We start from the raw sequence: 1,153,433 nt of genomic DNA, 5'->3' as shown, positions 1-1,153,433 counted from the left end.
GTCTGGGGGATGCCATGAGGAATCAGTACTGAACTTTGACCCTATGCAAGAGAGCGGGTACCCTGGGAGAGATGTGATGGCTCCAGAGAGGCTGTGGTTACGCCCAGCTGGGCAACCAGGGAGGACTGCCTGGATAGGAGGCATCTGAGCTGGGCGCTGAATAATGGTCAGGGGTTTGAAAGTCGGCTGATCCGTAAGAGAGGCCATTTGACTCAGGCACTCCAAAGCCGGGGATTTTGATGTGCGGTATTTCATGTGATTCACCTAGCAACTCTCAGAAGAGGTTGATCTTGGGACCAAATCCAGAGAGGGTAAGTGCCCGGCCCTAGGTCACCAGCCTGAAAATAGCAGTTGATTGGAACCCAGGGCTGTTGGACTCCCGGCCAAGTGCTCACCCTGCGAGTCCACAGCCGCCCCTGGTTATTTGGAGTTCTTTTCACTGCTGCTTTCCAAGCTGCTACGGAGGAGTTGCTGGCTAATCTCCAACCCCCAGGATCTTGATCTGCCTCTGCCTGACCCCGGAGAGGATCCAGGACACAGGCCGATGACCCGATCTCGGCTCCTCAGTGGTTGGCCAAGGGCAGGTAGTGGCCAGGACGGAAAAAGTTTGTCAGACTTTGAGTCCGAGGGCTTGTGGCCGGTTCCGGCTGTGCCATTAATGTCCTGGCTGTACAGCCTTCAAAGCACTTGACCTATCTGGGCCCTTCAAGTCTCCTTCACTGTCAAATGGGGGCGCGGTTCACCCCAGTATCCCCCGCCTTCTGGGAGTCAAGAAACTGAGGACAGAGGGGGCACGACCGTCCCAGAGAAGAGTTCACTGTTATTATTTGGAGGGACTGGGGGTTGCCTGCACCGCTAGAGTGATTAAGGGAATGTTACCAGACTGCCTCCTGCAAAGCCGACCTTCTGGGAGCCCTTACCAGGCTCGGAGCTAAGTGCTTTCCGCACCGTAATTCATTGAGTGGCGCATGGATTGGAAAACACTGGAAGGAGCGCTATCATCAATATGTATGGTCTGTGAAGATGATGATGATAAAGCCGTCTCGCAAAGCATTGTAATTAATGGACTCAGAAGTCTTTGAGAGCAACTGAGAGCTTTGCAGACTGTGTGTCCTAGCCCGTTGGCACAGCCCTGGTCCTTCCCTTCCTTCATCTGAGCGACCGACGTTCTCAGTGTAAAGGCAGCCAGCTCCCCACCCTCGGCCCCCCACCCCTGGATGAGGTATTTCGGCCCCAAGCCAGGCCAGCTCTGAGATTCCTATTCCCGGGCAGTGCGGCTACGGCCCCAGGAGGACAGCCAACAAGGGGCCCAGCAGCTTATCGCTCTGCGGAGACTCTCCAGCGGGCAGACTGTCTCCACTGCTGCTGAGCCAAGCTGATAATGAGGACAGACCCTTGTGTTTACTGTGGCTGGGAGAGTGGGGCCTCCTGGGGGCGGTCCCGGCTCCTCTGGGAACAGACTGTCTGTTTGCTGAGATACCATCGCATTCCTGCAGCCTTGGCCACCCCAGGATGGATGGGGCGGGGGTGGAGGGTGGGGGGGGGGGGTTGGGGTGGGGTGTGGAGATGGGAGAGGAGGAGGAAATATGACAGCTGCCGGCCCTCTGTCCCCCTGGGGCCCATGCTGGGGAGGCTGCCTTTGCACTGGATCCTCCGGGGGTCTATGGTTTTCTGGCCTGATAGTTAAGCCCTTCATACAGGTCATTAATAGCCAACACAGGCCCACTTCACTCTATAGTTTACAAAGTATTTTCTCAACAATGATCTATTTTGTTCTTCCAGGGAAACTTCCATGCAGGTAGTCTGGGGTGATGAAATGTCACGGAAGAGAGATGCCCAGCAAGGCCGGAGCAGAGGCCCACGGCACGGCCAGACACCGGGGTAGGCATTGAATGAGCCCCAGCTGACCAGGCAAACCCACGAAAACACTAACACGGAGAGTGCTTTCTGTAGTAGTGACTGTCAAGAGATTTTAGTCCACTTAATCCTCATGACAGATCGTATGAGGTCGGTGCTGTCACTGTATCCGTCTTACAGCTCAGGAAACTGAGGCAGACGCAGGCAGAAACCAGGAGGGCTGAGACTGGAACCCTGGCAGTATTTCTCCAGAATCTCCCATTTACCCACTGAGCTACCCACCCAGCCAGCGTAAAGCCAGCTAATGATAGACAGGGTCCTACCTGGCTTACGAAGGCAGTTGGCATTTACAAGTGCACGGGTGGCCTAGCGGAGGCAAGAACGGGCTTTGGAATTAGGCCTGGATTCCACTCCCCGCACTGACACCAATGAACCCTGAGGCTGACCCTCCCCGGAGTCTGCATTTCCTTCACTGGGAAGTGGAAGGAACACCTGCCTTAGCAGTGGGTGTGAGAAATGTTGGGTGAGAAGGTTCTGGCATATGGCAGATTTTCATTAAACGATTACTTTTATTACTTTGACAGATGAGCTGGGGAGGTGGCCTGCTCCAAACTGAGACTTGAGAAGGATCTCTCTTAAAAGAGAGGCCCAATCTTCCTTGGCTATGGGGGCGCAGAGGAGGGGTGACAGCTAGCTGAGGGGATCTGGTGGCTTCAGAGGACACAGCACGAGCAAGGGGTTGGGACTCTGGCTTCAGAGCTCAGCAGACTCGAGTTCAAGTTCCGGTATCCAGCACGTGCTCACTGGGTCTCCTTGGGGAGTCGCTTAACTTCTTGGAGTCTGTGAAATGAGGACGCTGAGAGTACCTTCCTCGTAGGGGTGAGAAGAATGGGTGGAATCATTCAGGGAAAGGAGTGCTGGGCACACTGGCTGGCACATAGTAAGTACTCAACAAAATGCTGCCATCAGTGGGAGTGGGGGTGGGGGTGGGGTGGTAGACAGAGGAATGGCCCCAGCAAAGGGGTCCATGTGCTCGAACCTGGAACCTGAGAATATGTTACATTACATGGAAAGGGGGATTGTGGATGCTGGTAGACTGGAGGTAGACCGCTGACCTTGAGCTGGGGAGATTATCCTGGCTTGTCAATGTGGACCCACTATAATCACCAGGGTCCTTACGAGTGGAAGCAGGAGGGAGAGAGAGAATTAGTGTCAGAGTGATATGAGGAGAAAGACTTCCCCGGCCATTCTTGGCTCTGAAGATGGGTGAAGGGGACGTGAGCCAAGGAACACAGGCTGCCTCTAGAAGCTGGAAAAGTTCCCTCCAGCCCCTGGAAAGGTGTGTGGCCCTTCCAACGCTCTGATTTTAGCCCAGTGACACCCGTTTTGGACTTCAGACTTCCCAAACCATAAGGCAATAAAATTTGAGTTGTCCTAAGCCACTAAGTTTGCAATCATTTGTTATAGCAGCAAAAGGAAACTAATACAGGCTGTGAGTTGGTCCTTGGAGACTGGCTGGATGGTAACAGGCAGAGGTGGGCCTCAGACACACAAGAAGAAGAAAGTGTGCCCTACGGCCGTTAGGCTAGAAAGCACAAAGCATTTTTGAGGCCCGGTGGGAAAAGTCTGTTGGCCTCCCTCTTTGCAAAAATGGACACAGTTCTCCATCCTTGCCCATATCCTCTTTGCAGTGTGACTAGGCAGCTCTCCTCATCAAGAGATGGGAGAATCTGCACTTGGATCTATGGCTCGCATAGACAAGTTCTGAGCCTGGGCTTCAAGAGGTTTTATGCGCTTCTGCACGCCCTCTTCCGGTTTTTGAAACCCTGCCTCCAGTCTATGACCGAGGTCACGTGTGCCAGGCAGCTCTAAAATGACTCCCAATGGGGCGCCTGGGTCGCTTGGTCGGTTAAGCGTCTGACTTCGGCTCAGGTCATGATCTCACGCTCCGTGAGTTCGAGCCCCGCGTCGGGCTCTGTGCTGACAGCTCGGAGCCTGGAGCCTGTTTCAGATTCTGTGTCTCCCTCTCTCTCTGCCCCTACCCTGTTCATGCTCTGTCTCTCTCGCTCTCAAAAATAAATAAACATTAAAAAAAATTTAAAAAAAATAAAATAAAATGGCTCCCAATAATCCCCACCTCCTGAGATTAATGCTCTGTGTCACCTGCTCCCATTGAGTGTTGGCTGGGCCTGGTGCCTCGCTTCTCACAAATAGAACGCCGCAAAAGACGTGAGTCGGCCCTTCTGAGATCAGCTTACACAAAGAAAGACTGGGTCGGTTCCATCTTGCTTTCCCTTTCTTGTTCTCTTGCTGGCTTGCTTTGAGGGAATCCGGCTTCTGTGCTGCAGGTGTCTATGGAGGACTCCACGTGGCAAGGAAATGATGCCTCTGGCCGAGGGCTAGCAAGGACCCGAGACCTGCCAAAATCCACGTGAGTACGTTTAAAAGCAGATCCGCCACTGGAGCCTCGAGGTGACCAAAGCCCTAGTCGATGCCTTGACTCTAGCCCTGTGAGAGTCTTCGAGCCGAAGACACCCCCGAGGGGCATTAGGCTTCCTGATCCCCAGAGACCGTGTTTGTGGTTTTTAGCTGTGTAACTTGTTACACAGCTATGGATAACTAATACACCATCAGATGAGTCTGCTGGATGATGAGTGACACGTGGCCCGGTCACTTCCTTTCACCCAGCCAGACAACCGCTGGATGTGAGAGTGAGGCCATCCCAGACCAACTAGCCCTTAGTCAACCTGTCAGCTGCTTGCAGACGTGGGGTTGGGCCAAGCCAGGATCAGCTGTGCCTGGCCCAGAGCAGCAGAAGTCCTGCCTGAACTTGGACCCGGCCGCAATGATATACATTGTTGTCTTAAGCTACTAAGCCTTGGGATGATTTTGTACCCAGCAGTAGCTGACTGATACAGCCTGTGTAGCCGGGGCTGTGTGCACACAGTAGGAAATGGGGCTGGGAAGCTGTGCAGGGGCCTAATGTGGAGGCCTTTGCTGCCAGGTTAAGGCATCTGGAGTCTAATTTGCGGGCAGTCGGGGCAGGTTTTGTGCAGGAGAAGGTCATGATCAGAGCTGTGGTTGAAGACATTTCTTGTGGCAGTGGCATGAATTGGAGGCAGCGGGATCATTTAGGGGGCTGCTGTGTCATGAGGCCGATGGGCAGTGACGGAGGCTTGAAATTAGGAAACGGTGAGGAATGGGAGAGAACAGTGGTGGTGGAATCAGTGAAAACCGTTCTGGACTGGGTTGGGGGCCTGGCATTGGGAGAGTGGAAGTCGACACCCAGGTTTTGTTCCTCGGAGCCTGAATGGTCGGTGGTGCTGTTGACAAAGACGGGGAGATCAGCACGGCGGATAGGGAGATGGGAGGGGCGATTTGGGGTGGACTGAGTGTTCAGTGCTAAAGAGGCCTGGGAAGAGGCTTAGGAGACAATGACTCAAGACTGCAAAGGGAGCTTTATCCCGTCTAGCGTACTGTCAGGTCTCAGATTGGGCAACTGAGAGAGCGTGAGCAAAGACCTATTTACAAGGGTGTGCGAAGAGTTTGCGCATTGCACAGGGGCGGTGAATTAGCCTGGGCTACCAATGGTGAATTAGCCTGGGGCTACCCACGGGCTACGAACAGCAGCTGTTATCACCCCCTAGGACTGAGAAGTCCCTAAGGACAGGAGCAGGAGCCAGAACCAGGAGGGGATGTGATATGGAGAGGGCTGCCTTCCAGGGGCTGTGGCCTTTGGTAGAAGATGCAGATGACCCATGGCAGCCCAGCAAGGAGAACACAGGGGAGTAAGTAGCCTGACCACTCCTTATTCCTGCCTGGGAGCACTTGGTGTCCCTCGTTGGCTGAGTCCACCCTGAAGGCAAGGGCAAGGTGGCCCATTGATGGAGTCCCTGCACAGCAGCCTCAAAGGATGCAGAGGGGCCAGAGTAGAGGAGAGTGAGTAGAAGGTACCTGGCCAGATGAAATTTCTGTAGCTTAAGTCAATCGGTGACCCCGGTTCTGGCAAAGGAGATTTGAGGGGATCTCTGCTAGAGAGGGTCTGGGAAAAGGTTCTCGACTGTTAGGAAGGAGACGGCAGAGGAGCTGTTCTTTGTTGTGTCTGATGTGATGGCTGGAACTGCGACAGCCCTCTTGCCACCGTGGGGGAAGCCAGCCGAAGTCAGAACCAACCCACTGAGGACAGAGAAGCAAAGAGATGGAAAGATGGGTCTTTGAGGAACTGCTCTGAGACCGTGTTCTGCCTCTGAGGTTCCTTTTTTTTTTTTTCCCCCATGAGATAATAAAGGTTCTTATTGTTAGAACCATTTTGAGCTGGGTTTCCCATTACGTGCAGCTCTAAGTTTCCTAATGGCCAGAGTTGCCATCCACCATCTCCAGGCCCATGGGCGAGCCCTCATGCCTCCCACAGCCTGCAGGCCAAGCTGCCCGCGGGGTTGCACTACAGGCTGTAGGAGATTCAGTGCAGAATCGCAAATGCTTTTTCGGTCTGTGACAAAAGAAAGAGTCAGAAGTGGGAGATAGGCTCTTATCTGCAAATACTACCCTGTAGCTACAGATGACTTCTGACCACGGAAGACAGATGTCCACAGAGGCCGGTGATACAGGGTGGTTGGGGGGCACAGGCCTTGCAGGCTGTCATGACCCTGCTGCCAGTCTACGTCTGCTGCCTTCCAACTCTGTGACTTTGGGGAAGTTAGTGAACCTCCCGGAGCCTTGGTTTTCTCCCTGGAGGTGGTGAGGGTTGCATCAGATAGAAGAAGGAAAAAACCAAGAGCTCTCACAGGAATCCCAGACCTGAGAGGCTGCCTTCAAAAGACTTCCTCCCCGCTCTCTCCCTCTTTCTTTCCATTGCTGGGTCGGATGTGAGGGAGGTTGGGAAGGGTCCAAAGGGATATGGGCAAGACAAACCACCCAGACAAAGGGAGGATGTGGGCTCCCAGATAACAGTGACTTGACTTACCGCCCACAAGGGCCCCCACGTGTCTGATGTACGAATGTACGAACGAGTGGAAGAATAAATGGGAAACAAAGAATAAGAAGGTTAGAAAGATGGGGAATTTCACCCACAGAAAGAAAGGCGGATGGAGGGTTTTGTAAAATTCTAACGACCAATACCCAGGACGCAGGTGGCGGATCAGTCAGGAGAGGCTGGGTAACGCGGTGGTAACAAACATTCCCGAATCCCAGTGGCTTTGTAACAACTATGTTTGTTTCCTGTTGAGGCACTGCATGGTGGGTTATTCGAAGTCACTCAGAGATTTAGCTGAGGGAACCTCCATGTTGACATGCTTCTATAATGACAGCAGCAGGGTACAAAGAATGAGGCAAAATCTCCACGCTGGAGCTGAGATCACCTGCCCGGCAGTGTTTCACATCACACGTGCTCATACTTCATTGGCCAAAGCCAATCACATGGCCATACTTGAGTCAAGTTGGTGGAGAAGCTTGATCCTATGTTCCAGAAAAGAGAACTGGCAGTTTGTCAGCATTCCTAACCCCCACCATCCGTGGTACCGGTCAGAGGGGTGCTTGGGCTGAATGCAGCTCAGACCTGGCTGGTTTGGCCTGTTTGGTACTTTAATTTTTTTTTATAATACTTTTTTTTTTTTTAATAATTTAATGAAAAAAAATGTTTTCATGTTTACTTTTATTTTTGAGAGAGAGACAGAGTGCGAGCAGGGGAGGGGGAAAAGACAGAGGGAGACACAGAATCCGAAGCAGGCTCCAGGCTCTGAGCTGTCGGCACAGAGCCCGACGTGGGGCTCGAACCCACGAACCGTGAGATCATGACCTGAGCCGAAGTCGGACGTTTAACTGACTGAGCCACCCAGGTGCCCTTATACTTTAATATTTTTTATGGGGTTTCCAATATGTATGACATCAAGATATGTCATATACAAATCTGTATAAGCCTGGCTAAATTTGAAAAATTGGACTCTGTGGTAATAGTCCAGCTGTATAAATTAGGATTAAGTTGGATAGATTATAACAGAAAAACTCAAAATAACAGAAGCTTAAGTAGGATAGCTGTCTCTTATACGAAAGAAGACTGGAGATAAATAGGCAGCCCAGACTGCCTGGATTCAAGAATCATTAGGGTCTTAGGCTCCTTTTTAAGGGGCTCTATTACCTGCTCTGTTATCCTCAGTGTATAGCTCCCATTTGCAAAGATTGCTTCATGGTCCATGATGGCATGTAGGGCTCCAGCCAGCCCATTCATACTCTGGGCCAGAGAAGGAAAGGTTGAAGGCAAAAAAAGGGTGCCTCCCAGTTGAGTTGGCTCTCTTCCTACTGCCTTCCCAGAATTCCTGCACAAAGCTTCCACTCACATCTTATTGGCCAGAAATAGTCATTTGACTATACCCAGTGCAAGGGAGGCTAGAGATAGTCATGGGACTATGCTCGGGCAGAGGTAGTTTCTTTCTCCAGGATACAATTTGCCCAGCTGAAACTAAATCCTTATTCTGCTATTCAAGAGGAAGAGGGAGAACTGAGGTTGCCGTAGGTACCTGAGTCTTGCCAGGGGGTTGCAGTCCTGATTGTCTGGAGCGGAATAACAGATGCTTCACTTGAACTGGGTCTGAGCTCACCAATTTGCCACAGACTCCACCACTCCCTACTGTCTCCCGACCACTCAATGTCAGTTACGATTTATCGTCGGGCTTGTGCTGGCTTTGGCTTTCTTTGTGGAATTAATAGGAAAAAGAAATATTTCCCATGTCTCTGTTAAAAATCAGAAGAGTAAAAGACATACCAACAGAGACATGTGTTTCCAGAAAGACAAGCATGGAAGCATATTTCTTTGGGGAAGAGAAAAATATTCCTAGCCGTGTATCATGCAAACAAGGTGTATTGAAAAAAAAAATGCAATTGAACACACTATTATGAAACAGCCGAGTTGCTTTTACTCACCGCTCTGGCCTGGCAGGCATTTTACTGGTTGCACAGCTCCCTGGGAAGACAGTGGGCCTCAGATCTTCCTGGTTCTACACGGCTCACCCCTCTCCCGGGAGGAGAACAGCCCCATTTTGTCCAACCCCTCTCGCCCCTCATTTGGAATGATGTCGCCCTTCTTTGTATTCAGGGCTTATTTTGAGCAAGTTCAAAACCGTCTTGCAAAGTTCAAGATCATTATGGCAGGCAAAAATGCAGTGAAATAGCACACCACTGTCAGTTAATTACTAAAAATCCTTTAATAGCTGACATTATTATAAATTATATACCCATTATGACAGGGACAATTGGGCTCTCTGTTTTTCTTGCCCTGCATTGGAACCCCAAACAATGCCGTCTTGTTGGGGAGAATGACCTGGGTGCACTTGGAGGCAAGTTGGGAGTTTACACGGGCTACCTATGCTGACCACAGCAGCCTGTGGGCCTCTGAGGACACCCTGTCCCCGGGTAGGGGTGAGGCAGCTGCCTGACAAGACCTCAGAACCAACCCCGTCTCCATTCCTACCTGTCTCCCCCACTGCTGTGGTTACAAGAGTCTCTTCCCATGGCCTTCCCAACTCCCTCTGCCCTGTTCCCTGCTCCTCTCCACATGTAGGCCTAGCTCAAAGAACCCCTCCTCCAGGCAGCTTCCCCTGATTCCCCTTCCAAAGCTCAAGACATGTGGTTGGGTCTCTTTTGTTTTTGTTTTGAGTCAGGTGCACCTTAAGAGTCAACCTCAATGATTTTTCACAAATGTGTACGCTCTGTGGCCCCCTCCTGAATCAAGATGTAGAACTAACTCAAAAATGTTCATGTGCATGGATATCCCCTCGGAAGCATGTAAAAAATGCAGCTTCTGACCTAGACCCAAGATGCTGATTCGGTGGCCTGGAAGGGCTGGTTAATTGCACCAGATCTTCAGGTGGAAGGGGACCCACAGCCGACCCTTGGAGAAACCCACTCAGTGCTTGCTGGTGAAGTCCCTATTTCTTAGTTACTTTGCTGTTAGGCGGGAGGTATGCTCTGGGCCCTTCATGTCTGTGTGTCTGCCCAGCAAGGTTCTGGGCCAGGAGTGGCACCCACGGGGTGAATCCAGGCTGGGTGCAGTCTGAAGCTACATGATTTGGGGAGGCTATCCTTTTACTTTGAAGTGTTTATTATTTTTGTGAGAGAGAGAGAGGGAGCATGTGTGCACATGCTTGCAAGTAAGGGAGGGGCAGAGAGAGGGGGAGACAGATCTGCAATGACAGCAGGGAGCCCAACACGGGGCTTGAACTCATGAACTGTGAAATCATGACCTGAGTCGAAGTCGCATGCTTAGCCAACTGAGTCACTCAGGCGCCCCCGGGAGGCTATCTTTAGGATAAGCGCAGGGCCTTGGAAGGGCCCTCTACAAGGGACGTGTGCCCTACTTTGAATCTGCCTCTGGCAGCCACTAAGGGTTCATGGTCTTAGATGTCAGGGTGAGATGTCATCCACTGGGCAAATCAGAGCATCTCCCCTCACCCCGCTCACTCCTTCCATCTGCAGGAATATCTGTGCGATGCTCAGCCCTGACCCCTGTTAGAATCACCTAGGGGAGCTTGAAACAAAACCCAAGCCCTGACCTCACATCAGATATTTTGATTTAATTGCCCTGGGGTGGAAACCAGGTTCTAGTAGTTTTTTAAGCTCTCAGGTGATTCTAATGCGTCGTCAATGCTGAGAACCCCTGAGCAGGAGGCCTGACTTGGAATTTTAAGCTGTTTTTATCTGCTCCAGACTCATACAAAGAGAAGGTCCCCTGCCACCCTCTTCCTTTTGCCTCTCCCTCTGAAGGGGCCAGCCCCCCGGCTGTGGTCAGTGTCCTCGACGCCCACCTCCAGAGGTCTCCCTCTACTGGGGACAATCCACCGGTAATACTGGGCGATTATCCAGGGCCAACGTTATCCTTTGGGCTCAGCAGACGCACTGCCCAGGGCCCAAAATAATTTTAGGGAACCTATGAAATTTTTTTAAATTAATTAATTTATTTTGAGAGAGAGAGAGAGAGAGCACAAGCAGGGGAGAGACCAGGAGAGAGAAAGAGAGAGAGAGAGAGAATCCCAAAGCAGCCTGACTTGGGGCTTGATCTCATAAACCGTAAGATCATGACCCAAAAGAAAAAAATGACTGACAATAAATAGATAACAACGAATCTAGCCCACAGAGCATGGCTAGTGCCAGCGGGACTGAGGCCAGAAATGCTTACCACACACAGCCTGCGTAGCCCTGGGGAGGAAACGAGAGCATAAAGGGTGTCCTGGTCGGGGTAGGAAGAGAAGATACACACACAGGAAACCAAGGGCGAGACGAGACGGGATGCTCTCTCTGACGGTAGTCAGGTCTTACTTGTATCTCTTCTTATTTTTGTCACTTCCTTCGTCACTGGGTCACGTCCTCTTTGCTTTGGTTATTGAATTGTTTCATGTATCAATTCTTCAACCAACTATTCTTTTGTTGATTTATTCCTTTCTTCAGCCAGGGGTTGCTATTTTAATAATTCAGCTGTTTTTCTAAAAAAAAAGAATATTCGTTGGATTTAATTATTTTTGAGTGGTAATTCTGCCCATGCTGCAAAGATTCAGAAGGTACCAAAGAGGGCAAGCCAAGAGGGCTGGAGGCAGGAGAAAGGGAGGCTTCTTTTGGGCTGAACCTTTGGCCTTGTTTAGATTTTGTACTGTGTGTGAGCATTACCTATTTAATAGAATGACATAATAGAATTTAATAAAATAACATAAGCAAGCCAGCACACAAAATAACCAGTTATTGGTTGAAAAATAATCTCCCTCTCAGCTGGCTTCCACCCCCAGACAACCTCTTGATCAGCTTACCCTGTGTCTTTCGAAAGACGTTTTATGAATATGCGAACATGATAGTTAAAAAAAAAAATTGTGCACATTGTAGCGTACTGCCGACATTGTTGTTAGTCATTTAATATCTTTTTTCATTAAAATTTATTTATTTATTTTGAGAGAGAGAGAGAGTATGTGTGTGTGTGAGCAGGGGAGAGGCAGAGAGAAAGGAGAGGGAGAAAATCCCAAGCAGGCTCTGCACTGTCAGCACAGAGCCCCATGTGGGGCTTGATCTCATGAACCGTGAGATCACGACCTGAGCCGAAATCAAGACTTGGACACTGGGGTGCCTGGGTGGCTCAGTTGGTGAAGCGTCTGACTCTTGGTTTCAGCTCAGGTCATGATCTCATGGTTTCATGAGCTCCAGCCCTGCATCAGACTCTCGCTGGCACCACGGAGCTTCCTTGGGATTCTCTCTCTCTCTCTCTATCCCTCCCCTACTTGTGCTGTCTCTGTCTCTCTCAAAATATATACATAAACTTAAAAAAAAGAAAAAAAGAGTTGGGCACTTAACTGACGGAGTTCCCAGGTGCCCCAGTCATTTAACATCTTGATCTTTTCATACTGAAAGTTGCCTTGCTCTTTTTCTTAAAAAAAATTTTTTTTAAGTTTATTTAATATTTTTCAGAGAGAGAGACAGAGTGTGAGCAGGGGAGGAGCAGAGAGAGAGGGAGACACAGCATCTGAAGCAGGCTCCAGGCTCTGAGATGTCAGCACAGAGCCTGACATGGGGCTCGAACTCTGGAACTGTGAGATCATGACCTGAGCCGAAGTCGGACGCTTAACCGACTGAGCCATGCAGGTGTCCCAAGCCTCTCTCGTTTTCAACCGCTGGATGATATGCCATCATTTATTTCATGAGACCCTCTGTTGACAAAGTTAAGATTGTTTACAATCTCTTTATAATAAAGTGACCTCATAGAGCATAACCCCCCACTCTTTATGCATTATGTAACTACATGTGTACATCCTTTCACTCGTGTGCAAGCACATCTGAATGATGTTTGTATAAAGTGGAATCACTTTAGTCAACAGGCGCGGGCACTGCTACAGGGAGGGGAAGAGGGACAGCTTCTATGAGAGAGGCCAATTTGGCTGTATCTATCAAAAATGAAATCTCTAGGGGCGCCTGGGTGGCTCAGTCGGTTGAGCATTCGACTTCGGTTCAGGTCATGATCTCACGGTTCGTGAGTTTGAGCCCTGTGTCGGGCTCTGTGCTGACAGCTGGGAGCCTGGAGCCTGCTTTGGGTTCTGTGTCTCCTTCTCTTTCTGCCCCTCCCCTGCTCACGCTCTGTCTCTCTCTCTCTCTGTCAAAAATAAAATAAATATTAAAAAAAAATGAAATCCCTACTCTCTAATTTCTAGCACCTCCTGGTTCTAGGCTAAGGGTAGGGAGATGAACTCAGGCTGAGCTCTTGAGGGGCTCTCAGATGTGGACAAATTATTTCCAGCCCCGGGAAAGGAGGCACATAAGAATGCCAGGACAATGCAAGGAAAATAGCCTTGGGCCTGTCACTGGGGCGAGAGAGAAAATGTTTGTTCAGAGGAAGAGAAGGAAGGGCATTGCAGGCAGAAAGGTCAGCATGTGTGAAGACTGGATGTCAGAGAGTGGGACACAGGGGAGCTTTGGGGCATCCTGAGGAGCAGGCCTTCTCCTGTTCAGGGTCCACGTGGCGGGAGGGGACAGGAGGTAAGACCTGCCCCTGGTGGGGTTGGGAAGCTACTTTTGAATGCATGGGCCATGGGGACCCATTGAAGGTTCTCATTGTGGGAACCTCAGGGTCAGAGAGAAATGCTAGAAGGTTCTTTCTGGCCACGGTGGTATAGAGGAATGATTGAATACAGACATTTCTTCGGATAAACTCCCAGTCCCCGAGGGAGGGTTCCTTGCCCGAGTGCCTTTGGCCTCTAGCAAGTGTCCAGCAGAAACCTGTTGTTGAGACATAAAGGGGCCACATCCCTGGGCATTGTGTCTTCACTCGGGGTCCCTGTGAGGGCTGAAGGAGTGAACCTCCTCCAGGAGGCCCCCCGGGGTCAGCCTAGGGCGGGGTTCTCATGCTGTTCAAGCTGCCATTGTTTGCCAGTCTCCCTTCTCTGCCAGAAGCTCACAGGAACCTTGCACACTATTTCTTGATACATCTGGGTCAGCTTTATTTACTTATTGTTTAAGTTGATTTATTTTAAGAGAGAGAAGGTGCAAATAGGGGAGGAGCAAAGAGAGAGAGAGAGAGAGAGAGAGAAAGAATCCCAAGCAGGCTCTGCATGCTCAGTGCAGAGCCCGGCGTGGGGCTCAAACCCATGAACCATGAGATCATGACCTGAGCCAAAGTCAGACACTTAACCGACTGAGCCACCCAGGTGCCCCTGGGTTAGCTTTAATATTAAACATGGACTGTATTACGATATATAAAAATAAATTTCTCCACCATCCTCGAGTCAAGTGAAGTCTCCGGAAAAATTCTTTGAGCCCTCCCCGCCCTACCGCCCCTGCCCAGCCTGAGAAGGACGTGAGTTACGTAGGGGGTACAGGTAACCCAGCCGCACTGCGGCAAATCCACAGCCCTGACCTCTGTGCAACTGCTTCCAGCCCTCTTAACAATCATAAGATTCATTCATTCAATCATTCATTCACTCATTCCGTATTTCTGAAAGCTGGTAACGTGCAGGGCGCTGCCCTCTCCTGGGGCATCCACACAGAGCAGAATAAGAATAACAGCTCTAAATGCTTTGCATAATAATCCCAGTCAATAATCACAGTGACCCCAGGGAGGTAGGTACTATTACTACTAAGCCCATTTTCGGGAGGGGGAGCTGACCTTTAGCGAGGATAGGTGAAGTGACCAAGGCGACTCTGTTAGGGGTGGAACCAGAATGAGAACCCAAGCAGTGACCCCAGGGCCTGCCCTCCTACTTCCTGCACTGCATCCTCAGCGCACTTGGGGTGAGACGACCGAAGCACTGGGAAAAGGGGCAAGGAGCCCTGCGTGTCAGAAAAATGTCCACTTGATTCCTGGCTTCCTGCAATCAGGGTTGGCCCTGTGATCTTGGGCAAGTAACCCTCCTTACCTGGTACTACGTAATCTCCCCAGGCACCCCCACCCTGCCCCCTTCGGCTCTGCACTTGTGAAAGACTGTTGAGAGAGTGGAAAAACAGGTGCAGCCCAAGGGATGTGATCGGTAGCGCTGGAAAGGGAAGTTTCTTTTGGTCCTTTCCACAGCCAAACTTGCTTCTCCAGGCCACTTCTCACGGTGAGCTGCTGAGTCCTTCCGTGTGGTGGAACCTAACTCATCCCACTCCCACCTTGGGCAAGGAGGTCCAAGATGAGGAAACTGATGTCAGTTTTGACAACCCTGTTTACCCAGGCTGAACCTGGTAAAGACTGACTCCACGCTCATTTCACTAATAATAGCCACTATTTACTGAGCACTTACTAGGTGCCAGACACGGTGCTAAGCATTTTATTTTTATTTTTTATTTATTTAAAAAATTATTTTTAATGTTTATTTTTGCGAGAGGGAGAGACAACGCGAGCAGGGGAGGGGCAGAGAGAGAGGCAGAATCCGAAGCAGGCTCCAGGCTCCAAGCTGTCAGCACAGAGCCTGATGCGGGGCTCAAACTCACCAACTGCGAGATCCATGACCTGGGCTGAAGTCAGACGCTTGACTGACTGAGCCACCCAGGCGCCCATGTGCTAAGCATTTTAATCTTCAAACGATCTCCCAATATTATTATTAGCAGTTAAGTCTCAGGCTCCCCATCTGGAATCTATAACCTACAAGTAAGCTAGCACCTGGGGGGCACCTGGGGTGCTCAGTCGGTTAAGCGTCCGACTTTGGCTCAGGTCATGATTTCACGGTTTGTGAGTTCGAGCCCCACATCGGGTTCTGTGCTGACAGCTCGGAGCCTGGAGGCCACTTTGGATTCTGTGTCTCCCTCTCTCTGCCCCTTCCCCGCTCACACTCTCTCTCTCAAAAATAAATAAACGTTAAAAAAAAAAAAAAAAAGATAGCACCTGGTTGTAGGAGTTATCATAGGAGGTAAAGGAAGTTGCCCAAGGCCACATAGCTAAGAGGTGGCTGAACAGCATTTGAACCCAGGTCTGCTGGATTTAACAAAGTAATGGTTAAGAACCACTCTCTGTACTGCCCAAGCAGAGGTTGCCTGGAGGGCCAAGAATAAAACCAGCATTCACTTCATAGGGGCTGTGGTAATGGGTCCCATAATTATAGACAGGACCAGGAAAAAAAAAAAATCATTCTTTCTGGGAGAAAGTAGTAAGAAAACAATCAAATAAACAAACCAAAAAGCCTGAAAGTAAGTGAGATTAGCAACTGGTTAAATTAGTGTTCTCAGCACTGCATGTATCCAGGTGGTCCCGGGGCTAATTTTATTTGGTGATGTGCAAAACTATTTTATGTATTTGCTCTAAACTGATAAATATAACTAGCACATTTGTGACTCTGTGGATATTGTTGCTTATGACAAGGCTAAATAAGAGTGAACAGATTTTTTTGTTTTAAGTCCCAGTGTGGGGCTTGAATTCACAACCTCGAGCTCAAGAGTTACATGCTCCACTGACTGAGCCAGCCCGGTGCCCTAAGTGAATTGATGTTAAAAGTCAAATAAATAACTGTTAATAACATGTGTACACTGTTCAGATGTTCTCTCACACTCCCAGATATGTGACAGCAAATCATGCTGTTTCTGTCTTCAAATGTGTCCAGGATCCAACCTCCTGTCCCCAAGCTAGGCATGGCCTTGCCTGGGCCTCTGCAACCATCCCCCACCAGGCCTCCGCTTCCAGCTCTGTCCCCTGGAGTCTATTCTCCACATGGCCGCTAGAGGGAGCCAGTTAAAACAAGGCAGAACTTAATCCCTCCTCTTCTAGAACCTCCAGGGGTGCTCAGCTCACCCAGAGGACAAGCCAAAGACCCCACAACAGCCTGTGTGACCCTTCAATCTGTCCCCCAGCGTTTCTCACATAGCATCAACTCTTTGATGGTCCCGAAACGTGCCAGGCACGTTCCCACCTCTGGAACCTTGTACCTGCTCTTCTCAGTGCCTGGAACATTCTTTCGCCACTATCAGTGGTTCCCCCACCATCAAGACTTTGTTCCAGGTGGCTGGGTGGCTCAGTCTGTTAAGGGTCTGATTTCTGCTCAGGTCATGATCTCGCGGCTCGGCTCGTGAGTTAGAGCCCCGCATTGGGCTCTGTGCTGTCAGTGCAGAGCCTGCTTTGGTTCTTCTGTCTCCTCTCTCTGCCCCTCCCCAGCTCATTCTCTCACTCTCTTTGTCAAAATTGAAATAATATATATATATTTTTAAAAAGAACATTTTTTTTTTTAAGACTTTATTCAAATGACACCTTCCCAGGGAAGCGTTTCCTGCCACTTTCTCCGAACCATACCTACCCTCTCCTGGCATTCCTCTCTCCTCTTCGTTGCTCTATTTTTGACCTTGGCACCTTTACCTTCCAATATGCTATATACCTGATTATTTTGTTTCTGGTCTGTCCTCCCACTAGACTCCTTGAACTTAGGAATTTTTGTGTTTTGTTTACTGCAGGATCCCTAGCATTTATAACATGGCTCAGCACCCCATGGGAACTCAGTAGGTATGTGTTGAATGAATGAACACAAGGTCCCATTGATGCACGTGTGCATGTTTTCAAGAGACAGGGGGTACAAAGCATTCACCAAAACCTCAGAAGTGTTGTCTGCCACCTCTGGGGGCCCTGACTCCCCTATTTAGGGCCAACTAGATTTACCTTCCAAAAGGCCAGATGATACTACTTAGCCAGTTAGGCCTATAGTTGTGCTCTATGAGAGTTAATATGCGTGGCCTTGGTTTATCCATCAGGCTCCTGTGAACTGGGTTAGGATGAATCATTCACCTTGCCAATCCATCTGACGACAGCAAGGTGTTGCCCAGACTTCTGTGGCACTTCTGTTTATAAGCAGGGGTCCCTAGAGATTGCCCGTTCCCACCACCAAGAAGGAAGTGCTCCCTTGTATGATTTCTGTTGTTTCATGCCCGTGTCTTCCCAGCTAATATGGAAACTCCCAAGGGCAAAGGACCATGTTTTCTTATCCAGGACCAGGTGTTGAGAAGTTAAGCCTCAGGGCAAGCAGCCCTGGGTTCAAGTCCCAACTCTGCCATCTGTTGGCAATGTGACCAGAGACAAATTACTTATGCTCTCTGTTTCCTTCTCTAGAAAACAGGTCTAGTAAGAATGTTAAATTCTTCATTGTGCTGATTTGGTGGGGGGGGGGGGGGTGGATTTGATTAGGTAGTGCGTATAAATGTTTGATACAGGATGATGATGAGCACGAAGCTTGGTGAAGTGAGACATTTGAATTCAACCACCTCGAAGATACTGGGTGCCCATGACATGACAGGCGTTGTGCTAGGGACTGCAGAGAGGAATGGGCAACGTGGTCTCGTGTGATGGCACAGGGTGGTCTCCAATGGCCTGTTTCTGACTCTACTCCCTCAGCACTGCTGTGGGTGGCGGCGGGGGGGGGGGGGGGGTGGCTGATAGCTCACCATTTCTCCCCGTGTGGGGCTTACGTTCCAGAGGCAGAGGAGAATAGACATGGAATCGTACGGTTATGTATTGGGAGAAGCAGTGCAAAGAGAAAGCACCAGGTGCTTTGGGAAAATACTGGAATAATGGGGAGGGAGCAGTTTTGAATCTGAGGGGTTAGGATCACTTCTTTGTGAGTTACTTTGTGAGTAATGTGGCTGCGGGGGTCTGCGGAACATCAGCTGGCATAGCACTTTCCTCTTCTTCTATACCCCCAGGGAACTGGAGCTTGTTTTCTGGAGGGCAGTCCAGGAGGGTACCCTTAGGCTGTGGCTCCTAGGCCCTGCCCTGCTGGGCTCTCACACACCCTCTAGTGGTCGAAGTGCGGGCCAGTGCTGGGCTGGATGGGCCCTGAGAATCCAAGGACAGTGGACCGAACTATCAGTGCCCTTCCCTTCCTGATGCTATCTCCACTCAGAGGCATCTTCCTGTAATGAGGGATGACTTGGGTCCTCGTGTCATTTAATTTTGGTAACCGCCTGGAGCATGACCCCGATTCCCATTTTACAGATGAGAACCCAAAGGCTTTATAAAGCTGAGGGAAGTTTAGGAAGGTCACTACTGAACTTAGGCCTACCAGACTCTGGCTTCAGTGCTCCTCAGATGGCATCCAGCAGGCACCTAATGGCACCTCGCCCCTAATGTTGCATCTCTGCATGAATGAGAACAGAAGCCAAACTATGAGTTACTGCCCAGGGAAGAAGGTAACCCATCTCCAGCCTGCTGCCCCATGACATACCTTCATCCCTGCACCTACCCCGCTCAGCTGGCTGGGTTCAAATCCCACCTCTGCAACTAACTGAAAGCTAATGCAGGTTAAAGCCTCTGTGCCTCAGTGTCCTTATCTGTAAAATAGTGGTAACAACCATACCTACCCCCAAGTGTTTGGGGCCTCATTCCATAATACTTTGATTCAGCAGGTCCAATGGACCACATTTTGAAAATCACTGCCCTGGAAGGTATGCTCTGGAAACACAGACCCACACACCGTTAGCTTGTGGGGTGAGCATACATACTGGTTTATGCCTATCTGGTTTTAGCATTTTAGCACTCTCAACAGTATCTGGTCAGTGGCGAATTAAATGGCAAGTTCCTGTGCCTCAGTTTCCTCATCTGTAAAGGGGAAATAATACTACCTATGAGGGTTGTTGGGAGAATTCAGTGCCTGAATCCTTATGATGCCTGGAACGTGGCCTTGCCCGCAGTAAGGAGTCAATAAGCTCCGACTTATTTATTATTATTGCAATCCACAGCCAAAGCAGCGAATACCCCGATAAAAGAAAACACTTGACACTGAGTTATTCTTCGTATTCTTCCCCCAGGGGCGAGAAATGACCGAAAGGACCACGAGATGGGCTTCTGGGTGCTGGTTAGTTACATAAGTGTTGTATTCACTTGCGAAAATTCATCTCGCTGTTCACTTGCGATCTGTGCGCTTGAAATGCACCCTCTCCAAAGGATCCTCACGGTCCCGTGAGGAGCGCAGGGTAGGCACCGTCACCCTCGTTTTTCAAACAGGACACTGACAGCTATTTTGATTTGGCCAAAGCAGTAGTGGATGGGGGTGAGGAAGCTTCTCGGCCCGGTCTTCCTTCCGAAAGAAAAACCACGTCTCCCGGAGAGCGCGGCGCGAACAGTACCTGGCTCCAGGTACAGCTCAGCAAATGGCTCGGAGTCCTTCCTGAATACACCGCCCTTCCCCCAGCGCTCACAGAGACTCCGAGCCCCGCGGGGTACTCGCCCCGTCGCACACTCAAAGGGCCAGCCCCACACGTGGGCACCCCCGGGGGAGACCCGCGCGCCGGCGCCCCCGCGGCCCCCGCGGGGGAATGGCGCCCAGCCCCGGGCCAATGAGAGTAGCGGAATTTCTTTCATTCAGTGCGGGGCCAGGCTCCTGCCCGGAAAGGGGCGGGGTGCCGCGCCGGGGGCGGGGCCGCCGCGCGCCGCGGAGAGGGCGGTGCCCGCCCCGCGGCCCGGCCAATCGGCGCCGCGCCCGGGGGGGGAGGGGGGAACCAGGCCTTTTTTCCCTCCGCGCGGGACCAATCCCGACTTTACAAGCTTGAACTTTTGCCACCCTCGGACGAGCGAGCGCGCCCGAGGAGGTACCCCGCCGCGCCGGCTCCAGGGGCAGGAGCGGCCTTAACCCTTCCCGCGCCGGGCGGCCCGCTGCTGCCGCCGCGCCCCCTAGCCGGTCCCGGACCCAGTGGGCCGGGACCCTGCCCCCAACCCATCCCCATTTCCTTGGTGAAACGTCGCAGGGGAGAGCAAGACCCCTACCCACATCCCTCTCGGTGGTGCAGAGAATCACTTGGGGAAAGGGGAGGAGGAAGCACCCGGCCCCGAGGGGGCCCGGGACTGCTGGCTTCCCGCCTAGCTCCGAGGGAGAGCCGTGGCGACCGTGAGGAGCCGGAGAGGAGACACTCCCCGCCCCTACCCCACCCTCTGCAACTCGCTACCTCGGGCAAGCCTGGAGCCCCCTTGCGCCAAGCGTCCCAGGTCCCTCATTTGGCCCAGCAGAGAGACCCCTGACTGCGGCCGGGGGTGTGGAGACCTTGTGCCATCAAGATCCCGCTACCGTAACAAATCGGCCGCCCCCTGCTCCCAAGAGACTCAGGCCAGGAAGGCACACACGCACACCCATTTTTATTAGCCTTCCCTGGGATGGGGGTTTGGCCCAACTCTAAAGTGCAATGTGTGTTTGTAAGTTTGTGCACAAGCCAGGGAGAGGCAAAGCGCCCCGTTTGCATCCAAGTCTCAGTGTGTCCACCGCGCCTTCGCGCCGCTCGCCCGTGGTTTGTGTAACTCGCGTGTGTGTGCGCGCGCGCGCGAGGGGGTGTGCTCGCTCGCATCCGTGCCCGCGGCGCAACGCGGGCTTGAAAGCGGGCCGTGGGCGCTGTCAGGCTCGGGGCGGGGGTGCCGGGGCGAGCGTGGGGCGGGAGCCCGAGCTCGGCCCGCCCCGGGAGCCGGCCCTTCGGAGCCTCGGGCCCTGCAATGGGACGTGTTCTCCTTTAAGAGTTAAGAAACTTGAAACCTTGTTTGCGCAACAATCAGCGCCGCGGAGCCGCCAAAGTGTCTAGACTGGCATATGATGGGAGGCAGCCAATGACTCCGCGGCGCTCCTCCGGGGGCCCTCAGTGTGCGTTTGAGGAGAACAAAAAAGAGAGAGAGCCGAGCGGGGGAGCGAGCGAGGGAGCCGAGCCGAGAGAAAGAGCCGCCGGGCGCTGCCTCGCCAGACCTCGCAGGGACCGCGGGGCCACCGGGAGGCACTTTTTGGGGAGGGGGGAGGGGGACGACCTCTGCAGCCGCGGCGCCCCGGGCGTCCGAGCGCAGCGTGGGGCGGGCTGCGACCTCTGCCTCGGTGGATTGCATTTTTAATTAAGGATTCCCAACAGCTCTTTGGGAGTTTTACAGTTTCCACTCATGTGTTGACACCCGCGTTCAGGAGAAACTCGCTCCAAGTGCATCTAGCGCCTGGGACCTGAGACGGAGTTGGCTTTCCGTGCATGCAATTCCAGGATTTTGGTTTTGTTTGGGCTTTCTTTTTTTTTCTTTCCTCCCCCCCCCCCCTTCTTTTGCAGGGAGTAAGAAGGAAGCTGAAGGTATCAACAAGCCGGCCTTTCGGATCCTGCAGGAAAAGCCCATGTAGTTAAGCGTTTGGGTTTTAAAGGCAGGGCTGCCCGGACACATCTGGGGGGTTCGGCGGGAGCGCTTTGTGCTCATGGACCAGTCGCGCAACTTTTGAAGGCTCGCCGGCCCATGCGGGGTCTTTCTGGCGGAGGGCAGCCTGCAGTCCCCCTCCAGCGCCGGGGCTGGAGTTGCTGAGTAGCCCGGCCGCCGGGGTCCATGTAGCCGCTGGCCCGGCGCGGACTGCGGCTCGGCGCGCGCGTGTTCCCCGCCGTCCCGGCCCGGCGAGCTCCCTCATGTTGCAGCCCTGCGGCGCCCCTTCGACGACAGGCTGTGCGCGACCTGCACGGCGCCCGGCGGCGGAGCTTCATGTGGGGCTGCGGCCCGCGCAGCCGGCGCCTCGCTGACGGAACGGACCCCCGGTAACCGGAGACTGCCTCCCCCCCACCCCCGGCGCCAAAGGATATCGTATGTTCAGGTCCAAACGCTCGGGGCTGGTGCGGCGACTTTGGCGAAGTCGTGTGGTCCCCGACCGGGAGGAAGGAGGCGGCGGCGGCGGCGGCGGCGGCGACGAGGATGGGAGCTTGGGCAGCCGAGCTGAGCCGGCCCCGCGGGCACGAGAAGGCGGAGGCTGCGGCCGCTCCGAAGTCCGCCCGGTAGCCCCGCGGCGGCCCCGGGACGCGGTGGGACAGCGAGGCGCCCAGGGCGCGGGGAGGCGCCGGCGCGCAGGGGGCCCCCCGAGGCCCATGTCGGAGCTGGGGGCCGGCGCTGGGGGCTCCCCGCTGGACGTGGCGGAGCCGGGAGGTCCGGGCTGGCTGCCCGAAAGTGACTGCGAGACTGTGACTTGCTGTCTCTTCTCGGAGCGGGACGCCGCGGGCGCGCCGCGGGACGCCGGCGACCCCCTGGCCGGGGCGGCCCTGGAGGCGGCGGGCGGCGGGCGGAGTCGCGAAGCCCGCTCGCGGCTGCTGCTGCTCGAGCAGGAACTCAAGACGGTCACGTACTCGCTGCTGAAGCGGCTCAAGGAGCGTTCGCTGGACACGCTGCTGGAGGCGGTGGAGTCCCGCGGCGGCGTGCCGGGCGGCTGCGTGCTGGTGCCGCGCGCCGACCTCCGCCTGGGCGGCCAGCCTGCGCCGCCGCAGCTGCTGCTCGGCCGCCTCTTCCGCTGGCCCGACCTGCAGCACGCCGTGGAGCTGAAGCCCCTGTGCGGCTGCCACAGCTTCGCCGCCGCCGCCGACGGCCCCACCGTGTGCTGCAACCCCTACCACTTCAGCCGGCTCTGCGGGCCAGGTGAGCGCGCGCGCCGGCCGGGAGCGTTGGGGGGGGGGGGGTTCCCCTCCCCGCCCCCTTCCGCGGCCCTTCGGTCCGCGACGCCGCGGGCTGGGGGAGCTGGGGCTGCAACCCCGGGTGCCCCTGGTGCGTGGGAGCCCGCGGTGGAAGCGCCTCACCCTGGCGGGACGGCCGGGAAGTGGGTATCGGGGCACACGTGTCAAATGGCACCTTCTTCTTACGGCTCCGGCAGACTTAAAAGGCTGTGCATTGGAGTTTTCTCAGTGCAGCCTCAGGGACCTAACTTAACGCTGTAGCTTCATAGACAGTGAAAGAGAAGGGCAGGCCTGACGGAAGCCCAACACAGAGTCGTTCGCCCCCCTCCCGGTTTATCCCAGTCTATTTATACCTAACGTGATACTTTCCTATATCCAGGTGGATACAAGTTGTGAAATGGGGTGTAGAGATCATTCACGGCCAGAGTCACCGGTGTTCATAGATTGTCACACTTGTTCCTTTGTATACGCTGGAGCAAAGCTCCTCTCTCAAAGTGGAGACCACCTTCTTGCCTGACTGTTCCCAGCATCCCTTGGGTGTCAAATATCAGGGCCCGCCATGGTCATCATTGTCAATTCTATGTCCAGTTTTTCTAGAGGGTCCTGGAGGTGTCTGGAGGAGGAGGCGAGAAGGCCAGATATTTTATTTACCTCTGAGAACTGCCTCCCTTCTTTGTTCTCTCCCTGGGATTTCCCACACACACCCACCCCCAGCACTGCTTACCTGAGCAGGCTCTGGGTTCTGGAACAGAGGTGAGGACAGGTGGAGGCTTCTGGCAGGCCAGAAGCTTGCAGTTCCCCTGTTCTGACCTCTGCTCTGCAGGGCTTGCACATTTCGGCCTATAGCATCTTAGGGGTGTATGCATCTTAGGTGGCTTTGGGGGGCCTGTGGGGGTGAGACCTGCTGGAAGAATAAAGGCTCTTGGGCCTGGAAGGGCTCTGAGCTCCTCCAGTCTGTCCCCTCTGGAGAGTCTGCACCCAGCCTGGGGGCACATAGAGGGTCAGATCACAGATCTTCGGATACCTAGTGTGGAAGGGGAGGGTGGGCCCAGGATTTGTCCCAGATGTCTTGTTCGGTGCAGTGTAGTGCCTGGAGGGGAAAGGAATGTGCTTCAGTGGTGGTTCCTGAAGACAGCACTGATGGGGGGTAGGTGGGGAGAGGCAGTATTCATCTGGTTGCCCTGGTCCCCACACGGTCACTCCAGGCCTGATTCAAGGGCTTTGGGCAGTCCCTGACCTGTGACCTGTGGTAGGCTTTCTGTGTCCCTTGTTCCTCTTCCAGACAGCTTCTCCTGGAAGTGGCTTCCTCCCCTCTGCCACCCTGTCTCCTCCCTAACTCTGGGGCCCAGGTCCCCGTTTGTGGTTACCCTGTCCCTCATCATTTTTATTTAGTGGGAGATAATTGGTGGGGCTCACTGTGTGCTTTTTAGCAGGCTCTGGCAGGTATTTTCTCTCTTACCAGGTCAGTTTGCCAGTGACTATTTGTTGAGCACTTGCTCTGTGCCAGGCACCGTACTGGGTGCTAGAGTGGGGAAAGCGGAAATAGGAGTACGACCCATGCCCTTAAGAAACATAATCTGGGCAGGGAGATGGGGCAGAGATGGGGGAAGAAGGGCCAGGTCAGTGGGTCTGAACTATCAGAGCGCTGTGGGGTGTGCAGGTAACAGGATCCCCTCCAGGAGCTCCATAGCTCTGTTCAGAGACTACTTTGGAGGATGGGTTGGGGAGGTGGGCATGGAGGAGGAGGGGAGGGCCAGCCGAGAGTCAAGGTGCCAGGCAAGCTCAGGTGTGTGAGCCGGAAGGGATGGCATGGAAATGTTGGAGCAACAGACAGGCCTCCTCCCCCCACCGTTTCTACACCTTGGATTAGAAGTCACCTTAGGGGGTGGTTTGAGCCCCACAGACTGCCAGGTACAGGTTGGGGGGCAGTTTTTCCCCTGCAGTGGAAGTTCTTCACCACAGACCTGGTCCTAGGCTCTCTAGTAAGGATAGTTTGACCTTGGGTGAATAACCTCTCCTCACAGTCTCCTTGTGAGTGGAATGGGGGTGGCTCTAGAACACTCTCCACATCTCATTCTAGACTGAGCATTGTTGGCACTTGACTCCCTTTCTCCCTTTCTCCTCCCAAAAGGAGGCACTGGTGCAGGGGCTGTGTCTCCTGCCTGTTTGCCAGCCCTCCCCCTCCTTCCCCCATTCAAGCCACCCTGGGGGCAGTTGGGGGGACCCATGGTCTGGGAAGAGTGTTCAGTAGGCGCCAGGTTGGCCCTGTTGCCTCATCCCCTGCCTGGTGGCTTGGGCCGCTGGGACCGAGAACTGGGGAGCCCTTTGCTGCCCACCCCACCCCTGCTGCCTGGCCGCCAGCCTGGCTCCTGAAGCTGGGCGGGTGCATAGCTGGAGCTCAGCCGTGCGCATCCTGATAAGGAGACTGCTCCTTCCAGGGCTCTGGGGGAAGAGGGCTGGGGCACTGGGGCAGACAAGACAGACACACTCATGGATAGCAGGCACATAGCTGGAGAGTATACCGGAATACCCAGCAGGCCAACTGAGGGCACCAGTGCCCACCGGATCCCCACAGGGAGCCCAAGTGACAGGAGGCCCCTTTCTGGGCAGTGCTGACCCCTGCTGCTCAGGGCAAACCCTGCTCCCATCCATCAACTTGTTTGGGACATTGGGGCCAGTTCCCCTTCCCATGGGTAAAGTGAGGAGGTGGACAGAATCCCTAGGGTCTGATATGGGCGGATTCCAGGTGACACAAGCCTGCCTCCCCTGCCCTGCCTTCTCCCCCATGCTTGTCTCAGAAAGTGGGGGTCTTTCCTCTGTGCCCGGCCCTACCCTGCACCTTCGACCCCTTGGGAGTCAGACCCCAGCTCTCCTTCCCTCTTGTGTGTCTTTCTGTCCCGGGAAAAGCCAGTTCGCTGAGCTCGGTGCCTATGTGGACGGAAATGTGGAGAAATACTTTAATCACAGTTTAACCTGTGTTTATACAGCTCCTTTCTCCTGAAAGTATCCATTAACTTTGGAATAAATCTCCTGCTCTTTGCTTCACTACTTTTTTTTTTTTTTTCTGTAATTATATTCAGTAAATTACTATTATCCAAATTGCGCCAGGGAAAGAGACAGAGCTAGAGAGAACTTCTAAACGACTGGAGGAGGCCGCCTAGGAAAACACAGGGTTCCCAGGCCAGGACTATAGGAATTAGAATGGGCTAAAAAGTTTTCCTTTTATTTGGCCTGGCATTATCCCTTTGAAATGAGATCAATTTCAAGTTGGGCTTCCAAGCCCCTGCCCCGCCCCTCTGGCGGCCCCTCGGCCCGCCCGCCCTGCTCCTCGGAGCTCCTCCTTGGAGGTGAGGAAGGGGTGATAATGTGCAGTTTGCCTCTTGCTGGCGCCAGCCGGCCGCGCTGTTTATCTGGCTGCCGGGGGAATCTGGGCAATTAGGCTCAGCCGGCCTTAAAGCGCCAGGAGCTCCTTTTCTGAGGCTCCCGTCCCGGGCTTGAGGTTGAGCCTTCAGGTTCTGGGGGTGGAGGGGAGGGCACTCGGGAGGCCTCCTCCCCACCCACAGCCACCCCCTGCGGAAGGTGGCAACGGGGAGGCCCAGGGAGGCAAGTGGATCCTTTCCTAAGGGAGATGATGGGCTCAAAGGGGGGGTGGGGGTGGAAGGCATTATCCCAAACTGAAACCTTACCAGGCACTGGGAGAGGCTGGGAGCTCTTCTGGCTTTAGAATTAGGGTCCAGATCCCGAAAGGCTAAGTATCACCCCCCTCCACCCACTAGGGGGCTAACCAGAGGCACGTTTGGGCCGAGCTGAGCTGAGCACTAACCTTCTGGTACACTTGGCCCCTGGCTGACTGCTCTTACTTCTGAAGGAAGTTGGAGGAGATTCCTGAAGTTGATGCCTGAGGCTGGATGTCTGAGGGGGCTGGAGTGTCTGATGTCTGTCTGTCTGTCTCTCTCATGTCCATTGCTTTCAGAGGAGCCTGCAGGGCTCTGGGGGAGGCTCTCCCCTTCAAGTTTAAAGCATCTAAGTTTATTACCGAAAAATCAACACAACTTTGGCACTCACTCATCAGGTAGCTTCTCGGAGGGGAGCGGAGAGAGGGCCTGGAGGCAGCCCACACTTACTCTTCTGTCCTTTTGTCTCGCATACTGAGTAGGCCACCTGAGTTAATGACCTAGGGCTCCACTCTCCCAGATCCGTGGGGCCTGGAAGTGTGGGAGTGAAGCAGAGGGGCCGGTTAAAAGTTACCCAGTACTGTTCATAGCAGCATTATTCCTAAAAGTCAGAAAACAGAAAGAGCCCTAATGTCTATTAGCTGATGAATGGGTAACCAAATGTGGTATATCCATCCAACGGAGTATCATTCGGCCATAAAGAAGAATGCAGCTATTGAACGGATGAGCCTTAAAAGCATTATGCTGGGTGAAAGAAGCCCCCCACAAAGAGCCTCCTACTATGTGAGTCTGTGTGAAATGTCCAGAATAGGCAAACCCACGGGGACTGAGAGTAGATTTGTGGTTGCCCACGGGTTGAGGGCATAGGGACCGACAGCCAACGGGACAGGGCTTCTTTGGGGTGATGAAAATGTCCAGTAATTGTATTGTGGTGGTGGTCTCACAACTCTGAATATACTAAAAAGCACTGAATTCAACACTTTCAAAGAGTGAATCTTAGGGTAGGTGAGCAGAAGAACTCAGGTGTTCAAAAAAGGTAACCGGGTGTTGGTTCCCGCCTGGCCTGGCCCTTTGTTGAGCTGAAGTAAAATAACATCTTGTGCCTTCCTCTGTGGCCTACCTGGCCGGACCTCGGGTGCCCCATCCGTTGAAAGCAGCAGTTGACCTGGGTGACCGCCTGACATTATAAATCCCCGTGTCTCGTGGCGGAGTCTGTGGGCCTTCATACTTTTGAACTTGCCCAGGATGGAATGTAGCGTTCAGCTTCCAGCCTCTAAAGTTGTTAAACAGTTCTGTGCGAACTGTTCTGCTGGAGCACGTGGGGGCCTGGTCAGGTCCCTCCCCAAAGCTTTGCAGTGCTTCCCTCGCTGGTGAGATGGACTTTCCAAGTTTGTAGATGCGCTTTGTGCCTCATTCACATCAGGACACACCCAGCCTGCGTGTGGCCATGGGTGGCGGCTGTCTCAGGCAGCTCCTTCAAGAGGGGACTTCAGTAGCCCTTCTCCCCTGTATTTTCAGCTTTGGGCTCCAGGTAAGCAGCCCCTGGGTGAAATCCTGGGGTCGATTACAGTGGCTTGACTCCAGCCTCCACAGCCCATTGCTGACAGGTTTCACTTTCGGGGGACAGATCTGGGAGGGCAGCTGTCCGGAGCACCCCCCCCCACCTCCCCACCATGTGTGGCCTGAGCCTTAGCAGATCAGATTTTTGCAAAAGGAGCCCTGACCCAGGAATTGCAGGTCTTCTGCTAAGTGAGTGGGGTGGTGGGAAGGGCATGAGGCTGGGGATCAGGAGACCTGGCTTCTGGTCCTGACTTTGGCTCTACGACCATTTCAGCGTGTGGCACTGAGGGAGCTGCTCCCACTGTCCAGACCTCAGTGGTCACTGTACAGTGGGAGCGCCAGCCTCAACTGTCTTTCTTGGTTAAGCTCTAGCCCCGCTTGCGTACTGCTTCGTGTCCTGAAGCAAGGCTGGTCCTCGCTGAGTCTGGTCTCCAGCTCCTCCAAGGCCTGCGCCAGTGGGTGTGACGTGGGTCCTACTGAAGGCAGATAGTTCCCTTCCTCGAGTCTGGCTTGGCATCTCCTTGGGATCACCCCTTTGGCCTTCTAGGTCCTCTTTCTCCACACCTTTGTCTACACGGCCCGAACTTTGCCATTATCCTCGTCACCGTCATGAGGATAATGACTTTAGATGTTTACTGAGCTCTTTCTGTGCCCGTGACGCGCTGGACCTCGCTGGGGTGAGGCGGTGTGATACAGGGTGCCTCTTGTTGCTGCCTGTGTCATTGGGATATAGAGCCAAGTCGGGCCCGGGCCCAAATTCCAGTTCCATCATGATTGGCTGGGAGACACTGGGCAAGTCAGTCTTCACATCTGTAAAATGGGAATAATAATGGCCATTGTATTTACTTTGGAGAAAGGACAAAATAAGAATAGGTACCCATGAGCATGATTAACCACTCTGTACCTAAGACCCAGAAGAATGAAAGACAATAAACGAAATAGAAAATGCCCTGCATGGAGGAAGAAACAGGGTAGGCATTCAGCGCATGTTTGCTTCTGTCCCCAGTGGCTATTCTGTGATTCATTTTTCCTTCTCTCAAACTCCTGTCCACAAAAGATTCCCTGTTTCTAGACCTCAGAGCCCTCACTTTGTTGAAGTAATTTCAGGCTGGAAATGCTGGGGTGGGGAAGAAGTCAAGCTGCATCGGGTGTACAGAGCAAAAAACAAATGCTCCTACAGCTAATTGTGCCTTATTATCATTGCGAAAAACACTTATTACCCCTTGTGTCATTACTGATACCTGCCTAATAATAGTTATTACCACTTTACTACCACCGAGAGTTTGTTTTAGTTTGCGATTTGATGGTGTTTAGTTTCATTTAGGGAAAATGAAGGGTCATTTCATTCATGCAAATTGTTACTTAGTTTAGCAAATTGTTACTTCCCCTAAAGCAAGAGGCTAAGGAATTCTTCTGAAGACAAAATATATGTTTTCAAGGAGGAGTATTTTGGGCAAATGAAAGGAAACCCAAAGAAAAATACCATAGACGATAAGGAATCACAGAGGGTCTGAGATGGGAGGCCACAGAGAACTTGTGGGCCACCCCTTCTCTTTACAAAGGGGGAGACTGAGGCTGAGAGCTAGCTGGAAGTGACTGGCTTAAGGTCTCTCATCTAGGTAGCTGGGTTGACTTCCTGGGATCTAGCCAATCTTACCTTCCACCCTGCCCCCAAGAATGTCAGTTGTAATGCAGCTGATCTGGAAGGAGCTTCTGTGTCTCTCATGCTCGGTGCTGATTAGAGTTGCCAAATTTAGCAAATAAAACTAAAGAATGCCTAGTTGAATTTGAGTTTCTGACAGACAGCACGTAATTTTTTAGTGTAAGTATGTCCCAAATCTTGCAAGGGATATACTTATGCTAAAAATTACACCACGTATGTCCAAACTTCAAATTTAACAGAGCTTCCTGTGTTTTATCAGGGAACCGTAGCTCTGACTTGTTACAGTAACAGTTACTGTTTGTGCATGTATTTTTCCAGAATACCAAGAACTGTTTGACATAGTCTTCTTTTGCCCTCCTGGCACACCTGGAAGGTCTTTGTGATTATTGTCCCTGTTTTAGAGCTGAGGAAACAAGTTCAGAGAGGTGAAGCAACTTGCCTGAGGTCACACGGCCAAAGGTGGCAGAGGAGGGATTGAGTCCGGGTCTGTATGCCAAGCCTGTGGCCTCACCTGTTGGGCAGCAGAGGTGGTGGGAAAAGAGGAGAGTTTCCTGGGGGCTGGATTTATTATTTGAGGAAACCGATGATCAAAAGCAGGTCCACCCCCCCAGGTGTGAACTCCCCCCCCCCACCCCAGCAGTGACATGTTGTCTCCTGTCTTTCAGAATCACCACCGCCCCCCTATTCTCGGCTGTCTCCTCACGACGAGTACAAGCCACTGGGTAAGTGTGTCCTCCTTCCCACCGGCTCCCTTTCAGTCCAGGGCCCAGCCTCAGTGCTCAGGGGTGTGGAGGGGAGGGGGGAAAGCAGGCCTGGTTGCCTTTGAGATGGGGCGAAGTTTTACAAACACACCTCCAGTCGGGCCAAAGCAGACCCAGGCTCTGCAGCCGGCTATTTACATCTTGAAATTCCTCGGCTCATCATTAACCTCTCTGTGACCTTTAAACATGGGCCTGTGGGAGATGAATGGGTTTTGACTTAAGCACCTCATTGGAGATGGGTTTGGTATTTCCCTCTTTTCCTCTCTCCCTCCCCCAGCCCTTGGTTGTTCTCCTTTGACTTGTGTTAATTAGCACTATGACAGATAGGTAGAGCATATGAAGTCCCCTTTGAGAGGGGTGGTGTTTTTCCCCCCATTTTAAGCCAGGAAGTTCACCTGGGCAGAAACAACCGTCGGACTGTGCAGAAAATCCGTGTATTGGTGCAGAAAGCCCCTGGCGTGGTCCGACCCCGGGGTGTGCTCCGTGGAGGTGGCAATGTCATTGTAGGCAGGTCCCACTCAGAGTCAGAAGTGTTCTCTGGAAACCCTTGGGGCTAGATGAGCAGCTCGTATTCTGGAGTAGCTGCATGTGGTTTTACAAGTAGCGGTGGCTTGTTTTCTGGCCCTGCTGGGTCCCCCAGAGGAGGATACCAGGGATGGGGTGAGTTCGTTTGGCTTTACTAAGTACCAAGAGAGAAACTTTGCGACCCAGGCAGTTCCCGTGGGAGTCAAGCTTCCAAAGTCCGATAGCACAGCAGTGATGCTCACACATTCCACCAAGTGACCACAAGAAGTGGGTTTTGTTTTGTTTTTGGTAAAGGCCTCTTCCCAGTAGCCTGTGTCAGCATCATCTGGGAGGTCACTTCTAAGTGTCACAGACTCTCAGGCATCCAGGCCAGTTTTCTTTCCAGGCCGCCCCCCACCCCCACCCCGCCTGGTGCAGTCAGAAATGCCCACCGGGTCCCTTCAGGAGTTTGACCTCTTCAGCCTAGGAGGACAGAGCCTGTCCCGTGACGGTGTGTGAGTCAGTGGTTTAATGATGGCAACTTCCTCATTGTTTTTCCCCACGGATGGTCATCCCGTGCATGGAGGAGCTTTATTTAGTTTTCTGGGGGAACTGAAGAGGTCATCTGGTGGGACCCTGTCACTTCATAGATGAGGAATCTGGCTGAGGGCTGGAGCAGGCCCTGTAGCTAATGAGCAGCAGGGCTGAGGCAGAAACCCCATTCAGCTCGGCGGTTCCCCATCCCTCCCTCACAGGCCTGTCTCAGCATTTCCCAAGTCAACATAATTGCACTGGTCGCTTAGAAGATCTGTAGATCCATTAGAGGGGGGGAAAACCCTCAAAGGTTCTTAGTAAATGTAGCCCCTCAGTTCGAATGTCGAGGATCATTGCCCCGAGGAATTGCAGGTCAGCCTGTGATAAAGCAGCAAAAATCAGGACACCGCCTGGCCCTGCAGAATGACCATTTGGAAATCAACAGGTGTCCCGGTTATTTTACAAATGGGACAACTGAGGCCCGGAAAAGAGGAAATGACATTTGCTGGTGGTCACATAGCTCAGGAATCTGTAGACTATGGCCTGCCATCTGTTTTTTGTATGTTTCGTGAGCTAAGGATGTTTTGTACTTTTCTTGATGGTTAAAAAAAAAAAAAAACATCGAAAGAGTAATATTTCCCGACATGTGAAAATTACATGAAATTCAAAGTTTAGCATCCGTGAAAAAAAATCCCGCTGGAGTATCACCGTGTTTGCCTGTTTCCATGTTGTCTGTAGCTGCTTCTATGCTATAGTGACACAGTTGAGTAGCTGTAACAGAGATCGTGTGGCTCATAAGGCTTGAAAATGCTATTCGCTCTGGGGCCTTTTGCAGAAGAAGTTGGTGAGCCCTGACTTTTATGACTGATGGTGGAGGTTGGACTCAAACCTGGGGCTCCAGCTTCAAAGCAGGGTCCCTCTCTGGGGCTCGAGCAGTGATCAAGGTTGGGAGTGTTCTTTTTCTCCATCAGCCACTGCAGGGTATCAGATGTCAGGGCCTCTCTAGAAGCAATAAATGGGAGGGTTTGGAAGGATGCAGGATAGGGACTTACTAGCTGTGAAAGGTGGGAACCGTTCCCATGCCTGGGACCCTCACAGAGCTGCCCACGTTGGCTCTACAGCGGCTCCCGCAAGGAATAGGGTCCAGCCTGCGATGTTGCACTTTGGGAACATTAGATCCGAAAAGCAAAACGCTTTTAAGAAGTTCCCACTTGGGCATTGGGGTTATTATTTTTGTTTCCAAGAGATTTTCCATGTGTCCGTAGTTTCCTCCTAACACATTTTAGCAGCAGATAACTTTTTCGTGTCCTGATAAATAGTCCGGGCTATTTTTTGTATTATTTTCTTTTCCTTGCATTGTTGCTTTTTCATAAACAAAAAGTCAGTTCACTTCTAAGCCTCTGTGATCACATGAGACCAAAAAGCAAAATAAAACCCAGAACACCCAGTCAGCATCTGGCAATTGGGAAACAACAACAAAAAAACCCCAAACCACCCCCCCTCCCTAGAATTGGTTAATGTTTCATCTTCCCGTTCCCCAAACCATGTGGTAAAAGGGAAAAAAAAATCCTACAGGATCGAATGGAATTCTAGCTAGCCAGGGCCTTGGCTAACGGTTTTGGTCCCAGGAATCCCCAGGTTGGTCAGGTGGGACCCACTGAGCCAGACCTGGGTTGAGCTGGGTAAGAAGGTGATGAGCTGTCAACCTCACAGAACGTACCTTTTGACGCCTTCACATGGACAACGCCCCATAGCTGGTCGCAGAGGAAAAAATTTGCCAGTCTGCCTGCCCCCAAAAGGCATCGGCTTGTCAAGGTGGTAGCTTAGTGTCCAAGAGAAAACGTGCCAAAGATTTTCCTTTCCTCGTCTCACCGCACTGCAGACAGGGAAAAACAAATAATGCATGCCATACGAAGTACTTAAAACTACTTAAAAAAAAAAAAAAAAAAAAGAATGCCTTAAAAAAACCAGTCCAGGCATTGAAAGTTGCTCCGTGAGCAGGTTTGGATGTTAAAGAGTGGAGGAGGGAAGAGCGAGAAAAAAAGTTAATCTGGGAGCAAATGCTTGAGCCCTTAATTAGAGGGGTGTAAGCGGGACAGAGTGAGGATGGCTGGTAACTTGTTAAAACAGAGCTTCCCGAGCTCCAGCGGGAGGAAGGAAGGAAGCAAGGAAGGAAGGAAGCAAGAAGGAACAACTTTAAGAATTTTAATGGTTGTAATTAAGCACAGCAACTATGAATTGTTTAGGGGCTTAATTTAACCTTACCCACAGAGGCTCCAAGTTGCTACTTGCTCAGTCCCCTGAACTTGGGTTATTTCTGTGGTCAGGGCAGTTGAAACTTTTTCAGGTGTGAGGGCTGCAGCAGTCAGCATTTTCCAGGGAAGTTCCAGGGCCGGCTGGCCTGGTCTCGCGTGATCGCGGGACGAAGTTACAGAGTGGCATCAGGAAGCTGAGAGGGACACGTCGCCCTTTGCAAGCACTTGCGTGTGCACATGCACACGTACACACACAGATGCGTGAGAAGAAAAGAGAGGAGCGCCCCGCAGCCAACTAAGTTGTCTTTTTGTTTCTTCCGTAGATCTATCTGATTCCACATTGTCTTACACTGAAACGGAGGCCACCAACTCCCTCATCACCGCCCCGGGTGAATTCTCAGGTTGGCATTTCTGTCCTTGCACGTTGCTGTTGTGTTGAACTTCACAGAAAGGGGACAGGTTGGGGGCGGGGCTTGATGGAGGCCTTTTTGATTTCCTTCCTCCTTTTCTTTTCCCCTTTCCTCCCACCTCTTGGATAGGAAGACTGTCCCTGTCTTTATCCTTGGTGTCCTTGGGGTTAACGACAATCTGTACGAATGAGCTCTAAAGACGGTCACTTTGAAAGTGCCTGTTGGTCCACATGTTCATCAGTGGACTCCACCTTGTCTCATGGAAACAGGGAAAGCCTAGCACAACCCTCTATCCCTCATTTTAGCAGGGGAACCTCTTTTCTCAGCTGCCAAGAGGCCCCAGAGTGGATGTGTTTGTATATATTTATCTTTGTGGGTTTCTCCTCCTGTCCACACCTCTGGGGAAGGACAGACGTGGAGGGTCAGAAGAGTGGAGGTCGTGTGGGTAGAACAAGCTTGGACAGAGGGTCTGGCAAATGAGGAGTTTGCCAAAGGTTGGTAGCTTCCATGTCTCTCCCTGAGCAGTGGATGCTGGGCTAGGAAGCAGAGAGAACCCCAGTTTGGAGTCTCCCAATCCCCTGCAATTAAGAGTTGGCCACAGGGAGCCTCACATTCCTGGGCCTACCTAAACCAACCCTTCCTTAGGAGATCAGAGGTTGGTGGTGCACCGGGGGCATCGAGGGCCAGGAGGGACTCTGGTCCTGAGGTCTGTGGGACCCTTTGAGAACATGATGGATGGGTGTGCCGTGAAGACAGCTGGGGCTTGTGGCCTGGATCTGTGCTGTGTGGTGTGACAGCCACTCAGGCTGGAGCTGCCTCCTGAGTGGGCATGGCTGGGTCTCCACATGAAGGCCTCTGTCTGTCTGCATCTTCCCTTCCCCTGCCCCACGCCCATGTCATGATAGCAATAGCCGCGACCATAGCTGTTTAGTGTTTCCTCTGCACGGGCCCCTTTTTCATGCATCAGCTCAGAACAGCAGTAAAGGACTCGCTCAGGGTCACATAGTAGCAGAACCACTCGCCACTGTGCTTATAACCACTGCTCTGTCCCCCCTTTCCTGCAAGGGCTGACTGTATCCCCAATGCCTCCATTCCTTCACGTGAAGATCTGTCTTTCTTGCCACCCCCTCCCCATGACTCTAAGGGTGACACGATGCTGGCTGTGCATGGCTGCCTGGCCTTTTCCCGTGTCTGAGCCCCTCTTCATTCATTCCGTATTCCATCACAACCATGGAGGTTGCAAGAGTATGTCTGTTTCAAAGATAGGAAAACTAGAAGCTGAAGCAAGAAGTGACTTGCCCCGGGGTCACATAGTGGGGCTTAGCTGGTACTGAGGTCCAGGGCTTCGGGGTCCTCCCTGCCTTCTGGTCTCTGGTGGCCCCCTCTAATCGGAGGTTTCCTCTGTGCCTTTTGGCCCCTCCTTGGTTGCAGTGTTTTTCCCTGAAAGACCTTACCGGACGAATGTAAGAAGTTAATATTTCACTCCATTCTTTTTTCTCCTTTGCCTATGTAGAAGGAAGCCACATATAATTTTGAAGCAAGAGGCTTAACGGTATTTCTGAATGCATGATTCTGTGCCTTTGCCAGCCCTCAGGATGTGTTTAATTTAGGTGATTGCATTGGGGTAGGTTGGATGGATGGGTAATTTTTCGACATCCCCCCCAACCCCCATCCCCCCAGTTAATGGTGGAAATTCTCATTTGCGGGGGTGCTGCAGAGTTCTGCAGTACGTTTGCAGATATAGTCTCTCTTTTTAAAAAAAAAAATTTAATGTTTATTTAGTTTTGAGAGAGAGAGAGAGAGAGAGAAAATGAATGAGTGGGGGAGGGGCAGAGAGCGAGGGAGACATAGAATCCGAAGCAGGCTCCAGGCTCTGAGCTGTCAGCACAGAGCCCGATGCGGGACTTAAGCCCATGAGCCGTGAGGTCATGACCTGAGCTGAAGTCGGAAGCTCAACCTACTGAGCCACCCAGGTGCCCCAGTCTCTTTTGATCTCTATCATCCCGGTGCTGATCTGGTGTGTGGCTCAGGCAGGAGGGAGCAGACCCCAGAGCACTTAGGGAAACCAGGAGAGAGCGCCCTCTAGAGGGACGTCTCTGGGAACCCTGGGGTCGATAGGTTTGGCTGCCTCTAGGGCCCAGGGGCCCTGTGTTTGGGATTACTGCCCAGTCATCCCAGAGCGGTGTGTGGTAATGGCCAGTGAGGAGGCCCCTGCTGTTCTTAACTGTGGACGAGGACTACTTGGTTCTCATGAGAAAATCGGGGGGGAGGGGCATCCAGTGACTTGGAATTCTGAAGGGCTAGGGGAGCTGGGGAGGAAGTTTGGGATTGGCACTGAGGGGATCAAATGGGATCTGGCGGGCTTTGGTCTGAGATCTGGGTTGTCTCAGTAGGCAAGTGGAACCTTCCCCACGTGGTCACCCAGGCCCCTTCCAGGGACTTAATGCATCTCCTCCCACACCGGGGGCTCCCTGTTCAGCTTTTCCAGCTTACTCGTGCTCTGGGAATCTGAGGACCAACGGGCAGTACGTTGGCACTGCCCCTGCCTCCTGGGAGCTCATAGGCTTGGGGCTGGAGTAGCTGTCACACTGGAGGACAGGCTCCGGGAGGGAGGCCCCGCAGGGTGAGGAGAAGGCCCAGAGGGGTGACAGGTCTCAGTGGATGAAGGTAGGAGTCGTCCATCTGGCTAGGATGTAATGCAGGGTTGTGCCTGGCAGGGTGGGAAGTGAGGTCAGAAAGATGATGGGCAGAATGTGTTGGGCCAGGCCAGGGTGTTTGATGGTCAAGGACAGATAATCATGCTGCCGCTGTTGTTGTCAACAGTTGACAGTTCTTGGCACTCACTACTGAGCACTTTGCGAAGAGCTGGTCATTCTCCATCTCGTTGACTCCTTACCACGAGCCAGTGAGACAGATGTGATTCCCCCTGTTTTATGGGTGAGGAAACTGAGGCTCATTGCTTGGGCAGGCTGCCCAAATTCCTGAATTGTGAGTGGCAGGCTTGGACTGGGACTGCCCAGCCCTCCAGCCCCGAGGGTCCTGCCTGGCATTCCGCAGCTATCGTTCCCATCCCCTTCCCTGAGGCACACCCTGGTGGGGCCTGGGGACAGGGTAGAGCCTTGGGACAGTCCATCCCTGTTTAAGAACTGAGGATGGGGGTGCGGGGCTGGCGAGAGGTGTAGGGCTTTGTGCTTATCCTTGTCATCACTGGGCAAACCCTGCAGACCACCCAGAGGCCACACCGGCCAGCCGCCTCAGCCCCCTCTGCCTCCCGGAGTCCTGAGGGGCAGCTGTTCCTGAGAGCCTGGCCCCTTTCTCGAGCAGGGTCTGCAGCCCTGCTTGTCGGCCTTGTTCAGTGTCAATCCCAGCGCCTGGCTTGGAGCGTTCTATTTTGATCCAGCTCCAAGGTCTCGGCTTCACTTTCCTGTTCTGTGGTTGAGGCCACTTTAGGGGGATGGTGGGCATTTTGAGGCGCAGTCATAGCCGGGGAAGGCGAGGGCATGTGGGTGGCCGGGCGGGGGCGCGGGCAGCAGGACAGGAGGCTGTCTTGTGTCAGCTCTCTGCTGAGTGGTTGACAGGACACCCTCATCTGATCTGTTTATCAGCTCCACATTTAGATGCATGATCCCTGCTACACAGATGAGAACCCTGAAGCTCAGGAGGGACAGTGACTCCACCAAGATTACTCAGTGAGGGGCAGAATGCACAGCTTCCACTAGATCTAAAGACCCTGACACCCAGAGTCTTGACAACCTAGGAGTTCCTTTTGGGGTGCCTTCAAAAGCTTGATGCTCTGGATTCCTTCCCTAACTCAGGGCCTGGGACGCTGTCCCCTGACTATCTAAAGCCCCCTCAGGCCATCCTTTTCCCCTCCATGACACCTCTACCTTTCTCCCATTCCCTTGATTTCAGTTTAGTTTAGGGAGCAAAACAAGATTAGCTAGTTAAATTCACACTAAAGTGTGAGTGGCTGGTAGGCAACCCTTCTTGGCAACTTGAAAGTAGAATATGCTATAATTCAAAGAATTGTAGGATGAAGGGCCACATAGGCATGGTCATTCTGAGGAGGGATGAGTGAGGAGGGCAGGATTCTCTTAGCTCTTGGCTGCCCTAGGCTAGAAGAACAGAAAGAGCATACATAACACAAGGAGCATTATGCCCTGGGTGGGAAAGAGCAGCCAGACCAGGCTCCGTGCTGGGTGCGGAGTGAGCTTTGGGCCAAACGTTTAATGAGGGCCTGAAGTGCTGTGTTGCTTTAGAAGCCAGGCCTGCCCCATTCCAATGCTGTGGTGCTGGGGGGTGCAGCCCTGGGCCAGCTTCAGGAACCAGTGACTCCCCTCTGGTAGCCTATTCTAGTGCCTATCAGATAGCTATTCAAGTGCCTTTAGTAAGTACCTATGGTATACAAGGTGTGGTATAAGCTGCCAGTCACAGGGCTGTCCCATTTCCCGACTTTGGATGTGTGTACGGTCAGTCCTCAGAGCATGCTGTTTCTTTAGAGCTGTGCCGGTGAGGGCGAGCCCCTCACTTTAAAGAGGGAAAAGCCCAGGGAAGGAAGGGAGCTACACAGGACCACGTGGTGGGGGTGGGGGGGGGGGCGGGATGGGAGCTCAGCTGCATGTATCTTTCCTCCATCAACCAGACTGTAAGCTTCTCGAGGGCACAATTCATTCTCTAGGATTCTTGCATTCTGTAGATTGACAGAGTTTGGGAACAGAGGCTCAGAGAGGTTAGGAGAGTGGCTGAGGGCCACACAGCGAGCATAAGCAAGTAGAGCCAGGTTACAACCTAGGGGGGTCCATGCTGCCCAAACACCTGCCTCCTTTCCTCTCAGTGGTCTCTGAAGAGGTACCCTCTGGGGTTGGCGCTGTCTGATGTTCATCATCAGTGGCTCCGGAAGCTGGGAGAGGAGCATGTTGGTGCGGTATTGTTTCCTGCTGCTTTCTGATTCTAGGTTCCAAGATGCTGTCCTCAGACACCCCCATCCACCACAGACCCTAGAGCCCCTTGTTCTCCAGGGTGCTCAGTTCAGTTCACTCCATGTGTGCTGAGCTTCTCTAGCAAAGTGGCTGAAGAGCACGGGCTGTGCACCGTTGGACCCTGGGTTCCAGTCCCAGCTGTGCCCTTTCCTAGTTGTGGGGCTTTGGGACAGCCACTTAGCCACTATGAGATGATGCCCGTGAATCAGCCAAGGCTTGGCACACGGCATATGGTAGGTGTGGCCATTACAGCGTGGCAGGCACTGTGATTAAGGCTGGGAGCTCAGAAGATAAAAATTACATTATCTCTATCCTCATGGTACTCACAGTCAGGGGAAGACGCAGTAATAATGAGGAGGGGTGTAACAGGCCGTCCAGAGGAAGAAGAGATTAGGGATGGACGCTTGGTGTGGTGAGAAGGCAGCCCAGGAAGACTTCCTGGAAGAGGTGATGTCCAAGTTGGGTTTTATGGGATGAATAGGAGCCTACAAAAGAGACAAGTTTCGGGGGGTGGGTAGATGCGTTCCAGGTAGAAGACATAGCAGGTGCCAAGGTCTGGAGGTGAGAAAACAGCCTGATGCTGAAAAAGCATAGGGATTTAGAGGGGCTAGCAAGCAAAGCACCTGGTGTTGGCAGGAGATGAGGCAGGGGGAAGCCAAGTCCTGTTAAAAACTTTTTACTATAATACACAGAGTGCACAGGTAAGTGTCCGGCCCAGCCAGTTTTTATAAACCGATCGCACCCGGGTGACAGGCAGAGCCCGGAAAACATTGCAGGCACATGACAGTGTTCGTTGCCTGTAGGTCTAGGTGCTGTGTGCCGAGTGGTTTAGGAGGAAGCACTGGAGGGCAGAGGGGTAAAGTTTTAGCTGCAAGAGGGCTTTCGCTTGGCTTTGGAGAGCAGGAAGGAAGTCTTACCTGGAGTTCAAGGCAGACGGTGCCGTGACACATTTAGACTTGAACCCAGATTGGTGCCCACAAGTTAAGAGCTGGCTTTTGGGGGTGGTCCACCCTTGCTCTGTCCATCCCCCTGGGTCAGGCTCTGGCCTGGTGGTGGTGGACCTGGATGGATGCTGGGTTCCTGGGCCAGGACCAGCTTGTCATCTCCAATTCAAGACAGCCCCAGACTCCTTGACTTCTCTCAGGGCAGCAGTTGAGGAGAAGGACCAGTTGCCTCTGGTTCCAACATTGGCAGCATTTGGAACTTGCATCAAGCATGTTTGACTGTTTTTTTCAGTTTTGACCAACCAGAGCGGGGGAAAAGCCTTTTTCTCTCCTTAAAAACTCCTGGGATGTCACAAAAGGACCCATTCTTCCTAGGCTGGTTGTCTGAGGCTGGAATGGAGATAGTGAGGGGTGAAAGGCAGCAGTGACAGAGGTGTCTGTTCACCAAGAAGACAACAGGGTATAGACAGCATCCTGGGAGGACCAGGTGTTTGTGGAGGGGTCTGGTCATCCTGGCTTGGCAGGAAGCACTGTAGGATGGAGGGCAGCACACTGGAGTGGCTTCCGGGCTTGGTTTTGGCCTTTACCCTGTGGCATGACTTCAGGCAAGCACTTTACCTCTCCAGTCTCAGTTTGTTCAGCTGTATATTGGGCCATTAGGCCACTGATCTCAGGGCCTCCTCAGTAATGGTGTGTTCCAGGCAGAGGGTACCAGATCCTGGGCCTCGAGGGGTTGTGCAGGGAGCTGGGGCTTCTGGCCTGGTAGGATCTTAGCTCTCATCATTGTCCCAAAGCAAAACTATGCCTGGGACAAAGCCATGCAGAGGGAGGGGATCAGTGTCCTGTATCCCTCACCCCCTGGAGCACTAAAGCTTGGAGTGGGGGTACACTTGACTGATGAAGATTCCAAGGCCCAGAGAGGGCAACTGAGTCACTGGAAATCACACAGCTTTTATACTCATTGGGGTCCCTGACAAAGGACCCCAGGGCCGGTGTGTTTCCTGATGGTAGGCTTTGGGATGACGTCAATGTTTTGAACATTTATTAGGAACCTACTGCATGCCAGTGGCAGGTGATATAAAGTGAAGAAAGCCTGGCCCTTCCCCTTTAGGAGCAATTGGTCTAGAAGGAGAGATGGACCGCAAGCAAAGAATGGTGAATGATTGCTGGTGCTCAGTGCTGGGGAAATATGGGCAAGGCTTAGCACCAGCACAGAGACAAGAGCTGGGGACTCTGTTGGGGTGGGAATGGGGTATGCAGGGAAAGCTTCAAGGAGAGAGTGATTCTGGGTTGGGTTTTGTAGGATGACTAGGAGTTCACCAAGAAGACAACAGGGTATAGACAGAATGTTGGAAACGAGGGACGGCTTGTGCAGGAGCAGGGAGGTATATAATAGCACCATGTGTTCTGAATTTGTTTGTGGCCAGAAGGTTAATATGTGTGAGATGGGGGAATAGGGAAAGATGAATCCATCGAGATTGTCCTGAATCTGGAGGAACGGATTAGAGCAGAAGGCTTGTGGTCACTGGGGCCAGAGGACTCTGGAATATACTTGGTCCCAAAGGGGCTCTGGACCTTGTCTGGCATCCAGCACAGGGACTAGCCCATAGCTGGAGGTCGCTGTGGGATGGATGAAGGGATGAATGAATGATTTTTTCTTGCCCAGGACCAAGAGACCCAGAGTGAGAGAGAACACATAAGATCGTAGCACATATTCAAGAATCACGGGTAATCCCGAGGTCTGTGCCAGGCACCTTGTAAGTGCCATGCATGTATTCACTCATGGAATCCTCCCGACAGCTCTGTGAGGTAGTTACTTTTATTAGCCAGAAATAACTGAGGCTCAGAGAGGTTAAGAAACCTACCCAAGGTCACCCAGCTAGAAAACTAGAACTGGGATTAGAACCCAGGCAGTCTGGCCCCTGTCGGGTTCCCCAGTCTCTGGCACAGGGCCCTTCCTGCCCCCTGAAAGATACAGGACTGACATGGTTGTTCCTCTGGCGCTTCTGTGGCCCTGGGTACCCCCCAGATTTGACAGGAACAACTGTCACCAGGCCCCAGAGAGGAGCTCTGCTCATCAGATGGTTGCTGGATGAGTAAATGAACGACCACTGGGATGGCAGGTGGGCAGGTTTCCGAGGGGAGGTTGCTGGGCCCAGGGGGCGTCCTGTTCCTGCCCAGGGTGCTTTGGCTCGAGACGGAGGCAGCTACTGCCTACCCTTCACTACACCTCAGGCAGCCCACATCTCCGGGAGAACCAGCAGGTTTTCCGAGGAGACCTGAAATTCCAGAAAATGCAGTTGGTTGCTTCCAGCCTAATCACAACCATCTGTCTGCCGGGCTTGGTGGCTCGCCCTCCTCCTGTCCTCGCTGGCACGCTTTCCCTGGGCGTCTGTAACAATCGGGAGCCGCACTCGAAAGTTTCCTTGTCAGGGTAGAGCGGCTGTTGCCAAGAGCTCCTTCTTTGATGCAGAAAATATATCCTGAAGGTACTTTGTCAGATGTTTTTATATTAAACATTCTCCCTCCGTGCCCCTTGGCCGCCAAGGGAAGCAGAGATACATCACTTTTCCAGTTGCCCTTTGTGGAAAGAATTCCTGGTGTTTATGGGCCCTTTCCCCTCGCCACCCCTGGCAGGGCCGGGCACCCCTCGGCCAGAGAGGGGAAGGCCTTGGGGGGTGGCACCCCTGCAAAGCAGGGGTGCCCTGGCCTGAGGGAGGGACACTACCCTTACCCTGTGGTAGAAGCTTCTGGGTTGGGAAAAACAGAGGTCTCATGTCTGGAGCAGACATCAAAGCCACTGCCCCAGACTGCAAGGTGAATCATTGCCAGGACTTCAATTGATCTTTAAAAAGAGAGGTAGGAGCTCAGAGATAGGAGCCTGAAAACCATTTTAATCACTCCGAGTTGTCCAGGGTTGTGCCAGCACGGGACAGAGCTGGGAGAAACTGGGCTGTTAGGCCTTCTGTGCCAGGTGGGGGAGAAGGTGGGGAGGCGGGCTCCGGCACCCAGCCTAGAATGGGGGGTGTGGGCAGCGAGGGGCAGAGTGCACCTTCTGGCTCTGGCCCCCTCCTCTCGGGCTGAATGGGCTGAAATATGGCACCAGAGGCACCTCTGGAGACAGGCTGGCTGCATCTGCCCATCAGGATGTGTGTGCCCCGGGAAGTCCCAGGCTATGTCTCTCCCCACCCCTCTGCCTGTCTCTGCTCCCCTCCCTGGGTCCTCTCATCCTCTGCCTTATATCCGACACTGAGGGGATATGCTCCCCAGGTGACCTGTGGGCTCCCAGCCTTGCACTTGGCAGCTGTGTGGTCTTCTGCAAACCACACATTCTCTCTGGGCCTCGGGTCCTGGCCTGCTGGGCTGAGGGATGGGGGGAACGGGTCATGGGTCACTCCCACCTGCCGCCACAGCTGCAGGAGAAGAGAGGACACTTTACAAAACAAGGACTCCAGGCTGCTCTCAGGGGGCATATGCTGGGAATGGGGTTTGTGGGGCAGGGCCTGGGTCTTCCCCACCTAGTGCCCAGCTCAGGGCCCAGAGTGCAGTAGATACTGGCATGGTGTCTGTGATTCACAGAAGGCCCCCCTGCCCCCCCTCCAGAGGGCTTAAAACAGAGCAGCTTTCACAGGGATGCCATGCCCTCTCCACACCCCTGGACTCTCTCAGCTCGTGTGGTCTGTCTCAGGCTCAAGGAAACCCTGGTATGGACTGGGGGAGCCCTGCCTCTGGAGCCTCCATTGCTGTTTGACCAGAGAGAGGAACCAAGAATGGCAGAGAGGGCCCATCTCCTCCTACCTGGCTGCCCAGCTGTGTCTTAGCTGCCTGCCCTCTTCCTCACAGGACAAAGGCCAGAGAGAGCCCCAAGGGCTTCCTTGGAGTCTAACAGTAGTGCTGAACCTGGCCTGGGGGCCAGGAGACCCGGGTCCCGGTTCTGGCTTTGTCCCACCTGTCTTGGTCTCAAACTGCTTCCATTCAGCCTCTCCCTCTGTAAAATGGGCCAGTAGGTCTAACCCATTGGTTCTCAGTTCTCTTTGCACATTAGACTTCCCTCTTCCCTGAAGAGTTTTTAAAAAGCTCAGACCCCATTCCAGAAATGGTTGGGGAGGGACTGGGCATCAGGATTTTTTAAAATTCCCCAGGCGATTCTAATATGCAGCCAGGGCTAAGAACCCAGATCTGGCCATCTCCTCCTCAAGGCGGAGCGTTTTCTATAGTGGGGCCCCCAGCCTGTGCTTGATCACTTCTGGGGATTGAGTGCACATGGCATCTCAAAACTGCCTTAAAACAGGTGTCATAACTTCCAGTGTTCAAGGGAGAAAACTGAGTGTGGGAGGTGGTTAAACTTGACTTGCTCAAAGCCACTCAGCTAAAGGTGAGCGTCTGATCAGCAATTCCGTGAGGCTGGTGTAGTTTTCATCTTCTGCAGCGAGGTGGGTTCTCTGATGGCTCAAGAAAGTCGCTGCCCTCCTTGTTGCCCAGACGCCTCCCTTGATCTAAATAGCCTTACCAAAAAGTGAAATGAGCCGGTCACCTCTGCCCAGGCCTGCTTCTGGACCTTGAGGTATGGTGTGGAGTGAGGCGTATAGATGACCGGATGCTCAGGGACCCAGCAGGGCAGGGGTGGAAAGCCCAGGCTTGGGGGCCAGACAGACCTCCCTCTTGCAGCCTTACTTCACTTCTGACAAGTGGGTTTGGCAACATCTCATGGATGCCCTGGAGATGCCATACGTATGGTGCCTGGTGTGCATTTGATTTTCTGTGAATGTGAGGAAGTGAATTGGTGACCAAGTATTAGCATGCTGGGTGGGATTGCATGAAGGAGAAGGTACCCAAGGCAGGGCCTTCTCAGGAAACTTAGAATCTAATTAGAAAGATTGGGGGGAAAAATCACTTCCTAGAGAAGCAGGGTAAATGCTGTTTCCCAAGGAAAGAGTGTGGGCTGGGAGACAGCAGCTACCCATGGAGGCTGCAGGGGATGCGGGGAGCAGAGCTGGGGCCAAGGTCAGATGGAGGGTTTCACCAGGCCACAGGGGAAAGGGCACCCCAGGCCCTGGTTGCTGCTGGGCAAAGGCAAGGCGATGTGAAGATGCTTCTCTGAGAATGGGCATATAATCCTGGCAGGGCAGAAGGAAGTGAGGTCCATGGGAAGGCCTTGAATGCCACTTCAGGGACGGCCGGACTTTGCTCTGTGGCGGGCCATCGTTGGGTGCCCCAGAAATACTTTTGACTGATGGACGGATCAACCGTATCCTTAGAGGATGGGTTTGTATGGCTCAAGAGAGTAGGGTTTTGTTTGTTTAATGTAATCTTTTTATTGCTGTGTACTATGTGTGTAGAAAAAGCACACATATCCCAAGTGAACGGTTTTTCCAAACTGAGCGTATTTGTTATTTGTGTTACTGTTGCCCCGATCAAGAAACATAATGTGACCTCAAAAGCTCTCTCTCGTGTGCGTTTCCCACCGCCTCCCGCCCCCCTCTCTGCATGGGTAGCTGAGCTCTGTTCTGACTTGGGATACCGGAGGCTAGTTTTCCTGTTTCTGAAGCTGGCACAAATGGAAAACCTATACCGTGGGCTCTTCTCTTTTTCTTTTCTTTTCTTTTTTTTTTTTTTTAAATGGAGATACAGTTGACATGCAATCTTGTATTCGTTTTAGGTGTACAGCATAATGATTTGACGTATGTATAGATTACAAAACTAGTGCCGCCTAAGTTCAGTAAATGTTCGTAACCACATAGTGACATTTTGTTTTTTCTCGTGATGGTTACTTTTAAGGTCTATTCCCTTAGCAACTCTCAAATGTGCAAGATAGCCCTGTTAACAGTAGTCACCCCGTTACACATTACACCCCCAGGAATGTTTATCTCATGACTGGAATTTTGTTCTTTTTGACCACCAGTCACCCATTTCCTCCACCAGTCCTGTGGGCTCTCTAATGCCGCAGAATGTTCAGGAGGCTCACCTGTCCTGTTGTGAACACCTGTGATGGCTCACTCACTGCTGGAGAGGATTCCATGGGTACACACCATGGTTCCCCTAGGCTAACGTACCCATCTGACTACTGATGGCCACTTGGGCACAGCTCCCAGTTGGGGGCTCCTACCTGTGAGGTGACAGTAAGTATTCTTGGATAGGCCTTTCTGTGGACGTAAGGACATCTAGCCGGGAGTTGAGTCACTGGGCCGCGCATTAAATGTGTGGTCAGCTTTATTCCAGGCCCTGCCAGGCTCTTGTCCTGAGACCACGGTGTTCAGTCAGAAATGCTTCTGGGATGAACTCTTGGTTCATCCCACCCATTTTACAGATGAGACCGGAGGAGGGCAGTGCCCGTCCTTGGCCCCACGGCTCCCCAGTGGTCACCCAGCCCGCCTCCCCGCTTCACCCCCGAGGTAGGATTTTAGCCCCATGTCCTTTCCGAAGGCCCTGGGCAGTGCACGCTGGGAAAAACAAAAAGGAGAAAAGAGCGAAAGGAAACCAAACATTGGAAAAGAAGTGTGTTTCCAATAAACTGGGCCTTTCACCGGTAGCCAAACTATTACATTCCTGTACCCTGGGAGCAGCCGACCGGGTTTGCCGCTTTGGGCTGTAAATCTTGCCGGGCGTTGCGTTGGGACTCTCGAGTCGCTCCCGGGGACACACAGACAGGCAGTGTCCTTCGGGGCCTTGTATCCGAGGACGCCGGGGTGACATGTGGTTGTTTGGGCGGGCTGGCTCTGCCCCAGTGGGGCCCCTGACAACAGGGCAGCCTGGCCCTTCTGAGGGAGCAGTGTGTGAGTTACCGTAAGAGATTTTCTCTGCCCGCCCGCCCCCTCCCTTTCTTGGGTGCTTTGATGGGTTTGAGGTGTTTATAGGCTTGATTCATGACCGAGTTACCAGGGTTTTCCACGGAAATAACTTATTAAAGGGGCCGTGCACACAGCGACATTGAAGTCTGGAGAGGGGCGCGCATCAAAGGCGGCCCTGGAGAGCCAGGCAGTTTCACTGGCCGCTGCTCAGACGCGGCCCAGGAGGGGCGGGAGGGGGCGGGCCTGGGCTGCAGGAAAAACACTTGGGCTTAAGAAAACACTCCCCAGACAAACCCAAATTCAGGTCCACGGAAAAAAAAAAAAAAAAAAAGAGGAGAAAGTGAAAGCCTAGCATTCGGGGCCAGCCCTCCGCCGGACCCTCCTGCCCAGATGCGGGGACACATGTGGGTACCCGGCTGACGCATGGTGCCCGGACATTCTGCTGTCATGCCTGCACCTCCCCTTGGCCCAAAGCTGTTGCTTAGAAGGCAGTGCCTAGGCTGCGGGCTGCCTGCTGCTTTTTGCCAGGGATGGGTGGGGGAGACGTTAGGGGTGGAGGGATTTTTTGGTTCGCCCCTTCCTGAGAGCTCCTTTCCTTTGATTGAATTACATCTGGTTTGTCTTTTGAGGCCTTCCTTTTCCAGGAAGCCTTCAGGGATTGGGCAGCCCATAGCGGCTTCTCTTCTCTCCCCCAACTTTCAGTGGTTTTCACCTCCACGCTGTTCCCTTGCAGTGAGTTGACTTTGCTTTGAGTTTAACCCCTGTCCCCAACCAGACTATGAATGCCTTCTGGGCAGGACCTGGGTCTGCCTCTGTCCCTCAGGGATGTAACCGGGAAACTGGGGGTGCTGCTGCCTGGCATAGCCCACCTCGTGCAGGAAGACATGGTTTGGAGTCATTCCCTGACACTCAGTCCTGGCTCTTGCACAAAAATAACAATTGCAGTAGAAGTAGTACTAATAATGGCCAAAATTTGAGGACAAAACATGTGGCAGACACTGCACATGTTTCTTGCTCCTTAACCCCTTTCAGGTAAGGTGGGTTCTATTACTACGTATCCCAGTTTATTTTACTTCACTGGGGAGAAGTAATTTGCCCAGAGGCAACACGCGGATTAGTGGCAGAGGTGGGGTTTGAACCCAGAGCTGCCTGACTCCAGAGCTTGTGTCCTTGGACAAGGCACTACACCCCTCTGGGCTGCAACCTCGTTCTGTCGGTGAGTTCACAGACTGGTCGGAGAAGCAAGACAGGCCCTCATGAGGCTGCACAGGATTTGTTGTTGGCTTTGGTTTATTAAGGTACGCTCTGTATACGGTAAAACTTCATGGAAGTGTACTGTGAATTTTGACAGTTATGTAACTACTGTCACACGGTTAAGATAGAACATTTCCATCACTCCAAAAAGTTCCTTGGTGTCCCCTTGTGGCCAGCCCTTACCCCACCCCCAGCTGCTGGAAACCCCTGATCTGATTTCTCTCTCTGTAGTTTTGCCTTTTCCAGAATATTCTACAAGTTTAATAATACGGCGAGTAGCCTTTTGTACCTTTTCCTTTAACCCAGAAAAATGCTCTGAGATTCATCCATGTTGCCTCATGGATGGATGGACATTTGGGTTATTTCCAGTGTTTTTGTCTATAAACATGTGTGTTCAGGGTTTTGTGTGAACATAAGCTTTCAGTTAACGTGGGTAAATACCCAGGAGTAGGATTACTGGGTGTATATTTAAAGGAGTATTTGCTACACTGTTTTCCTAAGTGGTTGTACCTTTTTGCCATTTCACTAGCAGGGTATGAATGTTTCAGTTCCTCTGTGTCCTCACCGGTGCTTTGTATGCTCAGTTGATTTTTGTGTGAGTTATTCTGATAGAAGTGTAAGTGATATCCCGCTGCCGTATTAATTCACATTTTTCTAATGACTAAATGATGTTGAACATCTTTCCATGTACTTTATTTAAAAAGTTTTTTTTTTAATGTGTGTTTGTTTTTGAGAGAGAGAGGGAGACAGAGCATGAGTGGGGGAGAGGCAGAGAGAGAGGGAGACACAGAATCTGAAGCAGGCTCCAGGCTCTGGACTGTCAGCATAGAGCCTGATGCAGGGCTCGAACTCACGGGCTGTGAGATCATGACCTGAGCCGAAGTTGGACGCCCAACCGACTGAGCCACCCAGGCGCCCCTCATGTATTCATTTTCAATCTTTGTATCTTTGGTGCCGTGTCTGTTCAGACGTTTGAACATTTTTTTCTATCGGCTTGATTGCTTTCTTATTGAGTTTTCAGAGTTCTTTATATATTCTGCTATCAGAATATATAAGATAGGTGTTTTGTAAGTATTTTCTCCTAGTCTGTGGCTTGTCTTTCATTTCATAATGGTGGCTTTTGAAGAACAGAAGTTTTTCATTGTTCTGAAGTCCAATTTATTAATCGTTTCTTTTCATGCTTTTTGTGTTGTATAAAGAACTCTGCCAAACCTGAGGTCACAAAGATTTTCTCCTCTGTTTTCTTCTAGAAGCTTTATGGTTTTAAGTTTTATATTTACGTTTATAATCTATGTCAAGTTAATTTTTATATAAGGTGTGAGATAAGAATCTGTGTTCTTTTGAGGTGTGAGATAAGAATCTGTGTGTGTGTGTGTGTAAATCCGTTTGTTCTCTTTGTATTTGTTGAAAAGACTACACTTTCTCTTTTGAGTTATGTTGGCCCCTTTGTCAAAAATCAGTTGATCTTATGTGTGTTCCCTTTCTGGACCCTGTTGTGTTTCATTGTCTACGTGTCTTTCACCAAAATCACACTGTCTTGATTACTGTGGCTTCATAGTAAGTTTTGAAATCGGGTAGCGTGAGTCCTCTTGACTTCATTCTTTTTCCGGGTTGTTTTGTCTAGTCTAAGCATTCGCATTTTTATATTAATTGTACAATCAGCTGTTGATTTCTACAAAAAGGCCTGCTGGGATTTTGATTGGGATTGCACTGAATCTGTAAATCAGTTTGGGCAGAATCGATATCTTGACAATGTTGAGCCTTCCTATCAATGTATATGGTATACTTCTCCATATATTTAGGTCTTTGATTTCTCTCATCAGAGAATAGAGATCTTGGACGTTACTGTTAAATTTTTACCAATGTAGTTCACGTTTCTTGGTACTATTGTAAATTGTAAAACATTTTCCAGTTACTACTAATACATAGAAAGACAGTTATTTTTTTATTTTTTATCTTAATGCTTGTTTGTTTCTGAGAGGGAGCGAGAGTGAGCACACGAAGGAAGGGCAGAGAGAGAGGGAGACAGACGATCTGAGGCAGGCTTCGTGCCGACAACAGAGCGTCCGATATGGGGCTCGAACTCACGAACAAACAAGATCAAGACATGAGCCGAAGTCAGGTGCTTAACCGACTGCGCCACCCAGGCACCCTGACAATTAGTTTTTAAATAGTGATTACGTAAGCATAGGATTTTAATGGCTTGGGTGCTTGGTATTGGGTGTTATGTTTCAGAGGAAGAGTTGCAGAATGGAGATTTTTTTCTTGTTGGACTCTCAAGAATATCACCTCTGCCCCATGACATTCCCTAAGGTGGTCAAGTGTGAATGTCTTCTACTGAGACAGATGTGGCATCTTGGGTGAGTTGCCTCAGCCTTTGGGTGTCAGTTTCCTGCCTGAAGCGGAAAGCAGTGGACAGAACTGGATCAGATGAACCCGGTGAGGGCTCTTCTAGCCCGGAGTTTGATGTTCACACAGGCCGCAGGGTGGGAGCTTCGGAAGGGCCCTGCGTCCTGGTCTTAAGGAACCCTCTCCTTATTTCACAGAATAGAGAGGGGAGGGCATTTGCCCCGGGTCGCACAGTGGCTGACAGTGAAGAGAAGACAGGTCTCTTGTTCCCCAATCCAGCCCCTCACCCCTGATTCGATGGGGAAAGACAGCCCAGCGGGAGGTGACTCCACAGCTGGGAGGGAGAGACTGGGGAGGCGGCCATCGGTGCTGGCAGCCACGAGGCTGGCTGCCGGGAGCTGTGACCCTCAGAAGTGGCCAGTTCACGTTTGGGCTGTTTTCAAAGTATAAAAGCACCGTGCTTGGAAATGCGGGTTTTGGCTGACCTCACCCCGAGTGTGGAGTTTAAAGGCCTTTGTAACTCTTTGGTTTGGAACTGGGTCTGGGCATGGCTGGGGAAAACACTGGAACCCATTAGTGCGCGTTCCAATTGCTCTGCCTCTGGGAGAGGGAAGCAGCCTCCTCTCCCCTTAGTCACCGCAGACAGCCCAGGAACCTGAAGGGTACGAGCAGGGAGGAGAGGGCAGGGGAGAGGAGGTGAGTCCTTGGCCACAGAGGCCCCAGCCTGGCCTTTGGTTGATGGTGCCAGGAGCACCCCAGCATTTCATGCCTATTTGCTTTGATTTTCATGGCACCTCTCTGAGTTACCCCATTTCACAGATAAGAAACTGAGGCTCAGAGAGGTTTCACTTCCTTGCCAGAGCCACACAGGGAGCAAGTGAAGGAGATTTGACTGGGACCCACGTTTTCTCTGAAGTCAGAAGCTGTTGGGATGGGGACAAGCTGCCGATGGGCACAGGGTTTCCGTTGGGGTGAGAAAAATGTCCTGGAATTAGATAGTGATGGTGGCCGCACATCGTTGTGTACGTACTCAGTGTCACTGAACTGTATGTTTAAAAATGGCTAAATGGTTAATGTCATATCACGTGTGTTTTACCACAATTAAAAAAAAAAAAAGCTGGTGTGCCCTTTTGCCCGTCAGTGCTGCCTCCCTCCACAGCAGGCTCCTTGGCATGGGGGAGTATGGGCCGTGGCACCTGGCCCTCCTGGTCGGTGGAGCTGCCCAGGGTCCAGGCAGAAGGGCGGGCAGGGGCTTTGGCCAACGGATAGCCACAGCCAGGTTGGCTTTTGCACGCCATTCCCCTCTTTAAGGATAGAGAGAAACTTAGACCCTGGCAGCATCCCCAAGAGGATGCTGGGACACTGTCCCAGAGCTCTTGATCCACACAAAAGAGGTGGGACCTCGGGTGACCATGGCCTGCTGGCCACCAAAGCCATGCCATAGTCCAGGGCTGGGCTGGAGCCAGAGTGGCTGCCCTGGTGCCCGCCCGGTTGGCCTCTGGTCTCTGTCCCTTGGTACTGCTGGACGTGAAGACTCTTCCCCCACCAGAGCCTTCCCCTTTGGGAGGGAAATCAGGGAAGGAAGTCAAAACCTAATTGCCCGTATTTTTTAGAGATGCATAATGAAGGATGCGGGGGAAATGAAATGAGGGACTTGAGCCAAAACAAACAAGCAAATAACTAAATAAAAGGGACGTAAATGAAGCAATCTTGATAACTGTTGAATCTGAGTGAGCGTTAGCTCAGGTTGGGTTCTTAGAAGCAGAACCCAAGGTGGGGATGTGGACAGACGCGGCTTACCCGGGGGCACATTCTCAGGAGAAGGGGTTGAGGGAGGCGGGATGGGGCAGGGAGGATGTGGTCTCAGCTGGAGTTCAGCCTCAGCCTGACCCTTCGGGGAGCTCTCCCCGGAGCAGGAATTGCAACTCAGAGCTGGTTACACCTCACACCGGGAGGCAAGGGATTAGCCTTTGTTCCCTGTCAGTTAGTCACTGGCTGTCAGCGTATGCGTGTGTGTAAACACACACACACACACACACACACACACACACACACACACACACACACACACACACGTTGGGGGGGGGGCTATAAACACCTGACCAGGACGATTCTCCCAATAAGGGGCATCTGTGAGCCATTAGCAGCCCCGACGTCCCAGTAGCCGGGCATACAGGGGACTTGGGTGGGGTATGTAACAGCACCCACTACATGGATATATGGGAGTCTCTTGTTACTATTCTTTCTACTTTTGGTGTCTGGTTGAACACTTCCTTAATGAGAAACAAGACATCTCTGCTGAAACAGGGTTCTGAGAAGGAAGGAAGAAAAAGGGAACTCCCGCCCCTTGAGTGCTGGCTTTGTGCCAAAGCACCTCACCGTCCTCTTTCACCTGGGTTCTTTCCCTGACACGAATGGGGTATTTGAGACTCAGAGAAGTTAAGAAATCAGTCCTACGTCTACAGTTGCCAGATTCAGCCAATACAGGATATCCAGTTATATTTGAATTTCAGATGAACGGCAGCACCGGATTTTATTTTTATTATTTTTTTAATGTTTATTATTTTTGAGAGAGAGAGACAGAGACAGAGACAGAGGCAGAGACCAAGCAGGGAAGGGGCAGAGAGAGAGAGAGGGAGGCACAGAATCTGCAGTAGGCTCCAGGCTCTGAGCCGTCAGCACAGAACCCAGTGTGGGGCTCGAACTCACAGACTGTGAGATCATGACCTGAGCCGCAGTCGGCCGCCCAACCAACTGAGCCACCCAGGTGCCCCAGCAACAACAGATCTTAGTATAAGTATGTCCCCCATAGTTTTTGCGGCAAACGTATACTGAAAAGTTATTTGGTGTGTACTTGAAATTCACATTCTCACTGGGCATCTTGCCTTTGACCTGAGAGCCCTGTCTAGGCCACGTATCTTATAAGGGGTGGAGCTAAGAGTTACACTCCAGTGGGCTGATGCTAAAGCTTATGTTTTTCAACCCTGTCGGGTTTAGCACTAACAAAAGGCTTTTGGAGGCAGTATCTTGCCAGGGCCTCATAAGGCCTGAAAGCAGAGCCCATTGGAATCACGTGGTCAGCTTTGAAAAATTCTGATGCCTGGGCCCCACTCCAGACCAACACAGTTAGTCTCTTTTGGACACCTCCACCTCCAGTACTTTTTTAAAGCACCACTGGTGAATGAATCTAGCATGCAGTCAGGGCCAAGAATCACTGGCCAGGGCCCCCAGCTCTCCATGTTCATGAACGTGGAAAGGAATATACCAGAGACCAAGAGGGGGCCCTCTGGTGCCCGGAAAATACCCCAGAGTCCCTGCGCCGTTTCATGGGCCCAGGAATGTGTTTGGGAGAGGCAGGGAGCCCGGCCCTGTTTGTTCGTCATCTTCCCTAATTCAGCATCCTCCCACGGCCCGCTGCCACCAGCAGGCGGAAGTGCAGCCTGGCACACAGGCCCTGCCCCAAACTGCCGGCACGCTGGGCTCTCTCATGGCCCCCTAGCTTTGCTGTTCCCTCTACTTGGAATGCCCTGCCGGTCTGCTTTTGTCCACCTGGCCCGCTCCTCCTGTTCCTTCCAAAGGGCCAGCTCACAGGTCACCTCCTCTCTGGAGCCTGCCCCGGTCCCCACAGCAGAGCCGGTCACCCCCATCCTCTCTTCCAGCAACTCATGGCAAAGACTCCGCGATGGCAGTTCGCTCCTTTGTGGGGATGAGCAAGGCGTCTGCTTGCTCCTCTCACTGCCGGCTTGGTATCGGTCCGTGTCTGATGGTGGCACTTGCTACCGCAAGGCCTTTGGTAAATGGGTATGGAATTAGAGGGAGAAGGAAGGATTTGGTTGAGGGAGTGGGGTCCCGTCTTCCCACGCCATCGTCGCCAGAAAGGTCCCCTCTTTCCTGCTGCTCCTCTTTTTGGCTAACACTTAAGATCATTTGCCTGGAGTCTAGGCCCCGTGCAGCCCAAAGGTAAATAGGTTTATAATGACTTGAGGGAAAAAAAGAAGCAAGTGAGCCAGGAAGTCGGGCATTGCCAGCTGTGGGCCTGGGGAGGTGGAAAAAGGCCCCTGTGGCAAGCCCTGAGCCTTGGAGCTGGGCCTCAGTGGCCTGGGCTGAGCCTCTGCTTCCCAGAAATCCTCTGGATAAACACGGAAGGAAGTGAGGGGTGCAGTCTCCCCCCCACCTTTGAAACGGGCCGTGGCCCAGAAGGAGGCTGAGTGGCTGGGGAAGGGGGGGCGGCCAGGACCCCACTTCGGAGAGGCCTAGGACGCCTGCTCTTCTGGTGTTAAAAGAATGACTTAAAAAAAACTGTGGTAAAATACACATAACACAAAACTTACCGTTTTAACCATTTTTAGGTAAATAGTTCAGCGCCATCAAGTGCATTCACATTGTTGTGCAACCATCACCACCTTCCCTCCACAGAACTCTCTTCTTCTTGCAAAGGGAGGATGGATGCCTTTTTCAAGCCTCGTATTAGATTCTGTTGAAAATACAACTGAGGGGCTATTTGTACATCACTGGCTGGGGGCATGGATAAATAAAGCAGCTCCCTGCCCTTAGGGAGTTCTCATTTTTGTCCATCAGGTAGGCCCAAGGAGCCGGGGGGAGTTAGATAAGAGAGACTGGCAAAGACACAGCTGAACTTGGGCAGCAGGGGGACCTGGCCGGTCTCAGGCTCCAAGCAGGGCACCGGGTGATGGGACACAGGCCACTCATATAAATATATCTGTTTGTGTAATCCCCATGAAAATTGGCGGGTGGTGGTGCACGGAACGAGTATCACAATAAGCCAGGCAGTTCAGAAATAGAAACACACCTGCCCATTACACAGCCACCTTGCTCAGCTTCCTCTCTGGCCTTGAGTGTCTTGTCTTGTATGGGTGTTTTCACACCATTGTGATGCGGTGGCAGAGAAGGTAACATTTTCTTTGCTGTCTTCCTCAAGTAACGTCATATTAGAATCGCTTTTTCATGTTGCACCCCCACGCTTCCAGATGTTTCCCAACAGCCCTGCCTTGCCCAGGGAGAGGTTCTGCCATTAACCCTGCTAGGGGGTGAGGTGGGTGTGGGGCTTTGGCTGCATGTGGGGCCGGAGGACAGGTAATGTCCCCTGATAAGGGGCTGAAATGTGGAAGGAGCAGGCCCTTCCTTTTGAGCAGGGTCATGGATGGTGGCTGCCGGGCACGTTTATGTGGCATCTTTGAGGCCATGCAGGTGCGTCCCCGGGCACGCCTCTTGTGGTCCTGTGTCACCTGTGGGGAGCTAAGACTCTCACTTGGCTACAGATGGAACCCAAGTGTGGGTCACTCAACCTGGCGGCCTTGAGGACCCTAGAGGTGGCTCGTGAACGTCTGGCATTGGGTGTCCATCTTTCTAGGGCCTCAGATTGCCCCTTGCAGGGCCTCCTGCAGAGCGAGCCTCACCCAGACTATCTGGTGGACCTCACGGAGGCAGGTGGGGCTGTGCAGGGACGCCAGTGTGCGGGGCCTCGAGGGCCCTTGGTGAGGGAGGGGGCCGGGGAAGGCTGCCAGCGGCGGCATTTTGGTTAGCTTAAAACACACCTCGTGGCTTTTGTTTTCCAGAGAAACATATGGCCCATTATGGAAAATTTGGAAAGTGTAGAAAAGTGCAAAGAGATGCAGGGAAGGGACCACAGTCCTACCCTCCAGAGATAACCACTGTTAACATTTGGCTTGTTCTGTTTAAATTGTTTTTTTCTGTTAGAAAATACAATTTTGTATCCTGCCTTTCCCCCTTAGCATTATATAAATATTTTCCCGTGTCATTAACTCTTCGTAAACATTGTTTTTCACGGCTGCGTTTTATTCCAGCCTAGGGATCCACTAGCGCTGACTTAGCAGCTGGTAAGTCGGACACCTGGCCCCCCCAGGTGGGAAGATGAGCCCCAGCTGTGAGGAGGGCCCTGCCGTGGGGGTGGGTGCTGTGGCTCTTGTTCCTTGCGTTCTCTCTGGCCACTCCTCCGGGCTGCGTTGCTCCCTGCCCGGGCCTGGCCCCAGGGAGGTGGACGTCCTGCGTGGGTGGCATTAATCACCGTCTCCTTTGAGTTCCAGAAGCCCTGGGCAGGGATGGTGTGGCTCTTCCAGGAAGGCTTCTCTGGTCTCCCCAGCCTGGGGTGGCAAGTTTGCGCTTCTCCCTGAACTCCCAGTAAGCAGGAGCCTTTGCACACACTGCCCCCATTGTGTGGGTTTACAGGGTGAGCGTCGCCCCTGCCATACTCGGCCTCTTCTTGCCTCACAGAGCACTGGCTTTAGAGCAGGCCTTGCCATTCCCTGACTGTGTGACTTTGGGCCAGTTCCATAACCTCTCTGAGTTCTTGCTTGGATTCTTTGTCTGCAAAGCGGGCGTGATATTGCCCTGTTTGCTTGGTTGTTGTATAAATGAAAAGAGATCATGTATCCCAGGTGCCTGGCACTGTCTGAGGGAACACGGCGGGTGCCTGGTAAGGGGTGAGGGTTATTCTGTGTGTGAACGGCAAGATTGTACTGTCTTGTCGTCTCCCCTATTCACCCGCAGGAATGAGCGGCCCTGTGGGGAATGGCTGACCTGAACTGCATTTGACTTAGCTAGAGTTGAATGAACTATCTTTGCTCCCTTTTCTTCTGCCCACACTTTGGTTGGGGAAACTGAGGCCACCCTGAAGTTCCGCCTACACTCCGTGACTCTTGGCAGATCCCTTGAGGGTGGCTTAGGAAAGGTCTGTGGGGATTCAGGAACACACTGGATACATCAGTTGGTGAGCCAGGGAAATTAGCAGTAACGAGCTCATTTCGATAGCAATGAGCTGAGTCTCCCTCCAGCTGCCAGACATTTATGAGGCTGGCTGGGTGCCGGCGGCCGGAGGCCTCCAGTGGCCCTCATCCCTCTGCCTTCCGGCTGGAAATAATTCGTATTTAAAAAATAACAATAATAAAAAAAAATCTCCATCTCCTCTGGCTTTCTGAGTCCTTCAGGCCCAGGTGGGGAGGTGGTGGATGTCTTTGCTCTGTGAACTCTGTGTGGAGCAGTCGGACAGGAAAGGTCCCCCAGCTTCCCCTCCCTCATCTGCCAAAAGGTCCGGCCGCTGCACCCTTTTGAGCAGACTTGCCAGGGGACTTTGCCTCGCAGGGCCCCTCTGCAGCAGACCCCGCTCTTGGCGAGGGGAGGGTGGTTAGGATTTCAGTAGGATCCTGCAAGAGCTTTGGGTCTTTTTTCCTGCTCAGGGCCTCAGTTTCCCCATTTGTAAAGTAAAGGAAGAGATAGGAAGCACGCTGTTTAAGTTTCAGACCCAGAATTCTATGGAAAATGGGGGTCCTGGGGTTGAGAGTTTCCAGTCCTGTCCGGGAACCAGAATTACCTGCGGCATGTGTTAGATGCAGCTTCCCAGGCCTGCTGAGTCAGAATCTCCAGGGTAGGGCCCAGCAGTGTACATTTCTGGGGCAATTTTTAAAATTGATACTAAATTCAATTAACCTAACGCACAATTCACCATGTTCAAGCGTGCCATTCATTGGTTCTTGGTATATTTTCAGTGTTAGGCATCATTGCCACTGTGGAAGGGAATGTACATTTTGCATAAGTGCCCCAAGAGATGCTGATGCCACCCATCCCTCTGGGGACCTCTGCCAGCGAGTGTCCCTGAGGTGTTGATTTGGACCCTTCGGTACCAGGCAGTGAGGCCGCTCCTTGCTCTAGTTCCCTGCGGAAGGAATCCGGTGTCCGGGATCTCTGTGAAGTGAGATGAGGGGTATCCTGGAAGAGAAGGCCAGGTTGCGGGAGAGGGAGTCCTGTTTCCTCACAACTTTTGAGGGGAGCAGAGGCTCCTCCCCCATCACTGTCCAGGGCACCCCATACCTTACAAGCCAGTGAACACTCACTCACTCGGATCTGATGACCCTTTAAACTCCCAGCTTGGGATTCTGAGGGTGGCCTGGGCTGCTTTGGGCTCACCGCCAGGATGTTTGCACAGTGGTGGCCCACGAGGCTCCTTCCACCCCCAGGGACACCCTTCTCCTCTTTCTCAGCCCACCTCTGCGGGTGTCGGCATCCCTTTACTGCCCTGACCACGCACCCCAGCTCCAGGCACTAGGGGCTGAGGCATTGGTCCTTGTGAACCACGCATGCCACATCCTCTGTGAATTCTCCTCCAAGCAGTTTGGGGCATTTGGGAACTTCGCCCCCCAGCAGACAGGCCTTTGAGAGGGTCCCAGAGTCTGGGGCGGGGGTGGGGCGGGTGGGGAGGGGCAAGTGACCGTAATACCCACCTTGTCAGTGAAGGGGACAAGTTCTCTCCCTGTGTGCCCTTGGCTTCCTGTCCATAGCCGGAAGCATCTGCCCTGAGGGTGTGTCTGGCGGACTTGGGCAGGCCACGCCCCCTCAGGCAGTGAGACCCTGCACAAGGTCCTCTGCGGCCCTGTTATTTGTGGCCTTGAGGCTCCATGGGGTGTCCAGCTGAGACAGCAATTGGTATTCCCAAGAATGGGACTCAGCCCATAGCACTCTTGCTCGTTGACCCTTCCTCTGGGAAAGGGGTGGCTGGACGGCTCTGTGTCCCCTGCCTGATGCAGCTCCTGGCTCTCAGGGTCACCATTGGTATTTCTGACCCTGTCCACAGTCAGCACCTCCTCCTGAGCCCCCAGCCTTACTTAAGGAAGCCCCGTGGATCAGTAGACACGGCTTTTGCCTCTGACTGACCGCTGGGCTCTTTGGCCTGAGACCTGGCTTTGCTTCTGGGCTTGAGTGCTTTTACTGAGTTCTTGCCTAAATCGTCTGTTCTGAAATTCTTTTCTTTGGAGCTCTGGCGGGTCTGGCAGTCCCGAGTGGCTGCCCCTCCATGGTTAGCATGTGGTGGGCCACCCTCCTGTGTGACCTTTCCCTCAGTGCGCCTCAGTTTCTACATAGGACATAACTGTTCCTTTCTAGCCCTGCCCTGCCATGAGTCACCCCTGCCCTGGATGTGGCAGCTACCCAGGGAAGGCTGAGTGAATGGATGGATGCACTCGCCAGCCAGAGACCCTGCCGTGCCTTATTCCTGTGGGATTCTGAGAGTCCCCTGCAGTTTGCAGTGAGAACGTAGCAGCTGAGAGTTCACTTTCTTAGAAGGGTTGGTGGCTCTGTAGTGGGGCAGTTTTTTCCAAGGTCCCACCCAACGCCCCACTCCCATCCAAGCCCACAAGGTTGACTTGGGTGGCATTCTCTTGGGGTGGCTGATGGCAGGGCTTGGATGGTGAGCAGAGGCTTCTGGGCTGGCACGGAGTCAGTTTCTGCATCTGACAGTGGGTATCTACCTGCAAGGGCTTTTGTGAGTGTGAAACGAGATGATGTTGCTACCACCTGGGCAGATATTATCTTCCTAGCCATCCATGTCACCGGTGTCCTTGTTAAGCAGATGAGCGAAGAGGAGGCTCCCAAAGATGTCCAGTGGCTTGGTCATACAGCTGGTTAGTGAAGGGACCAGGCACAAGTTCTGCCCGATGCAAAGCACATCCTCTTTCTTGCCTTTTTTTTTTTTTTTAAAGTAACACATAATTAACGCAGAACGTTTAGAAAACAAGAAAAGCACAAAGGAAAAACAAATTACCCTTAACTCTACCACCCTGAAAGGAAATTATTACTATTTTTTAATTAGCTTGGAATATTATTTTTCTTGTGGTTCTCTTTCTTAACAAAAATAAGGGGCAGCGGAAATCTGCCATGTACGTATTTACTGCCAAATGAGAGGAAGATAGCTACACAGACTATATCTAGTAACATTGAGAACATTTCCTTAGTTCAGCAAATATTCTGTGTGATTAAAAAACATTTTTTTAAATGTTTATTTGTTTTTGAGAGACAGGGAGCTAGCAAGCATAAGCCAGGGAAGGGCAGAGAGAGAGGGGGAGACACAATCCGAAGCAGGCTGCAGGCTCTCAGCTGTCAGCACAGAGCCCGATGCGGGGCTTGAACTCATGAACCGTGAGATCATGACCTGAGCCGAAGTTGGATGCTTAACTAATTAAGCCACCCAGATGCCCCTCCTCCTTAAATAATTTTTTTTAATGTTTATTTACTTATTCTGTGTGATTTTTAATGGGTGCTTAATATTCCAGCTCATGGATGTGCTGTATTTTCTCACCAATACCCCGGGCCTAGACATGTAGGTTGTTGCTGCATTGTTTCTTTTTTTTTTTTCTTCTAACTATCATAAATACTGCAGCTTGATGAGCATCCTTTTGCATATATCTTTATGTGCATCGCTGGTTACTTCCTTAGGATAATTCCTAGAAGTGGGACTGCTAGGTCAAAGGCCACGCACATTTAAGGTCAGAGTGCCCTCCGGAAAGGCCGTATCCGTTTTCTCCCCCAGCAGCCGTGGAAGAGAGGGCCCGGATCTTGTAACTCACAACCTTTTGCTATTTCCAAACTGTGAGCCCAGAAAGAGTTGGAAAAAAAAAAAAAAAAAAAAAAAAAAAACCCACTGCGCTGGGAGCGACTTCCTGCCAGAGGAAGGGAGGCATTTGGTAAATAGTCCACTCCCAGTTTTTGAGTGGATGCTCTGCGGCCTGCCTTCAGGCCAGGCCACTTGGGAACATACAGAAAAGCAGAGACCTGGTCCGGGTCCCATCCACCGGGATGGGAAAGATGATGACCACCTGAAAGGCCACAGGAGTGAACCCCAGGACGGAGGACAAGTTCCTGCTAAGGGCAGGGCCATGGTCGCCTGGGCCACCTCCATCCCTAGCATCTGGTTCAGTGCTCGGAAGGACTAGGCGTGTGGTGAATATTTGTCAAATAACAAAAAGCAGCTTGTTACCAACAGAAGCTGCTGTGAGCTCTTTGAAGTAGCATTTGAGTCTTGTTCACAGCTGGCTGCACCCCGAGCCTAGAACAGTGTCCGTTCTCCATAAATACTGTCTGGGGGAACGAAGGCTTCATGGGACAAACAACTGCAAGAAAAGGATGAAGGGGCGGTCCACATTCCGGAAGAAAATGGAATGAGCCGCTCACACCCCCCCTGCCTCCCTTTGTCGGTGCTGGAGAGCACTGGCTGGGAGTCTGGGTGCTGATTTTGTGCCCCTGCTCCTGTGTGACTAGGGGAGTTGCCCCACTGTCTGAGACTTAGTTTTCTTAAGGGATTGGACTTTGTTCTCAGGGCCCCCTCTGGCTCTCAGGCCAAGAATCTGACAGGATGGAAGGGAAGGGTGTTAGTTGGCCAGACTTTAGCCCCATACATTCAGTAAGATGGGGGCCCCACAGGTGACCCCTGGCCCACGAGCAGCTGCTGCCCAAGCCTGGTCCTTGCCACTGTCCCCCATCGCCAGCCCTCAGCAGGGCTCTCTCAGGTGGCTGGTGGCTGTCCCCGAAGGCGGGGATATGGAAATGAGGTGATCCAGCCGTTCCCCAGCCTCGTCCTTCTGTTTTGAATAAGGTTGTAGATTGTTTGTTTGAGAGAGGAGAGGCCCCAGCTAAACATCCTGCTTTTAAAGTCCTGAGCGCCAGCCGCTCCACCCCCCACCCAGGAGGCTCCTCTGGCAGCCCCAGGGCTGGCATCCCTCTGCCTCTCAGCTTGACTCCCCCACTGCTACCCTACCCAACTCCCATCCTGGACCCCACGATAAAACTGCTCTTGGTGGCCCCTTCTGCCTTCTGTTCCCCTCCACTTCATTCCCTACACTTCCCCTCTGCTTAGGCTAAGAGAAGCTCTTCCTACTGGAGGAAGGCTCTTTTACTTGGGCAAAGTGCTTTGCCATCTTGGACTTGTAGCCTCAAGATCTGAGTGCTGAGTCCATTTCGTTGGTGAGGACACTAAGTGCCAGAAAAGCGAAATTTCTTGCTCAGAGTCCATGGTGCAGCAGTGGCCAAGCACAGGACAGAGAATCAGCCTGGGGAAAGCTGGGGCTCCAGCTCAGCCTCTGCCTCCAGCTGGCTGGGTGACCTTGGACAAGTCCCATTCCCTCTCTGGGCCTCAGCTTGCTCATCCACAGAGTGAGCGGGTGCGTGGTGCATGATCTCTTGAGCTCCTTTCCACCTCTGCTGCTCTGTCTCGAGGTGAGGATCATGCGGCATCAGGTGGGAGGCCCCTTGCAGTGTCCCTGGGCCCGGTGGCACCCCACCCCTCCCTTGCGCCCCACTTCCTGCAGCCAGTTTGGAGCCAGAGACAAAGGCCTGCCCTGGGTGGAAGGTGCGGCCGGTGGGGATGTGTGCTGGTGCCTGGCTGGCGGGTCCTGATAAGAGGCTGGGGCTCCCCGTGAATCAGCGGGAGGTGCTGCGAGCGAGCGAGGGGAAGATGGGGTGCCCTGGCGCCTGTCTCACCAGCCTCTGCCCACCTGCTCAGGGACCTCCCCCAGCCCCCTCGCCCAGTGAGAGGTTTCATGGCAAATGCTGGACCCGCAGAGAGAAAGGGACACGGCAGCTGTGCAGCTTTGGTGACGTCTGTGCTATTACGTGTTGGCAAGGCCGGGGGCCTTCTGGCCCCAGCAAACCTGACATTCAAAAGGCCACGTGATCCTGGGGTTCTCTCCTGGCTCGTGGGACAATGTGTAGGATGGGACGTGTGTGCTTTCTGGAAGTTAAAGTTCACCCTTCCCGGCGACCTGTTTGTTCCACATCCTCAAGGACCCTGACTTCACCCTATTGTTCGTGCTGCTGACACAGAGGTTCCGAGCTCCTCTCTGAGTTTGCGCTGGGATGGGGGGTTCCCGCTGGTGGCAGTGGGGGGCTGGGGGTTGGGATCTGCGCGTGCCTGCTTGTGAAAAGGGATCCGCTCATTCAGGGAAGATGTCGTGTCGGGACACCCACGGGCTGCCCAGGGAGGCTGAGATAGCTACCGCCCGGGCTTTTGTATCTTGAGTTTTGTCAAACTGAGGCCCAGCCATTTCTGGCTGTGGCTGACTTCCTGCCCTTGGTGGTTATGGTGATGAAACTGCTCAGGTGGCCCGTCAAGGATGGGCTTCATTCTCACAGTAGCCGATGGAGGACGTGCCGAGGGGCCTTGCCTCCGGACGTGAACCATTATGATGACCCCACTGGTGAATCCAGTGTCTCCTCACTGAGGATTCATGAGACAGTTGAGTCAGAGTTAAGTGTAAAGAATTGGATTCCTTGGAGTCGGCGGGGCGATCCCAGAATTTGAAGGCCCTGGCTCTGAAGGGGTTAATCTGGTTTCCTAAATAAGGGAAGAGTATAGTCAAGCTACTTTCTGGGAGATGCAAATGCATTTGGACGTTTGGTACGTCAGTTACTGTTTTGACAGTAATAATACGCAAAATTCCTCTGGCCTGATTTTCAGTTTACAGAGAACAATTCAATGACCCAGTTGATCTTCTACAAGAGGATCCGGCCAGGAAGACAAAATTCTTAGCTCCACTCAGTAAGTGGGGCGACTGAGGCTTGGCAGAGGGTACATGGTTTGCTGAGGTCGTACAGCCAGCCAGTGGGGTGTGGGTGGGCCTTGGGCCTCTGGTTTCCAAGGCCTGGCCCCTTGCTGCCACACCTGTCCTTACCAGAGAGCCTCATCAGCCCCCTTGGTCAGCAGGAAGCTCTGACCAGACTCCTTAGCAACCCCGTGGAGAGCCCAGCCTGCCCATCCCAGCTGGTCTTTGAGGGTCCCTGGGGTATTGCCCAGCGGGTGGAGGGACTTCAGGGCCAGGGGGCTGGAGATGCGGTTTACAGAGCCCACTGGGCCACTGGCAACCTACCCATCTGTCTACTAGCATTGCTTTTTCACCTGAAGATTATTCACAGAAGGTTCTTAATTCCACGTGCCCCTGGTTTCCCCCTTAGTCATATATACTTGTTAAAAAGTTGAAAAGTGAGTGGCGTAAATGTGATAGAGGCTGAACAAAACACCCCACCTTGCAATGGCAGGGCAAGTGCAGGTGACCTGAGGATCATTAGGCGGGGGTGGGGTGGGGGTGGTTATCCCTGGTGGTCACTTCTGCTCCAGCCACCATTTCCTCAGAGGGTTGACTGCAGCCATCTGTCACCATTTTCACCCCAGCAGACACGGCCTGAAGTTTTCCCCAAGAGCCTTTTGGATTCCCCCCTCACATTTGTCCCAGCATTAGGCTGCGTTTGGAGGGCACACACAGCCACCCCCATATCCTAACTTGCTCCACTGCATCCAGACCCCTCTCCAAATCATGAATCCTGCCTGGGCTCCATAAATCACCCTAAGAGCACATTCCTTGGGGGATTTGTAAAATAATCAAAATATTTGGGGAAAAGACCTTAAGATTACTTATGGCTATTAGTGGGATCCATATATGTTGGCACCAAGCATAGCTTAATTGAAAAAATATGTGTGCTCGGTGATTTCTTTCTTTCCTTTGTTTTTTTATTTTTTTATTTTTTTATAAGGAGTAAGCCCAGAGAGAAGGGTGGTTAGGAAAAAAAAACGAGGGAGGAATTGAATATCAAAAGGGTTTGTGTCGAGGAGCTGTTTACAGAATTGTGGAAAATATAATGCTAAATGGAAAGTAAGCCCTGCCTATATAGTCCGGGATTATTAATAGAACTGAATTACCACGCACATAATGAACCTTTTAAGAGACCTGGGACAGCTTTCCCCGTTGCAAAACTAGTTTCCTTCGAATAGCACCATTCACGCCGCTAAGGGCATTGGGTTACAACAATAAATAAAAATGAACAGTGCCCTGAGAAATTGAAGGAATGCACAAACGCTTCAGTGATTTAGGATGAGAAAACACTACTTAAAACATTTAATTGAAACGCGTACTTTCATCTTTAAAACATGAGCGTTTGAACTGCCACCTGAATCTTTCTCTTCGCTTCATTAGATTGCCAGGCTCCTGGGGGGGGGGGGGGGCGGGGGAGGGGTCGAGCTCCTGTCCCTCCCCAGGTTTTTCCCCTTCTGCTCTGCGTCCAAACTCATTTTTTTTGCCCGAGATCATCAGGAAAAGGAGGCTGGACAGGGAGTTTCCTTGCAAAGCTGTAGAGAGAGGCCTGTTAGGAGACAGGCTTTTCCAAATGCCATGACTCGGTGTTAGCTTTGGAAGCCTGGGTCAGTCACCGCCCCTCCCTGAGACTCAGTTTCTCCTCTATTAAAGGAGGGGCTTGGATTGGAGCCTCTGGATCTCTGTCACAGGACACAAGCCTGGTGCCAAGGTTCCCCATGTGCCAGTGTACCTTCCTGGTTAAAAATGATTGGAGTAGGAGGACCTGGAGGCCTTCCTGGGTCTAGGTAACTGGAGGGCAGGGACACAGCGACCACCGGGCGTCTCCTGTGGCTGGGCCGTGTGCTTAGTGCTTGCTACAAGTTGCCTCCTTGAATCCCCTTGGGTCTAGGGACTTCATGATTCTAATCCCAGGAGGTGCCCTGGGCTGATACCTGCCGAAGGAGGTATGCCATGACCCCGGGTCGAGTCTGTGCGTATACACAGTGGTTCCAAGTTGCCTGGACAGTGGAGCGGGCAAGCTCCACTGAGGTTGGGCTCAGCATCTAAGAGAGAAAGCGAAGATCATGAGTCTGCAGCACATGTTTCAAACTTGGCTAGGTGCTGTCCTTTGAGGTTAATGTGTACAAATGAGAAGCATGCATAAGCTCTCCCTTGAATGCTCACTGCACCCGGGGCTGCGGGTATTTCCTCAAAGATTAACCAGAGGCCCTTACTGAGTGCCTGCCACATCTGGGGCACGCTATGAGCTGCGGTGGGGGACACAGAGAGGCTCTGCTCAACCCTGTCCCTGAGAAGCTTCTTGTACACAATAAGACAGGAGAGCTGTGTGACCTTGGGCAAATCATCTCCCAGTAAGACTCCTAACATTTATCTAGACACCTGGGAAACCACTTGGTATGAAATACCTATTTTATTGTGAGTATCTTCATGAACTGTCTATGTCTTATCTCCCAGCTAGAGTGGGGGTTCCTCAGGACAAGGATGAATGTTCCATGTGGCCATTGACTGGTCAGTTGAATGAGCCATTTCGCGTTCATTTCGTTCTATTTATGGGCACCACTCAGGAGCCCGGCCTGTGCCTGGTCCAGGGGTGCAGAGCAGAGAAGACACGGCCCCTGTTCTCGTGGTCCTTTCTGTCTGTGTAGGAGCTTCGGCTTGGAAACGGCTAGTGCAAGCTACGATTTGGTGCCGAGGCAAGGTCTTCTTAACTTGGCTCTTCCCAGAAGCAGACCCTGAGACAAAAATTCGATTGCACAGTTCATTGGAGTAAGGGGTTGACCCAGGAAACAGCAGTGGGAGAATGGGGAGGGGCAGGGGAGAAGGCCAGTGCATGGAGCATTAGGAAGCCGGGTATGTCTGTGGGCACTCAGAGCTGAATCCCGTTGGGAACTCGGCAGACAGTATCCAGCTCACCTCAGCGTGTGATCCCCGCCCCCCCCCCCCCCCCCCCCCCCCCCCGCCAGGGGCGAGAGAGCTGGGGCATGAATCCTCCAGTCCCGAGGCAGTCATTTCTAGCACTTCCCAGCGGTCAGGCAGAGCAGGCCCCCAGGGTCTAGGGAGTGTCTTTGGACAGAAGCAAAGCCATGCACTGACTCGGTGAGGGCTGAGGGGATATGGGCCGAGCCCCAACAGAAGCTCAGCTCATTCAACCAGTGTTTATTGAGCACAGGCTATGTGGTGGCATATGAGATGGGGTCTGTCACTGCCTTTCACAAGAGGACACTGAAGTTCTTAGAAACTAAGGTTGAAACCAGGTCTCCCAAGGCCCTGGGCCACACTGCCTTCCTGACATGACAGCTGTGTGTCAAGGTCAAAGCAGATTGCAAAGCCAGCCTGGGGGCGGGGGAGAAGGGGAAGGTCTACCAGGTGGAGATGGGCCGGCCATATTCTCTGGCTGTGACATTCACCTGTCTAGGCAGGTGGCCGCACCAAGATACTTAGCATGCTCAGGGTCTCCTGCACTAAACTCGAGCTCCTGATTTGTGCACTCTGTATCTTCAGTGCCTAGTCCACGCTGGTCATGGAGCGGGAGAGCAGTGCTGGAGGGGCTTTGGCCGCCAGCCAGCCCAAACCTTTGTTTTGGTGAGAAGAGGAAACGGTCCCAGAGACACCAGTGACTTCCCCCAAGTCACACAGTGACTTATTGACAACAAGAAGTGCAGCCAGGCCCTGGATGGCCAGCTTGCTTTTCTTCCTACTCCTTCCGTAGGAAGCTGCTATGTAAAGTATGTTTTATTATAGTTGATCATAAACAATAAAAATTTCTTACATTTAATGGTGCCTTTTTTTTTTTTTTTTTTTTTTTGGTGCCTTTTTTAAAAAGCAGTTTATAACCCAGCTTTTCACTTGCTCCTTAGGAAAACTTGAGGGGCAAACCAGCTGTGCCCATTTTCAAGCTGGAGTCATTGAGGCCCAGGAAGCTTGCCTGGGTCTTGGGACCTCCAGGGCAGTGATCTGTCTGCCATACACGGGACTGGAGTGGGTTAGGTTGGCCAGGGTCGTTGCCAGAAGCCTTTTCCAGGAGGTGCCCTCCCTGCTTTGGGACAGACCACAGACATTGTTACACAGAGGGTTCTGGGGGAAAGCCCTGGGCCGGTGGTCAGAACACGGGGGATCAAGGCTGCTGCTGGCCCCGGCTTGTGGTGTCACTATCGGGAGTCACATCACCTCTGTGCCTTGAGTTCTTTCCCTAGGATAGATGGCCTCCGACCACTCCCTTTTCCCTGCCGTGGTTCTAGCTTCTTCTCACAAAATGCTCACAGTTAACGGAAACAGATACCTAGTTAAAAATTGCGTACAGAAATCTGTAATAAAGACCTGAACAGATTGCTGTGGGATCCCAGCCGGGATTGCCTAGGCGAGGGTGGGAGGGCTTCATGGAAGAGGTGACGTTTAGCCCTGGGCAGGGGGCAAGTGAGGAGCAGTCCAGGGAAAAGGTACAGGGAGAGGACAGTCGCATTTGCCAAACATGTAGCACATGTGCTGTGCATGACGTATGTTGTCTTACAGAATTCCCTACAACAGAAAACCCTGGGAAGTGTGTTCAATTATTCCCGTCTTGCAGATGAGGTCAGTGGGCCCCAGAGAGGGGAGATAGCTGGTGTCCACAGTCTCACGGACCAGGTTCTAAAGCCCCCTTGTCTCCTTCGTACCTCTCCTCAGCCTACCAGGCCACTGCCACGAAGGCCCCGGGGCCTGATCAGACTTCCTGGCACTTTTAGGATCTGAGATCTACAAGAGGTGCTGGGGCTGCTTGAGGTCCTCCAAGAGGGCATGCCCACGGTGGGAAGGGATGGTCACAGTGCCCACCTCGGTACCAGCCACCTCGTCCCCCAGCCTGACCTGTGTCATCCCAGCCGTGGGATCTGGACAGAGTTGGGCCTTCTGTGAGTCGGGCGTCTCCAAGGAGCCCCAGGGGCTCCTTCTCGCTCCCGGAACCCTCAGCACCGCCACTCGGGTACCATCCTTCTGCCTTCCCTACTCCTCCTTCCTTGGCTCCCTTGGGAACCGCTGACGTAAGCCAGGGGCAAGCAGGTGTGGCCAGGGTGGCCTGGGCATGCCCATTCCTCTCCCAAATCCCTGGGCAGCCTTTTCTAAGGGTCTTGCTTCATGGGTCTGTTAGCTCAGACATCACTCCACTCAAGATTTCATTCCACAGATGGGGTACCTGAGGCCCAAAAGGGGACGTGACTTGTCCAGAGTCCCACTGTATTAGGGACTGGGCTGGAACTCCCGGTGCTCCCTGGCCTGGAGCGACCATGGTGGACCTCCAGCTCCCCGCCGTGGTAGGATGGTTAGTGGGATTCGGTACTTGCCCCCCGCTTTGCACAGCTCAGACACCCCCACCCCAGAGGTCCTCACAGACTCGGGGAGGAAACTTTCAAAAATGCTTTTCTCCTCTTCCTGCAAGGGCTTCATCACTCTTTTGGAGATCTATGGGGAAGGGGTTTTGCTGAGGGAAAGAGCCCCCGCTGGGTGATGCAAGGCTTCATCTCCTTGCCCAGCTTCCTAGCACTGCCTGCCTTCATCAACAGGGGTCCCAAAAGGCAGCATGTGGGGTTCCTGGGAGCTCATGCTCTGGGGTCAGATGTCAGCCTCGCCACTCCCCATGGTGGAGGGGGGAGTCACAGGCTCATTTGTTCTCCTATAAAGTAGGGATAATGGTAGTCTGACCTCAGGGGAACGAGTTAATACACACATGTACAGTAAATGCTCCATAAAATGGGTGGTATTGTTGTCTGGTCCCCGGAGACACCCTCGTCTCTCTCCATCTGTCTCTGTTGTGTCCTCCGGACTCCCTCAGCCACTGCCACTCTTACTGAGGGGGCTGGTCTCTTGCTTGTGCAATCCTAAAATGAAAGGCAGGGGTGGAGCTTAAACTCATACTTGCAAGAAGGTCAGAGTTTGCTAGGCTCCCGGTGACACTACCTGGGGAATGGCAGGCGCTCGCTGCTCTGCACAAAGACTTAGCTGCAGCTTGCAATAGATGGGGGTTCACGCTTACTTCTTCCCTGACCACCTTGCGCGCGCGCACACACACACACACACACACACACACACACACGGACACACACATACAGTGCACCCGGATTCCTCATGTGAAGTATATCCAGTGGAACTTGGTAGGAGCTCAGCAAATGCATGTGCCCACTTTATTTTCTGTCCCTCAGCCATGATGTTACCAGGTGGGTGCCTTCTGTGCCAGGCATTGTAGGGTTATGCAGAGTAAGGGTCTACTAGCTATTTAGCACAGAGTTGGACATTTTATGTAGGGTGTCTCCCTTAATCCTTACAACCATGGGTTGGGGGGAAGGAGTGGAGTTTATTATAATCCCCATTTTATAGGTGAGTTCACTGAGGTTCAGAGAAAAGGCACACGTCCACTTGAGGTAACAGTGCAAGGGTTAAATAAAGGTCTGTATAAGACAACAGTGCAGAGGACAGGATGGGGCCCTGAAGAGGCAGCAGTGAAGAGCTGGGGTGGTTTGGGGGTACAGAGGTAAGACTTGGGGCTAGGGATGGGCTGCTTTGTTCTTATCCCTAATCCCCCCTCCCCTTTACCACTCAACATGCTGTGTGACCTCAGGCAAGCCCCTTTCCCTTTCTGGGCCTACAAGGATTACATACTCATTAAGTCCATCTTTGGATTTTCTGAAAATTCCAGCAGCTGATGGATTGTGCACAGGAAAGAACTCTTTATTGGCTCCAGGGCTGTCCTTACTCTTCAAAAGCTCCTTAGGGGTGTGGGGGTCATGGCCCAGCTCTGAGGGTCACTTTCATGTTGAGCAGTCACCACCATCAGGCTGGGAATCCGGCAGAAATTCCTGTTTGCTCACAGGGAGGGGCCAGGCAGGCCCTCATGGATTCCCAGGCTCTGTCAGCATGAGTGCAGGGCCACGCCTGCCCTGAAACCAACAAACCACGGTCATTCTCCATTGCTAGGCCTCGGTTTCCCCTTTCACACCAGGAGAGGAGAGGTGACAACCTGGATCTGTGGTTTTCAAGCGTGTGAGTGCTGCTACAAAGTGTGAGGGGTGGGGTAGCTGTACTTTTTTTTTTTTTTTTTTTTTTTTACCTACCTTAGTTCCTGGGCTTAGCAGGGAGGTTCTGTACGGGGGAGAAGGGGTGGGCAGTATTCTGCTGCTAAGTAAGAAAACACATTTGAAGAACTGAGTAGATCATCCATCCCTTCCCGATCCAGCCTCTTTCATGATAAGGATAGTATTTTGCTAAGGTCATCCTTGGATGACGCCCCGGGAAACCCTAGAGCAGGAAGATGGGGTGCTGGGTGGAGGACGTAGGGCAGGAGTCCGAGTGTCACAGGCTGTATCCCCGATTGCGTGCCAGTCTGTGAGATGGCCACGGCAGCCATCTGCCAACCTGCAGAAGTGGCCCTCGGGGCTCCAGGTGGGGGAGCCCATGGCTCATCCCTGGGCTTTACGGCTGCTCCGCGTTTCATCAGCTGCTCACCACTGACCTTCCAGCACCGGCCTGGGCCAGGAGCCACTGTTCCCCCCACCCGCCCTTTTAGGGATGAGGAACTGAGGCCCAGGGGCAGGAGGAGCCCTGCCCCAGGTGAGGGGCTGGGTGGGTGGCAGGGCAATGGCAGCGCAGGAGGGGAAACCCCTCCTCCCTGGGTACGCTGGGCTCGGCCCCCACCTCCGTATGGGGCTTCAAGCCAAGGGAACCCACAGTGGGGTTAAACAGAAAGGCCTCCTGGAGGAAGGAAAAGATTCCCAGAGTTCTGTGCTTCAAGCCATTTTGGTAAAAAAAAAACCTAATTAGAGGTGACAATGGTGACTTTGTCTGTGTGCTCACTTTTTCCTCCCTCTTCCCTACACCTCCCCCTCCTCTCTGTCCCTCATTTGTTACATCCATGGGAAAACTAGGTAACGTTATAATTACTGAAAATATTGTGGGTCCGTGGAAGCTAGGGGGAGGGGTGTGCCTGGGAGTGCAGGAGGCCCTTTTTTTAAAAAAAAAAAAAATTTTTTTTTTAGGTTTTATTTTATTTTTTTCCTTTTGTTTGGAAACGGAGCCCTTTGCAGTCATGCTGTCACAGTTAAAATAAGGTTTAAATTACAGGCCAGCCCGTGGCTTTTCCCCTTTCTTTCAGAATTTTTGCCAACTTGCAATTTACTTAATGAAATCCTGCTATTCCGTTTAACGGGGATATTTTTTGCAGATGTTGATTTAACTTAGCTTTGCAAAATATGTGAACTGTACCGTTTCTTTTCCTATTTTTAACGGTTTCAGGATTCTAGTTCAGCAACTCCATGGGCCCTGCCATGCCAACAGCGGTGTTTACTCCCATCCCTTGAAAATATTTGTTTTCCATTGCTCTGTCTGCCCTCCCCTCCGGCCCACATATCCACAAAGGGGAGGGGTCCCATACCATGGCAGAATCTTCCAGTGGAGATTCAATCACGTTTAGGAATGGGTGGAATTGGAGTGATGGAGCTGGAATGAACATCAGAGTATCTCATAGTCCAAACCTCTTGTTGTGAGGAAATGGACACTCAGAGTGGGGAAGTGACTTGCCTAAAGTCACACAGCAAATTAGGAGCAGAGCGGCTTGAGGCATAAACCGGCTCCTCTGGACAGAGGTGAGAGTGGGGGGCTGGGAGTTCTTGCCTTGTGGTTATTTTGGCTGTTTCTTCTCCCTGGGGAGTGACTTTTCTCCTTCTCCAGGGGGGCGCTTTGAGCCTGACCCTCTTGTGTTGGGAGGGAAGTTCTACTTCATGTCTATCGAGGCAGCTATGTGTAGTGGAAAAATCCCCCACCAAGAGTCCTGAGACTCTTGGGGTTTGGGGCAGGGCTTCTGCTGTCAACTAGCTTCTGTGACCTGGAAAAATTGTTTAATCTCTCCGAGCTTCGTTTTCCCCATCTGTACAGTGTGGGTGATGTAGTCCTTGTCTCCCAGACTGTTGAGATAATCTAATGGAGGAGGAGCCTGTGAGAAGTTCCCCCATAAAGCACAGCAGGTGTCTAGGGAATGCTTCTAAAAAATCCTCACCAACTGCCAACTTCGATGCTCAGAGAAGGACACGGGAGGAGAGGTGTCTTTGGGTGCCCAGCATCTAGCATCTGTGTCAGACATGGCAGGAAACGCCCCTTCCCCTTCCATTGGGGACCTCCTCCAGCCACCCTTTCCTTAATGAGGAGGCCCCAGAGGGACAGGGGCCCACGTGGAGTCAGGAGAGACTGGACACATTGTTTCGCATCATGGGGCAGAGGTCCAGAGAAGGCCCAGTGTGAACCCAGGGCATCCCTCCTGATGGCTCCTTACGGTGGGTCTTAGGAGGGGGCTGCCCCTGACGCCGGGCTGGGGGCCGGTCCATCTTGAGTCTGACCCCTCTCGGGGCCTCGCCCACAGTCTCCTGGAGGCCTTGCGTGGCCCCTGCTTCTGGAGGTGGGGCTGGCAGGAGAGCAGGGGCCGCAGTTCAGAGCTGGGGGCGCCGGGCTGGGCCTGCCCTGAGCACGCATTCCGCACACACGCCCTGGATGCCGGAATGTCCGCTGAGCTGAAGGAAGTGCTGGCAAGACAACAGAGCCGCAGGGAGCGCAGTGGGCCGGGCACCGGGGACCGGGCCCTCTGGAAACGTGGAGATGGCCTGGCCGGGGCCAGCGGGGGAGGGAGGGACGGCCGCCTCGGCCGCGTGTGACCTCAGGGAGCAGTTTCCCAGTTTCTGGTCAGTCTGACGGAGAGGGCCGGGACCCTCCCTGAAGCAAACTGCGCATTATATAAACTCCATTTATATAAAGTTGTTGTTGTCTTTGTGTCTGCGGGTGGAGGCGGTGGGAAGGAAAGTGTGACTGGAACTCTTGTTGACTGAAGAATTCATCATCCGGATCCTTGTGTGTTCATGACTCTTGGTTCCCTCAAACCCCTTTTTGTTATTAAATATAATGGGGGCGCCCGGGTGGCTCAGTCGGGCGAGCGTCCGACTCTTGCTTTCGGCTCAGGTCGCGACCCCAGAGTCGTAGGATCGAGCCCTGCATTGGGCTCCATGCTGAGCATGGAGCCTGCTTGAGGTTCTCTCTCTCTCCCTCTCTGCCCCTCTCCCTGCTCATGTACTCTCTCTCCTCTCTCTCTCTCTCAAATAAAATAAGATAAAAAATAAAATGATGTGTTACTGCACAAGTAATAAAGTTATATTCTCTTTCTATAAAATTCAAAATACACTGATAGCAGAAGTCTTCCTTTCTTCCCTGCGCCCCCCCCCCGCCCCAACTTTCCTCCTGGGAGTTAACTACTCTAAGCAACAAAATATGATAGATTTAAAAAGAACAAAAACAAAAAAAACCCCAATCACTCCAGATAATAATATGGCAAGTCCAAACACTAGTGACAACAAATGTGACAAAAGCTCCCAGCTATATGCTGGGTTTCCAGAAGGGACACACCTCAACAAAACTATAGGGGAAGGTTGCAACTACCAGAATGGAAAAGAAAAGGTACACACAAAGAAACACGAAGAAAGCAAGTGTAACAATATTAGTATGAGATGATAGGATTCTAGGTAAGGAGCATTAAAAGGAACAAAAGGCAACATTTTGTAAGGATCCAGGGTTGGCAGACTTTTCTGTAAAGGACCAGATCATAAACATTTTCAGCTTTGCAGGCTACGCAGTGCCCCGCTGCTCCACTCTGCCATCGTGACTTCCACAGACAGCACACAAAGCAACGAGCGTGGCTGTGTTCCAGTAGAACTTTTTTTTAATCAGGACGAGTGGTAGGCCAAATTTAGTTTTTTGCTGGTCCCTGACTTAGATCAAAGCTAAAATGGTCAGTACCCTATATAATAATCAAGAACCTTTATACACCTAACAGCATAGTTTTGAAATATCTAAATCGAAGATAGAAATTAAAAGAGAATATGACAAAACCCTCAGAAGAAGAGGACTTTATGAAACAAGTGCTTTCGGAAGTTGACAGATCCAGTGGATAGAGACCCAGAGAATTATGAACAACACTGTACACTTGTTGATATGTACACACACACACACACACACACACACACACACACACATACACACACGTGTATAGACATACATACATATACATACATACACACATGTGTATATATACACATATACAGACATGCATACATACGTGTAAGTAAACATATATACAGACACACACATATACACACACATATATACATAGATACATATATACACACATGTACACATATATACACACATACGCATGCATACATATGTACGTGCATAAATATATATACAAACACACATATATACATACATACGTATATATATATACACATGTACGTACATATATACACACATATATATGCATACATAAATGTATATAGACACACACACACAACAGATGCTTGTCCCATTGTGCTATATTAGGTCTTCACTCACCCCTTAGATTTTTAAAACCAGAGTAGTCTCTAAACAGGCTTGACAAAGACCAGGGAAAAAAGCTCTATATTTTCAGCGCTGGGGGCTTTGTACAGTCCTAGAATTCCCACTTATGAAGTCTACCTGTCTCCTCTTATTAATTGCACCCAGTTGTAGCCAAGGTTCCTGCTCTTGATGAGCTAGTGGTCTTTTGAGGTGCGGGGTGTGCACCCATGAAACAGCGCGGAACCGTCAGGGCCCTGACCCTCCTTGCCCACCACCTTTCCGTGGCTCCCTCTGTCCACACCACAAGTGCTCAGTTGGATTTTCAAGGTCTTGTGTGGTCTGGCCCTAGCCAACCTCTGTATGCTGGGGTGTTTTTGTTTGTGTGTTTTGTTTTTTCCTCCACACGCCCTTCCGTGTTGTGTGATCTGGCCGCAGGAGACGTGGGTCTCGTGGGTTTGTGGCCTTGTCTTCTTCTGCCTGAGTGCCGTGGCCCCAGCTATACCTCGCCCCTGGAGCAGCGCTTTCTTTCCCCATCCCTGACACCCCCTCCCACTCGGCCGTCATTCTCCCCTAGATGGATTTCGGAGTCCGCCCTTCTTTGCCTCATGCCCCTCATTTATGAATGAGCATTACAGTGCCCTTTTGTAGCCGTGTTCTCTCTTCCCTGGACGCGGAGCTCTGAGGGCAGAGGTGCGTCTGGTCTCCTGACACCCCAGGAGTCAGCGTAGGTTCCAGGCAGTGCCTGTGGGAGGTGTCTGTGGAGAGCTTCTCCGCCTGCCGCACACCCACTGGGAGCAGAGCGGTGGGAATGAATATTTATGAATCCCGGCATCCCCTTGGATTGGCTAGGAGGCCTCAGTTTCTTCCTTGTCTGTAAAATGGGGCACTTCCTCACATCACCTCCTAGGGTTGTTACGGGAACTGGGTGTGCCTGGTACATGGTGAGCTTGCAGGACATGTCAGCTATTAGTGCGGAAGTCTCCATCCAACGACTGTCTGTTGTGGGTGCTCTTGATCCCATTTCACAGATGGGGAACCCGAGGCCTAGAGAGGCTAAGGCCATTCGTTGCACACAGCTAGGTAGTGACAGAGCTGGGATTTTGAACCGATGTCCTTGATTCCAAGTCTCACGTGGAGGTGCACACTGACCCGAGGCTATGTCCTCAAACACACCCAGACGCACTGAGTCAGGGCCATCCGCGGTGGCTCCAGAGTGTCGCCTTCCCTGCCGGTCCCCCGGCCTGGCGCTGGGACTGCCACGTCCGTCTAATGCTAGGAAGTCCATTCGGTTTGGTCTCCTTCCTGTCCCTGTCATTCCTCCCTCAGAGAAGCCAGCTCTCTCCCTACCATGCCAGGCTGTTGAGCCCTCCACTCGTGGGATCATAACCTATCAGCCAGAAAGGGGGCCTCTTAAATCTTGTTAAAAACATAGATTCCCTGGGGCTCCACCCAGGACCCATGAATCAGAATCTCCAGGGGCGGGGCCTGGGAATCTGGACACAAGGGCCCAAAGTAGGAGAAACGCTTTTAACCCTTTTAGTTTTCAGGTTAGGAAGCTGGGCCTCAGAGTGGGGTCTGCGCTGCAGGGAGGTCCAGGGAGCCTGGGCGACTGGGAAGCCGCTTCTCTCTGGACCCTTACCTGGCAGTGACTCCTACCCCTTCCCAGCCCTGTCCCCACGCCTCCTCCCCCATCTCCCAGACTCGAATCTCTAGAAACCGTGTACAATGGAAGTGGTTGCGAATGGGTGTGCAGAGACCTTTCTGGAAACGCAGGCTCTGCTCACAGACTTCCTGTGTCTTACAATGTTATCTTCAGAATAGGAAACTTTGCCCCATTTTTGCAACGCACATCCTTTGCCTGAGAGTCTGTGGTGGTGCCGGCCAGCCGGGGCGGGTCGCTTTTCAGGCAGAGGCGGGGGTTGCTCTGACAGCAGAGCGAGGAAGGACTCTCTCCCCGTTACCCACAAGAACAAACAAACAGACCCCTTTGCAAAAATAATTCGTGTTGGCCAGACGCGTCAGGATTATTTGTTCCTTGATCCCTGGTCGTATTGAGGACCAAGTCTTTCCTCAGAGACAGGGAGCCCTCACTGTGAGGCCTGACCCTGCTGCCTCACTTCTGGCAAGTGATTTCTGTTCTCTGAGCCCCAGTTTCCCCTTCTGTAGAGGGAAGGTGTTGGGCTGAATGGGCTGTAGCAGTGACATTTAGCAGTTCCCCCAGAAGTCTTTGATTTCCCCTAACTTCCTCCAAGTTGCTCTTTGAAATAGCATGATGTTGCTGTTAGCATGTTCCATGGCACTCTAATTTTCAGAGTTTCTACCGATCCAAGAGTGGCATACCCCCCTCCCCCCCATCAACTTCCAGACCCGTTCACAGGACCCGTTCGTTCGGGTGGTGGGTGGCTTCCCCAGGTGAGAGGATCCATTTGAATGGGGGAGCAGGGACTCGACCCTCAGAACTCACAGTGGGTGGGGCTTTGCACAGGCTTGCAGTTAGTTACAGGCCCAGGCTGGTGCTCTCCTCCTATAGGCCAGCTGCAAAGAATGTTTGTGCTGTTTCTTTTACTCCCCTCAGACTGGAAGTCTTAGGGAGGGCTATTTTGGTTTGAGGGAAAAAAATATGTGTGTAGAGCCCACTAAATAACTTGGAACTGACCAGAAGGAATGATGTTTACAAAAACAAGAGTCTCTCTGATTTCCTTTGACATCTCCGTCATTTGCTCCCCACTTGGACCTCCAGCACTTGCCTCGCCCCAGAAGGACCGGTTCCTCCAGGGAGCCCGTGTTGTTGCGCCCTCGCACACAGTAGGCGTTCAGTGAGCGCCAGGGAGAAACCCAGCCTCCTCAGCAAGGGCGCTTCTCGCATCTCCGTGGTACTTCTGTTGGCTGGACCCCAAAGCCACAATGAGTGGTTCCTGAAAACATCCGACCCACTCTTTCCCCTCAGGGAATTTGCTTTCAGGGTTGCAGGGTGGAGCTCCACATGTTGGGGGGGGGCCTGGGCAGGGCAGCTCTGGTGGCTGGGTGGGAGCAGTCCGGAGGGGGGGGCGCGTTGGGAAGGTAAGAGATGCTCAGGCTGGCAGGAATGACCTGCTGGGATGTGGTTCTTGGTGAGTCTTTGGAAGTAAGTGGGTCCACCTGCTGGTTTGACGGTAAAAGGCCAAGAGGAAGGCAAGGGTTGAACCAAGTCATGCTGAGATTCCAAATGTATGCATGGAGATCCTTCTGAACAAACTGTGGGTCAGTTACAGAGCCCATGGCGTCCGTGGCAGAATGTCCTTCTGGTGGCAGGATGCATGCATGTGTAAGCCTCTTGCCTCAGTGTTTTCGTTGGTCTTAACTGGTAGCAACTGCTGAAGCCCAGGAGGGAGGTGTGGAGGAGTTGGAACATCAGAGAAAAAGCATCCACCAGTATGCCTGGCTTCCCTGCCCCACGGGACACAGCAGAGAGGCCCCCGCTAGCCTCGGGAGCCCCTCCGAGGCTGGTTCCATCACCCGGTGGATGCTGTCAGGGTCTTGGTGATCCAGGAGGTGTCTGAAATGCTTATAAGGCCAGTAGCAGCAGGCCCCACATGGGCAGTGGTCTCAGGGGCTCGGCTGGGCCCCCCCTCCAGAGCTAGGAGACAGAAGGTGGGGAGAGAAGAAAAATCTTCTGGCCTGGAGGCTGGTTCTGGCCTGGAGGCTGGGCCTGACTCCCTGCCCAAGGTCAGTGCCACTCGGAGGGGCTCCACATTCCTCAGGGGTCCTTAGGCTGGCGGGCCGCAGGGTAGCGTCAGGACAGAGGCACCCCAGGGAGACTGGCGGCTCTGGGTCTCCCTGGCACGGCTCTAGCCCCCACGTGCCCGGAGACACAGGCGGTTGCTCCTGACTCGGTGGCCTTGGGGACCCGCCCGGCCGGAACCTGCCATTCCCCCGTCAGTGCCGCCTCCCCGACTTGGCAGGGCCGTCTGCTTGAGCTGGAGCAGCCCTCGGTATTTCCAGCTTGGCCCACTGCCCGCCTCTCTGGGGCCTTGCAGTCTGGCCCTCGCGGGCCAGGACCAACACACCCTCTCAGCTTGATGGCTCCCCAACCTCGCCCGGGGCCTCTTCCTGCCACCCCATGCTCCTTGTGCTTATCTGCGGGCCCCTCACCTTGCCTGCTCCCCAGAAAACAGTATTGATGCCCTGGAGTTGAGAATGCAGCTGCCTCCCAGGGAGAGAAAACATGGAGCTTGGCTTATTCGTAAATCACCCAGGAAGCCGTGACCGGCCTCGGTTCACCTACTGTAGTTGACGCCTGAGGGGTTTCTACATGGGGCGGGGCCCCTCCTCACCTGCTCTCACGTGCAAATGCCCCAGTTGGCTGGGTCCCCTGGCCCAACGCCCTAGGAAGCGCTGCTGCTTTAAGATGGGTATGGAGATAACTGGGTGGCAAGTTGGCGTGCCAGAGCCGAGGACTACATTGCCTCCTGGGTGGCTGCTGGAGGACCCTGGGGTCCTGTGGGGGTTCAGCCGTCCAAGTGGCTTCTTTCCAGATACACAGAAAGGGAACAGTGACAACTCAGGGACTCCTCACCAATGCAGGCAGATTGGGTGGTGGGTGATTGGAAAGGCTCCTGTCTAAGAAACCGAGTTTTGTGATTTTCAAATACCACGGACTGTGATGCTAACCGGGTAATGTTTCCTATTGGAGGTCATTTGGAGATGTGCTTGAGTGAACAGATAAGAGCGATTTGTAATTGGTATGCTAGTTGTTTATATAGTCCTAGTAGGATAAACAGTTCTCCTGAACCTTATTTATATTTTGCATTTGTTTATCAAAACTCTTTTTTTTTTTTTTTTTTTTAACTTCAACCCAGCTGCTTTCGGAATTATTACAAACTCTGGATTTATGAGTCCTAATTAATGGTACTTTATTGTATGTGCACAATAATTTATCTTGGCAGCATGCATGCTTTATCCAAAAGCCTCAGTGCTTAGGGTAAAGGAAGCCAAAAGTGTCCCTTCCTCCCCAGAGTGTCAACGCTATGTGAAGACTCCGGGGGAAAAAAATCATTTGTCTTATCAGATCAAAAGCAGACAAGTTATGGAGTAGATAAAGCATGAGATTCCAGAGGTCTTTCCTAGGCTGTACCCGCTGGTGTTGTCCCCAGAGCTTGACTGGCCTGTGGACACTCTGGGTAAAGTTGACAGATTGTGGGGTGTGGATGGGGCCAGTGGAGGAAGGAGAAGAGGAGGAAAATGACCAAGGGATGCTTGATGACAGTTTCCGGCAACAACAAATATGTGTTTATCCTTTTTTATCATCTGAAGTGTGTTCCCTCTACCATTTTTGTCCTTCACTGGTCTCACCGCCAGCCAGCACTGGCATGAGTCTTTCAGCATTACTTCTAATTAGGAATTAAAGATCCTACTTGGGGGTGCCTGGGTGGCTCAGCCGGTTAAGCGTCTGACTCTTGATTTTGGCTCAGGTCATGATCTCACAGTTCGTGAGTTTGAGCCCTGCATCGGGCTCTGCGCTATCCGTTAAGCAAGGAGCCTGCTTGGGATTCTCTCTCTCCTTTTCTCTCTCTCTCTCTCTTCTCTCAAAAACAAATAAATAAACATTAAAAAAAAAAAAAAAAAAAAAAGATCCTACTTGGTCCAAGGATGCAGCATTGATCTTAGGAGACCTGTACTCTGATTTCCCGGCTGGATCCCACTATCACAGGGGGCTATACCTTCACACCAAGGGTGGTCACCTTGTTCTGCTGACCCTCAGATTTCTGGGGGTGTTTGCTCATGCAAAGACCTCCCAAAGACTTGACCCAAAGAGGGGCCCACCCTCTTCGTCCCCATCTCTGCAGGCGCCTGAATGACTAATAAACCTGAGCTCTATGTCTCCTGCCTGTCACTTGCCTTAATCCAGTCAGGATAAAGCAAGATGGAATTAGAGGCAGCACCCTGCCCAGCCCAGCCTCAGATGGCCTCTCAGCTCTAAGTCTTGGTGTCTCCCTTTCTGGCTCGTGAGAATTTTCAGGGGAGGGCTCACCAGTTACCCCTTTCTGCACATGCGCACACAGACAGTAAGTAGCCTTGTGTGTCGGGGGAACGTCTCCCCATTGCACAGACGAGAAACCGAGGGATGGCATGGTATTATGGTGATGGTGGCACCCAGCTGGGGATGGAGCTGGAAAAGGAGACTTCTGTGTGTTTGGGTTTTCTGCTGTTATTTTTAACTCTGGTTTTAAGCGTCTGTTCTTGCAGCTACGGCCACAAGATAGGGCTGGGATGTTGTGCGACGCGTGATACAACTAAAGGGGCCTGGCCTGCGAGCTCCCCTACCGACGGAGGAGGAAGTGGTTAGGTGGCCAGGAATGCAACCTGCGCCTCCCAGATTAATTAATAATTGAGGGCTGGCCCCCAGCCAGGCGGAGGCCCCCAGCCACTGCAGAGATACAGTGAACAAAGAGTGGTTAACTGCAGTGGGGGAAGGAAAAGTTTGACTTTGCCTGTGGCTAAAAGGGAAATTCACAATGGCCATGATTTATGGGCCGAATTACTTGGGATCCTCCTTAGTGGGCCCAACTTGGGCATGTGCTCCAGGAATGCAGACGCTGGCGGCCTGCAGGGCCATTTGTGCCCCCTGGAAGGGGGGAGGTTGGGGGGGGGGGTGCAGCGTGGCCGGCGCCAGCCCCGGTGGAGGAGGTACGAGTCACAACCCGTGGGAGATGGCAGGGAGGGGGACCGCCCCGACCGCCCGGTGGAGCTGGGTCTAGGCTAGAAGCCGAGTGCCCACTGGGACACACTCTTTGAGGAGGAATGGAAGGAACAGTGGGTGTGGAGTCTGGCTGCCCTGGGTTCAGATTCACACCAATTGGCTGTGTGACTCCGGGCAGGGGGCTTAAACTTCCCTGAGCCTCCATTTGCTCCTCTGTAAGACTACACCTGGGATTGTTCTCGGGGTTAAATGAGATGCTGCATGTTAGACAGTAGGTGCTTAGTAGCGGCTGGACCCCCCCTGGGGTGACTGGAGACGAGGCCTCAGGAACAACCCAGCGATGGCAAAGGGTGCAGGCAGCAACTGTAAGCAGGGTCGTTGCTTAGCAAAGCTCTGCCGGTGTGTGCTAGGCCCACACGTGCCAGGCGTGAGTAGACTGCTGCTAGAGTAGACACAGTTATTCAGGCTCCTTCCCCAAGAGCCCCCTTCGTGCCTGCCCATGATTCAGGAAAGGCACTCCTTTCTCCCACTATCACTCAGGTCCCTATGGCTGCAAACAGCCCTCCGTAGGGGGAGGCAGTTCTAGAAGGCACTTGGGCACCGCCATCAGTGGGGTCCAGCCCAGATGTCTCCCTGGGCTTCTCGTCTTTTCTAGAAGAAATCAAGGGTTATGCACTGGATCCTGGAAAACAAGCCATGTGCCCCTCTCTTAGCTAAAAAGTTGGCCATGGGAGACCAGGTGGAATCACAGCTGACCATTGTGACCATCACTCTCATGTTATTGATGCATTACCGACTGGAGTCCTGCGGCATGTGCCCGTGTGTATTCAGACACAGGCTGAGGAATTATGTTAAGAAATACAAAACTGTTACTGAGGTGATGTCTCACCTTCCCAAGGTGCCTGGTGGGAGGCAGTGACAGAAGACAGGGACAAGCCCTGATCCTGCGTCCTTGTTAACCCTTGAGGACCACAGGACAGTCACCCCACCTCTCTGAGCTTCAGAATCCGTAACCTAAAACGGGGTCACTTACGAATGAATGGGCTTGGAGAATTGGAAAACCCTCCATGGTTAAAAACAGCATCCCACCATCACCACTGATGGGGGGACAGAGCCACCTTCTTGGCTTGGGCTGTAGGGGCCGCGGGAACCAAGCCTGGCCTCCTGCTGCTGCGGGAACCACTGTTGGACTTAGGGTTGAAGCATGGGGCCAGGTCTTGTGGGACTGTGTCCACCTGCTAGCCTGGCGGGATGCACAGACTGACTGGCTCCCTCCCCTGCACCTCCTGCCCCAGATCAAACAAGCCAGCCCTTTACAGGCAGCTTGGAGTTTGGGCAGGGACACACCGAGAAGCTTCAACTGCTTTAAGCTGCACAGTAGCCCAGCCACAAACAGGAGACCTGGTCGCAAGGGTGAGCTTTTGCCAAGCCGGTGGGTCATTTTGCAACGTTTTTGCAGGGAACATTTAAATCTCATGTTACTGCATTCTTTACAGCAAATATTAGTATTTAATTGTGGCTTAATGATCTCTCCAGTCAATATTAGTCTTTTGCCTATTACAAAGCACTCCTGTTTGTTCTAGAAATATACAAGAATGATTCAGGCAACCCTCACTTTAAGAAAACCCAGTAGTTGGATTCTGCATTCACTCAAGAGGCATGGATTATGCACTTTGTGTTACAAAAAGATATTTTAAAGAAAAGGATTTAATGGGAGGATTATTTCTGAGCCGAATGCCCCTGCCCCTGGTGCTTTAATTTTGGGGTGTTTATCCTAAACAAATGAGGCAGGTGTGTTTGACCTGCAAAGGTCAAACTGTCTTGTTGGTAAACATTAACAGGCTGGTGTTAGACGAGGCTTATTTTTGAGAGCTCTGCAAATAAGAAAACCAGCCTCCCACCCTGTTCTTTGGCTCTTCCGTACAGAGCCATGCCCTCTGCTCCCTTCACCCTGGTAGACTCAGCAAGCCAGAGAAGCTAAATCCACCCCCGCTGCCAGACAGATGACTGTAGGCTGTAGGCGATTTTTTTTTTTTTTTAGCCGCTGAAACAGCTTGCACCTAGTGAGCTCATCTGGGATTCCATTGGCCAGGCTGCATCATGAGGATCAGCAGGTGGGAGCGACGCCCCTTCCTCCCTGCCTGGGGTCCTGGCTTCCGAGCATGGAGCATCGGTGTTATCACCTGTTAGATGGGAAGGATTCTGCTGCTCACCTTTTTCAAACCCAGGGAGAACCCATAGATTTCCCAACTGCCCTCTCAGCTCTAGGATGTTAAATCCATTAGGCACCCCATTGTTGAGAGCACCCCGTCAGGTTCACAGTGCCAAGTCCCAGGGGAGGAGGGGTCTCAGGGAAGCCTGCACGCAGGTGCGCAGGGCGGAGACACATGCCCCCTTGACAGCATCAGATAGAATGTGGTCACACCCCGGGACTGAGGAAGGCTTTCCATAGGAGGTGACATCGGGGTCTTGACGGTTGAGCAGGAGGCTGACCAGCGGCGGGGATGGGGGGAGGACACTGTTGTTAGGCCCTTCACTAACTCCCTTGGAGCGAGGTACTCTGCAAGGAGAAACCAGCACTCCAGCAGGGCCACCTTGTTGGTGTGTGACTTGTGCCTCACTCAGGACCCGCGCTCAGAAGGGGCCTCTGCTCGCTTTAATGCTCTACCTTCACCACTGAAACTCTGAATACTTTTTGAACAAGGAATCCTGCATTTTCATTTGGTATTGAGTTCCCAAATCGTGTAGCTCTCAGGTCCTGGCACTGAGAGATGGAGACACCCGGATGGAGCTGCCTGGATTTGCAATAGTTCACCTTGCCACGGCCTGTGGTGTCGGGAGCCTGCCAGATCAGGCGAGAGTAGGGTGCACAAAGTACACATGGAGTGGGGTGTTCGAGGGACAGGGAGCTAAGAGACCTCCATGGCAGGAGATGGTGAGTCCAGGGATTCAAGGGGGTGAGGCTGTGGGGGCCTCTCCTGATGATCCCTTGGGATGTTTCTGTACCAGGATGGGTTCCTGCCCCTGAGAGCGGAGACAGGCTGATTGAGGGCAGTTTTGAGGTACTTTGCTTTCATGGCTTTACACTGGGTCCAAGTAGAAGTCTGGGGCAGGAGGCTTGCCAGCAAAACTCCAGTTGTATTTGGGAAATAAAAGAAAAGTAGAGGTGCCCCCAGTTGTCCCAGCTCTGGAGGCTGCAGGGCAGGAATGTGCCTAGAGATGGGCTTCCCCAAAGCACACCGCCATCCGCCACGAGCCAGCATCCCTGCCCCTCTGCCGCATGCCCAGGCTGTCCCCATCCGCACCTCCAACTGGCCGATTTTGTTCTCTGTCAAGGGAAGTCAAGGTTGGAGTGAGTCAGTGAATGTTGGCACCTTAAGATGAAAACCCAGGCTCAGCCGACCAAGAACCCTGAAGGCCAGTGAGGGGCCTGGTTTGGGTGTGAATTTGGGGATTTGGCCATCAGCAGTGGCTACCTGCAGGCAGGGAGGATTTGGGGGCTCCTTCCCTTCTCAAAACTGCCACCTCTTTCCTGGGGACCGAGGTACCCAGCTTTATTATCTTGCATAAATAGTGTTCTTTTAGAATCTTTCCAGGGGCAACATGAAAAGCAAGGCTTTCCCACCCTGGCAGGTCTCTGGGTAAGAAAACAAACAAACGTATTCCGAGTCTGACTTTGTGATAAGACAAAAGGGGACTTGGAATGGGAGCAAAGTTCAGAGGCTTTTGTTGCAGAAACTGGTTCCCTCTCGAAAATGTGGGCTGGTTTTATAAGCCGCTTATCGCTCTCTCTGCCCCGGTGCGGGACACTTGTCCACAGAACTCTCCCACCCGGACTCGGGCCCCCCCCTGCTCCCTTGGGGTCTTCATCTCTGGTTTAAGCGGTCGGGTTTCCTGTAGGAGGGCCAGGCTGGTCCAGGCGGGTACACCAGTGTTACTGGTGCAGAGCCTGGTCCCCCAGTCTGATGGCAGCCTTGGGGTGCCTCTCAGAGCCTAGAGCTGCCCGCAGAGTGTTTGTAAGAAGAGCACTGAGGCCCAGGGAGAAAAGCCACTGTTCCCTGAGTGCAGGGAGCCCGGAACAGTCTTGTTGGGGCGGCAGGGCCAGATGGATCTGCTGGCAGTGGGGCCCCGGGTGTCCTCCTCTGTCTCCCCTGAGGCCATAGGTCCTGGGGAGACCGGAGGGGACGCCGAGCAGGCGTGGGTATCAGGGCCCGGGTGGGAGCTTGCTTTCTGTCGGGGGGGGGAGGGGGCACTCGGAGTTCGCTTTGCAGGACTTGTTTGGAAACCGCACAAGATGAAAAGAGTGGAAACCTTACCCACCTCAACCCAGGCCGCCACTTTGTTCCACTGGAGATGTGGGGCCGAGCAGACCAGGGTCAGGGCGCCTTCTGCAGGACCCTGCAGGCCTCTCCCTAGAGAAGGCCGGTTACGGCCCATGGCCGCTGACTGTCCTTACACCCCCCATCCCTCCTCAACCCATCCAGGGGGGGCGCTCCGAGAACCACCCCAAAGAGCAGAGGGAGCAGACGAGGCAGCATGAAGGGCCAGCAGAGAGTGTTGTCAGGCCAGCCAGACAGGATTCCCACGCTGCAGTGCTGTGTGGCTCCTCCACCTTGGGGTCTGTTCACCCCCAGGAGGGGATGATTCTACCTCCTGGACTCAGGGGTTTCTAAAGACAGAATGGATGCAGGGCCCAGAGTGCCCGGCTCCTCCCCACACCTCCAGGGTCCCAGCCAGGGTTAGCAGCCCTTTCCCAAGATCACCCACCATTTCTTACTGCAGCATGTAAAAAATGCTCACAGAGGGGTGGGGGCACGCCTGGGTGGCTCAGTAGGTTAGGTGTCCGACTTCAGCCTAGGTCATGATCTCATCGTTCTGGAGTTCGAGCCCCGCGTCGGGCTCTGTGCTGACAGCTCAGAGCCTGGAGCCTGCTTCAGATTTTGTGTCTCCCTCTCTCTCTGTCCCTCCTCCACTCACACTCTGTCTTTCTCTCTCAAAAATAAATAAACATTAAAAAGAGTTAAAAAAAAAAAAAAGAAAGAAGAAATGCTCACCGGCTTTTGGAGGGGTGGTATGGGAGAAACTATCCTTGGAAACCAAGCAAGTGTATGAGTTTGCGGGACTTCGTGGGGGGCCATCAGTAGCTGTGATAAGGCGCGCTCTCTGAAAACGCCACTGCCCTCCTGGTAATGGTAAGGTGGGCAGCAGGTGGTGGGGAGGTGGCCCCCACATTGCCACATCCAAGGACCCCTTTTACCGTCCAGTCTTTATAAAGCCTTCTTGCGCCAGCTTGGAGTGGACCTGGCTGGGCTGTTGTAGCACAGGGCCTGTGCCATCACCCTGCAGACCTCCTCCCCGTCTCTAAGCCTAGATAGTCGTGAAGCTCAAGTCCCAGCTTTGTCACTTCCTAGCTCAGGGTGGTGGACACGTTAACCTGACCTTTGGACCTCGGTTCCTTCATCTTAAAATGGGAATGACTGAGGATCGACAGTATGTGGAAATAGTGCATTTAAAGTGCTTCATATTCTGCCTGACTCTTGGTCATTAAATGTTGGCTGGTATATTATTAATTATTACTATTATTGGCTGGCTTATTTTATTACTGCTATTACTACTACAACTACCGCTGTTTCCCCTTGATTCTTAACTCCCTTGGCATATCTTATCTTTGTAGATATTATTACCTAATGTGAACACCTTTATGAATTATATAGCCGACTCAATCCATTACACAATTTCTATAAATGATATAGAGGGGATAAGACTGTACGGTGGTAATATTAGTAGAAATAATAATAGCTATTATTTATGGACTATTTTGATTTTCTTTTTTTTATTTTATTTTTTTAATGTTTATTTTGAGAGAGAGAGAAACAGAGGGGCGAGTAGGGGAGGGGCAGAGAGCGAGGGAGACACAGAATCTGAAGCAGGCTCCAGGCTCCCAGCTGACAGCACAGGGCCCGATGTGGGGTTGGAACTCACGGACCGTGAGATCGTGACCTGAGCTGCAGTCAGACACTTAACCGACTGAGCCACCCAGGCGCCCCTGGAGTGCTTATTTTGAACCAGGCATTATTTGATGCTCTTGAAACGAATCCCAACAGCCTGATGAAGTAAGCAATGATTGCATCCCCATTTTACAGCTTAGGAAGCTGAGGTCCAGGGAGGTAAAGTCACTTGCCCAGGATTTCACAGCTGATGAGTGGCAAAAGCTGATAGTCACATGCAGGAAGCTGTGCTCCTGAGCCTGTATTCTTAACGCAACCCCTTGCAGGAGACCTGATGGGACCTTGCTGTATGGCTGATTTCCACTGTGACCTTGGGCAGTCACTTTACTTGTTTGGGACTCAGTTTTTCCACCTGCAAAATCATGAATTTTGGACTGTGTGTTTCGTTGCCTCCCTCTCTCCCTGCTGTCATTCCCCCCTGGCTCTCCCATCTCATCCCTGTCTTGGGGGTAAAAATCCGCAACCCAGCAGAGCAGCTGGCTGGCCTGCTGTCTGAAGGTGGCGGTAAGCGCGGTCCTCAGCCCCAGAGACCAGCAGCTGAAAGGCCCCTGAGGTGGACCCTGTGCAGGCGGCAGTGGTGGCCAGACCGCCCGTGATGTAATGACCGATTAGGAACTTCCTCTTGGAAGCCTGGCTTCCTCTAGGAGCCAAAGGTGCTGGAGCTGAGGTGGGGGGTGGGGAGGGGCGAGTGGGAGCGAATAAGAGGAAACTCCTGTCAGCTGGGCCCTGCTTTTGGAAAGAGTTCAGCAGAGAGGCTCGTTCTAAGCTGTTGACCATTAACATGGCCCCGTGCACATTCCTTCTCTGCTTTTACTGCCAGAGCCCAGTGGATAAAGGACGGGTCTCCCCCCTCCCTTAACAAAGGAAAAAAAAAAAAAAAAGAGCCTCTAATTAATGCCGCATCTCTGGATTCGCTGCAAAACCTGAAGCCATTTCTGCAGCTTAAAATGACAAAGGAAGGTTAAGTGGAAACTCCTTTTCCCCCCTTAAGTTTGATAACAAAAACTACTTATCTAATGGGCAAACAAGGCTTTTAAAGGGGTGTTAGGTTAACCAGATGCAGGGCCACGTAATTACTCCCAGGCCTGGGAGCCGTGGATGAAAAAGCTGCCGGTTGGATGGGAACTTGAAGCCACAGGCATGACATGGGACAGAAGAAAGGAGCTTTCCAGGAGGGCAGGAGGCCCCAGAGTGGCCCGTGACAAGGGGATTGGAAAAACCAGCCTCTGGGCTCTTCTCCGGCTCTGCCACCAACTTACTGGGTGACCCTGGGCGAGTCACTTCACCTCTCTGGGACTCTAAGTCTCCCTTCCCGGCTCTCAGTGGGGTCTGGGTCTGTCTGCCCTTGCTTTGCGCTCGTTTGAGGTGTGGCTGCGTCTGTCCTTTCTGTCCAGCCCCGGGAGAGGCAGCGAGGCTGCTGTGGCCCCACGCGGGTGTGAAGCAGTAGCAGTGGCTTTGAACATGGAGGAGAATGGGCGGCCCAGCCAGGCCTCTGGAGACCACGAGGGACTCGGGGCCCAGCCTGCACATGCTCTGAGCCTTCCCCGTCTAGCTCTCTTCGAGTCTAAGGGACCAGAGACTTGAATCTGGGCACATCTCTGGTTCCCTTCACAGGATGGCTAGGTCCAAGGCAGTTTGGCCAAAGGGAAGGGGGGGATCACGAGGAAAACAAGCTGCACTGCGTGTGCTCAGGCTCTTGGACCGCGCAGCCCACGGGGGAGCACACAGGAACGCTCCTGCCCTGTGTTTTGACAGAATACTGCTGATTCGAAGAAGCTAAAGGCTTTTCTTGGGATTGCAGCTCTCCCTGCCTCCCCCAGGCTGCAGTCGGCGCTCCTGGTGCCCCAGCACCCCCACAAAATTACACGTTGGGCTCGCAGCACACTCACGGGGCAGAGAGGCCAAGGAGAAGGAATGCCAACCATTGGAGGGACTGGCTCCTGCGCAGGGGAGAGGGCCTGTGGCTGGCCGGCTCCTCCTGCCCACCACAGGCGGCCACCACCCTCTGGTGGCAGGAATGTAGGCACCGCTGAGGCCGGGCCGCCCCTGCCCGGTCTGGAAACACAGGGGCTGTCCCCTGGGCCACCACAGAGCCCTGCTGAGGCCGCTCCAGGACAGCCACAGAGAGCTGGCTGAGCAGCGCGTTGCCACTCCCTGCCTTTTCTTTCAAGGCGTCATACCTACCACGAAATGCACAACTCTTCAGTGTACAGGCGATGACTTTTGACAGTGAGTACAGCCGAGTTCCCGTTGGACCGATCGAGATATGAAACATTTCCGTCATCCCAGAATGTTCCCCCGTGCCCCTTCCCTGTCCTGGAGGTAAATCCCTGTTCTGATTTCTATCACCGGAGGTTAGTTGTCTACTCGAGAATGTTATATAAATAGAAACAAACAGCAGATCTTCTGTGTCTGGCTTCTCTCACTTAGCACAATACACTTGAGATCCATCCACGGTGTTGTATGTTTCAGTAGTTGGTTCCTTTTGATTGGTGAGTCGTGTTCCATTGTATGGGTGTACCTTACTTTTGTGTATCCCTTATCCTAGCCTGTTTGGGCTGCTGTAACAAATCCCACAGCCTGAGTGGCTTGAACCACACACGTGTATTTTTTACGGGTCCTGAGGCCGGGGGTCCAAGGTCAAGGCACTGGTAGTTTTGGAGTCTACTGAGGGCCCAAGTCCTGGTTCACAGATGGACGTGTTCTCGCTGTGTCCTCAGAAGGGCAAAAGGGGTGAGGGAGCTCTCCTGGGTCTCTCTTGTAAGGGCACTAATCCCATTTATTCATGAGGGCTCTACCCTCATGACCTAATCGCCCCCCAAAGGCCCCGCCTTCAAACACCATCACACCGGGGGTTAGGATTTCAATACATGAATTTGGGGGTTCACAAATACTCAGTCCATGACATCCATTCCCCTGTTGATGGACAACTGAGCTATTTGCCAAGTTTGGATGACTGCAAGTGGAATTGCTGTGAACATTCACTAAATTGCAGCCATTTTCGTCGAGCTCATCGTTCAGATGGGAGGCCTGAGGCCAGGAGAAGGAAGATGAGCTGCCTGATACAGGCCTGAAGCCTGGACCCTGACACGCTCCCCCCACAGCCTGGGGCCACTCTGCCAGGTCTGCCCCAGACATAGCGCCAGACCCAGACCGCGTCCCTCCTCTCCTCCTCCCCTGAGAGCCCTCCCAGCCGGGACCCAGAGTCTGGCTGGGAACTAGGCCAGGCCCCGAGCAGGGGGTAGCGAGCAGGAGTTTCGGTCAGAGCGCGGTCATCTTTGATGTTGTTCACTCGGGTCTGACTCCCTGGTATTTATTTGCAATTAAGGAGCTGGTTCCTAATTAGGTTGATGGCGGGACCACAGCCTTGGAGCCACGAGAAGAAAAAGATCTTCTGCAAAAGACTGTCCCCTTGCGCCCTGAGTGGCAGCCCTACGGAGGATGAGAAGCGTGGCGGTGGGGTGGGGCCCCATCACTGTGGGAAGGGCAGAGGTTTGGGGGGCCTGGCGTCTTGCTGGCAGAGATCACGTCAGCTCGTGTCGGTCCCGCTGCATTAGACCCGAATCCGTGTGTGTGTGTGTGTGTGTGTGTGTGTGTGTGTGTGTGTGTGTACACAGAGCCATAGCGGCACTCGCCTTTGTTCTAGACATTTAGTCATTCCTTGCTCCATTTGTCATTCCTCTGCATATGAGGCACCTCTCTTTACCCTTGGGTTCTAGGCTGGGAGCTAAACCTTCGCACCAGTACAGTGCTCTACACTCTGTGAGGGGCATTGCCATCTGCTCTCCTATCGTAACCTCCCGTGGTGGTGACCCGGGGTCATGACCCCTGGCACCCCTAAGGAGCCCTGGCCTTTGAAGGGTTAGCACCAGTGCTGGGGCCAATAAACAGACAGCTACTTCTTTCTGCACCCAATTGATCTGCTGCTGGAGTTTCCAGAAAAGTCCAAAGATGGACTTATGGGTTATGAAGAAGCCCATTTTACAAGTGGGGAGACTGAGGCTTGGACACAGCAGCTTGTCCATGGCCACAGTCAGTGGTAAGAGCCTTAGGTCTGTCTCACTTTGAAACCCTTTGGCTCATGGGACAAGCATTAGATTAGAATTCTGGAGTCTCAGATTTGGGTCCCAGTTCTGCTACCTGCTGCTGTATGTGTGTGTGGGGGTGAGTCACCCTGTACCCCCCGGGGTGCCATCTTTGGGGCACAAGGACATTCAGTTCAATTAGTGGCTCCCAGAAGCCAGTCTTAGGACTACATTTTCATTGGTCCATGATGAAAGAAATAAGAAAATTTCTTATACTCTAATCATATTAACTTTTACATTTCTGATTTAGGTCCTATCTATTTTATCAGTATCAAATTATACTTTTTTTTGTGCTAGTGATAGTAGATGGTCTTGGGGTAAGTTTATTTATTTATTTTGAGAGAGACATAGACAGCACGAGTAGGGGAGGGGCAAAAAAGAGAGGGAGAGAGAGAATCCCAAGTGGACACCGCAGTGTCAGCACAGAGCCTGATGTGGGGCTCGAACTCACAAAATCGTGAGGTCATGACCTGAGCCGAAACCAAGAGTCGGACACTTAGCTGACTGAGCCACCCAGCTACCCTAGTCTTGGGGTTTTTAATAAGTCTGCACATGACAAAATAAAACCGTAGGAACCCCGTACATTCACAATCCCTCTGTTAAGCAATGTATCGACTCGTGAAAGTCTAGACCAGCCAGGGGCCCTGACCAACAGCACAGACACCTGCTCAGGCATAGGGAGTGGCTGCATTGAAGACTGTAGGTACATGGGAGGGAGAGATCAGAGAGGGCTTCTTGGAGGCAGCAGTCCATCTCCTGGAACTTGGAAAACTTGGCCAGGAGGCCAGGTGTGATAAGTGTTACCCAGCCTGCACAACAAGAGAGACTGCCGGAGGTGAGGCCTGACTCAGGCACTGTCCCTGAGCCAGACGGTTGGGGCAGGCCAGGGCCTAGGGCAGCTCTGTGGGGTTCACCCCCCAAGCACAGGATCCTATCCCCCTGAGGAGTGCTGGAGCAAGGCTGGGTATTAATGAGGTGGGGGTAAATGATGAGGGGCGTTTGGCTTAGCTGGGGTGGGAGGAGCTGAGAAAGGGGGCAGGAAATGCTCCCCCCACCCAGTTCCATTACTCTCAATCTCCCCCCCTCAACATACACACACACACACACACACACACACACACACACACACACGTACACACACGTACACACACACACATTCTGACTGCTCCCTTGCCTTTTACAATGGAGTGGCTACACCCTGGGGCAGAGCCGCCACTTTATGACTGGGTGGCCTCTGAGTCTTATCTGTAAAGGTGGGGGGGAAAGCAGTAACCCTCACTCAGTGAGGTGTTTCATTTGTGGGCCGGGGAGTGACTCACCAGCTAAACACCTCCAAGACTCAGACCATGAGAGCAGCCTGGTTACAAACAGGGAAACTAAGGCTTAGAAAAGGGAAGGGACTTGTTTAGTGCATGGGTTTCAGTGGGGAGTCTGCCCGGAGCGTGGCCTGGCACGGATGCTGGCTCTGGCACTCACTTGTGTGTATCCTTGACCAGTTAACGGCACCTCTCTGGGCCTCAGTTTCCTCACCTGTGAAATGGGGTGGGACCAGGAGTGAACCGAGGCTGTTGTGAAGAGGGCGCCTAGCTCATGAAAGGCCTTTGGTGATGTGTGTTGCTCGTCCTGTCACCCAACACTCCCCAGGCACAGAGCCTTTGCTCCCCCACCTCTGTGTCCAGTGCTCCCCAGGCGCTGTCGTTGGTCGTGAGAAGCCCGGTGCTGGGGTTTCGTGGCCAGGCTGGGACAGCACTGCTTTCCTGGCTCTTGGGAACTCCCCAGACCTGTGCCAGATGGATGGGCAGAGAGATGGTCCGTGGCTTGGAGTGTTCCTGACTGTCCACCTGCTGGGACTGACCTAGTGCCTGCCCTGTGGCACCACAGGCTAGAGCTGTTTTTCTACCTGCTGGCCAAGGGGTAAGTCACTTGAGGGCAAGGATCAGGGTCTCTTCTCCCCCCACCCCACCTCCCATCAGCCTGCAAAAACCAAGAAGGGCCTGGATGGAGACTATGAGGCAAATCAATACATTCTCAGGGAGTGGCCTGGGGACCCATGTCTGGGACCTTAACACCAGGCAGAGGGTGAGGGGCACGCCCTTTGGGGCTCTGCCCAGCTCACGGCCTCAGCAGAGTTGGCAGCCTGCAGGAGGCCTCTCGGGTAGACAGCTTCCTGCTAGGTGGCTAGGCGGGCCTCCCAGCGCATAAGAGGTTGTGAGGGGCCCTGTCACTCTGCTGCTCTGGGGCTTCTAGGCAGGGCTGAGCTGAAGGCAGACAGAGCTGACCTCACCCCGGCTCCTGAATGAAGTTGTTAGCAGTGTTTTCTTCCTCGGCTTTGGTTGGACTTTGATCAGTTTCTCGTGGAGGAGCCATGCCATAAAGCACCTTGCTGCGTTCCCGTCACATTCTCAGGAGAACTTTCTCCCCTCTGTGCATAAGCCCCATCCAAGGGGTATGTGGGAACATGTCACATCACGGGGCAGTCATGGATGCCCACCTGCTACTCAGAGCTCTGAGCTCAAAGGAAAGACCAGATGTCAAAAGACTTCGGAATCTGAGAAGCTGGCCACACACAGCAGCAAAGACGGGGCTGCCCTTCAAGACGGGCCCTGGCCTCTGGGTGGTCTTAGGTGTGGTATCAGGAAATTGCTCATCCAGACATGCAGAAATGCTTCAAGCTGCAGGGGAAAGGGATCCCAGTCATCCAGGCCACCCCTTTGCTGTCCATGGGGAAACTGAGGCCCAGAGAGGAGCAGCACACACCTTCAAGAGCTGGCGAACTCTGGAGCCCTTGTGGGGCAATTTTCTTTAATACTTAGAGACCTCAGCTTCTCTTTCTCACAGAAGGGGCTGCAGTTCTGGTGAAAATCTGCACTTCCTGCCAAGAGAGCCACCTCGAGGGGTGGGGGATAGGAGTGACTGGGAGACTAGGCATCATGCTCCAGACCAAGGCTGGGAACATTCTGGGGGTTGGAAGGATTCTGGGGGCCCACTCCCCTACCCCATCGTGCCTTGCTATGCCTGAGTCCCCTTCAAATGGGGAAATGTCCCCTGACGACTTAACCCCACTCTTTTCAGGTTGAGGCTTACACTGGCCGGGTTCAGATCCTGGCTGGGCCACTCACTAGCTCTGTGGCCTTTGGGCAGACAGCTGGTGTCTTGGATCCTCATCCGTAAAATGAGGAGAAGGTGGTCTCGTCACAGAGTGATTAGGACCCAGTGGGGTCAGACAGGGTCAGAAATGCAGCACCTGGAACATTGTAGGTGCTCCGTGTTCAGCCCTTCCTTTGGGTGTGGGAGGACTGTCCGGTCTCCTGCCAGCTGGAGCTTGGAAAAGTCTACAGGGCAGGGGCCGAGTGTGGTTCATGTTTGTGTAGCCTTAGCACCGAGCACACAGTAGGCGCCTTGCCTTCTGCGTAGGCTCGTAACCTTTGTTTTCCCCCTTTGCGCCTGTAGGGGGCCGTTCTGCTGTGAGTTACGTTTCTTGAGGACAAGCTGGCAGGCGGTCGGTGCCCGCATGTCTGTTGAATGCTCTAAACCTCCCCTCCCCCCCCCCCCCACTCCGGACCCCCACGGTCCAGGCAGCAGTGCTGCGTCCCCCTCCCCCCTCCTTAACGCTCCCCCTGCCCTGTGCTTGCCCCGCAGACGCCAGCATGTCTCCGGATGCCACCAAGCCCAGCCACTGGTGTAGCGTGGCCTACTGGGAGCACCGGACGCGTGTGGGCCGCCTCTACGCGGTGTACGACCAGGCCGTGAGCATCTTCTACGACCTACCTCAGGGCAGCGGCTTCTGCCTGGGCCAGCTCAACCTGGAGCAGCGCAGCGAGTCGGTGCGGCGCACGCGCAGCAAGATCGGCTTCGGCATCCTGCTCAGCAAGGAGCCCGACGGCGTGTGGGCCTACAACCGCGGCGAGCACCCCATCTTCGTCAACTCCCCCACGCTCGACGCGCCGGGCGGCCGCGCCCTCGTGGTGCGCAAGGTGCCGCCCGGCTACTCCATCAAGGTGTTCGACTTCGAGCGCTCGGGCCTGCTCCAGCAGGGGCCCGAGCCCGACGCCGCCGACGGCCCCTACGACCCCAACAGCGTCCGCATCAGCTTCGCCAAGGGCTGGGGGCCCTGCTACTCGCGGCAGTTCATCACCTCCTGCCCCTGCTGGCTGGAGGTCCTCCTCAACAACCACAGATAGCGGCGGCCGCCTGCCCCGCCGCCCAGAGACACGACCCGCCCCCCCTACAGCCGACCACGGACGAGATCCCCCCCCCCCAATATCATCTACCTAGATTTAATATAAAGTTTTATATATTATATGGAAATATATATTATACTTGTAATTATGGAGTCATTTTTACAATGTAATTATTTATGTATGGTGCAATGTGTGTATATGGACAAAACAAGAAAGACGCACTTTGGCTTATAATTCTTTCAATACAAATATATTTTCTTTCTTTCCTCCTTCCTCCTCTTCTTTATTATTTTATTTTATTTTATTTTTTAAGAAAATGATACAGCAGAGCTAGGTGGAGAAGCCTGGGTTTGGCGTATGGTTTTTGAAATATTAATGCCCAGACAAAAAGCTAATACCAGTCACTCGTTGATAATAAAGTATTCACATTATAGTTTTTTTTTTTTTTTTTTTTTTAATGTTTTCTTTCTAACAGCGAGGGACATGCAGGGCTTCGGTGGGTTTCTGGCCCATCAAGCGCACTGAAACTTGATTTCAGTCTTTTACCAGATAAAGAGTAGAGGGGCTAAATTGACAAGGGAGGAGGGGCATATGTTTACTGTTAAGGCCAGAGAAGGTTCTGGTGTTCCCTCCTGCCCGTGGCTTCGGTGTGTCCACAGGATGGGGGGAAGGGAGGGTACATGGCCGTCCATCCTGGATAAACTCTCCCAGTCTGATGGAGGAGGCTCAGGTCCATGCCTCCCATCTCTGAACTGTGCACAAGCCAGAAGACACTGATTCTCAGCACTGTGGGGAAGTGGCCTGAGGAAGAAAGACAGACAGTGGGCCTCAGGCCCACCTACCACCTTGGGAAACCCACCTGAGCCCCAGGGTGAAGCTCCTTTTAGGACCTCCCACCCCTCACCAAAGAGCTCAGAGCTAGGTCATCTGGGGTTGTATTTATGATTTATGCAAAGGCAGGTTGTTTCTCTCTGCTCTATAAAAGGGAAAAGTTGAGGTTCGGGAAGGGCAAATGACTAGCTCATGACAGATCAGGGTTAAAAGTCACATTTAATTGTAGGACCAGAGCCATATTAAATCCGTTTTCTCTCTTGAGAAAACTCAAGGAAAGAAGGCTTCCTTGGCCAGATAACTAAGGGGAATGTTACATTGTATATCTTCTTTCTTGGAGATTTACATTAGCATATTAAATGCTCTGAGAAGTCGTGTGTATTATCCATTGCTGCGTAATAAATTATCCTAAAACGTAGCAGCTTGAAACTAACGTTTCTTATCTCTCGCAGTTTCTGTGTTTCAGGAATGCAGGAGCGACTCAGCTGGGTGGTTCTGGTTCAGGGTCCCGTGAGGTTGTAGTCCAGCTGTCGGCCAGGGCTGCAGTCATCTGAGGCTTGTCTGGAGCGGGCCGACCCACTTCCAAGCTCACTCACGTGGCTGTTGGCTGCAGGCCTCTGTTCCTCACCACACAGGCCTCTCCACCGGGCTACTCGTGACGTGGCTTCCCCCATAGCGAAGGATCCAGATGAGGGAGAGAACATGCGCGAAGCTCTCACCCTTGCTCACCTTATCTCGGAAGTGATCTGCAGTCACTTCGCCACGTTCTACGGATCACACGGACCGTTCTTGCTACCGACGTGGGAGGGAAGGCATGAGAATCTAGATGTCAGGAGGTGGGGATCATGGCCACCATATCCTCTAAGAAATAGACCATTCATTGTGCTTTGTTTCCCAAAGTTATTTACCAATGGACTCTCCCCACCCCTGCTAATCCTGTCCCTGTAGCAGGGCATACTGGCACCATTGTCAGGTGCTGGACACACCAGGGCACCCCACCCTGAAGATGCCCATCGGGATGCTGGTCTTACTGGGTATTGGTGTGGGGTCAGTGTGGGGGTCACTTTGGGCTCAGGCAGTTAGCAGAGTGCCAGATGGAATAAGGAGCCACTTTTGTGGGCATGTTATGGCTCTGGTCCTCACAGGCAAGCCACAGGCTAGGGGTGGCGGAGGGGACAGGAGCAAAGGGGAGACACCATGGGAGTGGCAGAAACCAAGAGGCATCCGTCGGATGGAACCCCTAGAAGTCAGCAGAAGGGTAATCTTCAGACCCTCGTGCTCTGCAGCCAGGGTGCCTGAGTTCAAATTCTGTGTCTGCCATTACAGGATACACCAGAGACTTCTCAATGTGCCCTGGTATTATTACCATAAGGTGGTATGAGATGGGGATAAAAATTGTTCCTACCTGAGAAGTAGGTTTGGGAGAAATCAGGACATCACACAGTTCCTGGTCCATCATCAGTGCGTATCAGCTATTGGTAACACAGGGCCGGGACTGGAAAGGGAGGCTGGGGCCCTCAGATGTCAGGACGAGGAGCTGGGGTGACTTTTGGGGGGCGGGGGAAGGAGCTGGTTTCTGAGTGGGCCGGGGAGGTGATCAGTGCAGACCTTCAGGAAGCTCTTTGTAGGGACTTCCCAGCGGGAGGAATGCGCAGGCTGCAGGCAGGAACGAGTGGGCCGAGCCCTGGCTCCCCAGCTCCTCATGTTCACCAAAGCCAGTCTCTCAAGAGGGGCTCTTTACTCTCAGAGGAAGCAGCCAGTCACCCCGCAGTGCCTGGGGGTGGAAGTTGTGATCACAGTCCCCCTTCATCAGGGAGCAGGAGGCACAGGCCCAGAGCAGGGAAGTGTTTACCTCAATCCTATATAACCTATATAACCATAGATGTTTGGATATGACCTGGGTCACCTCCATCCCTCCACAGGGTGTATTCTGTGCGGACCGGCAAGGGACATCCTTTTGCCATCTTTCAGATTCTCGGGGTCCCCGCGGAGGCAGATGGCATCAATTCTGGAGTTAAGCCTCATAGGCTGTGCTTTCTCCTGGTCCCCCTCCAGCCCAGGTCCTTTCATTCCCTGTTGCCACTCTCGGGCCTGCGCCCACGTCCCCCTGCCGCCCTGTACCGTCCAGGCGTTGGTCCTCCTCTCGAGCATTTTCAAGCCAGTAACTGGTAGCAGTCACTGTTTGCCAGCCCTTGCTACACGCAAAGAATTGTTTACACACCTCGAGTCCAGGAGAACCCCTGCAGCGATGGTCTCAATTGTTGCCCCTTTTCAGATGGAGAAACCAGGTTTATACCCGTGTGCCCCTTTGTCCGAGGTCCCTGGGGGAAGCAACAAGCCCTCTGTGTTGGATGCCAGCTGGGGGCTCCCCCTGGGTGCGGGTTGTGATTGGCTTTGTGAAGGTGGGCCTGTCCCTCGGGGATAGTCTGCCAGCATGAGGGGCTGAGTCCTGGGGCCCCAGGGCGTCAACCCTACAGCCGTCTTGCTCCCAGGCCTGCCCCCCTCCTGAGGTCCTTGGGTGGCTTCGAGTGTCAGGGAGAGGCCCTGTAGCGGCCGTTCTTCATGGGGGTCTGAGACTCCCGTGCCAGCCCCTCGGTTCACAGGTGGGGAAACCGAGTCCCAGACAGAAGAGACTGAGTGGCCGAGGTCACGAAGTGGCAGCAGGACCTGCCACCCTCCCCCCTCTCCCAGTCACGGTACTCGGGACTCGCAATAACTCTGCGGTTTCCCCCAGACCACCCAGGGATCCAGTGACTCAGGCTCCAAAGGAGACACTTTCTAAACAAGGCCGGGTCTCTGGAGAGTGTGGTGGGAGCCTGGTCCCTGCAGGCCCTGGGAAACGAGGTGGGTGGGGCTCACTGCCTCCCAAACCAAGCTCAGGCCTGGAAGGGGGTGGGGGGGGGTGGATTTCCAGCAATGACTAGGCTTTTGGAGGAGGGTGGGTCCCTCCACTGCCCCCTCCCCCCATCTCCAGTCCCACCCCTGCCTTAGCCTCTAGGAGTGTCTGGGGATGTGAGAGAAGCAGGACTGGGAGAGCTGGGAGAGCTGGGAGAGAGCCGGTTTGGGGGGGGGGGGGGGGGCGGGCCTGGAGATCTTGTTTCACGCTTCAGGTGACAAAACCCAAGGCCCAGAGAAGGGTGTGAATAGTCTGAGGTCACACAGCAAATTCAGGGCAGAGCTGACCCTACACCTCCAGTTTCAGGACTCCTGGTCTAACTGCTCCCTCTGAGTTCAGGCAGATTCCATCAACGCTCTGGAGAGCATTGAGACACCTCTGCTCCCCTCCGAGAACTCGTGCCCTCTTACCCCTGTCCCGGGAGCTCCCGTTCCCTGCCCCCCACCCGCATAGTTCAGGAGGCTTAGTGGCTGTAGCTGTCTTGCTATAATCCTGACTCTGCCGCTTACCAGTTATGTGCGTTGAGGCAAGTTACTTAACCTCTCAGTGCCTCAGTTTCCCCATCTGAATACTAATGAGTATTGACCTCCTAGAGTCATTGGGAGGATATAGGAATGAGTGCATGTTGGGCACTCAGAACTGACGGGTATTAAGCTCTTGGCAGGTGTACTCACAAACTATACTCACTAGTATAATTTGCGGGCTGGAAGGTAGCTCAGGTTGGTAAGAAAAGCTTTGGTTGGGGACTGAGCAAGTGTTAAGAACTCAAATCCAGAGTCCTTAACTTGCTGTTGGCGTTGAGCAATCAGTCACCTGACCTGTGCGAACCTCTGTTTCTTCAGTGAGAAAGGAAATCCATGACCCGCTGGGACATTTGTAGTCGGGGCCACCAGGGTGTCCCCTGGCCAGCTGCTGTGGCCTCTTAACTGGGCCTCCAACCTACTCTCTACCCAGAGTGATGCTGTGCACCCGCATCTGTCAGTGCCCCCCCTCCGCAGGACGGTGACCCCTCTGATGACTCCCTGTACCCTCAGGACAGAGAATTCCCTCTTCGAGTGGCCTGGGAGGCCTTGAGGGAACCTGCCCTCCCCCCATCTCTACCTGGCCAGCCCCTTCAAACAGCACACTCCAGACCTCTCTCTTTCTCCTGGGCCTTCGCCCAAGCTGTCTCCTCCTCCTGACCATGACCCAGTCTGCCCAGTCCAAGCTCTGGCCACACGGCTGCCCCTTTTCTCTTTCCCGGAGTCTCCTGGAAGCCAGAGATGTCTCATTTCCCATTTGCCCCCATGGCCCTGAGTCAGCCCAATGCCGGGCACAGAGGACAGATGGACTCCCCGGGTGTTTGTGGAATAAAAGGGTCACAGAGGTAATGGATGTGGGCGTGTTTTATAAACTCCAAAGGACCAAGTGGGCATCCAGAGGGGTGTGTGTTTATTATTATCACGTGTCTCCATGACAACTCCAGCTGGCTTCTCCTTACAGGCCCCTGAGAACCCTCACTCCCTCCCTTATCCTGAGGCCCCAGGTTCTGGGGGCTAATGTCCTGCAGCCTTATTCTACCCTCTCAAGGGTGTGGTATAAAATTCCTGGTTTGGGGGCAACCCTTTGATGGCTTAGAATGTAGACTCAAGGAACATCTAAGCTGGAAAGGCCCTTCGAGTGCATCTAGTTCCATCACTATTACAGAATTGAGACCCAGAGAGGGGCAGGGCACTAACCAGGGTCACACCGCAAGACCGTGGCCGATGGGGGCCAAAACCCCTGACTTGGAGCTCCTTCCAGAGCTGGCCCCTCTGCGATGCTGCAGTTGAGAGGCAAGAACGGTAGAGGTACAGATCGGGGGTTTTGTTGTTGTTGTTGTTTTAAATTTTTTTTAATGTTTATTTATTTTTGAGAGACAGACAGACAGAGTGCAAGCAGGGGAAGGGCAGAGAGAGAAGGAGACACAGAATCCGAAGCAGGCTCCAGGCTCCGAGCTGTCAGCCCAGAGCCCGACGCGGGGCTCGAAACCATGAACCATGAGATCATGACCTGAGCCGAAGTCAGACGCTTAACAGACCGAGCCACCCAGGCGCCCCGGGGTTTTATTTGTTTTTGATTGTGGAAAAATATAGATAGCATAAAACTGACTAGTTTAACCGTTTTTAAGTATACGGTTCAGTGGCATTAAGTACATTTGCATTATTGTACACTATCCCCACCATCCATTTCTAAAATGTTTTCATCTTCTCCATGCTCTTTTTTTAAGTTATTGTAGTAAAGTAAGCATAACATAAAATTTGCCATCTTAATCATTTTTAAGCGTTCAGCGCTGCGGCATTGAGTGTATTCTCATTGAGGTGTTCCCTATGCTTTTTAATAAAAGGCAAATGAAGACTAAGATTTAAAATTCTCCACCCTGGGATTTTGAGGCCTTTGCTGACTTCTGGCAGACAGATTACCCAGAGGAAGCTGTGTATCACCTTGGCCCAGTCCGGGGAGTCTGCCGAAGGAAAGTGCTGGGGAAGGAGCTGTGCAGTCTAGGCTGACCGTCACCAGGGATATTGACTAGAATTGCCTCGCCAGCCTTGCTGTTTCCAGAGCAGCTCATGGTGAAGTTAGCGGAGTGTAGATAAAAGGCTTAGAATTTCTGAATGTGAGACCAGGAGCCCACGGGCTAAGCGGAGGAGATAGATTTCTTTTTTAATTCTTTTTAATGTTTACTTATTTTTGAGAGAGACAGAGCGTGAGCAGAGGAGGGGCATAGAGAGAGGGAGACACAGAATCCGAAGCAGGCTCCAGTCTCTGAGCTGTCCGCACAGAGCCCGATGAGGGCTCGAACTCTCGAACCTGAGCCGAAGTCAGTCGCTTAACGGACTAAGCTACCCAGGTGTCCCAATAGATGTTTGTTTTTTTTTTAATTTTTATTTTTTTAACGTTTATTTATTTTTGAGACAGAGAGAGACAGAGCATGAATGGGGGAGGGTCAGAGAGAGAGGGAAACACAGAATCTGAAACAGGCTCCGGGCTCTGAGCGGTCAGCACAGAGCCCGATGCGGGGCTCGAACTCACGGACCGCGAGATCATGACCTGAGCTGAAGTTGGACACTTAACCGACTGAGCCACCCAGGCGCCCCCCAACAGATGGTTTTTAATGTGACCTCCCTGGACTGGAGGAGACCTGGCTGAGTGATACTGTGAGGGGGCCCCCTCTCTCTTTGGGCCTCAATTTCCCTTCGAAAAGCAAAGGTCTAAACTAGATGGCTTGATGGTGCTTCCAGAGAGCTCCTTCTGCTCACCCCCCAAAATCTTATGTCCCAAGAGAGGCAGTTGGGGCGGACTTTCAGACTGGACCCGCTAAAAGGAGCGAGGACAGTCGCTAGTAACAGAACACTTATTTTGTTTGGTAACAGTGACAATAATTTTATTATTTACCGAGGGATGTGCTGTGTACTATGCACTTTGTATCATCTCATCCAGTCCTTATCCTTATTTTATAGATGAGGCTCAGAGAAGTTGAGTAAGTTGCCCAAGGTCACACAGCTAGTAAGAATCAGAGCTAGGATTCCCACCTTGATCTCTCTGGTTCCGGAGCTGGTGTTCCTACCCCTGGCCCTGCTGGTGGCACAACTTCTGAACTTGACTTCCCACAGATGCAGGCTTTCAAGGCAACTGCTGGGGCTCCAGGCCGAGCTCTGCCTCCAGCTGAGTGACCTCGGGCAAGGCACTCAAAGTCTCTGAGCCTGTTTCTTCATTTCTTAGAATGGACCTAAGAATAGTACCCACCTTACAGGTTAGGGAGATTGAAAAATAAGTTTATATTTGTGAAGCAGTTAGAACAGGGCCTGCTTGTCGTGGCATTTAGCATTTGTTGGATGTTTAAAACGTTACGTTTGTCGCCAGCTTTTTTTGTGTGTGTGTGTGTCAGTTTTGTCTGAACCAGCAAATTGGAAATGTTTATTTTTCAGGGTTTCGCTGTTTCTCATCATCAAGCAAGGAACAAGACGTAGCTTTAGGATTGCCTAGAAAACACACGTGTGAGCTCAACACTGCGTGTGTGCCCACAGCCCGATATGCACTTTCCTTATTGTTTTAGCAAAAACACGTCTATGCATGATCTTCTGTAGAGGAAAGAAAAAAAGGCTCTTCCATGGGTCGTTCAGTGTTGGCCAAGTTCCTTACATTGTCTCGAACGGGCAGGATTTGGGTGTTTTCTGAGTACGTGTATAGGACGTGGACCCTTTGGAAATGGTGACCCCACCTCACTCCTTGTTTCCTTTCCTTCTCTACCCATGGAGCTGGGACCGTTCCATTCCCGGCCCTAACAGCAGCTGTTTTGACTCGTTAAGAATCGTCTGCTTTGTGCTGCCCCAAACATAATGTCAGCTTACATCAAAAACCACATCAGATCCCCAGAAAGCCAAGCGACTCCGGGTCTGCCTTGGTGACAGGCCTTGGCTGGCTCCTAGGCTCTCCTCACTCTGGGGCTCTAGGGGGCTGAGGTCTGACCCCTGGGGCCACTTGGCCTCATCTGGGCCCAGAGTCCAGGATCTCTGCCATGTCCCAGCCATGCTAAAAAGTGTCCCTGCCATGGCTTGCAGGGAAGAAGAACCAGCTTGAGCCACACAGGGTTTTAAGTTGAGGACTTGTCAGCTCGCATATTTGGAATCCCATTCTGTCTGAGTCCGGGCCTGGAGAGTCCCAGGGGTGCTCCGCTAGGGGAGGGCTGTGGCTGGCCTGGCTCCAGTCCGAGCAGGCAGTGTCAGTAGACATCTTCTGACAGTTTCTAGGCCTTGGGGGTGGGCTCCCAAGTGAGCAGAAGAAGCCACAGGCCTTTGAAGTAAGGCTGCTCTTGAATTTGCCAAGTTGGGGAAGGAGGAGAGGCTTGGGATCCGAGGCCCACAGAGCCACCGAAGACCGTCTTTAAACATAGACATTTCGCCACCTTCTCCATCAAGCCTTACGCCAGAGGTGCTGCTGTTGAGGATGGAGGGCCAGCTTTGGAGAGATGTGAAAGCCTCTTGGCAGAAGTTTGAATACGCTTCCACCATCCTCCAAGCTCTGTGAACTTGGGCGTTTCGCGTGTTTCCTCTGGGCTTTGGTTTTCTTATACGTGAAATGCAGACGGCATCCTCTACCACGTGGGGACCCAAACAGGAAGCGCGTAGTGTTGCGAGACAGTTCTCCGTGGGACTCTCCGGGAATCGTGCGCGCAAAGGCACCGGCGGCCTTTGTTCTAGATTATCTCCTCAAGGACGTACGTTAGGCAACAGCCTTACAAGATGCCCCTTTGTGCAAAGGGCAGGTATGTTGACTGCCCACTGTAATACAAGTTCGGGGTTCCCGCAGCTCAGGGTTCCTCCCCATAAAGCACCCCACTGAGCTTGCGGGCGTCACCTTCTCTCTTTGCACAAGGAAACCAAGGCACGATGTGCCATGAGTAATAGCAGCCCGTAGTCTCTGACTCCGGAATCTTGGGTCCTCTGCCGGCATCCAGGAAATGGGGCAAGCCAACACGTTAGGTGGCGAAGAGGGTAAAATCTTAGATCCTCACGGTTCTTGACAGTGATGATGGGGTTGGGGGGTGCTGGAAGAGGAAAGATGGGGACTTCGCAAGACACTTCATGGGATTCTGAGACAAGTCCGTGAAAATCGCGAGCTAATACGTTGACCAGATTGCATGGCCAAGTGGGCAATAAATGACCCTCTATTTTACTGCCTTTTGATGAGGAGGAATTGGGGGCGTTTGCAGGCTGAGCACTGGGAAGAGGTGCAGAGAGTGGCCCAAACCGTGCCCTGGTTGCGGCCGACTCTTCTCCGGCTGGTGGGACCTCCTCACGAGTCACTGGCCAGTCTCACTTCCCCCCGTGGGAACAGCCAGGGTGGTGGGGGGTGGGGGGTGGAGAGGAGCTGCTGTCTTTCAGATGGTGGTTACGGATGGGCACTCACACCGGGCGCAGGTGGGGGGACGTCCACGACGCCTGTGAGCAGAAACCACAGGGATTCTTAGAACTTTGGTTGGCTCACTTGGAGACAAGAGGGTGGGCACGTCACGCTGGCTAAGGGAACATGAGATTCGGCCCCTCCCGCGGTCCGTCGTGCCCACTGCAGATCCATTCAGACAACAACAAAAGGTCGTCCTGCTGCCGTAATGGGATTTTGACCTTGGGGAAATGGCCCCAAGACAAACGCCCAGAGGAAACCAAAGGTGAAGAATGGACTTGTATTAGGGCTCCGAGGCTGGGTTTGTCCAGGTGGGGTCCACTGTAGAACCTTGGTGCCAGCTCTGCAGAACGCAAAATGGGCACCGTCCCCCTGCCCAGTGGGCGGAAGTCAAGACGGTTCTCACAGCTCCAGCCCTGACAGGCTGGTAGATTGAAGACACCCTCCGTGGGGTCACAAACCGTGGGAACAAGTTGAAGCTACTGATGGAGCCCTGTGGGTCACTCCCGTAGATGCCCACGGTGAGGGTGTGTTCTCTGCTGACACTGACCGCGTGCCTGCCCTGTCCAGACTGCCCCCCACTGCTGCCTGGACCGATCATCCTACAACGTGTGGCTAGACTCCTACCACCCGAGACCTGTACAAGTAAGGGACTCTTTTTCCCTTTCTTTTTTAACTTTTGACTGTTCTATTATTTATTTTCGAGAGAGACAGAGTGCAAGCCGGGGAGGGTCAGAGAAAGAGGGAGACACAGAATCCGAAGCAGGCTCCAGGCTCCGAGCTGTCAGCACAGAGCCTGATGTGGGGCTCGAACTCACGAACCGTGAGATCACGATCTGAGCCGAAGTCAGACACTGAGCCACCCAGGCGCCCCACTCTGTGTTTCTGTGCTGCACACCAAGCCTGGAACGCTCGCCAAAAGCTGACCAGACTGTCTCAGGATGGGCACGGCTGCTGCCTGCTCGAGGCAGATTCCCCACCTTGAACCTTTGACCCCGTCTTAGGGCTGTGGGTGGGTGTCTCCTTGCTGTTGACACTTGTCCAGGTTACAGTGGTGGTGTTTCAGTCTGATTGGTCAGCCAGTTCCAGCCACAACATTGTGGCCCTTGAAACCAATCGTGTCACATTTTCAGCTTTCTGGGCCCTTTACGGGGTGACAACAGTGTGCCTTCTACCCCAGCAGGCACGCCACAGAGTGCTGACAGACACCGTGCTCGATGACCTTTCCTGCTCCCTGCCATTCACAGGGACGGTCTTGGCGAGTCAAAGTTCCTAAGTCAATTTCCCTCACCTTCTCTTGGTCCAAACTCCTGACTCAAGCGGTTTGGTCATTGATGGTGGCCGTCCCCAGAAGGGGACCATCTACTCAGCCGCCTCCTGGGGAATGAGAAGGGTAGGGAGTTACAGAGAGACCTTTTCTGAGAATTTGCCATTCGGCCCAAGCCATTCTCGGGCATGCTACTTCTTACGCTCCCCGAGTGGCCACCTTAGTTAACGCAGCCCGTGTTTGGTCGTCTGGCCAAAAGGGGATCTAAACTGAATTCTGGCTCAATTTTATAAAAATGCCCTGTCACTGTTGCACCGGGTCCTTCTGGGACAAAGTTCTGGGCACAAACAGGGATGACTGGGAACAGGTGGAGTGAAAACACTGGAGTAGAGCTCACTGGCCGTGGAGGAAGACCAACAAGCCAGCACCTGGGAAGGGAGCACCTTAGACGTCAGCCCTGAGCAGGCCCTTAGGCCCTGAGCAGGCCTCCCGCCCCCACCCCGGTGCCAGTGCATTCGGTTCACTGACTGCTGTGTTAGCCACACCCGGCCAGGCAGCTCTGACCGTGATCTGATAGACGTTTTTCTTAACCTTCCTCCCAAACCGAGAAGTTATGAGAAAACAGCGTAAGATGGTCCCAACTCCAGCTCCTCCAGGAGTCTGCCCCAGCCCACCCCTGTCACTCCGACATCCCATGGGGCTGATGAGTGCCACCTGGCACCCGGTGTTGACGGACAGGACACATCACGCTGACTAGCCTTGGGAGGTCGTCTCTCTAAAAGCAAGGTAATTAGTTACGCAGCAGTAAGTAACGAAGGCACCATCGCTTCTCTTGTTTCACGCTCACAGACATGGCTCGGCATCTGCGGGATGCTGCCTGCCTTGCGGATGAGAAGCAGAAATGCAGAGAAGTCAAGCCATTGCCTAAGGTCACACAGCCAAGTGGTGGTTGTGACCAGGTCTGCGTGACCCTTATTCCCGTGCTTTCCAAGTTCCACCTTACTAGCTTTCCCTCATCTGAGGTGCCGGGATTTTTTCCCCGTGCCTCACAGACCCCGGTCTGTAGAATTTCCTGCCCCTCGGCTTGTGTCCACGGACACCGTGGTCGGGAGGTTTAGCAAGCTGGGGGAGTGGGCTCCCTACTACCGCCTCCCCATATGGGGGGGGGCGGTCTCAGTTTCTTCATCTGTGAAACGGGTCTAAGATCTGCTTCAGCAGACTGGTTGCAAAGGAACAAATGAACTCAGGAGCAGGGCTCTGGGAAGTACTGATGTGAATATTGATGTGGTCTGAGACATGGCCCAGGAGGAGGGAATGAAGGGCTTGGTAGAAGGCCTGGGATGGAAAGAAAGCAGAAAGGGCCACTCAGACACAGGGCCTGGGCGAGGGTTCCCTTATGAGCTGTTGTTTGTCATCTCTGATGCTACCTACCTTCCTGTGCCTGAAATCCTGGGCATTCCTCCTCTGGGGTAAGCGGTGCCTTTTCTAAACTCTCCCTTTAACACACTCATTCCCTTTACAGCAGTGGTACGGTGCTTACATAGCCCGAGCCCCTCCCACGTGTGGGCAACTTGCATACATTATCTAAGGGAATACTCCCACTGCACGCTCGCTAACCCTCTTTACAGGTCTATCTGCCCCATTGTACAGATCCGGGAAAAATGGGACTCAGAGAAGCTCAGTAATTTGTCTAAGGTCTCACGGAGACTGAGCCAGGGTTTGGACTGAGATCGCTCTTGATTCAGAGTCTGGTTGCCTTTGGGCTCCTTGGTTTTTTTTATACTCTTGGCTTTCACCCCCAGAGAAGCCAAGCACTCTGAGACTGGGGCCTAGACGGAGGGGGATCCAGAATCCTCCCCTGTGGGTGGGATCCCAAAGTGACTCGTGGCCAGGTGCCCGCGGGCTGAATTTATCTTAAAGGAGAGGCTGGACGGGGCAGTCCCAGACCACAACGGCCCTGGGCACATCATAATCTTTCATCACCACAGCTGTCTCATGATGGGTCCCTCCACAGGTCTCCAGAAGCTCCTTCTGTTCCCCTCTAGACCGCAGCCAGACCGATCTTCTTAGCATACAGCCCCGGCCAAGTCATTCCCCTACGTAAAGCTGTCTGTTGACTATCCACAAAAGTCCAGCTCCTTATGGGACATATAAGGCCCTCCTTGGTCTGCAGCCCCCCATTCCCTCTAGCCTGAACCTGTTCCCTAAATCAGAATGTTCCCTAAACAAGTTGGACTGATTTGTGACTCCAAGCCTTTGCTTATGCTGTTCCCTCTTCCTGGATGCCCTTCACCCACGCCAGTACTTTAATTGTCAAACTCCTTTCTATTCATTTTAAGTAGTAACCCTTAGGAATTTTTCATGTTTTTATAGGAGTTACATGTCCGTGGTACAAAATGGCATAGAGTGAGAATTGTCTCCTCCCACCCAGGCCCCACCCGCCCGGAGCCCTTTGGGTTACCTGTCTGTTGGGTGCCTTCGTACCCTTTAATATCTTCACCCCTTCCATGCTTCAGCTCACCTGTCCTTTCCTCTGGGACCCATCTCCTACCAGCTGTCCTCTCACCCAGCCCAGGTAAACCGTGACAGCTGAGTCTCACACAGCACCCAGACTTCCCTCCCATTCAAGCCTTTCGCACATTTTATGGCGCTTGTCTATTGACTGGCTGTCTTGGGAGCTGCTTGAGGGTGGCAACTGTGTTGTGTCAGTTTCTGTGTCCCCAGTGGGAGGCAGAGGGCCCTGGTGCATGGGGAGTATAAGCCGAAGAAGGTATTGCACAAGCGTGTGTCTTCAGGGGGTGATGGTAGAATGCCTGAGGCTGCTGCCCTTCACAGGGTCCCCCAGAAAGGAAGGTTTGCTCAAATAAATGGTGCTGGGGAAACAGGAAATGGTGGGGGGTGGGGGCAGACTTCTTCACCTTGCACTATGGAGCAGAACAAATTCCAGACGGATGAGACCATAAAATGTGAAAACAATGAAACCATGAAACGACTAGAATAAAATGTTCATGATTTTGATCTCTGGACGGGATGGGCCTCTCTAAGCACAGCAGTAAAGAAGAAATTATCATGGAAAAGATGTATATATCCGCCTAACTTGAACTGGGAACTTCTGTACATCCAAACATATCATAAATAGAATGAAAATAAAAATGCATATGTAAAGAGCACTTGCAAATCAAAAAGAAAAAAACTTAAAAACCTCAATAGAAAAAACAATTAGGGAGTGGACCTGAAAAGAAAACTAACAAGAGGGAAAGTGTAAGTGACTAAGTTTATGTTTGTTTAAAAGTAAGTTACTAAGGGGGCGCCTGGCTGGCTCATTTGGTAGAGCATCTGACTTTTGATCTCAGGGTTGTGAGTTCAAGCCCCACACTGGGGGGTGGAACCTACTTAAAAAAATATTTAAAAGTAGGTAACTAAGGGGGCACCTGGGTGGCTCAGTCGGTTAAGCGTCCAACTCTTGATTTCAGCTCAGGTCATGACCTTGGGGTTCATGAGTTTGAGCCCCGCACAGGATTCTCTCTCTCCCTCTCTCTCTGCCCCTCCCCCTCCCTCAAAATAAATAAACTTCTTTTTTTTTTTTAAGTACGAATATGTGTGACCTCATTAGGAAACAAAAGATTCAGTTGAAATAGGGAGATGGTGTTTTTTACTTACCACTTTACCCCAACTATTTATATATAATACATAACGCTCGGTGGGACTGAGATAACGTGAGATGGGCAAGACCACTGTTCTTCTGTGCAGATGACACTCTAAACAGGGCGGCTTTCAGGAAATCAGTTTCTCAATATGGATCAAAAGCCTTAAAAATGTTTATGCCCTTTGTTCCAGCAATTCTGCCTCTGGGGATCTTTCCTGAGAAATATTCTTTTTTTTTATGTAACAGCAAGAACTCTAAAACAGTCTAAATATCCAATAACATGGAATTACAGAAATGATGGCACATCTATGTGACAAAATATTATGGAGCCTTTAAAATCCATGCTTAACGGGGCGCCTGGGTGACTCGGTCAGTTAAGCGTCCGACTTTGGCTCTGTCATGATCTCACGGTTCATGGGTTCGAACCCCACGTCGGGCTCTATGCTGACAGCTCAGAGCCTGGAACCTGCTTTGGGTTCTGTGTCTCCTTCTCTCTCTGCCCCTCCCCCGCTTGCAGTCTCTCTCTCTCTCTCTCTCTCTCAAAAAAAAAAAAAAACATTAAAAATAAATAAATAAATAATAAAATCCATGCTTAACTGCTAATGGCAATTGCACCCGGGAGGATGGGAGGGGAGGTCAAGGTACAACTGAAGTTTGTTTTCCTTCCACTTTCTATTTTTCTGGACTGTTTACCTTACCATAAGTGTGCATTATTTTTATAAAGGAAAAGATCATGTTTGAGAATATTAATTTTTTTTTAAAGTTTATTTGTTTTTGAGAGAGAGAGTGCTTGAGTGTGGAGAAGGGGCAGAGAGAGAAGGAGAGAGAGAATCCCAAGCAGGCTCCGTGCATACGGGGCTCGAACTCACAAACTGTGAGATCATGACCTGAGCTGAAACCGAGAGTCGGACGCTTCACTGACTGAGCCTCCCAGGCGGCCCTAGAATATTTTTGGTTATTTGGGAAAGTTTTCATGTGATAAGGCCAAATGGCAAAAAAAGCAGGTGCTAACCCTACATATAGCTACAAAGATTCTTCATTTACTTATATACATGGATAGAGCAGAAAGCACTGAATTAAGTCCCTGGCACGTACAAAGCACTGAATGTCTGCACACATATTGTTCTTATGATATTGATGCAGAGATAGATAAGCTATAACTCTGACCACTTCCGGGTTGTGTCGTTAGGGGTGATTTTCACATCCTGTTTTATACTTGCCCGTATTTTTCAAATTTTCTACAATGAGTGTGTGTTAGCTTTATTATGTCATGTTCAACTTTGTTATAAATCATACAATCACACAAACATGTTCTCCACAGTAAATGTTGAACCAAAAGGGATTCGGGACCGAGTCTAAAACATTTCTAGCTGCCAGTGTTCGGCTTAATTGAAATTGGACGGTGTGAAACGACGGTAAGTGGTCCCTCCCATGTGCGTCGTCTAACGGCGTGCTTCCACACATGACTGCCTCCCTTGGCCCTTGTGGCACCCTGCAAGGCACTGAGATTAAGGGAACTCAACAAAATACAATGGGAAAAAAACGTACACACACACACACACACACACACACACACACACACACTGGCTGGACCTTGAGCAAAGTCACGGTCCTGCAGCATTCCAATCCTTTCTACGCCCCACGTTGTGGCTTTAGATGACCAGGACACAGCGTGGCTCCCTAACTGGGCTTCCTGGCCTCCCCGTGGCCCAGGAGGCAGCAGTGGGAGTTGGCAAGGCAGGAGGGGAGGAGAGGAGAATGGCCACTGTGCACAGGAAGTGATGGGGTGCCTCTCCCCCTCGTTTGGCTCTCAGAGAAGACCCCGCCCTGCCTGATGAGGCCCCTGCCCTTCCAGGTGCCCCACAGACCCACCTGTGTCCAGCCCAGTAATGGGTTTGGCAGACAGGTGACATTTTCTGGAAAGAACAGAAGATCATGCCCTGCGGATGCTTCTAGGGTAACTGCTTTCCATTCTTTCCATCTTTGGATTCATATGTGATTTGTTTTGGGGTTCTTGGGATACAGAGAATTCTCTGAGCCTCAGCACAGAAACTCCAGTTCACAGATAGACTAAGAAATCCTTGGAGGCCAGAGGAGAATAGCACTACGCTAGACAGGTTGGTCATATCCGCTGGCGGTCAGGCCATGGAATAGAGTTTAGAAAGAGAATAATAATGATGATAATAAATAATAAAGCAACTATCATTTATTGAGCACTTATTATACATGCCATCTATTATCTCATTACATTATCCCATCATCCTTGTGGAGTAGGTAGTGTTCTGCCCATTTTTTAGGTGGTGAGACTAAGGCTCAGGTGAAATAACCTGTCCAGATTCCCGCAAAGCAACTGGCAGAGCTGGGATTCAAATCCAGATGGTTCTCTCTCCCAAACTGATGTCCAGAACGTACCTGGCATATGGCATTCTCAGTGTGAGTTGTTCGAAACAGATGGATTTAATGAGCATCTACTGAGTGCCAAGCCCTGGCTTAAATGCTCTTGTATGGTATCTCACTTCCTCTCCAGAACAGCCTCTGCGGGGTATGTGTACTTATTGTCATTTTACAAATGGGAAAACTGGGACTCAGAGGTTTGCCCAACATTACTCTGAGCCAAATAAAGGCCTTTTAATGGCAGCTTCGTGGGGAGAATGAGTCAGGAGCAACCTGGTCCCAGGATCGGAGCCACCAGAGCAGGGCAAGATTGGGGGATGGGCGGGGCTGCTGGTGGGGCACCGTCTCCACCTACAGGAGGCAGCAGAAGGTCCAGGGGCAACTATGGCTTTGAACGAGCCACCACCCCCGGTCACGACTGCCTACCATATAGTGTTGTCGTGAGGGTTAAATGAGGTAATGCACAGGACATGCTTAGGGCGATGACCAGCCTCACAGGAGTCACCTGACAAATGTGAGGTCCCGCTACTCCCACCCACCTCTCTCCCCTACTGGTCTCTGTCAGTTGGTCAACGCTCCTGACGGGCTGTAAGACAGCCAGTCAAGCCGCTCCCTGGCTATTTGACCTTGTGCAGCTCACGGGCCCTCTCTGGGCCCGGGCTGGGGTCAGGGGGCGCTGGCTGGACTCTCTCTGGGAGCCTCACCATATCTGAGTGAGCCCCCCCCCCACACCCGGCTCTCTCCCCCAGCCTGTACTTGCCTTCATGCTGAGCCTGGCGACAGCCAGCCTTCACACAGAGGCTCTGGGGGCGAAGGCAGCCGCCCACTATCCCAGGGACTGCCCCTGAAGGCTTTTCCAGAGGGACACCCCCCAAACACATTCCAGGTGACATACCATTTTGCTTTCTCCCACAGCCCCTGGCAGGGGCCCGCCCACTCCAGCAGGGGACAGGAAAGTGACTCAGCTCCCCAGCCCCCTCCTCAGACTCACACACTCACAGCCTTGCTTTGGAAAAAGAGTGGTTTTCATTTCTTTCCTTTTTTTTTTTTTTTTTTTCCCTTCAAGCACTCTTACTTGTCTCTTTCTCCCACGGGCCTCCCCGGTCTGGGCCAGGAGCCTGTGGCCAACCCTTCTCCATCCTCTCCTGGTGGAGGGTCCCGCCATCAGGGAGGGCGGTGTGGCCCTACTGTGCGTGGTGGGAAAGAGGGGGACTCTGGAGGCCCCAGCTGGCCCCCTATTATATTGGCTTCTATTAAATTGAAACACATAGCACATCTATTACACAATAAACCACAGCTATTTCATGGATCAAATTAAGTTTTATTTGGGCAAATTACAACCTTTCCTACAGTCGTGCCTTTGTGAGGCCATTCCTTTTTAATAAAAGCAAGCATTTCTGGGGCTGGCCCTGCTGGACCAAAGCTCCGTGGTGGGTTGGGGGCTCAGGCCAGGGCTGGCAAGAGGGTGGGAGTGTGCGTGTGTGTGTGTGTGTGTGTGTGCGTGTGAGACTCTGTGTGTGTGTGTGTGTGTGTGTGTGTGTGTGTGTAGGAGAGAAAGAGAGGGAGTGAGAGAGAGAGAGATAGGAATTCTTGGGTCCCCTCTGGGGAATGGATTTGTCCATCTTTTCCCCTGCCTCCCCATCCTGAAGTTTCCATGGAAGTCTGCAGTGAAGTTCTCATTTAACAAGAAAAAGGCGGCAGCAGCAGGGAAGCATTTCCCGGAATCCAGGAGGAAGCATGAGTCACTGGCCTGCTAAGTGAGCCCTGCGTGGCCACTACGGCACCAGCCCAGGAGGCCTGGAGCACAGGGCCAGCCTCCAGGACCGCGCCAGGCTGCCCGCATAGACATGCCCACTGCCCGGGCTGACGCAGGCTCCGGGAATGCAAACAAAGGTGGGTGAAGGGGCCTTCTGAGGGCTGTGGCGCTGGGCCAGACGAGAGGGGGCAGGCTTGGAGGAGAGGCCTGCGGAGGGGCCTCCGGTCTCAGAAGAGCCCCTCTCTGGTGTCCCTGGAGCTCCTACCTCCTGGTGTGACCTGGCCTAGCCCTGCCAGCTCTGGCTTCCAGGCTCCTCCTCATCGGGCAGGGGCAGGCGTTCCCCAGAGCAGTTCCCCCCAGTTCTCGACATCGGCCCCTGGAGCGACAGCATCAGCATCACCTGGGAACCGGTCATAAATGCAGGTTCTCAGGTCCCCCCTGAGACCTACTAAATCAGAAGTTCCGGGGGTAGGGTCCAGAGACCCGTGTTTTAACAAACCCCACGGGCGATTCTGACGCACAGTCAAGTTTGTGGGCTACTGTGCTTAATGATCTGTAAGTGACCTTCAGACCCACCTCTGCTGGTTATTCGTTCGAAAAAATTAGAGGCTGCTCAAGTGGTGCTTACTGGGTGCCAGTTACCCGGCTGCCTTCTTTACACTGCCAACACATTCGATTCCCCCCGCCAGCTCCGTGAGGGCAGGTTCTGTGATCATGTCTCCATTCTACAGGTGACATAAGTGCTGCTTTGGAGCCAGAAGCCAGCGTTCTGGGATCTAGAGGTGATGGAAGGTGCTGGGCCCAACGTGCACGCTTGGCCCGTGCTGGGTAACTGGTTTATGTGGCTGACCCTTCCCCGGGTAGCTGGGTAGCTTTTCTGGAGTGCGCTTCAGAGGCTGCCCTGCCACCTAGGAAGTGGCATGGCGAGAACTCTCATTCCAGAGCCAGCGATACAGAAGGAACCAGGCAGGTGGAGTGAGAGAAGCAAGAAGCGACAGAAGGAAGCTGGGCTGGAGACATGTGGGGCTTCCAGAATCTTGTTTGTCCAAGGGTGGTCCTTAGACCAGCAGCGGCAACATCCCCCAGGAGGCTGTTAGGCATTCGGAATCTTGAGCCCCACCCCGAACCTACTAAATCCGAAGCTACATTTTAACAAGATCCTTGAGGGGGTTCCTGTGCTTATTCAAGCTTGAGAAGCAGCAGAAGCACAAGGAAAGCCCTGGGTGGGGCACAGGGGCACATCCCCAAGCCCCTTCCTGTCTCACAGGGTTGGCCCAGCTCCCTCGGGGCTCCCAATCCCCCATTAGCACTAACATCCCCTCAGTGAACCCTGGAGCCCGAAGGCCCTGGAGGAAGACTCGAGTCCTTAAACTACACAGCTAAACCCAGTATAGTGCGAGGGACTCGACCTCTGCCTAGCATCCTCCTCCCAAGGTCAGGGATCTTTACTTCCTCTACCCTCTCTTCCCGGGTTCAAGCCCAGGCTCTGCCATTTACTGGCTATGATTCTTGCTGTGATTCTCGGTACTTCTACCGGTACCGGTAAAATAAGAATGCCGGTATTTCCTAGATCATACATTTTGCGTGTGTGTAGATCAAATCAGCGGATACACATCAAGTACTTAGAGCAGTACTTGGCATGTAACTCTGTGAACACTGTTACTTGCTTTCAGACTTCCTTCGTTCCATCCTCTGGGTAGCCCTTGGGCTGGGCGGGGGATGGCGGAAAGGCGGTGCCGACCGGGGAACACTCAGCGCCAAGGCAGGGCTACCGGACTGGCTTCCGGAGGTGACAGGGGCTCCTGGGGGGAAAGAAGGAAATGTGTTTGTGGGATACCTGTGATATGCCAGGCTCAGCGCCAAGCACTTCCGTCCTCTCCGCAGTTGGAAAGTACTGTTCCTTTCGAAGCGTACAAGGGATGGAAGCCGTAGAAGGTCAGTCGGTGAAAGGCGGAGCTTGTGCTTGGTGGGCCTGCCAGCCTGACCTCAGTCTCACACCCATTTCACATGACCCCTTGCTTCTACCTCTAGTATAGCCTGGTCTGGTCCCTGGAGGAGATAGAGGGATTCAGAAGGCTAGAGCCGGCAGAGGAATGGGGAGGCTGATGGGCCCTTGGGACATGGTTCATGGCTCTTTCCCTAGGGCCTCCGTTTCCCCAGGGTGGTGCCTCCTCCTTGCAGGGAGCAGGGCAGGTTTGCTGAGTGGACCGGTAGTGGGTTGAGCTGCTCCTGGATTTACTCTGCCAACATAGCCTGTCCCCCTGTCCCATGATGGGAGGGCAGGCCTTTGGCAGATGTGTTAAAATGCCAGCAAAGGGGGGTACTTGTGGTTTCAGCTCGGATGCGTGAAGAGCTGGGAACCTGCCACTCCCATCCTCACCACAAGAGAAAGCTGAACAAGCTAAAAGTCAACACCTTTTATTTATTTATTTTTTAAAGTTTATTTTTAAGAGAGAGAGGAAGCATGAGGGGGGGAGGGCAGAGAGAGAGGGAAAGAGAGAGAACCCCAAGCGGGGAGCCCGACGCGGGGCTCAAACTCATGGACTGTGAGGTCATGACCTGGGCCGAAGTCGGACGTTTGACGCCACCCAGGTGCCCCAAAGTCCACAACTTTTAGGTCCAGCAGAGAAGGAGGGCCAATGGGCAAACTGCCAACCTGAAACCTGGAGAGAAGGGGGAATATGCAGAAGCACAACCAGGATCAGCTCATCGGGGGCAGAAGCCACCAGAACCAGTAACTCTTAGGATTACTTAAATGGTAATTTCTATACCCTCCCACCGCCCCCCGCCACCCCGCGCCTGGTAGTCCTAAAAACACATTTTTAAGGTGTGATTGACATACAGTAAGCTGTAGATATTTAGCGTATACGACTTGACGAGCGTGTACCTAAGCGTGCATCTGTGAAACCATCAGCATCGACTACGCCATGAACATCCCCGTTATCTCCAAAGGCTTTCTCCCGTTCTCTTTATTAATGAATTATTATTATTGTGTTGTTGCTATGAGATGGTGATTGTGAGGACCTGATGGAAGCTGGGTGTGGACTGGATTGCAAGTTACAAACGTGGTCCCCTCCTAGGGACGCCCGTACTTTTATGGGCTTCACCCCCAGGAGCCCTACTCAGTTCATATGATGAAGATCAGAGAAAAACCCCTTCTGTTTGGAGCAAAAAAAATAAACACTTTGCAATATGCCCAGAGCTTTTTCTGTAACAAAGACCTACCCTTCAGAAGAAACTGTTTTCCCAGAGCCTTGCCTGGCTGGGGGAAGGACAGTTAGACACTTCTGACCCTTTCTAGCCTTCCCATCTCATGTAAGGGGAGCAAAAGAGGGCCGAGATGTGCTTCTGAAGGTCACAGCCCAGGGGGTCAGGCCAATGAAAAAATCGGAGATTTAATGATAAAAGAGTACAGGATGCTTTCCCTCCCCAACATCTTACCACCAGTGCAGCCGGTCTCCCGTATACTAAGGGTGGTTTACAACCCAAAGAGCTACAAGACTCAGACTCTCTTTCAGAAGGAGTTCTTAGGGAAACCCAAAGACAACAGGGCAGGAAGCAAACAAACAAGGAAATTCTAAAAATGAAACATAAGGAGATAAAGGAATGGGGGGAGAAAAGAAAAGAAACAGAATATCCAAGAACCGTGGGACAATCGCAACAGGTGTAACCTGTGTGTGTTGGGAACACCCCCATCACCAAAATCAATGACATCTGCCACTGGTAGGCCCGCCTTCCAAGCAATGTTAAAAGAAGTTGTTTGGAGAGAAGGAAAATATGTGGGTCAGAAACTCAGATCTACATAAAGAAAGGAAGAGTATCAGAGAAGAGATAATGAAGATCAAATAAAATATTTTATTTTTCTTATTCTTAATCTAATGGATAACTGCTAGAAGCAAAAATAATAGCAAAAAAAAAAGTATTGGGTGATTATAGCCTTTGAATTAGTGAAATGAATGCTGGCAATGTCACGAGGGGTGGGAGGGAGGGACTGGGGGCACGCTGGTATTGGGTGCCATGAAGCGGTATCGTGCTGTTGAAGGTGAACCTTGATTCATTGTAAAGATATATTGCGAACACTAGGGCAACAACTAAAAAAAAGAAAAAAAAATTTAAGAGAGACAGAGCATGAGTGGGGGAGGGGCAGAGAGAGAGAAAATCCCAAGCAGACTCTACACAGTCAGTACAAGGGCCCAACACAGGGCTCGAACCCACGAAACTGTGAAATCATGACCTGAGCTGAACTCAAGAGTCAGACGCTTAACCGACTGAGCCATCCCGGTGCCCCTAAATTTTTTTTAAAGAAATTTAACTGATATATTAAGAGGGGGGAGAAAATGGAAGCACATAAGACCAGGTAAGGCAGAAATAGATGGGAAGATTAAGAAAAGAAACACGTGCAATAGGCAGAAAACAGTTATGAGCATGGTCAATATTAATCCCACTTTGTTAGTATCAGCCGAAATATGAATGGTGTAAATACACCAGTTAAAAAACAGAGACTATCAGAGGGATAAAAAAAAAAACAAACAAAACAAGACTCAACTATCTGTTGTCTACAAGAAGCCTGCTCTAAAAATAAAGACACAGATAAGTGAAAAGGAAGGGAATGGAAAAAGATATACCGTGCTAACACTGATCAGAGAGAGCTGGAACAGCTACAGTAATTCACACAAAGCAGGCTTCAAAACAAGAAAAACAATCAGGGATAAAATGGGCCTCGCATAATGATAAAGAGACGAATTCTTCAAGGAGATATAATAATCCTTAACGTGTACGCACCTAGGAAGGGAACATCACGAGGACAAACACTGAAAGAGCCGCGAGGAGAAATAGACAAACCACTGTTGTCGTTGGGGACTTCACACCCCTCCATCAGCAATGGGCAGATCCAGCGGGAAGGACATCAGTAAGGACACAGTTGGACTAAACAGCACCATCAATCAACTGGATTTCATGTGTAGAATATGTCATCCAACAACGGCAGGATACACATTCTTCTCAAGTTCGCACGGAACGTTCACCAAGATAGATCACGTACTGGGCCACATAACCCACCTTAAACGGAAAAGGACAACATCTGGGTAACGTCTAGGGGGTGGGCATTTGGTTCTCTTTCCTAAGACACCAAGTTATTGTTTAGGGAACAAGGCCTCTGGAGTCCGACAGGCATGGGGTGTGTTTCTGGCTCCATCATTCACCTTCCTTGTGACCTTGGGCCAGTCACTTCACCTCTCTGAGCCCCAGGTCCTTCATCTGTAGGGTGGGGATGATAACAATAACTACCTCATGGGTAGGACGTTACAAGGATGAAAGAAGACATTCCATGGAAGGTGATTTAAGCCTTCTTCAGCTCAAGGTAAGGCCTCAATAAATATTCCCTGATCCCTCATGGTGTTAGTAAGAAGGAACATGGTACCAGAGCCCTTGCTGTGCACTGCCCCCTGCTGGTCACCGGGGGACTCAGCCCTCAAACACGGGCTCCCCTCCAGGGCTCACACCTGCTCCCAGGACTTGAGTGTGAGGCAGGTGTAGCTCAGCTGAATTCGAGAGCAGAATGGGAAGGGTTTCCGACATGGAGCCTTTGAGGTAGCCTCCAAAACACGGGTGTCCGTTCCAAACTGAGAACACGGCCAGAGCAAGCGGAAGCAGGGTGTGTTCCAGAACAGGTGAGCAATCTGGTATGGATCGTGGACCCCAGAAAGGCTCGTGGCTGAAAAGTTCAGGGTACAGAGGTTACTTGGCCCAAATTTCTCATTTTGGAGATGAGGAAGCTGAGGCCCAGGGAGGGATGAAGAGACCCTCCAGTTGTTATGCTGCTAGATGTGTTTTCACCTGGGACCTTAGAGAATGAGAGTTTTGATTAGGGAGAAGGATAGTTTAGTGCTGACTGATATTTATGACAGATTAATATGTGTCGGGCACTATAGGAGGTATGGGATTTTACCCTCAAAAGTAACCCTGTAAGGCAGAAACTATTATTCCCATTTTATAGTTGAGGAAACCGAGGCACAGAGAGGGTAAGTAATGACTCCCCAGTGCGTTCGGGATTTTACCAGACAGTGCTGGATGCCTCTTCCACATCCACTCTTGAACTTGTCCCTTGCTGGCACAGCAGCAACGCTGTTCTCTGTCTCCTTTTTCCCCACAACTTGGAGCTCCCCAGGGGAGGCTCTTCATGGGTCTCAGCCAAGCATGGCGGTCCTCGCCTCTTTCGAGAAATGGGTGCAAGGGCAGGTGTGGGATGCCTGCTGGCCTGTCATAGGTGGAGGGAAGCTAGGGGAATTCTGGAAGGAATGTGATGGGTTGAGAGAGGGAAGGGGGGTGAGTGGGAGCGGCGTGGAGCCCCTCTGGACACTGTGGCGTCTGCGTGTGATGTTGGAACGAAGGCAGCCACCTTAGTGCGTGAGGGGACAAGTCTCAGGATAGTCTGACACACTGAAGGTGGCAGAGCGGAGGCAGGAATTGATGGGGTCCTTGAAGATGCGGTTGAGCTGCTTGGATGATCTAAACCCAGATGCCATTCCTCTCATCTCCTTGACACATGAGCTCTTATATCGCTTTTTTGCTAAGCCGGTTGCATCAGAGTGTTCTGCTCTTTGCCACTGAAAGCCTTCTTGTTGGTGTAAGGATGGGCCCCAGATCTTTCCCATGTCATGCCAGGCTCAGACCCCCGCAGCCGTGTTCCTTGTTAATATCCACTGTCCTAGTCAGAGTTGGAAACTTGCTAATCCCAGGACGGCCCATGTTCTCTGGGGCCTCCGGGCCTTTGCACGTGCTTTGTCCTCCGCCTGAAATGCCCTCCCAGGTGTCAGTTTTACACACACACCCTCTTCTTTTGTGAGCTGGCTGCTCCATCAACTTCTGTGCAGAGCCTCACAGCATCCATCTGTATGGCCGCCATCGCTGTCGTCACCCGGGTTCTCACTTGCCGGTGTATTTATCTGCCCCCTTTCCCGGACTGAGCTCTGGACTGAGGACAAGACCTAGTCACGTTCATTTCTGTGCCCTTGTCACCCAGCATAGGGCCTGGCCTACAGCACACACTGTCTAAGTGGCTATGGAATGAATAAATGCGTGGGGGCCCTCTGGGTCCCCTGGCACTCAGGCGGCCTGGGGAGGCAGCCCCTAGCTCATCGGCAGTAGTAAGAGCAACCATCACAGAGCCACGCACTTACGGCCAGACGCTCCCCACACATTATCTCCTGTGCTCTGCACGGTAGCACTGATTGCCTCATTTTATAGATGAAGAAACCTGGGTGCAGGGGTCTGAAGTGGCTTGGCCAGAGCTGGGATTTAAATGCAGGTCTAGGGGCGCCTGGGTGGCGCAGTCGGTTAAGCGTCCGACTTCAGCTCAGGTCACGATCTCGTGGTCCGCGAGTTCGAGCCCCGAGTCCGGCTCTGGGCTGACGGCTCAGAGCCAGGAGCCTGCTTCCGGTTCTGTGTCTCCCTCTCTCTCGCCCCTCCCCCGTTCATGCTCTGTCTCTCTCTGTCTCAAAAATAAGTAAATGTTTAAAAAAAAATTGAAAAAAGAAAAAAGAAATGCAGGTCTATTGGGACACCTGGGTGGCTCAGTCAGTTAAGCATCTGACTTCGGCTCAGGCCGTGAGCTCACGGTTCGTGAGTTCGAGCCCCCCATTGGGCTTTCCACTGTCGGCACGGAGCCCTCTTCGGACCCTCTATCCCTCTCTGTCTCCCTGCCCTCTGCATGCTCTCTCTCAAATTAAACAAGCATTAAAAGAACAAATAACAAATGCAGGCCTGTTGGTCTTTTATAAAGTGAAAAAAGGAATGTACTGAATTGTGTATATGCGTATGTATATGCTGGGGCGCACATGTGTGTATATTTGCACTATGATGGCAGGAATATTGGCACTTTGCTAATTTTCTCGATATTTCTAGTTTCGTTTCAGAAATGTAATGGGGAAAAATTAAAAACTACGTAGCCAATGGTTTAGAGAATTAATGTTGGACCGGGCTCTGTGCCCTGAATCTTCACTTAAAGATTCTTTGGTGCAGCAGGGAGGCCACATGATTCTGTACTCCCAGGATGGAATCTGAAGGGCGCAATGTCGACATTTCCTGATGCCCTTGTTTTCTAATCTGTGCTTTCCTGAGTTTGGAGACGTTTTCATTTTTATTCTCCTCCCTCCCTCCCCTCCCTTCCTCCTTTTTTCTTCCTTCCCTCTTTTCTTCCTCTCTCTCTCTCACTTTCTTTCTTCTCGCCAGACAGGATAAAGAGCGAGCATTGTTTACATTTTTCCAGCACTATTTAAACTTATTGTACTTAAAAAAAAGATTAAATCATTAGGCTGTTGGGGTGTGGATGGGGAGGTGTGAGAAAACTCAGCTCCAAAAACACCCGCCCCCCACCCCCCGTCTTTCTTACTTATATAAAACTTTGTTCTCAAGGCTTCTTCGGGGCCAAAGAACAAGCACACAAACAAAATCAGGTCGTAACCATCCTGCTCTCTGCCCCTTGCTCAGCTGGACCCTGGGTGGAGCCCCAGGACAAAGGTCTGGGGAGCACCCAGAACCAGAGCCAGCACACCCAGGAGGGGGGCCCACGTGCCCCAGCTCAGGCTCCCAAGTGGAGACAAGCAATTGGAGGGAGTGGCCAGACTCCTCCCACCCCAACATAGTGTCCGTGCTCAGAGAGGGGAGCCCCCAGTTCCCTCCTCTTTGAAATGGGGGCCGCTGGGAGAACCCGCCGGGACACCCGTGGGCCCGGTGGGAGGGAGGACCGGGTTGGGCCAGGCGCTCCGGCAGTGCGGGCTGAACCCGGTCTGTGAAGATGGGCCTGGGGTGTGGGGAAGCTTTTGCAGGTCAAAAAGCATGTGTTTGGAGAAACCCTTGCTCTGTTCTTGGCTTGGGAGCCTCATGCCTTCTGCCTTCTGTGAATCACTTCTTCTTACAGCATTGCTGTTTTCCCCACCTCGTGTTGCAGTCATGTGAACCCCCCGTGCCAGTTTCTGCCTCCTCTTGGGCTGGCCGCCAACAGCCGCCTGCCCGTCCGTGCTGTTTTGAGGCAGTGTAAGGGACAGACACAGAGGCCGAGGGTCCCCCTCCGGGGACAAGGCCCTGCCCTGGACTTGCCAGGTTTCAGGCATCTGGCGTGAGGCGGTGGAAAGAGCTCTTGACTGGTGTCGGGAGCCCCGGATGCTTCACGGACCTGCCGCGAAACTGCCTGTGCCAACCCCGGATTCAGCTACCGCCCTGAGAAATGGGACATCTGGCCTGAATGTCACAAAGGGCCTTCTCGGCTTCGGGGTCCTAAGGGAAGGGCTGGAGCTGAGCTCTCTCCTGCCAGGCCCTCCCTCGTGGGCTCCCCCACATCCGGCCCTGCTCCCCGACAGGGTTCGAGGCACCGGCAGCTACTGGTTAACGCAGACCAGATGCAACCCTTTCCCGGGACATGCTCGGCGGCCTTCCTCCGCGGAGGCCTTGGGGATATTTGAAACGCCATGGAGTTTGGCTTTGGAGCCCAGAGTGGAAACCACAGCTCCATTACGCGAGCACATCTGATCTCCCTGGGAGGAGAGAGGCGACTGGCCTCAGAGAAAGAGAGACAAGTTGGAGGCCGCTGGCTCTCTGGGGAACGGTTTTGCTTCCCTGCTTATAGGATGGGGTCTGGGAGCCCCAGGGAGGGCAAGTCCGCCATGCTGATCTTGGAGATGCTGGGTTCCCTAATCCCCGAGGATGGCGGCAAAGGCCAGGGGCCTCTACAGAGGAACTTGAGTCCCCTATGAGGACTGGACATCCACCCAGGAACCATTCTGCCTCGTGCCACCCCCGCCGTGAGAGCGCATATATTGAAAGCTTTCATGTTTGCCAGACCCCTCGTCAAAGAAGAAAAATTCCATGGAGAGGGAATGGCCGCCTCTCCCTCCTCCTCCCTGGGACGGACCAAGCAACTGGATTTGCACAAACGAGTGGGAAATGATTCCAAAGTCACTGCCTGTTAAGACACCCCAGCTTCGATCACTGCCTAGTTGGGTCGCTTTGGGCCAATATCCTACTATCTCCAGCCCCAGATTCCCATTTGCCCTGTGGAAATAATAAGCCTCACCTTGGAGATGGGGGCTATAGGATGTGCATAAAGGAGCCTCACAGAGGCTCAGTGGAGGTGAGTCACTGTTACTCCCAAATGACCTGGATTAATCCTCCTCTCCTGTTTCTAAATATTCCAAGACCATCGTCACTGCCCATCAGCACTGTGGTTGGCAGAAGTAACAGAGACACCCCCAGGGGTGGCTGCGGTCGGAGCCGAGGTGGCCAGTCAGCTGGGCTTCATGAGGGTAGCATCTCCGGGCTGGAGTGCTGGGGCAGGCACTTTGAAACTGCCCACACGCGGCCCCATCGTGACTCTTAAGGGCAGGACCCGGGGCTGAGACCATCTCTGTCAGCCCTTCCAGCCTGAGGCTCTTTCTCCCCAGGAGTGAAGGTTCAGGCAGGGCAGTGGATCCTCGAGCTTCTGCTCAGTGCCCACTCACCTGGGTGCTCTGGGCTGCTTCCTTGGCCATTTCTGCGGGGCGCGGGACTGAATTGCTTGGTCACTCAGCAAGTGAAACGGGGACAGCAGCCAGCCATGTTAGCTCCCTGGTGTGTGTGTGGGGGGGACGATGTTATGAGGGTAGGGAGAGTGGTCAGTGGTTTAGTCATATGATCCTTCCTACTGTCGTGGGGAGAGACCTCAGGCTCAGGGCATCAACCAGGGGTGGGGTCTAAGAGTGTGGGTGCAGCAGTTTCCCTGTAAACTTAAGATTTGTGGAAGGAAAGAGATTGCGCTTGGTAACAGACCTTGAAATCGGCATCACGAAGCCTTTTCTAGTCTTGCCAAACCCTCCAATGTGTCTGCATCCATGCCCCCCACCCTCCCTCTCATTCATTCACGCATTCGTGCAGCCACTCACTCCATGAATACTCCACGAGCACCCTCTTTGTTTCTGGCGCTGGGGATACCACTCTGAGTATAATGCCTGCCCTCATGGAGCTTTTGGTGTAGGTGGGGAGAAAGACCTTAAACAATGAGTCGTACACATCGGTACAAAATTCACACTTAACAGGTGCCGGGAAGGAAAAGAACGGGGTGTCGGGAGAGCACCTAACAAGGGCCCCCTCCTCCCAAAGGTCAGTCCTTGCTGTGTGTCTGGCAGTGACCTAAGTCCTTGATGTGGACTCGCTAGATCCTTGCCACGTCCCCGTGTGCCACTGTCATCACCATCCTACGGGTGAGGAAACCGGGCGGACCCGAGATCTCAGTCGTTTATCCTAATTCCGTGCCGTGGGAGGGCAGCCCTCCCTCTTCCCTTTTTCACAACTGAAGAAACCAAGACTTTAGCTGAAGTCAAATGTTTTTCTCAAGGTCACAGAGCTGGAATGGCTGAGTTCCCTGGCTCATCTCCTCCAACCAACTTGGGACAGAATTTTTCCCCCAGTGGAGATAAATCAGCCACTTACAACTGGAAGCTCAATTGTATTTATGGCCTCACAATTTTTCACCCCTCCCTGTATTCACATGCTTTGCTCAGTAAATCTGCAGTGCTCTCTTACCCAGGGTAGAATGTTCTGCAGGCCCTGGCTCTGGGCTCAGTCCTGTGATTTGCTGTGGCTGATGGGATATTAGCAGACTTGTTGCAAGCCGAGGCTCCACAAAGCACTTGCGCATTTCCCCTCTTGCGTTTCTTCTCTGCCACTGTCGCGAGAACGTGCCGACTGGCTTGCCGAATGAGTAGGCCTGTGGCCCTGAACCAAGGTACCCCTGGCATCCCAGCCCAGGCCATTGTAGGTCAGACCTCCACGTGAGAGGCCCCAGCCAAGATCGGCTGGACCCCACACACTCGGGAGCTAAACGAATGTTTGCCCCTGGGGTCTGGCTCGTTTGTTACGCAGCATGATGGCAATTGTTGACGGATACTGATCTGTATGAAGCCAAAGTGACTGTAGATTGCAGATGATGAGCAAAGCTGGAGGTCGCTACACAGCAGGGGAGGAAGGAAGAATTCTGAGCTGAGAGGTCAGGGAACGAGCCATCGAACAGTGACACGGAGCTGAATCTTGAAGGAGGAAAACACAGGTGTCCCAGCAGATGACACAGACACAGGCATGGAGGCGTGCACTTGCACTTGTCCAAGGAACGGCAGGTCACCCAGTAGGGCTGCTACATGGAGGCAATGTGGGAGTGAGACTGGACTACCTGAAAGGCAGCTGCCACCGATTTCTCCTTGCCTGAGCGTCTATGGTGCTCCTCCCAGAAAGAGGAGGGCCTGTGTCCCCTCCCCTTGAATCTCGACTGGCCTTGTGACTTTCTTTGATGAACAGAAAGGGCAGAAGTGACTCTGTGCCCGTTCCAGGCCTAGCCTTAAATGGCCCGGGGCCCTCTGTGTTCCCTCTCTCTGTTGGAAGTCGGCCGCCGTGGAAAGAAACTCGGGCCGACAAGACAGGGATGTGGAACCATGCATGCGGAAGGCAAGGTCACATGGAGGAGAGCTGAGAAACCCCAGCACAGGTGTGTGGAGGAGGCTTCTTGGACATTCTGGGCCAGCTGAGCCCCTGGCTGGACACAGCCGCGCCGATCCCACGTGGAGCCCGGGATCTGCCCAGCTGAGCTGCAGAGCTCTGAGCGGGGAGTAACCCAGTGTGATTTCAAGCACTGAGTGTGGGGTGTTTTGTTACCCAGCAGAGATCACTGACACAGGTGGCCTGGCAGATGCTAGTCTCTGGGAGTCTCTGGGACGCCTAACCTCCGCGAGAGCCCTGAGCTCTGTTCGCAGACAACCGGAGCGGGCTTTTCTCCTGTTTCCTTCCTGCTAGGGAGGGTGAGGGGAGTTGTGCGGTTTCCCCACGTCCCATTTTGAAGGCGCTCCTATGACAAGCTAATGGAACTCCTAGATAAGAATGACAAGCTATGAGCTTGGACTCCGGGGTCAGACTCCCGGGATTTAAGTCCCAGCTCTGCCAATTTCTAGCTGTGCGACTGACCTTGGGCAATCTACATAACCGCTCTGTGCCTCAGTTTCTTTATCTGTAAAATGAGGTATTAGATTCCTATGTGGATTAAATAAGGTAATATATCCAAGCTCTTAAAATAGTGCCTGACTCATCATAAGCCCTCGATAAATATCATCTACTGTTTTATTGCTACTATTGAGGCCGCTGCTACTAGTAATAGGAGGGGGAGGTTCCAGGGCTTCTGAGCTGGATATTTCAGTGTTCTTGACCTGAAGGAGCCCACAGTCTCACCGACTCCAAGTAGAGCTGACGCCTGAACAGGTAAGTTACAATACAAAGGGGTGGAAATAAAAACAAGAGAATGATCGAGTCTGGGAGTGGTTTATTGTACCTGGGAATTAAGAAGACTTCCTAAGGGAGGTAACCATCGAGCTGGGTTTTGACGACCGAACCCAGTTTGCTGGCTTTATCAGTTCAGTTCACGCTTGGCTCTGAGTCAAAGCGACCACCACTGCCAAACAAAAACGGAAACACAAAAATAACAGTAGCTTCAACAAGACAGAAGTTTCTGTCTGACTCCAGTAGAAATCTGGTGGCGGAAGGCCCAGGGCCCCTAGGGTGTCCATTGCTCTCCTCCTGGTGCAAGGTGGCTGCAAGAGCTCCGGCAGTCGGGCTCTTTAAGAACATTCCTGGATTTTGTACACCGCATTTACAAGCTGTTGGCAAGGCTTCATCCCACTGCCAACCTAATTGCGAGGGAGACTGAGAACATATTCTTTATTCTGGGTGGCCTGTGGCCAGCTGGCTAAGAACTGGGTACCCCGTTACTGAGGAGGACTTGGGGAGCAGACACTGGAGGTCTAGGTTCCCACTAGAAAGAATGGCACATGCAAAGGCCTGTGTACTTGGAGCACACGGCCGGTTCTGCCTTCACAGGGCCTTCAAGGATCCTCACTCCTTCTCTGCTGAGACTCTCACTGGTTCATCACAGGCCGGCCTGTGGACTTGCACTTAGATCAGCGTCCTGCCAGCCAGGCACACCCACTCCCCCCTCTCCTGTTGCTCTGGAAGCTCCCTCCCACCCAGTGCATCATGGGAGACACGGAGATGCCCTTAAGGAGCTTGCGTTCACTGAGGAGACAGAGCTGCTGAGTGGAGGGGCCGCAGAGAGAAGGGCCAGAGCCCCCATCAGACCTCTGACCTAGGCCTGGACAGCCAGACTAAGTGGCTGAGAGGGCCCCCTGGGCCAGGGGAATGCTGAAAAGAAAGGCCAGGAGGCAGCTCTTAGGGCTCCTAGGTGACCCTTGAGGAGAGCTGTCCTGCTAGTTCTGGAGGTCTGAGGCCTCAAAGGCCACCTGCTTGAGGGATGAGAGTCCTTGTCCCTACAGATGACATCACATGTATGCTGGTCGTGGCAGGTTGGGACCAGGGAGCCAGTGCTGTTGGAGAAGAAAGGGAGCCACAGAAGACGGCGTCTTGGAGCAAGCCCTAGGAAGCACAGTCCCCACTCGGGGCCAGGAGGCAGGAGAGCGGGAGATTCACGCGGCCAAGGTGTCGGCATGGAACTCCAGTTCTGCCTCGGACACGCTGGGTGACGTGAAGCCTCAATTTTCCCATCTGTAAAGTGGGGGCCCACTTAAGGGCATAATGAGGGCTCCAGATGATGGGTGGAAAAGGCCTTGGCAAGAGCTCACGTGCCCTGCAGACACACGTGTTAGTGCAGAGACCTCTGAAGGAAGGCCTCCCCCAGGGCAGGCTCTCTTCCACACCGTCACAGGCGCGGGGCTTTCAACAGACAGTACTGCCCGCCTACTGCCTACGAGGCCTGAGCTTCTCGGGGATCCACCCGCCCCACCCCGCACTTGCGCACCCCTTCCTCACCTCCCAGCCTCTCACATCCCCTCGGTCAGCACTCTGGGTGCAGCCAGCAGCCAGCAGCCCGGCCCCGGGGCGGCAGACCGGGATGCCATGCACCTGGGACAAAAGCAGAGGTGCCCTGGAGAGCCTGCGAGCCCAAGTGCCAGTCCTACTCAGGTAGGACTCCTGGCTCGCACGCCCACAGGGACCAGGCAGGCAGCCAGTGTGGAGAGCAGGTCAGAGGGTGGCGGCCTCCGGGCGCGCGGCCTGTGCCAAGCCGGGAAGCATGTGCCCACCCGGTTCAAACGCAGGGTCTTTACACACGGTCCTCAACGCACCGCACTGGAAAGCAGAACCGCAAATCGGAGGCTTCCTGATGGGCTCTCCGAAGCACAGTGTCTGCTGTGTACGCGTTCGCGGGGAGGGAGGGTCTGTTTTTCCCCCGAACCGGCGACATCAGTCGGTCTGGGAGAAGTGGCCGCCTGCTTTGCTTCTGGGGGTGGAAGGCGGGTGGGGGCCCAGGGTCTGATTGGGTGGATAGAATGTGGAGCCTACAAGACTTTCTTTCTTTCTTGTTTTCTTTTTCTTTGCCTGGTGTTGCCCCTTTGCTGGCACTGCTCCGCGTCATCATCAGCCACACGTCTCCAGCGGGATTTGCCACGTTTCTTCGCCCCAGGTGGCTCGCACGTGACCCGCGCCGAGCCAATCGGCGTCTTCTGCAGGGGATTTGCAATCAGGACCCAAAGACTTCAGCTGAGGCCACCTGGCTTCACATCTCGAGGCCACGTCGAGCCGGGAGCTGTTGACAGCTATGTTTTCCACTACCGACCGGAGGCGTGAGCAGAGCCAGGGGACAGCGGCAAGGTAAGAGAGGGAGGGGGCACTGCTGGGCACCCACGGGGCTCTCAGCCCCGACGGCACCCTTTCCCGACCCCGACTGGGTCTTGCTCCGGGATTCCAGGAGACACCCCCGGGGCTCCTTTCGGGAACTTCCCTGCCCCCCGCCCCGCCCCGTTTTCTTTTTCTTGCCATAGCTAGCTTAGGTGAGTTTCTGTTGCAATCAAAATAATCCTACCCGATATAAAGAAAAGCACAGTGCGATCTCCTTGCGTGTGACTCACTGAGCCCGCAGCTTCACTTGCATTATCTCGTTAATTCCTTATGATGACTGGGAGGCAGGTGTTGTTCTTTCCATTTGACAGATGAGAACACTGAGGCTCAGAGAGACTAGGTGACGTGCCTAGAGTCACGCAGCTGACAGGCACTTGAGTCTGGGCTGGCTGATTCTAGGGGCCAAGTGGAACTCCTCCTGGGCACTTACGACCCACCCTGCTGTTAGGGGTTGTGTTTGAAAGTCACTGGCCTGGGAGTTGTGCTGGACCTCACACACACAGTCCATGATTCTCGGGGCTTATTTGACTCTGTTCTGGTAACTATATTTGTGCATCTCGAGAAAGAGCCATGCTGGTTAGGCTTTACGTTTTCAGTACTGGGCTGGGGGCCGCCTCCTTGGGGAGTCCGGGTAGAGCCTGGCCCAGCCCTAGACCAGGCTGGCTACTAGAGAAGGCTGATATCACATCCTGCCACAGCTCTGAGGCCTGCCTGTGAGTCATGGGCCTGGGCCGCCTGGGGCAGAAATGGTCCTCCCCCAGACCCCAAACCTAAGCCAGCCCCTCTGGGAAACCTTTCAGGGCCCAGGTGGTGTGACATTTTCTCCGTTCCCCCTCACACTCTGTTTGCCATGGTCCCACCTCAGGACTCAGGAGCCCTTGTTTGGGCTTTCCTGCTGAACCACCATGTAGGATAAAGCCGGCCTCTGTAATAGGCTTGGCTCCCCTCCTCCCCAGGGGTGAGTGGTTGCCCTTAGAGGGTCAGATAGAGAAGACCTAACATTGGCTGGGTCCTAGGAAGCGAGGGGTTCCTAGGAGAGGTAGCGGGAGACCTGGCTGCTCGGGAGGCTCTAGGTATAGGCCTAGCCGTGTGCAGACAGGTAGGCTCTCCAGAGACGGGACCAGCCATCCCTGCTCTTTGAAAATCTTTTAGAAGTTCACTTATTTGAATTCTATGAAAGTACAGTTTTCGAAAGAAGTGGAATCATGCTCTATGACATAAATAATTTTTTACCCCACTGAATAGATTACGCACATTCTTCCAAATGAACAGAGGCCTGAGTTATTCTTGTTAGTAGTTGCCTGACAGTCTATAGACTGAACAGCTCAGGGAAAACTCAGGACTGGTTTCGTTGTGAATGTAGATCTAAGAATTCTAAGTAAAATATTAGCAAAAGGGGGGGGGGGGTGCCTGGGTGGCTCAGTTGGTTAAGTGTCCAACTTCTGCTCAGGTCATGATCTCACGGTTTTGAGTTCGAGCCCCATGTCAGGCTCTGTGCTGACGGCTCAGAGCCTGGAGCCCGCTTCAGGTTGCGCATCTCCTTCTCTCTCTGCCCCTCCTCCGCTTATACCCTGTCCCTCTCTGTCTCTCAAAAATAAGTAAAAATGTTAAAAAAAAATTAAAAAGTCCAGAGCAGACAAGGCTCCAGGGTCCACCACAAGTGTTAGACCATGTTGTCCCAGGTAGAGACCCAGGGGCCCAAGGGCAGTGTTGGGGAGAAGCTGGTTCCCAGAGGCCTCCGGGGCAAGTCCACTCCCTGGAGGCCTCCTGCAAGTCTCTGTGCCCAGTTCTATATTAATAAGTTGGTGTTCTTTTTCTTACAAACAGTCCTTGAGTTGTACCAGCCTCAGGCCCCACACCTGGACCCTCCCCTGACTCTACTTCAGCATGTCCCCCCTGGATTGTAATCCTTGCGCCACCTTGACTCCCCAGCAGCCCGCCTGGCTGGGCATGCAGAACGGACCGTGAAGTGAAGGAATGAGGAAAGCAGAGGGACGTGACTTGTCCAAGGTTACTCTGCGATCATTGGCAGAGTCCAGACCAGAGCCCGCGTCTCTACCCACATCGTGTGGGGCCCCGCCCACTTCTCCAGGCAACCGCTTGGCCTGGTTTTTGCCCCCATGACATCCAGGAGGTGCTGAGAGCATAGAGGATTGAGTTGCAACCTTGGGTAACTGGAGGGAGACCCAAATGGGGGAACATGTCCAGGCTGCCCGGTGTGTGGACCTGCCGGCTGTGGAGACGTAGAGAGGGCAGGCTTGGCACATGTGCCCCTGCCCCTCCATCTGCAGCCTCTTAGGGTCCCTGTCGCTAAGGGGTCTGGGAGCCACATCGGGGCAAGCCCACTGGCTCCAGCCCTCTCCTTGGCTCCTTCAAGAGCATGTTGAGTTTCTGGCACCTCTGGGGCAAGCTTGAACAGGCGGTGACAGGGAGAACAGGTGACAAACACGGCCCCGTGCCTCCCTCTCTTGGGCTGTATCGTATTAAATGAAAACAGCAGCTTGGACAACAAGATGGCCCCATTTTTATAAAAATAAACATGTACTCATATGTGTGTATTCTAATTTTCCCATAATGATTATGTATTACCTGTGGAAGGGCAGCACAGAGCAGTGTTTAAGAGCCAGAATGGGTTGGGGGGAGCGCCTGAGTGGCTCAGTCGGTTAAGCATGTGACTTCGGCTCAGGTCACGATCGCATTAGGTTAGTGGGTTCGAGCCTCACGTCAGGCTCTGTGCTGACAACTTGGAGGCTGAAGCCTGCTTCCAATTCTGTGTCTCCCTCTCTCTCTGCCCCTCTCCCCCCTCTCTCTCAAAAATAAACATTAAAAAAAAAATAAAAAGGGTCAGAAGGGGGCTGGTCTTCCTTCATTCTAGCTGTGTGTGTGTGTGTGTGTGTGTGTGTGTGTGTGTGTGTGCGCGCCGCGCGCGGCGCGCGCAGGGGGGCAAGTCACGTGACCTCTCTGAGCTTCAGGTTATTCATCTGCAAAATAAAGTGCAGGCTCCTTGTCGGACCCCACCCAGGGATCACATTTAATACCACTAGTTATGGGGCCAATTCACCTGAGAAGCATACAGCACCAGGGTTCCTGCTGAAAATATTGAGCCTGGATCTAGTCATGAGGAAACATCAGACAAATCAAATTGAGAGACACTCTGCAAAGCATCTGGCCTGGACTTTTCCAAAAGGCCAATGGCATGAAAAGACAAAACAAAGTGAATAAAGGTCTGGAGAATGATTCCGGATTAAAGGAGATGCCAAGGGTGGTCCTTGATCAGATCCTGGGTAGGACAGGGAAGCTATAAAGGACATTATTGAGACAACTGCATATTTGCATGCAGACAGGACATTAGATAAGAGTATGAGGATGTTAAGTTTCCTGAGTGCCATCACTATATAGGGATTATGGGAAAATGTCCTCATTCTTAAGAAATAGTTGCTGAAATACTTAGGGGAAAATACCATGATGTCTGCAACTACTTCTCCTAAATTAAAGAAATATAAATAAAATATGTAAAATATAGATAAAGTAAATGCAGCAAAAATTAAGTTCAGTTAAATTAATTATTTTTTTTAAATCTGAATACAAGCTTCCTTTGAATTCTTTTTTTTTTTAATTTTTTTTAACGTGTATTTATTTGTGAGACAGAGAGAGACAGAGCATGAACGGGGGAGGGGCAGAGAGAGAGGGAGACACAGAATTGGAAGCAGGCTCCAGGTTCTGAGCCTTCAGCCCAGAGCCCGACATGGGGCTCGAACTCATGGACCACGAGATCCTGATCTGAGCCAAAGTCGGACGCTCAACCGACTGAGCCACCCAGGTGCCCCTCAGTTAAATTAATTAAATGCCCAGCACAGGGCAGATCTTGATAATCTATAATCGATAATCGAAAGCCACTGCTTCATCCAGCCTAGAGCGGCCTCTGCCCTGCCTCCTCCCTAAAAGGCCCCTTTTCTTTCCAATCCCCCCCCCCCCACCACCAGAGGCCCCTTTTCCAGAAGAGGTGACCACCATGGAGACTCTGGGAGAATAGCAGGAATCAGCCCGTGGCCTTCCCCTGAAAGTCAAGTCTTCCCCAGACTCAGGCTCCAAATAGCCTCATTCCACCTCCATCCACAGGTCCTGGGTCCTCATTCATATGCCATGGGCTGTCCTCTCTCTTCTAATTTGCTCACACAGTCCTCTTGGCCTAGAATGCCATCCTTCCTTTTCCTAGCACCTACATCCAAATTACCCTTCAAAGAAAGCCTTCTGAAGTGTTCAGAGACCCACCCCTCTCCCAGCCCAACGAAGAAGCATCCTTTCCTGGAGTGACTCTTTTCCTGTTATTCCGCTCTGCAATGCCCTCATCACTCTGTTGCCTTCATGAGCCTTGGAGGCTCCAATTTGCACAGCCTGGACTGCAGTCCCCATTATCTCTAGGACACACTCAATGCCTGAGCCCTGGCAGACGCTTTACGTATGTTTGTTGACCAAAGTTTGGGTTGCCAGTACGAATCTGCTGCCGTTTTGGAGACTAAATACGTGCTGGTGTATTCATATAATAGAATACAATGCAGGCGTCAAAAGAATGACGTAGATTGGTCTGGAGCAATCTGAGATATAATAATAAGTGAAAGCAAGGTGCACGGCCGTGAATGTAGTAAGCTACTATTTGCGTAAGAAGAAAAGTATATATGTGGTACTCGCGAAGGCTGTCCCAGGAAGGAGAAGGGGAGCTGGGGAGACAGAGAGGGAGTATGAAGTTTTACACCTGTGCCATGTGTATGTGAACGTTTGAGCATATTTTATGCTTTATTTTTTACAATTTATTCTTAGAGAGGGAGAGAATGAGGCGGCGAGGGGGAGAGAAAGGTGGGGGGAGAGAGAGAACCCCAAGCAGCCTCCACGCTGTCAGCGCAGAGCCTGAAGCCGGGCTCGAACCCGCAAACTGTGAGATCACGACCTGAGCGAAAACCAAGAGTCAGACGCTCTACCGACTGAGCCGCCCAGGTGCCCCTAAAGAAAAGTTATTTTTGCCCCTAACTAAAATGGTTAAAAGGGTAGGTAAGGAAGACTTTATTCAGGAACATTGGGAGAGGTAGGAAGACTACCACAGTAGGGGAGAGAGGTCGGGCTCCACCCTGAATACAGCGAAGACAGCTGGGGCTTTATAGACAAGGAGCAGGATGAGGGGGGCAATGGATGGAAAATCACGAAGAGTTGCCATCAAGGGTAGGGGCTTCTTACTAAACCGACTTAACAGGATTCTTGTTGAAGGCAGGAAAGGGGGATCGGATGTCAAGGGTGGGGCATCTTGCTAAACTGATTTAGCAGGATTCTTGCTAAAACTGGGCTGGGCAGGCCAAAGACAAGGCCCAAGGATGAGGCCTGGTCAAAAAGAGGCCTCCAAGGAGCCTGTCTGAAATTTGGTCAAGGAAAGAGTCTTTGTCACGTGTTAGAGGATTTTGAGAAAATTCCCCTTTTTACAGGTAAGGAAATGGAAGCTCGGAGAAGTAGCTATTTGTCCGAGGCCTGCTTTCGTCCACCTCTTCCGAAGGCTCAGCGCCACGGCTCCTGCTGCGTTTCATTGGCCCCCTTGTCCACAAGTCACGGGTAAAAGGCCCCAGGCCCCAGCCCTGACACTGTCACTGACTCACTGCCATGTGACCCCGTTTAAGTCCGGCCCACCTCTGGGCCTCTCAATATGACCCAAGAACTAAGCTACTAGAGTCTTCTGGCTGAGCCATGGAAGCTTTGGGGGGGCCGGGGTGGTCCAGGCCTAGGCCGGGCAAGGCAATAATTAGCTGAGCGCTCTTCTGGAATGTTAAGTACCCGGTCCTGGAATGCAGCTCCCGCTGGCTACAAATATCAACCCCTCCCCATGGGACAGGCCCTGCAGGGAAGATAAAAATCAGGGTGTGCAGACACTGGGGACCCTGTCCTAGGAGTCCCTCTGCCGGGAAGCGCAGTCCTCTGACCTCTCCCAGGATCTTCCTCCGTCCACAGCTCCCTCCCACTTAGGGCTTTGCCCGGAGTGCTGGGGAGCCCAGTGGTCCTGCCTCCTGGATTTAATGCCCTTGTGTAATCCCCTGGTCGGTGTGGGCTAGACTTAGTGACTGCCTCTCGCAACAGAGTACAGCAGAAGTGATGGGTCGTCACTTCTGATATCAGGTTACCAGAAGACCGTGGCTTTCATTCTGGGCACCCTTCTGCTCTCTCTGAATGAAGCCAGCTGCCATGTTGTAAGCTGCCCAGGAGAGAGGCCCAAACGGCAAGGACCTGAGTGGGGCCTCTGGCCAGCCGCCAGAGAGGCCAGTGAGGTTAGTGAGGAACCCAGGTCTGCAGTCCAGCGACCCACGAGGCCCCAAATCCTGCCAACAAGCATGTGAGTGAGCTTGGCCACAGATCCATCCCTGGTCGGGCCCAGATGACTGCGGTGCTGGCCGCCAGCTTGATTGTGGCCTATGAGAGACCGTGTGGCAAAGGGCCAGCTGGGCCATGCCGACTCCTGCCCCATGGACACTGTTAAGACAATAAATGTGTGTGGTTTTAAGTGGCTGACTTTTGGGGCAATTTGTTATGCAGCATTGGATAACTAATACAGCACACATCAATCAAGTGCTTGCAGTGTGCCTGGCCCCTTTCCCATCATTCTTTCCCCTGCCACCCCTGGGAGGCCAGCCCACTTCATAGACAGGAGGTTCTGTGACTTGCCCAAGGTCTTATGGCTGGAGAGCTATGAAGCCAGAATACAGTCCAAATCCAACTTCTCCAGCCATAACCCCCTTGGAAAATAGGGGCATCCTACCTTCAACTTGACAAGGGGTTTCACCTGTCTCGTTCTCCTTGAGTTTCATACTCAGGTAGGCATTATGACTCTATTTGCCGGGTGAGGAAACTGAGGCCCAGAGAGGAGACTGACTTGTTTCAAGTTATATGGAATATTAGTTGCAAAGCCACAGTTAGAACCCAGGGTCTTGAGTTAGGGTTCAGGATTTTTATATATCACACGCCAGGCTGCCTTCCTCCCCGCCTCCCCAGCAAGTCCTGCTCAGACAGAATCCTATGGAATGGGAATCGCAAGACAGACTTCAGTGATTCTCAGCCTGGTTTCCTCAGGGCTTGAGGTTAAGTACCCTTTGGGAGAGCAGCTTTGCCATCTAAGTTTGGGGCCTCTGGCCTTGAACCCGGGCCCAGACCCTACAGAAGCCTGAATAGTCTTGGGCTCAAGAGAGAGAGTTCATCCTCAGATCCTAGGGGGACACGGTCTGACTGTTCTCAGACATCCTACCTGGAGAAGCCAGGACAAGACTAGCAAAGGCTCTGCCCCATGTGGTGGGCCAGGACAAATTTGGTGCCCGGCTGTCTCCACCTCTAGGCGGGATCTGGGATGCCAGATTTGGGGGACTTGGGCCCAGGCAGAAAGATGGGCAACATGAACAACATACTAGAGCGCTCATCAGATCCAGATCCACGCTGAGATCCACTGGGAACCTGTGTCCCGCTTCTCGCCTACAGAGAGCCGTGGTTGGGCAGGACAGCACGGTGTCCATTAGGGTGTCACCGCACGCCAGGACCCTCAAGGGAGACTGCCATGACTCTACTTCCTGTTACTAGAATGCTTTGGTCCGAGACAATCTCCCTACAAAGGAAGCTTCCCTCCCTGCTTCAAGGCCCAGGCCCCACTCCCAGCAGTCGGGCTGGGACATCATGAACTGTCCGAGCCGGGAAGCACTTAAGAGCCATCTGGCTCGCCTCCAGCTCCCAGGACCAAGCTCACCAATAACACCTAAAGACTCAGAGGCCCGGGAAGGGAACTCCGTTTGCCTAAAGTCACAGAGCCTAGTCTTCCAGGGCCAGGATTAGGACCAAGGTTTTCTGACTCTCAGTGCAGTACACAGGGCCCTAGGCTAGTACCTCTCAAATGTATGCTTGTATCAGAATCTTCTGGAGGGCTTATGTAAACACAGATACGTGGGCCCCACCCTCAGAGTTTCTCATTCTGCGGGCCTGGGTGGGGACTGAGATTCTGCACGGCTGACAAGTTCCAAGTGGTGCCGATGGTGCCGGGGGAGGATCACACTTTGAGACCCAGTGCTCTAGACCATCTGTCTCCCGAATGGCTCTCCTGATGGGGCCCCAAAGCTTGGACCAAGGGCAATTTGCAGAGTCCCCAAGTGCCTGTCCAGGCACCCTCTCCTTTGAGGGAGTGGGGTGTGGCTGAAAGAACCACAAAGGGCAGGGTCGTGTCTCGTTCATCTTTGCAACAATTTGCCAAGCAGCTTCCATATTTGCTGACCCATGAAACCCACAGATATAAATGACACACCCCAATTTATAAGGAACCATTTTTGAAAAAAAAAAAAGGAACTTCCTTTTGTGATAACCATACTTAAAGTATTTTACTTTGTTCAGGTCATCGGGTGTTATGTGCAAGAATATTTTAAAGAAAACTACCACCAGGACGTGAATAGGAGGTGAAACGATGGTCTTCATCGCCATGTTTTCTGTTTCTATGCTTCACCGGTAGAGGCGGTTCCACCCGTCACTGGTGGATCTATCCACACAGACACAGATTTATATGTAGGTACAGATTTGGATACAGACGCAGGTGCAGGTTTAGATGAAGATGCAGAGGTGAGGCCCCTAAGGAGAAAGGACATGCTCCCTCCTGCTCCTCCCCAAAACGTGGGTGTGGTGAGGGGGCCAATTTGGACACACGATGGCAGACAACAAGGTAGAAGGGGCCTGGGTGCCTGGACAACCTCCTAGAGTAGGACCACTGCTCCAGTCCCGGACAGTCTACTCCTGGGTCATCACAGGAGAGAGAAGTAACCTCCACTCTGACATGGTTCGAGTAGATCACGCACACATGCCCCCCAGCAGGTGACAAGCTCCTTGAGGATAGGGACAAAGCCTCCGCCTTTCGTACCAGAGCTCCCAGAACGTAGCCTAGCAAGGTTCAGTGTTGGTTCTGCCCTTCACTGGCAGGTGTCCTGGGGCAAATGACCTTCCTGGCTGTTTCCTCTTCTATAAAACGGGACTGAGAAACGTTCTCACAAGATTGTCGTCAAGCTTAGTGAGATGCTATGTGTGACGCACTTAGCCCTGTGCTGGCACATAATGGGAGCTAAATCGCTGGTGGTTATTATCAGCTATTAGTTTTCAGAAATCTGATCCTGTCCCCTCCCACACTGTTTTATACCATTGTTCCCCATTTCCCGTGAGATAACGTCTAAATTTGCTACCATGACTCATAAGACCCTCTATGCACCAATTCTGCCCACCTCCCTGGTCTCATCACTTATACTTGGGACAATGCAGCCGGACAGAGCTGCTCTGGCCTCCCCTGGTCCTACTCTGGTCCAGGGAGCTGTCCTAAGGTCAGAGTGAAAGGCAAGCAATGTGCTAAGTCCAAATGACACTTGAAAATCTTTTAACCTGCCCAAAGGTACAGAGCCCAGTGCCTACCACCTCTCAGTAAATGCAGAACGGTTTCCCTCCAGTGCAGAAACAAGTGGCTGTATCTTCAGCTCAGCATCAGAGTAGCTGCCTCGTGTCTAGGGGCCTCACTGGACCAAAAATACGTGTCTGTAATCACTGAAGTCACATTCAGAACGAAACGTTCATGTGATGCTTCTTTACTGTACAGGCAGTCCTGTGATGTGCACTGTTCTACCTCTGAGCCTTTGCACATGCTGTTCCTTCCACTCCCAAATTCCTTTCCTGCTTCCTCCTCCACTTGGCCTGGCCAATCCTTATTCCTCTATGAGGTCTCCGTGCAGGTGCCACTTCCCGGAAGAAATATCCCTAACTACCTGCAGCCCCATGCCCCCCCCCCCAAACTTAGTCCCCTAAGACTCCCCTGCCCTGTGCAGCAGGCCTCCCACTGTATATCAGTGCAGGCCGCCCATTGGATTTTACTACCAGTCCTTCCTTCTTTCTTATTCATAATGCTCAGTGGCCAGCGCCTACCACACACAGAACTAGGTGCACAGAAGTGCCCAGTCAATGCCTACGATGAATGGGCCCGCGAGTGAATGCTGGAAAAGGTCAGGAATGCCTCTGCTTCCATCATCTGGCATCCTGGGGAGGGCAGGAAGGGGACAGGGGCCACTGTGGGGGCCTCTCCTTCCCCATCGTCCTTCCAGACCCTTTCCCTGCCCAACAGGGCGCCACTGGCCTGTCCCACACCCTCTCTGCCGCCTGCCCAGTGACCTAATTATTGTTTTTTCTTCCAGCCCCGCGGAGGGGAAAACAGAAATTCCTGGTGGATGACACAGGCCCGGCGGCCGCCTGAGAGCCGAGCACGGGACCGGCTGGGCCGGCTTCGCCCGCCCTGAACCCGCCGCCCGCCCCGCCATTAGGGCCGCGGGAACCCGTCATCAGGCTAAGTACAGAGCGGGCGGCGGGGCGGGCGGCCGGGAAATTGCCGGTTCCCGCTGACCCGCGGGGCCTGCGGGCGCCCCGAGTCTGGGGGCTCCGGGCGGGCGGGCCGGGGGCTAGGGGAACCTGGGGGGTCACGAGCGGCCCGCGGCCCGTTCTCCTGTCATTACTCCGGGGCAGCCTTGCTGGGCAGGGGGCGGGGGGCGGGGGGCGGGGGGAAGGGTGGGGGGCGGTGCCAGGCGGGGGCGGGGGTGGGGCTGGAGGAATTCGGAGCGGCTCGGGCCCGGGGTGTGGCTTGTGAGGCTCCGGGCCAGAGCCTGGTGGCCACACCTCGGGACAACCCCCTGCGAAGGCTCTGGGGGCCGCAGGCATCCCTCCCCTTTTCTGGGCCCTGCCCCAACTCTTAGAAGGAGCACTGGGCTTGGAGACAAACCGCCAAGGGGTCAAAGGCCCCAGTCCTGATGGACTGCTTATTCTGCCACTCCCCCTTCCGGGGGGGGGGGGGGTCTTTGATGCTGGAGGGAGCCCCAGTTCCCCCATCCATGAAATGGGTTAACAACAGCTATGGAAGAAATGAGATGTGGGCGGGTCAGTCCTCTCCCCCACGCCTTGCAGATAATAGATGCTCCATTTTCTTTCACTTATTAGGGGAAAAGGCACCCAATCACGCATGCCTTCCACGAGCGAATATTGATGGCACAGCTACTACGTGCCCTGCCCCGTGTTAGGCCTTCGGGTTATAGTGATAAGTAAGACAGATAAAATCTCACATTCTTAGGGGAGATAAGCAATAAAGAAATAAATAGACACAGCAGACAAGATAGTGCTTCAGAGGGTGATAGGTGTCATGGTGTAAAGGGAAGAGGCACGATGGGAGTTGGAGGGGTTGTTCTATTTTAGGCTCAGTGGTCCTAGAAAGAAAGTCTTCATGGTCAAATGCCCTTTGACCTGAGACCTGAGTGAAGTGTGGCAGTGAGCAAGGCAATTAATTATCTAGGGGAAGCCTCTTTGGATAAAGCACACAGCAGGTGCAAAGGCCCTGGCTCCTCGCCCCCACCCCTTGCCAGCAGAAGGTAGTGTCTCAGGCATCTGGGCTCCTGAAGGACAAGACTGCTCCTTTCCTGCACCAGTCGGCAGCTCTGGAGTCAGACAGACCTGAGTTTAAATTCTGGCCCTGTTACTCACTGGCTGTGTGAGCAACAGTCACCTTGCACGAGTCACTCGATCTTTCCGAGGGCTACATGTCATAAACCCAGAAGGCGTGGCCAAAAGAATGGTCTGTGGGATCCCTGAGAAGACCCCAGGGATGGGTGGATGGGTCTCCTTCTGAATTGGTGTGAAAAGCGGACTTACCCTTGCCCCGTCTTGGTGTCACGGGCAGACAAGTAGTAAGACAGTGAGCAGCTTGGACAGACTCTGGGCGATGGTTCCCAGCTAGCAGTCTGGTGTTGGTAACCTGCATCTCAGAGCCCCGCGTATAGAAAGAGAAGCAGTGGAACACAGCTCCCCATCCACCTGCCTGGACGGCCCAAGCCTCAGCCCAGGCAATCAGTGAGGCTCAGAGAGGAAACGTCCAGCAAGCCCCAGTCAGGGCAAAGCTGTAACATTGGCAAATTTCCTATTTCATGTTCTCTTATCTCTTCTCTCGGTTCTGTCTCCTTGCCTTCCTGGATAAATTTTCTCCTCCTTGGGAAAGGACAGGGGTCAGCCACTTTACTCACACCTGAGGGAGGATTTCAGTCCTCAGAGATACTTCTGACACGCTACCTCATTTGACACATGGGGAATCTGAAGCCCAGAGAGGGCAGAACTTGGCCAGAAACACACAGCAGTCCTGGGATATGAGAATTCATGGCAGCGACCTCTGATCGAGGGCTGTTTCTTCACTGTACTTCGTGGCCAACTTCCGCCCATCTTATAGAAGGAAGAAACTGAGGCCCAGAGCCATAACGTGAATCAGCAAAGGCTTTCCAGGCCAGCAGGTAGCAGTGGGGAATGAAGAATGTCTTCTAGACAAGGGTTGTGGGGGAGATAGGGACCTTTCTGGATCCTTCGTATCATTCCCATCCCCACCTGTTTTAAAGATGATCCCTGTGGGGCGCCTGGGTGGCTCAGTAGGTTAAGCGGCCAACTTCAGCTCAGGTCACGATCTCGCGGTCCGTGAGTTCGAGCCCCGCGTCGGGCTCTGGGCTGATGGCTCAGAGCCTGGAGCCTGCTTCCGATTCTGTGTCTCCCTCTCTCTCTGCCCCTCCCCCGTTCATGCTCTGTCTCTCTCTCTCTCAAAAATAAAAAATAAAACGTTAAAAAAAAAAAAGAATACACACTGTTGTTGCCCTTGTCCGTCTGGCTCGTGTGAGTACTTGCTTTGACGGTTGGGCCATGGCAGTGTCTGGAGGTCACCATGATCGGACTGGGTTCTGCCTCACCCTGCTCAGGGGTTCTTGACCAATGCCCCGTTGGGAGCCTTATCTCAGAACTCGCACATCAGCCTCTGCGTCTGCACCCACAATACCCTCTCGGCCTGCGATTTTTGCCACTAGCTGCTTCACTAGTGGCTTCTCATTCATTCATTCATTAATTCACTAAGTATTTCCAGAGAGCCTTTTGGGTGCCGGGACTGCTCAGCACATTGAAGGTAGAGCAGAAAACAAGGTGGTGAGGCCTGGCTCTCTCATAGAGCTCACATTCTACGATGTAAGGCAGGCCCAAAAAAGCAAATATACACAAGCTGTTAGGTCAGATGGGAGTTAAGGTAGAGTTTAAAAAAGGGGACAGCCTGCGATGGGGGCGCTCTCTTAGGTTGGGTGACTGAGCAGAGACCACAACCAAGGGGGGGATGTGCCATGTGGTCGTCCGAAAGAGGGAGCTGAGGTGGAAAGGCCGCGAAGCAGGGTATGCTTGGCATTTTCAGTAAAGAGCAAGGAATACCATGCGGCTGAGCGACGGGGAGGGAGAGGGAGGCAATGAGACTGGGGAGCAGAGGGGGTGGGCTGTGGCCGCCTTTGTGTCTCCACAGTCACCCCACTTATCCTGTGTCTGCCTCGGGGTGGAGCTGTGCCCTCCCACGGCAGCCTGGACATCCCCAGCAGCCATTTACAAAGTAGCCCATCAGAGTCACCCTTTTCTCTCCCCTTCTATTTGGTTCCCTCCACCCTGGCACCTCCTTTACCTGTTCTAGAAAGTAGAACTGGAAAGATTGGCAGGAACGGTGACCTCTCCTGAAAAAGAATTTGGAGTCAGGACAACCTCCGGATTCCAGACCAGTCCTCACTACTTGGTAATTGCACGAGCTTGGATCAGCTGCTTAAATTCTCTGAACCTCCGTCTCCCCATCTGTAAAATGGGACTCCATGTACCTACCGTCTAAATAGCTGTGACAGCAAGTGTATGCCCACCCTCTGTGCCTAGCAGGCACACTCCTAGGTACATAGCCAAGGGAAATAAACGCGCGTGTCCTAAAGGCACTAGGAGTTCCTAGGGGTTGGTCACAATAGCCCCAAATGGAATCAGCCCCAAGGTCCCTCCGTAGAAGAGTGGCTGGAAAAGGTATGGTATCATTGTGCCCTGGCACATCCCACAACAACAATGTAAACCATCGATAGATGCCACAACGTGGACGAATCTGGCATTTCGTTGAGTGAAAGAAGCCAGGCGCAAAGAACGAGTACATGTTATTCCGTTAGTAAGTTCAGGAACAGGCGGAGCCAATCTTCAGTGAGAGAGGCTGGGATGGCAGTTACCCGTGCGGGACGCTGACTGCAAGGGAGCTTCAGGGAAACTTCTAGCATGGTGGAGGTGTTTTGCATCATGATCTGGTTGGTGTCACACAGGTTTATGCGTATGTAAAAGTTCATTGAACTCGGGTTCCATGAAGAATTTGAGGTCGATGTGCATGGTGCTATATGTATATTCTATTTCAATAAAAAGGTAAAAAGAAAAAAAGTCCTATACCGCCTGGAGAGCTGGTGAAGAGCAAGAGAGCGAGAATGTAGTCATGCCTATCTCAGGATAGGCGCCGGGGAACATTCCCTATTTCCCCAGTGCTTTCTGCAGGACAAGGAATGCCCTCTGGTGCCCAGCTCCCTGCCTCGTCTGTCCTACCAGGGACCAAACGTCCCTTAGGGCCGGATGATGCTGTGGGGGACAGCTGAGAAACAGAATGGGATTGCAATTCTTTTTGCTTTTTGCCTTTTCGTTTGTTTTTTTCTGTTGCTTTGCTTCACGACGAGAAAACGAATAGTCTTTATCATTATGGAATGTGGCAACTAGCTGCAGGCCAGGTCCCCAGGTTTAGTGTGTGGTAGAGACTCGGAGTGAGAAATGCTCAGCTTTCCAGGCCCGGAGCCTGTGACACAGCATTGAGAGCTACCCCCTCCCTTTGACATGAGCAAGAGTCCCCAGAGCAGGGCATGAGGACCCCAGGGCCACCCTGCAAGGTAGCGGCAGGGCCCCAGCCCCCTATATCCCATTCGCCCACGTCCAAGTGCCCCCAGGATCAACTGGCTGGGGACGGCTACCCCACTTCCACCCTTCCACCCTGCGCCAAGCCCAGAGAGGGCGGTCGACTTCCCCAAAGCCACACAGGAAGTCTGCAGCCGAGCCAGGCAAGCAGAGACAAGGACGGGAGGCTGAACGCCTGGGCCACCTGCACCACCAGGCAAGCTTCCCTCTCATGCTCATGGGGACCGGGCTCCTCCTGAGCAAAAGCTAAGAGTGGCCTCCTGTGTGGCCTCCTGCTCTGAAGAGGCAGGACTCTGTATTATTAATGGGGAAGTACTTTTGTTATCAGCTTGGCACGGAGTGGGTACTGTGAACCCCATCTGCCGGGTACTGTGCCGGGTACTGTGAACCCCATCACCTGATCCTCCCCAGGGCAGGGCCTCCATAGGACTGGAGACTCCTTGCTCATGGGCGCCTCGGGTCTCCACTCTCCTGCCCTTCAACATCGAGTCTCGCCTCAGGACCCCAATACCCCCAAGGCTGCCTAGGTGCCCCCTTTTACACCTCCTACTCCAGGCCAGGCTCCTTTGTAGGCCTGGGGTGCAGGCCCACGTCAGGACAGCGTGGGGTGGATCTTCCTGTACCCTCTTTCTGGAAGCTCCTATGGTCACGAGCCATGTCTTTGCTCCTGTGCCCCCTACACCCATCATACAGCGTGTCATAGAGTGGACTTTTGTGACATGAAAGAGATGACCCAGGATGTCATTTGAAGGGCTCTAGGAAGAGATTCCAGTGCTCCCCCCCCCCCCCAACCCCATCCCCTCTATATCCCCAGGAGCCACAGTCTGGAATTCCATTGAGAGAGTCACATTCCTTGACATTCTCTTCATGGGAATAAATCAGAGGATTAATTTATTCTGTTCTTGGGCCCAGAGGCCGTAGGAACTTTCGAGAGTCAGACTGAAGATATGAGTGGGGAGGGGTCTGCCAGCCTGTTCCTCAGCCTCTGGCAGGAAGGCTGAGACCCCAGAGAGGGGCTGACCTCTGGAGACAGGCTTGGGCTACAGGGGCCCTTGGGGCCGGCGGGAACAGCGGGGCCTGTCTGGGAGGAAGCCTCTGACAGACGCTTTATCAGGCCCTGTCGCCTGCGTTATCTGCGGCTTCTCAGCAAAGAAGGAGCCACAGTCCTCAGCTGTGCTCAGACCACTCCAGGCCTGGAACAAAGCAGCCGAGTCAGCTGGCGGCCCCATGGCTCCACAGGCCTGGCGGCCCCATGGGCTCCACAGGCCTGCGGCCCACGTGGGGGGTTCAAGGGGGTGGCTGGCCCAGCCTGGCGACGGCTCGTCTGCTGGGACTCCCCCGCCGAGTGCCTGCCTCACAGGGACCACCTCCCTAGGGCCTTTCTGCAGAATGCGGATGGGGCACGGGGTCACCCCAGCCCCTCCAGGGCCCAGCTGAAATGTCAGCCACAAAGGACGGGACACAGAGGGGCCTGTCTGGGAACAAGGGCCAAGTGTTGGCGTGGGATGATGGCCGGGGCCGGGCTGGTCAAATGTTTACTTGGAATGGTTCAAGTGGGCACCCTCAGGCCACGGGGGCAGCTGGCGCCTGGCATGGGCCCCCTTTACCCACCCGCACGGGGTGCTGTGAGGATTCAGACCATCCCAGATGGGCCCAAATCCAAAAACACCCAGAGGGGCTGCCAGTCTAGACCTTGGCATGGTCACTCCCTCCCAGTCCCTGCCCACTGCTGGGGAGAGGAGAAGCTGGGAGGGCGGGTTCAGCCTCTGTCGTTCCAGAAGCACCTGCCTCTCTGGCCTCTGGTGAGACTGCCATGAACGGTTGGGCAGGTTGTGCACTACAAAAGGACACTTTGCCACTGAAGAAAGCAGACCTGAAATCCTCACAACTGGCCAAGGGGCTGCATCAGCCCAGAGGGCGCTTTTTTAGTGACTGCTAGGAGGGTCACCTCCTTTTGTGTGCTGGGCATTGGGGATGTTAAGATGATGATATAGTTCTTTTGTAGGAGCTCATTGTTAAGGATGGGTTGCCTGATCTAAAACAGGATGTCAAGTTAAGCTTCAGTTTCAGATAAACAACAAATAAATTGTTTTAAGTACAATTATGTGCCATGCAATATTATAAAGTTTCAGTATGGCGAGGGGTGGGTGAGGTCTGGTCAAGTCAGACCTCCCCCCCGACACTCCCAGCACATAGGGCCCTAAGGGTCATGGAGAAGACTGTGGGAGACTTGAAGACAGTCCACCACGGCTGGAGAAGAGCCTGAGAAGTAACACGGGGCAGATGGAGTGCCCAGTTGGGGGCTGGTACTTTGAGTGAGATGGGGCCACACTGGAGGGTTTGAGCTGGGGACTCTCACGGTGTGGCAGGCTCCCTCTGGTGGCCGTGTTGAGAATAGGCTGGAGGGGCACCGCGAAAAAGCGGGCTGACCTGTGAGGTTATCACAGCCCTCCAGGCCAGGGTACCAGGGCAGTGAGCGTCAAGTTGGAGAGAAATGGCTGATTCTGGACATCTGAACTTTTTGTTATGCAAAACGTCAAAAGTGTACAAAAGTAAAGAGAGTAGTACAAGGAACTCCCATGTCCCCATCACCCTCTTCAAGCATCATTAGCTCATGGCCCATTTTGTTTCATGAAAAACCTTTCAGCCCTCCTGGCAAATGGATTATTTCCAACCAAATTCCAGATATCATATTATCTCACCCATAAATATGTCAGTGTCACTGAAAGGTATTTTGAAGCTGCAGCCACCAGGAATTTACCCAAAGACTTCAAGCAGCTCTTTTTTTGTTTGTTTTAATGTTTATTTTAGAGAGAGAGAGAGACAGAGCGCAAGTGGGGGAGGGCCAGAGAGAGAGAGAGACACAGAATCTGAAGCAGGCTCCAGGCTCTGAGCTGTCAGCACAGAGCCCAACGCGGGGCTCGAAATCACCAACTGTGAGATCATGACCTGAGCCGAAGTTGGACGCTTAATTCGACTGAACCACCCAGGCGCCCCAAGCAGCTCTTTTAAGAGAGGAGGGCCCCTGACCCTATTGGACCCATTGTTATGCAGTCGGTTCCCTGATCTTAGGATGATTTCTCCTAAAGCTTTCTAGCTTTTCCTCCCCTGGGATGAGTCTTCTGAGGGTCTGTGCACTCTCCTAGCAGGATGCTCCTCAGGTTGGGGTCTTGGGACACTGGCCTTGACTTTCCATTAGAAGCTCCTGCTTTCTCCCAGACCTTGCCACAGCCTGAAGCTTCCCCTTTTTTTGTTCCCTTGATGACAGGACTGTCCGGTGTCTGGCATAAAGGCTCCCCAGGTCCTCAAAGACACTACTCCCTGGGAACTCAGGAAATGCAGGCGCTGTAGGTGAAGGTAAGGGAACCATACTGGAAGTCCTAGAATGAGGTTCAAGGACACGATGCAGACACCAAATCCCTAATAAGTGCAAGGATGCTCTTTGCTTTCCAGAATGCCACCCCCTCCAGGAAGCAGCCTGGCTCTGCCTCCAGTTTCCTGGGATACTTTGGTTAGGTCCCTTCCCCTCCCTGGCCTGGAGAAAGGAACTAATTCATTATGTAGGGCTTCCACCTTCTCCCCACTCTCAGATTCTGTACCCCCAAAGTCTCCCTGCGGTGGGAGGTACTGGGGGGGGGGGCAAAGCTGGACTTGGGGAGAGGCTGCTGGGGACATGCTAACTACTGACCCAGCTGCAGACACACATTGAACCCTGTGAGACAGGCATAGTATCCCCCACTTTATGGAAGAGGAAAGCGAGGTATAGAGAAGTAAAACCACTTGACTAGGGTCCCCTAGTTTGTAGGAAGCATAACCAGGCCAATGCCAAGCACTGGTTCCCATGGTTTTTGAGCACTGCCCCAACCCGGGGTTGAGGCCCAACTCTGCCAACATAATCCAGACTGTAGTCAGTCTGCTCTCTCAGAGTCCCCCCAAAGCCTGGAGCTCCTGGCAGCTTCCCCACCATGGGACCCAGAGGCCAGCTCACCTTCCTGTCCAGTTCTCTTTCTCTCACCGAGCCCTCCCAAGGCCTGTGCTTAGGGGGTATCAGACACATCAACAAATTTCTCTCCTTGAATCCTCAGCAACAGCGTGAGGTGCTGTGCCCATTTTGCAGATGTGGAAACTGATACTCGTGACCTACCCAAGGCCACACAGCCCTGCGGTAGTGCAGACAGAATTGAAATGAGAGTTCTCTGAACCCGAGTGCCCTTTCTTCTACATTGCAAGAGCGGGCTTAGCACAGAGACACGTCTAACGACCCACTGATATTTGGTTGTCCTGGCTTCTTTTTGGCACGTAACTCCTTTGTATTGCTTCATCTATGTGATCACGCTTTCTAATAACCACGGGAGGCAGGTATGGCCACCGTTTGGCTTTTACAGATGAAGTGCCATATATGTCTTTGGGAGACTTTCAGAACTTCCAAAATCTTCCCCGAGGCTTGAGTTGCTCTGTTGCTGCCACCCAGGGATGCTTATGTTCTTCTAGCGCCCCCTACAGTCTGTCAATGCCATTGAATCGCCCTGCTGGGTCATTCAGAAAGTTTTTCTTGAAAATGTTTTCCCCCTTTGTAACCCCAAACCTCCGTCCATTTCCCCATCTGGGCCTTCCCCTCACAAGTTTGGACCCACCTTGTCTCTCCTTCCTCCACATAGTTAGCCATAGTTTAAGCACATTTGCTTTTTGTGACTTTACCTTCAAGAAACGAGGACTTTAGAGAGGCTCAACCAGAACATTACAGAGGTGGTCAAGCTTAAGACCCACAAGAATGAGTCTGGGTTTCCACCACCAGGGAACTCTTTGGAGTGCGATTAGGTTAAAGGTTCTCCAGGGAAGGTTCTATGTCCCCCCCCCCCCCCCAGCCATGTCCCCCCACACGCTGGAATCAGGACCCTCAGAGCAGCGCCTCAGGCAATGGGGAGGGGGAGGCGGCTCTCGGCTCTGCCCAACACTGACCAAATGATATCTGAAGCAAATTCCAGATGTCTTACTGTTTTATTCACAATGTTCAACATTGTCTCTAAAAGATAAGGATTCTTTTTCTTTAAAGCCGAGATACCCTATCACACCTAACATCATCATACTTAATATCATCAAATATCTAGCCAGCGCACACGTTGCCCCGATTTTGCCTTAAGAATGTCATAATTTTTAGGGGCGCCTGGGTGGCTCAGTCAGTTGAGCGTCCGACCTCGGCTCAGGTCATGATCTCACGGTTTGTGAGTTCGAGCCCCGCGTCGGGCTCTGTGCTGACCGCTCGGAGCCTGGAGCCTGTTTCGGATTCTGTGTCTCCCTCTCTCTCTGCCCCTCCCCTGCTCATGCTCTGTCTCTCTCTCTCTCTCAAAAATAAATAAACATCAAAAAAAAATTTTTTTTAAAGAATGTCATATATATATATGTTTTAATTGTTTTTTTTCCTTACATTGATGTCTACATGCGTATATCATACGTGTGTCTATACATATATATTCACATCCCTCCCTCCTTTTCTCAGATGAATGTTAACACATTAACACACAGTCACACTTTCATCCACCTTGCTTCGTTCACGGTGCATCTCGCCCGCGATCTCGCCCGCGGGTGTCCGTCTGCATCGCCCTTGTGCTTCTTCACAGCCAGACTCCTCCACTGGGCTGATGACCACAGTCCTCCGCCGACGGACATCTTCCTCGCTTCCTGTCTTCTGCCGTTAGGAATAGAATCGCGGTAAACAGCCTTCTGCTTGCGTCTTTCAGGACACCTGCCAGAGTTGATTTACAGCCTTGGGATTCCTGAGTCACAGGCTCAATGCACGCAGTGTCGCTCGCTTTTGCCAAATGCCCCTGCAGAGGGATTACCCCCCACGGCAGGCTCCCACCAGCTGCGTGGGAGAGGAGTGGTTTCCCCGCAGCCTCCCCTGCAGAACGCGCTGCCAAACTTCTGGATTTTTGCCAATCTGATAGGTGGGACGTGGTATCTCGGAGTAGTTTCAATTTGCATTTCTTTTATGTGAGCATGTTAATCATCCTTCATGCGGTTCAGGGCCATTTGCGCTTTCTGTTCCCGTGAATTGTTGGGTAGTATTTTTAGCCCGTTTTTCTAAGAGGTCGTCGGCTCTCTCCTTTCCGCTTTCAGAAGTTCTTTATAAATTGGAGACATTAATCCCTTGTCTGTGATAAAGGCTCAGGTATTTCCTCAGTTGGTCATTCGTCTTTTTTGTTCATTCATTCATTCATTCATTCATTTATTCATCTCAGGCCCAGTGGCTCATTCATCTGAATGAGATCCAGCTGGAGATCCAGCTGTGACTAGAGTGTCCCTGACGGGGGCCCCACCATCCCGTGCTGCCCAAGCTAGAACCTGGTTCCGATCTTGGACGCTCCCTACCCCGACCCCTCCCTGTGCGGTCTTTCCTGCCCCCCCTGCCCCCTGTTCTGCTGCCCAGTGACCACCCTTCCCCTGTCTTGCCCCTCTCAGGCCATTCACATCTCCCAGTCTGAGCTCAGCGAGGCCCAGAAATGAGCCCGATTATCTTTGTATCTCTCCCCACGTGCCGAGCCCCAGATGGATGAGGAAGTGAAGAGTGAGGGAATGAATGAATCAATGAATCAATGAATGAATGAATCTTGTGAGGATAACCAAGTCAGAGAGGGGCTTGGAAAAGCACCTCCAGGATCAAAGTTTCTTTGTCCTTTGCCTTCTCTTCAGATCCAATTCAGGTCAGAAGTGCTAGTCTTTAAAGTGCTCTCAGGGGCGCCTGGGTGGCTCAGTCGGTGAAGCGGCCGACTTCGGCTCAGGTCACGATCTCGCGGTCCGTGAGTTCGAGCCCCGCGTCAGGCTCTGTGCTGACAGCTCAGAGCCCCGAGCCTGTTTCAGATTCTGTGTCTCCCTCTCTCTCTCTGCCCCTCCCCTGTTCATGCTCTGTCTCTCTCTGTCTCAAAAATAAATAAACGTTTAAAAAAAAAATGTAAAGTGCTCTCAGACAATATATGATGCCTGTTTCATTTCATGATTTATTTTATTTTACTTTTTAAATGTTTATTTATTTACTTAGAGAGGAAGAGAGAATGCACACGTGTGAGTGGGGGAGGGGCAGAGAGCGAGGAAGGGAGAGAGAGAACCCCACGTAGGCTCCTCACGCTGTTAGCACAGAGCCCCATGCGGGGCTCGATCTCACCAACCAGGAGACCATGACCTGAGCTGAAATCAACAGTCGGACGCTCACCGTTGAGCCACCCGGGCGCCCCTCGTTTCACGATTTAAAAGAACGTCTGCTTATCGTAGAAAATGTGGAAATTGCAGGGAGATACGAAGAAGAAAACAGAAATAACCTGTGACCCAGAGGAAACCACTGTGAATGCTTTGGTGTCTTTCCATTCCCCTTTCTTCTTTAATTTACATTTTATTTTTATATATCTATTGTCTACATATCTATATGTGTATTTTTACATACATATACATGTACCCCCCCCCCCTTAACATTATAGCATACATATTTCCTCATGGCATTAAACCAACACATCGTCGTAATTTTAAATGATCACACAATATGCCGTGAAATGAATGTATCATGTCCTAGCTTCACTAAGCCTCTTCCTTTGTGTCCTCATCCGTAAAGCGGAGGAGTGGTGAAGTGCCCCCTGCCTACTTCGTAAGTTCCCTGTGAGGGTTCATTGTTGTTCTATGCGTGGCAAGCACTCAGTGAGTGTTAGACATTGTCATTATTGTTATTACCATTTCCTAGTTGTGGACATTTAAAACCTAATCTTATTCTATTGCAAATAACTCTACAGTAAACCTCTCCGCCCAGGGCAGTTTTGGGGGGGGGGGGGGGCTCCGAGAGGTTGCTGCACCCCCGCGCTCAAACTGAGCACAAGGGTGACAGAGTGAGCAAGGTGAACTGAGGACCCAAAAGTTAGTACAGCAGGTGTTGGCCACCGGAAGCCTGGGGAAAGGGGAGTCCACGCAGGGGGAACAGCACCTGCAAAGGCTCAGGGGCCTGAAAGAGCGTGGGAGTTCCTAATGTGCTGGGTGGGGCAGCAATCCTTGTCTCAATTTTACCAACGGGGTAATCGTGGCCCAGGAGAGGAAAGCGACTGGTCTGATGACAGGGGTGGGAACCAGCTTTGTACCTCCTGACTCCCAGGCCGGCACTCCATGCATGCCCTGGACCGACCTGCCCTACCTAAGAACATCTGTTGCTTAAAGGGAGGGGAGGTGAAGACGAGCAGGAGGAGGAAGAATTTGGGGTTTGGGCAGCCAGCACGCCTGGGCATTCCCACCTAGCTGTCCTGCAAGGCAGCCTAAAGAAGCCCCAGGAAGTTGAGACCAGACCCACCTCTGTTTGCCTCCAAATCTTCTCCTCGAGGCCTCCCAGATGCTGACCCTCAGGCTGGTGACAGGCAGGTCTCCTGAGCACCATCCCCCCCCCCCCCCGCCACACACACACACACACACACACACACACACACACACTCCTTAACCCGGCCCCTTGCAGTCACAGACTGGAAAGTTCCAGGCCCATTCAAGTTTCCAGCCAGAGCACAGAATTCAGCAGCAGCCTGCCCTGTGTTTATTTATTAAAAGACGGTGACCACGACACTCAGTGCTTCTGCCAAGAGGGAGGAGCCCAGGAAGGTCCAGAAAGAGTTGGGGGCTTGGGTAACATGAATGTTCGGGGCTTTAAAGGCCAAGCCAGTCTGAGGCACAGATGCTGACAAGTGAAATTTGAGGACTCTTGCCTGTTACCGTTCAAGGTCCACCATTAAAGCAGATTCTATAGCATCCCAAAGGCTTTCCAAGCATAGAAAAATTAGGAATCCTTGGAAAGGAACACCTCTACCCTTTGTGGTCTGAATTTGAGAGCATTGTCTGCACCAGCAGCCTCATTGCTGCACTAGTCCAAACACATGTGTGTAATTCTCTCTCCCACATACTGAGGAGCTCCTGTCCCCTGCTGTTTATAGAAGATAGTCCAAGGAATGGGAGTTGGCAGTCCCACAATGGTGGGAGGTCCACACTCTAGGCCTTGGAAATTTTCTGCCAGGAGGACCTGAAATTTCTCCAAAGGGCCACTGTAAGTTAAACCTTAGATTCACTCAGATCATATGAGTGTGAAGGGATCCCAGACGTGTCTAGGCCAATTCCTCTCGTGGGCAGAATGAGTGTAGGAGGACCTCAGAGATGGGGGTGGGGGTGGGATTTAACCATACCAGCTGGTGGCAGAGCAGCGACTAAAACAGGTCTCCTGATTTCAGGGGGACCATGCTGTCCCCCTCCATCAAAGAGCCGTGGGGAGAAGCAGCTGGCGGTGGGGGATCCGGGGAGGATCTGAGCGGGCACCGGGTGTGCCGATGAGGGACTCACAGTCCCGGCCCTTGAGGGGCTGCTAGAGGCTGAAACACGAGAACAGGGACACATCTGAATCGGGGTGGGTAGAGGCCTGGCAGAGGTGGGTCCCGAGAGCAATGGAGAAGAGGGTGGAGAGACATATGCAGGTTTCCAGCGGGAGCTACAGAAAAAGTTGAAGGGTGAATGGGATCTCATTACCAGGAGAGGTAGAGACGGGGTGGTCCAGAAATGGGGAGAAGCAAGGCAACATCCTGAGAGGGGGAGGTGGACCTTCCCACTCCTAGGTTGCAGTGGGTCCCCGGGGCTGCAGCCAGGACCCCAGGATCCAGTGCAGACCTCCCACTTCAGGGCCCAAGGATGCCATCTGTCACCCTTAGAGGGGCGTATACATTTATACAGAGATTGGCAGGACATGGGTATTTTAATCTAAAAGAGGGACCATCTAACGGTGGCCAGGCAGGCGTTGAGACAGGTGCTGAGGGAAACCCTTTCCGGATTAGTGGCGGTGAGAATCTGTGTGCGCTGGTGGGGGCAGGGGGTGCTTCTCTCTGTCTTAATTCTGTCGGCTTGCAAATTGCAGTTTAAGGGCCATCTGTTCACATCTAATTGTTGAGGTGGCTACTCTCTCCTCCTTTCACCTTGACTATGTCCCCGCCGCGCTGTCTGAGCCTCGGTTTTCCCACATGTAAAATGAGACAGGAGGACTTGTTGGTCTATAAGGCCCCTTCAGCCTGGGGCTGGTGAAGCCCAGTCTCAGGCTCTTTGCTGGGATGCCAGAGGCGCCCTCTGGTGGCCATCGTTGTCCATGCACTCGGGGAACAGGCTTGGCTCCCTGCCTGGCTCTCTGAAGAGTGCGTTTGTGTGGATGTCTGTGTGAGTGTGCCTGTGTGTTGGGAGTGGATCACAGAGCATGTGTGACAGGCTTGTGATACAGAGAATGCAGATCTTCCCTGACTCTCAGCCCCTGATAAAATCGCAGACAGGGAGGTGGGGCCATTTAAAACAAAGGTAAAGTTGGCCCAAACCTTCCTGGGCCTGCCTGGGACACCTGGGCCTGCAGAATTTCCTGGGCCACCCTTCTTGCTAATACATGTGGAGAGCACTACTCCTCTGCTCAAAATCTCATCCTGTGGCCCCTCTGTTAAACAGAGTAAATATCAAACTCCTGGCCAGGGCAGGGCATAAGGTCCCTGCTTGGTTGCTCATATGGCCTCAGTTTTTACTCTTTTCTTTCTTTCCTGTCCCACTCCAGGTGAACTATGTCATCCTTTCCCACGTCCTATCCTCTCCTTATGTCGGTTCTTTTCCCCAGAGTGTCCTACCCTCTCCTTTAGTCCCCAGTGCATCTTTCCAAAGTTGCCACATGCTACCTCCTCCAGGAAGAATTCCTGGATTTTTCCACTTGGGTCTGAGCTCTCCTTCCTCTGAACATCCTGGTAGCTTTGTCTACACCTGTGTCCTGGGATGTAGAGAGTTTACCCAGGTAACTCAGGTCAAAGATGTCCAGCTCTCTAGCCCTTCCCTGAGGACTGGCTCCATGTCTGCTTCCAACACTGAGCCCTCCCCGCTGGCAGCCAGGCTGTCCTCTGCAGTGCCCCGACTCCCACGAGGAGTCCACCTCCCTTGTGCCCTCGGCCTTAGCCAATGGGTCTGCTCTTGTGGAAGGAGGTCTGGTGGTAGGAGAGAAAGACGTGAGCCTTAAGTCAGACTCTTGTTGGGTCCTGACCTTCAGAAGGCACATGTCTACCCAGCACACAGGCTCCAGCTGCTGAGCTGTGTATGGGAGGCAGGTTTCTGCATGCCCCATATTGAGGGTTAGACCCCACTGGCCTGGCTCTTTCCTTCAAAGACAGAAGTAATAGGCTATGTGTAGAAGTCTGCTATTGTCAGTTTTTTGTGCTCTGTAACACGAAACTCTCGCACAACCCACTTATAGATGTAGAAACAAGGAACCAGAGATGCTAAGTAACTCATTCAAGGTCACACAGCTTTGAGTGGGAATGCTCAAATTCAGACCCTGCTTTCCAAGTGTCTCCAAATCCTGTGCAGTTTCTGGACCATTCTGTTGTCACTGTGCCTTGCACACAGTAGGTACTTGATAAACTTCTGGATAATAAAACATAGCCATAAACTAATACATAACTATCTCTTTCTGCTAGCCTTCCAGTCTGCCTCAGGCTTACACATTCACCTCTGCGTGAGGGAAGAGTCTCAGAACTGGGATTATCTGAGAGAGGACAGGCTTCAGGCACTGAAGGGGGGAGGTGATGCCTGCATCCCAGGAGGGGTGAATGCTCCGAGTCTGGGTGTTAGGGGGTAATGGGTCCCGGGCATGGTGAGGACGGGCAGGCACCTGCTGGGCCACGGTCTCAGTCGGTGTGTGGCTCATGAATGTCTCATAACTTCAGGAGCCACAGCGTGACTGCAGGGTAAAGGACCTGGAATTAATCCAAATTCTCTGAGAAGTGGATGCCAAGGCAGGATTAGATGTGCAAGAGGTTTATTAGAGGACATATCAGTGAGGGGAAGGGCAGGGTGCTGGGGAGGCTGAGAGAGAGAGCTCAATGCTGATCATCCAGGGTGGGGGGATGGGGGGAGGAGGTAGGGAAGGAGCGAGGCAGGCTGAAAGGAAGTGTTTTTGACTGTAGGGCACTTGTAAGAAAGTTGGCAAGGCCAACGGGGAATCCTCCAGCCAGCGTGCCTGGCAGCGGGGCTCTGTCCCTCCCAGGACAGGGTCTCCTTTGTGGCCCTGCCTGCTCAGTCACCGCCTTGTGGGGAGCGCCGCCTCCGCAGACGCACGACTGGGCTGCGAGCCTGCAGTGGAGAGGCGGGCATCGCGGGCGAGGGTGACGGGAACCTTCTCTAGTGTTGGTGTGCATGCCGTGTGTGCGGAGGAAGGTTTGTGTGTGTGCGCGCGCACGTGTGCGCGCACGCCTCTTTCCTAGTCGTAATTCTGTTGGCTTCCCGGTTCACATCCAACTGTGGAGGTGGCCACTTCCCCCTCCTCCTTCACCTTGACCGTGTCACCCACTCTGAGCCTCGGTTTCCCCACGTGTAACGTGAGGCAGGGGGACTTGCTGGTCTTTAAGGCCTAGAGCGCAGCTGCTGAAGCCGTTGGTTAGCTCTGTTCCCCAGAGAGCTGAGAGGTGTGTCCTCACGGTCCCCACAGGCCAGCCAGCCCCCTTTCACCAGCCTGGCCTGGGCGACCGCCACCAGCGCCTACCGCTCCTGGGAACTAGACTTTGTGCCTCTGGAAACTCAGGAGAAAGGCTGATTGGCCCGGCGTGTGTCACGTGCCCAGCTCTGGTCCAATCAACGAAGACCAGAGGGTGGAGCCACTTGCGGCTGTTCCCTGAGCAGGGCTTTGCGCATGCTCTCTGAAGTAAAGGTGCTGACCTTTGGGCAGCGTTACTCCCGGGTCGAGTGAGGAAGTGCAAGGTGTAGGTGGCACTCTGGCTGGCCGTGTCCTCTCAGCGTGGCACACCCGGTAGCTCCACAACGTCAGGAGCTGGACTATGGTTTTACCCCAGTGCTGGAGCGTGCACACTGCCTGCACCCAAGGAGTGTCTTGGCGGGCGTGCCCTGCTGTTGCCGACCCTGAAAGGCTGACCTCTGCTGGCCAGGACAGGCACTACGCCTACCCGGTGGCCACCACCCCAGGACAGCAACGGAGGGATGTCTTTCCATTAGCCTAGAAGCCTCTGGTAAGTGGCGGTGTTGCAGTTACACAGCCCAGGCTCTAGTGCTGGGTTTGGGTGTGGCTCTTACACTAACTCGAGCCAGTTCCTTTCCTCCTTGGGGCTTTTCCCGTATCTGCCAACTGGGTCTCATCACCACGAACAGGTGCGGAAGGGGCCGTATGTTGTGCAGGTTTGGGGCTCAGCTTTTGAGCTGATTTTGAATCCAGCTTTTCGTTCCTTGCTGTATGACCTTGGGCAAGTTACTCAATCTCTTGAAGCCCCAATCTCCCCATCTATAAAATGGGAAGGAAGAAGAATTTCTCTTCTGTTCTCTAAAAGGTGATGCGAGGATTCAATAAGAGAATGCATGGAAAAAAGCACTGAGCGTGACGTCTGACATCACATCATTGTGAGGTGGCCTTGCTATGTGGTATGCTGGGGGCACACTCATTCATCTCCTGTCCTTCACCTCTTCCCCAGCCCCATCTCTCAGAGCACCCTGGCTAGTGGGCCAAGGAGTGATCAGTATCTGGAGCACAGCGGGGACTCAACCGTGTACAAAGAGTGGGAATGCGCTGCAGACCTCCTGCCTGGGTGGTCTCAACCTCATCCAGCTTTTATCGAGTATTCCCCACCTAGCAGGTAAGTCTCTGCTCTGAGGGGCTCCCAGGGCATTTCTGTACAGGGCAGGATGCATTCTACTGTGTGAACACTCACTGCAGGCTTGGGAGGAGCCTGTCTTAGATGTCTGGACACCTGGATTTCAATTCATTTCATTTCAATTCATTCATTTCAATTCATTTCAAAGAGTGAGTCTTTGCTACTCACTCCCTATGTGCCTCTACCCCCAGCCCCTCCAAACTAAAGAAAGATTCCATGAGCTGGGGAGGGAGAAGACTCATAGGGGAGGTGAGAGAAGAGGATGGACCCCCTAGTTGGGTATGAGGATCTAAGTATGGCGAGGCCTTGGGCCCCTGGTGCAGCTAAGGAGGTGGGAGGAGCCTGGACTTCCTTGCACCACAACATTGGAGTGGAAATGGAAGTCGCCCTGTGGGCACATCCAGGCAGAGGGGCCTGATGTGGCCTCTCAGAAGTGCCAGGAGCAGCAGAAGGCTCCTGGGTGCCCAAGAGGGATTCCCATAGCCTGCAGCGGGGTGGACTCAGGAGTGTGTTTCTAATGTGCCCAAGAGTGTGGCACAGACAAGGCACAGAGGACAGGAGGACCTAGAGAGGCTGCAAGGGAGCCCAGAAGAAGGCCGTGCATAGTCAGTGGGCACCAGTGTCTGATGTTTAGACATCCTGGGGGAGAAGAGCAAGGCGGATGACCAAGAGCTGGGGCCTCCTGGTGTTCTTCCTCCCCCACCTCAATACTACATAATTCCCATCCCTACCCAAGAACTGAGATGGAGCCTTCACTAAGATTAGGTGTCCTCCATCCAAGTGAAATGATGGCTCAAAATATAAATGCAATTCAGTTAGATAAGGAAAGTTCTATTTCTCGTATGCTTCAGCTCCGAGATTACTACCTGCCACTGAAAGAGAAAGGGGACATTGTACAGGTTCATAGAGGTGAGATGAGGTGGCTTTCAAAGAGAATTAAGCTAACGTTAATCTTTAGATCTGCAATACTGGACAACAAAATATCCACACTCTGTTAGGGAAAAAGGTTTATGACCCAAGAGTCTTCATTCTAGTTAAGATACCATTAATTCTGTCAGGGCATTTTAGGGGCACATAAGGACTGAACAAAATACTCAAGGAGATACTCAAACCGATGGAATGTGGGTTAAAAGAGAGATCTTAAAATAGGGGATGAAAAAGAAAAAAGATAGGGGATGAAAGAGTGTATAGGAAACAGTAGGAAGGAATGGGTATGTTAGTTAAATCAGAATGAATAATGACGTTTTAAGTAGGGATTCTCGAAACAAAGGCCATGTGGTAAAGGAAAACCTGTTAAGAGTCAAAAATGAAGTATTGAAGTTTGCACTATCCAGTATGGTAGTCATGAGTTACATGTGGCTCCTTACATTTAAATTAATTAAAATTATATAAAACCAAATAATCAGTTCCTCAGTTGCGCTTGCCATTTTTCAAGCACTCAATGGCCACACATGTCTAGTGGCTACTGAATCAGACAGGGCAGATATAGAACATTTCCACCACTGCAGAAAGTTCTTTGGGATAGTGGTGATCTAAATTATCAGAAAATCCATGGAGGGGAAAGGATATTTTGGAGCACAGAGAAGAAAGGTAGTCTAAAAATCTTCTAAAAGGATACGAGAAGTGAACAGGCAAAACCAACAGCAAACTTGAAAAGCAGGGTGGAATTTCCAAACAGGCATGTGACTTAGTGGTGGTGGTGAAATAAGGAATAAAGAGAAATTTGGCCAATCCAGAAAAGGGGAAGAAGAAAGAGGGAGGAAAATATAATCAGTAATAAATGTGAAATTAGGTGGAAGAAATAAAACTAAGTTCATTAGCTATCAGAATAACTATGATCTGGACTTCTATCAGAAACCAAAGTTGCCATTTCCAGTATATATGTAGAGAAATATCCCCTGGGACAAATTTTATGCTGGATACATTTTTAATTTGTATTTATTTTTATTTTTTAAAGTTTTTTTTTTTTTTTTTTTTTTTTAGAGAGAGAGCGAGAGAGTACGGGGCAGGGACAGAAAGAGAGGGAGAGAGAGAATCCCAAGCAGGCACCTGTTGTCAGCATAGAGCCTGACACAGGGCTCAACCCCGTGAACCATGAGATCATAACCTGAGCTTCAATCAAGAGTTGGACGCTTAACTGACTGAGCTGCCCAGGTGCCCCTGGATACATTTTTTAAAATATAGTTTTAAAAACATAGCTTAGATAACATAAAATAAGGGAAATGTCAGTGTTTAGGAGCATTAAGAAATCTTGATTCTGATGGGGTAAGTGCATTTTGGAGCTAGTGTTTGCCTACAGGATATCTGCCTATCCCTGGTGACCCAGAGTCTGAGTTTAATAGCTCATGGCACAGAGGATAATTCCCGGGAATTAGATGAGAATAGGTCAGAAGTCCTCTACATAAAGCTAGGATCCCAGAGGGCTATTAAACTAGGGGGGAAGAGTGTCCACAGAGACTTGTCTGCCTCTGTCCTCACTGGAGTTGGAGTGGAAGAAAGAAGGTTCTTTCCTGAGAATCTCTAGGATAAGCCCAGTTTCGAATGGGTGTGGCACCAGAATTTATACTGCCTAGTGCTCCCTGCACTCCCCTTCTCCAAACAAAACAAAACAAAACAAAACAAAACACACACAAAACAAAAACAAAAACAAAACCCCCCAAAACAAAAAAAGCAAATAACAAAACTAAGTAAATATGCAATTTGAAGTATTCTCCAGATGCCTGATGAAGCAATTGCAAATACTCCCTGGAGAAACACAGTTTAAATCTAGGCTTCAAGGACTTCTCACAGATAAACTTCCAAGGAACAGGAGGTCATACTGGAAAAAAAAAATCATTAAACAGAAGAGGAAATAAGCTACATGAAATGAGAGTCAGCAGAAAACAACATTGCTGAATCAGACTGACGGCAACGCTGACTGAAGATATTGAAATTATCTGTTATAGAATATAAAATAATTATGTGTGGCTTGCCTAAAATAAAGAAGTGATTGCATGTATGACAAAAGAATTAGAGAGAGAGAGAATCAAAACTGACTAGATGAATCTGAAGAAGAACCACAGAGAATTTCTAGAAGTGACAAATATAATTGAAATTGAAGCCGAGTGGATGAAAGATTCGTTCCAGGAAAGATGGAGTGAACACCATCTACTTTGTCTCCTACTGAATGCAGTTATTCTCCCTGGACAGAGTGTGTGGACCATTGGAAAGTAAATTGTAGCCAATAGATTAGAGAGGGAAACAAGAATTTGAAGTACAACCGAATTGGGTTGAGTTTCTCATTTTTTCCCTCCAGTATTGGCTGACCTGGACTCAAAGGCAGCCTGAAATCTGGAAGGGTGCACCACGTACAGGCAGAAGGAGCTTCAAGAGAGCAAATAGAGTTTTCTTTCTGGCCTGAAGAGTAGAAAAAGGCCTCCTAAGGATCAGGGAGAAGGAAGCTTTTCTGTTTATTTTTTCTTTTTTCCATCCTCACTCATGCCAGCTCCCGGGCAGTCTTGCAGTGGTGGCAGTGGCAGTGGTGAGGACAGCATCTGTATGTAGGAACCTAAAATCCCAAGGGAAAGACAACCTTCTCTCTGTTAGAAGACCTGTGAACAGAAGAGCTTGAGCAAATTCTTGCTGTTTTTCTCTTTGTGTCCTTCCCCTGCATAGTGTCAGACACAGATGCAGTCATAAGAAGGGCATAGCAGAGCCACGAAATGGCAGATATCTGGCCGGGGGACGGGCTAGGGAGGCCGCAGACAGCCAAAAAGTGTTGGGGTGCGTGTGGAGAGGAGAGAGCACCAGAGAGTGATTGTATAACTTCGTATGTAAACTTCTGGGATCACTCCCAAACTGTGCATGCATCAATCTCATCCTAAAGAGAATCTGAGAGGTTTTGAGAACTGAACTAGGGGGCAGACCACCACCCAGTTCTCAGACTGGTGTTGCATATGTAGGACACATTTGAACAGAACTACAAAAGGCTTTGAAAATTGAACTGATCTTAGAACCAGAGCCTATAAATAGTGGGTTGAAGCTTGTGGTTGAACCTCGCCTCAGTCAACTGTCTAATTTGTTTTTAAAATCAACATTCTTCTTAATATTTAAACAAGACCAAGAGTCGCATAACATGATGTTCAAAATGTCCAGGATACAATCAAAAATGCCTTGGGATATGAAGAATTGGAAAAATCTCAGCTTACAGCAAAAAGACGATCAGTAGTTGTCAACCCCTGAGAAAACATAAAAATTGAAATTATCAGAACAAGACTTTAAAGCTACTACTGTAACTATAAGAAGTGAGTGTGAACACTTTTGAAATGAATGAAAAAATAGGACGTTTCAACAACAAAAAAAGAAGATATGAAGAAGAACTGAATGGAAAATATAGAACTGGAAAATATAATAACCAACGTTTAACAATAACTGGATGGACTCAGTAGCAGAATGGAGATGACAGAGGAAAGAGTCCATGAACCTGAAGATAGATCAATAGAAATTGTTCAGACTTAACAATGGAGAGAAAAAATTGAAAGAAATCGAACAGAATATCAGGAACCTGTGGAACAATACTGAAATGTCAAACATTCATGTCATCAGAGTCCTTGAAGGAGTGGAGAAAGAGTGCAGTTCAGGAAATAATAATACAAAAATAATGGTTGCAAACTTCCCACATTTGTAAATTCAAGAAACTCAGCAAACCTCACACAGGATCAACTCAAAAACATCACCTCCCAGGTATGTGATAATCAAATGGTTTTTAAATTAAAAATAAAGAAGAAAATCTGGAAAGTATTCGGAGAAAAAAGTGCATCATCTATAGGAGAATATATATTTGAATGGCTGTTGATATCTCACCAGAAACCATAGAGGCTAAAAGGAAATGAAACATTTTGGAAGTGCTGAAAGAAAAGAACCACCAATGCAGAGTTCTGTATCCAGTGAAATTATCCTTAGGAATAAAGGTGAAATAAAAATATCCTCAGATGAAAAAAACCTAAGAGACTTTGTTGTCAGCACACCCGTTGTAAAATAAATACTAAAAGAAATTCTTCAGATGAAAGAAAGATGATACCACAGGGAAACTTAGGACATCAGGAATGAGGGACAAACAACAGAAATGGTAACTATCTGGGTAAATGACTGTTAACCTTCTCTTGAGTTCTCTAAAATATGATTGACAGTTGAAAGCAAGAATTAGGACTCTTCTAGGATGACATTTTCAATGTAGGTCTAATATATAGGACAGCTATCGTATAAAGAAAGGAGGCTAAGGTGACTTATGGTAAAATTTCTACATTCTATTTAGGATAGTAAAGTATCTGTTCACAGTAGACAAATTAAGAGAAAAATTAAGTATGTAAGTTGCAATCACAAGAAAATTACCAAGGAGATATAGTAAAACATACAATATGATAAATTAAAATGGAATATTAAAAAATGTTCAGGGGCACCTTGGTCGCTCAGTCAGTTAAGTGTCCGAATTCAGCTCAGGTCACGATCTAGCGGTTTGTGAGTTCAAGCTCCATATCAGGTTCTGTGTTGATAGCTCAGAGCCTGGAGCCTTCTTCAGATTCTGCGTCTCCCTCTCTCTCTGCCCCTCCCCCTCTCACACTCTGTCTCTCTCTTGTTCTCAAAAATAAACATTAAAAAATTGAAAATGTTTAAATGATGCAAAGAAAGAAGAAAAGGGGAAACAGAGGAACAAAAAAGAGAGCAAACAGGAAATAAATAATAAAATGACAGCCCTAAATTCAAACATATCAATAATCACATTAAATCTAAATGGACTAAACATACCAATTAAAAGACAGAAATGGCCAAAATGGATTAATAAAAACAAGGTACAACCATATGCTTCCTATAATTATGTTGATAAAATGATATAGATAGGTTAAAAGACTAAGACATATATCCAAAAAACCATTGAACAGTACTCTTCAAATAGGTGAATTTATGACATATGAATTATATCTCAGTAAGGCAATTCAAAGAAGATTAAGATACATCTTGCAAACACCAATCAAAAGAAAGCTGGAGTAGCTATATTAATATCAGACAAAGTAGACTTCAGAGCAAAGAAAATTACTAGGGATAAAGGGATACATTACCTAACAGTAAAAGGGTCAGTTCACCAAGAAGACATAATAATCCTAAGTGTGTATGCATCTAATAACAGGACTTCAAAATGCATGAAGCAAAATCTGATTAAACTCAAAGAAATGGAAAACTCCACAGTTATAGTTGAGGAGTTCACTATTCTTTGCTCAGTAATTAATAGAACAGGTAAATAGCACATACGAGAGCCGAGCCATAAGTCAACTGGAACTAACTGATGGTTATAGAACATTCAATCAAAAACCGGTAGAAAATAAATTCTTTCCAAGTGCACAAAGAACCTACATTGAACCTACAATGAAGACCTCATTTTGAGTCATAAAAAAAGTCTTAACAATTTAAAAATAATTGAAATCATACAAAGTGTGTTATTTGATCACAATGAGATCAAACTAGAAATTTATAGCAGAGCAAAAACTGGAAAATCTCTAAACACTTTAAATTTTAAAAAAATACACTTTTAAGTAATTCATGGGTCAAAAAGAAAGTGTTATGGAAATTAGAAAATATTCTGAACTGAATAAAAAAAAATAACCAAAATTGTGAGATGCAGCTTCAACAATGCTTACAAGGAAATTGATAGTGTTAAATGGTTATATTAGAAAAGAGGAAAGATCTCAAATCAACAATCTAAGCTTTCACCTTAAGAAACTAGAAAAAGAAGAGAAATATAAGCCAAAAGCAAGCAGAAGGATGGAAATAATAAAGACAAAAGCAAAATTCAATGAAATTAAAATAAGAAAACAATAGAGAAAAATCAGTGAAACAAAAAGCTGTTTCCTTGAAAAAATGAATTGGTAAATTTCTAGGTTGACTAAGAAAAAAAGAAGATACATATTACCAATAACAGGAATGAGAACGGAATTATCGCAACAGACTTCATACACATTACAAGACTAATAAGGGAATAATAATATAAACAACTTTACAAAATAAATGGACAATTTAGATAAAATGAACTACATCCTTGAAGGCCACAAACCACTAAACACTCATCCAAGAAGAAATAAATAACTCAAACAGTCATATATTTATTAAATAAATTGAATTTATAGTTAAAAGCCATTTGAAAAATAAAATGAAAAATAAAAATCAAAAGATTTCAATGGCAAATTCTACCAAATGTCTAAAGAAGAAATGAAACCAATCTTTTGACACATAAATCTCTTCCAGGAAATAGAAGGGAATACTTCCTAATTCATTGTAATGAGTCTAATTTTATCCTGATGCCCAAACCAGACAGATTTAGGAAAAGATCAGTATCTCTCATGAACATAAATACAAAAGTGCATGACAAATATTAATAAATTGAATCCAGCAATATATAAAAAGTAACTGGGTCTTAGGAATGCAAGATATTGAAGATAAGTCAATGTCATCCACTCTATTAATAGTCCAAAAAGAAAGACATATTATATCGATCAGTGCAGAAGAAACATTTGAAACCAACAGAGCCAGCTCCAGAGGCTTTGCTAGGGCAGAGTTGAGTGGAGACCCCCAAGAAAAAGAGGAGATTGCATCAAGTTCTGATGGTGGTAGAGCTTAGATAAAACCACCCCCCAAAAGTAAGAGTCTCACCCTGAGTGGGGAAGTACTGAAGAATCAGAGTGCTGTTTACTGAGGAATTGAATAAAGGGGCTTCAGAGTATGAGACCAAAGGTGGAAGTCTTATGAAGAGTCATTTTTGTGGGAAAGAGATGGCTTGAAGGGAGAGGAATCTTCCAAATGGTTGATGGTGAAGTAAAATAAGGAGCGAGTGGTAGAAATTAGGGTCCAAGAAAAAAAGGAAACCTACCAAAACCACTTCACTTTAATGTACTAACATAAGGCAACACTCTGGAACTAAGAAACTTAGAGAGCCTCTCAAGTGTTTACCCTTGTCTACATAGGACCACCTGTAAGTCCTGGTGGAGAAAAACATCATATTAAAAATAGACAGAAAATAGGGGTTCCTGGATGGCTCGGTTGGTTGAGCATCAGGCTTCAGCTCAGGTCATGATCTCATGGCTCATGAGTTCAGGCCCTGTGTCAGGCTCTCTGCTGACAGCTCAGAGCCTGGAGCCTGCTTTGGATTCTATGTCTCTGCCTCTCTCTCCTTCTCTCTCTCAAAAGTAAATAAACATTTTAAAAATTTTAAAAAAATAGAAAGTAGAAGCCAACATCTACACAAACCTACTACAGAACAAAAAAAATGAGAATCAAAATATTTTCAGCTGATAAAATTCTCTTTCCAAAACCAATGATGGAGAGCAAAACTGTTACAGAACACCCTGACTTGAATTAAATATCCTTAAACAAATATTTGCAGATATGAGGGAAAAACCCACCTCACATCACAAATTTGAAAGCTCAGAAAGGAAATGGACAAAGCAGAAATGATAGATGCAACATGAGTGTTTACTAAATTCAGGAAAGAAATAGAAAGGAAAATAATCTCAGAACTGACAAAAAATTACAAGGTGCCCAAGGGAGAATAGATTTGATTGAATATATAATAGGAGAGGAATGAAAATAGCTAAGAATGCCAACATGAAATAATGAGATTTAATAATACCAAAGAAAAACTGTTGGCTAGAGAAGGCAGGCAGAGAAGTGTCAACATTTATATAATTAGAGTCCCTGAAGAAAGAAAGAAAGAAAAAAAGACAAACAGAACAAAAATTTAAAACTATAATACAATAACACTTTCTTTTTTTATTTTAATATATTAAAAATTTTTTTTTAATGTTTATTTATTTTTGAGAAAGACAGAGACACAGAGAGCAAGTAGGGGAGGGGCAGAGAGAGACACAGACACAGAATCTGAAACAGACTCCAGGCTCCGAGCTGTCAGCAAAGAGCCCAACGCAGGGCTCAAACCCACTGTGGGGCTCGAACCCACGAACTGTGAGATCGTTACCTGAGCTGAAGTCAGACGCTTAATTGACTGAGCCACCCAGGTGCTCCTAACAATAACATTTTCTGGAAATGAAATAAGATCTGAGTTCGTGTGTTCAAAGAGCTTACTCTGTACATGGGGAAATAGACCTGAAACAGTCTGCTCCAAGATATTAGACTTAGGGGTAAAGAAACAAATCCTCTGGGCCTTAAATTTACAAAGACCAATTCCTTACAGCGGAAAGGAAATCAGTTTGGCATCAGACTTCTTAATAGGAATACATGAAGAAGGACGACAATGGGACGTTTTCAAGAAACCCCAGGAGAAAAAGTATGAACCAAGGATTTTTAGATCCAGACAAACATGAAGACCATAGAATAGTTTTAAACATGCAGACTCAAAATACCACATTCACAAATCATTCCTGAGAAATCGGAACACCACTTTTATTCTTTTTAATAATGAGGAGGCCGGGGTTCCTGGGCCACTCTGTTGCAAGACGTTGAAACGTTATTTCCTTTCTCTGGACTGGTGATCAGAGGTTTTTGAGATGTGCTGTAGCTTTAGCCATGTTGATTTTACTTGGTGTTCATAGAGGTCCTAGGACCACAGACTTGGTGAAACGGAGTAGAAAGAGCAGGGTCCTGTGGTCAGATGGACTTGGGCTGGAACACTTTCTCTGCCCCATCCATCACCCATCCATCAGCCAGCCAGCCACTCACCAAATTTTGGAGAACCCTCAAGGTGCTAGGCACCCCGGTAGGCTCTGTGGATACAGGTGAGCCAAGCAGATCCAGGCAGCTTACATTCTAGTGGGGGGAGGTAGACATTTAACTGATAGCCACACAAACGTATACTCAAAGATTGTGGTAAGCGATGTTGAAAGTAGGCAGCATTCTCTGAGCGTGGATAGAGGATGGTAATGTAAGAGTCCAGGAAGGCTTCACTGAGAAGATGACGCTTGGACTGAGCCTGGAATGATGGAGGGAGTCCTCCCAGGGGAAGGGGGTCGGGTAGGACATTCTGGGCAGAGGGGGCAGCACCGGTCGAGAGTACTGTGGTAAGAGGAAGCTCAAACCTTTGGGGATCAGGTGGCAGAAGCAAGTGGCCAAGTGATGGGAGCTAGCTAGGGGCCAGGTCCCAGCATGAGGATGAGGTCTGTCTGTGATAGCTTGGGGAACACAGTGAAACATTTGAAATGGGGAGGCAGGATTGGAATCATGTATTTAAAAGATCGTTCTGACTGCACTGGGGAGAATGACTCTGTGGTGGGAGGAGCAGGGAAGGAGGGATGTGGGCAAGTCACGTCTTCGCTGTGTGGCTCTGGGCACATCACTGAACTTCTCTGAGCCTTAATCTGCTCGCTTGTAAAAGTGGAATAATAATGGTAACCTACAGGACTGCTATGAGAATAAGATGAAATCGAGGGCGCTGAATGTCTGACACAGAAGAAAGAGAAAGTTCAACAACTCTGGCTCCGTGTTACTGTTTAATTAACCTTAGACAAAGGTGCAATCTCTAAAAACATTTTATGGTGTCCTCCTTTCCTGTCCTCTCCATCCCTGTCTGGGCCTTCTGTTCCCCCTGCTACTTTAGGAATGTCTAGGACAAGAATTGAATGTAACTTCAGTTTTAGTGGGCAAATCGCGCCCTGGATCAGAAATACATATGGGGAGTATGAGGACCCTTGAACCAGATAGGAGCAGGGTCCTCGGGATCTGTTTTCCCCCTCTCACCCCCTGCCAATGTTCTTGAAGCTCAGCACTGTCCAGATCTGTTAGAACAAGAATACAATCCTTCCTTGGAGGACGGTCATTTCCAAAGGAAGCACCAAAACTGAGAGGGATCTTCTTTCTCTTGCTGCTTTATCTCTCTGTCTCTGCCTCTGTCTCTCTCTCTACTACTACTTTCTATTTGCTTTATTTATTTTTATTTTTTTTATTAAAAATTTTTTTAACATTTATTCATTTTTGAGAGACAGAGAGACAGAGTGTGAGTGGGGAGGGGCAGCAAGAGAGGGAGACACAGAATCTGAAGCAGACTCCGGGCTCTGAGCTGTCAGCACAGAGCCCGATGCGGGGCCTGAACTCACGGACCGTGAGATCATGACCTCGAACTTATGGACTGTGAGATGATGACCTGAGCTGAAGTCCGGGTGCTTAAATGACTGAGCCACCCAGGTGCCCCTCTCTTTGCTTTAGAAATGTAAACTAGTTTGCATCTCCAACTCATTGAGCCCTGAGACACTTAGCATCCAGCTTTGCAAAAGCTTTACAAAAGCTCCCCCATCTGCTCACACTGTGGAGAATGGCATTGGAGCAACCATTCATTGCATACATGTGGCCCTGTGAAGGCTGGCCTCAGAAGTTAACACGCTGACCTCTTTTTCTTTTCTTTTCTTTCTTTTTTTTTTTTTTTTAGTGAGGGTTAATATACATATGAAGAAGTGTGCCATGCGTTCCAATCTTACATGTACAGCTCAGTCACATTTTTACAAATTTAACTACTACCCTATCCAATACCTAGAACATTTCCAGCACCCTGGGAAGTCTCCTGTGTCCTCTTCCCAGATAGTACCACCCCTGCCCCCAGAGGTCACGATTCTTTTGACTTCTATCACCATTGGTTAGTTTTGCCTGTTCTTAAATATCACAGAAAGGGGATCTAGTCTTTCACTCAGTCTAGTGTCTACAATATTGAATCATACTGTTGTATGCATCTGTATAGACTGTGTATTCTCATTGCTGTATAGCATCCATAATATGGATATACTACAATTTGTCTAACATCCTGTTGATATTTGGGTTGTTTCCAGTTTGGGGCTGTTGCGAATAGTCCTGCTATGAACACTCCCTAGCACAAGTGTTTAATTTTTTTTTTTTGACGTTTATTTATTTTTGAGAGACAGAGAGAGGCAGAGTATGAGCCGGGGAGGGGCAGAGAGAGAGGGAGACACAGAATCCAAAGCAGGCTCCAGGCTCTGAGCTGTCAACACAGAGCCCGACGTGGGGCCCGAACTCACAAACTGTGAGATCATGACCTGAGCTGAAGTCGGATGCTTAATCGACTGAGCCACCCAGACACCCCCCTAGCACAAGTGTTTAGGTGTCGACGGGCACTCATTTCTGTTGGGCATATGCCCAGGAGTAGAATTCCTGGGTCACAGAGTACGCATGTATTCAGCTTTCGTGGACACGACTGAACAGTTTTCCTAAGTGATTGAACCATACTGCATTCCCACCGGGAGCCAAGTGGTAGAAATCCACCTCAAGCTAGCTCAGTCAAAAAGCGTACCGGTTCCCACAACCAAACCATGGGTCGAGGGAGGGTGCCACTACTTCAGGGTAGAGGAGACCCTGCCAGGCTCTCTCTCTGTCTCTGGGCCTGTCAACACCTTTCTCTCTGACTCAAGACTGACTTCCTCCATGTGTCGACCTGGCCTTACACTTCACAGCCGCGCTGATTGGCCCGAGTTGGATTCTGTATCAACCCCTGGGGGCCTGTATTGGCAGCCCCCGTTGGATCCACAGGGGTGGAGGAGGGGAAGAGCAGTTCTCCCTAAAGATAGGCACGGTGTCCCCAGACTGCAAGGGAGCCATGTGCTGCAGGGACAGCGGGTCAGGTGCTGGATTCCATTCCCAGCTCTGCAGCATCTCCTCCTAGCCATATGACCCTGGGCAATTGCTGCAGACTGAATGTTAACGTCCCCCCAGGTATGCTGAAGCCTAATCCCCAATGTGATCGTATTTGGAGGTGGGGCTTTGGAGAGGTGATGATGCCATAAGGGCAGAATCTTCATGAATGGGGATAGTGCCTTATAAAAGAGACCCAGAGAACTTCCTCACCCCTTCCACCGTGGGAGGACACGGCGAGAAGGCCATCTGAACCAGGAAGCAGGCTCTCCCCAGAACCCAAATCAGCCGGTTCTTTGATCTGGGACTTTCCAGCCTCCAGAACTGTGAGAAATAAATTTCTGTTGTTTATAAGCCACTTAGTCTGTGATATTTTGTTGTAGTTGCCCAAATGCCCAAGGCAGCAATTCATTTAGTTTCTAAATGGATTAGGAAACCTGTTTCCTAATGGATAAAAAGGAACAAACACGTTCTTTACACGGTATTAAATAAGGCATCACAGCTGATGCCTCTTACCCATGATAGATGCTTAATAATGTCCCTTCCCTCCCTGTCCTCTCAGAGCAGGGTTGGGATGTGAATCCTCCTATCTTGTAATTCCTAGAACTGTGTCCTGTATCTAAGGGCTGTTTCTTCTTGCTATTGGCTGAGAGAACACATGTCTGGGGGCAGGAGAGGGGTCATCACTCTGAGCTGTATATGTGCTTCCTGGTGGCTCCGTCAAATCAGCCTGCACTGGATTCAGTGGGAAAGGAGAGATTTGGATGCTGGCTCAGTGAGAGTGATGTTCTGGCAGATTCCCCAAACAGCAACTTAAACAAATTAGTTTCATTTCCTTCCTTTAAATCAAAGAAACATGGAGGCAGGCAACCCAGTGCTGGTACAGCCACTCCTTGATGCCGTCAGGGGCCCAGAATCTTTCCCGGTGGGACCATCCCCATCGCAGCGTCCCCAAGTTGAGCTAGTTTGAGAGGGTCTCTCCTCCTTGCAACCGAACATACTCCTTCAGCGGTTTTAAATCAGGGTCACCAAGTGCTTCATATAGAAATTCAGTTTATTTCAATAATGCAATCAAAGCAAGTTTTGGTAAGTTCATTCTGGCGAGGGTGAAGCATCTGACGTTGTAAATATTCTCGCACATTTGTTTACAGAGTTCAGCACTGAAGATAGAGTTACTTGTGCTTGCAAATGTGAGCGTATATTTCAGCAGAACACAGCAGCATGGCAAAAACAATATTCATATCCAATTAGGAAATTCATGGAGCAGAAATGAACTTGGAATCCGTGGTGGTGCACATATTTGAAAATAGGGATAGAATAGGCTGCCATGGTATATCAATTGAAATAGAAATTTCACTTATTTGTATGAACATGCACACATGAAGGGTAATTACACTACAATATTTTTGTGGCAAAGATGATATTTAATTTAAAACACAGTTCAATATGGCAGCAGGGCCAGGAGTAGGGGTGGAGAGAAGGCATCCACCTCTCATGAAAAATTCAAGGACCAAAAAATATAGTAGTCAAGATAAATAGTATTTTAATATAATATTTTATTTTATTTATTTTTATTCTTTAAAAAAAATTTTTTTAGTGTTCTTATTATTTATTTTTGAGACAGAGAGAGACAGAGCATGAGCAGGGAAGTGGCAGAGAGAAAGGGAGACACAGAATCGCAAGCAGGCTCCAGGCTCTAAGCTGTCCTCACAGACCCCGATGTGGGGCTTGAACTCACGGAGTGTGAGATCATGACCTGAGCTGAAGTTGGACGCTCAACCAACTGAGCCACCCAGGTGCCCCTATAATATTTTAAAAATACAAATTAATTCGAAAATCCTCATGGACAAAATATCAAAATTTTGAATAGACAGGATCAGTATTATTGATTTTTCCTTTTGCCTCCGTCTTCCAATATGATTTGGGCACAGCACTGCATAGCAAGATGTATTTTGTTTTTGCTTTTGTTTTTATTTTTGCTGTCTGCCATCAGTCGAATTTTTTAAATGTTTGAGCCTTTGGAGAAATACTTTATAAATCACTTTAAGTGTTTATAATGGAATTGAACATTTTGTAAATGAGTCCTCTCAATTTTGTTCAAAAGAAACTGAAAATCTTTAATCACAGTGTTCCACGAGTGTGCCAAGATAAACTAACTTCTAAAACCTGTATCAGGGCGCCTGGGTGGCTCGGTTGGGTGTCCAACTTCGGCTCGGGTCATGGTCTTTCAGTTCGTGAGTTGGAGCCCTGCGCTGGGCTCTGTGCTAACAAACAGCTCAGAGCCTGGAGGCTGCTTCAGATTCTGTATCTCCCTCTCTCTCTCTCCCCCTCCCCTGCTCATGCTCTGTCTCTCTCTGTCTCTCAAAAATAAATAAATGTTAAACAAAAATTAAAAAATAAAACCCTATATCAAATTTTAGGTATTATAGACAAGGCAGTAAGCAAATTTCAGTGATTTTACACTGGAAAACATTTACATGATCCCTCAAAAGCAAAGAAGTCGCTGAATAAATTAGCTTAGGGGAGGTCAAATGGTGGTCAAGATGTAATGTAGAAATTCTATAGTTTTTTTTTTTTTTGACTTGTGGGAAGAATGTTTTGATGGAGTTCCTATGTTTAATTGGGCAGATTTATATTTTAAATTGGATTGAAGAGACAGAAGGCTGATGGTTTACAGCATCTACAATTGGCAAAATATTGAAAAGAATTACAAAGCCAAGTTATGTGGTGAGTTTTATCTTCTCATAATGGCTTGTTAAAGAAAGATATTCTAAATGGAATTTAAAAAGACACTACCCATGAAAATAGTTGGGCTGAAATAGTTAACCATTCCTATCTAAAGAAATTAGAACTGAGAATATCTTCCATCTGTTAGGATTTGCTCAGAGCTTCCCAGGTATCTGCAGAGAAATGATACTCATGTTAAAAGTATTGTGCTCTGGGGCGCCTGGGTGGCTTGGTCGGTTGAGTGTCGGACTTCGGCTCAGGTCATGATCTCACGGTCCGTGAGTTCGAGCCCCGCGTCGGGCTCTGTACTGACAGCTCAGAGCCTGTAGCCTGCTTCCGATTCTGTGTCTCCCTCTCTCTCTGACCCTCCCTTGCTCATGCTCTGTCTCTCTCTGTCTCAAAAATAAATAAACGTTAAAAAAAAAAATTAAAAGTATTGTGCTCTACAGAGGAGAGTCAACAAAGGGTATCAACAATTTCCATTTTATTAATAATAACATATAACTTTGAAGATGATTATAGGCAGTTTTTTGAGGGGGGGGAAGAGACCACATTTTTAAAAAAAAACACACATTCTTTAGAAAAGGACCAGTGACATGATATTAGAAACAGATATGGCTAAGAAATTGATTAAAGTACATGAATGTATACCAAAATTATTATTATTTTTATGTTACTTTTAAAGCTCAAATAATAAATACTATGTTGTAAAAATTTTAATGTATATATTAAAATTTTTAATATGCTATTTTATTTTTTATTTTTTTAGTGTTTATTGATTTATTTTGAGAGCGAGCAAGAGTATGAGCAGGGGAGGGGCAGAGGGAGAGAGAGCGGGAAAGAGAGAATCCCAAGCAGGCTCCACACTGCCAGCACAGAGCCCATGCAGGGCTTGATCTCAAGAACTGCGAGATCATGATCTGAGCCAAAACCGAGATTTGGCCACTTAACTGACTGAGCCACCCAGGCGCCCCTTAATGTGTTATTTTCAAATAAACTGTTAATTTTAGAATAGCTTTTTATTTACAGAAAAATTGCAAAGATAGTACAGGGAACTTCCATGTACTTCCCCACCCAGCTTCCCCTCTTACTGACATCTTACCTTAGTATGGTACATTTGTTATTATTAATGAACCAATGCTGGTGCCTCTTATTAACTGAAGTCCCTACTTGATTCAGTTTTCCTTTGTTTTTACCTACCACCTTTTTTCTTGTCCAGGATCTCATCCAGGATGTCGCACTGCGTTTGGTTGTCAAGTCTCCTTAGGCTCCTCTTGGGGGTGACCATCTTCAGACTCTTCTTGTTTTGGATGACCTTGATGGTTTTGAGTAGCACTGGTCAGGTACGCCGCTCTCCTGGACTTTGTCTGCTGTTTTCCTCATGCCTAGAGCAGGGGTATGAGTTTTGGGGAGGAAGAACACAGAGATAAAGTGCCCTTCTCCTCATATTTACCAACATAACTTACACTCTTGAGGTTGGCCTTGATCGCATAGCGGAGGTAGTGTCTGTCTCCATAATAAGCTATTCTCTCCACTTCCCATACTGTGCTCTTTGGAAGGAAGTCACTGTGCACAACCCACACTTAAGGCTTGGGGTCTTATGTTCTTGTTCCTTGAGTGGTGAGCATGTGTGTGTGTGTGTGTGTGTGTGTGTGTGTGTGTGTATAAAATATTATTTGGGATTGTTTTGCACCAGGGTTTTGTCTTGTCTCTCTTATTTATTTATTCGATCATAAATTTATAGCACTATGGACTCATGGATATGTATTTTATACTTTGGGTTATAATCCGATAACTTTTAATTTTGTTGCTTAAATTGTCCTAGCTCCGCCTATTTGGAGCTCTTGCGGTTGGCTCCTGTGTCTTTTTGACATAACCCTCACTGTGAGGTTTTTGTGGGAGTATTTTTGTGGGAGTATTTGGACTGTGCATTTTAGGCAATTTGGCAATTATATTTTATATATTGATTTTTTTTTAAGTTTTATTTATTTTTGAGAGAGAGAGAGACAGGACGTAAGTGGGGGAGGGACAGAGAGAAAGGGAGACACGAATCTGAAGCAGCAGGCTCCAGGCTCGGAGCTGTCAGCACAGAGCCCGATGCGGGGCTCGAACCCATGAGCTGTGAGATCATGACCTGAGCCGAAGTTGGACACTTAACTGACTGAGCCACCCAGGCACCCCATTTCTTTGTGTTTAAGGAAGGGAAAGTAGGTATAAAAATCTCTAGCCTGAGATTTAGTCCATATCCTTGAAAGATGGCTGGAGACCACTCCCTCAGGCTAGTTCCCTCTCCAAGGCTTTGGGCCCATGGCCTGAAGGGGATGAAGCCTGTCAGCAAGAGATCTGGGGCTAACCTGACAAGAGGCACAGCCCCAGACCTGGGCCACTTTCCTGCCCCCGTCCCCAGGACATGGGGACATTTGGAGGAGAATTTCCAGGAGAGGCAGGCCTAAGCGAAGGAATGGGGCCCCAGGCATGCTCTTCCCAGAGACAAGGCAATGTGGATTACCTTTAGGGCTGCACTCAGACCCTAGCTCCCATGGTCACTTGCTTCAGGACCTTGGGCAAGTCACTTAACCTTTCTGAGCTTTGGATTCCTTCGCTCAGAAAAGCCTCCCTTGTGGGTTCGGCACAGGATTGAGGGGTATAATGTGTGTGAAGGGTTTAGCATGCTGACATGGAAGGTAGGCAGCACATAAATGAGAGCTTGTTGCTACTGTGTTTTGTAATCACTAATAAGGTGCCAAGGGGCACCTCAGTTTTGAAAATAAACGGCGCAGTTATGAAGGCAGATGCATTTGCAGTTTGTAAAACCCCCAAGCCCAGCCAAACCAGGATGGGGTCAGGGTGGTGCCCAGAAATGTGATCAAATGGCTCTGTCTGAATACAGATGATGAACCTGCCCTACATTTGCTGGGGGAGCTCATCAAAGAGCAGTTGAACAGAGTGATTGCTGAGAGTGGACCAGGGCCGTCTTCCCCACCCAGGCCTCCGTGTCTTCAGCAGGGGCCCTAGGCATGCCAGCACCACCCACCCCATCATGGGATCCCCAGCCCTCCCCTCTACCCTGGTCCCAGATGGGAGGGAAGAGGTGACCTCACTGCAAAGAGAGGCTTTGAGGGGACAGTGGCAGATTTCAGCTGCACGCTTGGCTGTGCTGGAAGGCTGTGAGCCAGGAGGAGCCTTAGTTCCCAAGTGCCCAGCCCTGCAGGTTCTGTACACCCTCCCCCCGCCACCCATACACATGTGCTTCTGGGCACGTGCATTCACACACCCTTATTCTCCCTGTATATGCTTCCACACCCTCACACTCACACATGTGGTGGGCAAAATAAAGGCCCAAACAGATACCCACATCCTAATTGCAGAATCTGTGAATATGTTACCTTACGTGGCAAAAGGGACTTTGCAGATGTGATTAAGGATTCTGACATAGGGAGAGTAGCCTGCCTTATCCACGTGGGCCAGTGTAACCATAAGCGTCCTTATAAAGGAAAGAGGGAGGCAGGAGAGAGAGATTCAATGTTGGCTTCGGAGATAGGAGATGAGGCCACAAGCTAAGGAGTGCAGGCAGCCTGCGGGAGCTGGAAAAGACAGGGAATCCTCTTTCCTTCTGACGTCCAGAAGGACACAGTCCTACGGACCTGTTTTGGACTTCTGACCTCCAGAATGATGAAATAATAAACTTGTTGTTGGTTTAAGCCATAGTGGCTTAAACTATTAACAGGTTTTTTTTTAATGTTTCTTTATTTATTTTGAGGGATGGGAGGGGCAGAGAGAGAAGGAGAGAGAGAATCCCAAGCAGGCTCCACACTGCACAGAGCCCAACATGGGACTCGATCTCAGAAAACTGTGAGATCATGACCTGAGCCAAAATCAAGAGTCAGATACTTAACCGACTCAGCCACCCAGGAGCCCCAAACCATTAAAAGTTTTAATATACCTTTGTGTTTTCGGCATCGAGATCAAGAGACAGAATGTTGCCAGCCAGCACCCCTAAAACATCAGTCGTTCACATATTACTTTCTTGGTTTTTGCTTCCTTCAGAAACCAGTAGAGGCCACCTTGGATTTTCCTTACACTTATTTATTTAACATTTTTCTTTAAATATTTATACCTGTACTTAATTGTATCTATTTGGAAAGAAAGTTTCTGTCCCTTTGTTGAAAGTTAAAAACTATTATCATGAGCCATTATTTATGGCCAGTATTCTGTTTGAAGGCAAGTATAAAGATAAGTGTTCTAAATTCCAGCTAGACCCTCCTACCTCCTAGAGCCTGCACACCTGAGGGTTTTTCTTTATTAAAAAGGGGGATTAGCAGGAGGATTTGGGACTCATTAAGGACTGACTTGCACCAGACCCAGGCTTTCACTTGTATCCAATCGTAAGGATTGAAAGGTAAATGAAAAAGAACTTTAGATAATGCTATTTAATAGCAAGTTGGCCTCACTTTGCCCCCCACTGACACCCCACTGATGTCCCAGGCCACCAGCATGTACCCCACACCTCGTGAAAGAACCAGGTGGGGAGGTCACTTGTTTCTGCCTCCTCCCGGAATGGCCTGCAACTCGCTAGCTGTGGAAGCCCAGGTGGGTGACAACTTCTTCACCAGCAAAGGGCAAAAATACTTGTTATTTGCCGTAGCCACGTTCTATAAAGCACGTGGGAGCACGGAATTAACAAATACTGAGCCATTCTCCTAGGGAAAATACAGGGTTTCCTGCCACCCGGTCAGTTTTCAGGTTGCATTTTCGTCAAGCGATCAATACATAACCTTGTTTTATGTTTCTGTGTAAACACCTTATTTAATAGAAATTATCGATTCACTGACAAAAGGAAGCTTAGCTAACACACCAGTTTTCTCTGTGAGGACACCACGGCCTTTTTGCACGTAGGACCACTAGACAGAACCTTAGCATTGCCTGTGGGGCCACCTGAAACAGTGAAATCACCAAAGAATAAAAGCACAAAAATGTGAAGAGCAGGGCACTAAGTAGACCACAGGCCAGTTGTTTGCAGCTCGAGCTGAGACAAGAAAGGCAGAGCGTCACTTTGTGGGACGTCGTCTGGGAACGTGTGAATAGGGCCACTCGAGTGTTTTGCCACTCTGCACATGTTTGCAAACGACCCTGGAAGCAGAAGAAGTATTGAATGGGAGTTAAATACATTTTATTGAGTCGGCAAATTCATAAATGTGGCGTCAGTGAACAATTGGGACCGACCTCCTGAAGGGGGGACCGACGCTCTGGGTTGTCGCAGGGGTTCACAAAGTAAGGGAGGGAAGCCCCACTATGAGGCTTGCCCCATAGTAGGTCCTCAGTCCGCGGTGGTCATCATTGCTGCCGTTCGGCTACTTGCTGGCTCTGTGACAGACTCGGGGGCAGTGAGGTGCTTTCAAAATGGGGTGCTGTGAGGCTGAGTGACAGGGTATATGCGGAGGGGCACAGCACCAAGCTGGCGCTCAGAGCCTTTGTTGAATCTCAGTTGAATTTCCTGTAGCACCTTTAGTTCAGTTCTGAGGAGCCCGCAGATATCCCCGCTCCTGTGCCAAGGGTGGTGGAGTATATGCGGGGAAAGTGGGGCAGGCTGGACCCTGAGAGTGAGAACATCTCTCCCCTCACCCTGTGCCAGCCTTGGCACCTACCTCAGAGGATTCTCTGGAGAGGCCGTTTGGGCCCTGGTGCTGGAGGAAAGCTGGGCACAAGCATGGGATTTCATGTTTAGGGTAGGAGGGAGCACTAGAGGTTTGTGGAGCAGGGCCATGTTCAGGATGGAGTGGGCGTTCAGAAGGCAGCTCTGGCGTTGGGGCGTCTAGCAACAAGGCTGAGGGGAGCCTGCCGGCTGGGTGGCAAAGGCCAAGGGGAGGTAGCTGCCGCCATGTCCCGGGTCTTTTGGAGGCCCCTCCTCCTTCCCGTGCGGTGGCTTCGGTTTACCCCAAGATCCCTGACACGGGAGCAGTGAGCGCTATGAGCGCTGCTCCTCCCTCTGGGCCTTCATCTGCCAAAGCTGTCAAGCATGCAGGGCTCCCCAGTGCCCAACAACCATTCCTCCACTAACGAAATTTTTCATCAAGAAAAATGGTCACTTGGGGAGCCTGGGTGGTGCAGTCAGTTAAGCATCTGACTCTAGATTTCAGCTCAGGTCACGAGCTCACAGTTTGTGAGTTCGAACATCCACAGTCAGTGTAGAGCCTGCTTGGGATTCTCTCTCTCCGCTCCTCCCCCACTCTCACACTCTCTCTCTCAAAGTAAATAAATAAACTTAAAAAGAAGAAAGTAAGATGGCCACCAAAGAGCGGAAGCTGGGTAAAGTTTCACCAGCACTGCATGGGAGATGAAGCGTGAGGAAGTGTGACATTGCCTCCCTCTCCGTGCTCCCACGGGGGCAGTGCGCTGACCCACACACGTGCACGTGTGTGTAACACCCCTGGGGACACACACAGGCGCATGTGCACACCTATATCAACACTGTCACCGTAGTGTGTAACACACACAAGAATGCCATGTGCCACGGCCACAGGCTGACACATGACACAGTATAACCCAGGGATTGGGAGGCAGGGGCCACTTGAATCCAAACTGAAACTTACTAGGCAAGTTACTTCACCTTCCCATGCCTCAGTTTTCTCATCTGTAAAATGGGGGATACTAATAGAACCTCCCTCAGCTGTCTGTTTTGAAGGCTTAATGAGATGACCCATGTATAGTGCTCGGCGTGGGGCCTGGCACACGATAAACGCTCCATCGGTGTTAGCTACGTGAAAACTAATAAAGGAAAACTCACTAAAATGAAGTTCGGGGGTTGGGCACAGGGAGCTCTTAAGTCCTACCACACATTGCCAATTGAAAATCCTACAGGAAGACAGGGACCATGCAGGTGGATACTACCTTACTGCCCCAGCAGGACGGAGAAAGACTTTCCTGGGGCACCTGGGTGGCTCAGTCAGTTAAGCTTCTGACTTCAGCTCTCAGGTCATGATCTCACGATTTGTGAGTTCGAGCCCCACGCTGGGCTCTGTGCTGACAGCTCAGAGCCTGGAGCCTGTTTCTGTGTCTCTCCTCTCTTTCTGCCTCTCCCCTGCTCATGCTCTGTCTCTCTCTATCTCTCAAAAATAAATAAACATTAAAAAAAAAAAAAAGGCTTTCCTCCCACCCCATAGCCCAGCCAGTGAGAGACAGTGACAACTCAGCCAATGAAAAGCCACAATACTTCCAACTCCCAGTTTACTCCAAGGGACATTTTGTTTATAACAGCATTTCCAGTGTCCCCCCTTTCCTCTATAAGAGCACTCCTTCTCTTTGTTCTGTGGACTGGCCTATGATTTTGCTGCAGCCAGCCTGTCCAGATTGCAGTTCTCTGCTGTTCCCAAACAAACCCATCTTTTTCTGGTAAAATAACCGGCAGTTTGATTTTTTAAGGCTAAAGGCCATTATCATGTCTTGTTAGTGGTGGAAAGGACACACACCATATAGACCAGCTCCAAAGGCATCCTCCTTCTCAAAGTCCTTAACTTCTGACTCCTCCCCTTTCATAACCTCTGTGTGGGGAAGGGCTTAAGGTGAGAGCCTCAAGCTTATCCAAGCAGCTTTTGATCACTTTATTTTTTAAAGTTTATTTATTTATTTTGAGAGAGACAAAGACAGCATGAGTAGGGGAGGGGCAGAGACGGAAGAGAGAGAATCCCAAGCGGGTTCCATGCTGCCAGCGCAGAGCCTGGCACGGGGCTCGATCCCATGAACTGCGAGAGCATGACCTGAGCCTAAACCAAGAGTCAGACACTGAACGGGCTGAGCCACTCAGGCGCCCTGACCACTTACTTTAAAATCGCGCACAGCGGACCGTTTGTTTCTCACACTCGGTAATGTTATAGTTAACATTTTAGGGGCTAAGCAGAAACTTTCATGAGACAATTCTAATGGAGAGGAGAAAGAAGCAGGGATGAGAGAGGAAGGGGAAGTGTGGAGGGTGACCTGTTTCTGGTTTCAGCCCTTCCTGAGGCCAGCTGTATCTCCTTGGGCCCCTCCTAAAGCACATTCATGGCCTTCCAGAAGTTTCCCCTTTTTGATTAAATAAATTTGGCTGGACTCTGTTACTTGCAGTCAAAACTAGTCCAGAGCCAGGTGAATGAGCTGCGGCCCCTCCCTTCCTAGAGCTCAGCCCAGTGCAGGGACAGGCAGGCAAACAGGCCACGATGGTCCCCTCTGGGAAGTGCCCAGGTGGGAGAGGGACACAGAGCCAAGCTCGGGTGGAGGGAAAGGTGTTTCTCCAAGGAAATAACCTCCGAGGTGAGGCGTGGAGGAGAAGCTGACAGCCCCAGCGGGGGATCATCAGACACCTCAAAGAGAGCCTGGCGTATTTGATCTGTCGGCATCTGTGTTTGTACCTTTATACCTATCACAAACGTTAGCAATCCCTGCTGCTGGCAGAGCTTCACAGCATTTCCCCTCTCGTGGTTGTGGTGGGGACTACTGTATTGCTTCCCCGTTCCCAAGGACAGAGACCAAGTCTCAGATGGCCCTACCTTTTCTGGCCAGCAGACCCAGGAAATAATCAGAACCTAGAGCCCAGGATGAGGTGGTGGTAGAATAGCCCTCGAGGGAAGAGAAGGAGGAAGCCCCTGTGTGCGGCATTGAGGACCAAGGAAACCAGGTTCTGGAGGCAGTGGGAAGGCTTCTTGAGTTGGGGGTGCTGACAGGAGGGTTGGGGGTTGGCAGAAGGGAACCGCCAGCCAGTGCCGGGCATAGGGCAGAGCTGGGACTGCAGGGCACGTGAGGGAGAGGCTTGGGCAGAGCCTCATGGGGCGCTGAGAGCCTCTGATCCACTACACTCCCTGGAGGTGCAAGGAAGGCACTGGGTACCCAGGGAGGGGGGCGGGGGGGTGGGGGCTTTGATAGCCCACTGCATTTACCTAGTGACACACTCCAGGTCCCTGCACCTGACCTGAATTTAAAAATATTTACATCTTGGGGTGCCTGGGTGAGCGTCTGATTCCAGCTCAGGTCACAATCTCATGGTTTGTGGGTTCAGGCCCCGTGTCAAGGCTCTGTACTGACAGCTCAGAGCCTGGAGCCTGCTTCAGATTCTGTCTCTCTCTCTCTCTCTCTCTCTCTCTCTCTAAAAAAATTAAGTAAACATGAAAAAACATATTCACATCTACATCTTAGAGAGGGGAGACCAGGAGGGAGAAAGTGAGTGCCAGGCACCGTACCAGGTGCACAGGCCCATCTCATTTCATTCTTTCAACCATCCTGTGAGGCAAGTGTTCTTATTCTCATTTCTCAGATGGAGTCAAAACTCAGATAGACGACGCCACATGCCCAAGGTCACACAGGTAGCAAGTGGCCACAGAGCCACCATGTTATGATAGAACCACTCCAGCCCAGCCTTCGTCTTGCCAGCAGACCTACTGTCTGAAACTTGGCCTGTGCTGCAGCAGGGAGCCGTGTGCCTGCAGGCAGCCCGCGGAGAGGTCGGGGAGCCTGTCAAATACAGCTCAACGTCCTGGCAGCAGCCCCATAGTAGGGGTGTCCTCGCTCTCGCCCGCCTTCCTTCCTAGCCCTCTCAGCACTTAGTCACTCTTGGTTTACACATACTTCTGACAAATGGCAGGGAGGGAAGAGCACTGGTCCTTCAGAAGTCATTAGCATCTCTGTGTCTCTTCCCTTATCTGGAAAACTGAGATGAAAAGAAGTGCTTCAGGACTGAGGGTTCCCTTCAGGTCAGAGAATCTTAAAGTCACGGCCTCCTTATAGAATGCTATGACATTCTGGCATGCTTAATTCCACGGTACAAGAGCATGTTTCTGGAAGAAAATATAGCTACGGATCGTGCCTGTAGGGTAGTGTATCTTTTTATAAAAACTGTAGGTAGACCTTAAAATCAAGAAAATGCCTCTGGTTGCATTTCTTTTTTCCTCTGAAAGTTGGGAAAGTCTTACTATTGGATGTTTCAGGCAGGGCGCCCGGGTCTAGCGCATCCCCAGGAGCCAGTTTGAGAAGCCCTGGGCCGGAGATGGGAGACCGGCCCCTGCCTGGCCATCATCTTGCCGTGTGACTTCGGACAGGTCACTCACCTGCTCTGGGCTTCTGTTCTCCCTGGACGCAGAGAAGGCGTGAGGACCAGAGATCATCTGAGGTGCTTTTTAGTGCCAGTCTTCAAGATGGACTTGATTCCTACATGTCAGTGTCATTTTCAGGATCCTCATGGGCCATGCTCAGATGCAAGGTCATCCTCCCCTCTGGTTACCAATCTGTGCCTCTCCTCCCACCCCATGGGAAACCATACATGGGAGCTCTTTGGGCCAAGGAAAGGCTGCTCCTTCCCCTCACCTGAGATCCCATCTCCCCAGCCTAGAGTCTTAAGCCCCTGAACAACTGTCTGGCGGGGATCAGGCTATTAAAGTAATTTACATAGTAATTAACAAGGTTCCATTAGCTGATTCCTGGGGCCAGAACACTCTGCCTCCATTTCCCTTTAGGGGTCCGCATCCCGGGCTGGGACTGGGGTTTGGCTGGTGGAGCAGCGAGGGGAGGAATTTTCCGTGCCCACGTGTTCCAGCTCCACACCCAGGGACGAGAAACAATGCCTGCGTGAGGGCCCCAGCTGGCTGGGTAATGAGGTCTGGGGCAAAGAGGCGCCTGGCGAGCATGCAGGGGCCTGAAGCCCCAAGAAAAAAAGGCAACCATGAGTCTTGCAGCCATGTGTCTGTTCTGTAGCCCAGGGCCTAGTGCCTCCAAGAGTGCCTGTTTCAAAATGACACAAGATTTCTCATGTCCTTCTGGGCCCCCTGACAACAAATTTTATGCTGACCGTAAGGTACAGAGCTACCCTGGTTATCAGCGTTGAGCCTCTCAGCATCCCTGTGAGGGAGACATTAACTTCTCCATCATGGGGGTGAGGAAATTGAGGCCTAGAGAGGTGAAGTGACTGGCCCAGGGTCACACAGCCTGCAAGTTGCAGAGTGGGACTAGAACCTAGGTCCTTGGACACAACCCAGCTCTTCTTACTTGGCAGTGGCTTTGAAACAGCTCTATGGAGTCCCAGGGGATTCTCGAGTGGTTTGTCTCCAGGATAAGGGGTTGTCAAGAGGACTCTACCCCCACCTCCCCTTCCCTTTTAACCAGAGCAGTTATTGGACTTCTGGGGAGGATTTTGTTTGAACTCCATAGCTAGAAAAGCTTTTAAAACCACTGCACTTCTACAAAACTGTCCCTAGAAGGGACCTGTCACAGGGCCACCTCTTTGCTGGTCTCTAGCTATGAAGGGAAGCCTCTGGATCTATGCAGTGGTGGCAGAATTGATCCTCTGAGGCTCCAGTCTGCGGTGCCAAATCCCTGGCCTTTGGTCTCCCCATCGGGCTCCCTGTAGTGAGGAAATGGGGTCTCAACAAGCTTTGAGTAATTTTCCTACTCTTATTCACTCAGGTAACATTTATAGAGCTGTAAGAGCCAGCACCTGAGGATAAAAAGAAAACGAGCATGAGTCCTGCCCTCAGAGACCTTTGGGAAGACATAACACAGACTCACCAACAGTGGTTCCCCAGGGAGGACACTGGGTACAGTGCTGGAGGGTGTCCCAGACCCCATGGAAGGGCAGGAGGAGCAGGGGACGCCTGATGACCAGAACAGGGCAGATGCTGGAGAAGGCTGCATAGACTTGGAGATGTCTGAACTGCTTTGAAGGAGGGGTTGGCTGGTGCAGAGGGAGGGAAGCGCGTTCTGGCTGAAGGGAATGGCAGGTGTGAGGGCTGAAGGCAGGAGGGCAGAGGGCATTGTGTGTGATTTCATCTAGGTGCGGGGTATAAAGTGGAGGCAGGGGGAGGCGGGGCTGGGGAGGCGGGCGCAGCTTAGATGAGGAGCCCAGAGAGGGGGCCGTGGCCCTCAGGCCCTGCTGCTGCCCCCTCCTCTGCAGTTCTCTCCACAGGACCCCTCCCCTCAGGGCACCCTGAGGGGCTGCTTAGGCTGTGGGTAGGGGGTCAACAGGGGATTTATGGCCTGGGAGAAGCCCTGCATTGGTGCCCTCACCCCTGTGCTCTCCCCGACCCTGGGCCTTACCTTTCAGGCCTTGCTCCTGGCTGGAGGCTGCTTGCTTCTTTTTTTTTTTTTTTTTTTTTAACATTTATTTATTTTTGGGAGACAGAGAGAGAGAGAGAGAGAGCGCAAGCAGGGGAGGAGCAGAGAGAGAAATGGAGACCTAGAATTCACAGCAGGCTCCAGGCTCCAAGGTGGGGGCTCAGCACAGAGCCTGATGCAGGGCTGGAACCCACAAACGGTGAGATCATGACCCGAGCCGAAACCAAGAGTCGGACACTTAACCGACAGAGCCAGAAGGGATGTGGGAGGTGGAAGGACAGGAGAGAACACAGGGTGCTTGATGGGCGGAGTACCCCTGTGGGCAGCTGGGGCCCCTGCCGCTAGGAAGCCCCGGGAGAGAGGCTGCTGTGAACATGCCCTTCAGAGTTGTCTTGTTCAAGGAGACAGGAAGGCCTGTCTTCATCCCCCAACTCCCATCAGTCTTTTGTTGACGGCTGCTCCTGGGGACATGAACCCCCCCATTTTTATCCTGCCCCACCTTGGACGCAGCATCGTCCTGCAGCCAGAGAAGGTCTTCAGGCAGAGGATGGCGGCTTGCAGTAAGAAGCCACTGGCATGAGGGCAACGGTGTGTCGCGAACAGTACCTCCAAAGGGAGGCTGGACACGCACGGGTGGTGTCCTCTTCAGAAATCAAGAGCCAAAGGGACTGAAGCGGCTCCCTGCGTCACACAGCACGTTAGCAACACCCTGAACTGTGAGGCCGGGCCTCACAGCTCGTCACCCAGCACTCCGCCATCACATCCCTCCTGTCCCTCACCTCCATGTTGTCACATCTCCGAAGCATCCTCACCCCTCCTCCCACACATGGTGTAATAAGAAAACTTGGGTAGCAGATATAAATGTATCTTGAAAACACACACACACACACACACACACACACACACACACTGGTCCTAATCTATAAGATTTTGAGCCCTTCACTGAAAAGGCCTTGTCATCTCCATCTTTGCAGCCCAGTCCTTGACCCAGTGCCCGGCACTTAGTAGGCCCTCAATACACAAAGGACGAACTGACGTTTTGGCCATCTGCTGTGTGGCGTGGGGCAATTCCAGTGCCTCTTTGGCTCTCGGTTTCCTTGTTTGAGAAGCGGGCATACGGTGCCCGCTCTGCTTCCTCGGGTCGTTGTGTTGGATGTTCAGCAGGATTCCTGGCACCTAGTAGGTCCTCCACAAATGTTTACACTGATGAAGAACGTTTGGGAAACTGCACGAGTCTCTACCCCACAGGGCAGGGACAGTCACGGTGGTGAGCCGGCAAGAATGCGTTGGGAGTCAAAGGATCCGCGCAGACCCTTTGGTCTGTGGTCGGTTGCCTCTCACCTCCTCCCTCCTGCACATTCCCCCGTCCCCTGAAGCTCATGACTCAGGTTTTCCGCTTCCTGCCTCCTGCGAGTTCACTGCTCCCTGCCAGCCAAGCTGTTTTGCAGACCCAAGTTGGTAATGACAGATTCCTCTCTCCTGGCCCTCCACTGGCGAAACCGCGGAAAGTATTTGAAACACGCAGCCCGGGAATGTGCAAGCTTCCCTTCCCTGGGCTTGGCAGGGGCCAGCGATTTCTCAGCCAGCACTTTTGACTAAGACTTCTGTGGCTCGGGTTTCCCCTGAGCTTGTCGGCTCAGTTTTTCAGCAGTGTTTATACCTTTCTTTTTTCCTTCAAAAAATTAACCCCTCAAGTCGGTTCTGAATCCTACAATCCCTGGAAGCATGGCTTTCTGTCTGTTATAGGTGTTTGGATGCACCTGAGGAGAGCTGGCCTGGGTCTGGGAGGTGGAGGGAGGGGATCTGCCCATCAGAGCTCCTTGGGCCCGGGTGGCCTAAATCAGAGGATTCTCTGCTGAGAGAGAGACTCAGAGGTCTTCCTGATCTTCTGCCTCCAGAAAGATCTGGTTAACTGATTCCAGACCTTGACAACTTTGATTTTACAACATCCTCCCGTGGAGAGGAAGGGAGGGAGAGAGGATGGAAAGACCCTGGACTCTGGACCTAGGTACACGTAGATGTCAGTTGCACATCTGCTCCTGGCAGTAACAATGCCCCCTTCCAGGTTATCATGAAGTTTAAGTGCAGCACGTGAAAGCACCTAGGACAATTTCTGTGCACTGTTAGCACATAATAATTTCCTCTCTTCCCTATTTCTTCTTCTTTTTTTAAATTTTTTAATGTTTATTTTTGAGAGAGAGAGAGAGAGAAAGAGCAGAGGAGGGGCAGAGAGAGAGAGACAGAGGATCCAAAGCAGGCTCTGTGCTGACAGAAGAGAGCTGGATGCGGGGCTGGAATTCGCAAACCGTGAGATCCTGAGCCAAAGTCGGACGCTTAACCCACTGAGCCACCCAGGCACCCTCGTCTCTATTTCTGATTCACCGATTTTCTATCACATCACAAAGCTGTTTGGTGAATGAATGAATGAAGGCCTTGATACATCTAAACATTTGGTCTTGGTGATCCCTTCTCCTCCCGGGTCAGCGGTTCAAAGCCATGGGATAAGTTATTTCCTGAGCATCCACTGCAAAAAGCAGAGCTAGGCCTCAGGGAGACACTCTTGATGCCCGGCCCCAGCCCCTACTGGAAAGGATTTTCTGGTCTAGTGGGGGAGCAGGTGGCACAGGGTAAGTGACGGGACGGATGAAATACTGTCCGCTGGGGGAATGTTCAGAATGATTTTACTTGCTTGCTTGTATGCATTCCCTCATTCCCATAATAAGCATTTACGGGCTGGCCACCCCTCAGCCCTGGTGGTTCTGGAGGCTTCTAGAGCAAGCCCTTTCCATGTCACATGGATGCTGCTATTTGCCATGAAGTGATGCTGGAAAGTGCCTGGGAAATGGAAGGACATGCTGTTCCTTCTGCCTGGAACCCCCTTCCCACCTCACCCACCTGGAGAATGCAGGACCCAGCCCAGGGAAGGTGGGCACCCCTTCTCCAAGGTGCCCTCCCTGACCCCCTGAGGCATAGCTAGATTCTCCTTCTCTGAGCCCCCCAGCACGTTCGTCATTACCCGGTACTGCCCCTGCTGTGCTGCCTTGTGGTGGGTTGTTTCCAAGTCTGTCTTTGAGGAAAATGGAGAGCCTGGGTCAGGCTACCTAAAAGCAGAGCCTGAGATGGAGATTTTGATGCATGTAGTTTATCAGGGGCAAGGGGCATGTTCTTGGGAGAAGTGGGTAAGGGAAGCAGGATGGGGCAGCAAGGATGTGGTCTTGGCCGGAGTCTGGCCTCAGCCTGACCCGTCCTGGTGGGAGCCGCACCTCAGAGCATGACCCCTGACAAAGGGGTCAGTCAAGGGGGCCAGCCTCTGTACCCCCAGAGTCACCTAGTCTGACATCAGAGGAGCAGGGAGGGATAACCCCCCAGGTGAGGTGGCTCCTCTTTGGCCAAAGACAGTTCTCTGAGGAAGAGGGTGGCTGTGAGCGGTGGCTGTCAACACTGCCAGGACGGGTGCCTCAGCCGTGTGAATAAGGGAGCTGGGTAGGGCACCCACAACATCACGGGGGGGGGGGGAGGGGCAAGGGAGAATCAGGAAAGAGCGTCAAGATCTCCGCCAGATCTTTTCCGAGACAGCTTACAGGTTCTGTGTATTTGTCCCTCCTCTTTTTTTTCTTTAAAAAAAATTTTTTTTTAATGTTTATTCATTTTCGAAAGGCAGAGACAAAGCACAAGCAGGGGTGGGGCAGAGACAGTGGAGGACACAGAATGTGAAGCAGGCCCAAGGCTCTGAGCTGTCAGGACAGAGCCCCATGCAGGGCTTGAACCCACGAACTGTAAGATCATGACCTGATCCCAAGTCGGATGCTCAATCAAGTGAGCCATCCAGGTGCCCCTCATCTCTCTTTCTTTTGCTAAAAGTCCTCACAGGCCGAACAGAGGAGTTCAGCAGAAGCTGCACGCGGGGCAGTGTCCTTGAGGGCCTTGGGGAGGGGCAGCAAGGAGAGGGAGACCCAGCTCTTCACCACTCACTGAGTAGTAGCCTGTCTTCCTTTATGCCCCGAAGGCCTGACCTTCTCTGCCTTAGCCAGGCCGGGGAGCCCTTCTGTCCTCTGAGCACCCTCCACACTTGACCACAGACCAAGCGGGCTGGGACGACTTGTTTTGCCTCGCTGAGCCCACGGTGAATTCTTATAAACAAGGGCTTCATCTTATTTTGATTTTCCAAGTGCCTCTCAGTGCCTTGCCCTTTAATAGGTGTCCACTAAATTGAGCACATCAAATAATGGATTCCTTAATTTTTTCTGAGAGGTGGGAGGAAGGACCAATACCCGCTCTGATGTCACCAATTGCCAAGGGTGTACTCATGTTCAGGTTGGGCCTGGGCAGTCTTCCCATCCCGGTGCCCCAGCCCCAGCCAGCCCTGAACCTCCTGCTCGGCCCTCCGCGCATCCTGTGTGGCAGCCTCGGGCGAGGGTGGGCAGCGGGACACAGCAAGGACAGAGAGCCCCCGCTGGCCTGGTGCACTAGCTCCTCGGCCTTAATTTATATGAAATGTGACTCCATCACTCAAAGCCTGTGCCTGGCCTTGGTCGGTGCAGGTAATGATGATATAGGCTCATTTATGCAAGATTATCCTTTTATCACATTTCCAGACTCATTTATGAGGCTCATGTTTCCCCCCGAGGGCGTCATCAAGCAAGTTAAGTTGTACTATTTCCCTCCCGCGGAGAACTGGCGGGAGCCTCCCCCGTTGACGGATGAGGCCCGCTGCCTTTGCCAAATAGGGTCGGCGTGATGGATCTTTTACTTGTGAATATTATAGCTGGAAATTAGCATGTTTATTGAGGTAGAATGTGTTTGTTTACATTCCACTACCCATGGCATTACCTCTTATGACCTGACTTATTTAGTTGAGGATAAGCACAAATGATCCGCGTTTTGGCACCCACGAAAAATTAATGAACTTCCAGATATAGAATCCAGCCTTAAGTAAACACACCAGTGAGGTGGGTGGGGGCAGAGGGGCCGGGAAGGGCTCTGGGGGGTTGCGTGGTAGGCGAGGTGGACGCCCTGGTACTCTGAGCCCGTCTGGAAGGGGCAGCAGGTTGGGAGGCAGAGGAAGGGCAGAGGGCGGTGGATGAGGTGTCCGTGCAGAGCATGCGGCCAGCACCCAGCCTATCAACTTTCCCTGACTTTCTGACAAGTGGGAGTCGGTAGAGGGGATGGAGAGAGACACGAGGAGAGCCCACGGCTCTCCTCCACATTCTCCTTCCATTCCTCCTCGCCATGTCCTGGTGTGGATCTCCAGGCTCCTCTCATGGAGGAAATCTCATCTGTGAAATGGGGCCAGCCTCACTCGTAACCTGAGAAATAAGCAGACTCACGTCGGACGTGTCTCTGCATCACCGGTGGCCGCAGTGTCAGGCGTGGAAAAGGGTGTTCACTGGGGGCCAGACGGTGGACAAATAGGACGCTAGAGATTAGCGTTCGGAGAACTTTGAAAAGGCCCAGGTGGAAAATATTTTGAGTTTTGTGAGCCACACAACCTCTATGCAACTACTCAACTCTGCCACCGTAGTGCAAAAGCAGCTAGAGACAAGATGTAAACATATGAGTGTGTCTGTGGTCCAAGAAGACTTTATTTTTAAAATCAGGTGTGGCTGGATTTGGCCATAGCCTTTCACCTCTATGTGGCGAGGCTGTGGAATGTTTTAGACTCAGACAGCTGGGCTTAAATCCCAGCACGTCCACTCTTTAGCTGTGTGGCCTTAGACAAGTTACTTAACCTCTCTGAACTCCCCTTTTCTCTCTGCAAAATGGAGGATAGTGGCTTGTACTTTTTTGGTATTCCTCTCACCATGCCTACAGGGTTGGGCTCAGAGAAGGAGCTCAGGAAATCTTGTGGATTGGCTTAAAAAATGTCTCTGATGATAATGACAGGTTCTGATGAGTACTACACTTTTTGATTTACAGTGCATCTCTCCCACATTTCGTTTCTACATCCTGTCCCCTACAGAATGATATGGTATTATTCTGCCCACTTTATTTGGTGTTTTTTTTTTTTTAAACGTTTATGTATTTGTTTTTGAGAGACAGAGCATGAGCAGGGGGAGGGTCACAGAGAAGGAGAGAGAATCCCAAACAGGTTCTGCTCTGTCAGCACAGAGCCCAGTGTGGGCTTGATCCCGTGAACCATGAGATCATGACCTGAGCCAAAATCAAGAGTTGGACACTTAACTGACTGAGCTGCCCAGACGGCCCTATTCTGCTCACTTTATAAATGAGAAAACCAAGGTCCAGAAAGACTTAAGAGACTTTCCACAGGTCACTATCTTAGTGCATTTGGGCTGCTATAGCAAAATAGCCCAGGCTGTGTAGCTTAGAAACAACAGAAATTCATTTCTTACAGTGTTAGAGGCTGGGAAGTTCAAGCTCAAGGCACTGGTAGATTCGGTGTCTAGTGAGACCTGCTTCTCTGTACACGGCCGTCCTTTCACCGTAACCTCATGGGGCAGAGGCTGCAGGGAGCTCCCTTGGGCCTCTTTGATGAGGGCACTAATCCCATTCATGAGGGCCCCACCCTCATGACCTCTCATCTCCTAAAGTCTCCACCTCCTAATCCCAACAGACTGGGCATTAGGTTTCAACATATGAATTTTGGGGGGCACATTCAGTCTCTAGAGGTCACACAACCAGTAAGGGACAGAACAGGGATGAAAATCAGTTATTTCAGCAGTGAATCCTTGCATTTTCCAGTACACCAGAGCTGCAAGGTGTCCCAAGCTGTCTTACCCCTGCCATGGCAGTGAGCAAATGGGCTGGCCGTATAGGTGCTTGGAAAATAGGTAGATTGGGTACATGATCTCTCTGTGGGAAGAGGTTGCTTCTTACCTCCTCAAGTTTTGAGACTTATAGCCTAGGAATATGGGGATCTCGGCTGTGTAGTGAAGATCCTAAAGTGGGTGAGCAGATTGGGGCTGGAGCCGGGGTGGGGGTGCGGTAACATTGCTGCAGGCTGAGGGATCCCCCTGGTGCAGAAAGAGGACAGAAAGTTGTGACCAGCTCAGAGATCAAGCTTTACTCTTCTGATAGAGCAGGACACCCTGTATCCGTAAGGGATAGCATTCAGCAGCAAGTAATCGAGACCCAAAAAGGCTCAGGCTTAACAGAAACAAAAACAAAACACAAAAGGGCAGGTCAATTTTTCTCTCTCAGGTGCTGTGAAATCCAGGGTGGTCATGGCTGGGGCAACAACTCCAAGATGTCATCAGAGTCTCTGGCATCTTCTATCTCTCTGCTTGGCCAAGTGGCTCTGCAAGTAGCTTCCACCCTCAAGGTTACCTCTTGGTCATAAGATAGCTACTGGAGCTCCAACCATCAGGATCACATTCCAGGTGGGAGAAAGAAGGAAGGAGGGGAGGGTGGGAGGGGTGCTTGCCAGCTGAGTCAGCCCCTTTTAAAGGAGACTTCTTGGGAACCCCACCCTAGAAGGGAACAGCTTTGACTTTCACTTCGTTGACCAGAATTCATGGGGCCGGCCCTATCTATAAGGGAGGTTGGGAACTATGGATGTTGTAGCTGGGCATTGCTGCCCCAGTCAGGGCTTTGCTAGTAAGGAAGAAGGGGAGAATGGATATAGCGTGGGCAAACCTCAGCCTCTGCCTCCTTCCCTTAATTGGCCAGAAAAGTAAACTGAGGCCCTGGAAAGGAAGCAACTTGCCCAATACTGCACAGTTAGGGGCGTACCTGAGACCAGACCGCAAGGTTTCTGACTCCAAGGCAGATGCTTCTTCTCCTGTCCATACTGCTTCACTCCGTAACCACACTCCCGGCCCCAAATAACAGTATTATTATTTATTAAGCATTAACCATGTGCCAGGTAGTATGCTAAAATAAAGGCTTTCCAAGCTTGTTCCCCTGAACCTGGTACCAACCGTCTGAGGCAGGCAGGACTATTATTCTCATTTTATAGGGGAAGGAGCCAAGAGTCAAGTGAGTGAGGTGACTGCTCCAGGTCACAGAACCCCTAAGTACGGAATGGGCTTGAAACCCAGGCTCCTGACCCAGGCTGTGCGCAATCTAGTGCCTGGGGTTAAAATGACCCAGGGACGTCCCCGGTGGGCTTCTGAGCGGAGGCGCGTCTCTCAGTGAACTTGTACCCTCGGGAACGCCTTCAGACCGCCCCCACAGTCAGGCAGCACACGTTCCACAGACCAAGGGGGCTCCCTGCTCCCCACCTACCTGGCCAGCCTCCCTTTCTGCTGCTTCTCATTCCAGCCAATTACTCCTAATGGAGTGATATGAAATGTAACTAACTTGGGGAAATATCTGTATACTTTAATTAAATCAGTTCGCAATTAGCCATCTGAGTAATGAGGCTAAGGTGTTTTATCTCCCTGTGAGCCAGCGGGCCAGGGGAGCCAAAGGCAGAGGGATTTTGTGCGAATGGCATGGTCCTAGTGACAGACTCCTCAGGGGTATAGAGGCAGGTGCTGGAAACCCCAGGAGAGGATTTGGCCCAAATTTACTATGATTAAATAAATACAGCACCTCAGAGAGGAGCTACTAGGAGCTATTTGTAGGACTAAATTTTTAATGGCTGCAGCCTGTTTTTCTTATTAAAGAAATACCAGGGCCTTTAATCCAAACACCTCGTGGCAAAGTGCTAAAAATTGCCCATGTCCACTGTGTGACCCTGAAGTCCCCAGACAGGGCAAATGCCTGACTGCACAGATTGGCCACTGTCCAGCAACAGGCTCTCAAAGGCTCCTTAAAGCTGGCAGGGCAGGGTGAGGCCGGTCAGGGATTTGCACTGGGCGCAAAATAAAGGCCCCAAATACTCAGCGGTCAAATAGTAGTATTTTAACAGAATATATTTTGAAAACCAAACTTAATGCAAAATGTTGATGATAAGCAAAATTTCACAATTTTAAATTAAAGAGGGTCAGTAACGATGTCATGCCATTGCTGAACCATCTGGGAGTTGGAAGTAAAAGGAAAAATCAGTAATATTGATTTTCTTTATTAAAAATTTTAATATTTTGTTCAACATGGATTTTTTTTATATTAGCTTTGATTTAAAAAATATTGCATTACAGGGGCGCCTGGGTGGCTGTCGGTTGAGCGTCCGACTTCGGCTCAGGTCACGATCTCACAGTTTGTGAGTTCGAGCCTCGCGTCGGGTTCTGTGCTGACAGCTCAGAGCCTGAGCCAGCTTCGGATTCTGCGTCTCCCTCTCTCTCTACCCCTCCCCTGCTCATGTTCTGTCTCTCTCTCTCAAAAATTAATAAGCATTAAAATTTTTTTAAAATATTGCATTACAATATTATGTATCTTAATTACTACCTTTTTGGCACCCACTTGTATTCCTATGGGCAAGTGCCTCACTTACCTAATCCTTGTCCTGGCCCTGCCAGCTGGGTTGCCTCTAAGAGCTGGTGTCTCTTTTGGTCAAATGGCCATTCTGTGGGCCCCTCTAGGACCCAGCTGAGTTCTCAGGGGCTCTGTGTGGTAGAATTTATGGTGGCAGAGACAAGGGCGGCTCTTGGAACCTTAGACCGTTAATGCAGAGAGCAGTCTCGTGATTGCTCCAGCAAGGCCCAGAGACTAGAAGCAGCTGGCCCAAGGTCACACAGCAAGTTTGTGGCAGAGCTTGAACTGGAGCTGGGTTTTCCTGATTCCCTACAGGGCTGTTACTCATCAGAGGAGAGCTGGGATTTTCAGATGACTCAGGGCGAAAGCCGTCAGAGAGTTGCCCTCCATGAAGGGAGGCCCTGAGAGAATGGCCCAGGGTCGATGGTGCTGATGGGTGGGCCTGGCTCCCACACACAGCCCCTCTCTCCCTTCCAGTGACTGGTGCAGAGGTGGCCATGTGACCCAGTCCTGGCCACGAGGACACAGCAGAAGTCATTGGCTGGAGCTAATGGGGACAGAATCAGCTGATATCCTTTTAGATCTTTTTGCCCATTCTCTTCCCCCTTCACATCTTGACTTATACTCTGTGCCTGGGAGTGAGCAGCTGCTTCATGGCCTTGAGGACAAAAGCCACAGGCTAAAAAGAAGAGAGGAACCTGGGTCGCAAGGCCCCTTGAACCCTCTGTCCCAGCCCTGGGCTGCCTACTGCATCTCTTATTCAGTGAGTTAAATTAATGTTCTCTGCTCAAGCCATGATTAGCTGCATTTTCTACAGCACTCACAGCTTGAATGCTATAGCAGCTCCGTCACCCATGGTACAAAGAGCAGCTTTTGGTGAAATGTATTTGGTATTCACATGGCTCACTCCCTGCTTCATTCAGGTCTTTGCTCCCTGTCACCTCCTCCGGGAAGCCTTCCCTGACCACCCTATCTAAATAGCAGCTCCCATCACTCTCCGTGCCTTTTCTCTGTGTTACTTTGTAACGGTTCTTGTCCATCTCTACCTGACAATGTGTGATGTGATTATTTGTTACTTGCCTCCTCCACGGGAGTTAGTTCCACAGGGGCAAGGCTCTTCTGTTGGCCTTTTATGACTGTATCCACAGTGCCTAGAACAGCAGTTAGCACATAGTAGGTCCTCAATAAATATTGTTGAATGAATGGACATACTCTGGGCCAACTGGGTCCTGAGCCTTTGCTCCTGCCTCGGGCATCTGCCAGCTCTCCAAGACAGCAAGTTAACATGGTCCTTGAAATTAGAATTTCCACTTCCTCTCTGGTTTGAGCCCTCAGTACCCAATTGTGAATTCTTATTATTGACCCCTCTGCTCTCCTCTGATGGATACCACTGGACACCCCAGATCTTAACCAACTTGCCTATGGGCTCTGCCTCTTCCAGCCTTGTCTCACCAGACGTCTACCCTGCCCATGCCCCATGATGCCCAGTGGCACCCTCTGCCTGCGACATCTTCCCCATCTTTCTTCATCCCCAGCCTCAATGTCATTGTTCTTGTGGGATCCCAGGCGGTGACGACGCTGTGCGAGAACTCCCGACTCTCCTGTTGACAATACATCAAAAGCCATTACCTCCTGGTTCTGATTTCCAAGATGGGAGCCTGCCTCTAAGAAAACAAAACGAATGGGTTTGGTGTGCCAGAATCCATTAACTGGCTACCCGAACTAATCAACAGCAGGAATTCAAGGAAATTGCAAATTGAGAAGCCAGATTATTTGGGTCTCTTGATTGAGATCAGAAGAATAATTGTTTGAGGGTTCCATTTAATAAGCTTTGTTTACTAACCCCAGATCTTGTTTTGATATTTCAGCCTCAGTTATTGGGGGTATGCCCACACTATATAATTGTGCCATTGTTGCTGGTAGGGACCTCAGAGCTTCTCTACCCACATCCTTTCATTTTATAGTTAGAGAAAATGAGGCACAGAGAGGGAAAGCAACTTCCCCCAAGGTCTCCCAGGGATTGGAGACTCCCAGCTAAGGGACTTCTACTTCTGAGAAAACCAGCAAGAGGTTCCAGTGGCCTCAAAAGGAATCTTTCTCACATGGCCATTAATGCATCCTGAAAGAGTTAAAGAACCAAATCCCCTCACCATTTAAGGAAATACTTGGACAAATGTGATGGGAAGGGGCAGCGTGTCATTGTCTCCTGAATCTTCTTTGGAAGGTAAACATGGCTGCCCCCATAAATACCCGCTTCTGCCAAGGAGCTGTCTTTATCTGGTAGTTACTGAGAATGCCACGGAGCCAAAATATTACAGAGAATCGCCACACGTGAGGGATAGTCTGGAGAACCTTCCTTGAGGCCTGGAATTGCCCAGTTCTGTAACAGCCAGGGCTGGAAGCAGAAGAGACAAGGAAAATCATGGTTGGGGGATGTCAGGGAGGTTTCCCCTAGGAGAGACTCTGCACCTGAAGAGCAGGGTTTAGGGGACAGACGGGTGTCTATTATCAGTGGGAAACCAGTGGGTGATGAGATGTGTTCAGGGAAAATCCATCCATTCTACACGGTTTGTTGGAGCATCCTCCCCCCACCCCTTTTTAAAGTAGGTTCCACACCCCGTGTGGAGCCCAATGCGAATTTGAACCCAGCAGTGGATGTCTCCTTCCACTACAGGATATGCAAATCACTTATAATTGGAATCCCAGGAGTGGGGCTGCCACACGTAGGGTGTGGGTAGGCTCAGAGTACTGCAGACATCACAGTTGGGCCCTGGTTCCCTCTACTGGGAAAACCTTTCCAGTCTTTCAAGAAAGCCTCCCATCCCCTCCAGTCATTCATGTATCCATTCTTTTGACCAACAGGACCATCACCTTCTCTTCTTCCATAAGAGATACTGGGAATGTACACAACGGGATGTGGTCCCTCCCCTCCAAGAGTCGTTGAGCAGAGACCAGATCTGTCCCTGTTTCTGCGGCTCAAGCACCATCAAATGACTACGTTATCCTGACCAACTCGGTCACTCAGCCCGGCGTGCTTAGCGGCTCGGGCACCACGACCCCCTTTTGCCACACGCTTGTGTTCATACCATCGCAGCTGGCACTAGTTCCTTTGAGCAGCTGGGCCCCATCTTTAGTTAGGAATCCGTTTTTGGATTGCTGAAACTCCAGGGATTTTAAACAAGAACGTGCTGTTAAGTGTCCCCCATCCTATGCTCAGCCAATTGATTGTTTGAACTTAAATGGGAAACCACGTTTTTCTTTGTCTGTTGAACTTCACCTGCTTGCATCCAGCCTATTGTATATTTTTTTCTTTTGTAGCCCATTAAGGACTTTTCCAGCCCCAATTTTGCCACGCAACGGTTTCTGCAATGCCTGGAAACAGGGAACGTGTGCTTTGAGAGTCTCCCTTTAAGGCAGTAACAGGTAGAAATGAACAGAGATAAGGGTAGGCCTTACAACACTTCACCAGTGACTGCCTTCCAATCAGTTTCCCCTACTGTTTGTGTGGGGTTGACTAACCAGCCGTGAATCTGCATCTCTAAACTCTCATCTTGTCCCCTCCCTCCATTTTGTCTACAAGGCTAACAACAGAGACTTAAGAAATGCTTCCTAGCAATCAAAATGCATTATGTCTAAAAGCGTCCCGTCAGAGGGAAACCAGGTGAGTTGAGCATATGCCTTTTCTTGCTGAATTCCCACTAATTCTTAATAGTCATCATTTCTTTGTTCCCTGACTGCTTATAAACCAGGAGAATACGATTAGTCACAAAAGAAAGTTCTAGGAAGGGAGACAACAGGTTTACACAGGTCAGGGATGGCAGGATTCCACTGTAGCAGGAGCCCCAGCTTCCCCCACAGGCAGCAGGAGGAGGTGCAGGAAGGAACTAGCACAGGAAGCTGCATTTGGGAAGGTGGTTCCTTCTCGAGCAATCGGAAGGAGCTGTTCTCACCACAGGACGTTTTCCAGGAGAAAACTCTTTAAAAGCTGAAACTGGAAAACATAGCCAAAACAGAATGACATGGGACATATCATCTGACCTTAGGAGCTAGGCCCTGGGAGAGAGTGGTCCATCCAGTACTACAAGGGCTGAAGCATGCAGTCCTGTCCTAGAGGCAGGTTATACCCAAGACATAACCCAATAATGGTTCTTCTGGGAGCTAAGATATGAGAGGGAACATGAAAAGCAGCTGGAACTATGGGGCATCATCAGAGCCCTTATACTTGCAGTCATTGAAAGGTCTGTCTTTTTAATACAGATGTGCCCTCCTTCAAGTCCTGGTTAATCGCCACCTAGACACCATGCCTCCAGATCTCACAGGAGGACAGCCACCTGAGGTGGTATTTGCCATTAGTGATATAGGTTGGGTTTTCCAAATCATGCCACCTGGTGGTCATTAGGAGAATCACAGGACCGGTGTTCAGCATATGCATTGGTAAGGGGGTGCATCACATAAATCACTCAATTTGCAAGAAAGCACGCCAATTTGACTTAGTGTTTGTAAAGCCACAGTAGCTATTAACAATTCCAGGTGGTGAGAAAAACACTTTGGGGGGGGGGCACAACAACAAAATAGGCCAGTGGACAGAAATGTAAGAGGAGTATTTTGTATGCTGGGGATGGGTGGAGGGGGTTGTCCATACAAGATAGAAGACAAAAGGGAGAAGGACAAGAAGGAAATGAAAATGGACCAACTCAATGAGATTGGAGGGATTCCTGATCTGTGGCTTAGACCCTGGCTAATTGTATCACTCATAGGTGTCTCCCTCACTTTACCCCTTAGTTTAACTCAACAGGCTCGTATTGAACGCAGAAGTAAGTGCTTCGCTAGAGGTGAGCAGTCCCGAGCAGTCGGGAGGAACTGTTCTCACCTCTTCATGAAGCTGCCCGGACGGTTTGGCTCCTGAATTCGGTGGCCTGCATGGGGTCTTGAAGAGATGTTTTCCTACCTCATGCATTTTTTTTTTTAATTATTAGTTGTGGTAAAATACACATAAGTTTACTACCTTCACCATTTTTACGTGTACAGCTCAGTAGCATGAAGTGCATTCACATTGTGGTGCAAATATACCACCATCCATCCCCAAAACTCTCCTCATCGTCCCAAACTCAAACTCAGTGGCTGTTAAATACCAACACCCCTGTCCTCCCTTCTTCCATCCCCTGGAAACTACCAGTGTGATTCCCCTATGAATGTGGCTGTGTCAGGGACCTCACATAAGTGGAGTCATGCAGGGTTTGCCTTTTTGTGACCGATTGACTTCACGTAGCATAATGTCTTCAAGGTTCATCCTTATTGTCGCCTGTGTCCTCCCTTTGTAAGACTGAATAATATTCCCTCGTATGTATATATGCCGTTTTGCTTACCCCTTCATCCCCTCGTGGGCCTTTGGGTTGTTTCCACACTGCGTCTGTTGTGAGTGATGCTGCCGTGAACACGGCTGAGCAAACATCTGAGTCCCCGCTTTCGCTTCTTTTAGGGAGGCGCCCGGAAGTGAGAGTGCTGGATCATATGGTAATTCTATCTTTAATTTTGGGGGGAAACCACCATACTGTTTCCATAGCAACCTCACGCATTCTTGTGAGGAAATGCCACCCCTACTTAAGCCAGACACAAAGTACCCCAGGGAATGAGAACTGGAGCCTTCTGGAGATGGAACACCATCTCCGGGTGGAAAAGAAGGGCTTGTGTTTTTCGAGTTTCACCTCTTGCTTCTCTGTCTCCTAACTCCCACCCTGAACATGAATAGCATCCGTATATTTAAGCCAAATTTCAAACCCACCAAGGCTGGGGCAGAGAAGAGCCCGGACTCCCTTGGTGGGATTGGAGGAGGGTAGAGGCCCAGATAGTAAGTTGGGGTGCACAGCCCTCTGTCCACGTAATAAACACATCGTGTGACCCTGGGGGGATTTGGCATCTGTACTGAGGACTCATCAGATACCCAAGGAGAATCAGGTTTACACATTGAAGAAAAGTCCCCTTCAACCACTATCTCCTTCCACCCTTGCAGCCCCTACTTCGCTTGGAGAGAGGACAGCTCCTCTTGGAGCAAAGAGTAATTTAACCGATTCCTGCCATTACTTGATGCCATCTGCAGGGGGCAGCCTGGCACAGAGGAAAGTGAGGCTTTGGACTCCCAGAGACCTGGGTTTAAATCCTTCCTCCACTGCCTACTGTTCACGTGACTTTGGACATGTTCCTCAATTTCTTTGAGACTCATCTCAGAGTCCTTAAGACCAACGATGATCATGTTGACCTTTTCCCTGCTGTAAAGATGACATGCCATGGAGGACGTACAGTTCCAAGCCCAGCACCCAGAACCTAGGGATTCCATGGATATCCCTGCCTTCCTTCCTCTCCTGTCCTTCCTCAGTTGTTGACTTTGATCATGTTCTGCCAGAGTCCTCCTCTCTCCAGGCTTCCGTGGCCAGTCTTCAGAGGCTGTTTCTCACCAACAGTGGCTCCATTTTTTATTATTCCCGGATGGCCTCTTGGTCCCGGATTAGCTCAGACACGTTTCTCTGGGGCCTCCCCATCCACCGGGTGACAGGGGCAGGGCGTGAAACCACCCCCACTGGAGCTAACCCCAAAGCCAGGCGGTGCTCTCTGCTCTGCCATCTCCTGCGGCTGCAGATTGTGCGAGGAGAGGGCGGCCGGCCCAGGTGAACACAGCCTGCCCAGGCCCAGTTTCATTTGGCTTTTGTTAGATTGGGTTACAAGCTTAACGAACGTTACTTAACTGAAGAGGACTTTGGGGTGTGTGTGCGTGTGTGTGTGTGCGTGTTTGCATGTGTGTGTGTGTGTGTGTGTGTTAATAGCAATTTGTGATAGATGCCTTTGGCGCCCACACATTCAATAACACCCACACTCACAAAAAAGAAGGGGGGAGGGGAGCCGTTTTATGGGAGATAACATAACTGCTTGCAATTTGGCTATTCATTGTATCTTTGGCATTTTATGTACTGCATTAGCGGAGGCAATTTCATGCATATGGATATAATGCATTAAGTGGAGGCATTTAAATATAGTGAAACTAATTTTATGATGATTAGTTGAAGGAAAACATTGCATTCGTATCATCTATATAGAAGCCAATTTGCATGAAAATGCCCAAAGTTGCTATGCCAACATTTTCTGTGCTGCTGGTCGGGGTCGTCTCCGAGTCAAGACTTTGTATTAAAAATCGGTCTCCAGTGCCCGTGTCTTTTAATTCATTGCAAGCTGTAGGCCATTTGCTCACAAAGCGCTCGCAGTAAAACAAATGAATAGCTAAAATACTCATTTGCATGATTCCCATTTGAAAACGATTCCCCTGAAATTAAAAAAGCGTGTTACTCGGTTGTGAAGATGGATGGGCCAGTGAGGCGGGCAATTAATATTTTCGGCGTTCTCTTTAAAGCCCTCCCAAGACTGAGAACAGCACATGCCAGACAAATTGGGCCCCACAACAGTTTCAGGGCCTCGGCGGCAGCAGCTTGCTTCCACTGTCTCCCCTTTATTGTCTCACTTACATTATGCAGTAATTAAAACTATTTACCATTCCTACTTATCCGCCATCTGCTACCACGGAAGGTTCCTCTTCTTTAGAAAGCCTTCTTAAAGAACCGCAGAGAGAGGGGAAGGCTTGGCACTGGCTGTGGAAAGTGGTTCCAGTGGTCTTCCCCCCTCCCCCTGCCACGTCCACCTGTCCCTCCGTGAAAGGAAAGACGCAGTGATGGAGGAGGTCGTGGGTGTGATACCGGTGCCTGAGCGAGCGGGTTGTGTCAGAAGGGGAGGAGGTGTTAGGGTACAGCTTCCTTCATCTTTGGGGGGAGAGTCTTGGTTTAGATCTGGGGTGATCCATAGGTGTAGGGGAAGCCTTGGCCTGCATCGTCAGGGCCTGGAGGCTTTGACCATGCAGTTGGGCTCTGGGGCAAAGCCACCAACTACAGTTGTCCAGGTTGTTCACTGCACAAGTATGCCCAGCCCAGGGCGCTATAAAAGCTGAGGTCCATCCTGGGATCCCTGCGCCAGTCTGAGGTCCTGTGGGGCTGTGTCTGCCCTAAGACGGCTCCTTCTTCAAGTTCACACAAAGGCGCTCTGTGACCTAGCTGTGGCCTTGTCTGAGAGAAGCCATTTTGAAAGCAACCAAGTCGCTGCCTCTTTTCTGTGGCAACTGCCACCCTCAGATTGGTTCAACCATGGGGCCTGGCCTTGCACAGGCTTGACATTTGTTTGCAGAGGTGGAGCTGGGATGTCCAAAGAGCAGCCTCCTCCACAAGCATTTTCATTTCCTCCTGGGCCCAGCTCCCTAAGCAGGGAGAAAGCAAATGCCTCAGGATATGAAGACGGATTCTCACCAGGACAGCAGACGGCCCAGAGCCTGCTCCAGGAGGACAAGGACTGCGTGGGGAGTGCTTTCCTCTCCTTTCCCGAGCGTGCCCCAGTGCTGGGCACACAGCACGTTTTCCAGAGAACTTGTTGAATGAAGTCCAGGGTGAAGCTTTTGGTTCTGACGTCACTACCCTGGGGTGAAGCCTCTTCTGGACTTCACCCAGCAGACTTAAGACTCACACCTCACCTTCCCATCTCAGTGGTCCTTTTCTGGAACTTAGCCAAAGGGTTCGCATTTGCCTAGAACTGAGCTTCCTGGCTGTGACTCTTCCGGCCCCCTTCCTCACTAGAGGCCTCGAGGCCATGAACTCCACATCTGACCTAGGCCTGAACACCCCTTCCATCTCATCTCCGGGAACCTCACCTCTGCCTCTCTACACTCCCAGCCCCAGAGACCGCTGTCTCCGCCTCCGCTAACTTATGTGGCTGAGACACCTCCATCTCCAGGTGGCTCTGGAGCCTCCTGGCACTGGTAGGTCAGAGAGGATGCCTGAACACTCAAAATGAAGTCATAATGCTTTCCTGAAGACGTTGCTTGCAGGTGCACCCAGGAAGGGTGAATTTCAAACGAGGGCTTTGTCCAACAATGGTGTGGATGTTAATGGCCTTGGAGGTGGTGAGTCCCACATCATTGTCCCTAAAGGTGTGATGGCATCTGGGAGTCACACATCAGAATCTCCACCCCCAACCCAGAGGCCCCTCCCAGGCACTGGGAGCTCTCCTGTTTCTAGGCTAACTAGAAACTCATTCTCGCTAATAGGACACAGAAGGAATGGGACTGGATGGTGCAGGTTATATAATTAAAGCAAATACACACATGTGTGGGGGAAAAGGCAAGATTTAACCCAGGGACAATTCTTTCTAAGGCTCGGCCGCAGCCAGGAAGGGAGCAAGGAGTGCCTTCTGGGGCCTCTCAAATGCTGTCACATCAGCGGATGCTTATACCACCAGCAGGAACTGCCTGCCCAAACCTTAGCCCCCATCTCCCTGGGCCCCTGCAGACTGGCCAGCATGCCAGACACAACCAGTGTGCTGGAAAGGGCCCTGACCTTGGCCATAGCCGTGGGTTGGAATCTCCCTCTGCCACTGATTGTCTGACCCCAGGGCAGCCCTCAAAAGTCTCTGCTAGTCTCAGTTTTCTCATCCCCTGAATGGGGTTTCGTGCATGCCTGTCTTGAGACACTAGTTAATGCTTGCATCATATTTCAGTGCCCGGTCCGCGTCCCCAGAGCAAGACTGTGCTGTCCTGGAGTAGACGCAAGAAGGAAGCATCTCGTACACCAAGTGCGGCAGGTGCAAGTGTTGGAGGCTGTCGGTTGCTCTTCCTGACACCTGCAGAGTCCATCGCTGCAATTCAGACCCAGGTGCTTGAAAAACCGGGCCGGGCCTTGCTGAGGACAGGCCGCGTGTTTACGCCCAGAGCACCCACTCTGCGCCAAGCCCTGTGTCACGTGAGTGACCTCCCTCCGATTCTTTTTTTTTTTTTTTCCCTAGTTTATTTTTGAGAGAGAGAGAATGAGTCGGGGAGGGGCAGAGAGGGAGGGAGACGCAGATCTGAGGCAGGCTCCAGACTCCGAGCTGTCAGCACACAGCCTGACTCAGAGCTCGAACCCATGAACCGTGAGATCATGACCTGAGCCCAGGTCGGACCTAAGCGGCTGAGCCACCCAGGCGCCTCCCTTCCTCCAATTCTGTGGTCCTCATTCAACTGATGGAAAAATTAGGTTGAGTCCCAGAGCCCAGTGCACTTCCTAACTTGCTGTGTAACATCAGGAAAGTCACTTGCTCTCTCTGAACCTCCATCTCCTGATTTCCACCTCACATCTGCTGCAGTCCCCCTCCCCACCATGCCTGTCAAATTCTCTGCTGGCTGCTAAGCTGCATCTCCCGGTAAATCATTGTAATTATTATTGTGAAGCTTTGTTGTTAAGACATGAGTGAGAGAGAGAAGCATTCCTAGTCACCAAAGAAGACATTAGTAAAAGTAACCCCCAAAGCGGGAATATGGAAGGGAGGGGGGAGAAAAGGGCAGAAAATGCAAAGTTAACCCCTCTGAAACCACCTTGGAGGGATTGGCTGGAGGAAAAGAAGGGGGGAAAGCCTAATACCCACTTAGTAACCACCACTAAAGATCAATACTGGACCAAAATAGAATCCTACGTAGGAAATGATCTTGCTTCACAGCCCTGGGAAAAAAAAAAATTTAACATAGAGAAGCCATTTAAAGCAGAAAAAATATTTGTATGTAAAAGGAAATATTTTAGGTAGGAGTTGAATACCAAATGATTTTGGGTCTCTGTGGGGAGTAATGAGGCATAGCAAACACACAATTCTATATGCATGTAATATTATCATCGCACGCCTCGGAAAGCTTTTAAATCACAGAAATGCAGTTAGGGACCATTGTACAAAATAAACATCCCACTTGGTGTCTTGCCTGCCCTAAGTTCCTTGATCTAGAGCAGCACTGCCAGATTTTTACAGCCCCATAAATTAACGTGGTGCTGATTTGATTGAGCTAAATTAATAAGACTTGTGCTTTGTTGCAAAATAACTATTACAGTATGTTGTGGGGACGCACTGCCGATAAGGAAATTGCCGCCTTTAACAATCCCACTGAAGTTTCATGGAGGATTTCAAAACCGATTTTAATTAAAACAAAAGCCGATGTGTGGCAATAATGTGGGTGTTAAGGAGAGAAAATGCAAAATGTCTTTTTAAATCCATTTTAATATGTCTTAAGGACTGGATGATCGATGTGGTGAGAGCCAGCGGCTGACATCATGCTGGGATGCTGCCTGTGTTCTCTGCTTCGGCGACACTGGCACTTTGGGCCCGCCCTCGGGCCTCTGCGCTGGCTCATGACTTCCGGGGGAGGGGTCATCTCCTGAGTTGGGGCTCCAGCAGACAAGGAGCCTCAAAACTGGAGCCACTAGGGGCCTCGGGGTTGGAGGAGGCAGGAATCAGGGCCCACAGTGCCTCTGGTGCTGGGCAGGAGTGTGCGTTTGGTTGGTCCGCCGGCCAGAGCCACATTCAGTCTGAACTTCTACTCCTCCGTTCCGTTAGCTGTGAAATGGGAATAATGCTAGAATTCACCTCACAGAGCTGCTGTGAGGCTGGTGCCTGGTGCACCGATGCCTGAAAAGGTAACTTGTTGACCGAGGAAACCCCAGCAACACAAATGCTAGTTTCCTTTTTACTTGATTTAAATCCGAGATGGTTAGCCCTTACCCGAGGTCCGGCTGTACACAAACGATACACAAAGACCAGGTAGTGATGTTTGGAGGCCCTGTGATGTCCTGGGTGCTGTTCTGAGCAACTCGTTCGCATGTGCTGTCCCCCGTGAGGCTCAGAGGTGAAGGGAGGTGTCTGTATCACGCAGTGTAATAAGTGGTGAAGCTGGGATTTGAACTAGGCCCGAGTCACCCCAGCACCCTGCTCTGAACCACCAGTGGCCTTCAAACTTCTTTGAAAAATAATGCATTTTCCCATATGACCCAGTGTATACAGACACACACCCTTATAACTAAAGTAGAAGTTTCACAAACGTAATGTTTTTACATTACGTATGATGCATATAATGTTTTTATTATTCCATTTCTTTCGTAAAAGAAACTGTTCATGACTCACTTAATGCTTTTGCAACCTGTACTTGAGACGCAACCTTTGGTTTGGAAAATGCCACACGCACTTGTCACTATGTGGGAGGCTTTCTGTGTGTACTCATTTGACCAGACCACCTGCCCAGGAGGTGGGTAGTGGTGTGTCCATTCTAGAAACGAGAAGCTGAGGCTCAGGAGGGAGGAGTGGCTTGGCCGCAGCTCTGACCTTGCACCTTGTGATGGTTGTGTCTCGACCATTGCTACACTGTATGCTCCTTTGGGGAATTACCACATCTGCCTGGTTCTTTCCCAGTGTCTGTCCAGTGCCTGGCATGGAGCAGCCCCCCACCCCGGGCACTGTTGAGTGAATGAAGGAGTGGTGCAGCCAAGCACCAGTTCCCATGCTGGGCTTCCATAGTCCACCAGGCTTCATGCCAGAATTCTCTCTGGCTTCTCTCTGTACCCATCCTCCCTCCTTGGGGACAGGCCCTCCTTGTGTCTCCCAAAGGCAGGGCCACCTTGGTCTGGCAGGCCTCTACCAGGTCACAGGTTATAGCTGACAGGACTAGAAAGACTTTCAGTGGGAGGGGAAGGGCTCTCTCGGGGACTCCAATAGGGACACCCTGCAGGTGACCGCCAGGGGAGCCCAGAAGGAGGAAGTTGGTACCATTCAGAGGAGGCAGAGGGGAGAGTTCACGGGAGCCGTGGAACTGAACTGATTCTCATCAGTAGGAGTCTGTGTGGAGGTGGAATCAGGTCCACATCCTGGTAGGGAGGCCGAAGTGTCCTCATTGGTTAATGAGGAGACATTTACAAGGCAGAACCAGCAGCCTTCTCCGGAAGTTTGCCTTAAACACAGACAGAACTTGGTTTGCCTGTCAACTCTGCTGGCCCAGGACTTGAGACCGAGCTGTGGGATCTTAACCATCCCAATGAGGGGGTCCTAAGGATCCTGACAGCGCTTGGGTCTGGTGGGAGGCCCAGCAAGAGGCTGGAGTGGGAGAGGGGCGTGGACGCAAGCTCCTAGGCATCCTGAGTACCTAGTGAAGGGCTAGGAGCTGTGGGGAGACCCTGGGAAGGAAGAAGTTGAGAAGAATGGACTGGAAGGGGGCAAGGCCCCTTAGGAGGCTCTCCAGTTTCCAGGCCCAAAGCTCCTTCCCCATAGGGAAATGTCCATCTCCCCTTGCCAGGGACACCAGTCCCTTGGCTATTTCTTCCTTGGGTTTTATACTGAAGTGGCTGCTCTGTTCTGTTCTAGAAGATTCCATGTGCTCCAGCAGCAACAAAGAGGAGACCCTAGCGGATGGATGAGCCAGCACTTTGAAGAGCTGGGTCCCGATGCCAACAATAAGGTAAGGTCACCTCATCCATGCCCTGGCCAAACTATGGCTGCCTCCTTCTGCAGGACACAAGAAAACCTCCTCTCTAAATCATACCTGTACCATTTGGACTGTGGGGCCCACAGTTGCTCCCTCCCACTCACCACATAGCAGAACGATGAATCTCACCACTTTGGAGCCACCATCCCTGCATCTAAACCCCAGGTTGGCTTCTTCCTAGCTGGGTGATCTTGGGCAAGTTATTTCAGTGCTCTCAGCCTTAGTCTACCCATCTGTAAAATGGGGTACGAATTCTACTTATCTTATAGGGCTGTTATGAAGACTAAATGAACCCATTCAGATGAAGTGAGGGCATCTAGTAAGCACCGGCAGGAGGTAGAATTATCATTTTTATTATCTTCTTCCTCGTACATGCACTGAGCAGGGTCTTAGCAAGGTCTGTACAGGGGGCGGGGGTGGGAGCCTGGGATAAAGAGCTGCATAAGACAAGGGCCTGCGTTTAAGGAGCTGAGTGCCCAGGGAGACAGATGGGGAAAAGCTGAAGAAATGCTGCTCTGGGACCACGACTTCAGACTCCAAATTTAGTGCTTCCCCTAAGAAGCCACAAAACAAAGATCCTGTCTCCTGCTTGCTGCTGGCACCCATTCCCCTCCCAGAACTACCGGAACAGAAGGAACCCCACACATGTCAACTGGATTTTCTCTCTTTATAGCTGGGGAAACTGAGGTCTGGCCGGGAAGGGGCTGGCTCAAGCCTTTCAGGGATGAAGTCAGACCCCACTGGGACCCAGCTCTCTCTGCTCTCAGACTGGGGCTCCCCCCACTTCTCATAGGAACCCCCCAACTACATGCCCCCTCTTTTTGTTGCAGGAAGGGTTGAGAGGCAGAGAGAATAGAAGCCTTCTGGACGAGGCCCACTCATTCTCCCCAGGAGCTCTTAGACCTGACATTCACTGGATTTTTCCTTTTTGTTCCCTCATTTCATCTTTTTTTAAAAACAAAGTGTAATTAACATACAGTGTTAATGTTCGTTTCAGGTGTACAATATAGTGACTTAACACTTCCATACATCACCCAGGGCTCATCCTGATAAGTGTCCTCTTAATCCCCTTCACCTACTTCACCCATCGCCCCCTCCTCCCCTCTGGTAGCCTTCTGTCTGTTCTCCGTATTTGGGTCTGTTGTAGTTTTGGTCTCTTGTTTTGTTTGTTTTGTTTCTTAAGGTCTACATTTGACTGAGATCATCTGCTGTTCATCTTCGTCTGGCTTATTTCACTTAGCATAATACACCCTAGCTCCATCCGTGTCGTGGCAAATGGCAACATTTCATTCTTTTTTGATGGCTGAGTAGTATTCCGGTGTGTATATTCACCACATCTTCTTTATCCATTCATCAGTCAGTGGACACTTGGGTTGCTTCCATATCCTGGCTGCTGTGGATAATGCTGCTTCAAAGACGGCGTGCATGTGCCTTTTGAACTTCATTTTACCTTTAAATCATCTTTTCTCTTCCTCTCATTTTAGGGTCTTACCATCTACCTCATTTTTTCTAATCCCGCATTACTATTTGGACTCCCTTTACCAATTCTCCCATTTTTTTGCACTTAAATAATTAATTTACTGTCACTTTGACTTTTAGAACTGGAGCCACTCTGCCGGTTGCTCCAAGCGAGTCCCTCTCACTTATACAGCTTTGTATCTCCCAGATTCTAATATCTTATTTTTTAAATCCCATTGAAACTCCCTATTTTCAACTCTTGAGTTCCTTTTTTTTTTTAAAGTTTTTTTTTTAATGTTTATTTATTTTTGAGACAGAGAGAGACAGAGCATGAACGGGGGAGGGGCAGAGAGAGAGGGAGACACAGAATCGGAAGCAGGCTCCAGGCTCTGAGCCATCAGCCCAGAGCCCGACGCGGGGCTCGAACTCACGGACCGTGAGATCGTGACCCGGGCTGAAGTCGGACGCTTAACCGACTGAGCCACCCAGGCGCCCCTTGAGTTCCTTTTAATATTTGTTTTTAAAAATTTCTATCATCTTATTCTCATTTTAATTTTGACCTTTTATAATTCTCTTATCCTACCTTTATTTTTAAAAAAACATTTATTCATTTTTGAGAGAGAGAGAGAGAATGGGGGAGGGGCAGAGAGAGAGGGGAACAGAGGATCTGAACAGGGGAACAGAGCCATCTGTGCTGATAGTGCAGAGCCCATTGCGGGGCTCGAACTCATGAACTGTGAGATCATGACCCGAGCTGAAGTCAGATGCACAATTGACTGAGCCACCCAGGTGCCCCTCTTATCCTACTTTTTATTATTTCTCCATTCTTTATTTTCTCGTCCTCTTTGTAACCCTTTTTACCTGGGAGTGGCCATTTATGACAGACAGCAAGATGAATGGGTGCAAGGGAATCATAATGAAGAAGGGCCCTGTGCATACCTGGAGATGGGTGGATGCGTCAGCTTCCCACTGTTTTTGTGGTTGGCAATCTGACGTGTCCATTTAAGGAAGGGGCATTGTATCCCTCAGTTAACTCAGTGTGGTCACAGGACCGGTTCTTTGGAATCAAGTTGCCTTCTGGCCATTCGTGTCAATTGAGACTTATGAAGAACCACAGGTCTTAAAACCCATAATCTTCACGGTGTCAAGGCCATGGATTTGGAACAACCGTGCCAACAGCATGTTTCTTGTTGATGGCACCTCCTGATATCAATCAATTTTCCACTCCTTTCCCCCTCCCTGACCCCAGTCCCAGCTGCCATCATCTCTCACCCTGTCCACTTCAACAGCCTTTGGACTGTCCATCTAAATTTGCACTGTCTCCAACTCCACACAGCAGCCACGACCTTTATCCTGGTGTGACATCTGACTGTGTCATCCTCCTGCTTAAAAGCCTCCAAGGACTGACAAAACAGTGGGAGGTTAGGAGAATCAGGACCATCCTTCCTGGAGAACACATACCAATTACTCAGGCGCATGAGCAGGGCTCACAGTTAGTGGGCTAGGAACCCCCACCGTCCTCAGCAGGACTTTTTGCCCAACAGCCACCGTCCATCACTGCCACTACCCACTGGATTGGGCCATCCTGCTTCCTGCTTTCGTTTCTCAAATTGAGAAAACATGCTAATCTAGTGTTGTGAAGAAAGCATAGAACACCCTCTGTTTCTAGCAATATGACAGTTCGGGTCATTTAGACTAACCCTCAGGGTAGAAACAACTATAAATGCTGAATACAATGAAAGATATCTTCTTACAAGCATTAAAGAGCTGACAAGAGAGTAAAAAGCTACATGGCCAAAACCTCATTGACAGCAGGGGCTCTGAGAATGCTGCAGCTACTTGTGCCTTAGGGCATTTGCCCAACCAGCAAACTTGAGCTTCAGTTTTGACATTGCCAAGGGTTCAGGGGAGAGAATATAAAACCCATCAGCAAAGATGGGGAGTCTAATAGGATGTTCTCCCTCATAAAGGTGGAACTCCAAAGGGAAACCCTCAGTGCATGTGTGAACCAAAAGAAAAATTGCCCAATCTCTCCCACACCCAGGGACTGTGAGAAAAATTGCCTTGGTTCTGAGCAGAATAGAGAGTAAAAAGTCACCCATGAAAAATGGATTTGTAGCCCAAATCTATATCACCTGAATAGTCAAAATAACTGTAGCCATGAACCTATGTAGTCTTGGACTGGCAAGACTTTAAGGTACCTGGAAAAAGTAAACACAGATCTTTTCATCCCAGTTTCCAAAGAATTACCAAAAACAATTTCCCAAGGAAAATGAACAACTCAGACAAAAAATAACCAAGTACTGAAGGAAGCAAGGCACCGGGAATGAGAACCCGAAGAAACAGCAGAAGCAGATCTGCAAGATTTCAGATATTGGACTTATCAGATACAAAATATAAAACAACTATTTAGAAGGAGTAAAAAGATAAGGATGATAATATCTGCAGGGAACAGGAAAATGTTAAAACAAACAAACAAAAAAAAAAACAGATATAGAGACTTAACAGATTGTAAAAAGAAGGAAATATCACATTTAGAAATGAAAAACATAATAATTGAACACTCTATGAATCTGTATAATAGTAGATTAGACATAGTTGAAGAGAGAATCCATGAACTGGATGAATGCAGCAAAGAGAAAAAGGAGATGGAGACTATCAAAGAGAAGTTAAGAAATATGGGAGATAAAATGATAAGATCTAATATACGTCAAATCAGAGTTCCAGAAGGAGAAGCTTAAGAGAATGAGATGGAGGCAATCATTTAGGAAATAATGGCTAAGAATTTCCAGACCTGAAAAAAGATTTTAATCCATCATTTTGAGACACTTAATGAAACCCATAAAGTTTAAATAAATAAAATTCACACGTAGATTCCTCAGAGTGGAGCTTGGGAACACCAAGAACAAAGGAAAGATTTTTAAAGCTTCTGGAGAAGGAGGAAAACAGGTTACAATCTACTCAAAAGAAAAATGTAGATTAGCAGCTGACCTTCAGCAGCAGCTGTGGGAGCCAGAAGATAGTAGAATATTTTAGCATATTGTCGATTAAAAATAACCACCAACTTAGAATTCTGTAGTGAGTAAAAATGTCTTTCACGAATAAAATAAAATTAAGGCTATTCATATAAAAAGTAAGAAGAAAAAAATTTGCCATTCGCAGAGCCTTCACCAAAGGCAATGCCAAAGGTTGTACGAAAGGGAGAAGGAAAGTTATTCCAGAATGAGGAACAAAGTGTATAGACAGATGAAGAGCATAGAAGCTGGGAAGTATATAGGTAGACAAAATAAATACTAACTGCTTTAAGCTGTAACAATAGTGTTATTTGAGATTTTAAAAAAGAGAACATTTAAAAAATGAAAACACCAACATCTAGGTCAGGGATTGAATGGATTTTAAAGTATTTTAACATCCTTGTACAGTCCTGGAGGATGCACTGGTTAATGTAGTGCACTGGTAATGTAATGCACTGGTAAATGATAGTTTTTGAGTACAGGTTGTTGTAATTTCCGGGTGAACTTTTAAAAGAATAAAAACAGAGAACACACCCGTTGAACTAATTGGAGGGGCAATTCTGAATGGTCCAAAAATATTCCATCAATACAAAAATACAAGAAAGGAGAGTACAAGGAACACAGTAAGGTGGGGCAAATAGAAAGCACAAAATAATGTAGGAAAACATCTAAAGTACAAAGATCCATCCAAATGGATGGAAGAAAACCTCTCATGCAAGTATTGAAAAAAAGCTGATAGAGCTGTATCCATATCAAACAGCATAGTGTCTAAGGCAAAAAGAATCATTAAAGATAAGAAGGCTTTTGTACAACAAAAAGGATAAAATGCAGTTACATGCAAAAACATGGGTGAAACTCACACGTAGTGATGAGTGAAAGAAGCGAGACACCAAAGCATCATTACAGTACGATTCCATTGACATTAAGTTCAAAAAAACAAAAGCAGGAGAAACAACTAAACTGCATTGTTTAGTGACCCCACAATTGGTAGTAAAATTATAAAGAAAGGCAAGAAAATAAAAATCACCAAAGTCAGAATAGTGATTACATCTTGGGAGAAAGCAGCTGTGATCCCAAGGGGGGCCACACAGGAGTTCTGGGGTGCCAGTGAAGTTCTAAGTCTAGTGGTCAGGGCTCATTTCATAATTATGCTTTACACTATATATATATAAAGTTAATGTATTTTTGCACAATTTATTTAACAACTGGAAAAAAATTGGACACTCTTGAGTTCTAGATCCTTTTCCAACATGTGGTGTCCATAAATTCTTTGATATTCCTCCTTTCAAGAGATGGAACCTAATTCTCCTCCCCTTGAATGTGGACTGGACTTAGTAGCTTGTTTCCTACAAATAGAATAATGTGGAAGTGATGATGGGTGATTTCAGAGACCAGGCCATAAAAGGTGCTGTAAATTCTTCATTGTTTTCTCTTCCATTGCTTGCTCTGGGGGAAGCCATGTTGTGAGAGCATCACGTGATGAGGAACTTGGACTGTTAGCCAACAGCTCAGTGAAAGAGCTTCCTGGGCAGCAGATCCTCCCGCCCTAGTCAATGCTTGGATGACAAGCTGCTGTCACCAACATCCTGACTGTGACCTCACAAGAGACCCTGGGCCACAACCACCCAGATAGGCTGCGCCCAAACTTGTGTCACACAGAGACTATGAGTCAATAAATGTTTGTTTTTTTTTAAGTTGCTGAGTTTGGGGATGATTTGTTACACACAAGAGATACGGAATTACACATCACTAATTTGTTGTTGACCATGGCTGCATTTCCTCTCTGGAAACGTCTTCCTCTGTTTTCTCGACTGTGCAGCAGAGAAGCTGGGCTGCGTTGTGAATGGCAAATACGTATCGCCTAGCCAAAGAAATGCCAATCAGTTAAGGATTCTGAGACTGCCCCTAACATCAGGGTGACAGTGCAGCAAGTGACTGGAGGGCAGCTTATTTACCATGCATACCTTCCCCAGACTAAAGGATCACTAAATCCACGGAGGGGGTGGTTATCTCAATTCCACACCCACCCACTCCCCCCTTACCAGGTATAGTTGTTTTGGAAGCCCAAGCTCCTTACCACAGCAGTGACAAAAGCATCTGGTCTCCTTGTCCTCCAAGACCGCGTGTCGGAAATCGTTCAACCAAGACGTATTGGCCAGAGCTCTGGCGCGGAACACGGGTTCAAATTCGTCACTTAATATCTGTGTGACCTTCATCCACTTCATTTCTCAAAGCCTCAGCTTCCTCACCTGTAAGATGGAGATTTCTCTAAGGATGGAATGAAAGTCCGTGGCAACTGGTCGGTCGGTTCATCAGGAGTCCTTGTCTCCATCCACCATGAACCCATCCTTGAGCTCGGGGCGTTTCGGGGGATATAGTGAAATATGCCGGTGTCTCTTCCCTCCGGGAACTTGCTGCCTAGACAGTGGCCATGCGCCGCTATCAGAGAACCTTTCAAGCTAGTACAAGTACAGTGCCTCATGGACTGGATGGACAGTATATGCTCTAGTACTTTTCCGAGTGTGGTCCCCGGACCAGCAGCATCCGTCAGCATCACCTGGGAACTCATTAGACACTGAGACCTAGGGGACCACCGAGGAAACCCAGCACGCTAAGGGTGGCGCCCAGTGATCTGTGCTGTAACAAGCCCTCTCCACGATTCTGAGCGCACTCAAGTCTGAAGACCATTGCTCTATGGGAATTCGGGAGCCAGGGGGACCCGGAGAGGCCTGATGGAGGATCTGGAATTGGAACTATAAAGAAGGACTAGAATATGAATAGGCAAAAGAAAGGGTGAATGTGGTTTCGGGTAAGGGCAACAGCATGAGCAGGGGCAAGGAGACAGGACAGCTTGGCGTGTACTGGGTCCGATGAGGGAACCAGCTGACGGAACAGGATGCAAACGCTGAGAACAGTGGGAGCTAGGGTCAGAGAGGTAAGGGCCTCAAGTGCCAAGAAGGAGGTTGGCCTTGACAGAGCAGGCCAAGGGAGCCATTGCAGGTTTTTGAGCAGGAGAGTGGTGACAGCCTGGTACCTCTTCCAGACCCACAGGCTAGAGCCCCTCCCTAGGTCTCACTAGGCTCAGAAGGCAGATGAATACCTACCTGCACCAGCATCCCCTGAAGCCAGGGATATCCTGCTATGAGGCGAGGAAACTGTAAGGGAGAAGGCAGGCCAGCAGCAGCCCCGCGGCCTCCCTCCCACAGAGGACCTCTGAGCCCCAGCCTCACATGGGCCTTGTGCAGGTATTGAATTATGAATGGAGATTGTCCAGAAATAATTGCAAACATTATTGCCCCCCCCCCCCCACATGTGTGTCCTCTGCAGGGCTGCGGCAATAGATTTTGTTGCTTTAACTCTCCAGGGTAGTTGTAAATTAGAGCTCTCCCTTAACAGTGGGGCAGGGATCCTGAGGAGAGGGAATCCCTTTTGAAAGCCCTAAAAGGGACAGACCCCTCAACCATGTGCATTGGTTACCCTCAACTTTTCCTTTTGTTTGATCTATTCCACCCATCCCTATTAAATAACTAATTATTTAACATCTTTTAAAGCTTTGTTATATATTAGAACAGGCAGGACACAAATGAGTGCTTTTAATAATATAAAAGCCCATTAGCTTCATTTACTGTTAATGTTAAAATAAACATGAGGCAATTTAGATCTACTATTCCAATTTCACGGAAACTTTGATGTTTTTCTTCTCTAGTCACATAATTAAGGGAAAAACTACTAATGATATTAAGTTTGTACAGTGTTAATGACAGAAACAGGCACAAGCTGAAATTGCAGCCATTAATATGAAAAAATAAAATATTTAACAGGGGAGATAGATGAGTGCAATTTTAATAAACCAAAATGAAGAAAATTAATTTTAGAAAGTTCCACAGTCTTTCACATGCTACCATTACACAAGCTGTCTAATCTATTATTTTTGTGGTCTGGATTATTTATCGACGGTCCGGAGGAATGCCCTGGTTTTTGCGTATTGTTTTGTGGATGATGAAGATTTTGCCTTTCTTTGTTTAATTCTTTCCCTTTGCTGTACCGCCAGTCCCCAAACGGAAATGGCTTTATTTACAGTGTGTGCTTGGACAGAAGGACTTTACCAACAGCCTGTAGGTGAGACGGAAGGGGTGGTGTAATGTAACCTATGGAGAGATTCTAGTGTGACCACTGACTGCCAAAGCCTGAGTGGTTACAGTGGCTGAGGTTTGACTCACGCGTGACAGCTGGCTCCCGAAGAAGAACCCCCTGTGTCCAGTGGGTTCAGCCATTGCTCTAGCTTTAGCTTTCCTCTCTGGGTCTGGGCCTTGCCACTTATAGTGGGTTGAATAGCATGTCCCCCAAACTCACTGGAAATAGAGTCTTGCTTGGTAGATGTAATTAAGGTAAGGATTGAGATGAGATTGTACTGGATCAGGGTGGGCTCTAAATCGAATGAAGTGTCCTTATAGAGACAGAAAAGACAGAGACACAGAGAGAAGGCCGGGACGAGTCAGAGGTAGAGGCTGGAATGATGTCGCCGTAAACCAACAAATGACTGGAGTGAGCAGAGCTGGAAGAGATAAGGAAGGACTCTTTCCTATAGCCTTCAGAGGGAGTGTGGCCATGCTGACACCTGGATTTCAGACCTCTGGCCTCTAGAATACATTTCTGTTGTTTTAAGCCACCAAGCGTGTGGTTATTGGTTACAACAGCCCTAGGATACCAGTGCTGTGCTGGAGAATGACAGCATGGAAATGAGCATCCCTGACCTGTCTCATGAAGGCCACGGAAGGTTTGGGAATGGGGGGAATGGCACAAGCTGCCCAGAAGGGAGTGGAATGTGGAAGCAGGAGCAGAAGGAAGGGAAGTCCAGGCTGCTAGGACACAGCCCCTATAGCCAACGTAGCATATGTGACAGAGCAGCGGCAACAGGAAAGCAGCAGGATGGACTGGCCCAGAGACACAGGGAGGAGTCCTGGGCCTTGGTGGTGGCTACTAGGCAGGTCATTGAGCCTGTGACCTGAGTCCAGGGAGGTAAGGCATGGAGCCTGGCACTCTACCTATGAGGTGCTGGGTGCTGGGGGAGCCAGTCCAAAGCCCGTTTGTCAGAACAGCAGCCTAAGAGCTGATGACCAGCAAGGACAGGTAATGGCATTTATGGTGTGTAAGGCGGGTAGACATCAGCCTCTCACCTTGCCTTCAGCGGGATCCAATGAGATAACTGTTCTTAACACCCCATTTCATAGATGAGAAAATGGAGGCCGGGAGAGCTGAAAACTGGCCTGAAATGGCATAATGAGTGAGGAACAGGGCTTCACCCCAGGAGTCCCTCCCCCCCCCCAACTAGCTGCAAGAGAGGCTTCCATTTGACTTCATTTATGTTTCCAGACGCGCAGCCCTGCACGAGACCTGTGGGGGACAGAGCTGAATATGACCAGGCGTGGCAGTACCAACGCTGGGTCAGTGACAGGAAAGCCCACAGGAACGGGTTATGGGTGGGGACATTTACTTCCTCTGATTCCAGGAGAGCTGAAGTGGGGGCAGCTTCATGTTTTTTTACTTCAGTGGCTTAGCATGTCTTCCAGGATTTAGGCGCCCTCCATCTGTACCAGGGATCAGGGGCAAAGCCCCTCTCCTGCACTGGGCCTTGGGCCTGGGTCGCTGCAACCAGACCTTTCTGCGTGGCCCGCCGCTCCGTCAAAGTCGGCCAAGAGGGGGCGCTGGAGGGCAACCGCGCGGCGGAGCAGGGGCTTCCCACTTCCTCCCGGAGGCTTCCAGCTCCTGCCTCGGGCCTTTCCTCCCGGCAGAGGCCAAGCCTCCAGCAGCCAGGCCCAGTGAGCTTGCTGTTTCTCCAACACGCGCAGATACAGCCTCACCGCACACCCCCTCAGAACCTGGACCAGGCCCCCAGCGCGCGTCCTCCGAGCTCGAGCTCGGATACGTCAGCACCAGCCAGCAGCTTCCGCATCTTTCGGCCCCCATGTCAGCTCCGCGGCCCTCTCCTCTAGATCAGCGCGAATGATTCTGCTTCCTGCAGTTGCTACCTCCCTTTTTACCTTTCAAGTGACCTAGTTAACTTTCTTTAAAAAAAAAAAATCTTTAATGTTTTATTTATTTTTAAGACAGAGACAGAGCATGAGTGGGGATGGGGCAGAGAGAGAGGGAGACACAGAACCCAAAGCAGGCTCCAGGCTCTGAGCGGCAGCACAGAGCCCAACGCGGGGCTCCAACTCAAACTGTGAGATCATGACCTGAGCTGAAGTCAGACGCTCAGCCAACTGAGCCCCAGGCGCCCCAAGTTAATATTCTTTATACCTAGTTAACAATTAGTAATGTCTGCTGTTAACATAGCCTGTATGGTGTCCGACTCCTGCCTGGACCCTGCCTGATACCACTTCTTTCTGCCCTGATATGCCCAGTGTGTTGGTGATGTCGCTCCTCTAGTCACAGGGTGGCTGCAGCGATGCCAGTTGACAAATGTCAATGAGCAGGCCCAGAGGTGGAGAAGTACTTCTCTCTTCTTGTTCCCAACCGGAGCCGTTTTAGGAAAAGAAACATTCCTGCAGCCCCGCCCTCAATTTTCCTTCACATTCCTTTGGCCAGAATTAGGTCACAGGATCCCTTCCCAGAAGCAACACCTGGCAAGGGGAATGCGATGTAGTGATTAGTGTAGACTGAACAGGCCCCATCTCTCTGGGGCTGAGGCTGCCCTCACTCCCAGGGCCAGGCAGAAGTGGACCAGCTGAACAAAAGCCGGGCTCTGCAAGCAAGGTGGGAAGAAGGGGAAAGGTCCTGAACTGAGGTGAGTGCCCCATCATCCCTCCGGCCCTCCAGCTGGAGATGCCCGGGTTTACAGATCCCCGTGTTAGGTGCTGACTCTGGAAAGGCACAGCAGGGCACTGTGGGGCCCCGAGGGGCAAGCAGGAGCTCTGGAGAAGATCAGGGGAGGCCGTTGGGTGTGAACTGAGTGTGAAGGATGAGGTGACTTTACCAGGTAGCAGGTAAGGCTGGACTTCCCAGACAAAAGATGGCCTGAGCAAAGGTGCAGAGAGGTAGGGAGAATATGGCTCAACTAGAGACAAGGTGGCTGAGTGTTATTTGAGCACAGGAGGCACGGGGGAGTGGCAAGTGACATGGCCTTCCAGGCCTGCAGGGATCGAGCAGGGAAGGCCTGGTAGGGTATATGGTAGCCTGGGGTTTGCGCCTACAGTGCCTGCTTCTGGAAGATCGGCCTGCAGGAGATGTCTGCCATGGGGGCAGAGAGCTGCAGCGCCCTTCTCTGGTCCTAATGGGCCGCTGATCCTGAGACGCCCTCCCTTCCTCCTTCCCCGCCTCTCACCACACAGCCATTGCTTTTGTTAATATCACTGACCAGAAACCAAAGAAGTAAAAATTACAGGCCCAGCCCCAAGGAGCTCACAGCTTAGATTTAGTTTTCTCTTTTGGAAATTGAAATATAGTTGATATTTTTATCAACTCACATAAAATGTATCCTTGTAACCACTTTCAAGTGTACGGATCAATGGCATGGTCACATTGTGCAACCATTACCTTCATTTGTCTTCAGAAGTTTTTCATCTTCCCCATTACCACCATCTATTTTCAGAACTTTCGATCTTCCCAAACTGGACCTCTGTCCTCATTAAACACTAGGCCTCCATTCCCCCCTCTCCCAGCCCCTGATAACCAACATTATACCTTCTGTGTCTATGTATTTGATTATTCTAGGTACTTGATAGAAGTGGAATCTTAGAATATTTGTCCTTTTGTGTCTGGCTTATTCTGCTTAGCATAAATCTTCAGGGTCTATCCATGTTTAGCATGTGTCAGAATGCCATTCCTTTTTAAGGCTGAACAATATTCCATTGTATGGATATACCATATTTCGTTTATCCATCACCCAATGAGGGATATTCGGGTTGTTTCCACCTTATGGCTATTGTGAATGCTGCTACGAACATGGTGTTCTCAAATATCCATTTGAGACCCAGCTTTCACTTCTTTTGTGTATATACCAGAGGGGAAATTGTTGGATCAAATGGCAATTCTATGTGTAATTTGTTGGAAGGACTGCCTTACTGTTTTCTACAGTGTCTTCACCATTTTATAGCCCCACCAGCTGTGCGCCAGGGTTCCCTGTCTCTCCACCTCCTCATTTGTTTTCTGGGTTTTTGATAATAGCCATCCTGATGGGGTGAGGTGGTACAGTTTAGCTTTTGAGCCAAGGCAAACGCATGTGAAAAGTAATCAGTAGAATAATAACACAGTAGAAACATCAACAACCATGAGGAAGTGGGGAGGGGGGACCATGCAGATAGTGGATAAGAGGATTGTGTGAGGTGTGAAGGATGCCTCAGACCCAGGAGGATGTGACATTCCGGGAGAAGGTGACATCTCGAGGCAGGGACCTTGGGGGTGGGGGAGTTGGCTTTGGTTACTGCCTGGGGGGAGGGAGGCTGGGGGCTGGGCGAGCAGGGGCAGGTCTTGGGGGTCGTGGGCCAGTGGGGAAGGCCATGAATTCATGGGTGGGGCCTGTCCCAGCTGGATAATATTCCCCCAACTGTACCCTCTCCACATGTCTTGCCATCCTTGGCCCCTCCCCACCCCACCTCTTTCTCCCTCTCTTGCAGTTGTATTTCCAGTGCCTGGTCCAGAGTCTGCACAGACCAGAACCTTAATGAGTGTTTGTCAAAGGAAGGAAGAGGGGGGTGAATGGAAGGATGGTTGTTAGCCCACAGATAAGGAAAACTGAAAGACAGGCTAGACCTCGACCCATAGAATTGCAGCCGTGGCTGAGTTTTCACGATGCTCACTGCCCCAAACCACCCCACTGCCCCCCTTTGCCACTCCATCCATGGGCCATGCCAGCTCCTCAAAAGAAACTCCCCATGCAGAGACGAAGGACATCATGATTTTCCCCATGCCCAAGCCTTACAGGAAATAATTACAGGAATTAATTAATTAACAGCAGGAAATAATTGAGTAAATTACTTTCGCTTGCATGTATGAAACTGCTTGTTTGGGGGGGGGGGACTGCTTGTATATGAGGGTGTGGGAGAGCTAGAGTGAGGCCCCCAGCAGCCCGTATGGTGGGCACAGAGTCATCTGTCTCCTCCTCTCTGCTGTTCATGAATCAAGTTCTTATCTGGAGAGAAGAACTTGACTGGTGTCACCAAGGCGTTTAAGCTGTAATGTATAACAAGGTGGCCACTGCATTGCTGACAGTCACTGATCCAGAAGCCAAAGGGAAATGCATTAACCAATTTAACTGTCTGGAAATCTAGCATAATGAACATCCCAAGGTGTCTTATTACTAGCTCACTGTTGCCTGCCTTGTTACCATTTAAATTTTTCTTAAATTTCTTGGGCGGGAAATGTTTCCATAAATGCAGGTCTGGGGAAAAGGACTCAGAGTCTTTCTGGCAGTGGAGGGCTCAAAGCCTCATAGATTTAAGCCATCTGGTGTTTTCCAAGACACCTTCACCTCTGCTACTGAAGTGTTCTTAGTAAACTGTGTCAGGGAGGCAGGGCTAGGATGATTCCAAGATGTGGCAACATGGGTGAAGAAAGAGGCCATGAGGGGTATGGGGGCAGAGTTGATGAGTCCAAAGACTGGCCTCTCTTTTCAGGCTGTTGCTGCCTTGCAATGTGACCCAGAGTGAGTCCCTTTACCTCCTTTGGGTCTCGGTTTCTATAGAGGACTCTCTCAGTGCCCCCAAGAGCATCCCCCAAAAGTACCGTGTCCCTGCGTGTCACTGTTCCCCCCACACCAAAAGTTCTCTACCTTGACACTATTGGTATTTGGGGCTAGAAAATCCTTTGTGTGGACGCTGTCCTTGGCCTCCAGATGCCAGCAGCCCTCTCTTACCCCATCCCCCCCAACACCACAGACGTGACAACCAAAAATGTCTCCAGACATGGTCCAATGTTCCTGGGGGCAAAGTCACCACCTAGAGAACATCTGATCTGTGCATAGCTGTGGGCTCTGGGTAGAGCCACTCATTCATTTCTCAGACATTGTGAAGCCCCTCTCTTATGCCAGGTCTTCGGGATACGATGCTACCTCTCTTTGTGGAGTTCACGGAGTCTCAGGGGAGGCAGGCCATCGGAGCATTGATAGTGGGAGAGCATGGGGTGCTCCAGGAGCTGAGGACAGTGGCCTGGAGGAAGATGATCCGAGCTGAGCCCTGGAGAGAGATACCTGCATGATGGGCTCCCATGCTAAAGCCTACCATGATGCCCAGCATGAGATCAGCTCCTTTGGTTTGAGGCACTCGAAGCCCCACTTAGAAGACAAGAGTGTGTTCTGGGAGGTATGGGCAATAGGTGTTTGTCAGCCATTAACATCTTGGCCTGGGTGGAATGACCCCTGTGCCACTTGCTGGCATCCTTCCAGGCCTAGCTGAATGGCTGCCTGATCCATGAATTTCCCTGGAGGGCTTAGCTAAAAGCAGTCCTTTCCTTCTCACCTCCTAGAGCCCAGAGGGAATGTGACTTGTAAGTTAGAAATAGAGAGTGGGAAGTGAGACCTTCAGCATCCCTAGTGCTTGGAAGGGGCAGGGCAGGTAGGGCAGTGTGTTGGGGGCTGAGTTCGAGGCAGCCGGGCAATGGAAGTCTGGCTGTGGGGATCCGGAGCCTGGAGTCTGATGAAGAGGAAAGAGGAGAGAAAGGTATCTAGCCTGAGCCCCATCTTCACGACAGTGTTGTCTTTTGCTGATCCTGAGGGTACTCACAGACTTTGAGGGCACACTTGATGCAATTGTCATTCAAAGTGTGGCCTGTGGACCGGAGGCATCAGTGTCATCTGAGAACTGGTTAGAAATGCAGAGTTGGGGCCCCAATGCTGGACCTTTTTAACCAGAATCTGCATGTTAATAAGATCCTAGAGGACTCATGTGTGCCATTTATGCGTCCCTCCCTGTGCTAGACGTTGGAGAGGAAACAGAGTGGGCAGGCGCCTCTCCTCATGGTATTTCCTGCTGGCCAGGAGACAAGAGCCCCACAGCCTCCTCCCCTCGTACCCCATTATCTGAAGGGTGAAGTCTAATCTCCTTTGCCTATCGCCGAAAGCTCTTGGCAATCAAAACCACACATCCCTTTCCAGACCCGTCCTCCAGAATTCCCCTCCAGGTACCCTGGGCCCTTGCCAAGCTAAACAACTAGCAGTTTCTTAGCACACGCCCTGCCTTCCAGACTCCACAGCATTGTCCAAGTGGCCCCATGGCTGTAAAGCACTCTCCTGAGTGTAAATCTTGCAGTGCTCATGCAAGGGTCACCTCCTCCTAGAAGTCCATCTTGTACTGCCAAAGTGAGCTCTATCTCCTGTGACCCCTCCCCACCCACTGCTGGCCCTTCTCTCTCCCCTGCCCTTACCCGCATCTTCAGCCTAGATCCATGACTAGACTGAATCTGCCTGAGGGCAGGAGCCAAGTGCAATCATGCGCTCAACGCAGTGCCAGAGGAGAGCTCTGTGAGGGTCTCTTCACTGACTGACTGACTGGCTGACCGTGGACAGAGGCAGGGGGTATCAGACCCAAAGGGAGGCATAGGAAAGCGGAGAATGGAAACAGACACTTGCAGAGCGTTAACTGTGTGATAGACAGCTCCATCCTCGGAGTAACCTTTCGGGCCTCTGTTGGAGCCTTGTCTGCAGATAAGCGATGTAGGTTCAGAGATGTTAAGTCACTTATTCAACAGCGCAGAGACAGTGAGTTGCTAAGCTGGGATTCAGGTATCTGTCCGCTGGCTCCGAAGTCCATGTTTGTTCACGACGCCATGAATCGGTCTCAGAAGACCCACAGTTCTGGTTGTGCTGTAGCAACCAATGGGAAGGCAAGATTTAGAGAGCTGAAGATCAGTTTGAGGTCACTTGGTCTAGCTACTCATTTTTACTGGCGGTAAATTGAGGCCGAAGGAGCAATGACTTGCTCAAGGGTGTGGCAGAGCCGGGAACATACCATGGGTGACATCAAGGCCGTGTCCCTTTCCTCTGTGCCAGACTCAGGAGGAGTGAGTGGTCAGGGCTGGGGTGGTCAGGAAGCCATTCTAGAAGGGCAGAGCCATATCTGGGTAGGGAGAGGAAGGAAGTTTCACTGGCCATCCACTGCACATTAGACAGTAAACTTTTGCCATCTCATTTAATGCTTGCGACAGCCCTTTGGTCATCCCATTTTCCAAAGTAGAAAGAACTGTGCAAGTCTTTGGAATAAGCAAAAAGAGATTAGTGGTAGGCTCGAATAGTATGCCTTTTTGGGCAATCTGTTCGTTTTATATTGTCTGAGCGATTTTACAGCTAAGTTCCAGAGAACTGATAATAATGCAAATGATCTTGTCCATAGAAATGCAAATAAATTTTGTCTGTTGGGATGCAAATGACTATGACCCTGAGGATATTGACCATCTTTGCAACTATTTGTAAATCCATTTCAGATTGTCTAATATGTGTGCTCTCTAGATTCTCCTTTGAGCCAGTTTTTAATACCTTACTGGTCCCCTCATTAATTAGTGAGTTAAATAAAATCTTTGTTCATCTTTATATTTGTAATAAAGTACTTCTTTTACATTTTAAAAAGTGTCCTTGGGGCGCCTGGGTGGCTCAGTCAGGCGACCGACTTTGGCTCAGGTCATGATCTTGCGGTTAGTGAGTTCGAGCCCTTGTGTTGGGCTCTGTGCTGACAGCTCAGAGCCTGGAGCCTGCTTTGGATTCTCTGTCTCCCTCTCTCTCTGCCCCTCCCCTGCTTGCACTCTGTTTCAAAAATGAATAAACGTTAAAAAAAATTTTAAACAAGTGTCCTTTAACATAGAATTGCTAAAAACAAGACAACAGGCCCAATATGGAGTCACTTATGCTAAGCCCCTCATCACCAAACTGAGATTTACTTTAAAGTTTCAGCTCTCCCAGAAATGGAATCTTAAACCAATCAGGAATTAGCTGATGGGCACTAGTGAGGTCATCTGCCTGATAGATAGACCCCTGCCATTTCCTAAAGGAAAGTGACCTTGCCACAACCAATCCATTTTTTGCTAGTATAACTTCCTTGTTCCTACCCCCTTCTGCCTGTAAAAGTCCTTTGTTCTGCCTGGCTCCCCAGAGCTCCTCTCTATCTGCTAGATTGGATGCTGCGTGATTCATGAATCTTTTCATAAAGACCATAAGATCTTCAAAATTTACTCAGTTGAATTTTGTTTTTTGTTTTTTGTTTTTAAAAAAAATTTTTTTAACATTTATTTATTTTTGAGACAGAGAGAGACAGAGGATGAGCAGGGGAGGGTCAGAGAGAGAGGGAGACACAGAATCCGAAACAGGCTCCAGGCTCTGAGCTGTCAGCCCAGAGCCCGACGCGGGGCTCGAACTCCCGGACCGTGAGATCGTGACCTGAGCCGAAGTCGGACGCCCAACCGACTGAGCCACCCAGGTGCCCCGAATTTTGTTTTTTAATATGACAGAACTTAGCACTTAAATACCTTGCCCAGGGTCACAGCGTGTAAGAGCTACCGAACATTATATTCCAAACATCGTGTTCTTTCTGGAACACACCCCCTGCCCAACTTGACACTCCTTCTTCTAGCTCCTGGTTTGTGAGGGGTATAGCCTTGTGGCCACTTTCGCTTCTGGGAGCTTCAGTGTCCTCAGTTATGGGTTGAGGATCTCAAACCTTCCCTGCTTACATCAGTTAGTCAAATCGAGTCACTTATATGGAAGCCCTTTGGAAAAGACGAAAGCCCAGCTATAAGTAAGTGGATTATGATGAAGGTGGTCCGTGGGGCTGTGGACTTGGACTTGGATCTGAGGGAGCATTCTGGCTCTACCGCTTGGTAGCCCCGTGACCTTTTTCAAATCACAAAGTCCTATCTGGGACCCACAGTCCCTGCAGCTGTCAGATGGGCTTGCCCTGCCTTCCTCACTGAGCTGTCGTAAGGATGGAGGGGAGGTAACAGATGTGTGAGTGTATTAGACTCTTAGGTGCCAGAGAGGGGTTAAGCTTCAGTGGGGTTGTGACAGCTGTTGTTACTGTCCTCACTCCGCTGCTCTAGAGGGCGTGGGGTGGATGAAGTTTGAATGCAGGAGCTCTTGGCCCTACTCCTGGCCTCCTTCTCTGGGGACCAACGGGGCTGCTGGGAAGGCTAGTTCCTGCCTCTGGCTATCTGCCCTTGCCTTCCTCTGCATCCCTCAACCCAGCCAGCGGCAGATGTCAAGTCTGCCTTCATCTGGAGGCCCTTTCCCATCGAAAGCTGGGGAGGCATACGTTTTCCCAGTCCCTTTAGACACACTGTGGAGCCAGCGCTGGTGTTCCATGAGAAGGTCATTCACACAACCCTTGTATCAGCTCATAGGCACTTCCCCACTTGTTTATACCCACTTGATCCTGGAGCCCTGTCCCACCTGGATGTGTCTCCAAGATGACTTTTCAACAGGTGTGAGCAGGTGTGGAGGTCCTGCTTGGTGCCGGTGTGCAAAGCAGGAGGAAGGCTTGGTCCTCTCCCTCCTCCCTCCACTGGGAGAGCACATCACAGAGCCTCAGGGTCAAAGGCAGGCCGAGAATATCAAGTCCAGAGGGCACTGCTGCTAGGTTATCAGAATCACCTGGGGAGGTTTTAAAAATCCTATTTGAGGACCCAGAGCCTCTAAATCAGAATCTGAGAGGGCAAGCCATGGCAAGCTATATTTTTAAAATCTCCCTAGGGACTTCTGGTGCCCAGCAGCCTATTTTGGAAACCCCTCTTCGAAAGCAGTCCTCCTTCTCTGAACAAGGAGGAGGCCATGACACAAAGGTGCTAAGTCAAGGGTCAAGGTCACTAAGGCTGCCCTGCATCCCCTTTTGGATCCATTGTTCCAAAAGGCCAGGTTCTTAAGGGGTTGGCATTTTCCTGGAGTGAAACTGTTTGCAGGAGCTGCTGCAGGGGGTAGAGGAATGGGGAAGGAGCTCTTTGCTTCATTCCAGAACAGATCTGGCTGTGAACAAACGAGAAAGAGCTTTAGCGTAAGCCCGGCTGAATGGATAATTAAACAGATAGCAAAATGGAATGTAGCTTCACACACCTCCTGGGAGCTGGCTGGGGGAGATAATATGCTTTCCTGTTGTCAGAAGGCACAGGAGGAAAAACAACTGGGCCTGGCCGTTGGCCATTTAACAATATTGCTTTTGTAAACAAGTTGAAAAATCCAATAACTGTAAAACTTATGGCATGTCCTTAAAAGCCTGTCGCTGTTTTTGCCATAAATGGATGAGTGTTTCCAATTGAAGGTGTTCTAATTAAACAGTCCACATCCCTGGGGTGGTGAGGTCATCCCTGCGAAGGAGGGTCTGATCCCTTCTGGTGGTCTCAGGACCAGGGGTAGGGGTGCAGCATGGCAATTTTTGGTTTTGTTAGTCATAGTGCTTGCTGTCTTACAGCTGAACAGCTTACTTCCAGCCTGTGGTCTACAGCTAGAGGTACCTCCAAAGAACATTCCAGCATAAACTTGAAGAAGCCAAGGCAGGGAGTGCCCACCAAGGGCACCCTTGGACTGGGAAGGAGGAAAGGCTGGTCAAAGAAACTCTTTGGTGGTGGAAGCAATTCAGTAGTAGAAAGTGGGGTTCTGCTTTGGGAGCTGGCGGTCTTCACAGAAGAATCACAGAAACTCAAGGCTGGTTGGGATTCCAAAAGCCAGTTGATCCACCAGCCAGCTCTCACTTTCAGCCTCCCCTTGCACCGTCTACCTGGAATTGGGCCAGACTTCGGAGGTCAAGGGCACAGTCCTTAACAAGGCTCTCACTCCAGACACCTGCTGTGAGGTCAAGGGTCCCTGGGGTCACCCTCACTCTGACCAGCTGGCTACAAGTTCAGGAGTTCCTATGACCCCCCTCAGGTTGACAGTTTGTTAGAAAGACTCGCAGAACTCAGGAAAGCATGATAATTTTGATTATAGTTTTTTTTTTAATTGTGATAAAATATGCATAACGTAAAATTGACCATCTTAACCGTTTTGGGGTTACAGTCCAGTAGTGTTACGTACTTTCACACTGTTCTGCAGCCAGTCTCCAGAAATCCCCTGTTGCAAACCTAAACTCAATATCCATTAAACAACTCCCCATTTTTCTCTTCCCCCGGCTCCTGGCAGCCACCCTCTACTTTCTGTCCCTATGAATTTGACTATTCTTAGGTACCTCATATAAGTAGAATTATACAGTATTTGTCTTTTTGATGATTACGGTTTTATTTTAGCAGAAGTTTACAAAGCCGGGTTGGCCCAAGGGAAAGACGCCTGGGGCAAGGTCTGGGAGGGTTCTAAATGCAAAGCTTCTGTCATCCTCAGGGATGTGTCACCCTCCGCATCAAAGGGTGACAGACTCAAAGCATGTTGCCAACTAGAGCAGGTCACCCAAGCTTGGTGTCCAGAGTTTTTTTTCTTTTCTTTTTTTTTTTAAAGCTTATTTATTTATTTTGAGAGAGAGTGTGCATGAGTGGGGAGACAAAGAGAGAGGGGAGAGAATCCCAAGCAGACTCCGCACCATCAGCACAGAGCCCAATGCACGGCTCAAAGTCACAAACCGTGAGATCATGACTTGAGCCGAAGTTGGATGCTCAACTGACTGAGCCACCCAGGCGCCCCCAGAGTTTTTCTTGAGGCTTCATTATGCAGATGTGATTGATTGGATCATTGGTCATGTGAATGAACTCAATCTCGAGCACCCCCTCCAAGGTCAGGCTGATATTACATGACTCAGAGCCCCAATCCTCAATCACATGGTTGGTCTTTCTGATATAGTTAGAAAGATTGTATCATCTTTCCTAATCTGAGTCATCTAGCATAAACTATGGAGAGGCCCACCATGAATGACCGCATTAGCATAAACAATCAGGCAAGCTCTGAGGGGGCCGTCATGAGAAATGAAGAGATACCAAGGGATTAGAAGTTACCTGCTAGGGAAAGGGGACAAAGGCCAGCCAGATTCTTTATTACACACCCTCCCAACTTTGTTGCCCTTAACCCATCGCTCTCATAGCGCTTCCTAGAAGACCAGTGAGCCATCCACTGGCGGACATCATGGCGACTCGGGGCTGAGCCTGGTCTGGTCAGTTAGCGGTATGTGGCCTTCAGCGAATCACTTAACCTCCCTGCTACGTGTCCGCTCCAGAAGGGCAGGGATGTTGGTCTTGTTCATTGATGAACCCCCCGGGGCTGGAACAGTGCCTAACGGGCACATAATAGATGCTCAAATATTTGTTGAATGGTTGAATGAATCTACTTCAGTCACTTTACCTGTACCAGGAGGGTTGCTGTGAGAGTCTGATGTGTGGGGGCCCAGGCAGAGCTCAGGCGCCAGGCAGAGCTGTGAGGGCCAATGACTCTCTCGTACCATAGCTGTGGTTGTGGCCAGGTTATCCCCTCCCTGGTAACAGGTGCAGCTTTCTCTGAGGAACTTTCTAGAGACTTCATGCTTTGGCTCAAGGGAGCAACTGGGAGAGGAAGGCTGGCCAAGTCCTTTGACTCTCACGGAAGATCTGAGAGTATTTTTCTAACACCTCACCAGGCCAGTTTCCCAAAAAAACCTGGTTCCCCAGACAGCAAAAGTCAACGTGCTTTTTCTCTCACAGGACAAGAAGCAATAAGAAAACATGTTGCCTCTTGATGTTTTTCCAGGTCTTTACGCATCAGCTCCTATTCAGGCCTCTATTTGGCAGATGAGGACACTGGAGCTCGGGGTCAAGGTCTCACGGTAACAAGTGAGAGGCTGTGACTCCAGGCCCTGCCCCTCTAAGAGACTGGGTCGGCTTGGGGTGGACACAGTCTCTGTAGTGGGCTGAATAGCAGCCCCCAAAGATGTGTCTATGCCCAGGAGCCTGTGAACATGACCTTATTTGAGATGAAGGGTCTTTGCAGGTGTAATTCGAGGTCTTCGCAGGTCTTTACAGGATAAGGTCATCCTGCATTATTCGCTTGGGCTTGAAACCCAGTCACAAGTGTTCTTATAAGAGACACACAGGGGAGACACAGGGAGAAGGGGGGAAGGGCATGTGCCGATGGAAGTTGGACCTAAGAGGTTGCAGCCACAGGCCAAAGAACGCCTGGGGCCCCGGGAAGGTGGAAGAGCGTGGATGGACTCTCCTCTAGAGCTTTCAGAGGGAGTGTGGTTTGGCTTACACCTTGACTTTGGGCTTCTGGCTTCCAGAACCGTGAGAGACGACATTTCTGTTGTTTTAAGCCGCCAAGTTTGTGGTAATTTGTTACAGCCGCCGTAAGAAGCAAACACGGAGACCCTAAACTGTACACCATGGCCTCTCCTCAGGATAGTTCTAAAGAGAGACCAGGAGGGAAACTGAGGCAGGAACCAGGTGGAAGGGACAGTGAGAGACTATGGCAGATGTGGGTGGCAGTTCAGCCCACAGACTTCTCCCTCTTCTTCCTGGTGGGAGCAGGCTCAGGGCCTCTGAGCCTCATCTGTGCAGCCAGTGGGTGAGGAAAGAGACCTCCCTCCTGGGTGGTCTAAGCCAGTCACAGTAAGTCTTGTCTCTTTTGCCAGTGATTGGTTAGAAGGCGGGCATGTGACCCTGTCCTGGCCAATGAGACATGAGAGAAACGGTTGCCACTTCTAAAAAGGGATGTAGGGGACCAAACAGGTTGCTCATTCTCTGCTGGACCTGTGAGGGTTAGATGGAGCCCTAGCAGCTGCCTTGTGACCATGAGGACAGTGAGCTGGCTAGCTGAGGACAGCTGAGAGCAAAAGGAGAAGGGAAAGGGCCTGAGGGTACTGCCTGGCAGCCGCCAAATTCCTTCTGGAACTTCTTGGGTCAGAGATCTCTGCGCTTGCAGCCAAAGAAGGTCCATTCAGTGGTTTTTTAAGATGTTTTAAAAATCAGATCTCCTAGCGAAAACATTTTACATGTGAACCCAGTACACACAGTCATGTAGAGAACTGAAATAATTCACAAAATTGGATGTGTAACACATTCTGAAATTTTCTATTTTGCTTATTGAATTGCTGGTCACAATCCAGTAAGCTGATATTATGACCCCCCTATGGTCCTGACACACAACTTGAAAAACACTAGCCTAAATATACAGAAATAGATGTCAGAGAGAGAGAATTAAATGAGGTAAGATCCCACAGACCCTGCCTCAGACCCTGAGATATTACAGACGTCACCGAGGTCGCTCGGGCACAAAAGACAGATGGAGAGGGAGAAGCAGGGAGAGAGATGGATGGGAAGAATGAAACACAGAGCCAGCCACTCACCCACAGATGCTGACGTGACCTCCTGGGAAGGCAGAGAAGGAGACAGGTGTCAGCAAAAGGAAAACACAGAGGCCCAGGACAGGGAGTCAGAGATGCAGAGACGGGGCATTTAAAACAAGATGCAGGTTGGGGTGCCTGTGTGGCTCAGCTGCTTAAGCGTCTGACTTTGGCTCAGGTCATGATCTCACGGTTTGTGAGTTCAAGCCCCACATGGGGCTCCGTGCTTACAGTTCAGAGTCTGCAACCTGCCTTGGATCCTGTGTCTCCCTCTGTCTACCCCTCCCCTGCTCACACGCTCCCTCTCTCTCTTTCTCAAATAATAAATAAACATTAAAAAAAATTTTTTTTTAAAACAAAATGCAGGGATGGAAACACAGGCCTGGGAATGAAGCGTCTAAGACTGAGCTGCAAAGAGATGCGTCCCAGGCAGAGGACCGGACGTGGGTGTGTACAAGAGCCAGGGTCTTAGAGAACAGAGGCCAGATCCCGGGCTGGGATTGGCCACTGATCAGCTGTGTGGCCTTGGCTGAGTCACATGGCCTCTCTCACCCTCTGCTTCCCTCTCTGGGAAATGGAGTGAATGATCTTTCACACGAGTGCGGGAGGAAGTCGCTACGGATGTACTAGGCCTTTCCGGTCTCTGAGGACCCGTCCTCACGGCCCTCGACCCGATGGAGACCCTTAACTGCCACCCACCCGAGGCGTCCCCAGTGTCCCTCCCCCAGCGGTCCCTTCCCCCACTCCTCTGCCCAAAGGAGGGAAACCCATTTCCCTGGGAACAGCTGTGTTTCCTCAACAAACAAATGTTCCCTTTAAACGGTTCTGAGGAGGAGCGGATGGTAATGAGCGAACATCTGGCCCGGCGGCACACTTTCGTTTTTTGGCAGCTCTGGAGCCCGCCAAGTGACTATTCCCTAATGTTCACCGCGTCCCAGCACCTGTTATTCCCAATCAGGCTTGTACCAGTACGCCTCAATTAAGAGCAGATGCGGGGCTGAGCGCGGGGAGAGAGAGAACCCCCTTCCCCAACGTCCCTCTGCTCTGCTCCGGCTCCCGAGAGGTGGTCTGAAAGCAGCAAGGGCACCAGCCTCTGCCTTTGCCCTTCCTCCTCGCCCCTTCCCCGCCGCCTCCCTGCCTCCTTCCCGCTCTGCCTCCCTCCTGCCTGCCTCCTTCCTTTCTTCCTTCCACCCTTCCCTCTTGCCCTCCCTCCCTCTCTCCCCTTCCCTCCCTCCTTCCCTCCTTCCTTCCTTCCTTCCCTCCCTCCCCCCCCCCCCACTTTGCTTCCTTCTTTCCTTCCCTCCCCCAGCTACCTGTGTTGCCGCCTTTGGGGATGCAGATCTGGGTGACACATTCTTGCCCTCTAGTGACCCACAAGGTCCTAACCGACACGCGTCCTCCTTGCAACACGGGGGTCCGCCAACTTGTCTCTGAAGGGGGCCAGGTGATAGGGAGGGGGCTCTGCAGGCCGCACGGTCTCCGTCACAGCTGCCCAACTCGGTAGCTGTGGCACCAAAGCAGCCACGGACGATACATGCGTGAATGAGCATAGCTGTGTTCTGATACCATCGTATTTCTGCAAGTGCTTGGCAGGCTGGATTTCGCCCTCAGGTCGGAATTCGCTGAGCCCTCCTCTGTTCCAACACCCTGAGTTGGGTGGTCACGTCTTGGAATATCTGCTGTAACTGTCCCTCCCACCCAGTGTAGCACTGAGCCCTACCTGCCTTCCTCCCAGCCACTGAGCGGTGACACCTGACCCGTGCTGGGCCACTCGGAGTCCTTCCCCCCACCTGGGAACTGGGCTGAAGGCTGATCTCCCCGCAGCTGCGTGTGCCATCCTCCTCCCGCCCTCTGGACAGAGAAGCAGAGGGGCAGCGCCCGAGGAGAGAGGCTGCCCGGAATCCCAGTGCCCTCTCAGACTCTGCCCCATCCCTTCCTAAGCCCTGACTACCTCCTGGCCCTGTGTTCCCCCAAAGCCCCTGGGTCCTTATTAAGAAGTCTGCTTTTCTGTTTATGTTTGTTCGAGTTGGCACCTGCTTCAAGTAACGCATCCCGCACCACTTTCTGCCTCTGCACGCCTTTCGTGAGACTGTGGGACATTCGTGCCCGGGCTCGCCCTGTGGCAGGTGCAGATACTAGTGGGCTATGTCCTTGCCCTCCAGCAGCTGGTGGGTAACACATGCGTAGTGGAGATGTACATCCCTGTTCCTCACTCCAACACAACCTGCCCTGTGCTGATAAGGGGTGGGGAGGAGGAAGTGGGGGAATCCGAAGGCTTTGGCAGGGGAGTGGGTCCCCTGCCCAGGAGGGGCCTTGGAGAGCGAGTTGACTTTTCACTGAAAACATTAGGGGACGCGGCATTCTCCAAGTCAGGTTCACAGAACACCAGTCCCGGGAGGGGTCGTACGGTATCCATTCTTCCTTAGCCCTAGACCTCCTATTCCATCCAGGTGACAATGTGCCCCTTAAAATTACTCACTCTTCCGGGCTCCCTTGCCGGAAGGGTGGTCACGTGACACACTTCTGACCAATGGGATGTAAGCGGAAGTCTGCTGGGTGGAGGGGTGCTTCCAAGGTATAAAGGTTCAGACTCACTTTTGCTCTTTGCCTTTCTCCTTCTTCCTGCCTGGAAAGCAGCTGTGGTGCCTGAAAGGGCTGTGCCAGTTTGCAACCACGGGGATGAAAGGATGGCAGAGTGGGAAGCTAGAAGGAGCTTGGGATCCCAGTGCCAAGTCAGAGCCACCACATTGGCCCTGGACTGCCTCTTTCTGTACTGGGTCCTGGCCAGTAAGGAGGCGGGGGGAGCGGGGATAGTTCTCCTGCAGCTCAACACATTCCTACACATTCCTAACCAATGCAGTGTTTTGTGATAAATGGGGGCTGTGGAAAAATTATGTTGGGTTTTACCAGTTTCCACCATCAGAGGGTCACAAAATAGGTTAGTCAAGTTCTGAGAAATCCTAATGTAAGTATAACGGTTGAACTCAACGTTTCCCAAGATCTTTGTCCACCAACAGCCGCCCCTGCCCCCATCACTTCCAGGACACCCACGGAACACACTCTGGGAAACAAACCGTAGAGGAAAGAGTCAAGGAAGATTGGGGTCGAATGCTGTGTGGCTTTGCGCCTGATGTTGAACCTCTCTGATCGTGAGATTCCTACTCCATAAAGTGAGAGAGGGTCATGTAGATAAAGGATAATCCAGATAAAGCACCCGGTCCTGTACCTGGTTCCTAGTCTGTCATCAGCACTTCTCATTAACGGTGCATCGTGTTTGGAAAGAATATGGCACTGGAGACGGAAGTCCTGGGCTGGAGTAATGGCCCCACCACTTGCTTCTGTGACCCTGGAGAAGGGACTCACTTCTCAGAGGCTGTGTGTTCTGAGCCGTGTGGCAGAGGTGACGATGTCCGTGTGGTGGAGAGGCCGTGTGTGAAGGTTCTGGCACAAGGGAGAGCCTCGCTCAATGTCGGAGGCGGTGTCTGAGCCCACCCCTGCCTCCAGCCCTTGCGGGCCAGCTCGGTCACCCCCATGCCCCGGAAGGCTACACAGCCAGCATTTAGCTTAGGAGTTCAGGCGTGATTGCTTTTGAGTTTTCATTTTGTCAGCTGTCCCCTCTGCCTCCCAACCTACGTCCCACCTTCCTCGGGGATGACCACTGGGCCCATCTGGGGACCCCCCCACCCCACCCCACCCCGGGCAGCCCCTCTTCTCTAGCCCACTCTGTCGCCTCACCACCCATGCCCACCAAGCTAGCGCGGCACCCAGCCTCTCCCCGGGTGTTCCCCGGATCACGAGGTCCAGCGAGTGGTGGAGTCCTGGCGTGGCCATGTGGGGCCTTGGGGAATCACCTTCCCTCCGTGCCTCAGTTTCCTCCTCTGTGGGAGGAGGGGTTGGCAGTGAATGGTCTTGAAAGCGGAGAGGAGGACACAATAAGACTTGCTTCCCAGGGACATGAGGAAGATTAAGTGAGAAAAAATGTGCAAGCGACAACACGACATTCACCGGTCACCACTGGTGGTCTTTTGTCTGCCCCGCTTCCCTCTGAGGCCTTTCGTGTCCTCAGGTACCCTCTCCCATCAGAGCCGAGAACTTCACTTTGTATGTAACACTCATCGCGTGCCAACCAGTGCCAGCTTCTTTCCCCAACAACTCTGGAATGTTCCCAGCCCCACGTGCTCACCAGGGGCTCCCTCCATGCCTTTCCTCGGTCTGGTCCCGGTCCCGGTCCCGGTCCCATCCGCTCAGAACGTGGTTGTGGGGCCACTGCACCCCAGTAATGCTCTGCTCCAGTCCTGCCCACGGGCTGGGGTGTGGTGGGGAGAGGGCAGGAGGCAGGTGCCATCTTGCTCATCCCAGGCACGAACTGATGTCCAAAGCTTAGAAAGAAATGCGCCCAAAGCTCACCGCCACTCTGGTCCTTACCTCTTGCTTCTACCGCTTTCCACCCCGCTCAGGGCCTCTTGCTGGGCAGGGCCACTGCGGGAAAGGCCCTTCTCCCAACTGGCTAATTCCATGAGGGAAAGTTGGGAAGGTGTTTGGGGCAGGGAGGGGACTGGTGTCAGAGAGGCTGATGGTCTTGGGCATCTTTCTTCCCAGGAAGAGAAAGCTTAGGCCACAGGAGCAGACCCAGCTCTGAGAGAGCAGACCCCCCAAGGCAGGGCCAGCTCCAGTGGGCTCCCCCAGCTCTGTCCCCCTGGCCCCACTCACTCACACTAGGGTAGGGGCTGTGGGGAGAAGAGGCTCTGTGATCCTCTGTGTAGCATGGAGGGGGGACAGGTGGAAGGTGGGGGAGAAAGAATACGGGAAACCAGTGGGGGAAGGATGCTTGTCCAGTGTCCTAGAGCAAGTCTACTGGTTCCCCGCCTCCCTACCCCCTTTCCCTTCTGAATGTTGGAGCCAGGGGCTCCCCGAGGAAGCCTCTGTGGTGAGCCACATACTCACTGCCACCTCCCCTCCAGGGCATCCGCTTTGGCTCCAGGCCCCGGGCAGGAGGGGACGCCAGGCTGCCCTGTGTCCGCATTCATTGCGTGAAGGGGACAGGCAGTGGCACACGGAGAGCTGTCTGGCCAAAGACTCCTAGCTGCCAGCTACCTTCCCAACTTCGGTGGCCCCAAGAGGTGAGGCAAGGCCCTGGGGTTGCTGCACTGGGTTGGGCTCTCTACGTGGTACCTCTGTCTCCCCATAAAGCTCAGAACTGCCTTTCCCAGAATTCCCTTCCCTGCAGGGTTTCAGCTGGCAAGATTTGCAAAAGGGAGTCCAGAGCCTGGGGTCGGGCCAAACACACAGAGGTGCCCGGTGGGCCCAGCTTGTCATCGGTCCCCTCCTGTCCCAGCTTGGCTTCCTGCCTGTGGGCCTTGGTAGGCATCAGCGGCCCCCAGGCCACCACCCTGCTCCTCCACAGGCCAGCAGGGCCACTGTGGGACCTGTCTCCACGGCCCCCTTCTCCAGTTTCCCCACAGGCTGCGGCCTGCCTACCACGCCACAGCCTGGATTCCGTGCACGCATGGGGAGTGAGCGGCATCACTGGAACATGGCTCTTCCCTGTGGGAGAGGCCGTGGGGTGTAGTGGCCAGAAAAATCCAGGCCTCAATGCTTGCCACCTGTGAGAGCTCAGAGTCACTGCCCCCCCGCCCCACCACGGAGGTTCAATTTCCCCACCCAGAAAATTTGAATAATGGTACTTCTCCCCAGGGTGGTCGCGAGGGTTTCAGATCATGTCGCAAGCCCCTGGCCGCGGAAGGTTCCCCCAAAGGGTCAGTGGTACAATCACCTCTTATTATATGAACATTCATGTTACTTCTAGAACATACGTCCCTTTCACGATGAATGTACTTAAGAAAAACATACCAGGAAAGAAAAATGGAACTTTAACACCAAGTGTCTGCCGTGCCCCAGCCCCAGCCTCCTATGAGCCTTGTCCGTCTTTGAGGAACTCCCTCGGTTTCTGTGACCGGTCTGAGAGCTCCTCTATACCTGGGTCTAAGAAATGTCACTGTTCTTTACTGTCCGAAATCAAGCTCAGCCTGAATCCACATGCCCTTACAGTTGGTTGTAAGGGCCAATTTCGTGTGTTTCTACAGTCTCCTATTTTTTCCCACTCCCTTCCCAGATCTTACAGGAAGTCTGACCACATGGCATCCCGGGACATAGGGCAGGGCCTGGCCTGAGTCCTGGCTGTGGCTGTTGACAATGTCACTGCCTCTTCCTCTGCAGACGATTATGTGGGGCCTGGTCTCTTTCCTGTGTCCCCTGCTGTGTGTGGGGCTGGCCAAGTGCCCATCCATCTAAGATGGGCTTAGCTCCCAACTCAGAATGGGATTTGCTAAGAGGGATGCTAAAACGAGTTTGTACCCATTGCTCCTGCAGGTGTCACCTCTAAAGTGGAAGGGGTCGGAAGAAACCACAAAGGCTTCGAATCTTGAAGGCTTTCAGAAATCCATTAAGATGCAAGCCCCCCGGTGGCAAGTGGCCATGTGGTTTATCACCCACTTGATAGATGGTTTATCCTTAGTAGTGACCACATGATCTATCAGAGAGAAAGAGGGGTCATTAGTAATTATGCTGGGAAGCGAGTGTAAATCAGGCCTTTCCCAGGCAGCCTTGGGTGTGTGGTTACCCATTTATTGAGAAAGGGTGTCTATTATTTGTGTCTCATTAGCTCCTGTGGACGGCTGGGCAGGTTTCATGGTCTCTAAACTGCAAACGTACAGAAAAAAAGGAAGTGATGTTGAGAGTAGACAGGTGATGTGCCCAAGACCAGGCAGACAGTTAGAAGCAGCCTCTGGGCTTCTATCTGGGTTCCGTCCTCCGCAGCCCTTGTCTCTGGCCCAGCCCTTCATCAGGCTGGCTCATGGGTCCCCTCTCTGTCCAGAGAACCTCCAAGGGATCCAGTCCTCAGAGCTGTTCCCAGCATCAGGCCAGAAAGGGACACATCTAGAACTTTTAAGGCAGAGGCTACAGGCACAGGGATATTTATGGTGTGGCTGAGGAGAAACCCCGGCCTGAAGTGGGGGACTGGATGAGATGACCTCTGAGGACATCCACCACTGGGAAGAGACGCGAACTCCTGGACCCCACCTGGATGCCGAGTGCTGCATTGTGCTGTGGACACCACAAGAGGGCGCCCTTGCACCAAAAAAGACAGCTATCTGCCTTCAAAAGTTCTCCCAAAGCCACCGAGCCAAAAAAAAAAAAAAAAGCCCTTTTCACTTTTTGTTACTTGTCTGATCAGTCTTCTTTTTCATTTTTTTTTTTTCATTTTGAAACAATGTCATACAAAAATGAAAGTTGCAAGTGCAATACAGGTCATTTTTGCCCCGAACCATTAGGAGTAAGTTGCTGAAACGACTCCCCAGGTCCACCTAATTCTTTAGTGTGTGTTTCCTACAAACAAGGACGCACTTTTGCGGGAAATATACACTAAAGAATTTGGTGAACTTGGGGTATCATTCCAGCAACTTACTCTCAAGGATGTACTCTAACCAGGCAACAGCAGAGTAATGTCGAAACATCATTGCCACCTAATGTTTAGCCCCCATTCATGTTGTGTCGGTTTCCCCCAGGATGTTCTTTGTAGCAGAATGTCCAGATCAGAAACATTCCTGCACTTGTCAAGTCCCTTTAGCCTCCTTTGGTCTAGAACAGTTCCTTGATATTTCTTTGACTTGTATGACCCCCACGCTGTTGGAGGAAGTCCCGTAATTTGGAGTTTTCTGATGTTGTTCATGATTATATTCGGGTCCTACACCATCAGCGGGGATTCCACAGTGCTATTCTATGACGCTCTCTTCTCGTTACTTCTACCAGGTGGGGCTTCATTTCAGTTTGTCTTATTCCTGGTGATGTTCACTTTGATCACTTGATTTGGGTGCTATCTGCCAGACTTCTTCACTGCAACATTATTATTTTGTCCTCTGGAATTGATAAACATTTTGTGGGAAGTACTTTGACGGTGTGTAACTATCTTGTTCAATTTATTTATTTAGTTACGTGAGTATGGAGTCATGGTTTCTTATTTTATTCAGTAGATTATAATCTGTTACCAACATTATATAATTTGGTGCTCAAATTACCCCCAGATTTGCCTAGTGGGAGCCCTTTCAGGGTGACACCTGTGTCCTTTGGACACATCCCCAGCATTCTTTGAGCATTTCCTTGCTTTCTGGAACCACAAGATGTCTTGGGCTCATCTTGTACTTCATCTGCCCCAATTTTGGAATTAGTCACCTCTCCAGGGAGCACTGGTTCTCCAAATAGGGAATGGTTTTTAGAAGCCAAGATCTGGGTGCTAGGTGTGCTTGCTGCTGTTGGGATGTTGCTGCTCCCAGGTGCTCACAGTGGTTAGAGCTAGGGAATACGTGTATATTTATACACCTGTTTACATGTTCATGTCAATACATACATGTTCGTATCTATCTATCTCTGTTATTTATACACCTGTTTACATGTTCATATCAATACATACATGTTCATATCTATCTATCTCTGTTATTTATACACGTGTTTACATGTTCATATTAATACATACATGTTCGTATCTATCTCTCTCTCTATCCATCCATCCATCATCTATCTATCCATCTGGAAAACCATGAGTCTTACCTAGACTTTTAGTTCCAGCCTCCACCACTACCATTTGGTTCTCTCTCTTCCATGTTTGTAACTCACCTTTCTGACAGTGCGGAACCCACTGTCTTTAATAATTATCTCCCATTATCTTTAATAAATTTACATATCTAATCAATCCCCCACAGGTAGCCAAGCTCTCACAGCTGACAACACTCTCTCAAGATTCCCACCCCCCCCCCAACCCTGCCTCCGGCTCTGACACCCCTCCATGGGTCACTGCAACCACCTTCCTCCCCAGGGTTGCTGTCCTCCCCTGCTCACCAGGCTGCGCCCTGTGGGGGGCCCTCCTCGCACCATACAGGCTCCGACCCCGCTCTCTGGGTGGCCTCCTCTGAGGTTCTGGAGCCTCCAGTTCCTGAACCTTCTAAAAACTCTGCAACGTAAGCCTGGTTGGCTCTTGGCTTTCCCCACTATCGTGTTGGTATTCCATTGCCTTGGGTTCTGTCTTCCCGTATTTTGTTGCCATTGTTTCTTCTCTTGTTCTCCCAATCTTTGTACTTTTTAAAAAGCCACGCTCTCTGGGTTCTTGTCTATCTCACATGACGGATGGACTGTTTGGTTATCATCTATGTCATCCCAGCTCCCCAGCTGGACTGTGAGACTCTAGCTGGGCATCCGGGACAAACTCAGCACATCTTTGACAGACAGATATGTCTTCTCTGCAAAGGACATGGCCAAGAGTGGGTCTGTGACATGCTGCCATCCATCATTCCTTCAACACTGCACAAATCAAAGTGGCCCCACCAGGAATTTGACCCTGAGGGCCTACTGACCTCATCCTGTGCCCTGGACATACTTCGATCAGCTCCAGTCTGCTCCTGGGCCCTGGGCAGCCCCTTGCAGGGGCCAGATGGTACCAGAGAATGGGCTGGGCTTTGCAGCAGTCATGAATGTATCAGCACAGTCCAGCTGCTCCCTTGTGTGCCCTTGGGTAGGCTTCCAACCGCTAGGTCCCCAAATGTAAGATGGGGATGCTTATGCTCTTCTGTTTTCAGGTGTTTCTCCGCACCTGTGTGGTTGGGGCCATGTGACTAGTTCTGACTGATGACTTATGAGCGAAAGTGACATGCGTATTTTTGAGTTTGATCAGGTAATCACTGATGCAGGACACCCCCCCCCCCCCCCGAGCCTTCTTGGTCAGCAGTGTTTCACGTGGTGCCTGTTCTTTCATCCTGAGTCTTACCCCAGCCATCATGCAAGGTCATAAACGAGAGAAAAACACAGGGTAGGCTATGGAAATGTGAGGGTTCTTTGTTACCGCAGCATAACCTAGCTTTCCTGACTGATGCACCCCACAGAGTTGTGAGGATTCAGTGGTGACATATGTGAGTGTGTGTGCTAGGCTCTCAGCAGGTACTCCACAAATGGGATCTCTTTGGGGGTTCAAGGAGACCGGAGAGAGAGGGTGTGACTCAGGCAGCCCGTTCCATATCAGACACAAGAGTGAAAGATCAGCAAGGGGACTGAGCTGGCCACTCTTAGGGGCAAATAAACCCACATTTTTTCAGCTCCCAGCTCGGTGCTGGGCTCATTGATGTGCATCGAGCCCCTACTGTGTGACAGGCTGGTGTTCATGATATAGGGAGCCACCGTCTGTTTGGGGTCGCAGGCACAAGGGACCATCTCGTGTAATGCGGCAAATGACAGGGGCACGGAGCAGTGGGGTGCTGGGTCCCCCTGGAGACTTCGTTGAGAGCAGCAGGCCTCCTTTCTGAGAAGGCACATACAAGCATCTGTGCACACACCCACACATTTCTGCATACACTTTCAGGGGGTTCAGGCCCAGGTTAAAATGCCTGAGCCAGGGATGCCCAGAGGCCTGGGTAGCTGACACATACCTGGCCACATGTGGCCCTGGGAAATGTGGGAGGAGCCACCAAGGCTGGGTTTCTGTTCCCAGGAGCATATAGTCTAGGCATGGGGAAGAAAACCACCAGCCAGGTAAAGAGCAGTGGCCTCTGGGAACGGGGTCCTGGCTTTGGTTTGGGGGGATTCAGAGATGATAGCCAAGCCGGGGGGGGGGGCAGGGGTGTGCACGGGCACAAATCACCTTGAACTTCACAGTCACTCCCTCCTGTCATTCTGAGAAGCCCCCTGAGCCTCCACGTACTCACTGTGAGGCTGGGTGGGAGGGCACAGCAGCTGCCATCAACCCCGTCCCACAGGGGGAGAAACTGAGGCTCAGAGAGGGGAGCGATTTCCTCAGTTCAGCTCAATTGCACAAACCTTTCCTGGTGGCTCCTGTGCGTGGCAGGTGCTGAGTGTGGCAGGTGCTGGGTGTCCGCCCGCCACTGGAGACCAGTCGTGTAAGTGATAAATCAACAACAGGGACAGTTGTGGAGCTGAGGGTGATGGTGTTCTTGTGGGGGAGGGGAATGTTGACATGTTTTGGCCCCATATTCACCAGTTTAGTCCCTCTGGGAGGAAGGGAGTCTATCACGGAGTAGACAGAGAGACAAAGGGAAGTGTTTCTTTCTCTCTTTTTTTAATGTTTTATTTATCTTTGAGACAGAAAGAGACAGAGCATGAGCGGGAGAGGGGGAGAGAGAGAGAGAGAGAGGGAGACACAGAATGCGAAGCAGGCTCCAGGCTCTGAGCTGTCAGCACAGAGCCTGACGTGGGGCTCGAACTCACAAACTGTGAGATCATGACCTGAGTTGAAGTCAGATGCTTGACCAGCTGAGCCCCCCAGGCGCCCCTGGAGGGAAGTGTTTCTGGCAGGAGGACCAGTGGGCCAAGTGTGGGCAGCAGAGGGCATGTGAGGGCACAGGGTGCACTGTGGGGGCTGTGGGGCGGTGGAGGCTGGGCAGGGTCCCCACAGCAGGAGGGCAGCGGCCGGAGAGGCCTGGCTGTGTGACATTCTCCTTTCAGGAACCATGTGTTTCTCAGCACCTGGCCTGGAGCTCTCTGGCAGGGTGTCCCCACGACCCCCTCACCCGAAGGCCTGGACCAGGTGCCCTCATTTGACCCATTCTGCATTTCTGTGGGCTGATAAGGCCTTTACCCACCTGCGACGGCATCCTGGCATTGTTGTGAGCAGGAATGAGGCCCAGGCTCCGCCCCCAACTTGCCACGTGACTCTGGGCCTCTGTTTGCTCCTCTCTGAAATGGGGATAACTCAGACACTTGCCCTGAGTGCCCCACGGGAGCCTGGTGAGGCTCAAATATGGAAGTGGGGATTTAAAGGCCTTTCCGAACCTGCAAAGTCCTACAAGAATGGAAGTTCACTGCAGGGATAATTTCCACCCTTCCCAGAGAGTTAGGCAGGACAGAGAATATTATCCCCATCTTACAGATGAGGACTCTGCCGCACAAAGATGTTAAGTGGCTTGCCCGAGGCCCCACAGGGAGTGAGCGACAGAGGCAGGATCACAACGCTGTGACTCCGGTCTAGTCTCCGCTTTGCCAATCGCTTCCGCACAAAATCCCCCACGGAAAGAATATCTCTGCGAATTCTCCGCAGCTGGAAATACTCCTCCAGCCCTCGGGGTCCACCATCCTGGCAGCAAATGAGCAGGTCAGGGGGCGTCACCCAGAGGTGTAACCAGGAGGCTGTGCCTCTACTCATCCTGACACACTGGAGTTTGGGGACAGAGGTGGAGCCGGAATCTGACAAGATGTGGCCGATGTGGTTAACGTGGCTGCACATTCTAGCAGACTCAGGCCCTACTGATCATGAAAGGGGCCTTGCCCTCCATTCCTTGTGCCCGGGAGCTGGTGACTCATGGCGCCCTTGGTCTGTGGTTGTGAAGTATGCCATCCGTCCATATGTGCCTCAAACACAGCCCCTGTGCAGCCACCTGTGACTAAGCCCGCCTCGGTCAACAAGCAAGGCAGCATGCTGGGGACAGTTGGTGGGTGAAAGCTGTCGAGGATATTGGGGGGCTGTGTGTTTTTTCTGGCACCAGGCTCAGGGTGACTAAGGGAGGCACACGTAACCATAAAAACAACCCCCCCCCCTCCTTGCACCGTCTTAATAGTCTCCAAAACATTTTCCCACACTGATCTCGTTGGGCCCTGCAGCTCTATGTGGTAAGCTAGGGTGGGCAGAGCTATCCACTCTGGGGTGCCAGGGCAGGGACCGCCAAGGGCTGCGCTAGGCCACTCCTCGCCAGTCCCTTGCCTGTGGCAGACATCACTAATCGATCACATCGCTCTCCCTTTCCGGTCCAGAATCTTTCTCCACACAGCCCTTTGGCAGCAGTTCATTGAGGACTGGCATCCCTGGGGCAGGGGACGGAGGTCAGTTACCTAAGCAGCTGGCTGACGTGGCCCGAGGCTTGTCAGTTTCCCATCTGAGACAGGAAGATGGACCAGAAGTCCTGTGTCTCTGGAATGCTCTGTTGACAAGTCCTGTCTCATGCTTCTCTGCTGCCTTCCACCCCACCGTAGCTCTGTCTTGTGACCGCTGAGGGACCCCGTGATGGTCTCCTCTCTGCCTCCAGTGAGTTGGGGGAGCTCATCAGCACGCCCTTCCTGGAGTTCTCTGCTCAAATGCTCCCAAAGGCTCTTCACAGCCTTCCCAAGAGAGCCCGGCTGCAGAGTGCCCAGGACCTTCAGCTCATCACCCAGTGCAACTCCCAGACTCCCCTTTACTCAGCCAAAGGGAACGTTTGACCCTGTGTGTGGCCTCCCCTGAGGGAGCAGCTGAGAAAGATTTTGGCACCCTCCCCTCTCCCCGCCCCCGATCCTGGCTGATTAGGTTCATGCTGAATTCTAGGGAGTGGAGCCAGGTGGCTGGGCTTCCCCACGGCTGCCCTCACACTGAAAGGCCTTGAGCTGTTCCACCTGGAACAGAGTAGGGACTGCTGGGATGGCTGGAGGAGGGACGGCTCGTGTTAGAGGGACTGCATGGGCCCATGGGGAAAGAGACTGTGAGTTCAAAGCCTGGCTGGGTCTCTGACTAGCTGGTGACAGCAGGTGAGTGGCTTAGTCTCTCTGAGGCTCAGTTTCCTTGCTTTAAAACGGAGCTGGTAATCACAAAAAGACAAGAACTGTAGGATTCCACTTACCTGAGTGCCTAGGGTGGTCGGACCCAGGGGGACAGAAAGTAGGCGGGGAAGATTGTTTTGGCGGTTTGCTTTGCAAGATGAAAGGGTTCTGGGCACACAACCATGTGACTATATCAACACTGCTGAGCGGTGCACTTAAAAATGGCTAGGATGGTGACTTATACTTCATGCGTATTTTACCACAAGGAATTATTTTTTAATCTAAAAAATGGAGCGAAAAAGAGCATTTATATCGTGGGGCGGTTGTAGGACTTAAATGAGATGACCTTCCCCCCCATCACTCTGCATGTGTGCAGTGTGGAAAGGTCACGTGATGAATCCTATCCCTTCAGGCTCTCTTCCTAAGAAGGGAGGTCGCTGCATGGAAGGGCTACCACGGGGGGTGGTGAGTTTCTCGGCAGAAGAGGTGTGCAAGTGGAGGCCAGGTGGCTGAGTGCTGCTGTGGGGGTGGCCTTGGATTTTCTTCCAGCCCTGGATTTCGGGGGGGGGGTGGTTCTGAGCTGCACCCATCTTGTCCTGCCCCACCTCCATCTGCTTGTGCCTCTGTCCTGCCCCTGCACCCACCGCCCATCCATACCAGGCCCCCAGCACCTGCCTCCCTGACAACAGCCTGTCCAAGGGGCCACAGTGGGCTGTTTCCATCTCGACTCGGACCCCCGCGAGCCTCAAGAGGGACAGTTGGTGGGGGAGAGCGGGGTCAAGGGCAAAGCGCGGGGGGTCAGAGAGAGGCGGACTCAAGCCTGCCCTCCCTTCTCTGCGTGCGGGCTGGATAACAACACCCCTTTCGTGGGGTCCTCGTGGTAGTAAATGACAGAATGCAGGAAAGTGCTTGGAACCCAGTGAACTCTCGACAAACTGTAATTTATATAAATTGTTAGTTTTTGAGTGTTGAGTGGTGTGTGTATAATTTGTTTCTGAGAGAGAAGGATGGGGGCAGGGGGGAGGAGGGGTTCCAGGCCCAACCACAGGAGCTGGGTCCTTCCTGGGGTGAGGGACCTTCCACACGCCAACCAAGACCCCTGTCAGAACAGGTCAAGAGGCCCAAATACCCCTGGGGAGTCCCCCAAAGACCCCATCCCCTCATCTAGTCCTCCCTCAGTGGACAGAGGCTTGGAGGGGGGCAGGGACACCCCAGGAGCTAAATCTTCAGCTCAGGGCTCTGTCCTCGGCCCAAGGAGAGCCCCCTCTGAGCCCACTGTCCACACAGGGTTTGGGGGCTCTGGCCCAATGTGGCTTGAAAGCTGTCCCCATTTCCTCTGTCCCAGGGGAGTTCACTCAACCATTGGAAGTCTCAGTAAAAAAGAAACCCCTGACAGGTGTCAGAAAGCAATTTAGAAGTGACAGCTCCCAGGGACAGTGTTGGAAAACCCATCACAGGACAGCCTGGGTCTCACCTGGCAGGTGAGAGTGGGGAGCGCCCGTGGTAATCAGGTCTCTAACTTCCTATGAACCTTCTATGGGAGGAAGCCAGGAGGTCAGGGCCCAGCATGGTCAGGGTTCAAGTGAGACAGAACCTGGACCAGTCCCACTAGTTTCCCATATTTGCATGATGTAAATATTATGTAAATATTTGCCAGCGATGAATTAGTATAGTCACAACAAAATCATTATTTTTTATTTTTCTTTACTTAAAAAAATGTTAACGTTTATTTATTTTTGAGAGAGAAAGAGAGAGACAGCGTGAGCAGGGGAGGGGCAGAGAGAGAGAGAGGGAGACACAGAATCTGAAGCAGGCTCCAGCCTCCCAGCTGTCAGCACAGAGCCGGACATGGCACTCGAACTCACAAACCATGAGATCATGACCTGAGCCGAAGTCAGGTGCTCAACCGACTGAGCTATCCAGGTGTCCCCAAATCATAATTTTTAAAAAGAGCTAATATTTCTTGTGCTTGCTCTGGGTTATAACACTGCCCCGGGTGCTTCGACATAGATTGATTCTCTTTTCTCGATCTTCATCACAGCAGTGAAATAGACACGGATACTCTCCCTGTTTTCCAAGGGAGGAAATGGAGCTCAGAGCAGGGAAACCAAGGCACGAAGATGGCAAGTGAAGGGTTGGGATTGCGGACCCCACCTCTTAGCCCCTCTAAAAATCCGCTGGACACGGGATATGAGCCCCTGGCTCAGACACTTCTTGTGGGGGTCAAACCAGCGCGTGCAAAGTCGCTCAGGAAACTGTAAATGGAATTATTACTAAAACAACAAACTCCTTTAGATTTCCTCAGAACCAAACATAACCATCCCTCTTTTTCTGCAAGAGCGATCACTAGGGCCCAGAGGAGGCCAAGGAAGGGTTCAATGACCACTGTCTCAGAGTGGAAGGCACAGGCCACGTTGGAACCAGACTGGACTCCCTGAAACCAGTCAGCATTGCTTTGATCCGGGTAGAACTCGTTTGATCCAGTTAGATTTAGTTGGAATCTGTTTGACGAGTCCTGAAGGAGTGTGATCCAATCAGATCATGTTAGAACCAGGTTTTATCCTGACCTGGTTAGAATCAGAATGAGCCAGAACTAGCTTGGACTGGTTAGAAGTGGTCTGAGCCTGTTGTGACTGGTGTGAAACAGCCAAAACCTATCCGGAATGGCGATAGACCCCGGCTCTGGTTTCACAGGAGCAGCTCCGAGAACATCTCGGAGATCGGGGAGCAGTGGCGCACAATGGGGAAGTGTGGAGTAGGCCGGTGGGGGTAGCGAGAGCCAGGCCTGGCCCTGCCTGGGGAGGGCCTTGCATGCCACGCTGGAGCCTATGATGTCATAGCCGTACTCACACCACATATAACCCTCCGGAGTGTTGCGTAGGCCACGTGGCCGTAAATCAATTAGCCTCTTGCCCAATGATTAATGGGAGGGAAGTTTTCATCACTTGTTCTGGGTAAATGATTGCATATGGAAGCACATCTTTGATTGTATGAGTTCTTGCTGGAGCATGACGTTTCTTGGAGAGGGTTCCCTGTGCAATGTGGAGCCCCTGCAGCCCTCCCGTGCCCCCACCCCCCTTCAACGGACATCCCGCTCCCTGCGTCCCCCTTGCTGTCTCCTCTTTCCCCCTCCCTCCCCAGCTTTGTCTCTCCAGGAGTCTCTGTGGTATCTTCCCAGGCCAAAGGGCTCACCCAGGGCCCAGGAGGAGGTGGTGTTGGCCAAACCCAGGGCCAGTTGTGCCTTGTGGACAAGTGTGACGGCACAGGACAGAGAACGACTTGCCACTGTTTGGGGCCAGAGGTGATCTACACAGTCCAGGCCCATCTACAGACAGGGAGCTGAGAGGAGAGAGGGGCTGGGGTACCTGTGGGGTTCCCACAGAACCAGGTCGACGAAGCCACAGGTGACTCCACATATGAGTCCAAAGCAGAAACCCAGCTGGTCAGAAATTCTCTGCAGTGGCACCGGGGTGGCTCAGTCGGTTGAGCGTCCGACTTCAGCTCAAGTCACGATCTCACAGTTTGTGAGCTCGAGCCCCGCGTTGGGCTCTGTGCCGACAGCATGGAGCCTGGAGCCTGCTTTGAGTTCTGTGTCTCCCTTTCTCTCTGACCCTCCCCTACTTTCTCTCTCTCTCTCAAACATAAATAAACATTAAAAAAATTAAACAAAAAAGTTCTTGGGAAGATCCTTCAGAATGCACATAGGCCAGACCCTCCTCTTCCCAGAGGCCTTGAGCGGAAGGGGCTGGCTCTGGGCCACACAGCCAGGACAAAAAGAGCCTCCGGCCCCCAGACCAGAGCACTACCTCCCTCAGGAAGTGGGGCCTGTCTTTAGGGCTTTTCCATCCATCCTGCCCACAGCCGGAGCACCAGCCTGAGCCCTCTCGAAGCCCCCCCGAGGGCCTGGGAGCTCCGATCAGCCATGGTGTTTAAGAGCATGGGGTCCTGCGGGCCGTGGAGCCAGACAGACTTGGATCTGAGTCTGTGACCCTGCCTTACTAGCTGAGCAACCTTGGCTAAGAGTCTTCACCTCTCTGAGCCTCAGTTTACTCGTCCACAAAATGGGGATAATACTTGAAGTCAGCTCGTAGGCTTGTTGGGAGTTTAAATGAACTGATATGCAAAGTTCACGCTACAGGGTCTAGCTGTTCACTTACTGGTGAATCAACAATACTGTTAACATTTATAATAGTGATTATTGTTATCACTGAGCCCTTGCTTTTTGTCACAGAGGCGCTAGAAGATGACTGAGGATGCTGGTAGGGTACCTGTTCAGTACCATCTTACTTGATGTGTGGCTTCAGTTTGCCCAGATATAAAGTGGGGTAAGTACCTCTGCTCTGCCTGCACCCCAAGGGGGTCGTAAGAATCCGGAATGTGAAAGTGCTGTGCAAATTGCCACTTCTGGGGAACACGGAGATGCCTGCCCACTTCTCTGTCCGGGATGCTGCCGGAAGTGTGGTCAGTGGTCACGTGGCCTCCAGCTGTCAGCCCCTGTAGCCGGGCTCAGCTGCAGATAGCCACCTCGCCCGAGGTCGTGCCCTCCCCAGGGCAGCCTGCAGCCGGGGGATGAGACAGCAGGGGGCACAAAGACCCAGCCATTTGGGTCCACAAGGGACACTGTCGGGCACTGGTTGAGCCTGTACCATCAGACCTGCATCGAGGTCTGTCTCTGCCCACTACCTCCTCCCCCCCCTCTTTCCTCTCACACGTGTTGACCCCTCGTAACACCTTGCACCCCAAACTTCACCCCCAACTGCTTTCGGGGAACCCCGCCTGCAAAAACTGTGTAAGAAGGTTGTGTTGCTAACACCGCTATCCTCATTACACAGAGAAGGCAGCCCCTGGGGCCCAAACCACCCACCCCTGAAAAATAGGCCCTTTCACGCCGGCTCAGATTCCCAGAAATCCGGAAATGCAGTTCAGCTGGGAGGGAGGCTGTCCAAGTTGAGTTTTGTGTGAGTTGCCGGTGACGCTACAATGTGGGATAGAAGGTGTGTGGAGCTCCATACCTAATACGCACCTCTTTCCAGAAGGCCCTACTCAGGGAGCCTGGGCAGTGAGTGTGTCCCACGGCGATGGCCAATCCTCGGTCCCTGGGCAAACCCCCACCTCTGCTGCTGCCAGTAGAGTCTTCACAGCTCGCGGCGAAGTGGGGAAAGTTGGACAGAGCGCTGGGTCTTAGGGGAGAGATTATGCTGGTCATAATTGTCTGCGGTTAGTATGACTACACAATGCTGAGAGTAGAGGGTAGCTTGTTATCTCTTTCGATCGCTTCACTTGGCCAAAGCGGCTCCACCCGGAAATCTAGGTCTGAGGGCCACTGACGGGTCCCAAATCACCTGAGCGGGCTTCCTGTCCTGCTGGCCGAGGGGTCTGACCGCAGGCAAGGATCAGCAGCCTGCTGACCTTGGCCTAGCAGACAAGGTGGGCACCTTGGCCGTGGTTGTGTCCAGGACGGCCAATGGCTTGCCGATCATCCTTCTTGGGGCCTCAGCCCCCTCCAAAAATTGAGCTGCGGGTGGGGTGACCCCAGGTCCCTTCCTGCCTTTAAGGTGCCCACAGTGAGATCCTCAGAGGAGAATTCCAGAAGGAGGGGCCAGTAAGGACCGGCAGGCTGTGGGTGCCTGGCCCTCAGCCCCGTGCTTCAGGTCCCGCCAGAGAAGGAATGAGGGCCAGGTGGGTCAACAGCACCCCCGCGTGAGCGGTGAGCCCCCATCATCACTCCTGGACTAATTGCCACCCCACCCGCCCGCCAGGTGCCCGCCCGTGTGTCCCCAGCTCTGGGGCTGCTATTAACGACATGTTGCAGCAGCTTTACGAAGCGTGGCTCGGAACAATTTTACACCTCATTTGATTTATGTTCCCGGATTCGCTCCTCTCTCAGAGACTCCCTCCCTCCGGAGAGACAGCATGTGTCATCCACTCTGGCTCTCCTGCGTTCCCACAGAGCCAGTCTCTGTGTCAGGAAGGGCCGGCCTCAGACCCTAGGTCCTGAGCAAACAATCCCGTGACCTGGCTCTTCCTCCAGGGCTTTCTTCCAGATGTGTGTCCCTGAGCCGGGACACCTGTGACTGAGGCCTTCGGAGGTGGGCTTAGCCACAACAGAATCCCAGAGCAACGAAAGTCCTTGGGGATTGGTTGCCAGCACACCCGTATCTTACAGATGGGGAAACTGAGAGGTGGAAAGAGTCCTCGGTGTCTTCTAGACCCTTCTGAAGGTCACATGGCCAGTCTGTGGCAGACGCCTGCCTCCCCTCTCAGCAGTAAAGAGGGCTGGTCCTCACAGGGAGTCACCAGGTCAGCTGTGAGCCAGCCTTCCCGCCAGTAGGACCTGCTGGGCTGGACTCTTTGTCCAGACAGTGTCCTTGACGTAGGCTGAAGAAATAGACGAGCAACAGGGCCATCTGGTCCACCTCCCTCATTGCAGAGGGAAGGCAAGGAGGATGGGAGAGGAAGAGTGATTCCCTGCAAAGCACACAGCCAGTAGGATGCAGGCTGGGCTAGAACGCTGGCTTCACGACCCTGGGATCTTATCCCCTTCTCCCTAAGAGGCAAGAACGTTCCTACAACCACCTCTTCTCATTCACTCACTTTTGAACGGATGCCTCTCAGGAACCAGGCTTGGTGGTAAGCTCAGAGGACGTGAGGATGGACCAGACAGAGAAGCACCCGGCTGTCCCAGCCCAGTGTAGTGAGGCCGCGGGGGAACGTGTAGGCCCCAGCAGCGGACCCCTCCCTCTGCTCAGCGAACTCCTGCCATGGGGAATGTTGCTTGCAGGGGAACCCGCTGCCCACCACAGAGGCCGGTAACCCGTAATCCCAGCCGCCCTTGAGATATGTGAACAAGGTTTGACCCGTTAGATATACCCGTCCCAGGTTATACTCAAGCTGGTGACATGAAGAGAGAGGGGACAAGGATATTCTCTGTGGCCACAGGGCTGGGGCAGCTGCACTAAGATCGAGTGCCCAGAGGTAATACTGGTGACGTGGGTGGTGCGGGCCACAGTGTCCCCGCAGCCAGTTCTGGCTCTTCGTGAGGGTGATAGTTCCCACTAGCATGATACCCCGACCCACCTGGAGGACAGGGGAGGCTCTCCGTATTCATCAGAGATAACTTCTGATTTCGGAAACTTTCAAATCTATACGAAAGCAGAATAGCACCAAGAACCCCCACGTGTCCATTGCCAAGCTACGAGATTCACAAACATTCACGGTTCTTTTTTTTTTTTTTTTTAATTTTTTAAAATGTTTATTTTTGTGAGAGAGAGAGAGACAGAGTGTGAATGGGGGAGGGGCAGAGAGAGAGGGAGACGCAGAATCCAAAGCAGCCTCCAGGCTCCCAGCTGTCAGCACAGAGCCCGACGAGGGGCTCGAACTCACGAACTGTGAGCTCATGACCTGAGCTGATGTCAGCCGCTCAACTGACCGAGCCACCCAGGCGCCTCTAACATCCTGCCATTCTTGTTCGTCTTCCCTCCTGTAGAGTTTCCAAACACTTCTTTCCTCAAAACATTTTAATTAAGAGTTCACTTTTCAGCAGAGTTTTAGGTTTACAGAAAATTTGAGCAGGTGGTGCCACGGATTCCCCTAAAGTCCATCCCATACCCAATTTCTCCTACTATTAACATCTTACGTTAGTATGGTACATTTGTTACAAGTAACAAACCAACGCTGATATGTTGTTATTAAATCGAGTCCATACATGATCAGACTGCCTTAGTTTTTCATCAGTGACCTTTGCCTGTTCAGGATCCCATGCAGGAGACCACATTATGCTTAGCTGTCAGGTTTTGGGAGCCCTTCTGGGTTGTGATAGTTTCACAGACTTTCCTTGATTCTGATGATCTTAAGGGTTTTGAGGAGTGGCTTATCAGGTATATTGTAGGTTTCCTGCTCTGGGGATTTGTCTACTGTTTTTCTCGTGATTAGATTGGGGTTATGGGTTTGGGGAAGGAGGATCACAGAAGTAAAGGGCTATTTTCATCATGCCGTATTAAGGGCACTGTATTGTGATAATGTGATATGATAAGATATATGTATTTGATCTTGTCCCTGGGTCCTGAAACCAAGCTCCTAAAACCCCCCCACTTTTCTGAGTGATAGGAGCACCTTCTGCTAAAATACTTAGTCTTTGTCCATGATTCCTGACACAAGAGCTTTAAGACCCTTGGGACCTCCTGAGTGATGGGTGTCTTTGTATGCTAACCGGATGGCTGTGGTTGACAAATACGGTCTTTCTTGCCAGAAAGACCGAGGCAAGATGGGAAGGTAGCAGCTCTCAGTCCCACCCTACCCCCATCCTCTGGGGCAAGGAGAGGGGCTGGAGATTGACTTAAATAATTGGTAGTGCCTACCTGCTAAAGCTTCCATAAAAATCCCTAAACGGTGGAGTTCAGAGAGCTTCTAGGTCAGTAAACACATCCATGTCCTGGGATGTCCATATGGCAGGGAGCGATGTACCTTCGCTTCTGGACTCTTCTGGACTTCATCCTCTGGACCTCTTCAACTGGCTGTTCCTCTGTACCCTTTATAATATCCTTTATGATGCCACTAGTAGATGTGTTTTCCTAAGTGCTGTGAGTTGTTACAGCAAAGTATCAAATCTGAGGAGAAGAGAGTGGGAAACTTCAGTTTGCAGCCCAGTCACAGCGAAGTGTGGGTAACCTGAACACCCGCTCCTTGTGATTGGTGTCTGTGGCGGGGGAAGTTCTGTGGGGCTGAGCCCTTCACCTATGGCATCCGTGTCCACGCTGGGTCATCAGTATCAGAACTGAATTAAACCGAAGGACACTCAGTCGGTGTCTGTAGAAAATTGGCGAGTTGCTTGGTGTGGGAAATCCACATATCTGGTGTCAGAGGTGTTGTGAGTAGAGCAACAGTTTTTGCTCTTCGGACTCCCCGTTGTTTTTGATGACCTTGACAGTTTTGAGAAGTACCGGCCAGCTATATTGTAAGATGCACCCCCCCCCCCACCCCGTTGGAATTTGTCTACTGTGTATCTCATGATTAGACGGGGGTTATGGGTTTGGGGAAAAACCCCAGAGGTGAAGTGCCACTCCCATTACACTGTATTAAGTGTATGTGCCATCAACATGATTTATTATTGATGTTGGCCTCGATTGCCTGCTGAAGTGGTGATCGTGAGGTTTCTCCACTGTTGGGTTACCCGTATCCCCCCTTTCTGTACTGGACTCTTTGGAAGGAAGTCACTATGTGCAGCCCACAATTAGAAAACTAAGGACTTGTGATCGAACTCCTTTAAAGTGGACACCTAGGGGCGCCTGGGTGGCTTAGTCGGTTAAGCATCCGACTTCAGCTCAGGTCATGACCTCGCGGTCCGTGAGTTCAAGCCCTGCGTCGGGCTCTTGTGCTGACAGCTCAGAGCCTGGAGCCTGCTTCAGATTCTGTGTCTCTCCCTCTCTCTGCCCCTCTCCTGCTCGCACTCTCTCTCTCTGAAAAATAAACATTAAAAAAAATAAAAAATAGTGGAGAACTTACATAATTTGAAGCAACTTCCAGACATCCTATCTTTTTACTCCTAAACACGTCAGTATGTATCTCTCACATATGGACTTAAAAACCACACATCCAGCTACATTACCACTATGCCACCCAACACCGCCAACAATGATATCATTTAATATCCAGACCATGCTCAATTTTCCCTGATTGTCCAGAAAAAAGCATTTCTATGGCTGGTTTATTCAAATCAGAATCCAAACAATATCCACCTGTTAGATTTGGCTAACATGCTCTTCAATGTCTTTGCGCTTATAAAAGTTTTCCTTCCTTTTTTTGGTTGTGTGCCTCTTATTTCCTGAGGAATTAGGGTCAGTTCTTTTAGAGAATTTTCTACCTCTGGTCTTGGCTGATGGCTGTCTCATAGTTTTGTTTAATAACTCCTCTGGCCTCTGCATTTCTTGGAAACTGGTGGTTACATCAGAGGCTTAATCAGATTCAGGTTCGTTATTTTGGCATCATATCAGGACATATGAATGTCCAGATGTCCCTCTTTTCATGGTGCTGAAATTGACCAAGGGTTGACATGTTGTCAACATTTCTGCTCATGAGCTTAGCAAGTGCTGCTCATTGATGCCTAGACTGATAGCCTCTTAATAAATCCCTTTCCTTCTTAAAGAGACGAGTTGACTTCTGTTGCTTGTAACTAAAAACTCTGCTGAATAAACGGATGTCCATTCTAGTGTGGTTTTTCTTAAGTTTATTTATATTGAGAGAGAGAGAGAGTGAGGAAGGGGCAAAGAGAAAAGGAGAGAGAGAATCCCAAGCAGGCTCCGTGCTATCAGCCCAGACCCCAGCACAGGGCTCGAATTCACGAACCATGAGATCATGACCTGAGCCGAAACCAAGAGTCAGACACTTAACCGACTGAGCCATCCAGGCGCCCCAATCTTATGTTTTTTCAACTCAACCTAGCAAATGTCTGATTAAGTGCCCACTCATGACGTGGGCATAGCATGGAAGGTCTCTGGAGCCAGAGCTGCCTGAGTTGAGATCCTACTTCTACCACTAACTAGTGTATGCTCTGGGCATCTTTCCTCAATTTCCTCACCTGAACAAATGAGGATGTTGCTAATGATAGCAATGCCCAACTCGTAAGGTTATCATCAGAAATGAAGTAGTTAATATATGCAAAGCCCTTAGAATACTGCCTAGCACACAGCAAGCATATTCAATAATTCTTAACTGATATTACAGTAATACTACAAGTTATTTTATTTTATTTCATTTCAGAGTTCTCTTCCTACCTTTCCCACCCATCTTCTTGGGTAATTTCACCCATCCCTGGGGGTTGGCTATCATTTCCCCTAATACTTCAATGCCAAGAACTACCTTGACTGAAAGATACACCACTGATAGAATATCTTTGTTTTGGTTGGTATGGAGGTAGGGTGGCAGGGGTGGGGGGAGGCAGTTGCCAGTAAATGTAGACTTTGCCATAAGACCTACCCATTTCACAATTGTTAAAGTCAGGGGTGGACTTTGCTATGAGACATACCCATTTCACCATTGTTAAAGTCAGGGGTGGGTGGAATTTGTGCTTAAAACTGAGAAAATCTGAAATATTCTGACAACTTCCTCAGCGATACCAACTAAAACAACCCGCTACCCTGAGGTTAGTGGAGTTTGGGTTGTGGCCTTGCCCTCTTCCAGTGCTAGATTTGTATCCATGCCTCCGTGTCCTAGGGAGAAAGACACGAGGAGGAACCTCGGCTCTGTGCTAAGTGCTCTGGGTATTGGGAATTGGACACGACCAGGACAGGGAGATAGATTTCTCCCTGCCACCTTTGGGGGAGCAGCCCGGATAGAAAAATAACTCACTCTTAGGTAAGGGGGCCAGTTGACGTGGTCTGTGCCTACGGACCACCAGGACAAGACTGAGAAAGCAACCCGGTGCCTGGGTCCTTGAGTGGCTGTTCCAAATCAGAGAGATTTGGGCACTTTCTAGAAAAGATTTCTACAGCATTATAATTGTGGTTAGAGAGTTTATTAGGAATCCCGCCTTAAGGGCATGGCATGTGGAAAGAGAGATCCACGGGTGAGAGATGAGCGAACAGTGCTGAGACAACTGGTGGCAACTTGATAGCACCATGGCTTCACTCAGGGATGCCCCTGAAGGACAGTGGTGGAGAGAAGTCCTCCCAGGGCAAAAGCTTTGAGTACACTCCTTCATGGACATGGCTAATGGCTTAGTCAGAGACTTGGAAGAACACAATTGGAAATCGATTAACAAGGAGGTCTGAGAAAGAGGTATTTGGATGGACCTCTCCAAATGGTCTCAGAGGTGAAGGCAATTTGTGCCCTAGGTGAATCCTCATCAAAGAATCACATGGTCAACAAAATGGCCCATTCTGTGTATGTTAGTGGGATCATAAACCAAGCAGCCATGACAGCATGGACGTTGGTTTTGCATGGGCCCAGCAACATGGACTTCCACTCATCAAGACCGATCTGGCTACAGTCACTGGTGAATACCCAACCTACTTGCCAACAGCAGAAACCAACACAGAGCTCCCAATATGACACCACTCTCCAGAAAGTCCAGCTAAATATGTTGGTCTCTTAATGAATAGGTTGGTTACATTAGATGCCTATTGTCATAGGTGGGTATTCTGGATCTGGGTTAGTCTTTGCTGCCCACAATGCTTCTGCCCACATCACCATCCATGGACTTACACAATATCTTATTTACTGTCATGGCATTTCACACAGCATTGCTTCTGACCAGGGAACTCATTTCACAGCTAATGGAGTGCATCAGTGGGTTGTGTTCATGGAAGTAGCCGGCCCTACCATGTTCCCCATCATTCTAAAGCATCAACCTAATAGAACAAGGAGAATGGCCATTTGGAGATCTGGATTTGGAGCCAGACAAACCCGAGTATGAATTCTGCCACTGGCAAGCACAGTTACGTACATTGGGTAAGCTAGATCTGTTTCCAGGTAAGGTGGAATGCACACTAAAAACATGGCAGCTATTACCATCACTTGTAACAAATAATTATAGGTGTGCCCAGAGACTTAGCCTCATGGATGTTCATCATAGTGTTGTTTATAGTAGTAAAAAATTGGATGCTACCTAATAGCCATTAATTGAGGATTGCCTTAAAAATTGTGATGCATCAGCCGAATAAAATACGACATACTTGTTAATGTTTTAGAGAAGTATTTAATAAAATGGAGGGATATTCATGATAACACCACTAGGTGAAGAAAGCAAGCTACTTATTAAAAAGCAAGTCATTTATTGTTTTCAAAAACCACTAAATGGGAAATTGGGTGATTTTCACGTTCTCCTTCCGCTTGTGCATATTTTCCAAATGTGTTTTAATGGCTACATATCACGTGTGTAGTATAAAAAAAGTAAGCTCTCCCCCACGCTCCAAATGATGTTTTTAATGTAGCGAGGCAGGGGGTGGGACTAAGTAGGCTCTGTGTGCTCTATCCCAGGCAGGCTTCTGCACCTGGGAGGATACTGCCATGCCATTTCTGTGACCTCCAAGTCACAGCCGTTCCTTGGCATAACTCCACCTCTACCCCAGAAGCCCCCAGGATGCTGAGCCTGTAATGGCAGGGAGAGAATCCCATAACCCTACCCACTGGTAGAACAGGAGAATGTCACAGGGGCCTCCTCCACGACCGCTACCAGATACACCATTTTCACAGCATCCATCAGGAACGTGGCTGCCTGGGAGAAATGGACGAGGCTCCCACCCCCCACCCCCCAGGCCTATAAGTACTGGCAGAGGTTCACAGAGACACTGGACTCAGTCTGGCGGATTGAAAATATTTTTCAGTGAAGCCCCAGTATTTGACTGGAGAAACAATAATATTCCTTCTCTGGATGTCAAACATCCGGGTAAATAGAAGCCTTTTTTCCCGCCTGCTCTCTTCCCTGAGTGTTACAAAGGATGCTCTGACATGGGTTTTTGGAAGGGACTCACCTCGCCGGGGGAGGGCTAACTGGAGCCACAGGGAGTGCTTATTTTTAAAAAGAGAGGGAAATATGTGGCCCATCACAGGTTTGCTCAAAGGGCCTGGTTTCCTCAGGAGAGAGGGTGTGGGCTGGTAGGACCTGCCTTCACGGGTCTTCGTGGTGGGTGTTGGGCAGGGCGGGGGGAGCCTGGCAGGGAGAATGTATCCCACCCAGAACTGGGGTTGTGGGTGCAGTCAGAGTCAGGGAGCCGTGTAGGGGCAAGGAGAAGAGAGGGGGGTTGAGGGCAGACATTAATTGAAGAACTCCTATTATTTTCACTGAACTGGAACCCGAGGACTATCAGGCCACAGAAAGTCAATCTCACCCAACAGCTGGGCAAATCCAGTGGATTTGACTAACCCTGGAAATTAAGTGAAGGCACCTCTACCAAGTCTTCCCCCAAATGTAATTGGCATTTGGGGGATCCATTGGGGGAATTTATGGGGAAGAAGGCAGAGAAGAAAATAGTCCTAAACCTTTCTCAAGTTGGAAAATGAATCTCAAAAATCTTTCCAGTTACATGGATTCCATTGAGCGCCATCTTAACCCTGTCCCGCCAGTGACCCCTAGGCTGGGTTTTCTGTTCCCCTAACTCACTGTCTGTCTCCACATCGCGGGCACCACCTGCTACCTGACACATGGATGCTCTGCTTGGATATCTGGACCCCACTCCTCACCCCCCCGAAGACCAGGGTATTTTTTTTTTACCTCCTTCCAATATTTCATCCTGGTCTGGCACATCTTGATCCAACTGGCAACCCTGTGGGGCAGACCACTGACCTGCCTTTCCCCCTGATGGGACATGGTGGCCGTACCCAGCCCAGTGCCAGGCCTTTGCTCTGTAATGATCATACCTGCACAGTCAGAGCCAGCCCTCACTTGAGTATCTTTCTATCACTGATGCTCAAGATGAAAATTCAGCTGCTTTGACTTGAGGGGATAAACTTGAGTCTCTTCACCAGAAGTTCTTGGAAAGCCTAGGTAGGGTCTCCTGGTTCATACAGGTTGGACTGAGCCCAAGCCCCAGCAACGCATGGAAGTCTGACTCCTCTCCGAAGTCTCCATAAGTGAGCCCTGCTTGCCACCTTCACTTCCTGTCTCTGGTTCAAGCCCCTCCCACTCTCTTTGTTGGACTATTGCAATAGCCCCCTTCCCCTTTCCACTCTGGTCTCCAGCCAGTGCACTCAGCGTGCAGTGGTTCTGCTGCTTAAAACTCTTCCAGGGCTTGCCATAGCCCTCAGCACAACCCAGGTTCCTCACCCAGTGGCTCTGCCATCCTCCGTCACTTGTAGCCTATCTGCATCCACGATCCTCTGTGTCACAGCTTGCCGCACTGGTTTTCTCTCAGCTTCTTTCTGTGCCCACCACCTTCCCACCTCAGAGCCTACGCCACTACTGTTCCCACTGCCTGGAACACCTCACTTCACCAAGAAGCTGACTCTTTGTTATTCTTTTTTTTTATTCTTTGTCTATCAAGTCCAAGCTTCAGAGAAGCTTCTCCTGACCATCCAAGCCAAGAAAGCCCATCATGGCATTCTCCTCTTTCCCCTCATGGCACTTACCATACTTTAAAGTGGGCTTCTCACTGGGCATTCACTTATTTGCTATCTGTCTTGACCACCAGACCATGAGCTCCGTTAGGGCAAAAACTACGTCTGCCCCATTCATCCCTATGTGGCATCCCCCACAGAAGAGAAGTTCAGAAATATTTCCTAAGTGAGTGAGTAGGTAAAGGAAAGAAAGAGACTGGGATGCAATATTCAAAGGGCATCAGGCGGCAGTGTGATTTAATAACCCAAAGGTATACTCTGGGGTTGGACGGTCCCTGACTGGCACCTGGGCTCAATGTTACCTGTGTGACCTTGGGGGAAATTATTTAACCTCACTGAGCCTTAGTTTCCTTATCTATAAAATAATGATTAGAGGGGCGCCTGGGTGGCTCAGTCAGTTGAGCGTCCGACTTGGGCTCAGGTCATGATCTCACGGTTAGTGGGTTCGAGCCCCGCATCGGGCTCTGTGCCGACAGCTCAGAGCCTGGAGCCTGCTTCGGATTCCATGTCTCCCTCTCTCTCTGTCCCTCCCCTGCTCACGCTCTGTCTCACTCTGTCTCTCAAAAGTAAGTACATGTAAAAAAAATTTTTTTAAATAGGGATTAGAATAATTTTCCTTGCTAGGTGGTTTTGAAAATTAAAGATAATATATTTCAAGAATCTGGCCCAACACCTGGCACTAAACGAGTGTCCGAAGTATCCATGTATCCAAAAAGCACGTATTGAAAGTGTACAGAGAACTTGACCTGTGCTCGGGTCTCGGGGCTCCACAGACCCCAAGTTCAAGGACGATACCATTCAGAGGCTCTACAAATTGTAGCTATTCATAGTAATAGTACTATACTGCTACTACTAGTAATAATAAACAAATTGTTAGGAAATTCTCTAGCCAGAGTGAATGAACCAAGCCTGATGGAATCCTGCCCGGGAAAACCAGGAGATGAGAAGGGAACAGGGTGTGAAGGGAAAATACAGGAGCGAGTGTGTGTCGTTTACCATAAATTGTCCTTTGATCTTTCTTGCATGGCTGGCTTAGATTTTCCATTTAATTGAATTCAAGAATTCCCTGACCAAAGTATCCATTCACTGAATGGATCGGTATACGTAGGTTGCTTTCAGGAGGTGAATGTGGCATTGTCTTTGCCCTCAAGAGGCTTACAGGGGAACAAAATAACACACAAAAATCCTATCACCAAGCAGACTTCAAAGAGACACAGATGAGGGACCCTGGGAATTCCAAGACAAGAGCCGTAGGTTTCATGGCGAGGTAGCATTTGGATGCACAGAAGGACACAGGAGAGAGAGAAAAAGGGAGAGAACATGATGTAGGGAAAGAAGTTCGGGATGTGGAGCCAGATGACCTGCTTCCAAACCCTGGCTTACAATGTGCACCTAGAAAAACCACAGTGTCTCTGAGCCTCAGTTGTCTCACCTGGAAAATGGGGATAATAATACCTCTGTGTTATTGTGATTATTTTGTGTGGTCATCTACACACACACACGCACACACACACACACACACACACACACATACACACACACATGTTTCCCAGGAAATGTTGGGGCCATGGCACTGAGAAACACCTCCATCTGGGGAGGTCACCAGAAGGCTTGTCCCCACTACTGTCCTCCCTGTGCAGAGAAAGACAGATTCCATAGGTCCAGGGGGCATGTGGTTGACGACGGTGCTTCGTGGCAGTGGTGAAGGCAGTGGTGCCACATCCTGCCGGGCTCACTGCTCCACACCCTTCCGCTGAATCCATCTGAGATAGAAATGGCACTTCCCAAAATCCCAAACCACTCCCATTTCCAGTCAGAGGAATTTCAGGAACCCTAGGCTGGGCCGAGCATCTGAGCCAAGGTGGGCCATGAGCCCAGCCTGCCAGAGATGCCAGTGGGTTGAAGTCGGGCATCTCACAGTCTGGCTAACTGTTCACCCGACATGCTTCTCCTTCCTGGGCTCACAGCTAGTCTCCATCCTTGTAGTTGGGGGAGGCCATGCGACATGGTGCTGATCAGTGAGAAGTGACAGACGTGTGTTCCTTCCAGGCCCGGCCAGTAAAAGCCTTCCAAGCTCTTTCTATTGGTCAGATGACAGCGGTCCCCCGGCATGATTCCAGAAGCCATTTTAAAGATGGCATGGTTGCCATCAGCCAAAGTCTCTGACTTCATGGAGAAGGATGCCCCCACCTTCACCACACCTGAGCCCCAGGCTAGAACCACCCTGCGCTGTCAGTCGAGGCATGACATAAACTTCCATTGTGTTCATCCATGATACATTTGGGTCTATTTTTCACAGCAGCCATACCTAACTAATACATCAGAGTCGGGGTATCTTACCTGAGGAGGTCCAAAGCAGGAGGGCCCAAAGAACAGATCTAAATCAGCACCCTTGGAGAATGCAAGATGTTGCAACCAAGGTGCCCAGATACCATTGCAAGGTCTGGGGGGGTGTCAGTGGAGCTGAGAGTGAGGAGCTGGGCAAAGTAAGATCAGAAATGGAGGGAGGTGGGTGATGGGGGGGCTGTTCAAGGCAGTGCAGTGGTTCCCAGCTTGTTACCATGAGTTGAGCTGATCTGAAGGCTTCAGCCATTGCCCTTGTAGTTGTACCTGCCTCACGCTGGGCTTTTGCCCTCTGCCCTCGCCCCAGCCCCTGCCTCAGGCCCAAAGCCAAGTAACTGGGACTCCATATCATTTTCTTGGGCCCTGAGCCCTGAATATCTGCTCTGCAGCCTGATGGCCCAACCTGTTTTACAGATGAGGAAAAGCAGACCCAGAAAAATGAAGGGACTAATTCATAAAGCCCAAATTGATCTTTCCACCTGGTCTTGGCTACGGAGCACAGTTTCCAGCAAAATCCTGCCTTTTGAATGTCCTGGCCAGAGCCTTCCCCAAAGGACTGCTTCTCTGCCCCCTTCCCCTCTTCTGGCAAGCTGGATTTCCAAGCCTGGCCATTGAGAATTAAAAGGAGCTGGTTTCTTCTGGTCCCAAAGCAAAACAAGCTGGTCAGTTTTTTGTCCGTCCCGAGGCAGCTCCTCACTGCCCTGGAGCCAAGCAGACACTGGCCAGTCTGTGCTCAGGGCTGAGGCTGCAGCACCCACCGGGTGGTAATGACTTCTCGGAGGGAGCTGGCCTCAGCTCAGACCGCTTCGGGTGGGGGGAAAGGAAGCTGAAGACAAAACTGTGCTTCTCGTAAAGGTCTCATGCTAAAAATAAAGCCAGAGTTAGCCTAGTGAGTGTCTGTAGGGATGCTTGTCTGAGTAGAGGAGTGTATTACTTAGTCTGGGTTCTCTAAAGGAACAGGATTCGTAGGAGGTGTGTGCGTGTGTGTGTGTGTGTGTGTGTGTGTGTGTCTATATATGTGAATTAATAGGAGATCTATATGTGTGTGTACATACTTGTGAACCACAGGCAGCAAACTGGAGACCCAGGAGAGCCTATGGTATAGTTTCAGTGTGAGTCCAAAAGTCAAGGAACCAGGAGAGCCAATGATGTAAGCTCCAGTCTGTGTCCAAGTCTGAAGGCAGAAGACCAATCTCAGGCCTTCAGTGGATTGGATGAGATCCAATCACTTTGGGGAGCTGCCAGATGCTTTATTTGGCCTACCGATTCAAATGTTCATCTCATCTGGAAACACCCACACAGATACACCCAGAATAATGTTTCACCAAATATCTGGGCACCCCATGGTCCTGTCAAGTTGACAAAATTAACATCACGAGAAGGGATGGAGCCCTGTAGAAGTTCCTGAGTAGGGCGGCCAGACTAAGAAAAGGATGCAAAGCAAGCCTTCTCCTAACAAGATCTGCACCCCTAAAAGATCAAAACTTTCAGTTTTTGATAAACCAGTTAAGATGAGGAAGTTCCTAAAGATTGAAACTAGTCTCAAATCTAATTAAACAAAGACGGTTTATTGGTTTGTGTACCTGAAAATTTCAGAAGTGTGGGCTTCAGGCAAGGCTTGATTCAGTGGCTCAACTGTATCACCAAAAGTCCAGTTTCTTTCTGGTCTCTCTTTTCTGCCCTCCATGGAATCATTGGGTTGTCAGAATTAGCAGGAAAAAATTACAGGATGTCTAGTTGAGTTTCAGATTAACAATGAATACTTTCTTTTAGTATGTCTCATCCTAAGGCTAATTCTTACTGTCTCTCGCTCGCTCGCTTGCTTGTGTTCTCTCTCTCTCTGTTTGGTAGCTCCTAGATAAGAGAGTACAGTGCTTTTCCAGGGCCCCAAGAAAACACCTCTTTTTGTCTTCTTGGCTTGAAATGCCTATTTCTGAACCAGTTTCTGTGACTGGGGAATAAGATGAACTGATTGACTTGGGAAGGAAGCTACTGGCCTTTTAAGAAAGGAGAAGAGGGAGAATAGATGTTAGAGGGCACCCAGTAGATGTCTATCTACTACAGTGGACTTTCCAGTGTCAGTCACAGAATCCAAGCTCCTCAAAGTTGGGTGGAACCTTAACGATGACTTAGTCCAACCTGCCATGCCATGCCTGAATCCCCCTTACAATATCCCAGTCTTTATGTTCATATCGCTAGTGACAGGGAGCTTTTCTCTTCCAACGAGCCCCTTCCTTTGGACTCCTGACTGTTGGAAAGTTGTAGCTGGAATCTTTTGTCGTGTATCTCCCACTCACTGGTTCCAGTGCCAACTAGAGGAAACGACAGGGCCGTTTTCTAAATCAACTCCGGATGAATGAGCGCCAACTCTACCCCAGGTGCTGGGCTATGTGCTCTTCCCTTGTTCATCTCGATTCATTCTCCCGGCGCCGTGGGAAGTAAGCCAGTCCCTTTTTCTGGATACAGAAACTTGGGAGTTAAACCACTTGCCCTGATTACCTGGTGACAGAGCTGGATTTGAGTACGTGTGATTCCTGATGTCCCACCCACCTGCCTTTCTGCCATGCTGAGAAACCAGCCATCTTTCAAATATCTGATGACAGTGTCCTAGTTCCCTTGCTGGCTATGGACCTTGCTTTTCAGTCCTTAAAGTTGGTGTCCCACATGGAACATGCTGTTCAGATGCGGTCAAGGGTAAAAAATTTGTGGAGGAGAAGCGATGGATCCAGAGAGCTTCATATATAAACCACTCGTCAGTTGATTTCAGTCACTTCTCAATAGAAGTTGAGCACCTGGCATGCGCAGATGACATGTGAGGCGTTGAGGATGAATCGGATGGAGAGGAGAGAGAATCTGTAGCTCATGGCCCAGAAGGGGAGACAGATGCAAAATAATTATAGCAAAATGTGATATAGATATATTTGAATATCACCATGAATAGAATGCTGTGAGTCTAGTGACAGGGAGGGGGAAAAGGGCACTCCAGGCAGGGGGAACAGCCTAAGTGAAGCACAGAGTGGTGAGTTCCCACCTTCAGACAAAGGGTTGAAGGAGCACCTAGATGTGAAGGTGCTTGGTTGAAAGACTGCCACACACATGTGCCAGTAGGATTTTATCGACAAGTGGGATATTTGCTTCCCAAGGCACCCCTGGCTGGGACCTTCCTTCCTGGAATGCCATACTGGTTCTACAGCCAACTCTCTCTCCGTACATTTCAACAAATTGGTGCTTCAGTCCCACATAGGAAGCTGTTTTATGGCATTTGCAAACACCATATATGGGCAAAGGATGCAGGCAGTTCAAAAAGGAATTTGGTTAGTGAACAGACAGGAGGGAACACGGTCAACCTGGCTAATAGTCAAAGAAATGCAAATTAAAACGACTGAGGCGCACATTTCCACCCATTACATTAACAGCCATAACAAAAAGGGTTTAGATGAGTACAGTCGATTTCAGTGAGGTCTGGGGGAGAATAATAGCTCTGATATTGGTGGGAGCCGGACCAGCTATATGATCTGCAGGTCTGGTGCAAACTGAGAATGTGGGGTCTCTTGTTCGAAAATTATTAAGAATTTCAAGACAGCAGCAGCAGAGCATTAAATCAAATGCTGGACTCTTCTTTTTTAAAAAATATTTAAGTATTTATTTTTGAAAGAGAGCACAAGAGGGGGAGGGGCAGAGAAAGAGGGAGGCAGAGAATCCAAAACAGGTTCTGCATTGTCAGCACAAAGCCCGATGTGGGGCTCGAACCCACAAACTGTGAGATCATGACCTGAGCCAAATTCAGAAGCTCAACCGACTGAACCACCCAGGAGCCCTAACCTTGAGCTCTTCTAAGTCCTCCTGGGAGGTTGTATAAATGGACACAGCCCTGTTACAGGAAAGGAGGTGTTCCTTCTCCTACCCAAAGCCAGTCCCTTCACCAGTGTTTCGGACCTGATCTCCCGCCACCCCCCCCCCCCCCCCCGCCCACCGCCCCACCTACTCAGGGATGGTGTTATCAATTGTCACTCCTCTCTTGACATTTACCCACTTGCTCTCAGCCCAAGTTTTCCCATCAGTAGTCAACATACACACAGTTCTTCCTTTCTGGAAAAAAGACACAAAAGCAAAAACCCTCCCTCGAGCTCTCCTCCACTTTCTCCAGCTGTCCTCCCACATCCCTGTCTCAGCCACACTTCTGGAGAGGGACATAGGGACATGCCATTCCCTTGTCCTTATTTCCCTGTCATTTTTCCTTCCTGCTTGTCGCCATCATTACAGGTCTTGCCCAGGTCACCATTGGCCTAAATCCATTTTCTGGGACTGTCTGGCAGCACTCGACACTGGTGACCACTCTCTCCTTCCTGTAACACTCTTCCTTGGCTTCTGTGACATCGTGTCCTCCTGGTTTTCCCCCCATATCCCTTTCAGTCTTCTTGGCCCGCTGTCTTCCTCCATCTGGCCATGAAAACTGGGAATCCCTCACTCACCTGGTCTAGACTCCATCCACCCCCAGTCTTTCTCCTTAGGCAAGCTCATCCACGCCTGTGGCTTTGGTCCCTATGCATATACTGACACCTCATAAGTTCATGGCTTTAACCCAAACTCTGGTCTGACTTTTCAGACCCACAGTCCAACTACCAATTGACAACTCCTTTTGCCTGTCTCAAAGACACCTTGAACTCCTTACGTGTAGCTCCCCACCCCAGCTCTGGTCCACTTCCAGCTTTCCTGTATCTGTGAACGACACCACATTTATCCTGTTTCCCACACCAGAAATCTAGCAGCTGTTCCTCAGTTTCCATCTCCTTCCTCTTCTCCCACAGGCCTTAACTCAGATCTACTACCAAGTTTTGTTAATCTTACCTCCTCAGTATTTTCTGCTTGTGTCCACTTCTCTCCATTTCTATTCCTACTCCCTTCATCTAAGCACCTATCATGTTTCATTTTGGGAGCTGCCCGTTGGTACCCCGTATCCCTTTCCAAACTCCCTCTCCTCACTTACTACAGCCAGTACTGAGTGTTTCAAAGCACATATCCGGCTCAAGAGGGTCCCACTGCTCTCAGAATAAAGACCAACACCCTTCTCATGACCCACAGGCCCTGCCTGGTTTTGCCCGTGGCTCCCCCCGCTTTTTGAGGTCCAGCTATTGTGGTCTTCTTAACTGTGCCAAAAGACATTTGTACACGCTGTTCCCTCTGTCCAGAATGCTATTCTTTCCTTCCCTTTGGTCTAATTAGCTCCTAGTCATCCCTAAGTCCTTAGCTCAATCACTTTTTCCTTAGGAAATCCTTCCATTAACCACCAGCCAAAGTAGGGTTCCACCATGAAATACTTTTATAGCCCCATGCCTCTCTCCTTAGTAATGCTGAGCATGGTTATAATTTTATCCATCTGTGTGATGACCTGATTGAGTCTGTCTCTCCAGCTAGAAGGTAGGGCCTATGAATGCAGACTGGATATTCTTCCTCACCATTGTAATCTTAATACTTAGTCAATGTCTGGCAAGAAGAAAGTGCTCAATACATATTTGGTGAATGAATGAATGGAAATCCATTTAGCAATTTATTTTGAGAGCTATGGAAATGTTCATATGTTTCGAACCAATAATCCCACTTCTAGGAATTTATCCCAAGGAAGTAATCCAAAAAAAAAAAAAAAAAAAAAAAAAAGAAAGAAAGAAAGAAAAGAAAATGTTTTATACATGAAGATATTAACTACATTTTTTTCTAGTTGAACATTAAAAAAACAACAAAACAAAAAACTAGAGATGTCCAGCAATAGGGGAAATGTTAAAGACTGGTAGAAGCGCAAAGTAAACAACACGCTCATTTAAAAACCATTGTGAAGACTAACACAATATGGAAAATAGTTTACAATATTACAATTGTTTTTCAAAAGCTGAATGCAAAACTGGAGTTTTACAACTATGTAGGAATGTTTTATGCATGCAGACAAGGACCAGATGGGAACAAGGAAAAATAAATGAGTTGATTTGTCAGAAAAAAGTGGATCATGATTGAATTTTCCATTTCATTTTGATTTCTCTTAGTGTGGTTATATTGGCTTTGCTCAAATTATACTTTAATGTATTCTGTGAGTTTCAGCTAGCAATCATAGGTTGAAGAAAACAGCCATGTTAAGCTAAGGATCCATCACAGCACAAATGCCTAATAAATAATGTTATTTTAGAACGACCTCATTAACCACTTTCGAAATAGATTTCATGATAATTATACTCGATGTGTATAATATTTTATGAACATTCATGTACATGTCTTTTTGTGGATATGTTTTTTTCCTTTGGGTAAATACCTAGGAATGGAATGGCTGGGCTATATGGTAGGTGTATGTTTAATTTTTTCCCACACGCTTCACTATGAACGAGTTTTATATATTTTAAAAATGATTTTCTTTTAATTTTTGTAGAACTTATTTATTTATTCCGAGAGAGAGAGAGCATGAGTGCACACCTGGGGAGGAGCAGAGAGAAGGAGAGAGAGAATCCCAAGCAGGCTCTGCACTGTCAGCACGGAGCCTTCGTGGGGCTCAAACTCACGAACTGTGAGATCACAACCTGAGCCAAAACCAAGGGTTGTATGCTTAACCAACTGAGCCACCCAGGTACCCCAAAATATATTGTAAAATAATGATTGTAGGGGTATCTGGGTGGCTCAGTCGACTGAGCGTCCAACTTTGGCTCAGGTCATGATCTCATGGTTCATGGGTTCGAGCCCCACATAGGGCTCTGTGATGACAGCGTGGAGCCTTCTTCAGGTTCTGTCTCCCTCTCTCTGCCCCTCCCCCGCTCACGCTCTCCCTTTCAAAAATAAAGAAACATTAAAAATTTTAAAAAAATAATGATTGTATATAGTTAAGGCATACACCATGATGTTTATATGTATGTGTATGTGAATATACACACACACACACACACACATACTTACACATGTATACATGCACTGATTACTACAGTCAAGATAATTCATATATCATCTCCTTACATAGGTGCCATTTTTATATGTGGTGAGAGACCTAAAATCTAGCAATATAGCATTCCAGTATTCAACACAGTATGATTAACTATAGTCACCATGCTATACATTAGATCTCTAGACTTATTCATCCTATGTAACTGCCACCTTGTACCCTATGACCAACATTCCCCCATTTGCCCATGGTAGCCACCCTTCTACCCTCCGCCTCTACGTATTTGACCTTTTTAGATTTCACATATAAATGGGAGTGTGCCGTATTTGTTTATCTGTGCCTGGCTTCTTTCATTCGGCATAATGTCCTCCAGGTTTATCCACGTTCTCGCAAATAACAAGATGTCCTTTTTTTAAAAGGCTGAATAATTTTCCATTGTGTATATATATATAATATGTATACACATACTATATATTCATACATATCCATGTATATGCATATATACATATACATACATATACACACACATATAGATCTCCTCAAATAGTTACATTTATTTGTGGTGAGAGAAAAAATAGTACATATATGCCAAATCTACCTACACACCTCCTAGGATGCCTGCAGCAAAAAAGATGGGCAACAACAAGTGTTGGTGAGAAAGCGGAGAAGGCAGAACTCCCCTGCATCGCTGGTGGGAGTCTACAGTGGTGCAGCTTCTCTGGAAAACAGTCTGGCAGTGTCTCAGGAAGTTAGACACAGCGTTACCATACGACCCAGCAATTGCATTCCCAGGGATACCCCCAAGAGAAATGAAGACATACGTCCACACAACAATTTGTAACTGAATGTTCATAGCAGCATTATTCCCCAACACGTCTACCACCCAAATGTCCATCAGTGATTACAAAGATAAACTAAATGTGGTATATCCATGCAAGAGAAGATGACTGGGCAATACGAAAGGAATGAAGTACGCTCCAACATGGACAAAGCTTGAAAGCGTTAAGTGAGAGAATTCAGTCACAAAAGACCACCTATCGTATGACTCCATTTATATCTAGTGTCCAGAGTAAACAAATCGATGGAAACAGACAACATATTAGTGGTTGCTTAGGGCTGGGCACTGAGTGGCGGTGGAAGAGAATGGGGAATGACAGCTAATAGGTATGGGATTTCTTTGGGGGGGAGGCGATGAGAATATTCTACAGCTAGATTGTGGTGATGTTTGCACACCGGTGACTATTCTAAAAACCAATGAGTTGTGTACTTTAAGTGGTGAATTATACGACAACTGAATTGTGTCTCAGTAAGAGGGTAAAAAACTCGATTGACCTATATATGTGTGTCTATTTCTGGACTCTTTATTCTGTTCTTTTTTTTTTTTTTTTAACATTTATTTATTTTTGAGACAGGGAGAGACAGAGCATGAATGGGGGAGGGTCAGAGAGAGAGGGAGACACAGAATCTGAAGCAGGCTCCAGGCTCCGAGCGGTCAGCACAGAGACCGACGTGGGGCTCGAACTCACGGACCACGAGATCATGACCTGAGCCGAAGTCGTTCGCTCAACTGACTGAGCCACCCAGGCGCCCCATCTTTATTCTGTTCTTGACGCCAATACCAAACTGTTTTGATGACTATGGTTTTATGGATTTGGAAATTGATTAGTATAATTTCAACATCTTTTTTCTTCATTTACAAATTGTTTGGGTTATTGTAGGTCTTTTTAAGAGTGAGCTTGCCATTTCCTATGGGGGAAAAAAAGCCAGCTATGGTTTGATTGGAATAGCATTGAATCTGTAGGTCAACTTTGGCAGAACTAGCACCTTGATAATATTGCCTCTTCTGATCCACAAGAATCTATATAAAATCATATATAATCTCCATTTATTTAGGTTGCCTTGAATTTCTCTCAGCAATGCTATCTAGTTTTCAATATGTAAGTCTTATACACCTTGTCAGATTGATCCTAAGTATTTCTTATTTTTGATGACACACAACATTTTAAAAGAATTATATCAGCAGAAATACTGTAAGTTTAGGCTGAAAGGACAGAGATACTACAAAATGAAAAGAGGAATCCTCCAATTCTCCTGGCAGGAAGCAGGCTGATAAAACTATTCGGCTGCAAATACATGCTTCTTTTCATTAAACTGTATTTTTTTAAAAAAAATTTTAATTCCCAATCACTCATTGCTAGTATATAAAAATACAACTGATTATCAAAGACATCAATCTTGTGAGAACTGTGAGTTTCCTAAATTCATTTATTCGTTCTAGCAGCTTTTTTGTAGATTACAATTTTCTACCCAAATGATTGTGTCACCTGCAAGTTAAGAGTTTTACTTCTTCCTTTCCAATCCGTGTGCATTTTATTTCTTTTTCTTGCCTTATCGTATCGGCTGGAACCTCTACTACAACGTTGAATAGAAGTAGTGAGCACACACGTCCGTGTCTTATTCTAGGTCTTAGGGAAATACATTCAGTGTTTTAGCATTATAAAGCCATTGGTAACTAGTTTCCAAGATAGTCCCATAGAATCACCTGTTTTTGGGGAAACCAGCTGCCATACCAAGCAACCCTACGGAAAAGCCCATGTGCCGAGGAACTATGTCTTATTGACCATAGGCGATGAGGGATTGAGACCTGAGTCAACAGCCGTATGAAAGATGCCGTATCAGGAGTGACTCCCCCATCTTCATGACTGCGAATTTTCTTGAATGCGGCCCCAGAGAACAAATAGACTGCAGTCTCTTTGAATACCCTGAGCCAGAACCACCTAAATAAGCAACTCCAAACTCCAGACCCTCAGAAGTTACCTGAGATAAGAAGCGGGTTTTGTTTAAGCGGTTAAGTTTTGGGGTAACTTGTTACAAAGCAGTAGATGACTAATAATCATTTTGGTGTCTGGAAATGGGGCATTGCCATAAGACAAAAACTTAAAATTTGTGTTTTTGAATTTTTTTTAATGTTTCTTTTTGAGAGGGAGACAGAGTGCAAGCGGGGGAGGGGCAGAGAGAGAGGGAGACCCAGAATCCGAGGTCTGGACTCTGAGCTGGACTCTGAGAAGACTATTGGTGGGGGCTTAAGGGCAAGTGAGGAACTTGTTCTTGGAAACTGGAGAGAAAAAGAGGGGGTTCTTGATTTGCGGTTGGAGAGAGTTTAACAACACTACACCTGCAGTTATATGCAAATGAGGTGGGTAATTGGGCTGAGGAGATTTCCACCCACACTGCCTGCAGCACTGTGGAAGGCACTGCCTGGCTAGTAAAATGTCAGAGGAGAGACAGACGCTGAAGGAAAGATTGTTTAAAAAAAAAAAAAAAAAAAAAAAAAAAGGAGACAGGACTTGATGTTGGTGAAAATTCCCACGTCTCCAGATAGCGAACGATGCTACAATTAAAAAATGGCTGCTGAGTGAAGAGCAAACACAGGCCTCTCTCAGGACATCACGGTCTAAAGATGAAGCTGAAGGAGGGAAGGACGGTGGCGTCCTTTGTTAACGCTCCAGAAAGATCAAGGGCGGCGCCTGCGAGTGCTATCCTGCCACACTGTACCTCCAAAGATTTTAAGGGTGTGACTGGCTAGAAATGAGTCACCAAGTGGGACAAGATTCTGGAGCCAGACAGTTGGAAATCCTCAGCAGTAAGACTGGGATCATAGTACCTACTTTATGGAGGTGTTGTGAGGGTTCAATGGCTTAGTACCTGGGAGGACCTAGAACAGCACCTGTTACACAGACTGTGGTAAAGGAGTGATAGTCATCATTTTCATCTGGGACGGTGAAGTAAAAAAGCCTATATTTCCTTTTTTTTTTTTTTTAAGTTTACTTATTTATTTTGAGAGAGAGAGAGAGAGGGAGCTGGCGAGGGGCAGAGTAGAGGATCCCGACGCAGGGCTTGAACTCATCAACCGCGAAACCAAGAGCGGGACGCTTAACCGCCAGAGCCAGGCAGGTGCCCCGCCTATATTTCTTACAGTAAAGCTGGATGTGGCCTAAGCTATACTTTGGGCAACAAAAGGAACTGTAGCCTTAACATGTTGTCACAGGCCAGAGAGGCTACCTCAGGCTACCTAGACATGGCAGTAACCCAGGAGCAAACATGAGGCTAGGTCCTCGAGCTGTTCATTTGCAAGTGGCAAGCAGACAAAGCTCAGAACTGAAAGGGGGAGAGAGAGGTTGCTGTGCTCTGAGAACACTTAGAATCAGACAATCAGAGGGGTGCCTGGGTGGCTCAGTCGGTTAAGCGTCCGACTTCGGCTCAGGTCATGATCTCGCTGTTCCTGAGTTGGAGCCCCGTGTCGGGCTCTGTGCTGACAGCTCGGAGCCTGGAGCCTGTTTCAGATTCTGTGGCTCCCTCTCTCTCTCTCTCTCTGACCCTCCCCCATTCATGCTCTGTCTCTCTCTGTCTCAAAAATAAATAAACGTTAAAAAAAAAAAAAAAAGAATCAGACAATCAGAGCTAGAAGGAGTTTTATGAACTCGTCCAAATGTCATGACTTTTGTCAGAGGAAGAAGCTCGGAGGGGAAGGAACACAGCTAAGTAGGGCAGAGCCGGACCCAGCACTAAGGCACCCACAGTTTCCTGGTGCCTGCAGCCCAAAAGTGGGTCTCAGCACCACCTACCTTCTCTGTACCAGACCGGGCAAAGCCTGGCCAAAAACAGCTGTTTACTCACTGTCAGAGAAGGGCTGAAATAATCATAAATGTTAATATCATTTCTTTAATACTTCTAGCTAGCACGTATTAGGTACTTACTATGTGTTAGTCACAATTGTATTAGGATAAACCAGTTTAAGGACAATAAAAGTGACAATGTCATATGGGTCAACCTAATACATTTCTTTAATCATGATAAAACCCAAAGAAGTATCCCCATTTTATAGATGAGGAGACTGAGGCACAGCACAGAGAGATTGGCTTACCCAAGTTTACACAGCTGGTAAATGATGGAGCCAGTTTATAAATTCACAGGGTCTGACTCCAGAGCCCAGGCTTGGGTGAACCCCTTCTCTAGACACTGACAGTCTTGGGGCTCCTGGGTGGCTCAGTCGGTTGGGCGTCTGACTTTGGCTCAGGTCATGATCTCACAGTTGGTGAGTTTGAGCCCCGCATTGGGCTCTGTGCTGACAGCTCGGATCCTGGAGCCCGCTTCGGATTCTGTGTCTCCCCCTCTCTCTGCCCCTCCCCTGTTCGTGCTCAGTCTCTCTCTCCCTCTCAATAATGAATAAACGTTAAAAAAAAATTTTTTTTTTTAGACACTGACAGTCTCGGGGGCTGGCTGTGGCACCTGACCCCCAGAGTGGTGGAGCCGGCTTCCCTCGGGGAATTAGATCAGCCTCAACCTCCTGGGGTCTTATCAGAAGCTAGACCGGCCCTGTGACCTCATACTGACGGGGCTTCAAGACAATGGGACAACCTGTGAGCACCAGGCATCGCGGTGGAGACAATGCACTTCTCCAAACAATAGCCACCGGAATAATAAACACCGTGGACTTCCACAGCCCCGAAGTCTAAATATTGAAATGGAGCATCCGTGCCTCGCCACGTGCAGTGGTATCTCAGTGGAAGAAGTCAGCCGTTGCTATTGTCTAGATTCCCCAGAGAGAAGATCTGAGACTCTCTCTCTAGTTCTGAGAGACTTCCGTGACCTCTCTCAAGCCCCTCATCTGAAAGAGGGCTTGTTTGATGTGAGCCAGACGGAGGGACCCCCAAGATCCCACTGTGATCTTCGGTGGTCTGTAGCAAAACAAGGAGATAAGGACAAGGTGGAGAGTTTTCCCTAAAGCTAAAAGTATTCCATTTAAACCCTGTTTAGGATGCACAGCTTCCTTTTCATGGCTCCTGAGTGCTTGCGTAACTCCATACTCCATGCTCCTCTCTGTACTGACCCGCTTCCTCTGCGAAGGCACGCTGTGCATTTGCCCAAGACCCTAATAGCGGCTTCTCCATTACCAGCTCTGTTTCATGACTTTTCCGTCTCAGTTTCCACTGCTGGCTTCTTTCATTCTCTCACTATTTCTTTGCTCACATTCTCACAAGAGAATCTGATTGCCCTAACAATGCCTCTTTTACACCAGGCTGTATCATATGCTGCTGGCCAGCCGGTCAACCAGATGGCCACCCCTGGTTCAATCAGCTGGTGGGGCCCCCAACACAGTTGCCCTTTGAGCAGGTGGCAATAGTGGGCCAGTTCCCCTCAGAAGGGACTGACATGGCTGCATGAGAGTCCAATTTGGATTTGGATTGCTCAGCTTAGGAAGGTGTCTGGTCATGGCTTAGGGGGGCCCACCTGAAACACACAAGGGGTGCCAGAGCAGGTCAGGCTCCAGGGAAAGCAGCCAAGGGGTGGACTCACACCAACTGGGCAGGATTCAGCCCAACGGGGTAGTTGCTGAGGCAGAGAGGAAGATACAGATTTAGCCATATTTGGAAGAAAACCAGTGAGGCTTGGTGAAATACTGGAAATAAGGAATGACCTAGAGGGAGGAAGGATAACGGCATCGTTCGCCAAGAAGGAACACAGAACAGGCCTGGGAGATGACGGAGAAATGGCCAGTTCATCTGACGTGTTAATGAGACCACAGCAAGTTGGTTGTTCAGGTGTGAAGTTTGGGAAGGAAGTCCGGGTTGGAAGGATAGATGCGAGGGGCATTGGTGGTTGAAGCCAGGGAGTAGATGATTTCACTTGGGAGAAGTAGAGTGCATAATCAACACTTGACAAATGTTTATGGGGTGGGTGAGTGAATGAATGGGAAAATGACCAAATGACCTGGCCAGGACTTGGGATTTGCTGGTGTTTCTCTCCTTCCCAAGTGACTCAGCCACGCGTTAAGACCCTGTGCTATGAAAAAACAAGATGGCAGATGGAAGGAATGTGGATTTGGGAGGCAACACTGAGTTCAACTGCAGGGTCTACAAGTTAGCAGACGTGTGCTTTCGGGCTTCACCCTTCACCTCTTGCAGCCTTAGCTTCTGCAGCCGAAAATGGGTGTAATGACATTTATCTCATCAGGCTATAGTGAATACTAACCAAGATAGCAAAAGTAGAGTTTCAGGCAGAGGATTTGGTATGTTTCGCAGGCACTCAGAGTCCTGCCTCCTCCTGAAACAAACTTGGAGATACTGGAGAGCATTTTGGGGAAGAGCCTAAGAGAGATTCTGAGGGTGTCATCCCGTTAGCCCACAGCTTCTCAGAAGGACCCACTGACAGTGCAAATAATCTTATCTGGAGCTAATGTCAAGACTGTAGCTTCAAGGCCTGGACCAAACAGTTCTCCTGCTCTCTACCCCCACCCCCTGCACAGGCCCTCTGTGACAGTCATGTGGTCTCACTCCCCAGTGGGTGCCTCCCTCTTTCAGGACTCTCACAGGCCCCAAGGATGTGCTCATCCCCTGCCGCATCCCCCAGAGAACCTTTCTCCCACTGCCTGAGGCTGTCTAGCTGCCACGTTCCAACTTGAAGGCCCAGTTTCCAAGTCATGAAACTCTCCCCAGAGCCAAGAGCACCCATTCTGGCACATAGTGCTGCATAGAGAATGCACAGGATGTTGCCCTCATTGAACATCAAACATTAAATACTTGAACATTAGTTTACTTCAAGTCACAAGATTTCTTCAAAGAAGGTTCTAGAACCCTATTGAGAGAAATAAAGGAAGATGAAAATGAACAGACAGCCCACCCACTCCAGGCTAGAGGATTAGAGATACTAAAGGCAACACTGCTCCTTGAATTCTGGATAGCTATAATGTACTACTGATTAAGGCTTCTAAGGGATACTTTGTAAGAACTTGGTAAACGAATACTGATGTTCAGTTACCACATTAAATAGTTAAAAAAACTACAGCTTCCTGTTAAAGTGTATGATAGTAAATTTAACCTACCAGATTGCATAACATATTACAAAGTGACAATTATCCAAACCATATGGTAACGATGGGGGAAAAAAAAACCAGTGGAAGCAATTAAATGATCCAAAATCAATTCAATATATAGTAAAACTATAAATGATCCAACAATGAGGAAAGGGATTACTATATAATAAATGTTTGGGAGAGAACCATAATTAATACAGAGCAGAGTTACACCTTATACTATTTTCTATCATAAATTACCAATGAGATTTTGTGCATGTCTGAAAAAGCATTAAAAAAAAAAAAGAAGCAACCAAATCTGTAATTCCATGTTCATCACATTGGAAAAGGAGCCATCACCAGAGACAAAAAAAAGATTTTCAAATTAAAGAACAGAGGACTTTTGTTGAATAAAATACAGGAGAATCACAAGAGGAAAAATAACAGCCTGGTACAAAGAAACCACTGATACATTAAAAATATATTAATTTTTGCCTTTTCACAAAAAAGCTAAACTCAGTGCCCAGATTCTGCTCCGAAAGCAGCAAAAGAGATGAACAGACAGTTTATACGGGAAGTACAGATGGTAGGTCAAAATGTGAAACAGTACGTGACTCCATCAGAAACGAGAAAGCTGCAGACAAACCGGCTCTAAGGTATCAGCACACGCTTCTCAAACTAGTCAAAATAAAAGAGCAAAACACTGTGTTGGTCGAGCTGAGGGAAGCAGGCAGAAGAGTAGAGGGCGGTTCAGAGCAGGGACCTGGGAGCCAGCCGGCCGGATTAAATGCTGGCTCTCCCACGTGCCCCTTCTGAGACCTACAGCAGGTGACTTCATCTCTCTGTGCCTTAGTTTCCTTGTCTGTCCAAAGAGATTTAGCAGACAAGGGAACCAAGGCATATAGGTGTGTATGTGTGTGTATGCTACGTAAGTGTTAGCTATCATTACGGGGGGGGGGTGGGGAAGTGACTGCCCCGTCGTTTTTTCTCAGCTGTAGTAGAAAGGGCATCCACTTCGGAGCCAAAAGATCCTTCATTCAACAGGTATTTACCACAGGCCAGATCCAAGGTGCAAATCCCAGTTCTCTTAATTATTAGGGAGGTCATCTTGCGAAAATTGCTTAGCAATACTGCATCTCAGTGTTCTCCATCTGTGAAATGGAATAATAGCACAATCGATGGCTCAGTCTGGTTTGAGGTGTGATGCAATTCCGCACCACAAAGTCCCTGGGACGGGGCGTGCGGACATCCTAAATACACCTTAGATTCCTCCTCTCTGCGCCTAGAACTTCAGCCCAACCCAGTGCTCATCCTGTCTGTATCCCAGACTGTGACATTTGCTCTCAGCTGCCTGCCAGCTCGACCAGATTAAGATCCTTAGATGGCCTCAAGCCCTGACGCTCAGGATGCCACCTCCCTCCGAGATACGTAAATCAAAATAACATCACCAACCCACAAAACCCAAGTTGGTGTTTTGCTCTGCCACAAAACTCACTCGTATGCTGCAAATGTTATCGCTCCTTTCTGTATTTTCTCTCTCACCCTTGCTTTCTTGTTTTGGTCTCCCTGTTGCGACTGGCCTTTTTTGGGTGGCTTCGCCAGCCTGCTGCCATATTGTCCCCATGCCATGGGGGCCATAAGGACTTTAGATCTCTTCCTCTCCATGGGTATTTGCATTTTACGTTGTGGGGAACAAGAACTCCTGGGGGCTGTCCATTTTTTCAGTACCTCCATCCGCTGCCTTGATCATGGGCCGCACCTGGCTGAGTTGACTTCAGGAAGTTAGCTGGGCACGCGCGGAGCGCAGGTTGGCCCGCACACGGTGGCTGTCTTCAGTGCCCAGTGAGCCGCTGTGCCAAGGCGGGAATGTTCTCCCACCCAGCCCTCAGCGCTCCACTGGGAGCAGGGCAGGTGACTGAGTATTGGGGGGTTTTGTTTATTTCCTTTTCGCTCAGGTCTTTGTTGGAGGACCGTTCTTTCCCCCCTTTGCTCAGTATCCGAAAGGAGCTCAGAATTCAAGCACTGGGTTCAAGTCCTCCCACCCGATTCTAATTTGCTGAATCTCAGTGAACCCCTGTCATCCATTTTCTGGCTCTCAGTACCCACCCACCCACCCACCCCGGCCCCCATGGCAAAGGGATATGGGCACAATCGTGAGGAGAGGAGCGGCTGAGGCCAGAGACTGGAAAAGGTTTTTGGCAAGGCCCCGGCCACAGCCCTTCCCCGTCGTCCGCAGGGGAATCTCGCCCCACTGAGCTGGCCCCTGCGGCCTGGAGGGGAAGAGAGAGGAGACCTTCCGCCCAGCTGCTCCGTGCCCTCGGGAGCCCCTCTGCCGCTGGCCTGCGACCGATGACTTCACCGGCTGTGTGGTTGAAACCCGAGCCTCTCGCTAGGGGCTGAGCAGGAAGTTTTTTCCTGCGGTGGGAGCTTTTGTTCTGCAAGCCTTGATCGCTGGGCAGAGGAATTTCCAGCCGGCTGACGTCAGCCCCAACTGTGGCCAAGCCCAGAGACCTGCAGGGGGAGGGGCTGAGGGAGGGCTGCCTGAAGGTCAGAGGCACAGGGTTTCAGGGGCGACTGGGGGGGGGGGTCTCCTCAGTCCTCCCCTGAGGAGGGGGAGGGGCGTTCCCCTGCATCCACTGGCGAGGAGACCCCCAAAGAAGTTCATTCACCCTGAAAGTATGAAGAAAGGTGGGTGGAAAGTGGATTCTAATTCCGATTACCCACTTACTATTGGCTGAATGCCCTGGGCTAGGCGCTTGACCTCACTGGGACTCAATGTCCTCATCTATAAAATGGACATAATAGTGCCTCAGACCTCCTGGTGGGGGGTATCAAATGTAGGGCATTAAAAACTGCCAGATACCTAGCAAATGCTCCCTAAAGATGAGCCATCCTTTTTATTCTTAGCATCTCTCCAGGGAAGAGGCAATGAGACGCCATGTGTCGAGGCATGCCGCAAAAAGTTGAGCTCAAAAACAGAAGCTCCCTTTGCTAAGAGAGGATACTCTTCTGCTGAAGGAATCTGGCTGTGATTTTCTCCGGAGGATCACGAGACTCCACAAAGATGATTGTATTGGTTTCCTAGTGGTTTAAACGGCAGAAATGTATTGTCCTGCAGTTCCGGAGGCTGGAAGTCCAAGGTCAAGGTGTCCTTCTGAGGGCCGGGAGGGAAAGGACTGTGCCAGGCCCCGCTCAGAGACGGCCGCCTCCTTCCTGTATCTCTTGACCTGGTCTTCCCTGTGTGTGCATCTCTGTGTCCAGATCTCTTCCGATCAGGACACCAGTCACATAGGATTAGCCGCCTTCCCCGTGACCTCATTTTAGCTTGATCACCTCTGTGAAGACCCTCATCTCCAAATAAGGTCACATTCTGAGGGACCGAGGGTCAGGACTTCAACATACGAACTTGGGGGTTACATATTCAGCCCATAATAAATGGCCTAGAGGAAAAGGCAGTTGCCTAAAGGGCAATGCTTCACTTCAAGGTGGATTTCACATTTTTTAACGCCAGAGTAGAAAAGGTAATTTGGAGCCAAAGGGCCTTCCTAAAGTCTGTTAAGGGGTGCCTTGGTGGCTTGGTCGGCCGAGCTTCTGACTCTTGATTTCAGCTCGGGTCACAGTCTCATGGTCCTGAGATGGAGCCCCACGTGTCAGGCTCCCAGCTGGGCATAGAACTTGCCGAAGATTCTTTCTCTCCATCTCCCTCTCCCTCTCCCCCTCCCCTTCGTGCGTTCCCTCTCTCTCTCTCTCAAAAACAAAACAAACAAACAAAAAAAGTCTGATAAATCCTCCCTGAAACGTGGCTGTTAATTCTAATAATAGTGTCAAGTCTCAAAAGCATCAGAACCTAGTTGTGGGGCCCAGAGAATTAAGTCACTTGTTTTCTACCCTAAACCTCCACTTCTCAGTTCATCTGCCAGAGTCAAATGTGAAATCCAAGATCCTCCAATAAGGCTATGCCATCCTTGATTCCCTGGGCAACAGAGTTGGGTAGGAGGAGTACTGGATAGAGTCCACGGACCCAGATTCTCGTTTTTGCCCTTGCTGCATGACCTTGCGCATGTGACCTCCGCTCTCCGAGCCTCAGGCTCCTCGACTGTAAAATGTGTGTGCATGTGGGTGCAGATGTGGGGAGGGAGAGGCCGAGGGGTCAGACCCCTGCTTGACTGGAGCGCCATGGGACAAAGCAGGTACATCTTCCTTGAGGGTCAGTTTTACATGAAGGTAAGCAATTTAAAATGTAATTTTTAGAGTCTAGAATACACAAGCACCTCACAGGGTAGCAGGCAAAATTGCATGAATCTTGGGGTGCCTGGGTGGCTCAGTTGGTTAAACATCCGACTTCGGCTCAGGTCATGATCTTGCAGTTTGTTAGTTCGAGCCCCGCCTCGGGCTCTGTGCTGACAGCTCAGAGCCTGGAGCCTGTTTCCGATTCTGTGTCTCCTTCTCTGCCCCTCCCCTGCTTGTGCTCACTCTCTCTCTCTGTCTCTCAAAAATAAATAAACACTAGGGGCGCCTGGGTGGCTTGGTCGGTTAAGCGTCTGACTTGATCTCGGTCCGTGAGTTCGAGCCCCGCGTCGGGCTCTGTGCTGACTGCTCAGTGCCTGGAGCCTGTTTCAGATTCTGTGTCTCCCTCTCTCTCTGGCCCTCCCCTGTTCATGCTCTGTCTCTCTCTGTCTCAAAAATAAATAAACGTTAAAAAAATTTTTTTTAAATGAATAAACACTAAAAAAAAAAAAATTGCATGAATCTTGAAGCTAAAACATGAGTCTTTAGAGAAACACTGGGCTTGTGGTAGCTGCTCCGAACTCCGCTTTGACCCCTGACCCCGGGGGTCTGAGCTCTTCCCCATGTGTGCCAATAGGGATTCTTCACTGGAAAAATTTGAGACGCTTTGGACTGGGTGCTGGCAAAGAGTTCCAGTTCAGAGTCCACGGAGCTTTGAATCTGAACTCCCTGCAGCGCCCTGCGAACCCGGGGCGTCTTTCCCTGGCGGGCGGGCGGCGCCACGCTGGGTGATGGGGCTGTGCTGTGTCACAAACCCCCACCGGGGTGTGTGTGCAGCTACCAAGAGGAGGAAGCAGTCTCTGGCAGCTTTGTGGGGAAACATCTCGGGGCTTCCCCCGTCTTCCAGTTCCCCTGATGGTCCAGATGCCAGGGATTTAAAAGTGAGAGTGTGCCTTCCCTCCAGCCCCAGCCCTCTCTCCTCCTTTTCACAGGGAAGCTTCTCAGAGGTGGGGTCTGTCCTCACCTCCCACTCACTTCTCCGCCCAACTGTATTCCAGGTTCTGCCCTGGGGAGGTGGGGGGGGGCCCACCTAGACTTCTCAGCAGGGCCCGGAGCACACCCTTGTCCCTAAGGGCTGGTGGCCCTCCTCTGTCCTCGTGTCACCAGCCCTCCTGGCAGGACACGCTGGCTTTCCTCCTTTCTCTCCAGCTGCTCCTCCCTCCGCACCCCCTCCCCGCGCCAGCTCCCCAGCTCCCGCAGCTCAAGCCCTGTCTTTACCGTGACCGCAAAACCGCCGGTCTCCATCACAAGTTCGGAGTTCAGCCGGAGCTTCCGGCCCAGCCAGCTGGGCATCCCGTGGACCTTTCAAGTCAGCAGGGCTCCCGTGGGGTCATCGCCGTTTCCTGGACCCTGTCCTTCCACCTGTGCGGCAAAGCACCCAAGCCAGGTTCAGATTAAAGCTCCGCAGACCCTGAACCAGAATGCCCTCCCGCCCTCCTTCCTCTGCTCGTTTCACCCGCAGAATACTGCGTAGCTTCTAGCTCGCCTCCCTAACCAGACTGGACTCTCCCTGAGGTGAGGGTTTGCACCCCGCACCTCCCAGCGTGACCACTGGAGCCTGGCACAGTTGAGCGCACAGTAGGACCTCAACAAATACGTGTGCCTTGATCCTTAAAGGTCAGCTTCTGGGCTTTTCTTCAATACTCTGAGAAGAACCACCAACAGGAGGTAGGAGAGGGGTGATCCAGAGACCTGGGATTTTTGCCCTTGTTTTCTTACCGATGATCTGTGCGCCTCTGGGAGGGCTACAGCCTGCCATGCAGCCTCAGTTTTCAAACAGTAAATGGAGGTCGAGCCAGCAGATTCCTTCCCACGGAGGGGAGGCCCACAGGGGGCACACGTTCCTCACAGGGTAGCGTGGGGCGGGAGGAACATGCTAGGAGCAGGGGCAAACAGTCCTGCTCTGTCTGGGGCCAAAGCCACCGCCGGACTCACCTACCCTCACAAGGCAGAAAAAGGCGAGGCCCTTATCTTAGATTTCACAGACAAATACTAAGAAGCAGCCCGGACTGCTTCTGGGACTCAGGCCAGAATGCAGTAAAGAAATCTAGCCCCCCGCCCTGCCCCGTCCACGCTCTCTGGTGCTCTACGCTTTGGTCGCCTGTCCGAGTGAAGGTCCTGCGTGGTCAGCCCCCTCGATAACCCGTCACCACCTCTGTCCCATCCGCAATACGTGAGCAAGAGCTCGCTTTGCCAAACCGGCAAACTGCATTGCGATGGGTGTGTTTCCAGGGGTCCAACTGATCCTGGACGACCGGACAAGCGGGATTTGTAAAATTAAAAGCCGAGGACCCTTGTGAAGACCCCTTTGGGAGACGTGACGTGAGCAGCCTCCTTGAGTCTCCCTCCTAGATGCCACATCTGGCACCATCCGGTTCGTGCCCATCAGGCAGGACTTAGCAGGGAATGGCTCTGGCCATAGCACAGCGGTTCCCACGGAGAAGGAGGACCTCTGGCAATGTCTGGAGACCCTCTCAACTGTCGCACCGGGGGTGCGGCTGGGGGCGCCACTGACCTCTAGTGAGTAGAGCCCAGGGATGCTGGTAAGCTTTCGATAGTGTGCCGGACAGCCCCCACAGCAAAGAATGATCTGAATGGTCTACCCTGACGACTCAAAAGAGCCAAGGTTGAGAAACCTTAACTATAAAGTCAGAGTGCTTGGCTTCCTAGCCCAGCTCCACCTGGAACAACCCGTCTGCCTCGGTTTTCTCAGCTTGAAAGCGGGCATGGTTTTTTATTTAAAAAATTTTTTTAAATAAAAATTTAAAAAATTAATAAATTTAAAAATTTAATAAAAAAAATTTTTTTTAATCCTTATTTGAGAGAGAGAGAGAGAAGAGAGAGACAGAGCGTGAGCAGGGGAGGGGCAGAGAGAGAGGGAGGGAGACACAGTATCTGAAGCAGGCTCCAGGCTCTGAGCGGTCAGCACAGAGCCCGACGCGGGGCTCGAACTCACCAAGCACGAGATGGCAACCTGGGCCGAAGTCGGATGCTTGACCGGCTGAGCCAGCCGGGTGCCCGGGCGTGATGTTTTAAAAGAATAAATGGTCTGGGGCGCCTAGGTGGCTCAGTCGGTTGAGCGTCCGACTTCGGCTCAGGTCACGATCTCGCGGTATGTGAGTTCGAGCCCCGCGTCCGGCTCTGTGCTGACAGCTCAGAGCCTGGAGCCTGTTTCGGATTCTGTGTCTCCCTCTCTCTCTGACCCTCCCCCGTTCATGCTCTGTCTCTCTCTGTCTCAAAAATAAATAAACGTTAAAAAAAATTAAAAAAAAAAAAAGAATAAATGGTCTAACTTACATGAAGCACTTGGAACCATGCGTGTTACTCAGTAAATCACTCAAGAGAGTATTCTTACTACCGTTATTGTTTGTGGGATGATACGGGCCTTCACCGTGCTGCTTTTCCAAGCAGCGTGGATACCAGTCCTTTCAGAGATATAGTAATAGTATATACATCTTGTATTCACAAGCGGCACCGGGGTCAGGAGGCCCCACGTCGTCACGGGGGCTCGGGCTCTGATGGACGTGCCGTCCTGTGTTCTGTTCGCTGATTCTAAGGTTGCCGAGCCGTGCTCTGAGACTCACACGGGCAAGGAGCGAGGGCCGCCCGCCTGAGTAGATTCGGTGGCTCACCTTCCTGGGCTTGCTACAGCCTCCCCAGGCTCAGATCCTGAAGCTGGTGGTCCCCTTCCTGGGCAGATTCCCAGGCCGGCCCCACTCAGCTTTTGCTGGAGGACCAAGTCTGGGCTCTCTGCCCACTCCCCGGCTGGCACTCTGGCCTCAGCTCACCCCAGTATTGATGTTGGCTGCCTCAGGGGCCTCCGTTGGCTTTCTGTTCTGCAAGGGCACAGTAAACACTGGGGAGGGGGACATTTCTATTTTCCTAGTTTTCAGCTAAACCTGACCTATACCTGGACTCCTCAAAGCACCCAACAAAGGTAGCAGTGGTAGAAGTTTGTGAGAATAAAAAGAGAGCTGGGAGAAGCATTTTAAATTTCATGAATTATAAATACATCCAGCTTACCTTTTCCGTATATGAAAAAAAACCTTGCGATCAAGTATATGGGTTGCCAAAATATAATCACCTATAATGTCATACGATCGTTTGCAGAAAAGGAAACACAATGCTTTTGTGGGAGAATTAGATAGCCTTTCCTTTTAAGGAAAAAAAGAGTCTGGTCTTCAAAAGGAAGAGATTAAAATGTGCTATCACTTAGGGAACAATGGGCTTTAAAAAGGATCCCGGAGGAACTCACTCCTGGGATTTGCGGTTGGAGGGGTCAACCGGGCATTCTCCCAATAGGCTGCAGCTCCAGAGCGCTTGGCAGTAAAGTTTAAGGAGCGAGACCCAGTTCCGCTCCAAACCTGTTCTTCCATTCGTTGGACAGACAGGCAGGACGGTGATGGGGCTTGCCATCCTGCTGGTTATAACAGACTGGCCTGTTTCTTGCAAACTGACTGTTCCTCTCTTTAGGAAATTGGGCGTTTGAAGAAGCTTCTCTCACCCCATTTGATTCTGATGACAGGCTAAGTGCCCATTTTCTCACTAGCAAGCCATTAGCACGACGTTCAAGGTGCAGTCATCCGCTACATGATGCATCGATGCTCTGTGTTATCAAAGCGGGTTTCAGGAGAGAGGAGAGGGTGCAGCTTTTCCCATGAGATCGTGGCTTCAAAGAGCCCCCGACCTTGGCCTTCGTGGGGCTAGGATGTTAAAACTGGGGCTGGCTCTTTGGCTCTGGGATAACGGTACCCCGGACCTCTTTGTTCACTTCTGGCTTCATTCATTCACGGACTGTTTATTGAGCATCTAATAGATGCCCCCAGGCATGATTCTGGGCACTGGGGTTACAGCAGAGAATGAAACGGAAAAAGTCCTGCCCTTGTGGAGCTAATATTTTAGTGGAGACAGGAGGCCATGTGTGTGGGGAAGAGGTGATGCCATTTTAGGGAGTTCTGGGAAGGCCTCACTGAAATGCTAATGTTTGAACAAAAACCTGGGAGCGGAGAGGGGCTAGGCAGATGCGGGGGAAAGTGCCCAGGAGGCAGCCAGTGCACGAGAGAGTCGCTCACGTGCACGCAGCACGAGCTGCCAGGCCTCTAAAGCCGACTCCTCTCCCTTCCAATCCAGGGCTCTTTCCACTCTCACGTGTAGTTTCCAAGCATGCTGCCCCCTGCCTCTGCCTGAGAGGGCTGGGGAAGGGGCAGACAGGGCTGGCTCATCTTCCATCGGATCGCCGGGCACCTGTTCTATAGCATCATCTGAGAGCATGTCCCGAAAGTGCTCTGGAAACGAGCAAGTGTTGCGCATCTGGCAGGTGTTACAGCAGCTTATTAAGAAGCTCCTGATGATTCCTCCTGAACCCAGGTCCCCGGGGCCCGACAGGCACCCCCGCCATTTGAACACCAGGTTGAGCCTCGCTGGTAGCCGTTATTCGTGTAGGAAGGAGCCCGTGCCACACAGCTCCTGTTTCCACCTTTCCTACCCCTCACCTGGGGATCTGCTGCTTAACCTACATGTCCAGCCTTGCCTTGGTTCACACACCGGTTGGCCTGTATAAGGAAGCACTTTTGCAGCTGGACATCAGCTCACAGAAAGTGCTATACACCCCTGAGTCACCTTGAACGCTGGGCCTTGCCCTCCTGTGTGGCCCATGCTGCTGGGTCAACCTTCTCCTTCTGTGAGGGCTGGGGCGTGCTGGCCCCAGGGCTGCCCCGGCTGGAGGCCACTGGGTCCTGCCGTGCATAAAGAGCCAGCCGCGACAAATCCAGGAAACAGGCCCATGTAAGGAGTGTGAAGTGCCCAGCCGCGGTCTGGGGAGCTGAAGGCCAATTCTGCCAGTTTCCCAGCAGGCCGGAGGTGGGGTGGGGACGCTTGGCAACTGGTCCGGTGGAGGGAAGCCCCCATCCATCCCGAAGACATTGTCCACCTCCCTTTGTAGCTCAGCTCCTGATAATATCATCACCAGAAGGGTTTTCCACCCTGGATTTCATAGAGGGTAGCTGGACTTACCAATAGAGTGGCCAGAGTTTTAAAGGCCTTGAGTATCCCTAGCCCATCCCTTCAAAGAAGAAGAAAAAGACAGGGTGAAGCAAAATTAGAAGGAAAGAAAGAAAGACTGTAAAAGTTAAACAAAACCACCCACAAATAGCCTGGAAAAAAAAAAAAAAAGACTGTACCATATCATGGCAATTGTGGACAGTTTGGCAGCTGAGCCGGGGATGACTCATTCCAAGGCTCTGGTTGCATAATCTTCCCCAGCCCAGGGAGGAGGATGAAACTGGGAAACTAATGCAGTGACATTTAGTAGCAAAAAGGAAGCCCACACAACATTTGTGCAAGGCCCTCCGAAAATAGCGGGCTCCTCCATGCTTGGGTTTGGAAACTATGCATTTCACTCGAAATGCCTGAGTCGTGGCACGTTTGTCTTGGACCACCCACACCCCCGATTCAGTTCATTTCGACTCAGCAAATATTTATGGCAGGCCTACTGTGTGCCGAGGTCCACGCTAAGGACTTGGGAGTGGGAAATCCAGGGATGCAGGAGGCACTACAGGGCAACGTGGAAGGAAGAATGAACGGGTTGTGGAGCCGGAAGGTGATGGCCTCAAACCCCAGCATGGTCCCTTACCAGCTCCGGACCTGGGCTTCCTTGTCTATGACCCTGGGCGGAGCCATGCCCACCTCTTTAAACCGTGGGAGGGTTGAATGGGAGAAGGTGCTTCCGTCCCCAGCATGCTGATTTAGCACACAGTAGGTCTTCAGCATACGCGGCAGCTGCCCGTGTGCGCTCTGGAAGAATTCCCAGCACGCGTGTATGCACATGTACATCACGGGACCAAAAGTGCCACCGGAGAAGCGTAAAGCCCTAAGGGGACTTGGGCGGGGTGGCCGCGAGGTCCAGTGAGGAGGAAGAGGACTTTGCAATGAGTCTTGACTCCTTTCAGCTGAAGGGAACTGCCAGCCGGAACGGTGGCAGGTATTTCTTCAACGTTCACCGGGTGTCAGGTGTGTGGTCCCCGGCCACGAGAACGCAAGCACAAAGGAAAACCGACCCATCATCAATGAGTAACAGTCATAGCAATAAAAATAGAAATAACAATACAGGGGAGCAGTTTGGCATGACGGTCGTGGTGCCGGTTCTGAAAACAGATTCCCTGTGTGCGAATCCCAGCTCTTCGGCTGCCAGGTGTTGCGGCCCGAGCAAGTTATTTGGCCACTCTGTGACTTAGTTTCCGTCTCTCTAAAATAGGGGTGCATATAGCAACTTCCTTACAGGGTGGTTGTAAACATTAACTGCAGCATTTAAAGAAAAAGGTGGGGGGCGCCTGGGTGGCCCAGTGGGTTACGCGTCCCACTCTTGGTTTGGGCTCAGGTCATGATCTCGTGGTTTGTGAGTTCGAGCCCCTCATCGGGCTCTGCTCTAATGGTGTGGACCCTGCTTGATATTCTGTGTCTGTTGCTCTCTCAAAATAAATAAGCGAGCTGAAAAAAGGTAAGCTGCCAGGATCTTCATCACCACCACCATCTTCATCACTGCCCTGACCGTCACACATCACACAAGAGAGGGTGGTGCCGAGTTGTCCCGGAGCGGAGGAGAGCTGGGAGAGTCAGGGAATGCCAGGGAATGGAAGTGAGCTTTGAAGGACACGTAGGAGTTCGCCAGGACTCTGGAAGGAAGAAGTATTGCAGGCAGGGGGATGATATGAGAAAAAAGCCCGAATGCTCAGGAGATGAAATGTTCAGGAAACAGGAAGCAACTCGGGCAGAAAGCCAGGCTGAGAGGGTGAGCTGAACAGGGAGAGAGAGGGCAAGCGGAAAGGGGGTAAAGATCCTTCCTTTCTTGGCATTTTCCAAGGGCTTTCCTGGAGCGTGTCAGGTAGTGGGGAGGTCCTGGGCCAGGGTGGAACGTGAGCACTGGCTCTCTCTTAGAGCCCTTTGCTTGCTCTTGGCTTCTTTCCAGGAGGTGTCAGACACAGGCTTACTGAGAAGGCAGCCACGGTTACTGTCACATTTTTATTGAGAATACTCTTATGCTGCTCTGAGCTCTCTGCATAAGGAAACCTCAAGGTAAATCCATCTTGTAATTCAGCCAGGAAGAAACATTGATAATCACGATTTCTAACCTTTATTGGGAGTTACCAGTGTGTCAGGCTCTGTTTGAAGTGCTTTGCATGTATTAGCTCATTTAATCCGCACAACAACCGTAGGTAGAGGGCACCATTATTTGTCCCATTTTGTAAATAGAGGAGCTGAATCGCAAAGAGGGTAACTAATTTGCCAAAGCAACATAACTGATCCATGGCAGAGGCAGAACTCAAACCCTGAAGTTAGGCTTCAGAGCACATGCTTCTTTAATCCTTTGTAACACGTAAAGCTCTTTTCCGTGTTTCTCTTTTTGCCTTGGCTGCCGGGAAGCTCAGCTAAGTTTTCTGATGAGGTATTGTATCTTCCTTTAGCCCACACTTTCTGGCATAATTAATTTTTTCCTTTAAGGCCCTCTAGGCTCATGTGCCAAGCAACCCATCCAGGTTTTACGACCACTATACCCCTCTTTGTAAAATGCATTCCCACTGCTCTGGATTCCCCACTTTTTCGCTATGCATTGTCATCCCTCCGTGCCTTTGCTCACGCCAGTCCTCCCACCTGGGATGACTTCCTTTCTCTCCTTCTGTCTTTCTTTCTTTTAAGTTAATGACACGTACATTTTATAATGTAGTGAGTAGAAAAAGGACGTTCTAAAGCTACGTGTATAGAAATAGAATACGCTCCCATCTTTAGTAAATAACAACTGAGACACGTATATAAAAACAACTCCAGAGAGTTGCGCCTTAAAATAACATTATTTACGGCAGAACGGTGAAATCACAGATTATTTGACTTTTCTTTTTTTGAAGATCTCTAGTTCCTGAATGTTCTCAGGAAACACACATCCCTATAGTGAGTGGTTTGCAATAGACTGTAAGTTAATTTTTTTCTTTTTCACTACAAATTTGACATTAATCCCTCAATTAATTAGCATTTCAGCCATTTTTCAGCGAACAGTTCTGTGGTATTAAGCGCCTTCATATGGTTGTGCAACCATCTGGGATGACTTTCTAACCTCATTCTCAGCTTAGCCACACACATTATCTTTCCATGACCCGAGCGATTTTCACTTTCCATTTAAAGCTTTCCCCATCCCCCTCCCCCCCACTCCCCTCGCAGAAATGACAGCTCCTTCCTCTCCACTTCCTCATTACGGGGCCTCTGGCTGTTACTTGTACCGGTCTGTGGTATTGGTCAAGTGAGCAGGCTCTATGCTGTATTGAAATCTGGGGCAAGTCTCTTAACCTATCTGCCTTGGTGTCCTCGCCTTTAAAAATAGACACTGTTCGTCACAGATGAGGGACTCATTTTGCAAATGAGGAGATCAAAACGTGCAGAGTTTGAGAAGTTTGCCCACGATCCCAATGCCGGGAAGAGGTGGAACACACTTGAAGCAAGCTGTCTGAATTTCTGCCTAGGCACTTGATGCGATAACCCATCTCATCCTTACAACTAGCCCCAGGCGAAAGGTCACTGTTATCCCATTTTACAGATGCGGAAACTGAGGCTCAGAGAGGTGAAGTCACTTGCCTTAGTCCCTCGGCAGATCTGGGATTTGTTGGCTGTGAAGAACGCCTTCTTTTTCACCATACTATTCAAAAAATGGTCCATTCGTAAAGTATATAACTAAGGACTAAGATGGCAAGTGCAGATTACTTAGGACAGAAAAGGGCAACACTGAGAGTTCAAAGAAGGGGCTCGGGTGAGGATTCGAGACTATGGAGGAGCTTTCACAGAAGAGGTGAGGCTGTGCTGAGTGCTGAAGACTGTTGGTGGAGAGGCTCTCCTGTCTTGGGCCAGAGGTGAGGCGGGGGGGAGCTCCATAACCAGCCATCTCCCAGTTAAGACCAGCAAGGCCACAATGAAGTCTGGGCCTGGGTCTACTGCCCGGGAGAGGAGGCTGAACAGGCGGAGGGTGGGACGATCCCCAGGGGTCTCCTGTGGGGCCTCCCTCCCAGAGTCAACAAGGCTCCTCTCCCGAAAGCCACAGCCGCCACCCAGAAGGATGCCCTTCTAGTCTTTATGACTCAGTTGACTTAGGTCTCCAACAAGGAGAGGTAAGGGAGTATTCCAGAAGCCAAAGGCTAAGAGGTGAGCAAGAGTCTAATGCACAGAGACTGACAGATGGAGATGGAGATGATGAAAGAGGCAGAGAGTCTAGAACACGGAGAGGCATTTAGGCAGAGATGGCCTGGAGGTAGGGCCTTTCCAGAGACATGCTAGTGATTTGTTCTGGGTGGACCCCGGGGAGTGGTAGGAGATGTAGCTGGTGGACGTAGCAGGGACTTAGGGGTCCTTGTAAGAAATTTTGACTTTATTGTGACAAAGCAATAAGCAGCCACTGAAGGATTTCGAACAGGAGGATGATGAGGTCAGATTGAGTGTCTGAGTTGAGCGCTGTTCTCCTGACAGTCTGGGTGGCCCATGGAGCCCTGATGCTTGATCCTGAATGTGACCTTAGGCAAGTCACGTCCCCTCTCAGGACTCAGGTTTCCTCATCTATAAAAATGGAAGAGGGGCGCCTGGGTGGCGCAGTTGGTTAAGCGTCCGACTTCAGCCAGGCCACGATCTCCCGGTCCGTGAGTTCGAGCCCCGCGTCAGGCTCCGGGCTGATGGCTCGGAGCCTGGAGCCTGTTTCCGATTCTATGTCTCCCTCTCTCTCTGCCCCTCCCCTGTTCATGCTCTGTCTCTCTCTGTCCCAAAAATCAATAAAAAACGTTGAAAAAAAATTTAAAAAAAATGGAAGAGGTTGATCAGATGGCTGCTGGGCTCCTTTCCAGCTTTCACATTCTAAGAGGAAAAAATTGACCCCTCCAGGGGAGACAATGAGGTTCCCAGATCTCTTTCTGGCTCACTGGTCCATCTAGATGCTCTACAGACCAAGATGGCAGTTAGATACAAGAGTCTGGAGTTCAGGAGAGAGGTCAGGTTGAGGAGAGAACTTGGGGAACCCTTGGTATAGATGACAGTTGAGGCCATGGGACTGGATGAGATAGGCAGTGAGTGTTATCACTTCACCCTCCTTCTGAAGTGGGATAATGAGAACCTTCCTTATAGGATGGCTGTGGGGATAGAATGGGGTGGTGCAGGGGGTGGGGGGAAGGCACTAGATCTGTGGCCACGTCCCATAGGAGCATGCCAGGCAGGGAAACAGAAAGCTCCTGGGAGCCAGGAGCCAGGGAACCACCAGAATGTAGCTGGAGCAAAGTGGGACAGGCAAGCAGGTCCCGGGTTTGGTCTTGACAGGGCTGGGATGTCCACACCCCCCTCTAGCTGGGTGCTGGCTGCACGGAGTACTCATTGGTAAGACAGCCTGGATTAAAGAGCCAAGGTCCAGAGGGCACCTGGGGATCTGATCTCTGCAGAGAGGGTGACCCCACTCTCTGGGGGGGAGGGGGGGTTAAGTTCTACTATTAATAATCTATCTGCACCCCCTCCCAAGGCCTCTGCTCCTGTCCAGTCACCTTTCCTTCCTGACCTCCCCGTACCCATCTGTAATAACCAACTGTCAGGCTAGGCACCTACCACTCACCATCCCATTTCATACCCACAGCAGCCCCTTGAGGAAGGTTCTCTCGTTACCCCTCTTCAGGGAACAGGGGTAAAGTGACAACATTCACACCTAGGTCCCATGGCTTTATGTATCATCTGTTTCTCCCAAGTTTCTCAAGCAATCAACCCTCCCTTCTGAACCCCAAGTTCATATATCCAACTGCCTTCTAAGAACTCCCCTGTTGGATGTCCAACAAAATACGCCCAGTAGGTAACTCCTGATCTTCACTGCCCCGACCCGTGTCACCCACCTCTTCGCCATCTCGGCGAATGGCAACTCCGTCCTTGTAGCTGACCAGGTAAACTGTGCAGGTACTACCCGTGGTCCCTCTGTAGCCCTCATACCCCATATCCAATCAACCTTCCTCTACTCCCTGTGGATGTGCTGAAGTCATGAGGTGGGGGCAGTCTTCCAGGAAGACCAGGAAGAGGTGGCTGTGAAGGGCTACTTCTCTTCCTCTCGGGCCACAGAAATCACTGACTCCCCAATGAAGAAGAAGGGCATTGTGGGGCAGGGGTGTCCTCTCCTCCGCCCAGTCCTCTCTCCGGGGGAAATCCATGCAGGGACCTCAGGCAGCAGAACCTGAATGGGGGGGACCCTGGAACGAGGGAGAACCAGAGAAATGTAGAATCCTTTTCCGCAGAAGCACGCACTGGGGGACAGGCAGCACTGGGCGAGGGTGCACGATGATTGGCCCTCCGCCGGGCATGCGCACCCCTCACCCGGCGCCGCCCGCACCTGCCCCAGCACCCACCTACGCCAGGCCTTGAGCGCCCTGGGCTTTGCGACCCCGCCTGGCTGGTCATGGAGCCACCCTGCAGATTCCATGACTCGGGGTCCCCCCTCTTGGCTGCAGTGTCAGGCCTGGCTGCACAGATGGCCTTGCTGAATGTGATAAAAGGCCATCTGCTGGCTGGGGACCTTGAGCTCTCTGTCCTCTTGGCAGGAGAGGGTGTCTCTGTCTCCTCAAGACTCAAAAGGGCCGAGTGCCTGCTGTTCTGTCCCCCTGGGGAGGAGTAGTAAATGCATGCAGAGCTGAGGAAAGGCTGCAGCTTAGAAGCTGGAACACCCAGATTCTGGTCTCACTGCTGTCTCTCACTGGCTGGGCGACCTTAGGCCAGTTACTGGCCATCTCAGATTTCCTAACTCTAAAGAGAGAGATGTAGATAAGAGGATCTCTACCATTCCTCCTGGACAGAGATTGTCTTTTATTTATGGTTTCCCATGGTCCCTGAAGTGAGAGGCAGGAGCATACATTCAGTTAGGAGTGACTGTCTCCACTGTAATGTATTCCTGTTGGTGTGTGTGTGTGTGTGTGTGTGTGATTTGAACCAGATGTTCTCATTCCATGTGCAAAGTTATAAATGGCCCCCATTGTCCTGCAGCTGGGGACACAGAGCAGAGATTTCACACAGATGCCAAATGTGTCTTAAGGTTCAGTTAAACCCCAAGCTCCAGGGACCAAATCGCAACCCTCTTGGCCAGAGTAAAGCTCCCTCCAAGTTGTACTTCCCGAAAACTTCCCTGCATCTCTGAGGAAGGATGAGGTCCCAGAAATGTGGACTGCCCCAAGCCCCTCATGAGAACGGATGAGCCTCAATGTCAAAGCCTAGGGGAGTGAGGAGAAGCTCTGTGGGTGTCAGGGTGGACTCCCGTGACGCCCCAGTTCTATAGACAGGGTCTGCTGCTGGTGGGTGGGGTGGAAGGGGACAGGTTTTCAGAGCCTTTGAGGGAGGCCATCGAAAAACAGTGCACCGGGGCGCCTGGGTGGCTCAGTCGGTTAAACGTCCGACTTCGGCCCAGGTCATGATCTCACGGTCTGTGGGTTCGAGCCCCGCATCGGGCTCTGTGCTGACAGCTCAGAGCCTGGAGCCTGCTTCCAATTCTGTGTCTCCCTCTCTCTCTGCCCCTTCCCTGCTCATGCTCTGTCTCTCTCTGTCGCAAAAATAAATAAAAACATTAAAAAATAATAATAAAAAAATAAATAAAAACAGTGCACCTCACAGCTTCGGGTGCATCTGGCATTTTTACGTGTCAGACATTGTCCAGCGTAAGGGGGTGTTGTTAAGCTCGCTGCTGCGGGCAAAGGGGGTCACAGCTCAGCTGGAACCTCCCGAGAAGTATACAGAAGGCCTCCCAGGTTTGTCTGAAAATGAGGTTCAGAGAAGTTAAATAGCTTGCCCATGGTCACACAGCTGGTCAAGGAGTTGGTTCAGCAGCAATGAGAAAACCCTCTATGCCTTTCCTACCATACTATGGGCCAGCATCTTGTGAGGGCTCTGATTTGCCGGGGGACTTGGGTGTATCACCTGACCCCTCCCTGGAGGTGGCTCGGTTTCTTATCTGGACAGGGGCAGGGATGTCCTAAGAACCCAGGCAGAGAAGTATCATAGCAAGTGTAACGACGTGAGCAGGGCAAAGCGTGGGGAGGGGATGGGTCCTATTGGGTACAGGGACTGTGGGTGGAAAGGGGACTTTGCCTTCAGGGACTCTCTGGGAGGCCAGGCTGCCCATCTCACTTCTCTTTCCCCACCCCAGGCCACTGGTCTTTCTGGGGCCCCTTCCCTCCAAATCTGCTCACATCAACAGCTGGTTTGCATCAAGAAGTTCCTGACTGCTGTGGGGAGCCTCTTACAGAGACTTACCTTTCCAAATCACATAGGACTTTACAGCTTTCCAAGTATTTTCGATCATGTTAAAAATTTTGATCTCCCCATGCCTCCTTGAGATCAACAGGAAAGGAATACGATCCCGCCTTTACAGCCGCAGGGATGGGACCCTGCACAGACCACAGCCCAGCCCCCTCACTTTATAGAGGAAGATAATGAGGCTAAGAGAGTAGAAGCCACTTGCCCAAGGCCACAAAGATAATGAAGAGCAGAGCCAGGACAAGAAGTGAACTCTTTCGGCTTACAGATGGCATTCTTGCTGATACGTGATTTGACCCATGGTGTCGAGACCCTTAGGACCCCCGTCATCCCAGAAGATGCCATTTAAAACTAATCCCCTTACCAATATTTCTCCCAACATCTTTCCTTTCCCTGTGAAACTCAGATAAACAGAAGGAAAGGAAAGAAAGATTGTGCCACGATCTGACCCTACTTTTTCCACTGATGTGCGTGATGGGAGGAGGCAGCGAGAGAGGGAGTGAGGGACGTGACGGCAGGGGCCTTTGTTCCCATGGTGCCCTGTGGCCACGTGGTTGGGGGTGGCTGACCCATGTCCTTCTCCTTTCCATCTCCTTCTCTAGCCCCTGCCTGTGGTCACTGATGGCCACACTCCTCCTCTGTGGCCTCCAAGAAACCTCTTCGGCAAGGATCCATTTAATCACAAAGGGAGGACAGCATGAGTGGATTCAGACATTTTTTAATAACCAGAGCCACAAAGAAAACTAAAACAAATTGAGTTTTATCAGCAGGTTCCTCTATTGCCCAGAAATGGTCATTACCCTGCATACACCATGCCTCGAGCTTTCTGCTTAGTAGAGTATGGACTGAAACACACATTTCCAAAGTCTGGTCTCTGAAGAATGGAAGGGGGGGGTAGGGAACCCCAAATAAGTCAGAAATACAGGACACCCTGCCGAAGTTTTACTCTCTGATGGATTTTGGAAGGATGCTGGGGAAAAAAAATGAACCAAGTGATAGGCTGAGGTCCAACTTGAAGCAAAAGTTTTGTGGACGAGCTGTATAAATGTTCAGTATCAAAGGACTTATCATGGAAGACCCAGCAGAATCTTGAATGGCAGCTCAGATGGGTGCTTCTGTGATTCCATGCTGTGTCCCACACCTGCATAGAAGCTGGGTCTTGGTGCCTACCTAGCAAGGAGAGTGTGTCCTTGCCATCTGATCCAATTGAGAAATTCCTCTTCCACTTTGTCATCTGAAATCTTTAACACGCTCTCTTCTTTTCTCTCTCCCCTGTCCCTCACTGAAAAACTTAGCCATTTGTGTGAATGGACTTCATAACCCAACTCATCATAGCAGTCAATATCCCTACCAGAGAAATGAACCGCTGCCCTTTGGAGTAAGTAGGCAACCATCTTGAGCTCAGTTTTCTTCCCCAACATGATCCTGAGCATTCGCTGGCTCCCTATTGCCTTTAGGAAAAAGCTTAGACTTCTTTGTGTACATCTCAGGTCTCCCAAATCGGGACCGGGGTTGTCTTTCCAGCCTCGTCTCCAACAATGCTACGTCATATACCATCTGCCCCAGCCAAGCTACCTTGGCTTTGGTTTTGCTATGTTCCTACCAATTTATTCAAATTCTTCTCAAAACATATGAGGGCCAGAGGAAAAGATATTCAATCTCAGTGAAATCTTCCCTTTCCCTCCCCCAGCCACAGGGATACTTCCCTGCCCTGCCTGCGAACACTGATGCTCTGAGGCACTTTTTTTTGCCCTTGTGTGTTACAAGTGTGACCAATGTAATCCATCGTTTGCATTTATCCTTTTTCTTCAACCATAGAATACAAATAATGAATTTTCTGAGTGGAACAACGAATGACCTGACAATTAGCCCTTCGCAAATGCTCCATGGCAAGGCAGACATAGAGTGATCTGTTGGAGGGGTCTGCAGTTTAATGTTCCAGACTCAGAGAGGCAAACCGGCATAACATGCTCTTCGTGGCCTAAAGGTTGGCTCATTTAACTGACCAGCTTCATTAGGGTTGTTAGCACATCAAAGCAGGGTTTATTGAACCTGGAAAAATGTCACATTGTGCTTAGATTCCTCAAACTTCTCCAGAGCCAGGTGATAACATCTGCTTTCTTTTCAAGAGAAAAAGAGTTTCCTTTCCCTGAACACACAATATCTTTGTTCCTTCTGTTGACTAAGATGTCAAGCTGCCTTGAGTTATTTAAAGAGACAGAAAATGTCTTTGTTCTTCCGTGATAGGTCCCCTGGATTCCTTTCCCTGACAATAAACAGCTTCACCATTATAAGATGTATTTGCTTGCTTTTAAAAGGCACCTCTCTATCCATCTACATTCCATTTTCTGGTTGCTATCTTTACGTGTAATTGCTCTGGCCCCCTTAAAGTCATTTCTGTGGTATCACAATGCTTTGATGTTGATTATGGAAAGACCCCAAGCATTATGTCCCTTTCCCTCAAGGGGTGGTGGTGGTGGGGGGGAACCCACCTCCTCCTTTTTTTAAGGGCTAATAACTCCATTTTGCAAACATGCCATTTAAGCCCCAGCAGTGGAAACCAAAGGATGTGGCCACTTTACTGAAATCAGATAAATGGGGTGGCTGTCCTGGTTACCACAGAGACAAAAGCACACTTTCCAGGATAATGAGGGTCACATCTGGGAGCCTCAGACCTTCACCTCTTCCCCCTTGCTGAGGCCTTTTGCTTTCTGTTCAAACAAGAAGGGAAGATGAATTTCTGCTGCTACCTTCTGACTTTGGGGCGCCTCAGTGGGTAAGCAGAGCAGAGGGAGGACTAATCTGAGACATGCCTTGTCTACTGGGTAGGGCACTGGACTGGGCAGGCCTAGGCTTGCACCCTGACTCATGGTCAAAATATCTCCTCTCGGGCCTCAGTTTCCCCAGCTATAAAATGAAGGCGGTTCATTAATTGTTGTGATTTGGTTTCCCCAGAAGCCGGCCTTTAGTCAAAGATTCAAACGTAAGTAGTTCATTTGGGAGGCGATCCCTAGAAACCCAGGTCAAGGGGTATGGAAGTGAGACAGCGAAGGAAGCCAGCACAAGGTATGTTGTGGAGCGGGCCATCACTGTGGGTGACTGGGGGCTCGATCCCTTTGGGGGACTGTGGGACCTCACAGTTCTCCTGCCTCAGTGGTGAGGAAGCTGGCGATTTAGCTGCCACGTCCTGATCCCTAACAGAGGGCTGTTTCCAGAAGCATTCGCTCTTGGGCGCTTACCTACCATGCCCGTAGGGATGGGAGTGAGCAGCCTTCTGTGTGGGGGTGGGTGCTGAGGAGGTAGGGGGAGGGCATTGACAGAATCTGCTGTAATAACTATCTTTACATCCCCACCGACCCCGAAATGTTGCAAGTAGGCACTTGGGCAAGGGAGGTGGATTTAGGGCCTCGGTATGATATGCAGAGCAAAGGACCCCATCTTCTATAACCAATGGTAAGCCTCTGGCTCTTGCCCCAGATTCTAGACCTCTAGACTGTTCCCAGAGGCTGATGCCGGAATCCATCTCTCACTATTCAGAATGGCCGGTTCAACCACTGGCCAGAGGAGAAGGTGACGTTCTTACAGATTCCATCCTACCTTCCTTTCCCATTGAGACCCGGAGACTGACCCACGCTCCCCATCCCAGCTTCCAAAGCTTTTCGTAGTCTAGTTCCAAGATACCTTATTGTCTTCTGTTTTCTGACCGAAATCCTCGCTGTTGTCAGGTTTTCTCCCTCCCCACCTCTGCAAAGGCCATTCCTATCAATAACCCTAGAGTGTCTTTCATCTAACCGATCTGTCAGCACTCAGGGCCCAACCCAAATTTCACCTCATCCGGAAAGCGCTTCATGACCACCTAAGGTTAGAAATATCCCTCTTCTCTGAGCATAGACTGCCCGTGACCTTCATCTAACCCTATCATGCAAGACTGGCATTTCTCAGAGACATACCCAGCCTCCCTCAAATGGAAGATACTCTTCTTTGTACCACTTGGCTGCCTATCTTCCAGAGCCTAGCAAGTGTCCTAAATCTAGGACATGCTGACATAAAGAATGAGCCAATTAATTCCACTTAGCAAGTATCTATTGAGCACCTGAGGATACAGACACTGTGCGAGAAGAACAGGGTGACTCACACGTAAGTAAGATGCCATTGTGGCTATGCAGGATGTCAGAGTCAAATCTGTCCCGGGTAGAATTTGTAACGCTGGCCCTTGGAGATCACCATTCCAAATCCCTTCCTTCACAGATGGGGGATCACAGAAGAAAACGGACTTGCCTGAGGTCACATGGCTAATGAGTAGGTTTACATATAGTTATTCACGATAGAAGGTCCTAGACTTTCTTATCATTCATGCAAGTTCAGAGACAATCTTCCCCTCCCCCCCCCCCCCCCACCTTGGTCTTTTTTTCCCCTTGGAAGGAAAATGAGATTGAATAATGGCTTCTCATTCTGAAAAGAAGGGGCAAAGAATAAAAATATCAGTTACATAATAGTCATTTGCCTTAGTCATGCAGCCGGAGAGCCGTTGGAACAGAAAGATGATTAAGTTAAACACTGCATATTTATTCCCCTGCGGTCACCCTAATTGGTTCTGCCACTGTAATTGATTTGACAGGTTATTTTTACTCAGAATGAGCTGGGTTCCTTTGCTGGCTTGTGGATTTGCTATTGTTCCCAAAGTCCAGGGTGGCAATTGTCCAGATGCTCGGATGTGAGCTGGTTTCTACTTGAGAATCTGGGGGGGGGGGGGGGGAGCCCCCCCAGCCTAACCTGGGGGGGAAGTGGGCCTGCGGTGTGCAAGTGTGGGTGTGTTCAGGGCGTGGGCAGGGGAGAAAAGGGTAGAGAGCTACAATGTAATGCTTCAAGGAATCAAATTGGGAAGGAGCTGGGGGAAAAAAATGTAACATGAGGTGAAACTATGTTAAGGACTTTATCTTGAGGGCAGAGGGAGTCTTGCGGTGGCTCAGAGCAAAGGAATGGGGGAGAACTGTTTGCCTCCGGGGCCTTCTGTAAGTTTTGTCTATTCCAAGAAGCCACCTCTTCCCACTCCTGCAAACTGCTCCCCAGAGTACAGAGTACGGAGAACCTAGAGCCAGCATCGTCTGGTAGCCTACAGCATTGGCCACCTACACATCCTTCTTCATCTCTGTACGTGGCTCAGTGCCTTTCCCTGTGTGTTGATCAATGCTCAGAAATCCACGGGAAGTCTGCAGAGGTGAGAGGCGGGACCCTTGAGGGAGCTGGCACCTTACGGGCCATGGGGTAGGGCCATGTTCATGACCGTATGTGACTTTGGACATCAGCTCAGCTTTGAAGCCGAGTCCTAATCATCGGCCCATACGGGGTAGCCATGGTCTGTGCCATCCGCTCACGAGCTTACAACAAGCATAATCACAAGTAATAACTGAGCATGTGTGGCATCCGAGTCCCAGACGAAGTGGTCCCCACGCTCGAGCACGTACCTCCTCACAAGGTGACGGAGAAGGTGTTAGCATTATTCTTAGTCCTTACAGGTAGAGACACTGAGGTTCAGAGAAGTTAAACAAGGCTTCTGTGGGTGCACAGCTCAAAAGCTGTGGAATGCAGGGAGGCTGACCCCAGCCCTTGCCTCTTAATACTGTAATAATACTCCGTTCAATATTCTGTGCCAGAAAAAAAAATATATATATATATATTCGAATATATATATTTATATATATTCGAATATATATATTCAAATATATATTTTTTAATATATTCAAATATATATATTTTTATAAATTTTATATATTTTATAAATATATATATATATATATATATATATATATATATATATATATATTTGAATATATACATATACATGTATTTGAAGCTGCTGGTTTTACCATGACGGTGAGGCATATCAGTGTGAGAATGTGACTGTATCCAGAGCAGTGTGATGCCGTGGAAAGAACACACGGGTGGGAAACACGGTCTCGCCCCTTGCTAGTCTTCTAACTTCCGGGGCGTCCCTCCTTCTCATCTGTAGAATGGGCATGACAACATCCATCTCCCAGGGCTGTTCTCGGGAGTGTGAGGTCGCCCACGTAAAGCTCTCAGTACAGGGCCTGGTATACAGCAAGCGCTCACGTAAAGCGCTCTTTCCTCCCCTTTTGCTTACCCAGAAAGCCGAGCCACTAGAGCATCCACTCCCCCCACCTCTCCCAGAGTGGGGAATTTCCTGTGTGCATTTAACTTCGAACAAGGGCCCGGGCGCTGGACTCCCCACCGCAGGGAGTGAGCGACGGCGGGGGCCTGATCAAGCCCTGCTGGGTAGCGCACAGCGCTTCTGAGCCAGGCCCTCGCGGAGCCCGAGCCGCTGCCCTCCCTCCTGTCTGCCCTCCTGTCCGCCCAGCATCCGGCACGGCCGAGGAAGTGAGGTCATAGCCTCGGACAGCGGCTCGGAAGTCGTCGGGAGAGGCCTGCCAGCCCCTGCCACTCCGGGGCCTGCACAGAACAGTTGTTTCGTGCCTCGGCTGGAATCGCGGGCGGGAATGTTCAGCAGAGGGCAGCGGGGCAGGTGTGAATGGCGGAGGCCGCGGCAACATCTTGCAGGGGAGTCTCCCCATCCCCACCCCCCGTCCACCTCCAGCCTCCAGCGAGGGCTTCCCGGGAGCCGGAGGCACCATGTGGACTTGGAGCAGGGCCAAGATGGCCCAGGAAGCAGCTCCTCCCGTGGTCCAGGGAGACAGTCGGTGCACGCAGGGCGGGCCAGGCACTTTTACCCACTTTTACCCACCATTTTCTGGCTCCAGTTGGATTCAACGTGCACGCAAAAGTCAACTTTACCCTCCCCCCTTTTTTTCCTTGTCCTTCTTAGACTCCTGTCTTTCTTCCTACCCCTAAATAAAATCTCAGATAGGTCTTACAGCGTTTGGGGGCCCTTTTAGTCTTTTTATTTTTTTAATTTTTTAATGTTTATGTATTTTTGAGAGAGAGACAGAGACAGAGAGTGTGTGAGCAGAGAAGGGGCAGAGAGAGAGGGAGACACAGAATCCGAAGCAGGCTCCAGGCTCCGAGCTGTCAGCACAGAGCCCGACACGGGACTAGAACTCACGAACAGTGAGTTCATGACCTGAGCCAAAGTTGGCCGCTTAGCTGATTGAGCCACCCAGGCACCCCCGATCCTTAAGATATGAGTCCCTGTCCGCTTTGAGGTATCATCTGCAGTGAAATCTGATCAGACGAGACCCAGTCGGGCTGCCCTTGACCCAACCACAGTGCGATGCTCCTTCCCAGAGCAGCCCCTCTCTCCCTGCTCCAGCATGTCTGACCAGCTTCCCACCTTTAGATCATGCAGGCATGTGTCAGACATCAGTCCCTGTGTCTCCAGAACTCTGGGGCCACATAACATCTCTCTATGTCCCCTCTTGAACAGACTCTTCCCTTCTCCTACATATCCTGGGAACATAAGACATATTTTCTTTCTTTTTTTTTATTTTAAAGATTTTATTTTTTTTTTAAGTAATCTCTACACCTAACATGGGGCTCGAACTCACGACCCCAAGATCAAGAGTCTCCTGTTCCACTGACCAAGCCAACCAGGCGCCCCTTCATACTCTCGACTCTCTTCAAAGAATTTCTCACAACTGTTCTCTTCCAATTCCACTCCTTGTTACCATGGAGGTGCTGGCAGACTGTTCCATGCTCTCTTAGCTTGTCCCACACAGATGGCCCAGGCCCTTCTTGCTTTATGATGTGGGCCTTCTTGGCACCTACTGTATTATCTCAGGCCTCTGGGGCATCAGCTGAGATAAAGAGGGTAAGCACACCATGGTACATCTTGTTGGGAGAGTTCCCGAATGTAGCGGTCATGATGGGCGCACTGCTGGGTCTTGAGAACAGCAAAGAATGAACTATGCTATCTACAATAATCTTGTAGGCGAATCACATGGGTGAAATAAGCCAGATACAAAACCGAATATACTATAGACCGTTCATACAAAAGTCAAAAGCCAAAAAAACTAACCTAGGTGTGAGAGGTCAGGCTAGTGGTACTTTGGAGAGGTGTTGACAGTGAATAGGCATGAAGGAACTTTCTGGAGTCTTGGAAATGTTCCATATCTTGATCTAAGTGGTGGTTACACAGGCATACTCATTTGTGAAATTCATCAAGCTATAGATGGTTAAGATTTATGCACTTAATGGAAAACAGTATGGAGGTTCCTGAAAAAATTACAGGTAGAACTACCCTGTGATCCAGTAATCACACTCCTGGGCATTTACCCCCAAAATACAAACACACAAATTCAAAGGGATACATGCACTCCTATGTTTATTGTGGCATTATTTACAATAGCCAAATTATGGCAGCAGCCCAAGTGTCCATCCATAGACGAATGGCTAGAGAAGATGTGGTATGCACACACACACACACACACACACACACACACACAATGGAACATTACTCAGTCATAAAAAGAATAAAGTCTTGCCATTTACAATGACGCGGATGGAGCTAGAGAAGTATAATGCAAAGTGTAGTAAGTCCATCAGAGAAAGACAAATACCATATGATTTCACTCATAGGTGGAATTTAAGAAATAAAACCAATGAGCAAATGAAAAACCGAGATGCAAACCAAGAAACAGACTCTTACTTAATGATGGTTGCCAGCCAGGAGGTGGGTGAGGGATGGGGGAAATAGGGGGTGGAGATTAAAAGGCACGCTTATCATGATGAAAAAAACGATTTGTGCCCTTAATGCAAATGCCACACTAACAACTGACAAAACAGAAAGATGTGTATGGGAATGAAAATGACTAAGTTCAGGGCAAGTACTACATTCAGAAGTGTTTTCTTATGTGGGGAGGGAGAAATCACCTCGAAATCTTCATGGAGAAAGTGGGCTTTTAATTGGACCTTTAAAATACAGATGGGGACAGAGTCATTTCAAGGGTGCAGACTGGACAGCGAGTAAGCACAAGAGGGACTTAGCGAGCAGAGACAAAGAGGCTGTGGCTAGAGAAGAGGATGTGGGGCAGGGCAGAGGGGACCGGAACGGCTCTTGCATGGTGGAAAAAGGTAGGACTTGGGTCTAACCCCAGCTCCACTACAGACAAGCTCTGTGACTTTGAGGTTGGTCACTTCACCTCCGAGTCTCAACTCCTCCTCTTGTAAGATGGGAATTGCTGGGAAATAATGCATCCCAGCTGCCTAGGGTAGTGGTGATCCTGGTTAGTTCTTTTTTTTAAAATTAATTAATTGTTTTAATTATTTTAATTTGAGAGAGAGAGCAAGAGCATGTGAGTGGGGAGAAGGGCAAAGGGACGGAGGGAGAGAGAGTCCCAGGCAGGCTCCAAGCTCAGCACAGAGCCCTACGTGAGGCTCGATCCCACGACTCTGGGATCATGGCCTGAGCTGAAATCAAGAGTCAGATGCTCAACTGACTGAGCCACACCAGGCGCCCCGCATGGTTAATTCCTTTCATATCTTGTTTAAGAAATCTTCACCTTTGGGGCGCCTGGGTGGCTCAGTCGGTTAAGTGTCCGACTTCGGCTCAGGTCATAATCTCACAGTTCGTGGGTTTGAGCCCCGTGTCGGGCTCTGTGCTGACAGCTCGGAGCCTGGATCCTGCTTCGGATTCTGTGTCTCCCTCTCTCTCTGCCCCTCCCCCACTTGCACGCTGTCTCACTCTGTCTCTCAAAAATAAATAAATGTAATTTAAAAAAAAAATTAAAAAAAGAAATCTTCGCCTTTGTCATGAAGGTATTCTGCTATGTTTTTCTCTAGAAGCTTCATTATTTTCCACGCACACCTTCATACTCAACACGTGATATATCTCTAAGCATACACAATGTTGCTTTGTATATTTTTAGGTGCTACACCAATAATATATAATAATAATATTACATAATAGCATATTCTGCTCCCCGCTTGTTGAGCCCAACAGTACCTTCATGAGATGCGTCTTGGTTGATATGGGGAGCTCCCATTCAGTTTCACTGGAGCAAAGTTAATTACACAGTATACATATAACGGCATCTGTTTGCCCTTTCTCTTGTGGCTGGACATCGAGGTCGTTTCCAGTGTTCGCCATCAGTAACAGCGCTCCATAAATACGCATCCGGGTGCCTCCTCGTGCAAGAGCATCTGTATGTGCACACCTCACCCACGCGGCTATGGCGGGAGAGCCGTTGAGGCTCGGCACGCAGAGTAGGAGCCTCCGGGCTGCTGAGGAGCAGGACTGGGGAAATAGACGGCTGGGGGGGTGGGGTGGGGGGTGCGGGCTAGCCCTGCCTCCGAGCCCCGACCCGTTTCCTCCCGAGCAAATCTGCTTTCCTGCGTTATGACGTGCGGTTCTGTTGAACTCTTCCCTGGAAAGCTGGAATCTGCTGTTTCATGAAGTTGAAGAACAGGTAACGGAGTCAGGGGCATTGCCCGCAAAGGGTTCCAGGTACCCTCAGGCTGTGTCAACCGGGCGGAGGTGAGGGCTGCCCCCTCCAGCCCAAGCCGGTCTGCCCCTTGGCCCGCTGTGCGTGCTTCCTTCGCTCCGTTCGAGCAGGTGCCTTTTTCGTTTCTCCAGCTGGACTCCTCGCTCCCGGGCCCTCAGCGTCCAGCTCCCTAAGCACTGGTTGATGGATTGACTGACAACCTATTGACCAACTTGGCACCGGTCTCCGGTTCACAAACCACTAACACGTGTGTCTTTCTCTCCCAACCTGGCATGGCAGAGCCTTGCAGATTACCCAGGGAGGAATGACCATCCCCACTTTTCAGAGGAGAATACGGAGGCTCGGAAAGCTGAAGGAGGCTCGAGAGGTCCCATGACTGGTAGGTAGCAGATTCGGGACCTGGACACGTGCCTCCGCCACCCCGCGTGGTGCCCACAGGTGTGTGTGGCCGGAAAACACAGCCTTAAGCCAAACAATTCATTACTAAATAACCTGCGCATTGCCCTCCACAGTTTACAAGGTACTTTGTCTTACAGAGTCTCTTCACCTCCTCAACTGTTCTGTGGGGCAGATGCTTTATCATTACCCGCCCCCAACCCACCGTTTTCAAAAAGGGGGAAACTCGGGGCGCCTGGGTGGCTCAGTCGGTTAAGCGGCCGACTTCGGCTCAGGTCATGATCTCGCCGTCCGTGAGTTCGAGCCCCGCGTCAGGCTCTGTGTTGACAGCTCAGAGCCTGGAGCCTGTTTCAGATTCTGTGTCTCCCTCTCTCTGACCCTCCCCCGTTCATGCTCTGTCTCTCTCTTTCTCAAAAATAAATAAATGTTAAAAAAAAAAAGGGGGGGGGAAACTCAGACACAGAGACTGGGGGTGTCTTACCCAGGGCTGCACAATTGCAGTGTCAGAGCTGACCCTACCCCACTCTCAGCTTTCCTGTCCATCACCCTCTGCTCCCTCCCTCCCCTTTACTCCCTGGGGCAGGACCCAGAGATGTCTGGGGGCAGGTGGGCTCTTCAGGAGCCCTTCCAGGGCCACTCCAGCAGCCCGAAGGCCTGGCCCTTCCAGGCAGGGCCCAGGAAACAGGGTTGGCTCTGCAGAGCCCTTCCCATGAGGCCTGGGGTTGTTTTTCTTATCTAAATAAACTCTGCACAAACATGGCCACATTACTCATGAGTAAGTTATTTGCCATAGCATAGCCCAGAGCTGGGGAAATTAGTTCACACTGGAGCCATGTCTTAACCTGGTAAAGTGGATGGGGAAGTGGAGTTTTAGACCCAGGTCAAAGAAATCCAAAACCTGTTTTTCGTGGCACCCCACTCTTCATCTCAGACCTGGGTGGGGGGAGCACTTTGGAGGACTGGGAGAACCCACCTGTGCCTGGGGAGGAGGGGGAGTGAGCTGCAAGGACCAGGACTCCCTCATCCATGGCCCCTGTCTTTCCCTGCTGGGCCTTCTGAGGAAAGAGGAAGATACGCCCACGGAGGAGGGGAGCCCTGCTTTAGTCTCCAGCCTTTTGTAAAACCAGTGCTGGAATCAACCCCTGATTCTTTTCCCCACGTTTATCTGGATTTGTTCAACTTCTGGAGTTGGACCTTTCATAGGAAGGCCCTGGGGTCAGGGGACGGGTTTAAGGACCTGTTATGTAAACGAACCTAAGTGGCCATCGTCACTGGTCACTGTCACTGTCGAGGAGGCACGTAGTCAGGAGGGTGGGGCAGGGGGAAGAGTGTGATGCCAGAGCAGGTTATCTTGGCCCACCACCCTGTAGCTTTGCAAAGGCATTCACATCTACTCCCTCGGGTGTGTTTATTACCTCGTTTTATAGGTGAGCGCGTGACTCTCAGGGAAGCTCTTTGATGCTCTCGTGAATCATACACCACAGCAAGCAGGGTTTGCATTTAGAAAGGACCCTTGAGTGTAGGATCTCAGTGGAAATCCTGGCAGAGCTGGGAAAGGAGCCTTAGTCCTTGACTCCCGGATCAGCAGATTCTGGTTTTAGCAGAACGTTTCTAGGATGCCACCTCTAGTCCCTGGACATGATGGTGTTGGTCCCAGGGAACATGGGCACTCCCTATGGCTCCTGCCCAGGGCTTTGGAACTGTAGCGACCCGGCAGTGTGGTCACAGGGATCCCTCGCTCCTCCCACCAGCTTTAGAGCAGCAGAACGGGGCTTGGAGAGACTGTGGTAATTGCACTGTGTGGGCCTCGCGCTGGAGAACTTGTCTGGTCATGTCTGCATTCTCATAGACGCTGTCACTAGGACGGGGCTGGGCTAAGACCCCCCGGATGCCCTGGAGAGATCCAGGTTTCTTGTATGAAATTCAAGCCAAAACAGTTCTAACTGTTCAGTTCTAACACAGAAAAAGTGCCACCCGTCCATGTGTGCTGAACTCAAAATAGATTCCTTCTAGAGATTCTGATTGCAAAATCCTGGATGAATACAAGGAAGCTGAAATTTTCTCTCGGGCCAGGAGTGGGTCAGGAAAGGGGAGCGGGTGGCTTGGCCATTGGCCGAAGGGGACACTGGCTCTGCCTCCTGGGTCACCCAGTCTGCCAAGGGGGGCCTCACGCATCGTGGGTCCTCAGCACACATCTTCTAGATGGGATGAGGTGTGAGCGCTTCCCAGAAGAGGACTAAATCCAAGCAGTACTGCGTGGACAGGCTCTGTGCCCAGTGCAGGTGCACACATGCAGACACGGGCAACCTCACTGAGCTCCAGGTTGAAGGGACAGCAAGAGAAAAACACATTGTTCCCTTTCGTAATTGGTATCCGTGTTTGGAGTTTCCTCATCTGGCCAGGTGTGGGCTGATTCCTGATGCTGACTGGCCCTGGTGGACAAGTTTCCCACAGAAGGATCAGCTCCTACCCCTGGACTAAAAGGCTGGAATGCTGGGCCTGGACCCCCCCCCCCAACTTTACAGAAGATGGGATTCCACAGAGAGACTGTAAGATCTCCCGATGCAGCCGCATTAGATGCATTGTCTGGGCAACTCATTCCTACAAAAACACTGGCCTGGCTCTGCTCACAAAATAACAACAATGGCCAAAATACACTTGATGAAGCTGTAACACACAAGGCCACAGAAAGCGGGGCTTGAATTTGAAGGGGAGTGTATGATTGTGTGTGTTTTAGACAGCAAGCTAAGGTAACGTGGCCTCACTTGAAAAAAATCGAAAGAGATGCGGGAGGAAACAATGAAAATAGGAGCCTGTGCTGGCTGGGAGCTCAACCCCACCCAGCTAAGGTTCAAGGGTGGAGAGTGTATCTCTGGTAGTGTGTATGTGTGTTCGTTTTTCATTCATTCATTCATTCATTCACTCACTCATTCAGATATTTGTTGAGAGACTACTTTGTGCCAGGTGCTGTCCCGGACACTCGGTGACACAATCCATTAATTAAATACACGAGTTCCCATTCTGTCTGTTCAAGTCAGCGACCACAGAGCTCTTACTTCCTGGCTCCCAAATTAAACTGCATGCCACCCAAGGGCAGGCAGCCAGGCTCTGCTCTTGTGCCATTTCTTCTGCAAAGTGCCCCGAACAAGGGTGCCCACAATGGATGCTCGGGCAGCAGGCCCAGTGTGCTCACGAACGAAAGTGGAATCGTGTGTCTGGCCGCCTCCGGTGGGTGCTGGATTTCCTTTCCTTCTGCCACCTCCTCTCCTAGCTTCTCTTCCCCGGGCCCTCCTGGGTGGCCTTGGCAGGATCAGGCCCTGAGAATAGGTTGTGATTAGAGCTGACAAGAACGCGAGGTGTTACTCTCCCGCAGTCATTTGCATCCAGTTAGGGGATTCCCGAAGACCAGAGGAATGTGCCTGTTGTGGAATTCGAAGGGCAGAGCTAGAAGAGTCTCAAAGGCAAACCGGCTTCTTCAGCTGGAAGAAGGACAGCTCCGAGCAGCTCCTAGGCAGGGCTCAAAGAAGGATCCCAGGGTGGGAAAGAACTCAGGAAATCCATTTGCAATGTCTACCGTGGGGAATGCAAAGGAGTGTAGGTGGGCGTGGTACCTACGGCCAGTCCAAACCCTTCCCTTCACGGATGAGGACACTGAAGATGGGGGTGTGACTGGCCTGCAGGTAGGGAGCGGGTCCACCCCCAGAACCACACCCCAGGCCAGCCGGCACTCTGGGCTGGCCATTCTGCCAGTCAGCCGAGCTCCCAGAGCTTCAGAGGAAACGCTGCCCCCCCTCACAGCCATCCCCTTCCTCTGTGAGTGAAGTCAGTCCCCATCCACAGCTCTGTATCATCCCGCACCCTGCCCCTATGTCTCTTTTGGCCTCTGTCATTTCCTGGCAATTATCCGAGGATGGTAAAATACAGTGAGGCCCAAGCTGAATCTGTACCAGCAACAGCAGGACTGTGGTTCACGTTGCCTGGATGTTAGCAATCGACACCTCAAACCAACCTTCACGGAAATCCTTGCAGGCATGTCCCGCGGAAGAGGCTTTCTGATGTCCCCTGACCCACTGGCCGAATGAGTGCTGGGCTGAGAGCCTGCAGTGTAACTCAGGATGCCACGTTTTTGTTATGAGACCATAAGCACATCACTTAATGTTTCTAGGCCTCAATTTTCTTTTCTTTTCTTTTTTTTAATTTTTAATGTTTTTATTTATATTTGAGAGAGAGAGAGAGAGAGAGAGCACGCTTGAGAGACAGAGTTTGAGCAGGGGAGAGGTCGAGAGAGGAAGACACAGACTCTGAAGCAGGCTCCAGGCTCTGAGCTGTCAGCACAGAGCCTAACGCGGGGCTCGATCTCACAAACTGTGAGATCATGACCTGAGCCGAAGTCAGATGCTTAACTGCCTGAGCCGCCCACGTGCCCCAGGGCCTCAGCTTTCTAATTATCAATTAATTCCTTCACCCCAGGCACAGGTGCTGGGGAAGGAAAAGCAAGACAGGATCCCTTGACCTTAAGGGGTTTAATATCTAGTATAATGGATCGGTTAAATAAACAGATAGATGGACTCCCAGGTTCTAGGTATTAGCATGAAGGTCTGAACAGGGTTGAGGGGGGCTTAGTTCTAGAAGTGAAGGCTTCATGAAGGGCTTGAACCTCATCTCAGATGAGGAGGAGGTGTTCATGCAGCTAGAGAGGTGGGATGTGGAGACGGCAGGAATGGAAAGGGCTCTGAAGGCATGAGCGAAGGCACAGAGGCGTGAAAGAACCGGGAATATCTGTGATTCCTGGAGAGAAGATGTGGTGTGGGGCACAATACCCGGGATAAAGCAGAGATGGGCTGGGTCACATCACTCAGTGCCTGGAACTCCATGTCAAGGACTAGGGACTCTTCTCTAGACAAGTGTTCTCCAACAGGGTAGCCAGCCACTGGCCACATGTGGCTATTGAGCACTTGAAATGGGGCTAGTCCAAATTGGGAGGTTAAGTGTAAAACACACAGCAGATTTCATAGGCGATGCAAAAAAGAACATAAAACAGAGATTTGTTTCTATTGATTACACGTTGAAATGATGATATACTGGATATGTTAGATTAAATAAATTATCAGACTTGACCTGTTCCATTTTCCTTTTTTTTTTTTTTTAACACGGCCTGGGGAAAGTGTAAAATGACTTGTCACTCTCCTATATTTCAGTAGACAGCACTGCTGTAGACAATAGGAAGTCACTAAAAAGCATCTTTTAGGAGCAGTGAGACATAGATGTGTGAGGTTAGATTTGTGTCCTAGAACGCTCACTCTGGCAGCAAGAGGAGGATGGAGGCAATGAGAAAATTACTGTGATAATCGGTGGTGAGCAGTGACAGGCCCCTGAATTACGATGGAGGCCAGAAGACAGGGAGGTGGATTCTACAGCGTTTGGTGACAGATTGGACGTGGGGGTGAGAGAAGGGAGGTGTCTCTAGGTTGCTGGTGGGATGGCTGTGGACACTGGCGATCGCTCAGGAGGACGGAGGACTGAGAAGGAGGTTTACGGAGGCGAGGACGAGTTCAGAGACTCGAGATGACTGTGGGCCTTTCGTGTCCAGGTGACAGTTTGAGACTGAGTTCCTTAGAGCTGGGAGTTAGTGCATTCAGGTCAGGTAGGACTCCAGGGTGAATCAGATCACCCAGGGGAAGGATGTAAACGAAAGGAGGCAAGCACCTGGCTCTGGGATACACAAACACCTATGGGAGAGCAGGGGAAGAGGTCTGAAAAATGTATCTTTTTTTTTTTTTTTAATTTTTTTTTTTCAACGTTTTTTATTTATTTTTGGGACAGAGAGAGACAGAGCATGAACGGGGGAGGGGCAGAGAGAGAAGGAGACACAGAATCGGAAACAGGCTCCAGGCTCCGAGCCATCAGCCCAGAGCCCAACACGGGGCTCGAACTCACAGACCGCGAGATCGTGACCTGGCTGAAGTCGGACGCCCAACCGACTGCGCCACCCAGGCGCCCCTGAAAAATGTATCTTTATACCGCCTGCCAACAGTGACAGCCTGGGATTCTTTACCTTTGCAGGAAGCCCCCGCCTCCGTGCCGAGAGGCGTTTCCTTCAGCAGACCCTTTTTCCTTGGTTGATTTCAGAAGAAACCGACAGCAACAACAAAAGTCACGGCTAAAAAGAAGCGTGGTCCCCTTGAGTGGAGTGATTGACACTGAGGGACACAGAAAGAAAAGAATGTGTTCAGGAGGGACCTCACTTCGTAAAGCTGATGTGGTCGGGGGCCCTTTGTTAAGGGCATCAAAAGTTCTAGTTCGCCTTCCAGGCACTTACTCTAAGTAAACAGAGACGTACACAAGGCAAGCGCCCCAAAATGTTTAAAGCCGCACTGTCCTTAATACCAAAAAAAATTGGGGGCAACCTAGATAGCCAATCTTGAGAGACCGGGGTCACAAATTATGACAGATCTGTGCGACAGAATCTTCCCCAGTCACTGGAAGGAATGTAGTCGGAGTATATTTGTTGACATAGAAGGATGTCCACAGTATATTCAATGAAAAAGCAGGTGACTGTGGCGTGGTTATTTTTAGTTAGTGGTTGTGGTTTGTTTTCACATGGTTAAGGCCAAGGGCCACCTAGCAGGGTGCTTGGATTGTCTAAGTGAGGCCACCTCATCCTGCCTCAGTGTCCTCTTCTGGGAAGAGGATGGTAACATCCTGCCAACTCCAGGCAGTTGTAAAAATGAGTTCATGTCATCCACGTGACATGTTTAGAACGGGGCCCAGCACTTGTAAGACCTTAGTAGCCCTTAGCGCTATTTTTAAAAGCATCTTTGCGGAGATAAAACGCGCATCTCGTACGATGCACCCATTTCAAAATGAACAATTCGCTGGTGTTCAGTATATTCCGAGACTTGTGCAACCATCGCCTTGCTTGATTTTACTTTTTAACGTTTATTTATTTTTGAGACAGAGACAGAGCATGAACGGGGAGGGGCAGAGAGAGAGGGAGACACAGAATCGGAAGCAGGCTCCAGGCTCTGAGCCATCAGCCCAGAGCCCGACGTGGGGCTCAAACTCACGGACCGCGAGATCGTGACCTGAGCTGAAGTCGGATGCTTAACCGACGGAGCCACCCAAGCGCCCTGCACCTTGCTCGATTTTAGACCATTTCCACTACCCTAGAAGGAAACTCTGGGCCCCTCCCCCACCGCCACCCCCTGGCAGCCAGTAATCCACTTCGTGTCTCTGCATATTGGCCTATTCTGGGCATTTCACAGAAAGGGAATCATGCAGCATGTGGCCTTTTGCAACTTGTTCTTTCACTTAGCATTATGTTTTCAAAGTCATCATGCCATAGCGTGGATCAGTAAGTACCTCACTGCTTTATTTCTTTTTTATTTCTTTTTATGTTTATTTGTTTTTGAAAGAGAGCGAGAGAGAAGAGGGGAGGGGCAGAGAGAGAGGGAGACACAGAATCTGAAACGGGCTCCAGGCTCTGAGCTGTCAGCACAGAGCCTGATGCAGGACTCGACCCACGAACCATGAGATCGTGACCTGAGCCGAAGTCAGACGCTTAACCGGCTCAGCCACCCAGGCGCCCCTCCCTGCTTTCTTTTTATTGCAGACAGCCTTCATTACTGATGTCATTACAAACTTTGAAAGATTTCCCTGCAATGAAAACATTTTGTTTCTGTAACAAAGCACACAACCAAATTCATCTATCCCTCCTTCCAGTGAGGGTGAATCTCTTGGGAGAGGGACAGCTTTTCCTTATTTCCTTCAGTTCGATTTCATTCCTTCAAAGTCTGAGTCAACCACAGGATGTTTGTTTTCAGATGCTGAGTTGTATACAAGATGCAGAGTACCCTAGGTGTGTGTGTTGTTTTGAGTGGTAAGGAGTCTGCTCCTCTCACATACCCAGGGCCTGACTACACAGAAGGAGTGACGGGCCCCCTGGAGCATGAGCAGCTGTCTCAGACCCGACAGGGAATCTGAAGCCCCACCTTCGGGTTCCTTTCCACTTTCCAGAACCTACGGTCGTCACACTGAAGACAGCTGACTCCACTTTCATCCTACACATCGTTTTCTTTCTCTCCTTTAAATCCTTTTAAGGGGCGCCTGGGTGGCTCAGTCTGTTGAGTGTCCGACTTCGGCTCAGGTCATGATCTCCCCGTTCGTGGGTTCAAGCCCCGCATCGGGGTCTGTGCTGACAGCTGAGAGCCTGGAACCTGCTTCAGAGTCTGTGTCTCTCTCTCTCTCTCTGCCTCCCCCATTCTCTTTCTGTCTCTCTCCAAAATAAATAAACATGAAAAAAATTTATAAATCTTTTTACAAATTGAGGTATAACTGTGATATGGTATATTCTATTCATTTTTAATATAAAAATAGCATGCCGGGGTGCCTGGGTGGCTCAGTTGATTAAGTGTCCGACTTCGGCTCAGGTCACGATCTCACAGTTCATGAGTTCGAGCCCCACGTCAGGCTCCGTGCTGACAGCTCAGAGCCTGGAGCCTGCTTCAGATTCTTTGTCTCCCTCTCTCTGGCCCTCCCCTGCTCATGCTCTGTCTCACTCTCACTCAAAAATAAACATTAAAAAGATTTAAAAAAAATAAATAAATGCAATTATAATGAGCCAACAATTTTCTAACTAGCATTTTTTAGGTTCACATTATAAACTGAACCCTGGACTGGAGGAGAGCCTGGGCCTGAGCCAAGGCTCTGTTTGCGACTCTTATTATCCCAGAAAATAAGAAAGGGCAAACACAGCGACGTCTACAAACATACAGGCATGTAAGATGCAAACAGAAAAACACATGGGCCTTGGGAGAAAACACACAAAACATATACCTGTTTCACTTACACATGTAAGGCTGGACTCTGTGAAATAATGTGATTCAAACCAGACAGATCTCAGAGGCATGGGCATAGACATCTCACACACACACACACACACACACACACACACGAGAATCTCAACAACACCTGCATATACAGACTGACCAACATATCAGCATATACACAACGGTCAAGCAACCCCCCCCCCCAATACACACCCATGTGCCTATTGGGATTCTCTCTTAGCCCCCAACTCCTACAAGTTCTGAATGCTGGCAAGGAGCTCATGCAGATCTCAGAATAGCTCTGTGAACCCTGCCGTGGGCTCCTACCACCTGCCCGAAGACCCTTCCTCTCCCCCCGCCCCTGCAGTCCTGGACCCACACCTCGGTGTGCACACAGCTGCAGGTGGCCACACCTCACCCTAAGTCCAATGTCTTGTCCCCATAGCTCCCCAAGTCAGACCTGGTCCCTCTCAGTACCTTCCTTAGCGCCTATGCTCGAGCTCCTTTAGGGATAGTCTCCTCTCCCAGGGATGCTCTGTCCTCAACACCACCAGGAAGCCTGCTAGGGGGCTCCAGGGACAGAAGAACCCGTGCTGGGCTGGCAGTCTAGGGTTAGCTGTCCACTTTGGGTGACTGCAGCTGAATTCCCTGGGTTTCTGTGGTCCCTGCTCTAGGAAGTGGCCACAGTGACAACCATCTTGTGGCAACTGTGAGAACTTCAAACAAGACCCTATCCTTGAGGTCCGGGGCCCAGAGCCTGACAAAGAGCAGACCCACAAATGGTATTAGTCCCCTGACCCTCAGTTCCCTAAGCTGTCAGATGGTGCAAAACTGGAGTCTTTGTGTTCCTACGGGGTTGCCATGAGGTGGGACATTTTGTTTTTTATTTTTGTGTGTGTTTATTTATTTTTGAGAGAGAGAGAGAGACAGAGCACAAGCGGGGGGGGGGGGGGGGCGGGTAGGGGGGTGGTGGTGCACAGAGAGAAGGAGACACAGAATCCGAAGCAGGCTCTAGGCTCTGGGCTGTAAGCACAGAGCCCGATGCGGGGCTCAAACCCACAAACTGTGAGATCATGACCTGAGCGGAATTCGGACACTTAACCGACTGAGCCACCCAGGTGCCGCAAAGTGGGACATTTTAAATATTTTTGGCTGGGTTCTCCCAATGTGAGATACGATCACTAGAGGCTGGAAGGTTCCGGAAACCAAAGGCTCTACCTTATGAGCAAACTAGAGAACAATGAATTAGTATATTGACTACCATGGATTGAGCACTGTACGACTTCAGCTCTGGAACAGAGGGTGAGGTTAATCACACTCCTCATTACCCCGCACTTCATCACTACAAATGCACAAATTCATAGATTTTCCCCTTTAGCCTCATCCCCCGTTCCCATATGTCCACCCTCAAAATGTTTCCCTGTATATGCCTTTTATTGTGGTAAAATGTACCTAACTAAAAATGACCATTTTTGCTATTTTCAAATGCGCAGTTTTGTGGCATGAAGCAGATTCACATTATTGTACGACCATCACCACCATCCATCTCCAGAACCCTCTCTCCATCTTCCCCATCTGATACTCTGTACCCATAACACACGAGTCCCCTATTGTTCCTTCTCCCTAGCCGCTGGCAACCACCATCCTTTCTATCTCTATGAATTTGACTATTTCAGGTACCTTGTATAAATGGAATCAGACAGAGTTTGTCCTTTGGTGATTCGCTTATTTCACTTAGCACAATGTCTTCAAGATTCATCCACACAGTAGCATCGGACAGGATTTCCTTCCTTGCTCAGGCTGAATGATATTCTATTGCATGTATATGCCACGTTTTGTTTATCCCTTCTTCCATTAGTAGATACCAGAATTGCCTCCACCTTTTGGCTATCACGAATAGCGCTGCTATAAATGTGGGTGTACAAATACCTGAGTCCCTGATTTTTCTCCCTTTGAGTATAAACCCAGAAGTGAAAGTGCTTGATCAAGGGGTATTTCTTTGTTTAATTTTTTTTTTTTTTAAGGAACCACCATACCATTTACCACAGTGGCTGCATCATTCTGCATTCCCATCAGCCATGCACAAGGGCTACAATGTCTCATCTTCTCAGACACTTGTTATTTTGTGTATGTGTGTGCGGTGTTTTAAAATAATACCCATACTAATCAGTGTGAAGCGTTTCAATGTATATCGTCTTGCTTAAGACACCTTTCACAATGCACACAGTTGTTTTGTGCATGTGTAATCTTTTACGTAAGTAGCATTACTTACTTATGTAACACATTACTCTGTGTTACTATTTTCACTTGGAACTGTTTTTTTAAGAGTCCTCTGTTTGCTTTGTGTATGCAGAACTTACTGCTTCTAACTTCTGCATAGTAGGCTGTGGTAAGCATCAACCATATCCATGTATATTGGGAACATACTATGTGCTTGTGACAAGCTCTCCACATGGGTTATTTGATTCCTTCCAGCAGCCCTAAGCGGCGGATGTGATTATTATTTCCATTATATGGAAGAGGAAACTGACATACCGATAGTTAAGGGACTTGCCCACAATCACAGAGCTGGAAGTGGGAGAGCTAGAAATTTACCCCAGCTCTGTCTGGCACCATGGGAGAGCTCACAGGTATAAGGTGCCGCCCATCGCTACAGACAGAGGCACTCTCTCTCAGGTGAGGGCACTCCGAGGAGAGTTCTAGGCCTGCCTAGATCCTGACTTCTGTCCAGACTGCCAATCACCTCCCTTCACCACATGTCACTTGATGTCTGTGTGAAGTGAAGGCAGAACAATGTCAAAGCTCTTTCCAGATGTACCACTTGTGGATTAAACACCCTTTAGCTAATGGAAAAACAATCAGAATTGAAGTCATGCGTTTGTCTCTTTCCAGGGTTCCACCTGGGAGCCACTCCAAATAGATGAAAACCCTTTGGCAAGTCCATTGTGAGGCCATTCCTGATAGGACTGGCTATTCCCAGGGAAACAGCGTTGCTGCCTCCGGCCCCATCCCACCTCTCTTGAACTTTGCGCTTACGGTGATGAAAAATTAACTGGGCTAATGTTTCCCTTCCAAGGACAACCTCTGCAAAAGCTGGCCTGGCTGGGCCCCAGGAGACCAGGCGCCAGAACAGAGCTCCTATCCATCCGGAGCCGCCCACCCATTCACCGCCCAAAGTCAAAGGAGCGTGCAGGGTCCTCTTAAGCGGTGGGAAGCATCTATCACTCAGCTCTCCTCACTGCTCGGTTGAAACTGGGCTTAGCCCCTCAGTTCTTCTTGTGGAGAGACTAAGCCCAGAGGAGAGAGGACTAGCCCCAGAAACGGCACTTGCTGGCCTCACATGTGGGTCCCAGCACTGTTTTTCTGCACGCACAGCTGTCCCTGTCACACGGATGATGGCATGCGAAGGAAGGGCACGAAAGCATGGGTCAGCCACACTAGCTGCTGACTAGTCATTTCCTCCCCTTCGGGAAAATGGGAGGGCTGAAAGAGGGGTTTTTCCCATGCCGTGATGTTACAGGGCTAGGTACCCCCCAGGCCCTTCCACTTCATTTACTTCTCAGATCTCTGGCTCCTTGCTTCCGTGGTGCCCGTCGCCTCCCTCCACCAGACGTGGCTTCTGCTTGCGCAGAACAAGAGGCTTGCGTTGCAGGAGAGCTCTTTCTAGACTCATCGTGTTTGCACAGTAACAGCTGTTTGCTCCATTCTTACAACTGAGAGATGCTCAGCGAAGTGAAGGGAGGGAGGGAGCCAGGGTAAAAAGTCAGATCAAGTCACGGATGGACCTGGAGGTCCTCTATCTGCCCCTCCACAGTCCCAGCTGCATGAGTTGATGTTGAGGTTAAGATTAATGTTCTCCGAAGAGACGGTGACTGCAGGGGCCCTTTCTCCCAGGCACACACTTCCTTGCCTCGCTGCGTCTCTAGGCTGAGGATAGGGGCCTGTGGCTTCCTTTTCCGTCTGCCCAGAAATGAAGAGGAGGGCTGTAACACCGAGGAGCTGTTCTCGCTTAACCCGCACACCACCCTGCACCAGCAGGGCCCCAAGATGTGGGTTCCATCCCCTCGCAGCACTTGACTGCTTGCAAAGCTTTTCATACTAGATTCCCGCGGCTACCGCCCGAGGTCCAGAGGAAAGCTGGTGGGAGCCCTGTTGAGTGCGCGAGCAAACATTCCTTGTCCTGCCACAATGGTGCACCTAGGTAAAGAACTTTTGTTTTGCAAAGAGCTCTATCAGGGATGTCATCTTTGTCTTCCAGGACCCTGCAAGGCAGTTAGCTGAACGCAAAGGCAAGAATGTGGACTTTGGCCTCACAGAGCCTGGGGTTCAAATTCCAGCGGGGCCGCCTGGAATCCTGAGTAAGTATTGTAAACGTCTCTGTGCCGCAGGCGCCGCATCCGGACGAGGGAGGCACGGGACAGCCACCTGGAAGGCCATTACGAGGATTAAATAAGAGGGCACCATTTGCGTTACCTGGCCTGAAGAAAGCCATCGATTGCTCTTTCCTTTGCTTTTTTGATGAGGGCTGGGGAAAAGGGAGTGCAACCGGATACTACAGTGGCTGCAGGTTACTCGAGGAGGACTAGGGGGAAAGGGAAAGCCCCAACTGGGGTTCAGGGGTTCTCAGCGGCGAGTGGCAGGGGAGTTAGGAGGCGAGTGTGAAGAGCACAGCCCTTTGCAGCAGCAGCTGACAGGCCTGTGGGAGGCCATTCTCTTCAACGGCAGGGACCCCTGCAGCTTCTGGGCCGATTTTGTGGATTGGGCCACACCTCACAGGGCTTTGTAACTCCCCACCCGCTAGCGGATAACGTCTTTCTCACCAGGGGGGTTTCCTGCTGTTAAAAACAAACAAAGACCTTAGACGTCGGGCTAGAGGCCTGGCAGGGGAGGGGGCAGCAGGATAAACACCCCGAGGGTCGAGGTGACTCCAGAAAGCAGCTGCCGGTGGTGGGGGCGGGTGTTGCGCTTGGAAGCCCCCGAATTCTGCCGGTGGCGAGAAAAGCCCCGGGCTCCCCCAGTATCCCGGTGTTTCTTTGCTTAACATAAACCTCCCGAGTACTCCCCCTTTTTGCGAGTTCACAGCTTTGTAAACAAAGCTCTGTCCCAGTTAGTTTTGGGGGCGTCGAATTTCGGATTTTTTTTTTTTTTTTTGCATCATCAGATTGCAACCACGCAGTAATGTAATCTCCCCTCCCCCAGGATAAATTCTAAAGCGCCCCCATTCATTCCTTCCTGAACTCAACAGATGTCTTTGAGGCCCCTTTTCTGCCCGGAACCTGATTCACAAGGCCCAAGGGACCCCTGGCTCTGGCTGTTGTCCAGGGAGTCTTTGGGATCCCCAAATCTCCACTTCTGAGAGCACACCCCTCCCCCCTCCGCCCCAATCCCAAATCCCTCCTTCGCACGCACACAGGCTCGGGGCTCTCGGCCGGTGTGATCTCACCGATGAGAGAATTTTAAAAAAACAGCTCCCGGGTCGCCGGCGCCGCCAAGGCCCCCTCCCGGGATCAGCGCGCACGCGTCCAAGTGCGCGCCCCGACTTCCTGGGCCTCAACCTTCCGCGCGCCCTTCCTCTGACCGGGGTGCCCCCAGGGGTGCCCCGCCAGCCTCCGGCCGGCGCTCACTCGCTGCCAATCTAACCCCCTCCGGCCCGCCACTGCAGCCGCGCTTCCTGAGTGTGGGTGCCGAGAGTGGACGCCACGGCAGGAGCCCAGCCCTCCCCTCTCGCCGCTCCGTTCCCACGACTTCCTCCCGGCGCCCGCCGGCCTTGAGGTCGGGGCCGCGCGGGGTCCCGCGCGCACCAGCCAGGGCCGCCGCCGGCCGCGGTCGCCCACGTGGGCGTGCTCTGCGCCGAGCGGGGGAAGGCCGGGCGCCCTCCCGGAGGCTGGGGGTGGGCAAGGCGCCCGGGGGAGGAGGCGGCGGGGCGCGGGGGAGGAGGCGGGGAGCCCCGGCGGCGGCGAGGGGGCGGTGACAGCGCTTGGAAAGGAGGCTGCACGCGGATTTGCATGAAACACAGACTGGGAGCGGGCGGGAGCGGGAGCGGGAGCGGGAGCGCGGCGCACGCCCCGGGCCGGCCCAGCGAGCGAGCGAGCGAGCGAGCCGGGAAGGAGGAGGGGAGCGGGGAGGCGAGGCTGCCGAGGCGGAGGGATCTGCGCATCAAAGCGAGCGAGGCGAGCAAAGTTTGGCTGGGGGTTGGACTTTCCTTCCTGGAGGCGGCACCCAAACAGCTACCCCGTGCGGAAACCCAAACTTTCTTCTGCCACTCCGAGTCTCGCGGCCGCCGCCTCCGCCCCGCGTTCGGGGCCTTCCCGACCCGGCGCCGCAGTCGTCCGCCCGCCCTCCCCGCCGCCCTTCTTCCCGCCGCGGGAGCCGCTCGGGGCGCAGGGCCGCGCGCCGAGCCCCGCTGGCTGCAGCGCCGCGGCCCGGCCCGGAGCGCGGGCAAGTTCGCCGAGAGTTGAGGCGAAGTTTGGGCGGCCGAGCTCCCCTCTGCGCCTCCGGAGCCCCGCCGCGCCCAGCCCCGCCGGGGGCGCCCCTCGCCGCCCGCGCGCCCTCCCCAGCCATGTCGTCCATCCTGCCCTTCACCCCCCCGATCGTGAAGCGCCTGCTGGGCTGGAAGAAGGGCGAGCAGAACGGGCAGGAGGAGAAGTGGTGCGAGAAGGCGGTCAAGAGTTTGGTCAAGAAGCTCAAGAAGACCGGGCAGCTGGACGAACTGGAGAAGGCCATCACCACGCAGAACGTCAACACCAAGTGCATCACCATCCCCAGGTGGGGGGCCCCAGCGACCCGGGGGGCGCGCCCGCCCAGCCCCCTGACGCGGCAGGGCCGGGTGGGGTTGGAGCGGGAGGGTGTGTGTGTGCGTGTATGTGGGTGTGTGTAAGGGGGGGGGCAGTGGGGATCGCGGTCCGGAAGAGGCTGGAGGGGACCCCAAACAAAACCTTCTCTGGATTTGCAAAAATTCAGAGCGTGGGGCTTCCGCGGGGCACTCTCACTTCCAGTCGCTTTTCACCTTCCGGAAAGGGGGTTGCTGCTGGAATTGGCCGCCCCCCACTCCCGGGAGCTCCGGGCTAGAAGTTGAGGCCCGCTTTGTTCAGCTCCGCGGGCCGGAGCCCCTCCTCCGCCGCCGCCTCCCGCCCCCGCGGCCCGCGCTCGTGGAGGTGGTGGTGTCTCTCCCTTTCTTTTCTTCAGTCCTGTCCCCCCACTTCTTTCCTCCGCAACAGGAATGCAGTCCGTACAGCTGGGGCTGTGGGTGAGGAGCGGGAGCCTCGTGATTGACAGATTCCTTCTTCGTTCTCTCTTTGCCTTCGGGATTAGCATTTTTATCGAGTATTTTTAGACTCGGTTGTGCCAGTCTCCCGCCCCCCTCTGCACACACGCACTTTCGTTGCAGCGCAGGGCTTTCAAATGAGAGACAAGTGGCAGAGGTTAGGGTCGTCTCTCCTCCCCCTCCTCCAAAGGATTATTTGCCCTGCTTTCAGCCCGAGATTGCGGGTTGATGTAGGAGAGAGGGAGCTTCGAGCTGATCAGATAACGAAACGCACCCCAAAGTGGGCCTCCTCAAATGGGCCCTCGCATTCCTGCAGAGCCCTCCTTCCCCAAGCGCTTTGCCATCTGGCCGGACCTCCTTTCTCCTCCGCAGCGCGCTAGCTAGGTCAGGCGAGAGCTCACAGATGGCTGATAGAAGGGGTCAGTGACTTCTCTCCACTCCCCAGGGCCCTCTCTTAGCTTAGCCGCCCCCGGCTGGGAATTCGGGTGTGTGGCGGAGGGGTGGGGGTGGGGGAAGCGGGGGTCACCTGAGCCTCCTGTCTGTCCCTCTAGGCTCCCTTTAAAGTCTGATTCTGCACCAAGGGAGTGTGTGTGCGTGGGGGCGGGATGTCCTTGGGGGTCCCAGGCTGCAGAGGAATGAGTAGAGGGTCCCCAGGGCTTGAGCCCCACAGAGATCGTTGTCCTTCCTCCTGGGCCACGAGTGGACTGCATCCTTGGCCACCTGCTTGGGGCAGCTGTACAAGGCCTGCCAGCCGTGTGAGGCAGGCACAAAGCCACATCTGTCCACAGGAGCCCAGAACGGGCCTCCTCTGGAAATAAATACCGCATATGGTGGGAGTGCTGGCTTAAAAAGTAATATATATTTTTTTAACTGGGTGGATCCAGTCAATACAGGGGGAGGGAAGGCGGTGTGTTTTCTGGGAAGTGCGTTCTGGGTGTGTGATCAGGAGCCAGAATCCACTTCAGAGGAGTTGGTGTGACGGGATGGGGTCGTGGGCCTTGGGTTTTGGTCCCAGCCCTGGTTCCTAATTCTGCTTTATTCCTTCTGGTGTGTGTGTGTGTGGGGGGGGGGGTGAATGAGTGTACTTCTCCTCCCCCCCGGGGAGGGGTGAATGCAAAACCTGCCACCTTACCTGTCTGGGTGCATTGAGGACAAGTGCTTTATGCCTTGAAGCAGAAGGAAAAAAAAAAAAGGCATCAGTTATAAAATGAGCAGCCGCGTGAAGTATTTTACAGTTTACAAAGCACTTTCACATGGTTTTAATGAGATCAAGAAAGAAAGAAACTCCTGGAAAATAGCAAGGGCAGTCAGACTTCAGGTTTACCTCTTTTTTAAAGTTGAGAAAACTTTGGAGGAGGGAGGGAGGGGAAGAGATTTGGCCCAGTGGACTTGGGACTCGGATCGAATGTGCTCCTTTTCCCATCAGGAGCTGCTCTGTACTTTGAAGGTTCTGAATACATTCTTTGCTGAATGCCAGAGCACTGTTAGGTTGGGGTGGGGGCGGCTGTGGATCTTTGTTGGTAAAGTTGCTAATGACTGGCGACTGGTTGGAGGAGAGCCCTTGCTTCCCCTGGTTCACCCTCTGGGGAGGCATAGCTATGGCCTGCCTTTTCCTCTTCCAAAGTCCTCCACCGCCTGAGGCGAAGGAAAGCTCTGGATGTTTCTGAGAGTTCAAGCTGACTTGCCCCTGGCCTTCTCCTGACTCTCTTAGGAGCTGGGCATCTTCTACCTGCCTTGGCAAGGGCCTATACGAAGGTAGATTTTGTTTTTAGTCTCTTCTCAGGGAAACCCAGTTGGTTGGGCGGACCCAGACAAAATGGATTTTCATCCCTGGATTCTGTGCCCACGCCTCTGGGTCACCTTGTCTCCCTTGGCAACAGCTGCCACTGTTTTGGTCGTGGGCAGAAAACTAAAGGCCACGTCTTGGGGGAGGTGGCTAGCTGGCCTCCACGTCAGTGATATCAGCACGTCTGCTCAGCCCCAGAGAGTGTGGTGGTGTTTGTCGAATTGTCCGCGCTCTCTGTGCTACCTTTCATAACTAGGGCTTTGGAAAGTTGGCCAAGGGAAATGTTTAACCTCGTTATCCCATGATGTGTATGTGTGTGTGTGTGTGGGGGGGGGGGGGGCGGGTGGGTGTTGGGCAGTGGGCGCCTAAAGCTACCCTGGGGTTTCAGAAGACCTCAGTCTAAGGAGATTTGACGAGAGTGTTTTGGCTAATGTATAGTCACAATCAGCAACAGCAACCTTTGGCAATTACAGCTGTATCCTAGGATCTTCCAGACGGCATGCTTGCTTATGTTATTACGCCAGCTCTAACCTGTCTCAGTGGTCAGGAGAGCTGGAGCGATACAGGCTTACTGATACCAGGCGTGTAAAAGAGACCAGTGCCAAGGAAGTGGTAAGAGCTTGATTTAGATACATCAGCAGAGAGGCTATCAGGATACTCTGAGGTCTGGCAGGATGGGCAGAACTTAGACAAGTTGTGTAACAGCATCTTACTTGTCACCTGCTTGAGTCTCTGAGTAAAGCAGTAGGCATCTTCCTGGCAGATGATAAGAGTGGAGTCCTCGCATTTACCACCGCAAAGTAGAGAAGGTGTGTGCCTGTTATGTCAGTAATAAGGAGCCAGGCACACTTAAGAATGACTGCTCTCACCGATGGGATCTGTGCCTTGGTCCAGTTGCTGGGAGCTGGACCAAGCTTAAAGTCTGGTTCGTTTGGAAAGGAATTTAGGCTTTCTTATGTCAAAGCACTTTCTTGTGTCGATGTCCAGAGGAAAATGGGGGAATTGAACCCAACACCAGGTCTGACACATACCCGTCTCCCCTTTCTCTGTGAATCCGTTCTTCTAACATGGCCTCCTCCTGTTAGCCACCTGGACTTCACCAGGCTACTCTCACCCTAGGGAGAGAGGAAAAAGATAGTCATCTTTAAGGTTCCTTTCTCAGACGTCTGGGGACAGACCTTTACCAAGGCTGCAGGAGTGGCTTCTTGGTCTCCTGTCCACCCACCCCTCTCGCTGCTGCTCAGAGCACCATTCTGGTATCGCCTGTTGGAAGCAAGCCCACTTCTGGCTGCCAGGGAGGTGGTCCATCGGCTCTCCTTTCTCTCGTTAACCTTGATTAAGGGAATGACATACAGGGGCCGGGAAGAAGAGGGGCCCACAGACCGTGCGTAGCTGACTCTGGGGGCTGGCTCAGAGCTCCGGCTGAACCCAGGAGCCACTGGATGTTGCCTTGACGTTTGGAATCTTGGAACTTGCTGCTTGCACCCAGGAGTTAAATGTTTGGGCCAATTCATGTTACCGACAGCCCCTGGCTCCGAGTTCCTAATCAAATGTTACAGGGTTGGATTTTGTGGATTCATTGATAATGACTGGCCCCCTCCCAGGTCTGTGTCAATATTGCAGGCAATGGGAGAGGATGCAGAGATAAATTTGAGACGGCCCCTGCCTGTAAGCAGCTTCTATTTCAGTAAGGGAGACATTCATAAGGCATTATTTGCACGTCTAACCACTATCTCTTTTTTATTCCCACCGATCAGAAGAAAAAATGAGTTCTAGTATGGAGTGATTTCAGGGTGGAGGTGGGGACTATAATATGTCTTTTAAATACTGTTAGAAGTCACTGTCAGAAAACACAATAATGGCAGCCATCTGTGTTCGCCAGAAAGAGCACAAAATTCATGTCCTGGACCTTGCCATTGTAATATCTGGACGGGTTTAGGAGTTCACTTTAATGTCTCAGATCCTTCACATCTACACCTGTAAAATCAGGATGATATAAGGCCTTCAAGGATGTTTTGTAAACCAGAGCGTTTGACAGATACAAGTATTATGTTTTAGCCTCCTGTGTCTATCATTTGTTCATTACTAAATTATTCACTCATTTATTAAATACCTTCTACACTGAGCAAGGCAGGGCACCGGTTCTCAAGGAGCTCCCTGTCTAGACTGGAAGATAGACTTGGCCAAAGATACAGGAAATGGACTGCAGCCTGGGGATGTACAAAGCGCCCAGAGACGTGGGGACAGACTGTTAATTCTGTGGGAGGAGGTGGGGGAGAGGAGGGAGGGCTCCCTGTAAGGTGGAAAATCAAAACGAGGGCAGGAGTTATTATCCAAAGGAAGTTTCTGAACGACAGCGTGATCAGGTACATGGTGATACCTGCCTGCAAGAATCAGGACATCTTTATCTTCTGCCTTTTATTGAACGGAGTCCTGTTGTAAATATGGTACCTCGTAGCATGCACCGAAGGGCCAGGGACCTTTGTGCAGTGTTTATGCCAGTGTACAGCTTTCTCCCTTTGAAGTAAAACATCATTTAGTATTGCAAACCTGAAATTCAGGTTTCCTCCGTGCGAACAGTGAGTGACTTTAGACATACTAGCTTAGAACATAACAGGGTCAATAAAAACTGGATAACTTGGAGATGATCGTGGATACTTGGAATTTCAGAATTTTGGTGGGACCTAGCGTTCTCTGTCTCTGGTTAACACTTGCTGAAATAAATCCTATACGCCCGGGTTTCTGCGTGGACGTAAGAGCTTTGAATAGCGTATTTTTAAAAGTCTTTGCAAGGACATCAAGTTTCAAATGACAATTTTAATAATGGAAAAAAGTCCGCAAATATAGTAGTCATTTCGTTCTAATGAGAAATGCCAGAAGCTGGTGAAAATGACAGAATGTGGCTCAAGCTTATCACATCAGGAACCCAATTAAAATGAGTTTTTGAAAAATAAATATTGGTTTAGTAATGTAAACTTGTAATTGCTGTATTATTTTAATGGAAATAAAATTAACATGATTTAATGGACTGAGCGACCATTAATTTTCACTTGTTAATTTATTAGGGGATTTTAATGCCATTGAATGCACAATACAGCCATTGTTTTGTGTGAGCTTCTCTATGAAATAAACAGGACCAAGCAGCGCTGGTTTTAAAAGTTGAAATCAGACTTTATTTCCACTACCTTGTTCTCCCACCTTCTTTATCCACTTCTCCCCCAGCTTCCTATATGTGCTGTTAAATTGTGTAACGTGGATGCAGCTTTCGCAATCAACAAGGCTCACGATTAGTCCTAATTAACTTTTGTCCTTGTCTCCTTTGGTGAATTGACCTGTTAAAAACATATATCAACTCCGCCCCCTTCCCCAAATCCACATCTGCTCGTATTAGTTGGCTGGGAAGACGAGTGCCCAGAAAGGTTGCTCCCGAAGGCAGCCTGGGACTGGGTGGTTTACCACCTTCTGCAGACAGGAATGGTTGCTGAGGTGTTAGATGGTCCTAGCTCCTCCCCAAGGAGGGTGGGGAATCATCTAGTAACCGCTGAGAGGTTCCTGGCCTTGGAGCCTTCAGTCTCTCCACTTTCAGGCACGGTGGTTCCTGGAAACAGTTGGAAATTGCCGTATTAACGCCACCCTACAGAAATTTGGTTTCTAATTTTACTCTATGCCAAGTTTTAGAACACAGATCCTCAGAGGACTTGTCCGGTTCATTTTTATGCTCTCCTTCCTTGTGCCTACCTGGGGCCAAATCCTGTGCTAGATGGCCGGGAGGAAATCGTGAATGAGACAGACACCACACCTGCCCTCTTACGTCTTCTAGTCCACTGGCTGCCAACATGGGTTCTCCGGAGTTGTAATAATGCTGTTAAGTGTTCCCAGGAGTTAAATTTGTAAAATACTGTTTTCTTGATGCCAGAGAGCCAAATCCCTCAAACTTTACAGTTTATTGAGTCTCGACAAGGGCAATTTGCGTGTGTGTGTGTGTGTGCGTGTGTGTGTGTGTGTGCGCATGCGCGTGTAACATTATTCTTTGTTTTGATTTAATTAACTATTTTAGAAATAACAAATCTGTAGCACAAGTCACACTCTCTGCTGTTGATTATCTGAGGCCTCTGCTGTAAACAGCAGCCTGCCACAGTGCATACTACTGCAGAATGTTTTGACAGAGAGACTCAGTTGAAAATGAAAACACCATAGAAGCCTATTAATTAAGAAGTTCGCCTAATTCTGGACTAGGCTGAAGTTTGTTGAGCAGGCTTTTTCTCCCCATGAATACTGTCAAAGACAAATTTATTATAAACAAGGTTTTTGGGGTCATTTTGGACGCAGGAGTCAGCAGACCTGGGTAGGTTTCTAGACTTAGCTCTGTTTCTGATTAGCTGTGTGACCTGAGGCAAATCGCTTAACATCTCTGGGCCTCAGATGTTCTCTGTTGGAAAATAGGGGAGCTAAACCTTACTGGAGGGCCTTTCTAACTCTAAAATGCAAGCATTTTAGAAGCTCCTATTTGCATGCATTCAGTTGAACGATATATCATAGGTCTTTCTTAATTATTAATGTCCTAAGGCCCCATCAATCTAGTGCCAATTAATTTACATAAATGAAGGTAATAAAACTATAATCCAGTCTTTAACTTTAGTTATGTTACCCTTCTCTCCTCCCTGCCTCTCCCTTACCCTGTGAGTCTAAATCAGTGAAATTTAACTACAAAGGAATATAAAAATAGCTGAATTCTACGAGAAAGATGTGAAGGCTGTGTGTCTTGAGATGCCACGAGCAATTTTTCTTCTTTTGTTGCTATTTTTGGCTCTTCTCGGAGCAGGAAGTTTACTTAAACTAATGACCACAGACGCCTAAAAATGGTTAAATGTAAGAGGTAGGCATTATAAAGGATACCTGTGGAAAATGTTTGCTCATATGTCAGAGCTTACCCAGGAAGCTTCCTTTATTTATTTTCAAGCATCTATATAAAGAAAGACTATGCTGGATTTCGAAAGCTCGTGCCTTTTGTTTGGCAGCGTGGAGGTTATGAGTTTAACCCCCCAGCTAAGAGATGAAAAGGGAGTTTCTCCTGAAACAGTACTTTTTCTGTGTTACGTGGCTCTCCAGGCTTATAGGGGGCAAGTTTCTCCTCTAATGCTTTGCTGGGAGTTTGGGACTGGAGTACCGCTTTAAGAACCACTGTGTAAGGGTTTACCTTTGACACCTACAGGGTTATAAATCTGGCTGCTTCTGCTGCTAAGTAAGTATTGCATCACCAACTGCTAAGCCAAGTTGTAGCGCTAAGGTGCCACCATTTTTTTTTTCTTTTTCCTTTAGACTGGACTCTTGAAAATAGTGATGCTTTTTGGGTGTGTGTTTTTTAAAGGTCTGTTTTTACGCTGTCACAGCTCAAAAATGCCAAAAGGCATTTTTTCCTTAAAAAATCACCTCTGGGCTAAGCCCAAATGTGGAGTAATGGATCCAGAAAGGACTTTTTGAGTAGTTGCAAGTGGCTGAAAGCAGGCACGGATGATGGAAATTGGGTTTTTCCTTTCACTTCAAATCTTTCCCGTTGTAAAGTCTCTCTTCCCCTTACTGGATTCAGACTCAAGGGGAGCCTTATTTCTCTGTGTGCCTGGGAGGGCAGGGTGAGTTAGCCTGCTCTGCTATCCGTTTAAGTTTTGTGTGTAACCATTTATCTCTAACCAAGCAGGTTCTTAAAATATTACCTGAGGAGCAGGGGGGAGGGTGTGGGTGGACAGGAAAAGCATGGTAATGAAGAAAGAGCAAAGGGCGCTGGAGTCTGACAAACTTGGATTGGAGTATGCCAGTTGCTAACTCTGCGGCAGCCTTGGGAACCTCTGCCTCAGTTTATTGAACCCGTTTCCTTATCCGTAAAATGGGGTTGGGACTGCCATAAATCAACCCAAATGAGATAAGAGAGACCAAGCCCTTGGCCAATATTTGCAGCTCCCAGCACATAGTAGGTGCTCAGCAAACACTCCTTTTTCCCTTTTGAGGGGGCTATTTGACTGATGGCATCCATCAGTTCCAGCAGGGGACCTCCCCCCTCCCCTTCTTTATTGTCATTTAAAAAAATTGTTTGGCTGACTAAAAATAATAGTATTGAAAACATACTTTGATGAATCAGTGCTCCTGGGGCGGGGGATGGGTAAGCTCCTGAAGAAGTGCTGTGACTCATGCACTTGTCACCGATAGCCTGCCCGTAAGTGCGTGGAAGTGCGTGGTGTTTATTGTTGCTGGTGTTTTTCTGAGCCCCGGTTGGGAAGCAGTTCCGGTTGGAAGCCCCACCTCACCAGTCAGCGTGGCCGTCAAGTAAGGATGGTCGGCACCAGAAACTCGTGGCTCTGAAACAACGGGGGTGTGGGTGGTGGCACCCTGGGCTGCCCTTGGATAGGCACAGGAGGACTCGTGCCTGCACGGCTGGGCTTTGACCCTCCTTCTGGGTGTACTTCTTCTCATGGGGCAGAGCCCCAGGGCCAAGGGATGGCCCATCTAGAGCTTGCACCTCCTCCTTCCAGACTGAGCCATGAGTCCCGACCTTCAGTTCCCTGCCCCAGTGGTCTCGAGACTGCTTTCAGGTTCTGTGTGGGCCTCTTCCAGGTCCATCTGCCCAGGAAAGGGTATACTGCATCTTCCATGGACGTGTGTGCCCCCATGGGCCTGAGGGCTGACAAGGCAGGGCAGGGGGATAGACAGGCTGGATGGAATTCACGCTCGTGGGTGTCTGTATGGGTGTGCATCGAGCCCCTCTGAGTGTGTGATGGCACCAGGTGGGGGGCGGGGGGCTGGCACTTGGGCCCAGTTCTCCCTGAATGTCTGCATCCCAATGTGAAACCAAGAGTCCAGAGAGCTCTAAATGCCCACCCGGCCTTCCACCTTGTGTTAAAGTGTTTGTCAAGGTAAGGAAGATAGAATATATTCCATTCATCAGTTGCACTGATTTCCATCTCTTGAACGTGACATACGGCATGTGGGCCTTCACATGTCCTCTGCTTGGGACCTACCAGGGGTGGAGCTAGCTTGTTTCTAGCCACCCCCTCTCTATTGTCAAGCCACGATGGAGGCGCCTAGGTGCACCACTGTATGGACAAGACTGTGGAGACTTTCACAGGGATTGATTTCCCTCACCTTGAACCCAGATCGGAACAAATTACAGATCAGGGAGGAGGTGATAATGTGTTGCAGCTGCCCGTCTTAGAAGTGGAGCTAGAGTTTGACACCTGCTAATGCATTTGTTGTTGGGTAGGCTTACTGGGCACTGACTTTGTGTGGGGCCTCAGGGGATATAGAGATGTAGAGGTCAGGTGCCTCTGAACTGCGCAGAGGCAAAAAAGGGTCACAGCGACCACAGTTGTGGCGGGCTCAGGGGACAGACACTCTAGTAAAGGTCAAACAAGTGTTGATTTGGGAGCCCTGAGGAGGAGCAGCTCTCTTCCTCGGGAAGGCAGCAGGCTTCACAGAGGAGGTGGTGCTCCGGCGGGACCTTATGGATGGACAGAGCATGGGCGTGGGGCGAAGGCTGCCTGGAGCACTGGCCAGACGGAGCATGCAAGGACCTGGTGTCTGGGGCCGGCAGGACATTCCGGAGTGGCCAGGGCATGGAGGTGTCTGGGTCAGGCAGAACATTCCGGGGTGGCCAGGGCATGGAGGAAGGAGTGGCCGGAGAGGAACCAGGGAAGACTTCGGTAGGCCAGGCGAGGCATTTGGACATTGCTCTTTGAGCGCCTCAGGGATTTTCAAGTAGGGGCATGGCGTGGCCAAAGCCACTGCGGGGTTCGGGCTCCATTTCCTCCCCCACCCCCATGGCCAGTAACAGCAGGTTTTCTGCCTGAGTTATCCAGGTCAGAGTCATAATCCCTTACACCACCATGTGGACAGCTTTAGGCTATGTCTGGACCAGGGTGAGAATAGTGTTTTGTTCACCGTCAGGAGAGAAGACTAGTTGTACAGCCAGGAGGGCTCTGGGAGCCCAAGTGTTCAGGTAATTAGCTGGTGAGTCATGCCCGCCTCTTGCCATGGATTCCTTGGGAAAGTGAGTGGAGTGATGCCTGGTCTCTCCAAGCGAAGGCCTCGAGACCAGATCTCGGCCTCCCCCTTGGCCTACCCTGTGCCTGGCGCACGGCCTTAGGTGGAATGTCTCCGGACAGTGTTTTTAATTTCTTCATTGATGATCATCTAGGCCAGCAAGCCTTCCACTCCCCGACCGCACTGCAGTCGGCAAGAATGCCTCAGTTCTGTCCTGCAGACTTACAGAATGTCCTGAGTGTATTAAAAACAGATTCTGTTCCTTAACAAGAGAGCAACATAGTTTATTTAAGTCAGTGTTGTTCATTTAGCACCCGGAGCAAGCAGATATCATGGCCATTTAGAGATTGGGTACAACTTCCCTTATCTGGTTAGAGTCGGCTTTTTGTTGCTGTTGTTGTCTGTTTAAGCTTACAGATTTTCAGAAGATAAAGTTTTGAACTGTGGTTCATGGGCCATTTTTGAGAACACTGCTAGAGACCTGCTTCTGAAGGGACAGTGCACGGCAGCGGAGAGCTCTGGATTTATGTTCAGGAGATCCACGTTCAAATCCCTGCTCCCCACCTGCTGCTTCAGTGACGTGGACAGGTCACCTAGCTTCTTTGATCCTTCTTTCCTCACCTGTAAAATGGGGAAAATAATACCTCCCTTAGTAGGATTATTGAACTTATTTGGTTAGATGAGCTATGCATTTAGGGCTCCTGGGTGGCTCAGTCGGTTAAGCGTCTGACTCTTGATTTTTGGCTCAGGTCATGATCTCGCAGTCATGAGACAGAACCCTGCGTCGGGCTCTGCACTGAGTGTGGAGCCTGTTTGGGATTTTCTCTCTCCCCCTCTCTCTCTGCCCCTTCCCCTGTTCATGTTCTCTCTCTCTCTCTCTCTCTCTCTCTCAATAAATAAATAAACATTTGGATGAGCTATGCATTCAAAGCACTTTGCAGACTGGAAAATATTACAGTGTCACCTGCTATTTCTTTATGAAGCACAGCTCTGTAGTGTTGCTAAAAACCCTTTCTGACAGAGATGGATTAAGGCTTCTGAGTTTACACCCAGATTTTCACAAAGGCATTAGAGAAAAATTATACACGATGCTCAAAATTCAATAGGAATATGAACTCAGGGCGTGCATGCTCTGGGGCCTGGTACCAGAATCTTAGGCTCGCTGTGCCAGCTTGTCAGCTTTGTGGACCCGTGGCCGGTCACCTGAGCCCTCTCACCTGGGCGTGAGACAGCATGAAGTGAGTGCTGACTGTATACCAGACGCTAGCATGGGCCACTGATTGACTAGTTGGTTTTTGTTACCCATCTGTACTACTCTAAGAAGGATGAGTTACTCATGTTCACAGAGGAGGAGCCTGAGGCTTTGAGGGGTCAGCGGCTGAACAGGAATCTGAACTCCAGTCTCTGGTTCCTGACCCTGGTTGCCTGCCCCAAGGCTCCCCGGAAGAGGCTATACCATTATTACCGTTTTCAGCCTCATAAGAAGGTCAGTGAAATTGTGTCAGTAATTTGCTCCAGGTCCCATGATGAGAGATGGACTCCTCTCTGGACTTGCCTTGGAGTCTCTAGCCCTTCTAGAACCTACGGTGATGCTCGAATTCATTGAACCGACCAGGACACTTCTAAGAGTGAAAAGGAGCAGTGCGATTATTAATTATGGCCAGAAGGTGAGCATAAGCCTGGAACGTCCAGCCAAACCTGGGCAAATAGTAACCCTAAGTCACCCTGCCTCCGTGCCAGTGGCTAATGATACCTGACTAGGTAACGGGAGGATTAGATCAGCCAGTTCGTATGTTACTGCTAAAGGGTCAGGGACTGAGCTATTTGCTCCTGGTCCAGGTGAAGTGACTTTGCCTGAGATCAGGCAGCAAGTTGGCAACATGATATCCGAAAGCCGGATGAGGCCTCAGAAATAATCTAACACAGTGAAGTTAGCGCTAGAGCTTTCTTAACTGGAGCAGGAGTTAGGGAATGTTTGGCTGTGTGGATGGCTGCTCTCCAGCAACAGGAATAGAGGTTAGAGGTCAGAGCGGGGGTGGCTGCGAGGAGATGGTGAGGCATTCACCCGGTTCTAGAATGTCTGCATCCTCTCCCGGCTGTGTCCCTGCAAAACCCAGGAGATGCTCTCAGGCCCAGCGCAACCCAGACGACATTTAATGGCCAGGAGCAAGAGACTCCTCCTGTGAGCTGACCTTTCCTGCTCCCCTGTTCCGTTTTAGAGTCCCGGAGGATACCACTGGCTGGTTGTTGGTACAAGTTTAGTGGATAAACCCTCTGCTGAAGAATTTTGGAAGGCATTGAGGAAGGAATTAAAAATAACAGCAAGCATGCCTTTTCTTTCTCTCTGATTGTGGTCAATGCATGGAATGTGCCAGGGCCTCTGTGGAGCACGTGGCCCCAAATAACCCCTCTGCCAGTGGAATTCTGTAGAGAACACGGAAGGTCTAGGAGCCGTCTCACTGCCGCTTTGTGTTCTCAGGATTCGTTCCTGCGATCTTCTCTTGCCCCGAATAACTTGTTGGAAGTCTGGAGAGGGACTTGAGTCTTCTGTGTTCTCCAACCAGGCGGCTGTCATAGGGGAGGCCCTGTCTGATGAGCTCCAAGGAGAGCAGCTGGAGTGACAAAAGTGGACCGGTCACAGGCTGAGAAAAGGGAAGTGTAAATTCAAGCCAAACTTGGCAGCATTCGCTTTGGAGAACTTGAGCTGATACTATGGAGCTCTGGTCGTCATCCTTTGTGGCTACGCCGTGTCTTATAAATAGAACAAGATGCATTCTCATTCCCCCCCCCCCCGCCCCCTTTCTCTACCCCACAGACACAAGGAGGCATGTGTGTGGGTGAGTATGGGCAGGGAGTATTAATTATTTATGTTCCAGTTCTTCAGAGAGACATCGTGGGAACTGGGCCCTGGGCTCCATGGAGATGACCAGGCCATGCCACGGGTAAGGCTGGAATCTCTTGCTGAGTTCCAGCAGTCCTGATCATGCAGCCCTCTCCTGCCTGGTAGTGCCCTGAGCCCGCTGGCCTTTCCCTCTGTGGTCCATCCTATATTCTGTATCGGGGCCAGACTCACTGCGTGAGGATACTTCTGGCTGCAGGTAACCTAAAACCCAACTAACACCTTCAACGGTGTGGAGGTTTATTATCTCCTCTACCGTGTTTGGAGGCAGGGAGGCTTCGGGCATCACCAAGGACTTGGGAGCCTTCCGTCTTTCTGCTCTGCCAGCTTCAGCCTGAGGGGTTTTGCCTTCAAGCTTGACTCCTCGTTGGTCCAGCGATGGCCACAGCTGCCGCAGGCATTACCCTCTTTATACATCCAGGGGACAGAAAGGGCTGCTTCTCCTTGGTGGGGGCGTGGGGGTGGGGTCTCTTTATCCAGGAAGAGCCTCCTGGAATCTCATTGGCCAATGTTGTGTCGCGTGCAGTCAGGGCAGCGATAATGGATTGCGATAAGCCTCTTGAGGTCAAGGATCCAAGGCTATTTCTTTGACACATTACTATACTTAGTACCTGCTAGGCACTTGGTGAATTTCAATCAATACTTGATTACTGTTTACCTTCTTCTCTGAGTAGATTCCTGAGCGCTTACCTAATGTCTTGCTAATTCGGGAGTTGTGGTGGTAAACCATTCAGAGACCAGCTGCCCCCACGGAGTTTACAGTCAAGACAAGACCCAGAAACAATTATGTAACTGTGTTTGGAGCCTCTAGTGGGTGGATTGTTGGCAGTTGGCCAACATGGCAGCTTTGGAAGAGGTGTGAAATTGGGGTTCAGGGAGATAAGTGGATGGGTGATTCACAGGGGAGACCCTCGAGGCTTTTGAAGTCTATGCCTGAGGATGACATCTTGTGACCCAAGCCAGGTCTCTTTAAGCAGTTCAGATTTCGGTCTCCACCCCTCCAGTCTTGTTTTCCTGTTGACAAAATGAAGGTAGAAACTTGCCCTTGAGTCTGGAGTGGGGGAAGGGCAGAGAGCTGAGAGCTCATGCCCCCAGGGGAAATCTTCTACTGGTTCCTGTGGTATTCTACCTACAAAACCATGTGCAATTCAATGGCACGCTTAGTGTTGTTGTGAGTCTCACTGGCTTTGAATCTCCTAGAAACTTTCTCTGAAAGCATATAGATGAAGAAATGAAAACTCTATAGATGTTTAGTGGTTAAAAACAAAGTGCTGGCTGATTTACGTAATTTTTTTGTCGTTTTCTTTTTTTTTTATTTAAAAAAAATTTTTTTTTTTTAATGTTTATTTTTTGAGACAGAGAGAGACAGAGCATGAATGGGGGAGGGTCAGAGAGAGGGAGACACAGAATCTGAAACAGGCTCCGGGCTCTGAGCTGTCAGCACAGGGGCCCGATGCGGGGCTCGAACTCACGGACCGCGAGATCGTGACCTGAGCCGAAGTCGGCGCTCAACCGACTGAGCCACCCAGGCGCCCCTTTTTGTCATTTTCTGATGGAACTTTCTGCAGAGATAGAATACCCTGGAGTCTTCCTGCCACAGTCAGCTAATAACTGACTTCAGGTCTGCAAATATGCTTTCATTCCAATTCAGAAAAAACAAAACAAAACAAAAACAAAAAAACACAGCCTGTCCCAAGACCTCGTGTTTCATTTTCCTATTGATCTAGATGCTGGGAGAACTTGGGACCCCGGGGGAGCATCTAAAAGCTAATTAAAGATGTTTGCTTGAGGTTTGCCTGTTTTTCTTGCTTGGTTGAGAGAGTTGCAGTTTTTGCTTTTATTGTTAAAAAAAAAAAAAAAAAAAAAAAAAAGAGAAGCCATCGCCACTGCTGATCCAGGAGGTGGTGGCTGGGGGTGTTGCACCCTTCGGTAAACACGTGACATTGTCCTCCTTCCCTCTTCACTCGGTCCCCCACAGAGGCACCTTTGAGCATAGGCCTGGAACCAAAGCAGCTACTGCAGCTACTTGCCTTGAAAATTCCCGAGTTTCCAGGAGTAGTGGCCAGGTGAGCCTGGGTGTGAAACCCAACTAAGCTGTCCCAGCGTGAGGCTTCTGGTTCTGTTTGATCAGCTCTGGTTCTGAAGTTAATGGCCCGAGCTCCCCACTCACAGAGGGAGAGTCAGCATGTGGGGAGGCCGGGGGCCCGCCTGCCATCCCAGGGGTGCCCCCAACCCTTTGTTTAACCACGGCTGTGGACCAGTGGTCTCAGATGTTTACCATCGCCTGTTTATAAGAGGGAAGTGTGGTCATATTTCTATCTCTTTTGTGGGCTGCACGGTTGCCTTACTGGGGCTCATGTGGGAAGTGGTTACCGTTAGGAGGAGGGTAAAATAACAGTACTCACAAAGGGACTTTGATCCAAGAATCCTTTTGAATGTCATCTTTTGGCCACCGTGTTTTTATTTATTTATTTTTTTGCCTATCGGCCTTCACGTCAGTAATGAGAAAATCCAACCACATAAGTGGGCCTCATGCTCCCCAGTGGGGCTGGATCACAACTGCAGTGCAAACTTCTCCTCTCCCCGGGTTTCACTGTGGGGGTGACCCCCAGCTCTGTGTATCTGCCACAGCCGGAGACCCTCCCCTCCAGCTGCTCTCTGGACATCAGTACCTGAACGTCCCAGCAACACCTGGAATTGACCTTGTGCCTTTCCTTTCCGTCCTCCTCCCACAACCTACGTTGGTTTACATCTTCCTTCTTATTGAAGCCACAGGTTCAATGAAGTGTTCAATCCTTGAGTAAACAGTCAATTGCGCACGCGGAGGAAATGCAGTCGCGGTGTCCCGTTTCTTCGGTGAGGCGGTGGGTCCCCGGCCACTGCCTGGCAGAGAGGTTGGCTTTATGAATTCAGGAAGGTCAGCTTGGCTTCTCTGGGGCCTTTGCAGCTACAACGTGACAAGCTTTGAGAGAATCCCGGGGCTCAAAATGAGCTGTAATATTTCATGACACCTCTCTGTCCTCTCCCCCTTGGCTTCTTGCCTTTTGCTGTTTTCTTGATGCACATGTTTTCCTAGGGGACACATCTAAGTTTTCATCTGATGCTCTATCTTCAGAGGTGGCTCATTCCTTAATGACCTTATTTAATTCAATCATAGGTGGTGTTGTTTAACGCCCACCCCCCCCCCCCCGATATTTACTGAGCATCTTTACTTGGTGGTGGACCAGACATCATGGCCCAGGAGTTGTGAATGCATTGTTGGTTTGGACAGCCATACATCCTTCTGCCTTCCTGAAGCTTCCAGGCTTGTGGTGGAATGAGGCCCACCTGATGAGAATCTAGCCCTTGTTCCCCCGCCAGGGGAAATCAATCTGCAGGCAAAGAGGAATTCTTATTTAGCCCGAAGCACACGCTTCCTGAGCTTCTAAGGCACCGGCTGCATTCCAGTCCTGGTGCCATAAAAATACAGGAAGGAAAGGAAACGTGTTCACAGGTTGGTTAGAGATTTTAAACCGACAATCAACTCTCTCTTGTCCACAAGAAACCAGAATCTGCCCCTGGCTTTCGGTCTCTCAGGCCTATAGCTCAACAGAGTGCCCTTTCAAAACTGGGGTAGATTCTCTTTGCTAATGGCTTTTTCCATGAACCTCAGCCAGCAAGCATATTCTTTGAGGATTACAGTTTGACCGGCACACTCAGGAAGCTGTAAAGAGAAGCATCATTTTGTCTTTAAGCTGTTTTAAGGCCACTGAGGCTTGGAGCCTTCCAGAGATTAATTGGAGAAAGGCGTCTGAAAGCATACCATAAGTTGGCAACGACCATTCCTTTGACGTGCTGTCAGGAGAGGGAACGAGAGGCAGAAGGCCTGAGTCCTAGCCTGGTGAACCAGCTTTGTGACTTTGGGTGAGTCACTTTACTACCCCGGGCCCCTGGTTTCCTCCTTTACAGACCAAAGGCGTTGGCTTACCAGGATTTTAAAGTTTCTTCCACTGTAAAAATTCTAGTTCTTGAGCTTGCATTCAAAGAAATGACTGGCTCTGTTACTCATTCAGATAGTTTCAGGATCACTGTACAATCACCGTGGGGGCTAGGGGTTGGGGCCCCCAGAAAACAGAACGGAAAGCGCTTTGAGGTGCAAGGTGAGCTGTGGTGGCTGGGACTCCTGCTTCATAACGATTCACATCTGGTTGTCAGGCTCGCCATGGAAGGTTCTCAATCTTGGCTCTTGAGAAAAATTCTGGTGTCCGGACCCCACCTCAGACCGATGAATTCAGCCTGTCTGCAGGTGGGGCCTGGGAATCTGCATTTTAAAGCTCTCCTGGCAATTGCTCCATTTAGCCAGGATGGGGAATGAAGCCCTGGATCTTACGTAAAGCTATGGTTCAGGGGCAACTGGCATGTGTTCTGGGGTGGGGTGGGGTGGGGTGGGGGCGGGGAGTGACAGTGGCTGCTTAAAAATAAAGAGTGCGGGCGCTCAGACAGAGAAGTTCTAGATTCTAAAAGCACGTTGGTTTGGCGATCGCAGCTGCCCCCTGCCCTGAGGTTTAGAGCTCCAGGTCTCTCCTATCTCTGGGTCAGTGGTTTCTCCCCATCTCTCAAGCAGCGGAACCATCTGTAGTTGGTTATTTCTGCTCAGGAAACTCCGAGTACTAAGTGGGGGGTGGAGCCGGGTAGGTGTGGAGCAGGAATGGACTAAACAGGCCATTACCCACACCCACACCTTTTTTTTTATTTTTATTTATTTTTTTGAGAAACCGAGTCAGAAGCCTCAGCCAACGCTGGCGTACCTTTATGTCAGATCCTTCCAATGCCTTGGCGGACTGCAGGGGCCGTGGAAGCATCTATGCCCTTCCTGTGCTTTGGTGAACGTGGCCCTGCCCGTGGTCGAAAGCGTCTGCTGCTTCCTCAGCTGTAGCGTTTAAAACCTCCCCCTGTTTGTGCCCAGCTGGTGGTGGTTTCCTGCAGGGAATCCATCCCTACAGCTATGAAATCTGATGGGGCACAGTTGTCCGGGTTCTTTTTTAATGAAAAGGCCAGAATGGGGAAGGACAGCTGATTCGAATCTCTTTCAGGTGGTGGTTAAAGGAAGGCGAGGCTGAACGCTTCAGTTGGTGTAAAATAAGCTGCAGGAGAAAGGAGAACTTGTCAGTTCTGATCAACTCCAAAGAGTTTCACAGACCAAGGGGGCGGGGGTGGGGGGTGGGGGTGCTGTTCTGGGAGCTTTTACAATGACAAGGTTTGGGATGCAGGTGTAGACACACATGCCAGACGTAGGGTGGTGTTTTTGAGATGAGTGAGGAAGGCATCAGTCAACAAATACTTACGGAGCTGAGCAAGACATCCAGAGAAATGGGAAATACGGCCCCTGTCTCCAAAGAGCATACACTCTCACTGGGGGCTTGATACATAAGCATGGGGTGTGGTAGTGAAGGCCTTCTCTGCTGTGGGCACGTGGTGAGTACCTGGGGGTGCCGAGGGAGAGGCAATGGAGGGTGGGGTGGGACGGATGCATCAAAGAATGTGGGTCTGAGCTAGTGAAAGGGAGATACCCCACTATTGGGCGATGTTCTCCTTCCAACATGGTGTCGATGGTTTGCGGGGGGGGGGGGGGGGGCAGCCTTGGTGGGCACCCCATTGCTAGCAGGAATGACTATGTTCTTGCCCTCATCGACATTGCTTTCAGGAGTATGTTTTCCCTTAGTTTCCACGTACCCACCTGAATTTTTGGCATAGTTTCAGTTGGAAAGTCTTTTCTGCTGGGCCCAGAAATAACCGTGTAATAGGATTGTTCTTGGTTCCAGCAGCCCCCTGGCACCCTCTCAGTGGTGGCTGCATTTCGGGTGTGGATGGGAATGATTATTTGTGCATCAGGAAACTCAAGTTTGTCCTGGGAGCGAATTGTGTGATTGTCAGTAAACGCAGGACTGGCTTTGTTAAGCCCTGGCCGTGGCCAAGGCTGTTATTTCTCTGTGGGTAATTATTCCAGGCTTTCACGGTCACGAGCTGAGTGTAATCGGGGGCAGATAAGAAAGTTATATATAGAGCAAAGTACATATTTCTTAAGGTGGGTGGCGGAGGCATTATATATGTGTGTGTTTGTGTGTGTGTGTGTGTGTGTTTAAAAAAAGACCTATATTTTCTGGGCAGCAGAATTTAAGTTTCCAGTAAACATCTCCCTCCCTCGTTACTTCACCTTTTAATTTTGTGTTTATGGTCTCTGTGCTTTGAAATTGTTTGGCCGTGAGGGCAGCCTGAAACAGGCAGAACGGGCCAGGCCCTTTGGAAGCCATGGTTTAGGTCAGAGTTCTTAGAGTCACTCTTACCAGCTGACTGGCAGCTCAGATGTGATTACTAGAGCTCATCTGGAATAAAAATAGAAACCTTGAGCCTGGGAGGGGGTGGGGATATACATTTATGCATTTATTCCCCCATTACCACCTTTATTGCAGGAAGAATCCTCTGTGTGTACTTCTGGGCTGGGGTTGGTTGTTTTTTGTTCTTTGTTTTTTGGTTTTTTTCCCCTCTGTTCCCCCATTTGCCCATGGGGATGCCTCTGCTCTGGAAATGAGAAGCTTGCAGAGCCCCAAGCCTGGAACTAACCCTTGGCTGGACACACACGAGGTTCAGCGGCTGCGGAGTGGAAACCGCCTCTCCCGGGAGATTCGGTGGGGCGCAGCGTTGTTGTCGGCTGAGGAAGCACGGGGAAGAGAGGAAGGGGGGGCAGGAGAAGCAGAGGAGAAACCCCCCCCCCCAAAAAAAAAAAAAACAGCAGAGCTGGCCACGGCTGTGTGGTAGCAGAAGCGGCCGAGGAGACATGGTGGTATTTTGCTGCCTTTTCATACCACTTTCTGTTCGGTGCTGCTGGGAAGACCATTTCAGAAGTTCTCCCCCCCACCCCCCCCCCACCCCAACGGAGGGAGCAGCTTCTGTGACATTCTGCACCTGTGAGCAGGTGGCGTGGCCAGGGCTGACCTCAGGCCTTTGTCAGCACCACCTTGCTCTGGATGAAGAGAGCCCAGGGAACCGAGAAGGGAGGGCCCTTCCCTGGGGACCCTCAGCACCTGACCTGCACAGTTCCCAGGAGACCCCAAATAAAGCATTTGACCTAAAGCGAGCAGTGCTGGGTGTGAGTGCACCCAACAATTGTGCAAGGTGGGCTTTTTTTTTTTTTCTTGGCTGTGGGGGAGGTGGCTGCTTTCGCCTGTAGTTTTTTTTTTTTTTTTTTAATGTTTTATTTTTGACAGAGTGCAAGTGGGGGAGGGGCCAAGAGAGAGGGAGACCAGAATCTGAAGCAGGCTCCAGTCTCTGAGCTGCCAGCACAGACCCCGATGTGGGGCTCCAGCTCATGAACCTTGAGATGGTGAGCTGAAGTCAGACGCTTAGCTGGCCAAGCCACCCAGGTGCCCCCTGGGTTGCAGTTGTGAAGAAGCCAGGCCACTAGAAGATCCCGGAGGGATGAGAGCTGCCCCATCAATCTGACCTTGCCTCCTCCCCTCCTCTCAGCTCTCTTCTGGATGATCATTGCTTGCCCCCCCCCCCCCTCAATAAATAATCCTTTTGCCATTTTCTTTTCCCTCGGAGCTTCTTGGTGGTTTTGAATAGCAGGAAAACTAGCCAAGTTTTCTTCTGCCTGTGACATTCCTCATTGTCAACCTTATGGTGGGCTGACAGCATACTTTTATAGCTTGCCGGGCAACTTCCCATTGTTCCTTCTGGAAGCAGCCTGGGGTGGAGACAGGGCAGGTGGCCTTATCCCTATTTTGTAGGTGACCAGGGACAATTTCTTGGTTAGTGGACGAGCAGGGACTGAGGCTATTCCTCTCGTCTTTGGCAGAGTAGCTCTTTGCACTCTGTCGCCTCAACGATAAAGGCACATGTATGTGTTCTCAGTAGGTCCCGCACAGGATAATGGATTCTTTTCCAGCTGCTGCCCCTAGGAAGGGGAAACCACCACCACGACCTGTCCTGTGTACACTACGTTACAGTGTGCAAGGCATGTTCACGCACATGATTTCATTTCACCTCCGTGACAGTCCTAGAAAGTCAATGCTGGTGTAGATGAGCAAATGGAGACCCGGAGGTGCTAAGTGACTCGGCCCGGGGCACCAGCCAGCAAGCGGCCTGGTGTGGTAAGTGGTTGGCACCGGCTGAATGCCATGGAGGGGGAAGCGAGAGTCGAGTGGGTGGTATGTAACTAGAGATTGGAGGCCCTGGGTTTTGCTTTTCATGCCTCAGAAGCCGTGCAGGGTTCTGGTTCCTGAGAGTTATCTTCTCTGAGAGGGCCTGCCGGCATATGCCCTGCCCTGCGTGGGAGCCTAGACCCGCGGTGAGGAAGAGGCACACCCAGGTCAAGTGAAGGGCCCCTGAAGGAGTGGTGACAGGCTGCGTGGACGCAGGTGGAATCGGGGTTCACCCTGCCCAGGGCAGGGCATTCCTGTTCCAGGAGGTGAACTTTGACAAGGCATGTCCAGGAATATGGCAGTTTGAATCATGGCGCCTCTCCTGGGGTGGCAGGAAGATCACGGGCTCTGGAGTCTGACAGATGGGTTGAAAATCCCAACTCTTCTTACTTCGTAGCTGTGGGTTTTTAGGACAGTCACTTCAACACCTCGAACCTCAACTTGGGGATACTCTATATGTCCTTCAGAAGCTTGCGTACCTGGGGCATCTGGGTGGCTCAGTCGGTTAAGCGTCTGACCCTTGATTTCAGGTCATGATCTTCCGGTTCGTGAGATGGAGCCCCGCATCAGGCTTTGTGCTGACAGCATAGGGCCTGTTTGGGATATTCATTCTCTCTCTCTCTCTCTCTCTTTTTCTCTTTCTCTTTCTCTTTCTCTTTCTCTTTCTCTTTCTCTTTCTCTTTCTCTTTCTCTTTCTCTCTCTCAATAAACAAATATTAAAAAAAAAAAAAAAACCCAAAAACTTCATCTCTGCCATACTATGGGTCATATGGCAGTTATTCCCCTGGTCAGAAGTGACTTGACAGGTCCTCATTGACAGATGGGGAAACTGAGGACCTGAATGGTGTGATGACTGGCCCAGGATCAGAGTCCATTAGTGACAAAGCCACAGCTAGGACCAGATTTCGTGATCCCAGACCCGGGTGTTTTGTTTGCTCCCTTGTGTTTTGCATGAATCTGGGGGGTAGTTTTCCTTAATAGTTTACACCCTGGCGAGTAGCCATCTCCCTGAGTAAGTTAGTTGTCTTCTGAGGTACAGTCTGTTAACACCCGTGAAAGAACGTGCGAGGCCTCTGAGGTCACCTTCTTGGGGGAGAGGAGCATGGGTGAGAGATGGGGGCACTTTCTTATGCTTGTCTGATGTGAACCATTGTCCACCGAATCCCAGTTTTCCACGTGTGCAGGATGGGAAGCACGGTTGAGACTCTGAGATGCTCCGCTCAGGGCTTTGGAGTAGACTTAGGTTTCTTTAAAGCCCTCGATGCTCCTCTCTACTGCATTCCCCACCCCAGTTCTCTAGGGCTTTAAATCCTCTTTGGCTTGGGGTTGGAAGTAGCTCATTATACTGGTAAGCCTCTGGTCCATTTTGTGCAGTGTTGTTAGGCTAAAATATTATAAACAGACCAAGAAACTGTGCTTCATCCAAGGCCAAGACCCTCTTTCCCCACTTGAGCGTTTGAGTTTCTGCTGCAGTGTTCAGTCTTGGGCTCAGTGAGGGAGACTGTTCGTTCCAGTGCAGGAATCCAGCATGGTTTCTTGTATTGTTGCCATCTGGTTTCATGGGGTCTATTGCTTTTGATTTTCCTCTCCCTCTTGGGAGCAAAACAACCCCCACGTGGTGTAAAAATCAGATCCCCCATCACCTCCCAAGTACCCCAGGTGCACACACACATTGCTGCCATGCTTCTAGGTGGATGTGGCTGAGCAGCATCCCCTTACTGTTTTGAACCTCCTCCTTTATTAGTCCTGTTCCCCTATTGGTCTCCTCTGAAGGGATTTCCCAGTGGGTTCCAGGCCAGAGCCTGACCTGGGATGGGAGCTGCCCCCACGGTGACAAGGACTGAATGTGTTTTGAGGTGTTACCCAGGGACTTGTCTTGGCACAGAGGCTGGTGATCAGTGTCATGGTGCTACGGTATGTGACCTCTTCAACCAGCGAGTCAATTATTTACCTCCAGATAAACACCAGCACTTTCAGGGAGGAACTGCTGGTTTCATCATGGCTGTGGCTGTGGTTTCTCCAAATTAAGGTGTTTTTTTTTTTTTAATTTTTTTTTCTTCATGTTTTTTATTTATTTTTGAGACCAAGAGCATGAGCAGAGAAGGGGCAGAGAGAGAGAGGGAGACAGAATCGGAAGCAGGCTCCAGGCTCCGAGCCATCAGCACAGAGCCCGATGCGGGGCTCGAACTCACAGACCGTGAGATCATGACCTGAGCCGAAGTCGGATGCTCAACTGACTGAGCCACCCAGGCGCCCCTAAATTAAGGTGTTTTTATACGTGAAAGTACAGGGATCAGTTTCCTTAGATTTGTTTGTCATGGATGCATAGCTCCCCACTTTTTCCTCCTTAAGACTCACCTGGTTTTCTCTTAAATTATATGCTTGGTACCAGCTTTATATATTAATAATAAATGACCAACACTCTGCTAATATTTTGGGGGGGAAAACCCTTTCATATTCTTCATTTTTTCATATTTTCTAGAATTGTCCATTTGTAGAAGTGTTTGTAGGTGGCTGTCATCAGAATGTATCAGTCCGTCAAACCAGGAAAGCAGAATTCCATCCAGTATTTACCACAGGGAATTTAATATGGGGCCTTGGTTACATAGGCGAGAAAGGAGCCGAGAAGCCAAACATGGGAAGGGGAGATGACCCAGAGCCTAGTGGCAGGAAGCCACTGCCACCTGTAGGCTGGAGGGACAAAGGGAGAAGGTAGTGTTCTCAAAGCCCAGGGTCAGGGTCACTGGTGGCTTACCTAGAGCAGATGCAGCCGCCTCTGGAAGTGCCTGCCCCAGATGGGGGGAGAGGGGAGAAATGTCCTGGCCTCTCCCCTCCTCCCGTCCTCCAGTCTCCCGAGTTCCTGCTGTTGTCCAGACCCTAACCAGTGCCCCTGATGTGGGGCCTGGAACTTCAGGGGTCAGCCCTGGAGGATACGGAGCAGAATACCAGAGGATGAGAAATGGATCAAAGGGCGGACAGGATCCAGACCAGCCCTGGGTACAAGCCGCCTCTTCTAATTTAATACGGTCAGAAGCCTTTTCCCATGTTTTCACATGGTCTTCATGATTATGCATGTTAACTCAAGTGGATGTACCATTGTTAGCCTACCCATTCCCCGGCTGTTGAGTGAGTATTTAAAATCATGATAGATCAGCAGTTCTCAAACTGTGGGCCCCGACCAGTATCTGCATCACCAGGCAGCTTGCTAGAAATGCGATCTCGGGCCCCACCCCAGACCTCCTGAATCAGAAACTCTGTGGGTGGGCCCAGAAATCTGTGCTTTAAAAACCCTCAGGGGGATGCTGATGCCCATTATTAGCTTGAGAACCGCTGTCACAGGTGGTACCACACCTCGTTGAAAGTGGAGACAGGATGCTGAGGGTGCTGGTGGTTGGATCTCTTTATCCAGAGCAATGTGGTGTAGCAGAAAAGGCACAAGACTCCAGAGCTGTGTACTTCTGGGGTCAAGCCTCACCCTTGCCCTTAACCTCCTTGTGGCTCTTTCCTCTTTTGTTCAACAGCTAAAAATATCAAACCATAGTAGTGGTGTGAGAATTAAATGAAATAACGGGCATGATGTTCCCTATAGGTTGGGTCTTCTGGAGCTTTGCAGGAGGAAGTGTGGCAATAGCCTCCAGCTTCTGCACCATAGAAAATTGGCCCTGGTACCAGTACTTGAGGTGTGTGGTCTGAAAGTCCGTGATAAACCCTTAGGAAGCTGATGAGCAAGCTTTAAGTCCGTAGGCATCTTAGACTGAGACTTGCATGTTTGGAGTCAAGCTTCCCTCCCCCACCCCACCCCATTTTTATGTGTTCTAACCTGACCCTGTGCTTACCACTTCTTGTCCCTCTTGTCTAGCCACTGGGTGGATTGGGAAGACCACAGACCAGGACCCCTGGCTTTCTGTGCTGGCTGTGTGTTCCTGGGCAGATCACTTAACCTTTCTTATCTGTAAAACCTCTACCTTGCCTCTCTGGATGACCATGGTGTAGACCAGGTGGGCCAACGGACATGAAGTCCGCCTTGAACCTTAGCGGGCCCTATGCATGGAGAGCCTCCAGGGTCTCCTCCCCTTCTAGTCCTGATGCCGGAAGTGCTAAATCTGAGTTTGTCAGTGAGAGCAGGCGTCTGGGCACCCCATCGCCCTGTAGTGACCTGTAGGCAGGCATGAGACCCGGGGTCTTCCTCATATCTTTGTCTTGTACTCCTCCCCTAACCCTACCAAGTAGGGAGTCTCATGAGAAGTAACCAAACTCAGATAGCTTAAGCAGAAGGATGTGAGTGGACCCGTGAGGGGTCAGACAGAGGCCCACTCTGCCTCAAAGCCATCCATGGAATTGCTACTGCTAAGAAGGGAAAGAGGAACAGGGTGAGAGCTCCTGCTGATGTATGGTGATCTATTGGGTCCACAAGTACTGTGTGTGTGTGGGTGGAATAGACAAGCCAGTTGGAGCTTCCTGCCTCTGGTAGCACCCAAGAGAAGCCTCTTGGACCTGCAGGGGGACCAGCCACGATCCCACAGGCGGGTTTTGGTGCCTTCCTCATTTTTTTTTTTTTAATTTTTTTTTTTTAACATTTTATTTATTTTTGAGACAGGGAGAGACAGAGCATGAACGGGGGAGGGGCAGAGAGAGAGAGGGAGACACAGACTGAAACAGGCTCCAGGCTCTGAGCTGTCAGCACAGAGCCCGACGCGGGGCTCGAACTCACGGACTGTGAGATCATGACCTGAGCCGAAGTCGGCCGCTTAACCGACTGAGCCACCCAGGCGCCCCAGTGCCTTCCTCATTTAATGGCGAAGGAAGCTAAGGCTCAGAGGCCTCAAATGATTTACCTGAGGTTTAAAAAGGCAAGAAATTTGAGCCCAGATCATGTGGTTTCCGGTCCAGGGCTCTTTGCGTGACACCAGTGTGCTTCCAAGAGCTGGGCGTGGCCAGCACGTTTCCAAACCCTTTCCTACTCATTCTGTGGGAGGCCCTCCAGGCGGGCAGGAGGACAGAGTGGCTGGCGTGGGGGTGGGGGGTGGTCCTCGCTATGAAGGGCCCAGCAAAGTCAGCCTGAGCCCTGGGCAGGTCAGAAGATGTGCCACCCTCCAGGCAACAAATGTTCACCTACGGTGTGGACTGCAAAACTGGAAGTGACCTCGAGATGGGAAGTGAAGCCCCTGGGAGGAGAGCCTAGGTTGCTCCCATTCAGCCTGCATTTGCAGGGTGAGCAGGTGCCATCATCCCACCCGGTGGCTACCCCTCCCCCCTCCCAGGGCAGGACAGAGGGCATTTACCTGGCTGCCCTCTAAGGTAGACTCAGCACAAAACAATCTTATTGTTCAAGCCCTGCTCAAAATTGCTACCCTGCGGAGAAGGCTGTGGCAGGGCAGGGTGGGGCGTGATAACATGGAACTCTGGGCCTGCTGGGGCAGGTCTTAATGACTGTAAATAACTGTGGTGGAGGCCGGACCTGAGCTTTTTAACTCAATAAGTATACGTTATTTCTAATGTAGCCAGGGACGTTCTGAGAATCATAATTACCTGAGATCTGCTTTACAGGCACTTAGGGAAGGCACATGGGGCCTGTGCTAACGTAGGTAAGGATGTGGCCACATACGCCGAACAGGTGTCTCGAAGAAGCCTTTGCGTTAATTCTTTATTTAAACCCTTGGCAGGCGGCTGCTGACTTGATATACCAGAGCTTGTTGGAATCAGAGTTGTTTTCTTTTTTTCTTTCCTTTCCTGGACTTAAATGCACTTGAGTTTTAAGCCACTTCTGCGAACCTCTGGGTAGCTGACAGGGCTGCGTTGGGGGCGGGGGGTTGGGGGACGGTGTTTCAAAAACTCTTCTGTGTGTCCCTTCGACTCTCACAGCATACTTCACTCGTGATGCTTCTGGTTCCCGTGTGTGCCCGTACACGCAATTTCCCCACACTGAGCAATCCTCAGATTCGTTGGGAACCGGCTGAATGTCTTCCCTGCAGTTTAATTCTATCCAGACACTGTCTACCTGGGGGATAGCATCAGGTGCTGCCGGTGAACAGCTCAGTCCCAAAAGAGTGCCCCCACCCCGCCATTCAGATGCCCGTCTGAGTCCTGTTACAATCTATGGGCTATTGATCAGGGGTTCAATTAATTTGCCAGAGTGACTCAGAAAACTCAGGAAAACATCTTACTGGTTTATAAAAGGATACAAGTCAGGAACAGCCAGATGGAAGAGATGCCCAGGGCAAGATATGTGGGAGGGGGCTCTGAGCCTGCGTGTTTTGTCAGTGCTCGCTGAACCCCATCCGTTCGGGATGTTGTGTTGACGTCATTATTTAGGCACGATGGATTAAGTCATTGGCCATCAGTGATTGAACTCCGTCTTCAGCCCTTCTCCTGTTCCCAGAGGTGGGGGTGGAGGTGGGGAGCTGTGGCTGAAAGTTCCAACCTTCTAATCACATGGTTGGTTTCCCTGGTACCCAGGTGTCCCTCCTTAGGAACTTAAGTCCCCTCACTTACAGAAACCCAGTTGTGGTTGAAAGGGGCTCATTATGAGTAACAAAAGATACTCCTGTCACCTTCACTGCTCTGGAACTGTTTCAGAAATTATAACAAAAGATGCCCTTATGGCTCTCCTCTAGGAAATTACAAGGATTTCAGGAGCTCTGTGCCAGGAATGGTGGACAAAGACCAAATATATATTATAAATCACAATATCACAAGGAACCTCAGTGGGGTGGTGACAGGTCCAGAAAGGTTAGCCTGAGCCGAGTGGATGACAGGTCTTAGGCAAGTCCCCTCTCTTCTTTGAGTCTCAGTTTTTCCAGCAGTAAAAGGGTGATAATGATACCTGTCTCTCAGGGTTGTTAGGAGCTTGAGTTAAGGCAGGTACAAAGCTTAGCTCAGCATTTGTCACCTTGCTAAGAGCTGGTAAATGGTCTCTTCTTTCCTTCCTTTGGTGTTGACCGGATAAAAACGTGGCTGGTTGCTCACCCAGCGTGCTGTGCCATGTTGACAAAGGAACTGCCACACAGTGTGGCAGCCCCAGAAAGGTGAAAAGCTGCCCGTGAAGTTTCTCAGCTCATCAGGTACTGAGGTAGATGAACATTTTAACCCAGACCACTTTTATCTTTCAGCATTGAAGCCCGGAACCAACACAGGGCCTCTGGATGTGGGGACTTGAGCTAATTTGGCTTTAGACCAAGCAGCCCGCCAAGAGCTGTGGGAGTGTCTTGAGCCTGTCCTTGACACAGGTGTGGCTGGCATCAGGGCCAGCTTCATGGGCACACTGAGTGTGCAGTCACACACAGTCCCACGCTCAGGAGGGCCCTGTGCTTGGTTCAGTATCTGTTGTCAGCATCTTAAATTCTTGTTTTTCTCTGAGCTAGGGTCTTGTAAGTGAAGTCCAGTGAGATGGTGGAGCATGAGCTTGAGTAGAAGAGCGATGCATGCACGTTGTTTCTTTTCTCTTTTTTTCTTTTCAAGATTATTTTTTGAGAGCAAGCACAAGCAGGGGAGGGGCAGAGAGAAAGAGAATCCCAAGCAGGCTCTACACTGTCAGCACAGAGCCTGATGTGATGCTTGAACCCATGAGCTGTGAGATGATGACCTGAGCCAAAACCGAGTTGGACGCTTAACCAACTGAGCCACCCAGTCGCCCCCATTGTTGCTTTCTGCCCTGACAGGCCCGATGTTTTCCCTTTGAACCAGAACTTGTTTAGATACAGAGAGAAGGCCATGTCATCCTAAGAAACATCAACGACCAAGAAATCCTATCTTCCACCTTCTTACTTGTGTTACTTCCCCATATCAGCCAACCACTCACACTGAAAATGATGACCTAGAAAGAAAAAGAAAGCTAAGGCCACCAGCCCACAGTGGCCATTCCTTTCAGCCCTTCCTTACTCATCGGTAAGCAGAAGGTAGAGTGTTGGTAGGATGTGTACATATCAAGAAGTAAAAACAGTTGAGTTAGTTTTATGCAGTGTTGCCATTGTTCTGGTAAAGTCACAGTGTATCTGTGTGTCCAAGCCATGAAATACAGATTGTGTAAGTTCAGTGATTTCACACCTTAGTTAAAATGCTCTTTCTTATGTTTGTATTTAAAACTGCATTGCATAGCATAAACATGAGTGGTAAAACTCATGTTAATAATTTAAACTTTAACTTTTTTTTAGAAGGATATTAAATAGCAAATTTGAAAAATGCCCTAACAAGCCAAGAGAGAGGCTCTGGAAGGAAAAGAAAAAGTTTTCCATTTTGATACCATTATTGGTATCTTTTCCTTGCTTTTTGTCCAAGGGGCTCCACATTTTTATTTTGCCCTGGGCCCCACATATTCTGTAACCCACTCTGGCTGGCATCCTGGGGCTGGCGGTCTCAAACTCGTCTTGCACACGCAGGCCCTTTGCTAGATCTTTGGTCTTCTCATACTATCTTCTGGGTCACAGAGCCAAGAAACAACATACGGACAAGTGAGCATTGTCACTTGCTCTGAAGATTCTAGGCTGTTCAGGTTTTGGTGGGTCTGTTGATAGGGACCGCAGTTGAGGAATTTCAGAGGCTACATGCACAGTCCTGTTGGTGGTACTTTGGGGCCTACTGTGCATTCACTCTTGGGAAATTTTGAGCTGCTAGGTGTTAGAGGCATGAACAAGAAGTGGGCTGAGAGAGGCTTCTGGTAGAATCCAGCTCTGGCTTGGTCTCCTTGAGCAGGTCATGTCTTCCTGGATCTGTTTCTTCACCAGGTGATTCTCTGTTGTATTATAGTTGTAAGAGTGTGAGCCTCTTGGAGGCTGGATTCTTGGGTCAAATCTTATCTTCACTTCTTTAGTAGTTATTGGATCTTGGGCAGGCTGTTCAAGCCTTGGTTTCCCCATCTATAAAATGGGCATAATGGTAACCACCTCCTAGGGTATTAGAAGAGTGCAAGGGAGGGAGTTAACATTGTGTCTGGCACATAATGTCGAATAAATGGTTGCAACGGTCATGGTGGTGAAGGAGGAAGAAACCATCCCTAGAAGTGCTAGGATCAAAGTAGTAGTTTCTGGGGACCCCAGCATTTGAGGTCTAACTTCAAGATTCTACGAGTACAGATGCTTATGGAAACTTTGCCTCAGACTTCTAAGCAGCTCTTCCAACTGTGTGATTTAGAAGTTACTGGCATGAGGGGAGAATTAGAGTGTTTGGAGTTTGATCTGGGTCCTCCCCTTTCCCCCTTAATCATGAGACAAGTGACAACAGTCCCTTCTCCACCAGGCCTTGTTCTACTCATCTGTAAAATGGACTGCCTGCTCTACAGCATGAGGCCCAGTGGAGGGCACACAGGCAGAGAGAGGGCTTTCACAAGCTTAAATTCAAGATGCTGTGTTAGGAAGAGCTCTATGGGGAATCCTCTGTTGATTTAAATCGTGCGCGCTCTGGCCAGAAGCAACGGAGAAGCCGTTGCTTTGCTTGGGCCTCAGTTCTTCATCTGCGAGATGAGAGGAACAGACTTGGATGTAGCATGAACTGCCCCCATGAGCAGGTTCTAAAAGAAGGAAAAGGGGACAGGGAGGGAAAGAGAGAAAGAAAAGCCGCGGAATTTGGAATTGTCCCCTGACTGAGACCACAATCGCGGGTTTCAGGGACTCAGGAAGGGGCACAACCCAGCCTTGTGGCTGACAGATGTCAGATGTTGGGAAGAGAAAGGCCTGTCTTACTGTAGCGGGGGTTTCTTACCACCCCTTGCCTCCCGAGCCCCGGTAGCTAGTTACTCCCTGGCTAACAGCTTGGCAGCACAGAGGCAAACCACAGAGTACATTTGAGGCCCAGATCTGCTCATTTCGAGGGTGGGGCCGCGTTTTTCTCCTGCCACAGCGAGCTAATTAAAGAAAACAAGCTTTGGGAGCTGGGAGAGAGCTGGCCACAGAGCACTTGGGGAGCGATTGCTTTGGTTGCGGAGGCCTCCGCGGTCCCCGGAAGGCAGGTGAAAGTGGGCATCCGGGTCCCACACACCCCAGTGGGGCCCTGGGGACCCATGGGGCTCAGCGGGGAGGCCCGGATGGAGACTAGGGGGCGGGGCCGTGGAGGCTCTCAGCGGGAGGGGAGATGATCTCGGTGTGGGAGGAGACCCGGATGGAGACTGGGGGGGGCGGGGCCGTGGAGGCTCACCCGGTGGGGAGAGCATCTTGGTGTGTGAGGGGACCAGTGGGGAGGTTCGCGCTACCCGTAAAGACGGGTCGGTGGGTCGAAACGCTTCGCAGATGCGGACACGGTAGTCCTGGCTAATGATACGGCACACCTCCGCGGCACCGTGGATTCTCGCGCCGGCCTTCGGGAAAGCGGGCACGCCTTCCGTGTTTTCCCGGAGAACAGACGGACCCTCACAGGTGGCTCTTGGTGTCCCAGGGCTCGGGGCTGGAACGTGAACTGTGGCCCCCGGCCTTTCTGTCTCCGGGGCCGAACGGGCCCCTCACGTGGAGGGGGAAGCAAACATCCGTTGCCAGACGTTGAGTGTGTCCCCGGAATGAGGTCTTGGGCGTGACGGGAAGCCCATCACGTGACGGGGCGGGGGTGGCCATTTGGAGCAAGGAAGAATTACGCTACCTCCCCGACACTTTACTAGCTTGGTCGACTTCCCGTGGCAAGACTGCGCCAAAGAGGAGGCCCGCTGGTGTTGCTCGCTTCCGGTTGTCCCTGCTTCCTCCTCGCGTGCTCAGAAGGGGTTCCCGCAGGCGGGAGAACCGGGGAAGGATCCGGCGCGTGTGCCGAATGTTGGGATTCACCTACTCCGAGAAGTTGGGACCTGGGGGTGGCCTCGGGGGGGTGGGGGGGTGTGGGGCGCACCCAGGCCGGTGAGTCCCGAGCCAGAGGAGGTGACGCGCTACCGGTGAGGCGTGCTAGAGGAGTTTTTGTTGGGGTGGTGAAGACGAGGATGACGAAGCTAACGCTCGCTGAGCGCTCCCTGTGTTCCCACGACGTCCCGTACATTATCTCATTTAATGATTGCTCCCAATTAGTACCGAAGTCGGTGAAGGATTTGGGTAGTTCAGAGGCCTATTCCTCTATACAATGAGATATTTTTTTCAGCCGAGAAAGGAAGCACGTGCCACGACGCAGGTGATGAAACCTCCAGAACACGACCCGGAGTGGAAGAAGCCAGGCCCGCAAGGCAGGCTGCCTGCCGTAGGGTTCCATTTAGGTGAAATATCCGGAGTCGGCACACCCCGTAGAGCTAGAAGGCTGATGAATGGCTGCCAGAGGTCGAGGAGGGGTAATGGGGAGTGACTGTGTCGTGGGTGCAGGGTTTCCTTTTCGGGGTGATGAACATGTTCCGGAACTAGATAAACGTCATGGTTGCAGACACTGCACGAACTGAATGGCCGCTGAATTGGACGCCTTAAAATGGCACCTCTTTGTTAGGTGCGTTGAGTCACGACATGCAGTGTTTAAAAGTGTGTTCCTCTCCTGGTGTCCCCTCTCACCAGCTTGGGTTCTCCTGTGCTTGTGTTGGATGAGCGAGAAAGGGAAGGGGTCATTTGTGGACACGGGAGCCGAAGCCCGATTGGGGCTTTCTCATTCAGCCTCTACCTTTATGAGGAACCAGCGACCCAGAAAGGCCTAATGGCTTGCCCCAGGACACAGAGCAAGGTCCCGGGCTTAGGATTTGGATTCCCAGCCTTCTCACTTTCCATTAGGAAAACTGCAGTGGAAAAGTGGGTTTTTGTGGCCCCTTTACATCACGGGGTATGTTCGGGGCCACTGAGGTTCAGCTGTGTTCCACTTGGTGTTTTGTGCTTTCCTTGGATACTGGGGGAGCCTGTCCTATGCTGGGGGTGGGGGGACAGCACCTGGATTAGTTCAGCTGTCAGGAGGCCCCGGGCGTGGTTTCGTGGAAACCGCCAAAGACCTGGGCTGTGTCCCCGTGTGTGTGTCTAGAACAATTCCAGTTGTGCTACTCAATTTTGACATTTGGCAAAAGGAACTAATTATGTGTAAACACACGCATTTGGTGTTCGATGGGAGACTCACCATGTGACACCGCTTCTTCTTTTTGACTGTGAACATCTGACACGACAGGAAATAAGAAACTTTCCAGTACCTAATTTGTGCGCACTCTGCTTTCAAACCCTCTTGGCCCCGGCACAGGGTAAATGAAACTGTAGCTTATAGTAATATTTATGTATGGAAGTCAGTGAGCTGTTGAAATGCTTGGATGTCAGAAAAGGTTTCACATGTAGCAAAGGGTGTCCCCCCTTCTGGTTATGTAGCCGATCGGCCTACCTTACCTGTTAGGTCGGGCTCTGGCATATTGTCCTGATTGGTGGCCACGTAGTGTCGATGATGATGGCACTGCCATTTAGGAGGCTGAACAGTAGCTGACTTAAACGTGTGTTTAATCCTGAGGAGGAAGCAAATGAGGTTTCAGAGTCTTGGAAATTTAGTTTTCCTCATGGTAGGATCCATGGACAAACAATGACAAGAGCCGCATCTTAACTTTGGTGATGTGACCCTAGCAAAGTGGCCTACAGAATGTCCTGGGGGGCGCCTGGGTGGCTCAGTTGGTTAAGCATCTGACGTCGGCTCAGGTCATGATCTCACGGTTGGTGGGTTCGAGCCCCACGTCGAGCCCTGTGCTGACAGCTCAGAGCCTGGAGCCTGCTTTGGATTCTGTGTCTCCCTCTCTCTCTGCCCCTCCCCTGCTCATGCTTTGTCTCTCTCTGTCTCGAAAATAAATAAAAACGTTAAAAAATTTTTTTTAAAAAAGGAAAAGAGAAAGAATATCCTGGCCTCTCCCACATCACGGAGTCGGGGTGAGCACCCAAGCGAGGTGAGGGACATTAATGTGCTTTGTTAGCGGAGGCTCTTCCTGAGGTGACTGAAGAAACCAAAGGGCGGGAGGGGCCAAAAGAACCCCTTGAAGGACTGATGCCCACCGGTCTACGTCTGCAGTCACGGGGTGGCATTTGTCCCCCTTTCCAGGGGGCCTCTATCCTGGGCCGCCAGGCTCGAGTGCACGGGCATTTATTTGTGCCATCAAATGGGCTTGGGAGGCGCCCGCCCTGAGGTGGTGTGGGGAAGCCCGGCCCTGTCCTCCCGAAGTTCCCAGTGTAATTGCGTTTTTTCACGGGTCACCTGGAAGGCCACGCGTCGAGAGGGAGCGCAATTGATGCGATGAATCCTGCAGACCCCCAGGCCCACTGTGCCGTTCAGATTGGAGTCCTGGGGCAATGCCGTGAGAGTGAGAGAGAGAGAGAGAGAGCACCCGCTCAGAGAAAGGAGAAAGCCAGAGGAGTAGGATGAGTCAGACTTACCCACTGTTTTTTTCCCTTTTGAAATGCATTATGCTCACACATACAGCAGTCATGCACTTGCACAGAAACGTGTGAAAACCACTTAGAATGTGTGAAATGTGGCCCTTTTAAAAGGATGCCTCACACCCACATTGTCTTGAGCACAAAGGGATTTGTGAATGTTCAGCTGTTTTCCTGACCTGCAGAGATTTTGTGTTTGCCCAAGGTGCTAGCTGAGGGCCAGCCCAGGCTGACCTGTGCGTGGGATACAGGCATGTGGGCTGTGGGCCGTGGAACCAGGGCTCCGGCGAATTCTGTTAAACAGGTGGAACTCTGAGCTCCTTGGTCCTGGTTGGTCTGTAGCAGGCAGTGGTCTCGGATGGGGCTGGAAAGAACCCACCAACCACATTTCTGCAAGCAGGTTATGAGGTCCCCTTAGCCTGGTACTTAAAGTCCTCCAGAGCCGACCACTCTGGGTTTGCCTTCTCTGTGGGCCTCTATTCCTTCCAGATGAGACTTGTCACAGCGCCTCCCCAGCCTGCTGTATCCACACCCCACCACCTTGCTTTGGCTCGCCTGTATGTTTCTTGGGATGTATTCCTAGACTTCTCTGTACCCTTCTTTATTTAAAAAAAAAAAATTTTTTTTAACTTTTATGTTTGAGAGAGCATGAGCAGGGGAGGGACAGAGAAAGAGGGAGATACAGAATCTGAAGCAGGCTCCGGGCTCTGAGCCGTCAGCAGAGAGCCGGACGTGGGGCTTGAACCCACATACCATGAGATCACGACCTGAGCCAAAGTCAGACACTTAACTGACTGAGCCACCCTGGTGCCCCTGTACCTTTCTTTCTTTAAAGCCCAGAATGAGCCCCACCTCTTCTGTTGGATCTTCCTTAACTATTTATCCCAGCTCACTGTGACCACCTCCCTTTTCTCTAAATGGTCTACTGAATCACCTCCCGGGTCTGGCACATAGTACATGCTTCATAAATACTTTTGAATGTGTCAATCTGGCCCTCTCCATGATCAGTAACTTGACTGTGTGTCTGTCATTCATCTACCCAGATGGGAGTGCCAACTTTCCTGTACAGAAGCTGTGTCTTAGGCTCATTTTTTATAACCCCCCTCCCTCTTATAGAAGAGTAGTGGATAATATCCTCCAAGGCCTAGGTACTTGTCCCCGGTCCACATGGCTTCAAACAAGGGGCACCTTGGGACTCACTTTCCATCCTACAAAATGAGGATAGTAAGATCTATTCAGCCTCTATCAAAGGCTACCACAATGACCAGGAGAGAGTTTTGGAAAACCACAAAGAGATAGGCAGATACGAGTTATTCATGGTCTTATAGGTAGGTTGTCAAGAACTGTGGCCTTGACATCAATGCTGGGTCCAGCAAGGGGCTTCAGGAGTAGCGGGGAGCTGGTGTATGCCACTGACCCAGAGTCCAGGACCCCTGATACGCACTCACCATCCTTGGGCCTCAGTTGCCTCCACTTGACTACCCTTCCCAGCTCTGACACCGGTGGTCATAGAGCTGTGGGGAAGACGGGGCGGTGGCATGGGCTCCCCTCTCGTGTGTAGCTGGCACTCAGCCAAAACCATCAGGAGAGTTCCCCCCCACCCCCAACTGCTCACGCTTCTGGGTTGGCTATTGCAGCTTTGATGTCCCCTTAAGTGACTGTGCCGGACCTCTTGTTTTTGTGCCTAGCTTATTGCTAGATCTCCATAAACGCTCACTTGAACTAACGGGAGAGGCTGTTTGCACCATTTAAGGTGGCAGAATTTTTGTCACCCTTTCCAGAGGTGTTGACATTTAAGGGTGGTTGAGGTGATGGTACAGAAGGGGAGGCAGGAAATCTGGAAGAAGGAAAGGGGGCAGGAGCTGAGCAGTGGGTAACAGGCCCCTATTTTCAAAAGTTCCTGCCTCTGCTGGTTGGTGGTGGTGGTGGTGTTCAAAGGCAGGAAAATAGATAAGATCGGATTTCAGGATTTTCACCCTCCCCACCCCATCCCTGCTTTTGCCAGCTGAGAGCTTTTGCAGAGGAGGCAGGGCAGGGCTTGGGTATTTCTCAACTTTCCTAAACCCTGTGTGGTACAGTGCCTGGTATTGCAGCATGCTCGATGAATGAATGAATGAATGAATGAATGAATGACTCCCAGTTCTCAGGACGGTGTCCACATAAACATGAAGTCATGGGTTAAGAACTACTAACCAACGTCTCTGATTATAGAAGATGGAGCTTCTAGGAAGAAAGGACTGCCCATTTGAGGCTGCCTCTCTGTCCTGTCCTTCTGCATTTTGTGATCACCCTTCCATATTCCAGAATTTAAGAGTATCTGTGCCTGGAAAGGAGTGTAGGCCCTCTCTTCCCTCAGTTCCCGGTAGGGACTCAGTGTTGTTCTGCACATACTAAGTGATAAAAAATATACCTGTGGGCATTGCCCTTTTTCCAGTTGATTTACCATTAGCCCCTTCTGTTCTGGCAGGTGCCATAGGCAGATAACGTTGGCAGGAGGCTTGGCACAAATGGCAAAGCTGACACCAGATCGCTGTGTCCTGTGCTATCTTTCTTGTTATCTTGTTTCCTCAATGGTCATTGTCACATGAGAAAGTACTTCCTCTGTGGGCTTCCCTTCACAGAGACCTTTGGGCATAGATAAATTCATAAACCGTGTTGCATGAATGAAACCATTTCTGTTAAGAGCTGGGCTCTTGTGGAAAGCTGCCTCTGAGGAGCACCTGATCCCCTCCCCATGTGCCTGGGAGCCTTTTATCAGTCTCCTGAGGCCTGATTCTTCCTTCTCTTTTAGCCCTGCTGCCTGCTTCTCATTGGAGAGTTGCTGGGGGAGGACAGATGGCATGGCATCCCACGTGCGGTCTTCTTTGAGAGTTTGATTTTTGTGGGATGTCCCAGTGACTGTTTATCCTGATCTGCTTGCTGGTCTCCCCCAGGGGTCTCTCTGGCAAGCTGCCCACAGTACCATCTCACCCACCCAAGCCCTTTGCTCAGGACCCCAGAGAGTAAGCCCTGGCCTGGAGTTTTTGTCTCAGCTCTGCTGTTGGACCTTGGGCAAAGCTACTTGGTTTCTTTGCTCCTCAGTTTGCTCTTCTGAAAACCAAAGGGTTGGCAGAGGTCCTTTGGAAATTCCTGCCATCCCTGTCCTTCCCCTGCTGTCTACAGGGAGGGAAGTACCACCTCTTTCCTGCAGTAGGACCTCAGGCTGGAGGCGCAGGCTGGGCAAGGTCACAGTGTCCCTCCGTGCCACAGGGGAGACCCTGGACCCTGACCTGTAAGCTGTGAGTGCAGGGCACTGAGAAGCTTCTGGCATGTAAGGTAAGCAGAACCCCTTCGGGAAGCAAGGGGTATTATTCAGCCTTGTGGAATGCTGAGGCATGGCTGAGCTTGGGCAGGGCTCTTGAGAGGCTTGTGGCTGAATTTCATGGCCGTGAAGAATGGCTACTGTATATACCAGTGATAAATATTAGTCACCCTGGCAGCTGAAGGAGGTTCCTGTGCTGCATTTTTGACACTTCCAGAAAAGGGAAAGCCTTTCTCTCTGATGGGACACAAGAGGGAAAAACAGGAATGTGTCATCTGGGCTCAGGTGCCAAGAAATTCTCTTACCCTGATGGCCTGGCTGGAGAGCCCATGGGATTCTCAACCACCAGTGACCCATCTCTGCGTGAAGCTGCATACAGGGCCTGTTCATGCCCCTGTCGACATGTCTGCTGGGCCACCTCTCCAGGCCTTGCTTGGGCATGTCCCAAATCTAAGTGTTGATCTGCCCTGCTCATCCCTGCCATCTGCCCAGCCTCCACTTCCTCAGTGAAAGTCCCACCATCCACTGAGGTGCCTGAGCCAGATTTGGGGAGGTCCTGCCTGTCACTTTCTTCCCTCTCTGGCCAGCCATCCTGTCCATCACCAAGCCCTGGTGGTTCTACCTCCAGAATATCTATATCCGTTGGCTCCCCCATCTTGACTGTGGCTGCCTCATCCAAATCAGGGGATCTCTGGCCTAATTTCCTCCTAACTGGTCTCTCTGCCTATACTGGCAACCAGAGTGATCTCTATAAAATGTACATCCTATTATCTTGTACATCTGCTAAAAACCATTCAGGGACTTCCTGTTGTCTTGAGGGTAAGGATCTGAATCCCTAATGAGGCTCTGGGTCTGGCCTGACCTGCCTGTCCAGCTTCCACCTCTAGCTGGGCGTTCAGCCCCACTCTGGCCTTTTTACATTTCCTTCCTCAGGGCCTTTGCACATGCTGTTCCTTCTGCCTGGAATGCTCTTCTCCACAGTTTTCAGCTGATGTGAGTCAGGTCTCAGCTTAACTATTATCTCCTAAGAGAGCCCTCACTGTCCCCCTGCTGCCCCCATTTAAACTTTATCTCTTGATATACTCTCTTTTAGCACCCTATTCCTTTCCCTTGTAGATCTTATCCCAGCTTATGGTTCTAAATCTGTGTGGTTATCTGTCTACTGTCTGTCTTCTCCTGGAGGGCAGGGACCATCTCTTTTGTTCTCTACCATGCCCAGGGCCCAGGACTGAGGAGTACAGTAAATATTTGTAGGCATGAATTGTATGTGGAGGATGTGTCCGCTTGTGCTGCCATTGCTCAGGCACCTTGGTTCCCTCGGGGCCTGTCCCATACTCTCCAGGCCCCACTGAGTGGCCACTGAGCACCCTTTCTTCCTGGCATTACTCCTCTGGCATCAAAATATATCAGTCCCACATCTCCGTCTTTTGCAAGGTGACACTTCCTCTGATTACCTAATTCACACTTAGGTGTTAAAGGTGCTAATGACATAGTGTTTATAACCCCAGGGGATGCAAAATGATGGCATCGAAACCTATTCCCTGGTGGTTTAAGACTCTTCAGGAATATTCTGGTGAGCCCAAGCAGAGGCTAGTCTCCTTGGCCAGGTTTGTAAGGCTTTGTCTGTACAATTTGGCTTCCGTGCCTACTCCTCCAGCCTCCAGTGCCCAGGCCTTAGTCATCTTCCTCCCCCACCCGAGGACCAGGACAGGACCTGGTATGGGCAGGCCCTCTGTTAATGTTTACTACGTGGATTTGAAAGAAATAGATTTTAGTGACTCATGTGTCAAGGAAGCATTTGATGTAGTCCGACTTTGGGCCTTGGATGCCAGAGGAATGACAAATGGTGGGAACCTCAGGCACTGTGGCCATGGTAGTGCCAGGAGAGGGAGCTTTATTTGGGGAGAGGGGCGTGGCCACCCCATCACACCGCTTCAGCAACCTGCCCTCTGCCCGGCGTGAGATTGATCAGCTCTTGCTTTCCAAGGTGCCGCAGAGGAGAGTCTTGTCACTGATGCAGTTTGTGGTCACCTGTGGGTTGAGGCCAATGAAGCAGCAAAGGGCTGAAAATCATCCCTCTTGGAGAGCGCTTTCCCGGGTCCCCTCCCACCCCTGTCAAGGTCATGTGGTTTGCGTACCCCAATCATTGCCTGAGCAGCTGTGTTCAGTGCACTGCCGGGGGGCGAGGGGAGTGGTGTCTCCTCGGAACCTACGCTCCCACCCCCAACCCACTTCACGTGTCCTGTGCCGTGTACCACCCAGACTCCCCTCACCTCCCCCATGTGGATGTGGCCTGAGAATGCAGGCAGAAAGGATGAGCCTTGGGTACAAAGAGGATGGTCATTGTTGAAAGTGAGTGGGTGATCTTGGCTTCGTTTTTGGAAGGGAGGATTATTGGGGGGCAAGAGGCTTCCAGGACACTGATGTCCGGTATGGAAAGTCACCTCCTCACCTGGATAACTGAGCCTCCCCTCCCACCCCCTTGGATCTGCTCTCCCCACGTGCCCAAGGTCATCGTGCTCTGGCACCTCCCTACTTAGAAACCATCCATAGCTGCAGGTGCCTCGGGGACAACTCGGCCTGTCTCCTGAGGTCTGTCCCCTGAGGTCATCTCCCATCTCTCCCTCAGCCTTGCCCTCGGGGGCTTTGTAAAGAGTTTTCCCAGCCTGGCAGTTGAAGATTGTTAGGTTGCATGTTTGATGCAAACGATCAGGGTCCATGTGGACACTAATATCATCTGTGGAGTAAATAATTTCAAGTACAGTATTGGGGGAGGGTTCTTTGAAAATCATTGGAATTAAAAATGATCACTCTTTGCCCAAAACAGTCAAGAATCCCTCTTCTGACTTGAGTCCTGTCTATACCTTCCTCTCCCTGCCCCAGGCCACTTCTTCCCTCTTTGCTTTTTGCCTCATGCTGAGCCTGGAAGATTCCCACAGTCGCGTGAGCACACTGAGTTCTCAGCGGGCAGCATGATGTATAAAAATTCTGTGTTTCTGGGTCTGTCTTTTCAGTCCTAGACAGTAAGCCTCTTGAGAGCAGGAGCTCTGTGGGGCCGATCTCTGGGTCAAAGGCTGGCAGGGTGCTGGCGCCCAGGTCGCTCACTGCATGTTGCTCATCTGGACCACAGGGTGGTCTCTGCCTTGTGTGAGCTCTGTTCTCTGGACTGCAGGGGTTCTAAACCAAGCTCGGGGCCCTCATGTATGCCCTGTAGATTATGACTTAATATACTGAAAATAGACCCTTGAGTTTCATTTTCCTTTGAGAAGAACTAAAACTAGTGGACATGTAGAGATTTCACTGATTGGAGATAAAGGTAAAATTATAAAGATCAAAGCGATATTATTGTAATGAATGTTCCATAAGTCAAGGCACATTTGAAATAGATTTATTTTCCATGGGCTTGTCTGTGTCTCATCCCTGGATTCTCCTTGAAGGCAGAGGGAGTGGTCCTTATTCACCTTCATGTCCTCTGAGCCTAGCATGGTGCCTGATAGAGCAGCCACTTAAATACTTTTCAAATGAACACAGGGGGTGAATATGCACTTTGGAACTTTTGGTGCTTGGCAATGAGTAAGTTCCCATGGCTTGTTAACTTGCAAGACACCATTTCCATTGTAAATTCTCTGTGTGCGGGAAAGCTTGCCTGGACTGAGACCGGCTTGTAGTGGAGCTTTTGAAAAGCTGAGTCATTTTGCTCTCTTTGGGGCTGGGGGACCTTGTGTAAGTCACTGCGGTGCTCTGGGCCTCGTGATTGTCATCTGTCAAATGGGTGCAAGGTTGGCGTGTGGACCACGTGGCTTCTAAGAGTTTCTGTTCTCCTGCTGCTTCTCATTCTCAGATCCTCCTCCTTGACGATTGGATAGGGGCCTTGTCCCCAACATTCGCGCACAGAGCTGGAATTCTCCGTGGCCTCTTTGACTGCTTTCCAGTGGGTGGAATGCCTAGTTTCTCAGTAGCAGAGAGAAATGTTAATTTGGGGTTAGGAAAGCAAGCCAAGAGCCATCGAATAATTAAAACACACACGCACACAAAGAAAGAAAAGCGAGAGAGGGAGAAACACGCTTAATGGACAGGGGATGAGTAAAACCCAATGGCCTGAGAAAGCCCCAGTGCTGAACTTCACATGACCCCGCGTGCTGCCTGCAGTTGCGACACCCGCATGCCCCCTGCGTGCTGCCGGCCCCTCAGTGATGTCAGCAGGCCGTGGCCCCACAGGAAGCCGGGCTGCCATCTGCCTGGTGGAGCATGCAAAGCCAAGCCTGCTCTTGCTCCACGGCCCGGTTCCCTACCCACCCGTGTCTCTGGATAACAAGAAGCCCTAGCTCCCAGCCTAGTCGGAGTGGGAAAACCAACCCAGTGCTTCTCAGCAAACAAAACCCCACCCCACCGGTGATGTCCATGCCAGAAAGAGAGGACCAAGAGGGGTTTGGTGTTTTAGGGGCTCTCTGCCTGAAATCAGCAGATTTCCTCTAGGGATGATGCTACTGTGTGCCCTGGGAACTCGTCTAGGTCAGCAGTTAATGAATGGATTAGTTACCTCGTTCATTGCTTGGGTGTATATGTGTAAGACCCTGGAAGTAGAGGAATAAAGAAGATACTGTCACTACCCTTGGACTTCTGTTGGGGGATAAGACTCATAAACATGTGGAGGTCTAAGAGCTCAAATCAAGGGGTATGCAAGGATAAATGGAGCACTCGAGTTACCACCTCTGCCGGGGGAGGCAAGGTCAGGAAATGCCCGGCTAGGTTTCCCATGACCCCAGCCTACAGCAGGAAATGTCCGAAGATTTGGACTTACAGGTTGGTGAGTTGTGCAGAACAAAGGGTATATATATAAACAGAATGAGATGGGGTGTGGTGGGGAGGGGGAGACGGAGGATGCTGTCTCTGGCTGTCTCTTTCCCTGGGTCACAGTGCTGTTCTGAGACTTGGGAGGGAAGAGGGCCGTGTTTGTTATTGTTAGTTCAGCCCTTCTGCCTGTGGTTCATTGAGCATCAGCGTTGTACACACCCTGGTGGACTGTCTTTGCCCTCGCACTGCTATGGTCCAGAAGGAAACTACACTACAGTCATGGAAGCCTGATTAAGTAATTCTGTAATTGTGAGCTCTACCTGATCAGCTGTTTTTTAAAAAAAAAATAAGTTTAATTTAGGAACAGTTGTAGAAAAATTGCAAATAACACCAAGTTCCCACGTACCCCTCACCCGGGTTTCCTTAATGTTAGGATCTCACATTACCATGGTACCTTTGTCAAAACTAAGAAACCAACATCAGTACGTTACTATGAACACAACTCCAGAGTTTGTTTAATCAAACTTCAAACTTTAAGAAAATGACCGCCTTTTTAGCAAATGGTTCATACTCCATAAAATTCACTTTTAAGATGTATAATTCAGTGGTTTTAGTGTGTTAAGAGTTGTACAACCGTCACTATGATTTGATTTTAGAATGTATTCATCACCCAGAAAGAAACTTCATACCCATCGTTAGCCACTGCCCATCTGCCTCCCCCAGCCCTGGAGACCTACATTCTATCTCTGTGGATTTGTCTCTTTTGGACACTTCTTATAAATGGAGTCCTATGATCTGTGGACTTTTCTTTTGTGACTGTAGTTTTTCACTTAAATAATGTTTTCAGGGTTCATTCGTGTTGTAGCATGGATCAGTACTTCATTAATTTTCATGGCCAAATAACATTTCATTGTCTGGATGTACATTTGTTTATCCATTCACTTTTTTAAAAATGTTTTTATTTATTTTTGACAGAGACAGAGCACGGGTTGGGGAGGGCAGAGAGAGGGGGAGACAGAATCTGAAGCAGGCTCCGGGCTCTGAGCTGTCAGCACAGAGCCCGATGTGGGGCTAGAACCCATGAACCATGAGATCATGACCTGAGCGAAAGTCTGATGCTCAACGTACTGAGCCACCCAGGCGCCCCTCCATTCACTTTTTTTTTTTTCTTTAAGTTTATTTACTTATTTTGAGAGTGAGAGAGAGCAGGGGAGGGGTGGACAGAGGGAGAGAGAATCCCAAGCAGGCTCTGCGCTGTCAGTACAGAACTCAACACGGGGCTTGAACTCCTGAACCTGTAAGATCATGACCCGAGCCGAAATCAAGAGTCGGACGAATGCTTAACTGACTGAGCCACCCAGGCGCCCCTATCCATTCACTTCTTCAATTGATGGACATTGGGGTCCTTTCCACTTTTTGGCTGTTCTGAATAATGCTACTGTGAACATTTGTGTATAAGTTTTTGCGTGGTCACATGTTTTCATTAGATGGATAGTAAATATCTAAGCATAGAATTGCCGTATAGCAAGAATTGATAATCTTGTGTTTAACTCTTTGAGGAACTGCCAAATTCTCTTACAAAGTGGCTGCACCGTATCACAGTCCCACCAGCAATGTATGAGGGGACTGATTGCTCCAAAACTTGGTATAGTCTGTCTCTTATTTTGGCTACCCTTTGGGCGGGTGTGAAATAGTATCTCATTGTGGTCCTGATTTGCATTTCCCTAATGGCTAATGATACTGCGTATCTCTTCATGTTCTATACTGGCCATTGTATCTTTTTGAGAGAAATACCTCTTCCGATCTTTTGCCCGTTTTTTAATTGGGTTGTCTTTCTGTTGTTGTTGTTAGTGTCCACCCATATTCTGGGCACAAGTTTCCTCATCAGATGGTTAGCAAATATTTTCTCCCATTCTGTGGGTTGTCTTCTCGCTTCCATGATGGCATCCTTTGAAGCACAAAAGTTCTTAATTCTGATGGAGCTCAGTTTATGTTTTTGTGTTTGGTGTCCTTTCTAAGAAGCCATTATCTAACTCAAGGTCACAAAAATCAGCTCCCTTGCTTTCTTCTAAGATTTTTTTTTTTTAATCATTTTAGCTCTTATATTTAGGTCTTTAATGCATTTTGATTTAGTTTTTTGCATGTGCTATGAGGTAGGGGTCCAACTTTATTCTTTTGCATATGGATATCCAGTTGCTCAAGCACTATTGGAAAAGACTGGTCTTTCCCCACTGAATTGTCTGGCACCTTTGTTGAGAATCAGTGAGGGTTTATTTCTGGACTCTCAGTGCTAGTCTGTTGATCGTTGATCCATGTGTCTGTCTTTAGGCCAGTCGTGATTACTGAAGTTTTGTACTATTAGTCAACTGTTTCAATGTATTTTTCACAACCTACCTTGTTCCAAAAAAGAATGGGAAGTAACTCTGAGAAGTACAGTGAATTTAGAGGGATGGAGATAGATCAGGAAATTGGGGGAGAAAGGAGAAAGGGATAGGAAAATAAGATGAGATAAAGGTAATGTTAGGACCCAGTATTGCATACTATAGTCTTGTGAGATGTTAGATGTGGCCTGCAAATTTGGCTCTGAACTTCCTAATAGCTAAAAGAAAGACAGAAATGTGACCTCTGCCAAGAGTAACATAAGTGTCCGTTAAGAATTAAAAAAAAAAAAAGAAAAATTTCAGGGTGAAACCAAGTATTTTCAGCAACTGCCACACGAGAGAATTTCTCCTGTATGTCCTAGGAACAAGACCTTCTAAAGGACATAATTATTTCATTTGTGTTCGTTCTGCCCCTTTGGACTGATGGCTCCTTGAAGGTAAGAATTGCATCTTCTTTCCCTCACGCCTCCTCATAGTGCCTAGGACAGGACATGAAGGTGCTTTAAAAAAAGGTCTTGACTGAATTCTTTCTGAAATTCAGAATGTTTATTACATCCTTTGGTGACATCTCCCCCACCAGGTTGAGATTAGTTGGGACTCATTTGGAGGTAGAGAAGTGGCATTGGCTGGCTCCTGGCTGCATTTTAGAAGTTATTTCTTGCATCCTGCTCCTAGCAGTGGGTAAACTTTGGGTAAGGGAGATGGCAGTGACTTTGCAGAGAATGAAAGTGAGAAGACAACCCACAGAATGGGAGAAAATATTTGCTAACCAGGGAACTGCCAGCTCTGGTTATGCTTGGCACAGGGATGGCCCACCCAGACAGGCTCCCTCCCTGGGGGTGAGGAGTAAGCCACCTTTAACTGACTACATATGTTCTGTTGGATGGCTCTTGTAGGGTTCCTGGGGCGGGAATCCTAATGGGCAGTTTCTCCCCACAAACACCTTTACCGGTGTCTGAGAATCCAACTCAATTCTGATACTACGTGCCCAGAGACAGCATCAGATTCCACAGGTGAAGGGCTCAGTCCTACAAGGTTGCCTCCCTCCCCCCATTTCAGATGCCAGTCACAGGCCCCAGGATGTTGTTACCTGTGCTTCTGGCCAAGTGGCTATAGATTGGAGGTCCAAGGACCTCCTCCTTAGATTCTTTAATTTGCTAGAGTGGTTCACAGAACTCAGGGAAACACTTAGATTTACCAGTTTATTAAAGGATATGAATCAACAGCCAGATGAAGAGATATGTAGGGCGAGGTATAGGGAAAGGACACGGAAGCTCCCCCACCCTCTCAGGCCCACCATTCTCCCTAGTTGGTGGGGTTTTTTTGTTTTTTTTTTGTTTTTTTGGTTTTTATGGAAGCTTCCTTGCACACTCATGATTGACTAAGTCATTGGCCATTGGCTGATCCTACCTCCAGCCCCTCTCCCCTTCAGGGAGCTGGCAGGGGTAAGGAATGAAAGTTCCAATCCTCTAATCATGAGTTTCGTCCCCCAGGCAAAGTGCCCTTGGGTGGGGCCCACAAGTCACCTTTGTTAACTTAACGAAAGATTCCCTCATTGCTCCTATCACAGAAAAATCCAAGGGTTTCAGAAGCTGTGAGGCCAGAACCCTGGACAAAGACCAAATACAGATGAGAAATACATTCACGGTATCGCAGTGGCCCTCTCCATCCCATTCCCACCAAAGGGCTTTACTATTTTTCCGTAGAATCTGGGTTTTTTTGTTTGTTTGCTTTTAATCTGAACGCAGCCTCTAGGGAGGTTATCCTTAGTTCCCAATTTACAGATGGGGAAATGGAGGCTCAGATTTCATAAGGCACCCGCCCTAAGTCCTGCAATGGCATGCAAAGATGTGGCTCCAGCCCAGGGAATCCTGACTTTGACTTTGTTCCCTCTTTGTCCTTTTCTACCTGCTGGCCCCCAGCTTGTATCTAACTTAGGAGGTGGAGAGGCCAGCATTCTTTCTGACAGGTAGATGCAGCTTCCTTTAAAGTTGCATTTGCCTCCATGGGGGAGGCTGTCAACCAGTAGCACCCCTCGTCCCCCCACCCCCACCAGGATCACCTTCTGCACCATCGGCCCTGGGCGAGGAGCAACCTTGTAATGATATAATAATATGGATGTCTGATTACTGCCTATAGCTTGCAAGGAACACTTCACACCTGCCGTCTCATTTGAGTCTGGCCACAGCTTTGTGAAGAAGGCAGGGTGGGTGCTGTTAGCCCTGCTCTGCCCATAGGGGCACTGAATTGCCCAGCGTCCCCAGGTGGCCAGGGTCAGAGGTGGGCTTAGAAGCCAGGTCTCTGACTCCTGTTCTGTTGCTCGGCCCCAGCCCTTGAGCAAATGTGTATCGAGTTGCCCCAATAAGCTTAGAATTCCTAGAACTCTAGCTGCCCTAAGTGTCTCCAGGAACACCTTAGCTCTTCATTATCTGCCTGATGAGACAAGAAGGAAGTCGTCTTTTCTCCCCAGAGGTGAAGTCTCACCCATACCTTTCTTTGTATCCCTCTAGCACCCAGCTGTGTTCTCAGAACAGAGCAGGTAGAATAGAGCCAAATGCAAACAGATGTGGCCTTCCTCCAGAATCTGCTGTGATGGAAATGTGATGCTTAACACCACCACCTTTTTCGAGATCATTCCCTTGCTGTTTCCATGTACTACTTTGGCATCCAAATCTGCGTGCTCAGAGCTGGGCTAGTTGTCAAAGAATCCAACAAGAAAAAGCCATGGTCTCCTTTGGGGTACTTTGGCCACAGTCTTGACCTTGTCCCTGACCCCAGCTGACAGACATGTCCTCTGAGCCACTATGGCCTCCGCAGTGATGTGGCGGTGGTGATGATGTCTGGTTAGCCTCCCTCTTGGAGTGATAGACTGAAGTAAGATTTAATGGCATGAACTCCTTCATCCGTTCATTCAGCATATTTTATTGGCAGCTCACGTTTTGCCAGACTCTGGATCCAGTGGTAAACAGAGGCACCATCTGCCTCTAGACAAGACACTTGTGGTCTGGGGAGTCCAGTGGTCACAAATGTCACATTGCAGACTTTGAATGAGGACAGGGAGCCTGAGAGAGACCGGATTCTGTTTGGGGAGGGAGTGGTGGATCGGGAAGGCAACCCGGAGGAAATGACATTTGAGCCGAAGCCCAAGGGGTGAGTAGGCATCCCTAGGAGAAGAGGTGGCTGATGAGCAGCCTGGAGAGAGGGAAAACAAATGGTGAAGCCCTGATGCGGGAGGAACAGTTAACAGAGGGAAGTCTACCTGGAGGATTATGGACACTGCTCTCTAGTATCTCCTATTGTTTATTTCAGCAGGTCTTTTTGGAGTAACTGCTAGGTACCAAGTTCATCGCCAGGTGCCTGCAGGCAGCTCCCAGGTAAATCAGGGCATGACGGTGGACGTGAGGGCCTCGAAGGCACAGCCCTGCTGTGTGTACCTCCATATCCACAGTGCCTGGCACAGAGTGGGTGCAAATGTTGCCCTAGGATATAGATCTGTCCTGTGAGCCTTGCAAGGCAGCTTAGAAATCTTCCCTGCAGACTGTGTGGACTCAGGCAAGGGACCTAAGCTTTTGAATACTGGGTGGGTAACAGTAATACTACCTCCTGTGGGCATGTGGGCTTTGCTACAGTCATGACTGTGACATAGCCAGCAAGTGCCTGGCTGGAGAAGCACGTGGTAAAGGGGAGCTGATGTGGTTATTGTTGTTCTTCCTAACAGTCCCACGATTAGTCTTGAAAGTAAGTACCACGGGAAATCCGTGGAAGAGAGGTGGCTGGTGCTGGGAGCTGGATGGCCAGAGAGGAGGAGGGCTCTAGGTAGCGGCTCCTGAGCAGAATCAGGAGATCCCTGAGCAGCAGCAAATGAGGAAGACCTTTGATGACAAGGGTATCCATTGGGCATAGAGGAAATGGACACGTGTTCAGTGAGCTGGGCAGATGGCTTCACAACTCTGGGGAAACGACCCGGCCAGCTTTCTGCTTCATGGTCTTAGAAAAATCTTGTGACTGGAAATAATGGCATGTCCGATTTGGAAGGCAAAGGTCAGGAGGTGAGAAAGCACATAAATACGATGTTTATCTTGAAAAATGTTGTAAGTTGCTTGGAAATCCCCGTGCTTGCTTCTTCCGGGAGGCCTTCCTAGGGCATCCCACCCAGTTCTCCTGGGCCCTCCCACTCCACAGCACCTAAGCATGTACTGTGTGAATGTCTTTTCTCCCCTTTAGGAGGACGGTTGGTGCCTTGAGGTCTGGGGCCATGGCTGCTGTGTCTAGCAGAATAACCAGGAAGAGTAATAATCTGTTTTGAGCGCATACAGTTCATGGCAGTCTCACAGGCTGAACATTGCTGATAAGGATACAGGCTCAGACTTTTGGCCTCAAATCCGGATGCTTTCCCACCATACTGCTGACTCTGGGTTCTGCCCCCTAGGGACAGGGTGGCACAGCTTGGTTCGGTCAGACCTGGAAGGTGGGAGAGTGGCTGTCAGAACCAGGAGAGGCCTCAGACCTCCTAAGTCCAGTTCCTTCATTCTTAGAGGAGGAAGCCATATGCCCAAAGCAGAAATGGTGATGGTGAAGGGGGGCAGTCTTCATATCCAGGCCCCCCAAGTCCCTGCTTGGAGTGGATGTCCTCTTTTGATCATTAGGAAGCCACCTGGTCCCCAAGTGGAGTTTGGGCAGGTGGTGCCACGCATGAGACTCTGGTGGGTATGAGGATGTTGCCCTCCCTCCTGGGAACGCCCTGCCCCACAAGCTCATGTGAAAGAGATGTGGTTTCTCAAGCACTGATTTTCAGATTTTTAGAGAATTCTTGTTACCTTAGAAATGCCTGGGAATAGGATCAAATGGTAATGTTTTAGTGATACTATAGAAAGCAAATGATACTAAGTGCAACATGTAAATAATTTATAGTTAGAACTCCTTATTGAGAGGCTGAAATTCATTCTTTGAGCAGGCTTGTGGTGGGTGCTGAGCACAGGCCTGGCACAGGGCTGGGTGTCCTCTACACAATAGAGAGAGCCCAGCATGTACTGTCTTCCCGTGTGGGAATTACGGTGGGGGAACCCGGCGAGGAAGGGGTCTAGCCCAGCTGAGAGGGGACAGAGATATGCATGGAGCTTTCCACTTTAGAGCATTCTCTGCCAGGATTAGAATACAGCAAATCGAATGCATTTTCCACTAATAAGTGTCAGGTTTTTTTCACTTGATTTCCAGTGGTCTTCGATATTGCCAAGAAGGTAACACCCCGTCACTGAGTGAGGGTGGGACTGGGGCCGGCAAACTCAGGTCAAAAGGTAGGTCAGTTTTATACCAGGCTAGAATTTGGGGGAAAAAAATCCATTTGTCACAAAAATGGCCCAGAAGAGCTCTGCTTAGAAAATGCAGGTCTCTAGGAGGTTTTTCTCCAACATAGGATGCAAAACCAGGTAAGGCTTTGTGCTCTCTCAACATGATGTGGGGGTGCTGAGTCCTGAATACCTCAGAGGATAAAAATGCTGGTTTCCCAAGCCGTCTTTCAAGACCCACCCCAAATGCTGGCTTGTCAACGGTGCCTTCCTGGGGAGCCCCAGCCAGGTGAGGTCTGCCCTTTTTCTGAGATTCCAAAGCATTTCATCACTGTGTTCCCTTTGAGCCCGGGGACGTGCGTGTCCTGTTGTGCCTAGAACAGAGCCCTGCACGAAGGGGTCCTTATCAGATGCTGTGTACAGCAACAGGCATTTATGGAGCACCTGTTATGTATGACATAAAGCAGGCAGCTGGGTGGATGGGTGTGGGATTTCGAGGCAGAGGTCTGAGCCGAGATACACATTTGTTAGCCATCATGTAGATGAGGCCAGGCTGGGGCATGTGCATGAGAAACAGCCACATTGAGGGGATGGGGAGAGAGAAGAACACACGAGACGGTACACGGTGACACCGACGTGAACAGTGAATGTTGCTGAGAATCCAGGATGGTAAGGTGTGAAAAGCTCATGTTTTGGATTTTTAGCCCCGAGGGTGGTGGGCTGGGAACCGCAGCCTGAGGTGGAGTCCTGTAGTGAATGGGAGGTGAGCAGGTAGAAGCAGAAGGTCCGGGTCACCCATGTGAGTGGCTCATCCATGGAGGAAGGGAGCCACAGAGGTGGGGGGCCTGAGTAAGAGATGACCTGGTGACGGGGGGAGCCTTCAATGCTTCGCGGGTCAGCTAGATGGAACTGTGCATGCAGCAGACACATAGAACCTGGCCGAGTTGTATCTGAGACTTGCCAAAGACGTCCATAAAATTCAAGCCAGCATGCTCTTGGGGGAATGGGGCAAATGGATTATTTTGTAAGAAGTTTATAGTCCAAAGGTAAAATTGCCCAGGAGAGGTTCTAAAAGTAAAAAGTCAAGGCGAGGTGGTATTATTAAAATGAAATAGCACAGGTCAGATTTTTCTAGTAATTTCAAAGGGCAAGACTTTGGATTTAGTAAGCCTCTTGCATCTCACTAGGAATTTTTTTTTTTTTTTAACTTTGTTGCTAAGCAAACTTTTTGCTTAGCATTGTCCAAGAGCCCCTGGAATACACTGGGTGCCTCATGGGGGAAAGAAAAAGTGTGGGGCAGACTTTGCCATGAGCTCCTTCGTGTAGTGGTGAGGAATGGAGGTAGCGAGGGTCTTCGACGGCCCAGCCATGGAGGAGTTGGACAGGTTCCATCTCTCCGGATCAGTACCTGAATGATTATGGAAACTCCTCTATGTATCAAACTCACATTGAAGGTGTAAGGCGTGGCCTCTGTCCTGGTGACATTAGTAGCTAAGGGGAGGCCTGGCAGAAATGTTCATGTTTAGGATGCTTTCACATCACAGGGATAAGACTAGTATCTGCCACAGGGGGGGGTGTAGAGAGGGCAGAAGGGCTGGGAAGGAAGCAGAATGGAGTTGTTCGGGAATCCAGCATGGAGAAGATGGGATTCCAGGGGTACCACTTGGTCTTATCGGAAGGAGTCAGGCTGGGAAAGTTTAAGTGGATCCGTTAGGCTTTGTAGCAGCTTTGGGACTTGAACTCAGACCTCCCTTTAGAAAAAGTGCATTTTGTTCTTGTCAGAGGGCCTTGAACCTCCACCTGATATGTTGGGCCTCCACCTGGCATGTTTTCAGGCAGGACGTGATGGTATCTGTACTGTAATCAATATTGTTGAAGAGCTTTCGTGCCTCAGTCTGTGCAGAGAGGCTGTGCTGTTTCCTGCAGCCCAGCCCCCCCCTCCGGGTCCTGGCCGAGGGGTGGGAGGGCAGCTCGCCGGCCAGCCCCACTGAGTCACTCTCTGGCCTGGAGCCCGGTGGGGATTTCCACGCGGCCCGTGTTGTCTTCTCCTCGTTTCCTGTCAGTCTGTGACGCAGGCTAGCTGCCAGCAAGTGCTGGGGGGCACTCCTGCCCCGGGCTGCTGCCAGCTGCCTTATGACCCTAGTTAGGCTCCGGGGGCAACTTTCTCCCACTGTGAATGTGTCCCTGCCAGGGTGTGCCTGCTGTCTCCATTCTGCTCGGTGGGCAGCTCCCTGGAGGCCCTGGGGAGGCTAGAGCTGGGGGGAGGGGTAGCCACCCATTAGGATGGATGGTTTTGTTGAGGGGTGAAAGCTTGCTTATGGGGCAGTTTGTCCTGGGTGCTTAGGGTTATAAAAACCCAGCTTGGCCTAAAACGGCTCTCTCTTTTATCTGCTGACAACATTTGTAAGTAAAATAGCAGACTTTTAGCCATTTAGTTTATGCACTTAAAGGAATGATTCCAATAGAATATCTGATCTCTTCAGGTCTAAAATGTCTATGTATCTGTCAGTTTCTAGTGCCCTCATGTCTTGATGCGAGGATATTCTGCTTAACCAAAAAATCCTCACCTCTTCATGCATTTTCCTCTGGGACTTACTGTGCAAAGCAGTTTATAAATGTTATCCTCCTAGTACTTATCACTACAGTAGAAGGCTATGTTAGGTAATACTGTGGCCCCTGCCCACACGTGGCTGTTTAAATTTCAGTTAAAATTAAAATGGACAATCCAGTTCCTCAGTCACAGCAGCCACACTTCAGATCCTCAGTAACCACGTGGTGTTAGTGGCTACCACGTTAGCCAACATAGAAGAGGTCATTTTCATCATGACAGAAAATTCTAGCACTCGTCTAAGGTCTGAACTTTATAGATGAAGACGTGGAGTCCCACAGAGGTTAAATTGGCTTGTCCACTTATAGCCAGTAAATGGAGGAGTTAGAGTTGAAACCCAGATCTGCCTTATTCCAGAGTCCATCCATCCATCCATCCATTCATTCATTCATCTATCTATTAAAGCACATTTGTGATTAATATTTCACTGGATTCATATAGCAGTCTTTTGTCTAATGACCAAATGAGAGCTTTTTCACTTTGCAAATAAACTAAAGGTTATGCTCTTTTTTTTTTTTTTTTCTTTTTTCTTTCTTAGAAAAGAGAAATTGGTCTGTAGGCCTTAGGGGCTCTTCAAGTAGCCTGGAGGGTGCAGTTATGGGTGTGTTCTTCTGCCCTTTTCCCAGACCTCATCCAGTTGGGGGTGGCTGGTTTCTGTTGGTGTCCTCACCAGGGACTGAGAGTGAGTAAGCCAGCACTGCTTGCCTCACGGTAATCCTTTGGCCAATTTCCTGTTGGAGGATTTATGGATGTTGGTGATCTCTTAGGGTGAGGGGGTGCCTTTTGTTAAAGCCAAAAGGGGTCTCAGGAAATCTATACTAATTTTGTAGCCAGAAATACTGAGTTCCAGAGAAGGAAGGGGACTTTTGGGGGTCATGCAGGTAGCTAGGATTCTTGAACTTGTTTTCAAGCAGGATTTAGCTGATAATCTTAAGTAATCACTTCATGGGCAGGGAGAGTTTTTCATGGAGAGAAAAACACTGCAGTGATGTTTATGTGGCCTGAGACCATTCCATAGGGTGGAAAAGCACAGGGCTTTGGGGTTGTATAGACCAGTATTCAAATCCTGACCCCACCATTTGGAGATCATGGTACTCCAGCAAATACTTAAACTTCCTGAGTCTCCATTTCCTCATCTGTAAAATAGAGATGAAATAACTCACTGGATTTTTTTTAAGGTTAAATTGCAACATGTGTAAGAGGTTTACCCTTCCTGGCATCTTGTAAATGCTACTTAAATGGTAGCGATTAGCGTTATGATGGTACCATCTCCTCCTAGTATTCTAATCTTCTAGCTTGGTGTCCCACACATAAGGCACTCTGACCTATGGGACACCAAGAAGTTGGGAAACAGGAGAAACTTATTTTGAAATTATCTTTTAATTATATTTCTCAATGATACGCTCAGTGTTTTTCTGCAGCCCTCAGATGTCTTTTCAGGTGGAGGACCTCAAAATTTAAAGTGATAGCTCCAACTGCTAATCTGGAAAATATAACCTATACTTCCCAGGGTATCCAGAAAGTCTAGAAACAGAAGGAAAATGGCGTATTCTGTTTACCAACTCTTTAGAGACCCTGCAGACTAAGACTGACACAAATCCCTGGAAAATAGGTTGATTTTATTTTAAGGCTTTTGTTCCTTTGGAAGAAGAAATTGCTGGTGGCTGTCCTGGGGTGTCTCGGCAACCCAGCTGACCATCCACCTCTGCGGCTCACACAGCTTGCTGACCTCCACCGTGAGAATTCCCTTCATAATCTGGGCCTGAGGGGCTGGTGGGATCCTTTTTTTTCTTTAGAAGAAGAATCTACTATCTTTGGAGAAATGGACTTGAGAGAGGAAAGTAGACAAATACTCCCTGGAAATATTATCATAGGCAATTAGAAAAAGAAGAGCATGTTTCTAATTCTCTTTGGGTAATGGGAATATTCATAAATCAGAGTGCCTCATCAGTCGGTATCACAGTTGATCAGGGCTTTACTTGTGACCGTGTTTGAATAGAAATTAAACATGGCTGTAGGTGAAGTTTCAGCTTTTATTAAAACAATTTTTTAATGTTTATTCAGGTTTGAGAGCAAGAGAGAGATAGAGCATGAGTGGGGGAGGGGCAGAGAGAGGGAAACACAGAATCCAAAGCAGGCTCCAGGCTCCAAGCTGTCAGCAGAGCAATGACGTGGGGTTCGATCTTGCGAACTGCAAGATCATGACCTTAGCCGAAGTCGGATGCCCAACCGACTGAGCCATCCAGGCTCCCTGAAGTTTCAGCTTTTACTTTTAGCTTTCAAAGGTATTTTTCTAGGTTGTGGCCTTAGAGCCCCTTGAAAAACCTCCCAGTGGGGTGCCCAAGTGCAGATGGAAGGAAAGATGTGACATGGGGTCAGACAGGGGGAGGCTGGTAGCCAGAAGATGGCCCTGATTGTGCTGAATTTACCTGGGAGCTGGGCCTGCCCTTTCTGATTCAGAAACCTTACTTTGTTAGGCCTGGAGTCAGACCTGCTGGCTCCCACTAACCTGTAAGAAGCTGAAGCACAAATCAAGCCACTAGTTTATTTGTTGAAAAGTATAACCACTGTGGGGTTATAACCAGGGCGTGTTCTCCTTGTGGGCACCCCACCCAGGAAGCCAAGTGGTCAGAGGCGTGGGTGGATCAGGATTGGGATTGGGGGTGGGGAGAGCCCTGGGAAGCAAGTGCCAGGGGCCCTACTGGCCAGGCAATGCCTGCGTGCAGGGCAGGGCCTGTTCCTGCTGGACAGGCTCGTTTGGCCATGCTTGGGGCTGCCCCTGCACCTCCCAGCCTTGTGCTTTCTGACCATCTGCCTTCTTTAGGGATTGAGACCTGCTGAGGTCAGGTACAGAGAGCCTCTCTGGGGGGATGTTGCTCATCTCTGCTTAGATCCATGCTGGTTTCTAGTGGGATTACCCTGCAAGGCATTTGCTTTTCATTTTCCGCAGTCCCAATGAATGCATGAACCCCTGCCCTCACTGTGACTGCCCAAGCCAGAAATCAGCCCTGTGACCTGGCCTCTTGTAGCCCAGCATAGATTAAGGCCACAGGGACAGGATGATCTGAATTAACCGCTTTTTCGTCTTCCTGGGGCCTTTGCACAACAGAGACATCTGTGATGGCATGCATCCAGAGTGCGTGGTATTTATTTTTGATTTGAAATATGAAAAGCATTTTTTTTTTTTTTTTTTTTTTTTTTTTAAGACAACTGACTCTCTGAGTCATGCCCAGGGGAGCAAACAGCCTGAAATGTGAGCTGGTGCTTGCTGGATAACAGGAGAGGCTGCTGCTGACTTAACTAGTGCTGGGGTTAGGTCACTGCTGGATGAAGTGCACTGACCAAAAGAGCAACATGTGGGCTAGAGCCGCGGGCCGTGGGGTAATTTCTCGCAGCCGCTCGCCTAACCAGGAACCCCACACGCTGGGTTCCCACAGGATGGGCCGGCTGCTTGGAAACCCACACGCGGGCCCATGTTGAGCAATCGCGCTTGAGTAAGAGTTATCTTATTTGGCTCAGTGGGTTATGTGTGGGGGTGTTTGTCGCTGAGCAGCTGTACATTTGACAGGAGCCCCTGGGTCTCCTAGGGGGTTGCTTGGCGGTGGTCTCCTGCGTCCTCTCTTACCAGTAGTATGATTTAAGAATACACGTAACTCCCACGTGTGCGGCCCTTTACAGTTTGCCTTCCCAGCTGCCTTTGTTTCTCAGTGCCATCCTGCCAGGTGGTCCGCACCAATGTTATGATACCCTTTTAAGATCAAGGCATGCGTTGCCGTTCCTGTCCTCTGTGGCTCCATGTGGCAGATCAAGGCCAGAGCCCTGTGCCTAGACCCAAGGCTGTCGGGGCTCCAGGGCCACCCCTTCTCCCAGCCCTCTAATAAAGATGTGGGTTTCCTGGCTTCTCCCTCCACTGCTAATGGAACCCCTGGTGTACCTTATGGGAATATGTATTTTAAACGTGATTTGGGGCGCCTGGGTGGCTCAGTTAGGTGTCCGACTCTTGGTTTCAGCTCAGGTCCTGACCTCCCGGTTTGTGAATTTGAGCCCCATGTTGGGCTCCACACTGTGCAGCCTGCTTGGGATTCTCTGTCTCTGTCTCTCTCTCTCTCTCTCTGCCTCTGTCTCTCTCTCTCTCTCTCTCTCTCTGCCTCTGACTCTCAAAAAAAAAAAAAAAAGTACTTCAAGGTGATTCTTAAGGACCTTCATGCTAACGTGGCCCAGTGATTGGCACTGCTTAAACCTCCTAACTCCGGCATTAAATCTATATGACCTCCTAGAATTTTCTTAAATTTTATGTTGTGTGTTTAGGGACAGTCTCCTTGTATGGAATGCCCACTCCCCAAGGACAGGGACCTTCCCTGTCCTGTCTATGGCTGTATCCCCATGTCCTCTGTCCCGGTGCCTGGGACAGAGCCTGGCACACAGTAGGCCCTCAGTAAATACTTGGTGGGCGAATGAGTATTTTCCTCAGCTTCATGGTTTGTATGGGAGAGTGGACAATGGAATCTCGCGGGGCTGGGTCAACTCTCCTCCTGGCTAGGGTTGTGCCATTTATACGGCTTTGCTGAGGGTCCGTTAGCTCATCTGAGGAATGGGGGGCAGTGTGCCTCCTTTCCCGCTTCGTGGTGAGGGGGAGATGAACACTGCCCACACAGGTGCACATGCTCAGGGTGTCCCCGCACAGGGTAGCAGGAGCAGGAGCAGACCGAGGGCTACAACTCCCTGGTGTCTTGGCAGGAGCAGCAGGGTCATCCCGGTGGTCAGTTTTTCCACTGCCATCAAACAAGATCCATTTAGCTCGCAGACAGACAAGGTGTAGGGCTGGACTCTGTGCCCTGGGCTGAACGCTGGCCACCTCGGGCCTTCAAATCAAGACCAGACACCAGCATAAACCCAGGTGGCTCCAACTTAAAGCCAGGCTCATGAATGCATGAGTAAATATTTACCCTGTCTGAGGTCGAATGTGAACTGTCTACCAGGCGTTTTGTTTTTCTCTTTCTCCTCCCTCTCTGCCTGCTGTCCCCCCATCCCCCGCCCCCTTTTTAAAAAAAGGAAGCCGAGAGGTTGAGAGGTTAAGTGACTGGCTTGACACAGCCATCCATCGGAATGTCTTGTCTGAACCCTGCTCCTCATGCAGGTGCGTCCTCCTCCTTGAAGCCTTCCCAGATTCACTGGCCCACGCTGGCCTTTCCCTTCGCCAAGCTCGACCAGCACACAACATTCTCACTGTGATGGCACAGGTTAGCCAAAAGAAAGGACTGTTCAAGTCGGTACTTGTTTGGTGGGTAGTTGTGTGTAGATCTTGCACAGCCCTCTTATTTTTCCTGTCCTTTGTACACCCTCTTGGGAGTTCCTCAAGACATACGCTGTCTGTGTGTTCTTTTCCTTTATGGGTTCGAGTGCATATGCCCATCTCCTCACCCGCTCATCCAGCAACACATCCTGACGGTCAGCCTGTCTGGTGTCTGGCTCAGGGCCTTTCCCCACAGGCTAAAGAAGCCTGTGCGTAGTCCCAAGTGGACATCCAGAGCCCAGAGGACCGTGTGGGCTGGAGGTGGCAGGGAGGTGGTTTTAATGGGGTCGGGAGGAGTTGAGTTTCTGCACCTCAGGAATACTCAGTGTTACTAACGAGTTCCTCTGAGGAAAAAAACAAAACAAACAAACAAAACAACCTTATCAGGCCCTTTGCTGTTCACCGGTTCGTTATGTCCGCAGGTTCCCACCTGTACCCTGGCCAGGAAGTTCCCAGGCAGGTAACAAAACAGAATCACCTTCCCTACCACTCGGGCTTTTTAAAAATGTGACTAATTCTGAGCTAACCGAGCCTCGGCCAGACATGGACATGGTTATACACGGACTCCATTGGGTGGTGTGTCATTTCTGACTTGCTGGGAAATCCTTTGGCGGTGGGGTGGGGATGGGAAGCAGGGAGCCACTGGACTGGAGTTCTTCTGGGATGTGTATGGTTTTGAGGCCTCACACGGACAAAGGAGTGTGGATTATGTGCTTGTCTCATGGACAACAGAGAAGAGCCTGGACTTAGGGTTCAGCTCCCAACTGACCCTGACCTTTCAGTGGCCTGGGGCAAATCACTCAACCTTTCTGAGCCTCTGTTTCCTTCCCTGTAAAATATGGAGAGTAAAGCTTACTGCATGGGTTCTCAGAAGAATTAAATGAGCCAATATGTTTTTTCATACATGGACGTGGTTCCTGGTGCATAGTGGCCACGTGGTCATTTCTAAAATCTTACAGATCCCCGAGAGTATTTCAGTGTGCACTGTATATTAGGTACTGTGAGGGAAAAAAGGAGCTACCAGGGGTCCTTTCTCTAGAGGGAATCAGTCTTTGTGGGGAGAGAAGAACATCTATAACAATAACTATTGATTATTGCCCTAGATGAGTGCCGTGTTATAGAAATATTAATCATGCTACATAAGCAATTTGAAATCTTCTTATAGCTATGTTAAAATGTAAAAAGAAAAAGGTTAAATTAATTTTCAATTGTATTTTAACACAGTATATGAAAAATCCTTCACTCGGCATGTACTTGATATAAAATTTGTTAATGAACTACTTTATTTTTTTTTTTTAGATTAAAAAAAATTTTTTTTAATGTTTGTTTATTTTTGAGAGATACAGAGCATGAGCAGGAGAGGAGCAGAGAGAGAGGGAGACACAGGCTCCAGGCTCTGAGCTGTCAGCACAGAGCCCGACGTGGGGCTTGAACCCACAAGCTGTGAGATCATGACCTGAGCCAAAGTCAGACGCTTAACCCGACTGAGCCACCCAGGTGCCCCCTACCTCATGTTCTTTTTTAAAGCCATACTAAATCTTTGACATTAATGTGTTCTCCACACTTGGCGCACATCTCATTTTGGACTGTCCATATTTCAAGTGTTCAGTAGCCACATGTGGCTGACAGCTGCCCTAATGGATGGCACAGCTCTAGGGTTTGTTAGGTCAGCTAATGTCACCTGCACTTTGGAGGAAAAAGGTGCACTCACAGCAGCTGTGACTTGATTGGTTCCACGGCCAGTGAGGGAGCAGAGGGGGGCTGTAGCTCAGGTCTTCTCTCCACTGAGGACCAGGGGGCCTTGCATTGGCTGAGTGTCTGCTGTGTCCCAGGTCCCGTGCTGGACACGCTACCTTTGTTATGACATTTAAACCTCACAGCAGCCTTGGGAGGTAGGTATCAGAAACGTTTTACAAACAAGGAAACAGGTGCAGACGGGCCAAGCAACTTCCCCAAGGTCACAGTCAGAGGCGGAGCTGGAATTTGGGCCTGCTGACTTAAGAGCCTTCCACTCACCTAGCCTCTTTTCCCTGCACAGAGAACGGAGAACTTGCACACTGCGTAGCATTGGGGATGAGTACTCCAGGGCACAAGAGGGTCCCTGGCACATGAGCGCCAGGGCACAAGAGGGGCCCCGTGGCTGGCCTGTTCCAACAGGGGCTTCGGGATGTCCATTCACAAGGCCTGGGCCTGCTTTGCTTGAGGTGATATGCGTGTGTCAAAGCAGCGTTCTGTCTAATACAGGTTCCATCGGAAAGGCACCCTATGCAGACATTGGGAGGCGGGGCTGGTGATAGCTAGTGGGTGTGTGTGGTGGGTGTGGGGAGCTGGTGATGGGCAGCCATGGCAGAGGCCTGGGAGCCGGGGCCCTGCTCCCCCTACCAGCTGGAAATGCCACGCATTTCAAGAGCCTTGAAGCAGCTGAGAGTTTCTGCTTGGGGAGCTCCCAAGAATTCAGGGAGGCTGGTGTTGAGCAAGTTCTTGAATGCGTGTATGACCTCCTGCAGTTACACACTCGCTCATTTAGGAAATACTGACTGAGTACGTGCTTTAAGCAAGAATTATTGGGTGTTATCTTGACCCTGCATACGATACTCTGTGTATCTCTGAGGATGGTTGTCAGAATGGTGAGGCCTCGCCGCAGCCCTTGGAGGTACTCACGCTACCCCCCACTCCAGTGTAGGAGGCTGAGGCTTGGAGTGAAGGTCTCTATCAAGAGGTTGAATGGCTGCTGAATGGAAGATCTAAGCCCTCAGAACTAAGGGGTTTTGATTCACTTGTCCATCTGTCTGTCTATCTAGCCAGCAGTCCGTCGTTGAGCTCTTTCTATTTGCCAGGCATTGAGCTACAGTCTCCAATTTTTGGTTTTTTAATGTACTTGTTTTATTTTCAAGTGCAGTCACAGCGACTGGATGTTGAATAGTGCTGATGTCTGTTGGGTGCCGGGCACTGGGGATTCCTCCCAAGTCTGTGATAAAGAGGGGGGAACCAAGGCACAGAGACCTGTTGCTCTCTGAGGTCCCACAACTCTGGCAGAGCTGGGGTTTCAGTCCTGGCCTCTGTGGCACCCTGCTGTAGCCCCTGTACCTCACTGCTTCTCGATCACTGGGGTCCAGTACTGGTCCTCACCGGTACCTTCTTGTGAAGCCCGGTCTGATCTTCAGTTTTACCAACCATAAGGTGGGGGCAGGGTCAGCCATTCCACCCTCCTCAGAAACCAGCCTTCCCAGGAGATCATGCTTCTTTGGGATACTACCTAAGACTGATGTAGTAGTGTGAGAGAGGTAAAGTGTGTGTGCCCCATCAGGGTATCTCTCTGTTCCTCTGACCTGCTTCTTTTCACTCATTATACAAGGCATGCATAGGGTATGATCTTCCCTAGACTGGGAGCACTTAGGGCCATCATCTTCCATGGAACCAATAGCCTGCAGAGAACCCAGCCCATAGTGATGGCCACCTGAGAGGTCCTATGCTTTAGAGACATGGGACTCCATCTCATGGAGAATGACCAGCAAACTGTTGACTTCCTAGAGGGAGATACTGAGTCTTAAAGAGGTCAGCCATATGGACCTTGCCGTGTAGGTACATGACAGTGCATCTCCTCGCTCTGTGAGAATGGCAGGTTCCCATGCCGGGAACCTCAGCCTGACCCTCACCATACTTTATAGCACGTGGGCACTGAGAATTTAGCACTTGTTGGGTGAATGGCTCTGTCCCCACCACCTGTGCCGGGGGTGTGGCGTGGCTTTGAGAGGAACAGTCTCACTGTTTGCCCTTGTCTGCGATGGAAAATCAAAGGGCATGCACACTGCATGGTGTTTGGTCCCCTTAGGAATCCCTTCCTAGGCAGGATGGAGCTAGACCAGGGTGGATGCCTTGTGCCTCCTGTAGGGGACTGCTGATGGGACAGGACGCCCAAGCCCAGCCTTCTGATCCAAGGATCAGGGGTTCTGAGGCTCTGGAATAGGAGGAATTAGAAGGGAAGAGCATTGCATAGGAGGTCTGGGTTCGGTTCCCTGCACCTGCACTTATTAGCTGCTTGACTAGAAGCGTGGCCCCAACCCTCTGAGTTCCCATTTCCATATTGAGGAAGATGTACTTTTGAGTAGGTTTTTGTTGTTGGCTTTGGAGAAGTGGTACACGCGTCGAATGAGGGGCCGTGCTTCACAGTACTGAATTCCGGGGAAGCATGACTTGAATGTAAGATGGCTTATCATCTGCAAGCTGCTGACACCCTCCACTTGTCATCCTAAGGCAGCGCTGTTGTACTTTCTCTCCTTCTAATAAACTCAAGTTGAGCAGAAATCTGCTTCCCTGTAACTTCCCCACCCTTTAGGCCAGCCCACCATTAAGTCTTCTATCCTTTCGGACAATCTACCCTGTCTGCTCAGATTTCTCTCCTCCCTACAAAGCATCATTTGCTTCCTCATCTCCTCTGACCCATGTCCTGTGCCTCTTCACCCTCCCGGTCACTCCCTTAGAACGCTTGTCCGATTTGGTGATGGCCTATCTGTGTCGCATACAGGACACGATACAGTAGTCTCGCCAAAGCGGCAGAGACCAGGTCTTCCCCGGTGTGGGGTCTGTGCCTCCTCTCTGGGCAGGTTGCTGTGACCATCTGTTTGGAAGGGTGAACTTGACGGCATTTGCCGAGATGCTGGCAGCAATGGGAAGAGCCCTCCTGGACCTGGAATCCGTGTTCTTGCCCAAGGAAAACCATGTTCCCTTCGGCCCGTGTGCGTACTTCCTGGCTTACAGCTGTAATCTTCCACACTGTAACATAAGTTTGCCCCAAATGCCACTATTATATTGCTGCTTTTTCAGAAAAGCTTAATTGGAATTTTTAATGTATTTTTGGGGGGTGGGCTGAGTTGCCATTTGCCTCTAAAAACAATGAGAAGGAAAACAGAGTATGATCTTCTTGCCAGAAATTATGGAGCCAAATCTGAAATTAATTTACAGAGTCATTAGTATTTTCCATTTGTAAACCCAAAAATGAATATAAGTGCAGTTCCTTGTAATTAACTACAAATTAGAACAGGGTTGGGAGGACTTTTCAGGGACCGACAGGAACTCTAGCAGAAGCAGATGGGTGTTGGGGGGGCACCCAAGAGTTGCTTTGGTTTTCACTCAAGTCTGTGATTTTGGGAAAGTAAGACAGACTCAAATATTCTCCCAGAAAAACGCACTTTTCCAACAATCTGAAAACTGGCAGGGACTTCATACTGATCTGTTGTAACCTTCTCATTTTCTGAGTAGGGCAGCTGAGAGATTCAGGGAGCGTAAGTGACTTGCCCAAAGTCACATAGCACAGAACCCATGCTCTGACACTCCGGGCACCACTGCCCCTGCTTCCCAGGTGCTAATCAGCTTGAGCCTTTCATGTTTCGCATTGAGATGTACTCCTGCCCAGAGTGGTGCTCCCTATTGGACTAGAAGTGATCCGGTCAGAGTCCCCCTCGGCCGTGCACTCAGGGTACAGGTGTAAAATCCTGTGTGTCGCACTTTAAGGAGCCTGGTGAATCCCCAGGCTCACCCCAAGCCAAGCCCCAGCACTGCACACTTAAAATGTGCTGTCGTGTCAGTGAGATCGGCCTGTGGTTAGTTAGCAGGGAATGTGTGTCAGTGTTGAGCTGTTTGCAGCAGGAGCTCTTCCTGGGGCTCCCTAAGCCAGATGAACTGGGTCTTTAAGATGCCATTGAGCCATCAGAGGCCTTTTGAAATGCTGTTCTCACTGACCCACTGGAGGTGAAGCCCTGTGACGTCATCTCCCCCAGTTGTGTGTGTATGCGCGTGTGCGTGTGTTACACAGAGACTTCAAATTGGCAGAACACTGTGAAAAGCCACTTCTGGGAGTCCCTGGCCGCCCTCCATCACTTTTCTTACTAATAGGATGTCTTACTTACTAAAGGCATGATCCCCTTCTTGAAAAGTCTGAAGTCTAGGTATTGGGAAAAATCGTATGCCCATGGGGTTGCTAAGAACCATTATATCAATGGTAAATATTTGCATGTGACTGTGCCGGGCTCTGTTCTAAGAGCACCTAATACAGAGACGTGTGAGACACAGTGGTGCCTCCGTTCTTCTACAGATGAGGAAACTGAGGTCTGTAGAGGTGAAGTTCAATATGGTTGTGAGGCAGAGGAGGACACTGGCACCCATGCCCTCAGCCCTTCAGACCCTCCCAGTGTCCTGAGGGGGGGTGGGGGGGAATGCATCCCAGGTGGCCCTGTCTAGGGAAAGCTGCATGGGGAAACTTAAGGAGGTGCAAGAGACAGAGCTGGCCTGATTTTGGAAAGGCAGAGACAAGAGAGGAGGGCCTGTGTTTTGGAAGGCTCCTTGTCTGTTGCAGTGGTTTGCCATCTGGGTTCTGGCCAACCCATGGGATACTGTGAAGGGTGGCAGGTGGGTTAGCAGAGGAGAGAGGGTGGCCCCAGTGAGTCCCTCTTACTTGGAGGCCCCCTCCCTGTGCCAGAAGTTCAGGGAGGCAGCCCTGGGCCAGCTTGCTTCTCTCTCAGCCGTTGCTGCTTTCATAACCTTGGGCCAGTGGCTTCACCCTTTGGAAGCTCAGCTCCCTCCTTTGGGAAAATAAGGGGTCACAACACCCTTCTTGACTGTTAAGATTAGATGAGCTGATACCCAGAACTTCTTGCAAAGCATCTGGTGCCAAGTAGGCCCTCTTTAAAGAAGAGTTTTCTTTTTTCCCTTCCACTCATTTGTTTTTTTTTTTTAAATAAATTTTCCCCCCATGATAACAAAAATTATAGAAGACAGAGACAAGTTAATATGTTGTTGTCTATACTCTCAGGCCAAGAATTTCCTAAGTGTTTACATACCAAAGGGCTGTGAACTTGGATTTTCTCTGCTGGGTCTGTGCTGGTTCATACACCCTTTCCACGACATCAGGAGCCTGGCCTTGGTCTATTGTTGTTGGGGTTTTGTGCAGGTACTTTCGTTGTAGCATACAGATGTGAAACATGCACGTTACAGGTAAATTATAACTTGCCCACTTTCCATCAGATTTAACGAATGTTAATGTTTTTCCAGTATTCATTTCAGATATCTGTAATGTCTTCTTTATTAAGAAAAATTAAAAGACTGCTGAAGGCCTCCTGTTACTCCTGCCTTCTTCCTATTCATCTTCCTCCCTCCTCACAGGTGTTTACTCTCCTGGAATTGGTGTGTGTTTTTCCCAGCTGGGATTTTGTAGCCTATTGTTTATGAAGTCAAATTGCCCCCACTGGAATGTGTCTGAACCACCAAAGCAAATGATCAGCATTCGGGAAGAAGCAGCCTGCACACTCAAGGCCAGGGGAGTGTGACTTCAGAAAAAGAATAAACCCACTTGTTCCCAAATGGAAATTCCAAAATTATAAATCCCTTGCCTTTGACTTAAAACTTGACCCCACCCCACTGCGTAATTGCAAATTTGAGCTTGTGCGGTCCTGAGCTCCCAGGGTCATCTGGGCCTTTCATGTGAGTAAATACATTCCGGAGTTGATTATTGTTAGAGCAGGTGTTTTGGCTTTTTTTTTTTGGTAATGCCTCCCCACCCCTCCCCACTGCCTTGATCACAACTGTGAGAAGTAACCCTTAAAATTGTTCACTGCCCTCCTACCCTGACCTCCACCCCAACAGTGGTATCCCCACCCCCGCCCGCTCTACCTTCCCCACAGTGTGAGGAACCGGAGGTCACTGGGCCTTCCAAGTGGGGCCAGCCCCATGGCTTCTTAGGGTTTCCTAGCAAGCAAGCCTAAACCTGTGTGTGGTCCCCGGAAGAGAGAGGTAGCCACCTGACTAAGGTCAGGTCAGTGACACTGCTAGAACCAGAAGGCCATCTCCTGGTGGCCGAAGGCGTTTTTCCCACCATGTCTACTCTTCATGGTGCCTGGCCCTGGTCTAGGCACGGTGATAGATGCCCAACGGAGGGGAGGGAGGGGTCCTGCTTCCTCTTAAGGGAAGTTGGGAGGCGTTCTCCTGGGCTTGACCTTTGACCTAGCTTTACTGAAAATGTCTAGGACATTTTTCATTTTATCATTTTCAACTGACTGCAAGTCAATTTAATACGTCAGCCATTTTCTGCGTACCCACAGTGAAACTATTCTGGAGTTCTTTGTTTTTTTTTTAACTGAAATTATTTTCGTTAGCATCAGCTCTTTCACATGTACATTTACAACAAAACTTCTGTTTTGTTTGCTTTCTTGTTGTCGGTACTGATTTTAACTTCTGCCATTTTGAGCTTTTCAACTTTTTTTTTTTTTTTTTTTTTTTTTTTTTTTTTTTTTTTTTTGCCACTGAGCCCAATTCTCCATCAGGTTTTAGTCCATGACTTTCATTGCCTGCTGTTTTAGCTACTTTCACTTTTATGTTGAGCTTTTTTATCTTTGAGATTTAATTTGTACTTGGGTGGATTTTGCAGTTATTCCTGGTTGCCAAGAAGATAGGATTCTTGGATCCACTGTTTATCGTCAACAAATGTTTCGGGTGTGTGATGTCAGCCATTACCAGTTTTGTTTGGGGTTCGGTCTCTCCAGTACCCTTTTTCTTTCCTGTGGGGGACCGGAATGACAGGTCGAAATGTCTTGTTTTTTTCAAGAGTCGAGAACAAGCTTGTGAGGTATTCTCCCCTCGGATTTCTCCTTTGGGGGGTGTTTGTGCTTTCTTCTTCGTGATAGAGAAAACGGGAGCCCTTAGACGTCAGGCCTCTCCTAGGAAGGGCTGTGTTGTCTGTCTTCAGCTTCCCCTCCTCCTGCCCTGTGACCTTCCAAATTCACACTCCATGCCCGCACCCTGGGCAAACGTCCGAAGGGGCAGCTCCAGGCCGGTGTGCCGGGAAGCCCAGTGGATGGGGACAAGTGCTCTCTCCTCTGCGGGCTGGTCTCCCTGTTGGTCCACAAGCTTGCTGGCCAGAGAGCTGTTAAAGGCCTTCCGGCTTTATCCCTCTCCGGGTGGGGATGTGCATGCTTGGGGTGTCAGGAAGCCGCTGTTCCCATAGGAAACCCCCTGCGTGAGTGAAGCAGAGGCGTTACTCATGGCCCTCTGCTGGGTTCCGGTGTCCGGGACTCTGCTCCCCCACATGACATCAGGGCCCGGCCTGCCTCTGGAGCTGAATGCGCAGGGAGGGCCTGCTGGCAAAGGTTGCTGTTCCTTCTTTCCAGTCATGGCTGCGCTGGGTGGCTTCCCTGGGACAATTGCACCCAAGGGAAGCGAACTCCTCTGTGTAAGTAAACATCCACCTCCCCTCAAAGGAAAGGCCCCTGCTCAGCTTCTCCAGGCAGCCAGAATGGTGCTCTGTGGGTCAGGGCGGTTTTTTTTGTTGTTGTTGTTGCTGTTGTTCCTCCGTTTGTCCATCCTTTGATTTTTTTTTTTTTTTTTCTGTCTCCTTCAATTAGGCCTGTGACTGTTTTCAGACGGCTATTTGTGTATACAAGTCATGTCAGCCATCATAATTTGTGTTTGTCTAGATCAATAAAAGCGGCCCTGGCCAAAGCCAGCTGAGAATTTATAAATACCCTTCAACTCCTCCCCTCCCTGAGAGATGGCAAGCCTCCATCCCGTTAACCCTCCAAACCATCGCTGTTGGTTGACTTGATCAGGAAAGATGTGAAATATAATGTCTTTTGATGTGTCTTCTCTTTCGCCTTTTTGTGGGGTTTTATTCAATGTTTCAACAACAGCAGCTGATTGCCCACTTCAGAGCAAAAGCCCTTCCCTGTGCCTGTTTACGGAGTTAACTGAGAGATCAAAGTGTCGGGAACCCACTTAGACACAGATTGTGTCTTCTCTTAGCTCTCCTGCTGCCCAATAAAGTGGGCTTGGGCTTATCTGAGATAGCTACCAAAGGAAGCTCACACACAGATTCTTGTGATATGCTCACTTAGGAAGAAAAGGTGAGGAATTTAAATTCATGTGTATCTTAAGGATTTTTAAGAACCAGCTTTTCTGTGTGGATGGAACTAGAGCGTATTCTGCAAAATAAGTCAGAGAAAGACAAATACATGATTTCACTCGTGTGGAAATTAAGAAACAAAACGGATAAAAATAGGGGAAAGGAAGGAAAAAATAAGATAGGGAGACAAACCGTAAGAGACTCTTAAATACAGAGAATAAAACTGAGGGTTACTGGAGGGGAGGTGGGCAGGGGGATGGGCTAAATGGGTGATGGGCATTAAGGAGGGCACTTTTGGGATGAGCACTGAGTGTTATATGTAAGTGATGAATCACTAAATTCTATTCCTGAAATCATTATTACACTATATGTTAACTTAGTTCTTTTTTTTTTTTAATTTAAATCCAGGTTTTCTTCTGTTTGCTCACATGTGGGAGAAAAATAAGCCTCAGATGCCCTATGATATCTAGTTACATTGGGTTTTTCTATAAAATGTCAAGACAGCAGCACACAGTTTTCTGCCCTGCCTTCCCCTCTGCACAGTCTGTTCTTGCCAGAAGTTTTATGATGGGGAGGGTGCCATTTCTGCTCTCCTCCTCCCTCAGTGAAATCATTCTGTCCCTGGTCTTTAACCCTTAAAAGACTGGGAACGGAAGGCTTTGATGTTAGGGTTAAAATATAAAGCCTCTGCATTGGCCTAGGCTGGAATTCAGGTGTGTTAGGAAGCCTTTAAGAATGCAGCAGCCCCGGGGGTGCCTGGGTGGCTCAGTTGGTTAAGCACCCAACTTCAGCTCAAGTCATGATCTCATGGTCCATGAGTTTGAGCCCTGCATCAGGCTCTGCGCTGATAGCTCAGAGCCTGGAGCCTGTTTCCGATTCTGTGTCTCCCTCGTTCTCTGCCCCTCCCCTGCTCATGCTCTGTCTCAAAAATAAATAAACATTAAGAATGCAGCAGCCCCAGTAGGTTCTGGAGTTGGCTGGGTGTTTCAGTTTGCAATGAAAAACAGCTCACGTTGCCTGCTTTTCCTGCCCTTGTGACTTTGTCAAGCATCCCTCCTAAAGCAAGGTACTTCCTGGCTACACTAAAAGGCCCCCAAGATGTTGGGTGACTAGATTCTTTCTTCTTTTAACTCCGACCCAACTTCACTCAGTTAAAGGTTTGGTAAGTCTGTCTGCAGACATCGGTGTAGACTGACCCCGGCCCCGACAAGTCAATAGGTTTGATCCAGGATGGTGCAAGGTTCTGGAGGAGACAGTAAATCCAAATAGATGACTTATCTCATCATAAAAGCCATCATCCTCTCTTCTAGTCCCCACTGAAAGCAAGGGTTGAAGGGGGCAGTGGCCTTAGTTCTCCTTTGACTTCAGGCAAGAGAAATGGTTTCCAGAGGTAGAATTGGTAATCACACTCCTTTCTTCTCCCTAACACTTGCTTGACCTCTGCCCACACCACGTGCACAGTGTAGTCCTGCCATCCCTCCACAGCCTCCCCCTGGCACTCAGTGCTGCAGGCTGTCAGGGGCTGGCCACTGACGCAGCCTGGAGATAGCCATCAGGAAGCGTCCCATGAGCCCTGCCGCGTGTTTGAAGGCATTGTTTGTGGAGCAAACTCCACCGGAAGCTTGCAGTCCTCACGGTAGGAAACTGTGTAGAGAGCAAGTGGCCCTCCTTCTGAGATCTCTGGGTACAGAATCCTCGAGGTGAGGCAGACTGGTCTAGAGCTGGTAGAGGCCCAGGGCGACCAGACATCTTGTTACCCAAGCCTGGTCTCTGGAAGTAAAGGGGAGTGTCCTTACCAATGACACCAGGACAGTAGGTATGAGTGGGGCTGTCCCAAATAACGGGCACGTGGTTGCCCTACCAAGGCCAGTCCCTGTCCTTTCAGGTTCCATTTTGTTTGACAAGGAGCGATGTTTCAGATGCTCACGGGGACAGGCAGAGTGCAGGAAGCGGTGCCCGGTGGGTGAAGACCCAGCAGGGCCGAGCATTCATTTCCAGGCAGAAGGGGCTTTGGGGCATCAGCCAGTGGTCAAGTGTTACCAGATCTTCTGATTTTTTATTTTCCAGAGATGCCCCAGATCTAGATTTACATGTGAAACCTCCCAGCTTTTTAAAAGATGGCAACTAATTAAAAAATCTTAAAAACACTGTGCAGGCCAAGTACAACATCTGTAGGCTACTGCTGTTTTCAACCTCCGGCCCAGACCAATTAATTGGTGGCTGTCTTCTGTGTGTTTGAATTCCGGCAACGGGAAGTTTCTTACGGAAGTTGCCCAGATTGACCACAAGCGAGGTGGGGAAGAGGAGAGGGGAGCTTAACTTGGCTTCCCTTGAGCATTCATTTGCACAATAAATATTTATTGAGCACCTGTTAATGTTCAAAGCACTCTCTCTGTTATGCCGTATTTTGTTTAATGTTTTGGGGTGAGCTGTGTCTTACTCACACTCTGTATCACAGGCTGTTGTGATTCCGTGCCCCTCCTCTGAGATTCTGACCAGGATGAATGCAAGCTTAACACAGCAGAAGTCCCCAGGAGAGGATCCTCATCTAAAGAAAAACCTGGGGATGTAGAAGCTGGAGCAGAGAAATCCCAGCCAGGGACACTTGTTCTGCGTAGTCTTTGAAGGTCCTACGAGGACCAGGAGGAAGAAGTCACTGAGGAGCAGACTGCGTTCAGCTTTGTATATAGCCGAACTTTGCATTCTGTGCTTAGGGGGTTAGATGACCTCTCAGCTGGTCTTTCATTACCAGAAAGTCTTGAGGCTATCTACTGTATACCTACTAGACTCCGCGGCCTCATACCCTTTCTAGTCTGTGGCTCTTATGTCTGATGGACCCCTAGCAGGTCCTCACTTACTTGTATCTTCTGGCAGCTGAATTTGTAGCCAGAAGGCCCCCAGGAAAGCCGATTGAGCTCTGACTAAAGACTCTGTTCCCTGGGGGGGGGGGGGTGGGGTGGGGTGGGGGTGGGTGGCAGCTCTTGGAGAGACTGCCCTTGATGCTGTGAAATGTCACTCACATTTCCCGGTCTCCTGCACCATGAATTTCAAATTGGGGATAACATCTACTCCTAGGATAATTTGAGGGCAACCAAGACGCAGAGAGCTTAAGTAATCTGCACCAGGCCACACAGCTGGGCAATGAGAGGTCAGGTCCTAGTTGGCTTTGACTGCTCTCTTGCCCACTATGCTAACCTGTTTGGTTTTCATGTCCTTTTGTGTGTTCATTCTTCCATGTGTCTTTTTTCCCCGTTTCGGGACTATCGGTGTTCAAATGTTTAATAGCTAGGGTTTGTTTGTTTGTTTGTTTGTTTGTTTGTTTGTTTGTTTTTTGTCCTGTGTACTTGGCCAGAAGTAGGAATTCATCACCATCTGTGAACGTTTACTGAGCCTCCATGGTTTGTGTGGAATTGCACTAGAAACACTCGACCCCGGGGCTGGGTTGGCAATAAACTAGGTCTTTCTGCAGAACTTTTGAGGACAAATCACCAACGGGTTGGAAAGAATTTCCTTCAGGAATGGTGACACTCTATTTTTCACCTTGTTAATGCTGCCCCCCACCTTTGCTTCTCTCCCCCCCCCCCCCCCAGTGTCAGTCTTAACTGTGTTAAGTGCTTTTTCTGCTCAGTGTCCTAGATAAGAGGTTTCTAAGTGATGTTCCTGATATGCACCCCACCTACCCCCAAATCTCGGGCTTCTTGACGGATAGAGAATTAGACATCTGGTTTGTTTTGGAATAGGAGGCTGGGATAGGGGAGTCCAGAGGCCTGAGTTAATGTAGAGGCTGCTGGCCTCTGAAGACCTTTTGAAAACCACTGTGCTAAATGACAGCAAAGCTGTAGTGACCTCAAATTGTCAAGGAGATTTTGCAAAAGCCCACAAAATAGCCTTGTGATGCTCTTGAAAGGGCCCATGTGGTTCATCAGGTGGGCCCACCATGTTGCTCTGGAACACGGGGACATGTACACATGTGCAGGAAAGAGCTCAGCGTCCAGCAAACCCAGAAGTTTCCTCCTGAGTTTGAACAACCTACTCATTTTCCCTGGCACGTCCTTTACTCAATGGATCATTCCCAGTCAGACCGAAACTCCAGGCAGAACAGCCAGATGTCTGTGCTCCAGTCCTCGCTCCCCTGCAGGAAGGGTCGGGGGGTTGGGGGGGTGGGGGGGAGGTCTCTGCATACGATCTCTTCTCTACTGCCAACTTGAAGTTTATTGACCCACTTTGGGTTGCCTTGCCCTCCAGGGCTTTTCCCTGGTGAACTGTTGTTAGGATCAGTGTCAGCCCAGAGTAGTACTTCCCTTCCCCTTCCACCTCCCCCCCCCCCCCCCATCAAGTAATGGGATCTGCATATGTTTTCACGTGAATTACTAAGTAGGTAAGGCATTAAGGTAGCAGACCGGCCATAACTACTTTTTCAGGGAGATCTTTAGCGTGTATGCCTGTCACCCTCTTTTGAACATAACACGGCCCATTCATGTTTCAATATTGGCTCCTTGCAGAGTTTGTCATGCGCCTAGCAGAGCAAGACATTTTTGACAGTCTGTTGGAACGATGTATGTCTGGGCGCCCTGCTTCTTTGCTGCATTTTAAAATCAGGTTTTCTGATAACTTTCCCATCAGGGTTTCGGGAATTTTTTTTTAGACATTTGTATTGAGGTATAAGGGACCTAAATCCATACTGAAAGTGTACAATTTGATGTGTTTGACATGTGTGCACCCATGGAACTATCACCACAATCAAGATAATGAACATGTCTGTCACCCCCAAAGTCTCCTCCTGCCCCTTTGTAATTTCACCAGGCCCCAGGCAATCACTGATCTGCTTTCTGTCACTGTACATTAGTTTTAATTTTCTAAAATCTTACACTAATGGAATCATAGAGGATGTAATCTTTTCTTGGGGGAGGGGTCAGCTTTCTTTCCCATAGCATAATTATTTTCAGATTCTTCTGTGTTCTTGCCTGTTGCAATCATGAATTCCTTTTCACGGCTGGGTGATCCTTCATTGTACAGATGTAAACAGGAGTTTTGATCTTAATGGTTAAATAAGCAAAGAATTTCAGCTAAGGACATCAGAAGTAAGCCATCTACATAAAATGCGTCAAGAGGGAACTTGTATGTTGGGGTTTTGTTTTATTTTTGTTTTTAAAGTTTCGTATGGAGGAGTATCTTATTAAGTATGCTTTGGAAGAGCAAATATTTGTATAGAACTCCTTTGGCCCTGAATTTTCACTTCATTAAATCGGTAAGTATTTGCAAGTAGTCCTTGCCGAGCACCAAGGACTTCAGGTCACAGCCAGGAGCTGATTTGCTCACGAGGTTCGATCAGCGGTTAGTGGCACCACGTCCCACATGTGGTAGGGCTGTCGTGTGCGTCGAGACAAAAAACTGGGCCATCCTTGCAACATTGTTGAAGCCTTGCCTCCCACAGTCTTCTCGGGGCCTGACCTCGTTTTCCAGCTCTTTAGAACTGGATGAGTTCCCTGCCTTCCCTGCTCTTGGTTCTTCTGTGGTCTGGCATTTGTAGTTTCTGCCGTCCTGTGATTCCTGCCCAGAGCACTGTGTGATGGGGGTGGTGTGCAGGCAGGAGGTTAGCCTCACGGATTCCCTCAGCCTCACAAAGCCACGCACACGAGGTAGGGGCGGGAGTTCACCATGGCGGTTTTGTTTCCAGCATTTGGGCAGCCCCTAACAGGTGCCCAACACCGTGCTTCTGGGGAATTTGAAGTATGCTTTCTTTTTCATTTCTCTCAGGAGAGGGTCACTAAACAGTCTCTTATTTGTGCAAAAAGCCAGTGAGCCTCTAGCAGTCACAGATTGTCAGAGAAGGGACCTCAGACATCCCTCATCCGACCTGTCCATTTTACAGATGAGTGCTGAGGCTCAGAGAGTGGGAATAACTGACACAGAGTCACTAATAGCAGACCTGGGACTTGGGGGACCCAGGCAACTGCCTAAGACCTTAATCTACGAGGGTAGGAACTTCAGGAGCACCTGGAAAAATTTTGGAGGCTTGGGAAAGAAGTTGTTCATCTTTCAGCCTTGGCTGAAAGCTGCTTGTACTATTAAAAAGAAAAACAAACAAAAAACATAAATTGTCCCCAGATGTTTCTAGAGTATTCTCATGGCTCATAGTCTCCTGAGCTTGTCACCAACTTATCCCAGGAGTAAGTTGAAAATTCAGGGGTGAATGATCTATCTTGTTGGGCAGTATTTTTGGGCACATGAATGAAAGGTGATAGCATTTAGTGTATGAAAGATTGGCGTTTGTAGCCTCTCGTGTGAGCCCCTTGACAGCCTTCCTAGATAGCACTATTGTCCCAGTGAGGGAATCAGCCCTGGAAGACAGGGCGTCTTACCTGAGGTCACCCAGGTGGCAGAGAGGAGCCAGAGTTGGGATCCATGTCCTGGTGCCCAGCCTCTTGTTTCTACTTGACCCCCTTCAAGGCAAGTGGCTGTTCAGGGCAATAGCATGACACAGTGGGAAGACCTGGGCTTTCATGTTTGGAGTTGAAGGTTGATTGTGTTCTCTTGCTTGCTGTGTGACCTCGTGGTAGAATCTTAACCTCTCTGAACTTCATTGTCTTTTGGGAAGTAGGATTAGAGGCTCTTCATATAAAGTACTTAGCAAAGAACTTGCTTATAGAAGATGACTGGTCAGTGTTGTTTTAATGAAGGTGAGGCAGGTGTGGGGAAAAGCAAGATGAAGTGAAGAAAACATGCCTATCAGGCAACAATGAGAGCAGATTTGCACAAACCATGGGGTGCCCTTGCCCCTGCTCTTGCACCCAGATGCTTAAATGTGTTCTAGTTTGGTCCATGAGTCCTTGATCCTTTTCACAGTTAAGAAAGCTTTCTTGCACATACTAGGGCCTTGCCCATACTAGGCCCTCCGTTAACATAGACCTGCTGATCAAGCCCTCTCCCTGTGGCTGCTCAGAGCAGCCGTGTGTACGTCTACACTCTGTGCAGATGCTATTAGGACAGAATCCTGGCATAGGTAGACTTGCAAGGTGCTGTTCGGGCCCGGGGCAGGTGGTCCGTCTGTGGAGGTGGGACCTGGACGTGAGAGATGGTGCTGGGGCTGGTTGTGCCATGGCACCAGGGCTGAGTGGGAGTTAGTGCCGACATGGGGGTGGGAGGCAGGAGAAGACATTTCTCTCGGTCAGTTAGATGCAGTCTGAAGTCCTGCTCAGCTCTTTGCGTGCACGTGCATGTGCGTGTGTGTGTGTGTGTGTGTGTGTGTGTGTGTGTGTAGAACATCCCTATTTAACTAATGGATGCTCTGAGCCCAGCCCATTCCCCCTGCTGGGAGAGCCTGCAGCCACCCAGTCTCAGGTTTGGACTTTTTTAAAGGGTGTGGGGATAAAGTTGAAAGTTGGGTCAGCATTATTTGGACGACCAGCTTAACCCCCTCTTCCTGCCTGATGGAGGGGACAGAGAACCTCGGATACCTCAAGAGGTGGCAGGGGTGATTCAGGACTTTGATCTTGCCTGACGCATGAAGCAGCTCCCTGGTGACAGGCCGAGGTTTGAGGCACCCTATTGTGGGGCAAGAGAACTCCCGGGAACCTTCCCTCTCGCTCCACTCGGCCCTGTGAGTGGCCCAGGCTCCTGCAGCCCTTCCTGCTGCCCTGTTCCTTCCAAGGAGCCTGTTTGAGAAGTCTGTGATTCACTTCCCGTCTTCAGCCCTTGTTTAATATTCCCTCCATTGTTACCAAACAATCCAGGCCCCGTGGCGTGGTGTTCTGCTGCTCTGGCCAAGGAAGGAGGAGAAAGAGCTGTTTAAATGCTCTGGCCAAGGAAGGAAGAGAAAGAGCTGTTTAAATGGCCCAGGGAGATGGGCCCCTGGCTTACTTGAAATACAGGCCTTGATAGCACTGGGGCCCCAACAGCTGGAGGAGTACTGGGTGCAAGAATGCAGTCCTGCACAGCAACGGCTGGCTCTGGCCTTCCTTCTCTTGCTGGGCGCCCCTGCCCTTTGTTGTGGTATTTGCTGCTTTGCTAGCCGACAGCTGTGATTTCCATTTTGGGTCCCAGATAGTTTGGGATCATGGATTCACACCAGCGTCGGCTCAGAAGGACGCCTTGGGTAGATACTGTGCCCTCCTGAGCCCCAGTGTCTTCATGTGTAGGGAAAAGCCGGGGGGGGTGGCTATGAAATGGCTGCCCTTTAGAGCCCTCCCACCTCCTACCCCTCCACGCCGCAGTCGTGTGGTTCCTGAGCCTGGATGATTAGTACGAGAGGTCATCTGTGTGCCCTCCGGTGTCCGGACGGATTTCCGCCAAAGCCGCCCCAGGTGTGAGCACGTCTGTGGGCCATCACACTCCCTGTGCGACCTCTGACTTCGGAGGTCAGCGGTTCCACAGCCTCCCCCACCGTTCTCATTTGAAGCCACCTTCTCTGTCAGCAAGTTGTTTGATATCCACATAATTCCTTCAGATCACGTCCTAGCCGTGACTGCCGCAGGTTTGCTGGCATTCGGGGGGGGGGGGGGGGGGGGTTGTTTGTTTCCCTTCTCACTCACAGAAAGTCAAATCCTGATGTTTTCTCTCACCCTCTCCACTGTTGTCCCATTTCTGGTAGAGAAGAAGGGAATGTTGGTGGCAGTCCTCCATCTTGATCACGTATTTGCTCTGCTTCCATCGATGATTCAGCTTTGGTCCATCCGAGGCTTGCGTGCCTAGTGGCAGTAAAGGAACGTGGCCCTACTTTCGGCTGCGAGCGTGCCCCCGTAGGTATGTGGGATGTCAGCGCTTAGAAGGCAGCGAGCCACTGCAGGTGGATTGACCCCATCGTTTTATAGCAGCATACTACACTCGGCCCGGGGGTCTGTGTGCCTTCAACTCTGCTGACTCGAAGGCTGATACAATTTACATTCAACAGACATTTGTTTAGCAGATTTATTGCAAGGCCTCCTAACTAATGACTGCCTATAGTCTTAGCCACCGATGACTTCGTGTGCCTGTCTGTCTGTCTCTGGTGTGGCAGGGGAAGTGGGAGGAACTTCCTTTCTCCAAAGCATTTTAACTCCCGCACTTCCCCACTGGCGGCTTCAGCGCCGCAGGTGGGCTGTTTTGACCCGCATCTCTCAAGGCCAGCTGTTGGCAGGGGGCTGCCTGTGTGGCTCAGTCGGTTCTGCTCAGGCCACGATCTCATGGTTTGCGAGTTCGAGCCCTGCCTCGGGCTCTGTGCTGACCATGGGGAGCCTGCCTAGGATTCTCTCTCTCTCTTCCATTCTCTCTGCCCCTCCCCCGACCCTTGTGTGCACATTCTCTCAAAATAACCTTGAAAAAAAAAAAAAAAACAGCTGCTGGTTTACAGAATGTTTCTGATACTAGGTCTCTGGCAGGAATGTGAGGCTGTGGATCCCTCTGCTACGGGGCTTGATGTCTTGATTGGGTTCATAAGGCTGGGGTGCAGCCGAGGTTTTTGTTTCCTACATCTTCTGATGGTTGATGCCCAGAGGAATAATTCCATTATCATGACCTGCTTGTGAGCAAATGTAACATGTAAGCCAGTGCTCCATCCGGGGTACCGGGAAAGCTAAGTTGGGTCTCCTTGCCCTCGAGGGGCTCCTGTCTTCATTGGGAAGAGAAGCCAGAAACGCATGGAAGTTACTTAACCGCACCAGGCCCTGGGTGCTAAGTGCTGAGGTAGGTGAGTATGGGACGGTAGAGATTGAGACTTTGAGGAAGGAGGACCCATAGAGGGCATTCTGCAGAAGGAGCCACAGAATGGGATAAGTTTTGATCTAGAGGCATAGTGAGGCCTGTCAGAGGGCTGAAGAGAGTCTCTGGACCCACGTGTCTTATTGGCATGCTGCCACGGGCTGCAGCTCTCTGGCTCCGGGACACAGAAGCCCCGTGTTCAGATGCTGTGGCTGCAGCATGTTACCTCTGCTGCTTGGGCGGGTTAAGCACTGAATTTCTGGGCCTATAGATCAGGCCTTGACACATCTGTCTGCTGTCTGCGAACTGGGGGTCTGACGAGGGGGTGAGTGGGTGGGTCCCAGTGTGAATCTTGGCTGGGACTGGGTGGGCTGATCATGGAGAGAGTGGTAAATGCCCAGGACTTCGTCACCTGGAAGTCTTTCTGTGCTCCTGCCTTGAGAGGCAACTTTCAGCCAAGAGCCATTCAGTGGCAGGCTTTTGCCACTCTGGCATTTTAAGTGCTTGCCTGGCTCTCTAAAGTCCTTCCTTGTTGGCTTGGAATTCTTATCTTCCTGCCCATAGGGGTTCTTTGCTGCCTTAGGTGAAATTGCCCCCAATGAACCCGAACCTTTTGTTAAGGTACAATAGGAAGTCTGTCCCCTTAGACAGAAAGGAATGCTAATTGGTTGATTATCTGTCCTCAAGATCGGGATGCCCAGAATATACAGACACCCATTCTTTGTTACAGGTTAGATGCAAAGTGCTTCTGTGAGCTGGTAAAGCTTTCGTCCAGATAGGAGGAGAGAGTTTGTGGAAGGTCAGAGATTGGTGGCCTGCAAATGCTGTATTTTCTATGTACAGAGGTAGCCATTTAACTTCATGGTCCTTAAACTGACTTTTTCTAGACCTGTGATCATTTTCCACCCCTCCCTCGCTTCCAGCTCCCCCACAGTGGCTGGCCTGAAAGGTTGGAGGATTCTAAAGGCTTTGGGGCCTTTCTTAAAAACAGGGCAAGAGTTATAAATGTGGTTAAGACTGAAACACGGGGAAGTTCCTTTTCGAGCCCTTATTGTATGGTATCTTGCTAGGAATTGTAACATTGGAGTTGGAGCCAGCACTGCCTCTCCCATGGAATGTCCCCCCGCATTGCCCTGTTTACCCTTCACATGTTCTCCAACATTAGTGACATTGTTTTATCTCCCTGGCCAGTGACTCATAATTAAGGAAGTCAAAACCGTGCAATTAACACAAAACCTCCTTACTTGCCCTCTTCACCCCTGCCCACCCCCCGCCCCCCCCCCCCCCCCACACACACAAATGCCTTAGACACGAACACCAGCCCGATGTTTTCTAGAAGTCTTTGGAAACTTTGATGTGTTTTGATAGAATGAGGCAGCCGGTTATTATCACCATCACCTGGTTCCACTTGTTTAACCCCAAATGTCTGTGAGAATCTTCTCAAAAAAAAGAAAAATGAAAGAAGAAAGACAATCCCACCCCTAAACGTGCAGTCTGCCCACAGGAAGTGATTCACGGGGCTCTATTCATGCAAACCTGATGGGGCAGGAGGTGGGAGGCTGGGAACTGGGTCTGGGAAAAGACTGCCCGGAGAGGATACTCAGACCTTAATGGTTTCTGCTTTGTGGAAGAAAGTGAAAAACAGAATGACTAAGAGTCCTGTAATACGAATTGTTTGTTTAGTGAAGTGAGCTAATATTGAAGTTCACTGGCAGATAAGACAGGGGAAATAGCAGTTGTCAGGGGAGGTGACTTTCTGGTGCCCTGCCCTTTTTATTTTTTAAGGAGCAAAGATCTTTCTCAGTCTTAAGGCATTTATTAGTGGAAGGTCAAGATCTGTACTTGAGCACCCCCCCCTCCTGCCCCCATCCTGCTCCTTCTTACCCACCTCCCCCACATCGTACCCTTTGCAGAGACAAGGGTCTAAGCCAAGGTAATTATCTAATAGTCTTTTTCTTTTCTTTTTGCCTTTTCCCCCAAAGTTAGATTTTGGAGGCTAGTAAAGATCTTTCTTTCCCTAACTGGCCATTTTTGTTTCCCCACCTGGAACATCACATTGTCCTAGAGACCAGGAATCCTTTCTGTTCTGGTTGTTTCTGTCCTGTAGATAGAGCTTGGCATTTTATTTTTATTTTGTCTTTTCCTGAATTGAAATACAAATCCATCCATTTCCCAAAAGCAATTTGGGAACAGAGCCTACAAGTGTTGGTCATGTGAACAGCCCTGCTGTAGGACAGGGCTGTAGGAGGGCCCAAGGCCCGAAGCACCCAAGAGAGTAGGAAGAGGTTTCTAAACACACCTGGATTTATGATTCTGTTTCAAGCTCCCTGTATTTTATGAGGTGAGTTTTGGGGGTGGGGGTTGTAACAAAAGTTGGGCTGAAATGGGCTTTTTGTCTTAAGCCCATCAGAACATTTCCAAGGGCTGTGAGTGTCCGGAAAGGTCTGTGAGTGATCTCTTTAAAAACAAACAAATGATCTTTAGGCTTAATTCCACTCTGAGTGAATGTTAACTGGCAGGGTGAAATGGTGATCCAGAAAGTTCTGTGAATCCTGGGAACTACTCTTTTCCCTTCTTCCAGTAACCAGAGACCAACCCAGATCTCTAGCCTCTTCCAATTGTGACCTAAAGTCTCTGGGATCCTGCTGATCCCCAAGAAAAAGCACCCCTACCCCATCAAGCTGGTGCTTGGAGAAAAAAAAAAAAGCTTTCGAAAACCAAGGGTGTTAAATAGATTTCCAAAGAAACCTCCTCCTCCCCTAAGACTTAACTACTTTCTTTGTGTGGAGGAAGAGAGGGAACAAGGACAGCTGTCTCATCAGAGCCCATGGAGAATCTGATCATTCTAACAGGGTGCACATTGTGTTTTGAGATCATAGGAAGCTGGGTTTGGGGTGTAACACCCAGATTCAATGCCAGGCACTGCTGCTTGCCTCTCTAGGTAACTTTAGGCACATCCCCCAACATCACAAGAACCTTTTACCTGTAAAGTGAGAGGATACCCACCACACAGGAGGGAGAAGTGCCAGGTAGACACCTGCCACCTGCTCTGAGCTGTGAATTGTTTCTGTCCCCCACCCCAACCAATGCCAGAGCATTTCTGTAACCCACAAGTTCTCAAGGGACCCAGAAGAGTGAATTTGCCCCCAGGGGGGACATCGGGCAATATGTGGGGACACTTTTGGTTATCACAGCTGGGGCTGGGAGCGGCATCTAGTGGGTAGAGACCAGGAATGCTGCTAAACATGCTACAGTACACATAATAGTCCCCACCCCACCCCCCCACCCCCAAAGAATCATCTGGCCCCAAACGTCGGCAGAGCTGAGGTTGATAAACAGTAGGGCTCGCCTTCCAGCCGCATGTTGCAAAGGTCTTGGTGTACGTGTGCTTTACAGATGATCATAATTAAGCTGAGCTCTTTCCATAAATCAGCCTTTCTGTTTTCCCCAGGAAGTGCACATTCTGTGCCCACCCTTGGCCCCTGGGGAGGAAGGAAGCCCTGAGGTCCTGATGATCTCCATGTGTTTCCCATAGGGTCTGGCCCCTCACAGAGGGCAGGCGAGGTGTTCCTCCTTTGAGAGTCTGCCCAGGGTGCTCTTTGAACCTCTGGGGCCCACATGGAGGGCTCCTCTGCAAGGGGTACTCATCACAGACCTGAGCAGACTGCCTTGGAAGACTGGCAGGGAGAGGGGTGCCCTAGATACAGTGCAGAGAAGTGGAGAAAAGGGTGGCTTCTGCTCTGGGGCAAAGCACTGGGGGGCTTCAGCCTGGCGTTTTATTGGGTGTTCACTGAATTTGGCAGCCCGAGGCATCGGATATTATCCATTTGCAAGTTCAGATGGAAATTGAGTTGTTCTTGGTGGAAGTGGTTCAGTGACTGGTGTCAAGGGTTGTGAAATCCTGGTTGGAACTCCTCGTACGCCACTCTAACCTGGAACATTAAAAAACATGCTTCTACTTTCAGAACCTACCGAGAACGCTTCCGAAACTGGGCGAGAGCGTGTGGTCCCTGTGGCAGAGCTCATAACGAAACCTCAGTTATCCAGAACCTACCCTACCACAGCCTTCGTCTAGCCGGGGTCCTTCTTTACGGCACCGAGTGACGACGACAGGCTGGTGTTGGGAATGTTTTTTATTTAAACTCCAACCACCAAAGAAAACTCTGCAAGTGTCTGGGAATAGTATATTCCATGTATGGCTCAATTTTTGGTTTGTTTGTCACTTTTTGTGTTAATATAATTTCAAGCCTCAGAAAGTTGTCGTGGTAGGACAGGAAGTACGGTATTCTCCCTTCACCAGAGTCGTCAATTGTGCTGTCCTGCTTTTGGACATTAGTCCTGACGAGTGAGACCTTCAGGCCGCTTAAGATGCAGTTGCAACAAGGAAAGAGTGACGTTTGATTGTACTCGACTTCCCGGGGTGGGAAAGTGGACTCATACACATTACAGACTTCATCAGTGGGGAGGCTGGCTCCGGTGAAATGAAGGTTGGGAAGCCATCTTCTCACTCTGTGTTCATTTGCTGGGTGACCTGGAGGTGCTTGCTCCATCATTCTGTTTCCTCAGCCATGAGATGAAGGGAATAGACAAGACCCTCTCAAGGCTCCTCAGGTCCCAGCTATGTGTAGTTCTCCACGGTGGGTTTTCAGGCAGACATCGACTTAGCCAGAACTTCAGCTGACCAGGACGCTTTGTTCCCTGAGTGTTGGGACTCTGTGGTTTGTCACCCGCAGCCAGGAGACTCAGCACAAAACCCCCGGCAGAAGTTCTGCCCAGAACAAAGGATGCTTTGGTGTTAGCTATGTTTACCAAAGGGAATGGATCCTGGGTGAACCCCCAAATCAGATAACCCTCTCAGCAGGAGTGTTTTCTGGGCTTTCTCACTTACTACTCTGTCAGATCGTTGTCCTGGGTTGTCCATGGCACGGAAGAAGGAAGGGCATGTTCTGATGGTTGCGTGCTAAGAAGCAGCAGAGAGGGAGAGCTCTCAGGCCAAGTGGAACCAATGAAAGGGGACTTTTAAAATCTCCACAGTTTTTTTTTTGCCTTCTGAGGTAGATGGTCTGTTTCTTAGGCAGTCTGCTGAGTGAGCATATAACCCAAACTTGAAGTCACTCAAACCTTGCTTTTATTTCGCACCAGAAAAACAAAACAAAAAAAGAAAACCCACATATAACGCAAAGCTCAAGGAGAGTATAGTATAGGGGCCCCTGGGTGGCTCAGTCACTTGAGCATCTGACTCTTGATTTGGGCTCAGGTCATGATCTCACGGTTGGTGAGATGATACCCCAAGTTGGGATTCTCTCTCTCCCTCTCTCTCTGCCTCTCCCCCTCTTTGTTTCCCTCTCACTCTGTCTCAAAATAAGTAAGTAAACTTTAAAAAAATATATTTTATTGCAAGTGAGTAGACACATGGCTTGATTGTTGTCAGAAGGAGGTAGGAGAGGCCTCATCCCACTGGGGCAGGAGGGGAATGCCTCAAACGTTCAGCTGCAGCACCCATGTTCAGGGGAGTAATGGGCATGTGTGTATGTTTGTGGTATAACTAGCAACCCCAAGATGGGAAATAACCCCTTTTTCTTACACTAAGACATAGCAAATATTAGGGGAACAATGTCAAAGTACAGAATAAATTGAGTTGAAAAGGATACCAAAGGTTTGGTTTTGGGGGTTACTGTGCTAGTTGAGTCACTTCAAAAAGTTAACATTTGGTTTAGTAATTGGGGTAAGTCCACATGTAATGCAAATGGATTCTAAAAGTCTGTAGGTAGGTGGTTCTCCATAAACAAAACCAGTCCTTCTGAAATGGTTACCTCTTCTCTTGGTGTCGTATTCAAGGTCAGGAAATGGTCCTTATGCCCCTTTTAGAGTCAAGAAAAGAAGTGTCACATAGTGTGTCCTCATTTTATATTAACCTTGGGCCTAGGCAAAGTTGGGAAAGCTTGCAAGCACTCTATCTCTCCATCAGGATGTGATGATAATGATACCTACAAGTTTATCTCAGTCAGCTAGCGTTGAGTAACAAATGCTCCAAAAGTTCAGGAGCTTAAACCAACCATTGTTTGTGCTGACTCATGCTTCTGTTCCTCGCATGGGCTTGGTGCCTTGTGCAGGTCTGGTCCTGTCTGTCCCCCCTGTGTTAGATCCTGGGCCCGGGTGGAGGGGGAGCTCTGCTTGAGGTGAGGTGTGAGAAGAGACCAGCAGAATCACATGATGGCTTTGATCTCCTTTGCTCCTGTTCCGTGGGCCAAAGCTGGTCCATAGCCTGGCCCGAGGTCAAGGGCTGAGGAAATACACTACACCCACAGTTAGGAGGAGTGGCAGAGCCATCCAGCAAAGGGCAGGGAGACAGGCAAGGTGACTAGTTCAATCTGCAATGGTCATTGAGGGACAGCACGGTGCCTGGCAAGTAGTAGTAGTAATAACTTCTGTCACTATTGTTGTTATTACTACTTAATGGGCAAGTCCAAAAAGAAAGGTTACCTCTGAAAGAAGCCAGAAAGGTTAGTATTGTGCATGTTAAATAAAATTGGTTTCAACTGGAATAGGATGAGGTCAGTGAATTTGCTTTCCGTTCACTTCTTTGGCTCATGCCTGGAAATGTGACACATGTGGTCGTGTTCAGTCAGTATCTGCTGAGTGGTAAGAGGTTCAGTTTCCCTGATTGGCATGCGGTGTGGGACAGCAGAAAGGCACTGTTTGCCCTCCCTCTCCTCTGGTTCTCAGCACCGGCCTGGGTTTGAAATCTTGGCAGTTTCTATGACTTGAGAGCAAGCCCCGTAGTTCTCTGAGCTTGGTGAAGGCGGGGTATACTGGCGCGTTGCCATTTTTGCATTCTCACGTAATAGCAGTGTGCCTGGCACATGGTTCATGCTGAATAGATCTTGGTGTGCTTCTGGAACCTGTGTGCTCTGTTCCAGTCTTCTCCTGGACCCCCGTGTCCAAATCCTCTGATGTTTCATGCTGTCCCCAGATGGCTATGGGTAGCAGATCACTGGCAACAGGGGATGTGAACGGCATGTGGCAGGAGGTGGCCCGGCCCCACCCTGTCCCCCGGGAATGCTCTGGCCGTCTCTACCTTACCGTTGGCTCTGGGCTCTGGCATGACCACATCCTTGGCTATGCTCCCGCCACCATTTTGGGATATTTCACGGGTCCACTTGGAGCCAATGGGAGGAAACCTAATTTCCTGCCACAGGAAATAGTTCGGCTGGTGAAGAATATATTTAAGGATTAAAACCTCTGTCAGACGAGCTGGAAAGGGTTGCTGGAGAAAGACGTGAGGTCTCTCATCAGGAAGCCACTGGGTGTGGGAAGAGATCTCCATCCTAAACGGGGAGGAGGCCCAAAGGCCAGTTCCTGGGGACTGTGCTCTTAGCCTCAGCAAGTAAGTGGTTTTGGGCTACAAGGAAGGGCTGGGTCAGGAACAGAGCGGGTCATAAATAGAATCTTCTTCTGCAGCGGAGCATGTTCATGGTAACATCAGCTCAGAATTAAGACCTATTTATTGGATTTTACTTAACATGGGCCCGCTGCCCTGTGAGCTTGGGAGGGTGTATACTGGACACATCAGCTAAAATTAGATCCAGCAGCTGAAACTCCCAGTTTGCTATTATGACTCGGGTAAACATTGGTGAGGATTTTGAGTGGGACAGAGGGAGAGAGGCTGCCAGGGCTGGCTCTGGGCGGCCCAGACCCTGAACTAAGAGGAGTAGCTACAGATGCCTAAGGAGAAGTGAACGAGATGCCCTCCCCGTTGTACGTTTGGGAGTCGTATGGCCCAGAAGCAGGGGCATGGGCCAGATGATTTCTGGAAAATACTGCCAAGCCAGACTGGTGGTCACATGCGCGTGAGCTGGAGACAGGGACCGTCTCCTGCCATCAGGGCCCAGCCTGGCAGCCAGAGCTGCTGGTCTTTCACAGAAGCCCGATGGCAGACTGCTGTGTGATCCCAGGAGAGGAACCTTACATCTCAGACACAACCGATACACAGTCACTACGAGCCTTGCCTTATAACCCGCACCGCACTGTGTACGGGCTGTGCTGAGAGTCAAAGAGCACAGAAGCCTTGAGGAAATGAGAAGCACCAGGCCAACTGAAGCCTGTCCGGGGACAGCCTGGCTGTGCACCCACTTGTCAGAGCAGGGGAGGGGGCTGGTGTTTTTGAGTTCCCTACCGGGTACCTTACTTTTGCCTTACTAGAAACAATAATGACCGTAGATGGCTGCTGGTTACCGTGTTCTGACTCCATGCTGAAGGCTTTCTGCACCAAGTAGCACTTAGTCTTTCCAGCAATTGAATGGAGGGGCTTACGTTTCAGATGATAAAAAAAAATTAAGACCAAGACCTTAAGCAGTTTGGTTAAGTTGATACGGTTATCGAGCACGGCCAGTCTTTGAATCCAGGTTTATCCAAGTCCAAAGCCCAAAGCTCTTGCCTTTTATTACTATTTTTTTTAATAATGGGTAACCTACAACAAACTGCACGTATCTTAAAGTGTACAATTTGATAAACGTTGACCATCTGTGTGTACCTGTGAAAACCACTGCTATGGGGATAGTCAACATAGCCTTTACCCCTAATAAGCCCCCACTATCCCATCCCTTCACCCCAACCCCAGGCAACCACTGGTCTGCTTTCTGTCACCCTGGAGAAGTTTGCATTTTTCCTTTAAGTTACTCTGTAATTTGACATAAACAGAATCACGTCTGGCTTCTTTCACTGGGCATGAGCGTTTTTAAATTCATCCGCGTTGTCGCGTGTATCAACAGTCCGTTCGTTTTCATGAAGCGGTGGGTGGTGTTGCTTTGTGTGGATACGTCCCAGTTTATCCATTCACCTGCTGATGATAAAGGTTGGGTAGTTTTCAGTTTGGGGCTATTGCTGGCGAAGCTGCTGTGGACATTTGTACACAGGTCGTCCAATGGACAGATGTTTTCACTTCTTTTGGGGAAGCACTTAGTGGAATGGGTGGGTCATATGATAGGCTTATGTTTTGGACTTTTTAAGACACTTGCAAACTGTTTTCCAAAGTAGTTACACCATTTTACATGCCCACCCAACAACATCTGAAGTTTCAGTCTCTCCGTGCTTTCACCAGCACGTGGCATGGCCTTTAATTGTAGCCATTCATTCGAACAATTACGAAGTGGTGTCTCGCCATGGTTTAAATTTGCCCTTCTCTAATGACGGGTGATGTCGGGTATCATTTCATGTGCTCACTGACCATCTTTATACCTTTTTGTGGAGTGTCTGTTCAAATCATTTACCTGTTGTTGTTGTTGTTTGTTTTTTTTGTTTTTTACAGTTGGGTTGTTTGTTTTTCTTTTTCTTAATTTTTTTTTTTTAACATTTATTCATTTTTGAGAGAGAGAGACAGCATGAGCAGGAGAGGGGTAGAGAGAGAGGGAGACACAGAATCCGAAGCAGGGTCCAGGCTCTGAGCTGTCAGCACAGAGCCCGACGTGGGACTGGAACTCACAAACTGTGAGATCATGACCCAAGCTGAAGTCAGATGCTCAACCCATTGAGCCACCCAGGCACCCTTGTTGGTTTTCTCAATATTGAATTTTCAGAGTTCTTTATTCTGGAAACAGGCCCTTTATCAGATGTAGGCTTTGCAAATAGTTTCCCCTAACTTAGGATTTTTTATTCTCCAAACAATGCCATTCAAAGACCAGGAGCTTACATTATGATGAAGTCCAACTTGTCAACTTTCTTTTTTAGTGGGATGTGCTTCTGATGTGGTATCTGAGCAATGTGTGTCTACCCCAAGGTCACAGAGATTCCTCATGTATTCCTTGTGTGTTCTCCTGAAAGTTGTGGTTTCAGGCTTTATCTTAGGACCCATTTCAATTAATTTTTGCACAGGGTGCAAGCTGTAGGTTGAAGTTCATTTGTCTCCCATATGGACATCCCATTGTTCCAGCACCATTTGTCGAACAGACGGTCCTCTGTCTACTAAATGGTCTTTGGACCTTTGTTGAAAATCAGCTGTCCATATATACGTAACCGTTTCTGGACTCTGTTAGGCTCCACTGACGTGTTTATCCATCGTTTGCCATTACCGCACTGACTTGGTTACTGGGCTTCCCTTGATTTTTAAAAACTCATTGATAAATAGTTCGTGTATACAGTTGAAAACTTGAAGAAGTCTTTCCTCAATTTTTAACTCCCATTAATTTTTATTTCCAAAAGTTTTTTTCATAGTTTGTAAATGTTCCTGTTTTAGGATTGTAATATTTTCTCTTCCTGAGAGTAGTTTTTGTTTCATTTTGTTTGAAGGTTTTTCTGCTCCCTGTATTGTCTGAGACTTCCTCCCCGCCCCCCCCCCCCACCCCCTTATTTCTGTCTCTGTGCCTTGTGTTAGAGGCGTTCTCTAAATGGCTGAGGGTTCTGGCTGTGCATTCATATTTAAGAGTGAAGCGGTAGAAAGCAGATTGAATGCTCTGTTATGTGTTGGCAGGTAAGCTCCCCTATATATATAGTGAGCTGGCAGGAACCGGGCTGTTTTGTTGAGGGTTCCCCAAATGTCAGTATTGCATGTCTTAAGGGCTGAGCTGTTTAATTTCTCCACAGGTAGGGGTCGGGGCACGGGCCTGCCCGTCACAGTCCTGGGTGCCGAGTGACGTCAGTCACGACATCCTGTTTCCAGCCCCCGTCTGACCTTCACCCCTAGCTGTGCCCTGGTGGCCCCATCCAGAGCCCTGCTCTCTGGTTCATTTTCTGCAGAGAGCAAACCTGTCCTCTCGCCGGATTGGGGGGGGGTCCTGTTTGCAGGGGCTCAGGGTGGAGAGCTGATCTGGCTGCCTTTTCCATAGACTTTAAACCCATCCTCCTGTTGGGTCCTCCTCTTGAGAAGTGTATGGTGCCTCCAATTCCTGAGTCTTTCCCAGGTTCTGAGGCACGAATGGAATCACTTTTGTTGGCTTCCTCTGACAGGTGCTTGGTTTCAGCTCACTCCACTCTGACGTCTGTTCCCCTAAGGCCACGTTTCCATGTCTACACTCTTCTTGTTATCTTGGGCACAACAGAGATAGAACACATCCTTTCAGGTTGTTGTATTTAATGGAAGGACATTTCTTACCCTCTCCCTCCCTCCTCCCTCCCCTCCCCCTGACCATCCATTCCTCACCCCTCCCTTTCTCCTCTCTTCCTTCCCTCTACCAGCCTCTTCTGCCCCCCCCCCCCCCGTAGCCCCTCCCCTTCGACCTCTTTCCTCTTTTTTTCCCCCCTCTTCCTTCTTCTTTGCCTGGAGCCTCCTATGCCAGAATTCTTCAGGGAGACAGCCAAGCATTGTATCCTCAAGAGAAAACAGCCCATGAAATGCAGGCAGGATCGGATGTGGAATTGGCAAACTGAAGTTTTCGACCTACAGAGGCAATAAACCTGTCGTCCTCCTTGATGCTCCCTTCCCGTCCCTCAACTGCAAAAAACCTATAGAGACCATATCACAGCCCGCCCCCACACCCCGACCTGGCCCTAGTGACCCGTATTGTGTCAGAGTTGCACGTTTACAAGGCGGTCCCATTTCTATCTACTCCACGCCCTTTCACCCCTTGCAGGCCCCTGAGCAGGTGTGAGTTCCTGGGTCTACTCCAGTCTCTGTCGAGTGAGGTGTCCTGGTTCTGGGGGTTTCAGATGTTAGGGCTGTGTGTGAGGGTCTTGCCTCATCAGGAGCTGCAGAGTATCCTGTCCCCTCTACCTCCCTTCCTAAAGGCTCAAACTGGGGTACAGAGTTGTCAGGAACTTGGCCTTATGCTCACTGTCCCGGGCTGTCGGCGCATGGAAGCTGAGACCTTTCTCTTGTGTTGTCCTCCACTGCCCCTGCTCTTACCCTGTGTTATTATTTTAAAACCAGAGGGTCACCCCCTTGGATCAACCAGGTGGAAGGGGAGGGGCTCCCTCCATAGCCCCGGTCCTCCCTCACTGCCCACCTGAGCCTTTCTCCAGGGCCTCCCCCTGAAGAGGCTGCTACCGTGTCCAGCTGGCTCTTAGCTGGGGCTTTTGTCAAACACCGAAGAGTGAATGTGGCCACTTTCCTCACCTGCGGGCACTTAATTGGCTTTGCTAGAGGATGGGAGCAGCTGAATAACTCTGTCTCCTCTCATCACTTCCCACTCTCCCTTTCTCTCCCCCCCAGCCCTCGAACTCACCCCGTTTATCTAGGGCTGCTGTCATGTGGAATAATAATGCTCACTGACCTCCAGTGGAGACTGAGCTGTGGGTAGTGGGTGGGGGGAATGTTTGCATTTTACAGATGAAGTAGCTGAGGGTCCCAGAGACCTCATGACTTGCCCAGTGTTGTCTCCCAGCTGGGAGAGGGGAACCCCATCTTGACCCCAGGCCACATGACTCCATATCCGGTAGTGTTCCTTCTCTACCTCGGGGGCGAGTCCAGGCTGTTCTCTCTTGTTCTGCCTGGTAATTACCGGTTTTTGGCCGGAGGGGTTCCTTGGTCCAGGGCCCCATGGGAGGGAGGTAATTACATCCTTTGAGATGCCCTTCGTCAGCAGCTCCCCGTCAGTCCCTGTGACCAAGGCTTGTGCTGACCTTTGTCCCTTCCCCGTTCCCAGGCCAGTGGCTTAGAGTTTGATTGGATTCCTATTTCTTTCTCTTCGGTTGGTGCATCCGGTTGCATCTGGCTAGGCCTTCCCTCGCGGAGTGCCCGTAAATTGTTTATTCAGGCAGATGGGTGCCCTCGGCCCTGGAGTGGGGGGAGGGAGAGCTTGCAAATGATTCTGTACTGCCCCCCACCCCCAGCTATTAAGAAAAGTCATACCCACTGACCAGTGAGGTCCTAGCATGGGCCTTCTTGTAGGGAGAGTAGTCCTCTGTTGTGTACCTCTTTATTCACATGCACGCGTCTCCCCCCACTCACTCTCCACCCCCATGGCCCCTAATCTTGTCCACGCTGCCAGGATTTCATGCACACACACTCAGCTTAAACATCTCAGGGACTTGCTACGGCTTTTAGGAAAAAGGCAGAACCTTTTGTCATTGCTCCCGAGGCCCTGCAGAGTTAGCCTGCCTGCTCCCCTGCCTCATCTTATGCCCAGTCCTCTCCCTCTGTCCTCCCAGTCGCTCTGGCCCTTCTCCTGTTCCCTCCCTTTACCATATTCTCCACCCTTTTCAGGGCCTTCGCACATGTTCATCCCCCTACTTGGAATGCCCTCCTCCCATGTCCCTTTGCCCAGTTAGTTCTTCCTTGTCCTTTAGACTTTCAGGCCAACCATCACCTCCTCAGAAATGCCCCCCTCCGGCCCTTCAGCAAAGCAAGGTCCCCAGGGTCGCATACTCTTGTAGTTCCCTGCGCTTTTTCTTCAGAACACTCACATAGTTTGTCATCGTAGCTGTGTATGATTCTTTGATTAATACTGGTCCATTGGACCGGAAGCTCCACAGGAGCAGGGAGCACTCTGGTCTGTTTCACGGTGACCTCTTATCCCTCACCGCCGTGTCTCTAGCGCCACACAATAGTAGGACCTCATAAAAATATTTGTGAGATAAAGGATGGTGTGAATGGGATCGCCTCGCTGCCTGCTACCGGAGGTCACCTTCAGGAGCCTTCTACCTCCCCACCTCACCCTTGTCTGACAGTGCATTCCTGGGCTCCCAGCTGTGCTGTCCTGTCACCTTGCTTCATCTTTCTTTTCATACAGATCACCTGGAGTTTTATAAAGAGGAAGATTTGGATTTAGCAGGTTGGGGAAGCCTCTGAGATTCTTCCTTTTTAACAAACTTCTGTGGACCCGTGCTACTTGTCCCAGGGGCCACACTTTGGCCTGGCCTGAGAGGTGGGGGCACCAGGTCACAGCTGCTCCGAGGCCACGTCACCACAGAAGACCTTGTTTGAGCTGGGACAGGGTGCTGTTGTTAGTGGTGTTCGGCCCGGCCAGGCTGGGGGCAGTTGCAGGACTGGGCCCGGTGTGGGGCTGCAGGCTCCATTCCTGCTGAGCGTATGCACCACCCCTCAGGCCTGGGCTCTGAACTAGGAGAGCACTGTGGATGGTGACACCCAGGTGACACCTCCCAACGGCCCTCAAACTGAAAGCGATTCCCGAGAAGTTGGCAGTTTAGAGTCTTGCAACTTAAAATTCCCTTTAATTTCTCTCCCTCCCTCCCTGCCTCATCACAAATGCCAGCTAAAAGGGAGAGGGACTCTTCTTGCTTTCTGACATGTGGGGGATTTGCTGTGTGAGTGTTGGGAGGGGTTAGCCGTGGCCTAACTCGGTCACTTAACAGCATCCCTGTGGCTCATGCACGCATGGACCTAACGAGCCCCAGTGATCTTGCTCAGCCCTGGCCCCGTCTGCACACCTCAGTCTGGCCCGTGGGCCTTTGCAAGTGCCATTCCCTTCACATGGGGGGGTTGAGGGCTGGAGGACTCATCCCGGGGCCTGGTGTAGTCGAGGTGCCCCCTGCCAAGCCAGGAAGGCCTCTGGCCTTCCTTGGTGGACGTCTGTGTTTCCCTCCTGGGATTGCTGCCAGCCCTGACAGAGACTCTCTGTCATGGATCTCTGGCCCGTGAGGCTGAGAGAGATGAGGGCAGAGGAGAGAGCCCTGAGGCTCTGCAGACCAATCTCGAACTCGGGGAGAAGGCACGCCCAATCCACTTCACTGTTGCTCTTCACCTTTCCCCATCCCGGCAGGTCCCTGGATGGCCGACTGCAGGTGTCCCATCGGAAGGGGCTCCCCCATGTCATCTACTGCCGCCTGTGGCGATGGCCTGACCTCCACAGCCACCACGAGCTGCGGGCCATGGAGCTATGCGAGTTCGCCTTCAACATGAAGAAGGACGAGGTCTGCGTGAATCCCTACCACTATCAGAGGGTAGAGACCCCAGGTAGGCACCGCCTCACCCTCTCCCAGGGTCTGCAGCGACCTGCGTGTCCTCTCCATCCCCTCCCCGCCTCGTCTCCCCTTTCCTGTCCAGGTGGGGGGAGAGGAGGGTGTGGCACTTGGAGGGCTTTGGTGCCACCCTGGCCTTGACGCCGATCTGCCTCTGCTCTTCTGGACAGTTCTACCTCCTGTGCTGGTACCACGCCACACAGAGATCCCGGCCGAGTTCCCCCCGCTGGACGACTACAGCCATTCCATCCCCGAGAACACTAACTTCCCCGCGGGCATCGAGCCCCAGAGCAATATTCCAGGTAGGCACAGGGGTGCGCAGGGGCACGCAGGGGCGCCAGCAGTCCTCACGCCGGTCCCCCTGCAGCTCTCTTGGCTGTCCTGGGCCGCCCTGTCCCCCCTCCGCACACGGCGCTGGCCGGAGGGCCCCTGACTCAGAACCGCACACCCCGTTGGGAGAGGACCCGTGGCCTTGGCTCCCCGCTCAGTAATGATGCTTTTCTTGGCACGGAGGAGCGGCGGCGTGACCCTTCCGCCCGGCCTCGGTGCCGTCATTTATTTTGGAAGCGGAAATAGCAATGCTGTGTTTCTCTCACCGCCCTCGCGGCCGGGGCTGGAGTTTGGGCAGGATCCCCGACCGGCTGGGGGCCTGCAGAGCAGTGGGGGAGCCGAGGGCCGGGCAGCCGGTGCGGAGAATGGCCCTTCAGTAAGTAAGCCTGGTGGGGGTTTCAGCCTGGGTGGGGGCTGAGGCCCAAGCGGGAGTTTTGACTGACTGCACGGAGAGAAGCCGGCTCAGCTGTCAGAGTGCAGATGTTTTTAGAAGCCCTTCATTTACATGCAAATAATGTGTGAATCACCAGCACGCAGGGCGTCCAGGAAAACTGCTTGGCTGAGCTTGGGCTGGTCACAGCGGCAGGAATCCTGCCTGCCTTTCAGAGCGCTCTGACTTGGACAAGCCTCTCACCCTGAGTGAGTTCACTGTGCTGAGGTTGACTGTAGGCCTGTGCATGGGGCAGAGCCTACGGAGAGACCCCTTTACAGGCCCAGCCTCTTCCAGGTCCTTCACAGGGAGCGCTGGCCCCTAGGGGTAGGTCACCGTGTTCACTGCGCAAACGTTAGAGAGCTAAGTCACCGTCTGGGGTCATTCAGAGAAACAGATCATGGTCGCTGCTGCCATTGAACTTGAAGCCCACTGGGGAAGCCAAGATGTCCAATAGAGGAGTGACAATGAACAGGGTACCTGTGCAGGAGTAGATTAGCAGAGCCAAAGGGCAGCGTGAGGCAACTGCCCTTCAGAGGACAGAGGTGGGTGAGGCTCAGGCAAGTCCCCGGCCTCCCTGGAGGGGTGGGCTTACACTTGACCTTCTAGGGTGGGAAGAAGTTAGCCTGGCAGCGGCTCTAGGAACAGGAGTTTCGGTCTTGGGCGTCAGGATGGCATGAACAAATGTGGTCACAATCCAGCCGAGGAGACGGGGGTCGAAGGGCATGAGGCCAGCTGGATTGAGGAGCTGGTGCCCTTGCTCAGAGGCCCGCAGCGCCTCCAGCACCTGCTGCTGGCAGAGTGGTGTGGACGTGTGACGGGTTTGCAGCAGGTGTCTCCGAGCTGAACCGTGCAGGCCCCGTAATGAACCACCTTCCTTCTGATTCCCAGAAACCCCACCCCCTGGCTACCTGAGTGAAGATGGAGAGACCAGTGACCACCAGATGAACCACAGCATGGATGCAGGTCAGAGTCTTGATCCTCGCTGAGTGCCTGCCCTCCCCCTGTCCCTCTACCCGGCATTTATGAAGCAACAACTAGGTGCCAGATGCCATCCCAGGCACTGGGGAGAGAGGAGCCTGAGCTGCTCAGTTTGTGAGGACGACCACCAGCAGTCACTGTGCCGTCTCATATATGCCCTGATGGAGGACGCCATGTGGCAGTGGGCACAGGGGAGGGCCACCTACCCCAGCCTGGGGAGGAGGTGTTGGGAGCAGAACAGTACCTCACAGGGTAGGTTTTTCTTGAGTCAAGTCTTGGGGATGGGTAGGTGTTGACCAGGCCGTCAGGCAGAGAGGATATACTAGTTAGGGTCATGGGCATGGGCAGGATAGCCTGGTGCGTTCTGGTGACAGTGAGAGCTCTGTGTGGCTGGGGAGTGGCGAGAGACAGGAGGAGTGTCCCTCAAGGTTTCACTGTGGCCAAGAGCCACTGCAGGCTTTAAGCAGAATCTCCGCCTTGGTGAGAGCTTGGCAGCGGGGTGATGGGTGGGCTTGATCACCTGACACAGCTCGGGAGGAAAGGCTGAATGGAGGCGGGCAGGGTCTCCGCCAGTGGAGGCCCCCGAAACGTCTATTTTTGTGTAGTGACCAAACGTCATCTATGTATTCCCGCCGCGAGGGACCCAGCCCAGTTGTCTCCAGCCATGTCTCCAGATGTTCCCGCATCATTTGTTACGGGACCAAATTGGCTCCAAACCGGTGGCTCCTTGAAAGGAACCCCAGCTGCCACATAGAATGTGTGTGGCGCTGTGCGTGGTTGGGTGAGGAGGAGGAGGGGGCCGAGCAGATGGTCCGTCCCGGAGATCGCGGGCGTGCCTCGTCCACACGGAGCCCGCCTGCCCTTGCACATGGCCCAAAAGAGAGTGTGCAGGTCCTGAAAGAGGCACACGAGGGAGACTTGCATGTTCGTTGTAAGCGTGGCTGCTTGATACCCGGCGTGGGCGTCGTGGCGCTTTGGGGTGTGGCACACACCCCCGGGAGTGGCTGACGGCGCGCCCCGGGCTGCGGTGTGTCACAGGCCTTCCCGCACTCCATGCCAAGCGACGGCTGCAAGCCTGCAGCTCTGGGATGTGGCACGGGAAGCAGGCCAGCTAAGCAGCATCTTTCCAGATGCTGCATTGCTGCTAACTCCTTTTCTCTTCCCTCCCTGCTCTTCTTTCTGTGTGTAGAATGATTAGCACTGTCAAAGCAGGGCCAAAGGAGAGGGTCCGAGTACAGAACGAGCAGCCAGCCACCCTTCCACCACCCTCAGCGCGCGCTTCTTCCCCCCTCCCTGCGTTCCTTTCTGTCCCGCCCTCTCTGTCATCTCTTCTTTCTTCCTCTCCTTCCGTCAGTGTACCTGCAGGGCCCTGCTGTGGATGTCCGTGATGTGTCAAAAGTGGACCCCCAGTCTCTTGGGGGGGGGGGGGGAGTGTCTTCTGCTCCTTGGCTTTCCACTCAAAGTTGTCCATTTGGAAACAAGTCCAGCTGCTTCTCTGCCAGCTGAGATGTGATAGTGTCTCAGTTGGGGTCCGAGGATGCCCTTGTCCGGCCCTGGGTCTCCCCCAACACACATGAGTGCCCTTCCAGACCAGTGAGATGGTCCCACAGCCTTCCTGGGCCTTCTTGATTTGGGCTACCACAAAACAGGAAACCAGCATTTATTGAGTGCCTGCTGTGTACCAGTCATGGTACAGCCATTTGTCTATGCATGATCATGCTTCATTTCTACAGATCACACAATAGATGGCATTATCCCCATTTTACACCTGAAGGGAAATAAAAACCAAGGCTCGAGGAGGTTAGACCACTTTGCTGAAATCCCATCGCTGATACGCTGGTGACACGCCTGGACTCTGTGGCCAGGTTGGAAGCTGTCTTCCACGCTCTTCCACATCCCCTGATGTGCTGGGTTCTGGGGGAGGAAGAGAAGCCTGTGGCTCATCCCTCACCCTCAAGGAGGTTACAGCTGAGTTGGGGAGCAGGAACAGACCCTCGTAAACAAGGCACATATGCGCCCATCCTGCAGGGCTGTTACTACAGAAATAGCTGCAGCCCTCTTGGGTCCAGGGACAAAGGGATGAGCCAACTTGCTCTGTGGAACGGCACTGTTTGGTTTTTTTTTTGTTTTTTTTTTTGTTTTTTTGTTTTTTTTTTTTAAAGCAGATGCCATGTGGTTTTCTTTTTCTCCTGAGAGGGAGGGCTGGAGAGAAGGTAGCCGGGCAGGAAGAATTGGGTAGGTTTGGACACCTCCCCATGAGCAGCCTCATGTATTGCCTCAAACGTCAGTCTGGTTGCAGTCTGGTTGCAGAGTTGTAGGGTTTCTGAGGCAGCTGGGTGAGTTTCCTGAGACCTGGGGAAAGGGCTAGATTGCTATTTGAAGGGGCCTTCTGGGGAGCTGTGGCCCTACCTGTGTGGGAGGGAGGGCCTTCGTCGCCTGGGGCTTCCCTGTCCGCCTCGTTTTCCTGGGGCCATAGCTTCCAAGGAGCTCTGTGGTCTGTGCTGTGGGTTTGGTCCGGATCCTCACACCATCAAGTTGTGGGAGAGACCCCTGGGGTTAGCCGCTCATCTGTTTGTTCCACAGGTGAAGACTGGGGCCCAGGGAGAGAAAGCAGGGCAGGGACACGGGATCAGACCTCCTCCTGGGCTTTGGAGGCTCAGCCCAGGGTTTTCTGCCTGCTGTGTCGAGCTGCCCCATCTTGATGCATGTGTTCAGTAATTTGGTTCTCTAAGCCAAGAATGTTCTGCTTGTTCTCACGACTCTGTCTCACCTCACAGGTTCTCCAAACCTATCCCCGAATCCGATGTCCCCAGCACACAACAATTTGGGTAAGTATCTCTTCATCTGTAGGACTGTAACCCCCTCTAGCTGCAGCCCTGGCTGGTGGCCGGTGGGGGGATGAGGCCCTGAAGGTGAGGCTCTCCCCGCCCCTCACCATCAGCTCAGCCCAGCCCGTCAGGTTTCTGGTTACAGTGATTCTGGGGTCACCCACAGAATGGGGAAACCCGAGAAGAGCGGTGGCAGGAAAAGCAATGTACCGGGTTTGTATGTCCCCTGGGTGGCAGTCAGACGTGAGTGAATGAAAATCCCCCAAACCTTGTGCTCAGGAGATGAGACTCTGTGGTCAGCCGAGCATATGTGTGTGGTTTGACACAAAGCCACGGGCGAGCAGTGCAGACTCCGGCCCTGACTTCTGCCGGTTTGTTGCACGATACGCTTCTTTGGATTTTATCTGAGTATTTCATCTAATAATCATGTACTTTTAATTTAAAACAGCAAGATACAAGGGAATTGGGGGGGGGGGAAGCAAAATTGCCCATAATTCCCCACCCACGCACACGGGTGTTCTTTTGTCACGGTCCTCCTGATGTTTGTGGATCAGGCATATATATTTGTGCCTTGCCAATGGAGACTACAGTGTCCATCCGTGTTTCTCATTCTTCTCCTTGTTGTTTTGTAAGTGCATTTCCATATTTAGATGCCTCCTTTATCATCTCGCATTGTCTCACGATGTTTTAGAGCAGCTGGCCCATCATTTCCATGACCATCCCTCAGTTGTTGGATTTCTGGGCGGGTTGTTCTGAGATTCGCTTCTCTACTCCAGGAACACGCTTGGGCTCCAGCGTGGGGCCCGCTGAAGTGCTGTGAACAATTGAAATATCCATTTCGTTTTTATTGAGGGGAATTTTTTACGTGCTGGTCTGGTAGTCTTAGAAAAATGTGAGTTTGATTTTGTTTTGGCCTTTACTGCTGGGGTTCAATTTGTGGCTCAGGAAGAGAAAGCGTTAATATCCAAGCTTGGCGAATCAGAGGCGGTTGGCCTGGCTTTTGTTCCCAGTTGCTTCCAGTCCTTGACTGATAGCATCAGATGAAGAAAATCATTTGGAACGTTGGGAGATGCCTGAAAACCCTTTAATACAGGCTGACAAGTGGGCAGTGTGAGATGTGACTTCGGGGGAATCTGTTTTAACATCTTTGTAAGATAATATCACTGTGAGTCTTGGGCTGTGCAGAGGGAAGGTCAAATTCCTGATGTGAGAGGACCAATTGAGTTATTAAAAACAAACTCTGAAGGCTAGAAGCTGTGTTAACACTTGAAAAATTAAAGGCCAGGACTGTGAACTTGACTCTGGGTTTCCAGCTTTTGAGGCTGGCTGGTTTAGATTTAATTTCTGAGCTGTTTTCCCAACCGTGGCCAAGGCAGCACCATCAGTCGACAGACTCTGGGGCAGGCCTTTGCCTTTGAAGCCACACTGCCTGACTCCATGGTTCAGAATGAAACTTGGCCCAAGTGGTAGCTTGCTGTGAATTCCTTTCTAGATTGTGTGAACCAGGATGACAGGATGGTTTTTGATCTTGGACTTGAGGCAGAGGTGTCCCATTGACCCAATTCTTCCTCCCTGCTGTGTCCCCTTCCTCAGGCCCCTTGTCTGAGGGTTGAGGATTCTTAGGTCATTTCTTCCAAAGGAAGGAACAGCCCTCAAGCCTGGCGGGCAGAGAGTGGGTGCCGGTCTGCTGGGAGCACGTGAGTGGGGCAACAAGTCAGCTGATGAGTCAGGGTTGGGACTCACGCTGAGACACCAGTGTTTCTCCTCTGCTTGCCCAGGCCCCTGGTACCTGCCTCTTACCCCCACCTTCACCCATTCAAAACTGCTGGCTTCATCCTGGCCCCCAAAATCTTACAGGCTCCTGGCATCCTAGCTGGAAGGAGACAGATGATGGCGATGATGATGGCAAACATCTCTTGAGAACTTACTATTTCCTGAGTATTGTGTAGAGTGTTTCCTGCGTGTGAACTCAGTCTTCATAACAAGTGTGTAAGGTAGCAGCGTTGGAATTTTTCGCTTTCCCGACTAGGAAGCCAAGAAACAGACTGGTTACCTAACTCATGCCGAGTCCCACAGTTAGTAGACGGAGAGGCTTTGAACTCAGACCTTCGGGCCCCAGAGCATGTGCGCTCATCTGTGGCAGGACCTGCTCCCCTATCACCATGTCCTGCTCAGAAGAATGAAGCTTCGGAAGGGTACTTGTTAACTTGTAGTTGAGGGCACTTGTCAGGTTGAGGACCCCCAAGTAGGAGCCCTGCCTGCCTGCCTGTCTCTTTCTTCCTCATTGATTCCCCAGGCACTTCCTACCGGTCATCTGAGTACCAGTCCAGGTGGGGGGATTTGAAGAGGAATCATGGGTCCTGCCATCAAGATGCTTATGGCCTTGTGGGGAGAAATAAGGCAGGCATCAGTGTAATTCTAAAACAAGTAGGTGCAGACTGAGGGTTCAAAGGAGGCATTGATGGCATTCCAGTGGGGACATGCCTCCAGGCTTGCCAGCATCCGCTGTGTAATTAATTCATGCAAGCAGCTTTTCTGAGTTCCTAGCAAGTACAGATGCTGGGGGTCTGGAGCTGGGGAGGACACGTGGGCACACACGGTCTGATGGAGTGGCTGGAAGGGTCTACGTCCACCTGTGATGCAGTGTGCCACGTGCCAAGAGAACAGGCACAGGAGAGGAACTGTGTATAGGCCAACGAGGAAAGTGCTGGATGGGGTAGGACTTTAGAGTTGTGGTCGTGTGTGAGTGGGACCTGGAAGGACAGGTGGGATACTGTGAGGATGAGAAGGAGGGAAGGACATTGCAGATAGAGGGAAGGGCATGAAAGGGCAGGGAGAGCTCAGAGGACGGCTGGTGTTGTGGTTGGTTGGGATGAGGGGGGCAGATGAGGCCGAGAAGACTCCTGGGGGCACTGAGAAAAGAGCCCTGAATGCCACACTTATTGATTCCTTTCTTGCCTACAGAATGAAGGCTTTGGGGGAAGAGTGGTTGGTTATCTGATGACTGTTTCAAAAAGATTAATCTAGCCACTGTATGGAATTTAAAGTCTAAGGGAAATGGCTGGTGTCCAAAGGAAAAAAAAAAAACCCAAAACTAAAAACAAAACAAAATAAAAAACCACCCCTTAGGAAGCTGTTAAACCAAAGGAGGCTGCCATGAACCCTTGGGAGAAATGGTGGTGGGGCTGGGAGGGGCGTTGAGAGGGAGCCATGGGCCTGAATGAGCAGGTGCTTATCAACTAGCTTTAACTGGCAAGAGACTGGATACCTAGGAGATGGGATGGACTTGGGCTGGAAGAGGACAGTGAGTTTGCCTATGCTTAACTGTGTCCAGGAGGCAGCTGGGCAGTCAGGAGAGAGGTCGGGGCCGGACGTGCAGATTTGGAAGCCATTAGCCTGTGTGAGAGCCCTTTGCAAAGCAGAGTTGGAGAGGCAGGGTTTGTCATCACAGGAGTTTGGAAAGCCTGCGCTGTAGACCCCTGGGGCCTCCGGGGCGCCCACATGGTAAGGCCTCTGAGCAGTCCTGCAGAGGTTTGGTTGAAGTCCTGGCAGTGGATGCACCAGGAGAGGGAAAGCCAACTCAAGAAGGAAAGAAGGCCAGTGAGGGGTTGAGGGGGACCCCCCAGGAGGGAGGAAGGAGGGGAAGAGGCTGAGGTTCACGTTGGAGGGCTGGGCCCAGCCAGAAGCCAGAAGGAGGCCAGCGGGCAGGCCATAAGGAGAGGCCTTGAAGTGACACACAGAGTTAAGAGGAGTATGTGGGGGGGGGGGGTGCTGAAGTTGGTCAGAGGTGGGTGTGGGGAAAATAAAAGGCGAGATGACCACAGAGAAGGATGGGGGACATCTCAGGATATCTGATTATTTCCTGCAAAGAAATTACGCAGGAAGAGAGCAGAGGACATCTGGCTCGTTCTTATTCCCTCCCCACATCCAGGCAAGAGATTGTGCCTCCTTCTGCTGTGAGACCTCTGTTGGCCTTACAGGGAGGGGCCCAGAGGAGTGACTGACTGCGAGCCAGCTCAGCTTCTCGTCAGAGGCAGGCTCTGGGGAGACCCAGCGGCTCTGGCTTGCAGGGAAGGGACGTGAGCAGGTGATGTTCCTGTCACTACACATCATGCTAGCTGAGTCACCTGGGATTTCCTAAGCATTTAAGTCCAGGATTGGGCCAAATGGAGGGGAAGGAGGAGGGAAGCATAAAGAGGAAAAAGATAATGAGCTGGACCCTGAGGGTGAGTAAGTCGTTCTTGCTTTAAAGTGAACATTTGGGGAGGGGCCTTGACCAAGGGGAAAGAGGTACCAGGCAGTGCCCTGGGACAGTGGCTGGACTGGAGATTGAGGAGGTGATGGTTTCCAGAGTGCCTCTTGTAGAAGGTATCTTCCTCTCCTGCTAGGAGCAAGGGGCAGGGTGGTGGGGGCAGTGAGGAGACGCCTCAGCCTCCTGGGGCACCTGGGGAAAATAAACATTGAAAAAGGTTTTTTAAAACAAAATTTTTAATGTTTATTTTAGAGAGAGAGCTAGAGCATGAGTGCGGGTGCAGAGAGAGACAGAATCTGAAGCAGGCTTCAGGCTCTGAGCTGTCAGCACAGAGCCTGACGTGGGGCTTGAACCCACAAACCTCAAGGTCATGACTTGAGCCGAAGTTGGATGCTCAACAAACTGAGCCACCCAGGTGTCCCTAAAAAAATTTATTTAAGAAATCACAGCATCCTAATGGCAGGAAGTCAGCTTCCAGCCAGAAGATGTGACCCTTAGACTTTGCCACTGCTCTTGGCTGCAGTGAACTGATCCAAGGCTGAAAGAGCGGTGGCTGCTTTCTGTGCTGTGCATACCTCCTTTTGTCGTTCTCCTCCTTAACGAGCTAGGTCGAAATTGGGGTCCCAGGTGCCAGGACCCAGCCATCTTGGGCCCACAGGAACTAACCCTCAGAAACCCCAACTAATAAGGGCCGACCGTGTACAGAGGGGCAAGTGAAGTCTTGACGGCCACATAAGCTGGGGCTGAAAGGTTGAGCCTGGGCTGGTGAGGATCAGGCAGCCCAGGCAGAGGGAACAGTGAGGACTGGGGATGGGAGTGTGGCACCTCTGGGACAGGAGCTCAGGCTCCTTCCACAGGTGAGGGCCCAGAAGAAGGCAGTGCATTCACGTTTTGACCTTTAGCCTTGTGGCTTTGGCGCCCCAGCCTTTGCCTGCTCCCTGCTTTTCATAGTAGAAAGCTAATTCCTGCCCCCTTCATCTGTCCCCCGCCCCCCCTCCTTTTCCTTTACCGGATTTGGATCTCTCGCACATGTTTTTAATAGGCATCCTTTAATCCAAGTGTTGCCTTCTGGGTTTTATTCTGTTTTCTTTTCCTTAAACAAAACAGAAAGTCCATGCCAGCTTGGAATAGGGCTTAAAACCGAAGCCAGTCAGTGCCGTTAGTCTGGCAGGGGGCCAGTCGTGAATTAAGTACCCCATGCCACTCGAGAAGTCTGGCCGATCCCACACTGGTGGGGGCAGGGGGCCGAGAATGCCAGGAGCAGGAGGTTTCCAACACCTCTGCTGCGGGAAGAGTGATCAGCATAGACTCAGTCTGGCTGGGAGCAGGGCTATTTGAAGGGAAGGCCTTGGACATTGTTGTCTGCCACTCCGGGTGTGCTGAGTCTTGGGCCTGGAGAAACGAAACCACTGTCGTGGAGGCAAATCCCTTTATCCCTTGGAGTCATCCTCCCAGAGGAGTCTTTGAGTGGCAATATCTTCGGGTCCTTTTCAAGAAGCAGCCTTATGCAAAATTGCTTCTGCATCTGTTGGAAAACTCTTCAAATTAAGGCTGGCTGGCTTGATGGATGTGGGAGGAGAGGTTGCCACCTGGCAGATTTTTGTTCAAGATTTAGTGCCAGGAGAAGCTTTGATTCCCTTGCAGAACTGGTAAGCATTGTCTGTGCATAACCAGAGCCATACAGCATATTCTCCCTTTTTGCCTTGTCTGCTAGGAAGCTCAGAGCCAAGTTGAGTGCTCTCTGGGTCCTGTATATAATGTTATCTTTTCCAGGCTCCTTTTTATTTCTCTTGTACTTAATCATGGTGTGGCTAAGTCATTTGGTGGGGGGAAAAAAGAGGGCATACGTTTAAAAAGAGTTTGCCACTCAAGGCAGAACCCAGAAGTGGTGACCATACATTTTGGTCTGTAGCTCTTCTTGCAGAAGTGCCTTGAGGAAGCAGCTGAGAGGTGACAGGAGGGACAGAGGTGAAAGGCAGAGCTAGATTTTTGTTGTCTGCAGAGAAGAGTAAATGCCTAGCCGGGGTGCTGCTCCAGGTCAGTCCTGCTCCTGAACATAGGCCAGCTCGGCCGAACAGCACTCTGTAAAATGGCACCCTTCAGACTTTGCCTTGGCCTGACTGCACTGCTCCCCCACTAAACTAGCATCTTCTTAATTATGTGTCAGGCTTCTGAGTCCAGTGTTTTCCACCACACTGTCCAGTGTGTTTCTGCAAGCTACAGGGATGTTTGGATAAGGGCTCAGATCTGCTTGGGGGGCCCTCTTGGGTGAGGACCCCCAACCCCCTCTCTGATTCCGAGATGCCTCAAAGCCCACATTTCTCCACAGTGGTCCTGGCACCATGTTACCCAGTGGGTGGCCTGTGGCTTTTCTTCTTTTGATGGGTAGGCTGTGCCAGTGTTCCTGGGAGCCAAGCTCGCTCTCTTCCGTCTGGACTAAGCCAGAGGGTGCTGGACAAGGCTTTATAATTTGGGGTGAGGTCTCTTCTGTACTTCGCTGGGGAAGCCAGGGCCAGCCCAGACCAGCCACAGCTGCCTCTTTAGGCTGACCCATGCCAGACGCACAGTGACCTAGAGTGTCTGCACCAGACGTCTCCCAGTAAAGCTGAAGGCACTGTCCAGACCGGGGAGGTTGGCACAGCGAGGTCAGCCGAACCTGCCCCCGGGCAGTGGTGGTCAGCAGCCCTTCCTCAGTACCTCTTGGCCTTGTCACAGGACCCAACCCCTTGGAGTGCTTGGATTGCACTTGGATTTCCTAGGCATTTTTTTTCTTTTTTTTTTTTTTAGGTTTCCAAAGCAACATAGCTCACATTTTAGTGACCACATTGTTTAGAATATAGCTTATCTCGCTGGAATGTCGAAGCATCGAGCGCAGCCAGAGCCGGATGTGACCGCTGTGGCTCAACCCATCCTCGGGGGCACAGGCCACAAGCCATGGTCGCTCTTGCTCCGGTCACTCCTCCGTCCCCCGTTAAAAGTAGCTTAGATCCCCTGCCTTCCTTGCTTCCTTCCCTCTATCCTGGGAAGAGAGGAAAGGGGCGAGGACACTTTGCCTTCCCTGCAGTGGAGGTCGGGACAGGAGCAGGATGTTCTCAGGTTCATGTACACAATCAGTTCGATATTGGCAGCACCATTTATCGAGTGCTTGACGTGGGCCCAGCACCTCATGTGACTTCTCCCAATCTGTTTGCAGACAGCACCCAGTGGTAAAGAGGTTTCTCCACCTGGTGGCTGCAGGGGGAGATGTGGAGGCTGAAACTTAGAGCTGGACTGGTTCGCTGATAGTCACACGGCTGGTCCACACCAGAGCAGAGAGTGAGTTCTGGTCTGCCTGGCATCAAAGCTGGAGCTCCATGACCTGGTTAAACATCTAAGGCGGTGGTTTTCAACCAGGGGCTCCTTTGCCCCTTCAAAGACAGCTGGCAATGCCTGGGGCCATTTGTTACTGTCACAGCTTGGGAGGGGGAGATGTGTGTGTGCTACCGACCTGGGAGGCTACCGAACATCTTGTGACCTACAACGCTCCCCTCCCTCATCCCAGTCGAAGAATTATTTGGCCCACACTTTCTGGATGTGTGTTGAATGCAGGGATGGTACGGGTCTGCACCTCCTCCCACGTGTGGTAGGCGTTCTCTTTACCTTAGAAAAGGGGTCACAGGCATTGACCCCACAAGTAGATCTGGGCCCTTTGCCCTGCAGGGGGCTCCCAGGCCCCTCCCAGAACAGCTTCTGAGTTTTGTCTCTTGTCCTTCCCACGCTTCTAAAGGTCTGGTGAGCAGAGATCCCAGTGGGTTCTCACTCCAGGAAGCGGCTCGGCAGGCAGTGAGCTGGGGTCCCTGGCCAGTGCTGAGACCTGGCACAGTGAGCCCTTCCTGTCTGTCCCTCACACCAGCTCCCACAGACGCACCCTGAGTAACCACGTGCCCCCAAATATGAGAGCCAGAGCGAGTGATGTGGCTAGAGGTCCAAGGGGGAGGAGTGAGAAGGGACAGGAGACTCACCAGTTCTCCGACAAGGGGGTGGATTCAAGTAGGCAGCGAGAGAGCTATGGTACGATGCTCCAGCCCACGTGGTGAAGCGCGGTGCAGGGGGGTGGCCGGAAGAGGCTGGACAGGAGTGCTGGGGAGTCCTGTTAGGATGCCGTGGCACTGACGCCAGGGAGGAAGGACGGGGGCCTGGCCCAGGGCTAAGCACGGACTTGCTGAGGGATGCAGGGGGAGGACAGGGTGCCTGGGCAGGTGTCGACCAGAGTGGCCACAGGTGACAGGAGGGCTAGGGAGTCACAGGAAAGGTGATGCGGGATCATGTGAGGGGGAACCTCTAAAGAGAACCAACTCCTCTCAAGATGGCAGTTTTGCTCTGAGGAGCCCTTGGTTGCGACCACAGACTGACAGCTAGGACAAATTGAGAATTTCTCTTAGGCGAGCCTGGGTCTTAGCCACCCCTCCAGACAGCATCTGGGTACGTGCGGAAGATCGTTTCTGTAATAAGAGACGCAGACCCGGTTCGCCGTGCAGACAGCACCTGGTGTCTGTGTGGTCACACCTGGCACCCGTGGAACCCCCTTGGCTGCCCCAGCCTTTTCCTTTCATGGGCTTGGATCCTGACTTGCTGCCCCACAGGCTAGGAGTGTCCAAGACTGGGCAGAGCCGAGAGCCCTTCTGGGGGCAGAGATCACTGTGGGTTGCTTCAGAAGAAAGGCTGGGAGGTGGCCGGGTAGGTGATGTGGCACGCCGGGCCTGCCCGGTGGGCTTTCCCAGGTGTGGGTTGATGCCTGGCCCTTTTGGGGTTTGTCCAGCGCCTCCTTGGAGACTGTTCCACCCAAGGCCAGCCAGGCAGGACAGGACCTTTATGAGCTCAAAACTAAATGAAAGTGGCATGTTTTTCCAAACACTGGAGGATTTTTTTTTATCCCACTGGATTCTGCAAGTTTAATATCCTACAAGGCACAAGGGCAGAGGATTGTAACACGCTCTGAGAGGCAGAGAAACAGTCTTACGGAGCACCCAGGGGACCTCGTTGAGGAGTATGCGACCCGGGGGCCCCTGACCCAGTCGCCTGATGTGTCTTCCCAGACCTGCAGCCTGTCACCTACTGCGAGCCAGCCTTCTGGTGCTCCATTTCCTACTACGAGCTGAACCAGCGCGTCGGGGAGACCTTCCATGCCTCCCAGCCCTCCATGACCGTGGACGGCTTCACCGACCCCTCCAACTCGGAGCGCTTCTGCCTGGGGCTGCTCTCCAATGTCAACAGGAACGCGGCTGTGGAGCTCACACGGAGGCATATCGGTAAGGATGCCACGTTTCCCCGCCGACCCCCGCCATGGCCCCAGTAGCCACAGTGCAGAAGCCACCAACCGGCACTGTGCCGCACCTCCGGGGAGCCTGGAGAGGATGCTATCCCCCAGCCCGCCCCCAAACTCTCTATGGCTTTGTTTAGGGGCCAGACGGGAAGAGTTCCTGGTGTTTGGTCATTCCCATTCAAACACACAGATTATGTCTGAAAATGTGAAAGCCACAGAGGAAAGCATTCACTTAAGGGAGGGGGCAAGAATGGGGAATCTATGAGAAGGGCGCATCTGCAACCCTCTTCATAAACGTACCTCGTGATCGTTGGATAGGTAGATGGGGTCAGTCTTGATGGGAGTGAGCTTTTCTTTGTTCATTTCCCATATGATTATTCTGGGCTACCAGAACAACACTGGTGCCGATATTCTGCCTTCGAACACCCAGAACATAATAAAAGATGGTTTCTAGAGGAAGAAGGCGTGTGTATGCCCCTTGGTTTGCTCATAAAATTATCATGCTAAGGATATTTGTAATTCTGTGACCCCGAGTCACTCACAAGTCCATGGAGATGGTATAGTAGGGTATTCTCAGTCCAGAGCCCCCGGGGTTGGCAGACAGGCTCCAGGGCTAGGGTAGAGTGGCAGGGGGTCTGGTCCTAAGTGAACCAGAGCACCCTTGATCTTGTCTGTATTATATCTTGGGCTTTCACAGAAGATTTCATTTGAAGAGAGGATTTTATGGTTAAGAAAAGATGGGAAGCCATAGGTGTGGGCCCATGTGCTCATTTTCCAGGCAATAACCTGATGCCCAAGGAAGAGCAGAGCCTTGCAGAGGCTACACAGTGAGTGTGACACAGCCAGTGACAAACAGTCCCCTGCCACTGAGCCCACATCCTTCCCAGACAGCCTCCCCATGTGTTTTACTTTGAAAAAGATACTCATCCTGGGAGGCATACATCATTGTTTACTTATTCTCTTTATACTTTTCTCTATTTAAAAAAAAAATAACATCTTATTTTTGAGAGAGAGAATGTGTGTGAGTGGGGAAGAGGCAGAGAGAGAGGGAGACACACAATCTGAAGCAGGTTCCAGGCTCTAAGCTGTCTGCCCAGAGCCCGATGCGGGGCTTGAACCCACAAACCGTGAGATGGTGACCTGAGCCAAAGTCGGATGCTTAACTGACTGAGCCACCCAGGCGCCCCTACTTTTCTGTATTTTTAAAACTAATATTTCAAAAATTTGCCAAAACAAAACACATTTCCGTTGTTTTGGTCGGGGTCTCTCCATCTCTGCCCGTGACCTTGACTGACCTAACACCGTGGCCCCTCCTTATGGACTCTGACTCGGCCAGCACCCCGCATATTTGCGACACCAAGTCTCGCAGCACCAAACCAAGAAGAAATGGGGGTGCGGCAGTAGTGGGAGGAGGAGGTGGGGAGAACACCCAGTGGCCCCCTGGTTTCTATCCCACTTGACGTCGTGCCCGTAAACCCTGGCTCCGTTTTCCAGCCCTCTGGGCCTCTTCCCCAGAAGCAGCAACAGAGGCCTTCCCATGCAGCAGAGGAGAACATCCCTGGCTGAGAGGAGAGCTCATTGTCAGAGCATTTATGTAACTGCTTGCTCGAATTGCAGAGGCAATTTAAAAATAATTCCTGTCCATCTGGAATGGATTTAAGAGATGAAGGAAAAGTGAATGATATAAACCTATGGTATGTTTCAGAAAAATGCACTGGGGAGGGAAAGGTACAGGAGGGGGCACGAAGCCATCCCTGTAAAGCAGGGCGCCTGCGAGGTCTGCTGCCTCAGGAGGAGCTCTGCAGGTCTGCTCAGTGAATTTGTGTAGCAGTAGCCGTAGTAACAGCTCGTACTTAGCGGGCGCTTGGTGTGGGTGGCACAACAGCCCTGGGAGGTAGGTATTACTGTTACCCCATCTTTCAGATGAAGAAACTGAGGCTCAGAGCGTGAGTAACTGGATGGAGGCCCATGGCTAGTCCGTGGCAGAGGCCGTCGTTGAGACTTACCCCTGCCCTCGCCCCTGGTCATCTCTGTCCTCTAGCTTGAGGAACCCTTGTTTTCCCGTGTGTGGGTTTAGGCTTGGGCTCTGGGTCCTGTTTGTCTGGTGAGGCTGGCGGAGAGGCAGCCCCTCCGAGCATCGGCTCAGCTCTGCCTCCTCGGCTGGCCTCAGCTGGCCCTGGGGCCAGACGCTGGGCCGGCCTGACCCACATCTCTGTAGGGCGAGGCGTGCGGCTGTACTACATCGGAGGGGAGGTCTTCGCCGAGTGCCTCAGTGACAGCGCCATTTTTGTCCAGTCTCCCAACTGTAACCAGCGCTACGGCTGGCACCCAGCCACTGTCTGCAAGATCCCGCCAGGTAAGAGCTCTCACCCCTGCCCCGCCCCGATGCATCTCTCTAGCCCCGGTGCGTGCCTGGGAGAGGTTTCTGCTTTCTTACCTTGTCTCCTCCTCGCTTTTTGCGTTGCCAGCCCGGAGGTGCCTCGCTGGGGTGTTCTCTGTGGCTTCCGATCTTGCTGTGCTCTCCTTGACCCTCCAAGGAGCAGACGCAGCATCTGACGGATCTGCCTCTGATCTGTGGGTACCTGCTTGTTGCCTCGTGCGCACAGATGCTCGGGCATTATGCTTTCTTCTTTCATTGCACAAACTCACACAGCATGTGGGCACGGTGCCAGGTGCTTGGGGGAGACGGAGGGGTGCAGGAGGCCCTGCTGCTGTCCCCACAGACCTTAAAAGACCAGCTGAGTATGTAAGACAAAGACACAAATGAGTTTAATACAAGGAAGGGTGCTAAGCACCAAAGCAGCAGCTCAGATAAGGTGCTCCTGGATCCGGGGGGTCGGTGGGGGGGGGGACTCATTTAAATTTTTTTTTTTAATGTTTATTTTTGAGAGAGAGAGAGAGAGACAGAATGGGAGCAGGGGAGGGACAGAGAGAGAGGGAGACACAGAATCTGAAGCAGGCTCCAGGCTCTGTCAGCACAGTGCCAGGCACGGACCCACGGACTGTGAGATCATGACCTGAGCCTATGTCAGACACTGAACCGACTGACCCACCCAGGCGCCCCACGGCAGAAACTCATTTAACTGCTGAGATGGACTGGGGAGAGCTTCATGGAGAAGGCATTCAGGCGTTGAAGGCTGAGTAGACAAAGGGGTGGTGGGGACCGTGAGGGCATTCCAGGCAGAGGGAACAAAAGCCCAGAGGCAACGGAGAGTAAGGCACATATGGATGGTACCCTGGCTGGAGGAGAAGCCACATAAGAGACAGGAAATGTTTAGAAAGTATGATGGGACCAGACCACAGAAGGCGGTCATGACAAAGTTTTACTTTTATTCTCTGGAACGCTTGAGGGTTTTCTGAGTGGGGCTGAAAACCCCGCTGACAGGGCGGGGGGGGGGGTGTTGACGACTCCCACCTATGCTCCAAGAAAGGCGGCACCCCAGGGGATGGCTTGCGAGGGGCCGTGGCTGTGCAGCAACACCCGAGGAAGATCGACCCATCAGGGCTTCTTGAGTTAGGAAACCGAGGCTGAGCGTCCCGGCCAGAGGGCCCTGCTCACAGGCACGCAGTCCCTGGGCTTGCTGCTGGCAGAAGGCAGACTGTGACTGGCTAGTCCCGTGTATGGCACATATGTGGCATATGTCTTCCTGTCTGCAAGGCAGCAGATGATAGCGGAGCGATGGGTTTTGGGCAATGTCCGCTTAAGAATGCCAGGAGGTCTGGGGCACCAGAGGACTGGGTGGCTCAGTCGGTTAAGTGTCTGACTCTTGATTTCGGCTCAGGCCGCGATCTCACAGTTTCATGGCTTTGAGCCCCATGCCAGGCTCTGTGCTGACAGGGCAGAGCCTGCTTCAGATCCTCTGTCTCCCTCTTTCTTTGCCCCTCCCCCACTTTGCTCAAAACAAACCTAAAAAAAAAGAAAAAAAAGAATGCAGGTCTGAAATAACAGTACTCTACATTTCCAGGGCATTGTGTGGTTGTGTTCCCAGAATACATTTATATCTTTGCTCTTAGTCCTTTCTAATCATTCTGGCTCCTTAGGAGACAAGTTCAGAGAGGTCAAGCCACCTGACCAAAGGCACAGCTCGTAAGTGGCTGAGCCAGGATGAGGCTAGAACTGTGTGACTCCCGAGCCTGGTGCTCCTCTGCTTCTTGGCTCAGCTGGGAGCCAAAACCCACTTTCTGCCCTGTGTCCCCACACATCTCCTTGGAGAAAAAACGAGAACAGAAAGGTCCGTCATGTTCTTGGCATTGTGGTCATTCCTTTCCCCAACCCTCCTCCCATCTTTTTGGTGAGGGCTGAGTTGGCTGTGGTGGGGTTTGCTGGCTCATGGAGGACCTCCGTGGCCAGCATCTCAGAGACACGGGCTTATGACAAGAAAGTGACCAGCCCAGAGTCATACAGCAAAATTAGGTGCCCAGTGTTGCCCTGCTAATAAATGTCACCTTAGCTCACCTTTTGGGCTTTTCTAGCATGTTGCTGTTGTCTTTATTTTTCTGACACGTTCCAGGCACTCAGGTGGCAGGACCTCCGGAGATTTATTATAAACTTCATTTGTGCCTGTCTCTGGTTTTACTGCCTGGAGGGTTAGACACACATCCTCGCTTCGCTGCAGATGTCACTCTGACCCAGCCATGTGCCCCAAGGCCAAAATGCGGCCCGGATCTCTTGTTCCTTCCACTAGGGAAGCCTGCGTGGAACCTGGGCCCCTCTGTTGGCGGCCTTTCATCTGGCCCACACTCCTGTCACGGCCTCCCCTTCCCCGGGTGCTCAGCCGTGCCCCACGCAGCCATGGATATTCTGGCTTGGGTCCCTTGTGTCTCTGGTCCCTGGCTTGGCCCTTTTGCCCAGGGCGAGGCCCACCTCTACTAGGCCATCTCTCTTGTTCTTGGTGGCCCGCTTTACGGTCTTCCTCAGTGTTCCGTGGCTCTCGGAGCTGGAGCCTACAGGCCAGGGTTTCACCCACCCCCATGGGTCAGCTGCACCTCCCCACTGAGGTGGGGATGGCTTCAAGGCCAAGGACCAAGTCGGCCTATCCCTAGCACGGTGTGGAGTGTGCGGCTGGCGCATGGAATGGCCGCCCTGTCACACTTCGGCCGTGTGAGTTCCTCCGTCTGGATGACCCGGGGGGTGGCTTTAGCCAGGTGTGGGGGGCACGGGACATGGATGTGCTCCGTCCCCACGAGCACTGTTTTCCCTCTCTCGGCAGGATGCAACCTGAAGATCTTCAACAACCAGGAGTTTGCCGCCCTCCTGGCTCAGTCTGTCAACCAGGGCTTCGAGGCGGTCTACCAGCTGACCCGGATGTGCACCATCCGCATGAGCTTCGTCAAAGGCTGGGGAGCAGAGTACAGGTCAGGTCAGGGGCACGCGTCACGGGGACCCGGCTGCGGGAGACTCAGACGGCAGAGCTAGGCCAGCCCTCGCCCCAGAGACCAGAGACCAAGGATGAGGAGGAGCTGGGCACTGTTCGCCCGGTGCTGCGACTACACGTTCCGTTTCCTCCTCGCCACGACCCTGGGTGGGGATGCTGGCATCACCCCCGGCGCACGGATGAGGGGACGAAGGCCTAGGCAGGGAAAGTGACTTGCCTGAGGTCACATTGTTAGTGGAAAGGTGGAGCCCAGAGCCGGGCCTCGTGGCTTCTTCCTCGTGCGTTTGGGGCAGACGGTTTTAGGACCACCCTTTCCAGGGAGTTAAGTCGTCCTCCCCTCCTTCCCTCCTCTGGGGCTCCGTCTTTGACTCGAGGGACCCTGAGGATCTAGGGTATTAAAATTTGAGAAGCAGATAGGAGAAGAGATGTGGGAAGTCAGAAAGGAACATAGTTTACTTGTTCAGAAAAGAAATGATTTTTTTTTTCTTTCAGAATTTCAGATATTGCTTTAAACATGGCACTGGTCGGTTCTACCTGATCTGCTCTATTGAATCTGTCACACCATCCTGGCTTGGGTTTAGAGAATCCTATCCCTTTTCTTGCTCCGCCTAGACGGGAGGTGTGCGCCGGGGCTGTGTGCCCCTCCTGCCCTGCGCTGCCCCTGCCCAGCCCCCGGCTTCCCCGGCAGACGCAGAGGTGCCCACACGTCAGCTGGGGCCAGTGCCTTGCAAGTGACTCCCCCCTTCTCTTCATTTTTCCAGATGTTTGGAATCCATTTTGTTTTGTAGTCATTGTGCACCCCGGCCAAACCCATTTCAATATTGGCTCTGTGCCACCGTTTATAATGAAATCCAGATGAGCATGACTTATGGAAAGTCAGATCCTCGTTAGAGGATGGCGGTCCGTAAAATCTTCTTCCATTTACCGTATTTTAGCTGCTGTTGCCTGTGTCTGCCCCATAGTGCCAGGGAGCACAGCACCTTGGTCCGTGGGGTCTCTGTGAAACCCAGGATGAGTGACCAATTGAGCAACCCAAGTGGTCAGGCCTCTCAGCAGAACTTACGGCCCAGTTATGACAGCCTAAGGAGACTAGCCAAGGCCCAAAGACCCAGCCCGAAGAGAGATTTTAGCCCACCTTTTAGCCCTGGCTGAAACCATTTACGGAACAAGGATGAAGGGTTATAAAAGGAATATTTTTTTAGTGGGGGAGGGAGATACTTAGATGGCTGCCAGTGGGAGAGAGCCCACAGGAGGTGCTTTCACTCCCTCCTACACGCACACGTGCGTCCAAAGGACCACGCTCAGGCACCGTAGGTCAGACAGGCACCTCAGCATCCACAGGCCCATCTCTCCACCTCTACTCAGGTGAAGCGTCGGCCAGGCAAGGAGGGTGGTGGCCTTAGGCTAGCAGCTGTCTGCCTAGCACGGCACTATGGCTCCCCCACCCCGAGTGCGGGGAAGAGGCCCCTTGGTGGCGGAGGAAGCCATTCCCGGGGGACACTGTGTCACCAGGCGAGACGTACTGCCAGCACACCCGGTCCTGTACGGCCCTCCGCGTCACTGCCACCTGGCAGCCTTGAGGAGCAGCCTAACAGGCGGGTGCGGCCCCTTCCCAGAACGGTCTTGCCCTCCTCCTGCCTCTCGGGCCAAAGAGTAAGATTTCATCCATCCTGTAAGATGACCAAAAGCAGGGAGGGCCCAGGGCCCAGGCCTCTCACCTCCAGCTGGCACCCGCACCTCTGGCCTCAGCAAGATAGCCTTTGCTCACTGGAGGCTGTTGGGAGCTCGCCTGCGGGCTGCGTCATCAACCAGCCTGAATTTAGACAAAGTGCTTTGGGGAAACGAAACGTGTGGTGTGCCTTGGTTTTTTCCAGTAATTGTTCCATGGCTTGCTCTGCTCGTAAGATTTTCCAAAATAAGTCCATAGATGGGAATTATATCAGCACATTGGGAACTGATGGCCTGTGGACTCTGTCGGCGCCTTGCGAAAAACACCCCTCGATCAGACAGACACGCGTCATCGTGGCCTGCTGGGGCCCAGGGGTGCCCGTTCGGGACAGATGGGACCGAGGGAGACCTTTGCTCAGGCTGGAAGTTCTTCACCGGGCGGCCGGGGGGCTGACACAGGCAGAGGTGGGCAAGTGCGATACCCTAAAATTTGCCTTACACGTTTAACCCTTGAAGGGCTACCTCCTTTCCCAGCAAGAGAACCTGATTTACTCAAGGCTCTTCCTGGCTGGAGGAGTATGGCTTGGCCGTCTCCAATAACAGTTAGTGGGATCTCCTCTAGGGCAGGGGCTAGCAAGGTGCCTTGGATAGGTCTCTGGCTTTGGGAGGAAGACTCTCATGAAAGCAGGCAGAGGTGTTTTGACTTGTATGTGTGTCTTTCCGGACAATTTTGACATCTCCCACCCCACCCCTTTCTCTGTGTCTTGCAGGAGACAGACAGTGACCAGCACCCCCTGCTGGATTGAGCTGCACCTGAATGGGCCGTTGCAGTGGCTTGACAAGGTCCTCACCCAGATGGGCTCCCCAAGCATCCGCTGTTCCAGTGTGTCTTAGAGACATTGGGTGTGAAGGGGGAGGGTGGGAAGGGACGGGCTTGGGGGAAGAAGGCCGTGTAGGACGTGGAGAAAATTGGAACTCAACTCACTATTGTCAATGAAGAAGTTTTTCTCCCTCAATCAAGGCGGCACCAGCCTGTTTTCCAAAACACAAAAGCAAACCCAGAGATGGATCTTAGGAACAGCTGTGTCTGCTGAACACATTTGCCCTTTGGCCCCAGTTTGGAGGGCAAGAAATGGCTTCTGCTCTGGTGGCTTGAGCAAACAGGTAGTATTTCACCACCTGCCCCCTCCTCCCAGCCTCCTTCTGTTTCAATGACCGCAATCTAGGATGTCACTGTCCAACGGGAAATGGCCCTCGTTTCCGGACTGGAGTGGGAAACTCACCTTGGGTGTTCTAGGTAGAGTAGAGCCTGCAGGGCCACGAGCAAACCTCATGCCTGGCCCTCTGGCACTTTTAACAAAGGCTTCAACTGAGCCTTCCTGAGCTCCAGCACTCTGGCAGACCCCGCACCACGGGAGCTGGACTGACTTGTGGCGGGGAGGGGGCTTGTCTGTCTCCTCTCCTCTCCGAGCGAACGGATACGTGTGAGCCGGTGTGTTCAGAGCATGCACACAGGCAAAGTGGGGAAAGCTGGTGAGACACCTCCTCTCTCAAATTTGCCCTTTCTCACTTTGAACGGGTGGGAGATCTGCCGGGGCTTCTGCAATGTATAGAACATCTTCTCGCGTTGATCTCAGAGATGTGAATTACACAAAGTGCTCACACAAAGCAGGAGGCAGCGGTCGCATCGCAGTGTTTGAGCGTGGGTCTCCAGTCATCTGTAAGAGCTCGCTTGCTATCCTTATGCATCAGGCTATCTCGGTTTACGTAGTCAGTTGCGCTAATTAAATGAGCTTTATCGTATGCTCGTTTAAATGTTTATTTTATATTAAAAAAGAAAAAATCCTGGTTGGCACACTGACTGGGAAACCAGCGTGGGGCCCAGCAACCTCTCTCTCAAGGTGAAGCTGTTCCAGGTTTTGTTGAGAAGACACCTGCCAGCAGCACTTTTGGAAACTGAAATTAACAGAAGCAAATTCACCAGAAGGGAAAAATCTCAGGCCAACACAGGCAAATGAAAAGGGCTATTAAAATTGTTTTTTCTTTTTTCTTCTTTTTGTTTTACACCTTTGAAAACTGCAGGCTTGGTGCACCGAGGCCTGCCATCCTCCCCCTGGGATGTAAGATTATCTAGCTCACAGTAGAGGATCATCAGTGACGACTATAGCAGCTATATTGTATAATAAGTACTGTTCCCAGTGGCAATTAGTGAGAAAATGGTTATAAATTATTGCAACTGGAAAAAAAAAAACAACTCTCCTTTTTTACTGGCCTTTTGCAAAATCCAGCAGACAGAATTGCCACGTGCAATTGGTACTTTATTCCTTGTTGCTGTTTTTGTATGAAATGACTTATCCCGTATTTTTGCATGGATTTCTACCAGGAAAAGTGAAGGGATTTCCTATGGAAGTCCTGTCTTCTTCCAGGTGAAGGGGAGAAAGTGTATACTTCTGGCAGGTAAAAACCTCAAATGTGATGACATTTCTGATGCCTTACGGAGATGTTGGGGGCTTCCTGGTGCCTCCCCGGCAGGATCCTAATGCCTCTGCAGCTCTAGCCTTATGGTTTCCAGGTAGGAGAGCTGCTGTCCAAGCTCCCTGAGGACACAGGAAGAGATGGGAGGAGCACCTTGCCAGACCTACGCTTGGCTTTTCCCGGGGCTTGTTGACACAGAACCCAGAGACCACACAAAACCCCTGTCGACCTGAGAGGGTCAAATACTGCAGGTCGGAAGTTTGCCTGCTGTGCAATGATCTGTGGACTGCTTCTTCCAGGAAGCTCTGAACCTCCTGGATGTGCATTCACGCTCCGGGTCAGGTCTGAGACTCGTGGTGTGGAATATCCCATTTTGGCCTCTGCTGGTGCAATCGTGGCCTTCCTAAGAGCCAGGGCGGCGGTTCCCGAGGGCCTGAGTTCTCCACCTGCTCCATGACCCTCTGAGGACTTCCTATGGCACACAGCTGTCCTCCAGTTACTCGGGAACTAGCTTCAGGTACAGCACAACCTCGGCGACCCAGTGGCTATGCATGGATGGGTCTTACAACCCATGATGTTCAGAGCTGAAGGCTACTTTTAGGAGGCATGAAGTTTTAGTTTTGTGTTTCTCCAAAAGCTCACTCGGCCCCTCTTCTTTATAGACTGCTCCTTGGAGGAGGATGTGAGAGGAAAATGTAGGTAAGTCCCCCTCTGGACGAAATTCAGTCCTACCCAGAGGTGAAGACCCTTCCCGTCACAGAGGCTGCCTAGGTGCTTTGGGCTTGTGTAATATTAGCGTCCTTCCTTTAAGTCACAAAGCTTGTTTTCTGAATTTGAAAAACCCGTTGTCTGAATGGCATTTACATGTTAAAATCTTTTTAAAGGACAGTTGAAGGGGGGCAAGAGAAAACAGAGCAGTCTAGTGGGGGTGGAGGGCAGGTTTAAGCGTAGGTGTCTGGGCTCCCCTCCAAGTTGTCTTCACCTTGTGGCTCGTGCTGCCGCTAACCCAAGCCACCAGCACCGGGGTGGAGATCCTCGGCTGCACCCCAGACCCCCCGAGCCAACGTCTGTTCTCTTCCCTTTCCTCCCCCACCCCCGTTCCTAACTTTATTTAGTAACTTTGGTCCTTCCAGCACAAGCAAACAGTAGGTAGCTGCCCCAGCAGGTTCGGGTTACAGGCCTGTGCTGGAACATCATCTCAGTTGGCCACTTTCCTGGCAGGCTGTAGACGATCTGACATTTTGAGACGAGCCTAGAGTCAGGAGCGGGGACTTTGACTCTTAGGAAGCACACACGAGGGCAAGGCTGCTGGCAGACTTTCCCGTCATCCTGATGTTGTCTTTTTTTTTTTTTTTTTTGACCGTGGTGATAATTTTTTTTAAATCATTAACGTATTGGAATGAGCTGTAGCACGTTACCTTGTGCTTAGTTTTTTTTCTCCATCTTCCTTTGGCTTCCTAGTGCTTGGACATATTCCAGGGCTAAGTGCTTTTACTCAGAGCGCAGGAAAAGGGTTTCTTTAGGTAGTATGTGCATGCATGTACGTAGTCTGGGCAGAAGGCAGATAGGGTTTCATCCTTAGCCCCAAGCTGCCCTTTCTGACGCTCCGGGAAGGTCTCCGTCGGGCCAGGTCTCGCCTCAGGCCACTCTCTGAAGTCCTTAAAAGGAGAGGGAGGAAAAGGAATCAGGGGACTGTTTCCAAGGGGGTTACTGGTACCAAGAGCGGGCATGAGTTGAGTTCTGGACTCTCTGGGACTTTAAGTGGCAGAGTGGGGAGTTTTCCCCCAAATCTGTGTCTGTCCTCGCTTTACTAGAAGAAAACCTCAACACAGCTGCGGCGTACCATTTTTCTTTTTGTGTCATGAATGTTCCCTTCTAGATCATCCTTTTGAGGAATATCAGCTACTTCTCAAGAGGGTGGGAAAGCAAAAGCAAAAAAGACACAAGAGGATATGGTTCCCACATGACAAGGAGGCATCTCTGGTGGAGGGGTGGCAGTCAGTGGGGAAAGGACTTTTCAGAAACACAGCTATCACGTAAACTCGCCTATTGTGTAAACTGGATTGAGCAATGCTCTCAGTGATTCTGTAACTTTTTGTTATGCTGAAGTATAATGTACACTCTAGCATTCTGGTGTTTTTATATTTATGTGATAATTTCTTAAAACCATTCAAGACCGAGAACTATTTAATTTTTTGAAATAAGTTGGAAAGGTCTCTCCTCCCAAGGACTGACTGTGGCTGGGAAGAGTCGGGGGCCCAGCGGCTCAGCCTCCCGAACCGACCGTCTCCCCCCACCCCCGGGCAGGCCACAGGCAAGGCAGCGATCCTGATCCCTGGGTCCCCTCCAGGCCCTTTGGGGTGGTGAGAACTTGACGCAGAGGGTTAGAGCCAGAGCCCCCTCCCTGCTGCTGTGTCGAGGCGGTCCTGGACTCTGGTGGGGTGTATCAGGGTGGGGGCACAGAGCGGGGAGGCTGTGATTACCTTCACTTCTCAGCCAGCCTGACCTTTTAATACCTTTGTAAAAAGCATGTATGTATTTATAGTGTTTTAGATTTTTCTAACTTTTGTATCTTAAGAGCAGAGCACCTGTTTAAGCATTGTACCCCTCTTGTTAAAGATCTGTGTCCTCTCTTTCCCCTGTAAGTACCCTTCTAATAAACTTTTCATCGAAAAGCTCCCATGCCAGGAGCTCTGTCTCATTCTTGCAGGGTGGGGAAAAGATTTGAAAGCGAGCCCTCCAACGTCAACAATGGCTCCAGCCCCCCTTCTTTCTGCCAAAGCCTCTCGTGCTCCCTGGTGGCCCTCCTCCACTCACCGAGGGTGACGTACGTGCAGGGCCAGCAGGAGCCCCGGGGTTGGCCCAGCCGGGGCCTCTCCCTCGCTTCCCACACCTAAGGAACATACGGTCTGATCGCTGCGTTGGTACCTGGCCCTCATTTCCTCTGTACTCGGAAGGCCTAGATGCCACCAGATGAATCCTCCCCCAGGCATGGAGGTAGTTTTAGGTTCATAAAGGTTTTCACCCCTTCCAGCTCTGAGGACTCAGTCAGCGCCTGCGCAAATGCATTTTAAATTCGAAACTCCCAAGGACGGACGGAAAGACTCGGTTGACTCTTAACACGGGCCCCGAATGACGTGGATTAAGAAATAGGATTAAAATGAACAGTTTGGGCGGGGAGGCGATGGCATGGGGCTCGAGTAATCCTTTAGCCGGCCGCTTCTACAGCATCTTCTAAGGAACTCCCCAAACACCTCCCCTACCAGGAGACAGGCCAGTTTCACAGGTGCGGCCCCTCCACGAACCACATCAACTCCTACCTTCAAAATTACTAGTTCTGCCCTCCTGCCCCTGTCTTCCCCGTGGTTTTAGCCTCTCTTTCTCGGCAGATGACTCCAATCCCACCTCTAACCCAAACTGTTCCTTCAGACCCACAACTTTAAATTCCAGCTGCCTCGCAAGTAGGCTCCGAACGGCCCCAACCCAAATCCTCTTCCGGCGCCCTCCGCACACCCCCAGTTTTTAGCAGCAGCCTCTCCCGGGTCCCTCTCCCCCATCCTCCTGAGTCCTGAACGGCTTGATGCAGCTCTCCCCTGTGCTCTCCACCCCCTGCTGACCAAGCCTCCCTTTTGTAAAGGCCCTACTGCCCGGACGTCCTGGCTCTCCTCGGCCCTCACACCGTGTCCTCTTTTTCTTGGGCCTGCGCCTACTTCTTCCGGGTTGGTGTTCCCAGACCACTGGATGCACTCTCGACATTCCTTCCTGAGTGACCTCATCTCCCCACATGATTGCAAGCCACATTAACGCTAATGACTCCCAAATCAGTATTTCTAGCCCAGACGTCAATCCCAGGCTTCGGACTTGCGTCCAACGGCCTGCTGGCTACCGGTGCTCGGGGGTGCCGCAAGTACCTCACCCTCGCAACTGGAAACATGGAATTCTCACCGCCCTCATTACACGGCCTCCCTCCCCTCTGGCCTCCAGCCCCAGAAGTCACCAACACCCCGCACGCCCTAGCAGCCCTGTTTGGCCGTGCCCAGTAGGTGAGGTCCTTAGCACCCGGAGAGCAGCACTAGCTTCCCAACGGCTCCTGGCCTCTTGCCTGCTTTCCCGGAAACGCATCTTCCACGCGCGGTCCTGTGACCCACGTGACTTGAGCCCTCCAGTCCACCGCGTAAACTCCAAAGCCTTTATCACGGGCCACCGGACTCTTGTCACTCGACCCCTACCTAGCTGTCACGGCTCACTGGTACAGCCGGCAGCCCAGGGACAAACAGGTGGTGTTCCTTACACAGCACACTCCTCTCCATGATGACAAGCCCTCTTCCCAAGTCTGCGCTCCCTGCCCCTGTGCCTAACACACCTGCAGGTCTCCTCGAGAACTTTCACGAATGCTGAGACTCAGGTCAGACACCTCCTCCGGGAAGCCATTCGCAAATCTATCACCAGACTTCCCAACTGAGTGGTAATTGTGTTTGTCCTCCCCTCGAGGCTCTGAGTTCCTTGAGGGCAGCATTTACATCTTATTCTTGTATCCCTGGCTTCGTTGGGCCACCGATTTTTGCTGAATAAATCAATTAGTGCCCACAGCTAGCAGATTCTACCTCGGCAATCCTTTCCATCTACTTCCACCGTGCCCTAAGTCCTTACATATGGTTGAAGGAATGCCACCAAAATGCAGTTCGTAATTGCCTTTTCTCATAGCTCTTCTAACATCCTCCTGACCTGTGCCCCCCTCGTCCGGAGATGGAGGGTAGACGGCAGAATTACCACCCTTCTATTTCTCCATCCACAGCAAAAACCACTAAACACCATGCTGGGTCCACTCTCGGCCTCGGAATCCTTCGCAACACAGCCCTCCAGGCAGGTAGCGCGACTCGATTCGTTTTGGCCAAGACTGCTGCCATTTCCCAGGAATGCAGTTGTGGTTACCTGTCTTTTCCGTGCTAAACCCCTTGGGCTCCTTGATTACCTCCCAAGTAGGCACTGGTCCCACCAAGTAGTAGTTCAAGGTCTTCTCCAAATTCACTCCATCCTTGTGCGCCCCGTTCCTCTCACTGGACCGTGTGGGTTTTCCCGACGTAACCCCTTGCTTTCTCTCCCCGTACCTCTGGTTCGTGCTGCAGCTCCCCCTAAGAATCTGCCGCCTCCCCTCACGCTTTGGCTCCAGTTCCACCCTAGCCCCTCGCTCCGTCTGAGCACCACTTCCTCCAGTCCGTGGGTCTCCCAAGTGTGGGCCTGGCCGGCAGCATCAGTACTGCACGGGACAGTCGAAACGCCTTCCCCCAGACCCCGCTGGGGACCTGCTGAACCGAAACTCTGGGCCGGCGCCCTGCGGGGAACTCGCTGTGGGCTCACGTCCGAGAAAGACTGCTCTGAGACGTACCATAGGCTCTCCCCAGCTCACGCTGCGCTCGCCTTCCCACAGCAGTGGAGGCTGGTCCCGACGCTTCACATGCTGCCCGGCACTCTAGCTAGCTTTCCTGGCCTCGATGCGCTTGCCCCCCGGCCCCCACCCCGCCCCCATCACCTGGGCTGGATGATGAGCTCCCAGAGAGAACCCACACCCTTACCCAAGTCTGCGGCCTCTGCCACGCCTGCAGAGCCTGGTACCGAGAAGGTGCGCCATCAGGGCCGGACCCTGAATCCTGTTTCAGCGCTTACCTGGGTAAAGGAACAGGTGACGGCTGCTCTTCCTCAACTCTGACTCTGAAGCCTTCTAACTTCACCACTGGCGACATCCTGAGAGTTCCCCAGAGCGGCTGGATTGGCACAGACCGTGTCCTTGGGCTTCAGATGAAGAGAAGGTTCTCTCTCCCAAACTGAACTGTTTCTACAAAGTTCCTACCCCGGGCCTCACTTAGTCCACATTTTTGTAGCACTAAAGCCACCTGGTTGATCAGAGAAAAGGGAGAGGCAAAGACGAAAAGCTTTATGTGACCTGTCACTGCCTCCCAGATTTGTGCTTGTGGGGAGAGAAGGTTTGAACCCATCAACAGATAGACACAGATATAAAAGGGTTTTGGAGGAAAATATCTTTTTCCTCCCAGACCTGTGTTCCAAAGATGCAGTAATGGTCACTGGCTCCAGGTTCTGAATCCATACTTTTCCAACAGGAAACACGGTAGAACCAGAAATCATTAAAAGCTGGAACGGGGCTCAGGAGTGTTCCAACAAAAGGCCCACGTTTGTTGCCGTTCCCTCTTGTTAATTCCTCGCTCTGCATGCACGTCAGAGAAACACCTCAGAACAGAGCAAGACTCTTCCTATTCTAGAAGCACTTGGCTTTAGTGCTACAAACACACAAACTCAGAATAAAGACATCTACACTAAGAGCAAGACTCGTGATGTTTATGACATAGGTGGTGCCAAAGGTAAGAAACTGAGCATTTCTACGACCTTCTCTGCAACAGCTTCAATGCCAGAGGCGCAAAGATGGATCGCTACCCTAAACCCTGAGTGGAATCTAAATCGAAACGTGAACTTTGCACACTCAGCCTGCTGCTTTTACAGGGCCTACCGATTCTGGGAGAGCTGACCGTCTGGGTGTTTTCTAACCGGTCCTGCAGGAAGGTGGTACGCTTGACCAGACTTTTCACTTTCTCTGCCTAGAGTCCTCCGGTAAGATGTGGTCTTTAATGACAGAATGCCATACCTAAATTGCCTGACTGCTTTAAAATCTGGGGTGGGGGTGAAGGACGACTTGCACTCGTTACAGAATTCTCTGCAACTCTGTCTCCGTCAATCAGGACGTTCAATGAATCAGAACCTCTGACCACGCTAGACACATGTTTGCTAAATTTAGCTTTGCATCAGCAGGCGCTCAGAATAGCTCTTGGAGCTCTCATGTTACCCTTAGACAGTGATTCTTTTAAGGCTGCTCCTCCACGGCAGGCCGGCGCAGAGCAAGGGGCACTCCACGTGCTCTCTCGATGGCCATTGTTAAGAAACTGGCCTAAGGTAAGGGAATCCGGTCAGCCACAGCGAAGATGTTCACTCCCACCTCGCCGCCGCGGGAGCAGGAAGTTAGCCATAGATCACCTTTCACGCGTTACGAGGAGTTTGCAGTTAACGGCCTGACACGCTCGATGGTCCTTGAACCACATCCCATATTACTCAGCCGTCCAAGTCTAGCGTCCCTGAATCTCTAGCTTCTCTGAATTAGATGTGGCCAAGTTCTATAAATAGAGAGAAAGCAAACTGGTTCTGTCAATCTTCTCATACTCTGGCAGGATAACATATTTTAAAATTATAAAAATATCTATGTCTTCATCGCTCTAAAATTATTACATAACACATGATTTTTGCAGGGGGGAAAAAAAAAGTTTACTTCTGTCTCTCCCTACCTTCCAACCCTCATGGACCTTCAAATGGTGTGATCATATTCAGCAAACTAGCAAACGCGAATCCAAACCAAAATTAAAGGCCTACTATGGGCCCAACTCTGTGTTACACAAATAGAGAAATGTTGGAGGTAAAAAAAAAAGCCGAGTCTCTCACTTTAATTCCCGGACAGACAGTCCATTGTAACTGGTGTTGGCACATTCACAGCTCATGTCAGGTTGACTGCAACTTTCACTGCACTATTAGCTTATGATCACTTTTTTTTTTTTTTTTTAAATGCTTACTTTTGAGGGAGAGAGAATGTGAGCAGGGGAGGGGCAGAGAGAGGGAGACACAGAATCCAAAGCAGGCTCCAGGCTCTGAACTGTCAGCACAGAGCCCGACGCGGGGCTCGAATCCACAAACTGCAAGATCATGACCTGAGCCAAAGTCGGACGTTTAACCAACTAAGCCACCCAGGTGCCCCAGTTCGTGATCACTCTTAACGTGAGCCTTTAGAAACCACTGGATACTTTTATCCCCGTGTGCCCTGGAAGGGGCCAACAGCCCCAGAAAGCTGAGGTCTTGAAAAGGTGAGTTGATATTATACATACACGAGGTAGATTCCACGTATTATGAGTTTGGCAGACTCTCCACTTATTCACTATTTATGCCCAATCTGAAGTAAGGCTTCCCCCAACATATGGCCTACTAAAAAACAACAAAATCATAATACACATTGGCAGACTTTATAAATAAATGATATTTTAATCACCTGGCTTTGTTTAATCCACAAAATCACATTCGCGGCTTTTTCTAGTCTGTCTTCCCTAACCACGTGACCTGATGTATTTTCTGGAACCCTTCACGTTTTAAGAAAACCATTCTGCCTTTCATTTTGCAACCCCAGAGCCAACTTCCCTTACATTCTTAGTAGCTAATGCAGTCACATCAAAGAAACATTGATGGAATGGTGATCAATTAGAGTCTCAGAGACCTTCAGAATAGTTAAAAAAAAAAAAAAAAAAAAAGTCACCAAGCAAGAAAACTGCCAGTGTTGCCCGTGATGGCTCTTCCTTGACCGCTCCTGTCACTGAAACCTTCCCCTCTGTGGCTGCCCTGGCCCAGAACCTGGAGCATTTCACTCCTTCCGCCACTCCTCCTGCAGCGCTTACAAGGCGGTGCACAGAGGGGTCTGAAACTTGTTTCTGCTGGTGACCTAAGGAGTTCACAGTCCACACTAGGCCAGAAGCAGTTCTCGGCCTCTGTGTCGGCAGCGGCCAGCCACGCGCCAGTCTAGAACCGTGGCGGTCACCGCCGCGGTGAAGGTTAGTGGCATGCATTTACAAAGTGTCTACAAAAACAGAAATGGGAATATTTGCTGTACTTCCCGCTCTTCCTTGGAGAGGTTGGTTCCCTTTGGTGAGCAACTCCCCTAGGGTTGACCCCCTCAGCCCAGGAAGTAACACAAGGTACTCGGGTATTCGTTGCCTGACCTTTCACATCCCTTCCCGTCTTGCCCATCCTCACTGTTACTCTTTGGGCAGCGACCTGTTTGGCTCGCAGAGAAGAAGAGGGGGAGCCACCTCGTTTTGAGGGTATAAAGTGTGACGACACAGCTCTGACATCTCAAGCGCTCTAAGGAAGAAGAGTTTCTTCATGGTTATACTAATGTGAAGGCCTCCATATGCATTCACATGCTGTTTCGATGGCCCAGATAGGGAATTCCTTAACTTTCTTTCTCAGTCTCACCACCCCCCACCCCGCCCGCCTCCCCCCCCCAACTTGGTAGATGAGATTGTTTTGCCTCATCTAGTATAATCTAAGAATTCACCCTGGTTTTTTCCATTGTTTCTAGCACGAGCTGAGACACTGTATTTCCAATGAAGTGCCCAGAAGCAGTTTTCAGCTAGAGACTAACCTGAGGGCCGCGGACTCTGGCTCCACCTACACTATGGCACAAATCAAGTCTGTGGCAGCTTCCTCGCCTCCCATCAAAAGCAACAAAGCTTGGAGCAGGAAGCTCCCCGAAAGCAGAAAATCCAGAAGCTTGAGGAAAAGTGGCACCAGCTCCTGACCTGTAGTAATCGAGTGTGGCCACAGAGGACACCACATAAAAGGTGGACTGGGAATGGCGTGGTGGCCTCCTTCTTCAACCGGGGCAAATCACACAGGCCCCTGAGCCTCGTTTCGCTCCCGTTCCTAGAAAAAGTGTATTTGAAAAAAACTCCCTCCTTGCTGTCATGATACTCCTCACTCCCTTAAGATATACTGAGAGAGGAAACCCCTACTATCCCCTAGTAAGAACTAAAATTAAGGGGACCCTAGAACTAAATCAGGTGGCCATCACGATGATGGGAAGTTCGGCAGAAGAGAACTGGGTGGAGCAGGGAAGGATCTCAGGCAGTCAAACCCTAGCACAAATAATTTAGTGTTCTTCATCCGATGAAAGGCCTTCAATTTCATCTCTGTCTCCCCCAATTGCCATCCAGAAGGCCTTGGCCACCTGTGGAGAGAAGCGTGCAACACATTTTAGGCAACAGCTGCATTTCAGCTTGTTTCATGTGTCAGTCAATATGCTGAACTGATCAAGACCTAAAATGCTATCCTTGCCCTCCAGCCTTCCAGCAACATATATCAAAACCCTTGAATACCCTGACCCAGGACTTCGACTTCTAGAAATGCATACTGAGTCTAAAATCAGAGTTACGTACAAAGGTGATGGATGTGTAAGGTTATGCACAGCTTCACTATTTCTAGAAGCAAGAAATGCACATGGCCTACGCGTCCAAAAGGGAAATGGATAAATTAGGACACATTCATACAATGAAATACCATAAACCACATACATTTCCTGCCAAGAGCATGTGTTGCATTGGTAATAAAACAAAACAAAACAACTGGGAGTTTTCCATCCTGAGTCTCAATGAAAGTTCCATGTCAGTCAACATACATTTGAAAAATCTTGGTTTGACTACAGCAATTATATTACTACAGTGTAAACATTCAATTCGTTCCAAGTTAATATCCAAAGAAAAGTTCACACTAAGACACTTACAGAAATCAACAAGTGTGACATATAATAACAGTAACAGACCTTTTGTAGACACTCAATAAATACCTGACTGATCGTCTCACCTTTTCCGCATGCAACTTTCTTTGCTCGTGAGGAAGCGTCGCGGCCTTGTCTAGGGGGAAAATATATCTTAAGAGATTCATCTAATAGCACAGGAGAGTCTGGAGTGTGTGGATGTTGTAATGCTAGAAGATGGGAGATGGGTTTCAAAGACAAATGCTTATGGTGTAGTCATTAGAGGTGTTAGGGAGTTTAAGTCTTCCCGATTTTCCAGATGGGGATGATGTGAGTCAACTGGCAGGGGTCTTACTGATTCCAGGTTAATGAGACACACTGAAAGAAACTGAGAGAGGCAAGAGAAGAAGGGCAAGTAAGAGGGAAGAGAGTGGAGAAAGAGGAAAATTTTCCCCGGGGAATTTCTACCAACAGAAGATGGCACGGTCCCCCCGGAGCCAAGGTTCTCCAGACAGCGGACACCAGAGCATGGAATCCAATCAGCGGTGACCAAACCAAATCCTACCACGTAGAACAGAGGAGCACCAGGATGGGAATGTGTCAGACGCAATGGATCCAATTACCTTTCATTTCCTTTAACTTGGAAAACAGTCTTTCAAAATTCTCCAAATCTCCTCCGCCGGTAGTAAGACTGGCCAATTCTTGAATATCCAGATCTAACATGGGATCTGAAAAAAGGATTTGTCACATTAGTTGCCACACATCACTTACCTATGCGCTAAATACGCATACAAGGCAATCAGTGCCAGCTCTGACGGGGTCATCACTGGACGAGAACTCCATGTGCACCGTCTTCACTGCTCACAGTGCTTCTGCCTGCCTGGCTGCTGGCGGGCCTTCGTGAATGAAAAGTAGCATATTCTAGCCTTACAGCATTACGCTGAGGCAAAGAATATGGCTGCGTTTTAGAGATGAGAAAACTAGAGCTCTGGGTGGAAGTGACCGGCTGGCTCCAGGTCACAGGTCACAGGTCACAGCTAGTGTGAGCTCGGATTCTGACTCCGGTGTTTCCAACTCTAAAGGCCACACTCTCCGCTGAGGTGCACTGATCAACAGTAAGCGTCTGGAATTTATGCCGTATCTTCCCGTACAACAAATATTTTCGCACCTATTACTGACAACCACCATATAAGGTGGTTAGGACAGACCTCAATGTCTGCAATTTATACGCGGAGAAAGCTGGGTTTAAAAACGAATTCATCTAAAATTGCAGTTATTCGGAAGTAGAGCCAAATCCTAACTATTACTACAAAGCCTTTATTATTTCTACCGCAACCTATTACCTCTTCATCAAAATTTGTTTTTAATCAGAATTCTTCCTCATTCTCCACTCCATACCGACCACCTCTATGATGTCTTCCCTAGGCATCCCAGATCACAAGCCTCCTTCCCTAGATTTCATTCCATACTTAGCGTTTCTAGAACTGTCTTGGCCCTGGCACATGCTACTTTGCATTCTGACACCTCCCCACGTTACTGAAATACCACTACAGTACGAGAGAGTTCATCTTTGTGTCTATATCACCGAGTGCTTTAATGTAATTCCTTTTCATTTTTGCAACAGCATTGTTAGGAAGAATTTTCTTCTACATAAGGGGAAACTAAGGCCCACGGAGGCTAAACAACTTACTCGGGGTCATCTCACCACTAGTGGCAGAGCCGTGATTGGAACCCAGTTGTCCAGGACCCCAAGCCCACGACTTTAAGCATTATATCGCAAGGCCTGTCTCCACGTTTTGAGGCTGTAAGCTGCTTGAAGACAAGGACAACTTCTAATTCTCTGCATCTACTACAATGCCATACAGAGAATTTGGTGTTAAAAATGCGTTTTGGTTAATAAATCTGCTTTGGACAAATTTCCACGGACATTTCACGTAGGCAGTTGACATACAGGGCTGGAGATAAAAATTTGTGATTTATCTGTGTATAGATGGTAACTGAACAGAGAAGCACTTCATGCTTAAATATAGATTTGGCAGAGGAGGGTGGATGGAGTGCTGAGGGATGGCAATATGTGAAGGCTGGGTAAAGGAGGGTCATCTATCAAAGAAAGAGAAGGAATAACCAGAGAGGTAGGAAGAAAACCAGGGCATGTGCTGGGGGAGCCAAAGAAAATGCTTCCAAAAGGAACCGATCCACAATGTTGAATGCTGTCAAGAGGTTAAGACAAGGACTGGAAAATGTCTACGAAATTTAGTGGCATGGAGGTCACTGGTGAGCTGTTTCAGTGGCAAATGGGACAAAAGCTGAAGAGTAATAGTGGGTGAGGGACGGAAAGAAGTTCAGTAGAGAGGAGGGAGCTGCGGGGTTGACAGATGTTTTACCTTTGTTGGTTTGGTTTTGCCTTTTTTTCTTTAATTTTGACATAATTTCGGTACTATCAAAAAGTTACGAAAATAGTAAGTTCCGCCTTCCTCCCCTGGCATTAACATCTTATGTAACTAAAGGACAATTATGGATGTCAAGAAGTTCAAAATGGTAAAGTGCTATTAACTAAACTACAGACTTCATTCAGACCTCACCAGTTTTCCCACTAATATCCTGTTCCAGGATCTTACACAGAATTCAGCCGTCAGATCTCTTTAGTCTTCTTCAAGGTGTGATAGTTCCTTAGACTTCTGTCATCCTTCATGACTTTGACACTTTTGAAGAGCACTCGTCAGTTATTTTGTATCATGTCCCTCCAACTGGGTTTGTCTGATGGTTTCTTATTAGACTGAGGCTATGCCCCTTTGGCATGAAGACCACAAAGGTGACGTGCCCTTTCAGTGCCTCCTGTCAGGGGACAGGTGATGTCAGTGTGTCTTATTACCACTGATGTTAAAACTGGTGCCCGCCGGGTGTCTCCAGTGTAAAGTTACTATTATCCTCTCTGTACTAAATAAATATCTTGGGAAAGATACTGTGGAACATGCAAGCATTGTGTCTCTTCTCAAAATTTCATCTCCTAAGTTTCATGTTCATCGGTGGATCTTGGCCACAACGACAATTATTACTGTGGTGTGTGGCTAATGATGATTTTTCTTTCCCTCATTCCTTCTACCTTTACCAGAATTCTTCCATAAAGAAGAACTTCCCTTTTTTCCCTGGTTGTTTTTTTACTCAGTTATTTCTTATGCTAGTATGGATTCATAGATATTTTAGTTTATTCTGTGGATTATAGCCCAATACTAAATTCGTTTTTTAATGTTTATTTATTGAGAGAGAGAGAGAGAGAGAGAGAGAGGGGCAGACACAGAATCGGAAGCAGGCTCCAGGCTCTGAGCTGTCAACAGAGAGCCCAACGCGGGACCCAAACCCATGATTCATGACATCATGACCTGAGCTGAAGTCAGACGCTTAACCGACTGAGCCACCCAGAGCCCCTACTAAATTCATTTTTGCTGGTCAAATTGTTCCAGCATGAGCCACAGGAAGCTCTTTCAAGTTGGTTCCGGTGCCCTTTCAACATGCTCCCCCCCCCCCTTTTTTTTTTCTTCACGTTCTGGCCCCACAGGATAACTCTAGGCTCATCCTGCATCTTTCCGGTCTCTAGCCTTGGAATCAATCACTTCTCCAAGTGACCCTGGATCCTTTTATTGGAGGATGGTATTTAAAAATCAAGATCTAGGGGCGCCTGGGTGGCTCAGTCGGTTAAGCGTCCGACTTCGGCTCGGGTCATGATCTCACAGTTCGTGAGTTCAAGCCCCGCGTCGGGCTCTGTGCTGACAGCTCGGAGCCTGGAGTCTGCTTCAGATTCTGTGTCTCCCTCTCTCTCTGCCCCTTCCCTGCTCATGCTCTGTCTCTCTCTGTCTCAAAAATAAATAAACATTTTTTAAAAAATTTTAAAAAAATAAAAATTAAAAAAAATTAAAAAAACCAAGATCTAAATGCTAAGGGTGGTGGGGTGCCTGGGTGGCTCCGTCAGCTCGACGTCCGACTTTGGCTCAGGTCGCGACCTTGCGTTTTGTGACTTCAAGCCCCATGTCGGGCTCCGTGCTGACAGCTGGGAGCCTGAAGCCTGCTTCGGATTCTGTGTCTCCCTTTCCCTCTGCCCCTCCCCCACTCGCTCTCTATCTCTGTCTCTCAAAAATAAATAAATATTAAAAAAAAAAAAAAAAAGAATTTGAACTCTAAAGGTGCCAACTGCTATTGGAGTATGGTGCTTCCAGGCCCTCTCAGTGGAAAGTGGTAGGACGCATACGCACGTCTCTCTCTATTGCTCTAGCGCAGAAGTATGCTGTCACACGCTAACACCTTCAGTTCCAGCCCAGTACCAAACGGTGCGTCCCGCCTTCTTCTTTCCTTATGTGACTTCTTTCTCGGACAGTGAGAAACCTAGCTCTCATTATCTATATTTTTTTAATTTTTTCAGCCCTGATACATCTACAATATATATGGTGTCAGAATTTCTAAACCATACTCCTGTGAGGATCAAATGCATTAGGCAGAGTTCACTATTTCTGTTCAGTTCTGTTTTTAGCCTCATGGTATTTAGTCAGATGCTGTTTCCCCATGTTATTCAGGCCAGTTCTTGTCTTCGCTACCTCTTCAGTGCGGTTACTGTTGTTCGTTTTTGTTTTTGTTTTCCCATGACAGAGACTTTAGCACGTCTAAAACCAATAGGAGAAGGGCACCTGGGTGGCTCGGTTGGTTAAGCGTCTGACTTCAGCCGAGGTCATGATCTCGCTGTTCCTGAGTTGGAGCCCCGTGTCGGGCTCTGTGCTGACAGCTCAGAGCCTGGAGCCTGCTTCAGATTCTGTGTCTCCCTCCCTCTCTCTCTGCCCCTCCCCCACTCATGCTCTCTCTCTCAAAAATAAACACATTAAAAAAATTTTTTTTAAACCAATAGGAGGGACCCAACTAGAAGACAAGGTTGAATATATGAAAAAGAAAAGAGATTATATGTAATTTTTCCTTCTTTTTATGTTTCTATTTCCAAACGCTTAAGTTTCCTACTGGACTATCTTCTAATCAGAAAGTGTTTTAAAAGATGCACATGGGCCCTCCGTGGTGGCATCGCGAGAACGCAGAACTGTCCGCAGTTCCACAACAAGAGAACGTTTACAGTTATTATCAACCACATCCCGTGGCTTTTGGACATCTGAGTGGATTCGAGTTTCGGTTCCAGGACCCTCTTGTTAGATGCCCTTGGACAAGTTATTAAACTGCTCTGGGCCTCAGCGTCATCTCCGTAAAATAACTTTTCTGCTGAACTTCATCACCCAACACAGGAAAGCAGATATAAAAGAACTTTAAAAGGATGTGAAAGGGCTTATAAAGTTGTATTATTCTTGTTACCATCAATTCTGCCAACTGTTAAATACTATGAAAAAAAACTGGAATATGGAGATATAAAGCTGTTTCACCACCTGGTTCTGTCTGTCTCAGCTAAGATGATCTGGATCAGGATCCTGCTGAGAGAATCAGAGAGAAAATGGTACCCGCAGATTGCTTATACAGCGATTCTCCCTCCCTTGCTGATAGCCATCCGCCAGGCTCACGTTCATTGGGGTACACCATCCATTTTCTTCCCTTGTTCATCCTCAAAGTCAATTTCCCCCTCGATGATGTATGTCCCACACCTATTCCAAGTTCCACAGAGCTGTCTCCTGGCAGCCAAAGGAGGAACTTACCCACGATGCTATCTGCCTGGGCATCTGTTGTGTTAGATGCACCGCCCCGATGATCCAAGAGAGATTCAGTCCTAGCTGCTGCTGGCAAACGGGGCTGCTGTTGAGGGAAATACACACAAGCAGTAATTTAATTGCAGGCTATTTCAGAACTGAAGCCAAAAAGGCTCACACTTCCACTCCCCAGTTGGCTCTAGAGAAACAATAATGGGAGCTAGAGACAAAGAGAGATGGAAGAAGGGTTGATGTCACAGAAAAAAAAAAAAAAAAATCAGAGGCTAAAAATTCACTAACTCAGGAGAATTTTCCCTCAAGGAAAAACTAGAAAGTGTTATGATTCTGCTACTGGCTATTAAAACGTGGTTTTTTGTTTGCTTTAAGAGCCATGTTTTATTCAAAATGCAAAAATCAACGTAAGTATATCTCCAAGAGCTCAAGACTGATGAAAAAGTTGCCTGGAAAGACCACATGGCACTGTGTCATTTGCTCTTGGTTCCAGCAAGCTGACCAAGGCACACTTGGACCAAAGACCTTGAGGACACAGGGTTGAAGTCAGACTAGGAACTTCACTGAGGACAGGGACCCTGCCTCTGGTTTGTACAGGGCCTCGTACATGGGAAGTATTGAGAAAGAACCATCAATTTTATTTCACAAAGATCTGGAGGCAACTTTATGTCTCAAGGAAATCCTAGCACGCTTTTTAAAGTACGCTAGCCCAAAAAACCCCATGGGGGAGCCTAAATTGTGATCATCTTGAAGGGGCTTACTGCTTTAATGCTGAACCAGCCTTCTCTCAACAGGCACCAGGCACAAGAGGACTGTTTTAGGTTCTCTTTTTATCCTCGTTTTAACTATTTTCTGCTGCCTCTTAAATGGAAAGGAAAAAATGACAAATGGTATAGTCATAATGACAAGGAGAAATTAAAACCAAAGGATCCAGGAAAAATCTTTACCTCTGAGTGACGCATCTCTGCTGACCCAATGCTATGGTTGGCTCCAGCCAATGAGCTGAGAAGGCTAAAGCCTTGGTTCCTATCTGAAAAGAAAACAATCCAGTCACGGACATTTGTTATTTACGTTTTAAAGTGTTAAAATGACCGTGATGAAAACACAGTGGCTATTTCCTCATTATAAAAGTTCTAACTATAAAAACTGTTACTCTGGGACATTAGGAATTTATAGATCTTTTATAAAAAAAATTTTTTTTTAACGTTTATTTATTTTTGAGACAGAGAGAGACAGAGCATGAACGGGGGAGGGTCAGAGAGAGAGGGAGACACAGAATCCGAAGCAGACTCCAGGCTCTGAGCCATCAGCCCAGAGCCCGACGCGGGGCTCGAACTCACGGACCGCGAGATCGTGACCTGAGCTGACGTCGGCCGCTTAACCGACTGAGCCACCCAGGCGCCCCAGGAATTTATAGATCTTAATGCATGGACTCGTGCTTGCATTTTCTTCATACTTGTTATTTGAAAATATGAATTTTTTTGGAATAGAAACTTCTTAGGAAAATAGTCACCAACAATCACCATACTCTCTCAATTCTGAATAATTTTTAAAACTCACAGACACAGGTCCAGGCCAAATATAATGGCAGGTCCACCACAACAAACAAGACCACTCAGTGGTTCTTTTGCAAAGGTTAACTATTAAAACACTCATGTTTTAATAGTCACTATGAACCAATATGGCAGTGTTTCAAACGGTGTTTCAAATGTTCAGAAACGTTTACAAAAAAGCAACACAGGTCCGTTATCATCAGGTGAAAAGGAGCATGCATGCTTTTTAAAATAAAGCTTTCATTTTGTAAGGGATAAGGACTCCCTATACTCTTAATGTTTGTATTTACAATGGAGGACAAATCTGGAGCAGAACATCTAGAAATGACGACAGCCCTAGCGCCGATCACAGCTTCCTCAGAATCACCTGGAACACCTATTAAAACTAGCCTGGTATTCAAGGACCCTATCTCAGACTCACTGAAGCAGAATCTCTGGGGCAGACACCAAGGAAGCTGAACTTCCATTTCTCGAAGTTTACTTATTTATTTACTTTTAGTGATCGCTACGCCCACCGTGAGGCTCAAACTCATGAGCCCAAGATCAAGAGTCGCACGCTCTTCCAACTGAGCCAGCCAGGTGCCCCGAAAGCTGAACTTCTCACACATACTCCAGGAGAATCTTTGAAGGACAGGGATCAGGGAAGTCGGAAGGACAAAAAGAAAAGAAAATCACTACTTTAGAGTAGAAGGCGACACCCACAATCCAGGAGTCTAAAGGTACAGTTGTCAAAAAGCTATCTTCCTTCCCCTTGCCTTTCCTCTATCTGTCCCTTCCCCGGACCCATCCTCAGCTCTTTAAACCACCTAGAGGTTCCTAGGTCCTACCCCCGTCGTGTGAAATCTGTTGCCAGACAGTCACACAGAGGTGCTGACAACAGAGAGACACCTGCCGTCTCCGTCCTTCGACACCACAACGACCGCACATGCCAGGCGGAGGCCCGCAGCTTTTTCCAGCTCGGCCTCTCACCCCGCGGGTACCCTGCCCGCTGCAGGACCTGTGTGGGCGCTGGGCAGCACCAGGGGCCTGTTGATTTTCTCACACCGTACCCCAGCGTCCACGTACCCCTGGAGCCCCTTTTACCTCCTCATCCAACTCGGTCACTCTGCCAGGAACATGCCAGGCCACGTGCTCGGGTGCGTCTCACGCAAGGACCAAGCGCTAAGGTGTCACCAAGGAAGGCAGCGGAGACCCAGAGGCTGAGAGAAGTGGATCCATGTGGTGTCTCACGCTGATGGCTTCAGAGAGCCTGGGATATTTGGTCCAATGTGCTATAGATTTTATTTTATTTTTTTTTAATTTTTTTTTTAACGTTTATTTTTGAGACAGAGAGAGACAGAGCATGAACGGGGGAGGGGCAGAGAGAGAGGGAGACACAGAATCCGAAGCAGCCTTCAGGCTCTGAGCCATCAGCCCAGAGCCCGACGCGGGGCTCGAACCCACGGACCGCGAGATCGTGACCTGAGCTGAAGTCGGACGCTTAACCGACTGAGCCACCCAGGCGCCCCAGGATTTTAAAGCAGTTGTACACAGTTCAGTGTTCTGACAGGGATTCTCCATGTCATGGAGCTCTTAGAGTAGACTTGAGGCTCTTTGTACAAAAGGCAGTACCTGAGTAATAGGGTACTGCTGTAAGAGAGTCCTCACCTCTGTTACTGGAAATACAGTGGGCTTGGGGTAATCTTCAAATCCAATTCACAAATCCCTGCCTATTCTAATTCCACGGCTTATGTTTTTCCTCTGTTGGGCATCACCTAAACTTGGCAGGCCAGGCTGCAATCCACGAAGACTAAGGCAATGTTGTGTCAACTTAGGCATATTGTTTGATCAAAACAGTCTGTTTAAAGTCCCTCGTTCTTTTTTTTTTTTAATATTTTTAATGTTTTTATTTATTTTTGAGAGAGAAAGAGAGACAGAGAGAGAGAGAGACAGAGAGAGAGAGAGAATATGAATCTGAAGCAGGCTGCAGGCTCCGAGCTGTCAGCACAGGGCTGGACTCGGGGCTCGAACTCATGAACCGCGAAATCATGACCTAAGCCGGAGTCGGACACTTAACTGACTGAGCCACCCAGGCACCCCAAAGTCCCTCATTCTTTATAGTGGCTGCCTCCAAGGAGGGGGTCTGGGAGGGACAGGAGTTAGAAGAGCCAGACTCAATGTAGATCACGAAAAAGTCTGAATAGTGGGAAGAGAACTGGGCTCCAGGTCAGAAAGCTTGGATTTCATTCCTGGCTCTGCCTCCCAATGTGATCATGGGCAAATTAATGAATCTTTCTGTGTCTCAATTTTTTGATCCGTCAAATAAGAGGAGTGCTATATTCATGGTTGTTAAGGTCCTTTCTGCCCTAGGTGTCTGTGATTTTATGAAGAGGTACTCTTTAGCCTCTCTTACAGTAGCTCTGAATTAGCTGGGCTTTTTAAAAAAAATTACTAAATAGAAAAACAAGAACCTTAAGTTTCCTAATCCTTTTAAGGTTCACAGATGACTACGAGTTTATAATCAGGTTTTGGACTAATTATAATAAGCTGGAAGGACTTTCGCTCAGGATTTTCTTATAAACAACGGAGAAATGTAGTCAACTGACAAGAGAGTTCACGATGTTCCCCTGCTTATATTTTAAGGAGATCAGAAACATAGCAATTGTCATGATTAGAAAAGCAATTCATTCTTGTTTATACAAAGCGGATCGCTTGCACATTAATGTTGCTCAAAAAAACTTGGATGATATTTTATCCACCTACGGCTTTAAACAAACTCAGTCCTGCCTAGTTCAAAACGTGTTTAGCAAAATTCTGCCCGTGTGCACCCACTGTAAAACCATTCTCATAGGAAAGGATTACATAAATCTTTTCTTGTTTGCCAGATTTTTCTCCCCAGGACTCAGGGCATGGAAATATCATCCCTATTAAGAAGAATTTATTTCTTTAGCAGGTAGTTGTTGAAATTGGCTTTTGCCCCTCTCGTTTTATCGATGCCACAAAACACTACACTAGGAAGGAATAAATTAATGCACTTACTGAACGGATTCTTCTGGAGCTTCAGAGCTAGAGAAAAGGGAAGTTGTTAATGGTGGAAAATAAATTCTTCTGGAAGGCACAGTAAGTATATTAAACTCTGGTCCTAAAAACATCTAATTCCGTTTCAGACTACTCAGTTGGCACCTGTGGAATACTAGATTTTAAAAAGGATAGTCATGAAAAACTCTAGTGGTGCTGGTCATTAGCACAGAATTCTTACACAAGTGTCAGAAATAGAGCTACGGCCTCTAGAATAAAGATTTCATGTGCCTTGGGGAGGAGCTTCTATTTATATATTTATTTTTTTAATAAGTTTCCAGAAAATTTCATATAGATGACAGTGTTTGAGTATCTCTTCATAAATCTAAAAGCACAGGACTTTGGGGATGCTTGGGTGGCTCAGTCGGTTGAGCGACCAACTTCGGCTCAGGTCACGATCTCACAGTTTGTGGGTTTGAGACCCGCATCGGGCTCTGTGCCGACAGGTTAGGAGCCTGGAGCCTCCTTTGGATTCTGTGTCTCCCATTCTCTCTCTGCCCCTCCCCCACTCATGCTCTCTCTCTCTCTCTCTCTCTCTCTCAAAAATAAAATAGAAACATTAAAAAAAATAAAATAAAAGTCCGGGATTTTTGTAGAAACGTAACATGCACTTCACAGAGCAACTGTGACTTCCATTCCCTGAGACACTTACAGAACTGAAAACTTGGGCCCAGAGGGAAATCTTAGCAGAAAGTTAAACATACGAAGGAGGCTGGGATATCCGCTGACGGCCTGATAGGACTCAGGCTGCACTGTGTTACCCAGAGAGGTTTTCACTTCAAATTTCTACACAACACAGCCACAGTATTAAGGATTTCCACGACCACACACCCAAAACGTCTTAGATGACCTGTTATGTATGTTCTGTGTCCATATTCAGCTTTTATTTCTTTAAAGCGGCAATTAGTTGGCACCATCTGTAGAAGTTCAAGTTTTCTTTACATCCCCTTTCTCTCCCCACAAAATATTTTGTTTTCTACCCAGTGATACACGTGACCCCACTTACACCACAGCTAAGATTTTCAACTTCCATAGAGACGCTCGGCCTATTTTTTCTTATTTTTAAATCACACCATGAAAACTTATTTTAAGCAAGTACTCCATCAAAAATGATTTCACTAGTATTTGGGAAATAAGCCTACACATCTTTTTCACATTCCACTTCTTTAAAAAAAAAGTTGTGTTTTTTTTTTAATGTTGATTTTTGAGAGAGGAGAGAGACAGAGTGTGAGTGGGAGAGGAGCACAGAGAGGAGGAGACAGAATCCGAAGGAGGCTCCGGGCTCTGAGCCGTCAGCACACAGCCCGATGCGGGGCTGGAACTCACAAACCGTGAGATCATGACCTGAGCAGAAGTCAGACACTTAACCGACTGAGCCACCCAGGCGCCCCTATCACATTCCACTTCTGCTTGACATAATGAAATGAATGATTCTGAAATCACAGAAGAATTAGAAAAACTGATTTATTCTCTTTCAATGAACGATTCATTGCTTGGAAAGACAAAACTCTGATGCACCGTGGCCGGCAGTACGTGAATCCGTGCTCTCCCACACCGGGGCACCTGCTCCCAAGTCTAGAAGTGTTTCTGCCAATACCTGAAGATACAATGAACATAACCAGAAAGTAACCAGACTATGCTTTTTCCCTTTATCCTGACTATAAACGAAATGTTCACCATAGAAAATTCGGAAAGTAGAGAACAGTGTAAAGAAGAAAATGAAACCATAAAAGATGCCAATCAATGCTTTGGTATATGTCCTCCTGCTCCTTTTCTCTATGCACGCATACACACAATTTCTTAACAAACTGCACTAAACATCAGAATGAGTACTGTCTTTTCCAAAGTTGTAAAGGAAAGCTTTACACTAATTTCTTTTTAATTTTTTAAATCTTTATTTATTTTTGAGAGAGAGAGAGAGACAGAGTGTGAGCAGGGGAAGAACAGAGAGAAGGAGACACAGAACCCGAAGCAGGCTCTGGGCTCTGAGGCATCAGCAAAGAGCCTGACGCGGGGCTCAAACCCACAAACTGCGAGATCGTGACCTGAGCTGAAGTCGGACGCCCAACCTACTGAGCCACCCAGGCGCCCCTACACTAATTTCAATCATGACTCCACCATAGGGTCATATCTCCAGAGCCTGAAGCACACTCTTGAAAATCCTCAGAGGAATGTTTAGAATCAAGTGAAAAGTCATTCAGAACCAAGTGTGGGGAACCATAAGATGTTACCATAAAGAAAAAGAGGACTTTTCTTATGTAGTTCATAACCAGTTCTAGAAAGAATACTAAAGGAAAACTACCAAAAATGTTTTGCATGGTGGCCACAGGCGGGGGGCCTGCCTTACCTCCAGGATGACTAGCCTGAAGGGATCTCCCACCATTCATTTGCTTATGGACAATTTGGGGGGCGATTTTTTTTAAACCATAGTCTCATCATTTGACTCATTTACTCCGTCTTCTCTAATTGTTCACAATGCCCTCTTCCCCTTGTTCTCTTACCACAAACCTCTTCCACCAAGTTATGCCTTCAGTACGTGCGCGCACACACACACACACACACACGCACACACACACACACGCACGCACACACACAGGGATCTATTTATTTTATTTTTGACCACAACATTCACAGTTAGAGGAGTGTTAAGAGATCATTCAAATCATTCCTTCAAAAGTTCCACAATATTAGGCATGGGATAAAAAGAGGAGCGACTCACTCTGATTCAAGGAATGTGAGTCCACAGAATGTAATGTTGGTATAATTCTACCCTATCCTAGAGATGAGGAAACTGGGGTCCAGAGACATGATGCCATTTTCCCAAGATGACCAAGGCAGAGACAGACCCTCTAGAACCCTCTTTGTTTACCACTCTCTCTCTCATTAATTTGATGTTGTTTTATTTTCCGATAACATTAAATTTAATGATTAAATTTTTATTCAATCATTTTTTACCCTCTCTTTTAAAAAAAATATATATATACTAAGGGCATTAGCCATCTACTTTCTCAAGAGAGTAGGCTAGGTATCAGGTAACCAGACAGACCTTGTGTTTTTGGTACTTATTTCTTGCCACTGCTCCGTACCCCAGTTGTAAATGGTTCCTTAAACTGGAATCTGGGATTTCTACTTCAGCGTCTTGTTACCAAGTAAATTCGGGGGGAGCATACATTAATAAATGATTATTTCTTTTTATTTAAACAAAAATTTTTTTAATATTTATTTTTGACAGAGAGAGAGCGAGCAGGGGAGGGGCAGAGAGAGAATGGAGACACAGAATCGAAGCAGGCTCCAGGCTCTGAGCTGTCAGCACAGAGCCAGAGGCGGGGCTCAAACTCATGAACCGCGAGATCATAACCTGAGCCGAAGTCGGATGCTCAACCGACTGAGCCACCCAGGTGCCCCTAATTCTTCCCGTTTATAATGGGAACACAGAAAACTATCAAATGAAAGAATTGCTGTTTCCACTATTAAAATTCCGCTTAATCCTTACCCACCTGCATCACTAGAAACTAGATTACAATGAAGACAGTGGAATCTGGGCATTTCCTCTGAGGAAGAATTTAGAATATATCCTTCAGCTCACTGTTTCTCAACCATTTTCATCATGGCCCCTAAAGGAAAAACTGTTTCCTTCTCTACTCATAACCAACACTTCTGACACCAGATGTGTTGGTTTTTCCACACCGTACGACTCTCCAATTCTCGTATAATGTCAATTGGATGTCCTACAATTGACGATTCTGATACTAACTGCCTACAGTTAGCCCAGACCCCCCAGGCTAAGGGCGCAATCCCACAAGGCTGCCCTCGTTTCCCCGCCAACTTCAGACACCAAATACAAGTCTCAGTGGTCACCTGAACTTCCAACTGGCTATAAATTGAGAGCTCCCAAGACCCCTCCCATGGTTCCATACTCTGCTAGGATGGCTCACAGAACTCAAGTCAGTTAACTTACTAAACTTACCAATTTAAAATGAAAGAATGTAACTTGGGAACAGCCAAACGGAAGAGACGCACAGGGCAACGTATCAGAGTGTGCTACCTTCCCAGCGCCTCAGTGTGTTCACCAACCTGGAAGGTTGCTTAGGGTTTCTAGGGAGGGTCCCTTACATAGGCACGATTGACTAAATCTTGGACCCTCGGTGCCTAACTCAACCATCAGCCCTAACTCAACCAGTCAGGGGGTGGGGCTAAAGGTTGCAACCCTCTACTCACGTGGCTGGTTCCCCTGACAACCAGCCCCCCACGTTTAGGGGCTTTCCAAAGTTAACATAACTCAGGTGTGGTTGAAAAGGGGCTTGTTAGTGAATAATAAAAGATGCTCCCTTCACCTTTATAGATCTGGAGCTGTTTCAGGATCGGGACACAAACCAATTACTAATTTATAATATTACCTTAGAAGCTCTGTGCCAGGTACCAGGGTTAAGTACAACTCCACTCGGCCTTTTTAGACGTTTATTCCTAATCATGCATGATACACCCTCCCCACGGAAATATTATCACAAACATACTGTATGTATGTTTACATAGTATATGTATATCTGTGCTTCATATATAAAATGAATAATTTTTTTACCCCCCCCCCCCCGAATCAATTTTCACCCCTTTGGGGGCGATGATGCCCCATTAAGAATGTTTATGAAACAAGACACTGGTAGCACCAAGAATATAAAACCAGGTTATTATAAGTTAACCCAAAAGTTACGTCTTATGTTAGAAGATTTTTAAATCTCTTTCTAGACTAATAATATGCCTACAACTTTAGTACTACAATTTTACCTGTTTGCTTTTACAATATGAAATTAAGTGACAAAAACACTTTAACTGAGCACCTGTGTACATAAGAGTTTTACCTCAAACTGAAGAGAATAATTCCTTGTGACTCTAAATGATTTAAAATAAACTATCTTATGCTCACAAGTAATGTATAAGTATTTATTACATTAACTATCTAGAGCTTTATCTGTACTTAGGATTAAGTGTAGAACAATAGAATAGACCCACCATTTCAGACAGCCTTTTAAAAAGGATTTATTTTAAATCCAACAAGAGAATATCACGATTGCAAATATCTATGCACCCAACAATGGAGCATCTAAATACATAAGGCGAATATCAGCAGACATACAGGGAGAAACTGACAATAATATAATAATAATGGGGGACTTCAGCACCCCGGTTACATCCAGGCAGAAAATCAATAATGAAACGGTGTCTTTGAATGGCACGTTAGACCAAATGGACTTAACAGCTATATAGAGAACACTCCATCCAAAAATGACAGAATACACATTCTTTTCAAGTACACATGGAACATCCTCTAGGATACATCATATGTTAGGTCACAAAACAAGTCTCAATAAACTTAAGATTGAAATCATATGATGTATATTTTCTGAGCACAACAATATGAAACTAGAAATCAATTACAAGAAAAAAAACTGGGAAAAAAACACAAACGTGGTGGATAAAAAAAAACAAAAACAAAAATATGCTACTAAACAGCCAAAGGGTCAGGGAAGAAATCAAAGAGGAAATTAAAAAGTACCTGGAGACAAATGAAAATGAAAACATCATGGTCCAAAATCTTTGAGATACAGCAAAAGCATCCCTCTAAACAAAATTTCCCTTAGAGAAATTTATAGCAATACAGAAAACAAAGAAAAATCTCAAACAATTCAACCTTACACCTAAAGGAACTAGGGAAAAAAAAGAACAAACCAAGCCCAAAATTAGGAGAAGGAAGAAAATAATAAAGATCAATGCAGAAACAAATGAATTACCAGACCATAAAAACAATAGGAAAAAAGAATCCATGAAACTGAGAGCTGGTTCTTTGAAAAGATAAAAAATATTGATAAGTCAGACTTACCAAGAAAAAAAGAGAGAAGACCTATGTAAAATAAATAAATAAAAATAAATCAGAAATGAAAGGGGAAATAATAACTAACACCACAGAAATACAAATGATTATTAAGACTCTACAAAAAATTATATGCTGACAAATTAGACAACCTAGAAAAAATGGATAAATTCCTAGAATCATACAATCCTCCAAAACTTAATCAGAAATAGAAAATTTGAACAAACCAATTACTGGTAATGAAATTGAATCAGTAATCAAAAAAACTCCCAACAAACAAAAGTTTACGACCAGATGGATTAACAGGTGAATTCTACCAAACATTTAAAGAAGAGTTAATACCTATTTTCCTCAAACTATTCCAAAAAACAGAAGGGGAAGGAAAGCTTCCAAATGCATTCCACGAGGCTAGCGTTACCCTGATACCAAAACCAGACAAAGACACTACAAAACAAGAAAACTACAGGCCACTATCCCTGACGAACATATATGCAAAAAATCCTCAACAAAATATTAGCAAACTGAATTCAATAATACATTAAAAGAATCATTTATCACGATCAAGTGAGATTTATCCCAGGGATACAAGGATAGTTCAATATTTGCAAATCAATGTGATTGATATATACCACGTTAACAAAATGAAAAATAAAAATCGTGTGATCTCAATATATGCAGAAAAAGCATGTGACAAAATTCAACAACCATTCATGATAAAAAACCTCAACAAAGCGGATTTAGAGGCTACATACCTTGACATAATAAAGGCTGTGTGTGAAAAACCCACAGCTAACATCACACTCAGTGGTGAAAAATAGAGCTTTTCCTCTAAGATCAGGAAAAAGACAAGGATGTCCAAATACACCACTTTTATTCGACACAGTACTAGAAGTCCTAACCACAGCAAACAGACAAAAGAAGAAATAAAGGGCATCCAATCAGCAAGAAAGAGGTTAAACCATCATTATTTGAGGATGATATGATGCTATACATCATATAAAACAGGGATAAAAATCCCTAAAGACTCCACCAAAGAACTATCAGAAATAACAGATGAATCCAGTAAAGTTGCAGGATACAAAATTAATACACGGAAGTTGGTTGCATGACTAGACACTAATAATAAAGTAGCAGAAACAGAAATTAAGAAAACAATTCTATTTACAATTGCACCAAAAATATCAAATACTTAGGAATAAACTTAACCAAGGAAGTGAGAGGCTTGTACTCTGAAAACTGTAAAACACTGATCAAAGAAATTGACGACAACACAAAGAAATGGAAAGCTACTCCACGCCCATGGATTGGAAGAGTTAGTATTGTTAAAATGTCCACACAAGCCAAAACAACCTACAGATTCAATGTAATCCCTATCAAACTACCATCAACACTTTTCCCAGAACTAAAACCAAATTAATCCTAAAAATTTTATGGAACCACAAAAGATCCCAAACAGCCAAAGCAATCTTGAGAAAGAACAAAGCTGTAGGTATCACGATCCCAGATTTCAAGATACACTACAAAGCTGCAGCAATCCCAACAATATGGTACTGGCACAAAAATAGACACATAGATCAGCAGAACAGAGAGCCCAGAAATAAATCCAGGCCAATTAATCTGCAACAAAGGAGGCAAGAATATACAATGGGGAACAGACAATCTCTTCAATAAATGGTGTTGAGAAAACTGGACAGCTACATAAAAAGGAATGAAACTGGACCATTTTTTTTCAACCATACACAAAAATAAACTCAAAACGGATTAATGATCTACACCTGAGACCTGAAACCATAAGACTCCTAGAAGAAAACATAGGCAGTTATCTCTTTGACATTAGCCTTTTTCTAGAAAGGTCTCCTCAGGCAAGGGAAACAAAAACAAAAATAAACTATTGGGACTACACCAAGATAAAAAGCTTTGGCACAGTGAAGGAAACGAACAAAAAACCAAAATGGCAATCTACCAACTGGCAAACGATACTTGCAAATGATGTATCTGGTAAGGACTTAATATCCAAAATATATAAAAAATGTATACAACTCAACACCAAAAAAACAAATAATCGGGTTAAAAATGGACACACATTTTTCTAAGCCAACAGACACATGAAAAGATGCTCAATATCACTGTGAACCATCAGAGAAATGCAAATCAAAACCACAATGAGATATCACCTTACACCTGTCAGAACAGCTAGAATCAAAAAGATAAGAAACAGCAAGTATTGGCGAGGAAGTGGAGAAAAGGGAACCCTTGCGCACAGCTGGTGGGAGTGTAAATTGGTATAGTCAGGTGGAAAACAGTAGCAGGTTCCTCAAAAAATTAAAAATAGAAAAAACGTATGATCCAGTAATTCCGTTACTGGGTGTTTACCCAAAGAAAACAGAAGCACGCATTCAAAAAGGTACACGCACCCCTGTGCGTCCTGCAGTATTTACAGCAGCCGAGATATGGAAGTAACCCATGTGTCCACGGACAGATGAATGAATAAAGATGTGACATATGTACACAATGGAATATTTCTCGGCCATAAAAAAGAATGAAATCTTGCCATTTGTGACAACACGAATGAAGCTAGAGGGTATTACGCTAAGTGAAATGAGTCAGGAGGAGAGACACGTATCGTATGATTTCACTTAGATGCGAAATCTGAAAAACAAAACAAACGAGAAGCAGAAATAGACTCCTACGTACAGAGAACAAACTGATGGTCGTGAGGGTGTGGAGGATGGGCAAAATGGGCGAAAAGTAGTAGGCGGGACAGGTTTCCAGTTCTGGAATGAATAATCATGGGGATATTAGGCACAGCATATAGAGAATACAGTCAGTGATCCTGAAATGGCGTTGCCAGGTGACACGTGGTAGCTCCCCTGTGGCGAGCAGGGCATAAAGTACAGACTCATTGAATCACCATGTTGTACACCTAAAACTAGTAACACTGTATGCCAGCTGTACTTCAATTACACAATATATAAAATAAAACTCTAAAATTAAAAGGTTTTATTTTTATTTACTTTTTAAATAAGTAATGTTTGTTTACTTTTGAGAGAGACAGAGACCGAGTGTGAGCAGGGGAGGGGCAGAGAGAGACAGAGACACAGAATCCGAAGCAGGCTCCAGGCTCTACGCTGTCAGCCCAGAGCCGGATGTGGGGCTCGACCTCAGGAACAGCAAGATCATGACCTGAGCTGAAGCTGGACGCTTAACCCACTGAGCCACCCAGGCGCCTCTAAAAGGATTTATTTTAAGCGCAATAAGCAAAAACGTCCAAATCTCAGCTATGATCACTACTTCCAGTCTGTCTCGTTAAACTCTCACTCATGCCAGAATACCTAGGCTGAGGGAATGAACTCATCTGGCTCTGCCAGTAATATCCCAGGCAGCCTGGGTAAATTATTTAACCGCTCTGCGTTCATTTCTCTAACCGGCCAATAACGTAAGCCAACATGCTGTAATGGAAAAACAAACAACAATCCTGGTCGGAAACCTGCCATCTGGTCTTACCTTAGCTACTGAGTCACTCTGTGAGAATGGGTAAGTCACCTCCCCTCCCTGATGCCTCACTCACCCGCCCCACCCCCCATCTGTAAAAGGAAGACGCACGCACGGAAAGTCTCCGTTTTACAGGCCTTCACCTGGCCAATCCACACACACTCTCGTAACAAAGAAGACAATGCCCTTTACTAAATGCTACAAAATTCAAGAACATGAGTCAACCCACCCAGTACAAGACTTGATAGAAAAAATACTGCATCAAAAATGCTGGGAAGAAAAGCGTGATTGCTCTCCAAGATAACAGTCTTAAAATTTCAGGTAAAGTACTTTTCTCCACTTGAATTAGGAACAACTATCATTCATGAGAATTCATTGCAGCCCCTTTTGGAACCATATCTATTTTCTGCTTGGATCATCTCTTAGTGTAATGTGCTCCATAAACTACCTCCTGCTATGTTCAATAATGCTTTCATTTTATTTGTAATTGGTAAACCATTTTAAGCTTTAGGAAATGTCCCTAAGTTATAGTAGTCTGGGATTTGGGAAATCAAGTCCGTATCTACCCTATATATACTACAGATTCCAATTAAATCCCTTCTCAGCTTTGGTTTTTCCAAACTTACTACTTGAGACAATCTCCATTCTTCCCCTCCCCTTGATTACTTCAGTAGCCCTGAGCTACATTTTTTCCAGTGCCGTTGGACCATTCTTCACCTCCTAGAAAGACTAGGAAGAAGAGTGATCAAAATGAAAGCCAGTAACAGGGAGAAGCAGAGACAATACATCATTCAGAGAGAACATTTTCACCACTCCATGACAAAGTAAAGCAAATGTCCTTTTCCCAAACTACCAGCGTAAAAAAATATTCTATCTGCTAAGTAATAACACAGTTCTTTGATTTCTCTATGAAATTAATTGCTTCTAGAACTATTTCACAAAGTACTGAAGGACCTGTTATTTGAAGCACTCAGCCAAAAAGGACGGATGGTCATCTGGCCATAGAAGCCATTCCTGTACTGGATAGAAGAGACTAGCTCAAAAGTTCCTAACAGCTTCGGAGAGGGCATGTGTGCACGAGCAGGGGAGGGGCAGAGAGAGGGGGGAACAGAGGATGCAAAGTGGGCCCTGTGCTGTAAGCACATAGTGGGGCTTGAACTCACGAACCATGAGATCATGACCTGAGCCAAAGGCAGACGCTTAACTGACTGAGCCACTCAGGTGCCCCTCCTAACCGTTTTCTAATCCAATGTAGCTGAGAGACTCATCATCCTATTAACCAACTGGTAATGCTGGCTTGCTAGTTAAAGTAATTGTTACTGGGAACCGGGCAAGGATCTCCAGACGGCATGTGTAGCATGCGATATGCACTCCCATAACTCCAGTGGGTCTCAGTGGAGAATCAGTGGATTAAATTACTCCTAAAATCTCCCCCAAATATAAAAGCCTAATGATATTTCCACAAAGACAATCTTTATTTGAAGGCAAGTGTCTAAGGACTTCACTACCATCATCCAACAGCTCCCCCCCCCCCACCATTCTCCCCTCATTTCTTCACAATTTTAATTGGTGGCCCAATGTCATTGTCTCCAATACTACTGCCTGAATTCCTAGCAAGTTCAGTAGACATACAGTAGATCCTTCCAACAATCTCTGTCCTTTACCGATGCCGTCCTCTATCCAACTTCAGCCATGTGCTCCCAGTCATGCCTAAGACCTTATCACTACCAATAGCAACAACCCCCCCATAATTTCAATTTCATGCCTCCCACTCTCTGACCACCACCCACCTTTCCACCCACTCCGTCCCAACAGGGCTTCAATCCCACTATTCCTCAACTCCACTGGCACCTCCAAACTATCACCTTTTCACTGACCCTATCCCCACCAATTCTTTCTCCCTTTCTTTTAAATTCCGCAACCATCATAGTTACTCTCTTATATACACTAATTCCTTCCATCTCTCTTGTGGTGATACCCTTGCTCGGTAAAAGCACAACTGATTACTCTGTTCATGCACCCATACAGCTTAAGGTAGCTGGGGAACACGCACACACACACACACACACACACACACGTTGCCTGACTTCACTTTAAATTTATCATACCACATTTCTAGTGAGCCTCTTCATGCCGGCTGGCAATCTTACTTTATTTACATCACTAGGTTCACATTCTCTCTTTTCTAGAGGACTTCCGTATTTCCTTCTCCCTCCTCAAACCCTAATGCTACCTCCTTCTGGCCTCTCAGCTGAGAACCTGCCTTGCTACTTCACTGAGAGAACTGAAGCAATCAGAAGAAACTTCCACAGATTTCCACACCATATCTCCCCACCCAGCAATATATTCCCTTCCTGCCTCTTTCCACAGATCCATTCTCCTCCTCCTGTCCAAAGCCGATCCCTCGGCTTATCCGCTGGAGCTGGCCCCTCACCTACTCTAGGACATCACTCCAACAACCTTCCTTTCTCCCTCCTACATCATCAGTTTTCCATTCTTTACTGGCTCTTTCCCTTCAGCCCAGGAACATGCTGCTCTTGCTCTGATCTTAAAAACATAATAAAACCTGGGACGCCTGGGTGGCTCAGTCGGTTAAGCGTCCGATTTCCACTCGGGTCATGATCACAGAGTCGTGAGCTCCAGCCTCCCATCGGGCTCTGGGCTGACAGCTCAGAGCCTGGATGGAGCCTGCTTCAGATTCTGTGTCTCCCTCGCTCTCTGCCCTCTCCCCCCAATAGTGCTCTCTCTCAAAAATAAACATTAAAAAATTATTTTAAAAAATTAAAAAAAAAAAATAAAACTCAGCCACACTCTTCTCAGTAGCTCCCACCTATTTCTTTGCTCCTTTTCTCTGCAAAATTTTCAAGAGAGGTTTATAGTCACTGTCTCCAATTTCTCTCCTTCCAATATCTCTTACACCTACTTTCCCAAAACTATTCTATTCAAGGTCACTAGTGGTCCCCATATTGCTAAATCCAGAGGTCGATGCTCAGTTCTCACCTGACCTGACCTGTGAGCAGCATTTGGCACAGCTGACCGTTCCCTCCACCTGAAGCGCACTCCACTTTTGCTTCTAGGACTCTACTCTCTTGATTTTCCTACCTCATAGGTCATTCTTTCTCAGTCTCCTTTGCTGGTTCCTTCTCTTCTCCTGATCTTGGAATGTCCCTGGGCTAAGTCCTTGGTCCACTTTATGGACCACTTTTACGTTTACTCCCTTGGTGAGCTCTTCCAGGCCATGCATCTGCCTCTCTTCTGAAACTCCACACATCCATCCAACTGGCTACTTGACATCTCCACTGGGAAGTCTAGTAGCCGTGTCAGAGTTAACATGTCCAAAGCTGAATTACTCATATGTCACCCTGGCCCTCACAGTCGGCCCCATCTGTAGTTTCCTCATTGTAGTTGACGGCAATCTATCCTTCAAGTTGCTCGGGCCCAGATCCTGCAGTCCTTGGCTGCTCTCTTTCTCTCATATCGCACCTCAAACCATCAGGAAATCAGGCTAGCTCTACCTGAAGATACATCCAGAATTTGACCTGTTCTTACATCTTCCATTGCTACAGCTCTGATCCCGGCCACCACCGTCTCTTACCTGCAGGACTGCAATGGCCCCCTAAGAGACCTTATTGCTTCCTCCTCACCTCCATCACCTTTTCTCCGCACAGCAGCTACCGTGGTCCTTTTAGACCTAAAGCTGGATCACGTCACCCTTCTACTCAATGACCTGCAGCAGCTCCCAGCTGACTTTGAGTAGGTGTGAAAGTTTCACTGATGGCCTACAAGGCCTCGAATAACCTGATCCTCCGCCCCCTCTGACCTTCTCCCCTCAGCCACTGTGTGTTCCTTGATATTCTTCAAACACATCAGGCGTGCTTTCACCAGAGGGCCTCTTGCTGCACCTACTCCCTATGCCTGCTACGTTCTGCTCCCAGATAGCCACCTGGTGCAGCATCTCATCTCCTTCCTCAAATCTCAAGCGCTCAAGGAGACCAACCTTGACCACCCAATTTAATACTGCAGTCTATCTGGCAACCTCAATCCCCAGCCCTGCTTCATTATTTTTTCCACATGGCGTATCACCTCCTTAACCTGCCGTGCAATTTACTAATCGTGTTGTCTGTTGGCTACTGCCCCCCACCTGAATGAAAACTCCACAAGGACACAAATTTGTGTTTTGTTCACTGATGTATTCCAAGCGCACGAAACAATAAGTGGCACACGAGACACACACAATAAATACCTAAAAAAAAATTTTTTTTTAGGCATTTATTCATTTTTAAGAGACAGAGTGTGAGCAGGGGAAGGGCAGAGGGGCAGAGAGACAGAGAGAGGGAGACACAGAATCAGAAGCAGGCTCCAGGCTCCGAGCTGTCAGCACAGGGCCCGATGGCGGGGCTCAAACCCACAGACCGCGAGATCATGACCCGAGCTGAAGCTGGACACTTAACCGACTGAGCCACCCAGGTGCACCAATAAATATTTTTTTTAATGCATGAATGAACTTGAAATTGGATTTAAATCATGGACCGAGAGAGATTTGAGGTTGACAGAAGAAAAACTCAAATGGTTCAGGTACACCTTGGATCTCACTTATGCTCCTAGACGATTGGCTACTTACAAAGGCTATTCTTTCTTTCGGATCTCAAGGAGGCTTATGCAATACGAACACTGGTGACTTTGTCCTAACACTAGCCCCTCCTAGAAACAGGTACCAAGGAAGTATGGAAGGCAGTGCCCACTATTTTTGCCTTTGCCTCTAGGTGACTCTACGCTGGGCAAGCCTGTCTTTTCCCTCTGGCTTTGTATGTCAGAGGACTGACTTGCAAATATGCCACGATTTAGGAATGGGAGAAAGCAAGTCAGTCCGGGCTAATGCTGCTGTCAGAATGCCTAATTTACTCCTGTGGATGGAGCACACTAGAGGACTATCCTGGATGTCAGTGGTTGTCAGCCAGGGCCGCATATTTTAATTCCTGAGGCACTTAAAATATATACTGTAGCTGCCCCTCCCTTCTGAAATAAATGGTTTGCCTGAGCCACAGCTTGTAAAAGGGTCTCAGGTGATTCAAATGTGCAGCCAGAGCTGGGAGCCATGCATGGGGATCAACCTCATTTTCCAGATTAAAAATAAAGCCCAGAAAAAAAATGAGATCTAAGGTCACATAACTGAGTGGCAGTGTTAGGACTGGAAACTGCTACTTGATTCTTTAGAGAAACAGCAGTAAAGGAGAGATTTCATTACAATATAATAATGCATGAGGCTACGTATTAGTTAAGTGCTAATATTTTCGTTAAAATCATGGCATCTATGTTCACAAACGAGAAAGTTTCTTTACCGGCAACGATCTTTAGAGGTTTGGATCAGGGTGTGTTTAGCTAGCCTTGGAAGGAATTCGGCACACTACCTCTCTTACTATACTCTAAAATCTTGTGTAAACATTTCTTCCTTCATTAAAATAACTGAAGTCCCAGTAAAAAAAAAAAAAAAAAAAAAAGAAGAAGATGATGACCACGACAAAGACCTCTAACGTCTTTCTCTGTCAACCAACTTTGCAACTTAAAATTTTTTTGGTTTAAAAAACTTTGAGGAGTGCCTTGGTGGCTCAGTTAAGCATCCGACTTTGGCTCAGGTCATGATCTCGTGGTTCGGGAGTTCGAGCCCCCTTTGGGCGCTCTGCTGTCAGCACAGAGCCTGCTTCAGATCCTGTCTCCCTCTCTCTCTCTCTCTCTGCCCCTCCCCTGCTCTCTTTCTCAAAAACAAACAAACAAACAAAAACTTTGAGTGGCAATGGCTGCATAACAACGAGAATATAAGTAATGCCTCTGAACTGTATACATAAAAACGGTTAACGTGGTAAATTTTATGCTTCATTTATTAACCGTAATTTTTTTAAGAGAGAAACAGAAGAAGAAAAAGAGAAAGGAGGGAAGTGAAAGAAATCTAGAGGAGGAGGTCCCCAAAAGACAAATTAACCAGTCTGAGCACCTGCTAGCAGACATTCAAGAAAAGCCTGCTGGGAGGAAGGAGCAGCTCCCCAGGCAGGGAGACCGTCAGCAAAGCGAGGCTCTGCAAAGAGCACAGGAAGTAGGTCACTCTGGAAGAGTTAGAGGTCCCACCCCACAACCACACAGAGCTCAGTCTCTAATCTAAGATGTGGCGCTACGCAAAGGGTGACCTTCACGCTTCCTAAGACCTGGGTTGCGTCCAAATGTCACTGCATTTCCATATCTAGGGCTCCTCCTAGAGAGAAGACAGTTAAGTTTCCTTCATACCACATAGTTCAGGATCCTCTTAATCTTGGAATTAAGCTGATGGCAATAGTTTGGTTTTTTGTTAATGGCAAATCAGCATACCAACACTGAGGAGAAAAGAAGAATGCAGACACACTCAGAGCAAAGAGCCATGAAATACCAGTGGCATGCCTCTTTGCTCTGCAGTTCTCCAAAGAATATCGTTTAGTGTCTAAAACAACCTGAGCCGAAGTTGGACGCTTAACCCTGAGCCACCCAGGCACCCCGGGCCTTATTTTGACTGCTACTGAAAAAGAATAAAATCTACGTTGCAATTCAATGCAAGAGACACTTTAGGATCCCCCCTAGGAAGAATAAAGTGAGGAAGAGGAAGGACAGAAGGGAAGAAAAGGGGAAGGAGTAGCTTACTATACCACAAGGAGTTTCGCTGATGATGACATGGGTCAGGTCATATCTCAGGCAAGCTAAAGGGCCCCGATCTCACTTAACACTCAAGTGCTGGGGCGCCTGGGTGGCTCAGTCGGTTAAGCATCCGACTTCGGCTCAGGTCATGATCTCGCAGTTTGTGTGTTCGAGCCCCGCGTCGGGCTCTGTGCTGACAGCTAGGAGCCTGGCGCCTGCTTCGGATTCTGTGTCTCCCTCTCTCTGCCCCTCCCATGTTCATGCTCTGTCTCTGTCTCTCAATAATAAATAAATGTTAAAAAAATTTTTTTTTAAAAAACAAACACTCAAGTGTCAACCAAAACTTGAGATGAAATATTTTACTTCTATAAAACTGATCTTCGGGCACCTGTGTGGCTCAGTCAGTTGGGCGTCCGACTTTGGCTTGGGTCATGATCTCACAGCTCGTGAATTTGAGCCCCGCGTCGGGTTCTGTGCTGTCAGCAAAGAGCCTGGAGCCTGCTTCCGATTCTGTCTCCCTCTCTCTCTGCCCCTCCCCCACTCATGCGCGCGCGCTGCGCCGCGCGCTCTCTCTCTCTCTCTCTCTCTCTCTCTCTCCTTCAAAAATAAATAAACATTAAAAAAAAACTTTTGAAAACTGATCTTCCACTTGACTCTTGTATCTCAGGGTGGATGGGGTGAGCTCAGTGTAAATGGGGTTTTTCTCATCACTTTCTGTAGTGTTTCACCTCCCACAGCATACTTGCTGAGACAGCCAGGTGCTACAAGACAGAAACACACAATCAGCAATTCCTAAAGGACTGAGTTATGGGTTGAACTGTATTCCTCACCAAATTCACATGCTGAAGTTCTAACTCCTAACACCTCCGCATGTGACCCTATTTGCAGTATTAGTTAAGATGACGTCACACTGAAGTAGGATGTGCCGTTAACACATTATGACTATCGTCCTTACACAAAAAAGAAACCTGCACACAGACAGGCACACAGGGAGACGGTCACAAGCCCAAAAACCGCGAAGACGGGAGAAGCGAAAAGATCCTTCCCTAGCATGGCCCCGCTGACTCCTTGGTTTCACACACCTGGCATCTAAAGCTGTGAGACCATAAACACCTGTCGTCCTAAAGCTTCCCGCTTGCCGTACTTTGTTACCGCAGCCTGAGCAAACTAATACACACAGTAAGAGGGTAACGCGCACCAAGCAGCCTACCCCCCCTTCACACTGCATTTCGGGTCCAGCTTCCCGCCCCACGGCCACTTGCGCCGCATCGGTCCAGGCCCCACCTCCTCACTCTGGCTCTGCCTCCACCGGCTTCAACCGCCATCGCATTACCCTTTGAAAGATGCCAACTTCTCTGTGTCACTCTGGTTACAATACCTCTAGTGACTCACCAATTCCTATAGGAAAAAGTCCAGATTCTCCAGATTCTCCTGACTAAGCAGTCAGGTGTCTCTCTCCCAAGCTAGCTCCAACTGCTAAGTGACCCTGGAACATACAACCATTACTCTTGATGCCATGCTTCCTCCCTTTTTGTCACTCTCCCCTTCAATAACCCAAATCTGGACCATCCCAAGAACACCACTGCCGAGACCTGCGTTCACCGTGAAGATCTATATACTCGTGCCCACCGCAAAGACCACATCTATGACCTCCGTGTGTTTACTGCTTGTATGAGTCGTTCTGCACTCATCAAAGACTGCCTCGCCTGATTACCCAGCATGTTAAAAGTGCACACTTTGATCCCACAGCCGGACTATGAGCTTCTTAGGGATAGGGTTCATGTTTTCTAATTTTGGGGGTATTTCTCAAAGCCAAAGACAATGCTAGGCATATTTTAAGCAAGCTCTAGGTTCTTAAATCCTCACTGAATTAATTATTAAACATATATCATAAAAAAAAGGCGGGGCGCCTGGGTGCCTCAGTCGGCTGAGCGTCCGACTTCAGCTCAGGTCATGATCTCCCAGTTCATGAGTTCAAGCCCCGCGTCAGGCTCTGTGCCGACAGCACAGAGCCTCGAGCCTGCTTCGGGTTCTGTGTCTCCCCTTCTCTCTGCCCCTCCCCTGCTCATGCTCTGTTTCTCAATAATAAACGCTCAAAAAAAATTAAAAATAAACAAACATAGATTATAAATTCTTAATAATGTTACTTTTGGCTCTTCCTTCAACTGGGGGCTTAAAATTGAACAAATCTACAAATCTCATGTAATCCTCATGGTCCCACATATATCCAAATAATTTAAAACCTACAAGGAACAAGAGGAAAAAAACTCCTTAGGACTTTTAGTACCAAGTTACTTACCATTCTTCATCACTACATTGGACCAGACGTTTGCATTCAAGGCTTGAATGATTCGCTTTACTCCTGTAGATTCTGGGAAGTCATCTAATCAGGAAGGGGAAATAGATACATTTATACAAACATTTATACACACATACATAAATACGTGTGTATGTATGTATATATATGTGTGTGTACGTATATGTGTGTGTGGGTGTGTGTGGGTGTAACCCCCAAGGAAGTGTAACTGTGGATTATCTTATTATCTTGCTTATTTAGTTGGTATTTCACACTGTAAGTTATGTAATAAAGAAAAAATAAATGCAGAGCTCAGAGCTCCTAATAGGAATATCCGTGAAACTAAATCAATGAAATAAATGCACAATATAAAAGGTTTATACGATAAAGTCATCTCTATCACCTCACAATGGAATCCACTCATATCCTCCTAAAAATGTTAGTTCCTGTTAATTACACAATCCTGGCATACCACTAGAAATACCAATTTTGGTTACTTATAGAGAATGAGTTTCCTGAAGGCAGGAAAGGTCCTCTTGGTAATGCCATAAAATCCTGTAAATGCCCTATCTTCTTCTGGGAACCACAGAATACAATCACTGTTTATAACAGGTTTTGGAGAACAATTTCCTTATCAGAGAGACACAGTTTAAGGGTGAGAAGTAAATTTACTGTAAGTGTAGGAGACAGGCAAGGGTCATTAAAAATAAAAACCAACAACTCAGTTTTGCCGGTTTAGTATGCGTACTATCTTGCTTCTGGAATTTAACTGATACTACTCAAAATAATAGGGCAATAATCCCGGTTAGCATACTAAGAAGATGACATTCTTGGCTTGCAGATTTGTGTACAATGGAAATTGAACATGAAAGACTGTATGGAAAATAATGGCAGAAAAAGTTTTCATGTGGTTGGAAGACAAAGTCTCCTAAGAGCTTACAGGGCACCATCCATGTAGAACCTGTGTCCAGTGGCCTGACCTGGCACAGAATTAGAAGTCAGACGATCTGAATTTGAACTCAGGCTCTGTAACTTGTTAGCTATTTGATCAAGGGCAAATCACATATGCCATTCTCAAAGAAAAGTGGGGCTGACACCACTCTGCATAGCCGCCCCCCCCCCCCCCCGACAAAGGCTGGCGGGAACCACCAGCTAATGTGGTGCCTGAAGGACACCAGGCACTCAGTAACTACTGATGGATGGATGAATCATTTAAAAGATACCAACCTACAAACCCAACAAATACGGTGAGGCTTAAACTGAAAATACAAAGATGAATTTTATTGCCATCGTGTCTAAATGAGGAAATAAAAAGGCAGGTTTATCTTCACTATGAATAATTCTGTTCTTAAAAGAATACCTCAGATGACAGAACCAGAATCCATAAAAAGGGTCTGAAATAAAGAGCTAGAACCAGGAAGATGAAAGTGAATCCAAACAAGCATGAATTCTCATACCTGGGGTTAGAACACACGCATACAAAGCATACAGTTTGTTTTTAAAACTTCTAGGGAGGACTTCATCACTTCACCTAAAGATGATATGTTAAAAGTTTATTTTAATATTAAGCTAAATTAATGCAAGAGCATTGTTCAGACAAGGAGCAAGGAGATGTGTGGTGGTATAAGGGAGAAGAAATTACAAAATAAAAACAGATTTAAATAAATGACTCAAATGTTGACTCTCAGGGGCAACACTAAGATGAGAAAATTCTAGTGCCAGAAATAAGCAATTATGTACATGTTCATATACACAAAACAAGGCACAAGTTTTAGCGGACCTGGAAAGATGTGAGAAGAGAAACTGTACTTGTTCATTTTTAGTTATTATTAAAAACGTACAGGGAGAAAAATCAGCCTTTTTATTTCATTTTTGTCCTCTTCTTCTCTGGCACGGTTTTATTTCCAAAGGTAACATTTTGGAAAAATTCTAAATAAGCCAGAATATAAAAAGATATTTCTTAATTCCTTTCAAAAAAATTAGGTAGGTTTCATGTAATGATTACTTCTATCCTATCTATGTGCTTTAATCCATATTGGTTGTGCCTTAAAATATCTTTTGTAACAACTGGCATCTTCTCGATGCTACACCCCAACTGGTTCCCTAACTACAAGCCCAGCACCTTTTCCATTTCTTCCCCGTGGAACAAGTGAGAGGTCAGAGTTCATGATGCCAACACAGTCTTCACATTTCTAAACGGAAATGATCTCTCCCATCTCTGAAATACCACAGCACCAATATATATTTTTTTTAAATATTTATGATATTCCACTTGGTAATTCAATTGTTCATATACGTTTATCTCTTGTACTAGATTATGAGGTTTTGGTGGGCCAAAACCTGTCTTATCTTGGTAGGTCCCACAGCAGGGAGCACAAGTATATTTGGAAGCAGAGAAGGTAAGAAGAGGAATGAAGGGGGGGAAGAGAGATGTGGGAAGAAACAAAAGGTCCAGAGTATAGTGGAAGGCAGTTAAGTGAAAAGCTGCCCCGGGGGGAAAGGAGTGGGGATTCTGGGTCTATTTGTGGTTTCAAATGTCCAAAAGACATAAAAATAGGGCTGACATGCCCTTCCTAAGGTCCCTGGAAATTCAGCCTTAGGATATTAAGAATTCAAAATAAGGAACATTAACTATTTATGAATATAGGTCAAACCCTCTTTTTTTTTTTTTTTTTTTTTTTTTTGGGCAGTGGAGAAAGTATAAGAGATTGGAGAAATGACTGAGATTTAAGGTAGAAATCCTCTGTCTTCATCCGTAAGAAAAACACGAACAGTATTTCAAAAGTCCTAACATGCATGGTGAAGACAAATAAATGGATTATTTGATTACCAGTAAGACCACATCAGTGGGTTTTGCACAAATCTTTTCAAACAGCTGAGGAAAAAATATTTTTTTAATTTCACTTCGATTCTTCTTCCCCAAATTAAAATGCTCCCTCATCTCCGAATCCAAACGCCATGTTTCTCCCGACCCATAAATACTTACCATCCTCCTCCGGCAGCTCTTCCGGACTAAGCTCTACCAATTCAAAGCCATGTCTGATACACCATTCTTGAGCTTTTTGTCGGTTTACGCCTAACATGCAAAAGAATCTTCATAAGTAAAAAAACTTTTCAAACAGAATATTGCTGCAATACTCTCCACAAATCTCAGTGCTGCCCTTAATGTCAAGGTTATTCTAAAGGCACCCAAAATAAAGTAATGTAAAGAAGATGATTTCTCGGGGTGCCTGGGTAGCTTAGTCGGTTAAGTATCTGACTTCGGCTAAGGTCATGATCTCACGGTTCGTGGGTTCAAAGCTTGACAGCTTGCAGCCTGGGGCCTGCTTCAGATTCTGTGTCTCCCTCTCTCTCTGCCCTTCCCCCACTCGCACTCTGTGTGTGTCTCTGTCTCTCTCTCTTTCAAAAATAAACATTTAAAACAAAAAAGATGGTATCTCAAACCCCAAGTGTCCGTTCATAAAAAATAAAATGTAAATATTACAAGATTCCAAAGAGAAATAGCTGAAAATAGTTCTATACAGCAATAAAATCACAGGAGATATACTAAGTTAAGAGAACAAAAGTACTCTGCTTCCCAAGGCACAGCAACTGAATGTACCAACCGTAGCCCCGTTGGCACGCCTTACCATTTTCACACACTCTGTCACAGACCAAGATCATGACCTCAGGTAGCCATGCTTCTGCCAGTGGAAGCCAGGAGGAAACACTATCAAGACCAGATTTCTGGAGGGAGGAAAAACAAACAAACCAACCAACCCAGAAAAAGAGACAGTAAGAGACCTCATGGAAAAGGCGGGGGGTGGGGGGGGTGGGGGGGTGGGGGGGGAAGCACAAAATAATTTCCTCCTCAAGGTCCCTGGAAAACCAAAGCTTACTTGCGTGCTGTCAAAGTAAACCACCAACGCTTGGACAGACTCCGCCACCTCGGCAGTGACGAGACATTTGTTTGGCACCACGCACAGATTGATGTCTGCCGAATAGTATTTGTTATCAATGGTCCAGGGGTAAAACCTCACGGCATCATCGGCAGTCACTTCCACGAGAAGATCTTCTGCTCCAAGGATATCTGAACAAAAGGACACAACGTTAGCATGGGAAGTGCACAAACTGATACACACTGGTCAAGTTTCACGGTAAAGTATCAGACTAACAGGGTACTCTGGCTGCTTCTCTTTCGGTAAAGATTTCAAAAAGCCCCCCATTTATCAGGGTATTTCCTTCTCTATCATTTGATTGTAAAAGTAATGGTGGCATAATCGAACTCATGGGCTCTTTTAAGAACACAAGAACGATTGTGATTAGGTCAGACAGCAGGCAACAAAAGAGCTATTTAGCCAAACACCCAGAAAAAAGCAAGCAGAAAAGAAAGAACAGCTTACGTTTATTTTATTGCCTACATACTTCCTGTGAGAGGCAAGATTACAAGAATCTTCAGGAATCTGGAACTATTGTGTACTTACCGCAAGCTGAAAGGAAGACAGCAGTAAGGCTAAACCATTAATAAAATAAAAGCTACACATATTCCTTGGGCCAAATGCTTACACATTAATTCAACTAAAGATAGAAAAGAATGGATTCTGATAAATGACCCCAATTCCATTTATATTCAGCCTTGTTCAGATTCTTCGAAAGCCAACTCAAATTTTTGTTCGATAAAGACACTTTTGGCATCATTTAAAGACATAACAGCCAAGCAAATTTGTTTAGGATGTAACTAAATCTTTCAGAAACCCATGTGCAGTGCGGCTATAACTAATGAAATTCTTACAGTAAAAGCCAAATCAACGATGAACAAATATAGATGAGGACATGGAACCACTGAGCAGTTTGCTTCCATAATGCCGTAACGTATTCAGAAGTGGAAAACATTAGAAACTGTCCTACCCTAACCTCCCATCTCTCACATCCATACCCACAACCTATGTTTTATGTGGAAAGTAAGTTTAAAGAGGTAAAATAACATGCCACTAAAATTGGGTTCTTATAAGAAGGTATGGCGGGTGTCTGGGTGGCTCAGTCGGTTAAGTGCCTGACTCTTGATTTGAGCTCAGGTCATGATCTCACAGTTCATGAGATCAAGTCCCAGCAGGGCTCCACACTGACAGCACAGAGCCTGCTTGGGATTCTCTTTCTTTCTCTGCCCCTCCCCCCACTCTCCCTCATGCCCTCCCTCTCTCTCTCACTCTCTCTCAAAATAAACTTTAAAAAAGAGTGACTTTAGGGGTGCCTGGGTGGCTCAGTCGGTTGGGCATCCAACTTCGACTCAGGTCATGATCTCACGGTTCAGGAGTTCGAGCCCCACGTTGGGCTCTGTGCTGACAGCTCAGAACCTGGAGCCTGCTTCGGATTCTGTGTCTCCCTCTCTCTCTGCCCCTCCTCCACTCATGCTCTGTCTCTCTTTCAAAAATAAATAAACATTTTAAAAAAGTGACTTTATTTTTAAAAAAAAGAGACTATATGGCAAAATGGCCACAAACTCCTTTTCAATGCAAAGTAAGATGAATGTTATTTTAGAAAATATTCCTCAAACTCACAGTTAGCAGGACATAGAAAACTAGAAGATAATTTTCAGTTCCAGAGCTAAGATTATGTATTTGAAACACTGCCATAGTTTTTGCTCAAACAAAAAGATCTGGGGAAATTATGTAGTCCAAAAGACTGCTAGGATTAATGTATAGTAACTTACAAAGCATGTACGTGCATATATGCATGCTTTTCACTGGTAAACTATCTTCGTGTGGTTATTAGGAGGAAACGGTCTGAAAATAAAACGCCTCCTTTTTTAAAAAAAAAATTAAAATAACTAAACTTAAAATAAATTTAAGACTACATTTGACATATGGCACACACTGTGAAACTAACTTTCTAAAATTTTTCACTGCAACCAGAATTGTTACTTGTAAATTACCATAGGTCTATGCCAATATTTGAAAATCTGAATTTGTCTTGTCTGTTCAAGAAATCGACAGTTCTTGCTGCTTAATTTCTACATAAAGTAATCGTTCATGAATTATCAAGCAATTCCTTAGCAGCCAGCTGCAATGTCCTCCATGGAGCATTATGACAAGTTCAGGTAGGAAATGAGCAGGAAGAACAGATAAAGTGTAAAAATCAAAGATTCTGTTTTCATGTGTCTCACAGAAAAAGAAAAAAAAAAAACACCAAACCTCCTAGATCAAAGTCTATGTTGCATTCAAAGCTAATCTTCCTAACTCCAAGCAGGTGGTCCAGCAATATGCCGATAAAAGCACATATGGAAGAAGGCAAACTAAACCAAGGGAGTAGCAAAAATTGTATAAACTGATTTTTTAAGGGTAGGAGGAGCTACCATATGGAATCTGTTTTCTTCATTCATGGGCATTTTTTTTTAAATAACGAACAAATTAACTTTTTTTTTTTTTTTTAAGTAGGGAATACAGAGAGTAAAATACTGTTTCCACGTGTTATTGGGCAAAGGACAAAGAGTGGGACCAGAACTCCTGCTGTCACCACAAGCGGTTCTTGAGATTTCCTACACCGCTTGTCTTGTTAAAAACTGGAATAAAATTTCAGCTATGCGCTTTTGAAATCAGTCTTCAACTAACCTGGAAAAATAAAATCAATTAAGGGGTCACCTCCTTACTGACTGCAATTTAGGACATTGGGATCCATTAAGCATGGTTCGTTTTATTAATCGGTGCATAGAGCACAAGACAACAGACCCATGTGCTTCTCAGAGCTCTTAAAATTTTAGTTTTGTCTCTTCTCTGATTTCCAAGTGATTAAGATATTTACCGAACACACAGAAAGAAGCAATTTCTCTTTTCTCTACACCTGGATGAGAACAGAACCAATAGGCTGGGAAAATGAATTTCACCTGTCAGTGTTTTCCTAGCTGGGTGTGTGTGTTTCCTTATTCCTTGTGCTCCCTGGAATAACTTGATGGCTCAATCCACTTATCAGATTCTTTCATTTGTAACATTTTATGTCCAATCAGATACTTTCAGAGAGGCTGAATATGGACTTTATCATCATACCTGTGCCATCTCACAACTAGAGAAAAGTGAACGGTCTCATTCTTTTTGTCATCAATCTCATAATGTACGCTTTAATTTTAAAAATGTAAATGTCTACACTAAATATGGCTTTTCTCACTTACTTGTCTTTTCTATTTGGTTTCAAACGTCTAACAAGTTTATTCTTTTCCACATTAAAACAAGAATTGCTCAAATGCTTATGCACATGACTAAGAGTTTCTGGAGATGAGCCAGTACCGTTTACTCATTTCACAGATGGGAAAACTGAGGACCAAAAAAAAGGGAGGGGGAGGGGGAGGGGGGCAGGGGGGGAGGGGGAGGGGGGGAGGGGGAGGGGGAGGGGGAGGGGGAGGGGGAGCCACTTGCCTAAGGGAGAAGAGCCTAAAACGAAACTCAGGTCACCAGCACTTTTCCCTACTACACTGTGATGCAATACTGGTGATATTCAGGATCTGAGCTAGATCACACTCACGTGTCTAATGGTCACAAGCCCAAACTAACCTATGGGCTTACAGTATCTCCCACTTTTTTATGAAAACCAAAAATAATAGCCAGAACAAAGGCATCAGAATATACGAGCCTGAAGCACAATTAACCCATCCGAAAACTGTCTATGGGTTTTGGGTATTTATATGTTATAAGTGAGTTACAGTGATTGTGTTTTGGTTTTTGTTGCTGTTTGGCTTTTTGCCAGACTTCCTAGAGAAACCCACAATGTTGTTTTTTTTTTTTTTCCCCTTCTTTGCCCTTCACTAAAATGAAGTTTGATGTAGTCAAAACAATGCACAAATGAAGTCAAGAGCAGTTCTCCCTCCGCCTGGTGGATGCTGGCCTGTCTCCTTCCCGCTGTTGGCAGCCACCTGGTGGAGCTGCAGTACATCATTGTTTAAGAGACAAACACGAGATGATGAATTGCCAGTCTGTTGCCACAAACTTGGTCTCACAGCTTAAAATAGTAATCTGTAGTGTTTTCGGACGAGAAGTTAAACGTCAACCCAGTTCCAGGAGCAAGTACGAACCTTTCCCCCGGCTTTAAGTGCACGTATAAATCTCTTGCCCTGTTTGAGAAACGGGTACACATAGCCACCAATTCTCCTGCCACTCCGATTTACTTCTTGCTTCTTTCGCGAACTTCTTTCCCCGACAGTCCCACACGGCAAGTCAGGGACAAGATTCAAGAGAACGGAAGAAAGGCGTATGCCAAGGAAGCATGTCAGCTCCGCAACCCAATGACTGCTTCGTCCCCACACCCGCTCTGTACTTCTGTCTGTCCTAATGTCGCTTCCCTCAGAGAGTGTAAATTTGGTAAGCAGTCAAATCAGAGGAGGCATGCACACAGCTATCCTTAGTTCAGCATCGGTAAGAGGTGATACTCTAGCATGAATTAGGAAGCAAACTGGAGTTCCAAGGTGAATTCTACCAACACCAAAAGTACACATTTGCAATCCCTCCCTCCCTCTCTCTCTCACCCCCACACATACTAACCCTTACCTTACCCCCTCATCTATCCACTCCAGCCAAAAAAAGACAAAACAAGTCCATTCTAACTTAAATGCATTGATACTGCTTTAGATTAACCCTATCTTCTTCAGTAGAATTCAGGACACTTTTGACACCAGTAGAATTAATGTCCCCTTAATGAATCGCGACATTCTTTGTGAAGAGAAGCTGTCCAGTGGTTAAGTCATATTTTCTATGCCCAGAGGGAAATGATAGCTGCCACTCCAAATCAAGATGATCCTTCCAGAAATCAGCCCTCTTCTGAGAATGCAGCTGATTTTCTACTTTCTCCGAGAACTGAAGCTGCCTTTTCCGCAAGGTATCATAACCTCCCACCCCTGGTATCCACTCCTCCTGGGACCCAAGGTTCCTCTCCCTCCCCTCTGCACTGACAGTACTAACCAGAATAGAAAAGGCCATAAAACAGAAAACATGAATAGACACTTCTCTAAAGAAGACATCCAGATGGCCAACAGGCACATGAAAAGATGCTCAACGTCGCTCCTCATCAGGGAAATACAAATCAAAACCACACTCAGATATCACCTCACGCCAGTCAGAGAGGCCAAAATGAACAAATCAGGAGACTATAGATGCTGGAGAGGATGTGGAGAAACGGGAACCCTCTTGCACTGTTGGTGGGAATGCAAATTGGTGCAGCCACTCTGGAAAACAGTGTGGAGGCTCCTCAAAAAATTAAAAATAGACCTACCCTATGACCCAGCAGTAGCACTGCTAGGAATTTACCGAAGGGATACAGGAGTACTGATGCATAGGGGCACTTGTACCCCAACGTTTATAGCAGCACTCTCAACAATAGCCAAATTATGGAAAGAGCCTAAATGTCCATCAACTGATGAATGGATAAAGAAATTGTGGTTTATATACACAATGGAGTACTACATGGCAATGAGAAAGAATGAAATATGGCCCTTTGTAGCAACGTGGATGGAACTGGAGAGTGTGATGCTAAGTGAAATAAGCCATACAGAGAAAGACAGATACCATACGTTTTCACTCTTATGTGGATCCTGAGAAACTTAACAGAAACCCATGGGGGAGGGGAAGGGAAAAAAAAAAAAAAAAAAAGAGGTTAGAGTGGGAGAGAGCCAAAGCATAAGAGACTCTTAAAAACTGAGAACAAACTGAGGGTTGGTGGGGGGTGGGAGGGAGGGGAGGGTGGGTGATGGGTATTGAGGAGGGCACCTTTTGGGATGAGCACTGCGTGTTGTATGGAAACCAATTTGACAATAAATTTCATATATTGAAAAAAAAAAAAAAAAGAAGGAAAGAAAAAAAAGAAAAGGCCATAAAATAGAGACAGCACAGACCTGGGGTCAGACAGACCTACATTTGAATGCTGATCCTCTGTGAGAACAAAAAATTGACCTCTCTGTGTCTCATTTCCTCACCGGCAAAGGGACAAACACACTTCTGAAATGGCTTCTTGCAGATTAAACGCAACGATGCGTGAGAAGGTGCAGGCAGGCACTGGGCACTGAGTTGCCCCCAGTAAGTGTTCATTTCCCTCCTCCCGGGCTCAGGCGTCTGCCCACGTGCTGCACTCTGGACAAGAGGCTGGGCCAGAGATGCACGGGCAGAGGCGGTAAGCAAAAGTGCAACTGGGAAACGACCGCGTCCTCGAGCTGCTCTGGCCCCTCCCTTCCCAAAATATGCCTTCTCAAATGTTTCTTTTCCATTGTTAAGGCACAGACTGAGACAGAAGAGAAAGCAATTAGGAAAATTATAGGAGGCAGCAGAGTCTGACGTCAGTTGAAGGGGAAAGTAGCCATTATGAAAGAAAAGAATTGGGTAAAATGTGCTTTAGGAAAAACTATGAAGGCCAGACTTCTCATTAGCCAGCAAGGAAAGGCGAAGAGAGACCTTTAAAAATCATCAAGGCTCCATATTGTTGCAACTAGTTACAATCTCACAGTGCCATTTCCTGAAAGGTCCTAGAAAGGGGCCTGCTGTCACACACTTTGTAGCAGTTATGAACAGATTATTCCCCAAGTACAAGGGGCTATCTCCACCAGTGTGATACTTAACGCTTAGAACTGTGCAGACCTAGGGCCAGGCCTCTGTAAGGACAAGTGTGGGGAAATCCTCGTCCGTGATTCTCTGAGCCATCACCCTGCCGCCTCCCCGTGCGAGCGCAGGCAGCGCTTGGTTCAGTCTAAAGGACAGACGGCCAGTTGGGGCAGTACTAGGTTGCCCCGAGGGAAGAATAACTGGCTTAGGGCAACGTACTGCTGCTTGAACAAGAGGACAGCAATTCTGGTTTGCTTACAACACTTCATTACCTTTTCCTCACACACTCCTCCTCTGGTCACCCTCGAAATTCACATTTCCACATGCTCTGGGGCGACTTTTTAGATCACCGTGGAAAAGTTTGAAAGTTGAAGCAGAGGAAATCCAACTCAGTCCTCCTCCCTCTCCTCCTCCTCCTCCTCCTCCTCCTCCTCCTCCTCCTCCTCCTCCTCCCCCCCCCTCCTCCTCCTCCTCCTCCTCCTCCCCTAGTTTACTTTCTCCCAGTAGCCATCCGGAATTGGTCACCACAGCTTCATCTTAAAATAACTGGGGGGGGGGGGGGGGATGCAGGGAGAAAACATGGTCTGTGCCTGCCCCCAGAAGACCCCATGATGCAGTAAGACACATCTGCACAAAAGAACAGGAAGAAGCTGGCAAGGGGAGACAGAACATGGAAAAGTGTTTTATGAAGGCCAAGGAGGAACCCCCAGCTTGTATGTTCTACGGGCTGAACGCAAAGACCACTTTATCAATCCCAGCGGCACAGCCCGTGAACCATTCCCCCCCATACGGGGGGAGAGGGACTTCTTTGAATTCCATTACTATTACTTATTTATTCAAAACCACAGTTCTAGATCTACATTTAAGCCAGGGTTCTCTATAGGGAGGTGATTTTGGCACTCCTGGGGACACGCCAACACCTGGAGACATTTTTGGTTGTACCAGGTGATTGGCCAGGAACATTGTGGAACATCCTACAGTGCGTACGACAGCACGTGTACAACAAAGGATTACCCGGCTGAAAATGTCAACAGTGTGAAGGCTCGGAAACCCTGATCTAAAAGGAACTTGTGGAGGGGCGCCTGGGTGGCTCAGTCGGTTGAGCGCCGACTTCGGCTCAGGTCACGATCTCGCGGTCCGTGAGTTCGAGCCCCACATTGGGCCCCTGTGCTGACGGCTCGGAGCCCGGAGCCTGTTTCGGATTCTGTGTCTCCCTCTCTCTGACCTTCCCCCATTCATGCTCTGTCTCTCTCTGTCTCAAAAATAAATAAACGTTAAAAAAAAAAAAAAAAATTTAAAAGGAACTTGTGGAATGGACCTGGCTGTGTTTATGAAACAAAACGCAAGTTCTGGACTGCAAAGTTGGTTTTATTCTTTCTTCCAGAACGGAAACTCGCCATTACAGCCAGGCATCACATGAAATCTATCTCTGATAAAATCGATCTCAAACAGCTTAGTTATTTCAACCATAAGAATTTTTTGGTCATTAACCTTAGATGTTTTGAAAATTATTTATGAATGGTGGTTTTCTGGGAAAAAAAGAAGACATAAGCCTCGACAGGCCAATTAGGAGAGTACTTGTCACATTCAAGTAATAATTTTTCATTAACAAATTAGCATCAAATCAATGTAACACATCCAATGTCCCAGGACTTAAAAGGTCCTTCAGGAAGGGTAAGACCATGACTGGGCAACCCCTGGTCAAAGGACCACAGAAAAAGAACACTATAACACTGTGGACTTCATCAAAATTAAAAATTTTTGCATTTCAAAAGATACCATCAAGAAAACCCAAAGACAAGCCACAAAACAGGAGAAGAAACATGTGAATGATATGTGTGACCACTTCCAGAATATTTAAAGGACTCTTACAACTCAATAATAAGATGAAAAAAAAACAACTTAAAAATGGGAAGAAGAGAGGCACCTGGGTGGCTCAGTCGGTTAAACGTCCAACTTTGGCTCAGGTCATCATCTCACGGTTTGTGGTTTCGAGCCCCGCGTCAGGCTCTGGGCTGACAGCTCAGAGTCTGGAGCCTGCTTCAGATTCTCTGTCTCCCTCCTCTCTCTCTGCCCTTACCCCTGCTTGTGCTCTGTCTGTCTTTGTCTCTCAAAAATAAATAAATGTAAAAGAAAAAAAATGGGAAGAAGAACTGAATGGACCTTTCACCAAAGAAGACATAGGAATGCACCTGGAAAGAATCTCAGCATCATTAGCCATTAGGGAAAGGCAAATCAAAACCACAGTGAAATACCACCTCACACCCACTAGAATGGCTATAATGGAAAATACAGGCAATGACAAGCGTTGCCGAAGAGGAGGAGAAACCGGAATCCACATACATTGCTGATGGGAACACAAAATGGTGCCATCACTCTGGAAAACAGTTTGGCAGTTTCTTCAAATAGCACAGTAGCTTCTCTGAATGTGCATAAGTGCATTACTCATAGTAGCCCCAAAGTGGAAACAACCCAAATGTCCATCAACTGATGAATGGTTAAAGTGTGGTATGCCCATACAATGGAATATGAAGTACATGCTGTAGTATAGATGCATCTCGAAAACATTAAGCTGAGTAAAAGAAGGCCAATACAAGAGAGTATATACTATAGGATTCCTTTGAAATAAAATGTCCGCATAAGGCAAATCTATAAAGACAAAGTACATTAGTGGTTGCCTAGAGCTGGGGGCGAGAACGGGGAGTGACTGCAAATAGTCACAAGCTTTCCTTCTAGGGGATAGAAATGTTTTCCACCAAAAGTAAGTGGATCTTATATTTAAACTATACCCAAATGAAGCTGCTAAAAAACCAAAAAAATCATGGAAGCTGGAAGATAATGTCCTCATTTTACAGATGAGGTAAGTGACTGAGGCACATGATGTTTCAGAGACTTAGAACGATGATGGCACAGGTAGAGAGACTGAATATTTGTAGGAGGAAAGTTAACTTGCTTCAAGTCAAAACAGCCAGGAAAAGGCAGACCTCAGTGCTCAATTCGCAAAAAGTTTTCCCCCACGAAACCCATGAATGACCCCAGGAGAATGCAGACAGAAAGGTAATTTTCTTGGTTTATTACCAGTTGATCACATGTTCCTGCTGTGAGCATCCAGATTTTGATCCAAGGACAGTAACATGTTTCCCCATCTCTGTGTAGAACCAGCCTTCAGGTCAGTGTGGAAAATGAAACCCTGAAGAGGGTATTTGCTACTGAACCTAGAACATCACACAGGCTCTTTAAGAGTCTGACAACTGTCCTCTTTGTCTTAACCTACGTCAATCCTGCTTTTTGGATAAGTAATTATTAGAGATGTGTCTGTGGTATCTGTGTGCGTTGGCTCCAACACAGATACAATGTCACGTCCAGATTATCATTCTTGCCAGACACACTCAAAACAATTTTTATACCTTAACCTTTTGAACAATGGGTCTATATCAGATTTCATTTTATGAAGTGTCACTATTTGTTGAGGAATTATAGAGGGCAAGCTTAAACCAAATGACCACTACGTAGTTTCTAGATGTTTTTACTTTTGTGCACAAAAACAAGCAGCTGGATGGCCCAGAAATAAGGGTCTGAGTCTAGATACTCTTAGAATCGTCCAGGATGATACAATGCTCTCTGCGTCATAAATGGTTCTGTGCAACATGGGTTAATGCACAATATTTTTCCGCTGGTGCTTCTCCTCATACTCTCCACCCTCTTTCCAGGAATGCCATTTATTGGGAAGGCAAACACCTTACAATCATTTCATCATCAACAATAACCTTACACAAAAAGTCAAATTCCCGACTCCACTAGGAAACGAACTGAACACCAATAAAAATGTCTTCATTTAATCATTTAACCTGTCACAGTTCATCTACTAACGCTCTAAACTACCACGAAAGAAAAGTGTACACTTAATTTGAACCATAAAAGTTCTCATCTTTGTAGAAAAATCTTTCACTGTCATTTTTCCTATCCCTACCTCCACCTTGAATACACACAGTTCTGGCTGCCAAGAAATTCATCATGTTTCATGTATATAGAAGAATTACAACTGAATCTTGGCTCTCCAACATGCAAGGCTGAACAACCTTAGAAGATCACAACTTCTTTGAGCTTGCATTTCCCTCTCTCTCTCTCTCTCTCTCTCTCTCTCTCACTCACACACACGCGCGCACGCGCTCATACTAGAAGATAACATGGGCATGTTTTGTAAGTTCCTTTGGGTCTGGAGAAAATATGAACTTGTATTTAATCTTTCTTCCTCCTTAGGTTGATGACTTAACATCCCTCTTTTAATAACAATAAAAATCCTAAGCCCTCTATTAATGTCAATTGAAAATTTAAAAATATATTAAGAATCATAGCTAAAAACACTCCTCTACCCCCATTACCAGTAGAAATCGCTGCTTAGGCTGACCACCTACTGAATCACTCTGATGACAACCTTAGCCCGTTGGTGGAAGATCTTGTTAGTCCAATCTTTCCTCCTTTGAAGAAAATAAAGCCTTGGAAATACACAAAGGCAGAGCTGTCCTACCACAAAAAAACAAGCGACATTGCTTAAGCAAAAATTATTATTTATTCCCGGAGTGAAAAAAAAAAAAAAAAAAGGTTCCACTCAGAATAACAAAGCAGCTATAGAAAAAAAAAAATGCAAATTAAAAGACCCAAGCTCTTATCCTCTTCTGTTGCTGGACAATATTAGCTAAGCTGTATAATAAGCCCCTACCTTTGAAATAACGTCTCCTTAGTAAACTACTTTAGGATCCTTTTGTAACTATTGGGGTCTAAGAGACCTAGACACAAACTCCCAGTCTTGAAGGAGAGTGAATGTTTCCCAAAGAAGCAATGTCATAAATGATGGCTGGCTTTGCCTGTGTAATTCCCCAAAGCCTAGTTTACCCATCATATAGTTGAGCTAACTGGTTCTTCAGCTTTAGAAACCTTTAGAAACCTAGGGGCTGGAGCACTGTTTCCATGGGTAAGTTTGGAATCTGAATTCCAAACACAAAAAGTTCAAAAGTGGAGTGTCTACTGCAACCTTAAAAATGCAACATGGATGGACCTAGAAGGAAGGCATCATGCTAAGAGAAATAAGTCCGAGAAAGACAAATACCTTACGATTTCACTTCTACGAGGAATCTAAAAAATAAAACAGACAACAAAAACTCATATATATGAGAACAATTTGGTGGTTGCCAGAGGGGAGGGTGTTGAGGGCATGGGCGAAATAGGGGAAGGAGATTAAGGAGTACACACTTCTGGCTATAAAAGTAAATCACGGGGATAGAAAGTACAGCAGAGGGAACATAGTCAGTGATATGGTAATCATTTTTTATGGTGACAGATGGTAACTACACTATCGTGGTGAGAATTTCGTAATGTTTATAACTGCCGAATCACTATGTCATACACCTGAAACTAATACATGTCAACTATACTTCAATTAAAAAAAACAAAACAAAAACAAAAAAACCTCAATCCTGGGGAAATTAGGATAGCTGACTGCCCTAAAGGGAAACCCAAATCTTCTCAGCTGGGCATAAGTCTTCCCATCGATGAGGAAAAAAATGTATTTTGTTTAAAAGCTACCATTTCACCTCCCCCTGGCCCAGGGAGGTTTCTCTAGGAAGGAGGGCCCTCCTTATGTGCAAGTCCCTGGAAGACAGCAAAACACAACAATGGCTGTGCTCATTTTCCATTTCCCCGGGGACCTGTGGAAACCAGGTGACCAGGACCTGGGGCCCGGGCCTTAGTTAAATCCCGGAAGAATGTACAAAGGTCCTGTGTGGAATTGCTAAATTCAAATTAGTGAGAACTTTTAGCTCTGTTTCAAGCATTGTTCTCCTACAAAAGCAAATGACCACGGGCTAAATCCTATTATCCCTTCAGCCTTTCAAAGAGAACCCCCATAGCTCAGCTGCTGCCTCTCTGGTGCCTTTGCTGTTTTGAGTTCCCCTATCTTGAGTTAATTGCGAGCACTGGTTAAGAGGCTGCTCCTAGAGCCAGACTGCCTCTGTTCAAAACCTGGCTCAGCTATTTGGCCTGGAGCAAATTACTTAATTTCTCCGTGTTGCAATTTCTTTGCAAAATGAGAATGATGGGAACAATAGCACAAAAATGTTGTAATAGTTAAGCAGATTAGTACGCGGTGAGTGCTCAGAATACAGGTTGTCAAACTTTTTCAATAAAGGACCGGAGAGTAAATATTTTAGGCTGGGGGCCATACTGTCTGTGGTGTGACTGTTCAACCCTGGAAAGTATTTATAGACAAAATGTAAACAAATGGTCACGGCTGTGTGCCAATAAAACTTTATACAAAAACAGGTCCAGGGACCAAAGACTGGAACCAGCCCAGATGTGCTTCCATAGCTAAACAGTTAAACTGTGGCACATCCTTACCATGGAATGCTGTTCAGCAATAAAAAGGTATGAATTATTGACACTCTGGATGACTCTCTAGGGAATTCTGTTGAGCAGAAAAAAAAAAAATCTCCAAAAGTAATCTACTATAGAGCTCCAATTGTATTTTTGAAATGACAACATTTTAGAAATGGAAGACGGGTTAGTGGTTTTCAGGGGTTAGAGATGAAGACTGGGGGCATAACCTGGGAGAGAGGTGGGTGCGGTTATAAAAGGGCAACACATTGGATCCCTGCGGTGTTGAAACTATTCAGTATCTTGATTGCGGTAGATACACAAACCACAGGTGATAAAGTTGTACAGAATACATACACAAGCACAAACGCATAAAAGTCAAACTGGGGAAATCTGAGTAAGATTGATGGATTGTATTAATGTCAATAAACTGAATATGATATTATAGCACAAGATACATGGGGCAGTTTTCCAAAACACGCACACACACACAAATTAAGAATGCAGAAGTAAGAAGCACCGTATAATCTAACATAAAAATAAGTAACATGGTAACACAGAATTTTACATCTAGAGGAATGGTAGAGATGATCTCAAACCATTTCCTATTTTTAATGTTCATCCTACATAGGAGTGACTAGTAAATAATATGCCTCTATTTTGAGTTCACTCAACTGAGCAAATAAAAATTCAGACACCGTTCAAACTATCGGGCATACATAATGTTTGGGTTTTTTTGTTTTGTTTTGTTTTTTATTTTTTTGAGAGAGAGTGCAAGTGCGGGAGGGGTAAAGAGAGGGGGACAGAGGATCCAACGTGGGCTCTGCCCTGACAGGCTGACAGCAACCAGGCCTTTGCGGGGCTCACATGACCTGACACTCAACTGACTGAGCCACTCTGGTGCCCCCATAATGCTCTTTTTAAATATAGGTCAAAGATATTCTTCTCCTCACTCAGAATTAAGACTTCAACCCTCCTAAATGGAAATCCAAAGATATTTTAAAACGTTCTTTTAGGAGTTAATCTTCTCTATCGTTTCTTATACCAATGCCACCACCTTGAATAGTTCTGATTGCTAAGGAATTCCAACACATTTCATTCACATGTTCCATGCGTAAAAGTCCGGAATGTGATCGTATGCACCCACACTTAGTACTTGAGCGCTTTGGGCAAGCCAGCTAGTATTTTTTCTAAGCCACAATTTCTGCATTTATAAAATGGGGATAACCTGAATTCATGACTTCGCAGATACAAGAACCAAATTAAAAGGTGTGAAAACGCATTTGAGAAGAGTTCTGAGGGGCACCTGGGTGGCTCTGTCAGTTGGGCATCTGACTTGCGCCAGGGTCATGATCTCACGGTTCATGGGTTCAAGTCCCACATTGGGCTCTGTGCTGGCAGCTCAGAGCCTGGAGCCTGCTTCGGATTTTGGGTCTCCCTCTCTCTCTGCCCCTCCCCTGCTCATGCTCTGTCTCTCTCTCTCCTTCAAAAATAAATAAACATTAAAAAACAAATTTTTTTTTTAAAAGAGAAGAGTTGTGATACACATTCAAATGCTTATTATGATTGTAAGATCTCCAAATTCCCACACTTCACTAAAAGTAAGAATTCTGTTCCGAGTGTTCAGATGTAGAACCCGAATGGCTTACAGTTGCTGAGTTGGCCTCACACACTTCAAAAAAAAAAAAAAAAAAAAAAAAAAAAAATCAAACAAGTCTCTGGAGACTTTTCTACCTAAAGCTCCTTCTAGGAGTGGAAAAAAGTATTAAGGTTCGTCAAAAAATTAAAAATAGAATTACCATAAAATCCAGTAATTCCACTACTGGATATTTACCCAAAGAAAACAAAAACACTAATCCAAAAGGACGTATGTACCCCTACGTTTATTGTAGCATTAACAATACCCAAACCACGGAAGCAGCCTAAGTGCCCCTCAACTGACGAATGGATAAAGAAGATGTGTGAATATATATACAATGGAATGAAAAAAAAGAATGAAAATAAAAAGAATGAAAAAAAAAAGAATGAAATAAAAAAAGAATGAAATCTTGCCATTTGCGACAATATGGATGAATCTAGAGGGTATAATGCTAAGTAAAGTAAGTCAAAGAAAGAAAGTCCATATGATTTCACTCACAGGTGGAATTTAAGAAAACGAGAACTAAGAAAAAAAAAGGCAAACCGAAAAACAGACTCCTATATCAAGAACAGATGCTTCCAGAGGGGAGGCAGATGGGGGGCGGGGGGTGGGGGGGGGGGGAATGGGTGAAACAGGTGAAGGGGATTAAGAGTACACTTACCATGATGAGCACAGTGTGATGTACAGAAGTGCTGAATCACTATATTGTACACCTGGAACTAATATAACACTGTATGTTAACTGTCCTGGAGTTAAAGACTAAAGTTCCTTCTAAGAACGTAGAGTAAAATGTTAAAACTTCGGTCTCTACATTTTAATATTTTCACAAGTGGAACACACACTTTCACTGCATCCCTCTTGAGAGCAGGAACAGTACCTTAATTGTCATTTTAGCTACAGTAACTGGTACAAAAGAGGCGAGCTGTGCTTCGTATCAGGCTATACTTTTCCAGAATGAAAGTAAAATCTTCATATAAATATATATGAGGTGGAAAGAGGTCTGGCCCTGGAGTACAGACACTGGCTCTCACAGCACATACAGCCTTGCCCTCAAGCATCCTGAGACTTCATTTCCCTTTAAAGGTCTACAATGTGGGGTGCCTGGGTGGCTCAGTTGGTTGAATGTCCGACCTCAGCTCAGGTCATGATCCCGCTGCTTGGGGGTTTGGGGGTTCGAGCCCCCATGTGGGGCTCTGTGCTGACAGCTCAGAGCCTGGAGCCTGCTTTGGGTTCTGTGTCTCCCTCCCTCTCCGCTCCTCCCCTGGTGGTGCTCAGTCTCTCTCCCTCTCTCTCTCTCTCTCTCTCTCTCTCTCTCAAAAATAAACAAACATTAAAAAAGAATTTTTTTTTTTAAAGTCTACAATGTAAGTCTGTAATGCCCTTTTATCTGATATCAGACACCCACCCAGAATACTGAAAATAAGGCCTTTGAGTGACAAAATGAAAAAAAGTTTTCCACAAAATCCATGCATGCACTTTATCCATAGCAGACGCCTACTGATTTTTATTTCATGTGTATTTATAACAAACTTGGTTATCTGGTTATGAAATATTTCCCATTGTCGGTTAAAAGCAGTAAAAGAGATCAGATGTTGAAAGAAAGACAAACTGGAGAAACCCTAAAGGTTCTTCTTCCTGATGGATGAAACGAAACCAAACCTTCCCCAAAAAGATCAGATTCAATCCAAAATCATTCTATGGCCTAATATCACTGAACACTTGACAAACGTCATTCATTGTGGTCGTCTCTCTTATACCAAAATTAGCCTCAATTCATGATTAATTTAATTCAATCTTATAATAAAACAGAAGGAATGCTCGGCAAATACCGCAGGGTAGTGGTACCCACCATTTCCCTATCAATAACCTGAGAAGAAATGATAAAGCCCTTTTATAGTTCACTTTGCCTTACAAGTAATGTCTTCACTGGCAGTCTTATTTTTTTCTCTACAGAATATTAACGGAATCACAAAGGCTATCTAATTTTAATCAACACAAAAGTTGGCTTTGAGTTACCTAAGAGGAATTTGACATATAGAAACAAAGTGGATTATTTTACAGAATTCATTTTACCCCCAAGAATGCTACCATACTTTAAAGTACTATAGAGTTACTATTTGCCAATTATAGGTAATCAACTCCTTCAAGAAGTGACTGTGTCTGCCAATTCTGATCCTTAAAGCACACAGAGTACCACAGTCATCAGAATATTCACCAAATATTTCAGAGACTGGCTTTGAAATGACTTTTATATATATCAGTAATGGAAATCCAAACGCACGTGATTATTTTGTAAAGTTAAATACATCAAGAATTTTAAGAATCTTGAGCAAATTCTATGTTCACTAGAGGCAATATATGATAGAAAGTAATTTATGATGTGATGTTAAATGAAAAGATCAGGATAACATTTATATTAAAATATTATATGTAAAATATAAATAATATACATTTTATATATTGAATGTATTAATTTTATGTGCATATACAATCCCAGACTTCAAGCTATACTACAAAGCTGTAATCATCAAGACAATATGGTACTGGCACAAGAACAGACACTCAGATCAATGGAACAGAATACACAACCCAGAAATGGACCCCCAAACGTATGGCCAACTAATCTTTGACAAAGCAGGAAAGAATATCCAATAGAATAAAGACAGTCTCTTCAGCAAGTGGTGCTGGGAAAACTGGACAGCGACATACAGAAGAATGAACCTGGACCACTTTCTTACACCATACACAAAAATAAACTCAAAATGGATGAAAGACCTCAATATAAGACAGGAAGCCATCAAAATCCTCGAGGAGAAAGCAAGCAAAAACCTCTTTGATCTTGGCCGCAGCAACTTCTTACTCAACACGTCTCCGGAGGCAAGGGAAACAAGCAAAAATGAACTACTGGGACCCCGTCAAAATAAAAAGCTTCTGCACAGCGAAGGAAGCAATCAGCAAAACTAAAAGGCAGCCAAAGGAATGGGAGAAGATATTTGCAAACAACATACCAGATAAAGGGTTAGTATCCAAAATCTGTAAAGAACTTATCAAACTCAACACCCAAAAAAAAATCCAGTGAAGAAATGGGCAAAAGACATGAAGAGACACTTCTCCAAAGAAGACATCCAGATGGCCAACCGACACATGAAAAAATGCTCCACATCACTCATCATCAGGGAAATACAAATCAAAACCACAAGGAGATACCACCTCACACCTGTCAGAATGGCTAACATGAACAACTCAGGCAACAACAGATGTTGGCGAGGATGCGGAGAAAGAGGATCTCTTTTGCACTGTTGGTGGGAATGCAAGCTGGTGCAGCCACTCTGGAAGACAGGATGGAGATTCCTCAAAAAACTAAAAATAGAACTACCCTAAGACCCAGCAATTGCACTACTAGGCATTTATCCACAGGATACAGGTGTGCTGTTTCAAAGGGACACATGCACCCCCATGTTAGCAGCACTATCAACAATAGCCATAGTATGGAAAGAGCCCAAATGTCCATCGATGGATGAATGGATAAAGGTCCTTTTATCCTCTTACCAGAAGATGTGGTATTTGTATACAATGGAGTATTACTCAGCAATCAAAAAGAATGAAATCTTGCCATTTGCAACTACATGAATGGAACTGGAGGGTATTATGCTAAGTGAAATTAGTCAGAGAAAGACAAAAATCATAGGACTTCACTCCTATGAGGACTTCAAGAGACAAAACAGATGAACATAAGGGAAGGGAAACAAAAATAACATAAAAACAGGGAGGGGGAAGAAACAGAAGAGACTCATAAATATGGAGAACAAACTGAGGGTTGCTGGAGGGGTTGTGGGAGGGGGGAATGGGCTAAATGGGTAAGGGGCACTAAGGAATCGACTCCTGAAATCATTGTTGCACTGTATGCTAATTTGGATGTAAATTTCTAAAAATTAAAAAAAAAAAGAAAAAATACCAGGATAAAATTTATATTAAAAATATTATATGTAAAATATAAACATAAATTATATACATTTTATATATTGCATATATTAATTGTATGTGCATATATTTAATTTTATTTAAATATTTTTAACATTTAATTTACACATATTTAAATTTTTATATACAAAATATGAAAATGTAAATTATGTATAAAACATAAAAATTATATATAAAATATCAGGAATTGTATCAGGAATTATAAATATCAGGAATAAAATTATATGTGAAATATAATTACCATTTTTCTTTTTAAACGTAAGTATTGGAAAAAAGACTGGAAGGAAATGCACAGAAATGTTAACAGTACTTGTGTCTGGCTGATGAGACCATGGATGACATTCTCTTTTCTCCATATGCTAAATCTTACTTAATGAGTATGCACTAAAGAAAAAGAAGTATGCGCTATTTTTACAATGAAACAATTTTTAAAAAAGAAAAGAAAGGGAATAAATGGAAGGAGCACTGTTAAGGGGTAAGGAAACGGCATAGAGTATAACAATAAGTGTTATAATTAAACTTTTACCCTGGCAAAGAACTTTTTAAGTGGTCACAAACGGCAACTAAGTTATAGAATATTTGTTGTTGGAGGGGCATCCTGCCTAATTCTGTCATTTGACAGGTACAGAAAAAATATATATACAATTGTGTGATGCTTCACAATTGACACAGTGCTTTCAAAATGGCACCTGTCCTTCAAATAATCCTGTGAGATAGGCTCATATGCACCATTTGTAGGCCCAGGAAACTGAGGGTTCCCAAGATAATGTGCTTCGATAATAATGACTGCCATTATCTAACGTTTACCAAATGCCAACCTCTGGGGTAAGCACAATTCTGCGAAAATCATCACCATTTTACAGATTCGAAGACTGAAGGGTGAAGGTTAAGTGTTAAGGTTAAGCCATCACACAGCTGAGATCCACTCATTTAAAATAGGAGTCTTGGTTACAATCAACTTCACAGAATCATTTACTCAAAATGCTGAGCCTCTGACCCAGTCCCGTGCTCTTTCTACTACACTGGTCTCGCCTAAGGTTTCTTTTAAGTCGTTCAGTCTGACAGCCACTGTGAAGCTCCAGAGGCAAAGAAACTAGGCCAGTAACACCCCAAAGCCAATGTTGTATGACAACCTACAGTAAATAACTAGGGTGGAGGAGACAAGGCCAACTCACATACAACAAGGAGGAGCCAAAAGGAAACCTACTCTCTACCTCAGGAGCAGGGATAGCAACAGACATCCCAATTCCTGCACCTTACACCCGCGTGAGTGGGTACAATTTCCAGAGCGCCTTGCGGTTCATCTCAAAGGTTCCCGCAACAATCCGTGGACTGGGCGGGGCAGGGATGAGTCCCACTTTGCTGAAAAAGCTGGAAGAAATGCAATAGCGCGCCGGGCGGGCAGAAAAGCAATGAGTGTGAGAGCCAAGGGAAGACACCTGCGGGGCCTGGGCACCCGGACCGGGTCTGAGCTGCACCCGTGGAGCCTCTGGCCACCGCCGAGTGGAGGAAGAGCTCAGGGCCCGCGGCGGCGACAAAGGCACAGAGGGAGACCGCGATTCCAAGGCTGCCGCCCGCCGAGGCTCGGAGAACTTGAAGGTCGGCCCGGGAGCCTCGCTACTCACGTTGGACCAGCCGGTCTCCGGTGAAGGTGGAAGAGCAGCTGGTGACAAGCGCACAGGGGACGCCCGCAGCCATAGCTGCACTAGCAAGTCAGTTCCGTCCCGGAGCCGCTTCCGCCTTGGGCTGCACCACGGCTACCGGTGCGCGGGGGAGACACGCAAGGAAGGGCGCGTTCTCGGCAGGAACCCGCTACCCTGACTCCTCCCACACCCCTCTTCCGCTGCCGGCGTAGAACAGGCCGGGCTGCGCTTGGGGTTGCCATGGGGACGAGCACTAGCCGCACCTGGCTTGGGCGCCTGGAGACCGCGCCTTCTCCGGGAGGTACCGCTCCCCGGCCCTAGCCATGGCACAAGAGACTGAAAACTACGACCCCGTCGGATCGATCCTAATCCAGGTGGGAAACGGGCCTTTCCTGACCCTGCCCAGCTAAGATACGTACGAGCGAGGCGCAGCAGCGCAGATCCACTCGCGCCCAGCCTTTTGGAGCGCCGCCCCTAGACTGCCTCCAGCATGCGAGAGGCACTGCCCCTTCGAGAACTCCCAAATATGCCAACCGGAACCTCTGCCGAGAGCCTAACACGCCTCCCGTGCCATACCCTGTAGGTTGCGCTTCAGAAGCTCGACCGTCCGTTCTGCCTCTGGTAAAACTCTCAAGACCATACACCTCACCCCCAGAACCTTTACTTCCAAAAAGTCAATCTTACACCGAGGCACCACCATTTTAAAATGTTATATTCTGAAAAATCTGAACCCATGATATGGGGGAGAGGGAATACAAATCAGGCACTTTGGGGAGATGGTAAGAAATTTGGGGAGAAGTTGAAATATGTTAACTACTTTTCTTACGCACCTAAATTTTGTGTATCTAAAAGGATCTTGAAAATAAGTTTGGCCCCTGGGCATGTAATGTATAGCGTGGTGACTATAGTTAATACTGTACTGTTATATTTGAAAGTTGCTAAGAGAATACATGTTAAAAGTTCTCATTATAAGAAAAAATTGTAACTATGTGTGGTTATGGATGTTAACTTACTCTGACATTTCGCAGTAAATATAAATATCGAATCAGTATGTCGTACGCCTGAAATAAAACGTTGTATTTCAATTATATCTCAAATAAATAAATGAATTAAATAAAAGCTTGGGAACACACACAGGAAAATATAGTAAAGATAACTTGGATTGCCCATCAAGTTTAAGTCTTGAATAGAAATGTGACAAATTTTAAAAACTCCAGGAAATAACTTTTTCTAACCTGAGTGGGGGGAAATATCAAGAAAGTCTTAACTTCTCCAGGATAAGTCAGTTTGTGACAATTACACTCAGATTTTTCCCAAATGGTAAAAGCATTTTGTTTTTTCACATTTACATATGGTAGCTTTAAAAACATCTCTACATAAATCATCACTTTTAACTTGTATTTAGCTCCATTTGTCTAAGGCTTGAAGTAACTTGCCTAAATTCATTCCATTCTGACTCATACTCAGATCTGCAATGGATTTTCCTGCCAGGATATTGGTCTCTTACCTCCCACCTAGGAGAGAGTTCTTTAAATTCACCTTTTCCAAATTACAAACCCCTAAACTCGCCAACTTCATAGAGATACCCGTTACGAATAATACCCAAATCTTTTTACCTCACCTTTTATCATCCTCTGTCACCAGCATCCTAGATGACTTTAGCCAAACTACAAAGTCTGAGGGACCAGTCCCCACAAAACTGCTCCCTCTTCTACATGGGCCTAAGTTCAGAAGTCCCCAGAATCAACATCACGTAAGGCCGGCTATCGACAAATTTGGGGGCCCTGACCACCTTCATACTGGCTAATTTGCTAAAGCACCAGAATTCAGGAAAGTGCTATCCTTACCATTACAGTATTGTAACACCAAAAGGATACAAATTAAAGTCAGCCAAGGAAAGACATACATAGGGCAGAGTCATCCTACCCCCTTAGAGTCATGCACGGCTTTACCTCCTACAAGCTGTGATGTGTGACAGTATATGGGAGTACTGACAACTAGGGAAGCTCACCTAGGACTTTGATGTCCAGAGTTTTTCCTGGGACTCAATTACACACTGCCCGTGTTCTGACCTTTTATCTTCAGCCTGTCCCAGAGGTCACACTAATGCCTTTAGTCTCCAGTTCCTCTAGAGTTTGGAACGGATACTGTGTGACCCAAGGCCCCCATCAAAAATACATTGTTAGGCTGTCTGGTAACCAAAGACGCGAAGCAAAGACACTTATCAAGCAGGACACTTGAGGGGCCTAGAGATCACCTCTCAGTATCCAAGGGCAAAGGCCAGACCTCTTGTTGGGTAAAGCTGATTCTTTACTACACATACCCCTTCTAAATCCGGGGCCCATTTTACAGACTCCAACAGGAACGCTCGTGGAGATTCCTACCCTGCAACAGCCAGTTTCGCCTACAGTATACTTCATGTTGACTACAGGGACGGTTCTGTTACTCTTTAGTTTTCTGTATTTCTCCAGACCTGGAACATCTCTAAAAAAGAGACCAGAATCTGGGGAGAATTCTCACACCTAATTTCATACTTTCCCTTGAGACAATTCTCTTTCCCAGGGCTGCCCCCCCTTGTGGTTTGGAACAGTGTAGAATAGGGTATTGCCTGAAAAGCTAGAAGCCTTTTCACTTCAGAGGGGGACCCAGAGGTAGCTATTTCATCAACGTAGGCTATAACATCATAATATTGATATCTTTTATCATTGGATTGTAAAATGGAGCAGGAGAGCTCAGAACAGTCATATCCAGGCTGCTCTCTAGACACAGATAAAATTCTCCCTGGTGATGTGTAGAAAATGTATATAACAAAGAAATGAGGAAGACCTCCCCTACTTTCTCACCACGTCTGAAGTATTTATGAGCATACAGCCCTACTCTCAGACACGCAGCGTGGATTCCACTTCTGCCTGGGGCCTACATCCTTTAAACAGGTTACTATTCAACAGTACCTCTAGTGGAAAGCACTATGTTGGGAGTCAGAACACTGAGGTCTGACCCTGGCAATGACATTCTTCCAGGTGGGTAACTTTAGGCTAATCATTTCACCTCTTTGGGCCTCAGTTTTCTCTTCTGTAGGAGACATAGCTTGAATAAGATCCACTTCTGACTCTAAACTGACCTATTTGTCCAAAGCTACATAATTTCTTAAAAAAGAAAAAAAAAAGCTACATAATTTCTTTTAATCATAAAGTGGACCTCCTTTATTATCAGCCTGGGCATTCAAATTCTTTCTATAATTATATAAAAATTATTATATAACTATATATAAATATATTATAAATTTTAAGGTACTTTATATGATATATATACATACACAGTTGCCAGAAAAGCAGAGGTACTTCAAATCTCCACTTGCTTCACCCTAAACAGATCTGTGTCTCAATCAGAAACATTAAGCAACCCCTTAGGCCAGTGATTCTCAAAGAGCGATCCCAGGACCAGCATCTTCAGCACCAGCTGAGAACTTAGGAGAAACACAAATTCTCAGTCCCCATTCCAGACCCACTAAACCAGGAGTTCTGGGCGTAGAGCAACCCAGCGATCTGTTCTTATAACAGATAACTCTAGGGGCACCTGGGTGGTTCAGTTGGTTAAGTGTCTGACTTCAACTCAGGTCATGATCTCATGGTTCCTGGGTTTGAGCCCCACACCGGGCTCTGTGCTGACAGCTCAGAGCCTGGAGCCTGCTTAGGATTCTCTGTCTCTTTCTCTCTCTGCCCCTCCCCCCACCCCCCACCTTTCAAAAATAAATAAATGTAAAAAAAAAAATTTAACATAACTACGGCACACTCAATTCTGAGAACTTCTACTTTAGATAGTATTCTAAAATGTAAACTGTAATATGATTTCAAAGAAAAATCACAGTAATCAAAGCTACATAGTATTTGTCGGGTATTGTGCATGGTTCTAAATGCTATATGTGTTTTAACTCCTTTAAGACTTAAAACAAAGCTATCCATTAAGGACTGTTATTATTTCACATTATGGAAAAGAAACTGACCAAAGATGTGTATTGTGGGTAGACCCATATACATAGAAAATGCAAGCAATCTTCTCAAACCCTTTCAATCTGTCAATCCTGGTATAAGATAAAGTCTTCCCGGGGCACCTGGGTGGTTCAGCTGGTTAAGTGTCCAACTCTTGATTTCCGCTCCAGTCATAATCTCGAGGTTCGTGAGTTCAAGCCCCGCTTCAGGCTCTGTGCTGACAGATCAGAGCTCACAGCTCTGGATTCTGAGTCTTCCTCTCTCTCTGTTCCTCCCCCACTCATGCTCACTCACTCTCTCTCTCTCCCTCTCTCAAAAATAAACATTAAAAAAAATTTTTTTAATAAAGTCTTCCCTTGCCCTTTTACTCCTCTAGATACTTAAATCCTGCCTTTTCCACTGAATTTTCACCAGTCTTTAACTTTGTATATTTATAAATACACATTTGTATATTTGTAGATATAATGCATGTACTGGTTAATGGTTAGGCATGAAGGTTCTGGATTCACACTGCCTGGATTTGAGTAGTTCCATCAAATAACCGGCTGTGTTACCATGCACAAGTTACTTAAGGACTTGACACGTCAGTTTCCCTCAAGTATAAAATAAAGATAATAATATGAACTCTGTCTTAGGAGTCTTGTAAGAATTAAAATATAAGATAACATATAATGTATAACACTCAATAGATGTGGGTTTATATTAGATAAGGTCTCTTGCTTTTTAATATCACTTAGTTTTCTGTTCATTCTGTGTCTTTTTAAGATTAGCCTGATTTTTACTGGAAGAAAAGGAAAAATTAATTTCAGCCTGTCTTTTTAACCAGGACTACTCCATTCTTAAACTTTTTTTTTTTTTAATGTTTATTTTTGAGAGAGAGAGAGAGAGGGAACAAGCAGAGGAGAGGCAGAGAGAGGGGGAAACACAGAATCTGAAGCAGGCTCCAGGCTCTGAGCTGTCAGCACAGAGCCCGATGCGGGGCTCGAATGCACCAACTGCAAGATCCTGACCTGAGCCAAAGTTGGATGCTTAACCGACTGAGCCACCCAGGCACCCCTGGGACTTCTCCATTCTTTTTTTTTTTTTTTTTTTAATTTTTTTTTAACGTTTATTTATTTTTGAGACAGAGAGAGAGACAGAGCATGAACGGGGGAGGAGCAAAGAGAGAGGGAGACACAGAATCAGAAGCAAGCTCCAGGCTCCGAGCCATCAGCCCAGAGCCTGACGCGGGGCTTGAACTCACGGACTGTGAGATCGCGAGATCGTGACCTGAGCTGAAGTCGGACACTTAACCGACTGAGCCACCCAGGCGCCCCAAGGGACTTCTCCATTCTTAACTAAAACTTTATGGGTGATGCTATAGGGCAAATAAGTTATGTCTTGTTTCCCTGTTACAGATGGATTTTTGGGATATCCCATTTTACCCAGCACAGGATTGGGTCCATTGATCCTGGATGACTGGATAATGATCTAGTCATTAATTCAGTCTCCAATAATGTATGTTCTTTTCAAAAATGAAGCAAGCTGGGGGAGCCTGGGTGGCTCAGTCGGTTGAGCGTCCGACTTCAGCTCAGGTCACGATCTCACGGTTCGTGAGTTCGAGCCCCGCGTCAGGCTCTGGGCTGATGGCTCAGAGCCTGGACCCTGCTTCCGATTCTGTGTCTCCCTCTCTCTCTGCCCCTCCCCCATTCATGCTCTGTCTCTCTCTGTCTCAAAAATAAATAAACATTAAAAAAAATTAAAAAAAAAATGAAGCGAGCTGGACTAACATGTACTATTATCTGGAAAATACAATAGATGATGCAAACTAATAATAAAATATTTTGATAAAATATCTAAAATACTTGAGAAAAAAATCTTTAAATACGCATAATCAATGTTCTAGTTATAAGCTCTTTTTGTGTGACTTATTATGAAAACACAAGCCGTATATGTTTGGATTTCTCAGGACAGTTCTGATTGTGAATATTCTGTCCCCTTGTCGGATCATGTACCAAAACCACAACCCACATTCTTACTTTTGGTTCAGGACATAGGGTTACCATCTCCACACAGAGCTCTACGAGGCAGCCTGTAATTAACTACTTCTTGCACTTTTAAGTCTCTAATTCAGGCTTTTTTACAGTGTCAGCTGCATCTTTCCTCAACTGATCAGAACAGTGAGGCTGAAACTGTAGTAATAATCATCATCATTATAATTAAGAGAGTTGCCAACCTTACTGACAGCTTCACACTGTACTGAGAGCTTTAGATTATCTCAAGCCCTAGTGACAACTCTATTAGGCAGGTATCATGTTTAGCACCAGTTGACAGAAGAAGAAACTGAAGTACGAAGAGCTAAAGTAACTTGCCCAAGGGGATAGATCCCACGCGCGTTGATCCTGAAACAGGTTACGGCAGGTTCGTGAAACAGTCTTGGAGAAGTGGGGTGCTGAGTCCGGGAGGCCTCCTGCATGCTTTCTTTTATTAATAACTCTTACAAGCTTTGTTTTTATACTTTACTAATGATCATCTGATGTCTTTTTAAAACATCTTTATAAATGTTTTCTTGACTCGGGGCACCTGGGTTGCTCAGTCAGCTGAGCATCCGACTCTTGATTTTGGCTCCAGTCATGATCTCAGGGTCATGGGATCGAGCCCCCACATTGGACTCCATGCGGAACATGGACCCTGCTTGAGGTTTTCTCTCTCTCCCTTCTGTCCCTCCCCTGCTCATGCTCCCTCTTTCAACAAACAAACAAACAAACAAACAAAAACACCAACCTTGGAAATACTGGAACTAATTGATATCATCACTGTCTTTCTTATCACCTCCTCCGTCTGGTTTGCCAGGAACAAACAACATAAAATGAAGGGACAAGTGGGCAAGCATGATGAGAATGACTCAGCCAAACCCTATGTTTAGCAGAGATACATAAAATGCAGTTATGGAACTGCTTTTGACAACATGGAATCCAGTTGTGTGGCCAGATTTCTAAATGCTAGAGTGAATCTTCACTGCATTACATCTCTCAAGGGCTTCTTATTAAGCAGCTCTGTCCCCAAACTGTCAAAATAATAATCTTCCTCCTTCTGTGAGTTCGAGCCCTGCGTCAGGCTCTGTGCTGACAGCTCAGAGCCTGGAGCCTGCTTCAGATTCTGGGTCCCCCTCTTTCTGTCCTTCCCCTGCGCACACTCTGTCTCTAAGTGACAAATAAAACGTTAAAAAAATTTTTTAGAAGAAAAAAAACTTCCTCCTAGTAGGAAATATACGGAAAGCAATGCATTTGATGACCACAGAAATGATGGGGGACACGTAAAATTTCAATATGGTAGATTGGATCCATTTGAAGAAAGAACAGAGATTTAGAACATAATTTTTTTCTTCCTACCCAAGTCTGGTTGACACATTTCCTACAATATTTGTCTCTATTGCAACTACTATACAAACAGATGTGTGGTTATTGAAAGGGGAGAAAAAAAATATCTAGCAAGAAAATTAAAAAAAAACAACAAAACTCTTGAGGAAGATGAAGAGAGCAATTCAAATCAAGGAACATTTACTACATGCCAGTTACGTCAAGGAACTTCACTAGGTTTTACCATGCAGGAGCGGAGGATTAACATTTGTTCAGGGCCGTCCTATGTGGCTGGCCGTGCACAAAGCACTCTACATGCTTTAACTCATTTTATTCTTGCCACTCTTCCAACAGGTAGCCAATGATCCCCATTTTATAGATGAAAGCATCAAGGCTCTCAAAAACTATGTAAATTTGTCCAGCTCAGGAAAGGAGGAAATAGGATTCTGGTTTCTATCTGCCTGCTTCCAAAACCTACATTCATTCAATTTCACATACATTGCCTTAGTTTTATTCCACAGTTCTATGAAGCAGAGTAATTCTTTTTTTTTTTTCCCCCTTGGTAAAGAAACCAGGGGAAATGTGATGGTGTGCATGGACGTCACGTGACTGGTGATGGAGCAAGGAATTATGTTCACTTGCCCTTACTATGTACTAGAGCCGTTACATATCATCGCATGACTCTGGAAAGAAGTGTAACTGTCCACACAGGGGAGACTGAAACAGACAAACAAACAAAAGAGCCCTTTGGTTCCATGATAAATAACCCAGGGCAGTTTCATTCCCCACCAGCTTCGAAAGACATTACAGAATGATATGTGAAGCTACAAATAATACTACAAACACTAGAGCTACAAGAAGGAAATTCAGGGCATTCAAAGGATGAACCAAGAAATGCGGGCCTGGACGCGAGGCTCGCCCTTGAGCTGCTTCTTTGTACTTTCCAAATGCCTTTAGACAATCGACGGTAAACCAGCTTGCAGCCGTAATTTGGACAAAACAATTGAAAGAAGTACACCGTCATCCTTAGTGCCTACGAGCAAACGGTAGGTGTGTTCTGATTTCAATCTGTGAGCCCTCAAGGCTTTCCATGACAATTTGTGCAGAGTACAAATGACCAGATGTGTCTACCAGACTGTGATGCCCATCAGTGAAAAGATGCAAATTCTGATCTTTTGAGTCCTTGGCTCCATGGGAATATTCCAAAGTAATCGATACCACAGGCTGGGATCACCCTGTATGTCCAGTTAGACTACCAGAGAAAAGGTAAGGGCTGCAAAATGCCTTCAGCAACCCAGTCTGCAGATTGTTATTGGTGTCACTATTGCTGAAACAGGTGTTGGGTTCATAAATTTGCATAACAAAATGCTTTTCTTGTGGCAGCAGCCCACACGATAATTAGTGCCATCTGTATTTATGTATTGAAGTTTGGTTTCTAATACGAATTCGGAGAACCTGGGGATGCCTAATCTCACAGCACCCATTTTATCGCGAGGGTGGCGGACCTCAGAGAGGTGTTCATCGTTTCCGAGGAAAATACAGATTGAAGGAGAACGTTGAAGTGGTAACGTATGCCACTTTTTCTTCACGGATCATTTTCAATTCTGACTACGTAAGACAGAGTCAAGGCCACACGCCGAAAGAGCCGCTTCTGCAGAGCAGTAAACGGGGAAGATCCAGCCAGAACGGAAAACCAGCGGGCCCTGTTGACCTATTTACAATTCCCTTTTGAAAAGCTCTACTTTCACTAAAACCTCTCTTTGCCAGAACTTTTCTGTTTTCTTACCTCTTGGCCAATTAGTAGGAATCCGAGTTTGGTGCAAATTTCATATGAGTCGTGAACTCAACTGTTTTGCCAGGTGAGAAGCAGAAGCCATTCGAGTGGTAGTTTTACCCTTGGATTTGTTTCTAATGGGGGAAGGAAAAATAGAACATTGTATGGAAGCTTAGTTTTTTTTAAATCTGAAAGACAACAGTGAAACATTCTAATAAACACTATCTTAGAACCATCAAGACCGCTCTTTCCAAGGAACATCATAAAATCTCCCTGATTATCCCCAGCAATTCAAGAAAATTGAAAATCTTTAAAAATAAATAATTTTATTTAAAAGAAATCTTTGAAGTAAATAACTGCAGGGGCGTGTGGGTGGCTCAGTCAGTTCAGCTTCCGACTTCAGCTCAGGTCATGGTCTCGCGGTTCATGAGTTCGAGCCTGGTGTTGGGCTCTGTGCTGACAACTCAGAACCTGGAGCCTGCTTCCGATTCGGTGTCTCCCTGTCTCTCTGCCCCTCCCCTGCTCACGCTGTGTCTCTCTCTTTCTCAAAAATAAACATTAAAACTTTTTAAATAATAAAATAAATAATTGGGGGTACCTGGGTGGCTCAGTTGGTTAAGTGTCCGACTTTGGCTCAGGTCATGATCTCATGGTTCGTGAGTTCAAGCCCCACATCGGGCTCTCTGCTGTCAGCACGGAGCCTGCTTCAGATCCGCTGTCTCCGTCTGTCTCTGCCCCTCCCCTGCTCGCGCACATGTGTGCTCACTCTCTCTCAAAAATAAACATTTAAAAAAAATGAATGTTTTAGGTGAACTCTGTATGTATTCTCTCAATATTTTATATTATTTAAACCTATAGGTCCATGAAGACCTTTATCAGTTAAAGGAGAAATTAACAAATTTCCCGCTTGAGGAAAAGGGAGAGACTCTAGACATTCGGAATCTTGAAACCGCAATCAAAAGGACTGAAATGGGGTTAAAAGTAAGTAGAGCTTTAGATATTAAATAAAGCGCTGGAAGGAGATTCCTCTAGGAGAAAAGAACTGGTTCTCACAGGACCCTGTGTAATTCTGTAACAGAGGTGGATTTAGACTGGTCATCAGCTTTCTTATTCTGTTCCTGTCATTAAAATGATGATTAACTGATTGTGAAATGTGCCAGGATGCAAATGAAAGTAGTTAAGGTGTTGGGAATGTAAGATCATGCAGTGACAATCCCTAATACGTGATTTGATGAAAAGAATTAAGAATTTTAAAAATAACTATTAGTCGTCCAACAACATGCCAGACAAAAAAGAATTCATACCGATGCCTGCAGAGAGTTTCTATCAGATTCACTGAGATTCTAAAGAACAAGAGTGTATTTTTCCCTGCTAGCTTAAGTATTTTGAGATTAGTCATTTTTGTGATATTGTAAGCCAGTCGGTAAAACTAAAGAGATGTACCACTGTTGGAACAGAAATACAGTACATAGGGACTTCATCATTATACATGGGTTGAAGGGCAGAGGAGAACCCAAGTCTCAGACCAGGATAATAATCATTTATAAAACAAAAATCTCTTAGCACATGCGCCCAAATAAGGACCATCTCCATCTTTGAGACCTCTAACTGTCATTGTCCCTGCTCTGGTCTCAGCCTTTCACTCTAACGAGCTGTCAGCTTCACAGCTCAGCTCCAGAGGCCGTGGGAGATGTGGTGTGTTTTTGTTGCCTCATCAAACTGGCACACCATTGTCCTATATGACCTGATGGTGACAGGGCTGTACCCAGCTGGAGTTTTCGGGTTGGCCATTTTAAATGATCTGTAACCTAAGGGCCAAATTCTTTCTTCGGCTGCTGGCTTGAAGTCCCTATAAGGGAAAGATTACTCGGTGTCTGTCTTGCCTTGTAAGCTTACCTGGCTTAGCGATTTACTGGCTATCGTGCATGGTTTAATTTGTGAAGAGCACTACAGGTCACTCAGGCTTTGAGTCTCAATTGTTTATTATGCTTTTTGGGACAGTTAAAGTCATTTAGCCCTGAGATGCCCAATGATACCTTAGGCATGTAATAAACACATAGCGTGTTGTGTCTTTTGGCTTAATCACACAATTCAGAGTGTTACCCTAATGAAGTAAATTAGCTGAGTATCTTAAGTCCGGTCTCATAGCCTAAACTTTCACTTTTCTGTAACAGATTCACATTGAGAAGTATTTAAATGTTGTAAACCATCATGTGTTAACGACTCCTATTAATGATGATAATTTATATTCTCCTCATGCTTCCAGATGGTAAGTAAAATACCCATTGGCGGGGGGGACAAAATAAGTACAATTTAAAAAAAATCTTTCGGGGCACCTGGGTGGCTCAGTCGGTTAAGCGTCCGACTTCGGCTCAGGTCATGATTTCGCGGTCTGTGAGTTCGAGCCCCGCATCGGGCTCTGTGCTGACAGCTCAGAGCCTGGAGCCTGTTTCAGATTCTGTGTCTCCCTCTCTCTCTGCCCCTCCCCTGTTCACGCTCTGTCTCTCTCTGTCTCAAAAATAAATAAACGTTAAAAAAAAAATTAAAAAAAAAACAAAACTTTCCCACTCAGGTCAGGTGACCATAAAGACAAAATCTTCTTGGCTTTGTTCATATCCATTCTACTTTCAATAGTTTTGCGTAAGAAGTTAATGGCAGAATTTGGGCTTGGTTTATTCTGCATGACTTTTATTACCTTCTAATGCTTAACACCATGACAATTGTTTCAGGGTCCTAGTTTTGGCTGTTTTCTTTAGTAAAAGGTATCCAAAATTCAACTCCTAAAGGAGGTATTTTAATGCAAGTCTGTTTTTACACTATTAAGGTCACATTGCACTTTCTTCACAGTTTTTAGCATGTAATAGGTACTTTATTGTAAAGGTGATTTTGGTATCCAGGGTAAATAAAACAAAAATAATGAAACTTGCTTGAAATATTCATAATGTAATACATCCTAAGAGAGGATTTATTAAAATTAGACTTGAGTTAAATTGCCTTGCCTCACTTTGGACCCTCTTACAGGTAGGGCTCCTGAATTTGAGTGTATATAGAAGAAGGTTTTGTGCTAAGCTTAAAAACCTTGTGGCCCTATTTGCATCGTAAACACGTACCAAGCATCGTAGGGTCCAGTTTCAGAAATACAGTACAACGTTGGATCACAAGTAACTTGTTTTATGAGTGTTCCACAAGACAAGCAAACATTTCTAATAAATTTTAACTTGATAAATGAGTGATGGCTTGCAATACGAGTAGTATGTGACGCCGAATGTCACATGATCGCAACTGACCTTATGGTTCTTCTCTCTCTCTCTCTCTCTCTCTCTCTCTCTCTCTCTGTGTGGGACTGTGGGTGATCGTCTCCCATGCTCGGATGCTTGGTCTCACACTGCAGTGTTTGGCAGAAATCAGTGATTTTTCAGAACACTTGAAGGCGCCCACAACAGGCACTAGTGTATTTTTTTGTCACTTCAAAGCACCTATGGACAGTCCTTGGCTTTTCCATACAAGAGTAAGCTTAGAAATGCTTTGCTTCATTCTAGGTCAGGCTGCCTGCAGATATAAACCCTTTCCTCTGCTGCCTTATTGCCAGTTACATTAAATACAGTATCGGACAGTTTATTAATACTATACTGTAGTCAACATCCATGTGAGCATATACAATGGCCCCTTACAGAAAAAGGTTGGAAAGAAAGGCGGTAAGAAGGAGATGATTACAGTGGAAGTTAAGAAGGAAATCATTGAGAAATACGAATAAGATATGTGAGTGGCCGAAACTGCAAGATTTTATGAGAAGTCTACGTCTTCATCCTGTCTGCAAAGGAAGAGGAGAAAAAGGCCGAGGAACACCTCACTTCAAATGAGATTAGGGAGATGTGTAAAATGTGGGAAACAGTGCAGTTTTGTGAAAAGCACCACCTGAATAAGGCTATTAATGCAAGCAATGAATCTGTTTAATGACAATGCAATGTCACATTTCCACAAAATCCTCAAAAAGAGGCAAAAGCAAGGGTCATTGGATAGGTTCCTTGTTAATGTTGCACACACACACACACACACACACACACACACAAGATTCCATTGAGTCAATAGATAGCAGTGATTCCATTAGTGATAGTGAAAGTTGTCCTACACAATAACCCTCCTCTCTCATCTCCCTCATACCAGCCACGAAGGTTTCCAAAGGTAAGCGCAGGTTAATTTGTTTATTTTTCTTTATATTTTGTGTTTTCTTTATTATTTTGTATTATATTAGGGTATTGTAAACATTTTTATATGAATAGTTTTGTGGGTTTTAAAATATTTATTTTAGAAAGAGAGAATGAGGAGAGGGGCAGAGACAGAAAGAGAGAGAGAGACAGAACCCAAAGCAGGCTACAGGCTCTAAGCCGTCAGCACAGAGTCCAATGTGGGACTCAAACTGAGAGATCATGACCTGAACCGAAGTCACATGCTTAACTGACTGAGCCACTCAGGTGCCCCTTTATGAATATTTTTGGGTTGTGGAACAAATCATCCAAGTTTCCATGGTTCTTTATGGGGAAATTCGCTTTGATATATAAGTGCTTTGGATTACAAGCATGTTTCTGGAACACATTATGCTCGCAAACCAAGGTTTCACTGTAGTTCACAAGGAAACATGGCAATCTACAGACGTAACCAAGTTCCAGCATTCAGTAGTGGGGAGCAGAGCTTTGGGGTACCACTGTATCAGTCTCCCTTTCCTGCACATGGAATGCCACAGGCATCCATCATTCCTTGTAGACGCAACTGTCCCTCATCTGTCTAGTTTTTAGTCATTTTATTGCTTTGATTTTTAAATTAGGGAATAAAAAAATGACTTGAAAATAGGTTAATATAAATCTTCTAAAACAAGGAATCTGTAAGGAAGGAACATAATAGAAGGGGTTCCTGGAGAAGAAAATATTGGAGGTCAGTTTCCCAACTTATATTGACGCTTAGTTGGAAATCAAAGGAGCCCTACAAGGTCAAGTGGGAGGCCTTTGTAGATGGCAGCCAACAGACAGCAGGCTGTGGCCAAAGATTATGCATACAGACATCAAGTAAGAAAGCCTCACAATGGAGGGGGTGGGGAGTAAACAGGAAAAGAGGTCTGTCACCAACTCCAATGAAGTTCTCCCATCCTGTATCCAGCTTTCTCTTGGTTCTTCTGTCCTGACAAAGAACAGAGAGTCTGGGCTATATGCAAGTTAAGATGGCTGAAAAGAGCAAACTGTGTAGCAATTATACCCACAGAGAATCAAGCAGAAACATTTGGGCAGAGACCTTTCTTCTACAGTTCTTCTCCCTTGCCAAGGAGTGTCCTTGCCCCTTACTAGGGTCTGGAAGAGGGAAGGAAGCCTTCACCCTTAACTGGGGCATGGAGTTGGCTCCCAGAAGTAGTCCTTGGATCCTTTCTCTCCTATTCAATACAATAATATAATCACTGGCCCTCCTGGCAGGAAGATGGGAGCCTAGCAAGTTTGTATGAGCCTCGCAAGCCTGGGGGAGTATATCCATCGTAGCTGTGGCGCTAAAGTAGCGCGCAATTTGAAACTGAAATGCAAGGAACCAGGTCAAAAACTGGAGAAAAATCCAGATTGGGTCTTTAAAGTAAGCAGGCCTGGGGCAGGTCCTGGGAGTCCAAGTGTGAGTCACAGGGAGTGGCTCAGGGAGGAAAAGAAGTAGCAACGGTAGACGGAAATGGAAAACAGGAGACCCCGGGCAGTCAGGAACTGTCGCCTATGACGGGGGTGTTCCCTGGTAGATAGTCACACCAGATTCTGCACTTGCAGGCGTGTCCCCCGAGACCATCGTGAATAGATGTGGCTTCAGAGTTCATATCCTGCTAGGAGTTTTCTATGCAAAGCAGTTTGTAGAACCCAGGATTCCTTCAGGTGCTCACGCCCGGGGGGGGGGGGGGGGGGGGGGGGGGAGTGGGACTGGCCAATTCACTCCGTTTTTCTTCTGAGGTTCCATGACAAAGTTCTTGTAACACCCAAGTAAGAAGGTGTTTTTTCATGATGGATGGCATGACTCACTGAGAGACAGGTTACTTATCTCAACACTGATCAGGAGGTCAGAGAAGAAGACAGTTGATTACAGTTTCGAGCTGGAACAAGCTGAACCTGGCCTTTTATCCCCCATGACCATCAGTTTAAAAATTCGGGCATGCATCCATAATATGTATTTATTTATAAATTGTATACTTATCATATGGCGTGAATACACTATAAAATACACCGACAAATATTTAAATGAGACAAAGATTAAACAGTTTAAAATACTTTACTATATTAACAGTACAAAACTTCTTTTGCTAAAAAAGGCTACTAATTAGAATATTCTGGTTGTTTTATCTTGTTAATCACGATGGCTTTATACTGGCTGTAGCTAATAACCCGAAACATATTCTATGCTTAGTGGAGATTCGTCAGAGATGCTGGTTGAATGGAAGTCCGTATTTCAGTTAGTCTTCTGGATAACTTTTAAGTTTTCGGGCGGGGAGGGGGGGGGATGGATTTGGCTGACTTGTCATAAATTTGATTGGTTTACCATCATTTGCACTCTCTAGTGTGGCTGAAGAAAAGCTCACCCCACGAGTACGTGTCGATTCTGGCATTTTCTTATTTTTCACTGATGCTCCTTATCATTATCTTCAAGATACAGGGTGTTTTTTTTTGCAGGAATCTTTTTAAGACACTGGTCCATTTTTTCAGGCTTGAGTGAAAACTACGTAATAGAACCCATAAACCCATTTCATGAGTAAACTACAGTGTATTCTAACGCTGTGAAAAAATGTGTACCAGTGCAGACCCCGCCATTCGTGCCTTTGTGGTTTGGAGTCCCCGCTCCCAGAAGGCCTCCAGGACCACAGGTGACATGACCACATGAGGGATCCAGGGACAAGCTGAATATTAAATAGCAGCACACAGTAATTTCTTATTTTCTATATTTCTTATTTGATGTAAAAAAAAAAAAAGTTCTTATGTTCTCATCACACAACCAACGGCATTATTTTATGGATTGCCTGGGATGTGGACATCCTGTTTGAGAGGCCACCGGGCTAGAATGATGGTTCTTAAACTTTGGTTTCACTGGCTCCCAGATGGTCCTGGAATTTGCATTTTAACAAACACCCTTGGCATCCCGAATGCAGATTAATTTGTGCTTGGAATCCCAGGACAAGCATAGCTCCCTGGAATCAGTATTCCTTGGCCACTGAGAGGGCCTGCCTCTGTCTGGTCAAGGGCCTAGTCCTGGAAATTCAGCTACCCCATTGCTCTGGAGGGTTGGAGTAAGCCTCTTGCACTAGGAATGAGCCCAGCGTGGCACCTGGGAGTCATGCTGGTAGGACTGTCACTGTTCACTTAAACTGTGAGTCTGGTGGAGTGTCAGAGGCCAGGAGTCCAGACCAGCAACTCCTTCTGAAAGGGGTGCCATTTAATCAGAACTGTGCATCTCTGTTGCTCCTTGGACGGCAAGCACGGTTGCTATGAGTAACTGGGAATCAACATTGTTCCGATATTTGGGTCTTCATGTTAACTATGGAAACCCAGGAAACTGGGAGAGTTTATTCCAAATGACTATTGTCCCTGGACATACCTTAAAAATGACTTAGAACAGACCAGATACAATAGCCATCATGTTCATTTTCATTTTCAGTGTGAATTTCATCTTGTGGTCACAATTTTCCTAACACTTGACAGTTTGCAAAGGACTTTGTTTTACCCCATGAGGCAGATATTTACCCTTTCCTTTTAAAAATGTGCATGCTGAGGATCACAGCCATCCCAGGTCACACTGGTCGTTGATGGTGAGGCCCAGACTTGAGTCTGGTCACATGTGTGCAGTGGAGCATTCTCCCACGCCGTGGCTTCCTGGAAACCAAGAAGCCTAATTTTCACAAAAGATGATTTACATTTTAGCAAGAAGGGAAAATCTGGTCATTGTGTCCGGTAGAAACAAAAACCGGTAGGGACACAGAGTGCTAACAATGGGTGCCCCCCAAATGCAAGATTTTCTTAGCAGTCATTCAGAAAACAATGATGAGGACATTATCCAAAGTGGCATATTTTCTCCAAAGAGCTAAAAAAAGCTTCTGTATTGTTTTCCAAATATGTTTCACCACTGTCCCCACTTTGGCCGTGATTCGTCTGTGTCAAAGTGTGGTTCTTCCTCTCACATGATTGGCTTTCGTGGATTTTATTGCTCGTAATATCTGCTCACACTGCTCTTAACGACCTCGCTTTGCTCATTGACACTGGGAGGTTGACTACCATCTGTACCAACACTCTCAGAACCGCACAGAGATCTTCATTTTATATTCTGTTGTGCCAGTGTTTGAGAAGGGGAGACAAGAACAAAGCAAATAGATGGTGGTGAGAAGCAGTGAGAGAGAAAGAAGAGGTTTGCATTACACGGCCAGCGTACATTAGAAGGTACATTTCCCTCAGTAAATGAAGCATCTTGGAGCCCATCCATTCTGGGTTGTTACACGGCAGTACACAAATCCCACTTGTATAGACTAGGACTACATCCTGGTCATACAGAGGTGAAGCACAGGGAGCAAGATGGTAACACTTGGTAATCTACATGAAAGGTATTTGGATGCTAACTGCTCTTTCCATTTCTCTGTGGGTCAAACATTTTTTTAAACAGGGGCAGCTGGGTGGCTCAGCCAGTTGAGCATCCAACTTCAGCTCAGGTCATGATCTCACGGTTCGTGGGTTCGAGCCCCATATCAGGCTCTGTGCTGGAGACAGCTCAGAGCCTGGAGCCTGCTTGGGATTCTGTGTCTCCCTGTCTCTCTCTGCCCCTCTCCTGCTTGTGCACTCTGTCTCTCAAAAATAAATTTAAAAACTTAAAAAAAATTTTTAGTAAAAAATAAATTTTTTTTAAAAAGCATCAGAAAATGAAAAAATAACAAACCAGAAAAACGTTTGCAACAGACATGACACAAAAATTGCTAACATTCTTTTTAAAAATTTTTAAAAAGTATTCATGCCAATACAAAAAAAAAAAAGTTGACAGAGGACAACAAACTACTCACAGAGATAGAAATGCAAATAACCAGTAAACGTGAAAAATGTTCAATCTCACTGGTAAGCCAGAGAAATGCAAATTAAACAATATATTACTGTTTTTTCCTTACAAATTAGCACAACAAATCATTTAAACCATTCTAATAATCAGTGCTGATGAGGTAGCAGTAGGACGGGCATACTTTTGTTTTACCACTAAAGGTGTAAGTTGGCACGAAGTTCTAAAAGGCAGCTTCTCAACATGTGCGAGAAGCTTTTTAATTCATTTTTTTTAATTTAGTGGTTGTACTTCTAGGAATTTGTCCTAGGAAATGAAAAGAGAGAGACATGAATCTGTGTATGTTTATTAATTTCAGTGTTCTATTTAATACCAATAAATGTGGAAATAACCTTAAATGTTAATAGTAAAAGCATGATTAAATCTATAACACATCTGGGGCTCCCAGGTGGCTCAATTTGTTAAGTGACCGACTTTGGCTCAGGTCATGATCTCACAGTTCGTGGGTTCGAGCCCCATATCAGCCTCTGTGCTGGAGACAGCTCAGAGCCTGGAGCCTGCTTTGGATTCTTTGTCTCCCTGTCTCTCGCTGCCCCTCCCCCGCTCCCACTCTGTGTCTGTCTCTCAAAAATAAATGGACATTAAGTTTTTTTAAAAAAATCGATAACACATCTATGTGTGTATTACATAGCTATTAAAACTGATATTATCCAAGAAATTTAATGACATGGAAAAATTCTCACAGTATATGTTGAGGGGGAAGAAAGCAGGATGCAAAATTATATCTCAATTCAAATTCACTTCTAAATACATAATAAACAGAGGTAAAAAGATAAGAAATACACAAATAGAAGGGCACCTGGGTGGCTCAGGCAGTTAAGCGTCAGACCCTTGGTTTTGATTCGGGTCCTGATCTCACGATTTTTGGATTTGAGCCCCACATTGGTCTCTGTGCTGACAGTGTGGAGCCTGCTTGGGATTCTCTTCTCTCCCTCTCTCTGCACCTTCCCTACTCACCGGTTCTCTCTCTCTCAAAATAAACATTAAAAAATATTTTTTTAAGGAAATCCATGAAGAGAGTTTCACTTCTAAGAAGATGGTGTAGACATACTTCTCCCTATTCCTTCTGATAAATACAGCTAAAAATCCTAGACGTTATCTATAAAACAAGTTTATGAAGACTTAGAAAGAAGTCAGACCAGTTAGGGGGCCCTGGGACCCAAGGAAGGACATATGGTGAGGCCCCTGGATTTTCTTCCTGCTTTACGTATCCTGTTATCCAACCTGTATCATTTTCCTTCTCTCTGAAGAGCTTCTGGTGACATTTCTTGCAAGACTCTGGTGACGAATTCCCTTAGTGTTCATCTATCTGAGGAGATCTTTATTTTCCCCTTTGTTTTTGAAGGATAATTTTACTTAGATACAGAATTCCAGGTTGGTGTGTTTTATCTTTCCACACTTCAAATATTTCACTCTGCTTTCTTGCTTGCATGGCTTATGAAGGGACGTCTGATACAATTTATACCTCTCTTCTATAGGTTAAGTTGGGATTTTTTTTCTTTGTCTTCTTTCGAGATTTTCTGTTTGCTCTTAGTTTTTCATAGTTTGAATAGGATATGCCTAGGTATAGTTTTTCAGGATTTATCCTAGCTTGGTATTCTCTGAACTCTCTGGATCTGTGGTTTAGTGTCTGTCATTAATTTTGGAAAATTCTCAGCCACCATTACTCAAATATGTCTTCCGCTCCTTTCTTCTTTCTTTTTCTGATATTCTCATTATATATATGTATGTTACACCTTTTATAATTGTGTCCCAGTTCCTGGACATTCTGTTCTGTTTTGTTCAGTCCTTTTTCTCTTTGCATTTCAGTTTGGGTAACTTCTATTGACATTTTTTCAAGCTCATGGATTCTTTCTTTGGCTGTGTCCTATTAATAAACCCTTCAAAAGTATTCTCCATTTCTTATGGTGTTTTGATTTCTAGCATTTTCTTTATATTCTTTGAGTTTCAAGGTTTCTGCTTACATTAAATATCTGTTCTTGCATGCTGTCTATTTAGAGCCCTTAGCTTATTAATCACAGTGATTTTAAATTCCTGGTCTGATACTTCCAAAATCTTTGTTATATCTGATTCTGATGTTGGCTGTGTCTCTTCAAACCTTTTTTTTTCCCTTGCCTTTTAGCATGCCTTGTCATTTTTTCTTTTTTTTTTTTTTTTTGAAAGCTGGACATGATGTATGGGTAACAGGAAGTGAGGTTAATGAGTCTTTATCTGGCTACAAATTGTGCTGTATACTGTTTGCTGTAACTGTAGGTGTCTGAGGCTTCCATTTCTTCAACCGTCTTTGTTTTTGTCTCCCCTGGGGTCTTTCATTTTTCCTAGAAACTTCTTCCTAAATAGGCCTGAGCCCGAAGTCCTCTCATCTGTAATCCTCTGTAGATGTAAGTGTGTTGAGGGGAAGCATTCAATACTCCTTGATCAGGCCTCCGTCTTTCAGTGGGTCTGTGCCTCTGAACTGTTACCTTCACTAGTTTTTCTTGGAATTTCCCCCTCTTAGGTGAGACAGGAAGACTGGAAGGGCCTGGAGTTAGCTACTTGCCCTTCCTCGGGTCAGATAATAATTTTCCTTGAGAGCTGGCCTTCATTACAGAGAACAGAACAAACAACAGAACTCTCTGGGAGTAGTTGGAAGTGGTTTCTTTTCCCTTCCCCCTGCCAGAAACAGGAGGTGATTTTTCTGTGTCTTCCGGTGGGAATACGGTGAGGCCCCTGAAGGTAGTCATGAAAGTTTTACCCCACCCCCAAGCTTTGTCGCCACTGAGGCTTTTTTTTTTTTTTTTTAATTTTTTCTTAACGTTTATTTATTTTTGAGAGTGACAGACAGAGTGTGAGAGGGGCAGGGGCAGAGAGAGAGGGAGACACAGAATCTGAAGCAGGCTCCAGGCTCTGAGCTGTCAGCACAGAGCCCGACGCGGGGCTCGAACTCACGGGCCTGGCCCGTGAGATCATGACCCGAGCTGAAGACGGACGACCAACCGACTGAGCCACCCAGGCGCTCCGGCCCCACCGAGTTTTTACAGCTCAAGTTAATACACATTGAGCCTCTGGCCATTTGTTAAGTGGAATTTAACTCTTCTTGCCAATACCAGCTGCAGCAGCAGGCTTCCATTCTGGAGCTTTAGCAGGGTCTGTCTGTCTCAGTCTCTCTCCAGTTTTCAAGGCAGTAGTTTTCCCTGTGATCTGGATTCTCTGACAGATCAAAGAAGAATTGCTTTTCAGTGTGTTGAGGTTCTTCTTATCACTCCCATCCTCACAATAACTTCCAAGCTCTTTACGCGTTGGAACAAAACCAGACGTCCATAAATTGCTTTCTAATGAAAATTTTACAAAAGTGGGCATCACAGTAGAGTCAAGAGATTGGGTCATTATGGTTGAGTTTAATTGATCCTAATTATGTTGACCAATTTAAAAAAGTGGAATCTACTTTCAAATGAAAAGTTTTAGTTTGTTATAGAGCGTGTGCTCATGAGAGAGGGGGGTGGGGGGGGGAGAGAGAGTGCGCGACAGAGCAAGAGAGGGAGAATCTTAAGCAGGCTCCATGCCCAGCAGAGTTCAAACTCATGAAATGTGATATCATGATGAGCCGAAATCAAGGGTCTGGCGCTCAGCCAACTGACTAACCCAGGTGCCCCTCAAATGAAAAGTTTTAAGACATACATTACACACACAGTCATTCTTATAACTTTGTTTTTACATTGCCCACCCCACCCCCGCCATGGAACTGCCCACTGCTTAGTAAGAAAGACCTTCAACCACCTTTGATCCTTAAGTCTTTACAGTTATATAAAGTAGCAGACATTTAGAGAATGTAAGTGCCAACTGCTTAGGGACAAGCATTTTGAATGTATTTAACATTGGCTATTCTGTGATTTGGTTTTACAAAACAATACAACATGCTATATTTTCTCTACCAAGAAATATTTTATAGTATAGTAATTCTGTCCGACGTGGGTCATATAAACTCAGCCAGAGATAGAGCTTTTTATTCATGCTATAGTGGTCATTATCAGACTCAGAAGTTCATATGCTTAGTAAACAAGTACAGTTTCATAGTAGTAAAAATGCTCAAGTTGGTCTAGTTTATTGTAATTACCAATAGAATATTTCCTATAAAATCTAATTGAACTAGGAAGCATTGTTTCAAAATTACAATTTGTGAAGCTGTTGAGATTTGACTTAAAATTTTCTTTTTCTTTTTTAAACTTAGGTTGCTTCCAGCTGTAATTGATCAGAAATCATTTATCTTCCCTCTAGAATCTGAGGGTAAACTTTGGCAACCCCAAAGACAGCACAGTACATTTCCACAAGCCTTTCCAAGAAAAAAGGTAGGCATAGAGATACCCATAAAGACAAAAAGGGGATTAGTGGTTGTGGAAGCTAGGGGGAGGGAAGAATGGGGAGGGACATCTAATGGATATCAAGTATCTTTTGGGGATGATGAAAATGTTCTGGAATTCAATAGTGGAGGTGGTTGCACAACACTGTGAATCTACTGAACACTGCTGAATTATACACTTTTTTTTAGCATTTTAATTTTTAATTTTTTAATGCTTTATTATTTATTTTTGAGAGAGAGAGAGAGAGAGTGCAGAGGGGAAGAGGGGCAGGGAGAGAGGGAGACACAGAATCTGAAGCAGGCTCCAGGCTCTGAGTGATCAGCATAGAGCCCGACGCGGGGCTTGAACTCACAAACCGTGAGATCATGACCTGAGCCAAAGTCGGACGCTTAACCAACTGAGCCACCGAGGTGCCTTGAATTGTACACTTTAAAGGGATAAATTGAAGGTATATGAATTATAGCTCAATAAAGTTGTTAGAAAAAAAAAACTTTTTAAGAGCAAAGGTAGGAAATTTGCTTTGTGTTCTAAATGAGAAAACATGCCTATTGTTTCAATTATGTTCATGGTAAGGTCAGTTCCTACCACAAGACAGCTTTCTTCAGAAAGCAAATATATCACAACAGAATGCCTTCCAAAAAATGCCTGCCAATTTTTTAACTGGCAATAATCACACCTCAGATAAACCAATGGCTACGATACTGCCACTGTGCAAAGCCAGAATTTTGGAACAGAGCCCTAGAAGGCAAGTTTCCAAGTGGCAAGGAATTGAGTTCAAGAGGTTACTGATTTTGCCTGTTGAGTGTTCTTGCTCTTTAATTCCTATTCCCTCCCCAACCCCCCACAAGTGATAATAGCTCACCTCCTGTCAGTGCTTTTGGAACACTAACTTGTTTAACCTTCAGAACGATTCTAGAAAGACGTGCTATTATTGTCTTCATTTTATTGATGAAAAAACCAAGATTCAGAAATGTTAAAGAAATTGCCCAAGAGAACACAGCTAGTGTCAGGGCCAGGATGATGAACCCAGAAATGTAGGCATAACCACCGTGGTACCCCTTTGTAGGCAATAACTTTGTTGAGGTATAATTAATATACCATAAAATTCACCCTTTTTAAGTGTTCAGTCAGTGGTTTTCAGTATCTTCCCCAAGCTGTGAAGCCATCATGCAGTACCCTTTTTATAATGGCATTATCCGTATTTTTCCTTTACCACACTTGGCAAAATTTCTAACTAGATTTTTTTTTTTAAGTGTCAGCTTCTCTCACTAGAATGGAAGTTGAATGAGGGCAGAAGCCATGTCAGTTTGTTCATTGCTGTATATTGCCAGGGGATTCTCCATAAATGCTTGTGGAATGAAGAAAGGACATCATAGGGACCCCTAAGGGGGTGCCCACCCCCATGTAAAACCAGTCCAGGCTCCACTACACTTGCAAAACAGCCAACTCTGACCACGGTCATGGCACTTCTTACACGGAATTCATTTGGCCACTATCTGTGTGCCAAGAATTGGCAGAGGCACACTGTGATCAATGATGCCAGGTCCCTGCTCTCAGAGCTTACATTCTAGTCAGGGGAGACAGACCATCGATCAGAAAATACCACATCATAATAAAGGCTGTTCTGAAAAGAAAAGGGAGTGCTATGATAAAGGGAGTTTAAACTTCTCACCTCCCTTACTAGTAAGTCTCTGCTTCGGCTCAATTTTCCCCCTCTCCCCCAAGAATCTCAGGAGGGTCACTGGTGGCCCACAAGTAGAAGATTAGGGCTCTTTGGAAACAAAATATCTGAATCTAGGACTCTCTCGAATGTATAGCTGCTATTATGATTCCGGAAAAAAATAAAACCACAGCCAGAACGTATTTTCCCAGAAGAGTTTTGAATCCTGGAGAATGATCATAAAGATAGGGAATCTTATGTGCAGTGTGTAAGCCCAGAGTTCTTTTAAAGACTGTGAGCATGGGTGAGCTTCATTTAAAAGGGGCATGGACGGTTTCCTACCCTGACTTTACCTCGAGGGCCTAGATCCCTATTGTTGTTTTATTTCTAATATCAGTGACATCTGCTTAAAAATGCATAACCGCTGACATACAAGATAGCCCTAATTTTGCATTGTAAACTCAATGACAAACAGTGCTGTTTTGCCAGCTGTTCCCGCAAGCCTACTACACCAACTTAGAAGCTTATATTATTAAGTAGCGGGGAAATCCAACTGGGATATTACCACCTTTAATTGCCCACCGCCAACCTGTTCGACTAGGTAAACCCCGGTTGCTTCTTTAAGCTTCCTTTCTCCAAAGTAGATAACGATCTTTGGAGTTCCATTTAACACCAAAAACTTGCATGACAAACAATTAGGAGTTGCTCAATTATAATTACACTCATAATCAAGAATGGTTTATGAGGACAGCTACATGCCAAAGAATGAAACTGGACCATTTTCTCACACCATACGCAAAAATAAACTCAAAATGAATTGACCTAAATGGGAGACCTGAAACCATGAAATTCCTAGAAGAAAACAGACAGTAATCTCTTATACATCAGACTTAGCAACATTTTTCTAGAAGGTCTCCTCAGGCAAGGGAAACAAAAGCAAAAATAAGTTATGTGGACTACACCAAAATGAAAAGCTTTTACACAGCAAAGGAAACCATCAGCAAAAAAGAAAAACAAAAAACAAAAAACAAAACACAAAAGAAACAAGGCAACTTACTGAATGGGAGCAGATGTTCTCAAATGATATTTTCAATAAGAGGTTATACAACTAATAAATATGTCAAGAACTATAAATATAAACACTAAAAAAACCCAATCTGATTAAGAAAATGGGCAGGGCATCCGGAATAGACATTTTTGCAGAGAAGGCATAGAGGTGACCGATAAACACCTGAAAAAATGATCAACATCACCGATCACCAGGGAAATGCAACTCAAAACCGCAATGAGCTATCACTTTCCACCCGTCAAAATGGCTAGACTCGAAAAGGTAAGAAACAGCACGTGTTGGAGAGCACGTGGAGAAAAGGGAACCCACGTGCACGGTTGGTAGGAATGTAAACTGGTGCAACCACTGCGAAGAGCAGTACGGAGCTTCCTCAAAAAATTAAAAAATGGAACTACCACATGATCCAGCCACTCCACTATTGGGTATTTACCTAAGAAAATGAAAACATTCATTCAAAAAGATGCAGGCACCCCTATGTTTATTGCAGCATCATGTACAACAGCCAGGATATGGAAGCAACACAAGTGTCCATCGATAGATGGATGAACAAAGAAGATGTGGTACATATACACAATGGAATATTACTCAGCCATAAAAACGAATGCGATCTTGCCATTTGTTTTTTTTTTTTTTTTTTTTTTTCAACGTTTTTTATTTATTTTTGGGACAGAGGAGACAGAGCATGAACGGGGGAGGGGCAGAGAGAGAGGGAGACACAGAATCGGAAACAGGCTCCAGGCTCCGAGCCATCAGCCCAGAGCCCGACGTGGGGCTCGAACTCACGGACCGCGAGATCGTGACCTGGCTGAAGTCAGACGCTTAACCGACTGCGCCACCCAGGCGCCCTGCGATCTTGCCATTTGTGACAACACGGGTGGACCTCGAGGGTATTATGCTAAGTGAAATAAGTCAGACACAGAAAGGCAGATACTATAGGATTTCACTTACATATGGCACCTTAAAAACACAAAAACAAACAAACAAAAAACAAATGAAGCAACAAATACCAGACTCTTAAATACAGGGAACAAACTGGTAGTTACCAGAGGAGAGGTGGATGGGGGATGGGCAAAATGGATAAAGGGGATTAAGAGGTACAAACTTGCAGTTATAAAGTAAGTAAGTCACAGGGATGAAAAGCAGAGGGAATGTGGTCAGTAATATTGTGAGGGCAAAGAAACATTTGCTTATTGATCTTCTTTTTCTTTCGAAAAAGCCGTATTGTGATGACTTTTCTTCACAGTGTATCTTTGCTCCTCATCAACACCAGCTCGGCCCCTCTTTGGGGCACCTCAGGCTACAGGGTTTGAAATAAAAACAACAAAGGAGAAGATGGAGGGAAGAAGAGAAGGAGAAAAAGTTTAGGGGCCACGAGAGCATTTGATTTTCTTGTAGTATCCGGTGAGCAAACCCCTACACTGTTCAGATCAAAGGACCTCCTTACAAGCACGATACGGGCTGTGGAGCAGGGAAAATAAACGCATCCCATTGCTTGAAAAGGATTCCCTCTCTTAATTCCATACAATGGATGCTTTCTCAGTCGAACAGACATAAAAAATACACTGTGATCCACTATGATGCAACAATGTGCAGGGTCAGGGTCTGAGATGGGAAGGATCCAACTTTGTGGATTTGGATCGAATTGAGAACGTGATTTTCAAACTTTGCTCTGAAACTGAAGTTTTGAAGATTTTGGACATCATGAAGAATAATATGGTGGGAGATGAAAGAAGGAAAACGAGCAGGTAAGCATGGCTTCCCAGACTGTCGCTGAGAGTTCTGCCTCACTTGGCGTTGGGTGGAAAGTTTTGCAGATGAGGGGCGCCTGGGTGGCGCAGTCGGTTAAGCGTCCGACTTCAGCCAGGTCACGATCTCGCGGTCCGTGAGTTCGAGCCCCGCGTCAGGCTCTGGGCTGATGGCTCGGAGCCTGGAGCCTGTTTCCGATTCTGTGTCTCCCTCTCTCTCTGCCCCTCCCCCGTTCATGCTCTGTCTCTCTCTGTCCCAAAAATAAATAAAAAATGTTGAAAAAAAAAAAAATTTAAAAAGAAAGTTTTGCAGATGAGACGGTAATTGCATTTCACAGACCAGAGCGCGCACAGAAGACAAGGCCCCCAATGAGCCAACCACTGTGACCTCCATCTTCTCACAAGAAGCTAGGCTCCATGAAGGCAGTGACTTTTAAAAAGTGTCTGCTCCTTTTCCCCGGGTTTTTAAAAACCCTTTTATTATGGAGATATCCAAAGAGGAAACAGTCCAGGAATGACCATTTGTCCTTCACCTAGATTTAATAACAATTAAACTTTGCCATTTTTGTGTCATCACTTTTTATTGAAGTGTTTTAAAATACAGACCTAAGGACATTTCATCCCTTCATGCTTTAACATGCAGCTTTAAAAATGAGCATGTTCCTATGGGTGAGTCGGTTAAGCGTCCGACTCCCGCTCAGGTCATGATCTCACGGCTCATGGGTTCGAGCCCCGCATCGGGCTCTGTGCCGACAGCTCAGAGCCTAGAGCCTACTTTTAATTCTTTGTCTCCCTCTCCCTCTGTCCCTCCCCCGCTCACACTCTGTCTCTGTCTCTCAAAAATAAATAAAAAATGTTAAAAAAATTTTTTTTAAATGAGCATATTCCTACATACCCACAGCACCATTATCATACCTAAAAAATGAACAATAATTCATGAATATAATAAATACTCAGGTCATACTCAGATTCCCCCAATTAATCCTGAGATGGCTTTTACCAATCCTCTGTCCAAACCTGGATCTGCCAAGATATATCCTTTGCATTTGATCATTTCTCAAAGCTCTATTAATCCAAAGCAGAGAGACTCTGTTTCATTCATTGCTATAATCTGTGCCCAGACAGTGCCAAGCCCGGAGTAGGCTCTCACTAGATGACAACAACATCGTGGTTAGAAGTATGGGTTCACATCCTGGGTCCACCACTTCCTACCTGTTCCTTGGCAAGTCACTTAACCTCTCTGTGCCTCAGTTCCTCATCTGCAAAATGGACGTAAGAATAGCCCCTACCTACTGTTAAAAACTGAGAACAAACTGAGGGTTGATGGGGGGTGGGAGGGAGGGAAGGGTGGGTGATGGGTATTGAGGAGGGCACCTTTTGGGATGAGCACTGGGTGTTGTATGGAAACCAATTTGACAATAAATTTCATATATTGAAAAAAAAAAGAATAGCCCCTACCTCATAGAGCTGCTGTAAGGATAAAGGAGCTAATATTTGTAAATGTTTGTAAGAGCACACCATACGTGGGTGACTGTTATACAAGTGTTAATTCTTATTATATGCCAATGAATACTGGTCAATCTCAGTTATGTGCCTAATACGTCCCAGATACTATTTAGGCATCAGCCAAACATCTCTGCTCTCATGGAGCTTACATTCTAGTTGGGGTGGGAAACCCCAGTCATTAGGAAAACAAAAAATGATGCGCAAAGTAATTATATAGTATGTTAGTTGGTGAGAGAAAAGCTGGGGAAGGAGCCTAGGGGCGTTGGATGGTCTCACTTGAGCAGGAACCTGATGGATGAGAGGGAACGAGTCTTTGGCTATTTGGAGGCAGAGCATTCCAGGCAAAGGAATTGGAGCATGCAAAGACCCTGAATTAGGAGTATGAACAGCAAGGAAGCTACAGGGGAATGTGCAGGGGGAGAGGAGTAGGAAAAGTGGTAGGGGGCCGGATCTCAAGGACCGTTGTGAGGACTTTGGATCACTGTGATGGGAAGCCACTGGGGTCTTGTCCTTCAAGGATGTAAAAGAACAAGGGCAGAAGCAGGGGGACCCCTTAGGAGCCGGTGTGGGCCATGACGATGAACTTGCAGTTCATCCTCACAACATTCTGAGGGAAGGAATTATTATTATCCCCATTTTGCAGATATGGGACTGGAAGATGGGAGATGATTCTAATCTAAACCTAAGCAATAGCAGAACTGGGATTCAAATGCAGGTCTGTTTGACCTCAATGTTCTGGCCATTTCTCACCATTGTGAGAAAATACAAAAACTTGGGCTACCTGGGTGGCTCAGTCGGTTGAGCATTCAACTTTGGCTCAGGGATAGCTCACGGTTTGTGAGTTCAAGCCCCACATCAGGCTTGCTGCTGTCAGCGCAGAGCCTGCTTTGGATTCTCTGTCCCCCTCTCTCTGTCCCTCCCCTGCTCGCACTCCCTCAAAAATAAACAAACGTTAAAAAAAAAACAAACCAAAAACTTGAGTCCCCTTCCTGTGTTTGCCACAGGGAAATTTACAACTGAAAAACAAACAAACAAACAAACAAAAAACCACAGCAACATAAAGCCCTGATTCGGTTCACAAATGGCCCTAACTATAGCCAGAATTATCTTCAGATATGTCCCTCCACACTTTCCCAGAGAAACTTCTCAATCAACACACCTGCTCAAGGTGAACTTTTTTACTTTCCGATTTGTTGCAGTACAACTAATGTAGCAATTATGAAGCCATGCTAGAATTATTCATAATACATTATGATACTGTATCATGTATGATACCGTTTTGCTATAACTGGTTACTATTCACTTGGCTTACCTATACACTTTCAAGAGGTTCACAAGCTATAGCTTATGGAACAGATGACTAAGTGTGAGCTTTGGGGCTATTTCTATAAAAACTAGGCATCGAAAATAGGCCATTAGGACTATACCTCCTAATAATATTGTTTCTATAGAAGATTCACTTAGCTACATATTTATGACTCATGACACCTTTCCCAGAAACAGAAGTAACTTTACTACCTACAAGTGCAAGGCCTACCTGAATTTCATGAGATGGTATTCGATGGTTCAGTAACATTTTGAAGGTGGCATCCCAAATTTCTCATGCCTTGCTCTGTACCTTCCCAGGAAATACTAACTTCTGGACACGCAGGAGAGCCGTCGTTCTCTGGCTTCCCTACTCAGGAGGGTAGTTAGTAGCAGAGGGAGGTCGGTCATAGAATTAGTGATTGGCCCATGTGCCATAAAAATTGGACAGAATGCCACCTTTGGCCCACACCACAATCATCCACTGATGATTGTGTCATGGTGGCACATTGTAATGATAGCATAAACATAGTGAAACTAAAAAAAAAAATGGCTTTCATCCCCGGTGTGCTATTTCCTCAACTGTTTTACTTTTAATGGTACTATGTGTGATGTAGAAGATCTGTGTGTGTCTGTGCCGTAAGGGGTTCAAAGTTTGTAGACGGGCATCCTACGGCGTTGGCAACGCCATAACACAGGTTTAGGAAAAATGCTCCTGTAGGGCTAGCGGGGTATGCCAACTCCCTGGGCTTTGTTATGACCAGGAAGTACATCAGCTCTAAAATCTGTTTCAAGCACAACAGCTTCTGACCACCATGTCCTTGTCTGCCAGCTCCCGTAGTATGTTCTCCTGACAATTCTTCAACACTCTAAGAACCTTTACCGACCTCTCAGTATTTCACTCTTTATCACTTTTGCCTTATTGTCCTTTTCCTCCTTAGCTAAATTAGGTTGCATGCTTGTGGCAGAAACCGTTGCTTCCCTAGCCGATACCCAACCCCCTTTCTGCATTACTGACAGCCGTGATTTGGTTCAGGACGACATCACGCGCGAGGATGATCCCTCATTACTGAGCCCTCCTTGCCGTTAAGCACGACCATGTGTCGCAGTTCTATCCAGTGAGTACTGAGTGGCTGATTTTTAGCCAGAGATATGGCTGCTCAATAAAGACTACATTTCCCAGCCTCCCTTGCAGCCGGACACAGGACCAAGTACTGGCCAATGAAGTGTAAGGGGAGGTATCGTGGGCAGTTGTCTGGAAACTTCCTTAAAAGATGGCTGGCTTGCATCCTTTGACCCTCTTCCTGCCTTCATTTATCCTGCTGCCTGGAAGGAAGCTATGATGGCTAGGACTCCAGTAGCAAATGTAGACCCACAGGAGGAAGCCTATACACTAGGGATGACAGGGAGCAACTTCATGAACTTCCAAACCAAGCCTGAAGAGCCCAGCCCCGCACTTCGTATACACGAGAGGAATCCATTCTGTCTTATTTAAGTAATACTCTTCCAGTTTTCAGTCAGAGACAAATGTAGTCCTGGCCTTCCCATTACCAAATTAATTAATTTTTCTATGTGTGGATTTATATTTTAGGTCTTCTCCTTTGTCATCATGCAAGTGTCTCTCCTCCTGTCAAGGTATCTTCTTAAGGCCTTCGGTTTTGCATTTATCGCTTCTCATTAGCCATCAATTTCTTACTCCTCAACCACCCCCAGATCTTTGTATGACTAGCTCAGTTTTTTCTTTCAGGTCTCAATACAACTGTCATCTCATCAGAGAGGCTGTCCTTGACCACCGTATCTAAGGGAGCCTCCCATTATTCTCTATCCCACTTATGGCCATCTGAAATTAATTATACATCTGTTTACATGGTTATTATAATTCCTTACATCCCTTCAAGAATATCAGATCATGTGGGCAGGGACTTTTTCTTGTTCACCCACACCTAGCAGGCTTTTTTTTTTTTTTAACCTTTTATCTATTTTTTTTTTAAACATTTATTTATTTTTGAGACAGAGAGAGACAGAGCATGAACAGGGGAGGGTCAGAGAGAGAAGGAGACACAGAATCTGAAACAGGCTCCAGGCTCTGAGCTGTCAGCACAGAGCCTGACGCGGGGCTCGAACTCACAGACCACAAGATCATGACCTGAGCTGAAGTCGGCCGCTTAACCGACTGAGCCACTCAGGCGCCCCAAAACATGAAGGGGGGGTGGTCAAAGAGAGGGAGACACAGAATCTGAAACAGGCTCCAGGCTCTGAGCTGTCAGCACAGAGCCCGATGCGGGGCTCAAACTCACAGACCCCGAGATCATGACCTGGGCTGAAGTTGGCCGCTTAACCGACTGAGCCACCCAGGCGCCCCGCTTTATCTATTTTAAATGTTTATTTATTTTGAGGCAGGGGGAGGGACAGAGAGAGAGGGAAAGAGAATCCCAAGCAGGCTCTGCACTGTCAGCGCAGAGCCTAATGTGGGGCTCAGTCTCATGAGCCGTGAGATCATGACCTGAGCTGAAACCAAGAGGCAGATGCGTAACCGACTGAGCCACCCAGGCACCCCCACCTAGCAGGCTCTTAAATGCTGGAATGAATGAATGAATACATTTTGTTGTGAGTAGAGAAAGAGAGATAGAGGTTAGGGGAGGTCTCCCAGAGGACATTGTGCCTGATCTGAGCTCAAGTTTGGAAGTAAGAGTATGTCCAGAAGACACCAGAGAGAGAAGAGGACATTTGCCAAAGAGGGAACAGCATGCTCACTCACAGAGGTGGAGAGGACATGTTGTATGTGGCCACAGGCTGGCTGCTCTATGAGCAGTCACGATAGAATGTAGCAGAAAGGGCTGGACGGTAGGAAGGGGCCAGATTATGCCACCCTAAGGGAAACTTTTGGGGGATGTTGAAGAGGTAAGAGACGTATTTTAATTAGTGATCAGAGACTCAGTCCTTCCAGAGTTTATGCAGAGGATGGACTGGCAGTAAGGAGACCACCACACTGGCCATTGGAGAGGTGTATTTAACAATCAAGGAGGGCCCGGACCAAAGCAAGGCCCATGAGGATTAGAGTGAGAGTAAAGGACTTAGTAGGTAGGAAGTTGCATCAGGAGTGTATCAACTAACATTTCTTTACAACGTGGCAGCATGTTACGATGGAAAGAGGTGTTAAAGTCAGAGACGTAAATCAAACCCTACCTCCTCACTAGTGGGCCCTTGAGAAGTCACTTAACCAATTATCGTCATTGGTAAAGGAGTGATAATACCACATACTCCCTCTGGTCCTTTTTTTAAATAATTTTTTAAGGCTTATTTATTTTTGAGAGAAAGAGAGACAGAGTGTGAGAGGCAGAGGGACAGAGAGAGAGGGAGACACAGAATTCAAAGCAGGCTCCAGGCTCTGAGCTGTCAGCACAGGGCCGGATATGGAACTCAAACTCACAAACCGTGAAATCATGACTCGCGCTGAAGTCGGACGCTTAACCGACTGAGCCACCCGGCCATCCGTCTCTTGTCCTTTTAAAGACTAAAGTGAGTCAGTTGGATTAGGACAATACCCACCTGTTATGGTGCCCGGCACATGATGGGAGCTGAGTAAATGCTTGCTCTCTCCCCCAACCTTTCTCATAGTCTACAACTCAACTCCTACAGGAATCAGAAAACAGGAGGGCCCATCTGACTAGTAGTTAAGTCTTAAGGTTTTGTGAACCTGAGGCAGTTAGGCAGCAGCTGGGTAATTTAGAAGCAGCTTGGAGTTAAGTGATGCTGTGATTGTTGGTCCCTCCAGCCCCGGCAGAGAGGTAGAGGGGCTGTCGTACATCAGAGAGTGATAGAGTTGAAACAATAGTAAATTCGTGAATAGTTTGATTTTGATTACCCTTTAATTTTAAGTAGGCCTTTTTACTAAAGAAATTATTTTTTGAATAGACACAAAAATACAGAATGAAATCCATGTAACCCACAAGCAGCTTTAACATTTGCCATAACGTTCCCATTCTTATTTCATCTATTCCCTCCACATTTTTTGAAGTCTTATAATATATTACTTATTGAGAGAGATGGGGGAGGGGGGGAGAGAGAGAGAGAGCACACGCAAGAGCTGGGGAGCGGCAGAGAAAGAGGGAGACAGAGAATCCCAAGCAGGTTCCACATTGTCTGCACAGAACCCGACAGGGGGCTTGAACCCACAAACTGTGAGATCATGACTTGAGCCGAGATCTAGAGTCGGACACTTAACTGACTGAGCCACCCATGGCCCCCGGTGAAGTCTTTTAAAGCAAATCCCAGCCATCATATTCTCTTACCCTTAAGCACGTCAGATAAGGACTTAAAAAAAAAAAAAATAACTGGGGCACCTGGGTGGCTCAGTTAAGCGTCTGACTTCGGCTCAGGTCATGATCTTACAGCTCGTGAGTTCGAGCCCTGTGTCGGTCTCTGTGCTGACAGCTCAGAGCCTGGAGCCTGCTTCAGATTCTGTGTCTCCCTCTCTTCTGCCCCTTCCCCACTCACACTCTGTCTCTCTTTCTCCTTCAAAAATAAATAACATTAAAAAATTTCAAAAAACCCAGAAAAACCATAACTATTATCACATCTAACAAATTTTTTTTTTAATTTTTTTTTTAACATTTATTTATTTTTGAGACACAGAGAGACAGAGCATGAACAGGGGAGGGTCAGAGAGAGGGAGACACAGAATCTGAAACAGGCTCCAGGCTCTCAGCACAGAGCCCGACATGGGGCTCGAACTCACAGCCCTCACAGACCGCGAGATCATGACCTGAGCTGAAGTCGGCCGCTTAACCGACTGAGCCACCCAGGCGCCCCACATCTAACAAATTTAACAATGTGTTAATACCATATCATTTCCAGTCATTGTTCCGTTTTCCCCAATTATCTTGAAATTTTTTAAAATTGTTTTAATGTTTATTTTTGATAGAGACACAATGACGAGACAGAGCATGAGCGGGGGAGGGGCAGAGACACAGACTCTGAAGCAGGCTCCAGGCTCTGAGCTGTCAGCACAGACCTGAGCTGAAGTCGGATACTTAACCGACTGAGCTAACCAGCGCCCCAGGTCTTTTCTTTTCTTCCTTTTTTTTTTTAAGTTTATTTATTTATTTGAGAGTGACAGAGACAGTGTGAGTGGGGGAGAGAGAGGGGGAAGGAGAAGGAGAGAGAGACAGAGAGAGAGAGAGAGAGAGAGAGAGAATCCCAAGCAAACTTTGTACTGCCAGCACAGAGCCTGACTTGGGGCTTGAACTCACGAAACTGTGAGATCATGACCTGAGCCAAAGCCAAGAGTCACTTGCCTTTCCAACTGAGCCACCCAGGTGCCCCTACCTCAGCTCAGGTCCTGAGCTCAGGGTTATGAGTAGAAGCCCTGTGTTGGGCTTCATGCTGAGCATGAAGTCTACTTCTAAAAAATTATATAAAGTAATATATAATATATATGTACATAAAGAATTCATGGGTTTTTATATATTTATAATATATAATTATATATACACACACACACACACACACACATACACACACACACACACATATATGTGTATGTATATAAGGAACTCATGGGTTTTTATATATTTGAAGTGTTTTGATCCATAGCAGTCATTTTTTGGCCAGTAGGCTCCTGAGTAGGGCTTTATCATTTCAAGACACTTAACGTACATTAATCATTTCAACCTCACAAACAACCCTGTGAGGGTAGGTATTATTACCCAGTTTTACAAATGAGAAATCTAGAGCACGTGGCTTGAACCACGATTTGATGTCTATTGTTCTTTCCATTAAATATAATAATGGTTGAAAGAATCAGAGTATTAAAGGCGACTGGATTCTTTTTTCTTTTTTCTGGTTTTGAGATTAAACAGCAGAAGTCTTTAACCAGTGGGAATATAATATTAGGCGATATCCACTTTAGAAGGCATTACTTGCAGCAAACACTGTTGAGAATAATGTTATGCTGATAATACTGTAACTTAGTAAATAGCCTGTCTCAACTTTGTTTGTGAAGCATTTCAATTTTGATTACTCTGTGCGGGATCTACCGCTCGGATGTATGTCATTTTATGGTCTGCCCATGTCTGGGGAGCTGGTATTACACGCTGCCTAGTGTTTTTAATTCAGAACTTCTTCGAAAAGAAACCTTAGCCTCTTATGTTTAAACCCTAGTTTTAATAGCATAAGCTATTTCCTTCTTATATAGCTTTGTGGGCATAGTAATAAAATAAATACCACAAAATCACTGATGAGATGAAAATTGAGCTCCCTGCTTCTGTGCAGCCATGTAGGTAAAACAGTAATTGGCTCTGATAATAACTTTTGTTCTTACAAACCAAAGTCTAAATGAGAGTCACATTTGATATATCTGCTTGTAATTACTATCAAAAGGAGAGAATTCTAAGTTGAGATTGTTTAGTGACTCAAGATAGATTAAATAAATTACTGCCTTTTCTTGATCAATTTAAGACAAATTTCTGAAATTATTTTTGATATTTTATCTTACTGTCAGGAAAAATGATCTTCCCGAGTTTGCTCTTCAGCATAATGGAAGGATGAATTTTGTTTTTCTTTTTTAAATTGACAACTGTTTTTCTTAAAAAAAAAAATCTTATTAGTAGATCTGATAATGCAGCTAATGCTTATAAGTATTTTCCTATATATCTCGATAGGTGGTTTGTGAGACAAATTTAGGTGATGAATGTATTTGTAGTGATTTACAGTGAAACCATTTGGTACGTTAATGTTATTTAAATGCGGGCTCTTTTAATATGTTTTTAAAAGGGAAATTTAACCATGTGTTATTTTTTTTTATTTTATTTTTTTTATTTTTTAATATATGAAATTTACTGTCAAATTGGTTTCCATACAACACCCAGTGCTCATCCCAAAAGGTGCCCTCCTCAATACCCATCACCCACCCTGCCCTCCCTCCCACCCTGCCCTCCCTCCCACCCCCCATCAACCCTCAGTTTGTTCTCAGTTTTTAACAGTCTCTAATGCTTTGGCTCTCTCCCACTCTAACCTCTTTTTTTTTTTTTTTTTTTTCCTTCCCCTCCCCCATGGGTTTCTGTTATGTTTCTCAGGATCCACATAAGAGTGAAACCATATGGTATCTGTCTTTCTCTGTATGGCTTATTTCACTTAGCATCACACTCTCCAGTTCCATCCATGTTGCTACAAAAGGCCATATTTCATTTTTTCTCATTGCCACGTAGTATTCCATTGTGTATATAAACCACAATTTCTTTATCCATTCATCAGTTGATGGACATTTAGGCTCTTTCCATAATTTGGCTATTGTTGAGAGTGCCGCTATAAACATTGGGGTACAGGTGCCCCTATGCATCAGTACTCCTGTATCCCTTGGATAAATTCCTAGCAGTGCTATTGCTGGGTCATAGGGTAGGTCTATTTTTAATTTTCTGAGGAACCTCCACACTGCTTTCCAGAGCGGCTGCACCAATTTGCATTCCCACCAACAGTGCAAGAGGGTTCCTGTTTCTCCACATCCTCTCCAGCATCTATAGTCTCCTGATTTCTTCATTTTGGCCACTCTGACTGGCGTGAGGTGGTATCTGAGTGTGGTTTTGATTTGTATTTCCCTGATAAGGAGCGACGTTGAACAGCTTTTCATGTGCCTGTTGGCCATCCGGATGTCTTCTTTAGAGAAGTGTCTATTCATGTTTTCTGCCCATTTCTTCACTGGGTTGTTTTTCGGGTGTGGAGTTTGATGAGCTCTTTATAGATTTTGGATACTAGCCCTTTGTCCGATGTGTCATTTGCAAATATCTTTTCCCATTCCGTTTAACCATGTGTTATAATATATTACTTTGGCATACCCATGCTTTGGTGCCAACAGAGTAAATATTAGAATATTAATAATTTTAAAGGACCTCTCCCATAGCTTTAGAAAACGACTGATAAATAATTGATATTACAACCTGTCATTTCTTTTGGATTTCTATTTACATTTGGATTTCTTTCCATAAGGAGCTATGTCTAATGCCACAGAAACATACATATGGGCAGAAAACCACCAGATTTTAATGCCACTTTTAACAATGGCTCTGTATTTGGTCATTTCCTCCCTACACCGGTACGACAGCCACACAAAGTTGATGGAGCATAAGAAAACTAAGAAAACTGCTATGGTCCACCGAGCCAATGATCCCAGAATTAAAAAGTTCTAACAAAGCTTAGACATGATAGATGAAGCTATTACCGTCAATTGTATCCAGAGTTCACATTTTAAAAACACCCTAATTACAGAAACTACATCCAGTCAATATAATACATATTAGCAATTTCCCAATCCTTGCTGGATGGGAAATTATTCTGAAAGTTTAATTAAGAAGGAAAAAATTATGTTCAGGTATTAATTTCAATAAAAGAGGCATTCAGCTTCCACGCAAAAGCCCCGAAGTAGTGCTGGGAGTGTGGGTTACCCACAGAAGGAAAGCCATTTATAATTAGGCACAACATTGTTTTCACAACCACATGTACTTCAAGGAGAAGGAAACAGAAATGCCTTACATGCAACCTGTATCCCTGCATGGGTTAAATGAAGTGGACAGCTGAGCACAGTTATTTAAAGATTTGGTTTAAAAACTGCTATTTAAACAAATAAAAGGAAGATTTGGAGCCTGTGCTAAGAAATAACTTATCAGGACAGCACGCATTCCATAGATATTTCTGTAATGTTCCCCTTCACCTTGACCTCAGGCACAGCCCACTTATGAATGTTGATGACCAAACAGCCGGGTCATGAACTAATCTTCCTTGTTTCTACAACCATTTTTTTTTAATTTATTTTTTTTATTTTTTATTTTTTAACGTTTATTTTTGAGACAGAGAGAGACAGAGCATGAATGGGGAAGGGCCAGAGAGAGAGAGGGAGACACAGAATCTGAAACAGGCTCCAGGCTCTGAGCTGTCAGCACAGAGCCCGACGCGGGGCTCGAACTCACGGACCGTGAGATCATGACCTGAGCCGAAGTCGGACGCTTAACCGACTGAGCCACCCAGGCGCCCCTACAACCATTTTAACAATTGCATCAGATCACCCCCAGAACTTAGACACTCAATTGAAAGGAAAAAAATTTTTAATTGCTCACAACACTTCCTTTTGAAAAAGTCACAAGGGACCCATCTTTTAGGATTCCATTTACATGAAATGCCCAGAATGTCTAAGAGACAGAAAGTAGACTAGTAGTTGCCAGGGGCTGGAAGGAGGTGGAGGGAATGGGGAGTGACTGTTAATGGGTAGGAGGTTTCTTTTGGGGTGATGAAAATGTTCTGAAATTAGGGGTGATGGCTGCACAGCTTTGTGACTATGCTGAAAAATCACTGAAGAGTATATATACTTTTAAAGGTGTGAATTTTATAGTATGTGAATTATATATCACAATAAAATGTCACAAGACTTCGGAAACTGTCAGTAATGTCATATTCCTTAAGTGTCAACTTACCTTTTAGCATCAAATCATAGAAAGCCAAAGCTGGGGAGGATGGTGGGGGGGAGGCAGGAGGGGTAGGGGTGGAGGTTGGAGGGTGGGGGTGAGGTGAAGAGTTCTCCAAGAGACCTTCAAGTCTAACTGCTGCGTTTTGCAAATAAAGGAACCGATTTTCAAAGAAGGAAAGTAACTTACCCAAGGTTACATGCAGGCAGTCGGGGGGCGGGAGGGAGCAAGATTGGAACTTAGGTCTCTGCACACCTACCCCGTGCCCCTTTCCACCACCACGGTGCTGTCTTCTCTGGTGGTTTATAGTTAGGCATCGCAGCCGTAGCTAATTTGAATTATTTAAAATGAGGAACACGTGGTTCAAACAAGATGCCTTTTTTTTCCTAATGAAAGCACACGTGTATCCCATAGATAGCAAAATCTCTGTGAAGGAGTCACTAAATTTGTTGCGGTAAATTCACCAAGTCCCCACTGAGATTTACCTGTAAATGTCCCTTGAGGAAAGTGGCCACATTAACAGACCAAGGGAGCCCTCTACCTGTGTATTTGTAGTATAGATTTCATTGGCAAAAATCCTTGACCTGGAAAGCTAAAAATAAACCGAGACCAGGTATCCCGGTCTTTTGTCCACCTTGGTTGGCTTCTAACATTATTTTTGAGGAAATGAATGGCGTCCAAGGTTGTGTCTGTATGAGCGATAGGATACGTGGAGGAAAATCTGCAGAAAGTTCCTTTTCTGTAAATAAAAGAGACCAATTCGCAGCCTAAATAAGAAACCCAAATATATATGTATATATATATATATATATTTTTTTTTTTGCAATAAGAATTACATTAAAATAATTATTTTCAAAGAACTTCATACTCCTTTGAGGATATAAAATGTTAGTAAGCATTTTTGTTCATTCAGCATGAAAGTTTCATTGTTTCTTTGTTCCAGCGAAAGATAGGGTTGAATGTAAAAATCATGCACGATCCTGAAAACATCCACCACAGAAGTGCTATAAATTCGACCTATGGAATCAGTTTGCCATACATTAATCAGAGAAAAGCATGTGTAAGTAACGAGTTGTTTTCATGAGCTCTTAATTTCTTCAAGAATCAAAAGTCATATATTTTGTAAGATACAATGTCGATTTTAAGTAGAGATTTTGATCCTTTTGTCCTTAGAATTTGGGGGAGATGAGGTGGAGTGGCTTTCATTTGGTTTATAATAACAAATGATGAAAAATGTGTAAACCTACTTTTAGAGGCTCTCTTTGTAGCCCATTCAATTTTGTCTATTTTACCTGCCGTTCCTAAATAATCTGGCATCGTAATTTTAACAAGGATGAGATAATTTAACAACAACGAAAATGAATAGAGGAATTTTAAATATTTTATTTCTTTGATAGCAGGCTCACCGCTAGAAAAAGCAAAAGGAAACAGCAGCGTATCATTGGCTTCCATGGCATATGATCATATAGTACACACAATTTAAGAATATTATTCTAAATCTGAAGCAAGCATGAATTAATTCTTTATGTCAGCAAAAGGAAGAGAGGGAAGAATAATCAAATGCAGATTGGCATTAAATGATCCCAGAGTCTGTGCCTCTATTTGGCTGCTAGGTGTCCCAAAGCCAGGACTGTACTTTCTGTGTTGTGGGGTTTTCTTAGGAGATTTCAAAGAAATGCTTCATTTTCATTGAGATATCATTTGATTTGAGATTATTTCTAAACCTGAAAAACAGTTACTGAGATGACATCTATAAATTTTTAAATACACTTTTAACCTCGAAAGCTCTTAAATGCATGCTTTGGTGAAATCAAGACTAAAACCAAGATTAATTTTAGAATTCAATTGCAAAACCATTTCTAACCAGAAGAGTCTCTTAGATTAATCTTCTGAATTTCCTACGCAGACATTTTCATCTGCCTGCTTCATTCATGTAACCCTGAACTGTATTTTTAGTTTCTTTATATGTGCCTTATGTTATTTTATCAGCTTTGGCTTGAGAGCACTTTATCATAGAAATACTTCTATCGCCTAAGAAATAACTGGAAAGTTTGATATTTTTATTCCTGCTGAAACTTTATTTAAAATGTCACTGTGAATAATGTGAAAAGGTTTTTATCTGCCTCCCATGAGCCCAAAGCCCTTGAAATAAAAATATTATTTCTCTGGCTGCACAGACAGAGGCAGATTTCTCTTTTGTTGCTGTTGGTTTTCCCCTTCCATCTAGAATTAATATTGGCTTCGCTGGTGGAGTGCTGAGGCTTTGTAGCCCAAGGCAACCATCGCGTTTCAAGCAAACTTTTTCTCACATCAAAGTTTAAAAAGGCATACCTCTAGATTTACAGAGGATTATGTTTTACTTTCATGAATGTGAGTGAAGATTCAGAAATAAATAGGAATTCAGAACTCTACCCAAAATTGGGGGCAGAAACTTAGTCATTTGTTATATTCTTTTTTCTAACTCCCAATAGGATGAGTGTTTTGGGGATTGTGCCCAAGTACTTTGAACACACAGGGTTTGGGAAAGTACTTTGCCTCACATGACACATAGATAATATACACTCATCTATTATACTGATGATCCTTTTTTCCCATTAAACTTAACTCCAAGAAAATCTACGCCAGCGTTCTCTAAAATGTATGTACATTATATACATCTTGCTCACGCTATCGGCATTTCAATCAAAAGAGTTAATCCTATCAGTTTACGTTGATGTAGGTATATACAGTGGTACCAACTGAAAAATGGTACTTTCAGTTTGGATTTATAAAACAGAAACACTGTGCCAAAAGTCCTGTTAAAGAAATATTCGGGTATTGGTTTTAAATAGTCATGTTAGAGCATTTGGGAACAAATACAGTTGTGATTTACCACTTATAAAAATGTGTTTGAAAGCACTTACCCAAACTGAAGCAATGTGTCTAGTGTTGTGATGTATAGTTAATTAGAAAAGCAGCATCAAGGCTAATCCTTTTTTAGAACTACTCTAAACACAAAGGGGATTATGATTTGGCTGCCGAGGGCCATGTGTTCCCTTACTTCCTATGAAACTTGAACAGCTTGTCAAAAGCTTGTAAATAATCTTAGACATTTTGGACAGAGCAAATTTGAATATGCAGCTGATTTACATGATTAGTTCCTAGAAGCTGATATTTTCTCCATTTTATGAAGAGGTATATCCTTCCTGATCATAAGGGGCTGATGCAAAGATTTTAGTGCATTGAAAACACATATACCCCAGACAGACAGACAGGCACACGTGCGCGCGCGCGCGCGCACACACACACACACACACACACACACACACACACACATACACACATTTCCTTCAGGTTTTTATACCCTGTAACTCTATGTAAAATCAACTTACAAAAAAGTACTGAAAGTGAAACTCACTAATGATTTTTTCCATATCTTAAATCTGCCAAATTAAGCAACGACAACAACCCTCTAACACGTTTTAGAGTGAAGCCTCACAGGTATGGCAAGACAAGAAGAAATCTCTGATCTTCATAATTCCTCACTGACATCTAGTCCCACTTAGACTTTCTAAGGCAACGCATTCAAAGGCCTACAGAAAATTTGACTTTGATTTATTTGTTTTAAATAAAAGGGGTTTCTTACAAGGCTTGAAACATGTCTCTGTTAGCATGAATTTTAAAAGAACGATTATGAATGCATAACAAAATAGCCAAACAAAACATTGCTTTGTACTGCTGCACAAATAACTCTGATGATAACTGTTATGACCTAGAAAAGAAGCATAAAAACATTTTTCTTGGTGGCAACATATAAGTTGCTGTAGAATTATACCAGTTCTGGTCCCACTTTCCAAATAAATAAATATATAATGCAATGTAAACTTAGAATCTTTTATTTATTCATGAGGTTGAATTTAATACTATTATGATTTCCCGATTTTATGAGTCATCCGTTATGCAGTGTTGTTCACTAACTTAGTTGGGTAGCAACCACACTTCACAAATCATAGTTTCATTCTTTACTGTTTTACTTGGGGTGTACATAGTAATCTCTCTCGTGAAAGTACATTCATTTCGGAAATGATAAAGTAATGGAAAGCGAGGCAATTGTGTTAATGTCAAATGATTAGAAGCACCAGAAGTAGGGGGGAGGGGTGGTCGGGGAGGTGGGGGGGAAGAAGGCCGATTTCAAAACATGATTGTGTTTTAAGCCCATGCATATGGCCACAATTACAGTCACAACGTAATTTGGCAACGGAAGCAGAATTAGATTTAAACAAATTGATGTTACACTGCAGTAATTCAGAATGAGCTTGTTGCATTTATAAACCATAACAAGAAGCAGAGTGAATTAATAAACCCTTCTTGTCACTAAAAATAAAAAAGGGAATAATTGCTGAGATGGAGTTAACAGATGACTATAGTCAGCATCCTTTCAGCCTAGATACGGGAAAGTGAAGGTCACCCCCATCTCAGATGACAAAGAGGGGACATTTTGTTGGTAAACAAATTAATCTTTTGAAAGGTCGCCATTTGTTTTAAGTTTTTATCCAGTTCTTGTCATCTGGAATCAGAGATTGACTGTCATTTCACTAGGCAGGGGTGCAGTTGAAGCAGACAAAGCTGCTTCCGTACATATCAGCATTCCTTGACAAAACTCGGTGCCTGATTGTGATGCTATGGGCTGCTGGTTTACAGCTGTCTCCGGACAAGAATGGAGGCCCACCGCTGAATTCCAATAAGATGGGCCTGCATATTCAGCCTGCTGTAAGCTGGCCCTCTGCCCACAAGTAAAATGTATTGTAGTTCAAGCCAGCAATTATCTCTTTTAACTTCCTTCTGTGCTGCTTCTGTTCCTTTTTTCCAAAAACAGATGTGGGTATTCACTCAAGTTCTGCATCTATTTCTTCCTCACACCTGCCGGGTCAGAATTCTGACAGAGGTAGAGTTTGAGGGAGCCAGCCGACAACAATCAGACGTAATTTCCTTGAGAGCGGCTTAAAAAGAAAATGTTGATTTTTCAGGAAATGTGGAGTCAGCATCTTGGTCCCCCTCCCTTTTCCCAGGAGCATTTGGTAAATTAAATTAGTGGAACAAAAGGAAATAGCTTTAAAGACATTCAGAAATGCCATATCCCATTTATGACACACAGTCATTACCCAAGGACTGTGATGGCATGCACAGCATCCCCACCTCTGTCGTTAGAGAGAGCTTTCTCATCAGGTTGCTTAGAGTTCTCAAGAAAACAATGACTTCTCATGTTCCTTCCTCCTGATTCCTAAAATATATCCCACCAATATGGCGGTGGTGGTGGTGAGTGGAAGGGGTGGTGTATCGCCTTCGTATGTGGCTGCCGTCTAGAATTTTAGTTCTGCCTGGGTTTGTTTGGTGTACTGGAAAAGCTGAAGGAAGTGATGACAGAGTTATCATCGGCTGCTTTCTGGCTCTCACAAAAGCCCACGACGGCTCTGGGGTGGGAAGAAGCCATCAGAGGCTATGCTTGCATCGGATATCATTCATCAAAAATCCAGCGGTAGTGAGTTCTCCAACTTCTTGAGGGTTTCTTGCGTGTTTCCTGAGTTTCTGTGCTGAGATCCTGCATGCATTTCCAGACCAACCCTACGCTGAACTCCAAGCACCTGCTAGCTCTGAGCGTAGCGATTCTGGGTCCGACTGCCTGGTGTGAATCTTGCTAGATGGGGAATCTCCCAGAAACAGCCTGCGTTGTTTCATAAGTAAAATGTCCATAATAAGAGTATCCCATAGGATTGCATTGAGATTTAAATGAGAGAATTCAAAGCACTTAGCAAAGGTCCTGGTACAAATAAGTGCTCTAAAAATGTTAGGACTAGAGACAATTGTGATATTGTATTATGCCATGTTTTATACTGACATTTAAAACTTACATTCACATAGGGGTTGAGGGAGAGAAACAAAATATTACTGAGATAGCTTCCAAAGATTCTATTTAATATTTCCTAGGATGATGCCTTTTTCCCCACACTGATACCAGGGCAGGGACCTTGTGGTCTGATCCATTTGCCTGTTTTTCAGATGTTCCACTGCCCCGAACCGTGTTTTGCTCGTATTAGGTGCTCGGGAGAGAACTGGTCTGTCTCCTTCATCTAGTCTCTGCTTGAAACTAAGTGACTGATGCCAAGTCTAGAAGTGAAGAAGCGATTTTGCTGGCCCCGGTTACCCTGGTTGCACGGGGCATCTTCCCACTGGGCCATCGGATAGAGTTTTCCTAGTGAAATACCCTTGCTCCTGGATTCCTGCAACAGCCTCGCCACCAACTAGCTGTTTCCAGGAGCAAGTTACTCTACCTTGCTCATTCTCATTTTCCTGGGTTATAAAATGGGGAGCTTGGGTTGGAGGCCGTCTGGTGTGGTGGGAAGGGTTTGGAATCCAGTGGATCGGTTTGGGTCCTATCTGCCATTTTCTAGTTATGCAACCCAGGTGAGCAAATGCACATCTCCGGTTGTCAGTTTCTTCTGCAGAGTCAGGATAATGGTGCCCATTAGGCAAGGGTGTTCTGGGAATTATAGATAATATAACATTGCTGGCACATAAGAAGAGGTGCCTAATAAGGGTCCTGCCTATGTAGAAAATGAACTAACCTTAGAAGTCTCATACTTTCTTCCCCTTCTTCATACCTATGCTTCCACAAAAGGATCTGATTTGGCTGCAGAGTCAGGATAATGGTGCCCATTAGGCAAGGGTGTTCTGGGAATTATAGTAATATAACATTGCTGGCACATAAGAGGTGCCTAATAAGGGTCCTGCCTATGTAGAAAATGAACTAACCTTAGAAATCTCATACTTTCTTCCCCTTCTTCATACCTATGCTTCCACAAAAGGATCTGATTTGGCTGCAGAGTCAGGATAATGGTGCCCATTAGGCAAGGGTGTTCTGGGAATTATAGTAATATAACATTGCTGGCACATAAGAGGTGCCTAATAAGGGTCCTGCCTATGTAGAAAATGAACTAACCTTAGAAGTCTCATACTTTCTTCCCCTTCTTCATACCTATGCTTCCACAAAAGGATCTGATTTGGCTCCTCTCACACTTCAGTATAAATGAGTAAAAAGGTTTAATGCTCTCGTTTTCAAACTGTTACAGAGAACCCCAGTGAGTTTCGGGGAAGCTGCAAACATTCAATTCACACTTAATTTTTTTGATAAATATTTGAACGATTTTAAAGTGCAGCAAAGAACAACACAGACATACTTAAGTTAGGTGCCAAATTTTAGCACATACTAAGATACCAGCAATGGGTTAGTTTGCACTGGCGGGTTAACTCTGAGCGCACGGGCGTGCACGCACATGCACATTTGAATTTCTTATAAAGATGTCTTTCACTAGCTAGGGCGAATCTTTGTACTGGTCATGTTTTGAAATTTAGGTCTGCTCATATCCACTCCTATAATAATCATACAGATACATAAGTGAAGGCCAAATACAGGTCAAGGTCTTAAAGCGGTGCCTAGCCCCTACTAGCGTTCGACTGGTTTTGGTATCACGACACATGCGAGCTATCACGCCTTAAAAGCCAGGCAAGTTCTCTGGAGCTCACATTTGGCAGCACAAGAGCCACTGGTACATGGTAAAATTACAATAAGACACATTGCAATGTGATCATATAGCATTATAGATCATCTCATTGCTCATTTTAAGTTTGGGTTGGTTCTCACCTGGTTGGAAATGTGCTGCACACGTTCCATCTGGCAGTGCAGGGTCGGCCTGTTGCTTCACTTACAGCTGTAGATAAAAGGTCAGCAGTAAAGCATCATCTTAAAATTTGCCTCAACCCACAAAAGTAGATTGTTTTGAAACTGAGTGAATATCCAAAACAAGAGGGTGCAGAGATATCCGAAAAGAAATTAAAAAAAAAATTTTTTAAGCTTATTTATTTGAGAGACAGAGAGAGAGAGAGAGAGAGAGAGAGTGGAGTAGGGGTAGAGAGAGAGAGGGAGAGACAGAATCCCAAACAGGCTCCACACTATCAGCACAGAACCCAGTTCAGGGCTCAAACTCACAAAACTGAGGATCTTGACCTGAGCTGAAACCAAGAGATAGAGGCTTAACTGACTGAGCCACCCAGGCGCCCCTAAAAAGAAATTTAAATGGGATGTGATGGAACATCTTAAAATGTTACATGACATGTTTGAAAAGTACTTCCATTATTATTATTATTATTATTCAATAATAAAAGCACTTATGAACTGTGCCAGACACTATGCTAAGTGCTTTATGAACACTATCATATTTAACCCTTATACCTATAAAATAGATGCCATTTTTATAACCTTTTAACACATGAGATGGAGACTAAGATTAAGCTACTCACCTAAGGTTATGAAATCAGTAGGGGAGTTAGGATTCAACTTACTGACGAAATCTACTGGACATACTCCCTAAATTAAGTACTCACCAACTGATCCTTAATTACCAAGGAATTTGAACATGTGTTAGATATTGTTGAGATTCTGTTTTGAAACCAAAAATTCCTACTGTTCTTTAAAGCTTCTGGACCATTTTAGTTGGGGGAGATCCTGAGGTTACAAATACCATAACAAATTGTTAGCTATTTGAAATTCTTTATCTATTTGCATCAGAATTTTCTCTGTCTTGTCCATGCAAGAAAAAAATACAGAAATAAATTGTATGCTGAGATGGATGTAAGGTGGTAGTTATTATCTGTGACTCTTGATTTCATAATTTGCCTTCATCGAGACAACCTCATTGTTTCCAGTGTTGATTTACACATAAATAGATATATACATATACATGTTTATATATAATTCAACATATAGAATTATACTAAACTCTTATAAAACTTGCATTTACTTACCTATCAGAATTCTATTTAAAGTTGCATTTGAAAAATAGGTTCTACTCCTGAAAATAAATTTGAAAATCTTTGGCATGGACTATTACCTCTCCCATGGGTTTTTGTTTTTTAACAAGAGTAAATCCTCTATTTAATTGAACCAAAGGAGTGAGACTCTATTAAGGGATTTCAAGCATGAGTGGACAGGGAGAAGGGGGATTTGGGGATGCAGGAAGAGAGCTTCTCACTGCCCTGGAATCATCCCAGGTCAGCAGCCACCTGCTAACCAGCTAGCCTTGCTCCCTGACGTGACCCACTGCCTTTGCACTTTGTGACTTGGGCTTTGGACTTGAGTTTTCGTAACTAGGAGGCTGTGTTTCTAACCTCATAATTCCACTTTGAAGAGCCAAACGTTATGTAGATGATAGACCCTGAGTCAGCTCTAGGATAGGTTTAAGGTACCAGGGGTCCATGGATAGAACTGTAGTTCAGTACGTTTGGTTTCCAGTGTATATTATTTTATGCATTTGAAAAACATTATTCTGCACCTGGGTGGCTCAGTCGGTTAAGTGTCTGACTTCGGCTCAGGTCATGATCTTGCGGTTCGTGGGTTTAGGTCCCACATCACTCTCTGTGCTGAAAGCTCAGAGCCTGGAGCCTGCCTTGAGTTCTGTGTCTCCCTCTCTCTCTGCCCCTCCCCTGCTTGTGCTCTTTCTCTCTGTATCTCAAAAATAAATATTAAAAAAATTTTTAAACATTATTCTGCATAGGGGTCTATAGGACCAAAGGGGTCCATGATCCCCCCAAATTAGAACTCCCTATGATAGATTTCCTTTTCTTTTATACAAACATCCAGCATGGGGCAAATTATGTATCAGAACAAAGAAGTATCCTAAAAACTCTGTGTTCTTTATGGATAAAAGACCTACTTCTTTAGTTGATGGTATAGGAAACCTACCAAAAAGTGGATAGATCTGCAGATTTTCATAAGAATTGCATCTTCATGAGTGAAAATATAAAACTTCGTTCTCTCATCTAACTACTGTGGCTTTTCCATTGCAAGCAGGAAAATGGAACCACTACACAAGAGGTAATATTTGCATTATTATAGTGAGCATTCTGCTTAGGATGAAGCAGAAGAAAAATACTATAGCAAGTAGCACAGTAGCATTAGCCACAAGAGAAATGGGCCTAATAGAATTGTTTTTATCATGGCCCAGGTTAATTATCCACTGAGAGATACTTGGAATGAATAAATACAATTGCTGTGTTCTCCAATATTCTAACCCATTGTACCTTAAACTGTACTTGAATTCAAGTATACATTCTTAGCCTTTTAAAACCTCATTGGTAGAACAGAAGTAAGTACCCATAGACGAGAGTAACTCACCCTATACTTTCTTTAGAAGCATCACCTCTGAAGCAGAATGTGTAATGGAAGCCCAGAAGATATCTATTTGGAGGAAATCCTTCTCATTAGCCTGTAAAGGTGGGACAATATGCCACCAAAATACCCAATTTGTATAGTCTTTTGATTTCCATCTCTATTTGCAATGAAGCCTGAATAAATCTGTTTATGGTTGGCAACTGTGAGGTCTGGAAGCAGCCATGAGCTCTTCAGTGGAAAGAACCAGAGACCAAGAGGAGACTCAGAAGACATGGGTGCTAACTGGTCCCATGCCGCTGCTATAAGCTCCATGCTATCAAGGGAACAACACTTAGTCTCTAAGGACTGGGATTCCCCATCTGTATCCTGAGAAGACAAATTGGCTGTTCTGAGTCGTCGCTGGGACCACGGCACTGATTCTGCATCTCCCAGATCAATGAAAGCTACACGGGTGCCTTGGAGAACTGCCAGTCTCTCAGGGGAGACAACGTAGTGATGGGTGTAACCGCTGGGGGGAGGCCTGCGTCAAAACAGGCCTTGGAGGAGCTGGTGGGCATGGCTGAGAGAAGAGGGCCATGCATTTGCAGCGCTGGAAGCCACACAAGCAAAGGCAGAGGTGGAGAAGAATGAGTAACAGAGGGTAGCCTGGAGCTTCACCTAACCATCTCGAATTTTTATAAAGGGAAAACCAAAAGATGTGGTTGGACAGGTACGGCCAATTGATGGTTGGCCTTGAAAGGGCTACTGAAATCTAATTGTGTGATCTCAGCCTCGATCATAAGAAGAAGGGCTGAAGGCAGTTTCTGAAATTAGATCACTTCTCCAGATTCTCTAACTGAATGGCAGCTTTAGAATTCTCCTGAACAATCTCTCTCCCTTGATGTCTTCATTGGTTATTAAACTTTATTTCCTCTCCTTTTGGCTATAAAGATTTCTTGAATAGCATTATCTAGCATTGTCTCTTGAACTTGTTCAGTGTTCATGAAATGGCCTATTTAGATTTCCACAGACAGCCTTCCCCCTGACCATTTACATACAACTCTATCCCTGTCATACGAGTGGCCACTCAGAGCTGCCAATCTAGCTGGATGGCTGGGCTTTCTGTCCAGATGCTGAGTACTTCCCCACTACTTCCTAGGACTCTATTGGAAACCCATCCCTAATTCCCACATCTCACATCTTCCTCCCCAGTGTTAGTCCAAAGCAGGATCTGGGGCCAGATTTCTGGAGGCAAGAGAGCCAGTTGGAGCACAGGGGGTCACTGACTTCTCATATACCCTGTCTGCCCGCCCCTCCACTCCACCCTGTACCCCTTTGGCTGCACCCCCTCCCTTCCTCATTGCCAATTACCAGCCTCAGCACAGGACAGTGTGAGGTCTCCCCAATCTCACCCACTTACCAACTCTCTGTGGTCCCAGCTGCTCGTGCAACGAAATGTCCCAGGGGACTATCTTCATCTGAGTGTTTTCTAAAATACAGGTGTGTTTCCAAACTTATCAAAAGGAGTGTTCATGGGGCAGGCTTTCTTCTTCCTTTTTCTCTCTTTTCCAAGAAGTAAAAACCTTAAGAAAATGTCTAAAGTGTTCTTACTTACAACAGGAGTCACAAAAGTAAGTCTGCTGGGACAGGGCTGGTGAAAACAGACTGGGCGTAGAGCTGTCTTCATTATTGGAGTGCTGGGCTGCAGAGACCGGCCCTCCCTGGAGGAGGCAGCCACCTCAGCCCTAGCCCTGTGGCTGGGTTTTCGAGAGAAAGCTGGAAACGCGTGTTTGCGTTTTCGGCGAAATCTCTGGATTTGTAAATTCTTGCCCAGATAACTTAAAAAATCCTGTGTAGTTCAAAGAAACTAGTCTCGAGGCTGGCTATACCTGTATGGCAGGTCAGCAATTCGCAGCTTCAAGAGCCCTGGAAGACTATTAATTCGGGGCAACCCGGGGTGTGACCCGACCCTCAGCTTGACAGGATTAGAGATTCCATTTTGTCAGAGTTGGACCAGTCTCTTGAGTACACTGAACTCATAAGAGATCGACGTATAAACTGGAGTGCCACTTGATTTATTCTAAGGAGAGCTATAATGGTTGGACGAGCCTGGATGTTCAGGTCAACCCGATCTGGTGAGCACATTGTATCCTTCTTAGAAAGCTATACGGAAGGCGCAGTGAGAAGGCTGCTTAGCGGACAGGGGAACTGACTGAGGGTAATTAGTTGGACGATCTTCATGGTGAGCAGCATCACACATTTATAGTCTGATGCATCCATCTGTGAAGCTGCTCCTGCCAAAGGAATATGAATCAATCCCTGTGGAGAGTGCTTTATGGACGCTAAGAAATTCCGACTCTCTGATTCAACTTTTTATAATAAATAGCTACTACCTGCTTGGACTGGACGAATTACACTGCATTGTGCTGAGCTTCTGATATCCATGCCCACATGGATCCCAGTGGAGGGAGTGCTCTTCCTCCCATCTTACTGATAAAGAAGCTGAGGCTTAGAGAAATTAAGTTCCTTGCTCCAGTCATGCAATTAGTAAGTGGTACGGCCCGGATTCAAACCCAGGCCTATCTGATATTAGAGCCTCTGTTCTTAACCACTGCCTTCCTTTTTACTAATTTCCTACTGTAACAGGCCACTCGCCTTCAGGTGATATCTCGCTTCTCTGATAACACTAGTTACGCTACATTCCTGTCGGGGGCTTGGGTCTTTTAAAGCAGTTTATGCCTGGAGCTGACCGCATTGATCATGTACTCATATTTTTTAGCTTAACACTCAGAGCTGGGGAGAGAAGTGGGGGGAACGCATCTCCCTGTCACTGCTCTTTCTATCTAAGTAACTGTAGTACCCACAGCAGGAGAGAAACCCTGGCTGGAAGAAACAGTATGCATCAAGAGGAGAAAGAGAAAGCCGAGAAGAGAGGTGGGAAGGAACCGGTCTGTAATACAAAGTATCCTCAGGGATTTCCCAGTGGGATACCCTGCTTCCCTATCTCCCCATGGTTCTCAAGCCACTGGGGCCACTAGGAGCAAGGGAATTCCCCTTTCCCCGTGCCTGGCTGGTGAGGGGCCCAGATACAGCTGGTGGTTATGTTCATTTGCACTAATAACTCCCATGAGCTTGCCTGGGGACCTCACCCCACTTTGTTTAATACGTTCCTAAGAAAATTCTCTTCTGAGTCTCAAAATGCCGTTTTCCATTTCTAACTGCAAAGGGGTTGATCCTCGTAGGAAGTTACCAGGAAGCGTTGTAAAGTGCAAACAGGCAGGGACCCAAGAGAGGGAGCTGACCACAGAGAAAATACTATCCCAACATCTTCTTTTCAACCCATTTAAAGATGTACTGGATACCCAATACTGGATTCATTTAATATAACCATAATTTAGGGGGAAAGAGGATTGACTCTTTCAGCCAAGAATTTTCAAAACTGTAACCCTCTTAGTTATGGAGTTATCATTTAATCTAAAACATTGCAATCCCAGGGGAAGATAACGCCATTTCCCCACACGCTCGTGTTTACCATTCCATTTGCCCATAGTTTCAAGTGTGGAACGTCAACTTCCATAGAAGGAAAGACAATTCTCCCACCAACTCCATTTTCTAATCTCGAACACTCGCAGGACACCTAGCTGTGCTTTTGCCATAGGCTGCATGTGAAGCTGAAATGTATTACCTGCCCAGGATACTACATTTTAAGAAAGAGCCGGCATTTCTGAGTGCTTCTCCATGCTGGGCATGGTGGTAAATACAACAGACACAAGTTGTCTCGTGTAATCTTCACAGTAACCCTACAAGTTGGGTACTATTTTACCACTTGCATTTCATATTTGGGGAAACTGAGGCAAAAGTGGCTAAATAACTTGCCCAAAGTCACACAGCTACAAGTCAAAGGGCCATAATTCGAACTCGCCAGCCTGATTTCCAGGTTGGCATTCTTAATTCTTATTCTATGCTCCCTGCAGGTGGCTTTGAAGATGATGACTTTGACCTGCACCGAGCCAAAAATGGCTCCCTTGATGACCAAGGAATTTGCCGGAGAAATTTCTCCACCTTGGTCTGGGAATAGAAGTAAAAGATCAAATTACTCAGTTAAGAGGCTATATTAACCCAAGGATCAGAAAAGGGGAGCTGGTTCTTTCCTCCCCCCCCCCCCGCCAGGTTTATTGAGATATAATTGAGAATAATATTGTGTAAGTCTAGGGTGTCCAATGTCATGATTTTGTACACATATATACTATACTGTGAAACGATTACCACCTCTATCACCTCACATAATTACCTTTCGTGTGAGTGTATGTGTTGTGAGAACAGTTAAGGTCTACCCTCTAGAGCTGAGGCTTTTAAAGATGGACACTTACTTCAGTTAGACTGTAAACTCCTTTGAGAACAGGGAACCTATCTCCAACATCAAACATGGTGGCAGATCTGGTAAGAATCCAGTACGAATTTGCTGTTGGCTGGTGTGTATGTGGTCAATGACTTTGAATAACAACTTGGTAAGGACCTCTGCAATTGAGTTAGGCTGTGTGAAGTTAATGTAAAGAATGAAATGCCACGTACCTCATTTGGCTATATTTGTAACGCTCTCCTCTTTTCCGCCATAAAAATATCTCCCCAGATCTCTTCAGGTAGAATTTTATTTTCCCTTCCCTAGATCATCATAGAGTGCTTTTAAAGCTTTACACATTATGCCTCGAATTTACTGAGCCACATCAAAGAGCAACTGAATAAATAAAAATACATCATATTCCTGAAAAGGAAAAATGATTATAATAAAAACTTCCAGTTGTTTCCAAATTAATATTTATATCTAATGTAATTTCAATCCAAAAACTTATGGGTTTTATTTGGTTTGTGTGGAATATTAATTCTTTTCCACTTGCCAGTGTTCATCATCTTGAAAAATAAATGGGCAAAAGCTTCAGGACTTTTTTTCTCCTAAAGAAGATTAATGAAGGTAAATTTTTCATACAACTTGTTAAAACATATGATAACATTAACATAATTATAATAGCATCCTACGGATAGAAAAATTAACAGACCAGTGGAATAAAAAAATGAGCACGGATATTGACCTTACTGTAAAAAAATAAGTTTGAATGTAGGAAAGGTGTAAGTTGGTGGGGAAGGGAGGGATAGTTAGATGTGTGCGGCCACATCACTGGACTAATGTGTTGGAAAGAGAGCACTCAGTTAACTCCTAACTTTACATCCTAAACCAAAGAAAACTCCTGATGGGTTAAAGTAAAATGTTTAAAAAAAAATAAGAAAACTATGAAAAGAGAACTATTTTTCAGGTTAGCCAAAGGAAGATTTTTTAAAACACCATAACGTCACATAATATTAACAACCCCCTTTATACGAAAAGTCCACATTCATATTGGACCCCAATCCTGAATCAGTCACTAACTTCTACGTGATTTGGGGGCAAACGACTTACATTCCTTGAGCCTTAGTTTGTTCAGTTGTAAATTTAGGGCGTTGATCACACCATCCCTAAGATTTCTTCTAGTTCCGACAGCCCAGGATTCTGATTCTGAGCAAAATCGATTCCCTTTGGTTCCCTTCCTTTCCCTTTTCTGACCAACACGACCTATGAAACAGAAAAGCAGACCAGGTGAAACTGGTTTCTCTTCTGACCGTGGAAACGAAGTTCACAGGAGGTGTTGATGTTTTTCTTTTTGCAATTATGCATTTCGCCAAGCATCTGTGGAGTACCTGTTATGTGCCTGATGCTGTCACCGCCTGACTTTTATGTGTCACCACCTAACTTTTATGTGTCACCACCTATAATACTCAGGGCATGTTGGAGAGATCACTATTCCCATTTCACAGATAAGAACTTCAGGGCATAGAGGTTAAGGCATATGACCAAGCCATATAATTAATATGTGGCTCACTCAGAATTTGGGCTTGTATTTTCTTCTGACATTGTGATTCAGAGTCTAGGAAAATTATCCCAAGAGAAATTGCAGGCAAAGGACAAAGTCTTACACACACACACACACACACACACACAATTACTAATAATATTCCTTACAAATCAGTTTCTCTAATTAACTAATGACTAAAGTTGTATTTTTTAAACAAGCTTAATTTATATCTAGGGTTAATTCTGTCACTGACTTAAGCAGAAATATCTGAACTGGAAGCGTTCCTAGCCTGCTTTCAGGTTTGCTTAGGCGTCTCTTCCGCAGGGTTTACTGATACAGCATAGAAATTATGGCAAAGCCCAGTGGAGTCATTGAACTGAAAGTCTCAATACTGCTCAGGAAGGGATGCCAAATTAAATAAAAAGAGCCCCAGCAGTTCTGCAGCTGTGTGCCAAACCAACTGCTGGTATGAGGTAAATGAGGACCAAACTTCCTCTCACTTGTGACCCTTGCCGGTATTTAAACACCAATGCCCGGAGACCAGCACACTGTTCTACAATAAGGGAATACATCGCAATAGCAAACATCATTATGATAAATAATAAACCCATTCACAAAGTCTTTCTTAGGTCTTAACTCAAAGGACCGCCATTTAAACTCGCTTCCTCTCATGGGCCCCAAGTAAAGGTTGAGGCGATCTATTCTATCTAAGTATCAATGCGTGATCTGCAGCCCTAGGTTACAGAAAGATTGCATAGAACACAGAGGTCCTCCAGCTGCTTTCTTTTCATATCTAGTGACAATGTTGGAGCGGTAGTGTGGTATAATATCCACCAATATGCCAAAATCACAAAGGTGAGCAACTCAAGCCATTCTTTCTTCTTGTATGAGATGTAACAGACATGTAGATGAAATCCCAGTACTTTATTGTTCTCTTGTAATCATTTTCCAGAACTTTTTTTTTTTTTTTTTGAGAGAGGGAGAGAGAGAATCTCATGCAGGCTCCATGCTCAGCACAGAGCCCGACATGGGGCTTGAGCCCACGACCCTGGGATCATGACCTGAGCTGAAATCAAGAGTCAGAGGCTCAACCGACTGAGCCACCTAGGCGCCCTGCTTTTCCAGAATTTTTAAATTTCTACCAGAATGTTACAAAGAAATGCTGTTACATTTATAGAGAAAAAAGAACCACAGGAAGTAATTAGACTTCTATTTGTTAGTCTGAATCCACCAGAAAATCCCTGAGTCCAGTGTGTTTCAGGCTCCTTTGAAGAAACGTTTTACAAAAAACCAAGCTCTCCCTTATCTTTAAATTTTGAGGTATGGCCTGATACTAACAAATCACAGCAATGACCGTTGTTAGCTATGCATTAATTCCTTGTCCAGAATACTGGTTCCTTGGAATGACAATAGGTGTTCCATGAAGGAAAGAGTTTTGTGGTCCCATAAAAATGAGAAATGTGAGGTTGAAGAGAGTCAGACTGACCTTCACACACTTAGGCCACCTGGAGTCACTGACTCACTGGTGCCCATCATGAACCTCTAGGAGGAGGGTAGCCAGTGCAGTTAGTTTTGCCCAAACTTCCTCAGACCCTTCTCGGCAGAACAGCTCCTAGAACTATATTCAGAGGAATGCACCTCGGGAAGTTTTGCTTAAGTGCTGGATTTGAAGTATTTTCGATGGAAAAAATTGTAGACGATACTACATATTTTCCTTTCTTAGTCTCATTTTATTGGAATCTAGTATTGGAGGCTTTGGGACATCATAACAAACTCCACTCGTTTTTGTTTTTTTTATGCGATGTGCTATACGGGGCCTGTGAGGTGTACAGATGCTCACACCGCAGACTTCAGTGTGTTCAACGTGATATTTCCTCTGGAGTCTCCTCCATGGTCCTCTCCGCTCACCTCACCCTTCAAGTCTGTTCCCAACCCCATGGTCACTGCTGCTACTAACTACCCTTGCCTCGTCCTAAGACCCCTTCCAGTTCTGAGAACTACAACCCTCCATATGCCTTTTCCTTCCTCCTTCCCTTCCTTCTTTTCTTCCTTCCTCCTTTCCTTCCTCTCTTCTTTCCTCCCTTTCTCCCTTCCCTCCTTCATTTCTTCCCTCCCTTCCTCTACCTCCTTCCCTTTCTCTTTTACCTTCAATATTGGCAATTTCTGCTTTCTCTTTTTTCTCTATCACTCTTGCTGGGATTTTCCAATTTTATTAATCTTTTCTAAGAATCACTTTCTCTATTTTTCTCTATTATTTGTTTTCTATTTCATTGATTTCTCCTCTTATCTTTTTTATTCCCTTACTCTGACTTATATTGAGTGTATTTTACTCTTTTTTTTTTTTTATATTAAGACTCCTTAAGGTAGAATCTTAGATGATTGATTTTTGGCTTTTCTTCTTTTCTAATGTAAGCATTTAGGATGATAAATTTTCCTCTCAACAGTGTTCTAGCTGCATCCCACAAATTTTAATATGTTGCATTTTTATTACCATTCAGTTCAAAATTCCCCGAGTGATTATTTCTTTGGCTCATGTAGAGCCACCCTTATGTAGAAGGGTGTTGACTTAGTTCTCTCATTCTTATTGAATTCTGATTTAATTCCATCAGGGTCAGAGAACATACTCTGTAAGCTTTAAACTTTTGAAGTTGTTTGAGACTTATTTTATGGTCCAGGATATAATTCATTTTGGTGAGTGTTCCATGTACATTTGAAAAGAATGTGTATCCTACAGTGGTTGGTTGTAGTGCTCTATAAATATCGATTAGTTCAAGGGGGCTGATCTTGATCTAATACTCAGATATTCTATATCCTTACTGATTTTTAAAAATCTCTTTGTTCTACAAATTACCGAGGGGGAATTTTTAAATCTTCAACTCTGATTGAAGGTTTATCTACTACTTCCTTTAGTTCTGATGATTTTTGTTTTATGTATTTTGTGTTAATGTTATTAGAGACATACATGTTTATGATTTTTATGTTTTCTTGGCTAATTGACCCTATTTCTCTTCCTCTTGGATAATAGTCCTTGTCTTAAAGTCTACTTTGTCTGGGGCACCTGGGTGGCTCAATCAGTTAAGTGTCTGACCAACTCAGGTCATGATCTCATGGTTCGTAGGTCTGAGCCCCACATCAGGCACTGTGTTGACAGCTCAGAGCCTGGAGTCTGCTTCAGATTCTGTGTCTCCCTCTCTCTGCCCCTGGCCCCCCTTCTCAAAAATAAACATTTTTTTTCAAAAGTCTACTTTATCTGATATTAATATAGCCACTCCCTCTTTCTTTAGCTTACTGTTTACATGGCATATCAACCTTTTGTTGATGTTGTCACTTCAACCTGTGTCTTTAAAATTCACTTCTTATTGATAGCATATCATTTTATCTTGGGTTAAAATTCAGTCTGATAATCTCTGCTTTTTAATTAGAGTGTTTAGTCTGTTTTCATTTAATGCAATTATTGACATGGTTTGATGTAGAAAAACTATTTTTCTACTTGTTTTTTATTTTTACCATCTCTTTTTTGTTCCTTTGTTGTCTGCCTGACTTAGGATTATATAATTTAAATTTTTTTAATATTCTGTTTTATTGACTTTTGAACCATACCTCTTTGTGTTATTTTTAGTGGTTGCTCTAGGAATTACAGTATGCATCCTTAACTTATTATAGTTTCCTCAGAGTTAATATTGCACCAGTTCACATACAATGTAAGGAACTTACAACCATAGAATTTCACTTACCCACCTCCTTGTGTTATTGTTGTCATGTGATTTACATATATTGTAAACTGCACAGTATGTTATAATTTTTTGCCTTAAATAGCCAATTGCCTTTCAGAGAAACTAAGAGAATAAAAACACATAGTATTTTATATTTACCATAGACATCTAAGTTTCCGTCTTGTGTCATTTTCTGTCAGCCTAAAAAATCTTCCCGTAAGCATTTCTTGCCTGCTGAAGGCAATGTAACACATGCCTGCTGGTGACGCATTGTTTTCTTTTGCCAAAAAAAGTATTTATATTGCCTTTATGTCAAATTTTGGGTTGCCAGAGTTTTTCTGTGGGTTTTTTTTCAATGCTTTAAAGTTTCATCATTTCTAATAAGTCAGCCATCATTTGAATCGTTGATTCCCTCTATATAATGGGTCTTCTTTTTTTTTTCCTGGATGCTTTCAAGTTTTTCTCTTTGTCTTTAGCTTCCAGGGGGGTTGATTGTGTTTATCCTGCTTGAGCTCCTAGGATCTGTAAGTTTATGTTGTCCAGAAAACTGGGAGACATTTTGGCCACTATTTCTTTAAGTATTTTCCTCTACATTTCTCTCTTTCCTCTCTTTCTAGGACTTCGATTGAATACAAATTTTACAACATGATATTGCCCATAGGTTTCTGAAGATCTGTTCTTTTTAAAATAATTTTTTCTTTCTGTTCTTCAGGTTAGATAGTATCTATTGATTTTTCTTCAAGCTGACTACCATATCCAATAAACTTTTCATTTCAGGTATTACACTTTTTAGTCCTAGAATTTCCATTTGTTTCTTTTTCTATAGTTTTCATTTCTCTACCAAGATTTTCCATCTGTTAATTAATTACGATCATATTTCCCTGAAGGTCCTTAAAGTATGTACAATAATAGCTTTAATGTTTTTATTTGCTAATTCTACCCTCTGAGTTATCTTGACAGCTGTTTCTTTTTTTAGAACTATTAAAGTATGACCAATATACAAAAGCTGTACATATTTAATGTATGCAACTTGATGAGTTTGGAGACTACACATACACCTGTGAAACCATCACCACAATCTATATCATAAAGCATCACCTCCAGGATCTGTTTGTATTGACAACTGTTTCTCCTATATGAGCATTTTCCCATTTCTTTGTAAACATAGTAACTTTTTATTATTGTGAACATTATAAATGATGTGTTATGGAGACTCTGAATTCTGGTACCTTGCTCTCTGATGTGTTGATGCTTATTTAATACTGTAATAATCCATTTATGTAAATTCAAAAACAGAATAAGAATAGCTGGGAGTGGAATTCAGAATAGCGGTTACCTTCGGGTTGTGGTAGTGACTGACAAGGAGCATGAGAGAGGTCTTGGGGGTGCTTGCAATGCTCTGCTTCTTATTCTGGATGCTGGTTTCCCACAGTGTCTGCTTTGTTAAAATGTATCAACTGATGACCTTATGATTTGTGCCTTTTCAAAAATGAATGTTAGGGGGTGCCTGTGTGGCTTAGTCAGTTCAGCATCCCACTCTTGATTTCGGCTCAGGTTATGTTCTCATGGTCGTGAGATCAAGCCCCTCATCTGGTTCCATGGCCTCCACGCGGGGCATACAGCCTGCTTAAGATTCTCTCTGCCCCTTCCCACTTCTGTGTGCCACACATGCTTATACATGTGCACACGCTCTCTCTAAAAAAAATGAATGTTACATTCCAATAGAATGTTGAACAATTCCTGAGATGAGAAAAAGTTATGGTGTGCATCTCTACATAATAAGTCCTCACAGTGGCCTAATGGAAGATCAGCGATGCTGAATTTTATGCAAAATTGGATTATATAAATTTGCAATTCCATGATATAAAATGATAATATTGCATTATTGCTTTATACACAAAGTTTGAGGTAATTTAAATCCCCCCAAATGTAAAAAAAAAAAAAAAAGAAAGAAACAAACTTTCATTTTTTCCAAAGCTGGTGCAGGCTGATTGAATTTGAGATATATTTATGCTGAAGTCTCCACAGAGAGACACCATCTAAATAAATAAAAAACACCTTGTACCATTAGGATGTAAACTCAGCACATGTAACAAATAACAGTGATTAAACACAGCAATGATGTTTTCTCACCGCACACAATTAATGGCTATATGGCAGCTCTGTACTTTCTTGTCATCTAAGATGGCTAAGGTGGCTGCTGGGCTCCTGCCATCATGTCTCTATCCCAACCAGAAGAATCAATGCAATTCCTGTAGCACTGGCCAGAATCTTGTCCCAAAGACAAATCAAGCTGCAAGGGAGGCTGAGAAATGTAATTTCTGCCTGTGTCACACGTTGAAGGCCAAGCAAAAGTCTTTGCCATTCCTGCCATTCGCTGTCTGGCTGTCTCAAATTATGTGAGTTGAGATTTGACATGCTTCCAGGAAAAATTCCCTTCCATAAAATTCAGCTGCCCTGTAGCTAATAATATCCCTCTTTTCCAGAAGATAAAAAGGACACTCAAAGAAGTTAAATGACTTAACCCAGCACACTGCTGATTAAATGACAGAGGTAGGACTGAAATCCAGTGCTCCAAGCCCATGGTTTTTGCTTTTCTGCTATAGATACCTGTCCAGGGAGTTCTTCTAGCTCCAAGAATGCTGGAGAGTTTTTCTGACAGAAAGTGAGGCCCGGACTGTACCTATGTTAAATGATGCTAAGAAAGGAATGAAGAGGGGAACAGAGTGATAGGGCTTTACCATGAGGACAGGAGTAGAGCTACTGACCTAAGCTGTGTTTGGCTTGAAAAGTTCGAGAACTCGGAAAGCAAGAAAATAGAGTAAAAAAGCCCTGGGTCATGAAGCAGTGATGTGCCCTTTTCGCTCTGCCTCTATTGGGCAGATGAGATGTGTGTCCTAGCCACTTTCCCTTCTGGATCTTTAGTGTGCCGTCCATAATATAGGGAGGAGGGCTGAGGCAGGACTGCAGAATACGGTCATGCAGGGTTGTATAATGCGGCTGTGTAGGTTTAAATTCACCCAGCAGAAGATTCTGGAGCAGAGTAGAGCGGTACAACACAGCTCCAATTCTACCCCCTTCCTGCCCCTCAGAAACGAAATACCATTGGTAAATTATCAAAATATTGAGATTCTCAGAAATAGTACAAAATCTGGAGAGAAGACAAGCAAGCAAGCATCCTTACCTTTTTTTCTCTTTTGACAAGGGGACGTGGAAGAAAGAGGTGAAATTGGAGAGCAAACAATGTCTGATTCTTCCAGAGAGAAGTGAAGTCTTTAGGCTTCTACTGAAATGATCCAAAACCCCTGGGGCTAGAGGGAGGGAGGGAGGGATTCATCCTCAACTAAGGAGAGCAAACCCTGATATAGGATGTTCATCAAAACCTCAGGAGAGGGGAGAGAGCCTGCATATTTTAACAGAGACTGTATATATCCTAAAATGGAGGCTTCCCTGAGCCAGGCCCTCAGGTAACAGAAAGGTACAGGAGACCCAGAGTACCTGCTTCTCATGTGGGAAAGAAAACACACTGGTAGCAGACTACGGGGGAGGAGATGCTACATCAAAGCAAGCAGATGGTCTGGGCAGAGCTGCCCAAGAATATACAAGGGGGAAAGAAATGATACAGCCACTACGCTGATTTATTATATAAATGCCAGTATCTCACCCACAGCTAACAAAAAGAGAGGAAGAGGAAGGGGGGGAGGGAGAACTATGGGCTGCAAAAGACAAAGCCTAACCTAGAAAAAAATATAACTCAAGGAACAGAAGGAATTTTCTCACCATTTCTTCATATTATAGCACAGCTTGCTAGGAACATAAATTAAGTAAAACTAGAGCTCATCCATGAGATGATAAAATAGCAGAATGGATAAAAAGGGAGGTTGCAGACATAAGGAAACAAATTGAATACCAAAATACTTTATGGAACTAATAAATAAACTATAAATAGGAAGAACAGAACAGACACTGCGGAACACTGAAATATGGGCGTGGAGAAAAGACTGTAAGCACAGCAAACGCAACGGAAAAAGACAAAGGAAATTAATTAGAAGCTAATAGATATGCATAGTAGTTCGTTACAAGCTAAGCTGCTGTAACAAAGAAATCCGAAAATGTAATGCCATAAATAGATCAATTTATTTCTTGTTCACAAAACAGTCCACACATGAAAAGTCTAAGGCTCACAGGATGACTCTGCTTCCTTCTCTCTGGAGGCTGTAGCATCTCGTTCCTGTGGTTACAGACACTCTCGTTCCAGTGGTTGAAACTGGCTCCTCTCTACCCTTTCAGCCCATAGGAACGATAAAGATAGTCCAGGGTAGGCATTCTAAGGAGATGGCCCAGAGGTTACACTTACCACCGCTGCCTACGTCTTACTGGTCTGATTTTGGTCACATGTCCACCCTTAGCCACACTGGAAAATGTAGTCTGCGACTGGATAGCCATATGCTCAGCTAAAATCAGGGTGTTCTATTCTAAAATGAACCAGGAGAGAAGTGAATCATTAGGAACCACAACATGAAAGGTAAAGATGAGCCAACACTTAATGACACTTGGTATCTCTAAGAGAGAACCCAGCAAAAGAGAAGACATAGCCAATGATATGATGGAAGAAAATTTTCCAGAGATGAAGAAAGAACAAAATCTACAGGTGGAAAGAAAGCACTGAATCCCAGGAAAATTTGATTTTGAGTGTTACGGAATAAAGGTTTTCTAGTTAAGCGCCTGAACTTCAAAAACACAGAATGTTTCACACATGAAGGCAGAAAGAAAAATCACTGACAAGGGGTGAAGGATGAATCAAGCCGGCATCAGATTTCACAATATTCATGGTAGAAGACAATGTGTCAGTGTCTGCAAAGTTTTGAGAAAAAAAAAAAAAAAAAAAGGATGACCCCAGATGTAATTCAAGTATAACTACCCATGAACACTTGTTAGAAAGAACTGCTTGATAACCAAAGGCAGGCGATTAAACAACCAATCAAAGTAAGTAACTCAAGCATAGAGAAGCCATAACGAAAGGACTGTTGGTGGCGCTGGATCCATTTATGTGTAGAATGGATGCTAAACAATCCCAGGAATTGTGGTTTCAAAACAGAATGTGGATATTATAAATCTGGGCAATGTAAAAATAATAATAAAACATTGGAAGGTGAGGGAGAGGGGATGCCAGTAGCAAGATAGTTCTAATGCTCTCATCTTTTGAAGATGGGATATGTTATTCAAATTTCAAACACGACTTTAGGGGCACTGGGGTGGCTCAGTCGGTTGGGTATCCGACTCTTGATTTCGGCTCAGGTCATGATCTCACGGTTCATGAGATCAAGCCCCGAGTCAGGCTCTGCACTGACAGCACAGAGACTGCTTGGGATTGTCTCTCTCCCTCTCTCTCTGCCCCTCCGTCTCTTTTTCTCTCTCTCTCAAAATAAATAAACATTTTTTAAAAACATGATTTTTAAAAATCTAAAGGTTTTTCATAATCACCTTTATTTAACTACAGGGTGGGTATCTACAAGTTACTGCCTGAGAGCTGACCACCTATTTCTGTACATAAAGTTTCATTAGAACACAGCCCAACCCGTTTGTTTACATATTGTCTATGCTACTCATTGTCTATGCTACCTCTGTGCAGAGGAATCTTTTTCAACTCATAGGAATCTTGTGGTAAAGAAATATTGATTTGAGGTTTAATAATTTGTTGGGTTTAATTCAGCCTTCCCCCTCCTATTAAATTCATGTCAAAAATTAAGTTTAATAATGTAATATAAATCCTATTTTTATAAGATGATATATTAATCATTCCAAAGATGTCAGGGATAATGGATCACCTAACGATATTTGGCATGGTTTCTTAAACTTTCATCTTTGTGTTTTTCTACATTAATTGGAATCTTTATAATGAGCATATATCATTTTTACCAGAATAATAAAATAGAATGGTTTTTCTATTTGAAAACACTAGAAGCAAATATACCAAGATATTAACAATGATTAATTCTGGCTGGCAGGAATATGATTGCTATTTTCTTTTTTAAGCTTTTCCATATCTTTTAAATTTTGAAAAAGCTATTATAGCAGGTTTAGGCATAAAACGACAGAGTTTGGGAAATAGCAATGAAGTACCAGATATAGGGAACATTGTTCTATATATAGGATAGTCCATACCATTTCCAGCCTAAAATGTAAAGCATGATATAAAGGAGAAGCCAGAAGCAGAGGAAATTTGACTTCTGTTAGGCAATCAGCACATTCATGAAGCTGGTTTCTTTAATTTGCATTAATCTCCACCCACCATTGCATGCTTGTCCCCCACCCTACCCTTCTGGCGCACACACCATACTCCAGCCACACTGAGCTCCTCGCCTTCCGTGAAATCTTCATATGTCTGTATGCGATTCTACTTTGTCGCCACCATTCTTTCCCCCTATAATTGCAGCCTCTTCTCCACGTGATATAATTCAATGCTTCTCTTAAGACACAATTTAAATATCACAACCTTGAGTGCACATCAGAATCACCTGGGGGGCTTGATAAACAATACCAAGGCCGAGGCTCCAGTCCAGCTACTTGGATTTATTTGCCCAGAGTTGGGGCCCAGGCAGCAGGATTTCTTTCTTTCTTTTAATTAAAATTTTTTTTAATGTTTTTATTTATTTTTGAGAGAGAGAGGGAGAGGAGGGAGGGGCAGAAAGCGAAGGGGATAGAGGATCTGAAGCAGACTCCGCACTGACAGCAGAAAGCCTGATATAGGGCTCGAATCCACAAATGAGAGATCATGACCTGAACCGAAACCAAGAGTCAGACACTTAACCAGCTGAGCCATCCAGGAGCCCCTAGGAAGCAGTATTTCTGAAAAGCTCCCTGAGTGATTCTAATATACAGCTCGGGTTGGTGTTCCAAAGCCTTCTGCAATGCCAGCAGGCAGAGTTAATTACTCCCTCTTCTGCACTCCCATTGCCCTTAGCTCTTCCATTCCTGGTGAAACTTAATGCTGATTGTATTAAAATTAGTGTTAGGTAGTAAGTGCTCAGTAAATGCTGAAGGTCATTACATGCCTTCTGCCTCCAAGCAAGCGAATGCAAAGTGGTTATCCTTACCATGGGAATGTGGCCGTAGAGTGGGCTTATGTTCCGCACCCAGCGACACTGTCCCTGGGATTTATTTCTGTAATCTTGAAAGGATGTCAACCTCCAGTGTAACCTTCTTCTCCATGTCCCTACACACACACACACACACACACACGCACACGCACACACACACACACACACACACATACACACACACAACCCTTGGGTCTGGCTTTTACATCGTTGAGATCTATGCAATTGAAACCATTAAAGAAAGCATTATGAATGTGCTGACTGCCTGGCAGAATCTGAATATCATCTGCCTTCCACCCTTTGTGTTTTTATGTCGGATCCTGTGACTTTGGCTTTCAAGAGCAGGTTGTCAGGTGTACTTTGTCAAAGGCTTTCAGAAAATCCAGATAAATGATGCTCTATGCTCTGAAACTGCCAAACCTGTATTTTACATCTTCACAATGCTTGACAATTTTATTTAAGTGGAATCTTTCTTTCTTCCTCCAATTTACCTTTGCCTCCATGACCCTGGTATCAATCAGACAAGTGGAGACCCTTCCATCTCTGCTACTGAAAATCAGCTATACACAGGCCTTGTCTGGGGTACCGTACTTTGGGTGATTAGCTCAGCCTCCCTGATTAGGAAATCCTAGAGGCTACTCATGTCTGGAGGTGTGGTGGGTCAAGGAGAGCTGAGGATGAGAACGAGAACAAGGTGGATGGGCAAGATGGAAGTTCCAGAATAATACCACGTGCACATGAGCCCTCGCTGTCATTGAGGCAACGCCCATGGCAGTCTCCTTTCCTCCTCCAACTCACCTGGAAGGAAGATTGCACTGACAGCCTACTCTTTTCCTGTTAAAAAAAAAAAACCAAACAACCCTACTTATAGGGGTGCCTGGGTGGCTCAGTCAGTTAAGCCTCAGACTCTTTATTTTGGCTCAGGTCATGATATTACAGTTCGGGAGTTCAAGCCCCACATCAGGCTTTCAAGCCTACTTGCAATCCTCTCTCTTCTTCTCTCTCTGCCCCTCCCCCACTTTCCCTCTCTAAACAAACAAACAAATAAATAAATAAACACTAAAACAATTTTTAAACCCTAATCATAGTCATTTTAAACTCTGCTTACCAAACGTTTGGTGTTCACAGTCTGGTAGCTGCTTACAGTTTCCCTTAAGCCCCGCATCCTGGCAGTGGGAGCCTAACACCTTTGTTCACACGGACATTTTTCAGCCAATAGATATTTATTTTGGAAAGTGATTTTCTCCACCCCAACCTCCAATCTTCATGAAATTTCCCTTTTGATTTCCTTGACCTTGATGAGCAAAACAAGGTATGGTACAACTGAGTCCAATGGCAAATTTCACTAATGTAAGATCAGAAGAATCTTAAACTTGAATAATCTGTGTTTTTCTAGTATACTGTGTAACCTTAAACAAATCTACTAACCTTTCTGTCTTGGTTCTTTATGAGTCAAATAGCAAATTGTTACCTAGTTCCTTTAGAAGTTATGCAAATTAATTAATGTTTGGAAAATTTAAATCAGTCTATAAATACCAAACAGTGGCATCTTCCCTGCTGAGAGCACCCAGGTAATTCATAACATCTTATAATAAAGGTAAGAATAGTATACTTGAGCTATACCATTAAATGTGATTTATATGAATACATATAGTCTTTAAAAGCTAGAAACCATTTAATAGAAAGAATTCATATTTCATGACTATAATAAAAGCATTTAATGACTTTAGAAAAGGTAATCATCTAGTGTAACTGATCTAGACATCAAGTCTTTAACTCTCTCTGAAATGTTCAAGAATCCACTCAAAGTTCATTTTTAACCTGTTAATGTTGACTGATATATTTATCTTTAAATTCTCCCACTTTGCTCATTTTTTTTTGTTGTTTTTTTTTGTTTGTTTTTTTACTCTCAAAATTCTAATATGTATTTCCTGAGGATTTTGCCTGTACAAAACTTTGCTGTATTCAAAACCTCTTCTGTCAAGATTTAGTACTTTTATATCGTAGTCATTAAAACTGAACAAAATCTTAATAGTTCTTTTATTAACTACTCTAGTGACTTTGCATAGTGGAAACCACAACATGTTAATTGGATTTAATTAACTATTTTAAATTACACAAACTCCTGACAGTAGACAGTAGCACAGGGTGCTCATGGGCAATAAAATTGGAGCTGCTATTGCTACTTTATTAAAACTTAATGAAACTATTCATAATCTTATTTATTGTTTACAAGAAGAAAACTGTGTCATTTTGAAAGCAAAAATGCCTGCTGAAAACAAATTTTTTGATCATCTAGGTGAAGGTTCAGAAGTTAATAAAAGGGTCTACCATATCCAACCTCACCGTTCTCCCAGCTTCTCATCACAGAAATCCCTATTTCACCCCCATACCAGTCTTACAAACGGAAGCCAGGAAAGGTTAGTGATTCAATGACCATTTTATGTGCTTAGGAATGTATGGGAAAGAGCATTGAGGTGGGATGGGGGGACCTGAGTTTGAATTTGGGCTCAGCCATTATTTCTTCTAGGTGTCCTTAGACAAGTCAGGTTCTTACTCTGGCCTGAGTTTCCTCCTCCATAAATCAGAAGGTTGGGCTAAACAATAACTAGAGTCTCTTTCACCTCAAAAACCCATCATTCTATGAATTTCATATTGATTCAGATGTTGGTGTTACTGTGTGTTAAAATTATTATTGTGTTTATACGGTATTATTAGAATTTTTCAGTCTTCTGAGCAGATAGTTTAAATGCTATTCTGGTAGCATTTAAAAATTTTTATTTCAATATACTATTATGCAAAAATATGAAGCCAGAATTAATGTAATTGGCATTTCAGCCATGCATGTCTTAGTCTAAATTCTAGTGTTCGTGAATCCAGTGGATTTCTGGTTTTTAGAATTTTTTTTTTTTTTTTTTGAGAGATAGAGAGCACACGCACGCACATGGAGTTGGAGAGGGGCAGAGGGAGAGGGAGAGAGAGAATTTTAATCAGGCTCCACGCCCAGCACAGAGCCCTACATGGAGCAGATTTCTAGTTTTTTTTTTTTTTTAATTCTTTTTTTTTTTTTTTTAACATTTATTTATTTTTGAGACAGAGAGAGACAGAGCATGAACGGGGGAGGGTCAGAGAGAGAGGGAGACACAGAATCGGAAACAGGCTCCAGGCTCTGAGCAGTCAGCACAGAGCCTGATGTGGGGCTCGAACTCACATACCGCGAGATCGTGACCTGAGCCGAAGTCAGACGCTCAACCGACTGAGCCACCCAGGCGCCCCCAGATTTCTAGTTTTTAAACAAAAGGTCACATCATCTTCATCTCAGTATCCCCAGTGTCTAGAACCATTTCTAGCATTTTCGAGGCCCTACCTGTTGGTTGAACGAATAAGTAAATGAAAGAGTAAGTGAATGAATAAGGACTGAGTGTTGTAAATATCATCCCCTCTACTTCTCTCTGCTACCTAATTTAATTAGCTGAAGTATTAAAAATGCCTAAGTGGATCCCCTTTTGTATCTCAAATAAAACCAAGTGATATGGTCTTTAATTATTCCTGTGTCACTTTCTATCTGTTGTCTGGAATATTTTGGACTAAAGTTGGTTCCCGAGAGTTCTCTTGGTCCTTGGAGTTTTGAAGTTCTCTGTCTTATCTGCTCGTCTACTGACCTGTTGGTGGAGGAACAGCAGAACTCAAGAGAACCCAGCATCATTACAAGTCCATTAATGTGTGAAGCTCACAACTGTAACTGTTACTTTTCTAGTTATAAACCATTATTGTTCAGCAATCTTTATGGTACATGATTTTACTTAGTTTACATATTTACTACCTATGAATACAGAATAACTCCAGCAGAGTTCTTGCTTTAGTACCATATTATGTTCTTCCTTGATCAAATTAGGATGAATGAAATAGTGAATGAGTGAATCAATAAATCAATAAACCAATGAATCAATGTCCACTTTAGCAATAGACATAATGAAAAATTGCTGCAAAACAAAAGGGAATCTAGAACCATGGCAACTTGGTCCGGAAAAAAAACACATTTTCATCCCTCAGTTATCTACCAGAGAACATCTGGCTTTCCATAATATTTGTAATTAATCAACCAATTAATCAACATATATTTATTGAGTGCTTACCATATGTATGGTACTGTGCAAGGTAACGTAAGTGTCAGGAAAGCACAAGCCATGAAAATGTAGACACAGTGTCTAGTTTTGTACATATTCCCGATGTCCTTACCTGCCATTTAAGCTTCACCTCAGATCCGCACATGTCCAGCACGAGGTGAAAGATTAACAACATCCAGAAGAGAGAGTTGTCTTGGAAAATGCAGGATGAACTTCCCAACTTCTTCTTGAACTCTCTTGCTATATCCAAAAAAGAAATTGTTTGTTTGTTTGTTTGTTTGTTTGTTTTTTATGGTTAAGAATTAAGTCTTGGGGCACCTGGGTGGCTCAGTTGGTTAAGAGTCCAATTTCAGCTCAAGAGATCAAGAGTCCAACTTGATCTCTTGGTTTATGAGTTCGAGCCCCGTGTCGGGCTCTGTGCTGACAGCTCAGAGCCTGGAGCCTGCTTTGGATTCTGTGTCTCCCTCTCCCTGCCCCTCCCCCACTTGCTCTGTCTCTCTCTCTCTCAAAAATAAATAAACATTAAAAATTTTTAAAAAAGAAGACTATAAGACTCACAGTACACAAACCAAACTTTCAGGCTGTGTGTGACCTCAGGCAAGTTGCTCTCTGGTCTTAGAATCAACTCCAAACTCTACAAATAGGGCAGGCCTGACCTGGACTTGCTCTATGCTCCCATCACATGGGCCTTCCCTCTGGTCCTCATCAGGCCAAGCACATTTTCACATGGGCCTTCTCAAGAGCCTGTATCTCTGCCTCGAAAAGTCACTTCCTTAAGCATCCGCCTTTTCCTTCATAGATGACCACGATTTGTAATTATGTATTTATTTGTGAATTTATTTAATGTCTTTATCCCTCCTAGAAGCTCCATAAGTTCTCTCACCACTGCATCTGCAGCCCCGACACCTAATAGGCACTTAACAAATATTGGTTCAATGAATGAACTTCTAATCTCTAATCCATTCAATAAGAAAGTAAGAGTGTTATGAAAGTTTAATGAGGCAATGGTGTTAAGGGACAATTTCCCAAAATAGGTAAAATCATGGATCTCATACAAATTTAAAATGAACACATGTCAAAGATTTTATTTATTTAACTCTTTGATTAAAAGAGAGATCTGTAGGATATCACACTGATTTAAAGAGAATCCAAAGAACACACATTTTTAGATCAGAAATATTAAAATAAATTTGCAAATAGATGCAAAATTGACTTTTCTATGGGAAGGAAGAGTGTCTCTTCACCAGAGACAATTTATTTTCAAGTTTATAGATAAGAATTATTTGCATTTGCATTAGTATTAGCTTTGTTTTGTTTTGTTTTTACAAATTAACCTTAATCTGTACTGAGTTATGAAATAGCTCAGTCAAAGATTAGGTCCAGATAACCCCTAGAGGCTACAGCATTCCATTCGAAAGATATCCAGTAATCTCTTTTGCTTATTCCAAAACTTAAACAAAAATATTCCTATAGTCTTCCACCATTTTTTTTTTAAAGTTTATTTTGAGAGAGAGAGAGAGAACAAGAGTGGCAGAGGGCAAAGAGAAAGGGAGAGAGAGAATCCCAAGCAGGCTCCATGCTTTCAGGATAGAGACTGAAGCAGGGCTCAATCTCACAAACCATAAGACCACGACCTGAACTGAAGTCAAGAGTCTGATGCTTACCCAACTAGGCCACCCAGGCGCCCCAGTCTTCTACCATTTTGATCAAAATGATCTCAACAAGGGGAGCCTGGGTGGCTCAGTCAGTTAAGCGTCCAACTTCAGCTCAGGTCATGATCTCGCAGTTTGTGAGTTCGAGCCCCACATCGGGCTCTGTGCAGACAGCTCAGAGCCTGGAGCCTGCTTCGGATTCTGTGTCTCCTCCTCTCTCTGCCCCTCCCCTGCTCATGCTCTGGCTCTCTCTGTCTCTCAATAATAAATGTTAAAAAAAATTTTTTTTAATGATCTCAACAAAAAATTCAAAAAATAAGTCTGGTATCATTAGGTTTGTCCTGATTATTTATACATGTGCAACAAGAATATTAATTCTCCATCTAGGCCATCTTAGGTTTGCTCTGCTGAAAGTTTTCATAAGGAATCTCAGATTAAACTTTTGAAATACTCTATTATGTGCTATCTTAAGGCTAGGAAATCAAGCCCAAGAAACTCTGCCTGCCACATTTCAGCTACAGGATTTGTAAATGTGGGTAAATTCGTCTCTTCTAGAGGTGCTCCAATATCCTAAAGTTCTTGGGCCTGCCAGGACATGACCTTCTACCACCTGTAAGGATGGAAAACCTATAAGCCATGTACCAGGCCAGTCTTTTTGGAAGGCTTTGGAAGCACTGGCTCCATACGGTCAACTTCAGTTCTTTAAAAGTTACTTGTCATTCATGATTAATAAGTATCATTCTTAAATATGAAATTTCAGGCAAAGTCTTGGTTGCATAAGTGATTTTTCCAATTATATCTTAGTAAAAGGAGAACAGATTTTTACTGAAATTATGCAAATAACTATCTTGCCATGAAAAGTAAGGAGACTCAATGAGAGTTTCTGAATTTGAGAGATGAGGGGGAGCACATTTAAAGTATTAGAGGTTTGATTTCCCTATTTTCTAGAAATTTTAAGAATATCCAGTTTACATATGCACCTATTTCTCTCTGTAAGTCGATCTGAACAGAGCTCCTTTAATTTGAGACATTACAGTCTAATTTATTAATACCATCTGGAGACAGGAAAAATTTCTACATTCACAATGAGAGATAAAGACTTTCCTGAATTACATAAACACAGACATACAGATACAGACAGGACTTATAGCTTCAATTCTATAATTTCAGCTACAGATGAAAAATAAACACAGAAACACACTTGCTGGTCCAGATACCAAACAGTTATTCTCCTTCTCTGTAGGCATGACATTCCTAGTTGGTCTGAGCTCAAAACACACAAGTGGACAAACAGAAGGCTAGCAAACTGTATTCTCTATTGTCTCTCACTCAATGGGGAATTAGATCTCTATAAGACATTAATCCATTTATGGAGATCACCAAATTCTCAGTCTCTAGAGCTACCAAGAAGGAATTACTTAGCCATAAATGAACCTAAGAGATAAACAAAACAAAAAATTTTTGTAGGGAGTAATACTAAAATTAGAAAAGCACTCAGTAAGGTTCTATTGCCACTTTGAATTCACCCACAGGTGCTAAGAAAATACATGCCTGGCGTTGGTTCCTGTGAGGTGCACCATGTCTGGCAATTTCAGGTGAATCTTTTGCTCATCTTGCTGAAGTCTCCAAAATTATTAGGGATATATATATATATATGTATATATATATATATATATATATATTTAATGTTTATTTATTTTTTGAGAGAGAGACAGACAGAGTATGAGCAGGGGAGAGGCAGAGAGAGAGGGAGACACAGAATCCAAAGCAGGCTCCAGGCTCTGAGCTGTCAGCACAGAACCCGATGTGGGGCTCTAACCCACAAGCCATGAGATCATGACCTGAGCCGAAGTCAGATGCTTAACAGACTGAGCCACCCAGGCGCCCCAAAGGATATATATTTTAAAGTAAAACCATGACTCTTATACAACTATAAAATGAAAACATCCAAGGTTTTATTCACCTCATCGATTAAATGAGAACATCAGTAAGATGTTACAACTGGTTCAAAGGAGAATCCAAACAACAGATATCTTTACAAATCAAGCATACTGAAATAAATTTGCAAATAGACACACAACTGACTTTGGGGGGGGGGTTATTTGCATGTGTATAAACAGGAAATATATGCATTGCTTTCAGTTTTCCATAAATTACCCTTAATCTCTAGAAAATAGACAATTGAAAACAAATGTGATTATAGGGCCAGATAATCTCCAGAGGTTCCAGCATTAGGATAAAAAAATACCCAGTCTCTTTTGCTTATTCCAAAGTCTTAACTTCTTCCTTCCAATGCTAAATGTACACACATGTGTTTAAGATTAAGTGAATCGCTCTAACCAGTACTAAAGCAAAGGTTATAATCACATTCGCTGGGTTTCCCTCTGAGTTTGGTAATGAAAATATATTGAATTAGAAGGAGCTCTGTTTTTCACATCTGCAAGTCAGGCATAGTTCTTGGAAACGGGATTTGATATTTAAAGGTGGAAAATATTCGTTGAGGACACAGAATTAGTCTTAACATTTTAAAGTGGTTAAATCCAGTGCTATAAAAATTAAAACCTGAAGTCCTAATTTCAAAAGGGGCTTAAAGAGTTGTACTCTGGATTAGCACTTCTTAAATTTTTAAAGTACAAAAGATTGACCTGGCATGCTTACTGAAAATGTGGATTACTGGCCCCCAATTCTACTGGATCTCAAACTTCAGGACAGATTAAGTATGTCCTAGAGTCTTCAATAATACAGATTCCCAGGCCCTGGCTTCAGAGGTTTGGGCAGACCCAGGAGAGGGCCCAGGAATATTCATTTTTAATACAAAACTCTCCCCCAAAATGACTCTGCAGTAAGCAAACTAAAGAATTGTCTTTGGATTCATTGGTTTATGAGGGAAGTCTTCTGCTCCACAACCCCTCGGCGATCATTCCTCTGATACCTGTAACACTAGACTTAATAACAACATAGCATGGTCATCGAGGGACTAAGGCAAATGGAAACAATACTTGTTCTTCTTAGGGTCTGTGCCAACTTCCCAACTTAGTCCAGCTTGGTACACAGCTTGCGGACAAAGATTTCCTTGAGACCTACGGTTCCTTTACTTTCCTTCCTGTTACACGAAAGCAACAAGAAGCTGAAGCCCTGTCACAAGTTTATTTCACATACTCCCTGGGTTTCTGGGTTTCTGGCTTCAATACAACAGATTCATCTTAATGAAAGTATTGTCCCTGCTAGAAGGCTTTGCTCAATTATTCATTGATTCATTCATTTGTTTATTTAGTTAACAGTCTCCTGTCCTTAAAAAGCCCTGGGACCAGCCATGCTGACATAGTAGGAGTTCTAAGTATTGTAAATTAGTTGCATTAATACTAACCATGTTGCTCAGTTACACTAAATTAATCTATTTGGGTGATCACATCTTCTGGTGACATGAGTAATGTCTAAAAATAACTTTTCTTTTATAAAATCTGACTCATTGTCACAACAGCAGAATAGTTTTAAGCACATAGATTTTTTTCTTTCAGTAAAAGACATCTCTATGGTTATGATGACCGTGACTTGATTTTTCCGAATTTTAAAAAAAGAGTAACAAGATTATCAATAATTGAAAAATGTTACATATAGAGAAGTTTTAGTGTGCCCTGAAATGATATTTCTACCTTAAAATGAAATTATCATAATACAAGTTTATTTCATATTGGCATTATTGGAAATGCCATTTTTTTTCCTTGGGTTAGAATTAATGGCTTAAATGAATGTGTACCGTAGCTGTTTTTCCATGCAGAGGATGAAGGCACTAGATGTACTCTCACAAATAAGAAGATGAATAGAGTAAGTTACACTTGTGAAACTGATGGAGCTCAGACGTTGTGGAAACACTTGGCATTAAAACCATATTCTTCTAACCTTCCTTTCCAGGAATTTTAAGTATGATAGAACGAGGACTGATTCCACCAACAGCAAGGATTACCTTTCAGAATCCACCCATTGCACCTAGAGCAGCTCTTCTGCATAATTTTGATGAAGCACATAAGATTCCGCCTGCTGGTAAGACAATCTTGCCTGTATGCTTAGTTGCGGATACACGGGAATTACCCCCCACCAAAATCTAGTCTTCCAATATCCAACTTTTATCTTCAATAATAGGACATGATGAAAGTTGTAACAGTTGTGAGTCTCACTTGGCTGAATAAAGTAACTTCAGTCTCTTTGTCACATACCTACGCAGGGCCTATTGTCTGTGTGTTAGAAGGTTGGTTTTTTGCAGAGGCCTGCAGCTTGGTTGGGAAAACAAGACTGAACAAAGATAAAAAAATACAAAGAAGCATAGCATAAAAACCCAGTGGATGTTAAAGTCTAGTGCTACAGGTGGGCAGAGGAATGATAGAGGCAGGGTGAGATAACAGACTTCAAAGAAGAGCCTGGATGAAATAGGGTGTTCGAGAAAAGTGCCCATTTGGGAGTCTACTAACTAGTTGCAGAACCTCAGACAAGACAATTACTTTCTCCAGGCCCCAGCTTTCCCAGTTGTGAAATGAAGAGGTTTGGGCTAAACTAATTCATCTGTTCAACAAATGTTTGTCGAGTGCTTGCTTTATCAAAAGTAGCATTTAAGTGCTGGCGACCCAACAGAGAATAAGTCAGACAACCTTTCTGTCCCCATGGTGCTTACATTCCAATGAGAGATACAGATAATAAGCAGGTGAGTAAATGAGAATTGAAGCTAGTGATAAGTAAGAAATAAAACAACATGAATGAGAGTGGAAAGGAGGTGGTTATTTTGCTTGTGAGGGGAGGGTCAGGAAATGCCTCTCAGAAGATGTACAAGGCTTGAGTTGAGGTACAAATGATCAGAAGAAGCCACTAATGTAAAGATCTAGGGGAAAGTATTTCAGATATAGGCCAGCACAGATACAAGGGCCTAAGGACTAAGGAGGGAATGAGCAAGGCTAGTGTGGCTAGAGAGCCAAAAGCCAGAGAGAGAGAGAGAGAGGGAGGAGGTGAGACTGGAGAAGTAGAGAGGGATGACATGATGCAGGCTGGAACAGAGACTATGAGTTGTCCTCAATATTCATTCTTCTCTACTTCCACAATAATGGAGTCATGGTGGGCACATGTCAGGTTAGCTAAAGACTACATTTCCCAGGCTTCCTTTCGGCTAGGTGTGCCATGTGACCAGGTTCTGGACAAAGAAGATGGAAGCAGAAGTGGGAAGGGAAATTTCTGGCCATTAGGAATACTACTACTATAACATTCTCGTACATGTCTTTTAATGTACATATATATGCATTTCTGTTGGATACATATCAAAAAGTAGAATTGCTGAGCCCCTTCTGGGAAGGGAAACTTCTGGGCTTCTGCCTTTCCTTTCCCTTCTCTGGCTAGGTGGGAGGCGGATGTGATGGGCAAGCACATAAGAGTCAGAGATAGAACTCTGTGTGGCACCTCTGAGTTTGGCAGAGCTGCCCTGCCAACGTGGGACTGTCTTCCTTTTAACTTCTGTGTCTTCCTTTCAAACTCTTTATTTGTTTAAACCATGTAATGTATTTTAAGATCTTTCTTTGTAAACATCTTTGACTATAGCAGAACCAGCACAGCTGCCTTTCAAACCATGATGAAGAGTTGGATTTAATCATAACTCCAATGAGAACCCAATGAAAGGTTTAAACAAGAGGATGAAGTGATCTGATTTATACTTTAATAAGACCATTCTGACTGCTTTACAGATGATGAATCATAGGGGAGCAAGAAGACTAGTTAAAGGCTATTTTGGTAAACGAGGTGAGAAATGATGGTGGATTTGAGGAAGTATCAGAGGATTTGAAGAGAAGTGAACAAATCCAGGTAGAAATTTGGAGGTGAGCCATGAGGGCTGGATGATGGATAGGAAGGAAAGAGAGGCATTGAGGATAAATATGTATAAATGTATGAATGAATTATGTATGAGTGTGCCCAATTTTGTATTCATTCTACTGTTGATGGGAATTTCAGTGGTTTATAGTATAGGGCCATTAGGAATAATACTACTAGGAACATTCTTGTACATGTCTTTTAATGTACATATATATGCATTTCTGTTGGATGCATATCAAAAAGTAGAATTGCTTCATAGGGTATACGTATGCTCAGCTTTAGTAGATATTGCCAAATGATTTTCCAACATGATTATGCTGATTTATTTTCCTACTAGCAGTACATGAGCATTCCAGATAATATATATCTTTATCAACATTTGATTTCAGTTTTGTTTCTTTTTAGAATTTTAGCCATCCTGATGAGTTTGTTGTGGCATCTCTTTGTGGGTTTAATCTTCATTTCCCTGATGACCAATAAAGTTGAGTAGGGTTTTTCTGGTATATGTATTGGTCATTTGAGTATCTTCTTTTAAAAAGTGATTCAAGATTTTAACCTATATTTTTTAAAAAATGGGTTGTCTTGGGGAGCCTGGGTGGCTCAGTTGGTTAAGCATCAACTTTGGCTCAGGTCATGATCTCATTGTTCATGGGTTCAACCCCTGCAGCAGGCTATGTGCTGATAGCTCAGAGCCTGGAGCCTGCTTTGAATTCTATGTCTCCCTCTCTCTCTGCCCCTCCCCTGCTCACACTCTTTCTCTCTGTCTTGAAGATAAACATTAAAAAAAATTTTTAATGGGTTATCTTTCTTTTTCTCAGTTATTTATGGAAATTATCTATGCATTCTGGATTCTAATCTCTCATCAGTTGTATGTATTGCAAATAATTTTTCCTACTCTGTGGTTTGGCATTTCATTCTCCTACTGGTGTCTTTTTTAATTGAACTTTTGATTTTGAAATAATTGTCACTGGGATTTAAGAAGTAACACAGAGAGATCCCTTGCACTCTTAACTCAGTTTTCCTCAATAATAACCTATGGCAAAACTATAGTGCAATATCACACCTGGATGTCGATACTACCAAGATACAGGATATTTCCTTCAACCAAAAGATACTTCATCGTGTCCTTTTATGGTCACACCTACTCCCCTCCTGCCCACATCCCTTCAATAATCCCTGCTGACAACAGTCTGTTCTCAATTTCTATAATTTGATCATTTCAAGTATGTTAGATAAATGGAATCATGCCTGGTGTACCCTTTTGGGATTGGCTTTTGTCACTCAGCATAGTTCTTGGGAGATTCATCCAGAGCGTTGCTTATATCAATAGTTTGTTCCTTGTTATTGCTGACTAGTGCTCCATAATATGAATGTACCACAGCTGTTAAACCACTCACCTATTGAAGGATATGTGGGTTGTTTCCAGTTTGGGGCTACTGTGAACATTTGGGGCTACTATGAACAGCTGCTAGAAATATTTGTGTACAAGTTTGTTTTTTTTTTTTTATGAATATATGTTTTCATTTCCTTGGGATAAAGGCCCAGGAGTATAATTGCTGGATCTTATGGTGATTGTTTGTTTATTTCCTCTACATACATTTAGAACGACATCAAATAGTGTTAGAATTTTTGTTTCAACCATCAAATATAATTTAGAAAATTCAAGAGGGAAAGGAAAATCTACTGTTTTACCTATATTTTTGCTTATCATGTTCTTTCTTCCTTCCTGATGTCAAGATTCTTTCTTTTATCAATTCCTTTCTATTTAGATAATTTTCTTTAGCTATTCTTTTAGAGTTGGTATACTAGTGAAAAATTATCTTCATTTTTCTTCATCTTAGAATGTCTTGATTTCCCGCTTTATTTTTAAAGGATTCTTTCACTAAATATACGATTCTGGGTTGACAGTGTGATTTTCTTTCAATACTTAAAACACAAGTCGTGCCACTTCTTTTGGGGCTCCATGGTTTCTGATGAGAAATCCACTGTCATTTGAATTGTTTTTCCCCTGGAAAGATGTTGTTTTTCTCTTGCTGACTTCAAGAATTTTTTTCTGGTTCCAGGTTTAAAAAAAAATTTTTTTTTAACATTTATTCATTTTTGAGAGACAGAGAGAGAGAGAGCGTGAGCAGAGTGGGGGCAGAGAGAGAGGGAGACACAGAATCCAAAGCAGGCCCCAGGCTCTGAGCTGTCATCACAGAGCCCAATGAGGGGATGGAACTCACAAACCTTGAGAACATGATCAGAGCTGAAGTCGGAAGCCTAACCGACTGGGCCACCCAGGTATCCCCAAACTGGGTAATTTCTATTTTCTACCTAGTACATCATTGATTCCTGTCTCCCTCTTCACTCTGTTGTTGAGCCATCCACTGTTTGTACTTAGATGATTTTGTACTTGTATTTTTCAGTTCCAAAATTTTAATTTGGTTTCTCATTATATGTTCTATCTTTGTATGTGTGGAAACTTTCTGTTTCTTGGCTGAGATTTTATATTTTTTAATTTGTTTCAGATGATTTTTTAATTGTTTGTGGAAGCATTTTTATGATGTCTTGTTTAAAGATTCTGTCCAATAATTCTAAGATCTCTGTCATCTTGGTGTTGGAAACTATTCATTGTCTTTTTAATTTAGTTTGAGGTCTTCCTGGTTCTTGGTATGGTGAATGACTTTCAATAGGAAATTTGACATTTTGGGTATTATGCCATGAGACTCTGGTTCTTATTTAAATGTTTTAGCTGGTTCCTCTGACACCTATTTATTCTCTATGCATTTGAGGAGTAAGCCAAATTGGCGATGAGAACACCTTGGTTATGTATTATTTGATTTCATTTGCTAATATTTTTACCATTTTGTTCCTCTGTGAGGCTGGCCTAAATTTTCCTTTCCTTTAATGTTTTCCTTTTGCTTTAGTATCAAAGTTAGTCTTGCCTCAATAAGTGACTGCTATCTTTTTATATTCTCTGGAAGAGTTTGGATAAAATTGGTATTATTTCTTTCCTAAATGTTTGGAAGAATTTGTCAGTGCAACTATTTGAATCTGTGGTTTTCTTTGGGGGTGTATTTATATTTTCAGGTTTAATTTCTTTAACAGGACTATTTTGATTATCTCTTTTGTCTGGGTTGGTTTAGTAAATTAACTTTGTCCAAGAAATTTGTCCATTTCACCTAAAATCTCAAATTTACTGGAATGAAATTATTTACAATATCCTCTAATTATTTTTGTAGTATCTGTAGGATCTGTGGTGATGTGTTTTCATTCCTGATGGTTACTTCTGCTTTTCTCTTTTTTGTTGATCAACCTCTCCAGTTTATCAATTTTATAGTAATTTTTAAAGAATCAAATTATGACGCTATTGATCCTTTCTGCTATATTTTCTATTTAATTGTCATCTGCTCTTATTTTTATTATTTCTTCCTTCTTTTTACTTTTTTGGGGTTTAATTTTCCTTTTTTAAAAAACTTTTTGGTAATATACTTAGGTCACTAATTTTGAACTGTTATTTGTTTCTGATATAAAAATTGAAGGTTATGAATTTCACACAAAGCACTATCGTAGCCAGAAAAAAATGATTGTTATATCATATTTTCATTATCATTTAATTTAAAATATTTCTAATTTCTTCTTTGACCCATGGAATATTTAGAAGTGTATAGATTTCAGTACTTTCTAGTTATATTTTTTATTACTGATTTCCAGCCTAATCCCACTGTTTAGAGAACACACACTGCATGCTTTCAATTATTTGAAATCTGAGTTATTTTATGACCCTACCATGTGATCAACTTAGGTGAACGTGCATTTTTTTTATTTGTTAGGTAGGGTATTCTGAATATATTCAATTAGGTCCATTTAATTATGTTACTCAAATTTATGTCTCTGTTAATTTTTTGCCCATTTATTCTATCAGTTGCTAAGAGAGTTTTGCTAAAGTCTCAAACTATGGTTGTATAATTGTTAATTTCTTTTCCTTTTTTTTAGTTCCATCAATTTTTTTTGTTCCTATTACACATACTTATAATTTACTCCTTTACAGAGGGAATGTATTTTCTCACCAAAAGAATTAAGTGCACAATGATTTTAAGCAGGAGTACACAGTTTCTCTAGAAAGGACCAGATACGAAATATATTATAAGCATTGCATACCACATACAGTTTCTGTAACGTATTCTTCTTCTTTTGTCTTGTTTTGTTCTGTTTTGTTTGCAACCCTTAAAAAATATAAAAACCATTCTTAGCTTAAGGACCGTACAAAATCAGACCACAGGATAGATTATACCTCTGGACCATAGTTTGCAAACCCCTGACTTTAAGTATTAAAGTTCAGTGTGTTCCAGTAATTATACCAAGAGCCAAATGAAACAAAAATCAATGCGTATATTTGTATGCCTACTATATGCCCAGATTCCAAAATTTTATTCTTTGCCTTTTTAATATTAAGAAATATCTCTGAGTTCTTTTTTCCCACTCTGAGATCTTTTAATGTAAAACAATTTTTCTGGAATCACATCCTCTGGAACATATTCGTTCTATCATCACAACCACTTTCCTCATCTTTGTCAAAAATTAACCTTAACTAAGTGCTTCTGGCTGTTTTACTAGAGTTTTTTGAATGGTGGCAGTGTCAACATTCTCACAATCACTTATTTCTTCTACCATTCTACTTACAATCGATTTCCATTTCACTTTCAGCACTATCCACTTTTGTCCCTTTGCTACACTTTCAACTTTGTTAGCCAATTCTTTTTTTAAAAAGTGTTTTATTTGTTTATTTTGAGAGAGAGAGAGAATGGGGGAGGGGCAAAGAGAGAGGGAGAGAGAGAATCCCAAGTAGGATTCACACTGTCAGCCTGGAGCCTGATGCAGGGCTTGATCTCACAAACTATGAGATCATGACCTGAGACAAAATCCAGAGTCAGACACTTAACTGACTGAGCCATCCAGGCGCCCCACCAATTCTGTCTTTTAATTATCCATTTTTGTAAAAACCCATGTGGCTTTATCACTGAGACAAGAAGGCAATACTACCATATTCTTTGCAGTCTGTATGTGAATTCAAAAATAGATATACAGTGACCAATCACTGACAGACTTTGATAGATGTGACAGTATTGGTTTCTAATCATGATATGCATCTGTCATTTATATAGTGATTTTTGGAACAAAGATCTAGAGTAAAGTTTATGCTTTATGTAATTACTCACAATTAATATACCATAGTAACTGGATTTGGACCATGTTTTCAGGAGACTGGTATTTAATTAAACTGTGGTAATAAATTTGGGCATACTGAAACAGTGCAAAGTAAGTACTGCCTGTATATTAAATGTGAATGGTCTAAATACACCAATTAAAAGACACAGATTGTCAGATTGGATAAATAAGCAAGATTCAACTATATGTGGTATACAAAAAACTCATTTTAAATTTAATGACATAAAAAGGATAAAATAGAAGGAGGAAGAGAAGTGAAAAATCTTCCTTATAAAAGAATCCCTAATAACATATAAGTAGTTGTTCCTCCATAGAGGAGGTGTAGCTTAATTCTCCCTCCCTTGAATGTGGACTGGATTTACTGACTCATACCCAAATAACAGAGTACAGAAAGGGGAAAAATAGAAAATTTACAGTTGAGAAACCTGAAAGCCCTACCTTAACCAAATGCCCAAGGTTAATATCACCAATAATAAGTTATGTTGATAGTTTATGTCCTCTGATATGATGTGATGAGGAGAGAACGTCATATATGTAGTGTTCTACCTAAAAACCCATAACCCTGGTCTAATCATGAAAAAAAAAACATCAGATAAAGCCAAACTGAGGAAATTCTACAAAATACCTGACTAGTACTCCTCAAAATTATTATTGTCATGAAAAATAAAGAAAAATGAAAAACTGTCTCAGACTAGAGGAGACTAAGGAGATTTGTTGACTTAATACACCGTGATATCCTGATCAGATCTTGGAACACTAAAATGACACTGTAAAAACTAGTGAATCTGAATGAAGACTGGCATTTAGTTAATAGTAATGTACCAATGATGGTTTCTTAGTTTTGACAACTGTGCCATGGTAATAAAAGACGTTAACATTAGGCGAAATTGAATGAGGGTATACAGCAACTTTTCTGTAAATCTAAAATTATTCCAAATTTAAAGTTAGTTTTTTTACAAAAGTCAAAAATAAATGATGGGAAAAGGCATCAATTAAATGTAAATTTAAAAGTAATAAAAAGGAGATCGATGGGAAAGCTATACCATGCAAAAAATAATCCAAAAAATCTAAATTGCCTCTATTAATATCAGACAAATGACACAGTAGCAAGAATAAAGAGGGATATCAATGATAAAAAGTCCAATTCAGCAAAAAGACAAAAGAATCCCGTGTATGTACCTAATAACAGAGATTCAAAATACTTGAGGCAAAAATCAATAACAATATAGATAACTTGAACATTAACAACCTATTTTAACACATTTAAGGAATTAAAACAAACAGTAGAATGCTCACTCATTTCAAATGCACATTCAACAAAATAGATTATTCTGAGCCATAAAAAAAATCTTATGAAACTTAAAGGAACTGAAATTTTACAAAATATATCTCTGACTATAGCATAGTTAAACCAGACATGAATTAGAGAAAAATATCTAGAAAATTTCCCAAATATTTACAAATTAAAGAACATACTTTTAAGTAACTCATTAGCCAAAGAGTAAATCACGAGGACATTTAAAAATATTTTGAATTGATGCAGAAAAAGCATTTGACAAAATACAGCATCTTTTCTTGATAAAAACCCTTAAGAAAGTAGGGATAGAAGGATCATACTTCAAGATCATAAAGGCCATATATGAAAGACTCACCACTACTATTATCCTCAGTGGGGAAAAACTGAGAGCTTCCCGCTAAAGCCAAGAACACAACAAGGATGTCCACTCTCACCACTGTTATTCAACTTGGTGTTGGAAGTCCTAGCCTCAGCAATCAGACAACACAAAGAAACAAAAGGCATCCAAATCAGCAAGGAGGAAATCAAACTTTCAGTATTCACAGACAACATGATACTCTATGTGGAAAACCCAAAAGACTCCACCAAAAAACTGCTAGAACTGATACATGAATTCGGCAGAGTTGCAGGATATAAAATGAATGTACAGAAATCAGTTGCATTTCTATATACCAATAATGAAGCAGCAGAAAGAGAAATCAAGGAATTGATTCCATTTACAATTGCACCAAAACCCATAAAATACCTAGGAATAAACCTCAACAAAGAAGTGAAAAATCTATACACTAAAAACCATAGAAAGCTTATGAAACAAATTGAAGAAGACACAAAAAAATGGAAAAACATTCCATGCTCATGGATTGGAAGAATATTGTTAAATGTCAACACTACCCAAAGCAATCTACATATTCAATGCAATCCCTATTAAAATAACACGAGCATTCTTCACAGAGCTAGAACAAACAATCCTAAAATTTGTATGGAACCAGAAAAGACCCCGAATAGCCAAAGCAATTCTGAAAAAGAAAACCAAGTCTGGAGGCATCACAGTTCCAGACTTCAAGCTATATTACAAAGCTGTTATCATCAAGACAGTATGGAACTGGCACAAAAACAGACACATAGGTCAATGGAACAGAATAGAGAACCCAGAAATGGACCCACAAATTCATGCCCAACTAATCTTTGACAAAGCAGGAAAGAATATCCAATGGAAAAAAGACAGTCTCTTCAACAAATGGTGTTGAGAAATTGGACAACAACATGCAGAAGGATCAGCCTGGACCACTTTCTTACACCATATACAAAAACAAACTCAGAATGGATAAAACCTAAATGTAAGACAGAAAGCCATCAAAATCCTAGAGGAGAAAACAGGCAACAACCTCTTTGACCGTGGCTGCGGCAACTTGTTACTTGGCACGTCTCCATAGGCAAGGGAAACAAAAGCAAAAATGAACTATTGGGACCTCATCAAGATCAAAAGCTTCTGCACAGCAAAGGAAACAATCAGCAAAACTAAAAGGCAACCAACAGAATGGGAGAAGATATTTGCAAATGACATATCAGATAAAGGGTTAGTATCCAAAATCTATAAAGAACTTATCAAACTCAATACCCAAAAAACAAATAATACAACAAAAGACATGAATAGACACTTTTCCAAAGAAGACATACAGATGGCTAACAGACACATGAAAAGATGCTTAACATCACTCATCATCGGGGAAGTACAAATCAAAACCACAGAGAGATATCACCTCACATCTGGCAAGATGTGGCTAAAATTAACAAGTCAGGCAACAACAGATGTTGATGAAGATGCAGAGAAAGAGGAACCCTTTTGCACTGCTGGTGGGAATCCAAACTGGTGAAGCCACTCTGGAAAACTGTAGGGAGGTTCCTCAAAAAATTAAAAATAGAACTACCCTAAGACCCAGCAATTGCACTACTAGGTATTTATCCAAAGGATACAGGAGTGCTAGTCTGAAGGGGCACATGCACCCCAATGTTTATAGCTGCACTATCAACAATAGCCAAATTATGGAAAGAGCCCAAATGTCCATCAACTGCTGAATGGATAAAGATGTGGTCTATACACACACACACACACACACACACACACTTGGCGATCAAAAAGAATGAAATCTTGCCATTTGCAACAATGTGGATGGAACTAGAGTGTATTATGTTAAGAGAAATAAGTCAGTCAGAGAAAGACAAATATCATATGACTTCACTCATATGGAATTTAAGAAACAAAACAGATGAACATAAGGGAAGTGAAGCAAAAATAATATAAAAACAGAGAGGGAGACAAACCATAAGAGACTCTTAAATACAGAGAATAAACTGAGGGTTGTTGGCAGGGTGGTGAGTGGGGGGATGGGCTAAATGGGTAAGGGACATTAAGCAGGACACTTGCTGGGATGTGCACTGGGTGTTATATGTAAGTGATGAATCACTAAATTTTATTCCTGAAATCATTATTAAAAATAATAATAATAATAATAATAAAGTATTAAATATTTTAATTGAATGAAAATAAAACATATCAAAATTTATAGAATGCAACTAAAATACTATTTATAGAGAAAATTATAGCATTAGATGCTTATACTAGAAAGGAAGATAGATCTCTAACTAATTATCTAAGTTCCTACTTCAAGAATCTAGGAAAAGAAAAGCAAATTATACCCAAAGCAAGCAGAAAGAAGTAAATAATAGAAATGAAAGTAAAGGAGCAGCTAGGTGGCTCAGTCAGTTAAGTGTCTGACTTTGGCTCAGGTCCTGCTCTTGCAGTTCATGAGCTCGAGCCCTGCCTTGGGCTCTGTGCTAACAGCTCAGAGCCTGGACCCTGCTTCAGATTCTGTGTCTCCCACTCTCTCTGCTCCTCCCCTGCTTGTCCTCTGTCTGTCTCTCTCTCTCAAAATAAATAAAAACATTAAATTTGTTTTTCAAATTTAAAAAATAAAAAAGAAATGAAGGTAAAAAGCAATGAAATTGAGAATAGATAAAAATAGAGAAAATTACTGAAACCAAATCTGTTTCTTGGAAAATATCAACAAACTTGGTAAACCTCTAGCCTAACAAAGGACTACCAAAGATAAAAAGAGAGAAGGAACAAATTACCACTATCATGAATGAAAGAGGAGTCATCATTACAAATCCTATAGATATTTAAAGGTTGATATGGGAACATTATAAATACCTTTACGCCCATAAATTGGACACCTTAGACTAATGGACAAATTCTTTAAAAGACACATGCTACTGAAGCTCATCAAGAAGAAATAGATAACCTGATTAGTCCTATATCTATTAAGGAAATTTAATTTGCACTTAAAAACTTTCTTAGAAAGAAAACACAAGTTCCAGATGGTATCCCTGGTGAATTCTACCAAACAAGAAAGAAATATTACCAATTCTACTACAAATTCTTCTAGAAAATAGAATACAACACTCCTCAGACCATTTTATGAAGCCAGCATCACCCTGATATCACAACTAGACAGACATTAGAGGACAAGAAAACCACAGCCTATTCTTCTTCATGAAAATAGATATAAAAATGTCCCACAAATATGAGCAAATTGGAATCCCACAATATTAAAGAAATAATACATCATGACCATGTAGGGTTTATCCTAAGAATGCAAGACTGTTGCAACATTTAAAAATCAATCAATGTAAATCATTGTATCAACCAAGTGAAGAAGAAAAACCATATGACCATCTCCATCTCAACAAATAAAAATAAAATAAAATTCAACATGCATTAAATAATAATTTTTAAAAACCTAAGGGAAATATAATATAAAGGAACTTTCTCAGCCTAATATAGGACACCTACAGCTAAAATCATACTTAATAGTGAAAGATCAACTGCTTTCTATGTAAGATCAGAAACAAGGCAAAGATGTCTACTTTCACCACATCTATTTAACATTGCATGGAAGGTCCTTGCCAATACAATGAGGTAAGAAAAAGAATAAAGGTATACAGATAGAAAATAAAATTTAAACTGTCTCTATTTGTAAACAGCATGATAACTACAAAGAACATTTGAAATAATCTACAAAAAAGCACTAAGAGAATGAATAAGAGAGTTTAACATGGTTTCAGGATATCAGATTAATATATAAAAATTAATTGAATTTCTATATACTAGAAATCAACAATTGGAAATTGAATTTTATTTTTTATTTTATTTTATTTTTTTTAACGTTTATTTATTTTTGAGACAGAGAGAGACAGAGCATGAATGGGGGAGGGTCAGAGAGAGGGAGACACAGAATCCAAAACAGGCTCCAGGCTCTGAGCTGTCAGCACAGAGCCCGACGCGGGGCTCGAACTCACGGACCTCGGCCGCTTAACCGACTGAGCCACCCAGGGGCCCCGGAAATTGAATTTTAAAAAACAATGCCAGGGTCCCTGGCATGTTCAGTCAATAGAGCACGTGACTCTTGATCTTGGGGTCAAAGGTAAGCCACGTTCATGAATTAGAAGACTCTATATTGTTATGTTAATCATCCAAAGTTGTCTATTAATTCAATGCAATCCATATTAAGATCAATCGAATATATGGGTAGAAACTGACAAGCCAATTCTAAAATTTATATGGAAAAGCAAAGATGCAAAATAATTTTTTTTTTAAATATTTTTATTTATTTTTGAAGGAGAGAGAGACCGAGCGTGAGCAGGGGAGGAGCAGAGAGAGAGAGGGAGACATAGAATTTGAAGCAGGCTCCAGGCTCCAAGCCATCAGCCCAGAGCCAGACGCGGGGCGCCAACTCACGAACTGGGAGATCATGACCTGAGCCGAAGTCGGACGCTTAGCCGACTGGGCCACCCAGACGCCCCGCAAAATAATTTTGAAAAAGAAAAGTAACGTTGGAGAACTTAGGTTATTTGAGTTAGTATAAAGTTCTAGTTATCAAGACAGTGTGGTATTAGCAAAAGGATGAATATTGAGATCAATAGAACAAAGCAGAGAGTTCAGGAGTAAACCTACACAAACATGGTCAATTTATTCTAAACAAGGACATGAAGGCAATTCAATGGAGAAAGGATAATCTTTTCAGCAAATGGTGCTGAAACAGTTGAAGATAGTTATTTAGAGAACCTTGACCCATACCTTGCACCATGTATAAAAATTTACTTGGAATAGATCATAGAACTAAATGTAAAGCCTAAAACTAAAAAAAGCTTTTAGAAGAAAACAAAGGGGGAAATTTTTTGTTTCCTCAGATTAGGCAAAGATTTCTTAAATACCACAAATCCATAAAAGTAAAAAATTAACATATTGGACTTCATCAAAATTTAAAATTTCCTCTCTTTGAAAGACAATATTAAGAAAATGAAAAGAAAAGCTACAGATGAGGAGTTAATATTTCAAAACACATATTTGACAAAGAATTTTTGTCCAGAATATACAAAGAACTCTTATTGAAACTCAATAAGAAACTAAATAACCCAATCACCTATTGGACAAAAGACTAGAACAGAAATTTTACCAAAGAAGATATACAGATGGTAGATTGGTAAATGAAAGCATGCTTAACATCATTAGATACTAGGGAAATACAAATTAAAACAAGTCTTAATATATTTAAGATAATTAAAATCATACCAAGCTTCTTTTCTAACCACAATGGTATGAAACTAGAAATCAATTACAAGAGAAAAACTGGAAAATTCACAAATATGTGCAATTTAAACAACCAATGGGTCGAAGGAGAAATCAAAAGGGAAATTAAAAAATACCTTGAGACAAAAATTGAAACATAACATGCCAAAACATACAGGATGCAACAAAAGCAGTTCTAAGTTCATAGCAATAAACATATATACTAAGAAAACAGAAAGATCTCAAATAAACAACCTAACTTTATACCTCAAAGAACTAGAAAAAGAAGAACAAACTAAGTCCAAAGTTATAAGGAAGGAAATAACAAAGATCAGAGTGGAAATAAATAAAATAGAGACAAGCACGACAAGAAAAAATATCAATGAAACCAAGAGCTAGTGTTTTGAAAAGATAAACCAAATTGACAAACCTCTAGCTAGACAAACTAAGAAAGAAAAAGAGAGAAGACTCAAATAAAATCAAAATGAAAGGGGAGACATTACAAATGATGACACAGAAATACTAAGGATCATAAGAAATTATATGAACAGTTATACATGAAAAATTAGATAACCTAGATGAAATGGATGAATTCCTAGAAACGTAAACTTACCAAGTTTGAATCATGAAGAAATAGAAAATCTGAAGAGAACAATTACTAGTAAGGAGAATGAATCAGTAATCAAAACTTCCCAGTGAAGCAAAGTCCAGGATCAGATGACTTCACTGGTGAATTCTGCCAAGCATTTAAAGAAAATTTATACCAACCCTTCTCAAATTCTTCCAAAAAATAGAAGAGGAGAACTTCCAAACTCTTTTTATGAAGCCAGCATTACCCTCATACCAAAGCAGACAAGAAAAGAAAATTACAGGCCAATATTCCTGATAAACATAGATACAAAAAATTCTCAGTAAAATATTAGCCAATTGAATTTAACAATGCATATATAGGCCCATACACCATGATCAAGTATGATTTATTCCTGGATGCAAGGATGGTTCAACATATACAAATCAACACATGCAATATACTACATTAACAAAATGAAGGATGAAAATCATATGATCATCTCAATGAATACAGAAAAAGCATTTGACAATATTCAATATCCTTGCATAATAAAAACTCTCAACAAATTGGATATAAAAGCAATTTCAACATCATAAAAGCCATATATGACACCCCACAGCTAACATTATACTCAATGAACAAAAGCTAAAAGGTTTTTTTCCCTAAGATCAGGAATATGACTAGGATGCCCACTCTTGCAACTTTTATTCAACATAGTTCTGGAAGTCCTAGCCAAGGCAACTAGGCAAGAAAAAGAAATGAAAGATATTTAAATCAGAAAGGAAGAAGTAAAATTGTCTCTGAAAATGACATATTCTATATATAAAATTCTAAATACACCACCAAAAAATGGTTAGAAGTAATAAATGAATTCAGTAAAGCTGTAGGATACAAAATCAATATACAAAAATCAGTTGCATTTCTATACACTAACAATAAACTATCAGAAAGGGAAATTAAGAAAATAATCCCATTTACAATAGCATCAAAAAAGAATAAAATACTTAGGAAGGAATAAATTTAACCAAGCATGTGAAAGATCTGAAAACTATAAAACATTGATGAAGGAAATTGAAGAAGACACAAGTAAATGGAAATATATTTCAAATTCATGAATTGGAAAAACTAATCTTGTTAAAATAGCCATACCACCCAAAGCAATCTCTAAGACTTGCCATTCCAATGGCATTTTTTTTTTTTACAGGGATAGAAGAAATAATTCCTAATACTCAGAAACTCTGAATAGAGAAAGCAATCCTGAAAAAGAAAAAAGCTGAAGGTATCATACTTCCCGACTCCAAACTATATTACAAATCTTTAGTTATCAAAACAGTATGGTATTGACATTAAAAACAGACACATAAATCAATAGAACAAAGAGCCCAGGAATAAAACCATGTTTTTATGGTCAATTAAGTTTTGACAAAGGATCCAAGAACATACAATGGCAAAAAGGATAACCTCATCAACAAATGGTGTTGGAAAACTGTACCTCCACATTGAAAGAATGAAACCAGACCACAATCTTATACACAAAAATTAACTCAGAATGGATTAAAGACTTCAGCATAAGACCTGAAGCCATAAACTCCTAAGAAAGCACAGGGGTAAGCTCAATGATATTTTGGATTTAAACCAAAAGCAAGGGATAACAAAAGCCAAAATAAATAAATGAGTCGACATCAAAGTAAAAAGCTTCTGCACAGAAAAAGAAACCACCAACAAAATGGAAACACAACTTTTGAAATGGATAAAATACTTGCAACCCACAATCCAATAAAAGGTTAATATACAAAATACATTAAGAAGCACATACAATTCAATAGCAAAAAAACCAAATAACCCAATTAAAAAATAGGGAAAGGACCCGAACAGACATTTTTCCAAAGAAGACAAAGGGCCAACAGGGATGTGAAAAGGTGCTCAACATCACTAATCCCTTAGGGAAATGCAAATCACAACCACAATGAGATATCCCTCACACCTGTCACAATGGTTGGCCTCAAAAAGACAAGAGAACAAATGTTTGCAGGTGGTGGAGAAAAGGGAATCATTGCATACTGCTGGGGAAAATGTAAACTAGTAAAGCCACTAGGGGAAATAATATACAAGTTTCGCTAGAAATTAAAAGTAGAACTACCATCTGATCAGCAATCCCACTTCTGGGTATACAGCCAAAGGAAACAAAAATCATTATCTCAAGAGGTGTGTATTCCCGTTTTCACTGCAGCATTCATAATAGCCAAGATATGGACACTATTTAAGTGTCTGTGGATGGATGAATGGCAAAAGGAAATGTGACATAGATTTGTGTGTGTGTGTGAGTGTGAATATAATGTAATATAATATATAATATAATATAATATAATATAATATAAATATATATAATATAAATAATATTATATAAATATTTATAATATAAATAATATTATATAAATAATGTTATATAAATAATATAACATAATATAATGTTATTCAGCCTTAAAAAAGAAGGAAATCCTGCCATTTGTGACAACATGGAGGGGACAACATGAATCTGGAGGGTATTATGCTGAGTGAAATAAGCCAGGCACAGAAAGACAAATGCTGCATGGTATCACTTATATGTGGAATTTTTTAAATGTCAAATATATAGAAACAGAGAATATAAAAGTGAGTGCCAGGGATTGAGAAGTGGATACAGGTTGGTAAAGGGTACAAACTTTCCACTATAAAATGAATAATGTCTGAAGATCTGATGTAAAACATGGTGACTATAGTTGATAATGATATAGTGTATAATTGACATTTGCTAAGAGAGAACTTAAATGTTCCCATTAATTTTTAAAAAATAAATAAATATGTGAGGGGCACCTGGGTGGCTCAGTCGGTTTAGCGTCCGACTTCGGCTCAGGTCATGATCTCACGGTCCGTGAGTTTGAGCCCCGTGTCAGGCTCTGTGCTGACAGCTCAGAGCCTGGAGCCTGTTTCAGATTCTGTGTCTCCCTCTTCCTTTCTCCTCCCCCACTCATGCTCTGTCTCTCTCTTCTCAAAAATAAATAAATGTTTAAAAAAATTTTTTTAATAAATAAATAAGTAAATAAATATGTGAGATGATGTACGTGTTAACTAGATGGGAAGGAATTCTTCCACAATGTGTGTGTGTGTGTGTGTGTGTGTGTGTGTGTTCTCAAACTCCCACAATGTACACTTTAAATATCTTACAATTTTGTATGTCAATTATGCCTCAATAAATCTGAAATTAAAAAAGAGAAGGCACAAAGAAATAATATTAAGATGAACAAAGATATATAGAATTTTTTTAAAATTGTCGTATGATAACTTTATGCCATGTATTTTTTACTGAAATGAGAATTTTCCTTGAGAAATCAAAATTGTCAAAATTAACTCAAAAAAAATCAGGAAACTCGAAGAAAATGATGCCATTAGATCATTTGAACTGGTAATCAAAAATAGATTTCTGTGTTAAACAACACATGTGGGTATGTGCACACATGTATGCACACAGAAATATACCAGAAGGAAAAAGTCCTCAGGCCCTTTTATAGGCAAGTTCTACTAACTTTAAAGGATCACTAATCAACATCTTAAACCATTTCATAGAAAAAGAAAAGAAGAAAAGCTTGCCAACTGATTTTATGAAGCTACTATAGCTATGCTACCAAAACTGGATGAGGACAGTGCAATAAAAAAATACATGGGTTGGGGCACCTGTGTGTCTCAGTCAGTTGAGTGTCCGACTTTGGCTCAGGTCATGATCTCACAGTTAGTGAGTTCAAGCCCTGCGTCAGGCTCTGCACTGACAGCTCAGAGCCTGGAGCCTGTTTTGGATTCTGTGTCCTCTCTCTGCCCCTCCCCCTACTCGTGCTCTGTCTTTCTCTTTCTCTCTCAAAAATAAACATTAAAAAAAAATTAAAAAGAATACATAGGTCGATCTCGGGAACACAGAGGCAAACATTCCAAATAAAAGTTAGCAGTATGCTTTTTTACCTTCATCATGATAAGGAAGGATGTGAGGAAGACTCAACATTAGAAAAACCAAACAACACAATTCACCACATTAACAGATTAGAAAAGAAAAATCCTATGATCATCTCCATATATGGGAAAATTAAAAAATCATGTAATGCAATTCAACATTAATAAATAGGTGAAAATCTTGGAGCAGAGTAGAAGTAGAAGAGGATTTTCTGACCCTGATTATTGCCTTGTTCAACCAAAACCCCAGGGCCAACAATATTCTCAGTAGTCCAGCTTTAGGAGGATTCTATCTTTCCATTAAAAGCAGAGACAGTTCAAGAATGACCACTACTGCCACCATCATTGAACATTGTCCTTGAGGCCCTACCACAGGCCATAAGACAAAGAAAGGGAGGAGTACTAGCCAGAAATGTATGGCACTGCAATATCAGAAATCCTCACTTAACAGTGGCTTAAACAATGAGGAGTTCCTCGGTCTCACACATAAGAAATCAGGAAGCAGGCAGCATAGGACTGGTGGTACTCATCAAAAGAATTGCAACAGCTCTCTTTCTGCTTTACCTTCTTTAGCATGTTTGATTTCATCCTCATGCTTGCCACCTCATGGCTCTTCCACGGCTCTTGCAGATCTGGGCCTTGATGTACACATTCAAGGCAGGAAGAGGGGAAAACAATCAGTCTCTTCCCAGAAGCCCTGATAGATCTTCCCCTTACATCTCACTGGTCACGTGGCTACTGTTAGCTATAAGAAAGGCTGGGAAAGTGAGGGTCCAGAGATAGGGTTAGGTTTAGGTTTAGGGCTAGGATTTGGGACATATTTACACTAAATTCCTCATATAGTAAGTTACGCTTAGTCCAATCCATCCATGAAAATTCTGTTCTTTGTTGGATATTAAATATACTTACTATTTGGGGCATATTTATACTAAAACATTATTTGTTGTTTACCTAAAATTAAAATTTAACTGTATGTCCTCTACATTTTTTTTTTTTTTTTTTTTTTTTTTTTTGCTAAATCTGGCAACCCTAGGAGCTGGACAGATTGAAAAAAAAAAAGAAGTTCTAAAATTAGCAAGAAAGAAAGGGGGATGGCTATTGGGCAGGTACATATCAGTAACTACCATAAAAGCATACAGGTTTGTCCAGAAAGACAAGATTTTTTCCCCCCTGACATTAACTCCAGCAAAGTTTATCATACAGATAAACATTTTCCAGAAGGGAAATCAGGTAACAAAATATAGGCAGTACCTTATGATACAATTCCATTGAAAATGCAGACACATTCTTCAAATATATGTGTCCCATAAAATCTAAGGCCACATAGAGTTATAATTTAGTGACAGAATTTCTGCAAGTAACTAAGAAAAATGTTTAAAAACTTTTTAGATATACCATTAACTGTGGATTATCCATATGAAATTACAAATCTTTTAGATCTTTATTCTACCAAATTTCATTAAAATTTTACTAAAATGCTCTAAAAATTATGCCTACTTAAAAACTTGTCAAGCTGCTGTTTTGTCTGAACATGGGAATTTAACCAAAGATCCCACTTGTCTGCAGGAGCCTGATAGTTTAACAAAAAGTATACTGAGCCTGCAGACAATAGGAATAGTAGCCTTTACGGGTGAATCTGTGGATTTAAAGCAGCCTAAGTACAGGGTGTGGACTGGTCTTCAGAAGTGGGAGGGCAGGAGAGTACAGAGGTCAAGGCAAAACTTACAGGCTTAGAATGGAGTCTTCACTGCCCAAGCTTAGGGAGGGTGCTGGTCAGTTTTACAGTCAGGGAGTCTTGCTGGCAGCCAGGAAGTCTGAAAAGCAGGTCAAACCAAGTTGCCTTTGGTGGAGGTGAATTTTAGTGACAAGACTCTGGAATTCGTGCTACTTTTTAAGAGATGGCTGAAGAAATTGCTTGCAGCCAACTTGAGACAATGTGAGAGAGTTGGGAGCTCATGGTGGGATTCCAAATTGTATACTGAGGTGCTGTTTTTGACCAGTATCTGTCCTTTCTAAGATGGTTATTACAAAATGGACAGAGAAGGGGTGCGCTAAGACAGTTGGGAAAAAACCTCACTCTTTTGACTCAGTTAACTGTTTAATTATTTTTGTTTTCTTTCTTGGAGACAGTAGGGTAAGGATTTTTCTCCCCTGAGAATTTCTCCCCTGACTTGAATCCCCTCAAGTCAGACTTGAGCTATTTGTAAAGGGCAGTTGGATTTGCTGCCAGGCAACAGGAGAGATGTGGTTTCTCTCCCGAGCACTGTCTGTCTAGCAGGTAGACCTACCCACCTATGGACCGGATGTGTGCTCTAAAAGTTGTTGCTTATAGATTTCATTAATATTGTTATTATAAATATTATTTCAAAAGTAATATTTACTGTGTTCTTTCACTTGTATTATTTCCCCCAAGCCATTTAAATTCTTCAGAATTGTCTTTTTTACTGACTACACAGAATAGTCCAGCATAGGTAGTGATATTGTAACCTATTAAATGAACTTGGGAATATGGCTATTTAAAAAGATCTTATAGTGAAACATTTTTATATGACAAATATTACTCTCTAATTTGCCTGCTATTTTAAAATTTGCCTTTTCATCTGGGCAGTTTGCATAAAACGAGCTGATCTTATATTCTGATGGAACAGTTGCCCTCCCTTGCTTTTTGCTTTCCTTTTGAAGTCCGTGATCACAAATGTTTGATTGAATTGATACAGGCAGGGCTGAGAGTGAACAGTCAAAGGGTGTCAGAGCCATTTGACTTTCAAGTGGCAAACCCAATAACATCCACCCAATGACTCAGCCTTTTTCTGGAAGAGGTAACTTTGCATCGCCTCTGTCCACAGCCCCTTTCGGTACACCTCAGAAACCACAGCTGATTCCAGTGGAAGTGAAGAAGGTCTCTGCCAAGAAACAAACATCAAAGGTATTCATCCTTCTAACAAAAGAAAACTGTTGTTATTTACAATATTCTCAGTGAGGTTTTTGGTAGTGCACACATCTGATAGAATTGTACCACTGACATAGAAATAAATACTTCAGCTGTTGAGATGCATTTGATTTTTAGAGGGGGATTGCTGTATAAGTAAACTCTAGCATTACATTATCAGTGGGGTCTTAAAAAATTCAAGCATGTCACATTATTGTCACATTAACTAAATGACTGGGCCAACCTATATCGCTAGCTGGTCCAGGAGTCTGGAATACAATAGCTATTGCTTTGTATCCAAATTCACATTGCATAGGGTATGTTATTATGAGGTTTTACTCGACTTCATTTGTCTTTAGGCACAGGATAAAAAGCAAGCTCTCCAGTTTTGTCCAGATATCCTAATGAGGAAAGAGAAGAAATTCTGTATTCTCTGACATTAGGAGCTCACAGTACAACATAATTAATCCTCATGGAGATTCTCTGGGTTTAAAGGTGCTGGACTTTTGAAGCTTGCTTTCTTATGTTTATGAGCCACAGAGTTGTGATAATTGAAACTTTTCACCAGAAAAAGGAGACAGCTGGCAGTGTCTTTTTCTGGGCTTACCCTATGTGGTCATATTTACAGCTGCTCCCATTAGAAAAAAAAAAAAAAGAAGGAAGAAAGAGAAAAGGAAGAGTGGCAGAGAAGAAATGAATCCTACTGTGTCTACATAGACTGTTACCTGCTCTTCCCAGACCTTCATCTTAACGCCCAAATCTTCCTCAAGATGTTTTCCCTGGATTTGCAGCACTGGTGGGCTGTGCCCCCTTAAGAGATTTCCAAGCTGTTTATGTACCAGCATGTCATGTGACACCCCAGTTGCCATGGCAAATATTTGTGTTTCATGAAAAATGTGGGTAAAAAAAAAAAAATCAATGTAAATGGCCAAATCCCTAGACAGACAGGCCTTCGGGCTAATGTTTGGCCTGCACCATGATTGTTTCAAATTCAGCTGTTTAACAGGCTGTGCACAGGCCACGGGCTAATGTGCATAATGGGAACAGGCGGGGGCACCTGTTTTGATTCTCACCATGTTTGAGCTCTCAAGTCCCACAGTGTTATAGACAACAGATCTACAGGTAATACAAACATGACTAGGTCTCGTGCGGTAATCGATCTATCTCCAAAAATAAAAAAAAATTTTTTTTTTAATAATGACGTTTTCCCAGTGCTAATTAGCCCTGCCTTTTAATTTCCTCTCTGTTGACTTCACAAAGCTTTCTCCCTAGTGCTGGAGCAGTAACATTTAAAGACTCTTTCCTGTGGTCCCGAATTGGTACATTTCTGAGTTGACTCTTCAATGGTAAATGTAATTATTCATATACTCTGTGAAAAGCGTCCTGGCATGGAAAAGGCTAACAGAAACACTGATAGAGCCAGAATGGACCTTGAATCAGCATCCCCACTGGGCAGTGCGGTGCCCCACGGAGAAGCCTTTTCTTGTAAATACTTCTTTAAGTGTTCCCCAGAAGCGGGACTTGGCATCTGACTCTAGCTGTTTTTGTAAATATTTACTTTGTCAAACTCTTTCCTCAAGTCAAACAGGGCTCTTGGCAAGCAGAGCAGCATTGTCTGGGGTGGGAAAGGTCTTTCTAATTATTAGCTCCTGCCTGCATGGAGAGAGGGAACAGGCTGGCCCAGCGGGGGGAACTGGGGGGGAGGGGGTGGGGGGAGGCTCTGTGCTTCTATTTGTTTTGTAAAATTGCCCATGAGAGTCATTTTGATTTAAACTGTGTCTCATTCTTCATTGTAGGGGAAAGGCAAAAGGTCAAGAGGACATCATGATAGGAAGGTCTGTAATTTGTGTGACTAGTTGAAATTTGGGGTTTGTCACCTGATGTCCCTGCCTTTTGCTGCAGGGCAAAAGTATGGGAGGCAGGTTTGACAGCTGGAGACTGCAACAGAAGTTCTTTGGCTCTCCTTTTATAAAAGACATTAGATCATGTTTTCAGAAAAGGAAAAAAAAAAGGTTCATTTAATGTGAAAAATCACTCATTACTTCTCAGGTTTCAATCCAGAAAAGTGATTTAGCATACTCAAAATCTGGCTCAATCACAATGGTCTTCAACTTCAATCTGAGATTCTCATCTTTTAAAAGTACACTAAAAAGAAATACAAAATGAAAAAAATTCACTTGCCCCCCCAGCATGCACTTGTGTGTGTGCATGGGTGAGTACGTGTGCATTCATACACACGTGCACACGCACACACAGACTGCCTATGAACATAATTGCTAAGGGTATGGGATTTAGAATTAAGCTGCCTAAAACTAATAAGGTAACAAAGAAGTTGGAGGAATGAAATTGTTCCCACAAAGACAAGTACGTGCCAGCAAGGAACATTCCACCAGAGTCTGTATGAGTAATAAAAGTTCTGAACTAGAAGCAGGAAAGAGCTGGATTCTCCTCCTAATATAGTAATTTTGAGCAAGTCACTGAAATTTTCAGTGCTTCACCTCTTCCTCTGACAAGGGGGGATAATAGCTCCTTTCTCATAGGTTTCTTATGAAGGTTGGTACTGTTAATATGTGCAGAAATGCTTTAGAACTGTAAAGCACTTGTTATCAGAATTCACTGGTCTATTTTTTTTAAGTTTATTTATTTATTTCGAGAAACTAAGCATGAGCAGAGAACGGGCAGAAAGAGAGGGAGAGAGAGAATCCCAAGCAGACCCTGCCCTGTTGGCATAGAGCCAGATGTGGGGCTGGATTTCACAAACCATGAGATCATGACCTAAGCCAAAATCAAGAGTTGGACAATTAACTGACTGAGCCACCCAAGCACCCCCACTGGTCTATTTATTTTATTTTATTTTTTTTAACGTTTATTTATTTTTGAGACAGAGAGAGACAGAGCCTGAATGGGGGAGGGTCACAGAGAGAGGGAGACACAGAATCTGAAACAGGCTCCAGACTCTGAGCTGTCAGCACAGAGCCCGATGCGGGGCTCGAACCCACAGACCGTGAGATCATGACCTGAGCCGAAGTCGGACGCTTAACCGACTGAGCCACCCAGGCGCCCCCCCACTGGTCTATTTTTAAGGACATCTTCTAGGCCTCCCTTCCTCTGGGGATCTTCTCAAAAAAGAATTTCAGAGGGAGCTTAGCCGCCCCTTTTCAAGGAAAAAGAGCCCGCCTTTTGGATCTCCTTGTACTTCCGCAGAGCTGTGACTAGTCAGAGCTGTATCTCCAGCAGTGATTCAGACAGTCCTTCCGAACCGGGACACATTGCTCTAGGATAAACTAATCAACGCAATCAGAGCCTTCCTCCAGCTTCCCTTGACTTCTTGCTATGAGGAAATTGCGAGCTTGACTCTACACTTTAAAAATAGGACGTGCCTTAAGAACACGAAGGCATTCTGTATCTGGAATATGCATAACAGCTAAAGTTGATTGTGCACCGTCTACGCCCACCAAATATGCTGTAGTGTCGTTGTCCCCAGGCCCACACAATTGGTTTTTACCAACTGTGTGGACGATCCGGAGGACACAGTGAGGTTCCGGAGTCTGTACCCTCCCACACACAAGGTTATGATCTTCCACATGGGCTAGTTTTCCAAATGTTACTACTACCATGACTATAACTACTACGGCTACTAACTACCACTACTACAACCACTACCACCACCACTACTAGTATGACTAGCAGCATACATGTGTCATGTGCCGCCTCTGTGGGGGGCACTGTTCCTATGCTTGACGTGGATTAGCTCACTTCATTTCACAACAACTCTATGCAGCACGTACTATTATTCTCATTTTACTGGAAGGACACGAACACAGAGAAGTTAAGGGCATCCAACTAGTAAGTGACAGAGCCAGGACGAAGAACTAGACTCTGTGACTGCCAGAGCCTCAAAGCATTAGAAATTTTTTAAACTTTCAATCATTTTTTATGGAAATCCTTCTAAGCGATACTATATCTCCGCCTTCCTAATGTAATCTAACATTTTCTCTACCCGGTGTCTGGTATGCAGAGAACCCATTTCTGGTGTATTTTTTTGTTTGTTTCCTTCACCCTCAGGATGGTGCCTGTCATGTCTGCTTTCATTGGCTGTGACCTTAAGAGCCTTTTCTGTCTTCTAGAACATTAACCAAATAACCAACACTCAAGAAGTGGAAGGGTAAATTTGAGTCAGTCAGGCTCTGCACAAGGATCCAAGGAAGAAGATAATAAACAGTGGAAGAGTTTGTAGTTATTTCAAGAAATCTGAGGTCTTTATTTTCAGGGATCTAGTTAAAGGCTTAAAGTTGCTAAAATTGCCTCCCTCAGCAAAACATCAATTTATTATCTCAAGGCAGGCATGCTAACAGCTATGTTAAGATCCAATTAATTTCAACTAATATTTTGATAATGAAAAATCTACTTTGTGGGTAAAAGAAGCAAACAAATGTATTTATTGGACACAAGGGTCCAGATTAAATTCATGAGTGTGTTTGCTTCCGGAAATGGGGAAAGGAGAGGAATGAGCTAAAAAGGAATACAGAGAGGATTTCAACTGTACTTTATGTGTTGATTTTTTAAATTTCCATATGTATATAAATATATAAACAATTTAAGCATATCTGAATTTTATAATAATAATTATAAATATTTAAAATATACTCTTAAAACATACAATGTTTATATATATTCTTGTCTTCTTTGTTTCATATATATATACATACATATATATATCATATATATTATATGTATTCTGTATTATCTAATGTTATCTAAATCATCCGCATGGAGATTCCCCCAGTTTAAGCTACTGGACTTTTGTAGCTTGCTTTCTTGTTTATGAGCCATGGATAGATAGATAACAGTATATGTTATACACAAAGCAAAGAAGACAAAAGATTAACAACTGCCCATGGTAGTTTTTTATTTTATTCTCTGTACTTTTCTGTATTTTCAAAACTTTTTCCAAATTAAAGAAGAAAAAGGAAAGGAAAATCCTATTTCATAAGTCATACCTCTGCTGTAAAATCACCTCTGATATAGAAAGAATAGGTTTGGGGGATAACCTTTTAATGTCAATTTTGGGGTCCTGTTGTTACATTATTACTCTCTTTAGTATCTCTCCAACATATGCCCTTGATCCTTATGTTAAAAAATTGTGATTATTTTACAGGTGAGTCAGCTGAACTATTTTAATCAGGCAACATGTGTTACAGTGACACCACCCCATCTAGTCTCACTTCCCCCATCTGTATAAGGAAGGGATTAGACCAGATTCATTTTCTACAGAACTTCCATATCCCCATAACACTCAATCCAAGACCCCCAGGAAAAGGAGAGAGGCCGAAGTGCCCAATAGGTGGGGCTCCAGGCCTCGCACACCACAGCAGCTGTGTTAAGTGTGTACCCGTTTAGCATCAGATTATATGGTTTCTGAACAAAGTGTTTCAAGTTTAAAAATATATACTCTGAAAACCAGCGGTGGGGGGGGGGGGTATCTAGGAGCAGCTTTAGGTTTAATGTGCCCTATCTACTAAAAGAAATAAGCCTACTTCTTTTTTTATTTTTATTGAAGTGTAATTAACATACAGTGTTAAGTTAGTTTCAGGCATACAATATAGTGATTCAACCAGTGTATCCATTACCCAGTGCTCATCACATGGGTACTTTTAATCCCCTTCATCTATTTCACCCATCCCCCCACAAACCTCCCCTCTAATAACCATCAGTTCTCTATATTTAAGAGTCTGGTGGGGTTTTTTTGTCTCTTTTCTTCGTTGGTTCATTTGTTTCTTAAATTGCATATATGAGTGAAATTATATGGTATTTGTCTTTCTCTGTTTGACATTACACCCTCTAGATCTGTACACATCATTGCAAATGGCAAGATTCTTTCTTATGGTTAAGTAATATTCCATTGTGTGTGAATATGAATATTCCATTGTGTGTATGAATATTCCATTCATTTCTTTGGGTGAATACACAGTATCATATGGTAATTCTATTTTTAATATTTTTGAGGAAATTCCATACCGTTTTCCACAGTGGCTCTACCAATTTGCATTCCCACCAACAGTGCAAGAGGGTTCCTTTTTCTCCACATCCTTGCCAACACTGTTATTTCTTATGTTTTTTTTTTTTTAATTTTAGTCATTCTGACAGGTGTGAGGTGATATCTCATTGTGGTTTTGATTTGCATTTCCCTGATAATTAGTGATGCTGAGCATCTTTTCATATGTCTGCTGGCTATCTGGATGTCTTCTAGAAGAAAACCTAGGTAGTAATTTATTTGACACTGGCTGTGGAAACATTTTTCTAGATATAGGTCTCCTCTGGCAAGGGGAACAAAAACAAAATTAAACTCTTGTGACTACAACAAAATAAAAAGCTTCTGCACAGCAAAGGAAACCATCAACAAAACAAAAAAGGCAACCTATTGAATGGGATAAAATATTTGCAAATGATATATCCAATAAGGGGTTAATATGCAAAACATATAAAGAACTTATACAACTCAACACCCCAAAAAACACAAATAATCCAATTAAAAACTGGCAGAGGACATGAATAGACATTTTTCCAAATACGTCTACTTCTTTTTTTTATTTAAATTTTTTTATGTTTTTTAATTTAGTTTTTGAGAGAGAGAGAGAGAGAGAGAGACAGAGCATGAGCAGGGGAGGGGCAGTAGAGAGAGAGACACACACACACAGAATCTGAAGCAGGACCCAGGCTCTGAGCTGTCAGCACAGAAGCCGACACAGGGCCTGAACTTACCGACTGTGAGATCATGTCCTGAGCGGAAGTTGGATGCTTAACTGACTGAGCCACCCAGGCTCCCCCAAATAAGCCTACTTCTTGAAGAGTGCGGCGTGCCTCCCTGGTGGGTTTTGTGCCCAGCACAAACCTGTCTCCTTTCTTGTCTTGCCCTAAAGGGTTAAAGAGAGGGCAGGTCATACTTTGGCAAGAATTAGAGAGCCCTGTAGCCTGGAGATACAAGATGAGATTCAGAAAGAAGTCTAGAACTGTTCTTTCCTCTTTTAGATTCACTTTCCCTCCTGAAACCTCATTTAATTTACATTCTTAAAGGAAGGAAAGGAAGAAGATTACAAAAACAGAAACAAAAACTGTGGCATCTTTTAAAACAATTTCCATTTTGTCTGATTCATTAGAAACTGCCACCCTCACTGAATGCATTTTTGGCATGAAACTTTCAAAGTGAATTAAAATTATACAGCTTTATGTGCAAAACAATTTTTTTCTTGCAAGAAGTAAATGACAAATTGTCTTTACCTCTCTTCATGACATCACCTAAATGTACATTGCTATTGCATGTGACTAGCAATTTTACTTATATGAACCAGAAAAAAATGTTAGGTTATCAGTAAGCCACAAAATAATCTTAATTTTTTTACTTTATCTTTTTCACTCATGAGAGTGTGATCTGATCATTCACAGAAAATTTGGGAAGTTCAGAAAGGAGGGAAAAAATGCCAAAGTATCCAAAAAAAAAAAATTTCCTGTAATACCATAACCCTTTGGCATTATTTAAATTTTTGGCTTGGCCCACTATTGGTATCATACAGTATATTCAACTGTGCTCTATCTCTTTTCTCCCAACAATTTATCATAAGCTTTTATACATATGACTTAAAAGTCTTTATAAAATGTTTTTAATGGCTACATAATATTCTGTCTTAAAGATATACCATAATTTTCTTAGCTATTATCCAATTGTTAGATATTAAATTATAAATGTCATTATTTATATTATTATAATAATATAATATAATATAATAATTATATTATAATAATTATAATTATTTTATATTTATTTATATATTATTATATAAAATATATATTATTTTATATATGTATTTTATATTTTATATTATAATCATTAATATAATAATTATTTTAATTATAATAATTATTTTAGTTATTAATAAGCAATTAAAAATTTCCTGTTATAAATCAAACTGCCATGAACATTTTTCATATTTGTACATAAATCTTTGTACTATTTAAGCTACTTTTTTTAGAGAAAGAGGAAGCAAGAGCACGTGAGTGGGAAGGGTAGAGGGAGAGGGAGAGACAGAATCTTAAGCAGGCTCCACGCATAGCATAGAGCCCAACATGGGGCTCAATCTCATGGCCCTGACATCATGACCTGAGCCAAAATCAAGAGTTGAACACTTAACCAGCTAAGCCACCCAGGCAACCCATAAGCTACTTGACCATTTCTTGGTCAAGGGTATGGACATTTTCAGATCCAAGTGGTCTGCTGGTGTTTCAAAACTCAAGCTGTGAGTTTGCAAATAACTTGTATGATCACAGAACAGTTTTGTGCTGTAAATCCAGCCCAAGTGGCTATGAATTTAAATTGTACTATTCACTCCTTCCTTCCTTCCTTCCTTCCTTCCTTCATTCCTTCCTTCCTTCCTTCCACTAATCTTTGTTCACCTTTTACCATGTGCCAGGAAGTGTACTAGGCACTGGGGATACAGCAGTGAACAAAACAAACCAAGTCTTTGCCCTCTTGGGACTTATATTCTGGTGAGGAAGGCAGATATTTAATATAATGTCAGGCAGTGATGAGTGCTATGAATGAAAATAAAGTGGAATACATATGTAGGTTTAGCAAATGTGAAAAGGTGGGGTGTTATAAGAATTTTGCAAGTATCTTTTAGACATCTGGGATCACCAGACTTGCTATGTACACATTTTTCCCAAGAAAACTATAATGTCAAGCTTTACTTTGGTGATAACACAGGTCCTTTGGGAGGCTCACTCTTATTCCTTTACCCATAGAGAAGATGATGATGGTTCTTTTCTCAGGACTATAGGAACACAGGCTTCTTTCCATTCCCCTTCTGCCAGGTTCCCTGTACATATCCCTGGCAGGTTCCAACCATCAGTCATAATTGTCCTCAGTGGTCCTTACCTATGTCACATGCTCTCAGAAAATATTAGAAAGGTAGCAGAAAAAATGAAATCAATGCAGAGTAAAGTGAGATGGGTCTCTAGAAAAGGAAAGTTCACATTTGACATATACACCGTCTATTTTAAAAAAGTCTTCCTGATTTTGTTCTGTTTGATCTTCAACCAGAATTTGATCCATTGAGTGTTTTTGTTCCACAGGAACATTTTTTTCTCCTCAGAAAGTGTTTCAGAGTTCAGGAAGACTCGTTTGAATAAATATATCTTTCAAAGCGATTGCAGAAATTAGCCCTAGAAAATTGCCACTCATCCGAGCAGCCTTTACACACAATTCTCTCCCTTTGTATGTCTCTGCTCAGTGAATTCTCTGTTTTTGCCTTTTATCCTCTTTATAAAGCTTAGGGACTCTGACTCTCATTTTTAATTGACAGTTATAGCTTAAATGCAGTTTCTAGGTCTTACGAACTGAGAACTGTTTTGGGGGATTTGCAGACCCTGAAATACTGGAATATCACTCTTTGGGGTTCTCTCCCCGTGACCACCTGTACGTATAGTTGGTGTAAACAGCTCTTCCTCTACTGGTTTGTAAATTTCTAGAAAGAGCTTCCTATTTAAAAAATAGAGGGGAAAAAATCCCTAGGTCTTTCTTATAGTACATGAAATGACTCAATTGAAGATATATCTTCAATTTGCTGGCTCTGCTAACTCCAGGAGTTTATTAAACAACACATACCAATTAATAGGTCAGAGAGACCTAGGGTGTCAAAATCACTTTAAGTCAGAGACACTTAGGGTATCAAAATCAGAAGCACCTTGAATGATCCCCTAATGGAAACAGCCCACAGGAGAGGTGACTTCCCAAGGCCATGTAGTAACGTGGTAACAGCCTAGATCCTATGTCTTCTCACTTCAAATCCCTCACTTTTCTTCCATGCCATGGTTCATTAGCATGTTCATAGGGGTTAGTTGAACAGGCCACTTTCCAAACAAGAAAGAAATAGCAGGTCCAGACCAGGTCAGCTCTGATGAAGGAGGTAGTAAAAGGAAGGTTGAACAAGGAGAGCACAGCTTGGTAAGGGGTCTTACAGGATGTTCTGGACAGTTAGGGCTTTGGGCATGGATGGTATGGGGGAAGGGAAAGGTGACTAGTTATGTGATCTTGGGCAAATCACCTAACCTCTCTGAGCCTGTTTCCTCATCCACACTAATAACCTAAACATGACTGGAGGTAAGACACTGTGAAAGGCTCTTTACACATATTATGATCTTCACAGCAACTCTGTAGGGATCTATCATTTTTAGAGATGTGAAACATTTAAATTCAGAGAGGATGTTGTCGTAGCTTGGACCACCGTAACAAAATGACATAAGGTGGGGGGCTTACACAACAAACATTTATTTCTCCAAGTTCTGGAGGCTGGAAGTGCAAGATTAGGGTGCCAGTAGGGTTAGGTTGTGTTGAGGGCCCTCTTCCTGCTCTGCAAACAGCCACCTTCTTCCTATATTTTCACATGACAGAGAAATCATCTGTCTTGTCTCTCTTCTTATAAGGGCATTAATCTCATCATGAAGCCTCCACCTTCATGACCTAATTATTTTTTAGAGGCCCCACCTCCAAACACCATCACACCAAGAACTGGGCTTCAACATACAAATGTTATGGAGACACAAACATTCAATCCATAGCAGATGGTAACTTGCCCAGGAATGTGTGGCAGACAGCGGCAGAGCTTGGACTCGAACCTAGGTGAGTCAGACTATAGGGCCAAGGCTCGTTTCTCCGAGCCCATAATAGCCTATTGAGTAAAACAAACAAACAAACAAACAAACAAACAAACAAAAAAGGCAAGGCCTTCATGCTCTAAAATTCAGGACTGTAATTATGCTGAATCCCTAAATCCTGATTAGGTCAGCTACTCTCTCTGAATATTATTTATATCTTTCAAATATATAGTGCTGACAATCTGAGGTACTGATATCTGTTTTGTACAAAGCTTAACACATTTCAGACTGTTAACAATTATTAAAGAACAGGCCAGACCAATGGCCTCCCTGGTTTTCAGGAAAGAATGAAAGTTCCATCTCTGAGAGTCACTTCACTCATACTCTGAATGTAAGCACTCAAATAGAGCCCTAATGGCAGGAAGAATTTATTCTTTTTCACACAACAGCGCTGCCAAAGCTAATTAATCATGGATATGTTTGAGTTTTGGAGAAACTGAACATCAGTTTATGGATTCAAAAGCAATTTTAGTCTGTCCTTCTAGGCAAATCCTTCCCTAAAGATGATATCCATGTTGGATTATCCCATATACTTGACCATTTACCACCAGGAGATCTTGGTTATATCTAATTTAGGGATCCTCAGATATGGTTTAATCCTGCATCCACATGCTGTCCACATGTGTGAAAAGAACATTTTTCATAAAGACATTCATCTTAGAAGTACATGCCTTTTTTTCCTAGAGTTTTTCATTGTGGCAGTTATTTCTAAAATTTAGGAGGTAATACTGGGCCTATCTTTTTTGCTTCCCACTTATAGCTTACCTGCATATGTAATCATCGTCTTGCCTTCCTGGGTTTTGTTTGTTTGTTCATTTGTTTTAAATTCAGAGTTCTGCCTAAATTACTGCTCCAGAAACTCTCAAAATTACCTCATTAGTAGTAACACTTTGCAGATGATGAAGAGCATTTCCCAGCTAGTCGATTTAGTTAGAGCAGGATGCTAAACAATGCCACAGGTTTGGGCCCTGGTGAAGGTGTGGCCAGGAGCTCAGGAAGGACCAGGAGAGCATGCGGATGGCATAACAGAGAGCCATCTCCACTAGAAGGAAAACAACATTGATATTCAGCAACATCATGTTGGGAGTACAGCATATCTTAAAAACAAAAAGAACAAAAAAAAAAAAAGGGAGAAAGGGAGAAAGGGAGGGAGAAAGGGAGGGAGAGTGGGAGGAAGGAAAGAAAAGAAGGAAGGAATAGAAAGAAGGAAGGTAGGCGGAGAGAAAGAAGGTCGGTGACAGATAATTGCAGACAAGTTCATGGAGATAAATAGTAAAGGAAAAATAGCAGAAGAAACTGGAATCTGAAGGCTGGCCTGACCTTTAATCAGGGCTCTTATTCCTAGCAGGCTGTGAAGCAGCTTTGTCTTTACCTGCTCAATGGATCCCACAATGCTGATGCACTGCTTTAATTTGGGAAGCCTTCCTCTTGAGAGACATGTCTTTTCCAGCTCTAAGTGTGAAGTGCTCCCAAGTGTGGCATTCTCTGTGACAGATGTACTACAGTTATGCTTTAGCTGACTCCAAACCCATAGCTTCCCCGTGCCTGAGTGGTCTATTTGATGTCCAAGAGTGTGTTTCCTTGGAGAACAGGTCTTTACTGGAATATCATCCAAGAAGGTAGGGAGGTATAATCCCTTTGTTCTCAAACAGCCACTGTTCAATTCTGTAACCCCATTCCCAAACCAGGGCTATTCTTTCAAAAGGTCTGAAACTCATTTGCTGACGTACATACACGCCCCACACCTATACCATTTGAAGGCACTGCCTGAGAGAGACTGGAGTCCTCTTCTTTCAGAATCTTCTCCCAAGGTTGCTCCATTTTCATCGATGGTCCCAATTCCACATGAGTCTCTGTAAAGACAAGGAATTTCAAAAAGGGTTTAATATTTCCCAGGAAACCAGGTTCTTGAGCAATTGTCCCGTCCATAGCTGCATTTCCTCTAGAAGCCTCAGGGTCTCGTTAACAGGATCAAAAGTGTGACTGGCAGGACCAGCCAGCTGCAGACACTTCCATCTGTGATGACTGTCCGTGTCTGTTTGTCACTGATGAAGCATGCCCATTCTTCTCTTGACTCTAACCTTCCCACCATTAGAACCCATTCTTGAAGGAAGGCAGAAACGTACCCACAGGCCATTTCTGCTGGAACCTGTGCCACTTGCCATGACTTCTCCTGCCAGCGCTGATGTCTGCTACACAAGGCATTACTTCTCCAACTCTCTCTTGCCCATCCAAGAATTCGTTTCTACCCACCAAACAGTTTACATTCTCTCTTGATGCCTTGAGAAGATCAGAAAGGGCTAGGGTCTTGGCTAGAAGACTTTTTCCATCATTCCTATGCCTGTCACAACTCTTAAGTTAAAAGTGTGCGAAAAGTTCACTGCCATTTAAAGTCTGCCTCTAGGGGCGCCTGGGTGGCTCAGTCGGTTAAGCGTCCGACTCTTGCTTTTGGCTCAGGTCTCGGCTCAGGTCGTGATCTCGTGGTTTTGTGGGTTCGAGCCCCGTGTAGGGCTCTCGGCTGACATCGCAGAGCCTGCTTGGGATTCTGTCTTCCACTTTCTCTACCCCTCCCCCACTAGTGCTGTCTCTGTCTCTCTCAAAATAAGTAAATAAACTTAAAAAAAAATTTAAAGTCTGCCTCTAAAGTTCAAGGAAATCCCTCCTCTTGGACTTAACACTTGCTTTTCAGCATTTTTACCTGAGGTGGCAGTCTAATTATTCCACTGCCTGAGAAAAGAAAAAGAATTTGAAGTGTTTCTTTTATTTAAAAAAAAATTGTGTTTGTTTATTGTGCTACTACTATAAATGATCTCTTGGCTTCTTTTAGATAGCTTTCTGCCTTGACTTTGTTAATTGATACCAATTAACATTTGTTTAGTAGAGACAAAGCATGAACAATCTAACAGTTATACTCAACACAGTGCTGTGACATAATGGTTATTGATTAATTACTCGGGTCTTTTTTTTTTTCTTTGAGTTCTCTAAAAACTCTTCAAAATGCAGAGAACAATATAATCCTACAATTTGGTAAAGATTGGTAAATGGTGACATATTGAAGACAATCTATTCCTTAAATCCCTAAGCAAGAAGCAATCAGCACAGTAAGTTGATACCTGGCTTACAGAGGAGAAGGCAGAGCCTGAAATATCTATGCCCACTCTTCCCCCTCCCAGACCATTAGGAACATTTAGACCATAGGGCAGAATGTCTGTTTTTCTAATGCAACAGGTTTCAGTGATGAAATATAGTGATTTCACACTGGACACAGACACAACCAAAATTTCCTTTTCTTTATTTTTTTGAGGGATACGTGTGACATATATCACTGTTGTCACCCAAACCTCTTCGGATTTTATTTTCAATCACATCTATTCAGTTTTTTCATGCAGAAAAGTATAAGGAAAAAAACTGTCCATGACCCCATTCTTAGAGAACCCTCTTGACATTCAGAAGTAAATGTAGTATGTTTACATGACTTAAAATTTCAATCAGTACAGATGGGAGCAAAATGAAAAACCAAAGTCTTCCTTAGTTTTGTTATGAGATTTCAGATTCTCTCTACCTGGGGACAACTCCAGGTATGTTCCTAAGAAGATACGAGATTTAAGTAGAAAAGAACAAATGTCAAGAGAAACCTAGAGAGTGGCAAGGGTGAACACACACAGCATAACACTCCTTGTAAAAAAAAAAAACAAAAAAAAACCCTCCTGGATCCTAACAGAAGGTGGCAAAAGAACTGTAAATGTTGGAAAGTGACGACCCGTTAGAAAGTCAGAAGAGGCAGGACAGCTTGATGCACACATTTGAAGTTATAGTCAAGACTGCAAAGAAAGATTCCACCCTGCTTTTCAGGACTGGTGGATAACAGACGAACAAGAAAGCAGGAATATGATTCCACTCATGAATGTGTACAAAATGTAAATCGCAGAGACTATGGGTTGGCTGACCATATCAAAGTAAACTAAATGCATAACTTTTATATGATCGGTTTCCTTAAACAATTTTGTAACACTTGTATAAAAAACTTAATAGCTTTAAAAAAAAGTTAATGTTTATTTTTTTGAGAGACAGAGAGAGAGAGAGAGAGAATGAGTAGGGGAGGGGCAGAGAGAGAGGAAGACACAGAATCTGAAGCAGGCTCCAGGCTCTGAGCTGTCAGCACAGAGCCCGACGCGGGGCTCAAACTCACAAACCGCGAGATCATGACCTGAGCCAAAGTCAGATGCTTAACCGACTGAGCCACCCAGGTGTCCCAAAAAATTTAATAGCTTTGAGTAACCTCTAAGATATTCTTCTGTTGATGAGTTTCATGAAAAATCCTGGCCAGACTTTCCTATTATGACATGTTTGTAAGTCAAAACTAGGATCCATCTCTTCCTAGCATTGAGTAATGAATGATGATGTGACAGTGTGTGTCTTGACAACTCATTTGAAAAGGTCACAATTATATTTCATCTCTGGTGACGCTTTCCTTCTACAGGCCATGAAAGTCACAATACCTTCTAGAGCTGTGCAATCACCATGGGAGTACGACTTCTCTATTTCTAATGGTGTCATAGACAGGACAGCCCCGGACTTCTCAGCATTCAAGGAACATTTTAATTTATCCTGGGGAAGTATTTTTTCTCTCTTGGAACACATCGAGAAGTTTCTCAGGGACTATGCAATACCAGAAGTTAAAATAAAAGGAAACAATTTGGTAGCCTTCCTTCCAGAGTTTGAGCTGAAGAATAAACTTACCAGATATGACTTTCTCTCACTGGTAGAGAACCCAGTTCACATCCAAATGATGTTAAATCTTCCGGGCCAAAGGTACAAGGGCCAAGATGGAAAATCAGAGGCTGCCATCAAGATCCAAGCCACATGGAAATGCTTCAAAGCGAGACAAATTTTCTTCATTTATCGCCAGCAGAAGTGGGCTTCAGGTGTGATTGCCATCGCGTGGCTCTTACATTGCCATAAGACCCGAGTGAAGAAGATCCTGCAGGAATCACGTGAAAGACACCTGGAGAATTTCCGTATTCGAGCCAAGGTACACAAGGCTGCCAGCTGTTAAGGCAGACCTCTTTTTCTAAACATTTCTTGCTTGAGCGATTGCAGTAAGTTGTCTCTTCATCTTCCCTTTCTCTCTCCAACTACCCTCCCCCTCAGCCTCTCTCTCGCCTTCCGCTCCTCCCCGTGAATGATGCACAAACCCTACGTGTGTTTGTACATCATATTTTAGCCCTAACCAGGAATCTGGCTTTTGCACCTGTAAAATCTATTGCATTTTTTTCTATAGAAGAAAAGTCCCTTCACTTTGACCATGGTAGTTCTGTCAGAAAATCAATGTTTTAACTGTACTACCTTTTCTCCCTATATATACCTTCTGGCACTTTAATTTGCTAGGAAAAAAAAAATCCTCTCTTGTCTACATTGCTGTCACCACTTTGTCAGAAAGTATTTAAGTTTGCAGACAGCCTTTTAATTAGTGCTCACAATTTCATTTATGTTTGCTTTCTCTTTTTTTCATTCATATTCTGTTAATTAAGTGAGCTGCCTCTAATCTTCCCCTGCCAGTAGCATCATGTAGCCACCTAATTAAATTAATTGGGGAAGATGTTTTAAGTATGTAATTAAATCAATTAATATAATTTATGCCTGGCTTAACTGTACAGTGGAAAAACAGCTGAAGTTTGACTAGATGAATCCACTACAGCTTCCTGTCACTGATCAATGCTCTTCTTGATTTTTAGCATCTGGCAGCCAACTGGAATCGCATCAGGACCTCCAGGAGGACTATTATCCATATCCCATCATTAGGTATAACACTTTTGCCTGCAAATCTATCAGCAACCTCTATTACCCACCACATTATGGCTCCTTGATTGAGTTCAAGGAAGGCCCCTTGTTTTATTCAAATTGGTCTCGGCAGGAAAATGTTCTCGACATGATGAGAGTAATAACACAGGGCCCTCGCTCGAAACGGCGTTTAATTTGGGGATTAAGCAAATAAAGTCATTATGTGGGGGCTGCTATTCAGTGGAGAGGTGATTTGCTGTAATTCGCTTTCATCTGTATGAAATGAACTAAAAAGTTGTATTTTTTCCCCCTGAAATAACAGATAATGTTTTCGATCTTCTTTAATGATAGAAGAACACAGGCTTGCGTGTGTTGTTGCTGTTACGCCAATAAGCCAGGATATTGCTTGTACACTGTTTTTAATCAAATGTGCAGTCAAAATGATAAGCTACATTCTCTGAAATTATTTAGTTCTAATTACGAGCAGATGGGATGCTTTATTTGCACCTAGGGCGCCTGAGCAAAAGGAAATGCTGTGTGAACAAGAATAATTAAGAAGTTGAATAGTGTTTTTTGCGCTTAAATAATCTGCAGTTTCATGTTAATTAGCACTAATGTAATTATTTAATTACATTTATGAATTGGGGAACTTAAAAGCTGTTGTCTGCACCACAGTGGTAAAATAGGTATGCCAAAATGACATTGGGAATCTCAGAAATCTGCACGGGAAGTTCCTTTAAAACATGAACTGCTGTCAAAAGGTGTGGGGTGGTCTGCCTCCTTATTTTTGTTTTGTTTTGCTTTTTAACCTACCTGGTGTGTTAAAAATTTCCTGGGTGAGGCCAAATGTCCTAAGCGGACTTGGGAGTTTTGACAAACAGCAAAACTCATCACATCTGCATCTTATATACTACTGGCTCTTTGTTAAGGCCTTTTAAGTAGAGCGATGCATTAAGTAATCTATTGTAGTAGAATTCTAGGTTGTAATTTATTTGTGCTCCTGTGTGAGTATATGTGTTTGTGTACCTATGTACAGTATAGAGCATTTAACACATTTTAACAGTAATACAAAAAGCAAAAAAAAAATTTTTTTTTATTATATAAATATAATTATCTTTTAACTTAGTGAAATATTAGTAGTAATAAAGTAATGCAAACTTTCCTAGAATCTAGAGTACTTACATCTAAGCACTCCCAGAAAAGTTAAGAAGGTACTTCAGTTGCACAGTCTTTTAGTTTGGGTCTTTTTATGGCTCGCAGAAGAAATTAGTTCCTCCTCAGGATGTAAGTGAGGTAAAACAGATCTGAATTTCATTCCAACTTGGGCTTTTGTTTTGGTGGGACCAGTTTTGCACACAAAATTAGTTCACACTCAGAAATTGCACTTGTAACTGATTACAACCAGAGAGGCTAATTGCAGACACAATTAACAGACTTCAGTCCTTGGAATAAGGTGCAAGAGCCTTTCGCTTCTGCAATTGTGGACCTGACCTGATATTACGTGGGAAATTTTGTTGTGTTTTCTGTTTTATTCAAAACCAGAAATAAGGGCACGTGGATGGCTCAGTTGGTTGAGCATGTGATTCCTGCTTTCTGTTCAGGTCATGATCTCATGGTTTGTGGGACCAAGCCCCACATGGGGCTCTGTGCTGACGGCACACAGCCTGCTTAGGATTCCCTGTCCCCTTCTCTCTGTGCCCTCCCCAGCTCGCACACATGTGCTCTCCCTCTCTCTCTCTCTCGAAATAAATAAATACACTTTAAAAAACCCCGAGAAATAGAACAAGCCGCCTACTTTGCAATGTTGATAGCATGAAGGTATTACAGTCACGATTTCCACAAACTCCTTCCCTCCACCTCTGACCCTTCAAAACCCCGATGCAATCAGCCCTGCAGAGAAGTCTGATAGAAAAGAGCCTTCATCCAAAGAGGTAAAATTTTGAAAATAATGAGCAATAATCTAAACTGGGTAATAAAAAATAATTTTAAATGCAAACATTTCAAAACTCCAAAAGGGTTTGCTGCATATAGATTAGGTAGAAAATAACCTAGTCAAAAACTTGAATTGCATTATTTTAGATATGATATTAAAACTAGCTTTCAGGGTGCCTGAAACTACAGCGACTTCAGCTCAGGTCATGATCTCCCAATTTGTGGGTTCGAGCCCCGTGTCAGGCTCTGTGCTGACAGCTCAGAGCCTGGAGCTGCTTCAGATTCTGTGTCTCCCTCTCTCTCTGCCCCTCCCCTGCTCACGCTCTGTCTCTTTCGCTCTCAAAAATAAATAAATGTAAAAAAAAAATAAAATAAAAAACTAGTTTTCTTCTAGAAGACATATTCTCAGTTTAAATAAACACATAATAAATCTGAAAGTCTTTCCTATTATAGTAATTTTTGTTTGTTAACAACATAACCCATTTTTTAAAACTTTTTTTTGAATGTTTTTATTTATTTTTGAGAGAGAGGGAGAGACGGAGACAGAGCATGGAAGGGGTGGGAGGGGACAGAGAGAGAGGGAGACACAGAATCCGAAGCAGACTCCATGAGCTGTCAGCACAGAGCCCAATATGGGGCTTGAACTCATGAGCCACGAGATCATGACCTGAGCTGAAGCACCAAACAGAATAACCCATTTTAAAGTTTATTTATGGGGCGCCTGGGTGGCTCAGTCGGTTAAGCGTCCGACTTCGGCTCAGGTCACGATCTCGCGGTCCGTGAGTTCGAGCCCCGCGTCTGGGCTGATGGCTCAGAGCCTGGAGCCTGTTTCCGATTCTGTGTCTCCCTCTCTCTCTGCCCCTCCCCCGTTCATGCTCTGTCTCTCTCTGTCTCAAAAACAAATAAAAGTTAAAAAAAAAAATTTTTAAAAAAAGTTTATTTATTGGGGCTCCTTGGTTGCTGAGTCGATTAAGCATCCAGCTTTCAGCTCAGGGCATGATCTTGCAGTTGGTGAGTTCAAGCCCTGCATCAGACTCTGTGCTGGCAGCTCAGAGCCTGGAGCCTGCTTCAGATTCTGTGTCTCCCTCTCTCTCTGCCCCTCCCCATACGTGCTTTCTCTCTCTCTGTCTATCAAAAATAAATAAAATGTCAGAAAATAGAATAATGTTTATTTATTTATTTATTTATTTATGAAAGACAGAGTGCAAGCAGGGGAGGAGCAGAGAGAGAGGGAGAGAGAAACCCAAGCAGGCTCCATGCTGTCAGCATAGAGCCCAGTGTGGGGCCTGAGTCCACGAACCATGAGACCATGACCTGAGCCGAAATCAAGAGTCCGATGCTTAACCGGCTGAGCCATCCAGGCGCCCCAATAACCCATTAAAAAAAAAAATGCTAATCATGCATCTTCTGAGAGATAAGAACAATCACATATATTTTTTTCAACTAAGCGTTTAAAGAGCCCAATCACACACTTTCACATGAGAAGAATACTTGGGCTCTGATCAAATAGTATTTGTTTCTACATTTAATGCTTTAGGTTGTATAAAATGACCTGTGGCTATTAAATTAAGTTTAAATAACGTTAACCTGTCACTTTGAACTTATTCCACAGATGTAATTCTCAAACCTTTCTTTAGAAGGTTTAGAATGATTATGGTGTACCTTTTTGTGAACCCCACTTTCCCTGTGAATACTTGAAGATTTTAGCTAGTTGCAACATGGCCACTTTGTCTCCTGCTCCAAGGACTTACCTATACAGTTCATGAAAACAAAAGTAAATAAAAGTGAAGACCATTTTCCTCTAAACACATGCCCCTCTACCAAATCTATTCAATGTAGTAATTTTGTTTTCAGAGGTGGGAGGGAATCACTAGTCAAAATCAGTTGGTAGGCATATAAGATTCAGGTAGGCATTTAACACAAGTTACAGCCTTGTCCCCTTTTGCTCTTTCCATAGGAAATTTGCAATCAATTCTGGTGTAGTGTTAGCCCTAGAAATAATTACACCGTGTTGCTAGCCACTTGGGGTTGCACTAACTTGTTTGAACCCTCAAAATTAAATATTAGTAGCTGATCACTGCACAGTACATTGCAGTTATAAGCATTTGGTTGTTTATGCAGTTTTGCACCCACAAGAATAATTGCGTTCTCCAAACCAGTGATCACATGAAGGCCGGCCTTTCAGTAATGTTTTTGACCACAAAATATTTATCAAGTATTTTCAAGTCTGTGGCTTGATAATATGAACATTAAGATAATTACGTATTGCAGAGTAACCCCTTTGAAAGGAGGAGCTAAGAAATTTGATTGAGGGGTGCTTAGCAGTCTCAGTTGGAAGAATATGCAACTCTTGATCTCGGACTCATGAGTTCGAGGCCCACATTGGGTGTAGAGATTACTTAAAAATAAAATCTTTAAAAATAAGTAAATAAATAGGGGCACCTGGGTGGCTCAGTCGGTTAAGCATCCGACTCTTGATTTCGGCTCAGATCATGATCTCGTGGTGGTGACATGAAGCCCTGAGTTGGGCATGGAGCCTGCTCAAGATTCTGTCTCTCCCTGCCACTCTGTCCCTCTCCCTCTCGCATTCACTCTCTCTTTCTCTCTCTCAAATAAATAAATAAATAAATAAATAAATAAATAAATAAATGAATAAATAAATAATCTTAAATAAATACATAAATAATAAAACTTAATTGACTGTTCTATACTTTGAGTAGTATTCCTAGATGTAACAAAAAGTTTTAGCTATTTTTAACAGACAGGAGAGGTGGGATGCTGTTGGTTAACTGTCCGAAGAAACTGATCAGCCTTGTAATTTCCTAAGATGATAAAAAAAAAAAACACAACACCTCAGTCTTTCCATAGTATATAGGCTAATCTCTTAATTGGATATTAGATATTTTTATCATTTTTATTAATGAAATACAATGAAATACAATAATATAACAAAATAATCTACTATGGTTTATAGCAGGAATAGAATACTAGGGTCTATTTTAAGCAAAATCTATCTGTCAAATGAGAAAGAACTGCAACAAAGAATCCTAATTCCTCTAGAAAAATCAGAGGTCTAAATAAAACCTACAAACTAATTCTGCTTCCAGTTTCTTTGGCTGAGTTACTTCCTCCACTTTTAATTTAACCCCTGTGCTCCTTTATTACAGTGTATCATTTGGTGCTACACTTAAACTCAGTGGCATTTTAAAATCTATTGACATTAAATGAGATGTGCCACGTCTGCAGCTCTGATGCCGTGAGCAGGTATGAGGCACCTCCAGCCAAGTAAACCCCCCCGTGATGATTTTCCTCTCTCACTTCTCTCCCTCCTTTAAAAGAAAAATAGGGAATTATTGAGGTGGGATTTTTCTCTTTTCTCTATGTAATCTTTTATTTCATCGCCAAGTGATTTAATGGCTAAAAGGAATCTATATAGTTCAGCTTCGTTTTTTCCTCTCTGTGAATCACTTCAGCAATGTATCCTTGGAGCAAACACAATTCGTGGTCTCCGAGATACTCCCCTTCCATAAAGTTGTGGATTCTGTTTTTGTGAGTCTCGTGAAAAAACAACATCTTTCTGCTGATCTGCACTGTCATGGAAGCCTAAAAGATAGAACTTACTTTTGTGTACAACTGACCCTACCCCAAATTGTCATGAGACAGTAGATCCCTAACTCCACTCCCTTCTATCGAAAGATAAGAGGGGCGCCTGTGCGGCTCAGTCGGTTGGGCGTCCGACTTCGGCTCAGGTCACGATCTCGCGGTCCGTGAGTTCGAGCCCCGCGTCGGGCTCTGGGCTGATGGCTCAGAGCCTGGAGCCTGCTTCCGATTCTGTGTCTCCCTCTTTCTCTGCCCCTCCCCCGTTCATGCTCTGTCTCTCTCTGTCTCAAAAATAAATAAAAAACATTAAAAAAAAAAAGATAACTAGGGGTCGCTTCCTTTTGTGAACAGGGGCAGGGTACAGGACCACAGCTAAGAGCATTATAGCTGAAATCACATTTTTACTATGCCTCCAAGCACACTGGCGTCCTTCTAGTTTCTTGAGGTTTTTTTTTTTTTTTTTTGAGTGGACACCTCAAAGACATGATAGGCTCTGCTCCTTTCACCTCAGGGCTAGGAAATTAGGACTTTCAATCAAATCTTCATGGTCTTCAATGTATATTTTGGCAGGTAGTTATGGGAACCACAGTTCAGCTATGGTATTGCTACAGTAGGTGCTTGACACAGGTGTACTGCCGAGATCTCCCAGATAGCAGTTCGCCAAAATACACACAGCGTTTGAGATCAGGAACAAAGTACACTTCGACTTTCAAAATTCCTTTACAGCCTGAATTAAAATGAAAACACATTGTATTCATCCAACTAATCCAAATCAACACTCATTCATTGGTTGGACCAGAGTTGGCCCCATGACCCTGTAATATTAAATCACACAGTTGGCCTTGAGCTATCTGATGTTGTACGTGAAGTACAGAAACAGCATTGAACTGAGTGTCAGTCAGTAACACTAGCTCATGAGCTTTTCGTGAAACGGAGTACTATTAGGATATGCTCTGAAAAGAGTCTTGTATATACTAAGACAAAACTATACTCTTTGCCATTGCCTTCATTCTCATGAAAAAAATATTAAAATGTTTGCTCAGCAGCCCTCAAACTTACACTCGTAACAAGTATTGAGAGCCCTAAAAAGCACTGGTTACATAGGTTATACACATCAATACCACACTAGAAACCAAGACTGAGAATATTTAAAAATATTTAATTTACTTTCAAGTAACAATAAGAAATCCATCACCAATGTAACCTAAATAACATAATTTTGTTAAACAAAGCCTTTATTTTCCCAAACAAAAAAACTCAATGAGAAGAGTTGCACTAGTTAACAAGTTTGCAAATCTCTTAATAGAACATAGTTGGATTCTCATATCTATTTCTGTATTCATCTGTTGCAATATGTTGTTTTGACTGAAGCATATGAAGAAAATCTGGCCCTACGCAGATAAGTATTCGGAAAAGGGAAGACTATTTTATATGTTTTATAGCCTTTTCAGATAATTGTGTATATTCTGCTTTGATTTTATACCAAAACTCAACAGTGAATGGTAATTTTTATGTGAGTTACAATGTGGAATTTGAAATTGTATCAATACTTTTTTTGTATTTTGTGAGAGGACAAGACTGAACAAGGTAACCATCATCTCAGTATTATTTGGAAAATAGTTTTGACCTTCCAGAACCACTGAAAGGGTCTCAAGACCTTCCATGGTCGCTAGACCAGGCTTTGGACATCATTGGCTTTAGCTGCATGCAATGCTGGCCCTCCACTGATAAAGCCGTTGATAAAAAGTTCGAACAAGAGAAAGTCTTCACTCTTTTAAACAGGAGACTTTCAGAACCACACAGAATCCATCTGGCCAGGTTAGTTTGAGAATGTTTTCGACACTCAACAAATATTTAAGCACCTCCTATGTTTTCTATGTCACCATCACAAAATTACCTAATCCCCCTTAGCGGTCCCCCCAAGACAATGCTCAGTTTTATTTTCATCAATCTGGCACTGGATATACTACATACATACATAAATAACCAGCTAGGCTCTCACTGTACGTTAATCTCTTATCTCAGTAGCTTGTGCTCTCACACTTGCACAAGTAATTAAAACCTGGGTATAACCATAATGTCTAGATCACATTTCTCTGGATGACTGCAGTCTGCTAATGGATAATTGATTGTGACATATGTCACATGTTCCCTGAAATTTTTACAGTTAGACTACCAAAGCTGGATGTTAACTTTTCTTTATGAATTGGAGTAATTCAGGACTACCTCTATAACAATGTCACTTTTGCTCAGCTCGCATCCAAGTATGCTTTCTTGAATGGAAGAGAAAGGGATGGAGTTATCGCTATTGCTGTTGTCACCTGATATATGCCTGTAGGAGTGTGTGATGCATGTGAACATCACACAGCACGTGTTTCAAAATGGGGAAAAGGTTGAGAACTTCTGCTCCAGTCCATCAAATTGAGGCACGGCTGACTACCATCTCAGGCCAGGGTGATTAGATAAATGACGACTTGGTAACTAGAAGTCCATTGCTAACCCCTTCTCTGCCTCGGGGACCCTGGAAGGAATATGACTTGGAGACAAAAGGAACTAGGAGTCAACCACAGGGTGATAAGCAGGCTGTTCAAGAGTATGTGCTCTAATGTAACAGTAGAGGCCTGTCAGAGGCACACACCGGTCCCAAGGAGGCACAGTCACTGAGCACGGCCTCACTCATGGGTTTCTGTGGTTTCTGTGGAAGAAAGGCCAACTCCAGCAGAGCCAGTTCCCTGGGTGCAAAGAGGCCATTAGCATCATCTGATAGTTTGTGCGGGAGTGGGGATAGGGAAGGGAGAGGAGACAAATGAAGGGGTGAAGGTGGAGGGCTGATGGCCAGGAACCATTGATGAGCATCCTTGGCTCAATAGACCAAAAGTAGTCGGGTAACTTCAAAGAGGTGTCTCTCAGGTATCCTCCTCTGGAGTGAAGCAGAGGCATAACATTTTGAGAAATGACGGAACACTCTGTCAAAGAGGATGGCCATAAGGAAGGAGGCTGGGTCCCTCTCTAAAGTGATAAGGAAGAGAGAGTTCCCCGTTATGCCAGTGCTGTTGCCTCCTGCGCTGATGAGGACCCAGAAAAGGCTAGAGGTCCCACTCACCATTCTCTGATCTCCCCCAAATTCTCCAGATCAGAGAACCCATTTTATAAAAGTTGAAAGGGAGGCAACGTATTCGTTTCCTGTCACTCTCTAACAAGTTCCCACGAGCTTAGTGGCTTAAACAATAAAAAAGTATTCCCTTAAAGTAATAATTCTTTGTTCAGAAGTCCGAGAGGGGCTAAATCAAGGTATTGGTAGGATGTGTTCCATTCTAGAGGCTCTATGGGAGAATCTGTTTCCTTCCCCTTTCCAGCTTCTAGAAGCTACCCACAAAGGAGTGAATGAAGAGAGCCGTTGGCCTCCTTCTTCCGTCTTTAACACCAGCAACAAGCATCTCTCTGTGCCTTTCTTCTATGGTCACACCTTCTCTGACTCTCTCCTCTCCTGTTTCCCTCTTCTACTTTTAAGAATTTTTGTGATTACATTGGATCTAACCAAATAATCCAGGGCAATCCCCTTATTTCAAGGTCAGCTGATTAGCAAGCTTAATTCCATTTGCAACTTGATTTCCCCTTTGCCATGTAACCTAACGTATTCACAGGTTCCAGGGATGAGGACACGGACATCTCTCGAGGGCCATTTTCTGCCTGCAGCAACAATTAGAAATAAAAGTGAGAGAAGAGGCAAAGACTTTATCCCTTCTGGAGATCTCTGCTCACACCTGATGAGTGTTGCCTTCTTTCTTCTTTTATGCAACCACATTTCTGCAAGACCTAAATATGTCCTGTCCAAACTGTATAGTAATGTGCAAGTATATATGATCTTGGACAAGAGGCAAGACACTTAAAGTAGATGGTGTCTCAAGGCTCCCCCAGTGACCTTTGAAGTACCATGTCTCCGTAGATTATATTCTCAAGTGCCATGTTTCATCACCTCCAAGCAGGTCTGCTGAGCTCCCCAACGCCACAGCATCCTTGCTGATAGCCACTGGTTAAGTCACTATTGTATTTAATATATGCACTATCAGCATCAATGAGGGTTTTTCACCCAGGGGTCAACACATGTACTCTGTGGGTGTACAAGACATAAGGATAGGGGTGCCTGGGTGGCTCAATCAGTTGAGCATCTGACTTTGGCTCAGGCCATGATTTGGCAGTTCATAAGTTTGAGCCCCACTTTGGGCTCTGTGCTAACATCTCAGAGCCTGGAGCCTGCTTCAGATTCTGTGTTGTGCTCTCTCTCTGCTCCTCTCCCGCTCTCTCTCTCTCTCTCTCTCTCAAAAATAAACATAAAATTTTTTTTAAAAACGGGGTGCCTGGGTGGCTCAGTCAGTTGAGCGTCCAACTTCAGCTCAGGTCATGATCTCGCAGTTTGTGAGTTCGAGCCCCACGTCGGGCTCTGTGCTGACAGCTCAGAGCCTGGGGCCTGCTTCAGATCCTGTGTGTCTCTCTCTGCCCCTCCCCCACTCACACTCTGTCTCTTTCTCTCCTTCAAAAATAAACATTAAAAAAAAATTTTTTTTTAGTTTTTTTAAAGACGTAATTATAAATCTGACTTAAAAAAAATTGACTCCCAACTTCTGCTCTGGGGATGGCAACAGTCATTACATTGTATCTTGTCCATGTAGAATGGTCTCTTGCTTGTCACAGGATTTGTTGTTGCCGTTGTTATAGGCTTTGGAAGTATGTCTATCCCCCATAACATCAAAATACCTTATGTTTACACAGCATTTACAAAATGTCTTCATATCTGTTACTTCATATGATCTTCTATAACAACGTTCTGAGATTGCTTTCAGTTCTTTGAAACAGGTGTATTGGTAACCGGTTCTATCATAATTTTTCATAGACATTTTATTACGCATTCTGATCAATGGTAACAGAGGTACCAAGTCATTTGTTGGAAAACTGACCTCCAGCTCTTGGTTGCAACACAGACTTACTCACTCACATGCTGCACGCGCGGCAACAAAGTGATCAGACATCCTTTATATTTTAAATTGGACATCATCTTAATGAGACATCTCACACTGCCTTTTATCTTTACTTCTGAAAGGAAATGCATTCATGGAATGCTCTCAGGCAATTTTCTTACTCATACTTTATCCTTTAGGCATTTTTCCTGCCTTCTTATAGTTTTGATATAGGAGTTACTCACAATAATCTTCCTAAACAGTTATCTGAATATCAACAGAGTTATACAATATGCAAAATCCTACAATAAGTTAAAACGATCACACATCAAGACAGCATTGTTTGCAGCAGTCTGTATTAACTTTCATATGTGGAATGAAGTTCCCGAAACTACTTCAGAAATTAATAATTTTTCAAAAATAAGTCACCTAATTTGTCCTTCTGCCTCTTTAGTTCTTAAGTTCATCTGCATAAAGCAAACGGGAGACTTTAAGATGAATTGTAAACTCATTTAATTTCCAGACATTGTCTGGTGTTTAAACACTGACATCAAAGCAAAGAGCCAATTATCAGAGTGCATTTGATCTGAAGCCCTGTTGCCTGAATTGCTATAGTTTTCCTTATGCTGAAAAGGAAATCTGTGTCACATCTCAAAGATGCAATATTTAAAATCACTTTATCTATAGCAGCTTCACTTGAAACATGTGTTTGGGCTCACTAACCACAAGGAGGCATTGAAGCATCTCTTCAAAATGTGAAAAGCAATTTTACTTAAAAAAAAAAAAAAAGTTGCACCTACAGTTGCTGAATTTCATATAAGCAATTATACCTGCCTGTGAGTACGCACGCCTTTTAAGTTCATGTTTTGAGCCACTTATTTTTTTAACCCCTGAAATGCCAGCACAAAGTGTTGCCGCCATTGCATCTTTTGTGAAAGATTTTTGGACAACGGTAATCCATACGCAATTTTCTCCTGCTCTGTTTCCATTGAACATGAAGGCCAGCCACAGGACTTTTATTAGTACTGACAAAGTAACTGCATTACCCTTTATTGCCCTTTAAAAGGTTCAAATTTCTTTTGACCCAGTGAGCAGAAGTATATTTCTTAAGTATTCAGAATTACTTAAACACATATTCCTGACAGCAAGGGGTGTCTCTGAAATCTGTGTGTCAGTTTAGAATGATTTTGGGGACACATCTTCAAAATGCTCCACAGAAAGCACAAGTTAAAAGAGCCAACATAGTTTTGTTTTTGTTTTTGTTTTAAACCCTGAGCAATAATTTTCTTCAATGTTGTTTTGAACCTTCACGTTAAACATCAGAAATTTTCCTCATGTTTTTCTGATCTTGATTCCCGGTGATTTTGCTGGTGTTGAAAAATATGAACTCTTCTCTTGCAGAATATGCTGCTTAGCACATCTTCCAGAATAATGCTTAATCCCCTGAGAAGCAAGGATCTCAGTCTCAGGAGTTAGACTGTGTCTGCAGGATGCTGCAGAGAAAATTCTTTCCTGGAAATGTGGACTGTGACACTTGGAAATCCTAGTGTGCCATTTTGCCATACTGACTTGCTCTTTCTGTGTTTTGACACCCTGTTTGTCTTTTAGGATATTCCCAGCCTGTGCGACAAAATATTGACGACTTCAACACAAAGCAGAACATGCAGCTGGGGAGGCTGTGTGACATCTTAGGTACAGTGAATACTTTCACGCAAATGACTCTTTGGAATGTTTATCAGAGGATGTTGATGAAAGTGTTTATTTTTTTGCTTTTTTTTCCCCCCCTACAAGGAAAAAGTGTGGATTTCTAATCTACTTTGCAGGGCAATTACATGTTTTGTTTTAAAGAACAGATTTATAGTGGAGTCAACTTGAGTTAAAAAATGACATTTTTAATTAATTTAGTTGGGTAGCTTTTCTAAATTCTAAGGATTTCTCCCCTATAGCCTCAAATCTTCTTCATTTACTGAATCTGGCAGTGAATGAAGCCAACATTTTACATTTGTGTCAATACTGTCCATTCTATTATCTGGGGAATAAGTGGAAAGTGGTATCAGAAATGAAAAACATTGTTTTCATTATAAGACTAAGAGGGACGAGAAGATAGACTTTTAAAAGAAGCTTTTATTTAAATATATATCATCTTGTTATTAGAAGAAAGGAGATGCTCGTGGAGGGAATTTTTAGAAATATAAACCTCCAGTTGAAGATACATTTTTGTAAAAGTCAAGTTCTGATACTGGCTTGATCAGTTCTAAATCAGACACCAACCTGGGCCAGGAGAGAAGAATACAAGAATGCCATGGCTTTGGTCAGTGCTATTCAAGGCTAGGGTTTAAGTGAGGCTTAAAGAATAAAGGTTGCCAAGGCTAAGCACTAATACTGAATGGGTTTAGGAGGTACTGGCCAAAAATTCAGGGTAAACAAAAACTAGGTTTTTATTAGTTACTAAATAAGAACTTCTGTGTTTTTGTGAAAATATAACTGCTTCGGCCCTTATTTAAGCAGAACAAGGAAGAATTTTAAATTATCAATGACCAACTTAGCTGGCTCCCTGGCATGACATACTTTACATGATTCATATATATTTCAGCATCATTATTATTTTATAAATGCCATTTGGTAACAAAAATACAGCAGTACTAGAAATTTACAGTGTCCTAAAATAATAATAGTGTAATTGCTTTAATCTATTATGTAGGCACTAATATTGTTTTTCAGTATTACAAAAAAATTTTTTTTTAATGACTTGAGATTGATTTGTTAGTGCTGAGCTATTTCAACTAAAAACCTGACTGGGTGGAAACCACTGAACTGCAGCAGAGGGCAGACTTTGCTCTAATTTATTTGCATTAATTTTTTCTCTAGCTTTTTATATACCCTTCTATATATAGCACAAACCATCACCAAAGAATTTCTTTACAAAAGAGTCTCATTATTTGAAAGACTTGAAAGTATTAGGTTTCTATTTTAAATAACTCAATAATTCAGTCTATGCCTACCTGTGATGGAAAATTTTGCTAATATGAACACTTCTGAGATACTATGAACCAAATGCTTTTTTTTGGTACACTCTCATCATGATATAGCGATTCGATCCTAAACCCTCTTCAAGAGGAGTAATGGAAGTTTAGAAACAGTTGTTAGAGGGTAGAAAAAGTACCTGCTGGTGAAATTTAAAGAAAAAATGAAGAAACTAGGAAGATTAGTAATTTTATGTAAGAATAAATGATTATCTTTTTTGAAATTATTATTCCATTAATTCTTAGCAAAGTGTGTCCCGTTTTTGCTTCTTCAGGGGAAACAAAGAGATCTGATCAGGTTGGTAAGACCTGTCATTCAGATATTGGTTGTGAAGTCAGGGTATCAGGTGGAGACCCCAATGGCTAGTATTTTCAATTCCTAGAGGAGTTAAGCAAGAGAGTGGCTTTTATTGACTATTGACTAGCAACCAAAGCAATCTTTGTCTTCATATTAATTGCTTTCCAAAATTACCTGTCAATTAATTTTGAGCATTTGCAGATTCACAAACCATACTAATATCATATATTAGCGTTAGTGATACGTATTCTTTTGCCAGAAATACATAGGAAAGGTGAGATTAGCAATACGATTGGTTGTCATTTGTAATCTAGAAATTTCTTCCCAAGAAAAATTTAGTTTTTTCAGCTACGGAATCTTTACGTTCATTGTTTGTTTTTGTCTTTCTTAAAAAATACTTTAAAAAGATACTAGTTTGGTTTTTAAAACCAAATAAAAAACACACCCAAAAGCCACAATGAGGTTAATTTAGATTGGTTTTGTACAGATCTTCACAGTGCAATTGGCTTTTTTTTTTTTTTTTTGCATTTTAGCATTTCTCTAAAGAAAAGATAAAACCACCACCAAAAAAGCAGATACAATGATTCCTTCAGAAGAAGAGCTGTGCCATGCCATTAGTTTAATAAGACACCAGTCCCTTCTTGAAAACACAAGATTGGGATATGATTTGATCATTCAGCAACTGAATACAAGTTATCTACTATTCCCTCAATTGATTTATTTTGGAGTTTATGTGGCAGTTGGGTTTCAAAATGAAATAGGGACCCCACTTAAATATTTACATTTATGGCGTGCCTGCTCTGGGCTCAGCACCGGGCCAGGTCAGGGGACACTCCTCCACAGGGAAGATTTCTCCCACAGGCCATTGTGTAAGATTTTCTACTTCCCAAATCTCTCCAGTCTTCCAAATCCCTTTGGTCAAGCCACAAGTATGTCTTGAGTGGCTTCTGTGTACTCCACTCGGTACCGAGGCTTGGGGGAATATAGGAAAGAGCATACACCTTGTCTTTAAAGAGTTTGGAGAGACAAGATCAATAGATTTGAAACAATAGGATGAAACCACAGAGGATACTACATCATGTTAAATCTCGAAGCATGGATTAAAGGAGCACAAGTGTGGAGGGCGGGGTGCAGAATCACTGCTGGCTTGCCCTAGTCAGAGTGGTCCGAGCGGCAGATTCGCACATGGCTACTGTTTGTTGAGTACCTACCATGTGCCAAATATGGCACCAGGTGCTTTATATATATTCTTTCATTTAATACTCTTCAAAACTCTATGCCCAGGTGATTCTATTCTCCATTTTAGAGATGAAGAAACCAATGCTTAGGAAAGATAAATGGTGTGCCCGGCATTCCTAGGCATCTGAGCTAGAATTTAATCACTCTGTGTTCTATATACTCTGCCAGACTTAACAGAGGAGTCTTAAAATCCCCTCAGAGCCCAACCTGACCAAAGAAACATTTTACAGCAGTCCCTCCCTTGAACTTCCCTTAGCACCTGGTCTGGGAGTTTCCCTGTGCCCACTGCTCTCCACCCCATGTTTGATGGCTGTTTGCGCACATGAAATGGTTGCTCCTCACGGGCAGCCTCTCAGTGGCTTATTTCCCTCCATGTCCAGCCAAGTGCTCTGCCCCTACTGATCAGCCAGTTATTATATGAATGAATGAAGGACTCCATTGGCCGCTGATTTCCTGTCCCTGCTCCTTAAAATCTTAAACCCCTGCAGCCTGGAGTGGGTAATCTCATCTAACTATCCCATTTGGGTGGGATATTTAATTAGGATTTCTTTCTATGTACATAATAAGCACATCTTAAGAAGAAAAACAGTTAAATTAAGACAGTGTTTTCTTTAAACCAAGAATCACTAGATGTCCTATTTAAGTAATATACTCCTCTTTGGGAATGGAGCAGGGAAAAGGTTGGTTTCCTGAAATAATCATTGCCATGGTCATAATCAAACCATTTATTTGGACAGGACGTTCCCTGAATTGGCCCTGCCAAGTCCAGGCAGAATAAGAAATTGCAACTTCATCAGCTTTCTAAAGTTAATAGCTCTGTTTTATAATTTACTGAAGTTAATGGGATAAATTTTTAAAGCGGTATGCAATTCCCATTGATGTTAATGGTAGTTCTGGGGCTAAATCCCTATGTATTATTTGAAAGTGCACTTCCATGGTATCTCACAGCCCTCCTTCTGAAGGAATCGTGTCTATTTTTTTTTTTTTTTTTGGTGGCGGTGTTATCGGTTCTTTAGAGAAATGCTAAAAGGCAAGAAAAAAAAAAAAAGCCAGTTAAATTGCGAAGATCCGTACAAAGCCAATCTAAATTAACTTCAATGTGGCTTTTGGATATGCTCTTTATTTTAAACTGTGCAACATCAATCCGATGCCGGAGTTCAGAATGTCATTTACCTTTACACCAGTAATTAACATTGTGCCTGTTGTTTCTAGATGCCAATGTGAGCGTCATCTACATCTGCTCCCATCAGATGAATGACGAGTTACTGCTATATTACAATAAAATCCTGAGTCTACAGGCAGCTGTCAAATCGGGGAACCTTGAGGACAGAAGTGACCTGCAGGACAGGTTCAAAATTATCACCCCTGAAGCTATAAACATCTTCCCTGTGAGTTTGTCTTCTAATTACTACGGCTTCAGGGATGCAGTAAAATTAAATTGGAAATTTTATAACTTGCAACGCTCTGGTACACATCAGTGAAATATTATTGCAAGTTTAACAGCTTTACTGATTAGACTACTAGTTGGACTGTAGGAAATAAATATCCCAGTTTAACTTTCAGACTTAGTTGAGCTACCCCTGCCCAGTTTCTCTACAGCTGAAACCTAACTGCAGTTATAGGTGATACCATCAAGTGGGTGAATTTATAACACCTACAGTTCCTTTGTCTTAATTTTGTGTGCAGGACACCAAGGCAGAGACAGGCTGGGCCCACCCAAGGTCACCAAGCTAGTTAGGGACAGGAGCTCGACCAGGGCCCCTGTTCTCTGATTTCCACACTCTTATTCCTTGTTACTCCCTGGGCCCGTCTCCTGGAGGGAATCTGGCCTGATTTACCATATCACAGGGCTCAGAATGAACAAGGTTCAGATTTTGTAACTTGTACTGATTTTTAATGAATGGAATGAATTCTAGATGGAGCTCCATCCCTACCCAAGAGTTTTTGGGAAATTCATGGAGCCACAAGGGCAGTGTTCTAGAATAAGGCAGTCCAAGAGATGGCTTGAAATGAATTTCTCCACGTTTTAACAAGAATTTAAACTATGTTAAACAACCAACGTTTTAAACACCTAATGGACTACACAATTCTGAGGAGGACTTTTTTTTTTTTGTATAATTAAGGGTCTGAATTTGCAGGTAAAGATATAGCTGTCTCCACTCACAAGTGGGATGCGCCAAAGTCAATGCTCTATTTATCGGCAAAGAAACTGATGGCATGCTTTACTATTTATGTGTTGTTGCTACCCATTAACCCTTCAGATGCACCATGATTTGACCCCCTCCCTGCCCAAAAAAGGCCTGCTATGGCTGAGGAGGGTTGCCATAATATTTCATCAGGATTTACTCTCTTCTACCAAGATGAACATTTAATTTTTTCATAACTGGATACCTCAGTGTTCCCCCAAAAGCTCTTTGCCTAGCTCTGATTCATTGGCACTGCTTGGCTGTGGAAGAGGACAGCAAGGCAGGGGCAGGGTGAAGAGAAAAGACAGGGGACGAATCATTGCCACTTACCTATGCTATTAGGAACCCAATATCCTCCATCAGTGCAAGGATTGTTTGGTGCTTCCTAGCTAACCCCTGGCCTCGATAGCAGGGTCACTGTGGACATTAGAAAGCAGGGAAGACAAAACCATCATTAGTGTGTAGTTCATTTCCTGATTTTATCCAGCCAGAAACTGGAGCTAATGCCTGGTAGCTGCTGATAAGGAGTTCCTGTACATCTGAAATGTCCATGTACATCGAAGGGGCATGGACTAGGAAAGGAGCACTAGTTTGGGAGAAGGAAAGTGAGTGCACAACTAATATTTATCAAATGCTTAGCACACATTTTCTCATTTGGTCCTCAGAACACTGCAACATGACAGAAATGACCAATCTCTTTCTATGGCTGAGGAAACCAAGTCTCCTGTTCTTGTCAAAAGTTACTGGTGGGCTCAAAGTGTGAGCCAAAATGTGTCTGACCCCAGAACAGTATCAGGAACTGGAATGATTGCTTTGTTCCTGGATGACCCTGTGGCTTGGGCAGCTCCCTTTACCTTTCTGGTCCTCTGAGCTTCGTCCATACAATCAGGTGATGGCTAGGGCATTTCAAAGCCCTTCCCAGCTCTGCAATCCTGTTGTTACCTGAGACATATGCACTGCAGACCACTCTTCAGCTTCTAAGCAAGAGATAGGCAGTTGGCACTAACCGATGTGCTGAGTCACATTCGTAGTGTGGGTCTGCATCTTTGTGGGTTTGCATCTAGAAAGAAGTAGGGAATATTTTAAGTACTTAATACTTCTCATAGTTTACATTTAAATTATTTGAGTAATTAATCACTGGTAGGCAATCAACTTTTTAAAATACAAAAAATTAAGCTCTCACTTTCAAATCAGTTCTTGCTCATGTTTAGTTATGGCTTTATTTCCTTTTAATGGGTTTGAGAGATTGGATCAGTGCTGATTTTCATCCAAATGGATGGCTTTGAGGAGATTTTTTAAAAGCGTGCCAAAAATCTGTTTGTACATCTCTCCAAGTTACTATACGATGCTTTAAGCTGTAATGGCAAAAAAAAGTGCTGTTGTAAAGTCATCATGTCTATTTTTGAACATTTTAATATTTATGAAGACATCCCAAACAACTACTTTTTGTCTCAGGTCAAAAAAAAAAAAATTAGTGGTGATCAGTTAAATGTGGCTATAACACTATGGAATTAGGAACATTTTATTTAAAAAAAAATTTTTTTTTAACGTTTATTTATTTTTGAGACAGAGAGAGACGGAGCATGAACAGGGGAGGGGCAGAGAGAGAGGGAGACACAGAATCTGAAACAGGGTCCAGGCTCTGAGCTATCAGCACAGAGCCCGACACGGGGCTCGAACCCATGAACTGTGAGATCATGACCCGAGCCAAAGTCGGACGCTTAACCGACCGAGCCACCCAGGCACCCCTGGAATTAGGAACATTTTAGATCTTTGTCATCTGTGTTCACCTCCTGCCTGGATCTGATGATACTGATTTATTCTGAATGGTCATCCAAGACCTGCGGTCAGTAATGTGCCCTGTGCCATCACTTGCTCATATTTAAATCTTTATTAAACACATATTGAACACAATACTATGGTACCATCTTGCCTGAAGAATAAGGCAGGCCCACAGATGACTGACTATAACAGAGTCAGGCCGAGTACTTGCCAAGAGAGATCAGCAAACCTAGAGGAGACAGAGATCCAGCTTGGCTGGAAGTGACCCGGTGCTCTAACGTTAGATTCTATGGCTCCATCTCCACCCCTCATCACACCTCATAAGTTCACCAGACCTTCACTACTCAGTCTATAGAATGGGAGAAGCTACGGCAGCTGGTAGCACGAAATTGTGCTAATACCCAGGTTTCAATCTTGCCTCTGCCCTTTACTAGCTGTGTGGCTTTGGGCAGATTACCCAAGCTTCGGTTTCCTCATCTCCAAAAGAGGGGCTGTTAATTGGTACAGTGTTCTATGGATCAAACAAGAGAATAATCTCAAAAGGCTTTGACCATGTGACCTTTACATCAGGAGCACTGCCACCTTGAAACACTCTTCTAGGTGCCCTATAAAGCCCACCGTGTACATTACGATTCGTGTCCCTGGTTCCCCCAGATGTTTAATTTTTTTACATTTCCTCATCTGAATCATTTGTAGGGAAAGGAGAGGGGTGAGATAAACAAGGAGGAAAGAGGGTGATCAACCAGATGGGAAACACAAACTCAAGAGGTGGTACCAGCCATTGCCCAGTGGAACACTAGGTTTCCTAGAATTGCATTCTTTGAAATAGGTGTTGACAATAGATTTAGGGGAGCCTGGGTGGTTCAGTCGTTTAAGAGTCAGACTCTTGATTTCAGCTCAGGTCACAATCTAGCAGTTTGTGAGTTGGAGCCCTGAGTAGGGCTCTGTTCTGACAGCTCAGAGCCTGCTTGGGATTCTCTCTCATCCCCACCCCCCACCTTCCCTTCCCCCACTCACTTACACACATGCACACTCTCTCTCTCTCAAAATAAATAAACTTAAGAAAAAAGAAAATGGATTTAAATTATGGCAGAAAAAGCATATTGCACAGATCTAAGAGAATAGAACACTTGCTCTGGAAGAAGGGCCTAATAGTATAAATCATATAAGCCCTCTTCTCAGAGGAGCTCTGTTTTTGTTTTTTTTTTTTCCTAATTGGGGGCAAAATATACATAACATAAATTTTACCATGTTGAATGGTAAAATGTTTATTTATTTCTGAGAGTGAGAGCACAAGTTGGGGAGGGGCAGAAAGAGAGAGGGGAACAGAGGATCTGAAGTGGGCTCCGTGCTCATAGCAGAGAGTCCAATGCAGGGCTTGAACTTGCAAACCATGAGATCATGACCTGAACCAAAGTTGGACACTTAACCAACTGAGCCACCCAGGCGCCCCTAAAATTTACCATTTTAATCATGTTAGGTGTGCAGTTCAGTGACTTCAAGTACATTCCCATTGTTGTGCAACAATTGCGTTATCCATTTGCAAAACTTTATCAACTTCTCAAGCAGCAATTCTGTACCCACTAAATAGTAAGCCCAGAAGAGCTCCGGTTTTAAAGGGAAAGTTAGGGGCACCTGGGTGGCTCTGTCGGTTAAACATCTGACTCTTGATTTCGGCTCAGGTCATGATCTCACAGTCATGAGATCGAGCTGCACATCGGACTCTGCACTGAACATGGAGTCAGCTTAGGATTCTCTCTTCCTCTCTCTCTTCCTCTCCCTCTCTCTCTCTCTCTCTCTCTCTCTCAAAATAAATAAATAGGTGCACCTGGGCGGCTCAGTTGGTTGGGCGTCTGACTTCAGCTCAGGTTATGATCTCGTGGTTGGTAGGTTCAGGTCCCACATCGGGCTCTGTGCACAGGGTGCAGAACCTGGAGCCTGCTTCAGATTCTGTCTCCCTCTCTTTCTGCCCTCCCCTGTTCACTGTATCTCTGTCTCTCTCTGTCTCAAAAATAAACATTAAAAAAAATTTTTAAAATAAACATTAAGAAAAATAATAAAGGAAAAGTTATTTGAGAGCTGGAAAGACTCTAGAGACTTCAGTCAATGCATCATTTGAATATGGGGACTGAGGTTCAGAAAGGTTGAGTTTTCTAAATCACCTTGCAAGTTATAAATTCAGGCAGGACTGAAACCCAGGGGCTCTCCCCACTCTCTCTCCCATAGTTATCAGTTACACTTTCTAAATAGTTTGTGAACCAGTGCCGCTAACATTCCCAGAGACATTTGCATTTGCTTAGCATTTCTCCATGTGTTGAGTAGATAATGTGGATGACAACTGGAGAAGTAGGTGCGAGTCTACAAAATCCCTTAACTCCCTTAAGACACTGGCACCTTGTATTATATAATTTGCATGGCATTTTAATGACTTTATTTTAATTACTACCATTTAATAATAACAATTACTACCACTTACTGAATATCAACTCAATGCCAGGTATTATAACAAGTGCTTTACATTCATGATCTCATTTTAACCTTAGAAAAAGCCAGCAAATGGGTATTTTTATTTCCACTGAACAGATGGAGAAACTTAGGCAGTGGGAGTATTAGTCACGTGCCTGAGTTCAGGTAGCTTGCAAGTGATAGAGCTAGATTCACAGCCAGAACTCCTAAGCCCCCAGCACTTTCTCACGTGCCATGATGCCCTCCTCTGTAGAGGAAGTGAACACAATCTGGGGTTCTCATATTCCATCCTTGGCTAATGTCTTTCCCGTGCCCATCCTCACCTGATAAAATCCTACTCATCCCTGAAAATTCACCTCAATCCTAACCTTTTACATAATAATAATACTAGCTAACATTCACTAAGTGCTTATTATGTCCAAGGCACTATTATAAGTGCTTTACATGCATTATCTCATTGAATCCTTACAGCATCCCTAGGAGATGGGTACTATTATTATACTCATTTTACAGATGAGGAAACTGAGGTCCAAGGAGAATGAGTAATCTGCCTTCTCAGCTGTCCCCATCAGCACATGGCCTCTGCTCCCTCCTCCATGCCTCACAGCCCTCTGTAACCCTTTATGGTCCTCCTCTGCCTCGTATTAGCTATCCATTGGCTGTGCTCATTTCTGTCCCCAATCCTTGAATGCTTTGGTACGTGCTGACCGTCTGGCTCTGTCCTTGACCCCTTTTAGACATGCCAAAATTATTTACTTAATTAAATGAGCAGTCACAGGTATTGCTGAGCTGGGTCTAAATAGTCAAAATTAAAATAAAAAGAGTTTTCCATTGGAAGATAAAATTTAAGTCTTGCTGAAATTTTCACATATCTTCCGTCCATGAATCCTCTCCAGAGTGTTGGCTAAGAAACACGATAAACATTATAAAAGTACCTATTTCCTAAAACGGACTTGGTGGCGGAACTTTGGAAAGAGACTATCAAGTGCCCTTTTTCTTCCGAGTCCTTTAAAGAGTTGCCAGATTAGAAGTCCTGTATAGTGAAGCATACATACTGTAAAGGTTTTCTCTTCATTTTTTGTATTGATTTTCCAGACGCTTTAGTGTTAAACCATGCCAGAAGTGTTGCAGAGATGAATCACTATTATCCAAAGGCCGCCAGCCTCTTTTCCTTCTGACAGAAGGATAATTCCACGTGGATCAAATAAATACAGATGTGTAGTAATTAGTTCTATTCCCAGTGAGCCTATTTCCAACACACTAAAGATGTGAGCGATTATGGAGCCTCACCCCAACAGCTTTTATCAATTTAAACTGCTAAACAACAGGATAGGTCATAACCCAGCCTGCTATTAATAATGCATTTATTGTGTGCAACATTATAAATGAAGCATATGGACTAGAAAAAGAACACCTTTCAACAAGAATGATATGGTCTCCCCTTCCCCCCCCCAGAAGCATCATATGTGCCTGGCCACTTACCTGATGTACAGTCCCAAGGCGATCAAAAGAATAAAAAATCTCATCCAAGGAAAAGAGGCCTACATTGTCGGCGGGTTCCTCCACAGAGATGATTTGGCCGTGGCGGATATGTTAGGCATCCCCATCCTGGGTCCAGAGCCTGAACTGGCTCATCTCTACAGCAGCAAATCTGGAAGTAAACTGGTCTTTGACAGCGTCAATGTGCCAGTCCCTCCTGCAGTGTATGGCATCTATCGTCACCAGCAGGTATGTGGGTGGACGAGCGAGGCTCTGTTCAAATATTCCATACCTTCCTGACCTTGTGGGAGCTTCGGGTCTTCTGGAGCCAGCCCTAGACAATGAAGAATATGTGGAATGCTTAAGTTATTTGATGGGATCTGCTTTAGGCCTTCCTGTTTCAAAATATCTTCCTATTGGCCTTGCAGAAATTGCTGGGATTGTCAAGATATTTACTCATTTGGATGAAGCCATCGAAGGCCCTGTTGATGTACGAATCTGCTACCAGTATTTACCGCCCTAACATGGATTAGTTAGCTCATCATCACGTTAGCTAGCCAGTCATTGAGCAGGACCCTTAAGAAATGTGAGAGTCAGTTTTGGTGAAAAAGGGCAGGTTTGGAAAACCCCAGCAAGTGAGCCCTTCTGCTGAGTCAGGCTGTAGAGGGCCTACAACAGAGGGCTACAGACATCCTTGGCTCTGTAAAACAATCCTGTAGCTCCACAGGAAGGGGCCATCAAGGGAGTAGGAGAAAAATCCCAGAAAAAGGACAGGAAATGGGTCCGAGAAAAAACTATCTGCTTCTGCATTTTTGCTTTGGGCCGGGTCTCTGGCTAGGCACTCCTCCAGCAGACCTCCTATTTGGAGAACTCTAATATTAGTCACCAGAAATGATCTTTAAGTTAGCTCTGGCAGGTGTTCTCTCCCATTTAACTGCTATTTTTTTTCACAATAAGGAAAATAAGAAGACAAATGGCTGTTAACATTTCCCAACCTCTGTTTCAGTACGTCTTTTGACCATTACTCCCAGCCGGTCACAACTATCCCAGGCACCCACTTCTTGGGAAACTAAATAACTATGCACAATGAGGCAGTTTGTGAGGAACAGTATTTAGGGATCCTCCTTCCCTCAGTCACTTGATCATCACGTTCTGTACGTCATCGCTGCTGAGCCCCAAAGTCAAGCCTTTCAACAAATCATACTTCTCAGAGACTAGTTTGAAGGTATTGTTAGCTTATTAAGTTGCCCTAAAAGGTTTCAGTCTTGCTAGAGTGTTCTTGGGCAATACATGGGCTCAGGAAGGAAGTTGCTCTTAAACACAGCCAAATCTGGAAAAAGTACAGGCAGTTTTAATAAGAGTGAGAGAGAGACTCCCCTGAATTGGTGTGTCCCTTTCACTGTCATTAGTCTCCACTGGAATTTGAAGGTAACAAAGTGGATTGCTTGACTCTGCTTCCCAGTAGAATACTCTGCTCAGAGACTGGATACAAGTGAAATGCACCTTAAGACTATATAATTTTACACGTGTACATTACATTAAACAGTCTTCAAAGCTTTAAAATGTATGTGCAGTACTTGTATTAAGTCTTGCGTTCATCTCCACTGACGAGAACTCAGGCAATCTTGGCTAGGAAATATTTTAGAACTTTATATGTTGATTGTGGAATGCAGTAAAACTTCCCTCTCATGCCGTTATTCAGAAGCAGGATTAAACACCTCATCGTAGACAAAGTGGATTTCAGGGATGCGTCATGTAACCTATGGCATGTGCAAATTGTTTCACAATAAACCAAGTTATCACTGACTTCTACTCCACTTGTTTGAAAACGTATGTCTGAGGTCATCAGGAATTAAAGTGCTCCATTGAGATTTTTCCAGATAGTGGCTGCCCTACCTAATCTATCTGTGTCAGCGATTTGGATTTGCAGATGGTGATGAATCAGTAACACTGACTTTTTACCGATGTACACCATAAACTTAAAGCCAGTGAAAGAAAGCTGTGATTATTTTAATTTAGGTGAATAAATATTCCCGACTATCAGCTGGATTTTAGCAATACACATTTTTCCACTTCTGCTCTACACCAGTATAAAATGAATGGCAATTAAGAAATATATTACCTCTTTTGAAGAGATAGGCTCAAATAGAAAATTGATAAATGTTTGGAAATAGCATAAAGTCATCTGGTTTATGATGAAGTAATTTATCTGTTTATTTTTTAAATCTAGCACGAGCGCAGTGAGCATTTCCTGTTTTGATCCATAAAGTAACCATGCAAGTTCTCTTTCTGACACGTGCTCCATATAAAATATTGACAGCTTTGGTTAAATAATCAAAAATGGCAATGCTATTTTAAAGCACTGTTCAATTTTCACTTAAAGATAGCACATAATTCTTTCGAGTGGTGCAGTCTTTACAATACTATTGATCCTTTTCATTACTGTAGGGGATCCATCAACAGACACCCATTTATAGGATTCTCAGAAGCAACAAATAATAGGATTTGGAAGAAACAGATAATAATTCTGTTAGTAGTTGAAACCTCCAAATATACAATATATCCAAGCATACAATGGAAAAGGCTATACAGGCTAGCACGCTAAAAAACCGTGAACACCTTTCCTTGCTAGCAAAAGAATTTTATCAGATATTAACAACCAAAGACCATTTATACTTCTGTCAAGTGTGATCATGATGCAGCAAAGTATGATATAATATAGAATCTATCTTCTCAACACAACATTAGAGAAAGAAAGGATGTCACTCTGGAAGGCACATTACAAAACCTTCTAGGCTATGCTCGTAGCCATATGGTATGCAGACAAGAGTACTTGTCATTTAAACACCAAATTATCTACAGACACTACTTGATAATTAGGGAGCTAAGACAATTCCATTTCCACCCTAATCGAATACCCCATGGTTGCATGGGGCTTCCGGGGATCCCAAGTATGCCCATTTTGAGATCACTTCCATACTGCTGTGTAGTGTAACATCCCCAGGAAGACTTGCTGAAAAGACACAACACAGAGAACAGATTGTGTCTTTAATCAAAATAATTTTAATCTTCTTGCTCCAGACTTTAGCAGAATATGATCTTGAGCCCTTTCACACCCTTTGGTTAGAAAAACCAAAATTCAAAAATCCATTTGGTAAGCCAATCTCGTCCAAAGAGAAGACAATAAGAGTGTCACAGAGACCTCTCTATGGACAGAAGACCATAGTCAAGAGAGCTCAAGAGAGAGAATGCTTAGAACTGTTTTTGTTTCTTTCTGAGAAATACAGACCAGAACATCTGATGGGAAGACCAGACAAAAAGTCATTTTGTGATCTAATGGGTTATTTTTCTCCAAGGCTCTACTTCTACAGTATTACTTATAATCAGGCAATCTGGGCTATAGACTTCTGTCTGATTCAAATTTATTCCAAATGGCTTATTGACTGCAAGGAAAATTGCTTCTCTTGCTCCTCTTCTGACTTCTTTCTCTGCCTCACCCCCCTCCTCCACCTCTCTGCAGGCTGAAGTAGGCAGCATGGCGGAGAGGGAATGAGCTTAGGTGCTGGGGTCAGAGCATCCCAGGTGGAGTCCCTGCTCTGCCACTTAACACCATGTGATCATGGGCAAGTTATTTAAATTAACTGAATCTCGGTTATTCATATATAAAACGGAACTAATAATGGTGCCTGCTTCATTTTTGAGTATTACGTGAGAAAAATCATGTAAAGAACCTAGCCAAAGGCCTGGCTCCTACAAAGAGTTCAGTAATGCTAAATATTACTGTCATTGTGATATTAAAGCTTGAACTCCTATCCCTTCCCTTTCCATGGGACTGAGCCCTGTTCTCAAGAGAATACTGTCTCAAATAGAACGTAGTTGTTTTATGAATGTTTTATCTCCTTGACCTGTCTTGTTCACATAATACATATGACATACTTGGCCAGTTGACTATCCAAACAAATGTATTTCGTGTATGTTAATGAGGGAAAAATTAAATGTTTATAGGTTACAACATTTAAAAACTCAGCAAAGCTCCAAACAGTTAAAGTTTTCAAGACTATAACTCTTTATGGTCTTGAAACTATAAAAAAAATCATTTGAAGAATCAGTAAGTAAACACATCATGCTCTAAAAAAGAAACAAAACAATACCAAGATTCAATTACAGATATTCAGAGATTCTTTCTTTTGCCTTCAAAAGACAGCAAAATGATAATTTCAGAATTTCTCGTAACTAAGACTATACTTTTAAACATGCCTTTCGTCCCTCCTGGCTAGTGGTTTCTTCACCTCATAGATACACCACTTAAAACTTCTAATCTGTCTTAATAATTAGAAGATAACCAAACGAACAGGTCATTTGAAGATACAACTAAGTTAATGCGATACGAAGGCATCTAGGAAGCTAGCGATATTAAATGTTGCTGTGTCTTGGGCCCCACAGATGATAGAACAGCTGAGTCAGCTGGTCATAGATCACCTGGAAATCCAACGCTGGCTCTTTAAAATGGACTATGAGTTTGGAGGAAATGGGACTGCGTTTTGTGACATTCCTTCCCACCTAAAGCACTACAAGTGGTTCCTAAAGGAGAGCAGCAGATATGGCCACGAAGACTGGAGCAAGAAATGGGCACAAGTGAGTGTTCAATGGTGACATAAACCCACAGTGTCTGTGAACTGTTAGGAGATGAAGCAAAGGCTCAGCTGGGAGATGAAAGCACTTTCTTCTAGACTCAGCTGGGTCACCAATCAGCAGTGAGACCTCAGGCGAGTCCTTCTGACTTTCTTGGGCCTTCGTCCTTATGCACACAGTGACTGGGATGGATCAAGTTATTTTAATATTTTTTCTGACTTTTAAAAAAATCTTCAAAAATTTAAGTAGAGTTAACACACAATGTCACACTAGCTTCAGTTGTGCAACACGGTGACTCAACAACTCTATATGTCACGTGGTGCTCACCACAGGTGGAGCTGCCATCTGTCACCACACAATGCTATGACAATACCATTGGCCGTATTCCCTATGCTGTCACTTTCATCCCAGTGACTTATTCATTCCATATAACTGGCAGGCTATATGATTAGGTGATTTTAAACATGTCTTCTTTGGGCCCTAAGAGTCTTCAGTCATGTCTTCAAGTTGATTATGATAATCAGGGAGTAATTTTTTTTTTTTTACCATATTCAAATAACATGACAAATCCCATCATTTGGTCTAAGTGGGTCTTGATCAGATGCTTCTAACAACTGTTGTTGTTAGCTGGCTGTATTTTATTATGAGAGAGAAATTCTATTAGCGAACGGTTGTCACCTGGAAGCTGACATAGAAAAGCATTCTGTCAGCAGTTATATGGTTTAGAAGCCAATTCAAGGAAATTTATGTAACTGCTGGTCCCTATGAGATGTCGAGAAAATACTACATCCCAGCCAGAAAACCTCCCAGCCAAAACTAAATACTAGGTACGAAGCCTTAGCGTATGAGTGGACGTGTAGAGATTTTTCCACGTATACTGGTGGAAGGATGAATTGTACAACTTCTTAGTCTGTTCCAAACTTACTTAATAATTAAAGTCATTTTAATGGCTCAATATACAAATTCAACCCACCATTCTTTTTTGTTTTTTAATGTTTATTTATTTTTGAGAGAGACAGAGCACAAGTGGGGGACAGGGTAGGAATCCAAAGCAGGCTCCAGGCTCCGAGCTGTCAGCACAGAGGCCAACGCGGGCCTCAGACTCACTAACCAAGAGATCATGACCTGTGCCGAAGTTCGACACTCAACTGACTGAGACACCCAGGCACCCCTTCGATCCACCATTCTAAAAGCTGTCTCACCTTGCATCCAGGGGCCTAGTCTTGCCTGGTTTCTCTCTATATATATATATTTTTTTAAGATTTATTTATTTTTGAGAGACAGTGCAAGTGGGAAAGGGGCAGAGAGGCGGGGAGGGGACTGAAAATCCGAAGCGGGCTCTGTGCTGACAGCAGCAAGCCTGATGCAGGGCCCAAACTCATAACCCTTGATATCATGACATGAGCCAAAGTCGGGTTGCTCATCTGACTGAGCCACCCAGGTGCCCTTTGCCTGGCTTCTCTTAATTTCAAATCTCTGTTTTCACTGACCTACTGACAAAAGCATAATGAATGAGGAAAATTCGGGTACAAATTCCCTTAACCGATTCCTTCCCTGCTGAAGTACATAGCAGTGGCCTGGGCAGTGAGTTGCATCTGCTTTGAGCATCGCACTCCAGCAGTTTATGAATCAAGACACACAAGTGACGAAAAGGGAGGGGCACACAAGAGAGAACCACATTATTCTTGCAGAAGTGAAATGACGAATAAATCCAGAGAACAGTCAGAAGAGAGAGTTCCCTTTGACAAATGTTCCTGTTCTCCCCATGATCTATTCTGGGCTTTTCTTCTCCCTCCATCAGTGAATGGACTAAATGCAGTACCTGTCAGGGCCAGCTTTTTACATATTATTTAAAGGATACTAAAGTGAATTACTCTTCTAGAAAAAAAAAAATAAAACAAGGAAAATGTATTTAATTTTGAGGCCCATAGAGATTTCTCTTGTGTTCTCTTTAAACTGGATTTTATTTCCTATTGTATAGAATATTCTTTTTAAAGGCAAAGCTGCTGAGATTAAACCATGAAAATATGACTTTTTTATTAAAAAAATCAAAAATGTTAGTGTGCAAAGTATTTGCTGGTCTCGATATTTCAAACTAATAATTTTTAAAGAATTCCCTGATACTCGACTATGATAAATTTAAAATGTTTGACTTTAATTTTGAAAAAATAGTTAGAATAATGACATGTGGCCAAATTGCACTTAAAAGTCCGACTACACATTATTTAATTTCAATGATTTTAAACTACACCATTTAAAATTGTCACCAAATACATTCAGCGTTAGTGTTAATATTATTAAATGTGAAACTCTTGAATAATTAATTATCTAAATCATTTTTTTAACTTAACAAGGAAAAAATAAGTATTCAGCAGAAATCTTTTTGTATGGTGAGGAACTGTGCTTAGCCAGTATGTAGTCAGAAGCCAAAACTAAAAATAAAAAATAAAGCAGTTCGGGAAAACTTGTGTGTGTGTGTGTGTGTGTGTGTGTGTGTGTGTGTGTGTGTGTGTGTAGGAGACTATGGACCTCCTTTTGCCTTCAAAGTGAAATTGTATTCAGAGTGGAAGTGAATTGCAATCTTCACTGAGGGCGCTATTGAGAATTTAGGATTAGAATTATCCTTTGTTCCAGAAGACCATGGTAATGGTGCACGCTTAGACATCAAAGCATTACTTTATGAGCACAGACATGTTTTAATGTCCTATTACAGTTTGTAGACCTGTTTCTTTTGATAATGAAGATGTTGTGTCATCAAGCCTCGCCTGGCACATACAAAACATATGCTGGCAGGTTATTAAAAATTTCAGCTTCTTGATGAAAGACTATCCTGCAGGCTAAGAGTCCAGAGAAAGACTCCATTCTGGGAGAATTATTAGAAATGAGAATATGACTGTAAGCACTAAATTATGTTAATACTTACAAATGCCATCATTTGCATAGCAGCTTATGACACGATACTGTGATTTTTCTCATTGGTATGTTGTAGGCAACAGATTAAAAACAGTGCTGTTTATGGGAGTTTGAACTGATTTGAGATTCTCTTGCATCTTATACAGATATTGGTTTTAGATGTAGGCATGATTCAGTGTGGACTCAAGGAGCTAATACAAAATTCGTCTTTTTTTTTTTTCTACTTATCTAATTTAGAACCAGAGTTATTTGGTTGCAATTGAGGCTTGAAACAAAGACATGGAGTCAACAAATGCTGGAAAAAACTGTAGTCACATTACCAAAAAATAAGTGTAGACACGTAGGTGATTTGAGGGAAAGCACAACGTTACATGGTGGCCACGGTGGAAACAGAACACAAGTCTCATTTTTTTTCATGGTGGTTTGGTATCAACATCGCTTTCTTCATCCTATCGGTTAACAAAACCTCCTTCCCCCAACAGGTCCCGGTAAACTCACTCACTCAATGTTTGTCAAGGTTTAATGAATCCACATACTTGCACACACTCCAAACACCCCACTCCCCAGTTGGGGGCATCTCTTTTCACTTAGCGGGAATAAAGGCGTACACAAAGAAAGGCACACTTGTAGGGGAAAAAAGCCTTCCTGGCCACTCTCACCTAAGACAGTGTAGGGAGACCCAGGTAGACATCTGCTGTGGTACTGGTCCTTCTCGTGGCTTTGTCTTTCTTTCCTTTTTCAAGGGTAAATCTTCCCTCCCTCATTCCTGGGCTTGGTAGCAAGTGATACTACTGGGGAGGCTGCTTTGCAAGAAAAGATCTTTATAGGACAGTTTCTCCGTGGAAAGAAAGAAGCCAGTTTACTTTTGGATTTCTCTGTGCAGCCCTTCTTTGGACCTCTGTTTCCCTGGAAGGACAGTACAGGGTGCTGAGGACTTTTACCACTTATAAGAGGAAGGGGGGAAAGGAAATTGAACTGGTTTTTGACTGCTACTACATAATATTGCCCGTTTAGCCCTATGCCAGAGCAGTTTTATGTTCACTTGTACTTTTGTGGACTTTGTTACATATCTGAAATTAATTTGGGGATCACCAAGGAAAACAATCTATATTTTAAAATATTAAAACTGAGGCGCCTGGGTGGTTCAGTCGGTTGAGCGTCCGACTTCAGCTCAGGTCACGATCTCGCGCTCCGTGGGTTCGAGCCCCGCATCGGGCTCTGGGCTGACGGCTCAGAGCCTGGAGCCTGCTTCGGATTCTGTGTCTCCCTCTCTCTCTGCCCCTCCCCCGTTCATGCTCTGTCTCTCTCTGTCTCAAAAATAAATAAACATTTAAAAAATAAAAAAAAAATATTAAAACTACAAATTCAAGGCATCCACATCTAGAAAAAGTAGAATAAACCACAGTAGTTATTTTGAGTCCTTGTAGAACTAAGCAAACAAAATGACAGAGGAGAACCATCACCTACCTAGTCAGTGCCTTCGAACTCTGTGTCTCGGGGCGCCTGGGTGGCTCAGTTGGTTAAGTGTTCGACTTGGGCTCAGGTTACGACCTCCCAGTTCGTGGGTTTGAGCCCCATGTCTGGCTCTGTGCTGACAGCTCAGAGCCTGGAGCTTGCTTCGGATTCTGTGTCTCCCTCTCTCTCTACCTCTCCCCCACTTGTGCTCTGTCTCTGTCTCTCAAAAATAAATTTAAAACACGTTAAAAAAAAAAAAAAGAACTCTGCGTCTCTATAGTGAAGACATCCATCCACTAAGACCCTGTTGTGGCTGGGTCTTAGGAGCCGCTGTAGGATGGCTGAGCTTAGTGCTTATGTGGAATTTAGTAGGTATACTAGGTGATCCCAAAGAACCATTACCCTGCAACCACACAATTTTTTTAGAAAAGCTAAAAGATTAAAGAAATATTTAACCAAATAAGTACATAATCACTTTTCCCAGTTGTTTTCATTTTTGTGTATTAATTTTCAAGTGTGCTACGTTTATTTCTTATAGCTACAATAAGAGCATATATGCTATTGAAACATCAGATCCTAAACGTCCTCCGCGTTTACAGGTAGCAGTCACAATTGATGGCTGTATAATATTCCCTCATATTGATTTACTCTAATGTATTAAACCATTCAACTAAGTTGGAAATTTAGGCTATTTCCAACTTTTTTTTTGATAGTAGTGGGAGGAGGGGAGGAAGAATGAGGAGGAAGTAAAGATTTGTTTTTATTTTTGGTTTTTATATACATTTCTTTTTACTTCTGCTGAATTACTTCCATTTCCTTCAGAGAAAGACTCGGGAGTAGAATACTTCATGGCTCTTGTTACATACTGCCACATTACTTTCTAAGAAGGTCGTGCCAATTTCCAAGGCTACTAGCAGAGAATAAGTATACTAGTTGTGCCACAACCTTACCAGCACTGGATTATTATGAACTGTTTGCATTTCTTAGATGTCAAATGCATCTTCTAATTGCTCTTAGTTGGTTACTAGCAAGGGATACTTTTTTCACATCCTTATTTATTATTTGCCTTTTTTTAATATATGTTTTTTAAAGTTTATTTACTTGTTTTGAGAGAGAGAGAGACAGAGACAGAGACAGAGAGACAGAGAAAGAGAGACAGAGACAGGGACAGAGATTGAGAGCAGGGGAGGGGCAAAGAGAGAGGTAGACAGAGAATCCCAAGCAGGCTCCACACTGTCAGTGCAGAGCCCGATGCAGGACTTGAACTCACGAACCGTGAGATCATGACCTGAGCCCAAATCAGGAGTCGGGCCCTTAAATGACTAAGCCACCCTGGAGCCCCTATTATTTGTCTTTTATATCAAAAACACAACATCTTGATATTAAGAGAAAAATCCAGGTTTTCTAGGTAAAGAAAAAATCTAGGGTAATCATTTTCCCTAATCATTAAGCTACATATGATTATTTATTTTTTATTGTTTATTTTTATATATTAAAACCTTGACCTCCGAGATTATGTATTTAGTATCTGCCAGAATATTGGTCTACACATGAGATTAGGCATTTTCTTAGATTCTATAAATTTACACTGTTAAGGTCTTGATGTTTCCCTGTATTTCTCAATAATAACAATAACAATAATAATTATTATTAGCATTGTAGAATAGCTGGGGGTGCCAGGCCTCTCGGCACTTTACGTGAATTGCTTCATTCAATCTCATAAAAACCCTGAGATTTCTACTCATTTACTTCCACACCACTCTGATAATTATTGTTATTCTGTTTACAGATGGAGAAACTGATGCTTAGGTAGTTAAGTAACTTGCCCAAGCTCACGTAGCTAATAAATGATGGTGCCTAGCTTGGAACCCACATCCACTCCTCTGGCGCAGTGTTCTTGCCACACCAAGCTGAGACCTTTTAGAAAAGACTCCTTGTTTGAAAATCCTGGAGCAGTGTTTACCTCCACCCCCCCCCCCCCAATCCGTGCCGTTGTGACCCACTGCCCGATGGGCAGTTTTTCTGCTTTCTACAGAGACATGGGAAACACCAACATCCCTGGAACACAGTAGCCATTGTGCTGGAATTTCTTTCCTTTCCTGGCTGACAAGGAAGCTGCTGTCATTTTCCCTGAAAGGCAGCAGGCAGGGAGTTCAGAGGGCACATACCTGAGAGCTGCAGAAGAGCCCAAGCCCTCCTGGGCAGTCCCCGGGGTTTAAAGCTTTTGTAACTCAACCGCCTCACACACCTGCAGATGTTCTCGGGTGATGAGAGTGAGTTTTAGATATGCCCTTTGATTGTTCCTGGGGGTGGCTTTCAATGCCTTCCTCAACTTAATACATGAACATGATCATTTTAGTAAGCGTATAAATTCTCACAAAGCTTAGGGCAGCCAAACTTCAAGATCAAATGTAGCATTAAAAACATAGTGGGCATTTAAAACCTTGTTTTTTGGATAAGCAACCACATATTTTGTTTGTGTTTTTTCGTTTTTGTTTTTTGTTTTGTTTTTTAGTCTCCTGTTCCAGCTTGACCTGGTAAATTCCCTCTTAAGCTGAATGAGTGTTGGAATAGGCTAGTCTGAATAATTGAACATTCAGGATAAGCAGGAGGTGGTCTAGCTCCACGGGGGTTCTGTAGCCCAGGCACATCAAGGTCACTAGGGGGGAACCATGGGAAATCACTCTGCTCTCCAAGTCTCTACCTCTTCATCTGTAAAGAGGGATAATATTAGTACCTGCCTCGTGGGGGAGGGAGGGGGTGACAATTAAATAAGATACCCCTGTGAATTGGCTAGCAATGCACTCAGCACACAATAAGCCTTCAAGAAATGCTACCTGTTATTATTAATATTACCATAAAACTGTATTACAATTAAATTGCAGGTAACGTTGAACAAGAATGCACAATTAAATCTTCCTCTGGTGATTCAGAAGTTCTTTTTGCATCTTGTAGCCTTCCAGAACATTGCTCTATGCATCAATTATCGTTATATAGGATTGTGGCTGTCGAAGATACGCGATATTGACCCAATTGCGCCCACCCAGTGATTTACCGAATAATGCCTTTAAAGGAATAAACCTTGACAGCAGCCTGGTTTCCCATCACTTCAAAATAAAAGATAATTCCAGTTATTTTAATCTTCCACATGTCGAAGAGAGAGGCAGTGACCTGATAAAGTGGAGCTTATTCTGACCACGAGATTGAGACCCAGTTGCTTCATTTTCTGGTTCCAGTTGGTGTCTTTTCTAATTAGTGTAGCAGCACGTCACCACAATTGTTGGAAAGCTTTAATCATTTACATATTTTTCCTTATCTCTGAGAATGACTTAGAATGTTTTCTTCCAGTTCAATGGTTATTTTCACAAAGCTGCCAGGGTTGAGTTTGAGGTGCTTGCCTGTGCCTGAGGAAGATGACAGGAGAAGGAAAATTGCCTCCCCAAGTAAATGAAAGCCGGGTCCCCCTTCCGAGGACCTATAATAACCAGCTACACAAGCTGTTGGTTTGTGTGTCCTATTGATTTAATATGCTTCTAATCAGTACATAAAGCTATGGGCCTGCAGTGTTAATTTTTCATATGCTTACAAAGTACCCTTTGATTTTCTGTCACACGTTAATTACAGCGTTTTGCCATTAAATAGGAAGCTTTGTGTAAACTAATTACTAGGTAATCATTGTCTACTGCAAGCGTGCTGTTTGTACCTTTTATTTTATTCTAAAAATGCACAGATCTCACAGTCTGGAAACACTCTACCTTCCAGCCATTAGCTCTCACTAATTCATAGCATTATTGTGGTGAGAGCGTAGGAGTTGTAATTGTTGTGGTATCAGAGCTGTTAATTACCGGAGTAAACAGTTGAAATGGTGCCAAGGTCTATTGTACAAGGCAGAGAAAAGGAGGTTTAAATGTTACTCCCACCATCTGGGGACTAGGGGAGAGGCAAATGCTTGAGAACAGCAGTGAGGCGCTATCGCCGCCTCAGCTCCAGGGTTGGCGGCCATATGGATCCGGAATATTTTGAATCAATTGAATTTAACTGCCAGTTTTTCGCAATAACAGCGTGGAAGGAAGGAATAAGCAAAAGATGAGAGAAACGAGAATTGGTTAGTGTTTTCACATCCAGGAAGTCCCCCTTGGAGTTCTTTTGGAAATATCTGCCTTGCTGAAAACCACAGAGCAGGCACGGGTATTTGGAACAGATTCAGAATGAGTTTTACTCTCTGTCTACGACTGCGCCATTTGCTTCTGGTCGTCTGTCCTCAGTGCCCCTGGGTGAGAGAGGGATGCCCTTGAGAAGACTCGGACTCTCCTGTCACTGTACCAAATCCAACAAAAATCCTCACTTTTGGAATTCACTGATTTATTACCCTGGTATTTTCACCAGCATGGTCTGCAGAAAGAAAACAATACTAAATTGCACAAAGCTTTCCTATCGGCCTCGAGTATATACATCTGTACTTGTGGAAATACCAAAGGAGGTAGGGCTTTCTGCTCTAAGAGAAGTAAATGCTTGCCCACTCCTTTTGCATAAAATTAAAATAAAAACTCTCTTGATGGTCTCTCATTTCATTCCACAAATTCACTCCTCTCCTCTATGCTTGAATGAAAAAAATCAAAGTCCAAAAGGCACACGCGCTTTCTTCTGTTTTCAGTTGCCAGTTAAAGAGCTTTTCTCTCAACCGACGATATTTCTCCAACTGGTAAGAAAGAGACCTATTACCAATATATTACCAGTAATAATAATTATGGCTACTGCCACCTTACAGTTGATTTTTAAACGGCCTGGTTTCTGCCTTAAAAGACTGCATAATCTTTAAAACTGTCATCTGTGTTTATTTGATGTCATTCATAGTTCGTACAATTCCCTTCAAACCCATTTTCCAACATTAAAAATATTTTTAAAAAATCTGCCACTTGCAGCTGTAACTACTTTTCAATATTATTCCTAAACCATGAACATATTCTTCTTTTTTTAAACCACCCTGGATTATTTATTTTTAATTGTTCCTCTAGCAGATGTTGAAGGAATTCGGGGTGTAGTGTAAACAACTCCTTTGAAGACAGAGATCACAGACTGCCACGTGCACCAGGAACCAACCAAGGGCAGTGTTTGTGGGGCTTTCGTGACAGCAGTTTTGGCCCTGGGGGGACACGTTTCCTGCTTTTGTGTATGTGCGGGAGTTCAATTAAGAATTTCAAGAAACGCTTAATCTTTATGTATTGAAACCCCAGCATGCAGCGCGACAGGGTGTGCCCAGAAAGAAAACCACGGCCCCCTGTGAGGAGGGGGAAAAGAAACAGCAGTTTCGGTGCTGCAAAGTTGAAAGGGAGCGAACCTCTCCAGTGTCTCTGGTCGGGGGCGAAGCAGTTGTGCTGAGCTTTGGAATGGAGGCACAGCATATGTGCCTCAGTTGGACAAAACGCTTCTCAAGTCAAATCAACTGCTAGGCCTGCATGTTGGTACAAGGTGGAGGCCTAGATAATGAGGGACAGACTCCTCGAGAAGCAGCGAGTGGATAATGCTACATAAGTATGGAATTATATACCGTATTTTCACCATTCTGTTTAATGAGAGCCGCCACCGCAGCGAATCACTTGCCACACAGCCGAAATGGGCCATTAGCTATCAAGGGAAAATTGTCTTTGCCGCTTTCAGCAGATGGAGCAAATATTTTACAAAGCAATTTTACATACCAAAAACATTTGTGTGCCTTGGTAATGTTGGCTGTTTTACATTATGTTACCTTCTACAGCAGCATAATTTTCCATCTCATCGAAGGCAAAGTTGGCATTTTTGATTTTTAAATTCTCAATTAACAATTAAACATGGAGTATTAAAGCAGTCCTTAAACTTTAAGTAGGTGTGGGAAGTAGTTTATGACTTGCCGGAGACGTTTTCATTTTTTCTTCATCTTCTCAGCATATTTTTGCACGCTAAAGAGGGACTGCTCCTAATGATCTTAATGGAGAGAAATGAGTGAAAACTTCACTACTGACTGCAGAATGAGAGTAACCAACGCACAGATGATCAGAACGTTTGCTGGCTTAAAGCTTCCAGCATGGATTGTGGGTACGTGGTTTGGCCCGCCCACGTGTGTCTGCTTAAAATGTTTAAACTTCAATTAACAGAAAATCTGACTCAAAATGGCTTGATTATCTCAGCCAACTGAAAATCCAAGGATTAGTCTGACTTTGGACAAGGCTTAATCCAGCAGCGCAACACCGCTAAGGACGCCATTACCCCCCACCCCTCCTCCTGGCACATAATGTCTGTTCCACCCTAAGGCTGGCTGTCCACAGCGCTCCAAGATGGCTGCCAGGGGCTTCTGGAGCTTCTCCTTGGTCAAGACAATAGGAGGAAAGAAAACTGGAGTTGAGGGTGAGTCACTGTCAATCGCGGCAGTTCCTAAGAGGAAGTTTGGGACATCGTGACCCTGAACAGGGGGACAAAGATGCTGGGCAGCCAACAACAGATGTCCACTCGACCACTCTTTCATAAATCTGACGGCACAGACTCAGCATCACATGTGGATGATCTCATCTGACCCAGATTGACCATTTATACCCACTGATGGCAGTTTCAGAAACAGATCCCATCGAACTATGGCATACTGGTAGCAACTGGATTTGAATCCCAGTGTGCCACTTCATGGCTGTGTGACGGGAACTGGGAATGATAATATCTACTCAGAGAGTGGCTTTGAGATAATAAATATAAAAAAAAATCTCTGGCACAGGCCTGCCACATGGTAAGCGTTCAATAAGTGAGAGCAATTATTTTACCTAAACGGTGACTACAGTGATAAAATGCATCCTGAGCCCAGCAAAGCAACCTTTCTAAATTCACCCTCAAATTTGGAATCCCTCCCTTCTCTCCATCTCTGTGCCACTAGCCAATTCAACTCCTGAGCATCTTTCACAGTGCCCCACACTTTACCCCCTGAAAGAGGCAGGAGGGCTGGTGAAGGGGACTCACCCAAGAGTCAGAGGCAGCCAGAGAGCGCCTACATGAGCACAGGAGTCCCATCCCCTCTTCTGCGAATGAGGCATTTAACTCATTTAACCATGAGGATGGTCCATATGGTCCCTCTCAACACTGACAATCCTGCTTAGTTTTTCAGGTCATTGCTCTGCCCTTTTGACCTTATACCACCCTCCATTCCACATCAGAAATCTTTATAAAGAAGAACAATCTAGCTAGGTCCCTTGGTTTCTCCTTTGAACACCACAAACAATGTGAGACGTGAGAGATTGGAGGTGATTAGCCAAGAAGTTATTTTACCTAACTTACCACTGCAGGTCTAGCAAAGAAGCTTCTAAAATAAAATGAGTTTTGGTGGGATTGATATTTAGTACATTCTAATTTGTATTCCTTCTTTCTCCTTTCCCACCCTCACCAATAAACACACACACACACACACACACACACACACACACACACACACACACAATTTACCTGGGAAAGTTAACTCTCTAGAGTTTGAAGTAACTTTAGTCATTGAGGGCAGTATTAAATTGGATATGCCAGCAGCTTCCCCTGAGAGATCATGAATTTCCTTCAGTCAAATATCTCTTCCTTCAAATGTACACTGTCTTGATAGAAATAGAGAGTGAGCTGAGAGGCAATGCCTATGCTTGATAGACAAGATTCTCTAGGATGCACTGGTCTGGCAGATTGAGGCCCTGTGCCCTATGCTACTCAGGTATCCTGGAACCTTCCAAGGTCCTGATGATTATCAATGCACACTGAGGGTAAATGTGGGTGCTGGAGAAAGGGTGACAAGCCTGTGCAGTGGCAAAGATGGGGCTGAAGTTTCTCCTGGATGGGAATTGCTCTAGAGCTATATCAGCTCCACAAAGGCCAACAGCTAATGTGTGTTGGCAGACCCGGTGCACTCACGATGGAAGGAAAATCTGGAATTCTGACTTTTTTTTTTCAAAGAGTAAAGTGAATTTTTCTAACATCTACTTATCACCCACAAGATACATACTTTCCTTTCCACACCCCCAGAGTCGTTAGCTGTAAATGATCTACTCCATGTGGGTCCTGGGATCTCTGAAATAGACTGGGGTAGTCCACTACCTTGATATGACTTACTGAGGTGAAACCTTCTAAGTACTCATTTCACAAGCTTGTAGGATTTTGTAGGATAGAGAAGACAAGACACCCACCCCCAGTTGCTGGCCTATAACAGACATTTTGCATATGTGTACACACACACACACACACACAATTTGGGAGGATGAGAAGGGGGCAAAGAAAGCAAACTAGCATTCATTTCCACAACCTCCATTGTTTTCTGTCTGTAGTCACATGTTAAAAATCACCCAGTAACAGGGGTGCTTTTATATGGAACGTCAGTTTTCTGGCTTTTCTCGAATCTAGGAGCTACAGGTCTTGGTGGTTTTGTATCATTTGGTTCAGGTTGGTAGGGGTGAGGGGGACACTTCTCTTTTTGTTAGTACTAAGGCCATTCTTAGTATAATCCTCATATTTCCCATCAGAGGCTTTCAAGATAAATGAATGGAATAGTTAATACCCTCACCCCATTATTCCAACCCATACCATTTTCTTAGAGAGCTAATCATGGCCCCCGGCTGCCTCCATGTGCCTCACTGTCCCCTAGTGAACATCACCCCACCAGTGCCTTCAGCTGTGTACTTCTCTTGACGGGACACGATTCATCCTCCAGATTCCTGCAGCAGACTTTCCTCTAGGAAATTTACCCCCTTGTTGTGGCTTTGTGCACAGCAGAAATGCTGCCGCGCGGGCAGAATGGCTGGCTGTGCGAGCAGAGGCAGTGGCGGCAGCTTGGCACGGTGTCCAGATGCCTCACACAGGCCACAGCCTTACAAGTTAATTACTGGCCCTCACATAGCATGTTGCATCTGAGGTGGCGCTTCGTAAATGTCACCTCATTTGTCTTCCCAATGCCCCTCAGAGGCAGGGAATCCCATAAAATCCACCCAGGAAGAATTGGTGGTTCTTAAGTGGTCATCCCCCCAGGTGGTTCCTGGGCAGCAAGGAGGGAGCCTGTGGAGAGGTTCCACATTTTCCCCTATTCTGTAACTTCAGCTGTTCGGGGCTGGGTCCGTGTTTACCACTGCCATGATTCATTCCACATTTAGGGTTCCCTGTGCAGAGCACTGGGGCAAATGAGCTCGAAGCCACTGGCCACACTGTGAGGGAGCCCCCATGGAGCTGGAGAGCACAGAGAAAGGATACCAAACTAGTGATAGAGAAGGCTTCCGGGAAGAGGTGTGACCAGAACTAACTCGGGACGAAGAGTCGGCCAGGGGAGGAAGTGAAGGAAGGCAGGCTGAGGAAAGAAGCTGAGCCAGGGGAGTGTGGGGCGAGGCTGGGAGCTGGAGAAGGGAGACCTGAGGCTACATGAGGAATCACAGGCTCAGTCACAGAGGCCCCTCTTCATGCATTGTCTGGGGAGTTTCAACTTGATCCTCAAGTTGATGGAGATCTAGTTTCAAGATTTAGGTAGCAAGGCTTCCACCTGTTCCTTCACCGCCTCCTCTCCATCTCCACCTCTCCCCTAAAACACGCAAACTCTTTTCCCCCAGTTCAGCTACCTACAAGGAAGGCCTGACACTTTGTCATTTTTCCCCCAATTACTTTTATTGTGGTAAATGCATCTAACATAAAATTTACTGTCTAAACCGTTCTTTTAATTAAAAACAAAAATTTTTAATGTTTATTTTATATTTTGAGAGAGAGACAAACAGAGTGCAAGTGGAGGAGGGGCAGAGAGAGGGAGACACAGAATCCAAAGCAGGCTCCAGGCTTGGAGCTGTCAGCACAGAGCCCAACACAGGGCTCAGACTCATGAACCGTGAGATCATGATGACCTGAGCCAAAGTTGGATGCTTAACTGACTGAGCCACCCAGGAGCCCCTGTCTTAACCATTTTTAAGTGAACAGTCTAGTGGCGGTAAACATGTCCACAACACTGAGCAGCCATCACCACCATCAATCTCCCTAACTCCTTTCATCACGTAAAACCGGATCTCTGTAGCCACACAACACCGGCTCCCCATTCCCCCGACCCCTAGTCCCGGATGGGCACCATTATACTGTCTGTCCCCATCATTTTGATACTCCACATACCTGTAGTTTATTGATATATGCATGAGTGAATGAATAGATGAATTATTTCTCTTTAGACTGACTTGATGTGAATGCACAGCAGATCACTGGGTAGATGGTTTAATGCTTTTCAGAAGCAGGGCAGGAAAAGCCCTTTAATCATGGCAGCATAGAAAGAAGTCTCTACTGTCCCGGGGGACAGCCTGGCCTGCAAAACTTCCCTCCTTGACCCCGAGCAGGGTGGGAATCGACAGCCCTGCTTCAGTGTCCCAGCTTTGGGGCACCTCATGAATCACAGACAATTGGTCTTCTTCGATACAGTAGAATGCTTTTAACTGAAACAAGTATAAAACAAAAAATAAAGGTGGGTTTGGAGGATGGTGTTCCAAGGAGCAAGGCAGAAGGCCAAGTTATTGGAACTGCACGTTGTGTATGCTTGTTTATGATTTAGATGCAGGGCTTTGGAGACCCGAGGCGATGGCCAGGAAAGAGCAGAAGAAATGTGTACACTGTGCAGGATGTGGGAGGCAACAATTTGACAACGATTTCCCTGCTTCCACCTCCCAGGCAAAGGCTCCGGGCCTCAGCCAGCTTCCCCAACCCTTCTGAACAGACCTCCAGCTGCTGCACAGTGATTCATCCTGAACGAGCACAGGCCAGGCACTCTCCCTTTCTCAAAGCATTTTTGTTTTGTGTGTCCAGCACTTACTAAACTAACTAATGGAACTCTCCCACCAGGATTTCCTGGATATTTCAGAAATTATTCAGATTATTTGTACCCGTCTAGAGTATATTCTTAGATATTTATCTTCTATTATAGATTTTTAGAGGGCACTGGACCCAGAATGAAACAGATATCCCAAGGAGCTGGTGGGGGTGAAAGGGGGTGGTGGGCAGGACAATCACTTTTGAATGTCAGGGAAATTGGAAATAAACGAGTATACAGGTTATTTCTAAGATTCCTCTCGACGCCGCTCACCAAACCAGCAGATTCTTTTCTTATTCTTTCAAACTGCTGAGCACTCATACATGTATCTAGAAGGTCCCCAGCAACCCAAAGCAAGCCCAAGTTTTTCTTGTCAGTGTCCCATATTTTGAATATGAATAATGCCCATCAAATGGCTTTGTATCTAGTGCCCTGCTCAACTTCTGCCAGAAATAAAGTCTGAAGAGGTGGGGCTCTATTTGAAAATTGTTAGATAGTCTCAGACTATCCAGAAAAAAAAAATGGTCCTGGCAACCTGAGGCTCTTTATATCAAAAAGGCAGGCATCTTATTCTTTAAGGAATTTCCACCTGTTTTCATTTTGACAGGAGGCTCTGTGGTTCGGGCTGTTTGATGATGGTAGGGGGCCCATCTCGTGTCTAGTCAGATGAGGCTTTGACCTTGTGGGGAATCCCAGCACCCCTCCCCACTTCACTCTTACAACCTGCTCCCATCTAAAATCCCACCTCTTCAGTATCAGCCCTAAGTTTAAGGCTTTGCTCCCACGGCTGTGGGATGTGGAGGCCTCCCAAAAAGGGGGAAAGAGCACAGCTTAAAGAGATAGAGGTGCCAAAGAAAGACCCTGCCAACTCCATAATTTCTCCCAGGGCCAGTCCTATTAGGGTAATAGAACAACAAACATTCGGGTCTGAAGGATCCTAGGGACTAGGTCATTAACCCCCCCATTTACATAAAGGGAAACTGAGGCCCATAGTGAAGTGGCACATTGGCCAAGGACACTCAGCTAGCTGGGCAGCCTACAGTGCGTCTGCGGCCGGATTTCCTGATGTCTGGACACAAGGCCGCCCTTTGGAGACAACAGGCAGAATTAGCAGCAATATTTAGGGGCCAAATCACTTTGAAATGCGAAAACGGAAATGGCTGGAAAAATAGAGAAAAATTTCAAAATGGCTTTCTGACTCTGGGTAAACAGTAACCACATTTTTTTGCCTGTTGGAGGCCTGGTTTTTAATCACTCCACAAGCAGTTTTCATTTCTGTAGTAAAATTGCTTGTGGTTCTATTTAATTTGTTTCTGCAGGAGCCAGCTTTGGTGAAGATCTCCGAGGAGCTGGCGGGCATTTTAGCACAGCACGCACAGCCAGTCAATGAGAAACGGTTCCCGACGTGGAGGAAATTCCTCCAAACATTTCTCAGTCAAGGTAAATAAGACTGTAAAGTTTCTATTGAGGACTGGTCTACACAACCTTGAATTCTAGTTTTGGGTCAACCTCGCACCAATTTAAATACCTCGCATCTCTTGTACTGGTTTAGGTTAAGTGCTCCTACAAGGAGACTTTTTTTTTTTTTCTTATAAACTTTGCCTAAATATTTATTGTGCACTCAGCCTCTTACATAAATAGGAGCTGAGCACACCAAGTGTGGCAGGCGTAGCTCAAGATTCGGCCCTGTTTTTGCACCTCAGACTTCCCCTGACAGGTGGGCTTTGGAGGTGGATGACCTGGTTATGGATCTCATCCATGACCTTGAGCAAGGTTCTAAAACCCCCGGAGGCTCAGTTTTCTCCCCTACCTACCTCATGGGGTTGCTTGGAGGGTTCAATGGAATACAGATGTGAACGTCTTTACCGTGCAGCCTGACTCAAGATGGGACTTGAGTGTTAGTTTCCCCTTCCTTTTTGTGGGAGGGAAGAAATGGTCCCCCCCTGCAGTTCTGAAGGCACTATTTCTAAATAAGTATCCTCCAGTGTCCTTTCCTCCTCCTCCTAATTCATCCTTATTCTCTAAGGACACCAGGAAGTCTGTGGATAGGGGGATGAACGGACTGAATGATGCTTGTCCGCAGTTGCAGAGGTCCCTATGGGAGTGGCCACACGCCCATGTAACGCCCCCCACTCTTAACAGATTACAGTGTAAGGCAGACATTCTTACCTGCTTACCCACATGAATGATGCAAGAAGGCTAGGATAACAGGCCACAGAAGATATATTTAACACTCTAATCTCTACTGTCAGGTGACAATAGAACTTTTTATATTAACATTAATATATAATAATATAATAATGTGAGGTCGGATAGCAGCAGCACCAGCACAACGGTGATATTGCACAGCAGAAATAAGATAACGAGGGCCAGAGAGTGCTTATTATGTGCCAGATGCTATTCTAGTCATATGCATATTAAATCCCCCTAACAATCCTACGAGGTGGGTACATTATCACCCTTGTTTTCTAGAAGGGGAAACTGAGGTACAAAAGATTAATAAGTAACTTGCTCCAAATCACTCTGTGAATACATGGCAGAGCCAGTAAGCGGCTACCACTGTGTTGTTCCAGGTGTCTTGGTGGGATCCAGCGGGTACATTTATCAAGGAACACATTCTAGCTCGGTGAATGAGAGAGCACCAGAAAAGATAGACGTGTGGCCTGTTGGAATACATTGGGCAGGCAGTGTGGACTGGGAGGGAGTAGTGGACACTCTGTTCATGAATTATTTAAGCAAGGGGTCGGATGGTCAGCCGTCTGACAAGCATGCTGAAAAGGGGGTTCTTCACGGGTGCGGGGAGAGGGGAGATGACACATGCTCTCCAGTGTCCTCTCAGATCTAAACTTCTGTGATTCTACCAATTTCCACATGCACCCACCGACAGAAGAGTAAAAAGGAAAGAGCTAACCCCATATGCATAAATGGGGAAGAACAAGGTCCCTACAACAAAAATAGACAAGAATAAGGGGTTCTTTTTAAGTTAGGAGGGGAGGACCATGAGGATCTCCAGGTCCATCCAGGATAGGACTTAGGAAGTTTCCAAATCTTCCAAGGTCAGCCTGCAAACCCTCCTCTGATCTATCTCTTTTCATGGGAGCTTTGTAGCTTAGAAAGGGTTTTCCCAGCCACTGCCTCACCTGAGCTGTATAACCACAAGCTCAGGCTGTCCTCAACTTCCTATTCATCTCCATCCTTTCTTCCAGCAACGTTGTAAACACAGTGCCCATTTATGGGAAGCAGAACAAACTTTATTAAGCTAATTTTATAGATGAGAAACAGCCTCAAAGCTAGGAAGTCACACAGCAAATATGTGGTGAGTGGGAAACACAGGTAGAGCCTACAATTTTAGCCCGTCTCAAAAATCCAGTTCTAGTATGCCATGTGTTTCCAAATCTCTAACTGGCTCTGAACCCAGTGCATACAGCAGGCCTGCAGAAATGTTTACTGACCAAAGTCGGCCGTCCCCCGCCCCCCTCCCGCTTCTTGATTCTAAGGCCACATCTCTTACCACCTTCCATTATTGCCTGTTTCATTTCATTTCTGCTCTCTCAAGTGTGCTTCTGGTCACAAAATGTGCCAGATTCAACGTCTACATTGTCACAGGATTATCATCAAAGGCAATATATTTTTTTTAAAAAGAGGAATTAATTGCTTTGAAAGGAAAACAGTTAACAGTGAAAAGACTCTGGTCATAATGCTGAGAAGAAGGTACAAGTGAGCTTCTTTGGAGTAAAAAAACTAATCTTGTAAGTATAAAGGATAATGTGTTTCCACTGAAGCACTTGCTTTCAAAATATAGGTGACAGATAAAGCCACAAAGTTAACTCAATCAGAGAGACTCAGTCAGTGTTTTTGTTTGTTTTTGTGGATTTTGTTGTTCTTTTGTTGCACTTACCTTGCTAATTCCCCCAACAACTCATATTTAGGTACAGCACACACTAGTAGGTCCCATTTAGAGAAAAGCACATCTCATACTAACTAAATAGATAAATGTTTTCCTTCCAAAACTCAGCTTTCTTTAGGGCCAGCTCCAAACAAACTTACAGACATTTAAGGAAAGTGCCTTTTATATAAAGTAACAGATGTCTGCATTTGAGAAATGCTAAAATCTCGGGATTTAACCACATATGCTGTTCAAAGCCTGCGGGCAGAGGTCACCTCCTAGCAAACTTGTGAAATACGCACCAAGTTTATCTTAATACTGTTGGGATCCAGAGGCTGCCCTGTCTAGAGAACGCTTAGTTGTTTTTACTTTTAAATTATGCTATCTTAAAAAAGGGGGGAGGGGGCGCCTGGGTGGCTCAGTTGGTTAAGCGTCTGACTTCCTTCAGCTCAGGTCATGATCTCACAGCTAGTGGGTTTGAGCCCCGCATTGGGCTCTGTGCTGACAGCTCAGAGCCTGGAGCCTGCTTCAGATTCTGTGTCTCCCTCTCTCTATGTCCCTTCCCCACTCACACTCTCTCACTCTCTTTCTCTCTCTAAAAATAAACATTTAAAAAATTTTAAATTATGCTATCTTATTCTTTATAAATAATACTAATTTTTTTTCTATGAAAGATATATTTATGTATGTATGTATGTATGTATGTATGTATGTATGTAAGACTTATGTTAGGCCTAAGAACAAAATATCACGGCCATGTAAGTTTTGTGGATGCCACTAAACTAACTCACAAACTTAGCCAGGGCTCATATTGTTGCTGTGGCTGAGCATCAGGTTTCTCTCTGTGGTTTCTGTTATTCAGAGCAAAAGGTAAAGTATGATAAATTATAAAGCTGTCATTATTAGTAAGGATCCTTCCTCAAGAAAGGTAGCATCTCCTGACTCTATCTTTAAAAAAAAAAAAATACTGGGGCACCTGGGTGGCTCAGTCGATTAAGCGTCCAACTTCGGCTCAGGTCATGATCTCATGGTTCATGAGTTCAAGCCCTGCATCGGGCTCTGTGCTGACAGCTTGCTTCGGATTCTGTGTCTCCATCTCTCTCTGCCTGTCCCCTGCTCATGCTCTGTCTCTTTCTCATTCTCTCAAAAATAATGTTGTTTTAAAACAATGCTTTATAATTGGCTTTGCATAGGAATCCTTTGACATAATAGTCAGTGTTCTCTCATTCCTGATAAAAATCCTAATGCATCAAAACTTCAAAAAGGAGCGACGTTGAAAAAGAGAAAGGACTTGTCATCAAGGTATAAACTGCAGACCATGGGCAGTTAATTCCCCCTGAGGTATTTGCCTATAGTTGTTAGGTTACCAATAGGCAAAGCCTTGATGATCTTATGGTGTCTTTATGGTGAATGAAAACTAACATTCATTGAGTCCTAGTATATGCCAAGGACTGGGCTAAATACTATAGATACAGTATCTCTAAGATTCACAACAATCTGGTGAGGTAGGTTATATTATGTCCATTTTGTAGATGAGGAAAAGGAAGTTCAGAGAATTGAAACTTCTTGCCCAAAGTTCACAAGACATGGCAGATGCAGGATCTGAGCCCCAGTCCATCTGCCAAAGCCTGGGCTTTTTCCTCCTGTGCTAAGTGGACACAATCCACACGAGAACGTCTTTTCACCTACTCCATGTTTTTCCCACCAGGAGGCGTGGTGGAAGCGTATCCACCTGCAGAAAGTGTCACCAACCTGACAGTCGACATGCTGATAGAGCCCAATGGAGAAATCAGAGTGTTGTCAACGGGGGACCAGATTCATGCAGAAGGCCCCTTCATCAATTCTGGTACCACCATGCCTCAGACCTCGGTGGATCCCCAAGTTCTCAGTTCTTTGTGCCTCAAAATTGGAAATGCTTGTAAAATGAGAGATGTGGTTGGTTACTTTTCTATAGACCTGGTGACATTTATCGATGCAAGCACCATGGAACAGCAGGTAAGCTGATGCCACGTGAAATACTAAAATATGTAAACACTCCATACCACCTGCACCTAAGCAACAGCAACAGGGAATATCGGGGAGTTTCTCAGATTCAGTGCCCCTTGCGTGAGCTGACCCTGTAAATTCAGCATTTATGGGGCCTGTGCCTAAGGTCTTCTTGTTCAGGTACAGCTGGAGTTTCAATGACCGCATCTCATCCCCCCTAGCTCTGTCGATGGGGCCTCAATTCTGCCCAATAGTGTCTTATCATGAGTCTATCTTATGCCATCCAGGGATTGAGCTTGTCTAAGACTTGTGCTTAAATAGAACGTCAATACCTAGAAAGGAGTTCAGAGTCCTTGTTTCCATTCCTCTCCTTATCAGTAGTTCACCAGCAACTCAGGTTGTCAATTTTTTCTTCTAAAAAAATGTACTGGGCCATATGTCATCAATATACAAAGGCCTTAATGATAATGAACATCACATGCCCCCACTCAGCTTAAGAAATAAAGTGGTACCAGTCCCATCTCCAGTCCTGGCATTCCTTGCCAACCCTCCTGACATGGCCCCTTGTCCTCCCAGAGGCTTACATTTGGGGCTCTGAGGCCTTTCTGTATCTTAACGCTCTGACAGCACATGGAGGAACCCATAAATTACTGTTTCATTTTGCATGTCTTTAAGCTTTCTATAGACTATGACACACTATATAGTGTTATTATTATTCTATGACATGGTTTTATACATTCGATGTTTCATCTGTAACATTCTTCATATGCACGGGTGAGGCTCTGATGTAGAACAGTCTAATAACTTTAGCCTTTTTTGCTTTCTTCTCACCCTCCCCCAATTACAATGTTTATTTCCACTACTACTTCACAAGACTCATTTTTTAAAATGTTTAGTTCCTCCTCTGTGAGTGCTGGGTGACCAGACCTCTGTCTGCAGGGTGACATGGCCTCTGCCCTCCCTCTCTTGATATCCTCTGGCCATTCAACATTGTAAACGTACTTTAGTTGTTTTATAGGCATTATTCTTGGTTTTATGATTCTCCGTTTCAGTCAGATGATGGTTTCAAAGCGAAAGTTTATGTTTTGGGCAGCTTTCAGCTTGCTCAATAATCATTTTCCATTTGCCTTCCTGGGCCCTCCATCGGTTTCACATTCCTTTCTCAGGCTCGCACATTGAGAGAGAAAAGGACAAACTGAAGGGCATCTATGAACCTACCTGGGGCGGATGGAGGACAGAAGCAATGCCCTCTGGTGAAAGAGTGGGGTGGCAGGGAAGCAGGGGACACTTCCCTCCCCAAATATTTGTCATGAGAAAGAAGGACTAAATCTGTGATCCCTCGGGCGGTAGGAGGATGGAACTATGGGGACTGCTGACTTGTGATTTCTAGTTATTCAAGTTTGGTATGGGGAAAATTGCATGACAGTGAAAGGGATCTTCAAACACAGAGCTGGTCCTGTCCCTGGGCTTACTATCCTTCTAGGCTTTGGGGATTACGGTCCCACCCTTCACTTGGCTGGTCCCATGTGTCCTGCCAGCCTTTTCTCGCCTAACTCCCTCTTTTTTCTCTCTTCTAACCACACTGGTCTCTCTCAGTCCCCCTTATTCATCATACTACCTCCTGCCACAGGGCCTTTACATGTGCTGCCCCTCTGCCTGAAATGCTCTTGCCTCTTCTTTTTCACCTTGTTAATCCCCCCTCCCATCCGTAATATTTCAGCTGAAGCCACACTTTCTTAGGGAAGCCTTCCCTGACCTCCCTGACAAAGTCACATTCCCCTGTTTTGAGTTCTCACATCACCAAGTACCTCTCCTTCCCATCACTTTGCCTTAGTGACAGTTTTAAACTTATTTATATGATTATCTGATTACACCTGTCTCCCTCTGTAGACTGTAAGCTCCTTGAGGAGAGATATATGATGTCTGTTTTTACTCCCCACTCAATTCTCAGCACTGTTTCTGCCCTGGCCCAAAGGAAGTGTTGAGTCAGTATGTGTTGAAAGAATGAACGAACAACAGAGGAATTCCAGCAGGACACTAGATGTGTGGCCAAGGTTTTTAGAGAATGAATTCGGGCATCAGTTGATGGATACGTAAATATTAACCGATGATTCTGTGATTTGATCACATTATGACCCCTCATTGTCTCTTCCTGTTAATACTTGAGTATATGGTCATTTGTGTTATGATTTTCAACAGAACAGCATTGGAGGAAGTGCTCAGTGAGTACACCAAAGGCTGTTTCTACATTGGCAAGGGAAGTATATTAGCTCTGTGCGCGCGTGTGTATGTGGGTCAGTATGTAATATAGTAGAATAATATAATATACACCAATATATAATGAAATATAAGTATACATATATGATAAAAGTATAAATAATATAAACACAGAAATAAATATAATTTTATAAATAAATTTATAAAATTTTTATACATAATATATATAAATAAAAATATTTTGGGGCAAAATCACTGACATACTCTCTAGTCGTTTTGCAAGTAACATCACTCCAGAAAGCATCTTAATTTCTCTCCTGTGGGCATGCTGTGTGGTACCAATGAAGAGACTGACATATTATCAATGCCTCATTTTTGCCAGTCTAATAGGGGGAAAAATGTTACCTCGTCCCTCAGCATTTCTTTGATTTTTAGTGATGATGCACATTTTTTCATGTTTGTTGGCTCTTTATATATTTTGTCTTACTTGCCTTATCATATCTTTTACCCACTTAAATTGGACTATAATATGATCATTGATTTGTAGAAGCTCTTTGTACATAAGCAATTCTTACCTCTTGGTTGTTATAGGTTATAAATATGTTCTCATATTTATTGTCATTTGTGGCTTTCCCTTCTTTTTTTCCAGCCTTGTTTTCCACCATAAAATCATTATTTTTTCCTTTGTCATTGATTAGTGATATCTTATAGAAACGTGTTCCAAGAGTTCAGCAATATTTTATACATCATCAAATTTCCACCCACGAAACTCAAAAACCATTGCTAACTTTCTCCTGAGCCCACAATCATGGCGATAGTGGTAATTTTCTATTTCTATCATGCTTTCTATATTTATTAGTTGGCAATCTACTACAGTAGTTTTTCCTTCTGCATCTTTCATTCATATATATATATATATATATATATATATATATATATATATATTTATACTAGTTGGAATTTGTGAGTTTCTGTTTTCTTCAGTCAATTGCATTTTGATGTTTTTCTCATTTTGATGCTCAAATTGTCCCAGATTTCACTCCTGGCAGAACTTCAGAGTGGCTCTTGTGTCCTTTTGACATGTGCCCATCATTCTTTGAGCACTGTCTAACTTTCTAGCACAAAGGGATATTCTAGGTTCCTCTTACATTTCCCTGTTCCAGACCTAGGATCAACCCAAGAGCCTTGGGTCCTTTTAGTGGAAGACAGTATTAAGATCTGGGCTCTTCGTGCTTTCATTGCTACTGCAGTGTCCCATGCTTCTGGTCTCTCTCAGTGGACAGAGCTTGGAAGTATATGTATTATATATGTAACACACACACACACACACACACACACACACACACACACACACGAATGCATCTATAACTATTCCTATACCTATCATTGTATATATTTTATTTAAAAAATATTAATGTTCATTTATTTTAATGTTCACTTATTTTTGAGAGAGAGAGAGACAGAGTTTGAGCAGGGGAGGGGCAAAGAGAGAGGGAGACACAGAATCCGAAGCAGGCTCCAGGCTCTGAGCTGTCAGCACAGAGCCTGATATGGAGCTCAAACCCACAAACTGTGAGATCATTATCTGAGCCAAAGTCGGACACTTAACCAACTGAGCCACCCAGGCGCCCCATCAGTGTATATATTTTAAAACCATGTGTTCCTGCTAATCTAACACTTCAGGATTCTTTCTAGACTTCCCCTTTTCCATACTTAAATATAAATACCTTCTCCAACAGTGAGAAACCAGAGTCTCTTTATCCTCAATATATGTACTTATTTGCTCAATCAATTTGTTTGTTCAGTGTACCAGCCTCCCAACCAACCCTGCTGTCTTCTTCACCTACCACATCTGTGCCCATTCCTGCCCCTCCTGTACTTGGACACTGAATGTTGTCATTTGTGTTTTATTTGTAATGTTCTTTGTCATCCTCAAGTTTCAAATAGTTGAATATAGCTCTTTTTTTTTAATTAGTATTTTACTTTGAGCTTATAGCTTTCTTTCTCTTATCCTCGGTTTTCTCAGCTATGAAGTAAGTTAGCTTATCTGACTTCTGAGAAACCTTCCCATGCAAAAATTATGTATTTCAATATTTTCATAGTACTTATTTTTATATTCAAAATTAATATTAAGGAGAGTAATCTACTTTTTAGAAATATCACAAGGAGATAATCATAAAGGTTTATGTATGCATATGTCAATCAGAACATTATTAAGGATAGTAAAAATTTTCAAATAACCTAAATTCCAATAATAGAGAATTTGTTAGGCAAATTATGACAGAGCAATAGAATTGAATGCTATGAAAATAGTAAAATGAAACTTCATAGAATAGTTGGAAGGGTAAAATGCAGATTACAAAACAACATATGTAACATGCTAACCATTTTATAAAAAGAAAAAAACCATATATATGCAGAGCAAAAAGAACCTAAAAAAATACACTAAGAAATTTCAAGTCATCATTTCTGGATTGGAGGATTGAGGGTGTGGCAGGCAGAGTAACGGCCCCCAAATGTGTCCTAAGCCTTGAAGTCTGTGAGTGTTCCCATATGCAGCAACACAACTATTCGATTAATTTAAGGATCTTCAGAAGGCAAGATAAGCCTGGATTATGCAGGTAGCCCATATAATCACAAGGGTTCTGCTGGCTTTGAAAACAGGAAGCGACAGTGAGCCAGGGAATGCAGACAGCCTCTAGAAGACAGAAAAAGCAAGGAAACAGATGCTCCCCCAGTACTCCTGGGAGGAATAAAGTGCTGCTGACACTGATTTTAACCCAGTGAGACTTGTGACTTCCGACCCATTAAGTGACTAAGTTTATAGCAACTCGTTACAGCAGCCATAGAAAACTAATACAGAGTGATTTCTGTTTTGTTCTTTGTGCTTTCTGCATTTGCATTTTCAAAAGTAGGCATTATTGGGGTGCCTGGGTGGCTCAGTCTATTAAAAGTCCGACTCTTAATTTCAGCTCAGGTCATGGTCTCACAGTTCTTGAGATCAAGCCCCATGTCAGGCTCTGTGCTGGCAATGTGGAGCCTGCTTGGGATTCTCTCTCTCTCTCTCTCTCTCTCTCTCTCTCTCACACACACACACACACACACACACACACAAAATAAATAAAAGACATTTAAAAAATCTTTTAAAAAGTAAAAATTATTATATGTGTAATCAGAAAAAATATATGAATAATGATAACTACAAATCTGTATAGGATGTAATACACTTTCACATACATGACCTTATATATACACATGTCCTGCAATAGACGAGGCAGGCAGAAAACTGGGATGGCAGCATCTATCTCAGATTCTTGCTCTCTGGTTCCATCTGGGCCCCCATAACTCATCATGGTAAAAGCAAAGGGGACTGGAAGCCAAGAAAAGAGAGATAAGATGACAATGGTGCACCAAGGATGGCCCCACAACTGTAAATCAACTCCAAATAAGAGTGTAGAAAATCCTGTTTAGCCTTAAGGAGATGAGGGTGAGGTTCTAAGCTAGCTGTATGGAAGAAAAGTTTTGGAATACAGGGTTTAAATATTGGGAACATCAGCCAGAACACAGGGTCACTGGAAATAAAAGGAAAAGGGTCAGTAAATGAATCACAGGGATGTAAAGTACAGATTAGGGAACGCGTCAGTAATGTTATAATAACTTTGTCTGGTGACAGATGGTAACTAGGCTTATCACAGTGAGCACTGAGTCATGTGTATAAAAGTCAAATCGCTATCTTGTACACCTGAAACTAATAAAGTATTGTATACCAACTACACTTCAATTTTTAAAAAAAATAGTAAAAAAGGCCAGTCCCTGGGAAATGGAGGTGGTAGGAGCATAGTATAAAACCACTCCCGCCGGTAGATTCATGTCCAAGATTCCAGTACCCTAGGAATGAGGCGATTCCAGACTTTCAGAGACTCCATGCAGAATACACAGAGCTACAAGGTAGCCACGCTGGAGGTCTGGCCTTCCCACTGAGAGGAAAGGCCCTGTCCCATATCACCATGGAGGGATCCAAGCCTTAAACAAAGAGCAGCAACTATTCCCCCGACGGGTCCTGGAGCCAAGACTCCTTTGATGGGTGGTATCCACTGGGTTCCAGGAGGGGCATGAAACACCTACCAAAGGCCTCAGATTAAAGAGAGACTGATGTGTTCATTAAACAAGTACTTTCCAACAGCTTACTCTGGCCCCATGCTAGCAGCTGAGAGAACAGAGATGAGATATAAACAAGACCTGTTCCCTGTCATGAGGAAGCTCATTTCACATCCATCACCCGATTTCATCTGATACACATGCACCACAATCGTTTTTTATTCTTACTCGTTCCTAGGCATAAATATTACCCTCATGAGATTTGTAAATCCTCTAGAAAATGCACTGGACATTGCATTTTTTACCTCTTTGTGATGTCTAACACAATGATAGTCACATGATAGCCAGTTGGTTGATGGACTCTTTGAACTTCTAGAATATCCAGATCTGCTGAGCTTACTTACTCACTTCTGGGAAATTCTAAAATAAAGAACTAGTATTTGTTGAGCATCTATTATGTATAAGCCATTTTGGTCGGTGCCAGAGAGGCCACAAAAACACAAAGGAAGTGGAGGCTTGCCCTTAGGGAGTTCACAATCTAGTTGGGGAGACAGACTAGAAAAATGAGTCACAAGTAAAAACATAAGTGACAACCACATAGAACAATAAAAGAGACATCAAAAAGGTAATGTCAGTCTAACTGCCTTCTGTTTGGAGCAATCAAGAAAGGTTTGTACTGAGTAGGTGGGACTTGAGCTGAAAGACAATTAGGATTGGAAGGAAGATAAGAAAGAGTGTATTCCAAGTGGGAAAGGTGTGTGAAGGTTGGTGGTAGAAAAGCACAAAACACATATGAAATGAGGACCTAAGTTTTACAAACATTGTATCTGACTTGCCTCCTATAAATACGCACTTACATATCCCTCTCCAGTTCCTTTTCTTTATATAAAGTCGCTAAACAGATTGGCAAAGATGCTTTCTGTTGAAATTTCCAGATTAAGAACTTGTTTGTTTTCAGGTAATTGTGAATGTTTGAAGTAATCATTTCTATTATGATCATTGAATGTTATTACTTAAAAAAAAAGGCGGGGGAGGATATGCAATGTCTAAGAAAAGAGTTTAGATGAAAATGGCCTCAAGCAACCAGCCAAGGCCCTTCCTAAATACAAAAAGTAGCTACAGAAGGAAGTAGGACAAATTGTGAGGAAAGACAAAAACAGAGACCCCGACGTACATCAGAGACTATCCCACACATTCTGAAAACTGTCCCAAAGAGTGTCTAATACAAATATATCAGCCTAGGATAGAAAAAAGATAGCTGGGAATATTTTCATCATGATGGGTAATAAGTTCTGGCCGCAATCTGTCCATTAACCAGTTGTGATACTTTAGACAACTCACAGTACCTCTCTGAGCCTCATTTTCTCCTTGACAAATGGTGACTTCCTGCCCTCCTTCCCACAGGAGGTTCTGAGAGGCTGAGCCTATATAAGGTGCTGTTCTTATTAAATCAAATGGCATAATCACATGTAAAACTGTCACCCGAGCCCTCAGCAGGTTCTCAAACTGTGAGTGGAATCTGAATTGAATTAGCATTATTTTTAAAAGTCAGTGAGCATTATATCATCTCAAAGTGATATAGAAGCATCAAAAATGAATACACTTATTTCAGAGAGTAGAAAAACCAAGGTCTACAGAAATATCATAATTCCTTCTTATTTACTGCTATATACCCAGCACCTAGCACCACGTCTAGCATATAATAGATCCACAATAAATATTTATTAAATGAATGAATGGTTACTTCTCTCTGAGTCCCCCTCTAGTACTCTCATTTGCAAGTTCTCCCTATCTCTGTTTTCAAGATATACAAGGTATTCACCAAGGAACCTCAACAAGATTTACTTTTTCTCTTCAGTGAAGGTATTTTATTTATATATAAGAAGGTTAACAGTTTATTTCTAAATTAAAATTTAATAGGCCTTTGGTACAAACAGCAGTGCCTATTATTCAGTGTTTTTAAATGCTATAATGGGCACATTGTTGATCACAAGTTAATACCTAGTGAAGGGAAAATAGATCCCAAAGGATTTTGAATCATTAAAGTAAAAGACCTGTCCCTTTAAAAGGTCTGCATCTTCATGTCAATGAAAGAGACCTGTAATATGCAAGTAATAATAATGATGATGGTGATGATGATGACTTGTACAATAAGCACAAGGGCAATGATGACAATAAGTTTTACAGTGAAAATTACAATTCTGTTTCTTAACACTGATAGTGCAGGTAGACTGGTGGCCAATTTTGCTATACATAACATTACCATATGTGATTGTCCTTAAACGTTGGGTTAACCCCCTTACGTTGTAAACTTTAACCTTCAGAAAGAATGAACCCAAGTCTAAACATCAGCTCTTGGGTAGAACTTTGGTTGGTCTACATATAATAGACCCAGTTCCTCTGTTTATATCCAGTTGTCCCACCCAGGACTTTGGACGTCCACTCTCATCATGGAAGATCCTTGCTTCCTTTCAAATGAAACCCAGAAACTTCTCTCTGGACTTTGAGGTCTTTAACTTTAATCACCAGAAACATTGCCAGGGCAGGGCAAATCTGAGCACTCACACTGCATCCTGCATTTCTGAGGAGGTAACATATATCTGCAGGACTCAGGATGGCAGCAGGTAGGGGCAAAGGAAAAGGCTCCCTACCAATGCTAAGAAAGACTAGAAGACTTTTCTACATACATGTGTTTAACAGCTTGTCCACCAGCATCACAAAACCAAAGCTGAGTGGCCCTTTCCTACTTCCAGTTGTCACCTGTGGTCAAGTATTTTTATTTGATAAAATTTTCGCTTTTGAAGTTGTCCTTAACACTCATTTTAACCTAATGAGGGGTCGTACAAACTACATACCATCCGTACAATAATGTTGCCTTGACAAAGTACAAGGTAATTTGCTCTAGGCCTTACCTATTTCTTAAAACACCCCTGAATCATCCTCCTCCCACCATGTGGCGCAAATTACTTTTCTCACTGATCATGTCCAAAGTACTCTCCAAGAGAAGAAAGCTGACCTGCATGGTGGCACCCATGTTCAATAAATGCATTCTCCTCCTGCCTCCCACATGCCCCTCTCATTCTTACCACTCGCCTTTCCTTTCTTTTATGTCAGTATACAACTGTCCTTCTTTCAAAATGTTTCAAAATCCAACTTCTCAAGGAAAGCCACCTTAACTAATCCCCCTTCAACTGTCACTTCATTCTCTAGTCTTTTGGAGCACAAGAATAGTACTGATGGCCAGAGTAATTATTAATAATAATATTAACTATTTATTGAATTTTTGTCACATGCCACACACTTGTTATGTATTTTTACATGTAGTATTCCTAATCCTCACACCCTGAGAGGTGGGTGTTATTATCACCCCTTATTTACAAATGAAGAAACTGAGGCTAGAGTGACATGTTCAAGGTCACATGGCTACAAAGTAACAAATCCAAGATTCAAACCATGACTTAGCTGGCTGACAAGCCTGTGCTCTCTCTCTCAGCAGATGCTCACTGTGGTACGCACTGAATTGATGGTGACTTTCTGTGTAAGCCTCTCCCCCTCCTCAAACACCATCACCAAAGAAAATGTATGTTTCTCTTGTATATCCTCAATATGCTTGTTGAATTGAGTTGAACAGCTTAAAGCCAGAAAACACATCTCCTATTTTTTTAAATATATTCCATCCTTGTGCTCTGCACATAAGGTAATCATTAAATGTTAATGACTAAGTGAAATGGAATAAAATCAGTGTTGTGGTAGCCATTTTTAAGCTTTAAGAGTTTAAATGAGCAAGCCCATACACAGCACCACAGCTGGGAGCGCCATATTGCCATTAAGCCAGAAGGTGGATTAACGGGATGGGAACATTTGAAAACAGACACCACGAGAATGGTTAAGTCAGTTTCCCAAACCACTTTCTACAAGTAGCTACTGCTTTTCCCCCCATAATAATTTCACAATGATTAGCCTGCTAGGTGAGAAGTCCCAGGCAAAAACCTGAATGTCAGGAGAGTTTAGAATGACCACTAAGTATTGGGCCAAAGTTGAAGGTGATATGGACAACAGGTAGAGTCATTCCAATCCAGCTGGTTAAAACGTAAAAGAACTGCCATCTATTATGAGCTTCAACTTTCAGGGTAAATGCTTTTGTTCTTTCCATCAGATTGATGAAATGCAATCTCACAGTCCAACACATATGGATATCAAAATGTGTATTTGGTGACGAGTAGTGTCTCATGCTACCAGTTTCTGCTTCCTTTTGCTTTCTTTGCTCATAGCACAAAATTTCCTACTTTTTGCCAAAACCTTACTATGTAGCTTTTTAACTTAATTAAATATATAGGCAATTACTGACACCATCTGTCTTCATAGAAAAAGAACAAGACGTGACACAAAAGACTGGGATTTTGAAGGGAATATTTAGCAAACAAAATCTTCTAGCCCCACTATAGTGATATTTATTTTTAGAAGCCCTTATGTTATTTTAAATCATTTATGTTTCTTAGAAATAATGAATTTGAGCTATACTTACAATGTGGTGGCTTTGGTGTGATTTTTTTAAAAGGAAAATATCAAGTAATCCATTGCTTTTTCAGTAAAACAAAAACTTAAACACGCCGTCGAACATCTGTTACCAGTACAGTCTAACACAGCACTTAAAATCCTTTAAAATCCCTGAAAACCTTTATAAAGTTACATGAATCTTTTGCATAAATAGAACTGTTTTAACAATATGTATATTCCTTTAAACATATATTTTGCTTTCTTAAACATAAGATTCATTGTGTTGCCCATCGTTCCAAGCTCTTATGAATCAATAAATGAAATGGCTTCGCTTCTTGGCGAAGTGCGTCTCCCCCTATCAGGTCACATTACTAGCCCACACGAGAGTACCTACTTATTTGTGTCTGGTTTTTTAACCTTTTTTTGATGTCTCTCCACAAATGTCTTAATATGTAAATGATACCAAACCAACCCACTGAAACTCGATCAGCCTAAGTTAGGAACCCATACAAAATGCAAGTCCAAATAAAATACCAAGATTCAGCCCCCATAGGGAGAGCATAGGCAGGGAATACAAAGGAATTCTAGAGAAGCGCCACATATGGCTACAAGAAGAATATGGAAATGGCAGTTACCACCAAGGAGGACAACTGTGTTCTCCTACAGCAATTCCCTGACCTAGAAGAGCAGGCTTTTGAGCCCCACTGGGCAGCAACTGAGTGTCCTACATAAAAACAGACGGTGCAGGATGACAGGACATCAATACAAAGAAGGTACTTTTCAAACGAATACCTTTAAAACTTCTATTCATGGTAAAGATTTATGAGATACCAAAGTATATGCAATCTCAGATTTGAGGGGGAAAACACCCATGTATATATTTTGTATTTTTTTACTCACTTGTTGACAAAGGAAATATGAAGAGAACTAATTCCACAATTATTTTCTACAAATTGCTTGAAGACTGTATAAAATGCTTCTATTAGTAGGGGCAAAACTAAGAATTCACACTTATCTGCCATGACTTATGAGCCTTCTGGTGCAGGCTGCTAAGCATAAGCTGTATATTAGGAAACCACGCATTGAATTTTAGAAGAAGAGATGGTGAGAAGGAGGGAGGAAAGGAGGGAAATACCTCCCTTAATGCTGTTTCTTTCATTTGCTAGAAATTGAACCTAGGGATGAATGGTGTCAGAGGGGGTCAGTTAAAGCAGTATCTGGGGTGAAGCTCAGTGGAACAGAGGCCTAATGTAGCAGCAGAGCCCTGACCGGTAAGCTAGGACTGAGGAACACTTAGGTGAAACCACAGGGTGATTTTCAGTCAGCAGCTACTCAACTGGAATTTTTCCCAAGGCCCTAAAGCTCCACCCATACATTTCTGGAAAGCGCCACAGGACTTTCATTGATCATGAGCAGGAATCTTGGTGTTCTGCCTACATGGGAAGACAATATCTCTTTGTCTTTATAAGGCTCCTTTATTATAGGCTCTCAAAGTGCTTTATAGACAAATAACGGGGGCCATGAGGTAGAAAGGTGTTAAGTGGCTTGCCCAAAGTCCCACAGTACATCACAGGCCTTCCTCCGGACTCAGAACCACCTAGTAAGTGGGTGTGACTGCTGGCATCACGGTGCCCTCTCACATCCAAACATTTGTTTCCCTCCTAGGCGGAGAGAATTTCCAAGATCAAGGACAGGAGAGAAAGCCTGGACTTCAAAGTATAGCAAAGCTAGACTGTAATCCCACCTCCGCAGCTTAGCTGTGGAACTTGGCACGTTTCTAGGTCCTGTGAGCCTTCACTTCCACTTATAAAAAAAAAAAAAAAGTGAAACAGAGAAAAAGCATGAGCAGGGGAGGGGCAGAGAGAGAGGGAGACAGAGAATCTTAGCACATAGCCCAACACGGGGATCCAACTCAGGAACCGTGAGATCACAGCCTGAGCCGACACCAAGAATTGGGTGCTTAACCGACTGAGCCACCCAGGTGCCCCTGACTTCCATTTTTATAAATTGGGAATGTTAGCATTTGCCTCACAAAGTTGTTGTGAGGATGACACAGAAAATACCAAAGTGCATTTTGCATGACAGACCTTAAACATACATTAATTTCCCTTCTTTTTCACTTCCCCAAGTCTGCCTCCTAAAGTCTGTCCTCCACTCGGTCAAATGGCAGCTTTCTAAACATTGCTGCCATCAAAAAAAGGTGGCATATTAGCTTGATGCACTGCTGAACCCTTCACACCAGAGTCTATAGACAACAAAGGCAAAATCACGGAATTCAGAATCAGCTCACAAGATGGTCAAATCCAAAAGGTTCCATTATGACAAACACGGTACCTGGCACTCAGCCCTCTACTGTCACCAAATGAGTCAGAATGTTTTGGATTATTAGATTAACTTGATGGGGATGAGGAAGTACCCCTGTGGAGCCCCAAGCCTCCAAAGGCAGGCTGAGGTGCTGGGAGGGCCCTGAAATGAGCGACAGAAGGGAAGAAGGGAAGCGGACACGTGTAGGACACAGCTTTCCTGTGTTATGTGCCCACTTGCTTAAATTAGACCTGCCTCTCTTCTAGATTTAACCATGACCAGCCCCACTTCGTCCACGAGCTGATACAAAATGAAGGCCTGTGGTGGGATGTAGACAGAGGTGCACTGCATTTTTAAAAAGTGACATTGTGACCCCAGAGCTAATTGAATCTTTTTGACATATGCTAATATATCATCCCTTCTAGTCCATGACTGCGTATTAAGCCAAGGTATCAACCCTTGCTGGGTACTCTTTTGCTTTAGTGTATGTGGCAGATATTTTTCACTCACATATGGAAAACTTGTTAAGGTACAGACTTGAGGAATACGTAGGGTAAATTCAGAGGGCAGTTTGGAAGGTGGCTTATCACAGGCTTCCTCATTCAGTCACTACTTACACGCTCAACTAGACTCAAACAAGTAGCCATGCGAATTGTGTAGGCGTCCCTCCAAAAATCGGTCTCCCGGAGAACAGGTTCTGTGTGTGCATTAGCTTTATTGAGATATCACTTCCCATAAAATTCACCCTTTTTAAAGTGTACAGTGCAATGGTTTTTAAGTATATCCACAGAGTTATACAACCATGACCATAATCTAATTTTAGACCATTTCCCTTACCCTAAGAAGACATCCTGAACCCATTAAAAACCATTTCCCATGCCCTCTTTTCCCCAGCCACTGGAAACCATTTTCTGCCTCTATGGATTTCCCTGTTCTGGACATTTCATATAATTGGATCATACAATAGGTAGTCCTTTGTCATAAAGGACTTCTTTCACTTGACATAATGTTTTCAAGGTTCATCCATGTCATAGCAGATATCAGGGCTTCATTCCTTTTAATGGCTAAATAATATCCCACTGTATGGACATACCACATTTTGTTTATCTGTTCACCAGCTGATGGACATTTGGGTTGCTTCCACTTTTTGACTAGTATGAATAATGTGCTGTGAACATTCATGTGCAAGTTTTTGTGTGAATACTGTTTTCATTTTTCCTGGTTATATACCCAGGAGTAGAATGGATGCATCACTTGGTAACTGTAAGTTTACCTTTTTGAGAAACTGACAAACTGTTTTTTAACATGGCCGTGCCATTTTACAATCTTGCTAGCAATGAATTTCTAGCAAGGGCTAGCAATTTCTCCATATCTTTGCCAACACTTGTTACTGTCTCTTTTGTTTCAGCCATCCTTGTAGGTTTGAAGTGTTTTCTCTACTGTCTGTGTTTTATAGGGAAGATTTTTTCCCTTGTGTTATTTTTCCTTGTGTTATTGATTCTTGAGTAATCCAACAAGATTTATTGTGCATACTTACATCGAAAGTGCTGTGCTAGTATTATGCAAGATGCAGATATGGATAAGACAAGTTCCTGCTCTTGGTCTCAGACTGCTCTCTAGGAATTTCCCAAATGTAAACAAACTTGCCTTGGACTGGAAATCAAGAGCTCTGAGCTCTGATCTGAACTCTGCTCCTGACCAGGCCTCTTTCCCTCTTGCAGCCTGAAGCCTAGAGTTGGAGGGGGACTTGACTAGACCAACTCCATAGTTTGGACTGCCTGTGTTTCTTGCCTACATATTTTGCAACTGAGGTTGTTCTTTATTAAAAAAAAAATCTGATTTCCTGCAGATGTCAAGGAAAGTGGGAAGGAAAGGCAAATCTCTGCTGCCAACTCACTGCACTGATGGGACCAGTGCCATGTACTCATCCAGATCTCACTGTACACAAGTCTTCGGTGTCCACAACGACTGGGCACAGGGATCCTCCCCAGTGACAGCCACAGAACAGGAGCTTTCTGCTTTGAAAATTCACACAAAAGCCTTTTGGAGATTATTTGTAGTAACTTTAAAGGAATACTTCTCAACTAAGCAAATCATTCACCAGCCCTGACATTTATAGCGTGAAAATTACAGAAGGAGAATAACTATCTACAGTATGAGATTATTATATTGAATGGCCATGGAAGAAGCATATACAATTACTAGTCCTAGAAACCCGTAATAGGTTATAAAAATTGGGTTTTTGTGTTTATTTTAGTCTAGTGCCTAATGTCAAAATAAGAAAATGGCCTTCTAAAAATTCATGATACAAAAAGGAAATACTTAAAAAGAAAAAAGAAATGAGTATGTAATTCTGTACCTTAATACAAATAATATTAGTTAGGCCATCAGTCTTGAAAGTAATAGAGGGAGGATCATAAATATATACAAGTAATGGAAGTAACTTGGAAAGGAGGCAGAAAAGGCAAGAGTATATTAAAATTTTTGTAATTTTTTTAACAAAAGTGAAAAACATCAATAGAGCTGCTGATGATGTTAGGTTTAAATTTCAATATTTTCCATTTTGGATCCGCAAATTAATTATGAATATAGTTCCTGCACACCCTGAAAGAACTTCTGAAGTCACAGAGAAGCTTCTAGCACTACAAAGCAACTGGACTATTAATGCTGGTGACTAGGTGTCACAGAAAGAGCTGGACCAGGACTCAGGAAATGTGAGCTTTGATCCCAGCTCTTCCCCTAACCAAGGGACCTGAGTGAGTCTGTTCACCTCCCAGAGTCTCATCCATAAAATGGGGACAGGGGAATGATGGAAGACATATTAGGTCTGTGAGACAGAATTGTTTAAAACCTCTCTGGGCCCTGAGTATTTTGGTTTCAGAGAGCCTATCACCCTACATCATATTAAATGTATTTAAATGTACTTTCATAGAATAGGATTTAGATATAACTGTATGAGTTGTGTTGCATTTAACTAGCACGTCAAATTTGGTCAGTATTTTAAAAACATTGATTACTTTGTAGTTTTTGTTTTATATTTGGAATCCAGTAACATTTTCCCCCCCAGAATCCAAATATTTTGAAGGCCTTTGAAAATCATGGAGGCCCTAGGCATGGTGGATTACTGGGCTCTGGGTCCTAAGTGGCAGGACCCAGATTTTCTGCTGTCTCTGACCCCACAGACTCCACAGGCCCAACATGAGGCAGTACTGAAAATGGATGCTGTAGTTGCTCAGAGACAGCCTTGTGAAGCTGTAATATAAATCGAAGGATAAATAGAATTAATAGGGACAGAGGGGGAGGCTTCCGAGAAATACTAAGGGTCTCATTTGTTGATCAGGGCGCAGGGCAACTGCCCCATAGACGGGCAACAGTAGTTCTCCTTAGCCTCTCCAAGAGACTGGGCCATCCCAGAAGCTGCCACTAGGTGGCAACATGCCAAGACGCTGCAGTCCCCTCTGCCTTTCTATTGATTTTTTAAAATGTAATACAAACAATTCTTACCAAATATCATAATCATATTAATATTTTGCTAACTGAAAATTCTTACAGTGCCTTGTAAAAACTTCTTTAAAATTAAGTATCATGTATTTTGTTTACCACCATGGGGAGCTCAGCACTTCTGCTGATAATCAACATGGGAAAAGATATCACATAGTAGCCACCTAAGACAGTACTCTGTTTGATACCCAGGATTCTAGAGCCTGGGTCTTGTTTTGTTTTTTAGTTTAGTTATTTATTTGAGAGATACAGAGAGTGGGAGAAGAGCAGAGAGAAAGAGACAGAAAGAGAGTCCCAAGCAGGCTCCACACTGCCAGCATGGAGCCCCCACACCATGAGATCCTGACTCGAGCCAAAACTAAGAGTCGGATTCCCAACCGATTGAGCACCCAGGCACCCCTGGAGCCTGTTTTAACAGCATCTGAGAAGAGGTAAAAGTGGTCCTCATCTCTGAGAAGCAGGGAAAAATACTTCAGTCAAGAGCCAAGCAAGTGAGTTCTTATGCCTACCCCTGACTCTGCTCCTGCCAGGGCTACAGGGAAGAAGTCAGGGTCCAAACAGATTTGTGTCTGCCAAACTCCACAAAAATAGTCCCATACAGTTTCCTTGTAGTCACTGAATCCTCACAATACCCCTCAGAGATAGAGGCCATTACAGACAGGTCTGTGTTAACATACAAGGAAGCAGAGGCCCAGAAAGAAGAAAGTTAAGATCACACAGATAGCAAAGGGCAAGAAAAGACTCCCAGTGAGTTCCTGTAACTCTGGTCCCGTGCTCCTGCCATTCCAGTGAAGCTACGTGCCTCCCTCCATGCATAGGCCCCTCCAGTCTCCACTACCCTGAAGCTGCACTCTCTTCTTTCCCTACCAAGCTGCCTCTATCCGTCTCAACCTTATTTCATCTTGGCCTAAATATGGTGAAAAGCATGGCCCCTAGGGAAGGCTTCATGTCCTGTTGGTCATATAGACCAAGGTTTGTACGTCTTGCATCTCCCCAGACAAGGAGGGCCTTGAGACCAAGGCCCAAAAGTGACAACAGAGAAAAAGGTGCCTCCCTAGCAGGGGCCAATTCTGCTCTATCCCTACACCCGGCCAAACGTATCCTCCTGCTGAGAAGGGAGAAAAGGTATCTGAGATCTCACTCCATTCTCCAGAACATCATTCAACAAAAACATCTCAAACTCATCACAGCCAAATCTAAAATTGTGATTTTACCCTTTAAACTATTCCTCTAGCAGTCTGCCCCCCTCAGCACATAGTAATTCCATCCTTCCATTTTTTCAGGGCAAAAGTCTTGAAGATATCCTTGACTCCTCTTTCTTGCACACCCTGCATCCAGCCCATCAATAAAGTCCTTTAGGATGCAGTTTTAAAAGGTATCTATAATATGACCACTTCTCCCACCCTCTGTTGTTACCATGCCGACCCAGCTACCGCCATCTCTCACCCATTTTATTGCAATAGCCTCCTAACCAGCCTCCCTGTTTCCATCCTTGACCCCTCATGGTCCCTTCTCCCCACTACAACCAGAGTAACCCTTTAAAGTTATAAGTTAGATCATGTCACTCCAGTTGAGTTTGGTCTCCAAAGTTGTGAGTAGGAAATGAGGCCTTGGCATATTACTTTGTACAGTAAGGACAGAGGGAACCTTGGCCTCCCCATGCCTGTGTTGCCCAGCAAGCAGAGGGGCTGGGCTGGTGGCCTGGCCTCTACAGCTTAGCTATAGCTATGGGGACCTGTGGGTTTGACAGAGGGTTTTTTCTCACTCAGTGGTGGATTTCCTGTCACAATGAGACCATGAAGAAAGACACGAAAATGGACAGGGAGGTGGTGAATGCATCCCTCAACCAAAGCAGGCTGCTGAGGAGGGTAAGCTGGGGCCACACTCTGCTTTAAAGGCCTGTTACCGTCTCTGTGGTAGGTGAATTCTCAGTGCTTCATCTCCCACTTGCATTAGCTGGAGAATCTGCCTACAGAGTGAGCAATCGTCACAATTCTGTCAGCCTCATAGATGCATCTGTGAGGGAAGGTCCTTCAGGACTATCCTCCCCAGTGATTAGTTGGGGAAAGTGTGGCCCAGAGAGGCCACTTGCCAAAGATCAGGGATATCTGTCAGATGCTGGTACCAAAGCAAGTCACGTAGCCTATCTGGATATCAGGTTCTTCTCCTTACAATAAAAGAGGAAGATGATAAAGAAAAGGAACAGAAAACCTAGACAGGAATGTGCAAAACATCTGTGAATCCCCTCAAGCTCTGAAATTCTATGATTCTTCCACAAATGTTGTTTGATCTATAAATCAGTCTGTTGGTCCCATAAGACTGGACGCCCATAAGAGAAGGTTGGCAAGACCAACCTCTTTGCTATAAAACTTTATTTACAAGTGGAGACAGTCACATAATGTGGGCCTGGGTACATGTGCCCGTATCTGTAGGCTCTGCCTCCCATCCACTATGCCTGTCATGGGAAAGAGCCAACACGGTGGGGGTGAGCGCAGCCTTCACCTGCCTGGAACACCTAAGAAAAAAAGGGTTCAATACTGGGCCCCTCTCCCACACCTTCCACATTGGAGCATGTTATGACCTTTTCATCCCAAGGCTTGTGGCCCAAATAGGATGCAGAACCTGGGAATAGGATAATTCTGGGCAAGCTTGCCTCTACCTGACCCTGCCTTCTGCTTGTCACATGCCTGTTTAAAGGTCGATGAGGTTCTTACAGTTTCTGGATTGCCTCCTGCCCCGTGTTCTCCCCACTTTTCCCCAGGTCTCCTGATGGAGCTACAGCAAGGATTGCATCCAGTGCAGTGCTGGTCAGAGCGGCAGAGAGCTGGGGCCTCTGCAGTACTCCCCCACCATAGCCCTGCTGGCCCTGTCTCTTGCTGAAGTTGCAACGGGCTTTTTTGCAACCAATATGATAGAGAATATACCCACGTGTGTAATTTTTCATTTTCTAGTAGCCTTGTTTAAAAATGTAACAAACAAAAACAGGGAGCATCTGGGTGGCTCAGTTGGTTAAGCATCCGACTTCGGCTCAGGTCATGATCTCACAGTTCATGGTTCAAGCCCTGCGTTGGGCTCTGTACTGACAGCTCAGAGCCTGGAGCCTACTTCAGATTCTGTGTTTCCCTCAGTTTCTGCCCCTCCCTGCTTGTGTTCTATCTCTTTGTCTCTCTCAAAAATAAACATTTAAAAAAATTTATAAAAATGTAACAAAAAATAGATGAATGTGGTCTTTTAAAATTTTTTTAATGTTTATTTATTTTTGAGAGAGAGAGAAAGACAGAGCATAAGTGGGGGCTAGGGGCTGAGAAGGAGGGAGACACAGAATCAAAAGCAGGCTCCAGGCTTTGAACTGTCAGCACAGAGCCTGATGCAAGGCTCAAACTCACGAACCATGAGATCATGATCTGAGCCGAAGTCAGACACTTAACCAACTGAGCCACCCAGGCGCCCCTTTTTTTTTTTAACGTGGTCTTAATAACGTATTTTACTTCACCCACCATAACCAAAATATTATAATTTCAATGTATAATCAGTATAAAATATTAGCAATGAGATATTTCACAGTATTTTTTTACCTCCTTGTCAGTCTTCAAAGTCTGGTATGTATTTTACATTTATAACACATCTCAATTTGAAGCAGCCACATTTTAAGTGCTCAATAACCACAAATAGTACAATCTAGAATATACATGAAAGTCTATATATAATGTCGCTTCCTGCTAATATGCTGCTAATATTAACCACTCACTGTCAACATTTTGTTATATCCTCATCTAGTTTTTTCTATGTATAATATTATTTTTGCAAAGCTGAAGTCATATATCCTTCTCTTCCTCCTCTTGCATATATGACAGAGAATCCCAAGCATATACCTTCCTACACCATCAAAAGTTGTTCACAATCATCATCTTTAGTGATAATATCATAGAGTATCCCATCATTTGGATATGTTATAATCTTTTTTACCAATACCCAAATGTTGGACAGCTGCAATCTTTCAATCTTACAAGTAATGCTGACATGAGTATTTTCGTGTTAAGGATTCCTTGTAAGGTCTTGATGCAAATGTCTCTAGGATTCTAGTCATTTTTAACAAAATGATTTTTACATCAGCAGTAAGTCAAACAATTGTCAACTAGTGATTTATGACTGGGAGCCAAGACACCTTGTTCTCTCATCCCACACCTTTGATACCTGGCTCTGTAACCTAGGGCAAACGACTTCACTCCAATGTATAAAGTAAACTGTAGTAGATGATTTTTAAGAGTCTTTCCAACACTAGCCTTCAGTGATATTTTTCCCTTACCCTCATATCTAATCAATTAACCTGTCAAGCTAGTCATTACAAGTCCCGCATGTCACGTCAAAGCCACTCCCTAACATTTAAAAATCCATCCACTTCTCTCCATCCCCACTCACAGTGCCTTTGTACAGGCCGCCATCATTGCTCCTCTAAATTGTGATGGGAGTATCCAGGGCAGAGAGAGATTAGGTTCTAAAGTTAACAATGAAATCCAAAATCAAGAATGGGATTAAAGGAGGTATGTGTGAACGCAAGAGGGTGACCTAGAGGAGATGCGCAATGAATGTTTCCTATGTTGGAATCGGACACCAGCTTCAAGAGGCCCACCTAGATCCTGATCCCTGAAAGCTGGAGTGGAGTTCACAGCAAGGCATCAGAGGTGCTGAGGTGTCTGCTGCAAAGCCCGCCCCGCCCCATCCACAGGACAGGACGGGGTGGGAAGACAAAGGCTCAGCAGCCTCCCCTAAAGGGCTGACAGTCTAGAGGGGGAGACGGGACCCCATACGCAAAACAAGCACGCCTCAGGCAGTGTCTTCAATGGAAAAACCAGATGGAGAACAGAACAATTATCTGAGCAATTCCGGCAAGCCTGCTGTTGAGGAAAAAGCTTAACGAAATTTGTTCTACTATTTCTTTTGTGAACCAAGGGTTTAGGGCAGTCTGGGGAAGCAAAACTACTTCAGCTCTAGAAAGAACACAATCCTAGACTGTGCTCTATGATCTTAAGCAAACCACGAAGCCACGTTTTGATCTCAGTATCCTCACTGGTCAAATGGAGAGAGAGTAATACCAACCTTGCCCACATCTAACCACCTACTGGACTGAGTTGTTGTGAGGTTGACCACAAGGATTATGAGTGGGAAAAACAGCTGTTAAAAGGGGCAATCTAACAGCTACACAGGCGACTGAAAATGTGTCTCCTAAGATCCTACTCCTCAAGGAATTGCTTAGTGATCAAAAATAACATTTGTATTGAACTTTCATCATTTGTAAGGCAATTTTAGGTGCATTTATTTTGTTTTCGAAGCCCTGTGTGATAGGTGTTATCATGTGCTCCTTCCACACTCAAGAATACCGAGATTGAGGGAGCTTAAATGGCTTGGTCAAATTTACACTATTGGCAAGGGCCAGATTTAGGCTGACTGCTTGGTTCTCTACTGTGCTGCCTTCCCATTAAAAGCCTTATCACTAGGAGTGCGCTTGTCATGATGAGCACTGGGTGATGTATGGAATTGCTGGATCACTATATTGCTTGAAACTAATACGACATCGTGTGTGAACCACACGGGAATTAAAACTTTAAAAATCACCAAAACATTGATATTATTAACATGAATATTAATAATGTTTGTTACATACATTTCCCTTTAATCCAGGACACGAAAACATCAAAAGAGAAACTCTGGGGAAAAAGTGCCTGACATCCAGGAACGGCAAATCCACTTTCTCGTATTAAGAAAAAGTAGCTGTCCCCATCTGATTTGCATTTTATGCCATACAGCAGGAAATATTTAAGTTGACAAATAGGATATTTACAACTGCAACAGATACTTGGCAGTTAGTTTTTAACAATTGTTGCAAATGTGATTTATTTGCTATTATAAAAGGGCATTACTGTGCAAATATGACTCCTGAAATTAGCTTCAGTTTAGCAAGGGGCCTTGACAGCTTGACCTCTTAATATCCTTATAATGATGCCATTTACATTCAATGCTTACTCAAGTCACTCGCTGCTACATTTGTTTGAGAAGAGTCCACTCTAGGGCAGATGTATTATGTATTTTAACACGTAGAGTTAGTATGTGGGGCACATGGAGGCCTTCTAAGAGGAAAAACTGTTTAATCAAGTCTTCATGAAAATGTGTTCGTTTCCAACTTCCTACAGTGAAAATACGTTAGTGCTAATTACAGTGTACTACAGAAATACAATACTTCATGTTTTCTCCACAAGACATTTTCATGGCATGGATTATAGTAAACAAGGGCATGTTTTCATCCTCTGCAACTTTAGCTTTTTTTTTTTTTTAATGTTTATTTTTTTTTGAGACAGAGAGAGACAGAGCATGAATGGGGGAGGGTCAGAGAGAGGGAGACACAGAATCGGAAACAGGCTCCAGGCTCTGAGCTGTCAGCACAGAGCCCAACGCGGGGCTTGAACTCGCAGACCCCGAGATCATGACCTGAGCCGAAGTCGGCCGCTTAACCGACTGAGCCACCCAGGTGCCCCTGCAACTTTAGCTTTTAATGTGACTGGGAACTGGTACAGGTTAAGGAATGGCTGGGCCAAGAAGTAGTGCCGTTTCTGCCAGCAGGGACTGGGAAAAGGGTAGACTTGGAGCCAGGAACAACTGGATTCAAATCCCAGCTCGGCCATTTCCTGGCTATGTGGACTCTCTCTGAACCTCTGTTTCTTCATCTGTGACATGGGACTGTTATATTTTAGGTTCTTATAAAGATCTGAGATGTTTGTGAAGCACCTGGCACTTTGTAGGTACTTGAGACCTGGGAGCCGGTCATATTTGGGTTGTTTGTCCAAGCTCAAATGTCACCTTCTCCAGGATGCAGCCCTGACTTCACTAGACAAACCCAGCAGTACTTTGTTCCATCCCTTTATTATATCACGTATTACATTGTGTTGTAAATGACTGAATACATATGTATCTTTCTCCTTGATGGAAGGACCTTTGCATCTTAGCTTTGCCTCTCCAGTAACTAGCACAATAGCCTTGCACTTGCCTTCACTAGCCTTGAGCATTGAACAGCTCCCAGATTCAGTGTAAGCGTGGGCATGACAAAGGCAATTAAGGATGATGGTTCACCCCAGGAGAGGGGAGAGGTAGCACATGATTCACTTCTGCCATTGCTGGTTTATAGTAAATGCCCAGTAAATATCCATCAAAGGCATTAATGGACTGACTTAGCTATCGAGTGGCTTACAATAACTTATTGCTCACATATGTCTATTTTTCAAAGCATTTTAATTTTTATTGCATCATCATATTCTTCTAATAGCCCTGCTGTTCAGCTAGGGTGGGCGTTCTTATAGTTCTCATTTCCCGATTGAGGATACTGTGGGCTTTGTGGGGTGGTGAAATGATTTTCCCACACTTGTGGTAAATGGTGGTCACGCTGAGACATACAGGCCAACCATGAGTTTCCCCCAAGTTTCATAGTGAGATTTCCTGGCACCGCTTTTTCTGGAATCAGGGCAGTTTGCCCTTTTCTCCTATTCACTCCCTCGTTCCCCCTCTATCTGCTCCTCTTCAGGACCCAACCTCTGAAGCTTCCGTCCAGTCTCATTTTTCTCAGCAGAAAACATTGCACGACTGGGGAACTTGTACAGGGTGAGGACTGGCTGGGCCAAGACCAGTGCCATCTTCCTCCTCCTGGATATGGCAAACCACAGGCAGGAGAACCAAAGTCCCCATGAGCCTTTTGGAACCGAGCATCTCCAACAGATTATCTGGGCCAGGTGTTCCCGTTTTTGTAACTTTTCACAAGAACCTTCAATCTTCTGGTTAGAATCCGATCAAAGGCTCCCATCCTTCAGCTGAATGAAGTAGAAACAGAAGCAAAAGCATCTACTCCATTCAGTCACATGTACACTGGTTTGGGTGGGTCCCACATGGTTTGGGCTGGTTAGGGTTGGTTGGGGCTTTCTCTCCCGGTCGCTGATCTCACCTTCACTTCTGTGGCTCCTGTTTTAATCAGGTGTGGGCAACAGGCCTCAGCCTCTCATACAGCGACCAGCTGGCCCTGACTCAGCTCACCTTATACCTGACCAACGGCCATCTGGATTGCAGTTTGAGCACCCTTAAAGTGCCCAACTTTGTTCCCAAGAAAGAGAAGAAAATGAGCTGCCTTAATGCCCTCTCAGTGTCGGTAAGCAACAGATGCTTCTGATTCCCCATGGTGTTCAACAACACTCAACCGCGGCTTCCTGAGCTCTGGCTATGTGCCCAGCTCTTTGAGTATAGAGAGAAGAAAGAACCTCAGGCAAGTCACTTGGCCTCTCCAAAATGGGTTTCTAGGATACTAATGTATTGGCCAGAGGAAAGGGGAGAGGGTGTTCCAGAAAAGGAAAGCACCATATTGGAGGGGTGAATGAGCATGGGGTTTTCCAAGGGTAGGTCTGTTGGGGCATTTCCCCTCCATCTCTTCTCATCTTGCTTCCCTGAACAAGTTCTTCAATTACCAGCAACTTCTAACAAAACCCATTTATTTTTCTAGCTCCAATTTCATTTTTGAGCTCCAGACTCCTAGATCCACCATTCTATGAAACTTCTCTAGAATCCTCAGAGTCAAGCTGTCTCAAACTGCATTCATTGTCTCTCCTCCCCCTATATTTCCTCGTGGAGGGTTCTGCCAGAGGCTGACGGGACACCTCCACCTCCATATCCAGTCAACACCAGCTCATGTTGATGAGCGTCAACTCTGACGCCTCCTCTCCCTCCACAGAGATACACCCTAGTTTTGCTCCACCTAACATTCTCTGCCTCCTGCCTCTCCCCTCAGCCTAACCATACATACAGTCAAGGTGGTCAAGGTGAAAAGCAAATCTGAGCATGTTGCTCCCCTACTTATGATTTTGAAAGGACTCCTGTCATCTTCAGGAAAATTCCAACTTCCCAGCAGGACCTCCATGACCCGCTTCTTTCCATGGCCCCAACCTCCCATCTCATCACTAATCCCAATGCTAGTGTGGCTGGGGCCAGCAGCCTTAGGGCTGGTTGAGGTTTACCAACCTTAGAACCCAGGGAAACAAAGCACAAATCTCCATGGAGGATGGAGGCAATGGGCTAGGTTGGTTTGGGGGAAAGAGAACAGAGGTCAAGTGGACCAGCTGGTGCTTAGTGTACATGGAATATGAGAGCAAACAGGGGCTCTGGCTACAGCTGCTCTGACTGCTACCAGAGGGTTTCTGCTGCCTCTCCCACAACAGTGGGCTTCATACCCTTTCTGCAAATGAAAATCTACTTGAGACGCTAATATATCAAACATAAAAAAGGAATTCCAGTGGTTAGTAGAACCCATACTTGTGCCCTAGAGATGCTTTTTTCAGAGCAGTATCTCCTGACTCTCTGCTGAGCCTCTTCAGATCCAGGAGATACCTCTGGATTTAAAGAACCCTTGTTTGACTCTCCCCAGGGTCGCTAGAGTCACCTTCCTTGGCAGAAACTCAGCATACATTTCAAAGGGTAGCCTGGAAAGGGTATCAGATATCTTGGGGGCTCAGGCAGCAGCCTCCTTCCCAATCCACTTGTCCAGTGAGGTACGCTTGATCACAGGAAACCCTTTGATCTCCTTGCTTATTAAGAAAGAAGCAGAGGGGTGCCTGGGTGGCTCAGTAGGTTGAGCGTCCGACTTCAGCTCAGGTCATGATCTCATGGTTAATGGGTTCGAGCCTTGCGTCAGGCTCTGTGCTGACATCTCAGAGCCTAGAATCCGCTTTGGATTCTGTTCTCCTTCTCTCTCTCTGCCCCTCCCCCATTCACACTCTGTCTCTCTCTGTCTCAAAAATATATAAACATTAAAAAGAAGAAGAAGCAAAGTTGGGCTGGGCAGGAGAAATGGGTCCCTTTTAAATAGGTCCCAGAACCTTGATGAGAATCTACTAGGTCCAACTCTACCTGTGTCCCCTATCCTCGCCTAAAGGACCCACAGGACCCTAAGTGCAATGCTGGACAGAGGGACAGCAGTAAAATTTGAGTCTTCTGACCTAGCAAACCTAACTCCATGCCATTTCTAAAAGGAAGCTGGAAGCTGAGTTAGTATGCAACACAAGACTTTGAAAGGCAATTTGCTGCATTTAAGTATGTTGCTTCAGAAGGCTGTAAGCAGAAGTTGTACTTTGAATTAGAAGCACTCTCCCATTTTCCCCATCTTGCCTATAGGTTTCAATCCTAGCTACAGGCAACATACAAGAATTCTCCTGTGATCAAGAGTCTTAAACACTTCTAGGAATTGCCTGCACTTGAGAGGGAAGCTTAAGATCTTCAATAATTCAAATGTCTCTACGATCACTAAATAAAAGCTATGCAGGTTTTCTGATGTAGGGATAAATTGAAAGTGCTTTTGGTTTTAGAAAGATAAATGGATGTTCTCGCCCTGGTGCCACCATGCATGTGTGCACACATGTGCTACTGTGCATGTACACACATGTGATAGGCCATTTTTAAAAGCATCATCCAAACTTGCACACACAATGCAATTTACAATCAAACTGAAGCTTCCTGAACAAGTGTGAACAGGCTGTGATGCCATCAGATTTATGATCAGTCAGCTGACAGCCCCCTTTGAAGACTGAAATAAAAGGAAAGAAACTGATATAGCCACAATGATAAAGAAGGCACATTTAGGACTGATGCCTACAAAATGCTGCTGGTTTGGACCTATTCCTTTAAATAATATGCTATGCGGGTGGGAAGGGGAGAAGGAAGCAAAGACTGTTCTGGGCTCAACAAAGAGCTGTTGCCCCAAATCAGGAACAGGTGGTAAAGAACTGTCATCCAGACCCAGACAGGACAGGTGTATGGGCTTCTGATCCAGAGTCCTCCACAATTAACTGCTTGAAGGCAGAAACCAGGTCGAATGAGTCCCAGACGTGCATGTTTTAGAAAAGAAAAGGAGTCACCCAACGACATTTGAACTTTTAATTAACATTCTGTCAGAATGAGCATAAAGCATTACTACCCTTTGCAATCATTCTTACTCCTCCTCTCTCATGGACCCTCTGCACCACAGGTGGTGAGTGGCCAAAAGGGACCATGTTCACAAACATCTTAAAACAACCCAAGTCATTTATAAGCATTTTAACAGCACATGATCGGTAATGAATGATTAAGTAAAACCTTTTGTGTTAAATTATGATGTTAATAATGATTCTGTCTCCTGTAATTTATTATGAATTCTCAAATGCTTCGGGTTTGATTTTGATAGAATGCCACAACAACGGAGTTTATGTGATGACTTTATTTTTAGAACTCCTTCTTTGAAGGCACACATTTCCCCACTACTGCTGCTACTGTAATTATGTACAAAACCAATCACTCATTAGAGTTAGGATACATTATCTTCTAGACAGATGAGGCTAAATAAGCAACACATTAATAATTCAGAGAGCAGTTCATTATGCATGTGGATGCCTGCTTCGTAACTGAAATAAGAACCTCATCAGCCTCTGCCAACCCTTAAACAATAGTTCTGTGTTATTGCAACCACATTCAAGTTTACGCTTGTTAAACTGCTACTTGGATTATTTTATCAAACATTCATTTATTTGTGGTCCCTTACTGCCGAGAACAGATTTTGGAAGCTCCTTTTTTAAGTTAATGATTTGAGCAATGGGTGTTATTAATTCTCAGAATATTATAAACATGATTAATTTTCAGGCAGAGATTTATTACATAAGGATTTCAACTATGTCAACTGAAATGCATCACTGTCAAAACAAGTATCATGGAGAAAATAGAATATGCTCCACACTTCAAGTGCTGGTGCTCAGAACTCAATCAATTTAAATTGTGGCTGAAGCAAAATTATATTCTCCAGTGAAAAGGAGTATTTCCGGCTTCCTTTATTTGGCTTGAAGCATTCTTGTTAGATTGTGATTTAGAAAGGTAGTTTAATAAGACTAGACTTCTACCGATAATATTTTGTCTTCTATTTTTTTCCCCGTTTTCCTAGAAAATGCTAGAAATTTCCACACATTCCAAATGTAGCCAATGGGAATTTGGATTGAAGGGCACTTGTCTGAAGTTATGGATCATGAATTCTGATCTCTCTCTCTCTGCTTCGGTTTCCTCATTTATAAAATAAAGGAGGGCTAAGTGACCCCCAAGGTCTCTTGAGGGATTTGATTTTATGGGGCCTGTAAGATGGGCTTCTGTACCAAGCCTGGCCCAGGAAGCCTCATGTACAGTGGGGTGCAGAGGGGGACACGAGAAGGACCTATCCCTCCATACTGCGGCCTTCCATTTAAAGATCTTTACCCTGCAAAACTGTTTAGAAAGAAGTAATATTATTGTGACAGGTCACATCCTAAGTCCTCATCAGCCATCACCTTAGCTACCAGTTAATACTTTCAGCAGAAATCAACTAGAAGTAAATCCAGCAGATGTATACTCAACACCAACATTGTGTTGGGCACTCTCCTAAGCACAGAGGATGTAAAGGGAAGTAGCAAAGAGCTCCGAGTTTATTCAAAGACACAGGCCAACAAATAACGATAACGCATAGAATAACATGATAATAACATCCAAAATGTAATAGCCTTTACTCCGCACCAGGTACTTTAAGTGCTTTACATGAATCTTTATACAACCCAATATATTAGGCAGATGCTATGATTATGCTCATTTTTAGATAAGAAGACTGGGGTTAAGAAATGTTAAGCAACTTGTGGAAGGTACTCAGCAAGCAAGTGTGGAAGCCAGAATTTAAGCCCAGGCCTGTCAGACTTGAAAGCCTGTGTGTCTGCCCACCGTTCTGTCCAACCTGACTTGCACTGGCTGAGAGTCAGTGATCTGGCCCCAGAGTACAGCTTAAGCTCAGGTCTAAAGAAGTTTCTGGTTGAGGCCATAGAGAAAGCTCTTCTTCCAAAGGAGGCCTCATCTCCCTCTGTGATGAGGTTGTTTCCAGGCATACTGCCATTATCCACTGGCTTCTAATCTGCTCTGAGCTAGGCCAAGACTCAGCACTATGGCCAGATGGTCATAGAGGAGTCTTCTCATGCTGTAAAATCCATTTAGGTTGTAATTTCCTTGGCAAACCTAAAGAGATTTTATAGCATCAGAAGAGTTGATTACACAAGTCAACCTTTAAAAAAAATGTTTTCTGTTTGTATAATGCTTTGTACTTTAAATAGGCATGAGCTTATTTGATTCCCATGAAGACCCCAAAGAACAGATAAGACGAGGATTATCATACCATTTTACAGATTAGGATACCGAGGCTATGCAAAGTTAAGTGAGCTGCCCAAAGTCATAAAGTTAATTAAGTAGCAGAGCTCAGGTTTTCTGATTCAAGACCCTTTCTGATGAAAAGGTTTCTTGGTTGGTTAGTTTTTAATTTCAATAACTTACCTTATTTGTGAAATTATTTAGTTTAACAAATGATAATAAGAGCTAACTAACATTTTTTGACCACTTACTCCGTGGCAGACACTCTTCCAAGGTCTTTAGATACTCATCTAATCCTCATAGTAACACTGTCAGCTGTGCTATCTGGCTGAATAAAAGACAACCCTAGATTATCGACAGTATTTTCCTCTGGAAACTATGGAGTTAGTTAAGTCTGAAAAGAGTATTGGCATTATTGTAACACATTTTTAAGCACTTAATATAAGCCAGGAATTTCACCCAGCATCAGGGATACAAAGACATTTGCCAGAGTCCCTGTCCTTGAGAAGTTGAAAAGAAATAGAAAGTAGATTGGGGCACCTGGGTGGCTCAGTTAAGCGTCTGACCAGCTCAGGTCATGATCTCATAGTTCGTGGGTTCGAGCCCCTGCTTCAGATTCTGTCTTTCTCTCAATCTCTCTGTCTCTGTCTGTCTGTCTGTCTCTCTCTTTCTCTGTCCCTCCCCCTGCTTGTGCTCTCTCTCAAAAAATAAATAAATAAACATTAAAAAAAGAAATAGAAAGTACATAGCACATACACAAGGAAAAAAACAAGGCCTCGTGTAGGTGCCATTTGAGTGACGGCCCCTCAACCTGTTGCTGCAATTCTTAGGAGAAAAGACTGTGGACTGGCAGGGACAGGCCTAGTTCTTCCACTACAAAGAAGGAACTTGGCCTAGCCTTACAGACTAGGGCAGTCACTACATGGCAAGGGGAAGGAGACCTGCCCAGCAGAAGGGACCAAGGCTGAAGAGAGCCCCCATGGTCTATTGGAGATAGCAATGAACCAGGTGGGCTGAGGCAGAGAATTCGGGAAGGAGAAAGTGAGAGAAGTGGTTGGAGCAACCCCCTGAGCCAGTGTGGGAGAACACCAGCCCAGGCATCTAGATTTCGTCTTATGGGCATGGAGGAGACACTGAAGAGTTCTGAGCACTGACCAACCTGGGTCTGAGAAACAATAATCTTGTGGTAATGCTCGGAACCCCAGGCACCGGTGGGGGTAGGAACAGCCTGGGAAATTACATTTAGTGTAGGTCCATAATGCTCTGGGGCCTGTAGACACTTTCAGAGAAAGAGCAATAACAATAGTAGCTACTGTTTATCAGGTGCCAGGTGCTGGGCTAGGTGCTTATTTAATCACTAGAAGTCAGACAAGTTGAATGACACATTCAAGGTCGGCCAGGTTTTCGACCTCAGTCTTTCTGACTCCATATAACTTTTCCACCACAGAATTCTGTGTGCATCCCCACCTCCCGAGTAGGAAGGAGAAGCAGCTGTCCAGGCCATGAAGCTCTGGCATAGGATGGTGATGGAGACAGAAAAGACACAGCCTGGGGACACATACCAAATGTCCTGGCTTTTCTTTTAGATTCTTAATGAATCAGAACCCCAGGTCTAGGAGGAGGGGACTTGCAGTCTGTCTCTGTAGAGACAAAGAAATCTCAGGATAGCCTGTCCTTACTTGTTGCCCAGTAACACTGGACGGTGAGCTCCTTCACCTTGCTTTGGAGACAAGATACATGGTGTTGAGCTCGAGCCCACTACCTCTCTCCCTCACCGACTGGGGCCTAGTCTTGGGTTTGCTAGTCTATATGCTATGGCAGCATAAGACAAGTTTAGAAGACAAAAATAACCTTGGAATTATCTTGTGAATTCATGGTAATTACCATGCAATTACATGCTCAGTAACCACAATGGAATTCCAGAGTATTTACAGTTCACTTCCATATACAAAAACTCAGGCTTCTGGGCCTTTGTTGTGAAGGCAGGAACATGGCACAACCTGCCATGATAGGGTGAGCAGGCCTGGTGGTCATGCTCCTCCAGACTGAATGGCTGAGCCAGAACTTCTCTCAGCCAGTTCTTATTACCCCACCAATAATCCCACCACTGGGATAGCCCACTGGGGCTACACTGTCCTCCAAAAGATGTCTACTGGGGGCAAGGTCTGGAGTGACTGCCCTGAGTTATTCTCTGGGGATCTTCTGTCATTCTCTAGGGTCTGCTTCTGCCCCAAAGCACTCACTGACTGGATGCCCCCTGAATTACATTGGAAGAGTCTCTTAAGTCAGAGGAAGTGCTATAGACTTACTCTATTCCATGCATCCATTCTTTCTTCCTTTCAAGAAACGCTGAAATGCCTATTCTGTGCTAGCATCACATCCAGCCTGGAGATTCAGACACCAAGCAGTGCTCTGCCTTCAGAGAACTCCCAGTCATGACAGGGAGGCAGCCAGGGGAACAATTCATGATAGGTCAGAGTGATAACAAAGCACAGCTGTGAGGCATGTGCGGGTCCAACAGATTTTCTTCTGCAAAATTAAAATTCTCGGTGGCCGCATATGGGGCAATACTAAGGGAGATGTACAACTCAAGATGCATCAGCCTGTGAGAGACTAACATTTTTATAGATGTGGACTCTGCCTACATGTGGGAAGACCAAGCTTAACAGTGCTGAAAATGTGACCATCAGATATGGTACTTTCTGTAAATGTTGAAAGAAATGACAATATATGTGGGGAAATATGTCACAAAGGATGACTATGAAATCTGAGAGAGAGAGAGAGGGAATGCATGTGTTATACAGGCAGGGAAAACCCATTCGTCCTCCTCTGGGCACTCAGTCAGCCCCCGGCTCCCCTGCATTCTCTCAGAGACAGAGAGAGCAAGTCTTAATGTTTCACAACAGTGTCAGGCCACTATGATCCTTGCAGCCAGCCGGGGACCCACAGTACCTCTTTTTCCTTCTCTTGTTCCAGGTCACTGCACAAGGGCAAGCACCTGGTTGCCCAGAACCCAAAGGTCCCCAAAGTTAAAAATCTGTGCCAGGCACCTTCATTTACTATGCCCAAAGGTTGGCCATGGCCCTACACGCTGCTCTCCAAATTTCCACTTATCCCAGGACAAACATAACTGATTTTCAAAGGCGAATATCACATCTCACAAAGGACATGCTACAAAATTGCCAAGATAAAATACTTTCTTGTATACATACTAAATTTTAAAAGTTTTTAGGAAATATTATAATTTAAATACTTCAGGCCTAGCATAACCAGTCTCTTTGGTATAGATCCCACTGACAGGCAAGCAAAATAAGGAATAGCAGTTTCTCAAACAAAGAAAGCAGTTAGAATCAAAATTCTACCATTGGTCCTCTCAAGAAGGTGGACTACCCTTAGTGACTTGTTTCCAAAGAGTGTAGTACAGAAACAGGTAAAAGTAACTTTATAGTAAGAAACCTGGCGAAAACTACCTCAGCGAGATCAAAATTGGCATCATCCATCACAAGTTGTGTTGATACAATTTGATGTACGAGGTGATGAAAGTACCCGGGTGGTCCTCTTCTCAAAAACACATTATCCCAGTGTAGTCAGGAGGAAAACATGGGACAATCCCGACAGAGGACATTCTACAAAATACCTGATCCGTACTCCTCAAAACTGTCCAGATCATCAAAAACAAGGAAAGTCTGAGAAACCATCACAGCCCAAAAGAACCTAAGGAGACAACTGAATAACAATGCGTCATCCTGGATGGGATTGCGTAACATAAAAAGGGATTTAGCAAAAACTAATGAAATCCAAATAAAGTACAGGCTTAAGTTAACAGCAAGGAGGCAATTTGTGTGCTTATGTGACAAACATACCGCAAGGTTACAGGATATGAGATAGGAACTCTCTGTATTATCTTCACAACTTTTCTGTTAATCTACTTTATTTATTTAACTTTATTTATTTAGTTTTTTTTAGTATTTATTTAGTATTTAACTTTATTCTAAAGTTAAAGTTTATTTAAATATTTTGTGAAGAGGGGCACCTGGGAGGTTCAGTCAGTTAAGTGTCTGACTTCTACTCAGGTCATGATCTCGCTGTTTGTGAGTTCAAGCCCCGCGTCGGGCTCTGGGCTGACAGCTCGGGGCCTGAAGCCTGCTTCGGATTCTGTGTCTCCTTTTCTCTCTGCCCCTCCCCTGCTAGCTCTCTCTTTCTCTCAAAAATAAATAAACATTAAAGAAACTTTTTTAAACAAGTATTTTGTGAAGGGTCTTACATGCAACTGTGGTCTTTTCCAGTCACCAGCAGCCAGTCGCTATGCAGTGATGACAACCCAGCTGAAGCACAACAATCTCTCGCTGGTTTTCCCGTATGTTTTTCTCCAAATGTGTAAGGCCCACGGCATCGGCTATGACATTGAGGTACGAAGGCCAAAAGTTGGCCAAGGTGGACCAAACATAAGCCTATGGGTGATCTAGGCAGCTAATAATTCAGTGTCCTTGCACACAGATATTCTCTAAACATGAGTTTGACGTGTATTTCTAGGAAGGCTGAGGGCTGCTTGGGGAAGGGTGAACGAGCAGCTCCACTGGCATGGGGGGCACTTGGTTCTCAGAAATTTAGCTCTGTCCCAAGCCTGCACACCCACCTTGGTAAAGCAAAAGCCTTGTAGCTCACCAGACTTGGGAGGCATTTGGGGGACCATCTCTTGATCCTGAAGCATGTCCCGAGCTCCCTGACCCCGCTCGAAGCTGCTTATCAATGAATATTCTCTGTCTGAGCCTGCTTGGGCTGCCATAACAGAACACCACCGACGGGGTGGCTTAACCAACAGAAATTTATTGCTCACCATTCTGGAGGCTGGGAAGTCCAAGGAGAAGGTGCCAGCTGATTCAGTTCCTGGTGAGAGCAGTCCTTCTGGTTTGCAGCCAGCCATTTTCTCGCTGTGCTCCAACATGGTAGAGGGGGAGAGAGAGATCTCTGCTGTCTCTGTAACCTCTCTTACAAGGACACTAGTTCTATCAGATCAGGGCCCCACCCATATGACCTCATTTAAACTTAATCACCTCCTTAAAGACCCTATTTCCAATACAGCTTCAGGGCTTGCTTCAACATATGACTTTGAGGGGACACGCAATTCAGTCCCTGCCATCCTTCTACTTCCATATAGTACTTTTTTTCTAGAAGGAGTTCTGATAAAAAAAAAGTTTTTCCCAGTTTTTGTCTGTTGCCAGTGATACTGATGGCTCCTGCCCAGCTGCTCCATCCTTAATGTCGCCAGATGAGAGCAAATGTGATGTAACATCACCTACCCAAACTAGAACCTCCATTTTGTGCCTAGAGACACATGTTGCTCTGAGAAATAGTTTCGTGATTTTGCACTTCAGATTTTCAAATATCTGACACTGATGGCTTATTCTAAGACCTGAGTGACCCATGCGCGCTTACCTGTGGAAGACCCATCCCACATGACATCACGCATATTAAAATACAGTCATCTCCTATATTAAAAGTAACCTATAGATAATGACACAACTGAGTGACAACCAAGTGACCAAATGTTTTGATTTGCAGACATTCAGTTCTACATTTATTAATTTTCATTTCTCATACTTGAGAACAAATAGAATTTTTTAGGGGCCAATTCTTTTTGCAGACTCTCGAAAAGCATATAGATCTTAGACATGAGGTCAACAGTGAATAGAATGACCCAACTGCCACTTGGCAATCCCCACCACACTGCAGGGCACCATCAGAGAGTGTAAGGCTCTTCAGTTAGATTGGTTTATGCTGTTTGTAAACACATATAATGGAGCTCATATTCCTTTAAAAATTACATTAAAACTGGTCATATATAAGAAAGAATTAAAAAGCCAGATTGAACTGATTTATCTGAAATTAACTGTTGCATTTGCTCTATACAATCTTTTTAGAATTAAACAGTTTTTAGCCCCAAACTGATAAGACCGAAACACTTCCATGTACCAGAAGGTGGCTAAATCTAACTTTAGCTTTCTCTGATTTTATTTTATTTTATTTTATTTTATTTTATTTTATTTTATTTTAATTTAATTTTATTTATTTTATTCTAAAATATCAAAGCAGAACGAGCTCTGTGAATAGACATATTTGGCAGGGAAAGTCGCCTGCCCAAAAGATAATATGCTCCATAACTTTCATTTCCCTGAAATTACTATTAGAGATTTATTTCTTTGGCTAAAGGCTTTCTACTTGATTGGAGTTCCAGTACTTCTGGGAAAAGTAAAGCACCAAATTTTTTACATTATTTACACCTTTGTGACTCTGAGTCGATCAGATTCATTTCTAAGAACAAATCTTACTACAAAAAACAAATTGCTATGGCCCCAGGGGAACAGAGGATGGTGTAGAGGGAGAAGTTCCACTGAAGGTGAGAAGAATAACAGAAAGGGGCAGAGGGGCACCCAAGACATAACTGGCTCTGTCTCCAGGTCACCTGAGCTACACACCCTATAAAGGACGAGAGATGAAATGGGGGAGAGAGAGAAATATGGATTGGGGGCAATGGAGTGACAGAACAATGTGAAGAAGAAAAGAAAGGATAGAATCCCAAGACAGAAAGAATACACCAAAAAGGGGAAGCGGGGATAAAGAGGAAAAAAAGAACAAATCGTAACAAGAAAGTACAAGAAGAGAGAGAGAGGTTAAAAAAAACCCAAAAACCAGGGGTGGCTCAGTCAGTTGGGCGTCCCACTTCCGCCCAGGTCATGATCCTGCGCTTCGTGAGTTCGAGCCCCGCGTCAGGCTCTGTGCTGACAGCTTGGATCCTGGAGCCTGCTTCGGATTCTGTGTCTCCCTCTCTCTCTGCCCCCCAACTCTGTCTGTCTCCCAAAATAAATAAACATTAAAAAAAAATGTATTAAAAAAAAAATGAAGTCTTAAAACTCTGAGGTAAGAAAAAGGAGTCATTGGAAATTCTCCAACAATATCCTTGCTCCAGTTTTTCTGAGATGGGGTCTCATCTTTTCACACCCTAGGGTCCATCCCTTGTCTGAACTGCCTTCTTGTTCTCTTAACTGCATTTTCCTGAAAAGACGGGTGATGAACCAGCATTTGCAGAGCCCCTACTATGTGCTGGCCACTGAGCTAAGCATTAGCTTAGCTCTTCATTGTCCCTTTGACCTTCACATCTCTTCTGTATGAAGCTATTCTTTCTCCTATATTACACCGGGGGATTTCGTTTCAGCATTTCCCAACATTACACAGCTATGCACTTTGTGGAACTAACATTTGAATCCATAATTGTCCATAAAGGCAACTATGATTCTTTCTCTTACACCAAACGTGTCCCGTATGTACCTTTTCCCCCTTAGGACTATTTATATTTCTATAATCTTATTACTAACCCAGTTCAAGAATGCTGGGAGCTATTTCAAATAAAATAGTCCATCTAGATACCCCTTATGTATTCTTCAGCTGAAGGAGCACAAACTTCTCTATAGCCCCCATGACTCTCTCTCTACCTTACAAAAGAGAAAAAAAGCTATGTTTAATACTTAACTTCTCTAAACTGTTATTGCCTCCTTAGGTTATGCTGTGTCTAAAAAGATGAGTGTAGCCTCTGCAACCCCCTCCCACTCTTGATCAAATGTAATGTGGGTGCTCTTTCCAAAAACAGAAGCAACATTAATAATACATCATTGTCAATGTTCCCAAAAGAATCCTCAAAAGTCCTTATTCTCAACATTTATGTCTTTCTTCCCATTATGATCACAGAATTTCCAATGTTTTTCATCCAAGCTCTTAAGAGGATAAAAGGGAAATGAGATCACCTCACGAATTTATTTTTCCTTGCTGAATATTGGAAGGAAGCATTACCGAGTTTGTAAGCAACTTGGTGGGTCTCGTTCTTGGTATTTCTGTAATGCTACAGAATACCCCCACTGATTTCCTAATGAAATGAAGTTGTAATGAAAGCCATATGGAGAAAAGCGTCATGTTTACTGCCTGCGACAGTGTGGGGCAGGGCTGGTCTCACACATACATAGGCAGTGTGCCACGGGCCTAAATGGCTCCATAACCACCAGCAATCATTTTCTCAGGCCAGGGCATTGCCATGGTGGCAATCATTAGGGCTGTTCACAAATGTTCTGATTCTCCTCCTTGCAGGCACATAACAGAATTATTCTTCCTCAGCCTTTTCCCTGAAGTCAAGTATGGCCATGTAACTTATTTGGGCCTGTGAAATATGAGCAGAAGGGTATTTCATGCAGAAGCCTTCAAGAGCCACTTCATGAGTCTCCATGTCCTTTTTCCTGCTTTGGAAATCATGGAAGCACGCTGAGACAGAGCCTCCGTTGCCTGGGTCCCTGAGGGTCCCAACAGTGACCAGAGCCCCATGCCAGCCCATGTGGGAAATGGAGTATAAGCCAGAACCACACATTTGTTGTTATAAACAACTAAGAATTTGGTTGTTTTTTTAAAAATTATTGCAGCATAACCTAGGCTACCTGACTGATTCAGAAATCAGTATCAAGAAAAGGATGCTCTCCAGGGGCGCCTGGGTGGCTCACTCGGTTAAGTTTCAGACTCTTGATTTTGGCTCAGGTCATGACCTCACAGCTCGAAAGTCTGAGCCCCATGTCGGGCTCTGTGCTGACAGCTCAGAGACTGGAGCCTGCCCCAGATTCTGTGGCTCCCTCTTGCTCTCTCTGCCCCTCCCCCGCTCATGCTCTGTCTCTCTCTCCTTCAAAAATAAATAAACATTTTGTTAAAAAATTCTTTAAAGAAAAGGATGCTCCCCAAACTAAAAACTAGTATCATTTCAATATGTAATCAGTATAAAAGTTATTAATGACATATTTTACATTTTTCTTTACTCAGTCTTTGAAAGCTATAGCACATCTCAATTTGGACTACTCATATTTCAAGTTCTCAGTAGTAGCCCCATGTGGCTAGTGGCTACCATATTGGACAGCACAGAAAGGGAAGCAGGACACCTGACAGATCAACCAGTCAGTGGTTCTCAACCCAGACTGCCCATGAGAATGACTTGAGTGAGGACCTTCAAAAAGTACAGATGGCCAAGCAGGGCTGGGATTAGGATGAGGCAAGTGACACCTGTACCCAGAGCACAAAATTTAAGGGAGTACAAAAAATACTCATTAAGAAAGATAAAACTATTTTAATGCATTATCTTAAAGATCAAAATTAATGCAAAAAAATCCATGGTCAATAAAATTTCATAATCTTAAATTAAAACATACCGAGTTTTTCCTTTGCCTCAGGCTCCAATATGGCTCAGCATGACACTGTATGTAGGGCCCACTCCAGAGTGGCCTACATTAAATCAGTATTTCTGGAGGTAGGGCCCAGATGATTCTAATGTGCAGCCAGCATTGAGAGTCACCGTTACAATCCAATGTGTGTCCTGATGCCCATATTTCCTAATAAAATGAGGAGTCAAGAGGCAGCCTTAATTCTGGCATGTGATTTTTTTTTTTTTTTAACCAAATCTCATGAACAATTTTTGTGTTTGGACTCCCAGTGATGAGGAGTTCACGATTCCCCAGGGCGGCCATTTCCACTATTGGACAACTCCAGTGTTAGCTTTTTATTTATTTGGAAAAAGCTGTTTAAAATAGTTTTCAAAAAAGGATAAAATCATGCCTCTCATACAGATGCAAAAATAAAAACATGATAAACATTTTACTTAACAAAGAAAAATTAGATGCTATAATCAGCAGAAAAAAGAATCCAAAAAACCCAGATATCTTTATAGATCAGGAATATTGAAATGGACATGCAAATGAAGAGAAAACTAGCTCTTCCACAGGAGAGCAGGTGAGGAAAATTGACCCAACTTCTACCAGACTGGAGAGAATCTGTCTCAGTCACCTACAACTTATAGAGTCGTAAGTATCTCCCACTGAATCAAGGCAATAGGGTGTGCCATAGACAACACATAGTTTCTATTGACGTACAAATTATTTTCCACACAACAAATTGCTTCCCTATATATTTTTACCCATTGCTCTCAGAAGAGTGGTTTTCAAATCCTGATTTGCAGGAGAATCGCCCAGGAAGTGAGCTAAAAAGCAAATTCCCTCCCAAAGATCTTGAATTTGGATGATGCCTTTTTAACAAGCACACTAGATGACTCTGATAAAGGTGTTCTGAGGATCATATTTCAAAAAACACTAGCCTAGACAAGAGATAATAAGTGTTGGCACGGTTGTGGAAAAAAGGGAACCCTTATGCCTGTTGGTGGGAATATAAATTGGCTCAGTCCCTGTGGAAAACGGTATAAAGATTCCTCAAAAAAAATTGAAAATACAACTACCATATGATCCAGCAATTCCACTTCTGGGCATATATCTGAAGGAAACGAAATCACTATCTCAAAGAGATATCTGTACCTCCATGTTCACATTATTCCCATAGCCAAGGCATAAAAAAACCCTAAGTGTCTATTGATGGATGAATGGATAAAGAAAATGTGTGAGAGAGATATAAATATATATATATATCTCCCATATTTCTTAATATATATACATATATATATCTGTGTGTGTGTATATATATATATATATATATCCATGAGGATATATATATATATATATACACACACACACACACACAGATATATATATACATCTGTCTCTCTCTATATATATCCATGAGGATATAGATAGATATCTATATCTATATCTATCCATGAGGATCCCCTCAAGGTCCATCCATGTTGTAGCAAATTTGCTACAACATGGATGGACCTTCAGGGCATTATGTTAAGTGAGATAAGCCAGACAAAGACAAATACTGTATGATATCACTTATATATGGAATCTAAAAAAGCTGAGGTCAGAAACAGAGTAGAATAGTGGTTATCGGGCTGGGAAGTAGGGGCATTGCACAGATATTGTTAAAGGGTACAAACTTACAACAAGTAGATAAATAGGTTCTGGTAATCTAATGCACAGCATAGTGATTATAATGAATGATACCGTTTTATATAGTTCAAAACTGCTAAGAGACTAGGTCTTAAATGTCCTCACCACAAAAAGAAATGATAATTGTAGGATGTGACAGAAGTGTTAGCTAAGGCTAAAGTGGTAATCATATCACAATATATAAATGTATCATATCAAGGCATGGTATACCTTAAACAGTGTTCTATGTAAATTATATCTCAATTAACAACAACAACCCTGTCCTAGACCATATATACTCCATATTCAGGAGACAGCTTTTCCAAATGTGCTTCTCACAATGTTTGATGGTAGCTCTGGATTTCAATTCCAATCAGTCTTAGTGGTCTTGGTGTAGTAGGTTTCTTTGTTGCTAAAATAAAATGCTATTTCTTTTTTCCCAATTCAAATTTTATAGGACAGACAAGGAACAGTTTTCATATTATATGAACACCTGAAGAGAGACAAGTTGGGAATGTTGTGAGTACAAAGTGTGTCTACGAGATGTAATAAGCTAAGAAAATAGACTGTGACAACCAATAAGAACGATACTTCTCATGCATTTTAATCAGCATGCTGATTTACTGGAAGTCTATCTTGTTTTATTTAGATCTTCAACTATTTCATATAATGACTCTAGATATGTCAGTGGGGGTTCATAACAATAACTGATTAATTATCCAAAATTGATGGGAAAGAGGCTAGTTCCAACAACACATTACGTTCAAACACATACACATCTAAGGCACAGTGAATCTGATGAGGAACCAGCTCAGACATCCGTATTGTAGGAGGGCAGTTGTCATTCTGGCTTGCTTAGAGAAGTGTTCTGGTGACTTGGCAAGATGCTCCCCAGAAAGGCAGGATCCATAGCCCCTCCTCAGCTCCCGTTTCAGCTCTGCTACAATCTTCTCAAGATGCATGTTATGAAGAATCTTGCTAGCACCACTCAGGAGGCTGCTCTGTTTCCTATTTCCTGCAAATTTCTCTCCAGCATACTTTGGAGAGCTAACAAATTTGTCTTCTGATCTAGGATTCATGCTTTAGAGACACAATCTTATCATATCTTGTGTGTGTGTATATATATATATATATATATATATATATATATATATATATATATCATCATATATACAAGATATACCATATCTTGTGTGTGTGTGTATATATATATATATACACACACACACACACACAATCTTTTCATATCTTGGAATATGGCCATTTGATACCTCTAAGTTATCCTAACTTAATTGGGAAACTGTCCCTGTATTTCTCTTCCTTGTGACTTCTACTTTGGTGTAGACATGGTGGCCTCAAATTGAAACACATGTACACACTAAGATCTGGTCTCATGAAAAACCAAATAATAGACAATTCTTCTAGTAAGCATCAATGTCCTGAGCAGCCTCAGTTCCCCCTAGGTGCTTAGTCCCCTGGAAACTGGTCCCAACAGCTGCACACTGAAACAGGCAAAGATGTGCACAGGACAGCTCTCAACTCCCCTTTCCAAAGTATGGTCCTTTGTTTTACCACAGCAATGTCAGTTACAACAGGCCATCATCAGTGCAATGACACTCAATGTCACTGATCCCTTTGAACTCATGCAAATGTTTTGATTTCCTCCCCTTTGGAGCCAGAATGTGGCTAACAATTTAATCTAGTGTTTACAGTCTTAAACGCCTCTCTTCACTTGGGTGGAGAGCTTGCTGGCTTAGTCGTCCCCTCCAGTACCCACCTTTCCCCAAGGTCCCATAAACATGTAAAATTCACTGGGTCATGTTAGAAGAGTCCCTTCACTGTTTATTTTAGGCTCTCTTCCCCACTCTTTTGTTATACTTTCAGGAGAGCAACAGGAATGAGACATAACACCCCAACAAGTATTCATTCACCTTATCTGCCTGGATGTTCGTGTCCAGGAGGAGAATAGAGCCAGGGACACCTCTGTACATGTGCAGGGAAGGAGCTGCCCTCTGCTTTCCAGGTGCCTAGAGATCATACCAAGGAGCAACCAGCTCACAGCATTAGGAAAGGTCACCTACAGAGTGAAAGGGCATCCAGAGGGCTGGTTGGCAAGGAGCACAACCATAGGAGCTCAAAGAGGACGCTGCTCTTCTTACAGACCCAGGCCAGCAAGGGGGCGGCATAAAGAAGGCCTGTTGGCAGGTGGTAGAGCCCAGCAGAGGCTGACAGGCAGGAGCAGGACTTGCGTCCTACAATTGACATGATGAAACAGGGATAGTGTTAATAGGGCAGAGGCAGAGTTTCTGCAGTATGGACCACAGGAAGACTTATCCACATGGGTACTTCGGCACAGAGGAACCAAGCAAGAGGACAGCATCAGGGAATCGAGGAGACAGAAAAGACTAATGTAAAAAAGGAAACCCCCAATCATCAAACTGATCAAGCAGCAGGGCTGGTTTGATGCTGAAGCCCACAGAATGAATAATGTAGACTGGTGACCAAGAGGAGCTCACCCAGCTATGCCTATACCTGCTCCTGAGACTTCAGGCAGGGATGCCTTGATGGGCGGGCTAGCTTTGGTGGTGGAAATAGTCCTACTGGTGTAGATGGTATTACTACTCACATATCCTACAGAAAGGACACTGATGATTGACATGCGCCTCCTGAAGACTCTAGAGCCTTGTCCACTGCTTCCTATCTTATCTTTCTCATCCCTTCCTGTAGCCATAGAACCAGAGAATGTTGGAGCAAAGAAGGACCCTGGGAATTAATTGACTCTCATAGTGTACAAAGGAAATGGGGGCATTGAGTAGGGATGTGGTTTGCCAACATCACACAGTAGTTGTGTCTCATGACTCTGAATCTAGTGTGCTTTTCCCATATAGTATGGCTGCCTTGTATAGAGAACCCTATTATGGAAAAGAGATTCTCAGCCTACTGTGAACTGCATCACTACCTGTGCAATTTTGCACCAAGTTTGTTAATTTCCTTTTTGAGTATTACGTAGGATTCAAGATTATCCCTGAAATTCTCACTTGCATGCAGCTGCGCTTTCTTGAATGTGCCATAAAAGGACGGAATTATAGTTAGTACAGCAGAAATTGCACTGACATGTAGTCATGGAGGTTGAGAAAGATGATTTAATAAACAATGGCCAGGAGACATTGTTTTTGAGAATTCATATGGAAAAAGGAAAGATGAGCAAACACATCTTTGTGTTGTTTTTGTTGATTTTCTCTGAAGCTTTAAGGAGAGGCTTTTCATGAGATGCCTGGGCTTTGTTTGGCTTTGTTGCCATCAGTTCACATCAGGCGAAGAACATTAGTCAGCCACCTGTTTAGGAAAGAGGAGGGCTTCCAGGGGGATGACCTTACAGGCCAGAATTTGGTGGTTTGGCTTTGCCAGGATAACTTCACATTGACTCCATTTATACTAGTATATTTCTGGGAATAGCAGAATTCAAGAAGAACTTTCAAGGAAGGAAAATGAAGGAAATTCTAGAAATGAATTAATAGAGGTTAATTCCTAGGGACCATGGACCCCAGAAGCCTAAGAAGGGATGATGAGAGGGGCATGAATCCATATATGTGGACCCAGCTTCATACACACACACACACACACACACTATAATATTTTAAAGTATGGGTCTCAATCTTTAGTATATATAAGAATCATCTGGGGTTCTCAGTGAAACTATACATTCCTGGGTTCCAAACCCAAAATTTCTGATTTTGTTGATCTGAAGTGGGCCCAGGAATCTGTTTTAAGAAGCAGCCAGGGTCTAATACCTACTGACTCTGTGGCAATGAAATACAAATCACTTTTATTTATTTATTTTTAAATGTTTATTTATTTATTTTTGAGAGAGAGAGAGCAAGCAGGGAGGGGAAGGAGGAGAGAGAGAGACAGGGAATCTGAAGCAGGCTCTGCACTTCAGCACAGAGCCCGAACGGGGCTTGAACTCACAAACCATGAGATCATGGCCTGAGCTGAAGTTGGAAGCTTGAGTGACTGAGCCACCCAGGTGCCCCAAGTACAAATCACTTTTAAAAATTATTGACTCTGGGGCCCCTGGCTGGCTCAGTCGGTAGAGCAGTGACTCTTGATCTCAGGCAGGGTCATGAGTTCGAGCCCCACATTGGGTATGAAGCCTACTTAAAATAAAATTAAAAAAAAAATTGCTTTAATAAACAAAAATAAAAATTACTGACTCTGACATTGCCTTTGACTATTATAAAAGAAGAGATAGATACTAAAGTTCAGTAACTATGAGGGGTAAAGGTCCTTGGCTTTGGGGACTGTAACTCCAAAAGTTTGGAAGCATTAATCCAGTCAAAGTCCTTCATTTCAGAAAAAAAGAAGTAACTTCCTCCCAAAGTCACATAGCCAGTGGCAGGACAAATGGTCTACTGTCCTGGGGCCTGGGAAGCTTTCTGCTCCCAGCCTGACCCGTGGGAAAGCCCAATCAGGCTGGAAGGCAGCCATTCCAAAAATGTTTAAGCCTTGCACTCTAGGATGACTTATTTTACAGGTAACAATTGGGAAGGAAGTAACCTAAAGTTCTTTGCAGTTGCCTGAAGTATCTTTGGTATCCTACCCTCAGGACCGAACAATTCTTAAAAATCAATCCATTCATTTCATCCGTTTTTCTCCTTTGATACAGAAAGTTCACAAAGTAACTAGAAGAAATAACCTGAAGTTTCGTTTCTAAGTTAAAACTTACAACAGTCTAGTTGTTTGAGAATATTCACTGACCATAGGACGGTATGCAGCTTGTCTCTGAAATCTTCTTCAAGTGTGTGTTCGGTTTTATAAAGATGCCTGTTCAGGAATGGGGCACATTCTCCTAGGAACATGGATGGAGCACACTCATACATAGCAGTAATTGCTTGCATACATAAAATAGAAAATAACTCCCAGACAAAAGTCTCTAGAATACTGAGGTGCAAACAGCTCTGTAGACAAAGACATTGTTAGGTATGAATTATACTTGGCAACAATTCTTTTAAACTGATTTCAACAATTTTTTAAGTGAGCTAATACTACTTTCCTAGCTCAGTGGTAGCCTTTCGCTAGAAATGACTGAACCTATTCTTATATTCTGCTAAGTTGATTAATAAAAAAATATTTATTGCACAAATCCTCTTTGTTGACAAGTTAAAATGGAGCCTCATCTTTCATATCTCCCTGAAGATTGCCACCTTGTGAGATTGAAAATACTCATTAAATTCCATCACCAGACAGGCACAAATGAGAGGGTGATTGTTTTTAAGCTTGTGAGGGGAATCGTTGGTAAACTCATTTGTTTGGATATCATTAACAGAACAATCGGTGAGGATCTCCAGGGGGTCCTCATGACCTTTGCTCGAAATCTCTTCATCATCCATCAAGAAATATCAGCACCTAATATGCAAGGCGAGACCAATTTTAAGGTGAGGTGTTAATTAACTAACGATTCTGGTTAATTTCTATACAAGGACTGAAAATACCTCATGCTGTATTGTAAACAAGTGCTAAACCATTTTTTTTTTTTTATTGTGAAGCAGTACATATCTTATAATGTACAGGGTCAATATTATAAGGTTCCCACTGAACCTGTTAGTTAAATTTAATAGTCTGAAATTTTTTCTTTGAAATATAGTAGACTTGTTCTAAGTTGCTGCCATTACCAAACCCAGTTTACATGACAACAGGGCTTTCTGATATGGGAGGTGAAACTGAAGTGTCACAATGGAACCAAAACGGAGACTGTCACAACCAAAAATCCTGAATGGAATCTACTTACATTTCAGAAAATGCAATGTCTGGCCAAGGATTCCTGGGGAATCCACATATGTAGACCAGAGAAGTTCTGAGACCTCAGGAAGGATAAAGTGTCGTAGAGAGAAACAAAAAAAAGCCCTTGGCATACACATGGGTCATTTACTCCACTGTTTCTCCAAAGTGGAGCAGATATTTCATCACTAACCTTTTTGAAGGTGCCAGATGGCCTTTAAAGATGTTGGTCCAGAAAGCTACTTGTATGTAATTGCTTAGAAGTCTCCAAACTGGAGAAACAGGTACAAGAGCAAGAAAACGGAGGAAGATCCACACAAGAGTTTCCGAAACACTGGCAGAGCAGAGATAAACACTTCGTATTGATCACCAAGATCTGCATCTGATTCCCCGCATGGGCCTTCATCATGATTGAACAAACAGGTCAAGTAACTCAGAGGACTCAATCGGAAACCACATGTGATCCTTCTCTTAAATGGAAAGCCCAACAAAAGCTTGTTGTAAAGATGTAAATTTTGAGTGTTTTTTTCCTTGCATTAGAGCCTGTTCTAATAACAGTAATAATGATGATAATTCCTCTTCAATATGATTTTATGAGTTGGAAGAATGACCATTGTTTTTCCCACAACATGACTGAGAAGACTCAGTGAAAATTAGGCCCAGGGTTGCATCAACTTTCACTGGTCCAAAAGGACCTAGCTCTTCATTTATATTCTAAGTTACTGTCAACTAGTATCATTTCATCAGTTACTGCCATGTGCAAAATCCTGAGCAATTTAGTCTGCGTGAGCATGGTCAGTTTAGTCTGTCCAAAAATAATAATCAGTGCTACAGACTGAATTATGTCCTCCCAAAATTCAGATGTTGAAACCTTAACCCCCAATGCGATGGTATATGGAGAAGGGGCCTTTGAGGGGTATTATGTTTAAATGGGGTCAAGAGGTTAGGGTTCTCTGGATGTGAGTAGTGCCCTTATGAGAGACAAGAGAGTCTGTCTGCTCTCTTGCTTTGTCTCTGCTCCCCAACCACCCTAAGAGAATACAGCAAGAAGGGATGGTTGCCTGCAAGCCAGGAAGAGAGTTCTTACCAGGAATTAAATTTGCTGGCATCTTGACCTTGTACTTCCCAGACTCCAGAACCATAAGAAACAAGTTTTTGTGGTTTAAGCCACCAAGTCTCTGGTTATTTTGTTATAGCAGCCTGGGAAGACTAAGACCACACAGACTTGGTAAACCCTGAGCTTGACAAAATGAAGGCTATTTCTCTGTTGTTTACCTGACTTTCAAAATCATCAAAAGTCAGATATTCTCAAGTAGCTTTTAAATATTTCATGGTTTCTAGCCTTCTCAGGTGAGTCAGTGTTATCTTGATTTTTTTTTACTCTCACCAAAAGGTCCAAAGGCAATAAATCTGAATAAAATAGAAATAATAACAAAAACCTGAAAGTGGAATAGATTCATTTTTGGTAATATTTTCTACCACCCTAGCGACATTCTAATAAGTATTTTCAGTTTATAAACAAGGATTTACAAAGACTGAATAAAAATGGAAGGTGGTGCAGATAAAGCATTTAACAAAATATAATACCATTTCCTCATAAAAACACTCAGCCTAGGAGTAAAAGGAAACTTCCTCAACCTGTTAAGGGTATTAGGAAAAACCCACAGCTAACATCATAGTTGATGGTATAAGACTGAAAGTTTTCCCCCTAAGATCAGGAGCAAGATGTCTGCTCTCACCACTTCTATTCATCACCATATTACCCTATTCTAGAAAGGGCAATTCACCAAGAAAAAGAAATAAAAGGCATCCAGATTTTAAAGAAAGAAGTAAAATTATCTCTATTCTTCAATAACATGATCTTGTATGTAGGAAATCCTGAAGAACCCAGAAACAACCTGTTAGAGCTAATACACTTAAATTCAAGAAGGACCCAAGGATCAGTAGTATACAGACATCAATTACATTTCCATATACTAGAAATAAAAAATACAAAAATATCTTTTAATTTTTTTAAGTTTATTTATTTATCTTCAGAGACAGAGAGAAAGAGAGCGAGCAGGGGAGGGGCAGAGAGAGAGGGAGAGAGAGAATCCCAAGCAGGCTCCGTACTGTCAGCACAGAGCCCAATGTGGGGCTTGAACTCATGAACCATGAGATCATGACCCGAGCTGAAACCAAGAGTCAGACACTTAACCAACTGAACCACCCAAGTGCCCCCAAAATTATTTTTTAATTCCATTTACAATAGCATCAAAAAGAATAAAATACTTACGAATAAATTTAACATAAGAAGTACAAGATCTGTCCATCATAAAAGAAAGAAGACCTAAATAAATGGAAAGATACTCCATGTGTTCATGGAGTAGAAAACTTAATACTGTTAAGATGCCAGTACTCCCCAGATCGATCTACAGATTCAGTGGAAGTCCTAGAACTTCCTAGCTGGCTTTATTGCAGAAATTTTTAAGATAATCCTAAATTTCCTGTGAAAATGCAAAAGATACAGAATAGTCAAAACAATCTTGAAAGAGAAGAACAAAGAAGAAAGTTGCTTCTCAACTTGAAAACTTAACTACAAAGCTACAGTATTCAAGACAGTGTGGTACTGGCATAAGAATACACATAGATCAATGGAATAAACTTGAGAGTCCAAACTAAACCTGTACATCTATAGTCAATCGATTTTTAAGAAGAATGACAAAATAATTCTTTTTAACAAATGGTACTGGAGAATACAGATACCCACATACAAATGAAGTTGTACCTCTATTACAAAGCATACACAAAAACTAAATAAAAATGGATCAAAGACTTAAATGTAAAAGCTACAACGAGAAACCTGTTAAAATAAAACACAGGTGTAAATCTTCATGACCTTTTGGCTAGCAATGCCTTCTTAGATATGATACCTAAAGTGCAAGCAACCAAGTAAAAATAGGTATTAGATAAAATGGAGTATTATTCAGCCATAACAAGGAAATGCAGTTCCAATCCATGCTACAACACGAATGAACCTTGAAAAGATTATGCTAAGTGAAGAAAGCCAGACACAAAGGCCACACATTATAGGATTCCATTTATATGAAATGTCCAGAGTGGGCCAATCCATAGAGACAGAAAGTAGATTCGTGGTTGTCAGGAGCTAGGGAGGGGGGGAAATGAGGAATGGCTGCTAATGGGCACAGAGTTTCTATTCAGGGTGATGAAAATGTTTTGGAATTACATAGTAATGATGGTTCCTTCTGAGTATACTAAAAATCACTGAGTTGAGCTCTTTATAAGGGTGAATTTTATGGTATGTGAATACTACCTCAATGAAAAAATGGGGGAAACAGGTGGGGGGCATTTTTCTGCCCAATGGAAAAAAACAAACAAAACAATGGAAATAAACACTATCAGCCTACTAGCCCTCATTTTAGGATGACTAGACCAGTGCTTCTCAAATTATCTGTACTGAAGTTTTGTTTTTTCCAACTTACCATGGATCAGTACTTCTGTAAAATACAACAAAAATGAATTACTAGAAAAATGAAATAAAAAAAATTAAAGATGTATAAAATAGAAGTCCCTTTTTTCCCCATTAGATTTAGCAGCCATAAAAATTTCTATGATGGTTTCCAAGTTCTTACTCTCATATTTTTTACTTATTTCAAGACTGATGACACAATTTGAAGATAGGTGCTCATTGACAGGAACGTTTGGAGTTTAACCAGTCTAAATTATACTCAAGTCCAAAAAGGAACAAATAATTGGATGGGAGAAAGAGTTGTAAGGGGTCTTTAAGTAATGAATATTTGGGGCACCTGGGTGGCTCGGTCGGTTAAGCGTCTGACTTCGGCTCAGGTCATGATCTCATGGTCCATGAGTTAGAGCCCTGTGTCAGGCTCTGTGCTGACAGCTCGGAGCCTGGAGCCTGTTTCGGATTCTGTGTCTCCCTCTCTCTCTGCCCCTCCCCTGTTCATGCTCTGTCTCTCTCTGTCTCAAAGATAAATAAATGTTAAAAAAAATTAAGTAATGAATATTATTTTTATTGCTCATTTACAGACTGCCATTGATGACATTGAAGCCATTCTAGGAGTAACAGAGGAAAACAAAATGAGATTTGAAGAACTCAAACAGTCCATAGATGCTAAAAACCCCTCTAAATCTGATAAATGAATGATCCTGGAATATATTGCTGATTTTAGATTTTAATCCAGAATTGAAAAAAGGCAACATTCTTTTTGCTGTGACAAATAAAAGTGGGGAGCGGAGTTAGTTTGCTTTGTTCGCTAGGAGGTGTAGTAGAACAGATTATAATGTAATGCTCCTTTAAAAAAATTATTTACTAAGTGATATTAGTTTACTTACTAAACTAAAACCTATTTGTGCTTTTACTTGAGAGTGTTGAACAATCTCTTCTTCTGTCTGAATTCAGTAAGGAATATTCTAACAAGAAAGTTACAAGTCTTCCTGACAACACTTCAGGATCTACCTCTTTATAAACTTCGGGATTATGGAGCTTTTGTTTATCCTTTGTAGAGTTTTGCCCTCCTATTTCTAACAGCATTTTGTCTTCTACATTTAAAAAATTAAATAAAGGCTTAATCATTGCTATTTGGCAAAACACAAAGGTCTTTTTTTTCCCAAGAAAATTACATTTACATGGATTTTTTAAGCGACCCTTTATCATTCACTGTATTTTTTTTTGTACCTAGCCACTATTGTTTGTTGTTGCCATTTTTCAAAAAGTAAGGCAAGCCAACATCTAGTTAACCAAAGCATCAGAATTTATCTAGGTGGCAGTATCTGCTCTTAGTTTAATATATACTGTAATTCGAGCCCTCTAGCTTGAATGCACATTTGTAATCTCTAATTCTCCATTTAATACAGCAGTAGGATTTTTACAATAGTAATCCGACAGAACCTTTTGAAGTGCAAATTTTTAAAATATGCAGCGTTGACACTCTCTGCATTTGCTTCACAATCATTCAAATATTTCAGTTATCATCCAGGTTTACCGAAGGGTGAAATATGCAAGTCACAACACAAAATCAGACTTGTTTTAAAGAATAACCTTTACATCTTTAACAATATTCTAATGTATTGGGGAAACAAGGAGGTTTTTTTTACGTATGGAGTTTCAGTAACGTTTAACTGTGCCTTAGCCACAAGCTAAGAGCTCCTGCGGTAAAGTCAACATTTTTGTGTGTGTCAGCTTTTGATTTTGCTATAGTTGGAAATACATGAATTAGCCAGGCTTCCTGCCTGTGCTAGGTACAACGATGACCTCTTTTTCTTGCCAGATCATTCTAATCCATATGAGGGGCCCATTGTCCAGACACTTGACGGATAGGAAGTACTACATGCCCATTAGTGTCTCGCCTCCATTGAAGCCAGAGCAACATAAGGTCCAAGAGACTCATTAGTTCACTGGCACAATCGTGTCCTGAGAGTAAATGAAACCCTCTGTCTCCTTATGGCTCTCATCTGCTCTGGACTTTAAAAGAAAACTGTCTCTGTTTTGTTCAGCACAGCAGTGGATCTTTCACATGGTGAGAACCCCTCTTAACAGTACAAAACTGTTTAATCTATCAGGGAAGTTTTGTATGTGAATTTTGATTAGCACTCTCAAGCCTCAAGCTGCTGGCAATAGTAAAATGAGTAAATGAGTTCACTCTCCTGTACCTTTTTTTTTTTTTTTGTACCCACCGTGATTGGTTTTCTCAAACAATGCACTTTCCCTCCTTGCGTCTCTTATTAGCATACACCACAGAATGCCTATTTCCAAATTCAGGCCTCATATTCAGATTCAGGTCTTACTAGAAAATTACTGGGAGTAAGGTTCTCTACCTAAAAACCTACAGCTTCAAAACGAAAGGAGAAAATTTGGTATGATGAAACAATCACTTCAGGTAATTAAGTGGAAGAAACCAGAGGACCAGATGAAATTAGTGAAATGTTTTAATTACAGAACATTTGGAAAGAAGCATAGTCCATTATCTTTGAGCACATATATGTAGCAAAGATACTATGCTACTAGTAAACTAAGGTAAGCTCGGAAAAAAATCACATGTACGTGTACATTGTTTCAAGTATCCTGAACATAAATTGAGATGAGTTACTGAGCTTTTACTATTCTACCTAAGGAAACGAAGTATTTGTCAATGAGAGGATGTCCCTTTACTTATTACCCATTTTCTATTGATTTTAAAGAAACCAAATAGGTAATATTTAATGATAAACTGCTGTCTACTTACCTACCTTCCATAACCTACTTACATTTACCTTTAGTGAACACTTATGGGCTAGGCGTGTAATATACTAGAAACTCCACATACATTATTTTATTGCATCCTTCCAACAACCCCAAGTGGGTACAGGCTACTACTGCCCTCACTTGACAAATGAGGAAACAGATTTAGTGAGCGTATCTCAGTGCATTTCTCAAGACTAAATGAAATTGAGGATTTGCTCTTTTACCACAAATTCTGGCGTGTTGCGTAAAGTAGAAAGTTCAGATTCACTTGTCCCAGATCACACAAGGGACTTACACTTTTTTTTATAACAAATCCTAGTGTTGCTTAAAGGACAGTTCAACTTACACTTCCAGCTAAAAAATCAACTTGCACAGTTCACAGCATCATGAGGCATCAGAATTACGTAATCAAAGAAGTCAAGAGAAGAGAATGTGGTGTCAATGGATCTGTGAGACTGGTGGAGGACTGATGATGCAAAGGTGCAGAAGGGTTTGGAAGCTGTGAAGTCGTGTTTGTTTGAAAATGCGTCTGAGGTCAAGAAACTAGGGAAGGGTTAAGAAAGGACTTCCAACAAGACAGTAACCTGGGAGGAGGTTAGGAGCATTATTTCAGCTCTATCATCCTAAGAATTGCAAGGATCCTATTGTTTGGGTATAAAAATATGATTTTATCATAAGTAATATATTAGTAACCATCTGATAGCTCTAACAATTAATAATCATTTGTATGCATCTGGCACCTTTCTTCTAAGGGCTCAAAGCACTTTACATTTGTTATCTCATTAGTTCCCAACACTGTCCCTTTGGGGAAGGTAATAAGTATTTTAACATTTAAATGTTTATCTTTCAGAATTTGTCAGGCATACATTAATGATATTTCCAAAAATGTAAATGTTCATTAGTTTTATTTTACTGTTCCTCTGGCTTCAAGGTGCATAACAAATTTGTTCAACTCTTTAAATGTACTAATAGTAGTAAATCTCATCCAGAAAACTATAAATTGCCAGTGGAAGTTGGGGGTTGGAGAGCGAAGTATATGCTGCTTTTCTCACTGGAAAAAGTTTGGTCCACTTCATTGCAAATGCAGATGAAATGTGCCGTGGATCTCCCGAATCTTTTTTGTATCCCATTCTTCCCAAAATGTGGGCCTCAGCAGGGTAAGGACTCTTATCTATAAGCCTGAGCTAGACTGAGCTGCTAGGTAGATCTTTGTTTTACTGATGATTGTATCCAAGTGGAACAGAAACTGGATACATTCTGTCAGGAGTTACATCCCAAAGAGTCACAGAAGAGTGAGGGTCAGAAACTTGTCTCTCCAGCCCTCACTTTCTCTGGGCTGATCACACCTTCCTCAATTTTCTAACCAGAAAAATGGCAGCTAGTAATACCTGCTCCTCAGGGAAGCAGTAGAGATTAATTGGCCAATGCTGGGAGAGTGTTTCCAAGATGAAGCGTTCTACATAAATGTTTAAGTATTATTATTGCACTGCTACTTCCAATGGAAGTTCTAACTTTGAAATGTGATTATACACTTTCCCAAAAAAACCCTTCATAACCACATATATAGGTTTATTTTTCACTCTAACAGTCTAACTCATGGTTGTGAAACTTTATTGCACTTGATGGAGGACCCTGGCTTTTATTAGTTTTATACTGCTGGTTGCTGGGGTATTTATGTAAATGAGGGAAAGATACCAAGACAGTAAATAATAAGCATGTCCCTGCTGTTTAAAAATCTGTTGGTAGAAACAACTTTTGTTTGGTTATAAGAAGACCCTAAACATAGCACAGAAAATATATAGCTTCGGCATCTATGTATAAAATAGAATTTTGGGTTTAGGTATTTTTTTGACACTGGTTTTCTCCCCAAACATTTATTTGCCACTCTAAACATTTCGTTTTACCTCTATAGTTGCTACCACATGTGTCATATGCATGTGTGCGGGAAAGAGAGAACAACGAGTAAAACTACATTTTAAGAATTTTTTTATTTAACAAAATGTTATAAAGTAGACCAAATAGCTAATTATAGCTCCCAGAAATAAAGGCCACACCCAAATTTATTGCAGTCACCTCATATCCAGGAATGTTATGATGAAATCATGGTCCCATAAACTTGACAACAAAACAGTAGAACTTCCATTGGTTGGAAAATGACTTCAAACTCAAATTCTCCTTCATTTAAAGATTCATTCTGCTTGGCTTCCCAGCAGAGAATACAAAATAACTTATTTTGCAGTCACTGAAACATTTTAAATGATCTCACAACACACAACTTCCAGGTTCCCTTCACAATGCCTTTCTACTCATCTTCTTTTTTATCTTTTATTTTTAATTTTTTTAATGTTTATTTTTGAGAGAGGAAAAACAGAGCGTGAGTGGGGTAGGGGCAGAGAGAGAGAGGGAGACACAGAATCCAAAGCAGCTTCTGGGCTCTGAGCTGTCAGCACAGAGCCTGATGTGGGGCTCGAACTCATGAACCGCGAGATCATGACCTGAGCCGGAGTCAGACACATAACCCACTGAGCCATCCAGGTGCCCCAATTTTTATGTTGAGTATCTATAGCCATGTTTCTAAGCCAAAAAATTAAATTCATTTGCAATAGTGAAAAATTAGAAAGGTCTAAACATTCAACAATAAGGTATTATCTTAAAATTATGTAATAGCTATATAAGGAACCTCTATACAGCCATTTAAAAAATCATAGGTTACTATAAGTACTGTATGACCTAGCCATTCCACTCCTAATCACTTATTTATTCAAGAGGAAAAGTGTATGTTCATACAAAGACTTGTACATGAATCTTCATAGCAATTTTATTTCTAATAGCCCAAAAAACTGGAAACAACCTAAATGTCCATCAACATGTAGATGCATAAATTATGGGACATCCTTACAGCAGAATACTCAGCAATGAAAAGGAACAAGTTATTGATAAAATCAAAGACATGAACGAATCTTAATATAATCGTGCTGAATGGAAAAAATCCAGACAAAAAAGAGTACATACCATTTACATAATATTCTAAATAATTGCCTGGAAGTGGGAAGCTGGGGGGCAGGTGGTGGCGAGGAATAGAAAGATTGCAAAGGAACAGAAGGAACTCTGTTAGTAGTTTCACTAACAGAAACATAGTTTCACTATGTTGATTGTGAAAACTGTCTCTTGGATGTATACATATGTCAAACTTACTAAACTGTACACCTTAAATATATGTGCACTGCTTGAATGTCAATTATACCTCAAAAAGCAGTTTTTTAAAAAAATCATGGATTAGGAGAACATAAGAGAATGCAATAATCTTTAATTATTCTTTTTTTGAGAGAGCGCAGGTGCGAGCGAGCGAGGGAGGGGCAGAAGGAGAGGGAGAAAGAGAACCTCAAGCAGGCTCCACAACCCAGCACAGAGCCCAACACAGGGCCCGATTTTACCACCATGAGATCACGACCCAAGCCAAAATGAAGAGTCAGATGCCCCACCAAATGAGCCAAATGACATTTAATTATTAAGATGCATATTTTTAAACAGCATCAAGGCTAGGACTCCAGTTATAACTTTTTAAAAATGTGTACATGTGAATACACATGCACACTCATGACTCTAAGGAAGTCCCCCACCCCCCGCCCAATGTTAACAGTGGTTACTTCTTTTTTTTTTTTCAAATTTTTAAATTGTGGTTTGTTAACATATAGTGTAATATTGGCTTCAGAAGTAGAATTTACTGATTCATCACTTATATACAGCACCCAGTGCTCATCACAAGTGTCCTCCTTAGTACCCATCACCCACTTAGCCCATCCCCCACCCACCTCCCTCCATCAACCCTCAGTTTGCTCTCTATAGTTAAGAGTCTCTTATGGTTTGCCTCCCTGTCTCCTTTTTTTTATTCCCATATGTTCACCTGTTTTGTTTCTTGAATTGCACATATGAGTGAAATCACAAGGTATTTGTCTTTCTCTGACTTATTTCACTTAACATAATACACTCTAGCTACATTCATGTTGTCGCAAATGGCAAGATTTCATTCTTTTGATGGCTGAGTAATATTCCATTGTATACATACACTGTTTCTTCTTTATCCATTCACCAATCAGTGGACATTTGGGCTCTTTCCATAGTTTGGCTATTGTTGATAATGCTGTTATAAACATCAAGGTGCATGTACCCCTTCAAATCTGTATTTTTTTATTAAATTTTTTTTCAAATGTTTTATTTTTGAGAGAGAGGGAAACAGAATATGAGTGGGGGAGGCGCAGAGAGAGGGAGACACAGAATCCGAATCAGACTCCAGGCTCTGAGCTGTCAGTACAGACCCTGATATGGGGCTCAAACTTGGGAACGGCAATATCATGACTTGAGCCAAAGCCAGACGCCCAACCAACTGAGCTACCCAGGCACCCCCAAATCTGTATTTTTGTATCCTTTGGGTAAATACCTAGTAATGCAATTCCTGGATCGAAGGGTAGTTCTATTTTTAACTTTTTGAGGAACCTCCATACTGTTCTCCAGAGTGGCTGCACCAGTTTGAATTCCCACCAACAGTGTAAGAAGGTTCCCCTTTCTCCGCACCATTGCCAACATCTGTTGTTTCCTGTATTGTCAATTTTAGCCATTCTGACAGGTGTGGGGTGGTTTCTCATCTTGAACAGCAGTTACTTCTTAATGGTAGAGTTTTCTTCTTTCTATTTCACAATGAACCTGTTTTCAATTAATGCAGCAAATGAAACAGAAATCTAATTTTGGGGAGTCTGGTAAAGAAAAATATATGAAAGTCTTCACTAGAAGTTCTATTATCAAAAGTGATAATGAGGGAGGGGTGCCTAGGTGGTTCAGTCAGTTGAGCCTCTGACTCTTGATTTTAGCTCAGGTTATGATCCCAGTGTTAAGAGATAGAGCCTCACATTGGGCTCCGAGCTGAGCATGGAGCCTGCTTAGGATTGTCTCTCCCTCCCTCTTCCCTGCTCGCTTACTCTCTCTTAAATTAAAAGAAAAAAAAAAAGTGATAATGAACTTAGGGACATGGAGTGGAAATGTCACAACCACCCTGCTGTTCAAGCTCCCAAAGCTGTCATCAGTTTCCCTAGCATCAAAGATTGAAAGTTTTATTCTAAGCTTAATACTCTTAGTCTGAATATTCTAGAATTCACACCAGACCATGACTTCAGTGCTGTATCTGCTCGTGCAAACAGAGATGCACGTAGGGCAAATGCTTCTGTTCACTGGCAAATATGTAGAGGGACACATAATGATTAGGTGACATTTTTAGTTTTTCTAAATGGGCATAGAATATACACAAGCACACACACGTGTGTGCACACAACATTTGCTTTAGATTTAAAGGTCTTGATGGGTTTTAGTTCCAGCTCTTTCCTTTATGGACAAGTTAACTTCTCTCCAGTCCTCAGTTTTCTGGTACGTAAAATAAGAAAATGGAACTGATATTTAAGCTTCCTGCCAGCTCTAATGATTTATGATTCTACCCCAACCATCATCAAAGTACCAAAAAGGTTAAAACCATATATGCCACACAAGGAAGTGACTTCTTTTAGCTTTATTCTTCCACTCATTGTAAATCATGGATGATAATATTTTGTAACTTTGTATAGCCTCTTAAGTTCCCTTATCTACTATCCAAAATGGCTGTGATTTTAAAAAGTTACAAAATGTTTTATAATTTTAAGATAATTCCTTGAGATGCATGGGGCACCTGGGTGGCTCAGTTGGTTAAGTGTCCGACTTCGGCTCAGGTCATGATCTTGCGGTTCATGAGTTCAAGCCCTGCATTGGGCTCTATGCTGACAGCTCAGAGCATGGATGGAGCCTGCTTAAGATTCTGTGTGTCCCTGTCTCTCTCTCTCTGCCCCTCCCCTGCTCATGCTCTGTCTCTGTCTGTCAAAAATAAACATTACCAAAAAAATTAAAAAAGATAATTCTTTGAGATGCAGTTTTCTCTCAGAAGAACTTGTTTTGACTAAAGATAGTAGCAAGCCAAATATAACCTTTAGACTGGGATCATGTCTTTCATTCTTTGGGCTTTTACTTTTCTCGTACTCTCTTGGGTTTTGGTAATCACGTAAAGTAATGGAAACATTTTATTTTGAAAGCATCATACCTGAACTGCTGAAATGTGTACCTTTGGTACTAGAAGATTGTGGTGAAAATAGATGGGATAGAAATGAGAATCAAAGTTTTAAATGTGCATTTTTGTTTCTGTAAACCCAAAGCTCTCCTTTCTACATCTGGAGAGCAGCCTGCAGTACAGTCTCTGACATTTTCTTTAATTTGTATCTAAGCTCAGAAAGAGGTGGATGATACATTTTGCAACACTCCATTTTTCTGTATAGCAGGTGCAGTCCCTGGTGAGCTGCATAAATGAGACATAAACCCCTGAAACTAATTTTACCTGGCACCTTTAATCCCATATTTTACTGACCTAAAATACACTGTTTCCTAGGCCATGTCTGTAAGTGGTCCGGCCAGCCTTTCCAGGAAGTGTTCTGCCATCCATGTAGGAGAGCCAGAAAAAGGATCGGGAATTACGGTGATTCCGCATCCCTTTATGGAGCCCGCATTGATTGTTACGGCTAAAACACTTCTTTAAAGTTCATTGCCAGAACAGAAATCTCTTGGCTTCCTTTATTCTCTCTACTAACTTAGATTCTTGGTACTAAAACCATGAATACAAAAACTTATAGATGACATAGGGTTTTAAAACTACTTACAAACATTTTTAAGATTACTTTGTCTTTTGGGGCACCTGGGTGGCTCAGTTAAGCATCTGACTCTTGACTTCGGGTCAGGTAACAATCTCATGGTTCTTGAGTTTGAGCCCTGCATCCGGCTCTGTGTCTGCTTGGGATTCTCTCTCTCTCTCTCTCTCTCTCTCTCTCTCTCTCTCTCTCAATCTGTCCCTCCCCTGTGCTCTCTCTCTCTCTGTCTCTAAATAAACAAACAAACAAATAAATAAATAAATAAATAAATAAATAAATAAATATTTTTAAAGATTACGTTGTCCTTCAGTACACCTGTAGAGTTTTAAATTTTTTCTAATTACAGAAACATGCCCATGATTAAAAAAACAAACATGATAACATAGCTTCTTAAAAAATAAATAATAAAAAAAACCAAAAACTTTTGAAAAACAGGAACATTCAGGGAAGAAATGTAAAAATCAGTAATTATTTTGAAGAAGGTGGGGGCGGCTATCTGGCTCAGTTGTTGGAGCATGCAACTCTTCATCTCGGGGTTGTGAGTTTGAGCCCCATGTTGGGTGTAAAGATTACTTAAAAATAAAATCTTAAGGGCGCCTGGGTGACTCAGTTGGTTAGGCATTCGACTCGACTTCCGCTTGGGACATCATCTTGCAGTTAGTGAGTTCTAGCCCCACTGGCAGTGCAGAGCCTGCCTGGGATTCTGTTTCCCTCTCTCTCTCTGTGTCTCCCCTGCTTGCTCTCTATCTTTCAAAATAAATAAAAATAAACTTAAAAAATAAAATAAAATAAAAAATAAAATCTTTAAAAAGAATCAACAATTATTTCACCACCCAGAGAGAATTACTGTCAAAGCTGGGGGGTTTATCTGCTATTATTCCTACCTAGGGTCTCTGGATTTGCCATTCCTTCTTCCTGGCACACTCTTCTCCCAGAAGTCGGCTGGGCTCACTTACTCACTACATTCAGTCTCAACTGTCACTAGACCAGAGGGGTCCTCCCTCCTGTAGCACCCATCCTTACTCTCTATCCCCCTACTTTGCTTTTTCTTCAAAGCATTTAACAATATGTGGTATTACAAAATAGACTTATTTTATTTTTTACTATATGTCTAAGAGTGTAACTCCTAGAACAGTATACCTATCACAAGTAAGAGTTGCTTGATTAATACATATATTGCATTTGTTTTCTTATCATATATATATTGAGTTCCTATTATATAGAGTCTTTTAACTTTGTATGTATAATTTTTTTTTAATTTTTTTTAACGTTTTTTTATTTTTTATTTTTGAGACAGAGCATGAATGGGGGAGGGGCAGAGAGAGAGGGAGACACAGAATCGGAAGCAGGCTCCAGGCTCTGAGCCATCAGCCCAGAGCCCGACGCAGGGCTCGAACTCACGGAGTGCGAGATCGTGACCTGAGCTGAAGTCGGACGCTTAACCAACTGAGCCACCCAGGCGCCCCTATGTATAATTTTTTAATGGGATCATATCAGATATACTGTTTTGAAGACTGTGCTTTTCACTTAGTGATAAATTATGCAGACACATCAGAAATTCTTATCCAATGCAATGTTAATAATGGCACAGAGGATGTTAATAATCCCCTATTGTTAGAGTGTGCATGGGCACTCTAATGTATTCTTCAAAATACATGTGAAGGTCAGCGAGGTAAGATCATTATTAATAATATTAACAATGCCTTATATTCACAGGTACTTTATAGTGTACAAACTATTTTCATATCTCATTTGAGCCTTACAATAAACGCAAAGTAAACAGAGCAAAAACTCAAAAGAGGTTAAATAATTTCCCTAAAATAATAAAACCAGTAATAGGGAGTGCAGACTCAAGCCTAGGTCTATCTGTCTCTGCAGTCTAGGCTCCTCACTGGATCTCATCATCCGTGGTTGACCCTGTCATTTTACAGATGAGCAATCCATGCTTAGAGACGGGAGTAGTGATATGCCCAGAATCACATAGCTTCTTCAAGAAAGAATACAGATAGAGTAGAATCTAGGACTCCTGACTCCCCATCTAAAGCTCTCTCAACTACACTATCTCTCAACTACATGCTGGCTCAATAAATTAGAAAAAAAAAATCCTAAATTGCTCCATAGTTAAATCAGCGAACAATACATGCTGTTATACTTCTCTGAAGATTACACAGTATATTTGCTTGGTGCTGAGAAGTGCCAACCTGATGACACTTGCAATCCTGAGCTTATTTGATGTGGTTGGGAAGCAAATGAGATTCCAGTGCCCCTGTTGCGCATAGGTGCTCAATGAGCATTTCCTGCATGGTGGGGAAGTGCCCTATATTTACAGTATTTGATCCAGTTTAACAGCAAGATCTAATGTTAACATTAGCCTTGTAAAAGTTTTCACCCTAGTTCACACAAAAACAAGATTCTGAGATTATGACTAGCAATTCTTCATGAGTTGATTTATCTGAATAAAACCTATAAGGTTTTGAACCATTAGGCATTCGATTTAGAAAATAAAAAAATCTTAGCATACAGAAGAATAAACTGAAAAATGGAACAGATTTGTTTCTTGTAATAATTATGAGCAATATCTCAAACTCAGCATCCTTAGACCATTGAGCTGTGTAGGATGAATGTGCTAATTAATCAATTACTACCCAACAATGTACCCTGTTTATTTACTGAAATGCACCAGAAACGTGTGCAGAACTGGTAATTATTAATCATCTTCAGTAACAAATATGACTCAAGTTCACCTTCATATAATTAATAGAGCATGTAGTTAGCTTTAACATCTTGCTTTATTAGAAATAGCAACAAGGAATTAAAACAAAAAAACAAAAAACCAAAAAACCTGAACCACACATTGTGGTTCACTGAAATGGTGGCTTGGACTAAATGTGCCTATTATCCATAGCAGTGTTATTATTCAGACCCATCCAAATTATGGCCAGATGCAAAGTTTTTAAAGCTAAACTTTTTAATTTGAATAAAACATTAAGACTTACCAAGAAGTTATAAAAACAGTCCAAAAAAATTCCATATATGCTTTATTCAGGGTCCCCGAGGAAAACCCACTTTTTAGAGCGTGATAACTAGCTTAGAGTTGGGATCTTTGTGTATGGTGCCCAAACTTCTTAGCAAATTTAAAATTCTCAGGATATTTTAAAATATCTCAATTTTAAAGATTTTTTAAACTGTATTTTGAATACACACAGTAATAGTTGTTTTATATAAATTTTGCAAATGATCTAGTTTTAAAAGTCATTTTTTTTAAATCATGTAGGCTCCCAAATTTCCTTTGAAACAGATAGACTTCTAGGCTAGCAGGGCCATATTTTAGAACTACAATGCTATTTCTTAATTATGCAACATTTAAGGGATGTTCACTTGTGTCAGCAACATTTGTAGCTGAGTCTGGCAACACGTAACTCTTTTTAACTATGTTCAAGACATAAGGTTTCGAGTATTGCCAATGAAGTTTCAAAACCCAGCTCTATTACCTATCGGCTCGGTGAGTGTAATTAACTATTTCAACTTCTCTAACTTCTGACATTCAGAATGAGACAATAGGTGTAAACTACATAGCAGGAAGAAACACTCAGGAACTGGTAGATACTATTATGCTCCTATCATTACCCTCTGTGGCCACTTTTTCAGAGTTTTCTTGGATTGGGGCACCTGGGTGGCTCAGTCGGTTAAGCTTCAGACTTGATTTCAGCTCAGGTCATAATCTCACTGTTCGTGGGTTTGAGCCCCGCATCAGACCCTGTACAGACAGCGCGGACCCTGCTTTGAATTCTCTCTCTCCCTCTCTCTCTGCCCCTCCCTTGCTCATACTCTTTCTCTCTCTCAAAATAAATAAACTTAAAATTTTAATTATTAAAAAAAAAAAAAGAAAGTTTTATTGGACTAACATTTAATGTAATTGTACAGAAAATTAAAAACTTACCCCATCTGAAATACCAGCAGAACATCACTTTGAAATCTAAACTGACAAATCATAAATCAGTGGGTGGACTACTGTATTTCTATTATCAAATGATTCAAGGCCCCTTTAAATGGAAAGCCCCCTTAGGGCATCTCAGTATTTGTTTATAGATCATTAACTACTTGACAGTGAGACTGGGGAGGGGGCATAAAGACTTACAGCTAACGTGCTAAAAGCCACTGTGGATTGAAGATCAGCAATAAAGCCACAACATCTTTGGAATTCAGTATGAAAATGCAATTTGTGCTACAGAAATCTCATATGCTTTCATGCCTGTATCTGTTAGTAAAACAAAGCTCACTTTACAAAGCTGGGAACATAACTATGACCCATATGACAAGGTAAATTTATTTGGCCATGTTTTCAAATGCTTCCCCAAACACTGACTACATAGGATTTGTAATATTGGAAACATGCCCATAAAATGGATTGTGTTATCTATTAGCATAAATCGCTATCTGGTTTCGAAAAGTCACCAATATGTCTCCTTGCCACCGGATTCTGGCATCCACAGCAGGAGAAGGAAATAGAAATGGTTTGTTTTTTTTGTTTTTTTTTTTTAGAAATGTTTTTCTAATGAAAAGCTCACAGAGTGTTGGAAGGTCAGAATTTTGATACTTGATTCTGATGTATGATCTTCGGTAAGTTTCTTACCTACTCTATAGTTTAATTTCTCTACCAAAATTAAAACTTTAATTAAATTCAAACCACTGACCCTACATATTATAATTATTTTCTCCATACACTAATTATATTCACTTTACTCACTTTTTTTTTTTTTTTTTGGTCATTTTCTCAAGAAGTAGAGTACCAACCATATGCCAAGTTACTGTCCTAGGTGCTAGAATCAAAAAGGTTAACAAAATAGGCATTAAGTCCCTGGTTTTAGGAAGTTTCCAGTGGGGGTAGAGCTTGAGAGTACTTTAGACAAAACATGCAGTTTAGATGACATCTTTGTACCCTCTGTGTTCACAGTAACATGTTCTACCAGAGTAATGCTTCCTGCCACTCTTTGTAACAGCAGTCCTAGCTGCCAGCCAACTCCTTGGAGGCTTTCAGAACATCAATCAGTTCCACAGGACTCAAGATCTAGGTAAGAATACACAGGTTTTTCCTTTCCGAATGACTTCTGCTATAACTCAGTACTTCCATGAGGATAATTTTGCATAAAGCCAATGTATACTGTCCTTGCCAGGGCAGACACAAGGATACAGGAATGAAAAAAAAAAAAAAAAAAAAGATACAGGAATGGAGCAGCAAGCAAAGTTTGCCACTAATGGGAGTGGGGAGAATTAATAAGTATTCATCCAGCTGTAGGGGTAACTCACGCCACCTCCTCTGGTGCTGAGCTTGGCTTGGAGGGCTGAGCCATTAAGCAGATTTTGGGTTCCTAGGAGAGCGGGGTCAGTGGCTCTTTGGGGGTATCTGTTTTTAAGTTCCAAGGCATGCTGGAATACGAATCAGGGCAGCATCATCTCCCTAGTCCTTCTTTCCTTGAACCAAAAGTCCTCAAGCCTCAAACTGGAGTTTGTAAATGAACTCCTAAATGTGAACATTTATATCTCTTTTTCATAATTCCTTTATCTTTTACCAACTGGCTGACATATATCCCCAGTGTCTTGCCTATAATTCTCTCTGCCCTAAGAATAGCAGTGAATTAAAATCTGCATGCCTATCCTACTTCCTTTTAAATCACAACATTAGAAAAATATAAGTAAATCATAATCTCACAGCAAGGTTGTAAAAACAACATAAGAATAAATATTCTATATATGTATGAGGTCACATATATATATGAGGTCTATATATGTTTGGGTCATGTCCACTATGTATGCTCTCTATATGTATTTCTTAATAAGCACTAACAATAGAATGTGTTAATATGTAATACCACCTGTAGAATTCATGATCTTTTTCAAGCTTTTTATCGAAGTATAATACATATACAGAAAAACGCACATACTATACATGTTCAGTTAGAAGAATTTTCACAAACTGACTACACTCATTTAACTAGAATCCAGATCAATCACATGTTCATCAATCATAACAAATGTAGCACTCTAGTGGGGATGTTGATAATAGGGGGAGGCCATGCATTTGGGGGGCAGAGGATACAGGAGAAATGTCTGTACTTCCCTCTTAATTGTTCTGTGCACCTAAAATTACTCTAAAACATGTCTTAAAAGAATAAATATAGAGATAAATAAAACAACAGAGTAACCCCAACACCCAAGAAGTCCCCTCATACTCCTTCTACTCACTGCCCACCCCCCTAGACCTTCACCCCTGCTAAGGGTGAACACTATCCTGCCTTCTAACAGCAAAGATGAATTCTGCCCAGTTTTTATACGTCATATAAATGAAAGCATATTATAAGTACTTTAGTGTCTGGCTTCTTTCACTCTTATGTTCATGAGATTCACACATGCTATGTGTGAATGGACTGTCATCGCTATATAGTATTCCATCAAATGAATACGCCACAATTCGTTTATCTACTCTACTATTTACAGTCATTTGAGTAATTTTCAGGTTGAATATTGCACACATGAACAGTGTTGCTATGAATATTCTACTACCTGTCTTTTGGAGAACATGTGCACATAATTTGTTATGGACCGAATGTTTGCATCTCCTTGAAATTCATATGTTGAAGCCCTAATACCTAATGTTACACTATCTGGAGATAGGGTCCCTGAGGAAGTGATGAAAGTTAAATGAGGTCTTAAGTGTAGGACCCTCGTCCGATAGGGCTGGTGCTCTTATCAGAAGAGAAAGAGGCAGACAGAAGAACTAGTTCTCTATGCTATGGGAGGATATAGTAAGAAGGAGCTATAAGCCAGGACGGGAACTCTCTCCAAGAAGAACCCAATCAGCCAGCACCCTGATCATGGATTTCCCAGTCTCTGGAACTGTGAAAGACAAATTTCTGTTGTTTAGGCACCCAGTCTGTGGTATTTTGTCATGTATATGACAAATATATATACAAAATATATCCAAGATGGCCTGGCTGGGTCATAACATTGCATACAATGTTACATATGCAGCTGTAATACATACTGCCAAAAAATTTGTCAGATTGGTTGCCAACCTAATTGCTGCATAGCCTCATCAACATTTAGTACTTTTCTACTTACCTACTTCAGCTACTTTGGTAGGTGGGTAATGGTATTGCAGTGTGGTTTTAATTTTCATTTTTTGGATGATTACTGAAATTAAGCACTTTTTCCCATCTGGATATTCTCCTTTGTGAAGAATACATTCAAATATTTTGTTCACTTTTCTATTGGATTGTCTTTTTTTAGTGATTTGTTCTAGATACCAAATGCTTTGTCTGATAGATGTATTGCAAATACTTCTCCCACTCTATGGATTACTTTTTGACTCTCTTAGTAATTTAGTGCCTTTCAATGAACAGAATTCTTAATTTTAATATATTACAATTTATTAATTTTGAAGAACCAATTTTTAACATGTTCTGAACAACTGTAGCATCCTAGGTGCCTTTAAAGCAAAAACAAGAAGGCTAAATCCCTTCTTTCTAGAAGTAACATCATATCCATGCACATGCTAAATTCTGTGCACAGCATCAATCTTCATAGGTATTTTTAAGGGGTTCCTTCTCAGGGGTTTGCGACTTCTCCATGTTTTGTGTCAAACAAAATATTTATGTGTTTACTGCATTAATTCTTAATTATTGGACACAATGTTTTTTAAGCATTGACTTACGTTTTTGAGTGCCAACTTCTAAGCCCCTTTGTTTCATGGTCATTAAGAACTGGAACTAAGGGCACCTGGCTGGCTCAGTTGGTGGAGTGACTCTTGATCTCAGGATCGTGAGCTTGAGCCCCACGTTGGCTATGAAGATTACTTAAAATAATAAAACCTTTAAAAAAAAATTCGGAACTGATCTGAGTTGTGGATTTCTTGAGAAATTATCTATTTCAATTATGGAACCAGTACCGTGTAATCTTAAAAGTCAGAAGAGATAGCTAGAAGTCATGTCTTCCAGCTCTGTATCTTTAGGTTAAGATAATATTCCATTCAAACACCCTTGAATACCTTAGCGTGATACACCATCTATCTGGTTTCTTTGGAGTAATTTCCTACCGTAGGGTAGAAGAGAGAGAGATAGTCACGGAACCTTGAATTAAGGAAACCCTCATCACTGATGAGGTTTTTCCAAGAGGGCGCCTTCCAGTAGAAATATTTCAGTTCCCTAGCCCTTTTCTCAAGCCCTAATGGGAGGATACAGTGAACCTAATCTAAATATGTGGTTCTCTTTATCAGTGGTTTTTACTTTATATATGCCACGAAACCTAGAATTTCTCAGACATACTTCAGGTTCCACAAATGTTTGATTCAAATTTCATTTTTTAAATAGATTTTTATACTGCCAAGAGATACAATGCCCAAATCTAACATATTGCAAACTACCCACACATTAATTAATTTGAGGTTAAGTCATCTTAGTGTAGATCTCAAAATTAATTTCCTCCTGCCATCTTTGTAACTGAAGCACATGTCCAAGATTTCAAGGTAAGTCATTTTAAAACCTCTCTAATTCCTATTTACTTTTCTGGAGGGATCAGAATACTCTTAATAGTGTACAACCAAAACAGAAGAATAAGAAATAAACTGTCCTGAAGCTGCCTGTCGTTGTCCTAACTGCTACTGTTGTCCACAACCCCCAACTTCAAAAATTTTTGAGCATAAAACAGCAGAGTCATGGCTTCAGTGGCAGACTGAAAAACTAGGGACTAGTTTCCCTTGGTTTTTGCCATCCACAGACTCCCTTGGTTCCTTCCCATTTTCTGAGCTTGGTTCTTCACACTTCCTATTTATTACTTTAGCTACCCAATTTCCTTCCTATAAATTCCTTGTCTGCTAAAAACAAAACAAACAAAAAACCCCAAGACAACAAACCAGTCTCACTTTTAAAAATTTACCTATAAAGTTAATGTTAAAAATTTGAACTTCTGGGGCGCCTGGGTGGCGCAGTCGGTTAAGCGTCCGACTTCAGCCAGGTCACGATCTCGCAGTCCGTGAGTTCGAGCCCCGCGTCAGGCTCTGGGCTGATGGCTGGGAGCCTGGAGCCTGTTTCCGATTCTGTGTCTCCCTCTCTCTCTGCCCCTCCCCCGTTCACGCTATGTCTCTCTCTGTCCCCCCCCCCCAAAAAAAAAAAAAAAACGTTGAAAAAAAAATTTGAACTTCTAAATGTTTAATAATGAAACACAAGTTTTCATCTACTTTCTATGTTGGGGTTCTGTGACAGATTTTGTTTGAAAAAGACTCCAAAGCTTTTTAAAATTTAATTTGAAAATCACAATACTGAATATCATCTCCCTGACTTGACTTAGCCTCCCTTAGCCATTTCTGTTGCAAATCTAATCACATCATGCCTCCACCTAAAATCTTTAAAAAAATTTTTTTAATGTTTATTTTTTAATGCTTATTTCTGAGACAGAAATGTTTAATGTTTATTATTTAATGTTTAATGTTTATTTATTTCAGAGCATGAGTGGTGGAGGGGCAGAGAGAGAGAGGGGGACACAGAATCAGAAGCAGGCTCCAGGCTCTGAGCTGTCAGCACAGAGCCCGATGCGGGGCTCGAACTCACAAACCGTGAGATCATGACCTGAGCTGAAGTCGGTCCCTCAACCCACTGAGCCACCCAGGTGCCCCATTGTTTATTTATTTTTTAAAGAGAGAGAGAGAGAAAGCATGAGTGGTGGAGGGGCAGAGAGAAAGGGAGACACGTAATCCAAAGCATCCACCTAATATCTTTTTAAAAAACTTTTATCTAATAAGGAATCCTATAAGGTAAAGTTCAAATTATTTGCAGCACTACAAGGCCCCTCAAAATTTGGCACATGGTAGCAGGTGCTCAATGTTTGCTGAACAAATCAGTAAAAGCTGGAAAATGGTGGGGCGCCTGGGTGGCTCAGTTGGTTGAGCGTCCAACTTCTGCTCGGGTCATGATCTCACAGTTTGTGAGTTGGAGCCCGGCATCAGGCTCTGTGCTGCTGGATCGGAGTCTGGAGCTTCTTTTGGATTCTGTGTCTCCCTCTCTGTCTGCCCCTCCCCCTGCTCCCACTCTGTCTCTGTCTCTGTCAAAAATAAATAAAACATTAAAAAAAACTGTTAAAAAACTGGAAAATGTAAAAACTAGCCACACTATCGTACATCCCAATAGTGGTCATATAGTGCTTATACATGATTCTTTTTTACATCCAATGCTTTCCAGACACATCATCTTCTTTACGTATGGTTTCTCCAAAAAAGGTGAGTTTAGGACAAACTGGAAGAAATGTTTCTTTAGAAGCACGTGTTCATGGAGCGCCTGGGTGGCTCAGCCGGTTAAGCCTACCACTCTTGGTTTCAGCTCAGGTCATGATCTCCTGGTCTCTGGGGTTCAGGCCCTCCCTTTGGGCTCCCACTGGCAGCATGGAGCCTGCTCGGGATTCTCTCTCTCCCTCTCTCTGCCTTTCCCTCACCCACGCTGTCTCTGTCTCCGCCAAAATAAATGAACTTAAAAAAAAATTTTTTTTAAAGCAGGTGTTTATAATACCTCAAGTGGCTGGGGAGTTTGAGAAAAGGTTTTCCTAAAGTAATAGATTGATAATGGGTGGCTGAGGATTATAAAGGTTTATAACTAAAAGGCTGGTTTGGCAGTCACCAAGCTTTAGTTGGGAAGGAGTGGGGGGGGGGGGGGGCATCTGGACAATGCACAGAGAGATGTGGGACGTTTTTAAAAATAAACTTTTTATTTTGAAATATGCGAAATAACAGTGAACATGACAGCGAAGACCTAAACATAAAAGTGCTTCCTGACTTCACCAGCCAGTGCAAATCTGGGGGCTTTTGGCCTTTAACTCGAGGTCACCTTCTCAAACATCTCCTCGACAACGCCATCTAAGAATCTCACTTGAGCCCAAAGCTTGGAAGAGAGATCTGGGTGTCAGTTCTGCCACTCACTAGGGTGGTTATTTGTTTTAAGCCTTAAATTTCCTCACACCCCTACAGATAAGCCCCCCCAAGTCCCCCCCCCCCCCCCCCGGGGCCCCACGGTTGTTAACTACATGAGGTCACACGTGACGACTTAATTACCTCCTCTGCGCCGCTGACCCTTACTCCCAGCGCCGGTCACTGGGCCCGCCCCTCAAGCACCCTCCGCTCCTCCGCGGGAGGCCGCAAGACCTTCGTGCGCACGCGCCACCGCGCCCCGGGGGGGCTCTCGTGCACTCGCGCGGCGCCCACTGGGCGTCCCCGCCGCTCGCCCCGGGGCGCGGGCGCGCGCCCGCTCTGACGGCTCCGCCCCCAGCGGCGCGCGCCCCACGGAGGCAGAGGGGCGGGGGCGGGGGCGGGGACGCGGGCGAGTCCGGCCATGGAACCCCTGCGGAGGGCCCACGAGGCTGCGCTCCGGCTGCTGCTGTGCCGGCCCTGGGCCTCGGGCGCCGCCTCCCGCCCGAAGCCCCGCGCCTCCGAGGTGCTGACGCGGCACCTGCTACAGCGGCGCCTGCCGCACTGGACCTCCTTCTGCGTGCCCTACAGCGCTGTCCGCAACGACCAGTTCGGCCTCTCGCACTTCAACTGGCCGGTGCAGGGCGCCAACTACCACGTCCTGCGTACCGGCTGCTTCCCTTTCATCAAGTACCACTGCTCCAAGGCCCCCTGGCAGGACCTGGCCGGGCAGGACCGGTTCTTCACGGCGCTCAAGGTCGTCAACCTGGGTGAGTGGCCCGGGTCGGTGAAACACGCCCCGCTGACAATGGGATCACTGTTTGCAAAGCACGCTGACAAACGTCGCTCAGAGGTCGAGACCCCGGCCCAAGGTCAGGCCACGTCAGCGCCGGGGAACCCTGCCTCGGCCCAGCGCAGGCTCTCCCGGGAGCACGCTTTCGGCACGTTTGGTTCGCCCCGCGCTGTTGGGTTTCCCGGACCCTGCCTCCGCGTCTCACCCACTCAGCAGCCTTCTAGGACTGGCCTTGGCCCTGGGCTTTTGTATTCCTACCTCCCCGCCCCCCTCCCCCAGCCCCCGGCCCCTACTCCCCAGTAGGTGCTTGTCGGGGCTCAGTAGTTGCTATTGCAGTAGTTGCTATTGAACCTTTCCCCGGAAAGCGGGGCTTTAGCCGAGGCCTGTGTCTAGGGATCACACTGCGTCACTGATGGGGAGGAGGCGTTCATTCTGTCCACACCTGCTGCAGCTCTTGGCCGGGAGGATACTTATATTGGGCAGTCAGAAAGAGGGTGTAAGGAAACGTCCACATTGGAAAGTGGCTCTGAAATTGAGAAATGCCTTATTGCATGGCAGGATTCGTTCATGACCATCATTCTCTTGAGTGCATTCATTATTATAAAAACTGCAACTACTTTCTAAGTTTGATTTTCTCTATGTGAAATCCTACCAAGTGCGTTCTACAGAAAGCACTAACGGTTTTCACCAGTCATATCAGCTTCCTCAGGTGCTAGGCCTAAAAGATATTTAAAAGATGGTACGTCTTTAATATTTCTGTATTTTCATGGGAATATTCTAATTCTGAAAGTATTTACTCTTGCTGGATGTTTATTTTCTTTTGGCTACTGACAGAAGAGGCATGAACATTGACATGGGTGTATCTTTTCTAGGTCAGTGAAAAATAGAGAGGCCTCAAGATGTTTTGTACCTATTAATAGGTAATATCATATTAATCCAGATTTTAGTAATTGAAAATCTGGACCTGGTAGCTGAACCATGTTACCCAACCAGTTTTTTAAAACCAGAATTTTTAAAACCAGAATTAAAGCTAAACCCCTGTGTATCTTATAGCTCGTTAAATTTAAACATGGTATTTATGTACTTTTGCTTATAATAACACATATGTCTCTCATGGGATTTTTGAGCCATTGGTCTACTGGGACTGTCCTGGGTTCACTCCACCAAGGAGAAGATTATTTAGCAATGTGTATACCTTTAAAAGTTTGTTTGTTTGGCTGATGGACTATATAGAGCATGCCCACTAATTTTGAGGTTGATTCAAAGTTGAAGGGTGAGCACACTTAGAAGATTCAATTCAAAATTATTTGGAAAAATTGGAGTGATGACTAGATTCAAGATGAGGTTTATTTTAGCATTTTCAGAATCAGAAGCCATCATTCTTCCCAACTGGTAAGAGTTACAGGTTAGGAAAAGTATAATTGGTGGATTATAGGTAAACCATGAGCCAAATGCCTTTGAAAGAAAGTTTTCATTTAAAATTTAACACCTTAAGAACACCTGAACGGTTTGGAGCTTTCTTTTGCATATAGGTACAAAGAAATCCAAAGAAAATTAGGATACACAGAACAGTCTCACACAGAGAAGTGAAACCTTTTGAGGAAAGAAACAACAGTTGTAGTTTTTCTTTTTCTTTTTTTATGTGGAAGAGAAGGCTGAAGAGTGATGTAATGGTCTTCTGGAAATTCTAAAAATCCTGCCTACGTGGGAATAAGAGTTTTAAGTTAAACAAAAAGGAAAACTTTCTGCTCATGCATGCTTTAATTCGAATTGGCTTTTACTGATACAGGGAATTTTTTCCTGCACTTTTTAAAGAATAGTGTATTCACCAATTTGGTAATGTTTATTTTGTATTTTTGTCTTATGGTAGAGAATTAGATAATAGATTCTTCCCTGTTCTGTGATGTACAAATTGCCCCTGTGGATCATCAACTACATATTCTATTAATAAAAATACTTAGGATTTTATTCCTCTTATTCCCTTCTAAATTAATAATTATCAGAGTAATTCATTTTTCCATTTTGTAAATAATAAAGATTTCTCTTTTACCATTTGTTCTCTTTCTCCTCTGTCTTCCCTTCAGTGGAAGCTGACATTTTACTGATGGTTTATCAGTCTGGGTATCCTGCTGGGAAGTAGATTGAGATTTAAGAAAAGCAACTTACCATTGGAATGAATGGGTAATCGGAGACTTGCTAAGAAGTTCTAATTTTTTTTAAGTGCTTAATTTGACAGTGGTTTACCTACTGTTCAGCTGACTCAAAATGAATTATTATGCAAAGAACTGACTTTCATGTTCATTTTGATGTTATGTTTCAGTCTGGGAAAAATTTAATTTCTCACAGAATTTTATAGACTTTATAGCATATGTGCCATAAAATTATTTTTTTTATGTTTTAATTATGTCAGTGGCAAATCTTCTCATTTGGTGTATTAGCCTGACTGCATTAAATAGACTGCAGGAAAAAATAGAGAATTTTTGACTCCTGTATCACAACTCTATCCCCTATCAAACAAAATTATTGATAGTGTTTCCTAGCTGTTTCTTAGTGAGAGGTAATGTCGTTATTATTAAACTGGTAATCTTTGATCAGTTCTCCATTTTAGCTGAAAAAATATGGACCATTGATTTGTGTGGTTTTTAAAACGTGCCAATATTTTAACTGGAAACTGATAAGTACGATCAAACAAGATTTCAGTTTCACCAGCCACCCCTTAAATTTATGTCCTTAGCGTTGGTTTAAAAGGCATATCTTATATATAATTTACTGTCAGTATATTTTAAAAATTAATACTTGTTCCTAGAACCTGTTTTTTTCTTTCTTACCCCATTGATTTTCAGCTTTAAAGTTGTGATGCCATATTTAATTTTTTATTTCAACTTATCTTTCTATTCTTCACTCATTTCTGCCTGTATGCTTCCCTAACCACACTCCACTTGCCTTTTTTTTTTCTGATAAAATTATTTATAAATAGCTTTATGATGCTAGTTTTTGTGGCTTTTTTGTGACATTCCCTTGAAGCATTTAGAGATTCTTTTGGGTATTACCAAGGCAAAGAAAGCAGTCAAAGATTTCATGGGCATTCCAGGGAACCCTGTGATAGTGACAAACTATGACCCAGTATATTCCTAAAAATAGAGAGGTGCCAGACTGAATGGGCATTTTTTTTCCTGTTCTCATTGCCAGATAGTGATGCTTCTCCTGATTAGTCTCTGGCATCACAGCGGTTGGAATGCAGCTTCAGGGAATAAGCACAAAGTAGTCCAGTGCACTTACTCAAAAAGAGCATAACGGCAGATATATTCTTGCAGAAAAATAAGAAAAAATTTAGCAATATGATTAGTCCTGAGCATGTGGTTTCCCTATTAGCTGGAAAGAGGGATTTTCCAAATGGACAGCTTGTCTTTTAAATTGTCTTTTTATGTTCAACTCCTATACGGTAACAATAAAATTAACACTGTGTCGAGCATACAATATTTGCTATTGATTCATATGCCTGTTGGTTTTATACATGTTTTTAATATGTCAGTAGTCATTGAATTTAAATAAGTGCCTTAAAAAAGATAGGAACTGTGAAAGTTTGTTTTGTGTCCACTATAGTTTCATTTGCATGAGTGCTTAATCCATTATCTCTGGTTAGTAGGCTTAGTTCCATGAATCACAAATGGCAGCTAGTCTCAAATATAACAGCAAGATCTTATCAAATGGAAATACTCCAAAGAAGAAACATGTTGTTGGAATCTAGTGAATACCTATTCCAAATAGGTTGAAACAAGGTTGTTTTCAAATCAGCTGTAAAAATACTAATGGGAGTATTTCTCATGGCTGTTATACTAAAATCTTCCTTGAGTTACGTTTTGCCTTAGGTTTTCAAGACAGCTCTTTGACCCAGTTTCTTTTAAGTTGTACAAAAAATTACTTTAACCATCAGTGTTGCTGTTTAACTTAATGCACAGTAAAGTTGACCTAGTAATTTAAGCTCAAGGCCAATAATCAGGAGCATCTACAACGAAATGAATGAATATTCTGTTTATTTGCAAAAAGAATATAAAATTACTTCATAATTACTTGGAAGTAATGAATTAGTGCTTATAAAGTGCTTTGAATTAAAGTTTAAACCAGCTTTATCTATAGTTTTAAAGATCTCTAGGCTCACATAGTTCCACAGATGAAATTGAGCTCTTAGATAATGAGTCCATCTTCACTCATGTCTATATTTTTATAACTTTATAATTTGTTGACATTGCTGAAGAGTGCTTTGTGATTTGCACCATGACAAATATATTGATGCGTGATTAATAAGTATTGATGTTCATAAAAACATATCATTTGTTTTCTAGGTATTCCAACTTTATTGTATGGACTTGGCTCCTGGTTATTTGCTAGAGTCACAGAGACTGTGCATACCAGTTATGGACCAATAACAGTTTATTTTCTAAATAAAGAAGATGAAGGTGCCATGTACTGAAGGGTGAGCCTTGGAGAACATAAATATCGGTGGATTTTCTCTTGTGTGTATGTACAATATTTATTTTTGACCCTTTAAAATAAAACTTTTGCAAACACCTTTTTCTTTCTGTGGTGTCTGATTCTTTAAGATGAATCATTGCCCTCAAGAGGCAAAGCTTTTCATACATGGTTATATATTACATACTCAGTTTAGCCAATGGGAACTACAAATGCATGAGGCATACACCATTTTTTCCCCTAGAATTAGGTTAAATTACAGATAAAAAATGATTACAACCTATATATATTCTATAGTTAGGTATTAACAATTTAAATCAACTCTTTGAAGAGAAAATAGAGACACCCATACAAAGAAGGACAGGGGAAAACCTTTTATATGACACTGGAAAAAGAAGTAGGGGAGTTTAGGATAAAGGTGGAGATAATACCATTGGCAAATCCAAAACTGATGAATTCTAATTGCAATCTGAAATCTAAACTCTTCGGCTGGCAGGATTTTAAATGGGAATGTTTTAAAGCCCTTGTGCCATTTACCTGGATGAGAGGTTCAGGTGTAATGTTGAAATTTCTTATCGTCTAAACCTCCAATACCATACTACTTTGAAAAAAAAAATAATGACTCTGGTTAATGTAAATGTAGCAAGATGAATGAAATTAAGACTTATTAAAAGTTAAAATAGCACGCTGATAAAGCTGTAAGAACAATTAAGATCTACAAAGACCCAGAAGAATAAATTTGGTGACTGTTTACAAAAGCAATTAGCTGAAATGGTACATATCCATACACTTATTGGTGATGGGAAATGGGCTGAAATTTTAAAGACCTGATGGCAGTTTTGTGTTAAGATTTTATTAAGTTAATTGCGTTTTTGAAAGCAAAGTCATTTAAAAAAATTTATCCTTGGGGGTAGTTACAAAATACCCAGACGAATGGTAAATTTCAGAAATTTGGAGTAATTTAGGGAGAACTAAGTAGAACTATTTAATTTCTAAACCAATGGGTGTTTAAGATTTATGATCTCTCCCATAATTACAAACATACATTATATATCATTTTATGTTAATGTGTTGCTGATACTCTGCAAGTTTACACATTTTTGTAGCAAAATATTCTATACAATACAATCTAACCAACAACTGGGTGCTTACTTCTGGCAAATCAGTAGAGAAAGTGACTGGAAGTGACTTGAGGTGAAAATACCAGAATGAAGTAATACAAACTGACTTCGTTCAAGGTGGTCATTTTAAATGAGCTACAGAGAGCGAGCTGTTCTTCAAATACATGTAGCATTCACTTGTCTAAAAGCAATTCTAAATAACACTTTAATCAAAGAAGTACTTATGCCCATATATTTAGTCCAGAAGAATATACTTGACACTAGTTAAATGAATAGCTTACATGAAGAAGATAGTGTTACATTAGACTTCATTAATAATAAAACTGACTATTAGCATTTTGCAAGGAAGGCTAGAACGGATTTCCCCTGTAATGGGCAAAGTTAAATAACTATAGCTCATAAGTTTTAAGTCAAATACTGCTCATTCACTGCTGCTGGTCTTGTCAATACTTGCTGTAAAGGTTTGGTCCCAGCACAAGGCTGATAAAATGGTTTTTAATTACCAGACTATAAATACAGCTTTTCAGTAGAGTTGCACTTCTTTTCACACTGGCCTGTTTGATTTCTGATAATTTGTACTGCTGACTCTGCTTACCTGTTTTTCAATAGCTACAGTCAGTGTGACTTCTTGTCCATATGGTGATAGGTAAGTCTCCTTGGAGAAGATCTTTGACAAACTACCCTATTGATCTCTGTAATTCTCTGCTGCTTGCAGCATTAAATAGAGCCTTGATTTCTTGTCTCATGTGCTCACTGTGTAACAATTAAGCAAATGTAATATTTTCTTGTATTACATGAAAATCAATAGACCTCTTGCTCTCATGGAGTTGATCATAGTGAAGGATGAACTCAACGATGGCTAAGGGCATGGTTCAAATATTAAAATATCATTCACTGGATTTATTAAGTCTTATAGTGAACCTTTTAGTCTAAAAATGCTCCCCATTGAACAGTAATGGTTTTTCCTTTAAAGTGGAAAATACGTGGAAGCACTGTGGCCTTAAAGGGATAAAGTATAAATGCTGGAAGTCAGGAAATTGATTCTATTTTTAGTATCAGTGCTGTATTACTTTTTGACCTCAAGCTAATAACTCTACTCCTTTGTGTCTTAAGTTTTTTCCACCTGTAATCTGAGAAGACCAAAACAAGAAGGCTTTCTACTTTAAAATGTATCATAAATATGCTCATAAGCAAATGCCAGTTTTATTTCAGTAAAGGCTGTTTTTGTAATCCTCATTCTTCTGTTCCATATCTATTTGTATGTATGTAAAAGACTTCATTAATCAAAGGATTTAAAAATAAGGTGAGAGGAAGAAAGGGGACACATTGAAGGCATTTTATGGGTGTGCACATGCTGATTACACCTGAGGTTGCAAGCAGGGTTCTGAGCTGACCCTGCTGCCCTTCGGGATATTAGGAATATTCTTAGTTGATGAAACAACCAAAAACAGCTTTTCTGCCAATACTTAACTTCCTTGATGGGATTTTGTCTCAAAAATCAAGCAAAACTATTTTTTAACGAAGATGTGTTTTTGGTATAAAATTTCTTAAATCTCCCATTGTTATTTCTGTGCAAATCAATTAGCAAGTATTGGAAGAAATTTCCAGTCAGAATGTTTAGTTCCTACATAAGCTGTGAACTACTGTAAAGATGCAGTAAGAATTGGGGGCATGAAAGAGGTTGCTAATGTAAAAATCCCTAGTTTTTCAGCACTAACGTCTTAACATAGCCAATTGTACAGTTATTTCTTTTATCACACAAATTTGGTCACTCATATTTTGCTAATTGTTGACTTCAGTAAAAAATCAAAACAATTTTAATTATTAAAGGCCATATATATTTCTTTTAAGATGTACATTTTGTTTTTTATCATATTTATAGTCACTCAAAACTATAATCAAGAACATGTATAATGCTTCACGAAAATATCTCTTAATTCTGTTAAATGAGGAATGATGTTTAAATGAGTGGGGTGACCTACAGACAAGGATCTTGGTTTCATTTCATTTAAAAGCTAATGCAGATAACAGAAACCTTATCTAAAGCGGGTAGATCGGGTATCTCCTTTTTTTCAGCACTTACATTCAGACAGTAATGATGTTTGAGGGCATCTTAACCTAAACAAGTACTTAGCATTACATCTCACCTGGGTCAACAGTCTAGGGTATCAAAGTTAAACTGTGTTACTGTAAATTAATGGAAAATGTAACTGCACTTTGCCGAAAGATCAATGTCCAATAAAGGCTGCACAATCAAATCTTGTTGCAATGATTGAGGTCTTTAATTGCCTTTCAAAGATAAGGTGGTAATCAACACAGCTTTAACTGATTTTTTTACTAGTTCAATTACATGCTAATGACTAGTGCCAAGTCAGAATCTTTAACTACTTATACTTATTAAATCTTATGTTAGTAATGAAAAATTACTTTCGCTACACAATCGATAGAACACAAATCTTAATTACTATATTTCACTTTTGTACTATTCTATGTACTTGACAAATGTTTCACAAGAGCTTTCCCAACAATAAGAAGTATTATTAGTAGTGACCATGGTCCACAGAGTATTTTTTCAATATAAATTGGAGAAGAGATGCTGAGAAAATTTTTTTCATTAAACGAAAATGTGGCTAAAATAGTTTCCGCTGACACAAGTTTGGCCCTTCAGCTACTTTTGAGACCTCTGCTCTGCTAATTGAGAATACACTTAATTCAGCTGGGATAACATAAATGTAGATTGTTTTTAGTGTGTTTCTAAAAGTTCAGTTAGTTTTCTAGTAAAGAAATTGATTTCATGTAGAGCCTGCTGTAAAATTCTCCTATTTGGGGAAAGGATAAGTTAGTAAAGGGAAATGAGAAATGAAAAAAAAAAAAAAGATAAATTGGATTTCATCAAGGTGAAAAATTCTTGTGCTTCCAAGGATACTATCAAAGTGAAAACACAGCTGATGGTATGGGAGAAAATATTTGCAAATCACATATCTGATAGGGGACCTGTAGCTAGAATATATAAAGAACTCTTGTAACTCAGCAACCCAATTGAAAAATGGATTTGAACAGACATTTCTGCAAATAAGTTCTACAACTTTTGGCTACTAAGCACATGACAAGATATTCAACATTAACTGTTAGGGCAATGCAAATCAAAACCATAATGAGAGGGGGCACCTGGGTGGCTCATTCAGTTGAACACCTGGCTCTTGATTTCAGCTCAGGTCATGATCTCACAGTTTGTGGCTTTGAGCCCCATGTTGGGCTCTGCCCTATCAGCGCGAAGCCTGCTTGGGATTCTCTCTTTCTCTCTCTCTGCCCCTCAAAGACAGATGATAACAAGTGTTGGCAAGGATGTGGAGAAACTGGAACCTTCATGCATTACTAGTGGGAATGTAAAATGATACAGCCACTTTGGAAAAGTTTGGCAGTACCTCAAAATATTAAGCATGAAGTTACCATATGACCCAGCAATTCTATTGCGAGGTATATACTCTAGAGAACTGAAAACAAATGTTCACACAAAAACCTGTACACAAATGTTCATAGCAGCATTGTTCATTCTAGCCAAAAAGTGGAAACTACACAAATAGCCACCAACGGAAGAATGAATACATAAAATGTGTCATATTCACATTATTATGGGAATAACTGGAATATTACTCAGTCAAAAAAGAGAAGGATACACTGATAAACACCACAGCATTGACGGAGCTTGAAAACATTGTGCTAAGTGAAAGAAGCCAGTCGTAAAGACCACCTATTACATGATGCCATTAATATGAAATGTCCAGAACAAGCAAATCTACCGAGACAAAGAGGATTAGTGATTACCTAGGGATGGGGAGGTTGGGAGGAAATGGGCAGCGACTGTTAATGGGTATGGGGTTTCTTTTTGGGGTAATGAAACTGTTCTAAAATTGATTGTGGTAATGGTTGCATGAGCCCATGACTATACTCAAACCATGGAAATGTACACTTTAAATGGAAGACCGTGTGGCATGTGAATGATCTCTCAATAAAACTGTGAAAAATTTAGTAAAGCGGGGAGAGGAAATGGGCAGTTAGTATTTAATGGCAGTACGGTTTCCATTTTGCAAGAGGAAAAGAGGCCTAGAGATAGTACTGATGTTTGCACAATAATGTGAATGGTCATGTGACTAGATACTGCTGAACTGTATACTTCAACGTGGTTAACATGGTAAACTCGGTGGTCTGTGGATTTTACCACAAATAAAAGTAATTTTTAAAATTTAGTAAAGGACTTAACATTACTATAATGGAATGTAACTGCATGATTTCTGTAGAAAACAACAGAGTTTAGAAACATGTTAGAGATTAAAAGAGGTAAAACATGCTAACATCATTTTATACTTTGCAGTCTTGGCATTTAAAACTTTTTAATTATGAAACCTACTTTTAATTAAGTAGATGAAATCTCATTTGGGATCATTTTTCGGTAGCATTAAGGATATACTTTTATATCCTTATTATATACTTTTATCCTAAAACGAACACAATGTTGTATGTCATTCTTCAGTATAAAAATACATACACACGTGCATAAAGAAATGTGATAAGATTGAAGATCAGACCAAAGAAAAGCACGTAAAATGTCAGTAAATGAAAATATCCTCTTTTAGATCCGAGTTGCTGGGTAAAGAATATTAGCTACTACTAGTATGAGGTGTTATATAGTATTGCTTATAGCTATTTTAGTTGCACTTATATCATTTTAAATACAGTTTATGAACATTGTACTACTCCATTATATTATTAATTTATCTTCAGTGATATTTATAGTATCAATTTAAAAGCAGTAAAACTTCATGAAAAGTAGCTTAAACACAAGGATTTTGATAAACAAAAGCTTCCAGTTTTTAAAAGCAAATCATGGAAGCTGTACTTCTTAAAGAAGATGTAAAGTTTCTGTATTGTTGTTGATGATAGAATTATGAACCTTATAAACTCAGTATTTTTTAGTTAACCTAAATACATAAATCTATTTGAATTCATCTTATGAAAAGAGATATGTCATTAGATATATGATCATTATATGCTTTAGTGATTCATGGACCTTGTTACATACATGCTTTGTAATGTATGAATTATTTAGTAAGAAAAATCACAATAATTTTGTTGTTACTCAAAAATTTATGGGTTGGCAGAAACAATTATGCAGCCCCTGAAGCTGGTATGTTAAGGTAACATCATTAACACTATGTAGTATGATTTTTTTAGTAGTTGCTTGACATAACCTTTGCTGCTGCTAGAATAGATCAGTAATTTTATAACAATCTGTCTGTAAACAGAACATTGAATTTATTAACCACAAGGTGATTCATTTTACCCTATTTTCATATAAGTGCATAATTTAAAATCAGACCTAAAAAGTGGTCTACCCAAACTCTAAAGGAAGAATATAAAAACATACAAAATGAAAATTAATACTCTCCTAGGTTAAAATTTTTAACTCCATTTAATAAAAGTGGATATTTTCATTTCAAAAAATGTATATGTTTAAGAATTGAATGAAAGTCCATGAAGATAGGAGATTATCCTGTAACCTTTATTTCTTTCTCTCTTTTAAAATTCATCCATATTAAGTAGGCTCCACACCCAATGTGGGGCTTGAACTCACAGCTCTGAGATCAAGAGTCACAGGCTCTACCGACTGGACCAGCCAGCACCCACCCCTCTTATAGCCTTTTTTATTACGTATGATATTAACGCCCCTGCTGTGAGATGAAACCAACATTTTAGTTTTTTATGCTTTCAAATTTCCAACATTAAAAGATGAAGGAACCAAGAATTTTAAAGTTTGGATAAAAATCTAAACAGTGTCACCTAATTTTACATTACATTTAAAAATCAAAATTCGGGGCTCCTGGGTGGCTCGGTCAGTTGAGTGGCCGACTTCGGCTCAGGTCATGATCTCATGGTTCGTGGGTTTGAGCCCTGCGTCAGGCTCTGCACTGACTGCTTGGAGCCTGGAACCTGCTTCGAGTTCTGTGTCTCCCTCTCTCTGTTCCTCCCCCACTCATGCTTTATGTCTCTCTCTCTCAAAAATGAATAAACATTCAAAAAATAAAAAATAAAAATAAATAAATAAATAAATAAATAAATAAATAAATAAATAAGGCTCTTTGTGGAATGAATGTGTGATGATTCAAAATTAAAAAGAAAACTTGTCTTCATCTTTAAGAGTTTTCAGAAAAGGATACTTTAACTGGAGATCCTATGGATTATTTGCAAGAACAGCAACAAGTTTTGAAATACTTCACATGTCATGAATTAACTTACACACTTATGGAGTCTGAAAAAATAAAAGACTGGAATCTTGTTGCATTATCCTTTTGAGGCATTTCATACTGTTTTCTCATACAGAAATGTTGCTATTTTATTTTATTTTATTATTTAATTTTTTAAAATGTTTCTTTTATTCTTTTTTTTAAATGTTTATTTACTCTTGAGACAATGCGAGAGACAGAGTGCAAGCAGCAGAGGGACAGACAGAGGGAGGCACAGAATCTGAAGTGGGCTCCAGGCTCTGAGCCATCAGCCCAGAGCCCAATGCGGGGCTCAAACTCACGAACCAAACTGTGAGATCATGACCTGAGCCAGTCAGACGCTTAACCGGCTGAGCCACTCAGGCGCCCCTCTTTTATACTTTGAGAGAGGGAGAACACAAACAGGGGAGGGTCAGAGAGAAGATAGGGAGACACAGAATCCAATCCAAAGCAGGATCCAGTCTCTGAGCTGTCAGCACAGAGCCCGATGCAGGGTTCAAACCCACAAAATGTGGGATCATGAACTGAGCCATTTTTTTTACTACGGTAGCCTTTTTTATTACGTAAAAAAGCCATCCAGCCGCCTCAAGAAATGTTGCTATTTTAAAGTCAAACGGAATGACATGTAGAAGTAAATGAAGTAAAACATTAAACAGAAAGTACTAGGATCAGTTAGACTTACTCACTTTAAGCAGAACTAGAAATAATATGTTAGTAACTAGAAGACAAGAATGTTTTAATTGAGTTGGCCAAACATGGAATAGCTTCCCTCTTGAGGCAGTGAGTCTGTTGTTGGATATGTTCAGAGAGGCTGCATGACCATTCCTTAGGTAGACATGGAGAGAATTCTTGAATTGTGCAGAGGACAACATTGGTGATTTTGTCAGTTTCCTTTAACCCTGAAATTTTATTATCATTCTTGCATGCATGCCTATCTCTGATTCCAAATCATGCTATTTAGTTTGTTTTTTATTGCTGTTCTACTATATGTGTAATACAAAGAACCTTGTTTTAAAGATAAAATATATGGTTTAAGTTCTTGTACCAATACCAGTTAAACGACTGAGAAAAATTAGAGCTTTCTAAATCTTAGTGTCTTCATGTACAGAAGGAGGAGTTTAACTAATACTTACATAGTATTTATTTGTGCCAAGTGCTAGACTAAGCACTCTATACATATTAACTCACTTAATCCTCTCTTAACGGCCCAGTGAGTTTGGCACTGTTTTTATGCCTATTTTTTAGCTGTAGAAATCACGAAGTCTTACCCAAGGTCACACATAGTGAGTGTTCCTCCAGTCCTTGCAATCTGTCTATGGAGTCCGTGGTCGTAACCTCCAATGCATAGACAATTTTGTCACATTATGGATGTGGAAGTATTTGCAAGCTATAAAGTGCCAGAAAAATGTGAGATATATTTTGTTAATACAAACAAAATAATACAGATATGTTTAAACAATGAAAAGAAGGAAGTAATAAAGCTTAAGTGATTTGTAGGGACAGCAGCCTACTTTATCTAAAAGAAAATATATTACGCAGAAATTCAATCTAATGACATTAAAAAAAATTTTTTTAATGTTTATTTATTTTTGAGAGAGAGAGAGAGAGCACACAAGCAGGGGGAGGGCAAAGAAGGAGACAGAATCTGAAGCAAGCTCCAGGGTCTGAGCTGTCAGCACAGCTCCCCATGCGGGGCTCGGACTCACAAACTGTGAGATCATGACCTGAGACAAAGTCAGATGCTTAACTGACTGAGCCATTCAGGCACCCCAACATTTGAAAATTTTTTAAATATTTATTTATTTTGAGAGAGAGAGAGAGAGAGAGAGAGAGAGAGCGCGCCCAGGCACGAACACAAGTGGGGGAGGGGCAGAGGGAAGGAGGGACAGAATCCCAAGCAGGCTCCACACCGTCAGCTCAGAGCCTCACAAACTGTGAGATCATTAAATTAATGAATTAATTCATTTTAGAACATCTAAAATCCATAGCATCTGGCACATACTAGGTGCTCCGTGACTGTTAAACTGTTGTTTCTGCTTCTGTGCGAGTGCTGGACTTGTCTCACTGTTCTTTTTTTCCTTTCTGCCAAAACAGGAGAGAATAAACTTCCCTGTCACGCTTTTAGGGGTTTATCTGTGCTCATTTTTGTTCATGCCTCTTCATGTTCTTTTTTTACAAACTAAAGGATATTAGGCAACATGAAGAAAATGTTTATGGTTTAGTTGTTGTTGCTATTGTAAATTATATAATTATATCCTCTTGCAAGTAATATTCCCAAGACACGATTGCTGGTGTGTTTAGATTTACAGAAAAATTGCAAAGGTAGTACAGAGTTCCTTATAAACCCTCATCCAGATTTCTCTGATATTAGTACCTCATGTAACTTAGTTGCCAAAAGATATCAACACTGGTTCATTATTGCCAACTGAACTGCAGATTCTGTGCAGATTTCACCAGCTTTTCATTACTGTTCTTTTCCTGTTGCAGGATTCCATTGAAGGTCTCAGACTGCATTCGGTCATCATGTCTTCTTAGTCTTCTCAGGTCTGTGAACAGTTTGTTTTTTATGACCTTGACAGTTTTAAGGAGTACTTGTCAGGTATTATGTAGAATGTCCCTCAATTTCGGTTTGTCTGATGTTTTTCTTATGATTAGATTGGGGTCATGAGTTTGGGGGACAAGACCACAGAGGTCAAGCGCCCTTCTTACTGCATCATATTAGACAGCACATGATCCCAACATGACTTATTACTGGGGATGTTAACCTTGACCGCTTGGTTAGGATGGTGTCTGCTAGGTTTCTCCACCGTAAAGTTACTGTTTTCATCCTCTATTTTCATCATGTTCTTTTAAATCAAAATTAATCAACAAATATTTGAGCTTTATACATAAGGGCCCACAGTAGGCCCTGAAGGAGGTAAGTGGAATTCTCGAACACAGGAGGCAATCAATATTTGCTATAAAATCTGTAGTTCTTTGGGAGTCTATAATGATTGTTGTCGCAGTCTTTTTTTTTTTTTTAATTTTTTTAACGTTTATTTATTTTTGAGACAGAGAGAGAGCATGAACAGGGGAGGAGCAGAGAGCCTGACGTGGGGCTCGAACCCACGGACCGTGAGATCATGACCTGAGCTGAAGTCGGACGCTTAACCGACCAAGCCACCCAGGCACCCCTGTTGTCGCAGTCTTGATGGTGGAAAAGCAAAGGAGCAAGTGAGGCTCAAGACAGGCAGGAGGTGCACAGGGCAGTTGCATTCTTATTCTTCAGTCCACTTTGCCTTCAGGATCCATTCATTCACTCAACACCTATTATTCAAGTGCCTGCTATGTGCCAGGTACTATTTTAGGTACTAGGGGCATGGCAGTGAATAAAAAAAACACATATAGTTCCCTCCCCTCATTAAGTTATAGTTTACTGGGGAGACAGGCAAATGAGTAAAACCTGTGACATGTTAGATACGTGCTAGGAGAAAAATAAACTGGCTTGTATCTATGAATGGAGTGTTTTGGGGGCTGGTTTGTAATTGCCATAGTGTGTGCTAAAGGAAGGCTGCAATTAGAAGGTAACGTTTAAGTCAAGACCGGCAGAATGTGCTTTTCCAGGCACGGTGTCCATAGGCACTTACCGCGGTCCAGCAGTAGGGGCGCCTGTGTGGCTCAGTTGGTTAAGCGTCCGACTCTTGGTTTCTGCTCAGGTCGTGATCTCATGATCTCACTGTTGGGTTCATGAGCTCAAGCTTTGCATCAGGCTCTCTGCTGTCAGCACAGAGCCCACTTCAGATCCTCTGCCTTGCTCTCTCTCTGCCTTTCCCTTGCTTGTGCTCTTTCGCTGTCTCTCTCAAAATAAATACACTTAAAAGAAAAAAAAAAAAAAAGAATGGTCCAGCAATAGAATTCTAAAACTAGAATTACTGTATGACCCAGCAATTCCACTTTGGGGTATATCTCCATCCAGAAGAATTGAAAGTACAAATTGGGTTGGTTTTCCCCATAGTACTATGAATTAAAAAGCTGTTTTAACAAATAATAGGTTCATAGAAAATCTCCAGTTTTGTGGTCTATATTCTCAAATAATAGGAAATGAACTTTCAATAAAAAAGTACATGGGTACCTTGGGCAAACTGTTTATTTCTCACAGGACTGAGGTACGGGTGGAAAAGGGCAATTTCAGAATATCTGGAGCATCTGATTAAATGAATTTCTACCTAAGCTATTAATTTACAGTAACTAAAAAAGAGACAATTTATCTCCTATGTGGACTTTTGAATTAAATATAAAAGAAACTCAGGCAGAGAAATATATGCACAAAAATTTTTGGTGTTCTACTTAAACTAACCAACATTTAAATTATTTTTTCTCTTGCATGAATAAATTCTGAGTGTGAGGGGGGGAAATGATCACTCCTCTCCCACCGAATTTATATAAAATTCAGCACTCTAAAGCGACATGAGCACGTTCATTAGCAGGAGATTATGGTCCAACCTACACAATGCGATTTGTAAACAAACTTTTATATAGAAACCATAGATCAACACAATTATGCATTTTAAAATCTGAGGTTAACAAGGCATTTAAAACAACCGAGGGTTATTGCTACTGCCTGTGGTATCACCGATTGTGTAAACATTGCTATCTGGTTGAAATTTTACGGACTAGACCAGATATTTTCTGCAATGATTTAATAAGAGAACAGGGTGCCAGTACTCCAGCTGTCCCCTGGCAGTTAAACTCTTACCTGAATTTTTTTTTTTTTTCTTTTACTGTTGCTTTTAAATGGGGGGGCTGTTTGCTATTTCAGGGCAATCGTGGGGTAAAAGAACAACAAAAAAATCATACACTGTTTGCTCAAGTGGGAGGAAGACTATGATAATTCTGTATCTGTGGAGTGGAAGAAGGGGAAAACAGTGTTGAGTTCTTGCCTTACTCTTGATTTGGTGCACAAACCCCGTCAAGGTAAAGGGCTTGACAAAGTAGGTATAAAGGCGAGGTGGAGTTTCGTCTTTCTGGGGCTTCCGCCAACAGTACGCAATTTTAAGACGACAGTTGGGCCGGAGTCCGCCAAAAGCCCAGTTTAGTTTCCTCCTTCGTTTGCTAGATGGTTTCACCCGGCTGCCTTTAACGAGGGTCGCGAGTGGAAAAGAAAGGCGCGTCACTCGGTCGCCGCGGGCGACCACGGGCCGACGGAGACCTCCCGACGGGCCAGCCTAGCCCGGCCCTCGTGCTCGTCCCCGCCCCTCGCGCTCGCTCCTCGGGTCCCGCCCGCCGGGGCGCGGTGGCGGGGCTGGCCGGGAGCTGCCCTCATCCAACATGGCGCCGCGGGAGGCGGGTCCCTCTCTCCGGCTCCCGGGGTTCCGGTGCCGTGCGTTTTGGTTCCGGAGTAACAGTGCCCTCGCCGCGCCTTCCTTCTCCTTTTGCCGCTGCCGCTGCCGCCGCAGCCGGAACGTTCGGCCCGGGGCGGCTGGGGCCGGGCCCGCGCGCGCCGCGCCCTCTGACTCGGGGTGGGGAACAGGATTCGCTTCCCGACGGAGGGCCCTCCTCGACTCTCGCTTGGTTTGGCGGCCCCGGGTCTCCTTCGAAACAGCCCCCGACTGAGTCCCCTCCAGTCGGGGACCCTCCCCTCTCCACTAAGGAAGAGTGGACACCTGCCGCTCTGTCTCCCTAAAACGGGGTCATCTCCTCACACCCACACAGACGGCAGGGGGCTTCACGATCCGGTTCGCCCTCTTTCCCAACTCCAGAACCCTCTGACCCCCGTTAGTTTATATTGGCCCCTGCCTCGTGCCCCGTCCACGCTCACAGAGAGGCAGCCCCAACCCCATACAGGCTGGGCCTGGCTTGCTGCCTGCGGGTCCCTTCCAGACCATCCCTCTTCTTCACTCCCCCGACCCCCTGCCCTGTTCCCCTCCGTCCCCTTGTCACCCTTTGGAGTCCTCGCCTAACCAGGATCCAGTGGGTACCTCCTGCCCCAGGATGTGAGCCCCTGTAACCTGTAATGCTGTGGCTGGCCTTTGGCCCCTTCCATGCCATGGAGAACCAGGTGCTGGTGATTCGTATCAAGATTCCAAATAGTGGCGCGGTGGACTGGACAGTGCACTCCGGGCCGCAGTTACTCTTCAGGGATGTGCTGGTGAGTGGTAATCTCAGTGTCCAAAACCCATTGAGGAGGGCGCAGGGATTTGTGGGGTAGTCAGCACCTTGACCGCTGAATCTCAGCCTGGTTGCCCAAGCTAGTGGCCGTGGCCATTGCTGGCCTCCTGTGGGGGCAGTTTTATTGCTTCCACGACAGACATTGATTAATTGCATGGACTGAAATCTGGCAAATGTGCAGGACCCTGGGGAAATAGAGATGAATCAGATTGAACCCCTGCCCTCAAGGAGCTCGCAGCTGGACTGGGACATACACACAGAAGCATCAACTGGATGCAAAAAGCTGAGTCTAGAAGTTTTTTTTTCCCCCCAAGTGTTTCTCGGAATGTCCCTGGCCAGATTCCAGCCATGTCTTTCTACAGAGTTCCCTGAACTTGGTGACCAATAGGGAAAGAGAAACTAGGCAACTGGAAATTACCATGTTTCAACAAACCCAAGGTGCCATTGGTTTTAAGATACTATTTTGTGTACCACTCAGAAAGAAAAAAAAACAAAACAAAAACACTGCCTGTTAAACTGTGACATGCTGTGCATTATACAAAAGCAGCCCAATTTCAGAGATGTTAAAAGTGGAGGAAAAGGTGCATCTGAGAATCAATGCTGTGTTATTATTCTCAGGATATATTTCAGATAAAGTCATGGAATGTGAGAGCAGAGTGTAACCTCAGCAGTGGTCTGTTGAGACCTCTTATCTTTTTTGAGATAGTTACTGAGGAGTAGTGAGGTGAAACTTTTTCCAAAGTAGTGGTGCTCACGAGTGGGGGAGTCAGTACTAGAACTCAGATTTCCTTACGTAGTCATTTTTTTCCATGTGCTGCACTGCCATTTCTCACCTTTTAGCAGACATTTGAGATAGAGTGTATTGTGCCCATTTTATATATTGAATAATTGAGGTATCAGAGGCAGAACTGACATACCCAGAAGCATGTTGCAGGTACTAAATCTATAGCGGAAGTTACCTGCAGAATAAGATGGGGCTGGGTAAAGGTTCTTGGGAGGAGGGAGATCTGTGATGTGATTTTTTTTTTTTTTTTTGGTTGTCATAGGTGCCACCATCAAAATTTGATTCCTGTACCTATATTTTGACTTCTGGATGTTGCTGACCATCCAGACCATTACAGATTTTCAGGTGTCTGGGCTACGAGTCCAAAGGCTGGAGTGAGCCAGCAGCTTCCAGTCTTGTCCAGCAAATGTTACCCTTCTCTTTGTGTCTGGAGTTCGCGCACTCACGTGCATATAGTTTTCTTCTTGTGACAAAGCCCAGACTTTTTAGCATGGTCCTCTAGGCCCGTCTGGATTGGCTTCTGCCTGCCTGGCACCACACCACACCACACCACACCACACCTCACCTCACCTCTCACCACACCCCACGAGCATCCTGTGCTCCAGGTTACATAGAATTAACTTTAGTTCTCCTAGGCTGTCTCCACTCGGTGCTTTTCTTCAGCTAGCCAACTCCTACGTGTCCTTTCAGAGCCCAGCTTCCTTTTTCCTCTACCGTAGTCTTGGTTACGTGCCCCTCCTCTGTGTTCCCACAGCATCGTTCGGGCAAAGCTCGCAGGTTTTGTCACAGTTTTATCTCTCCCTTCCAGTAAATGGTGCATTTCCGGAGGAGATGGACATTCATTTCCCCTCTTTCTCGTGCTCCGTAGGACCCTGAAATATTTGTTGAGATATTTCAAAGGGAGCGTTAAAAAATATGCATGCGGTTATGGTTTTGTGGACAGCCTGCTAGGTTTTGAATCAAAACGTGGGTTTCATGGGGCGACTGGGTGGCTCAGTCAGTTGAGTGTCCAACTCTTCCATTTCAGCTCAGGTCATAATCCCAGGGTCATGAGATCGAGGCCTGCATTAGGCTCTGTGCTGAGCATGAAACCTGCTGCAGATTCTCTCTCTCCCCCTCTGCCCTGTGCGTGCTCTCTCTCTCTCTCGCTCGCTCTCTCTCAAAAAAAAGTGAGTTTAATTGCAAGCAGTCTCACTTAACTAGACAAGTCTCTCTACCTCTTTTAGCCTCAGTTTCCGTACTTGTAAAATGGGGACAATACCTGCCTTCAAGGCTTGTGAAGATTAAGTGAGATCGTGTCTGTGATGAGAAAGGTGTGAGCTTTCTTTCACTTTGCTCATTTGAAATAACAGAAGATATTTAGAACAGAGTGATACAGTGTTCACAAACACAAACTCTGGGCCAGATTGCCTGGGTTTAAATTGAAAGCCTTACCAGACTCACTTGGGCAAGTGTCTTTTGTGTCTCAGTTCTTTACCTGTAAAAAAAAAAAAAAAGAAAGAAAAAAAAGTGAGGGGTAGAGGATGAAAATAATGCCCACTTCATAGAGTATGAGGACTACTGGAGTTGATACATATAAAGCACTTAGAACAATCTGGAATGAGGTAAATGCTCTGTAAGTATTGTTGTTACAACATAAGGGACAGGGCCTGGGTCTTTTGCTTCTTAAGCATCTCTCTATTGTACCTTGGCTCCAGGCTGATTGGCTTTACTTTTTTTTTTTTTTAACGTTTATTTATTTTTGAGAGAAAGAGACAGAGCATGAGCCGGAAAGGGGCAGAGAGAGAGGGAGACACAGAATCCGAAGCAGGCTCCAGGCTGTGAACTGTCAGCACAGAGCCCAACATGGGGCTCGAACCCACAAACTGCGAGATCATGATCTCAGCTGAAGTTGGATGCTTAACTGACTGAGACACCCAGGCTGATTGGCTTTAAAGTAAACTTTGGACAATCGGTTCTACCATCTAGAGTGTCTTGTGTCCTCACATGTGCCTATGTGCAGGTAAGCCCAGGTGGAGCATGTTTAGAGCCCTGATGAAGGGCTCTTGACAATGGGTGCTGTGCTATCTCCTGTGTTCCTATAGCAGGCTCTACGAACTGCACGTACAGATCCTGGTGGACACCTGTGATTTCTTCACCAGGGTCACGTCATCTTTTCATCAAAAAATTGTCAAAAAACTGGACACCTGGGTGACTTGGTTCGTTAAGCATCCGACTTCAGCTCAGGTCATGATCTTACAGTTTGTGAGTTCGAGCTCCATATCGGGCTCTCTGCGATTAGTGCAGAGCCCACTTTGGACCCTCTGTCTCCCTTTCTCTGTACCCTCCCTCCAAATAAACATTAAAAAAAAAAAAAGAAATTGTCAAAAACTGACAGCTATATCAGCATCTTTGGCTTGGAACCTTACAATTTAAAGCCAAATGAAATCTGGAAGCATCCCCCTCATTTCATATAACTCTCTTCTCCCCAGTTTTCAAATTCAGAAGCGTGAACCCCAGAGGGGGAAAATGCTAAAGCCACACAACTCGTTTTTGGTAGGACCAGACACAGAAGCCAGAAGCAGTTTGTGGTCACTGAGTCATCTGTATCTGAGAGTGTTTTGTACCTGAGGTTGTAGTCGAGGGCTCTCATCACTGCTCTGTCAAATAGCTGGGAGACCTTGGACAAGGCACGTAGCCTCCCTGGGCCTGTGTCTGGGTCTGAATAATTCGGGACTGGCTGCAGGGTAAAGTAGGCCTAGCTGGTCTTCAAGGGCAGAGACATTTGATTATCTGTGTTTCAGCTTTCTGTGTTCTTTTCCTTGTAGACACAATCTCCGGTTTGGGGAAAATTGTGCAGGAGATCGCAATTAGTGGTACAAGAGAATGTTCCCCCTATTCCTCTTGGTGTTTGAATCCTGTCTCCCAAGTCCCAGCTCAGATTTCCTCTCATCTGTGAAGTTTTTATCTAGACTGAGCCTGTGATTTTTTTTCTGCCTCCTGAGTTAGCAAATACTGTATTTATGTCTTTTGTCTGGCTCTTATCAGCCTATAAGTGCGCTGTATTGTTATTCTTTTAGGTTTGTCTTTATCTCAGTGACCAGACTATAATCTTCCTAAATCTTACTGTTCTGTAGCCTATAGCTTTGTGATCTTTATGCTCCTGGCATGTGTAGATGCTTAATTATACTTTTGGTCCATCATATATTTGATTGGTATATTAAAAACATGGAGAAGAAAACGACCAAGAAATGATCACCATTAAAATATTTAAATTTAAATTTTCTTTTGAAGCCTTCTTTAGGTAAATGTTATGTTGTGAATAACAGAGGGCTTTTTCTTTTTTCCTGGACATAAGTCACTTAAAATATAACTGTAAAATATACATAAAATTATTAAATATGTCCTGGTTAGAAATGACCAGTAGGCATTAACTAATTTTGAAACTTTTCAACTCTTCAGCATTATGATAAGCCCCATCTTATTTGCTTTAAGAGAACGATATGGCTGGTTGTGTTCACATGATCCCTCAAGCAAGTTTGCTTTTTTTTTTTTTTTTACTCTTTTTCCCCACATTAGGTGTAAAGCCTATGTGACTCCTTGTTTATGGTGATGGGCAAAAGGGGTACTGCTGCCCCCCAAGGTTTTCAGCTAGTTATTAGAAATTTGCTGTTTGATGGGATCTGCTATTCATAAGTAGGAAGGATCCTAAATTAGTTTGCTAATGCTGTAGAGTTCATGGCACAAGATCTAGGTGATCAGAGTTCCCTGAAAGTAACGTCGACGTGGAGGGTTGGGGGTGGTATCCCCCAGCTTGTTTTTAACCACACCACTAGTTAGAAAAGGTCCTCAATAGATGCTCTGGAAGGATGATGGGAGTGAACTATCCACCAGTCCTCAGGTGCTGAAATTTTGGGTTTCGTTGTTAGGTAAGCTCTATAACTTTCCAGTCATCAGTGACTTGTTTTATTAATTTAACAGACACTATTGTGGCACCTACCATGTGCTAGACACTCTTAAAGTCACTTTATAAATGTGAACTCATTTCGTCCTACGAGGTAGGTACAGTTATGATCTCATGGCCCGGATAGACTCAGTCACCGAGCTGCTGAACAGCGGAGTCAAGGTCCAGCCCTAGCAGTTTGGCTCCAGCCCACACGGTCAGGCTTTACACTAGCTGTCTGTAGAATTTATTCCATACTCACTCTACAGTTTCCATTTACCTGTCAATAAATACTTTTACCTACAAGTGTGTAGAATTTTTTTAACACTCGATTTTTTTTTTTTTTTTACAAATACTTCCTCAGAGTTGATGTTTCATGTGGTAAGACTAGAGTCAGAAGGAAAAAAAATAACCTCCTTTGGGTCTAATGAGCGAGGGTTGCCTAAGATAGTTCTCTTTGATCAATTTTATATGCACAGATTTATTTTTGAGGGGAAAAAAAGGCACTCTGGAGGCGAGGCTATTATGCAAATTTCCACTGCAGCAAAAGCTTCTAAAGAACTGCCTTCAGAAGGAAGTTGCAGCCGCCACTCTGCTAAGTGCCCCGCTTGGAAGGGCTGTGGGCTCCCTGCTGAGAACTACCGTAAGCCGCTTTGTCACCCGGCTGCCTGGTGCCAGTTCTGGCAGAGCCCAGGAGGGACGTTGCGGCAGAGTCCCGGAGAGCAGTGAGGTTTGCAGACCGTTTAGGTGGGGCTGGACATCACGGAGGGTCATCTTTCCCAGTGCTGGCTATTTCTTGAGGATGTCCCATGCCTCTTGAGCTAAGCTGTCTCCATAGACTGATTTTTAAGATTTCAACTTTACAGGTTCCTTTAAATATTGGTATCAGAATATATAAACTTAAAAAAAATTTTTTTTGTAGCCTAGGTTAACTCTGTTCCAGTGTCATTCAATATATGTTTTCCAGTTGCTTAGGAGTAAAGGTTGATAAAAATTGTTTGTATCAAATGTAGCATTATAGGTTATGGCATTATTGGAATAATATGTCACAGAAACTTGTTTTTTGAACTCTTTGCACTATGAATACAAGGCACGATGTTGCTAGTTGCATATCAGAAGCTGCATTTGAGTGTCCACAGTGTGCTAGGTTAATTTATGTATATTATTTAACCTGATTTTTGCATTATCTCTCTAAGTATTACTAGACTCCTATTGGAGGATAATCAGATTGAGGCTCAGAGAGGTTAAGTAATTTATTTCCAGTCACAGAGCTAGTAGGTGCAGACCTGGGATTCAAACCCAGGCTAGTCTGACTCCTAAACCCCTTACTCTTTCTACTGGCAGTGCACTCCACAGCCTCCCGTAGAAGAAACTGTTTATTTGTTTAATACATAAGGGTGTATTTTTTTATTAAAATTTTTTTAATGTTTATTTTTGAGAGAGAGAGACAGAGCATGAGCGGGGGAGGGGCAGAGAGAGAGAGAGAGAGAGAGAGAGAGAGAGGGAGGCGAGGCACAAAATCCAAAGCAGGCTCCAGGCTCTGAGCCATCAGCACAGAGTCCAACGCGCAGCTCGAACCCATGAACCCATGAACCGTGAGATCATGACCTGAGCCAAAGTCAAACACTTAACCGACTGAGCCACCCAGGTGCCCCCACAAGAGTGTATTTGTATATACTGTTGAAGACGGAAAGATTGTTACGAATACATAGTAGAGGAAATTTTGTAAAGAATCTCCCCCCACTCCCCCAGCCCCTGCCCCAAAATAGAGATTTAAGTTCTGGCCTCACATTGCTGGGCTAAGTGTGATTATGAGCTAATGTTTTTATAGTTTATGCCAACATTTCAAAAATCTTCTTCAGGTTCTCATATTTCCTCTAGGATTTGCCACATGTTAGCAATAAAGAAGATGGCTAATTGTGTTTCTTTATTCTTTCTTTGTTTAGGATGTGATAGGCCAGGTTCTGCCTGAAGCAACAACCACAGCATTTGAATGTAAGTCTGGCTTGTATACTTTCTTGACTGTTTCTTTCTGCAGTAATTTTTCAAAGGGTTTATGGGTTGTATTACTTTAGAAACTGACAAAAACAGATTATTTATGATCATCATATGGTACATTTAAATATTTATAAATTAATGCAAGTTTAATGATGATACTGAACTGAGTAATATTTTCTTATTTAATCATATCTTGGGTGTGCATATTTCTATAATATAGCTTTAATTACCAACATGACCTTTATCTGCTCTTGCTCCTCACTGTAATAATATTGTGGGATGAAATGAAACGTGTAAACTACCTGTAGGCCAGTGATTACTGATTAAGAGATTGTAATCCATTACTGCTTTAACACAGCAACAGAGTAGAGCTTTTAAGTGAGCGTTGCCTGGAATAATTCTGTTTTAGTGGGGCTTGGTGTGGCTGCTACATGGTGACAGTAACACTTCAGTCTTGAGTCCTTCTTCCTCACTGTCCCCTCCCCCACCAAAACCAATTGGCCTGGGGATTGGGAGGGGGCAGGATGGACTAGAAAACGAGTTTCCACATGAGCCAAGTCATTGCAAAGGACGTCAGGGTCCAGTAATGTTAAGGTGAGAGTTTAGTCCATAGAACAAGGGCTCTGATGTTGAGAAGGATGAAGTAAGGATTTTTTTCCCATCTGTTTTTAGAAGGTGAAGGCCACTTTTCCATTAGAAGATGTACGGTTTCTTCACACGATAGTTTACTTGTTGTTCTTGGTTTTTACGCAGATGGTTAATGACAGTGAATATAATGTCTTTTATTTATGCTCTCTTTGGAGGACAATTTGGTGGTACTTAACAAAATATAAAATGTGCAAAACCTTTGATTGAGCAGGTTTTCTTTTAGGAGGCTTTTCAACAGAAATACCTGCACATGTGTTGAATGCCCTTCAAACAGAATATTCATTGTGGAATTTAAAAAAAATTTGTAATGTTTATTTATTATTTTTGAGAGAGAGAGAGAGACAGCACGAGCAGGGGAGGGGCAGAGAAAGAGAGAGAGAGGGAAACGCAGAGTCCAAAGCAGGCTCCAGGCTCTGAGCTGTCAGCACAGAGCCCGACGTGGGGCTCAAACTCTGAACTTTGAGGTCATGACCTGAACCAAAGTCAGATGCTTAACCAACTGAGCCACCCAGGCGTCCCATGGAATTATTTTTAATAGCAAAAAATTAGAGGAAAGCTAAATTCCTAGCATAATGGATTAATAAAGTATCCATTATCTGAAGCAGCAGCCAATTGAGCAGCAGCTAAAAAGAATGATTTTATGCATCGACATGGAAAGATTTCCATGATACATTGTTGAATAAGTAAATAATATGTATGGTGTGATCCCATTTTATAAAATAGCTAATCCCTCCCAGCTTCGTGTGTATCTTTGAGAGACAAGGATCTGCAGAATGCCCACCATAGTGTTTCCAGTGGTGTCCCCTTTGGGAAGTGGACTTGAGGGTTAGAGTGGGGAACGGTTGGCTAGATGAGCACACTTTTTACTTTTCTATATTTCTCTATTGTTTGAATATTTTTCAGCATTCATTACGTGTGTTTAAAAGTCACTTGCGTAAAACTCTTAAAATAATTAGTACTTTATTAACCACACTGGACTGTATGTCCTATTGAAAAATGGTACACGTATCTGAAATACTAGTGTTGCAAGCTCTTCAGAGCTTTTGTGGTAAGTCCTTGGTGGTACCCCGGATTTCATGGACAGGCTGATAGTTAACATCTGTTAACTGTTGCCAGATGCTGTGCTAACAACATTCCATGGTTATCTCATTTAATTTAACCTTCACAAATCTCCATGAAGTACTTGGAAGGACTGTTACTAGCTCCATTTTAGTTGAGGAAAGGATATCTGCTCTGAGCAGCTTGATCAAAGTCTCATAGCTAGTGAGTGGTAAAGTGGACTTTCTCGTGTAGACTCCAGAACATGTATATATTCTCAACCACTGTTGACACATGTTTTGGGAGTTGTCAAAATTCTTGAAATTACTTATTCTGATTAAGTGTAACAGAAAATAAGTTTATTTTGTACTTCCTATCTTTTTTTTTTTTTTTTGAGAGAGAGCATGCGGGGGAGGGGCAGAGGGAGAGGGAGACAGAGAGAGTATCTGTAGTAGGCTCCGTGATGTGGGGCTTGATCTCATAACCATGAGATCATGAACTGAGCCAAAATCAAGAGTCGGTTGCTTAACTGACTGAGCCACCCAGGAGCCCCTGTCCTTCCTACTTCTTGCTTTCTGGGTCCCACAGAGTGTCTTGACCCACTGGCTTCCAGAGTGAGGGTTCATAGTAATAACATCGATCATTTTAGCTGTCATTTGTTGATGGCTTTCTCTCTTTCTAGCAATGGACTAGATGATTTACCTAAATTGTTGCTAATCCTGACAAAAACTCTGTGAGGTAGGAAAACTATACCTTTGGGAACCTGAGGCCCAGCGACATGAAATGGTTGCCAAGGGTCATCAGCTAGGAAGTGGAGCCAAGTTTAAACACAGTTGTTTTTGACTGTGAAACATGCACTTGGTATAACCAAGTGTGTCAGAAGCCTATGAAGTGTGTTAAGTATGGTTGACGTGGCTGATGGGTTTATGGTTTATGGGTATGATGGAACAACTCTTGGATAAGTAAAACTTTAGCCAAAGAAATACTTATGGCAATATATTTAATACTGAAGAATACACCTAACACAACAGAAAAAAAAAGTGAATTTCTAGGTTTAAGTTCTAGGAGATCTCACTCCTTTACTGAAATAAGAGTGGCAACTCTATACCCATCTGTGTCTGGACAAGTTTTAGGCAAAAACAAAAAACAAAACCCCAAAACACACACAGACAAAATAATAACAGTCCTTTGTTTCTTGAGCTTAGAGTACCGCATACTTTCCCTTATAGACTTAGAATCCCAGCCTGGCTTTTTTTATGATTGCTCTAGGATGACCTTATTTTCTGAACCAAAGATCTGAACTAATAAATGGAATCTATGTAGAAGAAGCATTTGGAAAGATGTAGCTTGTAAGCTAATTTGCTGACATTTTTGAGCATTTCTGTGGTCTGGAGCTATGATGGAACAACTTCCAAATAAAGAAAACTTTGATCAAAGTTATATTTATGGTACTGTATTTAATATTGAAAAGGATGCCTAGCACTAATTGATTTCTTATGCAAAAGAGATGGTAGGGGTGCTGCCTGGTTGGCTCAGTCGATTAAGTGTCCGACTTCGACTCAGGTCATGATCTCGCAGTTTGTGAGTTTGAGCCCCATGTCGGGCTCTGTGCTGACAGCTTGGAGCCTGGAGCCTGCTTCTATTCTGTGTGTGTGTTTCTCTCTCTGCCCCTCCCTTGATCATGCTGTGTCTGTCTATCTCTCTCTCTCTCAAAAATAAATAATAAACATTTAAAAAAAATGAATAAATGTTAATTTTTTTTATAAAAAAAGAGATGGTATTGTCTTTAGCAATGTGAATTAAGCAACCAAGGAAAGGACACTGTCACATTTACTTGTTTCACACAAATATAGAGGAAAAGAGTTGATAAGTGGAAAAGAGGGGAAAGGTCAGGTAATCTTAGATTCTTCAGTCTGAGAAGTGCCATCCATTGGGTAAGACCTCTGATCCCACCAGATGGAGCTAATCTCCCTCCACACCTTTGCTAGAGCAGGTAACCCATGGGGCCTGCCTTCTGATGAGTTGTGTGCATGTTTCCCTTCTCACTAGATTTTGAAGGACTTGATGACAGGTACTGCGTTTTATTTCACTCTTAATCTCAGTACTTAGCTTAGACCCTTGCTGAATAAAATGAAATGTTGTGTGCCCATATTCAGATGAGAATCTTACAATTACTGGGACCTAAAGCCAAGTAAGTAATTTGCTATTTGCATTATTTGTGTTATTACCCAGGCACGGGATATAAACTGGTTGGTGGTGGACCAGTCAGACTCCACACTTGACTGGGCCTTCTGTCCTGAGGGGGCAGAAGGTCTACAGTGACGATATTCTTTCTGGTTTGTGTTCCTGGGAGTAGTGTTTCTGAGGGGAGTTAGGCTGGATAAGGGGAGGGAGGCCCATTTGTGCTGATCACCTCTTGGACTGATGGCCCTAAGTCTTTTTCATTTTACCCCTTTTAGGTCCTTTTCCCCTTATAACTAGAGCACAAAGCAAAATACTTTCCAATATATAGTGCTTGATTTCTTTTTTTTTTAACATTTATTTATTTTTGAGAGACAGAGAGAGACAGAGCATGAGCAGGGGAGGGGCAGAGAGAGAAGGAGACACAGAATCCAAAGCAGGCTCCAGGCTCCAGGCTCCGAGCTGTCAGCACAGAGCCTGACACAGGACTCGAGCTCACAAACTGCGAGATCATGACCTGAGCCGAAGTCGGATGCTTAACTGATTAGCCACCCAGGTGCCCCTTGATTTCTTTCTTTTTTTTTAATTTTTTTTAATGTTTTTATTTATTTTTGAGACAGAGAGAGGCAGAGCATGAGCAGGGGAGGGGCAGAGAGAGAGGGAGACACAGAACATGAAGCAGGCTCCAGGCTCCGCGCTGTCAGCACAGAGCCCGACGCGGGGCTCGAACTCACGGACTGTGAGATCATGACCTGAGCCGAAGCCGGACGCTTAACCGACTGAGCCACCCAGGTGCCCCCCTTGATTTCTTTTTTAATTAAGAAGGTATAGATGATCTTAAAAAAAGAATTCAAGCAGCATACAAATGAAACGAAAACTAAAAGTCCCCATTTCCCTAGTTTACTATTTAACAGTGTGTTCTGTATCTTTACAGAAGTTTTCTCTGTACATAATGCATACTATACTGCGACTAGTTCCCCCACCCCCACTTACCTTGTATATACGTGTGCGCATATATATATATATATATATATATGCACATGTATATATGTATATATATATGTTTTTATGCATGGTATATATAACCTCTTCCAACATCACTGTGCACAAATCGACTTCATTCCTTTGGATGACTACAGTATACTTCATTTTATGGCCATGGCTTAATTTATTTAACCTATTGACGGACCAATCTTAAGTTGTTAGTGGTTTTTTAGTATTGGAAAAAATGCTGCAGTCAACAGCATTGTCTTATATCTTTCCACATGGTGGAAATATATTTGTAGGATAAATTCCCAGGAGTTGGAACTACTGAGACAAAGAGTACCCCTGTTTTACATTTTAATAGCTATTACCATGTTGCTCTCTAAAGGGTAGAACCAATTTACACTCCCACCAACAATGTTTGAGAATGCCCATTTCTCTCTACCCTCACCAACTCTGAGTAATTTTTTATTAGCAAACTTCCTAGTCAGTGTCAATTTGAAAGGTGGAAGAGATTATTATGCTATTGTTTTATTTTTGTGTCTTCAATTATAAATGAGCTCGAGTGTCTTCATTTGTATTTTGATCATTTTGTTTAATTTCTGTGAACTGTTTGTCACCTTTGCCCATTTTCCTTTTAGGTTGTACGTTTCTAATTGACATAAGGATTTTCCAATATTAAGAAAATTGGGGCTTTGTCTCATCTGTTGAGTTATTTTTGTTTAGTTTACTGCTTTCCTTTCAGCTTGCTTTGGTCTTTTTTTTCCCTCTGCTTTTTTTTTTCCCATAGAGAGGGTTGAAATTTTTACATGGTCAGATTTATCATATTGTCCTTTGTGACTTCTGGATTTATGCCATTCTTAGAAAGGTCTTCCACATTCCAGGTATTGAAAAAACATTCATCCGTATTCTTTTGTTCTACTTTAACAGGGTTAAGCACACACACGCATTAGGTATGTGCATACATACATATGTTCGTATGTGTATTAGCATTTTTTTTTGTAAAAGAGTGTGTACTTTTATTACAAATATCAGAAGATTTGAAAATTTTGTACCATCTCCAGTCTATTTTGGTGAGAGGAGGAATCAGGTGGGGAATCCAACTTTATTTTTCAAGCACATAGACAGTTGACCCCCATACAAGTTACTGAATAATTTGTCTTTTCCCAGATGTGAGAACACTTCTGAGATAAAGCTGAATTCCATTACCATAAAAAATCTTGGCTGTTCGCATGTGCGGGCCCTACATATGCTGTAGGAGCCTGACATTCATACAGGCCCGGAGACCCCTGCTGATTTTCACAGTTTCATTAACAGATTAATGAGTACACCAGCACACGAGGTGATAAAAATCAGCTGTGCCCACTGATGAGTTTCCTGTGCATATCTGTTTCGTGTTCCTCCCCCTGGCTCTTCCCTAGACAAGTGGCTGCTTCAGAGTGACTGGTGAATTCTTACTGGTGACTTGAAAGAATCGTTTTAAGTCTGTGTAGACAAATGCTGACTTCTCCCTGTGAATACCATGTGGCCCGCTTTTCCGTGGCACCCTGACTTCACACATTTGGTCTGTAGCCTTCATAAGTATCTTCGCGCTTGTCAAACTGTGCCTCTGAGTTTTGGTTCGTAAAATATGGTTGTAGGATAAAGCTTTATTTTACTTATGTCTTTCCCCGACCGTGATCATGTTATGCTCACTTCTCGTTTCAGTTGTTTCATGAATTTCTGGAAGATTATTTTGGGTGGAAATTTTAAAGCCAGTTCATCATTTTAAATTTGGCATAATATGACCACTTAAAGGAAAATTGCAATGATATAAGTTGTGATAGACAACTGTAGCTGATCACTGGAGAAACACCTGTAGGAGATACCCTTCATGTCCAAATAGCAAAGACTGCCTCATTAAGAATGATTGGATGAGAAAAGTCTAAATTATAAAATGTTTGGCAATAATAAATTATTTAGAAAAAATGAAGTTTCATTTTTTTTTTTTTATTTTTCAAAATTTTATTTTTTGAGAGGAGAGAGACAGAGTGTGAGCAGGGAAGGGCAGAGCTAGAGGGGGACATGGAATTCGAAGCAGGCTCCAGGCTCTGAGCTGTCAGCACAGAGCCCGACACGGGGCTCGAACTCACGAACTGTGAGATCATGACCTGAGCCGAAGTTGGACGCTTAACTGACTGAGCCACCCAGGCACCCATGAAATTTCATTTTCTTAAACTGTAGTATGTGTAGGAGATAAATGGTTGCTTATAGGCAGAACCAGGTAGGTTAATGAAAAATTGTAATTCACAATTATACAGTCTAAAGATTATTTAACAGGTGAGAGTTTATTTTACATCCTAGAATTTGAGACTATTTGAAGAAAGCTTTTATGTACTGAAATTTTGGTTTGCAATGTCATCCATGTGCAAAGCCCAGATCCTTTTTAGTCTTATGAGAGTAATTGCTTATTTGTAATCTTGCTATGTTGCATGAAAATTAAGCAGTTTAATTCCTTTACCCAACTGCCAGGCTAGTTATTCCTGGAGGGCAGCAGACAATGCTGCTCATTCTTGAGTCTCTAGAACCCCGTCCTAGTACCCAGCACATGGTAGACACTCATACGTGTTTCTGGAATGCACGGATGGTTGAAGAAATGAAGTAATAAGGACAAACCTTTTATATCTCATCCGTCACAAAATCATGTTAGCTCTGGCTTTAAAATATATCCAGCGCATGATGACTGCCCAGAATCTCAGCCTGGTTCGGGCCACCATCTTCCCTCACCTACGATGACAGGACTGGGATGATGGCATCCTACCTGGTCTTCCTGTATCTGCTTTTGCCTCCACACAGCCTCTTCTGCACATAGCAGCCAAAGTGATCCTTTAGAAGTGGGATCACACTACTCAGCACCGTCCAGTGATTTCCATCTTACTCAGGAGTAAAAGCCAAGTCCTTAAAATCCCCTACAAGGCCCTGCATTTTCTCATCTGCCCCCAACCCTGCAACAGCATTGATTCCCTGAACTCATCTGTTTCTCTAGCGCCCGCCTGCTGTGCTAGCCACTCTGCCTTTGTTTCAGTCTCCTGAATATGCCAGGTATTCTTCTACCTCAAGGCCTTTGCATTAATTGTTCCCTCTGCCTGGAACACCCTTTCCCCAGATATCTGTGCAACCCACGCCCTCATCCCGTTCAGTCTATCTCAATAAGAGTGTGAGCTACTAGAGGGCAAGGCTTTTTTCTGTTTCCACTGTTACCATTCCCAGTGCCCAGAACATTGCCTGCTACATAGGGACACTTACATATTTGTTGGAGAGAGGAAGGGTGCAAAGGAGTGAAGAAGGAATCAGGAGGGCGGTGGCATGGAGCTGAAATAAAACTCATGGCTGTGAGCAGTGCCTGGGTGGGTCAGTGGGTTAAGTGTCTGGCTCTTGATTTCAGCTCAGGTCATGATCTCAGGGTTGTGAGATCGAGCTCCACACCCAGTGCAGAGCCTACATAAGATTGTTTCTCTCCGGGCGCCTGAAGGACTCAGTTGGTTAAGCATCTGACTTCAGCTCAGGTCATGATCTTGTGGTTCGTGGGTTCGAGGCCCATATCAGATTCTGTGCTGACAGCTCAGAGCCTGGAGCCTGCTTCAGATTCTGTGTCTCCTCCCTCTCTGCCCTTCTCCCACTTGCACTTTCTCTCTCTCTCTCTCTCTCTCTCAGAAATAAACATTAAAAAAAAATTTAAAAAGATGGTCTCTCTCTTTCTCGTGTGTGTGTGTGTGTCTCAAAAAAAAAAAAAAAAAATCATGGCTGTAAAGATTTGGCCATAAAAGTCAGACTGCTAGTCCTGTCCAGATCTTAGATGCTACACCCGAGAAGGGCTCTAAACTTGACAACCTTTCTGATAATTTCTCGTCGATACGCGTTTCTAACTTCTACAGTTATGTTTGCATGTCTTTCCTCTTGCCTTGGAAAAATGCCTTTGCTGTAGTTCTGATTGACTCTCACCTGGCACCGAAGGAATGTGACAAATGACATCTTATATATTGCCTTAACTTTCTGTGCTCTTTGTAGAAGCTAGATTGTTTCTCTCAAAAGCCCGCTCGAGCCCCGTCCCTGCAGTGGGTGCTGTTTCGCTGACAGCTCCCTGGCGTCTGCTAGTTGACTGCTGTTTACCTTGATAGGCACTGTGCTTGCCATCCTGACCGCCCCTTACCTGCGGCTGCCTCTCCTCCATTGGGCCTTTATGTTCCTCCTCTTGGTTTCTCTTTCGGATTGCATGTTGCTTCAAATAAAATTGCTAACAACATATGGCCTGTTATGATTCTCTTTTCCCAAACTCTGCCATTTTGTGTATTTGTGACACACTGCAGATTTTGTGAAGATTGCTTCATAATATTTGTTTTCCATCTGCTGCACTCTATTTGGTATCTTGCTAGGATTTTTTCCTCCATTTTAAGTGACATTAACAAAATCCAGCCAGTACATAGACTTTCTGGTTCTACTTTTGCTTCCCTAATGTGCTGGAAAATCATATTACTATGCTCCAGGCAAGTAGAGAAGTCTGGAATTCTCATTGTGAACCAGTGTATCAGATCTATCGCATGCAACGCCCCCCCCCCCCCCCCCTTGGTCATATCTAGTAATGCTTTTTTGGTCAGATGGTAAAGAACCTCTGTGGATAAGACAAAAAGTTCAGATTATTTTTTCTACTTCTCATCACTGAGTACTACTACTTCCTCGTGTTCTTCAACAACGTTATTTATAACCTTGAAACTCTTTGTGCCACGTGAGTAAATTGTTATGATTCACACTTCTGCTTAGTGTTCTTTCTATAGTTAATCCAGTTTGATAGGCAAATAGCCAGAGTGTTTGCTGGAATGGCTATGTGTGTCCGACTTTTAACAGGGAAGTGTTTTAAGTTATTGTTATACCACATTGCTTGGTGTGCCTTTCTACTTTCTTACCCTCCAATGACTTCTAATACCTGTCAATTTACTGTCTTTTATTTAAATTTTTTTTCCAGCTCTATTGAGATGTGATTGATGTATAGCATTGTGTACGCTTAAGGTGTACACCCTGCTGATCTGATGCAGTTACATATTACAAACTGATTACCAACAATAGGTGTAGCAATAGCTAACACCTCTAGCCTGTCATATAATGACCGTTTCTTTTTTGTGGTGAGAACATTTAAGATTGACTCTCAGCAACATGCACGTATATGATACAGTGTCATTAGCTGTAATCCCCATGCTCTACATTAGATCCCCAGACCTTGTTATACTCATAACTGTAAGTTTATACTCTGGCAGAAGCTCCGCATTTGCCCCCAACCCCAGCCCTTGGTAATCGGTAATCACACGCTCTGTTTTTTTTAGGTTTGGCTTTTCAAATTTTCACATATAAGTGATATATAGTATTTGTCTTTTTCTGACTTAGCATAACGCCCTCCTTGGGATTCATCCAAGTTGTTGCAAACGGCTTTTTCGTGGATGAATAATATTCCAATGTATATATACACCATATCTTTATCTGTTCGTCTGTGGGTGGACATTTAAGTAGTTTCCATATCTTCACTATTGTGAATAATGCTGCAGTGAACATGGAGGTTCATATATCTCTTTGAGAGAGTGATTTAGTCTCCTTTGGATAGATGTCCAGAAGTAGAATTGCTAGATCACACGGTAATTCTGTTTTTAACTTTTTGAGGAAACTCCATACTGTTGTCTGTGGTGGCTGCACCAGTTTATATTCCCACCGACGGAGCACAAGGGTTCCCTTTTTCTTTTTAAAAAAATTTTTTTTATGTTTATTTATTTTTGAGAGTGAGAGTGACAGCATGAGTGGGGAAGAGGCAGAGAGAGAGTGAGACACAGACTCCGAAGCAGGCTCCAGGCTCTGAGCTGTCAGCATAGAGCCTGACGCGGGGCTCAAACCCACAAACCACGAGATCATGACCTGAGCTGAAGTCGGCCACTCAACCAACTGAGCCATCCCGGCACTCCGAAGATTCCCTTTTTCTCCACATCCTTGTTGTCTCTTGTCTTTTTTTTTTTTTAAGTAGGTTCCACACCCAGCGTGGAGCCCGACGTGGGGCTTGAACTCACTACCCTGAGATCAAAACCTCAGGTGATGGTCTTGCAGTTTGTGGGTTTGAGCCCCACATCGGACTCTGTGCTGTCAATGTGGAGCCTGTTTGGGATTCTTTCTCTCTCTCTCTCTCTCTCTCTCTCTCCCCCCCCTCCCAAAAAAAAAAAAAGACCTACGCTGAGATCAAGAGTTGGACACTTAACCGACTGAGCCACTCAGGTGCTCCTTGTTGTCTCTTGTATTTTTTGATGCAGCCATTGTGACGGATGTGAGGTGATAGCACGTTGTGGTTCTGATGTGTACTTCCCTGATGATGAGTGATAGAACATCTTTTCATGTGTCTGTTGGCCATTTGTGTGTCTTTGGAATTTACTGTCTTTACAGAGACGTGTATTCTCACTTTAACCGTCAGGGCAAATGGTATGACTGCCATCATGGGGGTAGGTAGCTTGGGTTTTGCCTTTTGGCCAGAATCCTCAGTCTTCTCATAGGCGTAAGGACTTTCCAACTCAGTCTCCTCTCTGACAAGAACAGGGTCTTCGTGAAAACTAATCACAAATAGTACAGAGTCTGCCAGTCCCCCAAAGAGCAGTTTATAAAGAAAACCGATACTTCGTAGAACAGAGGTTCTTATTAATCCATAAGAACCATTAATTACCATGTCATCTAAGTCTCATTTTATCCCCAGGCTTACCGCTTCTCGGCCTTTTGGCTAAGATCAAGTGAAGTCTCATTTTATCCCCAGGCTTTATTAGAATGCTTCTTTCAATGTAGCCAAAATCTTTTCCTTGGAGTCAGACCCCTTGTGGGACATCTCCAACACTTAGCACTAGGCTGGCTATTCCGCTTTTGGCCTCTGCTTTTTGTCCACTTAAAGCCAGGTGTCCTTATAGTATTTCATGGAACTGCTAGCCAAGAAATTATTCTGGTAGCTGACTTCCCTCACAGGTTTGTTTTTTTTTCCCCCTGAAATAATCCCTTAGAGATTTCATGGAACTCCAAAATCTTCTGTTTTAAGTAGCCTCAAGGGTTCAAGTTCTGGCTTTGAGAACATAGAGAGCTCTTTTATTGTTGGGTTGTTCCTGATTGAGAGAGACTGTGATTTAAATGATTTTTCTGGAATCTGTGCCCTTGCTTCACAAATTACAAAAAGGGTTTTCACCTGTTTTATTAAACGCCAAACACTTCCTCATCCTGTGTGAACAATACCTTATAGAGGTCTTGCGTATATTGAAATTTGAATGTAAACAGTTCCTTTGTAACCATGTCTCTGTAGCTAGCTGTGGTGTAGACGTGAGAGTTACAAAAAGTGACTTTGTTCAGGCTGGAAATTTTTACCAAGTTCAGGACTTTATCAAGAACAAATCATTGTAGCCCACATCTAAACAGAGAATTTGACTTGGTTTTAAAACAGAAATGTAAAGTGTTTTCATGTGTGGTAGTGTATAACATTATGTCCCTTTATACTGTATCTGTTTTCCCCCCCTTTGTTTCCTCTATTTGTAAGAAGAATTTTTTTACTTAACCTTGAAAATACTAGTTTCTAGAATTTATGTAGACACTCCTCCTGTTTCCAAAACTAGAATGGCATTTCTTTCCCAGTTTGGCTTTTAGTGTCTGCAAAAGGAAGGAAGGAAGGAAAGGAGGGAGGGAAAGAGGCAGAGTGGAAGGAGGGGGAAAAGAAAGGAGGAGTTAGGTTCCTCTATGGTCCCTTGCACCTGTAACATTGTTAGGCCTGTGCCTTCTTTGTTACTGGAAGTGACCGCCGTGTGTCTTTTATACTAAGACAGGCAGCCTTTAACAAAGTACAGTAGTGACTCTGGACAGCTCCTATTTAGGTAGATATTTAAACAGTGTGACTTGATGATACTGGTTTACGTTGAATTGGGGAACTCTTTGGGAATGAACTACAATCCGGGATCCAGGAACAAACGCTTTGGAGAGAAACCCCAGTGAGAGCAGTTGGCTTGGTCACCGAGCAGGGCTGGCTGAACTGCTGGTTTCTGTCGCGCTGTCAGACAGATTGCTATTGGCTGCTGAGGAGAAAAAGGAAGTAGCATTTTGCTCTGAAACAGGCTAATTAGGAGAGAATACAAGCTCCCTCCTAGGGTTTCCATGACCTGGCCACTGAGCAGGGGAGTATCTTCAGAACTGCAGCTGGATGGGAGGGAGGGCCCACTGAGGTGTGGTGGGCGAAGTTCCACATGCTGGACTGAACCGCCCTGTGTTTTCAGTAAGAGTCCCCAGAGCATGTCACGTAAGCTTATTCTCTTCGTGACCTGAGATTTGTCAGTTTCTGCAGGCCTGGGATCAGGTTCTCTGCATCTGATCAAATCAGCAATTAGATACTCAAGAGTGACCAAAAAAAAATTAACAACACTGATTGTTTAACAAGCACCTCGGAGCTGAAGCCTCCAAATTGAGAGAGAGCCTGCCCTTCTCAGTTGTCCCCAGGGAGGCTGTGCACATCTTCCAGCAATGTCCCTATTGCTCAAGATGTTTTTGGCATTTTTCTTTCAACCATACATTTAGAATCGATCGCATAGGCTGTTCTATCGACAGATCTTTATCTTCAGAAGGATGAAGTGGCTAACTAAATATTTTAAGATATGCAAAAGTTGTTCTGAGTCCTGCCTGGCAGATAGGGTAGGCAAGTGATCAGGTAGGCAGTTCCAGTTTGGGTTAAAAATGAGATCTGATGTTTCCACGTGGTCTAACTTTGGGTTCTTAAAGCAGTTTTTGAAGAGGTATTTCAAAACTATTTTGAACAGGAGAAGCATCATTGAAATGTTTCTGGGTATGGCTGCTTTGATGATACGTTTATTCAAATGTATACATTCTGATTATGTATTTTGTAAAGTCTAAGTATCCTCTAGTTTTAAGACTATCAAATTTTTTTCAAAATAGCATGAATGGCCACTTGAAGCTTACTTGCTATGGTCAGGGTACCCAGTAGAAATGAAACTGTTCAGGAAGAGCAAGTGAGCCACCAGATAGAATGGGGTGTGGGGATAACTGTGTGAGAGTTGCCTTGCAAGGTATAACCTTCTGCTGAACTTCCCACTCGAAGTTCTTCTGTGAAAAGGGAAGAGCAATAATCAAGTCATACTGTCCACATCGTGGGATGGAGGTATGGCATGGGAGGCACAAATCATGGTGCAGTGTGTGTAGCAGTATTCAGTACCTGTGAGCCATTTTCATCGTGCTGCTGTGACAGTGATTGCTTGCCTGGGAGAGAGGAGGACTGGACAAGTAAGGGATAGGGTGATGTGTGGGAAAAGAAAAGTACTGAGAGTAGAAAAGACCTATAGCCTCCCTTCAGTTTTTAAAGTTCTCCACACCAACCCCGTTTAGTCATACTCCAGTGACACTTTACCCTGGATACATGTCATGATTGACATAAGCAGAATTTTTCTGATTTTCAGCTGTCCCTGAAAGTTTTAGTTCTTTTTTTTTTTTAATTTTTTTTTTTTAATGTTTATTTATTTTTGAGACAGAGAGAGACAGAGCATGAACGGGGGAGGGTCAGAGAGAGAGGGAGACACAGAATCTGAAACAGGCTCCAGGCTCTGAGCAGTCAGCACAGAGCCCGACGCGGGGCTCGAACTCACGGGCCGCGAGATCATGACCTGAGCCGAAGTCAGACGCTTAACCGACTGAGCCACCCAGGTGCCCCTGAAAGTTTTAGTTCTTTATCGGGGCCCTGTTCATATTCTGTACACACAACACACACACACACACACACACACACACACACACACACACACCCCAACTGAAAAACAAACCAATAACCTCAACATCCTCAAAAATACAGTGTTGAAGCTTTGGCTGTCACGTTGTGAAAAGCAGTTGTATTATGTTCCCGGCCAACATGGTTTTTGTACATTTAAAAACTGCAGGTCTTATCTTACCCTGTGTTTCCTTTCAACAGATGAGGACGAGGACGGTGATCGGATTACAGTGAGAAGTGATGAAGAAATGGAGGCAATGCTGTCATATGTAAGTATACTACAAATGAGGACTGTTTTTCAAAACGTTAATGTAGTTGAGGATGCTGCTTCTTGGCATGGGGAAGATCTGAAAGTAAATCACAGTTACCATAACATTTTTATGTATGACATACAGGGTTCTCAAGGATTTCCTTACGTGAAAGTTAAGGATGTTCTTTTCAAAAGACACTTACTGATCATATCATGAACATTAAGAATAATGCATCTTAATGACTTTTGCATTAGGTATGGTGCAGACTAAATGGACTATCAATTTCCTGTATTTTTTATGCAGTACTTAAAGTAACGGCTCATTAAAAATGAACCCCTGGGCTCTAAAAAATTTTTCAAAATCTACTTTCAACTGGAGATCTCTTTCACCCTTCCAAACAGACTATGGTTATAATGTAGCTGCAGGCTTGGTATGGATACACGGTTTAAAAATGTATTCTCAGTTATTTTATGCACTAAAATAACTCTTCCTCCCTCCTTCTTTCTTCCACCCCAGAATGAATAGGGTTACTTACTGACTCAAAGTGATTTGAATATATACTGAATGACTTTTATGTTTCAAATTTCAGTGAACATTTGCATTAGTGTTTGTCTCAGGACTGAAGTAGATAAACAAGAGAAAAGGGTATATTTCTAAAACTTTAATACTCAGCTTGACAAACCCAGCTATGATGGAGGGGCATTGCTTTTCTGAGCCCTGATTTATGCTGTCTTCTTATTTTGTTTTATTTCCTCTTACTCATTTTTTTCTATTTTATCTGAATTTGTAATCTGTTTACGAAACCTTCTCTAGTGGCCTGGTGGAAAGAGCACTGGACCCGAAGTCAGGAGACCACTGCTCTTCTCTGGCTTGCTGGCCTTAGGCAAATCACTTAACCTTTCTGTGCTATAGTTGCCTCATCTGTCAATTGTGGATAATAATACTTGTCCTTTCTACTGCACAGGGTCATTGTAATGATCAAATGGGATAATAGATGTGAAAGCCCTTTGGAAAGTTAAAAGTTCTATACAAATGCAAAGTAGTATTCTGGTGGAAATGATGGAGTCAGGGCCCTTGCTGGTCAGTGAGACTCTAATCTTAGCCAGCAGTGAGGCTGTAGGTTTTTGATGGACCTCAACTTCAACCAGGATATTGTTTCATTGTGATGAAAACTGTAAAATATCTGTATGGGTTTCCGCCAATAGTTTTAATTTAGGGTAGGAGGAAAGAGAACAAGAAGGATGGCATGATTAACAGAGCGTTGCGTTCAGACCAGCACAGAGTAGGAAAAGTCAATTTCCCATTGACTTCCCATTAACTTATTTGAGAGTCTTTGTGCACGGAGAATTTAGAGCAGGGCTCGTCAGTACCTTGAAGGGCAGAGTAGGGTTGTCTGCCGAAATGTCTAGCACTGGTATTGATAGATTGGCTAACTCTCCTGAGAATGTGACATGCTTATATTTAGAAAACACACACGTACAGATGGGTTCTAGTTTTTTCACATACATCCATTGCAGAGAGTACATTGCTGGCATCAGTGTACTTTTATTATGTCTCTGACATAACCACACGCAAAGGTGTGCTTTCAAAAGCGTTCTTTTGGGAAGATCTGACAAATTGTGCTTTGTGAGAAACGTTACTGCATGTGACCACAGTGATGATAATCGTTTCTGTTTCTAAGTGCCTACTATATATATACTAGATGCCTAACGTATTTTATTTTCTTTGGTTTTAATAATGACTCTGTGAGGTAGATACTATAATCCCTACGTTTTAGCTGAGGAAGCCATGGTTAAGAAGTATGCCCAAGGTCTTAGAGCTAGCGTGAATGTGAATGTGGAATTTAAGTCCAGCCTCTCCTCATGCGAAAGCTCATGCTACGGAGGGTGTTTCATGCTGTTTCTGTCCTATCCACCTCCTTGCACATTAGTGTGGGAATCTTTCTGTCATCCTCGTTACTAAATTCTGAATGATTTGTGTGTAGGGCGTACCTTAGTTGAGCTATCTGTAGTATATATTCCTTTTGATTTATGCTTATTTTTTCAAATGCAGTATTTATTTTTGTGTTGTAGGAAAATATTAGAGTTATGTAACTGTCCTTAAACTTAAAAAGTTTCTGAGATTTCTTTAGAGCCACTTTTTAGTCTGAAAGAAATCATCCAGCTCATTGACCTCCAAATCTGTGGATTTCGTGAATGAATCAATTTTTATTTTCGCATTGGAGGGCAGACACTGGCATCGTCACCTTTTATTTTGCCAAATAAACACATTAACAAAATAAACTAATAAAAATTGCCTACTGTTAACCATCATTTTACTAACAAATAGAGTCATTTAAAGGTTAGAAATGGTGGGCAATGCATAATCTCAAAAGTAAAGGTGACCATTAAAGTGAGTCAATTTAGGGGCACCTGGCTGGCTCAGTTGGGGGAGTGTGCTTGTGGGTTCAAGCCCTACGTTGGGTGTAGAGATTACTTAAAAATAAAATAAGATACAATAAAATAAAATAAAATAAAATAAAATAAAATAAAATAAAATAAAATAAAATAAATAATAAAGTGAGTAAATTTAGTTTTAGGTAAAACACATTACATTTTTTTTTCTTCTTATTTTTTTAAATTGAAGTATAGTCAGCATACAATGTTATATTAGTTTCAGGTGTACAACATAGTGAACTGATATTCTTCTTTATTGTTTTTCTTAATTTTTTAATGCTTATTTATATTTCACGGATAGAACATGAGCAGGGAAGGGTTAGAGAGAGGGGGAGCCACAGAATCTGAAGCAGGCTCCAGGCTCTGAGCTCTCAGCACAGAACCCGACACAGGGGCTCAAACTTTGTAGCCATGAGATCCTGACCTGAGACGCTTAACTGACTGAGCCACCCAGGCGCCTCAATATTCTTCTTTTTTTAAATAAATCCTTATTCAGTTTTGAGAGAGACAGAGAGTGGGGGAGGGGCAAAGGAAGAGGGGGACAGAGGACCCAAAGTGGGATCCGCACTGACAGCAGCACGCCCCTCGCGGGCCTCGAACTCATGAACTGTGTGATGATGACCTGAGCTGAAGTCGGATGCTCAACTGACTGAGCCACTCAGGTGCCCCAATAGTCTTTACTTTTAGTGGATGGCGAAGACGTTTTTATGAATTGGCAGTGGCCCGTGCATTGTGGTCTGGCTGATCAGGTCCAGGTTTTCTCATTAATTCACTTAAATATTTATAGCCGGGAATCTGAAGTCCTCAAAGAATTTTAACTTATGTTCTTGTCTTCTGATTCTAAATGTTTGAGCAAAATCTTTTTAAATGAAAATGAAAATATCCCTGAGAGAGATAATACGCTTTAAGTCATTTAAAGCCTAAATGGATTTCCTTTTCCTCTTATCTACTGAGATAGCCCTACCATCCTGTTCGCTTTATGTGTTCTGTTTATGTAGAGTTGGGCTCTGAATAAACATTTAAAAAATAGAGAGTAGGGGAGCCTCTTCCTCAAAAAGCGCACAAAACATTGGTTGGCTGCCATTTTGATCTGTCTTGGTTCTTATGATTGAAATTCCTTTGGGTTCCAATTTGTCCTAAGGAGAACCGTTTGGGCCTAATGTCACAATAGATTTTGGTTGAGGGGCGCCTGGATGGCTCAGTCGGTTGGGTGTCAGGCTTCGGCTCAGGTCGTGATCTCACAGTGTAGGTTTAAGCCTCGCATCCGGCTCTGCGTAGAGAGTGGAGCCTGCTTCGTGTTCTGTGTCTCCCTCTCTCTCTCTGCCCCTCCCCCGCTCATGCTCTGGCTCCTTCTCTCTCTCTCTCTCTCTCTCAAAGCTATATAAACATTTTAAAAATTAAAAAAAAAAAAAAAGATTTTGGTTGATAGTCCTCAGTCGCTGATCTATTAGGAAAAACTTGCATGGTCTCTACTCTTTCGGTTCATTTTGACCCTGAAAAAATTTTTGAATCCAGGATCTGGGTGGTGGCATAGGGGAGATACTGAGAGATGAGCACATATTTTCTGTAAAGTGCACCTTAGTTTTTCTTGTCAAATTTAATAAATTTTCAGTCCCCTTAGTATTTCTTTAAAATCCATAGAGGGAAAACAAAAGTAGAGACACGTTTACCAGAAATCCCTTAATCATTCTTTTTCACTGATTACAAAGGGTAAATGAATAAACAGCTTGGATCTCTGAATAGAATTAAAAAGAAAATTTGCAATGTCTGGGTTGGAACTTGCAAAATTACTTTCTTCTCCCTTGAATGCAGGCATTTTCTGGCTTTGGGCCAACGGAAGCATAAGTTTTTATCAGTAATTTAAATAGATTTTCGTATTAGACCTGAAAATGTTGCCTTTTTAATTGAAAACTTATCAATTATTTAAATTGCTAGCAGCCTTAGGCTGTTAATTTTATGTGTGCCATAATAATGGCATACAGTGGTTTTTGATACATGTGACACAGAGTATCGCATCGTGGTAAGGATTTGTCATGACAATAAGTTGTCGTGTGCTGTTAAATAATAACCAACATATTAAACCCAAGTCTGTTGTCACACATTAGTACCGTTTTATGTAAGTTATTTAGAAGTTGTATTCTTTTCTTCATTAGATATATTTTTAAGAGATAATGAGAAGAAAACAAAGCTATAATAAATTGTCTTTTAAGAAAATGTAAAGTAATTTGGTCTCCAAGGAGATATTTAATGTATTGAGAGAATCCAGCAGCCAAGTGTTATTACAGCACCATTGTGATCGCTCTCTGCGTTTTGTTATGAGTTTGTGTTAATCAACAATCTGTTTTTATAGCGTAGTTTCTTGTAAGTTATGTTGTTAGAATATTCCACTTCTGGGATCATGGCTTTTCCTCTGACACTATTGTATCTTTTTAATTCCTCCATAAAGTATTTTTTTAATTAGAATCTGAAATGCTTTATTAGGAAAAAAAGTACACCCAACCTACATATTCTGAAAACTAAATACCTGATCATTGCCAATTATTTAAAGGACCTTGTTAAATATTCCCTTACTATGGTTTACTGTTGTTGTTGTTGTTGTTGATGTTCTTGTTTCCCCCTCTCATTTTCTGGGAAGATTAAAGACAGAATGTTGCTTCTCTCCTTCCGTCTTTTTGTATTCGTTGTCTGGCAGAGCTGGCTTCATTTCCTTTCAGCATCAAACAGCAGTGCTGGGCCTTGTTTATTGATTCATGTGAAGCTTTATCTATCACTGAGACCTGGTTATAGGAGGGGGTTATTTTAAAGTTAACCTCTGCTTTTGGGTGACCTTTCATTAAGAAACCCAGCAGTACATCTTGCGTTTGTAAATGGATTCATACTTGTTTCTGCTAAATCCTGTGTCTGGTACAGGATTTATTACACCCGGTTCTCTCGATACCGAGAGGCTTGTATGAGTGGAGCACAGTATTAACAAGAGTAATTTTCTTCATTTTGCCCATTCTGTCTCTTTATACCATTTTTCCATGTTGCCAGAAGAGTATGGGACAAGTTTAACTGTAATGCCTCCCATTATGCAGAGACCTTGTGTTTTACTGGAGTGTAAGTATTCCCTTTGGTATACTTGACCATAGTGTACCTTTTTAGATGTTGGGTACCATGAGGGAAAATACTCCTTGACCTCTGTAGCACCTTGTAAATTGGGATATGATTAGCTTTATCCAAGTATATATAATTTGGAGATTGCCTCTAAAATCATGCAGTTACCCAAGTAGAGTTGGAAGGAAGGGAGCCTTAGAAGTCTTGTCCAACTGTTTCATTTTGTAGATAAGGAAAATGAGGCCCACAGAGGTCAGATTCAGTTGGAGGTCAAGTTGCCAGTGAATGGGAAGACTCTCAGTGTCTTTACTCCTGGTGGTTTGAAATGATGTTTTTGTTTTGGCGTCTATTGAGGTCCTGCTGAGGAAGCTTTGCAAATACTTCTTTTTTCCTGATATCAAAAAAGAATGCTGTTTACTGGAATGTTAGTGTGCCTGAGTTTGAATAGGAATATAGAAAATACTTTGTGGGTTTTTGAAATTTTAAAGATTTCATCCGTATCTATAGGCTGAGTTTTACCACAAAATTTGTTGCCCACTTAGGAGTTGAACATTTAACAGCATCAGGGCCTTTGCTGTTGGGAAGTTTTCTTCAAAGACCAAGAGGTTGGAAGCTCATTTTCCACCTGGTGCATTTCAATATGCTCCATGTTAAGTAGGCTCTGCTTTGAACTTACTTTGTACCAGCAAAATCAGCTCAGTCTTCGGTGAGTGGCTGGCTCCCTACAAGTGTGGCTCACCCACACAACGGTCGTGCAGCGTGTTCTCCTGGGAGGGTGGGGAAGTGGTACAAACAGTGGGCAAGCTGAACCAAAGGAAATAAATACATAGTTTTGGAAATTACTCTTTTTTTCTTAACTTAAAAAATGACATTCTCTAAGCTGTATAATATCTTGTTTTCTCATCCTAGTCAAAGAATAAAACTTTTGTTCAGAAGCAGATTATTTTAACTCCCTTCTCTGTGTTGCTTGGGACATGTGGATGCCTGTGAAATAGTGACAAACATGCGGTAGCTGCTTAGTTAGCTCCGTTAGCCCCTGTTGTGAAATATCTTGGGGCATCTTTGCTTGTGAGGAACAGAAGCATACTGGAGTTTTCATCAGAACAAGGGGCTTATGTGGCTCTGGAAGCAAAGGAAATCTCCAGCCAGCACAAGCAGGCCTCAGCGGGGGTGCCACCAGGGCACTCTGGGGTGCTTTGGACCACCAGTGTTTTGTCATTAGCATGGCTTTAGTTCATCTCCGTGGAGGGCTCAGCGTAGGCTATGGGCTGTCTGGTTCCTCTGGGGTCCCGTGTCCAGGCAGTTGGTGCGAGGCAGTAGAGCCGTGCGGTACCTCAGTTAGCCCCTTGGGGGGGCTCTGGCTTGGAGCTTGTCTTCAAAGGAGATGTGGGCTGCAGGGGAGTGATGGACCTCTAGCAGTCGGACTGCTTTGGGGCATACCCAATTGACTAGGCCCTTGTTGGCAGCTCTTAAGGAACCTCTGTTCTCTTAGGGCTATTCTTACGGGAAACAAGAGGGATATTTTCTACATATATCTGAAACATCAATGTAAATATGCTACAACACAGTAGGGTTAGAGAGATTCAATAAATTATCAATCTAGGCAATGTGTCCAAAAAGGTATAAATTTAAGTAATAGAAAATTTCAAAACAAGTTGCTTCTTTCTATGTTTCTCTGTTACTGTTACTTATTATATGTTCTTTACTCATTCCCACCTGCCTTTTTATTTATTCTTTTTTTTTTTTTTTTTTTTTTTTTTGAAAGAGAGAGACCGAGCACACACACGAGTGCACAAGTGGGGGAAGTGTAGAAGGAGAGGGAGGACCCCCCGATGCGGGGCTCAATCTCATGACTGTGAGATCATGACCTGAGCTGAAATCAAGAGTCGGGTGCTTGCTTAACAGACTTAGACAGTCAGGCGCCCCTATTGATTCATTTTTTAATAGAAGTTGAGGGGCACCTGGGTGGCTCAGTAGGTTAAGTGTCCAACTCGTAGTTTTGGCTCAGGTCATGATCTCGTGGTTCGTGAGGTTGGGCCCCATGCCGGGCTCTGTGCTGACAGTGCGGAGCCTGGTTGGGATTCTCTCTCTCCCCTCTCTCTCTGCCCCTCTTCACCTCGTGTGCTGTCTGTCTGTCTGTCTCTCTCTTTTAAAATAAATGAACTTTAAAAAAGTAATAGAAGTTGAGCAGTAGGCTGGATCTTTATCAAGCATTCTTGGAAATGGATGGCTAAATAAAGTGTGAGAGAATGTCACATTTGGCCTGCTCCCTGCATGGCCTGATGATCCTGTTTTAAATTTTTTTGTGTGTGTGTTTATTCATTTTTGAAAGACAGAGAGATAGAGCACGAGCAGGAGTGGGGCGGAGAGAAAGGGGGACACAGAATCCGAAGCAGGCTCCAGGCTCTGAGCTGTCAGCACAGAGCCCGACACAGGGCTTGAACTCACAAACCATGAGATCATGACCTGAGCTGAAGTCGGATGCTCAACTGACTGAGCCACCCAGGCGCCCCTGATGATCCTGTTTTAAGTGGCAGATTCCCTTATCTGTGGGGGATAAGATCCAGGATCCCCTCCCCCCCACCCCGTGCAGGCCTGTGACTGTGGATAGTACCAAGCCCTATATATACCATGTCTTTTCTATGCATACATATCTGTGGTAAAGTTTCATTTAAAATTAGGCATAGCAGGTGATTCACAACAATAACTAATAAAATAGAACAGTTACAACAATATACTACAGTGAAAGTTATGTGAATGTGGTCTCTCTCTCTCAAAATACCTGATTGTACTATACTCACACTTCTTGTGATGCCAAGAGTTGATAAAATGCCTACATGATGGGATGAAGTGAGGTGAATGACGTAGGCGTTGTGACCTAGTGTTAGGTTACTATTGACCTTCTGACAGTATGTCAGAAAGAGGATCATTTGTTTCCGGACTGCCTTTGACCACAGGTAACTGAAACCATGGAAAGTGAAACCACAGATAAGGGGGGACTACGGTATTTAAACTTCTTCTTTAGAAGTGCAGCAGAATTGCTGCAGCCTAGAAATCAGATGAAAGGTTAGTGTAGACACTGCCCCACGCTGACCATGTGGATGACTCTGAAAGCTCCATCCAGGAGGTTCCTACAAGTTTTGGACCCATTGCTGAATACAAATTTAAACTCCTTCTGCCAACACACATTACCTTAAACTTAGCCAAGTTGAAGTTCATCTGCCATCGGCTATCCAAACCTCTGTTAAGACCATCTGGGGCTCCCTAATGTCCTTTACGGTTTTACTATTCAAAACAAACAGTGTTATCATTAAGTGTGGCCAACTTACTGTCTTTTTCACTTCCAAATCATTAATAAATGCATCCATCCAATAACATTAGCCTATAAATAGGCCCCAGAGTTGTTCCCTGTTGACCTTTTCACTGTAAGACTTTTCATTGTGATTTTCTTTCTCATCATCTAATCTGTCCGTGACCATGTGGGGACCCTTGGTCTAGAGTCCAAGGAAGAGCGTGTATACGTTGTAGTACCTCAAGGCAGGGGCAGTGAGCTATTGAGAAGTGGGGGGATCTGAAGCCAGATCCGTAAATGCAGTTATTAATTTGGTATTCAACCAATAGATTAGTTTTATATGTTATTTTTGACTGCTGGAGCAATTGTGTGCTTCCTGAGAGGTCAGCGTCCATAGAAGGAAAGCCTCTCAATGTAAAGTATAAGAAATAACCAAAAGAAAGTGTAACTGAGGACGCGCTAAGTAGTGTTCTAATTGAATTTGTATCCATTTAACAGAGTTCAGGTTGTTGGGCTCTTCACTGGGAAAACTAATAAATTAACTATGGACTGCAAATAGTTGGTTAGTTTATTGATTATTGCTGTAATTACTGACTGAGCTACCTATAATGGGGTATGCTTGCAGTATTGACTGAACAGGAATGTGAAAATTTTATCATTAGTAGGAAAAAACCAGCATACTTATTCCTCATAGGTTGAAACACTGTACTGTTAGAAGGTATGTTAAGGAGAGGTTTAGGAAACTGTTCTGTTACGTGTATAGAAGAATAATGTATAAACCTGATTTGATGCGATTTGATATCTAAGACTTGCCACCAAGTAAGTTAGGAGGTATGAGCAATGAAACGAGCTGCCACGTCTCTATCAGCTCCTGTCTGCCTCCTTCCCGTAAACATTTGTGGAGCACTCTTATGTGTCAGGCACAGTGCTGGGCACTGTACAGCGTCACTTCTTAGGTTTTTAGGGACACAGGCCTATTTGAAAATGTGAGGAAAGTTGTTTATTCTCTTCCCAAAAAATTGACACAATGCAATGTTTCACATATAATTTCAGGAATTTGAAGGCTCTCCTAAGGCCCATATAGACTCCAGTTTAATACCTCCGCAAGATACAAGAGGTATTACAAGACACTAAAATACACAAGACAGGGCCCCTGCCCGTGATTAACTTCCAGAAGAAAAATAGACATGATTCCTTATAATACCCTTTTAATTATTTTATTATTTATAGTACTGTAGTAATGGAGGGAAAGGGAGGGGCACTGACTCAGCCTTGATAAGCAGTTCGTTAAATCTACCTCTGTACTTGGTCTAACAGTGATCTTGTTTGGGGTTTCTATGTTACCCTATTGTTACGAACGCTTCTCTTCTATGTACTGTTGCCTGGAAGGGGGAGATTCATAGCCCTGTGCCCTATTTCAAGATTCTTTACAGGTACTTTATAGAAGGGTTCCCATATACTGCTTCCTTTGATTTGATCTTCTTAATACCTTTACGAGGTGAGCAAGGCAGGTATTGTCCCTATTTTTATAGCTGAGGCTACTGACGCACATAGTGGGTGCCTTTCTTAAGGTCACACAACCAGTAAACGTAGAGCTAGGACCTGAGATCACTCACTGATTTGCTCACTTATTTGTACAGCCAGTTTTTTTAAAAATTTTTTTTTTAACGTTTATTTATTTTTGAGACAGAGAGAGACAGAGCATGAATGGGGGGGATCAGAGAGAGAGGGAGACACAGAATCCGAAACAGGCTCCAGGCTCTGAGCGGTCAGCACAGAGCCTGACGCGGGGCTCGAACTCACGGGCCGCGAGATCATGACCTGAGCCGAAGTCGGCCGCTCAACTGACTGAGCCACCCAGGCGCCCCTGTACAGCCAGTTTTATACTATAAATACGTATGGGATAGCAGCTATGTGGCCAAGTGCTATGCTAGGTGGTGCAGGTACAGTGAACATATAGTTCATTCCTTCAAGGAGCCCATGGTCCATTCAGGGAGATTAACAAAAAAGCCAACAGTGTTCAATGTGGGAGGATATGAAAACTCATAATTGCCAGGGAGAGTGATAAGTGCTCTAATATGCTTAAGTGTTAGGTGCTCTGTGAGTACAAGAAGGAGCACCTGGTGTAGCTTTGGGGACAGAGGAGGCTTCCTGAAGAAGGTGGTGTCTGGATGGAGTAAGCTGGGACAAAGGGACAGGGAAGAGAGAACAGTGTGTCAGAGGCTCAGGTGTAAGGGCAGCTGGTGCATTCAGGAGGAGCTACCTGGGATTCAGTGTAGAACAGACAGGGAGGCAGGAAGGGTATGACATGAGATTGGGAAAGAAGGTGGGCTAGACTATGGAGGGCCCAACCTTGGGGAATTGAGAAGCTAGGAAGATGTAGGGTTAATAAAACCGGTGTTGATTAAGTATGGGGAAGAAGGAAAGAGAGGTGGTCTGGCTTACCTGCAGCTATCTGGCTTGGGAAACTAGGTCATTGTGATGTCATTGACCGAGACAGGGAGCCCAGGTGGTGGAAGATGGGTCTAGGGCACGAGGGAGGGTGTGAAAGGTAGAGACCTGTTGAATTCGAGAGGCCTCTGGATAACCAGTTTGGTATGTTCCGAATCTTAGGAGAGAGATTTGGGCTGGAAATAAAGATTTGTGATTCATCAGCTCCTAATTAGTCTCAATGACTCCTCTGGTAATTGAAACCTTTGAAGTGGCTGAAGTTAACTCAAGGAGAGTATAAAATAAGAAGAGAAGGTTGATGAAAAACCATGGGGAGCTCCAGCATTTAAAGGAGGGGAGGAGAAAGAACCACTTACAGGAGACTGAGTTGAGTGGGCAGAGAAGGAGGAGGAAAACCAGAGGGGGTGCTGAGGAGGGAGGGAGAGGTCACCCGTCAGCGCGGTGCCATGTGTCCCCAGTGTGTGAAAAGATCGGTGACATGGCTGAACCCAAACAGGGTGTAACTAAAGAAGCCACTCTCCCCACCAGCTCGGCAGTCTGCCCAATAGCCCAATTTCTTTAAATGTTTTGAGGTATGAGAAATAAGAGGTAACTGACCTTTGGACTCTTAAATAGTAAACATACATTTTATGTTCTGAGTACACGAAAGAAGTATTTTTGTTGCTGTTGTTTACCGATAAACCTTTTGTTTCATCTATGAACGATACTCCCAGGACAGGATAGGGTTGTGAGAAATTAAATGAATAAACAGAAATAGCTCGTATTGAGCCTAGTACACAGTAGGTGGTCTATAAGTGGTTGTGTATGTGTGCGTATCTCCCTATGTCTCTGTCTCTCTCTCTTTTAATAGAGAACTTGTGCCTTGTAAAATGAAACGGTGCTGTTTGGGAACTCAAGTTTTTTATAAGACAGATTTCCATGAAGACAAAAAATGTTGTAATTATTGACTGAATTGTGCTGTTGGAATTAGAATTAGGTTCATAACAAATAGGAACACTGTTTGATAAACTTGCAAACAAAACAAGCCAAGAATTGTACTTGCTATCCCCTCGTTGAATCTGGCCCTCTGTTTCAAATTAATTAGATTTTTGGATAACTGTGCTAAACTTTGTCACATCCTTATTAAAATTGTTTAAGGATTTTGAGGAACATCTCAGAGGGACTCAAACTAATCTGAGTCTGGTACTGGAGATTCCATTAGCAATCACAAAACTGATTAATCTTTTACTCCGTTAGCTTATTGATTATTGCTGCAATTACTGCACGTAACGGATTCTGCCAGGAGCACCAGCAGAAAACACATTTTATGACTGCTGCTGAGGTACTCAGTCTGAGCACGATATTTTGTACTTTTTACACGTAGCTATTTTTGTATTTTTAACTGGGAACACTTCTATTCAGAAAGTGCTGTTGTTTCAATGGTAAGAGGTTCACTTTTTAATTTCTCAAACACCAAGAATACATTACAGTTGGCAAAGTGCCTTCAGAAATTTCTCTTGCTGCTGTCTCGTTTGGAACTTCACGGCCACCCTGTATAATGGACCAGCTATCTTTACTCTCGTTTGGAGGAAACAAGGGTTAGGTAGCAGAATCAGAATTATTTCAGTCAGTAAATATTTATTGAACACCTGCTATTATGCAGCTCTGTGTTAGGGATAATAAGAGCCAGGATAGGATTATAAAGATTACGTTTAGGAAGTTATTTGGATAGCTTCAGATTATGCCCCCATTAATGTTAAAATGGTCACTGTTACTTTGCTGTCCAAGCCATGTTAAGTGTCTTGGCATAGGGGCACTTGGGTGGCTCAGTTGGTTAAGCTTCTGACTTCAGTTCAGGTCATGATCTCACAGCTTGTGAGTTGGAGCCCCCGCGTTGGGCTCTGTGCTGACAGCTCAGAGCCTGGAGCCTGCTTCGGATTCTGTGTCTCCCTCTCTCTCACTGCCCCTCCTCCGCTTGCACTGTCTCTCTCTCAAAAATAAATAAACATTAAAAAAATTTTTTTTAAGTATCTTGGCATGTAAGATTTAGCTTTTTATTTGTTTGGGTTTTCTTCTTCAATTTGGTTTGGACTGTTAGAAGTCATTGCTTGTTTTATCACTATTGAGAACAAAATTGGAAAGGCTCTCTTTAAAAGGAGAATATCTAAAAACACTGAGAGATTGCCTGGATCTGGAAATCCCTTGCTCCCCAGCTTCAGTGTTAGCCCGTCTGCCCCTCAAGTGAGTCTCCTGGCACTCCTCTGGCTGTGTAGCATCTTCGTAATCCGAGGGGCGGCGACTATTTCCTTGCCCAACTTATGTGCTGGGGAATGGCCACTCCCCACATCGGGGCCCTGTGAGTCCCCCAAGTGCCTTGCTCGTCTCACTGGGCAGCACAGGTGCACACACGGCCTGTCAGGACTGCTCTGGGCCGGGAGGTACGCGTGACCCCGTGCCATATCTTCGTCCCTTCGAGAACGCTCGGTATGCTGCAGCCTGAGCTCTTAGGCCTGGTGCCTCTTTGCCAGCCCCACCCTGGCCCTCACAGGGCCTGCTCCTCGGAGTTGCTTGTCTGGAGTGGGCCCAAGCCATGGGTTTAATTACCACCCTTTACGGTGTGCTTCTGATGCTGAATTACTTTGCTGTATGGATCACAAGATTCTCTGTTAATACAAACAGAGATCAAACCCAGTATTTCAGCAGGAAAAAAAATGTCCCTTGGATTTGGAAGAACTGTGGAAAACAAAAAGGAAATGCTAACTACTTGCTTTACAGATACTGGCAAGTGGCACACTTAATATCATTACTGTGACTGTGTTAAAGGTAGCATAAAGAGATGGTTATACGTGGCCGAAAAATTTGTGCAATGGTTATAAACGTATGTATAGTTTGCCAGTTGATTTGGCACAGGTCTGAAATGAAAGGGAAACCAAATTTATTTATTTATTTTAGGAGGCAAATAAATAAAGTTGGAAAACAGGTCAATTTCATGCATGCAAGGTTTTATAGTAGGAAAAAATGCATTGCACCTGTTCTGACCCTTTACATTTGAGGTTATTTGTTTTCAAACTTGACCCCAAGCACCAGTTTCAGACAACTCTATAATTAATTTGTTAGACAAAGCATAAAGATATTTTATTCGTTTTGATTTCTAGGACTGTAGTGAAGTAGTAACTGAAATTACTAACCTATTGTACATAGCAGTTAATTAAAGAAAAGCATTAACTATAGGAGAACACCGCCACTGCTGTTGTCTTGTATCAGTATAAAAAGGCAGTAATTTTTTTGACAGCCACTGATTGGAAAGTTGCTTGCAGCCTTCCAGAACCAAGGGGGTACATGCTGTGGATCAATAACCGGCAAATTTCCCATTAAAAAGAATACCTGAGCAATGTTCCAAATAGCCACTGGCATCTTAATTTTCCATGGAAACCTCAAATACTTGTGTGCCGAGGACAAGTCATTTTTGGACAATTTTTCCAGACTACTTGTTAACAGTTATTGCTGTCCCAAAAGGTTGACAGCCTACATGATTGATATTTCATTTACTTGTCATCACTGTTTGAGTAATGGCGAGCGGTTTATTTCTGTGGTTTTAAGGAATATAGTCTCCTGAATGACATTCGCCTTGGTATGTATTCCAGAGCGTGTGTCACACATGTTTATGCCGTGTGTATCTAGGCTTCTCCGTCCACAGAAGGAGAGGATCAGTTTCCTTTACACTTTGAAAGTCCTTGGAGAGGAGGATACACTTGTATCAGCCCACAGCTATCAAAAATTCACTTCACTTTGTTTGTTTTCAGGACAAAGAGCCTTAGATTGTTAACTTGTGATTCCCAAGATGATGTAGAATCACATAATTCCCTTTATTTTGTAAAAAAACAAAAACAGAAACAAAACCCTTGATTTTGTAATGATTTTAACGTACGTAAAAGCACTAGGAAGATGTGTCTGTGTCTGCTAAAGAAGACTTTTTTGGAATGTCAGCAAGTAATGATTATCAAGGAAGAATGTCTCCCAAATGTGGCAGTTACATAACGTGTATGTGGTTTTAATATAGAAACAGCAAGAATGAAAGGAGAGTTCTGCTCTGTGTGTGACAACCCACAAAACACAAAATCAGTTGTTTTCATCGTTGACATTTTCTACTTTGTTATTTGTCACGTGGTAAAAGAAGTGAGGGCACAGAGGCCGTCTCCAAGTTCGGTGGACATATGCTCACCAATTAGCAGATTAAGGAAAATGGGAATCAGACCATAATATAACCTGGTGAATGAATTTGTGTTTATGAAGGAGTGTGAAAGCTTTTTCACTTGGAACTTTATGTTTTGTGCCCAGAATTTTAAAGTGAAATTTGATCTGTGCTAAAGTGTTTAAAAGACTGAAGCATGAAAGGTATGTTTGCTTAAAACTGAGCTACCTTTCTGTCATATTAATCCTGTCATCTTTGGACAGGTCATACCTTGTTTGCTTTTTCCACAGTCTATGATTTAGATTCCCGTTGTGTGTACATTTTTAACACAAATATGTATAATGTTTGATCTGCCGGGCACACAGGTCCAGGCTAGGTGGGAAGTGTCTTCATTTTGCTTCGCAAAACCCAGAAAAAAAGAACAAGAAGCAATTTGAGAAGTTTCCACTGAAAAGCGTTTTGTGTCATTTTTAATACATGTCATTTTCAAAATATTTCTTGAAATCAAACAGTAAATTCTTAATCAACATTTTTACTTTTAAAAACAAACGACAAAGTGGAGGGTAGCATTATACTGGACTTTCAATGCTGAATATAGTCGTTTTTATGTGCAAATAGGACAAAGTATTCTCAAGGCTGATATGTATATACCAGCAATTTACAAAAGTACTATGAATTAAACAACCCATAAGTGTCTATTCCAGTATTCATACATTACTGAGTAATCTCTTTCTATAATCTCTTTGCAGTATTATTCCACAGTAATGGAACAGCAAGTAAATGGACAGTTAATAGAGCCTCTGCAGATATTTCCAAGAGGTAATGTTGAACAAATTCTAATCAACAATGATTATTTCAGTAAACTGTTTCATCAACAGTTATGTTTTCCAAAGGTTTAAATGCACATAACATGATGTTTAGCTCTTAATTTGAAAAAACAAAAGAAGTATTCATTATCGTGGGGATTGCAGGCTGTATTATAGTTATGGCAGATAAAATATCTAATTTACTAGAGTAAATTAAACTAACTAGATTGTTTTTTGTTTTTGAAGTACATACTTACATTCGCTTAAAGAACTCTTTGGGGGTCCACATGGTTTCTAAACCAAGGCAAATGAATGACTTTAATTTCGGATATTTATAAATTGTGGCTCATGATGGTAGCCAAAGCTGCTGTTGAGGAGAAAGCTTTCAGCTAGTGCAGAAGCGAAGATGTACTGTGGGGTTTTAGGAGAGAAATTTTGATAATGTTTAGTCCTTGGTTTTTTGGGGTGACATTTTCCAAATAATGGAAAATCTTCATAAATAGGAATTTAATTGTCAAGTCTCCAAAAAATATTAGCTGATGAGAGTAAGTTTTGGTGAATCACCAAGTCAATTAATATTCCTTTTTTTCTTTTAGATTGGCAGTACTAGCCACCTATCTGATATGATTGATCAACTGTATATTAATGTTTCCTCAAAATTCGAAAAATAGTAGGGGCGCCTCAGTGGCTCAGCCGGTTGAGCATCCAACTTTGGCTCGGGTCTCACGGTTCGTGAGTTTGAGCCCCACATCGATTGGGCTCAGGGCTGACGGTGGGGAGCCTGCTTGGGATTCTCTTTCTTTCCCTCTCTGCCCCTCCCCCACTTGCACACATGCACGCTCGTGTGCATGCACTCTCTCAAAATAAATAAATAAACTTAAAAATTTTTGAATCATAGTAAAAAAGAACAGTTTAATTATGTAAACCATTAAGTCTTTCACGCATGATACCTTGCCCCACTTGGAATTCATATTTTTTTAACTGATGGAGCAGATAAGGAAATGCTCCAACTTTTTTAGAAATAACTTAATGCTAAGTGAAATAAGCCATACAGAGAAAGACAGATACCATATGTTTTCACTCTTATGTGGATCCTGAGAAACTTAACAGAAACCCATGGGGGAAGGGAAGGAAAAAAAAAAAAAGAGGTTAGAGAGGGAGAGAGCCAAAGCATAAGAGACTCTTAAAAACTGAGAACAAACTGAGGGTTGATGGGGGGTGGGAGGGAGGGGAGGGTGGGTGATGGGTATTGAAGAGGGCATCTTTTGGGATGAACACTGGGTGTTGTATGGAAACCAATTTGACAATAAATTTCATATATTAAAAAAAAATAAAAAAATTAAAAATTAAAAAAAGAAATAATCTTATCTTTGTCAACTGATACTGTACAGATAATCATGGTATGGGTTTTTCAATTAACCATTCTAGACTTTCATTACCTGTAACTCTCTGAAGTTGAATGGTTCAGTTAACCAGTAGACTCTAATTTACACTGATCAAATCTCCAAAGGCAGCTGATGTGGCCAGCCCACAAGAAGGTCTGGGTTCAAGGGTAATGCTTTTCTAGTGTTAAGGTGGGCAGTGGGATTGGGAGTACTTAGTACATTATTAATTATAATGCATTAAAGAGCTAAGTAAGTAAACAAAATGGGGCCATTGATAGTGTCTGTGAAACAAAAATTAAGATTAATCCAATTCTGTTGTACCTGAAGACTAAAAATGAATTAAAAAAAGAAAAGAAAAAGGAATGTTGCCATTTCTGTGCATTAGGCCAGTGACAAGGATGCAGATTGCTTCTTGTTATTTTCAACGATGGGAGAATTGGGCAAGTTTCACAATTGTTTCTCCACAAGAATACTTTACCAGCGGAAAATTTCCATTAATTGTTTCCCTACTTGACATAATAACTCTTTTGTTATAGCAAACTCTAGTACAGTAACGTGGAAAATCATAGTTCCAATGCTCTGGGTCTTTGTTGTTTTTTCCCCCCTCCAATAAAAGATTTACTCTTCTTCATCCAAAATCTTTCAAAGTTTTTTTTTTTTTCTTTTCTTTCATGAGCAGTCCTTTTCAGTCTTCTTGTCTGTACCATTGTGCCATCTCTCATGGCAGTGACAACCTTTTTTTAGACATCTGCTCTGTTCAGGCAGTAATATTCCTTTAAGTGTTATCATTTCTCATTTTTCTGACATTTCTGTCTATTAGGTATTACTGATTCCATTGTATGGATGAGAATATGTAGGTTCAGAGAGATTAAATAATTTCAGAGTCCACAACAGCTTTAAGTGGTTAGTATACCTTTTGAGTAAGAATTTTGTTTAAATTATGATTTGCTTAAAGTGGAAGGGCATATAAATGAAAATAATCATGGAGTGTGCTTGGAGGCAGTCTGCAGGGGGTTGGTAAGAGTGTAGAGAATAGTACATTGTAGGGAGAAGATACTTAAAAGAAGACAGTATATGAGATATGATTGTCGCATGTAGTCCTAGAACAGACCTATTAGGCTCTAATAAATTATTAAATAAAGTTCTTCCAGGCCATATTAAAATTTTTTTTTTAGTTTATTTATTTATTTTTGAGAGAGCAACAGAGAGTGAGCAGGGGAGGGGCAGAGAGAGCGGGAGAGAGAGAATGTCAAGCAGGCTCTGCAGTGTCAGCACGGAGCCCGATGTGGGGCTCGAACTCACAAACCATGAGATTGTGACCTGAGCCGAAACCGGGAGTCAGACACTTAACTGACACCCAGGTGCCCCCATATTTAAATTTTTTTAAATATGAGATTCAATCTCCCTATCTCTATGGTTTCTTGGATGTTATTGTACGACTCTGTTTATTGTATTCTTGCTTTTTGCTTACCTATATTTTATTTTTATTTTTTTTAAGCTTATGTATTTATTTTGAAAGAGACAGAGACAGTGTGAGTGGGGGTGGGGCAGAGAGGAGAGAGAGAATCCTGAGCAAGCTCCATGCTGCCAGCACAGAGTCCAGTGCGGGGCTCGAACTCACAAAACCACAGGATCATGACCTGACCTGAACCAAGAGTCAGATGCTTAACTGACCAAGCCACCCAGGCACTCTACTCTGACTTACCTATATTTTATATAGGTAAATGTGATTACCCAAACTTAGACAATTAAGATATAGACATACTGGGCAGATTGACTGGGTTAATACTTAGTTGGTTAGAGGCCTCCCAGACCTTAGTTTCTTCAGTCAAGCCCCATGCTACAAAGAATCTCTAGACTGAACAAGTGAGAAAGATAGGAGAAAACGATTTTGTTCTAACCTCAGATGTTCTCATTCCAAGTAAGACATTTGCCTTGGATGGTAACTCCCAGCTCATTGCTATACTCCCTGTAGTTAAAAGATATGTTAAATATTGGTAACTATGAAAACTTTCTAGCTTTATGCAGCTTCTGACTCCATAACTTTAGGAAATACGAGGTTACTGGGTTTTTTTGAATATTGTTTAGATTTCCAGTCATGAAGATTTGAGAAGCCAGTTGAGTAATGAGGCACATGTTTAGGTAATAGGTAAGATTGACACCTGTCTCTGATTCCTTAGCCACTTTCTTATTAAATGAAATTTGTGAATGTACTGGGTTCTTAAGTGGAAATACTCTGAAGTGTTGTCTTAGGAAGTATTAATGTTCCCTCAAGGATCAGGCATCAAATGTATGTGACTTTTGTTTTGTTCAAAAAGTTAATTTCCATTTTATGGAGAAAAGATTTGGAGTCCTAATTTTAATGTATTTTAGAAAAATAAAAATTCTTTATTAAGGTTTAGATATATTTTCTAGGAGAGTAACATAATAAATTTGAATGTACTAAAAATATACACAATTAAAACAATTGATACGCTTTGTAATTATTACCCACATCTTCTTATTAAACAGTTTTATTCCTTGTTGTCAGAAACAGAGGAGAAATACATGTACATCTGAGGGAGGAGGAAAAAAAATCAAATTCATCCTTCCCAAACAATCAATCAAAATTGACAGTCCCTCAACATACAACATGGAGGGCACCCATAGCTTTCAGAGGGAAGCAGCCTATAAAATGGGCAGGACGCTTTTGTATTTCTAACATTTGATGAAGAAGCATCTGCTGAATTGGAAGAGTACTAACCTGTACATCCTGGTGGTGTCGGGAAATTAATATTTTTCCTGGCACTGCTCTATCGTTAGACTTAAATATTAGAAGATGTCAAGATTTGCAAAAAATGCAGTAAAATTAGTGATATCCTTGTATTTTAACAAATTTGACTAATTATTGCTGTGCAAACTGGTATTCAAACTTGAATATTCCATTTTAGAGTCTCTGAACATCTTTCTGGCATTAAAAGACCCTTCTCCAACCTCCCACCATCCTCCCTCAAAGAAAAAACCCTAGCTATTTTCAAAGTAGTTTAAGTGATAGCAGATATACAATGTAATAGAGTTGAGGAAAGATTGCAGAAATTTGAATTATGAAAGGAATCTAATCATTTTAGCTCAGTTAACTTGATTTTTATATGTTTTAAGCAGAAATTGGAATTTATATGAGGTGGTGTCAGAAAGCTCTTTGCATTTATAAATGCTCACTCCTGCAAGTTAAAAACCTTGGTTCATAATTCCCACTTTGGGTCTTGGGAGCCACTTTTCAATCATTTCTCTCTGCTAATTTTGGTGTCACCCTCATTTCTTTTTAAACGATTCATTTTGAGCAAATTTGTAAATGGCCCTGATGTGTTCTACAATTTAGTCAATTACTGTTTCAGCCTGCAAGCCTCCTGGGGAACGGAACATACATGGCCTGAAGGTACGAATTTCAATAATTGTTTCAGTAAAGTTAGATGGATTTGTAATGCTGTGTTCCACTTATTGAAATGTCAAATAAAACTGCACTTTCTCAAGCTCTGACAAGCGATCCTTTTTTTTTTTTTTTTCCAAAGGGGATGCGGAGGGGGATTCATCTGTAGTATTTTCTCAATATGTGTACATATTTGGATAGAAGGCTTTTTGGGGGCCACATTTTTTTGTTTTATTATTATTTTGAATCATTTTGTGGATCCGTTTCTTCAGGATGATTCTGAGCACTGGTGTCCACAAAGATTTATTTGCGTGAAAATACAGAGTTCATTTCAGTGATTAATTAAGCACCTAAGCATATTGCACACAGAATACCCTCCTCTTCTTTTGACATATTTATGCTAGAAACATATATTTATTTGATGTCTTTTCATTGTTCTTTGTCTTTTGAATTCTGGATTTCTGCTTACAGCTTCACATTTGAAAGAAAAGCTGGCTATTGTATTAGATTCAAGCATTTTATAATTAATTATTTGGACCTCGTTTTTCAGTGAATAGGAAACATTCTGCAGTGTTCTGTTTGGTTTTAGAGCTGGAAGGGTATGAAAACGTGAGGTTCACTACTAACCTCGGGATGTATTCTTCATGTTCTTTTTTGAACATATTGTTTTGTATATGAAACAAAACAAAACAGTGAATTGAATTCAGTTCTGGAGAGTGAATTGCAATTTTCCCATTTATCTCTCCTTTATTTCAACACCATTTAGGTATTTGAATAACAACAGGAAAAGTATATTATGTAACATACGGGTTGTACCGTTCTGTAACCTATATACCGAGTAGACTCCAACCGTGGGTCTGTCTAGCAACAAGCTAATTAACCTTCATAGTGAAATGAGAAATTTGTGGCAAATTATAGGTTAATTGGAACTGTGTCCTCGGAACACAAGACTGATCGAGATTCTTTCTTTCCTTGTAGGTGAATACCCGGGCTGGACCCTCTCAACACGGCAGCCCAGCTGTCCCGGATTCACTTCCAAGCAATAGGTAAGAGCAAGCAAGTGAAGTGTGCCCATGAGCATGCTTATCTACAGAGCTGGGGGTGGGGATGAGGCTTGTGGGATGACACCTCTCTTCTATAAGACCATACGAATGTGTATGTGGCTAAGAAGAAATTTGACCAGTTGGGTAACTGTAGCTACGTGTTGACTGCAGAGAAAGGACCTCACCGAGGAAGATGGAATGAGGCATTTTAAACTAATAATTTTGGTCTGTGGAATGGTGTGCCTTCAGTCTTCAAATTTCACAGAGAATTCAGTAGTGCCTTTCACTTCAGTGCCTTCCGTGCCTTGACGATCTGGTTGGGTAAATTGTGTAACACTTACCATTTTTTTCTTGATTGTCTGTCTTTTGGCACCATTGTTGTCCACTGACCTCTTCACCAGAAAGAGGCAGGAGAGAGCGAAGTGATGGAACTTAAATTGACCAGCCATGTTGCTCTTCTTGTATCTTTGGTCATACAGAACATTGAAGCTATTGCAGAAGGAAGATAATTTTCACTCATTCATGCTAACAGCACCCTACACTGCTGTGGGGATACCAAAGACTTGAGTGTCTTTTCAGAGTGTTGCTTCCGATCATCACGGTCCTCAAGTGGAAGGAGCAACCTGCTCAAGCTGATAGAGTTCTAGGTCATTTGGGTTATACCCTCAGTTATTCAGCGAGTGCACCTCACATTACTGTACTTGAGGATGATGCTGTGGAGGCGATTTCTCTGGGTGTACCTGTTCACGCTGGTGACTGGAAAGCCGGCATTGAGCCAGAAGACCCTTCCACTCTGTCCCAGGCTTTTCTAAGTGTAGAGCTGTCACCAGTATCGCACAGCTGTTTATTGGCTGAGGTATAGTTTAGGTTTCTCCTCTTCCTTCTGTCCGCCTCCTTAACCCAGAGTCCTGGTTCTTTTGCCAGAGGGCTTTAACTGTAGGTAATTTAAAGTCTCTCCTTCTGACTCTCTTTTTACCCTCCTGTCTCCTCCTCAGAAGTCGCTTCCTTGATTGCTTTATTATGGTGTCAGTGTATCTACTTACCAGCTTTCCTGCTGTGAGCACACTACTTTTAAAGTGTGTTTTCTTCTTAAACAATTCATTCTGTCTTAAAATGCACTCAACCACGTTATCCACTAGCGGATCCTCTGTCTTGTGGTCACAAGGGGTAGGTCTTTAGTTCTCATTCTAGGGCTTGGCCCTGCCAGGCGATACCTGCAGCTTAGTGGAGGCCCGGGGCTGAGGGTCACTTGTTATGCTCAGGTCAAAGAAGGCTGGGCATTTAATTTTACCACTGTTTCCAGAAAAGTTGTTGTTCAGACAGACCCACCATGAGCCTTGAGGAAAAACAAGGACTTTCTCTGGTGTTTTGGGTTCCATTTATTTCATCATGGTATAAAAAGCAAGACAGAGTTGAAAAAAAAATGGGAAGGCATAGAAGGGGCAGGATAACTTTTCAAGTTCTCTGAGATTTGGCTCTAACAATAGGAGTAAATTAGCTTGGTTTTTAAAGAACTACAGTGTATATTCACAGAGTATCATAAAATTTTCACATTGGACAGAATTTTGGAGACTATCTGATTTAGTAGTTCTCAGCCTTTTGTTGTAGTATCTTTCCTTAGGGATGTGACAGCCTCCTACCTAGTGATGGTGGTCTCCTCCAGCAGTGACTTCTGTTATGGGAGGAATGCAGTTTGAAAGAGACCTGCTATAGATTCTAATATGCCACCCTGCATTGGCCATGTTCTGTGTCCCACGTTGACAACTAATCAAAAGTATTTATTGAGTGTCACCTGTTGAGTAGGTATTGTCCTATGCACGAGAAGTACAATGTAGTCCTTATCCTCTAGAGCTTGCTATCTAATGGACATACAGGGGGAAAAAAAACCCCAAACAAATACAGACAATCACACTTTATAATTAGTGTTATGAAGGAAGCAGGCAGGTTTTGGAGAGAGAGAGCACTGGGCAGGAATGTGTTTAGATTTAGACAGCATGTTCAGGGAAGACTCTCCGGAGGAGAGTGACATTCTGAGAGGCCTGGAGGATGGGAAAGGCCTAGCCACATCAAGAGCCAGCAAAGGGCATTTCACAGGGAGGGGAGAGCATCTGTGGAAGGCCTGTTCGGTGTGTTCATAAGTAGGCCAGTCTGGCTGGAGCCCAGGGAGGGGTACTGATTGGGCGAGTGTGGAGAGAGGGGAGAAGAACATTGGAGTGATCAGAGAGAAGGGGACAGGATGGGCCACGTCGGCAGGGCCCTCTGTTTTAGTTTTCGTTTTTGTATTGTCATTGGTGAGCATCAGATGTCCAGCTCTGTTTATAAAAGACCCTCTGCCTGTGCTGTGGAGAATGAGTCAGAGGAGCACCAATCTAATCCAGCTCTGTTTCGATGCTTGACTCCCCAGCCCTTGCCAAATGGTCATCCAGGCACTTCCTGAATATCCCTCGCAGCGTGAATGCATTTTATTGGCCATGGCAGCCCCTTCCATTTTCACATAGCTCTGTCTTAGAACATTCTTTGTCATGAGCCAAGATGGGTCTCCCTTTAGCACCCGCTTGTAAAGATTTTGTTTGGCCCTCAGAGCAGGGCTGTTCCCTCTTCTAGGTAGCTCTTCCCATCGTCTTCCCTCCAAACATACTACTTGTAGGTTTCCTGTCTCAGCAAATTCTCCCACACCCACCCAGTGGCTAACTTGCTGGTCATCTTTCACTGCCTCCTGGGCCTCCCTCAGAGCCACATCTAGTCAGTCCCTACACCTGTAGGCCTGCCTTCTGTCATGCTGGAGTCTGTCCACTGGCCAATACCCCCGTTGCTGCCAAGGCAGTTTGGGCTCTGTAGATCACGGCCACAGCCACAGTCTTGCCATGTGCAGCCCCTCCTCCATGCTGCAGCCACAGTGATCTTGCCAACATGCATTCTGAGCCCATCATTCCCCCTTTAGGGCTGACTGCTCCTCCTTAAAACCTTTAGGACAGTGTGTAACCTTGGCTACTGGTGAGCAATGGGCTCTCACATTTAAGTTCCCTGCCCACTTGACCCCTTCCTGCTTGACATTCCAGCTTTGCTGAGGAATGCATGGAGCCCTCAGTGGATCATGTTTTCTCTCACTCCTGGCCCTTCCTGCTTTCCTCCTCTTTTCCTCCCCTTCTTCACCTTCAGTCTGGCCAACCTTGGCCGATTTGAAGAACAGAGCTTTACCTTCTTCTGGAAACCACCCCTGGTGATTGCCCACCTCGTAGTCAACACCAGGTACCCACTCTATAATTTCCCCAATCCCCTGGTGCTTGCTTTTACTGTGGCAGTTAGCACATTGTCTTACGGTCGCTTCTGTCCCCCAGCAAATTCTGTACTCTTGGAGAGCAGTGACTACAGCATATTCATTATTGAATTCCCAATTCCCAGTATGATGCTTGGCACATAGGAGATGGTCAACAATGCTTGAATGAATGAGTGGATGAACAGATTTATATTCCCTCTAAGTCTTGTCTCTGAATTGAATTCTCCCAACTCATTCAGCCTCTCTGATACCTTATTTCTAGTCTCCTCACCCATTTCTTCTTCTTTAGATATCTCAGTGTCCCTCTTAAAGTGTCATACCAAGGTTGCAATAACATCACATTTAAATTTTAAGATGTTTTGAAAAGTGATTTTTGGATAATCTAAGTCACCGTGACTATACAGATAAACAAAATACTGAGTAAACTGAGGCACAAAGAAATTTCCAGAAATTTTTTTTTTTTTTTTTATTGAGACCAAGTTGGTAGTCAGACATTGGCATAATGGATGAAATCAGCATTCTCCTCTGTTACTTTCAAAGCATGAAGTGGTCTTTGCCTTAGGTGGGTGACTGTTAAAATGACCTTACTAATCCACATGGTGTTCCTTGGCCATAATTACTGAATGCAGGTTCCACTGCCAAGTCAAGGCCTTTCCTAAATATCTTGGCTCCCTCCTTCTATAAAATTGGGATGCTTAAACTTTCATCTATCTACCTCCAGCGTTAGGAAGACTGATGAAGCTGTATTAAGGAATCACGTTTTGCTTCTTGGATGAAAGGTGCTTTGTAAATGCATTGAATCAAAATGTTATTATTTCAAGTTGTGTGACATAATGGAGTATCTGTGGAGAAACATTGCCTAGACATTGTTTTGTTATTTCTGTTTTTACAATAATTGTAACTGTTAAATTGGGAGTCATCTGTGGGAATACAAGGGGTCTAAGTGTTCCCCAGGGGAAAAAAAATATGTGTGTGTGTGTGTGTGTGTGTGTGTGTGTGTGTGTGTGTGTGAGAGAGAGAGAGAGAGAGAGAGAGAGAGAGAGAGAATGAATGAGCAAGGCCTGAACCTTTGTTTCCTTTATAAATTATTCCCACAGGGCTATTGTGAGGATTAAATCAGGATAATGAGTAATGGCATTTAGCACCATGCCTGGCACATGGTAATCATGCAGTAAATGAGAGCTGCTATTATTATTTTCTTAACTGGATTGATTTTGGTAGTTTATTGTTTGATACATATTTCTGCCTTAGTCTCATTTTACAAAGTTCTTTTTTTTTTATTTTATTAAATTTTTTTTAACGTTTATTTCTGAGAGAGAGAGAACACGAGCAAGGGAGGGGCAGAGAGTGAGGGAGAGAGAGGGAATCCCAAGCAGACTCCAGGCTGTCAGCGCAGAGCCTGGCATGGGGCTCAGTCTCACGAAGTGTGAGATCATGACCTGAACCGCAACCAAGAGTCGGACGCTCAACTGACTGAGCCACCCAGGCGCCCTATCATTCTACAAAATTCTTAACTGCCACTTCAGTATATGAATTCTTAGACTTGGGAGGACATTATTAAAGGTTAGAATCCTTGGTTAAGGGCATGTTTTGTAAAATCTGGAGAAAGTAGGGACTGTTGCTCCATAGTCTGCATTTGACCATAGCAGAAGTTTAAGAAGTATTTAGAAAGAAGAGTAGTCATAACTTGAAAGAGCAAGTGTGGTCAGACATGAAGCCTGAGATCTTTATCAAGTATAACTTACTCAAGGTACCAAATGCATGTGTGTGTATGTGTGTCTGTGACTGCCATATAATAAATCACAACCAGAACCAAGGCCACCATTTATCAAATTCTTAGCACGTGCCACGTCCCTGGCTGGGTTCAAGGATGGGAAGGGAGTGGAAAAGAGGTGATCTAGATGTGGTCCATGTTCTCGGGGATCTCCCAGTCTTGGGGAATGTGTGGTGGAAAGAAAGGCATCTATACAGGTAACTAGCACGAGGGAAGAGAGTTAATTTGGTAGATGAATAGAGGGTTAGAATAGATAAAGAATAGAGTTACAAGGGGCCCCTGGGTGGCTCGGTCAGTTGGGCGTCTGACTTCAGCTCAAGTCATGATCTCACAGCTTGTGGGTTCTTTCGAGCCCTGCATCGGGCTCTGTGCTGACAGCTCGGAGCCTGGAGCCTGCTTTGGATTCTGTGTCTCCTTCTCTCTCTGCCCCTCCCCCGGTCATGCTCTGTCTCTGTCTCTGTCTCTGTCTCTCTCTCTCAAAAATAAATAAACGTTAAAAAAAATTAAAAAAAAAAAAGAATAGAGTTAACAAGCTTTACATTTCCAATTAGAACATTGATGAGATGAGATGCTGTTTTGTACACCACTCTAACTGGGTGGGCATCTGTGGGCATAACTCATAATAAAGCTAGAAGGACTTCAGAGTGTTCCCTAGCCACTTTCCCTAAACTCATTCCTGTAAGTGTTTACAAGTCATATGTGTCCAGAGAAGAACATTTTCATGTTTCTTAAATAACTCTGAAAGATGAGTCTCCCACTTATAGAACAGAAAAGCAAAGAGAAAGCAGTTGAAATTTACTTAATATCTACAATGTGTGTGGGCTTTTTGTAATATTTAATTTTCTTGATTACTCTATAAAGTTGATATTTCCCCCATTTGACAGAAAGAGGAAATTGAGGTTCAGAGAGGATAAGTAACTGACTTGTGCCAGATGACACAACCAGTGAGCCCCAGAATTTGTTTGTTGCACATTTGCTTCCCAGCAAGCTGAATTGTACCTCTCAATGGTAGTAAAAGATCCGTACTTAAGCTATTTTATCTTTTGAAGTTCTGTTTTCTTGTGCATCGTTAAGTTCTTTGTATTTAGCAGATGCCAGAGCCCACATAAAATAGCCACTGAAAGGCTACCCAAAGGCAGCAGGACTAAATAGCCAGGAAAGGTCACTGAAGTAATCCGTAAGGTAATCTAGCTTCATTGGGATTGGAGGCTTCCGTCTTGCTTTAGGGGTTCAGGATTTTTATTAATACCTTTGCCATATGGCCAGTTACTTTTGTAAATGTTTGATGTAGGAAGAAGGATGCAAAGTGTGGAGTCCCTGTGTTCACCTAAAACAAAGACATATTGTAGTCTGGAATTCTGAACAGTGTTCAGAGGTGTCAGTGATCTTGCCATTAAAAATTATGTCTTCCCTTTTCAGCTTAAAGAAGTCTTCCGCTGAACTGAAAAAAATATTAGCCAATGGCCAGGTAGGTGTCATTACATATTAAGATTTTCACGTAGCAGTAACTTATTACTGTCCAGTTTTTGTATCCATACACTTAATAAACAGATAAAGAGCCTGTGAATGTCTTCTTGTCATAAATGAATTACAGTGGCTTAATTTGATTGGCAGAGCAATTTGCAGCACGTTTTTCAAACTGTGCTAATGGGTTTCACTCCCAACAGATTGAAGTACCAGGCACCCACCCTGCTGCCATCTCAGTCTAAAAAAAGTTAATCAGTTCTGAACAAGTATGTCAACCCATGGGTTGTTGAAATGGCCCAGCGTCCGGAGGTGGCTGCCACTTTCATTATCTTTGAGGAGAAGAGGAAAAACTGTTACTTTCTTACCTTGGCTCCTTCTTTTGTCCTGAAAGGAACGCTGGCTTTTTAGGGGAACACCGTAACAGCAGACCTTTGGCGTTTAAAATCCTGGGCCTGAGAAGCCCTTGGTTTGGTTGGCCTAGTGGACTGGCCATCTAAAGCTGCATGACCTAACCCAGCCAGTGAGGGACAAACAGGCCTGCGGGCCAGTCATTTCTCACTAATTTTGATTCCAGTAAATGGACACATCTGAAATAGTATAGTGCTTTTAAACATACACTGGCAAATTAAGCTACCTACAGGGTCCTCGATTCTTCAATAGCAACATAAATGCGTTTTAATGTTTGTTATAGAAGAAGCCCTTTGATAGCCTTGGAGGCAGGCGCCTGTCCATTGCGATCAAGCCTGCCTATTAGGCTCTATTGACTGAGACATCTGTGTCACTGCAAATAAAAGACTCTTATTGATTTTCTTAACTGCTGTTCACTTCCCGTCCATGTTTCGAAGGCTGAAATCTTAATTATCTCAGATGCTTATTCAGTGCCTTCACACGCTGACCTCTCCAAGCCTCATTGGCATTTCATGAATCAAGTACTTGTAGTGGAGCACGTCAAGAAGACAAAGCTGGGTCCTTGTGCTTGTCCTTTAATATCACCTGTAACTTTGTGGCCTAATAGATGGATGCTCATGCCTTAAAACAGTGACGGTATGATAGTGCTTCTGGAAGCCCTACTTATTTAGCACACAGTCCCTTGAATACAGTTAGAAAAAATAAGTTGATCCGGTTCTGACATCTGGTCGTCATCCAGAGTGTGGGAATTCTAGTCCTTAGATATTCTGTGTACAGCCAAGGAGAATCTGGTGTTGTCTCTATAATCATGATGGTTTCAAAATTTTATATAGTGTTTATCTAGTACCTAAAAGTACTTTAAGCAGCCAGAGGTTTGTTTGGATTGAGATCTGCAAATGTGTCCCCCTAGTGCCCTGGATGTGTTCGGACCCAGTATGAAACAAAACCTGACTAAAAGCAGAAATCGCGAGCTTGGGATTTTTCCGTGTCTCTTAACACGCTTGCAAGTCTAGTTACTAATTGTAACTTATGTGTGAGTCACATGCGTTCTTCAGCTGGAAAATATATTTCAAAATTGACATAAATTAAGAAGCTTTAACTACATTTGTTCAACTCAGGCAATGGAAAATAACCTGTCATAGATTCCTCTTTCAAAGATGAAAAACAGTTTATTTCCACTGCAAAAAATAAGCATTCTGAAATGTTCCTAATGTTTTGACAACAAACCTAGTGCCATAAATATCTTAGTGGTTTCAGTTATGAGGTTCTCTGTGGTGGAAGACTGTCATAAGAATGATTTTTGACACTTAAAGATTGTTTATTGCCTTCCCTTGGGAATGTGTTAACCCCGCGTTAAACAGTTTGGCGTTTTCTTTCTTTTAAGGAACAGCCTTTATTTGCTTTCAGTCACAACGAACAAAACAGAAAAACCCACGTTTGGAAGTCCTCATAATACCTCCTCCTTGTGCTAATTTCTCAGTTCCTTGGTGCTATAGGGTAACTAAAGACTGAGCGAGATTGCATCGCAGTGAAGTAATGTGCCCAGTTGTGGCATCAATAAATTTCTGGGCTGAGCACTGACACCACTTGATATGGAAGATGTAAGTCACATTTAACGATACTTTAACACTTGAGCATAGTTTTTTATTTTAGTGGTTTATGCTCTCAAGCATTAATAATGATTTGCCTTTCCACTAGCCTCCACTTAGGTTTAATAAGGAATTCATATTAATCATTAAAAGAAAGGGACATGATTCTTCAAGATAATCAAATATTGACAGGTTAGAAATAGCTTTCTGCCTGGGTTCATTGATATAGGTTATGTGATATAAATATTTATTTCTTTTCTGTCACTCAGAGTAAATGCCACCAATTGATTCAGCATTGATATAGTGTCAACAGTTCATAAGAAACATTTGACTGGCTTGTGTTTTCCGATTAGTCTCTGCTCTATAAAGTGGGATTTACTAAATCTCTCCAATTGTCTGCTCATACAGTGTGACTGCTTTCTGAAACCATTATTGCTTCGATTTGTGAAGCAAAGGTCTAGTGATGGGTCTAGTTTCTGTCAGACCTTTACATATAAAATAAGGATTAATTGAGCATTTTTATTTTAATGATTTATAAGCAATAGGTGCTGATTCTTCTTAACATAGGCAGACAATAAACAAAGAATATTTTCTTTGCTGATCCATAATTGAATTCCATTTCATTTTCCCCATTAATTTCATTAATATTGTATTAAATCAAGCACTTTTTAAGAGTTTAACATTTAGTCTTTGGAATGGAGACATCGTTTTTCTTTTATCCTTTAATGACCGAGGATTCCTTTTTTTGCCAGCTTAAAAAAAGCCAGATTGTAAGATTTTTTTTGGCATGTTTCATTGAGAGCTATAGATCAGTATCATTGCTGTGATTTCGTGATGTGTTTTTCCCACTTCCTTTTCAGTGCGGTATCATCTCTTTAACATTGGCCCTTGATGTGAAACGGATTAGAAATGGCCCAGTGGGTCAATTTAAAGGATTAAAAAAGTGTATAGTTACTCCAAGGATGAACAACTTTCACCTTTGCATCTCTAAAGTTGTTTCTCTTCTTTTCGTGTTTTAGCTTTTATAGGAGAAGGTGACAATATTTTCCTATTCCTGATAAATTAAGTATAGTTGTACTGAGAAGCCACAGATCTTAGAACTAATTCTGATCCTGCTGCATGTTTGGCTATTTTGAGAACTTCAGATGCCTTTAAGCATACTTATTGTGTTTAGAAAATAAAAAGGAGGGTAGCACTAGGTGGCTCAGTCAGTTAAGTGACTTCGGCTCAGGTCATGATCTCACGGTTTGTGGGTTTGAGTCCCGTGTTGGGCTCTGTGCTGACAAGTCAGAGCCTGGAGCCTGCCTCAGATTCTGTTATCTCCCTCTCTCTCTGCCCCTCCCCCACTCATGCTCTGTCTCTGTCTCTCTCTCTAAAAAATGAATAAACATTAAAAAAATATTTAGGGGTGCCTGGGTGGCTCAGTAGGTTAAGCATCTGACTTCAGCTCAGGTCATGATCTTGTGGTTCGTGAGTTCAAGCCCTGTGTTGGGCTTTGTGCTGACAGCTTGGGGCCTGGAGCCTGCTTTGGATTCTGTGTCTCCCTTTCTCTCTGCTCCTCCCCCGCTCATGCTCTGTCTCCCTCTCAAAAATAAATAAACATTAAAAATTTTTTTTTTTAAAAAGGAAGAAAAATAGGAATTCGACTATAAAATAAGCTTTAAAAGCTGTATAATCACCACTATATAAAACTCTTTAGATTCTTATGGTTCATCTTAGATCCTATGACAAGACGAAAACATAAATGAGACTGTATGGAGGTCCACACAGCATGACCCTCTCCTCTGTCTGCACAGACACAAAAGTCCATACTTCATGACACCATCCTCTGCCCACACAGGAACAACCTTGCCGCCCTGCAGGTTGTCCTGTCTGGTTCACGTTTCATTCCAGCCCCTGACTCTTCTTCAGCAGGAGCAGAACCCAATGCCTGTCATTGTTCCCAGGTCATTTGCCCTCTTTCAGTTGACATGTAATTTTAACTCCAATGGCTTTTTCTTCCTCTAGTCTCACATATAGTATTCTGCCTTTTATTTGCTTTTTTTAGTCAAAGCAAGAAAACTGAGTTATATTTTAAAACAATTTATCTCTATTGAATAAAAACTTTATTTTACTTCTTTTCTATATAGCTATGTGATCTGTAAAACATTTATTTTCTTAAAAACAAATACCATAGCTAATGAAATTGCTTTTAACTTGTGGGTGCCCTTCTGTTGATTGTTTTCCTTCCTGTGGACCAGTGACCACTGATGGGAGAGGATGTCCCTCCATACTTAGCCAGGACATCAGCTGCTGACATATGGCATTGAGCAGAGAATACTGAAGGACCAAGTTCTAGCCTTGACTAGTTGCTATTGACTAGTTTTATGACCTAAGTGAATTGGGCTATGTGCTTGAAATGCTGCAAAATTCTGTGATTGTTTTTGATACTTGATCCCAACTGTAATATTTAAATATTGTACACTGTAGGCATATAAATCCCACTTTTGTATCAAAATGAACACTGTTCCTGTGCTTCAATTTGAAAAGTTCAATTAATATTCTTATCTAAGGAAAAAAAGCAAAAATGTTATTAGCTGTTAGTTGATCCTGTTCATGATTTTTTTCATAGTGAAGATCAATTAAAGTAACCTGTTTTTTTTAAGTTTATTTTATTTTGAGAGACAGAGAGAGAGAGAGAGAGAGAGAGAGAGAGAAAATTCCAATCAGGCTCAATGCAGGGCTCGAACTCACAAACCATAAGATCATGACCTGAGCCCAAATCAAGAGTTGGATACTTAACCGACTGAGCCACCCAAGTGCCCCGAAGTAATCCATTTTAATCAGAGATTTGAGATTTTCAAAAGGTTGTTTGTAATCAGTTAATGAGCTTGTCTCCAACAGTTTTCTTTTAAAACATTTTTTTACATGAATAATATTTGCATACTATATAACAGTTAGAAAATCCAAATAAGCCAAAAGAAAAAGAATCTGATATTTTTTAAATATAAAAACCTATCAGTCAGCTCATAGGCCAGGCAAAGGTCTATAAAACTTTAAAACATTGTAGAAACACTTTACCTTTTTATGGAGACTGTCTTTTTAAGTGAGATGGTTTTAGAACTTTTGCTTCAAAACCACTTTTATCTTTATGAGGCTCTTACAATCTTATTGTCTGAGGGATTCCAAATTTCTATCCTTGCATTTGCTCACACGCTGCTTAGCACACGCACACACACGTGCACACACACCCACACCCACACCCACAGTACACAGCATCTCTCAGCCTAACCCCTGGTGGATGCCTACCACTCCTGGTCAGGTCAGAATGCTGGGTATGGGGGGCAGGCGGCTGCTCCACTTCTCTTTTCAGGGTCCTGAGTTTGAGAGGTAAAATAACCCTACGATGTCAGGACTATAATGATTCAAGCAGCTCAGAGACTTGCCATACCTACCCATTTGCCTTCTCTTCAGTAGAATGCCACAAAATCCAGCCCCCTGCAAAGTCCTAGGTCCATCCCAGAGTGTCATTGGAATGTGTAATGACAATATGTCTCGGCTTGTATATTTTTCTGAGAGGAAACTACCGGTCCTTTTATCTGGAAGGTCCTGACAGAGTGGTGGAGGGGATGTAGTCTTAGAGTGTGGCCCCTGCGGAGCCTGGATCCTATGTAGTCCATGAAATTTGCTTTCTTGGAAATTTACTTTGAGCCCTGATGAGGGTGCAGCTTGTTAGGCAAGTTAATGGTACAAATGAGGTGGTTAAGAGTGCTGTTTAGACTACCTTGAGAAGTGTTTTGGAAGGAATTAGCCTGTTTGTACTCGCCAGTAGGTCCCGCAGTTTCCATGTATATCCTTCCTCGCCATTGATCAAAGCCCACCTGGTCCTAGCTGTGCTACTGAACATCTCAAATTCCTTTATGTGCCGCTCTCCTACATGCTGTTTTACAATTTCTCTTTTGGTCTGGAAGAAGGAAGTTTTCTTTTCTTCTCTTCTCTTCATGCTCCATCTTTTATGCAGGTTAAAACATGGTTTCTTTTTTTCTGTATTAGTAATACAAGAAAGGTAATGAAGAGCAAAATTTCCCTCAAATAGGAAAATAGTTGCCAATTTTTCTGACTTGTCTATCATTTTGTCTCTGACCATAAATATAGTAATTAGCTGATTGCAAATTGCACCAATCAGGTTGTACTACAATTAAATTGGGTGTTGAATTGGCCTTTACACATTACTCTGTCAATATTCTTTTAGGGATTGGCAGAACGGCTTGGAAAGGAAGCTGTTTCTGTTACCTGCACTATACTGCTAATTATCACAGCTCTCTGAAGCTTCAACTTCAGAAATGTATAGAAGAAAAATATTTCCCTTGATAAATGGAGCCTTGCTTTATTCAATTGGCGGAAGTTTAGAGCAAAATATTTAAAGGTTTACTATAATGGTCTGAAAGCAAACTATTTTTTTTTTCCAGGTGATATTGAATTAAAAACTCCATCTGCCCATGCAAGGCAGTGCAATTCCCAGGAAATTGATTTTTTTTCAGGGCTTACTATGGCTTTTCCCAAGCTTTAGCTATATGGAAAATAACACTTTTATTGAATCCATTTAGTGAATAAAGTTGGCAGTTAATTTTTAAGCAACTGGACCACTGTGTAGAAAATTACCGAATGCATCAAATATAATCTGACTAGTCTCAAAGTCATTTGATAAATAATTTAAGGAGTTCTTTACAACTCCAAAACATTATTTTGTGGGCACTAGAATAATTGACTACTATTCATGATACAAACGAGAGTAGTCTTTGTGGTGTAGTAGTTTTATGGAACCTGAGAAAATGTGCATGCTATTTAACATATTAAATGATGAAAATGACCTGAGTTTATAAGAATCACATTATTATATGTTTTCCCTTTATGGATTTCAGTATTTGTCTATGTATGCATTTTTAAGTGCACCGATTTGGCACTTTTCCATCGGCATAATATGATTTCTACCCAGTTACCGCTGTATACTAATTTATTGTTTCCAAAGGAAAGCTGTATCTACTCCAGGAAAATCATTAACATTATTCAGTTAGTTTGTTTAATGTTAACTGTGGGGTCACCTGAGGAGTTTTCAGGGGCTGATTTATTTACAGATTGTGCATTAGATTACTGGGTATGTGTCTGTGTGTGTGTGCTGTCTTCCCAAATTTGATTTTGGTTATGTGCACTGCTGTTTGGCGTTGGTTATGTGTAGTGCTAGAGACTGTGTTCTTATCCGTATCTCTGACCTGACCCTTTTGAGCTATGTTATATCATTCCATTTTGACACCTTTTATCAAACTTTAATGAAATGACCCAGGCAAACAAATTGTCATTAAACTTTCCATCACTTTGTCCCTTGGTATCGTCTTTTATAAATTGGACAGCAAATGTTGTATTGATCTTCTCGTTCTTGCAGCTGAACTTGAAATGACCCAGACTGCTTGTTGTTTATGGCCCAGAGTTGCTTTTCCTTGACATTTCCATCCACAGCATGACACCCTTTTTGTTTTTCTTTCTTTCTCATGGAGATGAATGAACAAGACATACGGTATCGAGACACTCTTGGTCATGGCAACGGAGGCACAGTCTACAAGTGAGTAGTCGATTTTGTTTAAACTTTCTATCCACTTTTGCCAAATGTGAGTATCCAAGTTCTCCGTGGCAAAGATTTTTAAATGACCACTGGCACTTAGATTTTATTTCTACTTTTGACTCCAAAATTCTGCAAGGCATCTATTTTCTGAGGAATTGCTTGCAAAAGTGCATTTATATTGCCTTTTTAATATTTCTGAGTCTGCATCTCTCCTGGGTGAACGTTAATAGTCCACCATTAACAGGTGTACCTTTAACTGGCCTGAAGTTTAATGCATTTTTTTTCCTTTGCTCTTTAACACCATTTTTTTTCTAAACTTGCTAGCACCCTGTACTAGTCCCCTGCCTTTTTACAGCTGTGCCCAGTGGAAGACAAACCTTATAAATACCATTGCTTTGCCCTGTGTCGACACTGTAAGTTATTAAAAAGCCTTCTTCCTGTTGTATTTCCTTCTCTCCCTAGTCCCCCGAGAGAATTTCTACACATTGATGAATATGTTAAGTTATAAAATTCTCCCAAATTCCAGTAGCAGTGATCTTACCCTAAAGGAGTGTTCATTTTCATATTAAAAAATGCTAACCATAAAAAATAGTTCTCTCGACAGGGAAGTCTTTCTCATGCAGTAGTGCAAAGTTTAAACTACATAATGTAATATCTAGTACTTAATAGTCTGCAATGGTGTATGAAAAATATTCCACTAGGAATTAAAAAATCCATACTCTGTATGAAAGCCCTGAGGGAGTAATAAAGCTTTCCTCCAGAGAGCTGTTTTCCATATATACACTAACTCTGTATCCCATTATGATTGTGTTTTTACCTTAGATGTTTTAATGTTGATATTAATATATATTTTCAAAGTTGTGAAATAATTTATAATTGGTTATTAATGTTCTTGGAATTTTAAGTGTTTGCTAACCACGTGACTATAGATAAAAATTTCCCCGTTGCCTTATGACCACGAAGGGTCACATCTTAAAATCCCAGAACATCCTCCACACAGAGATGCAGCCTTGGCGTAGAATTAGGTGTCTCAGGGTTAGAAGCTTCTTCAAAGTCGTCTGACCTATTCACCCACTCAGGGCTTCAGTCTTCTCTCTACAGGTAGAGCCAGGATTGGAGTCCATTCTCTTGAATCTAGTCCTTTAAGAACTTATGTTCATGTATTTGGATTCTTTTTTCCTACAGATGACTGAGGACTGTGGATAGTTGGTCTGAAAGTTAAGTGCTTCCACTGTAATAATTCAGAGAATTAAATAATAGTGCAGCCCTAACATGATCCTGAGGCCATGCCCTTCACATGTTTGATGGCTACCTACTGTGTCTGAAGAGTTTGAGGTACTCTTGTCCTTCCCTGGATCGTACTGACATCCCTTTCCAAGTAGCCCCCAGTGCTGCATAAACAGCATCTCTTCATCTTACTCGTAATCTGACTGGAGTTTTTACCCTGTTCTGAACGTTCTTGGGTTCAGGTACCCTTAGAAAGGACAGAAGGAGGAACCTGCATGCCCTGATTTGCTTCTCTTAAGTTCACTGTAGAGAGCACTTTTCAAAGCCTCAACCTTTCTTTTTATTAATGCTTTTATGCTGATAGCCAGATAAAATAAAACAGGAAAGAAACAGGAAAGATTTCTAGCAACTCTTCAACTCTTTGGGTTCCTTTTAATGGCTTCAAATGGAATCCCAAAACATTTCTTTAGACTCCTAACCTATTTATTTGCTCTGTTTAGCCACATGTTGAACGCTCAGGCATGGTTGTGGTTTTAAATTGAAGCCCTATTGTGAATTTAGTGTTCTGGTTTATTCTAGAAGGGGGGAAACGTAAGACTACCAAACTCCAGCAGATGATTTTTATTAGAAATAATATCCCAGATGTTAACATTTTAATCTTTTATTTTACAACACAGGTTACCAACAGAAAGGGGAGAGGGAGGCAGGGGAATGGAAATAACCTGCCTATCTACCAAGGAAAAATGACAATCTAGAATCATGTTAATGTTTTATTATTTTTTAAATTATGGTGAGAAGCATAAAATTTAGTGTCTTAACCATTTTTAAGTCTACAGTAGTTCAGTGGCATTAGGCACATTCATACTGTTGTGCAACCATCAACACCATCCATCCCAGAACTGTTTTCATCTTGTAAACCTGAAACCTGTATCCATTACACAGTAACTCCTTGTTTGCTTTGTTAATGTTTGTAGCCAAGAAGCATGGCCACAAGATCTCCTTATATTAGGAGAACTAATAAAAGAACAGAGTATCTTTTTTTTTTTTTTAATTTTTTAATGTTTATTTTTGAGAGAGAGAGAAACTGAGACAGAGACAGAGCATGAGTAGGGGAGGGGCAGAGAGAGAGGGAAACAGAATCAAGAGCAGGTTCCAGGCTCTGGGCTGACCGCACAGAGCTTGATGCGGGGCCCAAACCCATGAATCATGAGATCATGACCTGAGCTGAAGTCGGATGCTTCACTGACTGAGCCACCCAGGCGCCCCAACAACACGTTATCTTACACCTCCTTAGCACAAGTTCTATACCTGCTGGAATGCTATGTTAATATTAGCAACTTACCCTGAGTTTACTTATCTACTGTGGCCAGTGCTTAATATGTGTGTGTTGTAATATATTTTTTTTAATGTTTATTTTTGAGAGAGAGAGTTGGGGAGGAGCAGAAAGAGAGGGGAGACAGAGGATCTGAAGCAGGCACTGCGTTGACAGCCTGAGGTGGGGCTCAAACTCATGAGCTGTGAGATCATGACCTGAGCAGAAGTCGACATTTAACTGACTGAGCCACCCAGGGGCCCCAGATTTAAGATGGTTTTTTGTTTTGTTTTGTTTTGTTTTGTTTTTGAGAGAGAGAGAGATAGAGCATGAGTGGGAGAGAGGCAGAGAAAGAGGGAGACACAGAATCAGAAGCAGGCCCCAAGTTGTCAGCACAGAGCCTAACACAGGGCTCAAACCCACGAACCACGAGATCATGACTTGAGCCAAAGTCGGACGCTTAACCAACTGAGCAACCCCTGGATTTAATATATTTTTGACAGTGGTTGTTTATGGAAGGTGAGTGGCAGTAACATGATGATTTTAGTGCTTTATTTTACACACTATATTTCTATACAAAGAAGACATCCCATTTATCTTATTGCTTAGGTGATCCTTAAGAGGAGAGAAGGTAAAGATACCAAATTGCTTAACCACTTGTTATTAATCATTGGTCTTCATTTCTGCCTGGGCTTCCGTTGTATTGATCTTATATCCCTGGCTTTTAGTTCGGCACCAAGAAATGGTATAATTGTCAAGAAATGAGAATCCACTTTACTAAAGTCTCCATAAAACTGTTTGATGTGTTATGATTGACTTTCTCCTACACTAAGTTTACCTTAATGGTGTTGACTATAAAAACTGTGATTTTTCAAACAAAATGATTATATTACAGGCTATGCTACATAAACTAGATGAAGAAAATTTTGGAAAATCCACTCATTGGTAACAAAACTGGCTAATGGGCCTATTTAATTTTTTTTCTTATAAAGTACAATAAAGCTAATAAATGCAAAGCAAAAGTTTAATATTTCTTTCTTATTTGCTCCACTGATGGGATGTTGTGAATTTCAAAGGATAGGATATCGTGTGTAACTGCAATATATATTGTTTAATAGTTGATCACATTTTTGCCTTTTAAGTTTGGATGTTCCCCCCAATTCTACAGTGTGAAATTCTGGGCCCAGACATTTAAACCAAGTGGTATTGTGGGTGCTGCGCATAGTCCTCTGCTGAGTTATTCTCTGTGTTATGATAATGATTTAGGTAATTTTAAGTTGGTATTTCTTGGATTACTAATTTGGGTGAAATGGATTATAAAGGAAATATCTTAGGCTATAAGTTTTATTTATGCCTGGGAAGAAGAATAATTTAGGAAAAGAAAATGAATGTACTTTCATTATTGCTCCATTTCCCAAAATGTTACATGTTGCTCCAACCCCCTCCCCCCCAATTCAAGAAAGACACATATCCTCTTCCCCTCTATGAGATTCACAGTGAATTTTGAAAACTTTGAGAAAGTAGAGAACAGGATGTGTTGTGGGTAAGTGTACCCTGAATCTGCCCCTAAGTAGCTGTGTGACTGGCAGAGAGTTACATAACGTCTTCTGCCTCATTTTTCCATGTGTCAAAGGGGGTAATGACCTCTAATAAGGTTGTTGTGAGGTTAAATGAGATGTTCCATAGAAAAGGAACTTACTACGACGGAGTAAATGTTAGCTAACTGGCAATGGTAGTACCAAATAATAGAAAAATTGTTGACCCCTGTGCTTCCTATGCTTACTTGACTGCAGGGCTCTTTTTGAGGAACATCTACAGACATCTCCCAGATGTTGAATTGTGTTAGAGTTGCGTTTAATTAATTTTGAGAAATTCTGTATTATATTATGATACATGGTATGCTTCTGAGTTTCCTGCTATTCTCTAGTTGTCTCATGAATATGATTTGTTATACCTTACATTACAATAATTTTTTAGAAGTTTCATAGTATTTTCTCTTTTATCATAGTTTTTTGTTTTCAGCCTGCTCTAGGACAGCCAGTAAATGTTAATAAGCCCATTTGACCACGGGAAAAAGCTAGGACCCCCAGGTCTGTGGCCATTCAGTGGCAAAGCCAGAATTCTGTCTCTCTCCTCTTGGCTCTGTGTTTTTCCCCCAGGCAGTGTTGTTTCTCAAGGTCAAGCAGAGTCCATTGTGTTCCCTTGTATTTCCTAGTGTACTGCGCACAGTCCTAGGGATAGGATAGATGCTTTATACATGTTGGCTGAAATGAGAATGAGGCAAGTGGGGTTTTTTTTCCCAAGCAGGTTTTAGTAAGGCCCTTTAATTGGATTCTCCCCATAGCTAGCTAGTTTTAGAGCCTGCATACTTGTTTTACAACACTCACCTAGAAGAATAGGAATTTCTAAACTAAGGGCATATATTTGAATGATAAATTAACCCAACATACTAGTTACTGCCCTCTTTTTTTGCATAGTATGTCACATTGCAATGAAAGTAATTAACAGGCCCACTTACTTTGGAAACATTCTATGATAATGAAGGCCAGTCACTCAGGTTCTTTGCTCCCTCAGGGCATTGTTTGATGGAGTCACTTAAGCTTTGGGTCCAGAAATAAAGTAATACTTAACTCTTAGGACTTAAGTCATGCTAATAAGTCAGTTAGCTAACAAGCACTTAAGAATCATCTTTTATTTTATTTTTTCCTTTCCAAAAAGATTATCAGCTTTTTGGCCACATATGTAGGTGTTTGAAAACAGTAATGAAATGTCTGCCTCCAGTTGCTTCCTATAGTTACATTAAGGGTCTAACCTGAATTTTGGGTAGGATTTTCTCAGTGATATAATGGGTAGCATATATACTGCCTACATGGTATTTTAAGATTGGATATATACCATTATTTAAGAATTGATTTGACTATATCTAGAGACAACATGAAGAGGGAAGGGATAATAATTCTCAAAGGTGTTGGCCCGTCCTTCTCTCTTTTGTCTTATTCATTTATGAGATATTTGTTAGGCAATAGGGTAAGGATGGTCCTTGGAGATAGTAACTGAGATCACATGAACTAACTATTAAGTTGTATTCTGCCCTTTACGTGGCTGTAGAGGCCATGTAAAACATTACGTTTATGTTTTTGGAGCTGGAATTAGATCAACTCATTACAGTAACATGATGTATTTAATGAAAATTAGAAGCTCTGGTGGTCAGTTATATAAAATGAGAAAACACATGAATTGCTGTCTAATTAAATGCTGTTTAGTAAACCAAACTTGTCAAAATATGGGATTCTTGAGGGGAAAGTATAATAAAAAGGAGTCGTTGAAGAAAATGTTGGGAACCACATAGTACTCAGAAAGCTCTCACTTCTCTTTCACTGGCCACCCTGAACATGCCAAACCACATCAGCAGTAGTTCTGACCCCAGCTTCTCTACTGACTGCACCAGTGACCCCACTCCTTTATATTTTTTTCCCTGAGGTGCATCTTGTAAATTAAGAGTAATTTTTAAGTGGTTTTGATATTGACCCAAGAGCTAGGGTGATTGTTTGATTTATTTTAACTTTAAATTTCTAATCAAATGAAGAGCCTTTTCCTTGCAGCCAAGATCATATTTTAAACAAGCAAACAAGATATCATCTTAATACAGAATTAAATACTTGTATATGGCTGGGTTGTGTTAAAGTATCATGTGACAAACAAGGATATTAATATTTCCAGAAAATCAATGACTGTTTGTCAAGTAAAATTAATTATGTATGTTTCCCTCTCTCCCTCTCTCAGCATTCACTGTTATAGGTTTGTTTCATACAATAATGTGTATTGTATTGATTGGACTCTAAAGAATGAACCTGAGCTTGTGATTCTCTACAGCTTTCCCACCTTTGCTTCCCCCACTCCATGTTCACACGTGCTCATATCCATTATGGCAATGATGGATTATTGGCATCTAACCAACATGACAGGATGTTACAGGTCGCTGAGCAGAGATTTTCAGACTCTGTTTCCACCCGAATTAACTATTATTGAAATAGTTTATTGAGATTGAAGTATTGATCATTTCTGCTAACCTTGGCTTAAGGGAAGGAAAAGGAGGCGGAGGTGTTCTTAAAAGACACTAAATTTAATTTTAAAAAATCTCATCTATTTAGCCTTTTCTTCTTCCTGTTTTATAGCCCCTATTGTTTTATTGCTTGGAAGAGGGTATCTTGGCTTTATTTTTATGACAGTATAATTATACTTCAGAAATGCACTTGATTACTATGGGTAACAAAATTGTTCTAGTATATTGGTTTGGCCAATATTGCTATACAAACAACTTTTCAGTCAATTGAGTCTGGTAAAAATCAATACATTATGGTAATATTTCAAGTAAGAATTTGCTGAATCTAAGTATTTCAACACCATCTCCTTTCAGGGAAAAAATAGTTTTAAAGTGGCAGGACTTCTTTCTACTATTTTATTTTAGTAAAAATGCTTACTTTATAAAGAAATTTAAAGTCCCCAAGCAGAAGTGATTGTGAAGAGATATACATTAGCTCACATGGGTTTTTATAGGGTGCGGGAGATCTTGTTTTCCTTTGGAGTCTATCTTCTGGCTGCATTAGGAGGGGACAACATCTGGGTTTGACTTCATCTTGTAGCATGCCACTTTGGGACTCACGTGTCTAGTTCTGGGTACTGAGTTTTTACAGAGATATGGACAGTCCAGAGACCACCCAGAGAAGGATGGGGAGAATAATAAGGGGGCCCAGGAATTGGGCCTCTCCAATCCTCCTTTACACACTCGCTGAACAGTCTCATTGTAAGTGCCTGCTGTGTGGATGGCACCCTGCTGGTTGTTGGGGATGGCCTGGCTCTCATTCGACCTTGTCCAGATAGATGAAGTAACTGCAGACTTCCCAGTCTAGGGCGCATGTCTGTACGTGTAATACCCAGGCCCCGGGTTGGGGCTGAGGAAGGGATGATGAGTTTTGGCTCTTTCCTCGGGAAGAATCAGTAAAGGCCTCATGGAAGAACTGGTATTTGAGTTGAGAAGTGGTTGAAGGAATTGGCCAGCGCTTATTTGAAGATTAAGGGTCTCCATGACCTCTGACTTCTTAAAAAGTCATTTCTGTCGACAGAAGAACAGGTTTGCTCTGTGTGTTTCTGAAGGCTAGCCTCAGATTGCTCCTCTGGAGTGTCTCTTGACTAGCCTGCTTTCGGTTAGAGTGAGTGATGCACTCTTCCTACCGTTCTTCCCACTGGACGGTCCTCCCCGGAGGAGAGCTGTGTCAGTGAATCTGGGTGGGCGTCCTCAGGGCCAGGCACTGCACCTCACCGACCGTAGGAACTGGGGCAGTGATTCAGGAATTAACCTGCAGAGGCAGATTCTTCACAGTCTGAGGAGGCACACACAGTGTGGTCTGTGGCTGGGTGGCTCTGGGACTGTGAACCCTCTTACCTTAAGCACAACAGCATGGCTGGTGTTCAGAACCACTGAGAAAAGAATTCCCACTTAGAGCTGGACATGAGTTGACTACAGAGGTCACTCCTGAGGCTGATGTTGAAGAATTAATTCAGCATTCAGCTACTATAAAAATATTATGTCATGTCTTGCTTGGTTTTGTTCTGTAAAATTTTATCTTATTGTTTATTCATTTATTCATTGACTAAATACAGTTGACCCTTGAACAACACAGGTTTGACTTGCACGGATCCACCTATATGTGGATTTTTTTCAGTAAACAGTACAGCACTGTAAATGTGTTTTCTCTTATGATTTTCTTAATAACATTTCTTTTACGGTATATAACGTGTGACGTAGAAAGTATGTGTTAATCGACTTTATGTTATCTGTGAGGCTTCCAGTGAGCAGTAGTCTATCAGTAGTTAAGTTTTTAGGGAGTCAAAAGTTACATGCCAATTTTCAACTACACAGGGGGCACAGGGGTCAGTGCCCCCAACCCCCATCTTGTTCTGGGGTCTACTGTCCTTACTGTCATTCTATGCCAAGGAGTGTTCTGTGTATTTGTGGTCCAGTAGTGAATAAGACAGGTCCCCTGTGCTCCTGGAGTTCACACTAGTGGGGCGAACAGACAATAATCAAGGAAATGAATACTGAAGTAAGATGATATCAGACCTTGCAAGTGCTGTAAAGAACGTAAAACAGTTGCTCAGCAAGGCTTCCCTCAAGAGGTGATGTTTGAGCTCAGACCTAAAGGACAGCAAGGAGCCAGTCATGGGAAAACCTGGGAGAAGAACCTCCCAGGTAGAAGGAGCCACTCTGGCAAAAGCCTGAAGATAGGCATGAATATATTGTGTCCAGGCCAGTGTGGCTATAGCAGAGTGAGCCCAGGGGAGAACAGAGAGACAGGCAGAGGCCTTCATCATGCTGGATCTGTCAGGCCTTGCTGAATCCTTTCTCAGAAGGTTACCCCCTTTTCACCAGTGAGAAAGATACAGCTTGGAAGAATTAAGGGGCATGCCCAAGGTTCAAATCAAGATTAGAACTCAGTATCAAAGCATTGAGTCATACACGTTTAATATGTACAATTTTTAGAAATTGTACAGAATTCAGGTGTTCTGACACTTAGATTAGTACTTGGGACCACTCCTCAAGCTAGGGGTTTTCTATTTGACATTCCCTCTCTTGAGTTTCCTCCTCTTTAACCCAAATTAATTCTGGATATAAGATAAATATATAATTCTGAAAGTCAGTGATGTACCATCTCTAGTTAATTTTAGAGGCTTTTTAATAGACATGAAAACAACCATTTCTTGGCAGAGTTATTGCAATATGTCTTGTTACTCTATCTTTTGGGTCTCTTTCCTTATCAAAAACTTAGAATTTAATAAATCCCTAGATTAATTGTATGGTTATGCTAGTGGAGGTGTTGCATTTCTTGATTTATAAGACACATTAAATTTTTTTCTTTCTTTTTTTTTTTTTTTTTTTTTTTAGGTATTTTATAGTCTCCAGTGTGTTAGAAAAATGTAGTCTCTTGGTTGGCATATAGCACAAGCAAATACTTGTGTACTGTAGCATCTAGGGTATTTACTTAAATTGCTTTTTTGAAAATAATTCACTGGGAAGTCCAAAAGGCATTTAGTGTGTATAACTTTCTGCCAGTTTTTTTTTTTTTTTCCCCGTTGCTCTATCATTGGTTACTTAGATATAAGAGTCTCTGTTTCTGTTAAATTGCCACCTTACTGGAGTGAAATACGTTTCGGTTCTGATCTGTGCGCTACCACTAAATCAGAGGAGCAGATGATGGAATTAGATGGAAACTAGCAATAGATAGTTAGGTTGTGGGAATTAAGCCTAAAATTTCTTAAAACATTGATTTGCGTTTTAAGTGTTATCCCCTTGACCCTAAAATTTTCATACTTTTCCTTGTCAGTATTACAAACGAAAGAAAGAAAAAGAATGTTCAGTATTACTGCTAAAAGTAGAGTTCATGGTTTTTGTTTGGTGAGTTCAAATAATGAAGTGAAAAATGTTCAGACAAAATTAGAACTTGCTTTAGGGCACAATCAATATAGCATTTTAACAAGCTTAGCGTGTTTAGAAAATACATATTGTATAAGATTCTCAAACATTCTGATTCTATTATGACTGCTAACTATAGCAGCAAATGTAACAATATACTTAGTCAATAAACATAAAACTCTGATTAAACCATAATTAAATTTTTAGAAAAGTTATCTAAAAACTATGAATAAAATATATTTTTACATTGGCTCAGCAACAAAATGTATGGCCAGTGATACTTTAGAGTGGCAGAGAAAAGCGTATATGGGATTAAATTACAGAATGGATTTTTACCACAAACACGTGTACTAAGTTTCGGTACACATTTATTTCTTTTCACTTTTAACTTTTTTTGAAGGTAATTCCTAGTGAGCGTGGCAGGGTACAAGAGCTGTAGTAACTGACTGTCAGGGCAAATGAGAAGTTTCCCTGCATCCCTGGGAGCCCCAGTGGATGGTTTCAGGGCCCTGCCTCCCTCCATTCTACCCAAAGCACAGGCGGTGCTCAAATCCTGGTGGTCGCATTTCTGTTTGTCCCCAGCAGCAATGAAATATAGCTGGGTACAGTGGGTATCACTGTCCTTGTTTGACCCTGTGAAGAGACTGAAACACCAAAATTAATGGATTTCCCTGAGGATTCAAAGCAAGACAAGGATAGAAGCACCACTGAAACTCATACTTTCTTATTTATCCCTTTGTAGTGCCCTTCCTGGTGAATAGTTACTTTTGGTTCTGTGAGGAACTAAGTATGTGCAACTGTGAGAATTTCTGCTGGCCTGTTCAACCAAATATCCTACAGTTGTACTTTTTATTTTTATTTTTATTTTTTTGTATCAGGCACATGTACCTGTTCAGATGACCCATATGAACAAACCCTGTCTTCTTTCTTCCCTCCTTCCCTAGAACTTGTTATCTTGGAAGTAACGGTGATTAACCAAATGCTAAAAATGTTAATGCTTTCCAGCATATGATTCTCTTAAATTAGATCTTTGGGTTTTTCCCTTGTCCATGACTTTATGAGTGCATTTATGTGTGTATTAAAATCATTTTTGGGGAGTGCTTGGGTGTTCAGTCAGTGAAGCATCTGACTCTTGATCTTGACTCCGGTCAATATCTCCCTGTTCATGAGTTCAAGCCTACGCTATCACCACAGAGCCTACATTGGATTCTCTCCCTCCCTCTCTCTCTGCCCTCCCCCACTTGAGTGCACACGCTCTCTCTGTCTCTCTCACTCTTTTTCTCAACAATAAATAAATGAACGTTAAAAAAAAAAAAGAAGTGGGGTGCCTAAGTTAAATGTCCAACTCCTAATTTCACCTCAGGTTGTGATCTCATGGTTGTGAGATCAAACCCCACCGTGGGCTTTGCGTTGACAACGTGGAGCCCACTTGGGTTTTTCTCTCTCCCTCTCTCTCTGCCCCTCCCCTTCACACACACACACACACACACACACACACACACACACACACATCCTCTCTCGCTCACTCAAAATAAATAAATACACGTTAAAAATGTTTAAATAAATCATTTTGGGGGATCTTGTTGCTGTTTTTGGCTGCTGGTCTTTTTAAAGAAGTTTATTTTTCTCCTCCCACATGGACTCCTTTCTCTCTCCCTCCCCCCCCCCCCCCGCTTTTAAAAAAAATTTTTTTAAACATTTATTTATTTTTGAGAGACAGAGACAGAGTGCAAGTGGCGGAGGGGCAGAGACGGAGACACAGAATCTGAAGCAGGCTGCAGTCTCTGAGCTGTCAGCACAGAGCCCGATGTGGGGCTCGAACCCACGAACGGTGAGATTGTGACCTGAGCTGAAGTTGGACACAAAGTCAGACACTCAAGCAACTGAGCTCCCCATCCCTTTCTCCTCCCCTTAATCTTTAAAAGTATATGTGACATCTTTAAACCTTAGTCTTCTGAATGGATTTGAGAATAGCACTTTCTCTTGACTAATCTCAAGGGACTTTATAAACACAATGTCGCTTCATGTTTGAAGAGCACGATCTAATACATTTTATATAGTTTTGGAAGCCACTAGCTCAGAAAGAGTGTGGTCGGATTGAATTTGGAGTCCAAATGCTTTTTCTTCTTTTGTCCAAAATGTAGCTCCTCAACACAGGCACAGTGCTACGTGCAGGCAAATCACTCAGATTCCTTCTTGTTATAGATTTAAAGATGACTGTCCCCAGATGGTGGAAGGTATGATGGTGGTTTGAGTGTTGCTCAGTTTTTATGTGAAAGGAAAAGTCCTTTCTGGCTTGTTTTGACCTAGTCATGATACACCCATTTCATGAAGTCTGCTATGCACAAAAGTGCACAAAATGAAGATAAAGTGCCTCTCTCCAGCCTGACAAAAGCCATTCCTTTGCAGAATGGTAGCTGCAGTGAAAGTAAATAAATGAATGGACAGCAATCACAGCCTAGTTGATGAAACTGTTCAATTAAAGCACAGGCATTTACATGGTGTAATTTCCCTAAATTGCCAATGAGCCCCTTTAGACACAACCAGTGTTCAAATTGATTTCAGCATTGATTTTGGCTGAAGCTGATAAATTTCTGCTTGTTAGTTAAAGTAATTTTGCAGAAGACTTTGTACTGCAGTATTGAAGTGTTCATTTAGCTGATGGTTAAAAGAGGAGTTATTTACAGAGGCCTCTACTGTTGTTCTGAGATGGGACAATTCCCCAATCATCTTTTACTTTTAATTTTTTAGGCTTCAGTATACCAATCAATAGGTGATTGAAACTGATTAAAACTTATCCAACCAGCTGCCTATGGCAGTTTAATTAGAAGCTGGATGATTCTTAAATTAAAGTTGTCTTGTTTTCATTGCATAGCCATCTTCCAGAAGAGTAAGAGACTAACAGTGCTGAAAACTTCAAGTCTCGCTTTGTTGAGGTATCTCACAAATGTTCAGTCACATGGTAGCTATTCCTAAGGCAGCTCAAAAATGTATTCAGAGGCTTTGGCCGTTATAGAGATTACAAGTAATAATATACGTACTTGTTAGTCAAGGAATTTTGTTTTTCAGGCAAAGGGATAACCTGTAACGTAATGAGGTATGTGAAAGAACAGCTTTCATAAGCAAGATGGACACTTGAGCTGAGTTTTTAAATTCTGCCATGCAGGAGAAAACCAGCAATCATGATACACTATGCATCTCTGTGCTGAAAACCATCAGCTTTGAATTTATATTTTTATTTTGTTTCGAGGTCTTGATTAAAAATCAATCTCCAGTGAATAAAAACGAAATGTTGTTATATAAGTACATGTTGACTTTTCAACAATATTGTGGACAGGGTTATAGAAGAGAAATTTTTGCTTCGGAAAGATTCCCCATTCTCATTTTCTCTAGTGTGGGACAATTTCTTGAGTTTTTAATGGAAATGGGTTCATATTTCTGTCATAGGGGACATATTACATCTGGTACTACAAGGAAGAAAGGAATAAATGGCTCACTTTTCAGAGGTGCATTTACTCTTTGACCCACTAGGGTGCTATTTAGTGTTCTAGGAGAGGTAATTTAGTAAATAGTACCCCAGTGGCCTGAAAAAGTTAATGCAACTCTGAAAAGTGAGTCATTCAATCGATTTTCCCTATTGCTTTTTAAACATCGACACGGACCATATCCAGAGAACCTTGAAGACAACTTGAGTTAGAGGATCTAGAAGCAACCATTTTACGTTCACACAGGCTCATTGAAGCACACACTAGATTTGGCTTCAAAGGACTGGAATCCACATCCCACAACAGTGCTTATCAGATCAGAATCTTGAAGCAGTTCTTTTTTTTTTTTTTTTTTCAACGTTTTTTATTTTATTTTTGGGACAGAGAGAGACAGAGCATGAACGGGGGAGGGGCAGAGAGAGAGGGAGACACAGAATCGGAAACAGGCTCCAGGCTCCGAGCCATCAGCCCAGAGCCTGACGCGGGGCTCGAACTCACGGACCGCGAGATCGTGACCTGGCTGAAGTCGGACTCTTAACCGACTGCGCCACCCAGGCGCCCCATTGAAGCAGTTCTTAATGTCATCAAACTTTGGTTTTCTTACCTAAAAGGTAAGAATAATAAGAAGAAATGTTGTTGCAAATCAAATAGCTTCTCTCTATAAAAAATATAAGCTATAAAAGCATAATAGAATATTAGTTACTAGTTTATGGAGGTTTTCTGAAATAGCCATTTTTGTGTCTGATTTTAGAAAGTGTTTTATTGTTAGCTTTCCACAAAGAAACTGTAAGCAGATACCTCATTGTAATCAAATCATTTCAGGAGAGAAATTTCCCAGGTCGTTAATCCTCAGTGTGTTCCTGTTTTTCCCCACACAAATTGCCTAAATCGTGTATTTCTCTCATTCTTACCATTCAGCTTTATATTTCATGCCTCTCTGTTTTGTCCATCACATTCTTTCCAAACCTTTGATCAAGAGATCACTGTAATTGTAGCTTCCTTGATCTCCAAGGTATTTAGGCCATATATTAAAAGACATTACTCTAGTTGATGTGGGGAGCGTTAAAGGCTTGAACCAGGCCACATCAACTTATGGAAGAAATATGGAGGCAGTGGTGACAACACTAACTGAGGCAGGTGTGGGAGCAAAAAGGGGTGTGTAACCAGAGTAATTAGAATAAGAAATGACAGAATGTAGGGTCACAGTAGCTTTTCTCTGACTGGAACTCTTTCTAACCCTGCCACATTCCATGTATCATAGGTTAGCAACCAGTACCCTATGGATGATCAGCATCTTGAAAGAGTTGTTAATATCTGTAACCTAATAACATGTTTGATTCGATTCTTAAACAATCGCGGGGGAGGCTCTATTGTTTAACCATAAATTATTTTACAATCAGTAGTCAAGCATTTGTAATAGGTTTTTAGGCAGAACGAAGGTTGGCATAGGCTGCTATTTGAACTCGGACAGTTTACATAAAAAAGCTTCTTTTTACAACTGCTATTTACTTTGGATTTCCTATTTTAACAGCTAAAGCCTGGCTAATGTGTTTATCTATTATGGAAGGCAACAACTGTCAGTGTTGATTTCCCTGAAACTATTTGATTTTTTTTCCTGTGGATGGCTATTTTAGTATGTGACATATTGGTAAAATCCACACCCAAAGAAGTGTACCACGAGAACAAATTTCTCAAAAGATCAAGGAATAAAACAAAATTTTCATGAACTGAATCACAGCTAATTTACATGTGGATACTGAAAATGTGTCACTGAATTAAAAGATGATATCCAGGGGTATTAAAAGTTAATCTCACAAGATAACAGAAGATTTTTGTTTGTGTATTTATGTATATATTCACACACATTTATGCACTTGACCTTTATAAAGGCAAAGAACTGCTTTTCACTTGTTTGCTGTTGGCTTCAGAATCATTCAGCCTTACAGTCTTTTGGCATAATTTAATAGACTCAAGGCTCAGGTCCTTATTTTATTTAATTAAAAAAAATTTTTTTATTGAGAGTGAGAGAGAGAGACAGAGTGCCAGTGGGGAGAGAGGCAGAAAGAGAGAGAGAATCCCAAGCAGGCTCCATGCTCAGCACAAGCCCGACGTGGTGCTTGGCTTGTTCCCACAACCGTGGGATCATGACCTGAGCTGACGTCAAGAGCTGGATGCTTAACCAGCTGCGCCACCCAGGCGTCCCAGGCTTCTTATTTTTAAAGAGGAGACTCAAAGGACATCTCCTCAGGCCAAGGGTCTCCTTGTGGTGTTGTTAACCCTTTAATTTCCATCATGTCCTGTTTTTTCTTTTGTGCCAAGGCTATAAAATCTTTAGGTGGAAAAACTTCTGAGTTGGAAAAAGACTTCTATTTGTTATTCTAAATCTACATAAAATCAGAGTTACTTTTTTTCTTTTTTGGTGAATAAATAAAATATATAACGAGCAAGGAAACAGCATCTATAAGTATGGAAACTGATGATCTTATATCGGATAAGGTATATGATGTATGGTATTGGCCTTAATGGATACTAATTTTTTAAATAAAGAAATAGATTTAATAATTAAATCTGAGGGGCACCTGGGTGGCTGTCAGTTCAGCATCTGACTCTTGATTTCTGCTCAGGTCATGATTTCCCGGTTTGTGAGTTCGAGGCCCGCATTGGGCTCCACACTGACAGTGCGAAACCTGCTTGGGATTCTGTCTCTGTCCCCTTCTCTCTCTCTCTCTCTCTTTCTCTCAAAATAAATAAAAAAATAATTAAATCTGAGTATGGTCAACTCTAACTTTCTATGCTAATGAGAATTAAGAGTTGTATAGATAATTAAAATGGATAACTAATAAAAAAAATCTCATTTTAGACAGTGATTTGTCTCCTCCCAGTCATACTTTTTGTCCTAATGAATTAGATCTCAGAGAGGTTTCTCTTTCACCTTGTCTCCTTTATTCTGCCCTACCTCTGACGCACATGTTGGACATATCTCTGTGGCATTTAAAGAACAGAGGAGCAAGGAATCCAGCATATCCCAGAAGCTTTGAAATCGTTGCCTGAAAAACAGCGTGATTTTGTCATATGGAAAAGCCATTACTATGGCCGAAGCGAGCAAGTAACAGCAAATGCATTTGTAACTTTTATTTATTTAAAATAGTCTGTGCTCCGTTTCTTTTTTGCCTTGTACGTATCCTGTGAGAGATCCAGGGAGCAGCATAGATAAACATCATGTTCTTTCTTGCTTACCTAAAATAAGACCATCCCTTTCTGATTACTGGTTACTTCTTAAGCCAAATCCTAACTATTGTTTTCATCATTTTAGTGACTGGATTCCTTTCTTAGGTTTCCCATTCATTTGGAGAATTTTCCAACAATGATAGCCCTCTATAAATAATTCACAGAGTAATTGTGTTCCTCTTTTCACTAACCTCTGCAGTATGTTATGTGAGAAGTAGAACTTACGTCAGTGGTGTTTACTCCACATGGTGTATGAAAGACGGTCTCTCTCCTGCACAGGACAGGGACCGTGGAGCCCTGGTTTTGCCACTGTGATTAAAAGTTATCACACATGCAGTGACTCTTGAGATCCTTGTTCCAAGGGGCAAAAACAGGGAAAGATGTTTGTTTCCCTATTCATTTTAATGACCATTTTGCTAACAAATTGGCATTTCTAACATATCAGTTTTACTGAACCTTGAAATATTTACAGTCATATTGTAGGCCAGCCCCTCCGTTCTGAAATTATATCCTACCTCACAATCGGTAGAGAAGCACAGATACTCCCTGTTATAAATTTTTTTCTGCTCACAATTGAAAATAATTTGATTAGAGCGTGTATAGAAGTTAATGTGCAGAATAGTGCTGTAGAAATTAGTTGCCTACTTTAATTGTATGAGATTGTACAAGCTTTATGAGAAAATATATGATCAGCTCTAGGTTATTTATTTTATGAACAGGAGTCAGCTGGGACGATTGATATTTTTCTGGTTCTCCTAGAACTTGAAATTCTAAGCGTAAATAATTTCAGTAAACATTGTAAAATACAGATGCAGTTGATCTTAGGCATGACATAAATTTGTGTGGGAGTCCAGATGTTGGAAAATGAACACAGGTTGTTTCTCCCTTATGTCCTGTGTGAATGTAGGACTTCTTAACAGTTTGTTTTGAAATTTTTCTTTTCCTTCCACACTTTTAAAGATTCTTAGAGAAATTCAGTTTATTCACCAGACTGATGTGTCTTTTAACAAATTCTCATTAGGATTTATATGAAAGTGAGCCCACCTTTTTTAGCCTTGTATATATTGTATTAGACCCTTCTTTAAAATTTCAAAAACCCATAACAGAATTAATTGCATTTGTCCCCAAGTATGGCTTTGAAATCAGTCACATGATTTTTTTTGAGTCCCTACTCTGGGCAAGTTACTGCACTTGGCAGTGTGGGGAGTAACCCCAACCTTCAGGGCCTCAGGGACACCATTCCCGGGTTCTGTTGCTGGCTTACTGTGTGCACTGTTTCATCTCCTTTACTGGTTTCTTCTCATCTCTCCGACTTCTGAATTGGGAGTGCCTCGGGTTCAGTCCTCAGACCTTGTCTCTAATTAATTTATTTCCTAAGAGAGCTCTTGTGGTTCCATGGCTTTGCGTATCATTCATATGTTGATGAAACCCAAAAGCACATCTCCTTTGCCCTAAACTTCAAACTCCTATCTGATTACCAGTTGGATGTCTTTTACGCATGTCAGAATTACCCAAAATTGAACTCTTGATTTCCCCTGAAAGCTGCTCCTGTTCTGCAGTTGTTCCAGTCTCAGTAAATGGAAACTCTGTTCTACAAGTTGCTCATGATAGAAACTTTGCAGGCACTCTTGATCCTTATTTTTCTCTCAGGCCGTCCACCAAATTTACTCACAAATCCTGTTGGCTCTTCCTCAAAACTCCTTTAAGATACCAGCTACCTCTCACTACTCTTTTCCTACCAGCGAAGTCTAAGCCACTATTATCTCTTGCTAGGATTATTTCAGCAACCTCCCATTAAGTCTCCCAGTCCCTATCCTTGGTTTCCCTGCAATGTGTTCTCTCCATCTAGCAGCCAAAACGATCTAAAATATAAGCTCTCTCCCCTCCTGCCATGGCCTCTCAGAATAATAGTTGGAGTTCTCACCATCGCCTAAATGGTACTACACAGTCTGTCTTCCCATTACCCTTCTGACCTTGTCTTGCACAGCTAGCTCTGTTGTTTATTCCACTTCTACCTCAGGGCCTTTGAACTTGCATCTCCTCTGCCTTGAGTCCTCTTCTTTCAGATGTCTAACTTTGGTGTGGTCCCTTACTGCTCAAATGTAACCTGATGAGAGACATTCCCTGATGTCCTTCCTACCCCTAAAAAAAAAAAAAAAAATGCTCCTAATCTTGGCCACTTGTCACTTGGTCCTTACTTTTATTCTTTTTAATTGTACTTGCCCTACCTGACATAATTGTGTAGTTATTTGGCTATGGTCAGTCTTTCCTCTAGAACGTAAACTCTTAGAGCAGGGACTGTGGTTTGTCCTCTGTCCCATCCACAATGCCCATTCATTGTGCTTGGCAATTGGGAGACATACATTTAAGTATTTGTTAACATATAAACTAAGTTTCTAGGAGGAAAGGGTGTCATATACTGTGGTAGCAGTTGGAGATACAGAAATGAATAAAATGGACTTTGATGCTGCCCATGAAACTTAAAGTAGGAGAAGACATAGACCCTATATTAAGAATTTACTATTGTATTTAATTAGTAATTAGAGTTTACAACATAGTTAAATAAAGCATACACTGGTGAAGTGAAACAATGACTTTGAAGAGAAACAATAATTCATAAAAGCAACATGTGAAGTATTGTAAGGCATTAGAGTAGTTGATGCCATTGGATAAATTCAACCATGTAGAGGTGCATGGGTGGCCCAGTTGGTTAAGTGTCCAACTCTTGCTATCGGCTCAGGTCGTGATCCTGCTGTCATGGGATTCAGCTCCACGTCAGGCTTTGTGCTGAGTGTGGATCTTGCTTGGGATTCTCTCCCCCCACTCCCCCTGCATTCTCTTTTCCCCTCCCCTGCGCACTTAATGTGTGTGCATGCTCCTCTCGCTCGCTCTCAAAATAAATAAATACAAAAAATCCAACCACACAAACCACAAGGTAGAGAATCTGGTAGGTGGAATTTTAATGCATTCTTTTCTTGAATCCCACCTTCTACATTCACACATATCCTGAACTAACCTTATTGTAAACTATTCTCTATGTGTATGCTGTCTGTACTGGAAATAGCCCAAGGGCTGACTTGAGATGGATCCAAATTTGAATCCTGTATTTGCCACTCATGAACTCTTATTAACTTGGATGAGTTTTTTTTTTTTTTTTAATTTTTTAACCTTTATTTTTGAGACAGAGAGAGACAGAGCATGAATGGGGGAGGGGAAGAGAGAGAGGGAGACACAGAATCGGAAGCAGGCTCCAGGCTCTGAGCCATCAGCCCAGAGCCCGACGTGGGGCTCAAACTCAAGGACCGCGAGATCGTGACCTGAGCTGAAGTCGGACGCTTAACCGACTGAGCCACCCAGGTGCCCCTGGATGAGTTTCTTAATACCTTAATATTCCAGAGTCTGTTTTTATTATTATCTTTAGTGGCTTATGATACATCATAGGGGAGTTTGAAGATGTCTGTAGACTCTTAGGAATTGTCAATACCCCCCGTTTCCCCCCCCTTCTGCCTTCTCCTGACTACCCCTTTATTTATTAACTCCTAAATATTTGAGTAGCTACTGTATGCTACATATTATGCTAGGGATTGTTGAATGAAGTAAATGTGGTGTCTGCCTTCATGAAGCTAAAAAGTACAGGATTATATAGTCTAAAGCTGACTAGGTAAAGTTTCTCTGTTTTTGTTAATAAATATACCGTAACTCTGTCATCTTAACTTAAAATTTTAGGTTTATTTTGCTCATTCCCACATTTTATAAATACTCTCTAACCCAAGTCTTTTGTATCTTTTTCCTCCCTTTCCACATCCACAATTACTACCCGAGTTCATACCACCACTACTCGCATAGACTACTGTAACAGCTTTCTAAATGCTCCTTGCCCTTTCTGGTTTCTCTGCCTTTTTAATAGTATTGTGGTAATCTGCAGCCAGAGTAAAGTTTAAAAAATTTTTTTAAGTTTATTTATTTATTTTTGAGAATGACCGAGACAGTGTTAGTGGAGGAGAAGCAGATAGAGAGAGGGAGAGAGAGAATTCCAAGCAGGCTCCGCATCAGCCTGACATGGGGCTCAAACCCACGAAACCATGAGGTGACTTGAGCCAAAATCAAGAGTCGGACACTTAACCAGCTGAGCCACCCACGCGCCCCCCTAGAGTAAGGATTTTATGGGGCTCCTGGGTGGCTCAGTCAGTTAAGCGTCCAATTTCAGCTCAGGTCATGATCTTGCCATTTGTGGGTTCGAGCCCTGCATCAGGCTCTGTGCTGACAGAGCCTGGAGCCTACTTAGGATTCTGTGTCTCCCCCTCTCTCTGCCCCTCCCCTGCTCATGCTCCGTCTCTCTCTGTCTCTCAGTAATAAATAAACATTAAAAAAATTTTTTTTAAGTTAAGGTCTGATCATATCACTCATCTATCCAAAAACCTTCAGTGGCTTTGTATTGGTCAGCAGATTGGGTACAGCAAAAGTTAAACAACAGTACCAAAAGCTGAAAGACAATGGTATCCTTAAAAGACTATGAGAAAATATTTGTCTCAGTTAAAGTGTCATTTAAGAGTGAGGGTAAAATAAATACACCTTCAGAAATTAATAAAAAGAATGTGTGTGTTTGCGTGCGTGCACATGTGTAGGCAGAGAGAGAAAGATAAATAGGGGGAGGAGGACGTGTTAGTTTATTACTGGGAAGTACTTTAGCTAGAACGAAACTGAATCCAAAAAGGAGTAAAATGAAAGAAGGAATGGTGACTATTTAGATAAACCTAACTATATAAATTTTTTTTTCAATGTTTATTTTTCAGAGAGAGAGAGAGAGAGAGAGAGAGAGACAGAGACAGAGCACAAGCAGAGGAGGGGCAGAGAGAGAGAGGGAAACACAGAATCCAAAGCAGGCTCCAGGCTCTGAGCTGTCAGCACAGAGCCCGACACTGGGCTCGAACCCATGAACAGCGAGATCATGACCTGAGCCAAACTTGGATGCTTAACCAACTGAGCCACTCAGGCGCCCCAGATAAACCTGACTATACAAAACAACAATAGTAGTGATTAGTTCAGGGACATCAAAATGAAGTCAAACAAAAAGACTGGACAAAATAATATAAAGTGAGAAGGGCTAATTGGAATTAAAATATTCTAAGATTTTTATATTGTTTGAGAGAGGATAAAGATAGCAATTAACTTACTATTTTGTTAAATCAGGTATGATTATTAAAAATTGTATAAGTAATAACTAAAAGGCAAAGAATGGATGTAGAATTCCAAAACAAATAGAAGGAAGAAAAAGGTAATAATCCAGTAAAGTAGAGAGAGAGAGGTGTAAAGTAAATGAATTCGTGGTAGGAATAGATCCAAATGTATTAGTAATTACAGCAAGTATGAACAGACAATAAATATCAGTGATTACAAAAAATATATTGCCAATTAATAGATTGGTTAGATTGAACTTTTAGAAATAAAGCCATATGCTCTTTTAGACTATTTTAGAATACATTCCTAAAACAAAGACAGAGAAAGGTTGAGGGGCTCCTGGGTGGCTCAGTCAGTTGAGCATCCGACTCTTGATTTTGGCTGAGGTCATGATCCCAGAGTCATGGGATCGAGCTCCACGTCAGGCTCCACACTGAGCATGGAACCTCCTTAAGATTCTATCTCAGCCCCTCTTCCGTTCTCATCTGGGTTCTCTCTCTAAAAACAAACAAACGAATAAACAAATTTAAAAGCAGAGAAAGGTTGAAAGGGAAAGATGGGGAGAAGGTACCAGGAAAAACTAATCAAAAGAAAGCTGTGGTTACATTAATATAATAGAAAAAAAGTCCTTAAGGCAAAAAGTATCATTAGAGATAGAAAAAACTACTATATAATGATAGAAGAAGAGGACTGTGATTACATAACAGCTCAGAACTTACATATAACTAATAACAATCTTAAGATACGTAAAGCAGAAATATTCAGAAGTACAAGGAAAATTTGGTAAATTCAGTCATAGTGGGATAATGCCTCTCAGTATTCAGTAGATTAATCAGACCAAAATTAGTAAGGATATAAAAGATTGTAACATCACATTTAACAGGTTAGTTACATGGTCATATATAGAACTCTTCATCATTTGGGGTGCCTGGGTGGCTCAGTTGGTTAAACGTCTGACTCTTGATTCAGCTCAGGTCATGATCTCACAGTTTGTGACTTTGAGCCCCACGTTGAGCTCCTCACTGGCAGCGTGGACCCTACTTATTTCTCTCTCTCCTTCTCTCGCTACCCCTCCCCTGCTCTTGCATGCATGCCTTCTCTCAACATAAATAAATAAACATTAAAAAAAAAAAAACCTTCATCAATCAAATGAGAATATAAATTATATTCAGGTACAGAAAATTTAATTTTTAAAAACCATACTAGGGCACAAGGCAAGTCTCACTGAAGTTTGTAACATATAGATCACTTTTTCTGACTATGTTAGTTAATTTAGAAATCATTAATAAGGGGTGCCTGGCTGGCTTAGTCAGTAGAACACGTGACTCTTGATCTTGGGGTCGTGAGTTCAAGCCCCACGTTGGGTGTAGAGCTCACTTTAAATTTTAAAAAGTTGAAAAAAAAGAAATTATTAATAAGTTAACCTTCTCCTACATTCGGAAATTAAAATGCACACATCTGAATAACTTATAAGTCATATATTATAATGGAATAAAAACACAACTGATCAAAACCATATATGAATGCTCATGTGATACAGTCATACCTAAAGGGTAGTTTTTTGTATAAACATTAGAGAAGAAAAACTGGATATTAATAGACTTAACATCTAACTCAAGAAAAAAATTTAAAAAAAAAAACTTTTTTTTAAACATTTATTCATTTTTGAGACAGAGAGAGACAGAGCATGAATGGGGGAAGGTCAGAGAGAGAGGGAGACACAGAATCTGAAACAGGCTTCAGGCTCTGAGCTGTTAGCACAGAGCCCGACGCGGGGCTCGAACTCACGGACCGCGAGATCATGACCTGAGCCGAAGTCAGACGCCCAACCGACTGAGCCACCCAGGCACCCCCTCAAGAAAAAAATTTTTGATGGCAGGGCTTAATTCCAAAGAAAGTGGAAGGAAAGAAACTTAGAAAAAAAAAATCAAAATTCAAGAAACAACTCAAAACCAACAGCTGGTTCCTTGGAAAGATTGAGCACGTGTTACAGAAAGAAGGCACAAATAACAAAATTTGGGTGAAAAAAGGAGACATAATTCTAGACAGAGCAGAGATTTTTAAGAGGATACAATGAAAATTTTATGATAAAATTAAAAACAGAAATTGAACAGTTTCCTAGAAAAACTTTAAACTGCCTTAAGAAAAATAAAAAACAAAAATAGATCTATAGCAATTAAGGGAATGTATTCATTTATTCATTCAACAAATATTCATAAAATGCGCCCAGCACAGTTTTAGGCACTGGAGATACAGCAGGGAACAAAAAAACAGAAGTTCCTGTTTTCATGGAGCTTGCTTTCTAGCAGTGGCAGACAGATAATAAATTAATAAACGATGTTAGGTGTTGATAAATTTCTATGAAGAATAAAGAAGGAGAATGAGCTTTTTAATCTCAGGTAGTCAAAAAAGTAACTTTGGACCTGAAGTAAGTGATGGAGCAAGCCAAGTGGAAATTGAAGGAAGAGTGTCCCAGGCCTGAGGAGTAGGTACGAATGGCCTGAAGCAGGAGGATGTTTGGAGGAGCAGAGTGAGTAGTGTAGATAAGGGAGATTGGCAGCTGCAGAGCTCAATGAGTAACCAAGGAGCCCTTCTAAGACTTTTGATTCAACAGTTGGAAATCTACCCTTAAAGTGGGGATGATGATAATAACTTCTCCTCCTGTTATATGTCGAACTATATCTCAGTAAAGCTGGGGAAAAATAATTCCTACTCCTAAGGCTATGGAATCAATTAATTAAATGCATGTAGAATTCTATCTAAGTGACAGATTTTCTTTTCACCCATAAGTAGTATTCATCTTTTCAAACATTTATTAGGTACGGAGCACCTCCCATGGGCCAGGACTCATGCAAAGTATAAAGAATGCAAAGATGATTAGGACATGGTAGTGTTCCCTGCCCAATATGGGAGATAGATAGAAACAATTTTCTGCAGTGTACTACGTGTTATAACAGATACTAAAGACTGAAGACTAGGAGAGGCCTCAAATTTTTATTTTATCTTCTATGAGGGTGTATATTAAAAGAAGGTATGTGAATTTTTAAGGTAGCTTATATTAACAGTAATTAACAAAAGCTTTCCTGTTAACAGAAGAATGAAAAGTAGGTTTCTCATTTAGCAACAATGATTGTCAGGTGGTGTTTCTGCTGAGATGAACACCGAATGTGGTACTATCTGTAGTGAAAATAGGCTTTGGTAACAGACAAGAGATAAACCTGGTAAGAAATCTAGACCTTGAATCATGGTATAGTCCTAGCATTTTAGATGACTGATTCTTTGTCTTCAGCAAGTTGGTTCAACATGAAATAATACAACTTGCTTTTCTTAACTAAAAATGATACACTGCAGCCTTTTTTCAGTCTTCTTTCCTAAAGCTTTATTAGCCTTCTTTTGTAGAGCACACAGCCTGACTCTTTTTTTTTTTTTAATTTTTTTTTTTTAACGTTTATTTATTTTTGACACAGAGAGAGACAGAGCATGAATGGGGGAGGGTCAGAGAGAGGGAGACACAGAATTGAAACAGGCTCCAGGCTCTGAGCTGTCAGCACAGAGCCCAATGCGGGGCTCGAACTCACAGACTGCGAGATCATGACCCGAGCCGAAGTCGGCCGCTTAACCGACTGAGCCACCCAGGTGCCCCACAGCCTGACCCTTAAAGCACAGAGAGAACTCTTACTCTTTCGGTTTTAGCAGGTTTTATTCTTAAAACGCCTAGCTGCTCTGAAAACTTCCCAGGATCCTGACATTTAATGCATGCTTACTATGTGCCAGGCCTTGTCCTCAGTGCTTTACCTGCATTTATCTCCTGGAATCCTCACAGCTCTGTAGGTAGGGACCGATTTCCGCTTTCCAGACTTGAGACACAGTGAGGTTTTCTAACAATTTAAGTTCACATTAAGAAGTGGCCGAGCTGGAACATGCAAAAGAATGAAACTAGACCCTACTCTTTCACCATGTACAAAAAACCCCGCAAAATGGATTAAAAACCTAAAATCCTTGAAGAGCACAGGCAGTAATTTCTCTGACATCGGCCATAGCAACATGTTTCTAGATATGTCTCCTGAAGCAAGGGAAACAAAAGCAAAAATAAACTATTGGGACTAGATCAAAATAAGTTTCTGCACAGCAAAGGAAACAATCAACAAAACTAAAAAGCAACCTACAGAATGAGAGAAGATATTTGTAAATGACATCTGACAAAGGGTTAGTACCCAAAATATATAAAGAACTTATACAAATCAACACCCCCCAAAACAAATAATCCAATTTAAAGATGGGCAGAAGACATGAACAGACATTTCTCCAAAGAAGACATCCAGATAGCCAGCAGACACATGAAAAGATGCTCAACAAAACAAAACAAAACTCAACATCACTCTCCATCAGGGAAATACAAATCAGAATCACAATGAGCTATCACTTCATGCCTGTCACAATGGCCAAAATTAACAACACCAGAAACAACACATTTTGGCAAGAATTTGGAGCGAAAGAAACCCTCTTATACTGTCAGTAGGAACACAAACTGGTGCAGCCACAGTGGGAGACAGTACAGAGGTTCCTTGAAAAATTAAAAATAGAACTACCCTACAATCCAGCAGTTGCACTCTTAGGTATCTACCCAAAGAATGCAAAAATACTAATCCAAAGGGATACATACACCCTGGTGTTTATAGCAGTCTTATTTACGATAGCCAAATTATGGAAACAGACCAAGTGTCATCGATTACTGAATGCATAAAGAAGATATAGTATGTCTCCATATATATATACACACACAGACACACACTGTAGAATATTATTCAGCCATAAAGAATGAAATCTTGCCATTTACAACAACATGGATGGAGCTGGAGAGTATAATGCTAAGTGAAATAAGTCAGAGAAAGATAAATACCTTATGATTTCACTCATATGCGGGATTTAAAACAAAGAAGCAAAGGGAAGAAAGATAGAGGCAAACAAAGAAGCAGACTCTTAACTATAGAGAACAAACTGAAGGTTACCAGAGGGGAAGTGGGTACGGGGATTAAGGAGTGCACCTGTGACGAGCACCAGGTGTTGTATGGAAGTGTGGAATCACTATATTGTACACCTGAAACTAATATTACACTGTATCTTAACTAACTAGAATTTAAATAAAAACAAAAACAAAAACAAAAGAAGTGGCAGAGCTGGGATCAAAACCTGGACAGTGACTAAGAGCCTACACCCTTCGCTCTTCTCCCTCTCATGATAGGTTGACAGTGCTTGCAGAATGCTTCTTTGTCTGGAGACATTCAGAGGTGGTGGTCCTCAGCCTGACTGACATAGGTCGCACCTTTTAAGTTTTGAATTATGAGCTTCCCTGCCCTAGAATGCCGTTAAGAAAACTTACACATCACCACATATTTCTTTTAGGTCCTAAAATGTGTGTATTCTGCCACAGTTCCAATCTTGGCCTTGCCGTTGATTGTTAAGTTGGGACAAGTTTTTTCACCCTGGCTTTTGGGTGTAGCCAATGTAAAAGGAAAGGATTAGATTAGACAATTCTTTATATTACCTACTATCTCAATAAATTATCTGATTCTGTACCAAAGTTAAAAGTTGATGCCAACTTTTTGTCTAGTCATCTAAAACCTATTGTTCCAAATGAAAGAAGAAAGTAAGAAAATACAGATAGTAAGTGTTGCCCTCTGTTACCCATCTCCTTGCTATTTTAAATACTCAAAAAATTTATGCCAGGCTACTAGTTTGTGCCTTGCAAAAGTGTATATGTTGTTGTGTGCTCAATTTTAAGGGCTGGGAGTATTCCCAGAAGGTCTGTGCTGGTCACAAACAAACCGGAACACTCAAGGACTCAGCACTCAAAATATAACATAAAAATGCTTCCTTCATGCACTCATTGGAACAGGTAATTACTGTAGCAACAATAAACTAATTTGAAGTGTTAGCTGTTAATTAAAACAATGCAGAGGTGTATAGTTGTCTTTTGGTGTAACCAGAGCCTCCATTCAAACTTCATTAATCACTTTATAGTTAATGTGTTGGGGAAGGTCAAGACAATTGAGATGCAGTATCTGTTGAAAGTAAACAAATTCCTTTTCTCCAGGTAGAATGCCATTTGCAAAGTTAAGGGACACGTTCAACTCATGACTGGCCTTGCCTTTGTCATCCACTTCTCCCTGATGATTAAATGTTAAACTGGTACTGTCATTGCACTGTAAACCAAACCTCCCAGCATCTTTATTGCTCGAAATTGAACCCAAACTTCCACGGATGAATTAGCGTGCGTCATAATTAAATCATCAAGCCTCCCCCTTTTAATTCACTTGGAAATAGGAGACCTTTCTTTTGGAAAAGACATCGGCCTTCTTGACAAGCTAATTAAGTTGCCAAACTGTCCAGTACGGTGTATACATTAGACTATCTTCTAGTCATCTCCTTATCACTGCTGTTGGTCTCAAACGTCCAAGTGTTGCTTGTTGTCCAAAGTAGCACCACGGTTCTTTTTGCAACTTTTGAATCCTTGTGTATGCATTCAACTGTTCTATCTTCATATTTTAGTCCTTGGTTAGGAATTCTAATATGCAGCATTTTTTTAAGTTTATTTATTTATTTTTTAACATGAAATTTTAATATGAAATTGTCAAATTGGTTTCCATACAACACCCAGTGCTCATCCCAAAAGCTGCCCTCCTCAGTACCCATCACCCCCCTCCCCTCCCTCCCACCCCCCATCAACCTTCAGTTTGTTTTTAATTTTTCAGAGTCTCTTATGCTTTGGCTCTCTTCCTCTCTAACCTCTTTTTTTTTTTTCTTAAGGTGGAAATTGGAAGAATTTCTAGTATACAAGGGGAAAATAATATATTGTTATCTTACATATTATATTACCTACATTCGCACAGAATAAGGTTATTAACTTCCTTCAAATCACCTTTCAGATTAGTATAATCTAACAACTTCTCTGTCAGGCAGTGACAACACCACAATGTTAGTTTTTATATACCAGTCTGTCGTATGAGTTCAGATCTATCATGAGTCGAATCATGACCTGAAATGTAGCTTCACATTCTAAAAGTCTTATGTTAACATAGATAATAAATTAAATGGTAATTTGTTCTAAAACCAGTATATTATAGGGGTTCCTCTTATAAAATGTATACCACTTGATGCAAAGTGTAAAATTTTTTAAATTTCAGTTTTATAAATGCAGGAGTATTTATGTATACTAGAGAGGTTGATATTTAGAGAAAGTCTTTAGACACCTTACAGGTTAAAGAACTCTTAAGTAAGGTGAATAGTTGCCACTTAATTTTTATAATCTTGCCTTTCTTTAAGTGAGATACACTTGGGTTTCTTTACAATTAATTGTTAAAGGCTAAGTTTACTTTCCGTAGTCCACTCAAATAGGAAAAGCAGAACAAATTTCTTGTAACACTAATATATATAGGTATATACATATATAGATATGCACATATCTATATATGTATGTTTTTTCTAGTATTACCCAAATTTGTGACATTTTATGTGTGAAAATTTACAAACACTTGATGGTTCTTAATAATGAAACCATTTTTATAAGTCAGTCACTTAAAAAAAAACACTTGTCAGTGATTGCAAAAGGCCAGTAAATTTACTAAAATTCTAAAATTTGAATTACATACTTCAAATAAGTGAATTTTACATATATAATTGCACCTCAATAAATCTGTTAAAAAATTTGTCAGAGCAGCCACACAGATATTTCTGCTGAAACAACAGAAACTGATATTTTCATTTTGATAATAGTAGAATCTATGTTTTGTTTAAGAAATGAGCAGCTTTTTCTACTGAGTCATCGCCAAGTAAACTATTGGGAACCTGGTAAATATATTTTGCAACTTGGCCGGTAAAGTCAGGGAATTCCTAGGAAGCTAACTTCCACTGTCCCACATCTTCCCTGCCCAAACACCTTAACACAGCTGGGCGAGAAGAAGAACAATCTGATTTTGGCCAATTTGCAAAATCCTCTACAGTGCAAGATTTTAACTCTTGCAAACCGATTGTTTATTTATACTTTTATGGACTTGCAAGAACAGTGCTTGTTTATACTGTGTGGTTTGTTTAGACACTTCTTTATAAGACGGATTGTCCCTGGATGATGGTCAGAATGTACCTTCCTTGCAGAACGTGTGTGAAAGGCCACATGTCACTTAAACACAAAAGGTCTTGATGAGAAGTAATGGGGTTTTGTTTCTGCAAACCTGATTATTTTATTCCTTTTCATAAATGAGTGTGTTTCTTTTCCTTGATTTCAATTGTTATTTCACTGTATCTGGTCATTTGAGCTTGTCTCTTTTCTGAAGCTTTTTTAATATTGAGAGGTGCTAAAATTAGGAAAAGATGAACCACATACTTGAGCCTGATAAGTCTGTGATTTCTTATATGAATTTATATCTTAAGCCGTAGCTAATCCCATGTGTTTTGAGATGATTTTGATGAAATGTAGAGATTTAGTTTACCTGTATATATAGTTGAAGTACACAAAAGGAAAACCTCCCACTTTACAAATGGCTCCGCACAGTGTTTAGCCGAAGACTTAGAAGATTCCCACGCACACAGTGATGGTCAGTTGTGAGGATCTGGAGGCAGAAGACTTGGGTTTGAGGTGTCGTTCTGCCACTTATCAACTCTGTGCCCTTGGGAAAACTGCTTAGCTTCTCTGCCCTTCGGAGATCTCAGTCTCTAAAAGGAAGATGATAATACCCACATTACCTCAGAGGGTTATTTTCAGGTAATGTATAGTGAATGGTTGTATAAACCATTAAGCTCGATAGAAACATCTATTGCTCATGTTATGAGTGTTCTTTGAAAGTATCACATATCCCATTGCTGGCAGATATGTTCTAATTTATATTTACGTCCTTAACCATTCTGTAGGTTGTTTAGTATCCCAAGTGATTTTGTCATGTTTTTTTCTTCCCATAGAGCATATCATGTCCCAAGTGGGAAAATATTAGCTGTAAAGGTAAGTGCTGGATGTGTTTTATGAAATTCATGAAGTTCTTAATGCTCACTACTTTGTCCTTCTCCGGTTAGCTTTGAGTCACAGTTATTGTGAAAGAGGAGATGAAAGATTTGGATGGTAGGTTATGGAAGCTTTGGTCCTGTTGTGGTAATCAGCTCCTTCTCTCAGGATACCTTCACCAGCTCAAGCACTGTTTTCCTGTCTATTGAGTTATTTGTTCCTTTAGATGTCAGAACTCTTAGATTGTTGTCAATAATATATTTAAAGACAGTCAACTTTAGGTTATTCAGTCCAAGAGAAGGGAGCACCCCTATAAATCATCTAAAAAAACTCGACTGTTTGTCCTTGCAAGGGCATTATAATTTCTCATAATTTCATACATTTTGAATTACACTTAACCTTGGCTAATATTAAAATTCTCATGCATGATTATTTAGTTAGGTATGGCAAGGGGCTAATAGCTATTTCTGAAAAGGATTAAGAGCAATTTTAAAGAAAGGACACATTTAAAACAGAGCTGTTAGAGACTTTGAATAAATGCAAACAGCAGGTGTTTACAAATATGCTGTCTACCAGACCTGACCATAAAACTGAGCTTTAGAGCAAGGACTATATTGTTGTCACTGTATATTCCTAGATTCTATAAAATTTATAAAACATATTAGATGTTTAAGCTGAGTTGATTGAATGAATCATTTAAGAGTAGGTATGATTGAGGTGCCTGGGTGGCTCAGTTAGTTAAGCATTAGACTCTTTATTTCAGCTCAGGTCTTGATCTCAGGGTTGTGAGTTCAAGCCCCATGTTGGACTCCACACTGGGCATGAAGCCTAGTTAAAAAAAAAAAAGTAGATATTATTGCTGTGTTGAAATTTCATCTGAGTTGAATGAATGAATGATTTAAGAGTAGATATAGTTATTCTATTTAAACTTTTAGTTTAGCCCTGAGCTTCTTGGCTGCCAATGCAAAATCCAAGTAACTTATTTAATAGTCATACTCTGAAAGAAAGAAATGTGCTATTTCTTCAAAACAGGCAGAGTTTCTTTTATTAAATCTTAGCAGTATGTTATTTAGTTTCTACATATTTAGAGATTTTCTAGATATCTTTCCATTATTGGTTTCTAATTTAAGTCTGTTGTGGTCAGAGAACATACTGTCTATAATTGGAATTATTTTAAGTTTACTGAGATTTGTATTATGGCCCAGGATATGAATTATCTTGGTTAAGTGTTTCCTGTGCACTTGAAAAAAATGTATAGTCTGTTTTATAGGGTGTTGTGTAAATGTCAATTAGATCAAATTGGCTGACAGTGTTCAAAATTTCTGTATGCTTTACTGCTTTTTATCTATTTGTTCTGTCAACTGTTGAAAGATGGGTGTGGAAATTCCCAGCAATAATTGTGGATTTGTCTGGTTTTTTTCCTTGCAGTTCTTTCATCTTTTGCTTCATGTTTTTTGCAAATCTGTTAGGCATATTTAGGAGTGTTATGTCTTGTTGATGAATTGGCCCTTTATTATTTCATTACAAAGTGGCCCTTCTTTGGCCATGATAATATTCTTTGCTCTGAAATCTACATTGTCTGATATTAACATAGATAGCTACTGCAGCTTTATTTTGACTAGTATTAGCATGCTATAGCCTTTTATTTTTAACCTGTTATGTCATTTTATTTGAGATAAATTTCTCATAGCCAGCGTATAGTTGGGTCTTGTATTTTAGTCCAATCTCATAATTTCTGCTTTTTAATTGCACCTGCCAGACTGGCTTGTGAGGCTGGTCATCTTGATATACTTTGTTCTTTCCTTCCCTAATATCATTTAAAACATTTTCTTTGGAAACTTTTTAAAAAAGTTACTTAAACTTACAGAAAAGTTATAAGATGCTTCCTCCAGATTCCTCAGTTGTCAACAGTTAACTACGTTTGGTTTAAAAAAAATATGTACACACACACACCTTGGTTTGAGAGCGTAATTCATTCTGGAAACACGCTTGTAATCCAAAGCACTTGTATATCAAAGTGAATTTCCCCATAAGAAATAATGTAAACTCAGATGATTTGTTCCACAACCCAAAAATATTCACATAAGAATGATTACAAGTGGTGCCTGGGTGCCTCACAGTTGAAGCACCCGACTTTGGCTCAGGTCGTGATCTCACAGTTTGTGAGTTCGAGCCCATGTCAGGCTCTGTGCTGACAGCTCAGAGCCTGGAGCCCACTTTGAATTCTGTGTCTCCCTCTCTCTCTGCCCCACCCCCACTCACACTCTGTCTCTGTCTCAAAACTAAAAAAAAGTAAAAAAATTATATAAAAAAGAATGATTATAATACTGTAATGTAATACAAAATAATAAAGAAAATATAAAATATAAAGAAAAATAAACAAATTAACCTGCACTTACTTTTGAAAACCTTTGTGGCTGGTATGAGGGAGACAAGAGAGAGGAGGGTTATTGTGTAGGACGACTTTCACTATTACTAATGGAATCACTGCTGTCTATTGGCTCAATGGAATCTTTTTCTGCACGGGAGCCATTGTATATATACACTCACACGGATGTTGACTATGGTACAGTGTTAATAAAGTCTTGTCATATACTGTATTTAATGTAACTGGCAATAAGGCAGCAGAGGAAGGGGTCTATATCTGCAGTCAGCCTGACCTAGAATGAAGCAAAGCATTCCTAAGCTTACTCTTGTATGGAAAAGCAAAGGACTGTCTATAAGTGATCTGAAGTGACAAAAAAATACACAAGTGCCAGTTGTGGGCACCTTCAATGTTCTGAAAAATCACTGACTTCTGCCAAACTGTGTGGCCTGAAACCAACCATCCAGGCATGGGAGATGATCACCCGCAATCCTACAGCGAGAGAGAGAGAGGGAGAGAAAACCTTTGGCTCAGTTGTGATCATGTGACATTCGGCATCACGTACTACTCATATTGCAAGCCATCGCTCATGTATCAAGTTAAAATTTATTAGAAGTGTTTGCTCGTGTTGCAGAACACTCACAGAACAAGTTACTTACAAACCAAGGTTTTATTGTGTTTAGGATTTGTTGAGATTCTTGGTTCTGTGGATTTTTAGCCTTCATCAAATTTGGGAAATTTTTAGCAATTATACCTCCTCCCCCAACTTTGGGAACTTAAATTCCATCTGTGTTAGGTTACTTGATGTTGTCCCATACTAAAATGATCCTCTGTTATTTGTTTTAGTCTTTTTTTTTCTCTCTAATGTTTCATTTTTGGATAGTTTCTGTTTTCAGGTACTCAAGTTTTTATCTACACTGTCTAATCTACTATTACTCTTGTCCAGTGTATTGTTCATCTCAGGCATTGTACTTTTGATCCCTAGAAGTTTATGTGGGTCTTTTTTACATCTTCTGTGCCTTAACATGCTCAGTATTCCTTCTACCTTCTTGTATGTATGTAATGTAGTTATGGAATATGTGGAATATAATTTTATTAATGGTTTTGTCTATTAATTCCAGGGTATGTGTCATTTGGGGTCAGTTTTGACTGATTACTTTTTCTCCTCATTTTGGGTTGTATTTTCTTATTTTTAAAACCTCTTTTTTTTTTTTCTTTTTGAGAGAGAGAGAAGGAGGGTACAAGTGAGAGAGAGAAGAGAATCCCACAAGTGACAGAGAAGTGGGGCTCATGCTCACCCGACCTGAGCTCTCCCGATGCGGGGCTATGCTCACCCAAAGTGGGGCTCAGTCTCACTCGAAGTGGGACTCGTGCTCACCCGCTGCAGGGCTTGTGCTCACCTGATATGGGGCTTGTGCTCACCCAAAGCAGGGCACAATCTCACAGGATGTGGAATTCGAACTCACCAACTGTGAGATCATCACCTGAGCCGAAGTCAGATGCTTAACAACTGAGCCACCCAGGCACCCTAAAACATCTTATCATTTTTGATTGGATGCCAGTTGTGTCTCATACTAGATACTAGATATTTTTGCATTGCTATAAATACTTTTCAGCTTATTCTGAGATGCTATTTAGTGACTGTGAAAGTTTGATCCTTTCAAGACTTACTCTTAAGCTTTATTAGATGGGACCAGTCCAGTGGTTAGTTGGGAACTTATTTAACCCCACACAATTAAGGTGACAGTCTTCTGAATACTCCACCAATGCCCCGACCATTACGGGATTTTCCACACTGCTTGGTGGGAGTGCAAACTCTTTCTGCCTAGTGTGAGGTCTGGAGATTGTTTCTCTGGTCTTTCTGGCAGTTCTTTCCCTGGCCTCAGTGTTAGTTCCCTGACTTCCAGATGCTGATTGATCATTAATCAACTGAAGACTCCAGGGGGTCCCTTAGCACATCCCTGGAGCCCTCTCCTTTTGGTGTTCTGTCAGGGAACTCTAGCTGCTGTGGCTGCCTCACACCCCAGTTCCATGTCCTCAACTTAGGGAGATGGCTGAGCTTTGCCTGGATTTCCCTCCCAGCACAGGGGCCTGGACACTCTCTAGTCAGTAAGCTAGACAATCATAGGGCTCCTCTCATTTGCTTTCTGTCTCTCAAAGATCACTGTCCTGTTGTAGCTGTTGTCAATGTTTGGAAGCCTGTTAATTGTTCTGGGTTTGGTTTGGTTTTGGATCTCTTCCTTCCTCGTCACCTCTCCAGTACAGATGCTTGTTTTGTCTCTTGTCAGACACTGACCAATGTTTAAACTGTTCTCCCAGAAATAGAGGTTACCATTTATTGATCATTTATACTGTGCTGAGCACTCTACATGTTTTTCTCATGTAATAATCAATTAATTAATTAATAGCTTGTCCATGGACACCGGGGTGGCTCAGTTGGTTGAGCGTCCAGCAAATGATCTCATGGTTCGTGGGTTCAAGCCCCGTGTCGGGATTCTCTCTCTGCCCCTCCCCCATTCATGAGCACATGTTCGTTCTCTCTCTCTCCCTCTGTCTGCCTCAAAATAATAAACTTTAAAAATAAGTAGCTTGCCTAAGGTCCCATAACCAATAAGTAATAGAACCAGGATTTGAAGTCAGGCAAGTATTCCCCAGGTTCATGCTTCCTTCCAACCTGTGTACTGTATTGCTGTTCACTACCCTCAGATTTGGCTTCCTAAAGCATAGTTCTGGTCTCATGTCTTTCCCTCTCAGAAGGCTTGAAAGGCTCTATATAACTCCCAAATAAACTAAGAACTCTATGGGGTGAAACTCAAGATCTTGCACAATATGTCATCAGCCTACTTTTATAGCATATCTTATGTGTCTGAATGCTGTGCTTCTTTTAAGTTGAACTCCTTGCTTTATCTGAACCCAGGTACTTTCACACTTCAGCACTTTGATTCACGTATTTTTCTCTAATTAGAATGCCTTCACCCATGTCTCTACCTATCAAAATTCTTAACAGCCTTCAAGGGTCAGCTCCAAAGCCCGGTCCTCTATTGAACTTACTTAGATAAATCCTGTCACGTATGGTCTATCTCTCACTCACTCACTTTGTCCTTTGAAACTCTCTAGAATTCTCTGTATGTGTCTCTTGTGGATGTTATCACATACTGCCTTGTATTTGGCTGTTAATATACATGTGCCTTCCCTCTCTTACATTGAAAGAAATCTCTTTGTAAGTAAAGAAAAGATCTTATTTATCTTCTTGTCTTACTCATTGAATCATGCTGAACTTTGCATTTGGGCCTAGATAGAGCACTCCATGTAATGACAAGGTATTCAACACATAATTTGTTAAATGACTCAATAGATAAATTTGGTTCTTTCATTCGTTCTTTTAGTTCACTCATTCATCTTTTGAAGTAGCATCTTGAAAGCAGGTTCACCTCACATACAAAATATCCCATAGTGTTCTTTGTATGGACCATTGCTCTCACCCAGAGTAGTTCTTAGCTTATTTTTTTTTTATATATATATTAAAGGGTGAAATGAAAGGTTAAGAGTTAGAAGTGCATTTGATCTTTTCCTGACCCTCTCCTGACTTTTGTGTGACTTCAAGCATGTCACTTAAACCTCTCTGTGACCTCAGCTGCGAGATGGGGCTGCCTTGTGTCACAGAGGGATTGCGAAGAGCAGCAAATCACAGTCCTTGTCTAAACAGAATCACCTGCAGTGTTCTGATGCCTGCATAGAATGATGTGGGAAATTTAATATCCCAAGCCAAGTGGTCAGTTGGACCAGCACTTTGAATGTCTGTGGGTACAGTCAGATGAAAGTCCTTGAAAATCTGTTACTTTTCTCTTCCTACTCAAAATATTTGTATTTTTTATACTTTTAAATCTTCTTATGTTTTAGACCAACAAAAGAATATCATAGTGTTTCCCCTTTCAGACTTTAAAGGTGGGAAATCATTATTTCAGATATTTTATTTTATTTTATTATTATTATTTGTGTGTGTGTGGTGCAAAAAGGTGGTTTTATTGAAGCACGGGGACAAGTACCCGTGGGCAGGAAGAGCTGCCATTAATTCAGATATTTTAAAAAGCAAGTTGAACTTTGGGAGGAATAGAAATACCTTGGATTTTTATTTTACACCACTGAATTCAGACAATTTGTACCTTAAAGAGACCATTTTGAAAAATGCTAATTGTATTTTAAAGATAACTGTTTGATAAGGACTATAACTCATGAAATGTGTTTCTAACTAGCTTTATTTTAGGGGGAGGGGTGTAGATACGCAAGACAGTCGCGAACAAGTAGAGCAGAAAACAAATAAAAACACTGTTAGCCATCTTGCATACGGAACCTTTTTATATCATTAATGTTTCTGTACAATCCTTCAAAGAGTACAGCTTAATGTATTTCCTAATATTTTTTATATTCCAATTGGGAAAAAGTCATCTAACAGGAAATTTCTTAGCTTGTATATAGCATGTGCTGATTATCATTCTTTGACTGCTTTGGGTTTCTGTTGCTTTTAAACTAGCATTTAAATGGACCATTTGATTAATCATTTGTATACTGACTGTAATCCTCCCAAATTTCCTTTCTGAGTTGTACATACTGTAAAAGACAATTATGTCGCCACAGATTAAATAAGCGAATTAAAACAGAATAGAGGCTTAATTTGACCTGTGATTTTGCTCTCCTTCCCTTTAGTGGAGCGTGTGCCACTCCAGCAAATAAATGAAGTCATCCATGACAGCTTGTGATGAATTGCCGTATTTATACTGTATATTTTAATAGCCTCACACTAATTTAAATTGAGCACAGAGTAAATTATAATTCAGTCACTTGACTGCTTAGATTTAACTTGACAACTCATCCTTATTTGTCCTGGAGGTGTAGTGGAGAGCAGCGGAAATGTGCGCAGGTATTTCAGTCCCTCATTAACCCTTTCTCCATGAAGTGCTTCATGCGCACATCCTCCCCAGTTGGAGAAATTTAGCTCTTCCTAAGGAGAAAAAATAAGAATAATGAAGACTCGGGGAGTCCACACTTCCCTTGCACCTCAAAAAGAAAATTAGTATTTGCCATGCTTTTTTCCGTGGCTTTCAAATAAGGAATTGGACTTATTTTTAGCAGTTTAACAGCTCACTCACAGGAATGCCCAGGGGAAGGAGAATTAACCTTATACCTAGAGTGCCAAGTCTCCCAGAAAATAGAAGAGCATTGCAGTAGAGTTATTTTGAGGTGAATTTTGCTTTCCCTCTTAAGTTCCAGAAATTACTTTATTCACTTTTGCACCGTTACGGAATCGCCACTCTTCCAGACCATAACAAATACCATGAATGATCAAGACCCTTTAGAATGCAATGGATTGGCCCTACAAATACAGTGTTACTTGCTACATTTTAGGTCAGTGTGGCACTTTTATTTATTTTGCTGTTTGTGTCTTTGGTTTTAAATTCATTTGTAGAAACCAAGCAATCCACTTCTTTCCTGTCTAGAAACAGCTTCTTATTTAGAGGATTATGGTCATAAGGAGCACTTTAATTAAATCCCACATCACTTAATGGGCACTGCCGTGAGTAAGACCTGTGGTGGGTGCTGGGGGTGGGGAGTGGGGGCGGACCAGAGAAAGATGCCCATGATTCAGTCCTTGCCCTTGCAGGGCTTACAACCACTCTGCTCTCTAGGCTTATGGTTTTAGGGGGTGAGGCATGAGTGCCAAGGCAGAATGTGATAAGGAGAAATATCAAGGGCCAGAGCTAGAAATAAATTCTGATAGAGGGCTTTGGGGATGGCTTCATAGAGGTGGTGGCAGCATTCAGGCTCATCTAAAAGATAGAAAAGGTTTTACAATGGGGCGCCTGGGTGGCTCAGTTGGTTAAGCGTCCAACTCTCGAGTTTGGCTCAGATCATGATCTCATGGTTCATGTGATCGAGTCCCACATAGGGCTCTGCACTGAGTGTGGAGCCTGCTTAAGATTCTCTCTCTCCTTCTCCCTCTGCCCATCTTTGCTCACGTGCATATACACTCTCTCTCTCTCAAAAGAGAAAGAAAGAAAGAAAGAAAGAAAGAAAGAAAGAAAGAAAGAAAGAAAGAAAAGAAAGAAAGAAAGAAAGAAAGAAAGAAAGAAAGAAAGAAAGAAAGAAAGAAAAAGACAGTTACTAACTGTGGAGTAGAGCGAGGAAGCACAACTCAAGTGGAGGCATCATTAAGACTGGAAGTGAGGAAGGCACAGGACATGTGTGTGGACCCCAGTACAAAGCACCTAGTTTCTACATTTATGGTGTGGTGGTGGGCATAGCTGCCTTCCAAATCATCTAGTTTCACATGAGGATTGGGTTTGTGGTGGGGAGTAGTGGGAAAAGGAGTTAGAATCACCAGATTGTGGAAGAATTCTTTGAATGTCATGCTAGAGTTATGCTAACGTTATGCTAGGACATGGGAACCTAATTAAGGTTCTTGATCAAGGGAATGATATGTTTATAGCCAATAGTTTGGGGTTAACGGTAAGGTGTTGGCTGGTTGTGGTGAATCATTTCTGGGTTGGGGGCCTGGAGATGTGGTATATCTTAGTGGTCATACTCAATACTGAATAAATGGCATTTTTGAAACCTTAGATAAGTGGTTCTCAACCTTGCTGTGGAATAGAAATCGGCTGGAGAGTTTTTAAAAAATATTAAGATGTGGGCCCAACCCAAGATTGATTCCATTATTCTAGGGTAAGTTCTGTGCATGAGGACTTGTTTAGAGTGCCGTCCTGTATTTATATAAATACCTTTATATAAAAGTAATGATAACCTGAGGCCAGGGTTGAGAGCCACTGCTCTAAGGTAAATAATACGTTCATTCCTTTTAGCAGTTTTTGAGGGTGAAAGATGCCCTGTACTTGACATGGTGGTGTGAAAAGTTCTGATATTTTATGGCATGGAATTGAAACAACACTCGATGAATTAATTTTGTCACTAAGTTTTATATAGGAACAAAAATGTAAGTGAATATTGTTGGCAAATGACTATTGATCGAGAGAAACGTTTAAATGTTTCTTGGCAGTTTTGTATTACACTTACAATCAGGTTTAGTGAGAGCTTTTATAAATAACCCTAAAGCAAACTCTTGATAGAAACTGGCCGTGCCTTTTTTTCCCCTTCCCTTTCCCCTTCCTCAAATGGATGTCAGTACTATAAAATGTGTGTTTTAGAATTATCTTTTTCTTTCCCTGCTCTGTCAGCAGTTTGCAATTCATAATTTATGGTTTTTTTTCCCCAGTATGAGTGTATATATTCTGCAGTTGTAACACAAAATGTAGTTCAGTATTGGATGGTATATAACTGCACTATCATGGTAATTGTGAATGTTAAGTTTTTATCTAGAAATGTCTAGAGTCAGAAACTCTGCCACAAATCTTAAAAATTGCCTTTCACCTATTTGATTCTCAGCACTGTCTTTTTTAAGTAAAAACAATTTCCCTTGAATTGGCTTCACTGAACTGTTGAGTAAAATTTGAACAGTTGATGGTCTCCTTTCTTAAGAAATAAGTGTTTGAAATAAACTAGAATTTATTCTAGGTAAGTTTGTAAATTGTTTTTCATTTCTGTGTCATGAATCTGACTCAGTGGTTGATGTGTTAAGGAAAACCATAAACCACCACAGGACGTTCTAAAAAGTACACAGTCCTCAGAGTCGGGGAGGGACCTTGACATTGCCAGGCTTTGTGGCTTCTCAGAACCTTGGTTTCCTCCTTTAAAAGAAGAGAATTAGATGAAATCATTTCTGTGGTTCCTTCAAGCTCCAGCATCTTTTTCAGTATTAGCAAAGAAACGTGACTGAAGAATATAAAAAGATGATGTATTTTAAAAACTCCTTATTTCTCTCTAAAAAGCCTACTTTAAATGTCATTTTTACTCATCATCCTCTCTGCTCATCGCCTTGTGTCTGAATTACAAGACAATTTTTTAAAATGGTTTCAGGGTCATTCCTTTCTTCCTCTTCTGGAAATAACCAATGTGGCCAAAATAGGGTGTATAAATTAAGGGTGTTATAACTTAACTGACTTTTAAAGCCATTAATACTGACCTTTGAGACCTGGCTTTCTCCTTGGTCCCATCAATCACTTCTATACCACCTCCCCCAATACAAAAGGTTAGGCAGATGTGGATACAGTTTATATTCCTGAGGGTTATAGTGGTGGAGAGGAGAAAGGGGCAATGAATAGAGGAAACACCATATTTTTTCTTTTTATATTTCATAGTGAGTATAGCTATATTTAATTTAAAGATGAATATATGTGTGAATGTTGATTCCTTTCTGTATTTAGGTCATACTGTTAGATATTACACTGGAACTTCAGAAGCAAATTATGTCTGAATTGGAAATTCTTTATAAGGTAATTTTTCCTTGGTCATTTTTTTCTTACAAAGCAGCTTATGATATTGACTTGCAGGGTTTTGGTTGTTTTGTTGTGTTTTTTTTTAACTATTTTTGTCTTATTTTTATTACAGTGTGATTCATCATATATCATAGGGTTTTATGGTGCATTTTTCGTAGAAAACAGGATTTCAATATGTACAGAATTCATGGATGGTGAGTTTTCCCTATTATAATACTTTTAAAATGACTTGGGAGGCAGAGTGCTTTGAAACCTGGTTCTGATATAGACGTCAAGTAGAATTAAAAATAATTACAATATACCAATAATGACCTCCTTTATACTCTAAAACATCTAGTTTTAGAGGTTCCTGGTGTTAAATATTTACAGCTGAGCTATAGTTTCAAGAATGTAATTTCATTTACTTTTTATTGAAAATTTAAATAGAACAGATTAAATGCTGGCCTAATCGGTGGTTTGATATTTGATTCTTCCATACAATCTGTCTTTACTTGCAAAACAGATGTTCTGTCTTTTAATGTTTCAATAGCCAAAACAGATTTTCTTTTAAAGAAATCTATTAACCCAATGTCCTGTGTCTTTTACAAAGAAATCGGTTCTTAATTGCAAGATAAGAAATTGTTTTTCAACACAGCTGTTTAGCCAAGATGTGTTTAGTTTTCTTTGGACTCTAGCCCTTTCCTTTCATCTGTATTTTTCATTCATTTCTATTTTGGTAACTCTTTCTTGGTCTGAATATTATGGCAAAATGTAGATTTCTTGGTACCCTGTTCCTGAAATAATGTCATCATTGTTATTTACCCATTTTAAATCAAAGCAGTCTTTAGATTTTATATATTCAGTTTTTCAGTTTCTAGCCCATTAAAACACAACATTTTTTTAAAGTTTATTTATTTATTTTGAGAGAGTGAGTGTGCGTGCACATGTGAACAGGGGAGGAGGAGAGAGAGAATCCCAGGCTGGCTCTGCACTGTCAGCATGGAGCCCACCGTGGGGCTCGAACTCACAACTCTGAGATTGTGACCTAAGCCGAAATCAAGAGTCAGATACTTAACTGACTGAGCTACTAAGGTGTCCTTCAGCATTTTTTCTTATACTTAGTTTATTTGGTGGGTTCTTAGTATGTAACAAAGTAACTAGTTCGTGCCTTGCAAGACGTTTTCAGAAGTTATCTTTGGTAGGTTGATACTATAATAAGGTAGATAATGTGTTCTAAATTCTGTTTCATATTAAAATATGCATTTATTGCGATGGCATATTTAATCACCATAAAATTCACCATTTTGATGTATACAATTCATTGGTTTTGAGTATTTTCACAAGGTTGTGCAAGCTCATCATCACTAATTCCAAAACATTTTTATTACCCCAGAAACAAACTCCTTAGCCATTAGCAGCCACTCGCTATTCCTCTAGTCCGTGGCAACTGCTAATCTACTTTCTGTCTCCAGATTTTGTACTCTTCACGTATATGGAATCATGCAGGATGTGGCCTTTGTGTTTGGCTTTTTATTTTATGAAAAAAATGTTTTAAATTTTGTTTATTATTTTTGAGAGAGAGAGCATAAGCAGGGAATGGGCAGAGAGAGAGGGAGACAGAGAATCTGAAACAGGCTCTGCACTGTCAGCACAGAGCCTGACACGGGGCTCATACCCATAAACTGTGAGATCATGACCTGAGCTGAAGTCGGACACTCAACCAACTGAGCCACCCAGGCACCCTGTGGCTTCTTCTACTTAGCGTAACGTTATCAAGGTTTCCATGTTGTAGCATGTATCGGTACTTTATTCCTTTTTATGGCTGAATAATAAACTACTCATTTAGCAGTTGGTGAGCATTTGGGATGTTTCCACTTTTGTGCTGTTATGAATAATGCTGCTCTGTATGTTTGTATGCAGGTTTTTCGTGTGGATAGAAGTTTTCAGTTCTCTTGAGTATATATCTAGGAGTTCAATTGCTCGGTTGTATGATAACCGTATTTGTAATTTTTTTGAGGAACTGTCAAACCATTCCATTCTATTTCACACCCGTTTGCATTCACAGCTGCAATGGATGTGGGTTTCAATTTCTCCACATCTTTGCCAACACTTGTTACTGTGTGTCTTTTTTAGTATAGCCTGTGAGAAATGATATCTTTTTAGTTTTGATTTAGATTTCCTAATGACTAATGAACATTGACAATACTTCCATGTACTTGTTGGCCATTTGTATATCTTCCTTTAGAAATGTGTATTCAAATCTTTTGTCTATTTTTACATGGGTTATATGTGTTTTTATTGTTGAGTTGTAAGAATTTGGTATGTATTCTGGATAGTAGTATCTTACCAGATGTATGATTTGCAAATATTTTCTACCACTCTGAGTTGTCTTTTCATTTTCTTGATAGTGTCCCGTGAAGCATAAAAGTTTTAAAATTTTATGAAGTTCAGTTCATATTTTTTTTCTTTGGTGGCTTGTACTTTAGATGTCATATGTAAGAAAGTATTGTATAATCCAAAGTCATGAAAGTTTATACCTGGTTTCTTCTAAGAGTTCTATAATTTTCATTCTTAAAGTTTTTTTTTTTTTATCTATTTTGAGTTAATTTTTGTATGTGGTGTAGAGTCCAAATCCATTCTTTTTCATGTGAATATCCAGTTGTCCTAGCACCATTTGTTAAAAAGATTATTCTTTCCCATTGAATTTTCTTGGCACTTGTCAAAAATTTATTGACCATGAAATGTATTTCTAGACTCTCAGTTCTATTCCATTGATCTATTTGCCCATCCTTGTGGCAGTACTAGACTGTCCTTGCTTACTTTTTTAAAAAAAATGTTTATTTATTTATTTTTGAGAGATAGAGAGCACAAGCAGAGGAGGAGCATAGAGAGAGAGAGAGAGAGAGAGGAGACACAGAATCCAAAGCAGGCTCCGGGCTCTGAGCTGTCAGCACAGGGCCTGACGTAGAGCAGAGCTCGAACTCAACGAACCGTGAGATCATGACATGAGCTAAAGTTGGACACTTAACCGACTAAGCCACCCAGGCACCCTGTACTTTTACTTTATTATTCTGTGTTACTTTAGCTTTGTAGTAAGTTTTGAAATTAAGAAGTGTGAGTACTCCAACTTTATTCTTTTTCAAGATTGTTTTAGCCATTCTGGGTCCCTTGCATTTTCATATGAGTTTTACAATCAGCCTCCCAAATTTGCACACACATAAAAAGTCCAACTAAGATATTGATACAGATTGCAGTGAATCTGTACATCAGTCTGGGGAGTACTGCCACTTTAACAATATGAAGTCTTATACTTCATGAACACAGAGTATCTTTCCATTTATTTAGATCCTCTTTAATTTTTTTCAGTGATACTTTGTAGTTTTTGGTATTCAAGTTTTGCAGTTCTTTTGTTAAATTTATTCATAAATATTTTTGATGCTATTATAAATTGAGCTTTTATTTCAATTTTGGATTATTCATTGCTAGTGTATATAAATATAAATGATTTTTGTATATTGATCTCTATCCTGCTACCTTGTAGGATAAATTTACTAAATTTGTTTCTCAATCCTAATAGGTTTTTGTAGCTTCCGTAAGATTGTCTGTATAAAACATGTCATCTGCAAATAGACGTAGTTTTACTTCTTTCTTACCAACCTGGATGCTTTTAATTTCTTTTCCTTGCTTAATTACCCTGGCTAGAACCTTCAGTAGAATGTCAAATAGAAGTGGTGTGAACAGACATCTTCTTTTTCTCCTCATTTTAGATGGAAAGCTTTTAGTCTTTCACTATTAAGTGTGATATTAGTTTTGGGTTTTTAGTAGATGTCCTTTATCAGGTTGTCAAAGTCCCCTTGTCTTCCAAGTTTGTTGAGTATTTTTGGTTTTTCTGTGTTTGTTGAAATGATAATGATTTTTAAATCCATTTTTCTATAATTCCATAATTAAATCCATTATTCCATAATAGTATTATATTAATTGACTTTTGCATGTTGAACCAATTTTGTATTCCTGAGATAATTCCAATTGGTCATGATGTATAATGCTTTTTATAAATTGCTGGGTTCAGTTTGCTAGTATCTTGTTGAGGATTTTTGGATTTATATTCTTAAAGAATATTGGTCTATAGTTTTCTTTTCTTGTAATGTCATTGTCTGGTTGTGGTATCAGGATAATTCTGGCCTCAAAGGAGTTGGAAAGCATTTTTTCCTCCTCTAGTTTTTGGAATAGTTTATGATGGATTAATGTTAATTTTTCTTTAAACATTAGGTAGAATTCACCAGTGAAGCCATCTGGTCCTGGGGTTTTCTTTGTGAGTAGTTTTTATGGTCAAGTGGCATCTGTTGCCTATTATCAGAAGAAATCCAAGCACTTCTGCCCACTGCATCTTAGTATGGAGTTGCCAAGGAAAACACAGTGCAATGAAATGCTGGATTTTACAGTGCCTTACATAAAATTAAAAAGAGAGAGAGAGAGAGAGGGAGAGACAGACAGACAGACAGCAAGATCAGTTTGGGAGTATCAGTTCCCTGCGGCCAACAGTAAGTCCTTCCTGGCAGCCTATACAGGGCCCTTGGCCCACACACTCCCCTCATGCTGCAGTGAAAGGATCCCCCACCCCACCCTACTCCTGTGGTGTCAGAAGTACCGAAGGCTGGGGACATGTCTGAAGGTCATTGACACACATGCTTAAGCAGGACAATGGAGTACACACTGAATTTGAAACAGGGAAAAACAGTCCAAAACAAAGAGGTAAGCCCAGCACAGGCTACGTGGGCTCTTTATCTGCTGGTAAGCAAGTGTTCCAGACCCATGGCCCATTCTTATGTGGCCACATCGGGTCCAAAGAACAGTGCACATAAGACCGTCTTACCCAACAGTGTTTTTTAATTGTAGTATATTACACAGATAACATATAATTCACCGTACTACCCATTTTTAAGTGTGTAGTTCGTAACTGGTAAGTACATTCACATTGCTCTGCAACCAGTGCCACCATTAATCTCCAGAACTCTGCATCTTGCAAAACTGAGACTCTGTACCCATTAAACAGTAACCCATTGCCTCCAAACCCCAGCCCCTGACTACTAACATTCTGGTTTTTTTGTCTGCATGAATTGGACTACTCTGGGTACCTCATTTCAGTGGAATCATACAGTATTTGTCTTTTTTTTGGGACTGGCTTATTTTACTTTGCATAATGTCCTCAAGGTTCATCCATGCTGTGGTGTGTGTCAGAATTATTTTCCTTTTTAAGACTGAATAATATTTGTGAGTTTTTTGATTACCAATCCCTTTAATAATTATATGTAGTTATAGGTTTATTCAGATACGTATTTCTTCTTCAATTTTGATAGTTTGTAGCTTTCTAGAAATTTATCCATTTCATTTAGATTACCTAATTTGTTGATACACAGTTGTTCCTAATATTCCTTTATAATCATTTTTATTTCTGTAAAGTTGGTGTTAATTTTCCTTCTTCTTTCATTGCAAATTTTAGTAATTTGAGTCTTTTTCTTTTCCTTCCTTCCTTCCTTCCTTCCTTCCTTCCTTCCTTTCTTTCTTACTTTCTTTCTCTTTCTTTCTTTCTTTCTTTCTTTCTTTCTTTCTTTCTTTCTTTCTTTCTTTCTTTCTTTCTTTCTTTTTTATCAGTGTAGCTAAAAGTCAGTCAGTTTCTTTGCCTTTTCCAAAGAACCAACTTTGGTTTCTTTGATTTTCTCTGCTGTTTTTCTCTGCCTTAATATTTGTTTCTTCTACTAGCTTTGGGTTTAGTTTGCTCTTCTTTTTCTAGTTTTTTAAGGTGCGAAGTTAGGATACTGACTTGAGATATTTCCTACTTAATGTAGCCATTTGCAGCTATACATTTCCCTGTAAGTACTGCTTTAGCTGCATCCTATAAGTTTTGGTATGTTGTGTTTTCATTTTCATTTAGTTTAAAGTATTTTCTAATTCCCCCCAAAGGAGAAATCACTTGCGATTTCTTTTTTGACCCATTTTCCATTAGGAATGTGTCATTTTCCACATTGAGTGTTCTTCTGTTGTTGATTTCTAATATTCTTTTGAGGTCAGAGAACATACTTTGTATGACTTCAGTTCTTTTAGATTTATTGAGGTTTGTTTTAATGCCTAACATTCTATTCTGGAGAATGTTTCATGTATACATGAGAAGAATGTATTCTGCTCTTGATGGGTTAGATTTTCCTTAGATGTCTGTTAGGTCTAGTTGATTTACAGTGTTGTTTAAGTATTTTATTTCCTTGTTGATCTTCAGTTTAGTTCTATTTATTATTGAAAGGGGGATATTGAAGGAGCACCTGGGTGGCTCAGTCAGTTGAGCGGCCAACTTTGGCTCAGGTCATGATCTTGCGGTTCATGGATTCGAGCCCCATGTCAGGCTCTGTGCTGACGGCTCAGAGCCTGGAGCCTGCTTCGGATTCTGTGTGTCCCTCTCTCTCTGCCCCCCACCCCGCTTGCACTCTCTCTCTCTTTCTCAAAAGTAAATAAACAAAAAAAAAAAAAAAAAAAGAAAGTGGGGATATTGAAGTCTCCATCTAATATTTTTTGCTTGTGTATTTCTCCTTCAATTCTGTTAATTTATGCTTCATATATTTTGGCATTCTGTTGTTAGGTGCATATATGTTTATAGTTGTTATGATCGACTCTTCAGTCATTATAAAATGTGTCTCTAGTTACTATATTTGTCTAAAGTCTATTTTGTCTAATCTTAGTGTAGTCATCCCAGCCCGCCCATTGATTCTTATTTGTTTGTTCTATCTTTTGCCACTGTTTTGCCTTCAACCTGTTTGGGTCTTTGAATCCAAAGTGCATCTCTTATAGACATCATAGAGTTGGGTCATTTTTAAATCCATTCTGCCAATCTGTCAGTGTTTAATTCATTTACATTTAATGTAATTACCAGCAATATCTGCCATTTTACTACTTGTTTTCTTTAGTTGTATTCTTTTATGTTCCATTTATTCATTACTGCTTTCTTTTATGTTAAATAGGTATTTTTAATGTATTGTTTATATTCTCGTGATTTCTTTTACTATATTTTTTGAGTTATAGTTTTGATTTTCCTAGAGATTACAATTAACATCTTAACTTCTGACAACTTAGTTCATATTAATATCAACTTTTTTCAAGTCTATAAAATTGTTGCTCCTAATAGCTCCATTCCATCCCCCTCCTTTGCGCTGTTACTGTCATAGAAGTTACATCTTTATAAGTTGTGTACTTATTAATGCAGATTTTTACTTACTGCTTTGTGCAGTTCTGTTTTTTTTAATTTTATTTTTTGTTTTTTAAAATTTAAAAACAAATCCAAATTTGTTAATTTAAAATCCAAATTAGTTAGCATATAGTGAAACAATGATTTCAGGAGTAGATTCCTTAATGCCCCTTACCCATTTAGCCCATCCCCCTTCCCACAACCCCTCCAGTAACCCTCAGTTTGTTCTCCATATTTATGAGTCTCTTCTGTTTTGTCCCCCTCCCTGTTTTTATATTATTTTTGTTTCCCTTCCCTTATGTTCCTCTGTTTTGTCTCTTAAAGTCCTCATATGAGTGAAGTCATATGATTTTTGTCTTTCTCTGACTAATTTCACTTAGCTTAATTTCACTAATTTCACTTAATACCCTCCAGTTCCATCCACGTAGTTGCAAATGGCAAGATTTCATTCTTTTTGATTGCTGAGTAATACTCCATTGTATATATATACCACATTTTCTTTATCCATTCATCCATCAATGGACATTTGGGCTCTTTCCATACTTTGGCTATTGTAGATAGTGCTGCTATAAACATGGGGGTGCATGTGTCCCTTTGAAACAGCATACCTGTATCCCGGGGATAAATGCCTAGTAGTGCAATTGCTGGGTCGTAGGGTAGTTCTATGTTTAGTTTTTTGAGGAACCTCCATACTGTTTTCCAGAGTGGCTGCACCAGGTTGCATTCCCACCAACAATGCAAAAGAGATCCTCTTTCTCTGCATCCTCGCCAACATCTGTTGTTGCCTGAGTTGTTCATGTTAGCCATTCTGACAGGTGTGAGGTGGTATCTCCTTGTGTTGTTTTTTTTTTTTAATTTTTTTTAATGTTTATTTACTTTTGACAGAGAGAGAGAGACAGACTCAGCATGAGTGGGGGAGGGGCAGAGAGAGAGGGAGACACAATCTGAAACAGGCTCCAGGCTCTGAGCTGTCAGCACAGAGCCCGATGCGGGGCTTGAACTCACTGACAGTGAGATTATGACCTGAGCCGAAGTCGGACACTCAACTGACTGAGCCACCCAGGCACCCCTCCTTGTGGTTTTGATTTGTATTTCCCTGATGATGAGTGGTGTTGAGTATTTTTTCATGTGTCAGTTGGCCATCTGGATGTCTTCTTTGGAGAAGTGTCTATTCATGTCTTTTGCCCATTTCTTCACTGGGTTATTTGTTTTTTGGGTGTTGAGTTTGGTAAGTTCTCTACAGATTTTGGATACTAACCCTTTATCTGATATGTCCTTTGCAAATATCTTTTCCCATTCTGTCAGTTGTCTTTTAGTTTTGCTGATTGTTTCCTTCGCTGTGCAGAAGATTTTTATTTTGATGAGGTCCCAGTAGTTCATTTTTGCTTTTGTTTCCCTTGCCTCCAGAGACATGTTGACTAAGAAGTTGCTGCGGGCAAGATCAAAGAGGTTTTTGCCTGCTTTCTCCTCGAGGATTTGGATGGCTCCCTGTCTTACATTTAGGTCTTTCATCCATTTTGAGTTTATTTTTGTGTATGGTGTAAGAAAGTGGTCCAGGTTCATTCTTCTGCATGTCGCCGTCCAGTTTTCCCAGCACCACTTGCTGAAGAGACTGTCTTTATTCCATTGGATATTCTTTCCTGCTTTGTCAAAGATTAGTTGGCCATACGTTTGTGGGTTGATTTCTGGGTTCTCTATTCTGTTCCATTGATCTGAGCATCTGTTCTTGTGCCAAGTTCTGTTTCTTTTTAAATTTATTTCCTTTTTTTTTTTTTTTTTTTGAGAGAGAGAGAGAGAGGAAGGGAGGGAGTGAGGGGCAGAGAAGGGGGGAGAGAGGGAATGAATCCCAAGCAGGCTCTGTGCTGACAGCATGGAGCCTGACACGGGACTTGACCCCAAAAACTGTACAATCGTGTCCTGAGCTGAAATCAAGAGTCGGACACTCAACCAACTGAGACACTCAGGTGCCCCTACAGTTCTCTTTCAGTCAGACAGGAGAAAAAGACTTACAAACAAAAATACATTTATCCTGCCTTTTATATTTACCTATATAGTAACCATTACCAGTACCCTTTATTTCTGTGTGTGGATTTGAGTTACTATCTAGTAACTTTCCTCTGAAATTCCTTCAGTTGGAAGGGACTCCCTTTTATTTCTTGTAGGGTAGGTCAGCTAGTGATGAATTCCCTCAGTTTTTGTTGATTTCAGAGTGTCTTATCCTTCACTTTTGTAGTATAGTTTTGCTGGATATAAAGTTTTTGGTCAACAGTCTTTTTCTTTCAGCTATTTGAATATGCCATCCATTGCCTTTGATCTGCATGGTTCTGTTAATATTTTTGAGAATTTCTTGTATTGCTTCTCTTTTGGCTTTCAAGATTTTCTTTTGTCTTTGTCTCTGGACAGTTTCACAATGTATCTAGGTGTTAGTCTCTTCATTTATCTTGGAGTTTATTGCATGTCTTCGATGTGCAAATTAATGGTTTCATCCAATTTGGGAAATATATGGCTGTTACTTCTTCAAATATTCTTTCTGCATCTTTCCTTCTCTTTTAGGTCTCCTATAATGCATATGTTGATATGCTTGATGATGTCTTACAGGTCTCTGATAATGTGTTCATTTTTCTATTCTTTTTTCCTTCTGTTCCTCAGACTGGGTAATCTCAATTGACGTATCTTTATATTCCTTGATTCTGTTTTCAGCCTATGTAGATATATTCTGGTGAATAATGTCTTATTTATTTTTAACTCCAGAATTTATTTATTTTTACGTATGTATGTATATATGTGTATATATATATATATATATATATATATGTATATATATATGTGTGTGTGTGTATGTGTGTACATATATATATATATATACACATACCTATGTGTGTATGTATGTATATGTGTGTAGTTGTATACTTTCTATCTCCTTATTAATATCCTTTATTAGGGGAGACATTATCTTCATACTTTAGTTCCTTACATGATTTCCCACAGTGTTTCTTAAATAGCTCATTAAAGATTTTTTTCTAGTAAGTCCAACATCTGAGCTTTTGTACAGATAGTTTCTATTAATTGCTTTTAGTCTTGTGTATGGGTCATACTTTTTTGGTTTTGTTATTGAAAACTGGACATTCAATTTTATTTTTTAAATAATGATTCTTTTTTATTTTTATTTATTTTTTAATTTTGAGAGAGAGAGAGAGAGAGAGAGAGAGAGACTGAGCACAAGTGGGATAGGGACAGAGAGACAGGGAGACAGAATCCAAGGTAGGCCCCAGGCCCTAAGCTATTAGCACAAAGCCTGATGCAGGGCTCAAACTCGCAGACTGCCAGGTCATGACTGAGCCACCCAGCTGTCCTGAAAACTGGACATTTTAAAGTAAATACTGTGTTAACATTGGAAATCAGATTCTCTCTCATCCCCAGAGTTTGTTGCTGCTGTTCAGTGACTTTTCTGAAGTATTCTGTCATGTTTATATCTTTGGTGTATGGCCACTGAAGCCTCTTTTCAGTGAGCTTCCAAGTCAGCTAATGATTGGACAGAGATTTCCTTAAATGCTTAGAGCTATTAAGTCTCCTTGTCTTTGTTGAGGGGGGTTCCATGTGTGTTTGGGGCACATCTTCAACACTCGCCCAGGCAGTTGGTAACTTTGTCTTAGTTTTTGCTTCCTGCTTGTGCAGAGGTTCCTGGTCAGCCCCAGTACCTGCTTACAGCCTCCTCAGAGCCTTTCTAAGCATGTACACAGCCGTATGCATGCACATATCCTAGATTCCCAAGAATAGGATAGAATTTTTCAAAGCTTCTATGGACATTGCATTTCCTAGATTTCCTCTTTAAGATTTTTGTTTAGCTAGTTCAGCCCAGCTGTTATCCACCAGCTCAGTCAGTTGCAGAGTTAATCAGTTCTTTCTAATTGTTTTTAACAAATGCCCCAAAGGAAAAGACTTTTTGTACTAGGCAACCTATAAGTCAGGTTGAATAAAGGCAACATGTCCAGGAAGGCCTTCCAGGGAACCACCAGACAGGTCAAAAATAAAACTTTTCTGAGAAAGTGTATTTGAGGGAGCACCAACTCAGTTCTACCTGTACAGTGCCCCCTGGCTGCTGTGTTCCCTGGGATTGCAGGCTGCTGCTTTTCAAGGCTTCAGTGAAGCTGGAGAGGAGGCACTGGGAACAGGGCAAGTTAAAATGCCCCAAATCTTCAATAAATGATTTTTGGGTTGCTGCAGTCCTTTTACTCATTCCCAGAGTTCTGCAAAGATTGGTCTGACAATTTTTGCCTATTTCTTTATTGCTTATGTGGAGAAGAGAATTTTCAATGGTTCTTACTCTGTCATTTTTGCTAATGTCACCTTTTAATTACATTTTTAATGCTTTTTTAAAAGTTTCATTTTATTTTAATTCCAGTGTAGTTAACATACATGTTATATTGGTTTCAGGTGTACAATATAGTGATTCAACAATTCCATACATTACCTAGTGCTCTTCACAACAAGAGTTCTCCTTAATGCCCATCACCTACTTCACCCATCCCCCAACCACCTCCCCTCTAGTAACCATCAGTTTGTTCTCTACAGCTAAGATTGTTTCTTGGCATATTTGTCTCTCTCTTTTTCCCCTTGCTCATTTGTTTTGTTTCTTAAATTGTACCTACAAGTGAAATCATTTGGTATTTGTCTTTCTCTGACTGACTTATTTCACTTAGCATTACACTCTGTAGCTCCATCCAGGTCATTGTGAATGTCAAGATTTCACTCTTTTTTATGGATGAATAATATTCCTGTGTGTGTGTGTGTGTGTGTGTGTGTGTGTGTGTGTGGATACACACACACACACACACACACACACACACACACATCTGGGCTCTTTCCATAATTTGGCTATTGTTGATAATGTTGCTATAAACATAGGGGTGCATATATCTTTTCAAATTAGCATTTTTGTATTGTTTGGGTAGATACCCAGTAGTGGAATTACTGGATCATATGGTAATTCTGTTTTTAATTTTTTTTTTTTTTTGAGGAAACTCCATTGTTTTCTACAGTGGCTCTACCTATTTGCATTCTCACCAACAGTGCAAGAGGGTTCCTTTTTCTCTACATCCTCACCAACACTTGGTGTTTCTTGTGCTGTTGATTTTAGCTGTTCTGACAGGTGTGAAGTATTATCTCATTGTAGTTTTGGCTTGCATTTCCCTGATTGTGAGTGATGTTGAGCATCTTTTCATGTGTCTGTTAGCCATCTGGATGTCTTCTTTGCAGAAATGTCTGTTCACGTCTTCTGCCCATTCTTAATTGGCTTGTTTGTTATTTAGGTGTTGATTTGTATAAGTTTTTTATATATTTTGGATACTGACCCTTTTTTGGGTATTTCATTTGCAAATATTTGCAAATATCTTCTGTAGGTTGCCTTCTAGTTTTGTTGATTATTTCCTTCGCTATGCAGAAACTTTTTATTTTGATGTAGTCCCAATAGTTTATTTTTACTTTTATTTCCCTTACGTCAGGGGACATATGTAGAAAAATGTTGCCATGGTCAGTGTCAGAGACCCTACTTCTTGTGTTCTGGGACTTTTATGGTTTCAGGTCTCACGTTTAGGTGTTTAATTCATTTTGAATTTATTTTTGTGTATGGTATACGGAAGTAGTCCAGTTTCTTTTGCATGTTGCTGTCCAGTTTTGTTGAAGAGACTGTCTTTTTCCCATTGGATATTCTTTCCTGCTTTGTCAAAGATTAAGTGACCATATAATTGTGGGTTTATTTCTGGGTTTTCTATTCTGTTCTATTTTGGTACCAGTACCATACTGCTTTGGTTACTACAGCTTTGCAGTACAGCTGGAAGTCTGGAACTGTGATACCTCCAGTTTTTTTTTTTTTTTTTTGGTCAAAATTGCTTTGGCAATTTGGATTTTTTTGTGGTTGCATATACATTTTAGGATTTTTTTTGCTCTAGTTTTGTGAAAAACTTTGTTGGTATTTTGATAAGGATTGCATTAAATCTGTAGATTGCTTTGTTAATTACTTTTATAATATTTGTTCTTCCAGTCCATGAGCATGGAATGTCTTACACACAGAACATTCTCCAGAATAGATCAGATATTAGGCCACAAAACAAGTCTTAACAAATTAAAAAAGATCTTGCATGTTTTCTGACTACAATGCTATGAAACTAGAAATCAACCACAAGAAAAAATCTGGAAATACTGCAAATACATGGAGGTTAAATAACATGCTACTAAACAATGAATTGATCAACTGAGAAATCAAAGAAGAAATCTAAAAGTACATGGAAACAAATGAAAATGAAAACACAGTTGTTCAAATGGGATGCAGCAAAAGTGTTTCTAAGAGGGAAGTGTATAGCAATACAGGCCCACCTCAAGAAGTAAAAAGAAATCTCAAACAACCTAACCTTATACCTAAAGGAGTTAGAAAAAAGAACAACAAACAAACCCCAAAACTAGCAGAAGGAAAGAAATAATAAAATTAAAGCAGAAATAAATGATACAGAAACTAAAAAAGCAAAAACAATAGGACAGATAAATGAAACCAGGAGCTAGTTCTTTGAAAATATAAACAAAATTCATGAACCTCTAGCCAGTCTCATCAAAAAAAAAACAAAGAGACAGGACACAAATAAATAAAATTACAAATGAAAGAGGAGAAATAACAACCAACACTACAGAAATACAGTTGTAAGAGAATACTCTGAAAAGCCTAGAGGAAATGGGTAAATTTTTAGAAACATATAATCTACCAAAGCTGCAGCAGGAAGAAAAAAAAATTGAGTAGACCAGTTACAAGCAGGGAGATTAAATCAGTAATCAAAAAACTCCCAATGAACAAAAGTCCAGGACCAGACAGTTTCTCAAGCAAATTCTACCAAACATTTAAAGAAGAGTTAATACCTACCCTTCTCAAACTATTCCAAAAATATGGAAGAGAACGGAAAATTCAGTCTATGAGGCCAGTTTTACCCTGATACCAAAACCAGATAACGACAACACAAAAAACAGAACTACAGGCAAATATCTCTGATGAACATAGATGCTAAAATCCTTGAGAAAATGCTGGCAAACTGAATCCAACAATACATTTTAAAAATCGTTTGCCGCAGTCAAGTGGGATTTATCCCCAGTATGTAAGGGTGAATTCAGTATTTGCAAATCAAAGTGATACATCACATCAATAAGAGAAAGGATGAAAACCATATGATGATTTCAATAGATACAGAAAAAGCATTTGACAAAGTACAACATCCATTCATGGTAAAAACTCTCAACAGAGTAGGTTTAGAGAGAACACACCTCAACATAATAAAGCCTATATATGAAAAACCTAAAGCAAACATTATACTAAATGGTGAAAAACTGAATGCTTTTCCCCTAGAGTCTGGAAGACAGGGATGCCCACTCTGACCACATTTATTCAACATAGCACTGGAAGTCGTAGCCATAGCAATCAGACAAGAAAAAGAAATAAAAGACATCCAAATCAGCAAGAAGTAAAACTTTCACTGTTTGCAGATGACATGATACTATACATAGAAAACCACCAAAAAAACTACTAGAACTGATAAATGAATTCAGTAAGGTCACAGGATACAAAATCAATGTGCATTTCTATATACTAATGGAGCAGCAAAAGAGAAATTAAGAAAACAATCTCATTTACAGTTGCACCAAAAATAGTAAGATACCTAGGAAGAAACCTAACCAAAGAGGTAAAAGACCTCTATTGTGAAAACTGTAAAACACTGATGAAAAAATTGAAGATACACATTTTTAATATATTAAGTCCTTATCTTAAAACATTCACTTTGCAGCCTATATTTAAATCTCTTTTTTGAGGCAACTCCTTTCTAGACTTGAGCTGCCTAAAGCCGCTCTCTTACTGCTGCTTGACGGCTTCCCTTACTCCACGCTAATCAGTCCCAGAACACTAAAATTTTCCACTTTTTACATTTAGCTCTCCATTTCTTATCTTTCTGTTATTTCCCACATCAACTATCCTAAAATTTTATTACCCTCTTCCAGATCTGACCTCCTTTCTCCTTCAAAGATAATGAAGACTTCCAGGTACGAGCTCTCACAATTCCTTGCTCTTCCATTATCCATCTGTAGCTTAGCACAAGTAAGCCAACATGATCCTCCTTGCACATGAAGGGCTGCATAAGGTCAGTCCCTCCACATGTGCATACACTTAGTGAAGTTCTCTCCATCCCTCAACCTCTTTCTTTTGTATCTTCATTCTCTATAATACGGCAAAATGTACCCAAAAAATATTTGGACCAGAAGCTGTGTACCACACTCTATCATTTCTTCTCTTCCCTTCCCTTGCAATTAAGCTTCTTGACAATTTTCTCCCAACCCTAGTGCTATTCCTTTAGTGTAGATTCTCACTATCTATTTTAATCTCATATTAGTCATCTATATCCAGATATTTATTGAACACTTTCCTTCAGACACTGTTCTCAACCTGGGGACACAAACAGTAAATAGGACTTAATCCCTGTCATTATGGAACTTAAATTCTAGAAGGGGAGCCTGAGAAGAGACACATAGTACATTCTCAGAGAGAGTTAAGTCTCATTGGAACATAAAGCAGGATAGATGATGACTAATAGGAGAGGAGGTGCTAGATAGGATGGTCAGGGATGGCTTTTTTATGGGAGTGACATTTTAGCAGATTTTAATGTCAATGAGCCATTCACAGAAGGTCATGGGGAACATCTTTGAGGAAGACAGAGTATCTGTTATAAATACTCCAAGGTAGGAGCAAGCTTGGTATAATGAAGGCCCCACAGGAAGGCCAAAATGACTAGTGAGTATTGATGGGAGGACCTGGGACCAGAGAGGGGGCCAAAGAAGTAAGTAGAAGCTACATTGTGTAGGCCTTATAGAGCATGTAAGGAATTTGTGTTTTCATCTGAATTAAGATGCCACTGGAAATGTTCAAGTAGGGGACTGATGTGATATGCCTTCTCATTAAGTAAAACTAAATCTACTCAGAAATGCTCAAATACAGCTTCTCAGAATATATGCCCATGTTTTTGGATTACTGTCATTGGAACAAATTTTTTTCTCAAAAACCCATGTTGCAGAGAAAGAAAAGGAGTATCAAGTACTCCTTTGAGTCCTTGAAACAAAGGGCTCTTTATTTTTACAAGTAGCAGAGTCTAGGAGAGCTTCTTCTGAAATTTTTGCTTATGGCTCCAGATTTTAATTTTATTAGTATTAATAATAATCATGGTCATTTTAAGAAAATGTTGGGATTAATATGACAGTATTGTTGCTTCTCATTCATTAACTACATATTTGTATTTTATCCTACATTCAGGGCACTACTTTATGTTTAGTCCTGTGTTAGGTTAAACACAGACCTCACAGCCATGAGTCCTTTTTGCTTAGTTGCATGAAAATGATGGCCCTGGGGCGCCTGGGTGGCGCAGTCGGTTGGGCGTCCGACTTCAGCCAGGTCACGATCTCGCGGTCCGTGAGTTCGAGCCCCGCGTCAGGCTCTGGGCTGATGGCTCGGAGCCTGGAGCCTGTTTCCGATTCTGTGTCTCCCTCTCTCTCTGCCCCTCCCCCGTTCATGCTCTGTCTCTCTCTGTCCCAAAAATAAATAAATAAACGTTGAAGAAAATGATGGCCCTAATTCATCAAGAGAAACATATAGTTTGGTAGTTGAGATGGGTTCTTTTGCTAATTTGTTAGCAGTCTTCCTCCTGGTTCCTATGGTGGATTGTAGCATGAAATGAAATGACTGGCTAGGGGTGATCTGAGGCCAGAGAATACAGAGAAGTGACAGGTCACAGAAAGCAAACCAGTGACGTCACCTTGGAATCACGAATAAAAGGTTTAAACCAACTGTGTAACATAGAAATGAGTTTCTAAATGCCTTGAATACCAGTGTCTCAACTAAGATTAAACTGTCTGAGTGTGTCATGGTAATATCACATTACATTAAACTGTAAAAAGTTCACATGTGATTCTCAAGCTCAATGATGTTACAGGGAAACCTTTTAAATGTTTGCAGTTCTGGGAGTTCAAAGGCCGAGACCTTTCCTGAGCTCTCCCATCAACTGACTCACGGCCATGACTAGAAAACTTACTTTCTGGGAGTCACTTTTTCCCATTTGTCGAATAAAGTCATTGGACTGTTCTTTAATGTCCCTCTAGCACTAATGTTGGTTGATATGATGAGTCTAAAAATTGCCTTTTTGGGATAGGCCTGAAGGATAGAGATGATAGTAAAACTCAGTGAAAATTAAACTGTAAACTCTGTCATTTTTAGGCTAAGACTTATTTAGTTGCACAAAGAGAACTACTAAAGCTTAATAGGAGCTCTTGATTCTGAGTGGAGCTGCCAGATCCTTTTTTTTGCCTCTGACAGTTATCTCTAATGATTATGTCAAGGACAGGATGAATCTGTGATGACACAAAGCCAGTATGTAAAGATTTACCCATGTGGATGGCTAAGAAGAGTGGGATATAACTGAGATTAAATGGATATTTACAAAACCCAGTGAAATACCTCAAAATGAGATTCTTTTTTGGCTTGTTCTGCCAATAAGAGTAGTAATGTAATCTTTGGCTTTTTGGTTTAGACTGTTGTCTGTTATCTGTTTAGCCAATTAAATCCTGATTTACATCTTATGTATATATATATTTTTAAAAAAAGCATCTCCTGTTAGGACTTCTTACTAGTCTATGTGAATGAATTTGCACCTCCTAGTTTTGAGCCAGTCAAGCTGTTCACTTCACAAGGGATTGGTCTAGTAAACTGCATTTGTCAGTCTTCCAAATACCAGCATGTAAAGCTCCTTGCAACTGCCAATTCTTCTGAAAGATCAATGAGAACATGAAATGTTTTCTTAACATATTTTCACTTTTATTGCATCTATCATAAAAATGCTATTTAAGTAAATAAAGATGGTTCAGTTCATTGCAGAAGTGTCTTTTTTTTTTTTTTTTCATTATCTTCCAGGGAACACTCATAGCCAAAGCATAAAGTTTAGTCACACTGTGGTTTTCCAGCTTCTTGTAAGAATCTGGAAACTACAAGCCATTTACCTAAGGAAGTGATCGTTTTTCTACTGTAAACAGAATAAATACAAAGTCAGTAGCTATATATATATGCTATATATATATATATGTGTGTATATATATATATACACACACACATATATACATATACATGTATACATATGTATACATATACATATATATGTATATATGTGTGTGTGTATATATATATATATAAAATTTGTTTTCATAGGAAAAAATTTTTTTTTCTGATGTTCAGCTTTAGGAAAATTTGGCATATAAAAATATTCATATCTGTGAAATATACTTAACTGCATTTCAAAACAATAACATGCTCCATTTTAGTATCATATGAGGCATACTTAGAAATCATCCAGTAGTAAAGTAGGTAAATATGAATTTTTAGCCTTTGACTGAAATGGAAATGATTTTTCAAATATCCTGGATAATTCCTTTATAGAACTGAAAGACTAAACCTCAACTTGACTCAAGGAAAGGTTATTACCTGTTGTTAAATAGGTCTCATACAGTCATATTGTTAACATGAGCGAGGTAGTGGTTCTTTGCATATCTTTCCGAAAATCTGTGAGATTGAAAATTTAACAATTGTACCCAAATTTATACTTGCAAATGAATATTGGTTCCTTTAAAATACTTGCTGAGGATAAGAGACTCTTAAAACCTGAGAACAAACTGAGGGCTGATCCGGGGGGTGGGAGGGAGGGGAGGGTGGGTGATGGGTATTGAAGAGGGCATCTTTTGGGATGAGTACTGGGTGTTGTATAGAAAACAATTTGACAATAAATTTCATATATTAAAAAATAATAAATAAATAAATAAATAAATAAAATTCTTGCCGAGGAAAGTTGTGCGGTTATTTCAGTGATGTTATTGTTGGCTGCGGTCCCTTCTTTTGAAACTGCTTTCAGAGCAGTTCTACCTATCTAGTGAGGTTCACAGTGATTTTAATTTATCCGTATGTTCACCTGATAGATATTTATCAAGTAGCTGCTATCTTCTAGTTGTACTAATTTCTAGGTTGATGAAAATTTAAAACAAGCAAACAATGTGGCCCTTCATTTCCTATGTGCACAGTCTAATGGTTTTGGTTTCTGGAACTGCCAGAAGCTGGATTTGGTAAAGATGAAGGATGATAGTGAATACCATTTCAGTGACAAATATGATACAAGGAGATTGGTTTTTCTTTTTTTTACTTCATAAAGTGGTTTTCAAAGTGGTATCAAAGAGAATTTAAAAAGCAAACAAAACGCATTTTGAACTATGTATCTTTGGAATAGATTGATTGCTTGTCTTGGTACTTAATTTGAAGGGTAGTATTCATTAGACAGATGTCAGTATTATTACTTTATTAGTTTTTATGTGTATTTTGGTCCTTATATTCACCACCTTTTGTTTGGTTAATGTGAAAATTCTAAGATGATCCTGGTTTACATTTGAGAGTAAGGTAGATACCTGAATGTGGTGAGCTGTTGGCCTTTAGTTTTGAGTATGTATTTAAGTTTATGTAAAGTGCAGAGTCTTGTGCTGCCCTTGACTAGTTTCTTTCAGTTTTCACATGTAGGCGATTGTACTTAGAAATAAAATGGAGATACCTAATTATGCTTCATCTGGAAGTATGCTATTATGTTATAAATAAAATTGGACTAAAAACCAATTCTACCATAGACATCCAATGCATAATATAAGAAGAAAAAAAATATTCTCCCAATGAATGCACAGAGGAAGGGCCCAATGCAATGTTCTGGTAGTTTTATTTATAATAATGAAACATATCTGTCTCTACAGGAGGATCTTTGGATGTATATAGAAAAATTCCAGAGCATGTCCTTGGAAGAATTGCAATAGCTGTGAGTATATATGGCTTCCGCCTTATGAAATTTGGATGATTTAATTTTTCTAGTCAAACCTGTTCTCCTTATATACTCAGAATATTGTGTTATTTTTCTTCAATCCCTGTTGACTTGCAGGGCCTTCTTAACTCTCCTTTTCTTGTCATTTTTGTGTTTTCTTCTTTTATAGACCAAACCACAATAACAACATAGTCACAGGACATCCTTCAGGCTTATGGGTGTTGTGACCTATTCTACTTTTTTGTGTTTGCAAAGACCTTAGTACACTTGTTAGCCAGTAAAATTTCCAGGTTCTTCAACAAGAAAGTTGTTTAGGGGACATTTTGTAGTTACAGGCATATAATTAGAAAATACTTGCAGAGTCAAAATTATTAAAATAAAACTACTTATAAGAAAAACACGACTTTATTCTTAAAGATTTTTGCAGACTTTTTGTGGTTTTGGTTTTTAATTTTTTTTACCAATTATATCTAGGAATTTATTCCCTTTGTGATTAAAAGCAGATTTTCTGTTTTCTGAATACACAAATAAATTGACACAATATGTCAACTCAACTAACATTACCATATAAACTCCAGATTTCAAATTTGGAATAATGTAGGCTACACAGTGTCTAAGAGAAGTCATGAGGTGGTGGAATAGTAAACAGTTGCTAATCTAAAGGCACTCTGATAACTTAAGCAGTTTAATGCAGAACAAAGCGATTATACCATGTACCATTTAATTAAATGGCTGATTTTCACATTCATTATACATCACACTGACAACTCAGATCCTTTAATCCAACACGGACACTTATTCAGTCTTAGTTCATTGTAATTCACAGCTTTCCTTTCTTCTTTCTAATTATTAGTATGAACTGCCCAGGGTGATGAGAACTTTCTTTTCTGATGCTATTGCTAAGTAGCTTCTAATCTACATGTTTAGGTAGATTAGTTTAGTATGAAATTTGAGTACTTAAATCACTATTTTAGATGAAAATAAAAATGTTTCATTTCCTCTTTTAATCTCAGAAGGGAATGAATGCTTTGTGGCTTTTGGCAGTTCTTGGCTCTAAAGTTTAATAACACGTATAATAAAGGGCAAAAAAAGGCAAAGATACCAAATGAAAAGGAAAAAAGTGTATGAGTTCTGTATACTCACTTATGTGTTGAACTTGGCTAAAATAGGAATCTGCTTTCTTCTGTTAGAGAAGCATGTTCTTCCTGGACTTCATAAATCTTACCTCCCTCTTGTGTAGGGCATCCACACAAGGCCATTGTTCTTTTCATTTGTACCGGCGTGAGAAGCCTGTGAAGTGAATGGAGTCAGCAAAAATAATAATAATTCGGTTTCAAATACCAGGTTTACCTATTGGATAATTGAAAATACGGCAAAAATTATTTTAGTGAAAGGCACTCAAAATAAGCACTAGCCCAAAGCATTGTTTACATTTGCCCTTACATTTTTTAAAATTAGGGTTTTTTTCCCCTAATATGTGTCCAATTTCTTTAGCTTTTATGGCTCATCAGGTCATAGTAATGAAAACTGCCTGTGGCCAGAATAAAAGAAATGCTTTTGATAATTTTGCTCTTCATCTACTACTTTTTATAAACTCTGCTGGGGCCTAAACTTGTATAATGCCTCCAAAGTGTATTTTTTTTGTTTCATGTAATATGAGTAGGCTACAAACAACTAATCCTGTGTTGCAGCTGACAAACACAAGTGGAAGCGTTCTCCCAGTTAAAATAAGACTAGCGAATTGATGGTTTCCAGGTCATGGTTTGTAAAAGTAAATAAATACTCTCATAGCCTGACTGGGTTCCTGGTATCCTTAGTTGTTTCTCCTCTAGTATTGTGAAGACAGATCATCATCTTCTGTTCCCTTGGGTTCCCTCAGTGAGGCCAAGGAAGCACGTGTGTGCTCTTGCCAAGTCAGAAGCAACAGAATCAGATGAGAGAAGAGGGAAATGGGTGCATGTTGAATACCTCCTGTGCCGATTGTCGATACATATTTTATGTATAAATTTTATGTCATTTAATCTTTATGGCAAACTCTGTAACGGGTAGGTTACTGAACATATTTGATACATGGCAAGATGAGATTTAGAGAAGTTAAAGTTACCTACAACTAATCAGTAATAATTTGAACCCAGGGCTGTTTCACTCCAGACCCCATGCTTTTTCATGCTGCTTTCCTAAGAGAAGGAGAAAAAAGGGGAGGAAGGACTGAAAGGGAGAACAAGGGTACAAAGAAAAGAAAAAGGAAAAAAGGAGAAGTACATAAGAAAGTAATGGAGTGACACATACAGTTGCTTCAGATTCTTTTCATTCTTAGAACCACATGTAGGCACCTCTCCCACCCCCAATTAACTTTATTTTCCAGGTTCTAATAATCTGGCATGCTGTGGAGGTCCAAAGATCCAAGGTTCATTATAGGATGGCCCCCTGTCAGCCTTGATGATATGTTGTTCAAATTTTCTCTTGTAGGATATATGGCAAGAGGATATAAAAAAAATTAATATAAACTGGCTGATTTCAGCTTCTAGCTTGCTCAGTGATTTTTATCTGTTTTCCATTTGAATGTGGTCTCCGAGAAAGAGGAATGCCTTCTTGCCATTCCCTGCCATCTTGCACGTTTTATTTTTCTTCTCATTTCTGAAGCAGTGACACTGTGTACTGTATTTTGAGTGCTAATGTTGATGGAAGTTGTCCCTGAAAGGATGTGCACTTGACATGTCAAGGAGTGAGTGATTGACAGCAGATATAAGTACTTTTAGTGTCAAGGCTTTGTCAAGTCATTGTTGTGAAACCCAGCCTACTGAATACCAATAATACCCTCTAGATTTTCAATGGACAGATTTCTAGCTCTCCATATACTGCTTTTCATATACTTCTAAAGGAAAACGTGTATTTTGACAAAGTTGGAAGAGTGACATATTCTTTTGAATCACTAACAAGATTTATAATTTTAGCAAGTGTCATACAATCAGTATTTGTTTTACTTTTTTCCTGCCTGATCTGAATATATAATGGTTTGCCTTCCCCTTGTGTGTTTTCTGGTTATTCATTTTTTTGTGGACTGATTTTTAGTGGTGAACCATCTTTGATGGGAAGGTTTTATAATATGCAACTAACCTTATAAGTTGAAAAGTTTAACCCTATTTCCCAACTCAGAGGTGATTATTTCCATGCCAAATAAGATAGCCTTATCCTACTACTCAAAGAGAAAATTGTTTTCGTTATTGATGTTATTTTAATAAACATTTAAGGAAATATTTTTGTCTTATTTCCTCCTCCTATTGGTTGCCATTTTACTATTTTGGTAGTTTCTTTTTCTTTCTTTTTTTTACTATCTTACTGTCCAGAACATATGTGTTTTATTGTAATGCCACTTTTTCCAAATCCTGGAAGAAATGATTTGCTATAAATATATATTCTGTTCTCTTAAAACAGACGAACTTATCATGGAAATAATCATACCTTGCTAGCAAATCTTTCAGGAGTACATCCCTGTCTAAGAAAACAATGAGAATATGTCAATTTCTGCTCAGCCTTAATTGATGTAGATTTTACCTTCTTCTAGATCTTTAGTATTTAGAAATTGGGTTTCTTCCTGTGCATTTCTGTTTTTAGAATTGCTCATAGTCTTTCTTGATCAACTAAAATCCTTGTGTATTTAGCTCTAGGCTTCTTTTCATCATTTTCAAAAATACATAAATCACTCAGTTACTCCTCATAATGGTAGATTTCCTTGTTCTTATACTCCTGACTCACCTAAAATGTTCTAATATGATGAGTACTTTTAAATTCTTGAGTAAATTTTGAGTGATAGTGGTTCATGCATTGTATCTGATACGTAATTATGAATAGTCAACCTTGAAATTGTTAAATTCACACTCATCTGCATATAGGGTCAGTCGGTGTGAATAAAAACATGTGCTTCCCCTTTTATAACAATTTCTATATAAATATTTTTACAAAAGATTAGTGATTAAACTTCCCACATAGAAGGTAGAACTTGTAACCCACATACTTAGGGTCTTAGAAACTTTTTTTTTTTTTTTTTCAGAATCTTATTTGACTATTCTTAACACAGGCTGTTCAATCAAAAATCCAATCTAATGTGAATGTTTTTATTTTCTCACTTTATTATCTTGTCCTGCCCTTTCAGTATTTTCTATGTGAGTCTACACTTGCACCTGCCAGACTGGCTTGTGAGGCTGATCATCTTGATATACTTTGTTCTTTCCTACCCTAATATCATTTAAAACATTTTTTTAGAAACTTTTTTTTAAACTATTTTAAACTTACAGAAAAGTTGTAAGATGCTTCCTCCAGATTTCCCAGTTGTCAACAGTTAACTACGTTTGGTTTTAAAAATACGCACAACCACACACACACACACACCCCTTGGTTTGAGAGCGTAATTCATTCTGGAAACATGCTTGTAATCCAAAGCACTTGTATATAAAAGTGAATTTCCCCATAAGAAATAATGTAAACTCAGATGATTTGTTCTACAACCCCAAAATATTCATATAAGAATGGTTACAAGGGGCACCTGGGTGCCTCACAGTTGGTTAAGTGTCCAGCTCAGAGCCTGGAGCCCACTTTAGATTCTGTGTCTCCCTCTCTCTCTGCCCCACCCCCACTCACTCTCTGTCTCTCTCTCTCTCTCTGTAAAAACTAAATAAGCATTAGAAAATTATATTAAAAAGAGAATGATTATAATACTATAATGTAATACAAAATGTTAAAGAAAATACAAAATATAAAGAAAAATAAACAAATTAACCTGCACGTACCTTTGAAAACCTTCGTGGCTGGTATGAGGAAGACAAGAGAGAGGAGGGTTATTGTGCAGGACAACTTTCACTATCACTAATGGAATCACTGCTATCTATTGGCTCAATGGAATCTTTTTCTGCATGGGGGACATTGTATATGCTCTCACAGATGTTGACTAAGGTACAATGTTAAAAAACTCTTGTCAGATACTGTATTTAGTGTAACTGGCAATAAAACAGCAGAGGAAAGGGTCTATATCTGCAGGCAGCCTGACCTAGAATGAAGCAAAGCATCCCTAAACTTACTCTTGTATGGAAAAGCAAAGGACTGTCCATAGGTGCTTTGAAATGACCAAAAATACACAAGTGCCAGTTGTGGGCACCTTCCAATGTTCTGAAAAATCACTGACTTCTGCCAAACACTGTGGCCTGAGACTGAGCATCTGAGCATGGGAGACGATCACCCACGATCCTGGCAGTGGGAGAGAGTGAGAGCCTTTGGCTCAGTCGTGATCATGTGATGTTCGGTGTCAGATACTACTCATATTGCAAGACATCGCTCGTTTATCGAGTTAAAATTTATTAGAAATGTTTGCTTGTCTTGTGGAACATTCATAGGACAAGTTACTCACAATCTAAGGTTTTACTGTATGTATATATATATGTATATGTGTGTGTGTATGTGTGTATATATACATATACATATATATATGTGTGTATGTATGTATTTTTTTCCCTGTAACATTTGAGAGTAAGTTGCAGACGTCATGACCCTTTACCCGTAAATACTTAAGGTGTATATTTCTTGAGAATAAGGGTATTCTCTCACATCCTTGCTGTATACTGATCAAAATCAGGAAATTAGCAATGGTACAATACTGTTATATAATCAACAGTCCTGACTTAGATTTTGACAGTTGTCCAGTAATACCCATTATAGAACAAAAGAAAAAAATTTCTTGTCCAGCATCCAGTCTAGGATTATATACTGCATTTAGTTGTCATGTCTCTGGTCTCTGTTAACTTGGAGTAGTCTCAGTGTTTCTTTGTTTTCCTGACCTTGATTTTTTGGAAGAGTACATGGCCCCAACACTTTGGTTGTATATTTTTATCCTGGCCTGAACACTTTCTTCTCTTTTCATCACATCAGTTGAATCTGTTTCTTAGGGCCCAGAACTTTAGTAAAGCCTTCCTGAATACTGACAGGAAAAGCAATCCTGATTACTGACAGAGATTGCTTTCATTAGCCAACTTTTTAAAAATATCTTTCCTTGGTCTTAAATGTCATGACTTTTTTTTTTTTTTTAGTTTATTTATTTTGAGAGACAGAGCAGAGGAGAAGCAGAGAGAGAGAGAGAGAGAGAGAGAGAGAGAGGGAGAGAGAGAGGGAAAGAGAGAATCCCAGCAGGCTCCATGCTGTTAGCACGAAGCCTGATGTGGGGCTTGAACCCATGAACCATGAGATCGTGACCTGAGCCGAAACCAAGAGTTGGACGCTTAACCAACTGAGCCACCCAGGCACCCCTTAAATGTCATGACTTTTTAAAAAATTCTGTGTATAAAAGTATAGAAAAAAAATGAAAATCTTTGTCCCTTTTTCCTGTCCTTTTTTTCCCCCATCCATTCCACCACTGAGAACTTAGTAGATGTACTTCTAGGTCATTTTCCATGCACATACACTTATTTTTTTCATTAATCATGCCTTATCTTCAGAACATTGAAAGCCCATTAGAGAAGAAACCTGTAGCTTATACATTTGGCATCCTCCAAGAACCTGGCACAGAAATGGGAGATGTTCAATAAATGTTTATTGGTTTTTAGAGTTTTAAAGGAAGAGTTATGGTTGATATGATTATATGTTTAAATATGGAAAGTTCCTGATAAAAATCATCATTGTACTGTTTCTCTTTCTTAAATTTAGGTTGTTAAAGGCCTTACCTATTTGTGGAGTTTAAAGATTTTACATAGAGGTATGTACTGAGCTTACGAGCTCTAACTTAATTTGACATTGAGTGCGGACCACTCCAGGATACCTTCATTTTAAAATACATGATCTGCTATTTAAGCCAGCTGATATATTTGGTAATCAAAAGATGGCTGCTTTCTAAATGTTTTTCTTATCTTCTCCTTCAACTACTCTGATTTAGATTATAAACTTGATATTTTTGTAGATGTTTACCAAACACGTAAAGGTATTTCATAACATAGTATTTGAAAATGACAGGATCTTATTTTTAATCTTAACTCTAGTTAATGCAAAACCTTCACTTTCTGTACAATTGCATCCCTTCCCCTTATTAACATTTTAGATATCATCATACACAGTTCCTTAAGAGATGGCTTCACATACCTTGAAAGGGAAACTTTAAACAAGGAGTTGGTGAATGCATCAGAAATTAGTCTCTGGGTCTATTGACAGAACACTTGAGAAGAATGATCAATTAAATAAATGCTGCAAAAACAAGTTCCCGTTGTGTTTTCCAACATTTCCAAAATGTCTGAATTCATTTGGAGCAAATTATTAAGTGAGAAACAGACTATAGCAAAGCCACTTCCGGGCCTCATGTTACTAACAGTCCTGTTTAGTTTTACACATCTGCTCAGCCTTGCTTTATGCACATTTGGGGAATGCACCAGCATACACATTACATGTGATTAAAGGGACTTTTTTTTTTAAAAAGGTATAAGCTTTGAGAGTGAGTAAACAACTGATGCCTCCAATTGTGCTATCACATCTGTCACTAAGGGTTGTTTTTTGTTGTGGCAGTTTTACTATCCTAGTGATTTCAGATTTCTTCCTAAATCCCTCGTCCCCTCTTGAAGAGGGTGTGTAAATTTTGACAAGCAAAATTTGCAGTTCTTGAAGGTGTTTATGCAGATTAAATGGAATCATGATCCAAATTTTCCCTTAAAGCCAGTCCAGTCTATCTCTAGGGTGTAGTTGGTACAAAATGTAGATAGATGTAGGGAGAGTGAGCTGAGTTGTGTCAGTGTTACTTTTCCTGGGAAGAAATCATCATGTGAACACATCTGGTGGGTGAGAAAAAAGAAATGGAGCATTTTCAGCTCCAAGGTTAAGAGAGAATGGTATTTAACATCACATGACCTGTATTGCTTCTGTTCCCTATACTCATTAACCCATGTGGTTATGGCCATTTTAATAGAAGTTAACACAGTGGTCAGTTCTTGTCATTGTATTGATCTTTATGGACATCTGCTATCCATTTGACAAAGGAAGTAAAGGAAGTCATCAATTCTCCATAGCAAAACCTTCATTAAAAGGACCTTGCCATGGAAATGCAAATGTTACTATTAAAGTGATCCTTAGGATCATCCTACACTGTAGGCATACAGCATACTTCTGGCTTATAGTGAATTCTCCCTAGTCATAACTTTCTCTAGGAGCGTTCATTGTGGCACTAAGAACTATATATAGTGGATAGGGAAATACTGTTTGGTTATTCTGCAGTCATCGTTGGTTTTTCTTCTTTGCAATGATTGGTTTTAATTTCACCCTTTGTTTTGGAAAAATAATTGAATTTTTCTTTGGAAGATTATGCCTGGGATCTAAAAGTGAAGTCTAAGGTGTCTGTCAGATTCCCAGAACAACCATCTGTGATCACTTTGGCAAGTGTGGTTGACCACAGCCTCTCAGAGGCCGGTTGGTTCTTCCCAGCTCCGGATGCAGCTTGAGCAAAGAAAAGCTTCTTTGATCACTTAATGCAAAACCTTCACTTTCTATACAATTGCATCCCTTCCTCTTATTCATGTTTCAGATATCATCAAACCCTGTTCCTTAAGAGATTGCTTCACATACCTAGGTGATCTTGGTGGTTTTCCTGATGGAGGATATAAAGATTTCAAAAAGGAATCCTGAACTTTTCTTTTCAGTCTTTGCTGGCTAGCTCCCTTCCTACGGTGTAACCCACTGTAAAATGCTACTAGTTAAGGGAAGACAATACTGTGAGGGGCTGAGTGGGGGCACTGGTAATAGGCCAAGAAACCCTCCCAAGGGATTTCAGTCGTAAATAAACACCAGGGAGTGAATGTGCATCTGCATCTGTCTAGATGGAAAGACTAATGAATTACAGTGCAGATGAACAGTTATTCCCCAGTAATTATGGGTACTCAGCTAAAGAAATAAGATGCGGTGGTAATATACCTCATTAAATATCTCTATACACTTTGCTTTTGAGTTTCCTAGTTATTCGTGAAAACTTTTACCTTCTGGATTAAAAGCATGTGTTTTTATTGAAGAGTGGACGAAGCCAGGTGTCCCTGAAGACTTTTGTGAAGCATTGTAATGAGAAATTTACTCTAGATTGAGTCATTAACTTAATATTTTAGAGGTTTTGTCCATATTTAATAACTTGGATTCCATAAAAATAAGATTAAAGATGCCTTTTTATTTACCAGAAAGCTATTTAATTTTCTCCCTGATTAAAAAATTATAGCTTTTAGATCAGTTCAATCAGGCAATTAAAGATCAGAGCTTCTAAGTTCAACTAAGGCAATTAAATAGGTAATATACTTGTTTATACACTTTTGCTGTATAAGCTCATTGCTGTACCTTCTTAAAAGCCCATATATTCATTTTTGCTTTCTCTAAATGAATGATGATGGGAATTCTAGCTGAATATGTGTCACATTGTCAAATCAAAGGCGGTGGTCCTTCTGCGGGGGGTGGGGGTGGATACAGGGACTTTGAGAACAGAATGAAAACAAGAGGGTACCGAGAAACACTCATGAGCCATCTGAGTTTCTTTCTTCTTTGTCTTGATCTAAATACCTGTGTTCACTTCCCATCGTCATTTTCTTCCCCACAAATGCTGCCCCTAGAGCCAGGGTCTTGTACTTGTGAACACAGACTTTAAAAGATTAAGAAATAGAGATTTATTCAGTTACCTAATGAGAAAAAAGGCAAAAAACGATATCTCACATTTAAATAGCTTCCTTGGAATACTGTGGTCCTGGAGTTTTAGCTTAAAAAAATATATAGATATAGATATAGATATAGATATAGATATAGATATAGATATAGATATAGATACATATATATATATATATATACACAGACACACACACACATACATATATATGTGTATACACACACACACACTCACATACATGTATAGTATCTTTTGGAATGAGTAAAACCCAGTTAATGACGTCCAGACAAGCTGGTGAACATTAAGAGTCTTCTCTGCAGTGCATAGGCAGTGAGGACTGTAGAAGGGAAGGACACCTGAGCAGCGGCAGTGACAGACCACCCACCCCATGAGGCTTGTTAGTCTGGTACAGGTTAGTTTCTTTGTGTGTATTATGTCAACTGGAAATTTTCTTTAAGAATTGAAGTATAACAGTTTCTGTTCATAATGGATTATCAAGTATTATATTCAATAAAGTTTTATTTATTTTGTTCTTTGAAAGATTTGGTTGAGATATATGTGAAAGTACTTCATAAACTATGAAAGCCTGATAATGAATGCAAGTTTTTATTATATAATAACTATGAATTAATCACTTTAAGTTAGTAAGCATGTACCACTTCCAGATCGAGCCAGGAATAGAGTTTATTATTCTTTGTATTACCAGGTCAAACATTATGAAAATCTTTTCTCTAAGATAGACACGTGATATCACATGAGGACATAATTATTAAAAATGCTTGAAAGTTCCACCAAGATTAACTACTGTGGAAAATTGTCTTTATTAAATAGCACATGTGTGAGTCCCATAAGCATAACGTGTACTGACTGGGTAAAAACAAAGAAAATGAACAGTGAGAAAGTCTGGTAGACCAGATTTGACATTACAGCAAACATTGCAGCTTAACTTCAAAACATACATCGCCACTAATGAGGTGAGAGCCCTGCATATTAATAAAGCTGCAGCTCCAGTCATAGCCATCATTACCCACATCAAACATAAATACAAGATTAACACCTATGCCATTTCTTTGGAAGATGTGAGAATGCCCTGGCAGTAACTGCTCTCTCTTTCCCTGAGGATAAAAAATAGAAACGGAAGGGTAATGAGAATAGAGCTTAGATTAAGAAAATAAAATTGGCAATCAGGCTGGGGCAATCTTATACAGATGGGGAAGTTTATAGAAAGAAAAAAAACCTAGGTTGTTGATGTCCCAAGACATTTTTTGTATATATGAACTATTTTCTCTAGTAGGAGAGCTTTTTAATATTTTTTATATTACTTATATATTTTTTAATTTTTTAATGTTATTCTGAAGGCAAATGCTATGTGAATAGATTTTTATTTGGAGACACTAAGTCTTGTGTTTCCAGCGTGCATGTTAGAAATGTTCTCTTCTACCCCTGTCTTTACTTTTGATAAATCTGGCCTCACACAGATCTTCCAATTGGTGCTACCTTAGATGCCAAAGTCATGTTGTTAGTTCGTTCATCTAGCAACTATTTATTTAATACCTACTATGCTCCAGGCACTGCTCTAAGTACTTGGAATACATCAATATAAAAAATGAAAGATTTCTATACTTGTGGAACGCATTCTAGCAGGGATGGGGCAGGCTTGGGAAAGAATCCATGAAAAATAAATGTAAGAAAAAATACAGAGTGTTAGAAGGTGGTTACTAACATGGAGAAAAGAAAAAGGAGATCAGGCTTGGGGCAGGCCAAGGGTAGGTTGCAGTGTTGACCAGGTAGGCCTCATAGAGAAGATGAGACAGCAGCAGAGGCTTGAAGGAGGAGAGGAGCTAGTCAAGTAGGTTGATGGAGGAAGTTAGAGCAGAAGACACCAGGTGGGATGCGTCTGGAGTGTTCACAGAACAGCGAGGAAGCCATTGTGTCTGCGGCTGAGGGCAGAAGCAGCCGTTAGGAACAGTTGCATAATCCAGGTGGGTCACAGGGGCTTAGACCAGGGAGACAGTTGTGAAGATGGGTAGAAGTGGTCAGATTCTGGATATATTCTAAGGGTAGAATCGACAGAATTTCCCAACAGATTGCTTGTCGGTGTTAAGAGAAAGAAAGGAGTCAAGAAAGGTTACTTGAAGTTTCAGTGGTTGTTCAGAATGCTAAAAAATGTTTCCTGCTACTTTTTTCTAAAAGGGAGCCCTTCATTAAAATTAAAGAAAAAACTGATAATATAAGTGCTGACAAGAATACAGCAGCAGCTGAAACTCTCCTGCGTTGCCAGTGGAACTACGAAATGGGAAGCGGCTTGGCGCTCTCCTGCAACATGAGCCAGCAGCCCCACTCCTGGTGGCTTTTATTCATGACCCCCCAAACTGGAAACAGTTCAGATGACTTCTAGACGGTGAATGAACAAACAAGCTGTAGTTAAGCCGGGCAGTGCCATACCAGTCAGTAATTAGAGGGAACAAACTACTGATATATGCAGCAACATGGATGGGTATCACATACTTTCTGCTGAGTGAAAGAAGCCAGGCTCAATCGGCTGCCTGTTGTGTAGTCCACTTATATGACATTTTGGAAAAGGCAAAACTATGTGGATAGAAAATGCATAGGTGGTTGCCAAGGGGTAGAGCATGGGTTGACTATAAAGCTATGAGGGAATTTGGGGGAGTGTTAGAAATGTTCTATATCTTGATTTCGCTAGTGGTTTACACAACTGTAGCATTTGTTAGAACACATAGACCTATATGCCCAGAAAGAGTGAATTTTACCATAGTATCTCAGGCTGTAAAGAAAAAAAAGAGAGAAAGAAGGAAGTCTCTTCTTAGCAGTGTGGTAGAAGCTGTACTTGAGAAAGAAGTTTCCCCTATGAAAAAGACAAACCTTTCTTTCAAAGGTCTTGGGGATTCTGTCATTATTACCATACCTCATCATTCTTGAACAATCCTACCTAGGTTTGGTCTAGCAAATCAGTAAGTTGGGCAAAAAAAATCCCTCATGATTTAAAGGACATTTGCAGTGTCAGAAAGAGAGAGAGAAATGTAAAAGTTCCTGCTGTCATTGGCCAGCAATTGAGAGCATCCGGAAATTGGACAAAATTTCCTTTCGTTAGTTCAGCCATTTTGTTCCCTTGGATATTAGTAAAGAACTACAGGGTGCAGCACTGACTTGGCCTGACTTGGACAATTTAAAAAGCTTAATTTCTAGGGGCGCCTGGGTGGCTCAGTCGGTTGAGCGTTCGACTTCGGCACAGGTCATGATCTCGCAGTTGGTGGGTTCGAGCCCCGTGTTGGGCTCTGTGCTGTCAGCTCAGAGCCTGGAGCCTGCTTCGGATTCTGTGTCTCCCTCTGTCTCTGCCCCTACCCCACCCATGCTGTTTCTCTCTGTCTCAAAAATAAACAAACATAAAAAAAAATGTAAAAAGCTTAATTTCTAGGAAGGAGTAAAAAGCTTTGTTTGAATTTTCAATTCGGTCACACTGATTGACTGCCTCATTGTGTGACCCTATAAAGGCAGGTCTCTCCTCTCTGTGCCTCAGTTTCCTCATATATACATTGAGGGGATGGCTAGGTGATCACTCAAGTTCCTTCAAGCACTAGGATCTTGGATTCTGCAATCCAGGAAAGACGGAAGTATGACATGCTAGCAAGGTAAGGGAACAAGGCAAATCAGAGAGGTGTATGGGACAAGAAAGAAAAAGATTGGTAATTCCCCAAGAGTAGATTATGCTATGAAAATAACAATAGTAGTAGTGATAGTATATAATAATGAATATTTATTAAGCATTACTCTGTACCAGATACTGCCTGAAGTGCTTGATATGTATAAACTGTTTTGTGTTCCTTCAAAGTGGGGAATTCTAGGAAATATGAAATATTTTAGAAATGAAGATAAGAGACTGAAATGCAAACAAATAATTGAAAATTAACACATGTGGCGTAGCTAAGACAATGGTTGCTTTCTAAACCAGACTTGTGTAGTAAAATCAAAAGACATCTTTAAGGGGAAAGGGTTTTTACACTATAGAGTATACTGAAATAAAGTATTTTCATTAACAAAGAATTATAAAAAGAACATGTTGATACACAACTTGGATGGAAAGCAAGGGCATTTTTTTAAATCTTTTTATTTTGAAATAATTATAGATCCATAGGAACTTGCCAAAAAAGGTACAAGAAGGTCTCGTGCAAGGGCATTCTTTTTTAAGGAAGGAACGTGGAAGAGAACTGCAGGCTGATAATCCAAGAGTGTAGGCAGGTAAATGCTGTATATATTTGTGAATGCCTATTAAATGAGATCAGTATAAATTTTAAGATTTAAAAAGTGCTACAGTAGTATTTGTATTATGTTCCAAAATTGTTTTATTATGTTTATTAAACAAGAGAAGAGGAATGGATGATAGAAGTAAGACCTTTGAATCCCTCAGGAAATAAATTTTGTTGTCAAAGTGGCAGTGTAAAACAATACCTTAGTGTCTATCAAAAGTTGGGATTTTGGCAAAAACTAATTAGGGAATGATCATTTGCTGGAAAAAGTGATTAGGGAAAGGACTGTTGGAAAGCATTGCCTTCAATAGAAAATGAACCTGGTTAATTTTAAGTAACTTATGAAAAATGTGCACAGAATTTTCATAACAACCTCTTTAGTAGAGATGTAACTCATTGTGTGCTTACCCATAGGTTATAGTGAGTTTTTATTTTATTTATTTATTTATTTATTTTTTAAACATCTATTTATTTTTGAGACGGAGAGAGACAGAGCATGAATGGGGGAGGGTCAGAGAGACGGAGACACAGAATCCGAAACAGGCTGCAGGCTTCGAGCTGTCAGCACAGGGCCCGACACGGGGCTCGAACCCACGGACCGCGAAATCATGACCTGAGCCAAAGTCGGCCGCTTAACCAACTGAGCCACCCAGGCGCCCCATGAGTTTTTAATCTAAGCCATATTTTTGCCATCTGGAGGAGCAGCCACAGTTTTTGTTTTTGTTTTTGTTTTTGTTTTTGTTTTTGTTTTTGTTTTTGTTTTTGTTTTAAGAGTTGGTTAGTGTTTGGGCAACCCAAGTCATTTAGAAAGGAATCGTCCTTCCATTGGTTTTATGTTGCAACATGAGAGAATGAGAGAACTGAGGTGTGGGGGCTCTTGCCCTGAGCTCTGTGACTGTTTCAGTCAAATGTGTCTGGAAGGGGCATTTATGTTAAGCAAGTGCTAGTGATGGAAGCACAGTTGCCGTGGTTCCTGTTTTTCAATCCTGTGAATACTGTCCTTTAAACGTAAATATCAATCACATGCCAGTGCTGTAGTAGATCATAACTCACAAACATTTGTGTTCTTGAAAAAAAAAAAATAGACTTAGCCCATTAACTGAGGTAAACAAACTAGTTTAACGACTGTGGGTTGTTGGTTTTTCTCCAGCTCTTACTATCCACACGAATGAACGCTTCTAGAAATTCAGCCTCCTTCCCCACGTTGGTCATTCATTCTCCTTGCCTCCAGTAATCACTGGGGATTTCTGTATTTGTGGTAACGATCTTCAAAAGACAAGAAACCCCATATGGCATTACTTAAAAGTGTTCTTATAAAAGAGTATGTGTCTAGAATATATAAAGAACTCTGAAAACTCAACAGTAAAAAGACATGAAGAGACATTCCACTGCAGAGGATATACAAATGGCAGATAAGCACATGAAAGGATGTTCAGCATCATTAGCCAAATTAAAACCGCAACGAAATATTACTACATACCTACCAAAGTGTAGAAAATTTAAATTGCTGACAGGAATATAAAGTGATATAGCCCAGGGGAAAACAGTTTGGCATGTCTTAAAAATTTAAGCATGCAACTACATACAACCCAGCATTTGCACTCCCGAGTCCTTTTGGGACTCTTTGTCCCAAAGAAATGAAGACTTGGGTTCACACAAAAACCTGTACACAAATGTTGATAGCAGCTTTGTTCACAGTAGCCCAAAACTGGAAACAACCCATGTGTCCTCTAGTGAGTGAATAATGAAACAACCTGTGGTACATTTATACTGTATAATATTACTCAGCAATGAGAAGGACTGAGCTATTGGTATATATAACCTGGATGACTTTCCATAGAATTATGCTGAGTGAAAAAAAACCAGGCACAAAATATTGCATACTATATGATTCTATTTTCATATTTTTTAGGTGACAAAATTATAGAAATGGAGAGTAGATTAGTGGTTTCCAGGAGCTAACGAGAGGGTTCGGGAGCCAGAGGGAAGTGGGTGTGGCTGTAAAAGGGTATGGTGTTGGGCACGTTGTCTGTCTTGACTCTATCAGTGTCAATACCCTGTTTATGATATTGTAGTGTAGTTTTACAAGATGTTACCATGGACAGAGGGAATACAGGATGTCTCTATTATGTCTTGAACTGCATGTGAGTTTATAATTTTCTCAAAATAAAAAGCTTAATTTAAAAAAAATTGTAGTTGCCTTTTGGGTAGTCTACTTAATCTGAGAGGGCTTAGTTTTTCTTTCTCCTCTACATCTGTGATAGAATTTATCATAGCATAGTCATTCCTTTTAGGACATATCAAAAAAGATGAAGAACCCAGGGAAATCATGCAGGCCACCTTGCCCTCCCATTCTGAAATGAGTATCTTTGGAAGCCTTAGAGGAGAGAGAAGAGATATGTGGCACACAGGGAAGGAAAACAAGTGGGAGAGGGTCGTTATGCCCTGTCACCTCCCCTAAAATCCTTCTCCCTTGCTGGAGGGTTGGGGTTTAAAGTAGATTATGTGATCATTGTGTGTTTTGACTCACAGGTTTTTATAGTACCCTAACATGAGCCCCTGGGTTTTACAGTGAGCCCTGTCCAACCACCCAGCAGGGTACTCTGTATGTGGTTTTGATGAATGTTTGGTTCACCAAGCCCCTCAGCTCTGATCATCACTTTGTCTCCTAGGCAGACCATGAAGTTTAGGCGCTTATCAGAGGGAGAAGGAGAACACCTGTGTCATGGTCCTTTCTTTGGTTAGAGGTTGGAGGCCACAGTTAATTTATGATACTGATTGTGTGCCAGTGCATGTTTATTAGATGAATGAATTGAATCATGTCTTTCTGGGAATAATGTTTTTCTCCTAGAATTTTTTCTAAGAGAAAAAATTATACTACAGTTTTATGGGATTTCATTGAAAGTTATCCTTTGTTGCCCTTTCTATTATTAAAGTAAGAGATTTGTCCTAAGATAGAACATTCTGCCAGAATGTTTAGCAGTTAGAAGACCTCTTCACGTCTGTTCTTTGCTCCAAGACATAGTTTGAAGTGATCAGCACCATGGAAATAAAATCCATTATTTTGCTGTTGGAGTATTAAGTTTCCTCTAGACTGCATGCAACAGTAATTGTTATCATTCATTGAATGCCTTCCATACACTACTGTATTAGATCCTTTGTGTACGTTATTTCATTCAGGCTTCATGATAACCTTGCAAGAAAAGTATCATTGTATCCCCATTTTTAGATGAGGAAACTGAGGCTCCATAAGGGTAAATAATTTAGCCATAAAAAGGGCAATCAGTAGTTGGTGGTCTAACGAAGAGCTCTAGTTTTAGGGTCAGACCCGGGTTTAAATTCTGCTTCTGCCTCTTCATTCAACTTTGCTACGTGACCTTGGGTCAGTTCCTCAAAGAGGTCATAGCCTTATGTCTGGGACATAACAGCTATTGTATGGTTCAAATAACTGCTTCACGAGGAAAACAGCAAGAGGTTATGTGAGAGAATAGTTAGAAACTTCCCCAAACTTTCCTCCTAATCTACTTTTCTGTAAGAAGTGGAAAAGACTGAAATAAAACCTCTGAAGATCGGTCAGCTCTTCAGTGCCAAAGCTGGAATAATAGGCCAACCTATACATTCAGATGAGGTTGATCTTGTAAATATAGTGCAGTTTGTTAAGGCTTAAGACTTAGGATTGGAGACTCTAATTGTGTGGCCTTGGGCAAGTAATTTCATTAATTTGAGCCTCAATTTACTCATCTATATATTGGGGCTAATGATATTTATCTCATCAGTTATAATGAGAACTAAATGAGTTAATAATGCGTATGACGATAATGCATTTAACTCCGTGCTGGGCATACAGCAAGTGCCAAAGAAGTATTAGCTGTTGGAGTTTTTATTTCTTTTGAACAGTTTACCAGAGTTGATCTTATAGACATGCTGCTCCAAATCTGCAATGAAAATGCATCTTACCTTTTATTTATGCATTTAATGTAATTTTCCTTTTTCACTGAGAAGCCTTCATAGTTAGTAGGAGTCTTAACAATTTGTGGTGTCTTAGACTTGGACAAGTAGGTTCTTCCAGGGCTGGGGCAGAATATATGTCCCTTCTGACTCCCAGGAACTTGTTCCTCCACACCTGGTGTTTCCCACACACTGACCTGAATATGTACATATTGCCAGGTAGGAATCTAAAATATATGTTGGGGGGCACCTGGGTGGCTCAGTCAGTTAAGCGTCCAACTTCGGCTCAGGTCATGATCTCAAGGTTCATGGGTTCAAGCCCTGCTTCAGGCTCTGTGCTAACAGCTCAGAGCCTGGCGCCTGCATCACATGCTATGTCTCCCTCTTGCTCTCTGCCCCTCCCCCACTCATGCTCAGCCCCTCTCTCTCTCCCTCTCTCTCTGTGTCTCTCAAAAATAAATAAACATTAAAAAAAAATCCACTTTGCTGGAAGGGAGCCTCCTTTACTTACTGTGAAAAGATTGAGGGAAGGCAGAAGCCATTTTGCCGTTGGTATCAGCCTTGTATCAGCTGTTTGTCTTTTGCCTTTCTCGTAAGTGAAGGAGAAAACCAGGTTTGTTGCCTCCTTTCTGAACTGAATCATGAGACTCTAGATGATAACTGTCGTTTCGCGCAGCTAATTATGCTGCTTAATTTTATTTAAGGCTTTACAAGAATATTTGGATGACCTACCCTTTATTACATGATGGAGTGATTAGAATAACTTTTATATTGCATTGTGGTTTTCTCTTATGTGTGTCCCTGTTGTGCACAGATGAATTTGTAATGCAGACTGTCAGCATAGTCTATATCTAATTGTACCTGCTGTTCTCATTCATTAGAATGTAGTCCCCAAGAAATAACGAGGTAAATATATTAGTTGTTGTCTTTTCATGAGACAATGAAACATAATGTAAGAGGCTTTTGCCGCAGTACCCTGCCACAGTGCTAGGAGAGGTTACCAGGAGGGGAGACCTGCTAATGTGTCCTCTGGCTCCTGGTAAACTGAGAGAGGCTTCCTGGCATGCAGGCAAAACCGTGTAATTGCTTTATAGAGGGAAAAGTTGCAGGGAAGTTTATTTCTGCTTTCATTGTCATCCCACCACAGAGCCACATGCCACATTTTAAAACTGAGCTCATGTTCCTTTAAGAATTGTCCCGTGCCTATTTCTAGAAGCGTCCAGTGAGGCTTACCCGGGAAAGCACGGAGCAAATTAAATATTTTAAGCATCAAACAAAATGGAGTCCAAAAGGGAACAGAAGTAGAATACCATCAGCCCTTGATATGAATAGATCACAGCAAGAAGGGAATCCTCAATTTGCGTGACTTTCCTTTTCTGACAAGAGAAAACATGTGGTAGCATCGACAAAGCCAAGGTTTTCTTTGGAGCTAATCTTACCAGGATATCGACGTGTAGATCCCTGTACAAAGCTCCTTGGGTAACTCCAACTGTAGTTTAGTGAAAGCGCTCTTATTTATCTATTTTGAGCAGCCCCTTTGTCACCCAGCCATATCCTGACGGAGGGTAGCCTCCCCGCTCTGACCCCTGATTGTGTTGGGAGCGGGGGCTGGGCTGTGGGCGGTGGGGGCTTTTGTGAAGAGCCGCAGAAAGCCCATGCTCCTGTGGGCTCCGAGCTTTATTAGCAAGCTTCAGCTTGACGCTGTTTGTGTGGATTGTTTAATGGCTAATTGATGCAGCATGAGTCAAGATACAGTTTCTTGCATGAGGCGGTTATGGGTGGCAACATGGGTTGTCTCAACATGATACCAATTTCCACAGTCAGTTTGGTCAATTCAGTGAAAAAAAAAATGAGCCAGTCCAGCCTGAAAATCAAAGCAGTTTCTGGAGGTTATTGAGGCAACTATGGTTGGTTGACCAAATTTTTCATGTTTGAACCAGTTGTTTTCACATTTTGTATACAAAGCCTTAGTCATTTGGGGGGAATAGTCTTAAACACGCAGAAGTGACACCTAAAAATGAGTGTCTTTAAATATTGATAGCCACAATCAGGCCTTCTAGTGCATATCAGTTTTGCCATTTTGTATTTAGCATATGGTCGGTTTAACTAACTATGTGTTTCATATCTAGTTATAAGTAGAGTAGGAAAGTGACCCCGGTGGCCACAAAGCACCTGAGACACTATGGAGAATAAGTCAAATTGTGTTTTAAGGCTGATTTTTTTAAGTTTTATTGGTAGGTAGCCTGTATATCATAAAATGCACCCATTTTAAGTGTATGATTCAGGGGTTTTTAAGAAGTGACAGAATTGTGCAGCTATTCCCATAATCCATTTTAGAACATTTCCATCGCCCCCAAAAAAGTCCTCATGCCTATTTGCAGTCCCTGCTCCCATCCCCAGGGAGCTACTAATCTATTTTCTCACTTTATTGATTTGCCTTTTCTGGACATTTTATATAAACAGAATCATACAGTATAAAATATTTTCTTTCTTTCCTTCCTTTCCTTCCTTTCATTCATTCATTCATTCATTCACTCATTCTTTTTTTTTTTTTTTAAGTAAACTCTATCCCCAACATGGGGCCTGAAGTCACAACCCTGAGATCAAGAGTGCATGCTCTATTGAATGAGCCAGCCAGACACCTCAATAAAAAATATTTTCTATCTCAGGGCGCCTGGGTGGCTCAGTCAGTTAGGCGTCTGACTCTTGGTTTCAGCTCAGGTCCTGATCTCACAGTTTTGTGAGTTTGAGCCCCATATCAGGTTCTGGGCTGATAGTGAGGAGCCTACTTGGGATTCTCTGTCTCCCTTTCTCTCTGCCCCTCCCCTACTCACACTCTCTGTCTCTCTCAAAATAAATAATAAATAAACTTAAAAAAAAAAAAAGAACTCCCAATTAGAAAAGAATCTTTTCTATTTCACTTCTTTCCGTTAATATAATGTTTTTGAGGGGCGTCTGGGTGGGTCAGTCGGTTAAGCGTCCAACTTCAGCTCAGGTCACGATCTCGCGGTCTGTGAGTTTGAGCCCCGCGTCAGGCTCTGGGCTGATGGCTCGGAGCCTGGAGCCTGCTTCCGATTCTGTGTCTCACTCTCTCTCTGCCCCTCCCCCGTTCATGCTCTGTCTCTCTCTGTCTCAAAAATAAATAAACGTTAAAAAAATTTTTTTTTCAATAAATAATGTTTTTGAGGTTCACCATGTTGTACAGTGTGTCGCCCGTTCCTTTGTAATAATCCATTTTCTGGATAGATCACATTTTATTCATCCATTTGCTAATAGACATTTGGTTTGTGTCTAAGTTTGGGGCTGTTATGATAATGCTTCTATTCATAAATCTTCTATTCATATTCCATTCATAGTCTATTTGATTCTGTTTTCATATCTCTTGAGTAGATATGGGGGGGTGGTTACTATTTTTCTTTAAATATTTGTAATCACAGTGAATCAGGTTATCTGGTACATACCAGTTTTGAGAAGATGTAACCATTTTACTCTTGATCAGTATAGTTAACTGATGTCTCATATTTTGTTAAATATGGAGTAGGAAAGTGACCACAAGGGTTATATGGTAAGTTTGTGTTTAATTTTTAAACACTTTAAGGCTGATTTTTATTCAATTATAGGCTCCTGTAGAAAACTGTCTACTGCTATCTTCTGCATAACATGAGACCCTGTTTGTAAATTCTTTGATTCTTCTCACTCCTTGATATCTTTCTAGTAATCTGCTAAGCACTTCAAATTATGAAATAGAACTGCATCATAACTGGCTATTATTTATGTGGGATGTCCCTGCTGCAGCTCAGATATTCAGTACATCATCAATAACTAGCCCAGCTTACTGTGAAATCTCACTGAAGGAGTGGGCATATATTGTGACAAGAGACACGTGTGGTGATTGTTAACTCTTCTGTGATCTCCCCTGAACAGCACTGGCCATCCTGGTGGAGCCTGTCTTCAGGTAGAGCTTGTATAATGAGAGTGAACTTTATTTAGCACTGCATCTGGTTCAGTGTATTAGATAATCCACTTCCTGACTTTCTAGGGTGAGAGTCATTGTCATTACCAACTCTACAAGTGGTATACAAAGTGCATTCAAGTTTACAAAATGTTTCTCCCGTTCTTTTCATTTATTTGGCAATTTGTTGAGCTCCAGCTCTGCGATGGGCACTGCTAAGCCCATGGTCTCACTCAGTTTTCATAACAACCTTGTCAGTGTAGGCAGATCATATGTCACCCATGATCTTGTATATCATACTCACATGAGCGAATGTATGTGCACGTGCGCACACACACTTTCCATGTCATCTTGTCTGAGAGGGTCTGACCAATAGAAATCTATTCTGATTCCCATAAAAGTCTATCTGCATAAAATGACTAAATTTTTTTCTAAAATGAAAGAAGATAAGAAATAACCTGATTTTTAAAATGAGTCACTTTGCGTTGTACCTTTTTTTTTAAGTTGATTTATTTTTAGAGAGGGAGAGAGCGAGCGAGTAGGGGAGGGGCAGAAAGAAAAGGAGAGAGAGAATCCCAAGCAGTCTCCTTGCTGACAGCATGGAACCCGACATGGGGATTGAATCCACAAACTGCGAGATCGTGACCTGAGCTGAAACCAAGAGTTGGAAACTCAACTGACTGAGCTACCCAGGCGCCCCTGCATTGTACCTTTATCTCAATTTCTCCAACACAATGTTGAACTCTTGGCCAAGATAAAATCAGACTGCTGCAAGTTAGGGAACATACTTTATATGTAAAGCAAAGAGAATTAGAGTTAATTTGGTTTTTCACCAAAGCCTTTTGTTTTACAATAGATGAAGCTTATTTCTCTTTTTTTTTAATGTTTATTTATTTATTTGTGAGAGAGAGAGAGAGTGTGGAAGCAGGGGAGGGGCAGAGAGAGAGGGAGAGAAGAATCCCAGATGCTCTATTGGAGAATCTGACAGCACAGAGCCTGACGTAGGGCTCAAACCCATGAACCCTGAGATCATGACCTGAGATGAAATTAAGAGTTGGACACTTAACCAACTGAGCCACGCAGGCGCCCTGAAGCTTATTTCTTTTTAGTGGTATGAAAAGGACCTGTAATTTTACACACTTCATTTGTATTTTCTTTGAGAAAATGTCTCAGTTAAAATCAATGCTCTACTATTCATTTAAGCTCCCTTGCCTTCAATAAAACTAATTGATAAACCCTAATAATTAATGGCCTGATTAAACCAAAATGACTTACATCTGCCCTGATGATTGCCATTTATAATCACTCACTTTAATGACTTGTCTTTTCTGTGCTTTGCTTACAGAAGAAAGGCTATGGTGTTTTTAAGTGAGCTGAATAAAAAACTGTATGCTTTCAATTGCTGTTTGTTTCTTATAACTTGAGACTACATTAAAATATGCATAGAGGGGCGCTTGTATGACTTAGTCGGTTAAGCGTCTGACTTCAGCTCGGGTCATGATCTCACGGTTCATGAGTTCAAGCCTGTGCTGGGCTCTGTGCTGATGGCTAGCTAGAACCTGGAGACTGCTTTGGATTCTGTGTCTCCCTCTCTCTGCCCCTCCCCTGCTCATGCTCTGTTTCTCTCTCTCAAAAATAAACATTACAAAATGTTTAATAAGCATAGATATAACTACTTACTTAAAAGAAGCTCTCTGCCTAATCTGTCATGTTTATGGCTTGGAATGAGGTTGAAAACATCACTTCAGTATTCCAGGAGCTGTTTTTGAGAGTTGCTGAATTCATATGTTTTAAGTGTTAAGTCGGAAGTAATATGTTCAGTGGCTGTATACTAGGATTGTTGATACCTCAGATACAAGGTGGAATATCTTATTCGGCTGAAGTGAAACTTAAATTGAAGGAGCAATCCTCATTCCAACATTTAAAAGAGATTACATTTGTTTCGAATTCTGCCACATGAATTAAGATTCAGCCTAACTAAATAAAGCCCTAATATTATACCCTCCTTATTTCAAAAACAGCTTTGAGGGGCAGCCGGCTGGGTCAGTCAGAAGAGCATGTGACTCTTGATCTTGGGTGGCTCAGTCAGTTGAGTGTCCAACACTCGATTTTTGGCTCAGATCATGATCCCATGGTTACGGGATCAAGCCCTCTGTTGGGCTGTGTGCTGAGCATGGAGCTTGCTTAAGATTCTCTCTCCCACTGCCCTCTCCCCCACTCACACACTCTCTCTGTCTCAAACAAACAAACAAAAAAAAATTAAGACAACTTACAACATCAGGTCAAAACAATGAACAAAAGATGAAAAGACAAGAATTTTTAAATAAAGAGATGTTCCCACTTCTGCCCAGGAAGGAATCACTGCTATGGGACTTAACTGTCCACCAAAAACAACTAGGAAACTGGACAAAATTTATTAAACATCTGTTTTCAGACATTAGATAACAAGCACTGCAGGACTGTGATCCCTGAGAAGAGGTGAACAGATGAAGTGAGCTCTATAATCCCCCAAGCTTTCTGCTTGAGGCAGTTTCTGGAGTGGAGCTTAGGGAGAGGGCACCTAGACAGAGCCCAAAGGTCTGAAGAGCTGAAGAGGCCGAGTTTGGAGGTCAAGAAAGCAAAATGGCTAGAATTTACAGGGCAGAGCCCTACAGAGGCAGGAATTATGCAGAAAAAGAACTCAAGAAATTGTATTAGGGTCTCCTCAAGTTGTTAGCCAAATATTCTGTGCATTTGTAGGGTGAAGTGTTACAAAGCTAGACAAAGTACTGTCTTGGAAAGAATATTTCTGGGGAACTATAAGCTAAACAATTCCCAAAGCTTATACAAGGTTCGGAATTTTTAAAATCTGAATCAGCTAGAGTGGGGAGACATTGTTGAATACATTGGAGCATTCAAGAGAGACTTTTGAGAAGGGTCATGCTTTCATAGTGGGGCTAAACTAACCCTACAGTAGGGGTTACTCTAGGCTCTCCATGAATAAAGAGTCTAAAATAAGCTTCAACATGATCTGGCTATCTGCAAATAAGGTAACTACCTGCTGTTATCAAGTCCAACACTCTTTAAAGGACTACAACAAAATTCAGATCTTAATAAGATTCGCAACATCTGGCATCTGAATAAGAATTAGTAGGTAAACAAAGAATTTTTCTGATAATGGATGAAAGATCATAACCAGGAGGGAAAAAAATTAATGTAAACAGCACCCCTCACCCCCACACTCTTAGATAATGGACTGAGCAGACAAGGACTTTAGAACAGTTACTATAAATGTTATAAGTATTTTCAAGGATCTCAAGGGAAACATGAGCATTATGAGGAGAGAAATGGAAGTCATAAAGAATCAAATGGAGCATCTAGAGATGAAAAATAAATATCTAAAATAGAAATTTCACTTGATGGACTTAACAGTGGATTAGACACACAGAAAAAAGCGATCAGTGATCTTGATGTTAGAAATACAGAAATTATCCAAAATTACTAAAAACAAAAAAACAAAAGAGCAAAAAAGACCAAAAAAACAAAAAACAAAAAACAAAATTAGCACAGGCTCAGTGACCTTTGTGACAGTATCAGGAAATCTAGGATATATGTGTAATGGAGTCTCAAGTCTCAGAAGGAAAGGAGAGAAAAAAAGGAACAACAAATAACTTGAAAAAATAGACTCCAGATTTTGTAAATTTGATGAAACCCATAAACCCATAGATCTAAGAAGTTCAACAAACCCTAACCAGGATAAACACAAAACCATACCAAAATGCAACAAAATAAAAAATTTAAAAACCAGTGATTTAAAAAATCTTTAAAATAATTCAGAGAAAACAAGTAGAACAAAAATAAAATAAAATAAGAATGACAGCAGACTTCTTGTCTGAAGCTATGCAAACCAGAAGATAATGGAAGGACACCCTGAAAATGTTTAGGGATGGGAACCCTATCAATCCAGAGTTCTGTTTGCTAAATATACATTTCAAAATGAACAAATAAGACTTCTCTAGGCAAAAAAGAAGAGAAAATTTTTTATTTATTGCCAGTAGACCAACATTATAAAAAAATGTTGAAGTTATTGAGGCAGAACAAAAATGGTATCAAATGCATGATTAGGCCTACACAAAGTAATAAATAGCATTAGAAATGGTAAACATGTAGATATTATAAAAGACTTTTTTATCAATTTTAAATGTCTTTAAAAGATTAAAGCAAAAATAAAGAGTATATTGTGGAACTTATAACATGTAGAAAAAAGATATGTAACAGTACACAAAGGATGGAAGGAAAAAATGAAAGTATTGTTGTAAGTTCTTACATTACAAATGAAATATCCAAATATTACTTGAAAGTATACTGTGAGAAGTTAAACATTCTGCAAATTCTAGAGCAGCTGTAAAAAAAAAAAAAAAGCTTCAAACAGGGGCTGGCAAACTTTAGCCTGCAGGCTATTTGGCTCACTGCCTGTTTTTATAAACAAAATTTTATTGGAACACAGCCATGCCCATTAGTTTATGTTTTGCCTATGATTGCTTTTACACTATAGCAAAATTGAGTAGTAGTGATAACAAAAACCATATGGCCTTCAAAGCCTGAAATATGTTTTTTTATAGAAAAGGTTGCCAGCCTCTGGCTTATAAGCCCATGGTAGAGATCAGTGGATTCATTTTACGTGCGCGTGCATGCACACACACACACACACACATACACACAAATAATCCAAAAAAAAGCAAGGAGACAAGAAAAAAGAAACTAAGAACAGATGGGACAAATAGTGAGATGGTAAGGTTGAACTCAACCATATCAATAATTACATTAAATGTAAATGGTCTAAATTTTCCAATTAAAAGCACAAATTGTCATGTAGTTAAAAAAGCAAGACCCAACTGTGTACTGTCTGCAGCATATCAACTTTGAATGTTAATGACAGATATACCATCTAAACAGTAACCAGCATATTATGGGATTTATAATGTATGTAGAAAAGGCAAAACTATAACAACAGTAACCAGTTAGTGGTTGCCAGGGGTCAGAGAAGAGTTGACTATAAAGGGGCTCAGGGAGGGGCGCCTGGGTGGCGCAGTCGGTTAAGCGTCCGACTTCAGCCAGGTCACGATCTCGCGGTCCGTGAGTTCGAGCCCCGCGTCAGGCTCTGGGCTGATGGCTCGGAGCCTGGAGCCTGTTTCCAATTCTGTGTCTCCCTCTCTCACTGACCCTCCCCCGTTCATGCTCTGTCTCTCTCTGTCCCAAAAATAAATAAAAAACGTTGAAAAAAAAAATTAAAAAAAAAATAAATAAAAAAAATAAAGGGGCTCAGGGAAATTTTTGGGGCGACATAAATGTTTCATATCTTGATTGTGGTGTGGATACGTGGATGTTTACATTTGTCACACTCAGAGTTCAAAATGATTGCAATAAAATTGTTTTTTTAATGAATAAAATCGATTTTTAAAAGTAGAGAAGAAATTTCTCTTCAGATATTCTTAACTGTATAGCAGATAAGTTGGAAGCAATATAGCAAGTTATGTTAGTCTTTTCTAAATGCTGGTCTGAAGACCAGGCTGTGTTAGATTGATTTCTGATTCAGTAGATCTGAGGTGAAACTCAAAAAAGTTGGTTTTGGAATTTTGTGGTTTGTTTGTGGGTTTGTTTGTTTGTTTGTTTTTTCAGTTTTGTGGGGGGTTTTATGCACAGCCAAGCTTGGGAGCTCTTTAGGTATATAATTATCATTGTTTTTATTATAGGAAGCATACCAGTTGTTCAGGAGGAGAATCCCATTTAGATTATACATAAGCAGTGTGGTTATCCTGAACTCTCATGTGCTCTATTTTGGTAAAAGAATATACCAACAGGTCTTCAGTCTGCACTGGCCTGAAGGGCACAGATAGGGTCTGACTCATTTTCTCTCCACATTACTTACCATATCAGACACTTGTTAAGGTGTCAGTCAATACTTGTTGAATAAGTGTTTTTGAACAACTGTGGATTCTTTCCAGAATGAAAAATGTCATTTAAAAATGTATTCATTAGTAGTGAAATGTATATGCCATTAGGTGGGAAAAGATTAGCTCCTTCTCAGGCCAAGTTCTCTGGATGGGCACGTTTGTCCATCTGTTTAGTAGTGATAACATTCATTCACCATTTGTTCAACAACTATCATTTCTTGTCAGTACCAGACACCAGTCTAGGTATAGTAGTGACCAAACATCTACTCTCTGTGTTTGTGTAGGTTCCCTTCGAGACGGAGGGACTGAGAAACAGATTTACATATATGTCTGGGGTGGGAAGAGATTGCTATTCATACCGGGTGACTGGGGAAGGCTTCTTTACATGTGAGTTAAAAACCTAAAGGAAATGAAGAAGCAAGCTATGCACATGTATATGTATGGGATCAGAGTATTCCAGGGAGATAGAGCCCCAAAGCAGTAACAGGTCTAGCAAGGAGGCCAGTGAAAGGAAGCAGCTTGGGCAGAGAGAGGAATAGGAAGGGTATGAGCACAGAGTTAGTGGGGACCAGCTCGGAGACAGCCTCAGAGACTATCATGAGGATTGTAGGGCCGTGTTTTGTGTTGAGGTAGGAAGCCCTTTTAGGTTTTAGGCAGAGAAGTGACATGGGGTGATTTAGTTTTAAAAGTATCATTAAAAATTGTTTTTTAATTAAAAAAATAATAAATGGATCACTTTGGTTGCTGTGTTTAACACAGACTGTAATAGGCAAGCACAAATACAGAGAGACCAGTAGCCTTGTTGAAGAATGTGTGCACATGATCTGACCAGAATGCATCCTCATAAACATTAAATTGGTTTTATAGTTCTACTTACTACACTTTGGGAATTACCTTCTTTCAGCTAGCATTTACTCAAATACAGGTAAAACTTGCTGCAGTAACAACAAGCTATTTCCTAAATATGTCAAAATACCCCACTTGTTGTATAACAGTTCGGTTGATTACCAATGGATAATAGTACCTTGTATTTATGGAATATTTGACAGTTTAAAAGCAGTTTTACATTCCTTTGGGTGGGGGGCGCAGTTTATTTATTATCTCATCCAGTCCCCACAGTTCTTTAAGATTGGCAGAATGGCTATTACTATTTCCCTATAGTGGTAGAAATTAAAACGTCACCTGCCTGGTGAAATGCACATGCCAAGTTTGTGGCAGGGCCAGAAAGACCAAAACACAGATCCTCTGCCTCCTATCCTACATCCATTGGTTTTGTTTAAAGGAGTCTGTTGTGTTCAAGCGATGTCTCCAGATATTAGTGTGAGGGGAGTACTTAGCAAATTTAGTATATTGTTTAACAAGCCATTAACCAGTGATCAAGACACTGTTGTCGGAAGGGATGCACACAAGGATGTGTGAAGCATTTTTCCTACCCTGTGAACTTCTTACTTGGGGTGGTGACACCTCCACCAGTAAATATGGTAAATAACTACGAGTCAAACAGTGTCACATGCTTAGTTCCAAACAAATGGCACAGACAGTCAATGCATTAGCAGTTCAGAGGAAGCCATGACTTTGTTGACCTGAGTAGTCAAGGCAACAGGGAGAGAGGGTTCTTGCGTTGAAATATGGGCAAGATTCAGTCAGGACATATCGAGGAAGGATTTCTCAACTTGGGAGCGGAAGGGAGAGGGGAACACGCAGCATGAACAAAGGCTTGGTGATGGAGGGTTTTGTTTCTATCGAGACAATGATTAAAATGGTCAGGTGGAGTACAAAGCTTGACATGAGGATGACTGGTGTTTACTGCTTTCACATATAAAGTGTTCCTGAGAACTAGGCTGAGAGGTGAACGTGCAAAAGTCATAGAGCAGGCTGGCATGTAAGTTTAAAATGATGTCCTTAGCTGAAAAATGCAATGAAGTTCTTATTTACACCTGCCTTTTAGAGTATAATCTAGCAGTTCTCTTGTTTTATTGTTTCTCTCTCTATTGATCCACTTAAGTCAAAAGTGTATCTGATTAAAGCTAAAGATTTGTTAATTTTGGCATACCTCATGATTTCCAGGCAGCTCCGTCTTCCAGGAGCTCAAAATATTTGTTCATTAACTGTCTCCATCTGATGTGGCAGCTTAAGAGGGGTTTAAAGATGTCAATATATAAAAGAGTAGGTTGTCCGAAAGAAAAATATTCTAAGTTGAGTGCCTGTAATGAGAATTGGATTTGGAAAATAAGACCCGCGTATGTGGAGTCTAACATTTCTTTCAGTTCACCAAACATTTATTGAATGTCTAATGGTGCTGTAATGTGTATGTATTATGCTAACTAGGAGTTCACATTCAGGCTGGCGGGGGAGGTCAGGGAATATTTTACTTCCTCACCAAGAAGAGAAATGATGTAGTAAAAGTGGATATTTAATACGATGGTGTGTAAGATTTATGTTCAAATTGAGGAAGGTTGGAGGCAGAAAGACTAGTTGGGAAAAGAACCTATACCAGCCGTAGGCATGCTAACTTGTTTTCATAGAGTGCCTCTAAAGATAGTACATAGTATGTCTTGTATGAAGGTCATGCGACAGAGACATGTTCTATAGCTAACCCTGATCACTGAAATAGAATCATCAGCATAAAATAATGCTTTGTGTTTATGGTTTCCATTCGTTTATTCTCTCATCCATTCAACAAGTATTTATTAAGCACTTGCTATATGCCAGAAACTCTTCTAGGGGCTGGGAATACAGTAGTCAGTAAAAGAAACAAAGTCCCTGCCTTCATGCCATTTACATTCTAGTGTCAGCCAAGTGACACCAAATGAGCACATGTATGAGAAAGTGCCTGGCACATTGCCTGTCACATTGGAAGTAGAGTTCAGTAATTGTTTACTGAGTTTGAACTTGAAGTTTGGATTAAGTACCTACTGTTGGCAGGATACTTTGTTAGGGTACTCTTTTGCAAAGTGAAGGCTTGGGGTGAGAATACTCACATGTCTTTTAAAAATGTTACATAAAAAGTTGAGTCTCTTGTTCAGTTTTGGGGTAATGCAGGTTGTATGCTGTATTAAATATAACAAGTTGTCTGTTCCAGACCACTTTCGCAGTTGAAGATGAAATGTTGAAGCAGGTGCTATTCTGTACCGTCAACAGTGGTGTGCTCTTATCCTGCTTGGATGGTTTTTGTGGGCTCCCGGAATTCCTGAAATGGCTCATTGTTGTCACTGACAATGCTTCACAGAAACCCTTTGTGTTATTATTTAGCAACTGACTGCCTTGGCAAAAGCTATGTCAATTCTTTTGTTAACTGTAACAGCAGTCAAAAGTGATGTAAGGGGAGAGAAGGAGAAATGAAACCATGATCAGTAAGTGCATATATGCACACACATCTACCCTCGCCTTTAGACCAATTTCTGAGTGTTATCTGAAGTAGCGTTTGTCACATAAAACCAGGAGATAGCAATAGTGCATTAATTTTGTCATTGTTTCATATAGATATGTCCCGTTACCAGCAACATATGAGTGATTTTTTTTCTCATTGGCTTCCCGTTGGCCTTACTGCTTCTTAGATGGGAGGAGTAGTTTCACATCAACAGCAAAGCCAAACCTTTTTGTGCAAATTCTTTGCAAGATTACATTTTCTTATCTACCTACTTTTCCTGAAAGCCTGGGGATAGGATGATGGATGTATTTACTGTTGTTGGAAGCCAAGATTTTATTTGACTTTCACTTGAAATAAACCCTTGCTTCCATAGAAACCAGAAATGGTTGGAAGTGAAGGAGTTAGGACCTTACATTTTGCCTCCAGATAAAATGCTTTGCATTAAATTTGTGATTAGAATTCCGGGTTGAACAGATGATGTCATTTCTGCAATATGGTATGGTGTGCATGTGTGCTTTTTTTAAACGTGCACTGTAGATACAGACTTAGTTATATGGACTTTTTTGGTCCCCTTCTAGATGTGAAGCCCTCCAATATGCTAGTAAACACAAGAGGACAGGTCAAGCTGTGTGATTTTGGAGTTAGCACTCAGGTAGGTCTCTTTTTCCTCCCAATCTGCTCTCCTGTCTGCAACATTCACTTTTTATTTTCAGTCTACTCTTCGGATTGAAAAATCACCTCACTGCCAGACAAACAGAACTCTGCATCTTCTCCTCGGCTGGGAGCATGTTATTCATTTTTAATCTCCGAGCGAGTTTCCTTCATCAGAATATGATTGTTCATTGTTTAATGACAGTAAAAACTGCTGATATTGTAATTACTACTTACGAATAGCAAACTTCATTGAGATGCAGCTTTGATATGAAAGCGTTTTGACCAGACAAAAGGGAGGGCAGAGTGGGAGCTGTGCCTGGGGAGCCCAACTGGCCCACAATAAAAATTAATATTGGGAGGAACAATAGTGGAGGGCCATTACAATGTGCAGCACAAATTTTAATTAATTTCCATTTTGGGCCTCCCCTGAGAACCCCGGTGATAGTGACCCACGAGCGTGCTGTGATGTTGATTTGAATTGCAGCCACCTTTACTCCCAGCCAAACACGAAGACCAAAGCGAAGGTCATCGTTGTATTATGAGTTGTCAAAGTCTGTTATCCCTCCAGCGTATTTAGTGCCCGTTTCATTCTAGCAATGCATGGGCGCCATTCACATCTTGAGCCATCTGACTGAAAAATGAGTGTGTTCAAATTCTACTTCAAATTGACTTTTTATATCAGGCGGGTTTGGGGTACTAAAGCGATAAGCATCCTGCTTAAGTGAATTGTTTAAGGTTATCTGCTATAAACTGTAATGCTGTGCTTGTTTAAATTGGAAATCACATTCAAAAGAAAAGAGAGATTTAATCATTTTTAATGCCTTTGTAGATAAATTTGTTCCCTTTTACATAATTTTTAGTTGATTTATAGAAATGATGATTGTAGGTTAAATGAGGAATAATTGCCCATTTTATTTCCACATTATCTTTATATTGTTCTAACAGACTGTTTTGTCTCATAGCTGGTGAATTCTATAGCCAAGACGTATGTTGGAACAAATGCTTATATGGCGGTAAGTAAACTTATGCAAAAATAACATTTAAAACCAACATCTTTATCTTTATGTACTTGGTAATGTAGAATTCTTGAATTAATTCCACAGCTTTATCCTAACAGATCATAAATTACAAAGTCAATCCAGTCATGATCTGATTTTTAAGTCTTTCTAAAAGGCATTAGATTTTATCCAGGAGCTACCAACTTATCTGTTTAGTTGACTTAACTAGTTGGTTCGAGGGTGAAGTTGCTGAGTTTTGAAGTTTAATCCTACAGAAAAATTGCACCTTACAGCACATTGGCCGCTTTGCCACATGGCTTATTTAATTAACCCTCAAGTATCCCAAAATGTCAGTCAATAAGATTGGCTGTTTTTTCCAGAAATACAAACATGCTTTGTCACTGGATCAGAATTAAATTATTGATGTGATCAGCTCTTACTTATGGATCTCTGAATGTAAAGGTTTAGCAGGAAATTGTTTTTCGAACTTATACACCTATATTCTGTTTACTTGGGTTCATTCCTGTCATAAGATAATTTATTAACTCTTCTGAAATAAATTTACCAAGTATAAAAATTAGAAGCATAGAGCTGTTTCAAAGACCCAAGCTGGACTTGACTTAGACCTTTTCCTTTTTCCTACCTTTTAACTAAGGGAAGTTTGGGGGGCACAAATGCTGTAATTAGTTTCCACAATCATTTCAAGAGTGAGTGGAGAAACAAGCAGGAAGGTTATCTAGTATCATTTTGGAGCCAAGTTTTGTTTTAACACCTTAAGGTCATTTTTTTTTAATGAGGATTCTAGATTTATTTAGTCTGTTTTACTTCCCATAGTCTTTTTTTTTTTTTTTAATGTTTATTTTTGAGAGAGAGAGAGAGAGAGACAGAATGCAAGTGGGGGAGGAACAGAGAGAGAGAGAAAGACACAGAATCTGAAGCAGGCTCCAGGCTCTAAGCTGTCAGTGCAGAGCCTGAGATGGGGCTCGAATCCACGAGCCTTGAGATGATGACCTGAGCTGAAGTCGGACGCTTAACCGACTGAGCCACCCAGGTGCCCCAACCCCATGGTCTTTATATGACGTTAAACACATTAGTTGGATGGAAACCTGGATCTTACTCTCAGTTCATATATTATCTTGATAATAAAAAGATGTTACTCTGAATCTCCTCCTCAGAACAGTAGAAACCATTTTTTTTATATTGAAATACCAGAATAGTTAATGTTTGTTCTGCTTGGTTTTTAAAGAAAATTCATTCTTTCTCATTTTTCTAAGTAATGTGAAAAAAAAAATTAACCCCTGAAGTCATCGTATCTGTTTTCATAAAACATAATCACCCTCTTGGCGCTACCAGGTTAGCTGAGATTGGTGAGCCACCTTTACAATTAATAAATCCTGGGGCACCTGGGTGGCTCAGTCAGTTAAGCGTCCGACTCTTGATTTCAGCTCAGGTCCTGATCATGCGGTTCGTGGATTCGAGGCCCACATCAGACTCTGTGGACAGTGCAGAGCCTGCTTGGGATTTCTCTCCCCACCCCTTCTCTCTCTGCCCCTCCCCTGCTCGTGCTTGCTCTCTCTCTCTCTCAAAATAAATAAACTTTAAAAAAAAACCCAAACCATTAATAAATCCCTACCAGATCCCATAGTTTCAGTCTTTGAAAGAATATGGAATGCTGTGGTTAAAAAAAAAAAAAAAATGAATAGGGGCACCTGGGTGGCTCCGTTGGTTGAGCATCCAACTTTGGCTCAGGTCATGGTCTCACAGTTTGTGGTTCAAGCCCCATGTCAGGCTTTGCACTGACATTGCAGAGCCCACTTCAGAGTCTCTGTCTCCCTTTCTCTCTGCTCTTCCCCTACTCAGTTCTCTCTCTCTCTCTCAAGAATCAATGTTAAAAAAAAATTTTTTTTAAGGAATAAAATTATAAATGAAACAACTTTTTGGGGCACCTGGGTGGCTTAGTCGGCTGAGTGTGTGACTTGGTTTCAGCTCAGGTCATGATCCCACGGTGGTGGGATCGAGCCTTTTGTCAGGCTCCACACTGAGCATGGAGCCTGCTTAAGATTCTCTTTTCTCGGGGCGCCTGGGTGGCTCAGTCGGTTGAGCATCCGACTTCGGCTCAGGTCATGATCTCGTGCTTCATGAGTTCAAGCCCCACATCGGGCCCTGGTGCTGACAGCTCAGAGCCTGGAGCCCGCTTTCGATTCTGTGTCCCCCTTTCTCACCACCCCACCCCTGCTTGTGCTCTGTCTCTCTCTGTCTTTCAAAAATGAATAAGCATAGGGGCGCCTGGGTGGCTCAGTCGGTTAAGCGGCCGACTTCGGCTCAGGTCATGATCTCGCGGTCCGTGAGTTCGAGCCCCGTGTCGGGCTCTGTGCTGACCGCTCAGAGCCTGGAGCCTGTTTCAGATTCTGTGTCTCCCTCTCTCTGACCCTCTCCCGTTCATGCTCTGTCTCTCTCTGTCTCAAAAATAAATAAACGTTAAAAAAAAAATTTTTTTTTAAATGAATAAGCATAAAAAACATTTTTTTAAATGATTCTCTCTTCTCTGTCTCTCTCTGCTTTTCTCCCTTGCTCACGCTCACTCCCTCTTTCTAAAATAAAGAAAAGAAACAACTTCTCATCTACGCACCATGTTTTCTACCTGTCATGTTTTTAGTAGCTTTAAATTGCTCTAATAATTAAATTGCGTTATGTTTGAATGTACAAATCTAGATTACAGTCGTCTTTCCCAGGTGTACATTAAAGAAATTACCTTTTTTCCTCTTGGTTTATGGATGAGTGTGATGCATCCATCTATTAATTGAATATGTGAGGATTGAAATTATGAAATGTTAGCTAAGGTTGGCAGAGCTAAAATTGCTTTGCTTCTCGGGTGAGTGAATTCTAGTCATCAGCTTTATGGTTCAAGCTGTAAAAAGCATAAGATACCTAGAAAGCAAAGACTGATAGCCTGATAACTCAGGAGGCTCTCGTTGACCACGTACTTACCTAATTGGTGTGAGATTAGAGGCTGGGAGTGGGGAAAGATGGAAATAACATTTGTTATTCTGTTCTGGGTATTAATCCCTGCCTGATACCCCATGATACTGTACTATAAAACTACCATCGGGGGAACCTGGGTGAGTGTGCACAACTTCCCTGTATATGTTTTTTCAACTTGTGAATCCATAAGTATTTCAAACTAAAGCAAATCGGCTAAGAAACAAAAGTTGTATTGGTACGTGGCCACGACCTTTTGCTTGGGGTTGTCTGTGGCTGCTTCAGCACTGCGGTGGCAGAGTGGAGTCCCTGTGACAGTTGCGGCAGAGACCATATGGCCCACAGAGGGAGAAATATTTACTCTCTGGTCACATACAGGAAAAATTTGCCAGCCTCTGGTCTATGCCAGCGAAAGCTGTATCTGAAACTGAGTGCCTTGAGTTAATCAACCAGTATTTACTGAGCACTTTCATGCCATCAGCCAGGTTATGGTGGAACCACTCAAATCCACCTACGATGTGGGCAAGAATAGAAGTGTGGCATTGTTATGTGGCCACATTATGTGTGGTGTAATAAAGACTTACGTTGTATCAAATATACATTTAGAGAGTAAGAAGTCATACAGTGTACAAATTTGATGTAAAGCAGTATGTGAAAGGGTACTTATAGAAGAGATCACCGTGGAGGGTTGAGCTGAGACGTTAGAAATAGAAGGTAAGGGGACATAGTTGGGGACAGGAAGTGCGGTAGAGGACAAATGATAAGTTGTGAGAATATACAGTTAGAGATGAGCTAGTATGATACCCTTACATCCATTTTTCTTACTTTGTATTCATACAGTGGTAATGACAAATAATAAGAGCTAGTATTTAGCTGCATGTGCCAGTCACTCTTTTAAACTCTTATGTATATTAATGCTTTAGATCCTTACAACAACCCTATCAGGTAAATATTATCATTCTCATGGTACAGATGAAAAACAGAGATAGAGAAGTTGAGTAACTTACTCAAGTTCATACATTTAATGAGTGGCAGAACCAGGGTTCAAACCTAAGTACTCAAGTCTACAGGGACTGTACTTTTAACCGCTGTGCCCCTCACTCTGTCCAGATTATGTCGGTCTCTCCCGATCCAGACTGCGATCTCCAGAGGAGCAGTGTTTATTCTGCTCATTCTCTGTATCCAGGCCTCCACACCCTGCGAAACGAATGAATTCATTCATGAAAGCTGCCTTCCAAAGACGACTTTTCGCTGATTACAAACAGAGTGTTTAACTTCTTAGGTTAAGTGTCCTACGTGCATTATAAGGCATAGAAGGCCCCCAGATTACTCAAATACAGTCAGCGAGGCTGCTCAGATATTGAAAAGAAAATAACTCAAAGAACTAGCCCTGCATGTGCAATCTCAGTTCGTTCTTCTATAATCTAAAGTGTATGGTGTAAGAAAATGATAACTAGGAAAAAGGGCAGCTTTCTTAAGGTCCTAAGTCATTAAAAAATAATACTGCTAACAATTTACAGGCGTGTTCAGAGGTGGAACTTGTAGAAGTCACATTCACCATGTGACAGGTATCGAATCCAGTACATTGCATGGATTCATTTAATCTTCACACAACCCCATGAAGCATACATATTATCATTGTCTTCATTTTACAGATAAGGTAACCAAAGGTGGAATAACTTTAGCCCAGGATCTCGGAGTTAGCCAAGTAGTGAGAGTCAAGATTTAATTAGAACACCAGCTTCTAGTTTCTAGTGACAGCAGGTTAGGTTATTCGCACCAACTCTTCTGTTGAAAAATGCTAGGTAAAATACTTTAAAAACCATCGCAAATGCTTTGAAGAGCTAAAAAGACGATGGGAATCTCCTAGAACAATTTTTAGGTGGACTCCTGCAACAGAGAGGAAAGCGGAATATCTGGCACACCAAAGCTCATTCTGCCTGACGAAGTAGGTATAGCCATCTGCCTGTACCACCGCTAACGATGATGCGGGCGTCCTCCTAACGCAGAAGGTCTCCGTGGAGATCTTCTCCGTATCATCTTGGAAGCCTGAAGGGCTCGCTCTCAGTGTAAGAGCAAACCAGAGCCAGAGCTGCTCCTCCTCCCCCAGTCCAGGGAACAAAAGAGAAGGCTTCTCAGAGCCAAGCAGAAAAGCCGGGGGAAAAGGAGAAGGGGGAGAGTTGTGGCCATAGACTAACTGACACAGATTTGCAGCCTGTTTGTATTCATGACTTGAGTTGGAAAAGGAGCTTCATGCTAAGAACTTGGTTTAAGGCGGGCACATCTTCCTTAAGCCTCAGAGAATCTCTCAAATTTTTTCAAGACCAAAAACTAGCAAGTAGTGAACAAAAAACCAGGTACACAAGGAAACAAGGCAATATGAAAAAGAACCAGCAGGAGCAACAGGGTACAGACTTCAAATCACAAATTTTAAAAGTGACACGGTAGATTGGATAAAATCTCAAAACTTCTAGATTAAAATTTAAAAACTCACTACTTGCTAGTATATTGGATATAGCAGAAGAGAGAATTTGTGAACTGGAAGATAGGATTGAGTTAGAACCGTCCCACTCCAGACTCTTGGGTAACCGATAGGCTGTACTATTCACAGGGATCTTGCCAGCTTAAAAAACAATCCCCCCCAGGGCACCTGGGTGTCTCAGTCGGTTAAGCATCTGACTTTGGCTCAGGTCACGATCTTGCGGTTTACGAGTTTGAGCCACGCATCAGGCTCTGTGCTGACAGCTCAGTGTCTGGAGCCTGATTCAGATTCTGTATCTCTCTCTCTCTCTGTCCCTCCCCTGCTCATGCTCGCTCTCTCTCTCTCTGTCTGTCTCTCTCAAAATTAAATAAACATTAAAAAAATTATTTAAAAAATGCCTATTGTTTGTGATATGTATTTCGATTGCTTACTAACCTAAAGTATTTGTGCATACTTTTGTTAATTTACTGAGTGGTGTAATCCTGAGCAGAAATTCTTTATCAGAAGAGATTAGGAATGTACCTTGATATCTTGTTGATTTTGACAAGTCCTGGGGTATTGTGTAGAGATAGTTCTAGAGTGAGTCACCTAAATATGGGTCCTGGGTAAATAACAAGTCACAGAGGGTGGCTGGCAGGAGTGGAGAGTACAGCTTGGGGCCACTGCCCTTTCAGATCCTGTATAAAATCTGCTTTTTATATCATCACCACTGTTCTCGTTAAGAATAGACCAGGACTTTTCCTCCTACACTTAAACCTCAGTACAGACGTGCCTCAGACAGGGAGTCATGTTTTTCCTATTATTTAGCTCTCCACACTGGTGACAGCTGCCATGTCAGGAAGTAACCCAGCTTTCGATTTTCAACTGCAAAATGTCCATCACAGATCTTCTGTCAGTAGTGTGGTACCTGGTGGTTGGTTTTGTTTTGTTTTAGAGGGGAGAGAACAGGGCAGACCACCTTGGCTTCAAGTATAAGAACAGATTTGAATCGTGCAGCCTCAGGCCATCAAGTCCTGGCTCCATAAATTCAAAATGTATTGGGGCTTATCTTGTGCTGTGTCAGTTTCAGGGGCCTGGGCGCATTTCCCAGTCCGTATCTACTGTACCAGCTCTTGAGGTAGACCCGTAGAGCTGGCTCCCGACTCTCACTAAGCATTCATGCTTGAGCACAGCACCACAACAGTGATCTTGCTTTGTTAGCTTATTGTGAGAACTCCTTAAGGAGCTCTCCTATTTGCCACCTGATATCTGTGACCATTATCGCTTCCTCCCTTTTTCTTTTTTAATTTAATTTTTTTGTATGCTTTATTTTCAGCTTCCTGTTTGCATTTGTTTTGAAAGTGCAATGGGCAGGGGCATCTGGGTGGCTCAGTCGGTTAAGCATCTGGCTCTTGGTTTCTGCTCAGGTCACGATCTCACGGTTTGTGAGTTTCTGTGTCTGGCTCTGTGCTGGCAGTGTGGAGCCTGCTTGGGATTCTGTCTTCCTCTCCGCCCTCCCCCACACGCTCTCTGTCTCTCTCTCAAATAAGTAAAAATAAGCTTAAAAAAAAAAACAGTTAAGTGGGCAAATGTTATGAATGTATTTAATCTTATCGTTGGTCCTGTCAAAATATTTTGTATGCGGGCTCGACTTTTGTTTGCTTATTCTGTACGCTGAATGAAGTGCTATATTTTGATAACTGTCAGCTAGTGGGATGAAGAAAAGGAGAAAGGAGAGAAGACACAGACAGGAAGGCAACATTTGGTTATTTCTTTAAGAGTTCTAGGGGTGGCTGAGTGGCTCAGTCAGCTGAGCATCCAACTTTGACTCGGGTCATGATCTCACGGCTCCTGAGTTCAAGCCCCACGTCAAACTCTGTGCTGACAACTCAGAGCCTGGAGCCTGCTTCAGCTTCTGTGTGTGTCTCTCTCTGCTCCTCCCCCACTCACACTCTCTCTCTCTCTCTCCGTCTCAAAAATAAATAAACATTAAAAAGGTTGTTGTTTTTTTTTTTTATAAAATAACATAAAATAAAGAGTTCTAGAGGATTTTAGGATTTTCATGTTTGCTGGATGTTTCTTCATGGGCATGAATAGCAGTAATATTGGGGAAGTTATATTAGTAGAACACTTCCGGGGACTTAATAATTGGCACATGCTTAAAACCAAATGTGCACTAAACATGTATTACATTCCTTCAAGGCAGCATACCTTGACCACGCACTGGCTACGTGCCAGCCATGGTACTAGGTACGATATGAATAAGACACTCTCTTGGCCTCTTGGGAGAAACAGGCTAGTAATCGGATGATTAGAACACCGTGCAATCAATCAATATTAAAAATACAAACAACATTTTCATGAAGGACAGAGGCAAGAATTTGTAATTCTTCCTGAGAAGTACGGGAATGTGTCACCAAAGAAAGGTGGCCCATGGCAGGGGTCTATAAAAGAAATGTTCATGAAGCAGAGAAGAGGAAGATAGGTCATTGCCTCTGCAGGGAACATGGAAATGTTTAGTGACTGAAGCTAAGTATACACCAAAGAATCATCCAGAGAAATTATTTTTTAGAAGGTAGATCCCCTGAACCACTTCCAGAGATTCTGATTCAGGAGGTTCATCTACAATATGCACCTCAGGCAGTCACTTCTCTGATGGCTAGTCTGAAGACCATATTTTGAGAAATACTGATCAGATCAAGATTAGTGTGTGGCTCTTCTGACTCCTGGTTCTGGGGGCAGTGTGACACAGTGGAAAGAACCCTGATTTTGCAGTCAGGCATACCAGGGTTTGAATCCTGGCTGTGTTCCTAAACAGTACGCCTGATGTTGATCCACAGCTCTAGACTTCAGCAAGCCACTTAATTTTACTAAGCCTCAGTTTTTACATCTGTGAAATGAGGGCAGTAATAATCTTTGCAAGATTGTGAAAAAACGTAGAGAATGCAAAGTAGCCCCGTGTCTGCAATATACTAGCTGGTCATCAAATGATAGCTATTGCTGTCCGTATGTAGTGAGTGCAAACTAAACGTCTCTGTACCTCCTCCTCCTCATCTGTTAAAAGAGGATGATAATGGTACCAATCTAATATGGGTACTTATGAATCCGAAATGAGACACGCATTAGCACACAATGCCAGGCATATGGGAAATTCTTCAATAAATGCATGCGGTCGTGTGGATGATGATGATGATAGTGATGGTAATTCCTGTAACTAACTGGCTGCTTTCATCCTAGTACCTATTGAACTAGCTGGAACTGGATAATGGGTTCATTCATGTCTGAACAAGGAACTTCAGAAATGATGGTGTGGGGGATTTGAATGTGAAAGTTAAAGTACTGGGGGATTGGGATGACCGCGTGCATCTATTATCAGCTGGGAGAAATGGTCACATGACACGTGGCCCTTGGGAAGAATGGTTCTTGGTAGGAAAGGGGTTTCACAGATTAAAGAAATAAATAAAAGAAGGGAAATAAGACAATCCACCTGCTACTTCAGGATAGGGCTTTATGTAATTTTATGGCAGGTGGTCCCAGGAGAAGGCAGTTAAGTATATTGAGGTAGCCTGATGGGTATGAGTAGAAAGTAGGTCACGAAGTTCTGGGTCCCAGCTAAGCCAACTCCTTGAGATGTAGGACTGTGCCAACTCACCTGAAAGCACTTTGCTCACATCTTTTACCCCCCTGGTATATCCCCTGCTGATGGCTGGTGGGTGCTCACCTCCTCCATCTGCAGTGGACCAGGCTGAGTGTGGCCCCAGGTACTCTTCAGGGCTCCCGTGAAAGCTCCTGAAGGCTGATGCCATTGGTGACCATCAAGACCCCCGGGGATGGTACAAACAACAGAATGGTGCCCTGAGGGCCGGGAGGTGTGGGTTATGATCCTAGCCCTGCCACGACCGGCTCTGTGACCTTGACTGACCATTCTACCTCCATGAGACTTCTGTTTGTGTGTTCCTGTGTTCATTCAAAAGATTTCTGTGAAGTACCTTACTGAATGCTAGATCCTAGAAGGATAGAAGACCAGGCAGCACCCACTTCACTATGAAACTACTCCTTTTGAAGTATAGAGAGTACATGTAGTGGCTTTCCGGACCAGGTATTTGCTACACGTCTTAAATGGAGGACGAGTTGTCCCAAATGGACCTTTCAAACTGTTCCTTGGTTCATATCAAAAGAAACCCAGATAATTGGAATAAAATTGCTGAACAGTAGGTGAATCTGGGTAAAAGGAAATATGGATTTTTTTATTAGTCGTAGTTTTTCAACTTTCTTGGAAGTTTGAAATTATTTCCAAGTAAGAAGTTAAAAAAATAAAAATAAAAATATCCCTAGTGATACAGACCCATTTCTCAAAGTGCAAATAAGTGATAACATTATGTAATATTATGTAGTTTTTCACTTCACAGCTGAGACCACTGAATTTGGAGGGAGAGGACCCTGGGTTCAGATCTCAGCTCACTTACTAGCTGAGGACTTTGCCTAAATGATTTCACCAATATGAGCCTTAATTTTCTTCATCTCTAGAATAGAGGTAATAAAGTTTTCTTCACAGGGACTTTGTGAGGATTCAGTGAGATTCTGTATTACCTATGCAATTTCTATATGTTACCTATCTAGTATGCATATACATATATACACACATATACACACATGAGATTGTTTTGCTCTTCATAAAGTGTCATGAAATGTTGATGGCACCCTGCCTTAGCCAGACCCATATTAGTGTTTCAAACATGGACTAGCTTCCATCAACTCACAAGCTCCCTTCTGTTATCTTACAGCCTGAAAGAATTTCCGGGGAGCAGTATGGAATCCATTCTGATGTCTGGAGTTTAGGAATCTCTTTCATGGAGGTATGTTGTTTGCAAATAGATGCTTCTGTGTGTAACTGTCCTAATATTTTCTATCAAGAAGAATGAAGATTTTGAAAAAACTAAAAATAAACTTCTGTGTACACAGAAATGTGTACAATTTCTATTAGTTATGTGTATGTACACATAGAGTTTAACTCTAAAGTCCTCATTTTGATATCCTCGAATGGCTTGTGAATGGATTATTCAGAGGTGCTGTTTCTCACACATCACCTGTACAAAACTTACCTCGAGAGCTTCTTAAAAATACAGGTTCCCAGACTCCCATCTAAGACTAATTAAATCCAAATCTTTAAGAATCTGCATTATTAACATGTTCCCCGGTGATCCTTATGCACACTAGAGCCTGCATTATAATAAAAGATTCCAGAGTTCTGGGTAATGGTACCCTTGTTGGAATGCATATGTAACTTCCAACGGTGATTACTTTAAAGAGTGCAGTCCTACTCATTTGGATGTATAAATTCTATATGTTTGTTTAGAAAGAAAAAAATCACATTGCTCCAATATAGTCATTTCACATGTTGGGGGATGGGGCATGATATGATCTGGGGGAGGAGAGGGGTATGTATTTAGCACAGTTTTAATGTCTTTACTCTTTATAGCTGTATTTAGAATGGACTTTATCTTAGTGTGCTACATGTCACCCCACAAGAACTCTGCGCTAAGGTTTCTTATAATCACAATTGATTTATAAGGAAATATGTACAATTTCTATTAGAAAGACATCTGGCTCAATGTGAATTGCACTAGGATAGAGTCTGGATCCTCTCCAGTACTTCAAGAATTGTTTCTCACCTACGTTGATTCAGAGGAAGGAGGATTTTTTTAAAAAAAGTAGAAAGGACTGTCCTTAAATAAGATCACGGGTAGAGTTGCAGTCACATTTTTATCACCTTTTTTGGGGTCAAATACATACTTTTTTCTATGATTTTTGTAATACATGAATGCAGTTGAATTTATAAGGAAGTATCTTTAGACTCAATTCACCTGCACTATAGAAAGAAAGGAAAAATAATCGGTGTTTGTTAAACTATATTCTTCTGCTTCTTCACAAAAGAGAATCTAAGAGGAAATACAGTATGTATGCATCAGCTGAGCAGTTAGCAATAATGGCGGACAGAAGCCCAGAACCGAGTTTCCCAGCAGAAGCCTGAAGGGCTTGTTCAGTTAACCTGTTTTGAGAGAAACTTGTACTTTTGATTTGTGGAGCTCAGGCCTTACTGTTAATATAAATTCCCTTTGCGTGTTTAAATTTTTTTTTTAAGTTGATTTATTTTTGAGAGAGATAGAATGTGTCGGGGGGAGGGGCAGAGAGAGGGGGAGACAGAGATTCTGAAGCAGGCTCCAGGCTCTGAGCTGTCAGCACAGAGCCTGACAAGGGGCTGGAACTCACGGACCGTGAGACTGAGCTGAAGTTGGACACTTAACCAACTGAGCTACTCAGGCGCCCCGTGCCTTTGCATGTTTAAGCCATTGCCATCAAATGCATTTAACAAACAACCAGATAGAGTGTAGAACACTGGAGAAGTACGTGGTGTGCAGATAAGAACCTAGATTGGGAATGAAAGAGAGAGCAGTTTCACCTTTGCTACTGGTTTCTAGGTGTCCTGTGCAAGCCGCTATCCCTCCCCAGGCTTCTGTCTCTTCATCTGTAAAATAATGCTCTCGCAGCCCCTTTCCACACTAACATTCTATGACTCTAAGTGGTCTGTTGTCTTTCTTTAACTTTCTGCATCAACTCTAGAGCTGAGTGACTTGGATGGTGATACACCCGAGCATGATATAACATGCAGAGACAGTACCATGAGAGAACATAGCTAATAGATGTAAGATTTAGAACACGTATATTCGCTGTTCTTTCCTTCCACATTCATTTTTTCATTTATATATTGAGCTCTTGCTATGCCTGTTAGATAGGCAATGGGGATATGGTAATGAAAGGACACTCTAGTCTTGACTCTCATGGAGTAGGGCATGAGGAGGACAGAAAACAGGATAACAAACTGTATGAATTGTCAGGTGGTGGCAAGTCCTATGGAGAAAAATAAAGTGGAGCAATCCTTTCTGATAAAGTACCTTTGAGCAGAGACTTGGATGATGTAAATGGAGGGAGCCACCAGGCAACAGCAAATACAGGGGCACTAAGCTGGAGTGTGTTTGGCATGTTCAAGGGAAGCAGAGGGACCAAGGTGACTGTAGTGGAGTTATCAAGGGGAAAAATGGGAAAAAATACATTCAGAGAGGTAGCCAAGGGTTAGATCATATACTGCCTTGTAGGCCATGGTAAGAACTTTAGATTTTCCTCTGAGGGTAAATGACTGAATTATATTTTCAAAAGATTATTGGGTGTTCTGTCGAGTATGGACCGTAGAGGGACACGCATGGAAACACGGAGATAAGATAGGTAGGTAGGTAGATGGATTGATAGATAGATGCCCAATACATAGAACATATTTATGTTGCATACTGAAACATATCTCTGCCAATATTCTGCTAGGTGCTAGGGATGCAAAGATTTAAAAAGAGGGTCTTTATAGTATAAGGAGGGAATTTGCCATTGTTGTATTTGGTGTTTTGTCAATCATGTTCATTTATCCTGGAGGTAGACTGTTGAATGGTCTCCAGATGACTGAAGGAAACAGACTCATTGAATTTATAAGATTGAAGAGGATTATGGTATAGGGATTGTGTAACAAATTGTCACATTGAGTGTGGGACACCTGAATGCCAGAAGGAATGTGTTGGCTGAAAGTGAGGAGGAGGGGAGGACAGGAAGGGTTAGGCGTCCTAATGCTCCCAGTGTTTTCAAATGGTTGGTGAAGAGCCAGATGTTAAATCGGAAGGAGGAGGTAATGTCGGTACAGGATGTCAAGTGCAGTGGGATTATGATCATCGAGAAAGGTTGTTGAACACCTCTTTGTGTTTGATGCTTAACCAAATGCTTTCAGAGGGAACTATGTAATTGTAGCCCTTCTAGGAGCTTACAACCTCCCAGACAAGCAAGTGACAGCATGTGACTGACCACAAGTGACAGACCAGTAAGTCACTAGAGAATAGAGTAAGGCCCCTGGCGTGTGTCTTATACCAAATTCATCTGGGGTACAAGGTAACACAAAGTAAGTGATAGGGAAGGGGAGTCAGAGGTTTTGAGCCCGTAGATGAGATAATTGTGAATTATTCAGTGATGAAGAGAACCCCACGCTTCTTTTTTTCCTTAAGGGCAGATGTGATGAGAATATTACCTGAAAAGATGTGGAGGATAGTCCACAAGAAGCACTTGAAGTAAAGCACGAAGTAAAGATTCTTTATTTTCACCCACAATCTGCTTGGGATAAATGTGGCAAATCCTGTTTAAAGTCATAGAGAGAAGTGTGAATCTCCATGCATTTTAAAATTCTGAATAGCAAATTAGAGTCACCATCTTCAAAGAATTGCTTCTCTTCTGTTTATCCTCACTTTTAAAAACAAGACTTCCTTTCTAGGGGTGTGCTGTGAAGAGTAAAAACTTCCATTCATTCAGTACTGACTGTCTCAGCACTTATCATGTGCCAGGCCATAGAGACTGGGTCACACAAAACTTCTGATAGAGAAGACCAACCACTAAAGCCCGAAACAAAACAAACAGTGTGCTAGCACCTTCAGTAAAGGTACTTCCAAGATACTCTAAGCCCCAAGCCTGGGGGAGAGACAGAGTTTCTCCAAAGGAGTTACAGTTGAGCTGGATTGGTCTTTTTTTTTTCTTTAATGTTTATTTATTTTTGAGAGAGAGAGAGAAAATGAACGAACAGGGGAGGGGCAGAGAGAGAGGGAGACACAGAATCCAAAGCAGGCTCCAGGCTCTTAGCTGTCAGCACAGAGCCTGACGCGGGGCTCGAACTCACAAACCGTGAGATCATGACCTGGGCCAAAGTCAGATGCTTAATAAGATGCTTAACCAACAGAATTGGTCTCAAAGAGAGTTTGGCCCTGGGAGAAAGAAGGAAAAGAGGGAAGAGCCCCTCCCCATGGCCCCGCACATCCTAAGGTGGGTCTCTGTGAACCCCTCAGGAGAGGTCTAGTGTCAGAACATGCAAGGTCTCATGTAAGCTGTTCTACTACCTATTTGTGTGGACACCTTCCTCAAAGTGTTTTGAGTCATTTTATCCCCCTAGAGTACTGGTGGTAAAGAAACATGGGATCAAAATACAGGAAACTGAGCAAGGGAATTGTTCTGAAATCACACAAGAATCAAACAAGAGACTACGTGGAAACTAGAGTTTTCTATCCCTTCTACCTCTACTAGTACACCCCTCCCCCAGACTCCATGAAGTCCCAACCCCTCCCTGAGGTTTGGTGAGGCAGGAATCAGAAGGCGCCTTCATCGTTTTAAACTCCTAAAATAGCGAGGCTCACCTTTGCTTGCCGTCTCCATGCTGCCCTTCCCTTGTTAATGTGCTGTCATACTCCCCATGGGGGTCATAACAAGGCCTCTCGCACACTTGTTCATAAAAGATGATGCTACATGCCACTAAAATGTGCCATTAAAAAAGTCACAGACAGGTACATTTGTGCCTTAAGCAAAGAATCTTTAATATCAGACTATCTTTTATCCAGGGACAGAACTGCCCCATCTCCTCTCAGTTCAGTATCCCTGTGGGATAAAATGGGTCTCTTCCAGGATTCTGTCAGCTGTATGTAGTATTTGGAGTTGGCAGAAGCAACATAAACATGGAGATTACCCTTAAGAGGGGAAAAAAGGAGATTATTCAGCTTCACTAGAGCATGGCAGTGTCACCAGATGAGAAGAATTTGGCCCCTTTCTCTGTGTGTTGCTTATGGTTTTCAACTCAGATCTCTGAATGTGTTGTAGTTCTCCTCATGTGGATTAGTTATGAAGCCAAATAAAGGTCACTGCCATACTGCCATATGAGGGGTTTGTATGGGCTGACTTTGTCGGGGGAGAAAGAATCCATGTAGAATTACACTTCTTCCTTGTACCTTCATGACAGAAATCAGTGTGAAAATGCAAAAGAAAAAAAGAAGTAAGAATAAAAGTAAGAAGTAAGAACAAAAAAAGAAGTATGAATACAAAGAAAAAGAACAAAAAAAAAGAATTTTATGCCACCAACAAAGGCATAAAATTCCTGAGCTAGAACAAACTAGGAGGATTAATCCTGCTCCCCAGCATATTTGTTTGACTCTTCTAGAAAGCTCACACTGATCCAGTCAACTAGGTGGTGATTTTTAGGACTCTTCACCCTAGTAGTTGCCATTCAAACTTCAGAGCTAAACTTTAAAATGACAATTGGTACATAATAAGAGCCATTTTTTAAATATATATTTTTATTTATTTTTGAGAGAGAGAGAGACAGAGCACAAGCGGGGGAGGGGCAGAGAGAGAGGAAGACACAGAATCTGAAGCAGGCTCCAGGCTCTGAGCTGTCAGCACAGAGCCCAACATGGGGCTCGAACTCATGAACCGTGAGATCATGACCTGAGCCGAAGTTGGTCGCTCAACCGACTCAGCCACCCAGGTGCCCTGGGGCCCAATGTCTTAATTTCACAAGCAGCTCAGTACCTATCTCTCTTCCCACAGACTGGCTCAAGAAGAGAAGCCCCTCTATTTTTTTTCGCTAGTTACTCATTCCACTCATATTCTTGTGTCATTTAAATCACAACATGTTTGCAAAAGCTGTATTTTTAAGTTGGCCCTTCTTGGGTCAAAATATAAGTCAACACACACCTTCTTCCAGCCTTGATTTTGCAGTACCCAGAATAACGCATACACATTTTAAAAGCACCGGGCCAGTCCTATACTGCCCTTGTTCTCACTGAGTATGCTCTACAAGTACACGTTCTGGTTTGTGATTCTAGCCGGCGGGTTATTATAAACCTTATTAAGGTTGGTGGTGAATAATCTTCTGACAGGCTTTTCTGCAGGAGTCAGACTGAAAGCCCATCTTTAACACATGCATTTTGCTCTTTTCACTTGGGTCCTTGCTTTTTTCTGCCTTTGTTTGCCTCTTCTCTCCGCCAGTCTCTTGAGTCTGAGGCATAGAACAATCTGGCTCGATGTGCTTGGTTAATTGGAGTGTCATCTAGTCCTCTGAGACCCCTCTTCAGCGTGATCCCTGTTTTATTGAAGTGGTTTGAATGATGTGTTAAATGATGGAAGCAAGGTCCATGGCTTAGAGAAACGTTTCTAGAAAGGCGAAGAACATATTCAGGGAGCCACACAAGGTCATTGTCATGACGGTAACGCCATCTTCTGAAGATTTTTATGAGTTCTGTTGTTTTGGCCAAGAGAATTTTTCTTGTGAGTTTTAGAATCACCTTTCCAGGTTAAAAGCAAATCCGTGGTGGGGCGCCTGGGTGGCGCAGTCGGTTAGGCCTCCGACTTCAGCCAGGTCACGATCTCGCGGTCCGTGAGTTCGAGCCCCGCGTTGGGCTCTGGGCTGATGGCTCAGAGCCTGGAGCCTGTTTCCGATTCTGTGTCTCCCTCTCTCTCTGCCCCTCCCCCTTTCATGCTCTGTCTCTCTCTGTCCCAAAAATAAATAAAAAACATTGAAAAAAAAAATTTAAAAAAAAAAAAAAGCAAATCCGTGGAACACTCTGCCCTTCACTCTATGTGGCGTATCATTTTCCTTCATCTCCCCAAGATACAGGTCAGATACCCATCCTTCGTGACACCTGCTCTGATCTCTCCGACTAAAAGTAACATCTTCTTCTGACCTTCATCTTCATCTCCCTCCCTCCCTGCCTTTTCCACTTTGTACCATAATAATTTATAGGCATGTCAGACTTCCTTATGATAGGAGTCAAATCTGATACTCTCAACATCACCTACACTCCCTAGCGCAATTCCACTGCCCCTCAGTGGGTGCTCAGGAAATCTTTTGGCTCAGTTTTTTCATACTTTTGTCACAGCTCTGAAGCAGAAGTTGGATGGAGCCTTTAACATAAGCACACATAAATGTTGGCTGAAGAGATCACAAATGTTTTGCACGTGGAGAACGGTTTTCTGTTTGCTGGAGTGTAGACCTAGATCAGATTTCACCTCTAGCAGTCTAAACCGTAGATCCTTGGATAAGTCATTTAATCTCTGGGCCTCAGCTTCTTCATCTTTAGGTGGAAGCTTTACTTCAGAGCTCCTGGACAAAGGTCACAATGAGAACATTAAGCCATTATCTCCTCTTTTTAAAAGGAATTACTTCTTGAAATGTTTATATTTCTGTTCAAAAAAGCTACTGGTTTGATTAAAGCATGGAACACTTGCCGTAGCTTCCCCTTGCACCTCAAACTCCACTAAAAATAACCGTAAAGGAATTTTTTAAAAAGGCATACTACATGAAGACAAAAAGAGAAGGAGACTATAGCAACCAGCTTCGGGATGTGGAGAGCAGATGAACAGTGGCAAACAACCTGCAGAGCCGAGAATGCTGAAATCCTAAGCTACCTGTAAAGAAAGTGACAGGGGCGCCTGGGTGGCTCAGTCAGTTGAGCGTCCAACTTCGGCTCAGGTCATGATCTCACAGTTTGTGGGTTTGAGCCCTGCATCGGCCTCTGTGCTGACAGTTCGGAACCTGAAGCCTGCTTTGGATCCTGTGTCTACTTCTCTGTCTCTCTGCCCCTCACCCATTTGTGCCTTCTCTCTCTCTCTCTCTCTCTCTCTCTCTCTCTCTCTCTCTCTCTCCCCCCCTCCCTCCCCAAAATAAATAACATTAAAAATTTTTTTTAAAAAAAGAAAGTGATAAAGACTCTGATTCCTGTGGAACACCCCAAAGGCCCAAGAATTGGTGGTACCAGTTATCTGGAACTAGGCATGAAAGTGGGACCAGAGAGAAGAGGATGATTTTAAAGTCTGTTTGAGAAGCACTTAAGCCATTTGACCCACAGATTCTTCCCCTAACTCAGCATGTGTGGACAGTCACCACTCCCCACCCTCAACACAAGACTGGGTAGAAGTCTTTTTTGGAAAGAGTAAAATAAGTGACACCTAGCACTGTAGAAGAGTGCATCCCACTACTGAAGTACAGAGGCATTAAGTGAATGGTAAATGTTGAGACCTCCCAGCCTGTTCCTAGGACACCAGCAGCCAAAGTGTCTTCCTCTTTCAGGCAGAAGAGACTTTCTCAAAGGAAATCAGACCAAGAAATCTTAAAGATCCAGACATTGGGGGTTCATGTTATGTCACTTTACATCATTCTGCAAGCTCCACCAATGAGCACAGTGTTTCCAGCCAGATTTTCAGTCCCTTACTCTTGGCAAGACATGTGAGGAAGGCCTTTAAGACAGAGACCTAAAATAACTGGAAAACAACTTGGAGGGCCTTGGAAACTGTGAGGTGAAGAAAAATTCAGATGAACTCCTCTAGTATTGTCAGAGGGAAAAGAGAAAATGTTACATTCAGGAAACAAGAACAGGCTGCTGTAACAAAGGAACTTTCTGAGAACAATGACAACAAACAGATATTGAAAATGAGAGAACTAGGTCAGGAAGTCTAACGTAAAAAAACAAGTTTCAGGAAGAAAGAATAGAGGAAATAGAAGAAAGCACCAAAGCACATGTTTTCATTTTAATTTTATAGCATGAGAGAAATACTTACATGTTGTTTGAGATTGCCTTCCTTTTTATTATACCTATAGCAAAAAACAAAAACAAAAACAAAAAACAAAACCTAACTTTTTTTCTAAAGGACATCTATCAGTGCTTTTGCCTAGAGGAAGGGACTTTTTACTGAGGAATGGTAACATTTTTGGATTTTCTGTAGACATCTACAATAGAATTTTTCCCAAGGAAATTTTAGCATAAAAAGTAAATATAGTTGGATGGAACTACCTTGTCTTATGGAAATGTTAAAACCTGTGAACACATCTCATTAAAAAAATCTTTGCCTTTATATGTATATTTTTAATGGGTGCTAGATAAGACTCATAAGATACCAAGAAAATGAAGTGTAATCAGCATTTACAAGCAAGCACATAAAGCTGTGTGAAATGAAAATAAAAGTATTGAAAAAGCTGCATGGATCACCCAGCCCAGTACCCTTGACAGAGCCTCTGGAGAAATTTGATGAAAAGTGGGCAATTTTCTTTCTGTGATAAGATTTTCAGATTCAAGGGCTGTCATCCTAATTCTTGAAGTCTTAAAGTGTTCCGACTTTGGATTAACCAGATATGTTGGCACCACCCCTTACAATCAGTGTGATTTTGGCCAAGTCGTGTGCCACTCCAGGTGTCACTCTCTTATCTGTAAAGTGAAGATAACTTTAAAATTCATTCATTCCTCAAATATTTACTGAGCATCTTTTATGTTCCAAACACTTTACTAAGTGCGGAGGATACACTAAATAGGCATGTTCCCTTTGCTTGTTGAACCTCCAACACAATGAGGGAGGCAGACGATAAACAATCATAGTAAACGCATTTTTTGAAAGCAGGTGCTCTGAGTTTTCTAGACTCCGTTATAAACACGTTCATTTAATAATAACAACCCCATAAAGTTACTGTGAGAGTAAGCTTCTGTTTGAAATAGCAATCTCATCTATATATTGGGTGTTTTTGCCAAGTGACAAGAATTATGGAGCATTATCTAGACTTGGTTCTTGCCCCTAAATATACAGAAGAACCTATCCCTACCCCCAACTCCCACCCCTACATAAAAACACCCAGAGACACAGCTGTCTCTAGTGGTCTACAGCTGCGGCTTTGTTTGCTTTTCTAGCCCTTGGTGATTATGAACTTGGTCTGAGAGGTGACGGATAGCGCTCGGTACCCTATGAGCAGCTGCTGTCAGCTCCTTGAGACCATAAAACTTGGCATTCAGTGTGCTCCACTTAAGTACTGATATTTTCTCCTCACCGTTTTTATAATTATCATCAAGCACATGAGTGAAAGTTGAATCTTATTGTATGTTTGGTCTGCTGCTCCATCTAGTGAAACATCTTACCTGTTGATCAGAAGCTTCTGCTGAAAATCATCAGAAGCCAAAGGGATCAAAGTGAAGGGTCCAAACACCAAGGAAATTTCAGTGTATGATTGGAAGGTTGTATAGGAAAGTGGGCAGGAGTGCGGTGGGGAGTCCTTGTCATGGGCCTCCTTCCCTTCCATTCAAGAATGTTGAGAAAAAGAGCATGTAACAGTTTCTCTCACTCATTCCCCTGCTCTTACTCCACTTTCTGTAATTCTGTTTTAACTTTGTTTTAATTTTTTTTCCCTTGTCATTTTTTAATCTAAAACTTTGTGTAACCCATTGCAAAAAGGAGCTGTTAAAATGACCTTTGGGAGATGATGGATTGACTAGTTCAGTCCTTTGCAAGGTTTGTGAAGGGATCCAGCTGTCTCAGATTACCATGCCTAAATGTGCATTTTCCAAGGTTGTCAGTGATCGTAGTGAATGTGCAACTGGCAGACAAAGTGAGTGTCTCCCACTGAAAGAGGCATTGTTGGGCTTGCTTTGTGCTCAGAGCCATCTGAACAACCATGAGATTGACAAAACAAGATGGAACAGGTGCTGGCAGTCGCAGCTAAGCATTTTATTATTTTGATGGATTTCAGACTGATTTTAAAGTTTTTCCAATAGCACATGTCCAAATTGTGGGCATTTGTATGCACAAAACCGCCCACAATTTGGACTTTTAAGAAAACGTTAAATCCACATAGTCTTCATGTGAAGAATAAAAAAAGAAAGGGAAGACAAAGCAAGCATTTGACAACCCATATTCAGATGTTTGAAGGATTGTCATAGAGAAGAGATACTGCCACTCAATGACTGGCAGGCCAAACTTGCTGAAGTTAACATAACAAACAAACAAACAAAACTGGAAAAAAAAAATCCCATCGTTTTCTATTCAATATAAAGAAGAAAGTTCTAATGGATAGATATCCCTACATCCTTCCTACTCCACGGTGGAATCGAATCCCCTTTAGGGATAAAAATGCCGGCATTTCCATAGTGACTGAATGACCACATGTCTCAGGTTGTTTTTGTTTGTTTGTTGAGAAGAAATGCTTTGTGGAAGAAGCTGGGATAAGGTTAGATAAGATGCAATCATTCATTAGTCACTCCGAAATTTTTTAGTGAGTGTCTAACGTGTGACAGGCACTGTGGTAGTCATTGGGAATATTGCTACGAATGAAACTGACAAAATCCCTGCTTTCATGGAACCTACGTTTTAAAGAAGATGCTTGACAATAGCAAGTCATTAGACAGAAACAAACAGCATTCTATGATACGAGTAACTGAGTGGTGTGGGGTTACTTTTGAGTTGAGAGCTAAAAGATAAGGGGCCAGCCTTCTAGTGACATCTGTCAACTCTAAATTCTTTGAGTGATAATTTGGGGGAACCACTGCCACTCCCTTGAGATGTCCAGTGGTCAGAACCACTGATCCTAGAATTCTGTCAATACTCAAATCCAGTGACCTGGAATTAGCTTTAAAAATCCTCTTGAGGGGCGCCTGGGTGGCTCAGTCGGTTAAACGTCCGACTTCAGCTCATGTCACGATCTCGCAGTCCGTGAGTTCGAGCCCCGTGTCGGGCTCTGGGTCGATAGCTCAGAGCCTGGAGCCTGCTTCCGATTCTGTGTCTCCCTCTCTCTCTGCCCCTCCCCCGTTCATGCTCTGTCTCTCTCTGTCTCAAAAATAAATAAACTTTAAAAAAAAAAAAAAAAGCTGCTGAGGATTCAACTCAGTTAAAAAAAAAAAATCCTCTTGAAGGGATGCCTGGGTGGCTCAGTGGGTTAAGCATATGACTCTTGATTTTAGCTCAGGTCATGATTTCATGGTTTTTTGAATGGAGTCTGCTTGGGATTCTCCCTCTCTCCCTGCCCCTGCTCGCGCTCTCTGTCTCTCTCAATATAAATAAATAAACTTAAAAAAAAAAATCCTCTTGAAGATCCTGCAGACCATATCACATACTTTGGTTCTGAATTGGCTAATAGTAACTTTAACATTTTTTATAGCATTTATTTAGACAATTCTTTTACATGCCTTACCTTACACTTAGAGATGAGAATTTTTTTTAACCAGAAGAGTGTCTATAGAACTTGTTAAATCAGATCCCTCCTCTGACCAGTTAGGAACCCTGAGGCCCAGAGGAAGGAGGGAGCATGCCCTCAGTTATAGCACACAGTCAGCCTTATGCAGAAGAGGGCTGGAATTGAGGACTTCTGATGCCAAGTCTAGCGCTCTGTCCTCTTTTTTTTCTGCTGTTGACATCTTGCTCAGTGTCATTCTTGCAAGAAGGGTGACGACATAACCACCCTGTACATGTACCTAACACTTAACAAAGCCACTTGATATTCATCACCGCATTTAAGCTCCTCCATAGTGTGATGGGAAATCACTGAAAAAATCAGTAATTTGAGGCACCCAAGATTGTTCCACCGTATAAGCATCAAAGCTCCCGTTTTGCAAGTAAGGAAACTGAGATCCAGAGAAATTAGACTTTTTTAGAAAGGTTAAGTGACTGGACCAGGCAGCAGCAGTGAGGGGTCCCGACTCTGCTTCTTTCATTATACTGTAGAGATTAAGTAGATGAAGTAGTCTGGGAAAAGAAGAGATAAAGAAATGGTACATGTAAATGAGCAGGAAATTAGATAAAGGAAAAGGCTGGTTTATTGGGATTCTGCTCGTCAGTCAAGACTGCTTGACACAGACCTACTACCTACATTGTCCCCGTAGCCGGTTCAGTGTTACCATATTTTAAGGTGTACGTTTACATTCTTTTTCAGAAACCACAGCCTAGTTTATATTTTTAAAGAAATACAAAAATTAACCTCATCTCCAATATGTCTGCTCTAATGGGAAGCAGACAGGTGAGAATTCCATCCAATCAGTACATATTTATGCCACGCTGTTCTGTGTTGGCAGTAAAGGACCCAAACTTTGCCCTCAGGAGCTCCTTGACCAGTAGGTAGAAAAGACAAATAGAAGTGCGATGGAAGTGCATGGGAAGACAAGAGGGAAGGCTGCCGTCAATGTCAAGGAAAGCATCTCGTTTATCTCTTACTCTTAATAAAGTACCCCGAATTAATGGCCTACCATAACAACCATTTATTTACTCAGGATTCTGTGGGTCAGGAATCTTAGGGCTCTGCCATTCCACGTGGTACCCTCAGGGGCCTCTGGTGAGGATGCAGCCAGATGGTGGTTAAGAATGGAAGATCCAAGATGACTGCACCTGCCTGCGCGGCACCTCAGTGGAAGTGACCACTCCATCTCTCTCTCTCAGGAGCAGCATATAAACACTAGGAAATACTACGTGATTATGACTCCCTTGACTTTGGAACATCTAGAAACAGAAGTGTAGAGTTGGTTGAACTTTGTAGACTATACCCCGGCCCTGACGTTTTCTCCGGTAGTCACAGCTGCAAGACTCCAGTGAGCAGTTTAGAAATGGAGGACCCGACCCCCACCCCCGCCAAACCCAGAGCTAGTTCTCTAGGGGCTATTATGATTGAAGTTGTGTACTATTAGAGGACAACAGGTCAGCATTTTACAACCGTGTTGAAAGGGTGTCATTTCTTAATTCTCACTGTGAAGATTAAAATGGTTATTGAATTAAGTATATGAGATGGATTAGGGGGCAGTTAACTCTAGTCTTTTTCCCTTCTTTCAACCCTTAAGTCTTTAATAAGAACTAAGCCATTTAAATTAATCATAATGCTTAAATATGCGATAGTGATTATTCTAAGCAGTGATGTGTAAGAGGGCCTTGTCAGTTAAGACTATCAGCCCATAATACTAAAGAGCTTGTATACTATGTTCATTAAAGAATTGTAGCGTAGAAACAACTAATCCAAGCACTGCCAGGTCAGCTAGGCTCTAGAAGACATCACCATCAGGGGTTTATCATAATCAACAAACGCTTATTGTCAACCTACGGCAAAATACCACTTCTGGCATCATGGAGAACATATAAACGTACACGACTTCGAGTTTGCCCTTAAACAAAACTTAAAACTTTCCAGGCATTAGAAACACAGGAAGATGTAGAGCACTAGGAAATGTCACCAGGTAGAGGATGTGCTCGGCTGCCCAGTTAATGGTATGGACAGGGAGTGATGGGAATTTTGTCTTCAAAGTTGTCTTCTGGGAGTAACTCCTTGCAGGAGCGGAGAAATAATTTGAACCAAGCCCAGAAAGGATGAGTAACTTAGAATTCCATCTGTTCATCTGTTGTTGCACCATCTCAGAATCCAGGCAGGACAACTACCCCCAGTATTGCATTTTGAGTTGGAGTTGTGCAAACATTTGAAAAGCATTCATTTTTTTTTTCTATTAGAAAAATAAATTGTTTGCTTTCATCCACCATGACTGAACTTTATCTCTTCTTAATTCAGAGTTTCTCACTGAATTTCCTTTCAGTGCACAGAACACCAGCAAAAGAGACCTTTGCAAGTTGTTTCTCAGTGACTTTTAGAGATTTAGTTATGTATCCAGATATTTTCATTAGCATCGCTCTGAGTAAAGGTACTGATGGAAATCAACTTGCGACAGTGTCTTTCAAAGCTACAAAAGTGGGTCTCCTTAAATAGAGGAGGGGTTGTTTTCTTTTTTTTTCTAATCAGCCACCTCATATTTACCATGGCCTGGTGAAATTGTATATTGCATTTAAACCATAGTATTCACACAAAAAATAATTCCATCGGAGTTTTTGGTATAAAGTAGTATAGACAGATAGATTGATACACACACACACACACACACACACACACACAGTCCAAAGGAAAATGAGGCAAGTGAGCTAGCATTATGGGAGAGGAAGGAGAATTTATGTGTTGGGACAGCAGGGTTAGAAAGACCGAACAACGTTTAAAGATTCAAAACAACAGCATTTAGCATGAAATCTACTTTTTATCATCCTTACCCGGCCATCAGAATGAAGAAAGACAGTGTCCAGCTGTAGCAGTAGTTTGGTAGCAGGAGAATTAGAGGTAAAGGTACTAGTGCCCGAGGGGTGGGTCATGAATTAATAATTGCTATGTGGCGGATGAGCCCGTCAGAAGAGCTGAAAATGAGGAAGTTGCCTTGCAGAGCGCTATCAATCACTCAGTGACCATAACTTCCAGTAATTAGTGTATTTTATGGGCCTTTGCTTCAGTGGCTCGAAAGCACATATGCTCCAGTCACAGCTAAACTTTGCCGGAGTAATATTCCAGGATGATTTATCCTCCTGCTGCACTGGGATATACCCCTATATTAGGTGAAGATTGTGAACTAAGCTGCAATAAAGTGTAAGTTTAGGTACAGTTTGCCCAGGTTGAGACCTCAATGTATCATGCTTTTCAGCATTCGTGGTTAGGCTACAGCAAGCAATCATTTTTAACCGTGAAACAAATAAAGCAATTAATGGAACAGCATTAAGATATTGTACTTGTGAATTACTGTTGCCCTCTCCCCATTTAAGTGTCCACTGTAATAAGCCCATTTCTAATTAAAAAAAAAAAAAAAAAAAAAGCCCACACTCTATTGGAAACATTTATTTGTAATGCTGTCTTTTCTCCATTATTATTAGTAATCTGTGGGATAGAAGGCAGGACCTTCTGAATGATGGAGAAGTGCTTGATTTATTTCTTTGTGTTACCACGTTTGGCCTCCTTAAGTTAAAATAAATTTACTTTTTATCCGTGGACTCTAGTGAGGATGAGTAGTTCTTTTTTAAATACTGGCACATGTTAAGAAGCACTCCTGATGGGAACCTCACATCTAGGTTCTCTCTACACAAAGAAAACATGTTATTTGCGAGCTCTCAGGAGCACTTGGCACTTCTGTACAGCCGTAATGAGTTATTTGTCGTGCTTCACCCACCGCACTGGAAGTCTCTGAGGCCTTTGCAGACAGGGTCCTTTGCCATTGCCAAAAACATCTGTAGAGCCCACAGTTCTTAGTGATTTAACAAGCTTTGCCACCAACCTGCAGTGTGACCTTGGGCAAATTAATTAAGCTTCTGGTGCCTCCATTGGGCCATAATTCTGTTTGTGTTAAGGAAATCCTTAGAGTTTATAGGAAAGTGTTATGTGAAAAGTATAAATTGAATAGGGAAAAGGTATGCACGGTCCCACTATATTCATTTCAAAGTGCCATGCTTCTACACCGCTTACAATGATGGTGTCCTTGAATTTCCTTAAAATAGACCCCCGTGATAAGCGTGTATTTCCCCCAAGCAGGGGTGGGAAGGTACACACCATTTGGTGCTTTCGTTACATTTGTTATCCCATCTTTAATTTGCAGTGTATTATAATATCACACAAGTTAAAACACTAATAGAAAAACAAACTAATTGTCTTTAATTAAAGTGAATTAGGTTTTGATTTTAATATATTTGATGTAGTGAGAACTGATAACGTGGAAGGTCCCTAAGGTTATTAGGGCATATTTCTGTTGGGCCTGATGGTGTTAGTAATAACCCTCTTCCTCATAGTTGGAGACATGAACAAATATGTCACTTCATCAGTCTCTGTTACTCGCACTTATGCCCCTCCGCAGGGGTCGCAGATTCCACAAGTTATCAGCTAATGGCGTTATACATTAAAAATTGAAGCTTTCCTCACTCTGAGGCCTTTCAAGGCTTTGTTCTTAAGCCCTAGACACTTTGGAGTGCAGCTGCAAACTATAGGCAGAAGATTAAATTAATTTGTAACTCTTTTTTTTTTTTTTTTTTGGTCCTGCATTACTAAATCCTCCACATTTAATTGAAACCCTACTTCAAGACGCTTTGTGTTTCTGTGTTCTTTGTTGTCAGTTTAACCTCCAAAGCACTTTAACACTGGTAAATTGCTGTTATATCCTTTGGATTGTTTCTAAACCATTCAGTAAGAGGATAGTGAAATTGATACATGGGAAGAAAAGTAAAATCTTAGGGTAGATTTTGAGGTATTTAATATTTATTATGGTTCTTTCCCAGCATAGTTTCAGATGATTTAAACTCTCTCTCTAGGACTGTGTAAATTGGTCTTGGGATGAAATCTCACCTAGGGAATTTTATGTAATCCAGTAGTTAAGTCTGATTTTTTTAAAGTTTTCCTGTGTCTGAATGTTCCACAGTAGCTGCTGCATTTCTATAAAATGAAGGTTTAACTGCAGTGCACAATCTAAATGCAAGATCCTTAGATGGAAATTTAATTGTGTAAAATGTGCACAAGGTAATTAAGAACAAATTTTAGAACATTTCAGTCTATAAAGTCCTCCTTCAGCTAGATCACTGGCTATATTGAAAATGCTTATTTTCAATTTGCAGTTATGCCAAGAAACATAGGATACGTCTAAATTAAGAATTAAAAAAAATTCCAGGGCTCTTCGGTATAAGTGTAAATTTAAAACCCATCCCACATTGTTGATATTCTAGGTAAGAAACTTGATTCACCAAAAACATTTTGAGTTTGTGTCCTGCTCTTGCATTCTTGCCACACTATATTTTTGCTCTCTATCGTTTATGACTCCGTGGCCATAATTATTCTTGTTATCAACAGAAGCCATTTTTGTTGCTTTGTAAATAAGTATCTTCTACCTTTTTGTTAAAATACAGATGTTTCTATCATGCAGTTGCTCTGCAATTTGGCAGTCGTTATGATCACACCTACATATTTGTTGTTTAAATTATAAAATCCAACATATTAAAACGCTGCTAACTCGAGTGAGTATTCCATAGATTTCGATTGGACATATCAAAGATCAATAAGATGACACTAAGGAGGTTTTAGTTTTACAGCGAAGTGTTAGTGGTTTGCTGGTATTTAAATGTATTCCCAATGGTAGGTGTTTTCAGAGCATTCTTTTTCTACCTTTTATATAGTGCATTTCCCACAACGAACAGAGTATTTATTTAGCAGTTTGCTGAATCTTAAGTATTTGGAATTAAAATGCACTTTTTTAATTTAACATTAAATAGAATCCTGTCCCTCCCCCATCTCTACCTCCACCCTCCAAAAATAAATAAAGCTTTTCCAAATCTTTTACAATACAAGGCGCTCCCCTCCTGGGAATGAAAAGGATGTGAGAGTCATTTGATGAATTGCTGGCGCTTAAGTGCATCCACATTTTTCAATATACTTTTTTTTTTTAACTGGACTTAAGCTGCCTATATTTAAATGCTGCTTTTGTAAAGATGATAAAGAGAGCAAAGATTTCTATTGGCTTAGTCCTAATCTGTTTGCTTTGTTGTGATTCTTTTTTTTTTTTTTCCTTTCCTTTAACTGTTAACCTATTTATAAATCTAAATCTACATACAAAGGTCATTGGTTGGCTGAACTTAAACCATTTTACTCAGTAAATTTAATTAAGAAAATACAGTGCAACTCATAAGCAAATGAGTTTTTTCCTAGTTTTAAACCAAACCACCCTCTTGAGTGCTGATTGCCTTGCCCGACCCCTGGTGATACAGAAACAGGCAAAATTAAAAAGGACATTAAAGCTTCATTAAATCTGAAACACATTTAGTACAGTGACATATCTGCAGGCCATTTCAGAGAAGATTACATACTCTCTTTTGTAAGTTTCCTAATTTATAATACCTTGACAATAAAAACTGGGGAAATGCAAGTAGATTAATAGACCAGTAGGGGTAAAAGATACAGAATGGCCCCAGGTCCGTCTGTCTCTGAAACATTCACTCATAGCATATGTGTTCCCTCTTCCCCATAAGGCTTCAGTGTTTATTTTGACTTTTGACAGCCTCATGAAGAACCTGTTCTTCATGCAGCCATATCTGCTAACAGCCCTTTTCCTTTTTTACCTTCTCCTAATTGAACTTGATAAAAGGGTTCTAGGGCCTGGCTATATAGTTCCTTCTATTTTGCCACAAGACAAATAGTGTGGCGCAAAAGCACTGCAGTTGCATTAAACCTAGAAGGACAGGGACATACATGGAGGGCAGCTGCCTCTCCCGGGGCCTTAAAATGACTGCTTTTGGTGCCAGCCTAATAGTGCCACTGCCAGTTTTCACTGGTGCAGAATTGGAATCCTGGGCCCGCTGCTGGAGCAGCCCAGGAGTGACAGTAGGCAAGAGAGGACATGATCGTTCTGCTCTGGTCAAGGGCAAGGAATCATTCTCAGTCTTCTGGCTCCAAAGAGGTCAGAGCTGCAAGATATCTTAGATGCAGTTCTCCCAGGAATGTAGTTGACAGGACTGAGATTTTGTAGGATGTCCGGAAAGTACACACAAGGCAAAGCCAGTCCCAAGAATGATGAGTTCACCAGTTCAAGCACTGCCACCTGTTCCCAAGCAGACTGGTACCCAGGGGCTCCCAGCTGACCAGCGTGCACTGAATTTTCTCTCTGCTCTCTTGCATGGTGGTATCTTATAAGGTAAATGAATGATATCAGCCATCCTCATTGCATTGTACCAGTCATGACAGAGGCCACCAAGTAGATGAGTGCACGGTCCCAAGTTGACCGTGACCTGGCCTCTCCACAGAACAATAATGATTTGAGAATTTGAAGTTTTGTGTTGAAGTGGAAAGAATTCATATTTTTCATTTTATGCCACTTTTTTTAAGCGTTTCATTTCTCATTGCTTATTAGTTCTTCCAACCACAAGAGGCACTGTCCAGTGTTGGTACCAGCCAGCTAATTTAGATTTTAAGCACGTGTGTAGTGGGCAAGTTCTTCTGCCAGTAAGCCATGTGGCCAGTAAGCCAAGAGTTCTTCCATAGTCCTCAGTGACATGTTTGACGTATACCCGAGTGAGTGGCACAGTGCCTGTAGAAAGACTTGAGATAAAATATTCTAAATGTTGTCTACTACTTATTGTTAGCTTTTTTAGATGAGAGCTCCTCCTCTTAGTAGTTTTCTAATTCCAAATGGAAGGACATGCAAACCTGGTAATCCACAGATGAGTGCGATGATAGATGACAGCTTTTTTTGAGCGGTCACTGTCTGTCAGGTCAATACAGAAGGGTACAAACGCCTGACTCCTCCAAGATCATTGTGCACACTCTCCTTGGCCAGGCACATGCATGGCCTGTATTGGGTAAGGTTGGTGTAGGGGGGAGTGGCAAACGGAGTCTCTTCCCTTCCCAGTTAAAAAACAGTATCTAGTGGGGCCCGTGGGTGCCTCGGTTGGTTAAGCGTCTGACCCTTGACTTCAGCTCAGGTCATAATCTCACGGTTTGTGAATTTAAGCCCCGCATTGGGCTCTGTGCTGGCAGCATGGAGCCTGCTGGGGATTCCGCCTCCCCCTCTCTCTCTGCACCTCCCCTGCTTCTCTCTCTCTCTCTCTCTCAAAATAAATTAAAAAATAAACTTTAAAAAAAGTTTATTTTTTTATGTTTATTTATATTTTTGAGAGAAAGACAGATCATAAGTGGGGGGAGGGGCAGAGAGAGAGGGAGACAAGAATCCCAAGCAGGTTCCAGGTTCTTAGCTGTCACAGAGACCAGCATGGGGCTCAGACTCACAAACTGCAAGATCAGGACCTGAGCCGAGTCAGACGCTTAACCACCTGAGCCATCCAGATGCCTCCCCGAAAACACCAGTGTATAGACAACAAACATAATCACACAAAACTGTGAAAGGGAGTTTAACGTCCACACTCTCTTTCCATCATCCCATCTTGTGTTGTTTTTGCTGTCCATACTTTATGCTAATCCCTTGATTAATGATATTACTAAGTGAATAATGGTAGTATAACTTTATATCTTGAAAATCCGTGAGCTCTAAGTATATAAGAAATGAGTATAAGGTCGTGAAACTTCCTAGGCATTGCAAAACACACACACATACACATATAGAAATATACATCCAAATGAGTGTTGGCCTTTTCAAAGTAGTCACCTTTTAAGTCATATGGTTTATTCCTGTTACATTGCTCTTGCTCAGACTGGTTGTAGAGCTTTGAAAATTAACTTCAGCATTTTCATGTCTGTCCTTAGTAAGGGTATCTTATTTATTTATTTTTATTTATTTTTCAGAAGTGGCTTTGGGGTTTGGTAATACCCCCAAGCCATTCAGACTTTAGTCAACAAATAATTTACATTTTCAAAAAGCGTAGGGAGCAGAATTTTAAGTCCAAGATAAAATGCAATTCTAGCAAAATGAAGTAGATGTTCTTTTGTTACTTGAAATGATTCTAAACACAATTCCAAAAGAGTTCAAAAATGTTTCCGTGGTGTCTGTGTTTTTTAAATAAATACACAACTTCTCAAGATGTAGAAAAGCAATATAAAATGCCAGAAAGAACCTGGATTAAGTTGCAAGCCTAGGGTCAGGCCCTAGCTTCTCATTAACTGTGTGGAAACTTTTTCAGTGGGGCTCTTGGGTTCTAATCTGTGAAATGGATTGATGCTGTCATGGGTTCATTCCAGCTTCACAGTTCCCTGATACAGCGATTCCACTTCGAAAGTAGTTACAAATATATAGAGATTTCAGGCCTGAGAATGGGCCACATTATGAAGTCGCAAAGTTTTGCTACTATTTTCTTTAAATATGTCATGGCGTATTTGGTAAATCTGATCTTATTACTTTATATCAACCCTGTTCCTGGTGGAATCATTTGGTTTTTACAGGTGAGAATTCCAAGACCAAAATTAAGTGACTGGCCTAGAAACACATGGCAATTTACAAATCAAGCAAAATTGGAAGCTCTCTAAAGATTCATGTCCCCAGTTTCAGACTTTGACCTATAGTGTTGAATTCCCAGCGTTGAATCGGCCCTTTCCTACTAATGGTAGCTCCTTATTCCTAACAGTGGATAGAAAGTGAATGAAAAAACTAATAAATTGATGAGAATAGTGGCAAAAATTTCTGTTTCATGTGGCCCACTCCCCATATCCTATAACACTGCGTGTGTACTTGTGACTAAAAACTCTACACAACTAAGGGCTGGGAAACAAGAAGGTGTCTCCATCTTACAAGAGGAGAAACCAACAGTCTCCTCTAGTTTTACATCTCTGTCTCAAGGAATATTGTCGCACACATGTGAATGTGAATCATGCCCATAGAGCTGAGAACATTCCTAAGAGAAACCACATAATGGTAATGTTTAGTTGTTAAAATTGGAATATTTTATCAGGGATGCAACATTGCCCATTGAAAACGTCCATTCTAAATACAACTCTTAAGGTAATTACAGCAATAGTTTAGTTCCTGCATCCAGGGTTGTGAGCTTTTTATATTTGCTGGGTACAGTTCTGAAATTTAGTGCTTGTCTGTCTTAAGGAGATCTGCCCTGCATGCAAATCTATAACTAGACAAATATTATTTCCTTTCCCAGCTTGCTCTTGGGAGGTTTCCATATCCCCAGGTAAGATTGTTCATTACTGCCGTTTGCCACTGTGACATTCATTCCTATGTATGAAGGTGCAGGGAGCAATTGTGAACATTTGAGCCACATACAAATAAATCTGTCCTGTTAAATTGAAAAGTGATATCTTAAAGGAGTCATTTAGAAGTCTCTATTGATTTTTGATTTTTTTTAAACACCCGATTTTTTTTCTCCTCTTTGTTAAAGGTTGAAAGGCATCATCGCGCTCTTCCTTTGTGTGACATTGGTGGTGTTTTTCCTTATCCTAGCCCAGTGCCATGTGCTCATACTGAGGTTAGAGGAGAGGCACAGCCTTTTCTTGATATACTGTTTGAGCCTTTAGATCCAATTAAAATTATTTCAATTAAAAGGTTGAGATGAAGGGTGAAATATGTGATCTGGATCATTATTTTTGCTAAGCAAATAGGCCCCCAGCTTTATGTGGGTGTGACTCTGAACATACTGTTTTTTAAAAAATTTGCCTCTTGCTGTCCACACTTGTAAGAAAGCAAACTGTCCGTTATGTTACCGTTACTGATGATCATCCTTATAATTTCTTTAAGATTCTTATTTGGAAGGGTGCTAGCACTTAAACTATAAAGGTGTTTTGTGGTTTGAAAATGATTCCGCCGTGTACGTGGGGGGAAATAAGTGAAATGTCTAGAGGGATGAAAGATGAATGGTTTGACTGTTTTCCTCTGGTTGGTGCTCACTGTTTTTCTGGCATCTTGGTCTGTACAGGCCAAAGCGCCTGGAGGCATGTCTGATTTAAAGGTGGTGTTGGTCTCTGCTCTTTAAGCATCTATTAACTTGCTATTATTATGCAAATAAGTGTTGTATTACACATACTAATTTATGCATGGTTAGATTATGCAGATGCATCACAAACATGGTTATTGAATAATAGGATGGGGCTCATTCACTCTACCATTTTTATAAGCTGTTTTAGGCGAATTCTCCTGGTACCCATGTGGACATTTAAAGACCCTTCACTTGCTGAAATGTCTCTTTTGTATCCTCTTTCTTTTACTGTTAAAGCCCTCAGATAAGTGGGGGAGACATCGCCTAAGTTATTAGGTTCAAGAGTGTTAGACTCACTTTTCAAATCTGCAGGCTTCTTTGTTTAAACATAATCTTTTCCTTAAAGAGGAAATCTAAAATGTAATCGCTTGGCATGCATGCTAGCATTTAGTCAGATTTTAGTGGATACAGGCTTGCTGCTTAGCTCTAGGTAGCCCATCAAATTAAAATCACATTTTCAGGATTTATAGCTCATTAGAATATTTATCTTGGTAAGCCTCTTATCCTGTCGGTAATTTTTAAACAATTCACTGTCTGGCCAATTTATACAATCCCCTAAAATTCTGTAAATGAAGAGACCCTGTTACAGTATATCTCTCAGAGAAGTCTTAGTAGAAAAACCTGTGAGCCATCTCGTAAAAGTGCCAGAGATTGAGAACGTAGCTATGTTCTTGAGATTCCTAATGTGTCGAGTAATTAACCAGTGAGATTTGGTAAGTGATGAGCGTAAGAAACAGATTGCTATTGCGTTTAACGAATGAAGCATTTGAATGCTCTGGTCAGATTTGGGAAGAGGCTGTACACCTTTGCAATTCTGTTTTTTTTGAAATGTTTAAGTATATGTGTGTGTACTTGATCAGTCAAGTGGAAGCTGGAAAATTCTAATGTGCTGGGCTCCCTTGTTAGCAATAACCTTTATGCCAGAGTCAGAGGGAAAACCGTATTCCTTGAATCGTGATCGAATATTGTCACCGAATTGGGACTTTCATTTGAAATAATAGAAGCAGCTTTGATGCCATCAGGCCCGTTTCCCACGCCTTTCATCAGAAGTTGGTGTGCTTCATTGCTAGAATCAGCAATGACGTCAGGTGGAGTTGGCATCTATTTCACAGGCTTGGCCCTGGAGACTTCACACTGGGAAAGGGTGCTGTATCCACACCATACCTGCCCTTCCCTTTGCCCTCAAAGCACGTGGATAACAATGTTTGTTTTCATACTGTTCTGACACTGGATTATGAATAACACCTTCTCTTTGGCCCATAGTATCTCATTTGAACCCCAAGCCACTCCGTGAGATGGTGTCCCCTCATAAATTGGGCAAACAGAATGGTTGATATGTGCACTGTTGAATTGCAGCAGGGTTGCAGTAGGCAGGAGTGAATCACAGACATCGGGATTGGGAGGGATCTCAGACATCATCGAATCAAACCTCTGTACCGTATCTCTGGAAAGCAGACATCCACACTCTGCTTGAACACCTCGGGGGATAGGAAACTCCTTACTTTATAAACAGCCATCCAGTCAAAGCAGTGTTCTGTTTACCAAGCCGAGGACTAACTGCTTCATCCTAATAGTTGCCCACTGATCTGGTCCTTGAACACATGAAAACCTTTCATATAGCCTCATGATCACATAGTTTGGCATCCCTTCTGTCAGGGCCAGAGACGGTACCAGGACGTCACTACTCTGAACTCAAAGTCGGATCAGGGCATCAAATCCGAGCTCGTCACTAGTGGCAAGTTGAGAAGATGGGCCTGTTGGAGAGACCTCTGGACCAGGAGCCAAAAGATGAGAATTAGAACCCAGCTCCACCACAAACTGTAGTCACCACAGGCCTTAATTCTTGCTTTGTGACTCCTTGGGGCTTCCTTTTCCTAACTCTAGGATGAGGATCCTGATACTTGTCTTTTCTATCTGATGAGAGCAAGTATGCAGATGTAATGGGCTTATGGATAAGGAAACCACTTGCAGAAGTACAGAGGGCCATCCCGCTGGCCCTGATGTTGGGCTGTAGCACACAATGGAATTTCTAACAGTCAACCAAAGGTCGCGAAAGGATGTGCTCGGCAACTGCCAGCCACAACTGGAGCAGAGCGTAAAATGAGTAGGGAGGAAAGCGGAGAGGAGAGTCCAGCTTTGAGACTTCTACCAACCTGGCCTCAGTGCTGCTTGCTGACAGTGTCGTTAGCATTGCCTCTTCCTGCCGGTGACACCGTGTGTGTTTCCAGTGGGGATGCTGATGAGGGAAGGGTGTCAGGAAGATGTTAGGGAGACTCTCTGGCCTGGGACCAACATAAAAATTAAAGGACTGGATTTTTGGTGAGATAATTATTCTATACAGACTTCATTGTTTTGTGCTTGAGTTTTTATCTGTTATTTGGAAGCACTCTCTAGTTTCGTTTCCTTTAGGCCTTTCAGTTGGAGAGCCTCATTGGCATGCAGTTTAGGACTCTACAGAAAAAAAGTTTAGGAGCCACTCTAAATGCTCAGGCGTGTTAATGTTACTACACCTTATAATAGGAAGAACAACGATGTCGTGGATTCGCGTAACTCTTTTCTGCCATCGAGCTCCAGGTCACTTCCTCTTATCTGACTCGGGCTGTCCATCCCACCTACAGGGGCTGTTCTTCCCAACCTCCAGGGGAGCAGACTGAGGCTTGGCGAGGTGAGGCACCTTGCCTCAGGGATGAATGGGTATAGTCAGATAGATGTAGGACTTACAGACAACTAAACCAAATGAGTGGGCTCTGTGTACTCCGAATCTGGTTGGCTGTTTATACTACTCTTCTTCCCGCTGAGCCCCTCCAAGTCCTTTTCCTGATTTGCCTTCTCCACCGTAGGAGGCCTCGTGTGTAGGTGAGAAATGCTGCACGTCGGGGGCCATGCCGTGGGAGATGATGACAAGACCATTCCCTAGAGGCCTTTCGCTTTTCTTACCATGTGATTAGCAGAGTCACAGCAGGATCCAGAGGGCTCCAGAGCTCTCCCTGACCCCAGCGCCATTAAATTCTGGGTGCCTGTGAAGCAACGGGATCATGAAAAGTTGTGTTTTTAAACATCTGACAAACGTAGTATATCCATTTCTTGAACGCTTTAGCATTAATAGTAGTCTGGAAAGATGTGCAGGTCTGGACAAGGACTGGAGCTGTGGAGAGCTAATCGTGTAGATCCAAATCCAGTTGACTTAAAAAACATCATGGTGGGCAATGGTTTGTTTAATGACACCATAATTGAGGAGAACTGAAAAAGATTGCCCGCTAAAAATTGTCACCCTTCATTCAAACTTTACAGTAGTGCCCTGCATTGAGATGATAGTAAATCCATTAAGGAGACTTCTCAGGAGGGTGTTCTAGCTCTGACATTTTGGAGATTTGGTAAGCAGGATGCCACAGGAAATTGAAGAAAATACAGATACAAATGTATTTAAAGTACTTTTGTATGTATAAAAATGTTGTTGTTCTTTTGGCTACAATTCCTGATCTTGGTTAATAAATTACATCAAAATGACCTGAAGTTAAAAAAAAGGAAAAAAATCTGAGCAAATAGTGCCCCTGGTATTGTAAAGCTTTGAATGTTTTCACACCCCATTAATTTATTACTTCTCTTTCTTCATCTTTAAATTTCATTTTTTTTTTCAAAAATTTCGACTCCCCGCTGCTGCAGTGATTTTCATCTTGTTGTTAATTTTCCCTGCTCCATATGGAGCTCCAGACATTTCACCTGGAGGCTGTACTAGATTTTGTTGTAGTGATCGTACTTCCGGAGGCCAAAACTGTCATTTAGGGTTCCTGGTGCATCTGTCTGCGCCAGGCTTTTCACTGGCATGGGAGAGTGTGAATAACAAATTGGATGCACCTGAGATTCAGATGATTAGTGTGTTTTGTGAATCTCCACGACTTGTAAGCAGATAGCTCTGGGGGGGGTGGGAGGGCTAAACAGCGACTGTGGGTGAATCTGTACTCACACCTTACATTTGGGGCTTTGCAAGGGAAGTGCAAACATCCCAGGCAGTCTGAGTGCAGAGAGAGTAACAAATATTTCATCCTGCCTTGTCATTGATTAGAAAAGAGCCTTTAATTTCATTTCACCCCATGTTGTGATTAATTTGCATTCTTTGTCAGAAGTTAATGGAGTTTTTTATGGTTCACTCTGAAATCCTTGAAGACATCAGACTTGATCTGATGTTTATACAACCGCCAGCGGAATTTTTTCGTTTGATTGATGGCAAGCTTGATGTTATTCCAAACGGCTTTTTAAGCTGTTTTTAAGAATTATTTGAATAAAATGCAAGCAAGATATTGTTGTAACGATCAAGATTATCTGTTAAAAATCTGTTTCAAATAAAGAAGATGATAAGTAGTAAAAAGGATCAAAAACATAAGAGATAAAGTGAATAGCGACGTTGTTAAAAATACATAAGAATGGCATTCAGATAAATTATTGCAATATATAGAGATCATTTTTCTTGAAAAAAAAAATATACCATCATCTGGCCAGATAGAATAAGTAAGGCAAAGGTAGGGAAAATCTAGATCCTTGGGATTAAAAACCTTTACTACCAATTGGCTAATTCTCATTTATTCTGCCAGCTTTTACCACCAATGTACGAAATAGAGATCTACTGTTCTTAACTCAAGGAGACAGGGTCTGTCAGGCCTGTTAGCTGAGCAAAATGATGACATATTACTTGTCTCAATAAAGAGACATTCTTAAATCCCAGTACAAGTTAAACATAAGTGGATGATAGAGGATTTTAAGTGAAAGACATGCATTCTTAATAGTATAACGACTGGCTTTTTTCATAGGATAGTACAGAAATGAAATGCCCTGTTTTTAAAGGCAGTATATACCCTGGTTGTTTGTGTGGGTGAAAGGAATGTGTGTGTTCATCCCGTATACACTACATATCAAAGTATGAGGGGAGCTGTGGGTGGCGTTTGCTCAGAACCCCCTGCTACTAACCAAGGAAATATGTTGTGCAAATGCTTTTTGATTACTAATACCATTTGTTTGATTTGGGGGCTTTGCCTTGCTTCAGCAGATTCTTGCTTTGCTGTGATTGCTGCTAGTGAAACTTGCTCATAGGTCAAAAAGCTACTTATCTGAGCACTTTCATTTAAAACAGATTAATTTATTTGCTGTATCTGAAAGTTTGCTAAATAATTGGGTGGTTTTAATTGAAGTTACTGCTTTCTGATCCTTGTATTAACATGATCTAAGGTCCTTTTTATTATATGCAATCCATATTATTGACCAAATTTGCCCTGTTTTCATTTAAATGTAAGCAGCTTGTCAAGGAGAAAATATTTTGTTTAACTTGGCTTGGAAACCTGCTATTTTAATGTGTTTTTTTTTTCAATTGACAGACTGTCTTTTAAACATTCATTTATTCTGTAGTAATAAATTGTGCTCTGGATAGAGCATTTGTCTCATAATGGAGTAGAAAGCGTATGTTCTTAAAACTATTTTAAAATATTAAACACTTTTCAAAAGATAATGCTGGAATTCTGAGTTTTGTACCTAATTTTATTCATGTTTTAAAAGCCTTTTACTATGCTATTACTAATCCTAATTTTGATAATTGAATGTTGTTTTATATTCAATGTTAAATTCAGACCATCTACTTTATTATCTTATTTATGTACTAATGTACTGATCATGACTAGAACAATGTAGAATTGCAAAATAATACCTAGAAAGTTGACCTTCTTTGAAAAAAAGGGATTTCGAGTTTATCCCTTGTTACATGAACTTTTTGAAGTTTAGAACATCAAGGGTTCTATAAATCATAAATATCCATTTTTTTGTGTGAGGTCTGTAGTCAAAGAACAAAAAAACAAACAATGGGTAATTACCCCAGACTTCAAGTACTCACCTTTAGTTGGCAAGAGTCCAAAAGCAATGTGCGTGCATTTTTTTGCTAAACAGGTTTCTAGCCTACATGTTTTAATTCATTATTTTCATTCTTGTTATTTAGGATATAGACATTTAAAATACAGCGTTACTTAAAGCCATACAAAGTCTGATTTCGTGTTCCACAGAAGGCAGAGGTGAAATCTAAGTGATAGGAAGATGCTCCCTTACATACATATGCTGCTTCCCAGGAATTTTGAAAGTGGCCATGCCGGATTCTTCTCCCATTATCTATCTCATGCTTATCAAGATATCTCCCAATGTTCTTGGCTTAGCCTATTGCAAAGATAGGAAGTAGGTTCCTAGTGTGTCTTTAAAATAGAGCAGAAATGGAATAGAGAGAATCCCCAAAGAGTGGGTAGCCTAGACACATGACATTTTTCCCTAAAGATAAATTACTTGTTAATACCTCGATTGAAGTATATGCAGTTAGCCAGCTAGGCTGGTGAACCCTGGCTTTTTAGAAACACTAACCCCATGTTGGTTTGATTTTTTATAGCACCTTCTAAACTACTCTATGACATAGATCTCAATTCAATTCAACATGTTTTTGTCACCAAGCACCTACTCTGCCCTGGCACTGTGCTACGCGCCGGAAGTCCAGCAAGGAAACAGATGTGGTCCCTGCTCTCAGAGTCTAGTCTAGTGGAGAGAAAAATATAAGAGAAACAAATGGCAGTTGATGCAAAAGGAACCAGACAGGAGGTGGTGTGCTCTGCCCTCCAGAAGAGGTCAGCTCAGTTCAGAAAGCTGTGAAGGCTTCACGGAGAAGGTGATGCCTGAGCTGAGGCTGTGAGGCTAAAGAGAAGGGAAAGAACTTTCCAGGCATTCTCATCAGCAGGAGATTCATCCGGTAAAAGATAAAGGTCTAAAGCAGCAGTTGTATGCAGTATCCTTCTAGTACTTTAATTTACTAGGGTACTACTACCGTTACTCTCATTTCCCTACCTGTTTAGGAATTTCCCTGGGTAATTTTCAAAGCAGCACTGGGAGGGCAGTAAGAGATGGGAGGGCAGAGTGCGGGAGGAGAGAGGGGGTGTGTCAGGACAGAGATGGCAAGTGCAGCAGAAACCAGGTAATGAAACTGGGATTGAGAATTTCATGAATCCCTCTGAGATGACTGGGAGCGAGCCTGAGGTTGGAAATCATTACGTTTTAAGATCTCTGCCCCTGAGGTCAGCTGGCACATGCCTCTGAGGGCCTTGGCACATCATAGGACGTTTTCTAGGGAGGGGGGGTTGTCATGATCAGATGAGCTAATGCCTAAGAGGACACTTTGAAAAATATAAGAAGGTAAACAAGAGCTGGGTAATATTAGTATTATTTATATTTCTGGGAAGTACTTTAGGGATTTACCTATGTAACTCTGAAAATATATGACCGTGTCTCACGTCTCACACCAGGTAAGACTAAAATGAATTACTTTTCTGATCCCACAAGAGCCTTCCTTTACAGTCTTTCTTTTTTGAGTTATAATTTATCATTCACGATCACAATCATAATATATAGAACTATATACAGAACCCAGTGATTGTTATGTCAGTAACTAGGGACCCTGATTCTTCTATGATTTTTAAATAATCAGCTTAGCCCAGAAATAGAATTGAAGTTTGAAGTAAGGAACCGAGCGCCCAGTCTGGCTTTCAGGTGGCAACTTTGCCGTCTCCCCTCCCTCTTGGGCTCTGTGGTCTGAGAGCCCTTCCACTTTTCCCCCTTTGGTTTTTCTGAGTGCTGTCTGCTACTTCGTGGGATCATAGAATTTGAGAAGGTGACGAGATCTTACAGTGACCTGTTTGTTCCAACTCTTTCACTTTATAAAGGAGGAAATGAGATTCCGATAGCCATTCAGCGACTCACTCAGGATGAGCCTACCGGGTCAGACTGGTTCCCACTCTAGAGGGATGGCGCAGGGAGAAAGACACCCAGAGGCTTTGAGCCCAAATGGCCATTTTTATGGTCCACTCAAGTGCTGCATTCAACTTGTGTGTCTGCAGAGATAGAAATTACTGTCCCAGGATGCTACATGTCTACCAGGTAATTGCTGATGGGTACAGATCCCTCAGGGGAAAGTGGTCCTCAATAGCAGTAATACCAACAGCAACAAAGACATCAACTTTTATCATATACCAGTGTTTTACTTATACTATTCAGTATAGAAAACTTGGGTAGATTTGAGGCTCAGGATTCATTGGCATCCAACTTAAAAAGGAGGCGGACGTGGCCAGGTTTTGTTTGAGCACAGATTACTTTTCAGATGTTTTAACAGTTCTGGATTAATGCCTGGGGGGCTTGGGAATTCTCCCTCAACTAAAATGTTAATGATGCTAAGAACCTGACCCTCTTTAGTGCCAATAAAGTGGACAAGCTAAGTTCATTGAAAAATCAATGCATTGCCTAAAAGGAGCAAAGAGCTGATTCGATTTAGGATTGGAGATTGCCCAGGACACCCCAGGTGGAAAGAGGGTCCCAAGGGCTGCTAGGAGCTAGGAAAGGAGGCAGTTGTCTGTTTATGTCTACAGCCAGGGTGTCAGCTCCAAGGAATTGTGGGAAACTGAGGCAACCAATTAGAACCAAGCGTGGACTCTGTTATGCCATACCCTGTCAAAGTCTACAGATAATGACCGCCATGCAGAGAGGGAAAGAAAAGCTGGAGAACACGCTAGTCTTAGGAGGAAAGGAGGTCAGAGGAGGAAAGAAAGACCAAAATGGCTAATGAAGCTTGTCTTGTTTTCTGCTCAGAAACAGGTTGCAAAGAGCACTATTCAGGGCATGGGGAGACCTTGACTATAGTCCTAGTTCTAGTTGGGCAAAATACAGTAAACAAAAGAAAATTTCCAGTGAGAGGCCTTCCTCCACCCCTGTGCCTCCATAGCCAGGCAGCTGCAAACGCTCGATGACTCGGGGCAGAGAGGACCAGGAAGCAGCAAGTGAGACACCCATCAAGTGACAAGTTAAATCATTGTCAGAATGAGGTTTCTGGGGGGCATCTGGGTGAGTCAGTTGGTTAAGCATCTGATGCTTGATTTTGGCTCAGGTCATGATCTCACGGTTTGTGGGATCGAGCCCCGTGTCGCGCTCCGGGCTAACAGCAAGGAGCCTGCTTGGGATTCTCTTTCTCTGTATCTCTCTGCCCCTCCCCTGCTTACTCTCTCTCTACCTCTCAAAAAAGAATATGGTTTCTGTCCCCCTTCCCCCCATTCTACACACACAGAGCTAACCTGAGTTCTGTTCCTGGCTTTTCTTGCTAGTTGTTTGACCTTAGTTCTTTTCAGACCTCAGTTACTTCATCTGGAAAATAATAGAGGTGTCCTAGGTCAGTGATTTGCAGAATTACATGGAAAGACAGGGCATAAAATAGATGGGAATTCACTCCCAGACACCTACATACATGCATGCACACACAAACACCAGGCAGTTCTGTTTTTGTCTGTTAATTTTTGTTAATGTGTCTAAGTAATACCTTACATGAGCCTTGAGTTATTTGGTAACCAATGTCTGAAAAATGCTGAGCTAGATACTTCTGTGGTCTCCTTTCATCTTGTATGAGCAATTTTCCCCTCTTGTCCACACCTTCAGCTACCTTTCTCATCACCATCTCCCAAGTACACTCTTGGACTTTATTGAACTGGATTTCACCCAAATCAAACTATGAGAGGTGTGAACCACATCTCTGAAACAGGAATCAAACTTTTTGTTTAGTTCATTCTAAATTTTTTTTTGTTTAAGTGTATTGATTTATTTTGAGACAGACAGAAACAGCCCAAGTGGAGGAGGGGCAGAGAGAGAGGTAGACAGAGAATTCCAAGCAGGCTCCGCACCATCAGCACAGAGGCAGACATGGGGCTCAAACTCACGAAACTGTGAGATCATGACCTGAGCCGAAATCAAAAGTCAGACACTTCACCGACTGAGCCACCCAGGTGCCCCGTTTAGTTCATTCTAGATCCATGACTTCTTTTCTTTAAATCCTGTTTTGAATCTCGTTTAGAACCAAACCAGTAAGACACATGTTAATTAGCATGGTTATGTGTGACTATATTTCAAGATTCTTTCCTTTCTAATGCCAAATAATGCAGGGGGCGCCTGAGTGGCTCAGTCGGTTGAGTGTCCGACTTTGGCTCAGGTCATGATCTAATGCGAAATAAAGCATGTATTAGCTACAGTTGCAGCTTATCTCAAAATATCAGCAGGCCAAACAATGTTGTCAAATGGCATCATGGTAAAAAAAAAAAAAAAAAAGGCAGCAATATATAGAGTCTTAGCCCACAAAGAAAGCACTCTGTGAAATGCCTGAAAGCATCCCTTTTTTGGGGACACTGTCTTAGAAATCTACAGCACCTTGAATCTAGCAAATTGTATTTTATCCAAAAATTAAGTGGCATTTTAAGGAGAATGCAAACCCTGTGATTTAAGTCTTAGCTCTGTCACTAACTTTCAGGGACCTTAAAGAAGTCACTCATTTTTGTGGACCAGCACTCGCAGCTTATCCATCTACTGGATCCTAGACTCCAGTACAGTGCCTGGCGTAGAGTAAGTTCTTGATAAAGATACATGAACTGGGGTGCCTGGGTGTCTCGGTCGGTGAAGTGTTCAGCTCTTGATTTCAACTCAGGTCATGATCTCACGGTTTGCTGTCAGTACAGAGCCTACTTGGGATCCTCTCTCTCCCTCTCTCTCTCTGCCACTATCCCACTCATGCTCCCTCTCTCTGTCTTTCTAAAAATAAGTAAACTTAGAAAAAAAAAGGATGTGAATCAATGAATTAGTGATTTAGCCTGACTTCACTTTTTTTACATGTTGACCCAGCAGATTTTAGAATCAGAAAGAACTAAGAATCAATACACATTTTTAAGCTTTCAGTTTGTAATTTTGTCCCCTTTTCTTCTGTGTCCATATTTCCCCTCTGTCCTGCCAGCATTAATACCTGAAGGATCAAAGCTTCCAAAGAGATGTGATAGTTGTCTTAAGATACTTGAGGGTTCTCATGTAGGAAAAGACGTGGATTTGCACTGTCAGGAAAGTAGAGCTGGAACAAGGGAGAGAATAGACAGTCAGAAGACATAAAGTCCCCATCACTGTATGCATCCGGACAGAAGCCCTGTGAGCCAGGAGTGTAATGAAGGAGGGATTCAGGGATCACACAGAGGTGGGTCAGATTAAAAAACCTTTAAGATTCTTTCAGACCCCGAGAGTCTGTGATTCTCCTTGAGTGTTGGACAGGCCTCTCCTCAACCAAACAAATACAAGGCTAATGTATTTCCTGTCTGATGCAGGGGAGAGGCAACAGGTAGAAACTTCCATCAGACTTGTCTAGATTCTGTAATTGCTTTAATCGTGTACTCATTTTGACTCTCGAATACCTTGTCAGTATGAAACCCAAATGGAAGAGTACAGGAAAGAAGTAATTCTTTTTCAGCCCAAGATTTATACACGTCTGTTCCTCTCCACTGAGCCAACTGTGTGATATGGCTATCTATCAAAAGCTGAAGGCACTTGTAGCTGCCGGGAGTTTCTCCTCCTGAATAGCGTATAATGTCCAGGACAAGGCAACTGAGCCAGTCTTTCCGAGGCATGTGTTCAGGTGTGGGTGTCACACTTTATGAGGAACACATGCACATGGCACCACACTCCGAGAAACGTGGTCACAGTGGTGGAGAATGTGAAACCATGTTCACCTCCGCCAGGCAGCTTTATGGTGCAGGTAACAGAACACCCAACTCAGGTTGCCTCAACCACAAGGGGACTTCATTGAAATCCATGGCCAAAAAGCCAAGTATTCCTGGGTTTTTTGGTAGAACTGGATTCAACAGGTCACTTTTGGCTCTGTTTCTGGTAGGCTTCTTCCTTCACGGACCAAGAATGGCTTTTGGGGTTCCCGGGCCACCTGCTTCCCAGTTAGAAAGGAATAACAAGCCTCTCTTCCCCACAGGCAGCAAGAAGCCATAGGCTTCAGTTTGATTGGATCAGTTAACTTCCCCAAGCCCGGGGGACTTAGCTGTTGCGGACTAGTTTAAGCCTGAACCACATGTCCTGCCCATAAAGCTGGCGATGGAGTAGGTGAGGATGTGAAGTACATGGGCTATTTAAGGCTAGGGGAATGTTATCAGAGTGTCATTACTAATAGAAGGGGGAAGAACAGAGGGCAGTCAATCACAGCAGATGATCTCAAGGAGAAAACAGGATGCTCTCTCGGGAAAGAAAACTTCGTGAAGAAACAGCCATCTTCAAATATGTGAGTTGCTGCCACTAAATCACTACAGCTCCAGACCGTGGCTATATCTCCTAGGGAGACATATTTGAACTCGTAATAAGAAAGAACTTTCTGACAATTGAAGCCACCCAGGATGGAATCATTGGAATCCCATTCCTGGAAGTCTTCTTCCAGAGTCAGAAGCAAGGAGTCAGACCAGGTGACCTCTAACATCGTTCTGGATTCTTTCGCTTGTGGAGGATTGACGTTAATAGAGATGCAAACTAAATGATAGCTCCAGAAAAACCCTTTGAGACATTTTGACCCTTTAGAAATCTTTTGTCACAGCACATTTATTTGACCATAAACAATGGAATGGTCAATAGGCCTTTCTCAAAAAGGCCACATCCCCTCCCACTCCCTGCCCCCCACATACATAACTGATACTCTAAACTAGATTCTAGAATGAGACCACCCTTTTGGGGGGAAGAAAGAGAAGTTTGGTACAGCCAGTGTATTTTCTTTGAAAGGAAAAATCTTCTCTGTGAGGAAAGTGCTCAGTGGACATCTTGGCAAGGCTAAGGGAGAAGATTCATTTTATAACTCACGTGTTTCATTTTAAAATGTGTTTGTGAGCCCCTGCTTTTCTCACAAAATTCAAGCCTGAATATTAAAATTTACATGTGCCCAGAGGATGATTTACTAGGGTTCCTATACCCCTATGTGAAGTAGGACATGAGCTATGTCAGTTTTAAATACACAAGGGATAAAAGAGTGTAGACTGGCAGTCAGGTCCTTTCTTTCCTGCTCACTGACTGGCAGACCCAGCAAATGAATAATGTTACACTCTACCTTGACGCTCCAGCTGCTGTGTTCTGTGTGAAAATGCATCGTCCTTGATACTCGGGAAGCAGTGAGAGCCAAGTGATCTAATTTATGGCCGTGATGATTTTCTGTCTGGTCCCATCTGAGCTGAGCCCTCCTCTAGGCATCTTACAGCCTTTCTGTCCCACCCAACTATTTGTGAAATTCAGGGGTTTCTAGTCTGAGCTTTTCAAAACTGGTCCCTCCTAAAGGCAGCAGAGAGAAAGTGCCAGGGAGTGGATTTTAGAAGCTGGGAATCCTACTGACTTTCTGGTGTCCCACCGAGTAGCTCCTTGTTAAATCATCTGACAACTTATTTTTGTTTTAAGTCATTAATTGTCGTTTAAATAAGACCCATGACTTATTTTTTGTTTTTGTTTTGTTCTATATAAGATACGCTAATAGATTTCCAGGCATGATAAGAACTTGAACAAGGACAGAGGCTGATAAACAAGAGAGATATGGCACAAGTGAATTATACTTGTTAATTTTGTATTATTAGTAATAATACATATTACTCATTTATTTTGTCTCATGCATTCATTCAATATCTAAAAATATCAGTTTGTCAGAATTCCCATTTATGGTTCACTAGAGTACATTTTATTCTTCTTTTTTAATACTTTTTTTTTTTTAATTTTTTTTTTTTTAAACGTTTTATTTACTTTTGGGACAGAGAGAGACAGAGCATGAACTGGGGAGGGGCAGAGAGAGAGGGAGACACAGAATCGGAAGCAGGCTCCAGGCTCTGAGCCATCAGCCCAGAGCCCGACGTGGGGCTCGAACCCACGGACCGTGAGATCGTGACCTGAGCTGAAGTCGGACACCTAACCGACTGAGCCACCCAGGCGCCCCTTTTAATACTTTTTAAAGTTTATTTATTTATTTTGAGAAAGAATGAGAGAGACAACCAGAAGAGGAAGGGCAGAGAAAGAGAGAGGGTGGGACAGAGGATCCAAGGCAGGCTCTGTGCTGACAACAGAGCGCCCCATGTGGGGCTTGAACTCATGAACCATGAGATCATGACCTGAGCCAAAGTTGGATGCTTAACCGACTGAGCCACCCAGATGCCCCTGTTCTCTCTCTCTCTCTTTTTTTTTTTTTCAAAAACAAAACAAAACAAAAAAACAAAACCCAGTCCTTTGTTTAGGAAATCTTACCTTTTTTTAATGAAACATTTGTTTAATGTTTATTTTTGAGAGAGACAGAGACAGAACATGAGTGGAGGAAGGGCAGAGAGAGAGAGGGAGACACAGAATCTGAAGCAGGCTCTAGGCTCTGAGCTGTCAGCACAGAGCTGGATATGGGGCTCGAACTCACGAACTGTGAGATCATGACCTGAGCCGAAGTCAGACACTTAACCGACTGAACCACCCAGGCACCCCTAGGAAGTCTTATTTTAAGTTAGTGGTACTAAGCAATATGTGTTTAGCTTGTGGTCATGTGGAAATGATTTTTCTGTTCTCTGGTTGAAGCCTTTTTGAGATTTGGGCACTTTGTTTTTGCAAAGTTGTAGCAGATTGGAGGTGGTGTGTACCTAAGTTTTAGCACCCCACACGATGCCAGATAAAATAAGATTGACTGCCAGTACCAGCTCTCCCGTGGGTAGGAAAAAATACGGCACCTGAATGGGAAGCTCTGCCTGGGAGGACTCTTTGGATTATCCTCTGGCTCATCCCCTTGCTTTGTAATCAAGAGCCCTGAACCCAGTGAAGGGAGGGAGCTTCTGAGACCATGGGGGTCTGACTGGAATTCCAGGGGGCTTTTTGACTCCAGTGCATATGCATTTTCTCCACACCAAGCAGCTGCCTGAGTCAGCACTATGGTCTAGCCCGGGCTGTATCTTGGGCACTATGCCCCTCAAAGCCTCAGTTTCCCTAGCAGCAAAATGAGTAGATTGAAGTAGATCATCTCTGCAGCTACTTTCATTAAAGAAAAAAAGTTTTAGGTCATTATTCTTCATTTACAATATAAAAGTCCCAGTTTACCATAATCCTGGTTTATGTTAGGCAGGGTTAAACTTAATGCATCTGATTTGAAAAGAGAGTCTGCAAAATAGCTATCGTTCCTAAAATGTGTGTGAAATAAGAATAGAGTTGAACAGGGGCAGTTGGGTGGCTCAGTCGGTTAAGCGTCCGACTTCAACTCAGGTCATGATCTCGCAGCCCGTGAGTTCGAGCCCCGCGTCGGGCTCTGGGCTAATGGGCTCTGGGCTGATGGCTCAGAGCCTGGAGCCTGCTTCCAATTCTGTGTCTCCCTCTCTCTCTGCCCACCCCCCACCCCGCCGTTCGTGCTCTCTCTCTGTCTCAAAAATAAATAAACGTTAAAAAAAATTAAAAAAAAAAAAAAAGAATAGAGTTGAACATTGCAGGCTCAAGTGTAGTGCCAGGAACACCACACACACACACACACACACACACACACACACACTCCTGGTATTCTTTAAAAATGCTCACCGTATCATTTAATTTCATATTTCCTTCTTCTACTTAAGAGAAAATAACACAAGCTAGGAAAGCAGTAAATATGTAAAGAGAAAATTTGTCAACTGATATTGGAAGATCTGACCTCGGTCACACATAAATCTCTGCGACAAGGGCTGCAGGGCAAGCCATCATTCCAGAGAGTAAAAGAGAAAATGAAAGCTATTGCTGGTGTCTTCTCGAAGTTACATAGGTGGATCATTTTAGTTTCCTGACTGTGCTTCTGCACATAATGTAAAAGGGCTGGTGGCCAAGCCTGCTTTCCCGCTGTGTGTACACAGCACCTCTGCAGAAGTGGGCGTGTAATGCGGGGTCCCCAGAGTTGCTGTTTATCACCAGAGCCGTTGACTAGATAGTTGAGGCCCCACAAATAAACTTTTGCATCAGGAGCTTCCTTTTCGGGATCATTTTCCAAAGCCATTAGTCATGCTATGGGAGCTCTTCTAATTGCCAGCTATACAGTCCTTGCAAGGAAATATGTGATAAATGTTACTGCAGTAACACCCCACGACTGATACTTAGGCCCGCCCATTTTGAAGTCTTTCCTCCCCATTTAAACACACAAGGATCTGTCTTACATCAGACTGAGGTGTCCCCCGTTAGTGTGCCTTAAAGCCTTATAGCTAAGGGCTGGCAAAAGGAGGGGGAAAAGGCTATGCCCAGAAGAGAAAAGAGGTTCAACTAATTAGTCTATGAAAATGCTACTAGTTCTGGAGACTGATTAGCAAAGTGTAACGGCTGGAGCAATTATTGTTCTGTTCATTGTCCCAAAGTACTAGTTAGATGTAGACTACTCAACACCAGCAAAATGTGCAAACGGGAATCTGGACTTGGACGAGTTAGTTATAAACAGCATTTCCTGTGTTGTGAGGTACAGGCAGTTCATCAGCCCTAACAATATTATTGTGTTCCTCTGAACTCTGCTCTCACAGCTCAGCATTTGGAAGGCAGACCTAGAATAAAGAGAGGCATTGACAAAGCTAACATTTTATATCAAGCACCCTTAGTACCACTTTTAATGTGCTGTAAAACTAGGGGCTTCACTTTCTCATGAACTGTGTGTAAAAGCAGAGGCAGTGACTGGAGGTTGACTTTGTTGCAGTCTGTTTTATGGTTGCTGTGCCCGTACGGTAATGTGATCTTGAAAAAGGTAAACAACAAAGAGTTTAGCAGTGAAAAATAAGCCTAATATAAATACAGTCGGGTACATGGCAATTCAGAATTTGAAAAATATGACCGTGGCATTAAATTTTCTGGTGGAATTAAACAGAGGAACAGAATGTAACCTTTAAGGCAATATATCTGAGACCAAGAAAGGAAAGAATATATCTAACTCTATGGTCTGTGTGGCATTCATATAAAGAAAAGCACAGTAGCTTTATTTAATTGAGAAAATGAATCAATTACAATGATGTTGTGTCCTCAAGTTCTCGTGAAATAGAAGATATAAGTCACCGCATTGTGTAACAGTGTTAAAAAGTAATTGAGTATCTTAAGCATTTTGAATCAATTTCAGGTACTGGCACTGCTACCTTAATACAAAATTTATGAAGATGATTTCACATAATATGTAGCTATCAAAGCTGTGTAATAAAACCTGGTAACAACATCTCTCTTTAAAAACCTGGGCAAAATGGTATAGTTAGAAGATCATAAAAAAGACTCTGATACTGCTGTTTCCCTCTTCCTCGTTGTAAGGAGAAAGCATTAAAATAGTAAAATTTTGTCTTCAACCATGGTTTCTTTAACCCACAGAATAGGGCAAGGTGGAGACCTCTTAAGAGTTTAGGTCATGAGGAAAAATGTTCTCCCCTGAGCTCATTTCACACAACTTATGTATTGCTGGGAACAGTGTCGCACAGTTTATTCCTGAATTTATTTTGAAACATCTCACTTAGAATGTTTGCCACATGTTTTCCTCAGAGAATGTTGTAATCCCCCCTGACTGTTGGAAATTTGTGAAAAACACTCTCTTTGCCAAAAATGGATTTCTAATTTGTTCATTACAAGTAGCCCTCCTGTTGAAGTAGATATATCTTACTAAGAATGGAGGGTGGGGGGAGAGGATCCATGTGTACTTGAAAAATAAATAAATAAAAGCCAATCTCCTGTTGGGAAGTTACCTGGGCCTTTCATGAGTTTTGAAAAGGGGTATGGCTTCTTACTAAAATCCTTAGCCTCTCCAGGGTGGTAGTTAACCCTCTCTCTTCCTTTTTTTTTTTTTTTTAACTTTTTTAACATTTATCCATTTTTGATAGAGAAAGAGTGAATGGGAGAGGGGCAGAGAGAGAGGGAGACACAGAATCCGAAGCAGGCTCCAGGCTCTGAGCTGTCAACGCAGAGCCCGATGTGAGGCTCGAACTCATGAACCGTGAGATCATTATCTGAGCAGAAGTCAGAGTCTTAACTGACTGAGCCACCCAGGTGTCCCTCTCTTCCTTTTTAAAGTAAATCTTTCCCATCAGAGCATTATGCAGAAATACTCAGTGACTAGAGGAAGGAGCAGTAATTCGGCATAACATTAAGCAGGAACTACCTGAGGAGACTACGAGCCAGTCAGCCTGGGACAGAGGTTTCAGGGAGTGGTGACTGAGTAGAGCAGGGATGAGTGGGCGCCATGTTTAGTTGGGATAATACACAGGAAAGTGCTTTTTAAAACACTCAAGGACTGGTGAAGGAAGGGTCTGTTGAGAAGCCTCGTGGATGCAAAAGAAATGCAAAAACATAGTTTCTGCCCTTGAGAAGCATGCATTCTAGCTGAAAGGAACCCACCTGCCCAAATTGATTATTTACCCACTTTACCATGCCAAGAATATTTCTACAAATATATCTACAAGTATATCTACACAAATCCAGTTGTTTTGAAATCGTGCTGTGACCATAGGTAGATATGGGGGAAGAAAAGAGCACGGGAGAAGCCACAGTACCACAGCCTGTCCCTGTGGCCTTCACCCTGTCCCTGCCCCTGCCCCTGCCCTGTCCACTGGGAGGCCCAGTTTTCCCTCCAGAGGATAGAAATGACCATCCTTGCCAATCTCAGGGTACTTGTGCAGATCAAATATACATGGAAGAACTTCTTAAAACACCATTAACAGTTTTTTTTTTACTTAAAAAATACACCTGGCTCTTAAACAACCATGGGTTTGAACTGCATGAGTCCACTTATATGCAGCTTTTTTTTTTATAAATACAGTGCAGAACTGTAAATGTATTTTCTCTTCCTTATGATTTATTTTTTAAACTAGGCTCCACGCCCAGCATGGAGCCAAGTGCAGGACTTGAACTCACAAACCTGAGATCAAGATTGGAGCTGAAGCTGAGTCGGACACCCAGCTGACTGAGCCACCCAGGCACCCCTTCCTTACGATTTTCTTTTTTTTTTTTTTAATTTTTTTTAACGTTTTTTTAATTTATTTTTGAGACAGAGAGAGAGCGTGAACAGGGGAGGGGCAGAGAGAGAGGGAGACACAGAATCCGAAACAGGCTCCAGGCTCTGAGCAGTCAGCACAGAGCCCGACGCGGGGCTCGAACCCACAGACCGTGAGATCATGACCTGAGCCGAAGTCGGACGCTTAACCGACCAAGCCACCCAGGCGCCCCCTTCCTTATGATTTTCTTAATAATTTTCTTAACTCTCTTTTCTCTAGGTTACGTTCTTATAAGAATATAGCATATAATACATCTACCATGCAAAATATGTGTTAATCGATTCTTTATTATTACTTGTTACTGGTAACACTTTTGATCAACAGTAGGATGATTGTATCTGGGGAGTCAAAAGTTATATATGGATTTTCTACTGCACAGGGGTCAGCATCTCTAACCCCTGTGTTGTTCAGTGATCAAATGTCCTTTTACAATTATCCCTGTATCTTACTAGCTGGTTGGAGCTCAGTTATCTCAGCAAACAACTGACCCATCAATATCATACTTGGTTCCTGAAATTTTCCTTCTTAGGAAACTTAGTGCCTGGGACTTTATTTGCATTGAGTTAGTAATAACTGCAGTCATTTGTGTGGGGGTGGGGGATTGAAGTGTTTAATATTTCAGTTAGTAACTGGATGTGTTATGAATTTGGTGTCACATAGTCATTTTCTAAGAGACGCGGCTTATCGGTGTTAGATGTGTGAACAGCCTGCCTTCAGAATGTTGGTTAGGAGCAGACATTTACTTGCCTCTGCTTTTTGTTCCCTGGAAAACAGTGTAAAACTTGCATGAATTTGATTTTCCCAGAGAGCACTGCTTCCCAGGAAACAGGCTGAAGGAACTTTGGAAAAGGTGGTGTCTTCACCCCACTCCTGAGTTAAAGACAAATACTTCAACCACATAATTAAAGTTTTCTTCAAAAAATAGGGGATTGTGAACAGACACTGGCAGGAATCCAAAATTCTAATTTCTGACTATGATTTAATTTCAATTTTAAATAAATCGGTTTTTAATTTAAAAAGAGTGAGCTTCATAACATTAGCAATGATTGCAACATTAAGCCCAGTGTTCACAATCTAGCAATATAAAACATTATTTATATCTGAATCGTAAACAGCCTTTTGAAATGGATTATGGTTTTTCTCCCTATTCTAATACAACCTGGAGGGTACTAAAAAGTGTTGTGTGAAATTAACATTCTGCTGACTTTCGCCTATAAATGAGAAGCGAGCTATTAACATTTGTGTATTTTCATTATGTAAATTGTGTTAACACATGCCCACAAATTGCCACCAGCAATGCAATAATTTTCTCTCAGTGATCATAATGTGTCCAAGTGAGTCATTTTGATTATGACATGCTAATTACATATTGCCTTTTTTCAGATTCAGAAAAACCAGGGATCTTTAATGGTAAGCTTTATGAGTTCAGAAAAAAATTCACTTTTCTTTTTCCTGATGGCTGCTTCCTTTGCATGCTTGAATGCCTTGTTTTAAACTTAGCAAATTGCATTTTGAAGAAAATGCAAACCTTTAACTGCCTGTATTAGATTAGGTACCATTAGAAATAATAGAACATCCTGAGCATCAATGTTTTTATAAGAGTTTGCTGTTGTTGATTAATCTTGCTATATTTTATTGCATTAATGATTTTTTTCTTTCCACTCCACTGTAAAGACATTGCACAGAGGCTAATACTTTTTCCTCTCTTCTTTCCCGTTGCAGCCTCTCCAGCTTCTGCAGTGCATTGTTGATGAGGTGAGGCATCGTCTTATGTGCTTTCACTCCTAAAGTCATTCCTAATGGTGTGGAAAGCTTATATTTTGTTTCCTAATGAAGCACAGTGCCCAACATCCTCGGAGCAAGTTGTGTTGTATGGCTCTGAGCTGTGTTACGTGGACCGGCCTTGTCCGGAGTCCCACTCTCCTGATTCTGGCCCAGAATCCCTGCCCAAACAGATTGTCCCACGGGCTGGTCCTCAGGGGTATCAGAAGCCCTAAAGACAAAACAGGATGATATCAATTCATCCTCTTCTCCCTGGCCAGATGGGGATAGAGCCGGAAATTAAAGTGGTATCATTTTTTTTTCCATAGCAGATATTTAAAGTCATTCCAGTAGGCAAGGGTCAGAGTCGAACAGCAAACATAAGCTGGATAAAATTTGTCTCCCTTGCTTTATTTACCCAAAGCATAGCGGGGTGATAAAAATGTTCCAAAGCTCTGGGTCAACAGTTCAGCCTTAATTTCCTAAATAGGCATTTTCCCCAGAACACATTCCTAACTTCTTCTGCTTTTAACCAGAACCCGCACATTTTAACTCCTTCTACCTCTGATAATCCTTATCCATCGAGTTCCATTGTCCCTTTGCCTTCATGGAGTTAATCTACCGGCATTTCTTTCTCAGTCTACTTTTTCTACTCCTTCTTCTGAATTTAAAGTCTGTTTTTCTGTAAATTAGCAGAACACAAGGCTTGTAGTACACAATGCTCCCAATTAAGAAAACACTAATGTTTTTTAAAAACTGACTTTCTGGGCTTGGGCTTGCCTACAGGCAATGTTTATTTTTTAAACTTTAATTTTACAATATTTAAAACACTTGTAATGAAGGCGATAAATGATTCAGATAGGAAAGTTTGAAAGAAAAAAAACAAATCGTAATTCATAATTATTCCTCTCAATTAAACATCTGTATAACCAGTTATGAGATTTAGGGGAAAAAATAAAGATCCTCCTAGGAAAAAAACAAACGCGCACACATATCACAATAATAGTAAGAATGGGGCTCTAACATCCTTAATGGTTGCATCCGTCAGTCCATATATCCCCTGCAAGCCATAAACCATGTTAGTGCAAAAATGAAGGCATCGTCCTGAAACAAATGGAGGTCCCATTATCTCAAATATCAGACAGGCCCCCTGGATCTAATAGCTCATCAATATCTTCTGTCATCTTAGATTCCAAAAGCGTCCTATCCCCATCAGAATCCTCCCAATTAAACTGATTTTCCTGAGGTTCCCCCTCCAGGGTTGCTTAGGGACATTCCCAGGGAAACTTGGCTACCCAGTGAGATGCACAGACTGCTGGGCTCTCTGGACTCCACTGATCTTGCCTGGCCGGGCTCCTGAGCATTAGAACATTCAGGTACAGATACCCCTCACCAGCAATACATGCATTGCTGGTGAGCTAATTTGAAGTTTTTCTGAATCAAACAGATACTTTCATTCCTTATTTAAAGTAGTAATGATCGCTGTTAAATGTAAAATATTTCCACTTGCTTGATTTGGGCAAATCCTGAGACTTTTGAAATTATCCTAAAGAAATGTTCTAAGGCAGGATGGTCTGTGGGAAGGATAGTAGCATGTGATGTAAATGGTATGTTTTTCTTTATAGCAGTTCTTCCTCAGTTGAGAGAAAAATATAATGTAGACACCTGTTCCAGTTTATGCAAAAGACCTATTAAAAATATCTTCTTCAAGGAAACTTGCGAAATTTACACTGTATTTACTAGAACAAACATAAATTGATCTTGGAACTGAGCTGATGTTCCATGATGAGTATTAGGAAAGAATTGGCCAATTGACCTGCCTTCTGCAAAGTGCATCCTAGCTTCTAAGAAGGAAAGGATGGTGGGACTGGGAGGAGGTGTTAATTACTCTGCTTGTCCCATGTTTGTCACATTTCCCATTGCAGTGATACAGTGTTTCTCAAAGGGGAGTCTCAGGACTAACTGCATCAGAGTTACCTGAGGCTTTGGTTAAAAATGCAGATTCTTGGACTCAGATCACTGGATTCGACTTTCTAGGGGTGGAGCCCAGGAATCTACATTTGACCAGCTTCCCAGGTCACTCTGCACATTAAGGTTTGAGAACCTCTTCCATAATGTCTTTCAGGACTAAATCTGCCCTTTTAGATCCCAGAGGGCTATTAACTATCTATCTTCATTTGTACCTGACTTTTAGGCCTTCTGTTCCTGTGTGAAAATAACCAGCTAGGATTTGAGCCGTTTTACTCCTTGCGTGTGGGATATGCCCCGTTGTGAGGTGTGTGTCCAATGACAGTGTGCACTGTTGCTGTTAGAGAAAAGTCGGGTCAGAGTTAAGGGCACCACCCCTAAGGGAGCCTAGTTAGAACAAGATGGATGTATGTATTCAGAGTCATATACAAAAGAGCTAAGTAAAGCCCAGTGTAACATACTTGATTATTGTGTGGATATAGCTTGCCCTCCCAGCATAACCTGGTAAACAGTGAAGAAGTAATAAGACAAGACCAGGTGGGCGGAAGCCAGCCCTAGAACGGCCAGCAATGAATGTCAGAGTCAGTCCAGGAGTCAGGAAGTAGAATCGTGGAACAAAGCCACAGCTAGCTACCAGATGTCCAAATGGAAGACACCAAAAGTTAAACAGGAGTAAGAATCCTGAATGTGAAATCTGGACTGCGGATCAGGACCTGGAAGGATAGATAGTCAAGGCAACGAGAGAATCCAGCTCCAGTCAGAAATCAGGGCAATCCAGTTTAATTTTAGTGGGTAGAGTTTACGTGGCTTGGAACTGGCTAACTCAGGATGTGCGTGATATCCTAATGATAGTGTCGATGCCTCAGACTTGCTTCTCTCAAAAGAACTTCTTCCTTTAAAATTCTTATGTAATTGGGCCCTCTCCAGTTCCTGAATACCTGTGGTGTGAAGTGCTTGATTAATTGTTAAGTGATAAGTGTCTCTGTGTATGCCACGGTGCCTTAGCCATCCGATATCTTTGGGGAATAAGATGGCCCCTATTGTCCAGATAACTGAGATTTACCACTTGAAGCTCTGACATCAATGAGAAATTTTCATTTTTAGAAAGAAGTGTTTCTAAAATGTATTTGCTCTTGGCAGCCTGTTGACAGTGTGTAATGAATATCATTTAACCTTTTCTTGATGACTCAGGTCCTTGTTTTGAACATGATACTGAGCTAAACTTTGATGTATTGATGCCCTCTGGGGTTATAAAATTGTGTGGGGCTTACCTTATTCTTCCACTGAATTTTACCAACCCTTTTGCCTGTGTTTGGCCTTGGCACTCAATAATATGTCTGGGCCTCTTGAGGTGTGTAGAGCTGTTTATTCCCAGGCTAAATAGCCCTACGTGGCTGTGCTGCTCTGCTTGGTACTCTCCTGTGCTCTGTCTCGTGATCATCCCTGCTTTCTTTGGTCACTCTTCATTCTCGACAGTGACCACCTGCTGCCCCTGTGATCTGACCATCTGTCTTCAGTCTTTGCACTGCTGATAGTGACCCTAGTAAAACTAGCAGGTGCCAAATGAAGTCAGAAACCCAAGTGGTATGTGTAAGGTCAGAGCTCATCTGAGAAGGAAGATAGAGGCTTGTGCCTCTCTTTAATGAAGTAAAATGGGTGGGCTCGCGTGCATTCATTCAGCAAATAGTTATCAAAAGTTCCTGCTGTTTGATAGCCCAAGTTGAGCAGACCATGGTGGGGACAGCCTCCAAGCCTAGAGAGATCAGGGCTTCCAGGCCAGCTGTAGACTAGGTGTGTAAGTCACGGTAGAAAGGCAGAAGCACAGCCCCGCGTCCAGATCCAATACGATGTGCTGGGACTCAGGAAGCTACTTATCCATCCAACTCTCATCCAACTATCATCCAACTCTCCCTGGTGCCTAGGGTTCTAGCTTGGCTGGCAACAAAGGACTGGCCACAATGGTGATGCGGCAGGTATGAATACAGCAATGATTTCTGGGTCACCAAATCCCAGGCTGGCTGGAGCCCACTAGTGGAGGCCATCAGTGGATTGAGGTGCTGGGAACTGCAAAGATGGAGGCAAGGACGTCACCCTTGAGCCTGCCCCTAAGTAATTCACAGACATGAAAAAGATATGGACACAGAAATGAATAGTATGGCTCAGTGTAGGGTGCGTCTGTAGAACCCAGAGACAGGAGAGTTTGTCCTGGGGGTGATAAGGAGAGGCCCTCCCCAGGGTAGGTGGCATTTAAGCTAGGTCTTAAAAAGAATGAGTAGGAGCTTCCCAGGTCAAGAGAAGAGAAAAGTAAATGTTAGGCAGAAATCCTTTTCGTGAGTCATTTTTAAGTTCACATATGTGTTTCAGAATGTTCAGGGTGTCTAAAATATGACAACCAGAAAAATGGATTATTACTTTCACTATATATATATGTTTCAAACATATTACAACTAAAAATAAATTCCTACCCAACATCTGTAGGTACTCAGGAAGACAATTAGCAAATCCCTAATTTAGACTTCTGTTTATTTACTTTACTAGTAAGAAGTGAATTCTTTTAAGTCATCTTTATACCCAGTCAGAAATATCTTCTACCTTAAAATGTTGATTTTTTTAGAACTGCAAGGCCAACAGACACACGAAAAGATGCTCAACATCACTAATCGTCAGGGAAATACAAAGCAAAACCACAATGAGTTTTCACCTCACACCTGTCAGAATGGCTGGAATCAAAAAGACTAGAAATAACAAGTGTTGGCGAGGATGTGGAGAAAAAGGAACCCTCGTGCACTGTTGGTGGGAATGTAACTCGGTGCAGCCACTGTCGAAAACAGTATGGAGGTTCCTCAGAAATTTAAAAATAGAAATACAATACGATCCACTAATTCCACTACTGGGTATTTATCCAAAGAAAACAGAAACACTAATTTGAAAAGATATGTGCGCCTCTGTGTTCATTGCAGCATTATTTATTGTAGCAAAGATACGGAAGAACCCAAGTGTCCACTGATAGATAAATAGGTAAAGAAGATGTGTGCATACACACACACACACACACACACAATGGAATATTACTCAGCCATAAAAAAGAATGAGATCTTGCCATTTGTGACAACATGGATGGACCTAGAGGGTGTCATGCTGAGTGAAATAAGTCAGGCAAAGAAAGACAAATACTATATGGTTTCACTTATATATGGAATCTAAAAAAAACAAAAACAAAGAAAAGCAGAGACAGACTCATCGATACAGAGAACAAACTGGTTGCCAGAGGTTGAGGGGGGAGCAGGCAAAATGGGTGAAGAGCAGTGGGAGGTACAGGCCTCCAGATATGGAATGAATAAGCGTCAGAAATGGAAGCTATGGCATAGGGAATATATTCCCTATGAATATACATCTCTGTGACGGTGATCGCATTGTATGGTGACAGATGGTAGCCACGCTTGTGGTGAACACAGCGTAACAGAGAGAGTTGTCAGATCACCGTGTTGTACACCTGAAACTCACATAACATTGTGTGCGTCAACTATATTCAAATAAAAAAAAAAATTAAGAACTACAAGATTTGTGAAATCCCACAATTTGTATTCTGAAATAGAAGCACAGACTTTCAGTGTTCATTACTGGGCTATAATTGGACCAGGTATGAAGACAAACAATAGGCTTGATTGTTGAAGGTGCTAGCTGAATAATTCTGAGATACACCAATTGTTCTTCCCTAATGTGAATAGAAAGGAAAAAGGGTTTGGTCTTAGGAATGACATGGCATAGCACTCTACGTAGAACATCTGGGTGGGTCTGCAGTGTTTGGAGGGAAATTTTTAGCTACCAATGCCTGGACTAGAAAGGAAGAAAGATCTCAAATCAATAACTTAACCTTGTACTGTAAGAAACTAGAAAAAGAAGAGCAAACTACACGCAAAGCAAGCAAGAGGAAGGAAATAAAATTAGAGTGAAAATAAACAAAATAGATAATAAAAAATAGAGAAAATCAATGAAACCAGAAGTTGCTTCTTTGCAAAGATAAATTGACAAACTTTTAGCTAGACTGACCAAAGAGAGAGACAGAGAGAGAGAGAGAGAGAAAGACTCAAATGTCTAAATCGAGAATGTAAGGAGGCTCCTTACTACCAACCTTACAGAATTAAAAAGGTCCATAAGAAAATGAAAAGGGGGCACCTGGGTGGCTCAGTCAGTTGAATGTCTGACTCTTAATTTCAGCTCAGGTCATAATCCCAGGGCCATGAGATCAAGCCCTGCATTGGACTGTACGCTGAGTGTGGAGCCTGCTTAAGATTCTCTGTCTCTCTGCCCCTTCTCCCCATTTGTTCGGGTCCTCCCCCCCCTCCCTCCTTCCCTTCCTCTCTCTTCTCTCTCTCTCTCTTTCTCTCTTTCTCTATCTCAAATAAAAAAATAAAATGACAGGAACAATCATATGCCAGCAAATTGGATAACCTAAATGAAATGGACAAATTCCTAGAAAAACACAAACTGCCAATACTGACTCAAGAAATACAGAATCTGAGTAGAATTATAACAGTAAATAAGATTTTTTTAAAACTTCCCACAAAGGAAAGCCCAGGACCATATGGTTTCATGAGTTTGTCATGAATTGTAACAAATGTTTAAAGAAGATTTAACACCAATCCTTCTCAAACTCTCCAAAAAATAGAAGAGAACACTCCCGATCTTCTTCTATGATACCAGTAGTATCCTGATACCAAAGCCAAACAGACTTCACAAGAAAACTTATCAATATAAATGCAAAAATGCTCAAGAAAATACCAGTAAACTGAATCCAGCAGCATATAAAAGAAATTATACATCATGACCAAGTGGGATTTATCCTCAAAATACAAGGTTGGCCCAATGAAAATCAGTCAATGTAATATACTAGATTAGTAGAATAAAGAATGAAAATCCCATGATCATCTCAGCAGATACAGAAAAAGCATTTAACAAAAATCTACCACCCTTTCTTGATAAAACACACACACACACACACACACACACACACACACACACACACAACGAAGTGGAAAGAGAAGGGGACTTCAACAGCCTGGTAAAGAACATCTAATGCCCCACAGCTAACATCTTATTTCATGGTAAAAGACTAAAAGCTTCCCAACCTAAGATCAGGAAAAGACCAGGATGTTCACTCTCACCACTTCTGTTCAACTTTGTTCTAGAGATTCTACCCAGGAAAATTAGTCAAGAAAAAGAAAAGGTGGGGCGCCTGGGTGGCTCAGTCGGTTAAGCGTCCAACTTCAGCTCAGGTCATGATCTCGCGGTCCGTGAGTTCGAGCCCTGCATCGGGCTCTGTGCTGACCGCTCAGAGCCTGGAGCCTGTTTCGGATTCTGTGTCTCCCTCTCTCTCTGACCCTCTCCCATTCATGTTCTGTCTCTCTCTGTCTCAAAAATAAATAAACGTTAAAAAAATTTTTTCTAAAAAGAAAAAGAAAAGGCATCCAGGTTGAAGAGGAAGATGTAAAACTATATTTAATAGATGACATGATATTTTGTATAGAAAATACACACAAAAAGACAGTTGATAAATGAGTTCAGCAGGGTTGTAGGATACAAGAACACACAAAAATCAATTGTATTTCTATACACATGTAATCCAAAATGAACTATCCAAAAATGAAATGAAAACAATTCAAGTTACTCTCTCAAAAATAGATAAACATTAAAAAAATAATAAATTTAAAAAAGGGGGCGCCTGGGTGGCTCGGTTGGACATCCAACTTGGGCTTGGGTCATGATCTCGCGGTTTGTGGGTTTGAGCCCCACGTCAGGCTCTGTGCTGACAGCTCGGAGACTGGAGCCTGCTTAGGATTCTGGGTCTCCCTCTCTCTCTGCCCCTTCTCTGCTCATGCTCTCAATAATAGGTAAACATTATCATCAAACGAATCAAAAATAATAAAAGACTTGGAAAACCACAAAACATTATTGAAAGAAATTTAAGACCTAAATAAATGGGAAGACACCCATGTGCAGGGAATGGAAGACTTAATATTGTTAACATGGCAGTACTCCCCAAATTGATCTACAGATTCAGTGCAGTCTCTGTCACAATCCCAGCGGGCTCTTGCAGAAATGGATGAGCTGATCCCAAAATGCATAGGGAAATGCAAGGAACTCGGAATAGCCAAAACAATCTTGGGGAAAAAAAAGAGAGAGAAAGTTGGAGGATTCATACTTCCTGATTTCATAACTCCAAAATTACTGTACTCAAGATAGTATGGTGTTGGCATAAGGGCAGGCATATGGAATAGAATGGAGAATCCAGAGATAAACCCACACATCCATGCTCAGTTGTTTTCCAGCGAAGACGCCAAGACCATTCGGTGGTGAAAGAATCGTTTTTTTTTGACAAACGATGCTGGGACAGTTGGATGTCCACATGCAAAAGCATGAATTTGGACCCCTACTGCTATCATATACAAAAATTAATTCAAAAGAGGTGAAAGACCCAAATGTAAGCACTAAAACCATGGAACTCCTAAAAGGGAGCATGGATGTGACACCCAAGAGCGTAACTGAGGGAAGAAACATGGTTCTTCATCAAAATGTAGAATGTCTGTGTGTCAAAAGGTGGCATCGAAAGTGGAATCACTGCGATCACACCAGGGTTCCAGGCCAACCACAGGTCTTTTGTGCCTCAGGGCCAGAAGTGGGGGAGGTGATGGCTTTCCCTATAAGGTCTTGTGGCCAGGAAAGGGGGCTTGACAGGAAGGCCACAGTGGGGACGAGGGAAGGAAGATGGAAAGGAAGTGGCCAGCTGAGTGATAGACAAAAACTGAAGGAAGTGGGTGGGGTGGGGGGTGTTGCTGTAGGGCCTGGCCTGGGGTCCTTGACGATGAATAAAGTAAAGCTTAGGATGGGAACAGACTCTCTTGGCATCACCACCACCACCACCATCATCATCATCATCATAGCTAATAACCCATCATTACAAGCCTCCCTTTATAAGAAGTCTGTACCTTCATTGAGTCCTTATGACTCTAACCATAAATTTTAATGAAGACATACGAAAGCCTCCACTATTAGCTGCCTGATGGGCATATGCACTTCATTACAGTGGCATTAAAAAGAGCCCTTATGAATGGGGACAGTCGTCCACCTCACCAAACACCTGAACTCACAAGAACTCTTCACATAGACGTAGCTCCTCTGACATTTTCTAGAAATGCCAGCAAACATGTCCCATGCTAGAAGAAAGCAGTGTTTGATGGCGGTGCCCGCCTGGCAGAAGAGGGTGGAGGTTAATCACGTGGCTAGACGCTTTGACATGAACCAGGAGAACCCAGAGGCAGCTAACATCTCTGTTCTAGCAGAGGGTGATGTGTGAAGACGGGGATGAGAAGATTGAGGACCGGGAAAGGGGGAGGAAAAGAGGGAAGAGTCTACTTTGAAAGCACATTATTAAAAAGCTTCCAAGTTTTTCTCTCTGCCTTGTTTCTCCTACTGCTCGACCTCCACAGTGTATCTGTATTTTAAAATACAGGTCTCAACCTCTCAAACCTTCCGGGGATCACCCTATCCATAAGATAGTATCTCAACTTCTTAGCAAGGCATTTGAGTCTCTCACCCGTATTTATTTCAGCCTCACTTTGGGTCAGTCAGTGGTCTTCAGACTTGCTGCACACTTTCACACCTGTGCTGGTGCCCCCTCCCCCTGCTTGGAATGACCTCTTCAGCCTCTTCACCTTGCCCATGCCTAAGCATCCTCCAAAGCCCAGCTCACATGTCGTCTCCTCTTTGAAGCTGTCCCTGTTACCTTCCTACCTCTTCATCCTGCCACACTCCTGCCCAATGCTAGGTGGAATTCAGCATAGCATTGGTTACAAAAGCTTTGTTACAGTTTTTATCATACGGAATCAAATTTAGTTCTTGAGTTTGTCTTCTACTAGATCATGAAGTCATCCAGCCCAGGAATTTATCCCAACACCTGGTAGAGAGAATGGCCCAAGCAGGAGTTCAGTAAACGCTCCTTGGAGTAAATTTAAAAAAAAAAAAAAAAAAAAAAAAAAAAAAAAATATATATATATATATATATATACATATACATACATGTATGTATATGTATATATATATATATACACATATACATACATGTATGTATATGTATATATATATATTTTTTTTTTTCTGGCAGAGTTTTCCTACACAAAACTATTGAGGTCCATCCTATCCAGCAGAGAAGGGCCTCTGATCTATAACACAGCAGCTAAGTACAGAGGCCATCATAGAGAAACTCATTTCTTATTTTTTTTCTTTGAAAATCTTTTTATTGAAATAATAAATTACTTAACAAAATTCACCCTTTTAAAGTATACAACTCAGTCCCAGAACATTTCCGTCACTCCACAAAGAAACCTAGTACCTGTTAGCAGTCACTCATAATTCCTCCGTCCCCTCCAATCTGTGGCAACCACTAATTAATCTATTTTCTGTCCCTGTGGATTTCCCTATTGTGGACATTTCATGTAGATTGGGCCGTATAATACCTGGTTTTTGTATGTTTGGTTTCTTTCATTTAACATGATGTTTTCAAGGTACTTCCATGCTGTGGCATTTATCAGTAATTCATTCCTATTTATGGCTGAATAATATCCCGTTGTATGGGTATACCACATACCGTTTATTTATCAATTGAACATTTGGGCTGTTCCTGCTGTTTGGCTATTATGAATAACGATGTTATGAACATCTGTGTGCAAGTTTTTATGTGGACATATGTTTTCAACTCTCTTAGATATATACCTAGAAGTGGAATTGCTGGATCATATGAAAATTCTATTTAACTTTTTGATGAACTTCCAAACTATATTTCACAACAGCTGCCCTATGTTATATTCCCACCAGCAATTTATGAGGGCTCAAATTTCTCTACATTCTTGCCAGCACTTGCTGTTTTCTGTTTTTTGTTTTTGCTTTTGTTTTTGTTTTTAATTATAGTCTTCCTGGTAGATGTGAAGTAAGCTCTCTTATGGTTCTGATTTGTGTTTCCCTTGTAATTGATGATGCTGGGAATATTTTCATATGTTTATTGGCCATTTGAATAACTTCTTTGGAGAAAGGTCTATTCAATTCCATTGTCCGTTTTTAAATTGGGTTATTTGTCTTATTATTGAGTTGTAACCGTTCTTTATATATTCTAGATATGAGAGTCTAAATGTTTTCTCCCATTTTGTGGATTTTCTCTTCACTTTCTTGGTGTTCTGTGACACACAGAAGTTTTAAATTTATTTTTTTGGAACTTGAAACCATTCTGGTTTGATCAAAGGGTGGGCAGGCTTAAATCTCCACCCTATCTGTACCCACCTTTGGCACCCACATAAAAGTTCTTGGAGTTCCATTAATTATAGTATGAAAACCATTGATTGTATCCCGAACAGTCATTCCGTAAACCTGTATTAATCCCAGAGCTAGGTATTGGGGTTAGGGATGCAGTTGCTACCATTAAAATTTTTCTACTCTAGTCAGGGAAGCAGACCAGTAACAGTCATATCTAAATAGATCGCTTGAAACTGCCGGTAGTATAAGTCATGGGAGACTTGATGGCCTGAGCTCTCAGGAGCACACTGGCTCTTTTTTTAACCACACATAAATGGGTATTTACGACAAGGTTTTTAATGATGTTTGCAGCTATGGAACTTCTATAGTAAAAAGTGTGGACAAGGTGCTGGGAAACACAGACAAAGAGGGCTGATGATAGAGAGGATAATGTACCAGAGGTTTCTACAGAGAATGGGACCCCAAAGAGCAAGGGGGAGTTAGGCTCAGAGATACCTGAAGCCCCCACCAGGAGTTCATCATGGCTGCAGTGCTTGGCAGAGTTTTAACAGATGAGACCAGGGCCACATTTCAAAGGATCTTTTACACTGTGCCTAAAAGCATTTTCGGGGGGCGGGGCATACCGAAAGCTTTAAACTGGATTGGTGGAACCAAATTTGTGTTTCAGAAAAAATCACTGACCGGGCTGTGGAAGGTGGTTTGGGAAAGGCCCTTAAGGAAACTATAGTTCTGATCAGAGATTATGAGGGCTTTCACTAGCCTTAGCATGTTTGAAGAGTATTTAGGAGATAGAATAAACAGACTTTGGCAAGTAATTGGATGTAGGGGAGAGTGGAGAGGTGGAGTCAGGGATGAAGCATGCAGCTTGGGCAGCTAGGCCCTCACGGGCATGAGTCCCACAGAGAGAAAGACATGTTCACGGGAAGAAGACGATTAGCATTCTGTTCATAAGATGGCACCACGTGCCTCATTCAAGATGCTATTAATTCCTGTTCTAGACCCAATTATAAGTAGTTTTATCAACTAGACTCTAAGTACCTAGGCTTTTCATTTCTAGCTTTATACTGCTGCACCTAAAGTGCAGGGGTCACTTATGAATATTTGTTTAATGAAATGTATACATAATTATAAGAACTTACTACCTGTCTTTTCAAGACTTCAGAAGAACCAGTCCAAAAAGTAAGAGAGTATATGATGAGAAGGCACTTAACTAATATATGTGGTCCTTTATCGAAATTCTAAAGTCTAGCCTTAATCTCTATGGTTTACAGAATGTTTCCCCAGGGAAACATGTTGCTTTCCCATAACACTCCATTTTACAGATGAGGAAACTGAGTGACAGTCAAAGGATATGGCTCTTTCCACTTACTACACTATAACTGACCTTGCCAGAAGGAAAAAGTGGCAGCTGAACATTCTGACATCACAAAGAGAGATTATTTTAAAAGCTATAGAAAAAACAACTTAGAAACATTGCAGACATGCCCCAAGGGCATAGATCTATTGCAACACAGTTCGGTTTCGCTGTCTATAAGAATGACTCCAGGTCTTTAAGAAAGAATTGAATTCTATTCTGCATATCTGTTTAAATCGGCAGGAAGGAGCTTGACTCCTTTTAGAAAGATTTATATATACCAAAGGTTTAACTCCTAAACCCTCCGGTTGTCTTAAAAAGATTCATTCATGGAGAATCACTCATTCCCAGACAGGTTACTGAGGGCTGGTTAACTGAGGAGCTGCTGGGCTATGAACACAGCAGGTGCTCTCTGGGGGCAGAGGGTTGGGGTGAAAATGGTTGCCTAAGAAAATCTCCCTGGAATTCAAAAAGTGGTATTAACCAACCCCAGAGGAAATAATATGCATTCACTTTTTTGCCTAGGGGACTTTGCCATCATTCTGGCTTCTGAAGTTAGTAAAAAGTAAAAGGAATCCTCATCCCCTCAGCTCCCAGCCTCCAAAGGCTGGCCTGTTCCTTTTACAATATGTAACTGCAGGTGGTTTACAGTGAGACAAGAATTGCTGGCCTGAGCTTTCTGATGTCCTATGCAGGCCCTCAGCTTCTTCCCACATAGCTAACACTCTGACCACTCCAGTAAATGGGTGTCGACATGCAATTCCATGATGTTTATAACTTGTATGAATTAGTGACTGAGGCATTAGAAACTTGGTAAGTTAATACAAGGGGATATACAATAGTCTTGTCCTCCAGCGATATTGCTAACTAGACCTGTATCCCATAGAGTTGGGAATATATAATTGGGACCCTGAAAACTGATACTCCTCTTTTATGTAAGGCAGCCTTTAGAAATCTAATACCTCCTTTGAAAAGTCCAGTATGCTTAAATTAATGCAGTTTGGCTGGTTTGAAGATTGAAAATAGGTTAGCATTAAGGCCATGATTCCTTTAGTAATTACTTTTTCTATTGGTAATAACTGTTTCTTTAGAAATGACATTAACATTCTACCAAAACACAGCAGTAATCCAAAAGTTAATGTTCTGTTCATTTATAATTATATTTAATTCATATTTATGAGTTGTCGGGAGGGAGGAGAAAGAAAGAAGTGAGTTTAAAAAATGTAACAGAAGAAACAAGTTAAAAGCAAAATTTTTCCTGATAGTCTGAAGGATGTACAAAGTCACCTAAATGGAAAAAAATAATTTCCAAAGACACAGTTATATAAATTCAGATTTTATTAGCTACTGCTGAAAAAAATCTGTATTTTTATTATTTCCTAGTGGCACTGAGTGAATTCAGTGGATAGACTTTCACCATTTCTTCTTTTTCACTAACTGAAATATTAGCATAAACGTCCCTATGATTTAGATTTCAGTAAGTCAATTAGATTTGGGTTTTGTTTGTTTGTTTTTAACCAGGAAAAATTCTGCATCTTTAGGCAGTCATTGAACAAGTAGCCTTGTGTTGTTTTCTTTGAATTGTCCATGAAGCCTGATGTATTATTAATGAATTAATTTCTTGGTGGTGGAGGCGTATGAATAGCGTTCTGTGAATGGGCAGTTGCCTGGTGGGGCCAGTTTTGGCTGCTGTCATTTAACATGTGTTGCTCTATTGTGAAGTCTTATCCAGCCGTAGGACAATGCTCATTTAATCCACCATGATGGGACCTACACACCCTGAGCCCAAGTTGGATGCCAGGGTCAGTTACCCAGCAGCTCAGGCTGGGGCACTGCTCCGCCTCACTGCCGAGTTGATGTAATCATTTTGCCTGCCGTTCATTTTCCCTAAACCAGGGAAAACGCGTATGTGAACAGTGCAAATGTTCTCAAAAGAGATTCCAAACCGATCGGCTGGGTGTTGCCTCCATTCCAGAATGGAGGCAGCGTTCCAGGGAGTATAAGTTCCTTCCTTCCTCCTGGAAATGGAAGCGTCTGGGCCCCCAAGATCCCTGATGTTCTGAGGTCCAGAGTAGCAGATGGCATTATGATTTTCCAAATCCTGATGAACATTCTAACTGAACTTGTTCATTTCACAGTGTGTAGTTCTATTTTTTTTTCACTTCCTCCCCCTTCTTCCCTCCCTGTCTCCCTCTCTCCCTGTCTTTGTTCCTCTCATATTGACTAATTTTAAACCGACGTGCTATCTTCTTTACCCAGCTTTAAATTCCCTTCTCCCCGAGTTTATTGTTTGGAACCAGGTACAGCACAATTTCACATACCGTTTCCAGCCTTTGAGTCACAGCTCACACCGCCTTTGAATTTGTTTATCAAAATGTGTGAGCGGCTACCACCAGCACTCCTCCTCCACAGAGCCCCTGGAAGTTCAGCTTCCCCCTCATCCATAGCTTGCAGCACAGGTGGCAAACGGTGGTGATTATTCTAACAGTCGAGTGAACATCAGGAGGACATACAGTGTGACGATGTGGTCTTTGGATTTCAGGGAGTTCTCGGAGTCTGACTTGATGGTGTTATGGCTTGTTGATTTTTCAGGACACGGACCTGCCAGGTTCTTGCCCTTGAACGGTGTGTGGATGTAGTTCAGGTGTCTCCGTGCCAACCCCTTACCTATGAAAAGAGGAATAATTCCTTTCATTTCGGAATCTGTTAAGCGAGCGTTATTATTCTCCCGGAGATTTTCCTCTTTTGCTTTTGTTTAATATAGCTGATGATCTACCTGTAATCTAAGATTTCTTTTAATCAGCACTTCTGTACATAGAACCTGGTGAAGTGTGTATATTAACATTATAATTTAAGTCCGGGATCAAACATGTGTAGCTGGACTTTTCCTGAGGAAAAAAAATTGACCTCACCAGCATATGAAATTCAAACACTATATAGGGACAAGGTAAAACCACAGGTAGGAATTGCTGAATAATTACCTTTAGACCAGCCTGAGCAGGAAGCTTCCCACGAGGGTGAGCTCATTTAATGGTTCCTAAAACTCAATCTTGTGGATGTCAATGGTCATGCTTGATTATTTGCAGTAGTGTTTTATGGAAAAGCAATAGAAATGCATTGGGAGGCTACAGACAGAGAGGACAATAACGGGTTTTACTTTTGTAAATGAAATCCCTTTGGTATGAGACAAGCATGTTTTTTGCTGTTCTGCTTACGCCACGGAAAAGGGAGGTATATGTGGATGTTAGTGTGCAAGTATGTGTGTAAGTGCGTGGGTGTGCTATTCATACAGACACCTATAAATATTACTGTGCACTATAGCCTATGACCAACAAGTGACCTAAAATAAAAAGAGAAAAAACAATGTTTATTAGCTTTGGAGAGAAAGCAACTGTAAATATGGTTTAAAAGATTAGTCCATTTTCCAGTTCTCTACTATTTTCAAGGAAATTTATAAAACATCAAGATCTCTGCCATAGGTTTAGAAAATCTCTAGGCAAATATAAATCTTTTACGTGACAAAAATTGTAGAGTAAATGATGGGTTAGTTTTGATGTTAATGACGACGTGTTTTCCTCTTCTCTTTGTATCTGGATAACTTCTGGAACATGTTTATGAGAAAAAAAATAGGGAAAATCTTTATGATCTCAAAGTTCAGTTACCTACAGATTCCTTTAGACCTATTTATTTATATTTTGTGGGTTTTATAAGCCATCAGGTTGTGATGTTTCCTTGGCTAACAGCTGGGTCTCCCTTGCTTTAAGGGCTTATAGGTCAGGTGGATGTTTCAGTAGCAGAAATTCAGGCCTTTTGCCCCTGGTGCCAGGTCCTTCTAAGACAAGTTAAATGAGCTGCTACTGTCAGCCCAGACCCAGTGGACAGAACTTCACACCAAAATGCCCACACGTGTAATTTGTCACATCTGGCAACCCAGAGCATGGGGTGACCCGGTGTGGAAATTGAATCATCTTTCACTTTCTCTGCTCAAGGCTTGATGTGGAATGGGGAGTAAAAGGAGGGTTTTCTGGCCTCCAGCCGAGGAGGGTCACAGACACTCTTTTCTGATGATGTCCATCTGCAAGCCTTCCTAAATTCAAAGCCTCATTCCCAGCCGCTGTCCCTCCTAACACCCCAAAGATTAGGTTGGTTGTGTCTGCATTGTGAAATCAAAAATACACATAATGGCAAAATACCGATTGTTTCCTCACAGAGTGACCATGTTTTTAAGTAAACTGAGTGTTGTTTATAAGCACTGACTGACTTTGTAAACTCCAATGTGTACTTACGGTTCACTCATATCTTAAACTGGGCTGCCTCATTCTCTGACTGACCAGGAGCACCTATCCATCTATTTCCCACCTTTCCCTCTCTGACAAGATGTGACTGTCTTCTCCCCGCCTACCCCCACCCCTGCCACAGTCTGTTGTAGCGGCAACTTACAGGTGCAAACACTGAGGACCTTCAAAATACTAAAACTGAGCTAATTTCCCAAAATCTACCATTGGATGACACTTTGGACACATAGATTTTTTGGTTTGTAGATAAGCTTCTGTGGAGATCTTTAAAGGTGAGGGTGCTTTTTCTGTGTCTTTTTTTTTCCTCTTGTTTTCAAACAAACCAGGTTTCCTCTTCAGTCAAGAGGAGACTTATCCGGATCCTGCAGGTGTCTCGTGAAAATGCTATTTTAAGGCAGTGAACAGCGGAGACTCAAAAACCAATTTAGGGTCTAACAAGGCAAAATTCTGTTCTGCCTGACGTGAAGCCACTGGAATTACAAACAGCCTTTGACCCCAACACTGTGGACAAAAGTGGAGCAGTCTAAGAGAGCCGTGGCAATTAGCGTGAGTCCCAGTGTGTAGGAACAGAAATCGTTGGGCCAAGCCAAAGGAACATCAGGCTTGAATTAGAAAATTTATTTTTTAAGTATTAGTGCATAACTCACTACTGATCAGACTCCACGTGCTGTTAACTACCTACTGGCTTGATGACTTGAGGTCTAGAAATGGGCTCTTAAAAATGTTGGAAGGCTTGCCATATTCTGTTTAACTTGCCAGGCTGGTTTAATCTAACCACATCCCAACTGATCATAGAATTCACCAGCTGGCCAACACCTTGATATTTTGAGAAGTGGCCCTTCTGTCTTCCTTCTCTTACTGCCAGTAAGTATAAAATCTTGGTTTGAAGGAATGTCTGTTTTGCACAAAGAGAAGGGAACAAGACACAGATTAAAATGAATGCCAAGCCCTTACTTGGCCATTTCCTCCATCCTGCAGGGCTGTTTATTAGGGGTGCACACCTTATCCCCCTGAATAATATACCAGTTCTTTAAGGTTATGGATTAAATATCAGTCATCCCAGAATGCCAGGCTCAGAGCCTTTCACATGGTAGGTGGTCAAGAAAACTATTGACTGAATGAACCAATAAATAAGTAATGAATGACTATCATTTTTTTTTTTCAGAGAGAGAGTGCGTGCATGTCAAGTGGGGGAGGGGCAGAGGGAGAAAGAGAGAGAGAGACTGGGTGAATCTTAAGCACACTCCACATTCAGCACAGAGCCCAACATGGGGCTCGATCTCAGGACCATGAGATCATGACCTGAGCCGAAATCAAGAGTCAGACACTTAACCAACTAAGCCACCCAGGCGCCTCAGACTATCATTTTTATACAGTATTTCATGTCTGTGCCTTATCAGTGTCTGAATTAACTACCATATCCTTGTCAGGTTTCATTGTGATATTAATTATGAGTTAAAGGGAAAAATTAAATCCTCAGGTTATTTTCTTAAGCCAAGTTCCCTTAACTGCTTTCCATTTGAGTAGTTATGCCAGCCTTTCCCCTTACATAAAGCTAAGCTCTGCCAAGAATCCGGACCTCATCAGAGTTTTTAAAAATAGGTCCCTACCTTTTTCTTTCTAAACGTTCTGTTTCAACATCATTTTAGATTCATATGCAGCTGTAAGAAATAACATGGAGAGGGCCTGTTCACCCTTCACCCGGTTTCCCCCAGTGGTAGCAGCTCATAAACACAGTACAATGCCACAACCGGGATATTGACATGGATAGAATCCACTCAGTTTATTCAGATTCTACCAGTTTTCTACGTACTCAAGCATATGTGTGTGTGCACATGTGTGCACAAATGTCGTAATGGATCTTTTCAAAGCCAAGAAACATCATAGTTAAAAAAAAAAAAAACTCTACATTTAAAATGATGATCTCTCTTTTAAGTAAGTGATTCCAAAAGCCTCATCTGTGTTTTCTGTGTGTCGAGTACCCAGCCTATCTGCCCGCTCTCAAGTCATAAAGTGTGCTTATTGACATACTTAGTCTGCAAGTGAACTAGCAGCAGCAGTGACTGGAATCAGACCTCCTTCTCCCTCCCCCCTCCCCCACTCTTTGACTGTGCAGGTACGTACACACACACACACACACACACACACACACACACCAACTCAGATTTTCTGCTGCTTGCCTTTTTTTATGCCTGAGTACCTTGCTGACAAGTGCTAATAACAAAATACCCAGAGAGAGTCCAGTTGAAGTTAGCATACATTAAACATTCTGAACTTGTCCTTTTGCTCATAGATTGTGCATAATTAATAATTAAACAGTTTCAGTTGTAATGGGTTGACCTTCCTGAACTGTTCATTATTCACAAGGCAAAGGCATCACTCAAACTTTTTTCCCGTTGTCCTTCGCTGTTCTCTAGCCTGCCACGTGCTTGTGTTCCAGTTGTTTAGCAAAGGGGGCTGACCAGGTAGTTACAGAAACCTCTGAGACTTGGAGACTGTCCTCCTTGATGACCAGAATTGCTTACTGAAATGGTTTATGGCAGCTGTTTTTATATAACAGTTGCCGGCTCGATAACAAGATCCAGCCTGTGTCCCTTTAGCAGGACTCTAAAGTTGATTTGGGACTAGAATCTCAGGTTAAGGCTTCTGGTTAAGGTTGTGTCCACTGCTTCATTCCATACCTCTGCCCTTAGAAGTTCAACAGAAGAGCTAACCCCCCAAAAAAGCCCTTAAGGTGAAGTATGGCACCCAGGGTCTTAAAAAAGAGTGACTTTTATTAACAATTTAGAGTCAGTTTCAGCCAGTCCTGAGAGTTATTAGTGTAACTGCTTCTCCAATTCGCGCTTATATTTTCGAAATGTATTTGTTCATCTTCCCTAAACCCATATTTGGCAGAGGACATTTTTGATAAGTAGCAGCAAGTACTTCACTAGATCCCTGAACCCCCTGGCATGGTTCTCAGTCTCCCTCTAACCTGGCGGTGACTGGATGCTCTCCCTCCCTGGGAGCTGCAGGGAAACTGGGACAGCTCCACTCTGAGCTGAGCCTCCCTCCCTCCTTCGCGCACATTTGAATTAGATAATGAAATAGGCAAGTTCTTAGAGGTGTTTTACATGCTGATCTAAATAAACTTCTGATTTTACTTGCTTAAATATGAGAAAAGTATACTTGAAAATCCTCCAGTGTGGTAAATACTATCATTTGCTTTCCTTCGGAGTGTTAACTGCCTGTGTGCTTTTGTGGAGTGGTGAGGCTCTCAGAGGACTCCTTTGCTCCCCCTCCACCCCCATGTTGGTCGTGGCATTCTGACTGCCCCGCCCCCGCCCCCCCCCCCCCCCCACCGCCTGCCATTCAGTCTTCTGTATCTCAGAAAATTCTCCTTTGAGGTATGCAAGAGACATGGATTTTTAAAAGGAAAAGAAATACCTGGCATTATGCATGTGAGATTAGAATTCCTCCCCCCCCCCCCCAACCGCCCCCCTGCATCTCTGATGACTGATTCTTTCCAGGCACCCCTGAGAGGAGAATCCACTCTCTCTGGTTCTGTAAAGTCGACTTGGGCTGGCATTTTCACAAGTGAAATAAATTATTCATGGGTACCACCCAGTGTTCCTTAGTTTTATGTTATGAGGAACTTAACAGGCTACAATATCAGGTCTTAAATAAAATTAACTACCCATGCAAAGATGTCACATTTCCTCGTCTTGTTTCTCATCCATGTTAAAATGACATCTTCATCAAGTTGCCTAGTCTATAATTCATTAATTTACTCTTGGTATCATACTTTGAAATGAGGTCCACAATGACATCATTTTATACCAGGATCTTCATAGAAAACCGGCCCAGAATTTTAACCATCTTGGTAAATATTCAGCCACATTAAGGCAGCAGGCTTTTCTCTTCCTAAACATTGCATTTTAAATCAGCTACTACTCAGACACTTCCAGTACCACAGCCTTCAAAAGAATCTCCGAAATGATGACTGAGGGGACTAACTACCTGATCAGAGCCCATAGTTTTTGTACCTCAGACTTTGAACCATTTTTTTACTAATAGTTTTTGAGACAGTGAAATGTCATTTCTTGAACTGGGCCTCGTAGGGTCTTGCAGGCATGGTGATATATATGGCTTTCCTAAAACAGGCCAGGCTGAAATTGATATCATGTTTTATTTTTGCTCTTCAAACCGATGGGACTTCTGTGACCATTTTATAGTACCTTTATCGAAGACTTGTCATGTTACTGCGTGCCTTGTTTCTTTTGAGCGGACTGTTTCATCAGCCCCCCGTTTTTCATGTCGTCTCTGTGTAATGCCTGCATGTAATCCTTTGAACTTGGCAAGATTTTATTTCACTCCCGTTTTCCTTTGTTTTCCTTTCTTCTTGGAAACCTTTCTCTAGCGATGAGAATTTTAAGTTTATGATCACTAACTAACCCTGCTCTGGATGAACAGAGTAAATTCAAAGAGAACAGATATGCAAAATCTAAGAATCATTTTGTTCACATTCCTTTTCTTTTAACCTCTTTGGATTTTTGGGGTTTGTTGGTTTTTGGTTTTTGGTTTTTTTGTTTTTTGTTTTTTGTTTTGTTTTGTTTTGGTTTTTTTGGCTGCTCTGACCCCCTCAGTTCCTTTTGATTTAATTGTGTTTTCCAGCAGTTTCCAATTGTTTGAATTGGAAACAAAGCCTTAATAAGAGTTCTAGTTAATTTTCTGTCTTGTAATTACCGATCTCATTTTTCTGATAATTGGCCACAGCAATTATATGTATATTTACTAATCACATAGGAGGCTGTGCAATTGTATCTATCTGCCACCATTGATAATGACACGCATATTGCAGAGGTGCTTTTATCATCTTCTTTTTTCCACTACATCAAAGCTATTTCCTCTCGTTCTCAATAATGAATACATGCATGCATTTGACACAGTTGTGTGCTAGAGAAATTGTTTGGCTCCCACCAAATGCTGCATGCTCTGAGTTTCTTGCCTGCAGCGCTGGAAGGTTGTATGTAATGATATATTGCTCATCCAAATGGCCAAAGCACTCCAAAGCACAGTGAGATTAAAATAAGTCATTCCTTTGTTAATTTAAATAGGTGCATGTATCATACTTTGCAGGGCACTTTGTGTAGGGATGTCAGAGAGGAAAAAAGCCGCCGAAAGGTATTTTTAATAGCAAATGAGAATAGATGGGAATGGAGTCATTTGCAGCTGCCTACTTTATGTGGCTCTCTTGTTCCAACTGTAGGTCTAATGAGATGACTGTTAAAGTACTCTGCAGTGTAATTTCATTACATCCTGAGCCGTTACACTATAAACACAGTGGCGCTCTCTGTCATTCTTGGAAAAACTCCTAAATTCTTAAAGCCTTCCTTTGCAAATGGTAATGGGGTCTGCTCCCTGTGTTACCCGGTGGTTGTCATTTGTTGCTGTGTTGTTTCCTGCTCATTTGAGTGACTCCCACCTCCACCCCAGTTCTGTTTGGTGGTCAAGGTGGGAGGTTTTCATTGTGTCCTTAATTCACTGGTTTTCTCCTATGACGAGTTTGCCTGGACTGGCAACTAGGCTAAAATTCCTTTTCAAGAAACAGCTTCTCCCATAAAAGCCTTTCTATTCAAGTAAAAAACAGAAACAAAAACAAAAGCAAACCGACCCACATGATTCAGCAGGCAGTTAAGATCGGTTGAATATACAAATAAATGTAAATAAAAGGGAAAGTGTAAATAAATAGCAAATCCAGTAAAAGAAACAGAGGTCAGCACAAGAATAATTTCACAGCTCTTTGTTAATTACAAGACCATTTGTGTGTTACTTAAATAATCATTAATTTCTCATTTACACTTTCGTACCTTCTTTCCTACCCTGTGGCTATCATTGTCCTTTTTTCACCTCCCCTCCCTCTTTGCTCTCATGTTTCTCACTATTGTAAAATGTGTGTGGCTTTAAATTTGGCGTTTTTACATAAACATGTGGGAGAGGGTGTCGACAGTCTTTTTAATTGGACGAGGCCTTATTTTCCTTTCCACATGTTGGTGAATCCCTGTTATATATTCTGCTGCTCCTTGGGGGGAGGTGGGGGGGATATAAAGGAAGAAGAGGAATTGTTGTGACTTTTGGTGACTTGTTTCTCCTCCATCCCAGGATTCGCCCGTCCTTCCGGTTGGAGAGTTCTCCGAGCCATTTGTACATTTCATCACTCAGTGGTGAGCCCGTTTGCAAACATGCCATGCCCTCAATGTAAATGATACATGCCATTAACTCTGCGGCTCCGTGAGACCTTATGGCTCTCCCTGCTTCCTTTTGGAGACGGGAGGGACTTCGGGGCCTTGGGCAGATGGGGCAGCAAAGCTGAAGAAATTGTTTAAATTATGTAAACGTTATTTACACAAAGGGTCGTAAATGTACTTTAGAGGCTTTTTCCTGTCTTAATAAACAGCTGAGAATCAGGCTACTTCTTGGAGCACAGATACTGTTGCTACCCAATTTTTTTTTTTTTTTTTTAAGAAACACACAATTTTATAGCCCCTATTGAACAGACATATGAAGCTTATTTTTATTAATGTAACCTCAAGTTACCCATAAAACTGTCTGTCACTTAGTGGAAGCAGCATAGTTTATTAATTCATCGGATTGTCAGTAAATAACTTTTATCCTTGGTTATATTTTAGACAGAGTACTGGTGTCCCATTTCAGTGAATTTTGATGTTTGAAAGACTATGAAAACATGGTTCCATTAGGCCCACTTGAACAGCTGGAGAACTGGGAGGAACCGCAGGATTTTGGTCAAAGGGGCCCTCAGAGCCTCTGGGCAGCCCCTCGACATTTGACACTTGAGGAAGGGTTCCTTTTGCACCCTCTGCCTTTTTCCCCTCAGTAGAACGAGGTCTCCTCCACCTGCCTCTTCCCCAGTCAGTGGCCCAGGCCCCGTCGCTCCACTGCCCTCCTTCTGTCTTCTCCCTCACCTCTGCATGGAGAGAGACAGAGACAGGGAGAGAAGGAAACTGGGAGCATAGCAGTGACCACCCCAAAGCAGGAGACAGAACGAACTAGAAACTGTTCTGGACATTCTGGAACTTTCTCATAACTGCCTCTACATTTCTTCCTCTCATTCACCGAATTCCATTCCGTCACCCCTTCAGAGTCCTGTTCAGTGGTGGAAAATGAACCTTTCGTTCCTGCAGTACCACGAAATGGTGCAGTCAGGAGTCCTTGCTAAACTGAAATGGTTGTACGCTGTCCCCTTCCCCTCCCCACCCCCATGATCCATCTGATGATTACACTAAAGTGAAACCAAGAAATATTCCTTAATATAAATGTCAAGCTTTATCACCTTTTTGACTAAGTGTAATATGTTACCTCTTAATAAAAATGTCTCATACAGTTTATATTCCATAGACAAATATGTGAGAAAGAGATCCCCCCCCGACTTTAAAAATTTTATTAACACTGTTTCTATTTATTTAAAATACTAATATAATATTCTGTAGCTTTTAAAAACTGTTTTTACCCTGCAGTCATTTTATTTCCAAAGCATGCCATGTTGGAAAAAGCACATATATTGGCTGAACACTGGACTCCTGGGCTCATTGATAATATAGAGCCATTATCCAGAAATGTGGATTAATCTCTCTTAATTTCCTTTACATGGAATTCCTAGAAACACTCAGAAGCACATCATGGGAAGGCCCCATTTTGAAATGCAGAAATTGAAACATACACCGTGCCATTCCTAAACTGCCCGGGGTGCTGGTTTGGGCATCACCTGCCCCGGAGATGTGGGGTTTGTGATCAGACGGCTGTGCATCTCGCTGTGTGGCCTGAGACCCACTTGGGGGTGGGGGTGTAGCTGGTTCTGGGCAGATGGGGAAAAGCAGATAAGACTCTACCTTCCTTCTGCCCAAAAAATTAATCAGCTGCTGTGTAGAAGTTTTATGGAGACAGGGGGAGGGATAACCTGTGTTGAAATTTCCACAGATGTCAAGCCGAAACAGAAATGATAGTGGGTAATAGCCTTGTTTTCCCAAGAGATACAGCTACTTTGGAATGTCAGATTAGGACTGTTACCAACTCCACCGGCGAGACAGCTTGAATTACTTGCTAATGGATGCAGTATTTGAGAGGTGCATATGGTTATTTATAGGGAAGGCAAATGTCCTCGATGTCATTAATGGTTCATAACTACGGTTCTTATTTACCAAATGATCATTAAGTCTTTCTACTTAAAAAAAAAAAAAATAGTCAGCAAATGCAGGGATTATATGATGGGTTTTCTTCTAGCTTGTTAGAGGTCGCCTTATGTAAAGAGAAGCATCTGTGTGATTTTGAAGTAATAGAAGAAGCAGTCATCTTTCATGACTTCGTGCTGCAGACACTCTGAGTTTAGCACAGATACGGCCACCAAATAGGTAGTTACCCATAGTCACGTCAGTGCCATGTATGAGTGCTTCATCGTGTAGCTGTGTACATGACACAGCTACTGATTATACGGACTGCATGTGAGACAAGCAATATTTTGTATGAGGAATGGGATTCTTTAAGTAGCTTAAACAAACTTAACTTCCCCCACGGCTATTTAATGAATATCAACTTGCATTATATAGCCAGAATAAAAGAAAGTGGAGATAATGTTAACAGCCCATTTGTAATTTTATAGCATTATCTAGATTCCTGACGTCTTTATATATTATTTGTCATTCAGAGAAATAATGAAAGGAATAAGATGTTTTTTCATTTGACCTGATAGTCATGTTTCTTTTCTTACTACTTTATCCCAGTTACCAAAAAAGAATTATATTGTTCCCTAGATTTAAGTTGGAAATACATCGAAAACTGAGCCAGGAAGAAATATTGCCAGGGTTTTTTTTTTTCACATTTTTAAATTCATGCTTCATCTGTATTGCAAGCATAACTCTCTCTCAAAAATCTTGGTGTTTCTGATTCATGAGAGTCTCCCAAAATCTGATAATTAAAGGCCAAAATAAAAGATAGGAATCTATGCTAATACTTTGGCCAGGAATTGAACTCGTAAATTTGAAAACATTCAGATTCCAGGAGATAGAGCCAACGGTGGGAAATACAGCACAAATTTGTAAGCGATACAGATAACAATGAGGTTTCCCCCCCCCCTTTTACAGCATGCGAAAACAACCAAAAGAAAGACCAGCACCTGAGGACTTGATGGTAAGTACATATTCTTAGTTACATTAGAATTCTCTACTTATATGGCTGTGCTTAATATTCTGTTAAAAGAACCAGAATGGAATTTAAAACATCCACAGGCTCTGGAGAGGCCACATTACTTACTCCATTTGGGTAGGTGTTTGTGAAGCTCATAGCCTCATATAGTCATTTTCTACTTTTTAAAAACCTACCACTTTTTCGACACATAAGGCTGAACTGTCTTCCTTTGCCTCACACTCAAGGATCACAAGTTAATCTGGGTTACTTCCTTGTCCTCATTTGCTGTTACAGCCTCTCAGAATCTAGAGGATTGGTAACAGAAAAGAGAGTCAGCATATTAAGTTTTTAGCGCAGTCCTACAGGAAATTCTCATCGTGGCATGGAGTCCTCTTGGATTCATGTAGGATGAAATTAGATTGGCTGCAAAAGATCAAGTTAATGTGAATCTTTGGTCTTTACTCAGAAAGAGACAACTCTAAGGCTGCGGGTGCTGTGTTCTCAGCTCCAAGGCTGCTTTCTTTGATTGCAAATGACAGTTTTTAGTCGAGCAGGGAGAGGAACAGAGACGCTCCCTAGCAATTCCCAAATGGTCATTTATTTAGTGCAGATTGTTGATTTGACAGTGCACAAGCTGTTAGAATAACGCTAGCATCGAGCATTAGTAAGTAATAATTATAGTCTGCTCTTTCTTACGTTTTGCTTAAACCGTTCCCTATCTTTACATTATTGCACTCAGCAAATTCCGGCCAATGTTCTGTCACCACTTTAACAATAAGCATTTTACAGATACCAGTTCAGAGGTTTTCATCCATTGTATGCCATCGTAATAAACACCCCAAGTGCCCAGACTTCTTCTGTATAATACAGATTTCATCCTGGAATATAAAATAACAGCATGTTTCCCTTTTGCATCATGAGTGCTTTCGAGGAAGGTAGTTTTCTCCTTTGTGTTACCCCCGAAGCAAATCTTCTCTTTCAGGGTAGTTTCAAGTTAAAGTTCACCCCTAAAACCTCTGCAATTTATAACTGTGCAGGTTTCATGTCTAGAATAAACTGGTCTTTTGGTGGTGACGTCTCTTTGATGGTCGGGAAATTCTTGCAGTTAGTCACATTTGAGAAAACTTGGAACAGGTTCTAGAGATGGAGACCCATTTACCTTGTACATTATTATGCTATGGCTGGATAGCTCAGCTATTAAAACAAAGGAATAGGGTTTCATAAAACAGATATCTGTTTGTAAATGCATGTTTCAGTGCTGCAATGAGCTGGCCACTTATAAATAAAACACTGCAGATCGTACGTACACCCATAAATGCATATGGATGTATGTCTTGGTAAGGAATACAACTCCAGGGCGACAAGTCATAAAAACAAGGCTAAAGGCTGAGTACTTTCAGTGCCTTAGAAGCAAGTGTATGTAAAGGTGTGTGTGTGTGTGTGTAGAGAGAGACAAGGAATACATATTCCGGTAGCTCTCTTTACAACTGTGCACGCTGGTGTGTGCTGTCCCATGGTTTTAATTAATAAATGACACTAAATCCATAAAATACGGGGTGCCTGGGTGGCTCCGTCGGTTCAACATCTGACTTCAGCTCGGTTCATGATCTTGCATTCTGTGGGTTCAAGCCCCACAACGGGCTCTGTGCTGACAGCTTGGAGCCTGGAGCCTGCTTCAGATTCTGTGTCTCCCTCTCTCTGCCCCTCCCCTGCTCGTGCTCTGTCTCCCTCTCTCTCTGCCCCTACCCCTCTCGTGCTCGTTCTCTCTCTCTCAAAAATAAATAAGCATTAAAAAAAAATAGACTTAGATTAGTTTAAAATATACATTAAATAAATAAAATCTTTAAAATACAATGAAAAATGTAGTCAGAGGAAGCATCATCCTATACTTAATGTAACATTTTTAGGACTGTCCTCAGTTTAAATTAAGTGGACGTATTCCCTTAGGTGCCGCACCGGTGAGGCCCCCTGGCTTAGAAAGGGTTCAGTGAGGAGGCAGGAAACTTGCAATGTGTGTGTGGCTCCTGTGGTCAAGAGGGCTGGGCCCTGCTTGCCTCTGACCGGAATATTGAGCCAAATAGGGAATGGGAGAGAAAATGGCTTGTAACTGGCTTGAGGAACCTGAGTCACATCCTAGGAGCCCAATCTTAAGGAACCAGTTTTTTCATTTTTTTCTACCATATCAATGGCTTTAATTTTTCCTTTTCCCTCTCCACCTACAACCTATTTGATGGTGCTCCCATCTGGAAACTGAGAGCATGCTCTGAAACATGAACTGTAGAGGATGTTTGTCACTGTGGGTGGGGGCCTGCCTTCCACAAAAAGAGCAGTTTATCTCCCAAGCGCAGGGACACCACCCAGCAGGGGACCGAAGTGGTCTGCACAGCTTGGGCCGCATCAACTGTGAGGCCTGCAGGACTTTCAAAGGAAGAAAATCAGAGTGGGACAGGGTGGAAATACTGAGAGTTACAGATTTGTCACCAGGGAACTCCGGTGTGGCCGTGACCACCAGTGAATACAGCGAGTCCCGCCCGAGTAAATCAGACCACAGGGAGGGGTGGGCCAGGCACATGGTGGGTGTGCAAGCAGTTTTTGTCTTTTTATTTGATGGGATGACCTTATCTGCAGAATACCCCAGCTTTAACACCATCATCTTTGCAATTTTTGACCATGTCAATCTTAAAGATGCAACGTAAGTTCAAGTTGGGCCCTTGAGGCCACTAAAATCCCAGTGTTAGGACTCATCTAGGTGTTTAGCTATTTAATTCTACTTTATGTGGTTGTTCCTAAGATGGTTATCAGTTTTTATGTTCTAAGTGGAAGCATATGAAATCTGGACCAAGAAGTTTACTTTAACGCTCACATTTTGGGGAATCTGGGGTTCATTTGAGCCGCTACACCTTTCTGGCATGTGGCCATCATGCTACGTAAAGAACTCATTCAACAGTCTTATCAGCCGCATCTGCATCATCTTCAGAGGTCTCAGAACCAGATAAATGGTTGAATTCAGCAGATATTTATAGACCATCATGTGCAAAGTCCTGTGCTAGATTCAACAGAAGATACAAGGAAGAATAAGCCACGTCCATACAGTCTTGCAGGGGACAGAGCAAGTATACAGATCACTAGAATAAAGTAACTGCCATAAAAGAACAGCAGAGTCTTGTGAGGATCCATTTGGGGAAATGGGGAAAAGCTACATGGAGAAGGCAGCCTTTGAAAAGGGCCGTTAGGGGCGCCTGGGTGGCTCGTTTGGTTGGGCGACTGACTTCGGCTCAGGTCATGATCTCGCAGTTTGTGAGTTCGAGCCCCGCGTCGGGCTCTGTGCTGACAGCTCAGAGCCTGGAACCTACTTCAGATTCTGTTCTCCCCCTCTCTCTACCCCTCCGCTGCTCTGTGTCTCTCTGTCTCTCAATAATAATAAATAAAGGTTAAAAAAAATTTTTTTTTAAAAGAAAAGGGCCTTTGGAGGATGAACTGAACTTTAGTAGAGCGTTTTTAAGGGGACATTCCAGGCAAAGGAAACAGGCTCCGCAAAGCATGAGTGTGTAGACGGCCAGACTTTTTCAGAGCATTGTGAAACCTCTGGTGCCTTTGGGAACAGAAATCATTTTGACATTGGCCTCAGGGAGTCCCAAAGCCACAAAGGTGGAATTCACCTAGGCAACACGTTCACCCTCTGGGTGATCTGTTAAGAAATTCCCCCTCTTGTAGAAGATACCCTAGTCCAAGTCTGAAAACTTTGACTTCACATAGAAGCCACGCACCCACCCACCCACCAACCCATACCTTTCTTTGTGAGTGGACTCCTATTCAAGAATAGGGAAATCCTTCACCCTTTAGTCTTTTAAGACCTATTGCATAAATCAGGAGTCAGGGTTATACCCAAAAAAGGAAAACCAGCCATGGAGGCAGCCAAGAAAGTTCAACATGCTGACGCCCACCCCCAACACACTCTTTCTGCTCCTGAGAAAATGATGCCCTTATTAAAGAACCCACTTTCAAATCACCCAGGTATAAATTGCAGGAAAGACCTATGTCAGTGCTATCCCAGTTCTGTGACATAGGACCCGCCAACTTAGAAGATAAGTTTCCAAGCTGTAGAAACTGTGGAGACGGCAGACAGAATGCTCGCCAGGCTTCAGACAACCAGGTAGGGATGTTGCAGCTTATGTGGAATGAGGGACAGCTGTTGCCCACCGGGACGGGTTGGCAAGAACGCAGCAAGAAGGGAGAAGACCATAACGCAAGGGTGATGGAGACGTTTTCCCCAAATGTCAATGATCAGGTTGAAGAACACAAAATAAAAACCAGACCTCTAAGTTCAGAAACAGAGAGACAGCTTGAGGTGGGAGCATGTTGAGATGGAGAGGTTCAGGTCTGGTTTGCTCTTCAAATTGTGGGTTTAAGTATTTGTGACTAAAAGGGATCTGGTGAGAGGCATTATTGAATAGAGCCTTGCTCAGGTAAGCCACGAGAATTCCTTCTGCTGAGTTAGTCTTCCTTTGGGGTTCTTTGGTAGGTAAGGTCAGGCTGTGATTTAGCAGGAAAGCCTCCACACTTCCCTTCCCTTCCCTTCCCTTGTCAGCAGCTCCCCATTCCCTCCCTGCTTTCGTGTCTTCATCTGCAAAACAGAGAGGATGGACAAGATCACCAGTCCTTGACCTAGGGTCTGTGACTTCAGGAAGTCTGTTAGAGCCCCTGAAATTACATCCAACATCGTGTATGCATGTGGGGATTTGCATTCTTTCCTGAAAAGCAGAATTCATGGCTGTCATCAGTTTTTCAAACGGGACCGTGACCCTGAATGATTGTTAAGCTCCCTCGCTGCCTTTCATTCTGTTAGTTAGCGCTGTGCCGCCAGGACCAGAGAAGCAGCTCAGGAGGGAGGCATCCACTCGGAGGGTGCTGGCCTGGCATAGGGGAGAGAAGGGAAAAGCCCTCCCTGTGGGACTCAGCAGGGCTTCCCACCAGCTGTCAGGTGGCCCTTTAACCTCCCCAGCCTATCCTGAATGTGGGCCTTGACTCAGGGAGGGAGGGTAGGGGCCGTGGGCACCTCTGCAGTTACAATTTGGGTTCGGAGTGCTGTAGATCCTTCTATGCATTTAGAGTATTTCCAGAAGCTTTCCATGTCTAAGCTCTATTTAATGGAATCTATGCATAGTAAGTAATCAGGTCAGAAGAAGCAGCATCCCGGTTTGAGATCAATCGCTGGCTAATACTTTATCTAGGCCACTTTATTATCTCATGCTGATCCGATTCCCATTCTCCTCCTTCTTTGTAGCATGCACTTCGGCTGTGGTAAAAGTACGGATCACATACATATTAAAAACATATACCCATTCTATCTGTATGTAAATGCGTGAGGCACAGCTGGATATTGCAGAGGAGTTTGATTTACTAATAGTTATTATCTGTTCTAGCTGTTCAGTGGCAGAGAGAATTTCAGAGAAACAAGCTGGCGCAGAAATTGTCTTTATGCTATTACTATACTGCTCTAGTAATTGTTTAAAAACATGGGTTTTCTCCTTAGGTTCCAATAATGTCTGTTATTTTGTGCATTTCCTGGTACATTCCAGAGCAGGGCTTCCTCCCTTAGCATTTCCTCAGGTTTGGGTTTTTTTGGTTTTCAATTCAGAAACACAGAATACAGTTTGCAATTGAAATTTGACATTTTGCTTAGAAAGCAAGTAAATCGTGGGACTGGAAATATAAAAAGCAGGTGTGGGATCTTGAGGGAGGGATGTCAGTTACAATCAAAATAGTGCTTTTAGATTTTTTTTTCCCTGCTTCATCTAAATCCCAGCAGCTGCAAACTTGAAGGCATCTCATTTCTCAGAAAAGGCTTTATGTATAAGAGGTGGTATTGTTTGGGGGCTAATAAACACCAAACTGCTCCAGAAAAATCTGTTTAAACATTTAATTACTTGCAAAGAGATGTTAACTTGTTTAACTCCTCTAAATTAAATTGTCACTGGTAGCTTCTCTGCTTATCCAAACCTGATTGTAATTACATTTTCAGATAGTTTGGTTGCTTGGTCTCTCAGTTAATCAGTGGGTGTGATAAACTGGACATCTGCACAGTCCCTTTCAGAAACTGGAGAAAGCACCATGTCAGATTTTCATCTGTCCAGCACTTCAATTCCAGTGTAACTTTTGGATTTACACCAGATGGCTTTGTTCACCATTGTTAGCCCCAAACCTTTTGGCCACCGCAATAGTCAGAATGCACTGGACAGTCAAGAAGATGATTTTGTTCAGGCTGTTGCAATATGGAGAATGTTTACTAATGAGGAACGTCTCAGAGAAAAGGGAGGGGGCCAAGGTTACGGACGCAGGTAAACAGGAAGTCATCAGCCAGTCTTATGGAAGTCAGGAGGAAGGATGGAAAAGGGTCTGTGAGAGCAGGGTGGTCCTTTGTAGCTAACAAAAGAGCGGGGGAGACTTCTCATCTGTATTTTCTTTCTGGGAGCACAGGGCTCAGATAAAGTTCAGCATTACCACCACATTCCACTGAGCTCCAAGATGAGCTTCGGTTTATTTTGATCTAGAGTTTACATGTCTCCTAAGTACAGATAGGAGGAAAGGCACATTTCATCAGCCTCCTTGCATATAGTGATCATGGACCACTCTGCTTGCAATCTAAATTTTGCAAGATGCTAATGATGATTTCACAAGCAATTCTAAACTTGGGTAACATTTACTACATCTAGTATCTTACTACATCTACCACATCACCTGTGTCTTAAAGTTCATAATTTTAAAACAGACCCTTAGGGCCATACTCGTTGTGTCTGGCCGCCCATTCTTGCAGACATCATTTTCGGTTATTCATCTGGAGGTGCAAATCAGCTTATTAGCTAAGGCCCCCAGAATTTGTAGGGAGAAACCCTGGCTGGGATTGTAACTTCAGCTAAGTATTTCCTTCAAGCGCAAATAACATCACAGAAGCCTGGGGGGCTCCACACAAGGTCCAGTTGACCACCATGTAATGACTTTTTTTTTTTCAAGTTCTGAAGGCCATTAAAATCATCTGTTTGTGTCTGCTTATAAATAGGAATCCACTAGTAAGAAGTTTATTTTAGCTTTTTAATTGCACATAATTACAACGGCAGAATCACTGTCTGGATGCTTGAGATCGCACTAAATCAGACAGCTTTAATTTGAATTTTTGATGACACGTTAGCACTTCAGCAAGAACAGAGAGATTATAACCCCAGAAAACAAGCTTTGTTTTTCCACAGACGTGACTGCTTAATCTTTTCACGAGACTTTAGCAGATAAATGTGTGTGTGTGTGTGTGTGTGTGTGTGTATTTATATACATGCATGTAGCAAGAGAGATACAGATAGATAAAATCTGTCACTCCTTGATCATGGGGGATCTAACAATTTTAATTTCCCAGTTAAGGATAACTTTTTTCCTCCATCAGTCAGGTCAAATCTCTTAATATGGTGATGATTTGCCTGTTTAAGATTGCGGTTTTTTGAACTCCTGCCTGCAAGGCTTCTTTCTTGTTCTACTGGGCCAACTGTCATCTTCCCGGCATCACGTTCCATGGCACAATGAGGCTGTGGGGCCTTGACCGCAAAAAGAGTTTGGTTATCCTGGATGCCGGAAAGTCGATCGCCTGGGCTGCCCTTCAGCGCTCTGCCACATTCACAGCGAGCTAAGCCGGGTGTTGGGAGTATGTTGTCACTAGGTCCTCATGTGACACCACTCAGCCTGTTGGCAGCTTCTTTGAGTAGGGTGGCGGCCTCGGTTTGGAATGCCCTCCTCTCCCCTGTCCCCGAAGGTCTCCATCCTCCTCCCCATCCCAGTGAGTGGAGCACTCCCTGCTCTGAAGCACTCCAGAATTTATTGTCTCTCACTTGGAACAGCACTTAATTACACAGATTACATATTCATCTTACATTCACAAGTTGGTCCATGTAGTACAGTGGTTCCTAAAGCTGGCAACTCTTCAGAATCATCCAAGTGGGTTAAAAATCAGAGGGAAAAAAACAATGCCTGGATCCCAGCCCAGATCAAAGAATCTCTGGCATTTGGGCCACGGAGCAGGTACTGTTTTATTTTTTAAAGCTCTCCAGGTGATTACAAGGAGCAGCCAGAGGTGAAACTCACTAGTTTGATGTCTTTTTTCTCCAACTAGATTGTAAGTGCCTTGAAGGAGGGTCATGCTCTCATAATTCAGCGCCTAGCACGGATCTATGCTACTGCCATTCGGGCGAGGTCTTTAATCTACTCGCAAGAAGAGAAATCACCATCACTTACTCTTTGCACGTGCCAGCCTCTCTCGTCCAGTGTAATAAAACACTGTACTAGACATCGAATAGATAGACACACAAGATAGGCCCGTTGATCTCCAAGAGCTCACACAATAAAGCTGAGGAGACTGACCCGAGAACAAGCAATCTCTGGACATTGTAACATACAATATGAGTCAGGGTGACCACACTAGGATGCATGGTCTGATCAGAGGTCTTTGTTTGACTTGCTCAGAGGTCATCTGGGTAAAATAACGTGGTGTCAAAATAAAGGAGTTTTTAAGATGTCACAGTGTTTGCAGGGATGCTATTCGAAGCATTTGCCAACCAGTTCAGCATGGGTGTGACCAATCAGGACAGGCACCAGGGTCCGGCCAGCCCACCTTGAAGTATGGGAGGAATAGCACCGTGTTAAGTAGTTGTTGCTCAGCACCTGTGATCGTCGGCATGCATTCCGACCGCTTGAGAATTCACTCCCAACAGTTAATTCCAAATCAAGAGGTCGTCAGAGAGCCAAGACCCTAGAGGAGACCACCTGGCCAGCACCATCTTTGCTTGGTTAGATTGATGGCAGGGGGACTTCAAGGTCTTTATCTATCAGCATAGCAGATGCATGCCACCCCAGCCCCTAGCTCTCGGGAATAATGGACCAAGTTGAAAAAGACCGGAGACATTTAGCCATTTGGAGGGGGAAGGGGGGAATATAAAAGGATCTGAAGCCTAGCTCTGTGATTTGGGAATTGCTGTTGAAGGCAGCAAACTTGTTTTCCTGTGAGTACACTCCAATAAATAGATGCGATTCTTATCAATAATTAATGAGTCTAACCAGGAATTTCAAGGGCTGGAAAAATATTAGAATCCTCGTATTTACAGTTGAAACCAGCTGGATTTGTTTAATGGGTTGTTTGCTTTTTAATTTGTAGCAGTTTTGAGAGAGACCTTTGGGGATCCGGAGTCTTGTGGTTTCAGTGGGGCCTTTGTAGATACACGGTTATTTGGGGGGCCAAATCTGCCTGCAGATAATTTGAGGTTCGCTTGGCCATTTAGAGACTGCCTAAAGGCAGTGGAGACATTTGGGCCTTCTGTCCTCTATTTAATTTTCAAGATTAGAATTAAACATCAGGTCTTGGTCTACCGAGAGACATTTGCCGGAGCATGGACTAGTTTCTTTCCAGTATCCTGGTTTACCGTTTCTCTGTTCTCTTAATATAAATGGTCACTGATTCTGAAGTAGGAGGCTAGGTAGCATTCGTTTATTTGTGCAAAGGTTCCCTTGACACAAATAAAAATGGAATTTTCACATGTAACCCGATTAACTCTTAATTGTATGCCAGTAGCTTACGTGCGTGTCACCTCCCTCGGAAAGCTTCAGAATGGCCTGCGTCTGTTTTTAAACTTGGGGGGGGGAGGTGCGTTCAATTAATAGCAGGACTTTCTAATTGTGGGATTGGTGTGGCGTTGACAAAAATTTGTATAAATAGGGTACATTTTTCCACTTAAGAGGGCTGTGCTGAAACATTTTTAATTGGATTTTCATGGTGATTGACAGCATTTGATTATGACAGTAACTTTATTTGGCTGGACTGCTCTAGCCTCTTGTTGAGATTTTTCCATCAAAGCTCTTTTTTATCCTCTGAATCCCCAGCGGAGCAGCAGTCATCGTGGAAGAGCCTTTTACCACCTTTGTTGTCACCATCCCTGGTGATGATTGGGCCCAGCTGGTAGTAGAGAAGAAAATGTCCCTTTCACAAAGAGGCTGTGTCTCCCGCCTCTGCGGCTTCAATAATTTTAAGAGCCCCCAAAACCTGTTGAGGATTAGAAGTAGCTTTAGATGTGAAATGAGTGTTAAGTATTAGTAATCGGGAGATTAGGGCCCCAGGGACACCAGGAGACAAACAGCCGCAATTAAGGCAAATCTGCCGATGTAAACAAAATTTAGCAGAAACAGATGCCCTAACCATTTTGGGGGATTGATTTGAGGGCACCAAGGAATCGATTTTTGTCTTGTTTACACTTCCAAACCCCTGTGATATACTGAAAGGCGAAATATTTCATACAGCCTGATTTTAGTTAATTTTTTTTTCAGTGCCTCACAGTAGGCGCCTGTCTTCTCGCAGTGACCAGGCCTGAGTTTATTCAGCATTCACAGGGAGCAGCTAATTGTCTATGAAGGGCCCCCGTGTTTAAATGGGCTTGACAGGAATTTAAATTTTGTTTCAATCAACCCCTGTGCTCACAGCCTGCTCCAGTTTCTAATTTTTAAATTAAACATGATTTTTTTTTTTTAAGCCACAGCCTTGCCTCTGGAATACTCCGGCTCTAACTCTCGGAAGGCACGTCGGCAACCCTGGAATGCTGGTGTGTGCAGGGCCTGAGGCACCAGCTCCCGGGCTGGAAAGTTCTTTCCCCGAGGCAGGCATTTCCTCCGCCTGTCAGGGAGGGCAGCTGAGCCGGGGCTGGGCACACCGTCCTTCCCGCCTTCGGAAATAGCCCAGCTCTCCTGTGCAGGCAGCAATGCCGCGTCATCTGGAAAGTGGGTTAAGTACCAAAGAAAGGCGTAAGGGTAGATTTAGAGGGCTGGCTGAATTATAACCGGCCGCACGTCTGGTACAGATATTCTACTCTCGTGAGATAAGGAGGGGACACGCTTTGGGCATCACAGGTGTTCTCTCACCATTTTTATTCGTCGAGTGTCCACTCTGCAGAGCAGCCTGGAAATGCCAGGAAAGCTGTATGTCAGCCCTGAATCCTGACTTCAGCCAGCTTACGGTCTAGCAAGGAACAGGAGGATAGAAACAACCAAGCACTGGACAGAATGGGAGACCCGCCAGAGGCCCTGCCTCACCTACCCCTGCCCACCTTCGGTGCCCCTTCACCCCTCCGGTGCTCCCCCACATGCACTCTGTGCCCTGACGCCCTCACGGTGCCTGCACACATGAGGCATTCTCACATGGTTGTGTCTTTGCTTGTACTATTTCCTCACGTCCACATGGCGAGATCCTGCCGTTTCAGTAACTTTAAGAGCCCCCAGCGCTTGTCGAGGATTAGAAGTAGACTTAGATAGAAAATGAGTATTCACTCGCACAGCCTCTGAGAAGCCTCCCAGGCCTGCTTCGGGAGGGCATGACTTCCTGTTGTACGACACCCTCCCTCCCGGCAAGTGCCTCTGCTGGCACACTTCTCACACTTTGTGGCGGCAACTTGTTCACATAACTCGTAACCATCCGTAAACAAGACCACGAGTCTCTGGAGGACACCATGTCTTACCTACCTGTGTATCCTTAGCCTCCTGCCCGGTCCCTAGCCCCAAGTAGAATGCGCGCTAAATAGTTATCGAACTGGAATGATATGAATTTAACAGGTAAAAACGTCTTCTGCAGAAGGCATGATTTCTTCCAGCCAGGGTTTTCCAGGATGGCTTTGTGAATGGGTGACAAGTAAGCCAGCCCTTGCAGAACATTTATTTATGTGAGTGTATTACCTCCTGCGTGGGACACAGCTTGGGTCATAAGGGAAAGTAGCCAAAACCCATACTACAACTTATTTTCTCTGAACTTACTTGAAAGCAGTGGGAATGAGGATTGCGTGAGTCTCGGAGCTGCAGATAATGCGGAAAGGCTTCCACCCTTTAACATTTAAAAAAAAAAAGATTTCTTGTAGAGAGCGAAATTCATCTAAACATAACATTTTTTGAACACCTGAGTTTACAGAGTTCTTTCATATAAATTACTCATTTGACCTTCACACAAACACTACAAGGGTCATTCATTCTTATTCCCATTTTACTGATGTGTTAAACTGGGGCTTTAGAAAGGTTAACTGGCTTGCCTGGAGCCATGCAGTCAGGATGGACATTGGACCATTCGGCCTTAAACAAAGCTATATCTACTGGTTCTAGAGTGGGCAGGGATTATGGTTGTGAGAATTTCAGCTGAGTCCAACGATTTCTCGCAATCAAAAATAAAGCTAAACACAAATAGCCTGCAAAGAAACATGTAGGATTTCAGCAGTTTGCTTGTGAAGCCAAAACTGTTCCTCTGCTCACCTCAGTCCGTATGGTCCCCTCCACCTTGGCCTCGTCCCGCAGCTGCAGGGCCATGGTTGAGGCGGGGAACTGGCGGCCACACACAGCAGCAGGCGCCTGGCCAAAGATTGAACCTCAGCGCGAAGAGGCCAAACAGGAGGAGAGAAGATGATCACCAGGAGTTTGCACTCGGTCTGTTAGTTGGCTGAAGGGAAGCTGTAAGATTTTGTGAGTTATTATTGGTTTTTGGTTTTGTCAACCTGCAGCAGAAACTGAGGGCCTCAAACCTTTTCTCCTTTTCAGTTCTACCGTCATGGTTGTAGAAGTACGCAACTTCCAAGAGATACTGTTCCTTGAGTTTGCGGGAAATTTCTTTTAACTCAGCAAATTCACTGAGCACATTCTACGTGCAGAGTGAGTTGCCAGGTGCCATTGCTAGTGCTATTCACATATGGACCGTGGACTGGTAGCAGCATCGGAGCTGTTTCTTGACCACAAGATAAGGAGCTTGTGCCAGAACATAAATCAAGCATGACTCAAAACCTCTTGTTTAATTTAGCCGACATTTGTTTGCAGCAAAACTTCGTCAGTGAAGGAAGCTGTGGGCTGATTGACATGGCATAGTTCTTATCTTGTCATAGACCAGTAGCAAGCAATTCCCAGACCAACCACTTGAATTGCAGAGCCTCAGGGAATACAGAGGAGCTTACAGTGCTGTGTGAAAGTGAGGCATTGATCTAACCCTTGCAGGGGTGCGGCAAAAGTAGCTGTTTAGTAATCTCTGTTTACAGGTGGTCAAAAATAACTAAATGAAATGAAAAAAAAAAAAAAGAACTAAATGAAAGACAACGTACAGAATGGGGAAAATATTGGTAAACCATCTATCTGATAAGGGGTTAATATCCAACATATATAAAGAACTCCTTCAATTCAGTAGCAAAAACAAAACAAATAGTCCAATTAAAATGGACAAAGGACCTGAATAGACATTTTTTTTTTCCAGAGGACATATACTAATGGCCAACAGGTATGCGAAAAGATGCTCAGCATCACTCATCATCAGGGAAATGCAAATCAAAACCACAGTGAGATACCACCTCACGCCTGTCAGAATGGCTTTCACCAAAAGGACAAGAGATAACAAGTATTGGCAAGGATGTGGAGAAAAGGGAGCCCTCTTGCTGTTGGTGGGAATGTAAACGGGTGTAGCCACTATGGAAAACAGTCTGCAGAGTCTTCATGCTACTGTATGGTATATTTGAAAGTTGCTAAGGGGGGTAAATTCTAAGAGTTCTCATCACAAGGGAAAAACCATTTTCTTCTTTTCATTTATATAAGATGATGGATGTGAACTTACTGTGGTAATCATTTCACAATATATATGTCAAATCAGTATGCAGTACACCTGAAACTTATAACTGCTGTGTGTCTGTTATATCTCAATAAAACTGGTTGGGGAGTGGGTAGGACTAAATGAAATAGAAGCCAAACTGGTGAGTGCCTTGAGAGACACATGAACAAAGTAGTTAGGTCACACAGAATAGGGAGCCAGAGATCAGGGTCCATCAGGAAGGCAGAAGGGAGAGTGAGGCTGGGAAGATGGCCCATGAGTGTCTGTCCAACACAGGCATTCAGGGAAGCAGCAGGAGCACAGGCATGGAGCCATGACCTTGCTTGGTTTTGGTTTTTTTTAATATTTATTTTCGAGAGACAGAGCACATCCAGGGGAGGGGCAGAGGGAGACACATACACACAGAATCTGAAGCAGGTTCCAGGCTCTGAGCTGTCAGCACAGAGCCTGACACAGGGCTCGAACTCATGAACCATGAGATCATGACCTGAACCAAAGTTGGACGCTTAACCTGCTGGGCCACTCAGGCGCCCCTGACCTTGCTTGTTTCTATAAGCATTATGGTAGAATTGGAAAGCTGGAAAGATTTGTGGCCAGACAACTGGCAGGACGTACTCTGTCCTCTGTATGTGAAGCCTGAAGAGGCCGAAGATGGGCTCTAGATCTTGAAATGAGTCTGTCATGAACATGAGACAAGAAACAGCATGGTAAACTGGAAAGAGCATTGATCAGATCAGGGGGCACCTGGATGGCTCAGTCAGTTAAGCGTCCGACTTCGCTCAGGTCATGATCTCACAGCTCGTGAGTTCAAGCCCCACGTTGGGCTTTGTGCTGACAGCTCAAGGACTGGAGCCTACTTCAGATTCTTGGCTACCTGGGTGGCTCAGTCCATTAAGCATTGGACTTCAGCTCAGGCCATGATCTCATTGTTCATGGGTTCAAGCCCCATGTCGGGCTCTGTGCTAACAGCTCAGAGCCTGGAGCCTGCTTCAGATTCTGTGTCTTCTCCCTCCCTCTCTCTCTTTGCCCCTGCCCCGCTCGTGCTTTGTGTCTCAAAAATAAATAAACGTTAAAAAAAAAAAGATCAGAAGGGTATCAGAAGATACGACTTCAAATTCAGGTTCTGCCTCTACGTAACTAGGGAGTCAACAGTAATGTAGCTTATCTGAGCCTCAGCTTCTTCATCTGTAAAACGAGGGTGGTGATACCAATCTCAAAGTGTTGTTTTTATTTAAATAAGAATTTGTGAAAGTGTGCGTGTAAACTGTAAAGTGCTAGACACCTGTGGAACACTAAATCATTCAGCCTCTTTGGTTCATGATTTTCTCATGTGTGTGATGTCCCTAGGCCTAAGCTACTAAGCTTCTTGGAAGTCAAATGTTTTCAGTGGAGCTGAATGTGATTTAGAACAAAGTAAACGTATTTTGGATGTTCGCAAGTGTCCCGTGAATTGGACATTTTTTTTGCAGGGGTGGATGGACCCCTGTGCATTTTCCTTCCCAGCCCTTGGAAAGCTTAACTTTTTGTCCTCTATCATTGGTAAAATGTAATGAGCATCTTGTTGGAGGGAATTACTGTGAAACAATCAAGTATGTGTTGTCTGTGTCTCTGAGGTGCTGTGATGGATTCAAAAAGAATATACGAGGGGCGCCTGGGTGGTTCAGTCAGTTAAGCATCCGACTTTGGCTCAGGTCATGATCTCATGGTCAATGGGCTCGAGCCCTGCGTCGGGCTCTGTGCTGACAGCTCAGAGCCTAGGGCCTGCTTCAAATTCTATGTCTCCCTCTCAGTGCCCCTCCCTGGCTCACGCTCGCTCTCGTGCCCTCTCTCTCAAAATAAATAAACATTAAAAAAAAAAAAAAAAAAAAAAAAAATATATATATATATATATATATATATATATAAGAAGCATTTGTGTCCTCGAGCAGCAGACTAAACATGCCCACAGGAGACATTCAAAGAAGGCAGGATGGGCTGTGTGCCGCTGACTCACGTGGTATGAGAGCTCAGGGAGGATGGCTGAGGGGCTCCGTGGTCAGGGAGGCAGCTCGACTCCAGCTGGACCTGTAGGATTGTTGGAATTTGTCTCAGTATGAGAATTAGAAAGTGGTGGTTCAGCCAAGAGCCAGCTCCTCCCAATCCTCCACCCCTCCTTCGCTGGCTGCCAGACTTCATACATGGCCCTCTCTGAGCCTCGCATTCCTTACCTGCAGAAGTGGAGTCCCACAAAGCAGGAGATTTAAGTGAGGGAAAAGTAAGTTATACACGGGACACCTGGGTGGCTCGGTTGAGCGTCCGACTTCGGCTCAGGTCATGGTCTTGCAGTTTGTGAGTTCAAGCCCCACATCGGCCTCACTGCTTTCGGCGCAGAGCCCTCTTCGGATCCTCTGTCCCCCTCCCCTGCTTGCACTTGCTCGCTCTCTCTCTCTCTCTCTCTCTCTCTCTCTCAAAAATAAATAAACATTTAAAAAGTAATAAAACGATCTTTCTAAAAACCAAAAAAGTAAGTTACATGCTTAGCACGGTGTCTGGCATAAAATTAGTGCTCAATGAATGGTAGCCATTATTTTCATCACTGCTGCTAATAACAAGAGGGAAAGTGTTTCAGGAAGAAGGAATAGCACAAGCTGAGACCAGAGGAAGCACGGGACAGTGAGGAACCCTTTGCTTTCTGGCCAAGGCAAAGAAGACCTCTGGGACAGGAGGGAGTGGAGTTAGCTGGGCAGGGCGGGGAGGGTCTGATCTAGAAGGGCTTTGCACACCGAGTAGCTGCAGGAAGCTTTTGTTGGTTCCCGAGCAGGGCAGAGGCTAGCTGAGGCTGTATACACCTGAGCAGGCAGATGGGCCACCCAGTGCTGATCTCTGCCGCTCCACATGGACCAGACTCGGCTGGACCTGACTTGTGAATAGGGATTCCTAACTCTCTGGTTCTCTCTCAGATTCCAAGAAGGTCTCCAGCCAGAAGAACAGAAAACTGACTTCAGAGCCTGTAGCTTCTTGGCAGTGTGTCATTTGTCTCTCTTTCTGCATCTTCGTTTCAGTGTCCTTTCTGTCACCATCAGGGAAAATCATTAGTATGCTAATCTGGCTAGCCGTCATTTTAACACTGACCTTTGCTAACCTGCCTTTGCAATTTCGGGAACTATGTTTGACTTCTCTAAAAGTAACCTTAAATCGTAGTCTTGTAAGAATTCCAGAGCTGTATCCTTCACTCCTTCTTCTAATGAGGTTATGACCAAATGCTCATTATAATTGCTTTAGACTCCTTTTAATTTTCAAGCTTATTAATCATAAGAAGAGTTATTTAAAATTGCATAAATTAATCTTAGATTAAAAGCCCATCAAAGCCTCGAAACAATTAAGAATAAGTAGGATTTCCCTGGGGCAGCAAGTTTTATTTTAATATTGTAGTCAGGTGGATATCAGAACCTTGAAGTATGGTAGTGATTAATGTATGCAAAATTTAAATGAGATTTTTTAAATGGCAAATCTAAATCACATATTGACCTAACTGTAGGCTTTAACTGCATTGTCTGTCATATATTTAAACTGTTTACTAATCAACATTTTAATTACAGTGTGAGCTGGCAGACCCTAGGACAAATAAAATCTCGCATTTTAAAATCTTGCCACAAAGTCTGTTATCCGAAAATCACAAGACTGTTACTGGGAAGAATGGAGGAGTGAGAAACGAGAGAACAAACTTTCTGGGGCAATGAGGAGACTTGCCACAGACAGTCCTAGGGCGTGGGGCTGCCCGGATACTTTCCAGGCCCCAACTCTCACCTCGCGGCTCTGCTGGTCTGAGGAGGCTGCCTCTCCACGGATCTGCAGCTGGGTTTCCTTTGAAGTTGATTCATGTTTAATTAGGGAAATAACTTCCCTTCGTGTGTTTGAGCCCCAGTTGCCAAGCATTATTTACTTGAACCCTGTGTAGCCCTAGGGTCCCTATGTACACCCACTTTTATGGTATGGAGAGAAGATACTTCCTGACATTTGATTGGGCCTTGGCCAGAGTCAGTAGCCTCTTTGCCTTGCCTTCTCTCCCCTACCCCCCGCCTGCCCCCTCCAACATCCTCGATCCCTGCTGGGTTAGGCAAACTGTCCCCACTCAGGAAGGTGGCTGTGGGCTGCATCAGTCTCTACTTTACAAATATTCTCTGTCTCTACTAAAAGTAAACAGGAAGAGGGCCACCTTGAACAAATCATCACACACCCTCAAAACGCCAGTCCCCGCTTCGCGGAAAGGGGGTAATAGTGACTAACTTACCGTTTCGGTTTTTGTGAAAATCCAGACAAAATGAAGCATTTAGAGCGGATAGCATAGTAAAGAGGCTCCCCAAATGTTTGCTCCTACCCTCATCATTTATTTTCTAAAACTAGTTAATGCTTAAAAGTTTAAATTACGCTTAAAATTTCCAGTAGCACAGGAGAATATATAGTAAGAAGTCTGTCCTCTTCCAGCCCCTAGCAGGGTCCCCAGCCTCGCTCTCCAGGGTTAAACAGTGTTAATAGTAGTTTCTCTTGTTACTGTTCCACACCTTGCATTTTCACTTAATATATCTATCTTTAGAATCTTTCCATATCATATAAAAGTCTACCTCGTTCTTTTTTTTTTAATGTTTATTTACTTTTGGGAGACAGAGCGCAAGCGGGGGAGGGGAAGAGAAAGGGAGACACAGAATCCGAAGCAGGCTCCAGACTCTGAGCTGTCAGCACAGAGCCCTATGCGGGGCTTGAACTCACAAACCGCAAGATCATGACCTGAGCTGAAGTCGGAAGCTCAACTGATTGAGCCAACCAGAGGCCCCTTACCTCGTTCTTTTTAATGGCTGCGTGGTATTCCATAATATGGATGTACCATATTTCTTTAACCAGGACCCTGTCATAGAACATTTTGACCATTTCCGGATCTTTGCTGTTAGGATGGTGACCGTCTCCATACACATCTTTGTATAGGGGGTATGGGAATGCCAGTTCCCCTCACCTGTGCTGATGCTGAAATTATCAGACTTTAATCATTGCCAATCTGATCAGTGGTAAACAGTTGTTTTACTTTGCATTCTTTTATTAAGTATGAAATTGAACACTTTTTTCCCTTGCATTTATTGGCCATTTGTGATATTTTTCACATACTTCACCCCATTTTCCTGTTGGATAGGTTGTCTCTTCATCATGTTTTTGAGCCTTGATTGCCCCATCTAAAAAGCAAGGAAGATAGACATACTGTCTCTGGGCCCCTTTCTGCCTCCCTAGTGTGGGATCCAGGATCCAGGCTGTCCTTTGGGCAGCTTTTATGCTAACAAAGGCGCCCATCTGATCGTGACCTTGCCGAGCCAGCATTGAGGGGTGAACTTCAAGAGGGTCGTTTCCTTCTTTTGTTTAGTTGTGTGTCTTCCTCTCTTAAAAAAGCAGACTTGGAAATTACAAGGCAGAGCTAGGATTGAACTTCCTTTAAAGCTGCCTGTAGACATCAGGAATATTTATTTTCTCTATTTGTTTTAAGCCTGGGAAGACTGTGTGGTTTTCTCAACACTGTCCTGATGGAGCCCTGACCAGCAAGCGTGCAATGCCCCTAGCCCTAATGTGCCATTAATGATAGGTTAATGTACAGTATAATGTTTTTGGGACTACGGGTTCATTACACTTCTGAGTGTGAGGTCTTTCCACAGAGCGCCCAAGGTCCCATTGCATTATATCATGCAATAAAAATACCCTTTTCATATCACACACTAATAAACTGTATTTGAAATGCTGTCTGAGGGCACTGCCGTCTTGTCTATAGGCTGTGCACGAGTGCAACAGTTGGGATGCCTTTTTTCTATTTTGTATTTTAGTTACACGGAATTCTGAACCCAGGGAAGTCTGCTCGTTCTTGGTTTAAACGAGGAAGTGAGTCAGGACTTTAGGCCTGAGGCTCAGGGGAGGGGCTGCTCAGTGAGTGGTGAGGGTCCTTAATACATTCTTCCTTACTGGAGAATTAGCAAGGTCCACAATTCTCTCTTGCCCGTCCATCCACAAGGTGTGCAGCTGTCAGGAGAGCTGGTCTAGCGTCTTCCACACTTAGCACTGAGCATACGTTAGGTGTTATAAAACTTTCCTTAGGAAAGAAGTGTGATAAGTACTGACAAGTTGAGGTCATAGATCACTGTGACCACACACCCTTTTCCATGATGGCCTCTGTGCTAGGAAGGTCACACACAGCCTTCCTCTGAGGTCGCTGCTCTCCTCCTTATTTTATAGAAGACAAGGTTCACACAACTGGGGAGAGTGGGGGGAGCTGCACTGTGGAGCATGAGACTTGCAGTCTCCTAAGAGCCACAGGTAAATGACCTGTGGGCACAGACACCAGCACTGTCACCACCTGAGACCTCAGAGTTTGCATTTGGGCCGGAGGAGCACCGTCTTTTCAAACACACATAATCCCAGAGCTCTAGGCACCCATACCTTCCTGTGAGTTGGTTTAATCAGGTGGTTTTCTTCTCAGCAGTTAGCTGGCAGCAGAGGCAATTTTGAACTTGGGAGCCTGGAAAAGGAGACTCTTCCACATCGGAAAGGGAAAGGACATCAGAATTTAGGGATGAGGCCAAGACTGGGATCAGAGGGCTCGAAATCACCTATTGCATACTTTTATCCAGGGCAGACCATGGGGTGTGTGCTTTTGTCGCGGGCTGCGGGTTTTACCAGCGGTCAGGTATGGGGTGACGTGGGAGGTCTGAGCACCTGGGTTCCAGCCATCCCTGAGACTTCAGCCACCAGAAGGCCTTACTGCCTCAGAGCTCCGTTGTCCTTGCTTATAAACAGGCTGACATCTACTTCTCCAGCGAGAGATGGTATGAAATAACGTGCAGGAAAGCACCTAATTAGGGCCTGGTACAGGGTAAGCGCTCACAATGGTCCCGATTACATTGCTTCTATTCCCATGTTCTAACAAAAGGGACAGGCTTTGGAGCTGATGTCCGGTTTACATCTCCACTAAGTCAGTCAAATCACTTAACTCTGAAACTTTTGAATCCACAAATCGGAGGTAAAAACAGTAATGCCATCCAGCTCCCTCCTGGGGGTGGTTGTGACACTGGAATTCAGATAATGAGCTTGAAAGCACTTTGTGGAATGAAAAAACCCTACTCAAATGCTGGTATCTGTAAATATATGTATTTCTCTGTCTAAGTCAACATATTCAGACTGGGTTATCTTTGAATAAATATCCTTATAGCAGAACTAGTAAGGGCAGCTATTAAAAGGCCTCACTGCTCTCTCCCCTTCAGCACGAGGGAGCATGTCACCACAGAAACGTAGACTTACAAGAGCACAAAGCACAAGAAAGGGCAATTATTCTGTCCCACGTCTTCATGACAATGGAGCAGCGGGACGGGCAATGGCTGTGCTCCCCTGAGTTAGTGAGAGGAGAAACCAGCATGGGCTCAAGGTAGACAATACTGCTTAGGAACAGTGGTTGGAAGATCAAGGGACCATGTTGAATGGGTTGAGTTGGTCCGGAAAGTCAAGAAGATGATGGAGAGAAAAAAATCTGACGTTGCTGAGACCATTCTGCAAAAGGCTGAACCTTTTGGCTGTAGGCAAAGTCCCCTTAATTGTTAGGAGAAGAGTATTTAAGTTTCAAAGATAATTAGTTTTTCTTTTTAAGGGCTGTAGAGTTGGACTGAACCTTTTGTTTTCAGATGTGGGGACTTGGGAACACTTACATCAACCTCTCAGGGGTTAAATCTGTCTTTAGGGCTACCAAGACTTGAAAAATGTTACTGTGTATCATGAAAACCAGAAGTGACAAGTTCATTTAAAAAGCCTGGTTTGTCATTGTTTATCTAATTTTCAGAGTTGACACAGAAAATTAAACCAGCTGACACTCACTCTCTGACCGTCTCCCTGGCTCATTTCCCTGGTCCTTTCCTACCTGACCTTTCCAAGTACAAAATGCTCCACACCCCCCAAATATAAAACTTCCCACTGAGTTTCCAAGTTGTCCTGCAGTCATTCCAAGATTCTGTCATAGGATGTCATCCCTAATGTTATTAAAAAAACAGGATGAGGTTATAAATCTGCTCTCGTGAAGTATTTCCTTTTTCCCCTCCGCTATGACCATAAATCTTAGAAGTAATCAAACTCTCTGCAAAGGAAGCTGAGATAAACTTGGGCCCTGAGTGGCCCCATATGCCTTTACTGAATTCAGATGACCTGACAGCTTACCTGCCCCATGACATCACAGGTTGCTGCAGAAAGGTGCTGGGCAGAGGGAGTGCTTTCCCCGTGTTCAGTACTGACGTTCTAAAGCTCAGAGGTCAGCACCACATCAATTGGTGAATGAGCTGCTCAGTATAAGGAAACTATCCAGACAACCAAAGCTTTTTCTTTATAAAATCAAAGCTTTAAAAAAAGATTATGCATAAGAGGTCTTCCTAAATGTATTCTGCACTTCCTTATCCTCTTAAGCAGATTATGCACATCAGGATTTCTCTTTTTAAAAGAATTTCTGTAGGTCATTGTTGAGACCATCATCTATTCACTGTGTGCTGCTGTGTCGGTGTCTCCTAACACATGTAGGGCCATTTGTCCGCGCCCTGAGCGACCTCAAGCTGGTTTTCTGTTTTTGTTGTGTAGTGTTGCTAATTGATGTCACTTCTTACTCCTGTCCTTGTTCTTCCCTCCAGCAGCCCTCCCCTCTTTCTCTGCCATTTGGCTATTTCTTTTGTGCTTCAGATTGGGAAACCAGATACTGAGCTTGTTAGCATTACGTCCAAAGTATAAAAAAATTGGCTTGACTAAAGGTTTGAGCGACCAGCTAAATGTGATCAAGTTGTAGTTGAACTTCCCAATTCTTTGTTTTAGATAAGGGTGTCCAATAACCATGACCTGTCGATATGTAAAGTGCTTTTAGGTTTGAAAACAGGCTGTTTCAGTAAGTAGGAAGTCTACCGCTTGATAATGTTGCATATAAATGTCCATGATTGAAACAATATGACCACCTCACTCTTGAATCAATAATTAGGGTAGACTTCAAACTGTTGAAGTTTTGTTATTTTCTGAAGGGACCAAATAAGCCATGGTGTTGCCCAAGGAACACAAATATGTTCTTAAAACCATATTTAATGTCAGGTGCCTAGAAGCCTTTCAGTACATCTGTATGGAATTTGATTGAATTAAAGTCTCCTCGTAAACTGGAACTGGAGCGTAAGTGCCAGGAGAAGCAAGCTGGTAACTAAATAACTTTGTCCTTCTTAACAGTGAAAATAGACCTGGTTTCATAAGGCTCTGCAGTGAAGGCCGCCAGCTTATTTGTAAACAGATGAAGTGCGCTCCCTTAGTCATTCATTGTGAGCATGACCAACGACACTGCCTCAGAAAACACAGGCCACACCGTTCACCGCCACAGAAAACGCATTTCAGGCTTCCGTACATTTAATTTTCTTCAACATTACCTTGCAAACCACAGTAAATCAATAACAGAATAGTTAAGTACCACAGGTTCTTTGTGTTTTGTTTTAGAAAATATTGCTCAAGGCTAAAAGTGGGTCCTATTGATGATTTTTATTTGCTGCTGGGACACAGAATGATCAGAATTTTCAAATGGCTTGCTTCTTTTTTTGTGTGGCTTTCCTTTAAAAACGAAAAAGAGGCGTGAAAAAAAAAAAGGTGCAGTTTCAAATGGAAACCATCGGTTGCTGATAGCAGAAACTATAGAGTAACTGGTCATTTTCAATCCTGTATTTTATAGGCTAGGCCTGATAGCTTTGGCCTTTGTCGCGCTCTGATTTCAAATTTTCCAAAAGGGTTGCCCCAGCCAGTCCCCTGGGCTCCCCCACACTCACCCCAGTAGTAACCCATTCCGTTGAATTGAGCGAGGCTCAGTTAACTCGAGGGCATCGCAGCTGAAAACACTAAAAATGATGGTGCTTCAGTTAAAGTTATATACCCAGATTTTTGACAACCAGTGTCTTTAGCACTTTTCTTGCCGCTATGTTTTTTGTTGATTTGGTAGCATCAGAAATTTTCCACTTTAGGCCCAGGTTTCATGTAAATGGTTGTTTATCCTTATTAAGAAGTTAGAAAAGCTGTAAGTAAGATGGATTTCAGGAAATAGCAGCCCTGACTTCATTGGATGCTACTTGAAATAAGATGAGACAAAGAAATGAGTTCTTTTTTTTTTTTTTAAAGTTTATTTATTTTGATGGGGGAGGGACAGAGAGAGAGAGAGAGAGAGAGAGAGACTCCTAATCAGGCTCCACACTGTCAGCATGGAGCCCAACTCGGGGATCAGTCTCACAAACCGTGAAATCATGACCTGAGCCAAAACTAAGAGTTGGACGCTTAACTGACTGAGCCGCCCAGGCACCCCAGGAATTTCTTTTGAAAGTTGAAAGTGTGATACCAGGTCTCAGAACCCATGACCCACCGGCGAGGGTGATGCTTTGCCAGGGTTCTTTGGCACCTCTCAGTCACCACCATTATCACTCTTCCCACCTCCTCCCCCCCATATATCCACCCATGTCCCCGCCCCCTCTGTCTGCTACTGGGTCATCTTCACTCTGCATTTTCAAGTATGTTGGCCTCATATCCTTCATATATAATGTCCTTATTTTTTTTTTCTGGATTTGTGGTTATGTATCCTCTTTTCATTCCTGATGATGCTTGTTTGTGCCTTTATCAATTTCATCAGAGGTTAGTCTGCTGTACTAATTTCTTAATATGTTATTTTTTAATGTTTATTTATTTAATTTTGAGGGTGGGAGAGAGGGAGGGAGAGATGGAATCCTAAGCAGGTTCCGCACGGTCAGCACAGAGCCCAACGTGGGGCTTGAACTCACAAACCATGAGATCATGACCTGAGCTGAAATCAAGAGTCGGATGCTTAACTGAGCCACTCAGGCCCCCTGTTTTACTAGTTTTTTAAAGGACCAGTACTTTACTGAATTAATCATCTCTTTGATAGCTTTCTATTTAATCCCTTTGTGTTCTTATTATTTGCTGTCTTATGTTTTCTTTGGATTTACTTTTTCTGTTTATAATTTTATATTCTTTTGACACTTAGTTCATAAATTTCCAATCTTTTCCCCCCAATCCACCCATATAATGCTGTCAATTGCCTTCTAATAATTATTTTAGCTGTATCCCACAAAAATTTATGTGTAGTGTTTCTACTGTCACTCAGTTCTAAGTAATTTCTAATTTCAATTAGGAAAATTTTGACCCATGAATTATTTAGAAGTATTTTTTTTTATTTGCAAATACTCAGGTGTTTTGCTCTCTTTTGATTGTTACCTACTTCTCATGCACCACCGGTCAGCGTACATAGTTGGTGTAATATCAGATCTGTATTTGTTGAGACTCCCTTATTACATGGTTGATTTTTCTCCCTATGTTCCCTCTTTGCTTGAAAGCAATGTGTAGCCTCTCATTCTTGAATGCAATGTCCTCTTTACATCCTGTAGATCAAATGTGTGAATTGTGTGACTCAAATACCTTGTGGCCCAATTTTCTACCTGTTTTCTCTCTCAGTTACTAGGAGAGCTTTGTTAAAATCTTCCTCTGTTCTTGGGCTTTGTCAGTTTCTCCCTGCAGTTCTATCAGTGTTTGCTTTAAGGCAGTGACGGTAGGGTACCTATGCCAAAATACCATATCATCATTTCAGAGTGTTTCTTTTACCTTTATGTGAAAGGTCTCAAATATATTTTGCTTTAAGTTTTCTTTTTGTCTGCTATTTATAAACCTATGCTTTCTTCTTTTGGTTTGTGTTTGTCTGCTGTGTGTTTTTCTTTGCCTTTGTTCTCATTTCTGTGCTCTGGTGTTGTAAATGAATCTCTGCGTTTTGTTGTTGGTGTGTTTAATATCATCCTACTTTCTTAATTAATCGTTTGTATGTATTGCTTATTGGTATGCTTGAATTTTTTTCTAATATCCTATTTTGTACTTTCTACAGTCCTTTTTTTGACTTATTTTTCCCCACTCTGTTGGGGGTTTTGTTTCTTTTCCTCTTACTCTTTCCATTTGTTTAGAAATTACATTCCATTTCTAGCCTCTCATTGATTATCCCTAAATTTTTTATCTAATTTAGCAAAGCCTAAGGTTAGTTACTAAATATACACTCGCAAACAAGGGTATTCAGCTTTAGGCTCAATGCCTTACCTTTATAGTAGGTAGAATTAGTTTCCGTTGCATATGATTAAAAAAACAAAAAAAAAACAGCAGCTTAAAGAAGACCACAGGATATTCTCCCTCATGTAAAAGAAGGCAGGAAGTAGGGTGCCCAGACTGGTGTGCCAGCTCTTTCCATTTTACTAGCCAAGGGGAATTTGAGCTCCAGCCAGCAGGAATGAGAAGGGGTGGTAGAAAAGCTTGCCCCTTCTTTTCAGGACAGTCCTAGGAATTGGCACACAGCATACGTGCTCACAGGGCATTGGCCAAAAGTAGCTGCGAAGGAGGCAGGGCGTGCAGTTGCTTTGCTGGGTATCAGTGTTCCTCATTAAAATCAGGGTTTGTATCGTGAAGGAGGAAGAGAGAAGGGCTATTGAGAGACAGCCAGCACTCTCTGCCATAGCCCTTCTCCCCCCAGATATAAGGACCTTACAGGTGTCTCATCAGTTCCTTCTTACATGTCATCACAGTCCAGGATTTCATTGTCATCTTGTTTTCAGATCCTTAAGACCAGCCGTCACTATCATTGTCATTTTATATATAATCAGTGCTTATTTAGATTTATCCCTGTGTTCACCAGTTCTTTGTTCCTTGTTCCTATTGCATTGTGCTCCCTCCATTAGGAGCTCTGTCCAAGAGTGTCTGTGAGTGGTAAAACTATTGAGTTTTTGTTTAGGATTGCCTTCACTTTGCCCTAATTTTTGATTGTTAGTTTAATCGGATTTGACCATTTTTCCCATGACCTTAAAGATACTCTGTTGTCCCCTGGCTTCTAGTCTTGCTGGCAGAATCTGCTGACTGCCTAATTGCCACCTTTTGTAGGCAATACGTCTCTATCCCTGGTTGCTTTTAACATCTCTGTTCTTGGTATTCTGCAGTTTCCCTACAATTTGTCTAGGTGTAGATTTCCTTATATTTATCCTACTTGGAGATCATTGTGATTTTTTTTTTTTTAATCTGAGAATCCCTGTCTTTCATTGGTTCCCAAAATTTTTCAGCTGTCTCTGGATATTACTCCAGCCCCACATGTCCAGTCTTATCTTGTCTTGGTCTGTTTTCTGGGCCTTTCTCTTTCACGTTAAAAAGTAGCCTATATGTGTGTGTGTGTGTGTGTGTGTGTGTGTGTAGCCTATATATATATATATATATATATATATATATAAATAGCCTATATGTATATATATATATATATATATATATATATATATATAAATAGCCTATATGTATATATATATATATATATATATATATATATATAGGCATACACACACACACACACACACACACACACACTGTGCTGTCTGTAGTTTTCTCAGACCATCCTTCTAGCTTACTAAGTCTCTCTTCAGCTGTATCCAGTCTGCTGTCTGGCTCATCTATACACAGTTTCTTTTTTTTTTTTCCAGTGACTATATGTTTTATTTCTATAAGTTACATTTAATTCTTTTTCAAATCTCTGTTCTCTTTCTCATAATATCTTGTTATTTTCTTAGTACTTCAATTTCTTTTTGTATGTCTTTAGTCTTTCCAAATGTATGCTTTTCATTACATTTCCCAATTATTTTTCTATTACCTCCGTTCTGAGAACTCTCATCTTCCCGTGTGTGTTTTGTCTTCTCATTTTGGTCCACAGCGAATTAGTGCCTCACGTGCTTTGGAATTTTTCCTGTAAGCTCATACTGAGTGGAGTTTGTTACTGTGGATATTCTTGAATTTCAGAATGATTGCCCAAGAATGGTTTTTTCATATGCTTCTGACAGACATTCCAGAGTATCACTAGATCAAGATCAACATTCCGTTAGTTTATCAACCTGGGGTTCTCAGACTACAGAGGTAGTATATTGGGCCCCAACTACACAAGGCTCCGCCCCATTTTTATATTTCTTGGGTGACTCTACTCAGAGCCACCTTATGGTCCCCTATGCTGATGTGTAGACTTTTTATAACTCACCCCTTCTGTAGTCTCAGCTTTGTTCAGGGTCTCTGGGCCAGCCCTCTGGGGGACCTTGTCTCCTGTTTCTGCTTCGTTTTTCACACTTGCCAGGACAACATTCCTGGAACCAGTAGCCCCCGTAAAGTGAGACTTCCACTCACTTAAAATTCTGGTTTTCAGTTCCCTCTTCATTGTTAGCATTTGTGGATTCCCTTTCTTTCTTATGAGTTAAGCTATGCCTTTTAAAACTGTTCCATTTTATCTGCCAGGGTGAGGGCCACATAAAAGGAAGTCTTTAAGGCTGTCTTTGTCTCTCATCGTCTCTTCATTGACTGTTAGAATCACTCCAAACATACTGAGTTCCCCCTGTGTACCAGAAATTGTGCTGGTTCTCATTGCCTACCTCCTGCCTTTTGTACACTCACAAGCTCACAACACACATACACACATGAGCACATGCACACACCCATCAAAGGTCCCCAAACAAAACATCGAATCTCAAGAGGTAAGAAAAAAAAGGGGTGGGAGAAAATTCAACCTTCTGAGCATCGAGGCTTTCAACCTCCACCACCACACAGCTGTCATCCCAAAAGACAAACCTTAAACATCAAGAAATCGGTAAATGGTCCCATATTCACTGCTTGGACCTGTTACGCATTCAGCCTCTCAGGCAAGAGTCCTCAGCATTATTGGAGCAAGACCCCCATTCTCCCTCTGGTACCCTCTGATCCCGACTCCTCTGGGCATCTGCCCACCTTGAAACTGCCTGGGGAGCCAGCATCCTATCCCCAGCCCTATCTGAGTTCCCTACCAGACAGCCACCACAGCCCCCCTTAAATGGGCCAGAGGCACCATTCTGCCACTCACATGGGCCAGCTTCCTCTGACACAGACTCAGGAGTGCTGGCATCCTGCATGTTTACCCCCCTCACCATGGCCCTCTGAAGTCACCCTGTGCCCTGTCCCTGTACCACACCGTACAGGCCCTAGAATGACTCATGGAGACCTCTGGAAACATCTTATTCTCTCGATGGGCCATTTTCTGACCAATTACTCTGTGTAGGAGCACATAGATCTGCTCAGATGAAAGGTGGAGAGCTCCTTGACCCCCTTAGCTGTTTGTGTATAGTGTAGGATGGCTAGAGGTAAGCAATTTGCTGCTAATAATTGAATATTTGGGGAGGAACATCTATTTCTGTAGCAATTGTGAAGAATAAACTCAGGAAGGTTGATTGAAATGGCATGTCACAGCTGCAAACTGTTTCTTAGGTCTTAAACGAAAATGAAGGGCTGGAAGGGTCCCCTGTCACCCCCACCCAGGGAGAAGCTTTAGAAATTAGAGGCTGAGAAAGCACATTCTAGAAAGTCAAGCTAGGTAAACAGGCGGATTCCACACTAGCTGTACAGAAACCAGGCTCACACCCTCATCTTGCGGCTTGCGGCTGTACCCCCAAAGTGTTCTATGTAGAGGAGTAATAACCACCCCTCACACTGCCTGCCTGTGTCTGTGGGCTGGCGATCTTGTTTGGTCCTTATTTTAACCCACCCCAAGAGGAAGAGAGTGCAGTGGTATTGGGCGGGAGTGAGGAGGTCAGCAGACATGGTCCTTATCTTCAAAACCAGCTGGGAAACAGGACTCAGGAAATGGTGGAAAGCAAGTATCAGCTTTACTTCTATGAAGACCTGGATTAAAGGATGTGCTTATTACCTTGTGGCCCCAGTGGCCTTGCTGGGAATTTACTGAGTCCCAGGGGTGAGCAACCTCAGGCCTCTCCAATAAGAGGTCAGACCAGAACACACCCTTCCGGTGGGCAGGAGACCCCTGAGCTCATCACACTCAGTCCTTCCTCCCAGTGTCGCCATTCCTTGTCCGTGGGGGCAAGGCTCAGGAAAGTAGTAACAACAGAAGTCCTTCTGGTGGAATGATGAAGCCTGGGAAATGGAGTCCCCCCCCCCCCATATCAGTCTCTCCTCTACAGTCAGGCGATTGTAGCCCTTCCCAAGCCATCACTCTGGAACAACAAGAGAAGGTTTGCTCACTCTTTGTACAGGGCTCCTTGCGCTACCCCACACAGGGACAGAGAGGATTTCTATTGAGGTACCTCAGCTCTTCCCTGCTGAGTCCCTCATGGGTCTCCCCTCCAGCCACCTCTCTCCCCAGCTCCCCCTGGTGACCAGCCTGGCATGCCCCGGCCCTGAAAGGCGGAGTTGACCCCAGGGGTGATTATGACTTATTATGTCATGTAATTAATAGTATAAAGGCTGCCCGCTGCCCTGCCACTTGTCAGCAGGTGCAGAGACATCAGACATCTGTGCATCCTTTTATAAGTCATTCTGCTCTCTAAGCTGAACTTCTCTCCTCAGTAAGTAGGGATTCGATATGTAGTTTTGAACCTTTAGCAGTGGAATGCTTTTTATGATGTAAAATTAATGCAGGATCTCAATATAGAAAAGAGGGTGGTTTTTCCAGCATGAATGTATTAGTATTCATTGTTGACACTTCTTTATAAAGTCATTTATGAGACCTCTCTTGAAGAACACAAAAATCTGAGAGCTGGGCTCATAGGTGACAGTTATGATTTTATTGCCATCAGCTTTCAGTTTCTCTCTGCTCTTGTCTCAGTAGCACAGAATCACGGAAACCCTGATTTCCCCGGCTGCCTGCTCAACTTAGGCATCAGTTAAACCCATGGAGAAGCTTTAAAAAAGGAGTAGCAGAAAACTTGTATTTCGAACCTTAGTCATTGCGAGTAACCAGCAACTGTTCATATGAGTTGCTTTTCAAAATCTGTAGGTCAGACAAGAGGCACTCAGAACTTACTGGAACTGACACCATCAGAAACTCAGAGCAGCCTTGACCCTCTCCCCCTTGCTGGGCATCGCGTGGCAGCCTCTGGGCAGACATACTTCATGGGCTCAGTGCACCTGGCTCCCGTGTGGCACTCACACAGCCCAATGGATCATTACAGTGTGAGTGGACATCACAGCCCTGAGTGTGTTCCAAGGCCAGTGCACCAGAACAGCCCCCTCCTAGTTGTCAACCCACAGATAAGAAGTTAAGTAATATGCACCGATCTAACAAGCAGACTGACTTTCCTCCAAGAGCCGGAAAAAAAAATAAGCTAATAGCACAGTCCGTGGTGATGAATTGCCAGTATTCAGTGTGACACATTGACTTAAGCATCTGACTGTGCATGTTATTTTGTAATTACGAATATAGTGAAAATATTTCTTAACAACTTGAATGAAACATGTGGAAGCCCCAACACACCTCACATCCTGCGGCCCCACTGGTCTCTGAGGTCCCGTCTACCACTCCTCCACTGTTGCTGAGAAGAGACTAAAGCATTAGCCCTGCCATTAGGGCTGGAACCGTGAAGGCACGTGCAGAGAGCCTTCAGGCAAGGCTTGCGGGCCCAGCAAAGAAAGGTGGAGTGCTGGGCAGTGTGTTGACATTGGGGCCCCTGAAGCCTCTCAGGTCACCCCTTACAGGCCCCACCTAATCCCAAGACTGCCCCTGCCAGCCCACCCAAGCAGCCTTTACTTGGTTTAGACTTGGCTGAAGTGTAACCGGGCTGGGCCTGCTTGTTTCAGCAGGCTCATGGGTCCCTGGAATTCTCTTCCATGCAGCTTCCTTGGTGGGAGAGGAGTGCCTGGTGGTTGGGGGCTCACCCTGTGGGAGGGGAGTCCTGTGGTCCAGAGAGGCCCCCCCTAGAGTCTAGAGCAGCCTCGGCTTGTGGAGCCTTCTTGCTAGGCCTTCCCACCCCAGCCTGTGATGCTTCTCAGCCTGGCATCAGGTTCCTGGGGAGATGCCATAACTTACCAGTCAATCCAACTCCCTTTTCTTGGCGGCTGCTGTGCGATTAGTATTGCCTTGCTTTTGAATGGTTTCTATCCTAACAGTCTATCCTAGACTATCCTAACAGTCTAGTGTTAGGATAAAGTGGGTTCAAATGATGGTAACACATAGCAGAGCAAGTGTGTTCTCTAGAGAGGTCAGGAGGAAGGTGTTTGCACAGTTCTGTCTGGGAGAGGTGGCATTTTTTGAGAGGAGACACAAAGGCCCCATAGTGTGAGATCTCCACTTGGGAGCCCAGCCTGCTGTTGGACATCCTGTTTTTGATTGTTCTCTCTGTGTTTACCTCTAGGGTCTGGTCTCTGTAGCCCTGGAAAGTTTCTAGGCACTGGACCTTAGTTTTCCTGCTTCTCTGGAGCCTAGACCCAAGGAGAAGGAATAGAGAAGCAGGGAAGCTGGGGTTATCAAATAGACCATCCAGCTTCTGCTCTGAGGGGAGGCTGGCCTACAGGGTGGATGCCACCATCTTCCAGCTCTGGCACTGATAACAAAGGACAACACAATGGCTGAGGGCATGGGCTCTGGAGACAACACTGTATCGAAGCTGTATGGCCTTGTGCAGGTTCCTCAATCTCTCTGTGCTTTAGTTTCCTCATCTATAAAGTGGAGATACTATTAATGCTTAGAGTTGCTGATTATTAAGTAAACTATTTGAATAGAAGTGCCTAACACATTGGACTTTGAACAGGGGAGGGACACATATGCCTTTTTGGCACCCTAACTGCAGTTACCAGTTAAAAATCACTTCTTGAGGGGCGCCTGGGTGGTTCAGTCAGCTGAGTGTCTGATTTTTTTTTTCTTAATGTTTATTTATTTTTGAGAGAGAGAGCATGAGCAGGGGAGGGGCAGGCAGAGAGGGAGACACAGAATCTGAAGCAGGGTCCGGACTTTAAGCTGTCAGCACAGAGCCCAATGCAGGGCTCGAACTCACAAACTGCGAGATCATGACCTGAGCTAAAGTCGGACATTTAGCTGACTAAGCCACCCAGGCGCCCTTGATTTCAGTTCAGGTCGTGATCTCAGGGTCGTGGGATCGACCCCCACCGGGCTCCTGCTTAAGATTCTCTCTCCCTCTGCCCCTGTCCCCCTTTCTCTCTCTGTAAAATAAAAATAAATAAAAAATAAATCACCTGTTGAGCACCTATGAAGTACAAGATACTCTTTTTAAAAAGTAGAAATTTAGAACTCACTGTGCCTGACCTCAAGGAGCACAGAAGTTGATGTCCTCTATGACAGAAGAGAGTCTTAGATGCAGATCCCAAGTCTGCTACTTTCTAGTTCTATGACCTTGACCCATGTCACATTTCTTGGCACCTCAGTTTCTTTTGTCTGTAAATGAGGGTGTTGGGAGGGTTCAAGGCCATGTGCAGATGTAAGGCAGCCAGAAGGCGCATAGCAAGTGCTTGACGAGTAGATGCACACATACACAATACGCAGTGAGTTTGTCGTGCCACAGGCCTGCTACTAATTGAGGGCCTACTATGTGCCGGCATTGCAGCCACACCTGCATATTATTAAAGGATTCAAATGCACGATGCTCTTTAGGAAATTACACAAGAGAACAAAGTGTGAAGACTCAAATGGGTAAATTCCCATTTAGGCAGAAAGTCAAATCCCAGTTAAGGGCAGAGCGTGAGAAGTCCAAATACCTGAGCCTCAGGCAGGATTTATCCCCACTGCAGGCTCGGGGCCTCCATTTCCCGCCCACACAGTGGGCACACTAACCACCCCCTGGCTCCCTGCCACCCACCGTCTCCCTTCCCCCTTGGCAGAGGGCAGAGTGCTGCCCACAATGGGAGGGTCTCTGGAGCGCCCTGCTGTCAGGAAGGCATCTCATCACAATGAAACCGATGGGAAAAAAGCAGGGACATTTAAATTACAGAGGCAGAGAGTTACACTCTGGCGAAACAGCGGTCACTCTGCCGAGTTGAAGGAGCAGGAACAACTACAGTTCCTCTTCCTGAGCTGTTTCCACCTGCTCCCCGAGCTGCACCAGCACGATCCCTTCTCAGCCCCATGCGGCCGCGTCTGCACCAGGCAACACCAGCCGTCTTTGGCTGCCATTGGCTCGTCCCTCTCACTCCCCCTCCACGTCCCACTTTTGGGGTCATCCTACCTCTTGCAGTCCCATCCTTTTGCCTTCATTGTGCCTCCATTTTCTGTGATGAAGTTTGTGGACCATAATACTTCAGCACTCACCAGTGTAATTGTTCCATTTGGCCCTGAGAGAATCCAGGAAATGAGAGTGGCTCCCACCGCTGGTGACAAGGCCAGCAAGACCAGCCGCAGTCCCCGCCTGGCACGTGCCCTGTCAGCCCCTGCAGAGTGGCTGCTAACATACTTTCTGGCTGGAGGACAGAGGTCCGGGTGCCTGGGCCGGCCACCTTGGCAGGGACAGGGCAGGATGCCCCTGACAAGCTGCGTGCAGGTCGCTTTGCTGACCTCGGACAGGTCCCCGAGTGTCTATTGCTTCATCTGGAAGGCGGGTGCACATAGCTGTGTGCACCTCCATAGTGAGCATGATTTTTGTAGGAAAATCAGGACCAAAGCCCTTGGTGAGTGCCCGGCACAGAGCACTTATCCACGGTGCTGGACTCGGTGTTATTTAGGGTGTAGCTTCCATCCAGCTCCAGCGTCTGGCCTTGCCTGGACTCCTAGAGCATCTGGCTATGCCGGCATCTGCCCAGGCCTGTCCGGAGCCACCTGGGAACCAGGCACTTCAGTGGCTGATTCTCATGCTTTTCCCAGAACTGTCCATCGAATTTTGTTTGCTCGTTAAACTCATGAGGAGTTCCTGCATCACACATGTCATGGGGCTGGAGGAGGGTCGCTGTATTATAAAGAGGAAGTGCCCGGGTCACAGGGGACATAGTCCAGCCCTGAGACACACCAGCACAGAAACCAGAAGACTGGAGTTCAGCGCCAGCACTTAACCAGCCACTTCCCTCCCTGGGCCTCAGTTTCCTCTTCTGTAAAATGGGATGATGGTATTCCCTGCTTCCCCACACAGGCTGATGGGGATAGGGGGAGTCGAGTGAGAGTGACCTGCCACCATGGCAGAGCAAGCACTCTCCCAGGGCGTCCAAGGGACAGTGCTAACGGAGGTCAGGACCTGGGGCAGTTCAGGCTCGCAGCCTGAGGCCCACCTTTGTCTGGGAGGGACTGAATCATGACAGAGATGAGGTGAGGGGGATCGCGATCTGCGTGTTGATTCTCCCACTTCTGTACGCCCCAGGTCAGCCTAGGAGAACCCCGGATGATGGGCCTGGGTTACAGAGACTTGTGGTCCAGCCCCAGCTCCGGGAGCCCAGGCATGTCGGCCACGAGCCAGCGGCCTCCATTGCCTCATCTGTACAGTGGAGATCATAGCACCCACCTATGACTCAGTGCCTCTCGCGCGAACCGTGAGGTGCTCACGGGCCCTGCGAGCAGAGCTGCCTCCAGGCCCCCGGGAACGTGCCCCCCCCCCCCCCGGTCCACTGCTGCTCTCTGTGCTCTCATTTCCCGCACACCGGCTCTCTTGGTACGTTCACTCCTACGGCGGCCCACACTGCCAACAGCTCCCAAGTTCACACATCGCAGGCCCGGATGCCTGGACAGGCCGGGGTCTCCCCTTCCATGTCCGTCTGTCTCTGTCCTCTCTGCCTCCCTCTGTGATTCCTCCACTCATCTCCCCCCCAGCCAGTCAGCGGCAGCTGGGGACAAGACCACTTGTCCAGGTCACTCCCTTCAGGCTGGGGTAAAGCTTCAGGGATACGCGGGACGCGAGAGTCACCTCCCAGCCGAGGAGGGCGGGAAAGGGGCAAAGTCTCTGCCAGAGCCACCGCCTCCCCCTTGCGCCTCCCAGGGCACTTGGGCAAATGCTTCCCTGCAGAGCGGCCATCAGCCTGCCCGCAACTGAAGGAATGCCTCCACTCTCCCCTCCTGCAGTTCCGCTCTGCTTGTTCCCGAACAGATGATAACAGAGATGGAGCATATGGGCCCCAAAGTCACCGGGCATTCTGGGAAAGTGACACTGTGCTACCCCGGGCTTGGGGGGAGGGGGCCCATCGGCTCCTGAGCACAGCTTCTCCCTTTGTTCTTCTCAAGGGCGCAAGGTCGTCTCTCCTGAGCCTCCAGAAAAGGAAATGTGGACACTCGGACTTCAGGAAGAATTCCGTCTATTTAGGCAGTGATTTAGGAAGGCGGGTGTGGGGTAGGCGTATATGCAGGGGGGAGAACTCCGAATGGGGGTCAAGATAGAGGCCCTCCTGGGCCTCTCCTGCCTCAGCCCCCAACCCACGTCTGCGCTGCCTGCGGGACACCAACCCAAGCTGGCCTCCCACTCTTTTTACCCAGCAGCAGCCCACAAGGGGCACCTGCTCCCTCGGCCGCCCCACAGATGTGTTGGGAGCCCCATGGAATGTCTCAAGCAGATCACAGGAGGCGCCTGACTGGGCTCCAGGCCGCGCTCCGTGATGGCCTGGGTGAGTCCCTGCCCTGGGGTGGGGGTCCTTGGCACCCTCTAAGCTGAGTGTCTTCCCTCCCTGCACCCCCACCGGTGTTCTGTATGTCTCTGAGCCAGACCATGAAGGATGCTCCTGGGGACGGTTTTCCTTGCCTGAATTGGGAAAGCCAGCAAAGGGGATGTGACATCAGTCCAGGGTAAGGAAGCCTCGATGATCTTCCTTCCTGTCCCCAGAGACATCTCGGGTCTGACCAGGCAGCCCCATTCCCTCCCCTGACCTGGTCTTGGGTCACTCCTGCAGACACTGGGGTCTGGACACCCAGGGCATCGCGCCCTGGGCCCACATCCCTCCTGGCCACATGATGAGCTCGTTTTAAGGCAGCTTGGAGCTTCAAACGTGTGGCCAGCGGCTGGCTACCCCCAGGGCTGCAGGTCAGGACTGGGGTATATTGGGAAAGCAGTGCTGGGAGCCCAGCTCACACCAGTGGGGAGGTGAGGGGGGCCCAAGAAGGACTCAGAAAGCTGGAGGGTGCAGGGGAGCTGGATCTGGAAGACTGCAGGGGAGGGAGAGGAGGAGGTGGGGGGCAGGGAAGGAAGCAAGGAGCCTCCCCCCACCTCTGCCCACCCACTGTGGCTCCCTGGGTCTCTGGCTACGTTTTTGGTAGAGGAGGAAGCCGCCTATGTGTGTTCTTTAGCAAAGAAGCCAGTTGGTAAGGAGGAGGGAAGAGCATGCCTTTCAGTTTTCCTTTCACCTTTGGCCTGTGATCAAGGTGACTCTTTGACTGCCACTACTTTTTTCTGACCTTCCCTGGGAACTCCTAGGAGGCCGTAAGATTGTGAGTGTGAATCTTGATTCCTCAGTACCGCACGGGAAGGGACTGGCTAAATATAACCTGGCCTGCCTATGGGCTAAGTAGGTTAGAGCCCGAGACAGGCCGTGCAGAGACAGTACCGGCCCCTCCAAAGTCGAGCCCCCAACTTGTCACCAGGAAGCAGAGTGATCTGCACCCACCAGCATATTGCCCCTTGCCCTGGTACATTGGCCTTCCCTCCACTCGCGCACTGGGACTTGTTCAGAGAGCCTTAGACAAAGAACACTAGAAGGGATTGGCGCAGCTTCAGACGAGAGGATCCTCTGATCTGTGGGCAGCAGCTGGACTGGGACACTGGAAACCTGGGAGCCAGGCGTTGGCCGGCCAGCTGTTGGGAGTGGTGTGGGTGATGTGGGGCCAGGCAGTGTGGACATGGGACAGGCCCTCACCTGAGGGCAGCTTTCAGGAGAAAGTAGGCGAGCACCAGGCAGAATCTGAGCCGCGCAGTGAGCGAGTGCTGCAGACAGACATGTCACCTCCCCACCACCGGCCTCAGTCAGAGAGCTGAGAAATGGGTTTGTAGCTGTCCTCCTTATCTCACAGGGCTAGTACGGAGAAGAAAAAGGGTCTGGGCTGAGAACAGGCCTTGCTGAGTGTAATGAAGCACAGAGTCTGGGGAATGCGTGTCACAGCCTCTCCTCCCCTCCACAGGGCCACCCGTTCATCATGCAGTTCAATGACGGAAATGCCACCGTGGTGTCCATGTGGGTATGCAGGGCACTGGAAGAGAGGCGGAATCAACAGGGGCCCCCATGACGCCACAGAGGGGCGCTGAAAGCCCAGGACTGGTCACCAAGGGGACAGCCTACCTGTTGCGCCCCGTTTGCTGTCTGCACCGGAAGAGCTTTGCTGGGCCCGGCTTCCCTGCTCTCACCTTCAACTCCGCCGGCAGATGGGCTAGCACAGGGAGCCCTCAAGAGTGGCCAGCCCTTGCCCTTCCTGGTCTGGAGGCACTGACTGGGGGTGGGCAGAGGGGTGGGGGCATCAAGAATGGAGGCTCCTGTGCCCCTGCCCCTCTTTTTCCTAACCTTTTTCTTTGTAAAGGGTCAGGCCCTGTCAGCGTCACTGATGGGAATAAAGATATTACTGCTTTGTGGTTGCCTCCCCACATGCGGGTGGGACTGTGGGGGGTGAGGGAGGGTCCTCCACTCAGCTGCCCTTCCCCAGGCACCTGCAGGCACCCCAAGTGCTTCCAGATGTTCTATGAGGAGCCCCACAGCCCAGCCCATTTGACAGACAAAAGACTGAGGCATGGGGGTCCCCAGACCAAGTCCCGTGGAAGGAGTAGCTGAGCCAGCAATAGATCCAGACCCCCAGGACCCCCGTTGTGTGCTCCTTGCCAGACTGGCTTTTGTCCTACTCTCTTTCCCACCGGCTTCAACACCGTGATCTGTCCTGGGGCAGCGGGTAAGGAGGGAGCAGGAGACCAGGAGTCGGAAAAAGGCCCTGAGTGGCTCCAAGAGGCCCTTCTCCCATCTCCCACTCCCACGCCCCACCTCCGGCTCCACCAGCAAGCTGCCCATCACTGCCTCTGACCCCACACCCTGCGAACCTCACTCATCTCGGGCCATTCACAGCCATCCTCTCCGGGAATCTTCCTGCCCAGGTAAGTGTGGTTACCCCCATTTTACAGGCAAGGAACTGAGGCTCAGAGAGGCTTGGGTTTCCACTTGCAGGTCGAAGTGGCATCTCCCACACGCAAAAGCAGATTCCTGACGCCACACACACATTCAGAGCCACCTCCACCACTTTCCCGTCCCAGTAAATGGCATCTCCGTACTCCCAGCACCCAAGCTAACATGCTGGCACTTGGCCTTGACTCCTTTCTCCTTCACACCCCACATCTAGCCCACCTGGAAGACTGTTGTCTTTACCTTCAATATGTATCAATTCCACCACTCCTGTCCTTACCCCAGGCCCCACACCTGGACCCCTGCAACAGCCTCCTACCATGCTCCCCACTCCCACCTGCCCCTGCAGTCTGTTCGCCACACGGCCACTGGAGGGAGTCAGTGAAAACAAGGGGGATCGCAGCCCTCTCCTGCTCCAAACCTCCAGCAGAGCTCAGCTTGCCCACAGGACAAGCCAAAGACCCAGCAATGGCCTGTGTGACCCTACAGTCTGCCCCATTAATTTCCTTTTTTTTTTTTTTAATGTTTTATTTATTTTTGAGAGCGAGAGCACGCACAAGCAGGGGAGGGGCAGAGAGATTGGGAGACAGAATCCAAAGACAAGCTCCAGGCTCTAAGGTGTCAGCACAGAGCCCGACACTGGGGTCGAACTCACAAACCATGAGATAATGACACGAGCCCACTCGGCTGCTTAACCGACTGAGCCACCCAGGTGCCCCTGCCCCCGTTATTTCTGATCTCAACTCCGGTCACCCCCAGCGTACTCCAGCCACCTGGTGTCCTCACTGATCCTTGGACATCCAGTCACACTCCCCACTCAGGGCTGCGGCAGAGACATCTAGCAGACCCTGGGAGGTTCACGCTCCCTCCACAGTGAAGGGCTGTTGCTGGGAAGTCCCTGCCCAGCCCAGGAGGACGTCACCCAGTACCCCTTGCATTTAAGAGAGCCACGTGACCAGCGCTTGTCAATAGAATGAGAGAACAGACTGTATGTTGCTTCAGGGCCAAGAAGTTTAAGGTAGGTGCCAAGGTGCCTTCTGCACTACACTTTCTCTCTCCTGCTCAGTCGGAAATGGCTGTGGTGGGAGGGGCTGAGCCACACGTGGAAGGAGCCAGAATCCTTGTATCACACGTGTGGGAGCGCAGCTCATGCTGCATTGAGCCAGAACACAATTATTTTGTTGATAAGGTACAGGCAACTGGTATGCCAGGGAACACAGGCCTTTGTATGTGGCGTGAGAACAACTGTCACCCACATATCCACGTGGCTCACCTCTACACCCATCAGGGCTATGTTCACATGGCATCTCAGTGAGTTGCCTGACCACCCTATTGAAAATTGCTGCCCTCCAGGGTGCTTGGGAGGCTCAGTCCGTTAAGCGTCCAACTCTTGGTTTTGGCCCAGGTCATCATCTTACGGTTCATGAGATTGAGCCCCGCATCAGGCTTCACGCTGACAGTGTGGAGCCTGCTTAGGATTCTCTGTCTTCCTCTCTCTCTGCCCTTCCCTACTGCGTGCTCTCTCTCAAAATAAATAAATATATATATATATATATATATATATATATATATATATATATACGTATATATATATACGTATACATATATATATGTATGTATATATACGTATATATATATATACGTATATATACATGTATATATACATACGTATATATATATATACGTATATACATGTGTATATATATGTGTGTGTGTGTGTGTATATATATATATATATATATATATATATATATATATATATATATATAATTGCAGCCCTCCAAACCTCTTTGGGACTCCTGTTCCCTCTCCCTACACACCTTCCTCCACTGCATTTGTGACTGTGTGATAAACCACTGCTTTTACAATTTATCTGCCATCTCCTCGCTTCCTGCCCCCTATGTACACTCCACAAGGGCGGAGATTCAGATCTGTTCCCTTCACACGGTATCCCCAGTGCCAAGAACAGAGCCCAGCTGGCAGGTGCCCAGTGAATGTTTGTTGGCCGAATGGCTGAAGTGGCTGGCCTGTGATTTCCAGCCCATGCTCAGTCTGTCGCCCGTGAAGGAGCCACCCTACATGAGGCATCATTTTGTTTTCTCCTGCAGGATCAGAGTCGTACTTTTAGTAACGCTTTTCAAGGTGGTGACGGCCTCCAGCTGCCCCTCAGCCTCAAACTGAGCGCCCATCTTACTGAGCACCTGCTGTTGCCTGGGGCTAGGAAGGTCACAGAATTGGATGAGGCCCAGGCCATCAAGGCTGCTGCTCCCTGAGTCAGTGCTCAGGGCAGGGAGGGCTGTATGGAATGGAAGGAGGGGCATTCAGGCCCCAGGTCCTTTCCAAGGAAGAGGTGCTCAGGGAGTGGGGAAAGCTCGGGGGTTCCCCAGAGGGGTCTAACCACCCCAGAATGTGAACCAGCCACCACCCAGGCTTAACGCTCATCCTTGCTTTGAGAAGATGCACCGAGCAAGCCTGTCATGCCTAAATCGGAAGCCAGGGGACGTAGAGAAAATGAGCAGGCCTTCCATGCCAGCCCCATGCTGAGGGCTTACTGAGACGGTCATCTTCACGACAGTCCTGTGAGGTAGGTGGTAACATTAATCTGCCCATTTTACAGATGGGGAAACAAGTACAGAGGGGCCAAGAGACATGGCCTGAGGTCTCCCAGCAAGTAAGTAGCAAAGTATGGTTTGGGACTCAGAACCCCACCCTTAGCCACAGCTCTGGAAGTCAGCTTCCCACGCACACATGTGCTCCATCCTCCATCTAGCACAGAGACTGCACACACACACACACACACACACACTGGTGCACAGAGTACCTGGGGGAATGGGGCCCAGGGGTCTGCTCTGTGACCAGCCCCCAGGTCGCACAGGCAGAGCGCCCCCCAATGGCGCTGGGAGACACTGCTCTGGAGGGCATACTGAAGCTCTGGCTAAACAGACAGAGTACGTCTCCATCTGAGTGTCCGTTTCCTCCTCAGTAGATGCAGGTGTTGATTTCACTGAATCCTGGAGCTTCTCCCAGCCCTGATATTCTGGAGCCTGGGTTACCCCCACGAGCATCCCAAGCAAGTAACAAACTCTGTCCCCGAATTGCGTGCACTCACATGCACACACACAGGTTTTGTTCACAACCAAGGTTTGGACCCCCTGGAGCCTTCTCACTCCTGGACCCCATGATGAAATCCCTTGCCTTGGGGCAGCCCCCAAGGTCTCAGTTTCCTTCTGTTCAAAGCCTTGGGAAGATGGGGAACTGGGCAGTTACTGGGGGGGTTTTCCTGCAACGTTCCCCCTGGCTGGAGGGGGATCTTTGCAGATCCCCTCTTCCCAGAATGTCACCCCAACCATCTCCCCCACCCTCCTCCATGTGGCCAACTCCCATGCCTCCCATCAGGCCTCTCAAATGGCACCTTTTCTTGGAAGCTTCTTTATTGCCTTCTCTGGGTACAGACTGTGAGCCCCTCCAGGGCAGGGATGAGTCTGACTCCTCTCTCCCCGGGGCTTGGCCAGGGCTGGCAGGGGGAAGGTGCTCCAAGGTGTGGGAGGGAAGGCTGGAAGAATGGAAGGAGGGGGTATTCAGGTCCCAGGCCCTTGGGGCAGCCCCCTCTCCCCAGGACTTGTCACTGCCCTGTTCTGGCCTCTTGCTCCAACCCTCAGTAAAGTCCATCTGCCTTCTAACCAGAGCCTCCTGGAGACCAGAACCCCATTAGATGCAGCCTCCGTCCTCTCAGACCCTCAGGGGAGCCTGAAGGGGAGTGTTTCTAGGACAGAAGCATCTTTGCAGGGTCCCCAGGTCACCCTGGGAAACAGGTGCTGCCGCCCTGGCTTGGAGGTAAGGAGGCCCTTTGGCACTCAGCCCACTGTCCCTTCCTGGTTCTGTCCTTCAGTTTTCCCAACTGTGAAATAAAGGTTACAAAATCCCAGAACTTTAGAGATCCTCCAAAAAAGCAATGGGGACAGAGGGAGGAACGTGGGATCCTTGCTTCCCAGATGTGCTTAGACAATGCCTTGTGGCCCAGAGCAGTATGACCCAGAGCCTCCAGCCAGGAACCCACCTCAGTGGGGGATGGGCAGGCAAGCGCAAGATGGGCTGAATAACCTGGCTAAGGATGGCTGTAGGGGCCCTGTCTGGAGGCCAAGGACCTAGGGCCTTGTGTTCCAGCTGAACATGCCCGCACCTTTTCAGGAAGGCATATGCTTCCAGGTCTGTGTACCCTCGACTGAAGGCCGGAGAATGACCTCAAAGCGACATCCCAGGAGTGATGGGTAGGCAGGCTGGCAGCTCTCCCGGACCCTGTCCATCACACAGGTTGGTCAGAAGGGGATGAGCAGACACACCTGGGTGGTGGCTCAGCGGGTTAAGCATTCGACTCTTGATCTCCGCTCAGGTCATGATCTCACGGTTCATTAGATCAAACCCCACATCGGGTCTGTGCTGATTGCACGGAACCTGCTTGGGATTCCCTCTCTCCCTGTCTCTCTCTGCCCATTCTCTCTCTCTCTCTCTCTCTCTCCCTCTCTCTCTCTCTCAAAATAAACATGAAAAAATTTTTAATAAAATAAAATTAATAGAATAAAATAATAAAAGAAGGGGATGGACAGCTGCCTCCACATTGGCTGGGGGAGCCCAGAGAGAGCCACGATGCCACCTCAAAGAGGTCTGTCCCACCGACTGCTCAGATTCCCCATTATAGCTTCGTCCTTTAGCTAAGTCTGGGCCCTATCAAGGTGGGAGCCTCTGTTCTGGGTGCAGAGGGAGGATGGGAGAGAGAACAGGGGACAGGAGTCCTGTGGGCGTGGGGCGGGGGAGGGAGGAGGGGGAGGGCAGTGCCGGGCAAGCTGGGAGGAAGCTGTGCAGCAGTGGGAGCTAGAGGACAAGGAGGGAGCCAGCGCTGACAGCTCTCCACAGCCCAGGCGGCCAGCGGCTCCTGACACTGCACTGGGGCGGGTGGACTCCCAGGACTGTACCTGGACCATGTCCTAACTTCTATACTGAGGGTCAGGGTGTTTCCACTACGAGCAGGTGGGAAGCGGCCGGCCTCGGCTCTGAGGTGCGGGTGGCCAAGGCCAGCAGGTGTGGGGATGTGGGGAGGGGCTGGCAGGGGAGCCCAGGTGGTCAGAAGCAGGGCCTGGTCCCCGAGCCGGGTCCTCCGTGGGCATGAGCTGCCAGCATGGAGCGGGAGGAGCAGACGGGAAGCGGGAGGAAGTCAGCCAGCCTTCAGTGGTGAGGCTGGGCCGGCAGACATTGTGTCCCTGATCCGCCAGGGGTGCTCATGAACTGGGGAGCAGGTGGGTGTGGTGGGGCAGGGCTGGCTGGGCGAGGCCCCTCAGGGGGAGGCCAGGCGGAGTCCTGGAGGCAGCCTGGGTTGAAGCAAGCCACCGAGATGCCTTTTAATGTGGGGCAGGGGTAGGGGTGGCAGAGCCCAGGCCTCGTAATGTCAAATTTTCTGCTGAACAACTACAAATATTTGCTGTGACTTTGGACAGAGTCTGAAAAAGACTTTGTTTCCTCCCTTGGCGGTATCATTTGTCTTGTTTTGAAGCCAGAGATTGCAGGCGCGAACTTATAGACTAAAGTTTGTCTTAATTGCTGCGGTGTCACCACCTCTCTGGCAGATAACAGCACAATGAACGAGTCGATGGGGCTGAGCCCTCCAGGTCCTTCTTCTAAAGTGAGACAAATTTCCCTCCTTTGAGCCCAACAGTCCATCGGCAGCCCTGTCATTTATTTATCTCCCTAACAGTTTGCATTAACTTGCAAGGGATAAAAAGTCTCTCCTGCCCACAGACTTAGTTAAAGGCATCCAGTCGGGGGAAGTCTGGCTGCGCCGAAGGTTCTTCCCAAGGATGTGCTCTTTATCCTCCCCCAACTTTTGCGGGGGTGAGGGACCATAGTAGGGAAAGCAGTGGGGGTGCACGCTGGGAAAAGCAGTGAGGGCAGCAGGATGGAAAAAGAGGGTACGGGGTACCCAGAGTTCCCTGGTCCAGATCACGTCAGTTCTGAGAAAGAAAAGAAATAACACTTTGTTACAGCATAGCTGAGCACGGCATACTGCTTTCAGCCTCTCCTTGCCTCATCTGGTCCTCTCAGCACCCCTGCGAGGGCAGAGCATGATCACCCCGCCTCTGTCTCCCACTCCATGCTTCCATCACAGGAGGTGATGCTCTGCTCCCCGAATGAGCCCAGTCTTCTCTGCCTCCCAGCCATTGTACACGCTGTTCCCTTAGCCCCGACACCTTTCCCAATGACCCCTTTGTCTCTGAACTAACTCCTACTTATCCTCCAAGGCTGGGCTGAAATGCAGTTCCAAGGAGGGAGGGGTAGGGGGGTGGACAGACTTGTCCCCCTGTGGCCCCAGAGCCCCCATCAGTGCCTGGCCTCGATGTGCTATCCTTATCTGTTTTCTTACCCCACCCATCAGCCTCATTCCAGTGAGAGCCCAGGAAGGCAGGAGCAGCGAGGGGGGGGGGGGGGGGAAGCACCGGGCATTCAGGTGATTCAGGGATAATAGCAGTTAAATAAATGGAGGGGGAAGGGCGGGGCTACAGCCAACTCAGTGACGTGGCCTCGCCCTCCTGCCTCCTGGGAACAAGATCCCAATAGATGCTGCAGAGTGACAGGGTATAGGTGCTCCTCAGATTCCTTATTTTTGTAATCATAATTTGTTTTAAAGATATTTAGTTGTATTTTTTAATATTTATTTTTGAGAGAGAGAGACAGAGCGCAAGTGGGGGAGGGGCAGAGAGAGAGGGAGACACAGAATCCGAAGCAGGCTCCAGGCTCTGAGCTGTCAGCACAGAGCCCGATGCGGGGCTTGTACCCACGAACTGCAAGATGGTGACCTGAGCCAAAGTCAGACGCTTAGGACTGAGCCACCCCAGGCGCCCCTAAAAAAAAATTTTTTTTTTTTTTGCCCCTAAAAATATTTTAAATACCTTGGTCAGGAAGGCAGTGAGAGAGGCAGCCTTCAATGTGAGTCTTCTGACATGCAAATGGCGCCCTTCTCCTCCACCCCATGGCCTCCAGGGCCCTTTTTTGGCAGTCCTAGGGGGGAGATGGTGGAATGTGGCAATGAAAGGCATGGGCTTGAAGTCACACAGACCTGGGCCCACATCCTAGCTCTCCCACTGACTTGTGTGGCCCTGGGCAGGATACCTAACCTCTCTGAGCCTCAGTTCCCTCATTGGTCAAATGGGATAACGACACCCACCTCGTGGGTTGTTGCTGTCTTTATTAAGTCATCTTTGATGCTGACCAGGACATGCACAAAAGGGCTGGCTACCTCCTCCCAGGCACCCCTGCCCCACTTACACATACAGCCCCGCACACCCACTCCCCAGTCCCTGTGGCTTCCCACTTTTTTGCCTGCCTCCCTCCCTCTGTAGTAGGCAAAATATGAGAGCCCCCCCCCAAGGAAATTCACTTCCCAATACCCAGAAACTATGAATAGATTATGTTACGTGGCTAAGGGGAATTAAGGTTGCCAACCAACTAACCTTTAAATAATCTTAAGATTATCCTGGATTATTTTTAAGTTTATTTGTTTGAGAGACAGTGCAAGTGGGGGAGGAACAGAGAGGGAGGGAGAATCCCAAGCAGGCTCCACGCTACCAGCGCAGAGCCTGATGCGGGGCTCCAACCCATGAAACTGTGAGATCATGACCTGAGCCAAAACCAAGAGTCGGACACTTAACCAACCAAGCCACCCAGGCGCCCCACATTATCCTGGATTATCCAGGTCAGTCCAGTGTGATCACAAGGGTCGCTGAAAGTAGAAGAGACTGGAAGGAGTGGAGAGGCGGAGTCAGATTTGAAGATGCCAGGCTACTACTGGCTTTGAAGATGGAGGAAGGAACCGGGAGCCGAGGGATAGAAGTGGCCTAGAGGGGCACCTGGGTGGCTCAGTTAGTTGGGCATCCGACTTCGGCTCAGGTCATGATCTCACGGTTTGTGAGTTCGAGCCCCACGTCGGGCTCTGTGCTGACAGCTTGGAGCCTGGAGCCTGCTTCAGATTCTGCGTCTCCCTCTCTCTCTGTTCCTTCCCCGCTCACACTCTGTCTCTTTCACTCAAAAATAAAGATTAAAAAAATTTAAAAAAAAAAAAAGAAAGAAAAGAAATGGCCTCGAGAAGCTGGAAAAGGCAAGGAAACGGATTCTCCCTAGAGCCTCCAGCAGGAACGCAGCTCTGCTGATGCCTTGCTTGTAGCCCCGTGAAACCCGCTTCCAACTTCTGCCCTCCAGGATTGTAAAATAATAAACCCGTGCTGTTTTTAAAACGCTGTGGTCATTTGTTAGAGCAGCATTAGGAAACTGAGACGATGTGTCCTCGTCGTCTTCCAGCCCAGGCTGCCCAAATGCCTTTGGGACGAACCCTCCCGTGGGTACATCCCTTCACAGTTTCCAACGCGCACGTTCTAGGCTGCCATTCTTAACAGCCCTCCCCACTGACCAGCCCGCACCCCCACACTCTCTCCCGGTGCCATGCAGCCAGCACCACCACCTCTTATTCTTCAAGAGGCAGGTTCCCTCAGACCTCTAGCTCCACTCCCCTCCTTGAGCCCTGGAGGCTGGGCCCTTACGGGGCTTCACCCATCTGGGCACCAGGGCCTCTCTGACCCCCCAGCAGGACCCACTGCAGGCACTGGAGACACTGTTTATTCATCAAATACTTCCTCAGCACCTCCTGTGCGCCACGGGCTGGAGACACGGCTGGGAGCGAGGAGCTCATGTTCCAGCAGGGGAGACAGACAAAGAAGAATGCCATAACTTCAGGTGAGGACAGCTGCTGTGAAGAAATAAAGCAGGGTAAAGGGACAGAGAGGACGAGGGCTGGGGTGGCAGCGGTGGTGTTGGGAGCAAGATCCCCTTCCCATTTCCAGTGCTACCACTAAGGAAATGAGTCCCCCCCCCCCCCCCGCCACCGTGTGCCCGGCACTGTGCTGGGCCCTTGGCATATCTCAGTTAGTTCTCCCAACAACCCTATGATGCCAGCATGCCATTTCACAGTGGAGAAAGCGGGGGCACAGAGAGGTGAAGTGGTTTGCCCAAAGCCGCACAACCAGGAAGCAGTAACCCTAAGATTTAAATCCATACCTGCCCTGAGGTGAAGGCTGCTTCCTCCCTGTCAGATGCAGGCTATGTTCTCTGAGGACTCCTCGGTAAGAGAGACAGAACACCCCATAGTCACTCCAGCCCAGGCCGACGTAGTAAAAGAGGCACAGGCCACACACATCAGGAACCACATGGAAGAAGTGAACCATCAACGGGGAAAGGGGAAAAGCCTCAACACTCTTAGCTGGAGACTGGTTCCTGATTCCTGTGAGGTTGTGGAGAACTCCCGTTTACAGCTGCAGAAGGAGGAGGCCGGGGGAGGGGGAGCAGCCCTTCTCTGGGAAGACCCCATCTCTCCTGGGGAAAGGATAACCATTTCGCCAGACCCGAAAAGCCAGTAGGTTGCTGAGACAATTTAATGGGGAGAGACTCATCTTTTCGACAGATGGTGCTGGGGCAACTGGATCTCCACATGCAAAAGAATGAATTTAGATCCCTGCCTTACATCGTGCCCAAAAATTACCTCTAAATCGATCATAGCCCTCAACGTAAGAGCTAAAACAATAAAGCTTAGAAGAAAATGGGGGTGTAAATCTTATGACTTTGGGCTTGGCAGAGTTCTTAGATATGACACCAAAAGCCCAAAATGGCAAAAAAATAAAACCAATAAATCATGTCATCAAAAGTAAAAACTTTTCTGCTTTTAAAGGACACCCTTAAAAGACAAATTATAGAAGAGAAGATATTTGCCAAACTTGTATCTGACAAGAGCCTTGTGCCTAGAATATACACAGAACTCTTTCAATTCAATAATGAAAGTAGAAACAACCCAATTGGAAAAGTGGGGAAAGGACCTGAACAAACATTTCTCCAAAAAAGATGTGTAAATGTCTAATAAGCACATGAAAAGATGCTCAGTATCATTAGTCACGAGAGAAATACAAGTCAAAACCACACTGAGACACTATGGCACACCTACTAAGATAGCTGTAATAAAAAAGACAATAATAAGTGTTGTCAAGGATGCGGAGAAACCAGAACCCTCATATATTGCGGGTAGGAATGTAAAATGGTACAGTACATTGGAAAAAGTCTGATGGTTTCTTAAACAGTTAAACCTAGAGTTATCACATGACCCAGGAATTCCACACCTAGATGTATATCCAAGAGAAATTAAAACATACAACCACACAAGAACTTGCACATGAATGTTCATACCAAGCTCATTCAATACAGCCAAGAAGCGGAAACAACCCAAATGTTCATCAATAGATGAACAGATAAGCAAAATATGGGATTCCCATACAATGGACTATTATTTGGCAATGAAAAAGGATAAAGCACTGATCTGTGCCTCAGCATGGATGCACCTTAAAAACATTGTGCTAAGCAAAAGAAGTCGGTCACGAAAGACCACATATTATGTGTTTCCATTTAAATGAAATGTCCATAATTGCAAATATATAGAGGCAGAAAGTAGCAGTAGCTTAGGGCTGGGGAAGGTGGGGAGCTGTAAAGTGATAACTAATTGGTACAAGGTTGTTCTTTGAGGTGATAAAAATGTTCTAAAAGTGATGTTTGCACAATTCTTTGAGTATACAAAAACCATGGAATCGTAGGCTTTAAATAGGTGAACTATGTGGTATGCGAATTATACCTCAACAAAGCTTGACCTGTCCCAGGAAGCACACTGGACTCCACCAATATTCAGGCAGCTGTCTGGAAGTGATCTGAGGCTATCTGGGAGAGGAAGACTCATGTGTGCTGGGCACCCTCTCTGTGCCCTGTGCTTTGTGCAGGGCTGGGAGTAGGGAAAGGATTTCCAGGACCCAGAAAGAGAATGTCTTCTTAAATCTTGCACCCTAGGTACTTCACTCTAGTCCCAGACCTGGCTACGTGCCACACACCCAGCCACTTGTTTAATCGTTATGACATCTCTGTAACACCCAGATGACATACTCTACAGATGCAGGTTGAAAGACTCAGAGCAGAACTGGGATTTGAACCCAGGTCTTGCTGGCTCCAGAGTCTGTCCTCTTTCCAGCCCTCCCCCACCATACAGAGTGAAAGAGGCCCAGGGAAGGAAGCCCCTTACAACCAGGGAGAGTTCAGCCAGCTGTCCCACCTCCCACCTGCCAGGACGTATCCCCACCTTCTAAGAGAACAAGCCTTGGGGGACTCTACCTGAGTAGCTGTGCCTGAACCTTGAGGAACCCCAGGACCTCCTAGATCTAATCACCAGGGAGCACAGAACCTTTTACTCTTGAAGAACCATTTGGCCTCTAGACACCAAGGATACCATTCAATCACTATGGCCAGCAACTCAACTGGGACCTGGGCTGGGGCTCTCAGCCTTTACGCTCAAATGCTGTTCAATCATTCAACAAACATGTTGAGCACCTACTATGTGCTAGACCCCGTTTTAGGCCCTGGGAATACAATAGCAAACAAAACGTTCCCATACGAGATTTCAGAAAACACTCACAAAGAACTAATCAGGATATAGTAACCAGTGAGCAATCTAAGGGTGAAAATAAAACACTACGAGACAGAGGGATGAGGCCCAGGCAAGCAGGCAGGTTTAGAGGAGACCCTATGTAGTGTTCAGGAGACGGCTCAGAGGCTTCTGAAGGGCAGACACTGGAAACACAAGTGAACGCAGCCTACTTTGTGGGTCAGAAGTCTCTAGGTGCCGTTGAATGTTCTTGGTGTGTTTGTTTGGGTTGGTGGGAAATGTCTACATGCCCACAGAGTCTCTCCTGTGCTAAGGACCTTGGAAAGAGACTTGTAGCTAAGTTAGGGCTGATCAGAGGGAAGCCCTTGCAGGGGAGGACATCTGGGATATGAGCAGGGACCCAAACTAGAGATCTTGGGAGAGAGGGAGTCCTGGGGTCAGCTGAGCTACTCACCCACCCTCTTTCCATATACCTCTGCTCAGGCCTTGAGGGCTTCTATGTCTGGTTGGGGCAAAGAAATCTGGTCCTGGGCTCCCCATTTAGGCCCTCCCAGCCTAACTTGCTTCCCCAAGTGCAGAGCAACCCCCAGGATGAGCAGAACCAGGCCCCATGACCTTTAAACCTTTCCCAAGGCCGCCTGGCTCTGGGATACTACATTCAAGCAGTGGCCCTCAGCCCCCACTCCCAACTAACTCCCTAGGACTCCAGAAAAAAGATGTTCACCTGAAGGGCTCTTGAGCCTCCTAAATCGGCCAATCTCGAAAGATGCTGGTCAGTGTGCCCTTCCTACAGATGTAGGCAGATATTGAGGCCAAGTCAAGGTCCACCTCACTCAAGCTGTGAGTAGAACTGGATCTGGGCCTCAACTTCCTTGCGCCTTCTGAGCTAGGAGTCTTCCGCCCTGTAGGGAATGCCGGTCTGGCCTCTGTCTGAGCGAGGGGGAGAGTGCGCAACCTCAGGCAAGTCCTGGCGCTGCCAGAGCCTCAGGCTTCCTGGCTGCACCCAGAGGGAGCTGGGCCGGGAGCTCTGAGCCCCTTCGCGCCGGCTCGGTGGCCCCTGCCTCCCCCTCGACCACACCTCTGCTCTCAGGCTGCGGCCCAGCAGGCCCCGCCCAGCCACCTTCACTCGCTCTGGCCGAGGCCGCCGCACGGGGTTCGGGTCTATCTGGCCGTCGGATTAATATCCAGATATTAAGTAAACAATAAATTAGCAAAACTACAAGAAAATTTTACAGCCCTTTGCATTTGGCAATCATTGAGTGTTAATTAGAAATTCATTACAATTAAAACCCTGCCTAAACAGGGCCTGCGCGCCTTAATTACATCTGATTTTTAATTCAGAATACGTGTTTACACAGTAAGCGCTACGTACCCCATGATTATCCCCAATCCTCTTTATACTGTACTAATTATGTAAATTAAACCTAATTAACTGACGAAAACTGCCGTTAATTCAACTGGTAAAAGATATGTGCTTGCGGAGAAGGCGCGGCCGCCTAGCCCCAGCCCATGCCGGAGCCGGAATGGGCGCCGGGCCGGGTGGACGCGACGCCTGGGACGCGGAGGCAGAGCGGACCGGGCAGGGGGTGGGGGGAGCACGTGATCCTGACTCCGGCTCTCTGACCTTCTTGCCACCCGGCAGTGGAGAAAAGAGAGAATCCGCGCTAATGGGGGTCAGAAAGACCAAGGGCACAGAGTGCTGCGGGATCCCCAGGCTCTGCACTGGGCGGCGGGATCCAGAGCCCACTCTGAGGAAGACGGGTCCCCTGCTCTCGCGTCTGAGCCTGAGTTCAAGTCCCAGCGCTGCCCTGCACTGGCTGCCTGACCCTGAGCAAGTGACCTGGCATTGCTAGGCCTGTTTCTTCCGCACGAAGTGTTGCAATGATAATAAAAGCTCCCGGTGACCTGCGCGGCCCTGCACTTATTTTCCCCTCACTAAGCGAGGTTCTCCCAGCAGCGTGCAAGGCACCTTTGGCGTCTGGGAGATCAGCCTGCGTCCCTCGTTGACCGAGGAACCTGGGTGGGTTGGCTTTCACTGCCTAGCCCTCAGTTTCTGCCTGTAAAATGGGAATAAGTAATCCCTACCTACTCCCTTGTAGAACTGGCTCTGTGAGAACTGGCTCTGCAAACTGTAAAATGCGGTTCGCGGTCATACTAACCAACTAGACGCTGGTCCTGAGCAGAGCCAGGCCCGATCCCCGAGACCCGCTCCCCGGAGACCACTACCCCTCAAGCGAGCGATGTCGCCTCCCCAGCCTCTCTCCACGCGCCTCCAGTCTTTCTCCAGCTCAGACCCTGGATGGAGCGTTGCGTGGGTCCACGAAGCTGGTCTCAGGTGCAGGGAGCTGTCCGCGGTTTGGTGCTGAACAGAGATGCAGGGGCGACCCTGCACGCCCTTAGTGCCATAACCTGGGGAAACAACTTTTGTCTGAGAAGTCCCCGGCGGGCCCTGGGGCCAGGCTGCTGGAAACGCCCTAGAGACCAGCCCTAGAGGCATTGTTGGCCCTCCCAATACAATAGAGGCAGGACAGGAAGCCTTGCCCCTCCTCTTTCCACTTCCACCCCCCACCACCACCCCGGGGCGTCCTGGCTCAGCGATCGTTGTCACTACACACCGAATTCTAAGATGCCTTTTAAAAAATCATTAGGAGCCTAAGAATAATTACCGAACGGGATTGTAATTATGGGGTGGGGGAGGCCGGGCGGAGGGAGGGGGGATGAGCAGGTGGAGGCCGGGGGTGGCTCTCAGACTGGGACGGAAAATAGGTTCCTTTTTTCCTCGGAGGGAAGTGTCATGGGGGGCGGGGTGGGGGGGAGGAGGGTTAGAGCAGGACAGAGGAGAAGCCTGAGAAAGACGCACTAACAGAGGGGCCAGAGGCAGAGAAAAGGGCTGAGCCGCTCTGAGAGGAAAGAGAGAAAGGCAAGGAGATCCAAGAGAGAGAAAGATGGCAACTGAGGGAGGTGAAAGAGCAAGGGACCCCGCGAAGGAGACAGAACCCTCAAACTTGGGGGCAGTTTTTGAGGCTTCAGAGAACATGTTAGCCAAGCGGAAGAGGTGACAAACGAATCAGGCTGGGCCTAGCCGACCCCTCTCTCCAAGGGCGAGGCCTGGACAATCCGCTCGCACCCCCAGAGGACTCTCCTAGGGTCCCTGCGAGACCGGGGAGAAGAAAAAAGCTCGAGAAGTGGAGAAGGAGTGACGCACCCCGGAGGAGGCGGACTGCAGGAAGGGGAGAGGGCCCGTAACCCAGAGCGAAAAGGAAAACGAGTGGGCGGGGGAGAGGGCGACCCCGCGCCGCTGGCCGCGGAAGATTTATGGCGCCGTTTGGGTTCCAAGGACGGGCTGCGTTAGCCGCTGCTGCCAACGTCGGTAGCCGCAGTGGCCGCTGCGCCCCCTGCCCGGGCGGCCCGCCGCGCCCCGGGCCATCGCTGCCATTATTAACTTCTGTTTGATTAGGGTAATTGTTCAAACTTAGGCTGGACAGTATGATTAATTACAGTTTAATTAACGTGTCCATTAAGGACAGTTAATGCCATGGTGGGGGGGGGGGGGGTGAGGGGGCGCCCGGGTATGAACAAACAGGGAAGGGGTGAGACTGGTAACTCAAATGAAGTAGAGACAGAGATTGAAAGGGAGAATACGGTGACCCAAAGAGGTAGTGGGGGGAAAGAATAGTGAAGACAGAAACCGACAGGCAGAGGGAGAGAGGGGTGGAGATAAATGGAGCTTTGGAAAGAAAGAAGATGCCAAGGGGCATCTGTAGCGTCAGGGAGCTAAACCCCTGCCACCGGGAAACTGAGTTAGCAGCAGAGCTAGAGAGTATTCTAGCAGCCACCTAGAAAATAGTTTACCCCAGGTAACTCCAAGCTATGACTTAGTTCCTGCCCTGGGCAGGTCGCTTTTGGTGGAGGCAATCAAGGCAGGAGCGGGGAGGGGGCAAATCCAATTCCCTAGTCCACTGCTCATTGAAGGAGTCGTTCCTCCCCAGGCTGGGGCTGTCCTGACGCCTTCCAACCAAGTCAGAGGCGGTGGGGAAGTTGGTTTCCCCCTCTGCCCCCTCCATAGCCTACACCCTTATCTCTTCCCCAACTGGCTGCTGGTTACCCAACTGGCTCCCCAGGGCCAATATCGGGCTCCACTGCTTTGGCCCAAAAGTGATGCCCTTCCCCGCGCCCCTTCCTCCAGAGCCTTCTTTAGCCCCATCATCCGGCCTTGGCCCAGAGAGCTCCTGGTCCCTAGGCGAGGAGTGCTGGGCCCTTCCCACTTCATCCTTGGAGGCAAACTTTGCGGGCCCTTCCTCCATCCTGTCCCCTTTGGCGAGCGTGGGCCGCAGGTGCCGGGCGCAGGGCGCAGGTGTGCGGCCGCTTACCTGGGGCGCGCAGGCCCGGGAGCTGCAGGAGGCGGCGGGCGCGGCGCGTGGCCCGCGGGCTAGAGGACCCCGGGAGGGCGCGAGAGACTGCGCGGGCGGTGGGTGTGGCGCCCCGGCTCGCAGCTGTCAGGCGCGCCCGCCCCGCGCCGGCCTCGCTCCTCAGGCTGTGACCGCGCCGTGCCCGTCGCCGCGCCATGCGCTCCAGGCTTCGGCCTCCGCTCCGGGCCCGTCCGGGGCCTCGGGGGCAGCGGCGCAGGGCACACATCTTCGCGCCCGGGGCCCTGGCGTCCCGCGCCTGCTGAGAGCGGGCGCCGCGCGGGAGGGGCCAGCGGGGCCGCGGGTGTGAGCGCGAGGAGCCCGGGAGCGCGGCTGTGCGCGCGCGCGGGGAGGGGCCGCGCCGTCACCCGGAGAGCCCGGCGGATCCCGGACTCCCGCCCGCCGCTCCGCCCGCCGCGCACCTCCTCTCACCGCTCGCCCGGCTCCAGCCGCCGCCGCACGGTGAGTACCAGCGTCCGGTCGCCCGCCGCCCCCGCGCCCTACCCCTACAGCTTTTTTCGTTTAGTTCGTATTTGGGTTCTTGTGGATGTTGTTTTTATTATTATACCTAAAGACTCCATCGCCTCACTCCCACTGCTGTCCGCCTCCCGCCTCGTCGCCCTCTCCAAGCTCACCCCTTCAAGCCCCAGGAGCCGGAGAGGGCTCCTCAAGCAGCCCTGGCGGCTGCTCCTTGTCGCTGCGTACAGCTCATTGCCCGGGCTTTCCGCTCTGGCCCTCGAAATTCAGTTCCTTTCCTAAGACTCCCCCTTCCTCTGGTTCTGGGGCCCAGAGCCCCCTCCACTCGGGAAAACCTCGCGGGGCCCCCAGACCCTCAGCTTGGGGAGGACGCGCTCTGCTCTGAGGCGCTCCGTTCACTGCATGCGGGCAGGACACACTTGCCGATTTCGGGAAACCGAGAAGACATCGTCATTTCCCAGAGCCGCGGAGCCCTAGTCACCTCCCAGCCCGCCTGAGAGCTGTTCAGGGGGTTACGGGGCTTGCCTTGCGGACCCCTCAGTCGGGGAGTTAGGACAGTGTTTTTACCTCCTAAGATGTTACAAGGCACTTCAACGCGAAAGGAGGGTCAACTTGTTTCAATTCGATACGCGGAGATAAGGATGAAACAGACAGATAGCAGATAAATAGCTTGATATTGAAGAAGGTATGAAGACAGATGGGAGAAAGAGGAGCGAGCTGGGAGAGACAGACAGCTCAGGGACAGATAAGATCGACAGATGAGGGACACCTAAACAAACAGAGGGAGAGAAACAGACAGAAGATCCCAGTGTCTTCCATGAAGGCTTTTGAACTCGGATCCCCAGTCTGGCTGGAGCTGCCCCTCTGAAAATGGATTTGCCTTTCCTGACGAGTTTAGGGGAGGAGCCCTCGGGGGTGGGCTGCCTGGGCCTCAGGAGTGCCTGCAGCCATGGGCCGGATGGGAGACTTCGGTGTCTGAGGACACGTGGCTGGACCAGGCGACATAGAGGGCCCCAAGCATCAGTCCGTGGGTCCTCTCGCTGCTGAGGTCCACGGGGGAGGCTCTGCCTCCCTTCCTGGGCCAGAGATCAAAGCGCGGGACCGGCAGCAACTTTTGACCTGAAGCTTTGTGGCTTCGGACACCAGCAAGGATTCCCATTCAATCCATATGAACCGGGACAGCCCGGCTTGAAGTATACTCAGAGAGGAGACGCCCCCCCCCCCCCCCCCCCCCGCCCCGAGGAAGCCCAGAGCCAGAAGAGACTGCGTTTGGCCTGAGCAGAAAAGGCAAATCTGAAGGAGGAAAACTTAGGGAGTGGGCGGTTAGAAGCGAAGTGGCTCCTGAGAAACTTCCCTGAGAACCTCTCTGTCCCCACGCGCTGACCCGGATGGAAACCAGCTTTGGTCTGGAACGCAGCTAAAAATGCAGAAAATGTGGATAGGAACTGCGTGACCCTGGTCCCACTGATGGCTGGAAAGAAAACGGTGTGTATATCCAACCGGAACCTTTCTGCTCAACGAAGGCGAGGCTCCGGGCGTGAGAGAAAGCTCGGGTTTGTGGAAACCAGTGCTGTTATCCCAGGGAGCCTGCTCCGCACGGAACTGGGTGCGGTGGGGGCAGCCCTGGGGCTGGGCGCGCACAGCATGCTTTTGAGAGTCGGGTTCAGCACCGCGAACAGCGGTCGCCTCAGCCTCTTCTCCCTCCCCACCCCCCGCCCCCGCCACGGCCTCGAGACCCTCCTCCTTCTCCTTGCCCACCCCCCCCCCGCCCCCTGCTGTCTGGAGATGGGCAGTGACCGCCCCTCCCCCGGTCCGTACCCCTCCCTGCGTCTTCCCCGCCCGCCCGCGTGCATGCGCGACTGAGCAGAGGGGCAGCCTGTCCCCGAAGTCCGGGCTTCAGGACCCGGGCGGGTAGGGCAGGCATCAAGGGTAGCCAAAGGCTCAAGGATCTGGACGTTACGAACCCTGGGTTAGGCAATGGCTTTGCTGTGTGGCCTTGGGCAAGTCACTCTCCGTCTCTGGGCCCCACTTCCTGCACAATCCGAAAACAAAATTGGGTTCCGAGCTGCCGGGGCAATCCTGAGGTCTCAATTACCCCTTCTTCTCCCCCCAAACCCCAGGGGCTTTTGTTGTGGCGCCAGCGCGCGTCTGAATAACAAAAGGCTCCCGTCCAGGGGGAGAATGAGCTTGGACTCCCTGTGGCCAAGTTTCTCCGCGCGCCCAACTCGGCGCGCCCAGCTGGGCGGGCCCGAGCCACGGTGGCGCTGAAAATGGCTCAACTGCTCTCTACTTTCTCTGTTTCATAGGAGCGGCGGCATGGAGGCTCTCACCACTCAGCTGGGGCCGGGGCGCGAGGGCAACTCCTCACCCACCTCGAAGCAGGAGCTGCAACCCTACTCAGGCTCCAGCGCTCTCAAACCCAACCAGGTGGGCGAGACGTCGCTGTACGGGGTGCCTATCGTGTCTCTGGTCATCGACGGCCAGGAACGCCTGTGCCTGGCACAGATCTCCAACACCCTCCTCAAGAACTACAGCTACAATGAGATCCACAACCGCCGTGTGGCCCTGGGCATCACGTGCGTGCAGTGCACGCCCGTGCAACTGGAGATTCTGCGTCGGGCCGGGGCCATGCCGATCTCCTCGCGCCGCTGCGGTATGATCACGAAGCGCGAGGCCGAACGCCTGTGCAAGTCGTTCCTGGGCGAGCACAAGCCACCCAAGCTGCCCGAGAACTTCGCCTTCGATGTGGTGCACGAGTGCGCTTGGGGCTCGCGTGGCAGCTTCATCCCTGCGCGTTACAACAGCTCGCGTGCCAAGTGCATCAAGTGCGGCTACTGCAGCATGTATTTCTCGCCTAACAAGTTCATCTTCCACTCGCACCGCACACCCGACGCCAAGTATACGCAGCCCGACGCCGCTAACTTCAACTCGTGGCGCCGTCACCTCAAACTCAGTGACAAGTCGGCCACAGATGAACTGAGCCACGCTTGGGAGGACGTCAAGGCCATGTTCAATGGCGGCACGCGCAAGCGGACTTTCTCGCTGCAAGGAGGCGGCGGCGGCGGTGCTAATGGCGGGTCGGGTGGGCAGGGGAAGGGCGGTGCTGGCGGCGGGGGCGGCCCCGGGTGTGGCGCAGAGATGGCCCCAGGCCCGCCGCCCCACAAAAGCCTGCGCTGCGGCGAAGACGAGGCTACCGGACCTCCTGGGCCGCCTCCTCCCCATCCGCAGCGGGGACTTGGTCTAGCGGCGGGAGCCGGCGGCCCGGCGGGCCCTGGAGGGCCTGGTGGCGGCGCCGGGGTTCGCAGCTACCCAGTGATCCCAGTGCCCAGCAAGGGCTTTGGCCTCTTGCAGAAACTGCCCCCGCCGCTTTTCCCTCACCCCTATGGCTTCCCCACGGCCTTCGGCCTCTGCCCCAAAAAGGACGACCCGGTGCTAGGTGCGGGCGAGCCCAAGGGCGGTCCAGGCACCGGGAGCGGCGCAGGCGCGGGCACTGGCGGAGGCGCGGGCGGGCCAGGATCCGGCCATTTGCCCCCGGGGGCAGGCCCTGGCCCGGGTGGCGGCGCCATGTTCTGGGGTCACCAGCCCTCTGGGGCAGCCAAGGACGCAGCGGCCGTGGCTGCAGCGGCCGCCGCAGCCACCGTGTACCCGACGTTTCCCATGTTCTGGCCGGCGGCAGGCAGCCTCCCGGTACCACCCTATCCAGCCGCGCAGAGCCAAGCCAAGGCGGTGGCGGCCGCTGTAGCGGCGGCGGCCGCGGCGGCGGCGGCGGCTGCCGGCGGCGGCGGCCCCGAGTCCCTGGACGGTGCCGAGCCGGCTAAGGAGGGCGGCCTGGGCTCAGAGGAGCGCTGCCCGAGCGCGCTGTCCCGCGGGCCGCTGGACGAGGACGGCGCGGACGAGGCGTTGCCGCCGCCCCTGGCCCCACTGCCCCCGCCTCCTCCGCCTGCACGCAAAGGCTCCTACGTGTCGGCCTTCCGACCGGTGGTCAAAGACGCCGAGAGCATCGCCAAGCTCTACGGTAGCGCCCGCGACGCGTATGGCGCCGGGCCGGCTCGTGGGCCAGGGCCGGGCGCAGGGTCCGGCGGCGGTTACGTGAGCCCAGACTTTCTGAGCGAGGGCAGCTCCAGCTACCACTCCGCCTCGCCCGACGTGGACACCGCTGACGAGCCCGAGGTGGACGTGGAGTCCAACCGCTTCCCCGAGGACGAGGGCGCTCTGGACGAGGCGGATCCCGGAGCACCCAGTGCGCCCAGCACGGCAGGCGGCCAGGACGCGGACCAGCCTGTAGGGCCCCCGTCTACCACCTCCTCGGGCGCCGACGGTCCCACAGACTCCCCCGATGGCGGCAGCCCCCGCTCCCGGCGCCGCCCGGGGCTGCCCGCAGCCAGCAGGTCAACATTTGGGGACCTGGCTGCCGACGACGTGGTGCGGAGACCTGAGAGGAGCCCGCCGAGCGGCGGCTATGAGCTGCGAGAGCCTTGCGGGCCGCTGGGGGGCCCCGCGCCGGCCAAGGTGAGCCCCGCGCCCGCCTTGCTGGTGGCGCCTCCCCGCTTACCCCTCGGCACCTTCGGGATGTGGGGCAGGCACTGGACAAGTTAGGGACGGGGATTATGTTCTGAGCGGGCATGCCAGCGGTAGGCCCCAGCCGCTCTGAGTAGGCCCAGCGCTGTGGAACTTGTTGGGACCCCCTCGCCCCCGTGAGTGAGGGTTTCAGAAAATCCGGAGGTGGGGGGAACAGGCCTGAGAAACGAGTGTGCAGTGTTTTTGTTGATTGGGAGCGGGGGCGGGGGGGGGGGTCGTGCAGAGACAGGCCGGGACCTCAGTAACACAGAAATAAAAGGGATCTGGGGAAAGAACCGGGAGCAGAAAAAGGGACCCAAAGCCAGAGAAAAGCGCTTGCGAGGCCGGGCCGTGGCACACTCGCCCAGATGGAGATCAGAGTCCCGGGGACGAAGGGGCTGGTGAGGAGAGGAGAGAACCGCCTCTCCCTCAAGCCGGGCCCCAGCAGTACGGGGTTCCGGAATCTTCCTCTACCTCAACTTGTAGTTTTCTGAGTCCCTTTGAACTCCGGCCTGGGGAACCGCAGGGTTCATTTGGTAGCAGCTGTCGAGATGGCGTGCAGGGCGGGAGAGGGGCTCTCAGGTTGTCTGAACCACGGGTGCGGGTTGGAGCTGTGCAACTAAGCCGAAGTCGTTGGCCTTTTGAAAGTGGGTGCACACACCTGTACATTTATTTCCATTGGGTCTATTAAAACACGAATCATTAGCTGGATGCAAAAAGCGTCATTTATGCGGGGACTGGGCGTGGGCTGGTGGGAAGATGCCGAAAAGGAGGTGGGCAAAGGGTGTTGGGGGGGTGGCTTTGGACAGCTCTTGTCTTGAGAGCCGCTTTGTCTTTCTGATAATTTTCTCGAGGGCGCTAATAATTACCCTGAAACTACAACGTTGCTGTGGCCTCCGAGGGCGCCAGGCTGCGCCGCGTGCGTCACAGCCGCCCAGGGCCCTCGGGGCCCACGGGCTAGCTGACCTCCGCCTCCCTCTCAGGGCTCCCCCTCGGCCGCGGCCGGGGCTGGGGGACCCTGAGCCGCTACAAGCACACCCCTAACCGCCTGTCATTTTCGGCCGCCGCAGGTGTACGCGCCAGAGCGGGACGAGCACGTGAAGAGCGCGGCGGCGGCGCTGGGGCCCGCGGCCTCCTACCTCTGCACCCCCGAGGCCCACGGTAACGCCCCTCAGCCCCCCTGCCGAGGTCGCTGGCCAATGCGACGCGGGGACCGCGGGCGGAGGGACAGGGCTGTGTGTGGGGGGGTGCTACTGCGAGGGAAGACGAGAGGAGAAAGAGAGGCAGAGGAAGCGAGAAAAACAGGGAGAGGGAAAGAAAAAGAAAGAAAGGGAAAGGAAGCTAAGCGAGAACTAACAACTTCCATCGTTTGGTCACTTAACAACAAACCTCCCTGTCCACCACACAACACACGCTCACATGCACCTCATAAAATCCTTTTTAAAACCACGCCTGGCACCTCTTTCCAGTCCTCTCATTTATTCGCCAAGTTTTTGGGGCCTCGAGGTCCTCTGTGGTCAAGCCAGGTTAGGGCGGAGGGTGCGGGAGCTTGGCTGCGCGCTTGGATACCTGCGAAGAGCCCGCGGTGGCTGCGACCCAACCCGGGGGGAGACCTGCAAGTGCGCCGGGCCCCTGTGGCTCGAAGAGGAGGGGCTGAGGGCCTCGGAAATCCGGGCAGGCCGAACCCGAAAGGATGTCTCCCCCGCCGCCACCCCGCGCGGCTCGCAGCCTGGGCCGCGTTCTCGGCGGGGGCGGCGCGGGCAGACCCGGCGGCCACGCGCGCTCGCGGTGCCCCAGTATCTGCGCGCGATGTAGGTCGCTCGTCCCTGGTGGGCTCGGCTGCTCGTCTTGTTCTTTTCCGAGGGGCTGGGGAGGGGGCGTGGAGCGCGGGATGGGCAGACCGCGCGCGGGGGAGGGGGTGCCCGGCCCAAAGCCTGAGGGTGCAAGCCCAGGCGCACAGCCGGGAAGCAGCGGCGGCCACAACGCTTTTAATTAGGGCTCGGGCGCCCCGACCGTAGCAGCTCTGGCCGTATCGGGGTCACGGTTTCTTTGCTTCTCCTTGAAACTCGGTTTATTGCCTTTAAGAACCAGATAAGGAAGACAATCACTCGACCGCCGACGATTTGGAAACGAGGAAATCCTATCCAGACCAAAGGAGTATCTCCCAGCCAAGTCCCGCAAATACAGACCGAGGTGAGCCCTAGGACCCTCACGCACCAACCCCACCCGGAAGCCGGGGCCCAGGTCTCCCAGGTTTACACAGGTTTGGGCTTGGCTTTTGAGGAAGGCTTTCGATCAAACGTAAGCGGCTGCTGGTCCCCTTGTGCGGCTGGCAGATACATATTTAAACAGCGCGCCCGCGAGGTGCAGGCCAGGGCTTTCCTCCTTAGTGGGTTTGGGGCTCTTCTGGGGGAAGGGACGGGGGTGTACTAAAAGGAAATGAGAGACACCGTCACCCACGTGAAGCAGGTCAAAGGGTATATACTTCCTGCCCTAAGATAGCCTACCTTCCCTGGGTGCACTCTCCTTCAGTGGGTCACCCTCTAAAATGATAGCTTGGAAGGTAGGTAATACTGGATGCCTGTAACTGACTCTTCTAAAGGTAGAAGGTCTGTAGTAGCTCCCTGACTTAGCTCGGTTCTGGGAAAGCTCATCCTTCCCCTCCCAAGGCCTCTCCCAGGAGAGAACCCCTCTTACCTGCCCTTGTATCCCAGGTGAAGATGGGCTCACCTTGGATGTCACAGGAACTCAGCTAGTGGAGAAAGATATCGAGAACCTGGCCAGAGGTGAGGTTAAATCTGTGAAATGGGGGTACGCTGTGCTTCGGGGAGATGAACCCTACTTGTAAGGGAGTGCATGGGAAGACAGGGCTCTTGGGGAATCTGTTTTCATTGAGTGCAAAGGATAATCCTCTGGACACATTATCCTGGCACAGAGGTATGGGGAGGGGGTGGGGTGAGGAGAGTGAACCAAACCCCTAGAGGTTCATTAGAAGTTTGGGTTCCTGAGGCTAGCCTGTCTGAAGAACCCAGCAAAAAAGAGAAATGAGTAATAATTCTCAGAACTTGATGCATATGACAATCAGATAGGGCAATGTGGGTCTCCCAACCTCACTGGAACACAGGACTTTTTCTGAAAAGCAAGATTGCAAAGAGGCATTTATTTTAGGAGTGTGAGAGGTTAATTTTTTCCTGGAATTAAGGCGTTCTGGCCCCACCTCAATACACCCTAAATGGGGTGGGGATGGAGCATGTTTTTGGAATGGGATCCTGGGGTAGCTGCTTCATCTGCAATGGGGGAGCATGTGGCTTGAGGCACAGAGGATGGGAGCCTCTAACCCCACTTTGCTCCTCTACCTCCCACTTCTGTGTTTCCTCAGCACCTGCTAGGGGTGGGATTTCTCAGAGAGCCTCCCCCACAGGGAGGACTTGGATACCAATAGCTCCTTGGTCAGGGCAGCCCCTGCCATTCCTCTGTAGCTAGTCCTGAGGGCACTAACGGTGCCTTCCACATCCACCCGCTATCCACCACCCTGCCCTCAAACGGTCCAGGGATGGCCTTGGAAACTGATGTAGGAAGGGGGGGAAAGCAGTGGTGGTCTTCCACTCTTCCTGGTTACACATTTAACAGGCTATGCAATTACTTTCAAATCATTGGTGCTTTATATGAGGGCCCTTAGTATGGATTTGGGGTCCTGAGACCCCCTGAAATTGTGAACAAACTGTTGTGAAAATATGTATTTTTCCAGGGCAGGGGACCAAGTCCTTGACAAGATTCACCCAGCTCTGTATGGTTGAAGGGAGGAATGGGGTGTGTCATTTGGAGGGGTAAATCAAGTCCTGGGCCAGCTTCTAAGGTTTGGGAGTTTGGAACAACTTAAAGCAGATGCCATGCTGGTTAGTGCCTGGAGCCAGAGCCTAGAAGCCCAAAACCTGAATTTAATTCTCCTGGGCAACCTAGCTCCTGGCCCTTTTTCCTCGTCCAGATTCTTTGGAAGCAAATGGGAAAACAGTGTGGAGGGCCTCTGCCTCCGGGCCCCACCACTCCGCCACTCCCATCTCAGGGCTCTTGGCCAGGGCGGGACCTGCAGGACCTTGGGGAGGGGGGCCTGAGTCCCGCACACCCTCCTTTACCTCACACTCTGGGCCCTTCGCAGACGAATTGCAAAAACTGCTCCTGGAGCAAATGGAGCTCCGCAAGAAGCTGGAGCGAGAATTTCAGAGTCTCAAAGGTACCCCCTTCCTGGCCCACCTCACCCCACCTCAGCGCGAGAGCTTTCTTCCCGCACGCCCCCGGACCCCAGGACTGGCAGCTGCGGCTGCGCGCCCTGCCTGAGCCGCGGAACCCTCCTTTTCCAGGGTTTCCCGCTAGGCCGCAGACCGAAGGGGTGGGGGTGGGGGAGGGGAGTGGGGAAATGGGGCCGAGGGAGGGGGCTGTGCCTAACAGCTCTCACTTAATCAATTTGCACAGATAATTTTCAGGATCAAATGAAGAGGGAATTGGCTTATCGAGAAGAAATGGTACAACAGCTGCAAATTGTCAGAGGTAAGACGGGAGTCAGGTGAGCGCGCGCACGGGCCGTAACTGCCTCTCGTCTGGCAGGAGCCGCAATGTTGGCTCAGTCATTTGGATTTAAATTGAAGGTAATTTAACAATTATTTTTTTTATTTAATATCCTTTGTATACTCTGATTAGCCTCAGAATGGCAAGCGAGCCCAGCAAACGGCTTGCAGGCATCATTACATGGAGTGATTGAACTTCTTATCGCGGCAATTTCCATGGTTTCTAAATTAAAAATCGAGGCGTAAAATTACCTGGGAAGTAATGCCTAAGTTTGCTTTAATTTTGGTTAGATCCGTCTGCCTTTAAGCGCCATCCCAGGCCATTTCCTCCCTCCGCCAGGCTGCAGTTTGGAGCACTGATGCTCCCTCCCTCGGTCCCCCGGATTTGTTTTTTCGAGGGGGCTGAGCACTGGGGAGAGGGTGAGGCCCAGGCTGTGACCCCGGCCGGCTGGAGGGTGGTCTCATTTCTTCACTGGCCCCTCCCCATGTCTTCCAGACACTCTGTGTAACGAACTCGATCAAGAGCGGAAGGCGCGCTATGCTATCCAGCAGAAATTAAAAGGTGCGGAAGCCGGGGAACAAAGATAGGGTTGCCAGGCTCTGGCTGTGCCAGTGAATGAATGAGTGAGTGAATGAATGAAAAAGTAAATGGCGGGGCTAGTGAGAGGGGAAGGCCAGGTCTACCTGAAAGGAGGGAAATGGGATTTTTTTTTTTTTAATGCGGAAATAATTCTAGAACGATAGAATAGGGAGAAAGAGCCCCTTGAGCCCTGGGCATTGGGAAATCTGCCGAGGGATCCAAATCTGGCCGTGGGCAGATTGACTTCCCTCTTTCTGTGCCTCAGTTTCCTCTTCTGTATAATGGGGCTATTGAACACGAGCAGTGGTTCTAAACCACCGCAGGTTCTCACTCCTAGCCTCCTACCTTTTTCTGATCCGCTCACTTGATAACCCCTGAGCGGGAGGGGGTGGGTGAGATGTGGGCAGGCAGGGGAGGAGGCGAGTGGACTAAGAGGGTAGGCCTCGCCAGCGAGGCTAGGCAGGAGAGGTGCCCAGCTTTGCCCGCCTGACTGTCTCTCCAGAAGCCCACGACGCCCTGCACCACTTCTCCTGCAAGATGCTGACGCCCCGCCATTGCACTGGCAACTGCTCCTTCAAGCCCCCGCTGTTGCCCTAGGGCCGGCCCGGCCGCGCCCACGCGCCCTCAAGCCATGCTGCTCTCTTCTTGTAAATACCCGCGGCCGCGGCGGCCGAGAGCGAGGAACAAGCCATTCGGACACGACCGATGTAAATACAGCCTCCCGCCCGCCCGCCCTCCTCCCGGGCGCCTCGGCCCAGGGCCCCTTCTCCGTTTCCAAGTGTAAATACCACCTCGCCCCACGGTTGAACTCCAGGGCATCGGACCTCATGGGGTTAAATGGACCGAAGGGGGTAAGAAAGGGGTAAGGGGGCCTCCCCCCACCCCATACAGCCTCGGACCCCCAGTTGTGTACACAATGTAGCAACTTCGCTGGCGCTGGCCCCGCGCTCCCCCCCCCCCCACCCCCGTCCCGTCCACTTCTGAAACTTGTTCCTAATGACAAAGTGGCTATGTGCAATGGATATAAATGTACTGTGAGTCTCTCTTGGTTCAGTATTGGGTTCGGTTTTATTTATGCTGTAAGTTACTTTGCTTCCTTCTCCTGGACCTGCTTCCAGTCCCGTTTTGCATTCCCCTTTGGGTTTTGTTTTGTCTATTTTTTCTTGTAACCTCTTGATGTAACAGCACTTTAAAAAGGGCGACAACTGACTCACGAGATGGAGACCACCTTGAGCCTGTTTGGGGAGACCACCCTGTATCCGTGACTTTTGTTTTGTTTTTAATAAAAAAAAAAAAGAAATCTGTCACTTCCTGGGGTTGTGGAGGTGGGAGTACGGGGTGGGGAGGGTGGGCGGAGGCGGGCTGAGGGGTGGGCAACAGGTGGGGCTTGAAGACTGCCGGCGGCGCGAGTCGTGGAGTGCGGGGGCTGAGAATCGCACGGCTCAGGTAGGCAGCAGCGAGCTCCCCGACCTCTCTACCAGTCCTTCAGATACACCCAGGTTGCCCCGCAGGCCACCCTCTCCCCACGTTTGGGACCCTCCCTGGAGCCTTTCGACCAGGGGTGAGAGGACTACAGGAGGCTCCTGGGTGCCAGGGTCTCAGACTCTTCCCTGGAGCTCCCTCAAGGGCCGAGGGTTTACTCGCGCCCACTTCCACACCTGCCCCAACGAGGAAGTCCTTTCCAGCGCGGTCAGAGACCGGACACTTCCTGGGAGTTTGCCCGGCATCCTGCCCGGAAGCCCAGGTTCATTCAGAATTGCCAGGAGGCCCGGACACCGCAGGCCTGGCCCTGGAGCTCTGGGGCGAGGCGGGGCGGGGCGGGGAGCGAGGTACCTAGGATAGACTTCGACTGGGCGAGCCTGGAAGCACACAGATATCCTCCTGCCTGCCCCTCCGCTACCCTAACGGAGGGAGCCCTGGCAGTTTTTAATGTTCTGTCCATTTGGGCCCGAGAGGGTGCGCGGACGTGGAGGAGCCCAAGGAGCCAGGCGACGCCCGCCTGCGCTGGAGTCAGGTGGTCTCGACTGGGGGATGGGGCGGTGTCAGGGTGCGTGTGACCGCGGTGGGTTGCTTCCTGGCCGCTGTTGATGAGCCCTCACCTTGCCGCACGCCTCCCGTGGGCCTCAGTTTCCACAGCGCACCTGCTGGTTAGGCTACAGATAAAGGATGGAAACTGCAGCGCACTTTTTTTGAGGGGGAGAAGAGTGTGCCTGGAGAGGGAAAGCGCACCGTCCTGGGGCTCATTCAGCCCTGGCTTCCAGTTTCACCACCTCGGCTGAGGACTAAGGGCTCTGTGTCGCTCCCTTCATCCTTCTAGGCCTCCGTTTTGGCCCACGTAAAATAATATTCAGGCCTCTCACCCCGGCGCGCGCGGAAGAGCTCTGGGAGGGAAGCTGGGCGCAGGGCCGCGGGTCCCCAGCCCGGTCCAGCGCCCCGCGGACTCCGCCCTCCGACATCCCTGGAGTCTCCGTGCACTCCTCCGGTCCCCCACCGCCGGGCTAGCCCCTCGGGCCTGGGAGCCCTGCGCTGCGCCGGTCGGGAAGTTTGGTAGCGGGTCGTCTGGAGGGCCCGTGGCGGGTCGGTGAGCAGGGAGCGCGCTGCCTGCCGCCTGGAAGGGGCGTAGGAGAGGAGGCCCCCCCCCACCCCCCGGCGCGCTGCGGAGGCAGGAAGCCGGTCCCCGGAGCCCCCTGCGCTAGGGCTCTCAGGACCCCAGTCCCGAGACAGTCGGAGGGCTAGACACAGGACATGAGAGAGATAATGGCGGTGAGGGCAGCGGCTAAACTGTGAGGTGTCGTCGAGGGAAGAAGTCACCTTGGGACGCGAGGTCTCCTAGCAGGGACCCTCCGGGGATCGGGAAGGTTTCCTTTGGGTGGAACCAACCCGATCAGTTCTCCGCTGCACCAACGGCGAAACAGGTCGCGAGAGGAAGTGAGCAAGTGACTGCGTCCAGGGCCGAGCGGTGCTGGGAAGCGCAGAACAGTCCAGGTGTTGGGGAGAGCACGAGACTTCACCCCCTTGGCGTGACCACGCCTTTGGAAGCGGCACAGCCTGCTCTATAAAATGGGAATTACAGTTGCTACCCAGGCAGGAAGTTCCGTGGCCACGGCCCACGCAGAGAAGCCTAGCAAATACTCCTTTTCACCTTCCCTTAACGAATTCCCCAAAGTAGAGAAAAAAGCCGTAGGCAGCAGGGGTTCGCCAAAGGGCGCCCCATCTGGGCCGGAATCTCTGCAGACTGGAGGTGTAGGCGGATCCGACCCAGAAAGCTTTGTCGCAAAAAACCCTCTTGGGTTCCTCGTCCCTTCAGAAGTGGTTTGTTCTCCCCCAAATGTTAATAACCAAACGATTGGTATGGATGTAATTATCAATAATTATACGAATTATTGCTGATTGCGGGGCTCGTAGCTACTTTAATTAGTTTACCAGATTCTAATTAAGTTAAATGAAACATTAATAGGGAAAATATGCTTTGAAAAAAAAAAAACAAAAACCCAGGATTTTTAAAAAGTCTATTTCTCGCCACAACGTTGCCACCTTGCGACACATTTTAGGCATTGCAGCCAACGTCCGAAGGCCCTAGACTAGGGAGCGTTGTCTTAGGGAGAAAAAGTGGGGTTTCGGGAATTGCCAGCGGGCTATGGAGCACAGAACTTCGACCTGGGTGTTCTTCCGAGGTGTCTGGTTTCACACCCGTGACTCCGGGAGGTGCCCACAGGGGGTCTGGCTCCGGAGTCCTGGGTCTGTGGATAAAGTACCAGGTAAAGATGCCCCCTCAACCTCAGACCACCTTTTTTCATCGAAGGAACTTCGAAATACTCATAAGGAGATGCTGTTTACAGTCTCTATCCTCACCTTTCCCAGAAAATCCAGGATTAAGCTGTAGGCCCTGGTGGAGAGTCACCCCCCCCCCCCCCCCCCCCCCGGGGAGAAATCCCGCCTCCATGCATCCTGCAAATCTGGTAACCTGTCTGCAAAAAAACAGCTGGCAGACCCCCGGATTCCTTAGACTGACTTCTGCATTCCTGTGGCACTTGGTTCCTGAAGCTAAGCGTGTGCTCCCCTCTCTGAGTTATCCTTGGTTGTGTGTGTGTGTTCCCCACAGGACTGTAAGTACCCTGGCAACAGGGGCCACATCTTGCTTTTCCTTGTGATCTCCAACACAGCACCCAGTGCCCCAAAGTAGCTCAACAGATGTCTAAATGAAGTGGTTCCAACTTTGCGGTTTATCAGGATGCTGGATATGTCTGAGGGGAGGAGTCCCTAGGTGCTTCTGGACTACAGCTCTTGGGAGACGATTAAGTTCATTTGCCTAATATTAATTAAGCACACGTTTAGTGGTCAGATGATCCTTCCTCAGGAGGATTATTTGGGGAGGGGGACAGGTGTCTGGTAAGAGATTGTCGGCCTAGGAAAACTTTCTTCCTTTTTCAGCTGTGTCCCAAAGAGGGTGCAGTTCCCCCACTGTCCACTACTCCACCTCCTTGGATCTAAGGTAGAGCCTTGATCCTTTGCAAAAATACAACTCCTGTCCTTGAATTCAGAACACCGACAAAAGCAGAACTGGGCCTGTGTTCTCTTTCCATTGATTCTAAACAGCTTTATCTCTCCCTCTCTATCTTCAAAGGTGACATAGTGTTTGGTTAAGAGCACAAGCTCTATAGCCAGATTTCCTGGGCTTCAAGCCCTTCTCTGCCATTTACTAGTCTTGTGACATTGGGCAAGTTGTTGAATGTCTCTGTGCCTCAACTTCCTCATGTGTAACAGGAGTAGAAGTTTTACTTCATAGAATGGTGCGGAGCCAGGAAAGTCAGCCAGGTGTCTGACTTTTCCAGGACTAAGAATTGCTTGTCTTTCCTCTTTTCTGCTCCAACACAACGGGTCAGACCAAGAGGAACAGTTTCTTTAGAAGAAGAGTCACACCAACATTGGTCCTTTCCTTGTTTGGCATCCCAGAAGGAGACATTGAAAACTACTCACCCAATTGCCCAAGTTCTTCCTAAGAACCAGGCATGTTTGAGGAAAGAAAGGAAAACCAAAGCTTGCCCTCCAACTGCATGCACTGGAGGCTGTGAGCCGAGGAGAAGGTGCAGTGAGAGGTCCCACAGACCGCTATTCTCGGCTGTTACCTGGAAAGGATCATTTCACCTCCACTGAAGGGAACAGAAATGGATCCCTGATGGAACGTTGCTTCGCAGCTCTGAGCGCCCACCGGGAGAAGACCCGCCTCTGCCCTGGGGCGGCTCAGGGGCTTGGCGTCTGCAGCCTGCCCTATCTGTGGGGAGCACAGAGCCTGGGATCTGTGCGCTGCTCTCCCAGCGGCTGCAGAGACCGCTGGGCCGACTACGTGTGTGCTCAGGCATCAGCAAAACATGTGCACTAACATTTTTCTCCTGGGGGGGGGGGGATATTTCAAAACCATTGATAAAGTCATCGCAGGAAATCTGAAATTTATTGGACTTTTCTTACTAATCTTACTAATTAGGACTGTGGTTCTTGCATTCATTGCGCAGGGGCAGGGTCCCGATCTTTTCAGGGCCTGTGCCTCCAAAGGTCTTAGCAGGCCTTGCCGCAGCCACTTACTGGTTACATGATCATGCCCAGGTTGCTTTGCCTCTCAGTGACTCCTGTAAAATGGTGACAATAATACTCACAAGGCAGGGCTGTCAGGAATACGAAACCCGGATATTGGTGAGGCCCCTGGCACACGGTAGACCTTAAGGAGCGGGCGTTATTTTTTTTGATTCAGAGGCAGTATGGTGAGTCTTGTTGCGCGTTCCTGTTGGAGTCACCGTGTCTATCACAGCCCTAAGTTCCTGTTCTGTTTTGGACCTGAAGTGGGTCCACTTTGGCAAGACCGTTTCTTTAAGTGTTAAGGTACCGTGGGACTCAGGATAGTGCAAGGGGAAGCAGAGGCAAGCTGGAAAAGATCGGAAGACTGGGGCCAGACATAAAAAGCACGACAAAGAGAGATTCTGACTGTGCCCCACCTCCTCTTATTCCATCTCCTGGGACTACAGTTTCCTTTGTGTGAAACAAAAGAACCTGTAAGTGAAAAGTGTTTGCAAGGGGGGATAAGCTCAGGTAAAAAATATGGAACGCTTCACGAATTTGCGTGTCATCCTTGCGCAGGGGCCATGCTAATCTTCTCTGTATCGTTCCAATTTTAGTATATGTGCTGCCGAAGCGAGCACGGTAAGTGAGCGCGCTCTGAGGGTATATAAAGCAGAGAATGCGAAGACTTTTACAGTTATGGTGACCACACTGCACTACTTAGAAAAAACTAAATTTTGAAGACGTATGACCTTGTGTATCTCGTACACACGGTAATTGTATCTTTGTGATTACAGCGAAATGAACTCTAATTATTTCTCTAACCCTCCAACGTTGTATATGCAAATTAAGGGACCATGGGAAATTGGCCCTCGGCCCGCGCGACCTCTGCGCGCCCCCGGAGGGCGCGAGCCTCACACTCGGTCACGTGGCGCGCGCGGCCGCGCTCCTCTTCCCCGCCGTCCCAGCTGGGCCCCCAGGGGTCGCACGCGAGGTTCCACCGAAAACCGGGCGGCACGGTGTCCCCGAAACTACGCGGGGTGGCGCGTGCGCGGCGCCAGCACATTTTGGGGGACAAGAGGCGGTGATGCGCACGGGGGCCCCACAGAAATCGGGTCGGGCAGTCCCCGCGGCAGGACCCGTGACCCTGGCGAGAGCTGGAAAGGCCGGTCGTGCACCGGAAGGGGCCGGGCAGGGTGGCCCGGGGCCGCAGCGCGGAGGAGTGGTTCACGGTGCGCCGCTGTTTCCCCTGGGGTGGTCGGGCCCTGCGCCCCGTGCTTGAAGCCAAGGGCAAGGGGGTGAGCGTCCGCTTGGGGCCAACGCTTTCCGTAGTGACTCGAGGTGTGGCAGACCGGGAAAGGTCGCCAGGCTTTGGTCCAGCACTGGGCCGGGCCCCTTAGCTGACCCGTGTCCTTCCCCTCAATTTGCACGTTAGAAAACAAGCTCTAGTTGGTTAATCAAGGCCAAAATTAGCCTGCCAGTCGTGAAGGAAGTTGGGATTTGCAGGCAAGTCTGGTTTCAAAAACCGATCTTTTCCTCTTCACGGTGGAACTCGAGCGAGGAAAGATTTGGGACCAGGAGTGCGGCCTCCCCTTTTGGACAATGCTCCCAAGGCCTTATCGGCTCAGACTTTCCTTCCTGCCCTAGTTCCCTCACCACACAGCAAGCATCTGTGACGTCAGCGCCGGGGCTACAGGGCCAACAAGAAGTGGTTTGTGTTGCTGTGGCCGTTCGGTTCCGGCGAGGGAGCCAAGCAAACGTGGAAGAGCATTCTCAGTGCTGAGAGGGACTAGAAGGGAAGAACATGGGGTTTAGACAGTGACTGGGGAATGAAGGTGGGCAGGAGGGAAGGGGACATTTGAACTGTCGCTCCATACGGGTGCAACCCTGAGAGGACCTGACAGACAGTGCCAGGCAGAAGATGACCTGGGAGCTACCTGAGTCAATGTCACCCATCTGGGCAAGTCCTTCAGGCAGGAGAAGCCACTGTGGAGGTAGGTGGTGCTCCCGGTCATGCTGTGGCTCAGCGTTGTGAGCCTGACTCAGACCACAGCCAGGGAGCACCTGGCCTGGCCTCTGGGTACTTTGGAGTCCCTCCCCCCACCTGTCTTCAGTGAAATGGAAATCAGGTGCAGGCTGCCCAGCTTCTCACCTGACCTCTGTCTAAATAAGCAGTAAGCAAACACAAACCTCAGAATGCTAATACGGCCTTCACTGAGGGAAAAGAGCTAATTTGGGCAATGATGTTTCCCTCAGATTTGCAAAAGGGAATTGCAAATAACCAAAAAGCGTATTAGCATTGATGGGAGATGATGCTAATCTTCAATTAGCATCCACGTTTTTATTCATTTATTTAGAAGAAGAGCCTTTTGGTCACAGTCAATGCGCACACGTGTCACGGTGACAGGTACATCTCGTGGGTTCATAACTGCCTTATTGCGAAAACCAGCAGGAGATGGACCAGGTTGTTCACCATTTCTGGCTACAGGAGTAGGTGTTATTTTGAGCCAGAGGTGGAGCTTGGGTGTTTTTTTGTTCTGTTTTATTTTGTTTTTCGTTTTTGTCTGTTTTCTTATTGAGCAGTTGTGTTACAGAGGGACGTCTGAGTTCTAGTTTCCATTCCTTCCTGCATCTGCCTTTGTGACCTTGCCCAACTCCCTGGACTTCTCTGCCAAGTGAGGAAACCGCCCTAGAGAAGATAACCTCTCTTTCAGCTTTGACATGCTGTGACTTTTTTTTTTTTTTTTTGGTAACTGGGTAACTGAAGGACTTTTTTTGAGACTCCAATTAGCAACGTGTAAAAATTGAACACTTTTTGTTTTCTATTTTAGAAGGGTGGAGCATGCCAGTCATCCTTGGGACATAGAATATCCCAGGAACAGTTCACAGGGCAGGCTAGGGTCTGGGACCTGCTGAACCTTGTGACACTCGCCCCTGAGCCCCAAAGGCCCAGCGTGGAGGGAGGGGGAGGGCCGGGATGAGAGGAGACGAGGCAGATTGGATGTGGCATGAAGCCGGAGGACAGATGTATGGAGGGAGTCGGTAAGGAGAGACCCAAGGAGACGGACACCGAAAGCAGGGAGTAATACGTGGGTGCCAGAGAGAAGTGCACGGTCTCAGAGCTGCAGTGGGAGCCCCCGGCTCCTGCTGGCCCTCGGAGCTGGTGTCCCCCCCCTCCACTCTGAGACCTGAGGTGGCCTGAGTCCCGACAGCCTTCCCTGAGTGCCATGGGCTGCAGAACCTCAAGAAAGGCAGAGTGGTCCCCCCACCCCACCCCCTGCATCACCCCGTCCGGTCTGAGCTGGAGCTTCCCGCCCTCTGAGTGCGAGAGATCAGAGTAACTTTAATTACATTTTGATCAATGGAGAAACGGCCTGTTTCATATTGAAAACACGTCAGTGAAGACATGAGATCTCAGCATCCTCTAACATTGGTGTTTCCCCTGCAGCCTGGGAGCACTGAGTGTTTCCACATGTCACTCATTTGAAGGAAGAAGGGCCAGGGATTCCCATCAACCCCACCAGAGGGAAGAAGAAGCAGGGATGTGGAGACGCAGCCGTGGCCTCCTCTGTGCTGGGAACCCTGGGGATGAATGGCGTTGGGGGCATCAGGAGGCTTTACCCAGTCGTAGGGCGGGGATGTGCCGAGTTCACAGGCCTGGCCCGGAAGGTCCTAAGGCCCCAGACACAGAGCAGGGCTGCGGGGAGCCTGGGCATGGAAGAGGACCCACCACTCAGGTCCTAGAAATCCCTTTGAGCAGCACGTGCTCTGACTTAAACCTTGTTTTTGTAAGCTCTCTTTTGAAGTATCCTCTCCCACCTAATCACCCCAGTGTATATGAGTTTTTCCGAGTTTCCTTCTTTGCCTCCCAGTGAAGAAAACCAGGGGTGGGGGGAGGGGCAAATAGAAGAAGATCTGTGTGCCGACAGCTCAGAGGGAGGCCTGAGGCAGGGTCAGCTGTGGCCAGAGGGAGTGGCTCCTCCCAAGCTTCCTTAATCCCCCTGTGCTCACAGCCCTAGCTTTTCTGGTTTGGCCCCTGCTGTGGTTAGAGCAGTTCTAATCCATCCCAGATGCCTGACCTCAGTGGTACCCTATAATCCTGCCCCTTCCCCAGCTTGCATTTGGAGCGGGGGGTTGGGACCCCAGCCCAGGCGGTACTTTTTGACCCTCCCTGTGATCTCTTTTTTGTGCCTGGAACTTTGTGAATATCTGGCTATTTCCCCACCTGTAGGACGGTGACTCTGCTGAGTGCCCAGCACGGCAGTTTGAACACTGACTTCAGTTTTGACGTGAACAGCCCGAGCGCTTTAGATGAGCTGCTTCTGTAAAGTGTTTAGGCCCTGGGCATATGGGAGGTACATGGACGGTATAAATATACTCGATGCATAACCACTCCTTATTCTTCTTTGGTCTTCTTTCCTTAATCTCGCAGCTACCTGGATGAAACACACTTTTTAAAAAGTGAAAATAGCTCCTCTTTTTAAAGTGACTACCGGGACTGTTTCTTAGCTACTCTAAACTTTTTGTCGTAGTAGCTCCTTTTTCTGAGTTCTCTCCCTCTCCCCTGCCCCTCCTTTTCTTAGCTGTGATGAGGACTGTTTTCACCCAGAGGGCTTCAAGGCTTTGGGTCTGAGCACACAGGCTCCTAGACCCACTCACTCCTGTTCACTGAGCTTAATCTGAATCCTTCCCTTTCTTCTGATGTTCTGTTTCATTTTCATGTCTGAGAGATAAGCACTTTTACTGATGGGGAAAAGCTAGGCCTGGAGAGGAAAGTGACAGAGCTAATCAGGGACACTGGAATTTGCTGCCAAATCTTTCTGGCTCCAAGAGCTGACTTTTGCACCTAGTTGGAATAAAGGAGTCCCATTTGAGGGTTCTGGGAGGATCTCTCTAAAATCTCTCTCTCTGTTGCCTTAACTCCTGCCTTTGAAGCCTCCTTAGCCTGAGCTGTTGCTATCTGATGGGTTCACTGTGATTTAGTCCAAGACCATTTTCTCTGGCAATCCCAGGCTAGCCTAAGAGCACAGGCACTTCGGTTTAGGGCATGGAAGGGACACTCTGTGAGGGTGCAAAAAGGATCCCAAGTCTGAGTAGAAAGTCTGCCAACTTCTCGGTGGTTCTGTTAGTTTTTCTCTGTGGGGTTGCAAGGTGAGAGGTGAGGTGACACCCCCTCCAGATACTCACGGCCCTCCCCTGAGTCCAGACAGCACTCACCCCCACCAGGGTCACACCGACGACAGCTGTGGTACAGGGAAAAACTACAATGGCTTTGAACCAAGAAAGACCACGTTTATGAGAGTCAGCAGTGAACCTCAGTTTCCTCATCTCTAAGATGGAAATAACAATTTCCCTACTTGCTTTTATAGGGTCGCGAGGCCCCATGGGAAATCCCACTGTAAAGTGCTGTGGGGAAAAAGGTAGGCATATGGTCTCCCCAGACCCCCTTTCTAGCCTCAGGCGGTTAAATCCTTCCCATACCTGGTGAGCGAGGCATTTGTGGATCAGGAACAGACCTACAAAATATGAACAACAAGATGAACCATCACATTGTGTTAATATTTTCACACCACTTAACTCTCATTAAAATGTACTTTGCTGAATTTAATATGTGATTCCAAATGACACAACATATTAAGTGCTTAATATACTAGAAATTATGAAACTATTATAGTCGGTGCCATATGAAATAATTAGACTGAATTAAACTTTAGCAGCCAAGTGAAGGAAAGACTTCAACTTGGAATGTCTTTAAAGGATCTTAAGCCACCACTGTAATCCCCGAAATAAGTGCCAGAAATTAAGATCTTTAAATAAAAACTGCAACCTAATCTGTGCTTACACCCAGCTCCTCTGGGCTTGGCTGATGCAGAGTGAGGGGCCTCGCACCCACCCCAGGGCAGGGCGTCAGGGTCCGGCCTTCAGGGGCCTCTTCCCCTGGGGCCTGTCTGGGGGTTGGTGACTCAAGTGGCTTGGATCTGGAGTAAGGCCTCCTGCTGAAGGGGCAAATCACTCTTCTTTGCCCCAAATTAGCCTCTTGTCACAAAATAGAAACAAGCCCACCTTATTTAACATTTTGTGAGTCCTTCCTTCCTTCCTTCCTTCCTTCCTTCCTTCCTTCCTTCCGGGTGTTTTTTTCTCACGTAATCCTCACAATATGTGCATGTTGTAAACCACCGTTTTCAGATGAGGAAACTGAGGCTCGGAAAGATTAAGTGAATCATCCAAGTCCAAGGCCCTGCAATCAGAATCCGGAGTGTTCACCCCTACATCACACGTGGCTTCCTCACTAGCGTGTGCGTGTGCATGACGCACCTTACGCTGCTTCCTATTTTAATAGTGGTTCGGTAACCAAACACATTAACCTGCTCTCTGGCAGTGACTTACAACCAATGGATTTTTCACAAGCAGGGTAGGGACCATGACTTGAGAGTCTCACTTTGAATAGATTGCAGCCTACCTAACTTACACAGGAAGCTCTCTGTATTTGCTGCTAATTCAATTAAAAAAGAATGGACTCGTTACCCTCTGAGTATCCTGACACAATATCTATGGGTAGCTGTCATAAACAAGACAACTTCTTATAAAGAGTAAGCAACACTTTTTTATCATAGGGAATACTAATTTCTTGGCTACTTAAGATGCCCTGTCTCAATGTACTCATATCCGTGTGAAAATACTGATCCAATGGGTCGTTTGAAAAATATAAATTTGACTGTAGAGATTTAAATATATTATCATTTACTCACCAGCAAAACTAATTTTAATGGAGGCAGGAAAACTTAGCTCAAGCAAACACATGTTTATAATTAACCAAAAACGTACTTTTCATGAGTATCAGGATAAGGTTCTGCCTCAAATAATAGAAAACCAAATAACTATTGCTTTAAGATGACAGAGGTTAATTTCTCTCTTGCATGAGACAAGTTGTCTCTCTTTTTTTTTTTTTTTTTTTTTTTTTTTTTAAGACAAGTTGCCTTTCAAGGTCTGGTCTGATGGCTCCACTGTGTCGCAGAGGTGGCTCTTTAGGATAACAACTTGTGGCCCCAAATGGCTGCTGGAGCTCCAAGCTCCAGGCACCAGGAATAAGGAAGGCAAGAAAAGCAGAGGATGCATATTAATGCTCTGAATAAAATCTGTAACTAAGAAAGAAGATAACAGCCAGGGGAGCCTGGATGGCTCAGTCAGTTAAGCTTCCGACTTCGGCTCAGGTCACGATCTTGCTGTTTGGCAGTTCGAGCCCCGCGTCGAGCTCTGGTGCTGATGCTCAGAGCCTGGAGCCAGCTTCAAGTTCTGTGTCTCCTTCTCTCTCTCTCTGCCCCTCCTCTGCTCACACCCTGTCAAAAATAAATAAACATTAAAAAAAAAGAGAGAGAACGGTAATGGATAGGCAGCTCGAACGATAACGGGTGGCCCTTGGCATACCTCCTGGCACTCAGGTAGCAGTCGATGAATGTTACTCTACTACTTTTCTGCAGAGCATCAAGAAAGGGGAAGGGAAGTAATATTTGCTAAGAGCATGTAGGAGTCCAGGGACCATGCTGGACATCTGCACATGATCTCATTCAGTTATCATAACCCTGTGTGGGCAGCAGAGCAACAGGCCAGGTAAGAGAAGAGGCTGCCATCTGGGGTGAAGCTCTGTCCACAGGTAGAGGTGAGAAGTTGGAGGGGAAAGTTGGAATGTTTGCATGAGAAGCCCAGGGATTCCTGAGAAGGAAAGATGAAGCTTCTGTCCTTGCTCTCCTACAGTCAAGTTATTATAAATTTGCGGGGTGAAATCAGATGGTGAGGACCGAAACCCAGTGGCAGGAAAGTGTTAACTATGCCCTTAAAATAAAGTTGCCATGAGCAGAGAAAGTGAAGAGATTACAAAATTAAAAAAATAACTTAAAACCGGCAAAAGACTTGAGCGGGCATTTCACAGAATGGGAGCATCAGACATCCCCTGTGAAAGTGCACTCAGCCCCATCAGCCATCAGGGAAATGCAAAATCGGCTACCTCCCGGTTACCACTGACAAGTCTGAGAATGCCAAATATTGCTGAGGAAGCAGAGCCGTGAAGATAAGAGAATATGTGGCTGGAGTGAGGAGAAATCAGTGCAGCCACTTTAGAAAACTGTTTGCCGGCCTTCTAACATCGGGGATAAACTGACCCCTATGACTCAGTTGTTCCATTTCTAGTTATAAACCCTACGGAAACTCATGTGCACGTGCAGCAGATTACACGCAAAAAAAAAAAAAAAAAAAAAAAAAAAAGGTTCAAAGCGGCATTATTTGTAATGGCCACAAACTGGAAACAAACAACTTAAGGGACGATCCACAGGAGAATGGATAAATATATGGTCGTGCACTCAGGCAATAGGATGCTAGACAGTACTGAAAACGAGCTGCTCGTGAAAATGAGTGAACTATAGTTACATTCAGTGTCACGGGCTGAAATGTATCCCTCCTCCATTCATATGTGAAAGTCCTAACCCCCATACTTCAGAGTGTGACCACACTCTGTGGTCTTCACACAGGTAATTATGTTAAAATGAAGTCATATGGGTGGTTCCTAAGCCAACATGAAGTCCTTATACAAAGAGGAAATTCAGACAGACACGTGCAGGGGCGGTGGAGAGGGGTGGGTAGCCAATGTGAGAACAGCCATTCACAAACAAAGGAAAGAGCCCTGGAACAGATGGAGGCATCGCTCCTGGTGTCTTGACCTTGGACTTCTAACCTCCAGGTCTGTGAGAAACTATGTTCCCGGTAAGCCGCCAGTCTGTGGTACTTAGCCCTAGCAAACCAGTACAGCCAACAACAGGGATGAATCTTGTATACTTGATGCTGAGTGAAAGAAGTAAGGCGCAATAGGCATTACAGAATTATACCATTTATATCAAGTTCAGAGTTATGGAGGCAAACCTGTATTGTTTAGGGACACAGAGATGGTAAAATGGTAACAAAAACAAGGCAGGGATTGGCATAAATGACAGGGAAATGGGAAGGAACACATGAAGGCTTCTGGGGTGGCAGCAACATACTATTTATTTTGGGGGGGGGAGGGGCAGGGAGAGAGGGAGAGAATCCCAAGCAGGCTCTGTGCCATCAGCGCAGAGCCCAACGCAGGGCCCAACGCAGGGCCCAACGCAGGGCTCGAACTTGCCAACCACGAGATCATGACCTGAGCCAAAATCAGGAGTCGGACATTTAACCCACTAAGCCACCCAGGTGCCCCAACACTCTTATTTCTTCATTTGGGTGCTGGTCACTCAGGCATTCTGCCTCTAGTTATTCATTAATCTGAACCTTTATGTTTAGGGACTTTTCAGTGTTTATTTGCAGTCAAATGTAAAAACAAGAAGAAGGAGAAGGAGGTGGGAGGGACAGAGAAGAGGGGGCTTGGAGAGGAGAAGAAAGGAAGAGGGTAGGGAAGGAACTCATGGGCTAACCCGGTACCAAGTGGATTGGTCTAAGGATCTGTGAGCCCACAGCGACCACAGCTATATGTAACTGGAGGGTCTGAAGGTGGTGTTGCCTCTGAGCACATCACCTGAGCCCAGAATCTCAGGAAGAACTCCCTCCCCTAGAGAAGCCTTCAGACCTTTGTAATCTAGGGAAAGCCACCGCCCCTCTCTGAGGTTGGTTTCTCCATCTTTAGACTGGGGAAGGCTCACTACATGTCCTAAGGCTCATTCTGTCATTAACTAGGTTTCTGCTCAATGTCACCTCCTCCAGGAGGTCTTCCCTGACCACTTCTTGATGATAGCACCTCCTTTCTTTCTGTTTCCTTTTTTTTTAAGTACTTAATATTGGTGATAGGTATTTATCACTGAAATCATGTCAAATATTTATTTACGCAAGCAGAGCAGGATTTTCATTTTATTTTTAAGTTTATTTTTGAAAGAGAGTGAGAGAGGGGGGTGTGCGCTCGCATGCGCACCCGCACAAATAGGGGGGAGGGGCAGAGAAAGAGACACACACACACACACACACACACATAATCCAAAACAGGCTCCAGGATCTGAGCTGTTGGCAGAGCTCGATGCAGGGCTCGAACTCACAAATGGCAAGATCAGGACCCCAGCCGAAGTCAGATGCTTAACCAATGGAGTCACCCAGGTACCGCAGGATTTTCATTTTATTACCACTCTATCTCCAATGCCTAAAGTAGTGTTTGGTAAATATTTGGAGTTACAAAGGTGAGAATGTTCTGTAGTGTCTGATACCTAGAAGGCACTCAGTAAAGGCTAGTTTTTACTTCCCTTTTAGCTGAGACCCACCTACCCACCCACCCACATTTCCTGGGGCTGAACTCAACCAGTGTCTCCCCCCCGCCACCCTCCCCGGCAACTTGGGACTGAGAAAATGCCCACAACTCGCCCCTCTGGTCATTAGCAACATTTTACCGTAGCTAACATCAGAGGCTGTCCCCAGGGCTAGGGTCTCCTGTGTGATGACACCTCATCCTGGGCCACTGCTTTCTCTTGGACCCAATGTGACCCATTTTGCCCCACTTCTGGCTCTGCGCTGACAGCATGGAGCTGGCTTGGGATTCCCTCCCACCCTCTGTCTCTGCCCCTCCCCTGCTCCTGCTCTCTCTCTCTCTGTCTCTCTCTCTCTGTCTCTCAAAATAAGTAAACTTAAAAAAAAAAATGTGACCCACTTCATTTGGCCTCTCCCCATACCCTTGCCGAGGGACACAGCTTCCCCTCAGCATGGCTCAGCTGCCCCGGATGAACCAGGCTCTGCAGGCTGACAGCACTTTGAGTGTGTGGGTAGTTTCTTCCCTTTAGAGTTTACTGTTGCAGTGCAGCGTGGGGCCCTGCAAACACGGCAGAAAGCCTCCTCCCCATTCCTCCATCAGCATTAATTGCTCACTCCCCCTGTTCTTGCTGCTCGGTTCCTATATTTAGCGCGCATTCTCTCCTGCCTTGTATTAGAGGTGGCTGTTTACTTGCTTGCCTACTCTCCCTCCTCCCCAGACCAGGAGGGCCTGCCCAGGACAAGGCGCCAGACCTCCCTGGTGATTGTACTCCTGGCGTGTAGCGGAGCACCTGATGTTAACAGCCGCATTTATCGAAGAAAAAAAAAAAAGCTTCTGCTGTTACAAATGACAGATAATAGGATTTTAGAGTTGATGTAGATGGCATTAGACCAATCTTCCTCGATATACCATCTCCAATCTGCCCAATTTAAAAGCTAATTAAGACACAGAAAAAGAAAAAAAAAAAAAGTTAGAACCTTTCAGAAAAAGTGCCAAATTCTTGGCAGGCGTCTGGGACGGATTTTCCCTGATGACGTGCCGGTGGGGCCGGGCAAAGCGGCAAGGTTGATTGGCATGTCTTGCCTTCTACAGTGCCCCAGAACCTCCGGAAGGAAAGCACGTAGGGGGAAGGTTTGACCCTCACTCACTGGGTGGGGTTGCTTCTGCCACATGGCCCGGCAGCGCCTCCTGTCCCACGGGCGCAGGCCGTCAGTGTCCTGAGGCCGTCCAGTGTTTCTGAGGCCATCACTGTCCTCCCTGGGCCCTTCCGTTAGATGTGTCTGCCCACGTCCATCTGGAGACTGATAGCACCAAAAGGCAGGGAGCAGGGTGTAACCGGTGAGGGGGCGTCACCATTGCTGCAGACGCTGAGTACGTGCGTGCGTGCGTCGTGAGCTGTACAGATGTGTTGTGGTCATTAAATTGCATTAATCCAGTTAGAGGGTCTGCAGCGTCCAGTAGGAGAGTGTAAGACATTTGTATGCATTCTGGCATATTGGGTCTTATTTTCATGTTGGGGCTTTGTGGATTTTGGCCTTCTCTTTTTTATGTTCCTTTTGTTTTTTGGCCTTCTGTGAAATGCACAATGATTTATTTGTTTTCGTCTTCTGTAATTTGGACATTTGTACGAAGCATACAGCCCGTTGTTTTATTTTTTATTTATTTAAAAAAAATCTTTTTAACGTTTATTCATTTTTGATAGAGAGCGAGAGCAGGGGAGGGGCAGAGAAAGAGGGAGACACAGAATCTGAAGCAGTCTCCATCCGGGCTCTGAGCTGTCTGCACGGAGCCTGATGTGGGGCTCGAACCCACCAGCTATGAAATCATGACCTGAGCCGAAGTCAGACACTTAAGGGACTGAGCCCCCCAGGCGCCCCCCAGCCTGTTGTTTTAATTCTTTGACACCGTTAAGACTGTGAACTTCCTTACATGTACATTTCTCTGACTGTCAGTTTCCAGAAAAATCCATCATTTTTGCCTCCCTTTCGTGGTGAGCTGAAGAGTTTTCCGGCTCCCCACTTGCATGCCTCTCCGTTCTATCTCCCATTTCAAAAACTACCCAGGTCTTCTTTTTTCAAACATTGGTTTTGAAGCTGATGTTCAAATTTTAGCGGTGCTTATAATGTTTACATTGAATCGTGTATATTGAAGTGGTCTTCACCTATACCGCATGTTCCAGGTACTATGGCAACACAGATTACCCCAAAACTTAATGGCTTCAAACAGAAATCCCTATTATTAATCTCTTGCAGTTTCTGTGCATCAGGAATTTAGACAGAGCACAGCAAGGGAGGCTTGTTTCTCCTCTGCAATGTCTGAGGCCTCAGCAGGAAGACTCAAAAGCTTGAGTCACTAGCTTGGCTTAATCATCGGAGGGCTAATTCACCTGTGGTTGGTGCTGGCTGTCACCCCAGCTGGGGTCCTGGCTGGGGCTATTTGTCACAACTCCTACACATGGCCTCTTGTGTAGTCTGACCTTCCTCATGATATAGGGGCTGAGTTCCAAGGGCCAGTGTCCCGAGAGAGAGAGAGAGAGAGAGAGAGGGAGAGAGAGAGGGAGAGAGAACCAAGGGGAAGCCATCTGCCCTTCATGACCAAACTTCAAACTTCAGAAATCATCCAGTCACTTCTGCTGCATCCTGTTGGTTGGGGCCATTACTAACATCCACCTAAATTCAACAGAAGCGTGTCAGTATCGCTCTGTAAGATGGGTATGTGGGATGCTCACACATATACACATGTGTACATGTACATGTACATATGTGCATTTTTAAAATTATTTTTGAATGTTTATTTTTGAGACGGAGACAGAGTGCGGGTGGGAAGGGCAGAGAGAGAGGGAGACACAGAATCTGAAACAGGTTCCAGGCTCTGAGCTGTCAGCACAGAGACTGATGCAGGGCTCCAACCCACGAACCGTGAGATCATGACCTGAGCCGAAGTTGTATGCTTAACCGACTGATCCACCCAGGCGCCCCTCATACGTGCATTTTTATGTTGGTGTGGTCATCTTTGTTTTTTTCATGTTTCATTTTATTTTATTTATTTTTGAGAGAGAGAGAGCATGAGCAGGGAAGGGGCAGAGAGACAGAGACACCGAATCCGAAGCAGGCTCCAGGCTCTGAGCTGTCAGCACAGAGCCCAACACGGAGCTCAGAATCACGAATCATGAGATTATGACCTGAACCGAAGTCGGACTCATTTATTTTTTTCCCAATTAAGTAGGCTGCACTCCCAACGTGGGGCTTGACCTCATGACCCTGAGATCAAGAGTCACATGCTCTACTGACTGAACCAGCCAGGTGCCCTTGCATTCTCCTTTAAACTGGTTGTCATCTTCCCGGGTCCCTGGTTTATAATGAGTTAAATAAAATCTTTAACATATTCATTTTGTATCTGTACAAGTGTAATGGTTTTACCTTTAAAAAAAAATATCCTTTAACTGTCCTTCCCTGAAACATTGAAAAATATTTGAACATTACCTATAACAACATAGCAGGCATGATATAATGATACTTATGGACAATAGAATTCAACTATGTAGGTATAGTATGATTAGAACTGCATTAACGTTGTAAAGAAAAAAAGACTGGGGGAGCCTGGGTGTTTCAGTCAGTTGAGTGTCTGACTTCGGGTCAGGTCATGATCTTGCAGCTCGTGGGCTTGGGCCCCACATTGGGCTCTGTGCTGACAGCTCAGAGCCTGAAGCCTGCTTCGGATTCTGTGTCTCCCTCTCTCTGTGCCCCTGAGCCGCTCTTACTCTGTCTCTCTCTCTCTCTCTCTCTCTCAAAAATAAACATTAAACATTTTTTTAATAAAAAGAAAAGAAAAGAAAGACTGGAAAAGGTATATCAAAGTGTGTTAGACTGCCTGATATATTTTTTAAATTATATTTTACCCCAAATTTAAAATATGTACTTTTGTTACAGAAGCCCAGTGATGTTAAAGTCTAAGCCTTTGTTTTTTTGATGGAGTGATGATTGTCTTATGGGATCTCGAAGGGCTCGAGAGGGGCATCCTGTCCTCTGCACTGCGGTCAGCGTCAAGTTCTATGGGGCAAGGGGGAGGGAGGGGGGAGGGGCATATGATGATGGTAATAGTAACAATAATAAGATAGATAATGAACACATGCGATGTCCCAGGAATTGTGGTAAGCGGTGTCTAACTGGACCCTCACAACAGCTCTTTGAAGTAGGTACCACCAGTATTCCCATTTTACAGATGAGGAAATTGAAGAGGTTAGGAAGCCAGGAGGTTAGGGGTCTTGTCCAACAAGCACGTGGTGAAGTGCGAACTGACACTCGGGCCAACTCCCTTGCTACCCTGCATCACGTGAGAAACACTGGAAGTCCTGGGATCCCCTTCTGAAAAATCAACCCCAGTGCTGAATCCAAGCCCTCAAAATCAGTGCATCCGGGAAACAGTTACCGAGCCCTCCATGTCCCAGCCCTGAGAAAAAGACAGTCTGAGTCTTTCAAGTAACTCAGGAGTTGGGATGAGCCGGCAGGGATGGAAGCAAGAAAGGAGGGGTGCTGTGGGGGAAGGGAGGGCCGGAGGTGCTCCCAGGTGGAGGTGCCAGCCACCTGGAATCTCAAAAGGAGGGGAGGAGCTGGCCTGCCAAAGGGGTTGTGGGTGTGGTAGGGGCAGTCAGGACAGAAGAATGGCCTGAGCTGCGGGGTGAAAATGAAACACCAGAGTAAGGCCATTCATTCTAGCATCGCCCTCCCCCTGTGTCCAGTGCCCCACCTGTCTCCATCCCCGGTTACCAGAAAGCCACTTTGCTCAGTGGGAAGGTGGGCACAGTTACTGTCGGGTGGGTACCTGAACGTGCCGATCAGAGCCCGCTTCTCCAGGATATTTGGACTTGGGTCACGTTGTCCCTCCCCAAAGCCTAGTGGCCTAAGATCCAGCCCGGAGCCAGTCATGGCAGTGGTGTGCAGAAGGTGTTGGGAGAGTGAGAAGACCAGGCTGTGGGAGGTCTGAGCAATGGGTCTACACGTCCTTGAGGTCCAGCGGTATGCCCGGCGTGGGGTTCCATGACACGTGCTGAGTCTTTCTAACTCCTTTCTCGTTTCCTTTAGCTCGATGCAGTGCTCTTGACACTCCAAGGCAGCTGTCCTGCCCCAGCCCCTGTGACAAGCAGATCGTTTAAGCCTCCCGGCTATAACTGAAGGGCCAGAGTGGGCTCCCTGCCAGGGCCCAGGCAGGGCACAGGCCGGCTGCAGTTGATGACTCACTGTCTGGCTTGAAAGCATGGGCTGTCTTCTGAGAGCGTCTTAAAAGATTCAGAGGAAGCTGCAGTCAATGGTGGGCTCTCTGGCTGGAGGCCGAGTAGGCTCGGAGGCTGGGGTGGCCGCAAGGCGCCAGGTGCCAGTTGAAGTTGCCGGGGAGTAGAGAAAGGAAGCTGGGTGGGAAAAGTAACTGCACGGGTGCCCTGTAGTCAGACACACACACACAGGCTAGCTGAGAAGCAGACACAGTAGTCACATCTCAGAACTGCCCGGTTTCTGGCCCTTCCTGGGGCTTGACGAGGGTCTTCACTGTGCCTTCATGCCATTCCCCCCTCTTTCCTGGGGCAGCCTGGGTGGTCCTACACTTCTCTGCTACAGCCCACCGAACGGAAAGCCATGGCTGGAGCTGGTCACTTCTGCTGCTGGCTGGGCTCATCCCTCCCTCTATGATTTTCTGGTTTTACTCTTTGAGGGAACGTCAAACTTCAGGCTGGGGTCACCTTGCTGTCTTGGTCCCTCTCTGCACGTTGGAATCTTACCTCAGCCACTAAAACTCACTGATGGGTGACCGGGGCCTCACTTCCCTCAGCTCTTAAATGGCCATCCTGCAGCATTATGGCAATGTGGAAGTTTATCTAATCCGGGATGCAATGATTAAGAAGTTGCCCTCCCCGTTTAAGTTCCAGGGAGAAAGCGAACCGCACAGGACCCCCCCTGCTCTGCCCATTCCAGGAAAAACCCATCTCCATTCTTTCTTACTACTCCCAGAAGACGCACTGATGACTCCCTTGTTTACCTGCCTCTCTAAGACCCCAGGCACCTCCCTTTTCTTTGAGATGGTCCTTGTTAAGGAATATTCTGTCTATTGCAATAGCCCGAATAAAATCTTCATTATCTGGTGCCTTTTGCTTTTACAATTACTAGAGGTTGCTGGCAGCATCAGTTGGGCCGCCTATCCAGAGTCCCAGGTTCCAGTCCGGGATCGCCCAAGCCTGACTTCCCCTTTTGGCAGGTTTCAGGTCTCTGTTGGAAGCTCGCTAAGGGACCCATGCTTGCAGGATGCATGAGTGGCAACTCAGCTCTCAAGCCTGGCACTGGGAGGCGGGGCAGAGGGAGCAGCTGTAACTTTTGCACGCTGCCACCAGAGGGCGGCTGCTCCGCGGAGGAGGGCCTTGGCTTCTGCACCCACTGGCTCCTGCAGAGCCTTTAAAATGTGCTTTGAAGTGGACGCCACGCAGCGTTTTCAGCCTTCCAGCGCTTTCCCTAGTTTCTTCTACTGCTTCCCCCTCCCCTCAACCCCTTGTGGCACTCCAGGCGCCCCCTTTGTGTTCCAGCACCCAGAGAGTCCTCCTTCTCCCCTAATGCCCCTCACAAGACTCGAGTGAGCTGGAGTGAGTTTTCAAAAGCCAGCCTCTAGGCCTCCAGTGCTTGTCTGGTAACAAGGTCTCTCTCTTTCCCTGTCCCGGCCCTCTGGTCCTTGTCTCCACTGGAGACAAGTTGAAGAATCCCTACAGCTGGGAGATAGGGAGGAGAGGCAGCAGGGGCAGCCCTAAGAGGACTTAACCATTAGCACTTTGGAGCCTCACAACGTCCCCTTCCAGCGGGCAAAGCAAGAACTGCTAATCCCTCGGAGAGATGGGGAAACAGGCTCGCAGAGAGAAAGGGTGATTCGCCTCTGCTCGCACAGCTAGCAAATGGCAGGATTAGGACAGGAACTCAGTTCTCCAGGCCCCAAACCTGGAGCCCTAATGGGGGGGGGGGGTGCCAAACAGTCAAGAGATAGATTGCCACTTGGCAGAATTATACATGAGCCTCCTGCAGGAAGGGGCCCTCGGCATGTATGGGGCCAGAGACCAATGCAGCCACTGAAAGGACTCCATTTGTGCAATTTTCTGAATTGACATGGTAAGATGATCACGTTTGCTTTTTTTAGTACATGTGGCTACATACACGTTTTAAAAGCAAATATAGGGGCGCCTGGGTGGCTCAGTTGGTTGAGCCACTGACTCGATTTCAGCTCAGGTCATGAAACCAAGGTGGTGGGGTCGAGCCCCGTATCCAGCTCAATGTTGAGCATGGAATCTGCTTGAGATTCTCTCTCTCCCTTTGCCCCTCTCCCCCACTTATGTGTGCGTGATCGTACGCTCTCTCTCAAAGAAAGAAAGAAAGAAAGAAAGAAAGCAAGCAAGCAAGCATGACAGTCCACAGTGGCCATCTCTGGTGGTTGGAATAGCAGGAGGGGGAGGTGGATTTTTGTTTTGTTTGTATCATTCAAATGATTCACTATATGTATAAAGCATATAGAACACAGAAAGAAGAATAATGACTCAGTATCTCTGACAAAAAGTCATACCTCCTTGTTAAAGAATTGGAAAATACGGGAGGGGATGAAGGAAAAAAATTCATCAGTAATTTTGGCCCCCGTTCCCCCTGTCCCCAAGATATTGATATTTTTCTTTCTGGTTGGTTTCTTTCTCTACAAAACATGGATAACAGTCTTAACCTTACAGGAACACTGTGAAGATTGAGAGAATGTATATAATAGCGAACATTCCAGAAGTGTTAGCTATTTCTATATATAACAAACTCGGCACCATCCTCTATATGTTGTTCATATGCTGCTGTTTTCACTTATTTTTCATGGACAGTTTCTCATGTCAACCAGTCTTTAAAAATTATATTTTTAGTGACTGTACAAAATTGCATTATATTTACGTACAGTGTGTTGGACCTGTCCCCTGTTGTTGAACCTTTAGATTGTTTCCAGTTTTTGCCGTTAAAATAACACTGAGATTAACATCTTTAAACATCTCCCCTTGTCAGCATTTCTGATTACTTCCTTAGATGGATTTCTAGAGGCAGGATTACTGGGACAAAGGGTGCAAATATTTTTCAGGCTTTTGATTCGGGTTACCAAATTGCTTCCCAGAAAGATCTTGCCAATTTACAATCCCACCTGCAGCGCGTGAGAATGCCCGTCCCACAGCACACAAAGGAGGGATTTTTTTGGGGATGGGTGAGATTCGATTGAGGAGAAGAAGCCCTGTAGGGAGGGAGAGTTTGAATTTCAGGAGACAGAGGGGAGGCTAGAGGAGTGAGGTCTCTGGGGGAAAGGGAGGGGGCTTGGGGGCACGTTCCGTAGGGATTGCCTCGGACTCACCTCATGTTCTGAGACTCGGGGGGTGGAGGGGGGGACAGTGTGACTGGGTGTGGATAGGCAGTCGCCGTAAATAGGTAGATGAGAGTCAAGGGACCTGAGGGGTCTCCTTTTCTCAATAAAGTAGGAGGCTGAGTTCAAAGGTACATGATGAGGGCTGAAGGAGGGACTGGAGGAGAAGATGTAGCCCTTTTACCTACAGAGACTAAGAGGGTTGACAGGTGGGTTGAGGTGTGCGACCCGGCTTGTGGTGCCACTCCTCTTTTGTTGTTGTTGTTGTTGTTGTTGTTGTTGTTGTTGTTTAGAGAGTGAGAGAGAGCACATACACACGCAAGTGGTGGGGGGGGGGCAGAAGAGAGAGAGAGGGAGAGAGAATCTGAAGCAGGCTGCACGTTCAGTGCAGAGTGCAATGCTCGGCTCACCTTGAGACCATGACCTGAGCCGAAATCAAGAGTCGGACGCTGAACCGACTGAACCACCCAGGCGCCCCTGTGGTGCCACTATTCTTAAGTGCTGTGTGTACTTACTCTACAGTGTGCAGCCACCTGGGGAAAGTAAGACTTGGGCTCGATAATTTAAACCAAGTCCTTCAAAATATGTGGTAAACATTAGAAAACAACGGGGCTGGGGGAGTCATGGTAATAAAAGTTTATGAATTTCTGGAGTTGTACCAAACTCTCAAGGAACAGTTAATTCCTATCTTATGTAAGTTTCTCCAGAGAGTTAGAAAAGAACAAATGCTGCCCAGATCTTTTTATGAAAGCAGTATAATCTCCATGTAAAAGACAAAGCAATAGGTGAAAAGCATAGGCCCCTTTCCCCTACGATGTAAATATAAATAAAGTCCCAAATAAAATATCAGTGTGCTAATCCAATGATACCGGGATGCCTGGGTGGCTCAGTTGGTTAAGCGTCCAAGTTCCGCTCAGGTCATGATCTCACGGTTCGTGGATTCGAGCCCCACGTCGGGCTCTGTGCTGTCAGCTCAGAGCCTGGAGCCTGCTTCGGATTCTGTCTCTCTCTCTCTCTCTCTCTCTCTCTCTCTCTCTCTCTGCCCTTCCCCTGCTCACACTCTGTCTCTCTCTCAAAAAAAAAAAAAATATTTAAAGAAAAAAAATTTTTTTGAATACATTTTGATCAAGTAGGATTTATTCCAGGAATTTCAAGTTCCACATCAGAAATCACCCCATTAATAAAGGACAAAGACCATATGGTTCTCTCAATTCATTGATGAAGAAAAAAACACTTAATAATGTTTCTCACTTATTTGTGGGTATGGAGAGACATCCTTAACTTGGTAAAGGCTAGAGAGCAAAAACTTAAGGCAAGCATTCACTTAATGAAGAGACTTTAAGTGCATTCTCTTTAAGATCTGGAATGAAATATGGAATCCAACTATACTGCCACCATTTAATATGTAATAATGGACGTTCCAGGCAAAGGTATCAGGGAAGAAAGGATAAGATATATAAAGATGAGAAGAGAAGAGAAAAAAACGATTACTATGTAAAGGTAGTATTTTCATTTTCCTTGGAAAGCAAAGAGAATCAACAGATAGATTGTTAAAACTGTTTAAAGAATCCAGTCAAATCACTAGATGCAAGATTAACCTAAAAAAAGAAATCCATGGCATTTCTCCTCACCAGCAGTAACCAATTTCTGTTCACAAAATCAAAACAGCATGTACAGTATCTAGGAATGAACTTGACTAAGAATCTGCAAGAAATCTACAGAGAGAACTTTAAACTTTAATAAAGGATGGAGAAACTAACCTGAGTAAATGGAGGGAAATATGCTCTTGGATGAAATGGCCTAATGCTACACAGCTGTCACTTATTTCTGAGTTAATCTACACGTGCAATGAAATCCTAATAAAGATTTCAGGTGTGTTTTCTGGAACTTGACAAACTCATTCTAAAATGTGTACAGACACGGGCAACTGGGTGGCTCAGTCGGTTAAGTGTCCAACATCTGACGTGGGCTCAGGTCATGATCTCGCAGTTCGTGAGTTCAAGCCCCGTGTCGAGCTCTGTGCTGACAGCTCAGAGGCTGCAGCCTGCTTCAGATTCTCTGTCTCTGTCTCTCCCTGCCTCTCCCATACTCATAATCTCTCTCTCTCTCTCTCTCAAAAACAAATAAACATTAAAAAAATTTTTTTAGGGGCGCCTGGGTGGCTCAGTCGGTTAAGTGTCCGACTTCAGCTCAGGTCACGATCTCGTGGTCAGTGAGTTCGAGCCCTGTGTCGGGCTCTGGGCTGATAGCTCAGAGCCTGGAGCCTGCTTCCGATTCTGTGTCTCCCTCTCTCTGACCCTCCCCCATTCATGCTCTGTCTCTCTCTGTCTCAAAAATAAATAAACTTAAAAAAAAATTTAAAAAAATTTTTTTTAATGTATATGGACAAACAGAACTAAGTCAATCTTGCAAAAGGAGAGCAAAGAGCAACACATTACAAAGCTGAACAAAGCAAAACAACATTGTTTTGACACAAAAACAGACCAATAGATCATGGAACAGAATGAAAAACTCAAAATCAGACCAGGAGTATATGTGTGGGAGGCATCACAAATCAATAAAGAAGGGACAGATTAAACCAGCTTATTGTGTGGACAAAATAAACAGGATTCCTGCCTGACACCAAATAAAAAGGTATACTCTAGAAGTGCCTGGGTGGCTCAGTTTGTTGAGCATCCGACTCTTGGTTGCAGCTTGGGTCATGATCTCACGGTTTGTGGGTTCGAGCCCAGCATTGGGCTCTGTGCTGACAGTGCAGAGCCTGCTTGGGATTCTCTCTCTCTCTCCCCCTCTCCCTCTCTCTCTGCCCTCCCCCCCACTCCCGCTCATTCTGTCTCTGTCTCTCTCTCTCTCTCCCTCAAAATAAATAAACAAACTAAAAATATTTTTTTAAAGGTACACTGTAAATTACAAAAGACCTCAGTGTAAAACTAAAACTCTAAATTTATAGAAGAAAATATAAGAAAGTATCTTTGGCACTTGGGTCCTAAGAAGGACTCTATGTAAAACTACAAAAGCCTTCTCAAACCAGAAGGAAAACAATTGATTCATTTGATGATATCAAAATGAAGTATTTCTGTTCAAGCGAGGATACCATGGGCAATATATGATCGAATGGGAGAAAATATTTGTAAATCTAAAACTGATAAGGAATTAATACATAGAATATATAAAAAAAAAAATAGAATATACAAGTAGCTCATGCAAACCAATAAGCAAAAGAGAGACTTCTAGTTTCCGGTCCAGCAAGTAAGGACCTTGGAAGTCTACATTCTCTCCTAACAAGTAAAACATGGAACAAACTGAAAATAAACAGCTCTTCGTACATCTGCCAGAGAACTGAGCACACAGGGCAAACCACTGCTCCAAAAGTTGAAGATACAAACGGATGAATGCTCACAACTTACCAGAGCAGAAATCCTGGGAACAGTGCTAGACAGGAAAACCGGAACTACAATTGTTGGATTTCTAGAGGCTCCATGTGGATAAGTCTGAGATTTAGGAGCCCTAAGGGTGCCCGTCGTAGAGGGTGAGATTTACCTCCAGAAGCTCTACCAGGTTCTCACAGCAAATAGCAGAGAACAATCTGTTCACACTTCTAGGAGGGGGAGGGAAAAGTAACCACTTTTGAAATGTGCTGGTGGACTTTGTTCTTCATAACACCTGCCCTCAGGAGAAACTATTTTATCTGAGTCTTGCTTGTATCAGAACCTAACCAACCTGGAGGAAGGAAACTACCCAGCTCCAGCCAGCTCTAGCCATCCTGTCCCACTTAAGGGGGGAAAACTGGGAAGCACTTGTGAAGTTCACAGTCCAAAGGTCTAGGCTCACTGAAAGACCGACAGCTCATCGTAGGCCTCTTGGCTCCCCCTCCCCCCATGGACCTTACACCACATCACTAAGGGCCCATTACTACAGTTGTTTTTATCCACATCATGTCTGGCTTTCAATAGAAAATTACAATGCATACTCAAAGGCAAAAACACAGTCAGAAGAGACAGAACAAGCACCAGAACGAGATTCAGATCTGGCAGAGATGCTTGAAGGGTCAGACTAGGATTTTGTTTTTTTTTTTTTTATTTTTTTTATTTTTTTTATTTTTTTATTTTTTAATATATGAAATTTACTGTCAAATTGGTTTCCATACAACACCCAGTGCTCATCCCAAAAGGTGCCCTCCTCAATACCCATCACCCACCCTGCCCTCCCTCCCACCCCCCATGGTCAGACTAGGATTTTGAAATAACTACGAGGAACATGCTAAGAGCACGGATGGATAAAGTAGACAACATGCAAGAACAGAAAGATAATACAAGCAGAGAGATGGAGATTCTAAGAATCAAAAAGAAATGAGATAAAAAAACATCGCAGCAGAAATGAAGAATGCCTTTGGTATGCCCATTCATAGATTGGGCACGTGTGAGGAAGGAATCTCTGAGCTAGAGGATATGCCAATAGAAACTTCCAAAACTGAAAAACTAAGAGAAAAATGACAGCAAAAACAGAATGGGATATCCAAGGACTGAAAATAAGTAAACATTTTTTAAAAATTAAAAAAAAATGAATGACAGAAAGGAGCAAAAGAAATACTTGAAGTAATAATGACTGACATCAAAATAATGTCAGACATCAAAACACAGATCCAGGAAGCTCAGAGAGAACCAAGCAGGTTAAATGCACCACCCCCCCTCAAAACCTATACCTAGGCATATCATATTTAAATTGCATAAAATCAATGACAAAGTCTTAAAAGAAGCTGGGGGTGAGGGGAAACACCTTATCTATAATGGAGCAAAGATAAGAATTACATCTGACTTCTCAGAAACTGTGCAAGTAAGAAGAGAGTGCAGTGAAGTATTTCAAGTGTTGAGAGAAAAAAAGGTCCCACCAACTTAGAATTCTGTATCCTGGGAAATTATCCTTCAAAAGTGAAGGAGAAATGGGGCACCTGGGTGGCTCAGTCAGTTGAGCATCCAATTCTTGATTTCGGCTCAGGTCATGATCCCAGGGTCGTGGGATCAAGTCTTGAGTTGGGCTCCACACTCTGCCTCTCTTGGGATTCTGTCTCTCTCTCTCTCTCTTTCACACACTCTCTCTCTCTCCCTCTCTTTCTTTCTCCCTCTGCCCCTCACCCCCACTCACACACACTCTCTCTCACTCTAAAATTAAAAAAAATAAAGGGTGGGGCGCCTGGGTGGCTCAGTCGGTTAAGCGGCCGACTTCGGCCGACTTCAGGTCATGATTTCGAGGTCCCTGAGTTCAAGCCCCGCATCGGGCTCTGTGCTGACATCTCAGAGCCTGGAGCCTGTTTCAGATTCTGTGTCTCCCTCTCTCTGACCCTCCCCGGTTCATGCTCTGTCTCTCTCTGTCTCAAAAATAAATAAACGTTAAAAAAAAAAATTAAAAAAAAAATAAAGGGTAAAAAAGTGAAGGAGAAATACTTTCTCAGACAAAAAATAAGGGAATTTGTTGCCAGTAAACCTGCCTTACAGAGAGAGGAAGGAAAATGATCTCAGTCAGAAAGGTGGATCCACATAAAGAAAGGAAGAGTGTTAGTGAAGGAATAAGTGAAGGTAAAATAAACACTTTGATTTTTCTTATTCTTAATTAACCTACTATGTAACAGTTTGTTCAAAATAATAATAGCAGTGTGTTTTATAATTATAGTTTATGTGTAAGTAAAATGAAATGGCAGCAATAACACAAGGCATGGGAGGAAGGAATTAGGAATACTTGGTTATTGTAAAGTACTTGTAGTTCCCGTGAAACCATAGTGTTTTTTGAAAGTGAACTTGGATTAGTTATAAACATCCATTGCAAACTCTAGGGAAACAACTAAAAAAGGTAAAAAAAAAAAAAAGTGTAACTGATACACTAAAAAGGAGAGAAAGGGGAATCATCATAGAAAATGCTCAGTTAAACCACAAAAGGCAAGAAAAGAGTACAGGACAAAAAAAGGAGCAAAGGGTGGGGGTAGCCTATAGAAAACAGTAACACATATGGTGGATATGAATCCAACTATAGTATATCATAGTCATTTTAAATGTCAATGGTCTAAATATACCAACTAGAAGACAGAGATTACCAGAGTAGATGAAAAAACATGACCAAATTATGTGCTCTATGAAAAAACCCACTTTGAATAAAAAGACATATGTAGATTAAAAGTAAGGGAATGGGGAAAGATACATCACGATAACACTAACCAAGAAAAAGCTGGAGTAGCTGTATTAGTTTCAAGCCGATAAGACCAAAGAGCAAGAAAAGTTTTCAGGGATAAATAGAGGCATTATAGAATGATAAAAGGATCAGTTCTCCAGGAAGGCAGATTAATTCTTAATATGTATGTGCCTCACAATAGAGGCTCAATATATATGGGGCAAAATGGATAGAACTGCAAGAAGAAATAGATGAATTCACTCACCTAGTTAGAGACTTCAACACTCCTCTATCAGAAATGGACAGATCTACCAGGCCAAAAATCAGTAAGGATACGGTGGAATGCCATATCGTCAATCAAGTGGATATAATTGATGCCTATGGATTACTTCATCCAACTGCAGAATACACATTCTTCTCAAGCCCACGTGGAACATTCGCCAAGACAGACCACACTCTGGGCCATAAAACACACCTTTAACAAACTGAAAAATAGAAATCATACAATGTTTGCCCTCAGACCACAATGGAATGATAGGAGAAATCCATAACAGAGATGGCTAGAAAATCCCAAGATACTTGGACACTAAACAACATACTTATAAATGACACCTGGATCAAAGAAGAAGTCTTGAGAGAAATTTTGAAGTATTTAAACTAGTTTGAAATGAAAATACAACTGATCAAAAATTTTACGGTGCAGGGAAAGCCGTGCTTAGAAATTTACAGCATCGATGCGTGTAGTAGAAAAGATCTAAAATCAATGATCTAAGCTTCCATCTTAGGAAACGAAAAAAAGAAGAGCAGGTTAAATCCAACGTAAGCAAAAGGTAACAGGCCCTATGGGAAAATGCACAAAGTTTATCAATGGGCAATTTAGAAAAGTGGTAACCCAAACAGGCATATGAAGAGGATTATTAAGAATTAAAATCATCGGGGCGCCTGGGTGGCTCAGTCGGTTAAGCATCCGACTTTGGCTAAGGTCATGATCTTGCGGTTCTTGAGTCAGGCTCTGTGCTGACAGCTCAGAGCCTGGAGCCTGCTTCAGATTCTGTGTCTCCCTCTCTCTCTGCCCCTCCCCAGCTCACTCTCTCTCTCTCTGTATCTCTCAAAAAGTAAATAAAAAACAATAAAAAATTTTTAAAAAAAAGAATTAAAATCATCAGTAATCAGAGAGGTTCAACTTAAGACAGCAGGGAAATATCACCTTCCATCTACTAGACAGGCAAAACTTGGAAAGCTGGAAAATGCCAAGCGTTGGCAGGTATATGGAGATAGTCTCCTATACCTGCTGCTGGTGGGGATGCGGAACAGTTGTCCCTTCTGGAGAGCAGTCTGGCACAACATAGACAAATTAGGCACATGCAGAGCCTAGGACCCAGCAAAGTAAGTCCTGGGTGGGTATACCAAACAAATGATCGCACAGGTCCAGGAGGGGATTTGCATTAGAATGTCCACTGCTGCATCCGCTCTGATTGTGGGCAATCACAGACAGTCGTCCATCTGCAGAGGAGTAGATGCGGGAAGTGTGGAAGGTGCACATGGTAACAGCACTTACTACAAGCCGTTAGAGACACAAGGGATTGGATGCATACGTAGGAACGTGAATAGACCTTAAAAACAGTGCTAAGTTGACAAAAGAAGAAAAATGAGATAAATGACTCCAAGCCATTCATATAAATGACAGTACATGTACGTATTTTTGTAAGTTACTGTATATATGCTTTTTGTCAATTTTTAAAATGCATACGGAGCAGGGGAGGGATGAGTAAGCAGAGCACAGAGGATGTTTACGGCGGTGAAAATACTCTCTATGAGCCCGTAATGGTTGGATACATGTCATAATGCGTCTGTCCAAACCCATAGAATGTACACCACCAACAGTGAACCATAATGTAAATACAGACTTTAGGTGATTATGATGTGCCAGTGTTGGTTCAGCATTCGTAACAAAGATACCCTCTGGTGGGGGGTGTTTTAAATGGGGAAGGCTACGTATGTCAGGGGGATGGGGGAGAACAGGACCTCTCTGTACCTTCCACTTCATTTTGTTGTGAGCCTCAAACTGCTCAAAGAAAAAAATAAAATCTTAAAAAAAATTTTTTTAAGTAAATTTTAAATACACATACACAGTACTTGAATCAAACCTAAATCTAAGAGCTCAAACTGTTCAATTTTTGGAAGAAAACATAGGAGAAAATCTTTGATTTGGGGTTAGGCAAAAATTTTTTTGGCTGAAGAAAGCATGAATGGCAGGAAAAAAATGGACACATTGAACATCATGAAAATTAAAAACCTCTGCTTTTCAAAAGACACTGTTAAAAAATGAAAAGGCAAGCCACGGCCCGGAGAAACACACATATGATAAAGGCTTTTGTGCCAGGCAACAGTTTATTGCCTCTCATTTCCAAATCCACCCTTCTTTGCCTGCTCTGTGATCCTGGAGGTGGGCTGTGTAGAGATTTCATCTATGACATTTGGAGTGATGTTGTGCCAGTATGGGGTGCTGGAGGGACACTGACGAGGAGGGAATTTTCTCTTCCTCTTTCCAGTGTCCTGCAAAGTGCAGGCTTTCTTGCACTGGGTTCCTGCAGAGGGCAGCTTCCCTAGCTCCCAGTTCTGATAGCATAGGGCAACCAGCAGTGCCCAGCTGCTAGAAGCTTCTCTCAACACCTTCTCAAAGTGGTATGCCACTGGCAAGGGAACCTGACTCTGAGCCACTTCCCCCAGTACTCTTTGGGGGACTTTGTTTCAAGTTCCATTGTATAGCACCTCCCTGTGGACAACATCCCCAACCCCCAAAGGGCAGATTTCCAGTTTCCACCAATGACCCACCTCAGTGTCTCCTTCACCATCCAGTGATCCATGCTATGCTCTTTCCAACAGGTCTGGAGGCCCTTCTCAGAGAACTAGATCTCAGCCCTGCTAGTGGCTGACCCTGTATTTGCTATTCCTGTATTCACCAGAGTTCTCTTTGACCCTTACAAGTCAATTCCCCATTACATCAATCTCCTGTTAATAGTTTTCTTTTTCTTTTTTTTTTTTTAAATTTTTTTTTTTTAACGTTTATTTATTTTTGGGACAGAGAGAGACAGAGCATGAATGGGGGAGGGGCAGAGAGAGAGGGAGACACAGAATCGGAAGCAGGCTCCAGGCTCTGAGCCATCAGCCCAGAGCCTGACGCGGGGCTCGAACTCACGGACCGCGAGATCGTGACCTGAGCTGAAGTCGGACGCTCAACTGACGGAGCCACCCAGGCGCCCCAATAGTTTTCTTGATTGGACCCTGATACTTATATCCAGAATGTCTAAAGAAACCTCACAACTCCATAATAAATAAAATGAACAACACACTTAAAAAATGAACAAAAGATTTAAACAGATACTTCACCAAATAAGCACATAACAAGAGTCTCAGTGTGGTTAGTCATTAAGAATTGCAAATGAATCTCTTCAGCAAGTGGTGCTGGGAAAACTGGACAGCGACATGCAGAAGAATGAGTCTGGACCACTTTCTTACACCATACACAAAACTAAACTCAAAATGGATGAAAGACCTAAATGTAAGACAGGGAGCCATCAAAATCCTCAAGGAGAAAGCAGGCAAAAACCTCTTTGATCTTGGCCACAGCAACTTCTTACTCAACACATCTCTGGAGGCAAGGGAAACAAAAGCAAAAATGAACTACTGGGACCTCATCAAAATAAAAAGCTTCTGCACAGTGAAGGAAACAATCCGCAAACTTAAAAGGCAACCAACAGAATGGGAGAAGATATTTGCAAGTGACGTATCAGATGAAGGGTTAGTATCCAAAATCTATAAAGAACTTATCAAACTCAACACCCAAAAAACAAATAATCCAGTGAAGAAATGGGCAAAAGACATGAATAGACACTTCTCCAAAAAAGACATCCAGATGGCCAACTGACACATGAAAAAATGCTCAACATCACTCATCATCAGGGAAATACAAATCAAAACTAATTTGGATGTAAATCTTAAAAAATAAAAAATAAAATTAAAAAAAGAAATAATTATACATGCAAATAAGCAGAAAAAAAAAAAGAATTGCAAATGAAAACCAGAATGACATTCTGCTACATCACAAAATGATTCATATCAAAAAATCTGACAATACCAACAACTGTTGACAATGCAAAACAACTGGAAGTTTTATACCTTGCTGGTGAGAAAGGAAAATCATTCATCACTTTGGAATACAGTTTGACAGTTTCTTATATACTAATGAATATATCTCATTGTTTTAATCTGCAACTCCTTAATGACAAATGATGTTGAGCATTTTTTGGTATGCTTGTTTGCCATCTGTTTATCTTCTTGGTGAGGTGCCTGTTCAGATATTTTGCCCATTTTTAAATGGGGTTGTTTTTTTCCTGTTCAGTTTTAAGAGTTCTTTGTGTATTTTGGATACAAGTCCTTTGTCAGATATATGTTTTTAAAATATATTCTCTCAGTCTGTGATTTTTTTTCATTCTTTTAACAGTGTCTTGTGCAGAGCAAAAGTTTTTAATTTTAATAAAGTCCGACCATTTTTTTTCTTTAATAAATCATGTTTTTGGTGTTGTATCTAAAAATTCATTGCTAAACCCAAAGTTATCTGGATTTTTCCTGTCTCCTTCTAGAAGTTTTATAGTTTTGCAGTTTACATTTTTTTCTTTAATAAATCATGTTTTTGGTGTTGTATCTAAAAATTCATTGCTAAACCCAAAGTTATCTGGATTTTCTCCTGTCTCCTTCTAGAAGTTTTATAGTTTTGCAGTTTACATTTAGGTCTATGACCAATTTTGAGTTAATTTTTGTGAAAGAAAGTCTGTGTTTAGATTCCTTTTTTTTTTTTTCTTAACATATGGACATCCAGTGGTTCCAGCACCATTTGTTGAAAAGGTTATCCTTTTTCCATTGAATTGTCGTTTCTCCTTTGTCAAAGATCAGTTGACTATTATTGAATGTAAATTTTGCTTCGATAATATTGACTCTTCTGGGGCCTTGGGCAACTCAGGTAGAAACTACATTTCCCAGCCCCCTATATACCTCACTTACTTATGACCTTGTGGGCAAGTTTTCATCTGAATGGGATGCGAGAGGATGTGACTACAATTCTAATTTCATATTCTTTTTTTTTTAATGTTTATTTACTTGTTTTGAGAGGGAGAGCATGAGCAGGGGAGGGGCAGAGAGAGAGGGAGAGAGAGAGAATGCCAAGCAGGCTCTGCACCATCAGCACAGAGTCCAATGTGGGGCTCAATCCGACAAACCATGAGATCATGACCTCAGCCAAAATCAAGAGTTGGATGCTTACCCGACTGAGCCACCCAGGCACTTGGGTCTTTGTCTTCTAATAGAAGATTTAACTCATTTACATGTATTGTTTAGATTATGTATTTTGTTTTTGGTAATCTTGCTTATGAGTCATACTTGTTTATCATTCTAATTACCTTTTTCATGTCTTTTATTATGCAGACTGTGTTTTGCTTGCTTTTATCTTGCTGTGATTTGGAAGATAGATATCCTGTTTTTTAATTCTACAGTTTATTTTAAATAAAAAAAAATTATTTCAAAAAGACCCCCCACGTCTTAATTATCAAGTCCAAATATAGCCTAACAAAACATCAGCGTTCTTCTAAAAAATTTATTTCTTTGTATCTGTCCCTTAGTAAGTCACCTCCCAATGAGATGAGAACAGAAATTTTACCTTATTATTTATTTATTTGTTTGTTTGTTTGTTTGTTTGTTTATTTAGTTTTAGGGGTAGCATGGTAAAGATCTTGGACTTGGCACAAAATAGATATATAATTTATCACACATACTGATACTCAGAAGGCCATCTTCTTCAGTGACCCTTTTGAATTACAGCTGATCCTATTATTAGTTTTATTAGAATTTATTGGGACACCTGGGTGGCTCAGTCGGTTAAGTGTTTGGCTTCAGCTCAGGTCATGATCTCGTGGTTCACGAGTTCAAGCCCCATGTTGGACTCTGTGCTGACAGCTCAGAGCCTGGAGCCTGCTTCAGATTCCCTCTCTCTCTGCCCCTACCCTGCTCGCCTCTCTGTCTCTGTCTCTTTCTCAAAAATAAATAAACATTAAAAAAAAACACAATTTATTGATAATGTGGGACTTTTCTTTTTGTTTTCAACCTATTTTATTCCAATGACATACATAATGAATGACATTCACATACAAGGTACAGTCTCATGGACATAACCTCTCTGAGAAATACTAAACATTTAGTAGAGAAGTTAAATAAATAGCCTCTCATACTTTCTTTGGCATGATATTTATAACAGCATTTTTTAAAATGTTTATTTATTTTTGGGAGAGAGAGAGGGAGAGAGAGTGTGCGTGGGGAAGGGGCAAAGGGAGAAGGGGACAGAGGATCTAAAGCAGGCTCTGCACTGAGAGTAGAAAGCCCCATGCAGGGTTTGAACTCATGAATCACAAAATCATGACCTGAGCCAGTCAGATGCTTACGATGCCCCTATAAAAGTGTTTTATAAACATATGAGTGGTAAAATCAGCCTTTAAGGACATGTAAACAACATTCTATATGAGAAAGTACATAACTATAAGCAAATTAATTTCTAAAGTATGAAGCTTTATTTAAATTAAAATATATCTTTCAGTAAATTTTATTTTTCCCGTCTTCACAGCATAGATAATATTAGGAAAGGAACACGTATGTGCTGTTGCAGAATAAACACGAGTTAATCTCCTACTGTTTAAAATGATCACAGAAGGGTCGCCTGGGTGGCTCAGTTGGTTAAGCGTCGGACTTGGCTCAAGTCATGATCTCGAGGTTCCCAAGTTCGAGCCCTGCCTCAGGCTCTGTGCTGACAGCTCAGAGCCTGGAGCCTGCTTCAGATTCTGTGTCTCTCTCTCTGCCCCTCTCTTGCTTATTCTCTCTCTGTCTTTCTCTGTCTCTCTCAAGAATACATAAACATTAAAATTTTTTTAAAAAATGATCACAGAAGTCAATCATCTCTATCTATGTGACTATGAATATGACAAGTTGCCCTTGTACCATCTGTTTGGTTTTGATTTGGTAATCGTCACTGCCACCTGGCTCCTAATAGAAATAATCGTCAGGGGCGCCTGGGTGGCTCAGTCGGTTAAGCATCCTACTTCGGCTTAGGTCATGATCTCGCGTTCCGTGAGTTCGAGCCCCGTGTTGGGCTCTGTGCTGACAGCTCAGAGCCTGGAGCCTGTTTCGGATTCTGTGTCTCCCTCTCTCTCTGACCCTCCCCCGTTCATGCTGTCTCCCCCTGTTTCAAAAATAAATTAAACGTTAAAAAAAAAATTTAAAAAAAGAAATGATCGTCAGGTCATGCTCTTTCCTGTGCCTTCTAGATGTGGATGTAATCTTCGGGTTTGATTCATCGTCCCTGCCTCCTTCCCTATTAAGAATTTATCTATAGGTAAAATTAAGAAGAAAATGAAAGTAAGTCTGTGAATCATGACTACCAGGCACCAAGATCATTCATAATCCTCACCGCTATTTGTGGTGCCCCTGGCAAGGGTAATTGCCACTAGCTGAGGCCAGGATAAGATAAATTGTGGGTCATGTGCAGTTTTGGTAGTTCTCTGTATCAGCCCTGTTTCTGCTTCTCAAGAAAGTACATTGTAATTCAAGAGACTGAGAGAGCTTGATTATATTTGAATGCATTCTGAGTTTTCACAATTAATTAATTTCAAAATAGGAAATATTCCAATCAAAGAAATACAGTGAATAATAAGACAATAGTATACTCTCCACCTAGTTTAAGAGATGCCACCTGGGTGGCTCAGTGGGTTGAGCGTATGACTTTGGCTCAGGTCATGATCTTACGGTTTGTGGGTTTGAGCCCTGCATTGGGCTCTGTGTTGACAACCTGGAGCCTGCTTCAGATTCTGTGTCTCCCTCCCTCTCTGCCCCACCACGACTAGCCTCTTTCTCTCTCTCTCAAAAATAAATAAACATTAAAAAAATTAAAAAAAAAAAAAAAGAGATACAACAATAGAGATACGATTGAGTTTAAAGACAATTAGGTCTCTCTGATTTAAATAAAACAAGCCAAAAGAAGTCCCCCCACAAAACCCCACTTTAACTGAAGTATGGCATACATCTAATTTATTTTTAAAAAATAATTTTCGGTTTCACTCTTATGTGGATCCTGAGAAACTTAACAGAAACCCATGGGGGAGGGGAAGGAAAAAAAAAAAAAAAGAGGTTAGAGTGGGAGAGAGCCAAAGCATAAGATACTGTTAAAAACTGAGAACAAACTGAGGGTTGATGGGGGGTGGGAGGGAGGGCAGGGTGGGTGATGGGTATTGAGGAGGGCACCTTTTGGGATGAGCACTGGGAGTTGTATGGAAACCAATTTGACAATAAATTTCATATATTAAAAAAAATAATAATTTTCAAAATTCACCCCTTGAGATGGATTTCTTGGGACAACTGTGCCACCAGTGACAATGTCATGAGGTGATGCAGTAATATGACTGCAGATCGAATTCATGAATGAACAGCGTCCTTCAACTTTCCTCGTCATAAGTTGTTATTTCAACTCTTTCTGGTTGAGTATATAAATGCCAACAATTCAACATTCAAAATTATAAGCCCGTAAAGGAAAAGTAAGTTTCTTGGGGTGCCTGGCTGGCTCAGTTGGTGTAGAGCGCAACTCTTGATCTTGGGGTTGTGAGTTCAAGCCCCATGCTGGGTGTAGATTTTCTTGTCCCCTGTCCTTCAGCTCATGATTTCTTCCAAAGGTGCATCTATGGCTATGGGTTCTTGTGTGTCCTTCCAGGGATATTCTACGCGGTCAGTGAATTTTCAAGATAGGATCTATGGATTGGTTAGGTTGCATACAACAGAAAGGCCACTGTCTTGACTTAACCAAGTAGGAGTTTCCACTTCTCGTGAGCGGGAAGTCTGGAGGCAAGCAGGCAGGGTCGGGCAGCATTGTCACAATAGTGTCAATGTCCGGCCACGTCCCTGCTTTCTGCTGCCTCACACTTAATGTGCAGTTCATTGAGTCACAGTCACGAGTTGACTGCACTTCAGAAACCAAGAAGTAGGGAGAACGAGGGAAAAGTATGCCTGTGTTAAAGCAAAACGTTCTCAGAAATCTCCAGCTGTCTTCCATTGATATCTCAGTGGCCGCGTGGCGTCACGTGGCCACTTGGAGGGAATCTGGGAAGCGGAATAGCTAATCTGGGCCTACTGTCGCTCTCCTCGAAATGTCTCTTGGTAGAGAAGGACAGCGATAACTGTATCTGCCAACCCCGCTTGCTTTTTTTTCCACTTAACTATGTGATTCCACATGCTCTTTCTTCTCAGAATAGACTTGCAGTGTCAGATTCATTTCCGTCTTTTTATTCATTTAACAAATAAGAATGTGTTGCTCACTTAGGTAGCAGAGGGAGATTAATTGCCTTCCACTCTCCGTTTCTGCTATTTTGAAAACCTCTGATTTTTAAATGGACACCAGGCTGGGGCACCTGGGTGGCTCAGTCAGTTAAGCGTCTGACTTCGGCTCAGGTCGTGATCTTGCGGTTGGTGAGTTCGAGCCCCGCATCGGGCTCTGTGCTGATAGCTCAGATTCTGTGTCTCCCTCTCTCTCTGCCCCTCCACAACTTGTGTGCGCTCTCTCTCTCTCTCTCTCTCTCTCTGTGTCTCTCAAAAATAAATAAAAATACTAAAAAAAAAGTTTAAGTGGACACAAGGCCACCCAGGATAAGACAAAATTTCTAGGCATCCTTTCAGCAAGGTGTGGCCATATGATTAAGTTCTGGCCTCTGTGATGAGAGCGAGAGCGAGGGTGGTGTGTAAAACTACCAGGTCCTGGGGCGCCTGGGTGGCTCAGTCGGTTGAGCGTCGACTTCGGCTCAGGTCAGGATCTCACGGTCCGTGAGTTCGAGCCCCACATCGGGCCCCTGTGCTGACAGCTCGGAGCCCGGAGCCTGTTTCAGATTCTGTGTCTCCCTCTCTTTGACCCTCCCCCATTCATGCTCTGTCTCTCTCTGTCTCAAAAATAAATAAACGTTAAAACTACCAGGTCCTGCCTTTGAAGAGGACATGTGTGCCTTCCCCTTCCTCTCTTTCCCTTCTGTGGGCTGCACTTCGGACTTCATGGTGCCCCTCATTCAGGGGTGGGTGGGGGGTGTTACATGTAACAGCAGCCACGCCTACATCCTAACTAATACCTCCATGGATGTGCTGATAGGGAGCCAGGAAGCAAAAACGGATAGAATTGTCTCCTTGCCTTCAAGGAGCTCCAAATCTCATGGAGAAGTCCAACAGGTAGACAAATCCCTCTGAAGTCATATGGCCAGTGCTGTGGTGGGTCAAGGACCTTTGGAGCCCAGCAAGTGCAATGGCCTGCCATCTCTCCAGCCCTCAGCCATTCACACCCATCCATAGATGGATTTATCTATCATCCACCCACTCATTCTTGCCCTCAGCCATCCCTCTCTGCTACACAGCTCACGAGGACCCTGCAGTGATTTTTGGCAGAGAGTTATGTAGAACCCATGCTGATGTATTTTTCTCAGAATCAAGCTGATCAGAGTGCACTTTTTAGCCACAATTTTAACGGATGCCAAGATCATCACACACACGCAATATAATGAGATTTCAGATCCAAATCACATAATACATGCTTCTTTGGGCAGATTTTTAGATTTTCCTACATAATAAAAATGATGTATTGACTACTTTTTTTCTTGTTCAAGCAATCCCTCCCTCTTCTGAGTCAGGGTGCGACAGTCCAGAGCACAGCCGAGCCTGGGAGACAGGATGGGCAAGTTTGGTGTTTTCAGTAGTCATTTGTGATGCTCTAAAAGTAAGGGTCATCCGTAGCTGTGTATTCCCCTTATTCTCTAGGGCTTAGGGTGAGGTGGGGCGACTACCAAAAAAAAATCCCAGCAGATTTCATTCACCTCCCAGGAATGAGACTCAAACACTTCCTCTCTCTCTCTCTCTCAGTAAGGCCACTTAAACAAACTTTTGAAAATCCCTCTTAATAAACAGAAAACCAAGGATGCAGATTATGGCAGAAACATAGGGTATGGAATTTTCTGTTTCATTTAATGAGAAAATATCGTCATCATTAAAAAATAAAACAGTTCACATACTGACCCCCATTAGCAAATATGAAATGTCACTTATCAAAAATGCTGAAAATTATTTGGTTTAAAACATTACGTAGCAAACTTCAAACAAATTGAACTTCGTGGTTAAGTCACAGACCTGACCTGCCTTCTGCGGAGATTGGGGGGGGGGGGGGGCGGTGGTTTCAGGCACTAGGCAGCCGGGCGCCCGGAAGTAGCCCACCCAGGAGAGAGGAGCTTAGCTGGCATTAGGTATCATCTGAGACTCATCACACTCTCCAGAGCTCCTCGGATTACCAGGCAAGGTTGCCTCTCACAACATTTGCAGGAGGAAGCACTGTCATTCCAAGCTATCCTCTGTGCTCAGAGTCTGGAAGGGTCTGCCTCCCTCTAAAATATTTTGAAAGTAGCCAACAGCTAAGCTTTGGTGAGCTCTGCCTCAATTTCTTCATCTCTAAAATAAGAATAGTAATAGTGGTGCTTACCTCATGGGGTGTTGTGAGAATTACAGCCCTCAGTTGATGATCATTATCATTACTTAGTAGTAATTATTATTAGTAATACTTCCTCCAGATTGTTGCATGGATTGCAGTATGTGCAAATAAACAGATTTTAAGGGCTTCCTGAGACTGGCAGTAGGGAGGCAGTATTTAAGAGTGGAGGCTTTCTGCCAGACTACCAGCGGCGTTTGTATCCAGGATGGCCACTGAGGAGCTGTGTGCCCTTGGGCAAGTTGCTTAACCTCCCCGAGCATTTCTTTCCTTATTTTTTTTTTTAATTTTTTAAATGTTTATTTTTGAGAGAGAGAGAGAGAGAAACAGAGACAGAGACAGAGTGGGAGCAGGAGAGCGGCAGAGAGAGAGGGAGACACAGAATCCTAAGCAGGCTCCAGGCTCTGAGCTGTCAGCACAGAGCCCCACATGGGGAGCCAACTCAGGAACTGTAACATCATGACCTGAACCGAAGTCGGATGCTCAACCGACTGATCCACTCAGGCACCCCTCTTTCCTCATTTTTAAAGTGAAAGTAATAACGCGCATTTCACTACCTGGTAGGAAGAGGCTGGGCTAGGCTTTCTACAGCCAGAGCATCTGAGCTGTCCAAAGGGCCTGGAAAGTGAGGGAATATTATTCTAATAGGATAATGATGTTATTCTAGTAACAGTACTACCTATCTCAAAGGGTAGTTATGAGGCATGAGCACATGCAGAGCGCTTTACAACAATGCCAGACAATAACTATGTACTATTATTGTTATCTCCATTTTGTAGATGAGGAAATTGAGGTCCAGAGGCATTGAGCCCCGACCCCAGAAGCATGCCATTAGTGGGTGGTAGGGCCGGCACTGGAATCCAGGGGTTCCGTCAGTGCCCCGCAGCTGCCCAGCCTGGGAACTAGACAGCTCCTCTCCCTCCACTCCCCACCCCCCGGGAAGGCGCCCTGGGAACGGAAAGCTGGCCGCCCTCCAAGTCCCAGGGGCCCTGGAGCCCTGCCCCCGCTGCACCCTCCCCCAGCCTCAGAACAAAGTACACTGCGCCGCGGGAACATTCCAGCCCACTGAAGGCCGGCCGCGCCCCCGGAGCTGTGCAGCGCGTCTGCGGGCCCCCGGCCGAGCCCCGCGGAGCCCCTCCGCACCCCCCGCCCCTCCGGCCTTCCTGCCCAGCGCGCGTGCAGACGCGATTGCACCGGAGGAATTCGCTCTTCCCTTTCTTAACCTCCCCGACCCGACTCTCAAAAGGCCGAGGGACGCGGGGGGCGGAGCAGATGCAGAGGCTGGCGTCGGCCCCGGCGGGCTCGGAGCTAAGCTGCATTCCCCGCGGCGCCCTGCCTTGGCAGCGCCGGCTCCCGGGCGCGCTGGGCCCTGGCCCGGCGGCCCCCACGGCCTCACTTTACTCCTTCATAAGAAATTAATGCATGCTTTTGTTAAGAAAATAGGACAAGTAGAACTAGGAGAAAGATCTCCGTGCATCCTACCCCTCGGAGACAACTGCTATTAATTTTGATTACATCCTTCCAGACTTCCCTGTGCACAAAACACTCAGACGTATATTAACGTGGAAAGGGAGCATGCAATTATACCGTTGTTTTTAAATGAACGGACTTTAGTTTTCAGAGCAGTTTTAGGTTTACAGAAAATTGAGATCGTGCAGAGTTCCCATGCACCTCTTGTCCCCATGTACCTGCTGTCCCCATCTTCACAGTTTGTCCTCTTATTAGCATCTTGCATTCGAGTGGCACACTCATCACAACTGATGGACCAGTGTTGATACACTATTATTCATTAAGCCCATAGCTTAATTAAGCTTTCCTTTTGGTGCTGTAAAGTTCAAAGTTCAGATAAATGCGTAATGTCTGTGTCCCCCATTACAGTGTCATACAGAATAGTTTCCCCCACCCTAAAAAAATCCCCTGGGCTCTACCTAGTCATCCCTCCCTTTGGGACCTGGTGCAACCACCGATCTTTTTACGGTCTCTCTAGTTTTGCCTTTTCCAGAATGTCACATAGTTAGTCATACAGTAAGTACTTAGCTGTCCTTCCCTGTGGCAGGCTGGCTTCTTTGGCGAAACAGTATGCTTCTAAGTTTCCTCCATGTCTTTTCATGGATTAATGGCTCATTTCTTTTTAATGCTGAATAATATTGCATTGTATGAATGTACCGCTGTTTGTTTATCCTTTCACCTTTGGAAGGACATCTTGGTCACTTCCAGGTTTGGGCAGTTGTGAACAGGCTGCTATAAACGTTCATGTGCAGGTTTATTGCACTATTTTCCAGCTTGCTTTTTTTCAATCACATTATGTATGGGTTTCGGTATTGTAAACACAGATACAGATCATCATTTTAACGGCTACGTAAGATTCTATCACAGTTTATTTAACCAGCCTCTATTGTTAAGCAAATAGATTGTTGTCCTGGATTCTGACCTCCTAAGCCTACCCCAACTGGTTGGTCTACACTTGACAGTATCTTGTAGTTCAGGCTTGGCTGCCTGAGTCTTGTGTTCGAATCCCAGATACCCCACTTACTTACTGGGTGACCCCGGGATGAAGTTCTTAATTCCCTATGATTTGGTTCCTCATCTGTGAAATGGAAATAATAATTGTGCTTATTGTGAAGATGAATGGAGCTGATACACGTGGAGTATTTAGCACAGTTTAGAACCTGGCACATGTTAACCCATAATAAAACGTAGCTCTTATAACAGACAAGTAATACAGAACCTGAAAAGCCAGGGTGTTGTATAGTCTTTGATAGATGTTGGGTGAAATCACAAAGAATGGTGAGATACTCATGGTGAAGGTACTTCAGCGAGTGAGGGGCAGTAGCCGGCAGGCCGAGAAGGCTTCAACGAGAAGGATAGGGGCTGGTTTAGTCTCAGGACACGAACTTCAAGGGAATAGTGGTTTTGTAGAGAAAAAAAGAAGGATCAGTAGTCTAGAAAAGTCAAAGGAGAGCAAGGAGGACCCCTCCCCCACCCCTGGGCCTGTGATCTGTGGGGTAAAGGAGAACACCCAGCGGCTACATGAGAGGGCTGTAAGAAAAGCAATGTTCTCAGGCAGAACGAGATTTCAATGAAGGCAAGAAGAGGAAATGAATGTTTGGAGAGGAGACTGAGGATTTAGGGGATATTGCTGAGGGTGGACCGGAGGTTGAGGTCGCAGTGGAAGAATGGGGAATTTAGGAAGAGCGGGCATGAAATTAATAAGCATAAGAGTCTGTATGAGGGTGGATGACCATCAATGGATGTTGAGTTTTACTATTTTTTAAAACTTTTATTTTAATTTTGAATTTACTTTTTAGATTGAAAAATCTATCACATTATTATAGGACTCTTCTCTTATATTCCATTCATACCATAAATTTTAATGATTTTTTAAAAAATGTTTATTTTGAGAAAGAGATAAGAGATCGAGCAGGGGAGGGGCAGAGAGAGGGAGACAGAGAATCCCAAGCAAACTCCGTACCATCAGTGCAGAGCCGGAGGAGGGGCTTGAACTCATGAACCGTGAGATCGTGACCTGAGCGGGAATCAAGAGTCAGATGCTTACCCGACTGAGCCATCCAGGCGCCCCAAGTTTTAATGATTAATTTCAAATTTATACCAACCCTTCATCCTTAGGATAACACAGACTTGCAGGATGTATTATCTTTTTAATATATTGTTGAATTCTTCACTTTGCTGTTATTTTGTTTAGGACTTTTTTGCATCTGTGTTTGTTAACAAGATTGATTTATACTTTTCCTTTCTTCTAATATCCTTGGTAGGTTTCAGTAACAAGGTGATGCTGGCCTCATACTTTGAGTTTGGGGTGTGTTTCCTCTCTTCTATTTTCTGAAACAGTATGTGTAATCACGACAATTTTCCTTCTTAAATATTTATTAGAATTTGCCAGTGAAGCCATCTGGGACTGGAGTTTTCTTTGTTGGAAGATTCAAATTATGAATTCCATTTGTTTAATAGATATAGTACTAGTTAGATGTTCTATTCGTTTTGTTGGTTTTTGTAAGTGGTAGTTTTGTAGCTGCTGTCTCAAACTCAAATTTTTAATGTATTTGAAGACACAAGTTGTTCATCGTCTTATCTTTATAATGTCTATAGGATCTGTAGCTATGTCTTTTTCTCATTCTTAATATTGGTAATTAATGCCTTCTCTCTTTTATCAGTTTTCCCAGGGGCTTTTTCATGTTATCAATGTTTTCACAGAACAGTCTTCTAGATTTTGATCATCCTATGTATCTTAAGTTTATTATTATTTTTGCTGCAAGAGTTCCTGCTCTTATCTTTATGGATTTTTAAACATTTGACTTGTTGAAACACAGAGCTACCATATGACCGAGGATTACACTTCAAAATATATTCAAGAGAAATGGAAACATGTTCACACAAGAACTTGTACCTGAATGTTCATAGCGACATTGTTCCCATAGCCCCAAAGTGGAAACAACCCAAATGCCACCAACTGGTAATGGAAAACAAAATGTGTTGTATCCGTACCATATTAGTTTGCTAGGGCCGCCATGACGAAATACTACATTCTGGGGGACTTAGACAATGGAAATTTATCCTCTCATGGTTCTGGAGGCTAGAAGGTCAAGATTGAGATTTTCAGGTTTGATTTCTCCTGAGGTACCTGCCCTTGACTTGCAGATGACATTGTCTCACTGTGTCCTCACCTGGCTTTTTCTCTGTTCATGTGCATCTTTGGCAACTCTTCCTCTTCTTAGAAGGACACCAGTTCTGTTAGATGAGGACCCCATACCTTTATGACCTCACGGAGCTCTTAAAAGATGCTACTAACTCTGTATATAGTAACATTGGGGGTTAGGACCTCAACATATGAATTTGCGGGGAGCACAATTCTGTTCATAGCGATCTTGTCCCACGTCTGTCAGTTCTCATCGCTGTAGAGAAATTCTGTGTGAATATGCCATGTTTGATTTATCTGCGCTACAGGTAATGGGCATTTGGTTAGTTTCCAGTTTGAGGATATATGAATAGTGCTTCTATGAACATTCCGTACCTTTTAGGTAAACATTAAACATTTCTGTTGGATGTATATATATATATACCTAAGAATTACTGGGTCCTTATTTTCAGCCTTACAAGATACTGATGAACATTTTTCCCATAGATAGTTTACACTCTTACCAGCAATTTCTGAGAGTTCTGTTTGTTCCACATTTTTGGCAACACTTGGTATTATCTGATTTTTTTCCTATTTTTTTTTTTTTTTAGTCAATTCTGGAGATAGTGTGTAATATCTAATGATGTTAATCTGTATTTCCTTCATGACTAGTGGAGTTAAGTACCTCTTCTGTGTCTGTTGGCCACTGGAATATAATTTATTGTGAAGTGGCTATTCATTTTCTGTTATTTTGTTATTGCTTTGTAGGGCTTTTAAATGTATTCTGGCCAGATAAAAACATCCTCTCTTATTGGAAATATCTTCTTACATACCATGGTTTGCCATTTGACTAACTTTCATCTAGAAGCCACTTTCATTCTTAATATAGACCAGTCTATCCTTTCTCCCTAGATAGTCAGCTCATTATTTTGGTCCCGTTTTAAAGAATCTTTACATACTACAAGATTGTGAAGATGTTCTCTTATGTTTCTTTCTAAAAGGAGCTTCCCCCCGCCCCCATTTATATTTAGATCTGCAGTCAGTTGGAGTTATTTTTCATGTGTGACCTCAGATAGAGAACAAAATTCTTTTTTCCATATAAACGTTCAATTAGCCTGACACTGTGTATTAAAATATTTTCTTTCCCTAGTGTACTGCCATGGTACCTTTGCCATTAAATAGGTGACCAAATAAATGTGATTCTGATTCTATTTATTGGTTTATTTGTCTATGTTAGAATGATATATTTTATCATTCTACTTATACCTTCTATTAGCTTGAAAATTGTATACTTTTTAATTTTTCTGTTAGCAGTCGCCCCAATGATTACAAATGAATCAGTGACTTACCAAAGTCTAGTGTTATTTGGTGGTTTTACCGCTTTATTTAGACCACTCCAAATATATTTCAGACTTCACAAGATCTCCTTCTGCTTCTCTCCTCGTCTTTCTCCTCCTCCTCCTTTTTCTTGCCAATCAGTAGTCAGTTAGATTTATCTATTTTCCTGCTTATTTTGTTGCTCTTCATTTCTTCCTGCATCTCAGTATTTCCATCTGATATCTCTTTTCCATTTGCCTAAGGAACATCCTTTCGGGTTCCCTTTGAATCGAATCTGCTGGTGATGAAGTCTCTGAATTTGTATTTGTCTGAAAATGTTTACTTTGCCTTCAATCTTGATGAGTGTTTCTGTTGGGTGTAGTATTTCAGCTCTCCGATGATCGCATCATAATTGTATCTTGGATTTCATTGGTTTGTTGAGATTTTTTTATGTCATTCTAATTATTGCTCCTTCAAAGGAAAGCTGTCTCTTTTCTGTTCTAAGATTTTCTTTGGGGGTGCCTGGGCGGCTCAGTTGGTTAAGCATCCGACTTTGGCTCAGGTCATGATCTCATGGTTCGTGAGTTTGAGCCCCGCGTCAGGCTCTGTGCTGACAGCTCAGAGCCTGGAGCCTGCTTCAGAATCTGACTCCCTTTTCTCTGCCCCTCTCCCTCTCACACTCTGTCTCTCTCTCTCTCAAAAAATAAATAAATGTTTAAAAAAATTGAAAAATAAAAGATTTTCTTTGTGCCCGAGTTTGTGATTTGTCTAGGTGTGGCTTTCTGTTTCTTATTTTCTTTGCGAGTTTGTAGTAATTCTTACAGCTGTGACTTGATATCTTTCATCGGGTCTGGAACCTCCTGAGCAATTGTCTCTTCACATATGTTTCTGTGTGACTTTCTTCTTCTTCATGTATAGGACTCTAATTACATGTATGTTAAGGCTTTTTAGTATATTGCTTGTTTTACTTCTATATTGCATCGAATTTTGACTCTCCATACAATCTGGATATTTCTTCAGTTCTATTTTTTTAGTACATTAATTCTCTCCTCAGCTTTGTCTCCTCTGCCATTAATTCTACACACTCAGTTCTTATTTGTTGGTTATGGTATTCTTAATCTCTAGAACTTCCGTTTGGTCCTTTTTTATGGTTTCTAGTTCTTTGATGAAGTTCTGAGGGAATAAAAGAGTTACCTGGCATATTCACAAGCAGGTAGACTCTTGCCCTAAGGCTGACTTTGGAATCATCTGAGAAGCTGCCGGAACCTATTGCTACATGGACTGTGCCCAGGTGGTGAACAGCTCTCTGCTAACCAACAAAAGAGCTTCTTGGTTTATGGATGGAAGTTCCAAGGTGCATGGAACAGCATCCTGCTTGGAAGGCTGCCATTCTGATTGGAAAATGGTTAAAAACAAATCAGCTCAGTGGACTGAGTTACATGCTATTTGCCCCTCTCTGAATTTTTACTGACTCATTGGGGCAGTGGTCAATGGCTTGGCCATATGGTCAAGCAGAAGGGCAATGGAAAACTGGCCTATTAAAGGGATGCATAGAGGATCTGGTTGGCTCAGTCAGTAGAGCATGCAACTCTTGATCTCAGGGTTGTAAGTTTGAGCCCCATGTTGGGTGTAGAGATTACTTAAAAAAATTAAATATTTGGGGCACTTGGGAGGCTCAGTCGGTTAAGTGTCTGACTTTGGCTCAGGTCACGATCTCACAGTTCGTGGGTTCAAGCCCTGCATCGGGCTCTCTGCCATCAGCACAGAGCCTGCTTCGGATCCTTTGTCTCTGTCTCTCTCTGCCTCCCTCTCTCTCTCTTTCAAAAATACGTAAACATTTGGAAAACAAATAAAAAAATAAAGTCTTTTAAAAAAATAAAATAAAGGGATGCCCATAGGGGGCACAGCCCTGTGAAAACCACCATGGGAATTTGAGGGGTGCATTAAAGTGGAACATGTTGATGTCCATCTTACTTGTGCTCAGTTGTGATTTGTAAAGGTGACTGAGCGATGACACTTAGAGGCTAATGCCAATGGAATATTTTTATTACTTACATTTCCCGAGAGGGGGTGTGTTACGCCTCACAGGGTGTAACACATGGAGAAGCACCAGTGTTGGGGGGCGGGCAGAAAGGAATGAAGGGAAGACACAGGCCATCGCCTTTATTAGGGTTTCCATGGGGAAGGCAAGGCAAGGCAGGACAGGGTGACTAGCTTAGGGTTGGCTAGTTTGAACAGTTCAGGCGGGCTCCGGGGCGCAGGGGCTGTTCCCAGCTGTCTAGTCCCTGGCCCTGGGTGGTTCAGGGCAGGGGATGTTGTGTGCTGTGTGAGAGTAAGACAAAGAGGTGTTCAGAGTATGGGCTACAGGTGGCAGGCGAGCTGTAAACAACTGGGGCTGTTAGTTTGGCCCTGAGATGAATGGGCGCCAGACAGACAAATACCGAGTGTAAGAAAATACAGTTAGAACACCAGTAGAAGAACTCCCTTTCAGGATCAGCAGGTCACTGGAGCCAGTGAATAGACATCCTGGTGTGCTCATCTGAGGCAGCCACGTAGGTCCGTGAAATAAATAGACATCCGGGGCTGCAACAATGCAGATGCGGGCTGAATTTAGCCATATTCCTTTCGTACCCTCTGAGGCGTGGAGTGCCAATAAGAACAGTTCCATCTGCCAACAAGAGAGGCAGAGATTGCAGATGGCGCTGGGGAAGATTTCGTGGGGAGAAGGCCCTGAACGTAGCTGCTAAGTGGGCCTGGTACTGGTGGCCCTGGGCAGCTGCAAATGGGTCCTGGCAAGAGCAAATACTCACTCCGCCCGGGCTTTGCCTACCAAGCAATAGAGAGAAATGCTCAAGAGTGCTGTAGAAAAACCGGAACTAGGGGTGCCTGGGTGGCTCAGTCGGTTGAGCATCCGACTTCAGCTCAGGTCACGATCTCGCGGTCCGTGAGTTCGAGCCCCGCGTCGGGCTCTGGGCTGACGGCTCAGAGCCTGGAGCCTGCTTCCGATTCTGTGTCTCCCTCTCTCTCTGCCCCTCCCCCGTTCATGCTCTGTCTCTCTCTGTCTCAAAAATAAATAAAACGTTAAAAAAAAAAATAGAAAAACCGGAACTGAAGACACTCCACCAGTCTGGGCCTCCAAGTCACATGTCTTCAGGCCAAGGAACGTGCTCTATAGCCCATAATGTCCAACAATGGGCAGAGAGATCTCCTCCCCAGAGTCATAGTTGTTTTCGTTTTTTAAAAATTTTTATTTAAATTCTATACAGTGCACATACAGTGCAATATTGGTTTCAGGAGGAGAATTCAATGATTCGTCACTTACCTACGACCTCCAGTGCTCGTCACAGCAAGTGCCTTCCTTAGTACCCATCACCCATCTGGCCCTTCCCACCCCCACCCCCCCGCCCCCACCTTCCTCCATCAACTCTCAGTTTGTTTTCCATGTGAAGAGTCCTTGGAGTTATAATTTGATAGAGAACTGGAATGGGTGCTTAAAATGGTGGTTGTCTAAAATGGGAGAAGACACCAGCATGAAGCGCTGGCCGAAGGCCCTCACGAGTGTGTGCTCATACTCAACACAGGGGTGCCAAGGCGGGGTCCCTACTAGGTAGACCCCTCTGCTTTTTCAGTGGATTTGGGAACTTTGATGCAAATTCCAGGTGGTCAACTGATTGCAGTACGCCAACGGATGTCAGAACAGACTCCAGTTTTTATCCCCAGCCCCAGAAGGCTGTTAGATATTCCATTCGGCTTCTCCACCTCTCAGCTGCCTCTTGTGGACTTGTCTGATGCCCACTGTGGAAAGACGAACTCCACATTTCCTTTTTCTGAATGTTGACCCTATAATTTTTCATTGCCTGTTGGATCTCCAGTCCTCCAATCAGATGCGTTTCATATCCTGTCCAAAGTCTCTAATTGTCCTCAGTCTGGTAGGCATTATCCAGTCTACCATCCATGGAAACATAAGTCCCTCTTTCCATAGATTTTTTTTTTTTCCATTGTGGGTGAATATACATCGACAGGAAATTTACCACTTAAGCCATTTTAGAGTGTACAATTCAGTGGCATTGAGTACATTTTCAATGTTGTGCAATCATCAGCACTAGTTCCAGAACGTTTTCATCACCCCCAAAAGGAAGCCCCATGTCCATTAAAAAGCCACTCCCCATTCTGTCTCCCCCCGTCCCTGGCAACCACTCATCTATTTTCTGTCCCTAGGGATTTGCCTGTTCTGGATATTTTATGTAAATGGAATTGTATAATATGTGGCCTTTTGTGTCTGGCATCTATCACTGGGCATGTTTTCAAGGTCACAGACCTTTATATACAGTGTTTTCTAAATATTCTTCAGTTACTGTTTTGATTTCTTCTTTAATTCAGAAGTCAGTTAAGAGATGACTTTCTAAGTTTTCTTCCAAGTTTTGTTAGTTTTATATTAGTTTTATTCATCCCTATAACACATAGATTTAGTCCACTTCTGTAACATTTTGTGTTCTCTGTTTTATCCTCTGTGTGGTCTGTTTTTGTGAGTCGCTTTCGGGCGATTTGGAAAGTAGTCAGACTATTTTTAGTTCTCCTGGTGGTCATCCTTGTCATTTTAAATCATGTTTAACTAACATTTCTCAATTCGTCATTTTCAGAAAGGAAACGATGTCATTTTCTCTCTCCTAAGAAAAATGGAGTTATTAGTGATTTAAACAATCTCTCTCGCAGCTGCTATGGAAATGGGTTGGCCATTTCTTCAAAAAATTAAACGAAGCATTGCTATGTGATCCAGTAATCCCAATTCCGGGTGTGTATCCAAAAGAAGTGAGTGAAAGCAGGGACTTGAACAGATATTTGTACACCCATTTTCATGGCAGGGTCGTCGTACACAGTAGCCAAATGACAGAAGCAACCCAAGTGTCCATCAACAGATGAAGAAATAAGCAAAATGCGGGCCATGCATGTAACGGATATTACTCAGCCCTAAAACTAAGGAAGTTCTGAGACATGCCACAACAGGGATAAACCCAAAGACATTATGCCAAGTGAAAGAAGCCAGTCAGAAGAGGAGAAATGTGGGCGCCTGGGGGGCTCAGTCGTTAAGGATCTGACAAGCTCAGGTCATGATCTCATGGTTTGTGAGTTCAAGTCCTGCATCGGGTGAGCTCAAGCCCCACTCTGGGTGAACTCATGGCCCGCTCTGGGTGAGCTTAAGCCCTGCTTAGAGTGAACAGAAGCCCTGCTTCGGGTGAGCCCTGCTTCCCTCTCTCTCCTCTCTCTCTCTTCCTCTCTCTCCCTCTCTCTGCCTCTCTCTCTCTCTCTCTCTCTGCCCCTCCTGGGATTCTCTCTCTCTCTCTGCCACACCCTCTCTCTCAGAAAGAAAGAAAGAAAGAGAAAGCAAGAAAGAGAAAGAAAGAAAGAAAAAGGAAGAAAAATATACTGTAGGATTCCTCTTATATGAGGTTGCTAAAGTAGTCAAATACATAGAGACAGAATGGTGGTTGCAGGGCTGGGAGGAGGGGGCATGGGGAGCTAGTGTTTAACAGATAGGAAGTTTCAGCTGGGGTAGATGGAAAGGTCCTGGAGATGGATGGTGGTGATGGGTGCACAGCAGTGTCGATGTGCTTAATACCAAGGAACCGTACACTTAAAAATCATTACAATGGTAGATTTTATGTTATGGATATTTTACCACAATAAAAATGAACAAGCAAACAAACAAGCAAATATCTGTTTCTTTTTCTTCTATTCCCCCCCCCCCCACCTCCTTTTTTGTGACAATTTTGGGATTTTTTTTTATCAACAACAATAAACACAACAACAAAAAGCATTTTCAAGGTTTTTAAAAAAAATTTTTTTTAACGTTTATTCATTTTTGAGACAGAGAGAGACAGAGCATGAACGGGGGAAGTTCAGAGAGAGAGGGAGACACAGAATCGGAAACAGGCTCCAGGCTCTGAGCTGTCAGCACAGAGCCCGACGCGGGGCTCGAACTCACGGACCGCGAGATCATGACCTGAGCCGAAGTCGGATGCCCAACCGACTGAGCCACCCGGGTGCCCCCTTTTTTTTAAATGATAATTCTAACACTTGTATTATTTTCCTGGTCAACATAATTATTACAGTTAAGAATGTTCAGGGGTGCCTGGGTGGCTCAGTTGGTTAAGCACCGACTTTAGCTCAGGTCATGATCTCGAGGTTCATGAGTTGGAGCCCCGCTTTGGGCTCTTGTGCTGACAGCTCAGAGCCTGGAGCCTGCTTCAGATTCTGTGTCCCTCCCCTGCTAGAACTCTTGTCTCTCTCTCAAAAATAAATAAAAAGAATGTTTACCTGTATGTTTAAATAGATGTAATGCTTACCACGAGTCTTTTTATACCTCAGTTTCCTCCTATGTAAATTCTTAATTTGGATTCATCTTTTGGCTGTTTTTCTCCTGTCTTCAAATAGAGTGGTAGATTTCCTGTTGATGGAATGAATGAGAAGGATTTCACTTCCTGTGTGACACCTTTGGGGGGGGCCCTTCCAGCCTGGGGATGGGACAGCTCCCTGCTATTGTTAGTTCCGGTGCAGCTCTGTCCCTTTTGGTTTCCCTCACTTCTTGCCTAAACCTTGTCAATTGTCTCTTCATGAAATTTCCCTCAATTACCCAGTTTGAGCCAGCTTCTGTTCTGGCTGGGTGATGCAACCTCTCCCCCAAGCACCCCGTACCTCCTGTCCCTTTTCTCTCTTTCAAGCCCCTCCCCCTCCCCATTCTTTCTTCCTCTTTTTGTCCTCTCCCGTTTGAAGCTAGGTGACAGGCGGTATGTAGGTTAGCATATCACACTCTTCATGCACTCTGTGGTTGCCCTTGTCCCTGGGTGGTCAAGAGCACAGTATTCCTTCTTTTGAAACAGCTCAGGATTCTGGTGGATTTTCAGAACGTGCAGTCCATCTCCCAGCCTCTCAGAAGCCCCACCCTGGCCAGCAGTCAGACAGGCTCCCAGTCCTGCCCTATGCTTTCTTTCTTATAGACAGCCCATTTTATTTCCTCGTCTGACGTCTTGGGAGGGTGTGTGAGACCAAATCTGTTACATCAGTGTCTAGATGGAGAGTTAGCTAGTTCAGGCCAAGACATTATAAGTTGCATTTTTATTGCTTTCCCAATCCTTGTGTGCAGCTTTTATTGTGCTAGGAGTTTAAAATGTAATAAACAAGGAGAAAAAAAATATTTTAAGTCACTCTGGCTAAAGACTCCAGCCTAACAAAATCCTTAACAGACCCTTGTAAGTCCTGTTGCCGGGGAGTATTTGTCCAACAGACCTGGAACAGTTTAAAAAGGAGGAATGGGGGTTTGGTTAACATTAAAGAAACACAAAGATTTTTCATCTGGCTCTGGGGGAGACCAGAGCCACAGAGGGAACAAGAAAAGAAAGAGGGGATTGAGCATTTTTGCAAACAAATGATAAAACTGCCTTTTAAAGAAGGGGGGGGAACCCCTTGTCCAAACAAGACTTTTGCCAGGGTAGGAAATCATTTCTGCAATTGTTTACAATGCTCAAGCAGCCCGTCCAAAGTCAACATGGCCTGGAAGCGTTGCCCTGGAGCCTCCTGCTCTTTGCCAGCCGCCTGCCAGCTCGGGCTCAGCTATTTCTGGGACTTAGTTCCCTCCCTTGAAAAACAAACTGGGGCCCTCACTGTCATCCCCAATAAAACCCCCAGGTTTTTCAGGCTTAATCATGTTTTCCAGAAGAGTTGTCCAAATTGGGGCCTGGGTGCAAAGAGTTGAGTTTGGGAGAGCCAGTTTGGGGGGAAGGGGACCTTTCATTTGCAAGGTGCCAAGGTGGAAATTTCCATTGCACTCCAAGATGGCTCCACCTGTGGCTAAGGAAACCCGTTCTGCCTTCAAAGAGGAGACCCTGGCTAGTGAAATTTGTGCCCCTTCCCACAGTTTGTTCCACAAATCTAGAGAAAAGTTTCCTTTTAATAAAAAGCACCATGATTGCTAGTAATAACCTCTTCTGGATACCTCTTTAATATAGATAAATGTCTGTTATCTAATTGATCTCCACCATGAGAAAGGCACTGTTAATCTCAAACATAAATGAGATTGACTAAATAAAGTTAATCTATGTGTCTCCTTGTTTTCATGTTAGTAATACAGTCACGTGGTTTGCAAATTTTAAAGTGAAAGTAAAGCCCTCCCTTGCACTCTGTCTCCACCTGCCCATAGGTAGCCAGTGTTGTTCGTCTCTTGTGTATCTTTCCGGAGGTGCTTTATGCATATAAGCAACTTAGAGTGGCGCCAGGGGAGAGTATCGCACTGAGACAAAGGAGTCCCAGGCGCTAGTCCTGCTTCTGTCTCCAATGTGCTGTGTGACATTGTGCATGCCACTTTCCCTCTCTGGACCTCATCTGTGTCATCTGTGAAACTGGGAATACAAATAGCTAACATTCGGTTGGCTTACATGTACCTGCCACCGTGCCAAGTGCTCCCATATGTATTAGTTGAATTAAGATCACCACAACCGCATAAGGAGGCATCATCAGCCCCATTTATCAGTGACAAAACCAAGACCTCGTGAAATTAAATAACGTGTCCAGGTCATAGCTAATTAGAGGAGGAACCTGAATTTTATGAAGCTAGGTAATCTAACAGTAGAGCTCTTAGCCACTCGAACCACTATGATATTCCTCTGCCTCTCATTGATGATATTGACAATACCAAATGATGGCTTGAGGCAGGAGGCTGTCCCAGAGCTGTTCCTTCCAAGTCTGCTATCAGGAACTGGTTCCAGTTCCTGTGAAGCTCTGGCCAGGCAGCTCTGACTCACTCAGCCCCATTTAGATGGGATGGTGGACAGCTGGCGAAGAGCAGGAGACAGCAGGGCAAGGCTCAGGCACGAACCCTGATGTCAGTCCCCTGCCTCCCTCCTGGGCATCAGGACAACTCCTTAAAAACAATCATTTTAAATTTTTATCAAAAGTAGTAATGCACATATTTAAAAAGCCAACTAATATTTGAAGGCTTTTAGCAAAAAGCATCCGAGAACAACCGCTTTTAACCCTTCTGGCTACTTTTTAATGTATTTATCTCCATTATTATAAATCCGGGGTTTGCTTTTTCTGTAAAAGGGCCAACTTTTCCCATAAAGGGCCACATAGGAAATACCTTCAACTTTGTGGGCCAGCATGTTGCAACCTCTCAGCTCTTCTTGTAGCTACAAAGCAGCTGTAGGTAAATGAGTGGGTGTAGACACATCCCAGCACAACCTTATTTACAAAACCAGAATTGGCCAGTGGGACATCATTTGCTGACACCTGTTCCAATTGCTTTAACTTCTCTTCCTCAATATTCTTGATGTGTAAGTTTAGGGATTACCTGTTCATTTTCTATTGTGGTAGATAAAAATTGACCTTTCTTAAACAGCTCCCCTTTCTGTAGTTGTTTATGTTCCTAAGCCATGCTAATAGAGTTATATTGTAATTATCAGTGAAATCAGTATTCAATGTTTGCTTATTATGACTGAGTAAATACTGTTCTTTACTGAGTCAAGTAATGTACCATGTGACATTTCCTTTCTCATATAGGCTTTATTTTTACCGGGAGTTGATAAGGCTCTCATTCTTTTTTTTTTATTTGCATGGTTTCTTTGACCTTCAACAGCCCCTGTTGGACAATTTTCTACGTGGGTAAGCAGATAATGTGTCAATGTCTCTTTTTTTCAGTGCCATTGTTTTACCAGAGTCTCTCCTAGAGCATTCTAGCCTCCTGCTCCACTGTGGACTGCTCCCTTGAGCTTGGGCTCAGATCCTATCCCAGGGCTTCCTTTCTCCACTTGATCTCTTTTCTGTGTTGGATCTCTTTTCCCCAGATGTGATGTCTTCTTCTCTGACTTACTTCCTCATTTTGCTGGAGCACATCCTCTAGTAGCTGTCCGAGAAAGGGAACACGGGAGATAAAATGGCGAAGTTTGGTATATCTGGAAATGCCTTTAATTTAACGTCACTGTTGAATGATAATTTTGCAGAATGGAGAGTTCTAGACTAGAAATTACTTTTGTCTCAATATTTTGAGAGATACAGGTTGTTAGAAGTCTGCTACATTTTTGATCCTTAATTCTTTGCATGCAATCTTTTTTCCCCTCAAGAAGTTTTTATGTTCTTCTTTTTATTCCTAATGTTCTAAAATTTCTAGTCATTGTGCCAGGCACTCAATAGACCCTTTCAATTTGGACATTCACATCCTTCAGGTCTGAGAAATTTCTTTGTAATATTTCTTTCATAATTTCCTTCCCTCCATTTTATTTTTTCTTTCTTTCTGACACTCCAATTCATTGGCTTTTAGACCTCTTGGATTGTCCCTTAATTTAAAAATGTTCTTTGTGGGGCGTCTGGGTGGCTCAGCCAGTTAAGCGTCTGACTCTTGATTTCAGCTCAGGTGACAATCTCATGGTTTGTAAGTTTGATCCCTGCATCGGGCTTTGGGATGACAGTGTGGAGCCTGCTTGGGATTCTCTCTCTCTCTCCCTCTCTTTTGGCTCTTCTGCACATGTTCTCTCTCAAAACAAATAAATAAATTTTTAAAAAAGTGTTCTATTTTCTGCCTTTATCTTTTTATTTTTGGAAGAATTTCCTAGACTATTCCTTCCAGTATTTCCATTTAAATTATTTTTATTCTAGCTACCATACTTTAGATTTCTCAAAGCTCCATCTTGTTCTCTCTTGCCTTTTTTTTTTTAATGTTTATTTACTTCTGAGGGAGACAGAGAGCCGGCAAGGGAGGGGCAGAGAGAGAAGCGGACAGAGGATCTGAAGCGGGCTCTGCTGACAGCAGAAAGCCTGATGTGGGGCTTGAACTAACGAACCAGGAGATCATGACCTGAGCTAAAGCCAGACGCTTAACCGACTGAGCCACCCAGGTGCCCCACTCTGTTGCTTTTTATGGTATTGTTTTCTTTTTATGCATTCACAATCTCCTCTCTTACTCTTCTGAGAATATCAAGTATGGATGGGACATTTTTAAAAAAAAAAATTTTTTTTTAACGTTTTATTTATTTTTGAGACAGAGAGAGACAGAGCATGAACGGGGGAGGGGCAGAGAGAGAGGGAGACGCAGAATCGGAAGCAGGCTCCAGGCTCTGAGCCATCAGGCCACAGCCCGATGCGGGGCTCGAACTCACAGACCGCGAGATCGTGACCTGAGCTGAAGTCGGCCGCTTAACCAACTGAGCCACCCAGGCGCCCCTGGATGGGACATTTTTATTTGTGTTATTCTGCTCCCTGCATTGTCCTTGTCTCCCCCAAGTTCTTGTTTTCCTTTTGCTTTATTCTGTCTTTAGTGTTGGAGGCTTTCTTCAACTTATTGGATCTTTGTCTCTTCTTATTAAAGAGTGAGTCACCGAAAAGCTTTATGGAAGTTCTGTTGTCATAGAGAGGGCTGCCAACTGGTGATCCTCACCGAAGGAGACGGAGCAGGCAGAGTATTTTCTGGAGGAGATGCCTAAGTGTCATTATCAACCAAACTTGTTGTTTTCAGCCTTCTCTTTGCCTTCTGCTTTACCAGGTCCCCCAGTCACTGAGCCTCTCTGGCTTGCTTCTCGTGGTATCACCGATGTATATAATCTCTTCGGAGTCAGCTGCTTCTACTCTGATATGACTGACTGGGCTGTCTATCAGCTTTTCATCCTCCCAGCATGTTGACCAACCCTTTCCCCCTATTGTTTCCATTCTTGTGCTCTTGTCTTTGTGGGCTTAGAGTTTGTTCTTAGTACAATACCACCCCCTCCCAAAATGGCCTCTTGGCTTCCATCCAAGGAAGTCTATTATCCGCACACAAGCAAGAGTGGTCCTTTAAAATGTAAGTCACAAAGGGCGCTTGGGTGGCTCAGTCGGTTAAGGGTCTGACTCTTGATTTCAGCACAGGTCGTGATCTCACTGTTTGTGAGTTCAAGCCTCGCATGGGGAGTCAGCGCAGAGCCTGCTTGGTATTCTCTCTCTCCCCCTCTCTCTGCCCCTCCCCCACGAATGCTTTCTCTCTCTTTCTTTCTGTCTCTCTCTTTCTTTCTCTCTCTCCCTCTCTCTCTCAAAAATCAATAAACATTAAAAAAGTTTTTTTAAATAAAATGTGAGTCACAATACCAACATGTGGATATTCCATAGGATGCTGCCCTAACCTCTTTAATAGTCAAAGTGTGATGAAGAATTGAGCAGGGATAGGGTGAGAGATGGTCCTAGATTTAAAATATTTACGAGACATACTAACAAAATTCAATGTGTGTTCCTGAGTTATACAAACCAGCTGTAAAAAGGCATTTTGGGGGCACCTGGGTCGCTCAGTCGATTGAGTGTCCGACTTCGGCTCAGGTCACGATCTCACGGTTCATGGGTTCGAGCCCCGCATCCATCTCTGTGCTGACAGCTCCGAGCCTGGAGCCTGCTTCAGATTCTGTGTCTCCCTCTCTGCCCCTCCCCTGCTCACATTCTTTCTCTCTCTCTCAAAAATAAATAAAAAACTTAAAAAAAAAAGGCATTTGGAGCACTTGGTGAAATTTGAATATAGATATGAAAGAATCATTAATTTTGTTAGGAACAAGCCTAGTATCATGGTTGTGCAGGAAATGTCTTTATTTTCTAGAGATGCATATTTAATTATGATGAAGCACCATGACGTCTGAAAATTTGCTTTAAAAAACTCAGCACAAAAAAAAAAAAAAGCGAACATGGTAAAATGTTTAAATGTAAATGTTTAAGTGTTAATGTTTAAATCTGGGTGATAGGTATACATTATCTACTTTCCCTACTTTTACATATGTTTGAAATTTGTTTTTAAAGGAGAGAGGTGAGGGGGGAGTAATATGCTGCTTAAGCTTTTCCGTGGCTTCGCAATTCCTTAAAGTAGAACCCAAAGCTCTTAAGGCGGCCTTCAAGGCCCGGCAAGGTCTGGGCCCCACCTGCCCCTGGACCTCAACCTCTGCTGCTTTGCCCTGTTCCCAGGATCCCAACCACACTAGCTTCCTCCTTGTCCTTACCAAGCCCATTACTGCTCTCTCGGGGTCATTACTGTGACTCTCGCCTCTGCCTGGCATGTTCTCCCTGTATCCCCGTAGTTGGTGGGGAACCCCTGCCTCATTCTGGATTCTGCTTTGACATCAGCTGATCAGAAAGACCTTTTCTGGCAGTTTACCTAAAAACGACACTCCCCCCCGACTTCTCCACACCATTTCCCATTCCCCTTTCCCTGCTTTTGTTTCTTTATAGCATTTATTATCACCTGCCTTTTTTTAAAAAAACATTTTATTTTTAGGTAACCTCTATGCCCCACATGGGGCTCAAACTCATGACTCCAAGATCAAGAGTCACGTGCTCCACTGACTGAGCCAGCCAGGCACCCCTATCACCTGCCTTAAAAAGAAAATTCTGATAAAATGTACATATGTGAAATTTGCCATTTTGACCATTTTAAAGTGTAGAATTTGGTGACATTAAGTGCATTCACATCTCTGTGCACCGTCACCACCATCCATCTCCAGGACGTTTTCATCTCCTCCAGCTGAGACTCTGTGCGCATCAAACACTAGTTCCCCCTTCCTCCTTCCCCTGGCCCCTGGCAACCACCATTCTACTTTCTGTCTCTATGAATTTGACTAGTTTAGAGACCTCACGTAGGTGGAATCATGCAATATTTGTCCTTCTGTGTCTGGCTTATTTCACTTAGCATCATATCTTTAAGGTTCATCCACGTTGCAGCCTGTGTGAGAATTTTGCAGCCCCTGCTGTTTTGTGTATTTATCTATTCATTTGCTTACTGTTGTTGTTGTCTGCCTCCCACTCTCCAGCAGAAGGTATGGTCCTCGGGTGCAAGAGCTTTGCCTGGTTCGCTCACTCACCTACCGCAGTGCCTGGGCATGAGGATGCATTTAATAAATATTTGTTGAGTAACTTGACTCCCATTGGGGCAATCTTTTTTTGCATAGAGCTGGCCTTCTCTGAGCAAGACTTGCCCATTCAGCAAGCACTTTTTGGCCTCCACCGTGCTGATGGAGTGGCAGAGAATAAAAGAAAGAGAAGACAATGAAGCCAATGTAGCTGAGAAGGTAAGAGAGATAGAGTGGATACATGCTTTCATGGTTTGTTTGTTTCTGCCCAACATTTGCTCCTGTTTTTCTGATGACAGGAATGGAATTTTCCCTTGAGGAATCTTCCTTCCCTCCATCTTATCCTCGGTTTCAAGGAAATGCAAGCAACCCAGGCCTGGGATTTTTGTTGCAACCGTTGGGAAACACAGGCACCATTGCACTGAGACCGTAAAACTGGGAGGATGTTAGCCCAGAGTTATGATGACTCCCTGCATTGAAATGGCAATTGAAAGAATGAAAAAAGAATGAAAAAATATTCAAATAATGATCGGTAGGAGACCAAAGTGCCTTCCAAACCCAAAGGTGACCCTTAAATGGTTGTTTTTTGGCTACAAGAGAGGCTAGTGAGAGAGAGAGAGAGAGAGAGAGAGAGAGAGAGAGAGCGAGCTACTTTCTAGGGTGGAGGGTCAAGGAGAGTATGAAGGTTGGAGGTTTTCAAAGCTTTGTGTGGGAGGTTCTGCCAGTTACCCACCCAAGTCCAGCTCCCTTCCTTCCCAGGCACATGGCTAGATTCTATTTCCCAGCCCCCCCACTGCCCCCCTGCAGTGAAGGGTGGCCATGTGACCGGATTCTCTACAGAAGAGTGTGAGTGGTGATGATGCGTGACGTGCGGGGACTCGGGCCTTAAGATCATGGAATGTCTCCTCCTCTTTTCCTTTCCCACCAGCTGGCACCCAGGTACAGTCAGGGAGACCATAAGCGGGCTCTGGAGATGGCAGAGCAACAACCTGGAAGGAACCCGGGACTTGACAGTCTGTGTGAGAGAAAGTTCATCCTTTTGCTCCCTGGGCCATCCTTCTATCAGACCTCTTCATTACAGCAGCTCAGAGCCTTGCCCTGACATCTGGCATGGGCCATCATGGCTAGGGCATCCATTTCTCAAAGTTCGTTTCCTTTTTAAAAACAGTAGGCAGTTGTGGCAGGGTGGGAAAAGCCCGAGACTCAAAGTGAAGAAGTTTGCGTCGTGAAAATAATTAACATTATGTGCTTTGCATTATATCTGACCAAGGTTTCCTCTGTGAGACCTGGTTTCCTCATCCCTACGATGGCAAGCCACAGAGGAACGAGGAGTTCTGGTGACAGTTCCGTAAACTGTCAGGTGTCATACAAGTGGGAGGGTCTCTTGGCATCCGGAGCAGGGGCTGCGTCTCCACTGAGAGGCAAGGTGGGGTCATCCGAAGAGGAACCAGGCAACAAAAGTGGTTGGCACCTGCTGCCTGGCCGCCTAGACCGATTGCATGCGAGAGGTCATCAGCGGACTGCGCTCTGAGTCAACTAACTGTAAAAATAGGCGGCATTATAGATACAGTGAGAGCCTGCATGACACCTCACGTTATGGAGAACAATCCCCACAGAGGGGTGCTGCATTGAAATAACAGCTGTGGCAGTCAGGAGGCCGCCTTCTGAGATGCATGCTGGAGTTTGGCTCTAAATGCCAACATCCTTAGCTAATCTAAGTAATGCATGAGCAGGAAGAATTTGGTGGCTGGGAGCCCAAGTGGAGTTGTATAAAGAACCCTTAAGAGCAGCTAGTAACCTCCGAGCAGTAGGCTCCAGTGCAAGATGGGAAACATAACATTTAATAAAATCTGGGGGTGGGGGGAGCAGGGGTGCCGAGAGGGCTGGGGGTGGGGTCTTGGGTCTTGGCAAGAGGCAGGCTGCTACGGGGCCCCCTGGCAGGGTCTCTGCCACACCACAGATGGTTTTCGTCTCTGTGGTTCATTCGTCCTGGGTGAGATGGGCCCGCCCCGAGTCAGGAGTCCCAGATTAGAAGGTCTACCACTCCCTCATTAAAGAGGGGCTCAGCCAAAAGATTTGGGGGGGAAGATGTATCTCCTACCGAGAAGGGAGGCAGCCTCTTACCCCTGACGTGGTAACCCTGTGATTTTTAAACGTTGTTGTTATTATTACTTTTTTACCTTGTGGTTGTTTGGAACTGGAAAATTGTTCCAGAGATCGCCTTGCCCATGCCCTGCCTCCCCCCTACCATCTCCAGCTCTCACTTTACAGTTTGTGGAAACTGAGGCCCCACGGTCACACAGCCAGTTAGGGTCCTTCGAGATCATCTCCTCCAATCCAAACCACCGGTCCCTACCCTGTTATTTGACAGACATGGATACTGAGGCACAGGGAAAGTGACAAACTGGATTTCATGGCTGGAGGGAGAGGAGTGGCCGGGTTCCCTGGTCCAAACCCAGGCAGTTTTGATCCCCATAGGTCAGCATCTCCCAGCTGAGAGCGATGATCGTCAAAGGCCTCTCTCCTGCTTTGACTCAATGGGTCTCCCTGCAGCCATTAGCAGCCGAGGAGGGAACCCCTCAGGACAGGGAGTGCTCAGCTGTCCGTATTGGGCCAGACGCCTGCCCTTGAAGCAGTCGGCTGTGCCAGGAGGCAGGACAATTGCGGGTGATGGCAGCTCTTTCAATAATGCAAGTAGATGGAGCCAAGGGGAGGTAGTTCCAGAAGAAGGGATGCCGAGCAGACAATTCTCATGGACATGTACTGCAGCCTCCTTAACCTCGACTCTCCTCATCTGTAAAATGGGGACAGTAATTGTGCCCAGCCTACAGGGCTGTCATGAAGAGTAAACAGCGTAATATATACAAAGTCTGCTTTATGTAAGCACCTAATACATATTAGTTCCTGTCTCCCTTCATTTTTTTTTTTTTTTCAGGAGCATTTCTGAAATTGGAAGCTATCCCCAACACCAAACATGCTAATAGAGAAAGTGAAAATTTGGCCTGAAAACTCCAGTTTGAAGAAGGCGAGTGACACGATCTAATTTTTAATGTTTCAAGATCCCTCTGGAGGCTGGGTGGCACAGGGTCAGGAAAGGAGGCAGGGGTGGGAGCAGGGAGAAGGGTTACGGAGCCATTACGATAGCCCAGGTGCGTGGTGCTCCTGGCTTGGTGCAGGGGAGTAGCCGTGGAGATGGGGAGAGGCGGGTCAGACTGGAGACGCTTTGAAAGGAGAGCTGACAGCATTTGGCTGTGGGGAATAAAAGGCACCCACAAATCCATAAGGTGGGCTTCCCTAATTGTTTAAAAAAATGTATTATTTTCAGCTTCTTTTTCCCAAGATTTTTTGGCTGCTTTTTAAAAAAAAATTTTTAAAGTTTATTTTTGAGAGACAGAGAGCAGGGGAGGGACAAAGAGAGAGGGAGACACAGAATTCAAAGCAGGCTCTGAGCTGTCAGCACAGAGACGGATGAGGGGCTCGAACCCACGAACCATGAGACCAGGACCTGAGTCAAAGTCAGACGCTCAACCGACTGAGCCACCCAGTCGCTCCTTTTTTTCTTCTTTTAATATATTGTGCTTATTTTTGAATAGTCAACCCTTTCACATGATCCAAAGTGAAGATATAAAAGGTATACAGTGGACATCCTCCCTCCGCCAACCACCAGGTCCCCTCTCTGGAAGAAACCCAAATTTTGAATGTAACATTATCATTCCAGGGGTATTTTACGCATGTAGAAGGAAATAAATATATAGGGATACACATATATATGGATGACATACACACACAGAAATGTAGATATATTTCTGCCTTTTTACACAAATAATGGTGTATTATACACATTTTTCTGCACCCTGATTTTTCTACTTAAGGATATATCTTGGGGCTCCTGGGTGGCTCAGTAGGTTAAGCATATGACTCTTGGTTTTGGCTCATGATCCCAGGGTTGTGGGATGGAGCCCCGCATTGGGCTCTGTGCTGACAGCCAGGAGCCTGCTTGGCATTCTCTCTCTCTCCCTCTCTCTCGGCCCCTCCCCCACTCACTCTCTCAAAAATAAAAATAAAAATAAAAATAAAAATAAAAATAAAAATAGGGGAGCCTGGGTAGCTCAGTTGGTTGAACATCCAGCTTGGGCTCAGGTCATGATCTTGCCACTTGTGAGTTCCAGCCCCACGTCAGGCTCTGTGCTGACAGCTCGGAGCCTGAGCCTGCTTCAGATTCTATGTCTCCTTCTCTCTCTGCCACTGCCCTGTTTGCTCTCTCTGTCTCTCAAAAAAAATATGTATCTTGAAAATTGTCTCTGACTTAATTATATAACAAATTACCCCCAAACTTAGTGGCTTCCCACAGCCACACTCCTATCTCTGTTTCTGTGGGTCAGGAACCCGGGTGCTGTTAACCTGGATCATCTGCTCAGGGCCCCTCACAGGTTGTCATCAAGGGGTCGGTGTGGTTCACAGTCATCTCAAGGCTCCACTGGCATCAGACGCCAAGCTCACTTGTGAGATTGTTGGCAAGATTCAGTTCCCTGGGAGCTATTGGACCCAGTGGCTTCCTTCCTCCGAGGTCCTGGCCACGTGGGCCCTCCAGCATGGCAGCGTGCAAGTGAGAAGTCCCAGGCTTTCAGAGCCAAATCTTGCATAATTTAGTTGTTAGGAGAAGGCATTAAGTCTCGCTGCCCCTCACCCTCAGCCCAGCCACCACGCACACGCACACGCATTCATACACACGAGGAGGGATTGCACAAGGGTGTAAATGCCAGGAGGCGGGGATCACTGGGATCTATTACAAAAGCTGCCCACCACAATTCTCCAGCGGTCTCTAATAAAAAGCATGCTCTGTCTGTCCCAACCTCCCATCGTATGGATGGGCCCTTGTCCCTTTAACCGGGACTCTGCCGATGGGTTGACGAGGTAGTCTTTCACTCCCACTGGTCGGGAAGCTCACGGCAGCAGGGGTCTTGTGTACATGGTGCGTGTGGCTGGCACTCAGCTAACACTGTGCTCCTTTGCGTGTGTGGAGGGTAGAGAAAGGCTTCTCGGTTCTGTCTTAGTCAAGAGCGCACTGGGTAATAAACTGTTGCTTGTTCTTTAGGGAACCGTGAGTGATTTGAACGGAGGTTTTGGAAGATTTGGGGGACTCCGTCTAGAGGACTGCAGAAAGCACATTCAGACGTGATTGTCTCCCAGAAGAGAAACCATGAAAAGGGCCTAGACCAGACTGGGCTGGACACACATCGTGTATACGCAATATCCCGAACTGGACTGATCTTGGGCCATTCTGTATTTCTGTAGCTGTCCTACCGTCCACACACAGCAAGACCATGGCCTTGGTAAGTTCCACCAAAGGAAAGTTCCCATTGCCAGTCATCCTGGAAGAAAGATTATCCTGGGGCAGAAACTGAGGACTCAGGATGTGGGCCTTTGGGGTGACAGAGAAGTTCTCTCCCTCTCTCTCTCTCTCTCCTGATTCTAGTCTGCCCTACGAGTGAAGACATGCTCCATGCAGCTCTAGAAGTGGAGCTGAGCTGGACCCTGCCATGTGGAGCAAGCTGGGCCTGGATAGGTAGGTGACCCTATGAGATTACCTGGACACGAGCATGGGATCTGTGAGCTCTGAGAAAAACCACACGAATCAAGGTTGTGAGCATTGCTCTGTTTTACCCGTCTTCTGTGGTCCCCAAGTCTTGTCAGCTCCTGCTAGAAGCTGGGCCTGGTTTCTGGTTAAGTATGATACATGGAGAAAAGGGGCCTAACCATGCTTGGAGTTGAGTGGCTAAGACGAGGCCAGAGTGTGGGCTCAGGGCTGGTGGCTACCCATAGAGGGCGGCCATGTCCCCCAGGGTGGGAGTCATAGAGGGTGTGGGATCCGCTGAGGAGGCTGGAGGGCAAGCTCCGGGGCTGGTGTCGCCCACCACTGAGGAGCTCTCCAAAATAGCTCAGGACACTCTGCAGGGGCTGAGCTCCCATGTGGGCCAGCAGGGTTCAAAGGAATTGTAATTTGAGTATTTCATGGAGTAAGACAGTTTATTATCCTTGGCTGGGGAAGCTTGAACGCAGCCATTCTATTAGATGTTGTCGTAGAAAAACAGATAATACGAATAATCCAGTGCGTCAACATTTTTAATGGAACTTTTCACTTTACAAAGCATTTTTACGTGTGCCATCTCCGGTCGATCCTCAAATAATCCTGTAAAGTATGTAGAACAAGCATGAGATTAGCTGGTTTTATTCATTCTGAGGATGAACCATATGAAATTCCATATTTACAGGTCAAATGGAGGTTAGATGTTGACAATGTATATGGTTCAGCCTAACAGTATTATACGCATCATAATTTAAATTATTAATAAGTAACTACAATAATAGGTGCTTTTTCTTAAGTGCCTGGAATATTGCTAAACTCTTAGCACGTTTTATCTGATTTCGTTCTCACAAGAACTCTGTGAAATGGGTACTGTGGTGATTATAGCTGCGTCCCTCCCAGGGCCCCCATCAGGGCCCCACGCCCATTCCCAGCTGCTGGAAATACTGGCCACAGCTCCTTCCCTCACTGGGAATTGTCCTCGGCCACAAGCTGCTGCCTGCACCAAGGTGAGGCCCGGCCTCAGAGGGCAGCCCATGACTGGCTGACGCGGGCGTGTAAAGGCTGGGCCTCCTCACCTCACTTTGGGACCCGCTGAAGGGCCATCCCAGCTCAGAGCCCCCTGTAGGATCAGCTGAGGACCCAGCTGCACCCCCACTGGGGGTCAGCTTTCTTCTTCCCAGGCCGGTCCTCTCACTTACGGTGTGTCTCCCAAGAGCATTGCCTGCTTAACCTTCTTCAGACAGTTCTCCACCTCAGAGCCTGCTTTCAGGGAACCTAACCCAAGACAGCTGGTGCCAGAAGTGGTCCGAGGAAGCGGATGTGGGAATTGGGAGAGGGGTCATTTGCCATCTGGCTACGAGTGAAGACCGCATCGCCAGTATAGAAAGGAAGGCTGGTCCCCTGCACGCTATAACTTCGTGATTATCAGGCCTCCCTGCCTGTGACCTGGGATGAGATGCAGGTGGAAGGAGTCATGGTGGCTGGTGCAACGTCTCTGGACATTGAGGGAAGTAATGAGTATAAGGACCACGGAAATGAATGAGTGTGGCAGAGCCCGCTGGTTTGCTAAAGAGGGATAATGACAGCATCAAAGTGAAAAATCACCAAGGCCAAAAGCAAAAGCCAGAGGGCAGCCCCTGGGGTAGCATGGAAGGAAATCCCTCCTGCAGAAGGAGGACCAGGCTTAGGACTTTGTGCTAAAAGTAGCAGAGCTCCAGGGAAGATGGACTTCTCAGTTCTGATAGGCCTCGTATGCCAAGATCAGAGCCTGTTAGGAAAGAGGTGGGATCCTAATACTCGGGTTGGGATATAGGAGTAGATGCAGTTGAGAATCTTGAACTCAGATTTTCTGAATCCACTGGGCCCGCAGAAGGGGCCCACTTCCTGTTGACAACGAGTGGTCCCTCTTTATGGGAGATTTAAATGCAGTTTAAAATGAGGCAGTACCCTACAGGATAATGCTCACCTCCCTCAGAACCTGCCTTCACCTCCTTTCTGACTATCCAATGGACACCAAGAGTCAGATCCCAACTGTGTTGGGCCTGCTAAGGGAGGAGAGGGGCACTTCACTGAAGGAGCCACCAGATCTGGCTGATACTTCTGGGCGGTATGTATACACAGAACTGAATCCTGAAGGACCAGATCCAGAGAAGAAGAAAATAGGGATGCCTGGGCAGCTCAATAGGTTAAGCCTCCAACTTCAGCTCAGGTCATGATCTCGCATCCGTGAGTTTGAGCCCCGCATCAGTCTCTGTGCTGATGGCTCAGAGCCTGGAGCCTGCTTCAGATTCTGTGTCTTCCTCTCTGTCTGCCCCTCATCCACTCACATTCTCTCTCTTTCTCAAAAATGAATTTAAAAAAATTTTAAGTAAAAAAATAGAAGAGGAAAATAAAGCTGGACAAGAGCAGGTGTTGATATGAAAGTACCCTCCTATGTATGATGGCAGGAGTTAACTCCTGGCAAGAAACCCAGGAGACAGTGCTAATATACTTTTTAGATGGATTTTAGAAACTTAGGAAAAGCAGGGTTTCATGTGAAGTAGAAATGTTAGAATAGCCATGGCAGGGGTGCCTGGGTGGCTCAGTTGGTTGAGCGTCTGACTCTTGGTTTCGGCTCACGTCATGATCTCACGGTCCATGGGATCCAGCTCTGCGTTGGCCTCTGTCCTGACAGCAAGGAGCCTGGTTGGGATTCTCTCTCTCCCTCTTTCTCTGTCCCTCCCCAACTCACATATGCTCTCTCTCTCAAAATAAATAAGTGAACATAAAAAAAAAAAAAAAGAATGGGCATGGCAGACAGTGGAGGGAGAAGTCAAAGGGCTCAGAGAAGTGGGCAAGCTTGAATGTTTGTAGCACACAAGTTCAGAAAGTCCACCAGCCAGTTGTTCTGGAGAAGAGTCTACTTATCGAAGCAATAAGGAATGGGCTGGTGAGGGGAGCACCACCTTTCGGGGACAGTAGGAGATGCTGTTGCAGAACTGGGCTCCCTGATACCCACAGGGATTATGGGATCCCAAAATAATAGAGGTCGGGTGGTGGTGCCGAAACTTTAGAAGCCAGGTGGGCATGATTATTGCAATGAGCAGCAAAATCAGGGTAGCAGTCAGAAGGGCCTGACCCACAGAGGCTATGGAGACCATAATAGAATACAGTGTTCCCAGAGGCAAGATACATGGGTGGCCCACAGTGTATTGTCTACTTTAGACAATCAAAAGAAATCAAGGATGAATGATCAGGGAGCCAAGGCAGCTGCCCCCAGTAAAAGGTCACGATTCTCTACCCTGTTTCTGGACCTGAGCCATGGACTGAAGGTCTGCAACATTATGGCGAATGTATTTGGTAGTATTTCCCCCTGCCCACTCCTTTTCAGAAAGAACCCATGGCTATTACTTGTGTAACTGAGCATGAGAAAGGGGAACTGGCAAGGAATTTGAAGAATTGTTGGCCACAGGGTCTGCACTATCACTGCACTGATATTTGGTGACCCAAGTGCCGTTATGCACCACCTCCTGCTCCATTAGAGCGAGCAGAATGGGAGCCAGGTAGTAACGGAGCCCTGGCTTAGGTCTAGGTCTCGGTGAATTCAGTGGGGTCCCTGGGTGCCCTGTGCTTATTTCCCTGTGCCCGAGTGTATAACTGGAATGGACATACTTGGTAGTTAGTAGAACCCCGATATTGGTTTTTTGACCTATGGAATAAGAGCTAGTATATAGTAAGGAAGTCCAGTTGGAAGTCTCTAAAACTGCACCCCCCCCCCCAGCCCGGATACTAAATCAAATACATGACTATGTCCCAAGGGAGATGGGAGGAATCGGTGCCACGCTCAAAGAAGAAAGGAAGCAGAGATGGTGGTCTCTGTCATACTCCCTTTTGATTTACCAGCCTAGCCCCTGCGAAAACTGTATAAAATGGCTGAGGAGGGTAAACTACCACAAACTTAGCCAAGTACTAGCCCCAATTGTTGCTGTTGTGCTAACTATGGTATCTGTGCTGGAGCTGATCAACACAACCTCCAGAACACGGTGCATGATTGTGATCTGTTTATTGCCTTCTTTCTAGAACAGAGAAGAATCAAAAGCAGTTCACTTTCACATGGAGCAGAGAACAGGATCCTCTTGCGTCTTGCATCAGGGCTATGTTAATTCTCTGCCTTCTATCATAATGTAGTCTGAAGGGACTTAGACCATCTGGACAATTCTGCAGAATATCACATTAGTGTGCCATGTCAATGACGCCATGTTAATGAGACCGAATGGCCAAGAAGCAATACGTATGATGCATTCACTTTCGAGGGTGGGAAATAAATCCTACCCAGACGTGGGGCCAAGAAACGTCAGTGAAGGGGCGCCTGGGTGGCTCAGTCGGTTAAGCGTCCGACTTCAGCTCCGGTCATGATCTTGCAGTTTGTGAGTTTAAGCCCTACGTCGGGCTCTCTGCTGGCAGCTTAGAGCCTGGAGCCCACTTCGGATCCTGTCTCCCTCTCTCTCTCTGTCCCTCCCCCATTTGCACTGTCTCTCTCTCTCAAAAATAAATAAACATTAAAAAAAGAAAGAAAGAAATGTCAGTGAAGCATATAGAGGTTCAGTGGCCTAGGGACAGCCTGTCCAAAGCAAGGAATGTAAAGGACAACTGGTGGGCACCTTGCCAGCACAAGTGAGTCTGAGCTTGCATGAAACTGTCCCCCACAGCTGCGGCTGGTATCACAGGCAAGTTGAAGGGATGAGACACCGGGCACCCAAGATGTCTGCTGTCTCCCATTTTACAGATGAGGCGGATAAGTCTCAGGTTAAATAAATTTCCCCCCCCAACACACAGCTGGCAAGTGGTGGATCTAGGATTAAAATCTAACTCTGACTTCAAAGCCCACATTCTTTAATGCGTTGTATAGCTAAGGAGCCTGGGAACAGAGAGATCAGGTGGCCTCTTGCTGCGTTTTGGGTTCCCAGGGAAGCAGGCTCTGAGGTTGGCATGCAGGAAGTTCCCCGGGAAGTGGTCTCAGTAGCAGCACCCCAGGGCAGTGAAGAAGGCAGGACTGGACACAGAAGGAGGCTGGACTACAAAGGTGTCAGACAATCCCGCAGGTTGCTCTGGAGCTGGGGTGGCTCTGCAGAGTTGTCCTTGCTGATGAGAGGGGACCGAGCTTTTATACTCCAGCACGGAGCAGGCTTTGGGCTGCCCCAGGAAATGGAGGTCACCTTCTGAGAAGTGGTCCTTTTTGGCCTTCAGGGGACTCAGCTGAGAGCCATCAGGCTTTAACACTTCCAGCTGCTGGGGGCTGGGAGGGGGAACACCTCTTCAGCCCTGAAGGGGGCTCTGTGTGCCACATCAAGGCGTCTGCTACACTTCTCTGGGTCCCCCACCGCTAGTGGCTGGGCGGGAACACAAAGGTGGGTCCACTGACTCCAAACCTAAGGTTAGCCTTGTTTTTTTCCAGGTCTATAACATGCTCCCTTATCTCAGAGTGCACGAGCAAGACCAAGGGCTCCAGCTGGAGGTTGTTGATTGGAAAGAAAGGTAACCTACTCAAACTTGATCTGATCTGAAGGAGGGGGTGTTATTAAATAAGAGAGAAGACATCATTCACTCAAAAATATGTACCGTGTGATTACCATTCCCCAAGCTCTGCTCTAAGTGCTGGAGAAACAGGACAAAACCCCTGCCCTGGAGGGCTTCCTTTCTATGGAAGAGGACAACGGGGGAGCCCTGGTCTCTCCAGGGCACTGAGCAGACTGGCCTTCTTGAGAGGAGGAGAAGCAAAATACTCTGTCATCATTTCATAAAGAGCCTACGGGAAAATAACACTCAGTTAATTTCTCACCTGATTACCTGCCTTATATAAGTAACTGAGTAAGGAAGGGCTGGTAACAGTTGTTACCTCTGGGGGGAGTAAGACAAGTAGAATGGGGAAGGAAGGGGGAACTTTAATTTCCTTGCTTTTCCTTCCTGCTTCCTACGCCCCGCCCCCACCCTCTCTTTCCACCACTTCCTTTTTTGCCGGGTGTGCCCAGGGGACAGCTACTGTGTGCAGGACTGCGTCTGAGACACCCCCAGCTCTCGGCTCAGCCCTGGCTTCAGGTCTGGAACAGCAGTGGGAATTTCCCTGCCCTGTCTCCTCTGTTCCGTCCATTCCAGGGACCCCTCTTGCTGTCCACGAGAAGGGGGAAGCAGGTACTTGGAGATCCCATGCAGTGGGCACAAGTTGCAGAGTCTGAGGGGGGGGGGCAGTAAAAAAGAGTCATTCTACAGACTTTAATTTTTTACACTGTGTAGTTGTGCACTACTTGAATGTTTAAAAAAAATTTTTTTTTAATGTTTATTTATTTTTGAGACAGAGAGAGACAGAGCATGAGCGGGGGAGGGGCAGAGAGAGAGGGAGACACAGAATCGGAAGCAGGCCCCAGGCTCTGAGCTGTCAGCCCAGAGCCCATCGCGGGGCTCGAACTCACGAACCGTGAGATCGTGATCTGAGCTGAAGTCGGACGCTCAACCGACTGAGCCATCCAGGCGCCCCTTGAATGTTTTATAACACGTGTGATTTGAATATTGTATGCTAGGTGTTGCTGTTCCTTTTTTCTTCCCTTCCTCTCTTTCTTCCCTTCCTTCCTCTTTTCCTTCTTCTCTTCTCTTTTCTTTTTTCTTTTCTTTTCTTTCTTGACATTGCAGGAAGAAGATTCTGCCTGACAAACCAGGCCTGGCTCAAGACTTCTCTAGGGGCAACTGGGTGGCTCAGTCGGTTGAGTGTGTTCCACTCAGGTCATGATCTCTTGGGTTTGTGAGCCCCACATGGGGCTCTCTGCTGTTAGCACAGAGCCTGCTTCGGATCCTCTGCCCCTTCCTCACTCGCACTCTCTCTCAAAAACAAACATTAAAAAAAAATAATAAAATAAAACAAAATACTTTTCTAAAAAAAAAAAAGAATTCTCTAGTAAAGACTTCTAGGGCAACACCTGCTTTTGGCCAAACCATGAGGGTGGTGAGTCTGCCTACAGGAACAGAGGCCTCTCTTCCTGGGTTCTCCTTTTGTGGCCATGTCCCCCTCCCCTCTCACACTGCAACCTGTTCCTTTGAATGTTTCTGCTTCTGATTGTGGGTCATCCTGCTGAGGACAAAGACCTTTCCAGATGGGCTTTCTATCCCCCATGGCCTTTGTGCCTTATGCTGGAACTTCTTGCCCAAGGTGATAGGCTCTGTGTCCTGAGGAAGGAAGAGTCAGCTTCAGCAGGTGACAGTGGTGACCTGGTGATGGCACACTCTCCCTAGAGATGACCTATGAGTCCTGGTGGGGGGAGGGGGGGGGTGTGGGACAGCCAGGCTGGCTTTGGAGTCAAGTTGGACGAGGATCTGCAGTGAATACCTATGAATTGTTCCCACTCAGGGGCACCTGGGTGGTTCAGTTGGTTAAGTGTCCAACTTTGGCTCAGGTTATGGCCTCACGGTTCATGGGTTCAAGCCCTGTGTCGGGCTTTGTGCTGACAGATCAGAGCCTGGAGCCTGCTTCAGATTCTGTTTCCCTCTCTGCTCCTCGTCTGCTCTCTCTCTCTCTCATCTGATCAAAAGTAAACATTAAAAAAAAAAAATTGGAATTGCTGCTGCCCAGCATTCAGTGCCCACTTTTCTGATGATAGCATAATTTTGCTTTAGCAATTGACCCCTCTTGCATTTCATATAGTTTGGGTGGGACTGACCATCCCCTGGCTGGAAGATGCCACCAGATCCTCCTCCTAGGAAGTTGGATCTTGAGCAAATGATACAGATACAGAAAGTGTTTGGGGCTAATTCATCCTAGTCCCAGTGACTTCCCTCTGGGGTCTGCTTCCCAGGTTCCTAGAACCGCCTTCCTGTCGATTCCTCTGGGAGCCTGGGGCTGCAACTTTTCCTTCGGATCTCTGTTGTCTCGCATCTTCTGGTGAAGTAAATCACTGTTGCTGAGTAAATTACCCAGAGTCCATTACTGTTGCTTACCACCTAAGACCCCTGGCTAATATGGCCCCCGTGCCTCCCAGGTCTCTCAAGCCCCATTTCCTCCCCAAACAGTGGTTCGGGCCTCTTGGTTTCTGTGTATGTGTGGTCATGGTAACTCTGCCCGTGTTTTATTTATGCTGTGGATGTGGTGTGGGCAGCAGCTGAGCAGGCCAGATTGGGCCTGAGGCGCCAAGAGAGACGGTGGGGTCAGCCAGAGTCACCTCCAGTTTCTGAGCCATGCTGTCAAGCCGGGTGTGCACAGCCACGGAAGGAGGGCCTGTGGCAGATACAGGCAGAGCGTGAAGCCGCAGGCTGATCACGCTGTATCTTCTGGAAGTACCAGTTTGAAGATTTTATGGGAGTGGGGAGACATGGTTTTTAAAAAAAAAAAAAAAAATTAAATTAAATATATATATATTTTGGCATAGAATACAAGAATCTGCAGGAATTTTTATGAGAACACAAATGTGTTCTAAGAAATTTCCTACTGGCAGAAAGCCAATTCCATATGCCTATCTAAACCTCCTGGCAGTACACATTCCTCTCTGCAACTATAGAGAGTTCCTTGGTAGAAATTTAGAGAAACACAGGCTAATGGTATTGGGAGCCTTGATTAAACCACACAGGCTGTTCTGGTCCAGGTCCCCATCTCTGTCGACCCTCAGATTCCTTTCAGGCTTGGGCTACAAGTGGGGGGCCTCTCAGAGTCCTGTTATCGCTGACACCTCTTCACAGCCCCTAAGTACGGCTACCTTGTTAAAAACGGACAACCCTGTTAAAAATCACTCACTAAAGTGGGGTGTCTGGGCGGCTCGGTTGGTTAAGTGTCCGACTTCAGCTCAGGTCATGATCTCACAGTTCCAGAGTTCAAACCCTGCGTCGGGCTCTGTGCCGACTATCTCGGTGCCTAGAGTCTGCTTCGGATTCTGTGTATCCCTCTCTCTCTGCCCCTCCCCAGCTCGCACTCTGTTTGTCTCTCAAAATAAACATTAAAAAAAATTTTTTTTAAGTCATTCATTAAAGAAAGATAGCCCCTCCTTTCATGAGTAAATTCAGGAAGCTTATAATTCTAATTTTAAATATGTAGATGCCTATTATATTCTGGGCATTTTCCACATTTAATCATTACTGCCACAAGGCAAAGATAGTATTATTCCCGTGGTATAGATGAAGATACTGGGGCTTACTGAGGCTGAGTAAGTAACCCAAGGTCACACAGCTAATTAGGCCATTTTTCTTAAATATCATTCCTGTTCAATCTCCCCTTTCTAGAGTGAGCTCATGGCCTGAATGGGGAACACGTTAAATCCACAAAACTTCAGTATGAATGGGTTCATTTTCTGATGCCTTCTTCCTGACGGGAGGCCTCTGCCTACCAAGAGGATCTTGGCCAGCTGGGGCTGGGGCAGCGGGAGAAAGGCACAGAGAGAAGGCTCCCTGAAGATAATTTCTCCCAATGACTCTGTATGGTAGTGTTTTTTTTTTTTTTTCCCAACGTTTTTTATTTATTTTTGGGACAGAGAGAGACAGAGCATGAACGGGGGAGGGGCAGAGAGAGAGGGAGACACAGAATCGGAAACAGGCTCCAGGCTCCGAGCCATCAGCCCACAGCCTGATGCGGGGCTCGAACTCACGGACCGGGAGATCGTGGCCTGGCTGAAGTCGGACGCTTAACCGACTGCGCCACCCAGGCGCCCCTGTATGGTAGTGGTTAAGGTCATGGGCTTTGAGGACAAGTAGGGATGGATTTGAGATTCTGTTGTACTACTCATTGTATAGCTAAGAGGAATGGGACGGGGAGTACAGAGGGAGGGAAGCCCACCACGCCACCATCAAGCCACAGTTGGGCTCAAAACCGACTCTGTTCCTAGTGTCTTTATGAAGAGGAATGGTAACAGCTACCTCCCACGACATCTGACCAAGCATTCTGCCGAACATTGCCAATTACAGAGAAGCTGATGGCAAGGGGCTGTGGGTGGGCCTGGCAGCCTGGCCTTGGCCAAACCTACCGCCTGGCCCCTCACTCTCATGATTCCATCCTGATCCACAGTGTCTACCCTGCAGGTGCCCCTGCCTCTCTCTCCCCTGTCACCTTTGGCCTGGGAACCCAGCGTGGGGCCAGGACTGTAGGACACCCTTACTTGACTCCTGGGTTGGAGTCCACAGTAGTGACAGCTCCTTGCCCAGGTCCCTTTGGCAGGGGGAGTGTGGTCTCTTGCTCTCCGCTTTCCCAGGATGTCCTGTGCTGCAGGGGTTAATAACACTGTGCTCAGGCCACTGGGGCAGACGTCCCTTGCAGCTAGGCCCTGAGTACTCTGACCCTAAACATGGGATCTGGGATCATGGAAGCTTCTACATGAAGATTCTGGAGTGGGTTCCTTTATTGCCAAGTTGAATATTTTTATTAAACTTCCTTTTCATTATATGTTTCTTTTAAGGGAAGAAATCCCATTGTGCACTGTGACATCGACCACTCTATGCTGTGCAGAGAGTCCCACTGAAGAATATTCAGGCCCTGGAGGGACCACTAGAGTTTCTGCTACTGGAGGGCAGGGGCTCTGCCTTACAGGTGTGGATGTTCCAGCCCGGAGAGGCCCTTAGCGACCGTCAAGTTCAGCCCCGATAGGGAAAGGAGCTTGTGCAAGACCCCATGGTCGGCAGGCCCTGAGCTGATTGGACCCCGCTTCTCACTGCTGCATATCTGCACCCAGCACAAGGCCTTGCACATGGTTGGCTCTCAAAAATTTGTGATGAATGCATGGGTGAAGGCATGAACAGACCAGCCAAACCCTGGGGACGGTTCTCCTGCCTCTTGGGCAAGGCCTTGACCTTGCCTTGCCTCTCAAAGAGCTGCTCTGACTGGGGATTGAGGCCAAACCAAGGGCCAAGTGGGCAGCTAAGCCCCTCACCAGCTTTGCCTCGGCATCCTCATCATCTCACATGGTCTGCCTTTGCGGAGAAGATGCACAGAGGAAGTTGCCCAGTGAATGGATTTGTCGAATGGGTGTGTGAATAAGATATTCTGTCCTTCTGGCTATCTCTCCACTTGGAGAGTGTGAAGGGAAGTTGTCTTCACCTGGATCTCCCTAAAGCAGGATTTGGTGGTAATTGTTCGTTTAGGAGATGAGCCACGGAATTCAAGGTGAGAGAGAGGGTACGCGAGACAGGGAAGGCAGGTAAGTCACCTCTTTATTAAGGGATATCTTGCTGAGCAGGTTATCCTTCTGGGCAACAGGGGCTCAGTCCCACTGGGGACCTTCTGCGGGACCAAGAATCTCTTATCCATCAATAATTGTTCCTTAGTGAGTGAGGTTTAAACCTGGGGCTATTGATTTTCTCCACTCTCAGCCTGCCCCATGCTCCTGCTATTAGGGAAAGCCCTCAGGTAGAGAGAGGCAGGCTGGGAGCGCAGAAAAAGGTCTACCACAGCTGTCGGTGACCTCCAGGGTGGGCCATGGGAATCTGGGCAGGACACTGACAGTGCCTGCTGGAGGAGTGTCTGGACGGTCATGCCCAGCCCATCACCACCAATGCAGGCTGTCTGCAGGTGCAGTGTACCCAGAAGGCAGCAAAGCTATCTGATGGGCACAGCCTGAGCCTGTGACCCTGGCCTCACCCTAGCCAGGTATCTTCCTGCAAATGTTTCCGGAAGGCCCTGTTGAGTTGATGGTCCCAACTGCTCTAAGGGGCTGGTGGATGATTATGAGAAAGCACTTCCTCCTTTTATGTGTCCTGGAGGGGGTGGGGAAGTCCGGCACCAACTGGGTGTTGATGCCTGTCATTAACTCACTGGATGACCCTGAACAAATCACTTGCCCTCTCTGGGCCTTAGGTGGCTTATCTAATAATAATAATTGAAAGTCATTATGGCTTCAATGAGTTTCTCAGTTTATAAATGGTATTTATTCTTTGGGAGTTTCATAGCTTCCCTATAGACTCAAGGCTGGTAATCTTTTTTAATGTTTATTTATTTATTTTGAGAGAGAAAGTGCATGCAGGTGGGGGGGGGGGTGGTGCAGAGAGAGAGAGAGAGAATCCTAAGCAGTTTCCACACTCAGCAAGGACCCCAACGCTGGGCTCAATCTCATGGCCGTGAGATCATGACCTGAGCTGAAATCAAGAGTTGGGTGCTTAACCGACTGAGCCACCCAGCCCCAAGGCTGGTATTTTTAACCTTCTTTTTGAGTTGAATTTGAGGTCTAGAGAGGGCTAGTGTGATCTTAGGATAGCACAGCTAAACGTGCCAGCACAAGCTCTTTATTTTGTTCTTCCGTAGCTAACATGAACAGTCCCCCAGGGTCCGTCCTTTGCAAATTATGGTGAAGAAAATGGAGACAACACCACATGTTGAATGACGTAATGACACCTGATGGGGAATAATCCATTACCTTTAAAAACATGTCTTTCAACCGTAGTGGTAGCATTCATTTTTCCATTCATTCATTTATTCATGGAAGAACATTTTGTGAGGCATCAGGTATGTGCCCGGTGCGATGAGAAGGGTTGGGGGTAAAGAGAGGAACCACCCATGACGCTTGCCCTTGACAAATTCACAGGTGTAGGAAGACAGACACTGAGACGCAACCAGAGCAGAAAGTCCCTCAGCTGCCCCTTTAATTTGTGGAAGTTTCTTACTCTTGCAATAGCCCTTGTGGAGAAAACAAGGGGGTGGGGGGCACACATGCGGTGGGCGTTGGAACACAGGCTTTAGCAACTCACGATTGTGTTGAGGGTCTCGAGTGCACGCAGAGTGTGCACGGGTGTGGGGGGTGTGCCAGAGCGCGTTCTCGAAGGTCTGAATCCCTCCCACCACATTCCCCATTGCGTCTCCCCAGTCGCAGGAACTTTGTAATCATAACCAGCCTGGGATTTAACCAAACACAGCATTCCACCACCCTCTGCAACCTCTTTGTTTGATCTTCCCCCTGGAGACACAGGTCATGAGGAAGAGAAGGGGGAGGGGGCACGCTGCAGGGAGTGTGTGTGGAGCTTCCTCTGAATCTTCTTTTAATTCGGGAACTGAAAACAAGATGCCGGTTCCCAAAGCCTCCTGAGTTAACACCACCCTGCGTTAAAGGAGCTCAGTCACAGAGCTCCAGAGCACTGGCCACCTTGGAGGCCGCCAGTCCAACCCACTCAGGTTACAGACCCCAGAAAGGGGCAGTAGCTTCTTTGATGTCACACAGCAGAAAGGAGCAGCTTTGCAGATCAGCTTAACCAGCAAATGCACCGAGGGTGCGAGGGTGGTAATGGAGATTCATTTATGCTAGGGCGTGGATGACTGATATCATGGTGTTCTGACACCAAGAAAGAGGCTTAGGTAGTGGGGGCAGAGGAGGGGAGATCAGAAGGGCACTGGATCCTTCCAGTCAAGGTGACCGGGGCTCCGTCTGGAAGGAGGAGGGCACAGGGCTGGGAGGCGTAAGGCCCTGAAGAAAACCATGGCAGCTGCTTTGTATGTCAGCCCTGGGTCGGGTGTCTGATTTTCTCCTTCCTCTGGGAAGGAAGCCGCGAGCTTTCCAAAGTGTCAAATCACTCTTCGAGGCTAACCCTGTTGTCTTCTGGAGAGAATGTGTTTTAGATTTATTTTCAAACTGCATCTAAAGGTATCAGCAGGGTTATTCATTTCGGCTACCTGGGTTTGGTGGGTGCCTCGAGCATTTATACACAGCAGCAACTTCCTTCCTCCAGCCCTGTGGGAAATGAGGTATTTCTCAGGGCGAGCTTTCCCGTTTTGTCTTGTTTTGTTTTTTTGTTTTTTTTTTAATAATTTAAGCCCCCTGCTTTATGTACCTAATCTCTTCATATTTTCAATATGAGAATAGTTCTACCGGCATTTTACGTTCTCGGAGTGTGTGGTAATGGTTGTTTATAATTTCAATTTCATTCATTCTTTTTCTTTAGTGTTTTTCATTACTTAAGAAATACATACTCATCGTAAAGGCTTCAAAAAATAGAAAAGTATATAAAGTAAAAAGTAAACATCACTTTATCACTTTCAATTGCTAGAGGTAGACACTGTTAGCACTTGTGTGTGTATCTTGTTGGTTTCTTTTTCTCGTTTAACACAAGAGGGATTATATACTCCATCAGTAGTTCTCAAAGGGTGGTCTTATGAATTCCTGAAGGTCCCTGAGACCATTACAGAGGATCCACAATGCCAAACCAATGTTTAATGATAATACTAAGGCATTATTTACTTTTTTACAAATTTTTCTTTTTTTTTTTTAGTGTTTATTTATTTTTGAGACAGAGAGAGACAGAACACGAGTGGGGGAGGGGCAGAGAGAGAAGGAGACACAGCATTCGAAGCAGGCTCCAGGCTCTGAGCTGTCAGCCCAGAGCCCGACGCGGGGCTCAAACTCATGAACCTCGAGATCATGACCTGATCGGTGAAGTCTGAGGCTTAAGCGACTGAGCCACCCAGGCGCTCCAGCTTTGTGTGTGTGTGTTTTTCTCCCCCCACAGTGTTGACATTGGCATTGATGTTACAAAAAGCAAAAGTTGAGTAGAACTGCTGGTGTGTTAGATCAAGAGGTGACAGCCCCACACTCTCCTAATGGTCATTGTAACCCGTCACCCCCACACACTCGAAATAACGGAAACACCAGTTTCTTTAAGAATGTCTTTGAGGGGCGCCTGGGTGGCTCAGTCAGTTAAGCGTCCGACTTCGGCTCAGGTTACGATCTCGCGGTCCGTGAGTTCGAGCCCCGCGTCGGGCTCTGGGCTGATGGCTCGGAGCCTGGAGCCTGCTTCCGATTCTGTGTCTCCCTCTCTCTCTGCCCCTCCCCCGTTCATGCTCTGTCTCTCTCTGTCTCAAAAATAAATAAATAAACGTTAAAAAAAAATTAAAAAAAAAAAAAAGAATGTCTTTGAAAGCCGTAGAGATTATTCATTTTATTAAATTTCAGCCTTGGAGTACCTGTCTTCTTAAGGTCCTGTAGAATGCCATGAGAAGCGCCCATGGAACACTTTCACTGCGTTCCGCAGGCCATCTGGGGAGAAGGGCGTTTGCAATGAATTGTTGGGCTTGCAAACTGAATTCCACTGGTTTTTTCATGGAGCACCATTTTTACTTGAGGTGATGACTAAATGGTGATCTTTGGCGATTCAGATTTGGGAATTTTTCAGACATTGTCTCAAAACGGAATGAAAAGATCCTGTCCCTTCAAGGAAAACTGGCAGTGTTGATTACTAATGATGAAATTCAAGCTTTCAGGCAAAAATTAGAATTTTTTACACAAGGGGCACTGGGTGGCTCAGTCGGCTAAGTGTCTGACTCCTGATTTCAGCGCAGATCATGATCTCTCAGTTCTTGAGTTGAAGCCCTGTATAGGGCCCTGAGCCAACAGCGTGGAGCCTGCTTGGGATTCTCTCCCTCCCTCCCTCTCTCTTTCTCTCTCTCTCTCTCTGCCCCTCCCTGCTCACACTCTCTCACTCTCCCTCTCTTTCGGAATAAATAAATTAACATTTTTAAAATAAAAAATAAAAGCTCGGTGCAAATTTGAGCAGCAGCCTTTTGTTATTACACATAAAAGGGATTGTTCATGACATCAGCAGTTCTCAAAGGGTGCTCTATGGCTTATGTCATGACCTGGACAACTTTCCAACACTTAAACACTTGAGTGGTGAGATGGGTGGTGATATTAACAAATGTGATTTTTGGTATTGTTAATAACATGGTCCATATTAGAAAGATCTGCATAACTCCATGAGCTGACATGTTCCAAATGACCAATGTTACAAAATCATGTGTGGGTAAAATAGTCATTCAGAGTAGAAGATAGGGGCACCTGGGTGGCTCAGTCGGTTGGGCATTTGATTTTGGCTCAGGTCTCACAGCTCATGAGTTCGAGCCCCACGTCGGGCTCTGTGCTGACAGCTCAGAGCCTGGAGCTGCTTCAGATTCTGTGTCTCCCTCTTTCTCTGCCCCTCCCCTGATCTCTCTCTCTCTCTCTCTCTCTCTCTCTCTCTCCCTCTGTCTCAAGAATAAATAAACATTAAAAAAAAAAAGTGGAAGACAGACCAATGGATTTTATTTTATTTTATTTTATTTTTTGAGAGAGAGAGTGCATGTGACAGAGGGGAAGGGGCAGAGGGAGAGGGCAAGGAGAATCTTAAGCGGGTTCCACACCCAGTGCAGAGCCCTACATTGGACTTGATCTCACAACCATGAGATCATGACCTGAGCCAAAATCAAGAGTCCTATGCTTAACCACCTGAGCCACCCAGGCACCCTCAAACCAATGGATTTTAATGTAACAGAATAGGAGAATCTCACTGATGGTGTTTCAGAATCCACATTACAGCTAACCATTGAGAAATCACCCCTTGTTATATTTTGGTGAATTATCCAAGGAAAATATCCACGATGATCTGAAAAGGCTATTAAAATAATCTTCTCTTTTCCAATTACACATGTATATGAGGCTGGATTTTCTTCTTGTACTTCAACCAAGACAACACATCACACAGATTAAATGCAGAAGAAGCAGATCTGAGAATACAGCCGTCTTCTTTCTGTAAGGCACAGATTAAACACATGTGCAGAAGTGTGAGACAATGCCAGCCTTCTCACTAAATTATGTTTTGATATAGTTCATTTTCATAAAGAGGATATGACTCTTGTAAACATGTAATGAGTCCATTATTGTTACTTTATTTCTTTTTAAGTTTTTATTTATTTAAGTAATCTCTACACCCAATGTGGGACTGGAACTCATGACCCTGAAATCAAGAGTCACATGCTCTCCCAACTGAGCCAGCCAGGCTCCCCTCATTGTTATTACTTTAAATAAATTATTAAGCACATTTTTTAATGTCTCAGTTTTAATTTTCTAATATGGTAAATACCAATAGACAGAGCTACATAACAAAAATTCTTTGGGATATCCTCGTTAATTTATAAGAATATAAAAAAGCCCGGAGGCCAAAAAGTTTGAGAACTGTACCTGTACAGATTGTTCCATACTTGATCTTTCTTGCACGTCAGTAAGCACAGGTCTGCCTCACTCTTTTTAACAATTGCATGTTTGGGGCGCCTGGGTGGCTCAGTCGGTTGAGCAACCAACTTCAGCTCAGGTCATGATGTCACGGTCCGTGAGTTTGAGCCCTGCGTCGGGCTCTGTGCTGACAGCTTGGAGCCTGGAGCCTGCTTCGGATTCTGTGTCTCCCTCTCTCTCTGCACCCCACCCCCCCACTCTCTCTCTGTCTCAGAAATAAATACACATTAAAAAGAAAAGCAATGGCATGTTTTCTTGTAATTCACTTAACCCACTGCACTGTTGATGGACATTTATATTGATTACAAATTTTCACCAGTATTTGTAATGAACAATGAATTCCTTTTGTACTTATATCTTACACATGTTTGAAGGTATTTTTATAAGTCAAGTTCCTAGAATATGTGTTGAATCCAAGACACGTACAAGATTAGTAGACACTGAACAAATTATATTCTGAAAAGAATTTTAAACTTTTATCAAAAACATGCAAGTCCCCTTTCTTGTCTTAAATCTCAAGTATTTTATGTTTATTCCTTCTCTTCTTCTTTTTTTTTTTTTTAAGTGTTATTTATTTAAGTAATCTTTACACCCAACATGGGACTTGAACTCATGACCCAGAGATCAAGAGTCGCATGCTCTACCAACTGAGCCAGCCAGGGGCCCCACATTCGCTTCTTTTTTGACTATTTCTGCCTCAGAAGGAATTAGAGTGGGCCTACACTGAAAGCCAGAAAGAAGGATAAATTAAACAAAAGCTAGGCAAGCAGTGGCCCTGGACTGAGTAGAAGACAGGGGTGGATTTATACTAGAAATCTATATAAGAGAAAGACACTGTAGCAAAGCACTAAGTTTTGCCCTGCTCTATCAGGCAACTGGGGCAAAAAAAGAAACATAGTAATTTATACATCTTGCCTTATCCAATAGCAGGAAGTCAATGAGTACCCAAAGAGACAGATATCTATTCTCAATGCTCAACGCTGAATATTTCCTCACAGGGATGTTGTTTTCCCTTTTTCATCTTTAAAGTTTTGTTTTGCTTTGGTTTATTCTATTTTATTGGGTAGACAGTACATTTGTATCGCTTGAAAATCTAAATGATATAAAAAAAATACACACTGCAAAGTGTTACTTTCATTCCATCCCCATCCACCCTTTCCCCCTTAACCAAGAAGTACCCGTGTTTATTTATCGTTTCACTAGGTTTCTGTAAACTCATGCGCATTTTTCCATTCTCTTTCAATCACAAGAAATAACATACTTGATACACCCGTCTACATGTCCTGCATCTTGTTTTCTCCCTAAGGAAGATCATTTAGTCCAAATTGTCAGTCCGTACCCTCCGTGTACTGACAGAAACACTCGCGGTGCCTATTGAGGTTGTATTTCCGGATCAGACCGTGCTGGTTTGAGCAGATGCCACACAAGCAAGGACTCCGGCTGAATTTTCACACGTGGCTCCAGTAACGCTACTGGTGATCGTCTTGCTTTCAGGGGTGCAAGGAAGCAAGAGGGACATGAATTTTTATAGAAGGGTCCCTGCAAGAACAAAAGCAAGGCGAGATATGGGTGTCAGGCAAGGCGGTGATTACCCTGCAGCAAGGATCTCTCCTTTCATGGGTCTATTTAGTCCTCAGTTTTGCAGGTCTGGAAATGCCCAGGCCCATCTCACGTTAGCCACTCTCAGAGGACACTGATGGGCATCCAAAATTAGCAATTAATTGACATTAAATGAAAGTGATTCTTGGACCCACAATTATATGGTCGACTAATCTTCGACAAAGCAGGAAAAAACATCCGATGGAAGAAAGTCTCTTGGACAAATGGCGTTGGGGAGACTGGACAGCAACATGCAGAAGAATGACACGGGCCCACTTTCTTACACCATACCCAAAAATAAATTCAAAACAGATGAAAGACCTAACTGTGAGACAGGAAACTGCCAAAATCCTAGAGGAGAACACACACAGTAACCTCTTTGACCTTGGCCACAGCAACGTCTTACTAGACACATCACCAGAGGCAAGGGAAACAAAACCAAAAATGAACTCTTGGAACCTCATCAAGATAAAAACTTCTGCACAGTGAAGGAAACAATCAACAAAACTAAAAGGCAGCCTGTGGAATGGGAGAAGATGTTTGCAAAAGACATATCTAATAAAGGGTTAGTATCCAAAACCTGTAAAGAACTTATCAAACTCAACACCCCCAAAAACAAGTAATCCAGTTAAGAAATAGGCAGAAAACATGAATAGACATTTTTCCAAAGAAGACATCCCAATGGCTAGCAGACATGAAACGATGCTTAATGTCACTCATCATCAGGGAAATACAAATCAAAACCATGATGAGATACCACTCACACCTGGCTAAAATTAACAACACAAGAAACAACTGTTGGTGAGGATGCAAAGAAAGGGGAACCCTCTTGTACTTTTGGGGAATGCAAACTGGTGCAGCTGCCTGGAGAACAGTACAGAAGTTCCTCAAAAAGTTAAAAATAGAATTACCCTATGATCCAGCAATTGCACTACTAGGTATTTACCCAAAGGATACAGAAATACAGATTCAAAGAGGTACATATACCCTGATATTTATAGCAGCATTACCAACAATAGCCAAACCTTGGAAAGAGCCCAAATGTCCATCAACTGATAAAGAAGATGTGGTATATATATATGATGGAATATTACTCAGCCATCAAAAGGAATGAAATCTTGCCATTTGCAATGATGTGGATGGAGCTAGAGTGTATTATGCTAAGTGAAATAAGTCAGAGAAAGACAAATACTAATATGATTTCACTCATGTGGAATTTAAGAAACAAAACAGATAAACATATGGGAGGGGGAAATAGAAGAGAAAGAGAGGGAAACAAACCATAAGAGGCTCTTTACGATAGAGAACAAATTGAGGGTTGGGGCACCTGGGTGACTCAGTTAGTTGAATGTCTGACTTCAGCTCAGGTCATGATCTCGTGGTTCGTGATTTCGAGCCCCACATTGGGCTCTGTGCTGACCGCTCAGAGCCTGGAGCCTGATTCACATTCTGTGTCTCCCCTTCTCTGCCCCATCCCTGCTCACACTCTGTCTCTGTCTCTCAAAAATGAATAAACATTAAAAATATTTAAAAACAGGGGCGCCTGGGTGGCTCAGTCAGTTGAGCGGCCGACTTCGGCTCAGGTCACGATCTCACGATCCGTGAGTTCGAGCCCCGCGTCGGGCTCTGTGCTGACAGCTCAGAGCCTGGAGCCCGTTTCAGATTCTGTGTCTCCCTCTCTCTCTGCCCCTCCCCTGTTCATGCTCTGTCTCTCTCTGTCTCAAAAATAAATAAACGTTAAAAAAAATTAAAAAAAATATTTAAAAACAAAAACAAATTGAGGGTTGATGGAGGGAGGTGGATGGGGAGTAGGCAAATGGGTGATGGGTATTAAGGAGGGCACTTATGTTGAGCACTGGGTGTTATATGTAAGTGATGAATCACTAAATTCTTCTCCTGAAAACAGTATTACAACATAATGTATGTTAACTAACTAGAATTTAAATAAAAATGTGAAGAAAAAAAAAGGAAGTGATTTTTTACATTTACTGAAATACTCACACTCATTTACTGAAATGCAACTAGCTGGGATACTGCTTTCCCAGGAGGCATTTCCTACCCAGGGGAAAGAGATAACGCTGACAGATGTTTCATCCAGACCTGATCGTTTCCTTTCCCCCAACCAAGTATGTCTCTCCTTTTATCAGATAACTTGAGTCCACTGGCTTTACCATTGTCTGCACAGTATTTACCCCTCTGAGCTATCTTTTCATAGATGCCTTGGAAACAAGCCCCCTTCTTGTTAACATGCTGTCTTCAGACAGAGCACAGCATGCTTGGGAGATTTCACCACGTTTGGTGGTCGAGTCCTCCTCAGGTTCTTCCATTATATAACCAGAGTATCTTGGATGTTGTTATTGTGATCAACAGCGGTTTTAAAATATGTCCCCCAATGTTTGACTAATGTTCTCTTTAAGAGATGGATTTGCATCGCCCCCCACCCCCCACCTTCTGCCTTGTGACTTGTTTCTGATGAGTAGTGGTGGCAAGTGATCGATGTTGCCGAAATGTGTCAAAATGTTAATAAATATTGGTTGATTAGTAACGTTTGACTCCAGGGTGGGCCCCACCCCCATCAGCATTATTGGTGGTCCTGGGACAACCCTGTAGCTCAAGAATCAGGATTTTCAAGAAGAACCAGTTCTCCGGTGGACGTGGCTGTGAAGACTGCTCTAATTTGGTCACTCACTTCCTCAGCAAGCTGGGAGGGGCTCAGTTTGACACTGACCTGCCCAACAAGAAGGTCTGAATTGACTCTGAGCACAGGGGAGCCGCTGCTGGAGCCGCTGGGGAAAACAGGAAAGGCCATTCCTACCTTGACCTTAGTGGAGGCCTGGGTCCCAGCCCGCAGGATGGACCGAAGGGGACAGGATGCTGGTCCTCCCCTGGCTTCCTGAGCAATGGGAAACCCAGTAGCCCTGCTCAGCGGTGGGAGTTCGTGTGGAAACCCTCACTGGCTCTGTTCCTCCCTAGCTTCCCTGCAATAAAATCGAGCTGCCAACACAATAATAAATATAAATTATGTTTGGCTAGTGATCGTGAGTGATTTCTCGTCTTCCATTTCCCTTCACTATTAACTGCTGCTCGTCTGCTGTACACTGGGCGGCCAGAGGTCAAGGCTTGCAGCGGGGCGTGCTGCTAGGAGTCAGTCTGGGGAAGCAGCTTACTTTTATTCTTGAGGCTTTAATGCCCATGTGGGGCTCCTTTTGGGGAAAGCTGGCTACTTGAGCCCGCCACTATGGAGGAAAAGCGGGCAGCAAACCCAAGGACAGCCAGCTGTGGGTTGACCAGCAGCCCCAGAAGGACACCTGTAACTAACTGAACCCTTCAGCCCCCCTCTCTCTCGGAGTATTCGAATGTGAGTCTCAAGAGGGCTCCTTCTGCGGATGAAGCAGGGGAGGAGGCAGAAGCCTACAGAGGTGCTGAGAGAGGGTAGGGGGCAGAAGCCCACTTGCTACAGAGCAAGGTTGTAGGAACGGTAATGGCAGAGGCAGAGATTAGCTTTGTCGCCAGAGTCTGAGCAACAGATGCCAGGGGCCATTTGGCAGGGCTCCAGGCATCAGAGCTGCATGGTCCCCTAAACCAAGCCCCGTTTACCTCCAGGGCTTTTTAAGGAGAGAGAGTAGGGGGCGCCTGGGTGGATCAGTCGGTTATGCGTCCGACTGCAGCTCAGGTCATGATCTCGTGGCTCGTGGGTTTGAGCCCCACATCGGGCTCTGTGCCGACAGCTCAGAGCCTGGAGCCTGTTTCAGATTCTGTGTCTCCCTCTCTGTCTGCCCCTCCCCCATCCACGCTCTGTCTCTCTCAAAAATAAATAAACATTAAAAAAAAAAATTTTTTTTTCAAAAAGGGGAGACAGTAGTGCTCTCGTGTAAGTGGCTGCCTAGCCTGTTTCTGTTTGCTTATTTAGCAAGGTGAACTGTGGGGGAGGTAAGGAACTCAGGCTCGCCCTCACCAAAGTATCCTGACTTTCTTGACCTTGATCTTTTTAAAATGTAAGCATTTGATCTACGGAGCCTGGAATATACATTAAAATTCATGGAAGAGGAGACATATTTTTGAACTGAGGTCCTGTTTTCCAATTTCTTTTCCTTTCACTTCGGGTCTGGCAGGAGGTTTTTATATTGCCTCTCAGGTGTGGGGACCAGCCGCTCCGTGGTGCTTGTAAAGAATGGAATAGCTTTTGGGGAAAAAAAAAAAAAAAAAGTTAAACGAAATTCCTTTCCAGGATGCTGTTGGCTCTAAAATTCCTTCTCAGGGTATCAGCTAGCATGACTCAGGTGCTCGGGCCACAGTTATGGGGTTCGTGCTCATCTCTGCTCCTCAAACATTCAGTTCCACTGTCTCCCTCCCTACTTCTTTCACGGCCTTCTCAGCCTGTCTTGGCTCCTCCGCTCTTCCCTTTCTCCCTGTTCTTCTGGCACGATGTAATACTTCCTGGCACCAGACATTATGACACCGTGTTGATAGATAAGGAGCCCAAAGGGCTGGCATGAGGGAGGAACAGGGCTCAGTGAGGGCAGTCATTGCCAGCTGTCACTGGGGATTGGATGGAGAACATAGCTGTGGGCCCAGGAAAGCCAAAAAAGGAGGGCTTTCTAAACAGCCCCCAAAGAAATCCAGAAACCATAAAGGAAAAATGAATCCATCCAACTACACAAAATATTTTAAGTTGTGAGGGGCGCCTGGGTGGCTCAGTCGGTTGGGCATCCAACTTTGGCTCAGGTCATGATCTTGCTGTCCATGAGTTTGAGCCCCGCATTGGGCTCTGTGCCGACAGCTCAGAGCCTGGAGCCTGCTTTGGATTCTGTGTGTGTGTCTCTCTCTCTGCTCCCCCACTGTCCACCCCCGGTCACACTCTGCCTTTCTTCCTCTTGAGAATAAATAAACATTAAAAAATATGTATCTAAAATTATGCAGTGGTAAAAGATACCATCAATAAAGTCAGCGAGCACATGACAGAGTAGGGAAAATAATACACGTGACAGACAAAAGGTAAATGTCCTTCCTATACAAAGAACACTCTACAACTGAATAAGGAAAAATATGAAAAGCCCAATAGAAAAATAGGTTAAAGGGGCGCCTGGGTGGCTCAGTCGGTTGAGCATCCGGCTTCGGCTCAGGTCACGATCTCGCGGTCCATGAGTTTGAGCCCTGCGTCGGGCTCTGGGCTGATGGCTCAGAGCCTGGAGCCTGCTTCCGATTCTGTGTCTCCCTCTCTCTCTGCCCCTCCCCCATTCATGCTGTGTCTCTCTGTCTCAAAAATAAATAAACGTTAAAAAAAAAATTAAAAAAAAAAAAAAGAAAAATAAGGTGTGAATAGGCAATTCACAAAAGAGAAAACACAAACCTCCAAAAGACATAAGATGATGCTTGACCTTTCTTTTAGTCAGAGAAATGCAACATATAATAATGACATGCTATCTTTTGCCCATCAGATTGGGAAAAAACAAAAAAGATGTGCAGAGTGAGGAAATGCTGCACCCATACACTGTTCATGACATATTAAGTGAAAAAAGCAAGTTGCAAATTTAGACAAATAGATAGCATGAATCAGTTTCTGTATTCTAAAAAAACCATGGAGACGGGGTGCCTGGGTGGCTCAGTTCGTTTAGTGTCTGACTTCGGCTCAGGTCATGATCTCGCAGTCTGTGGGTTCGAGCCCCGCGTCGGGCTCCGTGCTGACAACTCAGAGCCTGGAGCCTGCTTCGGATTCTGTGTCTTCCTCTCTCTCTACCCCTTCCCTGCTCATGCTCTGTCTGTCTCTCTCAAAAAATAATTAAAAAAAAACATTAAAATTTTTTTAAATAAGTAGGAGATAACTAATTAAACGGCACCTGGGTGGCTCAGTCGGTTAAGTGTCCAACTTCAGTCAGGTTACGATGTTGCCGTCCATGAGTTCAAGCCCCGCGTTGGGCTCTGGGCTGACAGCTCAGAGCCTGGAGTCTGCTTCGGATTCTGTGTCTCCCTCTCTCTCTGACCCTCCCCTGCTCATTCTCTCTCTCTCTCTCTCTCTCTCTCTCTCTCTCTTTCTCTCAAAAATAAATAAGCATTTACAAAATGTTCTTAAAAAGCATGGAGAGAGAGAATGATCAGTGGGTGGGTCCCTTTAAACTTGAAGGAAAAAAATGAGAAATACACAGCAAACTGTTCATCTGGGAAGTGGAAAGTGGGGTCTTGTAAGTCTTAGTGTAGTTTCCTTTTTAAGCATAGTTGGTTTACGGGTGGTTTCACTTTGCGTGTTTTTCACTGATATTTCAACCCAATTATAAACTGTGATATCGTAAGGATGTTTGTGGTAGCTGGTCATGAGGCATGCTTATTTTGCTTTAGTCACTGTACTAGGGTGTTTCTACATGTTAGTTTATTTTATCCTTGCAATCCCCAGCGAAAGACACGATTAGAACCATTTTGCAGGTGAAGAAGATGGAACTTGAGTGGCCAAAGTGCCTGGTCCACAGACTTTGGCTGCAGTCTTGCCTTACAGGCAGTTGAAAGCAAAGTCGCAGTCAACGTGGGTGACACTCATGTCGTTATAAAGACAGAATGTAAAGCCTCCGATTTGATGAACCCTCTATGAGGCACATGGATGATCTTTAAAAACTGAGTCTCAAATAATACCCTTCCCCAGCTGAGGTCAAGTCTCCTTCCTTTTGACTTTTGATGTCCTGGCTTTGTAGAATTGCGGGGCTCCAGCCAGGGACCCGAGTGAGGGTGAAGTGAGGGCAGAGGTTTGCAGCCCCAAGCGCTAGAAGGCAGCTTCACCCCCGCTCATTTAATCCTGGATTAACCAATGCTAAATGGCAGTCTAGGTGGATCATGTGCCCACATTTTCAACAACACTTCCAACTCTTCCTCCACCCCTTTCTCAGGATACATCCCCAGCTGTGAAGTCTCCAGAAGCCCCCTTCCACAAAGCTGGCAGCTCTTGGCCAGAACTATGGCAATGATTCCAGACCTCTGAAGAGTGTAAACCCCCTCTCCTAAGTTAGTATGTAGAGAGGGGGTGCTAGTCGTCCATGCTGGAGTGGGGGGTAGGAGGTGTGGGGGAGGGGAGGCTGCAGAGGGGTCAAAGCTGCCAGGAGGAACTGGAGCCATTGGAGCAGTTGGTACCTGGGAGGGGAGGGAGTAAGGAGAGCAGGAAAGGCAGTGGTTCTGGAGTGAGTCTGCATGGGTCATTTAAAAAGTGGGAGGTGAGGGGTACTTCTGTGGCCACAAAACAGTTCTGGGGAATACGGTAGCCTGGAAAATACAAAATATTATGAAAGAGACAGCTAGGGGCACCTGGGTGGCTCTGTGGGTTAAGTGTCTGACTTTTGATTTCAGGTCAGGTCATGATCTCATGGTTCATGAATCTGAGCCCCACATCAGGCTCAGTGCTGACAGGGCGGGGCTTGCTTGGGATTCTCTCTCCCTCTCCCTGCCCCTCCCCTGCTCATGCTCTCTGTCTCTCTCTCTCAAAATAAAAGAAAAAAAAAAAAAAAAGAAAAAGAAAAGAGACAGGTGAACACCTTGGTCTGTGCTTAAATGATCCCAGTGTGTGTTTGGGGGGTGGGAGTGAGCGGTGTGGGAGTCTTCCCAAGTTCTGATGACTTAATTCAAGTATCAGGCCACCTTTCCTGCCCTTGGAATCTCCCCACCTTTCCGTTAAAGAATCTTCCCTCTTTCCTGACTGCAGTCCCCAGCGCAGGTCACAGTTCCAGCTTCGCTGGGGGAAGGGCAGATTGCCTGGTTCTGTCCACCGGATCAGATCTACTGCCCTAAGAATAGGAGGCCCTTGGCTCAGCTCAGGGGCTTTCAGAAAGTCCTTGGGGGTTATTAAGCCTTCAAACTTTTTAAACTGCAACCCTTAGTAAGAAATACACATTGCAACCTAGTACACAAGTGCTCACTAGCACGTGCACACACGCACACAGCAGCAAACTTCAACAAACAATACTTAATACTTAACCCTAATTATCCATGGTGCGCTTAGATTGTTTTCCGTTCTATTCTTTCCTTTCTTCGGTTTTTGAAATGTTTGTAACTGCTCACAACACTCTCCGTTAATTTCAAGACCAGTGAGTTAAGACCAGCAGTTTGAAACACAATCAAAACAATGGAATTATGCAGACGTTTTGGAGAGAATCCGTCAGTTTGCCTCAGCCACGTGTACTATAGGAGAAACCCGGACGGAGGGCGAGTTGTGGTCCAAGGCCATCTCTCAGGCCCTTCTGGGTGAGACATTCTCAGTCACCATTGGCTTGACTGTGTTGAGTCAGATGGTGAAACGGACCACTACAGTTCTAGAATGAAAATAAGATTAATTATTGAGAGCTTTCTATGTGTTGGACATTGTTCTAAGCCCTTTACTCCAATTAATGCACTTAATTTTCATACCACCATCATGCCATTTGTAATATTATTTATTTCTGATGGACAGTTTGGGAACTTAACCTCCTGGAAATGGCTGATAAGTGTTGATGGAGGAATCAAAGCCCATTGGTTCCAGAGCCCCTGACTCTTAAAGCATCACACCTACCTACTCCCTACCCAGACCTTCTCTGGGATTTCACTACCAGTTCATTTTGCCATCTTTTCAAAGCATGCCATCCAGTGCTGAGTTCAGCAGGCTCTGGCCAGAACCCCACAGTGGACTTAGACCAGAGCTGAGACCCCGGCATGGTCACCAATCCAGGAGCCTTTAATCCTGGTGGCTTCAGCAGAGTGTTCTTTCAATACACATTTACCAAGTTCCTCCAGCTGAGAAGATCGAGGCTGGAAGGCATCTCCGAAACTGTCCTTTTGCTGAGGGACTTTCATATGAGATAAAAGGGGCACAGGCTTCCCTCTGCCCCAGGCCTCTACTTTTGTCTGTTTTAGATGTGGAGTTTCTGCATAAGCTCATACTTGAACAAAATAGCTTGCTATTAAAACAAATTGTTGGTTTTCGGAGAGGTGAGCAAAAGTTTTAGGGAGTTGGTTTTCTTTTGGAAACTAATTCGTTGAACGGTTTATTATTATGGTAAAATACATACAGCATAAAATTTACCATTAGTGACGTTGAGTACATTCACAATGTTGTGCAATACTCACCACTATATAGTGCCAGAACGTTCTCATCACCCCAACAGGAGACTTCATGTCCACTAAACAATCACTTATTACCCTGTTTCCCAAGCCCTTGGCAACCACCAATCTACTTTCTGTGTCAGTGGATTTGCATATTCTGGATATTTCCTAAAAATGAAATCATACAATACATTGTCTTTTGTGGCTGGCTTCTTTCACTTAGCATAATGTTTTCAAGGTTCCGTCTTGAAGTAGCATAATATCAGTGCTTCATTCCTTTTTATGGATGAATAATATTTCATGTGTGGATATGCCACAGTTTGTTTATCCATTTATCAGTGGATGGCTATTTGAGCTATTTGAACCTTTCTGCTATTGTGAATAATACCGCTGTGGGCAATTGTGTACAAAGTTTCTGTTTGAACACCTCTTTTCAATTCTTTTGAGTAAACACCCGGCAGAGGAATGGTTGAGTCACAAGTTATTGAGAAACTGCCAAAGTGTTTTCTATAGTGGCTGCGCCATTTTCCTGCCCACCAGCAATGGACAGAGGGTTCTGATTTTTCCGCATCCTTGTCAATACTTATTTTTTATTTTTAAAAAATTAGAGCTACCCTATAGGGTATAAAGTGGTATCTTACTGTGGTTTTGATTTGCATTCCCAAATGACTAACCATCTTGAGTATCTTTTCATGTGTTTATTGGCCACTGTGTATTTTCTTTAGAGAAATGTCTATTCAAATCCTTTGTCCATTTTTCAATTGGGTTGCTTGGCTTTTTGCTGATGAGTTGTAGGAGTTTTTAATATATTCTGGATATGAGTCCCTTCTCAGATATATGATTCACAAATATTTTGTCTCCTTCTATGCGTTGTCGTTGCATTCTCTTTATAGTATCTTTTGATGCACGTAAGTTTTTAATGTTCACAAAATCCAATTTATCACTTTTTTCTTTTATTCCTTGTGTCTTTGGTGTCATTTAAAAAAAAAAAAAACAAACCACTCCTGAATCTGAGGTCATGGATATTTACCCATATGTTCTCCTAAGAGTGTTATGTTTTAGCTCTCACATTTAGGTCTTTGATTCATTTTGAGCTAATTCTTTAATATGGTGTGAGGTAGGATTCAAACTTCATTCTTTTGCATGTGGATATTTGGTTTTCCCACCACAATTTTCCCATTGAATGCAATTCACATCTTTTAAAAATCAATTGACCCTAGATGTATGCATTTTGTCCTGAACTCACAAATCTATTCCACTAATTTATATGTCTACCCTTATGTCAGTTCCACAGTTTTCTTTCTTTTCTTTTTTTTACCTTAAGTAAGCTCTATGCCCAACGTGAGGCTTGAACTCATGACCCTGAGATCAAGCATTGTATGCTCTACCAACTGAGCTAGCCAGGTGTCCCAGTCCCACTATTTTGATTACTGTAGCTTTATGTAAGTTTTGAAATCACGAAGGGTGAGTCCTCCAATTCAGTTCTTTTTCTTTTTGTTTTTAAATGTTTATTTATTTTGAGAGACAGAGGGACAGAGAATCCCAAGCAGGCTCTGCACTGTTAGTGCAGAGCTCGATGTGGGGCTCAAACTCACCAACCGTGAGATCATGACCTGAGCCAAATCAAAAGTCAAATGCTTACCTGACTGAGCCACCCAGGTGCCCCTGGTTCTTTTTCAAGATTGTTTTGGCTACTTTCAGTCCTTTACAATTCCATGTGAATTTTTGGATAGCCTGGTCCATTTCTGCAAAACAGCCTTTCGGATTTTTATAGGGATGACGTGGGATCCATAGATTGCTTTGCATAGTATTCCTATCTTAACAATATTAAGTCTTCAGATTCATGAAGCTGAAATGTTTTTCCGTTTATTTAGATCTTTATTTTCTTTCAGCAATGTTTACAGTGTGTGGCTTGCATCTCCTTGGTTATAATTTATTCCTGAAAAATTTTAAATTAATGAACTGTTTTGTGGGGCAGTTTTAGTTTTATGGAAAAATTGAGCAGAAGGTACAGAGAGTTCCAACATACTCTCTAATTTTTTTTTTCTTTGATGCTATTATAAATGGAATTGGGGTTGTTTTTTTAAAATTTCCTTTCGGTGTTGTTAATTGCTAGTGTATAGAAATAAAACTGATTTTTAGGGGCGCCTGAGTGGCTCAGTTAGTTAAGTGTCCAACTTTGGCTCAGGTCATGATCTCATGGTTCGTGGGTTCGAGCCTCACATCGGGCTCTGTGCCAACAGCTCAGAGCCTGGAGCCTGCTTCGGATTCTGTGTGTGTCTCTCTCTCTGCCCCTCCCCCACTCATGCTCTGTCTCTGTCTCTCAAAAACAAATAAACATTGAAAAACATTAAAAAAAAAAAAGAAATAAAACTGATTTTGGGGCATTGATCTTGTACCCTGCAACTTGCTGAATTTTTTAGCTCCAATTCCTATTGATACTTGACCTTTGCTCTAGTCCACACACTTTCTCCACATTTAACTGTTGATGACACTCAGTAGCTGGGATTTGCTAGGGTCCTGCTGCCCTTTATACCTGAGCTTTGGTCCAGCTTAGTGCTTTCCCTTTAGTATTCAGAACACCAGCTCACTCCCAGAATTGAACCCCGGACTTTTCTGGGTAATTTACAGGCACAAATCTCATCAAGATGCCTCTACAAAGCCTCCTATCTCTGTCTCTCCCTTCCAACTCCCCAATCTTCCCCCCCACCCCATTTGCTCCCATTTAACTATTATCTTGAACTGGGCTGGACTCCCACCCCGACCCAGCCCCAGTTCTGGCAGGTTGGAGGCAAAGATAACTTGGGGTAAGTTAAACCCCAGGACCCTTTGTCCCTGACCTCCCACCTGGAGCAGAGAAGCACCAGGGGCAACCCCTCTGTTCCGCCCCCACTCCCTGGGCCTGGTGTCCCCCCACCCCACCCCACCCCTCACCCTGTCCCAATGAGCCCTTGTCTCAGACCTCCCAGAGCTCTGCACAGGCTGCCTTGGCAAGGTCAGACCCTTTGCCTGCAAGATGCCTGCCAGGAAAACAGTCAAATTCAGCATGCAAACCAGGATTATTTTAGGAGTTAGGGGCCTCCTGCTTGGAATCTGGTTTCCATGCTCACAAAAGGCAGCCCTAGAGGTGGAACTTTCCTCTCCAGACCCAGAGAATCTGTGGGCAGAGACAGTGGGGTGGGAATGCGGCCTGCAGATTGAGTGGGTGAGAGGGAGGGGGAAGGAGGAACTGCAGGCCCAGTGCCCCGCCTGGTTGCCTAGGTGACGGAAAGAGAAGTTGGTGGGGGGGGGGGGGGTGTGGAGAAGTGGCCGGGTAGGCTGAGTTATTTGAGCATCTCGATCTTAACACCATCTAGAAGTATCCATCTTTGCTTCTCCTGCTCCCAATAGCTCAGCCCCTGCTGGGGAAGCAGGGCTGCCAGAGCCCAGGGGACTCTTCCCCACTCTTTTACCCTGGTACCCAGCGTTCTGCTGCTCTATTTCTTGGAGAAATAGAATGTCAGTCCTGGAAAAGGAATTGCAGAGTCTCCTGGCCCAGTGGTTTTCAAATAGGCTTGTAGCAACACATCCTTGTTTCAGAAGAAATCTTACCCAGAACCCCAATATGCAAAACAGACACGTGGAGAGCTGCTCACCCTCCCCTCCCCAGGACTCTAGGGCCGCATCACCCAGAATGTGAAAATCTCTGGTCTGGGCCGAAACCCTCATTGTACACATGGGAAAACAGATCCCCAGACAGCACTGACTTGCTTAAGGACACCCAAAAGATGATTTCACGGCAGAACCGGGATGGGAACTGGCCTCCCTAGGGCCATAACAGAAAGAAGCAGACCCTTGAGGTGGTAGGGAGAAGAACAGGGACCACAGGTGTCTTAAGAACCTGGAATCTGCTGGGACAACCCAGTGCCCTCCTTTCACAGAGAAGGAAACTGAGGCCCGGAGAGGGGGCAGTAGCTTGTTAGTAGAGTGATTCTAAAAGGGAGTAATATTCCCTTAGAAAGAAGATGAATTTGAACATTTGGCTTTTTGGCTAGCTCGTGCAGTCTTTAATGAAATTCCGAGGTGCCAGATGGTGTAGGGGGAGGAGCACTGGCCTGGGAGTTTCATCCCCCTCTGTTACAGACAAGCCCCATGACCTTGGGAGATTTATTTTAAAGAGCCAAAAGGATCATCCCCTGGTTTGTGAGAGGTCCAGGAGAGTAATAGGATTAAATGGTGCTTCAGAGTGTTTTATATTGTTTCTAAATGTCAGGCGAGAGGGGAGTAGGCACATTGTTCTTTAAAGATTGAATCTGACAGTGGGTTTTTAAAAGGACCTTTATATCTCTTTTCCATTTTTCATGGCTAATTATAAAGTAACACATGGCATTTCCAGAAAATGTGTAAAGTACAGAAAATGAAAAAAAAGCTAAAAATAAAATCACCCATAAACACATCACTCAGAGCAACCATTGTTCAACAGCATTGTACATATTTCCTTTCAGTCTTTTTTCTATACCTTTTTTCCCTTGTACAGAGTATATCACATTAAAATTTAAAAACTAATTTTGTTTAAGGACTAATAAAACCCTGCCTTTCACCCGGTATATCATGTCCAGCTATTAAGAAAACATTACGAAGCACACCAAAAGGCAAAAAACACACTCTGAAGAGACAAAGCAAGCTTCAGAATCAGACATGGCAGGGGTGTTGGAATGATCAGACTGGGAATTTAAAACAACTATGATTAATATGCTAAGGGCTCTAATAGATAAAGGAGACAGCCTACAAGAACAGATGGGCAGTGTAAGCAGAGAAATGGAAATCCTAAGAAAGAACCAAACAGAAATGCTAGAGATAAAAAATAATAATAACAAAAACAAACAAACAAACCACTGTAACAGACATAAAAAATATCTTTAATGGGATCATTAGGAGACCAGGCATGGCCAAAGAAACAATCTCTGAGGTAGAGGATATATCAGGAGAATCCTTGAAACCTAAAAAGCGAGGAGAAAAAAGGAAAAAAAAAACAGAGTATCTAAGGACTGTGGGCCAATTACATAAAGTATAACATACTTATAATGGGAATATCAGAAGAAGAAAGAGAGAAACAGAGGAGATATTTGAAATGATAGTGACTGAGGATTTCCCTAAACTAATGTCAGGCACCAGGCCATAGACTCAGGAAGCTCAAAGAACACCATGCCAAAAAACTACCTCAGCATATCACTTTCAATTATAAAGGGAAAAAACCAAAACTGCATGGGACGCCTGGGTGGCCCAGTGGGTTAAACTCCCAACTTTGTCACAGGTCATGATCTCATGGTTTGTGAGTATGAGCCCCTCCTTGGGCTCTCTCCTGTCAGCACAGAGCCCTCTTTGGATCCTCTGTCCCGCTCTCTCCATCCCTCCCCAATTTGTGCAAAAATAAAGTCTCTCTCTCTCAAAAATAAACTTTTAAAAAATTAAAAAAAAAACCAAAGATTAAAAAATCCCAGAAGAAGCCAAAGGACAAAACACCTTGCCAATAGATGAACAGAGATAAAAATTACATCTGACTTCTCAGAAACCATGAAATCAAGAAGAGAGTGGAGTAAAATATTTAAAGTGTTGAGAGAGAAAAAAAAAAAAAAAACATGAAAAACCCTAGCCACCTACAATTCTGTACCCTGCAAGCTTATCCTTCAAAAGTGAAGGAGAAATAAAGACTTTCTCAGATGACAAAAATTGAGGGAATTTGTTGCCGGTAGAACAGCCTTGCAGAAAGAAAAAAAATTTTTTAAGTTTACTCGTTTGTTTATTTATTTTTAAGTAATCTCTACCCCCAACATTGGGCTTGAACTCTCGACCCCGAGATCAAGAGTCACATGCTCTACCTCATGAGACTGCCGGGTGCCCCTGCCTTCCAAAATATCTTTTTAGAAGTTCTCTAGAGAGAAGGAAAATCATATGGGTCAAAAACTCAGATCTGCATAAAGAAAATAAGAGTGTTGAAGAAGGAGTAAATGAAGGTAAAATAAAACTTACCTTCCTTATTCTTAATTGATGAAACAGATAATAGTTTACTCAAAATAATAACAGCAACAATGTATTTAATTATGTATGTGTATGTATATACCACATATGCATATTTTCTTACGTATGCTTACATGTAAGTGAAATGAATGACGGAAATGATACAAGGGACAAGATGAAGGAATTAGAATTCTTTTGTTATTACAAGGCACGCACACGACCTAGACAGTAATAGAGCGTTATTTGAAA

General features: G+C 45.4%; 7 protein-coding genes, 10 long non-coding RNA genes and 1 other non-coding gene across 43 annotated transcripts in view; 13 read left to right on the top strand and 5 right to left on the bottom strand.

Moving 5' to 3' along the window:
- Positions 1-5,206, top strand: part of LOC109262811 (uncharacterized) — an 18,569-nt gene extending 13,363 nt beyond the window's left edge. Inside the window, exons 3-5 of one of the 4 annotated variants that reach the window (XR_002077974.2) lie at positions 1,783-1,881; positions 2,442-2,797; positions 4,206-5,206. This is a non-coding gene — a long non-coding RNA (uncharacterized LOC109262811). Of the gene's footprint in view, positions 1-1,580; positions 1,701-1,782; positions 2,798-4,205 lie in introns of those variants that run through there. The other 3 variants (XR_002077973.2, XR_002077975.2, XR_002077972.2) reach the window with 3 other exon arrangements.
- A 15,965-nt stretch (positions 5,207-21,171) lies between these two features.
- Positions 21,172-97,840, top strand: SMAD6 (SMAD family member 6). Its single transcript, XM_019441700.2, has 4 exons — positions 21,172-23,164; positions 30,762-30,818; positions 34,474-34,551; positions 96,050-97,840. Exons 1-4 carry the CDS (start codon positions 22,348-22,350, stop codon positions 96,589-96,591), a joined length of 1,494 nt encoding a protein of 497 aa, XP_019297245.2. The 5' UTR covers positions 21,172-22,347; the 3' UTR covers positions 96,592-97,840.
- A 17,262-nt stretch (positions 97,841-115,102) lies between these two features.
- LOC109262809 (uncharacterized) lies at positions 115,103-118,497 on the top strand. Its single transcript, XR_002077971.2, has 4 exons — positions 115,103-115,440; positions 116,035-116,131; positions 117,921-118,061; positions 118,311-118,497. It is a non-coding gene; the product is annotated as an uncharacterized LOC109262809 (long non-coding RNA).
- Positions 118,498-129,310: 10,813 nt separating this feature from the next.
- Positions 129,311-137,537, top strand: LOC109262808 (uncharacterized). Of its 2 annotated transcripts, XR_002077969.2 has the most exons (4): positions 129,311-130,288; positions 130,746-130,975; positions 136,474-136,597; positions 137,156-137,537. It is a non-coding gene; the product is annotated as an uncharacterized LOC109262808 (long non-coding RNA). The 2 variants fall into 2 exon arrangements; XR_002077968.2 differs by having other exon boundaries at positions 136,474-137,537.
- A 7,492-nt stretch (positions 137,538-145,029) lies between these two features.
- Positions 145,030-146,501, bottom strand: LOC109262807 (uncharacterized). Of its 2 annotated transcripts, none has more exons than XR_008416919.1 (2): positions 146,229-146,501; positions 145,030-145,281 (listed from the first exon to the last, which is right to left on the bottom strand). It is a non-coding gene; the product is annotated as an uncharacterized LOC109262807 (long non-coding RNA). The 2 variants fall into 2 exon arrangements; XR_002077967.2 differs by having other exon boundaries at positions 146,375-146,501.
- Positions 146,502-159,330: 12,829 nt separating this feature from the next.
- On the top strand, positions 159,331-199,892 carry LOC109262805 (uncharacterized). The gene is made up of 3 exons (XR_002077966.2): positions 159,331-159,486; positions 199,549-199,653; positions 199,811-199,892. It is a non-coding gene; the product is annotated as an uncharacterized LOC109262805 (long non-coding RNA).
- A 5,931-nt stretch (positions 199,893-205,823) lies between these two features.
- Positions 205,824-251,142, top strand: LOC128772943 (uncharacterized). The gene is made up of 3 exons (XR_008417059.1): positions 205,824-206,054; positions 209,464-209,557; positions 251,053-251,142. It is a non-coding gene; the product is annotated as an uncharacterized LOC128772943 (long non-coding RNA).
- Positions 251,143-323,287: 72,145 nt separating this feature from the next.
- SMAD3 (SMAD family member 3) lies at positions 323,288-443,015 on the top strand. 4 transcript variants are annotated; one of them, XR_008417052.1, is made up of 10 exons: positions 323,288-323,957; positions 416,498-416,691; positions 416,867-416,998; positions 418,348-418,422; positions 421,215-421,265; positions 430,593-430,805; positions 433,038-433,175; positions 436,030-436,174; positions 438,633-440,854; positions 441,000-443,015. XR_008417052.1 is itself a non-coding variant. In XM_019441698.2 (9 exons), exons 1-9 carry the CDS (start codon positions 323,752-323,754, stop codon positions 438,754-438,756), a joined length of 1,278 nt encoding a protein of 425 aa, XP_019297243.1. In that variant the 5' UTR covers positions 323,288-323,751; the 3' UTR covers positions 438,757-443,015. The 4 variants fall into 4 exon arrangements, 3 of the variants coding, with proteins under 3 accessions (XP_019297243.1, XP_053744904.1, XP_053744903.1); XM_019441698.2 differs by having other exon boundaries at positions 438,633-443,015; XM_053888929.1 differs by lacking the exon at positions 323,288-323,957 and adding an exon at positions 355,272-355,292 and having other exon boundaries at positions 438,633-443,015.
- On the top strand, positions 331,950-338,961 carry LOC128772942 (uncharacterized). The gene is made up of 2 exons (XR_008417057.1): positions 331,950-338,456; positions 338,702-338,961. It is a non-coding gene; the product is annotated as an uncharacterized LOC128772942 (long non-coding RNA).
- A 5,390-nt stretch (positions 443,016-448,405) lies between the features above and the next one.
- AAGAB (alpha and gamma adaptin binding protein) lies at positions 448,406-512,707 on the bottom strand. 4 transcript variants are annotated; one of them, XM_019441697.2, is made up of 10 exons: positions 512,586-512,707; positions 483,169-483,359; positions 482,920-483,016; positions 482,277-482,366; positions 479,294-479,377; positions 457,317-457,399; positions 456,367-456,463; positions 451,315-451,419; positions 450,799-450,848; positions 448,406-450,166 (listed from the first exon to the last, which is right to left on the bottom strand). In XM_019441697.2, the coding sequence occupies exons 3-10, from the start codon at positions 482,951-482,953 to the stop codon at positions 450,089-450,091; spliced, it is 621 nt and encodes a 206-aa protein (XP_019297242.2). In that variant the 5' UTR covers positions 482,954-483,016; positions 483,169-483,359; positions 512,586-512,707; the 3' UTR covers positions 448,406-450,088. The 4 variants fall into 4 exon arrangements, with proteins under 4 accessions (XP_019297242.2, XP_019297239.2, XP_019297240.2 ...); XM_019441694.2 differs by lacking the exon at positions 512,586-512,707 and adding an exon at positions 503,455-503,588; XM_019441695.2 differs by lacking the exon at positions 512,586-512,707 and adding an exon at positions 503,037-503,055.
- IQCH (IQ motif containing H) lies at positions 503,655-716,870 on the top strand. Of its 5 annotated transcripts, XM_019441690.2 has the most exons (22): positions 503,655-503,846; positions 513,432-513,554; positions 514,748-514,842; positions 525,880-525,997; positions 543,690-543,806; positions 571,927-572,047; positions 579,319-579,447; positions 600,786-600,865; positions 602,665-602,703; positions 616,056-616,607; positions 617,311-617,377; positions 629,452-629,535; positions 633,616-633,791; positions 640,293-640,565; positions 644,760-644,951; positions 661,443-661,563; positions 665,718-666,004; positions 690,627-690,797; positions 700,102-700,224; positions 707,171-707,232; positions 712,040-712,148; positions 716,539-716,870. In XM_019441690.2, the coding sequence occupies exons 1-22, from the start codon at positions 503,796-503,798 to the stop codon at positions 716,650-716,652; spliced, it is 3,204 nt and encodes a 1,067-aa protein (XP_019297235.2). In that variant the 5' UTR covers positions 503,655-503,795; the 3' UTR covers positions 716,653-716,870. The 5 variants fall into 5 exon arrangements, with proteins under 5 accessions (XP_019297235.2, XP_019297237.2, XP_019297236.2 ...); XM_019441692.2 differs by lacking the exon at positions 543,690-543,806; XM_019441691.2 differs by lacking the exon at positions 602,665-602,703.
- LOC109262801 (uncharacterized) lies at positions 546,324-550,624 on the bottom strand. Its single transcript, XR_008417058.1, has 2 exons — positions 550,425-550,624; positions 546,324-547,725 (listed from the first exon to the last, which is right to left on the bottom strand). It is a non-coding gene; the product is annotated as an uncharacterized LOC109262801 (long non-coding RNA).
- On the bottom strand, positions 565,052-736,782 carry LOC109262800 (uncharacterized). 3 transcript variants are annotated; one of them, XR_008417055.1, is made up of 11 exons: positions 736,538-736,782; positions 733,157-733,313; positions 640,320-640,650; positions 634,920-635,649; positions 616,316-616,556; positions 613,327-613,428; positions 607,631-607,782; positions 573,867-573,994; positions 566,713-567,002; positions 565,712-565,838; positions 565,052-565,225 (listed from the first exon to the last, which is right to left on the bottom strand). It is a non-coding gene; the product is annotated as an uncharacterized LOC109262800 (long non-coding RNA). The 3 variants fall into 3 exon arrangements; XR_008417056.1 differs by having other exon boundaries at positions 566,885-567,002; positions 736,538-736,739; XR_008417054.1 differs by having other exon boundaries at positions 565,712-567,002.
- Positions 736,767-741,751, top strand: CUNH15orf61 (chromosome unknown C15orf61 homolog). The gene is made up of 2 exons (XM_019441687.2): positions 736,767-737,160; positions 741,527-741,751. The coding sequence occupies exons 1-2, from the start codon at positions 736,815-736,817 to the stop codon at positions 741,652-741,654; spliced, it is 474 nt and encodes a 157-aa protein (XP_019297232.1). The 5' UTR covers positions 736,767-736,814; the 3' UTR covers positions 741,655-741,751.
- A 12,724-nt stretch (positions 741,752-754,475) lies between these two features.
- On the top strand, positions 754,476-1,025,608 carry MAP2K5 (mitogen-activated protein kinase kinase 5). 8 transcript variants are annotated; one of them, XM_019441675.2, is made up of 22 exons: positions 754,482-755,182; positions 761,855-761,903; positions 776,755-776,822; positions 792,999-793,068; positions 797,815-797,855; positions 798,825-798,892; positions 805,360-805,408; positions 812,936-813,000; positions 843,854-843,893; positions 854,571-854,639; positions 854,755-854,836; positions 874,702-874,763; positions 881,457-881,505; positions 906,471-906,544; positions 907,509-907,559; positions 917,769-917,840; positions 940,051-940,080; positions 961,143-961,169; positions 961,482-961,514; positions 984,582-984,643; positions 987,575-987,620; positions 1,025,168-1,025,608. In XM_019441675.2, exons 1-22 carry the CDS (start codon positions 755,048-755,050, stop codon positions 1,025,270-1,025,272), a joined length of 1,347 nt encoding a protein of 448 aa, XP_019297220.1. In that variant the 5' UTR covers positions 754,482-755,047; the 3' UTR covers positions 1,025,273-1,025,608. The 8 variants fall into 8 exon arrangements, with proteins under 8 accessions (XP_019297227.1, XP_019297231.1, XP_019297228.1 ...); XM_019441684.2 differs by lacking the exon at positions 984,582-984,643 and having other exon boundaries at positions 754,478-755,182; positions 1,025,168-1,025,270; XM_019441677.2 differs by lacking the exon at positions 940,051-940,080 and having other exon boundaries at positions 754,481-755,182.
- Positions 1,025,609-1,042,438: 16,830 nt separating this feature from the next.
- SKOR1 (SKI family transcriptional corepressor 1) lies at positions 1,042,439-1,053,291 on the top strand. 2 transcript variants are annotated; one of them, XM_053888924.1, is made up of 9 exons: positions 1,042,439-1,042,524; positions 1,044,846-1,047,048; positions 1,048,167-1,048,257; positions 1,049,182-1,049,289; positions 1,049,811-1,049,882; positions 1,051,253-1,051,327; positions 1,051,567-1,051,641; positions 1,052,155-1,052,220; positions 1,052,741-1,053,291. In XM_053888924.1, exons 2-9 carry the CDS (start codon positions 1,044,856-1,044,858, stop codon positions 1,052,833-1,052,835), a joined length of 2,775 nt encoding a protein of 924 aa, XP_053744899.1. In that variant the 5' UTR covers positions 1,042,439-1,042,524; positions 1,044,846-1,044,855; the 3' UTR covers positions 1,052,836-1,053,291. The 2 variants fall into 2 exon arrangements, with proteins under 2 accessions (XP_053744899.1, XP_053744900.1); XM_053888925.1 differs by lacking the exon at positions 1,042,439-1,042,524 and adding an exon at positions 1,044,467-1,044,623.
- Positions 1,053,292-1,058,322: 5,031 nt separating this feature from the next.
- Positions 1,058,323-1,058,429, bottom strand: LOC128773119 (U6 spliceosomal RNA). The gene has a single exon (XR_008417401.1). It is a non-coding gene; the product is annotated as a U6 spliceosomal RNA (small nuclear RNA).
- Positions 1,058,430-1,058,739: 310 nt separating this feature from the next.
- LOC109262793 (uncharacterized) lies at positions 1,058,740-1,117,012 on the top strand. Its single transcript, XR_002077953.2, has 3 exons — positions 1,058,740-1,059,782; positions 1,114,086-1,114,205; positions 1,116,922-1,117,012. It is a non-coding gene; the product is annotated as an uncharacterized LOC109262793 (long non-coding RNA).
- The last annotated feature ends 36,421 nt before the right edge of the window (positions 1,117,013-1,153,433 follow it).

Source organism: Panthera pardus, unplaced genomic scaffold (assembly GCF_024362965.1).
Source record: "Panthera pardus isolate Hobbes unplaced genomic scaffold, ASM2436296v1 HiC_scaffold_24, whole genome shotgun sequence".
Classification (NCBI taxonomy): domain Eukaryota; kingdom Metazoa; phylum Chordata; class Mammalia; order Carnivora; family Felidae; genus Panthera; species Panthera pardus.
This window is presented reverse-complemented; position numbering and strand designations above follow the sequence as displayed.

Excerpts from the sequence above, each read along its gene's own strand:
- SMAD6 (XM_019441700.2), top strand. The coding sequence starts at position 22,348 with ATGTTCAGGTCCAAACGCTCGGGGCTGGTGCGGCGACTTTGGCGAAGT. Across the intron at positions 23,165-30,761 it reads CAGCCGGCTCTGCGGGCCAG|AATCACCACCGCCCCCCTAT; the intron begins GTGAGCGCGCGC and ends CCTGTCTTTCAG. Across the intron at positions 34,552-96,049 it reads CGCCCCGGGTGAATTCTCAG|ACGCCAGCATGTCTCCGGAT; the intron begins GTTGGCATTTCT and ends CTTGCCCCGCAG.
- SMAD3 (XM_019441698.2), top strand. The coding sequence starts at position 323,752 with ATGTCGTCCATCCTGCCCTTCACCCCCCCGATCGTGAAGCGCCTGCTG. Across the intron at positions 416,692-416,866 it reads TCAGAGGGTAGAGACCCCAG|TTCTACCTCCTGTGCTGGTA; the intron begins GTAGGCACCGCC and ends TCTTCTGGACAG. Across the intron at positions 418,423-421,214 it reads GAACCACAGCATGGATGCAG|GTTCTCCAAACCTATCCCCG; the intron begins GTCAGAGTCTTG and ends CTCACCTCACAG.
- AAGAB (XM_019441694.2), bottom strand. The coding sequence starts at position 503,527 with ATGGCTGCGGGCGTCCCCTGTGCGCTTGTCACCAGCTGCTCTTCCACC. Across the intron at positions 451,420-456,366 it reads CCAGGCAGATAGCATCGTGG|ATCCCATGTTAGATCTGGAT; the intron begins GTAAGTTCCTCC and ends TCCTTTTTTCAG. Across the intron at positions 450,167-450,798 it reads GAAAGTTGCATGCGGAAAAG|GTGGCCAAGGCCTTCTGGAT; the intron begins GTGAGACGATCA and ends TTCTCTCCACAG.
- IQCH (XM_019441690.2), top strand. The coding sequence starts at position 503,796 with ATGGCACAAGAGACTGAAAACTACGACCCCGTCGGATCGATCCTAATC. Across the intron at positions 525,998-543,689 it reads AAGCCTTTCCAAGAAAAAAG|CGAAAGATAGGGTTGAATGT; the intron begins GTAGGCATAGAG and ends TCTTTGTTCCAG. Across the intron at positions 543,807-571,926 it reads TTAATCAGAGAAAAGCATGT|GTGAAGGTTCAGAAGTTAAT; the intron begins GTAAGTAACGAG and ends TTGATCATCTAG.
- CUNH15orf61 (XM_019441687.2), top strand. The coding sequence starts at position 736,815 with ATGGAACCCCTGCGGAGGGCCCACGAGGCTGCGCTCCGGCTGCTGCTG. Across the intron at positions 737,161-741,526 it reads GCTCAAGGTCGTCAACCTGG|GTATTCCAACTTTATTGTAT; the intron begins GTGAGTGGCCCG and ends TTTGTTTTCTAG.
- MAP2K5 (XM_019441675.2), top strand. The coding sequence starts at position 755,048 with ATGCTGTGGCTGGCCTTTGGCCCCTTCCATGCCATGGAGAACCAGGTG. Across the intron at positions 797,856-798,824 it reads GGAACATACATGGCCTGAAG|GTGAATACCCGGGCTGGACC; the intron begins GTACGAATTTCA and ends CTTTCCTTGTAG. Across the intron at positions 813,001-843,853 it reads AACGGAGGCACAGTCTACAA|AGCATATCATGTCCCAAGTG; the intron begins GTGAGTAGTCGA and ends TTCTTCCCATAG.
- SKOR1 (XM_053888925.1), top strand. The coding sequence starts at position 1,044,517 with ATGGCTTTGCTGTGTGGCCTTGGGCAAGTCACTCTCCGTCTCTGGGCC. Across the intron at positions 1,047,049-1,048,166 it reads GGGGCCCCGCGCCGGCCAAG|GTGTACGCGCCAGAGCGGGA; the intron begins GTGAGCCCCGCG and ends CGGCCGCCGCAG. Across the intron at positions 1,049,883-1,051,252 it reads TATCGAGAACCTGGCCAGAG|ACGAATTGCAAAAACTGCTC; the intron begins GTGAGGTTAAAT and ends GGCCCTTCGCAG.